The sequence below is a fragment of the Lissotriton helveticus genome, chromosome 2_1, assembly GCF_964261635.1.
Source record: "Lissotriton helveticus chromosome 2_1, aLisHel1.1, whole genome shotgun sequence".
Lineage (NCBI taxonomy): Eukaryota > Metazoa > Chordata > Amphibia > Caudata > Salamandridae > Lissotriton > Lissotriton helveticus.
Genome location: NC_136059.1, coordinates 553,662,345 through 554,652,497, shown reverse-complemented (window position 1 = coordinate 554,652,497; position 990,153 = coordinate 553,662,345). Strand labels below are relative to the sequence as shown.

Genomic DNA, 990,153 nt, shown 5'->3' with positions numbered 1-990,153 from the left:
TCGGTAATACTGAATATCTTCCCAATTATTCCTATGGGCCTCCTAGCCCATAGGAATGATTGGCTAGGTATTAACTAATCGGTAATTGAGATTCTTTATTAAGGAATGTTAAGGAATCTCTAATATTTTAGCGATTCCTAACTACATTCCATTTAGCGAGTCCTTAATAGCGATTTGGTAAAAATCGCTATTAAGGACTCTCCAAATGGAAGTTGCCTACATCTGGCCCTATGTGTTTTTTCACCTGACTGTGATTCCGCTTATGGTTGCATTAGTTCTGAAGCGAAGATTCCCATCTATCGCTCTACCTCTCTCTCCATCTATTTATCTATTATTAACGTTGAATGAGGGGAGGAACCATAAATCAAGGGTGAAGGATGTTAAAAAAAAAACACCCTCCCCAACAACGGTAATAAATAGCATATTACACTCAGTGGAGCAAGATATACGGTTTATGTCATGCTGTTTTCTATGTGTAATAGTTATACAAAGGTTTTTAACGAGAATAAGAACACAGGGTTTAAATTCATGCTGGGGGTTAAAAGTTCATTACATGGTAGTTTTCTTGTTTAAAGTCACTTTAAAATGGCTTATAGAGACTGTACTATAGTTATTTTTATTATTGTTTGTTTTTTGTACAGCGCGCGGCAAATCACATGAGTTTCCCGGTGCTAAGGTCCAGTAACCACTAACAAAAACATTCAATTTGACCACCGCACTGTAGCATATTAGCACACTTGTTTTCAATAACATGTGTCATTGGCACACACTTTTTTCACTCATATGACACATATGTATGTACATGTATATATGAAACATAATTAGTAGCAATTTGTTATTGTCCTAAATTGCCAACGAGCTGTGACATAATAAGCCATAACCCAGAGGTTGAGTGTTTTGTAAATGTCATCAGAACTTTAAGATGCAATCATAGGATCATAACATAAGTTACTTTGCGAGCACATTTAATTTTTGCGCTTCCCTTAGGTATCAAATCTACAATTCAGCGTGATAGCTTCTTACCCATGAATTACGACCCTTAACTCGAAGGTATGGGATAGTTCTGGCGTAGTTATGTCCTTTGCTGCAGTGATCAACTTTTGACCTGATAAATCTGTAAAATCTAAACAAAAAAATATCTCAGGTATATGTACTCTCCCCTGTGTAGAAATGAAAGCATAAACATTTTTGTTATGCCAAGCCGTGTGTACAGATTAAATGATAGCTTTTGATTGTAGATTGTAAATATATCTCAAATAGACAAACCACAAATGGAAGTGTTTATTTGGTTGGCTAGGGTTTATACCTATCTAAGATACACTACTTTGCATAAAAGAGCATCACTCTTCCTAGTTTCGTTTGCAACTCCTATTTTCACCCAAGTCATCGTCTTAAATTGAGCAAAGGTTCAGCATTAAAGTCGAATGACATTAGTTGATTTTGGTGCACTCTGAAATAAACTTCAAATATCAAAGACAAAAATTCTTTCTTCTCAGGTATTAGTGCGTTTTTGTACAACACTACACGTAGAACGCCTTGAGACCCTCACGGGTGAGTAGCGTGCTTTATAAACCCTTGATTAATTAATTGATTGATTGAGAGCAAGTTAAACTTCTTCCATGTAGTATACAATCATGAACAAATACAGATCGCTTGCTGCTGCCAGCACCAGTACAAAAGCAGCATTCTATGAGCAGACTGATGTAGTTTGCCCAGAAAGCCCCTGAGGAACCAATAACAATGAAGTATGTTACAATATGGCGGTAGTTGCAACATGATATACCGTCAAAGACCAGGCCATATGCAGCAAACTGTAGACTTTTTGGAAGAGACAAGAGAAATCATAGCGCTAAGAGACGAGGCAGGGCCTAAAATTGCTAATTCGTTTGCAAAACTCCACACAGGAACACCTTTGCTATATCTGCTAACAGGAAATCTGCAAACTGAGAACAAAGCATTTTTCCAGTAGTAAGCATGTCTTATTCATGGAATTCAATGAGTAAGTCACACTGGAGTTTGAAGTGAGACATGACTGCTCACAGAAAACATTTAATGAATCATGCCCAAATAAGTATTTATCGATGACAAACATCATTGCCCACACATGGCCGGTGTAGGTAAGAGCGGTGAGGTGGTGGGGTCAGGTGGGGGGAGGGGATTTTGACAGACAAACACAAGGCTAAATCCACTTGATTTACTTACTTATTACTGTAATATAATTATGAGTCTGTATTATTAAGCACCTTGTATTGGAATTTAGATTTTTTTATGCTTGTACCTGTTTCCGTCATTTGCCATGTAAAGCGCTCCAATACCCGCAAGGGTCTTGTTCGCGCTATATAAAACCTTCAAATAAATAAATAATTTTCCCTTGTCATCGTCTGTCGAAATCCCCCTCCCCCCACCCCCACCCTGCCTCACTGCTCTTACCTGCATGGGCCGTGGCGGTCATTGCCTTATATTAATGTTTGCCTTTTAATTCCAGTTAAAATGAAGAACTTAGAAATTCATGCTCTTGTACATATAGCAGTATGACAGTATTTCGATATGTGAGAATTTTTTTTTAACTTTTCGAAAAATAATTTCTGCATCAAACGAGATAGTCACTTATGGAATTTTTAATTGAGTTATGATATATTCAAATAGTAAAGAAACAAGGATGAAATTAATCAATACTGAAATGCAGCACACACATCTGTGGAATTATTTTTAGAGCCAGATAATTTCTCAATGTAGTAAATATTCCTGTTCCCTCCTCCACAAACTGGTGATTGTGAATTGAAGGTGAGATGCTTCTGAACCTATTTAACAAAGTTGTTTTGCCCACCTGAAACCGAGGTGTGAAAGCTGCATCATTTACCAGAAAAAATTAAGACTGTGATTAGCACAATTTGACATTGTACTTCTAAATAAATGTACAGACATGTGAAAGTCCACCAGTATAGTAGAATTTTCAGTGTGAATAAATGGCCTCACTGGGATGGGTTATGACTAGGCCTGTGCGGTAAATTCCGTTCCGCTTGTGGAATTTAGGTAATTTGGGTAATTTCACATTCTGCAGAGAACGCAGAATTGCCCAAAATTCCGCGATCCGTGGCTTCATGGAATTTTTTGCTTGTTGGCGCTTTCAAAATGCGTGTTCACAAGATATTTCCCCCGAGCACGCAAACAACATTCGCGAACAGGAAAAAAACATTGTGAACGGGCAGAACAAGCAATTCCGCGTGTTCGCGGAACTCTGCGTGCTCTCTGATATTTTTTACCGTTTCGCGGAGCTTTGCGTAGAGCGACTACGCAAATTCCACCCACCCTAGTTATGAGCAGGGCCACTGAAACTATGTGATTTTGCAGCCGTGGTGTGTTCTGTATAGTTATGGATTTGCTGCACTTGTCACTTATTCCATGATCTGCTGCAAAATTTGCAGATTAAGGAGCAGATTTACTTTTCCTGGTGCATCCCTGCAGATCAGCAGGGATGCGCCAGGAAAGATGTTTGACTCAAGTTTACCCTTGCGCCACCACAGATGTGCCGCATTGTAAATGCGGGGCATCATGGCGCAAGGATAAACAGATACGTGTCGCATCTGCCGGCATAAGGTTGGCGTAGTGCTGGAGTTGTGTCGCTTGCACGACGCAACTCCAGCACTGTTCCAACCTGGCCTATCCTCAACATGGTGCATTACGCCTTACGCCTGCATCAAGCAGGCGCAAGGTTTTGATGCAGCGGCGTCGGCAAAGTGACTGAGTGACTCAGGCATTTTTCCGAGGCTTTCCTGCGACAGAACGCCCCCCCCCATACGCCGGAATGCCCACATGAAACCTGACGCAGGTTTCATGTGGTGCAGGGCTTTACAACGTGACTCATCTCCGTAGATGCGTCACGTTGTAAATAGGGCGCAACGTGGCGCATGGTTTACGCCACCGCTCCGTCACAGGAGTGACGCAACGGCGGCGCAAATGTGGCACACAGGGATCGTAAATCTGCCTATAAATATATAGTTTTATATATATGGTTATAGCTCAAATTGATCAAACGTTACTAAAAATGTGGCGACATTGGTCGCCTTTCATTTGCTTATTGCCATAGCTAAGTGTTAAACTGGTACTAATTACATGAATCCCATGCCAGCCAGTGCTATATTTAAAAATAACAAAATGAAGAAGTCATACTGTCACAAAATGTGCTAAGTTGCACCGCACATTTTGCCTTTTTTTGCCACAAAATGTAGTCAACCCTGTCACACAGTTTGCTTCTCCCCTGGTGCATAATCACACTGATCCTGGTTATTACCACGTGAAGTAGACAAATCTGCAAAGGGAGGAGAATACCCACAAACCTACCAGTTCATGGGTATTTACAAAGCTTTTGCAGGTTATTTCCCGCTCTGGATAATAGTGGCAGATTTACTCCTTTACTTCCCAGTGAATTGGGCCCCTTGCCTATGAACCTGTAAAAGAAACCTTGTCCTGATTTTTGTAGGTGTCTGTAAAAGATTGGAATACCTATTGACCTTTACTGTTCTAAAGTTTTTATAGATGGGTGAATAAGTTAAATATGTTTATTAGGTTTATTTATTCTGAAGTTCGGTGTATATGTATTTATGTTTTTTTTTGGAAAGAGGGACACTTTTAAAGAAATATACAACTTAACAACTAAGAAGCCAGAAATCGTGCCTGTGCACCATAGTAAAATATTAATGAATCTTCTGTGATTTATAGAGGGGAAACAAAGGGGCTTATTTACAAGCCTCTTGCCCTGCCGGTGCATCCCTTTTAATATGGCAAAAGTGACATACCGGTGGCCCAAGCGGCTTGTAAATAAGCCCATAAGTCTCTCCTACGCTTATTTGCTTGGCGTATGAACACACGTCTAACATATTTCTAGCTTAGGGAAAAATTATCATCTGCCTATTATTGCATGATCATAGAATCATCTCTCACCAATCTTCATCGGCACAGCTGCCCTGGGGCTGAGGAATAACAAAATGTGTTCATTGTGTAAGAGATTTCTGTCCACGACCTGAAATCTTGTTCCAGGTGCAGCTAATGGCTCAAACATAAAGATCCCCTTAGCGATCTTAATGCTGCTGGGCCTGGATCATCCATCCCCAAGGTAAAGCTGGTGTTCACTTATGATCTCAGTCTTATGATCTCATACACTTACCATCTTAATCTGGCCTGTAATTCTGTGACAAATATTTCCTTTTCATTAACCTTAAATAGGCACAGTTTCCTGTTTGCATGGAGATTAAGGACTTGGTTCGAGCCAAATATCCATGCTATTGAAAGAACACATAAATGTTAATTGCTTGTTTCTGCGATTATGGGCTTGAGATAAAGGTGCGGTCTTATAAAAAGGGAGTGAGTAATTAACAGCCTTAATTGCCTAGCAAATTAGGCTATTATCAGTTGTGTTCTTATGATCCCAGCTCTACAGCCCTCAGCACCTAGAAATCATGACAAACTGAAAGACGTCCACCCACAAAGAAAATCCACATCCCTTTTTCCTGTAAAACCACTACAAAGTGTCCATCTTCCCACACAAGGAGGCCACCAGCATCGTTTTCCTTCAGAGCAACACAAGGCATGCCTTTTCTCACTGTCCAAAAATTGAGGACCCAAAGTTCATTTCTGTACATTCTACCAGTACACCAACTCCAGTAGCAGTCGGTAGTGGGATTGCTGCCGGGTGGTGAGGTGCGGCGGCAGAGGGGCAGGGTCGTTGCTCGCACTGCATTGAATTTGGCGATGCAGTGCATGCAACAAAATTTGTTTTATTTATTTATATGTTTACTTACCTGTTTTTGGCCGTATTCCGTAGTGTACTACCCCCCACCCTGACCCTCCTCCGCCCCATGTCACCGACCGGCAGCACTCCCACTACCGACCACTACTGACCAACTCCACTCCCACCTTAATTATTCTTACAAGGTGTCAAAAGGACCACTTATGCTGCGCGGGGTTCCCTTTCCTGCAGCTGTAAAACTGTGGCTGCATAGAAAGAAAGCCACACCACCAGAAAAGAAAATACAAAACAATCAAAGGGAAATTGAGGGGTATGCACCAGTAGAAAGTATGAAAGCAGGCCGTACCACCCCACCAACAGATGTGGCTGTTACAGAGTGCTTACTATAGCAGCAAATTAATAGATGTATACAAATCAAGCAATGTGATAGGCATTCTAGTCCCTAGATGCCAGAATAGGCGCTAATTGACTTAAAAGGATGGTGTTTGCTTTCTCGCAACATGCCAAACAAATACATACAATTTTGCCTCAGAAGAAATGTTTTTCTTTTCTAACAAGATCCCAATTTAATAAAAGGTAATGGTAATTGTAAACTATTCCAGTTTACCAAAATGTATACTATATTTATGCACAAGTGTAAATGTGGTTATTTCACTAATTCACATACATTTTTGTAAGTTTATGTGAAATAACCACCTGGTATACATATTAGTGACTGCTGCCCATATCCCTAACACTGTGTCATTCTAGGATATTACAACATATTAATTATTTATATTTCATTGATATTACTTTTACAAACATGCTACCCCTTCTTCCACACATTTAAAGCTAGGTCAATATGTGAAGTTACCTGGATTTTCAGGTAATTATGTAATCTAAATTTTCGACACACGGTATGCCTGTAAATAGCTTAGCGAATCGGAGCCTCCTTATTTTTTTTTACTAAAGGCCATATTGACATATCTATATAAATGTAGACAAGCAGGTTTGTTTTGATGCACAAGATTTATCTCTGTCTCCCTTTTCTGGGTAAAGTAATGATGATAACCTACCTAAAATATTGACTCCCCTAAGGAGAAAGCAAAGCCTAATACATGTCACCCATAAGGGTAAGTCATTGTTGAGTTCCTTCCCCATTTTTTAAATCTTAAAAATAAATTGCACATTTAAAAGTGTTTAGGGAATGTTCAATTCTTCTTGTTTCCCTGAAAATATAACATACGTTTTAAAGGTGAAATAGTTTTTAGTTGTAAAATGTTTGTGTTCTGGATGTCGTTCTGCCTTAAAGTAACCAGTGTGTTGCACTTTCACATGAGATTGAAAAGTCTCACTATAGTTAGTTTGGCAGGAGGTGTTGCACGAAAGCATTTGTTGATAACCAACCTAAAATTACACGTTGGAATATTGCAGCAATATTTCAACATTCATGAAAATGCTAAATATTGTAAAACTATGTTTGTTGAACCCAATAATTAATCTTCCAATGTTCACATTCAGATTTGATTTTATAACTGCTGATTGTAGACCCTAGATGCGAACAAGAAACAACCTTTTGTCTGTTATTTCAGAATTGAGACTATAGAATTAAGTCTGTTACGCTTTTCAGCACCGCCTCCACTGCAGTGAATTTATGGTTTGCTCTTTGCACAAAAGTGATCTTTTGTGCCATCTGGTATGTAATAAATAAAATGCTGGATTTTCAGTACAATTGAGATTTTAATCTGTTATATAGGAAGAAATGTTGCTCTGATTTTTGGGGTAGAATGTCAACCCACACTTACTTTGCAGTTTGATCTGGCAGGCACCTGTGTTTTTGTATTATATGTAAGCAAATTTGACAGGTAACTGTTTACCATACTGTAGATGGAAAAGGGCGACAAGTGTAGTCTGCAGCAGGTAGCAAGCAACATATTGTGCCAATGTTTTTCTATGTTTTGTAACAGGGTAATTTAACAAATGGAAGCACCCATGAATTTCCATTCAGAGAAATGTACATATGAGCTCTATTTTTGTTAGAATTGTTATAGAACCCTACTTTAAGGAAACTGAGGCAGGGGTTGCTTTGTATCATAATGCTGCATTACTCTGTACATTTGGAGAATGTGTTATTGTGAATTCCACATACACACAAGTCCTTGTATGTCGATCATCAAGTGTCTAATTGCTTTACACATGAATCAGTGTCTTGTCAATATCTTGACATTCTGTTTGGTATTTTGTACTATTGTTATCACTTGCTACACTCTTTAATTCTGGTCATGCTTTTTGGCCAACTAGTTGGCAGTCACAACAAGCTTGTGGAGGTCAAGGCAGTACTTAAGGGCTTGAGACTAGAGACTGTGGCCATTCCAAAATCTAATTTCAACCAAACTGCATGCTAGTCTAAATATTTTAGGATTTAATTTTGCTGTAAGTTTTATAGTGTACAGCCTTTTGCTTCATTGATTGTTGTGTGAAGCATTCATTTTCAGCCAATTTAAAATGTTTATAATAGATGTGTGAAGAAGCGATATTAAGGATGTCAAGTGTTGGCGCAGACATAGTTATATGTTCTTTATTTATTAAATTTTATGTTAACATGTACAACTAACTCTACTAAAATTTCTATCCGGCACAGAAATAAACTCTTATAACAGTATACAATTCTTTAAATGTGTTTTTCTGAATGACTGCTCAATTTTGCACACTGTTCTGCCACTACGATAACCATACGATCTCTATCTATTACTAAAGGAACCCCAGCGATCCCCAGATTCCTATCAATTTGTGAATATTGGTAGCCCATGTGACAGATATCTGGTCCCTCTTATTAAAACTGCACTATATCATTTGGCACTTGTGATACAGTGGAGCCGATATCCATCATGTTTCTGACAGAGTAATCTGACCAATAAACTCTAAATGTAGCCCTACATTTTTCTACAGACTCCTCACCTTATAAGTATCATCCAAGACCCAGACTGGATTTAGAATAATTCTTTCAGTAATTGCTGTCTAGCTCCTCCAGCGGGCACCAGACCTGCCAATCTATGATGGAAGTACATGGGGGTGGGGGTGGCAGGAAACCTCTGAAATCTTACACCCAAAAAGACACCTCAGCAACAAGCCCATGGGTGGGTGGAGCGGGGACAGTGTTTAAACCTCAGTTTAATGAGGGAATGTGCCCCAAGATAAGGTACAAACCACATATCAAAATACAGTCATATAAGGACATATAGACTCAATAAGTGAGTTCCAGGGTGGAATTATAACATATAGAATGTTTTACTGTTGTTTTTTTACAACAGTTCAAAGGTTCAATTCAGACATTGTAAAATGCAGATGCATACAATTATTGCCATAGAAGCTCTCAGTACCAAAGGAGCACCAAAACCAGAAAGGAATTGGATAGCAAAACTAGTACATCGGAAAGGTTTCTGGCTCACCCCTAAATTTGAGGGGTTTTATAGGAAATCCTCTCATAGAATATAACAAAAACTGCAAAATAATCACAGTGTGAGCAAAATAATTAAAATTTCAGCAAATCAGAGCATAGAAATAATAAGCGTCATACTGCCTTACCACCAAAGTGCTATCCTACTACATTAACATTGATTCAGCTCCCTCCATGCAAATGTCATCCAGAGAGGGCAGAACAAACTAGTGACAACAACACGGAACAATTGTGAATGAATGCAATTTAGCAACGAGTCAGAAGAAACCATGAAGGTTGAAATATTACTGGGCCCATGCTAGAGAGTCTTCTTTGAGAACTATGTTATTTGAAAATAGAAAACATGACTTACACGAATACGTGCAGAAGAAATAATGAACAGTGAATGTGAAGGGTGAGACATTCATGTTGAACATGATAGAGTTGAGACTTATTTGAGTCATAGTTAGCATAAGCCTAGGAAAGGCACTTTACCAGATCATAGCAAAATCATTTTCAAAGGTAATAGCATCTATCTGTGCACGTGGGCAGATTCATACCATGCACATAAAATACCAGTGCACAAAACCCTCTACAAATCCCCCCATCAAATTATTCTATAAATAATCTATAACACCCTATAATTTCAATAAAACTCACAATTATCTATTATACAGTCTGCATCATTTTCTGCTTTTTATGATTTGATTCTTCCAACATTCTTAGTTGAATACATATTTGATCTCTAGCCAACAATTAGATATATTAATTCATACAATCTGAACAAGAGAAACAAACAATTGTACAAATCAACACAATAATTAAAGGTATTAGTATGATCCTAAACATACCCTCATCCACGCTATCAATACACTCACTACCCTTACTAAAACTCTTCCCAAGCTTCCTAAGCTGTTTTACCGAACACATATTAAATTCCTCTAAGAATTGGTTCTTCAAAAAACAGAAAATGATCATTGACAACATAACGTCTTTCATATTCACTCTTTCCCACAAACTCTAGGAATCTGACTCATGTAGCTTTCACAGACACCATACACAATTCACCCTTTCTCTTATGCTCTCAAACTTAGCTACAAATTTAAGGAACTAAAGTCCTATTCAGCTTTTTTCTGTTTCTAATTTTCCTCTTATTCTTCCAGTCCCTCAAAATCTTCACTCTCTTCTGATTATATTCTTTTATAAATTCACACTCTTCCTAACTCAATCTACATACATACTCCCCTTTAATTTGTTTAGTTTTAAGGTTAGTTTGTGCAGCTGTTTTAAAATATGTAATATTGCTGATCCTTCAAAAACAGGAAGGGTCATCAGCAAAGCACTGAAATCCGACAAGTATGGCAATTGAAACCTTTGGTTATTAAATATATCAACATAAATTATACATGAAAGAATGTAACACATGTGCAACTGTAGATAGGTCTCTACTTCACCTGCAGAAGAAGGAAGAAAAGTACAAACTAGACAGTTCTTCACTCCCATTATATTTGCATATTCACCCAACATATTTGCATAGATATTATCCATAAGACCCCTAACTAATCTTTTCTTATGTGCCAGTGTGTTGCTTCATTGTGTACTTTTGTCAATTCACCAATGAGGAAGCATATCCAGCTGGAATAATTAGGCACAATAGGTCAATTAAAACTATTATCATCACTATTAGTGACATCATACTTACAATGTTATAGCATCTGCTGTAGTAGTTCAGGACAAAAGAAACTCAGGCTTCAGAAATGTTTTTTGAAAACGATGTATTTTCTTTTTTTCTCTTAAAAATAATCAATAATCAAAACTTTCTATTTTTTTCAGTTCATCTGAACGAAAACCTTTATTTCTTCATCTGGATACTTTTGTAGAGATAAAATAATAACTTGTTGCAGACTTCAAAATCTTTGATTTAGAATTTTTCAGCTACTAGGACTGGCAAAACTTCTTCAAAAACAAATTGGCAGTAATTTGTTGAGTTGTAGTCTTCTTCATCTGACTTTTCTTCAGCCACAGATGCAAGATTTGACCATTCAGGTGAAGCGTACTTTTTGTTCGGGATTCTCTTTTGTGTTGATCTGTTGGCGATAGGCACTTCACTATCACTGTCCTGTTAAGTGATTTGATTACTTCTGGTTCTTTTCTGGTTGTCTCTGATATTTCATTTTCTTTTGCAAGTTCTCTTCACTGCATTAGGAGATAAGATGACTCCTCTATCTACTTTTTCAACTCTTCTATCTTCACCATGACTGTGAGTCTTCTTAAATCAAAGCCAAACTTATGCTTTGACTGGCATCAGCAACTCAACTCACTGAGACCTACTTTCTTCCCATTGGGGTTCTTGAGATTCATTTTCAGCCGAAGCTTTTCATGAGCTGCCTCAGAGAATATCTCTTGTTGCTGCGTGTGACTTTGCAACAGCTTTCCACTTTGATCCTCAAATTGAAACTGTAATCTTCACCAGGATTTTGACCTTGACTTTCCTCAGCAACTTATTCACCAGTTTCAGGATCCACTTCCCCAACTTCCTTTCCAAACTTCTTACCTCCTCTAGATAAACGCTGCACACTTGAGCTTGACTTTGTGTATCAGTTGTTTTTGTCTCCATCTCTTCATCCACCGTCTTGATTTTCCTTGTGAGAGCTCCATGGATCCAATGTGAAATTCCGGCACATTTTACAGCATTGTTCATCACATGCATGACTTAATGTGGCCCTTTCCAATGGGGCACAAGGCACCCTTTGCGGATATGCTTTTTCACCAGGACCCAGTCTTCTGGTTGCATTGAATGGCACTGAGTTTCTATCATGCTATTACCAAATTCAACCGAAGATATATCGATTTGAGTATATCAGTCAGACCTCTGCATTAATCTAATATGATATCATCAGTTATTGACACATGAGTTGCTGAAGGGAGGTAAGCAATTCTCATGGCTCTGCCCATTTACACTTCATGGGGCGAGAGTGCAGTCTTTTTGTCTGGATTACTGCTAATGTTCATGAGAACAAGAGAAGGAGTGTCTGACCATTTCAAATTAATAGAGGAAACATACATTAGAGAGCTTGCTTTTGAGGGTTACATTTATTTTCTCTATAATTCGCTATGATTGAGGATGATAACTACATACACACTTCTGGAGCTGTACAAATCAATGTAAGGAGCTCAGTTTTGAAATGAGTTCAACAATTGTCTCAGTAGAGGTTGGAAGGCAAACACATGGAATTAACTCTCTCAACAAGAGTCTGGCAACTGCTCTGCTGTCGCATCTTTGGCCTATTTAGAGCACAAGCAGCCAATCACACAAACATATTTAAGTCCATTGTAAGCATGACATCTGCTTGAAGCCTAATGATGGGCCTTCTGATTTGCCAATATGGATCATAACAACAAATGTACTCCCACCCACATCATTTCTCGGGTAAGCTGCCACACCTCTGAATTCTGTATTGAATCTATACTTTTTGAAATCTGTTGTTATTGAATATGTGCCCTTGTGCATTTGGCCATGCAAATATTATGCTTTGGAATGTAGCATTGAGTCTGTGGGTACAAAATTATATTCAGGAGTAATCCAAAAAACATTAACATTCTTTTACATAAGCCATTACTCATTTTTGTCTTTTATCTTCTGGTACCTCCTTCTGGGGATCCCTCAATTTGCTTATTGGGTTTTACAGAATACAATTCACATAGGGGCATATGCATCAAACGTTAATTTTGCAATTCCGAAATAGTTATTTTTACCAAATTGCTATTTGGTAATCGCAAATGGGAATGTATCAACAAATTTGCAATATTATTGCGATTCAGTAAAAATCGCAATAGCTATCGTGAATTCTAAAATTCAAATCGCATTTTTTGCGAATCTGCTATTAGAGAATCTCTAATAGCGAATCTATGAATCCGATGCAGCATGATGACCTCACAATCGGGAAGTGAGCCATCCCATGATGTTACCTGTGTACTAAGAGTGAGGAGTTGGAGGCAGACTGCAGGAGCACAGCACTAGGAAGCATGTTGGGACAGCTGAACCTGTGCAATAATTCAGCATGGCATCAGGAACGCCCAGGAGCGCAAAAGGAAGGTGAAACTCATTAAAACTAGTTGGACATCCTCATAGAGGAAGTTATGAAGAGCCATGAAAAACTGTTGCCAAACAGTCACTGCCAGTCCCAAAGTCAGAAAAAAGAAAAATATGGCTGGGAATCCAATCCAAAATCAGCACAGTGGGGGGGTCACACAGCGCTCCATTCGAGATCAGTGCAGGCGGTGGTATGACCAGCAGAGCTGAGCGAAGGAAAGGGTTGCTGCAAGGCTAGCTGATGCAAAAAAGACAGGAGGAGGACCATCCGCACAAACAGCCCCCACAGCCTTAGAGGACCTGGTGGAGTACACCCTTCAGCCTGAGCCTGTTGTTGGAGTGACGTCGATTGATATCTCTGCACCGCCCTGATCTTCCCAAAGTAAGATGCATGCAAATTACCATACAGTGCTAGAATTACAAAAAATACTCTGTATCTGTAACTCAGATCTGGCTTAGAGTAGCGAATAGTACTCCAGTCCACATTCTACTTGTAACAGACAAATTGCATTATGGGAATAGCAGTCCGCAACTCCAATTAGAAAGGCAAGTGGGTAGCAAACCAGCATAGTGCATTTATTTATGACAAGCAAGTTTAATCAATACACACAGTGTGTTGATAAATACCTTTATTAAACAATACTATGTGCTAGATGAAATACATGTCCAAATATGCAAACAAAAATTGCACTGTTTACATCACAGATGCACTTGGGCAGGAGTCAGATGACAGTGAAGGCCATGGCTCAGCCACAGTCAGGAGAAGAGATCACAGTGTCCCTATCACCCACACCACCTGCACCCACAAGATGCAGGATCACAGTGGCACCATTGCCTGCACTAGAAATGGAAGAGGAGAGCCAACCACGATTCACCAATAGCACATCAAGACCATGAGTCCAAGTGCAACGTAGGAATGTCCGCCTCAAGAGGCGCAGGGCAGGTGCACAAATGAGAGTTGTGGAAGGCAATAGTTCAACGTCCTTTGGTGGGCTGGAGAACGCAATGTTGAGGGTACAGCACCTGCAATACAAACACAAGCGTTCAATGAAGGCACAGCTTTCATATTTTGCAAGGTACATGGGAGAGTTGAGTGACAGCATCAAACAGCTCACAACAGTTGTGGTGGAAGGACAAAGGGAAACAAATAAACACTTTAGTGACATGACACAAGCACTCAATCAATCAATCAATCAATCAAGGACATTTGTAGAGCGCACTACTCACCCGGAGGGTCTCAAGGCGCTTGGGAGGGGGGGGTGCTGCTACTGCTCGAACAGCCAGGTCTTGAGCTTCTTCCTGAAGGAGAGGTGGTCTTGGGTCAGGCGCAGGTCGGTCGGGAGGGAGTTCCAGGTCTTGGCGGCCAGGTAGGAGAAGGACCTTCCTCCTGTTGTCGTTCTTCGGATGCGGGGGACGGCGGCGAGGGCGTGACTGGCTGATCGGAGGTGGCGCTTGGGAGTGTAGAAGTTGATGCGCTTGTTGAGGTAGCTCGGGCCTTGATCGTGTAGGGCTTTGTGTGCATGGGTGAGGAGACGGAAGGTGATTCTCTTGTTGACGGGAGCCAGTGCAGGTCTCTCAGATGTCCGGAGATGTGGCTGCGTCGGAGGATGTCGAGGATGAGTCTGGCTGAGGCGTTCTGGATCCGCTGGAGTCTCTTCTGGAGCTTGGCGGTGGTTCCGGCGTAGAGGGCGTTGCCATAGTCCAGTCGGCTGGTGACGAGGGCTTGGGTGACCGTCTTCCTGGTTTCGGTGGGGATCCACTGGAAGATCTTCCGTAGCATGCGCAGGATGTTGAAGCATGACGAGGAGACGGCGTTGACTTGTCTGGTCATGGAGAGGGAGGAGTCCAGGATGAAGCCCAGGTTGCGTGCGTGGTCTGTCGGTGTGGGTGCGGTGCCCAGGGCGGGGGGCCACCAGGAGTCGTCCCAGGCGGAGGGCGAGGAACCCAGGATGAGGACTTCCGTCTTGTCTGAGTTCAGTTTCAGGCGGCTGGTCGTCATCCACTCGGCTACATCTTTCATCCCTTCGTGAAGGTTGGCTCTGGCGGCGGCGGGGTCGTTGGTCAGGGAGAGGATCAGCTGGGTGTCATCGGCGTAGGAGATGATGTTCAGGTTGTGTTGGCGTGCGATGGTCGCGAGGGGGCTCATGTAGACGTTGAAGAGGGTGGGGCTCAGGGAGGATCCTTGAGGGACGCCGCAGATGACTCCGGTGGCCTCTGACTTGTACGGTGGTAGGCGGACTCTCTGTGTTCTTCCGTCGAGGAAGGAGACGATCCATTCCAGTGCCTTCCCCTGAATTCCGATGTTGCTGAGGCGCTGCACTAGGGTGCGGTGGCAGACAGTGTCGAAAGCCGCGGAGAGGTCTAGGAGGATGAGGGCCGCTGTTTCTCCGTTGTCCATCAGGGCTCGGATGTCATCGGTGGCAGCGATGAGGGCGGTCTCGGTGCTGTGGTTGGCACGGAAGCCAGACTGTGAGGGGTCGAGGGATCCATTCGTCTCGAGGAAGGCCGCCAGCTGCTTGTTGACGGTCTTCTCGATGACTTTGGCTGGGAACGGGAGGAGCGAGATAGGGCGGTAATTCTTGAGTTCGGTGGGGTCCGCAGTGGGTTTCTTTAGTAGAGCGCTGAGCTCGGCGTGCTTCCAGCCCTCCGGGAAGGTGGCGGTGTCGAAGGAGGTGTTGATGATGTCCCGCAGGTGGGGTGCGATGACAGCGTCGGCCTTGTTGAAGACGTGGTGAGGGCAGGGGTCGGTCGGAGATCCGGAGTGGATGGAGTTCATCATGCGGACGGTGTCATCGGTGCTGATAGGAGTCCAGGCGCGGAGAGTGGTGGTGGGCGGCGGTGCTGCGGTCGTTGTGTGCGATGGTTGAATGCTGAAGCTGTTGTGAATGTCCGTGATCTTGTTGTGGAAGTAGGAGGCGAGGGAGTTGCAGAGGTCTTGCGATGGGGTGATGTCGTTGTTTCCGGCGCTGGGGTTGGAGAGCTCTTTCACGATGTTGAAGAGTTCCTTGCAGTTGTGTGCGTTGTTGTCCAGCCGGTCCTGGAATGCAGTTCTCTTGGTGGCGCGGATCAGTTGGTGGTGCTTCCGGGTGGCGAGCTTGAGGGTGGTCATGTTGTCCGGTGTTGGTTCCCTTCTCCAGACTTTCTCGAGGGCTCGGCAGTCCTTCTTGGAGCTCTTGAGTTCGTCTGTGAACCATGGGGCTTTCTTGCTGCCGGGTCTGCTGGGCGGGGTCCTCAAAGGGGCGAGTTCGTCCGCGCAGTTGCTGATCCACTTCGTGAGGTTGTCGGCGGCCTGGCTGGGGTTCGCTGAGCTGGCGGGAGGGTGCTGACTCAGGGAAGCGGCGAGCTGGTCGGCTGTGATCTTGTTCCAGCTTCTTCGGGCAACCTGTTGCTGGTGGTGGTGGATTGTCGTTCTTCTGAAGGTGAAGTGGACCCAGCTGTGGTCCGTCCAGTGGAGTCCTGTGGCGTGGCTGAAGGCGATGTCTTTGCTGGATGAGAAGACGGCGTCGAGTGTGTGTCCGGCGAGGTGGGTGGGGGTGGTCACCAGCTGCTTGAGTCCCAGGTTTGCGAGGTTTTCCAGCAGGGTGGTGGTGTTGCGGTCGTCGTTGTTCTCCAGGTGGAAGTTGAGGTCCCCGAGGAGGACGTAGTCGGCCGAGGGGAGGGCGAGCGGGCTGATGAAGTCGGCGATGTCCTCGCTGAATTGTGTGCGTGGTCCCGGGGGTCTGTAGATGAGGGTGCCTCTGAGGGTGGTCCTGGGGTTGACGTGGATCTGGAAGTGCAGGTGTTCGGCGGGTGCGATGGTGTCGTCGGTGTTGGTCGTGATGCGGATGGTGTTCCTGTGAATGATGGCGATGCCTCCTCCTGTCTGGTTGACGCGGTCCCTCCGGATGATCTTGTAGCCGTCCGGGATGGCGATGGCGATGTCGGGCGCTGAGGAGGCGTTCATCCAGGTTTCCGTGAGGAAGGCGACGTCTGGGTCTGTGGTGTCGAGCAGGTTCCAGAGCTCGACGGCGTGTCTGTGGACGGAGCGGGTGTTGAGCAGGATGCACTTCAGGTGGCTGCTGTTGTTGCTCGTCTTGGTCTTGGTGGGTGCGGGTGTGGTGCATGTCCGGATGCAGGTGAACTTGCAGGAGCGGCAGCTGAAGGGTCCGTGGGTGTGTCTCGGGGTGGCTTGGTAGCATCCAGGGGTTCGGCCGGCGTTGAGTGCGTTGAGGGTGGTGGCGTCGTACATCCGGCGGGAGGGCTGGGGTCTGCGGGGGCCAGGGGTTCCGGCACTGGGCGCGGTCCAGGCGCGGACGGGCGCAGACGGGCTTACCTTTGGCGCGCCTTTGGCGCACAATCGGCGCGCCCGCTGCACGTCACCGCTGCGCGTTCGCACGGTCGCCATATATGGCGAAGTGCGAGGGAGGGCGGAGCAGCTGGGAGGCGGGAGCGGGGAGGGTACAGAATGAAAAAAGGGGCGGGGTTAGCGGCGGTGGCGGGAAGCGGGGAGCGGGGAGGGAAGAGACGGGGGCAAAACAGGAAAAAAGAGGGGAACCAAGTTATAGAAATACAAAATACAAATGAAAAATGCAACAATAGTTAAAGCACACCAAAACAAACAAACAGAGGCAAAGGCAGGAGGCGAGCCTAGACCACGCCGCTCGAAGACAGGGGGGCGTGGTCACGCGGCGGCTGGCCGAGCAGAGAGGCAGGCAGGCGGGGAGGCACTCGCAACAGCTGGTGGCCGTGCGGCGCGGGGGCGTCCTAAACAAGGACACACTCACCTGCGTCGCACGGTCGCCATATATGGCCAAGTGCGAGGGAGGGCGGAGCAGCTGGGAGGCGGGAGCGGGGAGGGTACAGAATGAAAAAAGGGGCGGGGTTAGCGGCGGTGGCGGGAAGCGGGGAGGGAAGAGACGGGGGCAAAACAGGAAAAAAGAGGGGAACCAAGTTATAGAAATACAAAATACAAATGAAAAATGCAACAATAGTTAAGCACACCAAAACAAACAAACAGAGGCAAAGGCAGGAGGCGAGCCTAGACCACGCCGCTCGAAGGCAGGGGGGCGTGGTCACGAGGCGGCTGGCCGAGCAGAGAGGCAGGCAGGCGGGGAGGCACTCGCAACAGCTGGTGTACGTGCGGCGCGGGGGCGTCCTAAACAAGGACACTCAAGGAGTTATGCAAGGTGATGCAGGAAGACCAGGTGTCTCACCGCAAATGACACCATCAATTTCTTGCCCGCTTAGATGACTACAGTAGGGCCATCAACCACCGGAGCACCACAACAGCACAACTGTCTCGACGTGCAGTAGACATACAGGTTGAAAGGACACATAGCAGCGGCAATGTGGCCAGAGGACTGATACAAGTCACCAATGCTGTGAAGCAATTGCAAACTACTTCAGTTGCTGCCAGTAATGTCATGGGTGGAGGGGATAGTAAGGATGCCTCCCGTCTCAGTAGCAATATGGCACCAGTGAGCAAGAGCAGGAGGCACAGTACACAGTACTCCAGCATCATATAGCTCAAACAGGGATGTGTGACATTGGGCACAGAAATGTCATTTTGTGAGGTAACCATTATTCAAATTTGTCTGGGGTGATGTACAAGTACCATGGAAAAGTTATCCTGTCATGTTCTGACTTACAGATTGCATGCTTTCTGCTTGTTATGTCTGTATTAACACGACCTGAAGTCCTTTTGTTTAAAGAAATCACAATGGCAATGAAACCATGTAGTATCTTGTATCATCATTACCCACCTTAAAAATAATTCAGAGTTATTTCTGCATGTCTCTGTCTTCCTTCTGTTGAACTTGATGCGCTTGCTGCTTGTTGAAATTGTCCTGGCTCATTGTCTTTATCTGGTTGCCTATCCGAGAGTTCCAGGGGTATGCCTCCAGCAGTTGCAGTGTTGTGCAACATGGCACAAGTGGCAACAATTTTACAAGTGTCTGGCCTGTACTGCAATGCCTCATAATTTTTATGTAGGCAGAGGAAGCAACTTTTCAGTAGGCCAAAGTTCCTCTCAATCACACTGCGCATTGATATGTGTGCTGCATTGTACTGCTGTTCACTTGGTGTATTTAGATTCAGGTATGGTGTCAGTATGAATGAGCACACAGCCTATGCTCTGTCACCTATGGGGTAGATGGCAATAGATTACTCACTGCTATGTCTCACATTGACCAGATAATCAGCAAAACAAAGTCACATGTGTTTACCAAGCAGGTATCCTTCTGAAAATTCATTCCCAAAGAGACATGTATGTATGCCACTGTGTCTCAAGACGTAGGAATCATGTGTACTGCCTGGGAATCTTGCTACTATGTCTGTGATGCTATTTTGTGCCTTGAATATGACGTGTATATTCAGTGAATGATATGACTTCTTATTCCTGTAAATGTACTCATTCTGTGAGGAGGGACATATAGCCACATGCATCCCATCAATGCAACCAATTACATGGGGGAAACAGGCTATCTGGTATAAGTCAAATTTGGTTTGCAGCAATTGCTCTAGTGTTGAAGGAAATCTTATGTGGCGGTGTATCCTCCGCAACATAGCATTCAGGCATGTGTTAGAGAAACAAGATAGTGCACTTTGGGAAACCCCACCTGCTGCAGCTTTTCCCTCCTGGAAGCTACCCAAGGCTGGGAGGTGCAGTGAACATAGGACCTGCACATGGGTGGGGATGGCATGTGTCCTGCGAGTATGTTGATGCAGTAGTGGATCTAGTTCAGCTATCAGATAATATATCACAGAGGAATGCAACCTATATTTCTCAATAGTCTCTTCCTCTGTCTACCCCAACAATGTTATGCACAATCTAAAAATGCGTTCCTGTATCTTCCTTCTTCTCCGTGCTGCTGCTTGTATCATTATCCTCCTCACCATGATATACAGCGCAGCCATTGTGAAACATTCTGAGGCCTTCTGGGGCTGTTTAATTAGTTTTAACCTGGTTAACACCTGATTTGAATTGGTGCTATTTTGCATGTGTAGAATTAGAAATCCTAGCGTAATCGCAATTTGCGAATGTTTGATGCATAGTTTTGTGATAACCTAATTGCAAATTTGCAAATAGGAATCTGGTATTTCATGAGCGCAAAATTGGGAATCTCAAATGTAGCGATTTTCCGAAATATTCAGCAAATTTTCCACTTTGATCCTCAAATTGAAACTGTAATCTTCACCAGGATTCTGACCTTGACTTTCCTCAGCAACTTATTCACCAGTTTCAGGATCCACTTCCCCAACTTCCTTTCCAAACTTCTTACCTCCTCTAGATAAACGCTGCACACTTGAGCTTGACTCTGTGTATCAGTTGTTTTAGTCTCCATCTCTTCATCCACCGTCTTAATTTTCCTTGTGTGAGCTCCATGGATCCAATGTGAAATTCCGGCACATTTTACAGCATTGTTCATCACATGCATGACTTAATGTGGCCCTTTCCAATGGGGCACAAGGCACCCTTTGCGGATATGCTTTTTCACCAGGACCCAGTCTTCTGGTTGCATTGAATGGCACTGAGTTTCTATCATGCTATTACCAAATTCAACCGAAGATATATCGATTTGAGTACATCAGTCAGACCTCTGCATTAATCTAATATGATATCATCAGTTATTGACACATGAGTTGCTGAAGGGAGGTAAGCAATTCTCATGGCTCTGCCCATTTACACTTCATGGGGCGAGAGTGCAGTCTTTTTGTCTGGATTACTGCTAATGTTCATGAGAACAAGAGAAGGAGTGTCTGACCATTTCAAATTAATAGAGGAAACATACATTAGAGAGCTTGCTTTTGAGGGTTACATTTATTTTCTCTATAATTCGCTATGATTGAGGATGATAACTACATACACACTTCTGGAGCTGTACAAATCAATGTAAGGAGCTCAGTTTTGAAATGAGTTCAACAATTGTCTCAGTAGAGGTTGGAAGGCAAACACATGGAATTAACTCTCTCAACAAGAGTCTGGCAACTGCTCTGCTGTCGCATCTTTGGCCTATTTAGAGAACAAGCAGCCAATCACACAAACATATTTAAGTCCATTGTAAGCATGACATCTGCTTGAAGCCTAATGATGGGCCTTCTGATTTGCCAATATGGATCATAACAACAAATGTACTCCCACCCACATCATTTCTCGGGTAAGCTGCCACACCTCTGAATTTTGTATTGAATCTATACTTTTTGAAATCTGTTGTTATTGAATATGTGCCCTTGTGCATTTGGCCATGCAAATATTATGCATTGGAATGTAGCATTGAGTCTGTGGGTACAAAATTATATTCAGGAGTAATCCAAAAAACATTAACATTCTTTTACATAAGCCATTACTCATTTTTGTCTTTTATCTTCTGGTACCTCCTTCTGGGGATCCCTCAATTTGCTTATTGGGTTTTACAGAATACAATTCACATAGGGGCATATGCATCAAAAGTTAATTTTGCAATTCCGAAATAGTTATTTTTACAAAATTGCTATTTGGTAATCGCAAATGGGAATGTATCAACAAATATGCAATATTATTGCGATTCAGTAAAAATCACAATAGCTATCGTGAATTCTAAAATTCAAATCGCATTTTTTGCTAATCTGCTATTAGAGAATCTCTAATAGCGAATCTATGAATCCGATGCAGCATGATGACCTCACAATCAGGAAGTGAGCCATCCCATGATGTTACCTGTGTACTAAGAGTGAGGAGTTGGAGGCAGACTGCAGGAGCACAGCACTAGGAAGCATGTTGGGACAGCTGAACCTGTGCAATAATTCAGCATGGCATCAGGAACGCCCAGGAGCGCAAAAGGAAGGTGAAACTCATTAAAACTAGTTGGACATCCTCATAGAGGAAGTTATGAAGAGCCATGAAAAACTGTTGCCAAACAGTCACTGCCAGTCCCAAAGTCAGAAAAAAGAAAAATATGGCTGGGAATCCAATCCAAAATCAGCGCAGTGGGGGGGTCACACAGCGCTCCATTCGAGATCAGTGCAGGCGGTGGTATGACCAGCAGAGCTGAGCGAAGGAAAGGGTTGCTGCAAGGCTAGCTGATGCAAAAAAGACAGGAGGAGGACCATCCGCACAAACAGCCCCCACAGCCTTAGAGGACCTGGTGGAGTACACCCTTCAGCCTGAGCCTGTTGTTGGAGTGACGTCGATTGATACCTCTGCACCGCCCTGATCTTCCTAAAGTAAGATGCATGCAAATTACCATACAGTGCTAGAATTACAAAAAATACTCTGTATCTGTAACTCAGATCTGGCTTAGAGTAGCGAATAGTACTCCAGTCCACATTCTACTTGTAACAGACAAATTGCATTATGGGAATAGCAGTCCGTAACTCCAATTAGAAAGGCAAGTGGGTAGCAAACCATCATAGGTGCATTTAATTATGACAAGCAAGTTTAATCAATACACACAGTGTGTTGATAAATACCTTTATTAAACAATACTATGTGCTAGATGAAATACATGTCCAAATATGCAAACAAAAATTGCACTGTTTACATCACAGATGCACTTGGGCAGGAGTCAGATGACAGTGAAGGCCATGACCCCCTGGAGACTCATCCACAGTCAGGAGAAGAGATCACAGTGTCCCTATCACCCACACCACCTGCACCCACAAGATGCAGGATCACAGTGGCACCATTGCCTGCACTAGAAATGGAAGAGGAGAGCCAACCACAACCCACCAATAGCACATCAAGACCATGAGTCCAAGTGCAACGTAGGAATGTCCGCCTCAAGAGGCGCAGGGCAGGTGCACAAATGAGAGTTGTGAAAGGCAATAGTTCAACGTCCTTTGGTGGGCTGGAGAACGCAATGTTGAGGGTACAGCACCTGCAATACAAACACATGTGTTCAATGAAGGCACAGCTTTCATCTTTTGCAAGGTACATGGGAGAGTTGAGTGACAGCATCAAACAGCTCACAACAGTTGTGGTGGAAGGACAAAGGGAAACAAATAAACACTTTAGTGACATGACACAAGCACTCAAGGAGTTATGCAAGGTGATGCAGGAAGACCAGTTGTCTCACCGCAAATGACACCATCAATTTCTTGCCCGCTTAGATGACTACAGTAGGGCCATCAACCACCGGAGCACCACAACAGCACAACTGTCTCGACGTGCAGTAGTCATACAGGTTGAAATGAAACATAGCTGCAGCAATGTGGCCAGAGGACTGATACAAGTCACCAATGCTGTGAAGCAATTGCAAACTACTTCAGTTGCTGCCAGTAATATCATGGGTGGAGGGGATAGTAAGGATGCCTCCAGTCTCAGTAGCAATATGGCACCAGTGAGCAAAAGCAGGAGGCACAGTACACAGTACTCAAGCATCATATAGCTCAAACAGGGATGTGTGACATTGGGCACAGCAATGTCATTTTGTGAGGTAACCATTATTCAAATTTGTCTGGGGTGATGTACAAGCACCATGGAAAAGTTATCCTGTCATGTTCTGACTTACACATTGCATGTTTTCTGCTTGTTATGTCTGTATTAACACGACCTGAAGTCTTTTTGTTTAAAGAAATCACAATGGCAATGAAACCATGTAGTATCTTGTATCATCATTACCCACCTTAAAAATAATTCAGAGTTATTTCTGCATGTCTCTGTCTTCCTTCTGTTGAACTTGATGCGCTTGCTGCTTGTTGAAATTGTCCTGGCTCATCGTCTTCATCTGGTTGCCTATCCGAGAGTTCCAGGGGTATGCCTCCAGCAGTTGCAGTGTTGTGCAACATGGCACAAGTGGCAACAATTTTACAAGTGTCTGGCCTGTACTGCAATGCCTCATCATTTTTATGTAGGCGGTGGAAGCAACTTTTCAGTAGGCCAAAGTTCCTCTCAATCACACTGCGCATTGATATGTGTGCTGCATTGTACTGCTGTTCACTTGGTGTATTTAGATTCAGGTATGGTGTCAGTATGAATGAGCGCACAGCCTATGCTCTGTCACCTATGGGGTAGATGGCAATATATTACTCACTGCTATGTCTCACATTGACCAGATAATCAGCAAAACAAAGTCACATGTGTTTACCAAGCAGGTATCCTTCTGAAAATTCATTCCCAAAGAGACATGTATGTATGCCACTGTGTCTCAAGATGTAGGAATCATGCGTACTGCCTGGGAATCTTGCTACTATGTCTGTGATGATATTTTGTGCCTTGAATATGACATGTATATTCAGTGAATGATATGACTTCTTATTCCTGTAAATGTACTCATTCTGTGAGGAGGGACATACAGCCAGATGCATCCCATCAATGCAACCAATTACATGGGGGAAACAGGCTATCTGGTATAAGTCAAATTTGGTTTGCAGCAATTGCTCTAGTGTTGAAGGAAATCTTATGTGGCGGTGTATCCTCCGCAACATAGCATTCAGGCATGTGTTAGAGAAACAAGATAGTGCACTTTGGGAAACCCTTCCTGCTGCAGCTTTTACCTCCTGGAAGCTACCCGAGGCTGGGAGGTGCAGTGAACATAGGACCTGCACATGGGTGGGGATGGCATGTGTCCTGCGAGTATGTTGATGCAGTAGTGGATCTAGTTCAGCTATCAGATAATATATCACAGAGGAATGCAACCTATATTTCTCAATAGTCTCTTCCTCTGTCTACCCCAACAATGTTATGCACAATCTAAAAATGCGTTCCTGTATCTTCCTTCTTCTCCGTGCTGCTGCTTGTATCATTATCCTCCTCACCATGATATACAGCGCAGCCATTGTGAAACATTCTGAGGCCTTCTGGGGCTGTTTAATTAGTTTTAACCTGGTTAACACCTGATTTGAATTGGTTGCTATTTTGCATGTGTAGAATTAGAAATCCTAGCGTAATCGCAATTTGCGAATGTTTGATGCATAGTTTTGTGATAACCTAATTGCAAATTTGCAAATAGGAATCTGGTATTTCATGAGCGCAAAATTGGGAATCGCAAATGTAGCGATTTTCCGAAATATTCAGCAAATTTTAATGATGCATTTCTTAGTGCTATTTTCCGATTGCAAACTGACGATTTTTGCTATTCGCACTATTTGCGCTTGCAAAATACCTTGACGCATGTTCCCCATAGTTTGCACTTTCAGCAGTACTTTATCTGGGTTCATTCTGTTTGGATTCTTGCACTGTAATTTGCTGATTTGATTTAACATTTGCATTCTCAAATGCACTATACTTGGCCGTATCACCAGCATATTATTTTCCATTGTGACTGTGTCAGCACCAGCCTTATGGGCTGCAACCTTGACTACTGCAATATCTCATGGTTGTATTGCTTCCAAAATATCAAGAATATAGGAACCATTCCTGATGGGAGTACAAGAAGATGTCATAAAACCCATTTGTGGCCACATCTGCCCAAAATGATGCACCACTCCTAATCAATACTTGCTGTCTGTGTAAACTGTCACGTTCAAGTCATCGGCAAGGGCAACATGCTTTTGTCAGTGCAATCAACTCTGCCACTTGTGCTTAAGTTGCATTAAGCGATTATGATGCTTCAATGATTTCAGTAATAGAACAGACTGCCTAAGCAGGGTTGGGTGCTCCCAGATCATTTCTTAGACAAGAACTATTTACAAACAAGGCCAGGTCAGCCATTTCAAGGGGAACACCTTTAATATCTGGTTTTGGTTTCATACATAATTCTGTAAGTGACACAATTGGGTGTGGGTCTTCATCGTTATCTAATACACAGGGTGGTAGCTGGTCCTAAGAAAATAGAGAGCTGTGAGGGGAGAATACAGGAAGGATGCTATAGAAGTGGGGGGTTTTCTTTGTTCGGAGGTGTTGCCCTCATACACCCGTGATGGTGTCATGCTTCATCATTGAGCATTTTGCTCCTCCTGGGATTGGCTCTGCATTACCCCATAGGACCTGTGAGAGGGCTCTTTGGTGGAGATCTTTTAAAATACAAAACGCTGTAATGGTGAGTGCAAGTGTGTGGCGTGGGTGAGAATTGTGGATTAAAAATACCACGGTGGTACCCAAAGGGAGAAATTCCTTTCTGGGTCCCCCGGGTAAGGTTAGAAAACAAAAGCCAGGGTGCGTGGCTTGGCGAGTCAAGATGGCGGACTCCTCCGTCATCTGCCCAAGCATCCTTCGCCATTGGCTTGAATAAACACAACCAAGCACATGGTGATACCCCACTAACGCAGCGCAGAATACCTGGGCAAGCAGTGAAGCCATGGAGTGGCTGTGGACGACCCATGCCGGAGATGCCGAGGTACGAGCAGCCATGCAAGATGGTGGCTTGGCTGGCGATCTGAGGCAGCAGATGCCTGCGGCCTACGAGAGCAGTAAACCTAATTGAAGGCCTCCCATATCCCCTGACCCCATGAGATCTGTGCACGGGGGCCTGTGATGGAGACTCCTCTACTGGTGAGGCCCACGACCGCTCCACTGCTGATCCGGAAGCAGTGACTTGAAATCGAGCCAGAGCCACTCAGGAAGAAACCCTGTCTCAGCGCAGCCGAAGAGCGGAAGAACCTCCTGCGGTCGAGATGGCATGCCCAGCCTTAGAGCCTTGATAGAATGATCGAATCCCTGGGACCGTACCGGGACCATACAGATGGAGATCGAGTGACCTGTGGCGGTCTGCGGCCCGTGCTCCCTCTGGCGGTGTGGCTGGGAAGCACCTCTCACTTGGAAGAGTGAACCGCAAGATTGCCTGGGCCCCTGAACCGAATCTTTGGACGCCCAACTGAAGCCTGCTGAGCCGCGGCGGCCCCACAACCCCTGACCCCCTCCCACATCACCTGGCAGATAGAGCCCTCTACACAAGGAGCCTGCCTGCAGCTGAAGTGCCTTGCGTGGCCTGTGGAGAGGGATCGGCCCCTCGGCCGTGCCCGAGCCATGTGGGAAGTCCCTGGACTCCCTGATGAGCGATCCTTGCCTGGAGGCAGGGAACACATAACTAATTGGGTCACCAGAGTCCGGTCTGGTGCGCCTGCATCCACCACTGGTTGCGGCATCCCGACACCATACCGAGAATCCAAGGGTGTAGATGAGACCATCAGGAGGTGTCCTGGGCTCAGGCGAAGAAGAAGCAGTTTGAAGACATGCAGACAGATCACAGGGCACACCCTGAGAGGGGAGCCCCAACTGGAGTGGTGTGGCCAAAGTGGCCTATGAACCTGATTCCTGCTTGTGCGGCCGGAAGGCTGAGGCAGCCTCCACAAACCCGAACCTCCTCCCACACCTCCTGGCAAGCATTATCCCCTATTAGAGAGCCTTGTGACACTGCGGCCTTTGACCTGGCATGTCTCTCTGATCCTGCCGCATACCAACATGGCCAAGCGGTTCATAGGGGCTCAGAGAGACCAACGGACCTAGCAACAGATGGCCCAGGCCTGGCCCACTGTATCCCGGCGAAACACCTGACTACTGAAACCGGGTAAGATGGTGGGCTCTGCCCTCCCCAGATAATCTGATATGCAGCAGGGTCGGTAAGCTGGAAAGAAGACGGGGTGTAGTATCCCCCCTGAGAGCTACTAGACATCAGGGTTGCTAACGAACTGGGATAGTCAGATACCAATCCCGCACCCCCCTCAAATGAAGACTAGGAATATGACTCACTACTAAGCGAGTCATTACATTGCGTGACATTACAATGCAGTCGTTACACGTTGTTACCATGCAATGCCATTACTACGCAAGTCATTAAATCGACTTGCAGTAGACAGCGCGCTGACATTAGAAATATATAATTTACTATCCCAACTCCAGCCTATGCAACAGTAGGGAAGGTGTTGGAATAGTAAACTTTACTACTTCTAATGTTAGCGTGTCATCTACTGCAAGCCGATGTAATGACTTGCATAGTAATGCCATTGCATGCTAACAACGAAGTCGTTGTAACAACCACGTTTTATTTGCATTACGGTTTAATCACCGCAATGTAAAGGTTGTTTCCCAAGATTGGTGACTATGAGGTGGTGACCAGCTGGGTTCCCTGAGACATGTTAACGAGGGGCACCAACTAAAAATGTGCGCTGCTAAAGACCTGCACTGAGGCTGCTCTGACCCCGGGCTTCCGCCAACACCTGCACCACGAACTCACATCCCACAGCGCCTAATACAGAGACTATCCATGCTAGCTGTATCCATGGGGAAAGACCGAGGGCCCAAGCCCCTCAATTCAGACCAAATTGGATCAATGCACAACCAACGACCCGAAGACAGTGGCCGGACCTGGCATGCAATCTACCACGTCCATTGCCGATCTCGACACCATCTTGCAAGCCATCAGCGCCTCGCAGACCTCACTCGAAAACAAGATCGGTGATGTCCAAATAGACATGGCTCTCCTCCAGACTGCAACGGCCCACATCACAGAAACCGAATCCCGCATTTCTACCATTGAGGATGATGTGGCTCAACTAAAAGATCAAGTAGCCAACCTACAGACCCACACGAAAGAGCTACGCAGGAGGGCAGAAGATGCTGAAAATAGGTCGAGGCGTAATTACCTCCCCCTTGTGTGATTCCCAGAGGGAAAGGAGCAAGGGCAGATGGGAGATTTCATTGAGCACTGGATTAGATCAGGGATCTTTGTCCATCTGGTTTGCGGTGGAACGTGCCTACCGCTCTCTGGCTCTCAGGCCTCCACCGGATGCTCCACACAGGCCCATAATTGCCAGGATTTCCAACTTTAAAGACCGAGACTCCATCGTTAACGAGGCCCGCAACCAAAAGACTCTAACCTTCCGTGGCCATCCCATATTGTTCTTACCAGACTACATGCAGGAGGTCCAGGCCCAGAGGCGCTCCTTCACTGAAGTGAAACAAAAATTGCGTACCTTGAATCTCCAATACAGGTTGCTCTTCCCAGCCCACCTCTGAGTGGTGTTTCAGAACAAAACCCATTTCTTCAAATCCCCTGAGAATGCCTGGACTTGGCTGACTGAAGAACGGCCTCTCAGGAGGAACGCTTTGGATCCACCCACGGAGATCCGAGCTAAAGGTACCCGGATGGGATCACCCAAACTACGCAGAAGGCGCATACAGTCCTGCAGGGGATGTGGAGCCCGCCGAGCCGGGTTCGGCTCACCTGCAGAATCTGAACCACACCCTAGAAATCAGACACCTTCGAACAGCTCGTACTCCCCATGCTATTCCGGCTCCTTGGACCGTAGAGAAACCAGAAGCACCTCACCTAAGACTCTCTGCATCGACTCTGCAGAGTCAGACCTCTCTCTTAGTCCAACGTGTCTGGAATGAGGGCTCTAACCAGAACCTTACTGTTCAACATATGAACAGCAAACCTATGCTTAAGTGGGTGTATTCTGTTACATTCTACAGTCCTTTTATCCAAGACAATGAATATCCTCATGTAAGGAAGGGTCCTCCACGCAACTCCAACCCGAACGTTTCAGTTTGGTCCATTAACCTTATTTAATTGGGATGACCAATGCTTCTGTTCTCGAAGTATAGGGTGTGGGGAAGGAGTAGGTTAGGGAGTTGGGACTATACAGTATGATGGTCACACAAACTGCCCGCAAAATAGCGCCACAGTTATTGTCTTGCAGCCAGAACATACCCCAACCAATCCCACAGCCAGCCCCGGCCCTGTGGGTCTCCAAACCCACTCACACACACCATGACGTACACAAGTAATAATGGAGACGCCTCTGAATACTATCAAGGAAATGTCAACGGGCTTCTCAACATGGTTAAACAGACGGCAGTCTTGAGCTATGCCCAACGCCAGGCATCTGACATACTCATGCTTCAAGAGACGTACCTCATTGGTTAACGACTGTCACTTCCTAGCGAGGTATGGGTATGATAGAGTCTGGCACTCAGGTTTGCCCGGGGGTCACGGGGGTTGCAATTCTCCTGCGGCGCAATCTCCCCTTTGTGCTTGCACAGGCCACTAATGACCCTCAGGGATGTTTTATGCCTCTAAGTGGAACAATAGGAGGGAACGCTCTCCACTTAGTCTCCGTATACCCTCCTTCATCAATGCTTACAGCAAACCTGAAGCGTACTGCCGACCTCATTGCATTCCTACCCCTGGGGACAACAGTAATTGGAGGTGATTTTAACGCAGGTATGCACCCAGACCTTGATACTGCAACTGCGCCTTCTGCCACAAGGGCCACACACGCCAAGCACTTAGCGAACTGGGCACACTTGGAGAATTTGGCACCACCAGAGCAAGCAATTCACTCACACTTCAGCTGTGCACCACACTCAAGCGCAAATTGACAAAATTTGTATGCCCTCTCTCGACAGCCAGGGGATCAGGGATATCAGTATCCTTCCCTGGGGCATTTGGACCATTCACCCACGTACCTAAACATTGGGGAACCCCACCAAACAATCCACGCAACATTGAGGATGAACGCATGGCTCCTCTAAGATAAAGAGTTTAAAAAAGCAATTGAGGTGGAACTGCATAAGTATTTTCTCACCAATAGCGGCTCTGTCCCCTCTCCGGGTACCCTATGGGAAGCAAGCAAGGCCACTGTCCGTGGCTTCACCAAAGGCCAACTTAAACTCAAACGTCTGGCTCACAATAGCCAGATCACTCTCCTAGAGATCCAGGCGGCCCTCCACGAGAAATGTCCGCCTGGTGACCAAGATGATGCTCAGACGAGGCCACTCGCACACCTAAGGGACGAAATCAGGCAACTTTCCATGGAAGCCACCAAACTACTATGGAGATCCTCCATAACTAGGGTGTACGGCTGGGGAGACAAAAATAAGAAGAAGCTGCATAGACTGGCCACTTACCACATGGCCAACTGCATAATCCAAGAGATTAAGGATGCAGAAGACCTCATTCACTGCTTCCCCCAGCAATGTCCCAGACCTTTGCCACCTCCTATCGCAGGCTCTATTCAGTGCAGCACCCTGAAGTTTCCCTCTCAGAGCGTCTCTGTCTCCCCGCCGCACTACGGCCAAATCAGCCGACATAGACCTCCCCATCACCTGAGAAGAGATCAATGAAGCCATAACACGTACCGCCACATGCAAAACCCATACCCGGACGGTCTCCCACAAGGGTACTACGCCGCATATTGGTAGATGCTCGTCCCACACTTCTCTGGTATATTTGCTGAAGCCCTCGAAAAGGGCTCATTTCCCCCAGAAACAGATGCTGCCACCATCGTTGTCATTCCTAAAACACAACCGCCCTCATCAAATTGCGAAGACTATCGCCCAATCTATCTTATAAACACAGAGGATAAAATATTTGCCTCAGTTCTAGCACATCGCCTGAGACCCTATCTTACCCAATCAATGTGGATTTATGCCTTCACAGGGGACTAGACACTGCCTCCGATGCCTCCACTTGGCCCTAGCAAACCACCAATCACTAACCCCCTACTTAGCGCTACGTCTAATCGATTTGATTCTGTGGACTGGCAATACTTGGAGGACGTACTGGTCGAGATAGGTATAGGCCCACACTTTCGCAACCTGGTTAAGACCTTATACTCTGACCTCAAACACGGGTGCTTCTCAATGGGGCTCTGTTAGAGGGCTGCCCCCTCTCACCCCTACACTTCACCCTAGAGATGGAATCCCTGGCAAGCCTCAATCAGTCCGACAACCGAGTTCAGGGTTGGAAATGGCCAGGCTCAGAGGAAGACAAAATCGCCTTATACGCAGTTGACAACTTGCTCTTCCTTGCGGAGCCAGCCCAATCTGGACCCCACTGTCTACGGGCCTTACACTCTTTTTGACAGGTCTCTGGCCTGTGGCTGAATCCAAGTAAATCTGTCCTGGTCCCTCTGCACAGCACAAGAGATTGCTTTGACTGGCAATCCACAATACCCATCAGGCGGCAATCATTTAAATACCTGGGTTGCACTGCTCCCCGACCACGTCTGGTCACACAACATAACTACGTTAGTGAAGAGAGCTAAAGAAGACCTCCGCAAATGGCAGACATTACCACTCAACCCCTTAGGGAAAGTTATTGTTATTGTTGTTATTGTTAGCTGACATTTCTATAGCGTATAATCACCCAGGGGTCACTTAGCGCTTCGAGAGAGTGAACACAAATAAGACTCTGTCCATCTGGTGCCTCTATGCGGATTATTGGCATGCCTCTAGGGCCTCCCTGAACAGGAGCGTTTTGAGGTGAGTCCACCTTTTTGAAATGATGATCCGCCCTAGGTTCCACTATGTAATACAAAACACTCCATTTCACTTTTCACGGACTTGGTTCAAGGAGCTAGATAGCCTAGCCACTTAGTTCCTTTAGGGTGGATGGAGACCCCATATAGCTTTAGCCCAATGCCGAATCCCACCCTTTGACGGAGACATGGGAATATCAACCTATATTTATACTACCTAGCAACTCGCCTGCTCACACTACATGATTAGTTTAATGGGGGCTGGTCTGACCCGGCATACAGACAAGAACTGAGCGAACAAGGCCCATACCCAGGACTCTGCCAGTGGTGACGCAAGCAGTTCTCCTAGCTTGGCAGGCATCCCTGCACCACACCCAATGGACGAACAAATTGACCCAATACACACTGCTCTGGCAGGGTACTTGGCTCAGGGAAGTTAGCGAATTAAAAGGATTCCTGGTGTGGGACCTTATTGGTGTTTCTCAGCTTGGGTATGTGTGGACCGGCGATCACATAGGCTCCTTTCATGACCTACAGATCTGACACTCCTTGCACTCATCACAATTCTTCAGATACTTAAAATTACGATACGCCCTCCATATGCATATGCCAGATGGCACGGCACTGCCAGAATATCGTCCCCCGGAGGCACAAACCATGATGGGAAATCTGGGGAACTGAGGAATCTAGTGCATTTACTCTTCTCTGACCATTAACACTAGGCCTGCTTAGAAGTCAATGGGAGAACTGGGTGGGCCCCCTTAAAGATTGGAGGGACGCACTTATGGCACCCAAAATGATCACCACCTCAGCCAGGCTCTACCTGGTCCAACTGTACTACTTACATGCAGTCTACTTAACTCTAAAATGTCTTCACAGTGCTAGCCTGAACCTGACTGCAGCTGCACTTGCTGCGAACAAGACCAGGCAGACTTCTTCCACATGGTATGGTCCTGTCCCCTCCTAGCGCAATATTTGGAATGCATAGAAAAATACCTCTCCGAAGTCTTGGGTTGGGAGGTCCAACACAATTCACTAAATGTGTTCCTAGCAATCACAGATGGGCTAGATGGGTCCAGGAATGATAAACTATTCCTCAATACGGCCATGACCGTGGCCAAAAGAGATATTGCTGCGAACTGGAAGAATCCAGACCCACCTACTATAACAAAGTGGCATAGGGGAGTAGACTGGTGTGCGGCACTGGAGAAACCCCCGTATGAAGCTAGGGGATGCCTGGCTAAACATCACAGGGTTTGGGACAAGTGCCTGGGCCAGATGGAAAAAGTATGTTTTACTCCGCTGACAAAATATATTGTATGTGGCCCCAGGAGATCATGAACTGCAAAGTGCGTAACATCCAAAAAGAAAATGTAGTGTTGTTCCATCATTACTGTAATATACTATATTATGATTATCGCTGGTGTATTCTTGTTAAAAACCCAAATAAATGGAGTATCTAAAAAGAAAAAACACAGCTAAACTGGTACTTCCCAGCAATGAGGCAACACAGTTTAGTCATGAGTGCAAGTGATGTGGGTTAGGTTGGCATGTGTCACGCCCTATTGGTCGAAGAGGGATCCACAGTATTTCATCAGGACTAAGTGAAAGTGTAATAAAAATCTATCCCTACCTAGATTCAGGAATGGAAAAGTAAAGGTGTGGGTGTCTATTGATTGCTCAACTGTATACTTGTCTGAGTGCGAGTAGTAAATTAGGTGCAAGAAAAAACATAGATGGTCAGTCACCCAAAAATATATATACCCAACCCTCTATTGTAAAGGATATAACCCCTTAGGTAAAAGCAAGCGCTCGCTTTATGAGACAGTTATTCTGCAGCGATCAGTATAGTCACCTACTCCTACACCTGCTTGCTTGGAAGGGGTCGGGATAAATGTTTATTCCACTATCACTCGGTCCTCATGAAACGCCATGGATCCCTCCGTGACCAATAGGGGGTCAAACATGTCGATCCTCTCCACACACTTGCACTCACCCTTACGCGTTTTTTACTTTAAAAAATCTGCGTCAAAGAGACCTCTTGCTGGCCTGTGGGGTATTGCAGCGCTGACCACATGAGGAGCAAAATGCCAAATGATGAAGCATGACACCCTCATGGGTGTGTGATGGCAAAACTTCCTAACAAGGAAAACCCCACTTCTCTAGCATACTTCCTGCATTCTCCCCTCACGTCTCTCTATTTTCTTAGGGACAGCTGCCCCCTGTGTATTACATACCTGTTCATAAGAACTCTTTAGGCTCCCTGTCCCCATCTCTAGTGACTTGTGTCTTCATTGTTATCATCATTGTCTTCAATGCTGTCTAAAACTGGTAGCAGTGTTGCAGAATTACATATTCCACTTGTTTTTTAATGCCCATCACAGGAGAGTTGCAAGGACTACCAAACACCTCTCAGAGAATACCTTGTTCTATAATATTTTCTATGACTGGCTTCATCTTCTGTTTCCTTTGAAAGTTTATTTTCTGCAATTCTAGGTTAAACAGCATTTTGTTTTACCTGAAATATGGTTGGTTTTGCAGCATTTATCAATCCTATCTCTTTACCAGTAAAATCCCATACCTTTTTTGTGACAATTGTCTTAAATCCAGAGGCCATCTTTTGTACGAACTGGAAACAGCTAAACTCTAGAGTCTTGTGATTTTCATATTTTCAAAACTGAATTTTCGATTGCAACACAATTTGGTATGCAGTAAATTACGCATTTTAAGTCTCTGCCAAGCAAATCACCATGACTTGAATCAAATAATATGAACTTTATTATTCTCCATTGACTCTATTTTAATTACTGTAACATCTGCCAGAACCTGATTAATAATCTTTTTATTGCTAATGCCTCCGGCTTGTACTTCTTTTCCAGAGTGGGGCAGGTGGGTTACCTCCACAGAATGAAAGGTAGAGCAGGTAGCAGCAGTATTGATCAAAAATTATAACGGGCGGCCATTCATTTCACTATTTACATATGGGACACTCTGGTCTACCTCCAGGACTGCACCAAGCTTGCAGTCCTCCTCCCGCTCAGACACAATCATTATGAACTAACCTCTGCTGAAAACTGAAGAAAATCATCATTCAGTATCCATGAATTCGGTTGGTATCCTGGATTATATGGCATTTTATTTCCCATGTTTTGCTGCATCACTGAAAATACAGGCATATATTCATATAGAACTGCCCTTGAGTTTGCACATTTTACGAAGAGTCTGTTGGGCTGGGGCAACAAAATGCAAATGCATTAGATTTGCATTTCAATGCATCTGGGGAACAAAATCATTCTGGATTCTGTCTATACTCATGCTTCCAGTGCCCGATTTTACCACAGAAATGAATATCAGTGATCTTCTTCAGCAATTTAACATTTCCATTTACTCCGGAATTACTCACATTCGCTCTATCACACCTCTTTCTCTGTACCAACTCATTCTTCATTCAAACACCTTGCACAGGATGTGCTTTATTAATTCCAGAATTACCAGGCAGCATCACATCTGAATCAGTACCAAATCAACTGATTTGAGTTGCTTCTCTAAATCCGGTTTGTCAGTGCAATCACAAACCTTGCCTTACTCTTTTTCTGCTTTACATTGCAACAGTCAAGCAATATTTAGCATACTTCAAAATGTCCTCTGTACTCTTGGCTGTCCAGCACATTACACTCTGGTGAATATGAGAACTAGGCTCCGAAAGCAAACCCCGAATGAATGCCAATACGAATCCGCTAACACATATTTTCTCTGGCGCTCCATCTACACTGTACTTTCTATAAATCGCCATAAGCCTCTCATAATAAGCATGCACTGACTCTTTGGGCTGTTCTGTAGCTCTCATTATTTCTTCCAAGTTCACTTCCCCTTCTGACTCTTTCTTTTCCAAATGGTCTAGTACTGCTCTGTCCTTGTCAGCAACCAACTCAGCCAGAGCATGTGTGTTTCTCATTCAGCCAAGCATCAGCAGCCATACACTCACTCACTCACCTAATCAACTGTTCCCTGTAAAATAACTCCAAATTCAACCTTTAAAAGTCTAGTATTAATCTCCCCCTCTTTAGGACGTACAGTAGATTTTGGATAGGAAGGAGCAGCAATAGGCACTGTAGTAGGGGCAATAGTAGAAGTATTAGTAGAGGCAGTATTTTCTCAGGTGGAATACTTATAACCGCTGATGTACTTGCACTTGTCACTTCAAGAGCAGTCAGTTCCTGTGCACTCGTACTTCGTTCACTCAATGCACCCACATCAGTACAAGGGTAGAAAGCATGTGTGACTGTGTTTGACTGTGTGTACAGGGGAGGTCTAGAATTTAAAGATCATTTAGAAAATGATCCTCTTCATCTGACTCTTGTTCTTGTTTCTCTCTGTCACCCTCATCAGCTTTAGTCTTGGCTCCTGTTGCATTAACTATTGCAGGAACTACTCTCACTCCTTCTATCACAACCTCTGTCCAAAATCTCTCTAAGACCGTTTGCTGCTTCTGTCGGCCAACGGCCGTCGCAAGCTCCGTTGGCCGACGCAGGCCCGTCCGCTTAATAGAATGTTCCGCACTGGCGCGGAACGTTCGAAGCAGCAAATGGGTTAATTATCCCACTTGTTTTCTAGCAACCACTTCAGAGATCCCTTAATTCATACTACATTTACTTTCTCTCCTTCTCTGTTACCATTCAATCCCATTAATTCAATGCCTGAAACAGTTTGGGTCTAGTTACTGGCTTTCTCTCATTAATTGTCTGCCTCAGGAAATCTGTCTGTATAATGTTAAAAAAATAAAAATGAAAAATATAATGTTAAAGGTACCCTATAAAGGAAACTGCAGATTATTGTCACTAGATGTGTATTTATGCCCTTCTTGAACCCATGTAAATGTACAGAGTCCAACGCACATCAATATTTTCTACGCAGATGAGCCCTCTGGGGGTATCTTGTGTTCCTCCGTAGCAGGTATGCTAAGAAAATGGTTCTTATTCAACACAGTACCCATTATTCTCACTCAAAATAATAAACAAACACACAAATGATGCATTTGGGCTTAGCTGGAACATCAATTCCCCCTTGTTAAAACCCACACTGAAGGAGTATATAAAGAGTTCTGCGTCCTCCACCATCAGCTTAGCTAGAGACATTGCCTTGGAGTAGTGTGGCTCACTGGTTAGAGGCGGCAGACCCGAGAGCAGAAGTCGGCCCGGGACCAGGGTTCGATTCCCGACGCGGCAGGGTCGTGGACCTTGGTCAGCGGACTCGATAATTCTCGCTCCGGTGCTTACTCTAATCAGGGATCACACTCGGCAACTCTGGGCATTAGCTTGCCTAATCTCCACAACGGCCCCACCAATTCCGAGGATGCCTGGCTCCACCTTGGGGACTCCCAGCAAGGGACCATCCCACAGGGAAAGTCAGGACGGGTTCCCCAGAGTTATACAGCGCCGGGACGCCCCGTTGCTGGGGCAGCTGTGCGCTTTACAAGTATACATTAAGTCAGTCAAAGTCACAAAACAAGGTGGTCTGTGGGAGTGCTTTGGGGAACAAATCACTGTCTTATTTAACATGGATCCTGCCTCACGGGGGCAGAAGTCTGATACTCTTGACGAGATTGCATCTGTTGCCCTTAAAGCAATTATGGGAAGTTGGGACAAAATTCCAAAAAAGGAGAGAATCTGTAAGTTGTGTCACTTATAAGCACAATATATTAATCATATGCTATTCGTATGTCCAGAGTTGCAAAAGGCTAGGCGTTATTTTCTACGTCCTTTATTCCTTAAATGTAATATTCATTCTGCCCTTGAGGTACGTTCTTTTATTTTCTCTCCTCCAAATGAAATGATTTGTAATAGGATTTATCTATTTAAAAAAAAAGTTTTACGGGTATCTACTTGGAAATGTAATGTTGTTTTTTTATGTAGTATTATGTCTACTCCTCGTCTTTTGGGAATATGAGCCTTGAATTATTTCTTGGAATGCCCTGTTTCTTCTTGTCAGTCAGTACATCGCACTCTGCACTTTACTGGGGGGTTTTCTCCTGTATTTGATAGAGTACATATGGTAAAATTATTTTAGGAGGTATTTTGATATATATTTGAGGAAATATATTTTCATCTGTAGTAGTACATGATTATGTGGACCTCTGTAGGAGTTCCGGATCAAATACTCAAGTGTAAAAATAAATAGGCAAACCAAGCGAATGAATAACAATCAATTCCACTGTGGCTATGCCAAATATCAACCTATCACAGAATGGCTTTAACAGCAAAACCTAATGACAGCGTGACTCTATAGTGACGTCTCAACAATCCCAGCGCGACTCCTTGGCTGGCTAACCCATTGCAGCCCAGCTCTTTCTGTGAATGGATAACAATACAAAGACTTTCTGTCACCAAATGAACACAAATAAACAAAACTAATCTTGTCCGCACACCCTAGACTGGAGAAAAATCAGCATAAAAATAATATCACAATCAATAGAACCAAGATCAGTACCTTTGGGGCACTTGTCAAACAGAATTCTCAATAAAGCAGACTTCTGTCCAGCAGCAAGTCACCTCTGACTAGTGAACTCATTCATCCGCCCTGAGGAGCAAATAACTTCAATGTAATTAGACACTGAGGGGCATATTATCAAGAACAGTGTTAAAATTATCGCCAATTTAGGGGCAGGAAACTCACAGGATAATGAGCTTGATAATATGACCTTGTTAATTTTCATAAAAGCAGAGGATCGCACCAAACCTGGGCTTCTATGGGAATTCACAAGGGCATATTATCAAGCCCATTATTGCCGCATTAGCGGCAGTTTCCTGCCGCTAAAGCGGCGATAATTTTAACGCCATTCTTAATAATATGCCCCTGAAACTCTGTAGAGAAAACTAGTTATTAGAAAGAAATCTCTATCTGCGTGTCGGCGGAACTCACAAAACTTTTTGCAGACAAGATTACCAGCAAGATTGTGGATTAAGATGAATCAGATTACTTAATAAACCCATAATAAAATCAAAACTTCTTCAATGCAAATACCAAACATGACTAGTACTTCAAAATCAAAGTAATCAGACCACCAATTCAACATACAATAAACATTGCAGAACCAAAAACCTCACATACAGCATTGCAAGCCTCCACTTGACACAAACTACACTCTCAACTACACATCTCAAAATGCAATTGATGCATTGACCTCTGTCAGTCTCAAGAATCACTCCACCCTATTAGCACTTACAATCCTTTTTGCTCAGATACAGTACTGTTGCAGCACCAGGAACCCAGCAAATAATCCAATAGATTAACCCATGTCAAAGACAGATACCACTTTCATTTAGAAAGATGAACCATTATGAAAAAATCAGTTCATCCAAATGGGAAACTGTGAATGCTGGCTGGAATGAAAGGGGCTCTTCACTAACTGTAAAGGCCAAAATCTCTGCCACTAACCTGTCAGAATCAAACAAGGCAGGCATTGTCTCAAATGAGATTAGAATATGAAACATTAACTAAAGATTCAAACCTCACTTAGGAACTATTAATGAAGTGGGAGCAAACAACTATCAATCAACCAATCAGGGATTTGTAAACCGTGCTACTCACCCTCGAGGGTTTCAAGGCGCTAGGGGGGGGGAGGAGGGCAGCTCCGGATCAGTTGAAGAGCCAACTCTTGAGGTACTTCCTGAACGTGTGCAAGGTAGAGGAGCATCTGATGTTCATGGGTAGCCCGTTCCAGGTCCTGGCTGTGTTGTGAGAGAAGGCTTTCCAGCCGGTTCTGTTTCTGCGGACATGGGGGATTTCAGCCAGGGCGAGGTCAGAGGAGTGTAGGTTCCTCTTGGGTAAGTGGAGGTATTTGGGTCCGATGTTGTAGAAGGATTTTTAGGCATGGGTGAGGAGTTTGAAAGTGACCCTTTTCTCGACAGGGAGCCAGTGGAGGATTCGTAGGTGTTGGGTCATGTGTTTGTGGCGAGGATGAGTCTGGCCACGGCGTTTTGAATGGTTCGAAGTCTGTGTAGTAGAGTTCTGTTGATTCCGGCATATAGGGCGTTGCTGTAGTCCAGTCTGCTCGTTATGAGTGCGTGGATGATGGTCTTTCTGCAGTCGGGAGGGATCCACTTGAAAGTCCTACTGAGGATTCCCAGGCAATTGAAGCTGGTGGAGGTGATGGCGTTGATCCGGCAGTTCATGGAGAGGGAGGAGTCGAGGATGATGCCGAGGTCTAGTGCGTGGTCTGTTGGAGTGGGTAGGTTTCCGAGGGTGGGGGGCCACCAGGTGTTGTCCCAGGTGGAGGTGTGGGGTCTGAGGATGAGGACCTCGATCTTCTCTGAGTTGAGCTTAAAGCAGCTGTCCTTCATCCAGGCTGCCACATTCTTCATTCCTTCCTGGAAACAGAGTCTGGTGTCTTTGGGGTTCTTCGTGAGTGAGAGGATGAGCTGGGTGTCATCGGCTTAGGATACAATGCTGAGTCCGTGTCGTCTGACGATGGAGGAGAGGGGGGCCATGTAGATGTTAAAGAGCGTGGGACTGAGTGTTGATCCCGGGGGTACTCCGCAGTTGATGTTGGTGGGTGCGGAGAGAAAGGGAGGAAGTCTGATCCTCTGAGTTCTACTGGAGAGGAAGGATTGGATACCGTTGAGGGCGGCTTCTTGTATGTCCGAGTTGTAAAGTCTGGCTGCGAGAGTGCGATGTGAAACGGTGTTGAATGCTGCGGAGAGGTCTAGAAGGATGAGGACTGCAGTGTGTCCCTGGTCTTGTAGCCTGCGTATGTCGTCCGTTGCGGCAAGGAGGGCAGTCTCGGTGCTGTGGTTGCTGCGGAATCCAGACTGGGAGGCATCTAGAATGGAGTTATCTTCGATGAAGGTGGTCAGCTGGGCGTTCACGAGTCTCTCTGTGACTTTGGCTGCGAAAGGGAGGAGAGAGATGGCTTGGTAGTTTTTCAGGTCAGTTGGGTCGGCAGTGGGTTTTTTGAGGAGGGGCTTAACCTCTGCCCGCTTCCAGTAGTCTGGGAAGATGCTGGACCTGAAGGAGGCTTTGATGGCAAGTCCTAGTTCGGGTGCGATGGTGGTGGCGGCCCTGTTGATTATGTGCGGCGGGCAGGGTTCCGTTGGAGCACCTGAGTGTGTTTTCTTCATGGTGGCAGAGATGTGTTCGGTGGTGGCGAGTTCCCAGGCCGTGATGGTTGGCTTGTCGGCGGCGTTGGGGGGGTTATTTTCCGGCAGCGGTTCGCTGAAATAGTTGTAGAGGACCTTGATCTTCAGGTGAAAGTATGAGCCGAGCTTGTCGCAGAGATCCTGGGAAGGTGTGATGTTGTTGGATTCGCTGGGAGGTTTTGAGAACTGTTGTATGATTTTGAACAGCTCCTTGTCGCTTGCTGCATTAGTCTGAACTTTGTCTCTTATGAAGGTCCGTTTGGTGTCTCTTATGCGCCGGTGGTATTCCTTCATGGCGCTTCTGTGGTTATTCCGTGCTTCTCTAGTCATCGGCAAGAGCGTCTGGCTTCTTGTAGTTCTGAGGTGAACCTGGGGGCCTTCGGTGGGGGTTGTTTTGTGGGGTGGTGGAGGGGTGCGAGCCTGTCAGCGCAGCAGGAGATCCAGCAGTGAAATTCTATGGCTGCAGAATTGATGTCGGTCTTGGCGCTGGGGGGGTCCTGGAGAAGGGTGGTGCTGAGGAGTTCCTCTGTGACCTTGCTTCAGTTCCTTCGAGGTGGTTGCTGCGTGGGCTGGGTGAGCGTGTTGACCAGCTGCTTCAGCCCGAGGGTGGTGAGGTTGTCGAGGAGACTGGTTGAGTAGGGTCATCGCAGTTGTCGAGGTGGAAGCTCAGGTCCCAGAGTAGAATGTACTCCATGGAGGTGATGGCGTGGGGTGCGGCGAGCTTGGCAATGGGGGTTGCAGATTGGGTGCGAGGTCCCGGCAGCTAGATGAGGGTCCTGCGTACCGTGGTTCTGGGTCTGGTCTGGATATGGAAGTTTAGGTGTTCCGTGTTGGAGTGGGGGTCCCTCGTGCTGGAGGTGGAGAGACGGAGGGGGTTTTGCGTGCAATGGCAAGTACTCTTCCTGGGCAGTGAGAGCTGTCCTATCTCTGGATTTTGTAGCCGTTGGGTATGGCTGTGGCGATGTCGAGCCGGAGGAGGCGTTCGTCCAAGTTTCTGTGAAGAAGGCGACGTCGGGCGAGAGGGTGTCAATCAGGTCCCAGATCTCTACGGCGTGTCGGTGGAGGGAGCGCACGTTGAGGAGGATGCATGTCATGGTTGTGGTGGTATTTCAGCAGTAGTGGGGGTGGTGTCGATGGTGAAAGCTCTGCGGCAGGGTAGGCACGAGAATGGTCCCTGGGTGGTGTTTGGCGAGGATCTTACGCAGTCTGCGTGTCATGCGGGGTTGAGTGTGTGGAGGATGGTAGAGTCGTAGTGGTGAGGTCTCGGAGAACCAGGGTTCCTGTCGCTGGTCGCGGTCAGGTCACGGACTGGCGCAGACGGGCTTGCCTTAGGTGCACCTTCAGCACGTCAGAAGCACAACTGCGCATCGGCTGCCATTTAAAGGGGAAGGGGAGGGACGTGCAGCTGGGAGGCGGGAGCGGGGATGTAGGGGGAGGAGTCACGGGTCCACGGCAGTGGCGGGAAACCAGAAGGGGGGATGAAAAAACAAGAGGAAAACAGCGGCAAGTACAGTAAACCTTTTAGAAAACAAGCCATTATAGTTGATATAAACAAATAATTCTGGTAAGAGAGACACAAGAAAACAGGACGTGACTGCTAAACACCCTTTTCTGATGGATACATATTTCTGATAATTTCTCTCCTCGTGAATATCCTCCAAAAGCCAAAGTTAATATGGAAACTTTTGCCCTAGCCATATCTCCTAATAAAATTATATGGTTTAAGTCTGTCACAGATGCCAGAAAAAGATGTTCTTCAGACCCACAGGACATCTGTATGCAGACGAGCCCTCTGCCTGCTACTCCTTTTTGATAATGCAAACGCCATCAGGGAGTGGGAGGCTAAGCTATATTTAGCCCACACACAGGCCAGCTGATTTTGCTGCACCCCTTCAGAATGCCTCAATTTTCCTTTGGGCTGCTCCTAAATAGGGGACAAGGTGCTATATGTGTAATAAAGTGAATGAAATTCCCCTTTTTATGCAACAGAGTTCATAACAAGGGGGATTTCATTCACTTTACATTTACATTGCTATTTAGTGCCACAGTGCATGTCCTCTGGCCCTAAAATGGTATTGCTAAAAGTGGTTTCACACAATTGTTCTATTTAACTTTTCTGTGAGGACATAGAAGAAGGCACAGAAATTGCACCAGTGGTGTGGAAGTTAATTGGCATATAGGAGAGGCGTTGTATATTCACACAATGCAGATATGAGACAAAGATATATAGCTGCCAGAAGAAGAAAAGAGGAAGTACTTGTGCCAGCCGCTCATGCAACAGTTCTCCTGTCTAGCTTGCCCCAGTCTGCTACCCTCTGCTGCCTGTTAACCTGCTGCCCTCTGTTTGTGCCTCATCTGCTTGTTTCTTGCTCTGTTTTAGCTTTTCTGCTTGTTTTTCTGCCCTCTTCTTTGCTTTTACCTGCTCATTTTTCTGTCTTGCCATTTTCTGCTTAATTTTCTGCGCTCTGTTTTGCCTTTTGTGCTCATTTGTCTGCCCTCTGTTTTGCCTTTTCTGCTTGTTTGTTTGCTCTCTGGGTTGCATTTTCTGCCTGTTTCTGCCCTTTACATTGCCTTTTTCTGCTCGTTTTTTCCGTCTTTCCACCATATCCCTCCTCAAGCTGTTTCCTTCCTCCTGCCACCCAGTGCCCCGCCCTCTCTCATAGACCTACTTAATGGAGGCGGCAGCATCGCTGCGCCGCCAGCACACCAAAGGCAAGCCTGGCTGCACCCGTCCATGCCTGGAACATGCCCAGTGCCAGGACCCCCGGCCCTCTCACCACTCACTGCTACACCGCCAAGGAGCTCTTGGCCCAGGACCCCAGACACCGAAACAACTTCTGCTGCACTTCCTACCTGTGATCAACCAAAAGATCATTCCCCTGAAACCATTGCTGCTTCTCCTGCATTGCCAGTCTGCCCTGAATCCCGCATCACTTACGCCCAAAAGAGCGCAAACAACCTGGAACCACTCCAGTTAATCCTGCTCAACACCCATTCCCTCTGCAAGCTCGCCACATAAATCTCCCTCCCCTGGCGTAGCCTTCATCACAGAAACATGGCTTAACCCCTCCTCGTACACAACTCCTCCACCACGACAGCTGATGGCTACAAGATGATACACCAAGACTGAACCAACAGACACTGCAGGGGCATCGCCATCTTCTTTAAAGAAAACCATCCAGTACCTTGCCACCAACAATGAACGAAACACCGCTTATGGAACACCTCAACCTCCAACTATAGGCCGACACCCGGGACCCTGACCGGCTTTCTACAACGCCATCTCCAACCTTATTGCCCCCTAACCATCGTCTCCTACCACTATGTCCTACTCAGTGATTTTAATTTCCATATTGATGACCCCAACAACATCAACTCCATCGCCCTCCTGGAGAACCTGAACAGCATCAGCCTCAGCCAACTGATTACCAAACCCACACACAAAGCCAGACACACTTGACTCCATTTTCACCTCCAGTGATGTAATCAAGTTCAGCCAGGTCCCAGACCTCACCTGAACAGACCATTCCATCATTCACTTCACCATCTCCAATGCTTAGCACACCATCCCCAAGCATCACAGCTCCTCCGACTGCAGCTGGGGCAAGGTGACAGAGATACATTGCACTCAGGCCCGTAGTGCCACCCAACCCGAAGCTTCATCAGACCTTGACCAGGCAATCCAGAACTTCTCCCCATGGATCACCAAATGTGCTGACAGAGTCGCCCCCATAATTCCAGCAAAAACCAACAAAACCTCAAAACAAGCCAACTGGTATACCCAGAGCTCACAGCCACCAAGCATGACTGTTACAAACTTACAAAGCAGCCATCAGCAACTACCACCGGTGCATCAAGGAAGCCAAGAGACTAGCCATCACAGCTCACATTGATACAGTGGCCAACCACATGAAAGAACTCTTCAAAATACATAAACATATATTCACGCACCTGACCCTACTGTAGGAAAGAGTAATTAAAAACCCATAAAGGTGCAAGAACCGAAAGTTTAACCCCTTTCAGCTTTCAAAATGGAAAATATATTTTCCTGCAACAATCTGTTAATGTGGTTAAGCACTCTGTTATTTGAAAACCGTAGTATAATTAATTGTAATCATACTACACCGAACTCATGATGTTCCAAGAGCAATTTCAATGAATCAAATTCTTCATTAAGTGTATTTTTTTTAAATTCTTTATTCCTGTTCTCAATCTTCTTCCGTTAAAATTAAGAGCCACAGTAGCCAACGCGTTTCATCTGGAAGGACTTCTTCAGGGCTTCAATATAAAGCTGTTCTTGTTGGAGATAATGATTTCAAACGTGTTCTATCTATTACCGTGGGAAATTCTCATTTCTTGGATCCTGTGGTACATGGGCGTTTTCAGAAGGGATCGCTTTAGAATTGGTGATCAACACATTTTATAGATGTATGTCTTATGACATTTCAGGAGTAAGACTGCTCCAAGATATGAGGATGAACGGCAATATACACCAAGAGAGAACACCATACATGCAAAAGCCCACAAGTGAATCACCTCTTTCCTCAAAGGAAGCACACATAGCATCCGTATGCCTCCATTCACCTCTGAACCTAAGGACAACTTATGTGGTGTACCCCAAGTATCATACATTAGTTCCACCTTGTTCAACACCTACATGACCCCCCTCGCAGACATCATCAGATCCTCGGGCTTCAACATCATTTCATATACAATCTTCTCACTCACCGATGACCCCTCCACCACCAGAATGAACTTCTGCGATGCAATGACCAAAGTAGCCAACTGGATGAGAGAAAACTGCCTTAAACTCAACTTTGACAAGACAGAAGTACTGATCTTTGGAAAGAACACAACCGTATGGGACGACAGCTGGCCAGCAGAACTTGGACAAATACCCACACCTGCAGACCATGCACGCAACCTAGGCATCATCCTAGACACAAACTGACCATAAAATGATAAGTCAGCGAAGTCGCCTCCTCCTGCTTACACAACCTTCGCACACTCTGAAGAATCTTCAGATGGATCCCAGTCAACACCAGAGAGACCTTCACTACCGCAAAGCTCTCTATGTCAGCATCTCCACCTAGCTCATCAAAAGTCTCCAGACTGTACAAAATGCTCCAGCCAGAATAATCCTAGAACTCCTCAAACAGACCCACATCACCCCCATCTCACAAACCTCAACTGGCCCCAGAGATGACAGTTCAAAATCCTCATGCACACCTACAAGGACCACAGTAGATCAACCAACGACTGAACTTCAACCTACCCGCAAGACGCCTGTGCTTCTCCTCACTAGCCTGTGCGCACCCCCATATCTGTCACAGCCACAGCAGGGAATGCTTCTTCTCCTACATCACAGCCAAGACCCGAAACAACCTACCCCTCCATCTTCGAACAGCACCTTCCATGGCAGACTTCAGGAAGAAAACCAAGACCAGATACCCCCTGGGGTGAAAGTGCTGGTCTAAACAAATGCTGATTGAACAAACTGTGCAGTAACTTATGGTATGGGGAAGTGCATGGCCACTTGTAAAGTGTCAAACAAATAAAAGGTGAGAAGACGAATGCTTACAAATAGTCTAACCTCTGGCAATTGCCCAAGTAAGCATGCCAACCCATTTATTTTTGCCCACTATGCCACCTCAGATTAAACCCAGACATTGGCAAATTAGCAGTAGTCTTGCTGCAGGAGGAACAGTGGAGCCCGAACTGCCAAGCCAGGCCCCTCTGAGCCGGAATAAATGCAACCCAAAACTAATTTTATCCGAGTTGCGCCTCTTCAGCTGAATGCATCTTGGTCCCAGCTGCACAGTGAGAACGGGACCTTTTGGCATGTTTCCAGTGTTTTTTTCCTTTCTGACCTTCTTATGAAATACGGTGATTCCAGTCCTTTTCTCATCACAAATTGCTGCCTAGCACCAACGGAGCAGGATTGTTTTTGTATGGGAAGAGGCACCTTTCTTCACAAAACAATCCTGAGGGGCGTTTTCCTATTTCTATGTGAGCTGCAGAATGCTGCACATGGAAAGATGAAAAAACGACGAGAATTGAAAACATTTCTCCTTGTTACGCTTCTACTGGAGAGGCATCAGTTTTTGGAGCTGCCCCAGGTGTATGTGATTTTGTAAATAGGGGGCAGCATCAAAATCCATGGGCTTTGCGTGGGAATCCCACTCAGGTATGGTCGAGATGCTTGCGCCGCCAGAGCATCATAAAAGGTGATGCTTTGGCGATGCAAGTCTCTCATACAAAAGCCCAAAATATTCTGTACGTTTTTTAGGTGTTCACCTTCAGGTATCTACATATAAAATAATGGTCAGCGTAATTAAAAAATAAATATAAAAAAGTTAATGCTGAGTGGGAAATGCATATAACATTTCTAATAGTTAATGCACTGCAGAGGTCTGTGTGTAACAAGAGAACATAGAATGAAATCTTGATTGGTGCAGAGGACAATAGTGATGTATATTTTTAGTGGTATGAAGTCACATTCTGTGACGGAAAGCACTGTGAATATGTGAGTCAATTTTTTATACTTGGATTACACTCAGGGTAAGATAGAATGCTGCAAAACATGCAAATAGTTTTAAGATAAAATGGTGCCTTCAAAATGTAGGTTTTAATAATCCCAGAGTGTATGTAAAGCAGTTTTCTTTTTTTATATAACTGTCCCTTCAACACCTTTTTAGGGGCACTAAGGGCTGTGTAAACGCATTAAATTTAAAAGCAAGAACTTCCCAGCCCAGTTGTTAACTCTTTGCACTTCCACTCAAAAAAACTCACCTTCGTCTTCACAAAGAAACAGAACTGCTCCCAAGCATCCTTTACACTTGCAGATTTGATTGGGTTGCAAAATCAGGCATGCTTGGTGAAAGATAGAAGCCTTCCGGTCCTCTTGTTGTCTGAATAATGGTTTCAGGGTATTACTGATTTTAGGGACAAATACAGTCAGACACCTACCCCCAAATCCCTTGTTGAAAAATGCAGGAGCAAGACGGTTGTTGAAACATGATCACAGAACGTAGGGCTGCTTACGGTTACAAAATAGTTTTTGGGAACTCTGGACCAAACTACCCTGCGGATGATGCAAATTAAATAGTACCCTTATTTAAACGGGAAGGCAGCAGAGGTTGCTAAGAACCGAGGGGATATGATCTGTCTTTCTTGAGGTATGATACCATGGGGCATATTTACAAGGAGTTAACGCCACCAGAACGTCACTTTACCTAGCATTCTGGTGGCGTTAAGTTCTTCACCTTATTTACAAGGAGGCATTCAGCCACTTAACGTGTCTTAACGGCGCCTTGTAAATAATGCCCCTATTCGTGCAGCACTTATCGTGAAAGGGGCGTACAATGGGGGTTGCAGTGGGCATTCCGCCGCAACACCCATTATGTTTTTACGCTGACCCATGTTTACAAGGTATGGGGCAGTGCCAAAAATATCTCCAGGGAATACCTGTTCTTAAGGAGGCGAGGCAATATGAGGAGAAAGATTCAATTTTTCCTCGTATTTTGCTCTTTCCATGTGTGCTGCATCCTGCAGCACACATAGAAACAGCAAATGGCCTGTAAAGATTGTTTTTGTGCAGGAAGGTTTCCCTTTCTGCTCATAAACGATCACCCCTGCAGCGCAGGCACCCTTGCAACATGGTGCAAGGGGACCTGCGCTGGCGCTAGGGGGAATGAAGGGGTGCTTCACATTTTTGTAAATTCAGCGCATCCCTGCGTTTTGAAACTGACAAAGCGTGGCTTTACCAATTTTGGCGTACCACCGCACTTCGCCAGTTTTTAGTAAAAATGTCCCTAGATCTGCTGCTTTGTTTTGTACTAGTTAGAATTGGTTTAACTGCCTCGTACATATATCTGTGTACAGGCTATTTCAATAATCAAGGCAGGAAAGTATCAGAGGATGCACAAACTCCACTTCATGGTGGACTTTTATCATAGAAGTTACTATGATGATATTGAAATGGAAGTGTGTTTTCTGAATAACTGCAGTAACTTATGGAGAGAAGAATTTTTGGTTGAAGATCACTTTCAGATTTTGTGCTTGGAGTATCATGTTGGGGTTTATGCCGATATATGTTGGCCACGGACCATGAATACATAGGTCTAGGGTTGAGTTTGCCAAAGGGTAGATTTTCTATCTTTGAACACCTTAAGCACAGATTGCTGACTCCCGTGCACTAAGGAACTAGTGTGAGGCATAAAGGTGAAGTTTGTTCTTTAATCATTGTCTTCAATCAGTTAGATCATAATGTATGCACCATCAGCCCAACATTCAAATAGAAGCTTGAAATTATCAACGAGATCCATTAGAGAGGGCTACTGTGTCATTTGCAGTAGAGTGGTCTAGTCGGACTAGTTTGCTTGTTGGTCACCATCTGATACCCTACGTTTTGTTCTTGAATGTCGATTACCATTGATTCCATGTTTCTGCTTGGCCTAAGTCCAACTGGAGGTTCTGAAGTAGCACTACTTCTCCACTATAATTCAGCAATTGCATAGTCAAAATATTTTCAAGAATCTTTACTCTCAAATGAAAATTGTAAATAGGTCTATAGTTGGCCATGTAATTGATATCTACAGTCAGGCTCTTAAAGAACATGTGATTATAGCTTCAGGAAGAGACAATGCCCGGTTTCAGCAAAGCATTTATCCAGTCAGGAGAGGAGTGTTAAATTGCTGTTTGATTATATTTGCTTAGCATGGATCTTTTGGAATGGAAGAGATTGTATTATTATGATCAAATAAGATGTTGAAATCGGGGAGAAACATGAACCCATTCTTTACATAAGAACATCCAAGTACAATAAAGTAGGTAAAGAAACACAGTCAGTAACCACTTGAAAAGGTAAAATGTTAAATGTTATTAGTAGGGGTTGGTACAGGGAAAAATGTACAGATAAAGGTATGTTAAAAATCAATGAAGATTTTAGAAAGTGGATTAGTAGTTTGGGTGGATGTGAGTCCACCACAAGTAATAATGTCTTGTTAGGTCCAGTAAAGGTTTCAGTAATTTAAACCTGAGATTAACCCCTGGAAGCTATGGCACAGAGCAGACTGTCATAACTTAAGAATGTGTAAAACCAATTAGAAGTATCCAAACAGTTAAAAAGTGGAAAACACAATAAATATCTCACACAAGTATAAACAGAAAATAATTTAATGAACAAAATCACACAAAAAAAATCACAATTCAGTAAGGGGAACTGGAGATATGAAATATGTAATTTTAAATAAAAAATATAGCCAAAAAGCACTAAGCTCCAATGCAGACCTAGTTATGGCAGACCAGGGCCTAAGTGAGACTTAAGGCCAACTGCGATAGAGCATGGGTTGGATATACCAACCAGGTTCCATCCAAATGGAGATTTTGCTTTGGATTTAACATTGAAAATGGAAGTCAAAGTCGCTCAGAAGGCTGTATCCAAGAAGGACGCTATAACATTGGATAGTCGTTTGACAAGGTCCTGGTGAAGCCATTGGTTTAAGAGGGAAAAGCTCAAAGCAGGAGAATTCAAGAGTTGTGTCGAGGGAAGTTCTTTCCCAGCAGGAAAAGGCTGCAGGCTGTAGTTATATGTACTGTGAATGTGGATTTGCATAAAGAAATAAAGAAATGCCATCATTTGTAGAGCGCACAGCTACTTCCCGAGAGGTGACCCAGCGCTCGGGGCCATTGGGAATATTAAGCAAGCTATTGCCCAGAGTCACATGGTGCTGGGCTAACCTGCCGCAAGAGCCGGGGATCCAACCATGAACCCTGTGGTCCAGAGTCAGTCACCCTGGCCGCTGCGCCGCACCTCTTCCACAACTGTGCTGAACCATTTTGAACAAGAAGTTATACATATTGTTGAAATGTGGTGCGGAACCATTTGAATCTATCAATGTTTAAGGAGTTTCTCTCCATTGGAAGTTGGAAGGGTTGATCTTCCGGTTCTGTGCAATACTTTATGTGTTTGATAACGTTTTCCACTGAGGTGGTAGGTGCGGCCGCTTATTGCCTCAGCCCCTTTTTGCATAAATCCGTTGTAGTTGAAGAGGGTTTCATGAGGCCGTATGTCTTTTCTGTGTGGTTCTGATGAAGTGGATTTGCTGCTTAGGAAAAACTCCATGTAAGAGAAATTGAATAATCAGCCCCACTGTAACATACCTTGGTCAGATTGACATGGCAGGTTTGAACTGGTCCTCCGGATGTCTTTGGAGCCAAAAGGTTTATAAGTCCCGAGTTTTTCTGGATGTCAGGAGAAGTATACTTTAACACATCCAATGGACCAAGGATCTCAAAAACAGCAGTGGGGGTCTAGACTTACTCCAGCAGAAGCCATCAGCAGGCCAGTTGGTAACTGGTCAGCTGGAAAAGGATTCTTGCAGTTTGTTGTGCCACTGTAAAAGGAGGTCAGCCAACTCAAGCTTCGAGTGCAGTTCTGTGTCCTGGGAACAAGTGAGAGCAGTTCCAGCTATTCAGGTCTCCTCACAGGTTTCAAACTACAAATGCAGTCCTCCTTCTGTTCTTCCACAAGTCCAGAGTGCTCTAAGGAGGGTACTGGGGTTGCCACATTTATACAAACACTGGGAGAGTTTGTTTTAGACCTATACACAGCCTCCTTATGGACAAATGACATGTACCAGTACACTGGTCTTTTCTACCAGAGAAGTGGTACTCCACTGACCCTAATTTACTTGCAGAAATCCCCCCAAAATTGGATAGGATACCTCACCCAATGATTGTGGCATGCTTCATCATTGATGACCCAACCACGCCGACGTAGCTAAATGCCATCCTGGCTGACTCATCTGTTAATCGGGAGTTCCTGATAACAGTTTTTCTGGTCAACAACAGGGATACAGATATTTTTCTAAAAAATATCTCAGGGCATACCAAAGAGGTTTCCCTTTTATTTACTGGGTCCCTATTCTATATTCACATTTAAGCCTTGATTATCGCTCACAGGGTCGCTGGCCTTTGTCAGGGCTGTGCTAATTCCTGCCTAGCCATAAGTGTAATTCATGAATTGATGTGGAATGTGTTAATCATTCATTTTAATCATATTGGGTGTACCCAGTTAATAAAAGGGAAACTTCTTGGGAAAACACTGAGATATTGTAAGGAAAATATTCTGGATCCCCATAGTTGATCAGAATATCAGCTTGTGGATGGGGGTGAATCATGGGGGGTGAATCATGAGTGATGTCACTGACCATGTCATGAGTGATGTAATATGTGATGTCATTAGCAGTGCATTGCACGCGCAAGTAATAGTGAGTCCAACTAACTATAACGTGGGAATTTCAATGGTTTTATGCGAGTAAAACTTCCAGCTAACTATAACTGGTGTGAAACCTATGGTTTTTTCAGTGAATTTAATAGGTTTTTTAAATGCTAATTCCTAACTATAACTGGTGTGAAACCTATGGTTTTTTCAGTGAATTTCATAGATTTTTTAAATGCTAATTCCTAACTATAACTGGTGTGAAACGTATGTTTTTTTCAGTGAATTTCATAGGTTTTGTAAATGCTAATTCCTAACTATATATAGGGCCTCAAACCTATGTTTTTTTCAGTGAATTTCAAAGGTTTTTTAATAGCAAATCTCTATAGGTATGAAATATAATATTTTTATAATGAATTTTATATTGTATATTTATGTAATACTATTTTTTTATGTATATTTTTCCCTTTATTTTTTGCCTTGGTGCGCTCACGGTGCGCGTACCGGTGAGCGCACCGGTAAGCGCAGTGTTGCGGCGCGCCCCAGTGTGCGTACCGGTGAGCTTCCCGTTAGCGCTATTGCCGCGAATGAAAACATCATCGTGACGTATCGCGTCGCCGCGTGATGCGTCTTATGACGCACGGCGTTAGCGCACCCGGAAGCGCCTGAGCGGATACGATCGCGCAACGTAAGAGCCCCCGGGCGCGCCCCGGGGCACGTAGCGTAAGCGCGTCGGGTCATGTGACCTGAAAATAACACTTTTCATTGGTTCAGAACACTTTTGGTTTCCAAATGATGAAAGCCCGGGTCATGTGACCTGAAAATAACACTTTTCATTGGTTCAGAACAGTTTTGTTTTCCAAATGATGAAAGCCCCCACCTTTTTTCCTCATTCTCACTTTGTTCTTTGAGTGAGGAAGACCTGTATCTATTCATTAAGAAATGGCTACAGTAGCAGCAGCAGCAGGAGCATCTGCACCACCACCACCACCACCACCACCACAAGGACCACCACAACACCACATTGGTGGTGAAGAAGAAGAGGAGGAGGAGGAGAGAAGGCACTTCCTGCCCGAAGATAATCCCCCCTATAGACCGAGAGAGCACATTGTGTGGGAGTTTTTTAAATTCCCAAGGGGCCTAAAGAAAGTCAATGCGCCAAAAGTGACTTGTCTGATCTGTGGCGCTGAACTTTCCAGGGGGAACCCTGCCAAAAAGTATTCTTTTGGCAATTACACCATGATTCGCCACATGTAACGCAGGCATTACAACAACTATTCTGCGGCAGAGGTCAGAGAACTGACCAGAAACCCTCCCCAATCTTCTTCCAGCACCTCAACAAGCAAACAACCCACTCCATCGGGTCCAGAGGTAAGGGAGATGGTCCCAAACATCCAAACCCAGTTTGGAGATTTTAAAATTGTTTGTATCTATTGCGGGACTACAATTTCCTATGGCGAGAAAAGTATAAACCTAATCAACCTGCAGAAAAAAAACTTAATTTTTTTCCTGATTTTTTTTGCTCCAGTTGAGCCGTTTACAATTCCCTGTTTTTTGTTTCTCCCCATAAAAATTACAAAAAAATATAAAATTGTTCATAAAAGCCAAAAAAAGTTAAAAAAAATCAAAAAAACAAAACAAAAAATATAAAACAACAAAAAGAATTAAAAAACAGTTCTTTTTAGAACTACCTCCAATTTATAAAAAAATGCTACATTTATTAAAAACTCAGTCATTCTTTTTTCTCCAGGGTACGCTCCCAGGTGCGCGTACCGACGCTCCCCCCGCGGAAATCGAAAAAAAATAAAAAATGTTTTTGCCCCGCGGGGCCCTTTTATGGCCCCCACATCAACCCTAGGGGGTCAGGGGGGTCTACCCTGCCCCCTTTTGGTCAATTCCCCCTTTGTTTTTGCCACCTCTTGTGTCTCGATCCTACCGAGACACAAGATGGCGGCCGCTCCGGACTGTTTGGAATGTTGACAGACACCCGAGAGCCAATCAGCTTTCCGCTTGCGTACTCGCTTTGCGCGCTGGTACGCACCCGGTGCGCGTACCGGGGCGCACATATAGATATATATATATTTTTTTTCCTAAATTACTCAAAATCCACTGGAGCACATATCTTGAGATATAGCAAAGGCACATCGGGCTACCAGTCCCTACAATTTTGCCAATTTTGGTGGAAATCCATTCAGCCGTTCGGGCTAAAAGTGAGTCCAACCGCCCTATGGAAATTAACATGGGGAAAACACGTTTTGGGACCCCCCTTTTATCTCGGCCCCCGCTTGACGAATCCCCCCCCCAAACTTTCAGGAAAGGAGCGGAGCGGGCCCTCTTCTTGGAGGAATTCAGCCAATTCCGTCCATCAACGCCAAAGTTATTCCCAATAGAATGTTGCAGATTTCCTATGGAAACTAGGTCCTAACTATAACTACCTACTGGCGACCGCCAGTCAGTAGTATATATATATATATATATATATATTTTTATTATTTTTTTCTCTCAAACTGAATAAGGATAAATCCTATCCGGTAGCTCGTCATTTTGCCGAATTCCATGGAAGCGATAGGAATCTTCTCAGTTTTTATTTTATAGACCAAATCAGGCGCTTAGAGCACGGTGGGGACAGGGAAAAGACACTCCGCATCGCAGAATCTAGGTACATCATTGACCTCAAAACAATGACACCGTGGGGTCTTAATAATGATGAGGAGATGTGGGTACACCTGTAGACGTAGTAGAGTTGCTCTCCCATGGTTCAGAACTGGAAAACAGTAACAGAAAGCATTTTCACTATACTTAAAAACTCCTAAAGATGTAACATTGTATAAACTTAGATATGTATTTTTCTCAAGTATAAGTAGAAAATAAGCCCATACAGGGCGAGACAACCAGTCAAGTAGGCACTGTGGTTTCAAAAGAATTACTTAGGGGATACACCCCATCATAGTAAAAAAACAGAGACCTAAAAAATATCTAAGGTGAACCATGTAATGATGGAACTATCGTAATACTTGATGAATTTAATGTAATGAAGTATGCACATTAATAATGAATTGTTTGTTGCTGTCATTGTTTTTAAATTTGCACTAGAGCACTTTATATTCGCCGTTATAATCAATGAAATATATGTATAACACTACACTTCAAAATGGCCGCCACGTTTACCAAGTTTACCATCATCTATGTTGTTGAAAAAATTAAATGCCGGTGGGGTTTAAAATGGCGATCATTGTGATGCACAAACTGACACTGACGAAGCTTATAGCGAAACGCGTCTGTCAAGGGTGAAGGGGGTTTGAAATAAATATTTTACAACTGGATACCCGTGTGCTTGCCGTTTATCGACCAAGATTGGTTGACTGTGCTGCTGTGTTTAAGCGTCTCACCAACGCTGGCTTACAGCACCCGGGACGTGGTGGAGCGACGGCGGTGAAGGACCGGTGCTACAATTAATTTTGGCCGTTTGCCCCGAGGAAGTATGAGCGGATAGATTGAATAGGAGAGACGGACGTCGGTCTCCTACAAGCAAGTACTACGCAATAAAAGAGCAAACGGGTCACCCGCAACAAGGAGTGAGACGCGAGGAGAACGTCTGCGAGCAGCGGACTGCTGACGAGCGCCGACCTCGAATGCGGTGAGTGAACCTTGTTTCGTCTCTATATGCGATCAGCATTTAACGCGCTCATCCTCTGTCCCGTGAGGTACCGACCAGCTTTTTCAAACCCCCATAAAGTGAGTGGAACATCACCGCCCTGGAGTACAGATATTAAGAAAAAGTGCACGCTTCCATAAAAGAAGTTACAATGGCCAATTTGGGAGAGATTACAGGAGAAAGGGAGGCGGCTGCAAATGTAATGTTTATGTCGGTAACTGACAGACCGGCTAATAGGACAGATACCACCACATTGACGACAGCAACTAAAAACCTGAAAAGCCTGTTTCAGAAACTAGAAAAGCTGCAAGAACGCAAGGTCAGAAAATGGTGGGAGGCCATCTCCCTAGAAAGATACATAGACTGCAATAGAATCCCCAGGGGTCTCCGCATATATACTATACCGTCCTATGAGAATCCCGACCCAGCCCTTTTAAAGGACTGGGCAGAATACACGGCAGAGTCAGCCAAGGGGATGGTCCGGATGCTCATTAAATATGCATGGAGCGACCGAGATAAATGTATTAAAGACATTGCGGACCTGGAGGAAATAATTGCGAAAGAGAAAGACACGAAAGCCAGCGATGAGTTAAGAACCACCATGGCAAAAAGATTAAAGGAATATGAAATGGGCATTCGGAAGAGGAAACAAACAAAGTTTCAAAGGGAAGAACAAGATTATCTATCTGGCAGGATTTTAACTTATGCACGGAAGTTCGACGCCACAAGAAAAAGACTTGCACAAGGCAACAGTGAAATGACTGCTGTGGAAACCGAGGAGTCGGAGGTGGAAACATCAGATGGGGAACAACCTGCGGTCTACTTAACTAAAGGAAAGGATACAGCTAAACAACCTTTTTTCGACGAGTACCAGATAATGAAAGAAACCCGTCAGCGACCACCACTAAGGAATCATCCCCCCCAACAAAACCAAAGAGGAGGACGAGGCGGGGGAAAAGGCACAAGGGGAGATTCTCAGGCAACAACTACGTCAATGGTAACACGGAGTGTCTCCAACCGAAAGAAAAGATAATTCAAATGGAAGACAACAATATCATCAATCTGTCAAAAAGAACCCTGACAGGGGATGAAGTTAAGGTACTCAAAAAAGGTTTAAGCTTTTGCCCTGCAAGTGAATTCAATCTTGTGGGCACAAAAATAGACTTGTTCAGATACATAAGAAAATTTAAATTTAAAAAGATTTTCCTTCAACATCCAAAAAATGTGAAAGTGGGAACACATTTAGATTCAACCACGGTGGAATCCATGGATGCAATGACAGAGGACACTCGCTTGAATATCTTGTTGACTCCTACACAAGAACTTCAAAACCAGGAGTCACATTTGGAGGGTGACGATCATGTATCTATACAAGTGAGAGACCCGAGCAATTTGAAAAAGAAATCTAAAAAACTGCCCAATGCGTCCCATGATGCTATTGATGTTTTTAATGAAGCGATAATGACAGACCTGGATAAAATGGCAAGTGAAAAAATGGACATAAGGACTTCTAACATCACGAGAAGGGAATGGGAGGCAATCAAATCCCTGAAAAATGATAAAACAATTGAGATAAAGCCCTCGGACAAAGGTGGGAACATCGTTATTTTCAGTAAGGAGAATTATGAACAAGAAGCACTAAGACAATTAAAAGACACTGAGTGCTATATCACTGTAAAGAAAGAACAATATGTAAAAAGTACCATAGAATATCAAACACTACTAAATGGGTGGAAAGAAGATGGTATGCTAAGTACAGATGAATATACTTTTCTCCACTGTGAATTTTCCGGTACTGCCCACCTTTTATCACTTGCCAAAGATCCATAAGAATGCCAAAAGACCACCAGGGAGGCCGATTGTTTTGGCAATCGGTAGTCTGTTGGAGAATACCTTGCGCTTCATTGACTCTTACCTTGCGCCCATTGTGAAGGATTTACCCTCCTATGTGAGAGACACACAGGATTTCCTTTGCATAATGGACAGTACAGTATCTCATGGGAACCAAACATGCTATTAATAACACTAGATGTCAATCTTTATACATGCATAGATCATGAAAACGGTCTGAGAGCGACAAAGTGGTTCCTGGATAGGAAACATGACAAATTCCAGGCGCATAGTGGCATGTTATTATGCATGATTAGATTCTGTCTGTATAATAATTTTTTCCTTTTTTCCGGCCAACTGTACAGACAAATACGGGGCACTTCTATGGGCTCGTGCTTCTCCCCCAGCTACGCAAACTTGTTCGTGGGCTGGTGGGAGAGGCACGAGGCATGGGGAGGTACCAATGATATGTGAAGTGAAAGGATTTTAATGTGGACAAGATATATAGACGATCTTTTTATTGTTTGGCGTGGCGATAGGACCTCGGCGGAGGAATACATCGCCTCCCTGAACAATAATGATCTTAATCTGCGATTCACCAGCAACATCAGTGAAAAAAGTGTATGTTATCTTGACCTGGAGGTTTTTGTGGAGAATGACAGTCTCCAGACCCGACTCTATAGGAAACCAACGGCGGGCAATGCCGTGTTACACGCGGCAAGCCACCATCCAAGGAGTCTGATCAAGAACGTACCATATGGTGAATACTTGCGCCTCAAAAGAAATTGTTCAGCTGAGAAAGATTTCCAAAATGCGAAAGAAGATGCGAGTAATAGGTTCCTAGCTAGGGGCTACTCGAAGTGCATTTTACAACAGGCAGCTGTAACAGCATCAGCAACGAATAGGAGGGATCTCCTAGTGGTGCGAGAGGCACAGACAGAAAATGATCAAGTGAGAATGATCACCACATTTAATAACAAATCAGGTGATCTAGTCCACACCTTCAAGAAAAACTGGCACATTTTACACACAGACAACATCTTGAAGAAACACCTGTCAGATAGGCCGATGATAACTTATCGTCGATGCCAGTCCCTATCGGACCACTTAATCCACAGCCACTTCTCCCCTCAAACTGAATCCCCGGCCACAAGCAGTATAAAGGGGTTCTTTCCGTGCTTGCGCTGCAAAGCCTGTAAGTATAGTAAGAAAGTTAAAGAATATCCAGGAAGAACGGGAGATGAGAAACAGAATAGAAGAATCACCAAACATCTTAACTGCAACTCTGAGTACACGATCTATTGTTTAGAGTGCCCTTGTAAGAAACGTTACATAGGTAGCACTATCAACCCCACAAAACTGAGGATCCTAGAACATATGAGAGCTATCGCGAATAGGAATAAATCCTATCCGGTAGCTCGTCATTTTGCCGAATTCCATGGAAGCAATAGGAATTTTCTCAGTTTTTATTGTATAGACCAAATCAGGCACTTATAGCGTGGTGGGGACAGGGAAAAGACACTCCGCATCGCAGAATCTAGGTACATCATTGACCTCAAAACAATGACACCGTGGGGTCTTAATAATGATGAGGGGAAGTGGGTACACCTGTAGATGTAGTAGAGTTGCTCTCCCATGGTTCAGAACTGGAAAACAGTAACAGAAAGCATTTTTACTATACTTAAAAACTCCTAAAGATGTAACATTGTATAAACTTAGATATGTATTTTTCTCAAGTATAAGTAGAAAATAAGCCCATACAGGGCGAGACAATCAGTCAAGTAGGCACTGTGGTTTCAAAAGAATTACTTAGGGGATACACCCCATTATAGTAAAAAAACAGAGACCTAAAAAATATCTAAGGTGAACCCTGTAATGATGGGACTATCGTAATACTTGATGAATTTAATGTAATGAAGTATGCAGATTAATAATGAATTGTTTGTTGCTGTCATTGTTTTTAAATTTGCACTAGAGCACTTTATATTCGCCGTTATAATCAATGAAATATATGTGTAACACTACACTTCAAAATGGCCACCACGTTTACCAAGTTTACCATCATCTATGTTGTTGAAAAAATGAAATGCCGGGTGGGATTTAAAATGGCGATCATTGTGATGCACAAACTGACACTGACGAAGCTTATAGCGAAACGCGTCTGTCAAGGGTGAAGGGGGTTTGAAATAAATATTTTACAACTGGATACCCGTGTGCTTGCCGTTTATCAACCAAGATTGGTTGACTGTGCTGCTATATATACATATATATATATATTCACTGAAAAAACCATAGGTTATAGACCATATATAGTTAGGAATTAGCATTTAGAAAACCTTATTTTACTCACACAAAACCATTGAAATTCCATATATAGTTAGTTGCACTAACTATATATCGCGCACCCGCAATCCACTGCTGATGATGTCACATATTACATCATTCATGACATGGTCAGTGACATCACTGATGACATCTCAAATGACATCACTGATGACATCATCTAGTGTCTGTGTGTTTTTGTAAAGTTTAAATACGTTTTACATATTGAAGAATGACTGGATGTATGGAAGACTGAGTGTGTGTGTGGCTGGCTGGGAGGTGTGTGACTCTGTGCATATCAATGTGTACTTGTATCAGTGATTGTATAAGAGAGTAAGTATGTGTTAGTATATGTGTGAAAAGTATGGTGTTCTGTGTTTAACTATAGATGAGGAAATCGAAGTGTGATTGATTCTTCACAGGACTGACTAGGTGTATGAGTGCATATGATAGTGTTCTAATAATAACTGACTGTATGTATGAGTAATTGTATGGGTGAATGAGTGAATGTGTGTGTAGACGTACGAATCAGTGAGTGCGTATGTAGTAACTGGTATTGGTGTGTCATGATGTCATCAGTGATGTCATTTGAGATGTCATCAGTGATGTCATTTCAGATGTCATTAGTGATGTCATCAGTGATGTCACTGAAGTATGGTGTTCTGTGTTTAACTGTATAGATGAAGAAATGGAAGTGTGATTGATTCTTTACAGGACTGACTTGGTGTGTGAGTAACTCCATGGATGAGTGGCAGTGTGTGACTGTCTGCATAGGTGTATGAGTGCATATGATAGTGTTGTAATAATAAGTGACTGTATGTATGAGTTATTGTATGGGTGAATGAGTGAATGTGTGTGTAGACGTAGGAATCAGTGAGTGCGTATGTAGTAACTGGTATTGGTGTGTCATGATGTCATCAGTGATGTCATTTGAGATGTCATCAGTGATGTCATCAGTGATGTCATTTGAGATGTCATCAGTGATGTCACTGACCATGTCATGAATGATGTAATATGTGACATCATCAGCAGTGGATTGCGGGTGCGCGATATATAGTTAGTGCAACTAACTATATATGGAATTTCAATGGTTTTGTGTGAGTAAAATAAGGTTTTCTAAATGCTAATTCCTAACTATATATGGTCTATAACCTATGGTTTTTTCAGTGAATTTTCAAGGTTTTGTAAATGCTAATTCCTAACTATATATGGTCTATAACCTATGGTTTTTTCAGTGAATTTCATTGGTTTTTTAACAGCTAATATCTGTAGCTGTAAAATGTATTCTTCTTTAAATCCCAAAATATATTTTATATGTTTATGAATAATTTTTTTTTAAAATATTTTTTTTTCTTCGTTCCCGCTTCGCGAATCGGGAAGCTTCCCGTTAGCTGACCTTGATGCCGCGAAATAGACCGCGAGCCGGTAAACGTTTCTTTACCGCAAGTGCCGCGTTAGAAAACAACATCGTGACGCCTCCCGTCCGCATGACGTTTCAAGTTGTCGCGTGATACGTCATATGACGTGCTACGTTAGCGAACTGGTACGCGAAGCGAGTCGCAAAGCGCAGGTTTCTGGAAGCAAACCGGGAGGCCCTGCAAAGCGCTTAACGTAAACACAGCAAGTCATGTGACTTGGTAATAACACTTTTCATTGGTTCATTTCACTTTTGGTTTCCTAATGATGTAAGACTAGGTCATATAATCTAAAATGAACACTTTTGATTGGTTGAGAACTCTTGTTTTTCCCAAATGATGAAAATCCCTCCTTCTTTCCTCACTCTGACTTTCATCATTGTGAGAGAAAGACCCTTTGTGATCACTGAGCAATGGCTTCTTTAGTAGCTTCAGCTGGTGCTTCCCCACCACCTCCACCACATCCAAGGAAGAGTGGACCACCTGCTCAAGTTATAATTCAGCAAGAAGAGGAAGAAGAGGAAGACGAGGAAGAGCAGGAAGAGAGGCAGTTTTTGCCTGAGGAACCCAGGACGTCTCACCGGAAAGAAAACTTCATTTGGCAATTTTTTAAAATTCCCAAAGGTCAGAAAAAAGTAAATGCAAGATACGTAACTTGCCTTATATGTCAAGATAGACTGTCCAGAGGAACCGAGAAAAAATACAGTTTCGGAAACTACACAATGCATCGCCATATGACTAGGTGGCATCCTAACAACTACAGTGCTGCACAGTTTCGGAACGACCTAGATAATCTCCCTATTATGGCCAGAAGATCTGTTGTACCGGAAGTAACGGGACCAGAGGGCAGGGAGATGGTGCCAAATATACAAATGAGATTTGGTGAAGTAAAACACATCTGCGTATTTTGCGATGGATTCATTTGCTACGGAGAAAGAAGCATCACTCTGATCAACAGAGCTATTGACTATCATATGCAAGTTTGTACGAAACGCCCAAAAGAATAAATACTTTTTTTTTGTTTTGTTGCTCCTGTTGAGCCCTTTACAATGAATCGTTTTCATTGCCCCCTCCAAGAAAAACCCCCAAAAATATAAAACTGTTCAGAAAAATTCAAAAAAAGTAAAAAAATGTTCTGAAAAATAATAAAAAAATATAAAACAACAAAAACAATAAAAAAAAAGTTCTTTTCAGAACTACCTCCCCGTTATTAAAAAATTGGTACAATATTTGGAACTGTGCCAACCTCTATTTCTCTTAGTTCGCTTCCCAGTTCGCTCGCCGGTACGCGAACCGGAAGCGAACCAAAAACAGTAAGTATAAGGGAAGGAAACAGACACTTATGTTAAAAGAAAGACAGCTATAGGGGAGTAAACTAGAGATACTATTACCCGTAATCCACTGCTGATGATGTCACATATTACATCATTCATGACATGCTCAGTGACATCATCAGCAGAGGATTGCGGGTTTTTTGGCAACGTGCCTTATCCACGGTTTAATAACGCTGCCTTTTGCTTTATATAAGTTTTCAAATTGTATGAAATATATACCAATAGGTCGTTATGAACCTTTAGGTAGTGCTTTTCTTCATGAGGTCTGGTCGCTTCCATACACATACAGATGTTTCAAAGATGATCAAGAAGTTTATCTGAATGGAGAGGAATGCACTGAGACGCCAGATCATTCACTAATGTGTAGGCACATACAGTTACACGGTTCATGCAACAAACACCGAACAAATATGGCTTGCGTGTTGCAAGGCACGCCAGTTCCTGCTATCATCCCCACGTTCAAGTTGTTGGAAAATGGTAGTTATTTGATGCTCAATAATGAAGATTGTTCTGAGTTAATTAAAAGTATTCCTTTTATCGTAACAGTAAGTGAACGGGTTATTTGCTGCAGAAATGTTCTATTTTCTCCCACACATGAACATAGGGAGTTTTCAATCTGGCCACAAATACCAACCTTGGGAGAGATTTCAACGGCATGGCAAGAATAAGAGCTCTTTTGTCTCAGAGAGAGGTGGCCTTGAGTTCGGCCCGTGAAACTTTCGTGCTTCACATAGCGAACACCCGTACAGAGGTGCAGACCCTTTTCAATTCAGATTTGCCTTTCAATTTCAGCAAGATGGTTCGGACTATCTTTAACGCATCCTCCACAAAGGCCCTGGCGCACTTTTTTAAAGTTGTTACCAGTGGTCTCGTGACTTCATTTGAGAAAATCTTTGGAGTCATCCCTGCTTTCTTTCATTCTATTTTCTCCACTCTGCTTCGTGGATTGGCATTTTTACTTGCATTACCAGCGGACGCTCTTGTGCTTTTTTACATTTTTAAATATGGATGTCCCTCCTATGCAACCTCCCACCCTGCAGCTGCTGACACTGTTCCGCAATCGCATGCTAGAATATTATGGCACAATGCCGTTGGCGATATTAAGCACGGCATATGGATTATCTTTTCGATTCTCCTACTTCACCTGTGTCCAGCCTGTATTTCACTGCCTGACCTGTGATTTCGATTGGGCCATTGATTTGTGTCTCTGCGGACCGGTTTCTCCTGACGTCGACTTTAATCAGCTGATGACTCCTATCATTACTCACGAGTTGGTTTGTCCTGGCGAAAGGATTATGGCTGTGGCATTGATGCATGGACTAATTGGTCCCTGGAATTTATTGGCGGCAGCACAGTCTTTCTTGGAACAGAGCTTTCTTGAAAACCCACCGAGCTGTCCTCTGATGGTGATAGAGGATCCGGTGCTGGGAGAGCACGTATGTTCTTTTCCGCTTTTAAATTGGATGGCTGAACTGTTTTCGGATGAAGACGGTGACTTCCTATTGGAGGCTGTTGCAGCTTATTTTGCATACACAGTTATGTCATAGACCTTTTTCATGTTTGATATGCTGAGTACTAGCATTTCATTGACAATTCATTGACTTATTTGTCAAGTTTTTATTATTTACCTTGCCTATTGGCTTAAGACTCGATAAAGTACTTGACTGTTTTATTTTTCTTTAGCATTAAATTTTCCTAGTTTTTAATGCTTTACCTTGCGGACCGTCCACATATAAACTTGCAATCTGCTCTCATGAGATGGCACTTCTATTATCTTATTCAGTTCGTTTCCGGATCATGGGGAGGTGTCATCTAGGTCCTGGATATCTTTACACCGTGTTAAGTTAGCATGGGCTCATTACCGGTTTAAACGCCATTTTTCCTTTTTTGCAACTTCTGCACACGACACTTAGTTGTTGCTTTAGCTTTCCACCTAGTAGTTCATCGTGGTTTACATGAGAATAATATGTTATTGCTCTACTATCTGCTTTGCTTGTTAAACTATATCTGTACAGCGAGTGCTAAAGTTTCAAGAACAACACGATACAGAATTGTTATGAGGTCTGATCTCCACGACTTCATACTCATAACATAAGTGCAACTTCTGCCAATTCTGGGCATGAGGCGGGTTTTATATTGCTTTGCCGAACACACATACACAACAGTTGATGCGGTTCACATGAAGAGAGAGCTGGTGTATGCTGATGTGATTCCTTCAAATCTAAGACACTAAAGTATGGGCACGCCCTAAACCAACACAAAGAGACCTTCTTAGCAAATAATATAATATGTGTATTAGGGAGGGTGAGATATAAGCAGCCGCGGGCCGTGGAGGGAGTTACGGTGAGGCAGGGAGGCGGGGAGGGGGAGAAGCAGGGTGGAGCCCTCTCTACCCTACCCCTCCCCCTCCCCGCCTCCCTGCCCCACCGTAACTCCCTCCACGGCCCGCGGCTGCTTATAAGTGTTGCTAACTCTTATTCATTTACAGCATGTTAACATACTGTCACCATTCGCTTTTTATGTACTAGTAACTATGCTGGTAATTTTGCTACTGATAATATGTGTACTTGTATTCTCCACCCTGCTTCTCCCCCTCCCCGCCTCCCTGCCTCACCGTAACTCCCTCCACGGCCCGCGGCTGCTTATAAGTGTTGCTAACTCTTATTCATTTACAGCATGTTAACATACTATCACCATTCGCTTTTTATGTACTAGTAACTATGCTGGTAATTTTGCTACTGATAATATGTGTACTTGTATTATCTAAGATACTACGCCTGAGAAGACGGCATTAGTAAATAAACATTTCAAATACACATGTGTTCTTCTTAACTCCATGTTCTGGTTTCTAAGAAATATATAACGACCGACTGTTCATGAGTTCCACGTATCCTGAGGTACTATAAGTTCATATTCTGGATTGTCTAAACATTGAGAGTTTGTTATATCCAATGTGACACTGTACCTAGCTTGCGAAGGAGTTTTTGATTACTAACGTGAGTTTTGGGACACCCTAATTCGCCGAGGTTCCAATCCTCTGTCCACAGTTCTGTGTGAGAACAGAAACCCTGCAACAGGGGCACCCCCGACCCTTGCTGGAGCTTCATCACACTTGCGATACAACTCCAGCAATGCGCCACCTTTACGGCACAGATACATCACGCATCTGTGCTGTTTTTGCCCCATGATGCGCCGCATTGTAAATGCAGCACACCATAGGTGACGGAACAGCGGCACAGAATGACTAACACATCCCTGGTGATGCGCCAGTCATCATAAATGTATCCCTATGCTTCTTATCTTGTTAGAGATGAACCGCCATATGTATCATCAAAGTTTTTTGCATTTCCTAAATAGCGAACTTTAAGGAATAAATAGCGATTCTTTACCATTCCTAGTTTGCGATTAGCTATTTGCTAATTACAAATTACCCATTCATTTCCTTCATTTCCATAGGGCGGTTGGACTCACTTTTAGCTCGAACGGCTGAATGGATTTCCACGAAACTTGGCAAAATTGTAGGGACTGGTAGCCCGATGTGCCTTTGCTATGTCTCAAGATATATGCTCCAGTGGTTTTTACGAAAATTAACTTTGAAAAATATATATTGGGCTACATTGGCCTATATATATGTTGGAGCCCAAATGTAGCCCAATGTAGCCCAATGAAGCCCAATGTAGCCCAATGTAGCCCAAAGATGGCCGCCAGACACACAAAAAAACAAATGTAGCCCAAATATCAGCCAGATGTAGCCCAACTATAGCCCAGTGACAGAATGACCAATCAGCTTCGCAAACCTCCGTTACGCGAAGCGGAGCGCTGTTACAGATATATATCTTTTTTTGAACGTTAATTTCTCAAAATCCACTGGAGCACATATATTGAGACCTAGCAAAGGCACATCGGGCTACCAGTCCCTAATATTTTGCCAAGTTTCGTGCAAATCCATTCAGCCGTTCGATTATTATTATTATTATTTTTTTTGCCCCGCGGGGCCCTTTTAAAACCTCCACATCAAACCTAGGGGGTCAGCGAGGATCTACTATGCCCCCTTATGGTTATTTCCCCCTTTGTTTTGGCCTCCTCTTGTCTCTCGATCCTACCGAGAGACAAGATGGCGGCCGCTACGGACTTTTTGGAATGTTGACAGACGCCAGAGAACCAATCAGCTTCGCTTCACAAAGCTCCGTTGCGCGAAAAGTACGCGTCCTGGGACGCTGCCCGGTCCGCTGTTACAGATATATATCTTTTTTTAAACGTTAATTTCTCAAAATCCACTGGAGCACATATATTGAGACCTACAAAAGGCACATCGGGCTACCAGTCCCTACAATTTTGCCAAGTTTCGTGCAAATCCATTCAGCCGTTCGGGCTAAAAGTGAGGCCAACCGCCCTATGGAAAACTCAATGTTAAAAACACGTTTTGGGACCCCCCTTTTTTCTCGGCCCCCCCTTGACGAACCCCCCCCCAAATTTTCAAGGGCTGCTCAGAAACAAAATGTGCCATTTTCCTGAAAATTTCAGCCAATTCCGTCCACAAACGCCAAAGTTATTAGACATAGAATTTTCAAAAATCCCATAGAGAAAAAATCCTAACTATATATACCTACTGGCGACCGCCAGTAGGTAATATATATATATATATATATATATATATATTCACTGAAAAAACCATAAGTGTCAGGCCTTATATAGTTAGGAATTAGCATTTAAAAAACCTTTGAAATTCAGTGAAAAAAACATAGGTTTCAGACCTTATATAGTTAGGAATTAGCATTTAAAAAAAACTTTGAAATTCACTGAAAAAACCATAGGTTTCAGGCCTTATATAGTTACGAATTAGCATTTAAAAAAACCTTTGAAATTCACTGAAAAAACCATAGGTTTCAGGAGTTATATAGTTAGGAATGAGCTTTTACAAAACCTTTGAAATTCACTCAAAAAACTATAAGTTTTAGTGGTGTTATGGTTAGCTGGACATTTTACTCATACAAAACCATTGAAATTGCTCCTATATAGTTAGTTGTACTAAGTATATATCGCGCACCCGCAATCCACTGCTGATGATGTCACATATTACATCATTCATGACATGGTCAGTGACATCACTGATGACATCTCAAATGACATCACTGATGACATCACTGATGACATCATCCAGTGAATGTGGTTTGCTTCGTTATTTAAATATGCATTATATATATAGCAATTTGCATTGAAGAATGAGTGGATATATAAATAAATATTTGGATGGAGGATTTAGTAGCAGTGTAATTGACTGTTTACTTGACCAATTTATAATGTCTCACTAAATATAGTGGATAGTAACTAAACTGTGTGAATATCTGTATCACTTTGTCAGTTGTTGTGTAAACTGATTCTACAGTTGGTTACTAGCTATGTGAAAGTCTATATTAGTTATTGATTAGTTAACTGAGTATTTGTATGGGAGTGTGAAAGTGTGTGTGGTTCGGTGGAGGGTGTGTGACTGTCCAAAGATGTGTGAATAGTTTATTCAGTAGATATAGGAAGTTAAAACTACATGTTCTTTGGGTGAGGGCATCTCTTTATGGGTGTGGTGATGAGCAAATATATTTCTCAAAGGTACAGGCCCAACAAACTAGAAAAATAAAAGGCAGTGTATGTGTCAGTTGTTGTATATAGATAAGTATACATAAGACACAATGATTGTGTGAGTGACTGTATGGATAACTGTATACTTGTAATAATGATTTTATAATTCACTAAGTATGACTTACTATCTAAATGAATAGAAGAAGTGGTGTTTGTATAAGTGTTTTGCTGAGTAAATATGTAAGTATGATCCATTGTTTGCATAAGTGAGTAGGATGACTTCATATGTGAATAGGATGCGTGCTGTTGTTTAATGTCGATATAGATGTATAAGTATTTTTGATAGTGTTCTATTGTTCATTGACAGCATGTATGAGTGAATCCATAGGTAAGGGATTAGATGTGTGTATACATGTATGAATCACTGAGTGGATTTTTAGATACTTGTATTGCTGTGATAATGGATTAAAAAATGATACTCTGTATTTTACAAAGAGTGATGAAAAATTGTAATAGTGTATGAAAAGGTGTATGTGATTGTCACGTGGATGATGTCATCAGTGATGTCATTTGAGATGTCATCAGTGATGTCACTGACCATGTCATGAATGATGTAATATGTGACATCATCAGCAGTGGATTGCGGGTGCGCGATATATACTTAGTACAACTAACTAGGAGCAATTTCAATGGTTTTGTATGAGTAAGTAAAATGTCCAGCTAACCATAACACCACTAAAACTTATAGTTTTTTGAGTGAATTTCAAAGGTTTTGTAAAAGCTAATTCCTAACTATATAACTCCTGAAACCTATGTTTTTTTCAGTGAATTTCAAAGGTTTTTTTAAATGCTAATTCCTAACTATATAAGGCCTGAAACCTATGGTTTTTTCAGTGAATTTCAAAGTTTTTTTTAAATGCTAATTCCTAACTATATAAGGTCTGAAACCTATGTTTTTTTCAGTGAATTTCAAAGGTTTTCAAATGCTAATTCCTAACTATATAAGGCCTGAAACCTATGGTTTTTTCAGTGAATTTCAAAGTTTTTTTAAATGCTAATTCTATTAGCGGATAACGTTTAAATATATTAATATCCTAGTGGGACCACCTGAGCAGCCCTAGGGGGTCAGGGTGTTCCTACCCTGACCCCTTTTTGTGTTCTACACGTTTGTTTTTCTGCTTTCTTGTGCCTAATTCCTAACTATATAAGGCCTGAAACCTATGTTTTTTTCAGTGAATTTGCAAGGTTTTTTAAATGCTAATTCCTAACTATATAAGGCCTGAAACCTATGGTTTTTTCAGTGAATTTGCAAGTTTTTTTATATGCTAATTCCTAACTATATAAGGCCTGAAACCTATGGTTTTTTTCAGTGAATTTCAAAGGTTTTTTAAATGCTAATTCCTAACTATATAAGGCCTGAAACCTATGGTTTTTTCATTGAATTTCAAAGGTTTTTTAAATGCTAATTCCTAACTATATAAGGCCTGAAACCTATGTTTTTTTCAGTGAATTTCAAAGGTTTTTTAAATGCTAATTCCTAACTATATAAGGCCTGAAACCTATGTTTTTTTCAGTGAATTTCAAAGTTTTTTTTAATGCTAATTCCTAACTATATAAGACCTGAAAGCCCACCAGGAATCTCCAGTATGCACCAGGGGACTGCATTGCAGAGAGGTGTAATTAAGCCACGGCCCTTTTTACACCTCTCTGCAACGCAGCCCCCGTGCATGTTTGAAGAGGGGGAACTCATTCCCCCTGCATACTGGGGGCCCCTGGGGGCCAACTAGCCCACCTGGAACCTCCAGTATGCGCCAGGGGGCTGCATTGCAGAGGTGTAATGAGGCTATGCCCCTTGTTACACCTCTCTGCAACGCAGCCGCCTGCCGCGTTTGCAGAGGGGGAACTAATTCCCCTTGCATAATGGGGGTCCCTGGGGGCCAACTAGCCCACCAGGAGCCTCCAGTATGCACCAGATGGCTGCATTGCATAGAGGTGTAATGAGGCCACACCCTTTTTTACACCTCTCTGCAACGCAGCCCCCGTGCATGTTTGAAGGGGGGGAACTAATTCCCCTTGCATACTGGGTGTCCCTGGCAGCCATCTTGTGCCTTGTTCGAACCAAGGCACAAGAAAGCAGTGAAACAAAGGTGTGAAACTCCCAAAGGGGCCAGAGTAGAAACACCCTGACCCCCTAGGCCTGCTCAGGGGGTCCCACAAGGACCCCCAAGGCAAAATAAATATATATATATTTTTTTTAAAGTCGCGGGGTACAAAAAAACAATAAAAAATATATAAATCAACAATAAGAATAAAAAAACAGTTCTTTTCAGAACTACCTCCAATTTATATAAAAATGCTACATTTTAAAAAAAACTTTTTTTCTCCAGGGTACGCATACCGGTACGTGTACCGATACGTGTACCGGGGCGCGCACCCCCTCAAAAAAAATAAAAAAAATAATGAGTGTGTGTGTGAGTGGTGCGTGTGTGGGGGGGTGGCTGTGGGGTGTGTGTGTGGGGTGTGTGTGTGTAGGATGTGTGGGTGTGTGTGGGGTGTGTGTGTGTGGGTGTGGGTGTGTGTGGGGGTGTGTGTGGGGGTGTGTGTGGGGGTGGGTGGGGTGAGGAATGTTTGTGTGGGTGTGGATGTGTGTGTGTGAGGTGTGTGTGTGGGGTGTGTGTGGGGTGTGTGTCAGAGGTGTGTGTGTGTGGGGGGTGAGGTGTGTGTGGGGGATGTGTGCGGTGTGTCTGTGAGGTGTGTGTGTGTGTGGGGGGGGAGTGAGGTGTGTGTGGGTGGTGGGGTGTGGGGTGTTTGGGTGTGGGTGGAGGTGTGGGTGTATGAGGTGTGGTGGGGGTGTGTGGGGGGGGGTGGGTGTGGGGTGTGTGTGTGTGTGTCAGGGTATGTGTGTGGGGCACCCCCTCAAAAAAAGAAACAAATAATGAGTGTGTGTGTGGTGTGTGTGTGGGGGGGTGGGTGTGGGGTGTGTGTGTGGGGGGGTATGTGTGTGGGGTGTGTGTGTGTAGGATGTGTGGGTGTGTGTGTGGGTGTGTGTGTGGGGGGTGTGGGTGTGTGTGTGAGAGGTGTGTGGGTGTGTGTGGGTGTGTGTGTGTGTGTGTGTGTGAGGTGTGTGTGTGTGTGTGTGTGTGAGGTGTGTGTCAGAGGTGTGTGTGTGTGGGGAAGGGGTGAGGTGTGTGTGGGGGATGTGTGGGGTGTGTCTGTGAGGTGTGTGTGTGTGTGTGTCTGAGGGGGGATGAGGTGTATAGGTGTGTGTAGGTGTGTGGGGTATGTGGGTGTGGGTGGGGATGTGGATGTGTAAGGTGTGTGTGTGGGTGTGTGGGGTGTTTGGGTGTAGGTGGGGGTGTGGGTGGTGTGTGTGGGGTGTGTGTGGGTGTGGGGGGTATGTGTGTAGGATGTGTGTGTATGTGTGGGATGTGTGAGTGTGTCTGTGAGGTGTGCGTGTGTGTGTGTGTGGGGGGGGAGGTATGTGTGTGGGATGTGTGAGGTGTGTCTGTGAGGTATCTGTGTGTGCGTGTGTGTGTGTTGGGGGGGTGAGGTGTGTGTGTGAGTGAGTGTGTGTGGGATGTGTGGGTGTGGGTGTGGATGTGTAAGGTGTCGGTGTGGGATGTGGGGTGTTTGGGTGTGGGTGGAGGTGTGCGTGTGTGAGGTGTGTGTGGGGAGTGTGTGGGTGTGGAGGTGTGGGGTTGTGTGTGTGTGGGTGTGTGTGGGACGTACTTGTAGGTACCTAAAACAGCCACAGAACCAAAAGCTCTTTTCAGAGCTACCCTACCTGTAATCACTCAAAATGATTATTTTATTATTTATTATTATGATTATATAATTTTTTTCACTATTTTTCCCCATGGTACGCTCCCAGGTACGCTCCCCGGTGCGCGTACCGGGTGCTCCCCCCGCGAAAAACGAAAAAAAAATGTTTTTTTTGCCGCGCGGGACCCTTTAATGGCCCCCACATCAAACCTAGGGGGTCAGGGGGGGTCTACCCTGCCCCCTTTTGGTCATTTCCCCCTTTGATTTTTGCCACCTCTTGTGTCTCAATCCTACCGAGACACAAGATGGCGGCCGCTGCGGACTGTTTCGAATGTTTACAGACACCCGAGAACCAATCAGCTTCCCGTGCGCAAGTCGCGTGGCGCGCCCGGAGCGCTCCCCGTTGCGCGTACCGGGGCGCGGCCATAGATATCTAAATTTTTTTTAACCTAAATTACTCAAAATCCTCATATCTTGAGACATAGCAAAGGCACATCGGGCTACCAGTCCCTACAATTTTGCCAAGTTTGGTGAAAATCCATTCAGCCGTTCGAGCTAAAAGTGCGACAGACCGCCCTATGGAAATTAACATGGGGAAAACACGTTTTGGGACCCCCCTTTTATCTCGGCCCCCGCTTGATGAATTCCCCCCAAACTTTCAGGGAAGGACCGGAGCGCCGCGAGGCAAAGTTGCTGAAAAATTCAGGCAGATTCCTCATCCGGCGCCAAAGTTATTCCCAATAGAATGTTGCGATTTCCCTATGGAAATCAATCCTAACTATATATACCTACTGGCGACCGCCAGTAGGTAATATATATATATATATATATACACGGCAAGATCGTTTCATCACTCGCCGACAGGGATTTAACCCATCAAAGGGTGAAAATCGTTAGAATGACGAATTAATAACTAACATGTAATCCCATGTGATTGATTTTAACTGTACACCCCTTTTGTTAGGTACCCAAGCAGTATGGGCTATAACAATTTTGAATATATTTGTTTGAGTAGGATATGACTACTTATAATTGTGGTTTAGAATTGTCGGTGTAAGGCCGATACACGGCGAGATTATGTTTAAATACACCGACTGACACATTAATATAATATGTTTGAGGCACTTCTTTAATGAATCACAACACTAAGAAATGGCCGCCACATTAGTTGTTTGAAGTAATGTCCCTTTTTCATTTTCTTTGCACGAATAGGAAGTGATGTTTGTATATATTGTGCAAAACATGCACGGGGATGTAAACACTGATGAAGGACACCTGGTCCGAAACGCGTCTGTTTGTTTTTTTGTCCGTGGCTGATTAAAGTATCCACCGCATTTACCCCCGTGAGTGCGTTATCGTTTGTGAGTAGGAGACGACGATTGGAGCTGCCATATATATATATATATATATATATATATATATATATATATATATTCACTGAAAAAACCATAGGTTATAGACCATATATAGTTAGGAATTAGCATTTAAAAAACCTTATTTTACTCACACAAAACCATTGAAATTCCATATATAGTTAGTTGCACTAACTATATATCGCGCACCCGCAATCCACTGCTGATCATGTCACATATTACATCATTCATGACATGGTCAGTGACATCACTGATGACATCACTGATGACATCTCAAATGACATCACTGATGACATCACTGATGACAACATCCAGTGACTGTATGTTTCTGTAAAGTTAAAATATGTCTTACATATTGAAGAATGAGTGGATGTATAAGTGTCTGGATGAAGGATTTAGTAGGTGCGTGACTGACTGTATGAGTGAGTGATTAAATGTGTCTCACTGAATGCATGGGTTAGTGACTAAACTGTCTTAATTTGTGCATCATTATGTCTGTTGTGATGTAAACTGCTGCATGTGTTGATCATTAGCTATACGAGAGGCTATATGTGTTATTAATTGGTTGCCCAAGTATTTCTATGGGAGATTGAGTTTGTGTGGGGGTGGCTGGAAGGTGTGTGACTCTGTGCACAGATGTGTGAGCAGTTTATTCACTAGGTGTATGAGTTCAAGAGTGCATGTGGAAACAGCTACATGGGCAGTTGACTGTGTGCATGAGTGTATTGATGAGTGAATGGATATCTCAATGCTACATGTCATAGTAAGTACATATGTAAAACACAGTACATGTGAGAGTTGGCATATATAAATAACTGTGCATGAGAGCCACTGAATGAGTGAGTGGTTGTATCGATCATTGTGAACTTGTATCAGGGATTGTATAAGAGAGTAAATATGTGTTAGTATATGTTTCAATAAGTAAGGTGTGTTTAACTGTATAGTTGAAGAAATGGAGGTGAGATTGTTTCTTTGCATGACTGACTGGGTGTGTGAGTAACTCCATGGATGAGTGGCAGTGTGTGAGTGTCTGTATACACTGAGTGTATCTAAGGTTATATTAGAGTCTGAAGAGGTTTATCGTATTAGCACAAGAATGATGTCAAATGAGATGTCATCAGTGATGTCATCAGTGATGTCATTTGAGATGTCATCAGTGATGTCATCAGTGATGTCACTGACCATGTCATGAATGATGTAATATGTGACATGATCAGCAGTGGATTGCGGGTGCGCGATATATAGTTAGTGCAACTAACTATATATGGAATTTCAATGGTTTTGTGTGAGTAAAATAAGGTTTTTTAAATGCTAATTCCTAACTATATATGGTCTATAACCTATGGTTTTTTCAGTGAATTTCAATGGTTTTTTAATAGCAAATATCATAAGCTGTCGAATGTCAAGTACGTGGTAAGTAAAAACATTTTCGTGTTTATGCACACTGATCTGCTTTGAATGCTGCCCCCCACCCCTCATTTCTATTAGGAGTACTCTCTCTTTGCAGATAGTGAAGGGTAGTTAACGCAGGCCTTTGCCCCCGTTGTAATCCGTCGTGCCTGCTTCTCTCTCCATTTGATTGATTGTTCTCTTTGGTTCATTCTCTATTTACAAACAAGCACAGAGTCGCAATACTCTGTTTAGTCTTTGCAGATAGCGAAAAATCGTGTAAAAAAACAAAAGGAATCGAGCAAAATCAGTAGGCCACTAATGGGATCTCTTTTTGACCTCCCTAAAATAGAAACATTAGGAACAACCTGTTGATAATACCAATGTGTATGTACATAAGCGGCGTTCATTTGTGTTCACAGTACCCCTTCTTGATTGTTTGAATCGAGCATTGAATTGTTCGAAGTTGGTTCTCTTAAGAATCTTCTCTGCCTGCAAACGAGGAAGAATAGGAATATTCTCTCTCCCTTTGCAGATAGTGAAGGGTAGGTAACGCAAACCTTTAACACGTCGTGCCTATTTCGTTCCTCATTGATTGATTGTTTCCCCAAACATTGACTGTTTGGGAATTGGTTCTTTTTGGAGGTATTCCCTGTTTGCAAATATACGTAGGAAAATCTTTGCAAATAGTGAAAGGGTACGTAATGCGGACCTTTCTCCCCCGTTGTAATCTGTCATGCCTATCTACTCCCCACTGATTGATGCACCTGTTTCACCCGGACCATTTACTAGAGATACGTCATCTGGCCCGACCAGAGAGCACCCCTAGTGAAAAGGACATATGCAATAATAACGAAGTGATCACTGTATCCTGTTAACAGAAACTTTAGCATGAAACAACCTGGAAAGAAAAGAATAGGAAAACGAAAATCAGTAGGCCACTGATGAACATGAACTTTTATTAAACAACGAACAAAGAAACGATAACATAACGTGATAAAACCTATTAATGTCCTAGAAACAAGAAAACGTTAGAAATATGCCAGTGGTGAGAGACCAGAAAAACAGTAAGAGAAACCAAATCACCCCTCGCTGTCCCACCGCCTGCCACGCCAAAAAAATCGATAGACTAGGGAAAATGCAAGTCAGTAGAACATCCGCCCCCACTCTGGAAACTTCCAAGGTGGGGCAGGGTTGCGGCTACGCCCAGCCGGGAGCAGCCCATATAAGGCGGGTCCTGCTGCCACGCCTCGGCCAGGAGATCCTAACGTAGGGTGTAGCCGGAGGAGAGGCCGAGGCCAGCGGGACCCGGCCAGGGGATTGCCTTTACAACGCTGAAGAGTTGCAGGGGGGGGAATGTCTCCTCGACCCTCCCCTCTCTCTCCCAGTCCGGCCGCGGTGGCCCTTGAGAGTTTCAGGTAGTCCCGCCACATGCTCTTCCGGTCCGGCCACCAACGGTCGGGGGGCCGAGGCCGACGGGATCCGGCTGCAGCCGATAAACCAAGGAACCCGTTCATGGGGCCAGAGCCAGGGGCGTCCGGCCGACATCCACCGGAAGCCCGGCCCGAAGACGGACGGGACACTTCTTCTTTCTTGAATAATGGCTGCGACAACACTGGGGGGGGATGTCTTGCACATGCCTCCGACCCCCCCCCCCCCCTCGTCCTCATCGCCTGGTCCGGCCATAACAAATGTCAAGCGAGACGCCGTGGGGTGCACTGGGAGGGAGAGACGATGCGAACAGGCCTCTCCCGCCTCCCCAGTGGAGGCTTCCCACCTGCACCCTCAGCGCTCCAAGCGCCCGGAAAAGGGTTCTTCCACTGTGGCGATGCTGCAACGTCTCGCCCGGCAGGGTGGAGCCCGTCCGCTCATTTGACCCCGCGATCGCCAGTAGCTACCGAACTCTCAAAATGGCGGTCGACCTGGCAAGAGCGGGCCCAGCATAAAGAAATGGCCCGGTCACTGGTTGACTCCACCACCGTAGTCCTCCACGACCTTGAAGATTCTAGAGGAGCCGCGGGAGTCTCCGACCCCCGCAGACACCCCCGATGGGGAATGACTGCCATGATCGCCCGTGGAGTGACGAAACTGTATCCGCGGCACGTCGGCGCTCCCATGCTGGCGCCAGCCTCACTTTGAATTACTAGAATCCTGCAGACCTCAGTTCCGGTGAAAGCACAGTGTGACCCGGTAGGAAAAATTGTTGCACCCCCTCCCCTTTTTGACTGATAGTTCAAACCACCGATCCTTTCCTTTGCCCTTTTAACGGAACTTTGGACTGCCTCCCCCTCTTTTACATTTTCTAGAGAAAACAAAACATTAACCACTACATTAGCATAGCAGTTGACACCAGAACTGTTTTCAAATTGAAAACCAACAACATCTTCAACAGAATCCTTTTTGTTTCTGCTGTGACCCTGCTACAGCACAGGCATTGTCCCCAGCAGTAATTCTGCAATGCCGGTAAGAATAGCTGTGGTGCCTACTGGACTCACTCACCCCCGCGGCGCCCCACGCCGTTATTTGCTGGGCGGCAACTTACTAGACATCACTTTCGTGCCATCTAGATTTCAGCGCGTTCTGCTGCCTTGGAACTATTCGCACAACAGACTGCTACTGACGACCCACCCCCAGGCAACATCTTCTGAATTTTCATAATTTGAAAGAACTAGTAACATGTCCTCATCAGGAATTCAAAAGAAATTGCCACGGTCTCTTCGTTGTTTAAATGTTTTTACTGTTTTTGTTTTGTTGTATATATTTATATGTTATTAAAGTTTTATATTCCTACTACTTTGTTGGAGTGCTATATATTTTTAATGTGACACATAATTGTAAAAACTTTGATGTACAAAGAGTCATTCCTGGAATCTTCCGCTTCAGGCTCGGTCCCCTCCCCAATCACAATACAGGATGGTTTTCAGATAGTAGGAACATGTGTGGTGTGACGGATCTCATCGGGTGTGGGCCTTGATCTACTATAACTCCTTTGAAGAGGGGTGATTCTTTACAGCTGGAGCCATAAACTACATCTGCAGGGTTAGCTGATAGCCTGGACAATCGGACACAGAGGAAGAGGAGTGTCAGAGGGTGCGGTAGTGAATAGGGCGAAAGGGAGGTGTCGGGCGGGCACAGAGTGTGATTCTCAGGGAAGAGCAGCGCAGATGGGGGGAGGTTTATTGCCCATGCATAAGACAGAGAGCGGGGGTGACCAGTGCCTGGGGAAGATGCTTGCGAGGGTGGGGAGCCATGCTACGAATCGACAGCGTGCAGAGAGTGGGTCTGGTCAAGGCATCTAAAATGGCTGCCGTGCACGACAAAAGTGTGGCATTTCAAAAAAGGCAAGATGGCGCAAACAATGTTTTTCAACACTTCCTCATTTCCTTCGAATCGAACGTTAACAGACGTTGGTGCATATTACCAAAGTTAAGCGATATTTATCGCTAACGATGCTTACCAACGAATTTTTTACCGCTAAGCATCGTCAGAAATTATCGAAGATAAACCTTGCTATTATCAAGGTTTATCGCAAATGCGATAAAAAACGGCCGCAATGCATGAATATCGCTAAAAAGTCAGCGATATTCATGCATTACCGAGCTAATGCTCTTAGCCATGTTATCCACCTCCCATTGGATAACATGGCTAAGAACTGCTCAGGGCAGGTGTTACTTTTTGGAGATATTCGCGCTTAGCGCGAGTATCTCCAAAAGTTGGTAATAGGAGATAGATATCTTGCATGTTGTAATGCAAATTATTGTGGTATATGGAACTCATACCATAATCTCTCAGGAAAGCAGAAACTGATCCTTTTGGGACCGCCTGAAAAGGCCTAGGGGGTGAGGGGTACTCTACTTTGCCCCCTTTTCACATTCCGAACTATTTTATTTTACTCTCTTCTGTAATTACACAAAATAGCAGAGATAAGATGCATCGGAGACACACAGTGAGAGAAAGGAGGCCGGAGATGAAGAAGAGATGTCAAATACACATTGGAGATAATATAGTGGCAGAAGGGAAGTAAATATGAGTAAACTTACCATGTAACATAAAAATGTTGCACTCTATACTATAAGTCTCATTTTATACTACAATCACTTCGCTAAAACCTCATAAATTAAAAATAAAAATGAATAATGTCTCAAACAATTTTTGATTTCTAAATATAAATTTATTCTTCAGAATTTTCTAAATTTGAAAGAACTAGTAACATGTCCTCATCAGCAATTTCCTCATGAAAAGTCTGCAATGATGATTCTTGTAACTCTATGGTCTCCAAACATTCGATAAATTCGCCATCAACAGATTGATCAAAAAAATCATTCAAGTCATCTCCTCCTTGTGACAATATTTCATTATTGGTGCTGTCAATTTCAATCAATGTAGTGGAATCATTCAAGTCATCTCCTCCTTGTGACAATATTTCATTATTGGTGCTGTCAATTTCAATCAATGTAGTGGAATCATTCAAGTCATCTCCTCCTTGTGACAATATTTCATTATTGGTGCTGTCAATTTCAATCAATGTAGTGGAATCATTCAAGTCATCTCCTCCTTGTGACAATATTTCATTATTGGTGCTGTCAATTTCAATCAATCTAATGAAATCATACACGTCATCTCCTCCTTGTGACAATATTTCATTATTGGTGCTCTCAATTTCAATCAATGTAGTGGACAATTCAAAAGAAATTGCCACGGTCTCTTCATTGTGAGCCATTTTATTTTGAAATTGCTTGCTGTAAATTGCAGAAAAAAATAATCACTTTCATTTATCGTTTTTAGTAATACATAATATAAAACTAACTTTATCAAGTATTTAGTATAACAGAAGGACTGCAAATAAATAACAGAAAACATTTTTCAAATTATCTTCAAGTGTACAACATAGTTCCCCTTACAAATTAACAACTCACCTTTTTAAAAGTAGGAGAAGTGTTAGTACTGTGTAAATCAAACACCAGAAATTCACCACCAAAAATTCCTCACAAATGTACCTCAGACAGTAGTATCACAAAATGGCTGTGGTTTCCTCTCATTTGACATATATACATAACCAATTAACTTTCATCACACACAAATACAAAACCAAAGTAACATTTTAATTGGTTCTAAATTTCAACACTTTCAAATGTGTTTTCCCCATGCAATTTTCCATAGGACATTTACATACGTCTACAGCCTGAATGGCTGAACGGAATTACACCAAACTTGGCAAAATGGTACATCAAACCTAAGAGGTCAGGAAGGATCTACTATGCCCCCTTATGGTCATTTGCCCCTTCGCTTTGGCCTCCTCTTGTCTCTCGATCCTACCGAGAGACAAGATGGCGGCCGCTACGGACTGTTTGGAATGTTGACAGACGCTGGAGAACCAATCAGCTTCGCAAAGCTCCGTAACGCGAAAAGTACGCGAAGCGGAGCGCTGTTACAGATATATATATTTTTTTGAACGTTAATTTCTCAAAATCCACTGGAGCACATATATTGAGACCTAGCAAAGGCACATCGGGCTACCAGTCCCTAATATTTTGCCAAGTTTCGTGCAAATCCATTCAGCCGTTCGATTATTGACATTTAGATACGTCTACAGCCTGAATGGCTGAACGGAATTACACCAAACTTGGCAAAATGGTACATCAAACCTAAGAGGTCAGGGAGGATCTACTATGCCCCCTTATGGTCATTTGCCCCTTCGCTTTCGCCTCCTCTTGTCTCTCGATCCTACCGAGAGACAAGATGGCGGCCGCTACGGACTGTTTGGAATGTTGACAGACGCCGGAGAACCAATCAGCTTCGCTTCACAAAGCTCCGTTGCGCGAAAAGTACGCGAACTGGAGCGCTGCCCGGTCCGCTGTTACAGATATATATCTTTTTTTAAACGTTAATTTCTCAAAATTCACTGGAGCACATATATTGAGACCTACAAAAGGCACATCGGGCTACCAGTCCCTACAATTTTGCCAAGTTTCGTGCAAATCCATTCAGCCGTTCGGGCTAAAAGTGAGGCCAACCGCCCTATGGAAAACTCAATGTTAAAAACACGTTTTGGGACCCCCCTTTTTTCTCGACCCCCCCTGGACGAACCCCCCCCCAATTTTCAGGGGCTGCTCAGAAACAAAATGTGCCATTTTCCTGAAAATTTCAGCCAATTCCGTCCACAAACGCCAAAGTTATTAGACATAGAATTTTCAAAAATCCCATAGAGAAAAAATCCTAACTATATATACCTACTGGCGACCACCAGTAGGTAATATATATATATATATATATATATATATATAAACGCCAAGTCCTCAGCACTGCGAACATTCAGCCACAGCAACAGAAAACACGGACCCCAGGCTGCAGTCAGGTAGGTTTTATTTTCCCCTCAGGCGACGCGTTTCGAGCAACTCGTGCTCTTGATCACACACCAAACACCTGGTCAGCATTTTTTTAAATACATTTCTCTTTGCAGTGCTCCACCTCCAAAGTGAGTCACATGGTGCATGAACATAAATGAAATACTTCACGACACCCACCTTACCCTAAACAAGTAGGAGAAAAGGAAAAAGGAAATACATAACTGCATGAATGCAATGAGCCAAAAGAGTTCTCATAGGACACTTATTGTCCAATCCATCATATAAGGGTTAAGATATCAACTCCTACATACCCAATCAGACCAACAACCCCACACTATAAACTTAATCTCTATTCAAATACAAAAATATATATATATATAAATATATATAAAAAAATATATATCTACATGTGATTCCTATATATACACAATTACACTATCTACAAATATTTACAATCAAAAAGTTGTTGACTATTATCTATTGGATATAAGAGAACAAGCACTATTTATCATAAATTGGCTTTTTTTCAAAAATTGGCTTTTTTTCCTTCCCCACTTTTCCCATATAGTCCATACTCAAACCATAAGTGATGGTACATATATTAGTGATAACAACACTTAAAAAAACAACAAAGTACAAAGAAATCTTTGTGTTTGGTAAATGAGAAAAAACTGTGACTTTTTACTTTTGTTTGTAAATATATACATAATCGTTTGGAGAGAGTTTAACCGTATTGACAGCTGGATGTCAGTTCATTATCTTGAACGATATATAATTCAATCGTTACTTCCCCATATGCACAACTTCTTGCCTTAGTTTTTCTTATATTCGATATAGTGATCTTGTATCCATACCGGCCCTTAAAGAATCAAAGAAAATAAAATAAAAAATCCTCATCAGGATTTATTTCATATTTTCTATATGATCTACGTCATTATATACATGCTGCACACAATTCATAAAAGATGATGCAAATCTTCAGTTGTATTGAGCCCATTCGGATATTTACTATCCAGCTCCACTATGTACTCTGTCTCCCTTCTTCTCAGAAGTCCCTCTCTATCACCTCCACGATTGAGAGGGGCCACTACATCAATCACAAAATAAGTCAACTGTGACAAATCATTACTATGTGTAGATTTGAAGTGGCGCGCCACGGGGTATGTATTGTCGTTATTGACAATTGCACGCAAGTGTTGCAAGATCCTGACATGCACCTGTAGCTTAGTGCTGCCCACATATCGCAGACCACAGGTGCATGTCAGGACATATATAGCAAACTCGCTGTGACAATTAAAATTGCCCCGAATGGCCTTCCTAGTAGGACAGAAAGGGGTGCTGTAGTGAGTGGTGTTAACTCCAAATTTGCACGCCCTACATGTGGAGCATTTGAAAAAACCTTTATATTTGAGCCAGGTGCTGCCACCACCTAACTCAGGGCTACTTTTCACTAGGCTGTTATGCATACTGTGTGATTTTTTGTAGGTTATCGTAGGAGTACCTTGTAGTATCTCACCATAAAAACCATCAGTCATCAAAATTGGCCAATGTCTTCTGACAATAGACCTAATTTGTTTTTCATGCTTGCTGTAGGTGAGAATTAAGCGAGGAGTATTGTTTTCTGAAGTGGGTTTTCGTGCATCAGATCTTAATAAAGATTCTCTCGATTTTTCACGACTTCTCTTCAAAGCACTATTTAAAACCTTATCACTGTACCCTCTGACTTTGAGTCTATTGATGGTATTCCTAGCTTCTTGCTCAAATATTTCTGGGGTACTACTGATTCGCTTAACCCGCACTAATTCTCCATATGGGACATTATTAATCACATGCTTCGGGTGATTACTACTGGCGTGCAATATGCTGTTTCCAGCAGTCGGCTTACGGAAAAGAGAAGTAGATACAGTGTTGTTCTCAATTATCAGATGAACATCTAAAAAATCTGCTTGTACCTTACTGATGTTGGAGGTGAAGAAAAGATTTTCTTGGTTGTCATTCAGTGCATCAATAAAGACCTTTGCACTAGTCTCATCCCCCTCCCATATACAAAAAACATCATCTATAAACCGTTTCCAGTATTGCACATGTTGAAATCCTGGTGTGGAAGTGAGACCGCGCTCCTCCCACCAGCCCACGTGGAGACACGCGTAGCTGGGGGAGAAGCACGATCCCATCGCCACACCCCGCACCTGTCTCCAGATACTCTTCGCAAACATGAAATAATTGTTATGCAAACACCAGTGTATTAATTCACACAACATCTTATTATGCGCATAGTATTCACACGACCGTAGACCAAGATAATGCTTGATTGCCTCCAAACCTTTGACGTGATCTATAGACGTATACAATGACTCTATGTCAAGAGTTATTAGACACCAATTTTCTTGCCATTCAATGGAGGATAATTTCATTAAAAAGTCCCCTGTGTCTTTGATATAACTCGGTAAGTTTTTCACAATGTCTTGTAAGAAAAAATCAATATAACTGGAAATGTTTTCTCCTACACTATTAATAGCCGCAATGATTGGACGGCCAGGTGTTGGAACTCTCTGTTTGTGTATTTTTGGAATCAGATATAGTATAGGTATCACTGGGTGCTCTACATTCAAAAAGTCATACTCAGTTTGTGAGATCAAATTGTTTCTTTTGAACGACATCAGCATTTTTTTCACCTCATCCTTTGCCCTTTTGTATGCCATTCCATTTGATCGCTCATAACAAGAGGTGTAATTTAATTGTCTCATGGCCTCAGTGATGTATTCCTCCTTGTTCCACAACACAATATTACCACCTTTGTCTGACTTATTGATCACCACTTCATGATTCTGACTTAGTTTCTTCATTAACATGTTATATTGGTTAATCTTAGCATTGTTTCTATAGGTTTGAGTTTGCACTGTGCGGTTTAATTTTTTCAGATCCTCAATGACACAGTCATGGTAGATGTCTACCGCATCTTTTGGCATTACAGGCAAAAACGTGCTTACCGGTTTAAATGGACTATCACCAGCTCCTTTTTGGCAGATGTCCACATTGTAAAGTTCACGTTGTGTTGATGGAACTTCCCCGGTGGTTGGTTCGCCCAAACTGCTGGAGTCCTCCAAATTACACAGGTTAAGAAGCAATCTCGCATCTCGTGCTGCTGGTACTGTGGCGTTACCAGTAGTTTTTGTCAATCGTTTGGTGGTTTTGTCTTTTTCTTTTTCCTTGCTAGCCGGTTTCGATGCGAAGAATTTCCTCAGCTTCAATTTGCGAATGAACTTAAAAACATCCGCTCTGGTGTTCGTATAATTAAAAGAACTCTCAGGGCAAAAGTTCAGTCCTAAAGCTAAAAGCTGCTCTTCTGCCGTTGACAGAGTGACGCTAGTGAGATTTGTAATGGTACAATCCTTTAATATTTCTTCTTGTTGTACCATTGCTTCTTTTTCTTTTGCGGTTGCTGCTGAGGCTTTTCGCTTTTTTCGCCTTGCGTTCCGCTTTGCGTTACATCTCTTGCGTTTTGATTCTTTTTCGTCCTGGGCCGTAATGTTTGCAGCCGGTCCTCCACTAAAAAATCAATTTCTTCCGCAAGGTTGAGAACTCTACCAGAATCGCCGCCTTCTGCCCCATTGGTTTCAACAAGCGACATACTCGAAGTACTTGACATACTCGCCAAAGAAACGGAGTCTGCATCAGATTGCTCACTATGCACATCCACTTGGTTGGAACTTCCTGCCACTTCATTCCTGGCCCTTTGTTTAGACAGCTTAGACTGTCTTGCTTTGTCGAATTTGCGGGAGAATGTATATATTTGATCAGTTGTATAATCATTTAAATCCCTCGCAAATTTGTGGATTTTCCTCACTTTGATGCGCTCCTCATGTTTGCGGAGCCGCTCACTTATTTCTATGCGTGTCGTTGTTATCAGCTCTTTAATGTCAGATTCAACGATGGCATTTAATTGATCATTTAGGCTTTTTATCTCCTCCAGTAATTTGTCCCGATCTATCACGGCGTACTCAATTAGCAGTTTCACCAAATTCATTGAGGCGTCTAGATTCAACTCGCCCCATTTCTTCAGCATTGCCGGGTTAGGATCTTCAAAACTCGGCGCCAGCATGATGCGCAAGCCGCGTGGTATTCTTCCTGCCTCCACATATTTAGTAAGCGACTTATGTTCCCACCACTTGGTGATTTCAGATTTAGTCTTTTTTTCTAGGGTCTTCAATAATTGTTTTGCATTAAGTTGTGCACTGTTGGGCTGACTCACCGCTGCGGTGGCTTTCGAAGCGTTCTTCCGCACATTGTTGAACAGCGCCTCAGCCGCGTCTTCACGCTCACTCTCCAGACTTGCTGACATGGTGTAAACGCGAGGATAATATAGTATAATATACCGCTGGCGAACGCCAATATCAGTCTTCTGACTACTTATGTCTTGAACTCGCTACCTGGTAATCCCAGAATAACACCACTTTTCTGACTGGACGACACCCGCCGGTAGCTCACCTATCCGGTCAGCCGTTGGCGCGTCTTCCTCCAGTACTCGTCGTGGTTACTTCTTTCGGTCCAGGGGGTCTCGTCAAATTCCCTCCTCGGAATACAAACAGTGAAAGCTGTAGAAGCGAGACCTCTTTTCAACGAGCGGGTACCGTAAACGGGGACAGCTCGCCACCGTAACATATAAACGCCAAGTCCTCAGCACTGCGAACATTCAGCCACAGCAACAGAAAACACGGACCCCAGGCTGCAGTCAGGTAGGTTTTATTTTCCCCTCAGGCGACGCGTTTCGAGCAACTCGTGCTCTTGATCACACACCAAACACCTGGTCAGCATTTTTTTAAATACATTTCTCTTTGCAGTGCTCCACCTCCAAAGTGAGTCACATGGTGCATGAACATAAATGAAATACTTCACGACACCCACCTTACCCTAAACAAGTAGGAGAAAAGGAAAAATTATATATAAAATTTCTATGACAAAATGAAACCCCTCATTTTGTTCCTTTTCAAATTAAATGTATTAAGTGTTACCACTTTATTCCAATCAAGATGACTTCAAGTAAGACTTTTAGCGTTCTAGTTGTTCTTTAGAACACTCTGGGACATTCTGTCATTGGGCTATAGTTGGGCTACATCTGGCTGATATTTGGGCTACATTTGGGCTCTTTTTGTCTCTGGTGGCCATCTTGGGAGACTGCATATCAGAATTTTTTTAATGAAATATAAGAGGATTTGAGAAGTCACTCAAAATGTGCCCTAATTTTTCTTTCTTCAGCAATAATCATAATTTCTATGGCAAAATGAACCCCCTCATTTTGTTCCTTTGCAAATTAAATGTTTTAAGTGTTAACACTTTATTCCAATCAAGATGACTTCAGGTGTGCCATACTTTTGTCATAAGTAAGACTGTTAGCGCTCTAGTTGTTCTTTAGAACACTCTGGGACATTCTGTCATTGGGCTATAGTTGGGCTACATCTGGCTGATATTTGGGCTACATTTGTTTTTTTTGTCTCTGGTGGCCATCTTTGGGCTACATTGGGCTACATTGGGCTACATTTGGGCTCTAACATATATATAGCCCAATGTAGCCCAATATATATTTTTTCATAGTTAATTTTCGTAAAAACCACTGGAGCATATATCTTGAGACATAGCAAAGGCACATCGGGGTACCAGTCCCTACAAGTTTGCCAAGTTTGGTGAAAATCCATTGAGCCGTTCGAGCTAAAAGTGCGACAGACCGCCCTATGGAAATTAACATGGGGAAAACACGTTTTGGGACCCCCTTTTATCTCGGCCCCCGCTTGACGAATCCCCCCCAAACTTTCAGGGAAGGACCGGAGCGCCGCGAGGCAAAGTTGCTGAAACATTCAGGCAGATTCCTCAACCGCCGCCAAAGTTATTCCCAATAGAATGTTGCGATTTCCCTATGGAAATCAATCCTAACTATATATACCTACTGGCGAATATATATATATCCTCCTGCTACACATGATGTATGTTTGTAGACCTGCTGCTCCACGTTTCATTTTGGGAGGACTGGAAGTTTTGTGGCATTTAGACAAAGAGGTGCAAAGAAAAAAGGGGGGGTCCCAAAATGGGATAAAATCCAATGCATTTTCCATAAACTTTTTTCATTTTGCATAGCACGAAAACCTTCAGCAGGATTTTTTTTTTTAATTTAGCAGTATTACATAGTAGGGGGGCAGATGATTTTGTGAGGTAGTACAGGTAAGCAGAATAAGGAATTGTTAAGTTATAAGGTATTTTTTAGTGATATCTGTGGACATGATAGTACCACGGTACCACCATGGTACATAGCGATGTGAACGGATTATCTGAAAGCATAATGTGCTCCCTTCCAAACCATGAAGGCAGCCATGTTGTTTTACCTGTGTTTTCTAATACACCTGAACAGTAAGTAAAAAACTACATTTTGTGCTGTACCGCTGATTAGTATTAGTTTACTTTAGTACAGATATGAAGGGAATAATATTTGAGAATGCTTAAATATATAAGAAAAATTAAATATGGAGTACCACTGCACTATCGTGCAAGTTTCTAGAGAGTACCGCAGTACAATAAAAGTGTTTCTTCGTACAAAAACATTGATTTTTATAGTTACTTATGTTGGCTCTTAAAAGAGGCTTTGGTTTGAAGTGTGTACTTTGGATTTACATATGCCTGAGCAGGAATTACCGGATGGTATTAATGAAGACATTGTTGCCCTACGAGGTTAAATGTACACCATCAGCACGATATAGATCAGCTTTTGAAAATATAGCGGGTCATTTGGATGTCGGGCGGATTGCCTCCGCCAGGCTGGCGGTAGCCACCGGCGGCCTGGCGGAGGCAATCCGCCCGACATCCATTGCTCAATTCCCCCCGCCATATTAGGATGGCGGGGGGGGACCGTGGTGGTGAAAAACACCGCCCGGCTGTTTTCCGCCCCGGTCGCCTTGCGGCCGGGGCGGAAAATGTTTAATATGGTGGCAGTGTCTGTTAGACACCGGCAGCCATATTACAATGGGCATTTTGGCAAGCCTTTCCGTGGCGGCAATGCCGCCACGGAAAGGCAGGCGGTCTTTGCTTTGGGGGCCCCCTGTGGGCCCCCCTGGTGAAGGCCGAGGTGTTTGTTGCAAAGGGGGGGTACCTGTGGTACCCCCCTGCATTTCCATACACCAAGCAGCAGGCACCGCGGGGTGCCTGCCGCTTTGTGTATGCAAATGCGTGCATTTCATTTGAAGATTGCGGCGGGCGGTGCAGTGAGCACCGCCCACCACAATGTTAAAATGAGGATTGCGCCCGCCACTGAGGCGGGCGCATCCTAATGCACATTTCGGGACCCCCACCCTTAAGGCGGGCGGTCCCGTTTCCCGATAGGGTGGCGGGCGGGCTAAGCCCTCCCGACATCCTAATGACCCTCTTAATGTTTAAGTGATAAATCAAAGACATAGTGTGATCTCTTAGGATGGCATTCACAGTTTTGTTTATATTTCTTTGCATTATCTCATACTTTCCATCATTTGCTAAAGAATTCACAAAATTGGTGTGAGGAAATAGTCATCAAATATGTAAATGTCCCTTTCACCTTTATTTCAATTCGAACACCAGTGAGGTGACCAATATCATTGCCTCCCACTGTAACTATTATAAAATGGGGATGCTCACAATCACTGCGAGATGAAATGAGAGGTAGGATGTTATTCCATCTTAAAGCTCTTGCAGCCACCCATGTGATTTCAACATTTGCCAAACCTAAATTATGCTCAATTCTACGCCTCTCAGCACACCCTCGAGCCTTACAGATATAACTATGCCCAATGACTCACACACAAACCATGTTTTGCGAAAAAACCATCAACCTTCAAGAAAGACTCAATAAATCTAGGAAAGTGAAACATGAATGAACTGGGCCAGAACACATCCAAACATATACTATTTAAGATAGTACATGTATGAAAGAAACAGTGTGATTGGCTACTTGCAAGAATGTGCTACTAACATAGCCCAAACAGTAGTAAAGAATACCATTAGATAAAAGTTAGACTAGACTGTACAGTTTAACATTTTGTACTGTACCTACACTGTTTGAGTGATATTTAAGGTCATATCACCATGTTAACCAATACAGTAAACTATTAGAAGGGAAACCCACCATTTATATGTTATGCACTGGGTGCTTGCTTAAACCCAGATGTGAAAAACAGAACTTTAATTATATCATTACATTAACTCGTACTATGCTACCTAAAAACAACAATTAAGCTGTAACACAGATTGATAATGGATTTTTTTGCGATTAGTCTAGAAGCTTAACCCATACTACTACCCTTATTCAAACAGTATTTACATTAATTGAGAAAATATTGTTTGATTGTACAATGCACTTTGGAAGTACAAATATCAATTTAAAGACAACCATGTGAGAAATATTTAATGGCGTATGACCATGTAAACCAATACAGTATATGATTAAGTGGGAAACCCAACATTTATATGTTATGTCTGGGTGCTTTCTTAAATCAGATGAGAAAGTTAACATCCATCTGGAGCTTGGAATAGCTCTCTACTGCCCTCCACAAAATCTTAGAGTTCTTTAAAAAAAAAATCATAGCAACATGTTAATTATATCATAACATTAACTTGTACTATGCTACCTCAAAACAGATTGCTATAGGCTTTTTCGGCAAATTTGGCTATAAACAGAGACCAATAGTACTACAGTTATGCAAAAAGTATTTACATTAGTTGTGAAAATGGTGTGCATGTCTTTTTTGTTTTATAGTTGATGCAGTTGACCTGTAGTTAAAAAAAAGTAAAAAAAGAAAACTCTTTTCAAGTTCACTATAATAAAGAGCTGCTTGTTATCATACCGATTTTACTTACATGAGTAGGTAGTCATATATATAAAAGAAGAGGAAAGGAGAAGTAAAGGAATGGTAAGTGTAGAAATTACACCTCCAGAAGGACGATTTAAAGTTGTTTATTCCGGTTACATGGATATCTTCAGCACAGCAGTTCTGCTCACAGCGCTGCCAAATAGTCATGACTCTCACATGGAATATCTGAAACAAGATACACTACATTCTGTCTGGACATTCCAGCTCACATGCTAATCAGTGTGTAATGGAACTATGGATTATTTAACTTCATAAACTCTACACTTCTCCCCCCTCATGAAACATTATAAATAGTACAAGACACAGTTTAGAAGAATCATAACATAAGGAATTTCATAGTATAACTATGACAAATGACGATGGGTATATTGTACATTAGGTACTTTACAAACATTCCCAATACACCAAATCGACCCGTGTTCCAATACCACCACGTTGCGTTTTGCTTCAATTACCTTTAAGGGAACAGAGAATTTGCTATCCCCTTTAATGACCACACCACTTCTTTTGGTGACAACCCAATCTCCAACTACAATATTTGACATTTTCACTCCTTTTCTCATATTGTAATAGTCTTCAGTAAGTCTTTGTTTTTCTGTAACCCCTGCCTTGATAGCATGATGGTCTACCCATAAACGATCTTTGACAACTAACCAACTGGGATTATCTTTTCTACCTGGTTCTCTCCCTTTAAGAGATAAAAAGGGAGAAACGCCCGTAACAGCATGAGGAGTAGTCCTATGTGCCAAACTAGCTTATTTAGCTCTTCTTTCCAAGATAGACCATTAGCTAATGACAATTTGATATTGTCCATTATTAAAGATTGATCCTCTCTACCATTCCATTGGCTTGTGGTTTATATAAAGCCACTCTTTCATGAATAACTCCCCATTTTTCCATCAACTCCTTCATTTCCCTTGATACAAATTGTACACCATTATCCGATACAGCAGTTTTAGGTACACCTTCTTCCATGAAAACTTCCTCCAAAAATCCCATCCTCGTCGCCAGAAAATGTATAAATTACACCTCCAGAAGGAAGATTTAAAGTTGTTTATTCTGGTTACATGGATATCTTCAGCACAGCAGTCCTGCTCACAGCGCTGCCAAATAGTAATGACTCTCACATGGAATATCTGAAACAAGACACTCTACATTCTTTCTGGACATTCCAGCTCACATGCTAATCAGTGTGTAATGTAACTATGGATTATTTAACTTCATATACCCTACACTAAGTTACTATATGCCAGTATGTATAGAAAAAAAGTAGTGCTTTAAGAACTTAAAATGAATATTTGTATTTGTAACTTTAGTTTAAAAAGTGAAATATTAAACATTACCTCGACATTTGTTCACATAATGGCATCATGAATAAAACAATTTTTATTAGTCTTCTTCATATAGTAGTAACTATTAAATTTCAAATGTATGCTTTAATGTATCACTGAAAACCCACAAAAGGTGAAGGGAGGCTTTTTTACAATAAGTCTGCCTACTGATAGTAGGTCAGGTTCGCAGTGAAAGATATTGATCTTTTCCTTACAATGCCACCTACGTGGTGCCTCAGCCCTATGCAGATAAGTCTTAATCATGCTCCTAATGGGAACGGTGCAGCCCAATCTGCCAAGCTAAGTGCTCCCTAAAGCGAAAAAGAAGCAACGCAGGACTGGTTTCACCCTTCATATTTCCTCATCACCCGTGCACAGCTTGGTTCCAGTGACAAAGTGAGCACAGGCCCTTGTCTGGGTATACACATCCCACTTCCGGCGGTATCTAAAACACACAAAAGGTAATGGGAGGCTAATTCAAAATCTGTGAAATCACTGGTAATAGGTCGGGGTAGCACTCCAAGCTATCGTTGTTATACTCACCATGGCACTTTGGTTTAGATTTAGCCATCTGCAAGCCATTGTTGTTACGCTTGCCTTGGCACTTTAGTTTGGACCCAGCCATATGCAAAAAAGTATTGACCATGCTTCTGAAGGGAACAGTGCAGTTCGCTCTGCCAACCTGACCTAAAACTTAAGCATTGCACCAGCGGTTTCCCCCTAATTATGGGCTATGGGCGGGTACTGCATAGTTATTATGACATAGTGAGCACGGGACCCACGTGTGGCCATGCACATGCCACTAAGAGTGGTATATACAAAAATACTAAAGGTGATGGGAGGCTGGTAGCAGTACGTCTAACCACTGAAAATAGGGCATGGTAGCAGTCAAAGGCGTTGTTGTGCTCGCCGTAAAACTATATTTTGGACCCAGTCATATGCAAATCTGTCTTGACCATGTTCCTCATCCAAACAGTCCAGCCCGAACTGCTTAGCCAGGTCCTCCGTGACCTAGGAAATTATTTTCCAAGTTACGGAGTCATCATCTGGGTACATAAGTGTACACTGGCAATAGCTTGGGGTAGCACTCCAACCCATTGTTCTTTTCTTCAATATGTGACCTTGTTTTGAGCCAGCTATATGCAAATCAGTTCTCACCCTGCTCATTATTTATCAGTCAGAAGGGTGCAGATAAATATTGTGCTTCTTCAACTATGAGTTGTAGTTAAAGCCTAAAAGAAATTCTTAATACCCAATGACTTTTTTTTACATAAATTCCTCCCGTTGGTGTTGCAATATGTTTTGGTTCCTTAAGACTTTTAACATTTTCAATATCAAAATTAATATCATCATTAAAATTATATTTTACATCCAAAGTGCATTGTCACATCTCACGCCATTTTCGCAACAAATGTAAATACTGTTTGCATAACTGTAGTACTATTGGTCTTGGTTTATACCTAATATGCAAAAACATACAATAGCAATCTGCTTCTGCTTTTGAGGTAGCATAGTACAAGTTAGTGTTTTAAAATAATTAACATGTTGCTACAAAACAAATAACCCTATGATTTTGGGGAGGGCAGCAGTGAGCCATTACAAACTCCCAAGGGATGTTAAGGTCTCTCTCCCCAGCGACTATTACAGTTTGGCAAGCTAAACAGTAGGTCACAGTCCCCGATAAGGCTTAACAATGTCCCGCTGTTTCTCAGGAGGCTCACATTCATTGCCTAACCAAGTGGTGGCATGGTAGGTGGAGCAAAAGTACTCACATGTGGGAATACTTGGGTGGCCACAGCTGAAGTGGATAGTCTAGCTGGCACGTTATCCCCAGGTCCGGCAGATGCTCTTTCCTCCAGTTTCCAGCGCTCTTCTCCTTTCTGCCTGAGCCAAACAGGTGGAAAGCATGGTGTGAAGGTGTTTCTGCATTCCTGTCATCCCTAAAGAGTATCGCTGACCGCTTCCCCGAAATATCCCCTTGAGACATAATGAGTATGTCACATGCCGGGCGTTCACTTTTTTTCTCATCCACTGGAAGGGTGAAGTACTACCACACCACCGACTCTAAGTTGCTTTCACCGCTCACTTTCTTCCTCCTTTCCTATACTCGGGCAACATTAACTTGCCAGATTTATATTACATGAACAAGAAAACATTTCATAGATTATATATAAGGCTTCCTGTTTTCCATTTTTACGGATTTTTACCTATACAGACAGAAAACAATGTGTTTTCCATCTGCGTTTATTTTTAAAAGTGGATAAATGCAGAAAATTTGCTTTTTTAAGTGACTTTTCGTGCTGTATTTCATGAATTATAACCCGACACCTGCAGATGGACAGCATGGGAAATAAAAAAACAGGATGACATTTCTTTAAATAACTGCATGTATTGATATACATTTGTGACATAATGCTAATATTTGCCAGTAAATGTACTGTTATGTAATATTTGGCATCTTAAATAGCTAAAACTTGACAGACATCAAAGTATGAATGTGCATCTATCATTTAAAGAAATACAGAAATTTACAGTTTTACTACTACATTTATACGCTAAACACAAATTAAATATGGATAAATACAGAAAAAATTGCCAAAAAATACATATGGATAAATACAGACGGAAATGTAAAAAAAAAAAAAAATACCATAAAACCGGGAGCCCTAATTATATGCTAATGTACGTCAAAATATTTCATATAATATATAATGCAGATACAATTGGTAAGTTATACTTGTTTGAGTGTATGAGTGATGTTTAAATTTGAGATTACGTGGTGAGTCGTAGTGTAAGTTTGCCGAATAATGTTATTATAAAATATGTAAAAAGTTAACTATAACTATGGTATTGCTAATGTTTGTGTAGTTTTAATAAGTTGTGTAGGAGGGTAGTATTATAATGACCCCTAACTATAACTTAGTTGTAACCTTTGGTTGTTTGGTGTGTGAATATATACACTCACTTCACACACATGAGAGGGTATATATTAACCCTGGGCGTAGTGTGCGGAGTGGGGCTCCGCGGAGCTACGCGAAGTGGGCGCACAACTACGCCCACCCGCGTAGCCCCACTCCGCGCCGCCCGCCTCCCTCCCGCCCTCCCTAAATACATAAATAAATGTATAAAAAGCTTTTAAAAACACTTACCTTGTCTGCCGCGTCCCCGGGGCTCCCTCTCGCCGTCCCGCCATTCGCGCCACCACCGAATCGGATCCTAATGCGCATGCGCGGGCGGCCGCGCATGCGCATTCCTCACGAGAAATGCGCATGCGCGGCCGCCCGCGCATGCGCATTAGGATCCGAAATGGCGGCGCGCATCGCGGGACGGCGAGAGGGAGCCCCGGGGACGCGGCAGACAAGGTAAGTGTTTTAAAAAGCTTTTTATACATTTATTTATGTATTTAGGGAGGGCGGGAGGGAGGCGGGTGGCGGCCGGCTACGCTCCGTCTGCGGAGCGCGCGTAGGGCCGCCTGGCTACGCCCACTACGCAAAATGCGTAGGAGGCGGCACTCCGTGCACTCCGTGCACGGAGCGTAGCTGGCCGCCCAGGCTTAGTATATATGTAACACATATGGTGGTGTGATTTAATGTGCTTTTGATATATTTGTTATACGCTCCCCTGAAGTGTACTGTTGGAAAGAATTTGTATTCTGCAACTTATGGTTCTTAATGGTTCTAATGTTGAAACACATCTGTAAAGTGCTCTGATACCCCTCGCAGGGTCATGTTCGCGCTATAGAAAACACGAAATAAATAAAAAATAAATGAATAAATATATGTGTGTGTATATATTACATAATGGCAGTCAGTTCTATGTGTATGTATAGTTAAGTCAGAGTTTCCTTCGGAAGAGCGGTTTTTGTTTCGCTAATTACTTTTGCTGCTGTTTGATGAATTTGCACAAACAACTTCCCACCCCAAAACAGTTCATACACCTCAGCTCCTTCTTTACAGGGTAAACCGTTAAGCGGGGGCAAAAACAATAAAATAAATAAATAAATAAGGGGAGTGGGGGAGTGGTTCTATGTTAATTCCCACATGAAACTTTGAAACTTCTGTCTCAGATACAGAAAAAAAGGCTGGATGGAAGTACCTCAAATTTGGTGAAAACTTGCACCTTGACTCAGAAAGTGTGCTTTTTAATATTAGGTATAAATGTATTTATCCGTTCAAAAAAATTGTGCATGTAAAAAGGGGATCGGAGTAGTCCTGAACATACTAAAAAATAGATATATCTGGATGATTTGCCCTGCTGGAGTACAGCAGTACCCAAAATCTAAATTCTGCCCTCTGACTGACTAGCTGAGGGAGCTTTTTCTCCTGTTGACCTTTTTGGCACAGCAATACTAGTATCAGCCCCATGCGATCTGATTGGCCAGATGCAACTTGGAGGAAAATATTGCACTGGCCATAACAGGACTTGGGGACTCTGCCCAGTGTGTGGAATGTTTTTGTTTTAAATAGTATAAGGAGCAGGGTAGCGATACATGACTACCAGACACAGTGGTACTCCTGAGGGACGCAGCTCGGTCCTTCCCGTAGTCACCCTTTGTTAGGTGAATGCAGCATCCTTGAATAAACTCCACTCAAACAATAAGTGAATACGTTGGATTCTTTATTACTCCACTCAAACAATAAGTGAATAAGTTGGATTCTTTATTACAGCCCCCTGCATACAGACACAGCACATCCAGCGCCAACAACGTCCTCAGCAGAACTGCCATAGAAAGGAATATCATGACACAATGCATTCCACAATTCTAGATTGTAAACAAGATTCTAATTCAATGAAATACAAGCTACCATAAAGAAACATACTACACAATCCCATCTCTAAAAGAAATGAAACCAAAAAACATAGGGAGAAAAAAAATGACTAACTACAATCAAACATTTCTAAACATTTAGGTTTCTTATCAATTCTACCACTGGATGTTTTAATCACATTCTTATCACACGAAGAACCTGGTGTAACAGAATTGGGAAACTCTTGGGAATTTTCTTCCGGTGAAGGATTGACACCTGATGAAATTTCCGGCAAGAGAATAAATTCAGGAGAAACAGTACAATCATGTACATTTTCATCTAATACTGGATTAAAATTGGATGACACTCCTGGAACAGTTATACACTCAGGAGCCACAGTACCACTATCACCACTTAAATTTGAATCATCAATATTTTGTGTGGCATCAAATGTATCCAACCACCAAAAATATTTGCGTTTACTCAAATTCTCAGTTTCAGTATTATATAACACTGGTGCAAGACGACTGAAACGCCACACTTCACCATTTTGAAACAAAGCAGTGTTCATGACTGCAACAACTAGTTTAGGTTCACTAAACTTACTTTCACCTTTGGAAACTCTATTAGCATTTTTAACATGAACCCATTGACCTTTACATAAATTAAGTTGTTTAGTGCCGTGTTTTAGGTCATAATAGATTTTGTTTTTTATCTGAGAGTCTTTAATGTACTCTCTCACCATAGGTATATCACATTGGATCATTTCACTTTTATTTAACTAACCAGGATTCATTTTTGAATGAGGAATTCTGCCTCTCATTAAGGAAAAAGGACTTTTGCAAGTGGTACCATGGATAGTACTTCTATACGTCCAAAGTAACTTCTTTAACTCTTCTTCCCAAGATAAATTACTCTTATTAGCAAGTTGGAGAACCCTTTTAATACTACGGTTGGCCCTCTCAACAATGCCATTTCCACTTGGGTGCTATGATGCTGTAAATCTTTGTTGAATACTAGATGCACTTAAATCGTTCCTCATTTCAAGAGATTTGAATTGTACCCCATTATCAGATAAAATGAACTTAGGGAAACCTTCTCCCAAGAAAATATCAGCTAAGAATGTAATTAAAGTTTTAGTATTGATAACGTCCACTGCACAAATTTCTAACCATCTCGAAAAAGTGTCAATAAGCACCAAAATGTACTTTTGTGAACCATCTTACCAATTGACTGGTCCCATAAAATCAATGGCAACAACTTCCCAAGGAAACTTTGGACAATAAGGAGAAACTAAGGGTGGGTTAAATGTTTTAAGCGTTTTATCAGAAACTTCACACTTGACACATGCCCTTACACACCTCTCAAAATCTAAATCAATCCTAGGCCACCAATATAACTCTTTTAAACAAAGTTTGGTATGTGTAATTCCTGAATATCCTTCCTGACATAAATCAAGTATTTTCTTCCTTAAATTTTTCAGTGGCACAATTCTGTCACCACGTAAGACCAGTGTATCACAAAGACTAAGTGCATCACGAACTTCCTAAAAAACCTCTCAATTCATCATTAACAACGTTTTTGTTTATACCATTCCAACCTTTCATAATCAATTGTTTAAGAACAAGTAAGATTTGGTCAGAATTCTCCGCTTCAAGCCATTGTTCTTTACTAAAACTACTCTGAGTTTTATCTATTGAGATGTGAGCAACTAAATAATCATTCCAAGAATTCTTGTCAAGTTCAACTAATGGTAGAGACATGCGACTTAAAAAATCAGCAGTAAAGTTTTTGACATCAGGCATATATTGTATGTCATACATGAAATCCTGTAATCTCATAGGCAATCTAGCGATTCTAGCTTTAGCATTGGTTAAACCATCCGTAGTTAGTAGTTTAGTCAAAGGTTTATGGTCAAAACGTAAAACTAATTGTCTGCCCCAAAGGAATTTCCTAAAATGCTCTAGTGCCCAAATACAGGCTAAAGTCTCACGTTCCACAACAGAATAACGTTCTTCTGTAGTAGTGAGAGAAAGTGATGCGAAAGCGATGATGACTTCTCTGTTATTAACATCTGATTGGGTCAATACACTTCCTAAACCCTTGCTGGCATCAGTGGTGACAATAGTTTTTGCAAAAGGATCAAAACCTTGCAGGCTAGGTGCTTGAGCAATAGCTTTTTTAATTCCTTCAAAAGATCTTTGGCAAGAAACACACCAATTAAATTGTGTTGTTTTTTTTGATAAACAAATGGTATTGATTTTACAGGAAATACCAGCCAATCATCACAATACCACAAAAAAAAGAATTACTTGCATTACTCAGGACGACCCAAAGGCCGAAGATATACAAATTTAGAAGGGCGGATAAGGGAGCATCCCCACCAAAATCAGGCCATACCTCCCGATCACTTCCCCAAAATTGTGTTTTGCTTTTAAGCAAAGATCTCATGACATGAGTTTTTTTCTGAAAACTTATCAACTACCTTTGAATACAATTCTGCAAGTCCTATGAAGGATCTAAGGTCTTCCTTGGACTTGGGTGCAGGAGCATCCCTGATAGCACTTACCAGGCAGGTTTTGGGTCTTATACCTAAAGAACTAACTTCATGTCCTAGATGGGTAACATTTTTTTCTCCAAATTTGCATTTTGAAAGTTCAGCAGTGACTTCTTTATCTTGTAAGATACTCATTACCTTTCTCAAACGTTCATCATGGACTTTCTTATTAGGTCCCATTATCAGGATGTCCTCCTGGAAAAATACAATTCCTTGCATATCACCAAATAATTCATACATGAGTCTTTGGAATACCGCAGTTGCGGAAGCGAATCCGAATGGCATGCGGAGAAACTGAAAACAACAAAAGGGGGTACAAAAAGCTGTAAGATGTTTACTCATGGGATGTAGAGAAACCTGGTGATATGCACATGATTAATCAATGGTTGAAAACTATTTAGCACCCTTAGGGGCTGATTAGGATGGCGGACGGATCGCCACCGCCATGCAGGCGGTGGCGAACCGTCCACCATCCGTGCCCATCTGCCACCTATTTTCCCCCCGCCATATTACAATGGCGGACGGGACCGCGGCGGACGGAAAGACCATCTGCCACTTTTCCGCCACGGTCGCCTTGCGACCACAGTGGAAAAGGGCTAATATGGTGGCGGTGTCTATCAGACACCGCCAGCCATATTAGGATGTGCTGTGGGCAATGCCTTTCCGTGGCGGCAATTCCACCACGGAAAGGCATACGGTCTTTGCTTTGGGGGCCCGTTACGGGCCCCCAGGGTGAAGGGGTGGGTGGGGGGTGCACATGGGGGGTACCATCAAAATGCAACATGGCAGGCATCGCGCAGTGCCTGTCATGTTGTGCTTTGAAACGCACAACATGCATTTTTAGCATTGCGGCGGGCCGTGCTTTCAGCACCACCCGCCGCAATGTTAAAAATGCGGGATGCACCTGCCACTGTGGCGGGTGCATCCTAATTCGAGGCACGGGACCTCCGCCCCTGTGGCAGATGGTCCCGTCCTCCGACAGGATGGCGGACGGACTTTGTCCGTCCGCCATCTTAATTGACCCCTAAGTTAGCGAAAGGGAATTGATCATTTAAGTACCTTATATCAATACACACGCACATTTTCCCATTGGCACGTTTGGCAATCACAATCGGAGAAATCCAACCAGATGCCTCAATTGGTTCAATTATTTCAGCATCAAGTATTTTCAACTATGTGGATTTTGGAAACAGCATTGGGTTTGACTATTATCTTGTGTGTAAAACCATCAAGATTCCCAATACCACCACCAAAAACTTTAGGAAATTCTTCCAAGACCCATTTTTTTAATATTTTCCACTTCACACATTACTAGTTCAGGACTGTTGGGATTCAAAATAATATCAAGAGAACGTTGATCTTTCCAACCTAAAACCGATGGTCTATGCATGGCTACACACAACTTACATAGCTCTTCTACCTTTAAATTCAAACATTAAAGATCTAAATCCAAGCATTTCAATTTTTTGTCCAGTGAAGCTTTCTGGATTCACATCAGTCGGTTGTAAATGTGGGCCAATAGTATTAGCAAACTTGCTATCACAAATTGATTTAGCAATGATGGTAAACGAGGATCCAGAATCAGCTGCAACCTGTAGAGTTATACCACCAAGAGAAACCATACATAAAGGTTTGTTGCTATCACCACTTTTAATATTAACCACAACATGTCTAGTGATGTTAGCGGAAACATTTGAGTACTCAAAATAATCTTCATCTTCATTATTATCAGATACGTCTGAATTGCTATTTTTAATACAGGTTACACATGAATTTTTAGAACGCTTCCTCCTACAGACTTTAGAAAAATGGCCAACAATTCCACATTCTGAACATTTTGTCGATTTTGCTGTGTGATATGTTCTTCCACATCTGTAGCACACAAAACTAGACTGAGAAGTGTTTTCTTCTTTTTTAAATTAGAGTTTTGATATGGTTTCCAATTGGTGTTTTGGTAAGATCTTGGTTGTTTGTAAGTAGGACTTTTATCTTTTCTAGTGTCACTAATCTTATTAACAGTGACTGCTTCATTTGAGAGAGAAACTGCTTTTGGGCATCTTTCAGAAAGTTCTGCCTTTTTAACCAAAGTGATAATATCTTTGAGACTAGCATCACCTTCAATCCAAAGTTTGTCCTGGATACTCTTATTTTCAGTACACGTGACAATTAGGTCTCTGATCATGTCGTCACGTAAAGAACCAAATTTGCATTTGATAGCTAGATTTTTTAAAGCAGACACATAATCCTCGATTGATTCATTAGTATCCTGTTTACGTTTGTAAAACGTTCGTCTAGATACTGCTGCACATACAATCGGCGAATAATGGTCGTCTAGATCAGTTATGGCACACTTGAAAGCATCAATATCACCACTCCTTTCAATTTTCTGCATTTGGTTATAAACTCTGAGACCTTCAGGTCCCAAACAATGCATTAAAATTATTTTCTTTTTTTCCGGAGACATGAAACTACCATTATCTTCAAGAGTAGCAATATAATTTATGAAATATTCTTTCCATTCTTGCCATTCTACAATAGGTTCTCACGGATTAGTTAGAAATTCTTTTGGATTACTTAGAGTAATACTAACACTTGCATTCTGTGCAATATTACTTGCTGTAGAAGCTGTATTTGATTATCCATCTATGTTTGATTATTGATTAGTACAATTGAAAAAAAACGCAAAATATTATTAACAGTAGAAGTAGAATCTTACTGTAATGTAGAGTACGTCAAGTTGAAATTAACTGTAAAATTCACACGAATGTGGAGAAATTCGCAGAGACGCTGTGGTAACCAATGTGCTCGATTTGTAATAACAGTACTTCATAAATTGCAGAATTAGTGACTAAAAATGGCCACTGGGGTCAAGCTGCGTGACCTCGTTGCGTACGTGCTTTAACATCAGCAGGTTGTATTGTTGGAGTGCAGACGGGTGAAGGCGTCTTTCAAGAACAGTCCACGCGTCGGGGAATTCGCTCGCAGAACAGCAACTGAAGTCAATTCAACGGTAAATAGCGCTCGCGTCAGCAGTTATGGCCAATTAAAGAAAAATAATTAGCAAAGCTTTGTAACGCAGAAGAAAAAAATAATAATACAACCAACTAAACTCACAACATGGTAGAGTTGTCCGTCGTTGCTCCCCTTCAAGTAGTAACACAGTACTTGTAAATAACGTTGAATCAGTTGAATCTTCGGTCGGTTGAAATATGAAGTCCTACGGATTTTCCTTTATTTAGTTGGCAGGGGGCTCATCATCCTCGTTGCTAAATTGATGTAGCATCCTTTGAATAAACTCCACTCAAAGAATAAGTTAATAAGTTGGATTCTTTATACAGCCCCCTGCATACAGGCACAGCACATCCATCACAAACAACTTCCTCAGCAGAACTACCATTGAAAGGAATGTCACAACACAATACATTCCACAATTCTAGATTGTAAATAAGATTCTAATTCAATGAAATACAAGCTACCTTAAAGCAACATACTACAGTGAAGCTTGCACAGTACCACAAATCTGTAGGGTTGAAGCTTTTGCACTTGTACAGTGGAAGTACTGCAGTACCAATGAAAACATTTAGAAAATAAAATAAACCCAAATTGAGTTTCGTTGCTACAGGGGGGATGGATGTGTGCGTGCCTCTGTAGTTGGCTGTCCAATAGTGAGTTGGATGGCCACAGGTGGATGAGCATCTGCAATGGGGTTGACTGTGGGGTTGACCGCATGAGCCCAGTGAACAATGCCTCCGCTGCGCAAGGCCAGAGGCAGGATGCAGCAGGGCGAGTTGGCTAAATATGATCATCAAAGGGGTAAAGAGACGGTATAGTTAGGTATGGTAATAACTAAGATCTTCCCTCCCGTTAAACACTTCCATAAATTATTAAAAATACAGGTAAAAGTGATATAATAGTTAGATATGGCAATTCGATTTTAGCTTACATTTTAAACAAAAACACCTAGAAATTCACTAAAACAAAGGTAAATGTGACGAAAGAGTTACTTACCTTCGGTAACGTATTATGTGGTAGAGACATGATCTAGCCGCAAATTCCTTAACTATTAAATTATACCCAGGCGCCAGACTAGATCCAGAAATTTTTCAGCAGCAGCAGGTCTGCACGTCGGTAGATGGCGTCACAGGACTCCATAGTTACAAAGTCCTAAAGAAGAATTATGATTCCGCTGCACTCCTAAGTTAACCAAAATCTTCAAATAGGTACGTGTGAGGAAAGTAAAGTCTTTTAGGGTGCTCAGGGTGATGCTCTTACTGTCCAAGAAGAGCAGAACGTGCAATGTCTAAAGAAACCCTGTAAGCACAGGGTGGTTAGCCTGAGCACACCTATATGCTATAATGAGCAAATGTAATCCAAAGGTTAATGTTCAAAAAAAAGTTTTATTCACTTTTTTTCATTAGGTAATGTGTTTCATGATTCTGTTCCAAAGAAGTTTTTCAAATGAATGTTCAAATGATAAGCGAATATTCAAACAGTGAATAAAGGTATATCCAGAGTATTCAAATTCCATACGGTGATCACATACATAAATCCTCACCCCGATGCATTTCGAGCCTAGGGGCTCTTCGTCAGGGGGTGTACACTGTGAATAAAGTAAAGGAAGGTAATATCAATATGGAGCCGGAACTTTATGAAAACTAGCAATAGCAAAATTCTGAGCTAGGAATATATACAACATGCGGGGTACTCTAGTCACTTCCTGAGTAAAGGGAAGGGCCGTGCGAGTGCGTTGGAGAAATTAAATAAAGTGTGCCTGAAGGGCTAATGAAGATAACTGAACGAAGAGTGGAAAGCTGTTTCCCAGGGTTGAGCGTGTGAGATAGCAAGAGCTTCCATCACCGAAACGGAAATGAAGTGCATAGAATAAATAAATAAATAAACACGCGTGACCTACAGCGGACTTTACCGTGCACGTTTACATAATTGCGTCCAGTCGCACTTACCGAGGATTAAAGGTGTAGGAAAACCATACATCACGGAAAAACCGATGGTGAAAACCGATGGTGGAAAACGCCAACAGACGTGAGTAAAAGTGTTCGTGAAGCCGCAATGGCGTTTAAAGAAACAAGTCAGTGCAATGGAAAACGGACTACGTGAAGGCAGGGGCCGGTAACCACAAACAAGGGACTAAACGAGAATACACACCTCGGGAGAGTGCAGTGTAGAAGTAAACAGTGCCGAAAGGAATATAAGAAAAAGAACTGAGAAAGATATACATGAATGTAAACTGGAAAATCACAAGTAGGGGTGTGGTTGAAAATATCAAGGAGGTCGAGAAAAAAAACAATTGTATGAAGAACAAAGAATGAACAAAGGTGTATGATTAAATACTATGCATAAATCAGATGGTAAATGTATGCACAAAAAAGTTAATCAACCAGCAGACAAAAAATTCAAAATGTAATACATGGTGTCATAAGAAGCTGCTAAATTCCAGGCGTTCGTTGAGACCGTGTGGCACAGTCGTTCCCAATTTGAAAATCCAAAATAGTTCTCTTTGCAATAGGTATTTTTTGGGGTCCAGGCCCTCCGGTTTGTTTACAGTTTCAAGGACCAAAAAACGAATCTGACTGTTCGTGTGATTTTGTTGAGTGAAATGTGCTGACACGCAGGATTTCAAATTTTTATTCCTGATATTACTTCTGTGTTCGTTGAGGCGTGTTTTTATCTTACGCTCTGTTTTACCTACGTACGGTAGTCCACAAGGGCACTTTAAAAGATATACCACATTGGTGGAATCACAGGTGGCGTTGGTTCTCAGAGGAATCAGTTTGCCCGAACTCGGATGATTGACATTTGTTCCTGGAATGATGTTGTGACAATTTTGACAATTGTGACAGGGAATGGTTCCTTTATATGTTGTGAGTTCCTTTCTTTGTGGCTTGATGTATGACCGTAGATTTCTAGATCTTTGGTAAGCAAATATGGGCATATCATTGAAAATCCTGTTGAAATCCGGTTCTAATTGTAACAATTGCCAATGATTTTTGATGTTTTTTTTGATCAAGTGGCTTTTGGTAGAGAATTTGGAAACAAACACGTTAGGTTGTGTATTCGCTTTTGCTCTTTCCTTGGGTTGCAATAGTGTAGAACGGACAGTTGATATGACACGTTGGTAAGCAGTGTTGATGATCCTTTGGGGATAACCTCTTTTTGAGAATTTTTTCATGATGGTAGAACTGTCCTGTACAAATGACTCTTCAGTGGAAGCTATTCTTTTTGCTCTGAGAAGTTGTGAGTATGGTAAATGTATTTTGAGACTGGATTGATGGAAACTGGAATAATGTAAATAGTTGTTACGATCCGTAGGTTTAATGTGCATTGATGTTTCCAGTTTGTGATCTTTGTTGGTGATGTTGACATCCAAAAAAGGGATGTTGGAACTGTTATATTGATGGGTAAATTGAATTCTTTCATCGATGTTGTTCAAATCAGAAATAGCAAATAGTAGTTGTTCTTCTGTACCTGTCCAAATTAGGAAAATATCGTCAATGTAACGATAGTAGGTTTGCAAGTGATTCTGCCAATGTGGGACTGAAAGAATGTGTTCATTTTCAAAATCCTGCATAAACAGGTTGGCATATGCCGGAGCAGCACAGTTGCCCATGGCTACTCCGGATAGTTGACTGTAAAATTTGTTATTGTATCTGAAGTAGCTGTGCATCAAGGTGAATTCAATGAGTTCCATTAGGAAAATTTGCAAGTCTTGTGGTTTGTCCGATTTTAGCAATGCCGCTTCTACTGCCTGTATTCCTAGATTGTGGGGGATGGTGGTGTAAAGAGAATTTACATCAATGGTACATAACAGGATGGATTTGTGTGGATCAATGGTTACCTGACCAAGTTTGGCTAGAAAATCTGTAGTGTCTTGTAGGAAACTGGTCATGGATTTAACAGATGGTTGTAAATGACGGTCAATGTAAGTTCCAACTGGTTCATGAATGGAGTTGATGGTACTGACAATAGGTCTGAATGGTGGTTTTGTGAGATGCTTATGGACTTTGGGAATCATGTATAAGTATGGAACACTGGGATGGTTCTTGATGAGATAGCTGCGGTCTCTGGTCGTGATGGTTCCATTGAACACAGTTTTGTCAACGATTGTCTGGAGAATAGCAGCGTACTCCTTTGTTGGGTCCGATAGAATTTCCATGTAGGTGTTGGTCTCTGTAAGATGTTTTTGTACACTGTCAAGGTAGAATTGACTGTCCATGATTACTAAGGATCCACCCTTGTCAGCGGGGCAGATCGTAATGTTGTCATTGGTGGCTAGTTGTTTTAAAGCCATTTTCTCTTGGTTGTTCAAGTTTTGTTTGTGTCTTATGGGTAATTTGCGAATTTTATCTAGATCTTTTTGTACCAAGGTTTCGAATAAATCCAGAGTTTTATGGCTCACTGGGGCCATGAAAGTGCTTTTGGGACGTAAATCTAAGGATGTATGTTCCTCTATATTGGAAGGAGTAGGACAAATGTTGGAGAAAAAGTGTCTTAGTCGCAAATTTCGCATAAATTTGAACAGGCTGGTCTGAATTTCAAGGTCGTTCAAATTGTAGGTGGGGACAAACGAAATCCCTTTCTGTAGAACTTTATTTTGAGTAGAGGAGATGGTCGTATTAGAAATATTTATGATTAGATTCTGTGGCTCCTCGTTGACTGGGCTATAGGACGTTGTTGTTCTGATGTACTGTGTTCTCCGGGATCTCCGGTTGCGTCTGTGCCTACCCCTAAAAAAGGAACCGGCCCAGTGCTTTGTGTGGTAGCTTGGCTCGTTGATGCTGCGCTCTGCGGTTGAGTGCTCGCCGAGGCGCCTCCTTGTTGATGTGGAGTTGTACGGGGTGGTGGTCTCGGTTGTCGAAAGCGGGTAGAATCCTCTGAAGAGGAGGTGTCCCCTTCTGTGGATTTGTTTTGTTGAGTCCTTTGTTGTCGTCTCGCTGCGTAGATCTCCGCCCAGTTGTACACCTCCCCCAGCTTATAATCAACGGTGTCCCGTTTGAATTTACGCAGTTTGCGTTCATTTATTTCTTTGGTGTACTTCTCCAATTGGGTGTTTATGTCTTCTAAAGTTTGTTTTAGTTCTTCTCCAGTGAGTTTGGAACTAAGTTCCTCCTTAAGCTGTGTAACTTCGGTAGTAAGGTCATCAAGCATTTTTGAAAGTTCTTCTACAATCAATAAGATCAAGTCGAGTGAACATTTATTTAATATCCCATACCATCTTTCAGTGAATTTACTATTGTTCTTGCATAATGTAGATTTTAGAGGAATGCGTAGACCTCTTGGTATTCTTGACACTTTGTGATAGCGAATAAGTGTACTAGCGTGTAGACGCTGGTTGATCTCCCTTTTTGCTGCATAGAGTAATTGACGAATGTTAGACTGTATTGATCCAGTGCTAGAGCTCACACATTCCGGTTCCTGGATTAAAGTATAGATCCGTTCGGTGTCATCTGTTGAGAATTCGAAGGTGTCAGCTTTGTTTGATGTCAAGTTTGCAATGTCCGCATACGACATAATTTTCAATGAGTGGGTGCCAAAAGCGGATTGGACAGAAAAGGCTGAACTGTGAAGAATTATGATTCCGCTGCACTCCGCTGCACTCCTTTGCACGTTCTGCTCTTCTTGGACAGTAAGAGCATCACCCTGAGCACCCTAAAAGACTTTACTTTCCTCACACGTACCTATTTGAAGATTTTGGTTAACTTAGGAGTGCAGCGGAATCATAATTCTTCACAGTTCAGCCTTTTCTGTCCAATCCGCGTTAGGCACCCACTCATTGAAAATTATGTCGTATGCGGACATTGCAAACTTGACATCAAACAAAGCTGACACCTTCGAATTCTCAACAGATGACACCGAACGGATCTATACTTTAATCCAGGAACCGGAATGTGTGAGCTCTAGCACTGGATCAATACAGTCTAACATTCGTCAATTACTCTATGAAGCAAAAAGGGAGATCAACCAGCGTCTACACGCTAGTACACTTATTCGCTATCACAAAGTGTCAAGAATACCAAGAGGTCTACGCATTCCTCTAAAATCTACATTATGCAAGAACAATAGTAAATTCACTGAAAGATGGTATGGGATATTAAATAAATGTTCACTCGACTTGATCTTATTGATTGTAGAAGAACTTTCAAAAATGCTTGATGACCTTACTACCGAAGTTACACAGCTTAAGGAGGAACTTAGTTCCAAACTCACTGGAGAAGAACTAAAACAAACTTTAGAAGACATAAACACCCAATTGGAGAAGTACACCAAATAAATAAATGAACGCAAACTGCGTAAATTCAAACGGGACACCGTTGATTATAAGCTGGGGGAGGTGTACAACTGGGCGGAGATCTACGCAGCGAGACGACAACAAAGGACTCAACAAAACAAATCCACAGAAGGGGACACCTCCTCTTCAGAGGATTCTACCCGCTTTCGACAACCGAGACCACCACCCCGTAAAACTCCACATCAACAAGGAGGCGCCTCGGCGAGCACTCAACCGCAGAGCGCAGCATCAACGAGCCAAGCTACCACACAAAGCACTGGGCCGGTTCCTTTTTTAGGGGTAGGCACAGACGCAACCGGAGATCCCGGAGAACACAGTACATCAGAACAACAACGTCCTATAGCCCAGTCAACGAGGAGCCACAGAATCTAATCATAAATATTTCTAATACGACCATCTCCTCTACTCAAAATAAAGTTCTACAGAAAGGGATTTCGTTTGTCCCCACCTACAATTTGAACGACCTTGAAATTCAGACCAGCCAGTTCAAATTTATGCGAAATTTGCGACTAAGACACTTTTTCTCCAACATTTGTCCTACTCCTTCCAATATAGAGGAACATACATCCTTTGATTTACGTCCCAAAAGCACTTTCATGGCCCCAGTGAGCCATAAAACTCTGGATTTATTCGAAACCTTGGTACAAAAAGATCTAGATAAAATTCGCAAATTACCCATAAGACACAAACAAAACTTGAACAACCAAGAGAAAATGGCTTTAAAACAACTAGCCACCAATGACAACATTACGATCTGCCCCGCTGACAAGGGTGGATCCTTAGTAATCATGGACAGTCAATTCTACCTTGACAGTGTACAAAAACATCTTACAGAGACCAACACCTACATGGAATTTCTATCGGACCCAACAAAGGAGTACGCTGCTATTCTCCAGACAATCGTTGACAAAACTGTGTTCAATGGAACCATCACGACCAGAGACCGCAGCTATCTCATCAAGAACCATCCCAGTGTTCCATACTTATACATGATTCCCAAAGTCCATAAGCATCTCACAAAACCACCATTCAGACCTATTGTCAGTACCATCAACTCCATTCATGAACCAGTTGGAACTTACATTGACCGTCATTTACAACCATCTGTTAAATCCATGACCAGTTTCCTACAAGACACTACAGATTTTCTAGCCAAACTTAGTCAGGTAACCATTGATCCACACAAATCCATCCTGTTATGTACCATTGATGTAAATTCTCTTTACACCACCATCCCCCACAATCTAGGAATACAGGCAGTAGAAGCGGCATTGCTAAAATCGGACAAACCACAAGACTTGCAAATTTTCCTAATGGAACTCATTGAATTCACCTTGATGCACAGCTACTTCAGATACAATAACAAATTTTACAGTCAACTATCCGGAGTAGCCATGGGCAACTGTGCTGCTCCGGCATATGCCAACCTGTTTATGCAGGATTTTGAAAATGAACACATTCTTTCAGTCCCACATTGGCAGAATCACTTGCAAACCTACTATCGTTACATTGACGATATTTTCCTAATTTGGACAGGTACAGAAGAACAACTACTATTTGCTATTTCTGATTTGAACAACATCGATAAAAGAATTCAATTTACCCATCAATATAACAGTTCCAACATCACTTTTTTGGATGTCAACATCACCAACAAAGATCACAAACTGGAAACATCAATGCACATTAAACCTACGGATCGTAACAACTATTTACATTATTCCAGTTTCCATCAATCCAGTCTCAATATACATTTACCATACTCACAACTTCTCAGAGCAAAAAGAATAGCTTTCACTGAAGAGTCATTTGTACAGGACAGTTCTACCATCATGAAAAAATTCTCAAAAAGAGGTTATCCCCAAAGGATCATCAACACTGCTTACCAACGTGTCATATCAACTGTCCGTTCTACACTATTGCAACCCAAGGAAAGAGCAAAAGCGAATACACAACCTAACGTGTTTGTTTCCAAATTCTCTACCAAAAGCCACTTGATCAAAAAAACCATCAAAAATCATTGGCAATTGTTACAATTAGAACCGGATTTCAACAGGATTTTCAATGATATGCCCATATTTGCTTACCAAAGATCTAGAAATCTACGGTCATACATCAAGCCACAGAGAAAGGAACTCACAACATATAAAGGAACCATTCCCTGTCACAATTGTCAAAATTGTCACAACATCATTCCAGGAACAAATGTCAACCATCCGAGTTCGGGCAAACTGATTCCCCTGAGAACCAACGCCACCTGTGATTCCACCAATGTGGTATATCTTTTAAAGTGCCCTTGTGGACTACCGTACGTAGGTAAAACAGAGCGTAAGATAAAAACACGCCTCAACGAACACAGAAGTAATATCAGGAATAAAAATTTGAAATCCTGCGTGTCAGCACATTTGACTCAACAAAATCACACGAACAGTCAGATTCGTTTTTTGGTCCTTGAAACTGTAAACAAACCGGAGGGCCTGGACCCCAAAAAATACCTATTGCAAAGAGAACTATTTAGGATTTTCAAATTGGGAACGACTGTGCCACACGGTGGTCTCAACGAACGCCTGGAATTTAGCAGCTTCTTATGACACCATGTATTACATTTTGAATTTTTTGTCTGCTGGTTGATTAACTTTTTTGTGCATACATTTACCATCTGATGTATGCATAGTATTTAATCATACACCTTTGTTCATTCTTTGTTCTTCATACAATTGTTTTTTTTCTCGACCTCCTTGATATTTTCAACCACACCCCTACTTGTGATTTTCCAGTTTACATTCATGTATATCTTTCTCAGTTCTTTTTCTTATATTCCTTTCGGCACTGTTTACTTCTACACTGCACTCTCCCGAGGTGTGTATTCTCGTTTAGTCCCTTGTTTGTGGTTACCGGCCCCTGCCTTCACGTAGTCCGTTTTCCATTGCACTGACTTGTTTCTTTAAACGCCATTGCGGCTTCACGAACACTTTTACTCACGTCTGTTGGCGTTTTCCACCATCGGTTTTCACCATCGGTTTTTCCGTGATGTATGGTTTTCCTACACCTTTAATCCTCGGTAAGTGCGACTGGACGCAATTATGTAAACGTGCACGGTAAAGTCCGCTGTAGATCACGCGTGTTTATTTATTTATTTATTCTATGCACTTCATTTCCGTTTCGGTGATGGAAGCTCTTGCTATCTCACACGCTCAACCCTGGGAAACAGCTTTCCACTCTTCGTTCAGTTATCTTCATTAGCCCTTCAGGCACACTTTATTTAATTTCTCCAACGCACTCGCACGGCCCTTCCCTTTACTCAGGAAGTGACTAGAGTACCCCGCATGTTGTATATATTCCTAGCTCAGAATTTTGCTATTGCTAGTTTTCATAAAGTTCCGGCTCCATATTGATATTACCTTCCTTTACTTTATTCACAGTATACACCCCCTGACGAAGAGCCCCTAGGCTCGAAATGCATCGGGGTGAGGATTTATGTATGTGATCACCGTATGGAATTTGAATACTCTGGATATACCTTTATTCACTGTTTGAATATTCGCTTATCATTTGAACATTCATTTGAAAAACTTCTTTGGAACAGAATCATGAAACACATTACCTAATGAAAAAAAGTGAATAAAACTTTTTTTAGAACATTAACCTTTGTATTACATTTGCTCATTATAGCATATAGGTGTGCTCAGGCTAACCACCCTGTGCTTACAGGGTTTCTTTAGACAAAGTCCTAAAGAAGACATGGTAATAACTATAAAAAAGGGCTTGTCTGGAAATGCAAGCCAGGCCATAAAGCAAACAGAATGAAGACAGTGACCACTGGTGAGAGAAACCAGGGTCCTTGAAGGTGTGGAACCGTAACACTACAATCCGTTTGCAGAGTGGGAAGGACGTGCCAGCGTTAAGGAATCTCCTGCTAGACTATGTCTCTAACATATAATGTGTTACCAAAGGTAAGTACCTGGTTCATCTGATAGAGACATCTAGTCGCAGGTTCCTTAACATTTGAATTAAATGCTATAGCTATACCCCACCTTGAGGAGGGTCTGGGAACTGATGCCACCAATAGTTGTCAAAGAGAACTAGCCGGTTTAAATTAAGAAAGAAGACCAAACTTGTTTAGGAAGTTCTATGAGAAGGAACAGTATCTCCCCATAAACAATTTGGCAAGAACTACAGGGAACAAAAGGGAGAGAGACCTTGGGAGTCACAGGTAAAAAACATGATTATGGCAATAAAACAGCACTGTGTCAGAAGACCACAGTGACAGTTATAATAAACACTATATAACCCCAAGAGTGATGACCTATGGACAGCTAGAACCCAGAGGGACAGAGGCAAAACCAAATGTAATTGAGCCATAGGAGACCCAGAACACATCCACACAGAGCAAGCATGGATTAATGCATTCACCAGAAATTCAGGACGACAATCCAAGAACATGTACATAATAAAATGGAACACTTGTCCTAAAACAGAACACTCGAAGATAGAGTGAAGACCAGCAGGATCACACTAAGTGTCGAACCGCAAGTGCATAGACAAAACCCAATGAAGGTAGCACTGCAACAAAAAGAGAGAGAGAGTGCATTTACACAAGATATACGTAAACTCGCTCTCAAATTGCAATTGTACACAAGATTGACAATCATACATGTGTCAAAAAAAAAGATACAAACTCATATATAAAATTGCACTGACTGACTTGCGGTCTGAATTCAAGTAATTTTTCGGAAAGAACCCCCCAAGGCAACACCACCATGTTGTACTTCACTGAATCCCGAGCCCAGCCACTCATATTCAGCCTTCTCACACATACTATGTCCTGAAGAGGATCTCCAATAACTGAGATCAAAAAGCCGTCGACCCCCTACAAGAACTCCATACTTTCTGTATAATCTATTCATGATTAGTTTGTTTATGTGTTGTCAATGTGATATATATATTTTGAAGTCACCCCAACTTATCACATCACGCTTGTTGTCACTTTTTTATGTGAGCACTTGAACTACTTTTTGCACATTATCTAAGAAAAATAACAAATGTTATTCTGATTATAACGTGTCCCTAGTCACACTATTCATTGCTCCCCTTGGCATTACTTGCCTATTTAATATTTAAACGTATTGTTCCTAATTCTGCCGCAACCCCTGCGTCCCTTTTTGTAAAAAGTTTTTGGCCACATAGGAACCATTGTTATCAAAAACATGTTTAAAAAAACAGCAACTCGCTTTAACATGTCTGCGAATGAGGAGCATAGCTCTGAAGATAGCCCAGGATGAGATAGAAGGACCGAGGCTGGAGAGGATTCCAAACCACTTGCAATACCCAACTCAAAAACATGATCTGATTGGGGAACAGATACATCCTCTCCTTCACCACCATATTCACTTGGCAAAGAAGGAATAGTAGGAGGTGGATCCACAAGGAGCTTAGAATCGACATCTGAGCTAGCAGGCTCTATAAGCGCTAACGTCTGATGCTGCATGGCGTTCAGTGGCACTGTCATCAGCGCAGTCCAACGCCGTTCAGTGCCGCTGGACGCCCTCATAGGTGTCAGAGAGGGAATGTGGTGAGTCGTCCACATCATATAAACCAGGAGCCAAAAGTGGAAGCATTGGAGGGCTGTGCACCACCGGCGCTGGTAACGACATCAGGTGTTCAGAGCCAAGCGCAGAAGATGGAAACCCAGAAGGGCTGTCCACCGGCATAGATATGGATATGGCCTCTAATGGCGCCCAGAGGGTGCTGTAACAGTCTCTGCCTCCTTTATACAATAACAAGTGGTATAAAGGAATAAATAAAAGATACTTTCTGAGTAGAGCACATTTATTTTTTTTTTTTTTTTTTATTTTTATTTTTTTTTTTTTTTTTGAAAACCTTTATTGACAATGAAAGCTCACAAATACTGGCCTACAACCCCACGGGCTGGCCAGAAACAGAATGGTCAAATAACCAGCATACAAAAAGAAGATCTGCACAGGATATAACATCAGGAGCACTGATGAAACAAGAAAGACCATCGAGCGTTCAGCAAGAGCAGGATAATAAAGGTTAAGTTTCCTAGCACGGGGAGGGGACCAAAAGAATAACGGGCCGTATACAAGAATACAAGGGAGGGACCGCGGCAAGCCGCCATTTTATAAGCACAACGTAAAAAAATGAAGCCATATAATCAAATCGAGCAAAGGACAAAAACAGAATCAGACCATCAAATAGCGACAGTGGCAACAATCAATCGCACACACTCACCTCCGCCCCCACCCAAACAGAGAAGACGTGGTCAAAAAGCCCCATCACAAAGACTATGCGATACGCACCCCAACGGAAAAAGGGCACCTCCATAAAGGAGGAAGGGAAAGAGGGAAAAAAGACAACAGAAGGAGCACCCGCCAGACCAAGCATCCTCAGGGGGAAAAACAGGACAATAAAACCGGCATGCGATGTAACAGCAACATAATACCAGAATAGGCAGCAAACCACAATCAGCCACACACCGGAAGAAGGACAGAATACCCCCGGGGGAGAAACAAGGCGACAGAGTCCCGAAAAAGTGAATACACAAGAGCCATAGAACAAAAAGGGAAAATGAGGGGGGAAAAAGACCCCCCGACACAAACAGACCCCCCCCACCCACCCCTAAGCCCACCCTGCACCCCTGCAGAAGGCTACGGCCTACCCCCCCGCAGCGTGCCTGTCGCCCTAAGTTGAACCCGAAATTTAGTGGAACAAGAAAAGTTGGAATTAGAAGACAAAAAAGGGGGGGGGGAAAGGGAGGGAAGGAAAGAAGGGAATAAAGACATACAAACATACACACGGGGGAGGGCCAAAGACAGGAGTAAATGCACCCATCCACCCGCCCGGGTTAAGGGTCCAAGTCCTCGGGAAGCCAAAGAGTATCAGGCCAAAGTCCAGGAGCACTAACCAGTTACACAGAACCATATCAGGACACTGAGATCATCCAAACCGTTCATGAACCACCGCATATAGGAGCCAGTTTTCATCAGCCCTGACCCTTTTTATCCAAAGCAGTAAGGGTCCGATCCAACGAGGACCCTGCCAGAAAGAACAGAAGGCAGGCAGCAGGAAAGTCCAACGGCAGTCCAAAAAAGTCACAGGAAGAAAAGCATGGAAGATCCAGGAAAGTCACAGAATGTAGCAAACGATGCAGGCACAGTTCCAAGGACATATCCATAAAAGCCGACCCATCCGGGCCGGTACAGGAGACGTCATCGGGCAGTGGTGATTGAGAGGGACCAGGAGAATCATGAAAGTCCGGCAAAACAAAATCCGGCTCCCGGGCCAAGGGCAGAGGAGGCAGCACAGGAGGAGAAGGCGCCGTCAGGATGCGCGCCTCCGGGGTGGCAGCCGGGGCCGAGTCCGCCAGGAGAGTACCAGCCACACCCCGCGATATCGATGCCTCATCCGGTCGCGGGGGCCCGGGAGGCCCGTAGTGAGGAGCCGTCTCGAGAGCCAGGAGTGGCGCGGCCAACGATAGCCGCCAGGATAGCAGGACGGTCAGGATCCCCTCAAGTGCAGGAAAACATTCACAGTATCCGACACCCGGGCCTTGTGGCGGGCCCCCAGTGCTCGTCTGGGCCCGGCCCAAACAAATGGGGCTGGTCGCCATCTTGAGAGCCCGAACAGGCCGCGCGGCCAACAACCTCCGCCGGGGCGGCATTAAAGCAGACGAAGTCCCGTCGACAGGCAGAAGAACACCCCGGACAGGAAGGAGGGCCACCAGAAGAAGGGGATTCGCCGGCCCTCCAATGTCGCCGGTCCCGTTCTCCGAGTCCGGGCGGCAAAGAACAAAATGGCCGGACCGGAGAACAAAGGGGGAGGAAGCCGAACACACGAGGAACCCCAATAATGAAGGGCAGCGTCACCATCCAAGGCCGCTGCCACACAGGAGTCTCTCAGCCAGGAACCTCCGGCTCACACGAACAGCGGCCCTCCAATCACCTCCAGCGCGCCCCGAAGGGCAAGCCCGCAGGCTGCATCCGGCCCAGGAGCCGGGACGAAGAACCAGGCCAGTCCGCTCTCGAGTCCCGGGAACGATCGGGGACACTGCACCGGACCCACAGCAGCCAGGACAACCGGAACAAGTGGTAAGTGCCTGCAGTGCGTCGTAGTAGTACCACACAGCAAGGAGGGCTTCCCGGGGCAGGATAAATGCAGGATAAATGTGAAAAACACAGGCGGGCGAACGGAGCCGAGCTAAAGCGCGGCCATCTCGGTCGCGAGCTAGGCTCCTCCCCCCAGAGCACATTTAATTAACCTCTCCACCATTATTATTCTTGATGAATGTATCAAAACATATTTATAACCCACATGGACAATAGCACCTAATCAATGAAATAAACACAACAATGCCATATATTACAACGTACTATACATAAACCAAAAAACATAAATATATAACACAATAACCCTAACAAATTATACTCGCTAGTGTCCCCCTTTCAGTTCTGGAAGGACCACTGAGAGGTAGTCCAGGTGGCACACTTAAGGCTAGTTAACTAGTACAAGTAGTTCTAATGTGACACCCTATAATTCCAAACAATCACTACAATTCCAATGACTCCTCCTTAGAAGTGTCGACGTGACCACGTTTCTGCCTTATTAGTCTTCTTAGACCTCCTCAGGACAGGGTTAATATATTACTATACAAAACAAAAACAACAATATTACTCCAACCCTCCGCTATGTGGATAGCAAGCTGGCTAAGAATCATGACTGCCCGTTTCACCATCATGTGTCTGTCTATAACACCAACATAAAAACCAACCACCAGTGCCAATCCTACTAGCGACTTCTAGTGTAATAGTCTGCTCAGTATTAGTTCACTACATGAAGCCAGTGCTAAACACCCGGAACTAACTACCGCTTTACCCCCCAGAGGGTGACTTCAAAGCGAAGGTTAAAGTGAAATCAGTATAAAGATCGGGACCCTATTACCACATTCTGGTGTATAATGTACCAAGGATACTTAAGGTATAAGAACTTACATCTATCAAACCATCAAAAGACCAGAGTTCATAATATACAGCGCCACATAGGTTTCTCAGGATATGACATGCCTGAAAGAACAATATACAGAACTAGCGTAAACACGTGTGCCTCTCTCACAATAAAATTAAAATAAAATCAGTCCTGATGGCCATCACCGACGAGGAGATCATGCGTCAACTGAGTAATAAGGAACACTATCGCCCGATTACAGATAATCCTACAGCTAGATTGAGAGCTCAGATACTAAATCTCACTACAGAGGCAATGGAACTAGGATACCTTTGTAAAAAAGAATATGAATAATTGAATTTTACTGAACAGAAGGTACCCAACATATATGTACAACCGAAGGTGCATAAAAGTGTTTCCCAACCACCAAGTAGGCCGATTATTGCAGCCTCTGGGTCCATCCTGGAGCCATGTAGTTGATGTTGATGATGTATTGATGTATTTTTGAAGCTGCTTGTAGTTGAAACAAAGGCCTATGTTAGAGATACGATGGATCTCATTTCGAAGATAGAACTCTCGATGTTTGATGCAACCCAACAGTTGTTGGTGTCCTTCGCCATCGAGAGTCTATATACGAACATACCACAGGATGAAGCATTGATGGTCATGACTTTGGTGCTTGACCAAAGACCAAGGCCTCACCAGGTGCCGACTGATTTTTTGCTTGCTTTGGCCCGGATTTGTTTGAATAATAATTTCTTTGCTTTCTAAAAGGATTTGTTTCTGCAGGTCAAAGGTGTAGGTATGGGCAGCTGTTTCGCGACTGAAATAGCTAATTTAGTGATGGACCATTTTGAAATGAGATATTTCTTCCATGAAGCGACCCCCTTCAAAGAGCATACTCTGGAATGAGTTCACTTCATCGATGATGTGTTCCTGATATGGAAGGGGACACAAGAAGAACTAGAACAATTCAATCTGTGGCTTAATGCCCAGACGACTGACCTTAAATTCACCACAACATCAAGTAACAAACAAATTAACTTCTTAGATGTGTGGATCATGGACAAGGACAGTAGGCTGGAGGTAGACTTATACACAAAGTCAACCGATCGGAACACTTTGTTGGAGTATACGTCGGGACATCCACGTAACCTCAATAACAATTAGCCCTATGGGCAGTTCTTGAGAGTACGTCGCAATTAAACTGACTATAGTGATTATTTTAGAAATGCAAAGCTGTTGCAAAAAAAACTTATCACAAGAGGGTACCCTAAGAAGTTGGTAAGGGGAGCACTGAAAAGAGCATGGTACACCCCTCGGGAAAATCTACTCATCCCCAAAACCAAACAAGAGTTAGAACAATTGATATGTGTACTCACCTTTAACCCCAAGGCGAATAAGGTTAAACAAATCATCTTAAGGAATCCGAGGCTAATAGAACACTTGAATATACCAAAGCCATTGTTCGCCTTTCAAAGGGGGAGGAATTTGAGAAACTAACTGGTTAAAGCAACACCAGCAAACCTGAGAGGAATGCTGGGTTTACCGGCAATATTAGGGCACTATAGCTGCAATAGTTGCGCAGTATGTCCACAGACAAAAGAATCTAAATTTGTAGAAATAAACAACAAGCAACATAAGCAATTGGGTTTTTCCAATTGCAACACCAAAAAAGTAGTGTATTCAGTGACGTGCCCATGCGGTAAAACGTATATTGGGCAGACGACACAAGCTATCATGATGCGGATTTTATAGCACAAATCGCGCATACGTTGCAGGACCTTAGGGGCTCCTATGGTCCAACACTACATCGAAATGAGCCATGATGAGAATGAATTAAAATGGTCTGTTCTGTTGGTGGTGAAAGCACCCAATAAAATAGCTATGCAAAGCAATTTGAACAGTCTAGAGGAACGCATGATAGAAAGACATCATACTTCCACGCAAGGACTGAATGACCGTGATAAAATTTGGGCTCTAATCTGATTATTATAATACTATATTCGTCCAAGGGATCGTGTATAGGTCAGAAACTGGTTCCCTACTAATATATGATATAAGGAGGAAGGGAAGACTGAATTCGAGACTCAGATAAAATGCTGTTTTGTATTGATTGTTATGATGACTTTCCACTGTTTGTGCTTTAGTCACCATGCATAATACATTGCCAAGAGGTGTACAGCTGTGTATATGTGTGTATATATATATATATATATATATATATATATATATATATATATATATATTGTATATAGTATAAATGTAGTCTTGATATGGGTCTTAATGGTCCAATCCTTCGCGTGTTTTGAGTAAGCTGGTGTGTAGAATCCTGTGACTGCCAAATATTTAATCTTTCTAAGCGTTTGGGTACATTGTTTGGCAACAGCTGTAGTGTAGTTCCTATATTCCCAATAGGTTCTGCGCATTGGAATAACATAAACGATAGTTAAGACGTAGGACTTAGGTCGACTAGATCTCTATTGAATATGTTAGACTTAATTATAAATGCCAGTTAGCTCAGAGGTCACTAGAAACTTTCTCGAGTAAACAAGAAGGTGTTAACTTTCCTCAATAGACAAGAAGGGATTAGTTTCTGACAACCGCATAAACATGACAACTTTGCTCCCTCCAGAATAAGAAGTATACCTCCAGAGTCGCGGAAACAATAGATAGCTATTTCACTCAATCAATCGTGCATGCTTAGTTTCACCAGAAGCGCAGAGAAATAGAGAGACGGGCGTTTTCAATAAAAGAGGTTATTTATTGAACAGTCTACTTTCTCATGCAAGAGAAGTGAGTTGTCACAATTGCAATACTTGTCATAAAGTAAAGTGCGTACAGTAAAAGGAGTATTATGAAATAATACTGTAAAAGCATGGTATGGTTTCTAAGCCATACGGTGTTTAAAATTGATAAAATATATACATAGATAAAATCATAACTAAACGTATTCAACTGGTGCTTCTAAGATACGCCTACCCCGGTGTACCTAACCTAAGCCTAGTACGTGGGAAGGAGTAAGTGAGCTGCAGTTTTAGTTAAGATAGTTTCTGCCAAGAATCTGAATCAAGAATTCTCTACGGGTCTAATCAGCTCCGTACCTTGGTTATAGAATGAAGGAGGTCTTGTATCTCTCTCTCAGGACTCGATCTCCCAGCAACCAGCAAGGGTGACAGGGAAACATTGGAGCTGGATTTCTCGGCAGGAGAAAAGACAGCGTCTCTCTCAGTGCGTCAATGGGAGGGTCGGCTTCCTTTGGGACTCGCTACAGCAGGGCGTCGGGCAAGTAGATAGCCGATCTGCTCCAAACCACCGTGTGTCTTGCTAGGGCAGATGCTGGTATATTTATACCTGGAAGGTGCCGAGTTTGACGTAAGGTTGGACATAAGACATCACTAAGAACTCGCAGTTCTTTCAGGACTCCAGGAGTTCTAGGACAAATCAATACAGAAGCAGGGAGAATTCCCGGGCTGCTGGAGGCTTGGTTTGTTTAAGAACACGTTGTGCTTTCTAGGAGTCTATGGGAGTAGCCTTGCCGTATTTGGACTGCATTGGCTAAGACTTAATATGGGTATGATTCTTAAGCCTTTATAAGGATATGATTTGATATAACCGCATAAGGGCATAAATCGGGAATATTTAAATAGGGTCCTAGATTTGTTTACAACACCCACTCCACGTATAATGTCCATCATTACTAAATACTAAGCAATTTTAAACATAACTATGCATGTGTTTTCCATCCCACCCCAAAATACATAAAATGCATTTGAAATGGTATATACACGAAAAATGAATATTATACTGTACGTTTTCAAGTAGTGGTATCATTCAGAAAATGCATATATTGTACATTGAAATGATGACTAAATGAATCACGAAATTTACATTTATGAAATGGCTCTGAATACAGAAGAGAAGGTCGAGACCATTTCATCACATATTTATACAAGACTGTACATGTGCTAGAGGCTAAGTCAAAATATTGTCTCTAGAGTTTTCAAAAAATAGAAATCTTGTTCTCTAAGAATAGTTCTACTTTAAGCAGAGTATCATGTGCCAAAAAAAAGGTAAATATTTTGGGAACGGGAAAGGAATTTCGCTTACAGGGAAAAATAGTTCCAATAGTTTTTTTTTAAGTTCTGTTTATCAAAACTGAAGGCTGAATTCAGAGTTCAGGGAACGCTGTGTGCTTGTGTTTTCAAAAGTTATTCTCGTTATTAGGAGAGAACATTAACTCGGATAGGCTGGCAAAGAATTCATCTACAACAATGTCCATGACCATGTCCGAAAAAGTAGAAATAGTGCATATGTGAGAAGCATTGCAGTCATCGGTGTCTAGATCAGCAATGGTCACAGAAGGTTGTACCTGTGTGCCGCTTTCATCTCGTACCTCACCGCCACCTAATCGTAATGGTGAGGTCTCAACGAATGCCGTCATCAGAATAGGTAGCCGCTGGGGACAACACGTTTCATGAGCCGTTACCGAACCAAGCAACATCCATAGGTACTGCTGATGGGAGTGCGAGACAGACGTCTAACACGCATTCTTCTCTGCAGAGCAGGCATGGTAGAACAGGTAGGATGCAATCTTGCCAGATTGGTCTGAATGAAAGAAACCAGGTAGTATTCAGATCCCTTAGCCGAGCCAAGCCGAGGACTTTAGTAATCCGGTCTCGGTATCTCATTGCTAGGAGCGTTTCTTCCATTGTAGCCTGAGTTTTGTTTGTGGCTGGACTTGCCATATCGGAGCAGAAGGAACAAAAATAAGATTCCTGCTACGAGTCCCAAGATGAGAGGCAGGCCGCCGAACACAGAGTGCACGAAATTCGGGAAGATGCTCAGGACTGCTTCAAAGGGTGCTAACAGTCCCGAAAAAGTTGTCTTAAATACATGTGTGATGCCACTGGTATCAGACATGTTTAAGATTTGACTTAACATTTCTACAAAATGCACGGGGCAATTTGTCGATAATAATGCATGTATCTCTGCTGCTGTCCTTGCAACTTGCAGATCATACGTTTCTCTAGACGAGGTTAAAGGCACAGTTGTTTGTAAAAGAATGGATTTCATTCTGCTTAAAGTATCAATTCGAATAGAAGAGATATTCAGAGAAGGCCATATCGTTGCCTCCTTGTCTGGTTTGCAGTTTGGATACAATACTTGCATACAGCAAGTGACCATGGAAGTTACACTGACGAGATAGGCCCTTCCTGGCACCATGCCGCAACAGCTGTGGTCACTTATTATAACGTAACTGCCGTTGGAAAGTTGTCTGAAAAAAGGCTCTATTTGTGTGGTAGGGGTGCCATGCAGGTGGCATGAAAGGTTATTTGATGAACCTTCGCAGGCTGCGTGCAAGTTAATTCCTTGACACAGAAGTGTACCGCTCAGTGAATTTTTACAGTTGTTACCACTAAGAAATACTTCTTTTTTCCCCCTACTGTAACATCTATGTGTATAAGGTAGATTCCAGGTTGACTTGATGTAACCTTTACCCAACCTTTCATACAGACCCGCTGGTATGTGCTTTTGGCAATATTGAAACTGAAAAGTCGTTATCGGAATTGTAATTGTGCCATGTATTATACATTCAATGACGAGTCTTTCGGAGACTGTCAATAATAATCTTTCTAGTTTTTCAATGCTCAGCACCTTATAGTCTTCTCCTTTTTGTGCCAAAGAGATTTGTTTATCAGTAAGGTTAAAGATAGAAAATAATGACGTTGTGTTGATTAGACGCCATGGCACGTAGCCTGGACGGAGACTTTGTAATGTCCAGCCTAACTGTACAATAGAACGTAATTGGGACTGGCCATGTTGTAACATTAGCATATCCTGTTCAATTATAATAATAGCAGATGATACAATGCTGTCCAGTGAATAAATTCTGGAGGACAGAGTCGTTAACCCATTGTCCACTACAGACAGTGATTTTTCCAAATGAATACGATCAATTTCCCGTATTTTTTCAGCAGTTTCAATTTGCGTTACTTTCCAAGCTTCGTTGTAAGGAGCGTATATACCGGCGTATATGAAACGTTTTTGACGCTGTTTGCGAGGGCCCAATAAGAAATCTCGCAAATCAGCACCTTCTTTAAGTAAAGTCAAGTGTTGCTTAATTTCAGGTAGTGTGGATTTCTGTAGCCATTCGAGGCATAGTTTTCCTACACTGTATGTTGTAATTATCCCTGGATGTTGTCTCTGGGAATATCTTGGGTCTGGCCTGTTCTGTTTGAACCCCTGTTTGTTGTTCAGGAATCTATCTTGACAGTTATTAGTGTCTGTGGGCCAGATCAACCATTTTTTCCAATCAGGATTAGGTCTGTTTTGGTGTAAAATATTGGATATGTCTATTTCCGCATCTGTAGAGCTATTACTATCAGGTATGGGCTTTGGTATAGACGTTTTTTTTAAGTCCTTTATCTTGGCTAAGCCAAGACAGGTTTTTTGTTGAATGGTGTCATTCTGGAACATTATTTGTTCTGGGATCATGCAGGCTCTGAATAATGATTCTAAACCTTGTACCTGCCATTCTTTAGTACCCCAGACTGTTTTTGTCTCAATGTTGTTTTTCCAAAATTCAAAACCAAATGTAGATATATATTTACATAAAATGTTGTAGAATATATCAATACAGTATTTGTCACCATGTTTTTCATTCCTGTCTTATTCATCATTTTAAAATAAAACGTTTCTGGATCAGTTGTATTAAACCCTGAGAAGTATGGGAATTTCTCATAAAATATTTTCGACCTGCCTTTTGGCGGTGTTGGACAATGTTCCCATTGATTATAAGCAAAAACATTTCTAGGATTAGAAGATTCATGCAAATAGTGATGCCCATAATGATTAAAGCAATACATTTCTTCATAGTTTGATGAACCTTCTAAATAATCATGTTCTGTAAATGTTGCTGACATTTCTAAATCTGACATCATATTATTAATATTTTCAAAGTACCAATCATGAGAGAAAGTACTAGGTGATACAAAGTCACTTAATGAAACCTTGAACTGGTGTGGATATTTCAAGGGTTGAACCGGTCCATAGATGTCGTAATCAGTAGTGTCCCATGCTACACCACCAGGTATAGGAATTGCTGTGATGTTTACCGACGATAGTACTCTTTTTTCAATGTGAGATGATCTGTGAGGCTTTAGAACCAAGTTGATGTTCTGACTTGCTGTGTCCATTGCACTATATTTTCCATCAATGAATCTTCCCAAGCTTAAAACCAAAATGAGCCAGAGTAGGAGGAAAAGTACACCTTACACAATCCACAATTCAATCCATGGTGAAATCAGATATGTTTCTCCAAGTTGATGAAAGAGTTCAGTTGTTTTTTCTTTCAAAGTTTTATTTGCTGGCTTTTCTTCATGTTCACTTGGATCTTCAGAAAAGTCATCGAAATTGATGAAGTAGACAGATGCAGTTCTGTCAATTGTTGGAATAGCTTCCGGATTTTCATTAATCTTTGGATTTGTATAGTCAGAGGCTACATCATTGTAGACAGGTGTTTCATGACGAACTGTTGCAATTTGGGTTTCAAGAGGCACAAGTTCCATGGCTTTGTTGCATAGTCCTTTTTCATTCACTGCAGGTTTATCAAATGGTATTAGTCTCTCAGTTTGAACCTCTTGAATTGTAGCAAGGTTTGGTCTTCTGCTACTTCTTGGGAGTCCACTGGGCCTACTACTTATTATTGGCCACATGATTGTGGTTTTACCAGGTCGGTTGATACAACTCTGTTCTCCTTTTTACCAGCAAGGGGCAGTAGTACTACTGATCTTGTTCCGCTGATAGCTAAGACCGTAACTGCTTTTCTGTAAGAAGGCCCAAATTCCTTCTTCACCGTGATCTTTTCTCTGACCAGATCCCCAATCTTTGGAATCCAGACAGGTCTTGCTGGGACAGGTGTTTTTTCTTCAGTGGCCGTTGGCTTTAGCTTTGTGTTACTTGGACTTCTTCTTGTTTCATTTAAGTCCTGTAAAACAGCCAAACGATCTTTGATATGAAAGGTTATTTGTTCCACCACTGAAGTCTGACTATCGAGATCTTCGATAATCATTCTAGTACCAAACAAAAGTTCATAAGGAGTGATTCCACCCAGAGAATGTCTTGGCAGATTATTAAGACTACGTTGGACACTTATTAGATGTTTGACCCACCCGTCACCCGAACCTAATACCCTCGCTGTTATAGATTGCTTTATGTCACGGTTTTTTCTTTCCACTACCGCATTTCCCTCGGGATGGAAAGGACTAGAGTACCGCAATGCAATGCCCAAGCTGGCCATGGCCTCCTTGTAAGCTCGAGAGCTCAACGCAGGACCCTGGTCAGAATGTAGCATGCCAATTGTGTATGTGCCGATAAAGACTCGCAAATCTTTTATAACAGTTCTGGCAACGGCCGAGCGCTGAGGCCACATCCAAATAAATCTTGTCTTAATATTTATGGGATCGCATTTTTCCGTGTGGATGTCTGCACGTAGATAGCCTAATGCTGTCTAATAGAGGTGTCTGGGCTGGTATCTGGTCCGGTTCACAACTGCGATCTCTATTGCAGTACTGACAATCCTTTGCAAAGTTATAAATTTGCACGCTCATCCCCGGCCACCAGTATTGTGATTGCAACTCTATTAGAGATTTCAAGATCTCTTGGTGCTCAGACCCACCCCCTTTTCTGAATCATTTTGTCCACCATAAGCGTGGAAGGGTATACTCAGATGTGAGTCCCTTGCTCATTGCACCATCAGGATTCAAGCAAGCCGGGCCGAAGACGCCTGAAATGGCAGAAACCGGTCCCCGGAAGCTTGTTTCCTTCCCAGTACAAGAATTGGCTTGGTAGTTTGGTTTGCCCTGTTCCCATCATGCACTGGGACAGGAACAGACTAATTTGCATATAGCCAAGTTCTGAGCTGGGATGGTGCAGTGAGCTAAAAAACGGTGATGGATCAAGCCCTGATCTTTGGACTGGGTAAGAGTGGTCTGCTTAATTCAGGCACTCTGTTCATCACCACCCCCTTTTCTGAATCATTTTGTCCACCATAAGCGTGGAAGGGTATACTCAGATGTGAGTCCCTTGCTCATTGCACCATCAGGATTCAAGCAAGCCGGGCCGAAGACGCCTGAAATGGCAGAAACCGGTCCCCGGAAGCTTGTTTCCTTCCCAGTACAAGAATTGGCTTGGTAGTTTGGTTTGCCCTGTTCCCATCATGCACTGGGACAGGAACAGACTAATTTGCATATAGCCAAGTTCTGAGCTGGGATGGTGCAGTGAGCTAAAAAACGGTGATGGATCAAGCCCTGATCTTTGGACTGGGTAAGAGTGGTCTGCTTAATTCAGGCACTCTGTTCATCACCACCCCCTTTTCTGAATCATTTTGTCCACCATAAGCGTGGAAGGGTATACTCAGATGTGAGTCCCTTGCTCATTGCACCATCAGGATTCAAGCAAGCCGGGCCGAAGACGCCTGAAATGGCAGAAACCGGTCCCCGGAAGCTTGTTTCCTTCCCAGTACAAGAATTGGCTTGGTAGTTTGGTTTGCCCTGTTCCCATCATGCACTGGGACAGGAACAGACTAATTTGCATATAGCCAAGTTCTGAGCTGGGATGGTGCAGTGAGCTAAAAAACGGTGATGGATCAAGCCCTGATCTTTGGACTGGGTAAGAGTGGTCTGCTTAATTCAGGCACTCTGTTCATCACCACCCCCTTTTCTGAATCATTTTGTCCACCATAAGCGTGGAAGGGTATACTCAGATGTGAGTCCCTTGCTCATTGCACCATCAGGATTCAAGCAAGCCGGGCCGAAGACGCCTGAAATGGCAGAAACCGGTCCCCGGAAGCTTGTTTCCTTCCCAGTACAAGAATTGGCTTGGTAGTTTGGTTTGCCCTGTTCCCATCATGCACTGGGACAGGAACAGACTAATTTGCATATAGCCAAGTTCTGAGCTGGGATGGTGCAGTGAGCTAAAAAACGGTGATGGATCAAGCCCTGATCTTTGGACTGGGTAAGAGTGGTCTGCTTAATTCAGGCACTCTGTTCATCACCACCCCCTTTTCTGAATCATTTTGTCCACCATAAGCGTGGAAGGGTATACTCAGATGTGAGTCCCTTGCTCATTGCACCATCAGGATTCAAGCAAGCCGGGCCGAAGACGCCTGAAATGGCAGAAACCGGTCCCCGGAAGCTTGTTTCCTTCCCAGTACAAGAATTGGCTTGGTAGTTTGGTTTGCCCTGTTCCCATCATGCACTGGGACAGGAACAGACTAATTTGCATATAGCCAAGTTCTGAGCTGGGATGGTGCAGTGAGCTAAAAAACGGTGATGGATCAAGCCCTGATCTTTGGACTGGGTAAGAGTGGTCTGCTTAATTCAGGCACTCTGTTCATCACCACCCCCTTTTCTGAATCATTTTGTCCACCATAAGCGTGGAAGGGTATACTCAGATGTGAGTCCCTTGCTCATTGCACCATCAGGATTCAAGCAAGCCGGGCCGAAGACGCCTGAAATGGCAGAAACCGGTCCCCGGAAGCTTGTTTCCTTCCCAGTACAAGAATTGGCTTGGTAGTTTGGTTTGCCCTGTTCCCATCATGCACTGGGACAGGAACAGACTAATTTGCATATAGCCAAGTTCTGAGCTGGGATGGTGCAGTGAGCTAAAAAACGGTGATGGATCAAGCCCTGATCTTTGGACTGGGTAAGAGTGGTCTGCTTAATTCAGGCACTCTGTTCATCACCACCCCCTTTTCTGAATCATTTTGTCCACCATAAGCGTGGAAGGGTATACTCAGATGTGAGTCCCTTGCTCATTGCACCATCAGGATTCAAGCAAGCCGGGCCGAAGACGCCTGAAATGGCAGAAACCGGTCCCCGGAAGCTTGTTTCCTTCCCAGTACAAGAATTGGCTTGGTAGTTTGGTTTGCCCTGTTCCCATCATGCACTGGGACAGGAACAGACTAATTTGCATATAGCCAAGTTCTGAGCTGGGATGGTGCAGTGAGCTAAAAAACGGTGATGGATCAAGCCCTGATCTTTGGACTGGGTAAGAGTGGTCTGCTTAATTCAGGCACTCTGTTCATCACCACCCCCTTTTCTGAATCATTTTGTCCACCATAAGCGTGGAAGGGTATACTCAGATGTGAGTCCCTTGCTCATTGCACCATCAGGATTCAAGCAAGCCGGGCCGAAGACGCCTGAAATGGCAGAAACCGGTCCCCGGAAGCTTGTTTCCTTCCCAGTACAAGAATTGGCTTGGTAGTTTGGTTTGCCCTGTTCCCATCATGCACTGGGACAGGAACAGACTAATTTGCATATAGCCAAGTTCTGAGCTGGGATGGTGCAGTGAGCTAAAAAACGGTGATGGATCAAGCCCTGATCTTTGGACTGGGTAAGAGTGGTCTGCTTAATTCAGGCACTCTGTTCATCACCACCCCCTTTTCTGAATCATTTTGTCCACCATAAGCGTGGAAGGGTATACTCAGATGTGAGTCCCTTGCTCATTGCACCATCAGGATTCAAGCAAGCCGGGCCGAAGACGCCTGAAATGGCAGAAACCGGTCCCCGGAAGCTTGTTTCCTTCCCAGTACAAGAATTGGCTTGGTAGTTTGGTTTGCCCTGTTCCCATCATGCACTGGGACAGGAACAGACTAATTTGCATATAGCCAAGTTCTGAGCTGGGATGGTGCAGTGAGCTAAAAAACGGTGATGGATCAAGCCCTGATCTTTGGACTGGGTAAGAGTGGTCTGCTTAATTCAGGCACTCTGTTCATCACCACCCCCTTTTCTGAATCATTTTGTCCACCATAAGCGTGGAAGGGTATACTCAGATGTGAGTCCCTTGCTCATTGCACCATCAGGATTCAAGCAAGCCGGGCCGAAGACGCCTGAAATGGCAGAAACCGGTCCCCGGAAGCTTGTTTCCTTCCCAGTACAAGAATTGGCTTGGTAGTTTGGTTTGCCCTGTTCCCATCATGCACTGGGACAGGAACAGACTAATTTGCATATAGCCAAGTTCTGAGCTGGGATGGTGCAGTGAGCTAAAAAACGGTGATGGATCAAGCCCTGATCTTTGGACTGGGTAAGAGTGGTCTGCTTAATTCAGGCACTCTGTTCATCACCACCCCCTTTTCTGAATCTTGAATCAAGTAAGCCCTCCGGTTCGTGTTTGGAATTACTCTGTCCCCCACTCCAGGGATTCGAGCAAAAGGAACGGAGTTCACATCAATTATGTATGTATTGTTGAGTGGATAGTTGAGAGGTAATGCCGCATAGTCGCCTTTTAATGAGGCTTTTACTGCCAGCATGGTTTCTCCATCTATTTCTTTTTTAGAACGCTTTTTTGTAGCTACGGAAGCCGGTTGAACAGCTGCCGTTGTGGCTTTGCTAGCCAATGAATTCCCTGCAACGTGAACGCCATTACGTCGAAGACTCTGCGTATGAATCACGTGAGTCTTTCGTAGTTCTTTCTGTAAAAGAACTACTTGTTCCCATAGTTTTTTATGCTTTATTGTGACACCTGTCTCATCTTTGTAGTCGCTTTCAATCCAGGTCTGCATGAAATTATTATAAGAATGGACGCAATAATACAAATCGCACACTATTAGTGTGGGGAATTCGCAATCGGCATTCTCAAGCGCCATCTTTAAAGCTCGTAGTTCATCTTGCAGAGCTGTACAGTTTTTGAGTGATTCAGTTTTAGTGACCCTTGGTCTGAATTTACCTATGCGCCAGCGACCTTTAACAATCACGCATGCTGCATTGTAAACTTGTTTATCCACAACGTAGTGTTGTGCAGATACATCTGTGTAGATTACACAGGTGTACAGTTCGAGAGGCAGAATTTCGATTGACAGAGGACATTCATGTTCGTATTCTAGATGTTCTAGCCTTTTCATTTTGGGATTAAATGCAAGAGAATTTTCCCATTGTATCCATTTTGGATCTAAAGCTTTAGCATTTGGAATGCTCGGTCTTGTTACTGCCTCAAGGACTGATACTGCTGTTAAAACAGATATGCTTTTGCCTTTGGCTAGGGTTCTTTCTTTTGCTACAGCAGTTTTAGACCGCAGTCAGAATTATTTCAGTAGAACTGAATTTCATTTCAGCTTGTGTGTACAAGTGTGATTTATAAGCTATTGGTACCGTTTCTTCCTCAGTAGAGGTCAGGTACGTAAATCCGCATCTTCCTGGGATGACTCGGATTACAAGGTTGCGTTCGTTTTAGTTCATCCCCTTTTGTATCGCTTTGTTCGCCCTAAGTGTGGCAGGGTATACTCAGACATGAGTCCCTTGTTCACTTGGCCACTGGATTCAAGATAGCCTGGCTGATGAGGATTATGAATCAGAAACCGGTCCCAGGATGCTTGTTTCCGGTCCAGGGAAGACATGGCTTGGCAGTTCGGGCTGGACTGTTCCCATAAGGCACAGGGTCAGACTGATTTGCATATAGCCATGTCTGAACTGGGGTGGCTGAGTGAACTAAAGAATGGTGATGGATTAAACCCAGATCAGTTGACTGGGGTGAGTGTTTGATTTGTTCAAGCGCTCCGTCCATCATCCCCTTTTGTATCGCTGAATTCGCAATCGGCATTCTCAAGCGCCATCTTTAAAGCTCGTAGTTCATCTTGCAGAGCTGTACAGTTTTTGAGTGATTCAGTTTTAGTGACCCTTGGTCTGAATTTACCTATGCGCCAGCGACCTTTAACAATCGCACATGCTGCATTGTAAACTTGTTTATCCACAACGTAGTGTTGTGCAGATACATCTGTGTAGATTACACAGGTGTACAGTTCGAGAGGCAGAATTTCGATTGACAGAGGACATTCATGTTCGTATTCTAGATGTTCTAGCCTTTTCATTTTGGGATTAAATGCAAGAGAATTTTCCCATTGTATCCATTTTGGATCTAAAGCTTTAGCATTTGGAATGCTTGGTCTTGTTACTGCCTCAAGGACTGATACTGCTGTTAAAACAGATATGCTTTTGCCTTTGGCTAGGGTTCTTTCTTTTGCTACAGCAGTTTTAGACCGCAGTCAGAATTATTTCAGTAGAACTGAATTTCATTTCAGCTTGTGTGTACAAGTGTGATTTATAAGCTATTGGTACCGTTTCTTCCTCAGTAGAGGTCAGGTACGTAAATCCGCATCTTCCTGGGATGACTCGGATTATAAGGTTGCGTTCGTTTTAGTTCATCCCCTTTTGTATCGCTTTGTTCGCCCTAAGTGTGGCAGGGTATACTCAGACATGAGTCCCTTGTTCACTTGGCCACTGGATTCAAGATAGCCTGGCTGATGAGGATTATGAATCAGAAACCGGTCCCAGGATGCTTGTTTCCGGTCCAGGGAAGACATGGCTTGGCAGTTCGGGCTGGACTGTTCCCATAAGGCACAGGGTCAGACTGATTTGCATATAGCCATGTCTGAACTGGGGTGGCTGAGTGAACTAAAGAATGGTGATGGATTAAACCCAGATCAGTTGACTGGGGTGAGTGTTTGATTTGTTCAAGCGCTCCGTCCATCATCCCCTTTTGTATCGCTGAATTCGCAATCGGCATTCTCAAGCGCTATTTTTAAAGCTCGTAGTTCATCTCGCAGAGCTGTACAGTTTTTGAGTGATTCAGTTTTAGTGACCCTTGGTCTGAATTTACCTATGCGCCAGCGACCTTTAACAATCGCGCATGCTGCATTGTAAACTTGTTTATCCACAACGTAGTGTTGTGCAGATACATCTGTGTAGATTACACAGCTGTACAGTTCGAGAGGCAGAATTTCGATTGACAGAGGACATTCATGTTCGTATTCTAGATGTTCTAGCCTTTTCATTTTGGGATCAAAGGCAAGAGAATTTTCCCATTGTATCCATTTTGATCTAAAGCTTTAGCATTTGGAATGCTCGGTCTTGTTACTGCCTCAAGGGCTGATACTGCTGTTAAAACAGATATGCTTTTGCCTTTGGCTAGGGCTCTTTCTTTTGCTACAGCAGTTTGGACCGCAGTCAGAATTATTTCAGTAGAACTGAATTTCATCTCAGCTTGTGTGTACAAGTGTGATTTATAAGCTATTGGTACCGTTTCTTCCTCATTAGAGGTCAGGTACGTAAATCCGCATCTTCCTGGGATGACTCGGATTACAAGGTTGCGTTCTTTCGCACGTGTTTGCAGTTTTGTTTTAGTTAACATGTCTGTTTGTATTGATTGTAAATTTTTTGTGTGTTTCTGAGTCCAATTAATTGGTTTGAAATCAGGTTTTATTAATTCGTAGAGAGGTTTAACCCTCTCTGCATAGTTTAGAATATAAGTTCTTCCGAAATTCAGGAAACCTAGAATTGATTGTAAGTTTTTCAGCGTTTTTGGAGCTTGGAGTACTGCACACTTCTGTAAGAAGTTGTCTGCTAGGCTTTTGCCTTCACTTGATAACTCATATTCTACAAATAGGACAGTGAGGGGGGCAATTCGTGACTTTTTGAAGTTGAATTTGTACCCTTCAGATGCGAATCCAAGTATTATGGTGTTCACTCTTTTCAAGTGTGTCTCCAGGTCATCGTCTGTAAGATAGATATCATCGACATAAGATAATGCCTCATCATCATACATTTGTAGTATTTCTGTTACCCTGGCTGAAAATAATCCTGGGCTGTTCTTGAATCCCTGGGGAAGACGACAGAAGTGCCTTTGGGCCCCCAAACTGGAGAAAGCGGTCAAGTACCTGCTTTCTGGTGCAATGTTTTGACAGAAGAAACCATTTGAAATATCTAATGTTGTTTTATATTTTTTGCGCACAATGTTATTCATTAGTGCTGCACTGTGTGAGTTTTGTACTGCAAATGTTTTGCAACAAGAGTTTAGGTGTCTGTAATCCAAAACTAGATTATATGAATCGTCTGATTTGGAGACAGGAAACAAAGGATTGTTCATTTGTGAGGTGCATGTTTCAATCACCCCCTGGTATTCAAGTTGATCTAAGATCTCCCTGACTTGTTTTTTAGCTTCTTGCTTAACAGGATACTGCCTCTGTGCAGTAGGTTGATTTTTTAACCGAATTTTATGGTGAGGAGAATCCTCATCCCATCCTACAGGATTTTTATATAATGCAGGGGCTTGGGCCACTGCCCATTTTCTAGCATATGTGTATTTTTTATGAATTGGAATGTGATTTGAGAAGGCAGGCATAATCATTTCTTCGCCATGTGGGCACTCCCTGACAAACTCCGGTGCCAGTCTTTCTCTGCTAGCAGGATATCATAGCCTTTTGATAGGTTCTCCCAAAAGAGACCTCTTATTTTCATAGTTTTGTCCCCTTCTATACGTAATGTCATTTCATATCATTTATGGGGTACACTAACTCTGGTGTCTGCAGTTTCCACTTAAATGTATTCATTCTTGTCCACTGTCTCCAGAAGATTCATCAGGATCTTGCGAGCTATGGTCACTTCTGCTGCGCTGTCTAGCATTGTCTGGGCCAATTCTCCGTTCTTGAGTTGTGTCCTCAGAATCCTCGGCATGTTTTATTTTAATACTAGCTACCTTCTTTTTGGGAAATTGCAATTTTTTACTTTGATGAGCAGGTTCCTTGTCTTTGGACTTGACGCACTCTTCTTTATGGTCTGACCGTCCTCTTCTTTCCGATTTCTGTGAGGAAGTCTGAAAAGATCGAGAGGGACGTGTATCATTATCTTGATATCTGTCAGGTTTTCTTAAATTCTCCCTATTTCTAAGGTTGTATCTTTTTTCAGAGGGCTCCCGTTGTGGAGACCTCTCCCCCCGTTCTGGAGATCTATTCTCCGTTGGGGAGACCTTCCTCTGGACTGGAACTGTTTTTCTCTGGGAGTGGTTTGTTTATTGCCCTCCCACTTCTTTTTTTGGAGTAATGAGATTATTCTTAATAAAGCACATTTCAGGATTTTCAGTTAGTTGTGGTTTTAGTGGTTTCCCACCCAAACTATCTCTACCTAATTCTTCATAGGATTTTTCAATTATTCTGGCAAGTTCAAAAGGTTGTTCTGCTATATCTGTTTCTTTAAATTTTTGGCGGATCACCACAGATGCTGCTTCTCCTTTTATGTTGGCTAATAGTATAGCCGAGACTTGCTTAAAGTCTTTCAGTAATTTCATACCTAGATTTAAAGCAGGCTCTGGACCGTATTCATTTTGAATCTGTCTTAGTACGTCTGGTATAACCGCCATGGACGGAACACCATGTGTTTTTGTGTATATTGAAGCAAAAACTGTTCCCCAAGTGTCACAGTCCTCCACATGTGGTGCGATCCCCATTGGCAGGCAGATTATCAGAATTCTGTGTTTCTCATTAGGTGTAGTATCAGGAAATACTCCCTTTAAGCTAACCAGAACGGAATTTGTTCCTGTTTTGCGGGTAATTTGCCAATGACTGATTGTATAGTCTGTGGTGTAATTTTGTTCGTGTTCCCCTGGTGAGGGGTGTGCTGTGGAATATTTATTGCTGGTTGGACTGTTAAAGTCCACATGACATATCGGACCAATTGTCTATGTATTTTATTAATTGTTTTAGCTGAACTAAAAGTTCTCTGTCTGACATTCTTTCAATGTCAGGGTGTGGTGTATAGCTGGGTAGAACCGGCCATGTGGCTTCCTGGTCTACCCAGTGGACCGAGCCTGGTAACGTGATTTTGATGTTTTAGGGCGCCATTAAACCAGAGCTGATGCTCTTGGTAGGTTAGTGGAATTTCAACGTCCTCAAAAGGGACGTATTCCTCTGGAGATTCCTCTATTTTGTAGTAGTAGAAATCGCGTGTCACAGCATTTGCTGCCGGAAAATGTATCCATGAATAGAATACCTCTGTCTGCCGATATTCCTGGGCCTCTACCACAAATATGACCGTATCACCTCTTGATGATACTCCATTATTTATAAGTTTGTAAGTTACACTCTTCCTTACATTGACTGGGAAGATTATAGCATCCAGGTCATCTTGCAGGAGACTTGTGTCCTCCGTTAAAAGTTGAGCTGTCAAAGCATCTCTTTCATCGTCACTTCCCGTCATTTAACTGACTGAAAGTTTGCAGAGCAAGTTTCAAGGAAACAAAGATTAGGTGCACAATATTTTGGAACACTGTATCCTTCAACGTTGACTAAACCAAAAACTAATTCATGGGATTCTCATCCTACTAAGTTGTGGCGGATATTAACCTTTCACTCACTCCAGACGTCTATTGGAGTTTTTACAGGAAAAAGGGGTCTGTGTGAAAAGCACGACTGAGTTACTCTAGTATCTAGCGTTAAATTATCGCCTTACCAAACGTTGGGCGCCATGTAGTGTAGTTCCTATATTCCCAATAGGCTCTGCGCATTGGAATAACATAAACGATAGTTTAGACGTAGGACTTAGGTCAACTAGGTCTCTATTGAATATGTTAGACTTAATTATAAATGCCAGCTAGCTCAGAGGTCACTAGAAACAAGAAGGTGTTAACTTTCCTGAATAGACAAGAAGGTATTAGTTTCTGACAACCGCATAAACATGGCAACTTTGCTCCCTCCAGAATAAGGAGTATACCTCCAGAGTCGCGGAAACAATAGATAGCTATTTCACTCAGTGAATCGTGCATGCTTAGTTTCACCAGAAGCGCAGAGAAATAGAGAGACAGGCGTTTTCAATAAAAGAAGTTATTTATTGAACAGTCTTCTTTCTCATGCAAGAGAAGTGAGTTGCCACAATTGCAATACTTGTCATAAAGTAAAGTGCGTACAGTAAAAGGAGTATTATGAAATAATACTGTAAAAGCATGGTATGGTTTCTAAGCCATACGGTGTTTAAAATTGATAAAATATATACATATATAAAATCATAACTAAACGTACTCAACTGGTGCTTCTAAGATACGCCTACCCCGGTGTACCTAACCTAAGCCTAGTACGTGGGAAGGAGTAAGTGAGCTGCAGTTTTAGTTAAGATAGTTTCTGCCAAGAATCTGAATCAAGAATTCTCTACGGGTCTAATCAGCTCCGTACCTTGGTTATAGAATGAAGGAGGTCTTGTATCTCTCTCTCAGGACTCGATCTCCCAGCAACCCACAAGGGTGACAGGGAAACACTGAAGCTGGATTTCTCGGCAGGAGAAAAGACAGCGTCTCTCTCAATGCGTCAATGGGAGGGTCGCCTTCCTTCGGTATTCGCTACAGCAGGGCGTCGGGCAAGTAGATAGCCGATCCGCTCCAAACCACCATGTGTCTTGCTAGGGCAGATGCTGGAAAATGTATACCTGGAAGGTGCAGAGTTTGACGTAAGGTTGGACATAAGACGTCACTAAGAACTCGCAGTTCTTTCAGGACTCCAGGAGTTCTAGGACAAATCAATACAGAAGCAGGGGGAATTCCCGGGCTGCTGGAGGCTTGGTTTGGTTAAGAACACGTTGTGCTTTCTAGGAGTCTATGGGAGTAGCCTTGCCGTATTTGGACTGCATTGGCTATGACTTAATATGGGTATGATTCTTAGGCCTTTATAAGGATATGATTTGATATAAAAGCTTAAGGGCATAAATCGGGAATATTTAAATAGGGTCCTAGATTTGTTTACAACAGCAGTATTAGTTTTAAACATGGGGGTCTCCTTGCTCGTAGTAGCTGAGAGGAGTTCCTTTTTTGAAATACATGATTATTGAGGATGTACGGGTAATCAGTATGCCATAGGATTACCTTTGTCAGTAATTGATTTATTTTTGTTATCACGCTTTGGTACACAGGGAAGAACTAGAGAGGTACTTTTCCCATAAGATCCATTTTATGCTCAGAACTACCGGGGCACGAGTAACCGCAAGCTTTACTGTCTCTGGCAATACAAATAAAGAGCAGTGGCTCGTTACCTTGGCCACGGTGTAGTTGGGACTACTAACATGGCGGATGTTTCTCTCCATGATGGTGGAGAGCTTGAGTCCTATCTCGATGTTCATGCTTCCAGTGACAGACTCCCACGTGTTGGGAGGAGGAGGAGGAGATATTATTGGGCGTGGCTAGGCTTCAAGTTGAAGCATTTTGGCGGCTGCGAACATACAGAAGGGAATAGAGGAGATTTATATCCCCAGACTTCAATATCAGTAAGGTCCTTGGGCCTCATTTATGAGGCCTTGCGTCACTTTTACGCCGCTGGTGTGTCACTTTTTGTGACGCACTAGCAGCGTAAAAAATGTGCCTTGTTGCGCCATATTTACAAAGTGATGCATCTAGTTAGATGCGTCACTCCGTAAACCCCTGCACTACATTATACCTGCGCCAGGTATAATGTATGCAGGGGGGGGTCGTTCTGACGCAAGAAAGAGTCATAGAAGTGACGCAGTGAAATCTATAAGATTTCACTGCGCCACTTCTAGGACGCAAATGCGTCAATATCTTACGCCTGCCTCACAGCAGGCGTAAGACTGACGCAGGCCCTTTCACATGGGGCTTTCGCATGAAAGGACTCATTGCTGGAGTTGCGTCACTTTTCTGACACACTCCAGCAATGCGTCACTTTTGCGCCATATAGATACGTCAGAAATACTGACGTATCTGTAACTCCTTGCGACATGATGCATCATACAGTAAATATGACGCATCATAGGTGTCGCAAGGAGGGCGCAATGAAAAGTGACACATCGCTGTTTTAACGCAGCGATGCGTCACTTTTCATAAATGAGGCTCCTTGAGTCTTGTCGAACGCGGGGATATAGGTGACCATTACGTAGATGGTATATACTGGAAAGGGATCTCACTAGAAGCTTATGTGTCTTCACCATGTAGGTTGTTTCTCTTTGAATATTTGGAATGATCAAACGAGACGCAGATGGTGATCGATTGTATGTAGACCTACGGAGGGTGTTCTACCACATGCAATGGGAGGTAAGCGCCTGGTCGATGAAAGCCATCAGGACTGATTTTATTTTATTTTTATTGGGAGAGAGGACCGTGTGTTTTTCTGCTAATTATGTATATTGCTCTTCCAGGCGTGTCGTGTCCTGAAAAACCTATGTGGCGCTGTATATTATGAACTCTCATCTTTTGATGGTTTGTTTGATGTAAGTTCTTATACCTCAAGTATCCTTGGTACATGATACATCAGAATGTGGTAATAGAGTCTCGATCTTTATTCTGATTTCACTTTATCCTTCACTTTGAAGTCTCCCTCTGTGGGGGTAAAGCGGTAGTTGGTTCCGGGTGTTTAGCACTAGCTGCATGCAGTGAACTAATACTGAGCAGACTATTACACTAGAAGTCGCTAGTACGATTGGCACTGGTGGTTGGTTTTTATGTTGGTGTTATGGACAGACACATGATGGTGAGACGGGCAGTCGCGCTTCTTAGCCAGCTTGCTCTCCACATAGCGGAGGGTTGGAGTAATATTGTTGTTTTTGTTTTGGACTGTAATATATTAACCCTGTCCTGAGGAGGCCTAAGAAGACTAAAAGGCTAAAACGTGGTCACGTCGACACTTCTAAGGAAGAGTCATGGGAATTGTACCGATTGTTTGGAATTGTAGGGTGTCACACTAGAACTACTTGTACTAGTGAACTAGCCTTAAGTGTGCCACCTGGACTACCCTCAGTGGTCCTTCCAGAACTGAAAGGGGGACACTAGCAAGAATAATTTTTTAGGGTTATTGAGCTACATATTAATTTTTTTGGTTTATGTATAGAACGTTGTAATACATGTCATTGTTGTGTTTACTTTATAGATTGGGTGCTATTGTCCATGTGGGTTATACATATGTTTTGATACATACATCAAGAATTAATTGTGGAGATGGTAATTAAATGTGCTCTACTCAGAAATTATTTTGTATTTATTCCTTTATACCACTTGTTATTGTATAAAAATACGTAAAACAAAAGAAGGTACGCAGTTCCCCAAAAGGAGATGGAGCAACGTGAAATGAGAGCAAAAAAGGAGGGGAACCCTCCTTAACGGAACTAGAGTCCTCAATCACCCAGCAAGCTAGGTGTCATACTTCATCATATGGACTCGCTCCTCGTCGGGTCGGCGGTGCAATACCCGACGGGCACCCATAAAGGGGCTCTTTAGCGGAGATCTTCTGTTCCTGTCATATGGTGTTGTGGGTGTGAGGGTCCTAGGGGTGAGTGTAGATGTGAGAGAGTGATTCTAAAAAAGGTTGGGTAATCCACATAAGGAATTTAATGGAGTGGTCGTCCACCTTATTAAAAATATATAAGAGATAGGCTGCTCGCTGGCCCAATGATCCAGGGGAGCAATGCTCTACTCTGCAATTGCGGTCAACATGTTTTACCCAGTGTATTCAAAAGATACTGTACATTTCATCAGGACCTAAAACACTATCTACACATGGTGGATAGGTGGAGGAGTTCCTACCTACCACTATTCTTACATGTGAGTGCGATGTCCCGTCAAGTCTAGTGATAAGCTAACTAGGTGATGGCGCCAGCTTCTACGATACTCTCAGCACTTGACACCTTAGTGTGTGGTGTCCTGTCCGTAGTAGGGCGCGCGCTGATAATCTACCCTTGCGCCAGGTTGAGAGACTGGGTTCTCAACCTGGCGCAGGGGTAGATTCCATATGATGAAGCATGACACCTAGCTTGCTGGGTGCGTGAGGACTCTAGTTCCGTTAAAGAAAGGGACCCCTCCTTTGTTGCTCTCATTTCACGTTGCTCCATCTCCTTTTGGGGAACTGTGTACCTTCTTTTGTTTTCAGTATCTCGACACTGTACGCTCCATTTGTTCAAGAGTGTATAAAAATACGTTCCATGCCCAGGTATAAAAGGGTTATTTGGGTATACCCCTGTTGATTTTGACTCACACAGTCCCTGCCTCCTGCATCTCCTTGAGGTCCGAAGGCACTCCAGGGGAAGGTGTGGACCCAAAAATCTTATGAAAGAAATAATAATATTACCTGATTTGGGTTACGGTTGCCCCGGCTCCAGGATATGTTGGGAGGCGCGGGGAAGAGTCTTTTCCTGACTCCACAGACTTAGGGGTCGATTAGGATGGCGGACGGAAATGGGTACTGTCCGCCATGGTCGGGGAAATTTTACTCCCGGCTGCGCCGCGGAGATTCCGCGGTTGCGATTAGGATATTCATGTCACGAAACTCCGACCGCGGCGGACGGATCATAACAAACACCGTCCGCGGTGGACGGAACACATCTAACTCCGTCCGTGGCGGACGGAGCCTAATGAACAGCCACCGCCGCGGATGGGAATGACCGCGGAAAAAGACACATTTACCGCCATACCTGTGAATACTCCGTGTCCGCAATTAGGATAAATCCGCCTGTACCACGGAACGCACTGCCATCCACGTCCGCGGCGGAAAGAATGCAACGATAAACAGTGCATCACTGCGGAAGGCCAACACGCACAACATCCCTAACGTCAAACAAATGTCAGAAAGTGTACCGCGAGTACAAAGCAAACATACGAACATTGACAACGCCTCCCCCGATACACCAACACCAAGCACAAGCCACCATGACACGCCCCAAGTACCCAATAATGCACACTAGTCAACACGCCCACCTACCACCTGACTGCCAACAACCATTGAGACACGACTATAAAATGACACCCACACACTACCACAATCCTTTGCATCACAGCATTGCTGCTAGCAAGAGGCCCTAATCGATATACAGCTTACTCAAATAGAAGACACACAACCACCACCCTACCACACCCACCACACAAACACCCACCACACCATTCCTACACATCACACACCTGCACCCCCCAACTCACTCAACCCACACACTGAGCACCACACACCATGGCACCCAAAAAAATACCTAAATTCACGGCGACAGAGTTGAAGGTAATGGTAGATGAAATCATCTGTGTTGAGCCCCACATCTTCGGGGCCCAAGTCCAGCAGACGTCCGTGGCGCAAAAGAACCACATGTGGGACAGGATCGTCAGTCGGGTGAATGCGTCAGGGACCGTGCCGAGGACGAAGCATGAAATCCAGAGGCGGTGGCATGACCTGAAGACCCGGGTGAAAGGCATCCGCGCCAAAAACTATGCAAGAGCCAATCATACTGGCGGCGGAACACCCCCGGAGCCCATACCCTACACCGATTGGGAGGAGAAGGTGCTGGTGATACTTCACCCAGAGAGCCTAGACGGACTTGATGAAGGAGAAGAGGCTGGTAAGTACAAACCAAGCACCACGATCAGTACGACATGGTCAGGCTCACACAACTGAGAAGACACATCTCCTACGCCCCAACCCATGCACGTCGGACACCTACTCACCAACATGTACATGGCTACCAACAAGCCCCCATGTTCACGGGGAGGGTGGTGGTGGTGGCTGGAGGGTGGTGGGGGGTAGGGTGTGTGGGGTGTGTGAGAGGTCCAAACTACAACTCCCAACAAGCCCCCATGTTCACGGGGAGGGTGGTGGTGGTGGGTGGAGGGTGGTGGGGGGTAGGGTGTGTGGGGTGTGTGAGAGGTCCAAACTACAACTCCCAACAGGCCCCCATGTGCACGGGGAGGGTGGTGGTGGTGGAGGGTGTGGTGTGTGAGAGGTCCAAACTACAACTCCCAACAGGCCCCCATGTGCACGGGGAGGGTGGTGGTGGTGGAGGGTGTGGTGTGTGAGAGGTCCAAACTACAACTCCCAACAGGCCCCCATGTGCACGGGGAGGGTGGTGGTGGTAGAGGGTGTGGTGTGTGAGAGGTCCAAACTACAACTCCCAACAGGCCCCCCTGTGCACGGGGAGGGTGGTGGTGGTGGAGGGTGTGGTGTGTGAGAGGTCCAAACTACAACTCCCAACAGGCCCCCATGTTCACGGGGAGGGTGGTGGTGGTGGGTGGAGGGTGGTGGGGGGTAGGGTGTGTGGGGTGTGTGAGAGGTCCAAACTACAACTCCCAACAAGCCCCCATGTTCACGGGGAGGGTGGTGGTGGTGGGTGGAGGGTGGTGGGGGGTAGGGTGTGTGGGGTGTGTGAGAGGTCCAAACTACAACTCCCAACAGGCCCCCATGTACACTGGGAGGGTAGTGGTGGTGGAGAGTGTGGTGTGTGAGAGGTCCAAACTACTACTCCCAACAGGCCCCCATGTTCACGGGGAGGGTGGTGGTGGTGGAGGGTGTGGTGTGTGAGAGGTCCAAACTACAACTCCCAACAGGCCCCCATGTGCACGGGGAGGGTGGTGGTGGTGGAGGGTGTGGTGTGTGAGAGGTCCAAACTACAACTCCCAACAGGCCCCCATGTTCACGGGGAGGGTGGTGGTGGTGGAGGGTGGGGTGTGTGGGGTGTGTGCGACAGGACACAGAAATGTGTACAAATCTATATGAACATGTAATGTCCACATTACTGACCAGCTCTATCTTGTCCCTCAGGTGATCGTGAACTGACTGGGGAAACCAGCACCCGGCCGCAAGCCTCGCCTCCCACACATACCGGACTCTCTGGTGACGATGACACAGGCAGCTCCGGTGCGGAGGATGGAGCGGGCCCAAGCAGCCAGCCAGGGCCATCTGGCTCACAGGGACTCCCGGGCCCGACAACCGTCGCATGTGTGACTCCAGCGACACCTGCCTCTGTGATCTGCAGAGTCCCCACCACCACCACCACCACCACCACCACCAGTACCACCAGTACCACGACTCCTGCCTGTGCCACCCAGCCTAACCCAGCGCACGACGCAGGTCCATCTGCCTCACACCCAAGCAGGGTGAGTGGGCCACAAAGGAGAGAGGCGACGGGACATCGGGCAATCAGGCGACCCACACTCCGCCGTACAGAGGAAGGACAGCTACCCCATCCTGTGGCTGAGTCCCTACAAGCCCTAGCCAGGTGCCAGGCGTCATACGACCGTTCCCAGGAACATGCAGATCGTGCACACCAGGACTCAGTGGACAACACGAACATGTTGCGCGAAATCTCGGGGTACCATGGCCAGATAGTGCACATCATGGGCCAGCAGACAACAATGTGGAGGGAATGGATTGGCCGGAACAACCCCCCCTCCACCAATTGTCGTTGCGCCACCGCCACCGTCACCTCCAACTCCACCGTCACCTCCGCCTCCACCGCCGCCGCCACCACCACCACCACCTGTGCCTCTGGCGAAGTATGTGGCCCATGACCAACCTGCACCCCCAGCTGACTCTGTTCCACCTCAGAGACGGAGGGGCCAGCCGAGGCTGGAAGTGGGTGAGAGCAGTGTTGGAGCGCCATCCACACGCTCCAAGAGGGGCCGCCAATGACTTTGTCACTGCCTGTGCCAGACATTCACCCTGCAAAGTATCCTGTCCCACAGAAACAATCATTGCCACTGATCTGCTGGACTAGCCTGACACCCCCCAATGTGGTGTCAGCACGGACATTTCATCTGCCATTACCTTCAACTCCAACTCCCTCCCCCCCACTTACTTGTAAATAATCACCAGCACAAATGCACAACCTGTAAATAAATTTCACTTACACACTCAATGATGTTTTGCCTCCATGTTTATTCACATGATTGCCTTCAGAAACAGATGTAAACAGGCTCAGGGATCCTAGTCGTACATGATCATGGCGCTGCGGGAGTGACCTAGGGAAAATCAGAGACAGCAAACACACGTCAGGAAACACATTCACACACATCACAACACACTGCACAGCAACATTACACAAACTACACTCATCACAAAAGCATGGGATGAGAGGACACACATCATGGAGACTTGTATGTCCAAAGAAATAAAGACACACATATGCAACCATCACAAACAAGAACACACAGCTGATGCACCCCACATCCACACAACACCAGCAAACATACATAAGGCATTGTCAAGTGGCACAAGAGGTAGTTACTCACATTCAAGGGAAGTAGCGATCAATGAGCTGGCGCCTCTGGTCCACACCTTCCTCCTCACCACTATCCTCATCAGTCGACATGGGTGGGATGGGAGGCCGAGGAACTTCTTCGTCTTCAGGGTTCAAGAGCAGTTCAATGTCATTGCGCACGGCCAGGTTGTGGAGCATGCAGCAGGCAATCACGATCCTGCATACTTTTCCTGGTGAGTAAGGCAGGGCCCCTCCGGTCTTATCCAGGCACCGAAACCTAGACTTTAGCAGTCCAAAGGTACGTTCAATCACTCTCCGTGTCCTTCCATGTGCATCATTGTAGCGCATTTCACCCGCTGTAGTAGGATTACGTATGGGACTGAGGAGCCAGGGCCGGTTTGGGTACGCCGAGTCGCCTATGTAGGGGGATGACAGACACAAACATCACAACAAGATATGGTGGGTACCCCATGCCACACAGAGATCACAAGAGTCCCCACTGCACACTCACCAACAAGCCACGCTTGACCGGGTCGCAGATTTGCCATCAGTTGGGGGACAATGCTGCTCCGCATGATGTGGGCGTCATGTGCGGAGCCAGGAAATCTTGCACACACATGGGAGATGATGTTGTTTGCCAGGCACACCACCTGCACGTTCAGCGAATGGAAGTGTTTGCGATTCCTAAAAACCTGCTCACGTGCCCGTGGTGGAATGATAGCGATATGTGTGCCATCAATTGAACCCACAACGTGTGGTATGTGGCCCAGTTCATAGAAGTCTGCTTTGACTGCTGGCAACTCTTCCGGCCGTGGGAAATGGATGTAGTCATTCTTGTACAGCATCATAGCTGTTAAAACATCCCGAAGTACCGTGCTGAACATGGCCTGTGACATCCCCCCGGCATGTCCAACTGTGTACTGAAAGGTGCCAGTAGCAAAGAAATGTAGTGCCGCCATAACCTTTGCAGTGGGTGTAATAGAACCAGGATACGTCCTACGTGGCTGCAGATGAGGAGACAATTGGGCAACAAGCTCCATCAACCGACGTCGATCCAGCCGGAAGTTCCTAATCACCTCCTCGTCAACCATATCCTCCAGCACAGTGTATGGCCGATGCACATTTGGAGCCCTCCTGTGTGGGAGAGAAATGTAACTTGAGTCAACTTACAAACGACGCATACGTGTGCAACTCCATCACATGTAAGCCAACATTAGCAACATCAAATTTTCGAGGGAGAATGGTCATATGTGTGACATCTCTGATAGTCTATACAATACGGAGTGGGCCGTTAACAAAGTGCAGCCACTTGCAACAGGAAGTGTGTCAACACGTACAACGCAGTGTGCTCTATACAGATGTGATCGGGATCTTTGACCGACATCTATCGACCACAGGACTCACAAGCTTTAAAACCCGAAAGCATAAAAGAGGCACACTGTTTCCTTCGACAAAAAAACGTCAAAGTCGGCCAAAAACAGCCGTAGGTACCACTTCTCCGGATCTGCATGGAAGCGTGGAAAACCAGAAACTAATGTCAGTGCTGCTGAAAAATGTACGGATCCTGTCTGGCAACTCAGGAGAATTCAAAGTTAAGGAATCTGCAGCTATATGTCTCTTAACCGATATTATAGTTAGATGTTGTAATTAGATCAAAACGAATGTTTAACAGACAAAACAAACACTGAAATTCACCTTTTGAAGTTTACTGAGCTAACTATACTTCCACCCTGGCAATGAACTGCTTATGACTTCACATATTATATTACTCATGACATAAATTGACAGCATTGATGATGTCTCATATGACATAACTGATAATGCCATGGCCATATATAGCATGGTGTTACAGTGTGCACACGTGTCAGTGCAAGCCGAGAAACAGCATGTCTTTAAGGCAGGGGTGGTTGTGCATATTTAAAATGTATATGAAGTAATTTTTGCAAAATATTAAAGTTTTGGATGAAATTAGCCCTCCATGTTAAACAGTGTACATTCTGAGTACATGTGATGTAGGTAGCAGCAGCGGTTATTCATAGTAGAATATTTGTTAATGCCAAAGCATGTTATAAAAAAATCTGAGAGTAAGCTCAAAGGTTCTGCTGACAATAGTTTATCAACCAGTGTATATGTGAGAATTCGCCCATATGAGACAGTTGTAATACAGTTATAAATACAGATTTTTATAATGAGGATGTTTCTAAGGTGTGGATGTTCATTTTAAGAACTATGAAGCAAATTTTGTTGCGTTGCAGATTACTCAATAAAGTAAAAACAGAGGTGTCCCACTTAGAGGTAATTTATCTCACACTGGTGTTTGAAACATGGCTTTAAGGTTTAGTGCCCACCTCAAGAAGGTGAATAGTGCATTTTAACAAACTCTGGAGGGATGTTCAAGGGCCTGGCAGAACGTGTCTTGTCTGTGGCAAATGCATACCTGTCAACCTCTTGACTTAAGTTTGCAGACCATGTGAAGCCTTCACGAGGGTGATCCGGTAAGGTAAACAGAATACAAACTCATTTTTTCACTGTGTTCAAGAATTAAAAAGGGTGTGACCGCATTAAAGTCTATGTCAGACACATTTTGCTTGCTAGATGGGTGAATACTGGCAAAATAGTAACATCTACCAAATACGGTTGTGAAAAAAAATAGTAACATCTACCAAATGAACGATAGACAGATATGCTCTGTGGTCCAGGATTATGTCCATGATCACATGACTGGTGATAGAAAATTAGCTAGAGCTGTAAACATATTGAACTACTTCAGGTCCACTAACCTATAGGACACTGTCAGAATGACTGGATGATATTATTGGGAAAGGCATTTGAGTTCAGTATTTAGGAAAAAGTTTGGACCACCAAATTTTCTGGTTGAGGGTGTGGTGACAAATTGTAGGTGATCTGTGGCAGGTGCATATTGTCTGGCTTTTTGTTGTGGACGTCTGGGCTCACAAAGAGCTACTCGCAAGCAGCCAAGACATATTGCTATAGTACCTTGTTAAGGGAGAGCAAGGGCTACATAAATAAGGAAGATGGTGGCAAGGTTTCCTTCAAAATGTTAGGTTTTGTCTCTGCAGAGGGCAGGGTTAAATCCAACACTTCTGGTTCTTTTATACGTCTAGTGAACAGAGGCTTCCTCTGAAGGAGAACTAGAGGGTAAAGGGATGCCCCCTTCTAGTTGGATGTGCCAACCACTTGCCTTTTATAAATCAAGATATAAGCCAGCCACATTTTTATAGGGGGAAGAAAATTATGAGCCTTCAAGTCATAATCTTCTGTATTAGTCATAATCCTTTTCAAGTACAGTAAGAGCTTTGGAGCCAGGCCCAAAAGGCTCTTCCTTCATGGCAAATCTTGGGGCCCTAGGAAGGTGTTCTGTCAAGATCACGTCATCAGATCCTGCTTTTACCTTTTCTACACCAAATGTTTTCAGATGACTTTAAAGGTGGCTTCAGAGTCGGCTGCGGGGGCAGCAGCTCCATCAAAGGTAGCACCAACTGAATGGCTAATGGCAAATTTGTAGATTCCAAACTTTTCTTTGGCACTGAAACCATTGGAGCTGTGAAGTCAGTAGCTTTCGGTGTCCGATCCACCAAAACTGTTACATTGAGCTCACCTCCAGGGAGGGGACCCAGGTAATACAGGAGCCATCATTAAAATATCCAGCATCACTACTCTGAGTACTAATTGGCTAATGGCTGATGGGAACTCCGGCTTTATGTTTCTCAGCTTCGAAATTTTCTCTGACAACAAGGAAAAGTATAATATCAGGGAACTTCATTGATACTATGAGCAGGCCTGGAAGCAGAAGAGTTTCCTAGAGGATCTCCTTCCAATGACGCTTTTTTGTGGCTGGATCTTTAGGAAGATTCTTCCTTGTTAGGTGACTTACATGAAGGCTAAGGGGGACACTTTGAGGTATCCATGTGGGTTTTGCGCAAACATATCCTGGCCTCCCCCTCCCTGTTGACCTTTGTATGAATTGATGAATAGAAGTTGCAGGCTATGGCGTAATGTTCCAAGTCCTAACACTACATACAGATGTCATGTGGTCCTCATGAGGACATTTTCGTGCAGCATATGCAATAGGGCTTGAACCCTAAAATCTCTCGACAAGACATCTGACCTAGAAACTGTCAAAATGCGGAGGAATTTTATCAGTGAAGTACTGAGAGAGCTCCAGATAAGAATCGATAAGAGGCGGAAAAAGAGAAACTGATACCAGTATGCCTTTTGGCATTTAATACAGTCTAGTGCTGTCACATCTGGCAGATAGGAGTCGTGGCAGATGCCACACAGCACAACCATGTAGCACTAGAGAGCTATTACTGAGGAAAAAAACATTTCAGACAAGTCTGGTGCATAGACGGATATTTGTAATGTGAGGAATCTGCAGGAAGATGTATCCAATTTAGAATGGCATTTTTCCTGCAATAGTCCAATACCATCTATGCTGATTCTGCTGTATATGAAAAGATAATGTGCAATGTAGTTCGTCAGTGCCAAGAGTGAAAAGAGGGCCAGGGCATTCAGAGTATCCACCTTCCTTGCTGGGATTTCACAGAAGGACCACAGGTATCTAACCTGGGGATGGGTGTCCTGGCGGTGGGCTTCAGCCGGACTAAATGCATGGTAGTATCTCTTATATTCTAATGGATTGTTCATCATGGAGTATTAAAATAATGAATAGTGTTTTGATCTGTTGAGCCCTTGAAGTGTTCATAATTCATCATTCTCCTAACACCCAACCATCTAAGTGGTTGTTCATGCATTCAGGTTCATTTTCTTTGCCTGATTTATATGCAAAGGCCAAAGATAGTTACCACTCTGCAATTATTTCTGGCTCTTCACTGTCTTGATACATAAAATGTTGTGCGTCATAGTCCTGTGCTATATTTCATTAGAGGGGTCTCCAATCCAACCAACTCTCAAGAGGCTAGTTTCTGCTTGACTTTGCTGATTTTTTAAGTGCACATTATACGCTATACAATTCTAGGCATGATTAAGGTGAAATCTCTGATTCCCCCTTCTTTTAGGTCTCTTACAAAGCTTAGCAGACATTTATCCTCAAATTATGAAACTTGCAACAGTTGATGTATACTTGTACTCCTTGTACAGTGGATGTATTTTTGGTAGCACCTTCTCCCAGTAACAGAACTCATAGACTCCACAATTATTTAGTTGTAGAATGATGATATCCCTTTCTTTCATTTTCACCCCCATTATAAGATTTTCCTTTTGTCTAAAATCTTAGCTTGTTTGTTAAAAGTATCTTAGTGTTTAGGCATCTTGCCACCTTTAAAGGTGTTTGTTACAATGCTAAATGGCACGTCTGGTTAATTTCCCAGTCAGAGTGCTTACATTCTAGTTGTAGAAGCTAGTTTTGAAATTATCCCTTTGACATTCCGTCTGCTTGTAATGCGATCAGCCCTTTTTTAGCTTGTGTACTCTTATTTAGCTTTCGGTTTATAACCTTAAACTATTTTTTTCCTTTGAATTAAGTCTGTTCAATATGAAGACTTCTGTGACTTACGATAAGGTTGGTTTCTTTTTCTCTTTCCAGCATTCAAGATTGACCACATTGGTAGCCCACTTTCTAGATTATGATTATCCTAATAAGGCTACTATGGCACCTTAGGGTGTGCTGCAATATAGTCTTTTAGGTATTAGAGATCTATCTGCTAGCCCGTCCCATGTCTCACTCTCCTTTTCCTTGGACAATATGGTTGATCCCCTTTGAATTCCACCCTCTTGCTTCCCTTATCTAAGTTCACTCCTGGCAATCCACTACTTCTTCAGGGCAATATGGTTGCTAACCTACCTTTGCCTTGAATTCTACCCTCATGCTTCCATTTTGTAAGCTCCCTCCTGACAATCCACTACTTCTGCTCTTCTGCTCAAGCACGTACTCTAGAGAGCTTAGGAGAGTAGTTTTGTTGTTCTGTCTTTTTGGGCCTCTATACTAATGAGCGATCTGAGATCCCTATATGCCTGAATGCTGCTCATTCTTCCCCAGGATAGATCCTTACTAAAAGAGTGTTTTAGCCTTTGTTTCTGTGATCATATGTGACATCTCGATTCTGAATTTACTCTAATATTCCTTTAACATACTTTCTGTCGCCAGGAATTTATGTAACTGTGCAATGCCCACAGCAGGAGCAAAATCATGCTGAAAATTGCAGTAAGCTTTATCTTGCCTTTTGAAGTGTTTGATTCCGTGTGGGTTAATTTCGCTATACGGAATACCAAATAATGATGATTGTGTTTGGTTCATCACCTTGTCCTTTCCAAGCAACTCGACGGCTGGTATGTGGTGTTCACATTGATATTGCTGCAGTCCAGTGTTTCCCTCTTTTAACTTATTATTTCTATGGTAAGCACTCTTAAGGGCCCCAGGCAATGCCCACATCATATAAAACTGCATGAATAAATAAATAGTTGCTCACGGAAAAGGTATACACCAGTAATGAGGCTCATATTGTCGAGGAGACCAGCATCCAGGCTGTGTCCCAGATTAGGAGTATCTCAGTGACCCAACTGAAACCCCAGATATAGCACAGTCAACAGTACATCATGAAACTGCATATTTTATTGATCTTCAAGTCAAAGGTGAACACCAGGTCAGGAGGTATTTTGAAAGTTCTAATACAACATCAACAGATAAATAAAACACACAACACAGATGGTGATGAAACCTCTGCCACAATAAAACACTACGCATTTAAAACCAAGCAGCGAGCATTTCAAAGTTGAGTTTTGAGAGTTAAGTCTTACCAACTTCCTACTCCTCAACTCTGGTACTACTTGCAGTTATTTATAAGAACAAGTTACTTTGGTAACTTCTGTCTGATGAATACAGATTTCATAAATGAGTCACTTTGACACCCTGGGAAAGGAGTTCAATGAAGGAATCCAGTGAAGAGAGAATCCATCAGAATACATCTTTTAGGCAGTAGTTCATGGGTAGGTGGGTTCTTCCCATGGCAGTTATATCAAGCTTGTCAGATTTCATACCCTCAAACAAGTATAATAGATAGCATGCATACTTTATGGCCAATGTTACCCGAAGTAAGGCAATCTGTTGCATGTACAGTATCAAGGGTCCATTATAGCCCTCCTCCTCATTCTTTGCCGTCCTAGATGTAACAGGATTTTTCTCGAGAGTAACTGGATCACTTTCTTGTATTTGCCACCCGTTGGATTCGACGATCAGAGCTCCCGGACGGTCCCTACCTGGATTCCTCACAGGGCGCTGCTCGAGGTGGGTGAGCCTTGTTGGGTTGCGGACACTTGCTGACGGTCTGGTCTCGCCTGAAGAATTGCATCACGGAGTGTGCCGCACTACCAGCATGAGCCTCTCTGGTCTGCGGGCACCACCGACGTGAAGACCCCCACCAGGGATGGTCAGCGGATCTCACGGAGAAGGAGGGTGAGCCTCCCGGACCTGCGGACATCCCCGACGCGACGACCTCCACTTGAAGAGCGGCGGAGAGCAGACGGTGGAGGGTGTGACTTCGATGCCCTGCAGTTTGCTTCCCCGACGCCCCCCCTCGCTGGAATCTGCTGTACTTCCACACACACCGTTGCCTGGCGAGCTTCATCTGCAACCGCTGCAGGTTTTTGGAGCACCCGAGTCCTGACGGACCAGGCTGATCTCGAGGAGCTACAACAACAGCACTGAGTACATAGCTTGTTTTTCTCACTTCGGAGAGGAGTTGTGCGGAGACTCTGGAAGCCTCCCTGGCATGTTGCAGGCGGGAGATGCCAAAGCAGAGTCTCTAGTACCTTCGATAACATCACATTAAGGTACACATGCCCCCTTCTCCCGCCTTCGTATTCCTCAACACGAGCCTCATTATCTTCTTGACTCTTGATTTTTAACAGTTTCCTGAATGACGACGACGCCCCTTTTCATACGGAGGGAGGCATGTACATTTCGACTCTGTGGTCTTGTGATCTAGGAGCCTCATGTTTTCTGTGAATCCCTTTGAATGCCCTACAGGCATGGTTTGCTGCTCTGCAGATGCATTTCAGTTTCAGTTTTTGGGCACTGTCCGAGACACTCGGTCGCTCTACTTAGCCCATTTCATTCTTGGGAATCAGGCAACTTTCATCAGTGCTTAGTTAGATCTACCTTTATGTATCAATCCAAGAACCTCTTAAGAGGAAATCCTCTGATAACACACAAAATGGCCATAACAATGGTCATCACAGAAAAAGGAGTACTTCCCTTTTTGTCCTCCAATGGAAATAAACAGAGGACTCCCCTGATGTCCCCCAACTGAAATAGATAGAGGACTCCAATAACAGCATTAGTTAACTAACTGTACAGCCATCTTGGACTGTCTACATGTATCACACTGCTACTCTTTCCCCCTAAGGTGAGCAGCACATTGCAAAGTTACTTTTTCCGTTTTGTTTACCCTCAGTGTTTCTAATATTTACCCACTCTATGGAGCGCACGGGGAATGTGACTTTCTCCATCACTTACCCTCCATACCTCACAAAAAAGCAGCAACATGCTACAAACATAAATTATTAAAATCCCAATCTGAAACCCCTGTCTCTGACATATACTTCTCTATGAATAAATGGCTCATCAAGAACGACATTATCTTCTTCACTAAAAGAAGAGCTCAATGGAGAAAAGCCTTTCGCGCTCTATTTAAAATCCTCTCCATGAAGAAAACAGCGCACAGATTCACTCTTTCTATCCTACCTTCCACATTTTTCAATGCTATAGCCACCGTTAATATTTATCACAATGGAATCATCCTCATACAATCTTCAGACCGTACCCTTAATATGTTAGACCACATATTTCCACTCATCTTGGTCTCGCTAACTCACCCCTCCTCTCTAACAAACCGTTCCGAAATTCTCAATCCCCGTTATCCCCGTCTGCTCCGCTACAACATCTAGTCCTAAACGATTCCCAAACGAAGAACCAATCCCTCCTTACATCCATCTCCCTCATAAACCCTACCAATACACTCTCTCGCCCTCCTTTCCCTGCATCTCCTCTCCCTTCCTCCCTCTCACCATCCCTCACCCCCACCCATACCACCTCTGTTCCCGTCTTAGCCACCTCTTTGCCCACTCTCCACACAGTCAACCCCTCCTTTACCCTTATTGATCTCGACTTAACAGTCTCTCTGCCACCTCACCATACACCTATTGCACCCCTCCCTTCCCCCCTCAGCACTATCCTTAGCCCCCCATCTGCCTAGCAACACCACCTTTACCCCTACTGATCACTCAGCAGCCCTTCATATACCTCCTGATCTTCCCGGCCCCCCTCCATTGTCTTACTCTCAGATAAAGCATCTTGTTTTACCCCCGTCCAAGATAAACCCTCAATCGACACGCCAGATGCTAGTACTCCTCCTATTTCCTCTGACCATCTTTACAATTTGGAAACTCTCACGCCTGATCCCAATCTCGACCAGATACTATCAGCCCCACAACAAATCAAATCTGACATCCGATCCCTATAGGATCTGATCTCTCAACAACCCAAATTCTCTTGCAACAAACAGAAATACAGATCTAACCCCCGATCCAAGAACTCTAGCCACACCCAACATCCTCCTGCAAGTTCCCAGGTCCAGGGTACTCCTCGTTGGAGTTCAGTGCCGCACCCCAATGTCTCATCCCGCCCCAACAGGATGTTAAACCCTCACTCTACCATAGAAATTGGTGCCCTTCTTCGCTCAGACGAGCTTGCTCCCCCTCCACTGTACAACGGGCCTTCTGCTATTGCTCTCACAGAATCACAAATTCAACCTACCTCTATCAACACACACAGAGCCCCCAGACACATATCCAGAGGCATAGTTGAGAATAACCTCACTAGAATCCCCCTCACAGATGATCCCATCTCAGCACCCATCAAGAAAAGACTTAACTGTATTCTACTTAACTGCAGATCCGCCTCCAGACATGCAGCTGAGATAGCGGACTTACTACTCACTAACGAACCAGACATTCTGATCCTAATTGAAACTTGGTTAAATGATACTTCCACTCCCATCATGGACATTTTGTTACCCCCTAACTATGACATCACCAGACTCGACAGAACCGACAGACCTGGTGGTGGGATAGCCTGCATACATCAGAGCAGCCTAACAGTATCCAACTCCAATGCCCCAATCTTGTCTTCCTGTGAATACCTATGCATAAGCATCGCTAGTAATAACAAACAAATCTGCTCTTTTCACTCTTTCTACCACCCTCCAGGAGATAACCTCAAATTCATCGAGCAACTCATGGATATTCTTGCGTCAAATAATAGCCATCAACATAAGCAAATATTCCTGGGGGACTTCAACCTCCATTGGGATGATCAGAACAACCCTGGGGTAAACAGCCTCAAAGCCTTTCTCGCTGACCTCAATCTCAACCAAATATGTAATATCCCTACTCACGACAGAGGTACTATTCTCGACGTCGTAATTTTGAATGTGGATCTCACACTACTTGACTCGATCCTCCCTTGCCATTGGTCAGACCATCACATTTTCATTTTCCAAGTCGTAGAAGATGTTAACAGCCTCCCAACACAACCCCTGAGACCTAAGATCTGGAGGAGAAACCTGAAAAACGTTGGTTCTATCCCTTTAGTATTAACAAACTCTAACCCTATATGTCCCCCGGATTACCTAAACGATGTCCAGGGTCTAAGCAATCACTTCTTCCACTCCATGAACAATCTTCTTGATAACATTGCGGCAGTTGGGCAGGTGCGGACCACACAAGCTATTTCAAACATCGGGGCGAAGAGCAGTCCGAAAGAGAGGTACGGATCTGTCCTCTGAGATAATCTAAATAAACAATTGAGTTTGTCAGACATAAGGTAAGGAAAGTCTTTGCGTGTCTTCTTGCACACGAGAGAGATAGGAGGGATTTAACGTCAAATACAGACTACGAAGGCGGAATCATATCGGCATCTGGATTGCAGGTTCCAAATGTTGAAGGTGGATAAGGGAGACTCAAACACGGGAGGGGTGTGGGTTCCTGATATAATGGATACACAGGGTGAATTAGATGAAGAAAAGGCAACAGTCCAGGGTCTTTCTCCTTCGCACCCAGGGCCGGGCTGGCCATAGCGGGCACCGGGCAATCCCCTGGTGCGCCGCACGGGTGGGGGCTGGTTTTGGGCCCCTGGGGGCTGTTTTTGTTACAGGGCCGTTTCTGGCCCTGTACCAAAATCGGCCAAAAACTGGCCCCGGCAAAGAGCTCGGCGGCACCTCCAACACCCCCGAGTGGGGAGGGGGGGGGGCGGCCGGCACTGTTCGCACCAGTGGATGAGCTACCATCCCCTCCCTTCCAGATGCTAGTCGGAGGACCGTCACATAATCATTCACTGCAGGATATAAAACAATATAACTGAACAAAATAACGTTATATATAATGAAGCAGAACATTTTGATGTGTCCTTGCATTAAAGAAGTTATCCATTTTTTAAACGTATTTAAGAACGAGAAAAGAAGTTATCAAATACCAGGTTCACTGAGATGTAGTATCTCAGAAATAGCACATCTTTACTTTTTCTTCAATAAGCTTTGATACCTTGTCTGAAAATTAACCAAGAACAACATGAAGATGTAATGTACAATTGCATAATTTTTGATTTCAGACCATACATTCCAAAGTCCAGCAAGTGAACCTCAGGCATTTATCCGACTGCAACCCATAAGAATGGGGGCAAAATTATACCCAAAATATATTTCTGTTTTTGAGAATAGCCAGAAAGTGACATGCTTTGAATGGCCGTGCCAAGAACACTGCCAACATTGAGGGTCACACCTCAAACCCTTGCTAACATTTTTATTAAATTTAATTTGGACCACTAATCCGCAAATACATATAAAGTTCATCAGGCTATCAGCTAAAACCTGACATGTAAATCATCCTCTTCAATCTTTTTTCAAAACAGAGTACCTGACATTTTTAACAGTGTGGAAAGTTAACATCAAATTAAAACATGTTGAAACATTCAATACATATTTACATTTATTGTTAGTTTACACAATACATAACGATTTTATATACATATAAAATATTGTTAACGTTTGGCACACTCAAACTCCTGCATACATTCCTTGTACGGTTATTTCTCCCATGGGCTCTGTTAAAACTTTGGCTGCAAACCACCGTTTTGCTCTAATTTCTCGAAAAGTATTGAACTCCGTAGTCTGGACTCTCTCTCTCCCAGTTTCCATAAGATAACGAGATGATCCGCAGAGCATGTCACGAGTCCATGTTCATTGAAATGCAGGAACATCTAAAACAAACACACTGGTTTTACTATACATATTGATATTAAAAAGTGTGCACACTAGTAAATTATATTCTCCTAAGGGGTGATTCACAAAAGCTTTTAGGAGTATGGGAAGTGGTACAACAGTAGGCCTTTTAACTACATGTCTTTGAAAATCAATCCCAAAACGTCCGATAGATACATCGGCAGCACTGAGGGCTGTTAAATCAGTGCATGCATGGCGGGGATCTCAAAATTAAGCCTGGGTGGAGTTCGCGGAGTTCCGCGTAGTGCAAAAATAACTCTGCCACGCTATGCGAACCTGCGCAAGCAGCGGAGTGCATTAGATAAATGCTGTTCGCAATGATTATCAGTGCCAGATGCTTGTCCGCACTGTGTAATCATCGCGAACAGCAACATGCACAACGCAAGCGGGTGCTGCTCCCTTTCTGCCGATCGAGTAGATTTTTACCCGAGCAGCTGCTTTCTCAACGCAAACGCAGTTTCTCGACACAAGCAGTCGCGAGCATACGCGACCACTCGCAATGAGAAATCTGACCGCCCGCTTTGAGAAATCTCGCTGGGAGGTTGATTTTCCATGCTTGTGACCGCCAACTTGATATTGACGATGGTGAACGATAACGATAAAACATGACGTTGTGAGGTGGATTTTCCTCGCTCGTGCTCGCCAACTTGATGTTGACGAATGCGAGCGACGAAAAAAATCCGCCCGTGAAGCGGAGTTTTTCGGAACTCTGCGAGCTCCGTCTAACACCGATTGCGGACAACACCGCAAACTCTGCGAGCGGAGCGAAGTCCACCGCCAAATATGCCTGTGGTGCTACACCCCGCCATGAGAGTGAGGCTCTACGAGTATACACAGCAGTTCCTGCCTAACCTTCTAGCTTTGCCATCTTCAGACTCCCTTCCTTCATAATCCTAGTCAGATTCCCAAACATTTTCTGCATTACTTTTTGTATTATTGGGACTTTTACCACGCAAAGTAAAATCATCAGCTGAAGAAACAGGATACCCCTGATGCCAGTCCTCACTATTTATTCAATGGCACTATGTAGCAACTCCGCCACTTACTGGTGACTGCCTCTTTCCCACCCCCACCGAGTTATTTATTGTTTTTTTTTCAGCTTATTGACCACACTGTCAATTTTGGTTTGAATGAGCAATGATGGGACACTCAAGATATAGTTGTGCTTTACTATGCTAAATAAAATAAATATGAACAGTTTTCAAAAAAGTGGCTGTCAAATCAAATACAAAAACTTTGGCTTGTGAACCACCAAATACTGACATTAATGAGTAAAAGAATGACTGAGTAAACAAAAACCTTGTAGTGTAGTTCCTATATTCCCAATAGGCTCTGCGTATTAGAATAATATATCCTATAGATGTGACGTAGGACTTATGTCTACTAGGTTCCTATCGAATATATTAGACTTAATTGTGAGTGCCAGCTAGCTCAGAGGGCACTAGAAACTTTCTCGAATTCACAAGAAGGGATTAGTCTCTGACAACCGCATAAACATGACAACTTTGTTTCCCCAAGATAAAACTGATCTTCAGAGTTGTGGAAACAAAAGATAGATATTTCACTCAGTCAATCGTGCATGCTTCGTTTCCCCACAGGTGCAGAGAAAATAGAAAGACGGGCGTTTTCAATAGAAGGATTTATTGAACAGTCTTCTTTCTCAAGCATAAGAAATTAACTGCTACAATCGTAAAACTGGTTGCAAAATATAATGCATACAGTAAAAAGAGTAGAATAAAATAATACTGTAAGTGCATTGTATGGTTCCTAGACCATAAATAAATACATACATAAATAACAGAGGCTAACAGTACTCAACTGGTGCTTTTAAAATACGCCTACCCCGGTGTACCTAACCTAATCTTAGCACGAGGGAAGAAGTAAGTGAGGTGTAGAATAAATATATTATTCTTTTGCCAAGAAATCCAGCTCCAGTGTTTCCAAGCTACCTTCCGGGTTGTTGGGAAATCGAGTCCTGAGCCTGACCATCTTCATTCCAAATTAAGGTACGGAGCTGATCAGCTCCGTACCTTAATTTGGAATGAAGAAGGTCAGGTAGCTTGGAAACACTGGAGCTGGATTTCTCGGCAGTAGAAAAGACAGCGTCTCTCTCAGTGCGTCTGCTGGAGGGTCTGCTTCCTTCGGCACTTGCAGTAGCAGGGCGTGTCAGGCAAGTAGATAGTCAAACTGCCCAAACCACCGTGTATTTGCTATGGCAAGTGTGGGTATATTTATACCTTGAAGTTGCAGAGTTTGACGTAAAGGTGGACATAATAACGTCATTAAAGACTCTCAGTTCTTTGAAAACACCATGAGTTCTTGGACAAGTCCGTATTCGAGCAAGGGGAAGTCCCTAGTCGTAGAAGTTGAGTTTTCCAAGAAATCGTTGTAGATTTTCAGAACTAGTGGAAGTAGCCCTGCCATTTTTGGACTGCTTGAGCTATGTCTAAATATGGTTATGATTCTTATGCCTATATAAGGACATAGTGATTTATACCTATATAAGGGCATGAATCTGGAAATTTACAATAGTGTCCTAAAATGGTTCACAACACCCACTCGACCTTATCATGTTCATCTAAGATCAAGTACTTAAAACATATAAGCTAGAGCATGTGTTTTTACAATCCCACCCAAAAATTCATGACATGTATTTAAAAAATGGTCGTACACAAAAATGAGCATTTGTACAGTATCCATTTAAAAGCAATGATTTCATTGTAAGCATATGATATGATATTAGCAATGCTAACCAAATTATTCACGAAATTTACATTTTATGAAATGGCTTTAGATACAGAAAAGAAAGAAGTCGAGACCATCCCATAGCAGAATATACAAGCTATTTTGGTTTGTGCATTAGGTCAATATTGTTTCTAGGAAGTAGTCAAATAATTCTTGTTCTCTAAGAATAGTTCTACTTTAAGCAGATCACTTTGTGCCAAAGTTTAGTTCGTTTTGGAAAAAAGTCAAATTAAATCAAAGTGAAATAAAGTTCCAAACGTGGAAGCTTTTGTTTTGAAAAAGTGAAGGTCGAATTTCAGAGTTCGAAAGAACGCTGTGTACTTATTTCAAAAGTTATTCTCAATGTCAGGAGAAAACATTAAATCATCAAGGCTAGCAAAGAAATCGTCTACCACAGTAGATGAAAGTTCAACCACTTCATTAAGAAGGTCAATTGTACACAGATGTGAAGCCTCGCCGTCAGCACCAGCCGCATTAGCAAAGTTCATTGCAGATGGTACCTGTGTGCCTGTTGGTCCGCGTATCTCACCTCCAGTTGGCTTTGCCGGTGAGATCTCAATGAATGCCGTCATCAGGATTGGTAGCCGTTGGGGGCAACACAACACATGAGCCATTACCGGACCCAGTAATGCGTCAACATCCGTTGGCAATGTCGATGGTAGTGTTAGACAGATATCTAACACGCATTCCTCTCCACAAAGCAGGCATCGTAGAACAGGTAAGATGCAATCTTGTCAGATTGGTCTGAATGACAGGAACCATGTAGTATTCAGATCTCTCAAACGAGCCAAGCCAAGGATCTGTCTTACTCTGTCACAATGCCGCATGGCCCGGAGCGCATTCTCAATGCTGACTTGGGTATCGCTAGTGGCCGGAATTGCCATAACGGAGCAGGAGGAATAAAAATAAGATCCCTGCTACGAGTTCCAAAATGAGAGGCAGGTAGCCAAACACAGAGTGTACAAAGTTAGCAAACACGTCCAGGACTGCTTCAAAGGTTGCTAACAGTCCTGAAAAGATCGTCTTAAATACATGTACAATACCGCTGGTATCAGACATGTTTAAGATACGACCTAACATTTCTGCGAAATGTACTAGGCAGTTTGTTGATAATAATGCATGTATCTCGGCAGACGTCCGTGCAACTTGCAGATCATACGTCTCTCTGGACGAGGTCAGTGGCACAGTTTTTTGCAAAAGAACGGCTTTCATTTTGCTTAAAGTATCAATTCAGTCAGTCAGTCAGTCAAGAAATCTTTATTCGATTTAGTTAGAAATCATACAAAGAGATAAAAACATTCTTATACAGATAAAAATCTATTGTACAATCTCATACTAATCAAATACATGTGATAAAGTTCTTTTGTTTGGGCTATATAGAAAATGTTTCAATATTTAAAAATTTATAAAATAAAGCTTGTTGGGAAAAGCCCAATACTGTCTTACGTGGTTTAGTTCTAGCCCCGCCACTAAAAAATTTGCCATGCAAAATGTGATACGAATGTTACTCAATGATTGAAGGTAGAGCAAAGCTGGTCTCACCTGGGAGAAGCCAGCCTCCTTTAAAACCGGTAACAAATGTTTTTTTCTAGGCTCTGTAAAAAAACCACAAAACATAACAAAATGCAAGGTATCTTGAACAGAAAAGTTATCGCAGGTACAGGGGAGGGCTAACTCTGGTTTTTCCCATGTTTTAAAGCTACCCAAATAAAAATGTATCAGGTTGAATCTGAACTTAGTCAGGAGAAACCTGTGGAATGGCCTAGTGACAAGACTAAGGTAAGGTTCAAGTGCAATGGAGTTTACTAACAGATAATGTTTTCTCACAGCCGGCTTCTGCAGTTCCCTTTCCTCACGCCCGCTCTTGCCCTAATCATGAACTGCTTCTTAGCTATGTCTACATCCTGTTTCTTAATACCCGAAGGGGATGTAAAGAGTTCCGGGCGACCCAGTTCTGTGAAAGACTTCTTCAGATAGGCCATCCATGGCACCCTTTTGAAGTGGTCTAGAGACATGACAACGTTCATAATCATGTGGTTTAGGGTTAATTCCTTATTGAGCCACGTCTTTAGCCAAAAGGTTAAAGGTGCCATGTTGAGTCTATCGATAACAAAATCCAAGCCCACCTCCGCATGTATGGAGAAAGTTGGTGTGGACTGTGAGACAGACAAAAGGGAACGTAAAAATCTATTTTCTGCCTTCTGTATTGGTTCGAGATGTACATAACCCCAAAGGGGTGAGCCATACATTGCCAGTGAGATACATTTGCTATTATAAACCTTTAAAAGGGCTTCCATCGGTCTGGCGCCCAACCTATTTGCAAAGCCCATAAGAGCCGCTGATGACCTGGCCACCGCCAGGCTTTTTGCCCTGACCTGGGGGCCCCAAGAACCCCTTTCATCAAAAAGCACCCCCAGGCCAGGAAAAGCCAGGACTCTAGTAACAACTTCACCCTTGCACTTGAAAGTTTTAGATATCCCCTTATTTCTGTGGCGCCCGACAACCATTGTGTGTGACTTATTCGTGTTTATCTTCAAGTCCAATTGGTCGATGAAGGTACCAAAGGCGTCCAGGAGCCGTGGGAGACAGACGCCGGTGCGAGTTATCAGCACCGCGTCGTCCGCGTACAGGAGAGCGGGGATCTTAGCTACTCCTGCACGCGGAACGTCTCCATCCACGTCTTCCAGGTGGGTACCCAGGCCATTATTATAGATTGTGAAAAGCAGGGGGGCCAGTATACAACCCTGCCTGACCCCGCACATAGAGTTAAAACGGGGCGTGCACCTTCCCTCATTTGTGACCTGCACAGCTGCAAATAGCTCTTGATGAAGTGAAGCCATATACCTGACCAGTGCCTCATCAATCCCAATCCTCAGAAGAATGGCCCACAACTTAGACCTGTTCACCAAGTCGAAGGCCGAGGAGAGGTCCATAAACGCAAGGAATAATGACCCCTCCTTGGCCACTGTGTACTTCGAGATCAACAGGTGTAAGTTGGAGCACTGCTCTAATGTTCCTCTCCTCTCCCTAAACCCGTACTGGATTTCAGCCAGCCCCCCACAGCTCTCAACACTATCCCTCAGCTTGACCAAAAGGCCTCTGCCTGAGATCTTGACTGCAGAGTCCAAAAGGGATATGGGCCTATAGCACCCTGGGTCATCATGACCCTTCTTAAAAATGGGAACGATGGTGGAAGTTACCCAAGTAGTTGGTAAGGGGTTGCCATAAGCGGCGGTAAATACATTGGCCAGGACTTCCGCCCATAGCGTTGGCGAATGTATGTAAAAATCGGCTGGTACCCCATCAGGGACAGGGGATTTATTCTTGGTGGTGGCCAGTATTGCTTTCTCGACCTCGACCCTATTGAAACGTATGGGGGGAGCCTCAGGGACCGTCAAGTTGCTCACTTGACAGTCCGTGTCAGTATCTGCATACACTGATCTAAAGTGAGCCAACCATTTGTCGTCCGGGATAACACAATCCATGACGGAATTGGTTGAATCGGAGAAGAAGGGCTGATTGATTATGGCCCAGAATTGCCTGCTATCCCGCAGGACATCCGTGCAGAGTAAATTCTCCCAGGCTTCGTTCTTGATTTTATCCTGTCTAGCCTTGACTGCTCGCTTGTATTCCTTCCTCAGTATGGCGATATCCGCCCTCACCCTAGGTTTTGCCTTGAGAGCTGCCATTAAAGATTTATGTGCTTTCGAGCATGTAGCGTCAAACCAGCGACGATGGGTAATAACTCCCTTCCTTGATTTAACCGTGAGGTCCAGCGAGATTTGGCCACAAATAGCTTGGAAGGCCCCCATTATTCCGCTATCTAGGGCGCTTGGGTTTTGGCAGGTCGCCACATGGTCCTCAATTTTGGGGAAAATTTCAGCGTAAAAGTTTTCCGGGACCACATTTGCCCACTTGAGCCTTCTTCCCTAGTCCACTGGACGTAAAATGTGCCCTGTTTTCACTTGCCCCGGCATCGGCCCCATAAAATCTCCCCAGGCAACCTCAAGTAGAACAGGATTATGATCACTATGTAGAGAGGGGACTGTCCGATAGGAACTAACCCTGTTTAGAATACCTGGGGTTACAAATATGTAATCAATAATTGTTCCAGGGTCAGTCCCCTTAAAGGTAGGTATTCTTAATCCCCCTTCCGTGGACATTGATTCTAAGAAGTTGAAGTTGGCCAGTAAATCTTCCAGCTCCTCACCCGGAGTGGTGTGCTCAAAATGAGGTCCCTCTAGTCCTACTACCCCTCATGATTACTTGGGCCACACATGAGCTTGCAAGGGTGAATGTTAAAATCGCCCAATAGCACGCACTCAAAATTAGTATGTGTATTACGACTGACTGAAGTTAAAAAGGAATCTAAGGTAGCGATATTATTTTCACCAATATCCCTATTCCATGAATTGTAAAAATGTATATATAATGTACTCCTAGTGGGACTAATTTCCCTTTCAACAATTAAAATATTTGGGGATACATTTTTGATCTGTCTTAGAGACCCTTTGAGTTCTAATGAGAATAAGGTTAAAAGGCCACCCCTAGCTCTACCAGCATTGCTGGGGGTAGCAGCCACAGCAAAGCTAGTGAACCCGTCCAACCAAAAGCTAGAGGCGGTGTCCCATGTTTCTTGTAGAGCCATAACATTATGCCCAGAGACAAATCTAGACCATTCCTTATCACCTCTTTTAGAACTGATTCCTGCCACATTCCAGCTAAGCATTTTACACATCCCTGCCTCATCATTTGGGTTACCACCCCCCTCTATCGGGAGAGGTGAATCAATTGATAGTCAGTCTATATCCTCCAGACCTGACAAAGGGGTAAAACGGTTACTCGTGGCCAACCCGCAACCCTCAGTTGCACTCTGGTGAGTCAGGGGATGGGGTGCTGGCGGGGCAGTGGGTCGCCTTAAGGGTTGTGAGTTTGTGGGTCCATATGGACTACCCTCTCCCTGTGGTGGCCTCCAGCCCAACCATCTCCCTGGGTAGCGTTGTATCTGCTTGGTGTGAACTGAGGGTGGGTAGAAGAAGCCCAAGGGGATGGGTCTCAGACGGTCCCTTGGTGATATGGCAGAACCGTCCCAGAATAATCTATCTCCCAGGTTAGCCCTGCTAAAGTTAATTACCACGCAGTCCCCTTGAGCGTTTTTTAGCGGTTTACCAATCCAACCCACCCTCCTTGCATAGATGATCATGTCCGCAATGTTCTCCCCGCTACATGTATCTGAGCACCACCTGTTAGCCTTAACCATAAGGTCCGCGGTTGGTTCAACCTCACCTTCCATTAGTTGGGGGTACCCCTATAAAGACTGCAACTAATGGGGACGCTTCAGGTGGTAAGTTAAGTTTGTATTCACTGGGGATTACCTTCCTGTGAACACGTGAGCTTGGGTGGTTAAGAGAACGTGGCAGGTCCACCATGTTTGGGGCGCTAGCCTCATTACCAAGAAGTGATGTTTTAATGGCCCCTGAACTATTCTCAGAAGGCGACACCCCACTAGGTGCCTGTACCGTTGCCCTATTACCAGACACCTCCATGCTCCCGTCTCCCTGCGTGAACAGCCCCCTATCACGCGTATCTATGTGGGGGGATTGGTTATTAACGAGTCTATCTATTAAGGCACATTTCTTTAAAAGTCCTTCTAGACAGGTATTTAGAGTGTCCACAATGTCCTTCGCGATACCAACAAGTAGGGGTTCAATCCTAGCAAAGAAAAGCGCCTCCGGTTTATCTCCCAGGAGGTCAGATGGTGCGCTAGGTGTGCCCATCATGTTGGCGTTCTTCTCCTTCTTTCGCCTTGCTTGTTGGGTTACTGGCTGATGGCTCTGCCTAATATGCCTAATGGGCGATGTTGGGGCGATGTCGTTGGTTATGGGGCATGGGGGGGAGGTTTTACAACAGTCACCACTGGTTCCAGAGGTAGGGGTGTCATCTAACTCCAGAGGATTAGATGTAATAATGTTTGTCAAGGAAGGGTTTGACAAGCCCAGTTCGTACTCGGCGTTTGTGATCTCCTTCGTAAGGGCCCCCACTGCCGAAGAAAGGTAAGACATGATGGAATTTGAATGTCTTGGAACTTTGGTTTTTTTCCCGCCCTCCTCCATAGTCGATGCTTTCTTTCGCTTACCCATTTGTAGTTGCAGAGGTTAAGGGTATGGCCCTGCCCTGCCTCCTCCTGCCCCGGACGGCCACAGACGGCCCGCCCTCTGCCCGGCGCCGTCCGCGACGCGGAGGAAGCTGTCAGAATTTAAGCGCCTCCAGGCGCGCTGTGGAGGAAGTGGGCGGTGCAGTGCTCCCAAGGCAGGCTGGGAGCTGTACTTTACCCCACTCCGCGGCCGAGCGATGTCACCAGCTCGGCGGCGGGGGCAACCACAGCGTCAGGGCCCCAACGATGTTGTGCTGCCTTCCAAGAAATCAGGTGAGCTGGTGAGCCTTGATGTCCCCCTCTGTGCACCTCACCAGTGCGGATCGGCCCCCGCTCCTCCGTGGAAGCTGTCGGGATTTAAGCGCCTCCAGGCGCGCTGTGGACGGAGTGGGCGGTGCAGTCCTCCCAAGGCAAGCTGGGAGCTGTAGTTTACCCCACTCCGCGGCCGAGCGATGTCACCAGCTCGGCGGCGGGGGCAACCACAGCATCGGGGCCCCAGCGATGTTGTGCTGCCTTCCAAGAAATCAGGTGAGCCTTGATGACCCCCTTTGTGCACCTCACCAGTGCGGATCGGCCCCTGCTCCTCCGTGGAAGTTGTCGGGATTTAAGCGCCTCCAGGCGCCCTGTGGAGGAAGTGGGCGGTGCAGTCCTCCCAAGGCAGGCTGGGAGCTGTAGTTTACCCCACTCCGCGGCCGAGCGATGTCACCAGCTCGGCGGCGGGGGCAACCACAGCGTCAGGGCCCCAGCGATGTTGTGCTGCCTTCCAAGAAATCAGGTGAGCTGGTGAGCCTTGATGTCCCCCTCCGTGCACCAGTATCAATTCGTATAGAAGAGATGTTCAGTGAAGGCCATAGTGGCGACTCCCCTTCTGTCTTGGTTTTTGGAAACAATACTTGCATACAAGTGACCCTGGCTGACACACTAACAAGACAGACTATTCCTGGCATCATTCCACAACAGCTGTGATCATTTAACATAATGTAGCTACCATTGGAAAACTGCCTAAAATTGGATCTATCGCCGCTGCCGGCGAACCTTGCAGGTGGCAAGAAAGGTTACTGGAAGAACCCTCGCAGGCTCGGAGCAAATTAACACCTTGACATAATAGTGTACCGCTTAGTGAGTTTTTACCATTTTTACCACTGAGAAATACCTCCTTTCCCCCACTCCAACATTTGTGTGTGTACGGTAAATCCCAGGTCGACTTAATGTATTCTTTATCCAACCTTTCATACAGGCCTGCTGGTATGTGTTTTAAGCAATACTGAAACTGGAAAATCGTCACTGGTATCATGATGGTGCCATGTATTATCCATTCAACTTCTCCGAAAGGGTCAATGGTAATCTCTCCAGTTTTTCTATGCTCAGCACCGTATAGTCTGCTCACCTCTGTGCCGACGAGATTGTTTACTGTATTTAACCATACAGATAAACCAATGACATAGTGTTGCTTAGACGCCAGGGCACACATAGCCAGAACAAAGGTTTTGTAACGTCCAGCCTAACAGTATTATAGAACGTAATTGAGACTTGTCATGGTGTAACATTAGCAAGTCCTGTTCCATTATGTCAATGGCAGAGGATACAATGCTGTCCAAAGAATAAATTCTGGAAGACAGAGTTGTTAACCCATTGTCAACTACAGATAGTACTTTCTCTAAATTAATACGATCAATTTCTCGTATTCTTTCAGCTGTTTCCATTTGCGTGAGTATGCAGCGTATATACCGGCGTATATGAAACGTTTATTACGTGGATTACGAGGACCCAGTAAGAATTCTCGTAAATCAACGCCATCTTTAAGCAAATATGAGTGTTGTTTTATTTGTGGAAGTGTGGATTTCTGCAGCCACTCAAGGCATAGTTTTCCTACACTATAAGTTGTTATTATTCCTGGATGTTGTCTTTGGATATATCTTGGATCTGGCGGACTTACTGTAAACCCTTGTGTCTTGTTCAGGAATCTGACTTGACAGATATTCGTGTCTGTGGGCCAGATTAACAATTTTTCCAATTCAGGATTTGTTCTGTTTTGTAGTCAAATGTAATGTATGTCTACCTCCTCATCTGTAGTTAAATTACTATCAGGTGTGGGTTTAGGTATGGAAGGTTTGTTTAAATCTTTTATCTTAGCCAGGCCAAGACAAGATGTCTGTTGAACAGTGTCATTTAAGAACATCATTTGTTCTGGGATGATGCAGGCTCTGAACAATGCTTCTAAACCTTGTACCTGCCAGTCTTTTGTGCCCCAAACAGATTTTGTCTCAATGTTGTCTTTCCAAAAGTCAAAGCCTAAGGTGGACAATTGAGCAAAAGAGGCCGCAGAATAAATTTGTTTACTATTTGTCAACATACTTTTCATGCCTGTCTTATTAACATTTTTAAAGATAAAACTTTCTGGGTTTGTAACATTAAAACCTGTAAAATATGGAATTTTTCTTAAAAATTTTTTAGAACTACCTTTTGGAGGTGTTTACTGATGACAGGTCTCGTTGTTCACGATGAGATGATTTGTGTGGTTTCAGGAACAAATTGATGTTCTTACTTGCTGTGTCCATTCTAATGTGTTTTCCATCTATCAGCCTTCCCAAACTTAAAACGAGAATGAGCCATAGTAGGACATAAAATACACCTAATCCAATCCAAAATTCAACCCATGGTGAAACCAGATATGTATTTGCAAGCTCTTGACCAAGTTCCGTTAATTGTTCCTTGAAAGTTTTGTTTTTTGGTGCTGTTTCAGGGTCACTGGGATCCTCAGAAAAGGTATCGAAGTTGATGAAATAGCCAGAGGCAGTTCTGTCAATAGTTGGTATCTCATCCGGATTCTTTGAAATTGCTGTAGTTGCTGGTTTCCTTGACATGTTTGTATAGTCAGATGCTACATCATTGTAGACGGGAGTTTCTTGACGAACTGTTATTTGGGTTTCAAGAGTCACAAGTTCCATTGCTTTGTGGCATAGTCCTTCTTTTCTTACTTTAGAATCTTCAAAGGTGATGAGTCTTTCAGTTTGACCCTCTTGATCAGTAGCAAAATTTGGCTTATGCTACATCGTGGGAGCCCACTGGGCCTTCTACTTATTATCGGCCACATGGCGTGCTTTTACCAGGTCAATTGATACAGACCGGTTCTCCTTTTTTCCAGCAAGGGGCGGCAGTAGCACTGTTCTTGATCCGTGGACTGCTAGAACTGGTACTGATTTTCTGTAAGAAGGCCCAAATTCCTTCTTGTCCGCTATTTTTTCCATGACCAGATCCCCAATCTTTGGAATCCAGACTGGTCTTGCTGGGACAGGTGGTTTTTCTTCAGTGCTCGTTGGCTTTTCGCTGGTGTTGCTTAGACTTCTTGTTGTTTCATTTAAGTCCTGTAAAACAGCCAAACGATCTTTGATATCAAAGGGTTTTTGTTCCACCACTGAAGTGTGACGATCGAGGTCTTCAACCAACATTCTAGTACCAAAAAGGAGTTCATATGGAGTGATTCCACCCAGAGAATTTCTTGGCAGGTTATTATTAAGACTACGTTGGACATTTATTAGATGTTCGACCCACCCGTCACCCGAACATAATACCCTAGCTGTTATAGATTGCGTTATGTCACAGTTTTTTCTCTCCACAACCGAATTTCCCTCAGGATAGAATGGAATCGAAAATCGCAATGCAACGCCCAAGCTGGCTATGGCCTCCTTGTAAGCCCTAGAGCTAAAAGCAGGACCCTGGTCAGAATGTAGCGTGCCAATTGTGTATGTGCCGATAAAGGCTCGCAAATCTTTTAAAACAGTTCGGGCGTCAGCCGAGCGCTGAGGCCGCATCCAAATGAATATTGTCCCAGTGTTTGCAGGACCGCTTTTGTCATTAGGGACATTTGAGCATGGATAGTCTAATGCTATCTGTACCAGGCTGGCTACGCTGTAGTCAGGAATCTGATGGTGTTCCAAGCTGCGATATTTGTAACAGTCATCGCAATTAATTCCGAATTCGTATACGCGAGCTTTCATTCCTGGCCACCAGGACATCTCTTCTAATTTTAATACAGATTTTGAGATCCCTTGATGTATAAGACCCTCTCCCATATGTGCTTCGTGAATCAGAGCAACTCTCCGGTACCTGTTTGGAATTACCCTATCCCCCACTCCAGGGATTCGAGCAAAAGGAACACAGTTTGCATCAATTATGTATGTATACTCGAGTGGATAGTTTAGAGGTAACGCAGTTCCGCTACCTTTGCTCGTGGCATTGACAGTGAGCATGGTTTCACCGTCTATTTTAGTTTTTGAACGAGTGATTGTAGCTACGGAAGCCGTTTGCACCGCTGCCTTCGCGGCTTCATCAGCCAATGAATTCCCTTCAACGTGAATGCCATCACGCTGATGACTCAGTGTATGGATCATGTGAGTCTTTTGTAGTTCTTTCTGTAAAAGAACTACTTGTTACCAAAGCATTTTATGCTTGATTGTGCCACCTTTTGCATCTTTAAATACATTTTGAACCCAGTTCTGCAGATATTCATTGTAAGACTGGATGCAGTAATACGAATCGCACACTATGAGTGTGGGGAATTCGCGATCGGTATTTTCATATGCCATCTTGAAAGCCTGTAGTTCAGCTTGCTGAGCTGTACAGTCTCCGAGAGATTGAGTTTTTGTGACCATAGGTCTGAATTTACCATTGTGCCAGCGACCTTTAACAATCGCAAACGCAGCACTATAAGCTTGTTTACTCCCAATTGCGGGCTGTGCTGATCCGTCTGTATATATTATACAGCCGTAATGTTCTAGAGGCAGAATTTCAGTAGGCATAAGACATTCTTGTTCGTATTGGAGAAATTCTTGTGTTCAAGTAAGGGTCAAAAACGTATTCAACGTCTGTCGCAGCAAGAGAATTAACCCATTGTATCCATCTCGGATGTAGAGCTTTTGCATTTGGAATGCTTGCCTTTGTCACTGCCTCTAAGGGAGGTACAGGTGTAACGACTTTAATGCGTTTACCCTGTGCGAGGGCTCTCTCCTTTGCTACCGCAGTTTGAACCGCTGTCAGAATTTTCTCTGTTGAAGTGAAGCTTGTGTGTACGAGTGTAATTTGTAAGCTATTGGTACCTTTTCACATTCATTAAAGGTTAGGTATGTGAATCCTCATCTCCCTGGGATGATTCGGATTACAAGGTTGCGTACATTGTTGCGTGTTTGTAAATGTTTTGTCGCTAACATGTCTGTTTGTACTGAACACAAAATTTCTGTGTGTTTTTGAGTCCAATTAGTAGGTTTGAGATCAGGTTTGATTAGTTCGTAGAGAGGTTTAACCCTTTCTGCGTAGTTTAGAATGTAAGTTCTTCCGAAATTCAGGAATCCTAGAATGGACTGTAAGTTTTTCAGCGTTTTTGGAGGTTGGAGCAGCGCACGTTTTTCTAAAAAGTTTGCTGCCACACTTTTGCCTTCACTTGAAAGTTCGTATCCCAAGAATAGGATGTTGAGGTGGGCAATTCTTGATTTTTTTAAAGTTGAATTTATACCCTTCAGAGGCGAATCCAAGTATTATGGTGTTCACTCTGGTCAAGTGCCTGTCCAAGTCATCATCTGTAAGATAGATTTCATCGACATAAGATAATGCCTCATCATCATACGTTTGTAGTAACTCTGTTACTCTGGCTGAAAATAATCCAGGACTGTTCTTGAATCCCTGGGGGAGACGACAAAAGTGTTGTTGTGTCCCCATTATTGAGAAAGCGGTCAAGTACCTGCTTTCAGGTGCAATGTTTTGACAGAAGAATCCGTTTGAAATATCTAATGTAGTTTTATATTTTTTCCGCACAATGTTATTCCTCAGTGCTGCACTGTGTGCATTTTGTATTGCAAAGGTTTTGCAGCAAGAGTTTAAATGTCTGTAATCCAAAACTGGGCGATATGTGTTGTCTGGTTTGGAGACAGGAAACAAAGGATTGTTCATTGACGAGGTGCATGTTTCAATCACTCCCTGGTATTCAAGTTGGTCTAAGATCTCCCTGACCTGTTTTTTTGCTTCTTGCTTTAATGGATACTGCCTCTGAGCAGTAGGTTGATTTTGTTAACTGGATTTCATGGTGAGTAGAGTCCTCATCCCATCCCACATGATTATTATATAATGCTGGAGCCTGGGCCACAGCCCATTTTCTGGCATAGGTGTATTTTCTATGAATAGGAATATGATTAGAGAAGGCTGGCATAATGATCTCTCCGCCATGTGGGCACTCCCTGACAAATTCAGGTGGCCAGTTTTTTTCAGCCAGAAGAATGTCATAACCCTTGGATAGTTTTTCCTAAAAGATTGCTTTTATTTTCCTAGTTATATCCCCCTCTATCCGGAGTGTTACTTCGTATAACTTGTGGGGTACACTAACCCTGGTGTCGGCAGTTTCAACCTTAATGTATTCATTCAGATCCACTGTCTCCAGATGATCTTTCAGGATCCTGCGAGCTATGGTGACTTCTGCTGCGCTGTTCAGCATTGTCTGGGCCCACTCCCCGTTCTTGAGTTGTGTCCCCAAGATCCTCGGCATGTCTGATTTTAATTCTTGCTACCTTCTTTTTGGAGAATTGAGTTTTCTTATTTTTTGGAATGTGTTGATCATCTTTGGACTTCACGTGTTCTTCTTTGTGTTCTGATCGTCCTCTTCTTTCGGATTTCTACGAGGAAGTCTGAAAGGTACGAGAGGATCGTGTATCAGTATCTTGATATTTATAAATTTTTTTTAAATTATCCCTATTTCTAAGGTTATACCTCTTTTCAGAGTGTTTCTTTTGAGGAAATCTACCTCTGGACTGAGAGCGCTTCTCTTTAGGAAGTGACTGCCTACTATTTTCCCATTTCTTTTAGGAGTAGTTAGATTGTTTTTATAAAAAAAAAAAATCTGGATTTTCTGTTAGTTAGGGCTTTACAGGTTTCCCTCCCAAATTATCTCTTCCTAGTTCTTCATAGGATTTTTCAATAATTCTGGCAAGTTCATACGGTTGCTCAGTAATATCGAGTTCTTTTAATTTTTGACGGATTGCCACAGATGCTGCTTCACCTTTAATGTTAGCTAATAGAATAGCTGAGACCTGTTTGAAATCTTTCAGTAATTTCATACCAAGATTCAAAGCTGGTTCTGGACAGTATTCATTTTGAATCTGTCTCAGAACGTCTGGTATTACCACCATAGACGGGACACCATGTGTTTTTGTGTAGATTGAAGCAAAGACTGTACCCCAAGTGTCACAGTCCTCCACGTGTGGTGCTATCCCCATTAGTAAACAGATTGTTAGAATCCTTGGTTTCTCATGAGGTGTACTAACGGGAAATGCTGCCTCTATTTGAGTAATTTTCTGGGCTAACCAGAATGGAATTTGTTCCCTTTTTGCGGGCAACTTACCGATGACTGACTGTATAGTCTGTGGTGTGATTTTGTTTGTGTTCCCCTGATGAGGTGTGTGTGTGCTGTGGAATTCTTATTGCAGGTTGGACTGTTAAAGTCCGCATGACATATTGTACCAATTGTCTATGTATTTTAATTAATTGTTTTAGCTGAGCTAACAGTTCTGGACCTGTCATTTGTTCTATGGCAGGATGTGGTGTATAGCTGGCTAGTACCGGCCATGTTGCTCCTGGTCTACCTAGTGGACCAAGCCGGGTAATGTGATTTTAATGTTGTAGGGCGCCTTTAAACCAGAGCTGATGCTCTTGATAAGTTAGTGGAATTTCAACGTCCTCGAAAGGAGCGTATTTCGCTGGAGGTTCCTCCATCTGGTAGAAGTGGAACACATGTGTTGCTGGATTTGCTTGTAGAAATCCATGAATAGAATACCTCTGTCTGCCGATATTCATGTGCCTCTATGACAAATATGACTCTACCACCTCTTGGTGATAGGCTATTTTCTATAAGCTTTATAGCTATGGCTTTCCGCACATTTTCTGGGCTGTTTATAGCATCCGCATCGTCATGTCGGAAACCTGTAGTGTCAAAATCTGGTTGGTTTGCATTTACTGCAGTTCCACTGCCCCCAGGATTGTCTTCGTCTGACATTTTGTTTAAGAAGTTTGCAGAGCAAGTTTCAATTAAATAAAGATAAGGTGCACAATATTTTGGAACACTGTATCCTTCAACGTTGAACAAAACCAACACTAATACATAGGATTTTTCGTCCTACTCAGTTTATGGCGGATATTTTATCCTTTAACCCACTCCAGACGTCTATTGGAGTTTTTACGGGATAAAGGGGTATCAGCGAAAAGCACAACTGAGCTACTCTAGTATCTAGTGATAAATTAGTTCCGTACCAAACGTTGGGCGCCATGTAGTGTAGTTCCTACATTCCCAATAGGCTCTGCGCATTGGAATAATATATCCTATAGATGTGAGGTATGTCCCTATCGAATATATTAGACTTAATTGTGAGTGCCAGCTAGCTCAGAGGTCACTAGAAATGTTCTTGAATTCACAAGAAGGGATTAGGCTCTGACAACTGCATAAACATGACAACTTTGCTTCCCCAAGATAAAACTGATCTTCAGAGTCATGGAAACAATAGATAGATATTTCACTCAGTCAATCGTGTATGCTTCTTTTCACCAGAAGTGCAGAGAAAATAGAAAGACAGGTGTTTTCAATAAAAGGATTTATTGAACAGTCTTCTTTCTCAAGCATAAGAAATGAACTGCTACAATCGTAAAACTGGTTGCAAAATATAATGCATACAGTAAAAAGAGTAGAATAAAATAATACTGTAAGAGCATTGTATGGTTCCTAGACTATAAATAAATATATACATAAATAACAGAGGCTAAAAGTACTCAACTGGTGCTTCTAAAATACACCTACCCCGGTGTACCTAACCTAATCTTAGTACGAGGGAAGAAGTAAGTGAGGTGTAGAATAAATAGATTATTCTTTTTTCAAGAATCTGTCCAAGAGTTCTCTTAGGGTCTAATCAGCTCCGTATCTTAATTTGGAATGAAGAAGGTCAGGCTCAGGACTCGATTTTGCAACAACCCGCAAGGGTAGCTTTGAAACACTGGAGCTGGATTTTTCGGCAGGAGAAAAGACAGCGTCTCTCTCAGTGCGTCTGCTGGGGGGTCGGCTTCCTTCGGCACTTGCAGTAGCAGGGCGCGTCGGGCAAGTAGATAGTCGAACTGCTCCAAACCACTGTGTGTTTTCTATGGCAAGTGTGGGAATATTTATACCTTGAAGTTGCCGAGTTTGACGTGAAGGTGGACATAATAACGTCATTAAAGACTCTCAGTTCTTTGAAAACACCATGAGTTCTTGGACAAGTCAGTATTAGAGCAAAGGCTTTCACAATGTTTTGGTAATGAATGGTCCCGTGTAGTGCAGGCAATTCCAGAGTTTAGGCATAAGGCAGGGATGTGGAATTCATATAGCTCGATGTCTGGGGAGGAAAAATAGTATTTTGTGCTTATGACAAGTACAGCACAAACTCTTTGGCTGCCAGTTTACAGTACCACATTATGGATCAGGGAAAGGCATTGCCTGCAGTTAAGGTAATATTTGTGTCCATGTGTTAATGCTGTTCAATCTTGTATTTATTTTTCATTAATGTAACACCCTTATTATTAGGGTGGGAGCTCTAAGTAAATGTTGTAAGGTCAGACTGCACTATTGGCAGTAGTTGTTCCGGGCACTGAACAAAACGACTGTCGATATGCTACTTGTGAAAGAACAGAATGCTGTCACTCACAGTGAAGCTAGCCAATAGACAGGGAGAAAGAGACATCGTGTTAATAAACACAAAAGGTCATGGTTAAAGCCAGACCTCATTAGGGGCCCAATTATTAAATAAAGTCTTAACATTGCACCCATGTCCTTGCATTAAGTGCAGATATATGGCTTTCGTGAATTCACAAGACTTTACAGAAGTAGGCCAAGAAATAGTACTCCTAGAAAATATTTGTGAACTGCATTTTAGCGTGAGCAGATAAGCAGGTGTAGATTTGCTCATGCCAAAATCTAACTTTGCAAGTTCACTTTCCATACAACCACTTTTTTCTCCACCTGGAAGAAGTTTTATGTCTGAAGTGGTCAGGAGTAAATTTCCAACCTTTCTCAGTATGGCAAAAGATTAGAGAAGAGTTGGTGAGAACCCTTACAATATGCATGTTAGAAGGTTTGCACAGACTAAAGAGGGCATTCCAACCCTGGAACTCTTGCTTACCATTACCTTCTGTCCCAGTATGTAGATCTGCGGAAACGTGACAACATAAGGGAATTGCTAGTATTTAAACCCTACAATAGAAGGAGCACTGGCATAATCTGAGAGGCTATTTCAGAGCTCCTATATAATGAGATTGCTGCCATAATTTGTCACTGCATTACATGATGATACTACCTTATGTATTAGTTCTCTCCCTCTTTAATGTCTGCCATCCTTCCGAACAGGACCTATTGCTGATCATAGAAATTTACCAGATAGCGTTACCGCGTTTGCTTGACTGTTCTTGGTCTTCTATCCTTCTGACCAAACTTAAAATTTTAAAATCTAAATCCTGAATTTAATTATCTTATTTTCCATTTTGCCCCCTTTTCCCCACCCCTTCTCTCCTTACTGGCATCAGTCTCAGGCATATATGTCTATGTTCTGATGATAATCCCGGTACTCCGAGTATGGGATCGAAACGTCATCAACTGCTGGACACCTTGACACTATATTAAGTGTATTACTGAATCGTGCTATGGTGTCTGCTTTCAGATGTTCTTGACAATTTACTGATCCTTCCTTTAAGCACTGAGAAATACCTGTGCCTCTCTTCTTGTTTTAATTTTAACAGGGTTTGTGTTTCCATTTTATTGGTTTGTTTTCTTTGAATATATTAAATATTTTTTAGAAATTGGTCCGGAGGGACAACCCAATACAATATAGATCTCATTGTATTTCTACATTAAATCCTTCAGTCTTATTTTTCTTGTGAGGGACCACTGTCCATTAAAATTATTTGTACCCAAGGTCCCTGACTCATCAAATTGGGTTCACGTGTTCCTATGCAACACCGCATTGTGGATTTTGTTACAGGACAAACAGATTTAGGAAGCAACCTGACACATGGACAAGTAGATATTTTATTAATTTCCACACTCCTTATGAAGACTGAAAATGAGTAACCACAAAGAAGAGACCATCTGAATTTGATCACTGCCAGATGTTTGCAAACACAAGATAATCTTAGCCTGAAAGGAGGGACCAGAATTCTGAATACGGATGAATGATTCGACCACGCATAACAAGAACAAAGAATAATGTCCAATCAACAGGCCTCACTGTGTCTACCCAAAGCCCAGTGGGATATTTTCTATCTCAAAGCTTGACTAAACACAGCAACACCTTTACGGAGGCAGAAAGTCTGAGATGTATGTAAAGTTGCTTCTTTTTACATTACAACAATAGGAACACTGAAAGGTACTTATGCAGCTTTTTTTCCTAGAGGTCAGAAAATACTGTCTTTGGGGTGTGGCTTGACACCGAAGAAGTTGACAGCTGGATGATGGAGCTATGTACAGCTTTTTACGCTGCATTAATTGCAGGGACTTTCACTTTTCATATTTTGAAGGCTATTTGGGGACCAACGCTGTCATATAAAACATGCTTCTTCTTCAAGTGATGCCAGTCCTTTTAACCTCCTCTCATCAGAGTTCCCTCTATTAAAAGAATGGTATGGGCGTCTGACTCTGCGACACAACTGTTACTGCAGTGATATCCTCGCTGTTTAGTATTTCAGGATGCTTCTAATTTTCTGCTGTTCCATTTAATCTACAAATGACAACTTGGTACATTGCATTTGTGATAGTGCTACAACAGTTTTATAACCTGCAAATTTTACTCATCTTTCTTCAACTTTGCAATGTTAATATCTACAGCTGACTTCCTGTAGTTTTCTACTTGAAGCGTTCTGAATGCCAATACTTTCCTACTCCATATTAGCCTTTTGCTATTTACCATTTGTGTTTATGGGGAGAGCTAGATCTGTTAAAGGACACACTAACATTTCAATGCTGTAAGCCTCCTGTTTTGTTGGTGTTTATGGGGAGAGCTAGATCTGTTAAAGGACACACTAACATTTCAATGCTGTAAGCCTCCTGTTTTGTTGTATTCCGGTCCATTTTCTGTGCTGAAGACAGTTATGGAGGACTCCAAGCATAATACTTCACCTTCCATTTCAGGGGTGATAACGTCCAGCATTCCTCTTCCAACTACTAAACTTTTATTTAAACTGGTTGCTACCTCCACGCTTTTATCAAATAAACAGGTTAAAAAAGACCCCCCCTTTACCTGCTATATCTCCCCCACTGATGTCTCTGGAGTTACTTTTGGAGGAGATCCGAGCACATAAACCCTATGTGGAGGAAACAAATAAACATCTCCAAAGATTTGAGGACAAATGGTCTGCCATTGATCATAAAGTAACACAAAAGGAGCAACGGGTGGAATCTCTTCAGGCAACTACTAAGCATTTCCTTCCTATGCAGAGGGAAATTTCTCATAATTAAAAACAGGTTGAAATCCTCGAAAATCGCAATAGGTGAAACAACCTTCGCATTTATGGCCTTGAGGGGTCTATCCTCATCTCCTTTTTTCAATCTTTTCTCCTGAAGATTTTAGACTTACCTGAAATGCAACAACTGAATATACAAAGAACACACAGACTAGGTCATAATCCGCGTACTGCATCTTCTTCTCAAAAATAAAGAGTAGTCATAGTGTATTTTTGGGATTTTACTGACTTATTCAAAGTTTTACAAGCAGCTAAACTAAAGCTACGCTACTCATGGCAGACATCTCTACTGTTCATCTCTCAGGACTACTCTAAAATTACATGGGTGCTTTTGCACGTTAATTTACATGGTAGAATGTCCACATAAAAAGCGCTATATAGGGAGCACGATCTTTGAGGTAAAAAAAAGGATCCTGGAACACACCCGGGCAACAACACACAAAGATCGATCAAATGCCATTGTGAAGCATATGGAAACACAGCATGATGGAAAATGGGAGTCATTAAGATTTTGTGCGTGGGAACAAGTCCCCCAATCTGAGAGAAGTGGAGATCGAATAAGAACCCTCAGACAAAAGGAATCAGGCCACATTGTGACATTCAGAACACTTGATCCCAGAGGGTTAAGTGGAAGTGGAGGAGGAATGGCCCCCCATCTTCTCCCTTCAGCAGTGGACCAAGCCCTGTCTCTGGCTATTTCTAGGGCGCTGGCTCCTCTTAGGGATCAGGTTGATAAGCTGGCAAAAAACATCCCTGGGGTGTTCAGTGAACCAGATCTGGTGGTGGCGGTCCCAGTAGCTCCCAGATGGGGAATAAAAGTGCCCTTAAGCATAACGCGGGGCATTTGGAAGGATTTGATAAACTTACGGAGACCTTCCTCAAGAGTGCGCGAACGCTAAAACATGCACCCTGCCGGGAGGAAGAGGAGCCCGGAGAATATTGCGACGCTGTCACCACTATTGTAGACCCCGACTGTGGGTTTCCATTAGAGGGAGAGGGTGTATCGGAGGACGATTTCTCCTCTGATGAGGATAAGGACTGGGGGCGTCCCTGGCGTCCAGAGTCCCACTCCTTTCAGTCCCCGGTTGGGGACGGGGTCCACTCGGACATGTTCAGGCCTACCCAAATTTACCATCCTAGGTCGGCGGAGTGGACCCCTGACGCCAAAGTGGCAGAGTATGTGGAGGGGAAAATCCATCAACCCCTTGAATGGGAGGGTAGGAATAAGATGAGGGTAGAATGCCTCAGGCTCTCACTGAAGGGGAAGGTGGCACAAACGCCTGAAATTGATGAGAAACTATGTACCTTTATCTCCAAGAAAAGAATTGATAGTTCTTGGACGTGGTAGGGCCCTTGACCCAAATTATTTAATTGGCGGAGCGTTCAAAAGAGTCAGGACCCCCTTTGTCCACGAATATTGTGGCTGGTTGGGCGCACTACCCTAAACCCTAAAACACTACCCCCTCCACTACCCAAACACCACTGCACTACCCTAAACCCTAAAACACTACACCCAGCATGACCCCCTGCACTACACAAACACCACTGCACTACCCTAAACCCTAAATCTACCCCCAGCATGACTCCTACATTACACAAACACCACTGCACTACCATAAACCCTAAAACACTACCGCCAGCACAACCCGCTACACTACCCAAAAACCACTGCATTACCCTAAACACTAAAACACGACCCCATACAGTACACAACCACTGCACTACCCTAAACTCTAAAGCACTAACCCCACACTACATAAATACCACTGCACTACCCTAAACCCTAAAACACTACGCCAGCACGACCCCCTACACTACACAAACACCACTGCACTACCGTAAACCCAAAACACTATGCCCCAGCACGACCTCCTACACTACCCAAACACCACTGCATTACCCTAAACCCTAAAACACTACCCCCAGCATTGCCCCTACACTACACAAACACCACTGCACTACCCTAAACCCTAAAATACTACCCCCAGCACGACCCCCTACACTAGCCAAACACCACTGCACTACCCTAAACCCTAAAACACTACCCCCAGCACGACTCCCTACACTACACAAACACCACTGCACTACTCTAAACCCTAAAACACTACCCCCAGCACTCCCCCTACACTACCCAAACACGACTGCACTACCCTACACCCCAAATCTACCCCCAGCGTGACCTCCCACACTACACAAACACCACTTCACTACTCTAAATCCTAAAACACTACCCCAGCACGACCCCCTACACTACCCAAACACTACTCCACTACCCTAAACCCTAAAACACGACCCACAGCATGACCCCTACACAAACACCACTGCACTACCCTATACCCTAAAACACGATCCACTACACTACACAAACATGACTGCACTACCCTATACCCAAAAACACTACCCACAGCATGACCCCTACACAAACACGACTGCACTACCCTATACCCTAAAACACTATCCCCTACACTACACAAACATGACTGCACTACCCTATACCCAAAAACACTACCCACAGCATGACCCCTACACAAACACCACTGCGCTACCCTAAACCCTAAAACACTACCCCCTACACTACACAAACACCACTGCACTACTCTAAACCCTAAAACACTACCCCCAGCATGACCCATACACTACACAAACACCACTCCACTACTCTAATCCCTAAAACACGAACCCCAGCACAACCCCCTCACAACTAAAACACCACTGCACTACCCTAAACCCTAAATCTACCCCCAGCATGACCCCCTAAACTACCCAAACACCACTGCCATACCCTAAACCCTAGAACACTACCCCCAGCATGAACGCCTACACTACACAAACACCACTGCACTACCCTAAACCCTAAAACACTACCCACAGCACTACCCAAACACCACTGCACTACCACAAACCCTAAACACTACCCCAGCACAACCCCCTGCACTACACAAACACCACTGCACTACCCTAAACCCTAAAACACTACCCCCAGCACGACTCCCTACACTACCCAAACACCAGTGCACTACCCTAAACCCTAAAACATTACCCCAGCACGACCCCCAACACTACCCATACACCACTGCACTACCATAAACCCTAAAACACTACCCCCAGCATGACCACCTACACTACTGCACTACCCTAAACCCTAAAACACTATCCCAGCACGACCCCCTACACTACCCAAACACCACTGCACTACCCTAAACTCTAAAACACTACCCCCAGCACGACCCCTACACTACCCAAACACCACTGCACTACCATAAACCCTAGAAAAGAAACCCCCACCCCATGCCCAATCCCCCTTACCTTTCACTCCTCGTGGTTCCTCTCTCCTCGTGGTTCCTGCTTCATGTCATCTCTGAGGGGTGGTGCACGTCGTGAGGAAACGGAACAGCCTCTGTTTCCATACAACGACATGGATTGTCTACATGTTTTTTAGAACACATGGTAATTTACCATACATACCTTTACAACAAAATTTGTAGTAAAGGCTTGCGTGGTAAATGACCATGCATTCTAAAAAAATGCGTAGTAATGACTTCCAGATGCACAACGCATGCGTGGTAATGGCATCATGAAGTAAAAAAGTCGTTGTAACGGCTGTTTATCGATCGAAGCTGGCCCCTGTTCTTCAGTGAGACGTTTATTTGATCAATTAGGAGGAAGGAATGTGTTTTTTTTATCGAAAAGTACATTCCCAGCTGTTGTATTGTGAAAGTGTCTGCGTGGCCTGGTTTCACTTACTTTGAGAGAGTGGAAGAGTCTGTTTGGATCTAAAGGAGTTCTGTTGTGGACGGGGCCGGCGCGACACGTCATCAGAAAACATAGCTAATGGACCATGAGAGGTCAACGAGTGTGCGTCCCACCGCAGTATGACCTTACCGTGTAACCCATGTGCCGCCTCCAGGGCATGGGAGGCAGAAGCGGCATCACAGGTCCTCTTGAAGACCGTTGTAGCACTAATTCTACATTTTGGTACTAGGGCATTTTAACTTTGTTGTTCCTGCCAGATGCAAAGAGAAGATCCTGCGTTATTCAGTGCCCTCATTACCTTTTTTGTGGGTTGTGGTGCTTGTCACTTCGCTGCATCGCCGGTGCACACGACTGGGCACCCAACCGTGTGTGCCATCTGCAGAACCTCTGCCCTCGGATCACTGGTTTCGGTTTCTGGAGTGGCAACATAAACAGTTGCTCCCAAAGGACTAGCCTGAACACTTATGTGAATATCCCCTCGACCAGCAATCCATGAAAATTATTTCCTAGCTCTCCCACGTCGACGAGGGCATCATAATAGCACAGCTCCGCTCGTGACACCGTATGACGCCATCGGAGCCATAAGAAGACCTCGTCGGCGTGCTGACGTCAGTTCCACCCATTTTTTCCGTTCCACCGAAGGCAAACAGGTGGACCGAGACATTTTCACATGTATGCATAGTAAAATAAATATATATATATATTTACTGAAAAACCCATAGGTTTCAGGCACGTTATAGTTAGAAATTAGCATTTAAAAAACTTTAGAAATTCACTGAAAAAAACATAGGTTTCAGGCACGTTATCGTTAGAAATTCGCATTTTAAAAACCTTAGAAATTCTCTGAAAAAACCATAGGTTTCAGGGGCGTTATAGTTAGTTGGACATTTCACTCATACAAAACCATAGAAATTCCCCTGTTATGGTTAGTTCAGCTAACTATAACTCGAGCGCCCGCAATGCACTGCTGATGACGTCACATATTACATCACTCATGACATGGTCAGTTACATTACTGATGACATCTCAAATGACATCACTGATGACATCACTGATGACATCATCCAGTGAATGTGTGTTTTTCTGAAAATTAAATATGTTTTACATATGTATATCTCAAGGTCGATGGAAGAATAAATGGGTATATAAGTGTCTAAATGGATGATTTTCGTTTGTAAAATTTATTGTATAACTGACTGATTAAGTGTATCTTAATGAATACATGGGTTAGTGAGTAATGTTTAAATATGTAAAAATCTGTATCAGTCTCTCACTTTGAGTGTAAGTGGGTGCATGGGTTGGTGAGTAAGTACATGCGTGTCTATATGGATTATTAGTTGGTTTTTTGAGTATCAGTATCGGTGGGTGGTATTACTTGGTGCATAGATGCATGAATGAGTGACTCACTGTTTGTATATGTTGAAGACATCATGTGTGCAGGACTCTATAGAAGGATGAGTGTATGGGTGTGTTAGTGAGTGAATGACTATCTCAATAGTGTCTTTATGAGTAACTACATATGTTTTAAACTAGTATATGTGAGTATTGGTGTATATAAGTGAGTATATGTGAGAGTGAGAGTTTGGAAGAGTTCCTGTACAAATGAGTAGGTGTTTCTATAAGTGATTGTTTAAGAGAGTAAGGATGCGTACGTCTCTGTAGAATTAAGTGTGGTAGTGTGTGTATAACTGTATATGCAAGTAAATGGATGTTTGATACTTTGCATGTATGACTATGTGTGTGAGTAACTCTATGGATGAGATGCGGTGTGTAACAGGATGTATAGGTGTATGAGTACATATGATGAGTGAGTACATGTATGAGTGACTGTATAGGGACTGTTGGTGAATGAGTGGATGTGTGTGTAGATCTTGGAATTGCTGAATGAATATGTGTGTTGTAACCGGTATTGGTATGTCTATTGTTTTGAAAATGTTAGTTTGTATTTTTGTGTGTGTATCAAAGGTTATATTAGGGTGAGAGGATGTCTACCACTCTATCACAAGGATGATGTCATCAGTGATATCATTTGAGATGCCATCAGTGATGTCACTGACCATGTCATGAGTGATGTAATATGTGATGTCATCAGCAGTGCATTGCGGGCGCGCGAGTTATAGTTAGCTGAACTAACTATAACGGGGGAATTGCTATGGTTTTGTACGAGTTAAATGTCTAACTAACTCCCCAGAAACCTAGAGTTTTTTCAGTGTTTTTTTAAATGCTAATTTCCAACTATAACATGCCTGAAACCTATGGTTTTTTCAGTGAGTATATTAATATATATATATATATATATATACACATATATATCTATATCCAAAAATCACAAAGATCAGCGCTCTCTCAGGAAAGAGGAAACAGCAACTCGAATTCCTGTTTCCTCTTTCCTGAGAGCGCGCTGATCTGTGTGATTTTTTACAATAATTTGCCGGTTCACTCCGCCGGCGTGTGTGCCACTCTTCAAGGGTCCAGTGTGGTCCAAAAGGAGTTTCTTGAGTGTGGAGATATATATATATATTACTAGGTTAAATCGATCTAAAAGTGCATGTTTAAATACTTAAAAAACATTTCCATATGAAATACATAAAATGTCATATATGAATATCCAAATTGCATCTTTAAATAAACCGCAATATTTAAAAACATATTGTTGTAAAATTCATATGTTTAAAAGAGGGCAGGGCGACCGTAATTCATTAGATGTCTGTATAATACATTGTAGATCACTGACTTTGAACCGGACCTCTTGTGGCAGTCGCGTGTGCTTAACCCATATATTATAATACCGATTGTTTATCGATTTCAGTATAATCATTTTCCATGTCAGTCTACAGTGCTAGTTAAAGTGTAAAAAAGTCGAAAATAAAGTGATCCCCAGGAACAGATCTCTGTTTCTTAACATAAATAAGATTAAAATGACTTTTAACCAGAGTTTTTTAGAGATGTTGTTTACCTAAAATTCTGTAATTCGAAAAAAAAGCTAACAATGCTTATAGCAGCGTGCTGAAAAGATTAAATATATTCATATAACAATGTAGAGAAGATAAAGTTTTTGTTGGAAAAATAGCCTGATTGATATTTGCACCAAACTTGGACATTATGGTTATCTTTAAAAATGTCTTATAACCATGTATAAAAATCCTACATAATATATATATATATATATATATATATATATATATATATATATATATATATATATATATATATATATATATATATATATATATATATATCTCCGTTGGATGTTCTTTCTCCTGGATACCCCTTCCTACCGCGGCACACATCCAACAATCACCAATTGGAATTCCGACTTCCAGGTCAGTTTTGCAAAATTATATGTTTATTTAAGACTTCAACATTAGGCAATAAACCCGTCCTTTGCTATACAAATACCTGGACCAATGCGTTTCGGCGAGTTGCCTTCTACTGGGTCACTGTGGGTTTGACATTGTGCACATTATAATACAGGTGCTTCTTCCATGTCCCTAACACCTCATTGCAACTAGAGTGACACTTTCCTTAGCTTTCCTATGGTTAAGGGTCCCTGCCATTGGCGATTTACTTCATCACATTCTAAAAGGAAATCTTGTAACATTTATATTATCATATTTTTTAAAACCATTTACAATTCCTTTTTGTTCCCCTTTCTTTTTCTTCCTCTTTATTCCACTTTATGTGATGAATTCTTATTTTTTATCAATGACACAAATATATTTTTAAACTTACATTCTGTCACCATAAAAGGTCTAAAATAAATAAACAACATTAAATAACGAATCAATTATTGCACAGTTCAACCATGTTTCTCCCTATTGCACTTCCCTATTGATTAAAATTTAACACCAATGTCTGATCATGCACGAAATTTAATCTGAGTATAAATATATGAATAAATAATTCCTAAAAGCACACATTTCTAAAAAGAGCACAAAAGAATGTATATTTTAAAGTGCCAGATGTTTCTCAATGATAATCCCCTACTACCAGGGGTTCTCAGAAAAAGTGTCACAAGCAATTAATTGGCTCCTCTCTGGGATTCCCTGAAAGTGACATGTTCTCAATTGAATGCTCACTCATGAGTGCAAAAAATGCTGTTCTTTAACCCCTCTTTATTGAAGGTTGTAGAGTGTTTCTGTCTTCTGGGATATGATGTTCCCATATGGTATATGTGAAATCAGCCTCTCTTTAAGTTGTATTTGAGTCCCATCTCATTCGGTTATCTTAAAGTGCAATGTGTTTGAATAAAGTGCTAGTGCAATATTCCTCTTAAAAAGAGAATATTATTCCCGCAAAGAATATTATCTATAATGTAAAAAAGTCACCCTTGTTCTCTTGTAAGTTACATTATCTCTATTACAGTTATAAATGTGTGTGTGTTTTTGTTATTTCTCACTCCTTAATATTTAAAGCAGCTCAATATCTCAATAACTGTACACATAGTGAAACATGATCCTGCATATTTGAAATCTCACAGTCTAATATCACTCCATCATAACATAGTTCATATGTCCATAGTTCTTTATTCGTGCACAAATAGTTCTGCAGCCTTGTTGTGGCCCCAAGGTGCCTCGGTACCCATCAACAATATCAATCGGGATTCCTGTTTCCGGAGCTCACTTTCACGATTTCCCCCTCTTGGATGGGCTTTGATGTGCTTAATACCCCAATAAGAGAAAGTAGATAGAGATCGATTGTGCATCTGATTGAAGTGGCAGGCTACTGGGTATGTTGTGTCCCCATTTCGATTCACTCTCATATGCTGTAAAATACTTAATTTCAGCTTATTCTTTGTACTGCCTACGTATAGTTTGTTACAGCCACATTTTAATACATAAATCACAAAATCCGTATTACAGGTTATTCTTTCTCTTATTGCAATAGTGCGACCATCCATTGTGCGGTAGTTCTTACTGTTGGTTCCATACTCGCAAGCCTTACAAGAGGTGCACTTCACAAAGCCGTTCTGATTCTTTGACAACCATGTACCCATATCTTGCTGGTTCTTTCTGGGAATGAAGTGACTCGAGGTTTGGATATCACCCAGGGAGCGTACCTTCATTGTTGTTATTTGTGGACCATGTTCACAGGTTTTTGTTAAATGTTCACCATTTCTCAACAAATACCAGTGTTTTTTGAGGATTGACGCAACAGTAGATTGTGCCAGTTATATTCAAGAAAGATCCTTTTAGTGTCACTACTCTCTTCTTCTTATTTCATGCCTGATTGAAGTATACAACCAAATGACATCCATTGTTAGTATGATATACTCTTTTTTCCAAGGGATGTCGTCTAATTTTTTCAAAAAATCTGTGCGGTCCTTTATGTAATAGGGGAGCTTGATTACATATTCCTGTAGGAATAGGTCAAGAAATCTGGAGCTGTTCTCTAATAAGGATCCAATGGAACTTACTATTGGCCTTCCGGGTGGATTCACTGTATTACTGTATTTTTATGAATTTTGGGCAATAGATAGAAAGTTGCCATTTTTGCATTCTCTGTGCAAAGATATTTCAATTCCTCCCAGTCCAGTAATCAAATCAAATTAAAATTAGCTTTATTCAGTTTTCATTTTGAAAAACAGAAAAACCATAAAAGAACAGTTTTACAAATCACATTTCACATTATTATACAATTCCTAAAAAATGTATTTTTTTTTTATTTTATTTAAAAGTTTAGCAGCATTTTGAAATTCTAAAAGTAATTAAAATCTGAGACATAACAGCAAACATTTAAGCAGGGCAAAAATCAAATGTGCTTCCTATGTTTGATGGCACACTTCAGAAATAGGGCATTGTGTTTCGCAAAACAGTAATTATCTAGAAGCTGGAGAGCAAGGTAGGCCGGACGGCATTGCCTCAAACCCCTATGTTTTAAAATGGGGTTTATCCACCTTCTCCCCTCTGTTCAAAATAAAATGTACAGAACAGGACTACGTGAATTGATGTTTGCGGGGAAACTCAGTCACAGGGGCAGTTTGGTAGGTTTTTGGACCAATCATTTATGGTCGTAAAACTTACCAAACGGTGAAATACATCGAGTCTAAGGCGTGTTAGGACAAATCTATCATACCCAGTTAATGTGTAGGCTAAGTGGTTGCATGCCAATAGTTGACAACATCAATTGATTTGTTTGGATCGACAGCCGAGAGGCCTCAGTGGCAAATCTGTTTGCCTCCATGTGGTTCATGCATTGTTTTTTTTATCGCTTTTCTCGAGATAGAGCCCATCAAAGAGGGATTATGGTAGTATTCTGGCATGCCTAAATCGGACAAAAAAAATGGTAATGTACTTCAGCCACCTGATCTCTAATGCATGTTCTAGTTTCAGACTGTCCCCTAAAACATTGCGGTTAAACGTTGTTTTAGACGAGGTTCAGATCCTGTGCCATAGCACCACTGGTTGTATTTTTATTATTTTCGTAATATATGGAAGCCCTAGCTCGGTGTGACAGATGTAGGTTGATGTGCCTCGTGGAACCGCCAACAGGTACCTTAAGAAGGCATTCTCCACCCTCTGAATTTCATTTACGTCGCAGTACCCCCATAACCCCACACCATAGGTGGCTGTGCTGACGCATTTAGCTTGATAGATATGGGTCAGCTCTACTGGGGGTCTCTTTCCTAGCCTCTTTGAGAAATTCACTAGTGCTGCCGTTGTTCTCATAAAAAAGGAGTTTCCTAGCCTTGATAGCCTGACGCAATTGGCCCTTATAGTCGATTAAAATTCCTAAGTAAGGATACGTTATAGTGGATTCCACCTTTTTGTTCTCTATGTAGGTGTCCCTCTGCTACCTGCCACTTGTCCCACAGCTCATTATGAAAGTTTAAGAAATATTTATTCTCAGGCCTAGGTTTCTCATGAAGTCATTATAGCTATCAAGAGCCCGTTGGATTCCCATTGGTGTACGGGCCATAATTGCAGCGTCGTCCGTGTAGAGTAGGGCAGGTATAGGACGTTTTGACAGCTGAGGTAGGTCTGGCACCTCTCCAGCATGAATTTCTTCAGGCCAGTGGCATATAACGTGAATACAAAAGGTGCCAGGACATATCCCTGCCTGATCGCCCTCTTCACTTGGAACGGCGCTGTACACTCTCCGTTAGGTCCAAACCGCACTCGGGCTCTTGCGTTTGTATAAAGATCCCTTAAAAAGTAGATTAGAGGTGTCTCCACCCCCATTGCTGCTAGAATGCTCCATAGTTTTCCATGGTCTACGCAATCAAATGCGGCCGTAAGGTATACGAAGGCCAGATACAATTTTCCTTGTCTTGCCTTTGTATATGTTCCCATTAGGTCGGTTAGGTTAAGGCCCTGTTCTATTGTGCCCAGCCCTTCCCTAAAACCAAATTGAATGTCCGATAGGACTTTATTGTCCTCAGCCCATTGTTGGAGTCGGTTCAGCACTATGCAGCCTGCCACTTTGCCCAGGGAGTCCAGCAATGAGATAGGGCGGTAACATGCCGGATTCTGTCTGTCACCTTTTTTAAAAGTGGGTACCATTATGGAATCTGACCAGGAATCAATAAGTCTGATCACACAACAGACTGCTAGCACTCGAGTTATTATCGAGCCCCATAATTCAAAATTGTGTTTAAAGATATCGACAGGTACACCGTCTCGCCCCGGGGCCTTTTCCCCCTTAATGGTTTTTAATGCACATTGTACCTCCTCTAGGCTGAAAGCTAGATCTAATGGGAAGTCTGTTGGCAGTATTCTCTGACCAATGTCACTTGTGGGAGAGCTGCCCACCTTCCCTCCCTGTCCGAAGATTTTGGAAAAGTGTTCCACCCAGTCGCTTTCATCAATGGCGATCTCTATGGTCGGGGTATCTTCCGTCGTTAAAAATGGGGATTTTACGACGCGCTAAACTCTGTGCTATCCTTGTTAATGCAAGCCCTATGTAAATCAGCCCAAATTGTATTGTTTAGATCACCTTTACATTTTTTAATGGCTTGATTATAAGTTTTCCTACATTGGCTGATTTCAATTCTGTCTCTTTCTTTTTTTGTGTAATGCGTGTTTTCGATCTGTGTATGCTTTCGTACAGTTGCGATCAAACCACCCCTTATTTTTACCTTTCCCCTTTTTTTCTTTCAACCTTTAAGGTGTTCCTTATTTTTTTTGTTATTTGAGCGTAAGTTTCCAGTATGCCTTCGTGTGGAGTCAAATCGTGCAAGCATTTCATGATTGGTTCATAGCTTTTCTCTACCACACTCTTGGTAATCTTATGCGGGTCTACTTTATCCCACTTTAGGGAGTAGCCATTTACTTTATCAATTGTCATGTCTCTCTTGAACCGCAAATATCCTCTTACTATGAGGGATATGGGTTTTTATTGGGAGGGATATGGATACATTCAGAGGAAAATGGTCGCTTATTGCATTCTTGTGTGTTTTAAAGCTCATTAAGAGGGGCGCGAATCTATTTGGTATAATTAGAAAGTCAATAATCAAACTCAGTCCTCTCCTGTTACAGGTCTGGGTGAAAGGTATCGATGGGGAGCACAATATATTTGCAAAGCCCAGGTCCAAAAGAAATAGGATCTCATTTAAAGAATCCCTGTATATTGAGTGGGAAAAATGGGCTGAATTGCAATTCTCTTCCTCTGACAGTCCACAAGTTACATCATGTTTAGATGGACATAAAGCTACGTTAAAAAATCAGTGCTGTTCTTTATGTAAGAGGGAAGCTTGATTACATATTACTGTAGGAATAGGTCGAGAAATCTGGAGCTGTTCTCTAATAAGGATCCAATGGAACGAACTATTGGCCTTCTGGGTGGAGTCACTGTATTTTTATGAATTTTGAGCAATAGAAAGAAAGTTGCCATTTTTGCATTCTCTGTGCGAAGATACTTCAATTACTCCCAGTCCAGTAAGTTTCTCTCAAACCAATCCTTCAATTTCCGATGGTATTCTACTTCCAATTTAGTTGTAGGATTAGTTTTCAAAAAGGTGTGGTGCTGTAGATTGTTCAATTGTCTTTGTGCTTCCTTTACATATGTGATTTGGTCCATAAGGAAGAGGTTTCCCCGTTTATCAGAGGGCTTGATAATGAGTGCAGGATTATTTTTTAACTCATTGAAGTCTTTCTAATCTCTTCGCGAAAAATTGCCCTTTGTGTGGTCCATCTTCCAATCTTTTTGAATATTATTCAAATCGTCGACCACAAGTTCAAGAAAGAGATCCAAGCGGTTCCCTGGTGGAAGCTGTGGGCAGAATTTGCTTCCAGTCCACTACTCACATGTTTGCTTATTGTGAAGCCCATGTGCTGAAGTTTCTCAATTGATTGGGCAGAATGTTTTTTTTTTTTTGATCGGGCAGAATGTTAAGCCTAGATTGAGCAGGCGCATTTGATTGTTATTTAATGTTACCAATGAGATATTCATTACAAGGGGTTTTAAGCTCACATCCATTGTTTTTCCATTCATTTTCGATTCCAGTTCTTTCCTTTGCCTCTTCCCCTTCTTGTTCTACGTCCTCAATTGGTTGCCCCTACTGTGCACAGCCCCTTCCTCCTTGTCGCGTTGTCATGCGGAGTAGTCTAAGTTCCTTGAGAAAATCCAGTTTCTCCCTTGGTGTTTCATCTGCGCTGGATGCAGCGTCTGACCTTACTTCGCTTTCACTTCGTGCTGGCCATATAATTGGAGCAAGTCTATCTTTCGCTCTCAAGCTATCAAACCTTTTGGAGAATGTGTAAACTCGGCCATACTGGTAATCCAGCCTGACTCTCTTGGATTTTCTAGCTTTTCTTTCCATTATTTTCTCATCATATTTCTGCAAGGACTTCTCCACCCTACTAAGTTGATCTTTTAGGGTGCCATCCTCCTTATATTTCTCCAATTCTTTATTAATTGTCTCGATTTTCTCTGACTGCAACTTCATTTTTCTTCTTGCATGGTCAATGAATGTCTTTGTCAATCCTAATGAGCACTCCTCTGTATTTCCGCACCATTCATTGATCAAATCATCTTCCATATCCTCAAGGGTTGGCAATAAAATTATTCTGAGACCCCTTGGTATTCATTTGCATTCCAAATATTTAATTAGAGATGTAATTTCAAACCATTGTTTGGCTTCTGTGCATCATGCACGCTCCAAGTACCTCACAAGTTGAATTGCTGTTCTATTCCTTCCATTTTCAGCATTTTCTGAGCCCCCAGGGCTCATGTCGTCCTGGAAGGTACATTCTGCTGCTAGTTTTCACGTTGCTTGTCTCTCCTCCATCTTTTTGCACTAGGTGTTTCTGTCCTTTATGTCAGAAAATTATACTCCATTATTTAATAGGGCTGTTTTTTAATACTGCGCTCTTAAGTCACAATATATACTCAAACGTTCTTATAAGTATTCCCAATGAGGCACAATGTCACACAATTGTAACCTTTTATTTCCGTTGGACTTCGGTGAGATATTGATTCTCACAAGCCATTCCTTTATTACATGCCGTATTTTGTCAGTTCCATTATGCTTCTTTCTTCATTGATATATAATATTTCACTTTGTCTCAGTCTTGCTGTTCCAACGAGGACAAGCAACACTGCAGACTCCCGTATATCTTCAACTTCTTCTTTATTTAATTGATTTTAACAACGTAGTGCAAAAAACAGACGGGCGGTCTACACGCTTCAGCACCTAGCCTTCTACTGGACAATTTTTTTCTTGAATAATGCTCTGTGTTATATCTTGCTTGGAATGTTAATGGTTTGGGTTCTTTCATTAACCCCATTGCTGCTGCCGTCGGCCGCTGAATGTTCGGAGCACTACCTGGCTGGTGCTGCGAACGTTCAACAGCCGACGCGGCCCGCCCACTCTTTGGAACTCCCAGCACTGCGCCGAAATAACAGCCGCAGCTAAGGCGTTAAACACCAAAGAGTACTTGCCCATTTATTTACCCTTGACTCACATATTGTATTTTTACAAGAAATTCAAGTAGTTCAAACAGAAGTTCAAAAACATCAATGAGATTGGGTATGAAAAGTCTTTTCTTCTCCTGGTGCAGTCAAAAGAGATGGAGTCATTATCCTCAGTCATAAAAAACTTAATGTCACCCTTCTTTCTCAAGAAGCAGACGATGTTGGTCGTTGGTCGATTGTAGATCTTAAGAATAATAATGTTCCTATCTCCATATTTAATATTTATGCACCCACCAAAATTGATAATGGATTGTGGTCTGCTATCTCTGTTAAATTGATGCCTATCCCTACACAATGTGTAATATTTGGTGGTGACTGCAACTTAATTTTAGACCTTTATATAGATCGATTTTCCAAAGCAACATCTGTACCCTCTCTAATGCACCAACAATTCATTGAACTTATTGACCAAAGATCTCTTGTTGATTCTTGAAGATTATGTAAACCACAGTTGTGAGAGTATACATTTTTCTCCTCTACTCACCTATCTCAATCTCGTTTAGATTATTTGTTTGTTTCAAAATCATTAACAAAACGCATTATTCATGCAGACATTGACTCTTTACTAATTTCTCACCATGCCCTGGTAATTTTAGATTTAGAATGGCTCCCTATTAATACTGGTAATAGACATTGGCATTTCAATACCTCCTTGTTAATCGATACCGTCTTTACTTTATTTTTGAATTCTTTACCCTTAATTCAACCTCTGAACTCCCTTTTCATGTCGTGAGGGATGCATTTGAAGCATCAGCAAGAGATTTTATTATATCTTACGTTTCCAAGAAGAAAAAACAAACTCTCAAAAAGCGCTTGACATACTCAACCGCATCAAACTCTATACTACTAATTCTATGACTGATCTTAATAATCTCATTATAGAAAAATTTAAAGATGATAAACTCTCTACATAAAATACTAATATCGATCTTCTAAGAGTCTGCGCTCCTTATTATGGGGGCCAAAATAAAGTGGTTAAGTTACTAGCAACATATCTTAAAATTAAAAAAGAACAAACCAAACTTTTATCTATTTTAACATTAGATTCTTCATCTATTGTTAAAAATTAATGAATTCTAGATGAATTTAAAACATATTATACTACACTTTATACCAGACCCAACTGCCAGACAACATTCTATCTCTTATATCCAGAAAACTTTCCCAACTAACATAGATTGTTTTCCTCACTGGAGGAGGATCTCTCTCAGAATGATATCTCTCTGAAATTTCTTAAGTTTGGCAAAGCTCATGGACCAGGTGGCTTTCCTGTAGAATTTTATTTCTACTTCTCTAAACTTTTGCTTCCAAAACTTCTTCTATTTACTCATTTTATTTCATCTAAGGTAACTAGTGGCTCTTTTCAAGAAGCACTTATTTGTCTTATTTCTAAGGATGGTAAAGCCTACACCCATGTAAAAGCCACAGACCGATTTCTTTAGTCAATTCTGATTTCAAAATATTCGCTAAGATTCATGCGCTCTGCTTGGATCCCTTTCTATCATCTCATATTGCAAAGAACAATCAGGCTTTATTAAAGGTTGAGGTATTTCTGATAACACTAGAGTTTTCCTTAATATATTACATAAATCTACTAAATATTCTCGCTCATTAGCGGCTATTTCACTTGACACGGAAAAAGCTTTTGATCACATAGATTGGTCATTTATATTTCATACACTTTCTTGGTTTGATTTTGGTACCAAATTTATTTTGTATATATCCCTATTATGCACTAGCCCATCAGCTTTTATTTTTGCCAATTGTCTTATCTCCTCTTTCCTTTCTTTAAAGAGAGGTGTTAGACAAAGATGTCCTCTTTCCCCACTTCTATTTATTCTTGCATTGGAACCTTTCTTGCAATAATTAAGACAAAATTCTAATATTCTTGGATTCTAACATGGTAATACCCATACAAAACTTAGTGTTTATAAGGATGACATCATTTTATTTTTATCCAAACATGACTACTCACTACCTGCTTTTCTAGCCGAAGTTGACTCTTTTTCTATACTTAGTGGTTATAAGATGAATTATGACAAATGTGAAATTCTTCCTCTAAACGTTCAATGCATTAAACAAGATTTCTCTCCTTCTAATTTTCCTTGGAGTCCTCATAAAATTAAATATTTAGGACTTTGGTTTTCGCCTTACATTAAACATACACTTAGGGCCTGATTATGAGTTTGACGGTGCCGTGGCGGGACCTTCTCGCCACTGATCGCCAAACCTGCGTGAGAACCCCCCACCGTATTATTACTTTTTTAGTCCTTGGGCAATTTTTTGGTGTTCCCATGGCACTGCAATGGGAATGTCAAAGGAAGTTCCAGCACGGCATGGGCTGTGAAGTCCATGCTGTGATGGAACTGGGGATGCAGGCACACAGGGGGCACATGTTGTGCCCCTCTGTGTGTATTCACATGGTGTGAGGAACATGGGAGCCCTTTCTTTTCTCACTGCCACTGTTTTCATGGAGGAAAGACCTCAATGAAATCAGTAGCGGTGAGTCATAATATGCTTGGCAGGACTGTGGCGTCCCGTCAAGTATATCGGTGCGACTTGACTACTGTGACACTGACAAAGTCGGCAGTCCCGGGGCGGCACGACAGCAAAGGTCGTAATGTACCAGTCATAAGACTTCCACCCCACCACGAGTCTGGCAGTCTGAGTTCAAGCACAGTACATTTCATGGAGGTATTAATTTCCCTGATGTTCAATGGTATCAAACTGTGTTTCGACTTAAACAAGATATTGTCTCCTGTTCATAAAACTGACTATAAACTTATAAAACCTATACTTTTTTCACATCTTCCAGATAGTGAACGATTTCTTCAATCTTCAATTTGGCACATTAATTTTGTAAAAATGAATAATAAACCTATTTTTTTGAAGAGCTGGCGAGATAAAGGTTTACATTGGGTTAATCAGCTTTGATCAAATGATACCTTTCTTAGATTCTCAGAAGCACCATTATTATATAACCTTCCACAAACATATTGTAACAAATTTACTATTTTAAACCAAATTGTTTCTTCCACCCTATCTTCACTATCATCTAATACTCCCCCTTCACTACCACATAAACATACAACCCTCTGGGATAAACTTTGGTTACAACTTTGCAAAACATCAAGATCAGCCAACACTACTCTCTTCTTCCTATGCAATAGGCTCATGAGCACTTCAAGCACTTTATATAAATGTAATCTAGATGTTTTATCAAATTGTTGGTCATGTAATACTACCTCTGCGGAATTATTTCACATTCTTTTTTCATGTCCATACACTCCACAATTTTCATTTTTCACCTATAAATACTTTTCTTCTTACTCTTGCAACTCATTGGAAATCCCTCACATGCAATACTGGTATAATAGATTTGTTAATTGCTCTTGCCGTTCAGCAAATAACTAAAAATTGGAAGCAATCCTCACAACTTTATTTTCAAGCTAGGTGGTAAAGTGTATGTTATAATCCCCATTTAGGCTGAACATATATTTCCCCACTATCCCTTCTTATTAAAAGAGATAGCATGTGGTCACCTGTTACCACAATTACTTTGATAGGAAAAAACAACCATATGTTACGTTTTGAAATTGTTTGACTAAATTGCTCGCAATTTTACCGATCATCTCCCACTATTAGAAGAAGTACCCAAACCACTGTGAAATGTTTCATTACTATATTTCTCCTTATGTATCTTTTTATGCCTTTATATTGAAGATATATTATTAATAATTTGATGTTCATATATTTTTTGTCTTGCTCTCAACCCCCACTTGTTTGCTTCCTTAATGTATAGTATAGATATAGTTTTTTCTTTTTTCTCTCTCTCTTTTTCTTTCCATTTAGATATGATATAACCATTTTATATACAACTCTTTGCTCTCATTAAGCAATTTTATACTTCTAACTATTCTACTGTTAGTTACACATTTAAAGTGTTTAATATGATTGTATACAATTTGATGCAGCCTTCTTTAATAAACATCTTTTCAAATTTAAAAAGAAAATACCATCTTCAGCTAGAATACTTTGCTCCATGGAAGACATCACTAAATGCCTTAGATAGCTCTATTCCAAGGGTAAGGTATTTAGGTGGAAAAAATGGACATACTTCTAGAGCTGCCCCCTTTAGAATCTGAGACCCAGATTCCAATCCCGGCTTCTGCACTTGACTCAACATCATGTTATTCTGACCAAATCGTGTAACCTCCCTGTATCCCCTCAAACATGTTTGCTTCATAGCTAGGTTTGCGCTACAGTAATATCAATACATTCAGTCTGCTGACAGTCTAAATGACCTACTACAGGATTGTAATTAAGTAATGCACTCAGAGTAAACCGGTGTGTCCTCTTAGGATCATGGGGATGTCTGTCTCTGCTTACAAAAAGGGTTTGAAAAAACTATCGTAATGTGAAAAACAAATAATATCTCCGAGGCACATTGTTCTGTATAGAAAACTGCCTATAATACTAAAGCTTTTAATGACTGCAGCAAGTTTCATGCACTGGATGTTGTATGCTGGAAAGTCATGTACAGACTGGGGTAGTGTAGAAGTAAGTGAAAAGCTGAGGGGTCAAAGAGGACTGAATAGTGTGCGTTTGAACAATAGATGAGCATATTGGGGAAGACACATTCTATATACGAGAACAACATTCCCAGGCACAATTGCAACGCAATCCAGTATCAAATCAATGAGTATTAACTTGTTTTTCACCAGCACTTTATATCACACTTCTGGTCTTTAGAAGCTCCCTCAATAACTGATGTTTATTTTTACCCAGTTAGAAGGTATTTAATTTACTGACATCAGAAGGATGGAAGGGTGAGTACGCCTAGAAATTAATTAAACTCAATAATGACAAATTAATGCATGTTTAAACAGCAGGTGTTCAACTCATAGAGCTATCTTTGAAGTGTGTGTAAGAGACTTGCATTTCTTTTCGAAAGTGTGTGTGACAGGAGATATAGATGGTAATCTATCGACCGCTACAGGCTGAGACATGCCCATCTGGGTACGACTGCTAAACCCTGTCCTTGCTGATGGCCGGTGTTTCAGAGCGCTTTGGGGCAAGGGTACATACAGAGATACGTGGGCAGAGGGATAGTGGTATGCAGAACCAGTGATGAAGAACCAGGTCGACCCTTAAGTAAGAGCGGGTGTACTGGGAGGACTTCCATCGAAACATGCCACAAAAGAGTCTGTCTCAAAAGATGACCAATCCTTCAAAGAATAGAGAGCTAAAAGCCAGAGGTGAAGAAGGCATGCTGCTCTATTGGTTCAAGTCCAAGAGTTTTAGGTCACAGCAAAGCTGAAAGATTTCATCAAATGTTACAGACCATCAAAATATCTACCAATTGTTAAAATAGATTTTTCAAGTTTGCAGTAATAGAGCCCTGTTTTCCCGGTTTTTACTCCCTTCTTTCCCTTCCCATTCTTCCTCCTTGCATACAATAATCTGTTCTTCTGGCTAGACCGTCATTGCCTTTTAGGCGTGTAGCTCATGCTACCCGTGAATGAGGGGTGTAGCTTTATCAGTAAGATTGAGGGGAGTGGTGTGAGCTTCAGATTTCCCAACAATCATGTTGGAATATAATATAAAAACACAATATATGGCAAGCAGGGTGCATGAGAGGGGTCTAAGTGGCAGTGGAAAAGGAGAGGCATGCTTATTGGCAGGGGTACTTAGTGAGATAAAATACAATAATTTGTAAAATAACCAACGTGTTGAAGACTTTCAAAACAGAGAGAGAGAAAGAGTGTGTGTGTTTTTGTCTGAGTGTATGTAACAATTCCTGGTGAAATGTTTGCTCTCAGGGTCATAAATTTAAATCTTAGTGTGGCCACTCAGTCTTTCATCCTTATGAGGTCGATAAAATGAGTGCCTTTGAGTTGGATAGCAGCCTTTTGAATTCAGTGTCAAAGACCCATCTGGTGAATATGTGATTTACAAATATGCATAGTGCGTTAAGGACACAGAAAGAGGTGTGGCTCACTGGTTAGAGGCGGCAGACCTGTAAGCAGAGAACGGCCCGGGACCAGGGTTCAATTCCCAACGCGGCAGGGTCTTGGACCAGGGTCAACGGACTCGATAATTCTCACCTCAGTACCTACTCTAACCAGGGAACACACTCTGTAACTCTGGGCATTAAGCTTGCCTCATCTCTACAACGGCCCCCCACAGACGCCGGGGATGCCTGGTTTCACCCTGGAGATACCCAGAAAGGGATCATCTCACAGGGAAAACCAGGACGGGTTCCCCAGCGGTCTACAGCGCCAGGACACTCGGGTAGAGTAACAGTGCGCTTTACAAGTATCCCACATTTACATTTACAAATGTTTTTAATCTTTTGTTTTTCAATTTCTGTGCAATATTACAGTCATTATTTCCTCTTTATCTTCCTGATCCAGTACCTTTCTTACACGTATCCATTCCCCGGACCTCCTTTCTTTCCATTGTCCCATATTTTTCTTTTCCGTCTTCTCTGCCTCATTTCCTCTTTCCATTCTTGCTTCCCTACACCCTCAATCATTCCCCATCTGTCCTCCCTTGATGCATTTCTTCCCCCTTCCTCCATTCATTCCTTACATTCATTTCTTTCTTCATCCCTTCTTTAATTTCTTCCTTTCTTATCCTCAAACCTTCCTTTTGCTTGTCTTCCTCCTTTCCTTTCTTCTTTCTATTCATCCATCACACCTTGTTCACTTCCTTTCTCCCTCTATCCGTCGTTTCTTCCTTTCAGAATATTTTCTTATTTCCTCCGTCTTTCATCCATTACTTATTCCCTCACTACAGTACTCCCCTTTCAGCCAGCATTTGTTGCTGCCTTCTTAACATACTCCTTCCTTCATCCTTTCCTTTCTTTTAAACAGCACAGTACAAGCGCATTCTCTTCAGTTTTCAAAGTAGCCTCAAGTCCTCAAAAGACATTTCCTAAAGATGCATTTTGAGATGTACACTCATTCTCTAATTTGGGTTTCCTTTTGAGTTGTTGTTATAGGCTTACCATATATTTTATTATGTTATATTGATTTGTACAGCGCAATGTAATCACCTGAGAGGGTATCCAGGTCCTTGGACAGGTGTGCAGGTGTGAGGTCCACGAGGAGCTTATATATATAAAACCTTTAAAATAAATAAATAAATAAATGAAGAGGCAGGTCGTTATCTTATTGTGGAATTCAAGAAGTGAGGAGGAGGCTCTGATGGCTTGTGGATATGGGTGGAGCCAGTAGAGGAAGTGGGAGGGGCCAGGGGAAGTGGGGGTGGCCTTCTAAAAATAAATGTGGGCACCTGCACTTAATATTTTACAAATTAAGCACTGGGCACTACCTAGTGGGTGGCGAAAAGACTCCTTCCTAAGCGATGGGGTGAAAGTTCCCAGGGTCAACGCTACCCACTTTTACAGCAGATTCGTTTTGCACTACAGCAAACAATCCCACAGTGCACCTTACTTGTAAAATCCAAGATGAGGATAGCCTATCTCCCTTGTGCCTGACTGAATATATACTTTTATTTGATTTCTTAAAATCCTAAAAGGGTGGAACATACCACCAGATGTCCCATGTAACACAAGTGTACTGGATACAAATTTCAATAAAACAATTTTGTATTTATGCCCCACACATAGTGCAATTAATTCCCAAGGCCAAGAATGTGTTATGAGTTACTTCGACCACAAGACTAGTAAAATTAGTTGTAGACATGATTTTTCCTTCTATTTTGAGTAAAGTGCTTGTGCTAACAGGGGAAAAGGAAAGAGAGAAAGTGCAAGATGAAATTCTGGAAGGGACTCAGCCCGAATACTTGACGGAGTGCCGTCATCTGTCCTTCTTTTCGAGTTATTTGATCACTGAGTCCTTCTTTCCAAGCTGCTAGTTTCAAGAAGGAACATATCTATGCTTCCAATTTCAAGTAAAGTGCTTGTGCTTAAGAGTGGGAGGTGAGAAAGGGAAAGTGCAAATTAGAAGTTCTGGAGAGGACTCTGCCCGACTACATAATCGAATACCAGTCATTTATCCTACTTTCCAAGTTCTTTTGACCCTGAAACCTTGTTTTCGATTTCTTGTGCTGCCCATTTCAAGAATGTAATAGTCTTATAAGACAGTTGGACAGAGAAGCCACTCAAGCATTGTATGACAGCCGCTCTACAAGACCTTATTTGAGTTTCCCATAAGGCTGGTTGTAAGAATATCTTCCTTTCATTGTGTAAAGCCGGGAAGATGCATAGTATATGTTATATAGACTCTGCTCCCTTACCACAGAGGCGGCAGTCCGAAGTTGACCAGATCCGTAGCCATTTTGGAGTAAGATCCTTTGTCGTGAAGGACCCCAGTCATAGTAAAGTTTGTTTCCACTTGTAGTAATCTGAGAAGTCTTCTTGTAGATATGGTTGCGGTTTCAGCTGTTTATAGGTTGGTGTACCGGAGTTTGAGAGGCGTGCTTAATTGACCCCGCTTCTTGTGCTCCGTGGTTGTCTTGTTCGGTCAGATCATCTGGCCTCCATGGATCATCTGTAATAGGAGCACATAGAGGTTCTGGGGGTTTTAATCTCTCCTTGTCTCTTGGGCTGCTACTTGCCTGGCCAATTCCTTGGTCTTCTTGGTTGTCTTTTACCAGCATAGGATCTGTGTTGGGCTCTGTGGGAAGTTCCCTGATGGCCCTTAGCATCTGTGACATCAACGTTGTACCGTTGCCAACTATTTGGGGGCAGTGGCATGTATGAAATGTGGTATCCTTGTCAAGCTGCTCCTTCTTTATCATATTGTTCAGATCTTACAAATTAGCTTCTATCTCCTGTAAGTGGATGGCTATGATTTTTAAAAGTTCAACTTAAGTGTCGAGTTTATCTGCATGATCTGTCATTGCATTTCCAATCGTTTCCATAGTCTTTAGTAGTTGGGGCCATATAGAAGCCATTGGAGGACTCGGCGTTGCTGCCACTTGTATTTGATTTGATTGAATTGATTCCGAATGCTCCATTTGATCATTATGCTCACACGGTAGCTCATTTCTTGGTGGTGCGTCAACTGCTGTTGCCCCTGCCCCTGCCCTTGCGGGACTGAGCTTGATGGTTTCTTGTGACAGGCACCTCCTTAGTTTGATATGGAATGAGTCGTTAACCTTCCTTACATTGGGGGTTTTGGGACTAACAGGTCCTGTTTGTAAGGCGAGTTGGTCGTAATTTTCAGCCGAGCCCCTTTGTTTCAATAAGTTTGGGTCTGCCATTAAGGAGGGAAAATAGGCCATTGCAAACGGACTTGGACTTTGGTCCTGATGGCGGTGATCCAAGGCGTCTCCTTCTAGTAAGTAAGTAAGGGAAGCTTGTAAAGCGCTTGGTTACGCTCGAGAGCGTGTCCCCGCGCTGGGGCTGAAAATCATTCCGAGGCAGAGTAAGGAGAGAGCTCCGCTATCTTGTGAACAGGTGAGTTTTTAAGTTCTTCCGAAAGCTGGATTCAGAGGAGTCGAGGCGGAGATTGGGGGGCAGGGCGATCCAGCTCTTCGCTATCAGATGTCGGAATGAACGCCCTCCCATGCGGGCCCTTTTAACCCTGGGGACCTTGAGTAGGCCACCATTTGAGGAGCGCAAGGTACGTAATGGTACGTACTTGGTGACTAGGTTCTGAAGTGGTATTGGCGCTTTTTTTGCAAGGATCCGGTGACAAGTACAGAGGGCTTTAAATTCCACTCTGCTTCTCACTGGCAACCAATGGAGGGTCTGAAGAGCAGCTTTAGCATCCGATCTTTTTGGGATTTTTAGAACAAGGCGGGCAGCCGCATTCTGTAATACCTGGAGTCGATTCATTGCCTTGCAAGTGGCTCCCAGGTACAGTAGGTTGCCATAATCTAGGCGTGAGGTCACGAGGGCATGTACCAGTGTTTTTCGAGCGGGCCTAGGAAGGAGGACAAGAACCTTCCGTAAGGTTTTCAAGACTCCGAAACAGACACCTGCTACTCGATCTATCTGGGGTCCAAAAGACAGGTCAGCATCGAGCCAAACGCCAAGGTTTTTAACTTCCTGACGGGGCACAGGAGCCTCACCTAGGCACGGGGGCCACCACGCCGATGACCAAACAGATGGGTTCCTCCCTACCACGAGCACCTCGGTCTTGTTGCCATTTAATTTAAGGCAGTTGGTGGACATCCAGGTTGCAAGATCTTGCATGCAAGCCCTGAAACTGTCCATAGCAAGTCCGGGTGCACGTGAGAGGGAGATAACCAGCTGCGTGTCATCGGCGTATGACACAATGTTTAATTTAATTTAATTGTGGGTTTATATAGCGCTAGGAATCGACTCCCGGAGGAGTATCTCCACGCTTCGACCGCTGGGGAACCCGTCCTGGCTCACCCTGAGAGATGGTCCCTGATGGGTATCTCTAAGGTGCGACCAAGCATCCCCGGCGGTCTGGGGGGGCCGTTGTGAAGATGAGGCAAGCTGATGCCCAGAGTTGCCGAGTGTGGTTTCTGACTAGAGTAGGCACCGAGGCGAGAATTATCGAGTCCGCTGACCCTGGTCCACGACCCTGCCGCGTCGGGAATCGAACCCTGGTCCGGGCCATTCTCTGCTTACGGGTCTGCCGCCTCTAACCAGTGAGCCACACTTCTCACGTCCATGACTCTGTTTCTTTCATAATCATTTGCGGTGATTCCAAATGTGTTTGTTGGATGGAGAGGGAGTACCAGCTTATTACCGCCACCCTGTGAACAAGAGCCTCAGCTCACAGGAGATGTTGGCTTGAGGGAATGAAAAAGGATCTAAAGCTTTGGGTAGTAGTGGCTTGCCTTGGACTTCTGATCAAGCGAGGAAAGATATCGATACTAAGGATGGGTTTTTTTCATTTTTGTTATTGTTATTGTTCATGCTGCAGACCACACTGCCTTTGCTTTGCATTCCTGATATATTGTTGCTGTGTCTCAGTTCCTTGGGGTCCTCGGGGTCATTGCATTCCGTGTGGTCCCTGTAGCTCCCGGACGAAAGTCTGCAACTTTTAGAAAGTCTGTTATCAGCGCCTGCTTACTGGCTTTAATGCCAGTAACAGAGCCAGAGCCGGAGCCAGTACCAGTACTAGTGCCAGTGCCATTTACGGTTATGGGTGTGTCATCTTCTTTTGCTCCCTTTTTGGTTTTAACTGATCTTCTCTCTGTTTCAATGGCACTGGCGTCTTCGGCTAAGCAGGGGGTAGAGCTCAACTTTCTTTGCTTTGCGATGTTTAGATGGAGTTTTATGTGGATTATAATTTCTCTTTCTGGGCCGGGCGCAGACTCGGTCTTTACCTCCGTCTCAATTTCAGTTTTGGACTTGGTTGCCAGCCTTGTCCTTGATGAGATGCTTGTGGTGTCAAGGTCCGTGTCCATGTTCGTGTTCCATGACCCACCTCTTCCCTTCCTTACTCTTCCCGGGGGTTTCTTGGATTTCTCTTTGCCGCCTCTGGTTTTTCCTGATCTCATGATCAGTGTACTAGAGATTTTATGGAGGGTTAGTGTCTCGAGTAATACAGATGCTTCTGAACTTTTAGGAGAGCTGTGACTTGGGTCCTTGGACACCTCTCTCGTGTCCCTGAGGGGCAAATCTATCAATTGTTGTTAAGGCTGGGGGGAACAGCATGAGGTAGGGAATGGGGGGATTAACTTCCCCATTGAGACTGCCCTTCCAGCCCAGCTGCCCCAAACCTCTTGCCCCTTACCTTGGGATGTGCTCTCAGCCCTTCAGTCGGGAGGAGTTAACTCTCTGATGGACCCGGCGGTCAGGGTGTCATAGGGTGCTGCAGGGTGCCACAAGAAGTCTGGTCTGGGCCCCTACCAGCAGTCCAATAATCCAGTTGTCCGGTGTGCCGGTATGCCAGGCTGCTGGAGAGACTACTCGAAATCAGTCACAATAGTTGCAGCCTCTTTGTGCGCCTTGTAGGTCTTGTAAATGTTGATAGGCGAGCGGGGCCACTGGGCAGACGCAGGCTGCACCCGGGACTAACCGGCGCTGCCTCTGCGTCACTCCGGGCGCTCTCTGCTCGCGCTTGGATACGCAGAAACCCTACGCCTCAGGTGTTTGCCCCCCCCGCCCCACCGGCAGATTCTGCTGCTGGTGCGTCTCTGCCGAGGCTGCCGTACAACTGTACAGCGCGGAGCTCCTGCTCCGAATGCACCCTGCCCCGTCCTCTGCTCTCAGCGTGCTCGGCGTTACAGACAGACGCATTGCAGTCAAGTGTAGTCCTCTACAGTTCACTGAAGTCCTCAACCTATTGCGTGAGGCTCGGTCGGGATCCCCTAATGATCCCTGCCCGGTTGGCGTACTAAAAATCTGTCCTGAGGTCATCGCACCCACTCTTACCCCCATGTTTAACACCATCATCGACGGGGGTGAGCATCCTAGGAGGTGTAAATTTGCCTCGATACTTCCCTTACTAAAAAAGCCCAATTTGGATGGAAACAATCCGAACAATTACAGACCAATATCCTGACTCCCGCTTCCGGCCAAGTTGCTGGAAAAGGCTATAAATCGGCAACTAAGCGCTTTTCTTCAGAGGACTAAGGCTCTTTACCCCACGCAGTTTGGGTTTCGTGCGGGGCACAACACGGAGTTGGCCCTTGTCAAGGCCACTGAGGAGGTTAGAGCTGCGGTGGACCAAGGAGGGATGGCTGTCCTGATTCTACTGGATCTGTCGGCCGCCTTTGACACAGTCCACCATGGGGTGTTGATGGACCGGTTGTCGAAGGCGGGGGTGGGATGTTCGGCTTGGGGCCTCCTGAAATCCTTCTTGGTCGACAGAATCCAAACAGTTGACTTGGGGTCGGACAAATCTAAACCTTTTGCCCTCCCTTGCGGGGTGCCGCAGGGGTCCTCCCTGAGCCCTATGCTTTTAAATGTTTATGTCAGCCCTCTGGCGGCCTTGATAAGATCCGTTGGTCTGCAACGTACATCCTACGCAGATGACACCCAAATTGTGTTATCCATTCAACAAGGGTCCCAAGGGGTTTTGGCAGCGAGATGCCATGATTGTCTAAAGGATCTGGCTGGCTGGATGGAATCCAATTGCCTAAAAACTGAATGCTGGGAAGACCGAGGTCATCATATTTGGGTAACAACCCTAATATCTGGACTCCTGATATGTGGCCTGAGGCTTTGGGAAAGCCACCAGCCCCCACTGGTAAGGCAAAAAACGTGGGTGTTATCGTGGATCAGAATCTTCATTTCGGAGATCAGGTCAGTAGAGTGGTTTCAACCTGCTTCCACATCCTTAGGATTCTGAGGAAAATTTAATTTTTTCTTCCTGGTGAGGGTTTTAGGACAGCTGTTTCAGCCCTCATCTTATTGCGCTTGGACTACTGTAATAGTCGGTATCAGAATCGGAAAAAAATATATAGCTACAGACTGCAGTTGGTACAAAACGTGGCAGCGAGACTACTGACAGGGACCCCAAGGTTTTTCTCTGTACGTGAGGGACTTCGGCAACTGCATTGGCGGCCAGTAATAAGACGAGCACAATTTAAAGCGTTGGGCATTGTTTTTAAAGCTCTGATGGGCAGTGGCTCAGAGTTTTTGAGTAGGTGTTTCAAATGGTACGTGCCAGGGAGAGCCTTGCGCTAGGCCGAAGGCAAGCTCGTTGTGGTGCCACGAATAAAAAAGGCCAGTTGGGGAGGTAACAGCTTCTCATATGGTGCAGCTAAGGAATAGCCTGCCGACTCATCTTAGGAATGCGTCGGAGCACCTCTCTTTCAGAAAGGGACTTAAGACCTGGTTATTCGGGGATTAGATCTTTATGTGCTCTAGGGAGTCAGTTTGCAGCGCCAGGGCGCCCTTGGGTATAAGTGCGCTTTATAAGCTCATAGTAATTATAATAATAATAATCACACATCTACCACATCAAAGTTTGTTAATTGACCCTACGTCCCGCCACTTTCAAATTCAAAAAGCCACCACTAGGTACTGTTTACCATGCCTAACAACTCTGCCCATCTTCAGTTCAACCACCCTATGTATTTTAAAGTCTGCTCTAAGTTAATTACTGGGTAACGTGTTGTATCCAATGCAGCAGATACTTAAAACAAGCACTGACAAAGAAAATACGTCTGCTCTTCACAAGCATACAATTATTTCTTTTTGCACGTATATGCAAATTAACAAGTAAAAATGCCCATATGAAGCAGCCAAACATCACAGAAAAAAAGGAAAGGAAAGATTGCTGCACCAGCCATGACACTGAAGTGTGCTTCATTTTAAACTATATGTTCTAGTGCTTTAGAAGCAAAATTGTATTGTAATGTATTGTATAAGCTTGACAATTTAACAGACCAATAAATGAAGAGGTCTGACATAAAGACCCCCATACATTTATATATGTACATATCTCTAGACATTATTTGTTGTTAAAAAACATAGGGCTAGAAACAGGTAAAGCTTTCAATAGACCAGACAGAAAAAAATTACCTTTAAAAGATTAAATGCTCCTGTCCTACACTGAGCTATGTATATTATATATTAGAAACATTAAGTACGCAGTTCATTGCTTTACACATCAGATTTCTTTGTACATATCCGATTACTGCTTATGTACCTGAACTGCAGAAGAGTGCCCAATTAAATCACCGATAAGCTCCAATGATCCGACCAGCACGGCATCTGGTGTCTTTTTTGTCACTTGGCTTGTTTGTTTGCTCGTCCTTCCGAAACCCCACATACTGAAGAAACCTAGATAAGATGAAATAACATTGAAATAAGCACAGGCACCAGAGATATGGCTCTGTAAACTGAATACTTAAGCAAAAAACATTATAGAGGAGTATCTCATCAACACAATATTACCATCCACAAATGTGGACGAGAATTTAAGCTAGAAGTTGGAAAGTGATCCTTTACCATAGAAAAATGTAAATGGTCTGGTACAGCCTAACTAAGCATCGAATGTATCCAAAATGTAAAACTTTCATATAAATAAAATATCTACAATAAAAAAGCATGGATAAAAGAAATTATTTTCGCCTACAGAAATCTCCTTTCAATAGTTCAGCTGTTTTCATTGAAACACATATTGATTCTTCCTATTTAGTTTCTCTCCCCTGGCCATTCACCCTTTCTGTATTAGTTTCCTTATTTAGTTCTCCTCCCACCCCCACCCTTGTCTCTGCTTCTTCCCCTCTGACCCCCTAGCTCCGGGAGCGTCTTCCCGTACCAGCGCCCCTCGTCCGTCTGTCCTCATCCCCAGCTCTTTCTTACTCCCCCACCCCCACACTCCAAGATGAAGTTACACTATAGAGACACTGTGTGTACATTTGTCTCGAGTCTGAGAACTCGCATGAGGCATCACGACTGTGGAACGTTATCAGGCATTGTCTGGTGCTCACGGGGACTTTTATGGTCAATGTTTATGTTAGCTGTGGCCCATGTGTGCTGTTTAGTTTTCCTTATGGATATTCCAAAGTACAGAAAATAGTTTTGTTGCGTCACAAAGTAATTTACTACATGTGCATTGCTGTTAGCATTGTTGGGCTTTTACATGCTCCTCGTTATGTTTTTGTATGCGGGCATGCGTAAAAACAAGTTTGCGTCTTCAGTGACGCTATTACCCAGGAAACAGGTGTTTCTGGCTGGCTTACAAAGCATGCATGCATGCTTTAATGAAACAACCACGTTACATGTAATGCTTGCATCATTTGTACATGATGAGCTGGCGTTTATTACTGAGTCAGGGGCATGTGGGTGCCACTGCGGAGCACAATATCAGGATAGTTATGAAAAGCCCTTAATTAAAGCCTCCGCCTCACACAGCGTTCTGTGGTAGTGCATTGTGCCAAATGGAATATGTTACATCCCCTGTAAGCATCTATTCATAGCATGTAGTGCCTCAGTTTTATATGCTCCGAATACTCCTGCCAACTAGTGTTGGGATCAGACGTTGTTTTTCTTTGCAGAAGTCTTTTGAGTCACAAGGTATGGTGACCCTTCCTATAGTCTGTATTGTGCATGGTCATCGGCTCCATTATTGGATTGATTTTTGGCTCATCGGGTGAACTTAGGAAAGGAGCAGTAGAGTCCCACCTGGCTGCCAAGACCTGGAACTCCCTCCCGACCGACCTGCGCCTGACCCAAGACCACCTCTCCTTCAGGAAGAAGCTCAAGACCTGGCTGTTCGAGCAGTAGCAGCACCCCCCCCCCCCCAAGCGCCTTGAGACCCTCCGGGTAAGTAGTGCGCTCTATAAATGTCCTTGATTGATTGATTGATTGATTGAGTGTCTGTAAAGATGAACATGCTGGTAGAGGTTTGATAATGCTGAGTGTTTTAATAGAGAGGTGGTTACATCAGTTACTAGAGTTCGGGGACAAGGATGGGTGCATATGAATCTATGGCACTACAATATAGAAGTATAAATGCCATTCGTAGCACGTGTTGGCTGTAGATACATATGCTTAGCACTGAATGTAAAGCAGTGCTCACCAAAAGTGGTGGCTAGCTAATGGGTGGCATAGACGTTTGAAAAAGTGTTAAGACAGCTTGACCCACTCTAGCTTGTTGGTTAGCTAAGATATCTCCACAGTAGTGTTTTGTGAATGTGTATGGGTTATTCCATGCAGCTGCTTTACAGATATCTGCTGGTGGAATGTTTCCTAGGAAAGCTATAGAGGCTTCTTTTTTTCATGTAGAGTGAGCTCTTAGAGCTGCAGGTAGCAATAGTTTAGCTTTTTGGTAGCAGGGGAGACATTTGGGGTTTGTTCTTAGTTCTACTTTATCTGGAAAGATCTAGAAAAAGGTTCTTCCAGAGTGAGTACTTGGAGTTCACTTATTCATCTAAAAGATGGTTTAGCCACCAAGAATGCTACTTTCCATGTGAGGAACTGTAGATCACATGAATGTAGAGATCGAAAGGTGAACCCATAAGCCTCGTAAGGACTATATTAAGATTGCAGACTGGTGTTGGCAGGATGGAGAGTGGGATGACCTTTTTTAATCCTTCCATAAAGGCTCATGTGTTGTCTATTTTGCAAGTGCAGTCTGATACAGTTATACGCAAGGCCTGCTTGTTGTTAATGGAGCAGGTAACAAATGAGGTCTTGTACGGTGGAGAGAAAGTAGCTGGGTTAATTTTGCCATGCTGTAGTGGACAAACCATTTCCATTTGGATGCGCAAGATTCTTCTGTTTTAGACTTGCAAGCTTGTTTTAAAATGGTCATGCATTCTTGTGGCAGATTAAGGCATCTAAATTCTAAGACTTCAGGAGCCAGATCGCTAGATTCAGCTGCTTGAGGTTGGTGTGTGTGATTCTTTCCTGCTCCTGAGAAAAAAGCTGTAGCCAAAGTGGCAGCTTCTTGTGTGGCACAACCAATAGTTGAAGTAGGGTTGTGAACCATTCTTGTTGAGCCCATGTTGGGGCTATTGGGATTAGAGTGAGGGATGTTTGTGTGAGCTTTTGAACCATGTAAGGAATGAGTGGGACAGAAGGAAAAGCGTAAGCAAATATCCCTGACCATCTAATCCATGGGTACTCACAAAATTTCTCTCAGGGGCCAAATTTACAGTGTGGTTTGTGTCCGAGGGCTGCACTGGTGGGGGCGGGGACAGTGGGGGATGGAGCGGGGATAGAGCAACAAAAAAAACTGACCTTGAGGTTGAACACAGGCCCCTGCAACGGACGCCTTCATCTACTGAGCCTCAGACCTGGCATACACATCTCTCTCACTTTCTCTCAGACTCACATTCTCTCACACTCACACTATCACACTCACACACACAAACACTCACTCAGTCTGTCTCCCTCCCTCTCTCTCTCTCTGACTCCCTCCCTCCCTCTCCTTCTGTCTCCCTCTGGCTGTCTCCATCCCTCCCTGTCTCCCTCCCTCCCTCCCTCTCTGTCTCCCTCCCTCTCCGTCCCCCTCCCTCTCCCACTCCCGCTCTCTCTTTCTCTCTCTCTGCCTCCCTCTCTCTCTGCCTCCCTCTCTCTCTGTGTCCCTCCCTCCCTGTCTCCCACCCTCCAACCATGTCTCCCTCCATCCCTGTCTCCCTCCCTCTCTGTCTGTCTCCCTCCCTCCCTGTTTCCCTCCCTCCCTCCCTCCCTCTGTCTCCCTCCCTCTCTGTTTCCCTCCCTCTGTCTCTCTCCGTCTCCCTCTCTTTCTGTATCAGTCTCCCTCTCTTTCTGTATCAGTCTCCCTCTCTCTGTCTCCGTCTCCCTCTCTCTGTCTCCGTCTCCGTCTCCCTCTCTCTGTCTCCCTCTCTCTGTCTCCGTCTCCCTCTCTCTGTCTCCGTCTCCCTCTCTCTCCGTCTCCGTTTCCCTCTCTCTCCGTCTCCCTCTCTCTGCTCCGTCTCCCTCTCTCTGTCTCCGTCTCCGTCTCCCTCTCTCTGTCTCCGTCTCCCTCTCTCTGTCTCCCTCTCTCTGTCTCCGTCTCCCTCTCTCTGTCTCCGTCTCCCTCTCTCTCCGTCTCCGTTTCCCTCTCTCTCCGTCTCCCTCTCTCTGCTCCGTCTCCCTCTCTCTGTCTCCGTCTCCGTCTCCCTCTCTCTGTCTCCGTCTCCCTCTCTCTCCGTCTCCGTTTCCCTCTCTCTCCGTCTCCCTCTCTCTGCTCCGTCTCCCTCTCTCTGTCTCCGTCTCCCTCTCTCTGTCTCCGTCTCCGTCTCCCTCTCTCTCTCTGTCTCCCTCTCTCTGTCTCCGTCTCCCTCTCTCTGTCTCCGTCTCCCTCCGTCTCCCTCTCTCTGTCTCCGTCTCCCTCTGTCTCCCTCTCTCTGTCTCCGTCTCCCTCTCTCTCCGTCTCCCTCTCTCTCCGTCTCCCTCTCTCTCCGTCTCCCTCTCTCTCTGTCTCCCTCCGTCTGTCTCCCTCTCTCTCCCCTGACTCCCTCTCTCTCCCCTGACTCCATCCCTCTCCCCTGACTCCATCCCTCTCCCCTGACTCCATCCCTCTCCCCTGACTCCATCCCTCTCCCCTGACTCCATCCCTCTCCCCTGACTCCATCCCTCTCCCCTGACTCCATCCCTCTCCCCTGACTCCATCCCTCTCCCCTGACTCCATCCCTCTCTCCCGGTCTCCCTCTACCTCCCTCTGTCTACCCCTCTCTGTCTCCCTCCGTCTCCCTCCCTGTCTCCCTCCCTGTCTCCCTCCCTGTCTACCTCCCTGTCTCCCTCCCTGTCTCCCTCCCTGTCTCCCTCCCTGTCTCCCTCTCTGTCTCCCTCTCTGTCTCCCTCTCTGTCTCCCTCTCTGTCTCCCTCTCTGTCTCCCTCTCTGTCTCCCTCTCTGTCTCCCTCTCTGTCTCCCTCTCTGTCTCCCTCCCTGTCTCCCTCTCCGTCTCCCTCCGTCTCCCGCTCTGTCTCCCACCGTCTCTGTCTCCTCCTCTCTGTCTGTCTCCTCCTCTCTGTCTCTCTGCCTCTGTCTGTCTCTGCCCCTGTATGTCTCTGTCTGTCCCTGTCCCCCTCCCTCTGTCTCCCTCTCCGTCTCTCTGTCCCTGTCTGTCTCTATCTCTGTCTGTCTCTGCCTCTATCTGTCTATGTCTGTCTCTGCCCCTATCTGTCCCTGCCTCTATCTCTGTCTCTATCCTTGTCTCTACCTCTATCTCTATCGCTCTCTACCTCTGTCTGTCTCTACCTCCATCTGTCTCTGCCTCGGTCAGTCTGTCCCAGCCTCTGCCTCTATCTAGCTCTGTCTGCCCCTGCCTCTATCTGTCATCTGCCTCTGTCAGTCTGCCCCTGCCTCTATCTGTCTCTGCCTCTGTCAGTCTGCCCCTGCCTCTATCTGTCTCTGCCTCTGTCAGTCTGTCCCTGTCTCTATCTGCCCCTTCATCGATCTGTCTCCGTCTCTATCTGTCTCTATCTGTCTCTATCTGTCTCCGTCTCTATCTGTCTCTATCTGCCCCTGCCTCTATCTGTCTCTATCTGCCCCTGCCTCTATCTGTCTCTATCTGCCCCTGCCTCTCTCTGTCTCTATCTGCCCCTGCCTCTCTCTGTCTCTATCTGCCCCTGCCTCTATCTGTCTCTATCTGCCCCTGCCTCTATCTGTCTCGGCCCCTGTCCGTCTCGGCCCCTGTCCGTCTCGGCCCCTGTCCGTCTCGGCCCCTGTCCGTCTCGGCCCCTGTCCGTCTCGGCCCCTGTCCGTCTCGGCCCCTGTCCGTCTCTGTCTGTCTCTGTCTGTTTCTGTCTCTATCTGTCTCTGCCCCTATCTATCTCTGCCTCTATCTGTCCCTGCCTCTGCCAGTCTGTCCCTGTCTCTGCCAGTCTGTCCCTGTCTCTGCCCCAGCCTCTATCTGTCTCTGCCCCTATCTATGTCTGCCTCTGTCAGTCTGTCCCTGTCTCTGCCTCTATCTGTCCCTGCCTCTATCTCTCTCTGCCCCTATCTCTCTCTACCCCTATCTGTCTCTGTCCCTGTCCCTATCTGCCTCTATCTGCCCCTGCCTCTGTCTATCTCTGCCTATGTCTGTCTCTGCCTCTGTCTGTCTGTCCCTGTCGGTCTCCGTCTATCTGTCTCTGTCAGTCTGCCCCTATAGGTCTCTGCCCCTATCTATCTCTGCCTCTATCTGCCCCAGCCTCTATATGCCCCTATCCCTATCTGTCTTTGCCCCTGTCTGTCTCTGCCCCTGTCTGTCTCTATCTCTATCTGTCTCTGTGTCTCAGGCAGTGCACACGTACTGTGTCTACACGTCCCGGTCACCAGCCCAGAGACAGACCCCCTCTCCCGTTGTACTGTAAAAGCCAGCTCGTTTAATCTCAGAATTTGCTGCTTTGTGGGGTTTGCGCCCCACCACTGGGCCTTGGGTCACAACTGCCATGGGCTTTAATTCCGACTTTCACCCCCGAGCAGTCAGATCAAAGCCCCCCTTTGGCGCCAGTCACCCGAGTACTTCACATGTCTTTAAAAGACCATTTAATTGTTAATGAGGCCTTGTTGTATTTGACCTCTTCTTAGCGCCCCTGCAACTCCACTCTGACTATGCCTGGAATCGCCCAGCCCCCATAAATCAGCAACCAGCAGTATTTGCAGACGCCTTACAAGTACCGGATATATATATATATACACTCAAATTCTAGGTAAAGGTACTCAAAGCTTAACTTCCACTTTCTCCAACACACCTCCACGAAGAGAAAGGAACATGGGCTGCCCAACTCACAATGTTGCAGAGCAGTTATTGGAAGACTTCTTTTCTCGCCTGAAATCTTGGTTAAAATCAGAACTTTCTCCTTTAACAGCTCGCTTAGACGCTTTAGAAAATAAACGTATACCTCTCCCATCCCAGTTGGTTCCATTGAAGGATGCCAGCGCTTCTTCATCTCTTGTAGACCCTACATGCACTAAGGAATAGCAGCCATCTACAGGTGCAGCGACCTGTGGTCCAATTCTGGTGCTTTCGACCCTTGGTGTTATCTCCAATAGTCAACATCGCTTGGCCCCCTCTTTAGGTGGGACTGTGGGCTCCTCTCGTTTTAATCCACACTCTGGTTCTGTATCTGACATTAGTAGGGATGTGTGTCCGTCAGCACCATTAGAAAAGGTACCTTCTGCTAGTACTGTCACCCTGGTGCGCGATCGTGTAATGATAAATCTCCTGCCTGCCGCTTGCCCTTAAGTGGCTGTACTTATTGATGTCCCACCTGTATCAAGCGGTCAGAGTGAATCAGCGGAGGAACTTTTTAACGAATCTCTGAATTGACTGGTGAGACATAAAAGTTTCCCTTTTGTCCATGTTAAGAATATTTTAATGGTTAGAAGAAGTTCTTGGATTTGGTCCTCGCTCACCAGTAACCACTGGAGAGTGTGTAATTGTAAATTTCAGATTTAATTTTTTAGCGTATAGGGCTAAATGTACAAATTTACTTACAGGATGTAGATTTTCTTTTCAAGTTGGAATGTTGCAGGGTTAAGAGAAACCCTGATTGGTGTTCATTCATCACTAAATCTGATACTGTAGCCATGCAGGAGACCTGGGCCACCTCTCCGGTTACTATAGATGGCTATGCTTATTATTATATACAAGCGATTGCTTCCTCGTGGGTGAGAGCGGTGGGTGGTCTTACAGTTGGGGTCTGCTCTAATCTATGTGTAGATGTCAAATCTATTGGCACTGGTTCTGTATCCTTTCAAGCCCTGCAGTTTTGGTACAGATGTTCCCGTTTTACATTTTACATGGTTAATTTTTGTGACTATGATTTTGTGAACTCGAAGTGTTCCCTTTTTGCTCATTTGTTGGATTTTTTAAAATCTAATTTAGCACCAGCCAAGAATAGTAGGTCAATGCAGCCACAGTATGTGCAGTGTGGCGATTTCAATGCTAAACTGAGTGACCAAACTTCAAGAGTTGGGACCACGATTTGGTGATTTGGGGGGTGTTTGTTCAAACGGTTTGGGGTGACCATAATGCACTTTCCGTGTGGCATTCCTTCCTCAAAATATGTCCCGTCCTACACCAGCAATTTCACCGGTTACCATTCTGGTGACGGACTTAGGCTGTTTTGGAGTCTCTGCAATCCCTCTGATGCCTTAGCATCTCTTCTCAACTTGCACCCAGGACTATTTCTTAACTGTTTGGCAGAAACTCACTATGAACCTATGTTGTTAGCCTATAATAGCTCAGCACCGGCCATAAGAAAAACAAGCTGCAAATGTCCAAGCCCATCACTAGATGGCATCAGTATGCTAAGCATACGTATATACGGCCAACACTTGTCACAAATTAAACAAGTTCCAAATAGTTCAATCTTATTTGATGATTTGCAGGCATGGCACAGGATATTTTCTTGTTTTCATCTCAATTGTGCTGGCTTTTTACTGACACTAGTCTGGGTTTTGCCATTTATGTTCTTTAGGTCTCGCCTACGCAGAGCGCATGTAGCCAACGAGTGCCTTTTTCAGGCTAGCACGCGCTCCATTGCCATCAATGGCAACGCGTGCACGTGCGGCGATTCCCTTGAGGGTGCAAGCGCCGCCATATGGTAGCAATATTCGCTCTCGCAAGGGAATCGCACAGCCCTCCTCCTCCACCCCTGCTGCCGCACGAGGCGCATGCGTTCCTCCCCCTGCTGCCGGCAGCCTGCCTCGCTTGTGCTTCTTTCTCTTTTATTGTGTTTACTGCTTTACTTTTTAACAAAACACGACTGTCCACCATCAATCGTAAACGTATCCAACAGGTTACACAATACGTTTCCCCTCTGTGGTTCATGGCAATCAGGTTGCTCATACACATTGTCCATCAATGTCCTTGGTGCAGCTGGGGTGGTTTTGGGGGAGCAAGTTTGTTACCGGGGAGGAACGCATATTATCGCAGGCCAGTTTAGAAAGGATCAATGTGTGGAAGGTTGTGCAGAAATCCTTCGTGTGCCTGTATATTTCTATGCAATGCTGAGCGTTTGTGGGTGTAATTCAGTGCCTCTGGCTGTGTTTTTCACGTTGCGATCGCTGACTAAGAAGTAAAAGCTTTAATAGTTAATGTTCATAGGTGTGCCTTCTAGCTCTTCCTAAACAGGAGTTCAAATTACTGACGGCAGTTCTGAAGTACAGCCACAATGGGCCATGGGCCAGATTCACAGAATACTGCTGCGGCATCTAAGAAAGAAACTGCGTTACCACAACACAGAAGGCAGCCTGAGGCGAAGCAATTTTTTTTCAGGCAGTCTACATTCTTTCAAGGGCTATCCTATGGAACAAGGCCGTCGATTTAAAAACGAGGAGTGGAATTTCTCCGGGGCAGGACTACTAGGCTTCCATCTTGAAATTCCTGAGGTCGCCAGAGTAGAAACATTTCGAATTCCTCGCAGGATTTACAGGCTCCTGCCACAGAGCCAGAAAATAAAGAAGCCAGCTTTCGATGGATAAAAATGTTCAACAAACTCCTGAACGCGAATTTCACAGTTAACACGATCCAACACAACCAAGGCAGTACTAACCAGTGAAGAAAGGTAATAACTGAGCAGTGCACTCCTCTACTCTTCTCAGCCTGACCTCTACCCACAGTTAAATCTTCAATTTTTTTTACCAATACATTTGAACCAATGTCTGAGCCTTTTGTGTTTTTTTTCTAAGGCAACCAAAGTGGCAAGTGAATATTGAAGAGCTGTGCCAGAGATCTACTTCCACCTCGATTGTTAGGGTCTTCCTTTTTGCAGACACCCAGTAAGACAAAAATGAATTCTCCCCCCCCCCCCAAAAAAAACTACCAGATTGAAAACAAGCACTGGCGTAGCCAATATGTCGGGCCTTTGGGACCTTATAAGTGATTAGCCTTGCAACAGTTGACGTTGTTGCACCAAGGATATTGTGCTGGATAACTAAACACTTATAAGATTCCAAAGGCGAGACCTATTGGCTATGCCAACGTGTGTTTATCTTTACAGCCCCATCCCACCCAGCTTCACTGTAGTTCCCCTAATACACTGTTGCTGCAGAAGCTCCAGAGTTTGTTATCTTAATTAATCTTTACAGCCCCCACCCAGCTCCTCCCTTGCACCCTTGCTGCCCCCATTCAGCGGCATTTACTTTCCAAGCTCCATAGTTTTCTCCAGCACAGTTTGGTGGAGTCTTCTTTGCAACTAAAGGACACCTCGTTTGTGCTGGCTATCTGCTAAGGGATTCCATTTATACAGCGCGGTTTTGTTTTTCTTTTCTTTTTTGTTACATGTGACCTGTATATTCACATGGGGCTAGTTCTGCCTTGTGTTACATCTCGATCAACCACATTTAGTGATTATATAGTGAAATTTGGTGTGTGTATATAAAATACAGCTGCTTTGCATGCGTGCAGACCTTAACACACAGCTTAAGGGTATATACAGGAGAAACAAAGACTCAAAGTGAGTGCTAGTCAGCTTTGCAGCCCTTATTTTTTATTGCTTATGCCCCTTCCGCTCTCCATCCATACCTATGTGACAGCATCGGTGTGTGGTTCTCAAAATGGTAGACTTGGCAGGATCAGCTCGCTGTTCCAGGAAGATGAGTGTTTTGGTTGCCAACAACTGAAGCTGTCTTACTTATCCCCACTCAAATCAGCAACCTTGTACCTCACAGGGCCGTAAAATATGACGTGTGTTAGGAGACTGGCCTGTGGTGGGGTTTAGGAGTGGAGGTATGAGTGACATTAATTACTCCAATATAGGGACATATTAAATATTACTGAATTTGTAACTGGGGAGCCAGGCTCGAGTCTCGGCATCGGCTTAACATCTTTTGATTTTAGGCACATCACTCCATCTCCATGTGCCTTTGAAAACAACTAGTACTCATGTAAGGAACTACAATTCCTTTTGGTCGAGTTCATTCTATATAAACCTATAAAAGTCTTTTCACAACACCACCTCCATAGGGTGCTGTTAACACTATAGCGATTAAACAACAACTTCAAATGCAGTGAGATTGCACTGTTTTTGCTGCGGTTTGCATCCATTGCCTGGGCTCTGAAGAAGATTCTTTGTTTTCACTTTTTCAGCAATATCATTAAGACTAGGGATGGGAGGAACCTGCGGCGTTCTAATCTGTGGAAGTTACATGAAAACTCTGCCAAGTTCATCGAATGGGCAGAATTAGGCACGCTGTGCAATTTTTTTGCCGTAGGAGCTCATGATGCGCTTAAAAATCAGCGCAAATGGCACCGCGCAGCATGTCAGATAGCGCTGCTTCTCGAGTTGATTTTGATTCCAATCAGGTTGATTTTCTACTCAAGGGGCGGCTTTCTGACCGCAAGATTCCGTGGAGTTCTGCAAACGGGCAGAATTAAGCACATTGTGCTGATTTTTTGCACTGGGAGCTCGTTCTGCACTGAATAATCTGCGCAAATGGCATCTTGCAGCACACCAGAGGGTGCTACTTCTGGAGTTGATTTTGCTGCTGCTCGAGTATATTTTCTACTTGAGCAGCAGTTTTCTCACTATGAATGGTCACGACTGTTCGCTCTGGAGAAATCTCGCCGGGTGCCCTCCTATCAACTGAAACTCGTGCTAGGTGATGCCAAATCTAACTTGCGCTTGCCAACTTACCATTGGGGAGCCACACACAGGAAAAAACTTTGTCTGGAATGCTGCATTACATACATAACGCGAAGTGGCCAAAACTCAGCCAACTTAATCGATCCTTTATGACCCTCAGGGACGGGAGGAATGGCAGGAGATGCCAGGAAGGCTTCAAAAGACGACGGAGGGCTTTGTCTACCTTGGGATATATGTGACGCGGGGCACTAACCTTTCTTACGATAGGAACATTAAGCGAGTAATACTCAACTTTGAGGAGGATGCGGCACGGTGGATGATGCTTCCTCTTACAATGCTGGGTCGTGCTGCTATGTTTAAAATAATAACGCTCCCGAGGTTTCTTTATGCCTTCCAGAATGAATACTTTCCCCACCCGCGCCGGGTGTTTCGAGAAATAAACATGGGATTGCGGGCCTTCCTATGGCTGGGGAAACAGCCTCAGGTGGCACTGACGACCCTACAAAGACACCAGTACAGTGGGGGCATCTCGCTGCCCAATCTAGAAGCGTACTATTGGGTGGAACATTTAGCACCTATCAACGAGTGGATAAATGCCCCTGCGGCACATCCCACTTACACGCTGGAGCGACACCGCATGGAGAACCGCACCTGCATCCACTACCTGTATGGGGGCAAGGGGAAAGGTAGACTGCTTCCGGCCACCAGGGTTACTCTGGGGACAAGGGACCGGGCGACAAAGGCCATGGGATGGGAACGGAAACGGACAAGGCAAACACCGCTGTGGCGGTGTGCTTGGCTGAGGGAACTTAGTAAGTTGAGGGGCTTTCAGAGATGGGACGATATTGGCTTCTCATCGCTGTGAGATGTCATGAAAAACGGAGAATTACAGTCATTTCAGGCACTTAGGGCGAAATATGGGTTGAACCGTACGCAACACTTTAAATATCTACAGCTGAGGCATGCCTGGAGGGAGAAAGCGACTGATTGGATCGCTCCCGGAATATGCACCACTGGAGGGCCGTCTCCTGCAGGAACGAATCCCGAGTAGAGCGGTTTCTTTGACATATAGAACCCTGATGAATAACATGCCAGATGGGCTGGAAAACCTTAGAAGCACCTGGGAGCAAGAGGTAGGGAAAATGGACACGGTGGATTGGGACACGGTCCTGATGCACCCGAGAGAGGTAGCGATTAAGTCCCGTTTGCGCCTTATTCAATATAATATCCTCCATAGGACTTACTTCGACAGGGTGCGCTTATGTAAAATGGGGAGGGCTGCTGAACCATACTGCCTGAGAGGTGGTCACGACAGGGGGGACTTCTATCACACCATATATATACATGGCAGCTGAAAGGGTGACGTATAAGGCATGAGGATGCCCTAAAACGTTTGGGAGAGTTTGGGGTAAATGTCGCCGTTATCATGGCCTGGACGGGGGACTTTGATCTGGTGGGAGTGAGCCGGCAGTTAATATTGGACGGGGGGACGGGCGTCAGAGACTCTAATGATGCATCCAAATGGGAGTCGGAGGGTGATCTGATCACTATAAGGGACATGATGGATTGTGAATTGTCTATGCTGATGGCTGAGGGGGGCATTGTGATTCTTAATGACATGCTGGTTATGTGTTTGCAGAATGAAATACTAATAAAAATGTTTAAAAAAACAAAACTCTGCCAACTCCACCAGCAGAGCGGAATTTATCGCCCAGTCCTAATTAAGACCCTGAGTAAAATTATGTGCCACTGTAAATGCCAGGGAGACTTTCTGGATTTCATGGAATTTGTTCACATTTAAATTACCTTAAAATTTGCAACTTGCACAGAGACTTTCCAAATGTTTTAGAATCTGTTCACTTCTAAATCACCTTAACGTTTGCACCTTGGCAGTGTGTTGCGTTTTAAGCGTGCAAGAAAGAAAAGAGAAGCATTATCCTGCAGACAGCCACAGTTAGCTACCACTGCTGGTTTTGCATAACTCTGTCTGCTCTAGACGTACATTTTAAACCACTCAACAAGTTAGATATTGTGCCCTACGACAGACAAAAGGTGAACCTTCTAAGATGAACACTTTTAAAAATGCCCCGATATGCTCCATATACCAGCTCCTTCCTGATCACTTCCTCTGCTGCTTTGCCTTTCTTAAAGCACAAAATCCCGCACCTTTAAGAAATTCCTGTCCCTATCTCAACGCTCCCACTACTAAAATGTATATCAACACAACTGCCTTTCATAATTCAGAACTATATGCTGCTAAGATAACGAAGTCGATTCATGTGCCTGCTGCAGAATGCTGTTCATAATATCCATACTTAGAAGGTGTATTTCATAATCTGTCACCGCCCTTTAACTGCTGTTTCTAGCAATCTATCCCATGAAATGTTAGCTGTGTTCTTTTGCAGCACATTGGGAAAAGGAGGACATATAAGAGAGAAAGTATTCATGGTTTGATTGATACCAAACTGATACATGCATTTGGGAGGATACTATTAATACTATTTTAACATGGCAGGGCCCGTTATGTTAAACAACAGGAGATTTTTGGATTTGGTTTCAGCTCACTTCTAGACTTCAGATTGTGGCAACTAGCATTCATTTTGCATATTATGATGTATGCAGATAATTCTACTCACTTTTACTTTTTGCTTGGACGACAGACTGCTAATTCTGAATTCAAACCAGTCACAATTGTCCCTTCTTTATTTTTTTAATATCATCATTCAGCAAAAAAAGCATTCTCAAAGCCAATAGGTCTCACCTATGTGAGAGCTGTTAGCTTTGTCTATGTGATTCAGACATGTTGTATAGCAGTGCGGCTGCTATGCAGTATGGCTGAAAGTAAACAAAAGAAAGTGCTACGACTGTGCCATAGTGCTGCTATACACATGGATAAAACATACTGACAAAGCCAACAGCTGTTATACAAGCGTGGCCTATTGGCTTTGCCAATGCTTGTTTTCTAAAAACTGTTTGACCTATGATAGGGTCAGCTTTGATGCCTTCTTCCAAACAATATATAGTGTATGTATTTATGTACTAGTTTCCATGTGGTTGCTTTACAAAACTCAACGAGAGGAACGTTTCTGAACTAAGTAGTCGTAGCTGCCTACCCCCTTGTGGAATACGCTCTTGGTTTACCCGGTAAACGTTTGTTGGCTTGCTGATAACAACATATAATAGAAGGAACTATCTATCAGGCAATGGTTTATTTTGTAGATGCCATCCCAGTATGTATTGGCCTATAATTGACAAAAAGGCGATTAGCGTTCCTCACATAGTTTGTTCTATCTAAATAGACATGTAAGACTCTTCTAAATTCCAAAGAGTGAACTGGCTTCTCTGCAGAAATGGAAAGTTTTAGGGAAGAGAAACAGTAGAGAATCCGCCTGGTTAATATGAAAGCCAAAACCTACATTCGGTAAAAATGTGGACTTATTTTGTATACAACTACGTTTTGGAAGTGTTTGTGGATTATTAAAAATGGTGCATTATTAACAATGTGCCGAATAATAATGTACAAAAACTTCAGCAATAGAGTTATATATAGAACAAGTCCAAATTTTTATGGAATGTAATTTTAGACTTTCATACTAACCAGACAAATTCTGATTGCTCAGACACTATTATGATGTGAAACTGTATACAGCTCAATAGCAGATGGGGCTTGGTGATCACTGACCCTTCAAACAGATGCAATTGCTAACATAAAAGCCACTTTCAAAGGTAGATGCGGCAAGAAAGCCTTGATGGATACGCTTAAAAGGAGAAAACGTTAATATAGTAAGAACCAGCTTCAGCTCTCATGGTGAGGCTGTCGTCTTGGAGAAAACATTTTCTTCAATCCTTCCAAAAAAGTCTGTAATCACTGGATTTGTGAAGGACTTTTAATTTAACATAACTGTGGGTTGCAATGGCAGGTCAACTTTAATTGAAGAATACTGCAGCTTTGCGTTTGCCAAGTGTAGCAGATAGGGTCAAATTAAATCTTCTTGATAACAAATTGGATCGTGTTTATTTTTTAAACATTTATTTATTTTTGTGTTTTATAGAGCGCGAACTTGACCTGTGAAGGTATCAGAGCGCTTTACATGGTATACAGTGATGAACAAACAAAAGGTTTAAAGTGCAGAAATATACAAGATCAACATGTAGGGTTACAATCACTGTGATAGTCTGTAAGAACAAAGGACCCATATGATCTTGGCGTGAGGACTTGGTGATCTGAGAAAGCGGTGGTCTTGGATTAGTCAGGCACGATCTGGTGGTTGCAGGCAGGCCTTAGATGAGGAATTTACCCATGAGGAAGGTTTTGGCCTCGTTTTTGAAAAGTGCTAGAGGAGGGATTCTTCTGATGGCAGGTGGGAGAGAGTTCCAAATTCTTGGTGCTGCTCTGGTGAACGCCATGTTGCAGGTTCTTTTTTTCTGAAAGGAGGCGGGTTGGAGTAGGAGGTTTCTAGCGGACAGGGAGTTCCTGCTTCCTCCGGATATCACTAATTTCTGTGCCAGATAAGCAGGGGAGTTTGTGTATAGGGCCTTGTGTATAATGCATGCAAGTTTCAGCTGAATTGTGGCCTCTAGAGGGAGCCAGTTCAGCGCTTTTATGTGTGGCGAGATGTGGTCGAACTTCCTGGTGCCTGTAAGTAGTCTGGCGGTCACGTTGAGGCAGGCTTTTAGAGGCGCTAAGGAGATCTTGGGTAGTCCTGTGAGGGTGGAACGGCCATACTCCAGTCTAGAGATGACTAGTGCTTAAACTGCCATTTTTAAGTCAGGAGCATCGATGAAAGGTTTCAGCTTCCAAAGGTAGCTCAAGTGGAATCTGGCTGCTTTAGCCATTGAGTTAATGTGGTCTCGCATGTTCAGGTTGCAGTTGAGTTTCAGTGCAGTGCCCTGGTCTGAATCCAGATTGAAAGTCATCAAGTAGGTGGAAGTTGTTGAAGTGCTGAATTAGTTGCTGTTGTAACACTTCTCCAAAACTTTGGCTAATAGCGGGATATTGGAGATAGGTCTGAAATTGTCAGGGGAGGCTGGGTTCAGTGAAGGTTTTTTTCAAAATGGGGAGGACTTGGCCAGCTTTCATAGGGTCCGGGATCAAGCCCTGCTGGAGAGAGGTGTTGTTAATTGTAGTCCAGCAAGGAACGATGGGTTGGGAGGCAGCAGCAAAGCAGTTGGAAGGTAGCGGGTCATTGAAGTGGTTATTTGGCTTTAAGGTAGAGAGGATTTTTGAGATAGCGTCTTCGTTATAGTATTCAAAGTCAGTCCAGTGGGCTTGGTTTTTAAGAGAGTCCAGGACGATTGGTGCGGAAGAATGGGGCAGGACAGGAAGGGGTTGGGTGTAGGTGGTGGTACTGAGTTCAATTCCTAATGCCGAGATTTTATCAGCGAAGGAGGAGAATTTATCTGACGATATTAGTGATTTGGGGGATTCTTTCGGTGTTTTAGCCAGTTTATTAGATTGGAGTTTGACCAGTTCGAAGAGCTTTTGGGGTCTATTTATGGCGTTTCCAAGTTCCAATCTGAAATATTCTTTTTTGCAATTGAGGATGTGCTTATTGTAGGCATTTCTCGCCTGGTGGAGGAGCTTTAGATGCGTTGCAGAGGGGTGTTGTCTCCAGATTCTTTCAGATTGCCGTAGGGATCTCCTCTCCATATTGAGGGAGCCAGTGAACCAAGGGTTTCTGTCTTTGATTTGTGTTATTTTTAGTTTAAGAGGGGCAAGGTCGTCCAGAATGTTTGAGATGGATGACGAGTAATGCTCATTGAGGTCGTTGACCATGGTTATGTGCGAAGGAGGGGGGGGGTGAGATTTGCAGCGGGCCTCTGGTTTCATCAGGTTGAGGTTCTTAGTCACTCTTGTCCAGCATTTGGGAATCACCGGTTGAGACAACTTTGTCTTACAGGTCCCGGGTAAAATGAAAGAGATGGAGTGATGGTCAGACCAGTCACAAGGGTCCATGGATATAAGCTTGACTGCGGAGTCCTTAGAAATGATCCAGGCGAGGATGGCCCCTTTTGAGTGTGTTGGCAGAGAGCAGGCTTGAGTCAGGGCTAGGTCACTTAGGAGGTCTTTGATGGCGTTGACGTGGGGATCTTTAGTGTCATTCCAGTGCAGGTTGAAATCACCCAAGAAAACGTCTGTGGCATTGGAGGAAATGTTTCTTGTCATGATTTCCAAGAGGTGATCAGTGAAAGAGTCGTTGGAACCTGGGGGTGGTAAAAAATGTGCAAGTTACAAAGGTGTAGTGAGTTGCTGAAGATAGAGAGTGCGAGGTATGCGCAGGAGTCAGTGGAGACCGTTGAGATATCTGTGATAAGCAGGGAGGATCGATAGATGCAGGCAATGTCTCCTCCTTTCTTGTTGGAGTGTCTCTCCAGTCTGGCGATGTAGTAGTTGGGTGGGATTAATAAGTCCAGGCAGGGGGAAGAGTATTTGTTTAGCCAAGATTCAGTTAGTATGGCTAGGTCTAGGTTTTTGTCCAGAACGAGTTCAGCAATATCAGCAGCATGTTTGACTGCTGAACGGCAGTTGATTAATAGGCCAGATAGGGGGGAGGTGTCTGGAGGAGTGTCAGGAGTCTGGGCTGATAGAAATACAGGCGCGAGGTTGCTTTTTACCACACTTCTGTTATGGAGGGTGGCTGGCCTGTTGGGGTTGATGGTGACTGTGCTGATGGGGTGTTCAGAACTCGTATCCCAGCTGCTCCGCCCTCCCTTGCACTTCGCCATATATGGCGACCGTGCGAACGCGCAGCGGTGACGCGCAGCGGGCGCGCCGATTGTGCGCGAAGGCGCGCCAAAGGTAAGCCCGTCTGCGCCCGTCCGCGCCTGGACCGCGCCCAGTGCCAGGACCCCTGGCCCCCACCGACAGAAGATGACCCGACTGACCTACAACGCCGCCGAACTCTTCGCACTCAACACCGGCGGCATCCCGGGATGTCACCGAGCCACCCCGAAGCACACCCACGGACCCTTCAGCTGCCACACCTGCAAGTTCACCTGCATCCGGACCTACCCTGCACCAGCACCCGCCAAGCCGAACACCAGCAGCAACCACCTCAAGTGCATCCTGCTCAACACCCGCTCCGTCCACAGACACGCCGTCGAACTCTGGAACCTCCTCGACACCACAGCCCCTGACATCGCCTTCCTCATGGAGACCTGGATGAACGCCTCCTCAGCACCCGACATCGCCATCGCCATCCCAGAGGGCTACAAGATCACCCGGAGGGACCGCACCGCCAACCAGATGGGAGGAGGCATCGCCATCATCCACAGGGACACCATCCGCATCACGACCAACACCGACGACACCCTAACCACCGCCGAACACCTGCACTTCCAGATCCACACCGACCCGAAGACCACCCTCAGAGGCACCCTGATCTACCAACCCCCGGGACCACGCACACAATTCAGCGAGGACATCGCCGACTTCATCAGCCCGCATGCCCTCCCCTCCGCCGACTACATCCTCCTGGGGGACCTCAACTTCCACCTGGAGAACAACAGCGACCGAAACACCATCACCCTGCTCGACAACCTCGGACTCAAGCAGCTGGTGTCCACCCCCACCCACCTCGCCGGACACACACTCGACGCCGTCTTCTCATCCAGCAAAGACATCACCTTCAGCCACGCCACAGGACTCCACTGGACGGACCACAGCTGTGTCCACTTCACCTTCAAAAGAACGACGATCCACCATCACCAGCAACAGGTTGCCCGAAGAAGCTGGAACAAGATCACAGCCGACCAGCTCACCGCCTCCCTGAGCCAGCACCCTCCTGCCGGCTCAGCGAACCCCAGCAAGGCCGCCGACAACCTCACGAAGTGGATCAGCAACTGCGCGGACGAACTCGCCCCTCTGAGGACCCCGCCCAGCAGACCCGGCAGCAGAAAATCCCCATGGTTCACCGACGAACTCAAGAGCTCCAAGAAGAACTGCCGAGCCCTCGAGAAAGTATGGAGAAGGGAACCAACAATGGACAACATGACCACCCTCAAGCTTGCCACCCGGAAACACCACCAACTGATCCGCGCCACCAAGAAAAATGCATACAAGGACTGGCTGGACAACAACGCACACAACTGCAAGGAACTCTTCAACATCGTGAAAGAGCTCTCCAACCCCAACGCCGGAAACAACGGCATCACCCCATCGCAAGACCTCTGCAACTCCCTCGCCTCCTACTTCCACAACAAGATCGCGGACATACACAACAGCTTCAGCATCCAACCGACGCACGCCACGACCGCAGCAACGCCACCCACCACCACCCTCCGCGCCTGGACCCCGATCAGCACCGAAGACACCGCCCGCACAATGAACTCCGTCCACTCCGGATCTCCGACCGACCCCTGCCCTCACCATGTCTTCAACAAGGCCGACGCTGTCATCGCACCCCACCTGCGGGACATTATCAACACCTCCTTCGACACCGCCACCTTCCCTGAGAGCTGGAAGCACGCCGAACTCAGCGCTCTACTCAAGAAACCTACAGCGGACCCCACCGAACTCAAGAATTACCGTCCCATCTCGCTCCTCCCGTTCCCGGCCAAAGTCATCGAGAAGACCGTCAACAAACAGCTGGCCGCCTTCCTCGAGACGAATGGATCCCTCGACCCCTCACAGTCTGGCTTCCGAGCCAACCACAGCACCGAGACCGACCTCATCGCTGCCACCGATGACATCCGAGCCCTGATGGACAACGGAGAAACAGCGGCCCTCATCCTCCTGGACCTCTCCGCGGCATTCGACACTGTCTGCCACCGCACCCTAGTGCAGCACCTCGGCAACGTCGGAATCCAGGAGAAGGCACTGGAATGGATCACCTCCTTCCTCGACGGAAGAACACAGAGAGTCCGCCTACCACCGTACAAGTCAGAGGCCACCGAAGTCATCTGCGGCGTCCCTCAAGGATCCTCGCTGAGTCCCACCCTCTTCAACGTCTACATGAGCCCCCTCGCGGCCATCGCACGCCAACACAACCTCAACATAATCTCCTACGCCGACGACACCCAGCTGATCCTCTCCCTGACCAACGACCCCGCCGCCGCCAGAGCCAACCTGCACGAAGGGATGAAAGATGTAGCCGAGTGGATGACGACCAGCCGCCTGAAACTGAACTCAGACAAGACGGAGGTCCTCATCCTGGGCTCCTCGCCCTCCGCCTGGGACGACTCCTGGTGGCCCCCCGCCCTGGGCACCGCACCCAAACCGACGGACCACGCACGCAACCTGGGCTTCATCCTGGACTCCTCCCTCTCCATGACCAGACAAGTCAACGCCGTCTCCTCGTCATGCTTCAACATCCTGCGCATGCTACGGAAGATCTTCTGGTGGATCCCCACCGAGACCAGGAAGACTGTCACCCAGGCCCTCGTCACCAGCCGACTGGACTACGGCAACGCCCTCTACGCCGGAACGACCGCCAAGCTCCAGAAGAGACTCCAGCGGATCCAGAACGCCTCAGCCAGACTCATCCTCGACATCCCACGAAACAGCCACATCTCCGGACATCTGAGAGACCTGCACTGGCTCCCCGTCAACAAAAGAATAACCTTCCGTCTCCTCACCCACGCACACAAAGCCCTACACGATCAAGGCCCGAGCTACCTCAACAACCGAATCAACTTCTACGCTCCCAAGCGCCACCTCCGATCAACCAGCCACGCCCTCGCCGCCGTCCCCCGCATCCGAAGAGCGACAACAGGAGGAAGGTCCTTCTCCTACCTGGCCGCCAAGACCTGGAACTCCCTCCCGACTGACCTGCGCCTGACCCAAGACCACCTCTCCTTCAGGAAGAAGCTCAAGACCTGGCTGTTCGAGCAGTAACGGCACCCCCCCCCCCCCCCTAGCGCCTTGAGACCCTACGGGTGAGTAGTGCGCTCTATAAATGTCTTTGATTGATTGATTGATTGAGTATCTAGCAGACGGGGATAGCTGGGACAGAGTTGTGGTCTTGGAGGATGGCTAGGATTTCGTTTCCCGTGAGGTCTAGAGGATTGGAGGAGGCGGTAGGAGCATTGTAGGAGAGTGCGAGAGCGCGGGATTCCTCCTCAGAGAGGAGGCAGGGTGGTTTGCGTGGGCAAAGATGTCTCAGAGGCAGCGGGAGTGGGTGCTTGGGAGGCTCGGTGTTCGGTGAGGGGAAAGTAAGCAGTGGTTTGAGGTTAGCAAGTGAGATCTCTGCAAGGTGAAGGAGATTTAAGAGGTCCAGAATGGAGCTATGAATGCTATGGGTGAGTTTAGCCGCTCTGGAGTGCAGAGTTTCATGGTCGTTATAAACTGGCGGTGCTAAAGGGCAGGGGTTCAAAGTTTCAGGAGCCATCACAGGGGCATGTAAAGGTGGAAGGGGAGAAGGATTGGCTAAAGCAGGCTCCGGGGTCTTTGGGGGAGGAGTATCTAGCTCACGATGTTGGCGGATGGCTGGCGGGGAGGAGTTCGGAAGTCTAGGGGCGGTTCCGTTATAAGTACCGGGGGCCGAATTATAATGGTAGGGGTGAACGGTGGTGGAAGCTATTGGAGGGCTGGTTCTCTCAGAGATAGGGGACAATGGGAGCGTATCAGTCTCCCCATCAGTGGGGGGCACTAGGTGGGAGGAGATCACAGGTGTAGGGGAGATTCTGTAGTCAGGGGCAGGAGACATGTTGGGGGGGATAGGGTGAGCTGAGGAAGAGGCCCTTGGAGGGTTGGCATGTGGATGGCTAGGCATGTTAGGCTGGCAGGACGGTGGGTCATTGGTGCGGGTGTTGGTTACCCTATCCGAGTTATTCACGTGGTTTCTGAGGAGGAGGAAAAGGTCTTAGAATTTATTGAGGTTGTTGGTGGAGGCTTGGATTAGAACTATGCCGTTTTTGTAGAGGGTGATGGTGAGGTCAGCTCGCAAGGTTGGAGAGGGTGCTATTGTGAGCTTGGTGCCTTATGGAATGTTCCTAATTAAGCGAATATTGAGAAGGTGCGCAAGGGTTTTTCGCCAGGAGGTGGTTCTTCTGGAAAGGAAGATAAGGTAATTAATGACTGTGCCTATGTCCGCGCTGTAGCGCAGGTCGGATATCATCGTTTCATATTGTAAATCTTCTCTTTGTAAACTTTTATGATGCTTTTGTGGAAGGACGCTTGGCTTCATTAAGTATGAACATGCATTTTTGATGTACATTTATGATGCTTTTGTGGAAGGACGCTTGGCTTCATTAAGTGTGAACATACATTCTTGAAGTACATTTATGATGCTTTTGTGGAAGGACGCTTGGCTTCATTAAGTATGAACATACATTCTTGAAGTACATTTTTTTTGTTGATCTTATACAAAGATAACATCGTGTTTACGTAGAAACCATAAGTAAAGGCATGTACATACCATATCCAAACAACAAAATAGTTACATTACACACCAGTGTTCTTCCACAGTGTACGCAGCTATATACACACAAATATCTACTCAGCAATGTCCAGGTTACAATCATTAATGTCTGGAGCAGGCGAATTAGTTTCATGTGTGGAAAGTAGGTAGGATGTGAGTGGGGCACAGAGGTCCTTTGGCCTAAATTTGGGTCACCATATTGTACTACCTCTGGAGCAATGATCCAAATTTATAGAGTGTACGTTGGGGCGATGTATCTTCCCCTGTATCTTCAATAGAAGATTCATTCTGCATGATAGTTTCTTGTGTGGTTTTCATTCTGCACATTAGTTTCTTGTGTGGTTTTAAATGGCAATGAAGGATTTCGGGAACCACCACTGTCTAGCCATTCTGAAACAATGGGAATCATTTTGACATTTGAGTGCTTTGGCTCCATGAGTACTGGTAATGGTGGGAAGCTGTACAGAATTTTGCTGTACTAATTCATTAAAATGGGATCGCACAATGACTCCAATTCCTATACTCTTGATGTGAAGCTAGGTCATTTTGCATCTAGTTTGGCAGTAAAAAAAGATCTATTTGAGGAAAAACCCAGTCTTACAAGACATCCTTATTTAGCTCGCACTCATGATTTTTGATGTAATTTCTGCTTAGCAGATCTGATAGGTAATTCGGATGACCCAGAAGGTATTCTGTTTGAATGAAAAATAAATCCTAAAATAAGCTGCTTGTGCCTCCACAGACAAAATCCTGTACCTGGTTCCATCTTGCTTGTTTAAATAATACTTTCTGGTCATATTTTCTGTTTGAATCAGCTATCTGTCCGAAGTGATTGACAGAAGGAAAGGTTTTAAACTAGATGCACAGCTTTGAGTTGTAGGTAATTTATATGAGAGCTGTTGCCTCTCTGACCACAATCTCTGTATGGATATATTTTGTAGATGGGCTCCCCGACCTGTCAGACACACATGCATCACCCTGGTCTGAGAAGGTAGGTTCTGGTGGAAAGGAGTCCCTTCTTAGAGATTCCTTGTTTGACATCACTACTGTGTGATATTCTGGCTTGAACGGTCAGTGTCAACTTGTTTTTCAACTACCTTTTGATTGATCCCACTGAACTTTGTTGCGCTGTTGAAGAGGTCTCATGTACATGCTCACTGACTTATCAGTGCAGTTGGTCTCATGAGACGAGAATAGCAGATCTTGCAATGGCATTGGACATAATAGCTACTGTTCAAACAGGTATGTAGCTGTGTACCATCACTGAAACCTCAAAATAGTTTTCATTTTCTGCTGTATAAGTAGAATTAGGTTAGTGCCTAGAAGTAGCAGAATCAGGATATGATAGCTATAGAGTTTGCACTACAGCCATGTTAGAGAGGATATTCTTAGGTATCCTTTTTATGAAAGCTGCTGCTGCCGTTTTATTTGTTTTCATTATAGTTACAATTCATGTTGTGTGCACTAGACTAGGATTGAGATTTTAAATAAATATTTAAAATGCATCCCCTGTGTTCTAATGTTCTTGAGTGTGTCATTCTTTAATGAAAGAGTGTTTAGGATTCCTCTAACAAACCTTGTAATGTGTCATGGGATTGATCGTTTCGTAAAAAAATCTTAATAATATAGCTCATTAGGTTGTGGAATGGTTGCAGTAAAACTGTTTTTCTGATTCAGGTTCGTACACTGTCTAAGTCCTTGGTGCCAGGGGGGGCAGAAAACTGACCTCTGTGTTTCTGGAAAAATCTACAGAAAGCATTACCTGGTACTGGAGGTAATATAAGTCTCGAAGTGGATCTGTGCTCTAAAGTTTCTATGATAAAATAAACAGAAGTATAAGGGACTTCTAATTGTATTCTGAGCTTATTGGCACCTCTAATAAGCACATCATGGAATGTGGTTATATCATCCACGGGTGAGGTGTGCAGTGGTGAAATTGGTGGAGGAGCTGGAGTGTGGGTGATATAAGACCCAGAAGAGGTATGAGATGTAGGAGAATTTGGTGGTGGTGCAGACCAGGTTTGTGGTCTTCTGCATAGCTGTTCTGGTGAATTATGAAAAAGCTAGCAAGCTTGCACAGCTGGATTGACAGGCATAGGAATGTATTAAGGTGGTGATATAGATGTACTCCTCTGTATCATTACAGACTGTGGTAGAATGTCAAGAGATGGTAATGATTCTTGGAGAGGATCAGAGGCTGGAACAGTCATTCTGAGAATCTTAGCTGGCTAAATGAGAGAAATAATTTTCCAGAAGGAGATCATGATAGAGGAGTGACAGAGACATGCCTTGGGGTCAATTTTGCTGATGGTGTATATCTCAAAGTCAACCAGGTACTTCTCGACGTAGATTGCCTCAAAAGTGGCATTCCTACTGATGTTTATGACAAAGTTAGCAGCAAGGTCTCAATGGTCTTGATTTCTATGGTATCTGCAAGTGTCTCTTTCCTCACATCAAGATCCATCCCTCTATGGCAAACATGTTGGTGCCGAGATATGTCTTGACATTGACCACTTCTCATCTGACCAACAGGAGTGTCCTGAGCGGAGGTGATGTTTGTGTTGCATTTTCTTTCTGGATCTTTCTTCTCTGGAGTCCTTTCTGGGAGAATGTTAGCTTAGAGAGAGGAGAATTCAGTACATGCTACCTGCTTTATTATATGTAAGTGACATATATTTGGGACGTTTTTGGAAAATTCAACCTCCATTGATATATATCTACGAAGAGAAATAGCAGAATTGTTAAGGTCACGCTAGTGGGAATTCTTTTTACATTTATGGCAGTGAGGACCCTATAATGTAGAACAGTGTCTCTAATGAGTTTGAGGGAAGTGTTCACCCTATTTCTATTTCAATTAGGAAGACAGGAACAATTAAAGATTATACTGGTGATGAGGATGTTCTGAAATGCTGTTTATCTCTCAAGGTATCTCAATAATTTTGCAGCTCACTCAGGGCCACTGATACTGATCACCAAAACTGGTGACCAGAACTTTTGTGACCGATGCATTAATAGATTAGCTTGTAAAATTCTGAATCTGAGTGGGTCGCAATCTGACATACCTAATTAATATTCATTAGGGAGGCTGCAACTTGTGACTCACTCTGGATGTATACAATCACAGGGATCGTGTTCTGCAGGAGCAAGCAGGCCATCATGTCTGTGACTGCTTTTAAATACAGAAACCTTTTTCTTTAGCAGCCCGATTTCCTTAAATGAAACAGGGCTGCTTAAAAAATAAATTATAATAACATTTATTTTTGTAAAGTTTCTCTACGTGCTGGCAGGGGTCCAAAGGGGAATCCATCCCTTTTGCAAATAGGTTGCCACCCCAACTTGGAAGTCTGTAACTTTTCAATGTTTTGCGACTGGAATTACGTCACAAACTGTAGAAAGGTTACCATCCAAAATTTGAAAGGACACCAACAACATACCCACCCAAACTGAGATTTAATAACTATTCAGAATCCCATTTTAAGAATTGGTCAAAGTTTACCAACCCCAAAATGGGATTTAAACATAAGAAAAGCCTATCCTACAGTTGTAAACTTTCCAATTTTGCAAAATAGGTTAATACACATCTGGCCCCATATGATCTTTACATTTCAACATTAAATTACAATCCATCAGAATTCTTGTTGTAACATGTTTAGATTTTGGCAGATTTTTTTCCAATTTCGTATTGTAACCTTCATCCTTAAAACAGGAAACTGTTGCAGTCAGAAAAAAATCCCAGATCAATACTTGTTTTGCCACGGGTTAAAGAACTGTTATAGGCTACAAACACTTCACTCACTAGGTCTACCTCTTGGATAAATAATTGTGTTTGCTTTGTATATATTACACAAAAAAAAGAAAATCCCACAAAGCAATCTCTGATGTTTGCAAATCCTGGGTCCCCTTTTGGCTATGTGACAGTCACTATACAGTGCATTTCAAATGATTGATACAGAACCAACAAACGCATAAAAAACAGACAGAAATATGCGTGTATTTCTATTTTCCAAAAACGAAAAGTCGAATTAGTGAATTTACTTAGCAAAAACTATGCTTGAGGGGCTGGTTACATAACGCATAGAATGCATTCCAACCACAAGACTCTTTAGAACACTATTCTTTGATGTATATAGTATCGGCTTTTCCTCCATCTGCAATTGGTTAGTCCCAATTGGATGTGGAGAGGAAGAAAACTACATACAATAGGAGCACAGTTCTCTCCACTATGTTAAAGTAGGTCAGAAGAAACATCTTGTATAACTCTTTCTGTTCAGTAGAGACAAACTGGAAAAAACGATTGCAGTGAATATTCTAGTACTTTTATGAAACGTTCAAACACTCCAATATCAAGGATGTTCTCCACTGAAACGAGTCATATAGTGTTATTTTGTCACAGATGTTAGGTGCACAGATTTAACATGTTATATTATTTGAACTTTGCGCTTTAATTTTTGACATCTTCGCATAATACTACATTTTTTGTCCTATCAGTACTTAAAGGATTAACCTGTGAAAATAGTAGGAATATAGTTTTAACTGTATTTTTCCGTAATAATATATCTGGAATACTAAATTCTGACTGGAATGCAGGGGTTGTGATTGTGTATATGCACAGGTTATAAACAATAAAGAAGACAGGGAAAAAAATGAATGCTTTGCTAACAAGGTGGTGTATTTTGCTCTCCAGTTCCATGAAGATGTGCTCTTGAGTTCAATGAAACAGTCATCCTTTTGAAAACAAATATAAATCCCTCACCTCATCTAGCAAGGATAATGTCCTCAGTCTCAGTAGGGACCAGTACTGCTGGTAGCAGGGAGCTACAGTCATCATACACACTACACTCATTTTGTGTAAGCATACCTAGAAAATTATTTTAAAAAAATAAGACAACCATAGGAATGATGATTCATCTATAATCACTCTCAAAATGCCCCACCTCATCCCTCACTTCTCAATTAAGACAACTATCAAAAGGACTAACTTCATAGGAAGTTTCACCTTTACTATTTGTTTTATTACTTAATTATATTACCCTATTTGTCATGTACAATTTATTTATGTATTCAAATATTTTCATATTAACACCATAGTACCCACTTTACAAAGCTGCCGATCTAACACAATAGGTTTACATCTATTCTAATTCAGCAACCGTTTTTAGGTCTCACCTGGGACAACTCATGCGCGGTCGCTTGTAAGACATTTTGTTTACTTACAAATATTAGAGATATTTGGCTTTGACAATGACTTTTTTAGCAATGTAGTAAAGCAGCATGACTGCTGTGAGGAATAGTTGAAAGTGAAATAAATAACTGCCATGATGGGACATGCGTCACAGAGTTTTTTTTTCTCAGCCAAGCTCCACAATAGCCACAGTGCCATACATGACTAAAAGAAAATTGACAACCCTTCCAAGAAGGCCAACACGTTGCTTCTAAACATAGTAACCACGTTGGAACTTTAAAACAATGACACACTATGTACAATAACATTACAACATAGTTGTGCGCTGCTACATTGATTTTCCTTTTCCTTTTTTTTATTGCATATTATGTGCCAGCAAGATTTAAGTAGCAGTATTTTTCCTTTTTCTGCTTTTAGTCTTTCAATTTATCTTGCATATGCTTTTTTAACTTTTGTGTGTTTTTATTGCGGGCTAGTTAGTGGACGAATGAAAATATGAGCCTTTGGGGGATGAATAATGTATGAAGATACGAATGAATGATAAAGTGCATGTATGAAAAGTTTTTGAGTGACTAAACTCGCCAATGAATGAAGACATTTTCAGTTATATGTCGGGCATAGTAGCTTTGTTAATGTTTGGGAAGCGTGCGATTCCACCTTTAGTATACCTCACTAAACCATAACAGAATAATTTGTTTTACTTCTAAAAAGCATGCACTGCATTGCGGTTGAATGTGTATAATAGCTTATATTTAATACTGCTTAACGAGGCCTCAAAACACATTTATTTATTTAAAACCAAACAAACCTGCTGGAACAGACTCCGCTGCTAGCTGTGACTTTTCTTGAAATTCCCAAATGCGGACACTGCCATCTTCTGAACATGAAATTAACTGGCTGTTAAAACAAATAAAGTATTATCCTAGAGCTAAACGGCAGCAAACACATTTGAAGAAATCACAAACATGACTGAGAAAAAAAAGCACATAATAAGCATGGCACATCTTAAGAGTTTATAAAGCATCTGCTTGTTGTAGCAACTGCTCTGCCAGCAGAGTGAAACACGTTGTTAAAGAAACTGTATTTCATGAAATTCTACCTCTTTATCCTCCTGTAGGGGGCAGTATAAATTGTCTGCTCTATGGTGTGCAAAGGTGGAACTGCAGCGACAAAGGGTAACGTGATTTCTGTAGTGTGTAAAATGCTGTAATCTGCACCTCAGAGGCAGGAGTTGGGCTGTAATCTGCACCCCGGAGCCAGGAGTTGGGCAATGTATTCTCTGTAGAAAAATGATATGCCTAGCCCATTCAGGCACTTGCTGTATGGCAAAATGTATTTGTTGCTGCTGTAATCTGTCTAAAGGATAGTCTGCACTACTGTAAAATGAATACGTAATGCACAGGAATTGCAAGGTTAGCAGAGTTAATAGGAGGGGGTCAGAGTGCCTGTTTATTCTGTTTTCTTAACACTGTTCTGGAATAAAGCTGTTAGCAAACATGCACATAAATGTAAGTATACCTACAGTATATCTGTCATAATATTTTATTTTGACTATTTTTTTTATTTTTTTACTATCTATGTTTATGTGTTAGGGGCTTTTGAATCAGCCAAAAGTTTTTTCACTTCAGAAAATGCTCCATACGTCCGTCCCTCTTAGGTTTTTTTTAGGTTTCGCCTGCACAGCGCTTGTGCTTTGCTTTTGAAAGTTAATATAAAATTAAAAGGAGCTTACATCCCGCCCTTGCTTTTCTTTGGTTCCTGTGTTTGCCAATTACTTTTCCTCCGTTTCTAAGGGCAAGCGCAAAAGGGAACTCCTGTCCATGGCCAGCCTCACATGTGTAATTAGCAAAAATAAAATTGAAACAGTCCAGCTAGTTCTCTTGTTTTTAGCGCACAGAAACACTTATCAGTTGCTATCACCCATAGCTAAGGACACCCAAAGCATATAAATCATGAGTCACAAATAAACGTTAAACATACGTGCTACCGGAGAAAGAAATGCGTGCACAAGTCCCACTATAATGGATTTAGTCAAGGACACAACTTTAAAAAGGCACGTTTCACAACATAAAAGCCAACTACTGGAAACTATGCTCCACATTTCAATGGGGACATCTGATAACCCGCAGAGCAGCCGCAAAAATAGTAAATTCCAATGCGAGATGCAAGATAATGGCTTTGAAAAGGACCAAAACCCGGAAGGGCCCCAGTCCATCTTTAACTTAGAAAATGGCCTCTAGCTCTTTTGGACAATGTTAACATTCTGTGCGCTAAGTCCAGGGTTTTTATCAAACTCTATTTGGTTGCTCTAAACAGATCTGCATGTACCGTGCCCAGTCATTAAAAGTCACCCAATTGTTTGGGGGAACCAGAGGGTGGACTCGGAGAGCCTTTAGCCGGGCCTTGTTCCCAAAGGGGGAAGCCGATTTAGACTTCAGGCAAGTGGTACATCACGTGGATGGATGGATGGGTTTTTATATAGCGCAATATCACCGCCAGGTCTCAAAGCGCTTTGCATTGGGAACCCGTCCTGGTTTTTCCCTGTGAGATAGCCCCTACTGGGTATCCCCAAGGTGAAAGCCAGGCATCCCGCCGCGGGGGGCCGTAGTGGAGATTAAGCAAGCTATTGCCCAGAGTTGCAGAGTGTGAACCTGTGATTCGAGTAGGCACCGAAGCGAGAATTACCGAGTCCGTGGACATTTTGGGCTCAAGACCCTGCCGGGAATTGAACCCTGGTCCCGGGTCTGATCTCAGCGTCCGGGTCTGCCTCCTCTAACCAGTGAGCCACACTTCTCCACGTGTGTTTGCTACTGCTAGAGTTAGGATTGGGGCCCCAAATCCTGGACATTGGGGGCATAGCACAGGCCACATGTGAGGCCCCTCTCATAAAATACTAGAACACTTGAGAACCATCAACAAGGACTGTTTTAAAGACCAGACCAACATTTAAAAAAAAAAAAACATTGATTTATTAGGCAGTTAAGTAATGGCCCACAGTAAAACTTACAAGCTGCCTCGCAGCTAGTCACAAGTATATAACTGTACTATCACAGCTAGACTACGGCCCCCAAACCTCCAGGGTTAGGAGTACCCACTCACCTAAGCTCCTCTCCCAACACCTCTCTCGTCCGCCAGGAGCTCACCATGGATTGAGATACACCTGCTCAACAGGCCCTTTGGAAACTTTTTAAAGCTCCACCTGCCACTGCTAATGGCGTGCTGAGATTGGTGGCAGGGTGTCACTTGGCCCTGCACCTGGCTGGACTGATATCCCAGTGTTGTTGGAGTGGAGACACAGTGACTGGCCTTCACTGTACCATTGTTATGCAGAAATCCATCTCACAAATGGCAGCATTCCTCTGTGCGCAATGGGTTGGAGGCAGGTGAGGTGAGTCAAGAGCCTGTGAGCTGACATTTGCCTGTTGATCCAGTAATCAAGTGATACATATATTCAGTGCCAGATAAATTCCGTGTTGCTTTATAGGCATGAGTAGCTCAACTACTTCTGTTTTTCATATGAATTCTGGTACTCGTAGTTATTATATTCACAATTCTACCAGTAGTGGCATAGAGTAGGTCCCCACAATGCAGCATCTCTACCCAAGACCTCTGTGGATACACAAGGGTAGAAGCCTCAATGAAATTTCAGGATCCTTTCACCAAATACTGGAGAGTAGCCTCTTTATTTTTCGCAATGTAGCCGACTACAAGTACCAGAATGCACTGAGAAAGGCAGGCTCCAATGAATTATCCCCATAAGGAGACCTCAGCTCTCTTGAAGTTTGGATGTTTAGCAGAGCTTCCACATTATGTGGTGACTTGACAGACAACTAGTTTCATAATTTGGTGCTTCAGTAGCTTTTCCAACCCAGAACTTTTCTTTGCATTCTGGGACTTGACATCAGTTCCGGATTGCTATTTGGGGTAGCCTGGCTCGCAGTCCTGCCAAGTTTCCCAGGTCCATGCATGATATGCTGCTTCAGTGCAAGATTTTTCTTTGAACTCAGGGTCTTGTAGTCTTGATTATTACAATATAAAGCAGAACTACACGTCCCAGAATTAAAATAAAACAACTGGACTGGAGCAGTTCATCACTCATGAACGTGGGAAATGTGGCAGCTGTGCTAGCATTGCTAGATGACTCAGGCTGATAGGACAAGTGTGTAGGCTGATTCTTCAAGCCATCACATGAAGAATATATATGTGATTAGATGGTGAATTCAAAACAACAGCTGCAACCTTCAGCCATTCTTGGCTTTGTAACTAACAACAGTTTGCGTGCAGGGGATTTTGAGCAAACTGTTCAAAGTAAAACTACAAATCCCACAATGCAAAGCCAGAATACTATTGACTGAACTGTAAGGACTTACTGAAGGTGTCAGGTTATGTGAAATCCATTGACAGCCATGATTTCGGAGTTGTCTTTTGAAGTTATCCTGTAGTTACAACAATTCCTAAATAGTGTGTGTTATCAGAAACACCAGCTGGGGGCGGGTGGATAAAGGCACAACATCCCACCCTCCAACATCAGTTGTGCGCAGATTGTTATAACTCTTTTCTCTGTGTTTTAGAAAAGCTCAATACTTACATAATTTCCTGAAAGTAGTTGTTAGTTTAGAACGTGTTCTACTGTGAATGCCTATGTATGTTATTTTTGCAGCTCCAAGCCCAAACCCGATTTAACTTACCTCTCACGGTCCAAGGGGTGCCATGTAACTATTAAACTTTCTGCCACACCAGACCTTTCAGCCAATTATACTATGCATGATGTGATTTAGAGAATATAACGAATGTAGGTAATTATTTGACATTACAAGTATACACAGAGCATATTATAACCATGTCGGGTGGCAGGAATTTAGTAATTCCAAGCTGTTTCTTTGAATTCAGTTATCACAAAGATCTCAAGTTTCCCAGGTACCCACACATTTTAGGATTTGCCTGCACAGAGCATGCGCTTTGCTTGTAAAATCTATTGTATTTAATATAAAATTAAAAGGGGCGTCCATCCCTCCCTTGCTTTTCATTGGTTCCTTGTGCTTGCAACTCACTTTTTCTCCATTCTACTGGCTGAAGTATACTATTTCCTGTTGCTCCTCTGTGTGTTTCTCATAGCAGTCTCCCATGGCCCAAATAGTGTTTTAATTCGCTCTGTGGGAATTTTGTTTAAGATTTTGCCTGCACAGCGCTTGTGCTGCGTTTGTTAAACAAAGGCACTACTTTGGCCACGATAATCAGTTACTGCAGTTTTTTGGGAACTTTTTTTATGTTTATGCTCGTATGCAGCATTGTACAATTCAGGCGAATCTGAGCCAAGCATCGGCTCTTCCTGCGTGTGTGCCTAACAGTTCCGCAATCCAACAGCCAATGCTCACACTCGCGGCCTTGAGTGTCTCTACCACGGCTTCACACAGCGGCGCTGTGCTTGTTAAACAAGGATGCTACTCACGCGTAGTAGTATTCAGGCGCATCTGGGCCGAGCATCGGCTCTTCCTCTGTGCGTGCCTATTACACAGTTCCACACGCCAACAGCCAATGGTCACACAAGCTGCCTCGAGTGCCTCAACCACGACTTCACACAGCGGCTTGTTTCCTGGGTGTCACTGAACAACGGAGATAGGTGAGTTGGGAATCGTTCTATGATCATAGCAGTGCACTGGGGTGATGAAACAGAGATGTATGTTGCAGGTGCTACTTACCCTCGAGGTGGCTGCATATGTTGGGGTATCTGACACATGTAAATGTGGCTCCTCACTGCTTTGTTTGTCTAGTGTCACGATGCAGGCGCTGAGGGCACTATCTGCATTTGATCATGACTTTTCCCACCACTTAGTTTAACTTTACGATGAGGGCACTCCAAACCCATTAGCTGGGTTTTCAGCTTAGCTGGCGCTGAAGGAGACACTTTCATTTGTTTAAGACCAACTTCACCATCTAGTTTGTTTAACTTTACAATGCGGACAACACTAGCCCTTTAGTTGGCTGCACATGGTTGGATATTGTACACATGTGAATGAAGGTCTTCACCATTTTGTCTAACCTTAAGATGCGGGCGCTACTTATATGCAAATACAGATTTCTTACCATTTATTGTGTTTAAATTTAAGATGTGGGCGACCGTTGCCCTTTAGTTGGCTGATATATTGGACACATGTGAATACGGCCCTTGTATTTGATCAATTTTATGAACCCTCTGTATATTTTGTTTAATTTTACATGCCCATTATTTAGTTGCATGTGTTTGCATATTGGATATGAGCAAATACTGCTTTTTCATTTCTTGACTTTTACAATCTCCTGCGTTCTCTGTATGCTTTATTTGTTTATTTTCATGATGCGGGCACTACTTTCTTTTGAGCTGGCTACATCTATTTCAATTCTGGATACATATGGTTTCTTAGTATAGAGATTTCTTTAATTAAGAATATTTTTAGAGCTGCTATTACTATTTTAAATTAGCATATATGAAATGCAGACATTGCAAATATATATATTCTCTATTTATAGTAAGTTTTAGTGACTATACCATTATATGAAACATGACAAAAGGATAACTATTAACAGACCTTACGATATCATAATTAAGGTACATTCCTCGTTTGATTCCTTTTATAAGGCGATTACCCTGTGATACAATGTTATATTGATCTAATGGTAATGGAGTAGCCCTCGACCTTTTCCAAGGTCTAGCATGCAGCAACCACACTGCTGATCCTCACAGCACAGAGGCACAGCCACATCTTCAAACCGCCTCAAACCACTGTTCGGTCTTGGGTCTACCCTGTAGTTGCTGTGTGTCATTACTGTGCCCGCATTTGTAAGTTTTGTTTTTCCAGTTTTACCACTATATTTCAATCCAAGTCTCTCCTGTAGTTGTTGTCTGCCATTACAGTGCCCGCATTTGTAAACAGTGTTTCTACTGTTTAGGTTTCGTCTGCATGGCACTAGTGCTGTGCTTGTGAAATCTATTGTATTTAATGTCAGTCTTAAAAGGGGCTTACATTCCGCCCTTTCTCACCTCGTCTTAGATTTAGTGCACACACCTTTGTTTCAACATCTCCAGTTGTTTATGTATTGGCAAGCTCTGCGTTCTCTTTTTCTTGTTTAGGTTTTGACTGCACAGCGCTTACGAAATGCTTGTTTGGTTTGTCCTACGCCCTTCACCTAATCTCCCTGTGGCTGCACACATTAAAAGCATGCTTGTCAGATGCATGTTTTTTTCTTAGTCTTCCGCCCTTTACCTAATCTCCCTGCTTTATAGTACCACCAGTAAATGCACAATATATTGCCTTTCTCATTAAAATAGTCACAACGGCTTTATGGCGTTTCAGTAACTTTTATTACACAACTACTCACAAAGCTAACACGGACAGCAAAAAAACATTTTATTAATCACATAGGCAAAAACTATTGCATTTACCAATGCTTGCTTACATCTGCAGTGCATATGTGTGGCAGGACAAGACTAATTGTTTTTCACAAAGAAGCTCTACGAAAAAAACAACAACCTGTTGACTGAGAGAAGTCTGTGGGAAGATTCCTATGTTTTCTACAGACATACTTTTGGCTGTGTTCTTAGGGAATGCTATGTGTGGCAATTTGCATATACGACATTAACCTGCTTAATATTTTTTTGCTACTGTTACAAGTATAGACGACCAAGATGATCTTGAATCACAATCACTTGGCTGTGGCAATGACGCAAAGTCAACAAAAAACTGTCTCTCTCTCTCTCTTTCATTTGTAGGGTCAATCGCCATGGAGTAAGATCTTTGTCAACTCCACCGTGGCACTGATGTGAATTACATCAAACCAAAGTTTGGCAAAGTGAATTAGAGCAAAAAACATGATAGTTGTGTGTGAGTGTGGGATTTTGGGGGTGGGTGGATATGGTGAGGGTGGATTGCTATAGTGAAGAAATGACATTTCGGGGTATGAAAAAGACAATGTGACCAAGCCAAACATTTTGAAGACGTGTGATAGATCTCTTGAGAAGCTTTCTTACTACTCATTAGTTTCTCAAACTTGAGATTGACTTGTATGACTGACTGCTTTATCTGGAGCATGTCTGTTTGCGGCCATGCTGCTCTCAGGGCATGCTAAAATTTCAGGATTTTTTTCCATACACATCACTGTAAACCCTGCTCCTTAACTGTCCAATTTCCTCTATCTCTAGCCCACAACTTTCCGCCAATCCAAAGACTTTTACTTTGAATGGATAACATTCTTTTAAGAATCTTCAGCTACACTTAAAGCCAACAGGATGGGGGAGGGAAGAGTGTAGGGCCAAGATTCATTCCACCAGGACCCTCTACTCCCACAAGGGCTTCAGTCTTCTATTAGACAGCAGGTATTTACTGTTGTGAACCGTTTATTAGGTACATTTTTACTCTGTTGTTCCTGCAATCTACCATTGGGTTTATGCATGTATATTGCCAATTTTGAGTACAACAATAAACAGTACAGCTCTAAAATCCCCAACACACTTATACTCCTGATTTCACAAAAGTAAGGCTTTTATCCTACCAACGCACACACTTTACAGCTGATAGCCACCCATTTTCAGTGTTTTTATCTAACCTGGCTGTAGAAATAATCTGCCAATCTGGGCAATGTGGACAATCACAACCTTCTGTCTGAATCCAACCATCACAATATTTGTTTCCCAAAGCATGCTTTGGAGATAAGACAGTCACCACCCTTGTCAATCTCCTCCATGGCACCAAAAAATCATCCAGAGGAACAAAGTGGGTAGATGAGAAGGAATGATTACGTGATACGGCAATCAAATCTTGTGAACAGTTAGTGTCCTTCAGCACCACTAAACTCAACAGTACCTTCACTTCAAGAGTAATCTATCTGCCCTTCAGAAAAAACTCCACCATCATGGATGAATTCCATGAACTCGCTTTCCCTCACAAATGAAAACCAAGAAAATCTTGATGTTTGGATTTAACTTGCTGGTCTACTGGATGGATGCCAAACCCGTGTTGACCTCTTCAGCATCATCATATAGGCACTCGATTTCAAACAAGCAGAGAGTAGCCTAAGACACGTAGCTGAGCATGAGCTGGACCTCGTAGTTCACACTCAAGTATTTTCATATCACTTGGTCGTCTCAATCAAAATGTCTAATTTGCCATACAAACCGATCGCCTTCACCACAAATTAGACTTCTCTATTAACATTGGGAACTAAAAAAATGTAAGCATTGAGGTGGTCGAGTTAATCAACACCTGGCTTGAAAAATAATTATAACCATCATACAACCCAGATATACCAACTGGCAACCTCTCCTCAATATGGTGCCTACCCTGGACATCCTGGGTCCTCTTACTTACAGAAAACCCAAATCAACCAACAAATTCATAATGGGGAACTTGTTAAACTGAAACTTGACATTTTAAATCTTTGAACAGTGGTGGCCCAGGTCACATACTGAAGAGGCAAAAATCCTTTGTAAAAGGAACAGAAGAGGCTAAGACACCGCATCATGTGACCCAAAACAGGCTTGCTCTGAAAAATGCGCACACAAGGCACCTATTTGAGATAGGACTCATTATGTACTAGAAAAAGTCAAACTCAGATGCCATAAAAAGTAGCTCCAGAATAGCTCAGCAACACCATGAGGATCTTCTTTAGTTTTTTACTCCAAAATTGCAAACATCCGTGATTTCATCATTAACAATCTGGAAATTCGGGGGGGCGCTAGAGGGCGCACGGCAAGATGGCCGCACTAGTGTGAGGCTCTGCTCGACCGAGTTACAATCCGACCAAAATCCGTCACATCACGTGTCGCTAGCGCTGCCTGAAGCATTGGGGGGACGCGTGAGCTCCTGCTAAACGTATTGCTGTCCTTCACGTCCATCAACTCCCTACCTGTGCTGAAGGAAACTCTGATTTCGACTTGCACCACGCTGCGCCGGTATAAACTGGCAGCTGCTGAGGACCAGTGGGCCGCTGGGCAGAGGGGCAGACCGGGCCTCGGCCCGTATAGCGTGGAGGCGGCGGCGGACTGCCGGGGGCCCCGGCGGCATTCCTCTGCTTTGGGAGGCCTCAGGCGCCGTGGGGAGATCTGCAACCGGCGCTGCTGTGGATATAGGAGGCGGCGAAAAGTGTGCGGCGGCGTCCGGACCCTGCGGCCTGCACACAGACCTGATTTATCCTGCTGAAGGTCGGCGGCTGCTGGGAACATATAGGCCGCTGAATGAGGAGGCGATCTGGGCCTCGGCCAACGCAATAAGGAGGCGGCGATGGAATACAGCTGCACTGGCGGCGCTCCTCTATAGGGGGGACCTCTGGCATGGAGAAGAGAACTGCGGCCCATAAAGCTGGTGATATCGGCGGCAAGGACTGCGGTGTGGCGGCAGCCGGACAGCGGCGAGAAGCTGTCTGGGGGCCTTTGCAGACGAGCTGAGACAACGCAGGCCTGTGAAGGTGTGGTGCGGGCTCCTGGGCTCCGGAGTCGGTGCCCGTCGGCACTGGATGCGGTGAGTGGGCCGGCTTGAATCAGGGCCTAGACTGCGGAGATGGGACTGGGCCTGGGATTGGGGCCGCGCTTGGCTTGCTGTGTCTGGTGCGGGGCCTGGCGCTGGGGCGGGGGGGCTCTTTCCGGCCTGTGGTGCGATCCCCACGATTCAAGACCTCCGGTGGGGATTTAGGCCAGCAACTTAGGTCATTGGAGTGAAACCAGGGCCCACATGCAGGGTGGAGACAACACTGCATGCGGAGTTATTACTGTGCATCAAATAATTAACGCCCGATCCGGGGATAATTATTGTACTGTTGCTCTGGCACTCCTGGTAGGGCTCAAGGGGATAGCGACCTGTGGTGCATGTGAGCTGTGACAAGATATACCGTTCCCCCTGAAATGTGGACATTGGTGCTTGCACAGTTTGGACTCCTCGCCCTTGCTATTTCGAGTTGCAGTTGAAGCGCTTCCGTCACCAGAACTGTTGCTTATCAACTCTCTGCTGGGGCCCTGGTCAGACAATAGCGCTGCCTTACTGCGGGGAGAGTGCAGTGCCGCCACGAGGTACACACAGGTTTGGGAGCTGGGCGGTTACTGTCCTAAGTAACAACGCGGCAGGCCTGGTCCCTAACCATGGGCAGAGCAGATAGAAATCAGACGAAGCTTACATTCAAAGCCCGGAAGACGACTAGGACACCACAGAAGACAGCCTAAGATTCGGAGGCGGACAATGTTGTGGAGAACACTTCTACGCTGGAGGCTACGTTAGTGGCTATGCAATGATCCCTACAGTCCATTGAGGGGTCGATGGCCGCCGTGAATAACAGGCTGGATCATATGTCTTTTAGAGAATTAGAGAAGCAGAACGCACGCATGGGGGAAGTGGAGCAAAGAGTCTCGGCGACGGAGGATGGATTGACTATGGTCACCGGCAAAACATTAAACATGGAAAATGTCCTCTCCCTCATACAGGCAAAGAATGAGGATTTGGAGGCGTGGTCCCGGCGCAATAATATCCGCGTCACGGGGCTGCCAGAATCCACAAATGTGGGCAAAATGGAAACCTATATGGAGCGCCTCATCACAGACATCTTCGGTACGGAACATTTGTCACCTATGTTCATTGTGGAAAGGGCTCATCGATCTCTGGCAGCGCGACCCATCCCGGGAGCTCCTCCTCGGCCCATTATAGCTCGGATATTGAATTATAGAGATCGGGATGCCATTCTGCGCCTAGCCAGGGAGAAGGGCACCATTGAACACCAGGGAAATACCTTAGCGTTTTTTCCTGACTTTACTGTGGTGGTACAGTCGGCACGGAGAGAGTATAGCGCAGTGAAGCAATTTTTAAGGAATGAGGGAGTCCCATACGCCATGTTGTATCTGGCGCGCCTCCGCATAGGGGCTGTGGCCAATAATAAAATCTTTGCTACCCCAAAGGCCGCCATGGATTATGCCAGAAAGCTAAAACGCCAGAAGAGAGACTCTGCTGTAACGCTAGACGAAGAAGAGCAGGATGACACTGGGCGCTGAGGGGTTTGTGTAGGGTTGGTGGGGTTCTCAAGATCTGTGAGGATCCTGGTGTGTCTTGGAATGATGCCCCTGCCAACATTTGTGACCACTTTTGATTCCCCTAGGAACTGCTTCGTCCTTGTTTATGGGTGATGTTCTGGAGGAATAAGCAATGAAGTCTCTCCTCCTCCTTAGAGGGGTGAGGGGGAGCAATGAACACCAGCAGAGTGATGATTTGGCCAACATGGAATGGCACCACAACTTTCTGTAGTAAGGATGTCCGTGTCTGCAAAACCAGTGTGTCTGGGAAGAACAAAGTGCATGGCGGATTGACACAGACAGCCTCATGCTCACTTGCTGCCAAAGAGAAACACGATCTTTACAGTAAGGAGCCATATGGGACAGTTGCAAAGCAGCACAAAGTGAGTGCACATCAGATAAATCAGGATAAGATTATGGTCCCATTGGGACATGACAAAGAGAGAAAGGGGAAAGGTGCTGCGCCCTGTCAAAAATCGCATCACAACTAGTAGTTTAAAGAAAGAGTGCTAATCAGGCAATCATAAGGAGGCCGAATAGGCAGAAAGATAAACATTACTAGTGCTCAGAAAAAAACCTTGCAAGGCAAGAGACAAACCAAATACCAAAATGTCAGACAGTTTTGCCTTTGAGTGGGTCAATCTGGCGAGTGCAACACCTAGCCACAAACTTATTCCAACAACAGGTGTATAAAGCTTTGCCTTATAGGTGGTCTGTCTGGCGAGCACCTCACCAAGCCACAAACTTGTTCCAATGACAGGTGTATACGGTTTTTGTTGCAGGATGCATGGCTGCCAAGATACATCAACCACTTCCGAGGGAAGATCCAAGGTGTTCAGCTGTCGCTGCTCAATCTTCAAGCATGATGGTAGAGATTGTGAAGGCCCGGGGCAGAAACCTGCCCTTTGCTGCAACAGAAGGTTCTCCCAGAGGGGCAGCCTGACCGGAGGACAATTACTCTAGTCAAGGAGTTCTGGATATTGTGATCCGAGTGCCCAATCCGGAGCCATTAGGATGACTTGGACCCGGTTGATCTGATTTTCTTGAGAACTTGGAGCAGAAGTGGTATCAGTGAAAAGGTATGTAGGAGTCCCGAATTCCACTTGAGGCACAAGGCGTCTCAGAGTGAGGGAAGCATTGGAAACTTCAACGCCCAGAAGTGCTGACAATGCACGCTCTAGAAAGTGGAGAACAGATAGAGCCAAGGTTCTCCTCAAGCGCAGAAGAGACCATGCACCACCTTGGGGTGTAGCTAACATTCGAGATCTGATAGGCGCTCATGGCATGCTCATGGCATGGACATCCAAGGCGTGGAACGAATTGCCGTTCCACCTGAGTAATACTGATAATCTTCTCGCCTTTAGAAGGGGTCTGAAGAAGTGGCTGTTCTCTCTTTGATCGCACCCACCATTGTTTTAGGCTAGCTCAGCGCCAGGACACCTCAGGGTATTTGCGCGCTTCTTATAAATCTCAATAACATAACATAACATGGTCTGGCTAGCCATTCAAAGATCCTGTCACATGGTTCACAACCAGAAAAATTCCGTTGTGGTCCAGCCATTTCGAGAGCCTCAAGGCCTGCTGGCACAGAGTTTGTGACCCCACCCTGCCTTGTTTGTTGCAGTACCACTTTGAGGTGGTGTTGTGCAAGACTCCTTTTGATGGAAGGAAGGAAGACTTTAAGCACCAAGAGGATGGCCCTTAGATCCAGAAGATTGCTGTGGAGCTGGGACTAGGCCAGAGACCAGAGAACTTTGATCTACACCTCTCCCAGAGGAGTGCCCCAACCCAAAAGCAATTCATCTTCACCACAGTCAGCTCTAGGTGGGGAAGGGAGAGAAGCCTGCCTCTGACCCAATTGTGAACCAGTAACCACAGCTCAAGGTCTTTTGCAGTGCCTACCGAAATATAAGCGTGGTAAGAGAGATTCCATTGATATTTTGCCCACTGCAGAGCCCCCATATGCCGCCTGGAGTGCTCGACCAGCAGAATGCAAGAAGCCATCAGTTCCAGCAGCCTGGGAATCGACCTCACTGAAATCCAAGACCTCGGCGGAAAAATCAGAATCATACCCTGAATGTCCTGGACTTGCTTTTTTGGGGAGAAGTCACGAAACCGAACCGGGTCTAGAATGGCTTCAATAAAGGGGTATGTCTGAGACGGAGTCAGGTGTGCATTTGGAGCATTGACAGTGAACCCCAAAGAAGACAGGCGGTTCACCGTAGTCTGGAGGTAGTTGACAACTGTCTGGGAGAGCCTGCCTTCAACAGCCAGTGGTCAAGATAGGGAAAGTCTGGCACTCCGACCTCTAAAGGTGTGCTACCACCAGGGCCATCACTTTTGTGAACAGCTGATGGGAGCTGGTGAGACCAAAGGGTAGCACAGCAGAATGGAAATGCTTCTCTCTCACCACGAACAGCCTGTAGTGCCGATGGGTTGCAAAGATGGGTATATGAAAATAGGCACCCTACAAGGCTAACACCATCATTTAGTCTCCATGGTAGAAGGCAGACAAGATCTGGGCCAGGGTGAGCATCTTAACATAGCATAACCTGTTTCTAAGCATACTTCTGGAAAACATCTAAGCACTCCATTTTCAAATGCAAAAATATGCATATCTACTTCTGTAATGAGAAACTATACAGAATCATTATTTCCTGTGTATAGACGACTGGCCTACACCCTAGTTTTGGGAGTTATACTCTTCTCCTTCTCAACCTGAAAAATGATACACTCCTGCCCCCGACAACTGTTCATCTCTGACTTTTTCTAAGGTGGGAGGAGCTCTGGAACTGGTTTGAATACACACAAATTAGTACTTTTAGGGTAATCACAAACTTCCAGGGCATTCCCACCCTGGAAGACCCCTCACCTCACAAACAGCAGGTTTTCTCACACAGGAAGTGTGTAAGCACAAAAATAACATTTCTGAATTTATAAAGTAGGCTTTGCACATGTAAAAAAAGCCTGATTGAAAATTTGACCCAAATCTATACATGCATATTTTCTTAATTCACAAAGGGGAAGAGGTCCCAAAAGGACCTAACCCCCTTTACAAATGGGTTACCACCTCAATGTAGGAGTCGGAAACCTATCGATGGCGTGCAACCGAATTTACAGTTGAAATCATTGATACACAGCACTGCCAATCGCAAATTGGAGGGGATGGCCTAAACATTTTGCTTCCAAACTGCAATTTGCCATGCATTTCTAACTCCAATTTGGGATTTGACAAGCAATTGCCGAAATTCCAAAATGGATGAAGTAAATACTAGCACGCAATTTAGTGGTGGTAAACTCTGTGATTTAGAAAATTGCACGGTTTTTGACCATTAAATGACTTTGTACCTATGGCCCTTATTTATTTTAATGTGTCAAACTACAGTTGACGTTCATGATGTTATTTTAGTGTTATTACTTTTTCACATGTTAAATGTTTTATTTTCATTCACAATCACTCTCTTTTACTTATTTTACTGTCTTTACTGTCGGCTTCTAATTATTTTACTGGCTGACAATTGCTTCTTCGAAAAGCAGCTCTAAACAGTGCTTTGAAGATGTTACCAAGTGGCTAGCTACGCACTGATATGGGTCACCAAGCTACTTCAGCAAATGCCAGAATTAAATGCTTTTCATCAGGTTTTTTTTTTAATCTTAAGATCATTCCTGAGCCATGACGCTTACATACCATTCTCTCTTAACCAATCAAAGTAATTCTACAGACAAGCACCAGCAGTCCTTCTTGTGAATCTGCAATGGATTGCACAAACACCACCATGCCAAAGTTAACAAGCACTGGCAATGCCAATAGGTTTTGCCTGCACAGGAAATAGTTTTAGAAGGGGTGGGTGACCCAATATACCCTTGCGAGCTTGGGCTAGTGTTTGATATAATAAAGATGCCAGCAAGGGAATTTATTCTAGATTAAATCGCAGGAGATTGATCGCATAGTAGTTTGTGCTTCTGATCAACTTAATTAAATTAATACCTGCTATTATTGTGGTTTGTCCCACTAGTTTGGACACAATAATCAATACTTGAGAAAAAGAAAAGCTACACGGGTATTATGTTTGTTAAACAATATCTCTTTATATATGTTTGTTTTAAAAGGGTACTGTTACAATAAATAAAAAATTCATCAAAGACAAATGGATTTAGAAATAAATGAATTGTTCTTCTCATCCAATTGCGTTGTAGTCCACTCTTAATCAATAAGTAACAATGAATCTTGCACAACCTCAAACAATGATTCGGTTTGTCTGAATTATTTCAGCTTCAAAGATGTGGACAAAAAAGTCGACGTTTCGGCCTTGTAGTTGTTACATCCTTAAGGCCATCCTCAGGAAAATTCAATCTTTAGAGAGTAGAGACCCCCTGTGAAAGATACAACAATCATTATGTTACCTTTCAATATAAAAGTTAGAAAACCTTTATTTTGTGTAATGTGTGCTAATAGAGCTATTAAGCTCCTTCTGATGCATATTTTAAAAGATCAACTCTATACATTAATACATGAATTGATTACCTAGAGTATTGTTTGTATTCAATTTCTCAATTTGGAACATACTGCTTGCTTTACACAAATTTAACCAAATCTTTTTGAATAGTACAAAAAATAGGTCAAATCTGGTTGTGAGTGGTTGTTACCTACTGCTGGTATCACTCACTGGCTAACCTGTTTGAGACACAATAGAGTACTGCCATTACTTGCTCATATTTCAGTCAATGTTGACATCCTGGCTGATGCCTAGATTCTATTGTAGCAAGATAGATGTATTCCTATCGATACCCACTTCTTTCGTGAATCATAAATAGTCTTTGATTTTAATAGATTGTCTTTGGGAGACCTCCTCCTATTAATGGGTTTTTCCCTGTGTATTTATACAACCGATACCTGTGTGTTATCTGGATCAAGCCTGTTCCGGGGGGGGGGGCTAAACAATTTACCCAATCCACCAGAAAGAACAGGTTCTCATTTAATCTGAATGTCAAAAGACATTGTGCTCATTAATCTCATGAAGTTAGAACATTTGACCTATTCTTGAAGAATACTCGGACAAGAAAAGATGATGGAACCTGTGTTCGTAATTTCAAGCGACCTATCAAAAAAGAACAGGTTCTAATTACACATATATGTCTAGTGAGAAAGTACCCTACATTGTACTCATATATAGGCCAAAGTCGGAACAATTACCTTCTCTTTTGGAATGTTTGAACCAGAAAAGATGTTGGAGCTAGCGTTTTGAATCAGCGTCTCCACAGCGAATCTAAAGAGACGAATTCTTTCAGTTATTACATACTTGTATTAGCTGGAAAAAATCACAGTTGTACTCTCAGAGAATATTTGTATTAGCTTATACCCTGCTTAGAGTATCCACCTTGGCTTTAACTTAATAATACAATAGCCGATGCTGATCCTCGGCTACTGACTACTGTGTTCACAACTATGTTTAGGCGGCTTACTTCTAATTCGAAAAAATATATATATATCTGTATGTTTGCACTTAGAGACTTGATCTTAATGTCGTTCTCATTGTGCATACGGAAATCGCTAAATTATTTGGCAGCAAAGACCATAGCTTCTATACAATTTAATTAACGTCTTATCGTTTGGCATTTGGAGTCAGGGCTTCCCCTTACTGGGATTTAGATCTCTAATTACAAATATTTACACTACTCTAGTTACAAAACATTTAAACATTTAAAGAAGGGACTAGTCTGTCACACTTACTTGTTCTAAATCCAAATTTTTCGAAGCTGCCTCAATCGTGGCGTAGTCTCGCGAGAAAGTAACTCAGCTCTGACACGCCTAGCATCCGTTTATATACCTGCTAACTCCCGCCTTGCTGATGGTGTCTAGATAAGTCTAACTACTCCGGCGGCCATCTTACAGTGGCGTTCTCGATATGGAGACCACTCTCCTCATTTTTAATAGACAGATTCCTAAATTCAAATACCGACCTAGAGGCATTCTTTGTTTCAAAACTTTGGCATATTAATTCGCCTTGTTTAAGTTACAATTTAGATAACATCAATAATTAAGTAAAATGTTAAGTCGTATCAGTGTATTTGCTAAAGTTTGCTGCATATTTAAACTGCATATTCCTACTAAATTATCAATGGTCCGTATTTTTGAATTAAGTGACTGTAATATTTAATGGTTGTCATATTTCACACATTATAGATTCTGCGTACATCTTTACTGTCGCTTAAATATGCGCTCACAATATAAAAGAGAAGATGTAAAAACATTGCGAAGTGCACTTCAATTACATGGAGACTTTATAGATACTTTACTATTAGGGATATTTTCAAGCATACTGAACAACATTCTGAAGTTTGCTAGATGTATATATCGCATAGTGGCGAGTCTAGACATAATGAAAACAACTGGTTGATAAAATAATTTCACAAAACAAACATAGGGAAAACAACACAGATGGCAAAGCAAAGAATATTACAGCACCAATCACGGATACGCTGTAATGTTGAGAATGCACCATTGGTTGAGCATTATAAGACTCTAAAACACAGCGAGAAGGAAATGGATTGGTGGATCATCAAAGTGGTGAAACCCACCATCAGGCAGAAAAATGTAGATCAGAATTTAACCATGAAAGAAAATCGCTGGATAGAGGCGGCTAATAGCATCAAACAAGGTCTAAATTCCTCTACAGAGTGGCATACATTGGCATGTCTCAGATGATTTTCAATTCAATACTAGAAGTTCTGGATTAGGCTCACAAAGTTTCCATTATGTATTAATGAATATTAGACCTTACAACAGAAACTAGATTGTGCACAGCATCGGTGCTGAGAGGTGGGTAATCTATGTGATTTGAGAGATAACATCAATACCCATACATAAAATAGCAAGATAGATATTGTTTTGTGAAATTATTGTATCAACCAGTTGTTTTCATTATGTCTAGACTGGCCACTATGCGATATATACATCTAGCAAACTTCAGAATGTTGTTCAGTATGCTTGAAAATATCCCTAATAGTAAAGTTTCTATAAAGTCTCCATGTAATTGAAGTACACTTCGCAATGTTTTTTACATCTTCTCTTTTATATTGTGAGCGCATATTTAAGCGACAGTAAAGATGTACGCAGAATCTATAATGTGTGAAATATGACAATGTGAAGGGGCAGAGGCTACCTCCAGGTCGCAGCGATCCCGTACGAACGCCCATAGGGGCGACAACACTAACCTGCCGCCCAAACCGGCTACACCTCTCTCTGTCTCCCTGCAGGTACCGACAGCATCGCCGGCGCCCAGCGGACCGGAAACGACCTGGAATGACCCCGGAAGTGCAACGGCCACTAAAGGACCGGAAGTGACCCTGCATGACCCCGGAAGCCTTTCCTCAGCGACCCGAGGGGATCGTATAAAGACCAGCAACACAGAGGTGGATGGATCCCCAGCGGTGGACTCGTGGCAGGAGTTGGCGAGACGCGAAGGACCAGCGACGGAGGCTGTAGGAGAGCGGACGCGAGGAGAGAGCGAAGAAGAGGAAGAACTGTGGTGCGAGGATTGGTGGCATCCTCAGGAGGTGGCTGGAAAGCGGCCGTAACTCGGATGAGAGTTGCGGCGGGGCACGTGAGTAATCTGTTATCATTCTCCGTGTTTTCCCCACCTTGTGTAATTAGTGTAAATAGTGTAAATCTTGTACAGATATCACGCGCACCCGCACTGTGTAATATAGTCACCCCCGCACTGTATGATACCTACCACCCCCCCCCCTCCCTTCACGACAACCACTCTATTCCGACACCTCCCTTTTCTTTCCCGTCTTACCCTACCCTGTCCTCCTCCCTCACCGTCTATTTCCGTCCCTACACTCCCGGTGCCGGTGACAGTCATCTAAGTTCCGTGTGCTTTGGAACTAGCTGCCCTGTGTCTTTCTCACTTACCTCCGAGGGACACCCCAACGCCCGCCAGCAGGAAGGAGATCCCCAGCCCGGCGAAGGAAGACCTACCTGTGTTCCCCTCTTCGGACCCCCTCTCGAGGACCCGGAACAGGACCAGCAAGCAGTATACCCGGACACCGTACCCAAGGCTTTGACTTCCTCTGTATCTAATAAAATCCTTGCTAACCATAGCACACTACATTCGGCCTCCACGCCTGTTATTCCGGCCCGCACACCCCCACACCCCACAGACAACCATTAATGATTACAGTCACTTAATTCAAAAATACGGACCATTGATAATTTAGTAGGAATATGCAGTTTAAATATGCAGCAAACTTTAGCAAATACACTGATACGACTTAATATTTTACTTAATTATTCATGTTATCTAAATTGTAACTTAAACAAGGCGAATTAATATGCCAAAGTTTTGAAACAAAGAATGCCTCTAGGTCGGTATTTGAATTTAGGAATCTGTCTATTAAAAATGAGGAGAGTGGTCTCCATATCGAGACCGCCACTGTAAGATGGCCGCCGGAATAGTTAGACTTATCTAGACACCATCAGCAAGGCGGGAGTTAGCAGGTATATAAACGGATGCTAGGCGTGTCAGAGCGGAGTTACTTTCTCGCGAGACTACGCCACGATTGAGGCAGCTTTGAAAAATTTGGATTTAGAACAAGTAAGTGTGACAGACTAGTCCCTTCTTTAAATGTTTAAATGTTTTGTAACTAGAGTAGTGTAAATATTTGTAATTAGAGATCTAAATCCCAGTAAGGGGAAGCCCTGACTCTAAGCGCCAAACGATAAGACGTGAATTAAATTGTATAGAAGCTATGGTCTTTGCTGCCAAATAATTTAGCGATTTCCGTATGCACAACGAGAACGACATTAAGATCAAGTCTCTAAGTGCAAACATACAGATATATATATATATTTTCGAATTAGAAGTAAGCCGCCTAAACATAGTTGTGAACACAGTAGTCATTAGCCGAGGATCAGCATCGGCTATTGTGTTATTAAGTTAAAGCCAAGGTGGATACTCTAAGCAGGGTATAAGCTATTACAAATATTCTCTGAGAGTAGAACTGTGATTTATCCAGCTAATACAAGTATGTCATAACTGAAAGAATCCGTCTCTTTAGATTCGCTGTGGAGACGCTGATTCAAAACGCTCGCTCCAACATCTTTTCTGGTTCAAACATTCCACAAGAGAAGGTAATTGTTCCAACTTTGGCCTATATATGAGTACAATGTAGGGTACTTTCTCACTAGACATATATGTGTAATTAGAACCTGTTCTTTTTTGATAGGTCGCTTGAAATTACGAACACAGGTTCCATCATCTTTTCTTGTCCGAGTATTCTTCAAGAATAGGTAAAATATTCTAACTTCATGAGATTAATGAGCACAATGTCTTTTGACATTCAGATTGAATGAGAACCTGTTCGTTCTGGTGGATTGGGTGAATTGTTTAGCCCCCCTGGAACAGGCTCGATCCAGATAACACACAGGTATCGGTTGTATAAATACACAGGGAAAAACCCATTAATAGGAGGAGGTCTCCCAAAGACAATCTATTAAAATCAAAGACTATTTATGATTCACGAAAGAAGTGGGTATCGATAGGAATACATCGATCTTGCTACAATAGAAGCTAGGCATCAGCCAGGATGTCAACATTGACTGAAATATGAGCAAGTAATGGCAGTACTTTATTGTGTCTCAAACAGGTTAGCCAGTGAGTGATACCAGCAGTAGGTAACAACCACTCACAACCAGATTTGACCTATTCTTTGTAATATTCAAAAAGATTTGGTTAAATTTGTGTAAAGCAAGCAGTATGTTCCAAATTGAGAAATTGAATACAAACAATACTCTAGTTAATCAATTCATGTATAGAGCTGATCTTTTAAAATATGCATCAGAAGGAGCCTAATAGCTCTATTAGCACACGGTACACAAAATAAAGGTTTTTTAACTTTTATATTGAAAGGTAACATAATGAATGTTGTATCTTTCACAGGGGGTCTCTACTCTCTAAAGATTGAATTGTCCTGAGGATGGCCTTAAGGATGTAACAACTACAAGGCCGAAACGTCGACTTTTTTGTCCACATCTTTGAAGTTGAAATAATTCAGACAAACCGAATCATTGTTTGAGGTTGTGCAAGATTCATTGTTACTTATTGATTAAGAGTGGACTACAACGCAAGTGGATGAGAAGAACAATTCATTTATTTCTAAATCCATTTGTCTTTGATGAATTTTTATTTATTGTAACAGTACCCTTTTAAAACAAACATATATAAAGAGATATTGTTTAACAAACATAATACCCGTGTAGCTTTTCTTTTTCTCAAGTGTTGATTATTGTGTCCAAACTAGTGGGACAAACCACAATAATAGCAGGTATTAATTTAATTAAGTTGATCAGAAGCACAAACTACTATGCGATCAATCTCCTGCGATTTAATCTAGAATACATTCCCTTGTTGGCATCTTTATTATATCAAACACTAGCCCAAGCTCGCAAGGGTATATTGGGTCACCCACCCCTTCTAAAACTATATTTAGCGCAGATACTTATCTACTGTGGGCCACTTCAACAGGTGGTTTAAACAATATTACAACTTCCGAAAAAATCACCTTATGTCTGAAGCTGAGACTTTAACATATTCCGATGAATATGTGTTACAAATAGCATTGGGACCTTCACTACTAGGCAATAGAGGTCCAGTTACCAATCTACCTCAAGAATCAGACCTAAATCAGCTAGAACGCCTTAAAAAAAAGTTGGTTAGAACAGAACTGCATGCAAAATTCTTGACAGCCTGCTTAAATTCCAACATAATACCTTCTGGTTTGCAAATCAAGAATGTTCCCATCATCTTTGTAGATGATGATGTATTTTAATCAGGATTCAGCTTTGCAGCGAATAAATGCTCCAGAACATGGATGGTTTTAAGTATTGAAACTGCATCCAGACAAGTCAAGTTATTACTTAAAGAAATAGAAATTTTGGAAAATAAGATCTCCAGTAATACTGATATAACCAATGCTAAAACTCTATTAGAGAAGGTATCTTCAACAATAAAAGATTTTGAAGAGTTTAATGCTCAGAAGAAAACTGAGAAACTACAAAAAGATATTCGTAGGTACAATAAAGAACGGACCTACCCCTACCTACACAAAGATTACTACCAAAATCAAGGTAGCTATCAGGGTCAAGGTAGCTATCAAGGTAGTTCAAATCATTACCAACAGAAGAGAATTACCTTCTCAGAGAACGGTTCTGACACAGACGGGGAAGAGACTGCATCAGGTCCCCAAAGGCAACATTACGAACCACAACCTTCTACCTCCAGGCAGCCTTTTTTAGGTCAGGGCAGGAGAGGGTCCGGACCACCTCGGAGAGCATGAGGTGCCAGACGGGGTTGGTATCGCAACCAATATACACCAGGGCAGAGACAGACACGCAATCAACACTACGAATGGTAGAAACAGAGAGGCACTCAATGGAGGAAAACAAGATCATCCCCATTTTCAATCTCTCACAACATCAGTTAAGCGAAGCAGAGATTTCAGTACTATCTGCTGGACTCTCTTTTGTGCCTACCAACAGGAACAACCAATTCCAAACAAAACTGGAATTATACAGATTTTTCAGAACCATCAGGCTTAGGAATTTTTTTGCGAATAAGCCAGTAAATCCTGACAAAGATATCACAGTTCTACACCATCCATCGACCTTTTTTCCCCCAAACAACTTGGTGGCGTTAGAAATTCTAACATTTGAGATGCAGTCTTGATCCAGACTGAAAATCTCTTTCAAAAACCATTCTTTTGTAAAAACAATCTCAATAAGGAGGAATTTTTAGCTTTTAAGAACTTACAATCCCTAAAAAACACCCTAATCAAACCAGCAGATAAGGGCGGAGGGATTGTCCTCTGGGATCAAGAGTCATACAGAATAGAAATGCTGAAACAACTCAATATTGAGACCAATTACCAACGGTTAACAACAGATCCTTCAAGAAGACTAGAAAAAGAGATAGCTGCATTAAGCAAAAGGGGACTGGATGGTGGTTGGCTGAGCGAGAAGGAAGCTTCTTTTCTGATCAATCAGGCACCCACCATTCCAGCAATTTACATCCTCCCTAAAGTGCACAAAGATGCAGAAAAACCACCAGGCAGGCCCATAGTTTCGGGTTGCAACTCTCTGCTGAAACCGTTAGCCGAGTATTCAGATTTTTTCATCAGACCATTTGCAGTTGGTGCAAGTAGTTACATCAGAGACACCACTGCTGTGATTAATAAACTAGAACATCATTTTTTTGATCAAACAAAAGAGATAATGGTCACTATGGATATAGAAAGTTTATATTCAAATATCCCACAATCGGAAGCCTTGAGTCTTCTTGAAGAACTATTGAATACGCGTCCTATTCCCCATAATGTACCGACAGATTGTGTGATCGACTGCATTAGGATCTCCCTATGTGAGAATTTTTTTCTGTTTGAAAGAACCTTTTACAAACAGCTTAAAGGGGTAGCAATGGGGGCTGTATATGCCCACGATATAGCAAATATTTATGTGGCCAATTTTGAAGAACAACATGTCAGAAATTCACTCAATCCATATCTAGCCAACATTTCATGCTGGCTTAGATATTTCGATAATATATTTTTGATTTGGAAGGGCTCTATTGAGCTTTTGGTTCAATTTCACCAATGGCTCAATGATAGAAATCCTCATCTCAGATTCACAATGGAAAAAGACTCAAAGGAGATGAATTTCCTAGATATAACTATCAAATCAGGGGAAAACAATACACTCTATACCACTCTCTATACAAAACCAACAGCGAGGAACACACTTTTAAAATACACAAGCCATCATCCCAAGGCGCTTAGAGATGGGTTGCCCTTTGGGCAATTCCTTAGACTAAGGCGCAATTGCACAAAACGCACTGATTATTTCTATGAAGCAAAAAAGCTAAAGGTCAAACTAGCAGCAAGGGTCTATCCAAATAAGCTCCTAAAGACCTCCTTAAAAAGGGCATGGTATAACAACCGGGAAGCCCTTCTAGAAATAAAAGAGAAGACAGAAACAAAAGCATTAGTTTGTGTTACCACCTTTGGGACCATGACACAACAGTTAAAAAAATTAAATGACAAAGAACTGGTCCCGATTAAAATGTCTCCCAGAGTTACAAGCTAAACCTATGTTTGCGTTTAAACGTGGCCAAACTCTCAGGGACAAACTGGTTCGAGCCTATGACCAACAGAGCAACACAAACATTGTGGAGAACATGAGACAATTGACACCCATCAGGGGTCATTATAAATGCAATCAGTGCATGGCATGTGCAACCACCAGGAACATTAAGTCTTTTACGCTAAATGGCAAGGTGACAGAGCTTAAACAATTCTCCAATTGTAGAACCACTAACGTGGTATATTGTGTGAAATGTCCTTGCGATTTAACATACATCGGGAAAACAACACAGATGGCAAAGCAAAGAATATTACAGCACCAATCACGGATACGCTGTAATGTTGAGAATGCACCATTGGTTGAGCATTATAAGACTCTAAAACACAGCGAGAAGGAAATGGATTGGTGGATCATCGAAGTGGTGAAACCCACCGTCAGGCAGAAAAATGTTGATCAGAATTTAACCATGAAAGAAAATCGCTGGATAGAGGCGGCTAATAGCATCAAACAAGGTCTAAATTCCTCTACAGACTGGCATACATTGGCATGTCTCAGATGATTTTCAATTCAATACTAGAAGTTCTGGATTAGGCTCACAAAGTTTCCATTATGTATTAATAAATATTAGACCTTACAACAGAAACTAGATTGTGCGCAGCATCGGTGCTGAGAGGTGGGTAATCTATGTGATTTGAGAGATAACATCAATACCCATACATAAAATAGCAAGATAGATATTGTTTTGTGAAATTATTGCATCAACCAGTTGTTTTCATTATGTCTAGACTCGCCACTATGCGATATATACATCTAGCAAACTTCAGAATGTTGTTCAGTATGATTGAAAATATCCCTAATAGTAAAGTATCTATTAAGTCTCCATGTAATTGAAGTGCACTTCGCAATGTTTTTACATCTTCTCTTTTATATTGTGAGCGCATATTTAAGCGACAGTAAAGATGTACGCAGAATCTATAATGTGTGAAATATGACAACCATTAAAGATTACAGTCACTTAATTCAAAAATACGGACCATTGATAATTTAGTAGGAATATGCAGTTTAAATATGCAGCAAACTTTAGCAAATACACTGATACGACTTAATATTTTACTTAATTATTGATGTTATCTAAATTGTAACTTAAACAAGGCGAATTAATATGCCAAAGGTTTGAAACAAAGAATGCCTCTAGGTCGGTATTTGAATTTAGGAATCTGTCTATTAAAAATGAGGAGAATGGTCTCCATATCGAGAACGCCACTGTAAGATGGCCGCCGGAGTAGTTAGACTTATCTAGACACCATCAGCAAGGCGGGAGTTAGCAGGTATATAAACGGATGCTAGGCGTGTCAGAGCTGAGTTACTTTCTCGCGAGACTACGCCACGATTGAGGCAGCTTCGAAAAATTTGGATTTAGAACAAGTAAGTGTGACAGACTAGTCCCTTCTTTAAATGTTTTGTAACTAGAGTAGTGTAAATATTTGTAATTAGAGATCTAAATCCCAGTAAGGGGAAGCCCTGACTCTAAACGCGAAACGATAAGACGTTAACTAAATTGTATAGAAGCTATGGTCTTTGCTGCCAAATAATTTAGCGATTTCCGTATGCACAATGAGAACGACATTAAGATCAAGTCTCTAAGTGCAAACATACAGATATATATATATTTTTTCGAATTAGAAGTAAGCCGCCTAAACATAGTTGTGAACACAGTAGTCATTAGCCGAGGATCAGCATCGGCTATTGTGTTATTAAGTTAAAGCCAAGGTGGATACTCTAAGCAGGGTATAAGCTAATACAAATATTCTCTGATAGTAGAACTGTGATTTATCCAGCTAATACAAGTATGTCATAACTGAACGAATTCGTCGCTGTAGAGACGCTGATTCAAAATGCTCGCTCCAACATCTTTTCTGGTGCAAACATTCCACAAGAGAAGGTAATTGTTCCGACTTTGGCCTATATATGAGTACAATGTAGGGTACTTTCTCACTAGACATATATGTGTAATTAGAACCTGTTCTTTTTTGATAGGCCGCTTGAAATCACGAACACAGGTTCCATCATCTTTTCTTGTCCGAATATTCTTCAAGAATAGGTAAAATTTTCTAACTTCATGAGATTAATGAGCACAATGTCTTTTAACATTCAGATTGAATGAGAACCTGTTCTTTCTGGTGGATTGGGTGAATTGTTTAGCCCCCCCCCCCCCCGGAACAGGCTCGATCCAGATAACACACAGGTATCGGTTGTATAAATACACAGGGAAAAACCCATGAATAGGAGGTCTCCCAAAGACAATCTATTAAAATCAAAGACTATTTATGATTCACAAAAGAAGTGGGTATCGATAGGAATACATCTATCTTGCTACAATAGAAGCTAGGCATCAGCCAGGATGTCAACATTGACTGAAATATGAGCAAGTAATGGCAGTACTCTATTGTGTCTCAAACAGGTTAGCCAGTGAGTGATACCAGCAGTAGGTAACAACCAGTCACAACCAGATTTGACCTATTCTTTGTACTATTCAAAAAGATTTGGTTACATTTGTGTAAAGCAAGCAGTATGTTCCAAATTGAGAAATTGAATACAAACAATACTCTAGTTAATCAATTCATGTATTAATGTATAGAGTTGATCTTTTAAAATATGCATCAGAAGGAGCCTAATAGCTCTATTAGCACACGGTACACAAAATAAAGGTTTTTTAACTTTTATATTGAAAGGTAACATAATGATTGTTGTATCTTTCACAGGGGGTCTCTACTCTCTAAAAATTGAATTGTCCTGAGGATGGCCTTAAGGATGTAACAACTACAAGGCCGAAACGTCGACTTTTTTGTCCACATCTTTGAAGTTGAAATAATTCAGACAAACCGAATCATTGTTTGAGGTTGTGCAAGATTCATTGTTACTTATTGATTAAGAGTGGACTACAACGCAAGTGGATGAGAAGAACAATTCATTTATTTCTAAATCCATTTGTCTTTGATGAATTTTTTATTTATTGTAACAGTACCCTTTTAAAACAAACATATATAAAGAGATATTGTTTAACAAACATAATACCCGTGTAGCTTTTCTTTTTCTCAAGTATTGATTATTGTGTCCAAACTAGTGGGACAAACCACAATAATAGCAGGTATTAATTTAATTAAGTTGATCAGAAGCACAAACTACTATGCGATCAATCTCCTGCGATTTAATCTAGAATAAATTCCCTTGTTGGCATCTTTATTATATCAAACACTAGCCCAAGCTCGCAAGGGTATATTGGGTCACCCACCCCTTCTAAAACTATATTTAGCGCAGATACTTATCTACTGTGGGCCACTTCAACAGGTGGTTTAAACAATATTACAACTTCAGAAAAAATCACCTTATGTCTGAAGCTGAGACTTTAACATATTCCGATGAATATGTGATACAAATAGCATTGGGACCTTCACTACTAGGCAATAGAGGTCCAGTTACCAATCTACCTCAAGAATCAGACCTAAATCAGCTAGAACGCCTTAAAAAAAAGTTGGTTAGAACAGAACTGCATGCAAAATTCTTGACAGCCTGCTTAAATTCCAACATAATACCTTCTGGTTTGCAAATCAAGAATGTTCCCATCATCTTTGTAGATGATGATGTATTTAAATCAGGATTCAGCTTTGCAGCGAATAAATGCTCCAGAACATGGATGGTTTTAAGTATTGAAACTGCATCCAGACAAGTCAAGTTATTACTTAAAGAAATAGAAATTTTGGAAAATAAGATCTCCAGTAATACTGATATAACCAATGCTAAAACTCTATTAGAGAAGGTATCTTCAACAATAAAAGATTTTGAAGAGTTTAATGCTCAGAAGAAAACTGAGAAACTACAAAAAGATATTCGTAGGTACAATAAAGAACGGACCTACCCCTACCTACACAAAGATTACTACCAAAATAAAGGTAGCTATCAGGGTCAAGGTAGCTATCAAGGTAGTTCAAATCATTACCAACAGAAGAGAATTACCTTCTCAGAGAACGGTTCTGACACAGACGGGGAAGAGACTGCATCAGGTCCCCAAAGGCAACATTACGAACCACAACCTTCTACCTCCAGGCAGCCTTTTTTAGGTCAGGGCAGGAGAGGGTCCGGACCACCTCGGAGAGCACGAGGTGCCAGACGGGGTTGGTATCGCAACCAATATACACCAGGGCAGAGACAGACACGCAATCAACACTACGAATGGTAGAAACAGAGAGGCACTCAATGGAGGAAAACAAGATCATCCCCATTTTCAATCTCTCACAACATCAGTTAAGCGAAGCAGAGATATCAGTACTATCTGCTGGACTCTCTTTTGTGCCTACCAACAGGAACAACCAATTCCAAACAAAACTGGAATTATACAGATTTTTCAGAACCATCAGGCTTAGGATTTTTTTTGCGAATAAGCCAGTAAATCCTGACAAAGATATCACAGTTCTACACCATCCATCGACCTTTTTTCCCCCAAACAACTTGGTGGCGTAAGAAATTCTAACATTTGAAATGCAGTCTTGATCCAGACCATGGGTACTCACAAACTTTCTCTCGGGGGCCAAATTTACAGTGTGGTTTGTGGCCGAGGGCCGCACCGGTGGGGGCGGGGTCACTGGGGGAGGGGGCGGGGCTAGAAAGAAAAAAACTGTGACCATGAAGTTGGACACAGGCACCTGCAGCTGACGCGTTCATCCACTGAGCCAACAGACCAGCATACACACACATCTCTCTTTCTCTCTCTCTCTCTCTCTCTCTCTCTCTCTCTCTCTCTCTCTCTCTCTCTCTCTCTCTCCCTATCTCCCTATCTCCCTATCTCTCCCTCCCTCCTATATCTCTCTCTCTCTGTCTTACCTCTCTTTTTCTCTCTGTCTCCCTCCCTCTCTTTCCTTCCCTCTGTCCGTCTCCCTCCATCTGTCTCCCTCTGTGTCCCACTGTCCATCTCCCTCTGTCTCCCTCCCTCCGTCTGCCCTCTGTCAGTCTCCCTCCCTCCCTCCGTCTCCCTCCCTCTCTGTCTCTGTCTGTCTGTCTGTCTCCCTCTGTCTGTCGCCCTCTGTCTCCCTCCCTCTGTCCCTCTGTCTCCCTCCCTCTGTCTATCTCCCTCTGTCTGTCTCCCTCTATCCCTCTCCCTCCCTCTATCCCTCTCCCTCCCTCTGTCTCCCTCCCTCCCTCTGTCTCCCTCCCTTCATCTGTCTCCCTCCCTCTGTCTGTCTCCCTCCCTCTGTCTGTCTCTCTCTCTCCCTCCCTCTGTCTGTCTCCCTCGGTCTCCCTCTCTGTCTCCATCCCTCCCTCTGTCTCCATCCCTCCCTCTGTCTGTCTCCCTCCCTCTGTCTGTCTCCCTCCCTCTGTCTGTCTCCCTCCCTTTGTCTGTCTCCCTCCCTTTGTCTGTCTCCCTCCCTCTGTCTGTCTCCCTCCCTTTGTCTGTCTCCCTCCCTCTCTCTGTCTCCCTCTGTCTGTCTCCCTCCCTCTGTCTGTCTCCCTCCCTCTGTCTGTCTCCCTCCCTCTGTCTGTCTCTCTCTCTCCCTCTCTCCCTCTGTCTCCCTCTCCCTCTGTCTGTCTCTCTCCCTCTGTCTGTCTCTCTCCCTCTGTCTGTCTCCCTCCCTCTGTCTGTCTCCCTCCCTCTGTCTGTCTCCCTCCCTCTGTCTGTCTCCCTCCCTCTGTCTGTCTGTCTCCCTCCCTCTGTCTGTCTGTCTCCCTCCCTCTGTCTGTCTCCCTCCCTCCCTCTGTCTGTCTCCCTCCCTCCCTCTGTCTGTCTCCCTCCCTCTGTCTGTCTCCCTCCCTCTGTCTCCCTCCCTCCCTCTGTCTGTCTCCCTCCCTCTGTCTGTCTCCCTCCCTCTGTCTGTCTCCCTCCCTCTGTCTGTCTCCCTCCCTCTGTCTGTCTCCCTCCCTCTGTCTGTCTCCCTCCCTCTGTCTGTCTCCCTCCCTCTGTCTGTCTCTCTCTCTCTCTCCCTCTGTCTGTCTCCCTCCCTCTGTCTGTCTCCCTCCCTCTGTCTCCCTCTCTGTCTCCATCCCTCCCTCTGTCTGTCTCCCTCTCTCTGTCTGTCTCCCTCCCTCTGTCTGTCTCCCTCCGTCTGTCTCCCTCCCTCTGTCTGTCTCCCTACCTGTCTGTCTCCCTCCCTCTGTCTGTCTCCCTCCCTTTGTCTGTCTCTCTCTCTCCCTCTCTCCCTCTGTCTCCATCCCTCCCTCTGTCTCCATCCCTCCCTCTGTCTGTCTCATCCCTCTGTCTGTCTCCATCCCTCTGTCTGTCTCCCTCCCTCTGTCTGTCTCTCTCTCTCTCCCTCTGTCTGTCTCCCTCTGTCTCCATCCCTCCCTCTGTCTGTCTCCCTCCCTCTGTCTGTCTCCCTCCCTCTGTCTGTCTCCCTCCCTCTGTCTGTCTCCCTCCCTCTGTCTGTCTCCCTCCCTTTGTCTGTCTCTCTCTCTCCCTCTCTCCCTCTGTCTCCCTCTGTCTGTCTCTCTCAGTCTGTCTCCATCCCTTCCTATGTCTGTCTCCCTCTCTCCCTCTGTCTCTCTCTGTCTGTCTCTCTCTCTCTGTCTCTGTCTGTCTCTATCGCTGTCTGTCTCTATCGCTGTCTGTCTCTATCGCTGTCTGTCTCCGTCTGTCCCTGTCTCTGACCCTATCTAGCTCCGTCTGTCCCTGTCTCTGCCTCTATCTGCCTCTATCTGTCTCTATATGTCTTTATCTGTCTCTATCTCCATCTGTCTCACAACACCCGGCTCTTACTCCCTGCTGCCCTCTGTCACCTCACCCGGCTCTCACTCCCTCCTTTGCCCTCCACCTCCCTCACCCGGGCTCTCACTCCTCCCTGCTCTGCCCTCCACCTCTCTCACCCGGGCTCTCACTCCTCCCTGCTCTGCCCTCCACCTCCCTCACCCGGGCTCTCACTCCCTGCTCTACCCTCCACCTCCCTCACCCGGGCTCTCACTCCCTGCTCTACCCTCCACCTCCCTCACCCGGGCTCTCACTCCCTGCTCTGCCCTCCACCTCCCTCACCCAGGCTCTCACTCCCTGCTGCCCTCCACCTCCCTCACCCAGGCTCTCACTCCCTGCTGCCCTCCACCTCCCTCACCCAGGCTCTCACTCCCTGCTGCCCTCCACCTCCCTCACCCAGGCTCTCACTCCCTGCTCTGCCCTCCACCGCCCTCACCCGGGCTCTCACTCCTCCCTGCTCTGCCCTCCACCTCCCTCACCCGGGCTCTCACTCCTCCCTGCTCTGCCCTCCACCACCCTCACCCGGGCTCTCACTCCCTGCTCTGCCCTCCACCTCCCTCACCCAGGCTCTCACTCCTCCCTGCTCTGCCCTCCACCTCCCTCACCCGGGCTCTCACTCCCTGCTCTGCCCTCCACCTCCCTCACCCGGGCTCTCACTCCTCCCTGCTCTGCCCTCCACCTCCCTCACCCGGGCTCTCACTCCTCCCTGCTCTGCCCTCCACCTCCCTCACCCGGGCTCTCCCTCCCTGCTCTGCCCTCCACCTCCCTCACCCAGGCTCTCACTCCCTGCTGCCTTCCACCTCCCTCACCCAGGCCTCACTCCCTGCTGCCCTCCACCTCCCTCACCCGGGCTCTCACTCCCTGCTCTGTCCTCCACCTCCCTCACCCGGGCTCTCACTCCTCCCTGCTCTGCCCTCCACCTCCCTCACCCGGGCTCTCACTCCTCCCTGCTCTGCCCTCCACCTCCCTCACCCGGGCTCTCACTCCCTGCTCTGCCGTCCACCTCCCTTACCCGGGGGCTCTCACTCCCTGCTCTGCCCTCCACCTCCCTCACCCGGGCTCTCACTCCTCCCTGCTCTGCCCTCCACCTCCCTCACCCGGGCTCTCACTCCCTGCTCTGCCCTCAACCTCCCTCACCCAGGCTCTCACTCCCTGCTGCCTTCCACCTCCCTCACCCAGGCTCTCACTCCCTGCTGCCCTCCACCTCCCTCACCCAGGCTCTCACTCCCTGCTGCCCTCCACCTCCCTCACCCGGGCTCTCACTCCCTGCGCTGCCCTCCACCTCCCTCACCCGGGCTCTCACTCCCTGCTCTGCCCTCCACCTCCCTCACCCGGGCTCTCACTCCTCCCTGCTCTGCCCTCCACCTCCCTCACCCGGGCTCTCACTCCCTGCGCTGCCCTCCCACCTCACCCAGCTCTCAGTTCCTGCTGTCCTCTCACCTCCCCCCTCCCACCCCCCGCCCCCTCTCCCCTGTGCGTCAGCCTGGCTGACACAGCCTCCCGGGCACCCCAGTACTTAACACGTCTTTAAAAAACCATTTGTTTGTTAATGAGGCTTTGTTCACCTCTTAGCGCCCCTGCAGCTCCACTCTTGACTGTGGCTGGAATCGCCCGGGCCCCCACAGAGCAGTGTCTCTGACTCGCACTGCTGCTCAGCGAGGTGTTTGCTGAAGTAAAAAAAAAAAACACACACACACAGCACACACAGGTGCGATGTGTCTCAAGCTCCGCGGGCCGCCAGGGAAGGATTGCCGGGCCGCTACTGGCCCGCGGGCCGTACTTTGAGTACCCCTGATCCAGACTGAAAATCTCTTTCAAAAACCATTCTTTTGTAAAAACAATGTCAATAAGGAGGAATTTTTAGCTCTTAAGAACTTACAATCCCTAAAAAACACCCTAATCAAACCAGCAGATAAGGGCGGAGGGATTGTCCTCTGGGATCAAGAGTCATACAGAATAAAAATGCTGAAACAACTCAATATTGAGACCAATTACCAACGGTTAACAACAGATCCTTCAAGAAGACTAGAAAAAGAGATAGCTGCATTAAGCAAAAGGGGACTGGATGGTGGTTGGCTGAGCGAGAAGGAAGCTTCTTTTCTGATCAATCAGGCACCCACCATTCCAGCAATTTACATCCTCCCTAAAGTGCACAAAGATGCAGAAAAACCACCAGGCAGGCCCATAGTTTCGGGTTGCAACTCTCTGCTGAAACCGTTAGCCGAGTATTCAGATTTTTTCATCAGACCATTTGCAGTTGGTGCAAGTAGTTACATCAGAGACACCACTGCTGTGATTAATAAACTAGAACATAATTTTTTTGATCAAACAAAAGAGATAATGGTCACTATGGATATAGAAAGTTTATATTCAAATATCCCACAATCGGAAGCCTTGAGTCTTCTTGAAGAACTATTGAATACGCGTCCTATTCCCCATAATGTACCGACAGATTGTGTGATCGACTGCATTAAGATCTCCCTTTGTGAGAATTTTTTTCTGTTTGAAAGAACCTTTTACAAACAGCTTAAAGGGGTAGCAATGGGGGCTGTATATGCCCACGATATAGCAAATATTTATGCGGCCAATTTTGAAGAACAACATGTCAGAAATTCACTCAATCCATATCTAGCCAACATTTCCTGCTGGCTTAGATATTTCGATTATATATTTTTGATTTGGAAGGGCTCTATTGAGCTTTTGGTTCAATTTCACCAATGGCTCAATGATAGAAATCCTCATCTCAGATTCACAATGGAAAAAGACTCAAAGGAGATGAATTTCCTAAATATAACTATCAAATCAGGGGAAAACAATACACTCTATACCACTCTCTATACAAAACCAACAGCGAGGAACACGCTTTTAAAATACACAAGCCATCATCCCAAGGCGCTTAGAGATGGGTTGCCCTTTGGGCAATTCCTTAGACTAAGGCGCAATTGCACAAAACGCACTGATTATTTCTATGAAGCAAAAAAGCTAAAGGTCAAACTAGCAGCAAGGGGCTATCCAAATAAGCTCCTAAAGACCTCCTTAAAAAGGGCATAGTATAACAACCGGGAAGCCCTTCTAGAAATAAAAGAGAAGACAGAAACAAAAGCATTAGTTTGTGTTACCACCTTTGGGACCATGACACAACAGTTAAAAAAATTAAATGACAAAGAACTGGTCCCGATTAAAATGTCTCCCAGAGTTACAAGCTAAACCTATGTTTGCGTTTAAACGTGGCCAAACTCTCAGGGACAAACTGGTTCGAGCCTATGACCAACAGAGCAACACAAACATTGTGGAGAACATGAGACAATAGACACCCATCAGGGGTCATTATAAATGCAATCAGTGCATGGCATGTGCAACCACCAGGAACATTAAGTCTTTTACGCTAAATGGCAAGGTGACAGAGCTTAAACAATTCTCCAATTGTAGAACCACTAACGTGGTATATTGTGTGAAATGTCCTTGCGATTTAACATACATCGGGAAAACAACACAGATGGCAAAGCAAAGAATATTACAGCACCAATCACGGATACGCTGTAATGTTGAGAATGCACCATTGGTTGAGCATTATAAGACTCTAAAACACAGCGAGAAGGAAATGGATTGGTGGATCATTGAAGTGGTGAAACCCACCGTCAGGCAGAAAAATGTTGATCAGAATTTAACCATGAAAGAAAATCGCTGGATAGAGGCGGCTAATAGCATCAAACAAGGTCTATATTCCTCTACAGACTGGCATACATTGGCATGTCTCAGATGATTTTCAATTCAATACTAGAAGTTCTGGATTAGGCTCACAAAGTTTCCATTATGTATTAATAAATATTAGACCTTACAACAGAAACTAGATTGTGCGCAGCATCGGTGCTGAGAGGTGGGTAATCTATGTGATTTGAGAGATAACATCAATACCCATACATAAAATAGCAAGATAGATATTGTTTCGTGAAATTATTGTATCAACCAGTTGTTTTCATTATGTCTAGACTCGCCACTATGCGATATATACATCTAGCAAACTTCAGAATGTTGTTCAGTATGCTTGAAAATATCCCTAATAGTAAAGTATCTATAAAGTCTCCATGTAATTGAAGTGCACTTCGCAATGTTTTTACATCTTCTCTTTTATATTGTGAGCGCATATTTAAGCGACAGTAAAGATGTACGCAGAATCTATAATGTGTGAAATATGACAACCATTAAAGATTACAGTCACTTAATTCAAAAATACGGACCATTGATAATTTAGTAGGAATATGCAGTTTAAATATGCAGCAAACTTTAGCAAATTACACTGATACGACTTAATATTTTACTTAATTATTGATGTTATCTAAATTGTAACTTAAACAAGGCGAATTAATATGCCAAAGGTTTGAAACAAAGAATGCCTCTAGGTCGGTATTTGAATTTAGGAATCTGTCTATTAAAAATGAGGAGAGTAGTCTCCATATCGAGAACGCCACTGTAAGATGGCCGCTGGAGTAGTTAGACTTATCTAGACACCATCAGCAAGGCGGGAGTTAGCAGGTATATAAACGGATGCTAGGCGTGTCAGAGCTGAGTTACTTTCTCGCGAGACTACGCCACGATTGAGGCAGCTTCGAAAAATTTGGATTTAGAACAAGTAAGTGTGACAGACTAGTCCCTTCTTTAAATGTTTAAATGTTTTGTAACTAGAGTAGTGTAAATATTTGTAATTAGAGATCTAAATCCCAGTAAGGGGAAGCCCTGACTCTAAACGCCAAACGATAAGACGTGAATTAAATTGTATAGAAGCTATGGTCTTTGCTGCCAAATAATTTAGCGATTTCCGTATGCACAATGAGAACGACATTAAGATCAAGTCTCTAAGTGCAAACATACAGATATATATATATTTTTTCGAATTAGAAGTAAGCCGCCTAAACATAGTTGTGAACACAGTAGTCATTAGCCGAGGATCTGCATCGGCTATTGTGTTATTAAGTTAAAGCCAAGGTGGATACTCTAAGCAGGGTATAAGCTAATACAAATATTCTCTGAGAGTAGAACTGTGATTTATCCAGCTAATACAAGTATGTCATAACTGAACGAATTCGTCTCTTTAGATTCGCTGTGGAGACGCTGATTCAAAACGCTCGCTCCAACATCTTTTCTGGTGCAAACATTCCACAAGAGAAGGTAATTGTTCCGACTTTGGCCTATATATGAGTACAATGTAGGGTACTTTCTCACTAGACATATATGTGTAATTAGAACCTGTTCTTTTTTGATAGGTCGCTTGAAATTACGAACACAGGTTCCATCATCTTTTCTTGTCCGAGTATTCTTCAAGAATAGGTAACATTTTCTAACTTCATGAGATTAATGAGCACAATGTCTTTTAACATTCAGATTGAATGAGAACCTGTTCTTTCTGGTGGATTGGGTGAATTGTTTAGCCCCCCCCCGGAACAGGCTCGATCCAGATAACACACAGGTATCGGTTGTATAAATACACAGGGAAAAACCCATGAATAGGAGGAGGTCTCCCAAAGACAATCTATTAAAATCAAAGACTATTTATGATTCACGAAAGAAGTGGGTATCGATAGGAATACATCTATCTTGCTACAATAGAAGCTAGGCATCAGCCAGGATGTCAACATTGACTGAAATATGAGCAAGTAATGGCAGTACTCTATTGTGTCTCAAACAGGTTAGCCAGTGAGTGATACCAGCAGTAGGTAACAACCACTCACAACCAGATTTGACCTATTCTTTGTACTATTCAAAAAGATTTGGTTACATTTGTGTAAAGCAAGCAGTATGTTCCAAATTGAGAAATTGAATACAAACAATACTCTAGTTAATCAATTCATGTATTAATGTATAGAGTTGATCTTTTAAAATATGCATCAGAAGGAGCCTAATAGCTCTATTAGCACACGGTACACAAAATAAAGGTTTTTTAACTTTTATATTGAAAGGTAACATAATGATTGTTGTATCTTTCACAGGGGGTCTCTACTCTCTAAAGATTGAATTGTCCTGAGGATGGCCTTAAGGATGTAACAACTACAAGGCCGAAACTTCGACTTTTTTGTCCACATCTTTGAAGTTGAAATAATTCAGACAAACCGAATCATTGTTTGAGGTTGTGCAAGATTCATTGTTACTTATTGATTAAGAGTGGACTACAACGCAAGTGGATGAGAAGAACAATTCATTTATTTCTAAATCCATTTGTCTTTGATGAATTTTTTATTTATTGTAACAGTACCCTTTTAAAACAAACATATATAAACAGATATTGTTTAACAAACATAATACCCGTGTAGCTTTTCTTTTTCTCAAGTATTGATTATTGTGTCCAAACTAGTGGGACAAACCACAATAATAGCAGGTATTAATTTAATTAAGTTGATCAGAAACACAAACAACTATGCGATCAATCTCCTGCGATTTAATCTAGAATAAATTCCCTTGTTGGCATCTTTATTATATCATGCACAGGAAATAAGCTGCTATGATGCAGTCAGCGCTAGCCACATCATAGCATGCTGTGCAATACATCTTTGAAAAAATTGACTAAGCTAATAGATCTTCAAAAGGCGAAACCTATTGGCTTTGCCAACGCATGTTCTAAGTATAGCTGTGGGCACACAATGAGGAGCCAGTCTCTCTGGAAGATGAGTACACGTGGGGCTGCAGCTCATTGCGTCTATGTACCCTTTTCAACAGGAAAAAAAAGAAAGCAAACAGTCATTAATCTAAACGTCATCGGTGGTTTGGGTGTGATGTTCTTGTGCTGAAGGACACAGCCCATCACTTCCTCCGATGTACACATAACGTCACCTGCAAAGACCGAGACAGATAGGTGGGTTGAGTGCTAATTGAAGCCATTCACCCTTCCACAGCCAAATCAGTACTATACACTTAGTATGTTGAGCTAATTTTTACGTTGCATAGATTCGGGATTTTAAGTGTCAAAATGTTAAGCACATACTGAGGAATGGAAGAGGTGCTTGTGACTGGTATGGGGAAACTTGAGGGCTCTACCTCCAGAAAAATACAGCAAACTGTTGTGGGTAAATCGGCAACGCTGATGGAGGAGATCATGCTGCTGTACGCCGTGATAGAACTCTGATGTGGTCATGTAGCCAACATTTGCTTCTCTCCGGACTACCTCCGTGACAACCCTGCTTCAAATTAGCCTGATCCAGACGAGCTTGAGGTGAGGTTGGCTAGGGTGGGATGTAAAGTCTACTATGTTACTGAGTGTGAGAGGAAGAAAAAACTATGGACAGCTAGAGGAGGGCATGGGAGGTGTACACAACACGAGGGAGCTGCAGAACAAGGGTGGGGAGACCGTACAGTGCCATGCACTCTTTAAGAGTGCATGACACAAATTAAAGAGAAAATACCCGGAGCAGCGCATAGCCAGTGAAAGTAAACTGTCCGCAAACAGGAAACTGTAATAGGTCCACACTCCACAGCAGAGTTTGAAACGCCAAGAAAAATGCAGGACAAAGTGAACAGCTGCCAGGAACGTGACCAGTAAGAAGCAAGGAAATGAGAGTGACGTGGAAGTCAACAAATGGTAAGTATTGGTAAGTAATGGGAGGACTCTAAGCCAGTTTTTAAGCTTTTTTTATATTAACAATAGATTTCACAGTCAACGCATGCTCGCTGTTCAGGCAAAACCTACAAATGCTTGACCCAAGACAAAGCTTCCTGCCACTTTTTCATTTAACAGTCAGTATTAAAAGATGTTAGTACATGTCTTGTTATTAAAAAAACACATTGTTATCTTTAATGAGATCTCTTTTACCTGTTTGGAAGTTTTGCGATATGCAATAGGTTCGAGTCATGGGCTAAACTCCTGCAGGCAATCACACGCTTCATTTGAATGTTGTAGATGTATATGCCTCTTCCAACAGCTGCAAAAACTAACTGGGGAGAAATGTAATAAGAAGTTTTGAAAAAGCATAAATCAAACAGCATACAGGTCTCTAAACAGAAAACCAACTACAACGAATTCAGGAAAACACATTATGAACAAAGACGTGAGAAAGACAAATAATGATTCCAAATCGAAGTATTTATGTATAGTGTAAAAGTTATTTTTACTCTTGACATCCACAAAAAAAGTTATACTAAATACTGACAGCATATTTCTCAATCTGTTGCTGTTACAAAGGAGGACACCCTTTAATGGCATAAATTGAGGCATCTGAATGATGATCTTTGCACAGAAAAGACTACTCAGAAATTGTGAAACGTCCTTAAAAATGTTAATTTCAGTTTCCCATAGCTGTGGTATGAGTCGCACCACCAGCCTCCGGAAACGGGTGAAGAAAGATGCTTAACTCAGTACTGGGACTGGTGGGGTGAGGGAATGAAGCAAAGGATAGCAAAGTGTCATATATCTGTGCATGTGGTCGATGTTGCCCTATCGCAATTTCTTGACATATGTTTGCATGTGGATATTTTCTTGTTCTATAATGCTACATACTGGGCACAGTTCTGGAATTCTCAGTTATTTCATCTCACAGCGCTCTTCCCCAAATGCTTCGTAAGTTCTTGTAATTTTTCAAAATCTTTTTTCCCCTTTTGTTTCCATTGTGCATAGCAGTAATGTTCACCCCCTTTGATCTGACAGAGATCAGTACATCTGGACAGTGCAGGTGCAAAATGGGCACTTTTAAGAGAGGACTAGGGCAAAGAAGAGTACAGCATCTCTGTATCTTTCCTCACTTATTTCGTGTCCTCCTGTGAAATCTGTAACCCTCCTGAAAAACAGTCCTGACATTCCTTTAAGCAAATGCATACTACCATTTTGAAACTGCATGAACGCTGTGTTCACTTCCGGCATTGCCCCCCCCGTCCCCACTTCCTGGCACCACCTCTCCCTTACAGCTAATAGGGCATGTACCTCGGTGTAAGGAACGGTTTACTATCTAACTTCTAAAACGGTTGGAAGATGCCGAATCACACATTAGAATCGAAATACCTACTTTATTAAACATATTTTAGCTAGTGATTACTAGAAGCAGGTCTAGAGCTTCTGGTATGGTGTGTTTAAAGCAAACACGTTTGCAGAAATAATTTCTTGGTGGTGGTATAGTGTGGCACCTTGGAATGGTGGGGAGCTCTTGCCAGTTCCGTAATGTTGATAGGACCTAGGAGACTGCAACATGGCTTGGTATTGGCTGTAGAAAAGCTGGCAAGTTGTTCATAGGCTGAAAGCTTGAGGGGACGCATGTAGCTGTGGTGCAGTATCTACGTGCTGCTCACCCTGCTTTAGGGTTGTGACAGTAACACAAGCGTATGGACGCTGACTCTTTACTAGGTGACTGCCAGCATTGTGCTACCACCACAAAACACATGCCTACCTGCACTGCTCCTGGATACAGATCAGCATTGCTTATACAACCCTCACGATGGCCCAGCACAGCCGCCCATGGGCACTATTGGAATGCTGAGTGTGACAAGTGAACCAGTACCGAGATGAGCGTATCTAACAATGCACTGCTGATGCCATTAGCGTAACTTTTTAGTGAACTGGAGGTAAGCTTGTAGAGCTACTGTCCATGCTATAGCGTGGGTATGTGTGTGCTTGCACGTGGGAAGCTTATACTTGTACTACCTGCGCTACACCCGACTTGTGAGGATAGGGCATTTGTACTGCTGCTATCTGCATTACGCTGGTAGATAGATAGATAGATAGATAGATAGATAGATAGATAGATAGATAGATAGATAGATAGATAGATAGATAGATAGATAGATAGATAAATACATAATATGGCCTATCCTGCCATCAAATGGTTGTGGTGACAAACCTGGGATCGAAGAACAAGTGGTCTGCGAACATTACCAGAAATTTTTCTTATTAATGTAACTTTTTTGTTCGCCGATGGCTGTATTGTTTACCTATTTCTTTTTTTAAATTAGGCAATCTCTTAGAATTGTTTCTATTATGCTTTCTGAGGAGGCCTACTGTCTGGAGGGTTAGTTCGTGATGCTAGCATTTCGGCCGGCTCTGCTAGATCTTCTGTGTTCCTGTTGCCCTCTGTAAACCCTCATTCATCCTGTGTCCGAATTCAGAGATCTATCAACAAGCCTCAGCCGTGTGTAAGAAGTCCGCATTTTGAGGTCCACAGCTTTCGCACGCAGACACCTTTCGGGGTATATTTGGGCAAGCTTTTTCCTTGTGATGCAGGCTTTGTGGAGATAATGGAACGGCATGTACATGCTTTATTCCAGTCAGTGTCTGACAGTGGCTCAGGGCAGTCTCCTGACCATCTCTCAGGAGCCAAATCTACCTCCCTCCCTCTGTCGTGTACTAGCGTCTTGTAGAAAGTTTGAAATTCGTTTTTTGGTGCCTGCCAACTCCAGTAGTGCTGTCGTGATAGTTATATAGGCCCCTCTTGAAATACTGTCCATCTCGCTGTGGTTGTGCGTGCCTGCTATCATATTGAAGATGTCCTACCACCTATGCCTAGACAAAAGTGGGAATGTTGTTGTTCTCCCACCGTTTCACCGCTTCCCTCTCTTCATCTAACCATTGACATTTCTTTCTGTATACCTTTAAAGGGTTTAATCGACCACAGCATGAATGGCAGTTGTTCAACCACTGTTTTAAATAAATTGTCACATACTGTTTCCTCTTGTTATTTATGGGTTTGCAGTGGAGTTGTGACTTAAATGGCAGATTTTCTGTTTTGCAAACCGAGCTACACTACTTCCAGTCGTTGCTGATGGGATACAAGCTTGGGATCATTTAGTTCTAGGTTCACTTCAAAGCCCTTCATCAGCGTTGCAATCAGATTTCTTTTGCTGCTCTTTATAATAATCTTATCTTTTTCTGTGGTTCCCTATTACATTTTACAATAAGGTGATGGATGGAATACTTTAATAAGTCTCAGCCACTCGGGATGCATCCCAGTCCATCGTTATTTATGCACACCATGCACCTCAGTTTGGACCCAACTATTTGCAAATTAGTTTTTACCATGCTCCAATTTGAATAGACGATCCCGAACTGCCAAGCCAGGTCCTCTCTGAACCAGAACAGAAACAACACAGGACTGCTGTCACCATTCTTATATACTCATCAGCTGGGTACAGCTTGGTCCCACTGACACAGTGTGCACAGGACCCATGGCTGGGCACATGCGTCCCACCTAGGGTGACATACTTTTTGTCCCCCTAAGTGGAGCGGGTATGCCCAGACATGGGACCCATGCACACTGTCACTTGAACCAACCTACGCCCAGCTGATAAGTCTATAACAAGGGCGAAACTGTCCCTGGGTTGCTTGTGTTACAGTTCAGGGGGGACCTGGCTTGGCAGTACTGGCTGGACTGTTTCCATTGGAGCAGGGTCAAGACTGATTTACATATAGCTGAGCCTAAACCGAGGGGGCATGGTGTGCAAAAGAAAGATGAACTGGAATGCAGCCTGAGTAATTACCATTTATTTATTTGCGGGTTTGTAACGCGCTTGAATAAACTCCCGGAGGAGTATCTCTGCGCCTGGGAGCAAGGAAACCATTGTCTGAGGTTAAGTCAAGCATTCCATCCGTCATTTTTTATATACTTTAGTGGTTCCCTTTTGGGCAAGAATTTCAGAGACTGTGCCTATGCATCGACTCCGCCTGCATAGCGGTGCTGGAAGTCTTTAACTGTGGGGAATTCAAAGCCTCACCCAGGGGCTAACACATTATTAAATTCCTTCACAGTCTTAGTATTAGACCAATGTATTAGACCATGGCCATAGTCTGGATTTACATTTCGAGGGAGAGGAAGTCATACAAGTTTCTATTCCAATACTCCTGGATCTAAACGGATCACAGACTACGTAATTGTGTCACTTTATTGCTCTTCTGAAGGGACTTTACTGAGTCTATAAAACTTTTTATTCTCAGGTGGAATAATAGCTAAAAATTATTTATTTAGTTCATCCCTAAATCAGTCAGCCTCCCTTTTAACTCTTGAAATAAGAGGGCATTGTACTGCTTACGAAAGTTCACTTGAAAACCAGATGCGTCTCCTCCGCTATGGTGGAGGAGCGTTGCCCCACTGCTTTCAAGCAGTGCAGAAGCAAAAACATATAGCGATAATTACTTTTGGTTATTATCATTTTATGTTTGGCTGCTTTTGCGGCGGGTGGGCAGGGCTGCTTTGCTCTGTGAGCAGAGCAGTGGAGGAGTAGTTTGCCTACTCCTAAAAATGAGCAGTGACTGGTTGGTCGGCCCACTCGGGCCGCCCAAATAGTCATGGGCACTCTCCTGTTCGCCATGCAAGCTGCATTACAACCTGCATGGAGAACATGCCCACCCCTCCAGCCTGCTCAGACCAATCGCAATACTGCGATTGCAGCGCTGTGATTGGCTTAGGGGAGGGGGCCTGGCTGCCTGCTTCCTGTTCTTGAAATCGGAATTAGAAGAGCAGGAGCAGCGACACGGGACCGAATGGCGGCAAGGTTAAGTGATTTCATTTTTTCCATCCGTCCCCCAATCGCGACCCCCCTCCATTACCCACCTTCCCCCCCCCCCCGTCCGCCCCTACCCACAAGTCATGCCGGACGTTGCTGTTTGTATTGACTTCCTGACGACTCACCCTGACTTCTCAGCGTTCCTTTTTGCAATCAGTGCAGCAACGTTCAGAAGAATGTCTCCTTGCAAGGCACAAGTAAATTACTGCTGTGTTTCTCCCAAAAGAAAGTGTAGGTCTCATTCCCAGCAGAAGGGAACATTTCAAAAGTAAAAAATAAAAGTGGCTAAATGATTTTTATTAAATTGTTTCCCTCCTTCCTGCAATCAAGGCCTCCTGCAATCAGTGCGCCCCACACGAGCCTCCCGCGAGTAATGCCGGCTGCTGCAGTTAAAAATGTACCTAATATACAAATATCTAAAAAATATCCAAATGCTGACCAATTCTCAGAGAGGTGATGCATTTTTTCCAGAGAACTTTTCTGAAAAACAATATCCACTATGTAATCTTTGGTGTCTAACTTTGGTCCCACAAAACTGCCTTTATTCATAAACAGCACAGGGATTCTATAATTTTAACAGATGCACCTAAGATTTTAATTAACAACTGTATTTAATATACCCAAATAAATAATATTTAACATTGTTAAGGCGTTTAAGGCCAGTGCAGGTACTATACAATCCTATACTCTATTCACTATCTCTATGATAATCTCAACAAATACTTGGTTGATTACCCTTTATTTGAAATCCATCAAACTTACTGCCGAGCCAACACCATTACATGTGATCAACTGATGTTCACAGGAAGAAAATGACTGATATCGAATATTCAACAGACCATAGTTCTCATGAAAGTAAAATTCTTCATTGGGTGTTTGCCTCACTAAACTCATACAGGTCATTGGAGGAATGATCCCTCCTGGGGAAACAACCATTACAACGCGGGTTTTACCACGCGTTGCTTTTACATCGCATGTATTACAACGCATGTGATGTTACAACGCGTGGTAAAACCACGCATACCATTACATCGCATATACCATTACATCGCATGCGCTTTTACAACGCATGCGATGTAATGTGTAATTGCGGCGGGGGCGGCATCTAAAACACTCGAAATTGGGTAAGGTAAAATAGTGTGAATAAAAAAGGCACTTTATTTCGGTTGTCAAAATGTGGCCCCGAAACAGAAAGGAGGCTCTAATTACAAGGGCAGCGGGACTTCCGCTTGCTAATTGGAAGATGCAATACCAGCTCTACGGCGTGCAAATACTATAACATCAATTTTAAAATATGTGGAATCATATCTCCACCAATTTCTGCAAGTTGGTTATCATTTTCAAGAGTTGCGATTTACCTGTAAAGCTGTGATAATGTTTGTTTGTGTTTTTTTAAAACGTTGTAGTGTGTGTTGTGTTTATTTAGTGTAGTGTATTAGGGAGGGTAGTGTAGTGTTTATGTAGTGTAGTGATTTAGGTTTTAGGGTAGTGTAGTGTTGTAGTGTATGTTTATTGTAGTGTATTAGGGTTTAGGGTAGTGTAGGGGTGGGAGTAGTGTGGGTAGCGTAGTAGGGTTTTAGGGTTTAGGCTAGTGTAGGGGTGGGAGTAGTGTGGGTAGCGTAGTAGTGTTTTAAGGTTTAGGGTAGTGTAAGGGTGGGACTAGTGGGGGTAGCGTAGTAGTGTTTTAGGGTTTAGGGTAGTGTAAGGGTGGGAGTAGTGTGGGTAGCGTAGTAGTGTTTTAGGGTTTAGCGTAGTGTAAGGGTGGGAGTAGTGCGGGTAGCGTAGTAGTGTTTTAGGGTTTAGGGTAGTGTAGGGGTGGGAGTAGTGTGGGTAGCGTAGTAGTGTTTTAGGGTTTAGGGTAGTGTAGGGGTGGGAGTAGTGTGGGTAGCGTAGTAGTGTTTTAGGGTTTAGGGTAGTGTAAGGGTGGGAGTAGTGTGGGTAGCATAGTAGTGTTTTAGGGTTTAGGGTAGTGTAGGAGTGGGAGTAGTGTGGGTAGCGTAGTAGTGTTTTAGAGTTTCGGGTAGTGTAGGGGTGGGAGTAGTGTGGGTAGCGTAGTAGTGTTTTAGGGTTTAGGGTAGTGTAGGGGTGGGAGTAGTGTGGGTAGCGTAGTAGTGTTTTAGGGTTTAAGGTAGTGTAAGGGTGAGAGTAGTGTGGGTAGTGTAGTAGTGTTTTAGGGTTTAGGGTAGTGTAGGGGTGGGAGTAGTGTGGGTAGCGTAGTAGTGTTTTAGGGTTTAGGGTAGTGTAGGGGTGGGAGTAGTGTGGGTAGCGTAGTAGTGTTTTAGGGTTTAGGGTAGTGTAAGGGTGGGAGTAGTGTGGGTAACGTAGTAGTGTTTTAGGGTTTAGGGTAGTGTAATGGTGGGAGTAGTGTGGGTAGCCTAGTAGTGTTTTAGGGTTTAGGGTAGTGTAGGGGTGGGAGTAGTGTGGGTAGCGTAGTAGTGTTTTAGGGTTTAGGGTTGTGTAGGGGTGGGAGTAGTGTGGGTAGCGCAGTAGTGTTTTAGGGTAGTGTAGGGGTGGGAGTAGTGTGGGTAGCGTAGTAGTGTTTTAGGGTTTAGGGTAGTGTAAGGGTGGGAGTAGTGTGGGTAGCGTAGTAGTGTTTTAGGGTAGTGTAGGAGTGGGAGTAGTGTGGGTAGCGTAGTAGTGTTTTAGGGTTTAGGGTAGTGTAAAGGTGGGAGTAGTGTGGGTAGCGTAGTAGTGTTTTAGGGTTTAGGGTAGTGTAAGGGTGGGAGTAGTGTGGGTAGCGTAGTAGTGTTTTAGGGTTTAGGGTAGTGTAGGAGTGGGAGTAGTGTGGGTAGCGTAGTAGTGTTTTAGAGTTTCGGGTAGTGTAGGGGTGGGAGTAGTGTGGGTAGCGTAGTAGTGTTTTAGGGTTTAGGGTAGTGTAGGGGTGGGAGTAGTGTGGGTAGCGTAGTAGTGTTTTAGGGTTTAAGGTAGTGTAAGGGTGAGAGTAGTGTGGGTAGTGTAGTAGTGTTTTAGGGTTTAGGGTAGTGTAGGGGTGGGAGTAGTGTGGGTAGCGTAGTAGTGTTTTAGGGTTTAGGGTAGTGTAGGGGTGGGAGTAGTGTGGGTAGCGTAGTAGTGTTTTAGGGTTTAGGGTAGTGTAAGGGTGGGAGTAGTGTGGGTAACGTAGTAGTGTTTTAGGGTTTAGGGTAGTGTAATGGTGGGAGTAGTGTGGGTAGCGTAGTAGTGTTTTAGGGTTTAGGGTAGTGTAGGGGTGGGAGTAGTGTGGGTAGCGTAGTAGTGTTTTAGGGTTTAGGGTTGTGTAGGGGTGGGAGTAGTGTGGGTAGCGCAGTAGTGTTTTAGGGTAGTGTAGGGGTGGGAGTAGTGTGGGTAGCGTAGTAGTGTTTTAGGGTTTAGGGTAGTGTAAGGGTGGGAGTAGTGTGGGTAGCGTAGTAGTGTTTTAGGGTAGTGTAGGAGTGGGAGTAGTGTGGGTAGCGTAGTAGTGTTTTAGGGTTTAGGGTAGTGTAGGGGTGGGAGTAGTGTGAGTAACGTAGTAGTGTTTTAGGGTTTAGGGTAGTGTAGGGGTGGGAGTAGTGTGGGTAGCGTAGTAGTGTTTTAGGGTTTAGGGTAGTGTAAGGGTGGGAGTAGTGTGGGTAGCGTAGTAGTGTTTTAGGGTTTAGGGTAGTGTAGGAGTGGGAGTAGTGTGGGTAGCGTAGTAGTGTTTTAGGGTTTAGGGTAGTGTAAGGGTGGGAGTAGTGTGGGTAGCGTAGTAGTGTTTTAGGGTTTAGGGTAGTGTAGGGGTGGGAGTAGTGTGGGTAGCGTAGTAGTGTTTTAGGGTTTAGGGTAGTGTAGGGGTGGGAGTAGTGTGGGTAGCGTAGTAGTGTTTTAGGGTTTAGGGTAGTGTAGGAGTGGGAGTAGTGTGGGTAGTGTAGTAGTGTTTTAGGGTTTAGGGTAGTGTAGGGGTGGGAGTAGTGTGGGTAGCGTAGTAGTGTTTTAGGGTTTAGTGTAGGGGTGGGAGTAGTGTGGGTAGCGTAGTAGTGTTTTAGGGTTTAGGGTAGTGTAAGGGTGGGGGTAGTGTAGTACTGTAGTAGTGTTTTTGGGTTGGGGTAGTGTAAGGGTGGGAGTAGTTTGTTGTGTAGGTGTAGGGATAGAGATGTAACTTACCTTGCATACTTTTACCACGAGTATAGCTTTACCACGCATGCCTTTGCGTTGTAATGGCATGCGTGGTAAAAGCATACTCGTGGTAAAAGTATGCAATGTAATGGCATGCGATGTCATTGTCATCACGTTGTAATACCCGCGTTGTAATGGTATGCGTGGTATTAGAATGCGATGTAATGACATACATCCTTGCTCCTGTACTTAAAAAAACTATTTAATTTCTCATCAAAGTTTGGTGAACCATGGTACAACTTTCTGGAATGTGGACGTCTACCTTTCCAAATCGAAATTGCTTGGTATCTATGAGGACATCAGCAATTTTCTCCAACGTCCAATCAAATTACAGACACAATTATTGGAGAGTTTTGTAACCCACCATCAACAGGCTTTTCAAATAGATACGATCTCCTAAATGCATTTCAAAATGGACTGAGAGTGATAGTTTTCGGGCCTTGCAGGAACTTTTAATGAGCTCTGTCTTGTGGTGGACCTTAACAGCATCCGTGCCATCATTCTTCTGGATTTAAATACAGTGTCTGGGCTAGTGCTTAAATGGGGGACATGCTTTTAGCTGGCTGACTCTGTTCCTCTCTAATGTGACTTCTATGATGTTAGAAATTATTGATAGAGTACCGCAATGCTAATCATCGCAATCAATTTGTTTTAATATCCGAGTAAGCTGTGCAGCTGAATTGATCCCTTAACAAGGCTTACATTAGTTTACATACAGGACAATAGACAGATTTCCTTGAGAATAGATTAAGATGGTCTCAGTGTGCCCTCTGTGTTGAAGAAATGTCCACTGGGTTTGTGACAGTGGATGCAAAGTAACTCTCTTAAACTCAACAACAGCACCATAAAGGTTTTGATAGTGGAAAACAAACCCCTATTGCATTCATTCTGGCTAAACACCTTTGACCAATGCCCTGTGCTACCAAAATTCATCAGGAATCTGGGCATCCTGACGTTTTTTGTGAAGCGTCTCTTTATTGAACATTTTATCAATAACAATGGGGACTCATGCAGGACGTGAACCAAGAAGTATAAACAGCAACACCAGTAGAAATTCGTAGAGTGAGGTGACTGGAAATACTAAAAACAATTATGAGAGGGGATCAGTACAGAAGTGGAGGGAACAGGGCTATTGGGCAGGGGCAGTTGGTAGCATCTTGACACCCTTCTTCGGCAACTGATCTCTCTGGAGAGTAGAAGGAGGAACGATCAAGTGTGGGCTCTTCGGAAAGGTCAGAACATCAGGGAATAGATGGGATGAAAACATAAGGTATGACATGGGGCGTCATCATATTAAGAAGCATGGCAATTGATGTGGCATCTTTAAGTAATAAGAAAAGAAAAAAATGGCAACAGATACTGAGGGGGGATAACGGGTGCAATAAAAGAGGGTATAGGATTGCATGACAGATAAAATATAGGGCTTGAAAAGACATGGCCTGTGATGTTGCAGAGCTGGGGCGGGGGCGGTTCCATCTGTGTTCAACCCTGAAGGGGTTTAACAATTATCCCCTCATCATTCAATGGTGACTGATAAGTCATTCTGCTTATTTATGATGTGTTCATACCCAGCCATGACCATCATTTCCTTGAACCAGCCAAAATATGTTGGCGCAATTCGTGGATTCCAGAGCCTTAGTAGGTAGAACAGAGCAACACAAAGCACTCTTGAGAACCCATCTCCTCCAATGGGTGATTGCTCAGGAATGTCTGACATATGTAGCATAATAAAAAATGCTGAGAGAATAGTCTCTCAAAGAGGATGCCATATGTGTCCAGAAGCTCACGAGGGAGGGCTAAAGGCATAAGACATGTGGAATGTCACATCATGGCTGCACACACCTCCAACAGTTCGAGTCTAGACTTTCATTAGTTGGTTGTAGTTTCTGTATGGACCAATGCCACTCATAGGTTTTTAAAATAGGTATATTTGAATATTGCCTCTCTAAGTCCCCTGTCTTAGCAACACAATGTTGAACCAGTCTTCATTAGTGAAGTGCACCCTATTCTGAATGCTTCATTAGCAACCAACGTAATGTCTTCACATGAATTATATAATTAATGCATGATATAAAAAGGAAATTCAGCTGACTAAAATAAAAGGTGTTTATTGAAACTTTGCATCAGAAGTTTGAATACATTCTTTTCAACAGTCCAACTGGACACTGGCAGTGCATCAGAGGGACACTTCCAAGTGGGGAAGTGCAACAATGTGCATCTAATTTGTACGTCCCAGGCTCAGGGGGTGATACCTCTTTGCACACCCATAAAAACTTTCTAACTGGTCACTTAAAGCATTTTCAAATCCGTGATTAACAAGGAGTGCAGGATCCATAACTTTTGGACACATGCATGTGTGCCATGCCTGCAATCCACTGCCTGGGGGCTAGGTAAGTCACCTCTCTAGCAGGGTCCACTAGCCTTCAGGCGTGGGTACAGTGGCATGAGTCCTGTACCCCTACAGTGTCTAGACATTGTATGTGTAGTAAAGCCATTAAAAGTATGTGGTCTGGGAACTGATCATTACTAACTCCACAGGTCCATAATGGCTTTACTAAAACCTGGGTAGTATGGTAGTAAACATCTCTGCTCATTAAACCCACACTGATGCCAGTGTTGTATTTAATGTAAAATGCAGTCACAGGGCATCTTAGAGATAACCCCTGAAAAACAAACAACTCTGGTGTGGTTCCTGAATGGCTGCCTGCCATTTGCCACCCCCAGACTGGTTTCTGGACTCCTGGGTATAGGGCCCTTTCTCTCTTGGTATGAAAACAAAGCCCCTCCTGGGCAGAGGTGTCATAGCTCCTCCCCCAGGATGGGCTGGGTCCACGAAGGGGTAGCTTCAAAGGCCTGCTGCCTTTGTAAGCTGTCCCTGCCTCTTGCTACCCCCAGCAACTTGCTCCCATGGGTTCTGACCCCCACTATGGGCAGGAGAATCAGTGGGAAAACCAAGTTAGGAGAAGAGGTGTGCCCACCTTTGCCAACCCAACCCCTCAAGTGGGGGTGGCGAGGTGAAGCACACATCTCAGTTCCCTTAATCGTGAAGATGAGGGGACCCAGCCAATTAGGGAGATGCTGGAGGGTAGCATAATTGGGGGTGTACCCACCTCAAGGAAGAAATCCTTTGGTAGCGACCAGCCCACCCCTCTAAACGCCCCTAAATTTAGTATTTAGAGATGACCCTGAACCTTGCTTCCTGAGATTTGAGAAAGAAAGAAGAAGGACTGAAGGGCCGTGCTGACCAAGGCAGAAGAGAACACCAACTGCTTTGGCCCCATCTCTACAGGCCTGTCCTGACTCCGACCGTACTACAGCAGAAACCCAGTCATGTCTGAGCATCCCCCTAGGGTCCGGAGGACCTGCCCTGCACTAAACTTACAAGAATCTGTCAACTGTGATCAGCGGATTTGCTCAAAGACTCCAAGATCAGAACCCTGATCCAGGTGGCTCTGCACCACGCTGTACCCGACGCCCACAGCCCGAATTTGAGTGAAACAACGCCACTGGGAGGCTCCCCAGCGATCCTGATCTGGTGCTCCCCGACCTCCCTCATGCTTCAAGCCAACGTCTGCTGCCTCAACCTGAAGGGACCCAAACTGCGACCGGAGCGGGCCAGAAGAACCCCTATGCACCCAAAGACCCATGGCCTTGGGTGGCCAAACTGACCGCGCCCTGCCATCCCCCATCGCCTTCAGGAAGCTGCCTTCCCTGAGCCTGCAGCATCTTTTCCGAACCGGAGATCTCCATTAAAATCCACAGGGTCCCGACGTCAACTTGGCACTCTTCATCCGGCCGCACCAGTGCCACTGGTGGTGCTGCTCCTGATCTAATTGTTGGCCTCTGCAAAGCTGATCCTAACCCCAGGAGCTTTGCTTCCACAGCCAAGTCGCCTGCTCACAGGCAGGCCCTGACCGAAGGCCCCCTTAGTCACATTGGCCAATATTGGGCCCCTGGACTCTGCACCCTGTCACCTCGGTGCCGCTTGTGGTGCAACTGGAGTGCCCAACTGAACCTGGGGAACCTTGGTCCTAACCCCCAAAACTCCTACTCATAAATCGTTTACTTGAGAACCGAAAACACAATTTTTTCTATAGGAACCAAAAGTACGAGTTTTGTTCCCAAAAAACTGTTGGCAGCTCGTTTTTGTATGGAAAGAAAGTACCTCTGTCTTAACTTACGAATTGTCGTACTTACCTGTACCTAACAACACCCACTGTGTGATATCTTGGCATATCACCTCAAATCCTAAATGTAACTGAGAAGTAATCTAAGATTAATCAAAAGTAACCTGCCTGTATTTTAAACTCCTTTAAAAGTAATACAAACCTGTAAACTATTCCAATACAATCCACAATTGCATTTTTGTGTACAGCTTTGTATATGAAAGTATGTACTACTTACCTGTGCCAAGTCCTGCTTGGTTTTACGAAATTAAATATATGTATATCTATTTATACTTACTTAATTGGTCTACGTTCAGTCTCTGAGTGTGCAGAGGTATGGAATTTAATAAAATATCTACTTGTCCATAGGACAGGTTGCTTTAGAAATCTACTTGTCCTGTAACAAAATCCACTTGACTCTTTGGCAGTATTCTCATTATATAAGAGCTCTTATAATAGCCTCTTTGATTTTGCCAGAGCGCATACCATAGTAGGGCCTAAATACTCGTAATACGCGTATTTTGCCACCTTTCTACATACTGGGGTTGGCGGTAGCGATTAGCAATAGTTCCCTATGGTTGGAATGCCCTTTTGAGTCGGTACAAACCTACTAACTTGAGTGTTTTATGGGTTTTCATCAGCTTGTCTCTAATATTTTCCCATACAGAGAAGGTTGGAAATTTACACCTAACAAGGGCATAAGTAAAACTTCCAGGGTTGGGGAAGAAAGTGGTTGGTGGAAATGTGAACTTGTCACTGCTCAACAGATTTTCGCAGGAGCAAATCTACACATTTATATTTACTCATGCTAAAATGCAACTCACAAATGTTTTCTGGGAGTATGATTTCCTGATCTACTTCTGTAAATTCTTGTGAATTCTTGGAAGTCGTAAATCTGCACTAAAGGAAGGACATAAACCATACGTGCACTTTTATGATTTTCTGTAAGAATTGGACCCGATTTAGGTCTGGTGTTAACCAAGACCTTTTGTTTTTATTAACATTGTATCTCTCTCTCTATCGCTCTGTCTACTGGCTGGCTTCACTGTGAGTGACCACATTTTCTTCTTTTGGAGAAGCATAACAGCACGCAAAGTAGTTTTGTCCAGGAACTAAGGGGCAGTGTGGTTTTTGAGCCCAAACAATATTTTTGCTTTTGCCAATGTTTGTTATAATGATGAGCGCCTGGCAGCTGCCACAAAATAAATGTTTTACAAAAAACATGTCAAAACAAGACTCGCATTGACACAAATAAAAGGCTGAATACCTATTGGCTTTGCCAGTGCTTGTTTATTTACAAGTTTTCTTTGTTGAACGGGTTACACTGATTTTCCATTATGAATATTTTTTGGAATTGCTAGCATGCAATAACACATTTTACTAAACGATGCTTCAAATAAATGGTACATAAAATGTTTCAGTAGTTTAGCAAATGTTTTTTTCCTTTTTGCGTTTTTTACATGTTATTTTGAAAGCAAAGAATCATCAATCTTGCTTTCATGCTTTTGTATATATTCATCTAATCTGAGAGCATCTTGGAAGCATTACACATAGCCTCCTATTGTTAAACTTTGTAAACGTGAATACACATTTTTATACTGGAAACATTGTCAGTAGTGTAGTCTGAGCTTACAACTTTTTCTTGGAGCACTCGCCCATAAGAAAGACTTCATATTAATGAACAATAAATACAAGTTCCAACAGCATTAAAGGATGGACACAAATATTACCTTGACAGCAGACAATGTCCTTCCCTGATACATAATGTGGTAGTGTAATCTGGCAGCCAAAGGGTTTGAGCTGCAAGGGGTGGGCCTACATGTCATGAGGACAAAATAAACATGAAAACTTGTTGTCCTTGGCCCCAAGCAATATGTCCTAGGCATCGGGCTATAGGGATTCCACACTCCTGCAGTGTGTGCCATTAGCCTTGAGTGAGCGAATACAATAAATGCTTAACACACCCTCTGGATAAACCTAACTGCTTGTTCACACTACCACAAAGAGAGCTGTTAGTACTCGTCTAATTTAGACTCTGCTATACCTCTGGGAACTCCCTGGACTCTATGCACACTATACCTTACTTTGGTATAGTATATACAGAGCCAGCTTCATAAACCTTCTCCCCCACTTAATAGCCATATGTGCCGGCTCAGCACGAGAGGATTGTGGTGGGTTGGCCAACCCCCTATTCTCCAGGTGAGCTGTTGTGTGCTATGGCATACAGACTGGAGGTCCCCACGAGTGGGAGTCTATGTTGGTTGTTTGGGCAGTTAGCGGTTACTCTGCCACCCTGGTATTGGGAGTTCTGTTCTTAGCTTTTATTAAGCCATGCAGTGTGATTGACACCAGACCTGACCACTGCCTACCCCCTACTTTAGCATGCTTAATGGATGAGCTTCAGTCCCCGCTGCCCCATCTACACCCATTAGTTAGCGGTCAGTATGGCTAGATTGCAGTTTATTGAGTGACGTATATTTAGCAAGGACCCCCTGAGTATATGGATCTTATTATTCCTAGGTCAGGGAAATTAATACATTTGAAAAACAACAACCTAGGCAACTAATATTTGGAATACAGTAATAATAAATGAAATGAACAATTGGCTAAAGCTGGCTATAAGACTTGATATTTTATTAAGCAATTACAAAATTGTAAAATCATTAGCATAACACAATATTGAGGTTAAAATTTCACACAACACATCATTTTTTTATAAAATGTTATACACGAGTAAATGAAGACACAAGATAACATTTTTGTTTATCTATAGTAGATAGGTGGCGAAATGGGTCTCTACGCGCGTTTCGGCGGCCAGCGCCTTCTTCTTGGAGTAGCCACACAATTTTAGTCGGGTTTATTTTGAACAATGGTTGAATCGATTTTCTGTTTCTTGTTTGATTCTTTTTGGGTCAAGTATTGCAGGAGCTGATTGATTAGAAGATGAATGAGTAATTCCCGCCGGCCGGAGCCTTTTGTATAGAACAGTGCTGGATAATATCAAAGGTCGAATTCTTCCCAAATGGTTTCTGGATGTCTATTGGTTCTGATACTATTTTTTTCAATGTCTTGGGCCCAGTTTACGATCTATGATGTGATCTGTTAACGATGAGCTGCTTTGAATGGCTTCCCAAGAAAGCGGAGTCTTATATTCCAAAGGTATGGATGGTGCTAAAAAGATTTTCAAGCATTATACATGGAGGGGTAATGTTAAAAGATCTTCCTGCCTCAGGATAATCGGCAGGGCTCTCTATGTCCGGCGGCGGGTTGGTCCGTCTGGCAATACAAACGCGGGAAATGGTAAGACTCCGCTTTCTGTCGTACTTACCTGTACCTAACAACACCCACTGTGTGATATCTTGGCATATCACCTCAAATCCTAAATGTAACTGAGAAGTAATCTAAGATTAATCAAAAGTAACCTGCCTGTATTTTAAACTCCTTTAAAAGTAATACAAACCTGTAAACTATTCCAATACAATCCACAATTGCATTTTTGTGTACAGCTTTGTATATGAAAGTATGTACTACTTACCTGTGCCAAGTCCTGCTTGGTTCTACGAAATTAAATATATGTATATCTATTTATACTTACTTAATTGGTCTACGTTCAGTCTCTGAGTGTGCAGAGGTATGGAATTTAATAAAATATCTACTTGTCCATAGGACAGGTTGCTTTAGAAATCTACTTGTCCTGTAACAAAATCCACTTGACTCTTTGGCAGTATTCTCATTATATAAGAGCTCTTATAATAGCCTCTTTGATTTTCCCAGAGCGCATACCATAGTAGGGCCTAAATACTCGTAATACGCGTATTTTGCCACCTTTCTACATACTGGGGTTGGCGGTAGCGATTAGCAATAGTTCCCTATGGTTGGAATGCCCTTTTGAGTCGGTACAAACCTACTAACTTGAGTGTTTTATGGGTTTTCATCAGCTTGTCTCTAATATTTTCCCATACAGAGAAGGTTGGAAATTTACACCTAACAAGGGCATAAGTAAAACTTCCAGGGTTGGGGAAGAAAGTGGTTGGTGGAAATGTGAACTTGTCACTGCTCAACAGATTTTCGCAGGAGCAAATCTACACATTTATATTTACTCATGCTAAAATGCAACTCACAAATGTTTTCTGGGAGTATGATTTCCTGATCTACTTCTGTAAATTCTTGTGAATTCTTGGAAGTCGTAAATCTGCACTAAAGGAAGGACATAAACCATACATGCACTTTTATGATTTTCTGTAAGAATTGGACCCGATTTAGGTCTGGTGTTAACCAAGACCTTTTGTTTTTATTAACATTGTATCTCTCTCTCTATCGCTCTGTCTACTGGCTGGCTTCACTGTGAGTGACCACATTTTCTTCTTTTGGAGAAGCATAACAGCACGCAAAGTAGTTTTGTCCAGGAACTAAGGGGCAGTGTGGTTTTTGAGCCCAAACAATATTTTTGCTTTTGCCAATGTTTGTTATAATGATGAGCGCCTGGCAGCTGCCACAAAATAAATGTTTTACAAAAAACATGTCAAAACAAGACTCGCATTGACACAAATAAAAGGCTGAATACCTATTGGCTTTGCCAGTGCTTGTTTATTTACAAGTTTTCTTTGTTGAACGGGTTACACTGATTTTCCATTATGAATATTTTTTGGAATTGCTAGCATGCAATAACACATTTTACTAAACGATGCTTCAAAGAAATGGTACATAAAATGTTTCAGTAGTTTAGCAAATGTTTTTTTCCTTTTTGCGTTTTTTACATGTTATTTTGAAAGCAAAGAATCATCAATCTTGCTTTCATGCTTTTGTATATATTCATCTAATCTGAGAGCATCTTGGAAGCATTACACATAGCCTCCTATTGTTAAACTTTGTAAACGTGAATACACATTTTTATACTGGAAACATTGTCAGTAGTGTAGTCTGAGCTTACAACTTTTTCTTGGAGCACTCGCCCATAAGAAAGACTTCATATTAATGAACAATAAATACTAGTTCCAACAGCATTAAAGGATGGACACAAATATTACCTTGACAGCAGACAATGTCCTTCCCTGATCCATAATGTGGTAGTGTAATCTGGCAGCCAAAGGGTTTGAGCTGCAAGGGGTGGGCCTACATGTCATGAGGACAAAATAAACATGAAAACTTGTTGTCCTTGGCCCCAAGCAATATGTCCTAGGCATCGGGCTATAGGGATTCCACACTCCTGCAGTGTGTGCCATTAGCCTTGAGTGAGCGAATACAATAAATGCTTAACACACCCTCTGGATAAACCTAACTGCTTGTTCACACTACCACAAAGAGAGCTGTTAGTACTCGTCTAATTTAGACTCTGCTATACCTCTGGGAACTCCCTGGACTCTATGCACACTATACCTTACTTTGGTATAGTATATACAGAGCCAGCTTCATAAACCTTCTCCCCCACTTAATAGCCATATGTGCCGGCTCAGCACGAGAGGATTGTGGTGGGTTGGCCAACCCCCTATTCTCCAGGTGAGCTGTTGTGTGCTATGGCCTACAGACTGGAGGTCCCCACGAGTGGGAGTCTATGTTGGTTGTTTGGGCAGTTAGCGGTTACTCTGCCACCCTGGTATTGGGAGTTCTGTTCTTAGCTTTTATTAAGCCATGCAGTGTGATTGACACCAGACCTGACCACTGCCTACCCCCTACTTTAGCATGCTTAATGGATGAGCTTCAGTCCCCGCTGCCCCATCTACACCCATTAGTTAGCGGTCAGTATGGCTAGATTGCAGTTTATTGAGTGACGTATATTTAGCAAGGACCCCCTGAGTATATGGATCTTATTATTCCTAGGTCAGGGAAATTAATACATTTAAAAAACAACAACCTAGGCAACTAATATTTGGAATACAGTAATAATAAATGAAATGAACAATTGGCTAAAGCTGGCTATAAGACTTGATATTTTATTAAGCAATTACAAAATTGTAAAATCATTAGCATAACACAATATTGAGGTTAAAATTTCACACAACACATCATTTTTTTATAAAATGTTATACACGAGTAAATGAAGACACAAGATAAAATTCTTGTTTATCTATAGTAGATAGGTGGCGAAATGGGTCTCTACGCGCGTTTCAGCGGCCAGCGCCTTCTTCTTGGAGTAGCCACACAATTTTAGTCGGGTTTATTTTGAACAATGGTTGAATCGATTTTCTGTTTCTTGTTTGATTCTTTTTGGGTCAAGTATTGCAGGAGCTGATTGATTAGAAGATGAATGAGTAATTCCCGCCGGCCGGAGCCCTTTGTATAGAACAGTGCTGGATAATATCAAAGGTCGAATTCTTCCCAAATGGTTTCTGGATGTCTATTGGTTCTGATACTATTTTTTTCAATGTCTTGGGCCCAGTTTACGATCTATGATGTGATCTGTTAACGATGAGCTGCTTTGAATGGCTTCCCAAGAAAGCGGAGTCTTATATTCCAAAGGTATGGATGGTGCTAAAAAGATTTTCAAGCATTATACATGGAGGGGTAATGTTAAAAGATCTCCCTGCCTCAGGATAATCGGCAGGGCTCTCTATGTCCGGCGGCGGGTTGGTCCGTCTGGCAATACAAACGCGGGAAATGGTAAGACTCCGCTTTCTTGGGAAGCCATTTAACGCAGCTCATCGTTAACAGATCACATCATAGATCGTAAACTGGGCCCAAGACATTGAAAAAAATAGTATCAGAACCAATAGACATCCAGAAACCATTTGGGAAGAATTCGACCTTTGATATTATCCAGCACTGTTCTATACAAAGGGCTCCGTCCGGCGGGAATTACTCATTCATCTTCTAATCAATCAGCTCCTGCAATACTTGACCCAAAAAGAATCAAACAAGAAACAGAAAATCGATTCAACCATTGTTCAAAATAAACCGACTAAAATTGTGTGGCTACTCCAAGAAGAAGGCGCTGGCCGCCGAAACGCGCGTAGAGACCCATTTCGCCACCTATCTACTATAGATAAACAAAAATTTTATCTTGTGTCTTCATTTACTCGTGTATAACATTTTTAAAAAAATTGATGTGTTGTGTGAAATTTTAACCTCAATATTGTGTTATGCTAATGATTTTACAATTTTGTAATTGCTTAATAAAATATCAAGTCTTATAGCCAGCTTTAGCCAATTGTTCATTTCATTTATTATTACTGTATTCCAAATATTAGTTGCCTAGGTTGTTGTTTTTCAAATATAGATAGCAGTTTATAACATGGAATGCCCGGGGTATTGGGCCAGCGCGTAAGAGACATGCAGTACAAAAGTCCATTATACGGAGGGACACCCCAGTAGCATTCCTCCAGGAAACCCACATTCCTAAGGGAGAGGACATACGCTTGCAAAAACGATAGTGGGGCCCTTGCTACAGCAACGCATATTTGGGGTTTGCTCGTGGGGCCCTTATATGGGTGCCTTTTTAAAAAACTATTTATTTGTGCTTTTCTATAAGTACTACATTACATGAAACATTACAGATACAAAAACAACACAATCAGTGCATTGTAATACAGACCTAACCCTATGTAACAAATTCTTGACATATATCTCTGCCCATTCCAACTACACCTACAGCACATCTTTATATTCGCAGTACATTTTGTAGCTTTATACCCCCATCAGAATGTTACAATAGATGCACCGTAACCGGGCCCCAAAATTCTTTCGGCTTGGGTGAGTAAGTTGTTCACTGCAATAAACAATGTCTTTAAGCCATTGCTCTTTTGTTGGAACCCTTTTACCGCCCCAGTACATTGCTACCAGTATTTTGGCTAACAATGTAGTGACTGCAACCAGTTTACAATTACATGGCTTAAGTGATGTTACCAGTCCCAGCAGGCATAGCTGCGGCATACACTCAATCTGTTTCATCACCATTTCAGACATTGATAGCGTCACCTGGTTCCAGAACTGGCGAACAGGCCCGCATGCCCAGGCCAGGTGTATGAAGTCTACCGGCTTTATCTCACATATATTACACCGGGAGTTATCCCGGAGACCATACCCGTACAGCTTCACTGGGGTGTAATATGTCTGCTGGAGATATTTAAAATGTATTATTCGTAAATTGCTATTTGAGGTGAGTCGCCCTGTAAGCGCACAGCACGCCTCCCATTCCTCCAGAGAAATTGGCCTGTGCAACACTTCGTTCCATCTATCTAAAGCCTTAAAGTTTGTCTGCTGGTTCGCTTTAAGGGATGTGTTGTACAGTCTAGTAATAATCACCTTTCACAGCCCATTCGACAGCAGCATCTCTAGCACCTTTAAGACTATCGGATCCTTAGGGAACCCAGGGTATAGAGACCTAACGGCTGCTCTTAAGCTCGCACATGTGAACCATAGCATTGCTGTATACTTTTGCTTCTCCGTGAGTGCCTCTAGCGGCAAAAAGTTCCCACCTATGTATAAATCGCCTAGCGTCTGCACCCCGGTAGCCCCCAGGAGTGTCACAGCCCTCAGTTCATGTGTGACCGATATATTTGGGTGCACAACCGAGGGCATGGCTGGTGCATATATGTAATCCATTTTTGCTCTGACCTGTAGTCCCGGCATGCCTGTGAGATGCTATTTACCGTGTTGATCTCCGACCGATTTATCTCAGGAAGAGTCTGTAGCACCATTGTGGTAAGTGGAAGTGGGTGCACATTATCTGCCTCTATCGCCAGATGCGGTATGTATTTCTGTGGAAAGAACCAGTAATGTGCAAACTTGGCCTGCGCACATAAATAATAAAGATACATGTCAGGAACCCAAACCCACCCCTCTCGTACAGCTGTATCACAACCTCCCAACGGAATCTCGGCTGCTTATCCACCCATGCCAGTGTTAGCATCCCTGATCTAATAGTTTTAAACATTGTCTTGGTTAAAACTATGGGTATATTAACAAACATATATAGAAATTTGGGCAGTATCGTCATTTTCATTATAGCAACACGCTACCAACGAGAGGGGTAGCCTTATCCAACGAGTCACTTGATCAGCCAATTTTGTAACTGCTCTCCCGTAATTCATACAGACTACTACATCCAGATCTCTGTTAACCCATATTCCTAAGTACTTAACCGGCTCCGAAGCCCAGGTCAAAGGGAACTCCAGATGACGTGGAGTGGTGCTTGGTGGGAGGGGAGCACCATAGACTTATCCCAATTTATGCTTAGGCCTGAGTACCATGTGAATCGTACATACTCCTGTATTAGCTGTGGCAAGTATTTCTCCGGCTCTCTGACATACAGCAGCATGTCATCACCATACAAGGAGATAGCCAACGGCCAATTCCGAAACCTCAACGTCGTCTGAGCATACATTTGCTTTATTATACATGCCAGCGGCTCTATGACCAGGGAGAACATCGGGGAAAGGGGGCAACTCTGCAGATTTCAATAGGCTCCACCATGGCCTGGTTAATTCTGATCCTTGCTACTGGTGCTGTGTATAACAGGCGTATCCACCGAAGGAACTCCTGCGGCATCTCCATCTGCTGTAAATTCGCAAACATATATCTCCTTTGTATGGAGTCAAATGACTTGGCGGTGGCGTCGAGCAACACCACTGCAGCCTTCATCTCCGGATCTAGGTGATGGAGCACCACAAATAACGTTTGCAAATTATGCAATGTGGATCTCTCAACAAAGAAGCCAGAGTGATCCAGCAAAACCAAGTTTGGCACCAAGGGTTGGATTCTGTGGGGATCACCTTGGCCAGAATCTTAGTGTCAATGTTAATAAGGGAGAGAGGCCTATAAGACTTGCATCTACATGGGTCCTTATCCAGTTTCAATAGCGTGACCAGCATAGATTCCCTAAGCGCGTGGGGGTAGCACTCCCTTTTCGTACGCTTTGTCAACCACCTCTAACAGGTGCGGGGCCAAGCTATTCACATACATTTGATAAAATTCACTTTGCAGCCCATTGGCACCGGCTGCCTTCCCACATGGTAGTGCCATGATGGCCTCCCTCACATCCTCAACCGTCACATCCTGTGTTAGAAATTCCCTCTCGTCAAATGACAGCCAGCCTAGAGCCACATCATCTAGATAGGCAGCAATCTCAGACTCAGAGGCTGACTCTCACGCCCCATAAAGCTGGGCATAGAAGTTATCAAAAACCTTACAGATTTCCGTTCCGGTGCCCTGTGATGTTTTACTGAATGCACATCCAGGATATCGGCTATATGTGCCTGTAATTTTGGCTCGCTAATTTAGAGGCCAATGCGCGCCCCGGTCGACTCCCCTCCCGGTAAACCCTCGCTTTCCACCTCCTGTTTAGCTGTTTCCCTGTGTTCTATGATCAGTGCCTGTATCTGAGCTAATGTGTCCTGGCTATGTCGCCTTTCATAGATTTGTTCAAGGGCCTGGACCTTAATTTCTATCTCAGCACCGTGTTTTGCATAGCTTTAAGCACCTCAGCCTGTACCCCCATACACCCCCGATGGTTTCTTTGAACGCTTGCCATACCGTCTTAGTGATATCTACAGACCCATTGTTTTCCAGAAAGAAGCGAGTAATGGCGGTTTATACTACTCTTGAATACTGGATCTAATTGCGACGAGGGCTGCAACCTACATTGAAACAGGGGTCTAGTATATGTGGGTATGTTATGATCAGGTAGCGTCCTGGCTAAGTGTGTTACCTCAACTACCCAATTGCAGACCTCTTTTGACACAAGCCAGTAATCTAGGCGAGACCAGGTGCCGTGTACAGCAGAGACATATGTCCCTTTTTTAAAATCAGGGTTCCTGGCTCTCCAAATATCCACCAGCCCCTCTGCATGCATCAGCGCAATTGCAGTTTTTTCTGCTTGCTTCCCATGCCAGTCTGTACTGGCTGATCTATCACATTGTGGATCCAGGTAAACATTTAAATCCGAACCCCAGATTACCACCATGGGAGGTAGTAAGAGGAAACATCTCCATATCATGCTATAAAATTCGAGGTCGTCAGTATTTGAACCGTATGTATTAACCAGTGCCACCTTCGTGCCCGCCAGGGAACCCTGAAACAGCAGGAATCTGCCCTGCTCGTCCATCTACGTATGTAGTAGTGTGAATTGTGTTCCTTTTTTACCAGCAGCAACACAACCCTGGCATACGAAGAGAATGTCGAAACCACCCTCACTGCAGCCCATCTGTGTTCGATATTACCACCTGTTACCTTTGTGTGGTGAGTCTCTTGTTTCAGTGCAACAAACACCCTTGTCTATTAAGAAATGCTAATACCCGTCTTAATTTTTGAGAGGTATTCAGACCTCTAACATTACATGTTAGAAATGTAGTCGAGCCCCTACGTTCCATCTTTCCCTTTATATTTTCTGTGCTTCCAGCAAGATGTTATCTTCCTCCTATTGGGCACCCAAAACCACCGAGTTGTGCATAGCATGCAATGCCCCTGCCTCCAAACACAAACTGTGAAACCCCCTCTCCCACTTCGGCAAACCCAATTTGTCAAAGCCAGTCCTAGACAACAAAAACATATACAAACAAGCATTTACAATGCAATGGTTTCGCCTTTGGAAAAGTTAGAGCTATTGGCATTGTAAATGACAAAATTTGTATTTATGTGTTGGTTTTGAAAACAGATAAATAAATAGCATTGTCATTTACATTGCCATTAGCTTAATCTCTGCAGTCACTCTGCACTCCCTAGCACTCCCTAGCCACTCTGCACTCCCTAGTCACTCTGCACTCCCTAGCACTCTGCACTCCATAGCACTCCCTAGTCACTCTTCACTCCCTAGCACTCCCGAGCTCTCCCTAGTCACTCAGCACTCCCTAGCACTCCCGAGCTCTCCCTAGTCACTCAGCACTCCCTAGCGCTCTCTAACACTCTGCACTCCCTAGCACTCTGCAGTCACTCTGCACTCCCTAGCACTCTGCAGTCACTCTGCACTCCCTAGCACTCCCTAGCACTCTGCAGTCACTCTGCACTCCCTAGCACTCTGCAGTCACTCTGCACTCCCTAGCACTCTGCACTCCATAGCACTCTGCAGTCACTCTGCACTCCCTAGCACTCTGCAGTCACTCTGCACTCCCTAGCACTCTGCACTCCCTAGTCACTCTGCACTCCCTAGCACTCCCTAGTCACTCTGCACTCCCTAGTCACTCTGCACTCCCTAGCACTCTGCACTCCCTAGTCACTCTGCACTCCCTAGAACTCTGCACTCCCTAGTCACTCTGCACTCTGCACTCTCCACTCTGCACTCTGAACTCTGTACACTCACTTTGCACTCTGCACACTCACTTTGCACTCGGCACTCACTAGTCTGCGCACTCACTACTGTGCACTCACTACTACTCTGCACTCTCTACTCTGCACTCTCTACTCTGCACTCTCTACTCACCACTCACCACTCTCTACTCTGCACTCACTACTCTGCACACTCGCTTTGCACTCTGCACTCACTACTCTGCACACTCACTTTGCACTCTGCACTCACTACTCTGCACACTCACTACTGTGCACTCACTACTACTCTGCACTCTCTACTCTGCACTCTCTACTCTGCACTCTCTACTCTGCACTCTCTACTCTGCACTCTCTACTCTGCACTCTCTACTCTGCACTCTCTACTCTGCACACTCACTTTGCACTCTGCACTCACACTCTGCACTCACTAGTCTGCACACTCACTACTGTGCACTCACTACTCTGCACACTCTGCACTCACTACTTCACAATCTGCACTCTGCGCACTCTGCGCCCGTTAGTGGTTAGACCGACCACAAACTTCGAGTTCCGGAGTAGCATGCTATAGCATTGTAAAGCTCGTTGACGCCTTGTTTTTATTTATTTATTTAATGCATTTTTATAAAGCACTATATACAATTTAAACACTGCTTTGGTAAATTTAAATCAAGGCCCGAGTGTTAACTGAGCGATCAGACCAACTATGGTTAATGAGAAATCTACAACCGAGAATCCCCATATAACTGTTTTATTTTTCTTGTTTCCCTTCGTAATTCGAGCAACGTGACATTGACCCCCAAACACTTTTGGACGAGTGAGTACACGCCGGTGAACAAATGAAACGCGTACCCCCCCACCCCCACATACACCAACCACCTTGCTACCATTATACGTGGGGGTCGGCGATAGTAAGCACTTGGCTGTTGATTTGAATTGCTTGATCACATATTTTATACTAAAATCCCGTTGTTTGTCATGCATTTATTTGCCTCTAAAAACAGCTGCAAAATGTACATAATCTAGGCGGAAAGGCAGGGCGCAGACTCAGTTGATGCAGGTAAACAGTTGGGCGCACTTGCAAGTCCACGGGAGAGAGAGACTTCGGCAATAAATGTGTCTGGACTACCCCAAGTAAATACAAAGCGCCATTAATCTCACTTCTCGCCCAGTTGCCTGCCATTGTTGAGAGTAAGTGACGCATTAGAATTGACTGTGGTAAGGGACAAAGTGCCCTCCCAGCTTTATCTAGGCGAGTGACCCGTCTGCAATGCATGCATTGTTTGCCCTTTGAACAAGCCCTGCCCCAGTCACAGCAGTGCCATCAAGACTGAATGCCCCCCCCCCTCAGAGACTGTGTTTAATGTCACCAGCCCCCAAAGCACCTCCGGACATAAATCAAACTCTCCATCTAGTGCGTCATGTCCTTTCTTCCCATGCGATTGGCAGAACCTCCCACTTATGTGTGTGCAAGCAGACCACAAACCCTCCTCACGCGTTTCTGGGAAGCTAAACCTTCCTTCCCGAAAGTCCAGTCACCACAGATCAGAACAGTGACAGACACCATTTCGGAACTATTTGTATAGCGCCTTCCCACCTCTTGCGAAGCACTGCCCACTTACACTGCATGTATGTCATGCAAATAACTCTGAAATCCTGGCAAAAACAGCCGATAAAACACTGGGTTTTGCAAGGCAGTATGGTGTTTACGTCACGGAACACTAGGGTGAGCTGGCGGCTTCAGAAGGGAAACAAGTACACTCTGCGCCCACGTTTGAGTCCGAGTATGATGTGACCACCATCTTACAGCGGCCAGTTCGTTCATAAACCGGACGCCGCAAACACAGCCAGGAACTCCACCAATTTGTAGAAAACGAAACCACTCCACTAGCAATAGCAACGTTTTAAACCAAGTAGGAAAAGCGACGGAAACTTGTAATACAAATTCTTAATACTTTAAATTACAATATTGTAGAAACGTACTTTGATACTCAACAGTAGCGTCTCCCGCGATAAAATCAAACCGACTCTTAGACTGAGAGCTGTTTTTTAAGTGCAGTTTCATTGCCAATGAAAAATTCCTTTTAGAATATGGCCGAAGATGTAAAGGACTCGAGACGCTAAATGTACCGGTATTGACATAGAAGAAGGGCTACCCTGGCAGGTATGCCTGGTATGTTTTACCAGGCTGTGGATATGCTTATCGTCCATTTTTCAATTAAGATATTTTAAGGAAATGCCATCTCTGATCAGTATTCGGACATATTATACCGTGTATATAAGAACGTGCAGACTTCCATTTAATGTGGCACATATCTAATACATAAAACATGTTTCCTTTTGTTATTATTATGCATTAACTAAACCGTTATAATGATGCAAGAAACTAACCATATCTTCCTACTTCTTATTGAATGATGCATACTGATATTCCTGTAATTTTGACCCGAACTTTCCGATAAATAACGGTAATACTCCATATCGGTCATGAACACTTATTAACACGGAAATACACTCGTTGTGCTTCCCTGTCTTTTGCCAAGTGTTGTGTTTCGTCCCTTTTCTTTGTCGGCAGCACAGACATGGGCAGAGTGTGACTGACTGTACAGCAGCTTCGAATATAGGAACCCTGCCGGGAACAGGGTGGTGTGCTATAGAGGGCGCACTGCACAGGGGCAGGAGGGGGGCAGGCGCTCTCTGCTAAGATGTTACCTTTATCAATCAAGGACGACGAATACAAACCTCCCAAGTTTAATCTGCTGCGGAAGTTGTCAGGATGGTTCAGGTAAGAAGGGGCAGAGGGTGACGATACCAGTGTAGAGGTATTGGAGACTGTCGGGGAGATGGAAAACAAGTCAGGTCCCGGGCCGTGCTGTGATTGGCTGACGTCACGGGGTGTCCCGGGCCTGCAGCCAATCACAGCGCGGCCCGGGAATGACGTCACGGGGGTGTCCCGGGCCGGCAGCCAATCGCAGCGCGGCCCGGGACAAAGGGGCGGGGCTTAAAAAAAGCACCAGAAACGCCCCCGAATCGCGTTTTCGTGAGAAAGCGCGATTGACAGCCTATGCCTCCCAATGGCTAGCCTCCATTTATGGAGCTAGCCAATTGGAAACAGAGGCTGTCCTAACCTCACTACTAACAACAAAAGATTTCGACTGGGAGGGGCTTCGCCCCTCGCCAAAAGTCGAAACCTAAAAATGAACAGATACAATCAGCCTTCACTGGGGTTTACCCTTCGGGGGATACCAGCACCCCTAATCCCACGCGCTGGACGGGTGTGGCCAAGTAACATGTCAGAAAGGAGGTATTCCAAATCTGTTCATGTGCTGTACCATTACCACCACAAGCTTTCCATGTAGTCAGAAATACGATCCTATGCCTTAGGAGGCCCTTTGTAAATTTGGCATACCTTGCGACTACCTGCAATTCCTGCCTCTGCAGGCCCACATACCGATCATAATGCAGTCAGGCCTCCTTTTTCTTATGTTGTTACACACCTTCCCAGCTGTACCATATAACTAGTGCAACCCAAATTTAGGGCGACCCACACCCATGTCTCGACCTCAGTATACAAGCCGGTCTAGTCACCGGCAGATCTATTGTTCTCTAATTGCCCAACTTGCTCTTTCAGCGGTTCAAGAATTGTTTTGACAAATTCCATTGCGGCTTTAGGAGTGCTGAAGATCTTGGACTTACCTTCTACTTTCTAAGCAGCCAAGCTGGGTACAGCATGGCGTAATTTATCTGTGAGGCCTGGAGCTTCCTGTTGACTGGTTAGAATTCTCTTCAAGCTGTCTAAACGGTCGCTGTAAAGTCCGGATAAAATGCAATGTCATTGCCGATGGACCCCTTCTCCTGTGTAAGGCCCAGAACCGCATCCAGGTCCTGGTAGTTAAGAAGCCTGGCTATGATTGGCCTCAGCGGAGCACCTGGGACCGGCCTGGCAGCCAGCGACCTATGTGCCCTCTCCACTATTAGGACCCTGGATAGACTATCTGGCCCAAAGATCTCCTTCAGCATCTTCTCAACGTACAGCTCAAGCCGACCTGTGTTCGTAGACTCCAGCAGTCCAGTAATACATAAATTATTGCAGCGGGGCCTCGCCTCCAAGTCCTCATACTTGGCCTGTATTACCACTAGCACCTTTTCCATGTTTAAACATTTGGCAGAGACATCTTGCAGCCCGTCTTCCGTAGTGGATATGCGCTGCTCTGCTTCCCCCAGCCTGGCATCCTGCTTATCTAATTTTGCTGCCACATGGTCAATCCGCAAATTGAGTGCATCTATTTTGCCATCAATGGATGGCAGCCTGGAATGCATTGCCAGCAGCGTCACCTTCAGCCCCGAGGCACCCTTCTGCTGGGGCTCTGGCTCAGAATCAGATAAAGCACCCTGTTGATTTTTCACAGGCATGCGTGTCTCAAAGTTTAGGCACACCTGCTGTTTGTCTGGTTTCCCCGTGGCTGTGAGACAGCGAAGTGCCAAACACCCCTAAAGTCAGTATTATGAAGCGCAGACTACAGAGTCACTTAGACTATTACTGGCCTGCTATACACCTCATCACAATACCTTCATTCATGCAGCCTGCAATCCCGTGTGCTGCTGTGACCGCTCACTGCTGCTTTTAATTTCCACTGCTTTGCAGTGTGGGAGCTCCTAATTGTTACTGGTGCGCGTTCGTCCGCCGCCTTCACTGCCAGGCTCAATTTCACTGCACCGGGGCCCGGGCCTCTTCAGCAAGCTCATCCGGTCCGGCGCCTCCTGCTGTCCATCATCTGCTGCCCCGTCAATGTCTGCAGCGCCCGCCAGGAAACACGGCCTGCCGTTCTTTTCTGTGCCCGCCGAGATTAGGCAGAGGTCGTCCCCTCTCTTTTCAGGTCACTTTCGGCAGGATGCCAAGACGCCAACAGAAACCCTGCAGTTCCTCTGGCCGCACATGCACAACGGTTATTTTACCTTCGCCGGGCGCAGACGGCAGCCATTTTCTCCGTCATGGCTTGTGTAGGCGCCGGCTCTGCTCCGCGCTCCAACATTTGTTTACTCAGCTTTTTAGTCCCGCAGTGTACCGATGACCAGGTACTGTCTTTTCATGCCCGGATAGCCCTCCAGAACAAGGATAATTGTCGGATCGTAGTTCTTGGCTGGCAGAGCAGCACTAGAGCACGGCCATCTTGCCGTGGGCTCTATAGTGCCCGCCATTCCCTGGCCCTCAGTGCACTTTAAGAGCACGGTAACAGAAATAGATTCTGAAGGACATTATGTCTTTGAGGGGAGACAAATGTGTTGCAGCAAACATTTTTGGCATGCCTTTCCACCATATTGATGGGCACATATACACTGAATTATAGGATTAATAGTGCCCTGAACCCCCAACTGGACTGATCATATTGCCCCCCACCCCCGACCTCCCCTGTAGTGGCAGCTGCGACTTACCTGCCCCAGTGGCTTGCAAATTGGTCCCTAGAGGATAGTTGGCACATACTGTACCCAGACACTAGGGAGTACTCTTACTACTCATGGTCGCATGAGCTTCACGTGCAACTCGACCGCATTCTATGCCACCCAGCTGAAGGTTACAAGCGCTGAGTATCTAGGAAAGACTCTGTCGGACTACAATCCACTCCAGCTCCAACTATCCTGGGGGGATCCACTACCTCCAATGCCGACCTGGCGATTACAACCCATTGCACTGGAGGAATTGGTATTCAGGAACTAGACTAGCACTGCACTGTCAAACTAACTAACAGACAACTGGGGCACTGCTACTACTAGACTGACAGACTGTGAAGCACTGAAGGTGGTCCTGGCCGGTGATTGCATACATATAATGGTGGGTGCAAGAGCTACTCTACACCCTGATCTGTTCCAGACGGAGGTCTTGATGGGAAGCCTTCGAGGCCACAAGGCAAGACGATCCAGCATGCTGAGAGCGATAACTTGGGTCACTTGTTGACATGGTTACTGAAGACCGCCATAACTGCGATACGAGTAGCCCTGACTCAACTTTCCACTAGCCAAATGGACATACATACTCAGACATTAACATTTATCATGCCACCCGTGACCTCATTGATGGTAACCCCACGAAAGCTGTTGCCTCCTTCTGACAGCAAATTGTGTTCTGGTGTACACTCCCGCTTTCGGGCCAGGATCCAGTGTCCCTATCAAAAATGCTGATACTCCTTCAGCTCTTGTATTATTTTTTAATAATCTCTCAGTAAATGTCCCACGAAAGCACCTTTTGAAAACTTCCTGCAATGCTAGGGGGCTTCCTATGGAACAAGGGAAGGCACAGAATAGCGCTGTTCAAGATGTAGCTTGAACATTATTAATTGGCGGCACAACTGCAGTGGCCCACCCACTGAATGGTGGATGGTCCATGGAAAAATTGGGTATGGCATCCAGGCCCCATGCACAGAGGATTGTGAGAGAATCTTTCCTCCTGCTAGTGGTGATCCGAAACACGCCAAGGCCTTATTGCAAGTGGCCCACAGAAGCTTTCAGAGGAGATTATGCTTCATGCCGAATATGCCTTATTATGCACCTGGGATCCGTTCAAGTTCTATCTGACCTTTCAGAGAGCTGCTTGGCGAGCAGGGTGTGATGCAGTCGGAGGTGGGCGGGTTGGGAACTCTGGAAAATCTCTTCCAAGATGGTGCACTGGCCCTTTTTGATTAGCTGAGGGATGACTGGGACCTCCCGGAAGGGCACTTTCTGGACTATGGCCAGTTGGTGGCCAAACTTGAATGAATGTGGAACATCACGGACACAGAACCTGACCAGCACCCACTCATACAGACAATGCAAACTACATGTGAAGGCCGTCGATTGATAACATGGCTGTTTCACATCTACCACAGGATTGCTTTATAACACTTCGCAGGGCCTGTGAGGGGGATATTCGCCGGAAATTGACACAGAAGGAATGGGATTGGGCCCTCTTACACTCATGAAAGGTCTCCTTTAACACCCGTAGACACAAAACAACGTTCTACACAGGGCTTACCTCACCCCTGCGAGACTCTTTAGGATCTTCTCTAGATCCGCATTGATTGGCTCACAGTGCATGGAGACTGCAGCTTGTTCTGGAGCTGCCTGTTACTCAGGGACCTATGGTTCAAGGTCTAGAGTATAGTGGCGTTGAGTAGAGTGGTGTAGTGTTGAGTGGTGTAAAGTAGAGTGGCATAGAGTGAAGTCGTGTGGAATGGCATAGAATGTCGTAGAGTGGCATTGTGTGGAGTAGAGTAGCACAGAGTGGAATGCCAGAAAAGAGTTGGTGGTGTAGAGTACAGTGGCACATAATGGGACAGAGTGGCTTGGAGTGGTGTGGCATAGAGTAGTGTAAAGTAGAGTAGAGTAGAGTGGCCTGGAGTGGCATACAAGAGAGTGGAGTGGCATAGAGAACCATAGAAGGACAATGTGGGGAGGGGAGTGGAAGAGGCATAGAGTACTGTACAGTGAAGTGACGTAAAGTTGAGTTGTATAGGGCAAAATGGCATGAAGTATAGTGGTGTAAAGTAGAGTGGCTTAGAGTGGGTTGGAGTGGAGTAGAGTTGCAGGGACTAGAGTGGCATTGGGTAGAGTGGCATAAAGTGAAGTGGTGTAAACTTGAGTAGAGTAGAGTGACATGGAGTGGAATCGAGTGGCTTAGGGTCACAGAGCTGAGTGGCGTAGCGTGCCGCAGAATGGCACTGTATGGAGAGGAGTAGCATATAGCAGAATGGCGTAGAGTAGAGAGGAGTGGTGTAGAGCACCATAGAGTGACACTGTGTGGAATGGAATTGCGCAGAGTAGAGTCAAGTGGCGTAGAGTAGGATGAGATAGAGTGGAGTGTAGTGACTAAGAGTAGAGTCGAGTTGCATAGAGTAGAGTCGAGTGGCATAGAGTAGGAATAGATACAGTGGCGGGTGTAGAATGGAGTGGCATAAAGCAGCGTGGCACCGCATAGATTGAAGTGGCGTAAAATGGCATAGAGTTGAGCTGAGTAGAGTGGCATAGAATGGAGTAGAGTGAAGTGGCGTAGAGTGGCACTGTTAGGGGTGTTACCGGTCGTCTTAATTAGGTTCTGTCTCAATACAGACTCTGGGTACCACTTGGGAATCAGAAGGGTTAATTTGGTTCTGTGGGTACATTCAGTTTATTAGTGTAATGTAAAAGCTTATTTAGAATTCATTTTTGTAATGTTAATTTTTGTAATTGCATTTGGCAATGCTTGTTTGTTCTTTTATCTAGTGATGAGCAAGTTTCAGAATGTGCGCTCTTTGGAGACAGGCTCGTGTCTGCCCTCGCGCTTGGAGATGTGAGGTGACAGGCTCGCGCAGTGGCTCGTGGCAGAGGCTATAAATATGCGCTTCTGCCAACTGTCAGTCGCTTTGTCTCTCGTTGCCCCTAGCGAGAGCTTCTGTCCCCGCGTTATAACACTGCAGTTCGTGAAATTCCTTGTTTTCCCTTTATTTCATCTAAGCCCTTAAGTCCCTTTCTTGAAACCCTGCTCGGCGAGATCCTGGAAACCCTGGGCGTCTGCGGCGCTGATTTATGGTCAAGACGAGACGACGTTGTTGAGCACTGACACATCGTTGAGGCAGCCGGGAGGTTTGTTTACCCGCTCTCCGCTGTCGGCTGGCTGTTCGAGGCTTCTGTCAGCGCGCACATTTCAGTCTCTTGGAAGAAAGACAGTAAGAGTTTAATAATTCATTTTAAGTGGCCACGAACGATTTTACTTGATGTAAAGTGGCCAGGATTTATTTAAATGAAAAGACTCAGTTCGAGGCACAATCTGAGATTAAGCACGCTGAGTAGTGCAGAGTTTAAACAAGCCTTGTCAAAGGCAAATGATTCAGTGCTGTGAGCTGAAATTGAATGTTCAATAATTAGCGCTTGAGACACGGAGAGTCTCTAAAAAACAATTCCGAAAGAGATTAATGTCTGCTTTAGAAGTGAGCCAAGCTGTGAACTGATTAAGCGCTCAAAAGTGGATTGTAGAGAGAAACAAGCCTTGATAAAGGCAAATGTAAAAAAAAGGCAAACTGAATTTATATGTATATTTCTGTGATATGTTGACCTTTTAATAGAGTAATATTCGTAAGGCTCGCATATTTACAAGTTGAGTCAGGAATATTAACCTTATTAGTAGAGTGAATTGGATAGGCTGTTATTTCCTGTCTTCCTACTGCAGAACCTCCTATTTGAAGAAGTAACTAAAGTCTCAGGTATGATTCTGCATGAAGTTTTGGAGTTCAGTTAAAACTAACCAAACTAATCTAATTAGCCTGTCTCCTTAGAAAAAGTGTTAAGTTATTCTGACATATTATTTTTACTTGAAGGGGTCAAGACTCTGAGCCAGTGCTAAAAGTCCTGTAAAAGTGCGAACAAGGGTCAGATGGATTAATGGTCAGTAAGCACAATGTTTAGTTGAATATAGAGGTTAGTTTAAGAAGTTGTCTGCTGAGTAATTGCTGTTAATGTTGTATCACAGTGTAGCGTGAAGGCAGCGCAGAACATTCCTAAGAGAAGGTCCTCGGCCCGGAGCACTTCCTAAAGAGAGACTCAACCGAAGATTTAATCTTGTATAATTTGTTGTGAGTCTCTCTGTCCACTTCCCCTTTCCCTGGAGGAGAAGTCAATCCAGTCAGTGTCAAAGTCCTGATTGTGTTGGTAGATCCTTGAGGGAGTTGGGAGTTCGCAGCTCGAGAGGAAACGTCAGAAGAGTCTCGCAGGACTCCTCAACAGTAGACAAAGCCTATCTTCCCAAACCTTAAAATCGTTTCCTCTTGAGTCTGCAAACTCACCCTCATGGATGCTTCACAGTTGTCCCAGTTAGTCCAGAAGATGACTGTGGAAATGGAAAATTTACGTTTGGAGAATCAATCGCTTCGTCAGGAGCTAGGTGAGACTAGAGCTGGATTCTCGACTTGGAGGGATTCTTCTAAGGAGAGGAAACCGGTTTTGGCGCCAGCTAGGTTTGGTGCCGATGTTGTTCAGTCTCATACTTCAGAAGAACGGTCTGATAAACAACCAGTTCAAGTTACTGTTGTTACTCCTACACCTGTTCCTTTGGCTAACCCTGAAAGGTTTACGGGAGATAATAGCAGATTTGCGACCTTTTTTAGTCAGTGCCAATTACACTTCATGTGTAAGCCTCAATTTTTTTCTTCTGATTCTGCTAAAGTAGCATTTATTATTTCTTATTTGGGGGGGGTGGCTGCGAATTGGGCCATGCCCTTAGTAGATAATAATGACCCTTTGCTTCATAATTTGCAGAATTTTAAATTAGCCATGTCCAATTTATTCGCCAAACACACCTTAATTCAGTCTTCTGATAACGAGTTATTGAGTCTTCGTCAAGGGACCAAAGATCTTATCTCTTATATTACTACCTTTAATACACTTCTGTCTGAAACTCATTGGCCTGAGGAGAAGAGAATTTCTTTATTTTATAGAGGTCTGAAAGATGATTTAAAAGATTCTCTTGCACACATAGTGAATTTGCCTGATGAGTTTAAGGAATTTCAGGATCTAGTGGTTAGACTTGATCACAGATTAGGTGAACGTAGAAATGAAAAAACTAGGAGTGATTTTAGAAGTTCACTAGTTAAGGTTGAGAAAAAAGAGTCAGAAGTTAAGAATGTTTTTGTTGAACCTGTTTTACCGAGTGGGTTCAAAGGGCCTTTAACTCCTGAAGAAAAGGAACGGAGACGTAAGGGCAATTTATGTTTGTATTGTGGCAAACCTGGGCACTTTGCCAAGGATTGTTCTGTAAAACCCGCTAAAAAGAAAGTTCTAGCTATTGAAACTCTTTCTGTTAAGCCGTCGGAAAACTGAAATACTCGAGGGAAGCAGAGATCGTTTCCTCGAGCAAAATTTCTTCTAAGATCTCCAAATTTGTCACCAATGTAACTACACATATTCCCAAACATTTTACTATTCGGATGGTCTTTATCTTAACTACTCTTCAAAGACATAGTATCCCTGTACTTTTGGATTCTGGGGCTACTGGGAATTTTTTCGATATTGGGTTTGCCCATAAAGTGAATCTGAAATTTGTTACTAAGGAGGAACCTGAATCTGTGAGAGCTGTTGATGGTTCAGTTTTGTCTTCTGGTATGATTCAATTTAACACCGAACCATTGACTTTGGTAGCAGATAATGGTCATACTGAGAAGGTGGTTTTTGATCTTATTGATGCACCAAGTTTTGGTGTCATCTTAGGCATTCCTTGGTTGGAATTACATAATCCCAAAATTGATTGGATTAAAAGGACTGTTTCTTTAGAATCTTCCTTTTGTAAGTTGAATTGTTATCAAGAGACCAAAGATCCAGTGATGCCCCTTTTTTGTGCTGCTCTTTCTGCTGAAGATAATAAACTTCCAGTTGAGTATAGGAATTTTTCTAAGGTTTTTGATCCTGTTGAAGCAACCCAATTACCACCACATAGAATTTTTGATTGCAGAATTGATTTGGTTCCGGGAGCTATTCTACCATGTAGTAGAATTTACGCCTTAACTGAACCTGAAAATGTTTATTTAAAGAACTATTTGGATGAGCTTTTGGAATTAGGTTTTATTCGACATTCCACTTCTCCTGTTTCGTCTCCTCTTTTCTTCGTTTCGAAGAAGTCTGGGGATCTGAGGGCTTGTATTGATTACAGAAAGGTTAATAAAGCAACCATTAAGAATAGATATCCATTGCCTTTGATTCCAGTGCTTCTTAATCAAATTAAGGGTTCTAGTGTTTACACTAAACTGGATCTTAGAGGAGCATATCATTTGATTAGAGTCAAAGAAGGTGATGAGTGGAAGACCGCTTTTCGTACGAAATTTGGTCTTTTTGAGTATACGGTTATGCCATTTGGTCTTTGCAACGCTCCAGCGGCCTTTCAATATTTTATTAATGAGGTCTTGCATGATCTGTTGGATGTCTGTTGCATCGTGTATATTGATGACATTTTAATTTATTCAAAAAATATGGAAGAACATGTACAACATGTTCAGTTAGTGTTACAGAAATTAAGAGATCATTCTCTATATGCTAAATTGGAAAAATGTGTTTTCAATGCTTCTCAAGTGGAATTTCTCGGCTATTGTTTATCACCTGAGGGGATTCATATGGATCCAAAGAAAGTCGAAGCAATTCTAACCTGGCCAATTCCTACTTCAATCAAAGACACGCAGAGAATTCTTGGATTTGCTAATTTTTATAGGCGATTCATTTCTAAGTTTTCAGATATTGTTACTCCCATTACCCAGTTATTGAAAAAAGGAAAGGTCTTCTCTTGGACTGAAGAAGCTGATCAAGCATTTTCATTGTTGAAGAAGGCTTTTACTTCTGCTCCCATTTTGGTTCATCCTGATCCTGATAGGCCTTTCTTTGTGGAAGCAGATGCTTCACAGACTGCTATTGGTGGTGTGTTGCTTCAAAAGGATGCAAATACTGGTCACTTCCATCCTATCGCTTTTTTCTCTAGGAAATTGCTTTTAGCTGAGCAAAATTATACGATTGCGGAACGTGAATTGTTAGCCATTAAAGATGTGTTTCAAGAATGGAGACATCATCTCTTGGGAGCTAAACACACTATTACTGTTTATTCTGACCATAAAAATTTACAATTTTATTCCACTGTTAAGGCTTTTACTCCTAGACAGATGAGGTGGTTACAGTTCTTTAGCGAATTTGACTTTTTAATTATGTATCGACCTGGAAAAAAGCAGCTGTTATCTGACACACTTTCACGATTAGTATGTGAAAAAGATTTAAATTCTGTTAAGGATCCCCCTAGTATTTTGCCTTTAGAAAAAATTGCTGCTGAAATCCATTCAGAAAGTTTTTGGGATTCTGGTAAGATGGAATTAAAATTTTTTGATGTTCATGAATGGTTATTAAAAAAAGGTAATTCCATTAGAGATGGGTTTTTCTATCACAATGATAAATTGTTTATTCCCACAAGAGATTTACAGGATAAGGTCATGCAATGGAATCATGATTTGGCGATTGCTGCACATCCAGGTATTAACAAAACCCTGGATTTGTGTCAACGTCATTTTTGGTGGGAAAAAATGATTTCTATTATTCAACAATTCGTGAAAGCCTGTCCAGTTTGTTCTCGTCAAAAGGCTTTACATGAGGTTCCAATGGGTTTGCTTCGTCCTATGACTATTCCTCCTCACCCTTGGCATACAATCAGTTTAGATTTTATTACTGATCTCCCTAAGTCTAATGGTTTTACTACAGTTCTTGTGGTGGTGGATCTGTTATCCAAAATGGGACATTTTATTCCGTTACACAAGATTCCCTCGGCAACTGAATTCAGTGCTGTATTTTTATATTTGCTGATTCTCATCGTAAATCTGCACCTTTGTATAAGGAAGGTCAGTTGGTATGGTTATCCACGAGGAATATTCAGTTGGAGGGTCCCAGGAAGTTGAAGCCTAGATTTATTGGGCCTTTTGAAATTTACTGACCATTAATCCATCTGACCCTTGTTCGCACTTTTACAGGACTTTTAGCACTGGCTCAGAGTCTTGACCCCTTCAAGTAAAAATAATATGTCAGAATAACTTAACACTTTTTCTAAGGAGACAGGCTAATTAGATTAGTTTGGTTAGTTTTAACTGAACTCCAAAAGTCGCTTTGTCTCTCGTTGCCCCTAGCGAGAGCTTCTGTCCCCGCGTTATAACGCTGCAGTTCGTGAAATTCCTTGTTTTCCCTTTATTTCATCTAAGCCCTTAAGTCCCTTTCTTGAAACCCTGCTCGGCGAGATCCTGGAAACCCTGGGCGTCTGCGGCGCTGATTTATGGTCAAGACGAGACAACGTTGTTGAGCACTGACACATCGTTGAGGCAGCCGGGAGGTTTGTTTACCCGCTCTCCGCTGTCGGCTGGCTGTTCGAGGCTTCTGTCAGCGCGCACATTTCAGTCTCTTGGAAGAAAGACAGTAAGAGTTTAATAATTCATTTTAAGTGGCCACGAACGATTTTACTTGATGTAAAGTGGCCAGGATTTATTTAAATGAAAAGACTCAGTTCGAGGCACAATCTGAGATTAAGCACGCTGAGTAGTGCAGAGTTTAAACAAGCCTTGTCAAAGGCAAATGATTCAGTGCTGTGAGCTGAAATTGAATGTTCAATAATTAGCGCTTGAGACACGGAGAATCTCTAAAAAACAATTCCGAAAGAGATTAATGTCTGCTTTAGAAGTGAGCCAAGCTGTGAACTGATTAAGCGCTCAAAAGTGGATTGTAGAGAGAAACAAGCCTTGATAAAGGCAAATGTAAAAAAAAGGCAAACTGAATTTATATGTATATTTCTGTGATATGTTGACCTTTTAATAGAGTAATATTCGTAAGGCTCGCATATTTACAAGTTGAGTCAGGAATATTAACCTTATTAGTAGAGTGAATTGGATAGGCTGTTATTTCCTGTCTTCCTACTGCAGAACCTCCTATTTGAAGAAGTAACTAAAGTCTCAGGTATGATTCTGCATGAAGTTTTGGAGTTCAGTTAAAACTAACCAAACTAATCTAATTAGCCTGTCTCCTTAGAAAAAGTGTTAAGTTATTCTGACATATTATTTTTACTTGAAGGGGTCAAGACTCTGAGCCAGTGCTAAAAGTCCTGTAAAAGTGCGAACAAGGGTCAGATGGATGAATGGTCAGTAAGCACAATGTTTAGTTGAATATAGAGGTTAGTTTAAGAAGTTGTCTGCTGAGTAATTGCTGTTAATGTTGTATCACAGTGTAGCGTGAAGGCAGCGCAGAACATTCCTAAGAGAAGGTCCTCGGCCCGGAGCACTTCCTAAAGAGAGACTCAACCGAAGATTTAATCTTGTATAATTTGTTGTGAGTCTCTCTGTCCACTTCCCCTTTCCCTGGAGGAGAAGTCAATCCAGTCAGTGTCAAAGTCCTGATTGTGTTGGTAGATCCTTGAGGGAGTTGGGAGTTCGCAGCTCGAGAGGAAACGTCAGAAGAGTCTCGCAGGACTCCTCAACAGGCACTGAGTGGAGTGGCTGAGAGCAGAGTAGCATGAAGTGGCATAGAGTGGCACAGCGTGGAGCAGAGTAGCGTAGAGTGGAAAGGAGTGGCATAAAGCAAAGTGTCATGGAGTAGAGTGGCGTAGTGTACAGTGGCATGGTGTGAAGAGGCATGGAGTGGAGTAGAGTGGCATGGTCTAGAATGGTGGTGAGTGGCAGAGAAGCTTAGAGTGGAGTGCTGTAGAGGAGAGAGGAGTGGAGTTGCGTGGAGTGGCATGCAGAGGAGTGCCATACAGTAGAGTGGCGTAGAGGAGCATTGTGAGGAGTGGAGTGACCTAGATTGGGGTGGCGTAGAGTGGCCTGGAGTGGAATGATGTGGTGTGGTGTACAGTGGAGTGGCATAGAGTGGAGTGGAGTTGCATAGAGTTGAGTGGCTCAGAGTTGAGTGGCTTAGAGTAGAGTGGCATAAAGTAGAGTGGCATAGAGTAGAGTGGCATAGAGTTGAGCGGCTTAGAGTGGAGTGTCTTAGAGCAGAGAAGCATAAAGTAGAGTGGCATAGAGTAGAGTGGCATAGAGTAGAGTGTCATAGAGTAGAGTGCCATAGAATAGAGTGGTGCAGAGTGGCATAGGGTGGAGTGGCTTAGAGTAGAGTGGAGTGGCTCAGAGTGGCATAGAGTAGACTGGCGCTGTGTAGAGTTAAGTAGTATAGAGTAGAGTGGTGTAGAGTTGTACAGTTGTGGGTGTAACTAACTAAAGCATCAATAGAGACAGCATAAATCGGGGCGTGGCTTGACTGCCGCGCAAGATGGCCGGCTAGTTGCGGAGCTCCGCCGCACCGAGCAGCCTCCTTGCAGTTTTCCCGATGTGAAGGGGACTGCCTTCGCACCTCCTTACTGAATTCTCCCGTCGGAACCTAGGGAGAACTAGCGGAGCGGCTTTGCGGCTTTTGAACTGCCGTTCTTCATCTCTTTCAACGATGTTTCTGCTGCTCCTCACGCAGACACCATTTTAGGCGTCCCTCGGAATACCGGACCTCCGCCTCCTCAACACGCCAGAACGACCTCGACTGACATGTGTTACTCGATAGCAACGACCTTGGGGTGAGCAATTAAGGTGATTTTGGCTACGTTTATCTTGCTATCTCTCTGAGGAATCTTCACTCAGACATTTCGTCATGGTGTTTCAGCTCTGAGACCCGCTTTCTTCGGACGCCTTGTCACCTCAGCGCTATTCATTACAAGTGCGCCATTGCTATTCCTCATGGCTTTCTGCTGACTTTTTGACTTTAAGTGCAGTCTATTACACCTCAGCTGCCTCATGACGCACTTTCCTTAACTGCCATTCTCAGCGCCCTCTTTTTGAACTGCCAGCATATGCTTTATTCAACTCACTAGCGCTTTCTTGTGCAATTTACAAGCGCTTCCTCAGAGAGTTAACTTCCTTCTCTCCTCTTCATGGTATGCTACCTTTTTGTCCTATGTTCTCTATATACTATTTTTTCAAGTATAAGCTTGGGACCAGATAACGGTGTTTTGGTATACCCTGTCATGTTCAACTAATTTCTTCCACGCTACTACTTCTCTCTTCTTGGCATTACTCGCAGTGCTGTATTTTTGAAGCAGCTTGTATTATTTGAGCGCCTGACTTACTTTCTACTACAATGACCTTCTGAGAAATTGCCAACGCACTTTCTATACTTCTCAGGACATTGCGATAAGTTATTGGCTGCAATACGAATTTCTCTGGTGAGATTACGCAAACCTCAATTTGTCTTTGCTTCCTCTGTGAATACTTCGGTGCATTCATTAATTGGTGCATCTAAATCGACTCACTCCGCGAAAATGTCGAATTCTTCTTCTCAGAAAACCCCTTCAGCTCACCCAGTCTCCAGTAGAACCTCTCCACCTGCTCCGTCTGGCAAGCGTCCTAAACAGAACTCTCCCACACCGGAAGATAACTCTTCCTCATCTCCTCTTGACCAAATTTTGGAAGAGCTTCGTGCAATGCGTCCTTTTGTCGAAGAGACAAGCAAGGATATGCAGCTTTTGAAGGACAAATGGGAGTCCATGGATGCTCGCCTTTCTTCTGTTGAGCAACAGATTCCTGAGGTTCAATCTAACACGCAACGCATTGTTGCATTAGAAAAGACTGTCCTCTCTTTACAAAAGCATACGGAGGATTTGGAAAATCGCAATAGAAGAAACAACCTTCGTATTTACAATTTACCAGAAAATCTTGAGGGTGACAATCCAGTGACTTTCTTTACCACCTTTTTACCGAAACTTTTGGACATGCCTCCCTCTACGTCCATCAGTATTCAAAGAGCTCATAGACTTGGCGCTAGAACAGATTCATCTCCTAAGCCTCGTGGAGTCATTATCCTATTTTTGAAATTCACAGACCTGCTCTCGATTCTTTCAGCAGCAAGGAGCAAAAAACTATTAACTTGGCAAGGTCAACGAATTTACCTATCTCAAGATGTCTCTAATGCCACTGCCTCCAGACGTAAGGAATTTTTAGCAATGCGCCCTTCTTTGCGATCCCTGGGAGCAAGATATGGCTTGTTTCACCCTTGTACCTTCAGAGTCACTTATCGGAATAAGACTTGGTCATTTCAAGATCCTGGTGAACTACGCAACTTCATCTTTTTGCAGACTGAGGAGGGGATGGACTCTTCCTCCGCTCCTTCGACTAGTGGCTGAAATGTTTTTGTTGTCTCCATGTATTGCTCTCTCGTAGTGTTTTTCTGACTTCCTGTACTCTTTTCTACTCCTCTTCGTAGCCTTCTCATTCTTCTTATCTTGTTTATCTTCTTTTTCCTATCTCTATTTGCGTATGTTCTTCATAAATCTTTTTTCTAATTTCTGGCTATATACGGTATGTCAAATGTTCCGTATGTTAACAATTGTCTCGTTTTTCCCCTTGCAGATATATATTGGATGCTCCCTTCACCATGTTGTTCCATCCTTTGTTCCCTTTTTGTGAGGTCTCGGTGTGGTTCTGCTCCTGTTCCTGGCCCACCCGTCTTGTAACGCATCACCACCTCCCCACCTTCCCTTTGTGTATTTCCCCTTTCAGGTATGTTCATTACAGTCATCCTTTTGGATTTGTACTGTCTTCTATGCCTTCTCTCTTTTCTTTCTTCTTCTTCCTCTGCTGACCCTCTCTCCTTTTCCCTCTTCTTTTTCCTTCCCCATTCTCTTTCTCTTCCTCCTCCTATCCTTCCTTCTACCCTTTTAATGATTTTCATATTTTTTACCTTCCTAAAGTTTGCATTACTACTTGTTCAGTATCTTTTTGCATTTTTCAATTTTGATCATTCTACTTCTCTAATAGTTGTAATAGTTCTTACCCTCTCTATTTTGACTTGTTGCATATACAGTATATTTCTGCACCTGTTGTTTTTGAACAGTTTTATGCGTTTTCATATTTAAAGTTATTTCATGGAATGTGAAAGGATTTAATCATCCTATTAAGCGGCAGAGAGTACTTTCCCACCTCTCCTCTTACAACCCTGATATTGTCCTCATTCAAGAAACCCATCTTTCTGATGCTGAATCTTTGAAACTAAAAAGACTTTGGGTGGGCAATGTTTTCTTTTCCCCTGCCTCTCATAAAAAGAATAGTGTTGCTATCCCAGTCCATAAGCGTCTCCAATGTAAGGTACTCCTTGAGGAGAGGGATGAAGAGGGTCGTTGGGTTTTAGTTAAATTACTTATCAATGCTATCCCGATTACTTTATTGAACGTTTATGGTCCCACATGCTCTGATCCTTCCTTTTGGCCCTCGATCACAGCAAAATGTATCCAATACAAAGATGATTCCTTTTTACTAGGCGGAGACTGTAACCAGATTGTTGACCCCTTTTTAGACCGTAAATCTTCTGTTCGTTTCACCCCTCACAAGCCCCACAAGCAGTTCCTTGATACTATCTCTCAGGTCCATCTTGTTGACTCATGGAGGATCACACACCCAGAAACCTTAGATTTCTCCTTTTTCTCTCCCCCACATGCTTCCTTTTCCCGCTTGGATTACATCTTCCTCTCTTCCTCCTTATCTCAAAACCTTCTCTCCTCTTCCATTGAACCTATTGTCATTTCTGATCATGCTCCTATTATTACTATCTTTGACCTTCTTCCTCCTGCTCCTAAGTCCTCTCGTTGGCGTTTTAATTCCTCTCTTCTCACTGATCCTCTTTTCTCTTCCTCCTTTCACTCTTTCACCTCAGAATTTTTCCAAATCAATTCTACTCCTGATACCCCTCTGCATATTCTTTGGGATTCCTTTAAAGCCACGGCCCGCGGCTTCATTATCGACTTTGTCTAAAAAAAAAAGAAAGCATTCCTTCAAAAACGCAAGGTCGCCCTTTCACATATTAAGTCACTAGAACACCAATTTTATACCTCCTCTCCAAATCAAATGTCTCCTGAACTTCTTAGGTCTAAAATTGCCTTTAACAAACTCACTACAGATTCAGCCTCTTCCTATCTCCTCCGAAGTAGTGCTCGTTATTATGGCGGTCGTAACAAATCAGGTAAACTGCTTGCTAACTATCTAAAGTCGCAAAAAGAACGAACTATTATTGATTCTATTTACTCCCCTTCTAACACTCTTTTACACACAGACAAAGACATTTTGGAACAATTTCAATCTTTCTATGAATCTTTATATTCCCCTGAAAATCCTCCTACTCCAGATCTTCTTCAATCATACTTTGATCGTCTACCTGCGCCTGATACCTCCCAGCTCAACTTTTCTACTCTAGACTCTGATCTTAGTCTTTCTGAATTGTCCATTGCATTGACGTCTCTCACCAAAGGCAAGACCCCCGGCCCCGATGGCTTCCCGGTTTAATTTTATCTCCATTTTTCCGACATTCTTTTGCCTCGTCTTCTCCTTCTTTTTCAGTCTTTTTGTTCCGACGGCCTGGCTCAAGGCTCCTTCCAAGACGCTACTATATGCCTCATCCCTAAAGAAGGACGAGATCCTAAATTTTGTAAAAATTATCGGCCAATATCTTTAGTCAACGTAGATTATAAACTGTTTGCTAAACTTCTTGCTCTTTGCCTTATGCCACACCTCATAGGGAAGGAACAATGTGGTTTTGTTAAAGGTCGCCTCACCTCGGACAACTCCAGACTACTTCTTAATGTCCTTGGTAAAGCCTCCTCCTTATCTATTCCTCTTGCCGCCATCTCAGTTGATGCTGAAAAGGCATTTGACCGAGTTGATTGGTCCTTTTTGATAGCTTCACTGAAGTGGCATGGTTTTGGTCCGAAATTCATTTCCTATATTTCCTTAATCTATTCTATGCCCAAAGCATCTGTTTTAGTCAATGGTAAACTTACTTCACCCTTTACACTCAAACGCGGTGTCCGCCAAGGTTGTCCTCTTTCTCCCCTTTTGTTTATCCTAGCTCTTGAACCCTTTCTAACCTCTATTCGCAATAATCCTTCCATTTCTGGCTTTCCGTACGGACCCCACCAACTTAAATTATCTGCATATGCTGATGACATACTTTTATTTATTTCTGATCCTGCTACCTCGGTCCCTTCCTTATTAGTTGAATTTGAGAACTTTTCTTTGGTTTCCGGTTATAAAATAAATTCGGATAAGACAGAGATTCTTCCCTTAACTAAATTTTGCCTTCCACACTTCTTTTCTTCCACTGGTTTCGCTTGGAATAGTAAGAAAATAAAATATCTTGGTGTCCTTTTTTCCAACTCTATTTCATCTTCTGTTCAGCTTAACATGAACGCAGTTATTTCTAGGATAGACGCTCTACTTTCCTCCTGGAATCCCCTTTTCCTTTCCTGGTGGGGTCGTCTGGACTCCATCAAAATGATGGTTGCCCCAATCTTAATTTATTTACTTTCCATGCTCCCTATTCATATCCCGGCTCTTTACTTTCGTCGTATTGATTCTGTCTTGTCCAAGTTCCTCTGGAAACAGAAAAAAGCACGAATATCACTTTCATCCCTTCGTAAACCCAAAATTAATGGTGGAACTAATTTCCCGGATTTCCGGCTTTATCACAAATCCTTTTCCCTCCGTCAAGCATCTCGTTGGTTGTCACAGGACATTTCCCTTTTTTCACCTCTTTGGCTTTCTGTTGAACGTGACCTGCTCCTCCCTTATTCATTTCAGGAAGTTCTTCATTTTAACGCTAAAGCTCCATGTCTTATCCCCCCTTTATTTAGACACACTTCCTCTCTTCTACGACCCTTAGTATCAACTGCCCCTACTTCTCGTGAGTCCTTTCTATTATTACCCATCTGGTATAATCCACTCATTCTCATACAAAACAGACCCATTGCCTGGCCTACATGGAGGTCGAGAGGTATTGTCTGGATCCATCATCTTTTCTATGGCTTATCTCCCCGTTCCTTTCCTCAATTTCAAGCCTTTTTCCATTGTCCTTCCTCCTTCGCAAAGAAATACTTCATTCTTATGGAAACTGTTCTTGACCGGTACTACTCTCTTGATTCGGACATCTCACCCTCATCACCCTCTTCCCTACTTACACTTCTATCCAACGTTCCTAAGGCCTCTCTTATCTACAGATATTTCTCTGCTCCTGACCCTGATCGCCCCAAATCAAAACTGGAACTCTCTTGGGAACAAGATCTAGACTCCACATGGCCGATTTGTCTTTGGGATAAAATCTGGGCTAAATCTCTGAAAACTTCCCGTAATGCCTCTCTTACTCAATCCCTCTTTTTCTTCTTTCATAGACTCTACCTTTCTCCCCTCTCCCTGTCTCGCTTTCTCTCCTCTTCTAGTGCTACTTGCTGGACCTGCAATGCTCCCAATGCGGATTCCTTTCACCTTTTCTTTCTCTGCCCTTCTGTTCGTCTTTTTTGGACACAGGTGTGGACTCGTATTTCTCATGTCTTTCACCTCTCTATCCCTTTCTCAGCCTCTCTGGTATTTCTGGGGAGTCTTTCAGAATCTCTTGACCTCCCTCCACACTCACGCGGCCTCCTAGACCTCATGTTAGCCCTCGCACTCCAACACATTTCTTCTAATTGGAAGTCTCTACACAAACTCTCTATAATATGTTGGTGGAACTTACTTTGTCAGTCCCATAGGCTCGACGTTGCCTTTGCAGCCTCTTGCAAACCTTCTCGTAATGTTGATTTGTACTGGTTACCCCTTACTCTCCATTTGGATCAATCCGCCAAAAAGAAACCCTCTACGTTCTCCTCTGCCAATTTTAAACCCCCTTGAATATTTGTACTCCTGCTTATAAGTACATTCCTTACTCTTTCACATTTACTGTTTTTATTAACCTCGTGCATATTTTCTCTAATGCCCTTAGGCCATATATTTGCTGTTATTTGTGCATTTACTGTACTTTATTATGGTTGCTGTTTATGATTATTGCAACTTTTCCATTTCTGCTTTATTAATAGGTTTTTGTTTTTTCATCCCCCCTTACCCCCCCCCCTCTCTTAAAATTCAAAATGCTTTGTTCCTCATTTGTGCCATCGGCTCTATTATGACTATTCACCTCATATTTCCTCCTCCCCATTTATTTATGCTGTTGTCACCTTACTGTACTGATTATTTACTTTAATAAAGCTTTCAAACAGAAAAAAAAGAGACAGCATAAGTCGTATACATGTATTAAAAATAGGGCACTATATATATCACGTCCAGGTATAATACCAAAAACTCTTATAATTTCTTTTAAAACTAGTGCATTGCAAAAAGTAGAGGAAGAACACATATATATTTAGTACATGCTCCAAGGGGGAACGAACAGAAGGTAAGAAGGGACGCCTACGGGAGATAAGCAATCGAAACATTGCAAATGAAAGTGACAACGAAAAAATACTAATGGTATGCTGTGGGGTGGTTGCAAGCCCACTGAATTTCAAACAATACTTCTCGCAGCACAGCATTGTGCTATGTAGTTGAGATCTAAAAAGCATTAGTTTGATTTAACCCTCTATCCCCTCCCACCCACCACCCACAACTCTCTTCACAGTCTTCAGCCATTTTGGTTTGTAAGAAGAATTTCGGGAAGTACCAACAAACGCAGAACGTCAAACTGCTCAATCACAGCCTTATCAGAAATCAAGAGGGAAAAGCTTTAACACTAACACCTTCTCTCACAGCACCTTTGGCTTCAAGCAAGATAGCTGGAAAAAAAAGCGACACGTGTGACATATATTTTTAATGCTTGCCAAGATTGTTGCTTGCATGTGCTTACTGTGGAAAATATTCAGTTTTTTTGTGGTGAACATTTGCTTGATGCACTTAAATCATTTTAAGAATCTGTAGCAAATATAAAGGATAACAAATAAAGTGAATCAAGAGGTGCCACTACCTGGTGGTTAATAAGCAGCCTGGGCACGCAATACATTTTAATGCACTTGTCAGTGTAGTTGGGCACACTGATTTTAAAGTAAAAATGTGTGTGAAAGGACATGAGAGGAAGGTTAGTCAAAATGTGGTTATTAAAATATAGGCATAAAAGCTATAGGATGGGACTTTCATGACATTTACTTTAACTGGATTCACCTGAGTTATTACACAGCAGCAATTTGAAGGAACAATGAAAGACAATATTTGGCAAAGCCAATGGGTCACTGGGTCAACCCACTGCTTATCACTGGTTGGCTTTCTTGACAATCTCATTTGTTAACAATTACTCATTGGCTTTTCTTCCTCTTCTTGTGCTTGCTCATCCCATGGAACACAGATTATTCCCAATCGTTTTGATGGTAAGACTTGTATTCCTGATGACATCAGGGCTGTATATCTGCTGCAGGGCTGGACTAGACATTTATCCCACTGCAGAATCAAATATGTGTGAGAACGCACTCCTTCCCTTAGATAATGTATCTAAGGGAAGGAGTGCATTCTCACACATATTTGATTCTTCTTTGCAACTGAGCGTCCCAACTGAGGTTGCACCCCATGGAACTCGAAGTTTATATGAAGACAAAGATCACTACGAAACTGAGGATAAAAGACCATTCAAAGTGGATCTCTGGAGTTACTCTGGAACAAACTTTTAACAACACCATTGGATTGATGTGGCAGTTGAACTTACTTGCTCAAATTGGTTTTAAAATTCTTATATTTTTTCCATTTTATGTCATGCTAATCGTTTTGGATTTATTTGTGTTTGCAATTGATGGTTACAGCATTTTCATACACAATATGTGGGTTTTTATTGTTTTTTTAATTCATCAGGTCACGGGGGGTTGGAGCATGATCGGGATTATGAATGTTGTTCACGGCACCGGGGTAGTGCATTATGGATTTATAGTTCGTAAGCATTTGGTTAGTATAGGAATGCTATAGGAAGAGTTAGTCATGGGGGAGTTTGAAGTAGCGAATCATGCAGGTCACGGGGTTCGATTGAAGCAGTGAATCACTAAGTTTGACAGGACACAGGTGGGAGAGCACGCATCAGATAAAGGTCCAAGCAGCAGGGAGAGGGCATTAGATTTTGGAAGAGGAAGTGAAGTTCACGAAGCAAGTGAGGCTGCCGGCTGTGGCGTTTAAAAGGTAAACTGGTGGAGTTTGGATTTTGTTTTGGATAAAAGAAAGGAGGGTTTGGTTTAGAGATGGGGTTTCATGAAAGGTGTAATAGGGAAAGTGTTTCAGTGAGGGTTAAAGCAGAGTATTAGGGCGGGGTGAGTTTCCGGATTTTTTTCAGTATCATTTATTTTGCAGTTGAACTTTGGGTGGGGACTGGGTGGTTTAACATTTAGCTTGAGCACATGAACTTTATGTTCTGTTTAGTACGGGGAAAGAGAGGGGCAATGCGGGTGGAAGCTTAGTGAGCAGTAACATTTTTCTTTTTCTTTTCTGTGCACACAGTAAGTTGGTATTGAGCAGTTAGTTGAACGGTCTTTTCATTTAGTTTCAGTGAACCCCTGACGAAGAGCCAGCAGGCTTGAAATGCGTTGGGTGTAATTAATTAAATGAGCCTACTCTGATACATGACTGACCTCACGTGCCACTGTTGAAAGCCTGGATTGGCAGCAGGAGGCATTTGAAAATGTTGAATAAAGAACAACTATGCAATCAGGCTGTCTTCGCAGTGATCTAATCAGCAGGAAGATTAAATACATAAGGATTGATATAATGATTGAAAAATAATGACAAACAAGGATGGTTCAGGAATAAGTGGCGTATTGGGAGAAATTTCTTCCCCATTCAGCAGTGCGACAGATGGGTGCGCGAGGAAAGTGCCCTTTGGCTGTATTCATTTATCCCTCTGGGCATTTCCCTGGGATGTTGGGGTTAGGGAGCAGAGCCACTGAAGTCCAATTCAAGGATTAGGGCTGCCTCCCTCAGTTACTTTCACCAGCTTCCAGATGTTAATTACAGCAGGCAGAGTGAGAGCTTTATGCTGTGAGAGACCAAACAGGGAGAAGACAGAAAGGAGGGAAGGAGAAAGATAGAGATTGAATGAATGTAAAGAGACAGACCGAGGGGCAGGAAGGAGTGGGGCTGATTTCAACAATTTCGTGAGGGCTATTTTTGATTTAGCAATCTCTAGTGGGTAACTGTTCCTAATAGGAAAAAGAAAAGAGAAGCATCCCAGTTTGGTAGCTGAAAAAGACTTGTGAGTGAATGTAACTCACAGTAGAGGTTGGATACTGATGAAGGTGGGGGAAATTCCTCCTTTAGGAAAAAGTGACCTCACACCCATGCGGGTGTCATGCTTCATCATCGGGCGTTTGCTCCTCGTGAAGGTGGCACTGCTGTTCCCCACAGGCCCCGCGAGAGGGCTTTTTGTCGGAGTGTCGGAGATCTTTTTAGGAGTAACGCCGCAGTTGTGGCTGCAGGTATGTGGGTCAAGAAGCTAAGTGAGTGAATTAAAATTACCCCCTTGGTACCCAGAACCAAAACTTTATTCCAGGATCCGAGTGTTCAGATTAAAAACAGTGGACAAGGAGGACCTCTTTAAAAATATTGTAGAGGAGTGAGTATTTTGTTGCTGCTCTCGTATACGTGAGTGTAAGTGCAGGTGATAGTGAGTACCATATTGTCCGGCGTATAAGACGACAGGGCGTATAAGACCACCCCCTACTTTTCCTGTTAAAATATAGGGTTTGGGTTATACTCGCCGTATAAGACTACCCCTCTTCCAACGCACACCAAATAAAAATTAAAAAGCATCAGAATTGAATATGGTAATTTTAATTCAAATGCTTATGACATGCAGGTACTTAGTAAGAAAACTGTCACTTATAAACATAAGGCTGTTTGTCATCAAACATCTAAACATAAAGCAGTGCAAGTGGATTAAACTTTTCCTAATTCACTCTAAAGCTGAAAGGAAGGATGAGACAATAAACTCATGGGAGCTGCCACGCCGTATACCAGCTTATAAAATGACCCCCGGTGTATAAGACGACCCCCGACTTTTGAGAAGATTTTCATGGGTTAAAAAGTCGTCTTATAGGCCAGACAATACGGTATATTAGGTCGAAATGTTTCACGCTTCAACTTGGTCCTTAGTGGAACCCGTCGCGCTTCTTCAGGACCGTGATGTGGTATAAAACAATAAAAATAGGAATCAGGGACGGGGACACTCTATATTACTATTGTACCTAGAGTCAGGTTATTAGGCGCCAATGTGCCTCTTTGAACGTCCGTTGGCGTTCCAAGTTCCAACCTCTCGAATAGTCAAGATTGGCCTCATCGGCTAATCAGCACGGTAATGGAGAAGTACACAGTGCTCCTCCTAAGATGCAGCCCATCATTTGCCCCGCCGCTGCCAAGCACCGGACGGTCAAATAGGCACATTGGCTCCTAATAACCTGACTCTAGGTAGAATAGAAATTCAACAGTTATAGTTAACTTAGCAAACTATGATTTGGGCTCCCACAATGCATTGCTTATGACCTTATATATTACATTACTCATGACATGATCAGTGACATCACTGATGACATCTCAAATGACATCACTGATGACATCTCCTGGGCCCACATTTTCCATGTTGGGGACCTCAGAGGGAGCCTCAAGGCCCCCACGGTCCCTGCTGGCTCCCCGCCTCCCTAGGGCCATCTAGGGCTAACATATATTGTGCCCTGGGGAGGTGGTGGTCCTTGGGGCTGCCAGGGGCAGGTAGAGCCCCCCCCACGCATTATTATATAACTTAGCCCCGGGAAGGTGGTGGTTCCCGGAGCTGTGGGGGAGGGGGGGGGGCGCGTGGCCCTCCGCATTTATTTTGTCAGCAGCGCCAGGGAGATGGCAGTCCCCAGGGGTGCAGGGGGCCCGGAGGGGCCCCGCTATCATTATTTTCAAAAGTCCCCGGGACCTGGCCCACCCAGGAGCCTATATTAAATGAAATGCGGAAGCCCATGATTCTGTTTTTTTTTTCATTTTTAGCAGGAGACGCAAATCCAATGAGATTCCCACAGATTTTTTTTTTAGCCCTGGTGGGTCCCACCCAAGAGGTCTAGGGGGTCCGAGTGTTTCTACGCTATCCCCTTTTAAAAAAAAAACCTTTATCTTGTAACTCGGTTCAACCCAGTCACAAGATGGCTGCCAACATTACCTGGTTCGAAGTGTTGGCAGCCAATCAGATTTCAAGCACGAGACCAGGAGGGGTTGTGGCTTCTCAGTTTTATATCTGAGAAATCTTTACATTTCTCAGCAACTACTAAATGGATTTGCACCATTTAACAAAAGGCTGCTTTCTGGACTAAGAGCTACCTTTCTGCCAAATTTGTGTAATTCCGTTCTGCAGCTCGGTCTGTAGCCGTGCGTACGTTTTCCTATGGAAATTAATATGGAATAAAATCATTTTGGGACCCCCCCTGTGAGAAAGTACCATCTTTCTTGTACTGGTATGCCCCCACTTTTTTCTGAACTGCTGATGTGCTTTGGCTGAGTGTGCCCTGGGTCCCTGCCAACCAGGTTCCCAGGGACCTGTGTTCCTTCCCTAAAAGCTGTGTTGAAACTAAAACCCAATTGGCATCTCTGGCCACCTGTCAGCCCCTAGTAAATGGTACCCTAGGTACCCAGGGCATGGTGACCAGAGAAGACCCATGAGGACTGCAGCACTTATTGTGCCACCCTCAGGGGCCCTGTACCCTGACACCCACACACCCTGCCTTTGCAGGCTGAGTGTCTAGGTACAGAGCTAAACCAAGAGTCGACATGGCACACAACCCTGTGTGCCATGCCCACAGAACCCACTGCCCTGGCATACTTCAGTCACCCCTCTAGCTGGGTGCCCTATGCCAGAGGTGTGGGCACAAGTGCATGAGTCCAGTGCCCCTACAGTACCCACGGCCATTCCTGGGCACTGTAAGTGCAGTGATGCCATTAGGAGTATATGGTGCTGGGAGGTTGTCATTACAAACTCCACGGCACCATAATGGCTGCACTGAAGACTGACTCTCAGCACATTAAACCCGCACTGATGCCTGTGTTGGATTTAATGTAAAATGCACCCGAGGGCATCTTAGAGATGCCCTCTGAAAACCTAACCTACAATCCACGTCTGGGCTGAGTGGCTGCAGAGGCTGCCACACAGCAGAAATGTTAGCTGGACCCCTGGGTGGAGAGCCCCCCGCTCTCCTGGGCCTGCAACAATGCACATCCTGGGCGAGGTGCTAGGTCTCCTCCCCCAGGATGAGCAGGGGGAAGCTTCAAAGGCATGCTGCCTCTGTGAGCTTCTCCAGACCATTTGCTGTACCCAGCAACTGGCCCCCACTAGTTCTGACCCCCACTCTGGCGGGAAGACTGGCAGGAAAAACTACGTCAGGAAGTCAGGGGTGTGCCAGCCTGTGCCAACCCCACCCCTCAGGTGGGGGAGACGAGGTGAAGCACGACCCCGGGCTCCGGTCATCTTGAAGATGGGGAGCCCTGCCCAATCCCAGCTAGGCTCCTGCCCCCCTCCCACAGGAGAGGAGCAGGCTAGGGGGTGTACCCACCCTAGGACAGGGACCTATTGGTCCCTGCCCTTGCCCTACCTGTAACGCCCCTAAATTCAGTATTTAGGGGCTCCCTGAACCTTCCTTCCTCAGATCCCGATACCAAAAGGAGAAAGAAGATCAAGAAGAAGAAGACCCGCCGCGCAGCTGCTAACAACAGGACAACAACAAATGACTTGGCCCCAGCCCTACTGGCCTGTCGATACTGGAACCTGCTCCTGCCTAAATCCCGGCGACTCCTGCGGACAGCAACCTTGGGACACCCAGAGGACCTGCCTGCCTTGACCCTCTTAAAGACTGGGACTCCATGAGCAAAGGCTCTGCTGCAACAACCCCCCTGGTGCTAGCCAGGAAGCTCCGGACCAGCCCACTCTGCACCCGCCGAGCCCAGCCCTTGCCCGAGTGATCCAAGACCACGAGGACGTCCCCCCGGCGACTGGGACCCGAAGTCCAGCGCCCAAAGACCCTCCTCAACGAACCAGACGACGCCTGCAGACTCAGAACCAGGCCCCCCCCCAACCGCGACCAGCAGAGGGTAAGCTTTTCCGACACCCAAAGACACTCTGCACCCGGTGCCCTACGGCCCCCTGTGCCCCCCATTGGGGTACCTACCTGTGCTGCAAGATTCTAACTTACCTTTCAACATGCTGATCGCCCCTGTAGAGTCTACGCCCCCGAGACTGCAGCCTTTATTCACTTTTGACCTTTTCCATTCGATAACATTGAGCGGCCAACGGCTCAAAAGCACCCTGCACACAGCCGCCCGAGTACCGATAGCCGTGCCACCTTTGTCCTATCCTGCTTCCTCCTTTGCCTTGAGCAAGTGACCAGGAGACCAGCTTCCACAGCTGCATGGCCTGCTAGCCAACAGCCACCAACCGGAGGCCCCCGTCCCTCATTGCATAACATTGGGCCTAACTACCTCTGCACCCGGCTGCCCCTGTGCCGCTGAGGGTGAACCAGCTGTACCTACCTGACCCTGGGAGACCCCTGAGTCTATGCCCAGAACCACAACTTCACCAGTCGAGTACTCACCAGGAAACCGGTAACTCACTTACCTGCCATTGAATAACATTGACTGGTTAGATTCGAAAAATCTTGTATCTACTTTTGAAAACTTGAAATATTCCTATAAAATCATCCGAATTCTGAAATACTCACCGGTGATCAGGAGAGGAGCCAGTACTGTACCTTGTAGCCCAGTGCTGAAAAGCAAAAGTAATCCCTAGCGGGTTTACTAGTAACTTGTATTTTCTCCGCAGGAATCCATTGTCTGCTTTTCTATGAAATTTCTTCTAAGTGTCTACTTTTGAAAACTAGAAATATTCTTTAAAAATCATACAAAATACTGAAACCTAATTACTTACCTGTTTTGAGTTGAGACTCCAGTGCTGGCCCCAGGAGACCAGTACTGGATTACAAAAGTAACAAGATCGTACTTTACCTGCAACCTGAATTTTCTCCCATTGGATAACATTGCCAGATTTCTGTTGGAAAGTTTCTAAGTGCGAACTTTTAAAATAGCTTTTTATTCCTGAAACATCACCACAATACCTAAAACGTTTTTGCTAAACTGTTTCCAGTTTAGACCCCAGTACTGAACCTAGGAGCCAGTCCTGGAATTACCAAAGTAATCTACAAAGTAATCACCTGTGTTTATATAAGGAAATCCATTGAGCTCAATGCTTAATTGTGTGTAGAATTGTGTTGCCTACTGGAACCCCTGTACCTATTGTCTTTACAAAGTGTATTGCCTTTCTGCAAAGTACTCATCTGAGACCTCTCATATTAAGAGCAGTATATTTGTTATGCCTGTTGGTTCTAGAAATAAAACAACTATATATTTTGATATAAAAACAATTGGACTGGAGTTCAGTCTTTGAGTGGGTGAAACCTTTTGCTGACTGAGTGTGTTCCTCAAATGCTTTACACTGTCCTCTGGTACTGCCTTACTGCTCGACCAAACTACCACTTTAGAGAGTAAGGTCACACCTGGCTTTAAATCACAAATGTAATAAACGCTCTGGTTTTCACAGTAGAGACAGCGCACACATGTTAATTGATTTATTATGGATTACTGGTTATTATTCATTGCATATACTACTGGGTAGGATCTAGAGACACCTATCAGTTGTTTTATTCTACGATTTTGATTTTGTTTTTTGTAAATTATTCCTTCAGGAGCACAGGCTCGTTGCTGTAGCTGATGGCCTGACACAAGGACTAGACAATCCCAGAAGTAGTCACAGCTGGCTAGACTTCATACCCAACACTTAGGAGTAGCATACCACTCATATTAAGTGAATATATTGATGAGATTGCACTACCTTGCAACAGAACTACTGACAAGTGTTCTGATTTAACTTTAGCAGAATCCTGTATTTAATTGCATGCAGCCTTGAGGTGGCCCCGCATAAAGTACTTGCCTTTCCCTACTGTTAAAGAACAAGGCACAAGGACTTAGATATATGAAAGTGACAAAGTTGAGTTGTACTAAATTACTATAAAACATGGTAGTGATTTCATCCTAGACAGCATGTGAATGATACAGACAGAAGATATTCTTTGGTTGGCTTGGATAATTGAAAGGTGATCCCTACGCCCTCCTGCCACTGGTCTACCTAAGCAATACTTATCCTTCTCTTAGTTAATGTACTGTAGCATATATATTAACAAAGGCACTTAGGACCTTATTAGGATGAGGCCAGGAAAGCCTCTGACCGCAAGTGGGAGGCTTTCCTGGCCGCAACGCAGTTTTTAATTCTACCGCCCAATTACATTACAGCTGGAATCTGAGGGGATCAAATAGCCCGTCGCCCATTAGGAGACCAGCCCGTAATCCGAATGGCTGGCGTTTCCGCCATTCGGATTACGATGCTCAGTTTCCAACAGGCTTTCCACGCCGGGCTTTCCGACATGAAAAGCCTGGCGGGAAGAAAGTTTGGGGGCCCCAGCAGGGCCCCCTTTTCCTTACAGCCTCCGGTTGGGGGCCAAAGGGGCACCTATGGTGCCCCCTTGTTAATCCCTGCACCATGTGGCAGGCACCTTGAGGTGCCTGCCATGTGCTGCAGGGATTAACACAATCTCCCATTTCAAATTGGGTGCTTGTGCTACGGCTGGTTTACGGCAGCAACACAAGCTCCCATAGAGAAATGAGAGTATGCGACCGAACCATGTGCTGTCACATTGTAACTACGGTGTCGGAAACTCCAACCGGAGGTCGGTCAGTCCTGAGACTGCAACTGTGTTGGTTGGAGGCAACTCCGACCAACATCCTAATCGAGCCCTAAGTATTTACTTAGTTTTTCATGTTTCTGAAAGTGTCTGATGTGCTTAAATGTCAAATGTAATTTGTTGCTCTTCTACAGCTTTATCTCAAATATTTTTCCGCAATCTACATGAAAAAGGTAACATGAAAATGATGACTGTTTGCCTTAATCCTGGGTTCCATTTCTGGTTCTACATGCTTGAAGCAGCCAGAGGTCAATTAACCCCTTCCATGCTGCCGTCGGCCAATGGCCGATGCGGCCCCGCCTGTTTTGCGGAAGTGCCGAAACGCATGAAACGAGTTAATGTACTCACTAAAAGGAGTATTCATGAATCTGGTTCGTAATCTGGTATTTTGCATAAAACATTTTCAGGGTACCAAAAAACAGATGTTATTAGTAATTCCGATAGGATCACAACAAGCAATTAATCTTAAAAGTGAGGGTCTAACACACATTTTGTAATCACTAAAAGAAAAGTAAGGCTACCAAGATGAGAAGTAGAGCTGGCTGTGCCCAAAGTGAGGCTTCAGGTATGGATCTATCAAGTAGGGGGCGAATGCCAGACAGTGACACTATTGCCTATCTACACAACAAGGGGTGTAAGGGCTCCAAGACAGGTTGGAGTGGTAATGACCTGATATAGACGTACGTGATGAGTGAAGTCATCTCCCCCTTACTAATGTACATCCTATATACAGCCTACAGAGAGGGGTGCTAACAGGAAGTGGAACGAAAACGAGCACTGGCAAAGCCAATTAGGTCTGGGGGAGGGGAAGGGGGAATAAGCAAGAGGTACACAGAGGGGGTGGTTAAGGAATAAGCAACACGACCTACGGGGAGAATATGAGGGGAAAGCAACATGGACAGGTGGGTGGGAGGAAAAGAAGCAACAAGGACAAGGACAGCAGGGAAAGAAGAAAGAAAATAAATAAAAAATAGTACCTCAATCACAGTGCCAACAGTGGAAGGACCCTAATCCCAATTAGAGGGCAGCAATTGAAAGTGACAATGTAACCCATAGATGGTAAGCAATGGGCCCTTTGTTGAACACAATTTCGCTAGCAAGCGACAGAGCAAGGGTTGATGAAGGCAAGACCTTATACGTATGAACAGAGTTCTTAAAAGTGCTGAGCCAGTGGGGCAAGGTAGGAAGCATAAGATCATTATTGTTTTCACTGTCATTTAATTGTGCTAGTGAGATTTGTGGCTCCCACTATAAACATAGAAAGAATGATTTAAAAGAAGCTGCAGTCGTACAACAAAGGGACAGCTCCCTGTGTGACTGCACATTACTGTACCCTGCAGAACTTCCTAAGTTTTTCCTGACAGCTCTGATCTATGACAATCAAGGAGAATTCTTACAATGCCACTGTATAAAAGGGAGGAGAAGTAACCAAGATGAAGAAATATCCAAAAGTAGCCATTATTTTTAGGCGTTAGACCTAGTGCAAAACAATAAGGGTCGGGTCACTAGTGTGCTGAAACCAATATTTTCCATGAAAGGAGCCTTAAATAAAATTAGAGCCTATGCATATGATTCCAAACTGGTTTCTGTGTCAGCCAAAACAGACGCACCATCTAGGAGAATGTAATATCGAGGGACCTTTGTCTACTCAAAAGAAATTACAACACTCAACGCAGAAGCCACAACTCTTTACCTATTGAAATGTAAGCTTATGTCTCTGCAGAATAGAGCCAGCAAAGGAAACACAACAGAGTGTTTTAATAACTCCTGAAGTTGACAAAATGATTTAATGCTGTGATTTTGCAGAAGTTGTTGGTCAGTCACTGGAGATAGAGGACCCCCATGTTTAGGTTGAGATTCCTAAGGTTACAGGCTACCATCAATGGACTCTCATGAAATATTCCAAGAAACTCAGGTGAAGAGAATTGTGAAGTCTGTGCCATCCAGGAGTAAGCATGTAGTCAATACTGATCTATGCATACGACATCAGAATGGACACAAACGTATAAAGATTAGTAAAGGTTTGGCACAGATAAAGATTCATTCATTAACATTGTACCCTACAGGATTAAGACTGCACTAAAATTGTACATCTTTGTTCTTCCCAAATTGACTCAGTAAAGACCTCCTAACAAAAAGATAGATGAGACCATTTCAAAGGATCTTGAGAGGAATTAAAGCAGAAGAATGAGCTGAATAATTTGATCTGGAAATGAGATGTGAACTACGTGCAGACATAAGGGTGTAAACAAAAAAGTGAACTGTAGTCTAAAGAGGAATAAAATATAGAGGAATGTTAAAACTAAAAGGCTAAATGTGTTTCAGATGGAAAAGTGTTTTAATAAACGTTTTTGCTCACAAGAAGAGTTCATGTTTGCTGATTTTTAACAATCAAAATATTTGAAATAAAAATAGACTAATATTGTCAAGCATCTTTATATTTAGTTGCCTCTGAGAGTCATTTTCTTTAGAACTGCTGACTTGGGGAGTCAAATGCTCTGGACGCTATGGCACATTTGCCTTTCTTTTTGTAAAACCATGAACTGCATCTAAAAAGCAAACCAATAATACTATTTTCTGTAGGCTATTCCATTAGGCACTATAACATTCAACCTCTTGGGTTTCTCAGCTTTCAAATTTCACCCCATGTGCAAATGGCATTCTGCTCTCTCCTACCTGCCCATCAGTTGCTAAATGCTGAATGGAAATATCATTTTGTGGATTCCACCGTCTGATATCTTGATGTGCTTCTTGAGGTGAGGAAGGATCCCAGAAACTGCTCTCGGATGACTGTTTGGTCCAGTCTAGAGAATCCCAGACTATTAACTCACCAACAAGAGAACCACTCACAAAAGTAAGCTCTGCAAAACAAATGGTCATACTTGTGAGGACACTATTCAAATGTATTGTGAACATTAGAGTAGAGACACAGTCAAGTAGGATCTTGGCCTAGAACATCCGTTTTTAAAATTAAAAAAATAACTCAAAAGGTTGTTAAATAAAAGTTAACTATTTTTAAGAAACGTATGGTCAACATTGTGATTTGATTTAATCTGCATGGCCTAGGATACAACATATGCAGACATACATCATAATTTACACATCACACATTACCTACTCATGAACTCTTAGATTACTGACCTGCTTCCTCTAGACTGATGGAATGTCCTCTAAGTCAGGGAGATTCTGCCTGCATTTTTACATGACTAAAAAGGGTACCACAGTACTGGAGACATACACTCTGCTGCCTATGCCCAGCTCTTTATCCCCTTTAAATCCTTTGGGACAGAAGGTTTTCTGTTTCTCTGGCGAACCTTACTTCCATACACTTTGTAATTTTTCAACAGACTCAGTTGTTTTTCTTGCAGTGAGCCCACCAATCATGCTACCTCAGGTAAATGACCTGAAACTCCTGGGCACTTCTCATAGGTTTAAGGGCCCACTCAAAGTAAATCCCTCTTTTAGAGAGTAGCTAGTTTCATCTCTACCCAGGGTTTTTGGACTCTTGGTGTAACAGCATGATTAGCAGTGACGAGACAAAACCCCTTATAAGGCAGTATGTATTTAATTTGTTCATTATGAATACAATGGTTGCCTGGGGAGGCTCTAGTAGTATCATATAGGACTGGAAAGGTGTTTGTAAATCAATATACGTTTGCTGCTTGAGGATGCCGGGTCAGCAATGGTTAAAACAGGTGTGTTTTAGCTTGTACCTGAAGAGCGAAATAGAGGAGATGCTGTAGATGTGTGAAGAGAGGCTGACCCCTAGTGTCACCAGTGTATATGTTCTTTTGCCTCCTTTCTGTTTTTAAGTTCGGGCTGATGGAGCAGCTGTTGTCAGACTTTATGTGATGAACAAAAAAGAGGTTTCAGAAGCACTAGTGAGACGTGAAGTAGGCTCCACCCACATGTTCATTACCTGGAGTACAGCATTTGATTGGGTAGAAATTGTGTGCTTTCATTAAAAAAATAAGGAGTTGTTGTATTGCACATTTTGGGAAAGTGTATGCTCATTACAGCAGGACTGAATTGGCGCACTGGTGGCTCAACAGACTAATGCATCGAACTCCAGGGATCCGTGTTTGACCTCATGGCCACAAGGTTTGAGTCCCAGAAGGTCCACTCTTATCCTTCCATGGTCAATAAAATTTGTACCACTGAGGTGGTTAACAATAAACATCAGTTTTTTTAGCACCAAGATACCCTTCAGGGCATAAGTACACTTTACAAATACACATATTATCGAGGCAAGCCAATGATCAAAGCTATAGGCCTGAGGATCGAATTGCTTACCTTTGGTAATGCTTTTTCTGGTAGAGACTAGCAGCAGATTCCTCACTTTTTACACATTCCCTAGTCAGACTGTATCTAAAAACTTTTCAGTAGTACCTCTAACTCATTGCTATCAGTAGTACCTAGTCTTCTGATAGAGACTTCTAGCTACAGATTCTTCACCTTTTGAATACATATCATAGCAGTACCTATTTGGAGGTGGGCTTGTGACTGGACCAAAACCACAAAGTCCTGAAGGACACAGCAGATAAAAAGTCCCTCTTGGCAGAACGGACTGTCCAGGCAATATCGCTTCATGAACGTATGGAGTAATGCACACATAGATGCCTGGAAAATGTCCAGGAAAGAGTCTCTGCATGCCAACTCAGTGCTAGCCGCTTTGGACCTGGTAGAATGAGCACACAGTACTTCCGGAGGCTGCTTTTTAGTCAATGCATAGCAGATCTTAATGAAGAGCATGATCCAGCAGGAGATTGTTTTCTTCTGCACAGCCTTGCATTTTCTTGCTCCAGAGAACCCCACAAAGAGCTTACAGTTCACCAGGTGTTCTTTGGTGTGATCTAAGTAAATGCTCAGTGCTCTCTTCGGGTCCAAGCGATGGAGTATTTACTCCTCCTTATAGAGGTGAGGCAGAGTATAGAATGCTGTCAAGGTGATGTTCAGACCGATGTAGAACAGTGTCATAACTTTAGGCAACAAAAATGCCTGTGTCTGCAAAACCAGCTTGTCTGGGAAGGAGGTTTAAGGCGTGTTGACACCAAGAGGTTGAAGCTCACTCACTCCATGCGCCAATGTTAAGGCGATAAAGAACACTGTCTTGCAGGTGAGAAGCCACAAGCAGCAGCTGTGAAGCGGGTCGAAGGGAGTGCACATCAGAAATGTAAAGATAACATTAAGGTTCAACTGCAAAAAAAGCAGAAAGATCCCTTAACGCCCAGAGCAAAGCCTTGCTGGGTTAGGAACAAAACATTAGATAACTTTGCCTAGAGGGGGGTCTATATGAAGAGCACCGCACCAAAACACAAATTGATGCCAACGACAGGCATATAGAGTTTTTGTTGAGGGACGCCTGGCTGCCAAGATTTCATCAACCATCTCTAGTGGAGGGTCAAAAGTGTTGCTGTTCAATCTACAAGCATAAAGGAGGAGATTACAAAGGCCCGGTGCAGAAACCTGCCCTGCTGCTGCGATAGAAGATCCTCAGGGCTTCCAGATTGGGCAGCCTGATCAGAGGACAGATGCACAAGTCCAAAAGTTTAGGATACCATTTTCTTAGCGCCCAATCCATAGCCACTAATAGGACTTGGACCTGGTCTGTCCTGATTTTGAGAACTCGGCAAGGAGTGATATCTGTGGAAAGGCATACAGGAGTCTGAGTTCCACTCGAAGTGGAATGCATCTCCAAGCAAAAGACGCCTTGGAAACTCCAGAGTACAGAATTGCTAACATTGCACATTCTCGGTGGTGAGGAATAGATCGAGCCAAGATTCTCCCCATTCACACAAGGACGTTGCACCACCCAGAATGATGATGGATTAAACCCAGATCATTTGACTGGGGGTGAGTGCTTGCACTGTTCAACACTCCGTCCATCTTCCCCTTTGGTTTTGCTTCGACCACCTCAGTGTGCATTTATAACATCCGAACGTGATTATTTGCAGATTAAAAGCATGGATGGGAATAAAACAGTAAGTTATACAACGAAACAAACTAAGATAAAGGAGGCTGCAAATCAACACACTACTGAAATTAGTGAGAAACTTAAATTTACACCAGAATTCCGCTCTAGAGGTAGACACGACATTCTTAATCGAGGGAATTTACTGCGACTTTTTAAATGCATACCTTCACTCAATAACATTGCAACTAAAGATATTATATCTGTACAATTTATGGAGGATGACCAGAGTAGCCAGACCCCAACCTTAATCTCACTATCGTCAACATTCATAGCTGACCAGATAATGAAGGAGCATAAGATATTTAAATCCTGGGGCATAATACTCACCAAACAAATCCCAGAGGTTTACCCTACCCCTTTTATAGAAGCTGATACTCCACTGGATCAAAAAAAGGTAGGGACAAAGACTGTATCAGTCCTAAAAAATGCACTTGGTAGATCACCAGAAAAAAATGAATGTCACACCTTGCAAAAAGAGGTAGAAAGAAACACAGAAATAAATGAAAAATTGATTAACTTGGCACTCCATAGTAACCAGACACAATGATACAGTAGTCAACTACAAATAGGAGCTAACAGCATAAACAAAGAAATAATAAGTCTATGTTCATGGAACATTAACGGTTTGAGGGGGAAAATTAACAACGCATATATAGACTCGATAGTGGGAAACCCTGATATCGTAGTGCTGCAGGAAACATGGGAATCTAACCCATTTATGCTACATGGTTATGCAGGTTACTATGAAAACGCAAAAAAAGACCAAACGTTTGGGCGAGCCAGTGGGGGGCAGGCTATATTCATTTCTAATGCGTTGCACACTGACCATGAGCTAGTGGAAATAGATGAGTCGAACATTCTGATGGTCAAACTTACCTATAAAATAAATAATCAAAAACCTAGAACAATATATTTGATTACTGTTTATATATTGCCCACTAATAAGAGTAGGGAGAAAACATGTGGAACGCTGAACAATGTACTAATTAACAGAATGCTCGAGGACCCAATAGCAGATTTTCTGATTACCGGGGACTTTAACCTCAATTTAATGTCTCAACACTTAAGAGATGAAACCACGCAACTGCAAAACCATCAATGGTTAATACCTGAGCAGGATCTAGGGACTGATAATAACTCCAATAAAAACAAAATGGGTCTGAAATTTGTAAAGGATATGGAAGCTATGGGTCTTCGAATACTTAACGGCAGACTAAAAACGGATGTTCCACCAAGATACAGTTATTTTGGGCACAAGACAAAATCCAGGATTGATTACACCATGACAACCCTATATATGTTCCAAAGCATCATCTCATACCAACTAACGAAAGTAAACGCGAGTGATCATGCCCAGCAGACAATACTAATGGATATTGGAATTACTATGAAAAAGACCTATCCGACGGTCCAAGGGCATTGCGGTACTACTAACTATAAAAAATTGATTTGGAATTAAGGTAATAAAGATGAAATTAATGAGCAAGTGGAAAAGTTCGCGGAAAAATGCATGAAAGATACTGCAACAAAAACAGCAATTGAACAATGGGAAAACCTGACTGGGATGTTGACTACATCACAAGGGCAAATAGGAAAAAAAAGGTCTAAATATGGGAATGTCCAGGAGAAGGAAAACGAAGCTTATTTAAACCTCCCACATACAATAAGATCACTGAAGAAAGAACGAAATAGGATTATCAGACTAAGCAAAAAACCGTATCTAAAAACGGAAAATCTTGGAAATCTAAAGTTACTAAACCAGAACTTGAAGAAACTAATATGGAGCGAGAAAAACAAAGCGAAACAAGCTATTTGGGCAAAAATATTCCACGCCAGTAAACTGAAGAACTCAAGAGACTTTTGGTACATTATTAATGGCCTTGCTAGACCCAACAAGCAAGTAGTCTCATCTCCCTTAACTGAGCAGGAATGGGTCAAGTTCCTAAGGAGACATCTGAATCAAGAACTTATACACACTTCCTCAATGGAAATGCAACAGGGGCGTAAAACTGACAATGTGAATGACTTTATCTACCAAGATAGTGATACGGATATGCAATTTCCCATAGAAATAGAAGAGCTAATTAAACTTATAAAACGACAGAAGAATGGCGCCCCAGGACCAAATGGAATTCCATTTGCACTTTTGAAAGAAAATCCGGTTCTATGGGCAACAATCCTACAGAAGTTGTACTTAGAAGTTGTGATGACTGGTAGGGTACCTAAGTCATGGCGTGGATCCCTAATAACTCCAATATTTATAAAAGGAAATTGGGCACTGCCGGAAAATTACAGGCTGATAACATTGCAAGACTCGGATGCCAAGCTATTTGCCAGACTAATACTAACTAAACTAACTGACTGGGTGACGGCAGAAAAAAGAATGCCTTTAAATCAAACAGGCTTTATTCAAGGACTAGGAACGACTACTAACATAATGATTCTCGCCTTACTTATGAACAAATCGCTTAGATTAAATCGACCTTTATATCTTTGCTTTATAGATTTCAAATCGGCATTTGACTGCGTAAATCGAAAATTACTCTGGGACAAACTAGAAAAAATGAAAATTCCAGCTCCATTGCTCAAGCTAGTTCGCCTCCTATACTCAGAGACATGGGTGAGGGTGAGGATGGGTGACGGGCACACACTATCTACTGAGATCCCAGCAAATGAAGGATTGAAGCAGGGTTGTGTTTTAGCCCCCTTCTTTTTAATTTGTTTCTTGCTGACCTACCAGGGTTATTGGACAATGAAAATGCCCATCCGCCGAAATTAGCTGATAGATGGCTCACAAGTTTGATGTATGCCGACGATGTCATACTTATGAGTCACACAAAAGTGGGCCTTCAGCGATTAATGAAAAGGACCTATACCTACTCAAAAGAGAATGGAATGGTTATAAACGAGAACAAAACTAAGATTATGGTAGTTGCTAAAAACGCAAAGATAAAACAAAAAAGTAAATGGTTCATGGATAAAATCGAGCTTGAACAAGTTGAGGTTTACAAATACCTGGGGGTACTATTCGATGCAAAGGGCAATTACCATCTTCAAAAAGCTGATGCTAATAGGAAAGCAAACACACTAATTGCTGCATTTAGAACTGTGCAAAAGTCTCTCCCTAGCCTGACCTATGGTCCTCTTCTGAGCATTGTTGGTGCAAAACTCCTACCCACTATTACATATGGGAGTGAAGCACTTATGGGTAAAGATAGTGATACTTTGAATAAAATTATGACCAGAGTATACCGAGCGCTTTTCCATCTCCCAGTGAACGCTTCCCCAGCACAAGTAAGGATGGAGTTCGGCCTAACAAATCAACACGTTACAAGGCAAGGCCACTTTATTAAAGTTTGGAACCAAATAAAAAGTGACCATCAAAATGAGATATCTTTGCTCTTATGGAGAGAAATTAAGAAGGACACTAACTCTAGTGCAGCTCTCTACCTTAGAGATGCGATTAATGAATTTGGGGTTATGCCGATATGGGAAATGAACATAACCAAGTCTTCATTTAAGAAAATCATTAATAAAGCTGTAGACCACCTATCCATTTTAAAGGACAAGGCTACACTCACCAACAGAAAACATGCCTGGACGGTGCTAAATGGCTATAAAAAGAAGGAGATACAACAATATCTGAAAACCCCGTGGACGGAAAAAAATAAGCAGGTGCTTATTAAAGCGAGATTTGGATCCCTGCCAGGCCGATGTCATCTTCCGCCATGGGAATTTCAAGAAACTCAAACGAAATGTAGATTATGTAACATGGGCGAAGAAGACATTCAACATCTTTTGTGTATCTGCCCTGCACTCCTGCAAGAGAGAAAATCAATGCTCAAGTTTCCTTTAAAATCACGAGGCATATGGACATGCAGGCAGGCAGTGATTAAGTGTATGGACCCAAACGATATTGCTCTTAACGCATTCTTCGTAAAGTTCCTGCTGCTGGTTAAAAGGAAACTAGAAGACGTTACTACTGTAAAACTTAATTGTCTGTAAAGGTCCTGCAATGATAATTTTAGGCGATTTTATGCTGTAACATATTTTTAAAAGTCTTTTTTATATGCACTATGTTGTAAGATTTTAAATAATCATCACAATAAAATACTTTATACTTTATACCTCAGTGTGCAACTGATACTCGTGATCCACTAGGCACCAACAGCTGAGTGCATCTGTCCTGGCATTCAATGATCCTGCCAAGTGGTTCATCACCAAGAAACATCATTGGTGGTCCAGCCATTTCCAGAGGCGTAGGGCCACCTGGCACAGGTTCTGTGACCCCACTGCCCCACTTGTTGCAGTACCACATTACAGTAGTGTGAGCATCTGTAACAGTCTCCACTTGATGGCTGGAAGAAAGCCTTTCAATAGAAAGCGGATGGCCCTTAGCTCTAGGAGGTTTATATGGAGCTGGGCCCATGCCAGAACCAGCTCTGCCAGATGGTCATGCTAACCCAGAAGCGATGCATCAGTTACCACTGTCAGCTCTGGGAGGGAAGTGGTAGGTAACTACCAATGGCCTCCAAATGTGAACGTGGTCAGAGAGGTCCCAGTGACTTCAAATCTCAGTGAGGAGCCCGCATATGCCACCTAGAGTACTTGGCCAGCAGGATGCAGAAGGCCATCATTCCCAGCAGATTCAGTTAATCTCATTGATATCCAGGACAAGGGGCGAAAGATCCTGTCATAGCCGCAATGTGCGGGACTCTCTTTCCTGGAGATAAGGCACGAAACTGAACCATGTCCAGAATGGCTCAGATGAAGGATTGAGGTGTGACTTTGACACTTTGATAGTGAACCCAAAAGGTGACAGGAGGTAAGTTGTTGCCTGAAGGTGGTTGAATACTGCCTGGGGCGAGCCCGTATTCAAAATCCAGTTGATGAGGCAGGGGAAAATTGGGACCCCTTACCACCAAAGATGTGCTACTATCACTGGCATCACTTTTCGGAACACTTAAGGGGCACTGATGAGACCAAAGGGCAGCTCAGCAAACTGAAAGTGCTCTTGTTCGACTAAGAAGCGCAGGTAGCACCAATGGGTCTGCAGGATGAGTATATGGAATTAAAAGTTTGGCAGTTCCAATGCCACCATCTAGTCTCCAGGGTCAAGGGCAAACAAGACCTGAGCCAGCGTGAACATTTTGAATTTCTTCTTTTGACGGAAGGCGCTGAGAGGGCGCTGGTCTAAAATTGGATGAAGGACACCGTTATTCATGAGGTCCAATAAGTAGTGGGAATAACAACCACATCCTACTTCTGGAGTGGGCACCCTCTCAATAGCCCCTTTGGCCAAAATGGCTTGCACTTCCCTTCTCAAAACTGAGAGATGTTCCTTTATCAGTCGCTGGGGGGGTGGGGTGGGGGGGGGTGGAGGAAGGTGCAGAGGCATCGAAAGGAAAGGTAGTGTATATCCCTACCAAACAATTTGCAGGACCCACCTGTCCGATGTTATGGCCTGCCAACCCGGCAAGAGTTGTTGGAACCTGTCGCTCACTGGGTGGCTGTGCTCCGCTAAGGGCATGTTAAAGGTGTTTGGCAATGGGGTTCCAGGGGGGTGGGAGGAAGCGGACTGGACAGCCACTTGACCTTGACCTCAGGGGCAGTGACCATCATGGCCTCGACTGTCAAACTATTGGGCACCTTGTGGAGGTCGGATTGGTTGGCAGTATAGGGCAACTCTGCCGAAGCTGGAAACGATGGGTCAGGGCTGATGCGGTTGGCAAGGTGGGGCAGACAATCCCAAGGACCCAGCCATGGCCCTGCGCTCCTTGCACCACTTACGAGCAGAGTATGTCTTATTCTCAAACAGGCAAGTACTGATAAATGGCATGTCCATGAGGGACGACTGGACATCGCCTAAAAAACTAGTGGACCACAGGCAAGCATGGCAGGGACCGGCAACAATGCTGAGGGAATCAAAAATGGTTCGATGAATTGGTGGTGTCTGAATTATGAACCACATTACCCCCACTATGTATGGGATGGGTGAGGATGATCAAAGATCTTCAGGGACCCCTGGAAGGACTTGAGCCCTGACTCCCAAAGGGTGTGGAAATGGCACACCAGCAAGCACCTGGCATTCACTGAGCCAAGCACCAAACTGGTGGATGAGTTTACTTTTATCCAGAATGTCTCCACAAATTTTGACTCTCTATCGGGGAGGATAGTAGGGAACACGTTGCAATTAATCTTGCCTGCAGAGGCGTGCACCACCATGATTTCAGGAGAGGAGGCTGCGATAAAAATTAAGGATTGTCAGGAGGTGATGTCATGAAATCAGGGGTTTGGATCGTGTCCCCAATAAAATATTCATAAGGGTCTAGTTAGAAGATAAAAAGGGTTCAGTGGATGTTTCCCCGGCTAAAGGACTTCTGTAGGAACACTGGTTTTGACCTCCAGGGTGAGGAGCTTGAGGTCAAGGGCTTTAGCCACCCTACACATTGCCATGGCGTAAGAAGCACTCTCCTCAGTGGCAGGACCGGAGGGTGTGAGGAGGCCCACCTCACAGGGAGATATCAAGGCCATCATTAGCCTCCTGCAAGTCATCATACCAATTCTTCTCGCAATAATGCTGGCTTATCTCATCACCTAAAAAGTCATCTTTGTCCGAATCCATGCAGAACAGTCAATGCAGGGTGTGCATTCATCTTGGCAGAGGCAGATCTAGAGGAGGAAGTGGATACTTTACGACGGCAGAGCACAGCCATGTTTGAAACAGAACTGACTCTCATCAGAGCGTACAACTGGGGCCTGATCTTCCACCATCAATGGAGTCTGTATTGGTGTAAAAGTACCGGGCACTGCCGTGGCCCATGGGGCCGGAGGCAGTCTTGACTGGAGCTGGGGGCGGCCCGTAGGGTTTCTATAGGGTCCAGCTGGCACTGAGGGCAGTAATTCCAGTGGAGAAACGTTCTGCTCCGTGGGGACAGGCAGGTGTGACAGGGGAGATCGACAGGGATCCAAATAGACAGAGCATGGCCTTGCAGAGCTCTTCAATCTGTTCAGGAGTGGTGGATGGCCCAGGAAACTCGGGTTGTGCAGGAACAAGTTGTCGGATCTGCTCCAAAGTCAAATGACTTCGGGAGCAAGATTGAGACACATGTTGCTGTCCCCACGCCTTCTCACTCAGGGGCGTGCTAATGCAGGGAGGGGCTTAGATTTTGTATTTTTTTCTCTACTTACCTGAAGACTTGATCGAGATGAAGACTGACCTCTGGAACGTCTCCTGCAACCTCTGGATCGTGAATGGGAGAGCATTTCAGAAAAGGACCGGTCTTGTTGCCTAGTCTTCTGATGCTTGATGATGTAGAGTTTCGCGTCACGGTCTCATAAGGCCTTTGGATTCATCAATGCACAGTCATCACCAGCCTCAACCCCAGGAACCACAGGCAAATCTGATGAATATCTCTCATAGACATTTATTTACAACAGTTTTAACAAGTTTTAAAACCTGTCTTTTTGGGGACATGTCCCTTGCACACTGTAAAGAAAGTATTTGAATGAGGTAAGGTTCTCAAAGAGACAAGCGGTAGCTCGGATCCACGTCTGGTGGAGTGGAAAGAAAGGAACAGAGGTCAGGCGTGGGAGAGGAGCTGTAAATATGCAGTGGAACAGCATTACAGCCGCACGGTGCCACCTACTGGCATGCAAATGTACTGCTAAAAATTATCCGGCTCCAGTGAGATGAGGCATTATCTTCAAAATAATATAATAATATTCAAAATGTGAGGAATCTGCGGCTAGAAGACTATCAGAATTGTATAAAGGCAGTCGGTGTGATGTATTTATTGTAAAAAGCAAATGTGAATGTCATAAGGCATTTAAGGGTGAAATGTGATTACTTAGAGAGTAATTTCGTCACATGGAATCTCAGAGATTACCATACTACATAAAGGTTTTGGTGCTGGCTACCCCTTCTGATAAACAGTAGAGATAGAAGATTTTCACTGTAAAAATCCTTACAGGCCCTCATAGGAGTGATAGTATTTTGCTTTACCAACTGTAATTCTGTATACATTTGTACTTTTATGACTGTAAGCCGGATAGTTGTTTTGTGGGAAAGTTTACTATCAACACAATAGGCCTGGGCAGTTATGGTGACAAGCCAATGATAAAGGCTGCAAGCTGGACTGGTCTACTCAGAAAAGGTAACGTCCGATGCCATAATCCTGACCTGTTTCCTACAAAAATGTATAACAAAGGCAGTAGGTCTGGCTTATTTAGTATGAAATGCATTTGTTAAAGCCAATAGGCCTTTTACAGTGGATCGTTATCACACTGTGCTACAGGCTGTAGACGGGTATCTTGCTACATGAAAATTCACAATTACAGTACAAGGAAAATATTTTGATGTTGGTCACCTCCTCCGACAAACCTTGGGTGTATACAATTCTCATTGTAATAATCCTATGAAGGCCATTTTGGAAGAGGAGCTATATTATTAGGCCAGCTGCAATTTTGTACATATTTTTAATTGTATATGTTTATGCATGATAGTTGCCATCTTAAGCACACTTCAGTAGGTCTGTGTTAAATGTTTTTTGTCTTTATTTGTTCATTGCGAAAACGTATCAAAAATGTAACCTTTACAGGCAAGCATTTTAGTGTTGATTACCCCATTTAACAAGCCATGGGGTAGAAGATTTATGTTGTAATAACTCTTGCTAAAACCTCTTCTAAAGGTCTGACAAGCTTAGTGGTCTTCTAGAATTTGTAATAAAAAAATCATTAACACATACAAATAAATATATATACATTAACATGCATAGAGCGGCTTTGGATCAGCCGTCTTCTACCACTTGTCGGCATGGGTGTCATTTACAGCGTGGGGCAGCCCACTTCTGCCCCATGCGCTCTATTTTCCTTTATGTGAGAGCATTTGTCTGATCCCATGTGCACATCCGCCTGCAACTGTGTGCGCCTCAGTGCCAGGGCAGGTGGGCCAGTCCATTAGTTTTCCATTTTATCTTTTATAGGTCCCCTTTCATTTCTGAACTTCTTGTTTTCATTTTGAGACCATGCTACAACTTACTAGATAGTGGTGTTCGACTATTTGCTCATTCCATCTTCAGTACACAGGATGCTGGAGGGTCACTGAATCTAAACTTGGCAACAATCATGGAATAGTACTGTAATAGTGTATGACTGTTTTAGCAAACACAATAGTTCTAAATGTGGCACCCATGTTGGAAATAAAAAGATACTTTATGTACAATACCATTGCAAGATGGCCACCCGTTGCTTTATATACTTTTATTTGTTAGTCACATCCTGTATGCTAGTACAGTCCGAGATTACATTTACGACTCTTACCAGGGTGGAAAAGAGAGCTGGTGTAGCGAGAAAATGCCCACAAGTGTACACGTGTGTGAGCGTTCCCAAACTTCCTAGGCAAACGATTCCTTTGAACATCCCCTTCCCACCTCCTGAACGGCATTTACGGTTGCCGAATGTTTTGCACTTGTGGCAGAGATTTCCATCCCCTTAAATGGGTTTACACCTATCAGGATTGCCTTTGTGAATTACTGCAGGCATAAAAAAGGCCCATCTGGACCTAAATCTACAATTATTACCAAATGTACCCTTGTGAAAAGGGTGCAGTGTGACAAGCAGCATCTCTAGAGTATATCCTTAAATAGGAATGGGCATTTCATATTCTAGTTGACATTACAGGCGAGAGATATACTTTGACACTGTGTTACTCCGGATCCAAAAGTTTTTTTTATTTCTTTACAAACTAGGTCAAAAAGTAAGAGGGTAACAAGAGCATCTTCCTTCTACATCTCTCCCCTCTTTCATGTCACCTACTGGGGTGCGTATGTGTTGGGCTATCTGCTATGAACTGTGCTTAATGAGAGAGACAAAAAAAACAAGTTAGTTGCTTTTGGTAGCAATCTATATGGTGGATACTCTAACCGCAGATTCCTCATCTTATGAATACTCCCCAAGCTCAGAATGGATCCGTAAACTTTAAAGCAGCACTCCTGCACACCAGTAGGTGGCCTCTTGCAGCTATGCACCAACAGCATTCCGCTCTGAAAGTGATGGGCAGAGCAGCATACAAGTGCCACTCGTGCGCTGATGGCAGTTGGTTTCTTAGGTTGTCCGCTCCCTCAGATGCTTCGCCCAGCAGCAGATTGTCAAGAACAGCGTGCAAAGTTCGCGATTGGGGCAGTGTTGGATTGTAAAAAGTCCAGTTCAAAGAATGGAGAGGTAGGAGGTTCAGTGAGGATTAGCAGTTAGAGTACCCACCAGAAAGATCATTACCAAAAGGCAAGTACCTTGTTCTTCTCACCACATTTTCCTCACCTTGTGAATAGATACAATAGCAGTATGCCCCTAGGTGGTGGGTCTGTGAACAGGCTCAGGTCAAAAGGTCCGGCAGAAATTGCTCCTCTCAATGTACTTGACTTTCGAGACTGTAGTGCTTCACGAACCTACGTATCCACACCCACGTAGCCTCCTGATATGTCTCCAGGACTGGTAATCCGGGTGCTGGCGCATGGCAGCAGCATTAGCTATAGTGGGAATGAGCCCGGCAGCTTTCTGGAGGCTGCTTCTTCAACAGTGCTTAACAGATCTTTATGCAGAGAACAATCCATTGGCAGGTGGTCCGTTTGTGCAGTGCCTTGCTGTAGGAAACTTGTGCTTTCCGCAGGGTCACCCTAGACTTTTCACCTTTAACATGACCCTACATTTTAGATAGCTGTAGAATTTTGTGCACTTTAAAAACGCTAATCAGTGATAAAGTGCCTGTGCCCACTCTTCAACATGGTGAAATTGGGATACACCTGGTTGGAATATTTAACTTACTTGAAAGTACCTAGTATATAATACATGTTTATATGCATCACCACGTTATTTTGACAAAGTACTGCTGTGATATGTTGAGGAAGCGAGTGATGTTTTTTAATAGCTCTTCTATATTGGGGTCATGAAACGAGGATCTAGAGAAGTCTGCACACATCTGACAGCACCGCCATAGTGCACAATAAGCAGTAAGCACAATAGAACATCCCACCCCTGGCACTTGCCTAGCCTAATGTGGCCTGGCCTGGACAGTCAAGTGCTCCTGACCTCAACCGTCCCTAACTGGCTTCTAAGGTGAGGCTGGCGTTGTAGCCTATGAAGGCTGGAGCTCTGCTTTAGGCGGGACCACTTGAACTATGTAATTCAGCTGTGTTTTCCTCGTCATTGATTTGTGTGTGATCCATTATCTGCTGCTTCATTAGCCACATTTAACAAACAAGACAGAGCCTGCATGGGGAGCGGCTGGACGGAGAGGGGGCTAGACTGAGCTCGCTCACAATGGGGTAAGTCAGTGCCAATGCGGGGGGGGGGGGGGCGGGGCACAAAACATAGCCCAAAGAAATTAAGGTGAGAAACTTGAATATAGTGAGTGTGCAGAATGCCAGTGGGAGAGTAATGCTAGATGATGGGAGTGGGTGACCAAAGGGAGTACGAATGGAATCAGTGAAAGAAAAAAGAAATAGAAAAACAAATCTATTTCTTAACCTTTGGTATAATCGCGGCACCCGCTCTTTACTTTTAAAGTTATAAGTAAAGCGATTATACCAAAAGTAAGAAATAGATGTTTTTTCTATTTCTTTACCAAGCGCGTAATAGACACCAATGATCCGTGGGCGGAGCAATGCGCCTGCCTTTGGCCAATAGCGTGCAGTCTTTCATTAAAAGACGCACACTAAGGCCAATGGGGTTGCTGAAAAGGAAACGCACACGCACGAGCATGTGCGATTCCTAGGTCAGCTCAGATTCCCCGATTTTCCCTCACTAAATGTCTCGTGCTGCGGAAGTCGGATTTTTTGAAAAGTATTAGTGAAATAATACTTTTAGAAATGTACTTTTTCACTGTAAAAGGCCCCTAGAGGCCTATTGCTTTTGCTTTTCCACTTCTGCCAGACAGTAATTAGCATCTGAATAGACGCAAATGAGTGAAATATGTCTCCCAGAATTAAACAATTGGCTGACCTGAATAGGCAGGGATGGGGAAGAGGTGTGGCGCAGCGGCCAGGGCAACTGACTCTGGAACCTGAGGGCTCACGGTTCGATCCCCGGCGGCAGATCAGCCCAGCACCATGTGACTCTAGAAAATAGCTTGCTTAATCTTCCCGACGGCCCCCAGTGCCTTGACACCCTGGTGTAATTTTTCGCTGTTAGAAATGGGATTTCTGGCTGGCTAGGGCATGCGCCTAAGCCAGGCAGAAACCCCCACTCTAGTGAGGGCAATGGAGTTACACGCCAAAGATAACCCCTGCTCACCCCCATGGTAGCTTGGATCGAGCAGTCAGGCTTATCCCAGAGGCAATGTGTAAAGAGCTTGCCAACACACACACAGCAGCAACACTCTAGGCACACCACAAATGAACTCTTGACACAAATGAAAGTTTGACTCTGTTGCTTTTAATAAAATCCTAACTGATCTTAACCCTGAAAATATATTCGCGTCCGCGGATATGGATGTGATGGCCAATGCCGCTAACGACTGGCTTTTTGAAGCCATACATACCTGTCTTCCCACTACCCACAAGAAAGGGATAATTCATAAAGCCCCCGCTCCTTGGTACAATGAGACGCTCCGCGTGCACAAATCTAAATGTAAGAAATTAGAACGTTTATGGAGGAAAGACTATTCCCTTATATCTGGTACTGCCTATAAAACAGAGCTGAAATGTTATCATAAGGCGTGCGCTACAACCAGGGCCACCCACGTCAATAAGACTATCAACGAAGCAATGAACAAATCAAAAACTCTGTTTCACGTGGTGAAGGAGCTTGCTGGTTCACAGACCACGGCAACACCTCCCCAGTTATCCAGCATGAAATGCGATGAGCTTGCCCAGTATTTTACTTCCAAAATTTCTAATATACATCAGGACATTTCTGCTCAAAGCAACCTAAATGTTTCTACGACTTCTCCTCCGACTAGGGAAGATTCTGTCCACCCATTGGTATCACCTTCGTCTCAACTGTCGTTCTGGCCTGATCTCTGTCCGGAAACTCTGTCAGAGAAATTGAGCAGAGTCAAGTCAGGATCTCCGCTAGACCCTTTGCCCGCCCCGATACTACGCTCTCTGAATTCTCCACATCTTTACACTATTTGCAAAATGTTGAACCACTCGCTGGGTATTGCAACCGTTCCCAGCTGTTGGAAGCATGCTATGGTCACCCCGCTCTTAAAGAAGCCGCTGGCGGATCCTAAGGTAACCGCCAACTACCGTCCCATTTCTCTATTACCGGCATTTTCGAAAATTTTGGAACGACATATACATGTACATCTCTCAAAATTTGTAACAGATAACAGCCTTTTACATCCATCCCAGTCCGAATTCCGCCTTGGCTTCTCTACGGAGACTACCCTATTGGGCGTTACAGACAATCTGCGCTTGCTTTTGGACCGAGGAGAAACAGTTGCGCTGATCCTACTTGATCTCAGCGCAGCTTTTGATACTGTGTTGCACAGTATCCTTCTCAAATCCCTCGCTGCCATCGGCATTGGTAATAAAGCCTTGGACTGGCTCGCATCCTTTCTGTCTGACCGTACTTTTCAAATCTTTTCTAAATCATCCTCGTCTAAGAGCTACTCCTCCCCCCATGGTGTACCCCAGGGATAAATCCTTAGTCCTCTTCTTTTTAATTTATATGTCACACCTTTGGCCTATGTTGCACAATGTTCTGGTTTAAATCTTTATTCTTACGCCGATGATTCACAAATTGTTTTTTCACTATCTCAAATTGATCCCACGGTTCCTTCCCCTTTGCAAACGGGACTCAGCAAAATATCTGGATGGATGAATAGTAACCTACTCAAGTTAAATGGCGACAAGACTGAGGTCTTGGTCCTTGGTAACAATCCCAACCTCTGGAACCTAAGACATTGGCCTACCAGCATGGGTCCCCTACCAATTCCATCTGAACAAGTGCGAAATTTGGGAGTAACTATCGACAGGGGACCTCGAGGCTGGATTACGGCAACGTGCTCTATTTGGGGTCTGCCAAGGCCGTCACACGGCGCCTTCAGCTGGTACAAAATGCCGCAGCTCGGCTTCTCTGTGGCTGCCGGAAACGTGACCATATCACAGAACGCCTGAGAGAGCTGCATTGGCTCCGTGTTGAAAATCGTATAAAGTTTAAAGCTTTGAGCTTTAAGCACAAGATCAAAATCGGATCAGCTCCCCTCTACCTTCAGGCCCTTGTCAGCCCCTACCTTCCTGTTCGCTCACTTCGTTCTTCATCCCATCATCTTTTCAATGTACCAAAGTTTAAACTTACCAGAATGGGCGGTAGTTCCTTTGCGAATCTAGGACCCAGACTGTGGAACTCACTTCCTCTGGCCATTCGGATGGAAAACTGTCATATGCAATTTCGCAGAGCGGTGAAAACCTGGCTTTTCGACCTCTAATTCTTCTGCCTGATGTTGTCAATCTGTCTCTTAGCGCCGGGAAACCCTCATGGGTAGCTGTCGCGCTCAATAAATTCAATTAATAAATAAATAATAAACTCCACACAAGGTTATATCAAAAATAGCCTTTGTATTAGAATAGTAATCACACAATATACACTGTGCCAACTGGTACTAGGCAATATTTACAGAAGATTATATACACATGACAAGGCCAATTGGACCACTGTCAGAACCATCACAAAGTGAATATAGTAAATGTAGAACATATAATAAACGTAGACCACAACCAGTAATTACTGGCAAACACTGTACTCAGCATCATCTTGCAACATAAACCATATTATGCACAGTATCGCATCAGGCGTAAAATACATTATGCTCCAACCTCATAAGCTTAAAAGATATTAGACCATAACCTCCTAAGTATGACTCACATTAGGGGCATAACTCTCAGTAGAGGATAACCTCAAAAGCATAAACTACAGTATGCAAATACCCTCATACATAAACCACATTTAGAGACATAAAACAGGGTGCATAAATCACAGTACATGAATCACATTTCCTGCGCACCACATAAATCACATTAGGGCCTGACCCCCTATCAACCTAACAGTCCCCCTGGCCAACTGGCCTTCTCAGAGGGCTCACATGCCCTATGTCTAAAAATGTCAGGGCGGCTGCCAAAGCAGCAGAATCCACAAGTGTGCAATTGCGCTGGGGTAGAGGAGTGTATCTCACCACTCCTGTCTCATTCAACTATGCCCCCAAAAGAACTGATGGCCTAAACGTTGCAGCTGATGCTAATTGCCTTGTAGCTGTGAGCAGAACGTTGACCTGGGCACTCCCTGTGCTCTCTGGACAAATAAACAAAAACGTTGCAGATGCCCACGCTGGTGCGGCACAGCTGTGAACAAACAAAGTAAAGGGGCCCTGCCCTCGGGGCCTCCACTGGGGCTCTCTAACTAAACTGCCTCCATCGTTGCAGCTGCCCTCTGCCAGGCGGGCAGCTGTAAAAAGTCCAAACAAAAAGGAGGAAGGCACGACTGGCCCTCAGGACCCCCACTGGGGCCCTGGAACTACGATGCCCATCGTTGGAGCGGACCGCAACCGCGGGTTCACTAAGGAAAGAGGCTTCGTGCTGCACAGCCCAGGTCTTTCTCTTCCTCATTAGAATATAGCGCTCAAAATGCGCTAGATGCAGCAAAAAGTCTTTTAAGGTCCTGGAGATCATGGGGCAATGCAGGGCCCAGGGAGGGAAGCCTTCATGGCGATTCTTCCTGGGCCCCAGCAGCAGCACGCCCCAGCAAGGTCAGGAACAGCACAAAAGCACAGAACCATGGGTCACAGCCCCTATATTTATACCACACAAACTCTTTGTCTGCAGTGCAGGGTATAGGGGAACCAGATGCAACTGGTTAAGGGGGGCATTGGAAAAGTGGCATTTGTCAAATAGTCATAATAAATCTGCGCCCACCATTGCGCCGCATTTATTATTACAATTCCATACACACTAAGCTCCCATTTCAGGAATTACCACGGACACTCTAATCAGGGAATCCCCAGTGCATTCCTATAGGAGGGCAGGCCAATCTCACCAATGTAACACAGAGAGCACACGCAGAATGCCAGAAAGAAAATAGCCTGACCAACATGAAATAGAGTGACCACTTTCGGCAGAAAGGAATCTTTGGTCCTCAACACCAACTTATCTGCAAAGAAAGCTGTATGAGTGGGTTGACAAAAAAAGCCTGCAGATTGGTCACACACCTAGCCAATGTAATGATGATAAGAAAGAACATTTTAATCTCAGAAGCCTCAAAGAACCACATTTTAGTGGCTCAATAGGGGTGCAGCTTATTAGAAATTGAGTGCATGCATGAGAAATGTTGCTGTGATATTGATTATCAGTGTTGTAGTACTCTACACAACACAGACTGTGTATAATTAAATTCATCTCATGATAAATTGGTCATGGACCACCTTTGTATTCCTATCAGGGATACTGGACATCCTCAGAGAAGCCTGGGAGAAAAAGATGCGGTTAGACTCACGATCTGGCAGGGTGGTGGGAAAGGCATTGGGATTAACCTTACTGGTGTATGCTTGCACTACCAAGCTCTCTGGTGTGGGATGTTGTGCAAGAAAGTCCGAATCGCCTGAAAGGACAATGGGCATCAATCCCTCCTCTGGCATTGGAACTGGCGTAGAGGTGAAGGCGACTGTTGAAATGAATAGTGCCAGATTCTGAGACAGATTTGTGGAGAACAGACAGCACCAAACGTGGGTACGCCAGTGGAAGTCCAACTGGAGGCCGCCCTGATTCCTTGGGGCCAAAGGTGCGCCACAGGGAGCTGGTAAAAGACCGAATATGAGCAGCACGGAACCCCATAAAGGCTCCACTTGCTATGATGTCATGAATAGCACTGGAAATTATGGCTATATCAGGACTAGACTCTGAATCAGCTCCAATGGAAATGGGTGACACCCTTGCACTCTCTCTGGAGTGCGAGAGTGGCGGAAAGGGATCGATTCCAGCTCTGATTTCTTATGCTTCTTTTTTTAAATTAGCCAAAGACTTTGACCACGATGATTATCTGCTGTGGGAATGATTCAGGGAGCGAGAATGGGATATTCTAATCGATTTCATGGCATGGAGTCTTCCGATGTTTGGCGACACACAGCTTTCCCTCGCATGTACCGTACGGCCATTGGATTCATTTGGGCACAGTCATCGCCCTGGAATCGTGCGCTGACCCCAGTCACCACATACATACATCGTGAGAGTCTGTCACAAACATTGGTCTGTGACACTCTCTACATGGCTTAAATCCTGCTGTCATAGGGAGTGACATTTTCTCTGGCACACTGGTAAAATCTTTTAAGAAAGAGTCCTAAAAAGATAAAGGAGTAACTCAGGGTCCATGTCTGAAGGTGCAGAAAGAAAGGAACAGTCATCAGCACGTATGGTTGGTGCTTAGATGCAGCGCCGCTTATTACTTCTAGAGCCGAAATAAGTCGGCGCGCAGTAGTATTGCTTTAAAGTTTCCAGATCCAGTCTGATGCCTGGGGAATATTCCCAAGAAGCAAAATCAGTGGTTAGAAGTATTTATCAGAATAAGCAATTCAACCTAAAGAAGATTCAATTCATAGTGTGAAACTGTTGAGCTGTAATAATTTTGTCTAGAGGCACACCAGGAAAGAAAGACACCAAGACACATCAGGAATACTGTTTACAATACTCAAGAATATGTGGGAGAAAATGAGAAGCAACAGCAGAAGAGACATGAAATAAGATGTCAACCATCTGCCATGATATAAATCAATGTTAAAATTTATTATGTGATGAATCAAGTGGCTGCTGTTCGACTTAGTGTAAACGAATGTCTATTATGTGGAAAGAAGTACATTGAAGTGTATATGGTAAACAACATTGCAAACTAGTTCAGAGAATAGTATACAACACTATGCTTTCAGTGATATTGACTTAAGTGTAAATTCATATGCAAATATGCAATGACAGAATATATGTTTTCCATGTTCTAATTGGAGCAGAATAATGAACACTTACAGCCTACTGTGCAAAATGCTGTTGTGACAATCTTTGGTTTCATTAAAATGTCGATTTGCCATTTTCATACTACATGTAATGTTAATTGCTTACAAATAAATATATAATCTGCTTTGACTTAATGCGTATTTTTTATCACTGCCTTACCATCAATATTGATCAATGAACGGATGTCATCTTGATGGTCTGAGAGACATTTAATTTTGTGGACATCCCAATTTTCGTCTTCCTCTGAGGGTGCTATCAACCTAAAAATAACTTGGAAAAACAGGAGAACATTTTTAGCTAATTACACAAAATATTCTGTTAGTAGCATAAGAGACAGTAACGGCAAACTGGATCTTAAACTCCTTTCACCACAGAGCCCAGTTCAACAGGGATATGACTGTGATTCTGCAGGGCATACATTACAGTCCCAGTCAGAAAAGTGTTCAATTGATTCACCCAGCTTCAATGACAGTATTTAGGTTCAAAAGATTGTATAGGTGTTTATGCAGTTACCATTTGGTACAATATATTCTGGCACACTTGGTGCTGACCTCTATGGTCTTGAGTTCTTTTTACAGCACTTAGAAAGACACATATTCTCTTGAAGATTGTCTTTTCTGAGGTGAGGACATTCTGGTTGGCTTTAGAATGGCTTCAGCAAATATGTATAACACAATTTTTACTCATGCTTTGTCGAAAACATGCTTTTGTTTTAAAGGATTTCATATGCTTTGTTTGACATCGTTTGTGTTTTAGTACACACATCAATGGAAAATTGTCACTTTCAATAAAAACACACACACATGAAGTAAGTTGCCCCAGCTGTACTCCAGGATAACCCTCCAGTACAATTGTATGTGGACTCATTTTACTCAGTGTTTTAGCCAAAGAAAAGATAAATGGCGCCTGGAGGTAAGAAATACATTAGAAATAAGTAGAGATGTGGACTTAAATGGTAACCAAACAGATGGTAAAAATGGAGATTAACACATCATTTTTTTAAACTGGACCTTTTGCCTGCAATAATAATAAAATCTTAAAGTGGCAGTAAGTCGTAAACTACCTTGATCGTGATAGAAATGTCGTTCTTTGTGAAAGCAGTTCGAATTCCTTCCACCCCCATCTCTCCAGCAAGAGTCACTTGATACAATTATTCAGAAAGAAACCTGTTGTACTAATTTTGTCAAGTACATGTTTAACAATTAATTATAAATCAGTAAATCTACTCTAACTGTAACCCTTTACATCCCAAGAATCTAGCCTGTTGAGTAGGCAACCTTTTAATATCTGTAGTTAGAAACTTTGCAAAAAGTCAATTATAGTCTCACTTGAAAGGTTAGACTACAGATAAAATTAGGTTTGGCGTTGACAATTATAAGAAGATGGAGTTTTACGGGAGAAGAGCTGCCGTGAGCAGCTAGCTGTGCAAGCTCCCCGTCTGACTGCGAGCCCCCAGACCTTTTCGGCCACCAAAGCTAGTGTTAGAGGCTAGCCCAGGTGCACCCGGTCTGCTGACACTCTGGTGGGAGCCGCAGGTAAGGTGGCAGGCAATTGAGACCCATAGGAGGCTGAGGAGATCAAGCGTGGGTGGCTCCCTGGCAACAACAAAATGCCGGCCTGTAGTGGAGCAGAGCCCACCCGCTCGTCGTCGCTGTGTCTGAGGCAGGCAGGGTATGAGCAGCAGGATCAGCTGCGACTTCCTCTTCAGGGGAGATCCCTCCCACCCGTGCCCGGACCGTACAAGGTGGAATTGGGCCAATGCTCTTAGCCCTTTGATTGGAGATGCGTATTTGTTGTTGGACGACTGGAGGAACCCTGGCGGGCTTCAGCTGGGCTGCTGGTTGGCTGGGGAGCGCTTCTACTGCCCATATGGCCCTCACTGGATAGGGATTTTAAAAAATATATATTTTATTAAACTTAGTGACAACCATACAGAAATGGCCGATTGATAATATTAACTGTGGGTCTGCCGTTTGTAATTCCCGCCCCACGTCCGAGAGCCCCATTGCCGTGGCGAATTCTGCCGTAAGTTCATTCGGTCTAGCTCCCGGCCTCTGTGGGTGTCTATCAATCGTATCATCCATCGTCATATTGTAATCTCCACCCATAATCAAGGTACCGTCAGGAAGTCCGGTCAGCACGTAACTAAGGTTTGCCAAGGCTGCCTTACCCAATGTTGGTGGCAGGTAGAGGGAGATGACATTAAGTGCTCTTCCCTCCCACTGGTCTTCTACCACAGCAAATCGCCCCATGAGGTCTGCCCATGTCCTATGCACAATTAGGGGTGTATTTCTTTTCACCAGGATACCCGTACCTCTAGAACCAGTGGTGTAATCTGCATGGACTAGAAATGTATATCCCCATCTAGTTAGGGCCTTGCTTTTGTTTCCCGCCAGGTGGGTTGTTCGATTTCCATTAGGTCGGTGGCTGCCCAGATGTTTAATAAGCCCAGTTGTGGTATCAGTCCTACCGTCTTTCCCAGTGTAGTCTGTATATGATTTGTGGCTACCTCCCAGAAGCGATGGACCACCGGACACTCCCAAAGGGCATGATAGAAGGTAGCCGGCTGTCGGAAGCCCTTCAAACAGAGGTCGACCTGTCTTGCGCCTATTTTAGCTAAGGTTATCTCGGTCATATAGGACCGATGTAAAATCCTAAGCTGTATCAGTCGAAATCTAAGCGTGATGGCTGCTTCCCTAGGTGACATAAGGGCGATCGCCAATCCTCCTCATCTATCGGTCCCAAATCTCTCTCCCACTACTCCTTGAGCTTGCCAAAACTGTAAGGTAGATTGTTACTAAGTTTCTTGTACGTTAAAGATCTGGCTTTAGAATGCAATGGCCCATCTAGCAAGTGGTCCACCAGTGGCGATGAGTCCGGTATGTCCTCACAGCTTAAAAAAGTCGCCTGTAAGGCATGTCTCATTTGCAGGTATCTAAATACCTCCCCTGGAGCCATCCTATAATTCCTCTGGATGTCCTCTAATTTAAGTATCAAACCCTTTTTAACTAGATATTTCACCACTGAGATTCCAATCATGTCCCATCTACCAAACCCTGGTTGATAGAACAACATGCCCAATTTTTGAGTATACCACAGTGGTGTCACCTTGGTGAGGGTGTTAGCCTAGCCCAACCGTGAGTTCGCCTGGCACCAAATCTTTATCGTGTGTAATGTTGGACCGATGTACCTCTTTTTCTTAGTGTGGGAGTATAGGGCCCCCAAGTAGCCCGGGCAAACCGTCTGCTACCTATCCAGGGAATAGGCCGGGTCAGTAGACGGGAAATATATCCAATGATTCACAGCCACCAGCTGCGAGGCCCAATAGTACAGCCTGAGGTCTGGCAGTGCTATTCCTCCGTCATATCAACTTTTCGTTAGTTTTTTCAATGCCACCCTAGGGGCCCTGCCATCCCACAGCAGCATTTGTACCTCCCCCTCCACTGCTGCAAAGTATGTATCCGGGACTAGGTTTGGGCAATTCTGAAGGATACAAAAAGAGCGCAGGAGCGCCAGCATTTTGAAGAAAGCGGCTCGGCCCACCAGACATAAAGGTAATGCTCTCCAGTGCTTCACTTCTGCTCGCAGCCTAGCCAATGGGGGTGCCAAATTACGACTATAGAAAAGAGCTGGGTCTGGTGTAACAAAAACTCCCTAGTACCTAAATCCTTCTCCAGCTACTTCTATTTTGCAGTTGGTGGGGAGACAGGGAGTTTGTCCCTGAAGCATAAATTGCACTGACTTGCACCAGTTGATTGCATACCCCGAGTACTTCCCGAAGTTTGTAAATATACTCAGAACAGCGAGTATGGATTTATAGGGGAGGCAAGATATAGTAGGATGTCGTTGGCATATAAGGATACTCGATCCTCCTGATCCGCCGCCGACCGCAAGCCTCACACAATAGCGTCTCGACGGATCCAGGCTGCCAAGGGTTCTAGCATAAGGGAGAATATCGGTGGGGATAGCCGACATCCCTGTCTGGTGCCTCTTCGCAACGTAAACGCCAAGGACGTATTGTTGTTTACTCTCACCTGTCCCTGTATGTCAGTATACAACAGTTTCACCCAACCTATAAATTTGGGGCCTAGACCAACTCTGGTGAGGACTTCAAATAAATATGGCCATTCTACGGAATCGAATGCCATGGAGGCATCCAAGGACAATATAACTGCGTCTTCTTCCAGAAACTCTCTGCGTGCCATGGAGGCATCCAAGGACAATATAACTGCGTCTTCTTCCAGAAACTCTCTGCGCGCCAGTACGTTATGGAGACGGCATATGTTAAGGTTTGTATTTCTCCCTGGCATAAAACCAGACTGATCTGGGTGTACTAAAGAGGAGATTACTGTTCCGAGTTGTGTAGCAAGAATCTTCGCTAGAATTTTTGCTTCCACATTGATTCACGAGATAGGCCTGTACGAGCCAATTGTCTACCGGTTTGCCAGTCTTGTGAATAACAGCGATAGTAGCTAGACGTTGGTCTGCCGGCAGCTGTCCCCTCTCATAACTTTCCTCGTACATAGCACGTAGGTGCGGGGCCACCTGAGAGGACATGACTTTTAGGAACTCAATGGGGGTACCATTCAGCACCATCGCCTCCCCAGACTTAATTTGACAAATGGCTTTCTTAATCTCCTCCCTTGTCAAGTCTTCATCCAGCGTGTCCCTATCTAGTTCCGAAAGGGTCGGCACGCCGCTATCCAATAGGAGCTGACGTGAGTCTTCTGTCGTGTACGTAGTAGAAGGAGAATATATTCTTTCTAGGTGGTCTGCGAATGCCTCTGCGATGTCTCTGGGATGATTAAGTACCTCACCATTTGGCAGCGTCAGTCTAGGCACCCATCTTGTACCCCTTTCCTGCCTCTCCAACCACGCTATGGTCTTACCTGCCCTATCTCCCAATACGTACCGCCTATGTTGGGTGGCACGATGTTTAGCCACCATGTGTTCTCGTGCCTTGATTCTGTACTCATCTTGTTTCAAGGTCAGTCTCTGGTATGTATGGCTTGAGGGATTAGTCGCTTGGTCTCCCTCTGGCCTTTGGAGTTCCTCCTCTATCTGAACCAATATTTGGTCGCCTTTTTGTAATATCCCCATTTGTAGGGACAAGGCTTGCCCCTTTAAAACCACTTTATATGCTTCCCATATGGTTTGTGCAGAGTCTACCGAACCTAGGTTTTCTTTAAAGTAGTTCCCCGTTGAACACATAGTTCTTCTTTTTCGTCAGGTATTGTCAACAGCCATGAGTTAAGAACAAGAGTGGTACGTGCCTGGTGTTCCCAGTGTGTAAACTCAATCCCAACTGGGGAGTGGTCAGAGATACCCCTGGGTAAGATCTAAGGGTGTCTAAAACCACCTATTGAGGCCGTGTACGTTAGAAAGTAGTCTACACGGAAAAGACTTTTGTGCACGCTAGAGAAATATGTGTATTGTGGGTCTGCCAGTTGTAATTCCCGCCCCATGTCCGAGAGCCCCATTGCAGTGGCGAATTCTGCCATAAGTTCATTCGGTCTAGCTCCCGGCCTCTGTGGGTGTCTATCAATCGTATCATCCATCGTCATATTCTAATCTCCACCCATAATCAAGGTACCGTCAGGAAGTCCGGTCAGCACGTTACTAAGGTCTGCCAAGGCTGCTTTACCCAATGTTGGTGGCAGGTAGAGAGAGATGACATTAAGTGCTCTTCCCTCCCACTGGTCTTCTACCACAGCAAATCTCCCCATGAGGTCTGCCCATGTCCTATGCACAATTAAGGGTGTATTTCTTTTCACCAGGATACCCGTACCTATAGAACCAGTGGTGTAATCTGCATGGACTAGAAGTTTGTGTCCCCATCTAGTGAGGGCATTGCTTTTGTTTCCCACCAGGTGGGTTTCTTGCAGGAGCACAAGGTCTGGGCAGTGTCTCTTCAGATATTGTTGGACTATTCCCCTTTTTATTTTATCCCCATCCCATTGACGTTCCAAGACAGGACAGAGAGCGCTAGATCCCTGTCATCCCCCATCCCATAACATAGTGAAATTCGCAATACAGAGGAATACATGTCATGGAGTACCAATTGAATGTGAGCAACTCCTCTGTGCGTGTGCCCTCCGCATCCAAAACCAGTGTGAAAATTGGCATGAACAAGATACAACAGCTACAATTGAAGTCACAGTAGAAACACCCCTCCCTCCTCCCGTCCCCCCCTCCCTGACAGTGGATGTAAAAGTACCCACCCCCCAACTAGGAAGAGTGCCTATCTCCCCCCCCAGAATGCTGAAAGAGCACAGGCTTAGCCAGTCCCCATCCCTGCTAGTTTCATGTTACATCGTGCATATTACAGATTAGCCTTTGTCCGTATCCTATGAGTGTCCCGAAAGGATCTCTTACCGTGAGGTGTAAACTACATAAACATTTGACAATCAGAGCTTTAGCCAGTCACAAATGTACATCAACCTTAGAAATATATACACCCCACCCCAGCAATACTTGCACTTCCGTAGAGCCATTTACCAGCACCCCGTATCGCCAGGCACTATTCAGTCTCCATCTGTTTCTCACTTCCCAGATTGGAGTGGCTCCCAGCAGTCCGTCCATGTTCCCCCTCTGCTGTTTGGGCCCGCCAGTACGATCTCTTCTCTGGCCCCCCACCCTCTGCCATCCCTCCAGCCAATCCCAAACTTCCTCTAAAGACGTGAAGAACCATGTTTTGCCGTCTGACTCCACTCTGAGCTTTACCGGAAAGAGCATGGCATATTTAACTTCCCTGTCTCGAAGCTCCCTCTTCACTGCCTGGAAGCTGCGGTGCTGAGCCTGGACTTTAGCTGTGAAGTCCGGCAAAAATGTAATCTCACTGTTATCTATCTTTAGCTGCGGGCTAGATCTCGCCGTCTGCAGAATGATGTCCCTTTCACGATAATTAAAGACTCGAGCGATATGGGGTCTCGGGGGGGGGGGGGGGGGAGGGGGGCTTTGGCCTGCCTCCCGGCACTCTGTGCGCACTTTTGATTGAGAAATAGCGTGAAATATTCTTGGGTTGTAAATGTGTCGTTATCAGATCCTCCACATATAGATCAGCTGCTGGCCCTTCGTCTCGTTCTGGAACACCCAAAATTCTTATATTATTGCGACGTGCTCGACCTTCATAATCGTCGAGTTGTTGTGCCATTTACTCCTGTTTAGTCTGTAAGTCAGCCACCTGCTTTTGGAAATGGGATGTATCCGTTTGCAGCGAAGTAGTGACAATTTTAAGTTCCTTTAATCAATCGTCCATTTTACGAAAATCTGCTCTAATTAATGAAACCTCTACTGTTACCGTTAATCGCTGCCATAACATCATGGAGTGTCGGCTCTGACCCGGATTTAGGGCTCTTTGGTATCTCGGCCTTCTCCATTTGATGTGTGTCCCTGTCATCCGCCGCCTTGCCCCAGGCGAACTTTGCAAGTTTGTTCTGTGAGTTGGCCTTGGGGCCCCTGCTCGTTGCCATATGTGCACTTCGGGGTCTTGTAGATTAACGACAGGATGTCTCAGGGTAATACCTGCCGCCTACCCAACAAGTCTAATAGTCCTGCCTGTGGCCTGTCAGGGTTCCCCCAGGTCCTGACCTCCTAACTTTGCCACCCCTAGACTCCCCTCCGTCTGAGGGTCTGTACTGCGCACCGGCAATATACGACAACAGGGTGTAGGGGTGTCCCAGTAGTTTACCTGGTACACGCCAGCTCCTCCAACTATTTGTAAAGTGCAGGGTTGCACACCTCGGCCATTAGTGCTGACTCACCTGCTCCATATGCGGTTTATACCTATCCCGATGATCGCACTGGCGACCACAGGGTGCAAAAAATGTCCTCACTATGCCCAATCTGGGTGCTGCTGCCCCTTCATAACTGTGTTCCTCCGTCAGCGTAGTTATCACGACTCCACTACCATCAGTGCATACATGCGTGCTCAATGACCGCCAGGGCCTCCACTCTGCGTGCACAGACTTCAGTCCAGTGTCTATAAAATCTAGATGACCACCACTCCGCGTGTCGGCTGCTTACAGTCGCTGCCTAGCCATTCAGTGGCCCCTATTCTCTTACGCAGGGGCCAGGAGTTAAGTCCGGTCGGGATCCAGAGAGGGGGGGTAACACGCGGGGGGAAACAGGCCTTTACTTCTGGGGAACTGTCCCCTGCGTCCTCCGATCTGTATTCCTGTCCTCGTCGAACACCAGGCTCTCCCCCCACTGTGCGCCTCCGTTCAGGGCCTTGTTACCCATCTAAATCCAGTTGGGGCCCCAGCAGTCCCTCAAAAGCTGGGGCCTCAATTAGTAGATGTCTCCCAGGGGCACCACCCTCGTTGCCTTTGTGTCTCCGCTGCTGCTGCTCCGGGTGTCGGGTCTGCCTTTATATCACCGCCAGTCCGAACTCAAGGTCCCAATCCACCGCAGGCCACTCTAATTGCATTCCGTCTCCTTTCCAGGCTCCTTAGCCACTTGAGCTCGGCCTTCAGAAGCCGGGGCCTCAATTTTGGAAGGCCGCTGCGGACTTCTCCCTTCATGTCTGCCAGGTCCGTCTCGTCCTGCTGGTCCACGCCTCTCTCCAAGTCCTGTAGCAGCTGGGAAGCAGCGCAGCAATGCCACAGGACACTGGACTTTATCTAGAGGCCCCGATAGCGCCATTTTCGGAGCCGGCGTCTATTCGCTTTTCGCCTCGGTCTGGGGTCCCCGACACCGCTGCAACTGCGGTTGTTCACCCTCCACTTTAATGTCGGCTCCGCTACACTCTCGGACCGGGCTTGTTAATAGCTGATATTGCAGGATTATGGAGGATAGATGGCAGGGATACGTGAGTGTAGTGCATGCGCCACTTTAGTGGTCTGATGATCTGTGATGACCCTCGATCACCACCATTGTGTACTGATTTTAGTGTGCTATGTTACTTTAGCCTTAATGTAGGATGGTCTTGCATTAGAATAATCTTGCCAAAGAATAGAAGGTGTGGGATGTCGAGGTGCAGTGTTGTTGGTGATGGTGCACACAGGTGCTCCATAGTGGATACTGAGGGATTAAGGGCATAGTGTTATTTGAGTTAGGTGAATTATAACTTTAGCCTATTGGCTTTGACGTGGTATAATAGTATTCTGCTTTCCAAGTAGTAGAGGCCTATGCTTGAGCAACTCCATATTCTAAACTGCAGCCATCTTCTGAGCCACTGTAGGTGAGAGGTGATATTTGAGATTACATGTGTTGTTCACCGGCAGTGAACCAGAGCAGACCAGTCCTTATCAGGAGGAATGTGCCTTCTTCGCATTGGCGCCAGAACAAAAGCTTGGCCAGCTGCTGTTGGGTGCTTGGTGTGGAAAAGTACAGGAATCTTTTTTTTTTTTTGAAAACTTTTTTATTGAATATAAAGAACAAGAAAATAGAGAAACAAAAGAAAACAAGGCAGTCCAGTACAAGCATGTCATCATGTGGTTTTGCGGGGGGGTACAAACGTAAAGCTAACAGTATCGCATTCAAAATATACTGTGGGATGGGGGGAAGAGAAGGAGAACAGAAACAATCAGTATATCTATACTTCTGCGGAGGAAACATCAGGTTGGGAGGAAGACAAGTCGGTATCAAATTCCGAAAGGGGGGGGGTACATATATCTCCACGGTACGCGTTCCATTGAGTCCAAATTTTCCCCCACTTGCCAGGTCTGCCCCGGGAGACATACACAGTCTTTTCACGAAACATGGACCAGTCCATGTTCTGTTGCCATGCCAGAACCGGAGGAGGCCTCTGAGCGCCCCAAAGCTGGGCAATGTCACGCTTGGCTATCATGTTACCCAGTGTCACCCATCGAAGCTGCGCTTGGGTACAATCATTCGGTTCCCAAACATTCAACAAGCATCTCCGCGCTTCAGGCTTCAACCGCACACCCATAACCTCACTCATTACATCATGCACGCGATTCCAATAGTGTAGTACAGCAGGGCATTCCCAAATGATATGTAGGAACGTGGCCACCATACCGCAACCACGTCTGCACGATCCATCCGCCGAGAATCCCATGCGCACCAGACGCGGACCAGTCACATATACCCTATGAAGAATTTTGAGCTGGACAAACCGAAGGCGTGCCGGAATAGCTACCTCCTTAGGAGAAGAAAGCGCAGCCTGCCAGTCCTCATCATCCAGCTCCAAACCATCACTAGTCCACAACTCCCGAAGGCTATCCAATAGATCAATCCTAATATTGATTAACTTTTTATAAATGAGGGAGATCGTGCTATCAGGGACATGCCCATCCAGTATCCGATCCTCAAGCGGGGACGCTTCCGGAACATCCGAGCCCAGGGGGAAAACAGACAGGACCGCGTGTCGGACCTGCGCATATCTAAAGGATTCTCTATCATTCAGCCCATATTCAACTTTAATTTCATCAAACAACTTGATCCTACCCTTGATCCATACATCATCAACCTTGCTGATCCCAATCATGTCCCATCGATCGAACCCCATCGATCAAACCCCTTCGACCGCCAGAGGGAGCCAAGTTTATCCGAGGCATAAAGCGGCGTGGCACGGGTCAACTTATCAGCCCAGCCTGTAGCAGCCGTGGCCCGATGCCACACCTGCACGACTGTTTTAGTGGGCCCCGTAAGTGACCCGACGGTCAACTTCGCATACAGAGCCCTGTTGTAGTCACCACCGGGCAACAACCATTTATCCATCGCAAAGGCCGGATTTGGCGAAGGAGTGTAGGTGCCATGATTGATGGCCCCCAGCTGAGAGGCCCAGTAGTAGCGACGGATGTCAGGGAGAGCGATGCCACCATCGTACCACGGGAGTGTAAGCTTCGAAAGGGCAATGCGAGACCGGGCCCCCCATAGCAACTGCCTCTGGAGGCCCTCAATCTCCCGAAAATAGCTAGCCGGTACAACATCGAGCGTATTCTGAAGCGCATAGAGAAATCGGGGGAGCGACATCATCTTAAACAACGCTGCTCGTCCCAGAGGAGAGAGAGGAAGCCGACTCCACGTTCCAACATCCGCACGGAGGCGCTGGAGGGGGGGCAGCAAATTGCGTTTATATCGAAGTGCGGGGTCCAAGGTTATAAAGATCCCCAGATACCTAAAACCCTCCAGCGCCACCGAGATGGGACAGCCACGTGGCAAAAGTGGAGCGTCACCGGAAAGAACATAAATACAGGATTTCGACCAGTTGATAACTAGACCGGAATTTTTATGAAAGGAAGTCAAAACATCAAAAAGGACGATTAACGACTTACGAGGTGACGTAAGGTACAAAAGTATATCGTCTGCGTACAGAGATATCCGATCCTCAAAGTCCGGGGACCATCTAATCCCCCTCAAGGACGGTTCCCACCTCAACCAAGCCGCCAGTGGTTCCAGAGCTAGGGCAAACAAGAGCGGGGACAAAGGACAACCCTGGCGTGTCCCCCTACCAAGAGCAAAGGGGGTCGAGGCCCGCCCATTCACCACCACCCTGGCTAAGGGGTCAGCATAGAGCAATTGCACCCAGCGAATAAAGGCGGGTCCAAAACCGAATTTACTGAGGACCGCCCAAAGATAAGGCCACTCGATCGTGTCAAACGCCATGGTGGCGTCCAAGGACGCCAAGATGGCCGGCTCCCGCAGAGTCCCCGCTCTCGCGAGGACTCCATGCAGTCGCCGGAGGTTAAGTGCCGTGTTTCGGTGCGGTATAAAGCCGGACTGGTCCGGGTGAACCAGATCGCCTATAACAGACACCAGACGATTAGCAAGGACTTTGGCTAGGATCTTAGGTTCAGCATTGATCAGGGAGATAGGTCTAAAGGATTCACAACGGTCACGCGGCTTACCCTCCTTATGGATAACTACTATGGAGGTCAGTCTCTGGTCCGGAGGTAGAAACCCCTCCTCCAGTGACTCCAAGAACATCGATCGGTGATACGGCGCCAGTACATCCGTCAGAGCTTATAAAGTTCAATGGGGAGCCCATTCGGGCCCGAGGCCCGCCCCGAGCGAATCGAGCGGATAGCGGTCGCAATCTCATCCGCAGTGGGCGGAGCTTCCAACAGATCCCTCTCTTGATCAGACAGGCATGGGAGCGAGATATGACGTAGAAGCAAGTGGGAGTCCCGCTCCGGCCGATCGGACACCGAGGAGTACACCACCCGAAAATAGTCAGCAAAGCGCGTCACGATTCCAGCTGGATCAGTGACATCCACACCATTTTCATCCACCACAACAGGAACTACCCGACTCGCGCATTCTCGCCTATCCAACCAAGCCAGCAATTTCCCAGCCTTGTCACCCACATCATACAGCCGCCCCTGCCGTTCACGACCCATCTCTTTCGCAGCATCAGTCACCAGCGCTCTATATTCAAGCTGTTTCAGGTTTAGAAGGTGCAGCTTCTCAGGGGAGACCCCAGAATCCAACTCCCCTTCAAGGGCGGAAACTTCAGACTCAAGACGGACAACCTCCTCCCGCCTACATCTCTTAACATGGCCAATCGATGAGAGGGCCTGGCCTCGAATTACAGTTTTGTACGCTTCCCATAGAGAAACAGAAGAGGTCACTGAACCAACGTTGTCAGCAAAGTAGTGATTGATCGCTGCAAGGAGTTCCCTCCTGATCTTAGGATCGCGGAGGTACCACGGGTTAATCGGGGCGAGACGACCCTCCGAACCCAGATGTGCGTTCACAACCAACCACAACGGGGAATGATCCGCGATACCCCTGGCTAGATGTTTAACCTCCCCTATAAGGGAAGCCTGAGAGGAGGGCATCAGTACATAATCAAGTCTCGAAAGGCTACCGTGGGCCCCAGAGTGGAAGGTATACTGGCGTTGCCCAGGATGATGTAAACGCCAGCAATCAGCCAGCCCCAGCGCCTGTAAACGCCAGCAATCAGCCAGCCCCAGCGCCTCCAGGAAGTCCCCCAACCAGGATTGAGATTGTGCGATAACACGGGGAGGGTAACGGTCAAATGTCCCAGACACTACCGAATTGAAATCCCCCCCAACCACCAGCAAACCTTCGGGGACCCCCAGAATCACTCTTCCCAGATCGGCATAAGTCGTAGTTTGGAGGCCCGGAGGTATATAGACCGAAAACATAGTGATCACCTTCCCCTCCCAGCGCCCAACAATGGCGGTGTACCGCCCTCTATCATCAAGTATAATATCGTCTACAGCGAGAGGGAGGGAGGTCCGAACCATAATACCCACCCCCCTGGAGCCAGAAGTGAAACCTGAGTGTGCAATGAGACGATAGCCACGCCTATTCAGTGCATGGCACGTGTTGCCGAGCAGATGCGTCTCCTGAAGCAAAACCACATCCGGAGACAAGCGTCGCAGCATCTGCAAAACCACCCCCCTCTTAATTCTATCACCCAACCCATTGACGTTCCAACACAGTATACGTAGTCCCCTATCCCCCATCCCACAGGCCACCCCAAGGCCCCCCCACCCCCAACGCAACACGTAAATACAGAAGATCATCAGTACAGTGCCTTGAAGAAAACAGAGAAACAAAAATCGAAACCCCTCAACCCCCCAAAACATCATCATACCCCCCACCCCGCACCCCTGCGTAAGACTCAAGAGCCACCCCAACTAGCAGTGTGCCTGTCGCCCTAATATACAACTAATCTACGAAAAGAACCCCAGAGGAGGAAGATTCACCCGACCCCCGCCCACACCCCGTTCTGACAACACAATAGCAAACAATAGTTGCGTAGCATCAAACCACTGCCGAAAGTCAACATGGCGGCCCGGGAGCCGAGTTCGCTCCTCATTCCTGCTCCACCGGGCCGTCCCCCGCACCACCGGAGTGATCAGGACGGTCAAATCGTTCTCGAGGGGGCAGTGAGTCCAGCCAATCGCTGGCTGCTCCAGGATGATCAAAGACAAATGTTCTATCATTGTAGACCACACGCAGGCGAGCCGGGAAAAGCATGGCATATTTCATGTCTCTGTCCCGCAGTCTCCTCTTCACCCCCTGAAATCCAAGGCGCTGCTTCTGGACCTGCTGGGTGAAGTCCGGGTAGAAGTTAACCGAAGCATTCTCATAAGCCGTAGGGCCCGATGTGCGGGAAGCCTGGAGAATCACGTCTCTGTCACGAAAGTTAAAGATCCGTGCAATGATAGGCCGCGGGGAAGCTCCAAGCTTAGGCGGGCCACCCGGGATACGGTGGGCCCGTTCTACTGCAAAAAACTTGCTAAGGCCTTTGGGCGCTAAGTGATTCAGGACAAGGTCCTCCACTAGTAGATCCACCGATGACGATTCCGTCGTCTCCGGTACCCCGACCAGTCGGACGTTGTTCCGTCGAGCGCGGCCTTCAAAATCATCCGGCGTCGAGAGAGGTAGTCACGGGCGGACCTCAGGTTACCAACTACAGTCTGTAATTCGGAGACGTCGGTAATAAGGCTAGATGTCTTCAGATCTAGGGATTTGACCTTCTCGTTAGTCTTCGCAAGGTCCGCCCTGATCAGGGTGACATCTATGGCAACTGTGTCCAACTTATGGGTCAGGGCCTCGTATTGCTGTCCTAGCGTGGCCTTCATCCCATTAATGGCGCCCATGACGTCTTTCAACGACAGATCTCCATCCAACAGGGAGTCGTCCCCAAGGTTGGCAGGGGGTTTGCTCGGTCCACCCGGAGAGCCCTTAGTGAGGGTGTATCGATCCATGACGTTGGACTGCACAGAGCCTCCTCGAGCTGCCGGTCTGGTCTTGCGTCTTTCTCCCTCGGGCTTGGTGGCCATTTTGGGTCGTGCGCCCCGAGGGGTACTCTGAGACCTAGTGAAAATGGCTACACTCGAAGTGCCCTCAGCAAGTCGGAGAATCGGCAAAGGCCAGCCACCAGTCAAGAAGCAGGGAAAACTAGGATCGCCAAGCACCTGCGGGCCAGGTGAGAGGATCAAATCACCTAGGCGACCAAGGCAGAGTCCATGAGGTGGAGGCACCGGAACCGAAACCGAAAGTTGGAGACTGGGCAGGGGAAAGTCACACGTGCCGTTGTTATTCAATTACCACCCGGCTGGCAGGGAAAGCAAGCCCGGGGCAGTACCATGGAGCAGGCCAAAAATTGTCAAAAGTCCATATTTCCGGCTCCCGGGAGCCTAGACGAAATGCGGAAACGAGGAAATGATCAGCAGGGTCACGACCACAAAAGCCCGTTGTCCAAATCAGGATAAGGTGCAGGATAACCGGTGGAGGTGGCGAGGGTTCGGGAGCTCTGAGCTCACGCGACCATCTTGGGTGCGCGCTAAGCTCCTCCTCCAAGTACAGGAATCTTGTGAGAAAGGTAGGCGGGTTCTTCCAGAAGCTTCGATAGAGGATAGAGTTCTATATTAGAGAAAGGGGGTCCGAGAGAGAGGCAGAAAGAGAGAGAGTTTCTGAGAGGCAGAGAGCTGAGATGCTGAGAGCTGGAGAAATGCTGAGATGCTGGTCTGGTGTTTTGGCGGTCTGATGATACATCACGGTGCAGACGTGCAGACGTGTGTGTGCCACAGAGAGTCCGGAACCAACCAGTGAGGGAAAGAGAGACGGACCCTTCTTCAGATAACAAGACGCCTAAGATTATGGTGAGGTGTTCGATGTATATCTAACTTTATCTAACTATGCTTTTATTTTCAGGCTCTATGTATATCTATGTGCTGATGATTGCTGCTAATGTTTACTGTGATGTTTAGTTATTTCTTTCTTTTGTCATCCTATTATCATGTAATAAAGAAACCCCAGAGCATATAATTTGTTTGCATTCCTTGTGAGGGAAGGTTGAGACCCCGTTTTTACCAAGTACTTACAGAGGGATGGGTGATTCCCCTCTAATGGGTAATTGTTGATACGGAAGGGAAAGTGCCTCCCATCAGGGATGTCTAAATTACATTGCTAGGAGGAGCATGCGCTGTGTACCCTCTTAGATTAGGAGGTGTGAATTTCTGCGTACCCTCTTGGATTGGGAGGTGTTGTGACTTGTTGTTATTTGCGAGCTCCTCAGCAATGGTCTTATATGTTGTCAGTGTTTATTCCTTTCTTGGGTAAGTATTGTGAAATGTGGTGTCTTTCTGGAACTGAGAAAGGATATGGTAAGTAATGACCTGGTGACTGACAGAAGCACCAAAACATAAGGAGAAATTTGTCATTACAATTGGCGTAGTCGGCAGGATATGAACGTTGATTTTAAAAGGGGAAAATATTGTTGTTGTTTTTTTTTGCAATTGAAAGCAGACTCTCAGATATCAGTTGATTTATTTGCATGGGGATAGCCCATATGGTTTTCTGGCTCAGGAGTGAGCTAATTGTGTTGGGTTGAATGAGAATTGCTGTGTGTTTAAATGTGTTTTGTATAAAGGGCTTGTGAATAGCTTTTTTACGTTAGGCAGAAAGGGCGGGATCCCTTTACAGTGTTCAGTAAAAAGAAATGCATTTAAAATGTGCGCAGCTGCAACGTGAATGTAACATCTCAGAATATAACCCTGAAAGGTGGGATGATGTTTCAGACAGAGATAGTGGGGTTATTTTTAATGTGTTGTTTAACGTGCAGCCACAATTTGAGCATTTGCCAAAAGAGCTGAAGTAAATGTTAATTAATGCCCAGTGTGAAAATATTCCTTTGACAACGGACTTAAACGTGCATGATTTACAGGTGAAAAATGTTACAGAAAATCTAGTCAGGTTGCCAATTGCACAGGCTGTTTTAATGAATTCTTCCGAAGAGAGTTTTCAGTCAGATATGAAGACCCGTGTTTTAGAATTAATCACCAGTGGTGGAAATAAATCAGACCTAACAGTGCACGATACATTTTGCTTTAAAAGAAAAATGCAAGCATATGATTTTGAAAGTGTACAACAGCGAATTGTGTATGACTGGCTACTTCCAGGTTTTAAAAATGTATTTTGTGATTTTACCCAAAAGCAAAGTGCCCATTTTAGAAATTCAGATGCTGCACAAAGACCCATGACTATGTGCTTTGGCACACTAAAAAATACTGGACAGAACAGTGTGAGTGAAAATGTGATTTGCTTATGGGAGGTTGCACTGGTGGTAAAATGGCCCTTATAGACAGAATAGCAGTTGGGGAGGATTTCACAGAGGCAGGGTTGGTGACCCCAACAACTAATGTTTAAAATGATTTTATGTAGCTGGTGCGCAAATGTGATAATCCTTTGCCCATGACAGTTGACGGTTACAAATTGAACAAACATAGACCTTCTTTGACTGATGCTACCCCTGATAGTACAGAAATGTAATGTGATGTTGTTATGCAACTTTTTAAGGTTGTCAATGTTTTATACATGATAGTTTAAATTTGCTTGAATTAGCTAAACAGAAGAGCAGAGCATTTAGAAATAGAACCCAGGATTTTAATGAGAGTCAACAGAGGTTGAGTCTGTTTTTGTGTATTAGACGAAAGTAAGGGTTTTTTGACATCATGCTGTTCCATTTACGAACGGAAAATTTCACAGCTTTTGGGTTGGTAACGGCTGGGAACTAACATGCCTTGACCTTGAGGAGATAACATGCATTCCACAGAGCCTCCTATTCCCCGGGCTCTTTGTAAGGGAGGAGGGGCGATCGCAGGAGCAGTCTCTTCTCTTCTCTGTTTGTTATGTTTGGCGAGCACCCAAATTGTGTCCATGGAAGAGCTCTGTGTCAAGACTTTAAAGCTTCCTTTAATTGGAAAGATAGGGAGGCTTGCACAAAGGTGCAGGCTTCATCACCATCATGCCCCATCCTTATGAGGAGGTAGGCAGGGCAGACAGAAGTGGGCATGCACTTCACTCTTGGAATGTGAGCTCTTTGTAAGGGAGGGGTGCGAGGCAGCGCAGTGTGTCTCTGTTATGGTTGAAACGGAGCTAGCTCTGAGACGCGGACAGTCCTGTAAGGGAGGGGTCTGATAGCTGGGAATGAGAAATGAGTACAGTTGACTGCCCCAGCCCTTCTGGCTGTGTAAGGAAAAATTAGATTTTGCCCAAATAAACTTAGAGAATATAATGCAGGTAGCATTCTTAAGCTATTCCCCAGATCTAGAGGAGAGCTTTGCAGACAGAAATTAAAATATTGAACTTTGAGAGATGTAAAAAGAAAATTATGTGCTTTTGAATTGAAGTTTTTTTTGTAAGATGAGTGATACGTATTTATCGTTTCAGGTTGCTGGGATGTGCTGCTGGGGCTGCGAGTGATTCCTTGCCCCGCCCCCCCTGTTTGTTTTTTTTTGTCTTTTTTATTTTTATTTTTTATTTTAGTTTTTTAGTTTATTTTTTTTTGAGATTGGAAGTCTCCCAAGCCTGGAGCCAGACCGGAGCGGACGGTGATGTCCTGTGGCTGATGGCAGAGGGGAGCTGATGATCTATGGAGGACCAAATCTGATGGGGTTCTTCCTTGCCGAGGGGATACTGAGGACGTTGGATGCCAGTGAGCTGTCATCTACATAGATGGACTGCTTCTTTCTAAGCGAAGCAGGGATCAGCAGAGTGTTCTGCAATTGGAACTGTCCCCTTCGAGTGAGGCTGACTTTAAAAGACTGAGAGCTGTGTCTTTTGCACAGGAGAACTGCTTGTGCACCCTGACAAGTGACAGTGGTGTTTTTTGTTTTGCTTTTTTCACAGAAAAGAACACGTTTTTCCCATAGAGACTTTGTGCTGCACTTGGAGCAGATATTTTCTGAGCTACAGTTGGCTGCCTTGGCAGTAGAATTTGCAGTTTCAGTATTAGAGGTTCAAATGACACAAGCTGAATTATTTTGAGATATTTTACCTGCGTTATGAAGTTTCAGAAGTACAAAAAGAGAAAACCAGTTCATTATGATCTGCTTTGAATTCAATGTTTTTGAGTAGTCACTTTACCACCAGAGTTATTGCTTATGTTTTTGATTCTGTGGTGCAGTTTTTACTCTTTCTAATATGGCCTACAGTCTTGAATGTTTCACTCTGAATATTTAGGTTTTTTTTAAAGGTTTTGCCTTTAATGAGATATGTAATGTTTCAATGTGAATCAGATCTTCAGTTGGATTTTCTTCAGTTGCTGGTTATTATGCATTGATCTTGCTTTTACAGTTACCAGATATAGTGCCCCAATGATAGTTTTGTTTTTCAGTCATGATATTCAGTTGCTTGTTACTTTGCAATGATGCCAATTTTGCAGTTAAATGATGCAGTCATAGCTGTGCCTTTAGTTCAGTGATTTTATTTTTGATATATGTGAATGGTGATGTTCAAGGGTCAAGGGGTGCAATGTAGTGCATGCACCACTTTAGTGGTCTGATGATCTGTGATGACCCTCGATCACCACCATTGTGTACTGATTTTAGTGTGCTATGTTACTTTAGCCTTAATGTAGGATGGTCTTGCATTAGAATAATCTTGCCAAAGAATAGAAGGTGTGGGATGTCGAGGTGCAGTGTTGTTGGTGATGGTGCACACAGGTGCTCCATAGTGGATACTGAGGGATTAAGGGCATAGTGTTATTTGAGTTAGGTGAATTATAACTTTAGCCTATTGGCTTTGACGTGGTATAATAGTATTCTGCTTTCCAAGTAGTAGAGGCCTATGCTTGAGCAACTCCATATTCTAAACTGCAGCCATCTTCTGAGCCTCTGTAGGTGAGAGGTGATATTTGAGATTACATGTGTTGTTCACCGGCAGTGAACCAGAGCAGACCAGTCCTTATCAGGAGGAATGTGCCTTCTTCGCATTGGCGCCAGAACAAAAGCTTGGCCAGCTGCTGTTGGGTGCTTGGTGTGGAAAAGTACAGGAATCTTGTGAGAAAGGTAGGCGGGTTCTTCCAGAAGCTTCGATAGAGGATAGAGTTCTATATTAGAGAAAGGGGGTCCGAGAGAGAGGCAGAAAGAGAGAGAGAGTTTCTGAGAGGCAGAGAGCTGAGATGCTGAGAGCTGGAGAGATGCTGAGATGCTGGTCTGGTGTTTTGGCGGTCTGATGATACATCACGGTGCAGACGTGCAGACGTGTGTGTGCCACAGAGAGTCCGGAACCAACCAGTGAGGGAAAGAGAGACGGACCCTTCTTGAGATAACAAGACGCCTAAGATTATGGTGAGGTGTTCGATGTATATCTAACTTTATCTAACTATGCTTTTATTTTCAGGCTCTATGTATATCTATGTGCTGATGATTGCTGCTAATGTTTACTGTGATGTTTAGTTATTTCTTTCTTTTGTCATCCTATTATCATGTAATAAAGAAACCCCAGAGCATATAATTTGTTTGCATTCCTTGTGAGGGAAGGTTGAGACCCCTTTTTTACCAAGTACTTACAGAGGGATGGGTGATTCCCCTCTAATGGGTAATTGTTGATACGGAAGGGAAAGTGCCTCCCATCAGGGATGTCTAAATTACATTGCTAGGAGGAGCATGCGCTGTGTACCCTCTTAGATTAGGAGGTGTTGTGAATTTCTGCGTACCCTCTTGGATTGGGAGGTGTTGTGACTTGTTATTTGCGAGCTCCTCAGCAATGGTCTTATATGTTGTCAGTGTTTATTCCTTTCTTGGGTAAGTATTGTGAAATGTGGTGTCTTTCTGGAACTGAGAAAGGATGTGGTAAGTAATGACCTGGTGACTGACAGAAGCACTAAAACATAAGGAGAAATTTGTCATTACAGTGAGATCACTTAGGTTGCGCCATGTTCGTCGGCTGCTAGCCACGCCCCGAATAGGGAATTTCTGTAATACTGTAGGACCTTGCCGACCCTACTGCATCTCCCACTATTCTCCTGGATGTGTCTGACTGTGTCTAGGCCTGCCACTGGTGACCTTGGGTATTGAGCTTGGAGGCATTTCGATCTTCCTTGTTTTCCTTCGCCACAGGTCGCACCCAGAGACTTAAGGATGATGCATTGCCAGGCCCCTCCTAGGAGGGGATCAAGCAGAGCGCAGGAAGTGGGGATTGCTCCCACTTTTTGACAGAAAATTTGATAAACTACTGGCTGAGACTGATGCCACCAGAGAGTAACCGGAGCGTAAGATTGGCTCTATAGTGGTTAAACTGGGCCTCTTTAGCGCAGACTCTAAGAAGATATTCAGGCAGGTTTCTGCCTTGGATGCCCCAGTCCAAACCCTAGCACCCGAGACGTTGACTACGGACCGTCATCTTATGGACTTGGAGGCCCACATCCAGTGTCTGGCAGCCAGGCTTGGTGATCAGAAGGGGTGGGCTTGCAGCAATACCACTAGAGTCACGCTCCTGGAAAGAATGGATGATACTTCCAAGCTTTGTTTCCTGGAGGACTCGCCCCAAGAGGTTGTGGCCCCAGATGGCCTGTCCAAGTTCTATGCCTTGGAATGTGTGCATAGATTTACTGCTAGACCACCTAAGCCAGGGGCCCACCCCGTCCGGTGGTAGCCTGCCACGTTCATCTCAGCAACAGGGATTTCCTACTCAGGCACGCAACAATGGCCCCTACACGGTGGAGAATGCTAGGGTCTCCCTCTAACCTGACTTTACCCTCTAGGTCCAAACTCAGAGGGGCACATACACTGCAGTGAAGAAACAAAGCTGGGGTTGGTTTGCTATTCCCAGCCCATCTCAGAATACAAGCAGAGGACAAGTTCCATTTTTTCATGGATCCTGCTGTAGCGTGGGACTGGCTAGAACTTTATGATAAGGGTTCAGTGTGACCGGAACCCTTATAACATCATTGGCTAGAGCACACAAGGCACCTGCGCTACCATCAAAGGGGGGCAAATTGACCTACCAGACAGCAGGCAGCTGAGGAACGCAGCCTAAATGAGACCTGGTGGAAGCTTGCCACGTCTCAAGCACATATCCTGCAGAAGTTTCACCTCAAGCTCGGCAGGCTTGATAGTGTCTGGGCTGGATAATACCCTGTTCAGTGTCATGCCAAGCATACCTGACTACATCATTTGATCCTTGCTTGGATGGCGTATGCGTCCTGTGAGACGTGGGCCTCGTTGGTGGTACTGTGATGTGGTGGCTGTATTATACCCTCATGTGTGCTGTTTGGCTGGGGGAGAGCTGAGCGAATACGGACGTTTGCGATGCGTTTGGCCATTTGACTTGCCACACAGCTTCTTTGCTTCCTAGGCTGGCTGGACTACTCCCCTACAGAACTTTCTGATACGGAACTGTTTAGCCTACTTGGATGTGCTTTAGTTTGTAGGCTTATCATCTAATACTCTTTCAACAGGATGTACCCATATCATAGTCCGGGGTGGGGGTTGTGGAAGTTTTGTTGTTCTTTCCTGACTGTTTTCTTTGTTTCTTTCTTTCGTTTTATTTGTGTGGCAGGGGAGACTGCGCTGTATGGCTGGCCACAGACGCACCAACTGTATGGCTGGTGTGGGTTGCCTTAGTGCATTGAGCAGCACGAACGCACACTTAGATGGCTGACTGAATCGGATTGATTACCTGAAATGTTTTGGGGCTGTCCACGCCTTCCAAGCACTAAACATTCTGTCCTACTTGAAACGGAGGGGGGCACAGGTTGCGTTAATACAAAGGACACATCTGTCAGATTCTGAGGGCAGGGCCCTCTGCAAAAGGTGGAGAGGGCAACTATCCTGTACTTTGTTTGCAAAGGGGGGCCCTTCCAATTGTATAAGTCCATCATTGACCCTATGGGCTGGTATGTCCTAGTGTTGGGTCCGTTGGATGTCATGGATGTCATCTACTTAATGTTTACGCCCCAAATACAGACCAACCCTCTTGACTAACTTAATGCCCCTCCTGGGCAGCCTTACTTGAGGATAGCTGGAAGGGACTTCAACTGCATGGCAGATCTCAATTTGGACAGGTACATAACCTGTTGCACTCAACACTTGTGCATAAAGTGGTGGGAGCTTTTTGTGCATGGGCCCAGCAGTGGGGTCTTACCAATTGCTGGGGGGCAGCGAACCCTGGGCTCTGGAGTTATTCCTTTTGATCTCACCTACAGGATTTTGAGCTTCACTTGAATGTGGTGATCTGTTGGGATGCAGTGTATGAACAGGTGGTGTATGCAGAGTATCTAGTAAGAGCCTATACCGCCAACTGCCCCTTGCTATTCACTTTTCGGTGGTCGCCTCCCAGATCTTCTGTCCCGACTTGGCGGGTAGACCAGGCCCTGCTTGATGAGCTGACTTTACAGGCCTCGCTTAGGGAGGCAATTACTAACTTTTGGCTGGAAAACATGGGGTCAAAGTAGTCAGTGGGGGTCAAGTGGGAGGTTCTGAGGGTGGTTTTACTGGGCTTTCGTATCTCCAATAGGCTAGGGGTGCTCAATCAACTGCATGCGGATATCAGGCAGCACGAGGCAGTTTTGAATGATCTGTCCCTGGAACTGGGAGAGAAATCAGAGGGCATGGAATGGTTACTTTCTGAAAGGGAGAAATTGTTTGCGCTGGTGAAACCAGGGAGCACACTATTGTCCAGATTTGTGACTCAGCCATTCAGGACGTGTTCAAGCAGGAGGATATCAATGCTGCATTCACGCAATACTACCATGAGCTATACTCAGTGGACAAGGAGGTGAATAAGATGCATATTTTGCGATACATTGCAGATTCCTCTCCTGCGGTCCTAGACACCGCTTAGGCAGAGCGACTTGGTGCTGATATTATCATCCAGGAGGTGCGGGCTCAATTAAGAAGATGGCTCAGAGCAAGATCCCTGGGTCAGATGGGCTGTCCAGAGTTTTATGCCACCAATTCGGCTGCCCTTGCCCTTAAACTAGAGGAGGTTTTAAAGGGAGCAAAGGCACAGGGACTGCTGCTGCCCTCCTTGCCAGAAGCCATGATTGTAGCTTTATGCAAGAAGGACAAGGACCCGTTGCTAGTCGACTCCTACCACCCCCTCTCTATGCTTAACACGGATTATAAAATCCTGATCAATATCCTAGTGAATAGGATTTGCCGCATGTTGGTAACCTGATGCACTCTGATCAGACAGGGTTTATTCCTACCTGTAGCACCTCACCTAATATCCACCAGTTAATTCACATCCTGGATACGCGAGAGCAGCTCCAGACGGATTCACTAGCATTATCCATCGACATTTGGAAGGCGTTTGATTCGCTTCATTGGGAGTTCTTGAATGCTACTTTACTCAGAAGCGGGTTCGGAATCACATTTGTTCAATGGACTAGGTTGCTGTAAATTATGCCAGTGGCGAGGGTTATAACTGGATTGGTGATATCAGACTAGACAGGGATGCCCTTAGTCCCCTCTGTTATTCCCCCTACATCTGCAGTAATTTGTGCTCTCCATTTGGCAGTATGGGCACTACCGTGGAATGCAGATATAGGGAAATTGCCTCTACATTTAAACTCAATGTTGCACATGTGTGGCGAGACTTCTGACTTAGAGGGGGCGATGGTGGCTCTGGCAGCATTTTGGAGAGATGTCTGGTTTTGAGATTAATTGGCATAAGTCCTGTGCCTAATCACTGCAACCTGACATTGGGGAGTTGTGGCTCCTCGCAACTGCAACAGCATTGTGCTGGGAACAGGATACCATCTGCTACTTGAGGGTGGGTGTCTATAGGTCTGCGGAGCTGCTTTTCGAAGGTAACGCTGCCTGAGCTCTTTTGGCTTTGCAAAGATTGGTAGCATTTTGGAGTACCCAGCCTATCTCAGTTAGTGACTGGATAGCCCTAGCCAGAATGGTGATGTTGCTGCAGCTCCTCTACTTGTTTCTTGGCTCTGCTGGTGAAAATTCCTGGAGTGTTTTTTAGGGAACTAGATAGTATCCTTCTTCATAATATTCAGGGTCTTCAAAATGTCGGGTGGCCTTGCGGAAACTGCAGCTCACAGTAGATGATGGTGGATTGGCTGCTCTGGCTTTACTATTTGGCTGCCTCGAGGTGGTCTCATACCAGGAAAATACTGTAGGGCACCATGAGGGAGGGATGCCTTCCAGGGCTCTTTTGACTCGGATTTTGCTGAAACCTGTCCCTGCCATGGTTGGTATGCAGCAAGAATGTGTTAGTTAGGACGGCGCGATACGTGTTGGATAATGTGTTGCAGAGGACGCACTCCAGGGTTCCTTACACTTGCGAGTGACCCTTGACGAATGCTCAGAACTGGCAGCATCCAGGAGTCTGGGCTGGCCTGCAGCGGAGGGTCGAAGCAGGGCTTACTATACTGGATTACATGTTTACGGGGGTAAAGCTAGATCATTTCTGGACCGGAGGGAGATGTATGACGTCCCAGTGAGAAACGTCCGCTTACCTGGGGCCCTGCTGGGTAAGGTTCGTGCTTGGTAGAGCACAGCTTCAGTGGAGCCCTTTGAACATGAATGCCTTCGCTATCTATTCCTCATAATAGGGAGTAAAAAGGCAGTCGCACTTCTGTATAGGGCATTGCTGAAAGTAGCACAGGTGAATCTGCGCCAGTTGTACCAGCGCTGGGTGGCAGATTGGGCCTACGTTTGTTCACTCAGCCTGGAAGGGAGCCCTGGCCTTCGCCCCCAAGGTTTCTCGTAATGCTAGGTTCAAACTGATCCAGTTTTGTTTCTTGCACTGGGCGTACCTCACCCTCGGCGCATTCATGCCATGTTCCCCAGGGCTTCTCTGGTATGCCCCATATGCTGTGTGGATGATGCAGGTTTCTACCATATGGCCTGGGCATGTCCGGTGCGTGATCCATATTGGGACACAGTCCTGCAAGTTATCTGTCGGGCTACAGAAAGACCCTTTGCCTGCCAGGGACGCGATTCTAGTGGCTTGTCACAGAAAAAATGCCCATAGACGGATTCTAGTTGAGGAGATTTCTGTAGCTCCCTCGCCAGACTCTCCTGTTGATACCTATCCCTGCTTCTGTTGTCTGATCTAGCGCTGGCCTGGTTCTGACAGGGATTTGCTTGCTTGAAGTGTGTAATATGGAAGTGGTGGGTGTTTACGGAGTTTCTATTTGTTATTGTGCCGTCACCTCTTTGCCACTCCAGCGGATTAGCACTGTGTTTTGCTGCACCAGCTTCACTTCAATATTGGGCATCCATGTCTTTTATACTTTTCTGTTTGTGTTTGACTTATAAATCGCTTGCTATCTCCCCTGCCACACACCTCTGCTTTCTTTTGTTTGGGAATTTTGCATTGTTTACATGAAAATTTCAATATAATACTTAAAAAAATAAGATGGAGTTTTATATGGATGATAAAACCTGGCTGATTTTATAAGGCTATGCTCCTTTCCATCTACAGGACTACAATACTTCTAGACTACACTGTGTCTTAGGTCCAAAGGCCACAGGCACCAGCTAGAAGGCCAAACTAGAGGATGGTGGAGAAGTAATAAATACTCCATGTTCAATATTCCAGACAGACAGGAAAAGGAAATGTCTTTCTTTAGGAACGAATCCGATTATACATTTTTAAAATACGTGTAGGCTTAAAGAAAAGAATTCCACAAAGGGCTGACAAACATACAAACACACTAATGGACTGATCCTCTGATAGAGAAAACAAGGACTGAGAAATAGAGGAGCTTTCTATAATATGACCATATGAATGGACAGCACAGTTAGTTGTACAAACACCTCTAGCCAGTCCCTCGTAAGCAAGGACATTCTGGCGTGAAGTGCTGGGGCTATTTGGCCCCGTTTTGTATAAGCTCTAAAGTCTCGTCTGATTGTCAGAAAAAAATTATTCACCTTGGAGCTAAAAGGGACATTTTGTACTAGAAAACATGGATTAGCAGAGTCATCGCATATAACTCCAGGACTTTCAAAACTGTAAATTGTGAGGTTCAATTGTTGACTATTTAGTTGACCATTTATGCTATTAAAAGGCAAAAACAAATTAAACTCGCAAGCACACAAAGTCACATACTTTGCTTTCTATTTCTATTACTCTTTAATTCTTAGAATAGTATGCTAGTAAATCTAAGTTTTTTGGTGTGGTCGCGCTTATTTTGAGAAAAAAATTCACATGTTCCTTTCAACTACTTAAGTCGTACTGCATATATGTTATTGTATTTAGTTAGCAGTGTTACTATTTTGAACAAATATGTTTTACATAGTAGCACTGTCAGGTTATGGGCGGAGAACTAACATGAATTCATAGAAAAATAAGTTCATGTTTAGGATAATTGGGCATTTGTGAGCTACAAGCTGTGGAGGCCAAACAAGTGGGAAGTTGCAGTTGTAAGAATATTTATAACATAGTGACCACTGATGTTTTAAACTCATTGGAGAGAATGGATTACTTGGATGTCAGGTGGAGAGAACATCAATAAAGGGGACCTACGAGCCAGCAGGGCCAGAACTTGATTGTGCCACAGGAGGATTGGTGTGCTCAGAAGGTTGCAATTAGTGAATCTTGTGTCCTAAGAAGTGGCTAGGGAGGTGAGGGTGTATACTGAATAGTAGACAAACATTAACAGTTTTTGAAGTGAGCCAGCTGACTTGATGAGGGTATGCAGAGGCAGGGGCTTAGCTTAGTCAATAATGTTAGGGGAGCATGAGTCTGAGATTTCCCAACAAGCAAAGAGGTGTACCCAACTAACTAGGACAGGGCAGGTCGGGGCCACTACATGGTAGTAATAGAAAGCGGTTAGGAACGTTACTTTTCAGTTATTTGAAAGAGCAAGCACAGTCAGCACAGGGCCTTGGTGAGTTAGTGTGGATTAGGCTGTCTACTCTAGTCAAGTGCCGCCTCACAGTAACGTAGAGAAGACAGGGCCAGGAGAGTAGGCTGGCATAAGCACACACCTAGCACCCAGCAGACCAGGCTTAGGGTGTGTAGAGAGAGCAGGTCTTGTGGTAGCCCAGGTCCAGCAGCTGACCACTCTTGGAAGAAAAGAGGAAGCACAGCGAGCAGGCTAGGTGAAAGCTGCAAAATAATAGAAAATGCTGCAGAATACTAATAAATAACACAGAAGATGATCCTTGAGGAATCATTCACCTTATCACTTATTATTTAAAGGTTTTTACAATCGTTAACAAGATTTCTCAGAACACAAGACAAGTTTTTAAAAAAGTGCTTCTTTTTTATCATAAATTCAATTCGGTAAACTTTATCAAATCAATTTTTTGTGAAGAACATACACATTTTTCAGATCACATCATATATTATTATTATTATTATTATTATTAAACCATTTTATAGCGCGCTCTGCTACTGAGGAGTATCCTGGCGCGGGGGAAAGAACAGCGAAACCACGTGCTTTAAGAAAAGGAAACTCAAGTAGCGCTGTTAAACAGATGAGTTTTTAGGTGTTTTTTGAAGACGGCTACATTGGGTGTGGAGCGCAATTGAAGAGGAAGGGCATTCCAAGCGCGCGCCACGACCACCGCAATCGACTGGCCGCCAAGCCTGGCACGCTTGAAACGGGGAAGGGATAATCGAAACAGAGTGGAAGATCTCAGAGTACGTGTGGGAATGTAGCTAACAAACCTTTTCCTCAGGTACTGGGGGCCTTGTTGGTGGATAGCACGAAACGCCAAAACTAGCGACTTAAACCGGATGCGCTGTGCAACCGGAAGCCAGTGTAGTAAGCGCAACTCCGCGCGGACACTCATCCATCTAGGAATGTTGAATAAAAGGCGGACTGTCGCGTTCTGGATGACTTGCAGGCGTTTTACCAGATAAGAAGGGATTCCGCTGAACAGGGCATTGGCATAGTCCAGCCTGGACAGTATAAGCGCACGCGCAACAGACTCCCTTGCCTCTCTAGGAAGCAGGGGAAAGAATTTGCGAAGCATTTTTAAGGTCGCAAAACAGGTGCCGGTAAGTGTTTTGATATGGTGTTCAAATCTCAAGTCCTCTCCGAACCAGATGCCCAAATTCTTGGCAGGTCTCCCCATCTCTTTAGGGCCTGGAATGTCAGGCGGCCATAGTGTTCTCATGAACGAGGGGGGAAAAGAGCCATAAAAGAGAACCTCAGATTTGTCCTCGTTGCACTTCAGCTGGGCTCTCGTCAGCCAGCGAAATACAGCGGACAAACAAAGATGAACTGTAGAGGTATCGAGGTTGTCATCTGGCCAGGTAAACAGCAATTGGGTATCGTCTGCATACCCTATGATCTTAGCCCCGAACTGCTCAGCTAGATAAACCAAAGGTGTAATATAGGCGTTGAACAGTAAGGGGCTAAGGGTGGAACCTTGCGGGACACCTGTAAGCAGAGGCTCGGACTTGGAAGCGTAAGGGGGCAGCCAGACCTGCTGGGTCCTGTCAGACAAGAAGGAGGACAGCCAGTCTAACACAACCCCACCAATGCCTATATCCGCCAGCCGGCCGAGAAGAAGCTCATGGGGGACGGTATCGAACGCGGCAGAGAGGTCCAAAAGGATAAGGACCGCTCTGCCGCCTCCGTCTAGGCAGTCCCGGACGGCCTCGCTCATCTCCAGGAGGGCTGTCTCGGTGCTGTAAGCAGCCCTGAAGCCCGACTGGGCCGGGTGGAGGGCATTGGAAGTTTCGACGAATCTCTCTAGTTGTCGAAATGCCACCTTCTCACAAATCTTTGTGAGAGCCGGTAAGAGGGAGATTGGTCGGTAATTCCCGGGGACCGACCAGTCTAGACTAGGTTTCTTTAGGAGAGGCAGAAGCTTAGCCTGCTTCCACACAGTATATGGCAACTTCGTTACTACTGTTTTAGTTCCTACAGTATCCACAGTAGTATCTTACACCCTTCGTTCACTAGTATGGGCAATATGAGTAATTCGCCATACATTACAAACAGTTCATGATATTCTCATAATTTATTCTGTTTCCATTGATAACTTTGTAAAACACAAACGGTGTAATGGCGTCAACGTTTTGGTCTCAAACAAAATAAATTCCACAAGACCATCCTCAGGACGATAGACGTTGCACCATGAATCTAGCATAAAACATACAACATCAATAAAGTTACACAACTCATTTTGAAACCTCCTCGAGTTCAAAGTATTGTCTGCTTACATCTCACAAAACAAGTGTACCCCAAATATACACAATATATCCAAATTTTGTGCCAAACCCCGCATACAACTCTAACAAGTCTGTGAACAGCAAGTGACCAAAAACGTCTCTAAATCCTCAACCAACACCACAAAACGTGTTCAACAAATATCTGGTTTATACTCACTAAAGTGCTGGATGTCCCTCAGTCGCTTTATCCTAAAACAATACATCCGACATAAACTTCATGTTCATTAGTGACTCATACTCCATATTACCAGTCACCACCTGTGTAAACTCTGGTTCTTACCTCCAGCAAGGTAACGTTTGCTAGAAATATATCCTTTTCACTCAGCACTAGTAGTGTTCTTCAATTTATTCAATCTGTTCTAAAAGTCAAACAACATCAAACATTCAAAACTCCTAAAAATCAAATTTCTTGAATACTGCTGTCTAATAACATAGCTGTACAGTAAAAGCCTCCACAGCCTCATCTTGCTTACTTGATTACGGCAGCTTTGAGTAAATCAGCAATCCGACATTTAACAGTCCAGAGCGAGCAAGTCCGCGTTCCAAATGCCTAGCATTTAACCCTGTGCACATATCCTGTCAGCACATCGCCCCAGTCTAAAACGTGGCAGCCATATTGAAAGTACGGTCTGACCGCTTCATTTTATCACAGCACAACGTAGTATAAATCAAATAACAGCTATAATGTCTCCGGATTACACCGTTAGTCAGGGATGCAACAGTCACCGAACCTTATTATCAAAAAACCTTGCATCAGGGTAATAGTCAAGTACCAATAAGATGCGGCGGCATTGAACCCTGTCAACCCGTCGTCTGCATTATAATGGTGGCGGCCATATTGAGAATGCGGCCGAACCACTATATTGTGTCACACCACATCAATAGATTTTTCAGCCAAATAACACAATCATTTCTAATAGCTCCCGATTACAGAGTTATTCAGGGGGCGCAATAGTCCCAGAACTTTAATGTCATAATACATCGTAATATTCGTTAAGTACCGTCAAACCGCGGCGGCATGTGATCTAGTCAGTCCATCTTCGGCTTCAAAATCGTGGTGGCCATATTGGAAGTACAGTCGAACCGCTGTGTCTAATCACAGTATATAGTAATCAAACCCAAATCAAAAATCTAGCTGTCACAATATTTCAAAACCAACGAATTATACAAATTACCATTCTTCAAGATGCTAGTCGATCTTGTACAAGTATCGTCACAACGGTGACCATATTGGCGGTAGTATCCCGCTTATACTGTATGATGGTCAAAAGTATTGTCATTAGCATTTACCGGTTGATACTTATGGGAACAAAGTATCCCAACTACAATCCAAAAAGCCACTATTCTTATGTGATATAAGTAGGAATCCCAAATAGAGAATGTAATGAAATGTATTCATCCTAATCTGTAGTTCTAATAGTCTCTGCAACTACATCGATGTTACTATAGTGACCAAGAAACTGTGACCATTGGTCTGACCAGTATTTTCATGCCAAGCCAGATTTAAAAACAAAATCATGAAAATTATTGCAATACAGTGTTCTTACCATTTAAAATATAAACAAATCAGATAAAATACTGATAATCACATCAATAAGATGATAAACATGTCAAAAGCATTTTAGAGTGGCCAAAATATTCCTAAATATGTGTAAAGCATACAGAGGCAGAATGGCTACATTAAAGAAAAAGACAAGAAAAAGAATATGGACATTTTTACACAAACTGGTATGTAAATACCATCTCATGGCCCATCCACGACTTCAGAAACACAGCAATATCCAGTATTTTTCTCTGAGAAACGCGGCAACCCTTCCTGCAGCTCTTCAACAAGACGGGCACACCAGATTGATGCTCACACTCATGGTTAGAACCCAAAGCCCAATGCACCCCCATAGCACCAACAGACAGTTACACAAGAGTGAGTGTGATCAATGCATCTGAAGCATGAGACGATACGCCTCCCTACCTACCTCACAGAATAGGTACAGCAAGCCATCAGCAGTGCAAGCGTCACTCACAAACCAGGCACAGCCAGGCATTAGTAGTGCAGATTAGTCTCTCTTACAGAACAGATACACCATGTGAATTAGCTGGCAAGTTTCTAATCTTCATAAAAGTACATCATAGAATACCTCACACAAAATGTCAAACTGGGCATCAGCACTGAAGTTTTCCATCCCTCATGCCAGATGCAGCAGAGAAGGGCAATCTTCCCTCCTTCGCGGAACAAGCAAAGCATTGTAAAGGCAGTGGAAGCTTCCCTCTCTGACACTACAGCAGCAGTAGCAGCAGTCCTGCTATCACAGACCAGGTAAAGAAAGCTCTGGAAATCACTGCTCTCAAATAATAGGTACAGCACAGTCTGCAGCGAAAACACCCTTGTCTATTTTATGCATATGTTTCAGAATGGTTGCTTGGATTGGTAAGTGCATGGATGATTGAGCAAGTAAAATGGTAAAATGGTTAGCATAAACATCTATTATTTCAGCACTAAAATGCCCTAAAGGGTTAACATATCAGGCCATGTGTTAGAAATGGGAGTCTCTAGTTGGCAGAGATAGGTACCTTTGTCCAAATAGGGACCCTTGCTTCTAGTCAGGGTAAGGGGGCTACACACTTTAAATTACGCCAGCATAATTGGTGTAATTTCACATAACAGTCTTTATGCAAAACTCTCCAAATTACACCATTACGACAAATTGCATGGATGTAAATGTGGAAAGATGAGTGTAAATGAACTTAATGTTGCTACATTTGAAGCTGCCACCCTTGTGCACATGCTGGAAAAAGTTGCTAGTGACTTTGAAGGGCACTGTGGGCATCACTCCAGGTGACCAGTGCTTTAGGTGTGATGAGAACAGTAGGAAATCTCTATAGGGGGACTGGCAAAAAAGCGTAAATAGGAATCCTTTCCAAGAGAAGTGGCCTAGGTAAATAAGGGTGTGGCTTATACCAAGAAAACTCAAATCCTGTGCTTTACAAAGCAACCACCTGGCTAGTTTTTGGGTACCTCTCTGTGAGGTTTTATGTTATTGCATATAGACATATGACGAAGAGTAACACAAATGTTGTGCTTAATTGAATAATTAAAATAAAATTAAAAAAAATCTGAAAATGTGAGACTACATTAAATATTGCTAAGATCCCTGGAAGGGAAGATGGTCTTCAGAATGTCTCAATCACTTATATTACCCTTCACGCCACAACACTTTCTTCTGCCATCTCTCACTCTGGTAAAACTTACTCACCTTTTTGTTCAGAAATCCTCCATCTGCATATCTCACACTTCATTTTCTGCAGTCTTGCCACTCTTTTTTTCTGGACATACTTTTGTTCATCTCCTCAGTTCATCATTTCCCCAACCACACGACCCACAAACTTAACTTTAAGCACCAGACTTTATTTTTCTTAGGACTGTCAACATTTTGACAGCTGGGTACTTCTTTCACACAATTACAATTGCAACATACGTGTACTCTGAAGAGAGGCCAAGGATTGCATGCGAATGAAGTCAGAACACTTTTATGACCCACTGTGAGAAATTCACACTACCTTCAGACTAATCTCCAGAGCTCTCGTGCCCAGTTTTGAACACCCACCCACATCTGAAACCTACCCAGGTGCCTAAAGGCGACTCGGTTCACATGAAAGTATCTTATGTTACATGAAATCACTACAGAAAACATAACATATGAAGAACAAAATACTGTTAGGGACTTCAAGATGAAGGTAAAATGAAATCTAAACGGGGACTGCATCGTTGTTATTGATTACCTCAATCCTTTGTACAGTCGTTGATGGGAAATCAAGGTTTGTTTCTGCCTTTAAAGGACATGAATTTAGGACCCCATAGAGACCCATTTCAAAGAAGGTTTTTAATCAGTGCTTCATCTGAGACCTGGCAGGACCCAATCCACTTAATACCCTACAGACAGCACACTGATGTGGAGCGAGGGAAAGGCAGAGGCACAGTCAGGTCAATGACCTTGGTCCTGCCTCCGCATTACACACACATCTTCATAGATCAATCTGCCATCCCAGACCTGGTCATAGAGATGGGCGAGCCATTGAAAGCTTGACACAGATGCTCGAGTCTGGTTCGTCTCAAGGTCCTCTTGGACCCTCTAGCCCAAAACGAGCTAAGCTTTCACGTAGCTTCTGCCTGCCCCTGTGTTCTAACCGTATATGGCAAGAATTAGTGACAAAACGTTGCTGTAAAACATGCAAGAGAAAGATATATCCATCTAGCGGCAGAACTGCACAATGTGAAACCAGAAAATCTGGGATTGACCCCGGCTCCCCCGCTTGAACAAATTGTGTGGTCCAAGGCAAATACTTTATTTCACTGAACCTCATTTTTCTTCCTTTCCATATATGGGAATACCTTCAAATGCTTGAGTTCAAGAAGTCCCCTGTAAAAACACCTCTTGTGTTTGACTTAACAGACCATAATGTTGCTCCATCTATAAAAATAATTATTGAGGCCACAATTAGAGTAAACATGACAACTGATTGGACTCTAACTTCAGTAGTGACACTGTTGTCAGGGTGGCTAAGGCATGAGTATTTCTAAGTTAATGTTTCAAAACTATTACTTTTAATAAAATCCTGTCAATGCAATGGTATACATTTGAAGTTCTAAGGTGAAACGCTTCCACATGTTAAAGAAAAATGTTTTAAAAAAATACTGAAGGGATTTTATCGCATTTTTAGATGATGTTTTTTGCATGACTTAAAACCAAATATTCTCATGGACGGCTCGTGCACACAGTTTTAGAGTTAAGCCAGACACTTGTCTCGGGTCTTGCTCTGCACCTACTTGATGATATACAATGGAACTTTGAATACAAAATAACTAACTGTCTGAAACACTGTTCTTTTATGCGAAGACTGTTATGTGTGTATCATCAGTATTTCAAATCAATTTAACCATTCAGTCAATGTAATGAATACAGGAGACGGGAATTCTTTATTAATTGTATTCTTAGTTCCACTGTATATCATCAAGTCAATCAATCAGGACTTATAAAGCATTGCAAGTCAATGGTGAGGGTCGCGAGGCAGTGGAGTTGCTAGCTGCTCTGGGGTGCACTGTTCAGTCGAGCAACCAGGTCTTGAGTCCCTTCCTGATTTCCTGGAGTGATGAGGTGGTCTTCAGGTGTAGGGAAAGGTCACTCCAGGCCTTGGCCTTCAGGTGAGAAAAGGAACGTCCTCTACCGTTGCCTCGGCAGATCCGGGGGGTGGCTGCGAGAAAGAGGGAGCAGGCGTCTGGTCCGTTGGTGGAAGGTCATTTGTTTGTTGATGTATGCTGGTGCTTCGTTGTACAGGGCTTTGTATGCACGGGTCAGCATTGTGAAGTGGCATCTCTTCTGGATCGGGAGCCAGTGTAGCCAGTGTAGCATCTTGACGTGCGGTGTGATGTGGGTCCATCTGGGGAGGTAGAGGATGAGCGTTGCCACAGAGGTTTGTATTGTCTGTAGTCTCTTTAGGAGGCATGCAGTGATTTCTACGTAGAGTGTGTTCCCGTAGTCCACCCTGCCTGGGACGAGGGCCTGCATGACTGTCCTTCTGGTGTTGACTGGGAACCACCTGAAGATCTCACGGAGCATGGGAAGGGTGCGGAAGCAGGTGGATGAGACTGCGTTTACCTGTTTCTTCATAGATAGCTTGCTGTCCAAGTTGATACCAAGGATGCTGGTGTGGTCTGTATGGGTGGGGGATGGACAGAGTTCAGCAGGCCACCATGCATCGTTCCATGGTCAGATGTTGTTCCCAAATATGAAAATATGAGGACTTCCGTCTTCTCTTTGTTGAGCTTGAGACAGTTGTCCTTCATGTAGTCGGCGACGTTCATCATACATCTGTGGAAGTTGGCTCTGCAGGGGGTCTTCTGACAGTGAGAGGATGAGCTGGGTGTCGACGGCGTAGGAGATGATGTTGAGCCGTGCGATCTGGTGGTGTTCGCCAGGGTTGTCATGTAAGTCTTGAATTGGTTGGAGCTCAGGGCCGCAGATAATCTTCTTGGGATCCAATGTGAACAGTGGGAGACGGACTCTCTGGGTTCTTCCTGTGAGCTATGAGGCCATCCATTTGAGGGCGTTTCCCTGGATTCAGATGTGGTGAAGTATGTTGATCAGGACGTGATGGGAGATGGTGTCGAACGCGGCTGACAGGTCCAGGAGGATGAGTGCAGCCATTTCCCCGTTGTTCAGAAGGGCCTTGATGTCGTCGGTGGCTGCGATTGGGGCTGTCTCGGTGCTGTGGCTGGCTCGGAATCGGGCTTGAGAGGGGTCCAGGAGTTTGTTGTGTTCCAAGTGTTCGGTGAGTTGCTGGTTGATTGTCTTCGCTGGGAAGGGGAGTAGGGAGATGGGCCGGTAGTTCTTCAGTTTCGGTGAGTCGGTGTATGGTTTCTTCAGAAAGGGCATTACTGCAGCATTTTTGCAGTCTTCAGTGAAGGAGGCCGACTTGATGGAGGTTTTCCAAAACTTTCTTGAGTTTGTTGCCAATCGTCTTGCTCCAGAGGTTGAAGATGTGGTGGGGACAGGGGCCGTGGGTGCTCCTGAGTATACGGAGTTCATGACGGGGATTGTGGCATACGTGGTGAGAGGGTCCCAATGTGTGAGTAGGTGCTAGGGGTTAGTGTCCCTGGGTGTGAGCAGGCTGAGCGGACATCGGTAGGGATTGGGGTTTGTGGTTTTTGTAGATGACTGATAACTTGCCATTGAAGAAGTCCACAAGGGTGTCACACAGTTCTTGGGGGGGTGATGTAGTTCTCAGTGGCTCCGGGGTTGTAGACTCCTTCATGATGGGGAGGAGGTCCTATCTGCATTTTCTGGTGTCTTCTACGTGGTCTGCTAGGGTGTTCTTCCTTGCTTCTCTCAGGAGGTGGTAGTACCGGTTGAGTGCTGAACTACAGGTAGTATGGTCTCCTGTCGTTTTGCTGGTGCGCCACTTTTTTTCCAGTTGCTGGCAGTTGCGTTTAGTGGATTTCAGCTCCGCAGTGAACCAGGTGGCTCTTTTAGCAGGACCTGTGGGTTTGCCTGGCTGGGGGGCAATTGGGTTGGTTCATTCTGAGTATGTGCATAACAACAACATGCTCTTTATGGTGACAATAGTGCAGATGGCACAGTGAGTGACCAAGGTAAAGGAAGGGAATAATATAAGACAAAACAACAACTCTTAATAGAATCCCTAGTCTCAATATTAATCTATTGAAGCCTGTTACAATTCACCGCTCTTCCCTAAATATCATCTGAAGTGTGGACCAAGTGATTTTTTTTGTGTCAACGTTTCGACCCCACAGCTATTTACAGGGTCTCATCAGGACAAGCCAACTTACTATTGCAGTTTTAACCAAAATGGAGGAAGGTGTGTTTTTTCTGAAGAATGGTGTTCTATGAAACAACTGTTCTTCCAGTATATAAGAGAAATAGGGGAGTTGGAGTTGAGAAACTGGATGACAGTTGGAGGCACAGTGTCAGCAGTAGATTTTTTTCAAGGAAAAGTGCACTGTACATTTAAACCATGTAGCATAAATTCCAGCAAAAGATTGTTTTTGAGGTGAGAGGATAGTTTAGAATGTTCGACTTGATGGCAAGTGCTTTGATAGTTTGAAGGCAGAAGTGATTGGGTGGTGTATATCATGGCTTTTTAGGGGGATAGCCCTACTGCTACCTGCCTCTGGTCCTGGTTATTATTGGTGGACCTTTAAACCCCCTCCCTTGCTAAGGGCACCACCACCAAGCATGCCATCCAGGTTGTGTGCTAGGAATCTTAACACCCAGAAATGTGTCTATTACGTGTGTGCTGCCATCTTGTTACCACCCCCATTACCAGCATCCTCAATCCTTTCCCCATGCAGGCACCCCAAATGCTGTGACCGTATGCCCCAACTGAGTAGAAGGTTACAGCATGATTTGAGAAACTACTTCAGGATTCATGGATCCCATTATTTGAGGATCTACTACAAGATTAGAGGTACAAGCAGTCTATTAAAGCAACAACCAAGGTGTGGTCAGGTGCTTGGTTTTCCTTTCCATTGACGAGAGAACGCCTCTGCTTGGGCTCTGCTCATTTCCACTGTTCCCCTGCTTTTTCTCAGCTCTTCACTGGTGTTCCTGGCTCTCCAATCAAGATTATCTTTAAGCCTGATGTCAAGAGCATCTTTCCAGAGGTTTTCTGTTTGTGGTGCTTCTTGAAATTCCTGCTGCAGCGTCACCTCTAAAACTTTCCTTGCATCCTTCGAATTATTCAACCTCTCCCAGTGCTGACTTCAAAGGCCTCAGGTTAGTGATAAATAGGGATATTTAGTTATTCATCTTTTTAATGTGGGACTGCTGCTGGGCCAGTTGTTTCTGTCCTGCCCTCAAAGTTGTGCTGTAACAACTGTCTCTTGGGCCTCCGTAGTGTTATATGCAGACGTCGTGGGAACCTTTGTTCCTGATTGCTTAAAATGCACTAATAACTGCTAAAAGTCACTGCACTAATACCAGTCTCACAGTCATTCTTTTGGCTCCAACAACATAAAGGTACTGTACCACTGTTATGTTGAATGTTCGCCATAGTGCATCAATTACTAGAGTAAGGCTTGTGCATGTCTTATTTCCTCTAGAATGATACCAATCTCCCAGCCTCTATACTGTATTCGTGGACCTGAGGGCGGTGTCGACCTGGTTCCCCGGAAAAAGCTTTGGGAGGTGCTGGCCAAATTGGGTGTCCCTGAGGGTCTGTTGAAGATGATTGTTCGACTTCACAGTGCTAATTTTGCACAGGTGAGGTGTGGCAAGATGGGGGTATTGTCCAATAGGTTCCCCGTTGACGGGGGGGTAAGACAGGGTTGTGTGCTTGCACCGACCCTGTTTTGCCTCTATGTCAACGGGGTTATCTCTCACCTAAACGGGGTCGCCAACTCTGACGCTCCCAAATTGGCTGGTGTAAGGGTGCCGGCTGTCATGTTCGCCGATGACACCCTGCTGCTTTCAAAATCGGCAATGGGCATCCAGCGAGTCCTTGATGGTTTTACGGACTTTTGCGAGGACCATGGTCTAGAAATTAACATCTTGAAGACCAAATTCATGGTCTTCAACCCCCCATCGAAATTCCGTTTCAACCCTAAAATTGGACACACTAGGCTTGAGAGGGTGAAAACTTTTGAGTACCTTGGTGTCATGCTAAATGACAGACTGTCCTGGAACACGCATCAGGAGAAAGCCCTCCTTAAATTGACTCAATACTCGGGGGGCATCATGAACCTTCTGGCAAATAACAAATCATCAATCAGGCCCATAGGCCCTCCGATAGAGATCTACAAGATACAGGCAAGGGGGGCTGCCATGTATGGGTGCGAACTTTGGGGACATGTAGGTACATCAGATTTGCTGAAAGAGGAGAATAAATTTATTCAAAGGGTTGTAGGACTCCCCCCTAGTACGCCCCTTGTCCCCCTTAGGCTGGACCTGGGGTTACGACCGCTAGACGAAGAACTGGCTTTTCGCCCCCTGGCATATTGGCGTAGGCTGTGGGCAACCCCAGAACTGGCCAGCTACAGACAGGGATTACAGGAGGTGCTTGCCATGCCAAATGCGGGGAAAATTAAGTGGATTAAATTTGTTAAATCAGAACTGGAGCGTCTGGGACTCTCGAAGATGTGGTCCGATCCTCTGGCTACTTGTCCACTTATTCCTAAAAAGGAATTAGCTAAGGCATATCACGACAGCAAATTAATGGAACTTTTCAACCTCCTAAAACCTGGTTCATTGACTGATTCATTTATATGCTTTAAGGACACTTACAACTTTGAGCAAACTATAGATAAATTGCATCCCCCTTTGCTCAGGAAACTATATCTGCAGTGGAGACATGGGTCCCTCCCCATTCGAACATTCACAAGCAAATGGAGTGATGAACCAACTAGCATTTGCCCAGCATGTAGAACATCTGACGAATCTGAACTCCACATACTCTTTTTTTGTCCGGTTTACCGAGAGATTCGCAAGAAATGGATAGTTCCCATATGCAGAAATCTGGGATTTGTGGGGTGCTTGGCTGCTCACAGAGTACTGAAATCCAATCTGACCGATCATATCGTGTTTGCAGTGGCCAAATATTTGGGTGCTATCTGGTGTCTGAGAAGGAAATGTCTCAGGGCTGGCAACTGACCCTAATGCACCAAGGACTTGATACTGCAATAAGGAACTCTGTCTGAACGACAATGTTGATTTTATATTGCATAAATCTTTATTTTTAAACAAAGCTTTTTAATGAATGTTCTAATCGTCTTTTATGGTAAAAATCTTACCGAAATAAAGATTTTTTGAATTGAATTGAATTGATACCAATCACATAAACTCCATGTAAATAAAAACCTGTATGTACTTTAAGTTGATGTTAGAGCACAGAGTGACAGCACTCTGAAGTTCAATTTAGTATAAAAAGCTGCCACTTGTGAGACTGCCAGCCTAAGCAGCTGAGATGAGCAGTGGGACTACAAACTGACTGCCTCTTTTGTACCTTCCCACACATCCCTATCCCCTTGTTCACCTTCAGCACCGAGGACAGCCTTGGACATAATTGGCTATGTCTACCTAGAAGGAGACTGAAGGCATCCACGTAGTTTCTGAAGCAATGTTTGGCTCTAATGGTTAGTGATAACTTCAGGTTAACAGTGCACATGATGGGATGGTGGTTTTGAACACTGGTATGAGTTTGCTAGGGGGTGTTGTAGTGAAGTGTGAGAGTGACAATGAATGAGATCTAGGTGTGCAGGAGGACGTTGGTAGTGTAGTAATTAATGTAGTCAGGTTATATCTGATAGTGGATATTTTTTATAGGAATGTATTTGCTGATAACAAAAATTGATAGGTATGAGTGGAGGAGGGAGTAGATGAGTGATGGTGAGTGTGAGTTGTAGATGAGGATGACATGAGATAATAGGAGTCTGGAAAAATAAAGAAAACCCATTGTCATTTACAGTGGATAGTGTATTCAAGGATGGTTTGTATTCGTCCAGGTTTGTAGGGGACTGGTTTTGCATCACTTTCGAAATGGCCTTCGATACGGTTAACCACGAAATTCTCCTTAATTGCCTCAAACTTAGGATGGACCTAAATGGCACTGTTCTTGCATGGTTTAGGTCCTTCCTCCAGAATCGCTCACAGAGCGTCCTGATCAAAGGCAACCTGTCCGCTCCCTCTCCGATCATGGTTGGAGTCCCTCAAGGATCAACCCTGTCCCCTACCCTCTTCAATCTTTACCTTGAACCGCTCTCAGAGGTGATGCGTACCGCCAATGTCTCCTACCACATGTATGCCGATGACACACAACTCTACATCAAAATCTCTTCTCCAGAGGACATTCTCTCCCTGAATGAGGCCCTGAAGTTGACTGTTCACTGGCTCACATCTAACCAGCTTAAACTCAACGCTAATTTCACCACCTAACGACAATACAGACATTCAAGAATGGATCAAGGCTATCACAGCACTAAACTGCTCTCCTACCATTGTGGACTCTGCTAAATCCCTTGGAATTACCTTAGACAGCAACCTGTACATGCGTGGCCATATCAAATCGATGGCCAAAACTGCCAGATTTAATTTGAACTAACTAAGAAACCTGAAACCATTCCTCGACACCCCAGATGTAAATCGGAAATTCAGGCTCTAGTCATCTCTAGGCTAGAATATGGTTGCTCCACCCTTGCAGGTCTACCCAAGATCTCTCTGGCACCCTTGAAAGCCTGCCTCAACGCCACTGCCGCCAGACTTCTAACTGGCTCTAAGAAGTTCGACCATATCTCGCCCCACCTTAAAGCTCTGAACTGCCTCTTGAGGCCAGAATCCAATTTAAGCAGGCTTGCATCACCCACAGGGCTCTTTACTCCAAGTCCCCTGCATTTCTCACCCAGAAACTCGTGATAGCCGGAGGAGCCAGTAACTCCTGGTCCGCCACAGACCTTTTGCTCCTACCCGCACGCTTCAGGAAAAAAAGAATGTGCAATCGGGCCTTCCCTGGGGCTACCCCAAGAATATGGAACTCACTCCCACCCGTCATCAGAAGAATATCGTCTCTAGCACACTTCAAAAAGAAGGCCAAAACTTTCCGAATGGGCAAATCACCTCCGTGACCTGGCTTCACCTATCGCTACAGCACTATCCTTGGGCCTTTTCCCCTTATGATACCCACCCGGCACTTCCGAACAAACCTCCCGGGTGTTTAACTGCTTTCTCCAGCTTAATGTATCGACTTGTTCTTACCCCAAAATGTATCCGGGTATTATGATTGTTTGTTTTTCCAATATATTGTAACTACCTGTCCCTATACCTTTGGCTCTCTCCCCCTATGTCATTGTATCCCACCTATTACTACTGTGAAGCGCTCCGATACCCTCACGGGTCTGGATCGCGCTCTATAAAACACTAAATAAGTATATAAATAAATAAATACTTTCACGAGAGTATCACATGTTTTGAGTTTTAGAATACCAGGTTGTATCCAAGGTGGTGGTAGGAGGATAATTCTGTTTTACATGCACATTTGGATTATTTTATGTAGAACAGAAAGTGAATTCATATTCCTTTACATGCACCTTTCTATTGGTCAGTTTTTATTGAAGTTAAAGCTGTTGCAATATTAAAAGCTTTGTCACTGTTGTTGATATCAGTTTGTTTGATTGAGTGTTTGATATTCAGTGGAACTAAATACATTATCAGTACATGGCATTAAGATTTGATTTGATTTCGGCAGTTACTTCATTTTAAATGATTGTAGGATCCTTGTGGGATCTTGCTGAACCAAACCCTAATCATTGAAAATGATTTTTGATGAGAGATTCTGCATTTTGTTTTATATAACGTTAATATAGATATCACTTTTAGGTTGGGACATTGATGTATGTCAGATTTTTATCACTAATAAAATCTCAAATTACAATTATGTAAGTAGTTTTTTAGGTTGTAGGAAGGAGAACTTTCTAATTTAGCACAAATTGGGATTTCATTTCTCGTTAATCAATAAGAAATTCAGAGATCTTGGGAGGCTACAAGGAACTGGACACTGTGGACATTTTTGGTGCGACAACCATTATTGCCACTCCCCAAACCATGCATCCTGAAAAAGATGTTGGGTGTATTATGGGCAGCATTCTCGGTTTGCAATTCTGCTAGGAAATGGGGCCAATGACTGCAGGGTGCTGCCTAATCCTTAGGCTGTGCGCAGTGGTAGTTTGGTGTACTCATTGTGGAATTGATGCATGGTCTGGTTGTAAGTGAGGCCCCATAGCCTATACCTTTTACATGTGGCACAATGTTGTACACAATGATGTTTAGATGCATAGTGGCTTAAAAACAGGCCATGCCCACAGGCCAGGCCCTCTACCCAAGCCCTGGTATGGGGTGAATGCACAGAAGATTGAGGGCCAGACTTGGAGACAGGCCAGGACCTGCGGCAAACATCCACAGCACATGACCTTAGGTCCTTGGCAGGTGAAGAAAGGCTCATGGTAGGTTGGAGAGCCGTGCACCTAAAGGTTTGTGTTCATAGTAGATAAGCCTTCTACAGGTTGGCCATAGAGGAAACTGTGCACAGAGTGGCAAATTCTCACTGTGTACAGCCAAATGCAAACAAGATTGTACGTCCATCAACCGCTGCGCACTGTCAAAGACTGAAAGGTGGGCTGGATGGAGGCCACTGATGCAGGCCAAATTCTGAAGCCAACCCCATATGCACACAGCAAGAGGTCTAACACAGAGTGGGTTTAAAAATGTAGATTGGGAACAGTGAAATATAAAAACCGAGGCGCTTCCTGTACTAAATGAACACAATTTGCTGAAAACTATAAAGCTCAAGTTGTGATTTCTGGTGCCCATACAATGCTAATATAAATTTAAAAATACCTGAGAACTTCCCTGAAACAAGCACAGTTGAAGTGATGTTATGGTTATGAACCAAAACATAAAAAAAACAGAAATGGGCCAGTTATGTATTGCCAAGCGTTACCCAAAACTGTTTGCCTTCACCCCTCCTATTGTGCTGATCTCTTTTTGTTGGCCTTAGGTCTCTGCACACTTTACCACTGCTAACTAGTGCTGAGGTGCTTGTGGTCTCTCCTTTAAATATGATAAAATTGGCTTGCACCAAACTAGCTTATTTAATTTACTTGTAACTCCCTAATAAAGTGGTACTGCAGGAACACAGGGTCTGTAAATTAAATGCTACTAGTGGACCTGCTGCACCTATTGTGCACCACCTTAATGTAGTGCTCTTAAACATGTCTCAGACCAGCCACTGCAGCCTGGGTGTGCAGTTTTAAACTGCCACTTCGAGCCTGCAAACAAAGAAAACTTTTGGGTAGGCTCAATGTAGCCCACAGGGTGGGTGAAGTGTATATAAACAGTTGGGCAGGTACTTTTACATTTTACATGTTCTGGGAGTGAAAACCCACTGAATTTGTTTTTCACAACTGTAAGGCCTACCTCTCCCATAGGATAACATTGGGTTACCTTATTACATTTAATAAGTGATAACTTTCAAATGGGAGCAGGTGAGATATAGAGTTTGGTGTCTAAATAATTGTAATTAAAAGCCATCTTTAATGGTAAAGTCAGATTTTAAGTCACAATTCTGAAAATGCTACTTTTAGAAAGTTGGCATTTTTTTCTCCTAAATATTCAGAGTCTGCTGCCTGCATCCTCGGTCACATGACTAGGCGTAGCTAGAAGTTGGTCTTTGAGTATTGCTCACAGACAGTGAAACAAAGGAAAGATAGGTGTTAGCAGGATGGGCCACTTTAACTTGATGAGGGGGAGGAGCTGTCACCTAGCACACTTGCACATCACAAAAGATCTGCCTGAGCACACTCAAAGGGTTTGACGCTAATCTATTGTGGGACCAGGACAGGGAAGCAGGCAATTCCAAACACCACTCTCAAAAGTGGGCACCAGGCATAACTAGACTTTAACTTGTCAGTACACATCTGGACCTGTGGAAGACTCAGAAGTACTGCTGTGCTGCAGGAGGAACTGCCCTCACTCATGCCTGAGTGAGGGCTGGACTTGCACCTTGAACCCAAGACACCAGTATACGTCCAGGGCCTGCTTGACTAGTCTCCTGATCAGAAGCCTCAAGGAAAGAACAGGCTTTCTCCACCTTGAACCAAGTGCCTGTATTCTGCCAGTCCAGTTGTAAGTCCTGCCCTCCCAAGTGGTGCCTCCCCGGTCCTGACCCCTATAAATGGGTCCAAAGGTTTTCTGCCAGCCCAACTGTGGCCCGAGCAGAACCGGTGCATCGCCTTTCAAAAATTGCGCATCAGAGAAGTAAGGAGCCATGTCGTACGATTTGTACCACCCTCGGAAAACTGTGTATTTGTCGGACAACTTGAATGTCAGGATTGTGCCAGACTGATTCCGTGCACAACCTCAGGATATGTTGGCCTATGTCCCTGCTATCCACAGTGCACCATCTGTACCCCTAACTTTACAGGGCAACAAATGTGTGGGTAACTTTAGAAGATGACAGCCTTGATCCCCCAAGGAAATCATGGTAACAGATCTAGAACCTTTTCGTTTTGACTCTCATGCATACCCAAAAAAGTACACGAGAAAAGCTCCGATTACACAATGCATCCTTTGACAAGGGAATCTGCATTGCTCCACAACCTGGGTTTAAGGTACTTTGTTCAGCCGGCCTAACTAGGTCCCTGTAGTAGGCCTGCACTCCATCGTGGTTGGCCTGAGCCAGCAAGCAAGTTTTTACACCAAACAAACCTTATCTTGCCGCCTGATGTAGTAGCCATAATTGGACAGTTTCAGTTGATTGCAAATTTTCTGTTAAGTATGACACATTATAAAAATTACTTTAAAACACTTATTTGTATTTATGGTGCTAATTAAAGATTACATAGTTAGTTGCCTTGGGGTCTCCATTTTTCTGGATCAATAATGGTTTGTGGTTTTACTTTATAAGAGTTAATGCAAGTGTACAAACTGATGAAATACATTTTTTATAAATGTTAACCACTACTTCCTTTAACAAAGCAACGTGATCCAGCTGAAATGAGTATGTATTTATATGCCCACCTGCAGTTTTTGTACTCTCAGGCTAAGAACTGTAATACTGTTTTTAAGATGGATTTAAATACATTTTTTTAAGCTGGCATCTAAAAGTCAGCTTTTTTAGCCTGGAGCTATGCTTATATGCTAGCTCTTAATTTTGCGGCAGCTGGATTGCTACCTTTTTACATACTTTGCGAAAAACTATGGGTCAAGTTTTTAGAAAAGCAATAGGCATCCATATGAGAGATGATTGGGCAAGGAGATAAGCCGCGCAGATGTCTTTATATCTGCTATATCCAGAAGGAAGTGCTTCCTCTGAAGTCCGTAGGGCATGAGACATCCCAACTCCATTTCTGCATCTCCTGCATGTTTTTGGCGCGCTAGTGTCTAGTCGAGTACAGACACTTGACTTGTGTACGGACCGCCACATACGGGCAGCTACCTACATGACCTTAAAGTGAGGATTTCTGGAAATGCTGACGTGGTGATTGTTTGGTGCCATACATTACAAACTATGAATGGATCATCATCTGCCAAATGTCATGTGCATCATTGTAAGGTATGGAAAGGACGTTTTGGTTTATATTGTGAGATGTTTATTTTCATTTTGTATGAGGGGCTTTATCTCTGACGATAAGATGTGGCTATTTACATTCAGACTGCAATATTCATACCATTTTAGAAAATTGTTGGCATCCTTTGACTATAATTGCATTTTTTGTAAAATGATTCAAGCCACTCGTAATCAGTGACTTATGGATATCCTGTTAACTGGATAAGCTGTTCAGTTTATAGTTCTATGTACTAGACATATAAATGGTGATGAATGTAATAATGTATTTTTGATTGATTATCTAACTTATAGCTCCTTGTAATATTGTCCTAAAGAGGCCTAGAAGTTATCAAAGGCCAAAATGTGTCAACACTTTTTGAGGCCACTTACCGATAAAACACAATAGGAAATGTGTTTAAATAGAAGGAAAGACTATTCTAAGCTTTGCAAAAAGAATCCTTAATTTAGCAATTGATATTAAATAGGACAACACTGGTGTGTTTAGGAATAAGAATCAAGTACTCCGAATGTGCACATGACTCATGACTTATCACGAGTAAATGTATAATTTCTTTAACATTTTGTAGAATAAGATTTGCAAAAAAAAAGAATCAATTGACTGATACAAGAACATGAGCTTCCATTCTATGTGGATCACATTGGTCTTCTGATTGGGAAATGCTGTACAACAGGAAAATATGTTAATATAATGTAAAACCTGCAAGTAATGAACAATTTCCATTGGCTTGCTTAAAATGTTTGGAATATATCCCCAGAAGAGAACAAATTATATCCATTAATGTAATCATTTCCCCAGTTCTCTTGGGGTTAGAGGTATTGTCCTACATACAGTCCAGACATCTTTGGTGGCTGATTTAAGTATAGCGGTCAAGCCCGCAAATAGATAAGGTTAGAAATGTTACCAAAGGGGTATTAAGGAGTATGCTGAAGAAGTGGAGTGCCAACTTTTGATATGACCTGTTACAAACAACTTCGAGATGATCCCACTTTAAGCTGTGTGTTTACATTAAAATAACTTATTGTGAACCTCTTACATTGACAATATTCAATATTGGAAAGGGAAGCATCTCACAGTGCCAAATATATGTTTGCTGCCAAAGATCCATAAATCAGGCATTGAGAATACCACTTGTGGTATGGGGCTGATGACTAAATACCTTTAATAATCTTCTTCTTCCTAGATGCTACCAGGTTGGACAAAAGTATTATACACCAGGATGTTTTGGAGCAGTTGGGTTTTTCCTAGAAGAAAGATATGCTTCTTTTTCCTCTCAAAATAAACTGTTAAAGAAAATTAAGGAGTTCCTCCTTTGTAATGAGTATTTCATCTTTAAATATAATTTTTATTTCCAGGACGGCAACATTGTGATCGGTTCTTCTGTTGCGATCATGTTTGCCATAGTTTTCATGAGCTATTGGGAATACATGTTGCTTGAGCAGAAAAAACAAACTTTGGCACAAACAGGCGATTATGTGATTGAGGTATATCAATGAACTTATGACATGGGATTGAGCCATTCTGTGGGGGCTTCTTAATTAAGGAATAAACAGATTTAGATTATACCAACGCTGGGTGCATGCTACTTGATTGTGTAGATATCCGGAATCTATGCACGCCTGTTCATTTTAATGTTGTTTGGTCTTCTAACAGTGTTTATTAGCATTACTTCATTATTATCAAAATACTCCCTGTACAGAACTATTGACTGACATGTGACCATGAACGGACTAACACCATATATCATGCATTACAAAAATCAACAGTATATTATCTCTTTCTTGATAAATATAAACGATATATGAAGCACATGTGATCCTTGTGATATTTTGATTGACACTGCACTGACTTTTATAGGCCTTAGATCATGTTGATCATTCTATGGATTGTAAAGCACAACAATGCAAAAAGTCATGTTAAACAGTATATCATCCACCGGATAATTCAGCAAAATGGGCTGTATCCTAATTGTACGTCATGTTCATTGCACCAGAACTCTAAACAAACACATTTGTTTCTCCAAGAAAGTCAAATACAACCACATTCAGCTTTTATACATCTAGGTCCTTACTAAAGGATAGAACTTTTATCACATATGAAAGAAAGACAACTTCTGACCACTTCAGCCAGAAAAGCAAGTTACTTACCTCCAGTAACACTCTTTCTGGACGATACTCTAACCACACATTCCTCACATTTAGAATATCCCCAAGGTGCCAGGCTGGTTGCAGAATGTTTTCACAGCAATACTCCTGTGCACTAGTAGGTGCTGCTATGGGGCTCTGCATCGACACCTTTCCACCATGAAAGTGAAGAATCAATGCCACATATAAGCACCATCCTTGCACGCTGACATCACAAAACCAATCAGAGTGCCAGTGTGGAAAATCTCTAGCTTAGGACCTATTTAAAAGAGAACAACAGAATGGGGAGATGAGATGCCAGTGACTATTTTGCAGTTAGAGTATCCACCAGAGAGAGTATTATCAAAGGTAAGTTACTTGTTTTTCTGATGGATACTCTTAACCATAGATTCCTCACCTTTAAAATAGATACCAAAGCAGGGCCTCCCAGGTGGGAAGGTTTGTGGAATAGGATTAGGAAAAAAAGTCCTACTGGACCGAAGAGGCAAAATGCCCTTCCCATTGGACCTGGCTGTCAAGGCAGAAGTGCTTCATAAACACATGCATTGATGCCCATGTCGCTGCCTGACAGATTTCAAGAACAGGCACCCCGAGTGCCAACGCAGTAGTAGCAGCCTTGGCCATGGTGAAACGAACCATGAGTCATTCTGAAGGCTGCTTGATGGCCAGTGCATTGCAAGTCTTAATGTAGAGGATTATCCACCTTGACAATGCCCTTTTCTGCACTGCTTTTCTTTTCCTGGCCCTATAGAATTCCACAAGAAGCTGATTTTCCATTCAATGGTCTTTGGTTCCCTCTTGTGATCCAGCAGATCGAGTTTCTCCTCCTCTTCCAAGGGGTGAGTTGAAGCATAGAACGTATGGAGGGTGATGGATTGCCCAAGTAAAAGGAGTCACAACATTTGGCAAAAAGACCGCCTTTGTACTCAACACCAGTTTATCTGGAAAAAAGGCTGCCTAAGAGGGCTGCACGTGACAAACTAAAGTGATCGCGACAAGGAGGACCATCTTTAAAAAACAGATAACGTAACAAACTGCTGTGCACTGGCTTGAAGGGAGTGCACATGAGGAAAGTCAGGATCAAATTGAGATCCCTCTATGGCTTCACAAAAAGTTTAGGGGGAAACATGTGGGTTAAGCCTTTTATAGACGTTATCAGAACAGGTGATTTAAACAAAGAAGGCTTATCCAGCAAACACGAAAAAAGCCAAAAGGGCAGAAAAGCAACCTTTAATTGTGCCACAGCAAGACCTTGCTGGGCCAGAGACAAAACAAATCATAAAACATCCAAAATCTTTCTCTACAACAGGTATATGTTGCAGGCTCCACATCAGGCCCTTAATTTGTTCCAGGGCCTGGGTGTAAACAGACTCGCAAAGCAAGGATAACATCCTCAACCTCAGGAGCTAAATTAAAATCAGTTACCAGCCATGGCTTAATCTCCATGCATGAAGGTGTAGACTGAGCAGGCTTGGGTGCAGAACCCTGCCCTGCTTCTGTCACAGAGGATCCTCCTAAAGCGGTAGCTTGATTGGATGACAGATGCTCATGCCCAGAAGTTCTGAGTACTACACTCTTTTGTCTCAATCCAGAGAGACAAGGATGACTTGGGACCAGTTCTTACGGATCTGCAGAACTCGGGGCAGCCACTGCAGAAGCAGAACGATGTACAGGAGTGCTGTGCTTCACTGTAGTTAGAATGATTCTCCCAAAGAGAGCCTTTTAAGAAACTTCAATAAGCCAAACGTTTGTCATTGAGCATTCTCAAATGACTTAAAGATCGTGTCAGTGTTCTCACTATTGTTGGAAGAAGCACTGTGCCACCTCAGGTGGAATCACCATTCATGATCCACCAGGCACCACCGGTTGAGTTTGTTCACCCTGGTGTTTACAGACCCCACCCAGTGGTTCACAATCAGGGATATGCCCAGACACTCCAGACAACTCCAGGGGTCTACAGCCGCTTGGCATAGGACCCAGGATACAATTCCACCCTGCTTGTTGCAGTACCACATGGCAGTGGTGTTGTCCATGAGAACCTGTCAGGTTTCATCTGCCACCATAATCCTCTGACCTCTGCCTCTCCCAGATGACCTCCCTAATCCAGCAATGATGCATCGGCATCTCTGGGTGCAGCAGCAAGAAAGTTCTGCTAATGGTGTAACTGTGGTTGAGTGGCACACAGGTGCATTTTATATGTACTAGACTTGAGACCATTCACTCACTTTATTAAAGATGGGAGTGAAAAGTGCCATTTCACTGTCCAAGTTGCCTGCAGCCGGATTCCAGCACTTTAAAGCGCCACCACCCCATATCTTATCTCACCATTATTTAATAAACTGTTAAAGCATGTGCTTGTGCACCGTGGTGCATCTGTCACAACTATTATTGCAAACTTTCAGTCATGCATTTAAAGAGAAAGTGTAAACTTTCAACAACATTATCCGTTCACTGCAGTGTATATCAGTTTAACCCTCCCTCCCCAGCCCCCCTACAGGGTGCATGCATTATCGTGCCCAAACAGATCACTTCACAAACAGGTGGTGCATGCCGATCAGACATAGTACTGTCAGGTATAGTGTCAAAGTTAAGTTAACAGTTTCTCCTTGTTTAAATGCACAGTATTGAGGCTGACATGCCCCCTGGACCCTGCCCCCACCCTCAATCAAGGTGGCCGTTATTTGTTTCTGTTCTTGAATGCATCTGGGGGGAGAAGAAGAGGGGAGATAGCGAGTTTTATACAAATTTAATGGTCCAGGAGACAAGTGGAAAAATCAAAACAGAAGGAGAAGATTGGAAAGGCATAAAGTGCAATTTAAAAGCACCGCTTCAACTAAAATATACATTTTTGGAGGAGTTCGAGAGCAGCCTCGGAGGAAGGATGAGGGAGAAATATTTGTGTGCAGTCCGTAGGCAGGAGCCTTAAAACCGACCGATGCCACGACAGGCCCTAGGCCTGGGTGCTGCAGGGGTCAGGGTGCACAAGCACAGAGGCAGTGTGCACGAGCACTAGGAACAGGGTGCATTATCCTCGGAGACAGGATGTACCGGTGCCAGAGCCGGGTGCACGAGCCTGATACACGGTGCACCGGCGCCAGAACAAGGTGTATGAACCTAGGAGACAGGTGAATCTCTTTCGAAAAGGTTCATAAACAAGAGTACGTCCACGTGGTAAGAATTGTAGAGGACACCATAACCAGTTACGTTGATAAGGGCGCAGTGTTTTCTTGTGGTCAGTTCTTCTAGAGCTCTCCAGCTCCGAGGGGTGTTACAGCATCGAGGTGGGTACAGTGTTGTATTGGGATTAAAAATCAGCTTGGGCACGCAAAACAAAGTGGCCCACATTTGCATATTGCTTTTCCGCAAAACACTGCTTCGGCGAAATTTTATAAAAACGGGAGGGGGTTTAAAAAAAATGCCCAGATTAGTTTATACTGGTGAAACACACCTGAAACCAAGTGAGGCCATTTTTGCTAGGCCTCCTGCCCCCGCTCAATATGCATATATTAATGGGCCGGGCCGGCCCAGCGAGAGAAAAGGAGTGACACCTCTGCCCGGTGATAAAAGGGAGGTAATGTACCTCCAGAAAGGTCACTCAGACACCCACTGGGCCGAGGACTACATTGAACAACGGAGAAACCGCCCAAATCGGCCAGTGCTGCTAGAAAAAGCAGCCCACAGCAGGAATTCTGATACCGACACCTCTTGGTTACCAATCGGACGCTGGGCGGGTACACACATGAGCAGCGCTGAGGCCGGCATGTTCAGCAGAGAGTGCATGTGCAGCACACAGTAAACATTGAGCGCCGAGTCCGGCAGTCCGAGATGCTGTGCATCACCAAGTTAAGGCACAGGACCTTCTCGATCATTCTGGGCACCGAGACGTATTGAGCACCAAGTACAAGTTAGGACGTAGGCGCCGGTAAACTCCACCACGCACCGTTGCAGTTTTTGACAAACTCCGTTGAGTGGCAAAGCTCCACACACTCCGCCAGTGGGGCGGAGTTTACTGCCTACTCCTAGAGGACATAGTTTTGTTGCACACTGGTTAGATGACTTTTTTTTAGGAAAAAAACTTGATCTGATGAGAAAAACAAGCATTTACAATGCAATGGTTTCGCCTTTGGAAAAGTTAGAGCTATTGGCAATGTAAAGGACAATGCCATTTATTTATCTGTTTTCAAAACCAACACATAAATACAAATTTTGTCATTTACAATGCCAATAGCTCAAACTTTTCCAAAGGCGAAACCGTTGCATTGTAAATGCTTGTTGTATGCATGCAGCACATTATAATGTGAGATTACCGACACTTCTCAGGAGCAAACAGGCCCTTTAAACAGAGTACCTGCACCTATATATTTCCAATTAAAGCACTGGTTACGAGTGAGTGACACACACACAGGTCCATCTCTACCTCATTAAGACAATTTTAGAGAGAAAAAGCTTAGGTACACCATCCCATGCTCACTCGATAAAGCCGGTATCAGGAGAGTAACTATCTCCGCACACAAGCAACTTCCGCCATATGAACAACACACATGCGCAGCTCCTCCTGAACAGAGATAGCACTGAGAAAAAAAAGCAGAGTACACGCGAGCCGTCATTCGAAGAAAAACAGAGAAATCACACACAACGGCCTTCCTTTCGGAGCACAGAGCTCAGAATTAACACTTGCTCGCAAGACCATACTACGGAACCCCAACATTCAATCGAAACACACGTCTACCATCAAACTGCAGTCTTCTCGCGCGGACGCACCTTGGGAGCTGCAATTGCGCATGTGCAAAGTTGAGACACGACTTTCTTGTACAAGCCTTTGTTAACCTACAAGTGCTATCCTTTTAGCATTTTCAGGAAAGAAGAAAACAAGGCGGGTGTTGTTGTCCAGAAGAGCAAGCAGGCACAGTGTGTTCTGCCCCCTCCGCGGCCGCCGCGCAGGGAGGAATTCGCTGAATTCCGGGGGTAGACGGAAACGTCAAACCAGCATTAGATAAGAGCTGCTGCCCCTCTGCCTTCAGCCACAGTGCCCTCCCGTGCCCCAAGCAGGGAGCAGGGAGCTGCGAGCCGACGTGCATTCACAAAGCGAGCACTGTCAAAGCCAATAGGCCTGGCTACAGCAAGCATACATTGTGTTACTTATTTTTTTACAAGCATATGCCATAGAAATTAAACGTTTACAAATTAAAAGAAGAAACAACGGCACAAACAGGGGGGAGGGGGCAGAGGCTTACCGCATGGCCTCCGTAGACGCTGCTCTGAAAGCACAGCGTCCTGTAGGGATTCGGGGGCGTGCTCTCCCCTTCCCATTGGCTGGAAGGTAAAATTCCAGCCAATGGGAAGAGGAGAGGGCGGGACTTAAAAAAGACCCAGAAACGCCCCCGAATCGCGTCAAGGCGGGCCCTGAACTCAGTGACGCTCCTCTCCTCCAATGGCTGGTTAGCATTTACGAGGCCAGCCAATGGAGAAGAGGGGCGTGTTCAGGCCCCCATACTACAGACATAAGAATTTGGCTCCGCCCACTGCTTACGCAGTGCGACGGTAGCCGAAACCTAAAAATGGATACACAAGGACAGAAATGTTCAAAAACTAAATACCATAAAACCGGGAGCCCCAATTATAACTCGCACCTTCAAGTTCCCGAGCAACCAACTTTAGTTTGTTGACCACACCTCCTCCCCCCAAGCCAAGAGTTCGAAGCAGATGCCCCACATTACAAGCATCAATATTACACGCATCAGGTTAAATTAAAGCTCTGAAAAACAGGGCGTGAAAGAGGTTCCAGGCTCCTCCTTGCAAGGCTTTCAATTGATATTTCAAGCAAGAAATGTTAAATTATAACCATCCCACAGAAGTAAAACACAAGGCCTATGCCAACCAGAAAGTAGAATTTGTGTGGGGAGAGGTTATGTCACGTCTAGACTACTGCACATCTTTCGATCTAGTGCGGTCATAAATAAAAACATGTTAAACTGCAAGCGGGACAAAAAAGGAAGCAGAAAGACTAGTTTGTGGATTGAAAGGCATGGTCAAGTTTGCTAACCAGAGAAACTTTGATAGAGCACTGCAAGTAACATTCTGGGTTCCCCACAGAAGCTTTACTGGAGAAAAAAAAAAGGTTCTGGGAATCATTTGCTCAAGCAACTATGTCCCTGTGTAGACAATAAATCATATTCATCACGAGATGACAGAAAATGTCCCATGCTACAGCAGCATCAAAACTGAAGGCCTGTATGTAGCTTGGCAAAAAAGATTAGCCTATCCATTTTCAAAGTTCCCTCCCACATCCACTCAATGTGATCAGCTCCTAGTCCTATCTAACACACAAGGGCGGTGAAGGAAGGGTGACTAATGTTGATGCAGACGCTCAAGCAAACACTGTGCGTAAAATTAGTCAATTTCCAACTCCGCCCACTCTGTAAATTACACCCATTGACCTAAAGAAACATGTCAAATGGAAGTGACAAGACAAGAACAGACCATGGAAAGGCGGTCTCCAAGCACCTGATGGAACAGTGACAGGCCAGGAGCGCACAACCATGCCGGAATATCAACCCCCAATGGGATGAGAACCGACCACAAAGTCAGCATTCGTGTAGCCTCCACTCAAAGCTGGAATCAAATTCAAAATATTGGCCGAAGCGGCATAGGGCGTTTTGCCAAAAGGGTCCAATTTGCAGCCTGAAGCTGGCAGCCACTACATGCCACTGAGAGCACATAACCTGTGGTAAACTAGTGCTTGAAATTGAACTACAGAAGAGCCTGTTTGCTACTGAGCAGTTCTGGTATTCTCCTATTATGTGCATTGCATCACTGATGAAGTGTAGGCACTAACTTTCAAATTAAAAGTGCTGGTACTCAGTACCAAAGAGCATCTGCCCATTTAAAGAACTGCTGTAAGCAATTCAAAGGTCAGACACCGGAGCATAGCCCTGAGCGGAGGGACCCAGATTGAAACTCTCTCATCATAGAGTCCAGGATAATCCCCTACGTTTTAGGAAACTTCTGAATGCCAAAACTTTACAAATAGGAATGACACCTGGCGGACATCACATGTTGAACAACTGCATAATGCCGTACTCTGGGTACAGCTGTTCATCTTCCAACATATACATGTTCCTGCACCCTAGATATTCAAACAAGTGTCAGCCAAGTCTGAATTTACATAAGACCTTTTGACAATATTCCAACAGTGCCTTATCAGCACAAACCCCAGATTACATTGCACATCGCCCTAGTGGCATAAGTGTACATATACACTTTTCCTGTATGATAGATAGCGTTAAGTTAACCACACAGCAACAAGCTTAGCATGTACAGAAAACTTCTCCAACATGTAAGTAAACATTAGGTCTTTTAGCCAAGCTCTCCTCCCTCTACAACAGACCCGAATAATGTCATCTGGCCATGCTTCAGACTCATCTCAAAAAGGTTTAGAACGCAGGCACTTAATCGAAGTTAATGCCCACAACTTAAACATACCTCAAATTCCCACAGAGGACGATAATACGTTTGAATTTCATACAAAAGCAATGTGCCCAGTTAACCCTAATCAGGGAGGGAGGACATTTATGGCTTGAATACCAGTTCTATTAAAAGAACAGAGGCTCGATGATAACGAACATTCTTTACTAATAAATCTGTAACAGCAAATTGTAAAACAAAATATATGAAAGGAAAGAGGAGGCATGTGATGCCCTTTTTGAAAAACAAGGTCAAAAGTCCAGTACTGGTAGAACACATTACTTCACTACATGTTAATGACGTCATATTGCAGTAGGCATATGTCTGACATAGCAGTAGAGTTACTAACCATGGAGCCAGTGAATAATTGCATTTAATAGCCCTCACGTGCCATAGGGACCCGAGCTGCTGATGAGAGTGCATTAGTGAGGAAAGATAAATAACAAGCGTTATTGCCTGTCTCCAAGGTCAAACTTGCCATAATCAACCCCATCAGTTAACTATCAGCTATGAAAGGCTTAGCTGAAGGTTTGCACCGGTACAACAAAAGGGCACACCCAAAGCAATCTAATTTGGTTTATTTTAGTTGAAATGTTAACACATCAATGCTTGTCACCAAGAAGTAGCCCTGGAGAGCTTAACTGTCTCAAAATACCATCTTCAACTCAAGGGTGCCGTTTCAGGTGCCTTCTGAGCAACTACTCTGTCTCCGTCTCTGTCTCAGACCGAGGTCCACCAGGTGTGCATACACAGATCAAGCATTATAGGGTCGGTGGGGGTTAAACTTTAAAAGTGCTTCGATGCACTGCTGTGTCTTGGCACGACCCAGATTATTTCTATGACCACTTAACCCTGGTTATCTTCGTACTTCATGTCAGCATTCAGGCAGGACTGCAATGCAAGAGTTGTATGGGGATTTGCAGTTGGGCCAGAGCGCCCTCTTTAACGTAAGGGGAAGGTAGAGATGGGGGTGAGGTAGTGATAAAAGAACATGACAGAGGAACACAGAAGAAAAGAAGGGAAGAAAAGGAAAGGGCAAGGGAGAGTGTGGATGTTGGGTCAACGAAGAAAGGGCAGAAATGATACAAAAGGAACAGAATACTAGAAGAAGAAAAAAAAGGTGGGCACATCAATGAGCGCCAAAGACAGTGAGGATCGATCATGCATGGCATAGGTTGAACCTTCTTGGAATCAGTCGAATGCATTTATATTGTTGAGTGAATCTAGATCAGCTCGGAAGAACTGGCGCCCTGGGGCACGTATTTAATATAATGTATGGTATAGCGCTTCAAAGTCCACAGCAAGCCGGAATAATACAGAAACAATCAACAAGTCCATAGACGTCACTTCACGAGAGACGCTCAAGATGACGGGAAACATGGCGGGGGTACACTCAGAGACCGCTAATGTCAATGAACATGACAACCCTTTGTGGAGGTCCCGGCAGAGACTTGCTTACAGAACCAAGGGTATGTGGTTGGGCCAAGTTCGTGCTATATAAAAAGCCAAAAAAGTTTACTGTTGCCACTGTGCACGGCCCGACTATAGGTCCTATTTGTAGGGGGAAAGAGTGGGGATTCCCATACAGATGTATGACGTTTTTCTAATGCTTAGCTGGCGTGCCTAGTGACTACCACGTGACCCAGGACCCAGAGTCCTGGCTTCTAGTCCAAGATTTGACGCTTGCTGTAACCGGACGCCGACTCAAAATCGAAAAACAAATATGACCGGTTGGGACTTGCAAGTACCAGAAAGGGCTGAGGAACTCTTGTCTCAAAACAGCCACACCTTAACGTCATGCTTGCGCACGTGATCATAAACTGTACAGTGTGTTTCCACCCAGAGGCATTACAGCGCTACGTGAGCGCCAGAATACATGCGCAGGGGCCGGTACATTTTTTTCGTTATATGCATTCACGAAAATGATATTACACCGACGTCGGGACTCGAACCTTGTTCCCCACTTGCAAAGTTGGCAGCTCTGGCAGGCCATATTCCCCAACCCCTACCCGCCCCTTCCGTTTATTACTTTAAAAGCTCTGGAATTAGGTAGAAAACCAGAGGGAAGGGGCTTCATAGATTAACCAAAGATGGCAAAGTTACCAAAACGGAGACGAAGCGAGGGATTTCTGGGCACTCCCAGTGTGCAACAAACTGCTTGCACAAAGGCACACAGTGGACAAACGGTGAGCTAGTATTATAAACCACCTGCCGGGGAACCCCACTCATACGACCACCAGGCAGGCATCTTAGAGGGGGACGGGCGAGGGTTTAAGCTTTTTTTCTAGTTCATGTAATAGACTTAGTGCGTTATATTTCCACTTAACAAGCAAATGTCGTGGCTGAAAAAGCATGTCTGAGATTTTACACCCTCAACTTCGCCGGAGTGTGCCAGGGTTCAGGCGTTCTAAATTCTACCGTGGTGGAAACTCCAGTTGACCAGTGGAGATACACCACTAAAGTTTAGAGGTACTACTACTGCAACCAACTGGTTTCACCTGCCACTACTCTGTACGTGGCAGAGGTGTACTTTACAGAGATGTCAACTTATTCCAGGAACCTAAACTCTACGAACACCTACATCACAGCATGGCTTCGAGCTAACAATAACAGCACTCGGTAGTGTTCGCAGCGTGAGGGTGTCACTTTACAAATGTTAACGACCAATCATTGCTTTCTACAATCAGGCAACAATATTGTGATCTGAAAAAACCTCACGCGGCAAGGGTAAAAATAGTATAATTGCTAAAATATTTTTAAAAAAGTAAAATAAGGCAGCGATTTCCTTGTACGGACTTCAAACACCGCTGTCCATATGACCCCCAGGTATCAGCTTTCTGGCTGCAGAGTAAACAGAGCAGGTAAGGCGCGGAGGGCAAACATCCGGGCCTGCGGCGGGAGCAGGGCGCAGCCGCCCATTCCCAGCCAATTAACCACTTAGGGAGCAGCTGTGAAGGCACCCCCGGGGAGCCGCAGGTAGCGCTGCAGGGCGCCGAGGCGGAGACTGGCACCGACCCGCCCGATCCAGCATGCTTTGCCCTGGGGGGGTTTAATGTGTCCCAAAGGAAGCACCCCGCCCAACCCATTAAAGTGAATTTTGCTCTCAGAGGGGGAGCCCTCTAAACTACACAGCGACCCAAAAACCTTTTAGCGAGCAAGAGGCATGCGCCTCGAAGGAGCCACGTCCTCGCTGCACGTAGCGCTTTAGGGCCATTAATTTAAGCTGACAATTGGGAAGCGAGAGAGCTACCTTACAAAAGTGATTTCACGTTTTAACCTACATGAGCTCGACGGCAGACAACCCTGTCTTTATTTCAACTTTCTGGTGTAAAATCTGTGCAGCCAGCTACACATTAAACAATGACGCAAGCATAGCATGGCAGGATTCAATACTATCTACATAAGAAGCAGAATATGATCATTCTCACATATCGCTCCAAATCCGGGGAGTTGGGAAACACGTGTACTGGAGGGGGTTGGTGATCAGAAATCAAAGCACCCAAAGTCCATTAGTGGCACAGACGCTTGAAAAGTGGTTCACACGAGGGCTCTAGAGGCCCAATCAGTCCGCGGCCATAAACCTGACACTACTGCCCTGGTTTCTTCAGCGGGAGGGACACGGGGCAGGCAACCTGAACACGTAACGTCCCCCCTGATGAGAAGGCATCCCATGAAATGCCGACGTGCATTCACAAAGCGAGCACTGTCAAAGCCAATAGGCCTGGCTATAGCAAGCATACATTGTGTTACTTATTTTTTTACAAGCATATGCCATAGAAATTAAACGTTTATAAATTAAAAGAAGAAACAACGGCACAAATAGGGGGGCGGGGGCAGAGGCTTACCGCATGGCCTCCGTAGACGCTGCTCGGAAAGCACAGCGTCCTGTAGGGATTCGGGGGCGTGCTCTCCCCTTCCCATTGGCTGGAAGGTAAAATTCCATCCAATGGGAAGAGGAGAGGGCGGGACTTAAAAAAAGACCCAGAAACGCCCCCGAATCGCGTCAAGGCGGGCCTTGAACTCAGTGGCGCTCCTCTCCTCCAATGGCTGGCCAGCATTTACGAGGCCAGCCAATGGAGAAGAGGGGCGTTTTCAGGCCCCCATACTACAGACATAAGATTTCGGCTCCGCCCACTGCTTACGCAGTGCGACGGTAGCCGAAACCTAAAAAGAGTGGAGCTCCAGATACGTGATCGAAGGCATGGAAAGAAAGGAACTGACGTCAGCACACCTGTATGGAGCCTTTAGGTGGCTTTGCTCTTTCACTTTCAGGAAAGGAGTCACTACAGATCCTCATGGATCCACGTACCAGCACGTGGGAGTACTGCTGTGAAACCTGTACGGATCCATTCTGGCGCCTGGGGGCTTTTCTAAAGGTGATCAATCTGCAGCTAGAAGAATCTATCAGAAGCACATTCTGAGTAATCAATGATTTTATACAATGTAATTACTTTTCTTTTTATTACATCCATTGTGGACTGTGCTCAAACACTATGGTAAACTTGCTCTCAAGTTCAGGAACCAGCTATATGTAAAATTGTATAATGAAGCACTTACCCAGATCTTTTCCCACAGCTGCAGCAACACAGTTTTTAGGCAACTCAACCAAAGCGTTGATTGCTAACCAAAAAACAAAAGAAAAGAAAGGAGAAAGCAAATCAAAGATCATATCTCATAGAAGACGAACATGGTAAATGTTCTATGAAGTGCGGCTGTCCTATGATGTGCAGCATTGCCAACATGACAATAAAATATGTTTAATTTATTTGATCTTTTCTTTTTAAAATGTCACATGATTGGTTCTTCACAATCTCAACATTTATTTTCAAATGGCACACTGTTCTTTTAATGTTTTATAGTGCCTAGAAACGGTATGGATGTTTGCATCTTTTTAAAAATATAAACACTTCATTAACATAATTTCCCTTTTCCCCAACATCAAGCTTGCTAAGGGTGTCCGTATTTTCAGTGCTGCTTTAAAAATGTTAGTTTGCCTTCCGAAGAATTTTACATACACTGACAACAGGAAATTTTCAGTTCTTTGTTGCAATTTGGCACCACCAATACCCTGCAACCTAATGCTGCTGATTTACCTCATCCTAAATCTGTCAAGGCCATAGGTATCTTCATTGTGATTCTAATTACCCTTTCTCTATAGAATCTTTTCCATGGAATGTGGTTTCCTATGTGTCATTTGGTTATTTAAGTGATCTAGTAGCAACACTGGCAACACCTTCAAAATCTGTTTAAAAGAGCTTTGTGCTCTGATATTATGCATGCATGTTGGAGTGAGTCATACAAAGCAAACAACCCCCTTCCTTGCATTTCTTTATGCCCTTGCCAGTTTCCTCACATACAAAAGAACCATTTGGTGAGTGTTTTTGGTCATTGGCTGATGCGTTAGCAGGAGGATGTAGATAATGGGGTAGCCCCATTATCTACATCCTCATCTAATTAAGTCACATTATATGTATCTAATTAAGTCACATTATATGTATTCTTGTCTTACTCTTGCGTCTTGGCTTTGTCCTCATCCTTGTTGTGTGGGCAAATTGAACAGCAATTGAAAATGAGATTAGTAGTAGGCAGCATTGTACAGCTTAGGTAGGCAGACTGAGCTTGATTCACAAAAGTAAATATACATGTGTTTACCTATTCATGGCTACATCTACTCTGACACCTAGTGTAACTCTCCATTATTTTGCTACTCACCACTTCAGAGTGGAAATGTACACCTAGATGTAAACTTACATCTCTCCATCCTTCTAAATAAGGAAGTGGAGCCTCCTAAAACACAATTTGCTACTAGTAAGTTATCAGCTGTTGGTGGAGATCTTTGCCACTATAGAAAGGTATAATGAAATTCATCAAAGTTTATTTTCTTGAAGAAAAAAATATTTTTTAATGCATAATATAAATGTAACATAATTTAAGATTTATTATTAACATATACTCAGCTCATAGGTATGTGATTTGCATGTTGTAGTACATGAGTAGTACAACTATGGCAGTTTGTTAACGGCCCCTTTAGTGTAACTTCCTGGCTAAATTAGGGATAGTTCTGGGAGGTGGCATAGCGAGCAGAATGATAGCAAAATGTGAGCCAGGTTGACCAGTGAAGCTGCATGGGCTATACCACCAACACAGTACATGCCATGGTCTACACCTCAGTCCTAGTGGAGTGTGCTCAAATACCAGAAGCAGGTTCGGTCTTTAGGAGTGGAACAATGGGCGATACAGGATCCATAAGACAATGGAGGGTTTAGAAGCCACTCAGCTCGCATCATTGACTGCAAATGTCAAGAAAAGTTGACTGGTAGAAAGCCTAAACTGGTTCTATCAAGGTATGGCCACAACGCACATCTAATGTCCAGGTTCCTAAGTGCCCCCTCAGATGAGGAGTCATGTGGATCTAGCAATATCCTCATTCAGATATGAGTTTGACAAACCCATGGGACAAAGGAAGGGGATTCATCAGGACCACCGTGTCCCAGTGGAAAATAGTAAATGGTACTCAAGAGCGTTGGGACTGAAGCTCACTTATATGTGTGGCCGATATAATGGGCATTAAGAAGGAAGTCTACCATGAAAGGTGTCACGAGGCCCACAGCTTGAAAGTTTATATGCATAAGCTTGGGTAGGACGAGGCTGAGGTGCACGAAGACCATGAGATGTCTGATATGAGTGGACCATCAGATGCCACAGTTGTCTTTTACAATACTCATACAGTTAACAGATGTACTCCCAAAGCTTGTTCTGAAAAGCCTTGATTGGCGCTGGTTAGGTCTTGCAGATGTTGATCTGCAGGCCCTATTTAGTCAGAGAACAAAAAAATCCTAATGTTATCCACCAAGCAATTGATCAGATTGGTCTCTCAACATGGCCACACAGTCTCAGCTATTTGCTCTTATACTGGGCTCTGGTTGAGGACATCCTGGCAGTCACTCTTATGTCAAGGTTCGATGCAAAAAAGCCAAGCTGAGCAAAGGTTCATACCTCAGGAACCATGAGCTCAAGCTGAGAATTGTAGAAAGGGAGAGACATGGAGAGGCACTAAGATGACCCACCATCCTGCACTGCCCCTGATATTCTACTGGGTCTCAAGAATCACAGAAGTAGGATGGAAGGTATACATGAATGTTCCTGTCAAATCAAACAGGCTGTTCCTCTGTGACCCAGGTCTCTAACGCAATACGGAAGCAAACCGGTTGCATCTTGAATTCAGGAGGGTGATGAGGGCATCTATGGTTGATTAAACCCAGCCTAGAAGAGAAGATGAGCCATAAATATCTCCCCTACCACTATTGTGGAGAATTTAGACACCTTGTCAGGTTTTCTGTTCTTATGCCATTGACAGGGGCAATGAGGGTATTTCCTTGCTGCTTTCCATCATCGAAAATACCACTGTCTACAGAGATGCAAGAAGTAGAGTCCTCCGCGGTTTTGTTTTAAAACAAAGAACAGTACCTCGGTATTTAACCAGTCGACCATCATGAGTCAGCATCTGATTAGGTATAGGGAGTTTTTTAGTACGAAATAAAAATTACCTTCTGCTGCAACCTGTGTATGTGGAGTGATCAATCTGCTCTGTCCCCTAAGGTATTGATAATTAATTCCTGGCAGCAAGTCCCCCAACTGATATACTGAAGAGTTGGTGGCAACCAGGAGTTGTGGATGGGGTAGGAAAAGGGGCACCCCACAAAAAAACGGAGAGTATGTGCCCACAGTTGCTTTTCAAACCTTTGGGTTGTCTCAAGATGGTTTTTATTGTTGGCCCCTTCTGTAATGGCACCAACAAGCTAATTAAGAAAAAGGAGAGAAAATGCTACTAGTTCTAGTTCTGCACCATAGGAATTGTCATTGAAGTCATGATCGACTGAATAATTCCTCAATGTGTTGATGGGCAAACCTCGGAACACTTTCCTTATACATATATTGTCCACTGAATATAACCACAGGCCATATGTCTGACAGTTAAAGACAGCTGGAGGGAGAATGGAGCCATAAAAGGACCTGCAAGCAGGGCCGGCCTTAGGCATGTGCAAGCTGTGCACCTGCACAGGGCCGCCAAACCCCAGGGGCCGCCACACCAGTGCTTAATTTAAATATATTTTAAATTGGATGCAGCTGTCTCAGACTGCCTTTTTACAAGTCACACATCACCGCCAGAAAATGAAAATGCCTGGGTCCCTGCTTTGGGCGTAGGTCACCGCCACACTGCATTTTACAATCGTTCATGAGCTACCAATGAATGATTTGTAAAATATATTAATAGCCCGCCCCGTCCCTCCCAGGCGAATCTTCCAAGTGTGTGCCCAGATTCAGGCCGGATCAATTAAGGCTGTCCCGGTAAGTAATTACTTTCACTTTTTAACATGATTCTAATAATCATAGGGCGTCCAGTGTTTATGCAATGAGCCGAGAGGACATTAAAAGGATTGTTGAAAAAGCTTAAATAATTATCAGGGAAAAAATGTCTCTGTGTGCCCTTGAGGGGCCCAGCATGTGCATGGTTATTGAAGCCACATGCGGCGTGGCTGCAGTTTGAGACGCTGCTGTGCAGTGTTGGTTTTGGTATGGGCTTCCAGTCAGTGAGGCCGTGTGGGCCGGCCCTTGACACTCCAGGGCCTCCCCACAGACGCGAGAGCGGACTCAGCTGTCAGAGCAGAGGGCAGAGCCTGCCATGCATGCCGGGGATAGGCAGAGAATGTATACAAGGAGAAGCTGATAGGATAAGAGGGGGAAAGAAGGGGAAATGTGCAGGAGAGGCTGCGAAAGAGACATATACAATGAAAGGGGGTTCAGAAAGAGGGTATGTCGAAGAGAGACAATGCTGAGAACGGAAAGAGAAGTGTGGAGCAGGGGCAATATAAAGAAGAATGGGGTGCGCCGTTGTAGAGGGTGAGTAGAAGAGCGAACCATGAGTAGGGGTTGACACTATATACGGGTCATGTGTAGGGGAGGTGGTGGCAAAGGCGGCATTCATATGGAGATGTGTTGTAGATAAGGAAATGGGCAGGGGTTTGGGAAGGTGGAGTAGTGTGGGGTGTAGAAAAGTAAAAGAAAGGGTAAATAAACTAAGATGTGCAGAGAGTTGTAGAGAGGTAGAGCCAAAGACGTGGATTACTGAAGAAGAAATGTGCTGAGGACAGAAGGTGACATGAGAGGGAGTTGGTGCATAGATAGACATGTTTAGAGGAGTAGATGTACTGGAGTAAATGTCTAGGGATGTGCTGCGTTGGATATGTGCAAAGGACAGTGCACGGAATGGTGTATGTGCATTGTCTAGGGGTGTGGTATAGAATGAGACATCTATATGCGAAAGGCAGGGGCTCTAGAACAAACAAAATAAAAGGGGAGGGGTTTGTGAAGTTATTGGGGTACTGGAATGATAAGGAGGGAGGCAGCAGTGCAGGGAAACGGAGGGCACATGGGTATGAAAGGATGAGGTGCAGCTGAGGGCCACGCTGTGTAAAATTGAAGGTATAGAGGTGATATGGAGGTTGCAGTGTATGGAAAGGTACGGCACTGGGGCATAGGAAGGATAAGGAAAATAGGAGTACAAGTTGTAGGAAGAATAAGTCAGAGACAGCTACTGTTTTAGGAAGGTACAGCGGTATAGGAAGGATAAGGTGCAGTGCAGGGGTGTACTATATACACTGGAAGGTATAGAGGTACAAGAACGGTATGGAGGCTGCAGTGAGTGTAAAGGTAGAGCACAGAAGGGTAGGAGCAGCTGCAGGTACTCATCTAACGCCTTTTCTGGACGTTTTATTAAAACACCTTTCTGAGCTCCGGGGGCTCCGCCCCGCCCCGCCCGGACCCCCTCTTCCGGGGCCACCTACCTACGCTCCCTGCCCAGGGCCACCATGAGCCTAGAGCCGCTCCTGCTGCAAGCCTGTCTGTAAGCGACTGGCCTACCATGAAATAAAGAACGTCCTCCTACCCAAGTGGCTGTGGACTCTTGTGCGAAGACCCTGTCCTCCAACTATAAAATTGTACTGCATACTCAGCCAGCTCATACATACACAAGACACATTCTACTGTACTGTATTGTAGCATTTGTATAGCTCTTGCTACCCCTATGTGGGGACACTGAAGCTCTTACCTACACATTCACCAAGGTACATCATAGATGGTTTGTGGTTGGAAGGATGATGTTTTTATGTCTTGTGAGATGACCACTGAGGTGTGGTTTTCTAACTGCAACCAGGACTAAAACATATACAAAGCCAGACAGGTCCAGCCTGGTCATAAGATCAGTGGGATGCTCAGTGAGTGTACACCAAAAAGAGGGGTAATTGGAGAAGACCAAGTTATGTATATAGCAACATGCGCCAGTCAGAGATTAATTTATACCTCACCCTCCATCTCCACATCCGATACCAACACCCTTCTAAAAGACTTCAATTTCTTTTATGAAAACTACGTGAACATCCACACTCCAACGAAAACATACAAGAGCATCAACTCAGTACACTAAAGACCTCGCTAACAATACAACTTAATCCACAGACAGGAAAGACAATTGAAGAATAACAGAAATCCCAATGATCTGTGAATCAAGGTACGTGACTCCTTACTCCCTCCCGGTTTCCTCCTCCTCCCCCGTTAGTCCATGCATATCCCCACTGTCAATTTGCACTTTATTGTTCACTAACTGCTGTGATCTTTGAGCACTTAAAAAAATCCGTTCTGCTGCAATGTTCTCGCGCTTTTGAACGTATCTTATTCACTGTATGTAATGAATATGGAAAACTGATTTCCTGCTAGCACTGCGCACTTTAATTGTAAGGAAGTTGAGGGTTGGGCTGGGCTCATTTTCTGTTCGTTTTGCGCACTAGTTTTTAATTTTGGAAAAATCAACATATAAAAGTTTTACTTGTTTTTACTGATCGCCAAGTTTTATTATCGCCACGCTCGTTTTCACTGGTGGAGTGTGGTCAGCCATTTTGATGGGGGCCGCCAGTGGCTATCTAATCCTGCAGCAATCTAGTTGCCGCCATATGTTCCCACCAAATCGAGGCTCTGTGCATATAAGGGGCCCGAAGCGTGGATGTGGCACCCGTGATTCAAGGTACGTAACTCTTTACTCCCGGTTTACCCCTCCTCACCCCTGTAAGTCTGTGCATATTCCCGATGTCAATTTGCGCTTTATTGTTTGCTGATTGCTGTGATCTTTGAGCACTTTAAAAAAAATGTTCAGCTGCTAATTGTTTTTGCACTTTTGATCGTACTGAATTCACTCTAAGTAATGAATATGGAAAATTGATTTGCTGCTAGGACTACACGCTTTCATTTCAAGGAAGCTGAGGGGTTGGGCAGGGATCATTTTCTGATTGGTTTGCAAACAAGTTTTTAATTTTGGAGTAATAAACATATCAGACAAAATCTTACTTGTTTTTACTGCTCGCCATGCTTGTTTTGGCTGGTGGAGCGCGGTCAGCCATTTTAAAAGGGGCTTCCAGTATAACTAATCCAGCAACGGTCTAGTTGCCACCACCTGTTCCCGCGAAATCGAGGATCTGTGCATATAATGGACCCCATTGCGCAGCACCAGGGGCCAAGTCACCCTGCTCTTTTTACTCCCAAAATGTGAGTCTATCCCTCTTCTGTCCTTCATGCACTTAAGGACTCTACACAGCATTAACTGCCTCCACCTATAGGCCCCGGGGAGAGGTTTCTTTAGTTGCAAATCCTGCAGGTTCAAACCCAAGTTACCTGAGCTCAGCGATATGTCCTACTTCTCATACTAATCTCAGTCCCCCCACGTGTCAGCTTCTTAGCATCAACTGTTGCTCACTGGTCCATCACCATGCTGACATTTTCGATCTTATTCAGGACCATTTCCCTGACATCTTGTTTCTAACAAAAACATAGAACAGGCAACTATTGCAGAACCGGCCCTGGAGCTCCCACCTTGTTACAACTTTAAGCACGTCACCCGCGCCTGTGGCAGAATAGGCGGTATTGCCATCATTTATAAAGACGCTTTAAGCTGTAGCCTGACCCAGTGCACCATTCCAGATTTCAAACGTGCCCTTTTTAAAATCTCACTTAATAGTTATCATACCCTTTCTGGGCTGCTAATTTACCAACCAAGGCCCCTCTAAATCTTTCAGAGATACGCTCAGCAACTTCCTATCCCTGTTAATTTGAAAAGAAAACAACTTTAATATCATTGGTGATCTCAACCTTCATTTTGAAGCTATCCAGGATGGCGAAATTAGCAACCTTTTGGGAGACACGGCAGCCATGCAATCAACCCAACGAGTTATAGGAGCAACTCATGCTACTGGCCACTTCCTTGACCCAGCTTTCTCCAATCTCTCCCACTTATAGATCCTTATCCCCCGCCCATGTCCTGAACTGATCTCTTTTTGATCTGTATGTCTATATGTATACCTCGTCAGGCGCCCACCAGGGCAACCAACCTTATCCTGAAACGTCCCTCAAATGAAATTAGACCCTCAGGAATTTGCCAATCTTATTCAGGCTAGAAGTCCCCAGCTGGCCCACATGATAGAGGTTGCCCACCATTCTCTGAAAACTTGGCTCACCTCCGCCCTTGACACTCTCATAGCCGTCAGTCACGTCTCAGCCAAAAAGAAGCACTCAGACCCATGGTACAACAAAATCCTCATCACCACTAAAAAACAATGTAAGGCTCTAGAGCGCTCCTGGTGGAAAAATTATGATCCCTCCTCCAAAGCACTATACAGATCAGCTACCAAAGCTTACCATAAACAGATTTTGAAACCCAGAAAAAAGTATTTTTCATTAAAAATCTGCAATTGCAATAAACCTGCTAAAGAAAATTTCTAATTAGTTAACAGCCTCAAAAAACCAGAGCTATCGTCTGATTCTTTAGAAGCCTCCACTGAACACTTTAATAATCTACTCACACTTCACCCTCCAGTGCCTCTCCAGACCCGGAGGAATGCTGTGCATCTTCTGAAAACATGAGTCCTAAGGCAGATCTATGCTCTCCGCCATTCCTTTGCCTGTCCTCTTTACAACTCTTTCTGAGCCAAGTTAAATCCGGCTAATCTGTTAACCCATCAGCCCCGGCCTAATTTTTGAACTCCAGAATCTTCTCCCTCCCTTTCTAGAAACCATGAACATCTCCCTCTCATCCGAATCAGTACGTGGACCTTGGAAGAAAGCCAAATGTATCCCTTTGTTGAAAAACCTTCCTTAGACTCCCCAAAGTCCGAAACCTATCCGCTCCATCTCCCTCTTACCTTTTCTGGCCATTGTAACAGAATAGCATTTTAACAACGTTTTTGGAAGAGATCTACATCTTGGATATCCCTCAAAACGACTTCAGGCCTGCACATAACACAGAGTCTGCTCTGCTAGCAGTCATCATCATCAATGAAACCACCAACTAAAGCAGAACACGTTTTAAAACAATCAATCACTGCATCAACTGCTGCCTGACCCACTTATCCTACAGTCCACAGACAAGTGCAGTGCCATCAACCTCTTCTTCAGGGAAAAAATAAAGATCCGACAGGACATCAACAGTACCAAGCATGCTTCTCTTTTAATGCCCACCCTTCTCATAGAATGCCAAAATGGTCATCAATGAAACCGCTGTCTTTCACACATCTCACAGACATACTCAACTCCCTCAAAACTATCCCCTACGAATATGATGTCCTTCCCTCGTCCAACATCAAAGGTCTCTCCAGGGAAGCTCGCTCACTCCTCCTCAATGCCTCTCTTCCTCAAGGTATCTTTCCTAGAAGCTCTGAAGATAGGCCAGATCATCTCACTCCTAAAGAAACTTATCGTAGAACTTGATGACCTCAGGATTCACCGGCAATGTCGTTCACTACTTCTCCTCCTACCTTTACAATTGACATATCCTATGCAGACGACACACACATTGTGTTATCAGCCTACAATGATGCCAACCACACTGGTCTTCGCATACATGACTGTATGAAACGTATTAATTGGTTGGATGAACATACACCACCTTAAGCTTAATGCTGGAAAGACTGAGGTAATCTTACTCAGCATTACTCTAACTTTTGGACGGCACCATGCTGGCCTGGTGACATGGGTCCCCTTCCCGTACCCACCAGCATAGCCAAGAGCATTGGTGTCTTGATTGATGACGACCTACTCTTAGGCAATCAAATCAATGCAGTAGTCTCCTCCTCATATAAAACCTTGAGAATACTCAAAATAAGTCTAATCTTTCTGCCCATCTCAGTCAGGGAGTCAGTTATTTTCACACTAGGATTATCCAAGATAGATTACTGTAACAGCCTTTACATCAGCCTGCAAGCTTAATATCTGAATAAGCTGCAGATTCTTCTACTAGACCTGCCTAGGCACCAATCTGTTTCCTCTGATCTCAGGGATCTTCACAGGCTGAGAGTCAAAAACAGAATCAAGTTCAAGGCCCTCTGCCTTACATATAAAGCCCTCCATGACTCAGGACCCTCCTTTCTGAAGAAAGCATTATCATGGTGCACTCCAACAAGAAACCTAAGATCAGCAGGCTCTTTTCAGAGTAAATGCCATTAGATTTAAAAAATCGAAATGGGCTGACAAAAGCTTTGTGGTTAGAGCTACGACAGCCCGGAATTTTCTTCCACTCAGTCTTACATCAGTTCCTTACCTGCCCCAAAAAAATTGGCTCTTCAATAAGTAGGTTGCCCTTTCCGCTTACACTGCTTACAAACTCGGCGCCAAGACACCTTCGGGTATGTGTTGCACTTTACAAATAATGTAACATAACATAACATATGCTTATTTACATGAGGCCCTCCAGGTCACAAAAAATCTCATCACCTGCAGATCCTCAGGGTACCATACTGTCTACGCTTATCTTCCACCTCTACATGGAGCCCCTTACGGCTCAACTCGCTGAGAAAAGCATCAAAATTCATCAATATGCCAATGATAAACAACTCTCTCTGAAAGTTTCCTCTGGTCCAGACACCCAACCCCGCAAACACTGCCTGGACTACATCTAGACCTGGATGTGCAGTGCCTAACTGCAGCTCAACCCAACCAAGACAGAATTCCTGTTATTTGCCAAAAACTACAAGAAGAAATAGAACCTGGCCTAATGAATGAACCTTGACTTCTTCAAATCCCAACTTTCACTGAATGGTAAGTGGCTTGGAATCACCTTGGACACCAACCTTGCCCTTAAGGAACACACTGCCAAAACCACAAAGGTATCCTGGCACCAGCTCTTCTCTTCCTATTGCATCTGGAAGGTGGTAATGTTCTGCTACATTGCTTCCCAGACACAACACTGGCACCCCTTTTCACCTCAGGTCAATAGAAATATGATCATATCACCCGCATCCTGATGGAACTCCACTAGCCCCCTTGTTGGCTTGCACAAACTCGAAAATCAGCTGCTTCATTTACAAAGCCATCATTGTCAGCACCCCGGATTACCTTCCAGACTGGCTCACCATCTCGGTTAGCTCTCAGCACACCTGCAGCTAGGCCACCCTCAGATTGGAGACCAGGAATAACTGGGAACAGGCATTTTCCATGTATGCACCAAAGATCTGAACCAACATCCCCATATCCAAAAATACTGTTCCAAAGCTGTTCAATTTTATAAAATTACAAAGCACTTCATCACAAGGCTGTAATAATTCAGTAACCAGCCACCTCTATAATCACTTATGGACTTTATGCTTGCCTTGACACTGTACAGCGCTCCCCTGCCTTTCTGGCTAGGTTCAGGCTAAACAAATGTTACATACATACATACCACATTCATCATTATATCATGCCACTAAAAGGCCTTTCGATGAAGCTCATAAAAATTCACTTGAACAGTGAATGTTGATTTGGAAGACACAAAAAACTGAAAGAACCAAAAGGTGCCATTTTACTGTGTCCACTGCAAAACCTTGCCTTGGGCTAAAGAAACAGCAGAGTGCAACAGATCTGAGAGATGTGCCTCAAGAGGATCAATGGCGCAATGCATAAGGATACAGAAATGGACCAAACGCATTGAATGGGCACACTATGTAGAGAGGCAACGTGCCAACAGGATAACATTCACCATGTGCAGCAGTGATGAAAATAACTCTAACTGCCTGTTCAATATCCAGGCGAGAGGGTGGAGGCTCTAGAGCCTAGGGTGCAGAGCCTGCCCCTCAGAGTGTGAGAGGGGATCTACCAGAAGGGGAGGACACAGAAGCTCTGCCTCTGGCCTTACGGAGTACTGCTAATCTCCAGTTGTTCAGGAAGGGACTGAAAACTTGGCTTTTTACCCTTTAGTTTATGTCACTCTGCTATTTAGGATGTTTTTAGTAGTTATGTTTTTTGTTAAATGAGCTGCCAATAAAGCGCCGGGACACTCCATTGGAGTAGCCGTGCGCTGTATAAATCAAATGTAACATAACATAACATAACAAGGGCAGCATACAAAACACTGTGTGGCCAGTCAGGAGCGATCAATATCATCCCAGCCCAATCCTGATGCAGTTTTTTCAGGACCCGAAAGATCAGAAGAACGGTAGCAGTGCCCAGTGCAGGGGAAAGTCCCAGATGGTATGCATCCCCTAGAGCACCCTGTAATGGAAACTGAAGGGTGCAGAATATTGTCCAATGAGTGTTCTCACAAGTGGTGAAAAGTTCCACTGGACGTGTGCTACAGAGTTTAAAGGTTAGACTAAATCACCTATGGATGCAGATGCAACTTATGGTTGGTGACTCAGGTCATCCATCCTCACTTTCAGAAAGCCTGACAACCAGCTAGATCCTGTGTTCCTCATCCTAAGGCTAGCACAGAGGATGCAAGCCCATGCTGCTCTGCTTGTTGACATACCACATTACTGTATGTATTGTCCATATCAATCTAGACGGCTCAGAAAATGAAGCAGTTGGCTGAAGACTCTCCGTCAGGACATTAGCTTTGTTTACTTGCATAGAAAGAAGCAGCTGGAGAACCTCTACAACCTTCTTCAATACTGAAGTGAATTAAGCAATCTCACCATATGGCGGCGTTCAAGGGCACTCAGATTCGAGTCTGTGTAGTCAGTGGTATTTTAGCTGGTCTGCAACATCGATGTTACTAGCAGGGATGAAGTTATCCACATCACTACTATGCACAACAATGGGTAGCATCTTGATGCGGTTAGAGTTTGTGCCAAAGATGTCATCCAAAAGTTGATTGTACTCATCTCTAGGCAAAGAGATGCACTAAGACTTGCCCCTATATCGGGCCTTCCCCACTAAACCCTGCTCTTACCTCCTTGAGCTCATAATGACAGCGGTAAGTTTTAGCATGTGTTCCAAAGCTGGTGTCGGTGACGGCGTCAGTGCAGGAGGTAGCAGCGGAACCTTTGGCACAGGAGTGGCACCAGATAAAGTTGGCAGGACACCCTGATGGGCCTGCCGAGGTCATGTATGCCAGTGGAAGCCTTCTGGTGATTGTCCAGCCAGGGGACTCTGCAGATTGCATGGGGTCTAAAAGGCGTGCCAGGGTGAACCAGGGCACTTACAGCCCAACATGGCCAGGGTAAATGCCAAAAAGTGTACTGAGAAGATACGTCAACTCTGGGTACATAAGGGAGGGACCAGAGCCGGGACAAGGTCAGCACTGGGTCCTAAAGCTGGATGCAATGCCATGATGGCTTTGTGACCTCTACTAACTCTTGTCTGAAGAAGATTCAGCCTCGCGAGATGAGGGACTGCACAGAGACCTGCCCCTGAAGCGGGATTGGTGTCTGGGAGTCAATAACTCCCTCCTGCATAATTTCCTGTGTTTACTTCTCTTGTCTTTGTATCACTACTAGAAGGGTGAGGATCTGAACTTTGAGTGGGAAATGCAACAAGACCTACTCTGTACCTGGCGTTTGGCTTGTGCCCACACCATAAAGAGCTTAGCTCCCGCTCTTTATGTCTTAGGATTGCATAAGTACATGTTGGTTGCAAGACCTCCACTTGTGCTTAGGCCCCAAGCCCCAGTAACAGAACTCATGAGGGTCGGAAATATCCAATTCAGGAACAAAAGGGTTTAGCTCCTGACTTATTTGAAGGAGACATCCTGCCTAACACTACCAAAGGTAAAATTTAGGGGAAAATGTTCCATGGAGAACTGCTCTGGATACAAGTGGAAGGGCAACGAAAAAAGGGAACAAATGTCAGGGTGCCGAGTGGCACTTATGTGGCTCGTGTGATGCCATATATCAGGGATCCAATGCTGAGACGAAGTCAGGCGCCACCTACTAGAGCAGGAGAGTGGTTCCAGGCATATTCTAGTGCCTGGGAATTTTAAAAGGTGGGAGATCTGCAGGTAGAAGAATCCCTCAGAAACTAATAATATGATATTTAGAAGGAGCCCTGGGAAAAGTGGAATTGGATAAGACAGAGAAACAAATACATTAGATATTGTTAGAATTAATTTCAATGTAACTGATTCATTAACTGCAACATAAGATTAGTATAGATTTGTATTACAAAGTTCACCTAACGACAATCAATCACTTCCTAGTTCAGGGATGAAAAACAGCTGCCTACAACTAAACACCAACAAAACAGAAGTACTCATCATGGGCCCACACCCCGACGCCTGGAGTGACACCTGGTGGCCCACCGCCCTCGGAAACCCGCCAACCCCCACAGACCACGCACGCAACCTGGGAATCATCCTGGACTCCGAGCTCAAAATGGACCACCAGATCAACTCTGTCTCATCTTCCTGCTTCCACACCCTCCGCCTCCTTCGTAAGACCTTCAAATGGATCCCCCTCGAACACCGAAAGACAGACACTCACGCCCTGGTCACAAGCAGACTCGACTACGGCAACGCACTCTACGCCGGAATAAACAAAAACCTCATCTGCAAGCTACAGAACATCCAGAACGCCGCCGCAAGACTGGTCCTCAACCTGCCAAAACACTGCCACATCTCCCAGCACCTGCGCACACTCCACTGGCTCCCCGTCGAGGCGAGAATCACCTTTAAGATGCTCACCCACGCACACAAGGCCCTCCACGGCACCAGACCAGCACACCTGAACAGCCGACTCAAATTCCACGCACCCCAAAGGACCCTACGATCAGCCCAGCTTTCCTACACTGTGGTCCCCCGCACCAGAAAGACCAGATCGGGAGGCCGCTCCTTCTCCTTTCTCGCGGCCAAAGCATGGAACGCCCTTCCGCTCCACCTCAGACAGACAACATCGCTCCCCATCTTCGCAAGAAACCTCAAAACTTGGCTCTTCGACAGACCCCTCCTTGATGGAATGGAACCTGCACCTCCCCAACTCCCCCCCCACCCCTAGCGCCTTGAGACCCTTACGGGTGAGTAGTCGCGCTTTAACAAACTCCTGATTGATTGATTGAGGGAAGAGGTGTGGCACAGCGGCCAGAGCAGCTGACTCCAGAACACGGGGGTTCACGATTCGATCACCGGCGGCAGGTTAGCCCAGCATCTTGTGACTCTGGGCAATAGCTTAATCTTCCTGATGGTCCCCAGCGCCTTGACGCCCTCGGGTACTAGCTCGTACTTTGCAAATACTGGATTTCATTTTCATATCATAGATATCTCTATAAGAGGGTTAATCATGGTCTGCGCAATAACAAGGATCCTTTTCACTCTTCTGTGGTAAATAAAATATTACCCTGGCTGAATTTCTAGGCATTAACAATTAGCATGCATCAAGTGAGAAGCAGAGTCCGTGGTATCTGAGTTAAAATGGGCTTTATTCCAATAACTCGAGTCAAAGGGAGAATATGTTCCATCACCTCTGAGGTTCAGGAAGAGTCTTCTAACATTTAATAACAAAACATTATATTATATACTTTTTACTCCTTGTACATAGGAGCAGGCGCAAGACAGAAAATGAGATAAGAACATGTGGGTGTGCATGAGGGTGTGTACTTTGATGAGTCATAGCGAGGTGATAGGTAGGTGTCATAGGTGGGTGGGTACTTAGGAGGAGGAGTTGGCATGACCAGCTCGAACTGTGCCCTAATTGTGCAACTTTGAGCATGACGTGCAATTGACGTGTAACTGGGTGGAGGCTGATTTTCAACCTAGTAGAGAGATCTTTTATGTCAAGGCGACCAGCACATCTAGTACAACTGATATCTAGAGTCAGCAAGCAAAAGAAGCAAAGGTTGTTCGTCACTAAAAGACAGAGAGGGCATATTTATTCGTTGCATGAGCTTTCTATGGGTGCAAGCACTGTGATTCACTTAAATGGAGACAGAATGGCTAGGCCTATCTCCCTCGGACGGGTTCTGTGTACTTTTCCTCTGATAACTGTTATTCATAATACTGTCTTGGCCTCTTGCTGGGCTTCTCTCGGCTGAGCTAGAAGTATGCGAGGTCAGAGGGACGTAACTGCAGCTTCAGTGTGTCAGGAGTCATGAAACACCCTTATTTCAGAAAAGTGGCTCGGGCTGCGCCACAAAATGGGTTCATTACATATTTATTTAAAAGTGCACAATGCAATGCAAATACATGGGCCTTATGCTAACTTAATGTTTGGGAGACTTTGATGACTGGCATTTCTAATGCAGGACATGATTGCAGAGGCCTAGTGATTCAGGCCACTACGGGAAATATGCATGGGTGACATGCACATGACATGTAACATAGGGTATATGTAGAGGACATATTTGGTTAGGCAAAATATCATTTTCCTCACTTCTCATGGAAACAAACAGAGTTCACAATTCTCTATGGATGGTTCCTGAAAAGTGCTCAAATATTCATTTAAAAAAAATTGAGTTTTATATGGCACAAACTTGACACAAAGGTATCAGAGCACCTTACATGAGCACCAGCTGCCAGGGTTCGATTGGGATTAACAATCGGCCCGGGCACGCAAACAAAAAGGTGGCCCACATTTGCATATTGCCTTTTGCAAAACACTGCTTCTGCGAAATTTTATTCAAAAAAGGGGGAGGGGGTAAAAAGAAATGCACGGATTAGTTTAAACTGGTGAAATACACCTGAAAACAAGTGAGGCCACTTCTGCTCCGGCCCCCTGCCCCCGCTCAGTGTGCACACATTATTTGGCCGGCCCAGCGAGAGAAAGGGGGTGACACCTCTGCCCTTTGATAAAAGGGAGGTAACGGACGCCCATCTGCCCCCAGAAAGGCCACTTGGGCCCCCACTGGGCTGCTGGCAGTATGCGAACAATGTAGAAACCACTTAAATCGGCCCCTCAGACTGCTCAAAAAAGCAGCCCAGAGCTGGAACTGGACACCGGCCCCTCGGGCTTCGCAAGAGTGCCAGCGATACCAATCCGACCCTGGCAGTTGCGTTACACAAGGACACATTAATTTTTATTAGGCACGGGAAATAACAGGACGTTGAGTGTCATCGCCTAGCCTCAAACCCGGTTCGCCAGATTTGGGATCGACCGCCCTAGCCGTTAGACCACATCCTCTCCCTATTTAAATACTTAAACACAACTGTGGTCTTAGAATACCTTTCAATATCCTGTTTAGTCTTCCATCAACCTCCAAAGACAATAGTAGTCCACAAAGTTCCCAAAACTCTTACAAGTTCCTGGCTACAACACGGACACTCTGAATTTATACTCTCAGAGTTGAAGATAGCCGCCACCTCAGGATGTCTTGTCAAATTCCTGTGGCTCCCTGCGACACATAGTTTTTCTTGACTTTACTCAGGTCTTTCAAGTAGCAAGCATCCATTGGAGACATTATGCAACTTTCCAAGCCTCGCACACGCTCTGTGCACACTGGCAGCAGCTACTTCTACAAAAGCGTGCAGGACCAACGCAAAGATGTAGATGTGAGCTGCTGACAAGGACACTTTTTGAGACAGAAAGGTGTATTTTTTTTACTCTAGAAATTACTGAAATTTTCTAAAAATATACTGGGCAGACATTCATTTAACCACCATTTTTGCCACAAAGAGTCAGAAAATATGCAGAGAAAGCTGACAAAACTAAATTTAAGGATCATATTATGCGAAGAAAATGCTGTACTTTGATCTAAAAGCATACATCACAAAAATCTGACAGACACTGAATACAAGTGAAAAACAGTGAGACATGTTGCATCTCATTTGTCAGCTGTGTAACTGAATGCGCAAGGCATTCATAATGGTAGCAAATAAGCTTCGGATGTGTTGATAAAGTCAATAAAGTGCATGGGTATTTCCATCAGTGCTATGTAGATACCATTAAATTGGAGCTGGTGTTTCATCGCAATTACAAAGTAAAGAACAATACGTTTATTTTGCAGAGCATATCTCTAATACATGCATGCTCCCAGGCGACCGAAATAATTTAAGGCCCACTTTTATTTTTTGCTTTATCAACAAGGAACAGTCCTAACCTACATCAACTAAACAGCTGCGTGCTACTCAGAGAACATTTCTTATATAGCCGGTGTATGGTGGTATGCACTTTATAGCGATGAGATTAGCATCAGGTTCAGACGGGATTACAAAACCAGGGCGACATAGAGAAGGGAAATGGGAACCGGCAAGTGAGACAGTATTCAACAGCACAATATACACTTATTCGCATTTTCACAGATTTTCAATATGTGGCAAAAGGACATTTATCTGATTACCATTACAGGTCATTAGATAGGGCACTTGATCACACAGAGCACCATGTCAGTTTCTGACAAGAGTCAAAATGTGGTAGGGCGGCACCTTCGTCCAGTTGTGAGAATAAACAAGCTGTTTTCCAGTATCTTTCAGAGTGGCTGTAATTATGCTGTAAGATTTTGATCCATTAGAGGAACTAACAGGGATGAAATGTCCATTCCTAAGCCTCTGTGGCATAAACCTCTAGACACAGTGGATTTTGCCCAAGCATACCACCTCACATGCAAGATACGGTCTTAATATTAGTGGATTTTGCTCTTCTACAACTGTAAATCTGGTTTTAATTGTTTGCCATATTTGTTTCCACTATCCTCACCTTCTGAACAGCCTACCTTAGAGCTTAGACAAGCTAATTAATGATGAATCTGAATTACTTTTTGAAGACTTTAATTCATATGTTAGTGCGCAGTTGTGCCCAGAAGCAGGGTGAGATTGGTTATAATGTGTAAAGTTTCTCTTTTACTTCTAACAGGCCATTGACTTACTCACAGGGTTGTAAATGGCCTAATGGCAAACCTCAAGGTAAAATTAGCAATATTGGAGTAGAAAATAAGTTACTTACCTGTAACTGTAGTTCTCCAGTATTGGAATCTTTCATAGATTCACATGCTTGAATTATTTCCAGTCATCGTGATGGGAGTCCGACTGTACCTTATAACAGCAATGCAATGTTAAACATAGACTAGAAAGGCCATAGGCCCTTCAGTTTTGTAATATTTCCTAGTATTTTTTAAGAAAAGTCCAAACTTAGGCTTGAACCAATTAGAATGCCCTGCCCTCTAGAACACTCCTGTGAAAAGCTCCAGTCCCTCAGACTTTCAAAGCATGAATGTAGGTGATACACCACCAAAGAAAGAAAGAGAGAGAAAAGGCGAGCTTCCAGGGGAGGAGAGTGTGTGGCATGTGTAGCTAAGAAAGATTTCAATATTTGAGAGCTACAGTTACAGGTAAGTAACACATTGTCCTACTCCAGTATTGGAACTTTCATAGATTCACATGCTTGCATCAGATTAAATTGCAGTGATGATACACATTTTAATGTAAATGCCAACCATACACATATATATGATGTGGACACTACACATTATACGAAGTTATCATTGATATATGCAGCCAACAAAGATGGAATTGACTCACCTACACTATTGTTATGTGCACCGAAGTGGGCAGATGTTCCAGCGAACTCGTACTACTTCTAGTCACTATGTCATGTAGGGATAATCTACACTTTTCTCTATCAGAGACTCGTTTATTCATTTCTGTTGTCAAGTATCTGTACAGTTAGATACTTGACATACATTACCCATGTGCAAACCATGTTTGAGAATATTGGCACAGGAGGGATGGGTTACTAGACCTCAATTTTGGAGGACGCTTCACTACCTATATTCAGGTCTTATTTAAAGAAATTGGTAAACTAGCACAAGTAAAATATGCACTGTGGGATGGCATATCTACTAATGGGTATAACACCCCTTAAAGTAAATGAGCGGTGCTCAGTGCACACAACGATAACGTTCTTTCCACAATACAGAAAACTACACTTTAGTGAAGTTGGCTTTATTTTGAAACACAAAAACTTAATGCAAACCGCACACCAAACACGCTTGGACAGGGGCAGTGTCAAATATTAATTATGGTGAAGACAGTTAACTTTATGAACATAAGTATCACATTGTAACAATTTGCTGGTTACTCGCAGGCATCCACTACTATTGTGTAAGATTTGTATATTTATTGTAAGTGTACAACTTTGTGTATTTATTTTTCTTTTATGTCTATTGATACATCATGTGTTGTCGATGTTGGTGTATGCACCTTTAAATGTATGTATGATCCAGGAAGAGGTCATCTAACAAAGAGTAAGATTGTACAATAGTAGAGGACGTTTGTGGAAAACACTTTCTGTAATTTGAGAGCATGAATTGCAGGTCTGTAACTATTGAGGTAGGCAGACACACCATTTCCTCTTGGTATTGTTGGTGGTAATGGTCTTGAGGAGTGCAATATCCCTGCCCTTGATATTCCCCCTCATTGTACTCGTCCTCCTGACACTTGATATGCACCTCGGATGGGCTGTGCACAGCCCCAAAGGGCTCCTCCTCATCCGAATCTTCTTAATCCAACAGGTGGGCTGAGAGCTATTGTGACACCTTGCTTGGAGAGGTATGTGTAGAAGTTAAATGTATTCTTTTTTAAGGATTGCAGCAAAGACGTTGAGATAACAGTGTCTTCCGTCAATGGGAGTGTTTATGGGGGGCCATCGTCATCAATGGAGTAACCATCCTAACTGTCGTCGACAATGAGGTCAGCCAAATCTTCAGCCTTGGCGGTCTAGGTGCATGTACTGTCCCAGAGTATGTCGTCATCGTTGAGAAAGACGAGGTCGTATTCAGTGTGGAGATAGTGCTTGTTGTAGCTGTCATAGACGCTGCGGTGTATGTCTTTGTCGTCAACAGTGCTGACAACAAGATTTTCCTCGATGGAGAGACGTTCGTTGGCGATCTGTCAGTAGATGGTACAGATGACGGTTTCTTGAAGGAGTGAGAGACTTTAGGAGGTGGTGTAGGTGGTTCAGACCCAGCTTTTTCAATCCTTTTGGAGGCGGCACTTAGTTCCTTTTTCTGCTTTCGCTTAGAAGAAACCTCATCTTCCTGAAGAGATTTTGAAGGACTGCGCCCCTGTAAGACCCATGAGTGGTCTTTTTTTAAGGCTTTTTTAGGCTACTCCAGAGACGAGGGAGAATGAGATGATCTCCCCCTCTTCTGCGACCTTCTTGAGGGGGAAGAAGAGTCTTTGGAGCCTTTTTAGCAGCCACCCTTCATGATCCTTCAGAGTTTTAGTAGAAAAGGTACGTCATTTCTTACATTCTTGAGCATTATGCACAGGGCCGGACTGGCCATAGCGGGCACCGGGCAATCCTCCGGTGCGCCGCATTGGTGGGGGCCGATTTTGGGCCCCTGGGGGCCGTTTTTGTTACAGGGCCGTTTTTGCAAAGAGCTCGGCGGCAGCCCCCTTCCCCCGCCGCCGCCGAGTGGGGAGCTGGGGGGCGGCCGAGCACTTTGCCAGGGCCGGTTGTGGTTCCCAGTCCGGCCCTGCTTATGCACTGGATAAAGGCAATATGTACGGTCCTGATGAGGATCATCCAAATTAAGCCTTCTCTTACTGCCGGTTAAACAGGACCTGAAAAGACTCTTCTTTATCAGCCAGAAACGTAGTGAAGAAATACAGACAAACTGGAATATAGGATAAAGCTGTGTGTCTGTGAGATTATAAGAAGGTTTAGAATTCGTTGGAATAGTTCAGAACAGGGAAAACTGAGAAGAGCTCAGCTGAGACTCCCCTGCAATACGTGCAGCAGAAAGTCCCAGGGGCTGAAGCTCCTCAGAGGAGTGTTCTAGAGGGCAGGACATTCTGATTGGTTCAAACCCAACCTTAGTCTCTTTTTAAAAAAATGACTTGGCTATGTTACAAAATTGAAGGGCTTACGGCCTTTCTAATCTAAATTTAACATTGCATTGCTATTATAAGGTACCATCTGACTCCCATCTCGATGACGGGCCACTCCTCACACCAACAAAAAAATATATGGTGTTGTCTGCACTTTGAAATAGTTAGGATATGTGCCACAGATGCTGCACAAAATCTCTTCCTGTACTGCTCTAAAACATATTGCCAAAGATTTTTAATTAAAGTCTGAAAGGGCCTCTTCAAACAGTGTTACCTTGGCACTGATACTGGTGGCATATTCCGGATACTATCAGTGAAGGTATCATGTAGCATTAACAATAAAAATAAAGTGATAAACACCTACATCATGTGCTTTCAGAAGACTCTAGTGGATGCTACAGGCTATTTGGATAGTAGTGTTCCCGAAGGATGCTGTTAGGACAAATCTGTAACCAAGTGCTTGCAAACACATGCCCCAATGAGAAAACCTGTTCTGGAAAAAGCTCTCTCTTCAAACCAGTTTTATTACTTTTTCAAGTGAACTGGAATTCACCATGCTGTTGAATGAAACCAGACTAATCCCATCCATGTTGTAATACTGGCCTATCCTTTCTTCGTCCAGGACAAGACCACTTCTGCTCCGCCTCTTGTTACCTTTTTTGCCTATTGTCTAAATGGGAGTGGTGGAGACTTCCCAGACCACCTGCCATTTGACTGTTTTGTGATGCCCGTACCCAAGACTGCATTCCCCATGCTTTCTTCCTGACACCTCTTCCCCCTGCATCTTCTTCCTCTTATTTGGCATTTTGCTAGTTGGGATGGAAACTCATCTAGTCCATATCCATTACGCTTTCCACCTTCTCGGACCCTTGTTCTACATCACTTCCCTCATCCTTCTTCTGGCATGTCCTTGCTATTTTTTTTATCCAATGCTCCTTTTTATTTCCTCTGCCATTTCGTCTCCCCCTTACCCTCAGAATATCCTTTTCTCTCTTGTCCCTACCCCATTCCTACTTATCTTTGCCTTGTTACAGCCCAGACTCACATGCATTTCGCCCAGGTTGCGGTATGGAAAAGAAAAAACACTCTTACAAACTTTCGCTCCTACAACCATTTTAATTCCCTTTAAAAACAAAATCCCCACATACCCTAATTTATTGGATAGATAATCTCCATTTTGTGGTCGTGAGGAAAGTGTCCAGAAAACATACTTCTATTTTGACCAACATCCCAAAATAAATGTGAGTGCAAAAGTAAAACAGTTAACTAGGTAAGTCCTCCACATATCTTATTTTATTTTTATTTTGATGCACTTCTTTTTCATGGTGCTACATTGAACGATTCGTAATGTACTAAGTTTGCAATCCCAAAACATTTTTGCGGTGCTATGTTAAAAGTCTGAGGAGTAAAACTGTGTAAAACTTATGGAATAGAAGAACCAAACGAATACTAAAAATCCAAACACACTGCATCGGATTGAAAGTCCTGAGCAATAGCCTGAAACGTAATTTAAAATAAAATGCAAAAGAAAATACTAGATAACATTATGTATCCTTAATTAAGATCTGCTCGCACACACAATGTGCCAAGCATTGAGGATAGTAGGATGAACAAGCACAACTCGTCTGCTCTTTTCAGGATGTGACTTACTGAGAGTGAGTTATGTTGTAGGCGTAATATTCTCTACTACCTTCCCCCACACCCCCATCCTGGAGAGTTATGTTGTATGCTTGATATTCTCTACTAGCTCCGCCCGTCCCCACTCCTGGAGACTTTGCCACAGTGGTAAATGCAATAAATCATTGACTTGTATTTTGATCATAGTTACCTGCATCCGGAAAATGATTGGTCTCACACAGCAGTTCCAGCTTTCGGCTCCAAACTCTGAGTTCACTCCCACCAGACAGCCACAGGTCGAGCCACTGAAGAACAATCAAACACTATGCAAAAACAGGAAATGTCAATTAAAACGAACACTGCAAGTGGTCAATTTCACAACAAAACATGTCATTTGCTAAAACATGCAATACATTGCCAAGTAATATTTACAAGTTTCGGACAGGCAACATTTTCAGGTTATAGGCGCATTCTCCATTAGAGCTCTGGGGCTGCACCCCCCTAAAATTCCATCATTTTTCTGTACAAACATTAATTAGATTGAATTATTTAAAGATACGATAGTACATCTAAGCAAATCGATGTATTTAAGTCTGGGCTGTCTGTCCCAGGCTGCCTGCTCTGTCTTGCTATGAAGCAGGAAATGGACGTCAGGCAGTAAATCAACTTTCTGAACTGTGACGCAGAACGCAGGGCTTACTGTTCTAAAGCCCTTCATTGCCATAGTATCCACTATAGGCTTGTGACACTTTAAGCGTCATGGTTTCGGGTGCTGGAGACTCCGTCCTTGCGTGAAAGCAGCCATCCATTATTCACAGGTGTAGATCTTACCCTTTTTCCATTCCTCCCACGTATAGGTGGATGCAAGCACGTGTGTTTTGGTGCCTTGTTCTTGGTAATGGTAAGTGTTAGAATGCTAACTGTGCTGATACCTCTCGTCACGCTAACCTCCTCCCCTGCAACACCCCAGGTTCTGGCTGCATGTCGCTGGCCCAGTTAGAAGTAGAGCTGCTGTATTTGTTCCCCCACGAAATTTATCCAAAACACGAGCAGGCCAGGGTTCGTGTTCCATTGTGATCCAAATATCTGAGTCAAGCGCAAAGCGAAAGATCTGTGCTTCCAGTAGACAGTTATCTGCTGCATGACATTAAAACTGGCCCTATCTTCATGCCCTGAACAACATTAATGCCAAAAATATGGATTGATTTACAAACAGGAGTGTTTTCCGAACATACTTTGAGCCGTGCCAGATGTTTATGAGGGGCTTTGAATGAGAGCTCTGACGCTGATACTGAAGCCAAAGCAAAGTGCCTCTCAGTGGGTTGGCCTCTCTGCAGAGCACACAGAACAATAGTCATATATTCCAGCTGTAATTTCAATTCTGTGAAAATGTGTGTGAATGGGGGGCCCAGGTGGCAAAACATTTATAGGGCAAAAACACAATTAATTAAATCGCTTAAATGTGAGTGAGTGCAGTGTATGTTTGGAAGTGGCGAAGTGAGGGCAATGCAAGAAAGTGCATTAGGGGAAGAGTGAAAAGAGGGTGCTTAAGAGGAAAGAGAGGTGGCTGCAGATGTGCAGATGGACGAGATGTGCAGAGAAAAAGGACAGACATGTCTAACGTAAAGTGCCCATAACTGAAGGTCAAAACTCCTTGCACAGACCTCAATACTATTGAAATTTCAGAATTGAAACATTTTGAAGCTTAATTATTTATAACAAATCCTTGCTGTTACTCATTTATCTTAAACAGCGAAAAATCACTGAGAAAGCCAATCATACTGACAGGTTTTAGGTGTAGGTCAGTTGTTGTGTTATATATCTAGATGCAATTATATCTCAGAAAGATATCAAAATAATGGTCAGGTAGCCCACAATGGGATTCACAGAAATGTATGTTACATTTTCTCTTTTAGAGAACCCCCATATTTTGTATCACACTTAAAGACCTGTCTTCACATATTTCAATATGACTGATTGCAATTAGCAGCTGTGGGTCCTGCCGGACGCCTGGTAAGAAAATTTTCTTCCAAAGTTGATGCCGCATGCAGTGCAAGACACTGGGCAAGCACTCACTTTAAAAGGCTGAAGTTGTCATGTTATACAATTTGCATATCAAAGTAACTGTTGAACACATTAATGCAATAAGATATAGGAAGGTTTTTAATGTGTTTAATATTTCAAGACTATACATTCCCACTGCTTTAGAAGCTTTGCTTTATCACAAAATGAATTTGCTTTAAAATGCACCATTTGTTAATTCTATTTTCAATTATTTCTCTGGAGGAGGACCCAGCCTGGATCCCATGTTTGTCCATTAAGCTTGCTCGCGTCGCTAACTACATAAAAGTCATACCAAACTTTAACGCCTTCTCCACTTTCAAATGTCGCCAGCCGCCACTACCCATTTGCTTTAACGACGTCCATCAGAATTTGTGTTAATGAAAGCCACTTCAAACAATGCCTATAGGCCCCGGTTGCTTTAGTGCCACAATTGTTTCGTAGTTATGTTGATGTGCCAGGCGCCTTTGCTGTCTGTATTGGTTAAGACTGGGATCACCGAAAGAAGAAAATAATTAAAGGGTTTCGGCAGTTTACATGCAAATAATCATGAGCACGATTAACCATGTACAAGTTAAATCTACTACACCAGTAGATTTTCAGCTATGTTGAGTGTAGATTTAAAAACCTTTGGAATTCTCAATGAATTCCAGAAGTATTCCTGGGAAGATTCAATAGTGGCAACTTTCCAGAAGTACGGACATAGGTAAGCAGTTACATATATGTCATTGTTGGCGAGTCATATTTGTACTTCAGTTAAACTTAGGTGAGCAACTTGCGTTCATAATAAATATCGGTAGAGAAAATTTGCAGTTGTTTTGGCCATCCTAAATAACTGATTTATTTGAATGTTTGGTAGGTCAAAGCGGCCAACCCTAATATCAGTGGCTGTCAATGTCACCGCACAAATAAATGAAATTGCAACAAAAAAAAGAAAGCAACGCAACGCATACAACAAAAAGATCAGGAGTCAAACCTAATTTGCATGAAGCTGAGCAAAGTTGGTTTAAAAGTAAGAATATTTCTGCCGAAATATTTTTTTCACAAAATTATTAGTGTCTAAAATTACATTTGAGAGGAGGAGGAGCTTAGCGGGCATCCGTGATGGCCGCGTGAGCTCGGAGCTCTCCGGACCCCCGCCACTCCCGGCATAATATCCTGAAAATATCCTGGATTCTTAAATGGATTATTGAAGAGGAACCTGGGCTGATCTCAATACTGGTTTCGGATTTTGAATTGGACCGGGGGCACCGAAGATACGTCGAATCGAACTTTCCGAGGCCCGCCTCGGGGCGCTCCCGGGACTTGGCGAGGCTCTGATGCCGTGTCTAAGTTGAACAACAGCGGCAGTGGGATTCGACTCATGCGTCCCCCTCTTAACTTTCGGTTTCGATTCCCACTCTGACTACGTCTCTCTACGGATGTGTCTGGCCGTTGGCTGACCCAACAACGAAGCAGTGTAAGGGAGCCTTTCGCTCGATTTGGATCTGTTCGGGCCGTCTCACACCTTGACTTGCCCCCGTTGGTGATTTCTGGGCGGTGGCGCCCTGTTTTTCGGCGGCCATTTTCACCAGGTCGCGAGGGTCCCTCGGGGGCTCATTCTCCACCATGTCTGGCAGAGGGGACCAAGAGAGACGGAAGGCCAAGACTCCCCTTCGTGGGGGCCCGGTCCAGTCTAACATCATGGACCGGTATACCCAGTCTAAAGTGTCCCCGGGTGCCGTCATCTCTACCCCGAGTGCAATGGGGGACCCGATGGCGGAGCTATCCCTACAGGACGTCATGGGCGCCATCTCTAACATGAAGGAGACTATCGGCCAACAGTACGAAGCCTTGGCTCACAAAATCGACACTGTGGCCATTGATGTGAACTTGATTCGGGCTGATCTGTCCAAGACCAATGAGAAGGTGACGTCATTGGACCTCAAGACGACAAGTCTCACGACCGACGTCTCGGAGCTTCAGACGGAGATTGGCAATCTTAGAACGGCAAACGATTTCATGTCCCATCGACTGGAGGATTTTGAGAACAGGGCACGACGCTGTAACGTGCGTGTAATTGGCGTTCCGGAAAATCCTGAGGCTCACTCCGTTGATCTCCTTGTTGAGGACCTGGTTCAGAACTACCTTGCTCCGTCTGGGTTAAGCAAATTCTTTGCGGTGGAACGTGCCCATCGTGTTCCGGGTGGAAAGTGCAAGCCAGGCGCGCCGCCGATGCCCATCGTTGCCAAGCTTTTTCACTACAGGGACCGAGACGCTATCCTGCAGGCCTCGAGAGTGAAGGGCCCGGTGGCTTTTGAGAATGCTACTGTGAATTTCTATCCGGACTTTTCTCAACTGGTCCAGAGACAGCAAATGGGCTTCCGTGGAGTCAAGAAGCGACTCCGAGACTTGGGACTGAAATATGCCATGCTTTTTCCCACCAGGCTGCGAGTTGAGTACAATGAGCGGACATTTTTCTTTGATCGACCTGAGACCGTCAGTGATTGGCTGGATTCCTTGCCGGATCGAACTAACCTGACTGATCCCGCCGAGCTCCCGGATGGGGCCGAGGGTGGCGTGGAGAGCTGACAGCAATATCTTTGCCCCGTAACAAGACAATCTCAGCTGGGGTTCTGTAGTTGTGTGGTTTTTGTTTTCTGTGTCTCCCCATCTTTTTCCTCTCTCGGGGTGGCGGGTGGGACATGGGCCCTTTCCTCCTCCGGGGTCTTTCTGTAGAATGGGGTTGTTTGGGCGACAGGCACACTGCATGTTGGGGTGGCTTTTCAGTCTATTGCAGGGGTGCAGGGTGGGGGGTGTTGCATTGGGTGTTGGGGGGTGGGTTGGTGGGGTGTTTGTGGTTGTGTTTTGTTTTTTTCAAGGCGATGTAATGTTTGCAACTTTATTTTCAGTGTCTTGCTCTTTGTGGGGTGGCTCCTGCGTCACATGTTGGGATGGGGGTTGATGGGTTGAGGTTTATTTCGTGGAATGTCAATGGTTTGGGGGATCGTATAAAACGGGGGTGGTGTTGCGATATTTGCGACGACTGTCTCCTGATATTGTGTTTTTGCAGGAGACACACCTAGTGGGTAATACTTGTCATGCGATGAATAGGTGGGGCTATCGTCTTGTTGCACACTCGGGGTTTACAACGGGCTCCAGAGGGGTAGGCATCCTTGTCCGGTCTTCCCTTCCCCTTGAGATAAGACGAGTTACTCCTGGATGATAGAGGGCGCTATGCCGCCCTCGTGGGACGATATGAGGGCAAGACCCTTTCCCTATTTACCGTTTATGTACCCCCTGGCCTGCAGACCTCCACCTTTTCTGATGTTGGCCGAGTGTTGTTGGGACTTCCTGATGGTGCTCTTTTCCTGGCTGGTGATTTCAATTCTGTTCTCTCGGGTTTGGTTGATCGTCACCCCCCCAGGGATACCCCTTTGGCCCAAGCTTGGCTGGGTGGTTTCCTGGATACCTTTGGTTTGGTGGACTGCTGGAGACTTCTACATCCCACCCAGCTCCAATATACTTTCCACTCCGGGGCCCATGGGAGTTTGTCCCGCCTTGATTATTTCCTCATGCCAGCGGCACAGGCTTCCTCGATCCGGGAGATTAGACACCTGGCCCGGGGCATCTCTGACCACTCCCCGCTCTGGCTCTGTTTTGGAATGGGTATAGAAGCAGTGGGGCGGGTGGCACCTATCAATCCTTGGTACTTGAGCTCTCCTGGGACACGTGATCAACTGCTCAAGTCCTTAGACCACTACTTTCTGGACAACGAAGGGTCCGTCTCCTCTGCGGTGTCCCTATGGGAGGCCTTTAAGACGGTGATTCGTGGGCAGGCCCTATCTCTTATCGCTGAAACTAAGAAGGCCAGGAATCGGGAGGTGGTGGTTCTGGAATCGGAAATACTTGGGTTGGAGGCTGACCTGGAGTCGGGTGTTACGTGTGACAAACTCCATGCCCTTAGTCTGAAGCAATTTGACTACAAGTCCCTGGTCACGGATGCTGCCAAGACGATGTATAGGGAACAACGGGGCCGACTTTACGATGTTGGGGATAAGGCGGGTAAATTGCTTGCCTGGTTGGACAAGAAGGAAAGAGCGAATCGTGTTGTACCTGTGATTCAGACTTTGGATGGTGTGAGAGTGACTGACCCGGGTGAGATAGTGGAATGTTTTGCGGATTATTTCCGTACGGTTTACTCCCCGGTGTCGGCTAGGGACGAAGATGACTCCCACTTCTTGTTGCGTGATATAGATCTGCCCTGCCTTTCGGAAGTGGAGCGGGTATCTATGGAGGCCCCGTTCTCTACGGACGAAATAGCGGCGGCAATTCGATCTCTCCGTTCGGGCAAGGCCATGGGCCCGAACGGCCTGCCGATTGAGCTATACAAGCTGCGGCCTGATAAGATTGCGTCCTATCTTCGAGCGATGTTTCGGGAATCCCGTGATCTAGGCACACTCCCCTATGACCAGCGTCTGGCCTTGATAGTGGTTATTCCTAAAGAAGGTAAAGCCCGAGACCTTTGTGCGTCATATAGGCCTATCTCCCTGTTAAACGCTGAGCCGAAGGTCCTAGCCAAGGTTCTTGCCACTCGTCTGCTGGTGGTCATCGGTGACTTGATTCATCCGGACCAATCCGGGTTCATCCCGCACCGGAACACGGCCCTTAACCTGCGACGCCTTCACGGTGTCCTTGCGAGGGCGGGGTCTCTGACGGAACCGGCCATTTTGGCTTCATTGGACGCCTCGATGGCCTTCGACACGATAGAGTGGCCCTACCTTTGGGCTGCCCTCGTGAAGTTTGGTTTCGGCCCGGAGTTTATCGGATGGGTGAAACTGTTGTATACCAACCCCTTGGCGCAGGTCGTTGTTAATGGTCGAGTGTCGGTACCCTTTTCCCTTGGTAGGGGGACCAGGCAGGGATGTCCCTTGTCTCCGCTGCTTTTTGCTCTCGCATTGGAGCCGCTCGCTGCGTGGCTCCGATGGGAGCCGTCTATTAAAGGTATACGGTGGTCCCCCGACTTTGAGGATCGTGTTTCGCTTTACGCCGATGACATTCTTCTCTATCTTACCTCCCCACGTAAATCTCTGAATGTCCTTTTTGACGTCCTTACTTCGTTCGGCAAGAACTCTGGCTTGATTATAAACTGGGCTAAATCCTGTGTGTATGTTATTTCTGGCGGTTTGCCTCCGCTACCAGGTAGATTTCCCATTCAGGTTGCTCAAACGGGCTTTAAATATTTGGGTATATTTATTACACTGGACTCGTCGCTCCGAACGCAATCTCCTTCCCCCACTTCGTAGATTGAGGCTGGACGTGGCCCGGTGGCGTAAGTTACCTTTGTCGCCGCTGGGCAGGGCCGCCCTCTTCAAGATGATGTCCCTACCGCGCTTTCTTTATGCACTCCAGAATTCTTTTGATGTTATCTCTACTAGTTATTTCCGGGAGGTAGAGGGTTTACAGAGACAGCTGATTTGGGACGGGCGTCCGCGCATTGCCCTTGCGAAGCTCACCATCCCTTGGTATGACGGGGGTGTGGCGCTTCCTGATATCAGAAGATATTACTGGGCCTCCCAGTTGTCCGCCATCAACCATTCGATGTACTCCCCCGGCCCGAATCCGGCATTTGAAATGGATAAATCCAATTGCCGGGTGGAGACTTCAATAGAGTGCTTTATTCCAGGGCGGCTGGGCTCTGCCTTACGGGTCCGACTAGGATTGCTGTTAGTGTGTGGCGGGCTGCGACTGTGAGCATGGGCTGGGTTGATCGAGTCACGCTGGCGACTCCACTTTATGCGTCTGAACGTTTGGGTAGTCTCTGGACTACAAAGGGGTTTGACCGCTGGGACATGATTGGTATCTGTAGAGTGGGTGACCTTTGGGTGAACGGAGCAGTGAAGTCTTTCGAAGCCCTTCGGAATGAATATGAACTGAGTGACAGAGAGTTTTTTAGATATTTGCAGGTCCGTCATGCTCTGACTTCGGTTCTGGTCTCCGGTGCCGCCATCCCTGAATCCTCCCCCCTTGAAGATCGTATACTTGACGGTCATCTCCCTGATAGCACTATCTCTTTGATCTATAAGAAGTTGATCAACAATCGAGCGGATTTACTCGGCCGGCTTCGAGAAGGATGGACTGGAGACGGGCTGGACTTGGACGACGAAGACTGGCAATCGGCTCTGTCTTCCCCGAAAGAGGTCGCCATTCCCGCCCGGCTCCGTCTTGTCCAGCTTAAGATATTACACCGTGTGTACGTTACAGGTCCTCGTTTGGTTGCAATGGGTTTCTCCCCGGATGGTTTGTGCAAACGTGGGTGCGGGATGAGTGCTACGTTTCTCCATATCCTTTGGGAGTGTTCGGAGGTGGCTGATTATTGGACTAAGGTGCTTGCGGTGATGGCTGATGTTACTGGGATTGCCCTGTTGCCTGAGGCCCGGAGGTGTTTGCTGAACGTATGGGAACCCAATGATTACACTGTGGCCCAGACGAGATGGGCGACCCTGGGGTATATGGTTGCAAAGCGAGATATAGCGCAGCTTTGGGGCTCGCAAAGGCCCCCTACAGTGTCTGTGTGGGTAGAAAATATGGACTGGTCTATGTTCAGGGAAAAGACGGTGTACACAGCTAGGGGCAGACCAGGGGCCTGGACGAAGATCTGGAGTCAGTGGAATGGCTATCGTGGGAACATCTGTACTCCTCCCCTGGTAGAGACCCCTGATGTCCCCTTGTCCCCCTGACTTGGCATTCCCGTCAGTTCGTTCATTAATCATATGGTTTGCTTGACTTCCCCTCTGTCCCCCCACCCTGACTCATTCTATTGCTTGCAATTTGTATCTCCTGTTCGTGAGCTTCCCCCCCCTTTAGGGCTGACTCTGTTCATTACGCTATTCGCCTTTGTTTTTGTGTTTGTTTTCTTTAAGTTTTTATTTAAAATAAGAAAAGTCCTTTATCCTGCTCTACACTCTGTGCGGCACTTTGTATCCTGTTCTCGCCTGACCGCTGGGGTTTCGACCACTGATTTTCTTGTATTGCACCATGCCTTGCTGTTAGCGGCCGGCCCGTGTGGTTGTGGGCCCGTGTTTGTACATATATTTTTGTGGCTCAATAAAAGTTTTTCAAAAAAAATAAATAAATAAATAAATAAAATTACATTTGAAACAACAAAATATAGCTATTAAACACTAGCAAATTGTAATTCGTAAACTCTGTCTTTAACCAGCTAATATTATGAACACTAACAAGGTTTCAGTGAAAGAATAGCTCTATTTTCATATTCCAAAGAGGTAAACAAGAACATCTGCCTAATATATCAAAATTAAGCAATACTGTCTAACATTGTGTATTTATTGAAGATGTGTTAGTTAACATTAAACAAAAGGTAGATTCATTTTTCAGTACAGCAGTGGAAACAAAATTCATATTTAGGTCTTCCAGTCTCTTAAGTGCACTTAACTGTAAAAGAATCGGTGTATCCTAAATGGAAATACCTCTGGAATCTATGTCCAGCATCAAATGAGCGGTACAAAAGGGGGTGGTGATGGACGGAGCACCTGAATCAATCAAACACTCACACCCAGTCAAAAGATCTGGGTTTAATCCATCACCGTTCTTTAGCCCACTCTTCCACCCCAGTTCAGACATGGCTATATGCAAATCAGTCTGACACTGTGCCTCATGGGAACAGTCCAGCCCGAACAGCATCAAATGAGAGCATAGCAGGAAGGCATCATGAAACTGTGTTCCTGAAGGTAAGTAACTTGTTCTTCTAACCGCTGATTCCTCACGTTGTGAACACATAGCAATGCAGTATCTCCCAAGGTGGTAGGTGTGTGGAATGGCTTAGACCAAATAGTCCTGCAGGACTGAACTGGAAAAATGCCTATCCTTACAGACCAGACTGTCAAGACAGTACTGCTTAATGAACGGGTGTAGATGCCCACGTAGAAGTCCAACACATATCCAGGACTGGCACACCATGTGCCAACACAGTAGTGGCAGCCATGGCTCGAGTGCAATGAGCCCACAACCATTGGGGTGGTGGGGAACGGGGGAAGGGGGCTGCTTCTTTGCTAGTACTCGAAGTATACAAAAATAATGTGATGGATTAAATGCTTAAAATAATCTTTATTTTGGATCCAGCTATATGTAAATAAGTCCTGACCCTGCTCCAATAGAAACAGTCCAGCCCAATCTGCCAGGCCAGGTACTTCCTGAACAAGAAAACAAGCAACACAAGAAGGGTTTCTGTTTGGGGCTTGTCAGTCGGGTGCCGCTTGATTCCAGTGTCACAGTGAGCAGGGGACCCACATATGGGTATGCCTGCCACACTTAAAGTGCCACACTAAACTACAAAAAAAGTGATGGAATATTAGCCACAGGAAATTACTTGGGCTGCATCCCAATCCACCATTGTTTTGCACACCACAACTCCATAGTTTAGAGCCAGCCATATGCAAATTAATCTAGACCCATCCAGAGTAAAGGCCAGTCGAGAACAACTGAACATGCCGGTGTCCAATACTACACCAGAAGGACCCAGGTATTGTTAGGAAGACTGGTAGAGACGCTACACAGAATTGAGGTGATTTAATTAAGAAGTTGGGAAAACTTTACTCTGAGAGATTAGTTAGGACTCATTAACCTAATATTAAGTTACAACATTTGTGTATTGCAAGACCTAATCAAGTCTTGGTGAAGAGGCCAGACGAAACATATGTTTGTTAGGAATGTTTGGAAAAGAACAATATGAAAGAATACAGGAAGAATCTGGTTAAAGAATTATTTTGTGTCCTACAAGGTGCACTCAAGGATATCGGACTATAGTTTCAGGTTTCACCTGTTTTTAGAGGGCATTGGTGTGTCTTTGTACCTGTTCAGACTAATAAGCTCACCATTACACTGCAGGTGGAATTTGTGCTGAAATTATCCGTGCCGTCCACTTCCTGTTCTTATACTCAAATCAGTCTTGGCCTTGCTTCAATAGGAACAGTACAGCCTGAACAGCCAGGCCAGGTCCTACCTCACCCAGTACACAAGCAACCCTAGACCGGTTATGCCCTAACCATGCCCAGTGTAAGCTCTCGCGTGGCCAAATAACAAAACATCCAACAGGTTAGCCTGTAATGGGTCCCACTGACGGTAGCCTAATCTGAGTGAAGATGCTCATGCCCATAAGTTTCCAGGTACCACACTCTACTAGCCCATTCTGGAGTCACTAGGATGACTAGGACCCAGTATTAGTTCCTCATCTTTTTCAGACCTTGAGGCAGGAGAGGCAGGGCTGGAAGTGAGCACAGGAGTCCTGCGTTCCATTCCAGATGGATTGCATCTCCTAGTGAGTTCCTTCAAAAGAAATTCCAAACAACAAATCCTTTGACACTGCGCCTTCTTGAAGGTGGAGAAAACAAATCTAGCCAGGTTCTCCCATGGTCTGAAGATGCCCTGTGTCATCTCGGGACGTAGAAGTAATTTGGGATCCACATTGACATCGAACAATGCCGCCAAGTGGATCACAATTAGGATTGCCCTGACACTTTATTGAGCTCCACAGGCACAGAGCCTCCTGGCATAGAACCCAGGGCCCCTCATGACCTGCTTGTTACAGTATCACGTGGCAGTCCGTGAGAGCCTGCACCAGCCTCCCCTTGATAGACAGCAGGAAAGATTTCCACGCTAAATGAATGGCTCATAGCTCCAACAGATTGATTTGGAACTGGGATTCCATCAAAGACCAGAATTCTCTGATCTCCAACTCTCTCAAATGATCTCTCCAGTTCTGTACTGATGCATCTGTCACCATCACCAAATCTGGGAGAAGAAGAGAAAAGGGCCTACTGCTGCACCAACTGTGCATCGGCACCCATCATTGCAGATCACGGGCTGTCCCTTCTGAAATCTGAATAAAATCCATCATATCTCCGCAGTGCTGGGCTTAGTAAGAGTTCAAATTCCTTGCAGCGCCCACATGTGCCATCTGGCATAGCCGACCAGAAAAATGCTGGAGCTAAGAGGCCAAGAAGCCTCAGAGCTGCTCTCATTGAGATTCAGACTGAGGCTGAAACATCAAGATCATAGCCAGATGCCCTAGATTTGTTGCAGAGGAGGGCAGGCCTGGAATTGCACTGCATCCAGGATAGCAACAATGAATCATAACCTTTGCAAAGGAGACAGGCCCGACTTTGGCACGTTGAACCTGAACTCAAACTATGTCAAGAGGCTCGCTGTCATATGAAGGTGATCTACCGCGGACCATGGCAAGCCTGACTTTAACAGCCAGACGCTGAACTAGGGGAAGACTGCTTTGCCCAACCTCCAAAGGTGTACTGTGACCACCGCCATCACAACTGAAGCCAAAGGGGAGTACTGAAAATTGGAAATGGTTCTGGCCGATCTTGAACTGCAGTAATGTCTGTGGGACTGCAGGACAGGTGTATGAAATAACCTGTCCTGCAGGTCCAAGGACACCACCCAGTCTCCTGGGCCTAGTGCCGCCAAGATCTGGGCCAACATCAGTATTTTTAATGTGTCCTTCCACAGGAAGGTATTGAGAGATCGAAAGCCTCAATCCTTTTTCAGCAGAAGGTATAACCGTGATTAACAACCCTCTCCTCTTACCGAGTTTGGTTCCCTCTCAATGGCACCCTTGGAAAGCGACACTCGCACTACCTGTGGCAAAATGAATTACTCCTCTAAAAGTTGATTGGGTGTGGGGGTGGGGAGGCAGTGGGGGAGATGTGGGAGAGCCAATAGAATGTATAGGACGTAGCCATGCTGAACAATCCGTATGACCCATCTGTTGAACATGACGGATCCACCATTATAGGATGACAAGCATTTGCAATGCAATAGGTCTCGCAGCATTAAAGTTTGAGTTATTGGCATTGTATATGACAATGTGTTGCATTACATTTTTAGCAACGTCTGTATTGGTGTATAAAGATGATTTGCAAGATGATAGCTGTTGAAAAATATTAAGCAATGTTTGCAATAATATTATATTATAATAATATTGTAAGTTACTGTTGTAGTTATAAGCATTTTGGTAGTGCATAGTGATGTTGTGTTGCCCCTGAGTGATGCTGTGGTGGACAACACTATACAATCTAATAATATATCATGCTTGCTGAGAGTTGGAACTCAGCGTGGTGATGGACAGGACTAGCAGCTTTTCATCTGCTAGACTGTAACCATAGGTGGCAAGGAGACCTCCCAAAATCCTTCAAGAGTAGGAGAAGTCTCCCCAGGGCCGCTAATAGACCAACTTTCCTGGGTAACTCTGCTGAGGCTGCTGGGCATCCCTGCAAGAATAAGACAAGAAGTTCCCCCTGCCAACTTCTCTCACTCTTCCTTTACCCGCTGCCTGCTGCAGCATCTGAAAGACCCCACCTCTAGCAGCTGCTCACAAATCCTGATGGGTGACCTGGGATAGAGGATGTCCCAGATCTGTGTAGCTTCTCCAGTCACCTACACCACTCAGCAGCAGAAATCCAGAATCCACTAGGGTCATTAAGTGCTACAGAGATTACACACAAACAGAACAGCCAGTGCGTTATAAGCAATAGCACATTGCTGCAGCAACAAAGTAAGATTGTTCCATTTCTCTGCCACAATATTAAGTCTTGCACCTTTATCCACCTGTGGGGTTTGGTCTTCCACTGAAGCAAAGCCCATACAAACTGGTACAGTCTACGCATTGCCCCAGGTTTGTAGTCAGTAGCCACAGATTTAAAAGCCCTGGCTCACTTATGGAGTATTTAGTTTATTCCAAATGCTAGATTTATCTTAATGGATTTTGACACCTGCCTCTCAACCCCTCAAAAAAAATCCCATGCCATCACTTCCCAAATCTCCGATTTACACTATTTTGTTTTACTAGGACTGGGTCAGGAGCATTATCTGGTTTCTTCCGCACGTTTTCTCCTAAAAACACCCCAATCTACCCCATACCCCAAATGCACTTGATATAGCCCAAATCTATGTGATCCCCCTTTCTCTATGTCTGTAGCCGGTGATGGAGCGGAGCACTCTGTAGTCCCTTGGCGGACTATAAATAGTTGCACTGACCTACCTTGCATTAACTCTAGTCTTCTTTGTAGGTGAAAATAAAAACCTTTTGGTTGGTCTACATGCTCTATTTTGTTAGCCTGCTTTGTGTATCAGTGCAGTGTCACTTACTGTTTTTTACCCTTCGGGTCTTGCTGAACTCTTGGTCCTAGCTAGTCCACTTCTCAACAAACCACTACACTTAGTAGTAAATCCCACAGTCTTCACACACCCAACACTTTGGTGGGGAACTCTATTACAACTTTCTTTGAGCCACTCCATGTTGCAGTTACCTTCATCCATGACCCATGACGCCTGTTCCTCATGGTTTAGCATCAACCCGGTAAGAAGAGTTCTCGGGGCTTCTGACAGTCCCTAGCACCCAGAATCCAGCCAAACCCTCTTACGTCATAGTCTACAAGATTACTGATGTAATTAACAAACACTGCTATGTTTTGGGCTACCAGCGCAGTACCGCACATAAACTTTGAGCAATGTGTCAGAGTACTTTATTTGGTACATTTGGTTGTACGACACAATGTCGTGGCTGAAATATCTACTTTCAAAAATCTCATACACAGTATACACTACAACTGTATCAACGAGTTAAATAAACAAAGAAGTAAGGATTTACGATTCTTAACTCCACATCTACTTATCTTAACTGTAATCACAAAAATGGCAACCAGGTCAGAAGTCAGGCGCACAGCTGGAGGTAAAACAATGTAATAAGAAATGTAATTACAGTGAACTCCAAGAGAGAAGAGGATAGGTTACCACTCTATCCCAAATAAACCCCGAATGAATTTCAGAGTTAAGCAAACAACAACACTGGCAACTCTCTGAGCTCCACAAAAATATATGAAAGACAGTCCGTACAGTCATATAAGAGAATTAGCAAATAAGTGCAGAAGTAATGTCTTTAAGGTTATCCTCTGGTCGGTAATCAAAAATTATATCTCACGATGGTACATCCATTGCAGTAAAGTGATCCACAATCCAACTTATTGTGATTGTCCAAAGTAATTTAATGGTCGTTTTCCAAAATAAAGTTCTTCTTCAAAACAGTTTCTTTTGCAGCCAACACGTGTTTCGTCAAATGCTTGTTATATGCATCATGTGACTTCATCAGGGCTGCAACCCAGAAAATTAAAAAGCCTTATCAATAATTATCTGATGTACTTGATTCTTAATAAAACCATCACCAAAAGAAAAGAAGAATTGAATTAATCAGAGAGACATATCAGAAACTAACTCACCCTCTGTGTAAGATAGTGACCAGTAAACAGCGAAAAATAAGAGTACATTGACACCAACAGTTTTACGGTGTACTATAGTGTAGGATTCAAAAGAGTTCCAAATCCCAAAGTACCAAACATTAAACGATCAAAGTATAAGGTATTTACCGTAAATAATATCAAGTCCAACCTTGGACACATAGTAGATCAGTCCAGAAATAAATGCGAATCTGAAACAGTCTAGAACAAAGGCACACCGGTCTGATAAAAAACCAGTAAAGTGAATCCAAGTACACAGCCAAATAACACCTCTCTAACCATTACTTATATTATTAAACTGTTACCGTTGTATCTCCTCAAACATATAGCAACATACACGCTAAAACGTTATTTAATTAACCATATACTATAATCATCATACTCGTATATTGTATAGTTCATTAGAGTTGCCTCACCTTGTCTCAACCGTTCTAAACGACAGATCAATATATCCAATCCTCAATTTCTACGCTGGTAATAATATCTTGTCCGTAAGTCTGTTACAGATACACGAGTACATGCACCTGTTAAAATAAAAGTAATGTCCTCACAAACCATTCCGATTCTATAGGAAACACACCAATCCCATTTAATAAGTTATTCCTCCCCTAGATATCCGTACTTGCCTGTCTTGTAGCCATAGCAGTCCTGCGATCACGGGCTCGCGTTGTACCCCAGCGTCATCTTTTTATCGAAACCGTTTCTACCAGAAAAACGGGAGGCGCCATATTGTACGTTGTCAAAAACATAACCATTACTTGCTTGTCACCTTCACTTAACTCCGTATTCAGAATACGGTAAATTCCTCTGTTTCATAAACTATATATAAAGTAGGAGTTTCACCTACTATCTAATTCGTACCTCAAGTCTAAAGGTTGATAATTAGTTTAAAAAAATATATATTAATTTAAGTATTTACCCGCATATACGGAGCCCAAATTTTTTGGAGTAAACATAGGCCAGTATATACGTTGCATTTACTAAGTAGATCGTACAACCTCCTAAGATAGAGAAATAGTCCTCTCTCTAGTCTCCTGCAAACAGCAGTCACATAGACCTGCACTGCTCCAATAGCTGCTTAAACAATATAACCCCGTGAACGCATTTCAACTCCTCATAATATTCCGGAAAGTTACTCCATAAAAATACCATCCTTTGACAAGAAGTTGAAGTAGTCTAGTATATATTAATAAAATTGAGAGAAAAAAATATATATATTTCGATGTTCATAGCTCTCTCGAACCGGCAACCTCAAATCTCCCTACCGGATAATAAACCACTCGACCAAAGTCATCAAGTTAATCCTAGATATAAATCTACCATTAAGATCAGTACCAGGTGTACCCGTATCCTAGACTCTCTCTCACAATTCAATAACCCAAATTCTTACATATATGTAATAGGTTCAAGACACCAAGGTAAAGGGTGTAAAGAGGAAAAATAAAATATAAGTTCTGAAGAAAGATATAAGTTAACAATGATACTCGTAAGACATTACAGCAACACAGTATTTGTTAGGATCTGTACCATCTCACAAACAACACAGTCATAGATATAGTCAACAAATTGAATGAAATATACATATGTGGTATATCAAGACATCAAATTATTATAGTCAGGGTACATAAATCACATTTCAATAATCCATAAACATTGGTTAGAACAAGAATTACAGTACATACTTGAATTATATTAATTCTACTGAGTGTTCCACTCATTCACCTAAAAAATATTGGAACTCAGAGTCCAAATTAAGACCATCTTCAACCGCTCTCAGTTTCATAATCCATCTTGCCTCAACACGTCTCAATTTAAGAATCCTGTTGCCACCTCTACTATCCATGACAACGTGCTCTATCCCATGATACATAAATCTGTGTTTGTCTCGTTCATGACAGTTCTGAACTAGATGGGCCGCAATCGGATATCTCGTATCCCCATTCTTAAGTGCCCGAAAATGTTCGGTCATTCTGTCTCTGAGTCTTCTTACAGTACTTCCCACATAAATCTTATTGCAGGTGCACACTATGACATAGACAACAAAAATAGTGTCACACGTAATAAATGATTTAATCCTGTGTACACCTGTATTGTTGTATTCAAAATGTTTAATCTTCTTGATAGCCCACCTGCATGAGCTACATTTGCCACAATAGTGAAACCCTGTCGCCCTCGTAGTTAACCAGTTATCTCTAGATATCGGTCTTGGGTAACTTGGGCTAACAATATTTGCCAACGTGATACCTTTCCTGAATGTTAAAGATGGTCGATCTGTAAGAAATGGTAAAATATCCTTGTCATTCTTATGCAGGTGCCAATACTTGTCCAGTATTGAATACAGTTTGTGGCTACCTGTACCAAAACCAGTAACTGTTTTGAAGAAGTACTTATCTTAACTACACGATGGTAACAGATTTTGTGAATGCAATATTTTTGGGGGCTGTTAATTCAACTGCAGTATAGTGACCTCCTACTTCTGAAAGCTTATCAGAATGGGTTACAGAAACCATGCTTCGCGGACTATTTCTCACGTCTTAAAATAAAAAATTGTGACCGAGCTGTAATTGCGCACGAAGAGCAATGTTGACAAAATCCAAAATATTGGCTGATAGCGATGCAGTCCCAACAAATAGCTCCTTGTCTTATGCTTCAACATCCAGTGGTTTCATCAATCTTGTGTCATACGCTGCTAGGTGAAAGTCCAGCAGGAATAGCTTCTCTAAATTACGCAACTTTCTACATACGTGTGGTAACCAGATTGAATATTCATGAGCTGGGCAAATTTGGACAGTGCTCTGTACACAAAAAAAGAATGGCAAAACATCAATTAAAGTTTCAATCCCTCTATGTCACCAGCAGTTTCAAGCCCACACTTAATACTATTTAAGTTTTTAAGAAGCTATTTTAAGACCATTACAGAGTTTACGAAAGGAATAGTTGGAAACTGTGTCTGGTGGAGAGTGTTTTCACGGTTTGCATCCCTCTCCGCGCGCACTGGACAATGAGCGAAACCGAAACCTGTCGTGGGGCGGGACTTCCGTCTTGTGAAGCCCGCTCCCTCGGAGTGCCTGGCCAGGAGAGGAGCAGTGGAGACGCGGGGCTCCCATGCCCGAGGGAGAGCCCCGCGGTGGCGGCTGAAGTCCGGAGTGGCGGTAAGTGGGCCTTAGTTGTAGGAGGGGGTCTTGGTGCACTCGTGTGTGTGTGTGTGTGTGTGTGTGTGTGTGTGTGTGTGCGCGCGTGTGTGTGTGTGTGTGTGTGTGTGTGTATGTGTGCGACGGCGGGGGGGCTTAGTGCACTCGTATGTGTGCGCGCAAGTGTGTGTGTGTGTGTGTGTGTGTGTGTGTGTGTGCGCGACGGGGGGGTGTCTCTATATGTATGTGTGTGTGTGCGTGCATGGGCGCTCGTGTGTGTGTCTCTGTGTGTGCGCATGCGTGTGTGTTGGAGCTTCACAGGAGACAGGAGTTGGCCACAGCGAGCGCGTTCGCGCGCGCGTGGCCCGCTCCGATCGCCATGCGCGTGGCCAGGTCCTGTCTCCTGGAAAGCTGAGTCGCTAACAATAGGTCTCTGGCGGGACCGCGCTTTCGCGCGGTTAACGCCACGAGACCTAAAAAAATGAATTCTGGCCTCCTAAGGAAGGGTCTTTGCAGCTAAAGGCAAACTAAAGAGGCTTGGAGGTAGTTGCTGCAGATGAGGGAGACTGGGAAAACAGGGGCCCTTGTTGACCTGCACGATGTCTGCCACATTCCTGTCCCTGCCCTCGAAAGGACTCAGATGAGTTCTATAGTGGTTAAGGAGCCCTGCGGTATCAGTACATCAATCCTCTGCAGTAGGTCAAAAGTATCTCAGACAATCAGGTACGATTTTAGAGTCATATTTCAGAACTGGTTCACAAACCCAATTTGTAATTGATGATTAATAAAATAACTAGATATATGGCAAATCCTTGATGACCCACAGAAGGAATTAGCCTTCCTGATAATCACATTTGATGCAAATCTGCACATACATTTTTGAATTGTCATTTGAAAAAAACACTGGAACGGGAAACTCCTTTGGAAACACAAGCATTGGATCCCCGCCTCTATAATCTTTCCCATACCATTTGCATAACAAACAACAACAGCAAAATGTATGTGGATATATAATGTTTGCCAAATTTCATGCAGATTTTCAAAATAAAAAAGACGACCAAAAAGGGGTTTTAATGGACTACGCAGCTGGTGTCGCCAGCTCACACATGGTTTATATTGAGTGCCTTGTAAAGTCGTAGTAATGCATTGTGGGGTGACTCCGAAGTACAAGTCCAGATGCACGATCCCCATAACTTGGTAATGTTAACCTCTCTCCCGGGGCGTAGGTCTATGGATGGTATTGGCTGAACCTGGGAACATTTTATAGAGCCGAAACCACTTGTGGAAAGGGGTTGTTCCAGAATGTGTGGGTATGATAGTGAAAAGGGTTCTTTTTTACGGTTTTCGTAAACAAAGCTAGGTTGGTAATGACCTCAGGAGGTGCTGAGGATGCTAAAGACACTGTCTTGCTTCATTAAAGCTTTGTGACCAAAATACTTGATAGCTTGAGCCAGAACTGTGCTGGATTAAACCCTGTGGAGGCCCTAGGCAGTCGAAGTGTCGGGGTCCCCCTTGCAAATTATCTCCCAATACGTTTTTAATTTTACCAACCAACAATTTCAATACAGCAATTTTATTACACACAACTAAACATTAACAATTATCAAAGTTATTAAACTTTAAAAAAATGTTTTACTAAACCTTCAAAACTTTAAAATATTCAATGGCATTGGCTACATTACATTAATGCGGTATTTTCTCTATAGGGTCTTTAATGTAAAGTTTTCATTCCTTTGAGCTGATTCATTTGTTTTCCCTATCTTTTGGAAACAATTTAAGAAACCTTGATGTAATTTTCTTTCAAGATGAAATCAGTATAATTTTGCTCCATTGTCGCGGTCCCCTAAAAGGAGTGGGTCCCATAGGACGGTGCCTACTATGCCTATTTCGTAAACCGGAACTGAGAACGGTAGGTTTTGTTGGAAGTTGTCAGTCCTGAGTATGGGATGTTAAGAGCAGGAAGTTTCGCATGACACCAATGTCCTGTTGCCGGGAATACTACGACAATGGTGCAGTGTGGTTTTATATGTGGTTCCTTGCTCCCGCAGGAGGGAGCCAGTTTCTCTTTAGAGAAGGAGTTATCCCAAATCTTGATCCTGGACCCCCTGGAGTTTTTTTAGGTCTCGTCTGAGCCAGCGCATGCGCTGCAAGACATTTAGTTAGGGCTTTCAAAAGTGCTGTCACATGACCTAGCACTTGCGTTCACACGCGCGTACCCGCCAGCTTTCAGCGCCCTGGCTTTCCTTTATGGCTTTCCTTTGCCGTGCGCACCACATCGCACACCACTCGCCAGCCTACTTTTGCCGGCGCGCGTGCTTTTTTAAAATTTCGTTTAGTGCGCGCGCACACAACTCTCTTCCTCATTACTTTCGCTTTTGCAGCGCCTCAGTTTTAGGACAGCGCTGCCAATGCTTGTTTTTAAAATTATCTTTATTGCTCCCCTGCCGCTGACAGAAGGGCTAGTGGACAGCACCATAGTTTTGCCATGTCCTCTTCTTCAGCCCTACTCGGTCAGCGGCGACGTCTCCCTCCTCTTCAGCGCCACCAGGCCCTGTCTGGGGCAGTTCCACGGGGCCAGAGGTCCAAGTAGGAAAAGGCGCTCCTAAGCCCCCTGTACGGCACGACAGCGGCTTCCAGGAGATGCCAAGGACTGCAGAGGCTATTAGGTCAAGAGCAGCAGCTTCCTGTGGTGAGGAGCAAGTGGCAAATTATAACTTTCATTGCTTTTGTTTAACACATTAAGTTTTGTTTTTATTACATAAAGGGTGACCGTTACGGCTGTTCCATTTTCTAGCATGAATAAGGGTAAAAGCAATCTGAGTCACTTAATGGTGGCCTGTACTTGAGTTTTCAAAGCTCTATACGTTTACATGCCCTAGTCCATTTTTCCATTTGTAAAAAAGAGCACAAGCTGTACATTGCTTATTCCTGAAACGTCCATCTCTATTTGTGAAGTGCACTAATTTCAATGATTTAATTTCTGCACAGAGATTATTTCTGCAGAAACAAATAGGTTAAAAGAAACATATTCATTTGCATAAGTACGCATTTAACATATTAATTTTGAGTAATTCACTAACATAACTTTTGCATTTGAAGGTGTAAACTTGTATAACGTATCAAGATCCTCTCTGACATAATAAGGATACCAAATCTCAAAGGATACACTGCAATGGTGCTGGCGAGCAGAATGCAGCATTTATCTGTCAAACTTACGGCGGGTGTTATATCATGGGCAGGACATGCTAGGAGGTAACTGTTGTCAGAAGTAGCGTATATTAAGACTCTCAAGCTATGCATGAGACTCCTCTAGCAAGTGGCAGCAAATATGAGGAGACCTGAACAAGTGAGAGGGCATAGTCAGGGCAATCCTAACCTATGTGCTCTGTGGTTACCTCCCAAGGTATTTGTTGAAGTTACCGCTGTAATGCTTGGTAGGAAAAGGTGGTTTACCTGTGTAGTGAACCCTATCGGAAGTACGCTGAGTTTGAACATTCTTTGACAGACACACAATGGGCTACAGAAGGAGGAGGGTATACTCATTTAAACATTCACCCACCAATGCATGCATTAAATTACAAGTGGATCCATCTTTTCACTTACCCTTCCACCCAGTAGTCAATCTTTTCTCTATTTCATGTGTCCTCACTCCTCTGCTGATTTACCCACATATGCTCTAACTCATCCACTTATTCATTCATCCTACCACTGAGTCATGTTCTCACTCAGCCACAGTCACTCACCCATCTGTCCTTTTGTGAATCATCTAACCATGCACTCACCCATTCATTAATGTACTCACCCAATCACACATTCACTCATTCATCAGTTCATCGATGCCCTCGTTTATCCATTCTTTGTGATTGTTTTGTATAGCCCTGAATTGGCCCGAGAAAATCGGATTATATTGCACATTTTTTAAGGTTCAGATTACTTGATTTGCACAGTATCCTTCTCCCACCCATTCAGGCATTCACACATTCACTCGTCATCCATTAACATAATATCTCTATCACACCCATACAAACCAGCAGACATCGAAGGATCAATTTGACTTTATTGCACTCAGACTATCAGACACAGCATTAGCCTACAAAATTCACCTTGTTTTTTGCACTACATTACATGTACATTTGTAATGAACACATTCACCCTTGGGCTGCTTGGCACTAAAAGTGCAGATGTTTATTTCTACCAGACTTAATGGAACTAATTTGATCAACCTCAGAAAGATGGGTAGACATACCGGGAATCAAACCGGTTACCATGATGTTGTGCACAAATCCTAGAAGTAAAACATTGAAAGCATTTAACATAACTCAAAGGTCACCATATATTTTTGTAGAGTAAGCATCTGTACACTGCTGTCACCACAAGACATGCTCCAAATCCAGCTCTTCGCCAGGCTAGCACCCTTCCCCCTCCCCCCGTCTCTTCAAATTAGAGGCTCATGTGGAATACACATGGTGAAGGGGGGATGCACTCTTCCCCAGTACAAACTCTCCCCAAGACCACTACTCCCTTCCCATCCAGTGCCAACTTGTGTCTATGTATGTGTATTTACATACATGAAAATGCTGATAAGCCAGTCGCTGTCTTTAGTTGCAGGTGAGGTGTCCAAAGTAGGAGACTCTCTTGGAAAATAAACACTGATATTGTCAATATATCTGGCTTTATTTAAATGAATGTGCTTCTCTGAGTGGTGAGTGGATGAATGAATGGCTGAAGGTGAGAATAATTTAACAATTCGATGAATAAGTCAGTACATGAATGATTAATTGCCAAGTGGCATAGTAGATAGACACACAAGTACAAAAATGGGTCAGTTAATGGTTGAATGTATGAATAATTAGATTCCTGGATGCATGGATGGGTAAGTTCATGGATGAATGAATGATCAATGAGTTACTTCATGGAGGAAAAAACGTGGGTGAGTGGGTTGATGAGAGAGCACATGATGGATGGCTGAAAGGCCTATTCTTTCACAATCATGTTTGTATTTATCTCGTAAACGTTCTTTCTGCCTGAAAGCTCGCAATAATTTATCCCTCCTTCAAATCAGGGTTATGCTTCTAGTAAAACTACTGTGCTGAACAGGTGTGAGAGGTGATAGGCAGGCTGTTTTTTACCAGAGCAGGTGCATTGGGAAACAACAGGCCATTTTTAGGTTAAGCCTGGGCCGCGCAGGCGCTGCTCTGTGACATGATGTATTGAAGTATGGAATTGAAGCCCCGCCCACTCTCCGCCCGTATTTGTCATTGGCTTGTGTTATTGCCCTTCGTAAATGGTGGCTTCTGCTTCGTTAATAGGCTTGTTAGTCCCTCCTTGACTTCATTTGTTCTCCTATGAGGACTGGCCCTTTTTCTTCGATTGTTAAAACAAGCGTTGGCATAGCCAATAGGTCTCGCCTTAGGGACCTTATAAGTGTTTAGCAATGCAACAGTTGATGTTGTTGCACCAAGGATATTCGTCCCAAAAGCGAGACCTATTGACTATGCCATGCTTGTATTTCTTTCTTTAGAGCACCAATGGAGACGATATTACAGCAAACCACATCTATAAGCTAAATTCAGTACGGGGTCTGTTTACAGGAGTCGAAAGACCATCATACTTTGTAGGTTTGTTTAGTGGAAAAGCATACCATCAGTGGCAGACAGCGCTCATAGAAATGCAGGGAAGATAGTGTCTAAGAAACAGTCTCACTGAGTCACAGTTTAGGTTACACGCAGAAGGCTGTTTTTCAGGCATAGAGGAACTAGAGATGAACTAGAGATGAAGCTTGGGATGTGCTTAGTTCTGAAAGGTTGATGCATTATGCCTTACTCAAATCAGTCAGTAGAGGGAGCAGTTGTATAAGAATTGTAATTGCAGAGTACACAGTACAAGACCACAGCGGCTCTTAACATTTTTACTTCTATGGACACCCACTGGCTCACTACTGGAAGTGAGCCTCCTCACCCCATAGACCGTCACCCCCTCCCTCCGACCTAAGCTACTTCTAAGATTTGAACCCGAAAACAATACACAAAAATACAGACCCAAGCAAATACATCAAGCAAATAAAAACATCATCAAACACTTTATTTGATTCCGTACATAAAAAAATGCAAAAATAAAAATTTAAAGGGAAGGTTGGATCTTTTCAAAAGATAGCTTATTTCTAAAATGACGAAGTAATGTATAAGACCCTAGCATATCATTTTGGCTATTTTGCTCCTAATGCATGCTTATTTTCAGTAGCAGCTGCTGTGGAAAAAGGTGGGGGGCGGGGGAATAAATAAAGAAGCATTTACCTGCTGGCTGCCGCTCTCGGACCTCTTCTGCTTTTATCGACCCCTGGCAGGCTCCCTGACTCCCTACACCACCCAGATGCTGCTCTCATCATGGCCAGGATTGGTCTTAGCGGCCTGGTTTGTCAGTCAGGGCCTGGGAGCCTGTGTAACACAGCTTGGCTGGAGAAATCTAAATGTGAATGTCTGTTTGGCAGTCCTAAGACGGACAGCCAAACCGACATGCGCAATTGCAGAAGTGCCACCACTGCTGCGGTCAACGAGAATGGCCCGGCCCGGCCTGCCCTGGATTTGGCTCAGCAAGGAAAACTAAAATGATAATAACATGTTTTATTGTCATTTTCTTTTTTCACTGCTGAGAGCAGTGGCGCGACGTTCACCCGCCTTAACGGAGGAGCTGCAGCCGCTAATTTTGTTAGCACATAGAAGTGCTGCTTCAATGGAGGACACCATTCATCCATTTTGGACTTGGTTTGCTTTACTTGCGCTGTTCTAAAGAATCAAGATAAGGATACCAACCTAACTTTTATCTTCCAATTTAGAATTCCTTCACCTTTACAGAGTGTTTTAAAACATTCAGTTTTCAATTATGGAAATGTATGTGAAGCTAAACAGCAGAACAACGGGCATCCATGGTGCCTTCTGTGTGTGTGAGGAGGGGTGGGAGGGGGTCGGGAGGGTTGCAGGAGTCCAAATTGCTGGACAAATCTGCAGAATGTGTCTCCTTGCAACTGGGACAGGGGCCCATCTCCTCTGGACCTTGATAGGAAAGGGGGGCCGCTCGGCCCCACGCACACATGGCTGGGCCCAGCCCCCTCACCTGCCCCGATTGGTCGATGGGTTCCGCCATTGACCCGTAGGCAGTTTGTACGCTTCCGGGTCAAGGGGGCGGGATCATAGGCAAGGGGGGTTTAAGAGCCTGGGGAGCGCGGCAAGCATCCTCTTTGTGCCCGCGCTCCCCAGGCTCGCTCCTCGCCCCGCTGTGGGGTTTTTAATTTTCTCTTTTTACTCTTCCTGTGCAGGATGACCGGGGTCCCGTGTGTCTGCCCGAGAAAGGATTCGGGCAAGATGACGGATCGTGGCGAGGGGTGCCTTAGCACAAGGTCCATGTGAATGTAAATGTAGTAGTGCTTATATAGCGCACGTATCACCCCCGGAGGGGTCTCAAGGCGCTGTACACATACCGCTGTGGAACCCTTCCTGGCCTTTCCCTGTGAAGTGCCCACTCCTGGGCACCCCCAAGGTGAAGCCAGGCATGCTAGCGCTGTTGGGGCCGTTGTGGAGATTAAGCAAGCTATTGCCCAGAGTTGCAGAGTGGGACCCATGATTAGAATAGGCACCGAGGCGACAATTATCAGGTCCGGGGAAATTGAGCCCAAGACCCGCCAAGGTGGGAATTGAACACTGGTCCGGGCCAGACCTCTGCATCAGGGTCTGCCGCTTTAATCATTGAGCCACACTTCTCCCCGCTCCATGAACAAATGGAGCAGGGCGGCTGATTGTGGCGTTTGGAGAGTGGCCGAGCGCGATCCCAAATTTAATTCTGGGGCGTTTAAGAGACGACACGCCAAGAACCGGATCAGCGTACTCATCGGGGCGGCAGGAGAGTTGGGCGGCCGCGCATCGAGGTTTTAGAGTGGTGAGCAGTCTGATCGGCAGGCGAGACGGCGGGGACAGAGTGTGAGTATTCCCGCTCCCGTCTATAAAAACTATAGTGCCGTGGTTATGGCCGGCTGCCTGCACTGAGGGGTGTGATTTTCGCCATAATTATGTGGGCGAAACGTAAGGTGTATGAGTGAACCGGCATGATGTTTAGAGCCCGCATAGCTACCTGAAGTAAAATTGTCGAATCAGCTCGGTGACTCGTGAAGGTGAAGATGGTCCTTTGTTGCAATCACAGGCACAATGTGGCCTGTTGGTGGCCTTGTGGTGGCTTCCGGGGACTCTGGATTTTTCAGAGCCACTAATAATCTCTGTGGAACCGTGGACAGACCCCCGGTGCCCCTCTGAGGGACAGAGAAGGCTAGCGATGATTTAGTTGCTTTAATGAACTTTAGAGTCCGGATGGAGGTCTGTGTGGCATCATGAATAATTTTACACTTGTTCTTGATATATGATGCCTAAATGTAATGTGTCCAAATTATTTAAAAATTCCCAGGTGGCACCTAATTTGTAATGCTGCTGTACAGGGCGAGCACAAATTTCGTAGAAATAAGGAAACGTTTTGTGCGTTCCTGCTGACAAACTAATGTTACTTTTAGAGGTTTTAACCGATTGTGATTACTAGTTTGCGGATTTTCATTTCAACTAGAAAAAAAAAATACTTCTGCTAACTCTAAATGTTTCTTCACTATTAAATGTATAATAATTGCCTTATGTAGACTTTGCTACTGTTAGACTACGCAAAACAAGTTAAGTAAAACAACTGTATAGCAGGCAGTGTTTATTTTATTATTTGCACGATATTTTAATATTTGCACGAAAATTCTCATATAACGGTGTACAATATCAGAGCACTGAAGCACAGGGTCAAGTAACCTTGAACAACCTTACCCGCAGTATGATCTCCAGCTCCAGGTCTTTAAGTGGGCCGGGCTGGGTCTAAGCACCGGCAGTCGAAACGGGTCTCTATCGGGCTCTGTTTTGTGCCCTGGCATAGGTGCTCTGTTTTTTCCAGACTGCAGGGACAGCAGGCACTTCGAGGTGCGTGTGCTCCCACTGCTCACTTCTCATTAGGGGAGAAGTTATGGCATGACGTCATGCAAGGTGTGCGTTGGAAGGGAAATCCTTTAAAGAGAGTAATTTTCTCTATCCATTTCCCTTCTCTTTTTGAAAACATCGTCGTAGTGTCACCAGGGCTGTAAGTGGAAGTTTTTTCAATATGATATAGAAGCCATAGTTGCTGCTTATCTATCTTATGCAACTAACAACCAGTAGAAAAAACCTTGTAGGTATGGTTACTTGTTGTAGTATCTTATATATGGATGCAATGATAGAAACAGCAAAACACAATTAGGGCAGCACACTATGCTAAGCACAGATGTTTAGCTTACATAATTTTAAACCATGCCCTTAATTACACTGACCACGCCCCTTTGAGAGAGACACTCCCAGTTTTTTCATCCGCATTTTATGTGCAATGCTTGGCGCGCTCCACGCTGTTTGTAGGACGTTACTTTGATTAGGTGAACAGACAGGGGTTTTCTAAGGAATAACGCTACCCCCCTTCTCCGCGCAGGGCCCCAGTTTCCAGAGCAAAGAGGGAGCTGTGCCTTAGAGAAAGCTGTGCCCTAGAGAGAGCTGGGTCCCGCCCGGTAAAACTGTGACGCACTGACCAGTGAACATAAACCTTACAATTGCATGTCCCTTCAGTGTTATGTTTCTCCCTCTTCTGGTGGGTACCTTCGAAAAAGCGCCGGGATGCTCCAAACGGAGTGGCCGTGCGCTATAGAAGCATAAATATAACATAACATAACATAACAATTGGTAAGTTAAAGGGTAGCGCTGTGGTGTCTGTCTTAGCACATGACTGTTTGTGTAGTTAGAGTGATATCTTGGCTCTATTTGTCATTTTGAATGGTCTTGTGTAAGCAAGTGAGCCATGGGGCTTGATGCAAGCAATAAGAACGAGCCTCTCTTACCCATAGTTAGTAATGGACTTAATTGGGCGTGCTGTGCATCCTTCACAACCTTGGGGCCTGGCGCCACTGCACTTGATGCACTATGGGTAACTACTGAAACAAATCTTTACATATAAGGCACGTCATATCACAAGACGAAAATACAGTAGTGAAACCTGAGCGGTACTTCTTAAAAATTTGAACTACAAAGTCCGCTGAAACAAATCTTCTGTTTAAGGTATATACCGACACGGATTGGGCAATACTTAGGCCTCTGAACCATAAAATAATCAACACTCAGATATCTTATTTTAAAAGGTTGTTTAGTCTTTTTATAAAGATGCAAATGTAGCGGGGGTATAAAAGGTTTTTGTAAGAATAAAACTTTGTGTGTAGGAGAAACAAAAATAGCAAATAATGTAATGTTTGTGTCACTGCAACAGAAAATAGGTATCTAAAACATTGTTTTCTAATTTCTAGATCACAAGTTAATAATGTCAATGTCCTGATGAAGGGGACACCATTTTAACAACACCGAAACGCCGCGTCGACTGTTTTTTTGACTGTTTTTAATATTTGATTATGTACATCATAAAATGATGCTTTTTATTAATTTTAGAATGTAACCCTAAAGGGAGGTATCTAATAAATTGCAGAAAACCGTTTTAAAACTTTGTTGCATATGTCTAATACTTATTGTTTAGTATACAGGGACACAATTCCACAATATTATTATTATATCTAGAGAGACTAGCTGACCTTTGGGACCCTCTGCAGATCCTTTCCCCCATACACTTGTCTAAAAGTTAGTAATTGGAATTAGTTCTTAGAAGATCGCAGGGTCTGATATTCTGTACCATCTACTCCCCTCCCTGTGAAAGTTACCAGGGGATCCTTCCACAAACCTTATTGTGCTATGGGTAACTACATCATTGTGCACTAAAGATCATCCATATTATAGTAGCATTTCTAACCTTCAACAGCTGTCCTGATGCACTCTACAAGTATAATCTGTGTAATGCGTCAGAAACTGGCACAGTAAAAACATTATCAATTTTGGGTGTTTCAGACAAGAACAGCCCTTCTGCAAAGCAGTGTCAACAGCTGCAAATATCCCTCATCCTTCTGATGATGGCTTATCAACCATAATAAGGTCACCAGTTTAACTACTGGGATTCATATTTTTACCTGCAGTAGGCGTCTTGACCCACTGATCTATCGATAAAGTTTTGATGCACAGGGACTATGGAGAGACGGCGAGTTGCAGATACGGAGACTTTGATTTCTTTCCTGAGGGTAATCGTACTAAGTGCCAAAGCAGTGTTCTTGAGTGATTAAGGGAGTTTTCATGGGGTCTCTAAAAGGGACAGAGCCAAAGAAGCATAGCTATGAATCCCTTCTAAGAGGGTTGGACTATTTCAATTACGGTCTGGCTTTAGAAATGTAAACTATAATCCTGCGCTTCACAAAACATGCCTCTTTGTATGTTTGAGGACTACATCCAGACATTTAACACAACAGACCGGCAACTAAAACAAGTCTATTCCGTTGCCAATGCTTACAAGCAGTATCAATCGAATAGTAACAACGATATCTGGCAATGTTTCAATGATGAAATATGAGTCTTGAGCACTATTACGGCGGTCCGAGGAAGGGGTAGTGGCCTTTTACGTTTTCCAGTCACCCCTGTTACCCCCTTCTACCACCCTGAATGTGCGTGATCTCGGAAGCTAAGCAGGGTCGGGTCGGGTTAGTACCTGGATGGGAGACCGCCTAGGAATACCGGGTGTTGTAGGTGTCCCTTTGCATTCAAAAATCGACGCAAGGATTCATTTTTGGTAAGAAATGGTGCTAAAAATGAGAGAACAAAAGCAGCTCCGTGCACTCAATAATTGTGCATTTCGGATAGGTAATGCCCGAAATTTACTCCTGCGTTTAATATTAGTTTCTTAACATAGGGAGCACCCTTGCGCCCATAATGGACTGAAGGAGGCATATCACACTAAGCACATAGTGCTAAATACAATAGAACGGAAACTCGAGCAGCTGCTCACGCCCACTAAAGGTGCTCTTGCGGGAAGATTTATCTCCCCCTAATTAATATTAATTACGCATACCTGAGTAATAGTGTTATCAATGGCAAGTGACTATCAAAGGATAACACAGAAATTGCTGCCAGCCCCTATATTGATAAGGTTGTACAAATTTTGTTCGGTTTGTTCAATAGCGGCCAGCACTATTTTACATAGGACTGGTCATCATAGGGCCGGATCTTAGGTGAGGTGACTAATTTTAGAACAAAATAACAATAGACTGGGGTGGGGCCGGTGTAACTATCAGTGGCTGAGATTAATTCAAGTCCAGCTCAGTTCACAAACATAAGTTGCCCACTCGGTTCTCCTTTTTCGTTTGCATCATTTGCATAATGGGTAGGTGGTTAGTGACACACGTGTACACATAAACATATGTCACAGTGTGATTTGTGTTAGATAACACACAGTCTTAAGTTGTAGTGGGAAACATGACTTGCCTTGCTGTCGGCATCACATCTGGCTGGGCACATGTGGGTGCCTTTATAGCAGACAGACTGGATTTGGTAATATCACGCAGTATTGATGCGTTTGTATGGCATCACGCAGTACCGGTACGCCCTTGTGCGTAGGCAAGGTGGCATGATATGCCTAGGGTTTGTCATGCAGGCCTATGTCAGACGGGTGTGGACAGTATCTAGGCACCCTAAGCGGGGGGTGGGTGTGAAAAGGGGAGGTACAGTCTCACGAAGTAAGCGCTGACTTCCGAATTGGGTCATCTAAATATAAAAGGCACTAATCATTCATCTTGTTTTCACGATGTACGACTGGAGACACGCCTGCTGCCCGACGTGCTCCTCACCGCTAGGACTCAGGTCTAATATTCACTAAGGTTCATACTATTGTGCACCATATATGTAATTCTAATTCAGATACTCCGCAGGTGACAGACTGATGCGAGGCAAAATACTTGTAGTGGCGAGTTTATTGGAATGTGTCCGGTGCCAATCTTAGCTAAGGTTTAGCATGTGACAGGGATGTAATACGGGCTTGTGTACTGCAGCTTGTCAGGAGGCCAGAAACACTAATCGTGTGTGTTTGTTCTTTCATTTTATGCATGGCCGTGTTCATGGCGGATATCTGGGAAGTGCTACACACCGCAACAACTGCAACAGGTGGACAGCCAAAGAGACGCGTACGTCAGGTACAGGAATGGGAAGCAACGGTTTCAAGGGTGATGGGCGATCGATGAGGGACTCCGGGGTGCCAACACCAAGATAATTGTTTATTGGTGTGTTAACCCCAGCTTTGGCTGGCCTTCGTAATGTAGGGAGAGGTTGCTGCGCATAAAATGGCAGTACGTTCCTTATCAGGAAACTGTGCGGCTACAGCAACGGCGCAGGTGCTCGCAGGGCACCGCGGTCATCATACGTATTCATAGGTTATCAATTGGTATGGTCAACGCTTGTAAACGTGGCAGTGCACAGGGCGGTGCCTGGCCAAAGCATGGAGTAAGAGGCCTATGATGGTGCCCATGGCAGAAAAAACCTAGTAACAGCAGTAGCGAGGCCTATTAATTAGATCATAACACAGGGCTTCATATGCTGGGAGTCGTGCTTCTTGAAAGACGGCGTCCGTTTGAGCACGGGGCTTGAAATCATTGCAGGGAATTTTCTCTTGCCTACGAAAGGCAGTGTAGGTACAACATATGATCTGGCAAGGAGTTGACAGGGCCCGATAGTGGGACTAAGCATAAGGGGCTAGGCGTGAGAAGAATGGCCTAGGGCATGACCTTTCAGTGAAAGAGGGTAGCAGTTGATACTCAGGCTGCCATGGAGGGAGGGAGGACTTTGTTAAGGCGTTGTATCACTCGGTAAAGAGGATCAACGACAAGTTAGAGAAATAGTCCAAACACCTCAATTGCGGAGTATTCCACATGGGTGCATCTGGGGAGACCAATTCTCCTTGCGGGATGGGGTCCACTTGACTGAGGCAGGCGAGGAGTTACTAGCAAAGCATATTTTAGCATGGTTAGAAGGTTTTGTGAGGTAGATATGACCTTTCAGAGTAGGAGTTTGTGGGGGGGGCCAGATAGTCGGTCAACTATGCTGGCCTGTGGCGGTAAGGTCATAATCGGTGAGCAGCAATTTAAGGTCCTTAGGGGGCGGCACCATTAGCGAACGGGGCTGCCCAGGGGGAGGGGCCAATGGTCTCTCCTAGAACTTCAGGGGCAGGATATCCGCTTGCTTGGAAGGGTGCGGGGGAGGGAGTCACGCTTTCATCGGGCTGGTTGCCACCCCGCACATACACTATGACGTCAGCAAATGGTGCGAGAGTAAGGGCCCTCCTTTTTGGTTAAATGGAGTTCATGGAGCGTACAAGGGTAACCAGGAGAGGCACAAAATCTCCCGGTAACCGGGCCCTTGTCGCGCTTGCGCACTCAGACGTGAGGGCGTAGCTGGGTAGAGGATCTGACACAGGTTAACGACCTTGTCGTAGGACCAGAAATTATTAGAATGCAAAATTGATATGTAGGATGTTAGATTCGGGTAGGAAACACGATGTATTAGACATTTGTTAAGGTTAGCCCATCATACCTGTCTAACTTGCTGTAAATCTAATGTCTGAATTTTGCATTTAATAATTATGTAAATAAGGTTAATTTTATCAATTTTTAATTTGTTTTCATATTTTAATAAATACGGCCGGGGGTCGCGAGACCCCCTGCCTTCCAAAGAATTCTGTTGATTGATTAATAAGTTATTGTCAATTATTGTCTGCATGTTAAGGCGGGGGGTTGCCGGCAGTCCCAGACCATGAGGAAAGGGGGGGGCACTCGGCCCCCACGCACACATGGCTGGGCCAGGTCCCTTCACCCGCCCCGATTGGTCGATGGGTCCCGCCATTGACCCGGAGGCCGTTTGTACGCTTCCGGTCAAGGGGGGCGGGACCAAAGGCAAGGGGGGTTTAAGAGCCTGGGGAGCGCGTGAAGCATCCTCTTTGTGCCCGCGCTCCCCAGGCTCGCTCCTCGCCCCGCTGTGGGGCTTTTAATTTTCCCCACTCTCCATCCCTGTTAGCAGAATTCAGGTAGAGGACTTTGGTAGGTATCCTCTGAAACAATTTTCAACGCTGTAATGATAGATGTGTTTTCTTCCTTAGGCCTTTTTCCCGTGTCCAGGCGATATTAATCTTAATATGCTTAATTGGTTGTGTTGATGCTTATGCATGGATTGTTTTTTCCTTAGGCCTTTTTTCCTTCTTAGGTTATATTGTCGTATTTATTAAGTGGGTCAGACGGTAAGGTCATAATCGGTGAGCAGCAATTTAAGGTCCTTAGGGGGCGGCACCATTAGCGAATGGGGCTGCCCAGGGGGAGGGGCCAATGGTCTCTCCTAGAACTTCAGGGGCAGGATATCCGCTTGCTTGGAAGGGTGCGGGGGAGGGAGTCAAGCTTTCCTCGGGCTGGTAGCCATCCCGCACATACACTATGACGTCAGCAAATGGCGCGAGTGTAAGGGCCCTCCTTTTTGGTTAAATGGAGTTCACGTAGCGTACGAGGGTAACCAGGAGAGGCACGAACTTTCCCAGTAACCGGGCCCTTGCCGCGCTTGCGCACTCAGACGTGAGGGCGTAGCTGGGTAAAGGATCTGAGACCAGTTAACAACCTTGCTGTAGGACCAGAAATTATTAGAATGCAAAATTGATATGTAGGATGTTAGATTCGGTTAGGAAACACGATGTATTAGACATTTGTTAAGGTTAGCCCATCATACCTGTCTAACTTGCTGTAAATCTAATGTCTGAATTTTGCATTTAATAATTATGTAAATAAGGTTAATGTTATCAATTTTTTATTTGTTTTCATATTTTAATAAATACGGCTGGGGGGTCGCGAGACCCCCTCCTTCCAAAGAATTCTGTTGCTTGATTGATTAATAAGTTATTGTCAATTATTGTCTGCATGTTAAGGCGGGGGTGGCCGGCAGTCCCAGACCATGTCGCTACAGCATGGAAGGGAGACCAGGTCAGTGGGCCCAATTGCAACAAGACACCTTTCTTTCAATTGGAAAGGCACAGGACACAAGAGGACCGTTGTGCAGTAGGCCGGCTGTGTCACCCTGGTGCGGGCACCAAGTTGGTGGACTGAGTGGAGGGCCCTGGGCAGCTGCCCACACTTCCCTTGCCTACCACCGGCCCTGCTGCTGCAATCTTATTTTCTGAACAGTTGTGGGCCACCGAGAAGGTGTTGCGGACACCCAGGAGCCTACATACTATAGTTTACGAAACTCAAGAGACAAGAGATTTAAGTTTGTTATGTTGGGGGATGCATGTTGCATACGCAGAGTATATTGTATCAATTTAGTGGACTGTGATCTTCCCACAACTGCTTATTGCAAACACAGAACACAAAAGAGAGATTATGGTGATTTGTCTGGAATCCTGTAACCTGATAGAAAACGAGAGTTCGAGCAATTGGCGTTGTAAATGACAATGTCTTTTACTCATATGATTTGGTTTGGAGTGGAGCGGATGTATGTGGTGTGGAGTGGAATTATGTGGGTCAGATTGGAATTGTTAGTTCAGGATTTGTGTAGTGGAACTATGTGGCATGGTGGATAGATAGGGCTGAAAGCTGCACAGAATAGACAGGAAGAAAGAGAGGGATAGGTAGTTTGTTCACGAAGTGGTGGATAAACTCCAGACAGAGAAGAAGAAAGAGTGTTTGAGAAAGAGAGAAAACAGGGGAGGGCAGGCGACAGACTGCCTGTGTACACAGAAGACACCCCAAGAAAAGGGCGGAGAGCGCAGAAATGAGGGACAGATGCATTGAAAAGGCAAGTGAAAGAAAGTGTGCTCAAAGGCCTGAAGTCAACCACATGAGAGAGGCAGGAAGAGTGCATTAGGAGCGGGTGAGAAAGAGTACAAGAGAGAGAGAGAGAGAGGGGGGGGCTGGTAGCTCTTCCCCAAAAAACCTTATTAACCTTAAAGTAAGGCAGGTGTTCAGAGAGGCAATTATCACCCACCAGCTGATGGCGGGGCACTGATTATGAGCACCGGACGGAGAGGTATGTGATCCGACAAAAAGAGAAAGGTAAGAGACGAGCTGTGCACATCTTCCAGTTTACGAGTATAAGTGAGAGCAACCCGAGATGAGTGGGAGGGGCACCCAGAGAGGGGAAGTGGGGGGCGAGAGGTGCACAGGAGGTCTAGGACGGCACCATGTGTGAGCAGGCAGAATTGAGATGCGACAGGGAGTGCGAGGGAGGGATGAGAGGGCTTAGTGGGAGTGCAAGATGAGAGGGGGCAATGTGAGTGTAACCGAAGGATGATAGGCAGTGGGGGTAAGTGGGAGAGACATCTGACACCCGTCTTCCTCAGTGAGACCTAGCTAAATCCCACATCCGCCCCAGACATTGCTGCAGTGATCCCCGGTGGATGTAAAATCACTCACCAGGATCAAAACTACTGTTAAGTCCCTAGTATATAATAGCGCGTGGCCTGCAACCCTTTCTGCACTTGCATGTGTGCACTGCTGAAGCCTGAGGTCAGTTAAAAAGCAGCCCTGTGTTGCAGGACTTCTTTTAAAATGCAAATTGTGCTCAAACTCAACTTTGGTGTTTGGGGCACTTAAATTCAATAAACTACAATGTTTTGGAATACAAGGTGTCCCAGTGGTGGGGGGCAGGTATTTATCAGAAGGACCCTTATAAAATAAGTGTTATATGCCTTGGGTTTAGTGAAATTTCACATTCCACTCCCTACATTGTAGTAAAGTGCTTCCCAAAATCAACTTTTGGGCCAGAAGCAATGTGGAGTGAGGATCTTAAATATTTTTACATATTCAGAACCCTAAAGTCTCCACTAGGTATCCCAGGGGTGTAGGGGGCTGTAGATATAGGCAGGGGACTTAGAAAAGATGTTTGAAAAATTGCCCAAGGAATTTTCCCCATTGTAAATCCCCAGCCACATAGGTTAAAGTGGCAAGACATTATTAAAAAATAACTAACTCAAGAATGTCATAAAAATATAATTCAAGGACTTACTAGAATAGTATTGATAAATCCAAGAATATGATATTGTTGTATTTATCCTAAAATGTACAGACAAGAAGTAATAAGACTTCCTTGTCTGTAAGCCAGAATTTGGCTTTACAGGAGTCCGTCCGGATTGCTGAGAGTTAATTGGATTATCCAGGCTGCTTTGATGAGATGATAAGTAGCCCCAGGAGTTAGACAGCCATTCTGGGAGGGCAGGGTTTTCCTACATAGGAATGCCAGAGTAGGGGGAGGGGTCATAAACAATAGTCTTCAATGGAAGGAGGAGACAGGCAGGAGAAGCCACTTTCATTTTCACTCCTACTCTTTGAACCCAGGGAGGTGGCAGGATTAAGGAAGGAATGAGCAGGTACAAGGGGAAGGGACAATATCGAGATGAACCATCCTGAAGGATGGCTTACCAATCTCTTGTCTCTCTGCTAGAAAATCAGCCATGTGAAATTTTGGAGATGTGGTGCTCTCTGGGAGACTATAGTGCCACACTTTGCAGGGTATGGTCATACCCTGGGTGTTGCCCTGCACCTCACTGGACAGGAGTGCCCTCCTGCTTGACCCAGAAAACTTTAATAAGTATCTGAGAGGGGTAGAGCCTCTCAGCCCTGCTGCTTGAAACTGAGAGAAGAAGAAAGACTACCAAGCTGGAAACTTGATTTGCACCATCGGGCCCTTCATTCTGAAGAGACTGCGCCTGCTGCATTAGCTGAAACTACAGCCCTTTATATGTACCTTGCTTCAAGAGGAATAAAGTGTGGGCTCCCTGCAAGCTACAGGTTAATAGAGCTCACCTGCATCATCTCCACCAAGAGTCCCTTGCCTGAAGTATATCCAGAGGACTTTTAAGGGTGTTGCCCAGATGCATTGTGGGCCGTTGGTTCCAACATTTCAAGAACCATCTTGGAGATTCCAGACCCTTGGATTGTGTTTCAGACACTTTGGGCCCTCAAGAGGAACTTCAGGAAGAAGTCCCAGAAGTTTGGGAAAGTTTGCTGAACTTTTGTGAAAAAGATGTGAAAAAGATCCAGAGGGTGACTGCACTCACAGAAAGGCAATCCGGTGAACCCTCACTGAATCCGGCCCACTGGAGGAAGCTGCACGACGTCTAGTGAGAAAACATCCAGGAAAGTTTCTAAGTGTGAAAGTAAAATCTTGATCAGAGTCTCCCATTTAGTGTATCCCACCAGGGCTCCATCGCAGTCTGCCTCAAACTTTGACTTTGTCCAGGTCAGAGGCAACCAAATGTCCAGAAGTGGCACTATTGGTTCTAAGCATTAGAAAGTGCTTAATATTTAAAAATTCATATCTCTGGGTACCTACATTAGATTATTTTTGTTTTGGTATCATTCAAAATATACAAATATTTCCTATTTTTATAAATTGGTGTTGGACTTTTATTGTGTGTTGAGTCTTAATTATTTACTGAACTGGTGTTTTAAAATGCTTTTACATACCTGTCTCTGAAGTTAAGCCTGCCTGCTCCCAGCCAAGCTCCCATGGGTTGGTTTGAACACAGGAATACTTTTCTAAAACCTATTCTGAGCCCTAGACTGTGTTAGTGGCCTTATTGCCAGTGGCAAATGCACATTTGCCACTACTAATAACCCACTTTCCAACATTTGGTGTTCAGCGGTGTGGATGAGGACTTGAAATTTAAAAGTACAACTTTCAGTAAAGTGAATTAAAAGTGCAAAAATCCTCTTAATTGTCTTAGAACCAAACTTTTGAGATTTGAATTTATTTTTTACATTTGGACTAAACTGATTTTATTCCCTTTTTTAGATTTTTCCAAGATTGTTCCAAGTCTGAGTGCTAGTTGTTGTGGCCCAAACTAGGGATACCATGGAGCTGGAGCTGGCTAAACTGACTAAACTCAGAGTGGTCCCCGAAGTCCTGGACAAGGCCAGCCCTAGAGAATGAAGTGCCGAGGAAAGCTGCGGCCCCCAATGTCACCTAGGAAGAGTGTGAGGATGATGCCTCCTACATTGTTTCCAGACCGCTATATAATTCCTGATGGTGGGAGGAGGGCAGTGTCCCCTACACAGAAACCACCGCTGTTCCATGCAGAGAGGCAGTTTGAGATCCAAGTAGTTTTAATAGCTATGGAGCAGGGGAAATTGGAACTAGCTAAGGAACAGTGGGAGGAGAAGAAGGCAAAAAGGAATAGTGGCAGAGACAGTGATCAAGAGGTTGAGATGTCCATGGGTGGTAGATTTGATCTCAAGCTTCCCAATGGTATGGTACCCAGGTACAAAGAGGGGGATGACATTGACAAATGCTTTACTGCATTTGAAAGGGCCCTGTAGATGTGGGGGGTCCACCCAAAGCATTGGGGTTCACCCTTGTGGGAACAGATTCCAGTAGCTGGGATGGATAGGCTCCTGACCCTTAAGGGGGAAGAGGCAAAATCCTATTCTCACACAAGGCAATGCTTAGTCAAGAACTTTGGTGTGTTTCCAGAGCCGTACAGGGTGAAGTTCAGAGACACCCAGAAAGTGAGCACACGGTCCTGGGTGGAATTTGTGGACATTTCAGTAAAGGCACAGAAGGACTGGTTTATTTGTAACAATATGAGCAAATAGGAAGGATTGTATAATTTGTTTTTAAAAGAACACATTTTGACTCATTGTGCTGAAGAGAGATTACGCCAGTACCTAGTGGACTGTAAGCTGACAGACCCCAGAGACCTGGGGGAAGCAGCTGATGAGTGGGTGAGAACCCGAGTTTCCAATCAGCAACGGGGGGGACCAGAAGAAAAGAACACAGGTCCCTCCCCAGGAGAAAGCCCAGGGAAAAGGAGTTCAAAAACAGAATGCCTACTCTAAAGACCCACAAAAATCTGAACAAGGAGGGGGGGGCCCGAGCCAACCCAAATGCAAAGGGAGGGGGTATTAGGGAAAGAATGATGGGTTCTTTGATCCCTCAAAGGTGGGTAAGTGCTTTGACAGTAACCAGCCAGGGAACAAAAAGGGAGATGTTGTCTGGACCAAGAAGCCCCCCACTAAAGGGCCATCTCCCGAGATTGTAGCAATGTCCCTAAAGTGGAAATAAATTCCCAACAAGACCTAACTGTAGGGTAGTGTTATGAATAGCCAAAAAATTCTGACAAAAAAGCCTAGTATCAGCATGTCAATTCAATTCAAAATATCTTTATTCGATTGTTGTGTGCAATCATAAAAGTACAGATAAAAAAATTACAGAATACAATTTTAAAAAGAGGATATAAAAATACGATAATTCATTAGATTCATAGGAGAAACAATTACAATTTTAAAGTGCAGTTATGTAATCATACGTTTCCTGATGATCATCACATTTCTTAGGTACAAAGTTGTTGTTGCTACAGATACATGATTGTCTAAAGCTTGGATACTAATCATCGCCGGACGGCAATGACGAAATCCTAATACTATTAAAAATGGCAATAAAACATTTTTCCTCATTTCATGATACAGTTTACAAAATAGGAATACATGAATAGTACTCTGAGGCGAGACATTGTCGCATGGGCAAAAAGGTAGATCGTGCGTCCAATTATTGATCGTAGGAAAACTAACCAATCTGTGGAAGATATTGAATCTAACGCGTGAGAGTAAAAAACGCTCATAATTATTAGTTACATAGATTAGATAGGGATGAATCTTAAAAGTTACTAAAACCAGTTGGTGCTGCTGAACAGAAGGTTTTAAGACCTCCGCAGCAACCCGGTGGAAATCTAAGAGGGTTAAACACTCCTTCAAATCTTTTCGTGAGATTTCTGAAATATCCATGGGATTCGAGAAATATTCCTCTCTCCCAATATCTTTCAAGAAATTAAAAACATACTTCACCCACGGTATTTTAGTGGCACCCTCCAATTTCAGAATGTCTGTTAAGACGTCTCTGTTTAAGTGTGTTGCTTCTTGGGTCCAGAGTCTGTGCCATAACAGCACTGGCTCTATTTTAATCAGGTCTGTGATATGACAAAGGCCTAATTCAGAGTGACAGTTCAAATTGGAGAAGCTTTTGGGGAGTGCCAATATATATTTTAAAAACGAATTTTCAGCAGCCTGGATAGGCGATGAGTTTGCAAAGCCCCAGACCCCACTACCATAAGTAGCACCAGCTACACATTTGGCTTTATATATTTGAATCAATTCTACAGGGGGTCTGGTCCCTAATTTACTTGAAAAGATTTTGAGAGCAGCGGTTGATCTAATAAGCTCGAGTTTTTTCGCAGAAACAGCTTGGGACCACGTCTCATTTTGGGCAAAAAGTATCCCAAGATAAGAGAAATGTTTAGCGAATTCGAGCTTCTGTCCCGCTATAAAAATTGGCCTCTTAGATTTAATTTGTCTACAACAATACATAGTGAAAGTCTTTGATGTGTTGACTTTCAGGCCTAACTCATTCATAAAGCGGGAAAAGCTATCAACCACCCGCTTTAGGCCCACTTGAGTACGTGACATAAGTACAGCGTCGTCAGCGTACAAAAGTGCTGGTATTGGGCGACCACCTACAAATGGGGGATCCAAGCTATCTTTGCACAAGGCATCTTCCAATCCATTTATATACAGGTTAAAAAGGAAGGGGGCCAGGACACAACCCTGCCTGACCCCGCTCCTGATTGGAATTTTGTCTGTGCACTCTCCCCTAAGGCCATAGCGGACGCGGGCTGACGCGTTGCTATAAAAACGTTTAAGATAATAAATAATATTTGAATCAATCCCAAGTTTTTCTAATATCAACCACAGTTTAGAGTGTACCACACAATCAAAGGTGGCCGAGAGATCTACGAAGGCCAAAAACAAGTTGCCTTGTTTAGCCCTCGTGTATTTCCCGACCAACATCATCAAATTCAGACCCTGTTCTACTGTCCCCAGGCCGGAACGAAAGCCGTACTGAAGATCAGACAGAACGGAGTTTGCCTCCGCCCAATCCAGAAGACGGTCCAGAATAACTCTACCCGCTATTTTAGTGAAGGAGTCCAGTAGGGAAATAGGCCTATAACACGCTGGGTCCTGTCTATTTCCCTTTTTGTAGATCAGGACAATGACAGATTCCACCCAAGTGGGGAGGAAATCAGCAACACAACTAGCATTAAGCACCTGGACCAGAAGGGGCGCCCACAGAGATGGAATACTTTTAAATAAATCTATGGGAACCCCGTCTGGGCCAGGTGCCTTAGCACCCTTGCTTCTACTCAGGGCCTTTTTGACCTCCTCGAGAGTGAAAGACAGATCACTATTCAGGGCATAGTCGAGAGGGGAGATCAAAGACCCCATTTGTTCTTCACCTTCATGTTCTCCTCCCTCATATACCTCCGAGAAGTGTCTGACCCAGTCTGTTTCAGGTATTGCTATGTCTATTTTTGGCCTGAGCTCCTCACTAAGAAAGGGGGTTCTCACTGTCTTCCAAAAGCTCGCGCTGTCATTTTTTTGGAGGCTGAATGAAGAGCCTCCCAAGCTTCCGACCTCAGGGTATTTTTCCTATCTTTAATTGCCATTTTATAATCTTTCCTAAGTCTGCGGATTTCCTCAGCAGATTTAGGCATGTTATGCAACACCTTTTTTAGGGCTGCATAAGTCCTAGTGCATCTGGAGTCAAACCAGCCTCCCTCCTTCTTCTGATTCTTAAATTGCCTAGTGAGGGAGTTTTTAATTTTGTTCGATATAACAGAAAAGGATGCAAGACAAGTTTCGGGTGGTAAGTCTATCTCTAGACATGTAACTTTTTTAGAGAAACATTTTTCAACCCCTGTTTTAATTATCTCTGCCTCATTTATCATAGCCCATTTAAGTGTATAACCATTAATCTTACCAATTGCTAAGTCAGCGTCTAGGCTGTTATCGACCCCATCACTAAACAATAATGATGCAGTAGGCAGCAGGATAGACACACAAAGCGGGAAGTGGTCGCTCAGTGCTATATCATGAACATTAAAAGAATGTATTCTATTCCCACAGCTGTTAGAAATAGTGATATAGTCTATAGTTGTGGAGCAACCTCTACCGTTAAATGTTGGGGCTACTGTGGGGGTAGAGATACACATTTCATTTGCAAATCCTAAATCGAAATTAGCTAGCAAGATATTAAATTGTTCCCCTAAGAAATTATGTTTAAAATGGAAACGTCTCTCGCCATCGTCTCGTGCTACACCGCACCTATTGTCCTTGGTTAATTCGCACAGGTTAGTGATTTTCTCAAGCACTAATTTGTTTGATAGGTAAACACTCAGACCACCTTTCGGTCTCCCATGGGGAATGGCTACAGCTGAAGTACAAAAAGTTCTGTAACCTATCAAGTGCACTGGTTCAAGACTCCATGTTTCTTGAAAGCAAAGCAAGTCCTGAGATTGAACAAAGTCCATAAAAATAGGTTTTTCAACTTTGGGCCTGATACCGGCTATATTCCAGGAAGAAATGTTAAGCATCGATGGACTCTTCAGGGGGGTAGACAAGACTGCAGGAGATATCAAGGTGGAGTTAGTGTGTAAAAAAGGGGCCAGCTGGTTGCCCCCCCGCACTAGGTCATCTTCTGCTGCCAAAACACCCCCCCCCCGAGCTCCACAACATTACCCGTGGTTAGCACTACTGGTGGAATTTTCTCCCCGGATTCATCTGCGTGTTCTTTCATGCAGGAATCAAAATGAACAACTTCATTTAAACCTGATTCTGTGGGGATTTTTGTAGTGAAATTTTCCAAACCATTGAGAGTATCATAGTAGTTGAATGTAGGGATTCCATATCTTCTAGCCCACGGTTGTTCCGAGTTCATAGTTGAATAACGAACGGGGGGTATACGTCTAATAAGTGGAGGAGGAGAGTAAAAGTAACCAAGGGGAAGAATGTTAACAAGATGGGAGTCATAAGTCCCCATGGCAGCTCTTTCCAATACTGTATGAACCAGTTGAGGGGACCGAAATGATAGAACTACACAGTCACAGTCGACAACTGTGTTTTTCTACTATTTTGTTTTGTATTTATTGTTTACCTGGTGACAGGAAACTTTTTTTTAATCAAATCTTATTATGTGTTTTTATTAAACTGAATTTATTGTATACAGTAATGTATTGTAATAAATAAACTATGTTATTTTAGAAATATTGTGCTGTTAGCAGTTCTTAGCACTATTAGTTGTTATCTATAGGTATCTTGTTTTTTTTGACATACTGATACTAGGCTTTTTTGTCTGAATTTTTTGGCTATCCATAACACTACCCTACAGTTAGGTCTTTTTGGGAATTTAATTCCACTTTAGGGACATTGCTACTTTCACTTCTGTTGCCCCTGTCCTATATTGGATTTAAAGGGGACCTCCCTTGTTTTCTTTCTTATCATCGCCCGAGATTGCCAGCGTACGTGTGGGGGTGGAGAGTAGAGCTCCAGAGAGGGGCGGCAGAAGCAACCTTAGAGTCCCAGGATGGGGTGAATATTGCAACCCTTGATGCCTTTCCTCCAAACATGGATAAGTACAGGCAGTGGTCTAAAGTTAATGGGGATGAGGTGGAAGCTATCAGATACAGAGGGAATAGTGTAACTATGGTCCTGGACAAGTTGGTGCCTCAGGAGAGGTTGCTACCTGGTGACGTTCACCAGGTTACCTATGCAGATAGCACTACGAAACTCCATCCTAAGGCTGTGGTGGATTTGGAATGGGGAGGTGTGAAAGGCTCTATGAAGGTAGCTGTCTTCTGTGCTCCCAGTCCAGTGTTTACTGGGCAATAACTTTGAAGCATCTGAGAGGTCAGAAGTGGAGAGGGGTCTCTATGTGAACATATTGGAGCTCCCTGAGTGTGTGTTTGCTGTGACTATCCACAAGGTAAAGGTTGGACACTAAGACCCTTGAACAAAGGGTCAAGCATCCAAGGACAAAGTGAACCAGCCCAGGTAACTCCAGAGGTGCAGGAAGAATCTAAGCCTGATGGGTAGGATCTGGCCTCTGATGGAGGGATTCCATCCCTGCCTGAGCTGTCAGATTTGGTAGAACTGGAGGAGCAGTTGGACCCTCCAGAGAGGAGTTCAATAAGGGACAGACAGAATGTTTTACCTTTGAGGGCTTGAGTGAATTGCTTCTAAGCAGGAAGAAGGGGATGACAGTGGATTTCACAGAATCTACTGGGAAGATGTACTGCTTTATCCTGAGGCCAGAAACCTTAAGTGTGGGGGGGGGCACTAGGAGTTTGGTGGAGCCCCAGGCATACAGAGTTCATCCTGACCTTGGGTCGTGATATCCCTTGGCAGGACATTTGGGACAGACAAAGACATGGAACCGGTTGGTGAACTACTTCTACTGGCCCCAAATGTCTGAAAAGGTAAAGGAGTTTTGCAGCTCCTGTGTCACCTGTCAGGCCAGTGGCAAGGCAGGGGGTAAGACAAAGGCGCCCCTAATACCACTGCCAGTGGTTGGTGTTCCTTTTGAAAGGGTGGGGATAGACATTGTTGGTCCCCTGGACTCACCTACTGCATCAGGGAATAGGTACATCTTGGTGGTAGTAGACTATGCCACTAGGTACCCTGCAGCAATCCCTCTTAAAACCACAGATGCTCCTGCAGTGGCTAGAGCACTGCTTGGTGTGTTCATCAGAGTGGGTTTTCCGAAAGAGACTGCTATGTGGGATGAGTGTGGGGTTAACTACAAGTTCACCAACCCCTACCACCCACAAAAAAATGATCTTGTAGAGAGGCTTAACAAGACCCGGAAGGGCATGATCAATGGGTTGTCTGAGAAACTCATGAGGAGATGGGATGTTCTCCTCCCATGCCTACTTTTTACCTACTGGGAGGTACCATAGAGGGAGGTTGGGTTCAGTCCCTTTGAGCTGCTGTTTGGACACCGTGTGAGGGGGGCATTGTGCCTGCTGAGAGAGGCTTTAGAGAAGCCTCTCCAAGAAGCAAATGACAATGTTCTTAATTATTTGCTAGGCCTGGGATGAAGAATGGCAGAGTACATGTACAGGCATGCAGAAAACTAGAGGCTAACCGGAAGCTCATGAAGCATGGTATGATCAGAAGACTACTTTGCCTGAGTAAACGCCAGAACAGATGGTGTGGGTGTTAGAGTCTGTTGCTCTCAGGGCCCCCCATGACAAACGGAGTGGGCCCTAACCAATATTAGAAAAGAAGGATAAGGTCTGGTGGACCTTGGCACTCCCAGGAACCCTCATACGATACTGCATGTGAACAGATTTTATCCCCACCATGACAGGGCAGACATGACCATGTTACTGGTCACTGATGAGGGAATTGAGGAGGAAACTGAACCAATGCCTGACCTCTCCAATAATGTGCAAGATGGGTTAGTGGAAGGAGTGGTATTCTCTCTGAAATTGACAGACTAGCAGCACGGAGCAGTTTTCTGGCCTGTTCTCTTTGAACCTAGGCATTACAGAGTGGTGTGTGCATCACATTGACACTGGTGAAAGCCTACCTGTTAAAATAAACTGTACAGATTGTCTGACCATGCGACAGCCAGCATTAAGGCTGAGGTAGCTAAGTTGCTCGAGATGGGGGTAACTGAACCGTTTAAAAGGCCATGGGCAGTCCAGCAGTGCTGGTGCCCAAACCTAAACCCCAAAGGGGACCACAATAGTTAAGGTTCTGTATAGACCACATAGGACTGAATGCCATCACAAAGAGTGTTGCTCACCCAATACCTAGAGCTGATAAGCTCATTGACAGTGAGGGGCTGCCAAATACCCGAGTACTTTTGATTTGACTTCAGGCTACTGGCAGATTTCCCTCACAGATGGAAGCAAAGGAGAGGTCAGCATTCTTCATACCAGAGGAACATTATCAGATCAAGTTAATGCCCTTTGGCTGAAAGAATGCATCGGACACCTTCCATAGGTTTGTGAACAGGGTCTTGTCTGCATTCTTTCCTACCTGGGGGATTACTTAAGCCACCTGAGGGAAGTGCTTCAGGCCATGCAGTAGGCAGGTCTGGCTATTAAGGCAAGTAAGTGCCACATAGGGGCAGAACTTTGTGGTGTACCTGGGCCACCTGGTAGGTAGAGGCAATGTACACCTCTCCAGGCCAAGATTCAAACTATTTTGGATAGGACAGCTCCTATTACTCAGGTAAAGACATTTCTTGCACTGACTGGGTACTATAGAAGGTATGTATGGGAACATAGTGGGGCCCCTAAAAGAATTGGCTTCTAAAAAACGGCCCAAAAGGTGGGTTGGACACTCTGAAAGCTGATATGTGTTCAGCACTAGTGCTGCTGGCCCCTGACTAGACAAATCATTTGTGGTTCAGACAGATGTTTCAGAGCAAGGGACTGGGGCAGTATTGTCACAGTTACATGAAGATGGCCTTGATCAGCCAGTTGTCTTTATTAGCAGGTGACTTCTTCCCAGAGAGCAGCGGTGGAGTACCATTGAGAGAGAGGCTTTAGCTGTGGTGTTGTCCCTGAAAAAGTTGAGACCATATGTGTTTGGGACTCACTTTTGTGTGCAAAACGACCACAGGCCTTCCAGATGGTTCATGCAGATGAGTGGGGAGAATCCCACGCTGTTAAGGTGGTCAATTTCCCTACAGAGAATTGCCTGCAGGATCTGCTAGGAGTGTATTGGCTGCCAGGATCTGCTACTACTCATTAGCTGCCAAACATACCACACACTGACCATCTGGAACATCCTCTCCACCCAGGACACCACACCCACCATGAAATGTATCCACAGACCCATGCCCGCACCACATCTTCAACTTCGGAAACCAAAGGATCGGCCTGGAACTCACCACCCTACTCAACACCTCAATAACCACCGCAACATTTCACGATGCCTAGAAACACGCCAAAGTCAGACCACACAGTTTACAATAGTCCTTTGTTAGTGGGCCCGCCAGTTTTATCTGTACCCACTCACTAAATATCACTTATACTGATGCCACGGGATATACCAGATTGGAGCAGAAAATGTTCTGGGCCCTTGCAAACAGTTTTATGGTTTCAGCCAGACAGTTTCTGCTGGAGCAGTCTGAGGCAGGCAAATTACCCAAACAAAAATTTGTCCTGAACCTAGCAGGCTAATGTTCCAACCAAAGACAGCATTGTGTACAGCGATCATCAGGGCTGCGTTAGGAAGGTACTGTACACTGGAGAGAAAATAATGTTTTTGATGTAACTGTTCTTTTTGTATATAGCAGGAACTCAACTGAAGGTACTGGAACACATGAGCACCAGTTTCATTACATAAGGAAAAAAATTTTTGTAGGCACGGGGAGATAAATTAATTTGCCCAGAATCACACAATGTTGAGCGACGCCAATACTCAAACCTGTTTCCCCAGCTCCAATGACGGCAGCTCTAGGATTTTTAATGTCCTTAATAGATACATGTTCTTAGTATATCTATGCATGTTTTCTAGCCATACCTGTATTTACATATTATATCAGCCCAGGTAAATCTTTTTGTTTACTATGTCCAGGCAGACATGTGGTCAGTCTGTCACAAGTCAGGTTTCATAGGACGGAGAATAAATGGCCAATGTCTGTCATACAGGACATTCCAATTACTTCTGGGATTGTTAAACGCCTATAGAAACAAGCACAGGCCTCCTTTAAAAAGGTGAAGTTAGTTATCATAGGTAACCACCTCTCATCACCCACAAAAGTGGTGCAGAGAAAGAGTAAGTGCGCTAAAAAATGTCAAGGGAAAGGCAAGAAGAATAAACGTTCCAAATAATTAAATACAAAGCTGCAGACCATGAAGGGTTCAGGTGAAAACTGTATTTGGTAAGAAGTGAAAGATGGTTACAGGGTGGCTCTGGTCTTCAAATGTATAGCCCAAAAGAATGTGATTCTCGAGCATCCCCTTCGTTTTGATTCAACCCCCTCTTAACTCCGCTGCACAAGCATGCAAACACTTAACAGTGAACACATTCCCAAACAAACCTTGAATTCTTAAACTTCTCTTGCATTTGAGGAGGCGTCCGAAAACTATGAAGAAAGTTTGAGGCAATTAAGCTGCGCACCTAACGTAATACAATCCTTGGCCCTTCAAATTTTGGTTGGGATGGGCTGCAGGAGCCTCTCATGGCTAGGTGATCATAAAGGTGGACAAGTGTTACCCACTGCTGCTCGTCTAGCGATGCACCAATTATGTGCTGCAGGCCCTTGGGGTGGCTCAATCTTGTACTCACTCCTATCCCTTCATCTTCCTTCGTTTCTTGCAACCAATGCCTCCTTAAGTTGCCAGGCCAGAAATTACTAAAAACAAGCACAGCTCCCTTTGTGACCTATTCACTTACACAAAGGGCTGGAGCTGCCTGGAAGACTACAGGTGGAGACTATGGGTGAATAGAGTTCCAAGGCTATGGGGGAGGAGCAGGATTGAACAGACCAAGAACAGTCAAGAAAGGCATAATTGTTGCCTCCATAATCGGTGAGCTAGTTGTTAACACATTCGCAAACTGCATTTTGGGACTTGCAATTTCACTTTTATACTTGTAAACCTGGACTGAAACATCCCAGCATGCAAAGTGCAGGAGACTAAAATATCAGGCATGGCATTAGGTGTCTATGGCATGCGGCCACTGACAGGTTAAATTTGGAGGGCGTTCGCCAGCAAAAAGTGAGACACATGCCGAAAGTGTAATTTAGCTCGAGGGCGATGTTTTAAGTAGACCTCCGGCTAATGGGGTGGTGCGTCTCTATTACAGGTATCAATGGGTAAAATGCATACGGCACCTGAAACTGACTGACTAAACCCGATTACACAGGATTGTGCAGCCCTTTTTATTTTATTCAGATGTAGCTAGGGTGCTAAATTTTGTGCTAATCTGACAATGTTATGCTGTTTAATGGTTATATTGTTGAAAGAAACTTCAATGAAACAATACTTAAATTCTTCGGGATTTACACTTGAGAGGCTGGGTAAATGCTCGCTCTTTATTGGCAGTGTATGTTAGGTTTGTCAGCAGCTGACAGTTGACAGCAGCCCTCGTACAACAATAGCAATATAGCGAAAACATCTTCTGTTTCCTTGACAGGTCGTACACAAAATTGGTTCTGTTTCTGGTTGGACAGTATATTTTTGTAGATGATTATTTTACCCATTCAAAAAGTTGGATTTTATTAGAGGTGGGGAGTAGGTTACGTCTACGGCCAGATACCTCTAAGCTATTTCTACAGCTGCCCTGTGGGACTCTTAGAATTCACCATCATAGAACAAGGACCTGGGTAAGTGGATCGCTAGTAGGCGATTCCTTTTGTAGGTAGAAGATGCAGCCATTTCAGAACTTAAGCCTTTTGCATTCAATACAACAGATTTTGTAGTCAAAGAACCATTAAGATTTGTATTGGTAGTAGTGTTTAAAAAAACAGTTTCTCTGTACGTGTAATGAAATACGTAATATTGTTTAATATTGTATTAATTGATCATTGTAACAAAGACAGATATTTTATAAATATTTAAAGTATGACTATTTAATTGTATACGCATATAAATAACCGAGTTGGATTTATTGCCAAGAATGGAAGACACTCAACTTAAAGATGGCAGTGTGCACTAACCACTGGGAAGTTCCCAGCTTGCACTCTGTGTACAGAACCAGGGACTGAATGTGGAAAGTTTTCTGGAACCAAACAATGTGGCATTGCGTCTATGTTGCACATCATTAAGCATGCTGTTCAAGTGCCCGAACTACAGCCAAGGTGTCCAGTGAATCCATGTTCTTGGAGCAAGAGTGATACCAGCTGGAAGCAATAGTTGGTGACAGGGAGCACTTGGTCCGGTACCTCGGCAGCCCTTCCTGCTTTCAGCTCAAACTACGTCATTATCACGACGAGGCATTAGACCGGGACAGGGAAATGACAACATTATAACCAGGATTTAAAGGCACAGACACTTCTAAGAAGAGCTAGTTGTAAACAACATGTTAGCAATGTGGCATAACATACAGAGCGAACGACTTTGGGACTGGGAAACCGGGTCCGAGTCTCAGCTCTATGAAAAACATGCTGAATGCAACAAATAACATTAAACTCATAACAAATAGAATTAAACAATGGCAATTGAAATCAAATAGGAACGGAAACAAAATTAAAAATGCCGATCCTACTACTGCAATGGTTGATCTCCCTTAGTGAACGCGTTCAGGATCGGGGGAACATACGGCACAGGAGCATTTGAAAGAAAAAAAAATGTGCCGACCAAACCATAAAAAAACGAAAGATTTGGGGGACTTGTAACAGAGGCAGTAGTCATGAAAGTGAAAAACGCACCCAAAAGCGGGACAAATAGCAGCGTTTCACAAATGAAAAGAAAGGAATTTAGAAAGGCACACAAATGGACAAATGCGAAGCAATGGGCGTGATGAAAGCCCATATGGTAGATACAGCATGTCTCGAGGAGACAGCGCATGCGCTGCCTAGGTGAGACCTAATGGGCCTACAACAGTCAGAGACGGGATGCCAAACGATACAGAAACACATCGTATTAAACCTGTCCCGAAAGGCCAGATCCTGCGGTTGGTTGAGTCAAATATTTATTTAAAACACTATGCATTGTGGGCAGGGCTGAAATATCGGGATAGTTTTCGCAACCCCTCAGGAATCTCTGAGCAACCACTTAAAAGCTGATGACGCATCGATTTCTCAAATAGCTACAAAGCAGGTCGATCAGTTGATGGGAATTCAGGGCCTAAGGGAAGAAAATAGGGCCTGATTTATGTTCTGGCAGACAGAGCATTCTCCATTCGCCTGGCAGATGACTTCACGGTTGCCATGCCAAGAATACTCTGGATGCCAGATTTATAAATGACTGCCTAGCAGGTGGTGATTTATAAAAGCACTGGCAGGAACCGCCATCACTGCGGCTCCGGTCAACGCATTTGACTGTTTTCAGAATTATTTTTTACTTTTCACAAAGAAACTGGATTTTCTTTTTAAGAAGTAAAAAAGTAATGCTTCCCTCGCCATGGCACACTTCTCTCATGGCAAGGGGAGCATTAGAATGGTTTTACTGAAAAAACAATAAAAGAATGACTCCATGTCTGCCCATCTATATTGGGTAGGCAGACATGCAGTCATTTCTCTGATGGCCCTTACTCCCCAGGGCCGTCAGAAAAGTTTGGCCAAAGCGGAGACAGAGAAGTCTCTGCAGTGGCCAAACTTATAGAGCAGCTGCAATTAAATTGATCAGGCCAACTACTATATTGGCGGGAGGGAACTCGGTAGCCTTTGCGACGGAGTAGCCTCTCCAACAATACATATGCCAAGCCCCAAATTACCTAAAATCCAAGAATCTTTTAAGATCAAAATCGTTCAGAACATCATTTGAACCTCCAGAAAAAATGTTGCATAAAGGATCGCCAGCTACTGGTAAATCTAGTAATTTATGTGTTTACCAGTATCCTTGACTGTTTTTACCAGACACTGTGTAACATGCCAAAATGAATAAATACATGATAGCTGTGTTTAATGGGGTACAACAGTGCTAAGGTCCAGTGCGTAATTTGTAAAGTTCACCCTTCAAGTGGGGGCTGGCGGAAAGTCTTGGGGCCACTTACACTTGATACCTAGGAAAGGCAAATATGCAGACTCGTAAGTTAAGGGGTGGGGGAAGGAAATCATATCATAGTTTCATCAACCTGCATCTTACAGAAATAACCGCCAAAACTAGGTCAGAACATGGGAAAATACTAGAATGCTCATGAGAGTGGTGCTTCCACCAGTAGTATTCTTTTTTTTACTGGCATTTCAAAAAGAAACATAACAAACTATTAGCCAGTAGACAATAAGTACAGAATCATAACCAAGACGGCCCGATATATACATTTTGGATGTTATTGCACGCACACCCCACTTGCCTACAACCCCAATAGATGAGTAATATTCACCAAGCATCCAATCCTGCCTTGAGAAAACCCATGACGGCATGGTCCGGTATGCAGGGCAACTCACCCTGTATTGTGGGTAAGTAGTGCATCTTCATGTACGAAGCACAGCTTTCCTGTCCTCCCCGTTCTGCCCCGTAGCCCCCACATCAGACAGCGTGTTCTCGTCTGCCCCCTGTCTTTCCCTGGTCCACGTGAGGAAAGGTTCCCAAATGTCCCTCAGTCTAGAGGTAGGGGGCATTAACTCCCAGAATGTGGTCAGTTGGGAATGCCCATATGTGACGTCCCTGAGCCATTCCTTAATCGAAGGCGCCCTCTTCCTCCCTCAATGTACTACAATTTGACGTTTGGCAAAAAGGAGAAGCATGCGTGCAGTTTGCGAACCTTGAATGGAGTATCTTTGACATAGCCCAACAGGCCCAGGAGGGGAGTAGGATCTACAGGTGTGTCAATTATCTTGTGAATTATTATAAAAATAGTAGACCAAAACAGTGTCAGCTGTGGGAAGTTCCATGCCATGTGTAAAAAGTTTGCTGGGGTGAAACTACACCTTCAACAGCCATCCCACTAGTAATATTCTTGATCAGCTCTTAGTCTCTGTGCTTCTATCTGATCTAAACAAGATAATTTTTGGATCAGTACTATTACTATCAATAGCTTCATGTTCCAATCCCAATACTGTTTTAGCTCCCTCAAAACAAACACTGGTGGGATACAGCTACAGAAGCTCTAAATCCATAGCATGTATTCAGCTGAGCTATTGAGGTGTCCACAGCAGGTAGTCATAGAAAACTAAAATGGAGAGAACCCAAGGGGCATACATAAAAGGACAAAAAGAGAAAAATGGCCACGGCGCAGTACCACTAATGCATGCACACACACGGCCAACCACCTTAGAAAGATATAAAAAATGAAAAAAAACATTCCAAGACATCCACAGTGCCCCCATCAGACATGAGCAGCCAATTTGTAATGGTTTTTAACATTAATAAAAAGCTTTCAAAGATGGGAATGTGTGCATGCACAAGTGGTCACTCACCAGCAGCCATTTTTGATTTTTTTTAAAGATATGACATTCCAAGAGTGCAAAAGCCATTTTTGACCGGTAAATCAAAACAAAGAAATGTTCACAGTAGCACTAATAGAAAGAAGTGGCCCGGTAGCATTATGCAACTGCCAGGCTATCACACAAGAAATTGTCAAAAATATTTGCAAAAAAGACATAATAAAACTGGAAGCACTGTGGCGCAACGGACAAGAGGTGGCGGGGGAGTTGGTGACTAGAAGGTGAGTGAGTGAGGTAATGGAGGCTAATTCTCAGCTCTTTGGAGAATTGAATACTGAAATGTATTATATAAGGTGGGTACAAGCTGTTAAAATTGTATTGGGGCGGAGGAATCTGGATGTCTTTATTAGTGCCTGTTTTATTCAAGATTGAACACAAAACAGACGGAGTGAGGTTGAAGGTCACTATTAGTATTCTTCCCTCACTCAGCCTTTTTGAGCAATATATTTCTGCGCTTCTGGTGTTTGATACATATCCCTGGGCTTTCTTCAGGACTGAGACATTACCCTCACTACCTCATTCCTCACCCCTTCCCGAGTGTAAGGAAGAAAAAGGTTGTTCACCAAACCCATTAAGGGATTTCAACCAAATCTAGTCATAGCCCTGAAAAGGAAACAGTAAATGTAGGAAAGATTAGTTACTTACCTGTAATCCTAGTTCTCTTCCAGGGGTATACTCATCAGAGTCATAAGCACTGAATAGTCCCGCCCACGTGCGGGATCCCGGAGCAATAGCCAACAATATGCATATATCTACATATATATATATATATATATATATATATATATATATATATAAATACCCATAAATATAGATAATATGCATATACATATACATATGCAGCCTGACAAACACCATACTAGGCTCCAAAACTGCCATTATTGCATGTAAAACCTTTACATTTGACTAAATAAGGATATATAAGTCACCATATATGATATATGTAAAGAAGCAAACTGCCCTGAGTTTCTTTGAAACATACAACCTTTATTTTCAAAGGTAAAAACAGGCAGGATCATAGAGGCAGGTTTAGCCTAGAGAGGCTGCATAGTAACTACTGAAAAATTGGCGCCGTGCCTTTAAGACCTCCAGGAACCCCCAGGCTCCCATCATGCACCACAGGTGACAGTTAGGTCAGTTCTTTTGGAAGGCGTATAACAGTGTAATCACAGCATGGGTAACATTCACATCTACAGACATGGTATTCGTCCCGGGAAGGAGGGATGGTTGCTTATGACTATGATGAGTATACCCCTGGAAGAGAACTAGGATTACAGGTAAGTAACTAATCCTTCTCTTCCAGGGGATACTCATCAATAGTCCTAAGCACTGAATAGAGTAGCTAGCCCATCACCATACCCTGCGGGCGAATACCAATCTACCAAACATTTTACCAACAGATATTACCCAAACAGATTTTTCAGGGATGCTTGACCAACTTGAGCATCCGCCTGAGTATCAGAATCAAGGCAGTAAGTAAGTGCGAAGGTATGAACCGACCGCCATGTGGCTGCCTTACAAATTTCATGAATTGGCACATTCTTAAGCATTGCTATTGTAGCAGCTTTGCCTCTTGTGGAATGAGCTCTCGGCTTACCCGGGAGCCGTCTTTGTGCCATCTGGTAGGATAACATAATGCATGACACTATACATCTAGAAATGGACCTTTTGGAGGCAGGAAAACCTGTATTCAATGGACCATAGTACACAAACAATTGGTCAGACTTTCGTACACTCTTAGTTTTATCCAGGTAGAACTTCAACACCTGTTTTAAATCCAAACAGTGCAGAGCTTTCTCAGCTGGAGTGTCCGGAATGGCAAAAAAAGTAGGAAGAGTGACTGACTGATTTATGTGAAAATCCGAGACCACCTTAGGGAGGAACCTCGGGTGAGTACGTAACACCACTCTATTCGCATGAAAAACGAGATAAGGCTCTGAGGAGCATAAGGCCTGTATCTCGCTTACCCTTCGCGCAAGAAGTGATTGCCACGAGAAAAGCAGTTTTCTACGTCAGGTGTTGGAGGGAAGCCTTATGAATGGGCTCAAACGGGGGCCCATTAATTTAGATACTACTACATTCAGGTCCCAGGGAGGAGAAGAGACCCTCACAGGGGGGTAGACTTTTTTGAGACCCTCCAGGAAATCCTTCACAACTGGCATTTGAAAAAAAGAAACCTGAGTAGGGGACTTTCTGTATGCTGTTATTGCTGCCAGGTGAACTTTTGTGGAAGAATACTGTAAACCTGTTTTGGCCAAAGAAAGTAAGTATGGCAACAGTACCTGTTCTTGACCTCGCATAGGGTCATGACCTTCAGCAGTACACCACATAAAAAAGCACTTCCACTTGAAAGCATAAGACTTTCTAGTAGAAGCTCTTCTGACCTCTCTCAAAATCTGCATGCAGTCCTGTGAGAGCCCTAAATGTCCGTATTGGATAAACTCAGGAGCCATGTTGCCAACCTCAGGGGTGGCAGGTTGGGGTGGAACACCTTGCCGCCCGCCCTGGTCAGCAGATCGGAATGACATGGCAGCCTCCTGTGTGGTACTTTCGATAGATGAAGAAGGTCCGGATACCACCACTGGCGAGGCCAATCTGGAGCAACCAGGATCATGTCTGTCTTGGCCTCATACAGCTTCCTGATCACCAAGGGAATGAGTGAAATCGGTGGAAAAGCGTAGAGTAATGTCTCCGACCAGTCTATCCACAGAGAAATCCCCCTGGACCCCGGTTGCAGGTACGTGGAGGTGAAGACGTGGCATTTTGCGTTTTCTGCATCCGCAAAAAGATCTATGTCTGGTGTTCCCCAGTCGTGGAAGATGTCTTGTACCACTTCTTGCTTTAACACACAGTCGTGTGCTTCTGCGAAGTGCCGCTTGAACATTGAGGACACCCGGCAAGTGGATTGCAGAAATTCTCATATCTCGAGCCAGAAGCCATTTCCAGATTGGCTGTGCTTCCAGAGACAGAGGTCTGGTTCTTGTTCCGCCCTGCTTGTTCAGGTAGTACATCGTTGTTTTGTTGTCCGTCTGAACAAGCAGAGAGGTCGCTGTTATTGACGGGAAGAACGCTTTGAGAGCTAGATGTACAGCTCTGAGCTCTAACATGTTTATGTGGTATAGCTGCTCTTTCTCTGACCACATTCCTTGGATCTGCAATGATCCCATATGAGCGCCCCATCCCTGAAGGGACGCATCCGTCACCAGAGTCTGTTGAGGCCTGTCCTCTTGAAAGGGGACTCCCACGAGGAGATGACTCCGTCGCATCCACCATCTGATGGAGAGTCGGACTGATAGAGGTATCGACAACCTGCCCTCCCAGCGATTGGAGATCTGGGATCACTGATCCTCCAGAATCTGCTGCAGAGGTCTCATGTGAAGCCTGGCGTTTGGAACGAGAAATATACACGAGGCCATCGACCCCAGAAGAAGTAAATCTGTCTGGCCGTAGGCTGAGGAGTCTTCAGGAGAATTTGACACTTGAGGAGAATGGATGATAGTCTCTCCTCCGAAGGATACGCTTTTGCGTTGACTCAATCCAGAGTTGCGCCTAGATAGTGTATCCTCTGTGTTGGATTGAGGATGGACTTCTTGAAGTTTACATGTAGACCAAGCCGATGCAACTGATGAATACATTGCTCGAGATGTTGTTGCAGAAGAGTGGGAGACGCACTCTTGAGAAGCCAGTCGTCTAGGTAAGGATAGACGAATATGTGCTGTTTCCTCAAGAAAGCCGCTACTACTGCCATGCACTTCGAGAAAGTGCGGGGACCCGACTTCAGTCCGAAAGGCAGGACCGATAATTGGAAGTGGTTTGATTGGATGCGAAACCGTAGGAACTTCCGATGCTTTGGAGAGATTGGTATGTGGAAATAGGCATCTTGAAGATCTATGGAACACATCCAATCCCCTTGATGCAGAAGTGGTGCAGAAGTGGTATTATTTGATGTAATGCCAGCATTCTGAACTTTTCTCGGAGTATGAATTTGTTGAGACGTCTGAGATCCTTGTTTGGACCTTTCTTTGGGACCAAGAAATATCGGGAGTAGATCCCTTGTCGACGTTGATGCCACGGGACCTCCTCGATGGCGTTCTTTAGGAATAGAGCAGACACCTCTTCCCTCAAAAGATTTATACGATGGGTGACAGTCTTTTGAGGAGGAATGGAAGGTGGAGGGGACTTGAATTTGATGGTGTATCCATTCTTTACAATATTCAGCACCCACTTGTCTACTGTGATTTTTGTCCACTCTTCCAGATGAAAACGTACACTTCCCCCCACTGGATAAGGGAAGCAAGTGCTCACTTCTGTTGCTGTTGTTTGGCAGCAGGTGTGGGCTGTCTTGAATTGCCACCTCTTCCTCTACCAGGACGACGCTGGTAGAATTGTGATCTTCCTTGGTTCTGTTGAGAGGACCATTGAGGGGTTTGAACCCTCTGTTGGTTTTGTCGTTGGTCGTAAGGACGGTACCGTCGCTTGAAGTCTTTCCTCTTTTCGAGACCCACAGCTTTAACCGTATCCAGCTCAGTTTTCATTCAAGACATCTCATCATCAGCATGACACCCGAAGAACGATGATCCATTGAATGGAAGGTTAAGAATCCGATGCTGTGCTTCGGGTTTCAGTCCTGTGAGCCACAGCCACGCTGAGCGTCGGGAACAGATCCCATGAGAGTAGCCATGTGCAGCAAGATCTGATGCATCCGCCGCTGCGCTGATCACCTGATTGGCTACTAAACCCCCTTCATGCAAAATCTCAAGAAAACTTGTTTGTCCTCTTTGGGGAGCTTCTCTGTAAAGCGTGATAGTGAGTCCCATAATGAACGATCATATCGGAGAAGCGTGGCTCAGTGGTTAGAGGCGGCAGACCCGGAAGCTGAGATCGGCCGTGGACCAGGGTTCGATTCCCCGCCTCGGCGGGTCTTGGGCTCAAAAATTCCACGGACTCGACAATTCTCGCTCCGGTGCCTACTTGACTCACGGGGTCACACTCTGCGACTCTGGGCAATAGCTTGCTTAATCTCCACTACGGCCCCTCGCGGCGGGATGCCTGGCTTTCACCTTGTGGATACCCTGCCGGGGTATCTCACAGGGGAATACCAGGACGGGTTCCCTAAGCAAGCGCCTTGATGCCTTCGGGTGATACGTGCGCTATATAAGTCGCAATACATTTACATTTACATATCGACCCAGCAGGGCCGAGGCACTGGCTACTTTCATGTAGGAAGCCGAGGTAGTACACATTCTCTTCCCTACAGAGTCCATAACCTTACTGTCTTTATCAGGGGGCACAGATGAAGATGCTGCCCCGGTCTGATTATTTCGAGCAGCCGACACAATAACAGAGTCCGGTGGAGGATCAGCCCTCAAGAAGAAAGGGTCATTATATGGAGCCTTATATTTCTTCGAGATTCTAGATGGAACAGCCCCCACCGCTGCTGGAGTCAGGAATTTGTGCAAAGCAGGCTCCAGTAGTCCAGGCACTAGAGGAAGCAGAGGTCTCGAAGAGGTCTTTTGATGCAGGGTTGCAAATATCACCGATGTCTTGGTGGTAGAGACCGGCATTTCAATGTGGAGTTTAGCAGCCCCACGACAGAGAACCTCATTAAAGGTCAGAACATCATCGATTGGCGATATTCTGCTTGGAGGAGACGACAAAATAGCCAGAGAGTAGTCTCTCTTGGAATCTGATGACCTTGTGGAAGACCTAGGGCTAAGTCTTCTAGAAGATCGGTGGCAGGATGATCTACTCCTAGGAGAGTGTGATAATCTCCTCCTCTCCAACGGGGACCTTCGCGGAGCGGCCTGCTCATGTCTCCCCGAAGAATGCACTGACTGTATCAAGGGTGACTTTGACCTCGAAGAAGACCGTGGTAGGTTAATCCTGCGGATCTTCCCCTCCCTGATATCCCCTAGCCATCTTGGCGAGATATTGGTTGGTCGGGCTGGAGACGGTGCTGGTGAGGGCTCTGGAGATACTTGTACAATCTGAAGCCCTGGAGAAGAAGAAGAATCCCCTGAAGACACCACCGGGGCGTCACAAGTCGAACGATCCTTCAACAGCGCTCTAGGTCTCTTTGCTGGAGGAGAAGCCGAATTAGACGGCGACCTCCTCCTCGACGTCGACCTCCTCGACGTCGACCTAGATCTTGATCTTCTAGACCCAGAGGACCTTTTCCGTGACCTCAACGTCGATCTCCTCAACGTCGATCTCCTCAACGGCGATCTCCTCGACGGCAATCTCTTCGACATCGACGTTATGTGTCTCGACGTCAAGTGACTGGGTCTCTTTGGCATCGAAGCCCTTGGTGGTGGGCTCGACGTCGATGCCAATGGGACTCCCGCCGTCGGCAGCGATCTCGACGTCGGGCCAGAGCCTCTCGGCGGCGAACTTCGACGTCGATGGGTCGAGGTCGAGTTCCGACCTCTTGCCGTCATAGGCGAGCCAGATTTGGACCGCCTACGTGAAGATGGAGATCTCATCCTCTGTCTCTTCTCACCTTGTCTCGACGGCAAGCAGCGTCTCGACGACGAGAGATACTTCTACGGCGAGGGATGTTTCAACGTCGACGGACGTCTAAGAGGTGATTTTGACGCTGACTCTGAGCACAGAGGTACCTTAGATGAAGATCTGTCCCTCGACGGAGAAGGGGATCGATGTGTCCTTTTTTCACCTCTCTCTTTGCGCTCTTTAGGATGAGAAGAGGGCTTTTTGGGATGATGTTCTTCTCACCCACTCACTGTTTCTCCTCTCTCATGAAGGGAATGCAGCTTGATTTTCTCCCTCTCTCTAAGGGTTCTCTTGGAAAACTTGCTGCAGTGGTAGCATTGGTCTGGCTTGTGGGATGAAGGCAAACAAGCACTACAGACCGAATGAGGGTCTCCAAATCCCTTTGACTGTTTAAGATGGCTCCCGTGGGCTGTGAGCTGACGAGCTCTGTGATCACCTGCGCGCTGAGAGTGGCACTAACCCTGAGGAAACTGCGGCAGCACGTCCAGCGACCTATGAACATTTTCCCCACTGATGAAAGAGGAATCTAGAAACACGTGTCTGGGGATACACTTGAAAAGAATACTGGTACTGGTACTGGCACTGGCCAACAAACTGTGAGAACTTTGTGTGAAGCGAGCAACATTGAACCACATCGACCATGATGCATGAGGTAATTCAGCTGTGACGTGTCAGCAGGGTGCTCCAAATCCCTTTGACCTTATTTGGTCAAATTTAAAAGTTTTACATGCAATAATGGCAGTTTTGGAGCCTAGTATGTTGTTTGTCAGGCTGCATATGTATATGTATATGCATAATATCTATATTTATGGGTGTTATATATATATATATATATGTAGATATATGCATATTGTTGGCTATTGCTCTGGGATCCCGCACGTGGGCGGGACTATTCAGTGCTTATGACTATTGATGAGTATCCCCTGGAAGAGAAACTGGGTTACTGGTCGAAAAGTATTTGTGCAGCACTTTAAACAGTAATAAAGACAAAACACAACACAAGAAAAAACCTACACCAATTTTCAAAAGCAGAGTAAGATTAAAAACAAGCATTTGCAATGCAATAGGTCTCGCAATTGCAAGATTTTGAGCTATTGGCATTGTAAATGGCAATGCCTTTTATTTGTGTGTTTAAAAAACCTGCAATAATAAAAGACATTGTCATTTACAATATCAATAGGTCAACGTTTTTTAAATGCTAGACCTATTGCATTGCAAATGCTTGTTCTTTTTAGCCATGCTGCACAGCAGGCATTCTGCTATGGCTAAAAAAATTGCAAAGCCAGCCATTAGTGCTTGTATCCGAGGCCTATTGGCTTCGCCAGGACTTATTTTCCTTACTTTATCTCACCCTAAGCTCGACCTGTGTACTTTCTGCTTTCTGTGTTCCATTTCCTCATTGTCAACATTTTGTGTGCTCTTCACTATACTGGTCTCCCGTGGCAGCCCTCTGCCCACCCATCTGTAGTTTTACCGTAAATTGTTAAGCGCGTGCGCTTGGAAACAAGGGAGGCGCGGAAATAACTAAAACGAATTAGAGTAAATACTAGTGTGTTCCCAATTTATTCAGCCCATCAGACCCGGCCAGTCGAAAACCCTGCTTCAGCTACTAAAAGAGAGGGAGTTCTTGTCCCTCCTTCTGTCTCCCCGTCCCCCGTGTCCCATACCCACCTCCAACCTCCAGACTTTCCTTCGTTCGATTCTTTGCCGCCAAAGTTTTACATGTTATTTTAATTATTCAATGGCATCACAGCACATGGTCATGCGCTTTCAGTTGAGCCCTCGCCTCTACCCCCTCGCCCCCCAAAGCAGTAGAAAAGTGAGTGTTTCTGGTGTGAGTTGGACGTACGAAAGGGTGTGAAAATCTTTGGTCCGTGGGTTAAACGCTGACTAATCATCAACATGCCTTGGTTCGGCCGCAGGTCCGTTCTTCCACAAGCACCATGGACGCCAAACAGCAACACACCACTGACCACAGAAGAGATCCTTGAACAAAGTCAAATCGATGCCCGACAGCATCCGAGCCCCCCCAAACCCCCCCACACACACAGGTTTCGACCAATCTACAGGTACGCCAAATTCTGAGGCACACGCAGGCTAAAATAGGCGTCATTGAGTGGGTTGCACGTGGACATCACAGCTGGTTGTTTTCGAAGCATCCCAGAGACAGCTCTGTCCCTCCAATCACCTGTCCACTTCACATAAAATATACCAGCTTTGAAAACATTCCTCTTGGGCGCAGAGACAATGTTCCAAGATGTGGGGATACACCTCCCACAGCCCGATGTACAAGGTCGTTCCAAATGGTCAACTGTCCAAACCGCTTACTTTCTGCCCGTTCCACCATGGTTCTAATCCCGGGCTCCTCGTTTGGACATATTGTGTGGTCTTGGACAACTTCGTCTCTCAGAGCTAGGTCCCGTACCTGCTAAATTGTGAAGCGCTTAGAATACATCAGAGTAGCAAGAAGCGATACAAGACCAACGAGACTCGTTCGTGTGAACCGATGTGGAGCAGGCAAACGAGTGACACCAAACCGGTGGCTCATTACGGGTGAGTGTGAACTGCACTCTGTGACACAGTCGTTAGCAGAGTCCAGCTTTTCAGAGCTAGGAGTGGTACACAAAGCAGCTCGTGGGATGAATGCTTTACTCACGGTGAAAGCGTCTGGTGACAGTCTGGCGTCACAGTTGTTTTGAAATTTCTCCATCCACATTCAACTCGTGGGCTATGACGCAACGCACGATTCGACCACGAGTGACCTCGGTCTTCCATCATCCTGCCTTCGGAACCCGAGAATTCCTGTGTTGCTGAGATTGCGCCGGGGGGGGGGGGCTGAGGAGGAAGGATCACACTTCCAAACGAAAATAGCACACTGCTTAGTCAAAATAACGTGTCTTTATTACAGCATGACAAACAATAAAATACTTCACATTAACGCGTATCTTTGGAACTCCACGCCCGGCGATATAAAAAATAGAAGTAGATATACACACCCCAACGGTTCGCTCCGCCTCGCCCTTGAAAGCATAGAAACCAAGCATTTGCATTGCAACAGGTCTCGCATTTACGCGAGCTTAAGCTATTGGCATTGTAAATGACAATGTGAAGTGGTGGACCCATGCAAAAGTAAGACAAGTAGGTGTGGAGTTTGAGGATAGGAGTTTAATGTAGCTCCAATTCATAAGACCTCATCCTACAACCAACGGCAACAACTGATCTTACAATCAAGTGCACACATTCTACATCAGTACTAATACAGAATGGAACTCCATGGTAACTAGGGAGAACAGTGATGCTGTATTGCTTAGACTAGATAGCTCACACCAAGAACACCAACATATTTATGTATTAAAAACGAAAATAAAAATAAAAGTCATTGTCATTTGCAATGTCAATAGCTTAAACTCATGCAAATGCGAGACCTATTGCATTGCAAATGCTTGTTTAGGTAAAAGTGCCTGACTTCCACCACAACAGAAGCAAGCCACGTGTGACGTCCCTGGCTCTAGCCCCGCCTGTGCCCCTCACACAGAAAAAAATGAAAATTAATTAAATAACCAAGCGCGCCCCTAAAGTGAGCAGACCGCGCTACAAATGTATTAAATAAACAAGCGCAGCCGCAAAAGAGAAAGCGGCTTGCGTTGCAAATTAATTAAATTAACAAGCGCGGTCGCTAGAGTGAAAGCGGACCTCAATGCAAATGTAAAAAAATAAACAAAATAGTGCTGTTAGCCATGATAAAGCAGACCGTGTAGCATGACCAGTAAAAGATCCAGTCCTTATGAGCGGTAACAAATGGAGACATGGTGGTACCAAGGAGGGACAACAAAGCCTATTTACGAATCAGAAGCCAGCATTTCAGAAAGCCAATGACAAATATGGGCAGAGAGTGAACGAGGCTTCCACAGCATACCCTACTACAGCATGCCTCGCAGAGCTAGCTGTGCATGCGCGCTGCCGCTAGGCCCGGCCTGAAAATGATACAGGAATAATAATAATAATAATAATCCACATTTGTAAAGCGCACAATCACCCGTAAGGGTCTCTAGGCGCTGGGGGCCGTCGGGAAGATTAAGCTAGCTATTGCCCAGAGTCACATGGTGCTGGGCTAACCTGCCGCCGGAGCCGGGGATCGAACCCTGATCCCCAGATTCCAGCGTCAGTCGCCCTGGCCGCGGCGCCAGGAACATGACAGAAATCCAATCAGAAGAACTAGAGGTATGCAATTATAAAGGTTTAAGTGAGATTAGTTTCTAGAAGCACCAAGAGCCAACCGTGGTTATCTGGTTTGAAGTTCAGGCTGACCGCGATGGAGCGTAGGTCTGATACAAAGACCAAATTAGGCCTGCTGAACAAAGTACCTTAAATCTGGGTTGTGGCAAGATCCTGCCTGGAGGATGAGTCACGCATCAGCACTTCAGGTGGGCTGTGATGCAAGGTCCTGCATTGAGGATGCATCGCACAGCAGCGATTTTGGGGAGCTGTGGGGCTGCTATTCGAGGTCCTACATCAAGGTCTTGCGAGGAGTTGCAGGTCTGCGTATCAAGGTCCTGCATCAAGAATGCGTCATGTAGCAGTGGTTCCAATGAGCTGCAGGACAGCGATGCAAAGTCCTGCGTCAAGGAGGTGTCATCAAGCGGTGGTTCAGATGGGAAGCTGCAAGGCGATACATTGCGCTGCGTCGGTTCTGCCTGGACCACAGCTGGGCTAGCAGAGAACATTCAGGCCCAACTCCATGGGTCCAGGACTGGAGTGGCACCACTTCGGGGGCAAGACTCACAGCAAGCAGAGTACAGGCGCTGGGTTCAAGATGGTTGGAGCCTTTTCTGTCCCTGAGGCTCTGATTAGAAGGCCAGCCTACTAGCCTTCAGAGTCACTCTGGTGGTACTGGGTTCCAGGTGCAGGTCCAGTCCTTTTCACTCAGGCAGCAGGACGGCAGCAGAGTAGCAGTCCTTCTTTTAGCAGAGAAGTATAGAAGCCCTTCTTCTGAGTCTTCCACTGGTCCAGATGTGAACTGAAGAGCTGGGTCTGGAGGTCCAATATTTATACTTGGTGTTAGCTGTGAAGTAGGAAAAGGTTCTGGAGGTTTCCACCCCCAGAGATGTTTGGAATTTCCTGCCTCCCTTCCCTGACCCCAGCTTGTCTGGGCAGAAACTAACTAGTGTAAAACCTTCTGTGAGGGTCCTCCGGCAGTGGCTTTATGATGTGCAAGTGTGGTAGGTGACAGCTCCTCCCCCTCAACAAGTCAGAGAAGGCCCATCCTCCCAGCACCATATGGGAAGAATGTACAAAGATCATCTGCCAGCTACACCTAGTCATGTGACTGAGGTCACAGGCTGGAAGCCCCAAATGGTTAGAAGAAAATGGCAGTTCGGGCTGGGCTGTTCCCATGAGGAACAGGGTCAAGAATGATTTGCATATGGCCATGTCTGAACTGGGGTGGCTTGGTGAGCAAAATAACGATGGATTAAACCCAGATCTATGATTGGGGGTGAATGGTTTGCCATTGTGCAACATTTCGTCCATCATCTTGTGTGTTTAGCTTTCTGAAAGAGGCATTTTCAGAATTCTAACTTAAAATGCGACTTTACCATTAAAGAGAAATTAAATTACAATTCTTTAGACACCAAACTTGACCTCCCTACCTGCTCCCAATTTAAAGTTATCACTTATTAAATGTAATAAGGTAACCCAGTGTTATCCTATGGACGAGGTGGGCCTTGCAGTAGTTAAAAACTGATTTAAGTGTTACCAAGATGGGGGTGTGGCCAAGCGGCGATCGATGATGGCCGCGTAAAGTGAGGCTCCGGCACCTGTCCCTTCCCCACGTCTATCCTAGCTGATGATCCGTCCCATCTAACGACGGCCCCGTGTGGCGGAGTAGCAGCGGTCACCATCCCACTTCTCCCGACTCGGTCGGAAACCGGAGATACGGGCCCCGGAGCAGTGAGGCCTGCTTTTACGTCCGGAGCCGGGACCCACAGTGAACGGGAAAATCAGGAGAAAGAACCGATCGCATTGACGGCTTACGGCGGTGACGACGAACCCTGAGGGTGCCGCCGCGGTTTCGACGGAGCCCCGCGGTGGAGCAGGGACCAAGGTCCCGGTGTTCCCATGGTGACCAGAGGCCCGCAGGGAGACACTGGTGAGGCAGAGGGACACAGTTCCTGAAGCAGGTATGGTGCGCAACAGCTGCAAATTTGCAAATGGGGGCAGCGTGCCCATACTCAGCTGCAGCAACAGACCACCACTGACCTTGTTGAGCCCACCTGCTGTTCCCAGGTGATGTTGACCGGTACCCCAGGGGTCCTAGGAAGTACAGTATGAAGGTGATAGGCGGCCTGGGATACACCCAATAACTAAAGCTGTTTAAAGCCAACAGAGTGAAAGACGACCCCACGGGTGGTCGGTGAGGGGTGCTCGGCTGGGCATCATAGTGCACAATGCCCTTTAGACCTGTCACCAGCGAGACAGCCTAGCCCAAGGCACCACAGCTGCCACAGAGGACTGAACTGAGGGGCACATTTCCCCGGTGGGTGCCAGAATTAGTGTTGGGTCCCCCGGTGCTCGGAACCATCCAATGGGGCCCCTGCCGGCCAGCACCTCTGTTCTGAGCTGGGAGTGGCTGCATGTCCATCTGCCCTGGGTGCCCCGGGCTTGGTTGGGAGCTTGAAGTCATAATGGAGCATTCTAAAGGCTCATGGTCCCGAGGGACAAAGCTGACGCAGACAAACAAACTGGACCGGTACACGGTATCAAAAGAAGCGCAGCAGAACAGATTGTCTAGGAATGCCAGCCAGGGGAGCCTGGGGGACGAGGACCAGGAACTCTCACTGAAAAATGTCATGGAGGCTATTATAGGAGTCAAAACTTCCCTGGAGCACAAAATGGACACTATGGCGATTGATATCAACCTTATCAGAGCCGATCTGGGAGAGCTCAATAAAAAGGTCAAACAGGTAGAAATAACAGCCGCCAGTCTTGTTGGTGATGTCTCGCAGCTGCAGGGGGACGCCAGCGAGCTCCAAGAATCTCGCAACCTCACAGACCTCAAGCTGGACAACTATGAAGGCCGCCTCCAGCGCAATAACCTCCACATTTTGGGTGTTCCGGAGAAATCGGAGGGGCAATCCCTGGATCTTTTTGTTGAGGTTCTCATTCTCAAACATCTGCAACCCAAAGGCCTCAGTAAGTTCTTTGTCATTGAGTGAGCTCACAGGGTCCCAGGCGGCCGTCCCAGACTAGGCGCTCATGTTGGCTCGGGTCTTGAACTATCGGGACAGAGATGTTATTCTCCAGAACTCTAGATCAGGGGTGCCCCTTCGGTACGAAAACGCCGATAACTCCTTTTTCCCGGACTTCACACAGAGAGTGCAGAGGCAAAGGAGGTCATTCTTTACCGTGAAGCGCGACCTCAGAGAGAGGGGACTGAAATACTTGATGCTGTTTCCGCCACGGCTCCGAGTCGAGGCGGAGGGCAGAGCGTGGTTCTTCGAACAACCTGAAGCAGTAGCGGAATGGATTGACCATTGTGGGATATAGAGCCCGAACGACCGCGGCGAAAGGGAGGGTGCGGACAGTCGACCTGCCTGAGAGAGAGACTAGGCTGACGGCGGCATTTGGACTGAGTAACGGGGATCTGGAATGGGGTGGGCCTGGGAGGGTGGATTCTTGTCTCTGATTGAAGGGGCCTGTAGACTTATTTAGTTTTGAGTTTTTCTCCTTCATGGGTGACCCCCATGTGGTATGGCTGGGGGTAGAGACATGGAGCACTTTAATTCCCCCTTTTTTTCATCTTAGATTTCTTACAAGGGCGACAGGCACTCTGCAAGTTTTCAATGGGCAGTTTTAGGCCCAGAGTGCAGGGCAGCAGGGTGGGAGGTTGTTGGGAGGGGGTGTTTTGTTATGTTCTTATTAGATTCATTATTTCAGCAATGTCTATTGTAATCTTTGAAGGGGTAGTAGGCACACACATTGCACTCTCCGTAAAGGAGATGAAAAGAAATTTCAAGCGGGTAGGGCTGCACGAGGGCCCCTGATGTTATTTTGCTTCAGCAAACGCATCTTATCGGAAATGCATGCAAGGCCCTACATCGCGGGGGTTACATGTTGCTGGCACATGCAGGATGTACCTCTAGCTCACGAGGGGTGGGAATCATGGTGAAGAAATCACTTCCCCTTGTGGTGCAGGCAACAAGGGCAGACTATCGAGGACGATACATTGGGGTTTCGGGCACATGGGAAGGGCAGCCCATCACACTTATATCAGTTTATGTGCCACCCGGCTTGCAAGCTACGACCTTTGGGGACCCAGAGGGCCTGCTGATATTGGGAGGAGACCTGAACTCGGTAGTCTCAGGTACACTGGATCGCCACTCTCCCCTGTGAAACTAGCTCCATTTCCTGTTGGCTCCCTGACTTCCTTGAGACTATGGGGTTGGTGGATAGTTGGCGGTCTTATCAGCCGTATTGAAATCAACAAAGAGAGTAAGGGATTGTCCACTGACAAGTGAGACCGAGATTACTCCTATTCCCCTGGTACGAATTTTATGAAACAAAAGAAGGAGTATCCCCAACAGAAAATTAGAGAAATTCTCTGGAGGGTAGACCTTTAGGCAAAAAAGGAAAAAAGGAAAAGTGTATCCTTTTATTTAAAACCCCTCACTCACCAGCCTAGTGGTGACATGCTTCATCATCGGGGTCCACAATGGTGGCCTAGCGTCACCAGGGTGTGCTTCGACACCTGAACTTCAGTGGAGCGGGTTGTGACTGTAAGTGCAAAAGAAAAAATGTTAAAAATTGTCCTGGTTTAACTCAAAAATATGATTTTTATTATAGAGCAACTGAACAATGTTAAAAAATAAATAGTGGCGAGATGCTGGTAGGCAAGTTACGACCAGGTCATCTCTATATGTGTTGGTGTGAATTGGTCTCATCTCTATATGTGTTGGTGTGAATTGGTCTCATCTCTATATGTGTTGGTGTGAATTGACCAATTCACACCAACACATATAGAGATGACCTGGTCGTAACTTGCCTACCAGCATCTCGCCACTATTTATTTTTTAACATTGTTCAGTTGCTCTATAATAAAAATCATATTTTTGAGTTAAACCAGGACAATTTTTAACATTTTTTCTTTTGCACTTACAGTCACAACCCGCTCCACTGTAGTTCAGGTGTCGAAGCACACCCTGGTGACGCTAGGCCACCAGGGTGGACCCCGATGATGAAGCATGTCACCACTAGGCTGGTGAGTGAGGGGTTTTAAATAAAAGGATACACTTTTCCTTTTTTGCCTAAAGGTCTACCCTCCAGAGAATTTCTCTAATTTTCTGTTGGGGATACTCCTTCTTTTGTTTCATAAAGGTCTTATCAGCCGAACACAGTCCAGCACACTTTTCACTCCGGGGCCATGGGAGCTTATCAAGAATAGATTATTTTCTCAGCCCAGGTTGCCCACGTTCATGAGATTAAGCATCTTGCTAGAGGCATCTCTGACCACTTGCCAGTTTGGCTCCACATGGTCCCCAGCTATAGACAGGTGGGAAGGGTGGCCCTCATCACCATGGTATTTCCGTGATCCAAAAAACGGCAAGGAACTCCTTGTGGCCATAGATAACTATTTTATCGACAATGAGGGCTCTGTGGAATCCCCGCAGATCCTGTGGAAGGCCTTTGGGGGCAGGCCCTCTCCTTAATCTTGGGAAATAAGAAAGAGCGTAGGGAAATGGAGGCTATTGAGGCAGAAATTAGCCAACTAGAGTCTGACCTGAGTTCAGACGTCTCACCCGAAAACCTTCACCACCTTACACTTAAACAGCAGGAATTTAGAGCGCTAGCTACCGAACAGGCTAAAGCTCTGGGAAGAGCACAACAAGGGGGGCTATACGAGGTGGGAGATCAGGCCGGGAAACACCTGGGATGGCTAGACAAGAAAGAGTGGGCCAGCCGGCTGGTGCCTGAGCTCCATGACCCGGGGGGTGGGACCAACACGGAGCCTCAAGACATCGTGGACAGGTTTGCAGCTCATTTGAAACTGTATACACCTCAGTGACTCCTTATTCTGTGGAGGACTCTCGCCAGCTGTTAACTGACATAACACTGCCCAGGCTTTCGGTTACTGACCGAGACTTCCTAGATAGTGCTATATCTAATGATGAAGTAGCAACAGCAATTAGATCCCTCAATTCAGGTAAAGCCACTGGTCCTAATGGATTGCCGATCGAACTATACAAACCTAAACCAGACAGGTTGGCCCCATATCTTAAAACTATGTATGAAGATGCTAGAGTCAGGGGGTGCCTTCCGATAGACCAGAGAATGCCAACCATAATCACCATTCACAAGGAAGGGAAGCCCAAAACCGAGTGTGGGTGGTACCGGCCTATATCCCTTTAAAATGTGGAGCCCAAGATCCTGGCTAAACTGCTGGCTAATCGGCTGACTACTGTGATTGAGGCACTGGTCCATCCAGACAAATCGTGTTTTATTCCGCATTGAAACACAGCCCTTAAACTGCGTAGGGTGCATGGAGTTCTGGGCAGGGCAGCCTCTATCCTAGAGCCAGCTATTATAGTCTCACTAGATGCCACTGTGGCTTTCGGCACCATAAAATGGCCGTATCATTGGGCGGTGTTGGAGAAGATGGGGTTTGGCCTGCAATATATTCAGTGGGTACAACTTTTATACGCTCAGCCTCTTGCCCAAGTAGTAGTCAATAACAAAAAATCTGCAACCTTTGAGTTGAGCCGGAGGACCCGACAGGGATGTCCGTTATCCCCCCTCCTGTTTGCCCTGGCACCTTTAACCACTAGGGGCCTGGATACGCAAGGATCCAATGATTTGTGGCCTGCTTTGGTCTCCGGAATTGGAAGTCCGTATCTCCCTCTACGCAGACGATATTCTGCTTTATCTAACGTATCCGAGGCGATCCGTGATTGTGGTTTTAGATATTCTCACTGTTTTTGGTAGATTTTCCGGATACTCGGTTAACTGGAATAAAACTCTACTGTTTGTAGTGGAGGGGGAGCCGCCGGTCCCACCGCTGGGGTGTCCTATACAGATACGGACTGACGGCTTCAAATATCTGGGAATCTTTCTTTCCTTGGACCCTTATCTTCGCTACAGCCATAACCTACGCCCCCAATTAATTTGGCTGCGGAAAGACATAAATAACTGGAAGACACTTCCCTTTTCCATGCTGGGAAATTCGGCCCTTTTTAAAATGATGTCTTTGCCCCGGTTTTTATATGTCCTGCAAAATTCCTTAGACCCGGTCCCGGCCTCCTACTTCACGAAGGTAGAGAGCGTCCAGGGAGATTTGTTATGGGAGGGAACGCCACGTATCGCTCTTGGTAAACTCTCCCTGAACTGGTACGATTGGGGTATTAGCCTCCCCGATATAAAAAAGTATTATTAGGCGGCTCACTTGGCCTCTGTCAACCACGGTACCTACGCCAAACCCGGAGATCCAGGCTATAACATGGACAGATGGCAGCTCTCTGGTGGGAATTATAACAGAGCCCTTTATTCTAAACTGCGATGCTTTCCACTCACGGGCCCCACCAAGCACTCAGTACATGTTTGGCACACAGTTTCCAAGGGCCTGGGTTGGGAACACAGACTTACGCTTGCGACAACAGTATGGGACTCGGAACGGCTGGGTAATTTGTGAAAATGTAAGGGGTTTGACAAATGGGACCTCATAGGCCTCTCACGCGTGGGTGACCTGTGGGAAAAGACAGATATTAAACCATTCTCTACACTGCAACAGAAATTTGCATTGGCTGACTCTGGATTTTTCCGTTACACACAGGTTAGGCATGCCCTGAGCTCCCACATACTGGCAGATTCCGGTCTCGGAGACTAATGTTTCTTCTTAGGACTACAAAAGTAACCCTTACATTTCCAGTTATTGGACAGACAAGATGCTTGATCTACCACCTACATTTCTCCGTGATCACTTGCATATATGTAATAGTAGGTTGTTATTATTAAAAGAAAATTTTTTAGTACATTTTTCTCAAAAGTACGTTTTATTACAAATTTGAAAACATGCATAAATCAGCAGACTTACCTTTACAGTAGCGTAAAAGTCTGATATTTTCTGGTACTGAGAACCATTGTCAGAATTCCAAGCCTGTTTCATATGTATTAAGGAAACTCAAGTTAAGACATTCCTCCTTCCTGAATGCTTTAAAAACACCTATGCACCTGAAAAATAAACTGTTGAATTATTTGTCAGGTCCCAGAGGAGAGAATTAGGCTTTATCTTTCTCCGTTTTATCAAGGAGCAGCCATGTCAAAACATAACATAATGACAAAACAGTTCATTTCCCATAAACCTAGGTAAACATGAAGATAAAATGTCATTATCCAATGGGAATCCAGTATGTGTGCTCATCCAGTTTAGTCCCCTCTTTCTTCGCTGCTCCACAGCTGTCGTACAAGCTAAAAATCGTGGCTCCAGTCCCTCAGCTTTTCCTCGGGTAATTTCTGTTTTGCCTTAACTGATTTCTTTAGATTTTCAGCAGGGCCAGTACTTCTTCCTTGTAACAGCAGCCGTGGGAACGCGTTGCCAGCTCTTTCGCGGCTGCTTTCACTGTTTGCAGCGAGGTTCGGACTCCCCTTACAGCGGGCGCAGGGAGGGGCACACTGTGTAGTGTCCTGCAGAACACGTTCTAGTGTTTAGCAGGTATCTGTATTCCCAGCCACTCCCTTGAGGGCTGGACACATTTGCAACCCCACCCATCCATCACGGGTGTCACGAGTAACGTGGCTCTGCCAAAAAAAGGTGCCGGGTGTGTAGCGTTCTAGTTTATGCACGTCACGGCCATTTTGGCGGCAATGCGCTGGCCGGCGCTCCTCGGAGAAATACATTTAAAACTGCGAATAAACCCAGTTGTTCAACTACCACTGCTGGTCTGTCATTATTACATAACTTTACAGTGGCGACGAGGTCGGGAGGCATCGCTGGACACCACAACAGAGGAAGCACCCCCACGTGGGCAACCTGAAGGGGAATACAAACCTGGACACAGCCACTGGGCCACCCGGACCCAGGCAAGGAACCCTGCACTGCCCCGCTGACCAGACTGATCATCACACCACAGCAGGACACGCAGGAGGTACGGCGAATCCGAGGAGCGTGGCAGTGCCACAGCTATCCACAGAGGCGGCGAACAGGCCCGAGCAGCAACGCGAGCCCCCCCCACAGCTGCAAGAACGCACGACACCCTAATTAACCACGCCAAAGTTGCACAGCGCTGGCTACCAAAGGGGAGGAAGTGGGGACCAACACCAGGAGTCCCCAGAGAGAAGCGAACACAGAGTTCAAGGACAGCACCCCAGGCAGCCCCCCCGGCAAAGACGCCGACACAAAAGTCATCAGGGAAGGAAAAATGAGCACACCGGCGGGGTATGCTATAGCCCCTGTGCAATTTCTACCGAAGCCGGGTGAACCACTAATGAAGTGGGAAGATTGGAAAGAATATATTGACAATTTCATAGGGGTCCTGGAGGATGAAAATGAAGACAAATTCACCCCCCAAAGAAAGAAACGCATCCTGTTACTGAACCTGGGACCGGAGGGTCTCAGGATTTACAAGAGTCTGGTGCCCAAGAAGAGAGAGGACACAGATAAAGACGTGTATGCCCATGCAGTGGAAGACCTAGATGAACGATATCGCCCCACTATCTGTGTGTCAGTGGACAGGTTTAATTTCCAGCAGAGAAAACAACGGGCTGGAGAGACCATAGAAGAATACGTGGCGGCCTTGAGGAAGCTGGCGTCACCGTGTAAATACGCACTGTGGGAAGACGAATTTATCAAGGATCAGATTGTGATGCACACTACGAGCACAAATGTTCAAGACAAGCTATGGGCAAGCGGCGACACCACACTCAAAGACGTAATGGTCATTGTAAAGAGGGCGGAGCTTGCACGGAGGTGTGCTGACGCAACCAAGAAAGACATGGCTACCCCAACCATGGTGAACAGGATACAAGAGAGAGATCACCGCAAAGACCAGAGAGACCAAGATCAAGGGGCCAAAGGGACCAACAGATGGCAAGGGAAGCAGACGGGCATTGATGGCAAGAAATCATGCTACAGATGCGGAAGTTGGTCCCACGATGCACGTGATAGAAGATGTCCAGCGTTCCGAGCCAAGTGCCTACACTGTGGCATCTTAGGCCACTACGAGAAAGTGTGTAGGAAGAAACAAACCAGGGGCATGGTGAAATGCGTTGATCAAGGCGAAGAAGAGCTGGAAGAGGTTGCAGAGGAAGAGGTGGTCACCGTTTTATGTATATATGACCAAGTGTTGAGTGTAGAAGGGAAGAAGTCTACAAAACCTGTCCTGGACATGTCAATGGGCGGAATCAACATCACCGTGGTGGCAGACACCGGATCTCCATTCACCATAGTCCAACGGGAAGTGTGGGAAGAAGCGTTCAGGCCTAAGCTGGGCCCAGAGTTGGAGAAACTAGACATTCGGCCGGTCACCTACAATGGCGACCGCATCCCAATGGTGGGGTTCCGACGCCTGTTGTTCGAATTTAGGGGCCGGTCAGCATGGTGTAAACTGTACATCGCAGAGAAAGGACCCTCCGTCCTAGGGTGGCTGGACCAGGGCGACCTAGGAATAAAGTTGGATCCGGGAGGAAAAGAGCAAATACTGCTCACCGAACAAGAGGAATGGCCGGACCTGAACAAATGGAAGGAGAACTACCCCAAAGTATTTGGAGGCACGGTGGGAAAGATGGAAAAATTCCAACACAAGATCGTGCTCAAGGAAGGAGCCATCCCGGTAGCTCACAAGGTGAGGAACGTACCAATTGCTGTAAGAGATGCAGTCCAGAAGGAACTCCAAGAATTAGAAATGAAAGGAATAATAGAACCGATCACCTGCGCAGAATGGCTGGCGCCCTTAGTGGTCGTAATGAAGCCCAATGGGAAGGTCCGGCTCTGTGTGGACCTGAGAGAACTGAATAAAAATATCGTGGTGGAGAAATTTCCCCTCCCTAGAATAGAGGAAATGTTGACCAAGACCAGAGGGGTAAGGTGGTACTCCACTATCGATTTGACCTCGGCCTATCACCAAATAGCACTCCATCCGGACAGTAAAAGCTTGACATCCTTCATCACCCCGTTTGGGTGCTACCAGTTCTGTCGTATGCCGTTTGGGCTGGCCTCGGCGGCCACAGTTTTCCAGAAAATGATGCACCAACTGTTCAGAGATTGCAAGGACGTCCAATATTTCCAGGACGACATCCTGGTGATGGGGCGTGACAGGCTAGATCACGATCAAAAGCTGGGGAAGGTGTTACAAACGCTGGAGAATAAAGGCCTTACAGCGGAGTGGACCAAGTGCCGGTTGGGCCTGCAATCAGTAACATACTTAGGCCACGAGATTGGACAGCAGGGTGTCACACCCAAGGCAGAAAACGTAAAAGCCATCGCAGAAGCACCGCCCCCCAAGAACAAGGAAGAAGTCAGGTCGTTCCTGGGGATGGCGGAGTACTACAGCAAGTTCGTAGTACACTTTGCCTCCAAGACCCACAACATGAGGCTGCTGACCAGGGAGAGCACTGTGTTCCAGTGGACACCGGAAGCCCAAGCAGAGTTTGAAACCATAAAAAAGGACGTCACGGGGGCGGTACCTCTCAAAGGCTATGACCCACAAGGCACCACAGTACTCACGACTGACGCCAGCGACAAGGGCCTGGGTGCTGTGCTCATGCAAGACCGAGGAAGAGGGGAAATGGAGACAATAAGTTTTGCATCCAGAGCATTGACGGATACAGAGAGAAAATACAGCGTGATTGAGAAGGAGATGCTGGCGGTGGTATGGGCCATGACGAGATTTCGGCAATTTCTGTGGGGAACCCGGTTCCTACTCAAAACAGATCACAAGCCGTTGGTAAAGGTGTTAACATCGAGTGGACATGCCAGTGCCACACCCCGGATATCAAAGATGTCTCTAAAGTTACTTGAGTTTAGGTACGATGTTGAGTACATTCCTGGAAACCGGAACCGAGTAGCGGATTACCTGAGTAGAGCTGCCGCCATGGAGCCCGGAGAGGAAGACCCTGCAGGCAATGAGGAGTTGGTAGCTCTTATTGAAGACCAAGAGAAGTTAATCAGCCAACAAGAATGGGCTGAAGCATACGAGGAGGACACCGACATGAAGGAAGTAAAGGAACATGTTGTACAAGGATGGCCGGACAAAAGAAGTGTGAGGGCGAGCCTCAGGCCATACTACGAAGTGCGGGAGGAACTGTCGGTAGGAGACAAGGGGGTATTCATCTACAGAGGAGACAAGGTGATCCCTCCAAGGAACCTCACCACCAAACTGTTGGGCCTGCTACACGAGGGCCACCTGGGCATAGGAAAACTCAAGGCAAGAGCTAAACAAAACTACTGGTGGCCAGGCATGGACATAAGGGCCGAAAGGCATGTCAGAGAATGTCCACAATGTCAAGGAGCAGACAAGACCCTAAAACCCTTGAGACCAGCGCTAGGGAAGTTTGACCCCCCCGAAAATCCGTGGGAAGAACTATCTGTAGACATTTTGGGACCCGTCCTTGATGACCAGGGCACACAGAAATACGTGTGTGTACTCATGGATCGATATTCCAAGTGGCCGGAGTTGAAGGTGGACGAGTCCATGGACACAGAGAACATCCTAAAGTTTCTGTCAGAAACCTTCACCAGGGAAGGAATCCCTAAATCGATCTTGAGTGACAATGGCCCCCAGTTCACGTCGGAAAGGTGGAGTAAGTTTATGCAGAGAAATGGCATCACTATCAAACGTACAGCAATATACCATCCAGCTGGAAATGGCTTAGTGGAGCGATTTAATAGAGTGGTGATGGGAGCCATACAAGCCGCCATATCCAGCGAACAAAATTGGGAAAAGGCGCTAGAGAACATGGTGTGGGCCTACAGGATAACCCCCACTGGCACGGGGTACAGCCCATTTCAAATATTGAGAGGGCGTGAACCATTCACGCATGACAACAGGATCTGGAAGGAAAAGGTCGTTACCAGCGAATGGTCCCCTGCCGTGGTACGGGCCAACCTGGAAAGAGCACAGACAATCTACACCAACAACTACAACAAACGAAGGAATGTGAAAGAGACTGGCCTGGAAAAAGGAGAGTGGGTAAGAGTAAAGCTAGCCACCCTGCAGAAGAAAGGAGACAGCAAGTATAGCAAGCCGATGCAAGTCCAGGAAGTGTATGATCGAGCGGCCTTGCTGAGTGATGGAAACGTGTGGTCCCAGGACCGCATGGCCCGGTGTAACAAGGTATTGAGATGGGAACAACCGGAATTGGAATGGGAAGAAGTGGAGGAATCGAATATGGAAAGGGGACAAGATGGAAGTGAACAAGGTGATGGAGCAAGTACAGAGAGGGGGAGAGAAAGTGAAGAAATGGGCGAGAGTCAAGGAGCCGAAACGGACCGACCTAGAAGAAGTGTGAACGATGAGGGAGAAGTAAGTGAAGAAATGGAAGGAACTGGTATGCAGCACCAAGGGACTATGGGGGACCCCGTCAGGGTCACCAGGAGCGGAAGGCAGGTGGTGAGACCTTCCAGGTTCCAAGATTTTGAACTGGACAATGATCGTAAGTGACTATTGAAAATTCTGTAAAAGGGGGAGATATGTAGCGTTCTAGTTTATGCACGTCACGCAGACGTGACGTGCGGCGGCCATTTTGGCGGCGATGCGCGCGCATCGCATTGCGCGCCGAGAATCAGAGTGAGAGCAGCGCCGGCCGGCGCTCCTCGGAGAAATACATTTAAAACTGCGAATAAACCCAGTTGTTCAACTACCACTGCTGGTCTGTCATTATTACATAACTTTACAGGGTGCACGTGCTCGTGACCAGTTACTGTAATATACCACCTGGTGTCTGTTATTCACATCATGTGGGCCTGAGGCCCGACACCACATTGACGACGAGGGTGGGATAGCTAAACCTGCATGCCTGCTGCTCGGCGCTTCATCGTGGGGAGAAAATGAGCTGCCGCCCGTGACTGCGGTAAGGGTCGAGCTCAACATTGAGACGCAGCCCTCTGCCTTTAAGGAAGAAGGCACGGAGACTGGCTGTCTCCTACCCACATCGGCTCCGGCGAACGGAGGCGTGGACGAGCACCCCCCGCAGCAGCCGCTCGAATGCCAAGGAAAGCGTGAGTCTCCCCACCATGCTTGTGGTATGCCCGCCTCCACACTCAGGCAATCACCGCCGCACTTAAAGAGCCCTGGGATCTTCACCGTGCAGCGACTGTGAGTGACCCTGTCACCCCCGAGCAAAGCACCGCTCCCTCGGCTGCGCTCCCTGCGTCTGCAGCACCAAAACCGAGGCGCCGCAACAACATCAGCCCCGCATGCCATGCCGCACCCTGCACCGCCCGTCATTGCCCTGCACTGCGGGACTCACCAAAACTGATGACACTGCCCTCCATCAGTGTCGCCTGTGGGACAAGGAGAATGTCTGTCGCCGCTGCGCTGCTGGAGCTGTGAGGCCAAGACTCCTGAAGAACAGCGAGAGCACGCAGCCGTGCCACCTCTCGCCTACTGCAGTACGGCCTGGCACAATTCCCTGCCTGCCCGTAGGGGAGAGGGGAAGAACGTCAGCGAGATGATGCTGACCGCACCACAGCTGTAAAAGAGACCGCCTTCACCAGCCCAGCATGCGGTAAGCCGAAGATCTGTGAGCCAGAGTAGAAGCCACCCCCACAAGGAATGCGTGCCTCTAGCACCATCCCATGCATTAATGACACTTACCCTGTAGCGGGCGGTGAGCAGGAAGTTGTGCCTGCCAAGCCTTCGTTTCCCCTCTGCATCTGCTCCCGTAAGGCTCATGAGGGCCGGACAACCCGCAGCATATGGGCAGTCGCAGGAGCTCTAAAGGAGTGGACCCAGCAAACTCAATGCCCACAGCGCAAGGCCCGTGGCGTCAGGAACGCTGCTGAGGCCTATGTTCAACTGGACAGTAGCCACCCAGCAGTCAACTGTGACTACCGCACCCCCACTGTTGCATCAAAGTCAAGCTGCCCAGCCTGCCTGCAGTGCACCTCACGGTGCATCAAGGATACGTGGCAGTGACCTGCCAAACGGCGCCGCACCTGCAGTGTCAGCTGTCTGTTGAAACCCCAGACTGCAGAACCGCAGAGGCTGTCCTGCACTCACATGATCTGGATGCCGCACAGGAGGAGAAACATTGTAGAGGCCTGTTTGCAGCACCCCCAGTGGCCGAATGCCTGCACCGCCGCACAGCCCACAGCATTAGTGAGACTGTCGTGGACTCACAACACAGGTGGCTGCAGCGACACCAAACTGCTCAGAATCTGCACCCAAGCATCTCCAGAATCCATGCCCAGGAGCTGCTGCCGACAGAAGGAAGAGCCCTAATACCCACACACACAGGAAACAAGATAGTGCCTCCCGACATGTGCACCCATTCACACAGAGCCCATGACAGCGGCTGTTGTCTTCCAGGGCAACCATACAGCACTGCAGTTACACACAAGAGAAAGGAAAAATAGACAGATGCAAGTGCATAGTGCATCCTCTGGTAGCCACCTACAGCCCCAGCCGGAAGAGAGTTTACACACACTGCAAGAATCCAGCCACAGACTGAGTGAGATTGTACCCGCATCCAGGAGAGGAGACCACAACCCCCATTCCCAGGCAAGACAAGCTGAAGAGACGGAGCACTGTTCCCAGCGCAGCTAATGGCGCTGACGACAGTTTGAAGGGGAGAAACTCCAAACCCAGACAGAGAAAAAAAGGCTACCAGGGGGCCAGAGCTGCCCCACAGGAAGCACAAGAAGACGGGGTGCATTGTGCGCCACCCCAAAGGGCTACCTAGAATTTCAAAGGAGAAAGACTGTTGCACGTCACCAAGGGTCCCAGGAAGCCCGAAGCTTCTCCAGCCCCGCAAGCGCCGACCAAACACAAGCAGCAACACCAAAGACAGCCACCACCAGTAAGGGTGGAACACCATCCAGACAGCAATATCTCAAGGTAGCCATCCCCCCCAAAAGCACAAGAAAGACTGGTGCAGAGCACGCACCACAAGGGGCTGCCACTGCCAGAGAGGATATTGCATCACTTGCTCCTACTGGTGAACTAACACAACCGCAAACTACACCACAGGCACACCAATTGCCAGAAGAAAGCGCCCAAGCAGAAGACTGAGTGCACTAAGTTAGACGTGCACCGAAGGCTGCACCAGTGAACCTTACAGCACGGGAGGAGCCCAGGAGATAGAGACATCTCCATAAGGAAATACTGCTGAACGCAGCACGGAGAGCACCTGCATCTCAACTACACTAGAGAAGCCCTGCAGTGGGCCGAAGACAACACAGTATCCTCCCTCGCACTGCCTCAAGACTGATTCGTCAGTGACCCAAGACAGGCAAGAGAGGAGTCGCACACTCTACGTGGCAGGCGCCACAGCAACATGTGATCCAACAACCGGCGACACTTGGCCGGACGTCACTTCGCACAGCAGGCAAGAAGCATGTTACACGAAGTGGCCGATTCCGCCAAGCATGCCGGAACGAAGGCAGAAGTAGGCGCCATGATGGCGCCCGTTGAAGTCCAAGCGTAACGCCCTCGAGGGAAGAAGAGTGACAGCCCCGTCACCCCGAAGAACCGGATGAACACAGGTGCGCTGAAAAGACCAACAAGGGGAGAAGACAGAGGACTCACCCAGCAAGCCAAGAGCACATCCAGACACACCAGACATACACCAAGGTGGACCGACATCCCTGGGCACAGCCTCACAGGAGAACCAAACATAAGCCGCAGCAAGTGCAAACCTTAGTCTCTCCCCAACGCTTCCCCAGGCGACCGTCCATCCCAGAGCATCAGCAGTCTAAGTCAAACGGCATCACTGCTCCTGACCGCAGATGCCACGGGTGAAAATCAGCACCGAGTGTCCTTCCTCACACTGCCTCAAGATGGAGTTGCCAGTGGCCCCAAGACAGGCGAGAGGAGAGTTGCGCACTCCACGTGGCGTGCCGCCACCGAAGATCAACCTCAGCAAGGCGAAGACACATGGCTGCTAAGTCCCTCCAGACATCCAACTCTCCCAGCAAGTCACCACCACCTGTTATTCCGACTCACCATATGGCTGGCAACTGCCATCATGCCAGCCCTCATCACATGCGTCAAGCAACACCATTCCCCGAGTACCGATGGACTGGAGTCCTACACGGTTGCCACACCAGCCAACAAAAGAAACCAGAGGCTATCTGCGAACCTGGCCTACACCTGAACTGTGGCAGTGAGAGCATTCTTAGCCAAGACTCATCCACCCTTGAAGGTTGTGCGTGCGACTAAGAAACGGCTCCTCTGTGGTCTTGCAGCTGCTCCCAATCAGCACACAAGCGTCCCCAGCGCAGCCCTCCTGCAGTCCAGTAGCAACCCCGACAACGGGCCTCCCCAGGCGGAGGTTTGAGAAAAGACAGTGCCCACCTACAGGTTATCGGTTACAGCCAAGCAGTCAACAGAGACAGTCAATCAGGCAACACCTCTGTGAACTCTCACCATAGACTCCATCCATGCTCATGACGCATACCCATTGTATGAACTGTTAGAATTCACCACAGACCATCCTCGACGTCAGCAGATTGGAGCCACGCAGGACTGTAAGACATATCCTCATCAGTGAGCTGATGGTATGCAGTGGACGTCTCCAAGCAAGTAGTCGTGTCCTGAACCCCTCATGTTTAACTATGAGTGCCTGCCGAGATGGTCCTCCTGCTGGCAGGGTCACCAGCCAATACCTGACGTCTTCCCCCCACCTGACTCGTAAGGCGGATGGACCCTGTGGTGTTTAGTTGACTGTTACTTGTCCCCAAAGGTTGGACTAATGTTTTGTTTTTGTTCTTCAATAAAGTTTGGGAGGAATGTAGTGTCCTGCAGGACACGTTCTAGTGTTTAGCAGGTATCTGTATTCCCAGTCACTCCCTTGAGGGCTGCTGGACACATTTGCACCCCCACCCATCCATCACGGGTGTCACGAGTGACGTGGCCCTGCCAATAAAAGGGCTTGGGTGCACGTGCTCGTGGCCAGTTACTGTAATATACCACCTGGCATCTGTTATTCACATCATGTGGGCCTGGGACCCGACACCACACACTGCGGTCCTCTGGCTGTCAGAAGGAGAACTCCCCTCATGTCGCACGCTCCAGCACAAATGCTCTTTACAGCCCGCATGCAGCAGGGTGCGTGTTGGCATATTCCTGTCCTTGCCGAGCGCCTTCGCCTGCGGTGTAAGCCGCTAATTGTCTTGCGAGCCCCCGCCCGCTTGGAGTACGAAGATCTGCGGAGTCAGTATGCTGATTTAGCAGGGATTCACTCCTGCTACTTTGAGGCAGACACAACCCATGTGGTGATTCTGACCTTTATTTAGCACATCAAGGTAATTGCTGTCTGCTGCTGCCTCCTGTGTTATCACACGGATCACAACAGCAACACTATTGTAGCATTTCGCTACCCACACATTCCTAGGTCCCGCCAGCATATGTTAGCGCTCTTAACCTAAGTTTACCCACCGGAGTGTCCCTCTATGAGCAGTCTGTCCCATACTTACCTCAAGGAGGAATACGACAACTGCTACACCGAAGAGGAGGAGCCCTTCTACCTCCAGTGCTCCCCATTCCTAACCCACCGAGAATCTGTGCAAACTCCTCAGGCCTCCGGGATGGACCTGGAGGTGTTTTCCAGGCACAAAAAGGTGTTCTTGAGTCATGTACCCCCTCTTCCAAACCATATCTGACTCCCCGGACAGCCTCGGAAACCTCAAGGGTGCCATTCCCCCTTCCCCTGGCTTCAAGCAGTTCCAAAACTGGATCTGATGGTGACTCTGATCACAAACAATCCTAGCAGCTGGTGACTAACCCCCCAGAGTGGACGGGCCCCACCAAGGAGGGGATCTGCCGTCTATGTTGGACCTTGAGGAGCTGATGCACCCTCACTCCTCTGAATGGTCCCCTGGAACAAGGAAGCCATGTATGTGGCTGGGAGGTTGCATAAGCCCTTTTATAAAGAAATATGGAACGGCCTTCAGGCAGAATGTGCGAGCCTTACTCGGATGTCAAGGTAGCTGTCACACCTGAGATTTATGCCAGAATGGCCACATTTCTGTCTAAATACATCAGAGAACCAAAAGAAGTCATGCCAGGATAAATTCCAGGACGCGACTAGTCCCTTAACAAAGATTTTGGATATGGTTGAAGATGGCAAGAATCAGAAGCACTTATTTCCCACCGAGTTCTGTCTGGCTGGGACCAGTGTGCTATCATTTTCCTGCGCAACACAAACTGCACCATGTCTACTGAGAGATGCAGATCACTCCTCATTAAGCTAGACTCCAAACTGGGGAATTTGACAAACTTGGAAGCAGACAGGTAACGCACAACAGGCTCTTTGATGATCTTTTCGTCAAGGAGCTCAGGAAATTTGTTTCAATGTTTAATTCAGTAGACAAAGCCCAATCGTCCATTAAGCGCATCTTCAACCCTCGGGTTTTCACCGGGGCTGAACACTTACGCCTCCAATAGGGGACAACCCTCGCAAAGAAGCCTGAGGCAGGACTCCTCCCACTTTGAGAACTTGCACCCAACCAGAGGTCAACCATGACGGAGAGGCTTTCACAACGGTTTCCGAGGTGGTGCCCTTCCACTAACACCCACGGTGAGCCCAACTCTCCTTTCTCACAAACGTTTTGGGGGGCGTTTGGTGCACTTCCTCAGAGCAAGAGGTAGCTCTTAATCCAGGTAGAGATCCAGGAACTCCTCTCCAAAGGGCCCATTCTCCAGTCCACTCCTCGCCCTTCAGGGTTCCTAAGCAATCTTTTATTGGTGGAGAAGAGGGATGGAAGCCAACCTCCAGTGATCAATCTCCGGGAATTTACCAATGGCTGGTCTTCCACAATTTCAAAATGAAGGGTATACATCTTCGCTATCTCCTGAGGCCCAACAAGTGGTTGGTATGACTGGATCTCAAGCAGGCTAACCTGGCAGTTCCAGTCTTACCGCCACATCAATAGTTCTTCCAATTCAAGTGGCAAGGCCAGACCTTTGAGTTCAACTCCGTTCCATTCAGCCTCTCCTCAGGCCTCTGGTGTTTCACCCAGGTCCTCAAATCTGTGGTTAAACACCAGTGGGCATCTGGGATTCATACGAACGTGTACCGGTACAACATGCTCCTTAAGGACCAATGCCCGCGAGCACTCTCTGCACACTTGGAGAAGACACTGGATCTCCTACAAACCCTGGGATTCATAATCAATGGCAAGAAATCTGCCCCGATTCCTTCTCAAACTCTTACCTTCTTAGGCTTCATGATAAACTCTGTGGAGTTCAGTCTGCCATCCGGGAAGATGCCTAAAACGTGGCACAAAGTGCACAGGACCCTCTCCAAGTCAACAACTACCCTCTGGCAAATTGCCAGAGTGGTCGCCTGCTTTTATCTTCCAACCAGGCAATCTTCCCAGGTCCTATTTACTTCCCTACCCTATAATGGTTAAAGGCTTCACACTTGAGCCACAGCCTCACATATTCCCAATTTATCCCTCTTTCAGAAAAGGCCAAGGACAAACTACGCTGGTTGTTCATGCACATCGAGGCTTGGAATGGGCACGTAATTTTCAGTTCCTAGCCTGATCTAGTGATTGAATCAATGCCAGCAGCACTGGTTAGGGCGCACACTGTGGTGCAGTTACCACAGGCAGAAGTTGGTCCATGGCAGAACAGTCCCTCCATATCAATTGCCTGCAATTGATGGCAGGTTCCTTCGCGGTGAACTGTTGGACAAGGGAACGTGTGCAGTGTTGCTTTCTCCTACAAATGGACTATGCAGCAGCAGTTGGTTACATTAATCACCTGGGGGGGTACTTGGTCCAAAGCCCTTTCAGACCTGGCCAAGGATTTTTGGGAGTACTGTCTTGAACATCAAATCTTGGTGATGTCAGACCATTTCCCAGAGTCTGACAACCAGGTTGCAGACTGGCATTCATGTCATCTCCAAGACACAAGTCTGCGAAAGTTGATTAAGACCATATTCCTAGCTCTCTCGAACTGGTGAGTCCCGATTCTGATACCTCTTTGCATCCAAACTTGACCACCAACTCCCATGGTACTTCAGTTGCAGACTGTATTCTGACGCTGTGGTGACCGACAATCAATCAATCAATCAAGCATTTGTAAAGTGCACTACTCACCCGTTAGGGGCTCAAGGCACTGGGGTGAGGGGTGCAACTCCATTGGAGTCATTTGAAGAGCCCGGCCTTGGAGTCTTTCCTGAATAGGTGCAGAGTCTGGCTTCGCCGGAGGTGAAGGGGGAGACCGTTCCAGGTCTTGGCTGTGAGGTAAGCAAAAGACCTTCCACCCGCTCTGTTCCTGTGGAAGCATGGGACAGTGGCTAGGTTGAGGTCAGTTGAGCAGAGGTTTCTCTTGGCCGCTATCGAGGTATTGTTGTCCCATGTTGTGGAGGGCCTTGTAGGCGTGCTTGAGTAGCTTGAAAGTTATTCTTCTTTCGATGGGGAGCCAGTGGAGGTCGCGGAGGAGCTGGGTGATGTGGTTGTGCCGCGGGATATCGAGGATTAGTCTGACTGCGGCGTTCCGAATGGTCTGGAGTTTATGGAGGAGTTTTTTGTTGATTCCGGCATAGAGAGCGTTGCCATAGTCGAGATTGCTGGTGATGAGTGTAGGAGTGACTATTTACCTGGAGTTGGGGGGTATCCAATGGAATGCTTTGCGTAGTTTGCAGAAGGTGTTGCAGCAGGCGGAGGAGACAGCGTTGATCTTGTGATTCATAGTGATGAGTGAAGTATGGTACCGAGGTTATGTGCATTGTCTGTTGAGGTGGGTTTGTTTACGAGGGCAGGGGCCACTAGGTGTCGTCCCTTGCAGATGGGGTGGAGTCGAGGACGAAACCCTCTGTTTTCTCTGAGATAAGTTTCAGGTAGGTGTTCTTCATCCAGGTTGCGACGGCTGTCATCCCTTCTTGGAAGTTGTGCCTGGTGACCTTGGTGAGGTTGAGGATGAGTTGAGTGTCATTGGCCTAGGAGACAATGTTGAGCCCATGGTTTCTGACCATGGTTGCGAGGGAGGCCATGTAGAAGTGGAAGAAGGCGGGCTGAGGGAGGATCCTTGGGGTACTCCGCATCTGGTCTCTGTCGGTTTTGAGAGGAAGGGCGGTCTTATTCTCTGTGTTCTGCCTGTGAGGAATGAGCGTATCCAGTCTAAGGCCTTTCCTTGGATGCTGGTGTCATGGAGTCTGGTGGATGGTATGTGCGGTTGGAGATGATGACGAAGGCTGCTGATAGGTCCAGGAGGATGAAGGGTGCCATTTGGGCTTGTTCAAGGAGGGCGCGGATGTCGTCTGTGTCGGCGAAGAGGGCAATCTCGGTGCTGTGATTGCTGCAGGAATCCGGATTGGGAGCTGTCTAGGATGTTTTTGGCTTCGATGAAGTATGCTAGCTGGGCATGGACGGCCTTTTTGATGGCCTTGGTTGCGAAAGGAAGCAGCGAGATGGGCCTGAAGTTCTTGAGGTTCGTCTGGTCTGAGAAGGGTTTCTTTAGGAGGGGGTTGACTTAGGCACGCTTCCAGTTGTCGGGAAATGTGGCGGTCTCGAGGAGGCAGTTGATGGTTTGACGTAGCTCAGGTGCAATGGCTGTGGCGGCCCTGTGGAAGATGTGTGGCGGGCAAAGGTCTGAGGGAGGTCTGAGGAAGGTCTGAGTGTCTGAGGGGCGCGCGTTACCACGAGGTTGGTTTCGTGCCAGCTGCTGGTTCGTGCTATGTTTTAAAACTATTTTAAACTTTATTGCTCACTACTGAATTGTGCACTATTATATTGAAGTCCACTACTGCCTTACCTCGTCTCTCCTTCTCCTTTCCTTCTACCCCGGTCCACCACGGGCTCCGCCCGATTGTTGTGGAGGGTAGTGAGGGCGTTCTCTCCGTTTTCCCCACTTCCGGTCACGAGGCTGGAGTCAGGGGTTAGCGGGCTAGTGTATTTAAGTGCCTGAAGTTGACGACGCGCAGCGGACGCGCGTTACCATGAGGTTGGTTTCGCGCTAGCTGCTGGTTCGTGCTATGTTTTAAAACTATTTTAAACTTTATTGCTCACTACTGAATTGTGCACTATTATATTGAAGTCCACTACTACCTTACCTCGTCTCTCCTTCTCCTTTCCTCCTACCCCGGTCCACCACGGGCTCCGCCCGATTGTTGAGGAGGGTAGTGAGGGCGTTCTCTCCGTTTTCCCCACTTCCGGTCACGAGGCTGGAGTCAGGGGTTAGTGGGCTAGTGTATTTAAGTGCATGAAGTTCATGACGCGCAGCGGACGTGCGAAGCGGGCGCGCCAAAGGCAAGCCCGTCTGTGCCCGTCCGCGCCTAGCACCAGTCCAGCTGCCGGTTCCCTCGCCATCTCTCGGCACTGCTGGTCTAGGTCTCAGCTGTTGATGATGAATGGTGGGGCCTGCACCATCGCGGCACATTGCATTTTCACAGAGCCCGAATTGCCTCATTTTAAATGTAGGCACTGCGCTTTTTCCTTGGAAACCCTGGAAACCCCCTGGAAAAGTGATACTGCGCAGGTTGATTACCTCAGGCTACCCAGTCAACCAGTGACCTTTAAGGCTGGTATGCTTAACTGTCGCTCTCTCCATTATGGCCATTCCATCTCATCGAATCTGGTTAAGCTGCACTGGCTACCGGTGACCGATCGAATACAATTTAAAGCTCTGGTTATTGCTTTCAGGGCCCTTAATGGCCTGGGTCCTGCCTTCTTGAGACATAGGCTAAAACCTGTCCACTCTTCACGTGCCCTCAGATCAAACCACCTTCGCCTACTCTTTGCCCCCCGCTTTCGCCGTTCTAGAATGGGGGTCGTGCCTTTGCTGTGATCACTGCAAAGTACTGGAATGGCCTCCCTCTAGACCTTAAGCTCACTACATCAGAATCGTTGTTACGAAGTAAACTTAAATCCTGGCTGTTCTCCAAAATCTAGCCACGCTGAACCACTCTGGTTGTCTGTTGTCCGTAGCGCCGGGACACCCCCGTTGGGGGTAGCCGCGCGCTTTATAAGCTTAAAAAAAAAATAAAAAAAAATAAAGGTGATCAGGAGTGGATGCTCTTCATAGTCTTTAGGGTGTCTTCTGTCGTGAGCGGGGTCCAAGTGAGTAGGGTATGTCAGGTGGCATCGCTGGGGGTGGGGTTTAAGGCAGAGCAGTGGTCTTGGTTGTCAAAGTTATCGAAGAGTGTCTTGAGCTGGAGGTGAGAGAAGGAGCAGAGTCTGTTGCAGAGGTCGTGGGAGGGAGGAACTTCTCTTGTCTTGCTGTTGGGTTAGGCAAATTCCATTGTGTGATGGAGAAGAGTTCCTTGGAGTTGTGGGCATTGGAGAGCATTCAGGCTTGGAGGAAATTCTTCTTTGTGGATTTGATGAGTTGGTGGTGTGCCGGGGTGGCTGTTTTGTAGGCGGTGTGTGTTTCCGGTATTCTGGTGTTTCTCCACGTCTTTTCCAGTCATCTGCAGGAGCGCTTGGATTCCAAGAGTGCCGTGGTGAACCAATTTGCTTTCTTGTTGGGTTGGCCTGTAGTCTTCTAGAAGGGGGGAGGGAATGTGTTGACGCAGTTGTCAATCCACTGGTGGAGGTGGCTTGGCGCGGTGTTGGCGTCTGTCGTAGTTGGTGGTGGAGTGCAGTAGAGGGCGGAGGTGAGGTGTTCTTCTGAGACTTTGTTCCAGTTTTTGCATGGGAGCCGGCATGCATGCTTGTGTGTGGTGGGTTTTCTGAAGGAGGAGTGGATCCCAGACTGGGATAAGGGCTATGCCTTCCCACCCTCTGCCATGATAATGAGACTGATAGCACAAGCACACAGGCAGGCAGCTAATCTAGTGGTGGTGACCCCGCTGTGGAAGACGCAAGTATGATTTCCAGTTCTGATGGAACTTTCTTGGCATTTTCCAATCCGTCTACCCCTAGAACAGTCTCTCCTCAGCACCCTTTGGGAATCCTCATTATCGGGTGATATATGGGACCCTCCGGCTTATGGCGTAGAGGATTGCAGGTCTCAAAGGCATGTCCCGGGACTTACGAGGAGTGCTGTGAACCTCCCCTCTTGAGCTTGGGCAGAGGGTATGGACAAGCGCTACCAAATGGCTTGGTCTCGATGGTTGGGCTGGTCCCAGTAACAGGATTTGGATCCCATGGGGACAAACATTGTCAATAACCTGAATTTCTTGTCCGCATTGGGCTCGGAGGGAATGGCATAGATTGGTCAATACTTTTCGGTCTACGATTTCAGCTGGACATTCCCTTGTCAGGAAATTACGTAGGGGTATCCCCATGTCTATTCTTCCAGAGCCTCACTACTCGGTCAGGTGGGACGTCAATAAAGTCTTGAACTTTTTACTCTGATGGCCTAGCAGCAAATGTCAGTCACACAAGTAACTGTCGGCCAAGTTGGCCACTCTTTTATGCTTGAACTCTTGCAGGAGGTTCTTAGACATTATGGGGAGGACCTTAACCCCAGATGGGGTCCCTTTTTATGTCACCAGGTGAACAAAGAGTAACTTGCACTTTATTTCCTATTCAGCTTTTCTAGATTCCCCAAAATTGTGTGTGGTTCAAAGTTTCAAGGTGTATGAGGCTTTGACTGAGTATATTCGACCCCATGTTGAACGACAACTGCTCACTGCCCTTCGGAAACTGTTCAAGGCGGTCTCTTCCCCCACCACCACACGATGGGCTCGATGGACCATACAGGAAGCAGGCATTGAGACAAAGATATTTGGGGCACTCACTACCAGAGGGGCTGGGACTTCAAAGGCCTTCGCCCTTAGGGCTCACTTGGAAGACATTTTGAACCTAGTGGGCTGGTCTTCGAATTTGACCTTTAACAGGTTCTATTTCAAACCAGCTCCCTCCATTGCGACATAGTGGTAAATGAGCTTTAAACTAGCCTAATCCTCGCCTCCAGACCCTGACATAGAATGAAAAAATTCCTAGGTAACATAACGGAAAGTTTCAATCTTATTAAGGACTTGGAGGCGAGGTTTGGCTCACCCAATGTTGCATCATTGCCCACTCCAGCATGGTGGATCTGCTTAAGGGATGTATGTAAACTGTTTACTGCTTGTGATGTACATGGTTTTTCTATTGCATATTCTCTTTTGATCGTGGACACGAAACCTTTTATACATTTGCAATGTAAAGTTGTTCTTGGTATTGTTTCCGCCTTGGTGCATACTGGTTGATTAAATCTTAACCTGTTGTTTATTGCAGGTTCAGAGTCTTCTAAACAGGAGTAGGATCTTCCAATTTCAGCTGCTGTCGCAGGAAGAAAGAGGGAAAGCGAGAGGGGACTAAAGTAGATGAGCACATATACTGGATTCCCATTGGATAATGAACTTTTATCTTCATGTTTACCTAGGTTTATGGGAAATTACGCTGTTTATGATGTTATGTTTTTACATGGCTGCTACTTATTAAAACGAAGAAAGAAAACCTAATCCTCGCCTCGGAGTCCTTAAAAGAATTGAAACTTTGCTTCACGTTAGCTAGGAAATTTTTCATTCCTCAGCTATGATGTGGGTTAGCTGAAGGATCTTTAAAATGTCAGAAATATTTCTATAAACAGCTACACATTGTCTGCTATTTTGGAAACTTTGTCTGACATTTTTACTGATATCTAAATAGGATTCCGTTTTTTTATTACATTGTGTCTCTAGCCTTTAGATAAGGCTAGAGACAGCTTTATTGTCTTTGCATGAGTGTATGTGATCAACATATATATACAAAGAGGGGCAATGGGTCAGGGTCCTTTAGCTATTGTTTGTTGGATATGGCATTGAAATTTGCAACAGCCCACACTACAGCCTCCGTTGCGGGAAGTATCAGTCATGAAGTGCATTTGCATTCTTCGGGCATGCGGACATATCCTTGGAGCATTAGGTGTTTGAGTTCATTCAGGGAAGATGGACTTGTTCCCCTAACACGGCAGCTGCAATTCAGGCTTGGGAAGCAGTCAATGTAGTTGAGTTTGGCCACACCCCTGCCATCTCTGCTAAGACAAGTGAATGGCAATCTCTGACAAACGTCACACTGGTGGCAACCTGAGGTGGGTAGGCTACTGCAGACTCGACCTACTAATTGCATAGAATCACCTGTTCTTCTTCCATGACAGGGAGCTGTAGCAGCTTGGAAACCTACTACCTGTTGACAGTCAAGCGAGAACGGAATTCTCTTCTGCTGGCAGGATTATTCACATTCCTTATTAACAGATGACTACTTTCAGACAAGCGTGGGGATATCAGTGCATATTTTCAAATAGAACAATTTCAAGACATAAGGATACAATAACTGTTCTATCGGAAGAAGCTGTCAAGATCAAGCCAATCTGTTCGTCACAAATCTCAGCTGATGGGAGCACTGTGATTGCTGTAACTTGCTGTGTGTGTCCATGTAGTTCTAATAATGTTTCACCTGTCTGAAAAGCAAAATAAATCAATAGATATTAACAAATATAAAGTAAAGGCACAAGTGTAGGTAAACAACTGAAAAACACATAACACGAGAACATAAAGTTTTATTTAAAAAGTTAAATATAAAACTCAAAAGAACAATTATAGAAAGGGAAGCCCATCTCACTCAAGGAATTTTTAAATGTGGCCCACGCCATAGGTATCTTCCGAGAATGAATGGTACCAAGGAAAAAATGCAGCTTTGTTTCTTCTAGTTGAAACGTCCAGATATTGATGTTTATCTCTAAATTACTTTTTACATCGGCAAACATGAGAGTTTGTAACAGGACCTTGAGATACTTCTTAACAACAGATATTTTTTAAAGCAATTTACATATTCTACTTTTCGAAGTATACTGGCAACATCCAAAATTGTTCATGTTTTCCAAGAGCTATAGCATTTCATCAGCCCTCTATCCTCCACTTTTACTTATGGACTCTGCTAGGTTGTTGGTATGAGGGGAGCACTGGAAGATGGAAGCAGTTGTGTGACAAACACTAGGGCCATTTAAGCGTGGAGGCACATATGATAGAATTACATAATTTACTTATTTGAATAATAGACGACTTAATTTTTGATTGAGAGAGGAAAACTAAATCTGAAGATGTTACACAAACCATCTGTAACATCATCTAAACCAACTATCTGCATTTCTATGTTTTAGATTCTGGAGAACTTAAACATCAAGCAGCAACAAACAAAAAAATATGGATTACCTGAACATCCCATATAAAGACAATGCCATCATCTCCAGCTGATGCGAACCTGTAAAATCAAAGGACAGTCAGTTTTAACATACGGAAATGTGGCCATCACACAAACAGGATCAATGAGTCACAATCATGTTAACTAGGCAAATGGGACATTCAATAATGCATGTGCTGAACCTTCGAAACTAATGTTTTAATCCAGCACTGCACCATATACATTCTAAGGATATTGTAGCACTTGCAAACGGTTAATTTTCATGTGCTGTTTTTCTTGAACAACCTGCACTGCTAGATCAAGGAACCGTAGTGTGTGGTCTAGGCTATTCTGAGCACTAGCCGAAGGTATGATTCTGATGCGTCATACACCCTCTTACAGCACATATTCATGCTGCCTGCTCCAGTTAGGAAAAAAATACTGAAAGGTAGACCAGAATACTCTCCTTGTTACAATAGGTGGCTTCAGGGCACAAGTCCTAAAAATTGAAGTGGGGGGGACTAACTTAAATAGACAGTATGCAAGTGACATAACCGTGCGCGACATCACGGCGCATGACATCACACATGCCATCACAGGAATTGACATTATAGAAAGTGGCATCACAAGCCACGACATTGCAGGAAGTGGCATCTCAAGAAGTGACATCATACCTAAAGCCCTCACATATATGTTTAGCAGGTCCATCATGTGTACGTTTGAACGGATTGCAAGGATATTAGCACTGTGAGCTATGGAAGATGATATGTGACTTCTACACCTTGCAGTCCCCAAGTTTTATGTAACACATCCTGTACACTCACTTACAAACGTATATCATTTATTGTACATGTAATAAGCACATGTTGATGTAAAGCGCTCTGACACTGTGCATTGGGATGAGTACAAGAAAAAATAGTGGTACTTAAATTATTTCAACGCCTCCTCAGGTGCAGTAAGCTCTATATAAATGCAATTTGCTTTCTGTAAATACTGGGAAAGACCAACACATCTGACATTCTTACAGTGCATGCATATCTCCTAAAAAAGGGCCCGAGCTGGCTCTCTTAAGTATGTGTGAAGTGCTAACAAGGTGTGAGTCTTTGATTCCCCTCCGCCTCATTTGCATCAGGTGTGAGGCTCCTGACTGCTCCCAGCCAAGAGACTGGAACAAAAGGGAGGCCTGATGACCCCTCAGATTCGGCCTTTATTATGGTCCCAGCAGGAGTCTTTAATGAGAAAGCCCCGTCCCCGCCTGCATGTTGTTGCTTGTTGAAGATGGAAAGCAGACTACATGCAGATGCTGCGGACAGTGTCCTGGTGTTTTGAAATTACACTGGAATGAGTTCAGCACACTATTCAGTGGGGCCCAAATTCTTGGCAGGGTGGACGGCGTTCACCCTGTGGTAATAGTGTGTGGACACTGTCCACCCGCGTGTACCCCTGACTCGTGCCCTGGGTGGCTCTCAATCTAGATGTAACAGTCAGACGTAGCAAAATACAGTCATGTTTTTGAAAAGTCCGACAGATATGCATATCTATCTAAATTTTTTGCATGTTTGATTTTTGGGGGGAATTAGCATAACCTGCAAACATTTCATTATTCCAACGTTAGAAATGAAGATGAACGCTAGCACCCTTAAATCTTTCTGGGCTTTACCATTCAAGTGTTAGAATTGAAGATCCTTTTACTGGGCCACCACCACACGGCTTGCACTCGCAGTTCAACAAGACAGTATAACACTAAGGAGCCTGAAAACCGATCTCAGATATTACTGAGCTTTTCCCAATGTACAACACATCTGCGAGTACAGTCCGCACATGTGCACTCATTCAGCCAGTCTCCCAACACTATCAGGAGTGATGTGCACATTCTCAGCAACTGTGTTCAAGCCACCAGCCGGCTCTGAATGTCTGAAGCCCGATTCGGATTCTTCACAGCCTCACTTGGCGCACACCCTCGCTAGGGTGACCAACCGTCCGTAAATTTCACGGACCGTCCGTCATTTTAGTATGATGTCCACAAGGCGTCCGTAATTTGGGGATCCCAAATTACGGACGCCTTACAGACATCATACTGAAATCGAAATGCGAAATCTCAGAAAGGAATGCTGTTTCCCATGCGAGAGGCCCCGTAAGTTAAACAGATTTCACTCGGGCCTCTCGCTCTTATCTTTTTAGGTCGAGCTGGTAAAACATGCAAAGCATGCGTCCAAGCTCGACAACTTATGTTGCCAACTTCTGGGAATGTGAGACACGAGTCGGCCACGCGCTTTTTGTGTCTCAGATTTGTCCTTGTGAGCGCGCTTTTGCTGCTGGCTGCTTGCTGTGTGGGCGGGCTTTCGCTTTCGGTTAACGCGCTCAATTAGAAATGAAATGCTTACACTTTAGAGTCACCCAAGGGGGGAAGTTTGCAAGATGCTTTTTTAGTTATTTACAGCAAGTGTAGTGATCTTAATTTGTCTTTAAGCAGCCAGGTCTTGTAAAAGGCTTTCTCATTATTATTACGTGAAAAGGCTTTCCCATTATTATTACACCCGCACACACACACACGCATACACAGACACACATGCACACACACAGACACGCGTGCACACACAAACACACACGCACACATCTTCCCCCCCCCCACTCACCGGGCTCTTTCGGCGTGTCCCTCTCTCCCTCGGCAGCAGGCGGGCTCACCACGAGCATGGGAGCCCCGCTAGCTCACAGGCAAATCTTCCAGCTGGCTTCACAAACAGGAGCGAAGGGGTAGGCTCCAGTCTGCTTCCTGTTTGCGGCCCCGCCCCCGTCCCAACACAGGTTGCCTGGCTTCCTGTCTACCATGGAAAACATTCGGATGCTATTCGACATAAAAGAGCAGTGAGTGATATTGTACTAAACACTTAGTTTATTCTCTAAATGGAATATGCAATCGTTCTTGACTCTGTTTTCTTTCAACTCTGCGTTACCTTCTATCTCATTTTGGTTCGAGCTTTAATGCACATCCGGTCGGAAGCGTGCAAAGTGGATCCTTTTATCGCTTTCTTTATTTTTTAAAGGGATTCACTCTTTAAAATTCAGATCGTTTTTCATTTAAGACGTTTATTTACGCAAGCTTTCTAAAATGACGACTCAGCCCTTGATTCTAACGTGCTGCATTTAGTGGGGACATTGCATGTGACATAATCCATTCTACCAAGCATTTAAATATCAGACTACGTATTGTGTGTGGGATCGTGTACAACGGGCCTCTGCAGAGTATTGGAAGATATTGGGACTGAATGAACTACCTTGCCGTTTTTTTCAGGTACACATTTTCAATGTGAGCTGACCTTCCCTCCACCAAACTCTAAGTCCACAACTTCAAAGCGAGCGCTGCATTAAAACCATCAAGTAATATTTTAGCCAGTGTGTGTCTGCAGCTGGATGAAATGCAGAGTTGGAGGTACTTTGTTTCTCTTATGCAAATAACACCACCGTTCCCACTATGCATCCGGAATTACTGGTTTGTAGCCAGGGGTTATTGTTAAACTCGTGCTGGGACAAAGCCATTCGCCGGCCATGCATTTTCAGTTTCAGGTTTCTATAAATGTATGCTAAGATCACTTTTCTAGTTGAAAGAGTGTAAAGTGATCTCCAGCTAACTGTGCTATTTATAGCCTTAGCATAGGAAAAAAGAATTGCTGACATAGCCTTACACTGTTCACGGAAATGTGGTACCAAAGGAGAACCTGCCGTTTGCAATTGAGTATTGTAATACTAATACATTTAAGTCACGTAAATACAACACATATTGCATTACAAATGCTATAGGTGTCACATTTGCAAAAGTTATAACTATTGGTATTGTAAATGACGAAACTATTAATTTCGCTATTTTCAAAAACAAAACAAATTAAAAAAGTGTCAATTACAATACCAATAGCTCAAACCTTTCTAATGCGAGACCTATTGCATTGCAAATGCTTGTTAAACTGAGAAGACTCCCTGCAGCCGCCCCTCCCGGGCCTCCCTTGTGCAGACTGTGGAGCGGCCCATTGTCAGTTTGAGACTACAGCTGATTGTCATTCAATAAGTGCTAATGGGCCCAATTGTAGTGGCAGCATGTGGGGTGCCTTCTCCTGCATGGGACTATTGCAAAGCATTCTGCTTTTGTCTTGGCGCCATGCTGGAGAAAATAAAAATAAAATAACTAACACCGTTTTCACTGTACATTTAAAAGACAGATTTCAACATACAAATAAAAAAATATCATTTTTTAATGTTTATTGTTACTAGCACAAATCTTGATTGCAGAAAGGGCCCGATCTCGCTTTGCAAAGTTGCGTGCATACTGAAAAACTGTGTAGTGCACGATTGGCTCACCCTTATATAAACTTATTTTGATTTGTATTTATTTTGGTTGTCTATTTACTTACTTATATATATATATTCACAGAAAAAACCATAGGTTATAGACCATATATAGTTAGGAATTAGCATTTACAAAACCTTGAAAATTCACTGAAAAAACCATAGGTTATAGACCATATATAGTTAGGAATTAGCATTTAGAAACCCTTATTTTACTCACACAAAACCATTGAAATTCCATATATAGTTAGTTGCACTAACTATATATCGCGCACCCGCAATCCACTGCTGATGATGTCACATATTACATCATTCATGACATGGTCAGTGACATCACTGATGACATCACTGATGACATCTCAAATGACATCACTGATGACATCACTGATAACAACATCCAGTGATTTTTTGTTTCTATAAAGTTTAAATATGTCTTACATATTGAAGAATGAGTGGATGTGTAAGTGTCTGGACGAAGGATTTAGTAGGTGCATGACTGACTGTATGAGTGAGTGATTAAATGTGTCTCACTGACTGCATGGGTTAGTGACTAAACTGTCTTAATTTGTGCATCATTATGTCTGTTGTTCTGTAAACTGCTGCATGTGTTGATCAGTAGCTATATGAGTAACTATATGGGTTATTGATTGATTGCCCAAGTATTTGTATGGGAGACTGAGTGTGTGTGTGGCTAGCTGGGAGGTGTGTGACTCTGTGCAGATCAATCTGTACTTGTATCAATGATTGTATAAGAAGGTAAGTATGTGTTAGTATATGTTTGAAAATGTAAGGTGCTCTATGTTTAACTGTATAGACAAGAAAATGGAAGTGTCATTGATTCTTTACAGGACTGACTAGGTGTGTGAGTAACTCCATGGATGAGTGGCAGACTGTGAGTGTCTGTATAGGTGTATGAGTGCATATGATAGTGTTGTAAAGATGAGTGATTGTATGTATGAATGATTGTATGGGTGAATGAGTGAAGGTGTGTGTAGACGTAGCAATCAGTGAGTGCGTATGTAGTAACTAGTATTGGTGTGTCAATGGTTTCAAAAATTATACTCTCTTTTTAACACTGGGTGAAACAGAGGTTATATTAAAATGTGAGGAGATGCATTGTATTGTCACATGAATGATATCATCAGTGATGTGGTCATTGATGTCAAATGAGATGTCATCAGTGATGTCATCAGTGATGTCATTTGAGATGTCATCAGTGATGTCATCAGTGATGTCACTGACCATGTCATGAATGATGTAATATGTGACATCATCAGCAGTGGATTGCGGGTGCGCGATATATAGTTAGTGCAACTAACTATATATGGAATTTCAATGGTTTTGTGTGAGTAAAATAAGGTTTTCTAAATGCTAATTCCTAACTATATATGGTCTATAACCTATGGTTTTTTCAGTGAATTTTCAAGGTTTTGTAAATGCTAATTCCTAACTATATATGGTCTATAACCTATGGTTTTTTCTGTGAATTTCATTGGTTTTTTAACAGCTAATATCTGTAGCTGTAAAATGTATTCTTCTTTAAATCCAAAAATATATTTTATATGTTTATGAAGAATTTTTTTTTTAAATATTTTTTTTTCTTCGTTCCCGCTTCGCGAATCGGGAAGCTTCCCGTTAGCTGACCTTGATGCTGCGAAATAGACCGCGAGCCGGTAAACGTTTCTTTAACGCAAGTGCCGCGTTAGAAAACAACATCGTGACGCCTCCCGTCCGCATGACGTTTCACGTTGTCGCGTGATACGTCATATGACGTGCTACGTTAGCGAACTGGTACGCGAAGCGAGTCGCAAAGCGCAGGTTTCTGGAAGCAAACCGGGAGGCCCTGCAAAGCACTTAACGTAAACACAGCAAGTCATGTGACTTGGTAATAACACTTTTCATTGGTTCATTTCACTTTTGGTTTCCTAATGATGTAAGACTAGGTCATATAATCTAAAATGAACACTTTTGATTGGTTGAGAACTCTTGTTTTTCCCAAATGATGAAAATCCCTCCTTCTTTCCTCACTCTGACTTTCATCATTGTGAGAGAAAGACCCTTTGTGATCACTGAGCAATGGCTTCTTTAGTAGCTTCAGCTGGTGCTTCCCCACCACCTCCACCACATCCAAGGAAGAGTGGACCACCTGCTCAAGTTATAATTCAACAAGAAGAGGAAGAAGAGGAACAGGACGACGAGCACGAAGAGAGGCAGTTTTTGCCTGAGCAGCCCAGGACGTCTCACCGGAAAGAAAACTTTATTTGGCAATTTTTTAAAATTCCCAAAGGTCAGAAAAAAGTAAATGCAAGATACGTAACTTGCCTTATATGTCAAGATAGACTGTCCAGAGGAACCGAGAAAAAATACAATTTCGGAAACTACACAATGCATCGCCATATGACTAGGTGGCATCCTAACAACTACAGTGCTGCACAGTTTCGGAACGACCTAGATAATCTCCCTATTATGGCCAGAAGATCTGTTGTACCGGAAGTAACGGGACCAGAGGGCAGGGAGATGGTGCCAAATATACAAATGAAATTTGGTGAAGTAAAACACATCTGCGTATTTTGCGATGGATTCATTTCCTACGGAGAAAAAAGCATCACTCTGATCAACAGAGCTATTGACTATCATATGCAAGTTTGTACGAAACGCCCAAAATAATAAATACTTATTTTTTTGTTTTGTTGCTCCTGTTGAGCCCTTTACAATGAATCGTTTTCATTGCCCCCTCCAAGAAAAACCCAAAAAAATATAAAACTGTTCAGAAAAATTCAAAAAAAGTAAAAAAATGTTCCGAAAAATAATAAAAAAAATATAAAACAACAAAAACAATATAAAAAAAAGTTCTTTTCAGAACTACCTCCCCGTTATTAAAAAATTGGTACAATATTTGGAACTGTGCCAACCTCTATTTCTCTTAGTTCGCTTCCCAGTTCGCTCGCCGGTACGCGAACCAGAAGCGAACCAAAAACAGTAAGTATAAGGGAAGGAAACAGACACTTATGTTAAAAGAAAGACAGCTATAGGGGAGTAAACTAGAGATACTATTACCCGTAATCCACTGCTGATGATGTCACATATTACATCATTCATGACATGCTCAGTGACATCATCAGCAGAGGATTGCGGGTTTTTTGGCAACGTGCCTTATCCACGGTTTAATAACGCTGCCTTTTGCTTTATATAAGTTTTCAAATTGTATGAAATATATACCAATAGGTCGTTATGAACCTTTAGGTAGTGCTTTTCTTCATGAGGTCTGGTCGCTTCCATACACATACAGATGTTTCAAAGATGATCAAGAAGTTTATCTGAATGGAGAGGAATGCACTGAGACGCCAGATCATTCACTAATGTGTAGGCACATACAGTTACACGGTTCATGCAACAAACACCGACCAAATATGGCTTGCGTGTTGCAAGGCACGCCAGTTCCTGCTATCATCCCCACGTTCAAGTTGTTGGAAAATGGTAGTTATTTGATGCTCAATAATGAAGATTGTTCTGAGTTAATTAAAAGTATTCCTTTTATCGTAACAGTAAGTGAACGGGTTATTTTCTGCAGAAATGTTCTATTTCCTCCCACACATGAACATAGGGAGTTTTCAATCTGGCCACAAATACCAACCTTGGGACAGATTTCAACGGCATGGCAAGAATAAGAGCTCTTTTGTCTCAGAGAGAGGTGGCCTTGAGTTCGGCCCGTGAAACTTTCGTGCTTCACATAGCGAACACCCGTACAGAGGTGCAGACCCTTTTCAATTCAGATTTGCCTTTCAATTTCAGCAAGATGGTTCCGACTATCTTTAACGCATCCTCCACAAAGACCCTGGCGCACTTTTTTAAAGTTGTTACCAGTGGTCTCGTGACTTCATTTGAGAAAATCTTTGGAGTCATCCCTGCTTCCTTTCATTCTATTTTCTCCACTCTGGTTCGTGGATTGGCATTTTTACTTGCATTACCAGCGGACGCTCTTGTGCTTTTTTACATTTTTAAATATGGATGTCCCTCCTATGCAACCTCCCACCCTGCAGCTGCTGACACTGTTCCGCAATCGCATGCTAGAATATTATGGCACAATGCCGTTGGCGATATTAAGCACGGCATATGGATTATCTTTTCGATTCTCCAACTTCACCTGTGTCCAGCCTGTATTTCACTGCCTGACCTGTGATTTCGATTGGGCCATTGATTTGTGTCTCTGCGGACCGGTTTCTCCTGACGTCGACTTTAATCAGCTGATGACTCCTATCATTACTCACGAGTTGGTTTGTCCTGGCGAAAGGATTATGGCTGTGGCATTGATGCATGGACTACTTGGTCCCTGGAATTTACTGGCGGCAGCACAGTCTTTCTTGGAACAGAGCTTTCTTGAAAACCCACCGAGCTGTCCTCTGATGGTGATAGAGGATCCGGTGCTGGGAGAGCACGTATGTTCTTTTCCGCTTTTAAATTGGATGGCTGAACTGTTTTCGGATGAAGATGGTGACTTCCTATTGGAGGCTGTTGCAGCTTATTTTGCATACACAGTTATGTCATAGACCTTTTTCATGTTTGATATGCTGAGTACTAGCATTTCATTGACAATTCATTGACTTATTTGTCAAGTTTTTATTATTTACCTTGCCTATTGGCTTAAGACTCGATAAAGTACTTGCCTGTTTTATTTTTCTTTAGCATTAAATTTTCCTAGTTTTTAATGCTTTACCTTGCGGACCGTCCACATATAAACTTGCAATCTGCTCTCATGAGATGGCACTTCTATTATCTTATTCAGTTCGTTTCCGGATCATGGGGAGGTGTCATCTAGGTCCTGGATATCTTTACACCGTGTTAAGTTAGCATGGGCTCATTACCGGTTTAAACGCCATTTTTCCTTTTTTGCAACTTCTGCACACGACACTTAGTTGTTGCTTTAGCTTTCCACCTAGTAGTTCATCGTGGTTTACATGAGAATAATATGTTATTGCTCTACTATCTGCTTTGCTTGTTAAACTATATCTGTACAGCGAGTGCTAAAGTTTCAAGAACAACACGATACAGAATTGTTATGAGGTCTGATCTCCACGACTTCATACTCATAACATAAGTGCAACTTCTGCCAATTCTGGGCATGAGGCGGGTTTTATATTGCTTTGCCGAACACACATACACAACAGTTGATGCGGTTCACATGAAGAGAGAGCTGGTGTATGCCGATGTGATTCCTTCAAATCTAAGACACTAAAGTATGGGCACGCCCTAAACCAACACAAAGAGACCTTCTTAGCAAATAATATAATATGTGTATTAGGGAGGGTGAGATATAAGCAGCCGCGGGCCGTGGAGGGAGTTACGGTGAGGCAGGGAGGCGGGGAGGGGGAGAAGCAGGGTGGAGCCCTCTCTACCTTGCCCCTCCCCCTCCCCGCCTCCCTGCCCCACCGTAACTCCCTCCACGGCCCGAGGCTGCTTATAAGTGTTGCTAACTCTTATTCATTTACAGCATGTTAACATACTGTCACCATTCGCTTTTTATGTACTAGTAACTATGCTGGTAATTTTGCTACTGATAATATGTGTACTTGTATTCTCCACCCTGCTTCTCCCCCTCCCCGCCTCCCTGCCTCACCGTAACTCCCTCCACGGCCCGCGGCTGCTTATAAGTGTTGCTAACTCTTATTCATTTACAGCATGTTAACATACTATCACCATTCGCTTTTTATGTACTAGTAACTATGCTGGTAATTTTGCTACTGATAATATGTGTACTTGTATTATCTAAGATACTACGCCTGAGAAGACGGCATTAGTAAATAAACATTTCAAATACACATGTGTTCTTCTTAACTCCATGTTCTGGTTTCTAAGAAATATATAACGACCGACTGTTCATGAGTTCCACGTATCCTGAGGTACTATAAGTTCATATTCTGGATTGTCTAAACATTGAGAGTTTGTTATATCCAATGTGACACTGTACCTAGCTTGCGAAGGAGTTTTTGATTACTAACGTGAGTTTTGGGACACCCTAATTCGCCGAGGTTCCAATCCTCTGTCCACAGTTCTGTGTGAGAACAGAAACCCTGCGACAGGGGCACCCCCGACCCTTGCTGGAGCTTCATCACACTTGCGATACAACTCCAGCAATGCGCCACCTTTACGGCACAGATACATCACGCATCTGTGCTGTTTTTGCCCCATGATGCGCCGCATTGTAAATGCAGCACACCATAGGTGACGGAACAGCGGCACAGAATGACTAACACATCCCTGGTGATGCGCCAGTCATCATAAATGTATCCCTATGCTTCTTATCTTGTTAGAGATGAACCGCCATATGTATCATCAAAGTTTTTTGCATTTCCTAAATAGCGAACTTTAAGGAATAAATAGCGATTCTTTACCATTCCTAGTTTGCGATTAGCTATTTGCTAATTACAAATTACCCATTCATTTCCTTCATTTCCATAGGGCGGTTGGACTCACTTTTAGCTCGAACGGCTGAATGGATTTCCACGAAACTTGGCAAAATTGTAGGGACTGGTAGCCCGATGTGCCTTTGCTATGTCTCAAGATATATGCTCCAGTGGTTTTTACGAAAATTAACTTTGAAAAATATATATTGGGCTACATTGGCCTATATATATGTTGGAGCCCAAATGTAGCCCAATGTAGCCCAATGAAGCCCAATGTAGCCCAATGTAGCCCAAAGATGGCCGCCAGACACACAAAAAAACAAATGTAGCCCAAATATCAGCCAGATGTAGCCCAACTATAGCCCAGTGACAGAATGACCAATCAGCTTCGCAAACCTCCGTTACGCGAAGCGGAGCGCTGTTACAGATATATATCTTTTTTTGAACGTTAATTTCTCAAAATCCACTGGAGCACATATATTGAGACCTAGCAAAGGCACATCGGGCTACCAGTCCCTAATATTTTGCCAAGTTTCGTGCAAATCCATTCAGCCGTTCGATTATTATTATTATTATTTTTTTTTGCCCCGCGGGGCCCTTTTAAAACCTCCACATCAAACCTAGGGGGTCAGCGAGGATCTACTATGCCCCCTTATAGTTATTTCCCCCTTTGTTTTGACCTCCTCTTGTCTCTCGATCCTACCAAGAGACAAGATGGCGGCCGCTACGGACTTTTTGGAATGTTGACAGACGCCGGAGAACCAATCAGCTTCGCTTCACAAAGCTCCGTTGCGCGTAAAGTACGCGTCCTGGGACGCTGCCAGGTCCGCTGTTACAGATATATATCTTTTTTTAAACGTTAATTTCTCAAAATCCACTGGAGCACATATATTGAGACCTACAAAAGGCACATCGGGCTACCAGTCCCTACAATTTTGCCAAGTTTCGTGCAAATCCATTCAGCCGTTCGGGCTAAAAGTGAGGCCAACCGCCCTATGGAAAACTCAATGTTAAAAACACGTTTTGGGACCCCCCTTTTTTCTCGGCCCCCCCTTGACGAACCCCCCCCAAATTTTCAAGGGCTGCTCAGAAACAAAATGTGCCATTTTCCTGAAAATTTCAGCCAATTCCGTCCACAAACGCCAAAGTTATTAGACATAGAATTTTCAAAAATCCCATAGAGAAAAAATCCTAACTATATATACCTACTGGCGACCGCCAGTTGGTAATATATATATATATATATATATATATATATATATATATATATATTTTATTGTGCCACCTCCTCTGATATGTCTGTAAAACTTATGTTTTGTCCCAAATTTTTGCCCTGAATTTTGACCTTCTGTCCTGAATTTTTGTCCTGAATTTTGACCCTTTGTCCTGAATTTTTACACTGACCGTCCTGAATTTGCACCCATGCCAGTTGGTAACCCTACCCTCGCCTATGGACTTTCCCAGCAAACACTCACTCTCTGAACACCTATATCATACACTCACTGATCTCTGCATACTCTCATTCACTCTTTACACCGAGAGAAACACCTTAAGACCAATGTACAAACCTCAGTCCCACACTGCAGAGTCCTACTAGCCCATACATTATGTAGTCTTACAAACATTAGCTACTCAGCAGCTCTAGCTTACGTTGCTTTATTTCCAGGCATTTCTTTCCAGCTTCTCATTTTAGGCCCTGCTTGCCCTTACTGCCACTGCCCTACCTATTGTTACTAATTCTTTAAAATATATAGAGTGGGCTTTGGTTCCACCCAGATACGCATTACAAGCTCACCACATGCTGTTGTTGTTTGAGTATCATTGCACCTCCCAAGGAGTGTTTGCAGTGTAGAATATAAGGGAGTGTGCCAAGTCTCAAAAGTATATAAAATCATCTTCGGTGCATTTAATATAGTAAAACATCTTTTTTGTTCTTCGTTTTTTTCACTGCAGCAGTCTTTTTTTAGTAATGCTTAAGTCAGGACACAAAATGAAAGCCAGACCTAGAAGCTTTGCTGAAGCTTGTTTGGTTGATTACTCAGTTTTGGTAAATGCTTTGTACAAGATATTCATTTTTAATCAGTTGCATTATATTAAAGTATTTAAAATATGTTTGATTTTACTTAAGATCATACCTAGATTTAGAAGGTGCGGAACAAACTTCTCCATGCTGATTAGAAAGCAGATGATAAAGTAAAACTTACTAACAAATAGTGGCAGCGACATTTCTGCTGAATTTATAATTTTCCTGTAGATTCCCCACCATAGGAATATGTTCCCAGGCATCAGACTGATCTGGAAAACATTCCTCCCTAGCAGTAGTCCTCCAGTGCCAGCAGGTGGCGGCATGTGGTTTCAGCTGCAACTTCACTCACCAGTAACACTGGTGTATAATAAGCAACAGCCTGCACGCATACGTCAGTTTCGGTAGCTTTTTTCGTATTTCTACAAGGCGTGCAGAGAGGAGCCAAACAGCATCAACACCAGCACATAACACTTTTACATACCAAGAATCTTATTATACATGGCTATGGCTCGGAATCATCCGGGAGGGAGGGGTAAATACAGGCGAGGAATCTGCAAGAAGATTATGCATCTGTCAGAAATATCGCCACTGAAGATAGGTAAGTTACACTTTCCTGCACATTCCTCAGTTTAAGAATGAGTCCCAACGTAATACCAACAGGGAAGTGAGAATGAGTGATGGCGGCTGACCACGAAAACCATGCATCGCTGTCCTGACACAGAATCCATCCATCGTTTTGAGTGCTTCAGCTGTGAAGATATCATATGTATGCAGACGAGCATTGGGCAGTTCGGCAGTGTTTAGTAACCGGACGGCCTCTGGTATGAACCGTGGAAACAGCCATGCCCCAGTGGAGAGGGCACGAGGGCCCTCGGGAGGAGCTGTCTTGGCTAATGTGTGGCAGATACTGAGACAACGGATGAGCGAGAGTGAAATGGCCCGTGTGGCCATTCTTGTAATGTAATTCTTGGCTCCAGCAAAGTTCACAAACAGCAAGTCAGCCACTATGTCCTGCCGGGCGCAGCAGATATAGTAGGAGACTGCATGACTGGGGGTCGGGCCGCTCACCCTCCTTGCTGTAATGAGGATGAAGGATACAAAGGTGATAGGCCAGGTCATATTATAGATCAAAACAACCTTCGGCAAGAAGGCGGCAGGTGCAGAGGACCAACTTATGAACGGGGGACGAACTGTGGTGACGGTCTAGCTCTCCGTCTACCGGAAACGGAAGGGCCGGGACGGGAAGCGGAAGGTGGCCATTTTGTGTTGTTGGCGCCGACCGCAAACGAAGGCAGAAGTGGTTCCCGGCGCTCCGGGCAATAAACGTAATTCACTCCCCACCAGGCTTAAGAGTGGTTATTTTGGGGCTTCTATAATGGCGACGAGACTGGGATTATGAGTACCCGCCCCACCACCGTCGGAAAAGTAAACAAACCTGAACGGAGCCTGCAGCACATCCGGAGCGTGGCAGTGGACACAAGGCAGTCCCGATCACAGGCAGCAGAGTGCCCCAGGCTGACAGGGGTCTATACAGCTACAGAGGTACGCTGACCTGGAAGTTGTTACCACGGGGGCACTGCAGTAGAGGGGCTAGCGCAGAACGGCAGAAAAAGGGGCACCGATACATCAGGGAGCCTGTAGTAAATAGCTGGAGACCACAGGTGTACCACAGGAGGTTTATTGTAGGAGAAAAGCATGGAGCAACCTCAACGCAAGCTGGCCAGGCACAAACTGTCACCAACTAGAACACTAGGAGGAGGCAGAGCCATCTACATTCTGGAATGAATGACACAGGTAAGAACTATGGTAGAGCATGGAAATAGAGGAAAGATAAATATACAACACATCTCCTCTCGTAGAATAAAACACAAGAAAAAAAAGAAACTTAACAAAAAAGGAAATGTCGTGGAAAGGAAACTTAACTCGAAATAAGAGCATTTGTAAAACGATGGAAAAGTTGTAAGAGCATTTGCAAAACGATGGAAAAGTTGTAAGCAACAGTTGAGAAGCATAAAACAAAAGTTGTGAAGCACAAAACAGTCAATGCAATAAAATTAGTCATAGAAAGGGACACACGTCACCCCTCTAAGACTTAATCACAACAAAAATCATTCAAATAAGAAGGGGTTTTATGGGACCTCTGAGGTCTGGGAACAGGTAAAGAGGGACTGGAAACAGCACTGGGGTTGGGAGCAGCATCAACAGGGTCAGGGGCATCCCCTCCACCATTGTCCCTCACCAAAGGATTAACGGGAACAGGCACAGCAAGAGCCGGATCCGGAACCTGAGAGGGAATAAATATGAACCCTGAAGTGGAGAGATCCCGGGCAGGCACGGGGGAAGTAGGACCAGGACAAACACTAGCTTTGACACCAGCTTTCTGATAGAGGGCAACCCTCCTTAGATTCCATTTTTCCCCATTCGAGAGAACAACATAGTGAGGGTAGACCGTTTTCACAAGAAAAGGACCACGGAATTTTGACAAGCCTCCTGAAACACGACCAGACTTCACCTTGACCAAGTCGCCTTTCGTAAGTTTACAGTGAACAATTTTAGCTGAAAGTTTACCACCAACAACAGGTTTGCATGAGAGGTCCTTAGAGGACATATTCACAGAACTCTTATTGGAGACACTCTTAACTGGTAAAGTCACAGTACTCTTACAAGGAGACTTAGGAGCCACTTTGGACGCACCATCTAAGAGAGACTGAGAGACCAAGTCCTTGAGCCAAAATGGGATGAGTTTGGTGCTGGGAACCCTACCCCTCATCATCTCAAAAGGGGATTTGAGATGGGAGCCGTGAAGAGTGGTGCAATACGCATAGACCATTTCACTAACAAGGGAAGAGACAGACGAACTACTGGAGAGTGCCATTTGAACGGTACCTTTCACTAACCTGTTGAGGCGTTCGCAAAGGCCATTGCCCTGGGGGTTGTAAAGAGAAGTCCTATGGTGAGAAATGCCACATTCAGACAAAAAGGCTTTCATCTCATGTGAGACTAACTGCGTACCATTGTCAGTTATAAGAACGCTAGGAAAGCCTTCCCTAAAGAACAAGGAACTGAGGTGTTTAATGGTAGAGGCTGTGGTGATGTCCTTAAGAAACTCCACGGACAGCCATTTCGAGTGGCAATCCACGATTACAACAGCAAACCTCTGGGAAAGGGGTAGCTCAGCCATAGGACCTATGAAATCCAGACAAATGGTGTGCCACGGAATTTCAGGGAACTGCAGCACACCCATCTCAGACCCCGCAAAAACTTTAAGTCTCTTCTCCCCCTCTTTGCAAGTATGGCAGTCCTCAACTCAAGAAGAAACCATGGAGTCCATACTGGGCCACCAAAAATTCAACTTGAGACGTTGTTGCGTCAGGGTTTGGCCAAGATGACCCTCGTGGGCTAAAGAAATGAGTTTGGGTCTCAAGTCAACAGGAGGCACAAATTTGTCGCCACGCATGACAACATTATCATTGTAAACAGACAGATCATCAATGACCTTAAGGAAGGGGCGAACAGAAACATGGAGACAGCTCTCCCTGCGAGAACCCAACCTTATCAACTGGATGACTTCCTGTAAAACATTGTCCCTGGACATAGCTTCAACCCACTCAGAGCGAGAAAAGGAACCCTCAGTTAGCAGAAGAACATCATCAATCCAGGCAACATTCTCATCAAGACCGTCTAGACTGAAACCAACATCAGTACCTGGTGGAACGGCCAACCTAGACAGGCAGTCAGCCTGGAAATTTCTCCACCCAGAGATGTGGGAAATATCAAAGTGGTATTCTTGGAGTTTGGAGGCCAACCTTGCCAATCTTGGGGAACCAAATGCTCCACCCCCGGGAGAAAGAATGCGTATAAGGGGTTTGTGGTCAGTCTTAAGGTTGAATCGAATGCCCCATAGGTAAGGTCGAAAGTGATGAGCACCCCACGCAGCAGCCAAAGCCTCTTTCTCGATAACAGAATAGTTCTGTTCACTCTTGGAAAGAGTACGCGAGGCAAAAGCAACCGGCCTGTCGCCGTCTTTGTGTGATTGAAGTAGGACCGCACCAAGACCATGGGCACTGGCATCAACCAGGAGAGTAGAGGATTTCGCAGTATCAAATGGTGCCAGCACCTTGGCATTGCAGATGGCTTCCTTGATGCCCTTAAAACACGCTTCCAATTCAGGACCCCAGGAAAATTTACAACCTTTCTTCAACAGAGCTCTCAAAGGCAATGTCTTCTCTGAGAATTTCTCTACGAACTTGGAGTAGTATTCGATTATTAGTTCTTATTAGTTATTAGTTTGGAGAAGTACCTCGCCCCCTGAAGAGTGGAAACCATCTCTGTAATGTTTGGTAAAGGAAAGGTGTCTGCAACGACACTCTTGTTTAAGGACCTGAGGTCCACACAAAATCTCAATTTTCCGTCTGATTTTTTGGAAATAACGACGGGCGAAATCCATGCTGATGCTTCTGTGGGTTCAATAACCCCGGATTGAAGCATCTCCTCAATTAGGAGTTTCACTTCATCGCGGATGGAGATAGGAATTCTCCTTACACGATGTTGCACAGGCAAACTATCTTTCTTTAGTTTTATAAGATGGGCATACCCCCGAAGTTCACCCAACTCCTCCCTGAAAACAGACCCAAATTCAGAGAGTATAAACTCAACAGAGTCATCATCCACCACCATTATTTGGTTCTTTGCTCTGGGATTGATCACAATATAAAGATCATATTGGTGTACCCACCCTAAGATGGGAGGACCATCAATAGAAACATAAACTTTCCCAAAGATAGACCTTTTCTCAAAGGTAATCTCGGACTCAAAGAAGCCAAGGATTTCAATTTTCTGCCCATTGAAACCCTTAGGGGAAATATCACTGGGATGTAACTTGACCCCTTCCCAAAAGGCATCAAAGGTAGACTTAGGTATAATAGTATGACGAGAACCTGTGTCAACCATCAACAACACTTCGTGGGAGTCAATCTTAAAAATGGCTTTGGGTCTGGTTTGTCTAGGATCATCACAGATGACATCTACATCATCAATGACCAGGAGTCTATCGGGTTCAACTCCAGAATCATCCACATAGTCATCGACAATATTCACTTTCTGCTTGGCTTTGCCCTTGCACATTTTGGAGAAGTGCCCGACTTTCCCACACTTCAAACACTCTTTGTTAGAGGCAAAGCAAAACCTTGCGTCGGAAGAGTGACTACTGCTGCCACATCTGTTGCAGACCTTGTTCACTGAGGTTTTCTTCGCAGTAGGTCTGGGCCTGTTCTTCACTACAGCAACATTGTCTCCAGAGCAGTGCTCACACTCCACAACACCACCTTTGTCAGAAACCACAGAGACTTCCTGATGAGAAGAAGGTTTGTGTGAATCCAAGACCTTCATGCATTTACTAGATTCCTCAATGACTTTGGCTAGATCTATAGCGTCTTTCAAGGTCGGGTTCTTAGCAGCCCATAGCCTCTCTTGGATTTTCCTACTAGAGCACTGGACTACCAATTGATCTCTAATGAGCTCATCGTTCATTGAGCCGAACTTGCACTTTATAGACAGTTCCCTAAGTCTGGCCACGAAGTCATCTATAGTTTCTGAATCTTTTTGGCGTTGTGTATAGAATTTATAGCGGTTCATAATCAGATTCTCCTCCTTTGCAAATCTGATCTCTAAACGATTAACCGCCTCTTTAAATTCATCAATTTCTTGCCCACTAGCTCCAAGTGTGATCGGTAAAAATCTAAAGACCCTCTGCCCTTCCTTGCCCAGTGTACTTAAAAGAATAGCTTTTTTCCTTTTGGGTGAAAATTCCTGCCCATCCAGCGCTTCCAGATAATTGTCAAACATTATGTACCAGTCTTCCCAAGGTATGTCTGGAACACCAGGCTCGGGTAAGAATTGAGGAGGTAAAGTAACCATAAATTGTTGTGCCATAATTGTCAAGTTGGCTGAGTCAAAAGTGCTGAAAGAAAATTTTTTTTTTTTTTTACAACAAGTTGAGTTCAATTTGACAATAAAACATACCTTTTTCACAGAAATTGTGCAAAAACGATGTCTGGGCGCTGCGACAGGAATATGAAGGAGTTTATATTAAAAACGAGCAAAATCCGCGCTGGATTCGCGTTAGGATGATTCAATATGGCTGCCGATCGAAATCGAGGCTTGAAGGGCAAACTTGGAGTTAAAATGGCCGCCGCTGATTATAAGGTTATGATTTCACCAAAACGAGGTTTGGAACGCACAGGAAGTGCGCGTGGAAGAAACGAAGTAAAGGGGTGTCTCACGTGTGACGGTAGACACTGTTGTCGTCAGTAGAAGAGGCGTCTCCTAGGCAACTATAGAGCTCGCGCTTCTTCGCCGATGAAAGACGTCTCCTAGGCAACCACGCAGTTCGCTCTTCCAGGCAGGTCAGGCAGCATTGACGCGTCTCCTTGGCAACAATGTAGCTCGCGCTTGAACGTCGATGGAAGACGTCTCCAAGGCAACCATGAAGCTCGCGCTTCTACGGAGATCAAACAGCCATGACGTCAGCGCTGGTTGCGCTCGAGCTGCACTGTCCGATGTAATTATCCGTAAAATTACTCACAATTTCTCAGATGGACGTCTTCTTTCCAAAATGAAGGGAACCAAGGAGAAATTGATGAAATCAACACGCAGCAGGTTCGTTTCTTGTTAAGGATGCTCCGCTCTTTCTGGTACAGAATCTTGAAGGGATCCACATCAAGATGAGGTCTTCACCAGTACTGGCCAGCCAATAAACGTCGCCAAAAATTGTAGTAAATAGCTGGAGACCACAGGTGTACCACAGGAGGTTTATTGTAGGAGAAAAGCATGGAGCAACCTCAACGCAAGCTGGCCAGGCACAAACTGTCACCAACTAGAACACTAGGAGGAGGCAGAGCCATCTATATTCTGGAATGAATGACACAGGTAAGAACTATGGTAGAGCATGGAAATAGAGGAAAGATAAATATACAACAGAGCCCTGCCCACGACACAGCATACTTCCCTCTAAGCAGAGTCCCAGCTCCGCACGCTGGCAGCGCAGCATAGACGCGGAGAAGGGTCAAGCACCGCGGACACAGAGCAAAGGGACAGTCAACAGGCACTCCCAATCATTGAGGGGGCAGCGAAGGGCAGAGCAACAGACAGCGAGCACAGTGACGAGGACCCGGAGGCGCAACTGCCCCCGGGGAGCCCACCTGGCAAGCGCATACCTGATCAAGCGGGCCCCAGAGACATCAACAAGATGGCTACTCAGTCCTCCTCCCTCACGCAAATGGTACCATTTCTGTCGAAGAGTGGTGAGCCAGAAATGCAATGGGAAGACTGGAAACGGTATTTCCTCAACTACCTGGAAGCCTTAGAGAAAGAAGGCGAAGCACCATTCTCGAGCGCGAGGAGAAAGAAAATACTACTACACAATTTAGGGCCAGAAGGGATTAGAGTGTATGATACCATCGTCAAGGGCACAATAAACGCAGCAGACACGGATGTATTCAGCCATGCTATCGCAGACCTCGATGCGCACTACAGGCCTGTAGTATGCGTGGCGATCGACAGACACAACTTCTTTCAGAGGAAGCAGAAGAGTGGAGAGTCGGTGGACGAATATGCGGTGGCACTACAGAAGTTAGCCCTCACGTGCAAGTTTGGCACGCTGCATGACGACCTAATAAGAGACCAGATCATTATGCACACATCCAGCACCCATGTCCAGGAAAAACTGTGGGTCAACGGAGATGCCCCCCTAAAGGAAGTCTGGGCATTAGTGAAGAAAGCGGAAATGTCAAAGCGATGCGCACAAGATGCCAGAAAGGAGTCAGGAGGAACACAGACTGTCTGCAAGATCATGACGCCGGTGAAGGGCGAAAGAACGAAGCAGAGAGACCAACAAAGGGGCCATGACAATAAACGGACTTCCCACACCAGCCACACAGACCAAAGGACAGGAAGAGGTGGACGCCCGAGCTGTTACAGGTGTGGGAGCATGTCGCATCTAGGCAACGACAAGGCGTGCCCGGCATTCAGAGCGAAATGCTCCTTCTGCAGTGTGTATGGGCACTATGAAAAAGTGTGCCGCCGGAAACCCAAGGGGGCCATGGTCAGATACGTTGACCAAGAACAACGAGAAGACGTAGGGAGCCCTGAAGAGGAAGAGGACCTAGAGGAGTTCCTCTACATCGACGTACAGATATTGGAAATGGGAGGCGCAGAGTCAGAAAAACCAAAACTGAACATGCACATAGGAGGTGTGCCCATAGAAATGATCGCAGACAGTGGAGCACCCATAACCATAATTCAGAGACAGGTATGGGAAGAGAAATTTGTGTCAAACATAGAAGAGGAGTTACGCCCGATGGACTTACGACCGGTTACGTATACGGGGCAGAGGATTCCTATGTTAGGGTACTGCCCCTTGCTGTTTGATTTTCCGAGGCCGTCAAGCAAACTGCAAATTGTACATTGCTGAAAAGGGCCCATCAGTGCTCAGTTGGAAGGACCAAGGAGCCCTAGGAATACAGTTGAATCCAGGTGGCATAGAGAAAATCATGCTTATGGACGTAGAGGAAAAGGACAACGGTGAAGCCTGGCACAAGGCGTACCCCAAGGTGTTCAATGGACAAATAGGAGAACTGTCCAAGTACAAACACCTCATTAAACTAAAAGAGGGAGCGAAACCAGTCGTCCACAAAGTAAGGAACATTCCCTTCCGGTGCAGGGAAGCGGTGCAGGCAGAACTCGACAGACTGGAAGGAGAAGGTGTGATAAGAGCAATCGAGAGCGCGGAGTGGCTTTCACCCTTAGTGGTGGCACAGAAGCCGAATGGGAAGGTGAGGCTGTGTGTCGACCTCGGAGAACTCAATAAAAACATCCTGGTCGACAAGTTTCCCCTACCCCGCATCAGTGAGATGCTAGCAAAAACGAAAGGCATACAGTGGTTCTCCACGATAGACTTGTCATCAGCCTACCACCAGGTCAAGCTACAACCATCATGCAGTCACCTCACGTCCTTTATCACACCTTTTGGCTGTTATGAGTTCGTAAGGATGCCGTTTGGCTTAGCTTCAGCGGCCGCGGTATTCCAGAAGCTTATGCACAGACTCTTCCGGAAAGTACAGGGGGTTCAGTTTTTCCAGGACGACATCCTGATCATGGGAGAGACAAAACTAGAACACAATGAGAAGCTGCACACAGTACTACGCACGTTACAAGAAAATGGATTGACGGCAGAGTGGTCTAAATGCAGATTTGGGGTGCAGTCCGTCACGTATCTTGGACATGAGGTGAGCGGGAAAGGTATCGAACCAAAAAGAGCCAACATGAAAACCATCTTGGAGGCACCCACCCCAGGCAAGAAAGAAGACGTCAGATCATTCCTGGGGATGGCTGAATTTTATAGCAAATTCATTCCCCACTTTGCCACTAAGACGCACTACTTACGCCAACTTTTGAAGGAATAGAATGGCTTACAGTGGAACCAGGAGGAGCAGGAAGAATTCGATACCTTGAAACGTGAGATGAGCGAGACCATACCCCTGAAGGGGTTTGACCCGGATGCGGACTCCATTCTAACAACTGATGCGAGTAACCGTGGCCTGGGAGCAGTGTTGATGCAACGGTCAGAGAAGGGAGAAGTGTCGACGGTTAGCTTTGCTTCGAGGTCCCTGGCGCCCAACGAAGAGAAGTTCAGCGTCATAGAAAAGGAGATGCTGGCCGTGGTATGGGCGATGGAGAGGTTCAGGCAGTATCTATGGGGTGCCAAATTCGTGGTGAGAACAGACCACAAGCCTCTAGTCAAGGTGCTGACGTCCAGTGGCCACGCGCATGCGACGCCAAGGATCGCCAAAATGACACTGCGCTTATTGGACTTCGTGTACGATGTAGAGCACATACCAGGGCCGCAGAACAAAGTGGCTGATTTCTTGAGTCGTGCGGCGGCCATGGAGGAGGCAGACAAGCAAGAGCGCCCTAGGTGGGAAGGATATGTAGTGGCTACCATTCAGGACATGGAAAGGGTGATCAGTGCACAAGAATGGGAAGAAGCCTACCAAGCAGATGTAGACATGGAAGCGATTAAAGGATACGTGATCCATGGGTGGCCAGAAAAGAGACACCTCAAGGAAGCGCTGAGACAATACTGGGAGGTGAGAGATGAACTGTCACTGGCAGAGAATCCAATATTCCTCCTAAGAGGCGACAAAGTGATTCCACCGCAGGGCAGAATCGATCAATCAATCAATCAAAGCATTTATATAGCGCACTACTCACCCGGAGGGTCTCAAGGCGCTGGGGGGAGGGGGTCCGCTACTGCTCGAACAGCCAGGTCTTGAGCTGCTTCCTGAAGGCGAGGTGGTCTTGGGTCCGGCGGAGGTGGGACGGAAGGGAGTTCCAAGTCTTGGCGGCCAGGTAGGAGAAGGACCTTCCTCCTGTGGTGGCTCTTCGCATGCGGGGGACGGCGGCGAGGGCGTGGCTGGTTGATCGAAGCTGGCGTTTGGGAGCATAGAAGTTGAGGCGGCTGTTGAGGTATCCTGGGCCTTGGTTGTGTAGGGCTTTGTGTGCGTGGGTGAGGAGCCGGAAGGTGATTCTCTTGTTGACCGGGAGCCAGTGCAGGTCTCTCAGGTGTCCGGAGATGTGGCTGCGGCGGGGGATGTCCAGGATGAGTCGTGCTGAGGTGTTCTGGATCCGCTGGAGTCTCTTCTGGAGTTTGGCGGTGGTTCCGGCGTAGAGGGAGTTGCCGTAGTCCAGACGGCTGGTGACGAGGGCCTGGGTGACCGTCTTCCTGGTCTCTGTGGGGATCCATCGGAAGATCTTACGCAGCATGCGCAGGATGTTGAAGCACGACGAGGAGACGGCGTTGACTTGTCTGGTCATGGAGAGGGAGGAGTCCAGGATGAAGCCCAGGTTGCGTGCGTGGTCTGTGGGTTTGGGTGCGCTGCCCAGGGCGGGGGCCACCAGGAGTCGTCCCAGGCGGAGGGTGATGATCCCAGGATGAGGACTTCCGTCTTGTCCGAGTTCAGTTTCAGGCGGCTGTTCGACATCCATTTGGCTACGTCTGTCATCCCTTCGTGCAGGTTGGCTCTGGCGGTGGCGGGGTCGTTGGTGAGGGAGAGGATCAGCTGGGTGTCGTCGGCGTAGGAGATGATGTTGAGGTTGTGCTGGCGTGCGATGGTTGCGAGGGGGCTCATGTAGACGTTGAAGAGTGTTGGGCTGAGCGAGGAGCCTTGAGGAACGCCGCTGATGACTTCGGTGGCCTCCGATCTGAACGGGGGGAGGCGGACTCTCTGTGTCCTTCCGGCGAGGAAGGAGATGATCCACTCCAGTGCCTTCTCCTGGATTCCGACGTTGCTGAGGCGCTGTACTAGGGTACGGTAATTGCAAACACAACAGTGATGGACAGAATGTGGATCAATGTCACACATTCACCCCAGTCCAAAGATCTGGGCCCAAATCCATCGTTTTTCCACTCCACACCACCCCGGGTTAGACAATGGCGATATGCAAATCAGCGCTGACCCTGTGCCCCATGGGAACAGTCCAGTCCGAACTACAAAAGCCATGTCCTTCCCAGAACGGAAACAAGCATCCGAGGACCGGCCCGGTTTCGAGGGAACACCTCTCATCAGCCCGGCTAGCTTGATTCCAGTGGTGTGGAGTGCCTGGGACTCACGTCTGAGCATCCCCAGTACACTTAGAGCGGTAATTGCAAACACAACAGTGATGGACAGAATGTGGATCAATGTCACACGTTCAGCCCAGTCCAAAGATCTGGGCCCAAAGCCATCGTTTTTCCACTCCACACCACCCCGGGTTAGACAATGGCGATATGCAAATCAGCGCTGACCCTGTGCCCCATGGGAACAGTCCAGTCCGAACTACAAAAGCCATGTCCTTCCCAGAACGGAAACAAGCATCCGAGGACCGCCCCGGTTTCGAGGTAACACCTCTCATCAGCCCGGCTAGCTTGATTCCAGTGGTGTGGAGTGCCTGGGACTCACGTCTGAGCATCCCCAGTACACTTAGAGCGGTAATTGCAAACACAACAGTGATGGACAGAATGTGGATCAATGTCACACATTCACCCCAGTCCAAAGATCTGGGCCCAAATCCATCGTTTTTCCACTCCACACCACCCCGGGTTAGACAATGGCGATATGCAAATCAGCGCTGACCCTGTGCCCCATGGGAACAGTCCAGTCCGAACTACAAAAGCCATGTACTTCCCAGAACGGAAACAAGCATCCGAGGACCGGCCCGGTTTCGAGGTAACACCTCTCATCAGCCGGGCTAGCTTGATTCCAGTGGTGTGGAGTGCCTGGGACTCACGTCTGAGCATCCCCAGTACACTTAGAGCGGTAATTGCAAACACAACAGTGATGGACAGAATGTGGATCAATGTCACACATTCACCCCAGTTCAAAGATCTGGGCCCAAATCCATCGTTTTTCCACTCCACACCACCCCGGGTTAGACAATGGCGATATGCAAATCAGCGCTGACCCTGTGCCCCATGGGAACAGTCCAGTCCGAACTACAAAAGCCATGTCCTTCCCAGAACAGAAACAAGCATCCGAGGACCGGCCCGGTTTCGAGGTTTTGTAGTTCGGACTGGACTGTTCCCATGGGGCACAGGGTCAGCGCTGATTTGCATATCGCAATTGTCTAACCCAGGGTGGTGTGGAGTGGAAAAACGATGGATTTGGGCCCAGATCTTTGGACTGGGGTGAATGTGTGACATTGATCCACATTCTGTCCATCATTGTCGTGTTTGCAATTACCGCTCTAAGTGTACTGGGGATGCTCAGACGTGAGTCCCAGGCACTCCACACCACTGGAATCAAGCTAGCCGGGCTGATGAGAGGTGTTACCTCGAAACCGGGCCGGTCCTCGGATGCTTGTTTCCGTTCTGGGAAGGACATGGCTTTTGTAGTTCGGACTGGACTGTTCCCATGGGGCACAGGGTCAGTGCTGATTTGCATATCGCCATTGTCTAACCCAGGGTGGTGTGGAGTGGAAAAACAATGGATTTGGGCCCAGATCTTTGGACTGGGGTGAATGTGTGACATTGATCCACATTCTGTCCATCATTGTTGTGTTTGCAATTACCGCTCTAAGTGTACTGGGGATGCTCAGACGTGAGTCCCAGGCACTCCACACCACTGGAATCAAGCTAGCCGGGCTGATGAGAGGTGTTACCTCGAAACCGGGCCGGTCCTCGGATGCTTGTTTCCGTTCTGGGAAGGACATGGCTTTTGTAGTTCGGACTGGACTGTTCCCATGGGGCACAGGGTCAGCGCTGATTTGCATATCGCCATTGTCTAACCCAGGGTGGTGTGGAGTGGAAAAACGATGGATTTGGGCCCAGATCTTTGGACTGGGGTGAATGTGTGACATTGATCCACATTCTGTCCATCATTGTTGTGTTTGGAATTACCGTACTAGGGTACGGTGGCATACAGTGTCGAAGGCCGCGGAAAGGTCCAGGAGGATGAGGGCCGCTGTTTCTCCGTTGTCGAGCAGGGCTCGGATGTCATCTGTAGCTGCGATCAGGGCGGTCTCGGTGCTGTGGTTGGCCCGGAAGCCAGACTGCGAGAGGTCGAGGGATCCGTTCGTCTCGAGGAAGGCGGCCAGTTGCTTGTTGACGGTCTTCTCGATGACTTTTGCCGGAAACGGGAGCAGCGAGATGGGGCGGTAGTTCTTGAGGTCGGTGGGGTTGGCTGATGGTTTCTTAAGTAGAGCGCTGAGTTCGGCGTGCTTCCAGCTCTCCGGGAAAGTGGCGGTGTCGAAGGAGGTGTTGATGATGTCCCGCAGGTGGGGTGCGATGACAGCGCCGGCCTTGTTGAAGACTTGGTGAGGGCAGGGGTCTGTCGGAGATCCGGAGTGGATTAAGTTCATCGTGCGGATGGTGTCTTCGGTGCTGATCGGGGTCCAGGCGCGGAGGGTGGTGGTGGGGGGCGGTGGTTCGGTCGTGGCGTGCGACGGTTGGGTGCTGAAGCTGTTGTGTATATGGAAGTAGGAGGCGAGGGAGTTGCAGAGGTCTTGCGAAGGGGTGATGTCGTTGTTTCCGGCGTTGGGGTTGGAGAGCTCTTTCACGATGTTGAAGAGTTCCTTGCTGTTGTGTGCGTTGTTGTCCAGTCGTTCCTTAAATGCGGTTTTCTTGGTGGCGTGGATCAGTTGGTGGTGTTTTCGGGTGGCGAGCTTGAGGGCAGTCATGTTGTCCGGTGTTGGGTCTCTGCGCCAGGTTTTCTCGAGTGCTCTGCAGTTCTTCTTGGAGCTCTTGAGTTCGTCGTTAAACCATGGGGCTTTCTTGCTGCGGGGTCTGCTCGGTGGGGTCTTCAGAGGGGCGAGGTCGTCTGCGCAGTCGCTGATCCATTTCGTGAGGTTGGTGGCCGCTTGGCTGGGGTTCGTTGTGCTGGAGGGAGTGTTCTTGCTCAGGAAAGTAGCGAGCTGGTCTGCAGTGATCTTGTTCCAGCTTCTGCGGGGAACCTGTTGCTGGTGATGGTGGAACGTGGTCCTTCTGAAGCTGAAGTGGACACAGCTGTGGTCCGTCCATTGGAGTCCCGTGGCGTGGCTGAAGGCGATGTCCTTGCTGGAAGAGAAGACCGGGTCGAGTGTGTGTCCGGCGTAGTGGGTGGGGGTGGTCACCAGTTGCTTGAGTCCGAGGTTGGCGAGGTTGTCCAGCAGGGTGGTGGTGTTGCGGTCGTTGTTGTTCTCCAGGTCACTTGCTAGTCCTGCTACACGAAGGGCACCAGGGAATCACAAAAACCAAAGCTCTGGCCCGGCAAGCGTACTGGTGGCCGGCCATCGATGCCCAAGTAGAACGACATGTGAGATTATGCGAGTCATGCGCCAAGGCAGACAAATCCCAGAGCATGTTGAGACCACCCTTGGGAAAGTTCCCGGTACCCGATGGACCGTGGGAAATGGTGTCAGTCGACATTATGGGACCCATTCTCAACAAAGAAGGAATAGAGAAATATGCCCTTGTCCTTATTGACAAATATTCCAAATGGCCGGAGGTGGAAGTGAAGGAGAACGTGGATACCGACGCAGTGGTGAACTTCTTGCGCACCATATTTGTCAGGGAAGGCATTCCAAAAATCATCACGTGTGACAATGGGCCACAGTTCACTTCAGCGAAATGGGAGGCGTTTACATCCAGGAATGGGATAGAAGTTAAACATACCCCCATTTATCACCCCTCGGGAAATGGACAAGTGGAATGCTTCAACCGAGTGATTATGGGCACCATTCAAGCGGCCATCAATGATGGACTGGACTGGGAGAAGGAGTTGTTGAAGATGATATGGGCCTACCGGATCACCCCAGGCAGCACGGGGTACAGTCCCTTCAAGGTGCTAAGGGGGAGAGATGCTTTTACAAAGGACAACATGGCGTGGAGGAAGTTGGTGGTGCAGAGTAAATGGTCCCCGGCTGTGGTAAGGAGGAACCTAGAGAAAGCACAGGAAGTGTACACCGAACACTTTAACAAGAGACATAGTGTACAAGGAGTGGAATTGGAGAAGGGCGACTGGGTAAGGGTGAAGTTGGCAAGCCTAAAACGTTAAAGGGGAAAGCAAGTTCTCGCCACCCCTACAAGTACTGGAGCCTTACGCCAGGTCGGCCCTACTCAGTGATGGAAAGGTGTGGTCACAGGATAGAATGGCAAAATGCAGCAAGATCCTGAGGTGGGGAGAAGAGACAGAGGAAGGAGCAGAGTATGTAGAAGATGGAGAAGAAGAAAGTAGCGAAAAGTACAAGGAGAAGGTAGAAGAAGGTACGGAGCAAGTGGAAGAGAGGAACGTTGAAGGGAATGGAGAAGAAGGTGTGGACGAAAGTGCGAGGGTCTGGCGCAAGGAAGCATGGGATAAGGACATGATGAGTAGTGACAAGGAAGGCACAGGAATGAGGAATGACAGAACGGAACAGAGAAGTGAAGGAGGAGATAGAGTGACGAAGATGAGAGCTGGGAGAATTGTAAAGGTACCTCTACTGAACTGACAGATCTCCCGAGGCTTCGCCGGGAGCAACAACGCCGCTGAGGCGCGGCGCAACTTCTCTTTTAAAAACAGTGCCTGGACACTTTTAATTCACTTGCCTCTTGCTTCAGGGGCTGCGCCGAGGTCCTCGCGCACCCCTTATCCTTTTGGGATTCCCTCCTCTGTCGCCGCCAGAGCGCCCCACGCCGAGCGTTCCCTTCCCCTCTGACGGGCAGGTCACGAGGGCGGGGACGGGCGTGGTGACCATCTTGGGCTGCTCTCTGGTTGGCGGGGCAGCTCCTCTGTCCCTCCCCCCCTGGCAATACCTTCCTGTCGGGCGAGTCCCGCCTTAGCTCTACTGAACTGACAGATCTCCCGAGGCTTCGCCGGGAGCAACAACGCCGCTGAGGCGCGGCGCAACTTCTCTTTTAAAAACAGTGCCTGGACACTTTTAATTCACTTGCCTCTTGCTTCAGGGGCTGCGCCGAGGTCATCGCGCACCCCTTATCCTTTTGGGATTCCCTCCTCTGTCGCCGCCAGAGCGCCCCACGCCGAGCGTTCCCTCCCCCTCTGACGGGCAGGTAACGAGGGTGGGGATGGGCGTGGTGACCATCTTGGGCTGCTCTCTGGTTGGCGGGGCAGCTCCTCTGTCCCTCCACCCCCTGCCACGCCCTGCTACTTCCGGGTCCCTACTTATGGCACTTCTTTCCCGGCCGCGCAGCGGACGAGCGCAGCGGGCGCGACGAAGGCGCGCCGAAGTTGCGCCTAAGTCAAGCCCGTCTGCGCCCGTCCGCGACGGGCCGGGACCAGGGACCTCACCCCCTGCCCCTTTGTTGTCATACACGCCTGCACAACTCCTCTCCTGCACCGCTCGTGTGCCTCTCCCCCACACCCTCATGCAGCATCTTGTGGCATTAGATATCTATGTCTCCCATTCAGACTGTGCTGTGCCTTCACGCCCCACTCCTCCTTTGCCTACGCAGGACTCCGGACCTCCCCCCATTGGACCCTCATCACCCCCTCACACTGCTTCTGCCTATCTCCTTAACACTCGTTCGGCAGGCAAGCACCAACTTGAACTGTTTCACCTTCTTACTACAGACTCTCCAGATATTCTGTTTTTAACGGAAACTTGGTTTTCTGAGGCCTCTCTTCCCGACATTCTTGCCATCCTTCCCGATTCTTACTATGCCCTCCGGGCTGACCGCCCCGTGGGCAAGACCGGGGGGGGTGTCGCTATGATTGTTCGATCCACTATCCAATTCCAGCCTCTCTCCCAATCATCTATAGCTGGAGTGGACTTTCTGGTCGCCCGTTCCTCTAATCTTTCTGCACCTCTCACGGTCGTCCTCGTTTATCGCCCTCCCCTGAACATGCCTCTGTTTGTGGCCTCCCTGCAGGAACTTCTCGCTACGCTTGTAGTCAACAACGCCTCCGTTCTCCTGCTAGGCGACTTTAATTACTGGCCTGGCGACCCCAGGGAGGACTCAGCGTCCAAGGACCTCACGGCCACTCTTTTATGCCTCAACCTTAAATCCCATGTACTGGTCCCTACCCACAATCTTGGACACATCCTGGACCAAGTCTGGTCATCCCAGGACATAGTTTCCCCCCCCCAGCATCCTCCCTTGTACCTGGTCCGATCATTCCCTAATTTCCTTTACCATCAACATTGGTTCCCCTCTTAAACCCCCTCGTCCCAAGAACGTTTTCTCTCGTAGCTGGAATCGTGTTGATTTGTCTTCCCTCTCTCATTCCCTTGCTTCCTCTCCTCCCGACCTTACTGGCATTTCCCTTGATTTACAGGCCGCTGCAGTTGGCAACTGGCTTTCCTCTGCATGCGATTTAGTAGCCCCCCTTAAGTTAGTCAAGTCCATTCGTCCTCATGAGGCCCACCGTTGGTTTAACTCGGAACTTAAGATCCTCAAATTGGAACTTAGACGCTCGGAGCGCCTTTGGCGCCGTAGCTACTGCCCCGACCTCAAGGCCAAATACAAATCTCTTCTTAAGGAGTATAAGAAGGCCATTCTGGCCACTAAGACCAAGTATTTCTCCGATCAAGTAACCCTATCGGCCAATAAATCCAAGGAACTCTTCTCCTTGGTCAAAAATCTAGCCACCTCTGATCGTGCTTGCCCTCACTTTACTCCCTCCCAGGCTCTCTGCTCTTCGTTAAACAACTTCTTCATCGAGAAGATTGTTAAAATTAAATCTAACATTTCGGCTACTCCCTTTACTCCAATTCACTCTGTTCCCTCTGCGCCTAAATCCTCCTTTTCCTCTTTCCCGCCCCTCTCCTTAGACTCTTTCTTAGCTCTGCTCACCAAAACCAAGTCCGGCTCTCCCACCGACTGTGCCCCTGCCCGCATTCTTAAAACTCTCTTCTCCTCCTGTCCTACCACCCCTCTTTCCCTTCTCAATGCCTCCCTTTCCACCGGATTGGTCCCTTCTTCATTTAAATCTGCTATTGTTTCCCCCATTCTTAAAAAACCTGGTCTTGATTCTTCTCTCCCCTCTAATTTCAGACCTATCTCTCTTCTTCCCTTTCTTGCTAAAATTCTAGAATCTTACGTCACCTCCTGTCTCTCTGCCTATGTCGATCAGAACCAACTCCTTGCTTCTCATCAAGCGGGTTTTCGCTCGGGTCATTCGACCGAAACCGTGGTGCTTGCCGTCCTTGACGAGCTTAAAGCCAAGGCTGACGTCAACTCTCCCCAAGCTTTGATTCTCCTCGACTTGTCCGCTGCGTTTGACACGGTCGACCATAACATTCTTTTGGACCGTGTCAGCGCAGCGGGCATACAAGGCCTTGCCCTTTCTTGGATCACGTCCTTCTTGACAGGACGTTCTCAAGCTGTTCACCTCCCCGGTTTTTCCGCTCCCTCCCTCCCGGTGCCCTGTGGGGTTCCCCAAGGTTCCTCCCTCTCTCCCCTTCTTTTCAATCTTTATATCCATCCACTTATCTCTTCCCTTCTTGAGCTGGGGGTCTCTGTGTATAATTACGCTGATGACCTCCAGCTCGTCTTTGATCTTTCTTCTTCTTCTCATTCTCGATCTTTCTTCTATTCCACTATGGTCTTTATTTCTGGGTGGATGGGCGCCAACAACCTCAAGCTCAATCCAGATAAGACTGAGCTTGTCTTGATTGGCGGCTCATCCAGGCTTTGGTCCCCTGCCTTCTGGCCCCCTATTCTTGGCCCCCCTCCCACTCCGGTTCCCTCCGTTAAAACATTGGGCATCAAAGTCAGTCAGGACCTGTCCATGCACGGCCAGGTCAGCGCCGTGGTGTCCTCTTGCTTCCTCTCCCTTCGGCTCATCCGAAAAATTTCCCGCTTTTTCTCTCTGGACTCTCTTAAAATCATTATCTCTGCCCTTATCACTTCCCGCCTGGATTATGGCAATAGCTTGTTAGCAGGCATTCCTGCCTACGAAACCCGCCGCCTTCAAGCTATCCAAAATCAGGCTGCCCGTCTCATCTTTCACTTACCCAAAACCCATCACATCACTCCTGTCCTTAAATCCCTCCACTGGTTACCCATTCTGCAGAGATCTTTGTTCAAGCTAGGGTGCCTTGTTTATCGGGCCCTTGATCACTCTGCACCGGCTTTCATCAATTCTCTGATCTCTCGTCACATCCCTGCCCGCACTCTTCGTTCATCCTCTTTTGCCCTCCTCACTGTTCCCCGTTTCCACAAATCTCGCACTGGTGGAACTAGATTTTCTGTTCTTGCTCCCCGGTTCTGGAACTCCCTTCCTCTTTCTTTGCGTTCTATCCCCATTCTCTCACACTTTCGTAAAGCGCTAAAAACTTTTCTGTTTGCCCTGGCCTACCCCCGCTAAACCTCCTGGCCCTGTCTGTTCTGTCCTCTAGAGCTCTCAGCGCCAGGAAGCCGCTTTGGCCATCGTGCGCTCTACAAATAATTTCATTCATTCATTCATTCATTCATTCATTCATTCATACCTGAGAAGTTCAAGGACTTTGATATGGACTGAAAGTAAGGACTAGAATTCCTTTTTTTTTGTTATTGCATGTAAATGTAAATGTAAATGTAGTTGAGCTTATATAGCGCACAGCTACCCGCAGTGGGTTTCCCGGCGCTTGCTTAGGGAACCCTTCCTGGTATTCCCCTGTGAGATAGCAGGGTATCCACAAGGTGAAAGTCAGGCATCCCGCCGCGAGGGGCCGTTGTGGAGATTAAGCAAGCTATTGCCCAGAGTCACAGAGTGTGAACCCGTGAGTCGCGGAGGCACCGGGGCGAGAATTATCGAGTCCGTGGAATTTTTAGCCCAAGACCCCGCCGAGGCGGGGAATTGAACCCTGGTCCAGGACCGATCTCAGCTTCCGGGTCTGCTGCCTCTAACCCCTGAGCCACACTTCTAGGGGGGAGATATGTGGTGACGGTCTAGCTCTCTGTCTACCGGAAACGGAAGGGCCGGGACGGGAAGCGGAAGGCGGCCATTTTGTGTTGTTGGCGCCGACCGCGAACGAAGGCAGAAGTGGTTCCCGGCGCTCCAGGCAATAAACGTAATTCACTCCCCACCAGGTTTAAGAGTGGTAATTTTGGGGCTTCTATACGAACTGAGAGCCTGAAGTTCCCTCGTTCTGTGAGCTGAACTGATTGTTACCAATAACACAGACTTCAAGGTAAGGAGTTGAACAGGACAACTAAGCATTGGCTCAAAAGGGAGGTGATAACAAGAAAGTCAATACAGGATTCAAATCCCACTGAGGAACAATGAACGGAATGGTGGGAAACTCGTAAAGCAAACTTATCATACGAAAGGCAACTTAAATAATGATGGCAGAGCAGGGCGAGGATTCATGAAAGCCAGCAGGGCAGCCAGATGTTATTAGCCTGGAGCCACCGTCAACGCCTGCTGTGCAAGAGACAGAGCACAACACAAAACATCAGAAATGCATGATTTCAAGGGGTCCAAGACTAGCCTTTTGACTGTGTGAATTTGTTCCAGCAACCCACATAAATGGATTTTGTAGCATGTTTTCCGATAGTCAAATTGACATCATACCCCATGAACAGCATTGGGGTGCCTGCATTAAAGCAGGGCTGTTCATTAACAACAACAGCACATAATCGGCACTGTGAGGTCAGGTTAGACACACACAACAATCAAAGGCTAAGCAAAGCATGACCTGGAATGTGAGAGCTGCACAGGAAGAGAACTAAAAAGGATCTGATTAGAGTAAATAACTTGCATTTGTCAATGATAGGTAAGGGGAATTATCTCAAAACAAATATTTTCCCAAAAATCCTATATTTATTTCGAACGATCCCGCTAATGGCCGAGGACAATATTATTAAAGCTTTAGATTCCTCTATGTGTAAATGTATATGGAACTATGGGAAGATCAGGAGAGCATTGCCATTTCTGACATTACCACAGCATAGGGGAGGGTTAGCCATTCCAAATTTGACTTTATATTTATGGGCAACTCTCCTTCAGCAAATGGCCCCCTTATTCAACACTAAGCCTAACATTGTTCCCATAACAGATCAATATCTACCTTCCATATATGAACTGATATTAGGGGATGAAGCCAGAGGGATGCTATTAAGGCAGGTAGAACCGTCCTATTTAAAAAAAAATCAAATTTAAGGTTATTATTGATGCATGGAAGACCTGGAAATATGCATCTAAATACCTAGCAATACCAAAATATACTAAATACAACTCTCTCTGGCATAGCTCGATCCTACCAGCATACCTTAATGATAGCACCTCTCGAAAATGGGAGAAATCAGGGATTGTCACCTTGAGCGATTTCGTCGGCCATGGACTGACTGCAACATTTGAGGGCCTACAGCAAAAATTCTCGATCCCCCCCCACTGATTACCTAAAATATATCCAAGTGTATACTAGTATTCGACACTGCTCACCAAAAATTTAATTAGAAAGTATTCCTTTTTTTTTTAACTATTGATAGGCGGATCACTAGGACAAGGACTTTAAATGAGATGTTGATTAAAAATCTTAGTGATGATCTGGAGCGTGTTGAGAGAGGATGGGTTACAAAATTAGATAACCCAAATGTAGATATCGACACTTCTCTGATCTTGTCCTCCAAACTATTTTTAGCTTCTAACTTCAAGGCCCAGTATTACAGAACGATTTATGATCTCTATTTTACACCTTCAAAATTATATACTTGGGGCCTACTGCCTAATGATGAATGCCCAAGATGTGGTCAGCCTCCAGCGAATCTAACGCATACGTTTGCTGAGTGCCCCAAATTAGACTTAATAAAAAAGATGATCTTTGTAGGAGAGTAGGGTCTGCAATCCTATGATCACCCAGATTTTTGCTTTTTGCTTCACTGGTTTACGACTTTCCCTGGCTGTGGGCCTGCTAATCAGACCCACAGCCTAGCTGTTCTCTCTACTCCAAATTGTACCCAGGTACTGAATTGGCACTGGGCCCTCTCAAGTCCCTGTACCCAGGGCTGAGGTGCACCCAGAAGTCTCCCAGGGGCTGCAGCATGTATTATGCCACCCCTGGGCTGACTAACTAAATCAGACACAACTGGCTGCTTGACAGCTGGGGCAGAGTGGTGTACTCACCCTCTGCTGTAGATATAGTATTCCTATATCTAAACCTAAATGGACACACAGATCTCCTATCAGTCACTCCTATGGCAGGCCTTGACAATCCTGAAGGCAGAGTGCTTGGAATCGTGTGAGATAGTGCTCTGGCATGAGCTGAGCCTGTCTGCGGCTTTCGGGATCCATCCCTTAGCCGTTTCCATGATATCGCATACCATATACTCTTAAGTGCATTATAATCCTCGCGGTTATATGCCAACTCTGGTATCGCTTTATCAAAACATGTCGAGTACGGTGTCTGCCCTCCTGCTGCAGGGAGTCCTCCCAGCCCAGGAGGCAAGGACAAAGGGTTTCCTGCCAGGGGCGGTGCCAGCACCGTCCCAGACAGGATTTTGTGTATCCTAGGTAGGCAGGGCTTTAGAGGAAGGTGACTGCAAGTGGCACCCCGGTGCTCACTGTGCATAGGCCGGCTGGAACCAGTTCCAGGGGCACTCCAGCCCCTGATCTGGGGAAAGCCCGCCAAAGGAGAGGGGTGTAACCACCCCCCTCCTAGTCCCACCCATAGGGCAGGACTTAGTCGCGTACCAGCCCCTTTTTGCAGGATAAAGGTAGGAACTGGCCCCCTTCCAAATCAGATCATCTTTGAATCCTGAAACTACTTTCCACGAAAGGAACTCTCGACTTCTTCTCAAGATTTCTCCCTTGTGACTAAGGAGTAGTCACCCTGCAGCAGCAGGCACCAACCAAGCATCGCGGTTTGTTGCCAGTCTCTCCTTCGGATCAAGACTGCTCCAGCACGACGAGAACCGGCTTCCCTGGCACCTCTGACCTCAACCTACATCATCAGCCCAGCTGTGATCCGTGGGTGTGACGAGACCTCGAGGGACCGGCCATCTTCAGAACTGCACGACGCTTGTCCAGCACGACCACCGAGTGACACTCGACCGAGTGCTTTGGGGTAAGAGAAGCCCCGACCCTGAGCAGCTCCAGCACCGAAGTTCAGCCCCCCTGCATCCTCGAGATCTGCGTGGGGCCCTTCTGCTCTTTGCTGCCAACCGCGTTGTCCAGGTCGCTTGCCCGTTGGCTAGTGGCCCTCTCACGACGCTCCACGACGACAACCACTGCTGGTTTGGTTGCCCCAGACTAGCCCTTGCTCCCCTCCAAAAGAGGAGCACCCTGGACCCTCCTGGCCCACTCAAGACGCCATTTTAGGTCCACCGCGTGGGCCTTGCATTTGCCAAGACTTGTTGCCCAATCCTGGGTCCAGCGACGTCGACAGCAAGTACCTTCGTGGGACAGCTCGCACCTCCATCCTGGTCGCCGACAACGCCTCCTGGTCCGAGAGACTGCAGAGCCCAGCAGCGCCCACTCACCTGGCTGAGGTGACTTCGTCCGGTGCCATCCTGGTGCCCACTCAAATCACTGGCTAGTGATTCAGAACTTGGTCCCCTCTGCTTACAGGTTTCTTCTTCCCTGATCCAGGCTTGGATCACCACGAACTCCTTCACTGGCCGCCTGCCAGCAACTTCTTTCTTCAGGCTCCTGGATCTTCAACGAGGGTTTCCGACGCAACTTCAACCCTATGCAGCCGCAGCCCCTGGGCTAGGTAACCTGAGTACTCCGGTGCTCCAGCATAGTCCAACACCCTAAGTGTTCGGATCCACTCCCGTTTTCGACCCACCTAGTCGGGTTCGCCCGAGAACAGTAACTTTGCAACTGCTAGCCTCCATAGACTTTTTCCCGCCTTACGCGTGAGAGTTCCCACTCTGCACACGACGTCCACAGGCCTCCTGCATCTAATCCCAGTGTTTAGAATTGTAGGCCTAGCGATTCCTGAGTCTAGAAAAGTATTACTTACCTGCTAGCAAGTTCGCATTCCACTTACTGAGTATATGGTTTTTCGTGCCCCTAGGGCATTTGTGTAAATTGTGCGACTTAAAGTATTTTCGTAAGAGTTTTGTTGTGTGCTTAGCTCCCTGACTCATAAAGAGTTCAGGGTAGACTTGTTATAAATAAATATCTGTTTATTTTCATAACAACTTGTGTGGTGTCCTTTCACTTGGTGTTCAAGGGGTAATGTGATGGTAAAACAGCTGGCTTAACACGCCCTCTAGAGTCTTAGCCTTAGACTGCTCGTATCCATGCTACTAGGATAGCTGGTCTATCAGGTTGACTTACAATCAATCATCAATAAGGGTTGTTTGGACTGATACATAGTGTTCACTAGAATAGTGAGCACTGCATATCAGGCCAACTTCTCACATTGGTGAGCAGCGGTTGGGATTTGAGCTTGCTGTTGTTTTACCACACATATCCTAAGAATATCATTTGAAAGATCACATAAGTACTAAGGTACATATAACTTAGCTTAGAATACTCCGAGTTCTACTGAACCAGCTGTTGTAGCTCCTAGGGCCTAGCACACCCTAAACTACAACTCTAGCAAGGGATCAGTAGGTAAACATATAGTGTAGGTAAGTGCACCACTTACACCTCACCAGAAAAGCAGGTCTACCCATGGAGAGTCTACTGAGACTCCCCTTGTGGCAGTTGACCCTCCACAGGTCACTTCAAGATATGCAGCTCTCAGTTTCCAGGAGATGAGACAAGTGTGTACCTCCAGGAAACTGAAACAGGGGTCTAACCCCACCATTCCCTTTCTGATAGGTCTCTTAGAGACATATGATGCGAGAAAGATTTCTCAGCTAGATGGGAATATGCCAGCCTTAGAGGGTACCACTGGGGATCCAGACCTCCACAACACTGTAAATGCAGTTGAGGAGGAGGATCCTGAGGAACTCTCTGGGGATGAGGCAGACAAAGGTCTTGAGGTAGTCAGAAGGCTAACTAGGGCCAACTTAGACTTGCTTGGGCTAGGATCTGGGGGACCCCCAGTACTGACCCTAAGTAGGCCTAACCTTGGAGTTAGGAGAGATAGATCTCTTTCTAGGGACTCCAATAGACCTCTGCACTCTAATACCTCTTCTCAGAGGAGAAGGAACTCTCCCCAGAGGAGATTGACTTCCCCTCAGAGAATATAGCATGAAGCCAGACTGAGACAGGCTGCTCTGAGGATTGAAAGGGAAGAACTTGCCCTGGCCAAAGAAAAGCTTGCCTTTGCTAGAGAGCAGCAGATGAGTGGGATAGTTCCCACTGGTGGCAGCAATCTCCCAAGAGAAAAAGAGAAGGGTTTAGATACTAAAACACCTGACAAAGATAGTGCCCCCCTTTAAACAAGGGGATGACATCCAGAAATGGATGGCTGCTTTGGAGAGGGCCTGCACTGTGCAGGGCATTCCCCAGAGTCAGTGGGCAGCTATACTGTGGCTCTCCTTTGATGGCAAAGGTAGAGATAAGCTCCTCACTACAAGAGGGGAGGATGCTAACAATTACCAGGTCCTGAAGAATACACTGGTTGATGGGTTTGGTTTAACCACTGAGCAGTACAGGTTGCTGTTCAGGGACACCCAGAAAACTCAGTCTCAGGACTGGTCTGATTTCGTGGATTGTGCCACTAAGGCTTTGGAGGGCTGGTTGCTGGGTAGCAAGGTTACAGATTACACAGGATTGTATAATCTAATGATGAGAGAACAAATTTTAAACAATTGTCAGAACCAGTTGCTGCACCAGCACCTTGTTGATTCAGATCTGACCTCTCCCCAAGAATTGGGAAAGAAGGCAGACAAATGGGTCAGAACAAGGATCAAGCAGAACCAGACCCAGAACCAGGGTGGTCAGAGGAAAGCAGACCAGAAGGGTAATACTAAGGGTGAACAAAATGACCAGAAGTCTTCAACAGGTCCCCAACAAACCAAAGAGGGTGGGGGTCAGGCTTCACAGCAGAAAAAGAAGACTCAAGAAGGCCAGTCAAAAAGGTGGTGCCAGTACTGTAAAAGTAAGTCTCACTGGTTTAGTGAGTGCACCAAAAGAGGAGGGCAAACCTCTACCGCTACAGCCCCTAAGGCAACTGCACCCCCTAGTACAGTCAGTAGTGGTAGTGCACCTCCCAAGGGATTAGTTGGGTTAACCTTGGGAACTGAGGAGTCTGACAACTTAGTTGGCACACTCACTCAGGCTGTCCTTGTCTGTACAGGGGATATGGATATGTCCCCTGATGTAAGTCCCAATACTTTGGGCAAATACAGGCAGACACCTTTAATAAATGGCAAAATGGCTCAGGCCTATAGGGACACTTGTGCCAGTGTCACCATGGTGACACCTAACTTTGTGGACCCTGGACAGATCATGCCAGGTACAGATTTCCTGGTGACCAATGCCAGCAACGTCACTACCAGTCATAGTTTGGCGATTGTTGCTTTCTCCTGGGGAGGGGTAAGTGGCCAAAAGAAAGGTGTGGTTAGTTCAGACCTCCCAGTGGATTGTTTGTTGGGCAATGATTTGGAGTCATCACTATGGTCAGAAGTGGAGCAGATGACTCACATGGAAATGTTAGGCTTGCCAGCACATGTGCTTGCTGTGACTAGGTCACAGGCCAGAAGATGCCCCACTGAACAGGTGCTGGATCCTGGAAGAATGGACCAGACACCTTCCAAGAAGAAGAGCAGTAGGGTTAAGGCTTTGCCTTCCCCCTTGCCCCAGGTTGAGGATCAAGTCTCTGAGGAGGCTGATCTGAGAGAGCTGAGGGAAACTGAGCCTAAAGAGCTTGAACTTGATCAAGTTGAGTTTCTGGGCTCAGGGGGACCCTCCAGAGAAGACCTGGGGAAGGCACAGTTAGACTGCCCTTCCCTTGAACCCCTCAGACAGCAGGCTGCTGCTGAGGCTGCAGGGAATGCCACAGGTGCCCATAGGGTATACTGGGAAGATGGACTCCTGTACTCTGAGTCGAGAGACCCCAAGCCTGGTGCAACCAGGAGGCTGGTCATCCCCTTGTCTCTGAGAGGTTTCCTTCTCACCTTGGCCCATGAGATTCCCCTTGCAGGTCACTTAGGCCAGACAAAGACTTGGGACAGGCTTGTCTCACACTTTCACTGGCCTCACATGAGTGAGAATACCAAGGAGTTTTGTCGCTCCTGTGTCACTTGCCAAGCCAGTGGTAAGTCAGGTGGCACAACAAAGGCCCCCCTCATACCACTACCTGTGGTGGGGGTTCCCTTTGAAAGAGTGGGGATTGACATTGTTGGTCCAATGGAACCCCAGACAGCATCAGGGAACAAGTTTATACTGGTGGTGGTGGACCATGCCACCAGGTATCCGGAAGCTATTCCACTTAGGACCACTACAGCACCTGTAGTGGCAAGGGCCCTAGTTGGAGTGTTCTCCAGAGTGGGCTTCCCTAAGGAGGTTGTTTCTGACAGAGGTGCAAACTCCATGTCAGGATATCTGACTGCAATGTGGAAGGAATGTGGTGTCAACTACAAGTTCACCACACCCTATCACCCACAGTGCAATGGGCTTGTTGAGAGATTCAACAGGACCCTCAAAGGGATGATTCATGGACTACCTGAAAAGCTCAGGCGTAGATGGGATGTCCTGATACCCTGCCTCTTGTTTGCTTACAGAGAGGTCCCACAGAAGGGGGTTGGCTACAGCCCTTTTGAACTTCTGTATGGGCATCCTGTAAGAGGACCCCTGTGTTTGGTGAAGGAAGGATGGGAGAGACCTCTCAAAAAGCCTGCAACCAACATAGTGGACTATGTACTTGGTCTCCGCTCCAGGATGGCTGAATACATGGAGAAGGCAACTAAAAACCTAGAGGCCAGCCAAGAACTCCAAAAAGCTTGGCATGACCAGAAGGCTGTCCTGACTGTGTACCAGCCTGGACAGAAGGTGTGGGTACTGGAGCCAGTGGCTCCAGCAGCCCTCAAAGACAAATGGTCTGGGCCCCACACCATCATTGAGCAAAAGGGAGAGGTCACCTACCTGGTGGACCTTGGAACCCCCAGGAGCCCCCTCTGGGTGCTCCATGTGAACAGGCTCAAGGCATATGTCGACAGGAAGGACATGAGCTTGCTCATGGCCACAGATGAGGGACAGGAGGAAGAGAGTGACCCTCTCCCAGACCTGCTCACTCAGAATCCTGATGATGGATCAGTAGATGGGGTTGTCTTTTGTGGCAGCCTCTCTGAACATCAGCAACAGGATTGCAGACAAGTTCTGCAATCCTTCAGACATATGTTCTCTCTGACACCCAGTCAAACTGATTGGTGTACCCATGAAGTGGACACTGGAGACAGTCTGCCTGTCAAGAGTAAAATCTACAGACAGCCTGATCATGTCAGAGACTGCATCAAGACAGAAGTGCAGAAAATGTTGGAGCTGGGAGTCATTGAGCCCTCAGATAGCCCTTGGGCTAGCCCAGTAGTTCTAGTGCCAAAGCCTCACACCCAGGGTGGTAAGAGAGAGATGAGGTTTTGCGTAGACTACAGAGGCCTCAATGCAGTCACTAAGACTGATGCCCACCCAATACCAAGGGCAGATGAACTTATAGATAGATTGGCTTCTGCCAACTACTTAAGCACATTTGACCTGACAGCTGGGTATTGGCAAATCAGGTTAGCTGAGGAAGCCAGGCCCAAGACAACATTTTCTACCCCTGGTGGGCATTATCAGTTTGTGGTAATGCCCTTTGGTTTGAAAAATGCACCTGCCACCTACCAAAGGCTGGTGAATCAAGTTCTCACTGGGATGGATGACTTCTGTGCAGCATATCTGGATGATATTGCTGTCTTTAGCTCCACCTGGGAGGATCACCTGGTCCACCTGAGGAAAGTGTTAGAGGCCCTGCAAAAGGCAGGCCTCACTATCAAGGCCACTAAGTGCCAGATAGGGCAGACACAGGTTGTATACCTGGGCCACCTTGTAGGTGGAGGCCAGGTTCAGCCATTGGAGAGTAAGATACAGGCCATCAAGGACTGGGCTCCTCCAATCACCCAGACTCACGTTCGAGCTTTCTTGGGCCTGACTGGGTACTATAGGAAATTTGTCAGAAATTATGGGTCCATAGTGACCCCCCTTAATGACCTGACAAGTAAAAAGATGCCAAAGAAAGTTCAGTGGACAGCAAGCTGTCAGAAAGCATTCGATGACCTAAAGCAGGCCATGTGCACAGCACCTATCCTAAAGAGTCCAGACTTCTCCAAACGATTCATTGTCCAAACAGATGCTTCTGAGTTGGGTGTGGGAGCTGTTCTATCTCAGCTGAATTTTGATGGCAACGACCAGCCAATTGCTTTCATTAGCAGAAGGCTGACCCCCAGAGAGAAAAATTGGTCAGCTATTGAGAGGGAGGCCTTTGCTGTGGTTTGGGCCCTGAAGAAGCTGAGGTCCTACTTGTTTGGCACTCACTTCACAGTTCAGACCGACCACAAGCCCCTCTTATGGCTAAGTCAGATGAAGGGTGAAAACCCCAAACTACTTAGGTGGTCCATTTCCCTACAGGGGATGGATTTTACAGTGGAGCACAGACCTGGTACTGATCATGGCAATGCTGATGGGCTCTCCAGGTATTTCCACTTAGAGCAAGAAGGCTCACCTGGTCAAGGTTAGTTTATTGTCCCAAAGTTTGGGGGGGGGGTCATGTAGGAGAGTAGGGTCTGCAATCCTATGATCACCCAGATTTTTGCTTTTTGCTTCACTGGTTTACGACTTTCCCTGGCTGTGGGCCTGCTAATCAGACCCACAGCCTAGCTGTTCTCTCTACTCCAAATTGTACCCAGGTACTGAATTGGCACTGGGCCCTCTCAAGTCCCTGTACCCAGGGCTGAGGTGCACCCAGAAGTCTCCCAGGGGCTGCAGCATGTATTATGCCACCCCTGGGCTGACTAACTAAATCAGACACAACTGGCTGCTTGACAGCTGGGGCAGAGTGGTGTACTCACCCTCTGCTGTAGATATAGTATTCCTATATCTAAACCTAAATGGACACACAGATCTCCTATCAGTCACTCCTATGGCAGGCCTTGACAATCCTGAAGGCAGAGTGCTTGGAATCGTGTGAGATAGTGCTCTGGCATGAGCTGAGCCTGTCTGCGGCTTTCGGGATCCATCCCTTAGCCGTTTCCATGATATCGCATACCATATACTCTTAAGTGCATTATAATCCTCGCGGTTATATGCCAACTCTGGTATCGCTTTATCAAAACATGTCGAGTAAGGTGTCATACGAATTGGAATACTAACCCCTCGCCAATTCTGGCGACGGGGTTAGCATTCCACCCTTCTAGAGGGACACGACATGTATGTAACCTGTAACCCCGGTTAAAGTCAGACAGAGCCTTAGCTCCACAAAATGGATGCTGCCACCGAGACACAAGTCTGCCCTCCTGCTGCTGGGAGTCCTCCCAGCCCAGGAGGCAAGGACAAAGGGTTTCCTGCCAGGGGCGGTGCCAGCACCGTCCCAGACAGGATTTTGTGTATCCTAGGTAGGCAGGGCTTTAGAGGAAGGTGACTGCAAGTGGCACCCCGGTGCTCACTGTGCATAGGCCGGCTGGAACCAGTTCCTGGGGCACTCCAGCCCCTGATCTGGGGAAAGCCCGCCAAAGGAGAGGGGTGTAACCACCCCCCTCCTAGTCCCACCCATAGGACAGGACTTAGTCGCGTGCCAGCCCCTTGTTGCAGGATAAAGGTAGGAACTGGCCCCCTTCCAAATCAGATCATCTTTGAATCCTGAAACTACTTTCCACGAAAGGAACTCTCGACTTCTTCTCAAGATTTCTCCCTTGTGACTAAGGAGTAGTCACCCTGCAGCAGCAGGCACCAACCAAGCATCGCGGTTTGTTGCCAGTCTCTCCTTCGGATCAAGACTGCTCCAGCACGACGAGAACCGGCTTCCCTGGCACCTCTGACCTCAACCTACATCATCAGCCCAGCTGTGATCCGTGGGTGTGACGAGACCTCGAGGGACCGGCCATCTTCAGAACTGCACGACGCTTGTCCAGCACGACCACCGAGTGACCCTCGACCGAGTGCTTTGGGGTAAGAGAAGCCCCGACCCTGAGCAGCTCCAGCACCGAAGTTCAGCCCCCCTGCATCCACGAGATCTGCGTGGGGCCCTTCTGCTCTTTACTGCCAACCGCGTTGTCCAGGTCGCTTGCCCGTTGGCTAGTGGCCCTCTCACGACGCTCCACGACGACAACCACTGCTGGTCTGGTTGCCCCAGACTAGCCCTTGCTCCCCTCCAAAAGAGGAGCACCCTGGACCCTCCTGGTCCACTCAAGACGCCATTTTAGGTCCACCGCGTGGGCCTTGCATTTGCCAAGACTTGTTGCCCAATCCTGGGTCCAGCGACGTCGACAGCAAGTACCTTCGTGGGACAGCTCGCACCTCCATCCTGGTCGCCGACAACGCCTCCTGGTCCGAGAGACTGCAGAGCCCAGCAGCGCCCACTCACCTGGCTGAGGTGGCTTCGTCCGGTGCCATCCTGGTGCCCACTCAAATCACTGGCTAGTGATTCAGAACTTGGTCCCCTCTGCTTACAGGTTTCTTCTTCCCTGATCCAGGCTTGGATCACCACGAACTCCTTCACTGGCCGCCTGCCAGCAACTTCTTTCTTCAGGCTCCTGGATCTTCAACGAGGGTTTCCGACGCAACTTCAACCCTATGCAGCCGCAGCCCCTGGGCTAGGTAACCTGAGTACTCCGGTGCTCCAGCATAGTCCAACACCCTAAGTGTTCGGATCCACTCCCGTTTTTGACCCACCTAGTCGGGTTTGCCCGAGAACAGTAACTTTGCAACTGCTAGCCTCCATAGACTTTTTCCCGCCTTACGCGTGAGAGTTCCCACTCTGCACACGACGTCCACAGGCCTCCTGCATCTAATCCCAGTGTTTAGAATTGTAGGCCTAGCAATTCCTGAGTCTAGAAAAGTATTACTTACCTGCTAGCAAGTTCGCATTCCACTTACTGAGTATATGGTTTTTCGTGCCCCTAGGGCATTTGTGTAAATTGTGCGACTTAAAGTATTTTCGTAAGAGTTTTGTTGTGTGCTTAGCTCCCTGACTCATAAAGAGTTCAGGGTAGACTTGTTATAAATAAATATCTGTTTATTTTCATAACAACTTGTGTGGTGTCCTTTCACTTGGTGTTCAAGGGGTAATGTGATGGTAAAACAGCTGGCTTAACACGCCCTCTAGAGTCTTAGCCTTAGACTGCTCGTATCCATGCTACTAGGATAGCTGGTCTATCAGGTTGACTTACAACCAATCATCAATAAGGGTTGTTTGGACTGATACATAGTGTTCACTAGAATAGTGAGCACTGCATATCAGGCCAACTTCTCACAATCTTCGAATATTGGGCGGAAATTTTTGGGCACAAATTGAGAGCCTCATTGACTGTATATGTTTTAGGTCATGATGATTCTCTGGGCTATACTAATGAAGAATTAATGTCTGTGTTTATAGGCATGGCAGTGCTTCGAATCATACTGGCTGCCCGCTGGAAAGAGCCTGAGGTACCTACCTTTCAAATGTGGTTAAGTCGGTTTTTGGGGATTTACAAACAGGAGCAAGCTATTTACAAAACTAGAGGAAGAAAATCTAGAACTCTCGGGGTCCAGATTTGGGCTCCTATTACTAATTGGTATGATAATAAAAGAGGCCCTTAGGCTCCTCGATTGATAGAACTATGAATTGTATATTCTTACCGTGATATGATATTGTTTTTTGATTTGACCTTCCTTTTTGTGTTACCTTTTTTTTTTGCTGTTTTTTTTCCCTATAATGTAAGATTACGATTCTGTAACTTATGATGTCTTTTATGGGCAATAACTATTAGTGTGATTTAATATATATGAACTGATTGCTCTGTTTTCACTGATATATGTATTTTGACCTTGCTCAATAAAAAAAAAAAAATTAAATAAAAAGAAGAGAACTGCCTCTGTTCAGAAACAACAGAACACCTCTGTGAGACCTGTACGTAAATAGAGCTATGGAGCCGGGACACAAACAACACAGGCCTGAACCTAGACAGTTATGCTAGACAAACTGCTGCCTAATTCTCACAAATAAACACCTCTGCGGAATGTGTAAATTAAAAAAACCAGCATGTTGCATGGCCTGTAGACGAGCAACAGTGTGGTTCTGAAGCCTGCACATAAACCGCACTGCAAATCTCATAAGCAAACGCCACTGAGAGTATCAAGGGGTCTGCACATATATAAACCTGTGAGGCCCGTCTATAAGGATGTGAGGTCTACACATAAGCAGCACCAGGAGGCAAAAACACCACTGTCAGGCAAACAAAGCAAAAGCACAATGAGGTCTGCCCATAAAATACATGGTGATACCTGCACATAATAAGCACTGTGAGGCCACTCTACATACTGGCAAAAACTCAAATGTCCCTCCGGAGCTTTCAACTTGTCCTATGTCAGGAGTGAATAGCTCATAAGAACAACTTAATTGCCTTTGGTAACACTCTTTCTGGTACTTTACCTAATCACAGATTCCTCATATTTGGAATATCATTTGGCGCCAGAATGGATCCAGAAGATTTTTCAGCATATCCTCTGGACACCAGTAGGTGGCGTCATGCTGCTCCGCATCAACCTCATTCTGCTCCAGAAGTGATGGCTGGAGCCGCATACAAGTGGCATTCAAGCGTTGTCACTACCGTTTTTTTCTGGATACTATCCCATGCCCTCGGACGCAGGCCCAACACCAACTAACTGTCAGTGTGCAGATCTATAATTTCGGACCTTTTTAGAAACTAGACCAGTTTGTCTTCAAAGAAGCTGGCGTTGGATGGCTGGATGGACAAGCCTGAAGCTCACTTAAAGATGAGCTGAAGTTATTTCTATGAGAAAGGCAGTGATGCTTGGGACCAGTCTTCCTGATTATCTTCAGAACTCTGGGCAGGAGAAGTAGAAGCAGTCAGGCATTCAGGAATCCTGTGCTCAACACAAGATGGAATGCATCTCAGAGAGAAAGCCTTCTTGGGAACGCCAGCAAGCAAAAGGGCTGATGATGAGCATTCTCAGCTGTGGCAAAGAGAACGAACCAGGGTTCTCCCTACTGCTTGGAGACACCTTGCACTATCTCTGGATATAACTGCCATTCGTGATACGTTATGTGCCTCCGGATGAGTTAGTCCATCTAGGCATTTAAAGATTCCGCCAGATGTTGCCTGATCAGGCAAATGCACTGATGAGTCAACCATTTCCATAGACTCAGGGCCTCCTGGCACATGGCCCAGGACCCAACTCTGCCCTGTTTTTTGCAATACCACAAGGTGGCGGTATTGTCCGGCAGGAAGGCTTTAAACTCCAACAGGTTAATGTGGAGACTGCCTGAGAAACAGACCAGTCCTCTCATCTCAACCTCTCACAGAAGACCTTGCCAACACGTGTTGCATCTGTCACCACCGTCAGCTCTGAGTGGGGTAGAGAGAGGGGTGTGCCGTTGGTCCAGCTGCTGACGAGCAGCTACTACTGCAGGTCTTTTGCAGTCTCCTCTGAAACCTAAATGGATTCTGACAGGTTCCCTTGGTGCTGGGCACACTGAGACTTCAAATCCCACTGAAGAGCCAGCATATGCCATCTGGCATGGTAAACGAGCAGGATGGAGGTGGTCAATATGTCAAAAAACCTCAAAGCCACCACCACTGAGAATCAGAGAAGTGGCAGAAAGATCAGCATAATTGCTTGAATGTCCTGGACTCACTGATCCAGAGTTAAGGCCCGAGATGCAATGTATCCAAGATGGCTCCACTGAAAGGGAGCCCCTGCGAAGGAGTCAGGTGTGGCTTTGGCATGTTGATAGTGAACCTCAACAATGGCAGGAAGTTTGCCATCTTCTGGAGGTGGTCCACAACTGACTGCGACAAGCTTACCTTCAACAGCCAGTACTCGAGGTAGGGGAAGACTGGTGCACCTGGCCTATGAAGGTATGTTGTCAACTTAGTGAGCAAACTAGAGGGGTTCTGGTGAAGCCTAAGGGAAGCGGAAGCATGGCAAACTGAAAATGTTCCTGGTCCATCTTGAACCAAAAGCAGCTCCTTTGAGTCTGCAGCACAATATCATGGAAACAGTCGTCCTGTAGGTACAATGCTACCATTCAGTCTCCTGGATTCATGGCAGACAATACCTGGTCCAACACGAGCATCTTGAATTTGTCCTACCACAGGAAGAAACTGAGAGGTCGGAAGATGGGCATGACCGGCCTCGTCTCTTGTGCCGACACTCCCAAGTCAGACCCTCTCAGTCTAGTTAGTGGGGTTTCAGGTCCGTAATTCTACTGCCAACATTCCCCCTCCTCAATCCAGGCACCATATTTGTCAAATCGCAACAGGGGCAGGCTGTATTTAATTCTTTTACTTCACACATGGTTTACAATACCAGTAAGGTGACCGTTCAACTTCCCCCAGGGGCAGCTCCCTACTTGTCCTTATGGCCAATGTTCCTCCTTTAATAAATAAAACAACAGAGCTACCCACAATTGGAAAACAAAGTTATGCACTGGCTCTCTAAAAGGAGTAAGATTGACCATCTCCACGCTAGATATATTAGCATGGTGCGGAGATTGAGTTGCTTGGTACATTCTCCTAAATCTTTTGCAGGGGAATACGTGGTAATTCATTTATCAAACAGCTGGCGGGCTGTTGTTCTTTTAAATCGATTCCGGTGTGGGACTGTGCAAGATGGGAATATCTTTCTGCTCCCCCTGGTCTATTTCTACAGGCCTTTTATCTCACTCAGGGATGGCGACGTGACAGGACAGGGTTGACTGGGCCATTGTTACAGGAATTTCTGGCTCCGTGTAGTGCCTTGCCTCCTTTGGTTCCACCTTGTTTTAAGTGATTGTTTCAAGCCCTTAACGATTTAGATACCCAGGACTGACTCAGTGTCGTATCGTCTGACCCCTCACCCCTTACTCTCTCAGTTTTGCCTGATTCCCCCTCCACTGACCCAAACATACTTAAGGTTTTGAGTTGGAATATAGCTGGGACCAGAGGGAAGTTGGGGGACAAGGAGTGTACTGACTTTCTATGTCTGAATGACATTATATGTCTTCAAGAGATGCAGCTTATGGAGGGCGCTCTCATTCTCGATGGCTTTGCCTCATTGATGTCTCCTGCCACGCCCTCATCAAACCATAGAGCCAAAGACAGGCTTGCCACCTTAATCAGAATAGGGCTCATATGTAAACTGGAGATAGTTGACTTACCCATACACTCCATTTTAGGCACACTTTTGACCTTCTTTAACAAACTGAGGGTCCTTCTTATCAATGTCTATCATTCACTTGGGGGGTGGGGGAATGGATGGGGGGTGGGGGAGTGGATGGGGGGGGTGGTTTATGGTAGGCGAGTCACTTCCTCAGTAGTATTGCTTTCATGTATTCTGGCTTTACCGTACTCCTCTTGATAGATGATTACACTTCACACCCTTGTGCAAATTGTTTCTTGTATGGGGATTTGACGCAAGACAATGACCCTGCCAACTGGTGACCAGGCTTATCTGAAATATATGCCCCTAGGTTGTAGGTTCAATTCCCTATTTATAGACTATTCTCTGGTGAGCCTTCTAAATAGGTGGGATTCCTGTAATGTTTTGCAGCTCCTGACCTTTAAGGGAGCTGGGACAGGCTCTTCTTTTATTGATTATATTTTAGCCTCTTCCTGTCTTTTCGCCTCTTTAATCCACATTAAGGTAATGATGCACCCTTTAAATGACTATAATCCCCTGCTGGCCTCATTCAGATGGTTTGTGTCCGAGGCTAGGCCTGGTGCTCTTATTTTAGAACCGGTTTTTCCTGTTGCTCAGGGGCGAAGGTTTAAGTGGGCTAAGGTGATTCCTGTGGAATTCCACCTTTCTTTACTTTTTACCTTCTATCAGGACTTCTACATTTGCTTAGATGGGGGCTCCTCCATGGTGGCGTTTGGGTGCTGCCCCCCCTGCTTTCTGGCCGTGCGAGAAGGCAGAAACAAATGGTAGTTATTGCCGTAATAACTACCATTTGTTTCTGCCTTCTCGCACGGTGAGAAAGCAGAAGTTCCTGGTTTAAAGTGGGCGGTGTTACTCGAGGGCAGGGGGGAGCGGCTTGCCCACTGTTGTTAATACTATTTGTTTGGGCAGCCTGAGAGGCTGCCAAACAGACAGTATTAACAACAGCAGGCAAGCCGCTCCCCCCTGCCCTCGAGTAACACCTCCCACTCTCCCTGTCTCTCTGTATGCTGCAGCATACAGAGAGAAATGACGCGGGTAGGGCAGCCGGCCGAACCAATCACAGCGCTGGCTGCGGTGGAAGGGAGGGAGGCTGCCTGCTGTGCAGCCTTCCTGATGACGTGCTGCAGGACTTGAAAACCAGGACGGCGGGAGTAGGGACGGAGTCTCCGGACCGGACGGTAAGTTTACTTAATTTTTTTATATATATTTGTTTCCAAACCCCTCCCGCCTCCCCCTCATCCCCTCAGGTAGTCGCGACCCCATTTCCAACCCCCCCCCCCCCGGAGATAATAGGTAGTAGATTTGTAATATGTGCTTCGCTTCCATTTTCCTTGTGGAATTGTCGAGTTGTGGTAAATTACTGAAGTGTTTGAAAAGGGATGTGTTGGTCGAATTGGATTGGTTACGAGAAGACGTGAGATGTTATTATTGGGAGGGGTAGACCTATGCGCCTGTTGTGCAATATAATTGTATTAAGTGATCTAGTGCTAGTGTGAGTGTGCGCCAGAGAAGCGGGCACCGGTTTTGTGCTGTACCTTCCTCCTGTTTTGGATGTGGCACTCGCACTGTTGCTGACAGTAGTTTTCAGCGTTAAAGAAGAGTCTTCACTGATAGTATACTGCTTTATGTACCGCAAATGAAAAATATATAGCCGACTTTAGAACTGGGGATACACGTTCCGGCGTTGTCTCAACATCCTGTGATGATTCTGGGAAAATAACTTAATATCCCTCCCTGTGTCTTGAAAAACGAATCTGACTTTGTGTAATGTAACTGGTGCTCTTGTACAGCACTACAATGCCCCTAGGCTGAGTTCGCACTGTATATAAAACTGAAAAAAAGAAAATCATGAGGTACAGCTTAGGTTTATTAGGTACGCCAATGTACTGCCCTTATGTTAGTCGGGCTCGCTCCCTTGTTAGGTAAAAGTCATCCCCAACTTTTACACACCCCCACTTTGAAATGTCACCAGCCGCCACTGGACGAGGGGCCTCTGATTTGAATATCCTGAATGCTTTTGCTAACACAGCTAACCACATAAAGAACGCACTTACTGCCCCACATGAAGCCCACCCAGAAGATGGTTTGAAAAGGCATGTATCAAGGCTCACAGAGTTCTCATGACTGCCCTGGACAAGCTGCCTTGGGATGGGGAGGAAGTCAGGAGCGCCAGAGCCTGCTATTGCGAGGCTCGTTGTGAAAGGAAGAAGTCACTTACGAGGGAACTTTGGGATAAGCTGTTGAGGGCCTGTGCTCTGTACAACTCTTCCGAGTTTTGAAGGGTAGTGAACCAACCTTTTTTGGCATCCGACCAAGTGAGTGCTCGGGGCCTGACCATTCCCCAAGGTGTGTCGGAATCACTTTGGGGCAATTTATGATGTTGAATTCAGTGATGTTTTTTCGCCTGAGTTGGTGGCATCACAGGGTCTTTGCCTGCAATGGGAGGAGGTGAGGAAAGCCATTTTGTCTGTGATAGAGGGCAAGGCTCTGGGCTCCGATGGCATTCTGGGTGATTTATTTAAATAGGATATGGATCTGTGGGCCCCCTTGCTTATGCAGCATTTTAATGCAGTTGCCAGAGGGAGGCTCTCCTCCAGCTGTAAATACTCTGTCATCGTCTTGATATTCAAGAAGGGTAGCAGGGCTGACCCTGGTTGTTATCACCTCATTCTGCTCTTGGACAGCAAGGTGTTAGGTAGGGCCCTGCTGGACAGCTTGTCTTCGTGGTGATCGACAAGAACATTCTCTCTGAAGCCCAGTAAGGGTTTCAGGCTAGACGGGGCACCATGGCTCAGATGCTGAATCTTTTCATGTTGACTGCTAAATACATCAGGGCAAGGGATGGGGGATCCATTTGACCTTCATGGATCAAAGGTCAGCCTTTGACTGAGCCAACAGAGCTCAGCTCTGGGCGGCGCTCAGGTCCAAGGGGGTTCGAATGGGCCCTGCTCTCCTTTTACATGCTCTACATCAGAGCTGTCCAAAGCGCGTGTCTCGACACAGCACTGTGTCGCCCCCCATCTGTGGGTGTGTCGCGCGAGGATGATGTCAGCGGCCAGATTAGGGCGAATGCTCTTGCTTTCAGTGAAGCAGTATGGCGTAGGAAGGAGAAGCGTTAGGCGAGCGTGAGCCGAGCTTGCGGCCTTGTTCCCTTTGCAATACAGTGACCACGAAGCGCTCCCCAGGTAAATCTTCGACATTTTAAAACTCTGTTTAGGCCCCAGGAGATCGTTCCTGTTTAAGTTACAATATTATTTGCAGTTGTGTGATTTTGTGCAAATCCTTCATCTATCTTTCGTTTTCTAACACTTTCTTGCCTTTGTTCCATCTCTCCTCCCACCACGAGGTTAACCCACGGCCTAGTCAGATTTCTCCTCTTCCGGCCCTTCAAACCACTCTGTGGCTGTCCTTGAATGGGCCACCTGCCAGGGCACAGCGGACCGTTCTCGGTGGCTGGGTCCTTCAAGTTTTCTCTTCTTCTCAGAATAATTCATCCCGGAAAAACACGTTTATTTGTATGGTGCCCCTGTTGTTTTTTTTATTTTATAGTTCATTTATCTCAAACCACATTCACGTGCCCCACTTTTTGGATAATATTTCTTCTTATTGTGTGCATATTTACATTCTACCCCGCCTTCACAAACCAAACGAGCTGGCGCAGAGTCATCTGGTGCAGCTATTCACAACAAATCTAAATTAAGTAAGTTAAATCAGAGATACCTCAGTTAATAAATGCAGATGTATTAAATCGACAAATTAGCATGATTGATATAGATGCAAAATTACGTTTATGCCGCTGTTTTTCCAGGCCAGCCTTGCACATATGTGCCCTCACCCGCTCCCCGAATGTGTACAGAAGTCATAGCAGGTTCGCCCCTCATGCCCAGGCCTTGTGTCTTTCCGGAAACCACAGTGATGAAGTGAAATAAATCTCTGCTGGATGACGTGTGAGGGGCCACCAATGCGAGGGGAGTTCCCAGCAGGCTGCAGCCCACCCTACTGAGGAAGGCTTCAGGCTTGTGCGTGATGTCTTGTGGTAGCCTGGAAAGTCATTAATTTTTATACGAGATTGCAGTTGTTATGTTTTTAGTCTGAAGCAACTGCGCCAGCGAAGACGATGGTGTGTTTTTAATCTAATATGTATACTTCTGCTACAGATGTTTTTAAACAAGATTAGAAGACATTACTTTACCCAAGCACTACACTACCTGCATAAATGAGTACAAACAGCCTAACCACAAGTTCATTAAAACAGCTGTAGTTGAAGACGGCTGAAATGCCAGAAACCGGTCCGAGGAAGTTTGTTTCCGGTCCAGGGAAGGCATGGCTTGGCAGTCGGGCTGGACTGTTCCCATGAGGCACAGGGTCAGACTGATTGGCATATGGCCATGTCTGAACTGGGGTGGCAGAGTGGGCTAAAGAACGGCGATAGATTAAACCCAGATCTGTTGACTGGGTGTGAGTGTTTGATTGGTTCAGATGCACCGTCCATCACCACCCCCTTTTGTACCGCGTAGTTGTAACATGAGACTGTCACCCCATCACATTTTAACCGTAAGAAGGTATTTATTTTTATTCCTATAAAAGCATCTACATAATCTACCTGATTGCGAGATAATTAAACAATAAACTACAAAATGCCTTAACAAATATACTTGATTAACCCACAAAGGTAGGGAGTGAGAAATAAAATCTTAACGGCACACAGCAAAGACAAAAGCACTCTTGACTGAGCATTTATATCAGTTTACCGGTGTGTTGCTGAAATTCACTTTTGTACTTTGTGTCCCCATACATTTTGATATTTACAATTCCTATGACATATGTATTTGTCCTTACCTCTTATATGCAGTTAATTTTACCTCAAAGTGCTGAATGGAAAAACATATGACTCGTCTTATTTTCTGTTGCGTTTTGGCGCGCTGCGCTGAGGAAAGCAGTCCCACCTGAGTTCAATGCGCAGAGACCGACTGATAAGTTGCATGATTGTTTTACCACTGACAATTCCCCCTTCCTGAACTGATTTTTGTATAACTCATATTCAGCAAGGGAGCAGGCGGACTTTGTGCATGGTTAAAAGGGTTGGCAGTGCATGCACCCCCCTTTTTGTGCCGTAAATCACTGGGGCATGTGTCAATGTGTGCATGATTATATTTTTGTTTCAGGCACAAACCTAACCTTGCTTACACCCAGTTTTGCCTGTCACTGTCTTTGTAAGAACTGATTCACAATTGCTTTATTAACCTTCCTACTTTCTCAAATTTGCTTAATAATGCACCATTTGCCCACTATTTTGTCAAAATTTTCTCTGGGGAGAACCCCCCCCCCTCCCCGAAGCCCCCTTAGCCGGTTCAGGCTTGCACGCTGAGCTCGCATTACCGTGTCACAAGATGAAGATTGTCCAAAAGATGTGTCACCGACATGAAAAGTTTGGAAAGCTGTGCTTTACATGATGGGCTTTCCGCATTGGTTAGATATGGTTTGGAGGGGGAATGACTGCCCCTGGAGCTGAAGAGAGGGGAGCACCAGGGGTGCGTCCTGGCCCCCTTTCTCTTCACTCTTTACATCGATAGTCTAGACACAGCCCTGCTGGATCCAGGAGTGGATGTCCTGAGGGTAGGTGCTTGTCGCCTGCCTGTTTCTTTATATATGGACGATGCCGTCCTCATGTTTCGAACAGCTGGGGGTTAGTTAGATCTTTTTGGCATTTACATGGATGGATTCGATCTTACTACTAATCACCTTATTTATTTTTAAAGTTTTATAGAGCGCGAACAAGATCCTTACGGTTATCAGAGCGCTTTACAAACAGTGAGAAATAAGCACGCAAAAGAATAATAATTAAACACAGAATTTGAGAAAAGAGAGGTGTAGAGGTTCCAAAAAATAGAGAGTAGCAGTATAGGTGGCGACGATGCAAGGCAGTCAATATACATACAGAGTGCAATAAAAAAAATGTTTGGAGGAGGTATTAAGTTATAATATTACAATAGTCCAAAAGTTCAGGTAAATTTATCTAAGAGAAGAGCTTTTACTTCTTTTTTGAAGGATGCCGTGGAAGAGATAAGTCGGATTTCTGGAGGGAGGGGATTCCATATCCTGGGCACCATTCCTGAGATACCTTGAATCCCATATCATGGTGGAGGGACCTAGGAACACTAGATTCAAAAGTTACATAGTCAAGGGTCACCCCATTTCCAGGGTTGAGCACTTTCCGTATTTAGAGATCCTTTTGGATTCAAGATTCTCTTGGCGACCCTTGTTGAAGAAAAATACCACAAGGTTTTAAGTGGCAATTAATGTTGTTTGGTGTTTAGACAAGACGCATGGGTCATACCAATGTAGAGGCGCAGCTGAAAGTTTTAAAGGCCAAGTGTGTCTCGCTGGCGAGTTATAGCAGTGAAATTCAGGGTTACATCTCTTGCCCTAGCTTCAGGTTGCAGAAAAAACTTTGAGATTTCTTCTCAAAGTTTCTGTAAGCACCCCCTATGAGATGCTTCACGAGGAAGTGGGATCAGGGTATATAACTGATTTTATTGCCCTGTTATTTTAGTGGTCAGTCTGGTTAAAAGTGGATTTATCTCTCAATAGGCTTACTATTCGGGTCTGTATGCCCCTGGATGGTATGCTGAGCATTCCCTGGTTAGCTTATTTAAGGAGAACTTTTAATTCTCTGGGCCATCTTGATTTGTTTACTCACCCGAAGAGTATAGTTAGGAGGGATCTTCTATGGCATGAACAGGCATTTGATGAAAGAGCTGCTGCGAACGCAAGGCAGTGACTCTTCACAAACGCTCCATGCGTCATTTTATTATGGTGAAAACTGTACTGGGAAAGGAGCCCTATTTGCTGAAGATGTTTAATTACCATTGAAGGCACCTGACATATGTTAGGTTTAACATGTTTTATCAACTTCTGTCACATAAGCGGTCCTGGTGCAAAGTCTCACATCTTCCGCCTCACCATTGTGATGATGTTTTTCTCCCTGACTCTCCGCGTGTTGTCATAATATGCCCTACATTCAAACATCTGAAGTTTAGAGTTATAAGCCCATTCCTCTTGCCAATGAATTTCAATCAAGTTAGGATAGCCTTTCTCTTCCTGTAAATGTTAAAAAACCACCTACCATTTATTTTTATGTGACTCGTTTTTTATCTTGGGTTATTAATGGGAAGTTAGCATCTGTTCTCCTTTTTTAAACGAGTGGGTTTTTCCCTTTTTAGCTGGTTTTATGCAGTGATCTTTTTAGCCTGTCATAGAAGCTCTGTTGTTTCCTTTATGTACTTATTATTTGTAATAGAGGTATGCAAGTGCTAATGACTCCTATGTTATGTATTTTATGCATTTTTATGTACACTTTTGTGGTTTACATGAAACATTGAAAAAGTTTTACTACTACTACTGCAGTGGGTAAAAATATTTCTTTTCGCGCTTATATCAGTGTACAATATTTATTTTATATTTTGTTTTTGCATATCAGTAATGCTGTTATACAGCAGCTTCAAAGCGCTAATAAAAATATAATCTTATTGCAAAGTTCTGCTATCCCTGGATGGAATACTACTATCTTGTCCAAAGTCATACTTTCTTAAATGACTCCCAAATAATTTTAATTGGCTTGCTATGTCATCACCGACACATGATGAGTTTAAAATGCACAGCTTAACAGCGTAAGAAGACATAGGGTTAGACATACAAACGTTCTTTTCCAGTCACCAAATTGATTACTCACAAAATTACAGGTTTTGCAGCTACAAAAGGACATGTCTTAATAACCAAAAGGTCTTTCCCGAGACAGAAATTATTTCTGACTTGTAAAGTGGCTTTTGCTGTCTTTTCTAAATTGAGACTAGAAGGGACGAGTCAAATGGGCGCTACATTCCTACTACAGACTTGAAAGGAATACACCAATGGTTTGTGACTGCACTTGTGGTCCCAAACCACTGTGGAGTTACCAACCCTGGAGTTGGGGTGGTAACTGATTCGCAATAGTGAAGGTGCTCCCTTAGTACACCTTCGCCTTTGTGAATTCTGTTGGCACTCTTGAAGGAGCAGGCAGTGATCCAGAGGACCACTTGCTGCTCTCACCGATATTTTCCCAAATATGAATCATTTTTTATAAAACCAGCCTCCCTGCCTTTATGGATAGACATGTGAAGCTTTTGAAATAAATGGTTTCTGTAAATGAATTTAAAGATGCTTCTACGCCTTTATGTTCTCCCCCCTGTATCAGCATGCTTGCTGGAGCGAAGAGACCCCTTGTTAATGGTTCTAAGGTTACACTTTGTGCCTTGAAAAATGTTAAAAGAACAGACTCTAAAACATGCACTTTTTTTAAAGCTTTATTCAAAATAATTAATGAGTCAGTTTAATTAATATTTACAATGTGTGAATTTAAGTAATATACATTTGATTATAGTTATGTGACTTTTGACAAAGCCAGAATGTTTCCTTACTAAAAAGGACATCCTTTTGATTGTGACACAGTCAGCAGTGTGCATAAAACTCCCCGCTGCTCAGTGTTCTGTGCATGGCTGTTCGCCAGAGGGGAGATGGGCTCTAGGTCTGGCCATAGACTAGGCCCTGTGGCCATCCACGTGCCACGCAAGGCAAGGCAGAAGAGTGTGCATAGCAGGGAGTTAGGCTCCAGCGTGTGGCTGGCTGCAGGGCCTGGCCGCAGGCCAGACCCTGTATCCAACATCACACTACGATGGACATTTTACTTTACATTATAAAAACAAAGACATTCATTGAAAAAAATAAAGGTTAAAGAGATGTTACGGTTAGGTGGAAGTCAGTTAAAACATACAGTTTTAAATGAGAAAACCACTGAAACCCTACCCCTTCACTTCTACCCACCCCTAACACCTAAAATCACGCTTTACCTCAAGCTAATATTAAACCCTAAAATCACCCTTATCCCCTTTTTCCCCATACCCACCCATACACCCTAAAATCACTCTTACCTTCCTTGACTTCTACTCAACCCTTAATCCTAAAATCTCCCTCATCATCTTACCTCCACACACCCTGTAACCCTAAAATCACCCTTACATCCCTTAACCTCTACCTATCCTTTAACCCTCTACCCAACCTCAAACCGTAAAACCACAATAACGTCCCTTTACCTCTGTAATGTTATTTAAAAAATATGCACTTGCCTGCGGAGGAAAATACCAAATGGTAAAGGTAAAAATAAATTACTATACGTACTTAACTGCATGATAAAGACTGCGGTATAAAGGACATGCAGTGTAAAGGTCATGCAAAGTAATGACTGTGGAGTAAAGGGTACATACCTCATACAACATTTAATTTTTTGCATCTGGCAATCACGGCTCGCCAAAGCTGCTAAATTGCACCTGGTAAGCACGTCACCAGGCCTGAAGCAAGTAGATTAGCGTACCTTTCCATGAGATTTTTTAATTTTCACTCATTCGGGTTTATCCAAAGTTATGTACTTTTATATCAAAATCACCAATCCATCTGGAATTTAATATATGGCCTACGTCACGCAGAAACTATAAAATACAATAAAAGGCCAATTTTTACTCAATTAGCTCTTTTTAAGCGATATGTTTTCAAAGGAAATGTATGAAAGTTGTGTGTACTTAATGCTATATCAGCATGCAGTCTACATGGTTTTCTTTGTTGAAAAAAATCAGCTTAATTTAATATGCTTTATAAGCTTTTTTTTGAAGTCACTTTCACGAAAACTAGTATTCAATTTGATCGTTGTGTGCACCTCTCTCTGCTGTAAGCTCAGGTCCATGCTCCAGAGAGTCAGATAATATCATTTTATTGATAGATTTGCAGGAGGAGGTTCATTCCACACAGTAACTCAGCTGAAAGCAACCAGTGGAAAATCCTCAAAGATTGGTTTTGAAAATAATAAATAAATCGTGTCTAAGGCTAACAGGGAGCAACCTTTTCTCCTTTCGTTTGGCATTTTTTGGACAAGAAGTGAGAGCTTGATGCCGGTGGATGACAGAAAGGCTAAGCTTTAGCAAGAGGCCTCTTTAAACTGCCAGTTGATAAAATGGCCTGCAATACTCCAGTATCTGACCCATTAAACTCCAAAGGGGCACCCGAGGACTTCAGAAATGTATTTTTCTGCTTTTCATTTCGCCATACCTTGACCCCCAGGAAACAGTCGACAAGGATAAGGAGGATGCCAGTCATAAATTGAAAAGAACTCGATGACCCATAAAAATCTGACGTGAAAGGAAGATTATGGTTAAAGGGTTGCAGCTAGTGGCGCAATTCTTTGAACGAAATCCGACTGAAAAAACTTTGTTAGGCCTTTGGTCTTGAGAAAGGCCGGGCAGAATATATATCAGACTATTGAATTTCACATAAAGGTTTTATTGATCTTTGAAAATGGCTCAGGATGTCACTTGGGCCCTGCGTTACAACAACAAGCAGTTAAACAACGAAAACGTATTGAAATGCAGTCTGATACATGAAAGATATATGCCCATATCCAAGACCATGTTTGTATCGACAACGAGCAGATGTTGCTTGCTGACTCCAATCTCATGGCACGATTTATGTGGTACAAGCCCGCATCTGGGCTTAAACTGACGGGACAGTCTGAAACAGGATTGTTGTAAGTGATCATTTACAATTGCATCCAAATACCCGACACATTCACGAGGTTTTGCACAAGCACTGACCTGTAAACACCCAACTAAGGGTTGGTGGAAGTTCCGACTGCCCCAAGTCCGTGGGCACGCAAACGCCGAATTTAAGCTATGAGCACGCATGGCTGCTTGGCAGAAATGACCACTGGACTTCCATATACCTTGGCATAAGTCATCCTTACTGTGATATTGTTGAACTCAGACTGGTTACATGACCAGAGTTGGCATTTGGATACAGGCACACATGTGATGGAGATCAGTGTGTAAGCAAAAAACGCTCAAAGGGCATTATCACCACAAACGAGGGTGCTGACCAAAGGGACCTTTAAAGGAGCAATTACCATTATAGACCCAAGTGCCCCTGAAAACACACCAAGATAAATAATTCATAGGTGCAATAAAAGAAAAAACAAGGTTGATTCTGACCTTCTCGACCTCCACGCCTACACAGGATAGGCCTGCGTAAACCTCAATGGTGCATATAGCAAGACGTAGTAGATCGTTATGAAAAACGGTGCTCATATTGTAGGGTAGGCATCAGTGGGTGCATAATAAAGCCAATACTGGCCATGAGCACAGCAAATCATTGGTTACTGGAAAAAGACATCAAGAGGATCTTGAACACAAGCACAAGCAACAAAAAGGAAGAGAGAAGAACTTCCTTGCTCTAGATAGTCACTATGACAGAAGGTAAACTCTCTAAGACAAAGAGACTTCTCTGTTCCACTTTTATTCTACACCAGGACTGGCTTTATCTCGAGGCAAAGTGATGTCTTGGAAGTACCTTGACACACACGGATCATACTCTTGAGTCCGAAAGTATATGTCCAGAATGGCAGTCTCAATTTGTCAGCTGCTCTCCATCAAAGGCCCTGAAGTGTTTGTGCTCGAGATTGAAGTATTTTTTATGTCGCAGTCTATTCATGTTTAATGGCTTTAATAAATTTTGAGGCAATGCTGTACTCGCAAGAGTACACATACGTTTTTCAACAAGCGCTGGAAAAGCCAATAGGTCTCACCTTTGAGATCCAAAGGTATTACCAATGGTTTAAGCTATATGATACACTAAATACAATACATATTTTACACAAGCAAAGACTTTGAACTTGTTAACGTTTGTAAACTTTTCTTGCTTCAGTGCAATTGCTATTGTAATTGAAGCTGACTTAACTAAGTATTGGCAAAGCCAACAGGTTTTGACTCTAAACGGCTGAGCTAATGTACTTTCCATTGCTTGTGTGGTACATGTGAGCTGAGTCGCACTTAGGTGTCCTGGTGAGTTCTGGATGTGGGAGCATGTTAATAATGGTGGTGAGGTTCCACTGAATTTGTTCATCCAGCTGAATCCCACTGCTCAGCTTCATACAAATGTGATTAAAATGTAATGATTTTAGAAAACGTTAGGGTGTCAGTAGAGCTATCCTGTAAACCTGTGCCATCTTTAAAACACAAAAAAGAAAAAAAGCATTGGCAAAGCCAATAGATCTGCTATTGGCTATCAGCCTTTCGGCTTTCTCTGTGCTTGTTTTGTTTTATTATAGCATTCTTTACAAATACTTTTTGGAGAAGTTGATAGCGTGGAAGCAAAAATATGTTTTGCCCACATTGTCATAGTATTGAATGGTACTGAATGGAACTAACTTCTACACGGTTATACTGTCATCCTTCAAATATTCAGATGTTTTTAATGCATGTCTTATCCACTTTCTTGGAATCCTCATAAAAGCTGTATTAATGCAATCACAGCCTAGCCACTTAATGAAGGCCTTTTCTGCTACAATCATGAGGTGGAGAGGCTGAAAGCCCTGCCCCTGCAGGACATGTTTAAATTCTAAAGCACAAGTGTGTCTGTCAAGTCTTTAACTCATCCCAAGACAACCAGCAAACATCTTCAACAGCTCAAGGACGTGCTTGATTATTTCTAGTAGGTCCTGAGTTTACAATGATTGAACAGTGGAGCGAATAAATGTGCAGGTCACCAAGTTTAAATAAATAAAAGCATGTTGAGGAAAAAATATTCATGAAGTGATTAAACATTTACCAACCAAGACTCTTTAAGCATCAGCTACTATAATTAACTGCTCAGTATAACTCCTACCCATATAGAAGCCATTACGTTTCTTCCCCCAGTGGCCCCTTTACAAATGAACCAACCTTGTTGACATGGGCTAATGAAGATATCACGAAACTGATTTATTCAAAGAGGTTATTCTTTAGAAAATGGGGAAAAAGACTTACAAATTATATAGATAAAGCGTATCCCTCCATGCTGGCTGTGCCTTCGTCAAAGCAGGAATTTGAAATCCCAGATTTAAAATTAAATCTTAAGTCAGCACAAGGGCATGATGACTCTTACAACTTGGTAAAAGACTTGCCTCAGAAATCTGAATGCCTGCAAAATTTAACAATTTACTCAATGTCACACAATAGTGCTTAGAAACCGAAGGTCTCAATGGAACAATTTAGGACTGGAGCGGACTACCTGCTACGGTAATACACGTAAAAAAAGAACAGAAATTTGTCTCAGCTTTCGCATACTATAATTACTTGCTCTATCTTGAACTCATTAAATATTTACTCATGTAACGTGAATAGTCTACTTAATTTGACCAATGAAGAAGATATACTCTGCATCAATTTCAAATTACAATTGCATAGGAAACATAGAGCACGATCCTTAAGTCATTGATTGGATGTTGATTATCAAAATTGTGCAGACAAAATAAGAAGTTCATGGTCAGCCAAAGGGGGATTTCCAATATTTGGTTCTACTGATGTTCAGTGGAAGGTTACAACAATAGATATCGGAGAGAAGTGGGCATTGGATGCTAAAGTAGACGACTGGTTATGCACCCAGCAGCACCTCTTGGTCATTATAGCCATGTACATCTCTTCTGCAATAAAGCATGGAATAGCAGCTAAATTAGAATGGTCCAGCATAAATAATATACTAATGCTCACTTCCTAATAACAGGATATTTGAGCTCTCACCTCTTCTTCCTTCATCATGAAGATGAGCAAACCTCTCTGCAAGACCAACTGTGGAACATTTCATTTCAGGATACTAATAAAAACCTATTGACGTGATAAACCTGGTGAATCGATTTTGAGTCTGCTGAATGCAGCAGGCATTAGAATACTTAATGACAGGTTTCCTAAAGATCAACCCCTGGTTAGCACTTTTATATCTTTAAAGTGAAACACCATTATACATTATGCCTCCACACCAAGTGTATCCCTGTTCAAGCATATTACTGACTACAAAATTGACCAGAGACTGTAAAATTATCACCTCCCACAAACATTAAGGAAAAAATATAAAAAGGAGCTACCACTTGCAAAGAAACAGCAGCTGGACCGTTTTTGGGTTAATCTCCTCCACGCATGTAGAGGTAAGAACTCACAGGAATTTTGAAGGATTGTTAATAACTTAGATAAAGGAAGCTGATCAGCAAATAACGCTGATCTTGCTGAACCAGTATGGAGCTCTTTTTTACAAAACAATATTTGGAAAACAAAACCTCGACGGAACCCCATGCTGGACAGGGGATAGCTCACAAATAAATATAAACACTCACTGAGTGTCCCCCCTATGAAGCCAGGTATCAGTAACATTTTGTCTAGGAAAAATGATCAATGGACCACCATCATTTAAACAATGCATTAACTAAACTTCTAAGTTCAGACACATCCTTTAGTGATACTATGCATCAAAATTTATTATACGGATACTTCTAAGAGTTTTAAGACAACACTCACACTATCGCCGTATCCATATAAATAGACAGCCCAATGCATATTTTTAAGCCAGATGTGCCAAGAGATAGTCCACTTAACTGTAGCCATAGCCTATTGTTTATATGCAGAACATCCAATGGGCTTAGGCCCATTCCTAAAGATCAACCCCTGGTTAGCACTTTTATATCTTTAAAGTGAAACACCATTATACATTATGCCTCCACACCAAGTGTATCCCTGTCCAAGCATATTACTGACTACAAAATTGACCAGAGACTGTAAAATTATCACCTCCCACAAACATTAAGGAAAAAATATAAAAAGGAGCTACCACTTGCAAAGAAACAGCAGCTGGACCGTTTTTGGGTTAATCTCCTCCACGCATGTAGAGGTAAGAACTCACAGGAATTTTGAAGGATTGTTAATAACTTAGATAAAGGAAGCTGATCAGCAAATAACGCTGATCTTGCTGAACCAGTATGGAGCTCTTTTTTACAAAACAATATTTGGAAAACAAAACCTCGACGGAACCCCATGCTGGACAGGGGATAGCTCACAAATAAATATAAACACTCACTGAGTGTCCCCCCTATGAAGCCAGGTATCAGTAACATTTTGTCTAGGAAAAATGATCAATGGACCACCATCATTTAAACAATGCATTAACTAAACTTCTAAGTTCAGACACATCCTTTAGTGATACTATGCATCAAAATTTATTATACGGATACTTCTAAGAGTTTTAAGACAACACTCACACTATCGCCGTATCCATATAAATAGACAGCCCAATGCATATTTTTAAGCCAGATGTGCCAAGAGATAGTCCACTTAACTGTAGCCATAGCCTATTGTTTATATGCAGAACATCCAATGGGCTTAGGCCGGCAGTCCTTAAATCAATTGATCTTTTCCAACCGTCAACCTGGACTCCTCTTAATATATAGTCGACACGTTTCAGCAATCTGTTTATGGCCTCTTCAGAACTGGACAAGGGAGTGTGGACCCACTTTTAAAATAACCCAAATTAACACAACCTCTAATGAATAAAATAAATGGTACAAAAGTATTAACACATGTATACTGCATTGTATTGCTTCTATAATATACAGGTGTTTTGAGCTTTATGAACATTATGGCATATATTACAAGTTACTCATGAAATTCCTGTATGTGTGGCACCTCACACGCTAGCTTTTTTTGTAGCAAACGCCATTGAAAAAATGAAAAGGCACCAACATCTGCATATTATGCCCCATTTTATGGGATGAACTCATAATAAGCAATAATTAGCTCAGCTGTTAATTTCTGATTCCCAGTCTACTGGATTTTAACAGATTCATAATTACATACGGGACAGTTCTCTCATAATGGGTTGCATGTGTCCCAATTCCAAGAGGACGTGGATTGTCAGTTCGGGCTGGACTGTTCCTACTGGAGCAGGGTCAAGAATGATTTGCATATGGCTGGGTCTAATCTGAGGTGGCATAATGGGCAAAAGAACGATGGCATTACAGGATTTTATTAAATGTGTTCTGTAACACACAACCCTGCCTGGACATTTATACTTTATTGTGACTATAATAAATATGTTGGACTGTACCTAGATACGATCAACAACACTTGCATTGAGTTAGGTCTGGACTGCTTGCCCATCTCAATTCATAGAGGAGTTAAGGAGTCTTGTGAAGTCCAATGCAGATATTTTATTTGGTACACTGGTTAGCATGGGTTCTCAGAATCCTAACTAATGGATTACTCAGTGACCCCTGAAGCTGCATTCCCAATAGACTGATCCAGACCTACACCAGAAGTTCCACCTTGAACTTGCTCAATAGGTTAAAGGGGAGTCTGATTCAACAGAATTCAGGATAGGGACTCGTAAATAAAACATTAAGAGTTCTCAATGAAAGGTCGGAATGAGCAGGTATGATTCACAGCATACATTGCAAATAGAACAAATGACAGTCTAACAGTTGTCCTAAAATCCTTCCATTTAATACAAAATTCTCTTGTCTTATCACCTAAAATATCAGAATGGCATAAAATCAGAAGATACAAAATATTGGAGTGATAACTAGCATCAGGACCACTATAGTATTCTTACCTGTATTCATCTATTTTCACTAGAAATCGCACTATGTCATGATGTCTTTTCAGCACCAGAAGCTCTGTGTATGGATTTTGGGTTTGCTCTTCTCCGGTGTTTAGTACTGGTGATTTCTAGAAGGAGAGAAGTGAAATGCACAGTAAAAGAAAATATATTTTACATACCCATGACATATTGTCATCATATTTCACAGTTCACTACAGCATTTTACTTTAAACTTTTTTTTACTTTGAACTGATCAAACTCCAATCTAATAAACTGGCAAAAACACCAAAAGAATCCCCCAAATCGCTAATATCGTCAGATGAATTCTCCTCTTTCTTCGCTGATAACATTTCGGCACTAGGAATTGAACTCAGTACCACCACCTACTCCCAACCTCTTCCTGTCCTGCCCCATTCTTCTGCACCAACCATCCTAGCCCCTCCTGAGAGCAAAGCCCACTGGAATGACTTTGAATACTATAACGAAGATACTATCTCAAAAATCCTCTCTACTTTAAAGCCAAATAACCACTTCAACAACCCGCTACCCTCCAACTGCTTTGCTGCCGTCTCCCAATCCATCGTCCCTTGCGGAACTACAATTATCAACGCCTCTCTTCAGCAAGGCTTGATCCCGGACCCTTTGAAAGCCGGGCCAAGTCCTCCCCATTTTGAAAAAACCCTCACTGAACCCAGCCTCCCCTGACAATTTCAGACCCATCTCCAATATCCATGTTTTAGCCAACGTTTTGGAGAAGTGTGTACAACAGCAACTAAGTCAGCACATCAACAACTTCCACCTACTTGTTGACTTTCAAACTGGATTCAGACCAGGGCACAGCACTGAAACTGCTATGCTCCACATCGTGGATGATGCCCTCCAAGCCCTAGACGAAGGCAAAGCCTGCCTTCTAATCCTCCTTGACCTATCCTGTGCCTTCAATACGGTCAACCATGAAAAACTACTTGAACGCATCATCCTCTCGACTCCTCCCTCTCCATGAACCGCCACATCAATGCTGCCGCCTCCACCAGCTTCAACTGCCTCAACATCCTCCGGAAGACTTTCAAATGGATCCCCTCCGACTGCAGAAAGACCATCACCCACGCACTCGTAACTAGCAGACTCGACTACGGCAACGCCCTCTACGCTGGAATCAACAGAACTCTTCTACAAATACTCCAAACCATCCAGAACGCAGTATCCAGACTTGTCCTCGGGACTCCTCGTCATGAGCACATGACCCAACACCTTTGCGACCTCCACTGTCTCCCCACCGAGAAGAGGGTCACCTTCAAGCTCCTCACCCACACATACAAAGCCTTCAACAACATCAGACCCAAATACCTCAACAAGAGAGTATCCTTACCTAAAAGATGTCGCATGCGCATGGTTGTCGGACGTACACCGTAAGTATCGGAGTCTTCCAATAACTACGGAGGATGTGGTAGATGCCATCAAGACACTGCCGAGCGGAAAAGCCCCCGGACCCGACGGGCTAACTGCAGAGTTCTAGAAGGCTCATGCTGATATTCTGGCGCCCCATATTCTAGGAATGTACGCTGAAGCGCATGACTCTGGCCGACTGCCTCCCTCGCTGCGCCAAGCGATGATCATCACACTGTTGAAGAAGGACAAACCCCCCGAACGCTGCGAATCGTACCGCCCCCTCTCCCTTATTAATCTAGATGCCAAGATTCTCGCCAAAATACTAGCCACCAGGCTACAACCCCTTATGCCGCTGCTTGTACTACCTGACCAAGCTGGGTTTATCGCTGACCGCTCTACATCTCTAAACCTGCGCACTATTTTTGCCATGCTTCATGTCCTAAACCCTGACCTGCCCGCCGTAGCGGTCCTCCTAGATGCGGCAAAAGCATTTGATTCCATAGAGTGGGGATATATGATGCACATATTGCGTAAGATGGGCTTTCCCTCCGTATTCCTCCAATGGATTCAGATATTATACACTGAACCGTCTGCGAGAGTCCGAATTGGGGCAGATACGTCCGAACAATTTGAGGTGGGTAGAGGCACCCGTCAGGGCTGCCCCCTCTCTCCGCTAATATTCACCATAGTACTTGAGCCGTTGGCCTGTAAAATAAGACAGATGCATAGAGAGGCGGCTCTGAACTTTAATAACAGACCAGTGGGAATTTCGCTGTACATGGATGACATGGTCCTATACGTCAGAGAACCGCATAAACATTTGTACTCTGTGCTGTGTGAATATATCAAATTTGGCTTGTTTTCGGGCTTACAAATAAACTGGGATTAGTCGGTCATCATCCCCCTGACGGAAATAACAACCCTCCCAGCAGTTGAATACCCACTGGTCTGGTCTGCGGACCCTGTAAAATATCTAGGTGTGTGGATACACAGGGACCCCCAGGTAGTTATAACGGAAAATTACGGCGCTGCGTATCGGGCCTTAGTTGCACAAATAGACAGTTGGCAGTGTCTCCCCCTGTCCTTGTCTGACCGCATCTCCATTATAAAAATGGTGGTACTACCTAAGTTCCTATACTTGTTTTGTAATGTACCGATCCCGCTTACCCAACATTTTTTCAAAACTCTACAGACCCAGCTATTGAGACTGGTCTGGGGCACTAAACAGCCGAGGATAAGCTGGAGGACCTTGACTCTAACATATGACAGGGGAGGATTTAATGCACCAGATTTTTATGTCTATTACTTGTGCTGTCAGGCGCACTATGCGTACTATTGGTATAAGCCACACGAATTTCTGCCCCACGTAGCAGTTGAGGAAGGGGATGCGCACCCTATACCTCTGCGCGGCATTATCACACACACCCACCGTCACACTCCCAAAGCAGAGATCAACACACTTGACACCACAGTGGCAGCCTGGCAGGCGATCGGCAGACGATCGGCAGACGAACGCAGAAGCTCCCGCTATATGCGCCCGCTATGCCACTAGAGGGACAGGCAGCATTGTCAGTTGCTAATGATCAGGGGTCTGTCAAAGCGCTCAGGGAGCCGGGTATTACACTGATGAGTGATATATTCCCAGAGGGCACGTACGCTACCGGAGACAACCTGGCCTACATACATAACCCATTCATAGTTATTAAGACAAGGAAGGTTTCTCTTTTATCTGATTTGGCCTGTATGGTTAAAATTTATTCTAGTTTTTTAGGAATATAGATAACCTTTAGCTAGAAAAATACATATTGCATTGGTAATTTTCCTTTGAATGTTTAGATCTTCTTATGCAAATAATAGCTAAATAAAACCATACTAATTAATATGTCGAATTTAAAATCCTTTGGGTTTTCAGATGAAGATTTTGAATCTATGGTAGGGGCAGCTATCAACTTTGACAATGTAAGTACCACCAATCTCGATAAAAATGAAGACCTAAAAAAACTCCTTGATCTTAAGAAAAAATCAAGAAGAATTGAATTACATGGCAAATACATCTTAGACTATCTTAAAGCAGGGGTAATTCCACAAGGCTTACAAATAAAAAACGTTCCAGGCCTGTTCGTACATATTAAACAATTCTTAGAAAGATGGTCTCTCATCGCGAACAGATGTTCAAGAGACATCATGATGTTAATTGTGGAAACGGCGAAAACAGTATTATTAGATCTAATGCAAGAAATACTTGACCTAGAGAACAAAATTAAATCATCTGATGTTATACCGGATGTCAAAAAAAGACTAGAGGAATTGGAAACTGAATTGGGTTCCTATACTGACTACCTTTTAAAACGCAAATTAGATAAATTTCAAAAAGATCTGAGGTACTATAGTAAAGAAAATGTCTACCCTTATCTGGCTGATGGTTTTTACTCCCAACCAGATGGAAATAATCAGGACCCATTCTTGGATAATAAATATAGGAAAACAACTACATTTTCCAATACGTCTGATTCAGACAGTAGTGGTAGCTCATCGCCATATCAAAACCAGGGAAATAGATATAATTCAAGATCCAGACCTTTTTTAGGGAGACGCCCTCAAAGTCGAGGGAATTGGCGACCGCATTACCGGTCACAATACAGACCCCTATACTAACCACAATATCAACCTCGTCAGTCATACCAACCACAGGGCCAATACCAACCACAATATCAACCTCAGTACCAACCCCAGTTCCAGGACCATCAACCTCCCAATTCGAACAGATATCTGGAAACATGGAATGCCCGTTATTGGAGGGAATAAAGACTATACCCATATTCAATCTCAGTAAACAAAAGTTTGATAGTGCAACTGTTTCAGTACTATCAAAAGGCTTAACATTCGTACCACACTCTGGCCTTAATAAGTTCGAACTCTTCAATGATTTGATGATTTTTTTTAGAAAAATACGCTTGAAGAATTTTTTCTCTAATTTTGAGAATAATAACATGTTAGAAACAAATAAATCAGGCCTTGCACCAAAATCAGTTTTTACCCCTACCCTAGACCAAGTAACACCTGAAATTCGCATCTTTGAGCAAGTGGTGACTAACAAACTTAAATCAGCCACTAAGTATATACCCAACACTCCCTTTAACATCTCTATTCAAGAACATGGAGCCCTAAAAGAACTGAAAGAGTCGACAATGACTACTATCAAAGGATGCGATAAAGGTGGGGGAATAGCGATTTTAGATACCTCCAGATACATTGAAAAAATTGAGGAAATGCTAAGTGACATAACATTCTATACAAAAATCACTAAAGATCCAACTGCTAAGATCAAACAGAAAATACTTAAGTTGACTTCGAAGGCCTTAAGTAATGGTGATATCTGTGACAAAGAATTTGATTTCATGAATATTGATAGACCAAGAATGGCGAGCTTATATGGCCTCCCAAAGGTCCATAAAAATGAGATAGATCCTCCTTTCCATCCTATTGTGACAACCATAGGTAGTGTGACAGAGCCTGTGTCAAAATATTTGGACGCGATCCTAAGGCCACATATACCTGCTATACCGGGTTATGTGAAAGACACTGGTCACATTATAAATCAGCTGGAAGGTACACCGTTTCAACAAAATAGACAATGGCTAGTTACATTAGATGTCGAAAGCCTTTATATGAATATTCCGTATGATGGTGCCATTATTGCAACTCAATGGTTTATCGATACTTTTGAGATTGACTGTAACGCCAACTTCATTTTAGACTGCCTAAGGATAGTCTTAGAAGACAACATCTTTGAGTTTAAAGGTACACTCTACCGACAAACCAGAGGCGTCAGCATGGGGGCCTCTTGTGCACCTACTATTGCCAACATTTATGTTGCATATTTCGAACATAACCATATCTTTAACGAGATAGCGCCCTTTTTTGAATCCATTTTTTATTGGTCACCTTACATCGATGATGTAATCTTCATCTGGGATGATAACGAAGACATGCTAAATGAATTTTTATCTTGGCTAAATGCATGCGATAGTAACCTTAAATTCACATCCCATATCAGCAATAAAGAAATGGAATTTCTTGATATTATGATTAAACATGATCAGGGATATCTCTTTACCGATCTATTTGTCAAACCAACTGCCCGAAATACATTACTTCACTACCAAAATTTCCATCCGTCGAACCAGAAAAACAGTATTCCGTTTACCCAATTCTTGAGATTGCGACGTAACTGTACGAAGTTAAAAGACTATGATGAGCGAGCAATAACTATGAAGGAGAAATTTGAGGAACGTGGATACCCCCATAGACTTGTCCGCGAATCATTTAAACGGGCCAGATTTTTTGACCGCCAGCTCTTACTCCAAGGCAATCATTCAAAAAAAGACGATCATCTAGTCTTTGTGACTAGACATTCTCTTTTGAATGACAAAGTGCGCCAGATTATATACTCTAACTGGCACCTGCTTAATGTCAATAAATCTGAACAAGAAAGGCTTCCCAAACCACTTTTTGCCTATAAAAGAAACAAAAATATAAAAGATCTGGTGGTTAGATCTAGAATGCCAGCCCCAAAAAAACTTGTTCAGAGAAGTATTACAGGAGACAATCCTATAATTGGAAATTTTAAATGTGTGAATTGTAGAACATGCCCACAGGTAAAAGAAGGCAGCGAATTTACATTTAACAACGTAAAGATAAAGTCCACAACTATGACCAATTGTAAAACACAAAATGTAGTCTATCTATTAACCTGCCCATGTAACAAGGGATATGTGGGTGAAACATCACGCGCTGTTGGCAAAAGAATTACGGAACATAAGTCAGCAGTACGGACTAAGAAAATGAGTGCTCCTATAGTATCTCATTTTATTGAGAATGAACACTCACCTGAAGACCTACAGTGGTTTGTTTTGGAAAACATACAGACTAGAGAAGGCCTCTGTCCAGACAAAATCCGAAAAAAACGTGAAGTTTTTGGGATTTTTACTCTTGATACAGTAACAAATGGGTTGAATTCAGAAACCCCATGGGAACAAGCAATTATATGATAAAAATACTTTGTCTATTCTCAGTCATATATTTCTGAAAGGTTTGTTCCCCAGTTAACATTTGATATAACGATCCACCTTACTTGACCCAAATAGATTTAGAACCGAATTACTGCAAACTTCCCTTAGCTAATGAACTCTAGTCCATGTTTAACATGTTAATTATATTTGGAAAGCCCCCTCCGTAAAAATTCCGCCATAGGAATTTATCATTATATAAGTTGATCACAATTCGTATTTTTGTTTTTATCTTTGGGAGATAACGTTGGTTTCCTTTACGTGACTCTCGATATACGATCACTGTATATACATTTTTTATAATCATAATTACGTGGAAACATGAGTAGGATACACCTTTTTGAACCGTTAAACTCCTTTGTTCAAAATATGACTAATTTCGTTTGGTCCGCACTATCACATAGTTCATTTCTACATCTAATCTTTAACAATCAATTTGGGTTCTTCTTTCTTTTTTCGAAGAAAATATATAATTTTTAAATATTGGTATTTATAACTCACATAAAACATTTTTCTGCTGTTTGTATAATCCTTACGTAGAAACTTGCGATTATATATTTTTTGGCACACTAGTATCCAGAGGTCTTTTTGACACAGTCCTCTTTCTACGCTGACGTATATCTAGCACGAAACTCTTAGTTAGATACGTCATTGGTTAGGCGACGAAGTTAACCTGCAAATTGTTTACCCGACCATAGTCCTTTCTCTATATCAACGGACATTAGGTAAGAATCTTTTGGGCCGAACACGTCATTAAATATGCGACGAAATCGATCGGTTGATTGCAATCATCTGATTTCAATTAACGTTTGAAATCACGTATATATAACGCGATCAGTAAGCTCTGCCCTTTAGGCTTTTCCAACTCGGACGGCGGCACATCGAACACAGAATCCCGGTTATTTTGAACAGTTTTCTTTTATCCTTGGTAAGTTACTCAACGAATTCGTCCGTTATGGATCTACTTATAATCTTTCCCTATCCCCAAACCTCAATTTCATTTATTTAATTTGTAGTTCCTTAGTTTCGTTTTCATTTATTTATTTTACAGTTCCTTGTGATTTACAAGATGGCGTCGATATATCATGGCGTTCTTCCAATATTAATACCTTGATGGAAACCCCCTTGTAACTAGCGTTTTCCCACAATAAGGTAATTCTTTTTTTGTTTTAAAGGTTATTTACCACAATAGAGATATTCTTAACACACATGGAATGGAAATTACCAATACCGTTTTCCCTCCCCTTGTTCTGTCACCTATGCAGATATCTATAAAGACCCTCCATCATTCAGGAAGTGGTATAGCCGGATAAATAGTACTAGCTGTGGGAATTTCGGCACGCTAGACATCGATATTCATTATTTACTCTTTTTATCAGGTACATTTCAATGCTTATCTCCATGCTCATCTGCTTATTGGTATAACAAATGACATCAGTTACGGTAGTGCAACCCCCATACCCTACCCCTTTGGGTTAAAATTTGCTGTTTAAATAAAATTTAGATGGACATGGGAATAGGTTTAATGTCTCTGAACTAAGCATTAGTTGCCTTGCTGACCGATGTAATTAACTATACTGGTACAGCTTCCTATCTATATTAGATAGGACGAATTAGTGATATACATAATAAAAATAGGCGTTAATTAATATTCATTTACTTCTAGACTTCAAAAAGAAATCGTACTGACCTTCTATGATATGGAGGTTTAATATTCTGGATCATTACCTCCAGTGATTTGTTACAGATCACTTTTCCAACGGAATAAGAAAATAGTAAGTCAACATACAGTTTCTTTTCATGACCTGCAATAAAGACCTGCAATAAATAATCAACTTACTAAACCATACATTAGGCCTTTATCTGCCTTGTTTATTGCTTTTTTGGTTTCTCCTTTGGATATGCTGACTTTTCTGTCTGAAGACAAAATAATGCTATTCTTGGCACATGCTTATAAAGGTTTTTCTCTATATAGCCTGCAGAGAGGTCCATGTATATATTTTGTCAACAATGTGTTGTTTCCCTTTTTTAACCTTATAAAAAAAATGATGAATATGTATAAAAAATAAGATTTGTGAATGTTAAAATATCCTAGATAAAATCAATTTATCAGATAATATAAAATGTCTAGCTGTTGTTCTAAGCAATAAATATATGATCAGTTTACTATGGATGTAAAAATATGACCATACCCATAGGTGTTTTTCTGTTCTCTTTTTAAAAAAATATGTGCACTGTATAATAATGTACACAACTATATTTTTGATATAATATCTTTGAAAAAAAATCTCTTTCAGTGTTCGTCTTCTTTATATATTTTTTTGTTGCAAATGACGGTCTCCTGATGAAGGCAGTGGCCGAAACGCGCGTAGTGTTACAACCCACCGCATTGCCAACCTCAATAGCCTACTTACCAACTGGTCATTTGATTTTGATTGTTTCTTTTTTGTAAAAAAAAATTTCTTTATGTGTGTTGTCAATCTCAATTCAAAAATGATATCAAATATAACTAAAATGCAAAGATAATAAGAAAAAATGTTTAAATAAATTTTTGTAAAAAATCAGTTAGTTTTCTACGTTGTTGTGTACTTTATATTGATACAGATATTCACCTTATGGTAAATGGCTTCCTTGATATATTTTGTTTGCTACTGTCCTCATTTTCCACATAAACTACATACATAACCCGACACTGTTATTTCAGTTCACATGCTACAGACTGCGGAGCGCCATAAAAGATCATTATGCGTGCTTCCCGGAAGAACCCAAGACTCTCTCTGCGCTACAACCGATACTCCTTGCACCCACAAAACGCAAGCTGGTCACTAAATTATACAGGGCCGTGCAGAAAGACACGCCACACAGCTCGACTGCAGGCCTGGCAAGATGGAATGCGGACGTTGAGGAGTGGTTGACGATCTGCTCGACAACGGGACGCTTGACATCCAACAGTAATTTGCGCATAATACACCTCAAATTTATACACCAAACGTACCATACCCCCCGGCGGCTGTGGAGGATAGGGTTGAGGGAAACTGCTAACTGCAAGAGGTGCGGGATGGGGGATGCAGGTTTTATACACCTAGCGTGGAACTGCCAGCGGGTCTTTCAATACTGGGAAAAGGTACTCGCTCTCATTACAGGTATGACGGGTGTGCCCTTGGCTAACACTCCAGCATTGTGCTTACTAGGTCATGGCCAGAACTGCGGGGGGCTATTGGAAAATTTGTTCAAGTGGCATTGCAGTTGGCAAAGAGGCGTACCTTGTTTACATGGGACAGCAGACTATGTCCGGAAACGGACAAATGGCTAAAGGACATGGTATATTGTCGAGACCAGCTGGAGACTTGCGCTGAAGAACTGCCACAACCCTCACGACCCAGGGACATATGGGCACCTCTAAGAGAATATCTACTGTCTCAGGTTGAGTTGGAGTCGGACTAAAATTGCCCAGCATGTTAAACCCTGGTACATGACTGTTCCCTGGCCGTAGGTAGCGCGGCACCTATTTGGTATATACGCAGATGTTTTTTTCCCTTAGGAGGGCATATGGGTTAATTCTGTTATTGGCTTGGCATGTGAGTATTCTCAAACGAAACGATGTGACATGATCTTTGGCACGGTTATATGGTTTCTTTCTTTAGGTTGAACGTTGCAGAGCATACCATTATTGTATAGTAACAAATGAAGATAAACGCATTTTGTATAACTACTATATGCTCAATAAAACTTATATAAAATAAAAAAAAATAAAAAACAAGAGAGTATCCTTCCATGTACTCAAGAGGAACCCCCGCTCCGCCGACCTCGCCCTGGCAGAGGTCCCCCGCATCCTCAGAAACAAAACCGGAGGGAGAGCCTTCTCACACATCGCAGCAAAGACCTGGAACAAGTTCCCAGTCAACAGCAGACGCTCCCCGACCCTGCACAGGAAGGACCTCAAGACCTGGCTTTTCGACTGACCCGGAGCCGCTCTCTCCCCCCCCTCCCCCCCCCTAGTGCCTTGAGACCCTCACGGGTGAGTAGCACGCTTTACAAACCCCTGATTGATTTATTGAACCAGCTGAGGCTGTGCCAATGAATGAAGAGATAGCATGGCGACCAAAGAACTAAAATTAGCAATATGAGAGAAGGAGGTTTAGGTGGAGTGGAGTACGTTAAGGCTTGGCTATATGGAATCAAATGGGTTTTGAGAGGTGAGAAATAAGGCAAACATTTGAAGGTAAGCCTTTCCAAGGCTTTGGAGAAGAATTGTCCTGGACAGCTCATCTGTACCTTTCTCAAAAGACTTAACTCACTCAAAACTTCATCTATGCTCTCATCCAAGCTATATATCTCCCTATTTTTGTCACAGACATTACAGAATGAGATGGAGCAACAGTTGGTTGGGATTGATTTGTTTTCAGAAGAGTTATCACAGCTGACTGTTAACAGAGGGTAGTAGTTGGAGCACAGACATTCAAAAGAAAAGCAACCTATCTGGTTTGGGTAAAATCATATCCAAATGGTGGCCCAGAAGTTCCATCACAATATCTCAACAGATGCAAGAGGTCAAAACCCCTCAACCTAGCCAACTTGACAGTATCAGCAGAAGTAACACTGAAAGTTAGAATAAACAGAAAACTTAACTCCGCCAACTCCCCCAGAAACCCGTACGAGGGAGATAAATGTAACCACCCACCACAACATGCTCACCCGACCAGACCTTCACCTAGTGGCAAAACCCACTGTGACCAAAATTTGAGCTAATAATCTTAGGTCAACCACAATCCACCCAACATGATCACGCATAACCAACTGGGTAACTCCTATTGCGAAGCAAACCTCTCTTTAAAAAGGCAGAAGGTTGTACAAGGAGTTTGCCGATAAAGACATACATACAATACAAAACAAAACCACCATAATACTCCAATACTATCTTTATTCGTAGTTACATTAGTTTTCTATCAAGGTCTTGGCTGCTGGGACAATTGGTACAGGTTTTAGGGTGCAGAACCCTACATGTGAATATGTTATCTGGTGACATGGTAAATAGGTCACTGGATAAAATATGCACACATATGTTAGCACATGGTAAATACGGCCCTTTTCTTTTTTTATTTCTACGAACTACAACATCCACAAACATTTTTGGGTTTGCAAATGTCCATTATCAGCCTCATTTTCTATCACCCATCTTCACAGGAAGCGACATGGTGGGTTTTCCACCAAAACGGTCTTTAACCCCTTCTACGCTCATGACGAGCTCAGCCTGTCATCAGTTACGCCTCTCATACGCTCATGACGAGCTGAGCTCGTCATGTAACGCGGTTTTCCGCAAAAGTCAGCGCACAGCGGGAAAACCGCTAGCGCGCATGCGGTTAAAAGAAGTCAAGCAAAAGGACTGAGGGCCACATGCATCAAAGTAAGGAATTGCAAATCCTAAATTGCGATTTTTAGGAATCGCAATTTAGGAATCGCAATTGCCTATGCATGTAGGTTTTGCTAAAATATTAGCAATTCCTACACATTCCTTAATTGCGAACTGCAAATTGCGATTCGCAATTAAGGAATGGCTTCCCTTTCATTCCTATGGGCCTAGAGGCCCATAGGAATGAATGAGATTGCATGCACAATTTGCGAGTACCAAATAGGTACTGACAAATTGCTCATCCAACTTGAAGGGTGCAAAAAGGCCACCCTGATGCACCCCAAGAAAAGGTAAGTATGCACTTGTGGTGCAAACACATGCCCTTAGGGGATGTGTGTGCACCACAATTCACTTTGAAAAATGCATTTATTTGCATTTTTCAAAGGAATTGCAAATTTCCATCAACTTGAAGTAGATGGTAATTTGCGATTCTAAATTGCGGAAAAAGCAATTTGCGATTGCCTAACTGCATTCGCAATTAAGAAAATCGCAAAAAATTGTAATTTCCTTAATTGCGAATTGCAAAAAAGATACATGCATCTCAAAGGGCCATTTTGCGATCGCAAACGGACGAAATTTGCGATTCGCACTAACTGCGATCGCAAAATGGTTTGATGCATGTGCCCCTTAATTTAATATCATCCATCTGCACAGAAAATGCCACCACAGCAGTTCCCATCATCCATCTGCACAGCAAATGACATCACTTCCTTCGCACTACTTCAAACAACTCTTCCGGACTTCACCCGGGCGTTCCCATCATAGGGCAGAATAGGCAAGGACATTGTATTGCCTGTTTCATCCTGTTAGGACCAGATCTCCTGTTCCAATGAAACTTACATGGCAAGATAAAATCATGTGCATCACCCTGCACCCCACATTGCCAATCCTCACACCCAGATTTAAACCACCTGGGCACAGTACTCAGACAACACATAGACCCAATTTCATACACAGACCACAAACCACTACACACCCTCAAACTACAGAACTCATATTCCAACTCATGCTCATTAACTTTCACTCTGCAGTACTCCATGCACCAACCATTCTAGAACTCATCACCTGTCACAAGCTTGATGCCCCCGTCAGTAACATGATTCATGCCACATTTTTGCTTACCCTACATATTGTTCTTACAACAGGCAACAGCATCCATTGTGTGGACCACGCACATAAAAAGGGATGAAGCCTCACAATTATCCATAAGTCTCCCTACACCCAAGGCACACAAGTAAAACTCAGTTCCATGGAACTGCTGGCATGCCATTTCCTACTCTCTGCAATTCAGACAGCCACCTTCCATCTCATCTACTTTGCTTCCGGGCTGAACAATGTCTTCATTAATGAATCCTCAGATCTCCTCATCCATCTTACATGGTGGCTTAACTTCCCAGATAACACAAGCTCAAAAAATTCAAGCAACATCCAATTCAACCTCATAATTATGCTCAGTGTGGTACCGAATGTAACACAACCAAGACACTACAAAGGCCACATCCTTGACATTTATCTTCTCAACTTCCTCAACATTCAAATGCAAACCATACATACCCCTGGAAAGGACATGTCACTATGCCATTCCTATCTGCCTGCTCAGTGTCCTACCAACAAATGAAGGTCAACACAAAAAAAGGAGACTAAACCTTCAGATCTTTCAAAGACTTCTCCTTAGACAACCTGACGCTTGAACTCCTCTCTCACCCTACCAACTTACCAATGTCAAGTATTACGGACTCCTAAAGAAATTTATGCTAAGCCCTGATAACATTGCCAACTACCATTTATCAGCAAGATCATTGAAAAAGCGGTCTATGTTCAACTCCAAGATCACATCAATGCTTACCATCATCTCCTGAAGACGTGGATGTCCAATGCCTACCTGAAGCTCAACTCAACAAGGACAGAATTCCAGTTATTCACCAACAACAACAAACTAAATACTGTACAAACCGAGCTCAATGACAAGAACCTTGAAGGCTTCAAACCTCAACTTTCACCCAACACCGAGTCACTTGGATTCACACAGGACACCAACATCACCCTCAAGCAACACACTGCCAAAAAACCAAAGACGGCCTAGTACCAACTCTCTCTTCTAAAGAAAGTCAAACCTTTTCCCATACTCCATGACCCACAAGACTCCACACTGGTACCGCTTAGGGGCATCCTATATGCTATTGCAAGTCTTATCCAGGCCCTGAAGAAATATTATAACATGACGCCCATCCAGATAGAACTCCATTGGCTCCCTTTACCGGCCTGCAACATCTTCAAAACCAGCTGCATCATTTACAAAACCATCAGGACCAGAACCCCCGCTTATCATGTAGACAAGTTCATCATTTCTGGTCGTTCTTGGCACACTGCAGCCACAACACTATTAGACCGGCAGACTAACAAGTGTAAAAAAGAAATTCAAAAACAAGCCAACAGGCCTTTCCATCTACGCACCCAGTATCTGGAACAACATCCCTGTATTCATGAGGACATGAGGATTGCCTCAGGGCTACTCCAATTCAGGAAAGAATTGGACTCACCTCTTTAAAGAACACTACATTACAGTGCATTAACTGTCAACACCCCAGGTCATCTCCCATTACTCATTCACTTTATAGTTGTCTTTCAATGTGCAGCACTCCGCTACCTTTTGGTTAGGTGCAATCTATAGAAATAGCATACACATGCATACATACATCCTGTTAAGAGGTTCCCATAACCACAAGTGTAAGAGAAAGAGACTGATAATTCCTCCACCTAGCCCACCTATAACAATCCAGAGGAAAAAAATCATAACCTTTGAAGCCTTCAGCAGAAAAACAAGCAACAATCGTCCTAGAAATGCAAGATTTCGAACAATTCGTGAACTCACTGGAGTAAAAGCCATGCTACATACTCACAAAACATAACTGTGAGAAAGCTGAAAACAAAATATCATTATTGGTCTGACCACACTTGGATCTCTATCAACAATCTTTACATGACCACATAAAAGCAGAAGGAAAATTTACCAAACAATCCCAGGGCAGCAGTGGTGTGGTGCTTAGATAAAGGTCCCCTGGTATTTTTCAACAAAACATGACAATAGGTAGAGCACCGAGGCTAAATCTGAACTAATATCAAGCACTTTCGTACATTACTTTATTAAAATATTTCAATGAAAGTGAGTAGCCACCAGACAACAGAAGAAAACAAGCAGAAAAGACAAATAAATACAGTATAAACAGAACAAGGCAACCGTGAAACCCCAGGGCTGCAAATTAGAATGAAAAAGGAGAAATCCGAGTTGTGGGTTAAAAAGATCAGTGTAGACTCCAAAGTACACAACAGCTATCATGCTGGGGATCAGAGCAAATAAACTATAATACAAGTACTCAACATATGGCCAAGTTAAAGGTCACCAGTAGCTTGCCAATCAACAGACCTCAAGAAAACACTAGCGAGTCAAACTATGTAAACATCTCTTAAATTTCTGCAATTTAAAAATCATAAAGATCCCAAAAGAACTAATTATCAAAAAACACCTACTCCAGCGGTTTTTCTATTTTCACTCATTATAAACATACACAATATCAGCCTATCATTACTCAAAACAATGAACTAGAAGGTGCTGAGCACAGTCAACTGGATCAAAATATCACACCACCAGTTGAACTATGTGCAGTTAGCTATTTGTATAAAATATTCTATACATCACTACTGCAAGATTTGGTCCGATAGCACAAACATCTTTTTCTTCCACAGAACATACTATTTTGACACCTTTGTTCAAAACATAGTCAGCAGACCATACAAACTCGCCTAACTTTAGGCCAATCCTAAATATCCCATTTCCAAGTAAGATCCAGGAAACACAGGCCATCCACCAATTTCAGAGATTACTTTAAATAACATCTTACTACATGGATAACATGTACACCTGCTCAGAGAAAAATGGTTTTACTAGAAAACAGACAAAATCTATAGAATGCTCTAGATGAGAACCAACTGACATTCCAAATCTAACTAACTCTACTGGCAGGATACAAAATCAACAGGACACAATATGACAGATTGCTAAAAACTGATATAACAGCTACATTACTTGATTTGATTTGATTTATGTTATGTTATGTTATTAGTTCATTTTTATAGCGCACGGCTACTCAAAAAGAGTGTCCCGGCGCTTTTATTGGAGAAGGCAAAAGACAGCTGCAACATAATAACATAACACCAAATGAAAGACTAAAAGAGCAGTGAGCCAGGAGTTCAAGAGAGAACGGCTACTGAATAAAAAGCCACGTTTTAAGGCCCTTCCTAAAAGCCAGCAAGCTAGTGGCTCCCCGCAGGGCCAGCGGCAAAGAATTCCATAGCTGAGATGCCAGCAATCCAAAAGAGCGCCCGCCAAGGCGCGCTTTCTTTACCCGAGGGACAACAGCAAGGTGCAGGGATTCCGACCTCAAAGACCTGGTCGGATGATAAAAGACCAGTCTCTTTTGGAGGTACTTAGCTCCCTCCTTGTGAAGAGCTTTATAGACCAAGGTCAGAGCCTTAAAGGCGATCCTCTTGCGAATGGGCAACCAATGTAACGTTACCAGCAAGCCCGAGGCACTAGAGCGCCTACTAAGGCCGAAGATTGCCCTGGCCGCGGCGTTCTGCACCACTTGAAGGCGCTGCAGCAAGTACTCTGGAAGGCCCAGGTAGAGAATGTTGGAATAATCCAACCTGGACCCAATCAGAGCCTGAACTGTCAGCGTCCTATGTTCCACGGATAACAGAGGAAGGAACCTCCGCAGCATCCTAAGGATGCCAAAGCACATGCCCGACACCCCCAGGATCTGAGATTTCAGGGTTAACCTGTTATCCAACTTCACCCCTAGATTCTTTGCAACCTGAGAGGAGCAGGATGGAGGGAACATATCCCGTGGCCACCAAGTCTGCCAGTCAGGTTCGGTGTCACACCCAAAGAAAAGTACTTCGGACTTGTCGGAATTGCACTTAAGGCTGTTTAGATGGAACCAATGAAAAACAGCCCCAAGGCAATCCCGAATACTCTCCCCATCAAAGTCGCCTCCTCTCGTACAAGAGAAGAGGAGCTGGGTGTCATCCGCATAGGATACGATCTGGGCACCATGCGACTCCACCAGTGCCGCCAACGGGGTCATAATGATGTTAAAGAGGGTCGGGCTCAAAATAGAGCCCTGAGGGACCCCGACTCCCAAAGGCGGCATCACGGCGGAATCAGGCGGGGCCCAGATCGTTTGCCGGCGGCCGGCAAGAAAGGAAGAAAACCAGTCGAGCACCGTCCCCCGTATGCCTATCTCGCGAAGTCTTGCGAGAAGACCATCATGGGGAACGGTGTTACAATTTGAAAACAACAACAATCACCCTAAGGCATCAAGGCGCTAAAGACCGGCTGTCCAGAAGAGACTTGAAAAAGAGATAACCCCAGATAGATGCTAGGCCAAGAAAAGGCAGGTCTTAAGTGAAGTGGGCCAAAAGGCGAGAGGAAGGGAGTTCCCAAGTTTGCTAGCTGACTGAAGGGGAATCTCAGGAGTAGCCCTAAAGTAAATTAGAGATTTCCTGATAGAACAGAACAAATAGGCCTGAATAGAAGCACATCAAGATTGTGCATTAAAAAGTTGAAATATGTACTACCACAGGATTTGCCCTGCCCCACTTGTCTTAGGGATATAAATAACTCATGGCTCACGTTATAGAACAATACCAACTCCAGATCAAAACTTATGCAGACACTCCACGTGTGTGGAAAGAGGAGTGGAAAGATAAGCAAACAACACTGGAGCACGTCATTTTCTCTCATAAAACAAATGGCCCTATGCCTAAACTGTTCCCCAAGATAGAGATATACTTGGTTGCTGCCAGGCTGCAGAATCTGCTTCCATTTACTTGAACACACCACTTAGGATGCCCTCCCACACCAGCTAAAACAGCCAGAAACGAAAATATGCTTTGGTCCTCAGATTCTCAGGATCATCCTTCCTCTATGCCTGTGTTACCATATTGTCAATCTGTTAATCATCTCATCAAGCTAATAAACAACCTCTCAGTCTATTAGGACTCATTCACACCTGAGAGGACTACAGGATCATCATCAATGACGTCATTGATGCCAATAATCATCATCAAGCTCCTATTACAATTTATAATATATAATGAGCCAGTCAAACTCCAAACAATACCATATTAGTATTCAAGCTCTAATCATTTGATCAAATCTGTTTAAGTAACATGGCCCACCTACACACAATGGCCAGAGGAAGACAGTAAGAGTGCAAATCCAGATCCCATCCCTCCTCTCCACTCCATCATGGAGTGTTAAGAAAAAGTACATGAGAGCACTGTCTGTTGTATCCAAAGATGGCATGTATCTTGAGTGTACCTTCGCCCCAACCTAAGTCTAGTGGAATCCAAGCAGGCCTAAAAAATTCCTTGATGTGTATCTACTTTACTTATGAAGTCAGAAACATTCTCAGTCTGTCTTCTGAACTGCAGATGAGCCTAGCTGATTGTACATGGAACCTCCGGCCAGATGTACTAACCTTTCATTTGCAAAAAGTGGTTACGCGTAGCTCATCAACATTTTGCAAATGAAATCAGATTTTGCAAACCACCTGATTTAATAATAGGTCAGTACACAAAATAACCATTCAGAGTGGGCCACAATTCTATCTACCTCATCATTTTTCATGAGGGGGGTCACAAATTCCAACTCACTCCAACTGGATGCCTACACAGGAATGGTGGCCTGTTGGTGTCAGCAGAGCACCGTGTCTGCGATCGCTTTTAAATAACAAGCATTTGCAATGCAATAGGTCTCACATTTGCAAGACTTTGAGCTACAGGCATTGTATATGACAATCCTTTTATATATATTTTGGTTTTGAAAACATAAATAAAAGGCATTGTCATTTACAATACCAATAGCTTAAAATTTCGCAAATACGAGACCTATTGCATTGCATTGAGTGTCACATACCCGCAGTGGCCATACAGTGAGTTAAGCGAGCCGTGCTGCTCGATAAACCTAATGTCCATGTCTATAATCGCATAAAGCCCTCCGCCTCCCACGGAAACCGAACGGAAGCCCGCACCCAAGACTTACCCATCTGTGGGACATTTACTCCCAAGACTAAATGAAATAGAAGGTCGTGGCCTCAGAGCACTGACTTCTGAAGCTCCTGACAGGGGTGAATTACAAGGCAACAAAGAAACACAAGATGGGCAGAGGCGATGAAACAAAGAGGGACACTTACCTCTGGATTCTGGCACAGACTCAACAAGATGACCCCCAACATTCACAGAGCCTGCAGAGAGAAGAGGGAGTGCCTAGAGGACACCCAATGTCCACAGACCCTGCAGGGAGAGGAGGGAATGCCTCGGGAGGTACCAGCGTCCGGGCCCAGGAGCAGCTGCAGCCCTTCCTGATGCCAGGGACCCGGATGTGACCAGGAGGGCGAGGCGGACTTCTGCGCAAGCTGAGGGGATCACGTGCCTGGCCTCGCGAACACAGAGTACTTGTGGCGCTTATTGTATTGTAAAAAAGAAAGAGAGTGGAATCCCTGAAGCGGGCACGCGCTCCGAATTAAAGTAAAAATAAAAAAATAAACGGAGAGAGGTGTCCCTAAAGCGGGCGCTGCGCTCTGAAATAAAGTACAAATAAATAAATAAATAAAACAGAGCGCTCCGAAATAAACATACATTTGAAACATAAATCTCAAAAAACGCACATTCATACAATAAAAAGGTCTACCATATGTCTTCCTAGCTCCGTTACGTTCTTATCGGGCCGCACAAATAAGCATGCTTGGTTTAAACAAACATATGCGTTCGAATTAGGATACCCCTACACATTATACAAAAGCCCATTTACACCATAACAAGTTAGCCAAACAAAAAAAAAAACATGTCAGCCATTATGAGTATTGAAGCTACCGTAATGTTAAACAGCCAGTACACGTATGGTAAAAAAAAGTGCTTACCCAATAATTAAAAGACAGCGTGTACTGCCGCAAATAAAAGATCCAGTCCTGGTGGGCGGGACAAAAGGAGACAGGGCGGTTACAAGGAGGGACTAAAAAGCCTCACTCACAATCCAAAGCCAGCGTTTAGCATCAACGTTGATGCAAGCCAATGGAAAGAAGGGGCAGAGCCTAGACTCCACTTCTGCATTAGGCTTGATTACAAGACTGCTCGCAGAGCGAGCAATGCATGCACGTTGCAACGCAGGTCTGCGAGACCTAAAGTACACGGTTTCGTTTTTTTTTTTTAATGCAGCCCGTATTCCTTATGCATTTAAGAAAAAAAAGTACTTTTTAAAGGAAACTCTTTTTCATTCAAAAAGGGGAAGCTTCTCTATTGTGAAACCATTACTACCTTCTTTGAGTAGTCAGTAATCTATTAATAGTTTTTTACAGGAGTTGCAGTTGCAAAAAATGTATACATATCAACGTGAATTGGGATATGAAAAGGACGTCCTAAACACACCCCTTTCCAAATTGTGATTCGTTTACATTTCTAAAAGCATTTTGCTATTCGCTAACCAGTTACTGAATCGCAAAATGGGTTCAATACATACATAAAAGCCACTTAGCTGTCACAACCCCTGCTATTCAGTGAATTGAAGGCTTTGCGACCACTAAATGGCTTTGCACATGTGGAACTAGCAAACTATAAGCAGAATGCAAGTTAAGCATGCGGCTAGCATGTTTGGGTATGCATGGAGTATATTTGAGAGGGTGGTAACAATAACTAAAGTTGTTCAACAAAGTTTTATAACACCTTGCTAAAGTATAGAATCTGGTACATATCAACCCCATTTTGAACACAGTGAGCCAGTGCCGCAAGCTAGCCTAGAGATCCACCAATGTACCAAAATGTATTAGATATATTGGCTATAGTCATGTTTTACAGGTGGTTCACATCATGTAGCAAGTAGTTCTGAATGGAAAATAATGAACTATTTCAATACAGCAGAATCTGCCACAGTACCTAGTTGCTATATTTCTCAATGCCATAAACCAAGTAATTGTTTATATTAGAAAACTATAATCCCCTAACACAATACTAATCCACATAGGCTAATAGATTGATGTCACACAAGAAGTGCCCATCTGATACACTGTGTGCCTCATGGAAGAGCATGCTCTCGGAATATTGTTTACACCAGTGTTTGTCAAAATGTTGGTCACGAGATGATTTTTAGTGGGTTGGCAAGTCCACGCAATAAATAAAGATGTTTTAAACTCTGTATTTATTGTGTGGCATTTGCAGCTTCAGTGACAGAGTTCAAATGCAGGCCGTGTCTGACAAACTGCTGTTTATTTTTAAACATGTAGATTGGTGTCCACAAACTCACCTTACTTTGTAGTCAGAGAAAGAAAAGCAAAGTGAATTATGTGACAGTCTTGCAGGGGTACAGAGTGTGTGAAAGGAAAGGCTATAGGATGGCAAATATTGTAACACACAACAAAATGTAAGTACCTGTAAATTAACTGTACGCATTCAGTAGTTCGGAAAGCAAAAATGAAGCACATCTTTGTGTAATTCTGAAGTGTGATCGAAACAAAGAAACAAACCATTCATGACACTTTACTTGGAGATGCACAGATGACAAGTATTCACTGAAAACTAAATTTGCACACATCATTTGTGTGCGATATTGTTTTATCCTTAAAACGTTATGTCTGTGCAACTTTACTGGCCTTTTCAATGGAATACCACACGCTTTAGTTACATTAAAAAATTGCTTGCCTTGTGCCCATTAAAGATAGGTGGGTTGCAAAGGTTTTTCATGCTAAAAAGTGGGTTGTGGTTCTAAAACGTTTGGGAAACACTGGTCTACACAGTTTTAAGTCATTCACATAACTCACAGACTCAAGTGTATATGGACCTTTACCATGCACTGACATCTCACTATCTCAAAATTATAAGGGCTCACATGATCGTTTTCGAATTTGTATTACGTCAAGCATGGGTAATCCAGTAATGAGAATGTCAGGCGCTCTCACAAAGAACGCTATTCTGACCTGCAACAGGCCCATTTTACTGAAAGATGTAAAGAGGTCTTACAATGCACTACTAAAGGCTGGGAAGCTTCAAAGTAGTGCGAGGCAAATAACCACCCAAAGTTAGCACGCTCAACTTTGGGGGTGGAGGTTTGGCGAAGGATGTGGTTATTCCTTTAAAGATAGTAAAATGATGGAGTCAAGTTGCACATTTTACAGCACAAAGACACACAGTGGTAATAATCCAGCTTATAAGAACCACTAACAAACAATTTAAATACTTTCTTGGTATGCCAAGAAAGTCTAACCATTTCCAACAAACCCTAAACGAAATGGGGCAAAATGGTGTATTTTATAACATAATTTCCTTAAACAAATTGGCTAGAAAGTTATATGTGTTACAAGTAGTTGAAAACATAGGAGTATTTGATTTCACATGATGCCCCTTCTTTCCTGCAAAAATGGCAATAGACAGTGTTTCACATTCTGCACATATGAATAAATGGTTTAAGTAGCAGAATTCTTTTCAGGTTTATTTGGTTTTTAAATGTATTCAAAATCAGGATGCAAGTCGTTACATTTGTGCAGCAAGGTAAAGAAGCCACCTTAAAGAGGCCCTGTAACCATTAAGTTAGTTGTTTCCATGTGTAAACTAATAGTACTGTGCAATCTCTGAAGTAGTAAATAGTGTGGTTAACATGTCAAATTTGCTTTTACTCCGGTAACATACTGGAATTTGACATTTCTGTTGTAGTAATAATTGTTTAAATGTGTGTTTCTTTGCAGAGACTCTCTAAATAGAGTGTTATTGGCCTTAATTTAGTTTCAAAGCCATGGCAAAAAATGCATATGTGAACATATTTGACAAGTCCTCTTGTCTACAGAAAAAAGAAAACCCGCCATCACTCAAGGGCATTATGTGTAAACCGTGAATTTATTTAAAGGGAAATGGGGGGGATGGATGATTCCCATGGCAGCCCTGTAACACATTTTGGTCTCAACATAGATATTAGTGAGAATAAATGGGCTTCACTATCTTCTTATTGATTCTATGTAGCTTGCCCAGCAGGGGAGAGGAGTTGGCCTAACGGCTAGGGCGCTCGACCTCGGACCTGGGGAACTGGGTTCGAGTCTCGGTAACGACGCCAAAAACCTCCTGTGATTCTGGGCAAATCACTTAATCTCCCCGTGCCTAAAATGAATGTGTGTTTGTCCTCATGTAACGTAACTGGTGCTATGTAAAGCGCTCTGATACCTGATTCGGTTCGGGTCTAGTTCGCGCTATATAAAACTCTGCAAAAAAAAAAAATGGGAAATAGCTTGCCAAGCAAAAAAGCAAGTAAGTAGTAGTAGTAAGTAGTCCACCGAAGTAAATAATTCTGCTTTACATTCGGTTTGTAATGTACCTTCAAAGGTCAATGCCAATTATCTTTACAGCATCCACATTGCACCACTCGTCCACTCACATCCTCTATGAATTCCCACCAATTGTGCATTAACGCACAACAGATGCTTTCCACCAAAGTACTTTATTTCTACAGCTACCCACACAAACCAAAAAAACATTTAAAACTACACAATTCCCCTGAGGTCAGGGTTCTAGAGTTTACTTTGCGGTTCCCTGTCCAACTTCCTCCTCGAATTAGCACTATTGGCAACATTCAGGTTAGGCCTCAATTCAGGGGAATTATCTGCACTCAGCGGTCAGAGTCTCCACACAAGGTGCGCCTCTGCAGCAACTGGGGGATCTTTGCAGTTCCTCTTCACTGGGTAAGTCTCTGGTTTCTCCCACGATGGGGTGATGAAACGTTGCTCCGGGTGCAAATCCTTAGTTCCGGGCAAGTGCACTGGGTCCACAGCAGCCTCACTCCTCTTGGCGACAACTCCGACCAAGTCACAAAACTTGCTTGTCCCAGTTAAACCCTCTGAAATTAGAGGTCACCGTATCCTCAAAGTATATGGGCTCTGGCCCGATTAGCACAGTGAAGTCCTTTCCGGTGAGGACTCCTGGCATACAAAGTCACGGCCCACTACCTCACTCGTGCGATGGTCCATATTGCAAAGCAGTTTTCTCACTCCTGACACAAGTGGTAACTGCTCTCCCACTACGCATGGACTCTGGCCTGATTGGTGCAGCGATGCACTTGGCTCAATTCACGGGGCCCTCCTCTGACATATGGGGATCGTCGACTTCATTCTGCACACAGGCAACAGCCCAATCAGTGCTGCAGTGATCTCCTCTCAACAGGGCCCCCACTGGAACTCGTTTCCTCCAGCACCCTCCTCTTCCTCACAGAGGACACTGGTCTCAGCAAGCAGGCAGGCGCTGGTGGTCTTGGATTCACTGGTTGATATCCCCTCACCCAGCTGGCAGCATTGGTCCCCAGTTTTAGTCACAAGCAGAAGACTTGCAGAACTTCCTCCGCTCATACAGCCAATTTGGCTGATTGGCAGATGGCACGCTCCCCTTCTTACCATCCAAGTCCAGAACCAAATGTAATTTAGACTCTGAGTCTTTGAAGTTTATGTTGGGAGTCTGATTCATTTGAAGGCCCATTCATCTACCCTCTTTTGGCTCTTGAAAGCAGTCGGTCACAGAAGGGGTGACTGCAAAGCGGACAGCCCCAAAATACAGGGAGTGACCAGAGTTCACACCTAGATGTCAGCCACAGTGATATGTGTATAATAAGGTTAGACCAGAGCCCCAGCTCTACTCATTATGAATCACCCTCTTCTCCTTCCTGAGATGTGCCCAGGTCCCTTCCTTGAGATCTCTCACTAAACCAAAGAGCCCTCTTCGAAGTGTGCACGGGAAGCCTGGCTCTCCCTTCACCAGTATGTGTCCAACCCAGCTTACAGAAATGCAGCAGTTCACAAGTCCGTCTGGGGAGATTTCTCTACCCCCTCTCCATGTTTCACCATGCAGACATGGGTCTCCCAAAATGGACCCTAGGGCCCCCATGTACTGCATCATCCATGTAAACCCAGTGCATGTACACAACCTACACACACTGGCCAGCACTGTATACTTCATGTAGTGTATTACTCATATGCAAACATATATACAGCACATACATTTAGTATGAACGTATTGCACAGCACTGCATCCTTCATGTACTGTACCACTCATAGGCACACATACATCCAGCACATGCATTTACCATACATGCACTGCACCATACTGCATTATCCCAACATTCTCCATGTATTGTACCACTCATAGGCACACATAAACCTAGCACATTCACGGACTATACATGCACTGAACCATACTGCATTATCCCTGTATTGTACCTTTCCCAGCAACACATACACTCCGCACAGCCACAACACTCCTGCGCTGCGCAGCACTTCACAACAAACCGATGTAGGCCAAAGGTGAGTTAATCACACAGCAGCAGAGCTTTACAAATGAGTGAGCTTGTAGGCCTCACTTCAAAGAAGCAAGTTAAAAAGGACCTGTTTGTTCCTACTGATCGCTACACCGTATGTTGCCATCAACGCACTCATCCTACTTACCTCCTGGTGAAGGCAGTAGCCTTCCACCACTTTGAGGGTAGCTCTTTGGGCGCCCCACCTGTTCCAACAAGATCGCAATCCGTGAGACAGGACTATGTCATGACGCACACACTTAATCCGCGTTTGCCTTTGTCAACAGAAATATGCATTAGGAATCCAGACATCAGTACAGTTGGGCACTCATGGTAGGGGTACACGTCCATTACCATGAAGAAACCTTTTCTATCCCATCTGACACAAAACGCCAACCAAGTGAAATTATGTTATTTTACAATTCTACAAAAGTTTGTTATTGCATGATTACCAGCCTATTCATAAACACACACAAAAGTTTGATGGGATGTTCTCACACACTTACCAGGTTTCATGCTTCATCATAGAATATCCCCATGCTCTCCAAAAACATCGGTTTGACGGAGAGTGGGCCTTCACCATGGAATCAAGGAGGCACTTAATTCAAGCCTAGAATCTGTAAAATAGATTAAAAACCAATGTGATAACCCAGTATAGTTTTTACTATGTAAGGGACCACTTGGTATTAAAAACTGGGTGTGTCGTATCGAGGAATCAGTATGCCTACCCCACTATGATGTCAACATGCTACTGCCAAGCGGTTCAACAGAGTCCATGACATTCACCAGAACAGATGTAGGATCTGCTTTAAGCATATAAACTAATGTAATGGGGGCCTAGCGCTTGTCGCCATCCATATTTCATAGGTCAATTATTTACCTGGAAAACAGTAATAACATATGTGTGTTACAAATATATGTACTGACTGATAAAGCAGGACCTGGATTTCTTCAATCTCACTGAATGAATATTGCATGCGGTGTACATGTGACCCTGCACTCGTGTATCACACCCAAATACTATTCTGTAGTGTCATGCTGTGAGAACTAGCTCAAACACTCTTACCCTAATAAAGGGTCGTCTGGGCCCCAAGGAGAAAGACCTGAGGAACCCCTGTAGTAACTCTCTACATGGGAGACTAAACGATTGTCACCCATAATAGTCTAAAATCACTGGTAAAAGCACTACTTTCCACCACTACCCACTTACTACACCAAGGTGCGTTCCTCGCCATCCATCTAGTCATAATGGCTCTTCCTTCTGATGATTGTGGATCTCACTGTCTGTTTACATTAAATACCCTAATGGGGTCGCACCTGTGCTTGATTAGTAACAGCCAATAGCATATCTATAGTAGCTGCCTGTAATAGATACAAAATTGGCAGCAGGCAGTAACCAATTCAATTAATGAATTTCAGCTGTGTCAGGACCGGGTGGGTGTTAATAGTGAACACACTAGTGCGATTATACCCCCAGACGGGCTCACCCTCTCGATGAGAGGCAGCTGTTTCAGGCCTGCATTCCCAGGAGGGGATACTTGTAAATTACAGGCTTGTAGTCAAGCAGGTGCGTCACCTCTAGGTGTGGCACGCTCAATCTGCAAAGACTAAAAACCAGGATTCTGGGTAACGTAGCTCAGGTGCAACTCTGGTTGTTGCACATTCCCTCCAGAGTTCGGAACTAAAGTCCAGATGCCTGTTTTCAGCATGTACTGAGAACGAGGATATAAGCACGTCTCCGCACTCACATTACTACGGGCACAGTGTGGGCGAATATCGGAGTGTTAGATACAACTGCTCTACCTTTAAATACCAAGACACTATCCTGGACGAGACATTGGTTGCACAAAACTATCCTAGGAGAATGGTACGAAGGGCCCTAAAAAGGGCCAAGTGCAATAATAGGGAGTACCTACTAGAAACAAACCCAAGAACTGACATGGAGAGAATCGTACATGTAACTACATACACCGCCATCTCTAACAAAGTGCATACGTTGTTTGCAAATATAGGACACTGAACCGGGGTACCAAACGAAGTCCCTCCCCTCATTTTTCTTACAAACATAATACAAGCATACAGGATATGCCAGAACACAACAAGGTACAAAAGACCCCAGTACCACAACAAAGTACACTGTGGGGGAAGCAAGACCAGTGGGATAATTCCCATGCGGAAACTGTGTGGCGTGTGCATTTACCACACAGACTGAGGAAGTGGATATAAAAACTGGAGACCCTGGAGATTGAAATCATTAACTAACTTCATCAGCAACAAGTATTTGCAATGCAATAGGTCTTGCATTTACGAAACTCTCGTAAATGCGACACCTATTGCATTGCAAATGCTTGTTTTAAAAGCGCCCAAGCGGCACTTTCACTTTAATGTCGCTCGTGCCCTTTTCCCTATATGAGCCGTATTTAAAGAAAGGGGAGAGGCTGCTATTAAAGTCAAAGCAGGGTTTGGGGCGCTTATACAAAAAAAGCATTTGTTTGACAACTTGACAAACCAATGCTTTTTTTTGTAAAAGCGCCTCATGCCGTGGTTTCACGTTAATGGTGGCACACCCCTTTCCTTAAACGCAGCTCGTCTAAGTAAAGGGGTATGGCCGCCATTAAAGTGCGGCATGGGACAGTTTAAAAAAAAAGTCAATGATGAAATACCATGGCTGCAACTGTAAGGATCCCCCATCTTACTACACTGAACCCTAAGACATACATATGTCTAAGTACTCACTGAGAGCTATTCATTTAACACCTTGTTTTATAATTGCATTGGGGTCTGAACCATATAGGTCATCCAGAAATCCGCATCCCTAAATATACACCACCGTATGCAGGTGAGGGTTCTTAAACAACAGAGATCAATTGTTTAGGAAAGGCGTGTGATTTATGGGTGCATACTACGTGTCCCAGAATATATATTTCTGGACACTTTTTGATGACGCACTGATTTTAAAGCAAAACAAAACACACTGTGCCCGTGGCAATGGGGGCGCAGAGACGTGCACATGTCCTTGTTCTCAGCACATGTTGAAAAAGTCATCTGGACTCCAGTTGCAGACTCTGGAGGCATCACGCAACAAGTGTTGCGCCTGCACTACACTGCCCAGAATCCGTTCATTACGTGAATTGGTCACTGCATGGTAGCAATTTTGTATTCATAACAGGCAGCTACAACAGATACATTGTTGGGTGTTACTAATCCAGCACAGGTGTGGCCCAATCAGAGTATTTAAGGTAAACGGACAGTGACTCCCATTATCATCGGGAGGAAGAGCCAGTACAACTAGGTGGACAGCGAGGAACGCACCTTGGTTTAGTAAGTGGGTTGTGCTGGGAAGTAATACTTTCAACTGTGATTTTAGACTAGTATGGGCGACAATCCTTTCAACTTCTATGCAGAGAGTGACTACAGGGGTTCCTCAGGCGTTTCTCTGTGGGGCCCAGATGACCCCCTATTATGGAAGGATTGTGTGAGCTGGTTCTTACAACTTGACACTGCACAATATTGTATGTGTGTGATGCACAAGTCCAGTGTTACGTTTACATCTCATACAATGTTCCAAATATGAGATTGAAGGAATCCAGGTCCTGCTTTATCAATCAGTATATATATCTGTAACACACATATGCAATAACTGTCTTGACCTTTGAACTTCGGTTGGGGACAAGTGTTAGGCCCTCATTACATTAGTGTATACAAAGGGCCTATGCTTAAAGTGGATCTGACATTCGTCCTGATGAATGCTATGTACTCGGTTGAGCCGCTAGGCAGAAACATGTTGCCATCCTAATGGGGCTAGGGATTCTGATACCCCGATACTCCACACATCATTTTTAATACCAAGGGGTACTGCATATAGTAGAATCCAGACTGGTTCGTCACATTGGTTTTTAATTTTATGGATCATAGGCTACAATTAAGTGCCTCCCTGATTTCAGGTTGTAAGCCTGACCTCCATCAAACCGAAGTGTTTGGAGAGTGTGGGGATATCCTACGATGAAGCATGACACCTCGTAGGTTTCCTGTCAAACTTTTGTGTGCGTTTAGGAATAGACTGGGATCATGCAATAACAAAATGTAGTGCCGGCTGGTATGTAAAGGGGTTAGGGGGGCGGGGAGAGGGGGAGGAGACCATGAAGAAAAATAAATAAACACCTGTTTGCAGACAGCACCTCCTCCTCTCCCTCTTCGCCCACTACCAGGGCAGAAGCAGGAAGCAACCGGCTTCCAGACTCCCGATAGCCAATCACAATGTTGCACTGCAGTGCTGTGATTGCTCTGGCCGTGGACTTGCACTGAGTCAGAGAATGGGCAGCTGGGCATGTTCTCCATGTAGGCTGTAATGTAGCCTGCATGGAGAACATGCAAATTGTGCATGATGCTTTGATCGGCACGAGACGGCTGGCCAAAGCATCCTGCACACTTGGGGTGGGCAAACCGCTTCTCCCCTGCCCTGCTCTGTGAGCAGAGCAGCCCCGCCCCTACCCAGCTAAGCAAGGGGAAAAATAGAATTATCATAAAAATGAGTTATCATTTTATTTTTTCCTCTTTGACCTGCTCAGTGGGCTGATGCTCCTCCGCCTTAGTGGAGGAGCCGCCAGCTCGCACTTGAGGCCCTAAAGCCACACCTGGGCATACCCGTCCCACATAGGGCAAAATTGCAAAACAAAAAGATAATGGACGGAATGCTGAACATTGTCAAACATTAACCTCCAGTTGCAAATCCGGGTTTAATCTGTTTGCTTACCACATCATTTTAGTTTGGACCCAGCCATATGCAAATCAGCCTTGACCCTGCTCCCCCAAGTGAACAGTCCAGTCTGACTTGCCAGGCCAGGTCTTCCCTGAACAGGAAAAAAGCATTCTAGAATAGGTTTCTGGGTATCACCCCTATACAGTCAGGCTAACTTGAAACCGAAGGCATAGTGAGAACGGGGCCCACGTCTGGGCATACCATTCCGACATAGGGCAAAATTGCAACACCAAAAGGTGATTGACGAAATGCTGAACATTGTCAAACATTCGCCCTCAGTCACAGATCTGTATTTAATTCATCTGGACTGGGGGCGAGTGGTTGAAAAGTTTTAGCACTCCGTCCATCATCTTGTTGTGTTTGCTATGTTCGCCTGAAGTAGCCAAGGGTACACCCAGATGTGGGTCCCTTGCTCGCTGTGCCACTGCATTCAAGCTAGCCTGGCTGATGAGGGGTGATACCCTGAAAACCGATCCCAAGGATGCTTGTTTCCGGTCCAGGGAGGACCTGGCCTGGCAGTTTCGAGCTGGACGGTTCTCATGAGGATTTGCATATGGCTGTGTCCAAACTGAGGTGGCATTGTGAGGAAAAAAAACGATGGATTAAACCCAGATCTCTTGACTGAGGGTGAGAGGTTGAAAAGTTTCAGCACTCCGTCCATCATCTTGTCTTTACTACATTGTTATAAATACAAACAATGCTGTACTACAGGAATATCTATGGCCAAAGAGGCAATCCATCTTATAGGTAGCCATCATGGTGGCTAAGCGGGTGGGCTTGATAAATAGTCTACTGAATGCAATAAAGGAAGACGTGGGGAAACTGGGAGTGGTACACAAAAAGATTGGCTGTGGTACTAAACATGAGAAAAACAAAACTGAGTTAAAAGGGAACAAATCAGTAAAAAAAGATGTTTGAGTGAAGTGTTAGAAATTTGAAAACCTAATTCCATGTGGTGAATTCCAACAAATGTCCTGTTATAAACCAACTTTGTAGATGTGGTAGCAATAAATAGTTCAACCGCATATGTAACCAAAGGCAGTGTCAAAACAGAATATGACATAACACTGATGGATTAACAGGCTGAGAGTCTCTCGGCCATCCTGATCCATCTGAGGCCATCCTCTGATTCACCCGAATACCTACTTCACAAAACACTAGTCATGTTGGCGATATTTAGCTGGTGAGGTGTGCAGTACTTTCTTTCTGCTCATCAGCTTTCTAGCCCAAGCTGCTGCAAGGAGCACCCCAAGAGGACAGTCGTTGTGTGGTAACCACTAGCATAACATACTGTTGTGACAGTCAGCTCTAGGCTGTATTTGAAACAGAGAGTACAGTTTGCACTGTTACAGGAAACCCATCTAACTGAACCGGAAGGCAGAGCGCTGGAGAAGCGATGGTGGGAGCAAGTCTTTTTCACAGCCTACTCCGCTTCTGCAAGGAGTGTCCTTATTTGGGTTAGATTTGAGGTCCCCTCTATGAAGACTGCTGCAATAAAAGACAAGGAAGGCTGATATATTATTATTGGGGGAGCTTAAATGATAAAGATATGACTACTGTAAATTTTTATGTTTACACTACAGAACAGGCAGGGTTTCTGGATATGATCTCTGTACTGATTATGTCCTTCAAGCCACAATCTTTGAATACTGCGGGTGACTTTATTAGTGTAGCTGGAACAATATTGGATAGACCACATCCAGCCCTTCCAACTCCACCCTCCATTAAACTGGCCAAGAAATTCCGTAACTGGCAAATACACTTGGGACTGACTGTTTCCTTGAGAGTAATTCACCCTACAGGTAGGGCCTTCTCGTTCTTCCCTGGTCTATAAAATTTGAATGTCAGGCTACATACATTCTTATGTATCCCCCACATTTATACTGAAGTAATACATAGTGAATATCTTTCTTGAACCCTGTCCGATCATAACCCCCTTCTTTTGGCAATGGCGTGGGACAAAGGTAGATCTTCAATACCCAATTGACGGTTAAAGTTTGAATCGCAGGACAATTAGGCCTTTTGAAAAAACATAGGTGAGTCAATCCAGGAATATTTTGCAGAAAATGAGGGCACAGCTTCCTCAGCAATGATCGAATGAGAGGCCTTTAGGACAGTGATTCTAGGGCAGTGTATTGCCAGCTCAAAGGGAGTTTGATCATCACTAGTCCAAGAAGTTTAGGTCCAGGAGCATGTCCTAAGAAAGGCAAGGAAGAGGCGACACTGGAGCTAAGACCAGCAGGATGAACTATTAAAGGAAAATGAAACACTTGGAACAACAAAGTGGTTATTTGGTGCAGGTACATTGACGACCTGTTCCTAGTATGGGATGGGCCTGTGGAAGAGGCCAAAGAGTATATTTCCATGCTCAATAATAACGACTGTAACATAAGGTTCATGGGGGAAGTGAGTAAAGAAAGAGTCAACTATCTAGACCTACAAGTGGGTGTGAGAGAAGGGAGAATCTGCACTCAATTATACCGTAAACCCACAGCGGGTAATAGTGTGTTACACGCCTCTAGTAGCCATCCCCGGAGACTTATAAACAGTATCCCCTACGGGGAACTTCTTAGGTTAAAACGTAACTGTACCATAGACGAAGATTTTGAAAAGGCAGCCAGAGAGAGTATGGACAGATTCTCCAACAGAGGATACAAACAGAATCTTCTACAGAATGCCCTAAGCAGGGTGAGGAAACTTCCCCGAAGTTCTCTTTTTTTTAAAAAAGACATGTCCTACCATTGATGGCAAATTTCGTATGATTACATCCTATTCAGCCAATTCTTTTAAACTTCGATCAATATTGACTAAACACTGGCACATCTAAAAAACTGATCAAATTATTGGCCCAGACATACCAGCTGTTCCGCTGATAACTTTTAAGAAAGCGAGATCTCTACGTGATTACGTGGTTCAGAGCCACTTAAATCCCATAGAGAGAAAGAAGGGTACATTAAAGGAGGCAAAAGGCTTCTTCCCTTGTGGGAAGTGTAAAGCCTGTGTAGCCAGTAAAAGAACCTTGTCATTTGATGTGAAAGGCTGTAAAGGGGGCAAAAAGATAGGCAAATTCATGTCGTGCCATACAGATCATGCTGTTTACTGTTTAATGTGTCCCTGCCAACTACGATATGTTGGCAGCACCATTAATTCAGTAAAACTAAGGGTGCTTGAGCACATGCGGGCAATAGCCAATAGGGATTTCTCTTATACGGTAGCCCGGAATTTTGCCATCAAACATAACAGCAATAGGGACCTTTTAAGATTTTTTTGTTTGGACTGTGTCCCTGATAGCCCACGGGGTGGTAACAAATTACAGACACTCAGAATACTGGAGTCTCGTTACATAATCGATTTAGAGACCAAGGCACCAGGGGGCCTGAACATAGGGGAAGAAATGGCATCTCATCTGGGCTAATTATAATGTATTGAGAATCATGAATCAGGAGATGCTGAATTCTTAAATGTATGAAAAATGTGGTAGATAGAACATCTTACATCACTGTAACTATTGGAACATGTATGAAAAATGGTTAAATTGACATTTAAAATGCATCATTTGGGATGAGTCATGTTGGGTCAGAGGAATGTTATAAGCCCGTTTGGTTGATTGTCTGAGCATATCCTATTATCATGGGGTTTTTTGCAGCCAAATTTAAGGCTGCCAATGCCGATACACGGCAAGATGGACAATTGTAACATACATGTGATATTGAGATGACCAATAAGTATATTTGCGATGGTTTAAAAGATTTACCACATCGCCCCTTTTGGATAAATGTGCTCAGGCAATATCTACCATGGGCTTTTTCTATGGAGGTTTCAGTAAGTCGTACTCCTGCTGACACACATTTGCCGATATACGGCATGATAATGTGTAAACACTAAAGCATAAAAGGTGTATTATGTTTGAGAAGGTTTGCAAAACATGATATGCATGCTTTAAGATGGCGCGAAAAAATGAGCGCGTTCTGGAGTCCCATTTCCATGACCCTTGATGTATGTTTAAAATGGCGCAGCGTGAAGCGTTCACTGATAACACTGACGAAGGGATTTTATCCCGAAACGCGTTTGTTCTTGATAAAATAAATTTCTGCTGAAATGAAAAGCCCGTGAGTGCTGTTTTCTTCTAACCCGGATGGGATTAACTGAAGAATTGGAGCCGTTATATATATATATATATATAAAATGATGATTGACACTGCAGCTAAACCCACAAATACACCAAATGATGCTTTAATACTAGCGTTAGATGTTGAAAAGGCACTTGAAACTGCGGAATGGAAATACCCAAGTAGTTACGTACCAAATGGGATGGAACAAGGCTTTTGGGATTGGACACGACACTGAAATACTACATCAAAAATCAAGCGCAGGTGAAAACTGTCTGGGTTATTTTTCATACATTTGCAGAGGAAAGAGGGACAACACCCTGGTGCCTGTTATCCCCACTGCTCTTTGGCGTTCGAGCTACTACTATGCAAGGTATGACATTGGAATATCTATAACAGAATAATTAAGCAGCATAACATATGCTTCATATTCCTATATGTAGATGATATGTTGATCATCCTTAAAAACAAGCAGACAGACACAAGAAAAGTCTTTCAGGTATTGAACACATTTGAGGACCTAGCAGAGCTGTGGGGCAGCTAGCATAATGCTAGCGGCTAAAGCATTTCCAGCAACAGCAACTAATGGGGAGGATACTGTAGTGCCTTTGACTAAGGGGCTCAAATGGGAATTGACATCTATAAAATATGTAGGGGTCCAAATGAACAGATCAGAAGCAGATTTGATTGATGGAAATATAGGGGTTAGTGTTATGGCTATGAGAGCCAGAATGCCCTTCAGGAGGTCCTCAGTGGAAGGGAGAGAAGTGATTGCCAACATGGTTGCATTACTCAGTCTTCCTTGTTATTTTTCTGCCTTACCATTCTTGGTCCCCCGGATATCATCAGGGACATAGATGCCTTGTTCTCTGAGTTAATATATGGTTCCGTAGGCACTGAGTTGGGTTAGTTATGTTGCAGCTCCCAACTAAAGGGGAAGAACTCGCTGCTCCTGATTTTAAAACATATTATTCTGCGCAGTTGCAGTGAATAACAAGAATGGTGGTGTTAGAAATTGGGTTTCTAGTTGGCTAGAGTATGCACCTAAGCCAGGCAGAACTCACCACTCTAGTCAGGGTAAGGGAGTTATACACACAAGATAACCCCTGCTCACCCCATTGGTAGCTTGGCAGAGCAGTCAGGCTTATCCCAGAGGAAATGCGTAAAGCGTTTGCACAACACACACACACACACACACACACACACACCAGTGACACCCTAGGCACACGACAAAAAGAGCATCCACACAAGATTATATAAAAATATCCTTTGTTTTATACATCAAACACATTTGACCACAATCAAATACATCACTGTGCTAATAGGCACTTGTAATGAAAATGAATGGTTCATAAATCACCTTGCCACTAGGCAATTGTCATAAATAGAGACCATAAATCACTTTGCGTGTTATGAAAATCAAATGAGACCATAAGCACATAAATCACAGATCACATATCCCAATATTCACCTTGCCATAAGGCAATGGTCATAAACATCACAGTGCACTACGGTAAATACTCCTAGGCTGCACTTGTCCTAAAACCATTGTGAAACCATTTAACACCACATTTATGAAGCATCATCGAGACAGTACGCACATTTTTATATTGCATGAATGCTCAGGGGTGTTGTCTGTCATAAAACCTTAGAAAATAGGCATGCCTACCATCCACCACGTCGATAACCAAGTCAATTTAGTCAGGTAGCCAAGGCTGCAGGAACAGCTGCACGCTACTATCAGCAGCGTGGTTACCTCCCATAAATGGCCCATTTACTTGCTGCCCAAAAATAGGTGGCCCGCACTCAGGAGGTGCAGCGGGGTGCCTTTTCAGCAAGGTTGCTACTCGCATACGCGCTGGGTAGCTAATGCCAGGTGATGGCCCATGGCGGGAGGTCGGGCGGCGATCATCTTCTGTAGTCCCCCCAGGTCCCACTGGCCCTCCATAATTCTGGTGCCAGGAAAGCAGTGCCCATGTCTCAGGGAACCTGCTTATGTTCCTGGTGCAAGGTGGCCTCCATGGATCAGGGCAGGCAGCTTCCCGTCTCGAGCCTGCACCAACCTTAACTCTACAAGGGCTCTTGGGGGAGGGGTCGTCAGACGTGTGAGGAGTTCCCAGGTCGCTGCTGGTGCCTAGGAAATGCGGTGATGGTGCGGACATCACTCCACTTTCTCCCGTGGGCTTCCCTTGTGGAATGGTGTCTGTAGGGCTGCAGCAAGGGGGGCCTTGAGACGCGGCCTTGTTGCCACCGGCAGAGCTGCACGGCCCTGCTGATGCTTATCATGGTTCCCCTGAAAAAGAGGGGGAGGGGCACGTGGGAGGTCAATCTGGTTGGTCCCAGGCACCAATGAGAGCGGATTGCTCAATCTAGGTGAGGCACTCACCATGCACTAACTCAGGGAGAACAACTGGGAGAATAACGTGCTCTCCACCTGCTTACGTATTAGTACAACAGCTCTTTCAGCCACTAAAGAAAAACACTCCTCACGATCCTTTCACCACGGGCCAATGCAGTGTTGCATATGCTGCAGTGCAAACAAACGCGCTCATGCACAGCAGGGGAAGCTTTCCCATCGGCTGTGCTGGAAGGCGCTGGGCTGCAAAACAAAGTGCTCCTCTTGTGCTTTCCTATCTTCCAAACAGAAAGGTACCAGGATCGTCCAGTCCTTTTCTACTGTAGGTTGTCCTACCCCCACACCAGTTAGGGGCAGCGCTCCTCTCACAGCTTTTCCCAGCTTTCCTCCCAGGGAGGTTATTTTTTTTAGATATAGAACAGATCTTTCTCCTGAAGTCTTTTGTATCACTGAAACTTCCAACAGTAGGCAACCACATGCAAGTCCTTGGAGGTTCTTCCCAAGCAGGATACTACAGCAGGGCCAACAGAGTCATTTATTTTCCTCCACCACATGCAGAAGCAGCAACTGCAGGTCAATCAACCCCTCACACAGAAAAGGCAGCATTCCGGACATAGTCCTTCCACTCTTCTTCTAGGCACGGTCCTCTTGTTCCTTGAAGTAATCTAAAGTCCTGGGGTGTTAGGTGTAATACTTATACCCCATTTTGTCATTGTTCTCTTTGCTGTAAGGGTCTCTGAACCCAGTCCAAACCAGTCCTGTCCTACCTGGTGCTGCATGACCACAGGTGGGTGGACAGCATAGTGAAAAAGAAGACACAGTTTATTCAGGTGCAAGCAAAGCTCCTCCCACCAATCTAAATGCAGACCAGGTCTATTCAACCGAGCGATGAGTCAGCCAGGCATAGCAGGGCACACCTCAACCCCCCTAGTATTTGTCTAGAGTGAATGCACATTCCCTGCTCCTGTCACTCAAACACCAACCGCTGAATACACAAACAGCCAAAGGCACAGAGAATTGTAAAGTAAGAAAATGCAGCAGAGGTAACTTTCAACAAAGTTTGCTACTCACATACTCACCAAATATAGTACTGATTTATCTGAATGCCCTGTCCCACTAAAGATGTTGGCTTGGGTTAAGTGCATGTATGGATTATGGGACTGAGTTGAATGGAGATTTATCTAGAGATGAGGTACGCTTGAAATGTGAAGACATAAGGAATAACTTTGATGTACTCATGGGGCAGATCCCAGTATATGGATCTGTTGTACCATGATTTAAGATACTTGGAAGGTTGGAACAACCTATATATCAGGGACCTCACACAATATATATATTACCTTGGGCACTTATAAATGTATAATGTTGTAATTAAATGCTCTGATAAGCCAAAGCAATATTTCTTTGGATTTACTCGGAGATTAATGGGCCGAGGACACACAGAGACTAATTGGTGAAGCAGACTGGATGAGAGCATTAGAGAACACTCCCACAATCTCATGTAACACGATTCAAATCGATACACCTCTATCATATCCATAGTGCCTACCTCACACTTAACAGAATTGACAAATATTTACAGAAATCACAAGCTAAATGTCTTCTATATGAAAGGCTGGGAGCACATCTGTATCACAAGATGTGAATATTTTCCGATAGTGTATATTGGAAAGGGGTCCCTAACTTTCTTAATTATGCTACAGATAGATGCAAAAACGGCATCCCTGAGGCCTGCATTTTGGGAATGTTACCACCCTACAAGAGTAAAAATACGACAAAATATATAAACCTGGCTTTGGTGATTGACAAAAGATAGATAACAGGGAAATTGAAGACCTCGAGAGGACCGAGCTATAGAAATTGGAAACAAGAGTTAGCTAAATGGGCTGGTTATGTAAGTATATTGTTGCTACGAGAGGCTAAAAGAGGGAGAGGTAAATTGGAGTCAGCTGGGGCATGGGACACAATTCTGTCCTCAATAGCGGAGTATGGAAGTGAACCTACTGCAGACATTTCACCATGTAACACGACTTCAGCTTCCTTGTAAGTGACGAGTAAGTCATGGGCCTACTGAGACTGAACAGTTTAATCCCCCCTGGTGCCTCATTAACACCACTGCAATTGGTAACAATCCTATATTAATGATGTCCAGCCGGACAACCGATTTAATGAATCAAAACAATTTCTAAACAAAATAGGAGCCCAGTAATAGAGTGGGTGTTAGACCTGGCACCTTGGCGTGAGTTTCCCTTCCACTTTTTGCTGTTGTGCCTCAGATGTTTTTGCTGGTGTCCGCTACTCAGGGCACTGCGCCACGGCCAACCCGTGCCGCAGTGCAAGTGCTCCCTACTGTAAAGTGTACATGTGATTGATATACCTGATTGGTTCATTGGATTTACTGTCAGTCCCCAGTAAAGTGCACCAGGAGTGCCAGGGCTTGTGAATGCCAATACTGCTAGTGGGCCTGCAGCGCTGGTTGCGCCACCCACAGAAGCAGCCTTAAAATGTGTCTAGGGTCTGCCATTGCAGAACCTGCGTGCAGTCTGGTACTGTCACCCTGGCTGGGCAAGTGCACACACTTGCCAGCCCCTAAACCTTCCCTTAACTTCATATTAGTCACCCCTATGGTAGGCCTGAGGGCAGGGTGCATTGTAAGTGTAAGGTAGAACATGCCCTGATGTGTGTGGCATGTTCTAATAGTGAATTACTGCCAAATTCGTTTTTCACTATTGTAAGGCTACCAGTTCCCTTCTAGGCCAGATGGGCTGCTGGAATTATTACACTCTATAATCCCAGCAGGCTCAGGGAACATGGTAGAAATTCATGTTTAGTATGCCTGAACTCAGAATAATAAAATACTTCTTTTAGTAAAGTTTATTTTAATATCCTGTGTTTGCAAATGCTACTTTTAGAAAGTTAGCATTTGCTTGCCTAACCATTTCAGCCCGCCTCTGCTTGGATGTGGATCTGACTGTCTGGTGTGTGTGAGTGACAGGGCTGGGAGTTGACAGGTAGTGATTAGCAGGAGGACCCCTTAATGGGTGGTGGGAGTTTCCCCTGAATGATGCATCAGGCTGTGCTCTGCCTCCACAATGCTGGCTCCGCCCTCCTGGGGAGCGACTGATGACTCAGCCTGCACCTGGCCCAGGAAGGACCGAAGCTTGTCAACAAAGTACTCAGGCCACTCCTGCCCTCTCAATGCCGGCTCCGCCCCCCTGGGGAGCGGCTGATGTGCCTGCCCTCACACTGAATACAGAAGTCATAAGTACCCACAACAAGTACTCAGAGACTGAAGCAGTTATGCAGAGGCCCCCTGGCCAGTGAGAACAAAAGAAACTGTGTATAAAAGTAGGAGCCCTGCTCCTTGTGAATTAGAATCCTGTTTCACCACGAAGGACCTCTGCCCGACTAGAAGGAGAAGAGACGCTGGGAGAACTGGCCTGCTGCTTGCCTTGCTGAGAAAGGAGAGGAAAAGACTTGATGAGAAAAGACTTTGCTGCTTTGTGCTTAAACATTCTCCAAGGGCTTGACTGAGCTTGCCCCCTGACCTGAGCCACAGGACCATCTGGCTCAACCTGCCTCTGCTCGTCTGCCGGTAATTAACCGGGATATCTACTACTGCCGGAGCTGTGACTTTGGTGCCCCCCAGCCCCTCTCTGAGGCCGTGACCGACTGTGTCTCCTCGTCCCCGCCGAGGAAGAGCTCCGCTCCGTTGAGCCGCTCTCCCCCCGCTGAGGAGATCGCTGTGTTGACCGCCTGGAAGGCTCACTGCTGTGGTGCCCCCCAGCCCCTCCCTAAGGCCGTGACCGACTGTGTCTCCTCGTCCCCGCCGAGGAAGAGCTCCGCTCCGTTGAGCCGCTCTTCCCCCGCTGAGGGGATCGCTGTGTCGACCGCCTAAGAGGGCCCGCTGCTGTGCCTCACCCTCCCGCCAGAAATCCCCACCGGACGCAAACAGACCCAGGGGACAGACCTCCGACCTGGACGGACGCCTCGGGTGCCAGCCTCGCTCTGCCTGAGCCGCTGGGCACCTCGCCTTTGTCCCCGGAGGAAAGCCGCCACCGAGACCGTCAACGGGCTCGGGGCCCGCAACGTTTGTTTCTACCCTTGATTTTGGGGTTGCCAGCCTGCCTGCAAGGGCCCAGGAATTGTGAATATCACCCGCGGTGCGAGCCGCCCCTGTTCCGCTGACTCGCACCGCTCTGTGTGCCTGCCTGCAGCTCCGCGCTGAGAAGAGCGCTCCAGCCCCTCCCGCTGGAATCCTTTAGCTGTCGGGGAGACGAGGCTGCAACCGGAGCCCCTGACCGAGTGACTGGGGCTGCGCTGGGTCCGTGGGCCTCCCCTCCACCTGGACAGCTCTGAGGTCGGTGTTTCCCCCCCGAGGGGGTCCCGCAGACCAGGAGGGCCATCAGCTGTCAGAGACCCGGCCGGGCCGATCGCGTCTCACGCGGGAAGCGTGAGACTTGGCAGGGCGTCGGGATTTCACCCGTCTACAGCGCACCCGAGTGCAGAAACAAACAAAGAATCAAGAGAACATTGTGGAATACAACTTAAGAGAAGAACAGTGCATTTTTGAACTATAACTAAAAGAGAGCTTGCCTATTTACAACCTGTGGGCATACAGAACCGTTATTTGATCTTGTGATAAGTCTGACCTAAGAGATATATATATTTTATATAAAGAAGCGTATTTTTATATACTCACAGCCTGGTGTCCATTTGTGGGGGGATTGGTATATTTTACTGTGTGTGTGTCTACAAATGCTTAACTGACTAACGCCTGGAGAATCGCCTTGGCTGCTCACGCCACGCACCTAGAGGGTGAGCAAGGGTAATTCTGAAGGGTCATCCTTTGCCCTGACTTAGAGGAGAGGGTCCCTGCTTGTCACAAGTACCTACTTGCGCCAACCAGAGACCCCCAATTCTAACATTGGTCGCAGCGGTGAGGATTTGCGAATTTGCATTTGTAGTTTACATACAGTGAATTACTGATCACCACATAGGGAGAGCAGATCTATAACGCAGCCACAGGTTTCCAGTTCCTTTTTGCTAATTTTGTTGAGACATCTGCCATTACTGAAGCCATGCCTGGCTCACTTCCTGCCGGAAGAGCGCTCTCTACCTTCTCTGGAGCAGATGACATAGATTGGAGAGAGGGAGCCTTGAGGAGCTTAACCAATGACCAGCTGAAAGATCTCTGCACAAAATGCAGAATTGCCAAAGGTGGATTGAGCAACAAGACCCAACTCGTGACGGCGCTGAGAGCCTGGAGGGAGTCAAGAGATCCACAGACCCCGGTGGATATCATTCCACCAGATGGCGCTGGAGAGCCCCCCAGAGGCCTGTCACCAGAGGAGCTGGCAGACAGGGCCGCAGACAGGGCACATGCAATGGAGATGGCAAGATTAGCTGGGCAAATGGAAATGGAAAAACAAAAACTGGAAATGGACAAGCAAAGATTGGCCATGGAGGCACAGCAACGCCAGCTGGACCATGACCTGAGAATGAAGGAGTTGGATCAAAGAGGTTTGGGAACAGCTCCTTCTGGTGGCAGCACAACGCCGGTGCAGGTAGAGTCCAAGGTGTACATCCCCAAAGATATAGTTAAAGAATTCTTTAGGGGGGATGACATAGGACAGTGGTTTAGGGCATATGAGGTAGCCATGTCCTCCCACCGGGTCCCTGAGAAAGATTGGGGAGCGGGGTTGTGGGGAAGGTTCCTTAGCGAAGGGCGGGACACCCTGCTAGATTTGCCCACTGCAGAACAGATTTCTTATCCCCACATGAAGGAGGCCTTAATGACCAGGTATGGGCTTACCCCTGAATTATATAGACAGAGGTTCAGGGGGTGTGCAAAGCGTCCTGGGACTACGTATGTGGAGTATGTGAATTTTTTTTGCAGAGCCCTGGATGGTTGGGTGAAGGGTAACAAGGTGAATGATTTTCAAAGTCTCTTTGATTTAATTGCATGGGAGCACTTGTCTGATAACTGTTTTCCTGAGTTACGCCAGCACCTGATTGATAGCAAGCTGTCCAACCCGAGGAAGCTTGCTGAGGAGGCGGACCGCTGGCTCAGCACCAGGGTCCACAAGGGTCCAGTGGGAGACTCCGCCAAGGGTGGGCAGGGTCCCCAGCAGAAGAGTGGGGGGGACAGGGATAAACAGAAAGGGTTCCCTAAAGGCCCCCAAAGTAATCCCCAAGGGAACCAGCAGAAGGGTTCTCAGCCTCCCCCACCCCCAAAGCAGAATGGGGCCCCGACAGGTAGACCTGTTCCAAAGGGGCCCTTCAATTGTTACAAATGTGGTGACCCGGGGCACATAGCCAGTGACCCCAAGTGTCGCCTGTTTGGAAAACCAGCACCCACTGGTGCTCCGCCCCGACAAGTGACCAGTGTTCACTTAGGAGAAGAAGTGATGGTCCCGGGGGGTGGAGATCCTGTTCAGATGACCCTCGTCTCACTAGGAGACAGTGAGATGGTCCCTACAAACTACCTGCCCTCTAACACTAAAAAATATGGGCAGGTGGTTACCATCAATGGTAAGAAAGCTGAGGCTCTTAGAGATACAGGAGCCAGTGTGACTGCAGTGAGGCAGCACCTGGTGTCTCAAGAGCAGGTTGTACCCCATGCCTACTGTAGGGTTGTCAACGCTGACAATTCAGAGAGTCAGTGTCCGATGGCTCAAGTTCCCTTCGAGTGGGGGGGGGTCTCTGGTACTCTGCAGGTCTGTGTGAGGAAAACCATGCCTGTTGACTGTTTGCTAGGGAATGACTTGGAGGACTCCCCTTGGGAAAAGGTGGAGAAAACGACTCACCTGAAGATGGTGGGTCTGCCTGACTGGGCGTGCGTGACCACCCGGTCAATGGCAGCCAGTAGGGGTGATCAAGAAGTCCTGGGACCTGAAGGAGAGGCCCAGGAACCGGCCTTAGGGAGAAGGCGCAGGGGGCGCGGGAGACCGGCCCCTGCTGTTCCCACGGTCCAGGAGGAAGCAGACCTTGAGGGGGATGCCCTGGAGCCTACAGGGGAACAGATTGCTGAACTGGGGGACCTGCCTGAGCTGACCCATTGGCAGCAAGAAGGAGGCCCCTCCAGGGAGGAATTCTGCAGGGAGCAGAAAGAATGCCCTTCTCTCGTGGGTATGCGGCAGCAGGCTGCAGACCAGGCCAATGGTGTTCAGGCCAAAACACATTATGTGTACTGGGAGAATGACCTCCTGTATTCAGAGCCTAAGACTGCTGAACCTGGGTCAGCCCGTGTGCTGGTGGTACCCCAGAAGTTCAGAGCCTTCCTACTGGGGCTGGCTCATGATGTGCCGCTAGCAGGACATTTGGGGATGGACAAGACCTATGACAGGCTTGTCACCCACTTTTACTGGCCCCAAATGCACAAGAGCTCAGATGCTCATTGTAGGACCTGTCCAACTTGCCAGGCAAGTGGGAAGAGTGGAGGGAAGAACAAGGCTCCACTCCAACCATTCCCTGTGGTCAGTACTCCATTCCAACGAGTGGGTATTGACATTGTTGGGCCTCTGGACCCCAAGACAGCCATGGGCAACAGGTTCATCCTGGTCTTGGTGGATCATGCCACCCGGTACCCTGAAGCCATCCCTCTGAGGACAGTGACGGCCCCCGTGGTGGGGCGTGCACTAATGGGAATTTTCTCCAGAGTGGGGTTCCCTCTAGAGGTGGTGAGCGACAGAGGGACCAACTTCATATCCAAGTATATGAAGTCCCTTTGGCAAGAGTGTGGTGTGACCTACAAGTTCACCACACCTTACCATCCCCAAGGAAATGGGTTGGTTGAAAGATTCAACCGAACCCTAAAGGGCATGATCATGGGCCTGGAAGGTCCAATGAGGCGTAAGTGGGACGTCCTCTTACCATGCCTGCTCTTTGCATACCGCGAGGTGCCACAGAAGTCTCTAGGGTTCAGCCCCTTTGAGCTGCTGTATGGTCACCCCGTGAGAGGACCACTGAGTTTGGTAAAGGAAGGCTGGGAGCAATCTCCCAGGAAACCTCCCCAGAATGTATATAGCTACATGCTGGCCTTCAGAAACCAAACCAGGCGCTTCAGACAACTTGCTGAGGCAAATCTGGAAGCTAGCCAGGAGGAGATGAAGCGGTGGTACGACCAGAATGCCACTCTGGTAGAGCTTCAGCCTGGACAAGAGGTGTATGTCTTGGCCCCAGTGGAACCCTGTGCACTTCAGGATAAGTGGACAGGCCCATTTGAGGTTGTGGAGCGCAAGAGCTCAGTGACATACTTGGTGGACATGAAGACGCCCAGGAATCCTTTAAGGGTCTTACATGTCAACCGCCTCAAGCCCCACTTGAAAAGGTCCGAAGTGGGCATGCTGTTGGCCACTGATGATGGAATGGAAGAGGAGTCTGAGCCTCTTCCTGACCTCTTAGTGGCCTGTGAGAAAGATGGGTCAGTGGATGGAGTTAACCTCTCACCCACCCTGACCCCTGAGCAACAGGAAGACTGCCGCCAGTTGCTGGGGCAGTTTCCAGACCTGTTCTCCCTGGTTCCTAGTGTCACAGATTGGTGCGTCCATGATGTGGACACAGGAGACAGCTTACCTGTGAAGCATAAGGCTTACAGGGTAACTGACAGGGTCCGGGCCTGCATCAAGGAGGAGGTCTCCAAGATGCTTGCTCTTAGGGTGGTTGAGTCTTCCAGCAGTCCTTGGTCCAGCCCCGTGGTCTTGGTCCCAAAGGCTGCTGCGCCGGGAGCCACACCTGAACTCCGGTTCTGTGTGGACTACAGAGGACTCAATTCAGTCACCAAGACTGACGCGCACCCTATCCCCAGAGCTGATGAGCTCATTGATCGGCTAGGGGCTGCCCGGTTCCTCAGCACGTTTGATTTAACGTCTGGGTACTGGCAGATCGCCTTGACCGATGGGGCAAAGGAGAGGTCCGCATTCTCCACACCAGATGGGCATTTCCAGTTCCGGGTTATGCCATTTGGGATGAAGAATGCCCCTGCCACCTTTCAGAGGTTGGTCAACCAGGTGTTGGTTGGGCTGGATGAGTTCAGTGCCGCCTACCTGGATGACATCGCAGTGTTCAGTGGCACCTGGCCAGAACACCTGCGGCACCTCTGGGAAGTGTTGATGGCCCTGCGCAAGGCAGGCCTCACAATCAAGGCGAGCAAGTGCCAGATTGGGCAGGGTTCCGTGGTGTACTTGGGACACCAAGTGGGGAGTGGCAAGGTGGCACCCTTGCAACCCAAAATTGAGACCATCCTGGCTTGGGAACCCCCCAAGACCCAGACTGCAGTGAGAGCCTTCCTGGGGCTCACTGGGTATTACAGGAGGTTTGTCAAGGGCTATGGCACTATTGTGACCCCCTTGACAGAGCTGACTTCTAAGAAGCAGCCCAGGAATGTGATTTGGACTGACACCTGTCAGAAGGCTTTTGACACCCTGAAGACTGCCATGTGCACGGCACCCGTGCTCCTGGCTCCTGATTTCTCCAAGGAATTCATAGTGCAAACAGACGCTTCAGAGCATGGTGTAGGGGCTGTTCTCTCACAGATGACTGAGGAGGGCTGGGACCACCCTGTAGCCTTCATCAGTAGGAGGTTACTGCCACGGGAAAGTAGGTGGAGTGCAATAGAGCGTGAAGCATTTGCTGTGGTCTGGGCACTGAAGAAGCTAAGACCCTACTTGTTTGGGTCTCACTTCCGGGTTCAGACAGACCACAGGCCCCTCAGATGGTTGATGCAGATGAGGGGTGAGAACCCAAAACTGTTGAGGTGGTCCATCTCCCTACAGGGTATGGACTTTACGGTGGAACACCGCCCTGGCACAGATCACGCCAACGCTGACGGTCTGTCCAGGTTTTTCCGCCTTAGTGATGTGGAACTCCCTGGGGAAGGGTAGTTCCCCCCACCTTTCAGCTGGAGGGGACACGTGTTAGACCTGGCACCTTGGCGTGAGTTTCCCTTCCACTTTTTGCTGTTGTGCCTCAGATGTTTTTGCTGGTGTCCGCTACTCAGGGCACTGCGCCACGGCCAACCCGTGCCGCAGTGCAAGTGCTCCCTACTGTAAAGTGTACATGTGATTGATATACCTGATTGGTTCATTGGATTTACTGTCAGTCCCCAGTAAAGTGCACCAGGAGTGCCAGGGCTTGTGAATGCCAATACTGCTAGTGGGCCTGCAGCGCTGGTTGCGCCACCCACAGAAGCAGCCTTAAAATGTGTCTAGGGTCTGCCATTGCAGAACCTGCGTGCAGTCTGGTACTGTCACCCTGGCTGGGCAAGTGCACACACTTGCCAGCCCCTAAACCTTCCCTTAACTTCATATTAGTCACCCCTATGGTAGGCCTGAGGGCAGGGTGCATTGTAAGTGTAAGGTAGAACATGCCCTGATGTGTGTGGCATGTTCTAATAGTGAATTACTGCCAAATTCGTTTTTCACTATTGTAAGGCTACCAGTTCCCTTCTAGGCCAGATGGGCTGCTGGAATTATTACACTCTATAATCCCAGCAGGCTCAGGGAACATGGTAGAAATTCATGTTTAGTATGCCTGAACTCAGAATAATAAAATACTTCTTTTAGTAAAGTTTATTTTAATATCCTGTGTTTGCAAATGCTACTTTTAGAAAGTTAGCATTTGCTTGCCTAACCATTTCAGCCCGCCTCTGCTTGGATGTGGATCTGACTGTCTGGTGTGTGTGAGTGACAGGGCTGGGAGTTGACAGGTAGTGATTAGCAGGAGGACCCCTTAATGGGTGGTGGGAGTTTCCCCTGAATGATGCATCAGGCTGTGCTCTGCCTCCACAATGCTGGCTCCGCCCTCCTGGGGAGCGACTGATGACTCAGCCTGCACCTGGCCCAGGAAGGACCGAAGCTTGTCAACAAAGTACTCAGGCCACTCCTGCCCTCTCAATGCCGGCTCCGCCCCCCTGGGGAGCGGCTGATGTGCCTGCCCTCACACTGAATACAGAAGTCATAAGTACCCACAACAAGTACTCAGAGACTGAAGCAGTTATGCAGAGGCCCCCTGGCCAGTGAGAACAAAAGAAACTGTGTATAAAAGTAGGAGCCCTGCTCCTTGTGAATTAGAATCCTGTTTCACCACGAAGGACCTCTGCCCGACTAGAAGGAGAAGAGACGCTGGGAGAACTGGCCTGCTGCTTGCCTTGCTGAGAAAGGAGAGGAAAAGACTTGATGAGAAAAGACTTTGCTGCTTTGTGCTTAAACATTCTCCAAGGGCTTGACTGAGCTTGCCCCCTGACCTGAGCCACAGGACCATCTGGCTCAACCTGCCTCTGCTCGTCTGCCGGTAATTAACCGGGATATCTACTACTGCCGGAGCTGTGACTTTGGTGCCCCCCAGCCCCTCTCTGAGGCCGTGACCGACTGTGTCTCCTCGTCCCCGCCGAGGAAGAGCTCCGCTCCGTTGAGCCGCTCTTCCCCCGCTGAGGGGATCGCTGTGTCGACCGCCTAAGAGGGCCCGCTGCTGTGCCTCACCCTCCCGCCAGAAATCCCCACCGGACGCAAACAGACCCAGGGGACAGACCTCCGACCTGGACGGACGCCTCGGGTGCCAGCCTCGCTCTGCCTGAGCCGCTGGGCACCTCGCCTTTGTCCCCGGAGGAAAGCCGCCACCGAGACCGTCAACGGGCTCGGGGCCCGCAACGTTTGTTTCTACCCTTGATTTTGGGGTTGCCAGCCTGCCTGCAAGGGCCCAGGAATTGTGAATATCACCCGCGGTGCGAGCCGCCCCTGTTCCGCTGACTCGCACCGCTCTGTGTGCCTGCCTGCAGCTCCGCGCTGAGAAGAGCGCTCCAGCCCCTCCCGCTGGAATCCTTTAGCTGTCGGGGAGACGAGGCTGCAACCGGAGCCCCTGACCGAGTGACTGGGGCTGCGCTGGGTCCGTGGGCCTCCCCTCCACCTGGACAGCTCTGAGGTCGGTGTTTCCCCCCCGAGGGGGTCCCGCAGACCAGGAGGGCCATCAGCTGTCAGAGACCCGGCCGGGCCGATCGCGTCTCACGCGGGAAGCGTGAGACTTGGCAGGGCGTCGGGATTTCACCCGTCTACAGCGCACCCGAGTGCAGAAACAAACAAAGAATCAAGAGAACATTGTGGAATACAACTTAAGAGAAGAACAGTGCATTTTTGAACTATAACTAAAAGAGAGCTTGCCTATTTACAACCTGTGGGCATACAGAACCGTTATTTGATCTTGTGATAAGTCTGACCTAAGAGATATATATATTTTATATAAAGAAGCGTATTTTTATATACTCACAGCCTGGTGTCCATTTGTGGGGGGATTGGTATATTTTACTGTGTGTGTGTCTACAAATGCTTAACTGACTAACGCCTGGAGAATCGCCTTGGCTGCTCACGCCACGCACCTAGAGGGTGAGCAAGGGTAATTCTGAAGGGTCATCCTTTGCCCTGACTTAGAGGAGAGGGTCCCTGCTTGTCACAAGTACCTACTTGCGCCAACCAGAGACCCCCAATTCTAACAGTGGGACACAGTCCTGCGTCCTATAAAAACACAAAACAATTACAAATGGCCACACACATTTCAGGCAAAACAAAAGTAGCTTATGGCCAATACAAATAATAAGGGCAAGCCTTCAAATAAACAGTTACTGCACTTGTTTTAACACATTGGTTTAACGTGCATACTGTTTAGACAAGTTGATGACGATTCAATCCCTTTATTAATACTAGGATCATCATCAGGACAGGTATTATACAAGCCTGAAATAATACACTGCCCTGATGCCGTCAGGAGGCGCGTGGGAGCTCTGGATGAGCTGAGATTATAATTGGGCAAGAGACGTGGAAGCTCTCGAAGAGCTACGGAGCGCTGCAGTCAGCGGTCCTGGGCTAAAAACAATAGCGCCTTTCTAAGGGGTCTTCCAGGATACGGAATAAGATGACCGCAAGCTGAGGATTGCTGGGAAAGAGGCTGAGTGAAAATAACACTCGCAGCCGGATTTGTGATGATTAGTCCTTACGATCGCGAGCTCGATGGCTGAGACTAATCATTACAAATCCGTCTGCAAGTGTATTATTTAAGGCTTGTATAATACACGTCCTGCTGATGATCCTAGTATTAATAAAGGGATCAAAATGTCGTTGACTTGTTTAAACAGTATTCACGTTAAACCAATGTGTTAAAACAAGTGCAGTAACTGTTTATTTGAAAGCTTGCCCTTATTATTTATATTGACCATAAGCTACTTTTGTTTTGCCTGAAATGTGTGTGTCCATTTGTAATTGTTTTGTGTTTTTGTAGGACGCAGGACTGTCCCACTCTATTACTGTGCTCTTATTTTGATTCAATAAATCGGTTGTCGGCTGGACATCATTAATATAGCACTGATTCTAGTCTATATTTATTGATACTTTATTGTGTTTTCGAAGGACCTTTGTTTTTTGTAACTAACTGATACCCAAGGTCCTACTCTACCTTGCGGGTTCCCTTGTCCGATTTTAAAATGGGTAACAATCTGGCCTACTCCACCGCTCTCCAGTCTTTAGATTTTTCCTGCTGAGCAATAAGAATATGTAGGCTGGTGAATAGTCTTTCCTTGCGGTTATTGATTAACACTTATTGTATGTAAGCTGATGTTTGAAATGATGTATTAGCATGGGATCCTAGACAATATGTTGTTGAAATGGGGGCTACCTGTAAGGTTTGAAGTGGGATTGAGTTAAGAATACCTATATATAAGAAGGTTACTGGACTTGTTAGAACAAAGGAAAATAGCTTGACCTGGAAAAATTTCTAATACTGCCATATCGGGACTGTTGTGATCCAATATTGTCATATTTTGAAGTTCAATCAATAATATTAATAATAAGAAAATATGTTGGAGAAAAGCAAAGCCTATGTAAACGTTGCTGAAGAAATGGAATGTGGGACTGACCGTGACAATTTGTAGTTGGATGATGAATGTGAGTTTCCAGAGTGTTAAAATAGAGATTTGAGTAGTCAGTACAAAGGCAATGGAAGATTCTGCCTCCCCATACTCCATTATGAACAAAAAGATATGTCATTATAAATTCTATTCCATGCACATTGGTAAAAACTCTTCTGACATGAACCCCCACAAATATAAAGGCGTTCCATGGTTATGCTAGGATACATTAATATTTTCACATTCAAGGGTATGATGGAAAGCAATTATATTATGTGAAAGGAAAGGGAATCTGTGGTAGCTTGGAGACAGCAAAAGAGAGTGGGGATCAGACTTCAATCCTAATAGTAAGGAACAAGTTCAAGGGGAGTGAGGCGGTGTTTGATAATTCAGGTGCAGTGCCACCGAAATCTTCCCAAAGAATTCACCAGATAGTTGGGAATACCTCAAAGATTTGTACACAGGGTTTTACGAGAAAGTGGCAGTTCCTAAGGTACAAATGGTAACAAGTATTTCCTATTCCATTTGGGGAGAAGCGATTGAGGGTTTCGACCGACTTATAAAGATTTATCATATCAAAGCTATAGTTCTCACTATGCATGCCTCTAATTTTTGTAGCCAGCAAAATAATTTTTTAGGCTTACCTGGGTGTTGGGCATGTATGGCATTTTTGCTGAGTTTTAAGAGGAGGAACTGTTGTAGGAAGTCTGAAAAGTTGGGACTCTGTAACCTATTGGACTTCAAGAGATTCAGTGGGACCTTGCGCCAAAAGGTGCAAATTTTGAGAAGGCTTTGTCAGATACAGATTCAGACTTGCCCCACTGGAAAATTTTGATTTCCAAAAAAGATACTAAATTCAAAGGAGGAAATCTTGATCAAGCAAAGGCGCAAAACCGATTAGAGGACTTTTGCAACTGTGAAATTTAAATATTAAAACTCAGAGCTTTATTCTCCCAAGTCAATGGCTTCCGCTTGAAGATTTCAACTTACATAAAAAAGACCAAGTTAGAAGGTAAAAACTTTGACCAAGATAACCCGCTTGACATGTCTGACATCGACTCACTCCATCGCAGTCAGCCTAAAACTTCATCAATGTTTCAATCAACTATGAACAGCGGTTTCTGATTGACACTTTACCATTTTATAAAAAAACTTTTTCTTTGCACTTTTTTTCTTATTGCCCTGATGGAGGAGGGTGCTGGTGGGGTCCAGGCGAGTGTAGTGGTTATAAGGAGAAGAAAGTGATCAAAGAAGGTGTACGGAGCAATACAATAAGAGACATGGTGTGAGAAAGTGCAATTGACAGGTTTGTAAGTGGGTAAGAGTAGGGAAAACTTGGATGTGTTTTTCATGCTAAGGCATGTGGTAGAGATGTGTTGTAATCCCGTCATGCTAGATGATAGTAAATGTTGGTACTGACAAACTAAACACCTTGTGTCATAGTCACACAAATACGGTTAGGCACTTCAGAGAACAAATTTGCCCAGGTAGGGAAAAAGAAATATATATTGGAGATTATGTTGAAGCAAACCGACAGAAGAGTGTGCACCTAAGGTGGATGATATGTGTGGCAAGTAGTGGAGGGTGTCATTAGGAGGCACATATGATAGGATTAAATCATTAAGGTTTAATAGGAAAACCTGTGAATAGTTGGGAGGATACTGTGAATGTGCACAAGAGCACATGCATATGTGAGGGTGGGGGTGTTCAACTGAGAAGTATGGGTGGGTTGTGTTTAAGGTCTGCTTGTTTAAGGGGCTCCATCTTATATTTAGCACTTTTATTAGGGTGTGCAGTTTTTGTGATTAACCCTTGTTGAGAAGTTCTTATTTTTTTCTGAATGTGTTTAATAGTCCTTCAACACTGTGTAAATTGAATATTGGTGACTAACTCTAGAGGATACTGGGGGCAAAGCTGAATACATCTTACCATATAAACGTCAGCTGTACCCGCTGACATTACATTATTAATATCGGTTAGCCTCAATAAATGCCAACTTCCCAATACGAGTTGCCATTAACAAACTCCACGTATCACCACCTTGACAATACCATTACCACGTTTTCATATTAAGTGCATCTTTCCTCTCCTACCACCAGTTGCCATGCAAAACCCACCTTCCGCAACTATAATTTTCTATACAAGTGAACTAATTAAAACTGATTTCTGAAGCGCACTACTACCCCAAGAGAAAATCCTGCACTATGAGAAAACTGGTAAAAGAAAATGCCTGTAAGGAGCTAGAGAGAAAAGCTATACGTTTCGTTTTGGAACATTGAATGTTTGTTAAGATCTAGTATAGAGGGATAATGTTTCAGAATTTCGCTGCCAATTAAAAAGCAGCACTCACTACAAATATTCTCAAATACAGAGTGAGAAGATCAGCTGTAGACAAATGCAGATTGTGTGGGGAACATAGCAACTGAAACAATGCTGAGAGTAGAAGAAAACCTGGAAATGGAGTGATCAATGACAAATACACGAGGACTTGAAAATTGAACATTTGACTACTGGAATCCAGAGAAAGATCTCCAGATGGATAGTGCTGGAGGAGCAAGAAGAAAGCCCAAAAAGAGACAGGCTGATGCACTCTCAATAATTTGTAAGCGTCTAATGAAAAAAGTGGGCAGACCCAGAAGACCCTAAAATATATTTAGATTATAAACAGAAACAAAGTAAAATTAATAATAAACTTTTAATAAGTAGTAAAAAAACAAATGCTTAACTAAAATAAACAGAAACGTTCTCTATAAAAAAAAGCTCTGTGTCACAATAGGGCTACATAACAGTGCTCGCACAAAATGTATCAACGAGTTCTTCCTCTTACTGCACACTAAAGACACGCCTCCAAGAAGCCTGAATCCAAGAGAGGGCCCTGGACTGGACCACATCCTTCCTCTCCGGCAGGACCCAGAGCGTCCGGCTCCCCCCCTTCCGCTCTGAAGCCACCGACATCATCTGCGGCGTACCCCAAGGATCCTCCCTCAGCCCGACGCTGTTCAATGTCTATATGGCCCCCTAGCCCACGTCGCCCACCAACACGACCACAACATCATCTCCTATGCCGACGATACCCAGCTGATCCTCTCCCTCACCAAGTACCCACACACCGCTAAAACCAACCTCCATGAAGGAATGAAGGCCGTCGCCGAATGGATGAAGAACAGCCGACTGAAGCTGAACTCGGACAAGACGGAGGTCCTCATCCTCGAACCCACCCCCTCGTCCTGGGATGACTTGTGGTGGCCGACCACGCTAGGAACAGCACCTATTCCCACCGACCATGCACGTAACCTAGGAATCATACTCGACTCCTCCCTCTCCATGGCTAAGCAGGTCAACGCCGTCTCCTCCTCCTGCTACAACACCCTCCCCATGCTCTGCAGGATCTACAAGTGGATCCCCACCGAAACAAGAAGAACAGTAACCCAGGCCCTCGTCAGCAGCAGGTTGGACTACGGAAACGCACTCTACGCAGGAGTACCGGCCAAACACCTACAACGACTGCAACGCATCCAAAACGCCTCCGCCCGACTGATCCTCAACATCCCTCGCCACAGCCACATCTCACCCCACCTGAGGAACCTACACTGGCTCCCCGTCGAGAAGAGGATCACCTTCAAGCTACTCACCCACGCACACAAAGCACTACACAACACCGGAGCAGCCTACCTCAACAGCCGGCTCAGCTTCTACACCCCCGCCCGCCAGCTCCGTTCCGCCGGCCTCGCCGCTGTACCCCGCATCCATCGAACAACCTCCGGCGGCAGATCCTTCTCCTTCCTCGTCACCAAGACCTGGAATACCCTCCCTTCCCACCTAAGGCAGACCCAAGACCCACTCACCTTCAGAAGACTCCTCAAGTCCTGGATCTTCGAGCAGTAGCTGCACCCCTCCCCTCAGCGCCTTGAGACCCTCACGGGTATGTAGTGCGCTTTATAAGTACTCTGATTGATTGATGATTGATTTCAGTCAGGTTGTTAAAACTGTTTGTTTGTCATTTGCACTAATTTCTCCAAAAATATTTGCTTGACATCTGCAGCAAATAAACTAATTTTATGTAATCACCCACTTGACATACGCAATCGTTGGTTAATACATATCACCTTTTCATTTGCAGAAACCGGACATATTGTGTCCCAAAATGTCAGTTTGTCATTCTGCCACGTGTCTCAAATAATGGGCTTAATTTCTATGTTGTGTTCAAGCTTGCGTGGCTTGCAAACCTGCTCTCCTGTAACCTCTACTCTGAAGTGGTCAGCAAAGCTTGGTAGCAGACATCCTAGGTGAAAGGGGCTCCCAGACAAGCAAGGCAATGTGCATGCTGAAAGCAACTTTCATTGAGCAGGCAGTGCTCAAAATGTATAAATATACTCCAGGTACCTACAATTTGGGACACGAGTAGTCTCATGAGTGGTGGTGTCAAATGCAACAGAGTCAATGAAAGTCAGACTCTGAATGTATTTAAATCTGTTCCCGAAAATATTGGCGAGATGTAAAAAAAAATGACAGCAGACCTGTTGTTGCTTTCTTAGCCTATCACAACCAAGCTGTATAACTGCACTTTAAGACAGCTTATGGAGTTATGGCAATAGCTGCAGATATGTCTGAGTACTAAGCATGTTTAGGCATAATACCTGTGAGAAAATGCAGTTGCTGAACAGATATTTATGGTTTTGTTTGTGTGTGTTTGTGAGTGAGTGAGAATTATAAAATAGCACAGGGAGGTAATGTGCCTGCTGCAAAGTACTGAATGTAACATGATTGGTAATACTCTGGCTTCCCTTGTCAGCCAGCATTATCTTCCAAATTAACTGCATCATTTATAAAGTTAATAGACCCGCATCTTCTCTTGTCTTGCAGACAAGCTCATCATCTTTGGTGGATCCCGGCACACCCGCAGCCAGGACACCACCAGACTAAAAACGAAGAGTGAAAAAGAAAGTAAAAAATGAAAGAAACAGCAGGCCTTTTCCATCTACGCACCCAGGATCTAGAACAACATTCCAATATCCATCAGGACCGCCCCAACGCAGCCCCAATTTAGTAATGAGTTGAAGACTCTCCTCTTTAAAGAACACATCACAATGTGTTTACCATCCTGGGGCCAAGTACATCACTCCGCTTGCTGTTAGCTATAGAAATACCATTTACATTCCTGTTAAAAAGGCTCGGCGAGTTACACACACTCTGCAAACAGCTGGATTTAACATGCAAGACACAAGGTTGAATACTCGCAGGATGTAACTCATTCGGGAGAGTTAAAAGCTAAGATGGTTTCTGCACAGTAAAAAGTGCCAAACAATCTTCAGGTGAAAGCTCTGCAACATCTCACTAGGAGAGTCTGATTTCTATCAGGAAGAGCACCATTTCGTGTGTCATGGCAGTGAAGCGTCACTTCATACAGGGCAGTACAAGCGGGAGATCAGGTCTCTGTTGTTTACCTCTGCGTGCCCCTGCGCCTCGCGGGCTCCCAGCAGCCAGCGGAGCATCTCTGTGTGGGTCAGGTCCTTCTCCTCACTGACAGCCGCGGACACCACTAGACTTCCAGACTGCTGAATAATAACAAACCGGCTCTAAGCTCCGCCCTCTGAGTACGGCGTCTCAGCTAGGACAAAATACAGCAAACTACAAGCCTAGACAGGCAGCATGCACGCTTTGCACATCATGGCAGACGAAAATTCAATACAGTGTCACGTGCTGGAACACTAATGAGCGACGTACGTATAACGTTCAGGGTTATTCTTAAACATCACATGGTGCTGTATGTAATTTCTCACTGTTCAGTCACATGCATGTCTCGTGGTGCCCAACGTTTTTTTTTTTTTTTGGTGCGCTGAATAAAGAACACTGGAGTGCGAAACTTTCTCATCGGTCGTTTGTTTACATTTTGATAAGTTAGAGAACGTCCAATAGACTTTAAATATTTTAATAATAGTCAAGTCAAGTCAAAGAATTTATATAGCGCACTACATACCCAGAGGGTCTCAAGGCGCTTAGGGAGGGGAGGAGGATTACTTGTCAAATATCCACGTTTTAAGTTGCTTTCTGAATGCTAGGTGGTTCTGGGTAAGGCGAAGGTAAGTGGGGAGTGAGTTCCATGTTTTAGCTGCCAGGTATGAGAAGGATCTACCTCCCATGGTGGTCTTGTTGATGCGAGGTACAGTGGCGAGGGCTTGGCTGGAAGAACGTAGACGGCGGGAGGGGGTGTAGAAGGACAGTCGTGAGTTGAGGCATTCTGGTCCGATATCGTAGAGTGATTTGTGTGCGTGGGTTAGCAGTCGGAAAGTGATCCTCTTATTGACGGGTAGCCAGTGGAGGTTTTTCAGGTGACCAGAGATGTGTTCGTTACGCGGGATGTCTAATATGATCCTGGCTGAGGCGTTTTGGATTCGTTGGAGTTTTTTCTGGAGTTTAGCGGTAGTACCTGCGTAGAGGGTGTTTCCGTAGTCCAGTCGGCTCGTGACCAGAGCATGGGTGACTGTTTTTCTGGTTTCGGTGGGGATCCAGCGAAATGTTTTTTTGAGCATGCGAAGGATGTTGAAGCAGGATGAGGAGACGGCGCTGACTTGTCTGTTCATTGAAAGTGAAGAATCCAGGATAACGCCTAGGTTCCGTGCGTGGTCTGTCGGGATGGGTGCTTTTCCAAGGGCTTCCGGCCACCAAGAGTCGTCCCATGCAGAGGGGGATGTACCTAAGATGAGGACTTCTGTTTTATCTGAGTTCAGTTTCAGACGGCTGTGTTTCATCCATTCGGCAACTTCTTTCATTCCTTCGTGTAGGTTAGTTTTGGCGGTGCTGGGGTCATTGGTGAGAGAAAGGATCAGTTGAGTGTCATCCGCGTAAGAGATGATGTTGAGGTTGTGTTGGCGGGCGATGGCCGCGAGGGGGCTCATGTATACGTTGAAGAGGGTGGGACTGAGTGAGGATCCTTGTGGTACGCCACAGATGACTTCAGTGGCCTCGGACTTGAATGGTGGAAGGCGGACTCTCTGGGTTCTTCCGGTGAGGAACGAGGTGATCCATTCAAGTGCTTTTCCTTGTATTCCGATGTTTCTTAGGCGTTGTAAAAGGGTGCTGTGGCAGACTGTGTCGAAGGCTGCAGAGAGGTCGAGGAGGATGAGGGCGACTGTGTCTCCATTGTCCAGTAGAGTTCGAATGTCGTCTGTTGCTGCGATGAGGGCGGTCTCAGTGCTGTGTTTTGCTCGGAAGCCAGACTGTGAGGAGTCGAGGGATTTGTTGGCTTCGAGGAAGGCGGCGAGCTGGTTGTTGACAGCTTTCTCGATGACTTTGGCCGGGAAAGGAAGGAGCGAGATGGGGCGGTAATTTTTGAGTTCGGTGGGGTCCGCTGTGGGTTTTTTCAGAAGGGCGGTGAGTTCAGCGTGTTTCCAGCTTTCCGGGAAGGTGGCGGAGTTGAAGGAGCAATTGATGACGTCTCGGAGGTGCGGTGCTATGACGGAGTCTGCTTTGTTGAAGATGTGGTGAGGACATGGGTCTGTGGGGGATCCTGAGTGGATGGAGTTCATCAGGCGGATGGTGTCCTCAGTGGAGATTGGGTTCCAGTCGTTAAGGGTGTTCAAGGGGGGAGAATGTTCAGCATATGGTTGGGTGGGTTGGTCTCCGGGTTGGTTGTCGAAGCTGTTGTGGATGTCTGCAATTTTGTTGTGGAAGAATAAAGCCAGGGAGTCGCAGAGGGTTTGAGAGGGGGTGATGTCGTTGGAGTTGGCCGAGGGATTGGTAAATTCCTTGACGATGTTGAAAAGTTCCTTGCTGTTGTGGGCGTTGTTGTCTAGTCGAACCTTGAATGCTGTTTTCTTGGCCTTTCGGATTAGTTGGTGGTGTGTGCGGGTGGCGTTTTTGAAGGCGTCCTTGGTGCTAGTGGTTGGGTCTTTTTTCCAGGCCTTTTCAAGGGAGCGGCAGAGTTTCTTGGACTTCTTAAGATCATCGTTGAACCATGAGGCCTTCTTGCTGCCAGGTTTGCTTTGACGTTTTTTCAGTGGTGCTAGGATGTCGGCGCTGTTGGATAACCATAGGGTGAAGTTGGTGGCGGCTTGGTCTGGGTTAGAAGAGTGGGCTGGGGTGTTTAGAAGGAGCGATGAGGAGATCTGGTCGATGGTGATTTTGTTCCAGTTTCTTTGCAGAGTTGGTTGGGGGTGGTTGATGGGTTTCGGCTTGTTGTAGGTGAAGTGAACGCAGCTGTGGTCAGTCCAGAGGAGATCCGTAGTGTGGCTGAAGGAGACGTGATTGCTGGAGGTGAAGATAGGGTCGAGTGTGTGACCTGCGATGTGGGTGGGGGAAGTGACCAGTTGTTTAAGTCCGAGGTTGGCGAGGTTGTCCAAGAGGGTGGTGGTGTTGCGGTCGTTGTTCTTTTCAAGGTGAAAGTTGAGGTCTCCCAGAAGGATGTAATCTTTGGAGGGGAGCGCGTGTGGAGTGATGAAGTCCGTGATGTCTTCACTGAATTTTGCGCGGGGTCCTGGTGGTCTGTAGAGGAGGGTTTATGTGGAAAAAAATGGTTTTACTTGGAAACTATGGGGCTTATTTACAAGGCACTTGCGCCACTTTTGCGTCATTTTTAACATGGGAAAAGTGACCCAAAAAGAGGCGCAAGGGGCTTGTAAATCTGCCCCTATAAGTTTGTTGCTTTGTGATTTCTTCTTGTTGCGTTTCAAACTTTCTGCTTCAAAGACGGAAAATACCGGAATTCGCTGATTTTCAATTTTGTTTGTGGTCTTACTACCAGCAGCCAGCAGCACTTCATAGAGTATACTACAAAGGCAATCCTTGCTCAAAATGAGATAGCTTACTATGATTATCAAGATGTGCCCCAGCCTTCAGTAAAAAGGAGTGTTTTTAGTTTCTTCCTGAATGGAAGGAGGATGGGTTCCTTACGAAGGCTTCCCGGCAGCTTATTTCAAAGTTGAGGAATCATTGTGGAAAAGGCTCTGCCCCCTTTCGAAGAGATATTAATGCGGGGTCAAGCCAGCGAACCAGCATCCGATGACCGGAGGGACTGCACTAGCACATAATTTACCAGGCGTTCCTTAATATATGCGGGGGCCTGACCATGGATGACTGTGTGTGCTATGCAAAGGCCCTTGAACCTGGTTCTCTTCTTGACCGGAAGTCAGTGTAGCTGCTGCAGTAGGGGGGTGGTGTGAGCCCGCCTTGGGAGCCTGAAAATCAGTCTGGCAGCATCATTCATGATTACCTGGAGTTTTGTTAGTAGCTTCTCCGGGAGGCCAACATACAAAGAGTTTCCATAGTCCTGGTGACCCTTGACCCTGTCTCCAGACAGGTCGCTCCACACGCCGCGCAGCTCCACCTGACTCCACCCTACTGAGAGAGTTCGAGGCCCACCTCCACCCGCAGGCTACCACCTGCGCCTCATCCCTGGTGGCCAGTGGTAGTCCGTAGGTTTGCTTTGTGTCATATTGTATTGTGCTCTTTGACCGTTTTTACCGTACAGTGCTTGCTTCTGTGACCGTTTCTATTGTATTGCATTTGCTTCTGTGAACGCTTTATTGCATTGTATCTTGCCTCCTTCCTCCCTGTTACTTACTGCCCTTTTGCCTTCTCTCCCCCTCGCAGTCCCTTCCTCCCGCTTTCCCGCCGCAGCGTCTCCTGTGGCCCACCCCCCCACTCGCCCATTCGTTGTTCCCCCATCCCACCTCCCCTTCTTATGGCGGTCGCTGCGCGGCAGTAAGAGCGACCCTTGACCCTGTCTCTAGGCAGGTCGCTTCCCATGCCGCGCAGCTCCAACTGACTGCGCCTGTGTCTCTGCCGCTGCTGCTGAGGGAGTTTGAGGCCCACCTCTACCTGCAGGCTAACACCTGCGCCTCATCCCTGGTGGCCAGTGGTAGGCCGTAGGTTTGCTTTGTGTCATATTGTATTGTGCTCTGTGACCGTTTTTACCGTACTGTGATTGCTTCTGCGACCGTTTCTATTTTATTGCATTAGCCTCTGTAACTGCTTTATTGCAATGTATAGTGCCTACTTCCTTCCTGTTACATACTGCCCTTTTGCCTTCTCTCCCCCTCGCTGTCCCTTCCTCCTGCTTTCCCGCCGCTGTGTCCCCTGTGGCCCCGCCCCCCCGCTCACCAATTTGTCATTCCCCCCTTCCCCCTCCCCTTCTTATACGCTCAGCGGGCGCGCCTAAGGCAAGCCCGTCTGCGCCTGTCCGCGCCTGGACTGCGCCCAGCGCCAGAACCCCTGGCCCCCGCAAACACCACAACGCCCGACTCTGTTATGATGCCAGCACCCTCCACACACTCAACCCCGGACGAGAACACACCTGCTACCGGGCCACCCCAAAGCGCACCCAAGGACCCTTCATCTGCCAGAACTGCAGCTTCACCAGCACCCGGCCCGCCAAAGCGCCAGCCAAAGAACCCAACTATCTCAGATGTATCCTCCTCAACAACCGCTCTGCATGCAAACACGCCATCAAACTCTGGGACCTTCTCGACTCTACCTCCCCTGACGTAGCCTTCCTGACGGAGACCATAGTCATCCCGAAAGGCTACAAGATCACCCGCAGGGACTGTACCAAAGTCGTAGGAGGAGGAATCGCCATCGTGCACAGGAACTCCCTCAGAGTCTCGACCAACACCAACAACACCCTCAGCACCGCCGAAGACATGCACTTCCAGATCCACACCGATCCCAACACCACCCTCAGAGGAACCCTCATCGACAGACCTCCCGGACCTCGACCACAGTTCAGCAACTCCATCGCCGACTTCATCAGCACACACGCCCTCGCTTCCATGGACTACATCCACCTCAGGGACCTGAACTTCCACCTCGAGAACAACAACAACATCAACTCCACCACCTTGATCGACAACCTCGGACTCAGACAACTCGTGACAACACCCACTCACGCCGCCGGCCACACTCTTGACCTGGAGAACCCGGCCTTATGGGCCAGGCGGCGCAGGGCACGCCTAAGATCTCCGAGTTCACCTGCCTCGACCGACAGAGACACGAGACACTCTGTTAGGCGTAGAAAAGTAGTTTTATTAGCTGCAGCTAAGCACAGTTATCTAAGAAGTACCACACAGGTAGGTTCTCAAGAGACTGCCATTTCAATCTGTGGCGCACAGTCTATTATACCACACAAGTTTACAATGACAACTCCCAATATACACAAAACTGACAAATAGGAATAGTTCGAAAACAAGCTATCAGATGTCTAAAACACACCCTTCTTTCAGACCCCGTGTGCTCTCATCCCCTCAGGTTAATCAACACTAGTACCCGTAATTCAGTTTGCAGGTGGCAAAACATGTGTAGAATGCTTCAAAAGAAGGGCTTGTAACAAGAGAACACACGGAGAGAATAGTGAAGGCCAGTTAAATAAGATAAGGTAGAGAAGAATGGTGGGACCCAAACAGTGGAGTAAGTCATGGATTAATCAGTCTAGACGTGGCTTTGCGAACTCGGCCAGACCCTGACATCAGTTTTGCACACAAGGACAAAGGCTGTTCTTTAACGAGAAAAACATCGAGCAGCTAAAAGAGGCAGAAAGACCATTTTTCCGCGTTAGCCATGCTGCCTGAGTGAGGCAACATAAAATGGCGACTAACCGCAAAATGGCGGCTTTAGCGAAGCGGGGCCGAAAACTACGTAACCTCAGACCCTCCTTTTGCCATTCTCAGGCAATGCACAAAAGAGCCCATGTTAGTCTGAGTCAATATCGATGGTCATGAGGTCACTGAGATGTTGTTGCACCATCATCTTAATGTGTTCTGTCTGTTGTGCTACTGGTTTGGAGACACAGATCGTGGCACAGAGACCACATATGGCTGGACCACACTGTAGACAGAGACAACAAGAGAAGACGAGTGCTAAAATCATTCCAAGGAAAGTTAGCACTTTCCATCCCCAAGTGGACAGTAGTCCCCAAAACCATCCCATCACAGACCAATCTCCAGTATCTTGGTGAATAGACTCAGAGATGACATGTAGCTTAGAGATGGCTTGGTATACTGTAGGGGCATTGTCGGGAATATAAATGCAACAACTTGATCCAATCAATTTACAGACTCCTCCTTTATCTGCAAAGACTATGTCTAAAACCATTCTATTCTGTAAAGTCATAAGTCGATCCGCCTGAAGCTCAGCAGTCAAATTCTTTAATGCTCCAGAAGTTACATTGATTGTGGCATCAGCCACACGGATCAACTGTCTGATATTTTTGCTATTGGCCATCGGACCCCAAAAGGGAAGAAACCCTTTCAGAAAATCCCCTCCTTCTTGCCCTGCTGTATCTTCCGAATCTATAACTCCTCTAGCAACTCTCTTTTTATGATAATCAGCAGGAGCAGTGTATGTAGGAGGGAGGAGAAAAGCTATATAACACGTTCCCGAGAAGTGTGTGGGAAGCCATGTATAAGCTTTGTCATAACAGAGGAAATATGTACCTTGTGATGCCACTAATAGTGCGGGGGTAGAAGGAGTATAGACATAAGTATGGGAGCAATTGCTCCTCTCTTGCTTAGTTTTGGTATTCTGGCCATTTATTTGCAAGCACAAACGGCCTCTTTGGGGTAATACCCAGATTGGCGTAGAACTCTGTTGCTTGAGCTTGTCAGTGAGACTGAGAGTATAGTATAGTTATATTCCACCCATCGTATGCTTTCTTTTCGTCTTTGGGAATTTTGATAATGTCAGCAATCTTTGCCATAGTCACAATGCCCTTTATCAAAGAATTGTGACTGAAATCTACTCCACCATTATAGGATCCACCAGAAGGGTATCGAAGTAAGTTCTGGTATGTATTGGAAAACATAGCCAGATAGGCCCAAGCAGAACCCTCGTATGAGAAGGGGAGGACTAGATACGGCATCCCTCTTTGTGTATTATGTGGTATGAGACCACATACCCAACAATCAGTAACATTTACTATCAATTGATGCTGGTGTAACAGTTGAATGAACGAATTATTAAGATATTCCATTCTTCTCATTTGCTCATGGTCTGGGAGTGAGTAAAATTTATGCGATGAAACAGTAGTAGAGGGAGTTAGAGGGACAGAAGTAGGAACAGGTACCAACTGTAGGATGTGAATAAACCATCCTATGCATGCTAATAAACTACATAAACATACTAAAATACATAGTGCTACGCCACAACGACCAAATAATAATTTCTTATAATGAGCTCTCTTCATCATTTTGATATCACTTCCTTTCCCTGTACTATCCATTACTCTAAAGGCGTTGCTCACGATAATCTTCCTTAATCACTTGGCTGTGATTGTTAGCCGTCCTATGACACTGCAAGTCCTGTTGACCTAGTCACTATTAAGGTCACAGCTCAAGACTCCTACCGTGACCCTGCAACTTGATGGATAAGGGAAGAATTTTTTTTTCTTTATTAACAGAATTAAAGAAAATCAAAATTAATTGTCTTTAGGGGATCTTTTTCTCAGATTATATCGTCTCTTTCCAGACGTTGTCTGGTCTTTGAATAAATGTTCGGGATCTGTAGTGTCGAGTCTCAAATGAACGGGTACAGCTTCCTGTAAGACATCATCGTCCTCTTTCTCTGAGCTAGTCCAATCCAGGTGTGCACTGCTGAAAGGTACAAAACTGGGTACCTTTTCACACTCACTATCACCAACACCTTCTCGGACCCATTGGTCATAAGGTAAAGGCAATGGTACCCTTTTGCAGTGCACACCGTGGATCCAGTTTTTCTTTCCCAGGACCTTGACAGCTGTACGAGTTGTGAGTAGGACCTGTCTCGGAGGCCCCCAGCGAGGTTCCAAGTTCTTTTTCCTCTGGAAGTTTTTCAGGCACACCCAGTCCCCAGGCTGGATGGAGTGTCTGGGATCTGAAGAGGCCTCTGGTAAAGCGTTTTGGACCTGTTGACGAATAACATGCAATTTAGTGGTGAGATCATGCAAATAGTCAACCAACAGCGGGTATGGGATATCTGAATACTTTTTGTGTCTGGGGACTCCCCAGACATTAGCTGGGCGTCCGAACACAATCTCGTATGGGCTAAGCCCCAAACGAGAATGAACAGTAGTTCTAGTAGAAAGGAGTGCTAAAGGCAAAGCATCAGGCCAAGAAAGGCCCATGCTGGCCTGAATCTTTGCTAACTTAAGTTTGAGAGTGCCATTATAGCACTCTACCAGACCTGCTGACTGAGGATGGTTTGCCGCATGGAATTTCTGTCTAATGCCTAGACCCACACACACCTTTTGCATAATTTGACCTACAAATTCACTTCCATTGTCACTCCAGACAATGCGCGGCAAACCAAACCTCTGGAAGAATTCTTTCAAAAGTATTTTTGCAGTGGACAAGGCAGTGTTGTCCTTTAGGGGATAGGCCTCTATCCATCTGGAAAAGGCGCAAACCACCACCAGGACGTATTTGAGATTATTGAAGCGTTCCATATGGATGTAGTCTATTTGCAGTACCTCGAATGGGTACGTAGGGGGTGCAAAATGACCTGCTGGAGTTGGAGTTCCCTTTCCTGGATTGTGCATCAAACAAAAAATGCAATGTTTCACTACATTTTCTGCACATTTAGGAGTAACCTCATTCTGCCATACTGGAGCTAAAAGCTTACATATACCCCGTGCATTAATGTGGGCTGGTCCATGGGCCATAGTAACTACAGGTAGTACATACGCATCTGGTAGCAACCATCGATGATGCTCTGACAATTCCGTCCAACATCCAGTACTATCCAACATTCCCGTACTTTCTCTCCACGTACTTAATTCTTTCTCAGTGGCTTCCTTCTGGATCGCTTTCACACTTTCCACTGTGTCTTCACACATACCAACTTCTGCAACCCATCTAGCAGGGCCCGCAACATACATGCGACTTCCAACATTCCTCGCTGTTTCCTTCGCTATCTCATCTGCAAATGCATTTCCTCGACCCACGTCATCAGTAATCTTTTTGTGTGCGCTGCACTTCACAATCGCTATTTGAGTAGGAAGGGCAAGTGATTCAAGAAGGTCAGTTACCAACTGACCATGCTGTGTCTTGGTGCCGTGGGAGGTAAAGAATCCTCTTTCCCTCCACAAACGGCCAAAACTATGGGCAACGCTAAATGCATATTGGCTGTCAGTATAGACCGTCACTCTTTTCTCTTTCGCCAATACACATGCTCTTGTCAACGCAATCAATTCTGCAGCTTGCGCTGAGTTATGCGGAATGCGTGCAGTTTCTACCACTATGTACAAAGTCGTTACTGCATAAGCAGCTGTGGTTTTGCCATTTGGAAGCCTGAAACAAGACCCATCTACCCATAGGATCCCATCCGGATCCACAAGTGGTGTATCTTGAGGTCTATTCGACCCTTCGTTTCTTCTTCAGTGCGAAGAAAACAATCATGCTGATCTTGTACATGGTTAGCATCCAAAGTAGGCAACAATGTTGCTGAATTCAGAACATTACATCTTTTTATGTGTATGTGACTAGCTAGAAGTGTCAACTCATATCCAGACAAGCGAGCACCCGTTAAGTGCTGAGTTTTCGTCCTGTTAAGAAGAGTATCTACTGCATGTGGCACCATAACATTAAGAGTATGATCTAGCACTAGTCCAGCAGATTGACGAATAGAAATTGCCGCTGCTGCTGTTGCTCTAAGGCAACTAGGTAATGCCTTAGCTACTGGATCTAATGTTGCAGAAAAATAGGCACACAGCCTTTGTTTGTCGCCGAATTGTTGCGTCAGTACTGATAATGCGCAACCTTCCCTTTCGTGGACATAGAGTGTAAAAGGTTTACTGTAGTCTGGAGTACCCAACACAGGAGCAGAACACAAGGCAGTACGTAAATCTGTGAAACTCTTTTGACATTCATTAGTCCAAGGCAGAGGCTGGGGTGTATCTTTAAGTGTAAGTGCCAACAGAGGTTTAGCAAGTAAGGAAAAATTTGGAATCCACTGTCTACAGTAAGAGGTAATGCCTAAGAAAGCACGCACTTCTCTTTGTGTGGACGGTACAGGCATTCGTGCAATTGCATGAATACGTTCTGGAGTCAATCGCCTTCCCTCCTTCGACAAGAGATGACCTAAATAGGTAACTTCTTGTCGGCAATATTGTAACTTGGAAGACGATACTTTATGATGTAAATCAGACAAATGTCGTAAGAGCGATACAGTTGCTGCTTTACAAACATTTTCCGAATCAGCAGCGATCAATAAATCATCCACATATTGGAAAAGAGTGGCACCTGAGGGCAAAGAAAAGGTGTCAAGTTGAGATTTCAAAGCTTGACTGTATATGGAAGGACTTTCACAATAGCCTTGGGGTGCACGCTTAAACCGGAAGCTTCGGCCTCCGAGAGAGAAGCCAAAGAGATCCCTACTTTCTTCAGCAATAGGAATGCTAAAGAAAGCATTCTTAAGGTCGATTACCGAGAACCAGACTGCTGAAGCAGGAATCATAGTAAGCAAAGCTGTTATATCTGGCACAACAGGGAATTGAGGGACAACAATGTTGTTGACCTCTCGAAGATCAATTACAAAACGGTACACAGGTGGCTGAGAGGGATCGGTACGTTTAAGAATAGGCAAAACAGGGCTATTGCAAACATTCCCTCTAGTCTCTTCAACCACACCCTTTTGAACCAAATCATGAACAATGGCCAACAAGGCTCTCTCACCATCACTGGATATTTTATATTGGGGAACACGTGGCATCTTAACATTGTCTTTAACAGTAATCACATATGGGGGAATTTGCAATAAACCAACATCATTTGGACCCACAGCCCAAAGAGTAGCAAGAAGTGAACGCAACTCGGGTGGTAGCTGTTCTTTAGATAGATACATTGGAGAAGTCAACTTATCACCTAAAGTAAGGTGCACACCAGAGGCTGAACAATACAGTGTAGCATGTAAACGTTTCAGTAGGTCCAAACCCAATAAATTTTCTCCGCATCCTGTCGTTAAAAGGAGTGGAGCTTCCAAATCGTATGGACCAATAGAAATGGGCAAAGGGCAAGAGATAGGATTTGAAACTGGGGCGCCAGAGAATCCCACAGAAACATTTGTTAAGCCTGACAAAGGTGCCCCAGGGAGTTTAGAATGCATTATGGAACTTCTCATAGCACCAGTATCCAAGGGAAATGGTTCTGTAACACCTAATGCCATAACATTAACATAAGGTCCTTCCTGATCTACTGGAACTGACACGACTCCCTTACTTTGCCTATGGCTGTCCTAGCTAGTATGAAAAGCAACATCCTCATTATCGAAACGATAGTCATCATTGTAGTATTGTGCAGATTGAAAACTCTGCTGATCAAAATAATTTGTAGAGTTCTGAGGGGGAGAGGGACGTCGTTCCTGAGTCGACGCACCACAACCCCTACCTCTGGACATGGATCGGGAATCACAACGACCCCGTGGCGCTAAGGATCCACCATACCGCTGTAATAAAATTGGACAAGTATTCTTAAAATGACCATCTTCCTTACAATAAGCACACTGATTAGGGCCCAATGGAACTCGTGGAACTGAGGGTACTGGCTTCTGCCACAACCTCTGTGGGGGCTGTGGAAATGGGGGTTGAGCAGAACGAGGGGGATAAGCTTGTTGCAGAAGGACCTTCGTTTTTAAGTCTTTAGTCTTTTTTTCCGCTTTCTCCTTATCTTCCTTATCCCTATTCTCATAATATTGAGCAGTAGCCAATATCTGAGCAGTGGAAGAGACAGCCCAAGAACTTTCTGATTGTTTTAATTTATGTGATAATTCTGGAAGTAAATTAAAAACAAATTTGTCTACGAACAATCGCTGTCCACCTTCAGTACTCATGTCTTGCCCATTATGGTCGATGAAAGTCTCCTCGAACCGAGTAAAGGAGACACTTTCATCCGTCTTTTGCTTACACGCCGCTAACTTATCCCAGTTAACGCGCACCGCAGGCATCATAGTTTTCATCAAATCTATTATTTTTCCTGGTAATTCAGTAATCAAAACATCTGGTTTGGCACCACCTACTTGTCCTGCATCCGCAGCTGTAAGGGCAGCCCAATCACCACCTAAAGCTGCCGCATGATCCTGCCTACGAATCTTGGTCCATATTGCTTGTGGGACTATATTCCCCATAAGCAAGTCAATATCTGCCAAATTCATAATACAAGCGTCAACAGTCTGAGACAACTCTTTATAATACCCCCCAGGATTCTTACGAGGGTCCGGTAAAGACTGTTTGAGTGCCAATACTTCTGACCTTTTCCAAGGGTCGTGTACCCATATACGCTGAAAATGAGCAGGAACACCTGGAACATTACCTGCTGGTGGAACCGCATCTCTCCATATTGGAGGGACTTCTCGCAATGGATATTGCGCCGTCTTACGACGAACCGCGGGATCGGGCTCAAGAGAACTTTGAGAGAAAAGGGTAGATCGAAAAGCAACAAGCTTCTGAACAGCATGCTCTACAGCAGGACCCACAATAAGTCCCTTATCAAATTGATCCTGTATTTCGAATAAATCCTGAGGAGGCGAGTCTAGATCTACGTCTCCCCATTCGTTAATCAGAGTATTGCACATAACGTTAAATACGTATCTCTGTGTGGGCGCGTTCCATTGCAGAAAAGTATCTAAAATATTACGTATACTATACTGTACACGACTCATCATCCAATTATGAGCAAGGGAATCTAATTTAGTCCGTTCTTCCAAATCCGGAAACTGACTTCGGGATTGTCTCCTAGACGAGGCAGGAGAGAAGAAAAGAGGCCCAAAAAAGGCGACAAAAGACCTGAAACAGTGTAGACTAAACGCCGTCGAGCTGCAGGGGAATCTGATACTGAAACGGGGGATAATGTATTCTGTAAAACAGATGAAGAATCTGTAGCAAAGGAAACGGCAGATGGAGAAGGCTGAGGCATAGGAGATTGGGGTACCGATGTCGCTGGCAAAGGGGGTGGAGGTGGAATCACAGGGACAGGCAACTGTGCAGGAATTACAGCAGCTGGATTAACAACAGGCTGTAATGGCAGTGCATTAGCACCTAACACATAAGGCGGAGGTAATGTCAACAAATGGGACATAAAAGAATCATCATCAGGAGTTTTACTCTTTGATACCATAGGTAATACAGGATAGCATCTATCTATTGCCATACGATGTTGTCTTTCTGACACCTCAATCACCTGATCAGCTTCATCATTTTTAAATTGCTGGGCAGCCTGTAGAATCAACATACTCTGCTCTTTCTTCTCTTTCTTCATTTGCTTAATTTCTTTCTGTTTGGCTTCCTTGCACCATAGGCGAAAGGAGTCAAACATTGCCGGCCGGGCTTTTCTCTTGAATAAAATTGTTTCCAAATTATCTAATATATCTGGCTCAAAAGAATCATTTTGTGTCCACTGTAGAACACCGTCTTTTTTTGTGTATCGGATCTATGTTTCATTAAAAACAATAGGACCCAGACCGTGTTTTGAGTAACGTTCGTAAGTAGGAGTTCCAACGGGAGGAATCGGACAAGAATCCTCTAGTCGGGAATCCCTAGAACAACAAAAACAACAAAATTTCTTAAACTTACTAAATCCAAGCATTTCATAACAAACTGGACTTCCTTACAAGCGTCAAGGGATTTACAGACAATAGAGTCACAGCACAAACGTACTTACCCCTTGGCTTCGGTTAGCGCGCTAATCGAATAACAAAATACAAAACCAAAGAGAGTGGGCGCTACCCACAAATACTTAACTAAATGCTTTTCTCACGCCAACAGATGTCCGTCTATCGTCTCCCGATACCAATCATCACCAAAGGGCCAAGGCAGGGCGACAGTCAGGGCAGCAGTCGTCAGCAGCCGTCGGGAAGGAGTAGCCACGCTTCAAAAGACCTTCGGTCCACTTCGACATGCAGGGGTCGCTCACGTGGTTCGCGAAATCCTCCGGAATTTTCTTGCGAAGCTCCTCACGACTCTCGGGCAGAACTAGTACCGCTGAAGTCGCCCACACGTTGGGCCGCCAATTTGAGAACCCGGCCTTATGGGCCAGGCGGCGCAGGGCACGCCTAAGATCTCCGAGTTCACCTGCCTCGACCGACAGAGACACGAGACACTCTGTTAGGCGTAGAAAAGTAGTTTTATTAGCTGCAGCTAAGCACAGTTATCTAAGAAGTACCACACAGGTAGGTTCTCAAGAGACTGCCACTTCAATCTGTGGCGCACAGTCTATTATACCACACAAGTTTACAATGACAACTCCCAATATACACAAAACTGACAAATAGGAATAGTTCGAAAACAAGCTATCAGATGTCTAAAACACACCCTTCTTTCAGACCCCGTGTGCTCTCCTTCCCTCAGGTTAATCAACACTACTACCCGCAATTCAGTTTGCAGGTGGCAAAACATGTGTAGAAGGCTTCAAAAGAAGGGCTATGTAACAAGAGAACACACGGAGAGAATAGTGAAGGCCAGTTAAATAAGATAAGGTAGAGAAGAACGGTGGGACCCAAACAGTGGAGTAAGTCATGGATTAATCAGTCTAGACGTGGCTTTGCGAACTCGGCCATACCCTGACATCAGTTTTGCACACAAGGACAAAGGTTATTCTTTAACTAGAAAAACATCGAGCAGCTGAAAGAGGCAGAAAGACAATTTTTCCACGTTAGCCGTGCTGCCTGAGTGAGGCAACATAAAATGGCGACTAACCGCAAAATGGCGGCTTTAACGAAGCGGGCCGAAAACTACGTAACCTCAGACCCCATCTTCACCGCAAGCCCCCACTTCTCCTTCAACCACACAACCGAACCCCACAGGACCATCTAACCACCACCCTCGCCCAGAGCCCACCCACCAACTCTACCGACCCGACACCGCCACCCGTAACCTCAGACAATGGATCGACAACTGCGCTAACACCCTCGCCCCACTCAAGACACCTTCCATCAGCCACACTAGCAAGAAAGCCACGTGGTTCACTGAAGACCTCCAGGCCTCCAAACGAACATGCCGAAAACTGGAGAAGAACTGGCTCCACGAGCGAACACCGGACAGCTACCCTGCACACAAGAACGCCACCCGCAGACACCATCAACTCATCAGAACTGCCAAGAGGGCCTCATTCAAAGACTGCCTGGATAACAACGCACACAACAGCAAAGAGCTCTTCAACATCATGAAGGAACTCTGCAACCCCATCTCTAACACCAACGACATCCCACCCTCGCAAGATCTGTGCGACTCACTGGCCACGTTCTTCCACCGCAAGATCGCCGACATCCACGACAGCTTCAACGCCACGACCACCCCGACAACCACCGCCCCCACGACCACCACCTGCACCACCCGTCTGCTCTCCTGGACCAGCATCAATGACGAGGAACCAGCGCGATCATGAACACCATCCACTCCGGATCTCCATTAAACCCATACCCTCACCACATCTTCAACAAAGCCTGCATAGCCATCGCACCCCATCTCCGGAAAGTAATCAACATCTCCTTTGAGACAGCAGCCTTCCCAAAGAGCTGGAAACACGCCGAGATCAACGCCTTACTCAAGAAACCCAAGGCGGACCCAAGGACCTCAAGAACTTCCGGCCCATCTCCCTGCTCCCATTCCTGGCGAAGGTCACCAAGAAAATTGTCAACAAACAACTGAGCCGCTACCTTGAGGAAAACGGCATCCTGGACCCGTCCCAGTCCAGGTGCCACAGCCACCACAGCACCAAAACCGCCCTCATTTCCGCCACCGATGACACAAGGACCCTGATTGATAATGGAGAAACAGCGTCCTTCATTCTCCTGGACCTGTCAGCCGCCTTCGACGCGGTCTGCCACCGCACACTACGAACACGCCTACACGATGCCGGGATCCAAGAGAAGGCCCTGTACTGGACCACTTTCTTCCTCTCCGGCAGAACTCAGAGCATCCGCTTCCCTCCCTTCCGATCCAATGCCACCAAAATCATCTGTGGCATACCCCAGGGCTCCTCCCTCAGCCCAATGCTGTTCAATATCTACATAGCACCCCTCGCTCGTGTCACCCGACAGCACGACCTCAACATCATCTCCTACGCCGACGACACCCAGCTGATCCTCTCCCTCACAAAGACCCTCACAAAGCCAACCTCCACAAAGGAATGAAGGCCATCGCCGAATGGATGAGGAACAGCCGACTGAAGCTGAACTCTGACAAGATGGAGATCCTCATCCTCGGTTCCTCCCCTTCAGCCTGGGGGAACTCCTGGTGGCCGACAACAAAAGGAACAGCCCCGACACCCACGGACCATGCACGCAACCTAGGAGTCATCCTCGACTGCACCCTCTCTATGACCAAACAGGTCAGCGCCGTCTCCTCATCCTGCTTCAGCACCCTCCGAGTGCTCTGCAGGATCTTCAAGTGGATCCCCACCGAAACGAGAAGGACAGTCACCCAGGCCCTCCTTACCAGCAGACTGGACTACGGAAACGCCTTCTACGCAGGATCGTCGGCCAAGCTCCTAAAACGACTGCAACGCATCCAGAATGCCTTGACACGTCTGATCCTCGACATCCCCCACAGAAGCCACATCACACCCCACCTGAGAGACCTGCACTGGCTCCCCATTAACAAGAAGATAACCTTCAAGCTCCACATCCATGCACACAAAGCTCTCCACAACCCCGGCCCAGCATACCTCAACAGACGACTCAGCTTCTACACCCCACCCGCCAGCTCCGCTCTACCGCCCTCGCCCTCGCACAGTCCTCGCTCATCCGAAAAATGACCGCCGGCAGCAGATCTTTCTCCCACCTCGCCGCCAAGATCTGGAACTCCCTCCACACCAAACTACGGCAGATCCAAGACCTACTGGCTTTCAGAAGACTCCTCAGGACCTGGGTCTTCGATCAGTAGCAGGGTCCCCCCCCCCCCCAGCGCCTTGAGACCCTCACGGGTATGGAGTGCACTTTACAAATGTATTGATTGATTGATTGATTTGTGTAGTTCCCGCTATATTCCATGACACTAATCTGAAATAGGTATTCCTACTTTATAGAACTGTGCACCCACTAGCCTCCATTCAGGCTATGATTAAGAATGGAGGTTGGTGTTGCCTTTTCCCTATCCCCCCCAGTCAAGTGGACTTCCTGTGGTGGGTTGTTTGTCCAACCTGACCTTACCACTACACCTTGACCTCTTTCCAACACAGCACGGACCGAATGTCAATCACTGTCTGCTAAACCTGATAGGACAACAAATCAATTAGGTTGGGCAAAGGGCACCATGGATGGAAAACTATTCTGTAGGTGATGGATGTGGGCTGGCCGAGTGTCAGTGATAAAGCGTAATGGGGGTGGAGGGGATAAAAAAAAGCCTAGAGGGCTTGCCTTTATATACCCTTATCCAATCTCCAAATACTGAGATGTGTTAGCAAGGAGCGCACACATCTGGGATCTTTAAAGTTGAAAACCACGCAATCCCCCTCCACACATTTCACTGTGTGACAAGTCCATCCAACTCTGCATGCAATAATGATATTTTCTCGGCTGACTAAGCGACAGCTTGCATTACCATTACACCAATGTACTGATTTGTTGATCAGACTCTGACAGTCTTCATATGAACCTTCAAGCAATGGTGACACTCCCATTAATTTCAGGGTGTATGGGGTGCTATCAGGGGCTAATTTCAGTCCTTTGCCCCTAGGTAGAACGTGGTTTGGTTGGTTGCGCATGAATGCTGGTTTTACCCGGGATATTGGGTGCTACACCCAGAAGAAGCTCAGTCTGTACGATCTACCACCCCCTTACTACCATCCTTCTGTGAACTCCCATTTCCCCTGCTACTAGGCCTATACCATGCAATGGTATTAAGTAAAGAGGTCATATAAGTTGCTGGGACTTGATGCACATGGCCCACAATTTGCTGAATCAGTTCCCTGTTGCCTGGATTCACAATGGTGTCCTTACTTATATTACTTTCATTTTCCACTTGGAATACAGCTACATCTCTCTTTTGTACTGCTCGCCAACACTAAAAGTTGGCCTTCAATGGCCCCAAGTTGGGCAAGGATGTGCTTTAAAACATCAGATTTATATTGAGTAACCTGGGTATATAGTTCCTAATGTGCAGATCGTGTCCCGTCTTCTTCCACCGCGTTTGGCATAGTAGATGCTTCCTGGATTGTATCTTGCTGATTGTTAGTCAACACATGCACCTGGGGATCATTTACAGAGGTATTGATAATGGCTGTGGGTGATAATGAGACTGGAAGTCGGCATGCCTCAGCTTCTTCCTTCGTATCCTTAGTCTGATCCTTAGTCAAGTTCAAGTTGGAGAGTGAAGGTAGGGCTAAAGATAATCTCCTTTCTGCCAATTTAACTTCTTTGCTGATTGCACCCACCACCTTTTGCAAGAACCTGTCTAGGGTAGAGCCAGTTGCTGCTGGTACCCGAGGGGTTTTTCATCTACCCATCTCAGTAAGGAACATAGCCCCCCCCCCTCTCCCTATTCGTGGAGCTTGACAATAACCACTATAATAAGCCCTTGTTTTATAAGTATCACAAAGCCTGGCTAAAATAACATTAGAACATTCCTCAATATCTCTCTATGTTAAGGGTCTGCTTCACAAGGTGATGCCAATGAGAGTGGACCTAGCATGCCCCAAGGCCCTTTGCAGGCCCTCTGTATGCCTCAAGGAGTAAAAATACGATTCCTCCTGGTCTAGGTCTCAGGTATCCAGGCAGCTCCAGACAGCTCCTTTTGAGAGCCAAAGTCGCATTCATAGTCACGTTTAGATGGGAGCGGGGGAGCCAAGTAAATATGATTATATATATATATATGTATATATATATAACCTACTGGCGGTCGCCAGCAGGTAGTTATAGTTAGGACCTCATTGTTATTCAAATAGCGTTTTTTCTTTTGCCAATATCTTTGGCGCCGTTTGATGAATCTTCGCGAAATTTTCAAACTTAATGGGGCGCTCCACTCAGCTCCTGTCTGGAAAGTGTTGGGGTGATTCATGAAGCGGGGGCCAAGAAAAAGGGGGGTCCCAAAACGCGTTTCCTCCATGTTCATTTCCATAGGAAATTTTGGAACAGGCTGCTGAACGGAATTACACCAAATTTGGCCAACAAATAGCTCTTGGTTCAGAAAGTGACCTTTATTTTACATAGTGTAAATCCGTTCAGTAGTTCCTGAGAAATTAAAAAAAATAAAAATGTATATATCTGAGCACCGACTCCTCCCGAGCACCAGCTGACTTTTGATTGGCTGCCAACACTCCAAACCAGAAAGTGTTGGCAGCCATCTTGTGACTCGGTAACCGAGTCACTAGAAAGAGGTAAAAAAAAGGTGAATAATGGAGCGTATATATATGTTCAGAAACGAAGTTGCCCCCAGAAGAAATGCACCCACAGCTGGTTACTTTCCAGAAGAAAGCAGTTTATTGGAATCCTTTCACCCAGCAATTTCCTGCCTGACGAATTCCGGGCCAACACCCTTCATCAAAGGCACTCTGTGATGAAAATGACAAAATTACTGACAGAAAACATCCCCTCTTTTATTTCTATTCCCTCCGGTGAGTTCAAGAGGCAAGTCCATAGTCCATAGACCGGCCCGGTTGCGAAATGCACCACTGCAGGATCGAGATGCGGGGCAACAGCCTGCTTATTGGGGCAGACACTGTGTGGTACAGCAGGACTTTGAGTGAAAGAAAGTAGTTTCTGTTGGAGGACTTCAGCTAAGTTATAAACTTTGGTTTTTGTGGTGGTGACAGCCCACATGGGTAAAAAAGTCTCATAATATGGTATTTTGGGTGTATATAGGGTAAGTTAACACCAGTATCGTGGGATGCAATATTTACTGGGTGAAACATTACTACAGGATGGGAGATAACACAGTAATGGGCTTTGAGGGGCAGCCGACCGCAAGGAGGTGGGCCCCCGGGGAGTTTGGGACATGGTGCAGCCCGAGCTACATTCAGGATTCGTTTTGATGCTTTTTGGGCTGGTTGTGTTGGGCTTTATGCCCTCAAGATAAGCACCCATTTTATGTGGCCAATCACCATTTTGTAGATGACACAGTGGCTGTAAGTAGCAGGTAGCAATCATTTTTCCCTCACTCACTCCCTCCCTCCCCTGCGCAGTAACAGTTTTGAGGTTTATTTTAGGAGGGAGGTTGTGGTCCAGTGGAATACAGTTTGGGTGGTTTGGGTTGAACTCAGGTGCACAAAAGGGTGTTTTTGTACTTTTTGTTGCTTGGAGTAGGTGCAGGCTGTGGACAGTTCAGTTGCCATGGTTATACATTAAGATGATGGTTGTGAAAATAGGGGTAGCAGGACAATGGGTGGGGGGTAGTAATAAAGTGAAACCTGGAGGAAGGAGGAAAAGTTAAGAGTTAGGATACTTAGATGATAATAGATGTAGGTAAAAGTGTTATCATTCTAAAGGTTGGCAGTTCAGTGCCAGGGTAGGAGTTACAGTTGCAAGATAGGGATGTTATGGGGGGCAGAACATTTAGAAATGCGTTAGGGGGAAGTAGGTGAAGAAATGTATACTGAAGTCTAGTTTTGTGAGGCGAAAGCCTAGGGTGAATTATATGTGATGTGCACCTATCTTCAATAAAGTGGCCTTTTCACACACAAAGCAAGTATGTGATCTGTGCTGCTCCGTATTGTCCAATAGTGCATGTTTTCCTCCATTCTGGGGTGCACAATTCAGAATGCAGGTTTTAGCTACAAAACAATGTGTACCTTGAAAATCTACTGTGTGCGGCCCTTTTTGTCTATCTGGAATCCTGTTTCAGGAGTATATAGAAGTTTGCTGCCAAATTGGGAAGAAATCCCACAGCCCTTAGAATGAGAGCTTTACAGTACACAAACAATATGGCAAATGCCATGGACAGGGAAACTACAAACAAAGGGATTATAAACAAGCCTTTGGTATAAATCAGATGGTTTTAGCCAAAGGTTATATTGAATTCAAGCAACAGACATAAATATAACATACAGCACCAACATATATCAATGCTGTTTGCCAGCATAGTTTATATTTTTTCATGTGGGCCCAACTGAATTCTTTGGAAAGTTTTAGTTTCATGGAAGGCCCAATGTATTATTTCACCTGTGCCTGCTTTAAACTGTATGTAACAGACACTCACTACTGTTGTAAATTATTTGTTTTGAAATCAATTCTTTCGTCTACTGTGACAGTTATCCCTAAATCTAATTAACAGCAATTATTTGCTGAAACATCTTTTGTATTGAGTTTTTTTAGACCTGTGTGTACGTCTGGCAGCTTACTTGTGTGAAATATAGAACAGTTTAATGTTTTGTTGTGTGACAGTAGTTTCTTACTTAACATTTCGTTATCTAGATCATTATACAATGGTGGTTTAACTTCAAGCAAATACATCTCAACAGCATTTTCATTTTAACATTAGTATTATTTCATGTGAGTGTGAATCTTTTACAGGTAAATCTTTTGTGACAGTTTATCAAGTTATTTGCTATTTGTTGCAAGTTTTGCTCACACCCACACATTTTTATGGGTTTCAATCAGGTGGGGATCTCTCAGTGAACCTTGGTCACGTGGGTGAGACAATTGATTTGCTCACTCAGCTTAGTTTTTGATTTTATAGAATAAACTCTCAAACCTCGATTTTATTTTGTACAAGAAACAAACAAGCAATGGCAATGCCAATAAGTCTGGCTTTAAAGGAATGTTGTATGGAAATGTGAGGCATTGCAAGTAGATAGCATGGACATGGATATGTATTTATTTTGAAATAAAGAGACGAAAAATAATATTGGTGTAGGTTAAAAGATCAGGTGACATTTGAAGTGACATGCCAGACCTAACAATCCATGTAGGTTTATGACTACCCTCCTTCCTTCTGTGCTGCTGCCAGAGGAAGACACCATAAATTGCCTAGTTATCTAAGACACTTTAATAACATTACAATGCCATGTGTGTGCCCCTCAACATTCTAACTTAGGCAGCTGGTTAAATAAACAAAATGATCATAGCTGTGTGGAAGAAAAGGACTTTATTGCGGAAGCACACAACCTCTGCCCAATCTAAACATATACTTCTGACTCTCGCATGTGGGTGGGCAAAAGACGCTCTCCTGGTGATTCTCACATAATTGTCTGCTGACAGCTGCACTTTAAAGCCAGATCATAATCAATAACCCCAATGTGCAGAGCAGTTTCCCTGTCAGGGGCTGCCATGCCTCACATGGGACATTGAAGGGACATTTTTTAACAGTCACCACGCCCTAACTAAGAAGGGTTAGCCATTACTATGAATTGATGACCCTGTGGCAGATGCACTGTTAAACACAGATGCTTCTGGTGGCTGAATCAGCACAGGTTTCACTGTCAGAAACCCAATGATTCTCTCTAAAGAGAACAAGGGCTACTGAACTTGGTCAGAGGACCACTGATTTATGACATTCCTCCTGCTCTCCTATATATATGCCTCACCCAAGGCTCCAAAACCAGGCAGCCCCAGCAATGTACTGATGAGCTGTTTTCATTCCTCGGTCTCTTAAAAGGAACTTCTAACTAATTGAGATTCAGGCACAAGGGAGGAAACATTATACCTTCTTCTTCCCTCAAGAAGAAGGAACGTGATCAAGATCCATAACTGTATCAGTCAGTCGGCTCCAGCTACAAATTCTATCGGTAAACACCATGTTGCTATTGACCTTTCCTTTTTGAAGGTCCAAAGTGTGCAATCATGTTTTCTCCAAACTAACCTTCCATACTTACTACTATAATGTGATCTCATCAACCACTAAGAAAACTGGTTTTGAGTCCCGAAAGTTTCATAGGTTACTTACCTTGAATTCCAAATAAGAGTGCTTTGGTCGCTAACCAGGCAAAAGCAGAGCGACTCTGTTTCTTAGATTAGCTCTGATTGTTTTCAATGTGCATAGAGTAGGGCTCTGATTGTTTACAATGTGCATAAAGTCAACCCTTCTCTATGCACAATGAAAACAATCAGAGCTATTAAAGAAAGTAATTTACACTTGTGAGTAATTTACATGCTTAGTCTTTCTTACACTTTTGAGTAACTTCACTACTTTGGCTGTTCATAAAATCTGAGTGAAAAGTTACTCAAAAGTGTAGACTTATACATCTCGACCCCATTGAAACAGGGGGTAGAGCCAAATGTACAATTGTATGTTACTAATACCATAAAGAAACTGTGTTGAGTCCAGAAACGCACATGGCCAACCACTGGCACTCCAAGGAATTTAAAATAAAACCCATAGGAAATTATGTTAGATTTAAATTAATAATTTAAAAGTGTCAAGAATATAAATAAATATAATGTATTGTTAAAACTATCTATAAAGAAACCATTTTTATTCTTGAAATATAACACATTTAAACAGCCTTTTTGAATCAAAAAAAAAGAATGTAGCATTCATTTGTTATAAAATATAATGCAATACATTTTAGTTGGTTTTAGTCATCACTTTTAATAATGATTAATGCATAATAAAAAAAATATATAATTTTAATATAGGTGGGACTTTATTATTTAACCTAAAATTCTGAAAACTATTTGAACTTCATTTTTTATTAAATCAATGAACGATTTAATTTAAAATTAAAGTTAATAGTGCTGTAGCATTTTGTATTTTGTGCACCATTTAAATTAAATTATTTTACATTAATATATAACATCAAAATATTTTTCATCATTTATTGTGAAGTTTAAAGTTTTTTAATTTCTCCTATACCTTACAATAGGGAGATCTCCATCCTGACTGTGGATTCTCCCTGGGGCAAAGTATAGAGAAAAGTAAAATAGTTTATTTAACAAAAAAAAAATACCAGAATTAAACTATTGTGGTAGCAGTGGTTGGCCGTGTGTGGTGCTGGGATTACTCCAGCTCACAGCTGCTGTTTCCAGTTTCTTTTTTGGCAGTATTAGTTTTAGAAGTGCAGTTTGTGAATAGCAATGGACTTACTATTTTGTGGGTGGGTGCATGACCCTCCATATTAACAGTGAGCTTCATCAGCCTGTGTCTTTACCCTTTAAAAAGTGTAGAGCAAAATGCAAACTAAATCTCAAATACATAAAAATATTGCATTGTGGCAGTCTCCGCTATGTAGTTATACACAAGTCAGATTTTCAATTTGAAGAACGTGTTTTGTTTTGCTTATAACTTTGCCGTCGTTTGATGAACCTTAACAAAACTTTCCCCCCAAAAAATAATCTAACTCAGCTTCTTCAGGTTAATAATGATCCATTAGGAGGGGGCCAAGAAAAAGTGGGGTCCCAAAACATTTTTCCCCCATGCAATTTCCATAGGGAAAATTAGACAATGATATAGAAAGAAATGACTGAACAGAAATACACCATATTTTGCAGAAAGGTAGATCTTTATTCAGAAAGCATGTTTTTTGGTATTTAGTGTAAATCTGTTCAGATGTTCTTAAGAAACTACAGTTAAAAAAGACAATATCAAGTGCCCCAGGAGTCTTTCTGGGAAATAAAGCATTCTGATTGGCTGGTTCTACAGGACTCTTACTGGTCTGATTGATGTGATTGGTTGGCTGCAACATGAGAAGAAATGTTGTGGCCGCCATTACAGAACTCAGAGGCTCAGTCCACTAAAGTCCTGAAAAATATATTTTTTAAACATAAATGGAGGCTGGGTCCCTGAGTTCTGTAATGGTGGCTGCAACATTACAAGCTGTGCGCTACGGTGGGGCTGAACACACATGGGGTTTGAGTACAGGCCCTGTGCCCAACCCCATGCTGTGCACAGTCAAAGTCTGTGTATAGCTGTGGTTAGGGTGCACATTGAGGGCTTGGGAGCAGGGCCACGCCATAGGCCAGGCCTGTGCCTAATGTCATGTATGGTAATGAACATCTTACTTTATGTTAAAAAAGTCATAGAAATATACTGAAAAAAAGAAAGATTAAGGTGGAGTTATAGTTAGGAATTGTAATAATATCTTACTGTATATTTTTTTAAAACTATAGAAATTTACTGAAAAAACGAAGGTTAAAGGAACGTTACAGTTAGGTGAAAATATCAGTTAAAACATACTATTTGAACCTGGAAAAAAACACTGACATTTCACCAGTTATAGCCATCTCAAGTAACTATAAATCCTGCTCTAAGCTAACTATAACTCTTACCCTCATTGTACACTGCTAATAACCTCTCATATTAAATCACTCATGACATGTTCTAAGACATCATTGATATCTTCACTGCAATATCTGAAATTACATAATTGATGACAACATTGCCAAGCGAGGTGCAAATTATAGTTATAGTTACCGTAGCATATAGCCTGTAAAGGTGAAGCCACCCTTACATAACTCAAGGACCCTACCTCCTTTTATGTTCTTTAAATATATTTTTCAGGGCTCGGGACCAAGCCTTTGATTTCTGTTATGGCGGTCACAACATTTGTTCTCATGTTATTGATATAAATGTCAAGCAAAACTTCAGCTTTGCCAATGTAACTGGCTTCAAATCCATCTGAAGGTCACTTTCAAAACTCTCTGGACTGTGCATAAATCAGTTCTTGGAACAGCCCTCAGATTTCTCAAGTTTATAGTCAAATGGATAAACTATAACTGTATAAACTGACAAAACTGAGTTAGTAATCATAGGAACACCTCTCTCAGTCTCGTCCTCCAGTTGCGGATTTTCTGATCTTGGCATCTGTCCTCAGCCTGTTATCAACTTTGGGTGCATTATTGAATTCAACCTGTCATGATCTCCACAAACCACTAGCAACTTCCACTTGCTTCAACTTCCTAGTAAATTCCTTATTTTCCTCCACCTGAGAATCAGTTCATGGTTATTCGAACCCATTATAGCGTTGCATATCAACTATGACAATGCACTGTATTATGGTCTCCCTCAATCATCAAATATAGCACCTCCAACAAATTCCGAATGCTGCTGCACATCTTTTGCAAGGTCTGTCTCATAGAACTGCTGTTTTCGAATCATGTAGTCCAGCTACAATAATTGCCTTTGTATAAGCAACTCACCTTCAAGTGCTTTTGCATTTGCAACAAATCTTTTCATGCCAACATCCCCAAATGGGAAACATCCTTTACGACGCAACTTTTACCACGCAGTGCCTTTACAACGCAGGTTTTTCAACGCAAGTCATTACAACGAATTGCGCTGGGGGCGCTCTAGGATAGGTAATAGTTTAATTTACTATCCAACACCTTCCCTACTATCCACGGGGACTGGAGTTGGAATAGTAAATTAAACTATTCACTATCCAGCACCCCCCAACGCAAGTCGTTGTATCGACTTGCGTTGTAAATCCTGCGTTGTAAAGGCATGCATAGTAAAAGCATGCGTTGTAACAACGTACATCCTCCCCAAACTACTTAAGACTCAGGACCACATTTACAAACCCATTGGGCTGCCAGCGCATCACTTTTTTTAATGCACCAGTGGCGCAATGGGCTTGCCCATATTTACAAGGCTGTTTAAAGTCACTTTGTGTGACTTTTAATACCTTTGTAACTAAGGGCCCCTTTACACAGATTAATGGGGGTTGCGGTGAGTGTTCCCACACAACATCCAAGGATCCTGACACATTTCCAGATTTACAATGTTTTGTAAAGCTGGGACTGGGTAGGAGTGGCCCAAAAAAGAGAGATACTTTTATTTCTCCTTGTTTCCTATCTTTCTGTGCTTGCTGCATTCTGTAGAACCCATAGAAAGAGGAACATGACATCAATTATTGTGTTTATGCAGGATGGTGTCCCTTCCTACACAAACAAAATCATCCCCACAAAGCAGGCAACCTTGCAACATGATGCAAGGGTGCCTGCGCTGGCACATGCCTGCCAATTGTGCGCCAGCACATGGGAAAGCACACAAATGCGTTGGATTGTTATTAATACGACACATCTCTGTTCTTTAAAATGACACATCTATAGTAAACCATGCCCTCAGTTTTCTTGGAATCACCCTATGTAGACCTTCCTATTCCCAGGATGTTGGATCCCTCCTAGTGAATGCACTTCATCTAAAAATAAAAATATACTGCTGTCCATTTTTCCACGATCAGATGTCTTCTCTTTAATGGCCCTCTTTAATGAGAATTTCCCTTTACCACTCTCCTTTCTCCTCCCTGTACTTTCTCTTTTTGTTTTAGTAGTGGGCGAAAGCTTTTTCATCATCCTCTTTTCTATCTCTTCCTATTTTCAATTGGTTCACCCTCAACAATTTTTGTTTTACTCACGTGCTCTGCCTTATACCTTAGTATCACTACCACTATTACTTCTATCACTACCTATAATCTGCAACCTCTGTCCCTTTATATACTCTAGTACCTCTACCCTTCTCCATAAAATAGTGCCTCTACTACTGCCCATATCCCAGTATGCCTACCTTTACCCTCATACCTCTAACCCCACATACACCTCATGACCTGTATTCCTGCCTGTAACCTTGTACATCAACCACTGTCCATACCAGAGTAATCTATCCATGCATGGTGTATTGAGAAAAGGCTAAAAAGGCCTTGGCACTGTGATTATTTTCTGACAGCCAGATTAACTTAGAAAGTAGCCCTCCATGCTCACACAAAAAAATTATCAATATCCTCTGGTACTCTACTGCAAACACATAAAATCAACCCGCAACAATCAAAAGGACACTTCTGCTTCACGGGGATTCACTTGTTGTTGGAATTAGGTGAGTCAATTGATTTCGTCTGACTTCCTCAAACATGTAACTGCTCCTTAGGCCACTGTCTCCTCTTTTGATTGGGTTGAGCCATTTGGCTCTCTCCCTTTGACTGGAATATCAATCCATTTCTGTCTAGTCCTGGGCAAAATTTTACTAATTTCCTTTGCGGAAATTTCACAAAATGCCCAAAACATTACACCAAGTTGCACATTATTATGTGAAATGCAGACTTCTGCATCTTCCAATTTGTGCCTAGACTCCTTTGAGACCACAGTCATGGACCCCTGTCATCAATCAGTGCAGCTCATAAAAACACTCTGTATTAATTCAGCTAAATTTGACCATTTTATTCTACCTCTTCCACCTTTGATGACTTAGAAACATTGGGCAGCCATTGGTCCCACTGCAATTATTGTAATTCTCTTTATTTTGGACAGCCCACATTATTGTTAATTAGGCATTATGTCAGTAAAATCCTTGAGACCAGACTGATTCTCTGAGCCCTAAGCATTCTCAGGCTAAACCTCACATTTGCCAATGTAACTGGCTTCAAATCAGGCTGAGGGTCACTTTCAAAGCTCTGTGCACTGTGCATAAATCAATTCGCAGAACAGCCCTCAGATTGGCTAAATAGTCATCTCATCTAAAAAAAAAATCTTTTGGAAATGTTGCTTTGGTGGGGAAGGTTTCTCAGTGCAACCACCACACTGTGGTACTCCCTGTTTCTACACCTGCCACCCAATTTCTGCTTTGCCAAACCAAAAAAGCTTTAGAAGGCCTGTCTTTTTCCTTTCTGCTTGTCATCACTGTTGGACGTGGCTCTTTTTGAAGGGTCATCGCTGAACTTTTTGCCTTCATCTTGTATTTCTTCTGACCTGTTTTTGTTAGTTTTATGACTCTGGGCATTTTACCACTGCTGATCAGTGCTGTTGTAAATTTTTGTAATGGATTAGTGACTCCACGATTGGCTTATTTGATTTACTTGTCAGACCCTAGTACAGTGCACCATGAGTGCCCAGGGCCTGTAAATCAAATGCTGCTGGTGGGCTTGTAGCAATGATTGTGCCACCCGCAGAAGCAGCTTGTAAAATATGGCTCAGACCTGCCATTGCAGAGCCTGTGTGCAGTCTGGGACTGCCAAGTTGACTTGGCAAGTGCACCCACTTGCCAGTCCCTAAACCGTCCCTTTTCCACATGTTAGTCACCCCTAAGGTAGGCCCAAGGCACCCTTGTGGGCAGGGTGCATTGTATGTGAAATGTAGGACATGCCCTGATGTGTGTGGCATGTCCTGATAGTGAATTACAGCCAATTTAGTGTTTCACTATTGCAAGGCTATCTGTTCCCATAGGTCAGAATGAGCAGTTTTGATTATAACATCTTATAATCCTAACTGACCTTATGAACAAGATTAAGTATGCCTGAACTCAGAATGTTAAAATACATCTTTTAGTGTAGGTTATTTTTACATTCTGTGTTTGAAAATGCCACTTTTAGAAAGTAGGTATTTTCTTGCCTAACTATCCGTATGCCTCTGCTAGGTTTGTGTATTCCATGTCTGGTTTGAGAGTGACATGGGGCTGGAGAGGGCCTTGGCTCAAGCACTCTGATGAGTCAGGGCTGGGCAGAATAGGCCCTGCATTGAATAGAGAGTAGGGGGAGGAGATTTCCTTTTACTTGCCTGAGCCTTCCATAGAATAGAGAGTACGGGGAGGAGTTTTCCTATCAGCTACCTGGCCCAGGTCTGCTTTCAACAATGCTGTCTTCACCTCCGCTGGGAGCTTGAAACGCGACGCAACGAGGAAGAAGCATGGTGCCGCCACAGCAGTTGCCTTTGCATCGCTGAGGAAGCGTGTCACCGTCACAGCTGTTCGCCATCGCATCGCCGAAGAAGCGTGTCACATCACCAGAGAAGCATGTCGCCGCTGCAGAGGTTCCGTCACATCACCGGAGAAGCATTTCGCTGGGCCTGTCGTGGCTTAAGAAACCATCGATTTTGCTGCACGGCTGCCGGGCAAGCACGCATTAACACCCACGTTGTCGCATCGCATCAAAGACGACATTTTGTCGCATCGCACCGGATCATTGCATTGCATCGAGGCGCCATTTTATCGCATCACACCGGATCACAGTAAGAAACAGACGCCTTGCCTCCTCTCAGGTAAGGAACAAACGCATCGCCTCCCCTGCGCTGCAGTAAGGAACAGGTGTGCTGCCTCCCTGAATCAAGGAACAGACGCATCGCCTCCCCGGCGACCCTTTTGTTTGTTTTGCATTACGCATCTAAGGTACTTTGGGAGTATAGTATCGCATTTACCATCTACATTGAACTAATCTATTGGAGTCTTGTACAAAAATAGGTGCAGAAAAATACACCTCAATTTGCTTTACTAGGGGGTGTGGGATATTAAGCATTTGCAATTACCTCACCATCAGGTATAGTGGTCCCGCACTCTGAAAATCGAGGTGTCGGAATACTAGACCTCCCATGATTAGATGGAGAAGTGGCTTATCAGGGGATACTATTCTGCATTGGTCATGATCTGGCCCTAAATGGGATATTACAAGAGCCCCCACTGCTACTTTTCAGCTCTTTTGCAGAGAATGTACATTTTAAATCTTTAAATGTGATTTTTGACGTGTAGTTTTTTAATCAAAAACGAAACCCAAAGATTTTCCAGAGGCAGCGGATTTATGAGTAATGCCTGCACTGCTGGTGATTGCAAACTAAATTATTGTTGGTTTTAGGGTTACCTTTAGGAGTGGTAAAATAAATATTTTCGTGCATTTGAGAATACTTTGGGAGATAAGTCTGTCAATGGAATAGATTTGTGGGAGTGCAATTTAAGACAGTCATGAGTGTCATCTAGGTTGCATGCTGTTGGAATGATGCACCAAGCTCTTTTTGCAGGCCTCTGTTGGAAAACATTGGTGTTTGTATTGAGCCCTGAACACTAGTAAATGGTCCAATATGTCGTCCGCCCGCCAAACTTCATCAGCCGTTTTGTTTTTCAATAACAAGTTCCCAAAGTGGGAGTTTGTTTTTGAAATATAAAAAATTAATGACACCACACTGGGGAGTTTTTCCTGGGTGTGAGGGTCAATATTTGATTTTTTGTGTCACTGAACAGAGGAGGAAGCCAACACAACTGGAGCAAACACAGGAGGTGGTTCCCTTTGAAGATATGGTGAGAGTACCCCAGAGGAGATGTGAACAGAGACATCTTGATGGCACATTGTGAATTGTCCCAGCATGCTGTGAAAGAGGCTTAGGATGAGGTTGAAATGGTTATTTTGCACCCTAGCATTGGCCAGGTGTGCCTGGCTTTTAGAACTTTCCAACCCCATTTAAAAACTCTTGCATAATGGAGAGCAAGAGTTGGACATGGGAACTGGATGGCAACACAAAGGAATGTGGAGGGACAAGCCCTCTGATGCCTTAATGGACTAAGGACTATCTAGGACTAGTCTAAAAGAAACATTACCAATAGGGTATTGTATATTGTATCTATTTTTACTCATTTAGGACATTCGCACAAGTCATTTTCCAATAGGAGTGGCACAAGGGATCATTAGGTGGCCCTGATGAAAAGCCCTGGGGTGGGGCTTGAAACATGCAGACCTTTGAAATTCATGCACATAACCGTATGTCTTTCAATTTCCCCCTTTTTAACCATACCAGCTAGAGGTGAGAATACATTATTTTCCCTACTTAGCCAGGTATTTTTAACTTTATTTTTCATTAGATAAGACCCTCCCACTCTTATACCTCTCCATTCTTCATATTATATGACCAAACTGACTAAGGACTCTGCATACAGCTGTCCCCTGGACCAGTGGATCTCTCAAGGCCAAGTGAGACTGGTTCCTTTACACCCCCTAAGGACCAGATGGGGGCAAATCTCAGTTTTAAGGCCAGGAGTCACACTGAAAATGCTTCTGGTGGATAGCCGCTCACCAACAGGAGAAGAAAACATCCAAGATCTTTTAAATTCGCTCATTTAACCCTTTTTGGTTTCAAATTGGATCAAAGATTTTGCAGAAGGTTCATTGTGCATTTCAGGGGAGGTGAGGAAGCCCTTGTAGAAGAAAATAAAGGGATGAGAAAATAGAGTGGGAAGTTCAATGGCAAGGAGCTGCTGTGCTGAACTTCCTGCACTGCAATGTCCAATAACTGGCTTTGTCATCAGTACAAAGACAATTATTAAAACTGTAATAGATAAACATGTTTGGCCGGTGGGGTTTTGTGGGGATGCCTAAATATTGTATCACCTAAAAATTCTGGAGAACTGTTTTTGCAAAATAAAGCCAAAAGATGAATTTTATGGATTTTGAATAGAATATGGTTATGCATCTTTCTCAAGGGTGGTACAAAAGGGGGTGGTGATGGACGGAGCATCTGAATCAATCAAACACTCACACCCAGTCAAAAGATCTGAGTTGAATCCATCACCGTTCTTTAGCCCACTCTGCCACCCCAGTTCAGACATGGCTATATGCAAATCAGTCTGACCTTGTGCCTCATGGGAACAGTCCAGCCCGAACTGCCAAGCCATGTCTTCCCTGGACCGGAAACAAGCTTCCGAGGACCGGTTTCTGGCATTCCAGCCGTCTTGAATAGGAAACTAAAGTAATGACCCCCTACATGCAAGGGAAAAAAACCTCCCAGTTTATGAGTTCCATTCTTTTTTTTAAAAAAAAATTCAGTGACAAACATCTGTTTGAGGTGTTTGTTTTAAAAATCAAAAAACTTTACTGAGTAGGCACAATCAACGTGGCAGGCGAGCATGGGCTCTGCTGGCAGCACAGAGACTGGCGCCCGCCCTGGAGCTATTACCAAGGATGGTGGTGGGTCTTCTGCAAGGGGAGGAAGGACATTCCTGGGCTGACTTGGCGGGCGGGTGGATCTTTAAGTAAACTGTGCATTCACAGGCATTTCCATGGTGAGAAACTACCAGCAAGGAGTATGTGAATACCTACAAAGCGCACGTTTGTGTGTGCTCTGCCCCTGCTGGGAGCTCCACCCAGGAACACCCTCTGCCTCTAACTCCGAGTCTGAAAGGAAATCTACATTTCAAAAGTCACTTACAGCACAAAATGTACTCGTTCGGTAGTTCAACCTTGCAAATGGCTCTTTTGCACACCTTTGGAACCCATTGTGTGCAATGTTATGATATGTGACACATTTATAGTGCAAATTCGGACAAAGGTTTGACCTCGCAGCTACCAATGGTTTTCCCGGCTTCATTTGCAGCTAGCCGATGGATCACAGAATCCCGGAGTTGGAAGTGTGAATGCGATAGCAGTACAATTGTATTGAGTGTTTTTCATTGAATTAGTTTGGTATCATATTCGCATCATTTTTGATGAATATATCGGTAACGACATAAATTCACATTACCACATCGCGATGTTGAAATTAGTTGTGCTCCTGTACTTAATGACTTGTTAATCAACCAACATGCAGAGTGGATCGCATTAGGCTTCGAACAATGTCAGGAGGCATTGCTGTTTTCCATGCACCATGTATCTGCTCCTGTTACTCATCTACAATTCTATTACAAAAGGTCAAAGCAGGTTAGTGTATTGTCAACGCGCAGAAATGTAACAGACAAGCTTAAGTGTTTTGCAGAAACATATTATCTTCAATTTTTGGGGATGTCAAGATCTTTCAGTAACAGGCTTAGAAGGTTGTAACAAGCATTGGAAATGCAATAGGTCTCGCAGCATTAGAGTTAGTGCATTTAGAATTGTTTATGGGTTTTTTGTTGTAAATCTTTTGCATTTTTTTTTTTTTTTGCCAATGCTAAAGAATTAAAAATCAAAAAAGCAATAAACAATTGTAAAAGCTGTAACTAAAAATCCTACGAGACCTATTGCACTGTGTGAGGGTGAGGTGTTGAGGGTGAGTGAGGGTGGGGATGAGTGAGGAGTTGAGTGTGAGTGAGGTGTTGAGGGTGAGTGAGGTGTTGAGGGTGAGTGAGAGTGAGAGTGAGTGAGGGTGAGGGTGAGGGAGGGTTATTGCGAGTTAGGATGAGGGGTTGAGGGTGGGTGATGGTGAGGGTGAGGTGTTGAGGGTGAGTGAGGATGAGTGAGGGTGAGTGAGGAGTTGAGGGTGAGTGAGGGTGAGTGAGGGTGAGTGAGGGTGAGTGAGGGTGACTGAGTGTGAGTGAGTGTGAGTGAGGGTGAGTGAGGGTGAGTGAGAGTGAGTGAGGGTGAGGTGTTGAGGGTGAGTTGTTGAGGTTGAGGTTTTGAAGGTGAGGTGTTGAGGGTGAGGTGTTGAGGGTGAGGTGTTGAGGGTGAGGTGTTGAGGGTGATTGAGTGTGAGTTAGTGAGGGTGAGGTGTTGAGTGTTAGTGATGGTGAGGTGTTGAGGGTGAGTGAGGGTGAGGGTGAGTGAGGGGGAGGGGGAGGCGTTGAGGATGAGTGACGTGTTTAGGGTGAAGTGTTGAGGGTGTGGGTGAGGAATTGAGGGTGAGGGAGGGTGAGTGTGGGTGAATTGTTGAGGGTGAGTGATTGAGGGTGAGGTGTTGAGGCTGATGTTTTGTGGGTGAGTGAGGGTGAGATGTTGATGGTGAGTGAAGGTGAGGTGTTGGGTGAGGCGTTGAGGGTCATTGAAGTTGAGGGTGGTTGAGTGAGGATGAGTGAGAATGAGGGTGAGTGAGGAGTTGAGGGTGAGTGAGGGTGAGGTGTTGAGGGTGAGTGAGGGTGAGTGAGTGTGTGATGTTGAGGGTGATTGAGGATGAGTGAGAGTGAGGGTGAGTGAGGATTTGAGGGTGAGGCGTTGAGGGTGAGGTGTTGCTGGTGAGTGAGGGTGAGAGTGATTGAGTGTGAGTGAGTGTCAGTGAGGGTGAGGTAGCGTCTTACTGATTGCCCGTGAAAAGCCCAATTATCTTCTTATATGTGAAAAAGAATGAAATGCGATAGGTACATTTTACAAAAAAAATTGTGAGCTTATGTGTTGTATTTATTGTTATAAAATAGCACTCGCTCGGTAGGGAGGCTACTTCAGAGCTGATAAAAACAGAATTATACATTTAATAAACTGTCATTTTTTGTCCTGTGTGTTTAAGCGTAGTTGAGACATTGACAGCACGAGTCTGAAATATAAATGAAAACAACGCAGCAGGACCCGGCGCCTTTTCATCCCTAAAAGTATTTACCATTTGAGGAAGGACAAGGCGCGAACCCGAAATGCATCGAGGGGTGTGATGTACAAGTTGCCTATCTAGAATGTGAACGATTGTCCGATAAAGTATTTCAATCAATCATGCAATAGAAGTATAGAAAATTATTTTCAGCAAAGAAAAGACAAATGCACCAGTTTACGTTGGGATGACTGAATGCCAGCCACGGATACAAGAAAATTTATCAGGGATTCCAGGCTGCAATCGCGTAGAGTGTTAGGGGGTGTGAGGGGGGGAGGATGAGTGAAGTTATTTGCGTAAGAGAGTGTGTGAGTGTGTTAGTGTGAGGGTGAGTAAGTGTGTGTGAGGCTGAAGGTGTGTGATGGTGTATGAGGGAGATGTTGTTTTAGCGTTACTGAGCGTGTGTGAAAGAGTGTGATAGTTTTGTTGTGTGAGGGTGATGTTAAGAGTGTGTGTATATGTTAATAATAATTAAGTAATGTGTTGTTTGTAACTAAAGGTGTCCCCTTTGTATTACTTCAGTCTTATGTGTATATTAGTATGTAATTTTAAATGTGTATGTATTGTACTAACTATGTGTATGTTTTGTAACATGTTTGTGTAGTCTCGTTTTTATTTTTTTTTTAAAATGGCCGACGTATAGCGTCACGTCGACGTCTGCTATGTTTAGCGGTCTAGTTTATTTTTGAGTTGTGTGTGTTTTTTGTTTACGTATTTTTCTAGCCAATCGGAGCGCGACGTTTTTGACGTAGCGTTCCGATTTGCATACGTCAACCGTTGAATTCCCCATTGATCGAGAATGTTGGTGCGCGGAAGGCGTGTTCTTGTCCCGGTGGTGTTGCTGCGTCGTTTGACAGGTAAGAATGTATTCCTAAGTTTATTTTAATGTAATGTAATGTAGTATATATACTATGTAAAATTTAAATACTTGCTAAATTTATTTAATTCACTCGTAATATTTGTAAATGTTTGTAATGTAACATAAAGTAGTGTTTTTTATTGGCGATGTGTAATGCATATGTTTTGTTAAACTGTAATGTAATGTATTAATGTCCTTTTTTTGGTAATTTGACATACAAAAGGGGTTTGTTTCATTTCGAAGTGGTAAATGTGTTGTAATATATTGATGTAAGTTGTTTTTTTATTTTTTTTTTGTGTGATGCTGAAGTAGTCGGATAATTTGTTATTGACGTACTTGAAGTATGAAATGAAACTTTGTGTCTTTGCTGACTGTAGTATTTTTAGCAATGTATGAACGACATGTACAGTGAACTAATGTATTTTTCGTTAGATTTTTGTGACTGACTCTTTCTATGTTCGTAATATGTTTTATTGTGGGGTGTGGCGTTGCGTGGGTGAGTGGCGTTGCGTGGGTGAGTGGCGTTGCGTGGGTGAGTGGCGTTGCGTGGCTGAGTGGCGTTGCGTGGCTGAGTGGCGTTGCGTGGCTGAGTGGCGTTGCGTGGTTGAGTGGCGTTGCGTGTGAGTGGCGTTGCGTGTGTGAGTGGCGTTGCGTGGGTGAGTGGCGTTGCGTGGCTGAGTGGCGTTGCGTGGCTGAGTGGCGTTGCGTGGCTGAGTGGCGTTGCGTGGGTGAGTGGCGTTGCGTGGGTGAGTGGCGTTGTGTGGGTGAGTGGCGTTGCGTGGGTGAGTGGCGTTGCGTGGGTGAGTGGCGTTGCGTGCCAGAGTGGCGTTGCGTGCCAGAGTGGCATTGCGTGGTTGAGTGGCGTTGCGTGGGTGAGTGGCGTTGCGTGGGTGAGTGGCGTTGCGTGTGTGAGTGGCGTTGCGTGTGAGTGGCGTTGCGTGTGTGAGTGGCGTTGCGTGGCTGAGTGGCGTTGCGTGGCAGAGTGGCAGTGCGTGGCTGAGTGGCGTTGCATGTGTGCGTGGCGTTGCGTGTGTGAGTGGCGTGTGTGAGTGGCGTTGCGTGGCTGAGTGGCGTTGCGTGGGTGAGTGGCGTTGCGTGGGTGAGTGGCGTTGCGTGAGTGAGTGGCGTTGCGTGGGTGAGTGGCGTTGCGTGGGTGAGTGGCGTTGCGTGGCTGAGTGGCGTTGCGTGGCTGAGTGGCGTTGCGTGGCTGAGTGGCGTTGCGTGGGTGAGTGGCGTTGCGTGGGTGAGTGGCGTTGCGTGGGTGAGTGGCGTTGCGTGGGTGAGTGGCGTTGCGTGGGTGAGTGGCGTTGCGTGGGTGAGTGGCGTTGCGTGGGTGAGTGGTGTTGCGTGGCTGAGTGGCGTTGCGTGGCTGAGTGGCGTTGCGTGGCTGAGTGGCGTTGCGTGGGTGAGTGGCGTTGCGTGTGAGTGGCGTTGCGTGTGTGAGTGGCGTTGCGTGGGTGAGTGGCGTTGCGTGGCTGAGTGGCGTTGCGTGGCTGAGTGGCGTTGCGTGGGTGAGTGGCGTTGCGTGGGTGAGTGGCGTTGCGTGGGTGAGTGGCGTTGCGTGCCAGAGTGGCGTTGCGTGCCAGAGTGGCGTTGCGTGCCAGAGTGGCGTTGCGTGGGTGAGTGGCGTTGAGTGGGTGAGTGGCGTTGCGTGGGTGAGTGGCGTTGCGTGGCTGAGTGGCGTTGCATGGCTGAGTGGCGTTGCGTGGCTGAGTGGCGTTGCGTGGCTGAGTGGCGTTGCGTGGGTGAGTGGCGTTGCGTGGGGGAGTGGCGTTGCGTGGGGGAGTGGCGTTGCGTGGGTGAGTGGCGTTGCGTGGGTGAGTGGCGTTGCGTGCCAGAGTGGCGTTGCGTGCCAGAGTGGCGTTGCGTGCCAGAGTGGCGTTGCGTGCCAGAGTGGCGTTGCGTGCCAGAGTGGCGTTGCGTGGGTGAGTGGCGTTGCGTGGGTGAGTGGCGTTGCGTGGGTGAGTGGCGTTGCGTGGGTGAGTGGCGTTGCGTGGGTGAGTGGCGTTGCGTGGCTGAGTGGCGTTGCGTGGCTGAGTGGCGTTGCGTGGCTGAGTGGCGTTGCGTGGGTGAGTGGCGTTGCGTGGGTGAGTGGCGTTGCGTGCCAGAGTGGCGTTGCGTGCCAGAGTGGCGTTGCGTGCCAGAGTGGCGTTGCGTGCCAGAGTGGCGTTGCGTGGGTGAGTGGCGTTGCGTGGGTGAGTGGCGTTGCGTGGGTGAGTGGCGTTGCGTGGGTGAGTGGCGTTGCGTGGGTGAGTGGCGTTGCGTGGGTGAGTGGCGTTGCATGGGTGAGTGGCGTTGCGTGGCTGAGTGGCGTTGCGTGGCTGAGTGGCGTTGCGTGGCTGAGTGGCGTTGCGTGGGTGAGTGGCGTTGCGTGGGTGAGTGGCGTTGCGTGGGTGAGTGGCATTGCGTGGGTGAGTGGCGTTGCGTGGGTGAGTGGCGTTGCGTGGCTGAGTGGCGTTGCGTGGCTGAGTGGCGTTGCGTGGCTGAGTGGCGTTGCGTGGCTGAGTGGCGTTGCGTGGCTGAGTGGCGTTGCGTGGCAGAGTGGCAGTGAGTGGCTGAGTGGCGTTGCATGTGTGCGTGGCGTTGCGTGTGTGAGTGGCGTGCATGAGTGGCGTTGCGTGGGTGAGTGGCGTTGCGTGGGTGAGTGGCGTTGCGTGGGTGAGTGGCGTTGCGTGGCTGAGTGGCGTTGCGTGGCTGAGTGGCGTTGCGTGGCTGAGTGGCGTTGCGTGGCAGAGTGGCAGTGAGTGGCTGAGTGGCGTTGCATGTGTGCGTGGCGTTGCGTGTGTGAGTGGCGTGCATGAGTGGCGTTGCGTGGGTGAGTGGCGTTGCGTGGGTGAGTGGCGTTGCGTGGCTGAGTGGCGTTGCGTGGGTGAGTGGCGTTGCGTGGCTGAGTGGCGTTGCGTGGCTGAGTGGCGTTGCGTGCGTGAGTGGCGTTGCGTGCCTGAGTGGCGTTGCGTGGTTGTTTTAGCGTTACTGAGCGTGTGTGAAAGAGTGTGATAGTTTTGTTGTGTGAGGGTGATGTTAAGAGTGTGTGTATATGTTAATAATAATTAAGTAATGTGTTGTTTGTAACTAAAGGTGTCCCCTTTGTATTACTTCAGTCTTATGTGTATATTAGTATGTAATTTTAAATGTGTATGTATTGTACTAACTATGTGTATGTTTTGTAACATGTTTGTGTAGTCTCGTTTTTATTTTTTTTTTAAAATGGCCGACGTATAGCGTCACGTCGACGTCTGCTATGTTTAGCGGTCTAGTTTATTTTTGAGTTGTGTGTGTTTTTTGTTTACGTATTTTTCTAGCCAATCGGAGCGCGACGTTTTTGACGTGGCGTTCCGATTTGCATACGTCAACCGTTGAATTCCCCATTGATCGAGAATGTTGGTGCGCGGAAGGCGTGTTCTTGTCCCGGTGGTGTTGCTGCGTCGTTTGACAGGTAAGAATGTATTCCTAAGTTTATTTTAATGTAATGTAATGTAGTATATATACTATGTAAAATTTAAATACTTGCTAAATTTATTTAATTCACTCGTAATATTTGTAATTGTTTGTAATGTAACATAAAGTAGTGTTTTTTATTGGCGATGTGTAATGCATATGTTTTGTTAAACTGTAATGTAATGTATTAATGTCCTTTTTTTGGTAATTTGACATACAAAAGGGGTTTGTTTCATTTCGAAGTGGTAAATGTGTTGTAATATATTGATGTAAGTTGTTTTTTTATTATTTTTTTGTGTGATGCTGAAGTAGTCGGATAATTTGTTATTGACGTACTTGAAGTATGAAATGAAACTTTGTGTCTTTGCTGACTGTAGTATTTTTAGCAATGTATGAACGACATGTACAGTGAACTAATGTATTTTTCGTTAGATTTTTGTGACTGACTCTTTCTATGTTCGTAATATGTTTTATTGTATTTGAACTAATTCCGTCTGGATAAATGCTATTGTGTTAAGCGTTTCTTTTTTTGTGTAAATCTCGACTATTGTATTCAATGCGTCCCATTTTCCGGATGAATCGTTCTTGTTTATTTCCCTCTGAAAAATTTGATTGTTTCTGAATTTTTGTTTATTTCGTCATATTTGCTTTATATTAGACGGAATTCCGTGAGAAGAAGTGCTATTGTTGTATGCGTCCGGTTTTTTGTGTAACTGTTGACTACTGTCTTTAAACCGTCCCATTCTCCGGATGAATAGTGCTTGTTTATTGCCCGGCGAAAAAGTTGCCTGTTTCACTTGTGTCTTTGTATCTCCTCGTCCTCGCTTCCTGCCACATATTTGTATTTGTTTCCTTTGTGTAATATTGTTGTAATATCGTACGAATTAAATTTACTTTTTGGCCCGAAGACTGATTAACATCCTTGCATCCTTTTAGGTCAATGATGTTAAGTTTTTTTTGTGTCTAACGTATCTGATGCTATACTCCGTCGACCCCCTTGTTTTCCGTCCTGAAATTTCTTTATGTGTAAGAAAATGGCCTAACATTCCTCAAATTGCAGAGTGGGTGAATGCTGCAGAGTGGGTGAATGCTGCAGAGTGGGTGAATGCTGCAGAGTGGGTGAATGCTGCAGAGTGGGTGTATGCTGCAGAGTGGGTGAATGCTGCAGAGTGGGTGAATGCTGCAGAGTGGGTGAATGCTGCAGAGTGGGTGAATGCTGCAGAGTGGGTGAATGCTGCAGAGTGGGTGAATGCTGCAGAGTGGGTGAATGCTGCAGAGTGGGTGAATGCTGCAGAGTGGGTGAATGCTGCAGAGTGGGTGAATGCTGCAGAGTGGGTGAATGCTGCAGAGTGGGTGAATGCTGCAGAGTGGGTGAATGCTGCAGAGTGGGTGAATGCTGCAGAGTGGGTGAATGCTGCAGAGTGGGTGAATGCTGCAGATTGGGTGAATGCTGCAGATTGGGTGAATGCTGCAGATTGGGTGAATGCTGCAGATTGGGTGAATGCTGCAGATTGGGTGAATGCTGCAGATTGGGTGAATGCTGTCTATTGGGTGAATGCTGTAGATTGGGTGAATGCTGTAGATTGGGTGAATGATGGAGATTGGGTGAATGATGGAGATTGGGTGAATGATGGTGAGTGGGTGAATGATGCAGAGTTTCTGAAAGATGGATAGTGTGTGAATGATGGATAGAGTGTGAATGATGGAGAGGCAGAGTGCTTTTGCGTTTTTGAGTGTTAGTGTGTGTAACTGAGGGTGAGTCGTTGAGGGTGAGTGAGGGTGATGTTGAGTGAAGGTGAGGGTGAGGTGTTGAATGGTATTGAGGGTGAGGGTGAGGTGTTAAGGGTGAGTGAGTGTGACTTGTTGAGGATGAGTGAGGGTGAGTGAGGTGTTAAGAGTGAGGTGTTAAGGATGAGATGTTGAGGGTGAGTGATGGTGATGTTGAGTGTAGATGAGGGTGATGTGTTGAGTGTGAGTGAGGGTGAGTGACGGTGAGGGTGAGTGAGGGTGTGGAATTGTGGGTGAGGTGATAAGGGTGAAGTTAGTGAGGGTGAGGTGTTGAGGGTGAGGGTCTGAGGGTATGCTGTGCTGTACCTGCTCCGTGTGTGAGGGAAGCTTGCACTGTTGCCGCCTGTGCTGTACCTGATGTATGTGTGATGAAAGCTTGCACTGCTGCTGTCGGTGCTGTACCTGTTCCATGTGTAAGGGAAGCTTGCACTGCTGTTGGCTGTGCTGTACCTGCTCCGTGTTTGAGTGAAGCTTGCATTGCCGTTGCCTGTGCAGTACCTGCTCCGTGTGTGATGGAAGCTTGCACTGCAGCTGCCTGTGCTGTACCTGATGTATGTGTGAGGGAAGCTTGCACTGCTGCTGTCGGTGCTGTACCTGTTCCATGTGTAAGGGAAGCTTGCACTGCTGTTGCCTGTGCTGTACCTGCTCCGTGTTTGAGTGAAGCTTGCATTGCCGTTGCCTGTGCTATACCTGCTCCGTGTGTGATGGAAGCTTGCACTGCAGCTGCCTGTGCTGTACCTGATGTATGTGTGAGGGAAGCTTGCACTGCTGCTGTCGGTGCTGTACCTGTTCCATGTGTAAGGGAAGCTTGCACTGCTGTTGGCTGTGCTGTACCTGCTCCGTGTTTGAGTGAAGCTTGCATTGCCGTTGCCTGTGCTATACCTGCTCCGTGTGTGATGGAAGCTTGCACTGCTGCTGTCGGTGCTGTACCTGTTGCATGTGTAAGAGAAGCTTGCACTGCTGCCGCCTGTGCTGTACCTGATCTATGTGTGAGGGAAGCTTGCACTGCTGCTGCCTGTGCTGTACCTGCTCTGTGTGTGAGGGAAGCTTGCACTGCTGCCGGCTGTGCTGTACCTGATGTATGTGTGAGGGAAGATTGCACTGCAGCTCTCGGTGCTGTACCTGTTCCATGTGTAAGGGAATGCTGTTGCCTGTGCTGTACCTGCTCCGTGTTTGAGTGAAGCTTGCATTGCCGTTGCCTGTGCTGGAGCAGCTCCGTGTGTGATGGAAGATTGTGAGATCTGGCATAACGGAAGGATTGGTAGTGCGTGCACAGTTTTTTTTTTGGTTTGTTTATTGTTGTAGTGAAAAGTTTTATGTATGCACTGTGTATGTTCTCTTTGTGTGTTTTCTTTTTTATATTTTCTTTATTTCAGGGAATGAGCTGCTACGATGGACAGGTAATGACAAATTAATTTGCATAATATTGAAGCGTGTCTTTGTGACTTTTATACTTTTGTTTATTGATTTGCTTATTGTAAAGCTAATGTAATTATTTTATTAGGTCTCTCTGCTCGCATGTACTTTCTGCCTGGCTTCTTGCATTTGATTTTTATTTTATCAATGGCTGCTATTTTGGTGTATTTGTTGCCATGGATTGTGTTCCGTTTTGCCGTACGTGTTTTTTGGTCGCACTTGGCTTGTGTATACGTTTCTAAAATTATTTAGTGTATGTAATTAAAAGTGTTTTTTTTTCTGTTCTAGTAAAGGGTATTACGCAATGTATTCCCTTTACGTTTGTTACGTAAGGGATGTTAGCGTTCTATTTTTTAATTGATGGTGATGTAATTATGAGCGTTACGTAATTTTTAGCCAATCGCAGCTCTACGTTGTGTGACGTAGCGTTGCATTTGACATGCGTCAACGGGGCTTTTTCCAAATTGATGTGAATGTTCGTGCGGTAAAGGTGTGTTATTCCTCCGTGTTTGTTGCTGCGTCGTTGCGTGTGTGAGTGGCGTGTGTGAGTGGCGTTGCGTGGCTGAGTGGCGTTGCGTGGGTGAGTGGCATTGCGTGGGTGAGTGGCGTTGCGTGGGTGAGTGGCGTTGCGTGGGTGAGTGGCGTTGCGTGGGTGAGTGGCGTTGCGTGGCTGAGTGGCGTTGCGTGGCTGAGTGGCGTTGCGTGGCTGAGTGGCGTTGCGTGGCTGAGTGGCGTTGCGTGGGTGAGTGGCGTTGCGTGGGTGAGTGGCGTTGCGTGGGTGAGTGGCGTTGCGTGGGTGAGTGGCGTTGCGTGGGTGAGTGGCGTTGCGTGGGTGAGTGGCGTTGCGTGGCTGAGTGGCGTTGCGTGGCTGAGTGGCGTTGCGTGGCTGAGTGGCGTTGCGTGGGTGAGTGGCGTTGCGTGTGAGTGGCGTTGCGTGTGTGAGTGGCGTTGCGTGGGTGAGTGGCGTTGCGTGGCTGAGTGGCGTTGCGTGGCTGAGTGGCGTTGCGTGGCTGAGTGGCGTTGCGTGGGTGAGTGGCGTTGCGTGGGTGAGTGGCGTTGTGTGGGTGAGTGGCGTTGCGTGGGTGAGTGGCGTTGCGTGGGTGAGTGGCGTTGCGTGCCAGAGTGGCGTTGCGTGCCAGAGTGGCATTGCGTGGGTGAGTGGCGTTGCGTGGGTGAGTGGCGTTGCGTGGGTGAGTGGCGTTGCGTGTGTGAGTGGCGTTGCGTGTGAGTGGCGTTGCGTGTGTGAGTGGCGTTGCGTGGCTGAGTGGCGTTGCGTGGCTGAGTGGCGTTGCGTGGCAGAGTGGCAGTGCGTGGCTGAGTGGCGTTGCATGTGTGCGTGGCGTTGCGTGTGTGAGTGGCGTGTGTGAGTGGCGTTGCGTGGGTGAGTGGCGTTGCGTGGGTGAGTGGCGTTGCGTGGGTGAGTGGCGTTGCGTGGGTGAGTGGCGTTGCGTGGGTGAGTGGCGTTGCGTGGCTGAGTGGCGTTGCGTGGGTGAGTGGCATTGCGTGTGAGTGGCGTTGCGTGTGTGAGTGGCGTTGCGTGGCTGAGTGGCGTTGCGTGGCTGAGTGGCGTTGCGTGGCTGAGTGGCGTTGCGTGGGTGAGTGGCGTTGCGTGGGTGAGTGGCGTTGCGTGGGTGAGTGGCGTTGCGTGGGTGAGTGGCGTTGCGTGGGTGAGTGGCGTTGCGTGCCAGAGTGGCGTTGCGTGCCAGAGTGGCGTTGCGTGCCAGAGTGGCGTTGCGTGGGTGAGTGGCGTTGAGTGGGTGAGTGGCGTTGCGTGGGTGAGTGGCATTGCGTGGCTGAGTGGCGTTGCATGGCTGAGTGGCGTTGCGTGGCTGAGTGGCGTTGCGTGGCTGAGTGGCGTTGCGTGGGTGAGTGGCGTTGCGTGGGGGAGTGGCGTTGCGTGGGTGAGTGGCGTTGCGTGGGTGAGTGGCGTTGCGTGCCAGAGTGGCGTTGCGTGCCAGAGTGGCGTTGCGTGCCAGAGTGGCGTTGCGTGCCAGAGTGGCGTTGCGTGGGTGAGTGGCGTTGCGTGGGTGAGTGGCGTTGCGTGGGTGAGTGGCGTTGCGTGGGTGAGTGGCGTTGCGTGGGTGAGTGGCGTTGCGTGGCTGAGTGGCGTTGCGTGGCTGAGTGGCGTTGCGTGGCTGAGTGGCGTTGCGTGGGTGAGTGGCGTTGCGTGGGTGAGTGGCGTTGCGTGCCAGAGTGGCGTTGCGTGCCAGAGTGGCGTTGCGTGCCAGAGTGGCGTTGCGTGCCAGAGTGGCGTTGCGTGCCAGAGTGGCGTTGCGTGGGTGAGTGGCGTTGCGTGGGTGAGTGGCGTTGCGTGGGTGAGTGGCGTTGCGTGGGTGAGTGGCGTTGCGTGGGTGAGTGGCGTTGCATGGGTGAGTGGCGTTGCGTGGCTGAGTGGCGTTGCGTGGCTGAGTGGCGTTGCGTGGCTGAGTGGCGTTGCGTGGGTGAGTGGCGTTGCGTGGGTGAGTGGCGTTGCGTGGGTGAGTGGCATTGCGTGGGTGAGTGGCGTTGCGTGGGTGAGTGGCGTTGCGTGGCTGAGTGGCGTTGCGTGGGTGAGTGGCGTTGCGTGGCTGAGTGGCGTTGCGTGGCTGAGTGGCGTTGCGTGGCAGAGTGGCAGTGAGTGGCTGAGTGGCGTTGCATGTGTGCGTGGCGTTGCGTGTGTGAGTGGCGTGCATGAGTGGCGTTGCGTGGGTGAGTGGCGTTGCGTGGGTGAGTGGCGTTGCGTGGCTGAGTGGCGTTGCGTGGGTGAGTGGCGTTGCGTGGCTGAGTGGCGTTGCGTGGCTGAGTGGCGTTGCGTGCGTGAGTGGCGTTGCGTGCCTGAGTGGCGTTGCGTGGCTGAGTGAAACAGGCAGAAACGTAAATGGAGAGGGGGGTGAGAGTTAAAAGAGAGAGTGAAACAGGCAGAAACGTGGAGAGTTAAAAAAAAAAGCAAATGAATCTAAGCTGCGAGATGTGGCATAACAGAAGGATTGGTACTGCGTGCACCGCTGCTTGGGGTATCTGCGAGATTTGTGTAAGTAAATGGAGAGGGGGGTGAGAGTTGGAAGAGAGAGTGAAACAGGCAGAAACGTGGGGAGTTAAAAGAAAGAGGGAATGAATCTAAGCTGCGAGATGTGGCATAACAGAAGGATTGGTACTGCGTGCACCGCTGCTTGGGGTATCTGCGAGATATGTGTAAGTAAATGGAGAGGGGGGTGAGAGTTAAAAGAGAGAGTGAAACAGGAAGAAACGTGGAGAGTTAAAAGAAAGAGCGAATGAATCTAAGCTGCGAGATGTGGCATAACAGAAGGATTGGTACTGCGTGCACCGCTGCTTGGGGTATCTGCGAGATTTGTGTAAGTAAATGGAGAGGGGGGTGAGAGTTAAAAGAGAGAGTGAAACAGGCAGAAACGTGGAGAGTTAAAAGAAAGAGCGAAAGAATCTAAGCTGCGAGATGTGGCATAACAGAAGGATTGGTACTGCGTGCACCGCTGCTTGGGGTATCTGCGAGATTTGTGTAAGTAAATGGAGAGGGGGGTGAGAGTTGGAAGAGAGAGTGAAACAGGCAGAAACGTGAATCTAAGCTGCGAGACGGAGAGGGAGGGAGAGAGGAGGAAAAAGAGAGGGGGAGTGAGACAGAGGGAGGAACACAGTTAGAGTGAGACAGAGGAAGACAGGAGAGAGGGAGGGGGAGCTATAGATGTAGGGAGAGCGCGAGAGAAAGAGAGCGATAAAATTATGTGTATGCCGGGAGGGCTCAGTGCACGAAGCCTTCGGCTGCAGGGTCCTGTGATTAACTTCATGGTCAGTTTTATGTTGTTGCTCTCCCTCCAAGCGCAATGCCGCTGCCAGCAATACCAGCATCAAAGAAAACAAGACGGAGGGAAGAGAGGGGAGAGGGGAGAGGGGAGGGGGGAGGAGAAATGCGACACGGCGGGAAGGGGCAGGCAGGATGACTCAGGGGAGGGGGCGGAGCGGGGCAGAGCGGCATGTGGGTGTGAACAAGCCGGGCCTTTGAAGTGAAGCTAAGTTTCACTTCAAAGGTGTCGGAGGAATGCGGGCGGCTGTGCACGCGCTTTTAAGCTCAATGCACATGCGCATTGAGCTTAAAAGTCACGGGCACTGCAAGGAATCGCCACGATTCCTTGAAAGTTAGATAAAGTCTGGATGAGCCCCTATAGTCTCGCTTGCTCGATGCGCATGCGCATCGACAGGCGAGACCTAAAAAGCATGCAACAGCAGCAATGTGAAAGGCTCGAGAGAGAAACAGCTGGAAAACAAATGCTGATGGGGCGTGACGAGCAAGTGCGAGGCTACCACAAAAAGACGTGTCATTTACCCACAAGGATGCAAAGAGGGCACGCAGAGAGCAGCTCGTCAAGTAGTGGGCATGCGCAGTCGACTTACTGACGTCACTCCTCAGGTCACTTCCAACGATGGATGGGTCCAAAGTATACATTTTTGGTAGGGGTGAGCAAAGTTGCAAAGCCCGACGACTCACTGCTCCGCCTGATTTATTTAATAGTATTGCTAGTTATTCACTAGTCATAGTTCAACAATGAAAAGATGCATATGGCAAGGGGAGGCCCTGTACTTCTAGTCATTGATCCACCTGATTCTGCACTCTGAGCACCTCCACCCTTCCGGCATGTATTTTGTGTTCAGTCACTGCCATCCAAAACAAGCATTTGCAATGCAGTAGGTCTCGCATTTGCAAGAGTTTGAGCTATTGGCATTATAAATGACGAGGCCTTTTATTTATGTTTTAAAAACACACTTTGTACATAGTCATAACTGCGCTTCTTTTACTGCCAGCCTTGCTGTTCATAAGCAAGGACTATAAGTACAAAGTGTGTGTTTACACACTGCCTGCAAGTTTTCAAAACACATAAAAAAAGGCATTGTCATTTACAATGCCAATAGCTCAACTCTCGCAAATGCGTGACCAATTGCATTGCAAGTGCTTGTTGTTATAGCAGTTATATGATCATACCACCATTTACGCAGATCTGGCCTGGGACCATACACACGAGGATTGCAGGCTCCAACTTCCAATCATCAGGACAAGGCTGCCTGCATCAAGGTTCCAACAAGTCGGACAATAGAGAGCTGCGAGACCACACCAGTGGTAGAAGCATGCAATGCTAATGACAGATACAATTAACAATTATACTTTTATTTTTTTAGAACCGTAAAAACAAGAAAACTTTCCTCAGCAATTTTATGTTAGTTCAAGCCTGTAAATATTTCCTCACTGTGCCCCCCCTCAGACCTGCATCAGGGTTTTAATTCACTATGTACAGCTTAAGTTAAATGACTGTGAACGGCAGGATTGAAAAACATCTCAGCAGTAGGTACTTGAACCCACTTTGTTGTCTAAATGTCTAGAAAAAGGTGGATTTCAAACAATGTTCATTGAACTATTTTCAATTTTATTCAATTGTTAAAAATTCGCAATAGCATATAATTGCAGAGCCGGTGGTCACTCCTGTGATTTCTGAAGGTAATTGTTCAATTTCTGAAGTTTGCTTTACATGCTTGTTTAAAAAATCTAAATGTTTTATTAAATTAGTTTTTTTTTCCTTAAATGATATGTATCAGGTGAAATACATTTCACTAATACATCAACCAATGTTTCTGTAGGAGTATCCCTTACACAAAAAGCCACCGTGAGGCAGGTGTATAAGGGAAACACCGTCAACAGACCTCATGATCAAAGGGGACTTTAATCTTAATCTCATGCAAAACTCGACAGACGATGAGAATTTATTTCAAAATTTAGCCTGGGATATACCACTCCAAGAGAAGCCGCAACTATCCAAACACTCCAAGCTAGACAGACAGATATTAGAGAATCTCGAAACTTTCAACATCAGAGCATTAAACGGGAGATTTATTGTGGATAACCCCCCAGCGACTACATTCCATTCAACAAGAACCAATAATATACTGGATTACACCTTTATTTCATTTTCCTTATTCCATCAAATGGCCTCATTTCAGATAGGGGAAAAAGCTGACAGTGATCACTGGCCCCAAAAAATCGCTCTCAATATTAGCAAACCAAAATTTGAGCAATCCTTAGTACCCAAAGATTCAGTTTACACCATCAACTATAAAAGGATCAAGTACTTGGCAGCGAGCAATGAAAGCATGCTAGAAAAGGCTAAGCAGCACTTTGAGGATAGAACTGGATCTAGCGAAGTAGAGAAATGGGAGAATTTTTTAACAACTATGGCAGCTTACCTTATAAGTCCTAAATTGCAAAGGGGACTGATCTGCAGCAACATGAAACAATTTACAAGGGAACATAAAGAGAAGATCAGGTATACAAAAAAATCAATCTATCACACAATGCGACAACATTTACAAAAAATAATTAAGCGCCAAATTAAAAAAGGAAGAAAAGAGGAGGCCCCAGGCCCGAACGGAATTCCGCCTATTCTTTACAAACAGGAGGAAAATAAATGTGCTGCAGCACTCGAGCCATTTTTTTTGGAAATTAAGCTCTTCAATAGAGTGGCCGGCTCCAGGAAGGGCTCTATCATTTCTCCGATTTTTAAATCTGGGGACAAGACTCTACCACAAAACTATAGATTGGTCGCCCTTATGGACAATGAGGCAAAGTATTTTGCTGGGATACTTTTGGAGGAATTTCAGGCCTGGGCCGCAGAGAAATCCCTAACACCTTAGGAGCTCGTAAACAAACCTCCCCAGTGCTGCGCTGTCCATTATCCAGTGCTGAACTGGACGTCCAGCGGTCGCACGCAGCACTGGGGAGGTAGTGCCCGTGACGACCGTTGGCCGACGGCAGCACCTAAAGGGCTAATTCCGGTTAACCAGACTGGCTTTGCTAAATCGGTTGGGACAACTACCAACATTTTAACCATGGGCCTGCTAATTGATAAGGCCAAAACAACAAAAATGCCCATCCACTTTTGCTTTATAGATTATAAGGCTGCTTTCCATCACATTAATGGGAACCTTTTATGGTCCAAACTGAAGAGGTGGGGGATATCAAGGCCACTGTTAGATCTGCTGATCAACTTACACACTGAGACATGTATCCAGGTAAAGCTGGGTGATGGTTCCCACCAGTCAAGACGTATTCCAACCAATAAAGGTCTCAAACAGGGTTGTGTTTTGGCTCCCACACTTTTTAGCTTGTTTTTAGGTGACCTTATTCCGATCCTCAATAGCTGCAACTCTCATGCACCCAAATTAGGAGGACTAACATTGCCAAGTCTTCTCTATGCCGATGACATAGTCCTAATCAGCCATACAAGAGTAGGGCTGCAACACCTTGTGGATGCTACACAGAGATATTCGGATGCAAACCAACTGACAATAAATCTGGAGAAAACTCAGACAATGTTAATTAACAAGAAAAGGAAAACTTCCAAAACCTGGTTTTGGAACCATACCCTTATTGAGGATACGTCAGTGTACAAATACCTTGGAGCCAAAATTGACAATGGTGGCCAGTTTACTATTCAGAAAGCTAGCATTAGAGGTAAAGGCATTGCTGTAGCAATATCCTTAAAAGCACTAAACCGCAAACTTACCGGCCCATCCCTCCTGCCCCTGTCATGAGTGATACGAGCCAAGCTCCTGCCAACAATTACTTATGGGAGTGAAGTACAGAGAGGCAGAGATGCAATGATTTTGGACAATACAGTCACAGCTGCATATAGGATTATTTTTAGCCTGCCCAAATGCACCTCCCTGGCTCAAATTAGGCTTGAGTTTGGTGGCCAGAAACAGCTCCTTTCAAGACAGGGGGCGTACATAACCGTTTAGGACAAAGTCCGGAAAGCCAAAAAGGGAACCTTAAACTATTATTTATGGTCGGAATTAGATTGAAACCCAGCCTCACCATCCTCTAAGTATCTGAAAGACTGTCTAGCGAATCTCGGCTTGCAACAGCTTTGAAATACCCCTACCAACCATATAACGGTTAAAAACTATTAAACATCTCTCATGGACTGAAGACAAGGCATCTCCCGCGAAAAGGTCTCATGGATGGATGACCCTAAACTCCTATTCCGCGCAAGCACAACAGAGCTATCTTGACTTGGGCTTCTCAAAAACGACTAAGTTGAAATTCTTAAAGTACAGATTGGGCCTGTTACCCTGTATCTACCATTTTCCACACTGGCATAAAGATAAGGCCGGATCCCTCTGTCGCTTATGTGGCATGGCGCCTGAGGATATGTTGCATCTGTTGTGTTCCTGCGACAAATTGCTGGAGGAACGAAAATGTTTGCTAAAATTTCAATTCAACCAGCAATGAATACGCTCACGAAGACAAGCAGTTCTTGCCTGCTTTTCACCCAATGACCCGCAGTTGAACTGTAGCTTTGTGAAGTTTATATAGGTGGTGGAAAAGAAAATGTCAAAATCGGGCTCTTAATTGTCCCTTAGATAACATTATAACACAAGTTACACCATATTCTAATAATGATCGTCAAAAAATTGCCATTTTATTGATTTTAAAAGGAAACATTTCAACAGAATATATACCATTTTATGTATTCAGATGAAGTTTTATTGCTTGTAGTGATATACGTTCTTGCGTGTAGACGAAATTTCAAAGGTTGTATTGCAATGGTTTTAATTAACTATGCAAATAAAAAAATACTTACTTACTTACTTACATTGTGAGGCAGGAGACTCATGCGAGGAGAAATTGTTTCTCTGGGTAGATTTTTTCAAGTTAAACAAGTAGCATGCAGAACAAAAACATTTAAGATCTCCTTTCACTGAAAAATGTCTACTTTTCACAATAATATAAATTTGGGTATAATGCAACATTACAGAGGTTAAATAGAAACGTTCACCGTCCTATCAAACCGTGTAGGACATACATGGCTAGTTGCCTATACTATAATACATCTGTCTAATAGTATCATCCCAGTCCAAAGTTGTTACTAAAATCTGGTCTGCTCCATTGTGTCTTAAGAGACAACATCACAGGACAGTTACTACTCAGGGTACCTTTAGAAAACTGCACAATGAAAGAATAACAACTGGTTTGTTTAAAATGAGAACACAATCATCTAACATAAGCCACATGTCTTGTTATGTGTTTTGAGCATGCATGAAAAGGAAAAATCAGAAACTTTTTTAAAGTTCTCAGTAGTCGTTTTTTTACACTGACCTTACAAAACCTATAACCCTAACTTACCATATTTTGTTCCTTGCCTAGTGGCCTGAAGTAACCGAAATGTAACACGCAACGCTATACACAAACTCCAGATGAATATTAATTTAAATAAATAAACAAATAAAACGCCAGTGAATAAATTTGAAAATGTATGCAAAGATTGCCTCAACTTCACATGGTTAGCGTCAGGTATGAGAGTTCATGGCAGCTTTTTTCTACACTGTGTATCGATTATTTTGGGAGCAGTGCAAGTGTTTGACGCTTCTCTGAGCTATTAGCGTTACCTGTCTCGAAACGCTATATGCTGCATGAATCCAATAGTTTATTGGCACTTGAGGAACTTTCTACACCGGGCCCCTGCCCGCAAGATGTGTGTGCTGCTCTAAAGCGATAAATGCCAATGAAATCAATCCATGCTCTGCCGGGACTGGCATCAGTGCCACAATTCCCGGATGAGGATTTCAGAAAGTCTCTGAATGATCATGCACTAAATTATTTTACTTTTAATGGATGAGAGGGCTTTTCCCAGTATAAATAAAGCCCTTCACCTATTAAGTTTGAATACTAATCTCCAGCAACTTGCACATAATGTGTGGAATCTGCCGCACCTACATCCTGAATAGAGCAGATCTTTGAAGGGGACACACGCTTGTTGCCTTTGTCTTCTTAGTTGTGTGAATAGGTCATTGAAGCAGCGATGGAAGAATCAATAAACAAGTGCTGAAACACAAACGCGGCCCCCGGCCGCGAAAGTGAAACAAGTGGGAGGGGTGGAGAGAGTGTGAGAGAACACACAGCGATTCCCTTGCGGGAGCGAGCAAGCATATGTTGCCAAAGATCACTCCCACAAGGGAATTGCCAAACGGGCACGTGTTGCCATTGAAAGCAATGCAATACGTGCACGTTTTTGGCTGAAAAGCCAAAGCGATTTCTATAGGTCTTTTTCCTAAGCAGCGCCTGCGCGCTGCATAGGCGAGACCTAAAAAACGAATCCACCCAGTCCACCCTAGGCCATTTATGCCCAGGTCACCCCACTCTCCAGGAATGCATTGAGGCACATTCCATAGAGAGCTACCCTGCCACTCACTCCCTCTCCCCATTGTGGGTCTGCCCCTTCCTACTGCGATGCGTTGTCTACCCTATCCAGCACCTACTGTATTCCCTGGTAGGGTGCAGCTATTCACAGCACAGTTTTCTGGTACAGGAAGATCCTACATAGGAACACATTATAGTGGGAGTTAATAACATCTGTAGTAAGTGAAGATTGGCACATCATGTGTAAGGTCAAAGAGAAGGATTATGCAGCGTTGATAGCATGAAAGAGTAGTCCAATAAATAAAGGAACATACAATAGCCAAGAAAAGCACAGAGTTCTGAGGCTCATATTCAGAAATATTTACACAATATTGGTGGACGAAACTTCTAACTGTAGATGTCCACCCTTGCACAGTATTTTGTTGCTCAGTTGCAGAAGATACATTCTGTTTGGAATCTCCTACCTTTGCAACTACATCTATGTCGGTTTGCTGCACAATCCAGGAACTGCCTAGGGTGGGTTTGGGTGGATGGGTGTTTTGAATGGTGGTGGCTGTTTCTAATGGATTTATGCCCAGATCTCTGTACTGGGGTGAATGTATGATATTGTTCTGCATTCTGTGCATCAACTGTTGTTTTTGCATTTGTCACACCGAGTGGGACGGGTATGCTCAGACGTGAGTCCTGTGTTCTCCATGCCACTGGAATCAAGCTATCCTGGCTGATCAGGGCTGAAAGCCCGAAACCGGTCCTAGGATGCTTGTTTCCAGTCCAGGGAGGACCTGGCTTGGCAGTTTAGGCTGGAATGTTCCCATGAGGCACAGGGTCAAGACTGATTTGCATATGGCTGGGTTCAAACTGGAATGGCACGGTGAGCAAAAAAATGATGGATTTATGCCCAGATCTCTGTACTGGGTGAACGTATGACATTGTTCTGCATTCTGTCCATCAACTGTTGTTTTTGCATTTGTCACCCCGAGTGGGACGGGTATGCTCAGACGTGAGTCCTGTGTTCTCATACCACTGGAATCAAGCTATCCTGGCTGATGAGGGCTGAAAGACCGAAACAGGTCCTAGGATGCTTGTTTCCAGTCCAGGGAGGACCTGGCTTGGCAGTACGGGCTGAACTGTTCCCATGAGGCACAGGGTCAAGACTGATTTGCATATGGCTGGGTTCAAACTGGAATGGCATGGGGAGCAAAAAATCGATGGATGTATGCCCATATCTCTGTACTGGGGTGAATGTATGACATTGTTCTGCATTCTGTCCATCAACTGTTGTTTTTGCATTTGTCATCCCGAGTGGGACGGGTATGCTCAGACGTGAGTCCTGTGTTCTCGATGCCACTGGAATCAAGCTATCCTGGCTGATGAGGGCTGAAAGCCCGAAATCGGTCCTAGGATGCTTGTTTCCAGTCCAGGGAGGACCTGGCTTGGCAGTTCGGGCTGGACTGTTCCAATGAGGCACAGGGTCAAGACTGATTTGCATATGGCCTGGTTCAAACTGGAATGGCATGGTGAGCAAAAAAACAATGGATTTTTGCCCAGATCAATGTACTGGGGTGAATGTATGACATTGTTCTGCCTTCTGTCCATCAACTGTTGTTTTTGAGGTTGTTTCTAAGGCATTCAGTAAAAACTCTTGAATTTTATTTGTCACTGTGAGGTTCAAATTAGGAACTAGTCACCATAGAAAATTGATTTTTCTTGCTTGCTAATACGTTGGTGTAATTTGAGGGATCTTCATGAAACTTTCCAAAAAACATACATCCACCTAAGCTCCTTCTTGGAAAATGTTGGCTGATGAGGGCTGAAAGACCGAAACAGGTCATTGGATGCTTGTTTCCAGTTCAGGGAGGACCTGGCTTGGCAGTATGTGCTGAGCTGTTCCCATGAGGCACAGGGTTAAGACTGATTTGCATATGGCTGGGTTCAAACTGGAATGGCATGGTGAGCAAAAAAACGATGGATGTATGCCCATATCTCTGTACTGGGGTGAATGTATGACATTGTTCTGCATTCTGTCCATCAACTGTTGTTTTTGCATTTGTCACCCCGAGTGGGACGGGTATGCTCAGACGTGAGTCCTGTGTTCTCTATGCCACTGGAATCAAGCTATCCAGGCTGATGAGAGCTGAAAGCCCAAAATCGGTCCTAGGATGCTTGTTTCCAGTCCAGGGAGGACCTGGCTTGGCAGTTCGGGCTGGACTGTTCCCATGAGGCACAGGGTCAAGACTGATTTGCATATGGCTGGGTTCAAACTGGAATGGCATGGTGAGCAAAAAAATGATGGATTTATGCCCAGATCGTTGTACTGGGGTGAATGTATGACATTGTTCTGCATTCTGTCCATCAACTGTTGTTTTTGCGGTTGTTTCTAAGGCATTCAGTAAAAACTCTTGAATTTTATTTGTCACTGTGAGGTTCAAATTAGGAACTAGTTACCATAGAAAATTGATTTTCTTGTTTGCTAATACGTTGGTGTCATTTGAGGGATCTTCATGAAACTTTCCAAAAAACATACATCCGCCTCAGCTCCTTCTTGGAAAATGTTGGGGTGATTCGTCAAGCGGGGGAAGAGAAAAAGGGTTTCCCAAAATGCAATTTTCATAGGGATACTTGAACAGCTCTACAGCCAAAACGGATGAACAGAATAACACCACATTTTAGCAGAAAGCTATGTTTTTACCCAGAAAGCATGATTTTTTGGTTTCACCTGCGCCAGTGCATGCGCGCTTATGCAGGCGCTCTCGCTAGTGAGGCATGTGTATAATAAAAGACTTGTAGCCTGCCCATTGCTTAACATTCGTTGGCTTCTTTGACACTCTTATTTGCTGCCTTGTAATTGGACAGCGTGTGCCGGTGTCCCCACCTCCTCTTCAGCTGGAGCATGGCCCAAGTAAGGATTGCTTCAGCTTGATTGCTATCCATCCACTGATTGCGGTACGATTTTTATTTTTTTTGTCTATTTATTCTTTTTGTTGCTTCTTCTCCTTCCCAACTCTCAGGCGAGACCTAAAACGCACTATGAGGCGGCCAGCGCTGACCATGTCATAGCACAGTTTTAATTCTCCCGTTGCCCGTTCCCTCCCATCCTGCCTACAGTTGTTCATGTTGCCCCTTACATACCACCTACTCCCATTGTCCCTGTTGCCCACTCCCACCGACCATAGGGAAGTAAAGCAGCAGCATCATAGCACTTTTTCTTCATCATAAAAAAAATCTTTCAACCATGCTGCATCTCAGCTGTGCTGCTGTACAGTCTGGCTAAAAGACATTGACAAGGCCAATAGCTTTTTCATGGGCGAGAACTTTTGCCTTTGTCAATGTTTGTTTTGATTTGGGGTAAATAAGGCCATTATTTTTTGAGAGATCAAGGTTAAAAATGCATAGATATGTCAGGCTGCTGTAGTACTGCCGGACCTGCAGATCAAAAGATAAGAGCTGACTGGCTATCTCACCTCCACAAATATGTTTGGCAGCCATTGCAGGACTCAGGCACAAGGAAATGCCTCTTTTTGCATGATCACCCCCAAATGTTTGGATTGACGCTGCTGTTTTTTTGACTGTGAAGGTCTCACCATTAAAACATGTATGTCTCATTTGTTAATCCTCAATTGGCATAAGTTAACTTACCTTTAAGTCTGTAGTATATGGTACCAGGAGTATCTAGGGCCTCCCTTGTGGAACGCAGCACTTACTGTGCCAACCACAAGTGTGTCAAAGCAAAGCATGATTTTCAGTCTGCCATTGCAGGCTGTCAGGGCAGTTTTAAACTGCTAACTCAACTTTGTTATTAAATTCAATGGTAAAGCCCAAACCTTCCTTTTTAATATTTATAAGTAACCCCTATGGCAGGCTTACTGGGACCTAAAGGCAGAGTGCATTCTATTAAAAAGAAGAACATGTGCTTTACTAACTATATGTGTCCCAGCAATGAAAACCCAGCATTGTTGTTTTTACTGTGGAAAGGTTAGTAGCCCTGTTGGCGAGTATGGAGTTAGACGCTGACAGCTCAGCAGTGCTAAATGGGACTACTAAATATGGTACTCCAAGGTATCAAACTAATCATTGCATTAAACTTGCCTTGTTGCTCAAGTCACAGTTGATGTACCTTTTGCCCAAATGGCAACATTAGAAAGTTATCACTTTGTTGCTCAAAGTTCCAGTTGTCTTTTTTTGGTTGCACACAATATGCTGTCCCCTAGACAGCCTTCTGCCTTCCTGGAAAGAGGTGTGAACGACTCTCAGGAAGCGGAATGAAGGATCTGCTGACAGTAGAGGTATGACTTCCTCCTCACAGGATAGTCAACATCGCCTTTAAATGGCAATGGTGATCACTCTTGGAATGGGCAGCTCTTTTGTTTCAGCAGACAGGCTGGCATCTGGGGCAGAGGGTGAGAAGTTGCTGTCAAATGTTTTTTTTCTGAGGTTGTGTAGCCCCCAGGTAGCAACACCTCTGGGTTGGCCTAGGAAGCTCCACGCGCCAAGAGAAGAGTTCTGCCATGTTGGAAGTGGGTTGAATAGTGTATTCTGGGTTATCTAGATGACACAATTCAAAGTCAAAGGGGACCTGGTAGCCCATTTAGTTAGTTGCCACATCCCCTAGGCTCATAGTGGGCATAAATGTGGCACCCCTGGCACACAGACCTCAGATCACATCTCGACTGGAGAGAGGATTAAAGAAGAACTGCCCTGCTATTCACTGGACCCAGCAAAGAGAGGCTGCACCAAAGACTGGACTGCACCTGCTGCATCATGGGTTAGCAAAGAAAGGATGTGTCCTGCTTGAGGAAAGGCCGTCTCTAAGTTTCAGCAAGAGAAGGTGACTGTGAAAGTCAGTTGGCTGGCTCCCTGTTACAGCCACAGGATGATAAAATCTGTGAAGCCTGCAGCCTTGAGAGCCCAGCACCAAAAAGCCTGCCCACCCCTGAATGCCGAGGTGCAGCTTAGGAGACCAAGTCCTGACTGTAAAAAGTTGCACCTGAGTCTGCTGGACCCGAAAAAGTCATTTGAGTGCAGTTTTGTTGGCCAGCACAGTAGATACTTCAAGTTAAAGGGAACCACTGGTTTCGCTGTAATTGGAGACCAGTAACCAGAGACCAGTAGCCCACTAGCAACTGGGTTTGTGCTGGACTTCACCCGCACTCTTGTAGGACTTTAACCCCTGAGGCCAAAGTCTCCCATCCATGATCATGGAACAAGGGTTGGCCAGAGGAAGCCCGCGACACTGGTTCAGCATCCTCAACATCTTTAACCATCTTCAGCATTCTGTATCCCTTGAATCAGGACCACTCCATTGACCTCCTTGGTGGTTAGCCCATAGAATCTGGATCTGGACTGGAGACTGCTTAAAGTTAGCTGTAACTGTTCAACTGATCCTGACTGGACCCTGTGACTGGCTCCCTATCGGAGTTAAACCCCACAAGAGTCACTTTATAGCCTTGTTCAAGTTAATAACCCTAGACAGCAAGCCATAGTAGATTTAAATTATTTATTGCATTGAGCGAAAAGCTGTGGTTTATTGTTTCTTTACAAATTCTTAAAAAATGTATATCTATGGAACCCTCCAGTGGATGTTTGTTGTTGAGGTGTCTATTTAAAGATTAAAATGCAATGTATTTTTCTAAATTGATATGGGATTTTTATTATGTTGTGTTTTCTTCTGAATCAGTTACATCTAAATGCTTTACACTTGTTCTATTGATACAGCCTGACTGCTTGGAGCCACAGGTATCAGAACTGAGCTAAGGTTTCACAAACGAACCTGACTGGAGTGATACAGGATTGCGCCATTATTACAGTGCGAGATCGCACAACCACACCAAACAATAACCTACTTTCCTCACACAGTGTCCTAATAATTTTTTTTTTAAACATATAGTGGGTAGGGTAGGGCTACCCTTACCCTCTAGGCCTTGTGGGGGTGTATCAGGGGGGACCTGGGGCCAAAATCTAATTGTGTTTGTTACTGTGGTACCACAGTAGTACTGCAGTTAAAACATTTTAAAAACAGGCAGAGGGGGCGTGGCCAGGCGCCGATCACAATGGCCACCTAATCCCAGGGCTCCGTCGGGACTTCTGCTGTCCCCTCTAAATCCGGCGCAAAATCCTGGCTGGGGCGCCTCTCCAACGGCGCACCGGCCCCCTGACGTGAGGCACTACCGCTCCGTGCCTCGAGCGGATTTCTAGGACCCAGCGGGGGCTCACCGCGAGATCTCCAGTGCGGCGGCGGGCCCGGAGACACGGCCGGGAGCCCGTGAGCCATGAGTAGCCGTAATAGAGGCCCCGGCTTCACAGCCTATCTTCGTGGACTGGGCCAGAGTTGGGCCGTCTCTCCTGTGGGCGGGGCCCAAACCGGCGCCGGACCGCGCCGCGGACCATAATCTTGTGTGGGCCAAGACCTAAGCCGGCAAAAGGGACACAGGAGCCTGACGGGGAGTCACACGAGTCCCATCAGCCCTCACCACCGGCCCCGGGTGTGCGGCGGGCATATAGGCGAAAAGGGAATCGGCGACGCCTCGCCGAGAGGGCAATCTAGCCTCGGGGGCGGACCCGGGAACCATAAGCTGATGGCGTAGGCGGCGCAGTGGCCGGAAAAGCAGATCGCTACGACGCGGGCCTGACCAGGCAAGAGCCCGGAGACGAGGGCGGGACGTGAGAGCCCCGGGCCCGTAGGTGGTGTTACCAAGCAAGCTACTGGGGCCTATACAGCACGCGACCATCTGCAGGGGAGCTGCCTACGCCCGATCGCGGAGGAATGCGTTAGTGCTCTTTGAGGCCTGCTCCCGGGGGGAGGAGAAGCCTTGGTCCTCTTGCTGGCTTTGGCCTACTGGACCGTTCTGCGCCGAGGGAGAGACGCCCCTGGGTACAGTCACGGGCTGATGCCTGGAGAGGTGCTGCACATAAAAACGAGTGGTGGCGGAGTTGCCCTGCCGTGCGGATGAGACATTGACCTGGCGACGAAGAGGCGATTGCGCAGGACATTACTACCAATGACCCACAGGCCGGAGGCCCAGAGAATTGGCGGTGAGGGCGGCGGTATCCAACATGCGACCCAAGGGGGGAACATCGACCCAGACCAACAAACTTGATAAGTATGCGGTGCCGATAGGACAGGGGCAGCCTGGAGCGACAGCAGAGGACACGACGGCCCAGGCAAAGCCCTTCTTTACCTCCATAATGGCCGCTATTCAGACGCTGGGCACTAACCTCGAGACTAAAATGGACAAGATCTCCATTGAGGTAAACCTGCTGCGCACAGACCTAGGCAAGACCACGGATAGGTCTAAAACTAACGAGACGGACATTAAGACATTGCAGGCCTCGGAAAAACAGCTCGAAGGTCGGATCAACGAGCTCGTCCACCAGCACCGCCAACTGGCCCTGCGACTCGAGGACCAGGAAGGGAGGGCGCGAAGGAGTAATATCCGCGTGGTAGGTGTGCCGGAAGGAACGGAGGAGCACAGTGTGGAACTGTTTCTGGAGGATCTCATTCTCCACCACCTGAAGCCAAAGAGACTCTCCAAGATCTTTACAGTTGAGCGAGCTCACCGTGCCCCGGTCCCTAAGCCCAAGCCGGGGGCTCCGCCTAGAACCATCATCGCCAAAATATTGAACTATAGGGACCGTGATGCCATCCTCCAAGCGGCAAGACAACAGGGAGATCTGCAATACGAGGGGGCTACCATCCGATTTTTCCCCGACTTTACACTGCAGGTGCAGCAGGAACGGCGCTCCTTCCTGGGAGTTAAAGCAGCTCTCCGAGAAAGAGGCATCAAATATATGATGTTCTTCCCTGCTAAACTCAAAGTTATTGCGGGGGGCAAGTCCCTATTCTTCACTTCACCAGCGGCGGTCCAGGAGTGGCTGGACACGGCAGCACCGGAGACACGGGCGCGACAAGATCGCGACGACTGGAGGGAGACTAGGGCCACTTCCCCTGGTTCTGCGGGCGGGGAGATTGGAGGGAGACGAGCGCAGCCAAAAGTCATGGCGTTCCAGATCGAACAGTCCCCGCTGGGACTCACTCCGTGACACAGCAGCAAGATGAGGACTCGGACGGCGGAACCACGCTTTGCCGGACTGTAATGTATGATTAATATATGTGGGATACGTGTTGTGTTGCTGGGCTGGGCAGTGACCCCGTCCATCCATTGAATCAGAGACTATGGGACTTATCCTAGAGTGCCTCACAGACACAAGGGACTTTTGATCTGGGGGCAGCACAGGTGCGGCGGCTGGAGTTGGGGCTGGCCCACGTTCTCCCTCACAGAGTTCCTCGGGGGGAGGTTGGGCGAAAGGCGCTCTGCTAATTGGGGTAGTGGGTAGTTCTAAACCTACAGAGCAGGGAGCAGGGTGGGGGGGTTTGTTCGGGGGGAGGGAGTGTGCGACTGTTGGGGCCGGGAAGCAAGAGTTTATGGGCCCTTTGAAATGTGTACTTATCTCTTTCTGCACTGTTTTGAATTGTTGGGCGGGGGGCGAGAGGGGGGGTCAGGAGGTTTTTACGGTCACATATTGTTACATTGAGTGGAGTCGAGGGTCGCATCAGAGTACATGGTCGAATTTTCTCACACAGTAACGGATATGGCAAAGAGGTGGGACAAGAGTCTTAGGTCCTCAGCTGGAATGTGAACAGGTTGGGGACAGGCTTAAGCGGACTATCGTCTTACAATTTATTAAACGCCACCTCCCTGACGCAGTACTACTACAAGAAACTCACCTGCTGGGTAACGCGTGCCAGGCCCTCAATAGATGGGGATACACTCTGGCGATTCACTCCGGCTTCACTTCTGGCTCCAGAGGTGTAGGAATCCTTCTGCGCCGTTCTTTGCCCCTCCTCATTGACCACACAGACACAGACCCGCAGGGCCGCTTTGCAGCATTGTCAGGAAGGTGGGAGGGTCGCAGGTTAAACCTTCTCTCCTCCTATATCCCACCTGGTCTTCAAACCCAATCCTACGCAGACCTGGGCAAACTCCTCCTCACCCTTCCGAACGGTCAGCTAATCATCGGGAGGGACTCAGGAACCTTAGATAGACACCCTCCCTTTTGGTTGACAGACGTGTTGCGACTTATGCACCCCAGTGACGCTCACTTTACTTTTTTCTCTGGTCCACACCACTCATTCTCCCGATTGGACTATATACTAACTCCGCTTCAACAAGACACTGTCATACAAGCCACCACACACTTAGCTCGAGGTATCTCAGACCATTCACCAGTTTGGGCACACATTACGGTCGGGACTAGACGAGAGGGCTGCATAACACTGATAAATGCCTGGTACCTTAAAAGTGAAGAGCTCAGGAAAATGCTGACCCTCTCCATAACTAGATACTACAAACACAATGTTGGGTCGGTGAGCTCCTCTGTAACACTGTGGGAGGCATTTAAAACCATTCTTAGGGGGGAGGCCCTGTCGGCAATTGCCGGCCGCCGTAAAGACAAAGCAGCGCAGATCAACTTTATTGAATCAGACCTTGGGGCGCTGGGGGAGGCGGCACGCTTAGATTGGAAACCAGAGACGCACCACCAGCTACACCTTAAAACGGCAGAATATAGGGAGTTGGTTACGGAGGCGGCCAAAACTGTGGCTAGATATAGGACAGGTAGGATTTACGATCAGGGCGACAAAGCTGGTAAACTTCTGGCATGGCTGGACCGCAAGCAGCAGGCGAATAGGGTCATCCCAGAGATATGCACAGCCTCCGGGGCTGTGGTTACGGAGCCCCGTGATATTGTTGCCGAATTTGCAAGGCATTTCCAGCAGGTCTATAGTAAGGGATCAGACCGCCCGGAAGAAGACTCCGTAGCCTTATTGGCTGACATTCGGATGCCACGCTTGTGAGATGATGACCGAGACACCCTGGAGCTCCCACACGACACTGGAGCTGGAGCGTGCAATCACAGACCTCCGCCCAGGCAAAGCTCTTGGACCTAATGGTCTTCCAATTGAGCTCTACAAGCTAAAGCCGGACGCCCGCAGTCCACACCTTAAACACATGTTTGAGGATAGCAAGGCGGCGGGCTCCCTGCCGCGAGACCAGCGCATAGCCACTATTGTAGCCATAACAAAAGAAGGGAAACCGGGAGAGTCATGCTCATCGTATAGACCTATTTCGCTGCTTAACGCAGCGCCGAAAATACTGGCCAAAACTCTCGCCAATAGGCTCCAGTCGGTCCTTCCCGCTTTAGTCCACCCAGACCAATCGGGCTTCATGCCCCATCGCAATACGGCACTCAACCTTCGTCGCCTCAATGGTGTACTGGGAAGGTGTCACACCCTACAAGAAGATGCGGTGGTGGTCTCTCTTGATGCCACCATGGCATTTGACACCCTAGAATGGCCCTACATGATCGCGGTGCTCCGTAAACTGGGTTTCGGCCCAAACTTCATAGCGTGGATCCGTCTCCTCTACACAGAGCCATTGGCCCAAGTGGTAGTTAATAACAAAGTCTCTGAGGTCTTTGCCCTGGAAAGGGGAACCAGACAGGGCTGCCCGCTTTCCCCCCTCCTGTTTGCACTCTCTCTCGAACCACTTGCTGCATGGATTAGGCAAGACGTATATCTCAAAGGGATTCGATGGGCTGATGGCTGGGAGGATAAAATCTCCCTATACACTGATGACATACTCCTCTACCTCACGAGACCCCTAAGGTCCATTATGGCGGCACTTGGCATATTTACGAGTTTCGGGAGGAACTCCGGGTTCCGGATCAACTGGAGCAAGTCTCTTCTTTACGCCCTACATGGCAGCCCCCCTGGGCTTCCCAGTACCTGCCCGATCACGTTGGCGAAAGACGGTTTCAAATATCTGGGGATCTTTGTCTCCACAGACAAGACTAAGATGTACGAAAGAAACCTCCTGCCGACTCTCAGGCGGCTCCAACGTGATTCCACTACTTGGCAAAAGCTGCCTTTGTCCCTGCTGGGCCGCGTAGCCCTTTTTAAAATGATGGCCCTGCCGAGGTTCCTATACGCACTCCAGAACTACCCGGACCTGGTGCCCAACTCTTACTTTACAGCAGTGGAAGCGGCACAGCGAGACCTCCTCTGGTCTGGTACGCCTAGAATTGCGCTACACAAACTTACATTGGGCTGGTACGACAGAGGGATAGCCCTCCCTGATATCCGCAAGTATTACTGGGCCGCACACCTCTCTGCGATCAACCAGGGAACATATAGTGACGGAAATGACCCAGGGTATGGGATGGAGAGATGGCTACTCCCCGGAGGGAACAATGAAGCCGCACTCTATTCTCGACCCGGCAAATACCTGCTCACAGGACCAACGAAACATTCGGTGCAAATATGGCACATAGCACAGCGGACACTTGGCTAGTCCAATGTCCTTACCATGGCCACTCCACTGTGGTCGTCCGAAAAATTAGGCACCTTGGGGAAAACTAAGGGTTTCCATGAATGGGATCTTATAGGTATCTCCCACATTAAAGATTTATGGGGGCCCCAAGGAGTTAGATCCTTCACCTACCTGCAGGAAACCTATGAACTAGCCCAAACTGAGTACTTTCGATATATGCAAGTCAGACATTCTCTCCAGACTAACATACCCCCGGGGACCACACCCCCACAAGCCTCTCCACTCGAAGACAGACTGCTAGATGGGCACTTGCCATAACACCCCATCTCCCTCACATATAAAAAACGAATAAACAATTCCCCGGATACACTCCCTTCCCTTAAGGGGAGGTGGGAAGCGGATGGGCTGGAGATCGATGATGAGGAATGGATGAGTGCGTTGGCCTCCCCTAATAAGGTAGCAATTTCGTCTAGATTAAGGCTCATTCAACTTAAAATATTACACAGAGTTTATCTCTCCTGTACTAGGCTGATGTTAATGGGTAGAGGAGGGGAGGGGCTTTGCAGGAGGGGCGGTGGTGAAACGGGCTCTTTCTTTCATATACTATGGGATTGCTCGCTGGTGCGAAGGTACTGGAGGCGTGTGGTGCGCTGCATGCAAGAGGTGTGGGAGGTAGAACTGCGACCAGAGGCCAAGAGATGCCTCTTAAACATCTGGGAGCCCACAGATTTGCCTACGAAGGGGAAACTATGGGTCACGCTGGGGCAAATGGTGGCAAAAAGAAGCATTGCTCGATTATGGGGCGCTCCTGCAATGCCGACGCTAACTGAATGGAAAAGAGACATGGACTGGTGCATGCTGCAAGAAAAGACTGTCTACATGGCACGAGGGTGCCCACGTAAATGGGGGGAGGTGTGGTCGCGCTGGAACGACTTCAGAGGTAACCTTTTGTTAGCCTCCTCGGACCCATCGTTCCGGCATAGAGACCATGGATTGAAACCATTGTGCTCCGAATGCTGATTTCTTTCTTACTATATAACTCATTATTCATGTACTTTCTGGTGCCGTATCTGACTCGACCATACAAATGTACTGACCGCATTGTTTTTACTTACTTTGCAAATAAAAAGAGTTTTAAAAAAAAACAAAAAACAGGCAGAGCCCGCACTTTTCAATGAAAATCCCCCTGGGGTGGGTCATGGCCTGATGGGTTGGTGCATTGTTATTTTTTAGGGGAGGTGGGTGTATAGCCCTCTCTCCCTGAGCCATTTAATATCTTGGGGCCTGATATGCTATTTATTTTTGGGAGGATGCATGTGAACCTACTTTCCTGAGCCATTTAAGGGCCCCAGAGACCGCATCCCCTGGGGCCCAATGTCCTCTTTGAGGAGGGGAATCTGGCCGTCTCTTTGGGCCATAGAATGGCCCAGGGACCCCATATAATGGGGCTCAATGACAGCCAGTGTCCTGGGGACCCCATCCTCCAGGACACAGTTTTGTTCCCTGCCCAGGAGAGCTCAGGCAGGGAACACAAAGTCAACTCCCTGCCCGCACACTCCCGGGAATATAGGTTTTCTCCCACCCAGCAGGAGCAGAAACAAAAGTTGGTCCCGCCAGGTGGGAGTGAAGCAGTACGGCTCAATCAATCAATCAGGAAATTTTGAAGAGCGCTACTCACTCGTGAGGGTTTCAAGGCGCTGGGGGGGGGGGGGGCTGGGTTGCAGCTCTGGTCTGTCAAAGAGCTGGTCCGTCAAAGAGCCAGCTGGCTCCCTCTTGCATCTAGGATGGGGCCTGACCAGGGAACCAGTGGGGCCACAGAGGGCCTATGCCTGCTTCCACAGCATCCCAATGGTTATTGTAGGTGCCTCATAGGACAGGTCGACCCACTAAGAAGAGAAAACACATTTACTAAAATGGCTCCAGCAGCGTGGGAGTGGCTCCCCACAGTGCCATGGATCGAAAAAAAGATAGGCTGGGGTGCCCTCGGTGGGTACAACTCAACTACAAATCAAAAACAATTACAGCCTAGCTGGTTCACTTTTGAAGTAGCAAAGCCGCTGATTCTATATTCACTGCTCACACACAGGCGCGCCCCATAATGCCCTGCATGGGCTTTATTTTTACATGTGCACCAAGGAGAGGCAGAGACTCCACTAACCATTTGCAAAACTGTTGTAGGGGCTGCATGGAAAACAGCAGCCCCCCTTGGAATGTTTAAAAAAAATGTGTGTCTCCTGGGTCATTGAATGGATGACCCAGGTCAGATCAGCATTATTTTTAAAGCACTCTGAGCTGGAGCTGTTTGCTCTTCAGCTGGAGTGTGGGGACCTCTTGTGGTTGGTTCTACAGCTGCATTTCGTGGGCTAAAGAGTGTTAAAAGAAGACTCAAACACACATGTATTGTTGTTTGGAATAAAAAGATTTAAATATAAATATTTTAGTGGCAATCATTATGCATTGCTATGTTATTGATAAATTATTGTGAGAACTATTTGGCAAAGTCAATAGGTCATCTTTTTATAGATTGATGTGCTGACCCCTGGCTAAAGCCAATAGGCCAGCCGTTTATAATTTGCTGTTTGAGAAAGCAGTAGGTCTCTGCCTTACTTAAAAACAAAGGTTAAAGTGATGTTATATTTAGGTCTGGTAATAACATCATACTTTACATTAAACAAAACCTTAGAAATTCACTAAAAGCAACAAAGGTCAACCTCATGTTATAGTTAGGTGAAAATGTCAACCAAGACGTAACGTTTTAAAATAAAATATAACACTGAAATTCACCCATTATAGTTAACTGAAGTAACTATAACTTGCGCCCTGGCCATGCACTTCCTATGGCCTCGCACACTACATCACTCATGACATGTTCAGTGACATCATTAATAACATCACTGATAACATCTGAAATTACATAATTGATGACAACCCTGTGCATGGCAGGGGAGTGGGTTATAGTTACTTCAGTTAACTATAACTGATGAGTTTCAGTGTTTTTTTCAGTTTAAAACATTACCTGTTAACTGACATTTTCACCTGACTATACTATGCCTGGGGTGATGTAAGTTATTCAATGCCTCAGGCCATTGGTGCATATTTAGATCTGGGGCCACTGATGCTCAGTAATGCTTAGGGTGATTGATTTGTATTACCATCTAGGGTCTCTGATGCACTTTAGAATCTGTAGCCATTGAATCATATATTGTGAAGGGTCACCGTGCATTTACCCTGAATGGCCCTTGAGTCTTATCACAGTTTGTGGCCATTGAAGTTTATGATAACTACCTGGGTCATTGATGCAATGGCCAACGTCCTGCTTCTGCAATTGGAGCCGTTATGTTCTCAGATGTACCATGTTCCTAAACTTAGTACTGTTAAAATGCCGCCAAATTGTTGGAATTCATGCTGTACAGAGTTCCAATATTTTACTGTGTCAGTGTAAACCTTGCAGTCCACCCCCCCTTTAAATATGGTGGATGGATCAAGAGTTTGGTAGAGAGGGTACTCCGTTGCGATGGAATACCCTCTCCACCAACCTCTAAGTGAGCCCCTAAATCCAGTACTCATTGAGCTTGTACACAGGCTTCCCAGATTACCCAATACTTTGTACTGTTCAATGTGTTAACAAAAACATGACACATGAGTTTAGGACAGTGGGGATGTACCAACTGTTGATTCTGATTAAGAAGCCTCTTTAGGGAGGTGTCCACTAGATGGGTCTGTTGTATAATGGCAGAAGCCGGCATCAATGTTTCTGACGTTGGGCTCACTCATCAAGGGGTGTTATGGCACCCAAGACATTCCATTTGGATCTCAAATTAGAAGGCATTATGAATGCAGAAGATTGGTCAACTGCGTCTATATTCAAGAAATTCTATTTTAAGTAGTGATGGGGGTAAGTGATCTGGTGGTCAGCAAGGTTGGAAAATCCTTGCCTCTGATCCTAAAATTGAGTACAACAACTCCTAGCTTTCATTAAGGAAAGTTCTGATGATATCAAGAGAACACAGACGTGAAGATTATCCTACCCAGCAAGGATAATCTTCTCTACCACTCCCAGACGTTTGTGAACATCATAATTGTTTATTGAAAAGGGTCACTGCTAATTATAAAACAGCAATTTGCATTGGATTGCTGTTAAGACACTTGTAAGACCTTGAATAGAGGAGATCATCTGACACGTATGTCTCTTTTGCTGATTAGGCTCAGAGCAAAAACACGAGTGAGTGTATTTAGAAAAGATCTGCTTCAGTCGAAGAAAGATGAAGTGCTTGTACTCCTGAGGGTATATGTCACTGCTAGAATAGACCTCCATTGGACTATGTTGCTTTGTTAATTTTTCCTGGCCTTTGTGCAGAACTATTGACATTGCCAGCAGCCGCGGCAGGTAGTGGGAGTACCAGCCGGGCAGTGATGTGGGGAGGGGGAGGGGCAGGGTGGGGGGTAGAAATGTATGGATTACGGACTTGAAAAGGTAAGTAAACATAAAAATAAATAAAACGAATTTCGTTGCTTGCACTGCATCGCTGTGATGCAGTGCAAGCAACGAAAATCGTTTTATTTATTTTTATGTTTACTTACCTTTTAAAGTTCGTAATCCATACAATACTACCCCCCACCCTGCCCCTCCCCCTCACCACGTCCCCGCCCGGCCGGTACTCCCACTACCGGCCGTGGCTGATTGCCAGTACTGTGAAAGAATTAGCAAACGGGTTCAATTTCTGTATTCAATACATATAGGAGGAAAAGAACTGAATGTAACAAAGTGTACAATGATTCAGTGCTCTTTTCAGATGTAAAATAGTCCTTCTTATATAGGCCTGTGCCGACTGAAGTTTTTCCAGACAGTGAACACAGAACCATTCCGATATTAGGAAGCGAGAAGGTCCACCACTTCAAATTTTTGAACCATTAGAGGACCCCACATTTATGAAATTTCTACGCCCTGGATTTTTTACAATTGCAAATTCTGTATTGTGATTTACTGTATTCATTGCCCTTGTAACTTGCTAAACATAGGCCAAACCACACAGAAGAGCAAGGCAAGAATCTCGCAACATAAGAGCAGGATCCGCTGTAAATTCATTATTGCCACTATGAAGAAAGAACTCTTGGAAAATGACTTCTCCTGGCAAGTCATTGACATTGTACATCCACAACCAAGAGATCTTAAATAGACTGGAATGCAAATGGAGTTTACTTGCCAAACTATCACCCATGGACTAAACACACAGGAGGAATGGAACTTAATCCTTTGAATATTTGAGCACATGCCCTCATGTTGCTTAATGGTACACAGACACACATCGGATTACAACACAGGATTGGCATATATTAAGTTTGCTTTGGACTTCACAATATACCTCCCATATGCCTTATGTTTTTCCTCATTTGAGCTTGAATGTATTTTTTCCGTGATTTCATTATCTCTTTCCTCTTCATCTATCCATGATTATTTGGTATTCAGTATCCCTAATTTGTTAAATTACAAGCTCACATTTGGATTGACCCGTTCTGAATTATCTCTATTGCGTTTCCTGCACATAATCACATAAACCACATTATTATGACCACTGTTTCACTCTAATTGATCATAAATAATATAAAACATTTCACTCGAGCGAACTGCATGCACATAATTGCGTGCACGTGCAGACCCGTACTTTTGAGTCGGCGGTCTAGTCGCTGGCCCTACTCACTACTTCCTGTTTGAAGCAGATCCACTCAAGCCCCAGTAGCAACTATCCTTCATACGTCGACGGAGCGTCCACCCCTCCCATCACCTACCGACTCATGCAATACTCTAAGGGCCGTATGTATGAAGCCAATTCGCATTCGCAAAGGCCGAAATTCGCAGAATTTCGGCCTTTGCGAATGCGAATTAGCAAAATGATATGTATGAAGTAAAATCTGGTGCAAAATAAGGAATCGCAAAATTTGCGATTCTTTATTTTGCAATTGCATTTAAGGAATCACAAATTTTGCTATTCCTTAAATGCAATGTATGAAGCCAAAAAAATTTGCTAAATGCCCTTAAGGAATCGCAGATTACCACCAACTTCTAGTTGGTGGTAAGTTGCCATTTCCTTGAAAAATGCAAATTTCAGCATTTTTCAAAGTGCCATGAGACGCACATACATGCCTTTAGGGCATGTATGTGTGCCACATGTGCATCCATGCATATTTCAGGGGTGCAACAGGGTGTCCTTTGGACACCCCTGCACCCTTGAAATTATTCTCAATTTGCTATTTTCAAATTGCGAATCGCAAAATTGAGAATACCTTCCCATTTATTCCTATGGGCCTCCTGGCCCATAGAAATAAATGGGAAAGTATTCCTTAATTGCGATTCGCAATTTGCTAATCGCAATTAAGGAATACTAAGAATTTGCTAACAAAAAGTGAATTTGTACATACATACCAATTTGCGATTCTGAAATAGCGATTTCTTAAAAATCGCTATTTCAGAATCGCAAATCGGTACCTTCATACATATGTCCCTACGTGAAGTAAGTTCCTTCTCTGAACCCCATCCCTATCTCAACGCGAATAATTGACGTCGGCCTTGTCCAACCAGACCCGCACTTGTTGTATTTTCTTTAAAAAAATCCTGGCTGCCCACTGACTGTGCAGTGGCTGTATTTGTAATCAAATGCATTGGGGCTTCACTCCCCTCGGCCCACTTGCCAGGCTTCCCACCTCTAGACCCTAATACACCTGATCAGTATTGGATACATCTGAGTAAGTGATTATACTTTGACCTTACCTGTGGCATTTATATGCGCGCCACGTACATTTTCTAATCTCACCTATTGGTCCAATAGGAAACGCTTCTTCAGGACATCACAGCCCACCAAACAATGTGCAACCAACCAGTTCGCCAATCCACAGATATGTAGAGTAAGTACACTTCACGTTATAGGCATGACTTTGTAGGCGCCTTGGCATGATTCACCCACAACTAGTTGCTTCACTAGTAATTCACTATAGGTACTCAGCAGGCACTCTATATTTGATTTATTCCTGTCTTCTTATTGATTGCTCAATTGATAATAATCTCCTTTAAAAAAATATAAAAAATCACTTCCTTACTTGCCGATACGTTCATCTCGAACATTTGAATCATTCTTTAGCTATTATGGCTTGCCTCCTACAAATCTATACTATATTGTATAAATTATTATGTCACAGACCACAAATGCCAATTTTTCTCGGTACCATTTTTCGGAATCTTTATTATTTACTTTTTAGATATCAGGTGCTCATATACCAGTCCGGATGATGTTCTTCATTAATTGAGATTGAAATGTCATCAACCACTGTACAACAAAACTCCTAACTAATGTAAATCATATATAAGGAGTTGTTATTATGTTGCCAATGCAATGTATGCTTTTACAACTTCTTCTTTTATTCACCACAGCACACCCTTTCTTCACTTACTTGTGAGCACCGAATCTATATATTTCCGAGTATAGATCCCCGGCTCCGGCGGCAGGTTAGCCCAGCACCATGTGACTCTGGGCAATAGCTTGCTTAATCTTCCTGACGGCCCCCAGCGCCTAGAGACCCTTACGGGTGATTGTGCGCTTTACAAATGTGGATTATTATTATTATTATTATTAAAATACATCTTTTGACTCACAATTTTTATATGTGTCCAGCCCTATATTTGCTAAAAGATTGCCTTATGAAATATGAAACTAAATTGATGTTCATTTAAAATTAGTTTACTATCTCTTGGGCCGATTGCCCTATTTTGAACCCTTGTTTCTCTTAATCCTGAAGAAGCCCCAGGCTGATAGAACAATTATAGGAGGCGAAACGCGTGTTGGCATTGCCACAAACCTTTTGTTTCTATTTTTATTTTGTTTTGAAAGACTCTGAGAGTCAAAGAGTCTCCTTCACAACTAACACTGGATTCAATGAAAGGATTTAATTCCTAATAGACTACAAATATTCTTATTTGTTCTGGCACACCTCTTGGTCACAAATAGTCCTTCTTGCCATCCAATGGATGTACTTATTAGAAGGTGGAAAGATGGACCAAACAGCTAATAGAACTTGTCATACTCCTGTAGGTGGATCCAAGGCTCATTTTATGTATATTACAAAGAATTTCTAACATTAGTCCGCAGGCACATGTGGTTTCAAATTAACTGATAAAGACGGTATACTAGTCTGATGTACAGTTGAACTTTACCACACAGAGGACATTCCCATTCCAACAGATTCTATTTGTCTGTTTCTAAAAGCACCAGGACACATGAGGCAGTAAACTGCTTTGTGCAGGCACTATCCTCAAGTTCGCTATCTTCATAAGCGAAGAACCTCACTTGAAACTGGATGGTAAAATGTCCTCACTCAAGGGCAGCGGATGAAACTGTCTCACGAGGCATCAAAAATCCTGGACTGTCAGGGAGATAATGTTTGGAAATCAACTTTTTCTTTGATTCATAGGTGCTGGAAGTAGGAGTGCATGGGGTGCTCAGGGCCGGACTGGCCGTAGCGGGCACCGGGCAATCCCCGGTGCGCCGCACGGGTGAGGGCCGATTTTGGGTCCCTGGGGGGCGATTTTGTTACAGGGCCTTTTTTGCAGCTGTATCGGCCCTGTAACAAAATCGGCCGAAAACCGGCCCTGGCAAAGAGCTCGGCGGCCAAGCACTTTGCAAGGGCCAATTTTGGTTCCCAGTCCGGCCCTGGGGGTGCTGCAGCAACCCCATAATCATAATAAAGTGCTGGAGTTCAAATAGAGGAATGAGCAATGAAGGTGCCTTTACATTTTGTTTTTATCTTGACACATTTGCAGTGCATTCAAAGACAGAAGTCAAATGTCAGGCTATGTCTTCTGACAAGTTCTGACATTGCTGCTTATTCTTTTAACATGGAAATTGGTGTTTACTATTCTTTCTCTGACTGCAGAGTTAGAACTTTTGTAAGAAGACTTTTTGATAGTTTTGATGGGGTACATGGAAATGCGAAAGGAAAGTCTGTAGGACATCAGTTTTTTTCTAACAACATTTAAATACCTGTAAATGAACTGTACAAATATGTCAAAATATATAAGCAGTTAAGAAAGCACAAATGAACCCCATTTGTTTTGTAATTCTGAACTAGGGTGGAATCAAAGTTTTGAAGGACTAGAACAAATCAAGACACTTTACTTGGTGATGTGCAAATGTTATGTAAATTATAAATATTTGCCGAAACCCGATTTTCACACATTATCGTTTATGCGCGATAGTTTTAGAAGTAAAACAGTGTGTCAGTACTGATTTTCAATGGAAAACGTGTTGTTTGTAAATGACAGTGAGCTACCACACCATGCCTTAGTAAAATATTTGTGACAGTATGCTCCAAAATACACTGCAGGCTATGCACCACAGTCTTAGCACCAATGCTGCAGGACTCCTTTGCTATCCTTATTTTTGTGTGACCCTTGAATTTTTCGCAATCTCTATAATATTGATGGCAGCGCCTCCACTCGGAAATCCAAATCTTAAAATAGAGGCTCCATCGGCTGTCTGTCTATTGTAATTATTAGAATGCGTTGCGATAAGGTAATCAATATTAGGAAACTTTTTCATTGTTTATCGTGAGAGACTCTTCAATTTTATTACTTGGACCTTCTTGACTACCCTGTTTCCTTATTTAATTACTGTACACTAGATTAAAGAATTAGTATATTCATCGAATGTTCTTGCGCAGATGTATATGATGGATCAATGTACATATAAATATTTAACTTAAAATGTGTTCATGCATTGGATTTTACACATCATTTAATTGTGTTGTACATTTTAAACATATTGAAATTTCTCTGCGTTTTGAAATTGCAAGATATAATCGGTTCTCACCGAATTTCAATCCAATCCTGCCATCTAGCGGATTATTTATTCACTGCACTCCTATTGATTCAATCAGCTAAATGATTCAGTTAATTATGTTAAGTATTAAATGCGCCCTCATATTTCGGATATCCTGAATATGGAAAATGTACAAGGCCGAGGTATTAAAGAGATGTTATTGTTACCTAATGTCAGAAAACAATTTGTCAATTTCATTATATGTGTTCATTTCGAGGAGATGTGTGACATGCAGAAATTCGAGGGAAGGGTCATTTTGATCTTTATGTGGGAGGTTTGAAGAGGTTTAGAGTCCAGGAGCCGGCACAGAGACGAGGTAGGGCAGCAGATGTATTCACTCACCTTCCCATGTGGAACTGACCACCATATTCATAGCTGTCAAGTTTTTCATTTTGCTTATGCATGATATTAGCAAGTTGTCAGTGTTCCTATGTGGGATTTTGAAGGTATTATGTGTAACACTGAATGAAAAAACGAGCACGTATGTTCATTTGATGAGATAACTGTATGAAATGCCTCCTTTGTGCATTTTAATATGTAGACCTTTACAGCTCATGCCTAAAAGCCAGGTATGGCTAAAGGTGTCAGTCAGGGATTACTTTCCAACACTGGCCCACTGTGCGTTGTATTTGGCCGGGGTGCATATTTCGAGATCCCTGCCAGGCAGGGGAAAATCACTGGGGCATATTATCAAGGGTGGCGATAGGAAATTATCGCCGCTTTTGCGGCCTTTTTTGGCCGCTAAGCGGCGATAATTCTATTGCCCTATTAGCAAGCTGTCGCTAACAGCAGTTAGCGACAGCTTGTAGGCGATAGCGAGCGGTTTGGGGCCCACTTTGCATGTCAGTGATATTTATAGCTAATGACATGCAAAGTGGGCGTCCCCAACCTGTTAGCGACTGAAAGCAGTCGCTAAACTCGCTATGGCCTATTACCAACACAGGCGTAGCGTTGGAAATATTCGCGCTAAGCGTGAATATCTCCAAAAACTAAAGCCTGCTCAGACCAGTTCTTAGCCATTATATCCAATGGGAGGTGGATATAATGGCTTAGACCCTGTTAGCGATAATGCGTGAATATCGCTGTATTCTCAGCGATATTCACGGATTTTGTCTCTATCACCTGGAATTTTATCGCTTTTGAGATAAACGTTGATAATAGCACGTTATCTCAGCTATAAAATCCGGTGATGCGCGGCGATATAAAAATTGCCGCTAAGCCTACATAGCGATAAATATCGCTATTTGTTGATAATATGCCCCACTATTCCTTAGCAAAGCTTACATCGCTGCTGACCTGGTGAAGGTGGAGTATGGTAGCAGTGCCCATATGCTAAGACTTGGGCGGCTTCCCTTACCTTAAGACACGACCACGTTTCTTACCCATCACTGATTCGACGGTCACTGTTCCACATCTGGTATCAGCTGGTAAACATTCCAGACCCACAGCCACCAGGCCCTCTCTGTCAACGGCAGGTGCTCCAGGTTTGCAGCAAACCAAAGGCGCATGAGCAGCACCAAAGGTGTCCTCTTCTGCCCATCACCACCCTCACAAGCACCACGTTGAACCGCTGTGCACTATAATCCGGCCGAGTTGGCTCAGCTGTGCCTACAGTAGGATGCAGAGTGCAAAATTAGAGGTAAAAAACATCCATGTTATTTTGAGAACATCAACAAAACGAATTAAACCCACTTCAGCTAATATTTAGCATACAAGGACTGTAAGAGCTATTTGACTTTATCAGCTTCCAGATAATATCAGCCTCTTGTGCGTTGGCTAAGACTGACAGGGATAACGATGCCTAAGATGCCTTCCTGTGACAGACCCGACCCTAGTAAATTTGCCTTTGAACGAGCCGTAAAATATCATATTCAGCTAACACACATATCTTTAAAAAAAAAAAGGTAAGATAAAGCGTTGAAACATAATACATCACAATTTACAGCGGCAAGTTTAGAAAAACAGTCACACTTTCGACATCTATTTTACATCCCTTTGATTTAATACAAAGTAAATAAACGATGTTTTCAATGTGGACTGGAAACCTTTGTGGGGAAAGAAAAAATACAAGCAGAATTCATTTAGCAACATTACTTTATTGAGTTTACGGTACAGAGAAACAATAAGCCTCTTAACTGAGGATATGCCTTAAAAGTTGATATTCTTTTTCAGCTCTGCTAGGATTTTGAAAGGTAGAAAGTTGGCCCCAACAGAAGTGTAGCCGACAATCCCAATCGTCCACATGGTCCAACCCAAGTACTCAATAGTGATAGGTAGGTTAGGAACCTGGGACTTGGGATCCTGCGAAAAACGGGGGATGGGAAAAACACAAGAGACACTGGTTGGAAATAATTCCCACAGCATCTGAGAATCCTCTCTGAACCACTGCTCGGATATCTTAAACGAACAAGAGACAGACACTGCAGGACCTTTAGCATTCAGAACTCACATCACTTTGTGATATTCGGTACAGAGACTTTTTAAGTCATGGGCAAAGGTGCCCCCCTTCGAAAAATGAATATTCTCTCTGCCTTACTTGTGCGTATGTCTGCATTTTAACCTTTAACATACAATTCAATATTGTTAAGCAGGAAATTCTGTTGTTCCAAACCGGTTCCTTCAAAATATTTCTTGTCCAGAGCCCCGGAAATCTTGAAGATGACACTACCAATGGCAGTCTTATGATTAGCTCTCTCTCAGTACAGAATTGATGTGAATAACCCCAGTTTTACCTGGAATCAGGGCTGGAGCCATATAGCCAAGGAGAGTCCCTGAAGCAGCCAGGAGATGGAGGGACTACCAGATCATGGTGTAAACAGCACTGGGAAGCTACTAGGAAGCAGTGTGGTGGCCCTTTGCAAGGAGAAGGTACCAGAAGAAAGGGAGAGATACAGAATGGAAAGAGGCAAACAAACAGAACGAAGACTAAGGTTAAGAGTCCAGAAGGGGGGTAGGGACTGATAAGGCACAAAACAACAAAAGATAGGGTGTGCAATAGCCAAGTGAGTAAACCAACAAAGGCAAAGGTAGACAAACCACCTGAGAGATGTTGCTAGGCACTGAGCTAGTGGCAACACTGAACTTTTATAGTACTTGACTTCCAGAAGCACCGACCCGGCACAAGCATGCTAAACTTCCAGTAACACGTGCTACATCTTCGCCAATTCAGGTCTCTTCTAATACAAATGATGGCCTACATCCTGATTGTCTGTTTATGGACGCAGAATTAGTATGAGCTTTCCTACTGTTCCTGATAAGCTCACACAAGTCATTTTAGAATCTATAAGCATGCACTATAACATTTACAGTACTTTCCTTTTTGACTCAGTGCTGAGCATCAGTTTTTGGTCACAGCCTAACTGGCTATTTACAGAGCACCTCAGTTCTGGAGCTATCCTTGGTACTGACTTTTAGGACGTGACAGAGAGCAAGAGGACATCCAGGTTGGCGTACATCATTTTTAAGTGCTGAATACAGACTAAGAGGAACAACCCACCAGCACATTGTGAGAGCTACTAATTTAAGACAGATGCGATCGATGTCCTCCTAGGGAATAGTACAAATGAAGAGTGAAGGAATAATTTGGAGACTATCCTATGAAGAAACACTATAGGACCCCTCAATAACAACAAAACCAAGTCGTTAGGGATCCCCTGGGTATATGAGGTTGTGTATCTGGAAGAGGTCCTGAGGAAGGTGGCCGTGTGCTGCCGAAACGCACGTCGACCAGTGCGAGGTCTCATTCATTTCATTGAGACCCACGAATTGGCAGGGTCCTCCTGTCAATTTGTTTCCAGTTTCCTCTCTTCAGAGGTGGAGTTATGACTGTGGTGATGGTATGAATGTGTGTGTATGTGATGATGGACGGTCAGTTACCAGGGGTATAACTACTATGTGGAGTGAAAAATTTTCTTTGTTTATAATTGTATATTATGTATATATTGATGTATTTTTTTTTTCTTTCTGTTTAAATTATGAAATTGTCCTTGTATTGAATATTTAAAAAAAAGTTCTTACTATAAAAAAAAGGAATGTATCAGTTTTGAGAAAATATAAAGGAAATATAAACACAAAAGAAATGATGATTTGAAAATAATGAATAAAACTTTAACACTTTTCTAGAAAATAAATTAGATTGTTGGTTGTTTGTCACCCATGATGAAATAAATATTGGATGTATACCGATACTTGAATGTTGTGGCCATTGGGGAAAATTCTTCTTCTTGCTGGCTATCCTTGGTACTGAACAAACATTTCTGACGTTGTACAATTTGGGACAGGGCATAGTGGGATTTGGGATATAAGTTCAGTTCAGAAAAAACTTTATTTCGGTCATTACGACCTAAAAAAGTACAACTCTAAAAATCAATACAACAAACATACATGATTGCTCACAGATATCAAAATGGGGCATTAGGAGAAAAACGGCATTCCAACAATCTTCAAACCTCATGAGTAAAGTGCAAATCAGTAGGGATATTACGAGCAAACAAGCTATACAATAAGATATCGGGAAGTACATGATAATAGATAGATAAATAAATAAAAAACAGGAATAATCTGTAGGGAAGATTAAAACCATAGCACATATAAAAACTTGATTGTGGTTTAAAATACACGATTGTAAAAAGAATTTCATTAAAATTATTGCCACATGCCCTAGACCTCATTAGATAACTTCAATAGGGCCCTTCTGGTGCACCACATGGAAAACAAAAATCTGGAGACTGAAAACACAATCGGGATACCAAGGTCAGATTTCAGTATCCGGAATGCCTCCAAATGATTCCTTGTACCAATGTTTCTACAGATCTGGACCAGCCAGCGTTTTTGAGCCTTGTGGTAGCCAGGGAAGCCAAAGAACACATGCTGCACTGATTCGTCAATGAAATCACAGGCAGGGCACTGTACCTTTTGGTCCTTGCTCCACTTTGCCGTGTAACAGCGGAGCAGAAGGACCCCAAACCAAAATTGTAAGAAAATCTTTCTTGCCTCCACCGGAGTAATCAGGTCTAGTATTGGCTCAAAACGGGTAACATCCTTAACTTCCAAGAAAGCTGAGGATAGTATGCCCGTCCTGGGGCAAGAATGTAGTTGAGCTCTTCTGTATTCTTCATACTGGGCCTTAATTTGCTTCCTTGTGGTTTGGGGGCAGGCACGATCTGGGTCCGTCCAACAATCACCCAGTCCCAAATTGGTCAGTAAAGACTTTATGTGTACAAACCAGGGAAGTGCAACTGCACCTCGAACTGACATAACCTCCAGTAGCTGCTCCCTATATGTCAATAGTTCAGGTGTGGACCAAAGGTGGCGCCAATATAATATAGGTCTAAGACTCGAGGTGTCTGTTATCGCCATCAGACCTGAATCTAATCGTAACGGGATAAGCAGGGTACTCGTTGGTAGTCTATACAACTGTCTAAGCAGTTGATTTTCTACCTTTAAAAGGGAATCTAGTTTAGAGTGACCCCATAGCTCGGCACCATATAGTGCTCCCCCTCGAGCTTGGGCCTTGTAAATTTCTAGAGCTGGATTGACTGCTCTCTTACTTTATCTACTAAAGACCTTCAATATGCCACCTGTTGATTGAGCTAGTTTTAATGTGCTCTTAGTGATAGAAGACCCCCAATCCAGATTTTCAGCGATGGTGAGACCCAAATAAGTGAAGGATGAAACTCTTTCCAAGGGTTTCCCATTTAATTGAGGGTTAGAACGAGAACTTTTTGAACTATTGAACGCCATGTATTTAGTTTTCTGTAAGTTTATATCTAAACCTCTTTTCTTACAGAATAGCTCAAATTTATCTAGGACCCTCTGAATCCCCATGGGTGATTTTGAAATCAAAAGAGTGTCATCAGCCAACATCATTGCTGAAATTCGACGGGACGCTAGTTTAGGAGCATCAAGGTCTTTTGCAGTTGCCAGTTCATTAATTAACCCGTTGATATAAAGACTAAATAGCGTCGGTGCTAAGACGCATCCCTGGCATACACCACGTTTGACAGGTATTGGGGCTGTGAGTTTTCCGTCCTTTCCAAATCTTATTTGGGCATAATTGTCTTTGTGCAATCTCCTAAGGAGTTGAATCAAATATGCCGGAACCCCCATCTCAATAAGTACTGACCACAGCTTTTCCCGTGGCACCAGGTCGAATGCCGACCTCAGGTCTACAAAAATTAGGTATAGACTGCCCCCCGAAGGCAGACTGTCTTCCAGTACAAGAGCTGTAGTTTTAGTACTTGGTCTAGGGTTGATATCTTTTCCTTGAACCCCGCCTGGAGGGGGGACAGTGCCCCTTTTTCTTCCATCCAGGATTGTAGCCTGGCTAGCAAGACCCTTGCAAAACGTTTTTGGGATATATCTATTAAGCTTATAGGTCTATAGTTTGTTTGCAGGAGTCGGGATCCTTATTTGAAGATTGGAATAATCTCCGCTCCCAGCCAGCTGGAAGGAATCTTCATTCCCCGCATTATTGCGTTAAAAAGTCCACCAAAATACGGGGTCCAGATGGCTGGTTCGCTCCTATATAAGTCCCCGGGAATCTTATCCAGACCTGGGGCTTTGCCTGGTGCAATTTTTGGGAGGGCGCCCTTGGGATATAAGATGCATACAGTGTAGAGGTCAGCCAATATTTTGTAACACGAAGTATATCCGAGAAGAAAGGAGCAGACTCAATAATTTTTCCAAAATGTAGTCATAACAACACACCCCTTTGTACCCCAAAACGCAAATCATTTGATTGCAACACAATCAACTGAAAGATTGGTCTTCAAACTTCTCCTTTTTGCAGACTGTTGGTCCAAAAACATGCTGGAGTCATCAAGAATCCAATACATTAAGGACGTAGCAGAGTACATTATCAGAAATTGTTCGAAAAAGTAAAAATAATTCGTTTTAGCACCCTACTAAATAACAGTACCCTTGCTGATTGACATATAGCATGTGACTAATAGGCATATTTTAAATAACAAAATAAAACGCTTCCTTCTAAGAACATTGTTTATCAGTGGTCAATTGCCATTATGTGGTGTATGAGTCATTACAATCTTTACGAACACTTACTGACACACTTGATTCCATTTCAAATAACATATTTTTTATAACCGCAACACTAGTCAGGACTGGCACATCAATCAATGTTTGCAAACATTTAGGGCTCAATTACGAGTCTGGCGGTCCACGAACCGCCAAACTCACAGGGGCGCGGCAATGGCGGTCTTCCAACCACCCTATTAAAATTAGGGCAGTCAGACCGCCAATGACCCTCCACAGCCGCCAGGTAACCCCCTGGTGGTGGTGTAGAGGCACCAATATGCTTGGTGGGACAGCTGTGGACCTGCCAAGCGTAATACAAGTTTTCTCTCTGCAACGGTTTTTATGACAGTTCCTCCTCCATTAAACGGTGTCAGAGAGGAAACAAAGGGGGCCCTACAGGGCCCTCTTGTGCCTCTGCGCCATGGGGGGCATGTCAAGAGGGGCACGACATGGTCCCCCCTGTGTGCATGCACCCTAGTTCCTGCACACATGTATTTTTTTGTCCATGCAGTGCAGGAACTGTTTTTGGCGTTCCCATTGCAGTGGCCATTTTCAGGGCTCCGCCATGGGAACTTAAAACAAGAAAATACTAGCAGACACGAGAAACACTTGTCATCTGGCGCTGGTCCAACCACATGTTTGGCGGTTTGGCAGCAGGGCGTACCTGGTGCTGCATCTCCAGACTTGTAATCAGGCCCATTAGAGATTTATAAAGACTAACTTCATGAAATGTTTTGTTAAATTTCAAGTGTAAAATCACATGTACCACAGTATATGCAATATTACACCCTGAGTCTATAAACACATTTAAATGATCCATAAAGCATGTGAAGCCAAAGAAAGTAGTTGTTGACATTTAAGTACAAGACCATGAGAGTGTCCAACCGTATTCGTAAGACGAAAGGAGATATAAAAGGGAGTTGTGAAGGTAAACACTGACTTTATGTTGCTGTTTCACTTGAAAAGCACTGAACTATTACATATGAGAGCATACCTTAAATGTTTAATGGAATTTCTTTGTAGATTTTCTGGCATTGCCTCTGCCAACCTATTAGTCAAACTTGACTCCTGTTGGATTTGGCCCTTTTTGCAGGGTCATCCCACAACTTTTTCCCTTCCTCCTGGTATTTTTTTCTGACCTCGTGTTGGTGGTTTTAGGACTCTGGGCACTTTATCACTGCTGTCCAGTATAAAGTACTTGTGCTCTCTATGGTAAACGTGGTAAGATTGGCCTACACCTGTTTGATGTATTTAATATACCTACCAGTCTCTTGTAAGGTGGTATCTCATATACCCAGGGCCAGTAAATTAAATGCTACTGGTGGGCTTACATCACTGCTTGTGCCACCCACCAAAGTAGCCTTTCAAACCTATCTCAGGCCTCTGCCATTGTAGGGCCTGCGCACGCAGTTTACTGCTGCTGTGATGTGGCACATAAAGTGGGTGCCACGTCTGTGACTCCCCTTTTACTACATATCAGTTGTTAAGAGAAAACTGCAGTCAGCTGTGATTGCGCATTCTTAATGGAACAGATTGTGCTGTGTTTATTCTAACCATGTTGCATTTCAATTGCATCTTACCATTTATATATTGAGGTCATCACGATAATTGGGTGGGCAGATCTTGTGTTGGCCAATGCTTGCACTGTCCCTATAAAACCCCACCCGTCTCTTTCCCGGTGCTTCGCTTCAAGTTCCAAAACTCACCTGTCCGTCTTGGCGCAGCATCGGTCCGAGTCCTGGATTTCACAGCGCGTCTTCGGGGATCGTTCTCCAATCCGCTTCTGTTCCGGCGCTTCTTCCTGTTTCCTGAATTCCAGTGTGGATCGTCCTCCGGGCAAGCTCCTTTCCAGTTCCCTGCAGGAAAGCAAAAAAAGGGTTAATTAGCAAAGAAATGAAAAGACCGTAACTGCAGTTAATAGAGAATTTTTCTTAAAGAACGTTGCGGTAAGACCTTTAGGGCCATATGTATCAAGGCCAAATGGGTTTGCAAACGCCGAAATTCGCAGAATGTCGGCGTTTGCGAACCCATTTTCGCAAAATGGCATGTATCAAACAATTTGGGTGCAAAATAAGGAATCGCAAAATTTGCCATTCCTTATTTAGCGATTGCATTTAAGGAATTGCCAATTTTGCGATTCCTTAAATGGAATGTATCAAGGAAAAAATACATTCCAAAATGCCCTTAAGGAATCGCAATTTACCACCAACTTCTAGTTGATGGTAAGTTGCGAATTCTTTTAAAAAAGCATTTTTTTGAAAATCCAATGGTGCCATGTGACGCTCATACATGCCCTTAGGGCATGTATGTGCGCCATATGCGCACATATGTCATTTTCAGGGGTGCAGCAGGGTGTTCTTGAGACACCCCTGCACCCTTGAAATTATTCTCAATTTGCGATTAGCAAATTGCGAATCGCAAATTGAGAATAATTTCTCATTCATTCCTATTGGCCTCCGGGCCCATAGAAATGAATTGGAAATTATTCCTTAATTGCGATTAGCAATTTGCTAATCACAATTAAGGAATTTTAAGGAATCGCTTAAAAAATAGCGAATTTCTTCATACATACCATTTTGCGATTTCTAAATAGCGATTCCTTAAAAATCGCTATTTAGGATCGCAAAAGGGTATGTTGATACATATGGCACTTAATCTTTTGACATAAAAACTGATGCAAGAACTGATGCAAGGATCATTATTAAAAACAAATCAGCAGCAATAGATCTGAGACTCAAAATACTTTTAGTCTATTGTTGTTCACCATATGATTAGAGACTCAGATCTATTGCTGCTGATTTGTTTGTAATTCTTATTATTTTTTATTTTAGTTATTCGAATCCTTTGGGATGGTAAAAAACCTTTACAACGAAACTTTTACAACGCACTACCATTACAACGCGGTCATTACAACTCAAACCATTACAACGCATTGCGCTGGGGGGTGCTCTAGGATAGGGAATACTTTTAATTTACTATCCAACACCTTCCCTAGTGTCCACGGGGACTGGAGTTGGAATAGTAAATTAAACTATTCACTATCCAACACCCAAAAGCACTATGCGTTGTAATGGATTGCGATGTAAAAACCACGTTGTAAAGGCAGGCGTCGTAATAGCCTGCGTTGTAACGCCATACATCCCTTTGGGACAGCATTTGCAGTAAGTTAAGGTATTTTTATTTTTTGTCCTCATTTCCACCATGGTATCAAAATGCCGTACAGAACAAGCCTTAAATCAGCTGTCTCAGTATTGAAACTGGGAGGGCGGAAACGTAGTGGGGGGACCATCCATCCCTCAGCTGTTTCAGGCTTAGCCTCATATTTGGCAACCAATGGGGATAAATTACAGCCATATGTGGACCGGGTTACGACCGGATAATTGCTGTGCACATGGTGAAAACACCGAAAAGGCACCATAGTAGTCTAATCATTGGACCCGGGGGGAAAAAAAACCCCGGATGTTTCATTATGTCCAGACAAACATGTGCCAAAAAGCTCTTTTGCTTTGATTTCCCGGCCTAGCAAGGTCCATTCATGACGTATGCAGAATAGATGCCTGCCAGTCACCAAGGGAAGGAGGTAAAGGGTCCTTCCACTTCCTACAAATCTCCCTCCTTGCTAAAAGAATAGACTAGGCTTCTGGCTGCGTTATGTGTTCCTGCTAGGATCCCAAAAATCACAAGAGACAGATCAATTATAACTGTAAAACCCAATGATGTTGTGAGGGTGTTACCAATTGCTTCCCAAAATGTAGCTATCTGAGGACATTCAAAAAACATGTGGGTGTCAGATGCTGCCACCATCCCACACCTAGCACATGCAACTGGGTTACCTATGACAAACTTAGATAGTCTCAGGGGAGAGTAGTATGCCCTATGGAGGGTATAGAGGTGGTTGCTACGTAGCCATGAAGGCCTTACAATACTCTTTAAGAGCTCAAATGAGGCGGACCAAAGTTCTTGCACATCCAGGTTAACTAGTGAGGTACCCCACAGCTGGACTGGTAAATTAAATTCCCCATCCGTTTCATCAAGTAAAAGTTTATACCATTGCGAGGTCTCTCTCTTAGTTGGTCCAATGTTCACTAAGTTCGTGATTAGTTGAATATAACCGACAAGTAGGAATCTGTTTCTTTTAGTGGGTAGAATTTTATAAGCCTGCGTCCAGCTGCACATTTGTAGGTATTTAAACCTCGATAAAGTTGGGCCTATCCTGTTCTGGAGGTGCTCCCATGACAACAAGTCCCCTTCATAGAAGAGGTCTCCCCAAACTTCAAGGCCGGCCTCTCTTAAAGGCACAGCTAAGATGTCTTCTAGCCATGCTGGGATTTCAGGTAAACCACATAATGGTGTCTTATCGCAATAATACCCCTGTTTAATCGAATTTGTTACCTCACCTCACATTTTTGCCAGTCCATAAAGGATCTTCAGTTTAATTTTTTTTTAAACTTCGGGTTGCCAAATTTAAATAGATAACCCGACTGGCTAATACCTTCCCTGTCCAACATAGCTGAAAACATTAAGCCCAGGCCATGATCAGCAGGCCTTTTTAGTAGCATACGTGTGTGGGACAGCTGAAACGCCCAAGCATATAGTTTTAAGTCAGGGGCAGCTAAGCTCCCCTTCTCCCACCCCATCTAAGCTTCTTCCATGATATTCTCGGCAATTGTTTGTTCCAGATGAATGATGTAATATCTGACTGTATTTTGGATATATAAGCATATATCAAAATAAAGGGGAATGGTACTAAAGAGAAATGAAATTTTGGGCAAAATCAACATTTTAATCAAATTAACTCTCCCAATCAAGGACAATGAAAGGTTAAACCATGACTGCAATAATTTCCTACATTCCTTAGCCACCGCTGTGAGATTTACTTGGGCAAGTTTATTGATATCTTTTATTATATTTAGGCCCAAATACCTCATTGACTCGCCTGCCTGTACCTCCAACGCACTCACATTATCGTTCCAGACCAACATCTCTATCTTTACCGTATTAATCTGATATCCCGATATCCGACCGAACCCCCGAGCAATTTCAAAAATTACAGAGAGAGCGGTAGTCACATCTGATGTGAGGATAAGCAGGTCATCGGCATAGAGGGCCACCTTTCTCTCCCACCCTCTGTAAGAGAAAGGTCGAATAGAGACCTCTCTCCTCAATTGATGTGCGAGGGGTTCGATATAAAGATCGAACAGTAGGGGGGAGAGTGGGCAGCCCTGCCGTGTCCCTTTAGTTATAGAGAAGGGGTCCGACAGATCTCCATTGACCAATAGACGTGCCGTTGGATTACCGTACAATAAGCCAACTGCACGACAAAATCCCGCACCCACGCCGAACTTGGCCAAGGCCCCCGACAGGTATACCCAATTTACCATGTCAAAGGCCTTGGTTGCATCCAGCATGAGGGCAGTCGAGGGCAATTTCTGGGCCACGGCTATATCAATAGCTCCAATTAAGTCATATGTTGACTCGTATAACTGTCGCCCCCTCACAAATCCTTTTTGATCGAGATGAAGGACTGAAGGGACCACCAGGGCCAGTCTAGAAGCCAAAACTGTGGTGAAGATCTTATAGTCCACATTTAAAATCGATATTGGTCTATACGATTCACAGGCATCCTTAGGTTTCCCAGGTTTCAAAATAAGAGTGATTGAGGCATTGTCCCATGATGGAGGTGGAATATGACCTTCAAGGAGGATCTGATTAAAAAGCTTGGTGAGAAAGGGGACTATCTCGGCCTCTAGAATCCTATAGATTTCTGCCGGAATGCCATTGGGCCCTGCTGCCTTTCCTTGCTTGCTTTTTTTTATGGCGGTCCTAACCTCTTCTTCAGTGATGATACTATCCAAAAATTGGGACTGCTCATGAGTGAGGTAGGGAAGATCGATGTTTCTCAGCCAACCCTCAACAGACTCTGGCCGAATTCCATTGCCCTCCTTATAAATGGATTAAAAAAACTCCCTGAAGGCCTTCCTAATATCACCGTCTGATGAAAAAGTGTTATTACCAACAGTGATGGCGGCTATGTTTTTCCGGACCTGATCTACTTTGGTCTTCCAGGCCAATAGTTTGCCTGCGCCCTCACTGTACTCAAAATGGGCCAACTTACTTGCCTCCTATCTCTGCTGCAATCTAAGATTCAATACTGAGGCTAAGCTAGCTTTCAAAGTCACCATTTCCTTTCTACAACTATCTAGGGTGAAATCGTCAGCCCCAGGACTAGTATCTATGACTTTTTGGAGTTGGAGTATCTTTGCTTCAATGGTGGAAATTTGCTCCCTATACTGCTTCCTTTTGTACGATATTTTCCCAGTAATAAGACCCCTCAAGAAAGCTTTAAACGAGTCCCAGATTATCCTCGTGGCTGCTGACTCGCTATTGATTAGCATAAAATTATGTGCCTCCAATTTGAGGAATGCCGTATCATCTGGAGAAGAGAGAAGCGATCGGTCAAAGGACCATCTAGAGGGAGAGCTCTTAGTTCCTTGAACTAGATCCAAAACCACAGCAGAATGATCCGAAAGATGTATCGGTAGGTATTCGATGGATCTAACATGCTCTGCCAGCTTCAGACTAATTAAAATAAAGTCTATCCTTGATTGATGAGTAAGTTAAGGTATGTTTATTGATTAGAAAAGATTAATATCTAACCAGAGAGATCTAATTAACTAATCATGTGCTAAAGTTGATCTAATTGCAAAAGCTAAAACATTATTTAGTGTATTAAAGGTACTACATTGAAAAGAGACAACTGCTACATTTCCTAAAAAGAAGTGATTCTATGGGCTTCCCAGACTTGAGTAGGTTAAGGATTGATAGAAGTTTTGTAAGTTTAAATTTAGGAACGAAAGTCGATTTGATGTGATATTTCAATTCTAGATATATTAACCAGGCCCAGCGACACTTCAGCCACTGAGAAACATCCACACAAATTCTCCAGCAGACAAGAAAGCTGAATCCTGTGTTTCTTTGTTTCTCATTCCCACTCCCCTTTCCCACGAGGGTCTCTTGGAGTGGCAGGTGCGAATCTCCTTGCTACCATGGTCGATCCTGGAGGGAGTTGGGGCAAAGCAGCATCAAAGAAGAAACAACCCAGAGAACAGGTGGGTGACTTCGTAACATCAGTCACCCCTAAGATAGGCCATAGCTAGCCCTATCGGCAGATGTTCTGTAGGTAAAAGGTAGAACATGTACCTTAACTGTGTGGCATGTCCTGGTTGTGACAAACAGCCATTTTCGTTTCTCAATACTGTGAGGCTGCTCTCTCAAGGGAATGCATTGAGGATTCCCTGATATGTGTTTCAGTGGTAATTCCTAGTAGGAAAGGAGTAGCGTAGTCAAGTTTGGTATGTTTGGAATAGTGGTAATAAATTCTGCATAATGGTGTTAACAGATTTATTATCACTATTTTAGAAATACCACTTTTAGAAGTGGGCATTTCTGTGTGCTATGTGTATTTGTGCCTACCTGTTGTGTATTGCATGTCTGGCTCTGGAGTGACAGGGGCAAGGGAGGTGCAGTGGCTCCAGAGGGGCATGGTGAGTCAGCTCTAGGCGGAATAGGCCAATCTGCATTTGGAGTGGCGGGAGGAGTAGCACCTGGGCCTGAATAGGACTGTGCCTGTCGTCCTCAATCCTGGCTCCGAACTGCTGTGGTGCGTCTGGGGTCGGAGCCTACACTGACAAAGTAGTGTGTTTGTGCACTGAAATTCTTTTCTCTGTGACCCCCAGAACTGGTTTAGACCGGGCACAGAGCCTTGTGTCTGGGGGTAGAACAATGACATTTTGCCATATAAATATTGGGGATGGGACCCCATGAAAGGATGTGTTTGCTTGGATCTGAAATGCTGCCTGAGGACTTCTGGGTGCCAGGAGGTACCGCTGCTGGGTGGCTGAGAGGACTTCCCCTGCTGGGGGACCTGGCGTGCTGGCCTGCCTGGGCTCTGTCCTTTGCCTAAGTAATCTCTCAGGCTTGGGACCCTGTCCTGCAGGACTTACAAAGATTAGCGCTGAAGGAGTGCTAGATTCGGGGGGTGTGCCTCCCCTTTTATTTGGGGAAGCCCTGGTGAGGGTGCTCTGCTTTTTCCCCGGTCCTTGGTGCGTTTCGCTCCCCGGAGTCCCCAGGGAATTGTAATCCTGCAGCGGAATTCTGGACGAGGTCCCACTCCTGGAAAAGCATTAGAGCCTAGGGTAATTTGTTTTTCCCCAGCGCGGTTGCTCGTAAGCGAAGCCAGCACAAGGGAATACCAAAGTGTAGCTGAGCAACAGGTGAGGCTGCCGGAAGTCAGCCACGTCTATGCCTGATTGTGGGCGGGTCCCACAACGCAGAGAGGAGCAAGGGTCGATTGGAGGCTTAGCTATGTGTGTGCTCCAGACAGGAGTAAGCTGCGTCATTTCTATTCCCCAGCCAGTGCGAGGGGTAGAAACTACGCTCTGCACTTGGCCCTCGGCCGGCGAGACCTGACCGAAGTTTACCCCTGCAGAAGGAAGGTGAGCAGCAAGGACGGTACTGCGAGTTGGTGGGCCACTCCCGACATTCAATACCCCTGGGGTGTCTGGGGACCGTAGTGCCGTGGTCCAGGGGTTTCCCTGTTCAGGAAGTGGGCCGCACTGTTGTTCTCTGCCCCGGGGGAGACCATTGGCAGACGCGAGGGACCAAGTGAGGTCCCCTTGCCAACAAGGGCATTGTGAGAGGTCTCCTGCACATTTGCTGCCAGCAGCTACCCCAGGAAGGATTGCAGCAGTTGGCGGTTGTGACCACCATTGGGGGAGTGGGGGCTTTTTGATGTGTGCTTATGGCCACGATGTGTACACCCTCTACAGGGGCTTATTGAGGATGGCTAGCATAATTGCATAATGCGATGTGCTGGAGACCATTCTGGGGTGTATGCCATGATGTGATTAGACCTTGGGGTTACACAGCCAAGATTGCACTCGGATAAGTGTGTACTAAGGTGCACGGAGGACCATTGGTGGCATGCTGTGCAGTTATGATTATGCCTATGTGGACCATGATGTGTTGTAGAAATGTTGCACTGTTGCTACCTTGGATGTATGCCTAATGTCAGAAAGCACAATATTTTATGCTACTGTGATGACACTCCTACTCATATGATTTATGCATCCTGTGTTTATGCTACATACAGTGTCTACCAGTAGTTACTGGTTGTTTTCACTACCTGTGAGTTTCTGATGGTGATCACAGAGGCCAGATTGGCCCTGTAAGTGTATATTATCCCTGTAAAGTCATACCTAGTGCCAGGTGGCACGGTGTACATATGTGATTATGTTCTAATGTGTTTTAAGAGTAATACAAAAGCTAATTTTACATAACCTTGTGTGGAGTTTCTTTTGTGGTGTGCCTCGTGTGTCTCTGCTGTGTGTATTGCACAAACGCTTTACACATTGTCTCTGGGATAAGCCTGACTGCTCTGCCAAGCTACCAAGGGGGTAAGCAGGGGTTATCTTCATCGTGTAACTCCCTTGCCCTGACTAGAGTAGTAGTTTCTGCCTGGCTAAGGTACTTGCCCTAGTCAACCAGAAATCCCATTTCTAACGACTCCCATTTAACGTTAGTGTTTTTTTTTCAGGAAGAATTAACTAAACTAAATATTATGTTTTGTTATGGAATCGTGTGTGGCATAGAATGGGGGGTCGAATGTTGGATGGTTGACTGTGTACTGTATTTAGAGTTAGAAATGATAGAACCCTTTTGGCTCCTGAGGGACTCCGTAGAAATGTGACATCTTAATTGTTAGAGCGAAATGCATTGAAGGCTGGTTTAGAATGTTGAGTTTGCAGTTACACTCTGTGTGTGGTGTAGTCATTGGCGGTACCCTGCCTGGGGAAGATGCTACAAGTGGCGAAGACTTAGGGAATAGGTAACTAGAAGATCGATAGTTCCCTCCCAGGGAGTTTTCCGTGGTCCTAGCAAACTGTTCATGTGTACAATGTGTGTTGCAGTTGAAGTACATAATCAACACATGATGCATGTGGAGTCAAAGTGTAACTCCAGTCACTGTAAAGAAATTGAAAACAATGAAAGCATTGCAAAGAAATGTAAATATCGGTGACTGGGGAACTGCTGGTCAGACGGTACATAAGGGTGCTGCGCTACTATACAAAATACAATCATATGTAATCTTGGCTGGGGTGCTAAAGTCAGGTACAACCAGATTGTCAAATAGCAGATATTAATAATCACAAGTTGCGAGATAACGTTACTAGTGGTGAAGACAAAATGCATGCAAAGAAACATCAAAGAATAAGATATTTAATTACTCACCAGAATCTGAGTAAAGTGAGCCAATACGATCTCAGCACTAGGTGCCACAGCCCAGGTAGGACAGAGGTTGTGTTAACCAGCTGGTGACAATCCGAAATGACCGAAGATATGTTTGGAGCTGTGGAAGGCTGAGAGAATTGAGGCAAAGATTGAGGCTGTCTTTTCAAAAATCATCAAGGATGACATAGAGGTCCGCACTTCTCATGGCCTTTGAGATGGCTCACACAAACCGATTCCAGATGAACTGCAGAGGGAGCTGAAGAGAGATCCGCTTGCAATAGCAACCACTCCCAGATATGGCTACAATGCTGTTGCTTTCCTGAAACTTATTTCTTCAACTTGATCCCTTTTTTTTGTTAAGTACCCTTTTTCTCGTGCACAGTTTGCTTAGGGTAGCTCGTATGATGAGTTGTCTAAGAAACAAAACGCAATAAATACTTTTTCTCAGTCACTTGTAGCAGCCAGATATGTTCATTCATTCGCTACGTACCTCTTGCTTGGAACTTGTGCTCTTTTTGTTCTGCGCACTGTAATATCTTCTCTTTCTGTATCACTTTGTTCTAATTGATTGGAGACTTCGTCTACAGTGTTTGGGATTCTTTTAACCAAAGTATCTTTCAACTGTTCAGTTTTTACGGGCCATTGGTCACCTCTTTGCACTTGTTTTTCTGGTACACTGTCTATTTCATTTGTCTTAAAAATGTGCTCCGCTTCTTCAGTGATTAACTCTATTTAATTTTCAACAGTGTTATGAGACCCAGTGGCTGGCACCCACTTTACTTGATGCTCAGTCCGTACGAGCTGACTTTGTTCACCTTCAACTGACTCTGTACTTTCAAGTGGACATGGGACTCGACGAGTGTGTGCTGCATGCACCCAATTAGGTAGACCACCACATTTAAGTGCAGTTTTTGAAACAAGAATGGCTTGATATGGCCCATGCCAACAAGGTTCTAAACAGGATTTTCACACATGTTTCTTTACAAGCATCCAGTCACCTGGGCACAAGTTGTGTGTTCGCTCCTGTTGAACAGTAGTGACAACTTCTCCAATCTGGTGAGACACAGAATGCACTACATCAGCCAATCCTTTACAGTAATTGAGCACTAAATCATCAGATATGTTCACCTCTGATTTGCTTTGACTGTAGGCTGTCTCATAGCCCTCCCCATAATAATTTCATGTGGGGACAGTCCTGCTCTTCTTTCTGGTATACTTCTCAAACTCATCAACACCAATCGTAATGCATCAGGCCATTTCAGTGACGTAGACGCACAAACCTTTGCTAATCGTGATTTTATTGTGCCATTTACCTGTTCGACCACGCCTGATGCTTCTGGTTGATAAGCATAATGCAATTTCTGCTCAATTTGTAAAGCTGCACAAAGCCTCCGTACCACTTCATTATTAAATTGCATTCCTCTATCTGATTCCAACAAGACTGGAAATCCAAATATCGTATTAAATCTCTAAGTAGAAGTTTAGCAACAGTTAAGCTGTCATTTCGTTGCATGGGGCATGCCTCAACTCAACTTGAGAGCAAGCATGCAAACATAGGGACATATTTTTAATCCATTACAAGGAGGCATTCCTATGAATTCCATCTGCCTACAAGTAAATGGACCACCTGCCCTTCCAATTTGATCCAAACTAACAACTGTTTTTCTTCCTGCATTTTATTTTGGTGCTGACATGTTACACATCTTTGGCACAGACTCTCTGCAATGGCTCTGAACTTGGCATTTTACTATGTCTGTTTAAAAAGTCTAATCATAGCATCTCTACCTACATGAGTTGGACCATGGCAGACTCTTGCCATTGGTGACAGCAAACTATCTGGCAACACAGGTCTCCCATCTGTGTAAACTCACACCTTGTCTCCTGGTCTGCGTGTATTCACCCTTCTTTTCTGCCACACCAACTGAATCTTGTAATTCTCTAACTTCTTCCCATGTTTCAACAGTTGAAAACATTAGTCTTTATTCAGATTTGTCAGATTGTTTTTCCAATGATTCCCCATTTATTTCATGTGAATTTAGAACACAATAGCGCCCAATTTTATCAGCATATCTATTGCCAATTGAGACATAGTCACGACCAGATTTATGAGCTGAACATTTACCACGACAATTTAGGCTGGCAGTTATATTGCCATCAATAGGCTTTTAACACACTCTCATTTTGTAATGGTGAACCTGAAGAGGTCATAAACCCACATTGTGACCTTAATTGCTCAAAATCATGCACCACTCCAAAACCATACTGACTGTCTATAAATATGGTAACTCACATTTGTTCTGTAATGCAAAATGCCCTAGTGAGTGAAATCAATTCTGCCACTTATGCTGAACTCACTTCTTTCAACCATGATGCTTCAACAACACCCATCACTGTACAAATTGCATTTGCAGCTCGCAAGGTAACTTCAATGTCTCTCAAGCATGATCCATCCACAAACAACACATGATCGTGTTCAGTTAATGGAGTGTCCTGTATATCAGGACTCGGTTTTGGACTCAACTCAATCACATCAAGACAGTCATGATCCCCTTCATCCACCACCACTTCACAACTGGGAAGTGGCAACAAAGTAGCTGAATTAAAAGTTGTGCATCTTGTCACAGACACATTTTCCGCACCCAAAATCATCTGTTCATATTTTGTTAAGCGACTGCTTGTAAGATGCTGTGTCTGAGTTTGCGTTAACAAAATCTCAATCGAATGTGGCACATACACTTTCAATGGATGTCCCATCACAATCGTTTCACTCTGTTCCAAGTTCACAAATGTAGCAGCAACTGCTTTCAAACAACCCGGTAAGTCAGCAGCTACATGATCCAATGTGGCTGAAAAATATGCCACTGGACGGCAATCTGTTCCGTGCATTTGCTTCAGAAATGAAAGGGCACAACCATCACGTTTACTGCAAAACAGTGCAAACTCCTTGTTGAAGTTGGACATTCCCAATGCTGGTGCTCAACACAAATTGTCTCTTAGTTTGAGAAATTAACTCATGGATTTTTCATCCAGATGAACAGGATCTGACACATCTTTGTGTGTCAAGCTTTTCCGTGGCTTGGCTATCAGTGAAAAATGTTGGATCCACTGCCTGCAATATCCAAACATTGCCAGAAACTTTCAAACTTCTTTTTGTGTACTTGTGGATTCATTTGCAAAATTGCATTGATCCGATCTTGAGACACTTTCTCGATGTTATGTCTCAAATAAAGGACCTCTTTTTGACAAAATTGTATCTTTGCTGATGACACTTTATGCCCACTGCCAAATGGTTCAGTACAGCAATTGTATCAGAAATGCAATCCTCTTTGGTTTGTAATGCAACCAACAATTTATCAATATATTGCACTAATACTGAGTTATTAGGCATTATCAAAGTCTCCAAACTTTTTTTCAAAATCTGATTAAAGATGGAGGGGCTTTCCATATACTCTTGTGGAACTCGGCACCATGCCAAGGTATGGTTTCCGAAACGGAAGACAAATAAATATTGGCTATCCGGATGCAAGGGTGTTGAGAAAAATGCTTGACACAAGTAAATCACTGAAAACCATTCTGCTTCACATGGAATTTGGTACAGAATCACAGCTGGGTTTGGCACTATTGGACAACAAGGTATCACAATCTGATTTATTCTTTGAAGGTCCTGAACTATTCTATACTTTCCAGTAGGTTTGCAAATTCCCATGATAGGTGAATTGCATGAACTTCCTAACATCTATTTCAGAATACCTTGTTCAATCATCATCTCAATCACAGGAGTTACTCTTGCAATTGTCTCAGGACTCATTTTGTAAGCTGGTGTTCTCTGGAACTCTGCGGTTGGTTTTACAGTAATCCGAATTTGAGCTACTCCTTTCATCAGTCCAATATCTTTTCCTGAAAAATCCCACACATCAGCCATCGCTGTATCTTTCAATTCAACTGGCAAATCATTTGCTATAAATAAAGCATAGAGACTACTCACTTCCATGTCCTGTTGTGCCATTTTAAACACCACATCCTCATCTTTTGTATGAAATGCTATTCCATCTTGTGTACAATGAATGGAACAGTTAATTTTGCACAATATGTCTCTACCTAACAGGTCAACTGGACTAGTGTCACACACCACAAATTTGTGTAAATCTTCAAAACCTCCAATTTGTACTTTTATACGTTTGGTCACTGAGGTTCTAATCAATTTGGTTGAAACTTCTACTACTTGGAGACTTTCTCCAGATAGGGGTAGGTTGGGAATTTCCTCAGTTCTCACAGTGAAACGGGTAGCAACAGTGTCTACAAGGAATGTAATAGAATTTGCATCAAGCTCGCCATCCAAAAAGGACCCCTCAAGTCTACCGCCAAGGATGCGCCAAGCACGCATTGCTCCTCCCCCCTCAGGCACTGTCATTGAGATGTATCTGAATCACTCTCATTCAACTGCATCAAGTACTGTGAAGACTAACGGTGGGCGGAACTCGCGGACTTGCAATACGCGGAATACTGCGGAGTTGAAAAAAACCTCAGTGGAATTCTGCTCCGCTCCACCCCACCACCAGTTTCCACCATCTTTAAAAAGTGACTGAATGTGAAATTTGTACCAGCATTTCCAAGTGACTCAGGGAGTTCAACTGTTGGCGCATGAAGTGCAGTGTCAAAGCATTTCATTAAAAAAAGCACAGCACTGTACCTTATCTTAGAGACCAATTTCGAATGCTTCCCCTGCAGCCGTGTTTGCGCAGTTTCCCTTGCCGATGGGCCGCTCCAGCTCACAACCTATCCGGGCTAGACCTGGCCCATGGGGTGGGTGTGCAGGAGGGAGACGCTGCCCTTTCTGTCAGTGTTGTGGGTCCCGTGACAGTTACCTAGAGCTGCGGTGGTGGCTCAAGCTCAATCACTGGGGGCAGAGCAGGGTGCGCGGTGACCGGGGACGTGGCACACGGACATTACGTCAACATTGAAGCTTGGAAAAGCCTGAGCAGTGCAGCTAACAATTTGTGCATGCTCATCTGCAAGTAGGGAGCCCAAGGAGCACCTTCAGTTAGTTGCAAATTCATCACCATTTATTTAATGGACAACTCAGCAGATTGATCCTAAAAATTACACAGGTAAGGTAAGTGGGCCACAGCATCATTGACGTGCTGATGCAGACAGCCCACTTTAATGTATGCACTGCAACCACAGTGTAACCACCGGCAGCCGGTGTGCGCTGCTGAGGGAGAAATGCTGGCACGCACCTCTGAGGCGCTTTGAGGTGTGTGATGGACGGCAATGCTGTCAGAAAGCAGGTGTGCCCGGGGGGCATTCCTTCCATTGTTTTAGGGCAAAACGGGACGTCCAGGCGATGATGGCTTCCTGGTGCAGACCCTCACCTAAACTAGCACAAGCATATATAGGTTTTGAGAGCTTTACATGTGACTGGCCCTGATTACGGGACATGTGCAAATCGTGGGTGCAAAGTGCAAAATACTGATATTACTGGGTGCAGTAATTATCAGGTTCCAATTTAACAATTGTGAATTGCATAATGGCCACTCGTATACCTGATAAGGAATTGTGTAAAAGTTTTCATCGGGTCCAGGGATCTGCAAGTGCGAGCTGCTTATAGTTTGCACTGCAGTTTGCAGCAGGTAACCCAGGCAAACTTCTGTCTTGTGCTCAATTTACGCTAATTTTGTAGTTCTGTTTTGGGGAAACTGGGATTTTGCACGCACGTGAAAAGCGATTTATGACCAGTTGTAATCGGGGTCATTGTATTTTTCACGTGACAATAAGTACTGTTTTTGGCACCGAGCAGAGCTGATTTTCAGGAATTGCTGTATGGGTATACTTAGGAAGCGGTACATTTAGACATGGCATTTTTTGCTGTTATGCCACTTTTTAGTAATTGTGATTCTGAGACCAAAAAGAGTAATATTGCCTTGAATTAGCATTGCACAGGAACAATGTGTAAACAATATTATCTCAAATTTAATTTTCTCAAGAGAAACGGCGAAGTTCCTACCAGCCACTGCTCGGTGACACCATGTTAAGTAGGATGTAGTAAGCGCCTACTAATGCCAAGTGCCTCCCTCTTAACACAGTCCAGATAATTCTTGTGTGTCTGCCCAAAGTGTTAATTCTCCGTGATGAGGAGAAAAACCGGTCGTGGAATGTTTCTAGAAATACAATAATATATAAAGGACCTCCCATTCGACCAACAATTATTTTCTCAATGGCTAATGTTAGCTCATGCGGGCTCTCCCTCTTTATTAGCAATGGCTAACGACAACAACAATTAATTAATTCATATGTTTTATTTGTCTTATTAAATCTGTTGTTGTAATTTCATTTAGATAAACAATTCTTTCCATTTTATAATTTTGTGGGGAATTTTAAGTCAAAATCTTTTTTTTGTGTTTTTATATACAGTGTAAATCATACATAACAAAAATAAACTAATTTCCTAAAATGTACAGTTGCTACATAATTATGCAGTGTTAAACATACAATTGATCATGTTTGAATTCAACCCCTTATATTGTCATAAGTGAACTAACCTCACAAACAGTCACCTCATCCCACACATACAAATTCACAGATCCCAATCATACAACACCAGCTTAAATGGCTTTCACAAATGAACTCATGGTGAGAATCCTTCCTTATTATCCTCGATTTTGGCGCGAGCTGGAAAGAGGTCGGGTCGATGCACGTTTCAGTGGATTATTAAACTTATGTCCACCTTCATCAGGACCACTCACTTTCATGTAGGTTAGAGCAGCTTAGGTTGTGAAAGGAGGTTCAGAGGGTATACATCAGTTGATTGTATACGCCTAGTGTCGGGACCTCGTGTCCGATACGGGCAACTCTGGTATTATTCATGAATTTTAAACGTATTCACGTACGTTGTATGTATTCCCACTGGAGTACTTTCTCGTAGGGATTGCAATCGCTGTGCTAGTGCCAAAAATTCCCTGTTCTTTAAGTACTGTCTGCTCTTGAGATAGTGAGCCAGTAGTTTGATATGTAGTCAGTAGACTTTCATTAATCTTAGTTCTTGTCTTCTATGGCTCCTCGGTGTCCATATAGCTTCCAACCCACCTGCTCATAGGCAAGAGAATTACAGAGGAAGAGCCCGCATGAGCTAACATTAGCCATTGAGAAAATAATTGTTTGTCGAGTGGGAAGTCCTTTATATATTATTGCATTTTGATTTCCCCTTTTCTCCCAGACCACGCACACTAATCTTTAAGGGGTACCTTTGACCTTGTATGTTTCGAGAAATATTCAGCCTGACAATAGTCAAGTGTGTGATGCAAGTAAGGCAGTTTGTGATCTATGCATAAAACACACCCTGCGACATGTAAGTGTACAATGTTTTTGCCTCTGGGGTTGTCTTTAGTTCTGCACCCCAGAACCTTCCTCTGGAATGATTTGGAACTGGGCTGTCAGTGTGCTTGTTTTTATCTGGCAGTCACTGATCACAGGATCACACATCTAAAGATCGGCCTTGAGCTGCGCCGAGTGATGTGCTCGGGAAAGATACAGCAGCACACATCAATGGTGGGTTCACTTGCAGCGCTTGAGACTTTTATGAACACTGGCTGAAACATTCTTGTTCTAATATAAGGGTGGGCCGGTGTCAGAAAACTCCACTATGCGGTGGTGGGAGGTGGAGTATTGCACTGAATTCCGTGCTCTAAAGCGAAGTGCGGAGTGGGCAAACTTCGCAAGCTATGCCAGCGGAGCGGAGTTCTCCACCCACCCTTAGTGAACACACCTGCATATTTGAATTCAATTGATCATTGGTATGGAAACCCATATTCATATTGCACCTTTGCACTTGACCACATTTTGCATAGGAGCTTGGGGCCTTCTCTGACTCTGCTATCTGTCAACTGACATTGGCTGATTCTGATTCTGTTGATTCATTATATCATTATTCATTTGCATCTTTCTCATTCCATCTACTCCTGTGTCTATCAACTGTACACTACCTGTATTTGACTGAATATTTATATATTCGCGTTTCAAATGCCCAAATTTGCTACACACAGGACAAAGAAACGTCTTCATTTCCTCCAAATTGCCACCTTGACCACTCCCTTGCGGTATGAAACTCGGCACAGTATTTGTCACTACACTTTTCTTTCAAGTAGTAGTCTGAACATTTCCCTGTAAAATCCGTATTCATATTCATGAAGCCTCCATTCTTTGTTGTTTTTGTCCGAGCCAACAGCAATTTCTCTTTTATTTTTTTGTGACGGAAATCAATATCATCTCCACAATATTTTGTAAAGCGAAGAATTTCGTCAATCGACTTGCTTTCCCAAAAATCAGATGCTGTTGAATCATGGCACTAAATTCTAGCCTCAAACCATACACAAACCGATATATATAAAATGTCCCATATCTTTCTCAGAGACATTCTCGATACCACTAAACTGTTTAAATGCCTGCAAGAGCCTTTCATAATATACATGGACTTACTCCTTCAACTCCTGAGTAATACTGTCTATTTTAAGCCATTTTGTTTCTTTTGGAGAAATATTGCCTTTCAAATAAGTAATAACCTGATTATATTTTTGCAAGACTTCTTCTGATGGAGCTCCTCTTTTTGGATCTCTCGGATATTCTTCTTTTGGCCAGTCTTTAGCAATTTTGTATTCAATCCACAAATCATTTGGAACTACAATATCGAACAATGCATCCAAATCTTTTCACAAGACTTTAGAAACCTTAAAACACCTCTCCACTTGTTTGTACCACTTTACTGGCTTCTCTCTCATCCTAAGGAAATCATTTGTAAATGATAATATATCCTGCTTGGACCAAGGTACATGAACAAACCCACCTCCTGGTACCTCTCTCATAGGAAAGACTGTTGCATTCACTTCTCCAGTTTCTGCCCCCTCACAGGATACAGAGGCAAACTTTAATTATTTATTTTAAAGTTTTATAAAGTGAGAACCCGACCCGTGAGGATATCAGAGCACTTTACAGTATTAACTGGTGGTATTCAAAAGACTTAGGAGGGGAGGATATCATTGGGATACAAAGCGGTAGATACAACATACCAGAAAAACACACAGTCTCACATTCCATTTTCTTGCAGCAGCCCCAGAGAAGGCCCGATTGTAGGTTTTTTTTCCGGAAGCGAGCTGGTTTGAGCAAAAGGTCTCTGGCAGACTGGGAGTTTCTAGCTCCTCCGGATATCAGAAGTTTGTGGGCGAATTGGAGTATAGAGCCTTATGAGTAATGCAGGCCAGCTTAAGTTGTTACTGCCATGTCTTCTTTCCATTTTGCTCATCTGCCTTCCCAGCGATCCACTTCACCCCAACGCTTTAGAGTGTTAATCAACTCCTTTAACTGCAAATGCTTTACTGAAACATTCAAACTCTCTAATTCCTTGTCACTAAAACCCAATCAGTACGTTTTTGTAATGCTTTTGACTTCTCTATGTCGTCTCAATACTTTTGTACAATATACTCACACATAAAAAATAATTCTTCATCATGATAATTAGCTCGCATCTCTGAACCAATTGTTCCCAGTATCATTTCTTCTATTTCCACCTTTAATTTGCTCACATCTATGCTCAACTCTCGGGAAGAACAATTATTCTGTATTCTGCAACCGGGTGCAATCTCTTTTATCCACTCATCCAACTCTTCTGGGGAAGGTCCTAAAGATGTACCTTGTCCTGATCTATTAATTTCTTCTCTAACTCCACCAGTCTTTCACCCTCCTGATGACGATGTAATTTACCTCTCCATCTGCAACATCCTTTTCAGATCCATCTGTGAACCTCTTTTTGAAGTTTCAACTGTTTTGTGTGAAATACAAATCAAAGACTATAACCCTTCTTCTGTAATAGCATTTGCTCCATTATTCTCATTTGTCCCATTCCTATTTGCAATTCCCTGATTCCTCAAACCTGGTTTTCCAAGACAATGTGAATTCCATTCATATTTCCATTTGTAACTGTTAAAGTATGAACTTACAAAACTCCTTGTTCATTATTATATAGTGGAACAATATGACCTATAGATACTGGGACCGATAAGGCATCTGGATTAATTCATGTCCTCATTTTTGGCAACTCTTCTCTAATTGGAGTCGGATTCTGTACTAATGATGTCTTCTCATGTTCTGTATCTGCATACACTATTGGGGCATTTGGTTGTAACCCAAGGGGTCTTGAGTCCACATAGTTCTGCTCTTCATGATAAGGTGGAGTTCTATTCAATAATAATTCATTCAGGAAATCATCATCTATATATTCAGCTTCCTCAACAATTAAATCAGTGCTTATAGACTTCAAATCCTCAACATGTTTCTTCTTTTCTTTATATTTCTCTCCTTCACTGGTCTCAGCTACAATGATCTGGAAACATTTGTTACCCCTCAGCTATATCCTTCCTCCACATTTTCTTCTGTACATCCAACTTTGCCTCAGCATATCGACTCACAGTATTCCTGTACCTACTCTGTTGCTTTTCTCTTTCTCTTTTATATGCATCATGTTCCCACTCTTATAGAGCTTCATACTGCATAGGTCTAGGATTTGGTCTCAGGCTTTTCATTTGATTCCTTACATTTTCTAAACTCTTTAGTATTAAAAGTCCTATTCTCTGGAAATGCAAAACTATCATCTTGCTCAGTATATTTCATCCAGTTCTCCAACCACATACATGTGTGATAGCCCGTCTCCAATGATATAAAAGAAGCAGGGGTTCCTTCTGGAGCCACAGGAACTCCTCCTCTAATTGGTATTGGCTCATCTTTACTAAACCAGGTTTTTGTCAATGTAAAAAACTTCATTATACTCTGCGCCATAAAAGTCAAATCTTTACAAGGAAATTTTTCAAGAATTTATTTTCCGTGTTATGATTTTCTGCCACTAATCAAAACCGATCACACTGTCCAATACAAGCGCCGCTCCACACCACCAACCAATACCAGCATGGCACCTGATGACAATCTCTTACCGACTAACCAATACCAGCGCAGCACCTAGTGACATGAATTTAACTCCTGCGACTGACCCACTCTTTACAGTCATTGTAGTCTTTACAAAGTCTTTAACAAACAAACGCACACCATAAAACAACTTGCCTGCTTCACTAAAAAGAAAACGATAGAACCCCTTAAACTAAGAATTCCTTATGCTTCCAGAAAAATCTCGACCAATGCGATTTCACCTTCACTTAAGTGAAAAGTTTCAAGATCTCTCCAAATGCGCTCTTTTGAAGAAACCCCAAGAATCTCCACTGAACATATGGATAAAACAATGATGCGGAACCCAAGTCAGGGATACCAAAATTGAGTTTAGATTGTCAATCTGAACATTGTGCTCCCTCTGCAATGGCTGCATCTCCCAGAGCTCTCTAAGGACCTGGCCCATCTTGTCTTGGGACTGGTTAAGGCATCCTAAGACTTGGTAGATCGTGGCCTGGGTGACAATACACCCAGTGGCCTCACTTTACTGGCCCCCAGAGTCCCTCCCATGACCCTAACCCCACTACCCTAACCCCACTACCCTCTGCCCTTGACCGAGTGTGCCCCATCCCACTGGCTCCTGGCTAAACTTGAGGTGGTGGTGGAGTTGGGTCAACAGCAGCCAGGACTAGGGGGCACAAGATTAGGGTGATTTCCCTATGGACACATAAAGTGGGGATATTCAGAGGCTGAGTTGTGGTTACAGCTGGGGTGAGAGGTGTAGGATTCGGACAAGTGAGACTTAATCTAATTGTCTGCCCAGGCAGACCAGATGCACCAGCCTGCTCCTCATCATCCAGGCTGCTGGAGTGTAATCCTCACTGAAGGATTATTTTCATGGTCTGGATTGTTGGTACCATCAGTAGCAGTGACACATGGGTGTTCACATAGGTGGGGCCCTATTATAAATTAGAACAAAACGTATCTGGATGATTCATCAAATGAGTTTGTAGGAAAAAATGAAGCAATCGAAAGGAAAAAAGTGATTTAATATGATGGATATACCTTTCAGTAGTATTATGATAAATTTTAGTAAACGGTTTAAATTACAGACAAAACTACTTCTAAAAAGCATGTAAAATGATGTCTTGAAATGGAAAAAATAATTAGGAAGCATAAATAAAGTTTAGCAAACATTCAACAAAAACACAGTAGAGAGGAGAAATGCAAATTAACAACTTAGAATGATGAATAGCATTAGTCATAATATAAACATTGCAAAGTACATTTATTATCAAAACAACTTATATTCAGCATGTGACACACATTAAAATTATTGATTCAACATAGTTTGATTTGTGAAACAACATCAAGTCAATAAAATTACAAGAAAGTGACAACATCCAAGATTAAAAAAGAAATAACATTTTAAAACATTACATAAAATAGAAATTTATAAATGTGTAAAACTTTAACCTATGTAAAAATATGAAAGAAAAGAGAGAATGATCTAAATAACATTGCAAAAGTGTAAGTTGAACATACATAGCAAAATATATGCAGTGAAAATGAACAGACATTTTACAGTATAAAACACATATATGAAATATGTTATTAGGTGAAAAAACACTTACAAGCACATAACATAATGTGAGTTTAAATGGAGATTTAAACCAGTAATCTTAAATACAAACAAATGCATTCAGCCAAACCAAGAAACAAGGAAAACAATAATATTTTAACATGAAGAAAACCACACACATTGACAACACATAGTGGCAATTAGTAAAACAAGAGAAAAACCAATAATGCTATAAGTTTCCCAAAAATATGGAGAGACAAATGTTTATATATGGGATTATGGGCCAGATGTAGGTAGCTAAATACCGGTCGGTAACGGCCGAAAATCGGTGATTTTCCTGTTACCGACCGGTATTTAGCCCTTTCTAATGTAGGAGGCTGGTTTTAAGGATTCGGTAATTTACCGATTCCTTATTTTAAGGAATCTGTAAAATACCGATTCCTTATTTTAAGGAGTTGGTATTTTACCAAATCCTTAAAACCTATGTAGGTAGCACTCAAGTGAGTGCATTTTTGCTTTAAGGATTCGTTATTTACCACCAACTACAAGTTGGTGGTTGTTGGACTTGGCCCTTTTTCCAGAAAATGTTTGCTTTTCACCCCCCTGTTTGAGGATGTCTACCCCATGGTAGAGAAATGTGTAGGCCATGTGTGGTGTGAGATGCCATGTTAAATGTGATGCAATGGTGTACGCACCTGTAATTCCCCCATTATAATAATGTGCCCTGGTAAAATGTCGCTTTTAATATGGATGCCATGGCTGTGTGTGGTGCCACCTGACTGTGGTGGGTTAGCAGTCTAGTTGTTCGATTCCCAGCCATCCCAGATTTTGGAGGGAAAGCCTGTCACCCAGGGTGCTCTACTCCTCCCCTGAGCCAGTCCGAACCAGTTTCCCCAGAGGCTTCTAGAAGCTTCTGGCACTGTCTGGTAGGAGGGGGTGAGGGGCGTATAAGTAGGGGGGGCTGTGCCACCATGTGTACAGTCAGAGCGTGGACTCGAGAGAGAGGGGACCTGCTGCCAGGGGTGCCGCGATATGGGCCTGTGTGCTGGCCCGAGAGCCCATCTGCACCCCTCCCCTGTCCACAGGGCCAGTGAGAGCCCGCTGCTAGAGTACAGGCTGCTGTACCAGGAGGAGTGCCACGCTGCAGGGGATGATGGTTCCGAGGAGCTGCTGTCCTGTACTGATGAGTACCCACTGACGGCTGACCTGGCTTAGCAGTGCCTGCCGCCCCCCTGTCCTAGCGCTCGTGAGCGCTACACCTGTGACTGCTGACTGCTCCCTAGCGCCTGGAAAAGAAGAGCGCTTTAGCTGACTGCAGAGGAGTACCTTTGACTGGGCCCAGAAGAAGGTAAGGAGCGCTACCTGTTGTCCCTGAAGCCCCTTGTGGGACTGAACACATCACAAGCACTATACTGAGAGAACTGTGCTCCCCCTGCGTGGTGCTACTAAAGCGCTGTAGTCTCCTAAGCGCTATTTTGCCCAGAGCTGGGAAGAACTGTTGCTGCCGGAGTTTTGCTCTAAGAGCTGCTTGCTCAGGACTGAAAAGAATTGCCACCTGCTAATAGCGCAGGCCTGCCTAAGTGCTAGACCGAAAGTGTCTGCTGCCCTCCTGCTGGTGCTGTGCCCCTGAAGCGCTACATTGGAGGACCTTGCCACCTGAAGCCAGTGCTGCCCCAAGAGGATCTGTGTGCCTGCTGGCAGGCGCTGTGTTGGTGCGCCCCTGCTGTGCCCCCTTCCGCACTGAGGAGCGCGGGCTGCTCAAGATCACCGCCGCAGCCCGGAAGAACTGTCTAATTTCACACTACGGCGGGTGCCCCCCCGCCGTCCACTTTCGAGTAGGAGGGAGCCTACCCCTCATTGCCACAGTGAATCACCGCCGCGGCCGAGCCGCAACGAGGAGAAGTGCCGTTTGACAACTAAGCGGGTGCCTGGTGCAGATTTGAATGCAAGCGGGTGCCCACCCCACACTTCAATATGGCAGGTAATCACTGCCGCCGGCCAGGGCCGAGTATTGCCAGAGAGCCCTGAAGGCTGCTGCGCTGCCCGCGGCGACCCGCAAGCTCAAGCCTGGTTGTGGGCGGGACTAGTGGAGCCAGCCTACCACGCTTCCTCCTGCGAGGAGAGCTGCCCGGAAGGTGTTAATACTAGCGGGGCTCCCATGGGGAAAAAGGGAAGCCCCGCACCTGCCGCCAGCCGCCAGCCGCCAGGGAAATGGAGACGAGGAGAGCCCTGAGTGCAGCGGGAGCCCCGCCGGCTCCCTGACCGAACCCCGGGCCCCGGGAGAGGGACCCGGGTGCTACCCCATTCTAACAGTGGTAAATACCGAATACCTTTAAAACAGCAATATTTCGCTTTTTTCAAGGTGCCATCTGGCAGACATACATGCCCTTAGGGCATGTATGTGCGCCACATGTGCACACATGCACGATTCAAGGGTGCAACAGGGTGTCAATGTGACACCCTGCCACCCTTGAATATGCTCCCGCTATTATCAATTTGGTAAATACTGAATCGGTAATAGTGAATGGCTTCTTATTCATTCCTATGGGCCTTCAGGCCCATAGGAATGAATGGGAAGGTATTTTCGTATTACCAAATCGGTATTACCGAATCGGTAATAAGAAATATTACTGAATCGGTAAATTTCACCGATTTATTCCCTACATCATATTTACCGATTCCTAAATACCGAATCGGTAAAATTCGGAATTTAGGAATCGATAAAATTAGATTACCTACATCTAGCCCTGTATGTTTAAAAAAAAGTGCAAAACACATTATCAACAGATAAAAACAAAAACGACATTTAGGTTTAATGACATTTTCAAAAGTATAGCTTTCGAGTCTCCACTCCACCAGGGATTCCAGTCAAGTCTTTAGGATGTTGCATCTGCAAGGCCTTCTCTTCCCAGGGAAAAAGTTGTAATGGGGGCTGGGAGAACCAGGTGACGCGTGAAGGCCAATTAACGCACTGTCCCTCGCAGGGCGTTCCACCTCTTCCTTATTTCCTCCTGTGTGCGCAGGTTGTTTGCTACAGCACCCTCTCTGTCAACTTTTCTTGCCCACATTTGCTTCGTCTGAGTTATAGTTGTATTTTGTACTTGGGGTCCAAATAATTGTGGCTCTGCTCTAATAATTTCATCCACCATGACTGACAATTCTTCTTCAGTAGAACTTAGATTTCTCCTCCCTGCCATTATGAGATAATAAGCTTTGATGAATTGAATAACCTACATGATATCTTAAAAAAGAGAGAAAATGAACGAGAAACAGAGAAAGCAAATAAACACCTGACTGCACTGAAAAAGTGCTCAGGAACAATGTTCTGCTGCACTGGAACGGCAAGGGATCATGGTCTGAAATGGAGTGTGTTTTATGGTTTAGCATGCAAATGAAAACATTTAGTCAAAACACATCAGATATGTAATGCTGGCATCCATCCAAAAGCCACAATGTGCAGGACATCTAACTTGGGCTTCGATTGGAATTCTATAACGCATATTAGCAAACCCATGATCGCCGCGTTTTAGCTGCAATTTCCTGCCGCTAAAACTGCGATAATTTTTATGAGGTTCTTGCTAATATGCCCCTTAGTGCCTTAGGTCTGTGGCATCTTTTCAAGGAACCGACGACATACCAGAATTTTCCTAAGGTGATGTTGGCTGACATTTTTAGTTTCAAAAAGTGTTTTTATTGAAAATTTCAACAGGCATATAGTGAGACATCTCTACAAGAAAAGTAAGCTTAGAGCATATAGCGGGCGGGACAGACAAGCATGTCTTCCCTAATATGCCAAAGCAAGCAATGAAAATATGCCCAATAGGCGGTTTGACATCATGCGTGGAAGGGCCTATAAGAGACATAAAAAAACCCAACAAGAACTAAAACCCCCCACCCCCCCTCGCAATCCCCCCGCCCCCCACCCCGACCAGTGTGCCTGTGAAAGTCAGTGTTACCAGCATGGTGTCGCAGAAGCGCGATGGGGCCAGAAGTAAATTCACCGAGAGTCATTGGTGGTGTTAGTGAGGCGCATAACCCTAAGGTATTTGGGGCAGGTAATTTCATTGAATTCCTTGGATAGGAGGGTCAGCAGAGGAAGCCACGTTTTACGAAAGGCGTCTGTGGAGTTAGTGAGAGTGGCGTGGATGCGCTCCATCCCAAGGGTGAACCACAGTTTGTGGAGCCAACCAGTGTGAGTAGGTTTAGTCGTAGAGCCCCAGAGCGACAATACGTGTTGCGTGGCTGCCTGCATAGCGATGCCCATCTGTCTCCCACGCAATGATTTCAGGGGGAACATTAATGCATTGGGTAGGCCCAGCACAGTGTATGCCGGGAATCTCGGGACCTCAGTCTCGAAGGTGGAGTCAATCTCGTCTAGGACTTGTTTCCAAAAGTCCCCCAGCTCCGGACAATCCCAGAGGATGTGGGTTAGGGTACCCTGTTCCCCGCACCCTCTCCAGCATAGGTCGCTGCGCTTCGGGTTCCCTTGGTGTAGTCGGACTGGAGTAAGGTGCCAGTATATGGCGAGTTTCACTGCTGTCTCCTTTGCCTTGGTGTTGCGTGTGGTGTGTGAGGCCCTATAGTAGATGTACCCCCATTCTTTGGGTGACAAGGCCCTCCCCAGTTCCGCCTCCCAACGTCTTTGGCCAGCTGATTTAGCCAGGGCGGGTAAAGGTGCGAGCATTTTATAAAGTTCGGAGATGAGGTGCTTGTCTGTAGTTTTGGTAAGCAGCCATTTCTCAAAGTCCGTCATGGGGCGGCTCACCAGGGTGATGATTTTAGGGTCAGTGAGCCAGTGTCGGAGTTGTAGGTATTGGAAGAGATGGGGACGCTCTAACTCATATCCCTGCTTAATGTCCTCAAAGGTAAGAAATCCGTTCATGTCAAAAAGGTGACCCGCAGCCCGGCAGGTCGAGCCCCGCCACTGAGAGAATGTGCCTGTGCCCTCGCCCGGGGGGAAGTCAGGGTTGTCTAGTATGGGAGTGAAGGGGGAGGGGAAGGTGGTCAGCCCATGTTTAAGTGCTACTCGATTCCACACCTGTAGAGTTGTGCGGGTGATGGGGGACCGCGACATATATCTCGGCCTTTGGTGTGTAGCCAGGAATGGGATTCTCCACAGCGGCGCTCGCGCCATGGCTCTATCCTGGAAGAGCCATCTTTTCTCTGATTCGGGTCTGTACCACTCCACCAGGTATCGGAGTTGGGATGCCTGGAAGTATCGCACCAAGTCTGGGACTCCAAGGCCGCCCTCGTCCATGCTTCTGTACGTGAGCAATTTTTGAAGTCGTGCTCTCTTCCCTCCCCAGATAAAAGTAGATAGTAAGTCCTGCAGGGCTTTCAATGTGCCTTTTGGGGGCATGATTGGGATCGTTTGAAACAAATATAAAATCCGTGGCAGGATCGACATTTTCACAGCTGCCACCCATCCCAGTAGTGAGAGAGGTTGTTTGGACCACCTCGCCAGGTCCGATCGGATCTGGGTGGTGAGAGTGGCGTAATTGGTGGAAACTGTGAGATCCGTCGAGGGAGTCAAGGTTATTCCTAGGTACTGTATTTGGGCGGCTAACTGAAGGCCACTAGCGTGTCCTATGGTCGGGGCTTGCGGGCGCGCGTGTTTGCCTAGCGGTAAAATTAGGGATTTTGTGACATTAATGCGGAAGCCCGAGACCGCCCCAAACGAGTCCAGTTCTTCCACGAAGGCAGGTATTGAGGAATCAGGACTGTCTAGGGTGGCTATGACGTCGTCCGCGTAAAGACTGATAGGATGCGGTTCGTGTCCAAAGTCAATGCCCTCTACCTTTGGGTTGTCCCGGACTCTCTGGGTAAGCGGCTCAATGTACATTGCGAATAGGAGGGGGGAAAGGGGACACCCCTGCCTGGTGCCTCGCTGGATCTCGAACGGGAGCGAGTGCAGGCTCCCCAGTCGAACCGTGGCCTGCGGGCGATGGTAACAGCCCGCTATTCGTGAGCAAAAACGGTCACTAAGGCCAAACCAGCGTAGCACATGCTGTAGGTAATTCCAGTTCACGCGATCGAACGCTTTTTCTGCGTCGATGGCGAGAAGCGCAGAGTCCGAAGCCTGAAAATGTGTCTTATCAATAAGGTGGAGTACTCGTTTGGTGTTGTCACTACATTGGCGGCCAGGAACGAATCCGGATTGATCAGGTTCCAAAAGACCAGGCAGGCACGGGCCAAGGCGTGCTGCAAGAATACCTGTATAAAGTTTTAGGTCTAAGTTTAACAATGAGATGGGGCGGAACGCGGAGCATTGCGTGGGTTTTTTCCCTGGTTTAGGAAGCACCACTACTTCAGCGGCCAACATGTCCGGAGGTATGGCTCCCACCCCCTCAAAGGAATCGAAGAGGCGGGCAAGCACCGGGGCCAGGCGCCGGCTGAAAAGCTTATAAAAGCCGGCCGCGAAGCCGTCCGGCCCTGGGGATTTGAGTGGGCGCAGTCGAGATATGGCAGCTAGGACTTCTTCTTGGCTTATGGGGGCATCGAGAGCCTCCGCAGTAAACTCGGGGATTGCGGTGACGGCCGCAGTGGCCAGGTACGCCTCAATGTCCCCGGGTGGGACCTCCTCCTCCCTGTACAGGGAAGCGTAGTAGGAACGAAATGCCTCGGCTACCTGTGCATCGTCCGCGAGTACCTCAATACTGTCGCCGACCAAGGTATTGATTTTGGCCCGCTGGGTCTTAGCTTTTAGAGCGCTAGCCAGAAGGCGACCTGTCTTGTTCCCTCCGACATAATAGGAATGTCGTAGGCGGAGAGCTGCGAATTCCGCCCGGTCTATATCCAGACTGGCGAGTTGGGCCCGAGCCGCTTTCAGCTGTTTCCACACGCGGGGGGCACAGGTGCGGCTGTGTACTCGCTCCAATTCCACCACCCGTGCCGCAAGTTCCTCTCTCTTGCTCTTACGGTCTTTAGCTTCCGCTGCAGCGATGGCTATGAGTTCGCCCCGCACGACCGATTTCAGAGCCCCCCAGAGCGCCGTCATCGAGATGCCAGGCGTGTCGTTGGTGGCTAGGTAAGCATCAATGCAGTCCCCAATACTTTTAGTGACAGCAGGTCGCTGCAGCAGTGTTTCACGGAGGCGCCATGGGCCTCGGGGGCGATGGAGTGTGCGGAAAGTGAGGGAGAGTTTCACTGCGTCGTGGTCCGAGAGGGCTGCAGGTATTATGGCAATCTCCTTAAGTATTTTAAGGAGGCCCGAGGAACCCAGGAAGTGGTCAAGCCTGGCGTAGGTGTGGTGTACATGGGAGTAGAATGTGAATTGTGAGGCGGTCGGGTGTCGGGCTCTCCAAAGGTCTATCAGGTCCCTGTCCGACAGCCATTCACGACAGGCGGATGACAAGGCCCCAGTGTCCCCGTAGCGGTGTCCGGATCGGTCTGCATGTGTGTCCATAACGACATTGATGTCCCCACCCAGGAGTAGGGGTGCATGCGGGGATTGAAGAGCTTCGGACACTGTGGTGTCGGGTTCAAATCAGGCCTACATACTCTGCTAAACTCTCGAACGCCTTAGTATAGAAGTTGGCACGGACACTGGAAAAGGTAAAAGACAAGTTTATTAAGACCCCATGGGGTGGTGGTACATTCCTACAGCACCCTTCGGCAATGTAAGAAGTAGCACACCGAACATCGGTGCGCGACCTCTTTTATATAGTTTAATAGCAATAAAAAGATAGGCGGTTACAAGTTACACATTTTAGGTACATATAAGGTCATTTTTGGAACACAGCCAGCACGTGGGAGGAGTTCAACGGCACTGGTCAGTTAGTGTGAACATTCCTAAAGAGTGACCAGTTGATGCATAGTGCGCATGTGCGCTTGACCAGTACTAAAAATAGCCTGTTGCCGAGCAGAATAGTGACCATGGGTATCGAGAAAGGACGAAAGGGCACACTGACCACGAGGCAGCGTGTTCATAGGAAACGGAAGTCAGAGGGATTCAAAATGGCCCCCGTTCGTTTTGGTCAAGTTAACAGAAAAGACCGTGTAGCTGTGCTAAACGCTAACTCAGGAGCTGCCAAAACACGACAGACGGCCCTTTTAGCGTTTAGCAAAAGCTACCTCATAGTGGACGTAGTCAGAATGTTCATCCTCAATGTTAATAGCCATTATTTTCAATACTTCATCATTGATCAGTTTCTCTTGCTTATCAATAGCTCGTTTGGACGGAATACAGGCTGTGATACATACAGAACATAATGTAGGGCCACATTGAATACATAGACAAAGGAAAAATAGTACTCCAATAAAAACACAGAGAATCGTTAATAATTTCCAACCCCAAGTACTAAGCAGGGTCCAGAACCAACCAGAAAAGGTCCATGTTCCATTTTCTGGGTGGATCTCAGCAGCTATCTTATGTAATTTTGTAATCGAATCATATACAGAAGGTGAGTTATCTGGTACGTACATGCAACAACTACTTCCGATGACGCGGCATGCTCCACCTCTATCAGCTAGTATCACATCTAGAACCATTCGATTCTGGAGCGCCACAATTCTGGTAATTTGTAATTCCTCAGTAATATTCCCTAAAGCGGAGGCAGTTTCGTTAGCGACTGCTTCCACCACACGCGTAAGCCGCCTTATCTTCCTGCTATTCAGTGCAGCTCCTACGAATGAGAATAACCCCAAATTGAAATCTACATATTGTTGTAAAGTGGTATCAGTCTGGTCTATTTCATCAAGATCTACTGTTCGTTTGACCCTGTTTAGTATGAAATCATGGTACAGAACGTAATCATTGTGGTACATGGGAGGAGCAATAAATACAGGTGGTAATACAAAAGCTATATAACACGTTCCCAACCATCCCAATGGTAGACGATGGTATCCCTTATTTCCACAAATGAAATACGTGTTATGTGAAGCTACAAATGCAATTCCAATTGGTGTATCAAAGGTAAGTGTAATATTACATTCACTGCGGCCTACAGGGATTGTACCTTTATTTCTAATACACAAATCTGCTTTTGTATCAATGACTGTTATCATATGCGAGCTCGTCACATTTATAAGTCTTTGATTCGTATATACACGAGGTGTAGAAACATTGTCCGGACGGTACTCTTCCCATTCAAACTTAGTTCCTTCAGCGTGTGGATAGCCGTCTTTGTCGTTATAACATATTTTATTCAACCGAAAAAGTAGTCCACCTTTCGTTGGCCATCGCAGAGTAAAAAGAAGAGTGTACCAAGCATGACAAGAACCATTATGAGAAAACGGGAGAGGAATGAGTGGTGTTCCTCCCTTCTTCTGATGTCCGGGCAACATTCCACATACCCAACAATTGGACGTGTTGGTCATGTTATGAGTATGATGCAAAATCTTAATAAAGCTGTTATTCAAATAAGTCTGCCTATGTCTTTCTTCGTGAAAAGGCAGAGTGAAATGAAAATGTTCAGATGGACTTGGAGTGGTGGGCAGCAAATGTTCTCGTGCAGGAAACAACAGTTCTATAGTCCAAGCTAATACTGCGATCACCACTACGGTCAAGACAAACAAAACAACACCAAGAATTCTCCCTCTTCGTGTCGAAGGAGATGCCATAGTTCACAAAACAATACTCTTCAAGAAAACAACACTAAGCGGGAAAAATAAAAACGATGGTTCTGAACCGAGGCTGCCGTTGATTTGTTCTCCGGGATTCAAGATGGGTGTCGCTACACTGGGCAGAACTGATCCCCCCCCCTTGATATTCCCGGCTTCCGTTTCACAAACCTCAGAGCGGTTGCCAACCAGTTTCAAAAACACAAAAGGAATCTTATTTCCTGGGGCGTAGATTGTACTTCACTTTATCAGAAACAACGTGGTCCGGGAAGGCTCCCTCCAATTCATCAGGCGTGACAGCTGGGCTCTTTTCTGTATCCAAAATCTTTCTGTAGTCGGATAGCACCACAGGGCTCACCAGATCCGGAGAGACACGTCGGCAGTGCGTTGAATGTATCCACCGCTTCTTGTTAGTGACTCTCACAGCGGTTCGCGTAGCCAGCAGCACTTGCTCAGGGCCATGCCATCTCGGTTCCAAACTGCTGGATCGTTCAAATACTTTGACCATCACGTGGTCCCCAGGGCGGAGATCGTGAGCCTCACCAGTGGAGTTATCAGGGAGCGCCTCTCGAACCTGTTGATGGATAGAAAGCAAATCATTTGTTAATCGTGCCAGATAATCGTTCATCATTATACAAGGCATATCATGTATCAAACGAGGTTTTGGAACTCCCCAAATATTCATAGGCCTTCCAAACACCACTTCGTAGGGTGTGAGGCCAGATCGAGAATGTGGCACTGACCGAATGGACAGTAATGCCAGAGGCAAAGCGTCCGGCCATTTCAGAGATGTAGATGCCACTATCTTTGCTAGCTTCAGCTTCAGAGTTGCATTGTATCGTTCTACTAACCCTGCTGATTGCGGATGAAAGACAGCATGGAATCGTTGCTTGATTCCCAATCCTTTCAGGACGTATTCCACTACTTTTCCAATGAAATGAGGGCCATTATCACTCCACATAAGTTTACAAACACCGTAGCGCGGGAAGTACTCCTTGAGTAACACCTTAGCTGTTGTCAATGCTGTATTGTCTTTCGTAGGGTAAGCCTCAATCCATTTGCTGAAGGCACACACCACTACTAGGACATACTTGAGATTATTACAGCGTTCCAGCTGGATGTAATCCATTTGTAGTACTTCGAATGGTGCAGTAGGTGGAACAAACCCTCCTCTAGGAGTATGAGTCCCTTGTCCAGGATTGTGCTGCAAACATATCAGACAGGTCTGCACTGCTCTCTTAGCCGTGCTAGCAATGTCAGCATTTTCCCAAACTCGTGTAAGCAATTTAGTAATTGCGAGAGCTCCAATGTGTGCCAGCCCGTGTGTCATTTGCACCATTGTTTGTAAATAGGCCATGGGTAGTTTCCATCTCTCCATATCTTTACTACGCCAGCAACCCTCATCATCCAATACTCCTTCAGTGGCCCATTTCATACGTTCTGCCTCAGATGCTGACTTCTGTATATCTAGTATTTCTTCTCTAGCATCATGCCACCGCTCAGCTTGTGACTTCACCACATACATGGGGAAATTATTTTGCAGCATAGCGGTCTCTCTCGCAATGCGGTCTGCGAAAGCATTGCCTTGCCCTATTTTTTCCGTCACCTTTTTGTGTGCACTACACTTGACTATTGCAACTTTCTTTGGGCATAACAGTGCATTCAGGAGATCGCGCACCAACTCTCCATGCATGATGTGTACTCCGTGTGAAGTCAGGAATCCTCGTTCCTTCCAAAGTAGGCCAAAATCACTACTCCAAAAGCGTAACGACTATCCGTGTAAATGTTCACACATAGCTCAGCACTTAACTCACATGCTTTCGTTAAGGCTATCAATTCAGCTGCTTGAGCCGATTTCTGGGGTATTCGTGCTGCTTCTACCACGGTCTTAAGTGTCGTGATCGCATAAGCTGCGGAAGTCGTACCATCTGGTAACCTCACACACGATCCATCAACCCACAGTTCCCCATCTACATCTGGAAATGGCGTATCCTGTAAATCGATACGACCCTTTGTCTGTTCCTCAGTCAGAAAAACACAATCATGTTGTTCTTCCTTCTGGGTCTCAGCAACAGGATCCGGCAGTAAAGTAGCAGGATTTAGTGTCGCACATCGCTTTAGTGTGATGTGCGGCGCCAACAATGTTAGCTCATATCCTGTCAAACGGGCACTGGTTAGATGCTGCGTTTTTGTTTGATTCAGTAACGCATCTACCGCATGGGGAACTAGCACCAACAATTTGTGTGACAAAACTATTCCCTCACTTTGTCGTATCGCAACTGCTGTTGCTGCAACTGCTCGAAAACATCCAGGCAATCCTCGAGCCACAGGGTCGAGTACCGCCGAGAAGTATGCACAAGGCCTCTGTTTGTCTCCGTGTGTCTGCACTAACATTGACAATGCGCACCCATCCTTCTCGTGTACATATAATGTAAAGATCTTCGTGTAATCAGGTGTACCCAACACTGGTGCAGAACAAAGAGCTTGTCTCAATTGCTCAAAAGCATTCTGACATTCATCCGTCCATTCAATGGGAATCGGTGTATCTTTAGACAACAATGCCAACAATGGTTTAACGATATGTGAAAAACCCAATATCCATTGCCTACAAAAAGACGTCAAACCTATAAAGGCGCGAACATCCTTCTGAGTGCGAGGGACTGGAGTATCTAGGATTGCTTGAATTCGATCTGGTGTCAATGCACGGCCCTCCTTAGACAAAAGATGACCGAGGTAGGTCACCTTTGGTCTACAATATTGTAGCTTTTTCTTCGAAACTTTATGATTATGTTTGGCCAGGAAGGAAAGCAAAGAAAAGGTACTCTTCTCACATTGTTCTGGCGTGTCTGCAGCAAGTAAGATATCGTCTACATATTGAATGAGAACCACTCCCTCTTGTAAGTCAAAGGAATCAAGCTGTCTTTTTAATGCCTGACTATAAATGCTAGGACTTTCAGTATAGCCTTGAGGAATTCGACAGAATCTGTACGATTTATTATTTAATGTAAAGCCGAATAGATATCGACTGTCAGGATGTACAGGGATCGAAAAGAAGGCATTCTTCAAATCGATAACTGTAAAAGTAGTTGCCGTCGATGGAACCAACGTAAGCAACGTGGTGATGTCAGACACCACCGGGTACTGAGGCACTACTATCTTGTTTATTTCCCTCAAATCAATAATGAAACGGTAAACCTTAGCATCTGTATCTCTTTTAAGAATCGGTAAAATTGGGCTATTGCAAACATTGTAGGGGACTTCCTCAACTACTCCTGCCAAAATCAAATCGTTCACAATGTGCATCAAAGCAAGTTCTCCTTCTCTGGAAATCTTATATTGTGGGACACGTGGTAGAGATACTCCCTCCTTTACAGTAATACGTACTGGAGGGATTAACATCTGCCCCATATCCGTGTCAGAAGTGGCCCACAACGTGTTTGGTAAGGAGGCCAATACTTCAGATTCATGGAGAAAACACACTCGCTCAAAGTTTGGGTAATTCTCATTCAACACAACTCGCACTCCTTCTGGGGCACAGCGAATAGTAGCTCGAAAGTGTTTTAACATATCGAGTCCAATAATATTATCTGGTGTATTTGGAGACAACAAAAAGGGACATGGGGCAGCAAATTTATCAACATGAAATGCAACTGGTTGAGACAATGGGCTAGAAGTAGGTGTTCCATCGAACCCTATTGCTGTAATTACCTCGCCAGACAGGGGAGCCCTTGGAACCAAGTATTTGGACAAAGCGCTACGAGTAGCTCCTGTATCGACCAGAAATTGATCAGTGGAACCCAGAACATGTGCTTCTATGTATGGACCCCTTTGATCAACTGGTACCTCAACCGATTCCACACCCCATCCTACGCAATCCTATGCATAATGCTCATCCCGTGGTTCAGCAGGACCACCCTCATTTATCTGATATTGATTGCGGTTATCAAACGTATTATAATCAGACTGACCACGACCCCTTGCTCCATATCCTCCACGATCATTCGTACCATAGCCTCCTCGATCATTCGTGCCATAACCTCCTCTTGACCCTCCATAATAATTCCTAGACCTTCCACTTCCTCGTCCCCTCAAATTACGCTGCTCTCGAAACACCGGACAGTCTGCAATCCAATGCCCAAACTGTTTGCAGTATGCACATTGATTCACAGAAATGTCAGAACGAGGGGGAGGAGCATTACTGTATGATCCTCGCCCTCCTCTGTTATTTCCTCTCGTAGCCTGAACCTGGGCTAACATTACCTTCGTCTTCAAATCCTTTGCTTTCTTTTCACTACTTTCTTTTGCCTCTAATTCCTGTCTTTCATAATATTGAGCCATAGTCAATAAAGAAGCAGGGGTTGCTGTGGTCCATGAACTTTCACTCGCTTTCAATCGTTTCGCAATCTCCGGTAGGAGATTAGCCACATACTTATCAACGAATAAATGCCTGCCAGTATCTTCTGTCAATAATTGACCACTGTAATCATGGAACGCTTCCTCGAAGCGAGAGAAAAAATCGGAAACTGATTCATCCGTTTTCTGCTTACAAGAGGCTAATATAGTCCAATCAATCTTTTTAGCGGGAGCAAGAGTCTTTAGTTTTGTTAGTATGGCCCCTGGAAGGTCTAATATTAATTGACACGGCTTACATGCTGGTTCTCTATCTAAATCAGCCTGAACAAGATCTTTCCAAGTGGCCCCGAGAGTCGTGAGGTCATCAAACCTACGAATCGCTCTCCACATATCAGGGGGCAATATCAACCCGAAAAATAGATCAATATCAACTAACGTCATAATACATGAAGAAATTGCACTTTCAACATTTTCATAAAAAGCCGCAGGGTTTTTACGGGGATCAGGTAAAGCATTCTTAAGCGCCATGACATCTGCTCTATTCCAAGGCGTATAAACCCAATTATATACAAAATACCCTTTCGCGTCTTTGGATCTTTTATCATCATCTGTGCCATCCCCTTTATGAGGGACATATAAAGGCGCAGCTTCTCGCATAGGTCTAACATTAATCGCAGCGATCTTATCTGTTTCAAAGATAGGGCATTCTTTGGATATCCCCGTCGCTCCGGACGTAGACGAATTCTTCGACTTTTCCAACTCCCGTAGTCGTGTCGCCTCATTGCGCAGTTCAATCAAACGCTTGAAGAAGTCGTCCGCATCTGAAAGAACAAAAAGACCTTTACGAAAATTCTCACGATCCTTGGATATCTCCTTTGGTTCTAACTCGAGAGAATATTTTCTATACCGCTCAACAACTTCATCTCCAAAATGATCTAAAAAATACAGTCGTTCCTTATCAGGCCACTGTTCCATTTGTTCAGTAACGTCAGAAACAGTAACAGTATTAATATTTAGTTTTCTTGCAAATGAACGTAATTCCGCAGCTCGTTCCGCATGTAACCTGGTACGCTGTGTTCGATCACTATCCTCGTCCGAGTCCTCGTTCGGAGCCGTAGGTACGACGTACGGAGGCGGACAACGATCTAGTAATGAAAAATCATCTGTTTCATTAGTAAGGACTGGATAAAAAGGACGCCTGATAGGGAATTGACCATTAACCTGTAAATTGCGTTCTCGTCTCTCCCTCACTTTCTTTTCCTGTAATTCCTTCTCCTGTAGCTGTAAAGCTTTGTCATGTGCAGCCTTCCGCTGCACTTTCTCCGCCAAGGCTTCCTCACGCTTCGCTCGTTCACGCACCTCTTTCTCCCACATACGCACACAATCAAACATATCTTGTCTAGACCTTCGCTGAAACAAACACTGCTCTACATACTGTACCTTTCGAAGGTCAAACGACCCATATAGCGGCCACTGTAATTCACGATCAGTCTTAGTATACTTATGCCATAATGTACTATACATTATAGGTGGAATACCGAATTTGACATACATTTCACGATTTGGAGTCCCCTCTGGGGGAGCCGGCTGCTTTTCACTTAATCGATAATTGGTACCATTTTCAGAACAGCACATCCTACGGAGTGTGCTAAAAACAGGCATGTTCCAAAAAGTACCACGAAAATGTGATACTACAAAAATGTCACCTAACGCGGTGTACCGTTCAAATCAAATAAATCAGAGAAATATCCCTACATGCCTGCCTATGTGAGGTGCACTTCACATATTCAAATTCAAATTCAAAGATTCAAAACGTTAGCTAACAAATTCAAATTCAAATTCAAAGTTTCAAAAAGCCACAGTAAGTGTCAGTAGACTACCTCACCGCTCAAAAGCTTACCAAATATTTTCAACCGTCCAAAGTCCAACTGCCAAGTTCTGTGGTCAAATCAGCCAAAACGGCACATCACGACAATCCAAGATCAGAATCTCAGTCGAGGACCGGCGCCACCTGGGAGGTCAGATCGGAAGGAAGGGAAAACACACCGTGGGTGCCAAGACTCGGGTCACTCAGTGGCAGCGTACGCGTCCATGGCGAGTTTCCTGACCTTCGTCACGACCTCTCCTTCGGGCATCCGAGTCACCGATGAGTCCCTTCGTGGTCGCCAATTGTGGTGTCGGGTTCAAATCAGGCCTACATACTCTGCTAAACTCTCGAACGCCTTAGTATAGAAGTTGGCACGGACACTGGAAAAGGTAAAAGACAAGTTTATTAAGACCCCATGGGGTGGTGGTACATTCCTACAGCACCCTTCGGCAATGTAAGAAGTAGCACACCGAACATCGGTGCGCGACCTCTTTTATATAGTTTAATAGCAATAAAAAGATAGGCGGTTACAAGTTACACATTTTAGGTACATATAAGGTCATTTTTGGAACACAGCCAGCACGTGGGAGGAGTTCAACGGCACTGGTCAGTTAGTGTGAACATTCCTAAAGAGTGACCAGTTGATGCATAGTGCGCATGTGCGCTTGACCAGTACTAAAAATAGCCTGTTGCCGAGCAGAATAGTGATCATGGGTATCGAGAAAGGACGAAAGGGCACACTGACCACGAGGCAGCGTGTTCATAGGAAACGGAAGTCAGAGGGATTCAAAATGGCCCCCGTTCGTTTTGGTCAAGTTAACAGAAAAGACCGTGTAGCTGTGCTAAACGCTAACTCAGGAGCTGCCAAAACACAACAACACGGCACCTTTTAAGAAAGCCTCTTGACCTGTGTTCGGGGCGTAAAGGGAGCCAATTGTAAGCGTTGTGTCACCTAAAGTAAAAGAGTGTGCTAGGAGACGGCCTTTGATTTCCCCCACCCTATTACCCCCCTTCCCCCTGAAAGATCTAGAGATCAGGATCGCAACCCCGGCATGTTTTGTTGGAAGGGAGGAAAAGAGTTGCTGTGGGAAGGCCCGCGAGCGCATCCTGTGCCAGTCCCTCTGCAGGAGATGTGTCTCCTGCAGCAGGCAGATATCAGCTTCAGAATTTTCCAAGTAGGAGAGAACAGCTCTCCTCTTGATCGGGTTGTTAAGCCCTTTTACATTGAGCGTTATGACCTTAAGAGTGGTATTCGTCATCGTGCAGAGGGCAAGCGACACAGCTCAGAGTGGGCTATCGTCATATTATGGGAGCATGTGGTGATGTGTGGCAGGTAATGTATGACTCGGCGTCTCTGTGTAGCTGGACGCAAATAATGCGCGCGGATGTGCAAGCTATCTCGGTCCCCACACCTCCGCGAAACACCTCTCGGAGTATGAGCAGGATTAGTGTGGCACACTGGTCCCCCCCCCTGGATCCCCCCCTAACCCAACATCCCCCCCTGAACGAACCCAGAGCCACCACAGTGCATGAGGCAGTACACACATAGAAGAATGGCAATATGAGGTGGCATTGAAACAAGACCCCGTCCCCCCCCTCCCCCACCCCCTCTCAACATCCCTGAAACTTGTAGTCCCAATCCTATCGTTGCGCACAGGATCGTGGTAAAGAACATTGAAGGGGTCATTTCCGATGGCGGCCTCCCCGGCCCCCCACCCGACCCACCCGCCGTTAGGGCAAAGTATGTGCGGTGTGCAGTCTCCCAGGTAGCAGCAGAAGTCACTCTGGGGAGGAGGTCTCCTTGATCACTTCCGCCACCGCAGTTTCTCGCTCTCTGGAAATGATGGAGGCGTCTGGCTTGAGGCGTTGGTATGGGGAGCGTTTGCGATGCACAGTTTGACAGCCTCCCCTGGAAGAGCCCTGTGAGCTTCTGAATACCGGTTCAATGTCAATTTGATCCAAGCCCAAGAGGTCACATGTGTCCCTGAGAGATCTCAGCTGTTGCAATCGGCCGTTCCATTTGAAGATTATCCGGAAGGGATGTCCCCAGGAGTATGGAACCTCTTTCTGCCGCAGGAAGTCAGTGACTGGTTTGAATTCCTTCCTCTTCTGGAGAGTGATGGAAGAAAGATCCTGGTAAAGGGCGATGGGGCGACCCTGAAACTGAATGGGCTGGGCTCGCCGGGCCTCACGAAGGATCCGTTCCTTCAACGGGAAGACCGGAAGGAAGGCCAGGATGTCCGGCGGCGGGGCCGGCGTTCTACGGGGCAGTCCCACCCGATGGGCCCTGTCGATTCGGATGGGGAAGTCCTCCGCCTCGCCCAGAACGTGCCTGAAGAGAGTCTGCAGGTAGGCGACGACATCAGCCCCCTCATCTTTCTGAGGGACCCCCTGGACCCGTATGTTGTTGCGACGGGAGCGGTTTTCCAAGTCCTCGGCGTGGGCCTGGAGATCCAGTTGCTGGTCAGTGAGCCGCAGGACCTCTTGCTGGAGTTGTTCAATTTCGGCACTTCTAGCTTGGTCTGCCTCTTCAACTGCGACCACCCGTTCGCCTAGGTCTTCTACGTCGCGTCTGAGTTTCTTAACTTCTCCTGCAACCTCCTGTTTCAGGGACTTAAAGTCTTCGCGGATGGAGTTGAATAATGTCTCCAGAAAAGATTTGGTGATAGGCACCTGGTCATCCACAGCCGCCAGTGGCGCCTTCCCCGTCATGGGGGATGGGGGGTCTTTGCTAGTTCTGGGTTGCGATTTAGCTAACAGTTCCGGGAGAGTTTGCGACCCCTTCCTACTTCGTTGCGCTGCCATGGCGCGGGGGGGCGTGAGGGCCCGATGGACAATCGTGTAGGTAGGGACAATGCAGTGATGAATGGGGAGGCAAATGTGAGAGCGCCTTGGCAGTCCCCCGGCTGGCGTGTGGGCAAAGGCTGGTGCTAGGGCTCAGTCCCCCTTCGACTAGGGGGCAAAGGGAAGGCGCCCGTCTAGGTCTGCAGGCACCCAGTTCTGTGTGGAACCCAGGCGCAAGGAGTTCTGCTGCACCCCGATGCTAGGGAGGCTCTCCCCGAGTTGGTCCAGAACAGGCAGTAGGAGCACACACAGTTATCCCCGCACCGGAGGCTCGATCGTGCCCCCCGAGTTCTCCCCGCTCCCCCTCTCGCTCTTCTCACCTGTGGAGCCTGGCGCGTCTGAGAGTCACCGTGTACCAGGCCGGTCCGGCGTCAGGAAAGCTGCCCAGTGATGCAGGAGGGCCACAGGATCAGGTCCGGGCTGTCGGGGACCACCAGCAGACGTGGGGGGTCGGTGCTGGAGCACGCCGCATGCAGGACCTTTCCGGCGGGTCGGGCCGGCCCCTCCGAAGTGAGCCCGGGCCGGACGAGTGATAGGCCCAAGCCGGGGCCTCGATTTCTTCTCCGCCGGTCCAGGTCCCCCGGCAGCTACCGAGTCTTTTGGGCGGCGACTGCTACTCTCCCCAGAGGGTATGGCGGCAAGGGGGGGGCTCACAGCATGCCCCGCAGTGCGGGAGGGGACCCGACTTGCCGCCGAGTGCGCCGGATGGCTGCTGGAGAGGGCGCCGATGGTCCACGTCTAGGCCCGAAGCCGGGGCCTCGCGTGGCAGTGCAGCCGGTCCGGAGTGTCCCGGTTCCGGGCAGAGCGCCGGAGATGCTGGCGGTGTCCGGGAGCCCTCGTGGGGGTGTCGGCAGCTGCGGGAGGCAACCGGGCGTTTGCCGGTGTGTTGAGACACCCCCCCCGGGGGTGGGCCATAGTCCGCCCGGAGGTGCCAAGGGGACCCACACTTGCTGGCGCGGCCGCTGTTGCTGGGCGCCAAACGGAGTCCTCGGCGATTCCGCCCCCGCCGCTTCTAGGAATCACAAAGTTGTGGCGGGGGCTCTAAAGCAGGCAATTTCTCCTCGCCCCAAGTGCAGATATGGGGGAGACTGCAGCAATAAACGGCGGAACGGCGGGATCGGGCAGGGAGCTCCGGAGACCTGCGTCTGATCACGCCGCCATCTTAGACACGCCCCCTTGGCTGACATTTTTAAGCTGAGGGCCGCAAAGAAAAGAATCGAGGTGAGCAGATGGTCTGGGTGTACCAACTAACACCCCCATTAGTTGAGGGTACGTTTTTTTACTTAGCAGAGGTCCCACTCTCACACCTCAAGTTTATCCTTCTGTGATTTTGGCTAAATCTGATCCCATTGGTGATGGGGTATCCGGACAGAAGATTTAGGCACTCTGATTTAGCCTTGTGCCCTTGTGGTCTTAACTCAACACAAAACGATTTGCACTTGGTACTATTCTGTAGCATGTATGCTCAGGAAAGAAAGAAATTTATCATACCGATTTTAAAGAGACACAACTTTGGTCTATGCCGGGTTGCATTATATTTTTTTAAATCACCAGTTTGTCTGTTATGCAGTAGCATCGTTTCTGTGTGCATGTATGCATAAAAGGACATTTTTGGTTCATTAAGGAATTATGAGGATTTTTTTATTGTCTACTGTTTTATTATACTTTAAAAAAAATACTTAGCAATTTTTAACTCAATGTATTTTCCTAAGTGTGTTTTATAGGGATATTGATTGTAAATCTGATCAAGGGGGACTCTTTTAAGAAAAGAACGGTGATTGATTGAGATTTTATAGGTCTGTTTTTATTTACATTTTATGTACCGTTATGATCTGAACAAAAAACATTGAATAACGTTTGAAATAATTAAATGAATGAATGCGTTCAATTACATCAATGACATATTGTTTTTCGGAGACACACAAAAAGGGCACGATAAAGGTCCTACACAAGTATGACATTTGCTTGCTGAAGCAGGTTTGACTTTGAACGCAGACAAGTGTGAGTTCCATAAGATAATGCTTAAGTTCTTTGGCCATATCTTTTCTGCTGGATGTATGACAACAGATCTTGCTAGAGTACAAGCACTCTTTAAAATACTGATCCCCATCAATATGTTTCTATGGTGCAGTCTTTTCTTGACTTGGCCAGTTACTGTTCCAGATACCTACAAGACTCTGCCACTGTAAGCGCTCCGTTGAGAGACTTGACGAAAAAGTATGCTTCATTTCATTGGTCAATTGAATGTGAGGAAAGCTTTAAACAACTAGAGTACAAGCACTCTTTAAAATACTGATCCCCATCAATATGTTTCTATGGTGCAGTCTTTTCTTGACTTGGCCAGTTACTGTTCCAGATACCTACAAGACTCTGCCACTGTAAGCACTCCGTTGAGAGACTTGACGAAAAAGTATGCTTCATTTCATTGTTCAATTGAATGTGAGGAAAGCTTTAAACAAATTAAACAAGCCATTGAGAATGATACTTAAATGGTATACTTCAACCCTAAGCTTCATATAGAGGTTGTTGTTGATGCTAGCCCTTTGGGTTAGGTGCTATCCTTGCACTGCACAGTGGACACTCCAATGCTCGAAGGCATATTGTGGCATATGCAATTAGAAGTCTGTCTCAAACAGAATGTGCTTACTCACAGCCTGAAAAAGTAAGCTTAGCTGTGGTACGGTCTTGTGAACATGTCTATGTCTTCATGTATGGAAAGCCTTTTATGCTAGTAACAGATCATCAAGCTTTACTGACTTGACAATCCAAAGGCCAAAATGCCTCCTCGCATTGAATGATGGGATTATGGTTACAAGAGTATAATTACACTGTTGTGTCATCCAGAGAAAGATGAGAAACCTGCTGACTACTTTTCCAGAGTACCTATACAAGGACACGGTAGTCGCTTTAAGATAGCTGAGGCATATATCAGTTTAGTTGTTAGATCAAACACACTAGCTGCTATTTCATTAGCCCATATAATCACTAACCTGAAGCATGGTAATGACATAATAAAGCTAAGCAACATAATAATTATCAGTCATGGAAGCAACACCCTCGGCTGCTCACCAGTGATGGTGAATATCAAAAATACAAAAATCTCAAGGATAAACTGCCTATAACTCAAGAAGGAGTTATCTAACGAGGATCGCAAATTCTGATTCTGGAGAGTCTGAGACAGAAAATAATTGAAGTAGTCCATGAAGGACATCATGGAATCATTGTACCAAAATGAGCTCTCCAAGACTGTGTCTGGTTTCCTAATCTTGATGACAGTGTTGAAAAGGAATTAAAGGCCTGTCATCTATACAGCTGCCTTTCTGCAAAAACTACTCACAGCACCTTGAGCATGTCAGAACTCCCAAAGCATGCATGAGAGAGAATAGCCAATGATTTTTTTCAGTCCACTTGACAATGGAAAGCACCTGCTGGTGATTATGGATGAGGATTCAAGATTTCCATTAATTGAAGTTCTTTCATCCATTACACCAGAATGAGCCATTGAAAGACTAGATGGCATCATTGAGACATGAAGTCTGACAATGGTCTGCCTTTCAGTAGTCGAGAGTTTAAAGAGGTCTTGGAGCATTTATATATAAAGCATCAAAAGAGCACATTTGTGTGCCCGCAGGCCAATGGACTTGTTGAGTGATTTATGAGTACACTAAAGAAAGCAGAAATCTTGAGAAGCTCGGCTTAAAAACTGTGTTGAATTCTACCTTGAGAGCTTATTGTTCTACACCCCACTCGACCGCAGGTGAAAGTCCTGCAACATTGATGTTCGGGAGAGCAATGAACACCAAGTTGCCTTAATGGACTAATGAGAAAAACAGATGAGAAAGCAACTCGTGAGCAAGACTAAATGAACAAGCAAAACATGAAAATATATGCTGGTCATAGGCGACGCGCGAAGAACATTATCTTTAGGAAAGGAGATCAAGTGCTTGCATGACAGAGCAAGAGAAGAAAATCTGATGCTCCATTCAATGCAGAACTTTATTAAGTGGTGTCTTCCAAGTGACACATCATGGCTGCCCAGTGCTCTGGGAAGTCTAACATCAAAGACTCCTCTCACTTTTGGTTTTTAAGTAATCGTTCATCAGATCTAACTGCTGAGAGAGTGGCTGGTTCTGAACCATGAGTGACTGTTGTTACCTCTACACCACTGACGCAGATCCTGGACCCTGGTAATGGCAGTTCCCAGTTTCTGAGAACAAGATCACATCGAACATATAAACCACCAAAAAGATTGATTGAAGAGATATAATTTTATATGTCTAGCTATCTATATTATTTGTAAAACATGTTTTTTTTTATTTAACATAAGGGGAGATGTAGTGTCTTGCAACTTGGAAATGATGTAACCATTTTAGCTCTTGAGGAACTCCGTGGAACTGTGACATAAGTGTTAGAGTGGAATGCATTTAAGCTGGTTTAGAATGTTGAGTTTACAGTTACACACAGATGAATAAAAATGTGTAAAACTAAGCACGATGTGCGGCATAGTCATTGGCAGATACCATGGCTGGAGAAGACGATACAGCCTGGTGCTGGAACTCCAGTCCAGACAGTAAAGAGTTGAGAGGCAATGAGCTGGGAGAGTGGGAGAACCTGTGTACTGTATGAATGAATATGCATTTCAATATTAATGCCCAAATAAAATTGGAAAGCAACTCGCTTGTCTGCAGTGCCTCTTTCATCCCCACACCACAAAATGGTAACAAGGATGGCATGCAGTACATCGAACTGAGCCGGTTACATGGAACCCACCCTTGGACGGTATTCACCGTACAGTGACTGAGGAAAGGAAGTTTATTCGTTATCTTAGTGTGACAGTGGCGTAACATTGATATCTTGGGGGAAGAACACAAGCACGGCTACAGTTTTCAGCTGGTTTCCCAACACAAATGCCACGAGAGCACGATCTTTGTTATAGTTTCAGACATGAGAGCCCTGCAAGCACAAGCCTTGCTACTGCCTGCGTTCACTGGCACCCTGCATATCCTGCACACGAGTTTGTCGAGCCCCGATCGCAGCGTGAATGAGCACATGCCGGATTATACGCGCCTTGAGAAGTGGGGATAGCCACAGGAACCATGAAGCAAGCCGCAAGCCGCTGCCAAGCACCTTCACGGCTCGATTATGGCCTGTGACTTATTTTTTAAGCATGGCAGGGGAATGTCTCTGCATCCACTAAATATGGAGTCCTCTTCCTCCTCTTGTGCCTCACTGCATTGTGGGCAGTTTACACAGATTGGTGGCTCAGGCAAAGGGAAGCATTTTAACATTGTTCATGTAACTGACTTATCATTAGTCGTTTGCAAAGAAAGATTTTACAGGATTGGACAGTTTTCTCCATATTCAGTGTTATCTTTTATAACAAGTAAAGGTTGTGTTTGGATGAATGGCGTTCAATTCTTTTGCTGAATGTTATAATTGGACAGTTTTTACATCCTGCTTAAGTAAATTTTGTACTCCTCATATTGTGGAAATTAGCCTTTTTAGGGGCCCACCGGTGCAGGGGTTTCAGCCTTATCTGTCCACTGGTCCTTAAACCAACAAAATAGAGATTGACACAGAAGTTGGAATATCAAATAACAAGTTTATTAATCACTCATGAGTGGGACTACATCAATACAACACCCTTGGGCACTGTATGAGGTAGTACATGGATTACAGAAACCAGGAGCCTTTTATACACACTTTGTAGCTGAGTAAGCATATAGAAGGTACAGGCATACACAGAAATCGCTATCAACTAACATGGTCAGACAAATATTACTCAAATAGAAGGTACAGGCATACACAGGAATCACTATCCACGAACATGGTCAGACAAATATCACTAGGTCATCAAAGTGGGAGGGGAGACACAACTGCTTACATCAGTTAAAATAGCCTCATAGTTACATTCTAAAACAGGTGCATTCTAGCAGCTACAGGCCTTTCTGAGGTCATACATTGCTCTGGCTCAGTACTGAAGGAGTTAACTATAGTTGATGACTCAAGTAGTCATCAGACTGAAGACGGAAGAATCACATGGCTAACAAAATGGGTGCCACAACCAAAATGGCTTCAGCTCAAGCTAACACCACTTTTCTGTCGATTACCACAATACTCTTCCAAGAACTATTATTGAACTCTGTGTAAAACAAAGAATCAGATTCTGCTCTTTACTTAAGTATGTCTGGTACCTGAACCATGTTAAACTTTCAATATGCAAACTGCAAATTTACCAATATCTTTTCTGCCGTAGCCAGGTACACCTAGACGTAAATGTAAACAATTGTTTCATGTTTTTTACTGGTTATTGATGGTGTTGATTTTCCAGCAATCAGAAAAAAGACATTCTTTACAGTTGTTTCGGGTCGGAGGGTTTAAGAATTTTTGATCATCAGCCGAAGTGAGACTCTCATCTTCCACTGAATATGATGTGTACACCGTAGCTGTAAAAAAGGAATTGAAAACAATTTTTAAGATGATTTGAGTATAACTGAGTATAACTGTAGAGAGACACAAGTTTTTTACATAGAAGCAACATCAACAAGAGCCAATAGACTCATTTCTAGCATAGTTGAGAGTCTTAGCTTCAACGTGTTAATTAGAAGAGCCATTAGACAATTATTTTAAAGTATTTGAGAGACCAGTTGGTGCTCAATTGTTTCGACAGTTGCATACAGGAAAGGATTCTTTGCTGCAAGAATCCACCCATGGAAGAGACATTAGAAATTGCTAGAGGCCTCTAGAACATTGAAAAGAGACAAACAACAACTCAACCTGCTACACTGAGGTGAACAGACAGGCCAAGTTTTTCTAACACATAATCCTAACATATGTTTGAGAAGTGGTTCCAATAGCCACGTAGCTAATTTTAAGAACTGTCCGGCTGTAGGGAAACATGTCTCATGTGCAAGAAATACGGTAACTTTGCAAGAGTGTGCCGGAAAGCCCAAAAGTAGTATTTTTTGGGGGAGCATTCTAATCCCCGCTTTGAGTGCTCAGGACAGCATCAGTTCAGATAATAGGGTTGTTTTGCCAGTGGAGATGATAGGTACAGTTGAAAATTATGAGAAGAAAGGGGATCCCAAGTGTAAGGTACTCATTGGTGGTGACGGTGGAAACAGGTTCGCCCTTCACCATCATATCAGATAATTTATTTGAACAGGAATGGTCACAGGTAAACTTAGACTACCCAGACATTCGTACAGTTGCATTTGGTCGCCACAAAATTGATATGGTGGGGTGCTTTAGAGAAAACATCAGATTTAAAGACAAGGAAATACATAGCAAAGTGTATATGACCAAGAACGGATATAACATATTAGGATGACTGGATCAAGGGTTGTTTGGAGTGGTGCTTAGACATGGAACCAAGTGCCCCATTCCATTGGAAAGTCCTGGCTCCCTGGTGAGCCAAGTGGAAACTCAAGGTTTGTCTTTGAGTGAAGATTTAATTAAGCACAATGCGCTGTTTGTGAACAAATTAGGATTGGATAGAGGGTTTGAACATCGTATTATTCTTAAACATGATGCCTTGTCTGTTGTGCATGAAGTGAGGAGTGTACCTCTAAGCATGAGGGGAAGGTTAGAAGAGCAATTGAGGAAACTTTGTGCAGACAAAGTCATAGAGCCAACAGACTTGTTACAATGGACCACACCGACTATAGTGGCTATGAAAAAATGAGGCGACCTAAGACTGTGCTTAGAACTCAGGTTTCTGAATAGGAACATCTTGGTTAATTGTTTTCCCCTTCCCAAGATACAGGAGATGTTAGCTCAAGTGGATGGAGCCAGGGTCTTTTCTACACTAGATTTAAGGGCAGAATACCACCAGGTGGAATTATCTCATGATTCTTCCTCACTCACAGTCTTAAATACTCCTTTTGGAGCCTTCAGGTTCTTACATATGCCATTCAGACTATGTTGCATTGGTATTTCAGAAACTGATGTATAGAATTCTGGGGGATCTGGACAGTGTATTGGCATATCAAGATTACATTTTGATTTTCTCGGATGATGTTTAATCTCATCTAAAGTCAATTGTTAAAGTGTTGGGTGTGCGAAATACTTATGGTCTCACAGTGAAATAAGTGAAATGCAACTTTATGGATCGCAATGCGCAATATTTGGGGCATTATTTGTCAGCTGCTGGGATTTCTCCCAAAGTAGATCTCTTGGAAGCTATCTGGGACAGCCCTTCACCTTCTGATAAAGACCAATCGAGGTCTTTCTTAGGTTTGTGTGAATACTAAACAAGATTTGTGCAGAATTTTGCCTTGCAGTCTGTACCTTTAAGGAAGTTATTTAGGTTGGGGCAAAATTTGTGTGTGATCAAGAAAAATCCAAAACATTTGATTACTTAACATGTATGGTCATTAAAGCTCCTGCACTTCAGTGATACAGAGACAACGTACCCTCAGTAGTCACTGTTGATGCCTGTGGGTTTGGTCTGGGGTGGTGTTGAGCCAGTTGGTAGAAGGGAAGGAGAGCGTTTACCTCTAGGAGATTATTGTCCGCAGAGAAGAACTATAAAATTATATAAAGGGAGGCATTAGCATGTGTTTGGGCTGCTCAACATTTTGCCACCTATCTGTGGGGGAAAGAATGTACAGTAGTTACTCACCACAAGCAACTGGTGTCACTGCTTAATGACATACGTTTAGAGAATGCCAGCCCTAGATTGGTCAAATTACTGTCCCAAATATATGAGTATAGTTTCAAAGTCAAGCACATACCTGGAGGGCCAAATTGTAGGGCAGATTCCGTATCTAGGTGTCCATCTGATTGCTGGTGTGTAAGTTGCTGAGAAAGCTATTACCTTACAAGAATGGAAGTTAAGGGTTGAAAAAGATTGGTGTTAGGAGAAACTTATGGAGGCAATCACTGTTGGGTGGCTCAGAGAAGGATCAATTCCAAGTGAACTAAAGTATTTCAACAAAGTTAGAGATGAATTGAGTGTGCAAGGTGGTTTAGTTGTGAGGGTGAGATTGCTTATTCCTCTCGGAGAGTTGAGAACAAAGCTAATCAGGTAAGCTCATCAGAGTTATACTAGAGTGATGGGAACAAAGAAAAGTTAAGACTTTACTGTTGGTGGCCAGGTATGTGCGTGGATATCAAAGTTTTGCTTAGCAGGTGTTTGGAGTGCTATATGGCGGACAAATCATTATGCACACATAATACCGCTTTATGCCCAATTGAGTTCCCCAATAACACCCTGGGAGAAGTTGTGAATCGACTTCACTGGTCTGATGAATGTGTTGGGTGAAAACTTGAAATTTGCATTGGTTGCAGTCGATTACCACTCTAAGTGGGTTGCATACACGTTTTTGAGAGAACAAAACACTAGTAATGTCATGCATTATTTGTTTCACTGTGAAGAAGCCCTCTCAGTGCTGATCACATTTAATGGTGTGAAGTTTATGGCCATTCAAATGCAAAACCTTTTGGAGGGCTAAGTAATCAAACACCTGATAATGGTTTCATGTAGCCCTAATGGAAATGGCAACCGCATGCTGAATGATGCTGTACAGTTAGCAATTTCCTCTGGGTTGAATGTAGAAGAGACAGTTGCAGAAAGGATTTGGAGCTATCACAATACTCTACATTCTACAACGGACATACCCCCTTTTGTGTTACCGCAAGGAAAAGGTTCTTTCAACAGGTTGGCTCCTCAGTGGATGGTTGAAAGGACAGTGTTGAGTGGAGATTCCTGGCCAAAACTAGTGGATGTAAAGGCCATGGTAGAAGAACAACAAATGAAGACTAAGGGCCATATGTATCAAGCTAATTAGCATTCGCAAAGGCCGAAATTCTGCTAATTAGATAAATGGTATGTATCAAACATGTTTGATGCAAAATAAGGAATTGCAAAATTTGCTATTCCTTATTTTGTGATTGCACTTAAGGAATCGCAAATTTTGCGATTCCTTAAATGCAATGTATCAAACCAAAAATATTCAAAAATTGCCATTAAGGATTCGCAAATTACCACCAACTTCTAGTTGGTGGTAAGTTGCGAATTCTTTTCAAAAAGGTTTTTTACAAAAAAACAAAGGTGCCATATGACTCCCATACATGCCCTTAGGGCATGTATGTGCGCCATATGCCCCCAAATGTCTTTTTCAGGAGTGCAGCAGGGTGTTCTTGACACACCCCTGCACCCTTGAAAAAAATCCTAATTTGCGATTAGCAAATTGCTAATCGCAAATTGCACTTTCATTCCTACGGGCCTCCTGGCCCATGGAAATTAATGGGTAATTTGCGATTAGCTAATCGCAAATTAGGAATGCTAAGGAATCGCTATTGAAAAGCGATTTGGTACATACATACCGTTTTGCTAATTCCAAATAGCGATTCCTTAAAATTCGCTATTTGGAATTCGCTAAACGGAAGTATGATACATATGGCCCTTAGTGTAGATTTAAAAAATGTCAAGGAGGTGGAATTTTCAGGTTGGGAATCAAGTAAGAGTTAAGGAACCGTGGGGTGTTAAGAAAAACCTGTTAAAATATTTCCCCAGCCCACAGTGGTGCAAGTTTCTGGAATTCTGTTATGTTAGAGGTTTTTAACTGATGGAATAAAATAAATGTAGCCAAAACAAGTGGTGAAGGTGTGACATACACAGGCGGTACAATTGGTTGGAATTATGATGTTTCTCTCAGCACACCTAAGGAGGCGGTTCCATCCACTCCTGGTGCTGGAAAGAAAGCACCTAGCAGTTTCGGTGGGTCTTGGAGCAATGCGGCAGTCTTTCTTAGGTTCCCTGCACATAAACCTAGAAGGGAATTTGTTAAACCAAAGTATTTGGAGGATTATTTATTGGGGTAACTTCTCATACACTTTTTTCTCTCCTGTCTTCTTGGGCAGGCAATGTAATACGTAATGCAAACTATTTCTAATTCACAGTTGTTGTCTGTAAAGGTTAACTATATAGGCAATGCTTGGGATTTTGTTAACTATAGATGCATTGTGTAAGAATTTGTGAGTTTATTTTTGTTGTTTTTAGTAATAGTTTTGTTTATTCGCATACAGATTTATTATTATCTTTGTGCTTCATTTTATAAGGAGAGAGGTGTGTTATGTCTTTTTATGGAAGGGTGGGTGACCTAGAATGTGGGGTGGAATGTTGGATGGTTGCCTGGTGCTGAGATTCCAGTCCAGGCAGTTAAGAGTTGAGAGGCGATGAGCAGGGAAAGTGGGAGATGTGGTGTGCTGTATTAATGCCTGAATAAAGTTTGAAAGCAACTCGCTTGTCTGCAGTGCCACTTTCATCCCCTCATCACACTAAAGTTAAAGTTGACAAATATGCCAACATGTTTATGGTGTCTTCCCCCTAAAAACAAATAAAGATCAAAAATTCCAACGTTAAGGTGCTATCTTCATCTCATGTTTAATCACCACAGTTCTAAGTCAACTTTACCTCCCAACTCTGTTAATACTTAGTAAAGGCAAACCGACCCAAGAAACTATTCGCGTTGGTCAAACAGCAATCAACTGTAGGACCAAACAACTCTGACTCTGGAGGCAACCCACCTTCTTGCGATGATCTTGCTGCTTTCTTCACTGAGAAATCAAGGCTCATCTCCATTGATCTCGCTTTCAAGAAGACGCTCCTACCATCCCCTGAGTCCATACCACCCCTTGACCTCTCGGAAAAGCGCTAACCTAACAGCCTGTATACCAAGAATAATGTGACTTGGGACACCTTTACCACTTTCAGTGAAAAAGACATCAACAAGATTCTTCAGAATATCAATCCATATAAACATTTCAGTGACCCGCTGCCTCTGGCCATCTTCAAAGTAATCAAGAATGCACTCATCCCCACCTGGACAAGGATTGTAAACGGTTCCCTTTCACAAAGCATGATCCGAGACTGCCTAAAAGCAGCGCAGGTGTCACCTACACTAAAAAATACTAACGCAGATAACTCTGACCTCAATAATTTCCACCCTATCTCCAACATCCCCACATTAGCCAAACTACTTGAAAAATGTGTACAATCCCAACTCTGTGCTCACATAGAGAATTTTCAACTTCTAGATCAGCATGAATCCGTCTGCCGGAAGGGGCACGGTACTGAATCAGCTCTCACGCACGTGATGGATGACATCTTAAAAATGCTTGATCAAAATGACTCATGCCTCCCAATCCTCCTGGACTTGTCTTCCGCTTTTGACACAGTGAGTCACGACAACCTCCCATCCATTCTGAAGAACAGGATGGGTTTCTCAGGTTGGGTGTTTCAATGTTTCTCGTCCTTCCTTCACCATGGATCACTAAGAATCAAGGCAAACAACTCCCTCTCCCTGCCCTCTCCTGTACTCATAGGTGTCCTCCAAGGGTCCGCCCTATCACCTATCCTCTTCAACCTTTTCTTGGAGCAACTAGCTAATCCTCTGAATTCCACAAACTTTCTCTTGCACATGTACGCGGATGAAACACAACTTTATTTGAAAATCTCATCCCCGGACAATATCATCTCACTCAACACTACCCTAAATGCTACGCAAAACTGGCTAACGGAGAACCATCTACTTCTCATCACCTCCAAAATTGTATTCCTTTTCATCTCTCCTCTGAACCACATCCCTAAACAAGTCCCTTGGCTGAATCACCTTACTGCCTTCAATTTCACCCCGCTCATCAAATCTCTCGGAATCACCCTGGACAAACACATGAATATGAAAAATCATATTAGCAAAGTGTGTAAGGGAGCTAATCACTTGATGAGGACACTCAGAAGCATCAAACCATTCCTTCCACAAAAGGACTTCAAGCTGGTGGTATAAGCTGTGGTCCTGCCAAGGCTGGACGTTGGCAGCGCGACGCTCTGCGGCCTGCCCAAATACACCCTGGCACCACTAGGGGCATCACTGAACGCTGCTGCCAGACTGGTCACAGGTACCAAATGAAGTGAGCACATATCCCCAATCCTAAAATCTCTTAAATGGTTTCCTTATGAAGCTCGAATTCAGTTAAAGATTACCATTCTAGTGCACAAAGCTTGAATTATCCTGTGGTGGGAGAGCATCAAAAAGCGCTATCACTCTCCTGAAACCACTCATCCATAAGAAAAAGAGAACCGCTCTCCGAGCCTTCTCCTGCGCTGCTCCAAGGATTTGGAACTCTCTTCCACCGGAAGTACGCAGAATCTCTTCAACGTCTGCTTTCAAACTTGAAGACAAAAGATTCCTAGTGAACACATTTGTTTGCCTTAATTTGGGCTTGGCTCTCTTGTTCGAAATCACTGTTCCTAAACCATTGTACCCTCATGTGATGCTGCTAGTCATTACTGCATTCTGTGTCCCCCTTTGTTGACTGTTATTTTCAGGTTTATATCATATTACTCTTCGTGAATCACTTGTCTGGGAAACATGCGAGTATTCCTGTTATGTATTCATACCTGATGTCCATACGGGATCTATGCTCTTTGTCCACATTATAAACCCCCTTTCTTAGACTGTACATACTCGTTTATTGTACTATTCTCCTTGTTTCATTTGTCTGGAAACTATGCATTTATTTGTCTGGGATATATGTGATTATTCCTGTTGTATTTTGTTACTTGTTGTCAATACTGGATTTATGTCCTTCCTTCCTTCCTTTGTAAAGCGCTCTGTTATCCCTCTGGATCTTGTTCGCGCTATATAAAACTTTATAATAAAGCTTGTGATGAGATGTATGTGTGGAATGTTATTTGCTGGCATAATACAGTTTTTAAAGTGACACCACTGAGCATTTAGCACTATTGAACATTGTTTAAATGATGGCCCTGTGGGCAGGTGAATGTTGCAGTATTGGCATCTCAAGGTGGTGCTAATGGGGGGTGCTATAAGTATATGTTGGTAGATGTGTGCATGTACAACGCTGTTTGGCTGTATTATGCTACGTTTATGGGTCTATAATTGTAGCTGTGTAGGTATATGATCATGGCTGTGTCACCTCCACTATTACTTCAGTAATCTTGCAATGTGATATGTATAAGTAAATTGTTTATTTTATTTGTGTCTAAAACAATGCATGATTGCCTGCCCAGGTTCTTGCACTTCCGCTGTATAATGATGGCTGTGTGGGATTTTGATGGTTTTTGTGTTTACATAGTATTTGTCGCAGTACTGTGGTTTTTGTGAGGGTGAAATATTGCTTGAATTTCGTTGTATAATGTTAGGTGTGTTGGCATTTTATAGTGTGTGTGGGTATATATTAGACCTGATATCCTTGGTGTGGTACTCCCCCACACTTTGTCTTCACCACACCCCACCTGTTTTGCTGGATTTGATTCTATTGGCTTTCGGACTCTGTGCACTTTACCATTAGTAACCAATACTAAAGTGCTTGTGAATTCTCCTTCAAGCATGGTAAAATAGGACTACACCTAACTGACACAGTTAGTTTACTTGTAAGTCCCTAGTACATAGTACTACCTTTACCCAGGGCCTGCAAACTAAATGCTACCAATGGGCCAACAACACTCCTTGCTCAACCCAATAAATTAATCTTTTAATACATGTCTCATGCTTGCCACCGCAGCTGGCAGTGTAGTTTTAAACTGCCAATCCGACCTGGCAAAGTAGCCCTTTTCACTTCACAAAAGGCATCCTACAATCCTTTCTATAATGTCTTATTGTAACTTTTGTCCTCATGCCCGCAAAAGAATATTCAATATTTGTAACACTGGTTTATGCTATTACATTTAATAAGTGCTAATTTTGCCTTAGGAGCAGATAGAGATATGCTGCATACACTCAACAGAATTGTAACTTAAAACTCTTCAATGGTAAAGTCAGATTATACACCCAAACATCAGTCAGGTGCATAAACTTCCACTCCAAACCCGATCCTTCGTGATACCAAAATCAGGATGTGTGATGCTATGAAAACATCAGTCCTCCACAGCAACGACCTCTGGTGCCAAGATCTTAACCCAAGCAAAAAAGCGGCTGGCAAGGAGAGTCCACAGGAAGTTACCAACCAATCAGGAGAACGAGAGAAGGCAAAAGGGTACCCCAATTTTAGCAGTTGGAAGAAAGTGAAGTGCATAAAAGACACCAGGTTCTGCACATATCCTCCAACAGGACCAATGGTATACAACCTTTACAACGCAACTTTTACAACGACCTACCATTACCACGCATTTTTTACAACGCAGGATCCATTACAACGCATACCATTACCACGCATGTATTTACAACGCAGGTACTTTTACAACGCATACCATTACAACGTAAGTATTGGTAAGTATATTATTTTATTAAAAATATTATTTGGGTTTTTGGGTAAAGGGGTATTTTTAGGGTTCAGGGTCAGTTTTCAGTTTTTGGGTAAAAGGGTATTTTTAGGGTTCAGGGTCAGTTTTCAGTTTTTTGGGTAAAGGGGTATTTTTAGGGTTCAGGGTCAGTTTTCAGTTTTTGGGTAAAGGGGTATTTTTAGGGTTCAGGGTCAGTTTTCAGTTTTTGGGTAAAGGGGTATTTTTAGGGTTTAGGGTCAGTTTTCAGTTCTTGGGTAAAAGGGTATTTTTAGGGTTCAGGGTCAGTTTTCAGTTTTTTGGGTAAAGGGGTATTTTTAGGGTTCAGGGTCAGTTTTCAGTTTTTGGGTAAAGGGGTATTTTTAGGGTTCAGGGTCAGTTTTCAGTTTTTGGGTAAAGGGGTATTTTTAGGGTTCAGGGTCAGTTTTCAGTTTTTGGGTAAAGGGGTATTTTTAGGGTTCAGGGTCAGTTTTGGGTTTTTGGGTAAAGGGGTATTTTTAGGGTTCAGGGTCAGTTTTGGGTTTTTGGGTAAAGGGGTATTTTTAGGGTCAGTTTTGAGTTTTTGGGTAAAGGGGTATTTTTAGGGTTCAGGGTCAGTTTTGAGTTTTTGGGTAAAGGGGTATTTTTAGGGTTCAGGGTCAGTTTTGGGTTTTTGGGTAAAGGGGTATTTTTAGGGTTCACGGTCAGTTTTGGGTTTTTGGGTAAAGGGGTATTTTTAGGGTTCAGGGTCAGTTTTGGGTTTTTCGGTAAAAGGGTACAGGGTAAAAATTAAATATAATTAAATTTAAATTACATTAAATTAAATTGATTAAATTAAATTAAATTAATTAAATTAAATTAAATTAAATTAAATTAAATTAAATTAAATTAATTAAATTAAATTAAATTAAATTAAATTATATTAATTTTAATTTAATTAAATTTGAAAAAATATTATATACTTACCAATACTTACGTTGTAATTGTATGCGTTGTAAAGGTATATGCGTTGTAAATACATGCGTGGTAATGGTACTTCGTTGTAATGGATTCTGCGTTGTAAAAATTGTGTGGTAATGGTAGGCGTGGTAAAAGTATGCGTTGTAACGTCATACATCCGGACCAATGTGCCACCAATTTCTTAATGATCCTATGGTATTACTTGACCAGCTACAAACATCTCAATCTGGACGAAAGTTGAGGTTCCAGGTGGGGCAGGAAAAGACGCTTTCCCCACTGTGAGTTTTGTAGTTGTGTGGATGACTTATGTGTTATATTTTGGAAAATAGCTTGCAGTGTTCAATGACTATACCAGTACCTGAAAGAGTAACAAGCTTCTCAAGCTAGTGCCTGGTAATCTATAAATGAATCCCCAATAGCCTCCCCAATAATTGTTTGTAGAAAGCTGGCTCTCTACATAGTGTAAACCAAAACAAGGTACACTGTGCAGATAATCCAGGCAACCCTTATTGGTTTACAGAGTAAAAATTAAAACACTAGCTGGCAGATGCATCAAGCAAAATACCTCCCGCTAAAATACCGAATCGGTAAAACAGGCCGATACCGAACGCAAAACCAGAAAATGCAATGCATCAACCCCAAATCGGTAAATAATAAAGAATCGCTAAAAACATCCCCTCGGTAAAATACCGAATCGCAAATCAGACAATCAGAAATAACGAACACCAAAGCTGACCTCGGAAATACCGAATCGCTAATAAAGAATCGCAATGGAATGCATGAAAAATCGCTAATACCGAAAAATGACAAAATCGCTATTTAGCATGAGCTAAATAAGGGGAATCTCAAACTGGAGGTAAAGTTAGTTGAAGGATAGAAAAAAAAAACATTTTTTTGCAGGTGCTGACAATCAGTAACCCTTCACAAATGCCCTGGGAAACCCCACAAGTCTTCCAAAATGGCTGCCCTCTACGTGCTTGCTAGGAGGAGGAGGATCAACGCCCAGGCTCAGAGCAGGAGGATGATCCAGGACAGGGTCTTCAGGGTGCGCATCACATTGCTGGGGCAGACCGAGGAACCGGTGTACGATAAGTACAGACTCAACCGTGCCATGATCATGTGCCTAATAGCAGATCTGGAACCATTACTGCAGCACGAGACCCGTAGGACCAACGCCATACCAGCCCATGTCCAGGTCCTATGCTGCCTGCACCTGCTGGCGTCTGGAAGCTTCCAGGGGGTAATAGCTGAGACCGGAGGCATGTCGCAAAGCGCATTATCACGCTTCTTTCACCGGTTCCTAGAGGCCATGCTGACATTCATACATCGCCACATCACCTTCCCCACAACCCCCCAGCAGCTGACCCGTACCAAACGGGAGTTCTACCAGGTCGCACAATTCCCCCAAGTGATAGGCTGTGTTGACTGCACGCATGTCCTCATCTGACCTCCATCAGCCACCGAATACATATTCCGCAACCGGAAGTCATATCATTCTCTTAATGTGCAGGTCGTGTGCAATGCTAAGTACATCATTAAGGACCTTGTAGCCCAATTCCCCGGGAGCACACATGATGCTTACATATTCCGTCACAGTGGCATCCACAGGCGCCTGATCAACTGTGAATTTGGAGAGGGACACCTACTAGGTACATATTGATGCATCATCGTTTACTCCATCCCCACATGTATCATTGCATTCATGCTGATGACCATTCTCTCTCCATCCTGCAGGTGGCAGCGCTTACGCATTGCGCGAGTATCTACTCACTCCCTACCTCAACCCAGCAACACCTCAAGAGCAGCGCTACAACAGAGCACACATCAGCACAAGGAATGTGGTGGAGCGTACATTCGGCATCCTCAAGAGTCGCTTCCGAATACTGCACAAGACAGGAGGTGCCTTGCAGTACGACCCAGTGACCTGCTGCCAGATCATAGCTGTCTGTGCCATCCTGCACAACATCACCACCCACAGGGGGATACCCATAGAGGTGGACGGAGAGGATGAACTACGTGCACAGCAACCTCCCCCCCAACGCCAACAGGCGCATGTGCCCAACACAGCAGAAGGGCAATGGAGGCGGACATACATCACACAGCATCATTTCTGAGACAGGTAAGAGAGTGCCTTGACAACATGATCTGGTTTGCAAGGGTTTAATGGTCATGAACACCTGACTGGTGCAGAAATATTTAACTCAAACATGATGCAGCTGCAGTAAAAGTTCAACTAAAATAGTCCCTTGTCAACACGGGTGCTGCTTGTGGCACTATAGTTGGCCCATGGTTATGTCACCATGGATAGTGAGACATTGCCACATGTCTACTTGTGTTTGCCACGTACCCCCAGTCTCCTGTCCCGTGACTCCTCCGCATCCCCACGATGGGTGTCAGTGGCTGTTGCGCTGCGCACACTGCGCCTCCTCCCACTGGTCTCTGGCAGGGAGACGCTGCTCACACTGGAGGCGGCCTCACTCCCCTCATCCACTCCCACACTGCTGACACTGGCTGTTCCAGACTGCAGATGCTCCACTGCAGTGGTCACTCTCTCGAGGGCCCTTGCCACATCCCCACAATAATGCCCTAGGTCCACTTGCAGGGACACGGACCTGCGGGATAGCACAGCTGTGCTGTTGCACAGCTCAGTGATGGCCCTATTGGTGGAATTCACAGCGAGCATGATCTGCCTGTGCCTCCGGCGCTCACTTTGTTGGCCTGTGACTACAGCACGTGTCAGTTCCTGCAGGCAAAGCTTGATGTCATTGTTGCACGCAGCTACGGCTGTGGTGTGCTCACGCACAGCGTCAGTCATGTTTCCTAATTTGTAACACAGTTTTGTCATGGTGAGTTTAATTGCACCCTTGTGTCTCCCCTGCAGGCGCTGGACACGCAGCATCCGGGTCTCAACTACTCCGTACCCTTCGGTCGGATCCATTGGTCTTGCTGCTGCCCTACCCAGGGGCTCGGCCCTCTGTCTGACACGCAGACGTGCTGCTGTTTGGGTGGTTGGAGTGTCGACAGCCTGGCGTGGGACATTTTGGGCTGCTGTACTCTGCTCCGATTCCATCTCGGGCAGGGAGGGAACATCTGCCCTGCGGCTCTGCGGAGTTGTCCGCACTGGTGGTGGTGGTGGAGGTGGTGTCTTTGTCCGCATGGATGGCGGTGGTGGTGGTGGTGACTTTGTCCGCATGGATGGCGGTGGTGGTGGTGGTGGCTTTGTCCGCATGGATGGCGGTGGTGGTGGGGTCTTTGCCCGCATGGATGGCGGTGGTGGAGGTGGTGTCCGCGGTGGTGGTGAAGGGGAGGACATGGCTTCATGTTCCTGTGAGCACTCCGCATCGGTCACCACTGGTGTCTCAGAGATGACGAGGCGGCCACTGTCGTCTGATTCCATGGGGGATGCATCTGTGTGTGAAACAGTGCATAGTTAATATTTAGTTATTGTATGTGGATATTGCATTATTTTCTCTATATAAAGTACATTTTTGGACAGACATTTGGCCCTTTGCTGCTGTATTTTTTTCATTCACCTCTGGGGTCAGACATGCACTCATTCATGTATTGACTACAACTCCCATGGTGCAACACTGGGATGAGGGTATGTGTTTTAGGCATGGCTACATGTGCACTGGGTCTGGCATGGGGGAGTGGGCAGGGATTGACTACACGCTGCATTGCTACGCTGCCATGCATCTTACCTTGTACTCCTTCCGCAGCACCAGAGGTGTCCAGTTGTGTGACCCCCACAACAGCTTCAGGTTCTATAGTAGACTCCACTAGGTCCTCCAGGGCTGTGTGGTTTGTCACATTGGATGTGCCTCCACCTGTGCCTGCTGCATCCTTGACCCTCTGAGCGATCCTCTCCTTGGCCCTTTTACGCAGGTCATACCAGCGTTTTTTTAAATCGTCAATGCTGCGGTGGGTGACTCCCAAGCATTGACCTTGTCCTTGATGCGCAGCCACATCTTTCTTTTTTCCGCCTCTGGCACCTTCAGGGACAGCTTCCCAAAAAGTTTATCATTATTGCTGGTCACACACTCAATCAGGATTTCAAGTTCCTTATCAGAGAACTTGCGCTTTCTCTTCCTGTGTGTGTCCTTTCCCTGCTGCGGGGCCTCCTTCTCCATCTTCAACTGCTTGCCTCGTCCTGGTTGCTGCTGGTTCAGTCTGGCTCCTCAGCTCCTGTGCTCTGCCTCCTCCTCTGAGCTCCTCGGGCACTGAATGGAGCATGGGCTGTCCTACTTCCCGGTTGTGATGTCATCAGCCTGCTTCCGATGCGTCGCGTCTTTTTACCGAATTCGCAATTACCGAATTCGCTAATACCGATTCGGTATTTGCTAATTCGGTATTCGCTAATGGTATCTCGCTATCGTAATTTTGCTATATGATACCGATTTTTACCGATTCGGTAATTAATACCGATTTCATTGATGCATCGAGGTTTGCATGTCCTTATTAGCGATTCCTTATTTTTCACTAATAAGGACATGTAATACCGATTTTTGATGCATATGCCCGTAAATGCTCTCATTGTAGTAGTGTGGGTGAGCAGCTTAGGTTTATCAGATGGTAGTGCTAAATATTTGTTGTACTCACAGAGGCAATAAATGACACACACACAAGAATAAATCGGAAACCAATTTACAAAAAGAAGTTGTATTTTTATATAAATTTTGATATCAAGCACTATAAAGTAAGTATTTTTTCAAATATTGATTTTTACAGGTAATCAAAATGTTCATTTGAAGGCGTCTTTACGCACAACTGCTTTCCTATGGGAAAAAGGCGTATGTTGCATACAGCTATTTATGGTCGGTTTATGGGGGTCTACTTCTGAACTTAAGTTCGTTGGAGGCTAAGGTCCAAAGTACCACCAGCAGTTGCTCGTTGCCTGTGCTGGGGCATCCGGGTGCAGAGGTGCTGGCCGGGTTGGTAGCTTTGCACGCTATGCTGGTGGAAAGAAGGGGGCACTTAAAAACAGGCTGCAGAGAGGGACTTGGGGACAAGTCCAGGAGCTCCCAATGGAGGTCTCTGGTCACAGTGGTTCTGGGAGCAAGGGGCCACAGTCTGTTCTCAGAAACCCGGAAGGGGAAATTCGGGTGCAGAATAAATAGGTCGACTGGGCTCTGTGCGTTAAAGGCCCTTGCAGTTGTCGGTCTTGCCTATTGAGGGCGCAGGAATCAGGACAGTTGGGCCACTCTGGATATGGGTCTCTGTGGGACTGATGTCCCTCAACAGCTACTCGTTGCTGGTCTCAACTGGACTTAAACAGTTCTTGGTTTCTGCAAGGGGTCTGGTACTCCAGGTATTGGTGCTGTGTGGCTCTGGTCCATCCTAGTGTCTTCTCACTTGGTATGGGGACAGATACGACCTTCAGGAGCTTAAGTACATATTCCTGGGTGGCTGCTGCATCAGGCTGGCCAGGGAGCAGCAACACAGTAAACTGGACTCTGCTTCTTGGGTGCCTGTGGACTACAGGGTAGTAGCTCCTCTACTCGAAGGGAGATTACTGGCAATGTGTGAAGGGCTGGCAGCCTGCTAGGGTTCTTGTCAGAAGGTCATCTGCAGGTCGAGTCACTTGGTCACAACTGTGAGACTGGTCCAGGCAGGCAGGATTTGGCGACCACAATAGGCGTGAAACATGTCGATCTGAAATGACCATTTTCCCCACTTAACAACCTGTTTATTATCACCACTTGCACTGAGATTCGCCAATAAAGACGAAGCCATTGTCATCTAGAATGCTACCACCTACAACAACGAATGCAGATGACAATTGGGCAACACCCGATACTACATTCCCATTGAGAATGACCTTACTGAACGCTTAACCATCAAGATCAGAAGACTTGTCTCAGAGACTGTAACAAAATGATGGATCACTACACAAGAGGCAGAATTCCTGAATAATGATCAACCCTGGATTCCATATTTCTATACACTCACTAAAATTCATAAAGGAGTCAACCCCCCTCCGGGCTGTCCGAATGTCTCGGGTATTGAGTCACTCCTCGAACCCCTTAGCATATTTTGCAACTTCTTTCTGAGACCCATCGTGATAAAGACCCCCACACATCTAAGAGATACGACTGATGTCCTCAATTTGATACACTAATTTCCAACACCTGAAAAGATCGATCTCCTGGTGATGTTGGACTTCGAAGACTTATACACCAACATCCCCCAGGACGCCACCCTTGAAGTCCTGGAGATCATCCTTAATTAGGATGACCCATGGCCAAATTTAAGACCCCGATTACCTTCATTGTTGAATGTGCATCCATAGCCCTAAAAGAGAATTTCTTTGCTTTTCAAGACCAACTCTACCATCAGGTACAAGGCATCAGATTGGGAAGCACTTTTGCTCCAAGCTTGGCCTGCAACTACATGGCCACATTTGAAAGCAAGTACATTGAGCATGAGAACAACCCATATCGCAACAACATATTGCTATAGCGTTGTTACATTGATGACATCTTAGTGTTTTGGAGTGGCGACTCAGAAACATGTGTATCATTCTGCGATTGGGTTAACACCATGGCCCCTTTTCTAAAGTTCACCAACACCAGGTCAGAGAGCTCTGTACCTTTTCTCGATCTGCTGATCTCGACCCAAGACTGTGGCCTATTCACCACAAATTATAGGAAACCAACAGACTGAAACAGCCAGTCAGTTCCTCAGTTTACGCCGGAACTGCAATACCATAGGCTACTGCAATACCATAGGCAAGGAATACGAAAGGCAGGCCACCATATGAGATCCAACTTAGTTGACCGCCACTACCCACACAGAGGGATACACCAGGCTTCCAATAGAGTGAAAAATAATCTTAGAGAGAGGTTGTTGGAGAATAGGGAGAGAACACCCACGGACACCCTAACGTGTGTCACAAAATTCACTCCCTACTTGAATAGAATATAGAAGGTCATCAACAAGCATGGGGCTATCCTTAACACGGGTAACTTCACTCCCGGACCTACCCCTTTATTTCACTTCAAAGGCACACAAAACATGGGTGACTTATTGGTGCATACCAGCCCACTTACCCAACGAACAAGACAGCCCGCTCTTTAAGATGTACCATCAGTTGAGGGTCATTTCCCCTGTGTGATCCTGTGTGTCACCTAACTACAGCACCTAAAAACATAGACCTAGGATTACAGAGGCCTTGGCAGCAGAAACAACATAGTAACTGCAATAACAAAAAATACAAAAAACTATGTCTATCTAATCACATGTCCTTGCAACCTCTGTTACGTGGGTATGATCAAAATACCTGTTACGGTACGGATCAGGGAGCATAGAAGCACGATCCGCTGCAAGAAAACTAACACCAGATTGTTAACACATTTTCTTGAGGCACACCATACACCGGATAATTTAAGATGGACAATCATCGATTCTAATTCCAACTGGCCTGCGAGAACCCTATTCGCGCAGGAACAACGCTGGGTGTTCCGTTTACAGTTCATTATTCCGGGACTAAATGATGACATTCCCTGGGCCGAATTCATTAACTAAATGACAGTCTTATCTGTGAGCACCACTGTCATACTACCCTCTAGGATACTTTTTATCCATGGCAGTGACACGGTCCACTATTAACAATGTGACAATACTGACTTGTTTTTGACTTCTGTCCACTATCTCCCACTTTGGATGGATTTTTGACATATTACACGGGACTTTTCCTAAACTCATCAACATTTTTTAGACCTTTCCCTATCTCTTTATCAGGGTTGTCCCCACATACACCACTTACACTATGAAGCCACCGAGTCTGGTCATTCATTGTATAACACATGGTGAAATATTGTCTAATCAAGTCCCTTCCAGCTTCTGACACCCTGAGCACTGTAATACTATGGTCCCTTCCACTCTAGCAAAGCTTTGAACCTTTTTCTGCCCAATATGTTTTGACTTAGGCAATACTCACATCTGGCCCTGTGGCCCCGGTACGATGTTTCTGTGTCTCTCCATTCCCAACATGGCCTCTGAAGAGTGTCTCCCCCGAGAGACATGGGCCACACACATGCAGTTCTCTCCCCCTCCCACTCTACTTCCAACATAGCTCTCAAAAAAACATCTTGCGGAAAACTAATGTCCCCTGAGAGACATGCACCATACACATGTAGTTCTCTCCCCCTGCCGCCCTATTTATAACATAGCGTCCGGAAATACCACTCGCGAAATAGGAGCAGCACTCTATGCCCCTACGTCACTTCACAGTAATTAGATAATGAGGCGGAGGGGCGCACGTATTTAAAACGAGTGCCGCCGACCACCTTCCCATTGGCGAGCAAGCAGCTGAGGGCAGGCACCAGTTCTGTCATTCGATGAGGTCAATGTGAGTATTTTCCATCTGTTGTCTGCACCATGTGAGTTTATACTCCGTTCTTAGAAGCATCCACAGCTAGCATTTCATTCCCAATATGTTATCTCTAGGTAACCTCTTGATCCCCTTCCCCCACTGTTGAGGCTTCCCTGAACAATTTATTGGGGTAGGGCATATATATTTCTGTGTTGTGTGTTTTCGTGTATTTCACTGACTCACTGCCTTTATGACACGATTGCGCTCAGATGAGCAGCATATTTATTACTTCACAGCTGGACCTCGGCTTATAAGCCATGCTTTTTCAGGCAAGTCCACACCTTGTGTGATCTGGTGTGTTTGACCCACTCACTGCCATTATGTTACGTATGCGCATAGATGAGTAGTGTGTTTTTCACCTTAAAGCCGGATTCCAGCGAGTATGCCATGTTTGTTCAGGCATGTCTTATCTTTGCATTTGTAACTTTTAGACCTAATGGTACAGGATTAACAACACTTATTCAGACCTATACATTTTGTTTATTTCTCCTTTTCTCAGGATGTATAATGATACTAAGGTTTGTATAGGTGCAGAGCCACCCAGACCACAGACTCGAATCTGGGTATAACTATAGGGTGTATTGAGTATCGCCATTTTGAACCCCTGTATCTTTTCTCTCTTTTTAATATTTGCACGGTCCTGAAGAATCACCATTGGATCCATTAGGGACCACAATAGGCGTGAATCGACCTGAAATGACCATCACTACTTGCATTGAGATTCACAGAGGAAAATACTCCCAACTCTGACAAACTGGTCACAAGTACCCCTCTTTGCTTTATTTTTCACATACCCCAGAATAAAATTCTCTTAGGGTACCAGTACGATATTTTTAACTCACTTTCCCCACACACCCACACTCACCACTGTGGCATTCCTCTGAAAAGATCTCTGCAAAGAGCCCTCTTGTGGGGCCCATTGGGCACAGCAGTGCCACCCCCACGAGGAGCAACACCCAATGATGACGCATGGCACTCGTATGGGTGTGTGAGGGCACCTCTCTAATCAGGAAGAATTCCCCCCTCTTTTCTTCATGAATGAATGAATGAATACGCATTTATATAGCGCATGGCTACCCGAGGCCATCCCAGTGCATCAAGACACCTAGTCATTCCTCAATGTTCAGGGAAAAAGGGAAGTTTTCAAAAACTTCCTGAAACTGAGATAGTTAGGTTCCAACCGAGTGGAGTCAGGGAGCTGGTTCCAGAGTTTTGCAGCATGTACTGAGAATCGGCGGCCCCCTGTACGTGCTCGCTTGATCCTAGGAACAGTCAAAAATATTTTATGGTTAGATCTTAGGGTCCGGGTGATCTGGTGAAGTTGAAACAAAGGCTTGATCAGGGCCGGTCCATTGCCGGAAATGGACTTATGGGCAGTGCACATGGCCTTGAACCAAATCCTTTGCTGCACTGGCAACCAGTGCAACTGGCGAAGGGCAGATTTGACTGAACTCCGCTTAGGGACATCCATCAAAAGCCGAGCCCCGCAGTTCTGTATAATCTGTAAGATATTGATGGTTCCCTGCGGCGCTCCCAGATAGACGGCATTCGAGTAATCCAGACGATATAGAATTAGTGACTGTACCAGAAGACGCCTGGCTTCAAAAGGAAGTAGACTCAGGATCTTCCTTAACAGTCTGATCAGGCCATAGCAAGTGGCAGCAACCTTACGTGCCTGAACAAGGTAACTGAGATTAGGATCAATCCAAACTCCCAGACTCTTAATTTGTTTTTTAGGGGGGGGGGGCTGGCCTAGGCAACTAGGCCACCAAGGATCTAAGTTGTTGCGGGCCTTATGTCCTAACATCATAATTTCGGTTTTAGAACCATTGAGTTTAAGAAAGGATGCAGCCATCCATTCAAGTACTTTGATTAAGCCAGTTTACCTATACCTGCTAACAGAGAGATGGGACGATAATTCGCCCAGTCCTCCGGGCTTAAGATTGGGTTTCTTTAAAAGTGCCTTCACTTTTGCCTGTTTCCATAGTGGCGGGACCAGCTCAGTTGCAAGCGAGGAATTGATTACGTCCCGGATAACTGGGGTAACAGTCTCAGAAACCAGCTTAAGGAAGGAGGGGGGCACGGCGTCGGACGGGGAGCCCGACTTCAAATTCCCCAGAAGTCGTTGCAGCGTGAGTAAATCAAGCTGAGTAAATTCTGCTAAACCCATATGAAGGTCAAGTTGGGGGGGAGGTAGAAGAGGCTCCACCTGCTGAAACAGCGAGTGAATATTGGCGACCTTAGTGGCAAAGAAAAGTGCCAGTTCGTCACAACGTTTCTGTGCATTAAGTGGCTCCGTCAGAGGTCCCGGAGGGGTAACCAGTGATTAAAATTTTTTTAAGATTTCTCTCGGGGAATTGGCGGCTGAGGCTATTTTATTCTGATAATAGCTAGATTGTGTAATGTTTATTTCATTTTTATAAATCCGTAATGCAGATCTATAGTTACACTTGCTGACCTCGGAGAAGTCCTTCCTCCATTTCCTTTCGAACTGCTTACAAACTTGTTTAAGTGATCTTAATTCGGAAGTATACCAGGATTTTTTATTATTGCCAGAACAGTGAGAGAGTTTTAGAAAGAGTAAGGTCCAACGAGGATTCTAGCCAGTTATTGAATGAGGCATTCGCCAATATGGGGTTAGAGCAGATTGCCGGAATGGCGGTATTAAGGTTCGCTACCCAGTTATCGACTGGAAGCTTGGACCAAATACGGCTCAGTTTCTTTGTTTTTATAGCGGGCAGTGTCCGACCGGGAGGGGACCAGGTAAAGGATAGGAGGACATGGTCTGACCAAGGGACGATAGTAGATTCATTCAAGAGAATGTTATCCAGATTGGTGAAAAAAAGATCAATCAGATGTCCTGCTTTATGAATAGGGCCAGTAACAATTTATTTCAGTTGGAGGACCCCTAGGCCCGCCATGAGACCTTGAGAAGCGGGAGAATCAGGTTCATCAAGGTGAATATTGAAGTCACCCAGAATAGAAAAATTAGGGGTAAAACTGGCACAGTTTATAGCAATGCCAGGAAGATCATTGCAAAAATTGGCGTGACCTCCAGGTGGGCGATATAAAAGAATCCCAGCGAAGGTACAGGTAGGTGGGAAGCTGATAGAGAAAGATATACTCTCACACTCTGAGTGGAGGCAGTTAGTAGTCCTGCAGTTATAATTATTTTTATAGATAATAGCAATACCACCACCCTGACCACAATCCCGATCTTGTCTAATAATGGCATATTGAGGGGGTAAGGCCCGGACTACATCAGGGTCAGAGTCTGACTTTGTCCAGGTTTCTGTTAAGAAAAGCACATCAGGGAATTTTTCTTCTAGAAGCAAACAGAGTTCACTTGCATGCTTGGGAAGGGAGCGACAGTTGAGGTGTGATAAGGAATATGATTTTCCTTTCGCAGTGTTTGGCTGGGGAGATTCGGGGGGATAGAATTTCAAAATTGCAGCGTGGGCAGGAAATCTGCATATTATCAAGAGAGATAATGTGTGAGCAACTAATATTACTCTCCCATCTAAGCCCCAGAAGCTGCTCCTTGTTATAACTGAATTTCCCTGTGGTAGTTTGTCCAAGGGTTCTGGGCCCTCGGCCCGTCCTGGCTCGGACGGGCGCAGACGGGTTCTCCTTTGGCGCTCCTTCAGCGCGTAGACGGTGCGTCCGCTGTCCGCGTCCGCTGCCCGGAGGCATGCCCGTCTTCTTTTATGCTGGCGCAGAGCGCGTCACAAGACTAGCCCGCTACCCTGCGTACCTGCCCAATATTGCAGCTCAATTAGTCCAGCAGCCTCAGAGGGCGTGTAGCAGCTCAGCGCCAACTCGGCTGAGTGAGAAGGGTGAATGCGGCAAAGTTAAAAAGTTAGCAAATTGCCAAATTAAATTTTACAATTAAAAAGTACAAGGTGCAAACAACACAGCTCCCGGCTTCCGCCTCAGGAGTCAACTAGGTCCCACGTTTGTGCAGAGGTTCCTTCTTTTATGCTGTCGCAGAGCGCGTCACAAGACTAGCCCGCTACCCTGCGTACCTCCCCAAGATGGCCGCTCGATTGGTCCGGCAGCCTCAGAGGGCGTGTAGCAGCTCAGCGCCTACTCGGCCGAGTGAGAGGGGTGAATGCGGCGAAGTTAAAAAGTTTGCAAATTGCCAAATTAAATTTTACTATTAAAAAGTACAAGGTGCAAACAACACAGCTCCCGGCTTCCGCCTCAAGAGTCAACTAGGTCCCACGCTTGCGCAGAGGTTCCTTCTTTTATGCTGGCGCAGAGCGCGTCACCAGACTAGCCCGCTACCCTGCGTACCTCCCCAAGATGGCCGCTCGATTAGTCCGGCAGCCTCAGAGGGAATGTAGCAGCTCAGCGCCTACTCGGCTGAGTGAGAGGGGTGAATGCGGCAAAGTTAAAAAGTTAGCAAATTGCCAAATTAAATTTTACAATTAAAAAGTACAAAGTGCAAACAACACAGCTCCTGGCTTCCGCCTCAGGAGTCAACTAGGTCCCACGCTTGCGCAGAGGTTCCTTCTTTTATGCTGGCGCAGAGCGCATCACAAGACTAGCCCGCTACCCTGTGTAACTCCCCAAGATGGCCGCTTGATTAGTCCGGCAGCCTCAGAGGGCGTGTAGCAGCTCAGCGCCTACTCGGCTGAGTGAGAGGGGTGAATGCGGCGAAGTATAAAAGTTAGCAAATTGCCGATTTAAATTTTACAATTAAAAAGTACAAGGTGCAAACAACACAGCTCCCGGCTTCTGCCTCAGAAGTCAACTAGGTCCCACGCTTGCGCAGAGGTTCCTTCTTTTATGCTGGCGCAGAGCGCGTCACAAGACTAGCCCGCTACCCTGCGTACCTCCCCAAGATAGCCGCTCGATTAGTCCGGCAGCCTCAGAGGGTGTGTAGCAGCTTAGCGCCTACTCGGCTGAGTGAGAGGGGTGAATGCGGCGAAGTAAAAAAGTTAGCAAATTGCCGAATTAAATTTTACAATTAAAAAGTACAAGGTGCAAACAACACAGCTCCCGGCTTCCGCCTCAGGAGTCAAATAGGTCCCACTCTTGTGCAGAGGTTCCTTCTTTTATGTTGGCGCAGAGCGCGTCACAAGACTAGCCCGCTACCCTGCGTACCTCCCCAAGATGGCAGCTCGATTAGTCCGGCAGCCTCAGAGGGCGTGTAGCAGCTCAGCGCCTACTCTGCTGAGTGAGAGGGGTGAATGCAGCGAAGTTAAAAAGTTAGCAAATTTCCAAATTAAATTTTACAATTAAAAAGTACAAGGTGCAAACAACACAGCTCCCGGCTTCCGCCTCAGGAGTCAACTAGGTCATATACAACCATATACAACCATTAACCTATAAAGGAGTCAGGTCTCCTTTCACCTACACTTTAGGCTGCCATATTGGCAAGCTAATTTATTAGTAACAGTTACCCGCTAGTGACAGCCACGTCTGATCTTGGGAGCAGAAGTATTGAACCTTTTTCCACTAGCTCACAATCACCCCCCCCCTCTTGTGTTTTTTGATAGGCAGGATTTGGCTTCTTCAGTTTTCGTTTTCTCGTGGCTCTTGTTTGTCCTCTTCTTCTGATCCATCAAATCTACGTTCCAGGCATAAGGCGTGCCACCTAAATATTCAATTTAGGGGTGTTAAGGGGAGTAAACGGGGATAGCCAATGGGCTGCCTACCTTTTGGGTCTCTACATCCCCTATATGACCACTTCCTGTGGGGAATCTGTGAGCCTAATTCCACAGAAACCAAGATGGTGAAATTCTACTTTTCGTGTATCCCACCTTAAGGTGGAACTAGCTAGATAGGGACACGCATCCTGACAAGCAAATTTTCCCATCTGTCCTAATGCCAATTTGGCCTCCGGGCAGCGGTGGCATCTCCCAAGTCTGAGGAAAGCCGGGGTCGCATATCAAAGGCAGCTGAGGCCTTTGTAGCCTCCTGCCTTGGTATGCCGATTACTTAGCCATCCAGCTTGGAGTAAGTGACAACACCTCCGGCCGGAGCAGGTATTATTTCTGCCCTCAGAGAGCATGGGTTCTCACCTGCAGAGGGTCAGAAACCTGTCTGTGGTGACAGGCTGGTCTACACCAGTCAGTCAGTACACTAGAGGCCGGTAGGTTTTCAGGGGCACCTTTAGTATACCCTGTGGGTGCATGTATTAATAAATCCAAATGGAAATCAATGTGGGTTTCTTAATACGAGATGTTTGATATCATACATAGTTAGTTTCAGCGAATCCATCATGTAGCATGGGAACTCGTAATCCCCAGTGTCTAGTACATATACTCAAGGTGGGTTCCCTGTTCACTGACAATGTCCAAGAAACGACATCGACATCACAGAGGTATATCTGCTCATGTGTCTGCAGACATGGCACACAGGAGGAATGCTATATTGTGTCTTCACTTTTCCCTGCACCATGTCACGCGGGCCTACATTGGCAGTTCTCATGAGTGTGGTGAGGGGTCCCTTATGGTGCCACAATACATGCTGCAGCCCTTAGGGACACTCTTTAATCTTCCTGCCCTTGGTAAGTACTAGGGACATACAGGGGGTTCTAAAGATATTGGAAGTTGGGGGAACCATTGTACAGTTTTAGGCAAAGAGACCTGGCCCTGGGGGTCTGAATAGCAGAAACCCAGTGCCCTTCTGTCAAAATTGCATCAAATACCAGGAACAAATTAGGGGTGACCATGTAAAAAAAGGGCACTTTACTACATTGTTTACCTAGAAATAGCCAGAAATTACTATGTTTTATGTGTAAATTGGCAATCTAAAAGAAACGCAACACACTGAAACAAATGTCGTCTGTCCTCAAGAAATAACATTGAATTGGACACCCACTAGGCAGTGCTCCATGAGCTCTATTAAATGCTGCAAAGAGGAGATTCCGTATTTATGGTATGTTAAAAGCTCTTGTAAAGCGCACGTTCACCAATCGGTTTCATGGCGCTAGTAAGGCGGAAGGAAGGATTACGGAATGCGAAATTAAGTGTTGTAGGCTTGAGCAAACAGATAGGTCTTAAGCATCTTTCTAAACTGTTCGTAAGTTGGAATCAGTCTGATCTTCACAGGGAGAGAATTCCAAAACTAAGGGCCTATGACAGCAAATCGAAGGCCTGTTAGCTTTTTGCGTTTAAAATGGGGAATAATCAACCAGTTTTGGTGAAAGGAGCGCAAGGCCTGGGTGGGACTATGGCCCACATGCATCAAGCATTTTTGTAGTCGCAAACGGTGCGATTCCTTCAAATCGGCCGTTTGCGAATGCAAAAGTGCTTTTTGGGATGCATGAAGCAATTTTAGAATTCGTAACATGTTTGCGAGTTCTAAAATTGCGGGTGCTTTTAAGAAGTCGCAGATGTGCGATTTCTTAAAAGCAATGCATCATTAAATTTAAAACTGTAAATTTGCAATTAGGGTGCCAAATTTACCGAGTGGTTGAACCACTCGGTAAATTTGGAAAAAGTGTTTAAAATGCTTAAAATGTTTTTTTTTCAACATTCATGTTTCACACACACATGTCCTTAGGACATGTGTGTGTGAAACATGATGCGAAAAATACATTTCAGGGGTGCATGGGGGGGTCCTTTGGACCCCCCCCTGCACCCACGAAATTTTCAAAGTGCCACTCGCAATTCCCATTGACTCCGATGGGCCTTTTGGCCCATAGGAATCAATGGGAATTGCGAAAATTAACTTAAGAATTCGGTATTCATTTGGGATTCGGTAAAAATTGCGATTTTTACCGAATCACAAATGAATACCGAAAATAATGATGCATAGCATTTTGCACTTCTTAATTTGCGATTCCTTATTTTTCGCAAATTAGGAAGTGCAAAATGTCACAATGATGCATGTGGGCCTTTATCTTTGAATTCTGGCCGAAATGAAAGCAGGGCTGCTGCCAAGCAGGGCTTTAAAAATGGTGCATGCCAACTTGAAAACGCACCTATTGGCAATAGGAAGCCAGTGTAGGTTTTTCAATATAGGGGTCACGAGCTGCCATTTAGGTTGATGGAAAATTAGTCTGGCGGCTTGGTTTTGAACCAACTGAAGACGTCTGAGTTGGTAAGCCGGGATGCCACAGTATAGAGAGTTGGCATAATCCAGTCGGGAAATCACTAGTGCTAGAATAACCAAGGTCAAAGCCTCCCTAGATAGAAATCTACTGATCTTCCTTATTCTCCGTAGTTGGAAGAAGCTAGCAGAAACTACTGAGCTTTTCTGGGCATTCATTGACAGATCATTAGCAATCATGATGCCTAGGCTTTTTGCAGAATCTGCCAGCTCCGGAGGGTTGCCTAGGGAAGTTGGCCAGAACTTAGTGTTCCATGGGTTAGAGGAGCCTTCTGTGAGAATCAGCTCGGTTTTTATCAGGGTTGAGCTTAAGTTGGTTATGATTCATCCAATCCCTGATAAAAATCATGGTGGATAGAAAGTGGGTAACTGACGATGCTGACGAATCGATTTCAAACACCAATTGAAGGTCGTCAGCATAGTTGAAAGTCCCAGCCCTTTTTTCTCTCAGGGATCTAATTAACGGGAGCAGGTACAAATTAAAAAGGTGGGGAGAAAGAGAGGAGCCCTGATGCACCCCACAAGTCAGTTCCCTCTTGTTGGAAGAGAAATTAGCCAACTGCACTGCTTGAAAGCGGTTGCTGAGGAACGCCAACTCAACGCCAGCCCCTGAATCCCCGCACTTCTGACATGGTCAAACAAGACGTTATGATCGACCGCGTCGAAGGCTCCTGATAAATCCAAAAGGACCAGGGCCTGGGGGGTTCCATTATCAGATCCTCTTCTAAGTTCATCCAAAACAGTAAGTATAACAGATTCCGTAGAATGGACAGGTCTAAAACCTGCCTGATGGGAATCCAAGATCTGGTGGTGTTCGATAAATGAACTAAGACAATTGACCACATATTCCTCAAGGACTTTGCCCAAGTAGGGCAAGAGGGAAATGGGGCGGTAATTACATGGGAATAATTTCTGCATTTTTAAATTAATCAGGAACAATACCAAGATTGAGTGAATTATTAAGAAGCGAAAGAGGGGAATCAGGGCAGGTAGAAAAAGCTTCTCGAAGAATGTGGGGGGGACAACAGTCCGTAGGGGAACCAGAATCAACCTTTTTAATTAGATCTAGAAGGGTCTACTACGAAATCAAAGGAATGTGATCCAACTGGTTTTCGTTCTGATAAGTGTTCGAGTTGAACATAGAGGGACTAGAAGTGGGAATACTGGCTTAAATGACGGCAATTTTCTCAATAAAAAAGGAATTCAGAGAGTCACAAAGACTCTGTGTCGGGACTGGCTTCGGCATGATCCTGTCTAGTTTAGAGAGTTCATCCACAATAGAGAAAATTTCTTTGGGTTTGTTATATGACTTAAGAATTTTATCTGAAAAATAGCCTTCCTTGGCTCGAATAATCTCCTTTTTATATTCTTTCTGGAGAGCTACATATATTGCCCTCTTATCAGGAAGATAATGGTGTCTCCAGACGCATTCAGCCTGTCTTAAGATAAGTTTCTTGTTTTTTAGATCATCGGACAACAAGCGTTAAGAATCATGGGGTCTTAAAATGGTGATTTTCTTAAGTGGGGCTGTACAGTCACTGGCCCGCTCGAGCCAAGCTAATCATTTTATATTATGTTATACAGATTTGTAGACTGTACTATCACCAAGGAGGGCATCCTGGCACTGAGATTTTCACATACCGAAAGTGAGCTGCAGGAACAAGAAGTCCCACGAACTCTGGCTTCCTGCAGTTCACAGAGGTGCACCAGGTCTCGCTAAAGGGCAGGATCCACACCAGAGTCATTACGCCCTGCAGTATACACAGGCATGCCATGGTCAGAATGCCTAACTAAGTATTATAAACAGTAAAGTATTTGCCATAGCCTATGCATGTCGATGGTGCAGTGTAAGAAGCACATAAGGCTTGTGACGTGTACTAATCATACTCCCATGGGATGAGGCTCTCTTGCTTCTAATCATGCTGAAACATGAAGTTGAAGAAGTATGAGGAAGCTGTCTACATGCCTTGGATTGCGGTTGAGTAGATAACGGCACACATCACTTGTTACTAATCTTTCAAGTGCCATGTACAGCAAACTACCAGGTGACCTGATCAACTGCAGAATCAACAGATTTGCTGCATAAAACATCTTCTTCTTCCCTATTCAACGATGACCTATTGCTGTAGGTGAGGCCCATACCTGGGCACCGTGCAAGATTATTTTGTGGACAGCTTAATCAATAATGAAGAAAATGAATGTCTGACAAAATATCGAAAGACATAATATCGAGGTACAAAAATATCGGAGAAATTATATCGATGTCAAAAATATTGTTTAAAAAAATATTGTTTTTTAAAATTTAAAAAAATTGTAAAATAAATTAAATAATGCTTAAAAATATAATAAACATAGCTAAAAATATGTTATAATATTGGAAATATTAAGTAATATACATAATTTAATAAAAAAATTATTAAACATATACATATAATATATAATATATATATACCTACTTAGGGGCCGATTCCGATTCGGGAAAATGCCCTCCGAATCGCCGTACCGAGCATTTTTCCCGTACGATTCGTATGCAGAACCGTACCTGTATGTGCGACCTAGTACGATGTGTACCCAAAGCAGTTCTCCGTATGAATCGTACCGAAGACCGTACAACTCACTGATCCGTACGAATCGCATTCAGAACGCGCAGTACGCGATGTCCGTACGGATCGAAGCTGCATTTTCCGACCCAGCAAGTGCGAATCGTATCGACAACACTCCGTACGACTCTTTTTTTATGGGAGATTAAAACGTCCATAAAAACAGATTTCGCCTCGAAATGCGGATGAAATGGACCCCCCGGCTACGGTGCGTAATCCCATGAATGCAGGGGTACGGTGCGTTGGGGTACGGTGCGTACACCCCTGGATTTCAGGGGTACGGTGCGTATGTCCCCGTGTGTATACCCCATGATCGTAGGTGTACGGACCGTTGGAGTACGGTTCGTACACCCCAAGGTCTAAGGTATGTGAATGTGTGGCTCTCCGTACGAATTGCCTATACGCGACGTGTTCCGTATGAATCGCGTACTCATTAACCAGTCCGGATCGTACTTGGCGGGTCGTATGACATGTTTACGAATCGTACGGTTCACTGTGAGAGTCGCACGGATTCAGACGTATTTCTAACCTACGGATCGTACTACGCGATTCGGACGGATTTGTACGTTTTGTACGGGAACGGCTACGCATACGAATCGTCGCACGGATTTGTTTCCTGAATCGGAATCGACCCCTTAATAATCAGTTTTAATAATTAGTTTAATAAGTTATAAATAATTATAAATATTATAAATTACAAATTCATCTATATACATAAAATATTAACATAAAGAAAAATTACATAATTAAGCAAAACAAATTAAAAAAATTAAATTTACTTTTAATATTTTTAAAATTAATTATATATTATATTAGCTAAAACAATACAAAATATATTAAATGACAGAGGGAATAAAAAAATATTACAATTCCCAAAAAAACAACAGTAAAATGTTGGATAGCGTAGGGGTAAAAATTACTGTTCCCACTCCAAAGAGTGCAACAGTAGGGAAAGTGTTGGATAGCGTAAGGGTAAAAATTACTATTCCAACTCCAGAGAGTGCAACAGTAGGGAAAGTGTTGGATAGCGTAGGGGTAAAAATTAATATTCCCACTTCAAAGAGTGCAACAGTAGGGAAAGTGTTGGATTGCGTAGGGGTAAAAATGACTATTCCAACTCCAGAGAGTGCAACAATAGGGAAAGTGTTGGATAGCATAGGGGTAAAAATTACTATTCCCACTCCAGAGAGTGCAACAGTAGGGAAAGTGTTGGATAGCTTGGGGGGTAAAAATTACTATTCCCACTCCAGAGAGTGCAACAGTAGGGAAAGTGTTGGATAGTGTAGGGGTAAAAATATTACTATTCCCACTCCTAAGAGTGCAACAGTAGGGAAAGTGTTGGATAGCGTAGGGGTACACATTACTATTCCCACTCCAGAGAGTGCAACAGTAGGGAAAGTGTTGGATAGCGTAGGGGTAAAAATTACTATTCCAACTCCAGAGAGTGCAACAGTAGGGAAAGTGTTGGATAGCGTAGGGGTAAAAATTACTATTCCCACTCCAGAGAGTGCAACAGTAGGGAAAGTGTTGGATAGCGTAGAAGTTAAAAATAGCATACTTATAAATAAATTAATATTTTAAAATATTTAAAAAATGAATTATTAAATAAATTTAAACTATTTACAAATACCAATAAATAAATATTAAAAACATAATTACCAATGAATAATTAATTAACAATAAATTAATAAGACATACCAATTATTAATAACTAATACATATTAATTTCCAATTATTAAACATTGAACAATAACATATTTCTTATAACAAAAGCATTATAATTATTAAAAAGTAATTACCAATTAACTAATATTGAACAATTAAGTCATTTGTTAAACCAAAAATATTAATTATCAAACATGAATCCCCAATTAATAATGACTTATTAATATATAAATTTCAGTTTCATAAACTTTTATTCGATTGCCACTTATTTTTGCAACCATAAAAAGTACAAAAGCATTAAAATTATACATTTGTAAAAGACTTTTTAGGAGCAAATCCATCATATTATATACAAGATGAATAAAAAGAAAAACACATATGCTATAGAAACATTAACTAAGATATGAATTACTCGTAGTTACGTCGATATTTAATACAGGCTTTTAAAAAATGTGGCTATATACTTTGCTATAAAACTTGACTCAAGAGATTGTAAAGATAAGTATGCAGGTCGATAGGTTCTTAAGCCTATTAATCTCAATAAGGGCAGGATCCAAACCTTCCTAGGAAAAGAATAACATTTACAAAAGAAAAGGGTATGTATTGTTGATTGGGGGGAAAGATCATCACAAGGACAGGAAGTGATTGTGGGAGACCAGTCTTGGACATTTGGAAAGGTTACAAGCCGAAAGAAGGAATTAAAACGAAACCTTGTTAGAAGGTACTTTTCATAGTTGTTCAGATGGAAGGTCAGATATGGTTGAATACCTACCCTATTCCCCAATAAACTCATAACCCACTACAGAACATAATTATCAATTAATAAATTAATTCAAATTAACTACCAATGAATTCAAATTAATTACCAATGAATTATAATTAATTACCAACTAAATAAAATTAATTTCTAATTCCTAAAAATTACTAATTAATTTAGTATAATTAAATTACTTTCCACCCTATTCCCCTATAAACCCACAACCCGCTACGGTACTAAAATACAAAATTTACTCAAATTACATACAAAATAAAATAAAATACATATTAAATACATAGGGGTCGATTCCGATTCGGGAAAGAAAACCGTCTGACGATTCGTATTCGTAGCCGTTTCCGTACGAATCGTACAAATCCGTCCGAATCGCGTAGTACGATCCGTTGTCAAAAAATACTTATGAATGTTTTCGAACCGTACGAAAAACAAGCGAAGTTCCGTACGATACTGACTCGGGATTTGAACCGTACGATTTGTAAACATGCTGTACGACCCGCCAAGTACGATCCAGACCGGGGACCGAGAACGCAAATTGGAACGGGAAACAACGTCGCGTGTGAACTGTGATTTGTATGGAAAACCTCGCGTATGAGCGAGCCGCACAATCAAATACGATTCGAACCCCCCCTAAACGAAGCGCACGTGTACCCCGTAAAAATGTCTCGTATGAGAGAGCTACACAATAATTGACGAAACAAACCCCACCCTCAACCAAGCGCACGCGTACCCCACAAAAACATTGCGTATGAGAGAGCTACACAATGAATGACAAAATGAACTCTCCCTCAACCAAGCACACGTGTACCCCTAAAACTGCACAAGGAGGGTGCAAACAAGTCGTACAACACCACAAAACATGTCTCATAAGTACAAACCATTGCAAATGAATGTCCTGGCCAGATCCAAACTGGCAAACAGAGGGCCCAACTTAGACCCACCCCTTATAACACACCCACCAAAAATTCAAACTAAGCCACACCCACAAATGGACCATTAAAAAGGGCTCACACACACAAACCAGCATCCTTTGCAACATACACATTTACCAACAGAGACTGACAACACACCAACAACTGCACACATCCACCTTCACACATACCACCAATCATATTCAGACCCACACACCCCCTTCACATTCAGACCCACACACCCCCATCCATACACACCGTCACCCCCCCAATCACATTCACCCCAAAACATGTCTGCACAGAAGAATCCAAAGTTCACAAACCAGGAGATGGAGATCCTTGTAGATGAGGTCATCAGAGTCGAGCCACAGCTGTTTGGCGCATTGGTCAGACAGACCTGCATAGCTGACAAAACACACCTGTAGGAGAGGATCGTCAATAGGGTCAATGCTGTTGCACCCATCAGGCGCACCAGGACGGTTTGCCAGGCCTGGAAGTACGATCTGCGGAGGATGGTGAAGCGCAAGATGGATGAGGACTACGCCCAGAGCCAGTACACTGGAGGTGGTGGTCCCCGCAGACCAGTACAGTGCCAGCCCTGGGAGGAGAAGGTCATGGCCCTGCTACCACCGGTGGGAGTACATGGAATTGAAGGAATCGTGGAGCCTGGTGAGTATACAAACAACTCATGTAACATGGGGGGACTCCCAGCAGTGGCCACACATATGAGGGGTGGGTGGATATGACTCCCAGCATTGGCCAACAGTATGGGGGTTGGTGGATATGACTCCCAGCAGTGGCCAACAGTATGGGATGGGTGGGTATAACTACCAGCAGTGGCCAACAGTATGGGGGTGGGTGAGTATGGCTACCAGCAGTGACCAACAGTATGGGGGTGGGTGGATATGACTCCCAGCAGTGGCCAACAGTATGGGTGTGGGTGGATAGGACTCCCAGCAGTGTCTTACAGTATGGGGGTGGGTATGACTCCCAGCAGTGGCTAACTGTATGGGGGTGGGTGCAGAGGATTCCCAACAGTGGCCAACAGTATTGGGGTGGGTGGGTGGGTATGACATCCAGCTGTGGCCAACAGTATGGGGGTGGGTGGGTTTGGCTACCAGCAGAGGCCAACAGTATGGGGGTGGGTGGATATGACTCCCAGCAGTGGCCAACAGTATGGGGGTAGATGGATATGACTCCCAGCAGTGGCCAACAGTATTGTGGTGGGTGGGTATGACTCCCAGCAGTGGCCAACTGTATGGGGTGGGTGCAGACACAGCATTGTGCAGATAGGTCCACACAGAGCATTGCTGGATCTGCGTTGTGCCAGCGACACAACTACAGCAATGTGCCACTTCCATGGCACAGATGCGTGATGCAGCTGTTCTGTTTTCCCACCATGGTGATCCACAGTGTTAATGTGTTGCATCCATGCTGGCATAGCTGTGGTGCACGATGACTGCCAAATCCCTGCTGATATGCCTGGCTGTGTCATTCATTGTAAATAGACCCTCACATGTCAATGACTCCTGAGCACAGATCAATCTGACCCCCCAAAATAAACATCCACAAGTGAACATTCTGAAAAAACCAAAGCAGGTGGAACAGTGACAATGACAATGTATATGAAAATTTGATGTTGCATGACATGGCATTAACATCTTCTGTCTCTCACACCCACAGGGCAACGTGCGGTATCTGCCCCCCAACTAGGGGGGAGATGGATCACAGTCCCAGGCTCCACAGGATCCTGATCCCACCAACAGCGATGCCTCTCACCACTCCACGGATGACCCCGACCAACCTGGCACCTCTGGATCCCAAGCCCGTGCAGCAGCTGGATCAGGTCCATCTGCGCCAACCACCACACCCATTCCTGCCACATCCCAGCAGACAGCTCGGAGCCCTGCCCACGATCCACAACTGAGCCAGTCTGACAATGAGGGACAAGGTTCGCCGGGCACCCAGGAGGTGGCAGACAACACCACCACTGTCAACCCTTAGGGGTCCCACCGGCCCGATGTGCCTACAACAGCAGGCCAGGCTTGTGTGGGCAGGGATGGTGGGAGTGGCACAAGGCGGAGGCAAGAACCTGACCAGCAAGCTGCAGGGCCCGGTATATCTGAGCTCAGAAACATCATGGAGGTATACCAGCGGGAAACCAGGGAGTTCAGCCAGGGAGTGGGGGCCCTCATTGACTTTACAAAGCAGCAGGCCGAGCAATACACCAGTCAACGACCACACCAAGGATGGATGGAGGCAAGACTGGCTGAGCTCTTGGCAGTGCAGAGGGACATAAGCCACTCACTCAGTCGGATCGCTGACATCATGCAGCACCCTCCCTGTGTCACAAGGCCAGAAAACATCGAGGTAAAGACTGCCAAAAGGCACAGGGAGGGAGGAGGCGGCAGAATCGTCCGACGGAGCGTCCCAGGCATCGTCAAGGCCTGCATACGAGGGTCCCCCAAGGAAGGTGGGTCGTCCACGGAGAAGACGTTGAGAGGCAGTGGGCCATGCGTATCTCCCAGGTCACCTGGTCTGGCATCTTGCCTTAGTGTGCAACAGCATCACCTTATTGACTTTCCGACTCTCCCACATGGATTTGCTGGTCGCAGTGTGACCAATGATGCCAAGCAATGTGGTCTTGACTCTGTTGACTCAGACTGCAAGGCATCACATCTCCCTCTGTGAACTTTGGATTCCCAACATTTTTGTACAGCACCTACCACCTACTCACATTTCACGCACAAGATGTCTAAATAAATATAACAAACACTATACGCATTGATGTTGAAATTATTTTACCCAGAGTCAACAACATACGTGTGGGGATATGTCAAAGTATGCCAGAGTGTAAAACAAACTAAAGCAATGCATACACTGGACTCTGAGTCCGGTTGAGGACACACATAGGTCACAATGTATCATCAACTATATACATGGAGGGCAATACTCACCCGTGATGGTTACTATCTGCTGGGGGAGGAGGGGTGGCTTGCCATACTGCTATGACAGACAGTTACGGAAGAGTCCCATGAATGTGTAGAGGTCATGTGTAATGTGTAGGTGTCCAGGGAGGGAGTACCAGGTCTGTTTGTTGAGGTGGGAGAATTATCACCCACATGCAGTTGTACTGTGGATGTGATGAATGGTGCCCAGGGCAAAGGTGGCTGGACGGACTTCGGGAAACGGGGTGTTGGATGGCAGACGCCCATATTTCTTTTTTTTTGGCTGGGATTGTGGAGTGCCTACTGAGTGTGGCAGAGGAATATGAAGGTGTTCCTGCAGTTGACTGTGGGACTATTGTACGTATCTCAGGTGGACAGTCATGTGGCTGTGTCAGGGGATGTTCAGGATGAGGTGTGCGCATGCACCCTGGATGTGCACAAGTACTGCTGGAGTCTGGCTCTTGTTCTTGTGTAGAGGTTGTTGCCGTAGTACAGCCGGCTGGTGTCGTGGACCAGAGTGGCTGTCTGTCTTGACTAGGAGTGGATATATCTGAAGATCATTTCCAGCATGTGGAGGGACTTGCATCATGAGGTAGTGATGGTGTTGACTTAGAGAACTGGATGCAAACGTTGACGTACCAATGCTGGATGGTGGTGTGCTTTTCCTCCAGCCAGGACTTGCTCTACCTCTGACCCATTTAGTCTGTGTATGTGTGGCCCTGCGTGCTGTTGTAGTACTCCAATGTCTGAGGAGCAATCAGTAATGTTGATTCCAAGCTCAGTGGTCTCAGATTTTGACACAATTAATGGGGAAGCCTCTCTGCTCGCTTAGCAGATGTGTCAATCCAGTTCCCCTACTGACCCCTTGCCCACCAAGCAATACAACATCCTTGCTAAGATTTGCAATCACCATTTGGACACCATTTGTAACCTGCACCTCAGATTGGCCTCCAATCCGGATGCGTGGAGAGACGCGTTACTCCTGCCCATCTTAAGTAAAGGCAATGCAGATCCTGAAGATCCTTCCAATCATACACCGAACTCTATTTATCAGTTCCAGCCAAGAATTCATTTACATGTTCCTGGCAGCAACTGATGCCCTTTGTTGACGATAATAGCCTCCTTCACGACTTGCAATCCAGCTTACATCCCGGCTATAGTACGCAGTCTGCCCTCATTGAAATGACCGACTCTATACGCTGGGAGGTCAACAAAGATTTCAATGTGCCGTCGGTACTGTTAGACATGTCTACAGCATTTGACACCGTTGACCGTCCCATCCTTCTGAACCGCATCAAGACCATAGGTGTGGGTGCCTCAGTGCTGAACTGGCTATTGTCCTAACTATCTGACCACATACAGCAGGTCCGGACCTACCCATTCTTCTCTCCAGTCTAACAACTGAAGTGGGGCGTGCCGCAGGGCTCTGCTCTGAGATTGCAGAATTGTAATATTTACTTAACCCTGCTGGCTGAATCGTTTGCCATGTCTGAAGTCAAAATCATATCATATGCTGATGATCTTCAGCTTCTAATCACCTAAAATCCTGTCTCAGCAACAAATGTTGACCCACTCCAAAATTGTCTCAAATATGTGGCCTGGATAGACCACATTGTCTTGAAAATTAATCTAGGTCCTATACCCTTAAACCAACCTTCTGCTCTCTCTTACAATCTTTGGTGGCCTCAGTAATTGTCCATTGCTCTGGCACACAAGAACTTGGTCAGTGATCTGCTAGTCAGATGGGATAATCAGCTATCCCTTCCTACACAGGTACAAGAGGTGTGTGCTGATTGTTTTTGAAAATTTAAATCATATACACATCTATTAGCTATCTGCACAATGTACCCCAGAAAACGGTGGTGCACGCACTGATCACCTCTCATTTTCACTATGCAAAATGCCCATCCATGCGTCTCACAATAGGCTTGCTACGTATACAGCAGACGCACATAAATGCGGCTGACTGCATGACATGTGGAGTCTCAGTTTGACAACATATCTCCCCGTCTTGTCGACTAGTCCATTGGCTGACCATGGCTACACAAATAGATTTCAATGCGATGACGCTCGGCTTCATGGCCGGAACAAGGCCGTGGGCCAGTCTACCTTAGGAGGAGCCATGGTCCCTATTGTCAATCACAATCTGTACGTTCCAATGACAAGCACTTGCTCATTGGTCCTTGGTTTGATAAACCAAGATCAGGAGGTGAAACCTTACAGGTAGGAACCACCCAATGTTGGACTAAGCCACCTCTTCCGCTGGGTATAATTCTGTCAGAATGTGAGTCTTGCCAAGCCCTTCAAACCTGTTCTTTTTGCCTGCTTGATTACTTGCTCCTCAGTATGCTGACTCCTTATTTGCGCATTACAGCGCTAGAACACCCCGTTGGGATAAATGTGCACCCAATTAATGACTATTAATATAATTGTAGATGGCTTAGTAGATTTGTGGGTGTAGGCTTGGAGATCTGTAGATGATAGTTACACTGAGGGTGGTCAGGGTGTTGGTGTGAAAGTTGAAGTGCAGATGTTTGACAATGCTGAGTGTGTCCTTGGTGTTGTACATGACTCAGAGGGTGGACCTCATAAAGTTTGGCCATTCATACTCCTGGATTCTTAGTCTGGTCCCTGCGGGTGACCAACTATCCGTCTGTGATGGCAATGTAGAAGTAGAGTGCTGAGGTTGCGTACAACCAGGTCACAGTAATGAAGGCGATGTGTGGTGGTGTTGTGTTGATGAGTTAACAGAGTACAATGGGGTTCTGGTGGAATTAGCGTGTGTGCAGTACGAGGCACATGACCTGGTTGTACGGACATGCACTGTTATGTGGTGTAGCGTGTTGTTGGCAGTATGAATTGCACACACAGCCTGCAACGCTGTTGTGTGTGCTTAGGGGTTGCCTGATCCCAGGTGGATGAATGTCTGGCCTACACTGTGTGGAGGGTGGCAGGAGCATGAGTCTGTTGTGTTACCTGCGTCATGGAAGGACCAGAGGGTCTTGCACTGTACACATTGCGCTGATGGTCCTGCCTTTGGCACGGAGGTGATGCAACAGTGGCATTGACAAGTTGCGGACTGCCTTAAGAATGGATGGATGGAGGAACATCTTGGAGGCGTTTGTGTTGCAGAATCAGGGCACTCAGTGTTGCGGTGTCGCTGGTGAGGCAGCAGCATGAATGACTGAACACATGAGGGCAGAAGGGTTGAGACACCATGCAAAACTAGCACACAAAGAGAAGGATTATTGCAAGTCACCATGTAACATGTGTATGGAAAGGAAGGAGTGTCTGGTCACGGCAAAATAATTGGTGAACAATCACAAAATATGACGGACACAGTGGAGAAGTGTGGCTCTCCACTGCGTGGCTCAGTGGTTAGAGGCGGCAGACCCGGAAGCTGAGATCGACCGTGGACCAGGGTTCGATTCCCCGCCTTGGCGGGTCTCGGGCTCAAAATTCCACAGACTTGACAATTCTCGCTCCGGTGCCTACTCGAATCACGGGGTCACACTCTGCAACTCTGGGCAATAGCTTGTTTAATCTCCACTACGGCCCCTCGCGGCGGGATGCCTGGCTTTCACCTTGTGGATACCCTGCTATCTCACAGGGGAATACCAGGAAGGGTTCCCTAAGCAAGCGCCAGGATGCCCTTTGGGTGACAGGTTTGCGCTATATAAGTACATTTACATTTACATTTACATTTACATTTACATTTACACAGGATCAGGCACCAAAAGGGCAAGCGGGCCACAGGACACACAGCGTCAGCAGGTGTTGCCTTCCCGTTGTGGTTAGCAAGCTAAACAATACATACACAACCATGTACGTCATGCACAATATGGACCATTAGCCATTACAAACAGCATGCATGTTGCCACAGTCCACATATCCACATATGTACAAACATTGTAAATAATTACATAGATGACGCATGCAGACTGGCAAAAGATCTGCGGTGACAGTAATGAGGCACAATGTACTGTGGGGAACATATTTACTACCCAAAAAGATCAAGTTTGCTATGAGGCCATGCTGCTTTGCCCAATGTACATGGCCAGTGGCATTGCACTAATGAAAATAACAGTCATGCAATGATGTTACCTGTAAGGCTGGTGAAACAATCGCCACACGACTGCAAGGGACTGTCGGTACCTTTGAGCCTCAGAGTTGTGCGATGCTGAAAGGGGTCCATCTCCCGATAGCCCCTTGGTCAGAGTATAAATGACAGACACAAAAGGGTGATCAGGCGAGATCTGAAACAAAGATAAACAAGCATAAGGATTCCACACTTCTTGTCACAGAATCACAAAATACCTCAGGACCTATACCGTAACATTTACACATGTGAAGTAAGACCACAGCCACTGTATCCTAATTAGGATCACATATTTGGAAATGATACGAGATCTGATGATTGACACAGACACATAAAAGGTAGCAGAGTTTGTCACCTAAATGAAGGGCCTGCCTCAATGCAATGAGATCCATGCAGTCATCAATTGATTTACAGTGTATGAATGAGGCTCAAAATTACAGAAAATGGAATGTGTCGCAGTGCTACTCGCACAAAGCCCACAATCCGTAGTTAGCCCTGGGAATCAGTGAGGGTCATGAAGGCAAATTACACATCACCCGCAAGAGCCGTAAGAAGCTCATCCAACGAGGAAGGGAATTATCCAAACACAAGGAAGCACCGCAAGAGCCAGTCATTGGCTCTTCCAACTGTGCCTTACAATGCCAAACATGAAAGCAGTTTGGAAAAAACTCAAAAGAGAGTAATGAGGAACAAAGCAAATAAACCACCCCTACCGTGACCAGGATATGCAGCACGGCACAAGAGAATCCTGGGATTACCGTCACCCGACTGGAGCCACGGAAGTGTTAACATTTGCCACAGCACAATGTTGTGACATCATCAGTGCTATATTCCTGGCATCATGGGAATAGAAAGTTAACATCAACTTACAGAGAAGGCTTGCACAGCAGTGTTCTCCACCGGCACTGAAGTAACGACATGGCAGTGACATGACATACTGGCACAAGGGGCAATGCATCCATACGAACAGAGTCACAGGACATTTGACAGAACATGTGGGACATACACTGGCCCACACCTTCACAACATGGTTGTTTGGAAATCAAACTGTACTGGCCCACAGGATAAAGGGGATGACCTAGACACATCCTGATGCACACAGTGAGGCTGCAATTCCACACAGAGCCTGTGGTTGAGAATGTCCCACACAATGTCAACCGGTGTTATCCGCAAAGTGTCAGGGTCAAGGTTTACACACATTGGTGCATTCCCCAGAGTCAAAAGTACACAACAGATGACTGTCAAGAAGGGTGACTGTCCTGTCATGGGATTGGTGCAACATGCAATTTGATTCATGGTAATGGGACATGAATGTACGCTTCAACAACATGCACAAAAACAGTTCCCACATATTCCATAACCATACCAACCCAATACAGCCTGTTTGGATTTCTTACCAGAACTAACATTTCCACATGTCCGTGTATGGAACGCTGATTCGGCACACGTTGAAATCATCATGGGGAATAGCAGGAGGACTAAGATGACATGAACAGACAAAAGGCAGAGCAACCTGGGAATAACAGGCACACAAGGGGTTACGTTCAAAATTATTTCCCTACAGGCATGGTCATGTAAAATACACCAACAATGTAGTATACGTACATTCCACGATCACTCATTGTGCATATGTGTGTGGCATGACATCAGCACTTGTGTGACACATCACAACATACATCAAAGTGACTTTGCATACAGTCATCTGGACACACAGTATGCAACACATGCCACTCTCTGCTACAAGCTTGCACAATAATGCCCAGTGACTCATCATTAAGTGAAAAAGTTGCGTATGAGCTGACTCTGGATATCATCCTCCTCCTCCGCATCACTTTCATCGTTGCCAAGGCCATCATCCTCAAAGTCTGGATGTTCCAGCTCGTCTGGATCCAGGATGAGCGGCACTTCCTCCTCAACTGCCATGTTGTGCAGCATGCAGCACACGATGAAGATGTTACACACCTTTTGCGGGCGTTTGGGAGGGATCCATCGGTCTTATTGAGGCACCGGAATCGGCTCTTCAGGAGTCCAAACGTCCACTCTATCACTCGCCTGGTCTGCCCGTGTGCATTATTGTACCACTGGTCTGCAGCTGTTCTTGGATTGCGGAGCGGTGTCATGAGCCACGGCATGTTGGGATATCCCGCGTCTCCTACAAATAAACATCATGCAAATAAGTGTGTAATGAGATGCCGTCAGACAAAAAACAAAAATGAGACATACAGGACAAACAGAGTTTACCCACCAACAAGACATGCCCGCTCGTTGTGCAGCTGCAGCATCATCTGTGGTACCCTGTTACGCCTCATGATGAATGCATCATGGCACGATCCTGGAAAACATGTACAAACATGGGAAATCAGCATGTTAGCAAGACACACCACCAGGGCATTTATTGAGTGGTAATGTTTCCAGTTGCGGAAGGCCTGCTCCTGAGCCTGTGGTGGCATCAAAGCCACATGTGATCCATCAATGGACCCAATGACATGTGGCATCCCTCCTAGGGCATAGAAGTCACCCTTGACATCTGTCAACACTTGTGCAGTTGGAAATGTTATGACTTCATCAATGTGCTGCAACATAGCAGCTAAAACATCACGTAGGACACGGCTGAACATGGTTTGGGACACCCCCCACATCAGCTATGGTAAATTGAAACGTACCTGTAGCAAAGAAATGTAGGGCTGCTATCACCTTTAGCTTGGGTGTCAGCGCAGTCGGATACCTGTGTCGCGGTTGGAGATATGGTTCCAGCCTGACCATCAAGTCCTGAATCAACTTTCGAGTGAATCTGTATTGTCGGATGCAATCACGTTCCCTCATGGTCTCCAAGTCAGGAAAAGGCCTTGATAGAGGCGGTGCCCTGCAGGACATATTTGGGAAGAATGAAGAACAACTGTCAGCCAACAGCGATACCATTGTACAGAGCACATGCAACACTGCTACTACACATCAAGTTACTATTGGGTCTGGCCTGTGCAATACATCCAGGACACATTTGCCAGCTTCCTGGCACTCCAACATATCATATCTGACAAATTGCTAATAAGGTGTGCATGTGTGAACGCAACACCACAGCCATTGTCACGATGTATGCCTGAGGATAAATGATGTATCAGACCCAAAATCCGTGGAAATGCACATGTGGCATGGTGTGCGTACATGTACAACCATTTCAATCACAACACAGACCCATGATAGATGCACCAACAGCAGATGCAGTTTACGCAAAACAAACAGCTAGCTCAATCTTCAACATGACACACACATGACATTGTCACATAGGGACATGCTGAGCGTCAAATTGTCAAGTGAGAAAGTGCCCTGGTCCCTGGAATCATGTGACAGGTGCCCGTAGTGATGACTGTGCCATCCCATTGTTGATGTGCATGACAACATGCACATAATGATACATATGTGACAAGTGTAAAGGTGATGTGTGCGACATAGTGCCCCATCACACATGACGTGTCAACAGGTCATCACACTTTGATTATGCAACAGGAAAAGATGCCCTGCGCTATATCACAGCCTGCCACACCTAGGCACTGCTCATGTAAGTATGCAATGACAAGAACTTGATAGACATCCTCGTTTGAACCGTACCCAACATCCCTGCCATGTGTGCGCCTCGTATGACTATTGTAATGGTGCGATACCCCTGCATTCACTAGAGCATGTGAAACGCACCATGTAAAATGCACCGTACCCCTGCATTCACTAGAGCGTGTGCAACACACCGTACCCCTGCATTCACTAGCACTGTGAAACGCACCATGTAAAATGCACCGTACTTCTACATTCACTAAAGCGTGTGAAATGCACCGTACCCCTGCATTCACTAGAGCGCGTGCAACGCACCGTACCCCTGCATTCACTAGAGCGTGTGAAACGCACCATGTAAAATGCACCATACCCCTGCATTCACTAGAGCGTGTGAAACGCACCATGTAAAACGCACCGTACCCCTGCATTCACTAGAGCATGTGAAACGCACCGTACACCTGCATTCACTAGCGCGTGTGAAACGCACCATGTAAAACGCACCGTATCCCTGCTTTCACTAGAGCGTGTGAAACGCACCGTACCCCGAGATTACGTGCGTGTGTGCGCCTCCTTTCACTATTGTCATCGTGCCATAGGTGAGCGGACCGTACCCCGAATTTACGTGCATGTGTGCGCCTCGTTTCACTATTGTCATCATGCCATAGGTGAGCAAACCATACCCCGACATTACATGCGTGTGTGTGCCTCATTTCACTATTGTCATCGTGCCATAGGCGAGCGAACCGTACCCCGACATTACGCGTGTGTGTGCGCCTCGTTTCACTATTGTCATCGTGCCATAGGCGAGCGAACCGTACCCCGACATTACGTGCATGTGTGCGCCTCGTTTCACTATTGTCATCGTGCCATAGGCGAGCGAACCGTACCCCGACATTACACGCGTGTGTGCGCCTTGTTTCACTATTAAAATTGTGCCATACGCACCGTAGACGTGTGTTGATCTAAAAAAATACTTAGGGGACACCTAGGGGACGAGTAGTAGGCCCTGAATGCAGCCTGGTTGTCATGGATACTGAGATTTTAGTGTGTGCTACAGGTGTCCAGAAAAAGTCAGTTGGGCAAAAATATACAATGTTGCAATATGTTTTTGGAGCAGAAGCTCACATTTTAAACCATGCAAATGTGTGTCAGGGCCTTATGTTTGAAGGGATTGAATGGAACGTAGGATGCAAAGTAATCTGGCCTATCACACTGTACTCCTGAGACTGAAATCCCCTCAGCAGCACGGAATTAAGGCTGCATGTGGCTGGGAAAGAGCACTTGCCTGCACAACATTGGAGTGGAGCTCACCTCTGCTGTCTCTGCATTCCCTGGACTCTTATGTCGCGTACGATGGAGAGGGCACCAGCATTTACTGATGAGGAAAACCAGGCCCTGCTGGATGCCCTCCTACCACAGTACGGCAAGCTGTATGGGAGACCAGGGGAGCAGGTGAGTGACGACTGCACTAGCTTTGACTGTGCACCTGTTGTGTGAGTGTCACAACAGCCATTGTGTATTGGCTGGGACTGACATGCAATGTGATATGGAGTGAGTGCCGGGTGTGTACATTGTGGTGTCTCCCATGCAGAGCATGATGTAGTTCAAGTGTGTTCACTCCCCACTTACATTATGCTAACTGTGACATTCAACGCACAGTCAATGACACATTCTGCTGTGCCACACCTTGCTGGTTTTAGTTCCCTATTTTACTGAGGTGTAACAGTGTTCCCCCCGGAGTGACAGCTGAATGTACTCACAGATGTTTATGACTTGTGGGGACCTGTGGTGATATAGTAGAAATGCTGTGTTTAACTGCATGGACATTGAAGATTGTGAATGTTCCTTGTCACTTGGGTGAGTGTGTATGTGATGTTTTGCACCACAGAAGCATGGCGTATGCAGCAGCTGTAGTCATCTGATATGACAAGTACGCTGTGTTGTGTGCCTGACTTGCACAGTTTCCACGACACCTGTGGCACCTCTTTGTCAAGTGGCACATGTGCTAAATGAGGGTTGTATACACTGTTGACACTGACAGGCGAGTGATCTGGGCCAGGGTGTGTCTGTCTGGTCTGCTGAGGGTTCTTAAGTGGAGTAGGATATGTGACAGCTTGCCACGTGGTGTCCAAAACCCTGCAGTTGCATGTGTTGTACAGTGTGTGCCATGATCAGTGAGTGTGTTGCACCCCTTATGCCATCTGTTGCCTTTCAAAGGCAGGTAGTGCAATGGGGTTTGCCCACAGGCCTAAATCACATGGACAATGATGCAAATCCTGTCAGCATCCTATGCCCTATTCACATTATCAAGGTGTGCAAGTGTGTGTCTCTGGGACTTGGAGTAGGTGTAGTGATGTTGTTGCACTTGGTCTTCCTAACAGGTATCTGCCTATGAGAAGGGGGAGATATGGCTGGAGATCTCCAGCGCTGTCAGGAGTGCAGGGGGCCATCGCCGGCGGCTGAGGAACATCAGAAAAAGGTGGCAGGACGTCCAGCTGAAGATGGAGGCCCCACGCCGGCATGCTGGAAGCCGTCACCTCACCTCCCAGATGCTACGGGTTCTGGCAGTGGTCTTTCCAGACCTCCATAGGCAGTTGCAGGAGAGACAGCAGCAAGGAGGGGGTAGGTGCATGGCTGTTTGTAGTCTTGTGTGTCAACTGCTACTTGAGGTGCTCTGAAGCATGGAAACACTCCCACAGTTGGGGTGTCTGGTCAGACAGGCTATTTGTGCATTGTATTTTCTATTCCCCATATTTAGCTGGTGCTCTTTTTCATCCCTTCCGCTCCTCCACATGTATCCCCTGGTCTGTGTGTTTTCACAATTGCACATGTTCCTCTAGGGTGCAAGGTAATTAGAGTGCACATTGATTTGCGCAAAATGTGGGAGGGAGGTCTATGACATGTGTTGTTACCTTGCCTGTGCCATGACCTGTGCACTGTGTTTGGGCTTCATATTTGTTTGCACTGATGATGAGTTTCAACATGGGAGTGTGAGGTTTCAACTGCACACCCTTGCAGCATGCATGACCCATGTTGCGTTCTCAGACATGATGTACATCATTTGTGAGATATGCATAGTGTCATGACGGGTAATCATGAGACAGTCAGCAATTTCTAGACCCACTGATCTGTGTGCCCACTACAGTCCCCTGAGACACCCTGGCCTCCAAATCATGTGTGTCATCCAACACTGTGCCCATTCTATGTGTGTTCAGCATGGGTCTGCCTCTGTGGCATTGCTCCCTGGCATAGTTTGTATTTATCATGTGTCAGCCACATGTGCACACTGGCCGGATACAAGATTTGGCTTGTGCATGCTCACACTGGCCAGTGCCTGTGTGCCTATTCACAAGAATCTGTTGTTGGTTGTTTGTGACTAATATGTTTTGCCAGCCCCACAAGGTGACCTTGGTTTACTTTTTGGAAAGTTTCTGCACTGTTTTTGTTTCCCTGATTCTGAGTTTTCACTTCTTGAGCTGTATCAATCACATTGACTGAGTGATGTGGGTGTTGTGGAGGAGAGGTGTAATGGGCCTGCCTGTTTGGCCTTGGCAGTTGTGACCTGTGGATGTAAATTGGGTGGTCGATTTTTAACCATGCACTTCCCCTGTGATGGTGGACAGTGCTTTTATTAGGGGCTTTACAGGCTATGTCATTTGCTTCCAGAGATGATTGTGCCTGAATAATTTAAGCCACATGTATGTAGTTCTGGTGCAACGCTGTTTTGTCTTGGTGTGCACACTACTGTGTTGACATTTTGCATGTGCATAAGGGTGTGTCCATGATGCAGCAATGGTTTTGTACTACACAATTGCAGGCACATTAGCTTGAACATTGTCCTGATTTGGGACATGTGGGCCACTTCACATGACAGCCAGTGGGTCTTATGTGCTGCCAACTGTATGATCAGGTGATAGATGCCCATGTGTGGACTGACACATTTGAAGTTCTCTCACATTGATGTATGTACCTTGGCACTCCCAAAACTTGTTAAGAGTTGTTCCTGTTTTGACTGTGTTCATATGACAAATTGTGTAGGTTACACTTATTGTCTGCATTATAGTTGTTTCACAAGGTAGTGCACACTAAACAACATTTGCAATGTTTTGGAATAGCATGCAGCTTTTGAAGGAGGCCAGTGTTAGTGATTAACGGTGTAGCTTGATCTCCATTGACATGTCCCCACAGTGGTCTTGAGTGCTTGAGACTCCTTTGTTGTCAATTGTACAGACTAATGTGTGTCAAACCATCAAGACCTCCGTTGGACCATGTATATGGTCCACGCCATTTGTTTCTAACAGTGTTTCATCTTAATGTGTGCCAGCTGTATCAATTAATGTGTCTATGTTTTTGGTGTGCAATTTCTTGTGAGCAAACTTTCATGCAGGCACATACGTGTTATCGTCACAAGATGGCAAATTTACACATTCAATACATGTTGAATGTGTGAAGTATGGTGAGTCCCAAGATGCCAACAAATTGTGACATTAATTTTCACCAAAATGTACTTACAGGGCTCTGAGTGTGGTGTCACCTTGGGGTGTGAGGTGTGTTAATTTGCCCTGAGGGGCAACGCAACTGTTTAGTTCTTTGTGAACTTGAGGTGGCATAACTTCATTGTATGGATCTGCTCTCCTGTCAACAAACAGAAGCTCCTCGGTGTGACTCTCATTCAAGTTGTGACCTGGTCTGTTCTTTGTATCCTTGTGTCCAAGTATATTTGTGTCTATACCAACTGGGCAGTTCTTGTCTCAAATATGTGCAAAGCTATCTGGCTGTTACTCATGATGCATGCCATGATTTGCAGTGTGACCAACTGATTTTGTGCTCATATATCAGATGTGTACAGGTGACTGATACATTTTCAGGTCTCGGCTAGTAACGCGCAAAGCGCGTTCTCGCCAGAGAACTATAGATGTCGTCTCAGCCGACAACGAGCTGGAATGTGGCTACAAGACCTGGCCGCGCGTGCAGCATTCTCTATGGCAGCGTCGGATTTCGATGCACGCTTTCGGATTGGGTCACGCGCGTGAGCTGTCTATGTTACAAACTCACGCGCGCGACGCAATCCGAAGGCGCGCGTCTGAATCTGCCTGCCTCTGCTTTAACAGCTTAGCTGTGCACACACAGGACAAAACATCTGCATGCGCTCTGCTTTCGATTTCCATATGCACGCGCTTTGCGGCACGGCATTTACTTTTGCTTTTCTTGTTCTGTTTATGTGACCACAAGTCTTGCGGAGGAGGCAGTCCCATTGCTGAGGCAACCGGAGTCCCTTCAGAGCGGTGTCTGCTACTGGCATTTTCATAGCGCTTTCTATCATTATTGTGGCGACTCACACAGACACAGTACACCAGACTCACAGCCCTCTACCTCCACTCCCATTGTGTCCCCGGGTACAGGTGGTTGTCTGGCGGAACTGGCAGCAGTGTGCAGCGCTGAATTTATTTCCACCTTTGGTGCTGCACAAGCCCTGAGGAGGATTCCTCCCCCCCTGCACCCACAACACCTAACCTTCCATTTACTGTCCCTGCGGTGCCGGCCCCTGACCATGATGATGCCCCCCACGGGTCAACAACCCTTTAGCTCCATCATGTGCAGGCAAGTTTGGGGTCGACAACCTCCCCAACGTCCCCCAACCAGACTTTACTATGGACTGGCCATTGGCCTTGTTTGAGACAGGACTCATTTTTTAAATCATTTTCGTTTGGAGCTGAATAAAGCATTTTATTTTTCATTCCAAACTATTGCATTTAAGGTACTTGCTTTAGGTGCTGTGTGCCTAGGAGTTGATGTCATGATAATGTTTTGGGATTGTGAAATATGTCTATTTTATGATGTAAATGAGGAAGACCATGGTATCTATGTGCCATCACAATGTTGCAGCAATTAATCCTTGGTTGTGTGTGTTCAGTTTGCCTACAGACATTGTACCAAGGAGTGTCCCTTCCGCAGTTATACAATGAGAACTTCACTACAGACAGTTGCACAATTGTTGTGCTGACATGTGTGCATATTCCCTATGTTGTTGAACGTTCTCTTCAGCAATGGGCATGCCTGCTCACAGATGACTACTGTTCATTAGTCTGTGCCATCCATGCTACGCACTGTACTTGTGTTTTGAGTATGTAGAAATGCCTTCATGGACACATTCACCCTTTTCCCACAATGCAGATGTATAATCACAGCCTTACCCTTATGTTTGGATTTGTTCTGCAGGGTATTTGTGCACATGACTCACAATGTTGTGCATTGTATCTAAGGGGTTTCAACCCTATTCCTTCCATGAGCGAGTACATGTTGGTGGTCTGACCAGCACCAGGACATTCATATCAGCCCAGGGATGTACATGACAGTGTGTGTTCAATTTTGTTGCCTTTGTTTGGTGGGCTGTAACATGACTATACACTATTGTGTCATGATGGTAGGGTGTGTAGGTTGCCTGCAACCTCCATGGGTGGGTATGCATGTGGGATCTGACATCACACCCACATGTGGTGTGTCACGCAGTGTGTGACAGAAATCCATCCTCCGTGTAGTGAGACACTGCTGTAAGTGTTGTGTTGCTATGGCACTATCAGGACTCTTGCAGGTTAGGGTTGTAAACATACCCCAGATGCTTGTGGTATGATGATGATAATGCCCCTCCCTATAACTAAGCACTGCTGTGGGTCCTCTGCACCCACCCCCACACTGTTGGCCTATGCTGTGAGTCCTCTGCACCCACCCCCATACTGTTGGCCTATGCTGGGAGTCATATCTACCCACCCCTCTTATGTCTGGGCACTGCTGGGAGTCATATCCACCCACCCCTCCTATGTCTTGGCACTGCTGGGAGTCCTGTGCACCCACCCCTCCTATGTCTGGGCACTGCTGGGAGTCATATCCACCCACCCCTCCTAGGTCTGGGCACTGCTGGGAGTCATATCCACCCACCCCTCCTATATCTGGGCACTGCTGGGAGTCCTGTGCACGCACCCCTCCTATGTCTGGGCACTGCTGGGAGTCCTGTGCACCCACCCCTCCTATGTCTGGGCACTGCTGCGAGTCCTGAGCACCCACCACTCCTATGTCTGGGCACTACTGGGAGTCCTGTGCACCCACCCCTCCTTTGTATGGGCACTGCTTGGAGTCCTATGTCTGGGCACTGCTGGGAGTCATATCCACCCACCACTCCCATGTCTGGGTACTGCTGGGAGTCCTGTGCACCCACCCCTCCTATGTCTGGGCACTGCTGGGAGTCATATCCACACACCCCTCCTATGTCTGGGCACCGCTGGGAGTCCTGTGCATACACCCCTCTTATGTCTGGGCGCTGCTGGGAGTCATATCCACCACACACACAGATGTCATGCACCGTACCTCAACATTAATGACGTGTGTGCGGCTCTTGTCACTATTTCACTGGTGTCATACGCTTGCGTGAGTTGCATCGTACCCCAACATTATTGACGTGTGTGTGCATCACGTGACCCGCACCGTACCCCAACATTCATCGCGTGTGTACTGCTCTTGTCACTATTGCACTGGTGATGTAGGCGAACGTGAAACGCACCGTATCCCAAGAATTAATGACGTGTGTGCGGCTCGTAGCACTATTGCAATGATGCTATACGCAAGCGTGTGACGCACCGTACAAGCACACTTCCATTGTTGCGGTACTTTGTACTCACCGTATGCGACGTCGTCGGTTTCTGTGCACCAGGGCGTAGGCGTACAGGACTGTGATGACACGGCTGAGGGGGTTCATGGCATGTCCATCGCGTACCGGGATGCGGTTCGGGCCGGAATCTGCTTTTACAGCTGTTTTCAGCTCCCGTAGCAGAAGGGTCGTACGGAGTGTCGTCGACATGGATCGTACTTTCTGGGCCGGAAACTGCTGCCTGTTTACGGACGGACGGCGCGTACTACGTGACCCGGATATGAATCGTATGTATATTTTTGTCGTATGGTGTTTGGTACGGTTCGTACGGAGATGTGCTTTGGCTTGGGATCGTACTTGCTCGTACGTACGGAGACGTACGGAGTTTACGATTTGTACGGGAAATACGCTCTGTACAACTATTCGTGGGGGATTTTACCGGATCGAATTGGCCCCATAATAATATACATAAAAAGCATATACAAATCGATATTAGTAACATCGATATTACTAACATCGATTTTTTTTTAACACAATTTTTATTGATTTGATAGCACACAAAAATATTACATCAGAACGATAATCAGCATTAGCCGTCAGCCCAACACTGGCCGCGGATTCGTTGACGTGCATCATACAGTAGGGTGCAATACATCCATGTTCAAAGAGCTTTTGGGAGCGACGTCAATGCAATCAGTCCTTTGCGAAAGGTACAACAAACCCCCCATGTGATCCCTCTTCACCCACCCCCCAACATCCACAGGCTATCTCAACTATAACCCCATGCCTCCCCCCACCAGAACATCCCCCCTTCCTCCCCTTCCCCAGGCGTGTCGTGATGTAGTCAATACTAACATCGATATTAGTAACATCGATATTAGATACATCGTTATTAACAAAATCGATATTACTTACCTTCGAAATTCTGTCCTTTCGATATTAAAAAATCGATATTACTTACCTTCTATATTCTGTCCCTTCGATATTAAAACATCAATATTTTTGTATGTCGATATTAAAATATCGATATTTTGTCTGCCTACCGAAGAAAATGTGAAGAAATGGGTCAACAGTGGCAGTGGTATTAAGTAACTTTAACAAAGATATCTTGTTACATAACAAAATCACCACATTGGAACTGATTTTGTACAGATCAGATACCCAACAAAGCACAAACTGACCCAGTACAGAATATAAATCACAAGTAACATTCACAACGTCTAGAGAAGTAAAGGAATTGTACACAGCACACTCATGACCAACCAGAAGACACAAACATACACAAAAAAAATAGCTATATCTAGGTTTTTTATATTTTTTATCTTTTCTTTAAGGACCACACCATAACGCTTCCCACAGAGGATCACAACAAATACAATACTTTGACTTTCTCGCACTCCCTGATGGTGTAGAGTGCTACACCTCTTCAAAGCACAACAAGCCATGAGGCCCTAAATAAATGTTAAAATAGAATAATACCACAAGGAATAAATTACTAACAAAAGCAGTGCTTCCCACTGCCTCAGCATAGGTCTACATAGTTTTATTGTGCACCACCCCAAAGGCACCTAGGGGCGTAATACACATGGTTCCCTGTGTGTACAGGTGTGTTCATCTGCTTTTCGCACCCCTGGGGCACTATCGTATTACAGAAAAGGTTGCAGATGCTGGTGCGATTCCTTTTGTAACACTTATAGTGTTGGCACCTGCACAGGGAACCCTAAAGCCTCTTTAAAATTCAGTTCCCCGTGTGTGCAACTGCTGTGTGCATCTGCTTTTTGCGCTCCTCGGGCACTATTGTATTACCGAAGGCGCTGCAGATGCTTGTGCGATACCTTCTGCAACCTCCACGGGAATCCCTAAACCCTCTTTAAAATGCAGGCGGTTTGATGTCTGCACATCTAAACATGGAGTGGCTTTGAAGCACCTGTTCCGTATTTCACTGAATGAGCTGCCCCCAGGACAGTTCAAGTTCGCAGCAGCCCTGGGGGAAGTGCATTTGCCGTAATAGGGTGCAGTGTTCCCGTTTGTTCACAGTACACCTGCTTAAAGGTGTGCTGTGAACCAAACAAAGACAGTGAGCCCCTATATGCAATACAGGCTCAGGAGCTCACACCAACTGAGGACGTCACTATTTAAACCGTCTGATATCTAAGAAACAGAGCCAAGCTAAACTTGGTGTACTGGCCGATTGTTCCACATATTTGCACCACAGCTTCAGACATCTTATATCTGGGAGCTTCTCAGGCCAAGATCAAAAGGCTTCAGCGTGTTCAAAATTTGGCAGCTCGCCGTCTGCTTAACCTTCCTAAGCGTGCAACTGTGAGTATGGCATTCCAGAAACTGCACTAGCTCCCGGTGGAGAAGCGCCTCTCTTTTAACCCCTTGACCATGGCGCAAATTCCGCCGCAGTGCTGGGGAATTAATGGGTGGGCGGGGATTGGACGGCCCCCGGCTCTCCTCCGCACACGCCCACTGTGACGTCGGATGGCCGGGGGCCGTACGACACATGCAAGGGTTAAAGCCCTTTGCTTATGTTATAAGATTCATATGAAGATTGGGGCGGCCTATCTGCATGCTCTTCTCGCTTCTTCTTCTCTCAGGAGGTGCCTCAGGTCTTCAGAGGCACTAATAATGTAGGTGCCGGTGTCCAAAGCCAAGAAAACTCGCTCTGACTGAAATTCTTTTGGCTTTCTGGCATCTAAACTTTGGAATTCCCTACCATTGCAGGTTAGGCAATCTCTGTCAGAATTTCAGTTTCAGAAGAATATGAATACTTGGCTTTTCTAAACTGCTTCCTTTCTTTTTCTGCAACTGGTGAACTGTTTTGACCTTTTTAGCACTGGGACACTTCTTATAGGACTAGGTATACACTTAATAAGAATCAATTTCCTTCATTAATTAATTCAGAATTAGTACACATGATTAATGTTCTAAATCTGGACACACTGAGAAATCAGTGATTTGCTTATTTGAGCACTGTCCTCGGAATTACCACTCGAACAGATTTTGAGTCTGTTTAATTCGTAAAAAAGTCAATCCCGCTTAATGTCTGGTGTTGGCGTGATTTTCCCCAACTTTTTGCCTTAAAACCCTCTGTTTTTTGCTGACTTCATTTTTGCTGACTTCAGGACTCTGCTCACTTTACCAATGCTAACCAGTGCTAAAGAGCTGGTGCTGTTTCTTCTAAGCAGGGTAAAACTGCTTAGGGGCTGATTCCGGTTCGGTAAAATCCCGTACGAATAGCCATACGGAGCATTTTTCCCGTACGAATCGTATCCTCGAACATCCCCGTACGTACGATGTAGTTCGATGCGTACCCAAATCAGTTCTCTGTCCGAATCGTACCAAAGCCCGTAGGACTCAATAATCCGTACGAATCGCATTCGGAACGTGCAGTACGCGATGTCCGTACGGCTCGAAGCATCATTTTCTGACCCAGCAAGTACGATTCGTCCAGTCAACTCTCTGTACGACTCTTTTTTTACGAGAGCTCAAAACGTCCAGAAAAGCAGAATTCGACTCGAAATGCGTGCAAAACGGACTCCCGGTTCGGTTCGTACACCCCATGATCTTAGGGGTATGGTTCGTACACCTACGATGATGGGGTATGGTTCGTACACCCCATGATCTTAGGGGTACGGTTCGTACACGTACGATCATGGGGTACGGTTCATACACCCCATGATCGTAGGTGTACGAACTGTACCCCTACGATCATGGGGTGTACGAACCCTACCCCTACGATCATGGGGTGTACAAACCGTTCCCTATGTGATTGTGCGGCTCTCCGTATGAATTGCTCATACGGGACGTTTACCGTACGAATCGAGTACTCATTCCCCGTCCGGATCGTACTTGTCGGGTCATACGGCATGTTTACAATTCGTACAGTTCACTTTCATGGTCCTTATCATACGGATTTTCCCTTGCTTTTCGTACGGTTCGCAACGATTCGGACGTATTTTTTAACTACGGATCGTACTATGCGATTCGGATGGATTTGTACGATTCGTACGGAAACGGCTACGAATTCAAATCGTCGGTCGGAATTGTTTCCCGAATCGGAATCAACCCCTTAATGTATTCGTAAGACCCTAGTACAGTGGTTCTACATGTACCTGGGCCTTTAAGTTAAATGCTTCAAGTGAAGCACTTATTGTGCCATCCACTTAAGTAGCCCTTTTAAACATCTTAGGCCTGCCACTGCATCCTGTGTGTGAAGTTTTAAAGTACTATTTTTACCTGGCAAAATAAGACTTTTCCCAGTCCTAAACCTTCCTTTTTAATATATATATAAGTCACCCTTAGAGTACGCCCTAACCAGCCCATAGGGTACCTGCAGCGTATTTAAAACGTTGGATATTTACTTTTAACCATTGCATGCAGCAGTGAAAAACTCAAATTAGTTTATCACTACAGTAAGGCCTGCCTCTCCCATAGGATAACATTGAGCTACCGTATTAGATTTTAATAAGTGATAACTTCAATTGGGAGCAGGTAGAAATGTTGCATTTGGTCTCTGAAAGATTGTAATTTGAAAGTCCTCTTTATTAGTAAAGTTTGATTTTAAGTCTAATTTATAAGAAATGCCACTTTTAAAAAGTTTGCATTTTGTGATCCCAACAATTTAGTGCCTGCAGCCTGTATCCTGAGTCACATGACTAGATTGCAGTTGGTTGATGTACCCCAGACAGAGTGACAAAGGGGGAATAGGTGTTGGCAGGATGGGCCACCTCTGACTTGATCGGGCGGGCTGTCACCTGCCACACTTGCACATCACAAAGACACTGCCTCGGTGCACTGAAAAAATGTTTCAGAGTAGTCCTTTGTGCCCTTGACAAACTTGGGCCAAGACTGTGAAGCAAGAAATTCCAGACACCTTTGTAGGTGGAGGACTCTAGAAGCTTCTCTCACTTTAAAGTGTGCACCAGGTGTAAAAAGTGGACCATCAGACCCAACTCTTCAGATAGTTTCTGGACTTGTGAACTCTGCCAGGGAGAAGGACTGTGAAATCTGCCCTGCTAATCAGCTAGCTGACCAAGGACTGCTTTGCTACCCAATGCCTAGTATTGCTGCACCAGGAATCTTCTGCTGTGAGCTGTCCTGCTTAATCCAACCCCACTGTGTGGACCTAGGACTCTAAGCAATCTCCCAGGGTCTGTCAGCTGATCCCCTGTTCAATACACTGAGGCATATCATTCTTCTTCAACGTCCACGTAACTTCACACAGCTCGAGGTAGTGCAGCTAGCCATCGACTATGGCCCAGCATGACTAAACTTGTCCTCAACACTGATGCATCTCATCACGTCATTACAAACCCTGATGACTTCTTCGACACCAATGCAGCCTGACATTGACACCAGCTCAGCGTGATGTGTTGCGTCCCCTGCCACATCACCATGCAAGCCTTCGCAAGCCCCACCTGCTTCCGAGACGACAGTGCAGGACTTTACATCGTATCTCTTCATCGACTGTCATCAACTTAACCACTGTACAAACAATCTTGACGCCACACTTCGTAGTGCAGCTCCTTATCGACGGCCCCTCAAACCAACCTGTGCAGTTCAACACAAGAACTTTGCATTTTGACTCCTAGGACACAAGGGATTTTTCAGTGAACTCAGTCCCGTATACGGCGGACTCTCCATCGTGGTCTGACTGAACATGTGACCAGGACCCGGTCTACCCCGACCAGATAATCGTGGTTGGTGTTTTTTGCTTCTTAGCACTTGATTTTTACAAAACCATTAAAATTTCATCTCTCCGGTTCTACTAATTTGTTTTTATCAAATTAGAGTCAAATAATTCATTCCATTTCATGCTATTTTCGAAATTGGTGTGGGGTTTTCTTGTATTTTTTACTGTTTGAGGTGCTGCATATATATCTTACACATTGCCTCTAAGTTATGCCTGACTGCTTTTGTGTCAAGCTACCAGCGGGTTGAGCACAGGTTAATTTACGGTTTGCTTGTGTTTCAGTCTGACAAGAATTGTGGTTGCTGTTTGAGTAGGTTTTCACCCCCTCAACCTGTAGCCCAATTTCCTATATCTGGGTTACCAAATACCAATGATGTATAGTCTTGCTTTCACCTGATACCTCTTTTGTCCACCATCCTACACTTCTTCGGTCTTCCTCTCACTAGGTTCTTTTTCTTCCTGGTTTTATCCATTTGTCATTGTGTTCCTACCTCTTTCTCTTCCACTTTTCTCCCTTTTCTGTCTATATCGGTCTTGCTCTGGGTCAAAGTGTTATGACGAAAAGCAAGTACTACACCCAAAAAAAAAATCCAGTTGGCTACCACCAGCACAAATGAAACACTGCTTTTCAAATTCTTAGAGAACTGATCCATAATGATCTGTGGACTACAGTAGATGTTTTCTGCAAACTGTTCTTCTACATCTCTCACCGTTTTCTAAAATTAGTTTAAATCTACCTAAAAAAGTTACATACTCCTATTATTGTGGCTGAGTCACAGCGCGCGCTCTGTCTGTATTGAAAATTAGAAAGTTGCTGCTGCTTCCAGCTGATTCAGGTAAACGCATTTTCCATTAAACAGAAGATCCAATTTAAGATGAAAAGATAAGGAAGCAAAATAGGTAAACAAAAGTTTTTGCATGTCTCATTAAATATCAAGTTATCCTTAGCAACCTTCAAGCAGATACAAATCGAATTATGTACCGCCCTGAGAGAAACATTTCTGTTCCTAATGCAATCATGTGCAATAAAATCCAAGCCCAAAATGAATGTAAGCAACCTGGAGAGAAACACAACAGTGTGAAATATTGTGCTTGTGAAGCAGAAACCTGAAGCCGGTAATATCAGCTCAATCAATTTCTATATACGGAAAATAATTGTCATTGCTCAACTAATGCCTATACGACTTTGAAGCCTAATTTATTGTGTTTGCTTTTTCGTAAATAACCACAAAGGCATAATTGCATTTACCATGCATTTTACACCATGAAAAATGCACCTGATGCTTTCTCTTTGCCAATTCAAGTGCCCTTGATGACGTCATGAAAGGGTATTTGCACAATGTGCAAGTAAATCCCGGAAGACTGATGTTTATCCGAGCATAATTACAATATTTAACAGTGGATTTAAACTGAACTCGAAATAAGCTTATAGGTTATACAGCTGACTGAATATCTCACTGCAATTAATTTACTAATTAACTTTGCAATTAACTTCTTTGCATTTGTGGAAGAGGACCTTGTACAGCATGTATTAAGACTGGGCAGAGCATATGGAAAAGTGATGTTAGGTCTTATGGGATAAGACGGGGGTTCCATTGGTGGAATGAAACACACACGACCTTGCGGCATGACTGCCAAGTAGACCAAATGGACTCAAAGGCCATGATGTGGGTTGTTAAAGACACTGAACATATTAAAACGATACTTCTTAAATAAACCAAGTTGCTGTTGAAAACTTTCAATTTTAAAGTGTAAGCGCTCTAATAATGAGACATGTGTATACGTCAGAAACGCCTGCAGTGAACATTTCTTTGTCTGCAATTGTTCTGCGGAGAGTGTTTAGAAATCGTGGCCACAAAGATGAAAATTTACCAGGACTGGTGCAATGATCAGGCGCGCAACACCCATTGGACTCACTGGGCTTCAGAACCCCCACGCCCCCCCCCAACCCCCCCCCCCACCCCGTCGTGTGTGGCAGCCCGGGATGAGACAGATCCCGGGCACACACACAGCCGCACCCGAACGTTTCACAGGTCTTTAAAAGACCATTTGAATGTCACTTAGGCCTTGCTGTTGTTTCACCCCTTATTGGAGGCCCTACAGCTCCACTCTGCCTACTGATTAAAGGTTCAGCCCCCCCCCCCCGAAATTTTTTTGCCTCCCGATATTTGGCTCTAGTTGCGCCTCTGGCAATGATTATGGGAGTCACCGGCAAAAAAATGTTTTCGACTGCAGTGCTCCCATCGCCACAAAAGTGCCATACTTGCAGCTTTATGATTCTGCTGCAATTCAGCCCTCTTTCCTACTTGCTACCGCACTGTGGCATAGCTTGGGGGGGTGGGTGGGTGGTCTGCCCCAGGAGGCACAAGTTTTTTGCGCAGCCTCCTCCCCTTGCTCTTACCTGCAGCCATCACAGAGAGGCAAACAGTAATCACCCGCACCCCTCCTGCTCTTACATTTAGCCTCCGCGGGCAGTAAACGCATTATCTCTGATCCAGCATTTGCTGGGCCCACACTTTTATCTTTTGCCTTATTTTACCTTTAAATTCAGTGCACAATTACTTATTCTTGATCCTGCGATGGACCTTTTAAATCACACTGAGGGATGGGGGATCTTGGGGGTATCAGTCATCATTCATTCAATTAACAGTTCAACCAATTTGGACAAGATATTGTTAGCCAAGTTCAAGGGTGTTTATTACGAATTAGCAATGAGGTTTAAGTATATCACTCGTAAAACCATAATATATAAGATCACAACAGGTAAGCCTACTCTTCGGAAGAAATTTAGGAGGACAAGCAGCTCTGTTGTTGCTATGCAAAACAATAACATCAAAATCTGGTGCTAAGAAAACCATCTCAATTGGTCTTTTCTATACATTAGTAATCTAAGTCGTCCATGCTCAGTCCAAGGCACAAGAGTCCTAAGAGCCTGGAAATCAAAAAGCTCTATAGAAAACGATAGGAACACCATCAAAAGCTCTATGGAAAACGATAGGAACAAGGCACAAGAGTATGCGTTACACCAACAGCAGCATTATAGAAGCTCGGTTAAGAGTCTTCAGTAGGTCGGAAATAAGCGTTAGCCTGAGCTACACTCGGGCAAAGTCCAAAGGATCATTGGGGAACAGACCTCATAAAGAGCACTCAAAGGGGTAGTCCAGTAGTGAGGAAAGGATTCAGTTAAGAGTCCAAAGGATAAGTCTGAAGAGGGTCTGCAGATTTGGGACTCAGCAAAGAAATCTGCAAATAATCAGCAAAGTAGAGTTCAGAGAAGCATCCCGAAAGGTCTCTCTGGATTTCTTCTCCTGCTCATAGGTTATAGTGCACAAGTCAGTTGGTGACACCCGCTTTGTCACTTCATCATCAGAATGTCCATTGTTCATGTTACAAATCCATTTTGTCGACTGCAACAGTAGAGAAAAATCCCGCACTGGTCATGGGGACAGTAGGAAGGTAGGATCCTTATGCAAGGTTAACCCCACTTTTTGCCTGGCACAAAGCTGTTTTTGGACTAGTCTGTCTGGGTTCCTGCTAAGCAAGACCCCAGTCTCTCTGCTTTCTCCCCTAAATTGTTATGTTCAGTACTTAAGTACATCCGAGATTGGATACTGGGGTACCCTTAGAAGTACCTAGTACATGGAACTATGGGACCGAGGGAATAGGTACCCCAGAGGTCTCCCAGGGGCTGAAGCATGTATTATGCCACCCATGAGAGACCATTCAAAATGGAATTACAGACCTGCCATTGCAGCCTGTGTAAGCTGATGCTAGCACCACTCACTAAATATATAGATGTCCTATATCTAGGGTCACTGCACTTAAAACCTATACGTCACCCTTATAGCAGGCCTTTGCAATCCTGAGGTCAGGCTGCAAGGTTCTAAATGAGAGGGTGCCCCTGCATGAGCAGGACACCCCTACATGCTACGGAGGCTATTCTCCAGAAACAGTGAAGTAGCCATATACCAAATAGAGGGGCATCGCGTAATTACGCAGTGACCATCTCGAAAACGGCTGCAACGAATCCTATCATGTTTTGGTATCGAACAAGTTGGAATCATACCCCCACACCCTAAATGGTGTGGAGGTATGATTCCAAGCACTGGAGGAGCTCTCAGTGTTCCCGGTGCCAACCATCTAGACCCGGGCAGCACAAAATCGTTGCTGCCGACCAGAGACACATTTCTGCCCTCCTGCTGCTGAGCCAAGCTCGAGCAGGGGAAGGCAGATCAAAAAGCATCCTGTCACAGGGAGGTGTGACCACCTACCAGACAGGATTTAGTGGATTGGTACCAGGTGGGTGCACTTGCCAGCACCACTAAGTCTGCATGAGGGGCACATTTGGTGTCCCAGTTCAAACCAGTCTTGGGAGCCGTTGGCTCCCGCTCTGGCAAGAAACTGGACAAAGGACATGGATGTAACCTCCCCCCTGTCCAGACCCTCCCCTGGGAGGGTCCCCTGAATCATCCCAACCCTTTCCCTAGGGTACTTAAGGGATTACCTAGGTGTATGTCCCTAGATTCGTCGTGGGATAAGATTCAGATCAGACACCACTTCTTCTTCCGTCTGGGCACCCTGGACTTCGTTTGGGCTCGACTTCATCTCTTTTCCAGTCTGCTGCATCATCTGGGCCTGTGTGCCGTACAGGAACCTTCCAAGGCATCCAAGACACCTGAAGGAATCTCACTTGGAGTGAAGGAGTCACTCTCCTGCATTGCCAGGCACCACAACTAAGTCAACCGGTCTGCTGATCCTGTGCTCCTCCAGACTCCTTAAGGTTCTGCAATACAGGTGGTGGTTTTCCACAGCTCCTGAGGCCCGCCCTGCGGGCTGCTCTGCCCTCTCACCAAGTTTGAGGCCAGTATCCCTTGTGGGGGTTGCAATAATTGAACCCCTGTGCACTGCGTCAACTTGAAGTTGCAAAGGCTTGTTGCCTTCCTTTTGAAGATCTTCGGGCTCCAAGTAGCCTTAACCTCAAGCACCTCCAGTGACCACAATCTTTAGCCTCACTGCATCGTATGCATCGTGGCCTGCATCTTTTGGTGAGCAGCTTGATGTCCTCTTGCGACTCTAGTGCCTCTGGCCTATGGGTCCCCTTGAGGGTCACTTGTGTTTCTTTTAGGCTCCCCTGATTGCTCGGGGCCTGCCCTGGCACCCCTGCTTATGGTGAGTCCCCTGGACCTTGCTGGTCCTTCAATTCCTTCATTGGTTGCATTTGCCAAGGCTTGTTGGTGCACTGAGCCCTCAGCACTCAACATACTTCATGGGACAGCTCATGCATGGCTCCTGGTCTTACTCAGCATCACCTGGTCCCCACAACTGCAAAGTCAAGGTCATCGTCACCCATCCTGCAACACCCGATATTGGAGGGCATTCATCTTCCAAGTCTCCTGGTCACTCCTGAGTGACATAGACTCTGTCCCCTCTGCTTGCAGGTACCTCTGATCTAGAATCCAGCTTCAGATTCCACTGGAGACTTTCTCCTTGTCCAGCAGTGGCACTTTCTTGAAGACCTCCATTGGGTTCGACGGCGGTTTCGAACACCACTTCACACGTATGCACCCGGCTTCCCTGGTATAGGTATCATGGGTACTAGGGTATCTATGGGTGGGTGGCTTTCCAACCTTCTGTCATCCACTGGGTTTCTTCAGGGTCCGCTGGGAATGGTCCTTAATCTTTAAATATCCAACTGCGACTTACACATAAAGTTGTACGGAGGACGCAGTCGTGTTCACTCACTGCACAAGCTCTCCGCGGGGGATCCTATCTACTCACCTTGGGTGGTTTCTTGGGTCCCCTGCATTTCTACATCCTCTTGACCTTGTCTTGACCCATGTCATGGTTCTTAGACCACTTTCTTAGTGTATGGTTTGGTCCTCCCTGGGGTCCACTGTGTATTCCGTAATTTACTGTGTTTCTTTGCAAAGTATTGTGTGCATTGTGTTTATCTCCAGGTAGGAGATACCTAAACGTGTTAGATAAAAATATATAATAAAAACATATTTTTATTAATACCTTGTGTGGATTTTTCTACTTAATCTATACTATAAGATTGCATTCTGGTAAAACAAGCTGCTGTACACTCCTTCTGGACTAAGCCAGAAGACTGCTCTCCACAGCTATCACTTAGAGAGCTTTCTAAGGTTGTCTAAGACCTATTTGATCACAAAAGGGTTGTCTGGACTGGTGCAAGTTGCCCACTTACATAAGTGGACATCATATACCAGGACAGCTTCTCACAGGGACAGCACACTATTCTCATACTCATGTCAACGTTGAATGGTTCTTTGTTAAAGAGGCAGTTCTCGAGTGCTCGTCATTAGAATTCCATTCTCAGGCAAAGTATCTAACACTATTACAATAAATGTATATTTCTAACACCTGTAGCATGAGAACACCTGCAAGAAATTGAGACCGCAGAAATAATGGTACAATGGCTTTCCGAAATGCAGAAAGTAGGAAGATAGGCCTTCAGTGTAAATGCCAACTTAAGACATTAAATTTAAGGATGCACTTTTACTATGTGTGTGCACATTTAAACATACACAAATATAATATTCTTTACTAATTCAATGAATTTGGTAAACATGCATAATAAGTAATCAATTTTCACAGAATTAAGTATAATTGTGAACTATATTTGAAAGTACATACGTGTAACATGAATGTAAGCATTGCAGAAGTTTTATCGTTTGGCTGACACTAATACGCTACACATGTAAGAGTTCCTAGAAACTAATAACAAAACCTCTGCAAGTTCAGCAGACAATATAGCTGACGTTCAAGAATCACGAAAAAAGATTTTAACAGTGAAGTAAATGGGATGGTTTTTTGAAACAATTACACATTACTAATATTATCCTTGCAAAGTAATACACATTATATTTGTAGATTCTCTTATTTGTAGTGAAGCATATTCTTGTTTTGCCCTCAAACATCTTTTTATTGAATTTTCATAATACATGGTTTACCAATACATTCAGTGGGAGAGCCTGTGATATGTCCTCCAGTAGCTATTCAATATACAGTGTTTTACTGTCAAGCATGGTGTTCCATATAATAGATTTCACAAATGAGTATTGCCACTTCAAGAAAACAAACATACATCATATATCCATCCCTCAACCAGTACCCTCACCCTTGCCCTATTCCCCTCCCTATTCCCTTGTTAACAGAAAGAAGAATACATGAAAATAAAAATAATAAAATAGTCAGGCAGCACAGAGGACAAAGACCACTTAACAGGTAATTTCTGTATAAATGGTACCGCTAGTCAGACTGGAATAGATATAGTGCTCGCACACAGGAGGGTCAGGCTATGAGAGGAATTCCCCTGGAGAGATACCTAATCAAGGGACCCCTGGAGTATTCAACATTTTTTAAATAATCTCTAAAGATGTCGCCACTTCTTTCCATTGTAACCACCTGCCATAAGCCTGCATGCCATTGTATCAAGGCAGGTGCCTCCTTCTTCTTCCAGGCTGCAGCTATCGCTATCTTCACCGCCCCCAAGCAAAGCCACATCATGTCCTTATCACTTTTTGTTTGGTATTTCAGGCAGTTGCGCCATAGGCCTAGGAGTGCGAATTCAGGAGTGTTAGGAAGTGGGTAACCCAACATTTCTTTGATTTGAACTAGAATTTCAGACCAAAAGGGATGAATTGTCGGTCAGTACCACCAGATATTGCAAAAGTCGCCTAGAATCCCACAACCTCTCCAAGAGTGGTCCAATGAATTAGGAAAAATCTTTATAATTTGGTGGGATATAAGTACCAATCATATAATATCTTATAGTGAGCCTCCCGCAGGCCTCAGAAGTGGTTGTTTTGAGATATATCTTTCAAGAGTGTCTTCCACTGTCTATTAGTAATGTCTTGTCCCAGAGTGCGTTTCCAGAAGGTAACATGACGATATTCTGGGAAGGCAGCATGGGCAGCAGCAAGGAATAAAAAAAGGAGGTGGTACTCCCAGCCTCTTTCACAAAATGCTCTATTGTTGTGAGCTCTCTAGTTGCAGCTTCCTGAACCTCTGAATGTAATGGCCTGTGTCTCCGCTGTTGGTAATGGAAGTGCTCAGAGCTCGGAGGGATAAAGTCCCATTGACAATGCTCAAAGGTCAATATGTCCCAATTATGAGAATTGTTGAACAGGGTGAGACAGCCCCCTCCCTCCACGCATGAAATGAGCCTGGTTTTGTGGCCGGAGAAAATGCCAGGTTGCAGTGAATTGGAGTGAATGAGAAGGGGAGCGTCTTCCAGGCGGTTGACTTAATCATCTCATCCGAAGTCTTAAGGGTCGATCTCGTAGGGGTGCTTAAGTAGGCATTTATGGAGCAGTCTGATTTTAGTTTCCAAATGATATCCAAGATGACTCTCCCCACTAGTTCCCAATCTATATCGACCAGTGTTTGTCTGACTTTGGGACCATATAGTAATTACTCGTAATTGGGCTGCTTTGCAATAAAGATGGAAATATAAGAGAGCTAGACCCCCTTCATCCTCAGTCGCCTAAGCAATTCGAAGGGTAAACTAGCTCTTTTATTCTGCCAAATATAATTGTGTAACATAGTTTATAGTGTATGCAGATAGTCCTGATTGAGGTAAACGGGGAGGCTTTGGAAGAGATGTAGAAACTTTGGTAAAACCGTCATCTTGATTGCATGTATTCAGCCGAGCCAGGATATATACATGGGGGCCCGTTGTCTCAGGTCAACCTTCAGTTGTCGTAGGAATGGAGGAAAGTTAGCCTGAAACAAGTTAAATAGCTCGGTAGTTCTATTGTTGCCCAGGTAAGTAAGCTCTTTTTTTGGCCCCCTGAAAGGGGATCAAGGCCACCAGCACCATTATATCTACGTCAGATAATGTTAGATTAAGGAGGAAGGACTTAGGTTAATGTGCAGGCCCGCCACCTCTTCGGGGAGTCATAGCTCATTTTGTAGCGATTTTAGGGAGTATTGCGGAGTGGTGAGAGTTAATAAAATGCCAATGGCAAATAGTGACATTTTATGTTCCACTGATCTGAAACTGATGCCACTGTTCGTCGGCATAGCCCTTATCTTCGCTGCCAGGGGTTCCATACTAAGCACGACGAGGAGTGGGGAAAGGGGGCATCCCTATCTCATCTCCCTTCCCAGGGCAAATAAGTCCAAACTGACCCAGTTAACTAGCACTCTGAAGCAGGGCATAGCATAGTTAGCTTGGATCATAGCTATAAAGGAATCACAAAGTCAAATTGCTTCAGGGTGTGTAATATGAAGGACCAATCCACCTGGTCAAATGCCTTCTCAGCATTCACATCAAGTAATACTGCTGGTATGTGTGTTTTTAGTGGCTTTCTCCATCCGATGATTCACCCTTCTCACGTTATCGTGCGTCTGCCTGCTAAACCAGGGCAGTGCAAAAAAAACCTCTGCCGCTCTACGCGAAGCCCCGCAAGCGGCGGAGCCTGTTAGATAAATGCTGTTTGCGATGATTTTCAGTGCCAGATGTTTGTCCGCACTGTGCAATCATCACGAATGGCACCATGCACAGTGGAAGCGGTGGCTGCTTCCTTTCTGCCTCTCAAGTAGATTTTCACTAAAGCAGCAGCTGTCTCAACGCGTACGGGCAGTTTTTCAAAGCGAGCAGTCCCGAGCATACGCGACCACTCGCAATGAGAAATCTGACAGCCCGCTTTGAGAAATCTCGCTTGGAGGTTGATTTTCCACACTCCAGATTGCCAACTTAATATTGACGATCGCAAATCAGGAAAAATCTTGCCGGGAGGTGGTTTTTCCTCGCTCGCGCTCACCAACTTGACATTGATGAATCCGAGCGAGGAAATAAACTCTGCTCCGTGAAGTGGAGTTTTTCCGAACCCCGCAAGCTCCTCATAACACGGAGTGCGTAAAACTCTGCAAACTCCACGACTCTGCGAATTCTGCCTTAGAATTGGTTGTAGGCATTGTTAGGAATCGCTTCTTCTTTTTAAAATATTGTTTTTACTTGGAAATTGCATTTTAAACTTGAATTGCACTAAAAAATAATTACGTTTTTGTAATCGCTCCGCACGCCTAATACGGCTGTTTCCAGCTCCCTTGAATGATCCTAGAGACTCCCCCGGTAGCAGCCAATCACGCTGCGAGAGTGCGGAGCTAAGGGCGGGCAACAGAGGTAAATGCAACACGCCGCACAGGAGTGCAGCGGACGCGCCGTCGGCACTCCGAAGGCGTGCCAAAGGCAAGCCCGTCTGCGCCCGCCCACCCCCAGCCGGACCCAGGGGCCAGTTACTATGCCCATTCCATTGCTTCTCCCTCGGAAACTTTGAAAACTATGCACTCTACCCTTTTGCACCCCACCCCTGAAACGTTGTCTCTTTTATTTGAACATGAAATCTTCACTAAACGGATCACCTTCCCTGAAATTCAGACTCCCATAACCTCCAAGTACATTTTACAGAATCAGGCTAAACCAGTGGCTATGCCCCTATCTGTCTACTACCTCAATACCCGTTCCCATGTCAAACATCAGCTGGACATTTTCCTCCTCCTGCTTACAGACAAACCTAGTATCCTACTGCTGACTGAAACATGGCTCACCACTGACTCTGCTCCTGATATGTTGGTAACCCTCCCCTGATTACTATATCATGCATGCTAACCGTCCACCTAGTAAATCAGGGGGGGGGGGGTAGCAGCAATCATTCATACTAATTACAGGTTCTTCCCCCTGACATGTCTTCCTCTCAAGGAAACCGAGAATATAGTAATAAAACTTGAATCTATTTACGACTCCTTTGTTTGTGTCTTAATCTACAGGCCTCCATATCAGATGCCTCTTTTTCCCCTTGCACTCAGTAAACAGATGGCTAAACTTGCGATTGATCACGCTAAGGTCCTCCTCGTGGGAGACTTCAATTATTGGTACGAAGACCCTCACGAAGGGCCACAATCAGTTGAGATGTCTGATCTTCTCACTAATCTAAATTTCACCCAACAGGTCTCATCTCCCACTCACCAGAAAGGTCACATTCTTGACCAAGTCTGGACTAATGGCCTGACTACCTCCATCCCCACTATTGCACCATGGATCTGGTCTGATCACCATCTGCTAAAATTTACACTTGGATTCCCATCCATTGAGAAATTTAGCACGACCAAAGGTAGCCTTGCTAGGAAATGGAACACTGCTAATAAAGAAGATTTCCTCTGCACGCTATCTAAAACTGCCCCGTCCCTTGGCACAGATATCAACGCCACAGAAGGGAATGTATCTGAATGGCTACTGAAAGCCAGTAATAAGCATGCCCCTCTTAAAAGAATAAAATTAGCCTGTTGTATCGACACGCAGAGATGGTTCTCCACTGAACTCGAAACCCAGAAATTGGCCTTACGCCAACTGGAGAGGCAGTGGCGACTAAAGTACTGCCCTGATAAAAAAACTCCTTTACACCGCAGCCAGGAAAGAATACAAGAAAAGCATCCTTACAGCCAAAGCTAATCATTTTTCCACACATATTCTCGATTCTAATAAGAATTCTAAATAAATATTTACTATAGTCAATGAACTATCCAACCCAGAGAGAATCCTACTGAAGGCTTTGCCCTCTCAAGCATTGTGTAACTCACTCAATGACTATTATATCGAAAAAATCACTGCTATCAAGGCCAACATTCCAAAGCACCCACTCAGCATGAATCCTTCTGTTTTGCACTAAAACAATTGTATTCTAAGCTGTTTCCCCAGTATTAGCATTGAGACCTTCCATAATCTCCAAGCGAAAGTTAAATCAGGTGCCCCCTCCTATTGCTGCCCACCTCACATACTCAAGGACTGCCTTGCAGCTTTTCCAGGCCCCGTACTCCCCCTCCAGAACGAGTCACTTTCATCCGGCCAAGTCCCTATGGCTTTTAATCAAGCCATAGTGGTACCTCTTTTAAAAAAATCAGGAGCTGATCCTGCGCTTCTATCTAACTACCGCCCAACCTCCCCGCCTCTATTTTTAGCAAAGGTATTAAAGGCCCATGTAGCTAAATGCCTTTCCAATTTCCTGGAGGAGTCTAAATACCTTGATCCCCATCAGGCAGGGTTTCGGCCGGCCCATTCCACCGAAACTGTCATCCTTGCTGTCTTGGATACTCTCCGGGACCATGCTGATAGACGCTCCCCTCAGGCACTGGTACTATTGGATCTATCTGCCGCTTTTGACACCGTCGACCATGCTATTCTGGCCAACCGTGTCAAACTTGTTGGCATCCAAGGTGCCGCTGCTTGTTGGCTTACCTCATTTCCGTATGATCGCTCCCAGGCCGTCCATCAAGGGCACTTTCTGGCTCCCCCACGTAAAACTACCTGTGGTGTCCCACAGGGTTCTGCACTTTCCCCCCATTTGTTTAATATCTACATTGCCCCTCTGATCCAATCTCTGAAAGACAGAAAGGTGACAGTTTTCAACTATGCAGGCGACCTACAACTAGTCTTCAAGATTGACAGCCCTCACAGTTCTGTCGCCGATTTTCAGGCCACCATGTTACATATACAACAATGGATGGACCATAACCACCTTAACTTAAACCCTGGCAAGACAGAGCTTGTTCTTACCGGGGATAGCCATAAGTTCTGGGGCCCACACTGCTGGCCACCAGAGCTAGGACCCTCTCCCTCCCCTTCCTCCTCGGCCAAAACATTAGGAGTCTCTAAGTGTGGGCCAAAATACGTTCTGCTCGCGGAATTTGCGGATTTTCGGCAATTTCGCGATCCGCGAATCTCGCGAAATTGCCAAAAAATCTGCAAATCCGCTTGCGGGCGGATTTTATTTTTGGCCCACAGGACGCATTTACAGTTAAGGCAGGTTGCAACTTCAATTCTCGCAGCTTGCCGGCGCCATTCTAAAATGGTTACAAAGTTAGCTTCAACTCGGGCACCTGCCTTAACTCTATAAGTGCTTCCTGTGGGCCAAAAATTAAACCTCAACAGGAAGCACTTACAGATATAATAAAGCAGGTGCCCGAGTTGAAGCTCAAATTCAGTAACATTTTAATCAGCCCAAAACATTAGTGAGCACGGTCGAGGCTGGGCAAGTGTGCTTTAACCCCATATCTGCCGTCGTAAATTAGCTGTAATACTTGAGGGAGGTCTTTGCACCCATGAGTTTCTCGAGCGCAACCCCGTGTAGTTCCTGTGACCAGGAGGCTGCTTTCTCCTCATCTGCTACCCTGCTCGCTCTCTGACCCTTTATACACAAGAGGCATGTGAACACGCATAGAAGCCCCGCACCACACACCAGCAGTATCAAACGTCTTCCCGCCCTTTCCCAACTATGATGGACAGCTCACTCAAGGGACCTCGGCGCCTTTTGGCATGGTGGCAAAGATACAGGCACACATGGTCAGTGGAGACAAATCTTCTGGCCCTTTACGTAGCTGCAGTGTAGGAAAAGCACTATACATTTACCCAATGAGGTAACACTTACTGATTAGCCAGTAGAGTACCCCAGTTGAGTAGAGTGCAAATCGCAAAAAAAAATATGCGATTTCGCGCTAATTTTTATGGACTGCAGATCCGCAAAATTCGCCCATACTTAGGAGTCTCCCTCAACAATGACCTCTCATTGAAGAATCAGGTTGGCACAGTGATCTCTAAGTGTTTTTCCAGCTGCGCAAGATTAGGAAGATACATCGCTTTCTCACTCAGGATGCACTGATCCAGGTTATATTAGCCACCGTCCTTTTCACCTGGATTATGCCAACTCTGTGTATCTGGGTTTGCCACTCTACCTGTTTAAACGGCTGCAGTTGGTCCAAAATCATGCAGCCCGATTGGTCTTCAGACAACCAAGATGGCAACCAGTAACCCCCCTGTTGAGGAAACTGCATTGGCTCCCCATTTTCCAGCGCTGTGCCTTCAAAACGGGCTGCCTCATCTTTAAAGACCTGCATGGCAACAGCCCTGTGTTCTTTAAAAGCTTGATACTCAGACACATTCCCTCACGCAATCTACAATCTGCCCACCTCTCACCACCCCAGTTTTCAAGCGAGTACGTCTAGGAGGCAGCAGATTTGCTATCCTTGCTCCCAAATTGTGGAACTCCCTCCCACTGGAAATACGGTCCTGTACTGACCTCCTGCAATTTAGGAAATCTCTTAAGACCTGTCTATACCTGCAAGCATACAATTAAGTAATTCTTTGTTAGCATACTGAGCCTAACAGTGCCATGAAGCCACCCGGTGTACGTGCGCTTTATAAATTATTATTAACATTAACATTATTAACAGCGCAGAGTTCACCGCTCAGACTTACTGCCTGTCCTTGATAAATCCTGATTGATCCTGGGTAGACTAAGTCTGGCATCATGTCCTCTAATCTCGAGGCCAGAATTTCAGAATATAATTGAGCAATTAGATTGGGCAGCAATATGGGCCGGTATGAGCCACAAAAATGTGGATCCTTTTCAGTGTTCGGTATGACGGTGATTAGGATCTTGCTTATAGTGGGCGTAACCAGTCTACTTTCTCCAATATGATTAAAAAGAGAGGTCAGTTGGGGGATCAGTTCTGCGTTAAATGTTTTAAAAAACTGTGCTGTAAGTCCATCTGGACCGGGGGTTTGTGAAGCTTCAGGGTTCCTATAGCCTCCTCACAGATGGGCTCCCCTAGCTGCTTATTTTGGGCAGGTATTACCTGTGGAAGCTCCACAGTATGAAGGTAGTCAAGTTCCGACTGAGGGTTGGGATGGTCAGCTGTATATAGTGTTTCAAAGAACTGTCCTAAAACCAGAGCTTTTTTCAAACCAGGCATCCATCAGACACTGGTATCTTCGCGGTGTCCCGTTTCCACCGAGAGCCGTATTCCGAGACCGTTTTTTATATCTAGGAAAAAACCCATCATGAGTTATCATCAAATCCCCGGCTCTCGGCCGCTCGCAAGTCATCAGATTTAGATCAGAGGATCCCATTTTTCTCCACTTCATCATCGACAAAATTGTCATCCTATTCAACAAGTCTTCTGCACATATAATTGAATGTGGCTGTAAATACGTTATAAACACAGGGGCCACTGTGAGGAACCACCACTACCAGTACCTAACGTTGGGGCACTGTCTATAATACCTACCTTCACCTATTACTAGCTCAACCAGAACAGTGAATGTTTTCATGACTGGCGACTTCTATACGCTCTCTTTCTCTCTATGTGTGGCCTGGATAATATAAAAAGTTTTTTTGCAATAGACGGTCACCTGAGGAAGGCTGTCCAGCCGAAACGCGCGTAGTCACTACCCTACCGCATTGCCTCCATCATCTGCCATGTCTTACGCTAACTGTTTGTTTGTTATGTGATTTTAATAATAATTTTTGTACATGAACTGTAAATCATTTTTACAAGAAAAGAAAACAAGAACAGAAAGTGTTTAAAAAAATAAAAAATAATAAAATAAAAGATAAAATATATATACAATTTATGATGAATAATTGATTCACTAATTGGGTAGTTAGTCTCTGTACTGTTGGGCGTTATTATTATAATTTTCATTAATGTCTTTTATATACACTGTTTTGCATCTTCAGCTCTCTCACTTGGCTATAGACCGTTCTCAAATTGACTAAAACCAGAGCTTTCTCATAATCTGAGGTTTCTAGTTCCCCTTAATTTGCCCCAACCTTATTGCTGTGTATGTGGGACATTTGCTTAAGACAGAGGAGCGTCAATTCTGCCCTATAGGTATAGATTGCATTGAGTTTCCCCTTCACGACCATGACTTTTTGTTGGAGGGTTAGGATAGGGGTAGCTTTATGGACCTGTTCTAGGTTTTTCAGTTCTCCTTTTAAAGTCAATCATTCCCTAGTCTTCTGTTTATTAAGTATGGATATTTGCGCCCCACATTTACCCCCAATACTGCTTTAAATTTGTCACAGTTATTAGTGGGACTAATTTCTTGGGATTTATTCAATTGAAAGAATTCTCTAATTGCCCTCCGCAGGTCATCCCGAAGCAGTCTGTCCCAAAACAGGGCATTAGGAAAGAACCAACGATTATATTTAGGTATTGGGCTACTCCATTCTAGGGATGCAACTACTGGAACATGGTCAGAGATAGTAATAGAGTGAATCATCTCCTCTCTTAAATCTTGGGTGAGGGCCTGGCTAATGAATATATAGTCTGGCCATAAGTATGTATTATGAATGTGTGAGAAGAAGGTATAATCCTTGGTGGCTTAGAGCGCCCTTCCGGCATCTATTAATCCCAGGTCCTGCATGGCCTGTTTTAGACCTTTCATAAAAATACCCATGGGTGAGCTATGGGGATGTTTACTGTCTATGCCTTGAGTGCCATGTGAGGATTATCTCACCCTCATCCCCACACTAGCATCAACAGAGAAGATATAAGGGCCACCTGATTAGTGTTTGGCGTATATACTGCAGCAATAGTGCAAAATGACCCTCATATACGACCTCTTAACAAGATTTTCCTCCCCTCTCTATCTGTTTTATAACCTCTGGTTGGAATTTCGGAGAGGAATGAAAAAATAGCGCAACACCGTTATATTTTGTTTAAGCTGAAGATTTGTATATCAAAGGATACTCTTATGTTTTAGTCTGTAGTCCTCCGATCTTTTGAGGTGGGTCTCTTGTAATGCGACAATGGCATAGTGCAGGCCTAGTAAGTATTTCCATATTTAAGTATTTCCATATTCATTTATTTTTGCTCGTTTCTGTGCTGGAGCACTTCCTCTGGGCGTTTGCCTGCAGAGCTAGTACTCCAGGTGCAAGGGAAAGAGAGAAAGAGAGTGAGTGGGGCGCAGTGAGATTTCTTTCTTAATTCACATTTCAGTGCATAGCCTGTCTACAGGCATCTATACCAGTGCATTATGGTAGCTGAAGTAGTTTTCAATATTGGAAATGCCAATACATTTTTTTTAATATTTTGCACACAATGAAACCAGCAATCCCTCATTTCCTTCAGGTGATCATATTTATGGTGGAATTTATTTGCATATCACCCTGAAAATATCTAAAAATCAGACTTTCTAATAATGTTCCTTGACATGGAGGGGCCCACAAAGTGGGCCTAAGACTAGTTTTCATGCCATGTGCAATTACATAATGTGGTTGTGGTTGCAGAGTAGATTTTGTTATTCTTTAGTATGACCGGACCATTTTCTCTGTCAGGAGATAGAGCTCGGTCTACTGACCCCTCTTCTGGAAAGTTCCACTTGTAAACGCAAACTTTGCACATACATTCTGTGTGTCTGTCGAGTGCATGTATGATGTGCAGTGAGTGTGTAGCACATGTATGGTATTAGAATTCTGTGTGTGGTAATGGTATGATTACTGGGATCATTTCAATTAATTTGGATGGCGCCTGGTTTAGCTTGTCACAATCAGGATTGTGGCTGCAGCTTCCCCAGACAGTGGAGGTCGGTTTGTTTTGCATTCTTGTGAATGGAGCTGTAGACACAGACATAGAAGTGAGGGAACATGGAAACAGGACTGCCCTTAGCAAGTCACCTTTTTTGCAACGGTCTGCCGATTAGTTCAGTGGACTGCAGTTTCTGTTACTCAAGGTAAGAAAGGGTTCTAGACAGGGCCTGACCTTTTGTCTGTCCCTTGTTACTGCTTCAGGAAGTCTGATGGCAGGCAGGTGCCAAGAGCACACACTTCATTGTGCCCTTGGTTTGGATACTCTGGCTTGGGGCCTGCATCTTATTACACGCTAGGAGAGCCCTCAACAACACACACAAAAGTTGTGTCCGAGAAGCAGCCACGTAATGACCTTCGAAAAAAAGAACTAACTCAAACTGGTTGGGAAACCTTACACAGTGGATCCACATACCCGGTCTAGAAAATAAGTGTATCATTAGGACCCAAACCAACTCACTTTGTTCCAGTTCCAAGTTCTTCTTGACCAAGAAAGGAATTCTCCTCAGAAACCTCAAAGGACCAGGTCTGGAGTCTGCATGACAACCAGTATCCCAGACTTGAGGGACTAGCATATGAAGTCTGCATTTTCTGCTGGAGGAGCTGAGTGCCTGCCTAGGCCCAGAAACCTGACTGCCTGCTGAGAGAAGGACGTAGAGTGCCTGCTCCTGCAGTCTCCAGTGAGGAACATCCAGAGGAAGTGAGATACCAAATAGGAGCAAATCCAGGAGCAACCGGAGTGTGAATGGTGTCCCCTGCATTGTCTTTTTAAGTGGCAGGCGTTAGTCTCTTGTTCTGCATCCTGTGCTTGAGAGGCTAATGCTGCTAATGTAGGAGTCAGAGATCCATCGTTGCCCTGATGCAGAAACCCTGATCTGATCAGTTCAGTGGCTGCAACATCCAAAGATGCCAAGCATCATCGTGCTGTGTGTCACCCTGCAGTGTGCCTGATAGACAGATGTATCCACTGCTGATGTTGGAGTCTCCCCGATGCAGAAGTCCTGATGGGTGGAAAAACCATCATCGCTGAAGACACCCACGCATTGATGAGGGTCACCTGCCATATCTCCGAGCACGTCTTCACCCAGCCCAGGGAGGCAGCTGCTGCTGAAGACCAGTGCTGCCATGTGAGCTCAGTGGCAGAGCTTCAGGTGTGGTCACCATTGAGACCCCTGTAGCTACTACAGCTGGCATTGCAGCGGCAGGAACTCTCGCCGGCCCTGCGCGCCATCAGAACAGCTGTATAGTGGGCAAGTAAAAGTGGGGGATGTCTATGAGTGGAACGAGAGACTGAAAGTGTAGAAGAATTCCACAATAAAAACGTAAGATATTTGCCAGGTGAACTTGAGTTGGTGAAAGCTGTTTGAACTCGTTTGTGCATTTAGACAGTGAACTCCACCTGTGCCTACGCCCACCTAATAGTGCCTACACCATGGGAATACACCAGAGGCTCTATAAACTCTGATAGATAGTAGAGGGTGCGGGGTGTAACGCGTCACTAAAGATCACAAATAAGGTTACAACCATGTGACTAAGAACCCTATTGAGCTTTGCAGTATTTTGTTTTGCTTTTCTATCCCCTTATTCTAGTTATGTCTTAACTCGTCCTGTTCGTTTTTTGGCAAATGGTTACTCTTACCTTTTTCACTTTTTGTCACTGTCTACCTCTGTTTCTTTTATCACAATGTCTGCGCTTAGTTCTTTAGCCTTCAGTCGCCTGGGCTTGTAAATGTCTGTACAAAGCAAAGCACTTCTTGCCATTTCCTCTCTGAGCATTAATGCTAGAGCTGTGGGAGAGGCCCTCTTCGCTGATGGGAGCTCCGGTGATGGTTGAGGGTGAGGGCCTCGCAGGCTTTGGCAGGTGAAACACCAGCTTCTGCAGGGTGTCTTTCAGCGGTGGAACTGCAGCCCCACTAGCCCTGAAAGCAGCCTTCCCGACCACCCCAGCCCACACCAGGATTCTCCTGTTACCCTGGTGGCCAAGTTGACCAATGGTTAATAGGGCCACTCTATATAAAATTCTGTAGAAATTACTTTGTTTCTGCATTGTGGGTGGGTGTTGTTAATCAGTCAGACTTTACTGACTCATAACAAAGTGACTGTATCTTTGTGGAAAGAGTGCGATCCTCATTTTAACTACCTGTTGATCACGAGGAGTTTGTGATTACGGTCATAATGTCTTTATGAAAACTGCATTTTCGTGCCTGCATCGTTGTGCTATTTTGTTAATTGCTTTCAGTATAAATGTCTTTTTAGTTTTCTTTTAGAATCCTTCATCTTCAACAGAGCTACTTCGTATTTGTGATTTAAAAGGACTTGACACTGACAGATTTAAAAGCTTTGGGCTTAGGGTCAATTTGACCTGACGGTCATCAGGGTGCTAATCAATGTGTATCACTGTGGAAAACATTGAAATCTCCCGCTTCAATGTGTATCTGAGATGGTCTATGATAAATCCAACCAATATGTTTTAGAAAATTTAATTTTAAATCAGAGTGTGGCCTTTGATATCTGTGTGGCTGAGTTTGCTGAGGCATATACAGTCATTGAAGGACTACATACCTTTGCATCACATGCGTTGCATCGCATGCTTTTACAACGCAGTCCTTACAACGACCGCTTTGTAACAAAGCAAACTAGTACATGGCAAGTCCTTTCAAAGACTTTCATTAGGGGGTGCGCTGGACTTAGGAATAGTATAATTTACTATACCTACTCCAGTTTGTGCAACACCAGGGCAGGTGTTGGATTGTAAATCCAACACCAGTGTGCCCCCTACAGCAAGTCGTTGAAACAACTTGCGATGTAATGGCTTGCATTGTAAAATTATGCAATGTAACGCATGCAATGTCATAGCTGTTTCCCTCATTAAATCCTTTGAACAAATAAAAAATGGAATCAAAGTAGGGCTTACTGTAAATTGGAACAATACAGGTTTGGGGAACTGTGGTTGGTTTGACTCTACCTGCACTAAGGCTCTTAGGAGTTTAAAAGTAGCCCTAGGTAAACAACCCAGGTCCATCCAGGAAGTCCAGAAGTGTAGACATGCATACAAGCTTGCCACTAAACTTCGTAAAAAACGTTTGAAGGAGGAAGCTTGGAACAACCATCTTGAGGCAAGCCTGAAGAACGATAATACAACCTTTTGGTGCAATATCAACTCCCTGGTTCTAATATCAGCAGACAACCCCTGTATCGAGGCTGCCATCACAAAGGCTGAACGGATAATCTATTTTTCTAATCTCTATTTAAAACAGGAGGTTATGCTACTTTTCTTCCCACGTTGGTATCTATGAGCGATTCTGGAATAACGCCTCTCTCTCTCAACAAGTTTTACCCTAACTTCACCCTAGACAAAGTTATTTTGGCTCTGAAGGTGAGCAAAGGAGGCAAAGCACCGGGCCCTGATGGTATTCCCATTGACTTGTTTAAATCTAACATCGACCTTTGGGGCCCCTTTTAACACTTATTTTGAGAACCTGCCGAAATGGAGGATGCTTAAGTACTTGGTCAACCCTCATAGCTCCCATATACAAGAAGGGAGAACGTAATAGTCCAGCGCAATATAGACCTATCTCCCTAAGGATTCCTTAGTCAAGGTGGCTGGTCGTATTCTTCTAGGCAGACTACAGGACTGGGCTGAGTCCAAAAGTATTATCTCGGTTTGGCAGTATGGATTTCGCCCAGGCATGGTGACAATGGTGCATGCTATCAACATTAATTTATTAATAGGGTAATATGTGCATATTAAAGGAGGCAACTCGTTTTAAGCATTTGTAGTTTTAGCCTCCGCTTTTGACCTTGTTGTGTATGACAGATTAGGGCCAATAATGCTTACTATGGGTGTAGACTACACAATTGTGAATTTCCTAAGACATCTGTACTCATCAGGCAGGTCTAGAGTATGTTACGGTATAAATGGCGAATTTACCCAGCCCTTTAGCATTGAAAGAGGAGTCCAGCAAAGATGTGTATTTGCCCCTTTTTTGTTTAACTTTTACATTAATAGTTAAGGAAGAACCCTTGCAAGTAAATGTATTGACCTCCCTCAATTTGGTTATCGACCTATTCCGGCACTTCTTTATGCCGATGACACTGTACTTATTGCCCTCTCTCCTTTGGGCCTACAGCGACTACTCAATGAATTTGCCCAGTTTATGCTGAATCATGGTTTAAAAATTAACATTTATAACACTTTTGTAATGAAATTTGGGAAAAGAGTTACAAATTGTCGTGACTTTTTTATTGAGAGTACCAAGATTATGTTTACACCCACATTCTCTAATTTAGGTATTCTATTTAATGAAGAAGGAAATTGGAATAGTGCAGTCAAACCCAGGAGGCTTTAATTTGTTAAAAGCACTGTGGCTTTGCTTAACTTCTCTAGGAAGCTGAGCATTAAACTTCCAAGAGAAATGATGACCATCTATAATGCCAAATGCAGGCCGACTGCCATGTATGGGTTGGAGCTATGGGGTTTTAAGAATGTTGAGTTACTCCAGATGGCAGAAAATGTATACTTAAAGAAGCTTCTTGCTCTCCCGAAAAGTTGTTCTACTTTTATCTGTCATTCTGAATTGAGAGTTCCCCATCTAGAAAACTTGACTAAGACCCAGCCAGTTTTACTCTGGCACAAGATCCGGACATCTGAATGCACAGAGCTTAATCGCTCCATTGTACTTTCTCCAGACTAGACACGTCAGATTTAAGGCCCACACTGACATGATTCTCAGTATGATTAAGTACTGTCTCAAAAACAACCTTTTTCTCTTCGATGAAACCTTATTCAACCAAATCTTGGGACCGCCACAGGAACATGCTTTGCCCGAGTTTAGCAAATTTATTCTGAAGACACTGGGAGGAGGAAATCTTCAGAGACAAATTCAACTTCCCAGAGGAGTATCAGGTCAATCTGTGGGCGATGTACATAGATGACCTGTTCATCATTTGGAAAGGAAAGAGGGGGAGGCCAATACTTTTGTTGACAAAAAGAATACCAATAGTACTAACATTACCGGTTGCCATTAGGTAGTTATAGTTAGGACCTAGTTTCCATAGGAAATCCGCAACATTCTATTTGGAATAACTTTGGCGCCGGTTGACGAATCTTCGCGAAATTCTCCAAGAAGACGGCCCGCTCCGCTCCTATCCTGAAAGTTTCGGGGTGATTCGTCAAGCGGGGGCCGAGAAAAAAGGGTGGTCCCAAAACGTGTTTTCCCCATGCAATTTTCCATAGGGACATTTAGCCGCGGCTACAGCCCGAACTGCTGAACGGAATGACACCAAATTTGGCTAAAATCTAGAGTTTGGTTCACAGTTCACTCTTTTTGTTAAATGGTGTAAATCCGTGCAGTAGTTCCTGAGAAAATCAAAATTAAAATCATAGATATATCTATGGGCACGTAGGGTACGCATACCTTTACGAGCACAAGCTGCATGCTAATTGACTGTCAACTGTAACACTCCAAGAACAAGAAAACTGAAAAACAAGTATGCAAAAGACGCAAAAGAGGCAGGGTAGAAACACCCTGACCCCCTAGGCCTGCTCAGGGGGTCCTACAAGAACCCCAAAGGCCAAAAACAAATTTTGTTTTTTTTTAAATCGCTGGATGCGCGTAGGGTACGTGTATCCCGTGAAAAAAAACAACCCTGAAGCCTGATTAATTTGTAATTAGCCCCCGGGGGGGCCAAATCCCTGGGGCAATGTAGATAATTAATATGGGGGCTCAGAGGGGCCCCCAGCCCCGGGGACCGCCACCCCCGGGGCTTTAATGTTACAAATGCGGGGGGCTCACGGCCCCCCGCAGCCTCAGGGACCGGCACCCCCCGGGGCTTCTTTTTTATTATAATAATGGGGGGCCCAGAGGGGCCACCCAGCCCCGGGGACCGCCACCCCAGGGGCTTCTTTATTTAAAAATAAAATTAAAAAAACCTGTGTGGGGGGCTCAAGCCACCCCCACACGCCCCAGGGACCGCCACCTCCCAGGGCTTTTAAATGTTGGGAGGGGGGCCGTGCGGTCCCCCTCCTGGAGCCTTGTGGTGGCCCTGGGACCGCCATCCCCCAGGGCCGGCTCCTGCAGTGTCCCAGGGTGCCCACTCCCGGGACACTGTAGTTTGCTATGGTAGGGCGGGAGCCTGGTGGATCCATAGCATAGCAAACTGCTTTGGATTTTTGGAAGAGAGAGCAGGAAATCTGCTCTCTCTTCCAAAAACCAAAGCCTATTGCTTTTCTACATGGTGAGCAGCATGTTAGCTGCTCCCCATGTAGAAAAGCAATGCTGGCTCCCGTAGGACGCAGGAGCTGGCAGGGACCGAGGGGGGAAAGGGGACCCCCCCCCATGGTCCCCAACGGAGAGTGCCAGCCCCGGGGGATGGGGTCGCCGGGGCTAGGAGTGGCCCCCCCTCCCCAAATAATTAAAAACTATATATATATTTAAAAAAAAAGGAGGCAGGCCGGCCCCAGGGGATGGGGTCCCCGGGGCTAAAAGAAGCCTCAGGAGAGGGGCCATGCAGCCCCCCTCCCCATATTTTTATTAAAAAAATATATTAGGGGGCAAGCCTGGGGGATGGGGTCCCCAGGGTTAAAAAAATAGAAAAAGAAGGGGGGGCTACACAGCCCCCTTCTTAAAAAAAAAAGTAAAACATCGGTATCGTGCCGGAGGCCACGCCCCCTTCACGCAGCACTCTGCAAACGCGCCCCCCTGGCGCGTTTGCAGAGTGGGAACGAATTCCCCTTGAGTACTAGGGGTCCTTGGGGGCCAACTAGCCCACCAGGAACCTCCAGTATGCGCCAGGGTGCTGCGTTGCAGAGTGGTGTTCTGAGGCCACGCCCCTTTTTACACCTCTCTGCAACGCTGCTCCGTGGCGCTTACTAGAGGTAGCTGGTGGAAACACGCCCTGTGGCGCGGTTTAAGTTGGGGAATCAATTCCTTGTCAATCCTGAGGGTCCCTGGGGGCCAAGTAGCCCACCTCTGCAACGTTGCCCCCTGGCGCATACTGGAGGTTTCTGGTGGGCTAGTTAGCCCCCAAGGACCCCCAATATTCAAGGGGAATTTAGGAGGCATGAATTCTCTAACTTAAATCGCGCCACATGGCGTGTTTGCAGACATGTCACCTCAGGCCGCGTCCCCTTCCTTCATCAGTGTGCAAACGCACCCCGTGGTGTGTTTTAAATTGGGGAATTAATTATCTTTCACTACTGAAGGTCCCTGAGGGCCAAATAGCCCAACAGGTATCTCCAGTATGCGCCAGGGAGCTGCGTTGCAGACAGGTGTTCAGAGGCCACGCCCCTTTTTACACCTCTCTGCAACGCAGCTCTGTGGTGCTTACTGGAGGTACCAAGTGGGCTAGTTTGACTCTAGGGATCCTTAGGATTGAGGGGGACTTAATCTCTCAACTTAGAACGGTGACAGGGCGCGTTTAGACAGTGGTGAAGGAAGGGGACGGGGCCTGACGTGATGTGTGCAAACACCCCATGTGGCGCGTTTTAAGCTGGGGAAAAAATCAACTTCAAACTTGAGGGACCATGGGGGCCAAGTAGTCCACCAGGTGCTTCCAGGAAGCGCCACTGTGCTGCGTTGCAGAGAGGTGGTGCATGCCGTGCCCTTTTTATATCTCTTTGGTATGCAGCTCTGTGGCGCTTACTGGATGTACTACGAATTCCGATTTACTCACCTGTTATCAGGAGAGACCTCAGTGCTGCATCTTTGAGCTGAATACTGATCCTCAAAAGTATTTCTAACCATACTTACCAGTAACTTGAATTTCCTTCCATAGGCTAACATTGACTGGTTTCACTTGGAAATTCTTCTAAGTGTGGAGTTTTGGAACTTTAAAATATTCACCTAAAATCATCCGAACAACAAATTCTGATTTACTCACCTGTTATCAGGAGAGAACCCAGTGCTGCATCTTTTAGCCCAGCACTAACCTTGAAAAGTAATTCTAACCGTACTTACCAGTAACTTGTATTTACTTCCATAGGAATCCATTGTCTGGTTTTCACCAGAAAAGTTTCTAAGTGTCTATTTTCACAAACTAAAAATATTCCTTAAAAATCGCCTGTATGACTTAAACGCATTCTTTCAACGGTTTACAGGACTTGCACCAGTGCTTGATCCAGGATCCACCACTGAGTAAGAAAAAATAATGATAACACTACTAACCTGCTAAGTGAATTTCCTTCTGTAGGGTAACATTGAGTGGTTTTACTGGGAAATTCTTCCAAGTATGGAGTTTTAGAACTTTAAAATATTCTTATAAAATCAGCAGAACTACGAATTCCGATTTACTCACCTGTTATCAGGAGAGACCTCTGTGCTGCATCTTTGAGCTGAATACTGATCCTCAAAAGTAATTCTAACCATACTTACCAGTAACTTGAATTTCCTTCTATAGTCTAACATTGACTGGTTTCACTTGGAAATTCTTCTAAGTGTGGGGATTTGGATCTTTAAAAAAATCCTCTAAAATCAGCCGAACAACGAATTCCGATTTACTCACCTGTTATCGGGAGAGACCTCAGTGCTGCATCTTTCAGCCCACTACTGATCCTGAAAAGTAATTCTAACCGTACTTACAGTAATTTGAATTTCCTTCCATAGGCTAACATTGACTGGTTTAACTTGGAAATTCTTCTAAGTGTGGAGTTTTGGAACTTTAAAATATTCCTATAAAATCAGCCGAACTACGAATTCCGATTTACTTCCCTGTTATCAGGAGAGACCTCAGTGCTGCATCTTTCAGCCCAGTACTGATCCTGAAAAGTAATTTTAACCGTACTTACCAGTAACTTTATTTTCCTTCCATAGGATATCATTGCTTGCTATATCAAATATATATAAATTAAAAAAATATATATAAAATAAAAAAAACAAATACTACAATTTCAATATTTTTAAAAACATTCTTTTTTCAATTTATATAAAAAATATGTATTGTAATTTAAAAAATAAAATATCTAAAAATAAATAGTCTAAAACAATGTAGTAAATCAGTATAAAAAAGATATAACAATTAATACATTTAAAAATTATCATTTACAAAACCTTTGAAATTCACTGAAAAAAACATAGGTTTCAGCCACATTATAGTTAGGAATTAGCATTTAAAAAACCTTAGAAATTCACTGAAAAAGCCATAAGTTTCACACATGTTATAGTTAGCTGAACATTTCACTCATACAAAACCATTGAAATTCCCCCGTTATAGTTAGTTCAGCTAACTATAACTTGCGCGCCCGCAATGCACTGCTGATGACGTCACATATTACATCACTCATGACATGTCAGTGACATCACTCATGACATCACTGATGAGATGACATCTCAAATGACATCACTTATGACATCATCCTTGTGAACGAGTGGCAGACCTCCTCTCACCGTAAGATTACCTTTGATACACACAGTTAACTATAACATATGTGAAACCTAGGGTTTTTTCAGTGAATTTCTAAGGTTTTTTAAATGCTAATTCCTAACTATAACGTGGCTGAAACCTATGGTTTTTTCAGTGAATATATATATATATATATATATATATATATATATATATATATATATATATATATGAGGCAGAAAACGTCTTAAATGGTCAGTTTTGACAAGACGAGACAAACCCAATACTGGTGCAAATATTCTTTATTGCAGCCCAAACACCAAGTCCACCATGACGCGTTTCAGCCCGCGAAGGGCCTTGATCACATGATATATACTGCAATAAAATACTCCAGTTCATAGTGATCTAAGCCGCCTCACTGTTACTCCTACAGCCGACGACGTGAGGATTGATGGTCAATGGGTCTCTGGCATAACCTGTGTGGTGCCACCCCACTGACTGGCATCACTGATTCTGGTGACTTTACTCACAGATTCCTGTGGTGAGACGTATACAGTATATTAATACATGGGAGACAGTATTAACGCTATGGATACACATAGGAACACTACATTTCTGAGCAGTGGAAAAGACCAGAGGTTCAAGTATGGCTCACCTACCGAGCCCTCAAAAATGGAACACATAATGCTATGGAAATGTTTCATTTCTTTTAAGAAAACAGATTATCTTATTTTCAGAAGACATTCCCATGGTCATATGGTTGTGTGCGTTTTGTAAAATAAGGAGTGCCGGTGCCCAAAGTGTGGCTGAGAAGCTCGGGACCAGAGCTATTCAGCCACGGTCCGTGAAGGGAGTTTGGTGGGGCAGGGAGGCGGTGTAGGGGATGGCAGGGTGGGGGGTGGTAAACAACGGAATATGGATAATTGCAGGTAAGTAAACAATTTAATAAATAAAACGAATTTCGTAGCCCACCCTGCATCGCAAAATGCAGGGTGCGCTCCCTGCCCCTTGATCTCACTCTTGCAGGTTCCTGATTTCTCATCTGGTGACAGTTTTTCTGTCTTTCTCTTCCTTTCCTATTTTTGTGTTTTCCCTCTTTTGCTTTCAGTCAATGTGTGATGAGGAAAAATAAGTGCACGACCCCAAAAATGAGTGCTGGTGGCCCCCTCCGGCAACCACTGGCTCACATGAAGCACTTGTCGTGGGTCTCCAACCATGTAATGATCACGGAAAGGCTAAACCTGCATCCACGTGAAGTGTGAGTTATGCATCATCAATCAAAAGTGTAACCCAAATCTAGATTCAAGAGAGCTCAGCTGTAGATTCGCATTACTAGAAAGTGACATGTTTCAGTCTCACCCAGAAGGAACCCTGCTGCCCGAGAAATCCAAACACAACTTCAACATGGACAGACAACTTTTTTTGCTACATATTGCATCCTTAAATGTAAGGAATTAAATATTTTAATAGTGCCCCAATCAGAGGGCAGAACATTTGAAGAAAGCCAACATCATTATCTGTTCATGAAAAAAAGTAACAAGGGTATGCACGGAGAGGGCACTGGCTTTTGTGTCACAAGGATTTCCTTTCCTGCTGCCTATGGTGTTTCTAATGGCAATAAAACAGCATGCAGTGCCATGACGTGATCCTGGTTCCCGCCTGCTAATACATGGAGCCAATGTGTGTTGGATAACATAGATGACCAGAGAAGGATTTTCCAGAAGTGCGACTGTTGCCAATTTCCAGGCCAATATTGGACCTTGGTGTTTTATGCAGTATGTTCCACTTCCAGGCAGGGTTTGGCCCTATAGCTGATCAGCAATGAGTCTCTTTTTTCTGACAATGTTCTCTATAGGGTCTGTGCTCGATGTATCACTCCTTGTGTAGGCCCCTTGCTGCCTGCGTATCTCCATAAATGTGATGGCATCACAGATTTACTTTCAACAGAGATATAGGATGTGGGAGATCTTATATTGTGATCGGATATGGCAGAGGTTACATAGCTTTTCTCCCAGCTCTCATAGTGGTGCAATGTGTTAGTATGGAAATTAAGGTATGGAAGCATGGTATACTACCTGAGCATAGAGTGGGAAATATCGATGTACCAAAATATTGTAGCGTAAATCTCCAAAATACTGTGAAGGTCATTATTTACAAGTAAGTGGTGATTCACTATGCTTAAGTCCACATGTATGTACCTTGGAGATATACATATCGATAACATATCATGGCCTTAATATAAAGGACGAAAGAATGAGAAGGAAGTATCAATTTACTATATATGATTCCCCATCTATGTACCCTAGAGATATACATGTGTCTCGATGGTGCACAGGTGGGGAGTCAAGCACAGTAAATTGATACCAGTGGTGTAACAATATCCCGCGCAGCCCCTGTGGTGTGGAAGGGCCCCTGAGCGCCAGGGTGGGCCCTCCAGCACTGTGCACAGGCGGCGGTCCCCAGGCCTAGGGCTCCTGACTGGGTCCGGAGAGTGGGGGGCCCCTTCCATGTACTTTGCAGGGGTCTCCTCAAGTTTCTTTACCCCACTGATTGACACTCACCTACCTAGACCCATCCTCTCGATCTTTGGTCCTCTAGTTTAGGCCACAATATGTTTCGGCACATTGGTATTTCCCAGACGATTTTCTGACACACAACCTACAGTGAACACCATGCAAGGAAATCGGTAATGTAGGGCTGTTGGCAAGAAAGATAGTGCCTCCTTTTCCTACAATTAATATTTTCAACCTTGTCTTATTTGAGATGTTTCCACTTTTGTGTGACCGCCTTCGATCGAAGGTGGTAAACTCCTGCCAGTGCTAATGCTCCTACTCTGGTGGTCCATGTAATTATTTCTTGGGATCCATGGATTTCTTGTGCTAACTCGGGATCAAGGACATCATGCCCTCCATCTAAAACTGGTAATACTGTCTGACTTGGAAGCTGGGGCATCAGTGGTAGCTGGTGTCAGCCCCCTCATTAATGGCATTTACTGCCTGAGGGGCATAATGAAATGATCGCCCCTCAAAAGTGAAAGATTTTTTATTTGTAAGTTTTTTTTTCTAAAGTAAATATTAAGGTTGGATAATATTGATGTTGTTTTCTCTGTTTCTTTTTATATTAGTTCTCAGAGAAGATGGAAACCTTCAAAGGTTGCGTTTTCTCACGTATAAGATAAAAGTAATTTAGCGTGGCTGGTAATGGAAAATGTGCTTTATTGTTAAATTCAAAATAAACCATGCTGCGTCTGTCGCCTCCAGATTTGAAAGCTGCACGACTTGTGCCTGACTCCATTCTTTTTTTTCAGAGCCTTTCTTATTATCGAGCTCGGCAAATTGAACGAAACGCCCCAAATATTCTCAGAGGCCAAGGAAACATCTGCATTATTTTCACATTTGCATGGTAATTAGCTTCTTGCTAAGTTATTTCAGAGTTTGGCCCGCTCTCGCTGACAGCGCTGAATGGTGTCACTAATGTGTTTGACACAGTTGAGAGGTAGAACTGGGCAGTCTGAAGCCCGTAGCCCCCTTTTAAAAATATTGAAGCGAGCGGCGGTCCCCTGGGGAGGCCACCTTCCCACCCACCCGGCTCCTCTTCTGTTCTCAGGGCGCAGACAAAGGGGGCCGCCAGCCCCGGGCAGATTGGTGCATTCAGCACAGGAGCCCCCCGTGACCTGCCCGCCCCTCCCACGAGGACACCAGGCCCTCTTCCCCGCAGCAGGAGTCCTCTTGTGGAAATCAATGCGCGGGAGGTCGTTTCCAATTTGTCGTCGTCCTTGGGCCAGAAGCTGCATTTTGTAAAGCGTTTACACGGTGCATTTAATTGTTCTCTACACGTCTTGCTTAGTAATGGCTCCTTGATAAGTATTTCATTTTCTATTTACCCGTTTATTTTGGAGTCATTCATTTAGTCTGATTAACGAGATGCCTGCTCGTGCTTTTTTACTGGGCCCCATAGTGCGCGCGTCAGGCATGCCGTAATAAATAAACAAAAGTTTAAAAAATATTTAAAATTGAAGGTGCCTCTGTACATCTTGGTGCGCTCATATTACAGACATGCACTAATCTGAGGCTTGGGGTGCATGGATAAGTTATGTATGTACATGGTCCGATTCAAAAGAGCGACACCTGCTGGCAGAAAAATAGACTAGTGCACTCAAGTCAATACTTTTTTAATAACAGAAGAAAGTTATTGACGGTATTTGCATTGAGGTATATATATATATTTTTTTAAATAAAGTGAACTGTTGCGCTGTGGTAGCTGGAAATGTGCGGCCTTTTATACTGCATCAGCCCAAGGCCGAAAAATACTTCCTATTTGTGAAATGTCCTTACTGTGTTGTATTTCGTTATGCTTAAACATACCACTGCCACGTCATAGGGGTCCCATTTAAAGACCCTTGAAATATTGGATTGGGAATAAAAGACAGTATAAATATGAAACTATAACTACAAAAAGTATTTATCCTCACTGCAAACCTACTATAAATATAAACAGTCAGCGCCACTAAAGACGCCTGCCACCAGCAACTTTTCTTTTTCTTCGAGTTTGCCTGTGGTGGCACCACGGTCTTCCCTACTTCCTATAGGTCTTCATCTTTGACGTCTGGCGCGTGGCAGTTAGGAACAGACGGGGCGTCCTATATACAAGGCAGTTGTGTTATGCGAGCATAGAGCTTCAGCAGGTGGAGCTGTACAAGACAAACATTACAACACGTGGGCCAAAATGACAGAATGCGTATTGGGGCTGATTGAGAAATATTTTGCTTTGATTGGGTATTTCAGGCATCGTAGTGTTATAAGATGGTAAGGACCTGTTGGATAAAGTAATGTACATGATGCAGAAATGACCTGAGACATGGGTATACTAAATAAGCTTCTAAGAGACCTTGGAGAAGATCGGTCTAGGCGAAACAGGTATGGAAACATTGCATTCAATCATTCTATTGAATTTCTTCAAAATTTAAAGCAGAATGGCAGTACTCGATTATTTAATCCAATTTAGTCAATGTCCTTTTCTTCTATTTTTCCCAGAAATAGTTTTTATCTCTAGGACCACACATATCCTCTGTCCCCCCCACCCCCTGTTCTCGCTCGTTGCCTCTCTCATAACACCTCCTTTGTCTACTGTTCCTTTGCTTTTCTCAGCTGGACCTGAAGTGGGAGTGATCCTTTCTCTTGCTTCGCTTGCCCTTACTTCCTCACTTCCTCACTCTCTACTTTTTAATTTTTGCATAGCTATTTTATTCATGTCTACAATGTCCCTTTGGAGGAGATGTCCACCCCGTCCCTTTAATCTCATCTGTGTTTAAGCCTTGTCACCTCTTTGGTATGTATTTGGATTTGTGTTTCTTCCCCTTTGCTTTCCTCCAGCACCATCTTATTCTGATGTCCCCAAACCCGACACCCAAGAAAGATCCTTTCCTCTTCTCTTTTACAAGGGTGCTATTTACCCTCTGCGACCTTTCTCGGGTTCTGCTCTCTTTTTAGGGTTTCAGTAGATCGAGGACATAAGCTACATCGACTCCAAATTCTTTATTTATCTTCTAATGTTTACGTGTCCTTTCCTTACAATAATACAATAAATGTTGCACAGCATTCCAATTTCTTTCTTTTTCAAAACTGTAGGAAGTTGTTGCACTGTTTCTTTCTATAATCTAGACATGGGATTCACGGGGTTTGTATTCCATAGTTAAAGCTAAGGTATGAATTTGAAGAGAATACAATGAACGTGAATGACAACACACCAAGTTTCCTTTTGAATACAATGATGTTGCAGGTCCATTAAGTAAGGTAAAAGGCTATGCAGGCCAAGGACAGCCAGCAATGATATCACCTTCGCCGCCTGTTACCTGATTTTCCGATTAACACCATGAGTAGACATTGCCTGCTCTTAAAATCTTTTGGGCTTTGCCCCGCATCTTGACCCCATAGTCCAGGAAGATGCACAGGGTGGAGGGATACCAAAGCAGCACCCAGATGTTAAGCATTTCAGTGAATAATAGGGTGCTGTAAGTTTCATCCTGTGGCCTTGTTTTAGGGACTCACAGGGCCTTGGCTTGTTGTCCTCTTAGGGCTATTTTTGTAGTTGCTATCTATACTAAAGTCCTTTAGATTGCCTGTTGCCTGTAAAACACCACAACAGCAGAACATCTACCCTGCAAATAGATCTGATGAGGGCTAGCGGTAGGGAGGGTTTTGCAAAGAAACCTCAATAAGTGGTAAAGCCTTGGAGGCTCGGGTTGATGAACCCACCTTTATTTCACACCAGATGTGAAACAGCTCCAGGGGTGGGGTGCCCTCGCTTGATCCTGTAAGTTCCTGTACCCACCCACTCCACCCCATGAAGGAAAAAGTGTGAGTTTTTCATTGGCATGGTTAAGCCAGCATAAGGTGCCACCCTACAACTTATTGCCTTCTTGTTACGTGGTCAGCTACAATACTGGCACTGTGATGATTTTAACGTTTTTTTCTCAACTGTTTTCTATTTATTAACGCTATATTAAATTCTATACCATACATTGAATGTTGTTGTTATTTATTTAGCTTTTCTTCAGACCTACATTGCTGCAAATTGGGATTTCAATAAAACAGGGCTACGCCAGATACGTTTCATTAAACTGTATTCTTTGCTTGGGTTTTTCTGCAGAATGTAGCTAAGTAAAGCACGTCGTGACAAAAACATTCACTACAACCGCATGGTTTTGAACAGAGAGAGGCAACATAAAGGCTTGTGTGGTTTGCACATCCCTCCACCTATTACAATGCATAAGATCAACTTTGAGAAAAGCTAAGTGATACACAATTAGACATCAAGTTATGAAATAAATACTACAGCTACTATAATATTATAATAGCAGCAAAGAGCTCCTGGATCTGTGTGTGTATGTACTAATGTCCCCTCAGGACAGTTGGTGTTAAACTTGATATACACATTTATTTTGGCTCTAACGTCTTGCATTAAGAGATTAAATAGGTTATAGGGAGACTCTTTGGAATTATATTCCAAAATTACAAGTTCAAGGAAGATTTATTTCATGAATCGACCTTTTAGAAGAATTGTGGGTCAGGCTAATTTCTTTGGTAAGTAACTACCAGAAGTTGTTTTACTTCTATTGCTTCCAGCATATAATGAAGTAAATAAGACATCTAATAGAGATGAATGCACAATAACATTATTTAATAGGTCTCGACGTAATAAAGTATTTTAAGTGTGTCGCCCATATTGTCATGAGCTTAAGTTATGAAAAAAAAACATATTCTAACAATTAGTGAAATACATTTTATGTGGTTGATTTTTTTTAAAATGTATAGGGTAAATAGCATTTGTCGTTATTTTTTAAAGTCCATCCACACACACACACACACACGTAAGTTCAAACACGTATTTTTCCGTTGGTTGTGTTTACTTGCCTCTTTGTGAAAAGTGCTCAATGGAATTCATATCATCCATATATTTTTTCAAAATTTTTCAGTGTTTGGCTTAGTTTTACTTCTTTCAAAAGGTTCTGAAATCGATGTTAGCATCTAGAAGAAGCGCTGCTTGGAAAGTCTGCAGTGTTTGATTGTTACATGATGTCGGGGACTTCCTTGAATATAAACTGGGGAAGGAGGATTTAGGTTGGCCTGTCTGTATATGGTATTTCTATAGTACAACCTTAGCCAAGAGGCAGCGGAGCGCTGCACAGGGTCATAGACAGGGAGTACATAAGTAAGAGGGCAGAGGCTGGCTTGGGGCTGGTTAATGCAGTGTGATGGACTGTTCTTTAAGGGGTGAGTCTCCAACGCTTTCCTAAACTGGAGCCGCTTGGGCAGTCACACTGGGTATGGGGTTCATGCCATGGATCCTGGCTGCATAGATGGAAAGGGCCTTTTGTCTTGTTGTTTTATTTTTACACTTCTAATGCTATAGCCTGGTGGTGTCCTGGCTGTGGGTGCTGAGAACCAGAGGTGATGGTGAGCTTGTCTGCTAGACACGCTGGCTGCTGATCTCTCCTGCGTATTACTTAAGGGGTCTCAAGGGGGGGGGGGCGCACTGGGGCCTGCACCTTTTTAAATAGCTTTGTATTGTATTTGTTCTCTTATGCACAATTACTGTAAATGCAATAGGTTTTATGTAAAAAAATAAACAATAGAATTTTTCGAAAGCGTGCTGGAGTTTTTAGGTTGTGTAGGGAATGTGCACATTGCACCAGGCTACATTAGTTATGAAATGTAGCTTTGTATAAAAGGAAAAAAAAAATCAATCTTGGATGTAAAAAAAGTAAATCGTTCATGGTTTCTGTAAGACCACCGGGACCTGCAAGCGCCTGGATACCCTATCGGGCCATGAGCGGCGCTTTATCAATCCTGTTTGATTGAACATTTCGGTTGTGACTCATATACCTAGCAACTCTCGCCTATTTGGCTATGCGTAGAAATAGTTGTCAATTGTATGCAGCTGGATATATACTTTAAAGCACTGCAGGAATGTACTTTAAATTCAGTTCTGGGGAGTTACATATTGCTAGGAAGCCTGTGCTCATCATCATTTTTAAACAATCTTGCAAAAGCTGTAGTTGGGCTAGCAGAAGCCTGAAATATATGCTATTGTTTCGCATGTTCTATCGCTGGCAGAGTGGACATCTTTGAAACACTGGCAGGTGTGGCGGAGAGCATCCTCGCCGCTGCATCTAGAGGTCTGTAGGTGGGAACTCAGACCCACCCGGGAGCTGCACGGCGGCGAGCCCCTGCGCCTGGAGTCGGGGCAGCATTCAGAGAGGGGGCCCCTCTGGTGCATTCATAGGGCGGCGGCTCCAGCCGAGGAGGCGGCCAGCTTCCCTCTGGGGTACAGTGCTGAAGGGCTGAGGGCCGCTGCCATGGCTTCCTCTCCTCCTCCCCGGAAGTGGTCCAGGCCAGGGATGAGGCGTCAGAGCGGGGAGTGAATATGACGCCATCTCATAGTATCTTTGGGACATTCTTACAGGGCATCTGCAGGTGAAATTACCGTGCATTTGGTGGCTCACTTATCAGGCTTTTGGGGGAATGTCATGTTTCTTACATGGGGTTTTCTATGGTTTTGTAAAAGAGAATAATCATTTATGAATTAACAAAACTATTAAAAGCCCATGAACTTGTGGTTGTTTGCAAGTTAGCCTGGAACGTTTGGAAAAGCTGATGGGTCTGCAAACATTCAGTGAAATGTAAGCTACTTTCTGTGCAGTTTAAAGATGATGCCGCCGCCCCATCAACGTCTACAGTCCCGTCTAAGGTGAGTCCCGCCTGACGCCGGCGACACTAAAGACCCTCAGACCTGGGCGCGTGTCAACCCCTGATGAAAGGCGCCTCTTCACCTGCTGCCCCTCCACTTTCTAACAGAGCAGTGGCTGGCGCTGCGGTAGGGTCACTCGTCCTATGGAGGGACTCACTGCAGAGCACATGCACGGCTGGGTGAGAGCTCAATGGGTGGTAATTATGATTATGAGCCGGCGAGGTCCGCCTGAAGAAGAGTTTACCTCTCACCCTCTTGGAATGAGCATCACAGGGACACTGACGGCAGGAACATTGTAAATGTAAATGTAAATGTGCTGGATTTGTAAAGCGCACGGCTGCCCGTGAGCGTCCCGGCGCTTGCTTAGGGAACCCGTCCTGGTATTCCCCTGTGAGAAACCCCGGCAGGGTGTCCACAAGGTGAATGGGAACCCGTCCTGGTATTCCCCTGTGAGAAACCCCGGCAGGGTGTCCACAAGGTGAAAGCCAGGCATCCCGCCGCGAGGGGCCGTAGTGGAGATTAAGCAAGCTATTGCCCAGAGTCGCAGAGTGTGACCCCGTGAGTTGAGTAGGCACCAGAGCGAGAATTGTCGAGTCCGTGGAATTTTTGAGCTCGAGACCCGCCGAGGCGGGGAATCGAACCCTGGTCCACGGTCGATCTCAGCTTCCGGGTCTGCCGCCTCTAACCACTGAGCCACGCTTCTCCACAACATTCACCCACCGCACTGTAGTTCAACCCTAACCGGTCTGAGGGGGCAGACATGGGAAATGTAGCGCTTTGCCTGAACCTCTAAATACATCAATGAATGACCTGCTAAACTCTAAAGCATTCCTGGGACATTCACCCACTAAACTGCCTGACCTCAAGGGACACTAATCAGACTCACCACACTGCATCCCAGTGCACTACTCGTGCACACTCCGTGCACCCATGGATGGCACTGACAATACTGCACTGCCTCAGGGGGACTGAGCTGCCAGAACCCATCCAGAGGGCTCTAACCACAGCACTGCACTGTGTGTTTGGAGGGTGCACTGAACCCAGGAATACTAGTCACAACACATTAATACACAGAACACTGACCCCCACTGGATCCAGAGGGCTCTAACCACTGCACTGTGTGTTTGGAGGGTGCACTGAACCCCAGGAATACTAGTCACAACCCATTAATACACAGAACACTGACCCCCACTGCATCCAGAGGGCACTAACCACAGCACTGCACTGTGTGTTTGGAGGGAGCACTGAACCCCAGGAATACTAGTCACAACACATTAATACACAGAGCACTGACCCCCACTGGATCCAGAGGGCTCTAACCACTGCACTATGTGTTTGGAGGGTGCACTGAACCCTAGGAATACTACTCACAACACATTAATACACAGAACACTGACCCCCACTGCATCCAGAGGGCACTAACCACAGCACTGCACGTGTGTTTGGAGGGTGCACTGAACCCCAGGAATACTAGTCACAACACATTAATAGACAGAACACTGACCCCCCCACTGCATCCATAGGGCACTAATCCAGTGCACGGCATCGCATCCTGCAGGGACTAACCTATCACACTGCAGCGCGTCCAGTGACACTGACAATACTGCACCGCATCAGAGGACTGGCTCACCAGAGTCCATCCAGTGGGCACTAACCATAGCACTGCACTGTGTGTTTGGACGGTGCACTGAACCCCAGGAATACTAGTCACAACACATTAATACACAGAACACTGACCCCCACTGCATCCAGAGGGCACTAACCACAGCACTGCACTGTGTGTTTGGACGGTGCACTGAACCCAGGAATACTAGTCACAACACATTAATACACAGAACACAGACCCCCACTGTATCCAGAGGTCACTAACCACAGCACTGCACTATGTGTTTGGACGGTGCACTGAACCCAGGAATACTAGTCACAACACATTAATACACAGAACACAGACCCCCACTGCATCCAGAGGGCACTAACCACAGCACTGCACTGTGTGTTTAGACGGTGCACCGAACCCCAGGATTACTAATCACAACACATTAATACACTGGACACTGACCAGCACGGCATCCAGAGGGAGCTAACCACTGCACTGCACTGTGTGTTTGGAGGGTGCACTTAACCCCAGGAATACTAGTCACAACACATTAATACACGGGACACTGACCAGCACTGCATCCAGAGGGCACTAACCACAGCACTGCACTGTGTGTTTGGAGGGAGCACTGAACCCCAGGAATACTAGTCACAACACATTAATACACAGAACACTGACCCCCACTGGATCCAGAGGGCTCTAACCACAGCACTGCACTGTGTGTTTGGAGGGAGCACTGAACCCCAGGAATACTAGTCACAACACATTAATACACAGAACACTGACCCCCACTGGATCCAGAGGGCTCTAACCACAGCACTGCACTGTGTGTTTGGAGGGAGCACTGAACCCCAGGAATACTAGTCACAACACATTAATACACAGAACACTGACCCCCACTGGATCCAGAGGGCTCTAACCACAGCACTGCACTGTGTGTTTGGAGGGTGCACTGAACCCCAGGAATACTAGTCACAACACATTAATACACAGAACACTGACCCCCACTGGATCCAGAGGGCTCTAACCACAGCACTGCACTGTGTGTTTGGAGGGAGCACTGAACCCCAGGAATACTAGTCACAACACATTAATACACAGAACACTGACCACCACTGGATCCAGAGGGCTCTAACCACAGCACTGCACTGTGTGTTTGGACGGTGCACTGAACCCAGGAATACTAGTCACAACACATTAATACACAGAACACTGACCCCCACTGGATCCAGAGGGCTCTAACCACAGCACTGCACTGTGTGTTTAGACGGTGCACCAAACCCCAGGATTACTAATCACAACACATTAATACACTGGACACTGACCAGCACTGCATCCAGAGAGAGCTAACCACAGCACTGCACTGTGTGTTTGGAGGGTGCACTGAACCCAGGAATACTAGTCACAACACATTAATACACAGAACCCACACCAGCGCTGCACCAGAGGGCTCTAATCCAGTGCACGGCATCGCATCCTGGGGGACTAGCCTACCACACTGCAGTGCGTCCAGTGACACTGATAATACTGCACCGCATCAGAGGACTGGCTCACCAGAGTCCATCCAGTGGGCACTAATCACAGCACTGCGTGTTTGGACGGTGCACTGAACCCTAGGAATACTAGTCACAACACATTAATACACAGAACACAGACCCCCACTGCATCCAGAGGGCACTAACCACAGCACTGCACTGTGTGTTTGGAGGGTGCACTGAACCCCAGGAATACTAGTCACAACATATTAATACACAGAACACTGACCCTCACTGCATCCAGAGGGCACTAACCACAGCACTGCACTCTGTGTTTGAAGGGTGCACTGAACCCCAGGAATACTAGTCACAACACATTAATACACAGAACCCAGACCAGCGCTGCACCAGAGGGCTCTAATCCAGTGCACGGCATCGCATCCTCCGGGGACTAACCTATCACACTGCAGTGCGTCCAGTGACACTGACAATACTGCAGCGCATCAGAGGACTGGCTCACCAGAGTCTATCCAGTGGGCACTAACCACAACACTGCACTGTGTGTTTGGACGGTGCACTGAACCCTAGGAATACTAGTCACAACACATTAATACACAGAACACTAACCACCACTGCATCTTGAGGGCTCTAACCACAGCACTGCACTGTGTGTTTGGAGGGTGCACTGCATCCTAGCAATACTAGTCACAACACGTTAATACACAGAACCCTAACCCCCACTGCATCCAGAGGGCTCTAATCCAGTGCACAGCATCGCATCCTGCGGGGACTAGCCTATCACACTGCAGTGCGTCCTAGTGACACTGACAAGAACTCTTCACTTTTAGGACACATCACCATTTTAAATGCACTCCATGGGCTGAAAAATACCACAATGCACTGCTTCCAACGAAGACTAAACCATAATAATCCACCCAGCGAGGCAAATACAACGCGGAGTAGTCTGTGTCCCATACAGAACCATCACACATTGGAGCCAAGGACAGTGACCACCGCACCAAACTGTATCCTATGCAGACTAACCCCCAACACCGCACTGCACCTGGGAGTGCACTGCTTTATGATCGCATCACTGCACACAGGCGCCAAAGCACAGTAGCATCCCATAGCACAGCACTTCCGCCCCAAGCACTGCGCCTACAACTCCTTTACACTGCACCACTGCACCTACACCGACTTCCTGGGAGGAAAAGGATCAGTTTCATGCCCTACATATGTATGCGCCTAGCAGGACGCTGAAATATACTCCACCAGTCAATATTACTTCATTTGATTGCAGATTAATACACAGCCACAAATTAGGGGGATGACCATTTATAGTGGATGGCTTCGAGGGCCTAAGGGCATGGATAGATGGACGGATGGGTGGATGAATAAATTGCTGTTTTTTTTTTTACTGGTCTTAAATGTACCCACGTCATATTTTCGATCATCGAATGATAAATAGCCGTCACCCCTAACTTTATTAGGACATGTTGCCTACGGTTTACTCACAGACCTCTGCAGTATTTGCCTTAACCGGCCGAGCCATCTTTTCAGATACAGCGTAAGCAGTACTCACTGTCTGATTTCCTTTCTGCCAGGGCACCGCAGGAATTCACCAGCGCGAAAAAGGTTAACAAGAAACCCAGCTACTGGAATAAAAAATACACGTATATTCATTCCACTTGGTTTCACGATGATTATAAATCCTGCACCATGTTTGGAAATTTGTGTTTTAGGCTGCGTAAAAAATTAGAACTGCGGAGCAAGGAATACAATTAGCTTAATTTCAATATAGAAATGACATGGTCGGGGATAATCAGACCCTGTCCCTGCAATTACTAATCTAGCTGCCATTAAGGGCCTCGGCTGTGCACCACTTCAACTCTCTCTGACTGGGCGAAAGGGGTTGCGCATTAGTAAAATGCCCTAACAGGTTAGGAATTGTACCTAATTGACTTTTAGCTGTACTTACAGTTTTTAGTGACGGCGTTTCCAAATGGAATTCATATTTTTTTTAAATAATGGCTTTTAATAAAATTTGCATACTTTGTATTAATACATTGATCAAAATTAAATATGCATGATTACAATTTGTTTCCGAAGCAGATGGGGTGCATTATGCAGAAAGCCAGCACTTCTTAATTGAAGAGACGCGCTGGCTGACTGCTGATGAAGAGCGAACAAACTTCACTGACAGATTTATACTTTGTCTTTGTAGATGGCTCTTTGTTGCAAAGTCTGTCGCTGACAAATGCCTAAATAGGAGGAGACAAAAACCAATGTCGAGCAGAAACGCAAAATATGGTCACTGTAAAATAAACTGGACTATCAGTATGGCTGCTAGGGCACTTACAATGTGCGAGCTCTTGAACCTCGGATGATATTTCTGTACGTTGCTATGAGACTAATGCAGCCGGTTAAGTAGATCGCGCGACCACTAGGTGGCAGCATTTCATTATATTACTTTGCCTCAGCCACGCTTGTTCCACGGGGCTTTATGATTCAAAAATAAATTACATGTCAGTTGGAAACTCACTTATTGATACTACGGCGTGTACTTTCACCTGGTGCTTTCCTCAGAGATGTTTTGGCCAAAAAAGTCTCTTCAGATACAGTAAAAACCATCTGTTGTGATTAGAAAAGTTACTCTTGCGGATATGGCTGTGTTGGCCACTGTTTGCACCCACGGTTCCTTCCTTTGTCAAACGTGTCTTCGGACCCGGTCGTCATCGGAAGCCTGGCGCCCCCTTGAGGAGCCGATAACGTGCAAAAGGGTGTTTTATTTTCGAACTGGTATAAAAGTCCAATTTTCTAGTTCATCATTCTGAAGAGCAGTTGCAGCTTGGCACCATCTCTCACACTGAGCCACTGCCCCTGACGCGCCAAACCGCGCCATCTGCCCGATTAGTTTAGATGCCCTCGGAGTTGAACTGAACTAAAGCGAACTTCCACGTGACAGAGCCAGTGAGCCACAATCACCACAGCAACCCCAGCAGCGGTGGAAAAGCCAGGGAACCCGTGCTTAGAAAATGCCATTCGATGCGTACTTTATTTAAACATAATGATTTTGTTGGTACAAAATGTTCTGTGCTTTCTAAGTGATACTGCGTAGGAACACGACATGCCCGAGCTGTCTCTAGAATTAAATTCGCTTCAAACGCTTCCTCCTAAGAGGCTTTTTTTGCCTCGAGCTGGCTCCCTCGAGCGCGTTTCAGATGTTGTCCACCGAGTGAAGGAATACCCCAAAAGAGCCCCGTCTGCACTAATACCGGTGCTTAGGGCAGTTCTTAGGTAATTCCGGGGCATATTATCAAGAACGGCGTTAAAATTATCGCTTCTTTAGTGGCAGGAAACTGCCGCTAAAGCGGCGATAATGGGCTTGATAATATGCCCTTGTGAATTCCCATAGAAGCCCAGGTTTGATGTCCTTCCCACCAGAACCTGGGCTTCTATAGGAATTCACAAGGGCATATTATCTAGCCCATTATCGCCGCTTTAGCGGCAGTTTCCTGCCGCTAAAGTGGCGATAATTTTAACGTCGTTCTTAATAATATGCCCCTCCATGCGCTAAACTCACTTTATGAAGAGTTTGGGCCCCGATGTGACAACGTTCACGCATCGCTTTGGTGGGCCCTTGGGAAAGCAGAGTCACAGACTAGTCTTCCCCCGGGGTCTTTCGCACGGGAAGGCCAGGCTGGGGTCAGGGGGTGGGGTTTGGGGGGTGGGTATGAGAATGCAGCGGAGGAAGGTGACTTCCTCTACCTGCATTCTGGCACCATCGGAAGGGTCGAGTTAGAAAAGGCCACCCACCCACCCTACAGTTAATAGGGTTCGGGAGTAGGGTTGGCGGAGTGTGCCAGTTTAGGACGGGCTGCAGGGTTGGCGATACTTGGGAGGGGTGGGGGAGTCACTGACGGGCGCACCCATCCCTCAGGGGGGGGGAGAGTGAATGACGGGGGAGCTGGAGGCATGAGTGTAATGCCAGGTGATCCCAGGGAGGATGCTAGAAGAGAAGTGAAGAAATGGATGAAGAATGGAACGGGTCATGGAGTGGAATGAGAGGTGAGTTTGGAGTGGGTGAAGGGAGTGAATGGATGAAGTGTTGATGTTGGGGTTTGTTATTGGTTATTTGTTGTTATTTGGTTATTGATTATGTTGTGCAGCCTGGTCCTAATAAATGGCATTTTATGCTTAAAACATCAGCGCGGACTGTTTATTGCACGAGTGGCAGTAATAGGAGAACACTAGAACAGCGTCATAAGTATGAATAGTGTGCCGATGATGTCATCGATTACGATTATGAAAACATGTTACCCTGAGTGATTTTTTCGTACTGGAGGAACACTCTACAATGTTCAAGCAGGAACAGCGGTCCAAAGGCATGTAGCGAAAAATGTTTAATTTTGCTGTTATTACACACAATTTCCGTGTAGGAGTATCACAGAACATTCTGCTTCCACCTTTGTTTGCACCTGGTTCGCTTGGCGCTAGCGTTTTACGAAAATGTTCGTCTGTGGATGTTTTCCCATTACACCCTTCTTTTGACAGATAATGGGGGTGGCGCCCTAATGCAAAACAGAAGCTTGCAAAGATGGCATGGGCCCTGGTGCAAGCAAGGAAAAGTCCCCCTTTGACTGCTGTTCAGGTAGTAAAATACAGTATTGTCAGGGTTCAATGGGCTCATCAGGTCCCCGGTGCCACTGCACCTGCTACACCAATGCTAGTCACTTTCTACTGGGGTGCACTTCAGCTTTTCAACCCCCAAGGTATCTTGCCCCAGAAAGATGACTAACGCTGCAATGTGAGCCATCTTGCATCACAAAGTGCTGCTTAGCACCCACAGCACCTGAACTAAAGACATAGAAACTCTGGGCCTGAGCATGTAGCACCCAGGGGTAAAATACCAGGCTGCCTGTGTATTTAAAGAAGGAGTGTCGCCCTCCTGCTAGCGGGGCCCCATTGCACCCCCAGCCCTATTTTCACTCCGTCTCTTAACGCCAGCAAAATGCAAGGTGGCTGCGTGCAAAATGGTGTATAATGGCCAGGCATCTATGTCTGTAAAATACATAAAGGCAACAATGCCACCGATTATACATTAACGGTCAACTGCCGCAGTTTTTTAACATTTGTGGGAACTGGCCAGAAGAACACATAGTGTAACACCAAGTCCAGGTATACATAGACATAGATGCCTGGCCATTATACACCATTTTGCACGCAGCCACCTTGCATTTTGCTGAAATGTGACTCGATATTGCCCGCCTTTATAACTGTGTGGCGGAATACCTGGACAATCAGGGACCAATTGCATACAATCATTTATATTAATTTTATGTTACAGGCTAGAGTAACTGCAGTTATTAGATGTGCCGTTTTATACTTTTGCTATATGTGAAGTGGGTTTCCAGGCTTAGCGCATGGTTGCTGGGCTGCCATTCTATGATGTATTTCATCACGTTTGGTTACTACAGTAACGGGTAGTTCTGTGGCTTATTTAAACTACAAATATGGCGTAGGACGCCCCTGCCGGAGTTTGCTTTCTATTCTTAGAGGCGAATTCTAAGAGACACAATGTATATATCCTTCTGTGAAGTCAACAGAAGAGTATTTGAGCATGGGCACACATTTATTTATACTTTATTTGTCAGAGCACGAAATACGAGCAACAGATAAATTAATTCAATTGTGGTGTTTGGGACATGTATTTGAATTTCCTGACCTATTTTGATGTGTTTAATGCTCACATATCCATTGTACAAATGTAACTGTACATTCACGTTTTATGTTAACCCAGTCCTGTTTCTATGGCCATGAACTGTGCTTTATTTTCCGGAAACTGTCTTGCACAAACTAACGTGATCAAGGCTGTCCGCAGCCGAAACATGTTGTTAGTTAAATAAACACCCTTGGAGCCTTGAGTGGTGTCGTGTTATCTCGTGGTCTGAGAGCACCGTTACTTTGGAACTTTGTGGAACTATTTGGATTACCGGCGTGCTCGGCCGGCATTGGTGCCACTTCCCGAGGGGCCGCGGTCAGCGTCTCTTGAGCGGACTGAGAAACTGATTTATTACCGCTGACACAGGACCGGCGCATCCAGCAATTGCTGTGGTCACTGCACGGGGACGTTGCGAACACAGGTAAGAGCACCAGCCTGGGGAACGCCACAGTGTGCTTTGCAGGGGGGAGGGGCAGTCTCCTTTCGGCGTCTGTCGCCACTCCCGCTGGGGCAGCTGCAGTGTGGACCCCGATTCTGGCTATCTCTGACCCTGTTGGTTTTTGCATTCACCCCCAAGCCTGTCAGATACAGGGCTTATTCCAACACCGACGCGGGACTGTATTTAGATACCGCGGATCACCGACGTGGTTGCAACAACGTGTAATTACTTAACTGCCATATCGAAGTTTGTTACCCTGCACCTTCAAGCTACAAAGCAAGGCAGACACTGTACACGTCTTTGGATTAACTATTTGCGCAGGAAGAACTTCACATTTGGTGAAGGGACCTCAAGTGAACATCGTACCACTAAGTCATCTTAGCTCCAAGGGGTGCTTTTCTATGATGGAAGAAGAAGAAGCAAGAAGAGCGGCAGCTCAAGCCCTCTTTACCAGACGCAAAAAAGAGGGAGGACAACCCAAAGACAATACCATTGGGTCCCTACCCACCACTAAAGATAAAATTGATAAATTGGAGAAGCTGAAAAAGAACGAGATCTCCAAATGGTGGGAGGCGACATCACTCCAAAACTACCTAGAACAAGACATGGTCCCACGAGGTCTGAGGATCTTCACCACACCCACCTATGAAACACCGAACCTAGCGATGCTAAAAGAGTGGTCAGATAATTCTGCTCTGAGTTCTAAACGCATGCTTGAAATCCTGGTCAAGTATGCCTGGATCGATCGTGAAGAACTGTTGAAACAAATAAATGATCTAATAGAGAGCATCAAATCGGAGGTTGATGAAGATACAGCCAATAATTTTATTACCCCCATGAAAACACGCCTTAAAAAATATGAAGAAGACATCAAAGCAAGAAAGGAACGAAAATTGGATCGTGATTATAATGACTATGAGAGCGGCAGAATCCTGACATTTAGCCGCAAATATGATCATTTATATCAGAGCAAGACTAATGCAACAATTTCCACACCACCCAATGTGGAAACATCTGTGAGTTCCTGCGGGACGGAATCGGATGGGTCAATGGAAGATGTCACGGCACCTGACGCACGCCCCCAAAGGGTGAATTTTTTGGAGGAATACCGCCACCTGCGCCGGAGCAGACGGGCGGAAGTGGAGACTCCGGCACCAGTACCATATACACCGAGGGGCAGAGGACGAGCACGAGGAAGAGGCGGAAGAGGAACAACCGGGGGAAGAGGCTTTTCCAAAGGTGGGAACAAAGACAAGGCAACAGGCGACGTAAGAAAAATCGTTACACGCTCCAAGAGAGGCCAATGAACAATGAAGAACTGGTAAATAAAACAGTGATTAATCTTTCTAAAAGAAAAATGTCAATTTTTGAAAAATCGACTCTAAGTCTGGGTCTTTCATTTTGTCCCTCCATGCCATTCGACTTTTGTACTACACGAATTGACATTTTTAAGTTTATCCGTAAACTTAAATTAAAGAAATGGCATAAGCTGAAAAGATTGAATCAAAATCATGATAAGCGAGGACATGGCTCTATCACTAGAGATGAAAACTTCTCTATCAGTGATGTGGACAGCATCATTAATATCATTACTTTAGATCAGGGCCTATCAGCCAATGAGGAAGAAACAGAGTTGGGTTCTGTTACCCAGATGCTGAATGATGCAGCATTTGTAACCGATGATAGTACTCTGTCTGGTTTTAAGCCTAAATCTACTTTCATGCCCACCATGCCACACGACAATCTGGATACCTTTCATGACTGTGTTAATAAACAAATCTGCACACATAGAAGCAAAAAAGGTAGAGGACCCAAAAGGGAACAGAACCTCAATGTACAAGAAAGAAAAGCTCTGACTTCATTGATTGAGGATAAAACTATAGTTATCCGCCCTGCTGATAAGGGAGGGAACATTGTGATTATGGACAGAGACATGTACACTAAAGAAGCGTTAAGACAACTCGGTGATGGGAAGTATTACACCACTACTTCCTATGATCTATACAATAAGAGCATTTTGACCTTATGGGAAAAACTTATCGAATGGAGAGACCAAGGAATTATAGAATGGGAAGAATTTAGATACCTAAAAAATGACCACCCTATATTGCCGGTACTGTATCTTCTTCCAAAACTCCACAAGGACACTACAAATCCACCAGGGAGACCCATTGTGTCTTCAAGGGGATGTGTCTCGGAACATATTTCCAAATATGCAGACTTTTTTCTTAGAGACTGGGTACAAGAACTTCCCAGTTATATTAAGGACACTAAAGATTTTTTGAAGAAACTGTCATTGGTCCAGTGGAAGGAGAACAACCTTTTAATAACGATGGATGTACAATCCTTGTACACGATCATTGACCACGAACAAGGACTACGTGCCTGTGCCAGTTTTCTAGCCGGACGTCCACTGCGTTTTAGAGAACATAGTAAAATGCTAGTGGACATGATGTCATTTTGTTTACGTAACAACTACTTTGTTTTTGATGGTGTCTTATTCAGACAAACCACTGGGACGGCGATGGGTTCATGCTTTGCTCCCAGTTTTGCGAACCTTTTTCTGGGTCACTGGGAGCAAAGCATCAACTCAGACCCTAACCTGAGATCCTTTTGGCCTTTTGTGGATACATGGTGGAGATACATTGATGATCTCTTTGTTATTTGGAGTGGGTCTCATGAAATGGCCAATGATTTCGTGAACAAACTTAACATCAATGATCTCAATATTGTACTTACAAGCAACATCAGCAATAATACTGCAGAATACCTTGACGTGAAAGTTGAGGTAGTCCAGGGCAAACTACAGACTTGCCTCTTCAGAAAATCTACTGCAGGGAACAGTGTGCTGCATGCCCTGAGTAGTCACCCAGATACACTCAAATGGAGTATTCCATTTGGTGAACTACTCAGGGCAAAAAGAAACTGCAGTACAGAGCAGGGTTATGAACAAACTAGCCGCGAAATGATGGCAAGATTCAAAGACAGAGGCTACCCTACATGGGTTATCAAAAGAGCCAAAGCACGTGCGGATGGCATTCCCAGAGTAGACACTCTGAAAGAGAGAGACTATGAAACGGAGAGTGCAAGTGAGGATGACCAAACACGTCTAATTCTCACGTTTAACACTGAGTCTAAGCAAATTCGTAGAATAGTTTCCCAAAATTGGAACATCCTCACTGCTGACAATGTGATTGGCAAGGATCTGCCCAATGCGCCTCTCATCACGTACAGAAAAGGCAAATCTCTACGTGACATGTTGGTGAAAAGTGACATCACTGTTTACCCTAAAACCCAGAATGTAGGCTTAGTGGTTTTTTTTCCCTGTGGCCACTGTAAGGCCTGCAGATACAGTATTCATAAAAAATCTGTCACATACAATGGGGTAACGAAAAAACTAACTCAATTTTTGACCTGTAGTACAGACTTCACTATTTACGTTATTGTCTGCCCTTGTGGCCTCTGGTATATAGGGAGCAGTACCAAACAAGCGAAACTTCGAGTGCTTGAACACTATCGTGCCATTGTGAATAAGAATGAAAAATACCCAGTGGCAAGACATTGTGCTGAAACACACTTTTCCAATATAACTGAAATGAGTTTTCATATATTGGAACAAATTGAGAGAAGCCCTCGGGGAGGAGATAGGACCCTCAAACTGAGACAGAAGGAGTCGAAGTACATTATTGAATTCCAAACCAAGATACCGGGGGGCCTCAACCAGGACGAGGAGTTAGCAGTTCATTTGAAATCATAGCCAATGCATGTTGTGTTAGCTTCCATCTCTCATTATCTGTAACTTTATGCCTCTTCTTCCAACTTAGCAGGCACTGTTTATTTATTTATTGAAGATGTTTTAAGTGAGCATGGTGAACTTTTGTAACAATGAAGTATGACAATTTATGTCTCTTTTTTCCACAGGTTTTGGTTCACTAAGAATTTGACATCAATAACTTTATTGATTCGTCCAGCGATTTAATGGACATTCACTTTTGGGAACACTGTATCTCTTCTTCACACTTGACATCTAGACAGTTTCTGAGAAGGTAGGCCCCACTTGGGGGCGAGTATATACCTGGACTTGGTGTTACACTATGTGTTCTTCTGGCCAGTTCCCACAAATGTTAAAAAACTGCGGCAGTTGACCGTTAATGTATAATCGGTGGCATTGTTGCCTTTATGTATTTTACAGACATAGATGCCTGGCCATTATACACCATTTTGCACGCAGCCACCTTGCATTTTGCTGAAATGTGACTCGATATTGCCCGCCTTTATAACTGTGTGGCGGAATACCTGGACAATCAGGGACCAATTGCATACAATCATTTATATTAATTTTATGTTACAGGCTAGAGTAACTGCAGTTATTAGATGTGCCGTTTTATACTTTTGCTATATGTGAAGTGGGTTTCCAGGCTTAGCGCATGGTTGCTGGGCTGCCATTCTATGATGTATTTCATCACGTTTGGTTACTACAGTAACGGGTAGTTCTGTGGCTTATTTAAACTACAAATATGGCGTAGGACGCCCCTGCCGGAGTTTGCTTTCTATTCTTAGAGGCGAATTCTAAGAGACACAATGTATATATCCTTCTGTGAAGTCAACAGAAGAGTATTTGAGCATGGGCACACATTTATTTATACTTTATTTGTCAGAGCACGAAATACGAGCAACAGATAAATTAATTCAATTGTGGTGTTTGGGACATGTATTTGAATTTCCTGACCTATTTTGATGTGTTTAATGCTCACATATCCATTGTACAAATGTAACTGTACATTCACGTTTTATGTTAACCCAGTCCTGTTTCTATGGCCATGAACTGTGCTTTATTTTCCGGAAACTGTCTTGCACAAACTAACGTGATCAAGGCTGTCCGCAGCCGAAACATGTTGTTAGTTAAATAAACACCCTTGGAGCCTTGAGTGGTGTCGTGTTATCTCGTGGTCTGAGAGCACCGTTACTTTGGAACTTTGTGGGACTATTTGGATTACCGGCGTGCTCGGCCGGCATTGGTGCCACTTCCCGAGGGGCCGCGGTCAGCGTCTCTTGAGCGGACTGAGAAACTGATATAAATATATATATATATATATATATATACACATATATATATATATACATATATATACACACATATATATATATATATGTATACATATATATATGTTCACTGAAAAAAACATAGGTTTAACACTCGTTATAGTTAGGAATTAGCATTTAAAAAACCTTTGAAATTCACTGAAAAAACATAGGTTTCACACCAGTTATAGTTAGCTGAACATTTTACTCATACAAAACCATTGAAATTCCCACGTTATAGTTAGTTGGACTCACTATAACTCGCGCGCCCGCAATCCACTGCTGATGATGTTACATATTACACCATTCATGACATGGTCAGTGACATCACTGATGACATCTCAAATGACATCACTGATGACATCACTGATGACATCTCAAATGACATCACTGATGACATCATCCATATGATAATACGATGCACCTCCTCACACTCTAATCCAGAGGTCTTCAATCTTTTGTAGGTTGAGCCCCCCCAGCTCACTTTTTTCAGCTGTTGGGCCCCCCCCAAAACTTGACAGAAATTTCTGGAATCTGGTACACTACATAATTTACCGCCGCGCCAAATCCGGAGCCATATCCAGCATATAATGTCCAACATAATAAGAGTGTTTAGTTAAGTGCAGGTTTGTGAGTGGGTGTGCTGAAATGACAGATTATTACATAGCTCAAACCACCATTTTCCTAGATAAAATGTGCGCAAATTGTTTTTACTAGGATGCTGTGTTTTACACATGACATTGATTGATAACACCACCAACATAAATGTGACGGGTGTGCCCGTTTTTCGTCACAGACGCTCAATCTGTGGATGGATTTTTGAGAATGAGAAGCGAGTTGTCTGAATGCAAGGTGCATTCCAAGACACTTGAAGTAACTCAGAATGTTATTGAGGGCAGAGTAGGGTTTCAAATGTGTTAAACCATGGGTAGTCACAAACTTTCTCTCGGGGCCAAATTTACAGTGTGGTTTGTGTCCGAGGGCCGCACCGGTGGGGGCAGGGTAAGTGAGGGAGGGGGCAGGGCTAGAGCAAACAGAAAAAAACTGAGGTTGAACAGAGGTCCCTGCAGCAGACACCTTTGTCCACTGAGCCACCAGACCAGGCATACCCACATCTCTCTCTCTCTCTCTCTCTCTCTCTCTCTCACTCTCTCTCTCTCTCTCTCTCTCTCTCTCTCCATCTCTCTCCCTCCCTCTCTCCCTCTGTTTCACTCAGACTGTCTCACTCCCTCTCACTCCCTCTCTCTCCCTCCCTGTCTCACTCGCTCTAACTGTCTCACTCCCTCTCTCTCTCTGTGTCTCCCTCTCTCTCTGTCTCCCTCTCTCTCTGTCTCCCTCTCTCTCTGTCTCTCTCTCTATCTCCCTCTCTCTCTGTCTCCCTCTCTCTCCGTCTGCCTCTCTCTCCGTCTGCCTCTCTCTCTGTCTCCCTCTCTCCTTCCCTATCCCTCTCTGTCTCCCTCTCTCTCCTACCCTCCTCACTCTGTCGCCCTCCACACTCTGTCGCCCTCCCCCCTCCCTCCCTCTGTCTGTCACCCTCTGTCTCCCTCTCTCTCCCTTTCTCTGTCTCTGTCTCCCTCTCCCTTTCTCTGTCTCCCTCCCTCTCCTTGTCTCCCTCTGTCTGTCTCCCTTTCTCTGTCTCCCTTCCTCTCCCTCTCTTTGTCTCCCTCTGTCTGTTTCCCTGTTTCCCTCCCTCTCCCTCTGTTTCCCTCCCTCTCCCTCTCTTTGTCTCCCTCTGTCTCCCTCTTTCTGTCTCACTTTCTCTGCCTCCCTCTCTCTGTCTCCCTTTCCCTCCCTCCCTCGCTCTCCCTCTGTCTGCCTCCCTCTCCCTCCCCCCTTTCCCGCCCTGCCTCACTCTCACTCTGTCTGCCTCCCATTCCCTCCCTCCTTTCCTTCCCTCCCTCGCTCTCCCTCTGTCTGCCTTCCTTTCCCTCCTTCCTTTCCCTCCCTACCTCGCTCTCCCTCTGTCTGCCTCCCTTTCTCTCCCTCCCTCTCCCTCCCTTTCCCTCCCTCGCTCTCCCTCCCTTTCTCTCCCTCCCTCGCTCTCTCTCCCTTTCCCTCCCTCCCTCGCTCTCCCTCTGTTGCCTCCATTTCCCTCCATCCCTCTCCCTCCCTTTCCCTCCCTTTCCCGCTCCTCTACTTAAGCACACACAAGCAAGCAAAATTTGTTCCAACGGAGACACTTCGGTGAATTGGAAAGCTGAAAGCCTTGCTACATTTAGTACGTAAATATACGGTAAGGTACTTTTAATATTATAATTTAAGAACGCATTCTTGTTAGCTTCCTTAATGTTTTTAAAAATATATTTGTATATTTATCAAAAGTACACTAAAAAGTACATCTATCATTGAGATGCGGGAATTGTTACAGTACTTAGCTGCAACCCTCCAAATAGAGGTGTCCTCAAGGCAGTTAAATACAGCTTTGTTATTGTGCCCATTCAAATGGTGGCCTCTCAGCTGATGCTCCTATTCTGCTGGAGTCAAGCAGCACGGAATGTGTAAATTCGCCCCTAATGCATCTGAACTAGCTTGCCTCAACAGTCAGATGTATACACCTTGTAGCACTATCATGGACCCTTGACTTGTTTTAGCATTTCTCACTCTTTTAAGATGGGACTTTGCCTGAAAGCGCCTCAAGGTCATCGTGATTCGTGTGCGCTATAGCCCAGCTGACCCCTCGTAACTTCTGCCAGAGTGCATGATGGTGGTAGGAGGTAACTGAGCGGGTTCACACATCTGCTGGAGAAACGTCCTCGCAGGCTGCAGAGTGTTAGTTTGAACCATAGCAGGGCCGGCTGCGCACCGTCCTCCCACTGTCAGGAAAATTACTATAATGGAGATGCGGGAATTGTTACAGTACTTAGCCGCAACCCTCCAAATAGAGGTGTCCTCAAGGCAGTTAAATACAGCTTTGTTATTGTGCCCATTCAAATAGTGGCCTCTCAGCTGATGCTCCTATTGTGCGGGAGTCAAGCAGCATGGAATGTGTTAATTCGCCCCTAATGCAACGTTAGAACATAGTGCTACATAAAACTATAATAAATAAATGCACCACGGACGCTTTTAAAAACAAATAGATAAAAAACAATGCCATTTAAAATACCAACAACTTCAAACTTTGCTAATGCGAGACCTATTGCATTGCAAATGCTTGTTCCTTCCTCCCTCTGTCTCCCTCCCTCTACCTCCCTCTATCACCCTCTTCATCTCATCCTGCCTGTCTGTGCCCGGGCTGAGACAGCTTCAGGGCACACACACACACCCGCACCCAAGCACTTCACAGGTCTTTAAAAGACCATGTGTATGTTAATGAGGCTTCTGTATTTCACCTCTGGGGACAGACAATCAGGAATGTGGGTTAAGGGACCATTGGCAAGCACCACAAATCAATTGCTTTAAATGTGTTAAAATGAGGCTGCAACAATATGTCCTGTTTCATGGTCTGAATGTTGTGACTTTGCCCAATTTCTGGATGATTTTGTTCTTTACGATTTTGTGCTCTTGGTATGGATTCACTTAATTTCAAAGGGGGGCCGGGCTCCGTGTCAACTTTAAATGCTTCCTGTTTGCAATTGGCGCTGTTCCCATTTTTTCACGAACCATAATTTGCATTTGGGCTCAGTCACCTAAAGCAGCGCCTCCCACGTCACCACAGAACTAAAGGCAGTTTGGTTTAGCAGAGGAGACTTCCTGCCTCCTTGCTGAAGCTGAATGAATTAACCCCCTCCTGGGAGGGTAAACAGAATAAAAGCATGGGCACTTCGTGCCTCGTCGATTTCCCCTCCCTCGACTTGCCAGGGGGAACAAAGGTGAAAATAGAGAGTAGAGCGCACCCCCCCAAGGATGGTGTCGCGCCCCCCTAGGGGGGCCCGCCCCACAGTTTGAAGAACTCTGCTCTAATCTAACCTTTGATACACCCAGTGTTAAATACAAACTACCATTCCTGAAATTATTGACACATCAATACCAGTAACTACATACGCACTCACTGATTTCTAGGTCTACACACACATCCACTCATTCACCCATACAATCAAAAAAGAGCTGTATTCTTAAAAAAATGAAAAAGAGTAACTGAAGTGGAGTGCAGTGAGAGAGGAGAGGAAAATGAGTGAGAAAGCAAAAAATGGACGAGAGGGGAAGGGAAGTGAAGTAGGGGGACTGAAAGAAGGTGAGTGTGGGAGGTGAGTGAGGAGAAGGAGAGTGAACATGGGGAATGAGGATAAGTGAAGAAAATGTAGTAAAGGAACGGGGGTGTGGAAGGGTAAGAAAAGAGCAGTGATGTTTAGGAAAGAGTGGAGATACAGACTGGATAAAGGCAAGTGAGTGTGAGACAAGGTGAGTAAGGGAGTAAAGAGACAGAGAAAGTGAAAGAAAAAGTGAGAGTAGAATACTGAGGGCCTCATTTATGAGGCCATGCGTCACTTTTACGCCGCCGGTGCATCACTTTTTGTGACGCACCAGTGGTGTAAAAAAAGGGCCTTGTTGAGTCATATTTACAAAGTGACGCATCTAGGTAGATGTGTCACTTTATAAACCCCTGCGCCATATTATACCTGCGCAGGTATAATGTATGCAAAGGGGGAATATTGACGCAAGGAAGGGTCGTAGAAGTGACGCAGTGAAATCTATGAGATTTCACTGCGTCACTTTTAGGACGCCGTTGCGACAAAATCTTGCGCCTGCCTCACTGCAGGCGTAAGACTGACGTAGGCCCTTTCACATGGGGCTTGCGCCATGTGAAAGGATGCATTGCTGGAGTTGCGTCACTTTTGTGACACACTCCAGCAATGCGTCACTTTCGCGCTTACAGATACGTCAGAAATACTGACATATCTGTAACTCCTTGCGACATGATGCGTCATACATTAAATATGACGCATCAGGAATTTCTTAAGGAGAGCGCACTGAGAAGTGACGCATCGCTGCTGTCACACAGCGATGCGTCATTTCTCATAAATGAGGCCCTGAGTGAGGGAGGAAAGAAACATAACTGAGGGAGTGTGGCTGTGTTATAGGGAGTGAGCGTGATAGAAGAGGAGTGACAGACTAAGGGGTCAGAGAGAATGAGGCTAACACAGAGAGAAAGAGGGAAGGGGAGTGTAGAGGGGAGTGTAGAACTAAGAGGACAGAGGGATTGAGAGAAGGAGTTATTGAAGTGGCGTAAGGAGAGTAAGGGAAGAGAAAAGAGTGAAGGAGCAAAAGAAGGAAAGAGACAGGAAGGAAAGTAAAGGTTAAGGTCTGAAAGAAGGTGAGTGTGGGAGTATGGCTGAGTTATAGGGAGGGAGCGTGACAGAAGTGAGAGACTAAAGGGACGGAGAGAATGAGGCTAACAGAGAGAGAATGAGGGAAGGGGAGTGTAGAAGTAAGAGGACAGACGGAGTAAGAGAAGGAATTAGTGAAGTAGAGTAAGGAGAGTAAGGGAAAGGAAAACAGTGAAGGAGTGAAGGAAGGGAAGAGAGAGGAAATAAAATAAAACAGAAGGTCTGAAAGAAGGTGAGTGTGGGAGTATGGCTCAGTTATAGGGAGTGAGTGTGATAGAAGAGGAGTGAGAGACTAAGAGGACGGAGAGAATGGGGGTAACAGAGAGAGAGTGAGAGAAGGGGAGTGAATAAGTTAGAGGACAGAGGGATTGAGAGAAGGAGTTACTGAAATGGAGTAAGGGGAGTAAGGGAAGGGAAAAGAGTGAAGGAGCGAAGGATGGGAAGACAGAGGAAGGAAAGTAAAGGAAAAGGTCTGAAAGAAGGTGAGTGTAGGAGTATGGCTGAGTTATAGGGAGTGAGCGTGATAGAAAAGGAGTGAGAGACTAACGGGACAGAGAGAATGAGGCTAACAGAGAGAGAAAGAGGGAAGGGGAGTGTAGAAGTAAGAGGACAGAAGGAGTAAGAGAAGGAGTTAATGAAGTGGAATAAGAAACTGCACATTTTAATTGCTTGTACTTTTGAACACTTTGAAAATCACATAACATTCACCCATCCCCCCGTACTCATTCCCCTGTTAGCATGGTAACTCCCTCCTCACCCAGCACATAGTTCAGAAGTTCATCATACTATGTTGCAAAAAAAAGCAGCAAGGGTGTTTGACCACTCAATGTACCAGCTAATCATGTGCATTTTTTTTCTTGAAATGACTTTTCCTCAACCATTGAAATGACTTCTTTCAAAAAACAAAAGCATACACCCTAGTTTTCAGTGGAGAATGTTAAGAAAGCACCAATCATTTTTTTTCAAGTGCACTGAATCTCAACCACTTTTTTTCATAATCAAACCATGCCATTTCATTTCCACAACTCATCTGACTAGAAGCACATCTACCTTCAAGATGCCAAAAGTCTGGTTTGTGGGTCATAGCTTTGTCCACTGGAGTCAAAAATACGCAGCTAACAGAGGTATTTACAACCTTGATTTACCAAATGTGGACATTGTATGGATTGGACAGAGAGGATTGAGGAGTCACCAATTGATACCATTGGTAAAATCCTTTATGCATCTTCCACACCCTGACCTTATAATTGTGCACTGTGGTGGAAATGACCTGGGCACTTTGACTGGGGTAGGTCTGGAAATGCTTTTAAAGGACATCTTTGGGCAATTGATGTCACTTTTTCCAAAAATTGCCTTGGTATTTTCTAATATATGCCAAAGGCAAAAATGGAACTGGTCCAACCAATTTTGTCCACAGATTGAGAAAGCAAGGAAACATGTGAATAAATCTGTTTCTGCTTTCCTCAGAGACTATGGTTTGGGTTCCATTTACCACAACAACTTGCCTTACAACATGCAAGACATCTATAGGAGAGATGGTGTGCATCTTACAGATGAGGGGAATAGAGTTTTCCTCTTGAATATAAGACTCAGCATTGGTTCATACTTGTAGGTACAAAAAACACCCACATAACACAACAGCTCTTTTCAGAGCTGCCCTACCTCTAAGCACTCTAAATTATTTTTTTACTATAATTTTTTACACTGTTTTTCGCTGTGGTGCGCTCAGGGTGCACGTACCGGAGCGCGCACCTGGGAACACACCCAGCGCTTACCCCGGGAAATTAAAAAAACAAAAACGTTTTTTTGCCCTTCAGGGTCCTTCTAGGCCCCCCTCAGAAAACCTAGGGGGTCAGGATATGTCTACTCTGCCCCCTTTTAATGATATCCCCCTTTCTTTTTCACCTCTTGTGTCTCGGTAGAATCGAGACACAAGAGGTGAAAAAGAAAGGGGGATGCAGTGCGCGCTACGAAATTCGTTTTATTAATTAAATTGTTTACTTACCTGTAATTATCCATATGCCGGTTTTTAGCCCTCTCCACCCTGCCCCTCCCCCTCCCCGCCTCCCTGCCCCACCGTAACTCCCTCCACGGCCCGCGGCTGGTAGGATCAAAGCATGTGTTGGAGAATCGCCTGTCCGGGGTAACAGTGTAAATCTACCATGGGAAAATAGTGGTTGAGTTGGGCAGGGGACTAATAGGCACAGTGAAGGATTTGGAATTGGATACTTAACCTAGCATTTCTTGACATGGTATGAGAGAAAACCAGTGCCTGGGTCAATTCTGCATCATTTAGCACCCTTCCTATGTCGTCTACCCATTTGGTACGTAGAGGTCTCCGGGAGAAATCTTTGTGGCTGCGAATTGCCCTATGGAGCCAGGTAATCAAGTGTCTGCCTTGTCCCATGGTGAGAAGCGACTGCAATCCAGCATGAGTAGGGGGTTCCTCATACCTGGTAGACCAAAGGGTCTAGCAGGTGTTAAAGAGTTGGCGGTGGGGGAGATTAAAATCAGTTTGGAGATGTGCAAAGGAGAAAAAATGGCTGTCCGAAAAAAAGTCACCGGTTGTGGTCAGGGAGTGGTTGTGCCTCCCACATAGGGCGGCACCAGTATGTGTACCAGGGGAGACCCTGTAAAGGGAATCATGGGCAGGATGGAGTAACGTGTCTCATTAGGGTGCACGCTCTGGCATTACATTTATTAGCTACCCGCACTTTCAGCAACCGCAGACGGGCGTCAGTTGATGTCCGTGGGAGGAAGAAGTTTCTAATAACAGAGGATGTGAGTAGCGGCTTGTTTATACCTGGGTGTGGTTGGCTATCCACAGAGACACCCATTGTAGTTGGGCCGCTAGAAAATGGGCCTCAAAGGAAGGGCCCTTCGATGCTAATGCAAGAGCTGATCGATAACATCGCACAGCTCAATGACAAAAGACAGCACAGCTCAATGTTAACGCAGGGCCTGCATCATAAAGGGGCTCCTCATAACCTGCGTGGATCGGAACCAATGCATCAAGACTTTGACATTGACAATTTGCTCCATCCAAGGTACTTTCTCAGCAGGACCTGTATGAGTCTTGCAGCCATCCTGCCCTCCATCACGGTCAGCCTGAACTTTGTTTTTTCCTCGGTCCAGCACAACCTCAAGTAACCTCTAAGTGGTATTTGACTCCAAGCACTACTTTTTTATTTATTCTTTAAAAATTAATAACTCCAGTTCTACTTATTTGATTTTTGTCGTTTTTGTCTTGTTTTATTCAGTTTTCTGAATGTGTGTGCATTCTTTTTGTGGTGCTTCCATTGTGTTACTGTGTGTGTGTGTGTGTGTGTTGTGTGTTGCACAAATACTTTTCACATTGCCTCTTTAGATAAGCCTGACTGCTCTGTACCACGCTAATGGATAGTGAGTACAGGTCATTGTTTATTGTGTATCTAGCTTACCCTGACTAGGACCGTGGTCCCTACTTGGACAGGGTGCATATCTCTGCAAAATAGAGACCCAATTTCTAACACCAGTGTATTGCTAATGGAATTGTTGCAAGAGACGGGACATGGAGGAGGTGATCTGTTGGCTCCCAGAATCTCTCCTCAGAACCAAACCCCTTCTTACCAACTAGGTAGTATACATGACCTCTTACTAGCTTGGAATTCAAGACTTACATGAGTACCAGTTTTGTTACATGAGGACACATTCATTTTTTTAGGCACGGGGAGATTAATAAGGGCCAGATGTAGGTAAATACTATTTACCTATTCTTAAATACCGAATTTTACCGATTCCGTATTTAAGAATAGGTAAATAGTATGTAGGTAATTTTCAAGTAAATTTTACCGAATCTGTAAAATTCGGTATTTACCGAAATGGTATTTACCGATTCGGTAATTGACATTCATTCCTATGGGCCTGGAGGCCCATAGAAATTAATGTCAATTACCGAATCGGTTAAAATAACGATTCGGTAAAGGGGGAAAACATTGAAGGGTGGCAGGGTGTCACTTTGACACCCTGTTGCACCCCTCAATTGTGTATGGGTGCCCTAAGGGCATGTATGTCTGCAACATGGCACTGAAGCAATTTGCATAAAATTGCTTTTTGTTTTTTTTCTTCGTTATTTACCACCAACTTTGGTAAATAAAGAATCCTAATATAGGATAAGCACTCATTTAAGTGCTCCCTACATTAGGAATTCGGTAATTTACCGAATCGGTATTTAAGAAATCGGTAATTTACAGATTCCTTAAATTACCGATTCGGTAAATTACCGAATCCTTATTTTCGGCCCCTACATCAGAAAAGCCTATTACCAGTCGGTAACGGCCGAAATTCATTAATTTCGGCCGTTACCGACCGGTAATCGCCTTCCTACATCTGGCCTAAGTGATTTGCCCAGAATCACAGGATGTTGAACGTAGTTGCCGAGACACAAACCCGGTTCCCCAGCTTCCATGTCAACCGCTCTAGCCGTAAGGCTACATCCTCTCCCCATAATTCGCATCTATGTCAATTGTTTTTTGGGGTTTGGTCCACTGGGACTCTGGATGACACCATTTTAGCCGGGAGACATGGTATGCAGGGTTGTTCCAGAGTATGCTGGGTAAATCAATGTTGATTGCAACTGTATTAATTATTTCTTTCATGGTGAAAGGTCCTAAACAATGTTCCTTAAAGGTGCATTGGTAGTTGTGGATGATGGACACTGATCCCCATTTTCTGTTACCATGGCTCATTTTTCAACATTAGACTTAAACCGGAGCAAGAAAGAGAAAGACAGAAAAGTGAAAAAAGAGGAAAAGAAAGATAGTAAAACAGTGACAAAGGAACAAAGCAGGGATGAAAAGGAACTATAGAAGCAGAAAGAGTAGGAAAGTTGGTAAAGATGATAATATACCATTTTATTATCATTTTATTTTTCTTACCTTTTTGCTAGCCAAGCCTTGGTTAGGGCAGGAGCGGGGCCCTTCTGACAAATATCACATCCGCAGTAGGTAGGAGTGGTAGGCACTTATAAGTGTGCCGGTCAGTTTGGCTGGTGGTCTTAGTCCAGCCAAACAGACATGCGCATGTAGGTTTCTCCAACCCAGCTGTGTTGTACAGCCTGGTTGGAAAAAAGCTGCAGGCTCCCTGTGCCTGAGCGAGAGTTAAACCAGACTGCTCAGGCCAATCCAGGTGCTGCTCTCATGCTAGGTATACCATGAGAGCAACGTCTGGATTGGGTGGACAGCACGTGCAGTGAAGCCTATCCACTTTCCGGATGAGAGGAGCAACGAGTCGGCTGGCAGCGGGAGCGGAGCAGCTGGTAAGTCGTTTTATTTTATTTTTAAAACCCAACCCCAAACCCCGTCCCCTACCCTCCCACTGTACTATAGCAACAGCCGCTAGTGATGGAAAGGCTTCTTAACTGTGATGATCCACTGGCCATGCTCACTGACAGGCAAGGAGATGCACTTTTCCAAACTAAATGGATGCATGGGCCTTTTACTGTAGAAGAGGTCAGTGGATTGAGAGTGTGGCCATCACTTGGTGTGAGGCTTTATGTCTGCAATGAGCTGACTATGCAAAACACGTAGGTGGAGTCAAGACAGAATACAAATTCCAGGGCACCACTGGACACTCACAAGACCTGCAACAGTGATGGACATCTTGGATTTATGAGTGAAATTGCTTGTGTTTAAGAGCGTTTTTTTTAGACAGTCAAGATATTTAGTGGCTGCAGCAGGACTCCTGTTGCCAGAGTTTAGAACCTAAAGACCTATGCCTGGAGCTATCAAAGACTTGCATGGTACAGCGAAGTATTCTGTATTCTGGAATAGTTCTTGAGAGCAAGGATTTAGACTTTTGATATGAGCACATTATTACTAGAGTTATTGCTCCAATGGTTATAAACTCTTAACTTATAGTTATTATCCTATGAGAGCAATAAAATAAATCCTGAACTTATACCACCTTTGTATTTTCTTAAGGGGAATGCATGGTAATAAGGCATTGACAGTGTTAGCATAGTGATTGCTTGTTGTCAAGAGGAAAAGTACAATACTAATGTGTATTCATTATGTTACAGCTGATAAATGTATCACATTAAGAATCATTCAAAGCACAGACTTAATTTATGAATAACAGATGGTAGTTATCAACATAGAAATAAGTATTGTACTTCAGTTATTTCCTTGCATCTAATATAGAGGTTTCATTTTTATTTCAGCTCTAGGAAGTTTCAGAGTTACAACCACTCACAAGTAGTCGGAAATATAGAGATTGTCACAAGGTCGGTCATATGTAATTTTAGCACTAGTGATTTGGAATTTGAATAGTGAACTACAGAAGAGTTTTGTCTTGTTTTAGATATCAATGCTTCAGCAATGCAGGTTGAATACAGCTGCAATAAATGGAACACTTTCTTTGTTTTGATCAATGCCAAAAAAGTGGTCTTACAAACCACAACACTTAATTACATTCTTAGGCAATCTGCAATAAAATATTTAAGTCAAAAAATGCATTCATAAAATACATTGTAAAACAATTTTTAAACCATTTTATAAGCAGTTTTACTATTAATTTAATAACATTTTATAACGTTGAAAAGTTAAAAAAAGATATATAATCCTTCACATAAATTATAATCATCACATTTCATTACGCTTGCCAACATTTCTTTGCCTTTATGCATCAGAGTGTTCCAAGACAAAGGGCAGAGTATATGTGAATGTTTCCTGGCAAGTGTTGTGAAAAGAACAAAAATATGCTAAATAGTTAGCATACCCTTTCCCTGGAAGGGGCGTTAGACCAGGCTCTAGTAGTTTCTATGAATGGTAATTGTCCCATTCTCAATATTAACATTTAACACCTAACTTCTCATACCAGTATAGTTAGTAGTATTTCTGGGGCATTACTCACATAGTTGTTAACATTAGGTGGCTACATCTTTCCAGTCTCTCACCCAGTGGCAGCTGCTAATAAATAAAACGAGTGCCCTTAGGTTCAATGCCAAAGCTCTCAATTGTTGTCCATTTGAAACAGTGTTTATAAAGGACAACAATTGAGAGCTCTGGAGTAGAGGCAGAAGGCATGGCGAGATTCTCACAGTGCATGTCAGTGAGTTAAACTAACTTTAAATAAAAAATAAAAGGCTTGCCTTAACCACTGCCTCTGTACTTGGTGCTTCTCTCTGTCTCAGCAGTCTGTGGCTTCAGAACACGCTCACAGAGCTTCAGTCAACTCCCCTCTAACAGTCTACATGCTGCTCTTGTGCTGCCCAGGGAGCAGGAGAGAGCACCAGGATTGGCTGGAGCAGTCTGACCCGATGCTCCCTTAGGCACTGAGGATGTATGTTTACTGTCTACCCAGTTGTCTAAGACAGCTCGGGTTCGAGAGGTTTAAAGTGTGCATGTCACTTTGGCCGAAGCAAGATCAGCTTCCAAAGTGACATCCTAGTTTGTACTGAAGTGCACACCACTCCTCCCGGATGTATGACGTTACAACGCATACTTTTACCACGCCTACCATTACCACGCAATTTTTACAACGCAGGATCCATTACAACGAAGTACCATTACCACGCATGTATTTACAACGCATATACCTTTACAACGCATACAATGACAACGTAAGTATTGGTAAGTATATAATATTTTTTGAAATTTAATTTAATTAAAATTAATATAATGTAATTTAATTTTATTTAATTTAATGTAATTTAATTTAATTAATTTAATTTAATGTAATTTAAATGTAATTATATTTAATTTTTACCCTGTACACTTTTACCCAAAAACCCCAAACTGACCCTGAACCCTAAAAATACCCCTTTACCCAAAAACTAAAAACTGACCCTGAACCCTAAAAATACCCCTTTACCCAAAAACTCAAAACTGACCCTGAACCCTAAAAATACCCCTTTACCCAAAAACTCAAAACTGACCCTAAACCCTAAAAATACCCCTTTACCCAAAAACCCAAAACTGACCCTGAACCCTAAAAATACCCCTTTACCCAAAAACCCAAAACAGACCCTGAACTCTAAAAATACCCCTTTACCCAAAAACTGAAAACTGACCCTGAACCCTAAAAATACCCCTTTACCCAAAAATTGAAAACTGACCCTGAACCCTAAAAATACCCCTTTACCCAAAAACTGAAAACTGACCCTGAACCCTAAAAATACCCCTTCACCCAAAAAACTGAAAACTGACCCTGAACCCTAAAAATACCGTTTTACCCAAAAACTGAAAACTGACCCTAAACCCTAAAAATACCCCTTTACCCAAAAACTGAAAACTGACCCTAAACCCTAAAAATACCTCTTTACCCAAAAACTGAAAACTGACCCTGAACCCTAAAAATACCCTTTTACCCAAAAGCTGAAAACTGACCCTAAACCCTAAAAATACCCCTTTACCCAAAAACTGAAAACTGACCCTAAACCCTAAAAATACCCCTTTACCCAAAAACTGAAAACTGACCCTGAACCCTAAAAATACCCCTTTACCCAAAAACCCAAAAATGAGCCTGAACCCTAAAAATACCCCTTTACCAAAAACCCCAAAACTGACCCTGAACCCTAAAAATACCCCTTTACCCAAAAACCCAAATAATATTTTTAATAAAATAATATACTTACCAATACTTACGTTGTAATGGTATGCGTTGTAAAAGTACCTGCGTTGTAAATACATGCGTGGTAATGGTATGCGTTGTAATGGATCCTGCGTTGTAAAAAATGCGTGGTAATGGTAGGTCGTTGTAAAAGTTGCGTTGTAAAGGTTGTATTCCCTCCTCCCTGCTGCCAATCAGCAGCACCAGGCCCGCTCTTAGACTCAGCTGCCAACGTGAAAAATAAAATGGTAATACATTTGTTTTATTGTCATTTCATTTTTCATGTTTGCTGCACTCATAGCGGAGGGGAGACGCTCCTCTGCCCTAATGGAGTATCCACTGCTGCTCTCAAACTATATGAGGCATCCACCTTGTTTAAGGACTTTTTAAATACTTTTATTTGTCTCTGCCAACTTTTACTACCTTCCTTAAAATGCTCACTATACTCTCGAAGTCCACATTGGTTTATGATTCTTAATCTTGTGCCAGGTCTGGTGGCTCAGTGGACTAATGCTTCCACTATAGGGGTCTGTGTTTGACCTCATGGTCACAGGTTCAAATCCCAGCAGGTCTTCTCAGCCTTTCATCCACCTGAGGTAGATAAAATGAGTACCATTGGTTTGGGTAACAATAAATGTCTGTTATTCAGTGCCTTGGTACCCTTGGGTACCAGATCCACTGGACTGGACCAAGGGGTGCTCAATAACCACTAGCTCCAGCATCGGCTTGTACTCCCACGCCTCCTTCACCAGGCTGAGAGACTCTCTGACAGGGTGACCATACAGAAGTTCAAAGGAACTGAACTCTACTCCCTTCAGTGGTACCAACCTTTAAGCAAATGATAAGCATGGCAAAAGGTAAAAGGTTCTAACAGGCTGAAGGATCATGATTTCGAGGGTCTTGTTGAATGGTTCAACAAGCCCAATGGTCTGAGGATGGTAGGGAGTGGAGAACTTGCAGGTTACCCCAAGCTCGTCTCACATTGACTTAATATACACTGACATGAAGTTGGTGCCCTGGTCAACAATGTCCATGCCTACCCTCTGAAAAGGGGTGCCTACGACTGGAAGGGTAACCAATGGAAACCTTTGCTTCCCCCGACCTCCCACTGACCTTGCAGGTAGACCAGGACCTGCAGGATACATATGAGGTCCTTTTCATCTGAGGCCAATAGAAATGGGTGACCAGCCTTGCAAAGGTATTGGTCTGCTTCAGAGGTCTTGCCAAGGGTAAATTATGTGCCAAATCCAGTATGAAGGTGTTGTAGTACTAGGGGACCCACAACACACAGGTTACACCAGGCTCAGGAACCTTAGGCTCACTATACAGGAGATCATTCTTCCAATAAATCAGGTGATCCCCAGAAGTGCTGCCAGTTGCCTGGACCTTGGCCTGCCACCCAAAGCCCTCAAGATTGGGACATTCTCTCTGTGCTTTGCAGAACTCTGTCCGGGATGGCTCCACTCCTATTTGCTGGTCAGCTATCTCTGGTAGGCCCCTCAGGGCAGCAATTTCCTCCCCTGTATGCTCCAGGGCTTCCCCCTCAGGGTCAGCAGTATTAAATATGGAAACCAATAACATTTAGCTTAAGTACAATTTATAGTATAATGACTTCCACTCCACTTATTTAATTCTAAGCATTACATGAGATAGAAGTAATTCCGCAATATCTGAGAGGCTGCAAATATAACAGCAGTCAACATATGAAGTAACCAGAGCTTTAATTATTAGAAAACACTATTGAATGATGCATGAATAGACAGACGTTAGTTTAAAGAAATAACATTTCATTAAAAAATAAATGTGAATTTTGTACTAGTATTAAATCTATTTAAATAAACATTTGCTTCAATAAACGCATTATTTAATCACAATTTACTATAAATATTAGTAAATATATTGGTATATATGAACCATAAAGTTTGTTCAATAGGAGTTTGTTTCATCAAACCTTAACTTAAGTTCTGTTTCACATTCAAATCTGTGTTGATTTATTTATTTGATATGGCGTATCTTTGCTGTTTCCAGCAATGTCTATATCAAGAGGGATGTTGTTTTCAAAAATAAGTAAAGCGTACAAGTGGAATGTAAATCCTCGGGGCTCTCATCTAATGCTGCATCTGATATCTATCTCACGAAACAGCTAATACTTTCAATATAGTTACAGTTGAAATGTCTCTGTTCACGATGTGCACTTGCAACGTTAATATGATAAATGCTCTTCTGGTTTCGAAGGTACTGAACACTTTCAGTTTTGAATGTACTGAACAACGAGAATAATTTCACTCTGATAGAAGAACATAAGCAATATATGCTATTGAGCAAGTAGCTAGCTTTGAACCAAATGTGTTTGGAAATATAGAAAGTTACTTTCTTTTCTCTTTGTCAGTAGAGCTTTGATGTAACTTGAATATAAAGGCAACCAAGCAGCTTTTATGGGTTGCTCTTCCTCCTAATATGGCTGCCTCTTCCTGTATCTTTCCTAGATGGGCTGAATTCTCTTCTCATTGTCCTTCCAATCCTTGTTACTTCACATGGAATGTTTTAAATACAAGTAGGACACAGAGGACTGGTTCAGGCCTTTCTTCTTATAAAGTTACTTCTAATGTCCTTGGTAATCATTACAATTTCCCAGCACTAGTGAAGTGCAAAATACACCTAAAATGTGAATTACTCAGTATGTGCTGTAAGGAAAAGAAAGCAAACACAAGGAGATGATGGACTGAGTGCTGAAACCTTTCACTCACTCCCAGTCTCAGATCTGGGTTGAATCCATCATGGTTCTTTAGCTCACATTCCCACCCCTCGGTTCAAGCTAGCCTGGGTGATATGGGGCATTACCCCAAAACTGGTCCATGGATGCTTGCTTCTGGTCCAGGAAGGACCTGACTTGGCAGCTCGGGCTGGTCTGTTCTCATGAGGCACAGGGTCAAGACTGAATTGCATATGGCTGGCTCTGAACTGGGGTGGGGAATTTTGAGCTAAAGAATTATGATGGATTCAACCCTGATCTATGACTGTGGGCCAATGTCTGAAAAGTTTCAACGGTCCTTCCATCATCACCTTGTGTTTGCTGTGTAAGGCACATACTACTTATATTCTTTTGCGCAGTACAACAAACCTGTTCACAAAATGTATATTAGGGCATTTAATTAAATACTCCATTAACTCACAATTTAAAATATTAAATGAATTAGCAGATCTTTACTGTGCCTACACATTGCAGAAAATAGGTACATACTTCAGTGCGTGTTTGGTGTCACTGAACAGGCGAACCCATGTTTAACAATGATCAGCGTGCCTCCACAATCTAACTTAAGTCAATACACACAACTTTTTCATTAAGAGATGCCGGGGTGTAATATGGGGAACTACCTAGCATTTCAAGGCTAGCAACTATATTTTAACCTTCCTATGTGTCAGCTCCATTGAAAAAGGATGAAAGGCAACACTGGCTGAAATAGGTAATCAGTTTATGTTACAGATGAGTTACTGAGTAAATAATTTCATGAACCTTTCTAAAGGGGATGCTCAAATAACATACTAGCCTAGATTGTTCAAAATGCCCGCAAAGAGAAACCACATTCTTGGTCACATTCTCATTAATTGTGAAGCACAATAGAACAAATTTGCTTTTTAAGACGATCCCCTTCTTAATGTGTGTAAAGTTGTAAGATTTTCGGAGGCAGGCAAACTTTTTGATAATGTCTGAAAATGTCATATCATGGGAAGCTCAAGCAGGTTTTTGCAAATATTAAGAATAAATCAGTTTAAACTGCCCATTGTCACATAGCAGTAGACAGGAGAGTCTAATTCTTATGACTCAGAAGGGAATTGTAATCCACATTCAATGACTGCCTGCAGGCGAATCTATTTAGACCTCTTACTTTGTATCCCACTTTGTCGAAATGCACTTATGACATCTCTTAGTCTGGAAATTGAAAAGGAATTCCTGCCAGCATCCTTTAAGTCACAAGGGGGGGAGGGATTTGTACAATCCCCTATCGCCACCACAACGTCACCTATACTGTCTTTGTGGTGGCGATAGGGGCTGTGCGATATGTACAAGGCAGCGAGCCTTGTACTTCTGGTTCCCTTTTCACGCTATGGTTTGCGTGAAAGGGGTGGGCAGTGGGTGTTGCGGTGGGCGTTTCACCACAACACGCATTCATTTTGACGCTGCGCCCTATGTACAAGAGTGACGTACATAAGAGGCAGCACCATAATTAAGACCATGCAAAAACTTGTTTTAAGATAGTGAAACGAGGAGAAATGCATTATTTCTCCTCATTTTTGCTTTTTCCATGTGTGCTGCCTTGTTCAGTACACATGAAAAAAGCAAAATGCCATTGTTTGTTTATGTACTGGAAAGTGTCTCTTCCGGTACATAAACAAACTTTAAAAAAAAAATCAATGTTGTCACTTTCATGTGTGTTGCATGAAGCAGCACACATGAACGTGACAGAATGGCATTCTAGGATAGTTTATGTGCAGGAAGGATCACCTTTCTGCACATAAACAATCCTTCCCTGCACGCAGCCACCCTTGCACTATGGTGCAAGGGTGTCTGCGTTGACGCTAAGTTGCTAAACTAGGCACCATCGCAGGGGGAAACAAAAGGCTGCACCATATTCTTGTAAATATGGTGCAGCCTTGCGTTTCAGAAGTGGAGGAGAGAGGCGTTAAGACAGGAAGGCTAACACCTCTCTCTTCCACTTCCTTGTACATATCCCCCAGAGTTTGTGGGGCTCGAAAACAGCGTGGTCCCATACTGACATGGCAGTGTAAGTCCACTGTTCTTATAGTCCAATACTTTCTCATTATCTAGATGGTACATATGGTACCTCTTCTCAGTAAGGTCGGACACACTTCATCTTCAGGGACACTTGAGGTAGAGTCGAAATATAGGTACACTGGTAAAAGAACACAGAGGCTGGCAACATCTCATATTGGTGGCTTTTCTCTGATGCTGCGAGTTCGTTCTCCATGGCACTGCCTTCAATGCAACTTTCTTGTTTTCGTCACATACTTTTGTGTTCTTCCTTCCATGGACACTTGCAGAATGCTTTCTTGCTTTTGTATTTTTTTCTTGCTTCTGTTCTATTTTCCTGTTAAATCAGTCTTTGGTTTCTCACTTTCTGAGTCAGCTGACCCCGAGAGTGAGGATTGAGTATAATTTGCTAACTTAATACTGTCAAACACATCTATGACTCATTTCTGCCTCTTTTAATACTTTGTTACCTGCTTGTTCTTAAGGCGGAGTGTTCTCTGGTGACCGGCCAGTGGGTTTGTCTTTTTTCCTTCCCTTGCCCTATTTCCCTTGTTTCCCCTCAATCTGGCTTGGCTTCTGTGTGTATTCACACAGGATTGTGGACCATAGACTACAGAGAGACAGGTGTTAAGTCTTCATCACCCTTTGTACCTAACATTCACAAAATATTTGCCTTGAACATATTGTTGTAATCTGATCAAATAAATCCATGTTCATAGATTCAGATTAATCTTTCTCATTCGTTTGAGGTCTATGGTTTGATGCAACTCTGTGTAGCTATAATTATTTGCTTGGTAGGGGTTTATATTGTCATGACTACAGGGACTATTCAATGTTATTGATATAAGATAAGAGACCCCTCATGTGTTAAATGTCTTTATGGTCAGTCTCAACATTCCCCCTCCCCCCCACAAAAGCATACTACTCTTGCTTACATAAAACTTATTTTTAACAGGAGGAGTCAGTCATCTCTGTCCATATCTATATGGTGACTAAAGAGATTGGGTTCCTTTCTCAAGAATCTTGTATGAAAGACACTCAGTGGTGTGTCTTTCAGACCCTGTCTGTTGCTATCTGTAGCTGCCTCTTACTGTACAAACCCCAGATTAAAGCGCCATATATCATGAGGGAATAGCCTGGATAATCTGAATCCCCTAAAACATTCTTCACAATATTCTACACCCAATCTGGCCAGTTGTTGCTAGTTACCTAATGTGTTGGTGGAACTGAGATATGGAAACACATCATGCCAGTTGTTACTGCTAGAGGGTCTGCTTCAACCATATTGGGTAGATCATGCTCATGAGACAAAGGGTTATTGTTTAACACTTTTATCTCATACTTTCCCACTAAGCTAGACTCTCCTAATGCATGATATCAGTTAACATTTATATAATTTCACCTATCATTAATCCATACTACTTCAGAATGTTTGAGTTAGATCTTCTGCCTAATGTGGCACTTTATTCAGATTTAGTAATACATCCTTGAATTTCTCAAAGACTGTTTTTTCTCCCTTACTAAAGAAGCCTATCCTTGATGTATCTGGTCTTGCAAATTTCTATTGCATTCCCCTCCTACCCTCCCCAGCAGAAATCCTGGAGAGAGCAGCTTGTTCCCAAATCTGAGATTATGTGGAAACTCAGAACTTTCCTAATTCAATGCAGGCGCATTTTGCCGCGGCCAGGGTACAGAACTGGTGGTACTTTCTATTGTTGACTTCTTAAGAGTGAATGTTGATGGAGATGGTGCCCGGATTCTTCCAGAGCTGTCAGAGGCATTCAATATCGCCAGTCACCCTGCCCGTGTAAGGTTTTGGCTGAAGGGACATTCAGGGAACAGTGTGGATCTGACTATTCACTTTCCTTGCCCTCTGTTGTCAATCCAGCTCTCTCCCACATAATGAATGCGCAGTGAGAGCAATGCCATGCGCAGGTGCACAGGTCTATGCTATCTGTCTTTTGCTATTTTACCTAAGTAAGCACGCCTTAGAACTTTTTCTATCCTCTCTTGGAGCAGAGTGTGTTATATATGCTGCATCAGGAACAAGGCAACTCACAAGTCCCCTGTATCTATTTTGAAGCCGCCATACACTGTCAGAGGACAGTCTAAGTCTGAAACTCCACTCTGGCCTAAGGGTCTATGGCCCAAAGACGGCTGATTGTGCACTCTGCCTTCCATGGTGGTAAAACATGTGGTATTATGATTAATAGACAGACACGTTATGGCTTTGTCTAAAAATTGTCTTTTCTATCTAAGGAAGTACCTTATAATCTTTTTCTCATCAAGTGCTAGTGGTTAAGCCTCTTATTTCATTATATTTGGACTATGGAAATAGCATTTATTTAGATATTCCGTATAATGGGATTGCCAGAGTAATGGGCAAAAAATGCAGCTTGCTGGATTCTTTTGAAGATACAAAAACCCAAGAGTGTTACTTTGGCCTTAGAGCAGCTCTTTGGATCCCCGTAAGGGGGGCATTAAATTTGAATTCTTCACTATATTTCATTCAGTCTTCTAGGATGGCACTCTTTCTTTCTCCAGGTTACACTTTATCAGACACGGTCATTCTCGAACTTTGTTCTCTGCTTCAAAAGTCCTTTTGAAAGCACCCTGGCGATGACGTTCCTGGAGATGTGGTCTAGGTATTAACTAGAGCACTGCTTTTGTATTGAATCATGTTACCCAAAAGAAGTCATCCTGTCAAGTCATCTGCTACTCCACACAGTGATTGAAACCTATCTCTACAGACAGTAGTGCATCGGCTTAGGCTGTTATATTGTCTGTTCATCTTGAGCACCAATATACCACCTGGTGGGAGATGATACCTTGAAAATAATAGGCAACATACTTTCATGAAACATAACTTCACGAAAGCTCTCCAGTCAACAAGCTTTGTGGTGAAGGATTTATATTAAAAAAAACTATAATACATAAATATCATTCAAGAACACAGTTGCTAGCAAAATATTTTATTAACAGTGGAATCTTAGTCAAAGTCATGTCCTCAAAATGTATTTCACACTCAAGATTGGGAAAAAGAGTGAATTCCGACAAAATGATGGGATGTTAATTGTTAAATATTTCTTAAATGCAGATGGCACACACCCAGTGCTGCTACCTCCAGTATCTGAGTGCCCTCCGCCGCATGATCTGTGGGAAGGGGTAATGGGCACAAGTTGCAGCTTGAAAGTTGCTCCCAGCAGACTCCAGAAAGAAGTGGAGTGTGCACAGACATTGGTCTGAATCACAAGGAACTACAGAAAACCTGCTGGACATGGCCCAAGACAGTGTCTAGGAGGCTCTAGAGGCAGAACAAGGGGGGCAGCAGTTTGGCTGAATGTCATTCCTGTGCCCTGATCCATTGTCTTAGATCAAAGGCATGCACAGCAGGCCTAGTGGCCCGCCGGAATGGGCACAATGCTTGTTCAAAAGCCACACACTGCCCTGAGCCTGCCCATCAGAATATCAGGACAGAACCAGTGGTCGTAGGCCATTGCCAATGTTTACAACCTTGCCCGTGCATCATCTTCGGTCAGTGGCAGTGGGCATGAAAATGGCTGAAATGCCAGAAACCGGTCCTCGGAAGCTTGTTTCCGATCCAGGGAAGGCATGGCTTGGCAGTTCGGGCTGGACTGTTCCCATGAGGCACAGAGTCAGACTGATTTGCATATGGCCATGTCTGAACTGGGGTGGCAGAGTGGGCTAAAGAATGGTGATGGATTAAACCCAGATCTGTTGACTGGGTGTGAGTGTTTGATTGGTTCAGATGCTCCGTCCATCACCACCCCCTTTTGTACCACAGTGGGCAACAGCTGAACAGAATGAACTAAAATAGTGAGTTGGTATATGGTGTGGTTGAAGGCCCTGTCTGTGCTCTGAATCCATGATCAGCACCTGAAAGTCATGTCAAGTAGGCTCGGGAAGCAGTGGACCAAGAGGTGGACATGGGCAAATGAGAGTGGACATGAGGTGTGGCCAAATCCTTGGCTCTTACATAGATATCACTTACCATTGTTAACGACCATACCTAGCATGCTGATTGGCGGGGCGGGTGGGACGCACAGGGCATTCCCAAAGACTCTGCACATCATTCCTTGGAACCAGGGGAGTGGTTTTGTGCTTGCCCAAAGACCATACCCAGGAGACAGAAATTATTGGGTAGTTGTTGGATATAGCAGCAGTGGGTCCCAGTGATATCATAGATAATGTACCTATAATGGCATTTACAAGGCCATGAGAAGTACATTGTGAGACATAATTGAAGCATAACTAAACATAACTGGGACATTTCAGCAGGTTCAGGTCCAGACACTATCTATGGACTCCTTGAACAGATGTTATTAAAGTTATCAGGTGAAAGGATATCATGCTTATGATCCAAAATATACATTTGAAATGTTCCACTGCTATAGGTGAATGAAAGCACATTCATACATGTATTACTACAGTGAAAGGTCAAATTCCAGGTCATTACCGCATTGCTGCAAAATAGGCATGAAAATTAAGATGCTACTGCCTCATGAATTGCATGTTTCCATGTCTTTCCCTTTTAACGTCTTTACACAGGGAATGCACGCTAGTCATGAGGCCTCATCTGTGTGATTTTACTTCATTGCACAAATGTAACCGCATGCATGCTTGTTTTGATTAAATATATTTTTTTAAACAAATACGTATGAAAAAAAACATGCCATAAACCATATTTGCAGAGGCACAGAGTGTCTTGTGCAATGTGTTACTGTCTTGATGGAGAAGAGGGGCATCATGACCAAACCCCCTTGAGGCTTCGCTCTTGTGAATCATGGCTGCTCCTCGCAATGAAGAGCCAATTACACTCTGTGCATCTACATATATTCTCTCTCTCTGCTTGTCTCTCTTTCTTCCTGCAGATATATTTATGCCATATCAGTGAAAATAAATGTGGCCCAAAAACATGTTATTTAGAGCAACTGTACTAATATAAATTCACACTTTTATTACTATAGTGCGCCAATAAAATTGTGGTTTATTACCACAACAGTGTGAACTTGAAATGAGAAAAACACAGTTTACTCACTCATTGCATATTATAATTGCTTTACACATGGAAACAATTCTCCTAAAAGTCACAAGGCTTCTTCAAAATGATTTTTATCGTACTGCACAAATGTAACCCATTGCATTCTGTTTAAGTTAACTATCTTTAAAAAAATAAAATAAGCAGGAAAACATTCCATTACATAAACCATATATGCAGATGTGCAGAATGTAATTTGCTATGTATTACATTGTAAAATGTTGTGCAATTTATTGCCTTCGTTGAAGAAGAAAAGGGGCATCATGACTCACTCAGGGCTTCACTTCTGGTGAGTCATGGCCTCATCCCACACCCATCATTGGTAACAAATAGCATATTATACTCTGTTCACATGTGTATATAAAATACATAATGGGTGACTGTGTAATATGGTCCAATATTGTATCGAAGGGTTCTGGTGACATCATAAACCACGAGGCTGAAACTAGACTGGTTTGTTATGTCATTAGAACTCTTAGATGACAGGAGACTTCGGTCTCAGTAACACGAGATAACAACAACTTATATACAAGAGCAGCTTTAGGTCTGTGTGTGGAAAGTAAGAGATATAAAGAAGATAACTGATTTGGCTGTTTCTTTTTCTGTTGCAACTTGGGATAAATTGTGGTCTAAGGGCCAGATGTAGGTAGCCCAATACCGGTCGGAAACGGCCGAAAATCGGTATTTTTGGCCGTTTCCGACCGGTATGGGCCTTTTGGGATGTAGGGGACTGAAAATCGTCCGAATCGGTAAATTTACCGAATCGGTAAATTTACCGAATTGGTAAACATTCCGAATAGGTAATTTTACCAAATCGGTAAATTTACCGAATCGCAACAGTTTGCGAATCGGTAAATTTACCGAATCGGTAATATTACCGATTCGGTGATTTTACCGAATCGGTAAATTTACCGATTCGGTAAATAAGAAGTGGTAAAATTGAATATTGAGATGTAGGTAAGCTCTTAAATACCGAATTTGCTTGACATTCGGTATTTAAGAGTCTGTATTTACCATGGATGGAAATCAGGTGGTAACCAGGTGCAGCCTATAAAAAAGGACCCAAAATGCAATACTTTTTTCACAATGGCGGCATTCTATGTCATTGCGAGGCGGCTACGGCTACGGGAGGAAGGAGAGAAGGAATGGATGAGACAGGAGCAGGTCTACAGACAGAGGATCACCTTGTTCATGCTCACAGAGCCAGAGATTCTCCAGAGGTACAGGTTGGACCCAGAGACCATCTTGGGCCTCATCAGGGACCTCCACCCACTGTTGGAGCACAGTACCCCAAGGGCGCACGCCATTCCACCCCACGTGCAGGTGCTGTGCAGCCTACACCTGCTTGCGTCTGGGAGTTACCAGAGTGTGGTTGCTGCGGTAGGTGGGGTGACCCAGAGCAGCCTGTCACGCTTTTTCAACAATTTCCTTGACGCCATGGTACATAGGATGGACCAGTAAATAACTTTCCCTGAAACCCATGCTGAACTGCTCCAAACAAAAACTGACTTTTATCTGATGGCGCATTTCCCCAATATCATTGGCTGCATTGATGGCACCCACATTCCCATTTGTCCCCCTGCTGCCACCGAATACATATATAGGAATAGAAAGTCCACCCACACCATCAATGTGCAGGTGATCTGCAATGCCAAGTGCGCCATCACTGACCTTGTGGCAAAATTTCCTGGGAGTTCCCACAACTCCTTCATATTTCAAAACAGCGGTATCTATGCACGGCTGACAGCAGGGGAATTTGGTGAAGGATACCTGCTAGGTAAGACACAGTGTGTGACCCCATTGACACCTATTGCAGAAAGAAGTACATGTATGCATGTGAGTAATGTACTCCCATTTCCTTTAAGGGGACAGTGCATATGCCTTTCGCTCCTTCATCCTCACCCCCTACCTCAACCCCTCAACACCCAGCCAAAGGAGATATAACAGGGCCCACAAGAGCACAAGAAATATTGTGGAGCGTACCTTTGGTATATGGAAGAGCAGGTTCAGGTGCCTGCATAAGAGTGGAGGTGCCCGGCAGTATACCCCCATCACCTGCTGTGAAATCATTGCTGCCTGTGCCATGTTGCACAACCTTGCCGTGAAGAAGGGCACAGAGGAGGAGTTGTCAGACTTTGAGGATCATGACGACGAGGTTGCTGTGCCTGAACCACAACCTGCTGGAGTGTCAACACCAAGTGATGGCAGATACAGACGTGAGGAGATTACACGCAACTATTTCTGAGTAAGTAATGAGACACAGATAGGTTGTGTATGGAACCAACGTATTTTAATGTTGCCACAACGTTTAAGCACGTAAGTGCAACTTAAGAAAATATACATGTGGGGATTGAATGTCCTGGGTTACTTCACCCATGAACGGTAATGTCACTTGCGCCCGCGCTTCCCTGAGCCACTTGGATGTTCTTCACTTTGTTCAGCGTGCCCTGCAGCCTCAGCTTGGCGCCTGGTACTCCTCCGTGTCTCCACATTATAGCTTGCTATGCTGCTCCGGCTACTTGTGTCATCACCCTCTGGCACGTCCAGGGCAGGATTCGGTGCTGTGTGGGATATCAACATTGCCTCTAGAGCACCGGTAATTCTGGCCATGCCCCTGGTGACCTCTGTTGTATTCTGCGTCAATGCCTCCTGCATATTTATGCCTCTCCTGCATAGCAGGGATGTGGCAGTGGCCAAGCGACTGATGGCCGTATTGTGGGCACGGGCATCTCTGCGCCATGTGTGTGACACACTGTCAACTTTAGAGCATAGCTGCGTAACAGATTGGCTCACCTGCTGCATCCCTGCTGCAATGTCCCTATTTGTTTTGGCGACTCCTTTATTCGACTCCACTATGTCTCTCATGCCCTTCCCTATTTCTCCTATGTGCACATTCAGGGCTCTGAGTTGGCGTTGGCAGGCTTGGATTGATTTGCCCTCCATCCTTTGAATGTGCACTATGTTCCCCTCCAGCCCACGGAACACAGTGCCCTCACCATGTCCACCTGCACTGCTGAGTCTGCGTCGTCTTCTGCGAGAAGGGCCCATCTAATTTGTGGACTGCAGTGCTGTAGAACTCTCGTCCACGGTGTCTTCAGCCTCCCCCTCACCCTCTGCTGCCTCCATTGTTGTTAGAGGGGCCAGGACACGCCTCCTAGCTGGTGGGGTTGCAGGAGTGGACTGGAGATGAGATGGTGAAATTTCTGGTGAGAATTGCAAGTGAGGGGATTGGGAAAGCTGTGGGGAGTGCAGCGACTCTGAGGTCAGTACAGCGTCATCTTCCAGGGACATGGCAGTTGTGTCACATTTGTCCTGCGAGACTTGCACTCGGCTTGGACCTGCATCCTCACTCTCCTCCCTCTCTGGTGCAGTCCCTTCTGTTTCAGTGGGTCGACTGTGTGATTTGGCCCCTAGGTATTAATGAGCGTATATTAACTCGGTGCTACTGTGTCACGGTCACTACAATAAATGATTTACACATTTCACTTTCATTTATCTGCAATCATTTCACTAACTTGCTCATGTCTGCGCTGTTACACATGGTCTTACATTTGCTGACTACATTTCCCACAATGCATTGCTCCTGTATAGTGCTAGCAGTCCTGGACTGGGGTTTGCCTGTCCACAAAGGGTAAAGGGAAGCAGGTTGGTGTCATGCAGCGCATGCGTCTTACCTTTTTTTGTTGCAGCTCTGGCTGAGCTGTCCACATCTCCCAGTCCGCAGACGCTGTCTGCCTCAATGGTTGAGGCCACCAATTCCTCCAGGTCAGTCAGGGGGGAGGCTGTGTTCCTGCCTCCACTGGTTAGCCCAGCCTGCTTGTGGATTTCAGCCATTTCCCTCTTGGTGAGGCTCCTGAGGTCATAGAATCTTTTTTTAAGATCCTCAGTGTTCCTGGTTGTCACTCCCACAGCATTCACTTTCTCAGCAATTGCCTGCCAGATTTTTCTGTTGGCAGACTCGGCAACAGTGAGGGATTGCCTGCCAAAAAGTTTGTTGTGCACCCTCACTACCTCCTCCACAAGTACTTGCAGCTCCATGCTGCTGAACTTTATTTTCCTCTTCCTGTCTGGCTTTTGGCTTTCACTGCTGCTTGCCATTTTCAGTTTGTAATGTTCAAAATTACTCTCCCTGCTGCTCTGTGACTCTGCTCTGCTCTGACTGCCTCTCCAGAACCTTCTAATTAGTTGCACCTGCCTGGGTTGCCACTTCCTGGTAGGGAGGGGGAGTGTGTTTGCACCTGATTGGCTGCCTTCATAGGTTTCACTTTTTTTTTCCCGATTCGGTATTTACCGATTCGGTATTTACCGAATCGGTATTTCCCATTCTATCCTATGGCCTTAAAGGCCCATAGGAATGAATGGGGAATACCGATTCGGTAAATACCGAGTCTCCGATAACGATTTTTACCGATTCGATAAATAATACAGATTTTTTTTCCTACATTCCATTTACCGATTCTAAAATACCGATTCGGTAAAATTCGGTATTTTAGGATCGGTAAATACTATTTACCTACATCTGGCCCTAAATTGTTTAAAGTTTCTCCTGCTGCTCGTATTACCCAATCCTTATATTTCATCTAATACATAGCTATTATGACCCCAGTTGGGATCTCTAAGTTTTCTCCCTCCTTTTCTCCTTTGTGTAGGTCCTGCTCTTCTGATACTGGCACATTGAGACACCAACTTTATGAATGTTCTAATGTATTTAACTTTTGGAAATCTGTTTGGTTGACTTGCATGAAACTTTTTAAGTGTCACCTTACATTGACTTTACAAAATGTATTTTTAGGTTCCTTATCACCTGATATTGATTGCTCATCTCCCGTTACGTTGTTATTTGATCTTTTTATTGCTCTAGCTTTTAAAGTTATCTGTTTATCCTGGCAATATAATTTTGAGTTATCATCAGTTACTTGGTGGAATTTTGTATGTGACAAACATAGAATTGCTAATGTTTCCCCTCTCTCTGTCTCTCAAAAAATAAAAGCTGATCTCCTTTGGCTTCCTTTCTCATCGTACCTATCCTCTCATAATCCTGTACATTAATCTGTCCCTTTTATACCTATCCACCTCTCTCTCCTTCTTTTCTATCTGTCCCCTCTTTCTCTCTTTCCTTCTCTTTCTATTATTTCCTTTGCTTATTATCATTATGCTTATATTAATTCATTGCGTTTTTTCGCTTTATTTATATATATTATGATGTAAGTTTCATGTCTCTTTGTTTTATTGCTTTTATTCCTTTTTGTACTAATATATTAAACAAGAACTCTTAGATGACCACATAGGAATATATTAAAAGTTGCCCATTATATATTTTTTATATTACATTTTTTGGGGGTGGTCGCAAGCTTAAAGAAGCTGTTTTCCTCAAAGTGCAACTAACCAAAGGTACTGACTGGATATAGAATATTTCTTTTTTTTCTTTTTTTTACTTTTCATAAATAAATTGTTCTTAGAATAATGGACAATGGTGAGGGCTGGTGGATATATCAGATTGTGTGAGATGGAGCAAAAGGCCCTTTTTATGTATTTTCTGTTGACAGAGCTATTCCAGCTCATGATATAGTTAGAGTGGACTTTGGGTAAGCTTTTTGCTCATGATTGGTTGAAGAACGTGTTTGTAGGAGTTACGCTAGCAGTGTCGGCAAAGGAGTTAAATAGCCGGACCATCGGGCCTGTAACTGGGGAAGAAGGTCGATAGAATGAGTGTGTGAGGCGATCGGGCCCTGGAGATTTCCCCAATGGCATGCTTTTTAATGCTTTTAGAAACTCTTCAGGGGTGATTGGGTCTTTCAATTGCTGAGCAAGAGAAGGATTTAATGGTACCCAGGGACATGAGGCGAGGAATGGCTCAACCTCCGCTTTGGCAATCTCGCCCAGGTCATAAAGGGATGAGAAGAAGGCACAGATGCTACAGATGTGGCCCATTGTTCCCTACCAATCTCAATCTTAGAGCTATGGTTCAGAGTGATGTGTGTGCAAAGCTGGGGAGCCAATAAGGAACCCACTCTGTCACCTCCTTCATAAAATTCTGCTTCAGTACGAGTAGTGAATGTTCAGCTTTATTCACCCGGAGTCTTTTTAGTTGGCCCCAATGTGAGTATAGGCGTTTATGACGCTGTTTAGAGGGTGTAAAATACTCCTGTCTCTCTAATGCCTTGATATCGCAAGAGAGGCAGGTTCCGACCAGGCGAGATTCATGTGTTCGGGCGATTGAAATCGAAGTGATGACTCCTCTATTTTTTGTTATTTTTTTTTATTTTTGATTTCACAGTATATTAACAACCAAAATACATATATCCATTAAAATATCACTTCAAGCATGTACATCCATATGATCGGCAAATGATCCCCATATACCAATACCAATCTTACGTTTTCTCACCCCTTTAACTGCATATAAGTTGAACTCAAGATTAAATAAACTATACATTCTATTCCTCTATCGTCAAAAAGATGGAGATTCCGATTGTAGCCAGTCAGCCGCAACACAGAGCCTTGCTACGGTCATCGCAATGAATATCAAATAACGATGTTTAAAGAAAGGACCACCCCTCATGAATTGCGGCTCCGACCCCAAAAGCATAATTGCTGGTGTTATAACAATCGGTTTCCCAGTAATTTTACTTAAAATTTTTTCAAGGTTAGCAATGGGATTTCCCAAATGTCCACAACTAAAAAAAATATGTAACATATCAGCATTGTCTGTACCACATCGAAAACATTTCCCATCATGTCTAGATTTCCACTTAGCCATATATAAAGGGGTATAATACAAATTGAAAAACGTTTTATAACATTGCACACGCAGATTGGCAGATAATAACGATTCCCTTGACAATGAAATAGCGTAATCCAATGGTACATTATCAGCCCCTAAAACTTCAGACCATTTTTCAGCTTTTTTCTCTAAGTCATCTTTTCTATATGCCAGCAATAACTTATACACCTCACCAATTTTCGCCTGTCAATGCGTGGCCTTTCTAACTGAGTTGACAGTGAATACAATCCTTTGCCGCATCATAAAATCACGAATTTGCATATATTAAAAAAATTGTTGCTTCGGTAAATTAAACAATCGGGATAAGTCTGCATAAGAGATTAATACACCATCAGTTCATACAAAATCCCCCAGTTGCACAATACCTCGAGCCCGCCACCCAGCAGCCACGCATCCCAAAAAATAGAAGGTAAAAGTTTTGTAGCATTGGTTAGGGGTATACCAAGATATTTTCTCGAGTTGGCACATGACTCATCTAACGGTTGCATTGAAAGCATCCCAGAGTATATGGCCCTTGGTGTCCGGGAGGTCATTTGTTTCAAAGTATGTTTGGATTGCCTGGGAAATTTCCACCAGGTTGACCTGGTCTCGTAGGATATGTGGGGGGAGCCTCCCGCGAGGGATCGAGCACGTTGTCCGACCAAATCCCGCCAAAGTGATTTGGGCATGGTCCGAGGTCGATATGTCAGATATTTTTGCGGACTCTAGCAAGCAAATAAGTGGTTGAGATAGGAAAAAGTGGTCTATGCATGAGTATGATCGATGGACATCCAAATAAAAGGTATAATCCCTTGTACCTGGTTCTGCATAGCGCCAGACATCTAGAAGGCCCAAGGCCTCAAAATACTGCGTAAGTGCTGCAGACATAGCCCCAGTGACTTGAAAAGAGGGAGAATTGTGATCTAGATTTGGGTCCCAGGCAAGGTTTAAATGCCCCCCAAGAAGTATCAAACCTGTTTCCTGAGAGACCAGCTCCTTTAATAGGTTCCTAATATACATGTCTTGAGAATGGTTGGGAGCATAAATATTGATCAGTGTGAGTGTCCTGTTATTGACCAATGCCTTGAGCTTTAGATACCGCTCCCCCCCCCTGTCTCATAGGCACATAGGCCCCCTGCATGCGTATGCCTGATTTAAGGAGAATGGCCACCCCTGCTGTTTTAGATGTTGAGGATGGCCAGGTTTGACCAGGGCATTTAGGATGTGCCATGCGTTTTTTGTGTGCCTGAAGGAGGTGAGTTTCCTGCAAAAAATGATGTCAGGGTCTTGGATCAGAAGCTAGCACCAGACCTGTTACCGTTTATTAGGTGCGTTAAGCTCCTTCACATTAAGGGAAAGACATTTAATCTGCTCCATACTCATTCATACGCGGAGAAGGGCCCCATTATAAAGCTGTATCTCCCCACATCGTTCCCAAGAACTTCCCCCACACAGCCAGTAAAGCGCAACCGGGAAATGGAGAACATGGAGAGAAGTATGCCCAATAGTGGAGACCACTGATCACCATTCCCTCCAAGGCCGGAGATCATTGGCAGTAAGGAGACCAAGCTGTAAGGTGTATTACCAATACCCCCCCCAGGAGACCCACAGGGGGAGAGAGGAGGATGGGAAAGGGAGAAATGACAGAACAGTTCAAACAAAGAATAGGCAACTGGGCCATAGTAGACCATTCCAGTCCTGCAGAAGCCCATTGGTATAAATCAGGGCTACTCTCAGGAAGTCCCTCCTCGTATGGACCAATTGAATGTAGGGGATGTCAGTAGAATCATATAGCTTGTCGTTATTGTTCGGTTCAGCGGCCGGCCCACTGTGTACTGACAGGGAATAAAACTTAGTGCTCCCCCCGAGAAACTCTAGGGATTCACGTTACAGGGTTGTGGCGAGAAGTAACTCAGTCTAAGTTCCAGGGGGCTCCCTTGTCGACCAACCACATCCATGACTCAAACCAATGTTCCAGGCTAATCATATACATACAATGTTAGGCCCTCATTACTCTCCCAGCCAGGGGTTCGTAGCATTCTACACACTGTATATCTCTGTTCAGGAGGCAGCTGGGGAAGAGGGTCCAGAAGCCGGCAGGGAGCGGGCCGGGGACCACGCCCCACCCATGGATTGAAGATGGTGTATGATGTCCTGTTTAGTCTGCTGTGAGGTGTTGCTAAGCCTCCGGCCCGACCCCGAGTGGGTGGCACAGCAGACCATTCCGGGCGGAAGGAAGCCCTAGGGCAAGCAGCCCTCTGGGTCGAGATAGAGGTCCGGGAATCTGACTGCAACTGGAGCAATTGTCAAGCCTCTTTTAAGGACCCAAGAGATTGCAGTCTTCCCTCCCACATGAAATTCAGGGAGAAGAGGTGCCCCCACTGATACTTGATTTTCAGTTCCATTAATTTGTCTGTAGCTGGCTTAAAGTCCCTGGATCATCACCATAGGGTGACTGGTGCTAGATCCTGAAAGATTTGTATGGAGTGTTCTCCGTAGATAGGTCCGATTTTTCCATGGACGCATGGAGGATGGCCTCCTTCTTCGTAAAGAAGTGCACTCAGGTTAAAATATCAGGGATTAGATTTGGGGTGGCACTCAGGGTGCTCTGTCTAGTGTAGGTGGGGAGGCGTCCCCATCGCTCCTGATCTCCTGGAGGAGCTCTGCTGTGTAAGTCATTGTGTCCTGACCCTCCGCGCCCCTAGGGACCCCCTCGAATGCGTAGGTTGTTCCTCTGGGTCCTATTTTCCAAGTCCTCCTGTTTAATCTGAAGTTCTACGCGCTGCTCTTCGAGCATTGCCAAGCGGCACCAGAGTTCTTCCTGTCGTGGACTATCAGGCAGAACCCAAGGGGAGGCAGCAAGGCGAGGAACCACCTCAAGGAGAAAGAGACACAGTCTAGAATCCAGAGAAAGGATAGTGGGTTTTTACACTCCTGACGCACAGTGCCACGACAAGGGCCCCCTGTGAGGCTTCATGAAGGGGGGAAGGACCGTCTCGACAGCTGATGCCATCCCAGCCGTGTCACTAGAGCACCTCCAGGCGCTCTGTTGTCGAGTGTTCGTTCAAGGTCATCAACTCTGGTTCTGATTTCCGTCACATAATGCCGACAGTCTTGCAGGCAGGGTCTGAACAAATTTCCGCCTTTATCTTCTGAACGAAATTGGTTATGAAGGCTTGTGTGAGAAGGCTCTCCTCAGTCCCCTTCAAAGGGGCCTCCATCGCGAAGTCTGTTGGTACACCGCGGCGACAGGTGGCTTCGCCCAGAGGGAGGTGACAGTTGGTTCTTTAAAAGCACCAGGAACAGTGTCTTTTCTCCCTTTAGTGTGGGGCATGCTGATGCAGGGAGTTCACTAGGCCATATGGTCTGCCCTCTGGGGAAATCGTTAGTTCAGAGGAGGGAGGAGAACCGTCCATGGAGTCCCCCAGTCGTGGACTATCAGGCAGAACCCAAGGGGAGGCAGCAAGGCGAGGAACCACCTCAAGGAGAAAGAAACACAGTCTAGAATCCAGAGAAAGGATAGTGGGTATTCACACTCCTGACGCACAGTGCCACGACAAGGGCCCCCAGTGAGGCTTCATGAAGGGGGGAAGGACCGTCTTGACAGCTGATGCCATCCCAGCTGTGTCACTAGAGCACCTCCAGGCGACGGGGGAGGCAGTGGGAACAATAGAGCATGGGTAGTGGCCAACGCTGTCCAGATCTACGAGCCCAGATCCTGCCAGGGGTCAGAGGAACAGGGAGATGCGGGGAGGCTCCAATTCACTGCCTGCTTGTGCTGCCAAACCCCTCGAAAGCTCACCCCAAGGAAACCAACCAAGTCATGGAGGCAGAGGGGGAGGGGCCACGAGTCCCCACCACACCACCAACAAAAGTCAAGATTAGGCCGAGGGGAGTAAGGGGGCTCAATTAGCTGGCTGATCATATAGCTAATCCTCTCTGCCCCCGCAAGGCACACCAGCGATTCCACGTCTCTCAGCCCATGGGCCCCCACCTCACCTCTGTTACCGCACTCCGATGTCATCCAGGTGGGCCCGGGAATGACCCCCGTTCACACCTCTTTCCCTGTCATGGCGCTCGGGCACCCCGGGTCAAAGGGCAAGAGAGACCGAGGGTAATGTGGGTCTCCCAGGGGCACTGCAGCACAGTCCCAGCGATTGTGTTGTGACAAGCTCACCTCTCCTCTCAAAGTGCAGGCGTACAAAATGCGGCTCAACGGAGGGCCCGCAGGCCGCAGACAGGTGGCGAGTTGTCAGGAAGGGGCCCGGTCCCTCAGGGCCCCTCCCCCAATGCGGTGAGTGTGTGCAATGTATTCCGTTTGGGGGCAACCTTTGGTCAGCCCCAGCAGCCACAACGTGGAGTTGTTCTTTTAATTTCCCGGGACCACAAGATGGCAGTTCAGTGAAGGCCCCGCCGGCCGCAGGATAGCATTTGCCCATCAGGGAGGAGCCTGTTCCTTCAGGGCTCCCTCCCCGACTTGCTCGATCCGCAAGGCAATGAGGGTAGGGCCCGGTGTGCGGTGATCTCGCCGGTCTACAGCAGGGAGTTTCTGTCCTAGAACCATCACAGGGCTGGAGAGCCACCCCCAATGCCGCTGAAGTTGTGTATGCAGGGCTGAGTGGGGTGAGTAGGGAACACTCTGGGCTCGGTCTACCGCCTACGACTCCTCGGGGGTCGGGCTGGTAATCTTAGTCACTTCTGCATCACTCCCAGGCCGCGGCAGGTTCGTCTGGCTCCACCAAGGGGACTGCCCTTACCAGTGAGCATCTCTCGGGGGCCCCTGGCATGGGACCGGAGCCAGCCCCTGGACAGCCAAGTCAGTGCAGGGGTGTCTCTCGTGTCCCCAGACAGAGCCAGGCTATGTCCCCAAGGCCACACAGCTGTTTCTTGCGTTTCCATTGGAGTCTTGGTCACACTCCTTCTGTACCTTTTTAAGACTATAATATTTTGTTAATAATGTAATCCATTCACTATCAAATATGTGCCATCAATCATTTTAGAAGCTCAATGATGGACTAGAGAAGGCTCCCAATTTTTCCATTGGTGCGGGATCCATGGCCTCATCACCAGCAATTCCCAAAACAACAGAAAGTACCTGTCTTTAGTACCTAAAGCTGATATAGATGTATCTCAGCATTGGCCCTGAAAAATAATCTAAGATTCCAGAATGATCAGATCAGCCAAATTTAATGGCGATTTTAAATTCTTGAAAAGCCTTAACCTGAATTATTGACTGGAATAATTTAGGGGCTGACTACGATGTCAGTCGGAAAGCCTCTGACCACTAGTCAGAATCTTTGCTGACCGGGTCGGAGGCTCTCTGACCGACACAGCGGGTTTGCGGTCTGACCGCCCAATTACGAAGTTGGCGGTCAGAATTTAAACCATCCGGTCATTCCGACTCGGTTCTGACCGGCTCTTGAAGTCTTCCTGACAGTTGGGAACCACACCGTAATCCCCTTTAGACGGCGTTTCTGCCATCGGGATTATGATGTTGGTTTTCCACAGCCTTTTCGTGCTGGCCTTTCCGACATGGAAAGGCAGTCGGACAGTGACTTTGGGGGCCCTTAGCAGGGTTCCCTTGCCTCCGCGGTCTACGATTGGGGCCCGTGGGGTTACTTAGGGCGCCTGTCTGTAAATCCCTGCGCTGTGTGGCAGGCACCATGGGGTACAGAGTTTTACACACACACCCATGTACCTACAGGAGCCTTTCAGACAGCATTGTAAACAGCCCCTAAGTACGCATAACTGCTTGGCCAGCCGTTTCGGCTGGTTATGCAGTCATGCAGACTTTGCATAATCCCCACCAGGCTATAATGGACAGCCTTGTGGGGAATATGCACAGGCTTTCAGTCCCAATCTGAGCGCCAATCCATGGCACTCCAACCAATCACAATGCTGCATTGCAGCTTTATGATTGGCTCAGGGGAGCCTGTGTGCCGGGTGCTTCCTGCAGCTTCTTCCGGATGGATTTAGGAAGAGCAGAGAAACAGAGGAGAAACGCAGCCGTCGGAAAAGGAAAATGTTTTTATTTCGATCACCCTTCCCCTTTCCCTACCAGCTGCCGCTGGTTTGGTCATATTTTTGTATCCCCAGAGTTCAGACCCATACAAAGCAGTTCCCAGAGCCTGTATTTTATATATTTGAAATGCAGGTGCTATTGGGTGAAATATTATATTTGTATCTAAGTGTAAAGTACATGATGGCTGCTATGTTTATTTGATTTGTTTTTTTTTATATCTGTGGTCTATATGGTGTATACAATTGTTTGAGAATATGCTTTATAATTCATCATTTTAGTTTATGTGGTATGTGTTTTTACATTGCCTCTCTAGGCATGTAGGTTTAATTTAAAAACATTTAAAAGGGTATCTCCTACAATAGTGGGAATAACATTTACTACTTAGATTGCTTCCACATTATTTAAAAAAAAAAACAATCACAGTTCTGGACGTAGGTGTAATGATTTGGTTTTTGTGTTATTAGTTCGTTTTGTTGTTTTTTGTGGTTTAACTTATATAAGAGTGCAGTCTATTGTCCTTTCTCAGCTGGCATGTCATGCATGTGTGTAGGTTGCTTGGGCTGAGAGTAGGGGCTAGGCTTACTTTTGTGCAAAGTCCTGAAAGCTCGGGGCATGGCCGACAGCCGAACATGGCGGCCTCCATTTAACTGAGCTCCGTACCCAGGCTCTGAAATCCTAATATTCCACAACCACACACCGCACTGGGGGCTTCCTCGTAATGTGCCCTGGTGAAGCTGGCCAGTACTGAGGAATGGACCTGCTTCCCGGCCCGCTATCGCACACACAGAGTGGTCTCTGTGGCCCAGAGCCTTGCGCCGATGGGTTGAGGGCGGGGAGCCCGGAGCCGCAAGCTGGCTGTGCTGCTCTGCGAGTGCGGCGAGCACTGTGTGCGGATAAACTGAGGAGGAAGACTGGAGGGAGCTGTTTGCGGGTCGCGGAGGGCAGACCTAGCTGCTACGAACCCTGAGGAGTGGACCGGGACGAAGTGGCGAGCGTGCCCATGCCTTGGAGGTGGGCCCTGGGGCTGCGCCCACGCGAGGACCGGGGTTACAGTGCAGCCTGTGGCTGATGCCTCGAGGACAGCCCTGGACTGTAACCGAGCCCGCTCCCGGGAAGGAGCACGGCGCTACAAAAGGGGCATGAAGAGCAGCTGATGGCAGGCAAAGACCAAGGACAGCCATCCAGACGGGAGAGGTCAGCATAGTTGCTGCATCACGGCACTGGCGACGGGCCTGCACAGCGGAAGGGCGGGGGCCTGGTTGTGAGGGGAGCTGGGTTCTCCTACTGCGGTCGTGAAGAGGGGGCGCAGAGCGCAGGACTCACCATGAGTGCATGCACTGAGGTGCGGGGCACCATTGCATCACTGATTGGTCCCCTCAACAACGTGCCTGTATTGAGGGGGGTGGCTCCGGCAGACCCAGTCGCCCTGTGCGGGTCGCACCCCTGAGCGGAATACCTTTGAAGACAACTGGTCCTACAGTGCACATATTCACAGGAGGCCATAAACTGAACTGGTGCGAACGCCAACTGCTTGCCCTGCACGCATAGAGGCGACTGGCTGTGTGCCCGTTAGCAGGATCGCGGCTGGTGCCCCCCCCCCCACCCCCCAGGATGCAGCAAGGAAGCCCATTGCTTGGCCTGCGAGTTTGGGAGGCGGTGCTGGGCTGCATTAAAGGAAAGCAGCAGGACACTGAACCCAGTGTGGACCCCGGGATGGAGCGAACAGACTCTAGTGAAGCGGTCATAGTCACCCAGTTGTATACCACCTACAGCAGATGCGGTGCGCCTGGACAAGCTGGACCTTATTCTTCAGGAGGTCAGGGACTCTAGGAAGGCCTTCGAGCAACAAATTGGTGCCCTGATGACCGGTTTTACACTGCTAACTGGCCGACAAAGTGAAGGATAACACCATGGTGCTGACGGAACTTACTCCACAACAGGTCCAGAACACGACTCATATACAGCAGCTCCAGAAACAAGTCAATACCGAAGATGGAATAACGTATTTGTAATTGGCCTGCCAAAACGTTGTGAAGGGGTGGATTCTATGTCAGGACCGGAGGCTTCAGATTATGCTTTTCCTTCTTCGCTGTTTATTACCAATACAAAACCACAGCAGCCCAGAAAAGCACTGAAAATAGAAAAACGACTGAAAAAATCTCCAAACAAGAGATTAAGAACATGTAATGTCACAATCCAGGAATAGAAACTACATTTCCCATCAAGTCCATGGATAAACCACATAACCATAGTCCTTCCACAGTGTCCATCGCACGAAGATAGGGCGTCCATCTTGTGTTGCCTTCCTCTTTCTTCGCTGCTTCGCAGCCAGTTAAGTCCCTTGCTTTCTTCCTCTTGTGTTTTGACAGATAAAATGTGGCGCGGGGGGATTTTTTTGCATGTTTTGGGATTCTGACTGTATCTTTGATTATGTGGAATATGTGAGGGCTCTGTCGGCGATGTGAAGGTTTTTCTTTCCACAGAGCCCCTGGTTTTATCTTCGCGGGGACGTTCTCGCCCCTTACGCGATGTCCCCGTTTTGTTGATGCGGCGCGTCTGCAGCCGCTAGAGGGAGCCGTCGCGTCTCGTTCTCCCTGCGCGGCTCCTCTCACTGACGGAGACCGCGCTGAGGAGAGGGAGACGCGCCGTAGCCTCGCCTTTTGTTGCCGCCTCACCCGGACGCCCGATCTCGGGTTGTATTTGCCCCACACTGTTTTGAACGCCCCGGAGGGGGTCTGTACGGCGGGTTACCGCCCTGAACGCCTGCGGGCTGTATGCTGGCACCTGAGCGGTTCTCACCGCGTATACTTGCACTTTGGCGGTTTAGACACCGCGTGTTTCATTTGTGCCTTCTTTAGGGCCGGTTACGGCCTTTTTTGGTTAGCGCGCAAGGGGGGGCGGCATAGACCCGGTCCTTGGGAGGGTCTGCGCGCTTGGAGGCAGGTGCCGCCTCAATTGGCCTGGTCCCCAGTCCACAGAACTTTACTAGCCTCTGGCTGGGCCTTATCTGGGTACTGCAGTTACCTGTTGCCCCGTGCTTTGCTTCCTGCTGGTCTCTGGCAAGGTTTGTGCATCATGGCAGAGGGGTATTATGTAGAAGAGGAGGAATCTCATCAATACCTCAACGATGATGAGTTCTATGACGCGGTTGACAGTTCTATTTACCGCTGTGTGCAGGAGATTGTAGGCCCCATGGAAGACAGGCTTTCCTCACGCATTGTTGAAGAATGTGCGAAGTTAGCACAGGCGCATTTGGGGGCGCCTGGAGGCGCCTCTGCGTCCTCTGAGGGGGTACCCCCAGCTCCTAAAAAACTTTGTAAGGACGGAGCGACGGGGTCCACGCAGGGCGTAGACAGGGGTGCCTTTGAGCGCCTACGTGACGCTTTTTTGGCAAAGGCAACCGATCCTGCCCCCGCGTCGACCCCGGCCCCGGGACCTTCGGGGCAGTCTATAACAGCCCCTTCCTCCCCAGGTGGGTTCTCCCCGGCTGACACTGACGACGACGACGAGTCGGTGCGCTCATGGCGGCCGTCAGGCTCCGCGACGGAACTCCCACAGGATAGCTCGGGCATGCTGGACCCGGACGAGATTGTTCATCCGCGGTCGGCGGCCTGGGTGCCTGGGGAGAAGGTTGCGAAGTTTGTGGCGGCTCGCCTCCGCAAACCGCTGGAAAAGGAGGCTCGCAGTTGTCTGCGGGGAGAATGCCCGCGTCCTACCCTGGAGGGTAAGGTCGCCATGACCCCTGAGTTAGATGGGAAAATGGCCACATTCATGGCGAAATTTGTCAAGGACCCCCGTAAGGGGATTGACAGATCCTGGCGTTCCTGTCAGGATAAGCTGCTGGACGCCATTGGCCCCATTACGAAAATCTTGGACATGGCCGAAGAGGCCAAAGTTTCTGGCACTCCTATTTCCCCTGACGTGCTCTCCAGCTGGGCGCAGAGAGTAGTCATCTTTCTGGGAAACGCCAACTGCGCCCTGTCAACGGAGCGCCGTCGGCCACTGTTGATTAAACTCGACCCTAAGTTAGGTGACCTAGCCTCCTCGGAGGCGGGCGCGGTGGCGCAGGGTGGTTTGTTTGGTGACCCCTTCATCAAGGAGCTGGGCAAATTTGTTAATACGTTTACATCCTTAGATAGGGCCCAGTCCAGCATAAAGAGGGTCTTCCACCAGCGTTTTTCCCGAGGGGCCGGTCGCGGTAGGGGCCACGCGACCGGCCGTGGCGGTCAAAATTTACCCAACAAAGGGCAAGGCTCCGGCAGAGGCCAGTACAACACGTCGGCAAACTACACTAACTTCTACCCGACGAGAGGCCAGCGCTTCAAAGGGCGCGGAGGAGGTTTCCGGAACGACGCCGGTGGTAACAGTTCCCACGGTAAGTGTGATACCTGCGGCTCAGGTGAGAATTGGGGGATGGCTGGCAGACTTTCCAGCCGCTTGGGCCGCGATTACTGCGGATGCATGGGTACTGCAGACGGTGCAGGGGTTCCGCTTGGATTTTTACGATCAACCCTATCAATCGAGGGCACCGTACCCTCTGGTCTTCTCGCACGCAGATGCGGCCTTAATCGACGAGGAGATCTCCGCACTCTTACGGAAGGGGGCTATCTGCCGGACGGAGAGGCACCCCTTCGGTTTCCTCAGCAACCTCTTCTTAGTCGAGAAGACGGATGGAGGACAGAGGCCTGTGATCAATCTCAGGGAATTCAACGGGTGGCTAGTGTACCATCATTTCAAGATGGAGGGGAGGGGATCCATCTTCTCCGGGACGTGCTGCTCCCGAACGACTGGATGGTCCGTTTGGACCTCAAGGATGCTTATCTGGTCGTCCCTATCCACCCTCCACACCGTCGGTTCCTTCAATTTCTCTGGCGGGACCAAGTCTTCGAATTCACCGCCCTTCCGTTCGGGCTTTCCTCTGCCCCTTGGTGCTTCACCAAGCTGCTGCACCCGGCGGTGGAAGCCCTTCGGAGTCAAGGGATACGTATGATCGTCTACCTGGACGACATCCTACTGATGGACCAATGCTCCAACAGGTTACTCCTCCAGCTCAATCGAACAATTTCCTTGTTACAAGGCCTAGGGTTCGTTATCAACGAGGACAAGTCAGTCTTTTCACCTTCTCAGACGATGACATTCTTAGGTTTCGTAGTGGACTCGGTACAAGCCTCCCTCAGCCTTCCCTCGAGGAAGATTGCCAAGATCCATCATCTGCTGAAGCAGACGATCGCAAAGTCTCATACCTCCCTGCGGCAGATTGCCAGAGTGGTAGGACTTCTGTCCTCCTCCATTCAGGCAATCTTCCCGGGCCCCCTGCACTATCGTGCGATGCAGCGCCTCAAAGCGCATCATCTCAGGAAAGGGTTGTCCTACGACCAACTGGTTCCCCTCTCCCAAGAGGTGAAAGGGGAGATGGCTTGGTGGCTCTCTCATATGGAGGTGTGGAACGGCCGGGCAATCTTCGGGTCCGTTCCGGATTTGATCATCGAATCGGACGCCAGCAGGTCCGGATGGGGCGCCCGTTGCAGCGATTTCTCTACCGGCGGCGTTTGGTCGTCCGAGGAACAAAGGCTCCACATCAATTGTCTGGAGCTGTTGGCAGGCTCCTTTGCGATCCGCTGTTGGACCAGAGACGTGGTGAAGTCATGCGTCCTTTTGCGCATGGACAATGTGTCGGCGGTTCGTTACGTGAACCACCTAGGCGGTCCCCGATCCCGTGCGCTAGCAGATCTGGCGACGGACTTTTGGGACTATTGTCTCTCCCATCGGGTCTCGGTGACGGCGGAGTATCTTCCGGGCCGGGACAATCAGGTGGCAGATTGGCATTCCAGGTATCTGCGGGATTCCAGCCTTTGGAAGTTGGACACCCAGGTTTTCCGGTGGTTGAACAACCTGTGGGGTCCATTCTCAGTGGACCTGTTTGCGTCCCGACTGGATTTCCAGCTTCAGAGATTCTACAGTTGGAGACCGGACCCGCTGGCGGAGGCTACGGATGCGTTCCTCCAGGGGTGGAGTCAGGGAAATCTCTATGCGTTCCCTCCATTCTCGATGATACTGAGGACGGCGGCTCAGTTGCGCCGCCAGAGGGCGGAGGTGACTTTGGTGTCTCCGGTCTGGAGGTCTCAAGTTTGGTTTCCAGTTCTTCTGGAACTTTCCTGGGATTCTCCAATCCTACTACCCCGGCTCCCTCATCTCCTTCTCAATCCGAGCGGAGAGCCACACCCCCTCGTCCAGCAGGATTCTCTCCGCCTCATGGCGTGGCGGCTTTCCGGCGACGTTGGTCGCTCCCAGGCCTTTCGGACCCGGCTCAGGACCTTTTGTCTAAGGCCTGGGCCAGCAGTACTACAAAGAGATACCGTTCGGCTTGGGCCAGGTGGGTTCGTTGGTGTGTTCAACGACACCTGGATCCCCTGGTCGCGGGAGTTGTTCCCATCTTGAATTTCTTGGCCGACCTGGCCGAGGAGGGCCTGGCTTACCGCACTATTAACGCAATGCGGTCGGCAATTTCAGCGGCTCACGAGCCTGTGGACGGGACTCCGGTGGGCGAACACCCTCTGGTGTGTAGGCTCCTTCGGGGAGTCAGGCTTTCTTTACCCCCGGAGCCACGCTATTCCGTCCTGTGGGACGTCAACGTAGTACTGAATCTTTTCCTTTCCTGGCAACATAACAGGTATCTGTCCCTCAAAGAATTATCCGCCAAATTGGCGATGCTTTTGTGTTTGGTATCGTGTCGCAGAGTCTCCGATGTCAGGGCATTGGACATTTCCGCGAGAATTTTCTCCCCAGAAGGAGTGACGTTTACCTTGGGTCGTCGCACAAAGTCGGCGACGAGATCGATCTCTTACCCAGCCTTTGTAGACGTCCCCAAGCTGTGTGTGGTTCAGTGTTTAAAGACTTATGAAGATGTCACTCTTGAACTTCGCCCTCCGGGCGAGAGACAATTGCTCATAGCCCTGCGTAAGCCACACAAGGCGGTTTCTTCCCCCACCATAGCCAGATGGGTGCGGTGGGTGCTGCAGGAGGCTGGCATTGATACTAATGTGTTTGGCGCCCACTCAGCTAGAGGGGCCATGGCCTCAAAAGCTTTTTCTTTAGGTGCTCGCCTGGAGGACTTGATGCGTGCGGCGGACTGGTCCTCGGATTCCACCTTTAAACGGTTCTATTTTAAGCCAGTGGTGGATATTGCGCATTTGGTGGTGAGTAAGCTTTGAACGAGCATAATCTGAAGCCTCCGGTCCTGACATAGAATCGAAATTTGCCTAGCTTTGTAACGGTAAGTTTCAATTCTATTAAGGACACGGAGGCGAGGATTATCCCTCCCGATCCTTCGGAGGAGATCCCACCCGTATGACTGTAAGTAACCAGTTTTGCTTATAAGGCTATTTTGATGTATTGCATTGTGCCTTTGTAAGTGACCAGTCTTGCTTCTAAGGCTATTTTGATGTATTGCATTGTGCCTTTGTGGTTAGTGGAGTTTTCTTTCTCCTTGGCCTTTACTGGTACAACGCTTACGCTGTTGTTCTTGTACTCTACTAGGTGCTGAAGGGTCGAAGCAGGACCGTTGAGGATTCGGCGTGACTCGCGCGAAGAAAGAGGAAGGCAACACAAGATGGACGCCCTATCTTCGTGCGATGGACACTGTGGAAGGACTATGGTTATGTGGTTTATCCATGGACTTGATGGGAAATGTAGTTTCTATTCCTGGATTGTGACATTACATGTTCTTAATCTCTTGTTTGGAGATTTTTTCAGTCGTGTTTCTATTTTCAGTGCTTTTCTGGGCTGCTGTGGTTTTGTATTGGTAATAAACAGCGAAGAAGGAAAAGCATAATCCTCGCCTCCGTGTCCTTAATAGAATTGAAACTTACCGTTACAAAGCTAGGCAAATTTCGATTCAGCCCGCTATATGGAGCAGTGGTTCCGCAAACATGCCAGGCCGGAGGGCCTCTCCACACAATACTGCGTTCGAACGCACGCATAGGATACCTACAGGTGGATGTATGACGTTACAACGCATACTTTTCAAACGCCTACCTTTACATCGCAAGTTTTACAACGCATAGCATTACAACGCATAATGCTTTTGGGCGCTGGATAGTGAATAGTTTAATTTACTATTCCAACTCCAGTCCCCGTGGATAGTAGGGAAGGTGTTGGATAGTACATTAAACCTATTCCCTATCCTAGAGCGCCCCCCAGCGCTATGCGATGTAATGGTTTGCATTGTAAAAGTTGCGTTGTAATGGTAGTTCGTTGTAAAAGTTTTGTTGTAAAGGCTGTATACCCCTACAGGTCAACCTAAGCCGGGAGCCCATCCGCGGCCCCTTATCATCCGCCTGTTAAACTATAAGGACCGTGATTTGCTATTGCAAAAAGCACGCAAACGGACTTAGATACATTTTGAAAATAGCAGAATATCTCTATATCCAGATTATACCCTTATGGTGCAGAGACAGCGCTCTTTCCTGGCAGTAAAAAGAAAATTGAGAGGTCTGAACCTAAAATACGCGCTTCTCTTCCCGGCTCGCCTGAAAATTATTTATGACTGCAAAACGCACTTCTTCGAGAGCCCAGAAGATGCCGAGGAATGGCTGGAGGTGACGGAACCTACAGTGACTGGAGATAATGCCTCCCAAAGCTCACAACATAGAACCAGTTGAAAGGAACTAACTGGTAACCATCGGAGTAGACGGATCCGAGGTAACTCTCGACGGAACAATCCGAAGTCACAGCAGCAACAACAGGGAAAAAAGCAGGCACTTCTAGCAGCTGCTACGTTCCAAGAGACTGCACTAATTGAGGACTCAGCATCCTCTGGGGATGAACTGCACAGGCCAGACTCCGAGGGAAGTGTGGCCCTGTTTCCCACCATTACCCCACAGATTGCAGATGAATTGTTTGGCTGACTGCTGTATGAACAATAATTGCAAATGCTATTGTTGTAAAGGGCATAGTTTTGTTTGCCATGTTTGGTTGCATGGTCCGGTATAGTTTCTTGACTGGACAGAATTAGGTGTTCTGGGAGGAAGTACAGTCCTATTCAGTTGTTTACTACGAAGTGGCTTACCGCTCACACATATATGACACGACCTTTCCTTAGGACCACTCTACTGTACCAATGCATACACTTAGCCAATATAACATAATTACATGGAACGTATGAGGTATGGGTTTGATGCAGAAACGCCATAGAATACATGCTCAATTGCAAAGGTGTAAAGCACACATAGTGTATTTGTAAGAAACTCATATGTTAGAACAGGAGACAGTGAAGCTCCATAAGAAATGGAGGGAGCAGGTTTTTTCTACTAATTACTCTGGGTATGCACGTGGCATCACCATATGGATCAGGCATGGTGTGTCCTTTACGGCTCTGGAGCAAAGAATAGATAAACAAGGACGATATGTTTTTCTGCGGGGGTCCCTGGATGGTCAACCAGTCATGTTGGGCAGCACATATGCGCTGAATACTAAGCAAGAGAGTTTTTTGATTATCTTGACTTTAGAATTGACTGGATGGGAGATGCATCCCTGGGCTATTGGGATTGTAGCACGATCATGGATATTGCTTTAGACAGGTCCCATCCCCCTTTACATGGCACAGGCGTGATTAAACAGGCAAAGGCACTCTGTACTTGGGCGGAGGGCTGGGCACTGTGTGATGTGTGGAGAATGCGACACCCAACACATAGGGAATACTCTTTTTTACTCCCCGGTCCATATGCTAAATACTAGAATAGATAGAATTTACTGCTCAAACACGATTGCGATGCAGGTCACACATGCTACGTATCTAGCAAAAACTTTTTCGGACCATAACCCACTGGAGTTAACTGTCACATGGGGTAGGATACCTACTCCAGTCCCTACGTGGAGGCTATGGCCACAGCTGCTAGAGGACACAGTGTTCCGTACTGCCATGTCTGACACTATTAAACAATATTTTGCTGAAAATAGTAATACAGCTTCTAATGGTTTAACTGAGTGGGACGCTTTTAAGCCGGTCATACGCGGGAGGGCCATAAGCGCGACAGTGGGAGCTAGGCAGGAGGTGCATGAAACCCTCACAGAAACAGAATGACAGATGGATAGGTTAGAGCAGGAGGCCACACATGACAAGGAGAAACAGATTCCACTCCAGGAAGCCCGCATCAAACACGCGGAACTGTTAGAATCACTACGTGTCATAGACCACCAACGCTACACACAGAGGTGCCATTCCAAGGCAGACAAATCCGGGGCACTGTTAGCTAAATTATTGCGTGCTGATCCCCCGGCCATTGTGATTAACAAAATTAATATGATGACCGGTGACAAGGCACATACCCAAAACGACATTAATGCGGCCTTCTGCCAATATTATGCCACACTGTATAGCAGACCTACAGCTAGTGGGGACACAGGAATAGACGACTTCCTCCATGCATTACCATACCCACAACCGACTGCAGCAGCCCTGAAGGACCTATCAGGCCCCATTACCATAGCAGAAATTAAGATGGCAATTAAAGGGCTCCCTCTTAACAAGACCCCAGGGCTGGACGGGTTATGACATCTTCACAGACTCTCTCCTGCCTCACTTAGAGATCCTATATAACACGGAATTGGCAAAGGGAACACTGCCCCTTACCACGGCACAAGCGCTGGTGGTCTCTCTTTCAAAACCGGGAAGGGACCACACTGATATGGCAAGTTACCGTCCATTATTGTTACTAGCCACGGAATATAAAATACTCAGTAAGGTATTGGGAAATAGGCTCCTGCCCATCCTGAATAAGCTGATACATATAGATCAAACTGGTTTCTTGCAGGCCTGGAGCACGTCCTTGAATACCAGGAGACTGCACTATTTAATGTCGGCCGCCCCCACACGTCACGCTCATGCAGGTTGCATATCGCTAGATCTATGCCAGGAGTTTGATACGCTAAATTGGGAATACACGTTCAAGGCACTAATGAAATTTGGGTTGCCGGATGATTATCTTAAGTGGCTCTGGCTCCTATATGATGCCCCCACTGCTAGGGTCCGTACTGGGGGTCACATATCAGCAGCATACCCTATATTTAGGGGAACGAGACAAGGGTGACCACTCTCACCACTCCTGTTTATATATGCATTGGAACACTTGGTCCTACAGCTGCGCACAGACGCACAAGAGATGAGCATTCCGATAGGGCCAAACATACATCTCTTCTCTGCTTATACAGACAACATAATTATATACATGAGGGACCTCAAATCGGATTTAACCCCTCTATCTGGGATATTTGCTATATTTGAACGCATATCGGGCCTGGCCATTAGCCCATCGAATTGCCATGCCTTTTTCTTTCAGGAGCAGGCCACGCCCACGGAGCTACAGGTGGCACCGCAAACGTTAAAATATCTGAGTATTCATGTCTATCGGACACCCACCGATATGTTGGACAGTAACCTTCACAGAGCACATAGAGCTCTGCGTTCTAGTATTGCTTTCTGGACCACATTACCGCTATCGGTGATGGGAAGAGTAGCTATAGCAAAAATGGTGGTCCTCCCACGATTGCTTTATTATTTTACAAATTTACCGGTGATGCTCCCACAGTGCACTTTTAAACTCCTAAACACTATACTTGTCGACCTTATTTGGGGCCCGGCAGGTGGAGGATAAGCCTCAAAAGCTATAGCTTGGTACAGATAGAGGAGGGTTGGGGGTACTGGACCCCAGGGCATACTAATATGCTTGCCAATTGCAGTGGCTGTCCTTCTGGTCGGCTGGGCGTAACTTACAGGAAATAGGTTACACAGAGCGCGAGAGGAGCCTTGCATTCACTGTTATTGCCACGCTGCAAACTTCCCCGGCATATTCCTTCCCTGCTGCTCACAGCACTGCAGTGTTGGAAGGCGGCACTCCAATATACATGTTCACACCCTGCCTATGCAGGCAACATCCCATTACTGGGAATACCACTAGCCACTGGACAAATAATGAAGCGCACGATCGCTCCATGGCTTGAAGCAGGGGTTAGCACGTTGTCGGACTAGTTCCATGATGGACAGCTGCTGGACTATGGTAACTTTGTTAGAGAGACAGGGGTGCCGGATCATTTATATATATTGCATGCGGGGCTGCTACAATATGTTAAAATACACTGGGCTCCGCGCCGGCAAGAACCATCTAAGAATGAACTGGTTAAAGCACTTTATTATATGAGAAGGGGCAGACACTTAATTAAATGGTTGTAACTAGGGATTCGTGCCCATGCAGGGATAGCCCTTACTACTCTATGAACCGCATGGTCGGATGACATAGGGCGTGCCCTAGAAGATAAAGAATGGGCAAGAATTCTGGAACACCCTAGGAAAATACTGAGGAATACAAAATTTAGATATATCCAAACCATGATATTACACAGGGCATATCTCACCCCTCATAGACTGGACAGAATGTTCCCGCTAACGCAAAACTGCTGCCCTAGATGCCACTGGGAGGGAGCAGAGATTGTTCATATGGTATGGGCTTGCCCACATATACAGGAGTTTTGGGACTTGGTCAGACACTATACACACGCAGCTACACAAAGGGACATACCTGGCACCCTGGAGGAATGTATCCTGGGCATCCACAAGTCCTCCGCGAAACACAAAGTGCAATATAGGTTTGTGAACCTGTCACTCATCTTAGCAATATGGGCTATCACCATGCGGTGGAAATCCAAGAAATAACCTTCCGTACACATGTGGCATAGCGAACTGATTCGGTGGGGTAGTGCAGAAAGCACGGCCATCAGACAGAAGGAGGTCAGGGGCTTACGTAAAACCCCGATAGCACTCGAGTGGGACGTTATGCTGGAAACCCTTAAAGCGCAAGAATTAGATATTAGAGATGCTCGAACTGGCTCACAATAGAAAGTTTAAAACTCCGAACCCACCTCGTAGGGATAATTTACAATGGCAAGAGTGCATACCAATGAACAAGTGTCATTGTCAATTTAATCTAAGAAGTAATTATATTGATGTTAATGATGTAGTACGCAATTCTGAGGCAACAAGGTGCCCTTGGACGCTGCTATATGAGGTCAGTAGGACTGGGAGGAGGGGGGACTAGTTGGGGTTTCTTTGTTGAATATAACAGTCAAGGGCGTGTTGGGATACGGACATACCTCCGGATTGGAGTATATAACTATTTGTAAAATGTTTAACCCCTTCGGCGCTCATGACGAGCTGAGCTCGTCATGAGTTGTGCCGCTCGCACGCTGATGACGAGCTCAGCTCGTCATGTAACGCGGCTTTTTGAAAAAAAGCCACGTAGCGCAAAAATAGCCGCCGCACGCATGCGGTTAAGTGGAAATTATTTGTGATTGAGCAGAATATGTATAGTGTGAGCAAAAGCAGGTATTGGTTCTGTCGGCCCTCTTTCCTTTTTCACACTGCAGAGCTCAGATTAGTGGAGATATTGATTGTACCGACACACATGTTTATTGTACTGCAATAACCATATTGCAAAAAATGAAAAACTGTTAATAACATTTGTTGAAAAAAAAAAAGTCCTGAAAGCTCTATTGTGTTTTATTAAATTCCAGTGAATTGGTACTAGGTGAGGCGGTGATTCCTCAGAGTTCCCTGAAAAGGGTTGTGCCACCCTTCTGTAGCATTATTTGTTTGACTTCTTTGTTTGGAGGAATCTTATAGACATTCCACAATTAGATTTGGAACCTGGCTTGGCATCTTATACCTCAAAGGTACAGGCAGCTCACCCAGGATTCTTCACAATAGCCTAGGAAAGAGGCAGTTTTCTCTTCATTTGCTTTGTATAGGGTGACTCTTTTAGATTGTTATAATGTTTACCTACTTCAGCGGGAGGGATAAAACTAAAGCAATGTTCTTTTTAATTCAGAAGCACGTTTGTTGTTTGGGACATATCCCACACATCAGGGCCTACACGCAAAGGCATTTTGGAGCACATAAAGTAGTACTGTTGCAATATTGTCATATATACTCTTGCATGCCTCTATAAATGTGCCCAGAACATCTAACATGGGAATAAAATGGGAGTGTTGAAGGAATATTCATATAAAGTTAGTACATTTGGCATGGTGATCTGATGAGTGGTACTTGTGATTATTAGAAGTAATTGATGAAGATCAAATTACACTGATACTTCTTAAATCTCTCAAGAGCATCACCTCAACTCAATAACAACCCCAAGTTTATTGCATGACATTTGATTGCCTCATATCCTTACTGTGGTATTGAGCAAGTCGAAAATTATTTTTATGTTTGCCACTTGTCTGACGTTAGATGAGTTTTTGACTACTGTATTTTAGAGATTAAATCAAATAGTAAAAGTGCATGTTATGTCTGAGCTATGTACAATCTTATTAGGCTTATATCATGAAAATGTAGTTTTTGTGCCATGTTTAGTGCATGCTTGCTTATAAAAATTGGAAAAGATACTCAGATAACACTTTTTCCAAAAGGTGAAATTTTACAGTCTTGTAGAGCACACAGCTGCCCAAAAAGAGCGTTCCAGCGCTTAGCTTGGCGAAACAACCTATGGGCCTAATTACAATGTCGGTCTGAAAGCCTCCGATCACTGATCGGAGGCTTTCCGACTGACACGGTAGGTTTAAACTCAGACCGCCGCATTAGGATGACAGCAGTCGGAGTTTAAACTGGCAGGGTAATCTGACCCTGTTCCGACGGAAACTGCACCATAATCTCTTAAAGATGGCGCTGCTGCCACTAGGATTATGATCTAAATAACAATGAGTGTGCCAGGACTGATAGTATTTAGGAAAAATAAAACTTCAAAAATGACCCCTATGAATAAAACATAAGCGTCTGCTTGACTATTTGCATCATTTAATGATCAATCTCAATCTTTTTGTTTTTTCAAATTTCAGAAAAAATATAAACTGTGCGAAAAGACTTTATACAATAAATTCTATATACAAATATATACACAATATACAAAACATTTACAATTGAACACATTGCACTTATACCACATCCACAACTCTTTCAAACTTCCCATACATACTAAACAAATATCCCTAGGGACACCTAAGTCAAAGTGAAACAATTAGATTTCAAAAAAATGAAACTTATTATGAAATAATGTTTGTGCTAATTGTTAATTTCAAACGATAGATCCACTAAAGGAATGATGATGCCTTCCGTTTACAGGTGACCTGGGATGTAGGTCAACGCGTTTCGAACCCTCAAGCTGGTGGGGTTCTCATCAGGACCATAGAAGCTCTCTAAAACAAAACAAACAAAACTAATTTGTAGCCATACTACTAAAAAACTCATTTTAAGTGCCTGACCAGGTGGTCGGGTGCCCTACCTTCAGTCTTCTCAAACAACCAATATAGTGCGTGGTGAAGATTTCTTGGGACCTGTAAGTAAATGAACCCAGTTCAGACTAAATCCAACATTAGTAGCCTTACACAAAACGTAAATTAGTCACAATCAAACATCTCGACCTCCATTCTTCAGATACACACACTTACCCCTACAGTGAGCAATCGGGAATAGGGGTTCCTAGCTACCCAGCTGCATTGTAAGTCCGCCGCGGGTGCTCAATTGTGGCTTCAATTTCAGTTTTTCAAATGCCTGTGAAACGGATTCATAGAGTTACACTCTATTTTTACGGGCCTCCATATTGAAAAACATCGCAGCGTTTCTAATGAGCAAATACATTATGCGTCTGGTATTTTGAGTTTACCGCGGGTGCTCAATCGTGGCTAAAATATAAATTTTATTAGAAAAGGAATCCTCTAACTACACGCTGTATATCCAGGCTTCCATGTTGAAAAGCATCGCAGCGTTTCCAGTGAGCAAAAAGCGTTATGCGCCTGGCGTTTTTTCGGAACAGATCAAAATGACCTGCATAGTTCACGCAGAGCGCACGCGGCGGCAGCCTCTTACCGAAAATCCAATTTCGTTCTGTCATCAAGACCGCACAGCCATCGTTGCGAGTACTGTTGCTCCGTGGAGGAATCACAGACTGGATAGGCTTGTGAAGCAAGGAGATTTTACTTCCTGGAAGTCACATGTTCAAAGCACCACTTGGCTTTCTGGAAAATGTAGTGACTTTTCAATCAGATATATAAAGAATTGTGCAGGTTGGTGTTTAATTCATGCAAATGTCGGACGCCATTTGAGAACATTTATAACCCCTTCAGATCGGACTCAGTGGAGTAGAGACCAAAATCATGTATTTAGAATGTACTTATGGGGTTTTAAAAATTTCGGAAATTTCGTTGAGGCCAGTAATTGCAGTGTTGTATTTCATGATTATTAGTGCCTCCCGTTGGCTCAGTCTGGCATCCAGATCACTGCCACGTTTGTCCATTTCAATTTTGGATATCACCGTCCATCTGAGATCAGACTCTTTGTGATTTTTTGATAACCAGTGATTCACCAATGGAGCATTTGCCACTGTTCTTCTTACCCGTGATTTATGTTGGGTAATTCGCTGACGGACCTCTTGCGTCGTCTTCCCAATATACAGCTTGGGGCATGGGCAAAGTATGCCATACACTACATTTTTTGTTTTACAATTAGTGAAACTGTCATGTTTCCAATGAATCCCTTCAAAAGAAAAGACAGTTCCTTCAAGTGTCTGTTCGCAGCATGTGCAGGTCCCACATTTGTGATGGCCCACTATTGGTGGAAGATGGAGCATGTTTCTGAGATTTGCTGGTTGTTCATTTGGTAGAGATGCCCTTACCAAATGATTTGCAACATTCATATCCTTTTTGAAGGCAAACAATGGTAAATCTGAGAAATCTTCATGTAGATCTTTAAGTAAATGCCAATTGGTAGTAATCATTTTCTTTACTTGATGAGCATTTGGACAGAAGGTTGTTACACAGACAATTATAGTTTGTTCAGGTTTTAGTCTCTTCTCCAATAAGGAGTCCCTGGGTACCCACCATGCTCGTTTTGAAGCGTGTTTGACGAGTTTCTTCGGGTAGCCCCTCTCTATTAGTCTTTCAGAGAGTTTGGATGCATGTTCGAAATATTCATCCTTGGAGCAACAATTCCTCCTTATTCTCAGGAATTGCCCAAATGGCAAATTTTGTCGTAAACTCCTCGGGTGATAGCTTGTGTAATGAAGGCTTTTATTTCTATCCGTGGTTTTCCGATAGAGCGTAGTTCCTAAGCCTCCCTCCCATGGGTAAACCTTGACGTCCAAAAATGTGATTGCTTGATCTGACGCTTCAGCACTAAATTTAATGTCCTGTGATCTTGCATTTAGCCAACAACGAATGTATCCAATCGTTCCTGAGGTCCGGTCCAGATGAAGAAAACGTCATCTATATAACGCATATATTTTGAAATGCTGTCTGAGTATGGATTGTCCCTATAAATGAATTTTTCTTCATAGAGTCCCATGAAGAGAACAGCCAGCTCTGGTGCAAAGGGGCAGCCCATTGCTACTCCCTTGACCTGAAAGAAAAATTCTGAATCAAATGTAAAGAAATTCCTTTGTAGTGAGAATTTAGCCAATTCCAGCAAGAATTCTGTAGGGACTCGTCTGGGGCGTGGTCTGGTCTCCAAAAAATACTCCAAAGTTTCCAACGCTTGTTCCTGAGGTATCTGAGTATAGAGCGAGGTGACATCCATTGTCACCAAAAGTTGTTTGGAACTGTCGAATTGTACTGTCTTCAATTGATTTAAAAATGCTGTGGTGTCCTTGAGATGGGCTGGTACCTCATTGACAAACGGTTTAAGAAAGAAATCTATATATTTCGCCACTGGTTCTATGAGAGAATCACAGCCCGACACTATTGGGCGTCCAGGCGGGTTGTTTTCGTTTTTATGCAATTTGGGAAGGACATAAAACACCGGTGTTCTGGGGTTCTTATTTTGGAGATAGAGAAATTCCTTCGGACCAAGAATGCCAGACTCAAATCCTTTTTGAATAATCGCAAAAAGCTCTGCTTGTAAATCATTTGTGGGATTCTTTCCGATACTTCGGTAACAGTTAGTATCATTAAGTTGACTGAATATCTCTTCTTTATATTTGTTTATGTCCCAGACCACCACTGCTCCTCCCTTATCGGCCTGTTTTATAACCACTGTTTTGTCGTTTTTCAATGTCATTAGTGCATCCTTCTCACTTTTTTGAAGGTTATATTTAATGTATTGTTTTTTCTGTTCAATTGCTGAAATCCCCGATAGCAGAGTTCTTTAAAAAGTTAAAACCTCTTTGGGAATTTTATAACCGGGAGGAATAAAAGAAGACTTCTTTCTAAGTCCAGTGACTTCCATATTGTTTGAATCCGGTGTATCTTTGAAGAACGTTTTTAAACGTATTTTCCGACAGAACTCCATCGCTTCCAATTTCATCCTGACAAAGTTTGTTGGTTTCGAAGGGACAAAGGACAATCCTTTGTTCAATATAGCAATTTCTGATGTAGACAAAGTTCGTGATGACAAATTAAAGACTGAAGTTGAATTTAATTCTTGTAGTACTGACGACGTGTTGTCATCTCCCATGGTTGTTGGTTGTAACGCATGCGACCTCTTCCTCTCCGTTGGCCTCTCCCTAAAAAAGTAGTTTGATTTTGTTGCTGTTGAAGATGAGGTTGTTGATTCTGTTGATTCCCTCTTCTATTGGGGTTGTTCCTTATCTCACTGGAGTCTGACTCGCCTCCTGAAGAAGATGATGAGGTATCAGAAAAGGTCAGAAACTTATTGCGGGATCTCCCTTGATTATCCTGAAGAAACCGTCTTGACTCAGTTCTTACGTAAAAATCTTTATGTAAGTATGGATATATAGTATCGAGGGAGAAGTTCTTTTTATCAAGTTCGAATTTGTTGCTTTTTTGATTTACCGTGAAATCTTTGAACTCAAGAATCTCTTTCTCAATTTTATCCAATAGTGTTTTTGAATCCGTAATTAGTTGATTATTTTGGATTTCTGTTTCCAAAATACTAATTTCTTCCAGTTGTTTGAGCGAGACTCTATGCGCTGTTTCGACAGTCAAGACCATTAAATCCCTACTGCATTTGGTCTCAATGCAGCTGAATCCGTTTTTATATTCTGGGTCGTCAGTGAAGACCACTGGAATATTATGTATTTGCAGGCCTGCTGGTATGGTTCCTGCTCTTAAATGTTGCACCAAAAAATGTCCGTGTAAATCTGTCCGGATTTGTTTTTTACGTAACCTGATCAATTTGTCAGACTCGTTCTGAGTTTTTGCTGCGTTGCTTAAGGTAGCCGAAGCGAACACCGGGGGGGGCACTGATGAGTTTCGCTTCGGCTACCTTGAGTTCAAAGATTTCACGGTAAATCAAAAAAGGAACAAATTCGAACTTGATAAAAAGAACTTCTCCCTCGATACTATATATCCATACTTACATAAAGATTTTTACGTAAGAACTGAGTCAAGACGGTTTCTTCAGGATAATCAAGGGAGATCCCGCAATAAGTTTCTGACCTTTTCTGATACCTCATCATCTTCTTCAGGAGGCGAGTCAGACTCCAGTGAGATAAGGAACAACCCCAATAGAAGAGGGAATCAACAGAATCAACAACCTCATCTTCAACAGCAACAAAATCAAACTACTTTTTTAGGGAGAGGCCAACGGAGAGGGAGAGGTCGCATGCGTTACAACCAACAACCATGGGAGATGACAACACGTCGTCAGTACTACAAGAATTAAATTCAACTTCAGTGTTTAATTTGTCATCACGAACTTTGTCTACATCAGAAATTGCTATATTGAACAAAGGATTGTCCTTTGTCCCTTCGAAACCAACAAACTTTGTCAGGATGAAATTGGAAGCGCTGGAGTTCTGTCGGAAAATACGTTTAAAAACGTTCTTCAAAGATACACCGGATTCAAACAATATGGAAGTCACTGGACTTAGAAAGAAGTCTTCTTTTATTCCTCCCGGTTATAAAATTCCCAAAGAGGTTTTAACTTTTGAAAGAACTCTGCTATCGGGGATTTCAGCAATTGAACAGAAAAAACAATACATTAAATATAACCTTCAAAAAAGTGAGAAGGATGCACTAATGACATTGAAAAACGACAAAAACGTGGTTATAAAACAGGCCGATAAGGGAGGAGCAGTGGTGGTCTGGGACATAAACAAATATAAAGAAGAGATATTCAGTCAACTTAATGATACTAACTGTTACCGAAGGATCGGAAAGAATCCCACAAATGATTTACAAGCAGAGCTTTTTGCGATTATTCAAAAAGGATTTGAGTCTGGCATTCTTGGTCCGAAGGAATTTCTCTATCTCCAAAATAAGAACCCCAGAACACCGGTGTTTTATGTCCTTCCCAAATTGCATAAAAACGAAAACAACCCGCCTGGACGCCCAATAGTGTCGGGCTGTGATTCTCTCATAGAACCAGTGGCGAAATATATAGATTTCTTTCTTAAACCGTTTGTCAAGGAGGTACCAGCCCATCTCAAGGACACCACAGCATTTTTAAATCAATTGAAGACAGTACAATTCGACAGTTCCAAACAACTTTTGGTGACAATGGATGTCACCTCGCTCTATACTCAGATACCTCAGGAACAAGCGTTGGAAACTTTGGAGTATTTTTTGGAGACCAGACCACGCCCCAGACGAGTCCCTACAGAATTCTTGCTGGAATTGGCTAAATTCTCACTACAAAGGAATTTCTTTACATTTGATTCAGAATTTTTCTTTCAGGTCAAGGGAGTAGCGATGGGCTGCCCCTTTGCACCAGAGCTGGCTGTTCTCTTCATGGGACTCTATGAAGAAAAATTCATTTATAGGGACAATCCATACTCAGACAGCATTTCAAAATATATGCGTTATATAGATGACGTTTTCTTCATCTGGACCGGACCTCAGGAACGATTGGATAAATTCTTTGTTTGGCTAAATGCAAGATCACAGGACATTAAATTTAGTGCTGAAGCGTCAGATCAAGCAATCACATTTTTGGACGTCAAGGTTTACCCATGGGAGGGAGGCTTAGGAACTACGCTCTATCGGAAAACCACGGATAGAAATAAAAGCCTTCATTACACAAGCTATCACCCGAGGAGTTTACGACAAAATTTGCCATTTGGGCAATTCCTGAGAATAAGGAGGAATTGTTGCTCCAAGGATGAATATTTCGAACATGCATCCAAACTCTCTGAAAGACTAATAGAGAGGGGCTACCCGAAGAAACTCGTCAAACACGCTTCAAAACGAGCATGGTGGGTACCCAGGGACTCCTTATTGGAAAAGAGACTAAAACCTGAACAAACTAGAATTGTCTGTGTAACAACCTTCTGTCCAAATGCTCATCAACTAAAGAAAATGATTACTACCAATTGGCATTTACTTAAAGATCTACATGAAGATTTCTCAGATTTACCATTGTTTGCCTTCAAAAAGGATATGAATGTTGCAAATCATTTGGTAAGGGCATCTCTACCAAATGAACAACCAGCAAATCTCAGAAACATGCTCCATCTTCCACCAATAGTGGGCCATCACAAATGTGGGACCTGCACATGCTGCGAACAGACACTTGAAGGAACTGTCTTTTCTTTTGAAGGGATTCATTGGAAACATGACAGTTTCACTAATTGTAAAACAAAAAATGTAGTCTATGGCATACTTTGCCCATGCCCCAAGCTGTATATTGGGAAGACGACGCAACAGGTCCGTCAGCGAATTACCCAACATAAATCACGGGTAAGAAGAACAGTGGCAAATGCTCCATTGGTGAATCACTGGTTATCAAAAAATCACAAAGAGTCTGATCTCAGATGGACGGTGATATCCAAAATTGAAATGGACAAGCGTGGCAGTGATCTGGATGCCAGACTGAGCCAACGGGAGGCACTATTAATCATGAAATACAACACTGCAATTACTGGCCTCAACGAAATTTCCGAAATTTTTAAAACCCCATAAGTACATTCTAAATACATGATTTTGGTCTCTACTCCACTGAGTCCGATCTGAAGGGGTTATAAATGTTCTCAAATGGCGTCCGACATTTGCATGAATTAAACACCAACCTGCACAATTCTTTATATATCTGATTGAAAAGTCACTACATTTCCCAGAAAGCCAAGTGGTGCTTTGAACATGTGACTTCCAGGAAGTAAAATCTCCTTGCTTCACAAGCCTATCCAGTCTGTGATTCCTCCACGGAGCAACAGTACTCGCAACGATGGCTGTGCGGTCTTGATGACAGAACGAAATTGGATTTTCGGTAAGAGGCTGCCGCCGCGTGCGCTCTGCGTGAACTATGCAGGTCATTTTGATCTGTTCCGAAAAAACGCCAGGCGCATAACGCTTTTTGCTCACTGGAAACGCTGCGATGCTTTTCAACATGGAAGCCTGGATATACAGCGTGTAGTTAGAGGATTCCTTTTCTAAGAAAATTGATATTTTAGCCACGATTGAGCACCCGCGGTAAACTCAAAATACCAGACGCATAACGTATTTGCTCATTAGAAACGCTGCGATGTTTTTCAATATGGAGGCCCGTAAAAACAGAGTGTAACTCTATGAATCCGTTTCACAGGCATTTGAAAAACTGAAATTGAAGCCACAATTGAGCACCCGCGGCGGACTTACAATGCAGCTGGGTAGCTAGGAACCCCTATTCCCGATTGCTCACTGTAGGGGTAAGTGTGTGTATCTGAAGAATGGAGGTCGAGATGTTTGATTGTGACTAATTTACGTTTTGTGTAAGGCCACTAATGTTGGATTTAGTCTGAACTGGGTTCATTTACTTACAGGTCCCAAGAAATCTTCACCACGCACTATATTGGTTGTTTGAGAAGACTGAAGGTAGGGCACCCGACCACCTGGTCAGGCACTTAAAATGAGTTTTTTAGTAGTATGGCTACAAATTAGTTTTGTTTGTTTTGTTTTAGAGAGCTTCTATGGTCCTGATGAGAACCCCACCAGCTTGAGGGTTCGAAACGCGTCGACCTACATCCCAGGTCACCTGTAAACGGAAGGCATCATCATTCCTTTAGTGGATCTATCGTTTGAAATTAACAATTAGCACAAACATTATTTCATAATAAGTTTCATTTTTTGAAATCTAATTGTTTCACTTTGACTTAGGTGTCCCTAGGGATATTTGTTTAGTATGTATGGGAAGTTTGAAAGAGTTGTGGATGTGGTATAAGTGCAATGTGTTCAATTGTAAATGTTTTGTATATTGTGTATATATTTGTATATAGAATTTATTGTATAAAGTCTTTTCGCACAGTTTATATTTTTTCTGAAATTTGAAAAAACAAAAAGATTGAGATTGATCATTAAATGATGCAAATAGTCAAGCAGACGCTTATGTTTTATTCATAGGGGTCATTTTTGAAGTTTTATTTTTCTTAAATACTATCAGTCCTGGCACACTCATTGTTATTTAGATTTTGGTTGGTTTAGCCTGACTGGTTATGAGCCAAGGCCCATTCCTGTTTTCTGACTAGGATTATGATGTCAGTTTCCGACAGTCAATCCATGTCGGCCTTACCAACGTGAGTTGGTTGTCGGAAACTGACTTATGGGGACCCTAGCAGGGCCCTCTTCCCCGCTTGCCCTCCTCTTTTGGGTTTGGGGGGCACCTATGGTGCCTCCCTCAACATCCCTGCAGCGTGTGGCAGGCACTGTGAGGTGCCTGCTGAAACACGGTCCAGGGATGTGTACAAACTTCCATTTTTCAATGGAAGCTTGTGCTGCGGGCAGTTTCAGCCCACCGCACAAGCTCCCATTAAAAAATTGAAGTTTTTCGACTGCACCATGTGCGGTCGCACCCCAATACGGTTGGCAGAATCACCGACCTAAGGTCGTCGGTTCCTTCCCTGAAATGGTGTCAGTCGGAGGCAACTCTGACTGACATAGGGTCATATGCATGAACATTTTTTCCCATAGACACAGAATGGGCAAAACCCTTTGATGCATATGGCCCTTAGTATTTAGGCCCTAACTGTCTACTTAGAATAACCATGTCTTCAGACCTTTGCGGAATATAATAAACACAATAAACGTTATCATGTTACTTGGAGCACTGAAAATTATTAATCTTTTGTAATTCTTATTCCTATCTAGTTGATGAACTCTTCTTTGATATGGGTTAGAGTAGGGGAATGTCTTTTCCTCCAAGGTTTTGAGTACTGGGAAGGCCTGTTTTTCTGATCCACTTTTATTGTTGATGCCTGTTTTGAAATTTTTACTGGTGGCATTTAACCAGCTAGTTGAAATGGAATTTTGCGGGGGTTCATAGCCTTAAATTATTGAGCAGTGAGTAGCTACAGAAGTTGATGACACAGCTCGTAGGTCATATATTATCCCCTTTATTTCTATTTTGGCCATTGAAGGCGGATGGTTATGATCTCTAATATTTTTTACGGCTTAATTTATTGTACTATCAAACACAAAGTGTTTTTTGGAGTTGGATTTAGTATACTTGTAATGTGTTAACGTATTTGTAGTGTTTTCTTTAGAGTAAGTGTTTCCATCTAAGTCAAGAGTGGTTTTCTCTTTGTTTTCGTGGTATGGGTTGACTTGGTTAACATTATGAGATCTGGAAATTATACACATTTATATTAAATAGACGTATTTGCATAAATGTGTGCTACTTTGTAGATGTTGCCATTCATTTTGTTTTCATACTTCGATTAAAAAAGATATTTTGGACTTCAAGTTTGCTGTTTTTTTTTAGTCAAATAACTTTTAGTTTGCTGCAAAAGTTTGTAAATGTCCTCATTTGAAGTTTATGCAGCCATAAATATTTTCAGCAAATACATCTATACTGGGAATACAATACGAGAATATTAATTTATAAATGTAATTTTCTGTAAAATGTAGGTATGTTTTCTTAGAATTAATATATTTGTTAATGTTAAATAAACAAATGTGTACTTCAGTTTGACTTGTAGTTCTTCTCGTTGTGCAGAGTAGGGACCCTAACTCTCCTCAGGTTGGTTTGGCACCAGCTTTAATTGTCAGTGGTACCTTCTATTTATTTCCCTCAATTATTAATTGAGGATTTCTATTTCTTAACCATTGTAGCTTTTGATGTAATTGGTTCAGTAATAGTTTTGATTTTTATATTGTTTCATTACATACATTACATATCTATACTGTACTAATTTATACATGTTTAAACTTGGAGTTTCTCTGTTTACTATACAAATCAACTTTTTTGGGTTTACTCATTTATTTATGGTATGTTTTTAAATATTTTTTATCAATATTTTATGTCTATATTTTGTCACATTCTATTATAATTTTTGAAAAACACTATGGGGTCCATTAGGATGGTGGGCGGACTTCAGTCCGCCCGCCACCCTAGCGGTGCTGGGACTGGCCGCCAGTGGTGTGGTGGTCCCGCACCACCAATTAGGATGTGACCCCACCCTGGCAATTGCATCCTGCATATTCAACTTTGTGGCGGGCGGTTGCTGTGAGCAGCACCGGTCACAATGTAGAAAATGCATGGCGTGCATTGGCATGCACAATGTGACAGGCACCGCGAGGTGCCTGCCACCTTGTATCTGCCAATGTAGTGGGGTACCCCCCAAGTGCAGCCCCCCACCCTCCTAAACCCACTGGGGGCCCACAATGGGCCCCCAGAGCGATTCCTGCATGCCTTTCCATGGCAGAGTCTCCGCCATGAAGAGGCATAACACCGCCCACATCATAATATGGATGGCCACCATATTATGGGCCTTTTCCGCCCCGCAGGCAATCGTGACAATTAAGCGGTGAACGGTCTTTCCATCCGCTGCGGTCCCCCGCCATGCTAATGTGGCAGGGGTAAAAGGCCGTCAGGCGGGTTGCTTTGGCCTGCCATGCTAATGGGCCCCTAAGTATTTTATGGTTTTATGCTTAATATTATTAATTTTACAAAACCTCTAGAGGTCTGGTGTCAGTATTATTCTATTTACAAGGGGATTACAAAAAGTTAAAATTGTAGTTTTGTTGTATTTCTATCTAGGACCCTAATTTGATATTCCCGATTTATGCCCTTATGTGGTTATAATAAATAGTATCCTTATAAAGGCATAAGAATCATATCCATATTTAGTAATAGCTCATGCAGTCCAAATACGGCAAGGCTACTCCCCATGACTCCTAGAAAGTACAACGTGTTCTTTAAACAAACCAAGCCTCCAGCAGCCCGGGAATTCCCCCTGCTTTTGTTTTGATTTGCACAAGAACTCCTGGAGTCCAGAAAGAACTGTTAGTTCTTAGTGACGTCTTATGTCCAACCTTACGTCAAACCCGGCACCTTTCAGGTATAATATACCAACGTTGCCTTAAGCAAACACACGGTGGTTTGGAGCAGAGAGGCTGTCTACTTGCCCGACGACCCTGCTGATGCAAGAGCCGAAGGAAGCCGACCCTCCCTTTTGACGCACTGAGAAAGACGCTGTCTTTTTCTCCTGCTGAGAAATTCCAGCTGCGGTGTTTCCAGTCACCCTTGCGGGTTGCTGGGAGATTGAGTCCTGAGAGAGAGATACAAGACCTCCTACATTCTAGAACCAAGGTACGGAGCTGACTAAACCCTTAAGAGAATTCTTGATTCAGATTCTTGGGAAAAAACCAACTTAACTTAAACTGCAACTTACTTACTCCTTCCCATGTATTAGGCTTAGGTCAGGTACACCGGGGAAGGCGTATATTAGAAGCACCAGTTGAGTACGTTAGTCAATGTTTTTATGAAAGTATATATTTTATCCGTTTTAAAGTATCATATGGCTAAGAAACCATATCAATGCTTTTACAGTATTATTTCATAATACTCCTTTTACTGTACGCACTTTACTTTATGATAAGTATTGCAATTGTGGCAACTCACTTCTCTTGCATGAGAAAGAAGACTGCTCAATAAATAACACCTTTTATTGAAAACGCCGTCTCTCTATTTCTCTGCACTCTGGTGCAACTAAGTAAGCACGATTGACTGAGTGAAATAGTTGTCTATTGTTTTCACACGACTCTAGAGATACACTCTTTATTCTGAGGGAGCAAAGTTGTCATGTTTATGCGGTTGTCAGAAGCTAATCCCTTCTTGTCTAAATCAGGAGAGTTAACTCTTTCCTGAACATTCGAGAAAGTTTCTAGTGACCTCTGAGCTAGCTGGCAAAACTAATTAAGTCTAATATAGTCAGTAGAGACCTAGATGACCTCAGTCCTACGTCTACACTGCTGTCTGTATTATTCCAATGCGCAGAGCCTATTGGGAATACAGGAACTACACTACAGTTTCAGCAATTTCATTTCTTCGGTTGGTATAAAATCAACAGGCACAAAACTGAGATTCTTCTATGTAATTGCGAGGTTGACACCACACCACAAGAGTTTCGCCAACTAGTAAATACAAGGCCCGAGAGGTATCTGGGCATTTATACCATGGAAGGGGTGAATTACCTATTTGCATTTAATTATTTACCTCTTATTAGGAAAATAAAGGGGCATATTTTCAAGCCTCTATGGCTACCACAACGTCAGTTTTCAGGACGTTGTAGTGGGGTTATGGGCTTCGCCTTATATACAAGGCAGCATTAAGCCAATAAATGTGGCTTAACGCTGTCTTGTAAATAAGGCACCCATTCACGTTACACTTAGGGGAGGGCAATGGGTTTTGCTGTCAGCGTTCCATCGCAACATATAGGGCTGCACCAAAATTAAGACCATGGAAAATCTGATCTTACCCTGGCGAAACGAGAAGAAATGTTTTTTTTTCATTGTTTTTGCTGTTTCCATGTGTGCTGCTTTGTGTGCAGCACATATGGAAACAGTGAAACACTAATAAGTGTTTAATGCAGGAAGGTGTCCCTGCCTGCACATAAACAATCATTTTTTTTTTTAAATGACGTTTTGCAACTTCTATGTGTGCTGCATTGAGCAATAGCATTTAAAGAATGTTTATGTGCAGGAAGGGGCACCCTTCAGCACATAAATAATCTTCCCCTGCAATGCAGACACCCTTGCACTGTGGTGCAAGGGTTAGCACCAGCGCAAGGGAAAATGCAGAGCGGCACCATATTCTTGTAAAAATGGTTCAGCCCTGCATTTCTGAAGTGACGGAGCATGTTGTTAGCCTTCTTAGCTTACCGACACACTTCACCACTTAACTTGTAAATATGTCCAAAGTCTCTTTTTTCAAGGTGGACAGTACTTCCAATCTCTATAATAAGTTGGGTTGCGCTAGTTTGCATATCCATATTGCCTCTATTGAATTTTGTATTCACTGCTCTACCTAATGCTTTGCAGATTAAATGTTTTTTTAGGAAATTGAAGGGATATTATCTTCTTTTATATGGGCACCATGCATTGCACTTAGCACTTTGTATAATCCAATAGCAGATGGTGGACTCACATTAACAAATTTAAACAAATATTATTTTGCTAATTTTCCTAACTCTTGTTTTAGATTTTCGCTCCCCCAGGTTCGGGTAAATTAATTGAGTATGTCTTTTTGTTATTTGATTGCACAGAAATATGAAATTCAAAACTTCATGCGCTTGACAAAAAGATCATTACAAGCATATAGAATGGCTTTTTGAGCGAAATGAACAATTTTATAAATATTTTAATATATTGGTTATCAACAGCTCCGCTCGCCTGACCGATATCTCCTTAGGAATACTGATCTTGGTCTACAGGGTTAGAATCTAATGGTTATCAAAAGGTTGGGGATTTTCTTAGAGCTGAGGCCTGGAAAGAGTGGCCGAACGTAGCACCTGGTATCCGGCACAGGATGATGCTCCTTCATTGTTCCTTTATCCGTATCAGATACTTTTTCCAAGAACTAGACCTGATTAAAATTTAACCCAGTTCAGCATTAGTTGAAAGACTAATGGCAGCTGATCATCGCATGGGTGGGTAATTCTTTCAGTTTATATTCAGATTTAATTCGTCGAAAATCTAGTATTTTCATAGTTTCATTATAGCCATCACTACTTGTTACAATATGGAACTTTACGTTTAAAGCACTTTTGGGTACTTCACACACAGTGAAAGTAAGCTGGCATTGAATGACTGAAAGTTATAAAGCTGCAGTAATGGAGCATTATGGTTGTTGTGGTACTAGGTGACTACAATATATTAATTTTATACAAGTAGTGATGGCTATAATGAAATTATGAAAATACTTTATTTTCGATGAATTAAATATGAATATAAACTAAAAGAATTACCCACCATCACTAGATAAGACACTTACTCTGAACTCCAACATAAAGAATGTATTGCCACTTTAAAGGAATTGTCCTTCTTCTATGTTGAGAACCATGTTTTAAAAGCCAACGACTTCCCCTGATTAACATTTGCATTTGACAAAGACTTGTGTTGAGTTGAAACGCGTTATGCTTGTTTGGCCTATGAATAAAGGGTTGATGCAGCACTGTTGGCCTTTCTCACATCACTAAATAGTGCGTGTTTTCATCTGGGATTTATATATATATATATATATATATATATATATATATATATATATATATATATATATATATATATATATATATATATATATATATATATATATATGTATATATATATATAATTATATCCAAACGAACATCCTACTCCAGCAAAGAAGAGGCACGTACTCAAGGTGAGCAAGGATAAGGCTCCCTCGACCCCGCAGTAGGAGAGATACGCGTTTCGGCTGAACAGCAGCCTTTATCAATCTAATTGGCGCCATAAAAATTACGAGTTTATATAGTCAGCACCATCTGGACATGAACATAGAAAATAGACTTAACCTGCTGCACCCACCCACAAACTTACAGCAATAATGCTATTTAGATCAAAGTACATTTAAAAGTCCATTGATGTTGTTGATAAAGCTTGCTTAGCTCTTCATAACATTGAATGCAAAGTGCAATGAGACAAACTATAAAACTATCGGCATAGTGCACATTAAGCATATTGTCTTCAAGGATCAAAACATATTCAGACTGTTGATAAATGCACAAAAACAATGTATTGCATGTCCTAGATGGAAAACTTTTCATAATGACTGGCAGGGAATTGTATATTAAACATTGTGGCACCAATGCTCTCTACAACTTTATGCCCTCCTGATTACAGAAAATACATCTATAATAAAATAGAAATGCAATTAGTGAATTAAAACGTGCTGCATGTGTTTTTTTAACACATATAGAAAGGGCCTTCATTTCTTAATAGACATCGGTACAAAAATCAAACATGACATGCAAATGAGTGTTGAATCTAAACTGGAAAATAACACTGTCAGTATTAATGTCATCACCACGGAGCTCTGATTGCACACAGTGTGTGTATGTCCAACATAAATGCCAGCGTCCGGGTGAAAACCGCTACACTCGACAGGACTACAAGGCCCACAATCCTCTTGAACGGCCATGTGAGTACCTGAGTAGTAACAGAACACCGGTGTTCCAGTATAAATAAAAAAAAAATGAACCTTGTGTTAATTGTACCCGTGGCGAAAATAGTCATTCCATCTTTGCAATCTTGTTCTAATGGAAGATGTTTAAAATGTCACCATAAATCAACAGCAGCACCAACTGCAACTTGTGTGAAGGACACACATAGCGGCGTCGGGGGAGATCGGTCGATACAAATTAGTTATGCCACAACACACCTCACCGCTTTTGCTTCGGCATCCACGTGCCCAGTCACCAAAGGTATATATATATATAAATCTTTATATTGCTGTGTGATACATTTACTTGAACTCGCTCAATAAAAAGATTTATATATATATATATATATATATATATATATATATATATATACACACACACACACACACACACACACACACACACACAATTAATAAACAGGGGAACAGCCCAGATCCCTTAAAAACTCAACAGCAGCTGGGAAATGCACTTTCTATACATTTGATATTGCTTTGTGACACATTCATGTGAACTCTCTCAATAAAATATTTTTATATATATATACATACAAATATACCGCTCGTAGCTCCATCGGGTAATCGTACCCATAACAGAAGACGGCACTCTCGGGGGGGGAGTTCAAAAGATTTTATTCTGAACTCTGAGCAAACAAGACACGTTTTGGCGCTTAGCCTACGTCAATTTCTGTACAAAACGCAGCAGCCATATTTACATTTATATATACAAGCTTCTATCCGGTATAGAAATGGAGAACAGACTAGTCACCAATTCAACAGTCTACATTGGGCCGCCATCTTAGAATGCATAAAGACGAGCTTTCAAATGCATCAAAATACAGTATTGCATGAACGTTTCAAATAATTACATTCATCAATTCAAAACGTTAAATCTCAAAAATGAGTAGTGATGCGTCATAATGCCGTGTATCGGCAAAAGCAATTTAACTTCATAATAATTATACAAAGAAAAATCATTAAGTCTGTCAACAAAAAACGGAAAAACACAGATACTGCCCATGGATGGGCCTCTGTTCTGTCTTATTCTCAATACTACCCGTATACACTGTCTTACATCTCATTTTTGTAGTTTAGATCTCACACTAGTACATTCTCATGTATTTATATTTACATATTATTCATACATTATGTCCTTTAGGTGATCAGAAAAGGAGAATTCACATTTACAGATAAGAGCATATCGTTTTCCAGACATCCCAACAATGTGGCAGTGTCAACCTAGATGTACAGCAAGTTCCTCACTGCTATTCAGACCCAACGGGCTCTTACATTGCAGGTCTATGATATAGCGTGATTCTAAACACCTCAGCTTTTGAATCCTGTCACCACCCCTTGGACTAACTGGTACATGATCTAAACAATAATACGTTAACAGATCCCTGTTACGACTGTGTACCTTAGTATAGTGTCTGGCCATGGGGTATGATTCATCAATGTTATTAATAGCCCTCATGTGCTCTAAAATCCGTATCTTAACTGGATGGATGGTACTTCCAATATAACAGAGGCCACATGGACATACCAGTCAATAAATACAGTAAGGAGTGGTGCAGGTGAGAAACTTACTGATCTTTTTTGGCGTGCTGAGGTTAGGGACATTGTAGGACAGAACACGTTTGCTCTTCTTGCAGGCTTTACATTTCCCGCATGGATAAAATCCATTTAGTGTTTTAAAAGAAGTCTTTGCGGGTTCAGTGTCATGATAACTATGGACCAATTGGTCCTTCAATGACCTTGCCTTTCTGAATGTTACTAGGGGGTTAGATGGCAAATCATCCCTTATAATGCTGTCCGTAAGTAAGATGTGCCAGTTCTTATGCATTATTCTTTTAAATTGGTCAGCATTCTCAGAAAAATTGGTAATCATCCGGAAACAACCAATCCCTGATATTTTGCTACCCTTGTCCACTAATAGGTCTTCTCTGTGGATGTCATTGACTATAGTTAGAGCAGATGATAGAAGAGCTTCGCTATAGCCTCTCACTCTAAAGCGTTGCATACTCATTGCTGCTTCTTTTTGGAACTCTGAATCACATGTATTGTTCCTTTTTAATCTCAATAACTCCCCATAGGGGATACTGTTAATGAGTTTCTTGGGATGACTACTGGTAGCATATAAGGTAGAGTAACCAGCAGTTGTCTTTCGATAGAGCTTTGTGTGTATCTGTCCATCTGTTACAAACACTGTCAAGTCTAAATAATTAACTTCCTCTACGCTTACTTCTCCTGAAAATTTTAGGTTGCCCTCATTGCAGTTTAGAATGTCAATATAGGATTTAGCCAAACAAATACAATGAACAAATCGTCTATGTAAAGATACCATGCCTTCACCCTTTTGTTCCACAAGTGATTTGGTTCCGCCCAGGCCACCTGTTCCTCCCACCAGCCAACAAACAAGTTCACATAGCTGGGGGCGAAGCAGGTGCCCATCGCGGTCCCAGATACCTGTCTAAACAACTGTTTTTGAAACAAAAAAATGTTATGGGTCAGGCAAAAATCAACAAATTCACGTATCATACGGCTATGTTCAAAATACTTCAATTCACGGGATTCTAGGAAGAATTGTATAGCTTTAAGGTCATCATCATGTGCAATGCACGTATAGAGGCTGGTGATATCAAGTACCATGAGACAATAGCCCTCTTTCCATTCAATGTCATCATTTTTGATGTCCTTATGAACCTTAGGCAGGTAATAGAATGTTGGAGTGATAGGATTCAAACATCGCAGAAATAGGTACTCATCCGAGTCCAACATATTCTTTTTATACCAAAAGGTGATCAATAAATGGTAATCAGTTATACTTTGGTTATACCCATGTTTATTAGTTCTTTCATAATACATGATGTCGTCCAACTGGTGATAGGCTTCTTTCTGATAGTGGTCTTTAGTAAGCAAGGCAATGTTACCACCTTTGTCAGAAGTCTTACAAACCAAGGAGGTATCTTGAGATAATCCATTCAATGCCAGTTGTTGTCGCTTAGTGAAGTTCCCATTACTCTTGGTATATTTACTCTCCATGCGCAAGCGATTGAGATCTTTTATTACAGCTTCAGAGAAAGTATCTATGCATCTGTAGCCATTTGTGGAAGAAATACCGATGTAGGTTTGAAAGGGCTCATGCCTCTACTTTGTTGAATCTCAAATTGGGCCACCAGTTGTGTTGAACCAATATTGGTGTCTTCAATTTCAGTATTTTCAGTTCTTAAACCCTCGAATACTTTCAACGCTGCAATATCCTTGCTGGTCAAACCATCGGTTGCTTTTCCACCTTGTCCCAGATGTTTTGCTTTTTGTGTCAATGGTTTCAGCTTAAAGTACTTATGCAATTTTAACTTGCGCGTGAATTTAAACAAGTCAATTCTTGTTTGCGTAAATTCAATGTTTTTATGTGGGCAAAAGGTTTGAGTACAGATTCCTCCCCTGTGTTTAAAATTCTAGGTGTCAAGTTGACTATCGTCAAATTATCCTGCTTCATTTCCGCTTGTTGAAAAACTTTTTGCTCCGAGTTACTGGTGGATTCGATTTTTTTGGCCCCCACCCCTGCCTTGTTTTCCTCTTGCGGACTGCTCCGGGGGCTTGCCTTTGCCTCCTTGCAGCTGTTGCTTCCTGATGAGTTTGAATTCCTCGTGAAAAGGAGGGTCCATTGATGACACCCCACCTCCGTCTTGATTTGAGGACTCATCTTCTGTGACCTCAGACTCTAATGTTTCAGGGACTGCCACCTGATGTTGCGGCAGTCTTTGCCTTAGCTCTTTCCTTGTATTTTCATATTTTTTGGCAAAAGTCAATATTTGGCCTTGGCTATAGTCCTTCTCATCCCTGTCAAATGTTTCTTCTTTACGTTGTTTAATCTTTTGCTCATAAGCTTTTAATCTTTTTTTCATTTGTTCACGTTTTTCTTCCAGTTTGGTCATATCATCCTCTTTAAGTAAATCATTCTCCAATTCCTTAATAAGCGCCAGAGCCTTCTCACGGTCACTCCACGCAAACTTGACGAGTATCACCAGCATACCTTTACAGGACTGGGCTGTATGTTCCGCTCATGCATCCAATAAAAGGGGATCTGGATTCTCGTAGGCCGGTACTGTAGATATGAGGAGGCCTCTTGGGACTACCTCTATATAATTGTGCAGAGAGGTAGCCTCTCACCACTTCCTAATCTCACGCTCATAGAGGCGTTCCAGAGCGGAGAATTTAGAAGCCAAATTGGAGGTTACCGAGGACCCACTACTACTCGCAGCTCTTTTGGTGCCATTCTGCTTTTTGAAGGATGTTCGCGGCTGCTTCCTTGCGTTCCGATTCGCAGAACATATTGCAAATATATTCATTCGCTGTGTCCCAGCAGCACTTGTCTGCCCGGAGTTCTGAATAAAATCTTTTGAACTCCCCCCCCGAGAGTGCCGTCTTCTGTTATGGGTATGATTACTCGATGGAGCTACGAGCGGTATGTTGAAGCGGGAACACCCCCGCTTGGCGTGCACCCATTCCTGAGTGCAACTGGCTGGTGTCTTGGAGCAGTTATTTATATATACAAATATATATTTATACATGTATATGTATATATATATATCAAAAACACGAGTTGCCCCAAGTGAGGATATCGCACATGCAGAGGTAAACCCACACAGCTACTGGCAGCAGGATTCTCAGTCAGCCCTCCAGTCATCAAACCGTGACTGCCAAACGCGTTTCCAGCATGTAATGCTCTTGATCACTGGCTCATTCCATTAATGCAGAAAAAAGCGGATTTGGGTGGAAACAGATTTAATTGAATATACAGACCCGCCCATGTGGGCGTTAGCAGAACAGGGCATCATGGTCTTTGTAGTGTAGCCCATCGTCGCTCTCTGTTAGTTCCATACAAAACCCGGTTGGGTACCGTTTTTTCAGTTTGGAATGTTCACAAAGTAATGTTTACCCCAGTGGGCATGAGGACTGCCAGGACCACTTCCAACCCAGCCAATATAAGTCCAGCAGCTAGGCCCTCTTCATTCCTGGCAGCGCTCGTCACATCCGAGCGCCATGGAACCGCAAAACAGCGGCAGGACATCCTCGCGGCCAGGCTAGCCGCTAAACATCAAAAACACGAGTTGCCCCAAGTGAGGATATCGCACATGCAGAGGTAAACGCACAGAGCTACTGGCAGCAGGATTCTCAGTCAGCCCTCCAGTCATCAAACCGTGACTGCCAAACGCGTTTCGAGCATGTAATGCTCTTGATCACTGGCTCATTCCATTAATGCAGAAAAAAGCGGATTTGGGTGGAAACAGATTTAATTGAATATACAGACCCGCCCATGTGGGCGTTAGCAGAACAGGGCATCATGGTCTTTGTAGTGTAGCCCATCGTCGCTCTCTGTTAGTTCCATACAAAACCCGGTTGGGTACCGTTTTTTCAGTTTGGAATGTTCACAAAGTAATGTTTACCCCAGTGGGCATGAGGACTGCCAGGACCACTTCCAACCCAGCCAATATAAGTCCAGCAGCTAGGCCCTCTTCATTCCTGGCAGCGCTCGTCACATCCGAGCGCCATGGAACCGCAAAACAGCGGCAGGACATCCTCGCGGCCAGGCTAGCCGCTAAACATCAAAAACACGAGTTGCCCCAAGTGAGGATATCGCACATGCAGAGGTAAACCCACACAGCTACTGGCAGCAGGATTCTCAGTCAGCCCTCCAGTCATCAAACCGTGACTGCCAAACGCGTTTCCAGCATGTAATGCTCTTGATCACTGGCTCATTCCATTAATGCAGAAAAAAGCGGATTTGGGTGGAAACAGATTTAATTGAATATACAGACCCGCCCATGTGGGCGTTAGCAGAACAGGGCATCATGGTCTTTGTAGTGTAGCCCATCGTCGCTCTCTGTTAGTTCCATACAAAACCCGGTTGGGTACCGTTTTTTCAGTTTGGAATGTTCACAAAGTAATGTTTACCCCAGTGGGCATGAGGACTGCCAGGACCACTTCCAACCCAGCCAATATAAGTCCAGCAGCTAGGCCCTCTTCATTCCTGGCAGCGCTCGTCACATCCGAGCGCCATGGAACCGCAAAACAGCGGCAGGACATCCTCGCGGCCAGGCTAGCCGCTAAACATCAAAAACACGAGTTGCCCCAAGTGAGGATATCGCACATGCAGAGGTAAACGCACAGAGCTACTGGCAGCAGGATTCTCAGTCAGCCCTCCAGTCATCAAACCGTGACTGCCAAACGCGTTTCGAGCATGTAATGCTCTTGATCACTGGCTCATTCCATTAATGCAGAAAAAAGCGGATTTGGGTGGAAACAGATTTAATTGAATATACAGACCCGCCCATGTGGGCGTTAGCAGAACAGGGCATCATGGTCTTTGTAGTGTAGCCCATCGTCGCTCTCTGTTAGTTCCATACAAAACCCGGTTGGGTACCGTTTTTTCAGTTTGGAATGTTCACAAAGTAATGTTTACCCCAGTGGGCATGAGGACTGCCAGGACCACTTCCAACCCAGCCAATATAAGTCCAGCAGCTAGGCCCTCTTCATTCCTGGCAGCGCTCGTCACATCCGAGCGCCATGGAACCGCAAAACAGCGGCAGGACATCCTCGCGGCCAGGCTAGCCGCTAAACATCAAAAATACAAGTTGCCCCAAGTGAGGATATCGCACATGCAGAGGTAAACGCACACAGCTACTGGCAGCAGGATTCTCAGTCAGCCCTCCAGTCATCAAACCGTGACTGCCAAACGCGTTTCGAGCATGTAATGCTCTTGATCACTGGCTCATTCCATTAATGCAGAAAAAAGCGGATTTGGGTGGAAACAGATTTAATTGAATATACAGACCCGCCCATGTGGGCGTTAGCAGAACAGGGCATCATGGTCTTTGTAGTGTAGCCCATCGTCGCTCTCTGTTAGTTCCATACAAAACCCAGTTGGGTACCGTTTTTTCAGTTTGGAATGTTCACAAAGTAATGTTTACCCCAGTGGGCATGAGGACTGCCAGGACCACTTCCAACCCAGCCAATATAAGTCCAGCAGCTAGGCCCTCTTCATTCCTGGCAGCGCTCGTCACATCCGAGCGCCATGGAACCGCAAAACAGCGGCAGGACATCCTCGCGGCCAGGCTAGCCGCTAAACATCAAAAACACGAGTTGCCCCAAGTGAGGATATCGCACATGCAGAGGTAAACGCACACAGCTACTGGCAGCAGGATTCTCAGTCAGCCCTCCAGTCATCAAACCGTGACTGCCAAACGCGTTTCGAGCATGTAATGCTCTTGACCACTGGCTCATTCCATTAATGCAGAAAAAAGCGGATTTGGGTGGAAACAGATTTAATTGAATATACAGACCCGCCCATGTGGGCGTTAGCAGAACAGGGCATCATGGTCTTTGTAGTGTAGCCCATCGTCGCTCTCTGTTAGTTCCATACAAAACCCGGTTGGGTACCGTTTTTTCAGTTTGGAATGTTCACAAAGTAATGTTTATCCCAGTGGGCATGAGGACTGCCAGGACCACTTCCAACCCAGCCAATATAAGTCCAGCAGCTAGGCACTCTTCATTCCTGGCAGCGCTCGTCACATCCGAGCGCCATGGAACCGCAAAACAGCGGCAGGACATCCTCGCGGCCAGGCTAGCCGCTAAACATCAAAAACATGAGTTGCCCCAAGTGAGGATATCGCACATGCAGAGGTAAACGCACACAGCTACTGGCAGCAGGATTCTCAGTCAGCCCTCCAGTCATCAAACCGTGACTGCCAAACGCGTTTCGAGCATGTAATGCTCTTGATCACTGGCTCATTCCATTAATGCAGAAAAAAGCGGATTTGGGTGGAAACAGATTTAATTGAATATACAGACCCGCCCATGTGGGCGTTAGCAGAACAGGGCATCATGGTCTTTGTAGTGTAGCCCATCGTCGCTCTCTGTTAGTTCCATACAAAACCCGGTTGGGTACCGTTTTTTCAGTTTGGAATGTTCACAAAGTAATGTTTACCCCAGTGGGCATGAGGACTGCCAGGACCACTTCCAACCCAGCCAATATAAGTCCAGCAGCTAGGCACTCTTCATTCCTGGCAGCGCTCGTCACATCCGAGCGCTATTGGAACCGCAAAACAGCGGCAGGACATCCTCGCGGCCAGGCTAGCCGCTAAACATCAAAAACATGAGTTGCCCCAAGTGAGGATATCGCACATGCAGAGGTAAACGCACACAGCTACTGGCAGCAGGATTCTCAGTCAGCCCTCCAGTCATCAAACCGTGACTGCCAAACGCGTTTCCAGCATGTAATGCTCTTGATCACTGGCTCATTCCATTAATGCAGAAAAAAGCGGATTTGGGTGGAAACAGATTTAATTGAATATACAGACCCGCCCATGTGGGCGTTAGCAGAACAGGGCATCATGGTCTTTGTAGTGTAGCCCATCGTCGCTCTCTGTTAGTTCCATACAAAACCCGGTTGGGTACCGTTTTTTCAGTTTGGAATGTTCACAAAGTAATGTTTACCCCAGTGGGCATGAGGACTGCCAGGACCACTTCCAACCCAGCCAATATAAGTCCAGTAGCTAGGCCCTCTTCATTCCTGGCAGAGCTCGTCACATCCGAGCGCCATGGAACCGCAAAACAGCGGCAGGACATCCTCGCGGCCAGGCTAGCCGCTAAACATCAAAAACATGAGTTGCCCCAAGTGAGGATATCGCACATGCAGAGGTAAACGCACACAGCTACTGGCAGCAGGATTCTCAGTCAGCCCTCCAGTCATCAAACCGTGACTGCCAAACGCGTTTCGAGCATGTAATGCTCTTGATCACTGGCTCATTCCATTAATGCAGAAAAAAGCGGATTTGGGTGGAAACAGATTTAATTGAATATACAGACCCGCCCATGTGGGCGTTAGCAGAACAGGGCATCATGGTCTTTGTAGTGTAGCCCATCGTCGCTCTCTGTTAGTTCCATACAAAACCCGGTTGGGTACCGTTTTTTCAGTTTGGAATGTTCACAAAGTAATGTTTACCCCAGTGGGCATGAGGACTGCCAGGACCACTTCCAACCCAGCCAATATAAGTCCAGCAGCTAGGCACTCTTCATTCCTGGCAGCGCTCGTCACATCCGAGCGCTATTGGAACCGCAAAACAGCGGCAGGACATCCTCGCGGCCAGGCTAGCCGCTAAACATCAAAAACATGAGTTGCCCCAAGTGAGGATATCGCACATGCAGAGGTAAACGCACACAGCTACTGGCAGCAGGATTCTCAGTCAGCCCTCCAGTCATCAAACCGTGACTGCCAAACGCGTTTCCAGCATGTAATGCTCTTGATCACTGGCTCATTCCATTAATGCAGAAAAAAGCGGATTTGGGTGGAAACAGATTTAATTGAATATACAGACCCGCCCATGTGGGCGTTAGCAGAACAGGGCATCATGGTCTTTGTAGTGTAGCCCATCGTCGCTCTCTGTTAGTTCCATACAAAACCCGGTTGGGTACCGTTTTTTCAGTTTGGAATGTTCACAAAGTAATGTTTACCCCAGTGGGCATGAGGACTGCCAGGACCACTTCCAACCCAGCCAATATAAGTCCAGCAGCTAGGCCCTCTTCATTCCTGGCAGCGCTCGTCACATCCGAGCGCCATGGAACCACAAAACAGCGGCAGGACATCCTCGCGGCCAGGCTAGCCGCTAAACATCAAACACACGAGTTGCACCAAGTGAGGATATCGCACATGCAGAGGTAAACGCACACAGCTACTGGCAGCAGGATTCTCAGTCAGCCCTCCAGTCATCAAACCGTGACTGCCAGAAGCATTTCGAGCATGTAATGCTCTTGATCACTGGCTCATTCCATTAATGCAGAAAAAAGCGGATTTGGGTGGAAACAGATTTAATTGAATATACAGACCCGCCCATGTGGGCGTTAGCAGAACAGGGCATCATGGTCTTTGTAGTGTAGCCCATCGTCGCTCTCTGTTAGTTCCATACAAAACTCGGTTGGGTACCGTTTTTTCAGTTTGGAATGTTCACAAAGTAATGTTTACCCCAGTGGGCATGAGGACTGCCAGGACCACTTCCAACCCAGCCAATATAAGTCCAGCAGCTAGGCCCTCTTCATTCCTGGCAGAGCTCGTCACATCCGAGCGCCATGGAACCGCAAAACAGCGGCAGGACATCCTCGCGGCCAGGCTAGCCGCTAAACATCAAAAACACGAGTGGCCCCAAGTGAGCATATTGCACATGCAGAGGTAAACGCACAGAGCTACTGGCAGCAGGATTCTCAGTCAGCCCTCCAGTCATCAAACCGTGACTGCCAAACGCGTTTCGAGCATGTAATGCTCTTGATCACTGGCTCATTCCATTAATGCAGAAAAAAGCGGATTTGGGTGGAAACAGATTTAATTGAATATACAGACCCGCCCATGTGGGCGTTAGCAGAACAGGGCATCATGGTCTTTGTAGTGTAGCCCATCGTCGCTCTCTGTTAGTTCCATACAAAACCCGATTGGGTACCGTTTTTTCAGTTTGGAATGTTCACAAAGTAATGTTTACCCCAGTGGGCATGAGGACTGCCAGGACCACTTCCAACCCAGCCAATATAAGTCCAGCAGCTAGGCCCTCTTCATTCCTGGCAGCGCTCGTCACATCCGAGCGCCATGGAACCGCAAAACAGCGGCAGGACATCCTCGCGGCCAGGCTAGCCGCTAAACATCAAAAACACGAGTTGCCCCAAGTGAGGATATCGCACATGCAGAGGTAAACGCACACAGCTACTGGCAGCAGGATTCTCAGTCAGCCCTCCAGTCATCAAACCGTGACTGCCAAACGCGTTTCGAGCATGTATATATATATATATTACCTACTGGCAGTCGCCAGTAGGTATATATAGTTAGGATTTTTTTGAATAGGGATTTCTGAAAATTCTATGTTGAATAACTTTGGCGTTGATGGACGGAATTGGCTGAAATATTCAGGAAAATGGCACATTTAGTTTCTGAGCGTCCTCGGAAAGTTTGGGGGGGTTTCGTCAAGCGGGGGCCGAGAAAAAAGGGGGGTCCCAAAACGTGTTTTTAACATTGAGTTTTCCATAGGGCGGTTGGACTCACTTTTAGCTCGAACGGCTGAATGGATTTCCACAAAACTTGGCAAAATTGTAGGGACTGGTAGCCCGATGTGCCTTTGCTATGTCTCAAGATATATGCTCCAGTGGTTTTTACGAAAATTAACTTTGAAAAATATATATTGGGCTACATTGGGCTATATATATGTTAGAGCCCAAATGTAGCCCAATGGAGCCCAATGTAGCCCAATGGAGCCCAAAGATGGCCACCAGAGACAAAAAAAAACAAATGTAGCCCAAATATCAGCCAGATGTAGCCCAACTATAGCCCAGTGACAGAATGTCCCAGAGTGTTCTAAAGAACAACTAGAGCGCTAACAGTCTTACTTATGACAAAAGTATGGCACACCTGAAGTCATCTTGATTGGAATAAAGTGTTAACACTTAAAACATTTAATTTGCAAAGGAACAAAATGAGGGGGTTCATTTTGCCATAGAAATTATGATTAGTGCTGAAGAAAGAAAAATTAGGGCACATTTTGAGTGACTTCTCAAATCCTCTTATATTTCATAAAAAAAATCCCGATATGCAGTCTCCCAAGATGGCCACCAGAGACAAAAGAGCCCAAATGTAGCCCAAATATCAGCCAGATGTAGCCCAACTATAGCCCAATGACAGAATGTCCCAGAGTGTTCTAAAGAACAACTAGAACGCTAACAGTCTTACTTATGACAAAAGTATGGCACACCTGAAGTAATCTTGAGTGGAATAACGTGGTAACACTTAATACATTTAATTTGAAAAGGAACAAAATGAGGGGTTTCATTTTGCCATAGAAATGTTATATATATATATCTATATATATATAGATATATATATATATATTACCTACTGGCGGTCGCCAGTAGGTATATATAGTTAGGATTTTTTTTTAATAGGGATTTCTGAAAATTCTATGTTGAATAACTTTGGCGTTGATGGACGGAATTGGCAGAAATTTTCAGGAAAATGGCACATTTTGTTACTGAGCGTCCCCTGCAAGTTTGGGGGGGGTTTCGTCAAGCGGGGGGCGAGAAAAAAGGGTAGTCCCAAAACGTGTTTTTAACATTGAGTTTTCCAGAGGGCGGTTGGACTCACTTTTAGCTCGAACGGCTGAATGGATTTCTATGAAACTTGGCAAAATTGTAGAGACTGTTTGCCCGATGTGCCTTTGCTAGGTCTCAAGATATGTGCTCCAGTGGATTTTGAGAAATTAACGTTCACAAAAATATATATATCTGTGACAGCGTCCCGGTTAGCGCCCCGGTTCGCGTACCAGACGCGTAACGGAACTTCGCGAGGAGAAGCGGATTGGCTCTCTGGTGACTGTCAACATTCTAAACAGTCCGGAGCGGCCGCCATCTTGTCTCTCGGTAGGATTGAGAGACAAGAGGTGGAAATAAACGAAGGGGGAAATGAATGAAAGGGGGCAAGGCAGACCCCTCCTGACCCCCTAGGATTGATGTGGGGGCTATTAAAGGGCCCCGCGGGGCAAAAAAATGAAATACATTTTTTTTTTATTTTTCGCGGTGGAAGCGCTACCCGGTACGCGAACCGGGTAGCTCACCGGTAGCGTAACGGAAGTCCGCCATCTTGTGTTTCGGACAAATTTAGTCACAAGATGGAGGATAAACAATGTTGGGAATGGGTATAAGGGGGCACGGGAGACATATCCTGACCCCCTAGGTTTTCTGAGGGTGGCTGAGGAGGCCCATATATGTAAAAAAAACACCTTTTTTTTTCAAATTTTCGCACGGTTAGCGCCCGGTCCACGCACCGGGTAGCGTTCCGGAAAGCGTAACAAGGGGAAAACCAAGGGAAATATTAAAATAATATTTTAGAGTGCTTTGAGGTAGGGTAGCTCTGAATAGAGCTGTTGTGTTGTGTGGGTGATGTAAGTACCAACATGTAGGTACCAATGACGAGTCTAAAATTCAATGTACACCGTCTCCTCTGTAGATATTTTGTATGTTCTAATATGGGTTATTTAAATGTAAATGTGTGGAAAAGCACTTCATGCTTTAAAGCAATTGTATTTTTGAACTGATTGTTCTTTCCTCTTAGTCCTCCTCTTTGGTTTTTTTCCCCACACTCTTCTTCAGCATGATAGTTGATAAATTCGTTCCCTCAAAAAATTTATATACATAAAAAAATTATATTAAATACATATAAAATATATTTTTCCTTTAAAAGAAGAATACATTTTACAGCTTTTGATATTTGCTATTAAAAAACCATTGAAATTCACTGAAAAAACCATAGGTTATAGACCATATATAGTTAGGAATTAGCATTTACAAAACCTTGAAAATTCACTGAAAAAACCATAGGTTATAGACCATATATAGTTAGGAATTAGCATTTACAAAACCTTATTTTACTCACACAAAACCATTGAAATTCGCATATATAGTTAGTTGCACTAACTATATATCGCGCACCCGCAATCCACTCCTGATCATGTCACATATTACATCATTCATGACATGGTCAGTGACATCAATGATGACATCACTGATGACATCTCAAATGACATCACTGATGACATCACTGATGACAACATCCAGTGACTGTATGTTTCTGTAAAGTTAAAATATGTCTTACATATTGAAGAATGAGTGGATGTATAAGTGTCTGGATGAAGGATTTAGTAGGTGCATGACTGACTGTATGAGTGAGTGATTAAATGTGTCTCAGTGAGTGCATGGGTTAGTGACTAAACTGTCTTAATTTGTGCATCATTATGTCTGTTGTTCTGTAAACTGCTGCATGTGTTGATCAGTAGCTATATGAGTAACTATATGGGTTATTGATTGGTTGCCCAAGTATTTGTATGGGAGACTGAGTGTGTGTGTGGGTGGCTGGGAGGTGTATGACTCTGTGCATAGATGTGTGAGCAGTTGATTCACTAGATGTATGGGTTCAAAAGTGCATGTGGAAACAGCTGTATGGGCGGTTGACTGTGTGCATGAGTGTATTGGTGAGTGAATGGATATCTCAGTGCTACATGTCAAAGTAAGTACATATGTAAAACACAGTACATGTGAGAGTTGACATATATAAATAACTGTGCATAAGAGCCAGTGAATGTGTGAGTGGCTGTATGGATCATTGTGAACTTGTATCAGGGATTGTATAAGAGAGTAAATATGTGTTAGTATATGTTTGAATAAGTAAGGTGTGTATAACTGTATAGTTGAGGAAATGGAGGTGTGATTGATTCTTTGCATGACTGACTAGGTGTGTGAGTAACTCCATGGATGAGTGACAGTCTGTGAGTGTCTGTTTACACTGAGTGTATCTAAGGTTATATTAGAGTCTGAAGAGGTTCATCGTATTATCACATGAATGATGTCATCAGTGATGTGGTCAGTAATGTCAAATGAGATGTCATCAGTGATGTCATCAGTGATGTCATTTGAGATGTCATCAGTGATGTCATCAGTGATGTCATTTGAGATGTTATCAGTGATGTCATCAGTGATGTCATTTGAGATGTCATCAGTGATGTCATCAGTGATGTCATTTGAGATGTCATCAGTGATGTCATCAGTGATGTCACTGACCATGTCATGAATGATGTAATATGTGACATGATCAGCAGTGGATTGCGGGAGCGCGATATATAGTTAGTGCAACTAACTATATATGCAAATTTCAATGGTTTTGTGTGAGTAAAATAAGGTTTTGTAAATGCTAATTCCTACCTATATATGGTCTATAACCTATGGTTTTTTCAGTGAATTTTCAAGGTTTTGTAAATGCTAATTCCTAACTATATATGGTCTATAACCTATGTTTTTTTCAGTGAATATATATATATATGTATATGTATATATATGTATATATATATATGTATATATATGTATATATATATATATATATCTGTATGCAAAGTGATCCTTCAGCCCTCTGGACGCGCTCAGCAGTGTGTGCTCTGCCTAGGGGTCGGATCCTGACCCAAGTAAATTTTTGGAAAACAAAGGAGGCGGCACAATCAGGATGTCTTTGTTAAGCCTTATTTATTTCAAGACTTTCACCCCACCAACGCGTTTCAGCCTTACACGGCCTTGCTCACGGTTGGTTAGTCCCTCTACAGTGTTTCTATTTATACTGGCCCATAGTTAGCCAATTATGAGGCATTATGGGATATGTAGTTTTTGTTACATTTCAGTGAAAAAATTATTTAAAAAATTATTTAAAAAGAAAAGAAAGACTTGGCATGCTTGTTAATTTCAGCATGTTGGTAACATAACATAATGTTCATGATTCTGGGTTTAGTACCCTAGTCTTTATATGATGTTCACGGTTTTATCTATCTTTCTGTCCTGAAGCTCATTTTGATTACACGGAAACACGCATAGACTTTTATAAATACATTAGGAAATTGAAACTCGCAAAAATACATGCCAATAATCAAATGGAACCCGTTACCAATGTGGATGAGAATATGGACACAGTTCTTTTTGAAACCATTGCAGATATTCCAGACATGAAAAACAGCTTTGAAACATTATTTGACCTGGATGGAGCCTCTATATCAGAAGCTGAACTCTTAGAGGAGTTAAACATTCCAACAGATGCTAGACCAGTGACTGGCTTAAAAAGAAAATCGAGATATTACCCAATCTTGTCACCAGGCAACAAAATAGATTTGTTTTCAGAAGCAATAATAAAAGAACTTGACAATCTCTCCAAAGTCAGAAACAAGACACGCGAAAACCTTTCAAAAACAGAACATGCAGCCATCAAAACGCTAATGAACAACGACAAAATTACCATAAAACCAGCGGACAAGGGGGGCAATATTGTCCTCCTGAAGACAACTGACTATACATGGGAGGCCATGAGACAATTAAATCAAACAAACAACTATCAAAAATTGACAATGAATCCATTTGCCAACATGAGAAAAGAACTACATGAACATTTGGAAACATGGCATAAACAAGGTTTGATAGATGATGATGAGAGAAAATATTTAACGATTGATCATCCTATAATACCATGCATATATTTTCTCCCGAAAATTCATAAAACCCTAAATCAACCACCAGGAAGGCCAATTGTTTCGTCATGTGGATCATTGTATGAGAACATCTCCAACTATGCAGATAAATTTCTAGCCCCAATTGCCCAAAGTCTTCCGTCTTACATAAAAGACACTGGAGATTTTTTGAGAACTTTAATGGATGTGACCTGGAACCCTGATTTCCTGCTAGTAACTATTGATGTAGTCTCACTCTACACGTCGATCCGCCATGAAATCGGAATGCAGGCCTGCGAATATTATCTGAAACAACGGAATATCACATATCTAAACCACTCACAAATGCTAATGCAAATGATTGATCTCTGCCTAAAAAATAATGTATTTTTGTTTAACAAACAACTCTTCAAACAAATCTGTGGAACTGCCATGGGCATTTCTCTATCACCAAATTATGCTAACATCACGATGGGGTGGTGGGAAAAAACCATCGCATGGAATGAAGAAAACCAAGAAGATCTGGAACGAATAATGTTATGGGTTCGTTATATTGACGACCTATTCATTATTTGGCATGGTACGGATGAACAATTCAAACTCTACTTCAATAAACTGAACAAGAATGAAGTTGGACTGCAATTTACATGCAATACTAGTACAAAAGAAATAGATTTCTTGGATACCAAAATATATGTACACAACGGGAAATTGGAATCTACCTTATTCCGAAAAAAGACAGCCACAAATAGTGTACTTCATGGTACAAGTTTTCATCCTACACCCCTCTTGCGGAGTATACCGTATGGGGAATTCACAAGACTTAAGAGAAATTGTTCCCTACCAGAAGAAGCAGAGAAAGTCATTGAAGAAAGTAAATGTTGATTCAGAGCGAGAGGCTACGAGGAAAGAGTGTTAACTAAATGTAAACGCAAAATTGATCAAAAAACACGAATCCAAATATTGATGGAACAACCGAAAAAAATTGAAACTAACACTCCTCCAAGACTAATAATGACTTACAGCAAAGAAAGTTCAAACATTGCCCGTATAATGAAAAAATATTGGCATGTGCTAACAAAAGATCCTGATATTGGCACCACTATTGGAAATGCTCCTCTAATAACATACAAAAAGAATACTTCACTGAAAGACTTACTGGTTAAGAGTCACTTCCAAGAAAAACCAAAACAGAATTATACAGAAATATACCTCATGCATTTGAAAGATCAAATGAAGATCGTTATAAATAGGTCAGGGCACTAGACCTTGCAAATAATATGTCTGCAATATACAAAAGGAACCCATCAAACAAACGAGTGGGCACATTGTTGTCACCACAGTTGATCAATTTCTGCCTTCCCGAGTCATTTGTTCTTACTACATCTAAATGTAAGAAGGAAAAGATATGCAATTGCGTTTTCTATAATTGTAATAATACAATTTAAGTTTTGAAAGCTGCCTTATGAAGTGTCAACAATGCTCAGTACACTAGTCAAAAATGGCGGATCTTTTTACATCCAGCAAAAGTAAGACTGGAGGGATTGTCCTTCCTCTATGTTTAGTTGACTTTTCCCTTGTTTATGTTTGTGTATTTAAGCAAGCGTAATGTTATGTTTGGTAACGTGTGATCAAGACACACTTTGGTGTCGAAACGCGTAGCGTTATTTGAGAAATAAAAGAAATTTGAGCATCGCTATTGCCGAGTGCGCGTGTTGCTTTGAAGCACTCTGTGGAAAATTAATTAACTATACGGCTGGGTTCGCCGTATTACGCGCCACCTGACTTTGGGAGTATGGATCTCGGAAGGACCCTGTTGTTTGTATGATGTATCCATTACGAGAGATCCAGAGCCGGCCGTTTTAGAATTGGATTGCCTACACGGGAAAACCAGGATTGAAGGTGACGCCTGGACTCCGAAGGTAAGCCCTCCTCTGTTTTCATCTGCTGCTCTTGAACGGAGCCTTTGCAGGAGTGCGGGGGCGCTGTTCGGTGGAGTGCAGGTGTCGACGAGTGAGGGGCTGAAATGGAGAAGGCGGAATCTAGACGGGAACTGTAAACTGCAGAGTATGACATGCAATACCCAGTATTCCACGATGGATTTGAGAAATAGTTTCCCGGAAGTCTAGCACACCTCCCTGGAGTGTTTAAAATTACGGCATCAGGAACCACTTACCAAGTGGGGCAATAGCGAGTAGCGAAATTAAGAACTGTGATTCTAATTACATGCAGACAAAGCAGAACGGAGTACCGCAATTTTTTTCTCAGAAAAAACCAAACGCAGAGTAAACAGTAGTAAATGCGGACAGAGCAGTCATCTAAACTCCACAGGCAGTGATTAATATAGCAGTATGGATGAAGAAGGGGAGAGAAGATGCGAGGCAGCGTCACTTTTTGCCAGAGCTCCAGGAAAAGGAGGTTCAAATATAATCAAACAAGGCAAACCCACTAATGATCCCCTGAACGAACAATTGCGCAAATATGAAAGACTTAAAAAACAAGAAAGTTCTAAGTGGTGGGAGGCAACATCGTTGCAGGATTATGTGGACAAAGAAATGGTGCCAAGGGGCCTAAGAATCTACATTACTCCGTCTCATGAATCACTAAACCTGAAAATGTTAGATGATTGGTCACTGATTGGTTCTGAACTGCATATATAAGATGATTGCTTATATTATCCTTGTATTATTTTAATGCATATTTTAAATGTGTCTCTTTTAGGAGAAAAGGAAGGGAGACACCGGAAATATAATTTTTCCTAAGCACTACACATCTTCCCTACCCTTTTCTTTGGCAAATGAACTTGCACTTCACTTGATTAAGATAAGAATATTCACTTTTTCACTGTTTTTCTGTTGGACATTATTCAGGTCTTCAACTGTTTTATTTCCATTGAGAGTACTGATGCTTGCGCAGTAATAACATACATGGGGGATGTAGCACAAAAATATATGGAGGATTGCATCAAGGGAAGAAGCATAATAGTTATATGATGTGAGCTGTGTAAGGTATTAATCAATGAAAATAGAGGCACTAGACCTCATGAAATGTTGAATTAGATATACCTCATGCATTTGAAAGATCAAATGAAGATCGTTATAAATAGGTCAGGGCACTAGACCTTGCAAATAATATGTCTGCAACATACAAAAGGAACCCATCAAACAAACGAGTGGGCACATTGTTGTCACCACAGTTGATCAATTTCTGCCTTCCCGAGTCATTTGTTCTTACTACATCTAAATGTAAGAAGGAAAAGATATGCAATTGCGTTTTCTATAATTGTAATAATACAATTTAAGTTTTGAAAGCTGCCTTATGAAGTGTCAACAATGCTCAGTACACTAGTCAAAAATGGCGGATCTTTTTACATCCAGCAAAAGTAAGACTGGAGGGATTGTCCTTCCTCTATGTTTAGTTGACTTTTCCCTTGTTTATGTTTGTGTATTTAAGCAAGCGTAATGTTATGTTTGGTAACGTGTGATCAAGACACACTTTGGTGTCGAAACGCGTAGCGTTATTTCAGAAATAAAAGAAATTTGAGCATCGCTATTGCCGAGTGAGCGTGTTGCTTTGAAGCACTCTGTGGAAAATTAATTAACTATACGGCTGGGTTCGCCGTATTACGCGCCACCTGACTTTGGGAGTATGGATCTCGGAAGGACCCTGTTGTTTGTATGATGTATATATATACATATATACATATTACCTACTGGCAGTCACCAGTAGCTAGTTACAGTTAGGACCTAGTTTCCATAGGAAAATTGTAACATTTTATTCCCAATAACTTTGGCGCCGATTGATGAATCCTCGCAAAATGTTCAAAACTCGTGGGGCGCTCCGGTCCACTCCTATATTGAAAGTTTCATGGTGATTGGGCAAGCGGGGCAGAGAAAAAAGGGGGTTCCCAAAACGTGTTTTCCCAATGCAATTTCCCATAGGAAACTTCAGACACGGCTACAGCCCAAAATGCTGAACGGAATTACACCAAATTTGGCAAAAAGGTAGCCCTTGGTTCAGAAAGATCCCTTTGTGTTAAATGGTGTAAATTCATTCAGAGGTTGATTAGCAAATCAAAATTAAATAGGTTCCGATATCTATGGCCGCGGAGGATCCGTGCACCCTCCCGATCAAGAGCTGCATGCTAATTGGCTGTCAGTACTCTAAACCAGGAAGTGTTGGCAGCCATCTTGTGCCTTGGTAGAACCGAGGCACAAGAAATCAGACAAACAAACATGAAAAAAGGGAAAAGGGGGCAGGGTAGAAACGCCCTGACCACCAGGGCCCCCCCCAATTTTCTTTTTTTTAAATCGGCAAAATCCGCGGAGGATCCACGGATCCGGCCGAAAAATTAACAAACCATCGTTACTATTTAGCCCTCTGGTGGGTCAAGTCCCGGGGGCAATATTTTTATTGTAATGGGGGCCCAGAGCGGCCCCACAACCCCGGGGACCGCCAACCCCCGGGGCTTTTAAAAAATATGGGTGGGGGTTCAAAGGCCCCCCAAACCCCAGGGACCGCCACCCCCCAGGGCTTTATTAAAATATTTTCGGGGGGCTCCCAGCCCCCCTAGCCCTGGGGACCGCCTCCCTCCAGGGCTTCTAACATACATGGGTGAGGGACTCAAAGGCCCCCCAAGCCCCGGGGACCGCCACCAAGAAAATATTTGTGGGGGAGCTCACGGCCCCCCACCTCCCCTGGGGCTTGTGTTTTATTTAAAAAATAACTAAATAGCCTGTGGGGGGGGCTCAAGCCCCCCCACACACCCCAGGAACCGCCACCTCCCTAGGTCTCTAAATATTAAAATTGGGGGGTTCATGATGGACCCCCCAGCTCCGGGGACCACCACCTCCCCGGGGCTATGGTAACGTTGGAGGGGGCTGCAAGGCCCCCCTCCTGGAGCCATGTCATGGCCCTGAGGACCGCCACCACCCAGGGCTGGCTCCTGCAGTGTCCGGGGTGCCCACCCCCGGGACACTGCAGTTTGCTAGCAAACTCTGCTTTGGTATTTGGAAGCGAGAGCAGGAAACCTGCCCTCACTTCCAAATACCAAAGCAGATTGCTTTTCCACACGGAGAGCTGCATCTTAGCAGCTCCCCGTGTGGAAAAGCAATGCCAGCTCCCGCAGGATGCCGGGAGCCGGCGGGACCGTGGGGGGATTGGGGACCCCCACAGTCCCCAACGGATAGGGCCAGCCCAGGTGGATGGGGTGCCCGTGGCCATAAGTTCCCAGGAGGGGGGCCATATGTGGACCCCCTCCCAAATTCAAATCTCTTTTTTTTTTAAAACAGAAAGGCCGGCCCGGGGGATGGGGACCCCGGCACCATGAATGGCCTGAGGAGGGGGGCCACACAGTCCCCCTCCAAAAATGTAAAGAAAGTAATAAAAACTGGCATGCCCCGGGGGATGGGGTCCCCGGGGCCGATTATGGCCTAGGCTACGCGGTCCCCTTACAATTTTGTAATAAAGAAAAAAAGAGGTCAGGCCCTGGGGGATGGGGTCCACAGGGCCGATAAAAATGGAAAAGAAGGGGGCCCACACAGCCCCCTTCTTCAAAATAATTTTTTTTTAAAAAGACCGGCATTCTGCCAGAGGCCCCACCCCCTCCCTGCAGCACTCTGCAAACACGCCCCCTGGCACATTTGCAGATGGGGAACTAATTCCCCTTGAATACAGGGGGTCCCTGAGGGCCAACTAGTCCACCAGGAACCTCCAGTATGCGCCAGGGAGCTGCGTTGCAGAGAGGTGTTCAGAGGCCACCCCCCTTTTTACACCTCTCTGCAACGCAGCTCTGTGGAGCTTAATGGAGGTACCTGGTGGGCTAGTTGCACCCCAGGGAACATCGGGATTCAAGGGGACTTAATTTCCCCACCTTAAAACGCACCACGGGGCACTTTTGCACAGTAGTGAAGGGAGGCGATGGGGCCTGAGGTGACATGTGTGCAAACACGCCCTGTGGCGCGTTTTAAGTTGGGGAATTAATTCCTCTTCAATCCGGAGTCCCCTGGTGGCCAACTAGCCCACCAGGTACCTCCAATAAGCGCCACAGAGCTGCGTTGTAGAGTGTTGTAAAAAGGGGCATGGCCTCTGAACACCTCTCTGCAACACCGCTCCCTGGCGCATACTGGAGGTACCTGGTGTGCTAGTTGGGCCCCAGGGACCCTCAAGATTGAAGAGGAATTATTTCCCCAACTTAAAATGCGCCACAGGGCGTGTTTGCACACATGTCACCTCAGGCCCCGCCCCCTTCGTTCACCACCGTGCAAATGCACCCCCTGGCGAGTTGTAAGTTGGGGAATTAATTGTTCTGTGTCTTTACATATATATGTATATATGTAAAGAATATGGCTAGAATATCATGCACCTGCGATACATATACTCAAAGGCGAAAATAGTAGTCTGAGGGATGCAATATCAGCTTCTAGTATGGTGTGGGGTGCGATTGCAGTTGCTTTTGTTTTTAATAAATACTGATTAAAATGATGATATCATGTATGTACATAAACCTAATAATGGATAGTCTTATTTTCTGAAGATATGAAATGCTAGTGTGTGTAAGTACAATCACCTTTATCATTTATATATAGTGTTGATTTCATAATGACATCGCTGGAAACATTAATTATCACATCATATTTAACATCATCAATGACATCACAGAAGCCACAAATAATTGTTCTTTTACACATCTGTTTGCTTACCATATTAATCATTGGTTGTTTTCTTGCCTTGCACATTGGCAAAGGTGGTGATCAACAAGCTTTAGCACCGGGAGACTGTAAGAGATGTGAGGATTAGTTGAGGGGGGTGAGAAAACACCTCATATACTAATCACAATCCTTGCCAGGGTGTACCACAAAAGTCACTAAATAAACCTGTCTTTAACCCTCGTGTAGCTTGGCACAAAAGCAATCAGGCTTAAATAGGAGGCAATATATAAAGTATTTATGCAGTACCAAAGCAGCAATAAAGTCAAAACACAATAGCAGAATAATCCCAATCCAATTTAGAAACATAGAGAAGATATTAAACATTTACATTACACCAAAATGACAAAAATCCAATAAGAGGAATTGGAGATATGATTTTTTAGAGTTAAAAGTACCAAAAAAGAAAAAAAGAGCGGTCATCTGGTTGTGCTTGATGTCCAGTACCTAGACATGAGTTAAGGCTGACCACGATGGAGTGCGGCTTGGATACAGAAACTAGGTTCAACCTGGTAAGAAGTTTTACCTTCTGACTTAGTTCCTGAAATGGATGTCAAAAATCCTCAGAGAGGCAAGGCCGCAGGCTGTGACTAAGGAGGTCTCCACATCATTCGATATACGCTGGATGAGGTCTCAATGAAGCTATTGACTTTTAGTGGGAAAAGCTTTGAGTGGGATAAATTTGAATTTCTTGTCCAAAGAAGGTTCCTCACTGGCCAAATACTTTTGGTGCCTTTCCCTGGGGAAGATTTCTACGTTTTGGCTTAGGGCCTGATTTAGAGATTGGCTGAAAGTATACTCCATCACAACCGTGATGACTGTTCCGTCTGCATATTAAAAGTTTAAGAAATACTATGCCATTTGTAAAACAGCAGACTGGATATCTTTATGTTAGTGATGGAGTAATGCTCTGCTAAACACTAATAAGACCTGTAGTCACTTTTTTGGAGCTCGAATTGTTTTAGCAGGGCAAGGCTGCAGGCTGTAGCCAAAGAGATCTTCATGCGGTTGGACACCTTCTCCACAAGGTCCCACTGAATCGAATTTGTTGCTCCGGAGAAGAACGTAGCGGGAGCAATCTGGCTCTTTAATCATTGACAATGCACCGTTGTCAGAGCAGCTTGGCAGGTTGGTCCCGTTCTCCTATTGGCTCTCACAGCAAAAAGTTGGCAAAGAGTTTCTAAGTCTCAGGTTTTGGGAAACTTCATGAGGAGCACACATTGACACAGACAAGAGTGCCAGAACCTTGGCAACAACACTTGAGGATCATGGTTCAGTCTAGCAGAGACCAGCAGAAAGGTCCAGGGCAGGTCTAGTTGGAACTGGTCAGATGCAAAAAATGCTTCTTTTAGCTTGTTTTGTACCGGTAGCATGAATAGAAGGTCAGTGTCAGCTTTATATCTCTTGGAGCAAAGGTCCAGTCCTTTAGGGTTCTTCTCTGGGCTCAGACAACAAGTTCAATTTTCTTATGATCTTCCACAGGTCCAGTAGTGTTCTGACAAGGGTATTGTGGGCACCACATTTATGCCTGGCACCAGCCTGTGGGTGGAGGGGGTTTCTGGCTCCTCACTAACCAATGGGGTAAAAGTTCCCAGGGTTACCCTACCCACATTTGCAGCATTTCCTATGTGTGCCCTACTGCAAACAATTCCACAGGGCTGCTCTACCTTAATCCAAGATGGTGAAACTCATCTTCCTTTGTGCAGAGCCTGTGCTCCCACTCCAGATGGGTGGCCAGGCAAATGAATTACTGACTAAAACCCTGATATGATTTAGGCTACATCTTCCATAATGCGCTCAAAGTTATTAGAACACTGAAATGTCGAGAACTGAATTAAAGGCAAAGCAGTAGCTCCCAGCTTATAATGGCTGGTATAAGCCCGGCATTTCAAATTACATCAATATAGCTCCATATCTGTAAGTACCCCTCGCAGACATATCTAGCCAATGAAAGTGACACTGTACACTTCCAAGGAAAATAAATGTCTTTGAAGATGTGTTTTCAGATGGTGACATAACACTCACAGGTGACAACATTGATAATTTACTGAAGATGCAAACAAAAGCCATGTCTCACATCGGTTTGTAAATTTTAGGATTACATGCTTCCTTCCAAACCCTACCTCCAGAGCTTGTAGCGAACTGGGAACTTTGTGTACTGTGGGATCTGTGAACAAGGCAACTTGACACAGGGTACAGCCTTTCTTAGTACATTATTTCTTGTGGAGGGCATCTAATTGTTGACAGCAGAAGTACACATGCACAAGCGCTTTTAGAGTAGTTAATATATTACTTTAACTTTAACTTTGATAACTTTATTTCGGTCATTGACCATAAAAGTGCAGATAAAATATATACAAGCACAGTAGTAAAATCCAATGATAAAACACTTAAAAAAGTTATTAAACAGTAAGTTATCAAAAGGTGAACTGGTGACCAGGTTACTACCTTATAGCAAAAATAGATCTTCTGCGCCACATGCCATATAGAAAGCGGGAAACCGAAAAGACAATAGGAGGGGAAGTGTCATATGCTAAAACTCTACAGGCCTGTGCGCACTGTTTAAGTCCCAGGTTCCTGCACAGCGGTATCAACCAGCATTTCCGTGTTTTACTATAAGCCGGGCAGAAGAACAGAACCTGTGCAATATCTTCTGTACTATTGCTGCATGCTGGGCAGGTTCCCTCCTCTGAGTCGGCCCATTTAGAAGTCAATGCCCCAACGGGGAGGCAGCCATGTCTTAGTTGAATGTATAGTTTCCTTGCAAGGGCAGGCTGCACTAAATCTAAAAATTCCTCTCTCTTGGGTACAATTTTCACTTGCAAGAATTCAGTGGAGAGCCTTCCCAGAGTTGTTGAAGAGTATAACACTTTAAGGCTATAGTGTCTTATAGAGGCCAGCAACTCAGACCTCTGCAACCTTGGGCAACTCTCCTCAGGGGACTCCCATAGTTGAGGCAAGCCAATTTGGTAGGAGAGGGCCTTGATGTGAAGTAGCCAGGGAATATTTTTGTTCTTTATCCGCCCCCATACTGCAACAAATTCCGCTCTGTAGTGTACAAGCTCCGGAACGGACCAGAGTCTTCTCCAGAAAAGCAGGGGTCTTGCAGCTATCAGATCTTTAATAGACTCGAGACCCAGGTCCAGACGCAATGGTATCAAAGGGGTGCTTTTAGGTAAGCCCACCAGATTTCTCATGAAGGCCTGCTCAACCTTTAGTAGACTCAATGCATTCTTATGCCCCCAGAGTTCTGCTCCATACATGGCAGCTGTCCTTGCCTGGGTTCTATATATCTCAAGAACGGGGGCGGCTGGTTTAAATTATGTTGTGTTATGAAATTTGCCAGTACCCCCTATGATCTGTGAGAGTCTCAGGGCGGATCTAGATACCTGGCAACCCCAATCAAAGTTTTCGGACAGCAGGACCCCTATATATACAAAGGTTTTCACCCGCTCGAGTGGGACACCATTCAAAACAGGGTTCGGGCGGGTGCGCCTCGGGGGGTTGATATGTCATAAACCTGTTTTTTTCCAAGTTTATCTCCAATCCCCGCGAGGCACAAAAGGTTGCAAACCCATCCAGAACCCGCTGGATGCCCGTCGATGTTCGGGACAACAACAAGGTGTCATCCGCGAACATCAAAGTGGGCACCCGGCCAGTAGCCAACCACGGGGCATCACTGTCCCTAACCCTACCCAATTCATCCACCAGGCCGTTGACATAAAGGCTAAAGAGTGTAGGGGCCAGGGCGCAACCCTGGCGTACCCCCCTGGATACGGGGAAGCGAGACGAGAGTTCGCCGTTCTTCCCACACCTCACCTGGGCATAGTTCCCTTCATGGAATCGAATCAGGACATCTAATAGGTAGGACGGGATGCCTAGTTCTTCCAGCACCCTCCATAATCTCTCCCTAGGCACCAGGTACAAAGCGGCCCGCAGGTCCACAAAGACAAGTTAATATATTAACCTCATGGGAGATGTGATATGTGATATTGCCATTGATGTCAGCGATGAAGTCTTTTAAGATTTTTTCTCTGAAATGAGTAATGTATTGATGGATTCATATTTAAAGTAGGGTACAATAAACACTAATCATCATTGGTTTCTAAATTTTGAAATAAGACCATATTGCCTCATCAACTGAAGGAAATGTATGATTAAGATCCAAAACCTTACACTCCCTACTCCCTAAAAAAAAAATCCTTTACTCACCAATTACATTTTACCATAACAGTAACATTCCTTTATTGCAATTTGAACTTTATAAATCTTGATATTCTATTTCTTGTTTTCTGACACCTGCGTTGTTTTGTGCTGTGGGAAATTGATGGGTCTGTGGCCAACAAACAGACCTGGTCAGAAATGGTGCAGACCTAGTGACAGCCCTGGATTGAGGGCGATGTGGGTGGGAAGGGTGGATACTGCAGTTTGGAGATCTTGCAAGATTTTCTAGAATGCAAAACCTCACAAGACTATTTGAGTTTGAGTTCTGATGCCATTTAGAGGCCTTGGCAATAGAAATCTGGGTTAGCCCTTCACTGAATTGCAAGGCAAACTTGATTCTAGAAAGGGAACACCACAGTGTAGCCCACAGGAAAACCAGCCCTACCATGACAAGCCACCGCTTCAATGACCTATTTTGAGCTTGTGAATGCACCCATGTACTTAAAGGGAGAGAAATTCAAAGGTTAGATTACAGTGCACCTAAATGAAAAAATGCTTCAAGCCAGTGTGTGTCGTGTGATAAGGCAAAACAGCAAAGGCACAGCAACTATCAGTAGCGTATAGGAAACTAAACTAAGCCTAATAAGCTAGAGCCTATCTCAGTGATTCAAGACATAGGATCTGTACTAAGGGGCAACTATTCCGCTGAACTAGATACAACCTGTGTTGTATACCTGACCATTAAACAGTCTTTTGCAAAACTTCAGAGACTAAGCTTGGTGAGACTTATCAATTCTACCAGGAAATAACTTGTGACTTACAACTAATCAAGGCAATTCAACACAATTAGGAGGTGCTACCGGCAAAGAGAAGTTGATGGAAAAATAATGGCCACCTCCTAACCAGTTATTCTTTTAGTTGTTGTTGTCTATGGTATGTTCTCAGACTTATGCCACAAAGAAAGAGGATTACGAAGAAGTGCATGGCAGGTATTGCTTGTGCAAAGTTACAGAGCAAAAACAGGCAGGCAGATAGCTTGTCTCACTCTTTCTTCCAATCTTTGTGCATGCATTATATGACAGTAAGAGTATGTGAGCAAAGCAATGACTGATGACCTCGCAGCACTTACTCTCCCAATTGGAGCAGTCGCTTTTCTCTCTCATTCCATTCCCCTTTCACCCTGCTCATGCCGGGCCGCACCCTGCCTATTTATGGGCAGTGGCATTTCCAGGGAGAGAGGTGTGCCTTCAGCTTGGACATCCACTCCAACTGGACCGATGTTAGTGCTCTATAACTTACTTACCAGCAAACCATAATTCCCCTTAGTTAAGATTCTGTAAGATAATTTCTTGTTTTTTTTAATGAAGTCTTTGAGTAGATGCTGAATGTGCCTGCCTCATTGCATGCTGGGCATGGCATTGGCTCTATCCAGTGTGCTCTAATCATCCATAGGACATCATTTGCATCTTGGCGCTGAGATCTACTGCACTGAAATAGAGACCTTTTAAGAAGGATTACTGCCAAGAGGGCATATAGCCAGGAGCAACGAACAGGAGAGAGGTCAGGTTTATTAGAGGACTAACAGCTGTTCACATTGGGCTGGAGAATAACCAGGTTTTGAGATGTTTCCTGAAACTAAATAGGTTGGACTGGCATCTAAAACGTTCAAGTACGTTGTTCCAAAGTTATGCTGTGGTGTAGATAAAACTCCTACCTCTCCATTTCTTTCTTCTGTTTGTACAGACATTAACTGCCCAGGAATTGGTTGATCACAAAGCTCTTCTGGGGCAGAACTAAGAAATATTTTTTTTCAAGTATGCTGGTCTATCCCCATCCAGAATCCTATGTGCCAGACATAAGGCCTTCGACCTGGCTCTTTTTTTCACAGAGAGCCAATGGAGCTCTCCTAATGCCTCAGACACTGCCATGAACGTAGGAATTTTCTTTAGAAGTCAAGCTGCTGTATTCAGTAGGCATTGGAGTTTTTTCAGAGAGTACTGGTGAATGCCTAGATATAGGGCATCACAGTAGTCCAGCCTTGACAGCACTAAGGCAGAGACCACTGGTGTTTGAAGTTTGTATGGGATGAAAGGGAGAATCTTCTTTACCTCTCTTTATTCGTTCTAGTCCTGGCTTGCTCGCGTCCACGAAAAATTCAAAAACTTAGCTATTTAACAACTAAGCCATTATGCAACCTGATTTCTTTGGAACTAGTGCCAGGACAGTCACAGATAACAGTGTGCTGTATAGGCTATCTTAACATTAACATCATACGCAACAGGAAAAAGTAGGAGGAAGTGAGTTTGCTAATCTGTGCCCTGAAGGACAAACTAGGGTCAAAGGTTATTCCCAGATTCCTAACAGAAGATACTGTAGTGGGAAGAGATCCAAGCATCTGAACCATTAGGATTGATCCTAGAAAATAGAGTCCTTGTCTAAGGGGAGAACTTCGGTTTTAGCCGAGTTCAGCATAAGACTATTGTTGCTCATCCATTCTTCTATGGCACCCATCCAGCTATTAAAATGGTGTGCAATCTCATCAACATGATTTAAGATGGACACAACAATCTGTGTCTCATCTGCATATGCCACTGAGGCAAAACTCAAAAGAACGGATCAATCTTTTCACAGGTGCCACATAAATAGTGTAGGGCTCATCGATTAACGCTGAGGGAGCCGAAACGGCAGTGTGGAGGACTTGGATACAAAGTTTCCCAGGGCAACCGACTGTTCTCTACCAGACAGGAAAGAGTGAAACAGCTCAAGAGCTGAACCTCCAACACCAATATCTACCAAGTGCTCCAGCATGACTGCATGGTTTATGCTGTCAAAGGATGCCATTAGATCCAAAAGGAACATTATCCCCTTCCCACCGCTGTCAAGGATACTTTCCACTTCCTCTGCAGATACAACCAGAGCAGTTTTGCTGCTCGGATTTGGCCTGAACCTGAATTGCGCTGAATCTAAGATTTTATTCTTCTTAAAAAAAATTGGAAAGTGCAATATTCATGTGCTTATCAATAATTTTTGCTGAGAGTGGTAACCGAGATATGGGATAGTTCTTTACCTCTTGTGCATCTAATAAAGGTTACTTCAACAGTGGGAGAATGGAGGCCTTTTTCTACTCCCTCGGAAAAAGTTTGGAGTCAGTGATGGTATTCAGTAGCATAGTAAGGGGAGTGTCAACCGCCCCTGCTATCTCGGGAACACATTTTGAGGGTCAGATGGGGCCCCTGATGTTGTTTGACAAAGTAAACAAGATGGACAGTAACTTCACCTTACTGTCTAAAAGCATGATATGGTTTAGGCTAAATCTTCCATCATCTGCTCAGAGTTATTATAAAATTGGAATGTTGAGTGCTCCATTGAAGACAATGGAGTAGTTCCCGGCTTATAATGGCTGGAATAATCCTTTTACTTTAACATTCTAAAGTTTTGCTTCATGTTTCTCCCTTTTTTAGTTTAGAACATTCTACCCTTAGTGGGTGGAATGTTCTAATAGCCTATAACACTTATGCCTTGGCTATCCTGGTTGTTAAAAGCCCTTTCCCTGGTTACAGGCCCTCGCAATGGTAAAGCCCTCGGCAATGGGCTATAATGATATATTAGAAGACTGGAATGTTGAGACCTCCTTTGAAGACAATGGAGTGGCTCCAGGCTTATAGTGGATGGTGTAAGCCTCTTGCTCCAACATGCCAGAGTTTGCCTTTCTGTTTCTCCCTTTTTAATTTAGAACATTCTACTTTCAGTGAGTGAAATGTTATAATAGCCTTATAGCCCTGCTGCCACAGGCTATACTTGTTGTTAAAGGCCCTCACCCTCATTATAGAGCTAAGGTTCAGGGGGTTATGTAAGAACACTGCAATGTTGGGTGCTCCATTGAAGACAATGGAGTGCCCCGGGCCTCTAATGGCTGCTAAAAGACAGGAATGCCAACATTCCAATGTTTGCCATTCACAAGCGTTGCTCCTTGAGCTCAATGAGGTCTTTGTTTTATTTGTTAGAACATTTTGCCCTTTAGTGGCAACATGTTCTAATAGCCTTATATCCTGCTGTAGCTGGGCTATACCTGCCATTAAAAGCCCACTCCCTTATTAAAGGTCCTTGCCTTCAGCCTTTAACGCTGGAGCTGACCTTTAGTGGCCAGTATAGCCCACTGCAGCAGGCTATAAGGCTATATTAGTACATTGGAATGTTGAGAACCCCATAGAAGACAGTGGCGTAGCTCTGGGCTTATAATGGCTGGTATAGGCCTGGAGAGCCAACATTCCAATGTTTCTTCAGGTTCTCCCTTTTTAATTTAGAAAATATCTATAAATTAGAATTTAGTGGGTGGAATCTTCTAATGGCTTCATAGTCCTTCTGCCTCAAGCTATACCAGTTCTAAAGGGCCTTCTCCCTCATTATAGGGCCTTGCCTGTGGCTCTGGCCTATAACTCAGGTTCAGGGCCTTTAACAACCAATATCAGTATAGCCCTTGGCTATACTTCATTCAAGATTGATGTCTTGAATTCTTACAAAAGTCACAAACTCGTAAGGTTAATGTATGTTTTCGAATTTATTTTCAAGGTGCTAAAACTGACATTCCTGCATCCAAAAGGCCTACCCCATTTCTAACATTGATTTATTCACAGTTCCACGTGTTAGGGGAGGAGCATTCTCAGGCGCACAGAATGGTGCCCCCAATAAGATGTTGGGGCAGATTTACAAGCCCCTTGTGACAACTTTACCCCGCCATTGCGTCACCACTGTGACGCAGCGGCATCATAAAGAATGCACCACGTTGTGACATAGTTACAATGTGACGCATCTATGGAGACGTGTCACGTTGCGACATATTTACAATGTGATGCATCTATTGAGATGCGTCACGTTGTAAAGCCCTGCGCTACATTATAACTGCATTCCATCGCAAGGAAGCCTCGTAAAAGTGGCGCAGTGAAATCTACAAGATTTCACTGAGTCACTTTTACGATGCCACTGCGTAGAAATCCTGCTGCTGCTTGAAGCAGGCATAAGGAGTGACGCAGCATGATGGGAATAGGCATTCCTGACCATTGCTGGAGTTGCATCGTGCTTATGATATAACTCCAGAAATGCGCTGCCTTTACACCAAAAGATGCATCACGCATCTGTCTATCCTTGTGCCACAGTGCGCCACATTGTAAATATGACCCATCCATGGTGGCGCAATGCTTTTTTTTACGTCACGCAATTTAGCTGACACATCTCTGATAATATGAAGAGATGCGCCAGTTCTTGTAAATCTGCCCCGTTATGGTATCTAGTGTGGGTGCGTTTTTACACCTTTGCTGCAGCCGCCACCGGCTACAGGCTAGTTTCAAGTCTTATCCAAGACAGCCATCAAGCTGTGAGTAATTTGTAATGACCAAGCACTAAAACTTTATTGACCTTTAGCAGTGCGTTTCATCTCAACAACTTGTTAACATGGCAAGTGGGCTATATCTTGCTAAGAGGAGACGCGCCAGTGCCTTTCTGTTGGAGATTAAAGTGGGTATAGTCTGCGATCCAAAATCTGGGCACTATATTACAAATATCAAAACTACTTCCTCACTGTTCATATGTTTTTAATTTCCAGTCCTTGTGACATAGTTTGTGCTAGGTATGGCTTTCCTGTGTGTGACATAATGTTTGTAGGTTATGAACTGTCACAATGTCACAAAGATTGTTGGCCCTCCTGGGTGTGGTACCTTTGTTCATGTGTTTGTTTCTTTCACAGACTATGACGCAACATGCAAACTTATAAGGAAAGTGGAAAATAAGGCGCATAGCCTAAAATTGTAGTTGTTGAGAGATCCATCCCCTTAGAGGGGCTAGGCACAAACTATTGTGGCCTTGTAAGCTGTATACGTTGTGGATCCCAATTCATGTAGAAAAGTTTGAAAGTAAGGGTGGAGTCCTGCAACTAGACCTGAACATACTTTTACATTTTTTTATTTGACATTCACAAAATGGTGTATCAGTATGTCTAGCAAACCAAGTGCAGGTTCCAAGGAACATAATTACATCTCTTGTGAGAATGTGTAAGACTTCCTTTTGCTCCTGTGTGTAACTGCACATAGTGTACAATTCCATACAGAGGGAAGGAATCAGAAGATGCAAACCCTTTTTTTTTCTCTGCAGGAAACGTGATTGATGAGTGTGAGAACGGACTTGAATCTAGAGTGCTCCCCTTTGTGAGATCATTGTTCTATGTGAATTAGGGAGTCGTAGGGCGGTCCGACACTGGGGTCTAAGCACCTAATAGATTGAAATGCTTTACTTTATACTTGCACGCTGGAGAGGAGCCATTTCTGCCAAGTGCTTCGGGTTGTGAAAGGGGAATTACTTCAGGTCTTGGTTGGAGTAACTTTTTGACCATATGCAGGGTGGGAGAGGGCTGAATTCAGTTTGTGAATAGCAACAAGCATACATGTTTGGGGCGTTCACAAACTTACAAGGCAAACAATGCCTTGTTTCACCCACTTCCAAATCTATGCGCAGGATTTACTACTGCTGATTTCTTCGCACTAATAGTGGAGAAATCTGCAGTAGCAAATCCCTTTATGCAGGGCTCGAGTCGGGATACCATGTGTGTGGACGGCGTCCCGCCACTTATTTTACTGGGTGGACGCCGTCCCCCCTGCCAAACAGCTGGACTTCACTCGTTGGCCTCTCTGGGGTGAGATCGGAGCTCACAGCACGCTGCTCACGCGCTGACTTCTCAGATGCAATCGCATCTAAGGGGTGAGCGAGGTGAGGCAATGAGCCTGATGGTGCAAGCCACCTTTCATGACGTCACTTCCTGTCGTGACATCACTTCCGGTGACAGCGTCGACCCCCCCCACTTCTTTTTTTAGGACTTCTGCCCTGCTTTTATGCCTGCTAGGAATCCTTTGTGAATTTTTCGCAAGCGTAAATTGAGGTCTTTTGGACAGTAAATTACGCCAGCACTACCTTTGTTCGTCAGGCAGTAAGTCTTTCTCTTGGCCTTTGCTAGGACACCCACCTTCGTAACTTTTAATTTTAAATGTGCTTGTGTTTATTCTAAAAACGCTTTAGAAAAATGTTGAGGCCCTCAGTTGGGTGGGGGTGGAGAGGACGGCGGTAAAAGGCACTCAAATGGTATAATAAATTATGGATGGGTATATTTTATTTTTCGCCATTAGTTTAATAGGCCAAACATAGACACTTTGAAAATGTGTTTTGATGACAGGGATGTGCCTAGCAGCTAGATATATATCACAAAATAAATGATAATAGCATGTACAGAGGTGTTCTTCACTTCTAACAAGGAGATTTGCTGTTCACTTTGATAGCTGCAAATATATCAAACAAGAGAGGAATATGAAGGGTTTTAGTGAGTCATGCATTATTTAAAGCG

General features: G+C 44.9%; 1 protein-coding gene across 1 annotated transcript; it reads right to left on the bottom strand.

The window, feature by feature from the left end:
- Window positions 1-156,273: 156,273 nt before the first annotated feature.
- On the bottom strand, window positions 156,274-653,697 carry WDR41 (WD repeat domain 41). The gene is made up of 13 exons (XM_078675219.1): window positions 653,541-653,697; window positions 597,748-597,863; window positions 531,862-531,910; window positions 530,979-531,110; window positions 511,670-511,732; window positions 439,919-440,030; window positions 416,601-416,663; window positions 356,145-356,255; window positions 334,698-334,882; window positions 274,771-274,892; window positions 235,888-235,976; window positions 207,214-207,347; window positions 156,274-156,557 (listed from the first exon to the last, which is right to left on the bottom strand). The coding sequence occupies exons 1-13, from the start codon at window positions 653,586-653,588 to the stop codon at window positions 156,405-156,407; spliced, it is 1,377 nt and encodes a 458-aa protein (XP_078531345.1). The 5' UTR covers window positions 653,589-653,697; the 3' UTR covers window positions 156,274-156,404.
- Between the last annotated feature and the right edge of the window lie 336,456 nt (window positions 653,698-990,153).

Excerpts from the sequence above, each read along its gene's own strand:
- WDR41 (XM_078675219.1), bottom strand. The coding sequence starts at position 653,588 with ATGCTCCGCTGGCTGCTGGGAGCCCGCGAGGCGCAGGGGCACGCAGAG. Across the intron at positions 531,911-597,747 it reads GTGAAAATAGATGAATACAG|GTTCGCATCAGCTGGAGATG; the intron begins GTAAGAATACTA and ends TTGATTTTACAG. Across the intron at positions 156,558-207,213 it reads GGCACTCTTCTGCAGTTCAG|ATGTTCCTGCATTTCAATGA; the intron begins GTACATAAGCAG and ends TGTTTGTTTTAG.